Source organism: Saimiri boliviensis, chromosome 17 (assembly GCF_048565385.1).
Source record: "Saimiri boliviensis isolate mSaiBol1 chromosome 17, mSaiBol1.pri, whole genome shotgun sequence".
NCBI classification, from domain to species: Eukaryota; Metazoa; Chordata; class Mammalia; order Primates; family Cebidae; genus Saimiri; species Saimiri boliviensis.
This window is the reverse complement of record NC_133465.1, coordinates 62,256,179-63,404,089: the sequence shown is the minus strand read 5'-3', so window position 1 is coordinate 63,404,089 and position 1,147,911 is coordinate 62,256,179. Positions and strand designations below refer to the sequence as shown.

General features: G+C 48.7%; 7 protein-coding genes, 1 non-coding gene and 2 pseudogenes across 22 annotated transcripts; 6 read left to right on the top strand and 4 right to left on the bottom strand.

The window, feature by feature from the left end:
- The first annotated feature begins 96,387 nt into the window (after positions 1 to 96,387).
- On the top strand, positions 96,388 to 414,101 carry SDK2 (sidekick cell adhesion molecule 2). Of its 2 annotated transcripts, XM_010342476.3 has the most exons (45): positions 96,388 to 96,860; positions 233,970 to 234,129; positions 268,626 to 268,732; positions 285,628 to 285,775; positions 293,372 to 293,505; positions 301,818 to 301,929; positions 305,201 to 305,391; positions 305,531 to 305,614; positions 308,072 to 308,266; positions 309,818 to 309,934; positions 311,916 to 312,083; positions 313,034 to 313,136; positions 320,596 to 320,772; positions 321,117 to 321,253; positions 322,193 to 322,340; positions 325,405 to 325,545; positions 329,176 to 329,357; positions 330,342 to 330,457; positions 343,261 to 343,456; positions 343,646 to 343,744; positions 344,189 to 344,380; positions 346,616 to 346,737; positions 347,734 to 347,843; positions 347,977 to 348,127; positions 351,348 to 351,585; positions 352,430 to 352,545; positions 353,205 to 353,394; positions 355,746 to 355,844; positions 356,966 to 357,160; positions 359,331 to 359,532; positions 360,827 to 360,930; positions 361,507 to 361,577; positions 363,502 to 363,637; positions 366,727 to 366,783; positions 368,111 to 368,212; positions 368,376 to 368,491; positions 380,612 to 380,798; positions 384,117 to 384,254; positions 388,306 to 388,467; positions 392,612 to 392,737; positions 400,575 to 400,739; positions 402,112 to 402,252; positions 402,520 to 402,658; positions 404,125 to 404,251; positions 413,658 to 414,101. In XM_010342476.3, the coding sequence occupies exons 1-45, from the start codon at positions 96,797 to 96,799 to the stop codon at positions 414,009 to 414,011; spliced, it is 6,519 nt and encodes a 2,172-aa protein (XP_010340778.2). In that variant the 5' UTR covers positions 96,388 to 96,796; the 3' UTR covers positions 414,012 to 414,101. The 2 variants fall into 2 exon arrangements, with proteins under 2 accessions (XP_010340778.2, XP_074245018.1); XM_074388917.1 differs by lacking the exon at positions 366,727 to 366,783.
- LOC101051619 (developmentally-regulated GTP-binding protein 2 pseudogene) lies at positions 394,485 to 396,439 on the top strand (annotated as a pseudogene).
- Positions 414,102 to 445,846: 31,745 nt separating the features above from the next.
- On the top strand, positions 445,847 to 482,872 carry CDC42EP4 (CDC42 effector protein 4). Of its 4 annotated transcripts, none has more exons than XM_010342478.3 (2): positions 445,847 to 445,976; positions 471,366 to 482,872. In XM_010342478.3, the coding sequence occupies exon 2, from the start codon at positions 471,439 to 471,441 to the stop codon at positions 472,504 to 472,506; it is 1,068 nt and encodes a 355-aa protein (XP_010340780.2). In that variant the 5' UTR covers positions 445,847 to 445,976; positions 471,366 to 471,438; the 3' UTR covers positions 472,507 to 482,872. The 4 variants fall into 4 exon arrangements, with proteins under 4 accessions (XP_010340780.2, XP_003931823.2, XP_010340779.2 ...); XM_003931774.4 differs by having other exon boundaries at positions 471,330 to 482,872; XM_010342477.3 differs by lacking the exon at positions 445,847 to 445,976 and adding an exon at positions 446,837 to 447,001.
- A 25,993-nt stretch (positions 482,873 to 508,865) lies between these two features.
- MTNAP1 (mitochondrial nucleoid associated protein 1) lies at positions 508,866 to 524,376 on the bottom strand. Of its 5 annotated transcripts, none has more exons than XM_074388913.1 (6): positions 524,312 to 524,376; positions 523,505 to 523,609; positions 520,186 to 521,708; positions 515,146 to 515,253; positions 514,536 to 514,643; positions 508,872 to 509,645 (listed from the first exon to the last, which is right to left on the bottom strand). In XM_074388913.1, exons 3-6 carry the CDS (start codon positions 521,699 to 521,701, stop codon positions 509,545 to 509,547), a joined length of 1,833 nt encoding a protein of 610 aa, XP_074245014.1. In that variant the 5' UTR covers positions 521,702 to 521,708; positions 523,505 to 523,609; positions 524,312 to 524,376; the 3' UTR covers positions 508,872 to 509,544. The 5 variants fall into 5 exon arrangements, with proteins under 5 accessions (XP_039331811.2, XP_074245015.1, XP_074245014.1 ...); XM_039475876.2 differs by lacking the exon at positions 524,312 to 524,376 and adding an exon at positions 524,169 to 524,250; XM_074388915.1 differs by lacking the exon at positions 524,312 to 524,376 and adding an exon at positions 524,150 to 524,228.
- A 16-nt stretch (positions 524,377 to 524,392) lies between these two features.
- On the top strand, positions 524,393 to 550,991 carry VCF1 (VCP nuclear cofactor family member 1). Of its 2 annotated transcripts, XM_039475878.2 has the most exons (4): positions 524,393 to 524,805; positions 529,592 to 529,691; positions 542,623 to 542,685; positions 545,279 to 550,991. In XM_039475878.2, exons 1-4 carry the CDS (start codon positions 524,393 to 524,395, stop codon positions 545,507 to 545,509), a joined length of 807 nt encoding a protein of 268 aa, XP_039331812.1. In that variant the 3' UTR covers positions 545,510 to 550,991. The 2 variants fall into 2 exon arrangements, with proteins under 2 accessions (XP_039331812.1, XP_003931830.2); XM_003931781.4 differs by lacking the exon at positions 542,623 to 542,685.
- On the bottom strand, positions 546,519 to 560,448 carry COG1 (component of oligomeric golgi complex 1). 4 transcript variants are annotated; one of them, XM_039475873.2, is made up of 15 exons: positions 560,109 to 560,448; positions 558,514 to 558,758; positions 558,193 to 558,374; positions 557,882 to 558,052; positions 555,371 to 555,527; positions 554,291 to 554,501; positions 553,172 to 553,963; positions 552,228 to 552,374; positions 551,261 to 551,422; positions 549,062 to 549,189; positions 548,473 to 548,581; positions 547,931 to 548,040; positions 547,776 to 547,851; positions 547,295 to 547,329; positions 546,628 to 546,712 (listed from the first exon to the last, which is right to left on the bottom strand). In XM_039475873.2, the coding sequence occupies exons 1-14, from the start codon at positions 560,421 to 560,423 to the stop codon at positions 547,315 to 547,317; spliced, it is 2,820 nt and encodes a 939-aa protein (XP_039331807.1). In that variant the 5' UTR covers positions 560,424 to 560,448; the 3' UTR covers positions 546,628 to 546,712; positions 547,295 to 547,314. The 4 variants fall into 4 exon arrangements, with proteins under 4 accessions (XP_039331806.1, XP_039331805.1, XP_039331808.1 ...); XM_039475872.2 differs by having other exon boundaries at positions 546,519 to 547,329; XM_039475871.2 differs by lacking the exon at positions 547,295 to 547,329 and having other exon boundaries at positions 546,519 to 546,712.
- On the top strand, positions 559,621 to 1,101,541 carry SLC39A11 (solute carrier family 39 member 11). 3 transcript variants are annotated; one of them, XM_074388916.1, is made up of 10 exons: positions 559,621 to 559,988; positions 667,027 to 667,145; positions 668,067 to 668,105; positions 726,766 to 726,924; positions 794,958 to 795,102; positions 902,737 to 902,907; positions 1,011,580 to 1,011,649; positions 1,095,052 to 1,095,150; positions 1,098,572 to 1,098,730; positions 1,099,853 to 1,101,541. In XM_074388916.1, exons 2-10 carry the CDS (start codon positions 667,038 to 667,040, stop codon positions 1,099,929 to 1,099,931), a joined length of 1,029 nt encoding a protein of 342 aa, XP_074245017.1. In that variant the 5' UTR covers positions 559,621 to 559,988; positions 667,027 to 667,037; the 3' UTR covers positions 1,099,932 to 1,101,541. The 3 variants fall into 3 exon arrangements, with proteins under 3 accessions (XP_074245017.1, XP_003931831.1, XP_003931832.1); XM_003931782.2 differs by lacking the exon at positions 559,621 to 559,988 and adding an exon at positions 662,914 to 662,998 and having other exon boundaries at positions 794,958 to 795,081; XM_003931783.2 differs by lacking the exon at positions 559,621 to 559,988 and adding an exon at positions 662,914 to 662,998.
- Positions 585,211 to 592,522, bottom strand: SSTR2 (somatostatin receptor 2). Its single transcript, XM_010342547.3, has 2 exons — positions 592,212 to 592,522; positions 585,211 to 588,284 (listed from the first exon to the last, which is right to left on the bottom strand). Exon 2 carries the CDS (start codon positions 588,184 to 588,186, stop codon positions 587,083 to 587,085), a length of 1,104 nt encoding a protein of 367 aa, XP_010340849.2. The 5' UTR covers positions 588,187 to 588,284; positions 592,212 to 592,522; the 3' UTR covers positions 585,211 to 587,082.
- On the bottom strand, positions 608,237 to 608,558 carry LOC101043450 (cytochrome c oxidase subunit 6A1, mitochondrial pseudogene; annotated as a pseudogene).
- Positions 932,620 to 932,756, top strand: LOC120367038 (small Cajal body-specific RNA 24). The gene has a single exon (XR_005581538.1).
- Positions 1,101,542 to 1,147,911: the final 46,370 nt, after the last annotated feature.

The window sequence follows — 1,147,911 nt, the reverse complement described above, 5'->3', positions numbered from 1 at the left end:
GTAAGCCCAGGCGTCAGGCAGGGCCGCTGGAGTGGTCAGCAGGGCGCCTCCCTGCCCTCGGCATGGGAAAGATGCAGCGTCCTGGAAGCAGGAGTCCCACTCCCTGGGAATGTGAGCCTTCGAGGAAGTCTCTGTAACTCAAAGACTTGGAGGGCCAGGCGTGGAGGCTCGTGCCTGTAATCCCAGCACCTTGGGAGGCTGAGGAGCGCAAATCACAAGGTCAGAAGTTCGAGACCAGCCTGGCCAATATGGTGAAACCCCATCTCTACCAAAAATTAGCCAGGCGTGGTGGTGCATGACTGTAGTCCCAGCTACTCGGGAGGCTGAGGCAGGAGAATCTCTTGAACTTGGGAGGCGGAGGTTGCAGTGAGCTGAGTTTGCACCATTGCACTCCAGCCTGGGTGACAGAGTGAGACTCTGTCTCAAAAAAAAAAAAAAAAAAAAAAAAGAGAGACTTGGAAACCGAACAAAGGTGTTCTGGCCAGGGTCCTGGGTGGGGGTAGGAGACTCGGATGAAAGGGAAGAGGAAGGAAGATATCCTGGACTCCTGTTCTATGGCTGGACACGGGACCTGGCACTTTCTAGACACTCTCTCATTTAACCCTTGAAGACCGTCTAGCTAGGTATCCTTACTACTCCCATTTCACAGATGAGAAAACTAAGGGCCAGAGAGATGAAGTCATCTGCCCAAGGTCACACAGCCAGAAGGGGCCAGAGCTGAAATTCAAACCCAAGCCACACACTGTTGCCTGTCCTTGAATGTTCCACTCCGGGTAGGCTCAGGGAAGGTGGAGCAGCTGGAGACAGTCCCCAGACCTTTGCAAATTGGCCTGGACTTTGTGGCACAGCCTCTGGCCCTGGGTTGCAGGTGACACGCAGAGCTGGCAGGGTTTGAGGGAGGAGGGCTGCTTGCTCGGGCTCGTTCCCTTATCAGAACACCTGTGTCCAGCTTCAAAGCCATGGCTGTCCACTGCCAGGACCCTGCCCACACAGGCATCTGGGATTCACCTGAGAGCTTCTCTCAGCCCAGGTTGGGGTTCAGCTCAAGCAGGCAGGGAGTAAATGTCCCTGGAAGCAGTCTTGGCCAGTATCAGATGGAATCAGAGGATGAAACTTCCAGCTGCTCCTCCTTTGGGTAGAATAACTTCCAGAGGCTCTTCACCATCTTCCCAAGTTCCCCAGTGGAGTTGGGCACCGTTGCCCTTGGCAGTAACCTGCTCAATAGCACAGCATCCTGCGTTCGCTTCTTCCCATTCTGTCTCCTTTTCTACTCCCCTGCTAGTGCTTCCCAAGTTCGCCTCCCAAGGAAATAGACGTGGGCCGGGCACTGTGGCTCACGCCTGTAATCTCAGCAATTTGGGAGGCCAAGGCGGGTGGATCACAAGGTCAGGAGTTTGAGACCAGCCTGGCCAACTGGTGAAACCCGTCTCTACTAAAAATACAAAAATTAGCCAAGCGTGGTGGCGGGCACCTGCAATCCCAGCTACTCAGGAAACTGAGGCAGGAGAATTGCTTAAAACCAGAAGGCAGAGTTTGCAGTGAGCCGAGATGGTGCCACTGCACTCCAGCCTGGGCAAAAGAGCAAAACTCCGTCTCAAAAAAAACAAAAACGCCCTCCACCCCTTGTCTTGGGTGTGTCTTGGGTCTGCTTCTGGGGGAGCCAAGCTTAGCCTTCCCCTGCGCATCCTTCCCGCACCCCTCCCTGTGTTCCTGTCCACCTGACCCCAGTGCATCGGGAGAATGAAGGTAGGTTTTCTCCTCGAGGAGACATAACTACTAACAAGATCGCAAGCAACCCAAAGACACAGGCATCAAATGTTACACAGCCGGAGTGAGATCCGTATCTCCCTATCCGAGGCACCGAGCTTCAGAGTGACGGTGTGGCCGCCGACCCTCTCATTGATGAAGTGTGTTATAAGTGCTAAGTAATAATAATACCGTAAAACGCCTCGGTGCTCAAGCATGAGCTCTGGGCTCCAGATAAAATGCCAGACAGACAGATTAGCAGGCGGAGGAAACGCTCCAGAAGCCATCTCCCCGCAGCTGCCGGGCCTAATAGATAGGTCCAATCAACCCACTTCAATTACTGCTTGGGGACTAATAACCAAGAGGCTGATTAAATCCCCTGCTCAAGCGCCTCTGCTGTGCAGAGCTGGTGACAGGTGAGGACGAGGAGAATGAGACGGTGTGAGCTTTCCTTCCCTGGGATGGGGCAGTGTGCCGGTCGTCTGGGCAGACCTGGGCTAACCCGCCACAGTGCCCCACCTGTCCTCACTGCGCCATGTCCGAAGCCCAGGCTACCATCCCCCAGCACTGGCTGGGCCCGGAGCAGGGCTGGCATCCTCTGCTGTCCTCCTTGGCCCACTTCTCTCCATTTTCCATCAGGAGAAAATGAAAAGGCTGAATGAGGCCATGGAGAGCCAGAAGGACAGCTGATTCGCTTGTCCTCGGGGGATAATTTGGATGAAGGAGGTGGTTCGCCTCGTTGGAGAGCCATCAGGGCCGAGCCCAGGTGGAGAGGAGCACCAGGCAGTGACGGCCTGTCTCAGAGCTAAAGGCAGGAAGAGGGAATGACCGAAGCCTTCGACAAGGGCCCCTGAGGACTGTGGGCCTCAGAGGCTAGGACTTGAGTAGGACCATGGGAAACGCAGGGAGGGACTGGTTCTGAGTCTCAGAGATGCCACCTTCTTCTGGGGGCTGGGGACAGGTGACATCACCCCGAGAACCACAGCAGGGTGACTGTTAGCCTCGGTCCCCACTCGCCCCCAGACACCTGTTCCCTGTGCCCCGTCATTCCAAGGTAGGAAAGGTCAGAGTGACTGCCGTCACTGCTGCGGGAGGGGCGCGGCCTTCCCCAGTGGAAATGTGTCACGTGGATCCTGCGGAGCTCGAGGGTCTTTTTTCATACAGGGCCTTTGACTTTCAGAAAAATATTAGACTCAAGGAATGCGGGAGGAGGAAGAGGAAGAAGAGAGAAAGTGGGGAGGGAAGGAAGGTGGGGAGGGAAGGAAGGAGGGGAGGGGAAGGAGAAAGCAAAGAGGAGGGGGAGGAGGGAGAGGAGCGGGAGAAAGGGGGGGAGGAGGAGGGGGAGGAGGGAGAGCATGGGAGGAGGCAGAGGAAGCAGAAACAATTTACGCTACAATTTATATTTAAGAGAGGACACAAGGAAACATTTGATTTTTTTTCCTGGTCCATCTGAGAACAAAATAGTGTGAATGTTGCTGCACATGTGTTTTTTAAAAATGAAAAACAGAGAATGTAAAATTGTATCCAGGCTTCCCAACAAGCAATATCTGAATGCTCACAACCGGGTCTGCGAATCCTGGGGGACAGGGCTGTGTGGGGGGAGGTGGGGAAGGCAGCTCCCCTGACAACTGGCTAGGAAGCCTCCAGGTCCCAGAGATGGTGAACCGGAGGAATTCGCCCCTCCTTGTTGGAGAAGAACACAGAAATGCTCCACACGTGGAAATTCAACTTATAAACTCTCGTTACTCACGAGCCGGAGGTGAGCAGATGGGAAATGAAACGACACCAACAGTGAGCCGGGGAGTCCCCATGTGAGTGGGAACAGGGAGGCCGTGTACCTGGGAGGGGCAGCCAGGGGCGGGAGGAGACGGAGGTGTGGCCCGGGGAGCAGGATTGGCACCTGGAGTCTGTCCCAGGAGGAGGCTGGGATACGGGAAAGAGACCAGCAGGGAGGTGGGCACAGCGGGATATGTGAGCGAGAGGCTCTTGCTCCCTTTTCCTTCCAGAAGGTCTGACAGCGAGGGCCAGGGGTGTCTGTGGATGGCAGATGAGATGAGGGAGCAACCAGGTACATCCTATAACATTCCAAATTGCTCCCTAACCCTCTTTTGGGTTTTCATTCTAATAAAGGAGGCGTGAGACTGGTGTCCCGCTCCGCTCCGTGGAGACAGGTCTCTGGCTCTGCCTGAGGCCCCTCTCTGCTTCCTCCCGGGTCCCTGCACTTCCTCCCGAGTTGCAGACGGCTGCCTGGTCACCTCAGTGGGATATGGGGCTTGGTGCAGGGTCCACCATAACAAAGCGCACAGGCTGGGAGTCTTACACAACAGAAATTTGTTCTCCCACAGCGCTGGAGGCTGGGAGTCCGAGATCAAGGCGTCAGCAGGGATGCTTTCCCCTGAGGCCTCTCTTCTCCTTGGTCTGGAGGTGGCCATCTTCTCTGTACGTCTTCACATGGTCCTCCCTTTGTGTCTGTCTGTGTCCAAATCTCCTCTTCTTAGAAGGACACCAGTCACACGGGATGAGGGTCCATCATCACATTAGCTCGATCTGCTCTTTCAAGACGCCATCTCCAAATGCAGTCACATTCTGAGGTGCTGGGGTTGGGTGTCCACACTGGATTTGACGGGGGTGCAGTGCAGCCCATGACGACACCCAGCAGAGGAGAGGTGTGACAGGGGTGGGGCTTGGGAGGCCAAGGCAGGAGGATCACTCAAGGTAAGGAGTCAAGACCAGCCTATCCAATATGGTCAAACCCTGCCTCTACTGAAAATACCAAAAAAAAAATTAGCCAGGTGTGGTGGCGGGTGCCTACGATCACAGTTACTTCGAAGGAGGGAAGGAAGGAAGGAAGGAGGGAGGGAGGGAAGGAAGGAAGGAAGGAAAGATCAAAAGAAAAGAGGCGGGGGCCAACTGTGCACACAGACCCTCCTTTAAGTCCCCAAGTGGTGGTGTTAATGGGCACCAGGGCGAAAAGTGGGCAGCCCCTCATTTGGGCAGACTCCAATTTACAAATCATGTGGCTTCTGTTTCTTCTTCTCTTCCTGCTTGGGCAAGGCCTGCTGGCTCTGCACCCTAAGTCTCAGGCAGCAAGTGGAACAGAGGTCTGAGGAGGAGGGGCCCCGGCTATTGTCGTCAGCAACCCCCTTCCACCTTCCCCTGTCCTCAGGGCTCGGTGGGAAGCAGGGAGAGGGCAGGACCTTCATCAGCTTAAGTGACGATGGTTGTCGGGGAGACCTGAGACTGAGCCACCGCAGGTGAAGGGAAGAGAAGGGAAGAAAAAGCCAGGGAGACTTGGTAAAGGTCAGAAGAAGGGAAACTGAATCTTTTTCTGCCACATCCTGGCTGTGGAGCGCTGCACATGCCTTCCAACTTTTCAGACCCTCATCACCACCACGAATGGGGACGGTATCATCAGTGGTTCCATTATCAAAGGAGCAAACACAGGCCCAGAGGGGTCCAGTGACTTCCTAATGCCATGACTGGCAGGTGGAGGACGTGGAGTTTGAACCCAGGTTTGTCTGACTGGCTTCCTTTCTGCTGCCTTTCCTACCCTGCACTGCCAGGCTGTGTCATGCGTTAGGTCCCCAAGTTGGAGGGTGAGCCCCTGAGGTTGCCAGATGTCACTATGAAGCAGATCAGCAATCCAGGACCTCAGGGAAGGTTTACAGGATGGCACAAACCAGAAGTCAGAAGTGAGCCCAAAGCCAGGAAACCCGGGATGACAGAACAGGTGGTCTCCCAAATCTAAGAGGAAAGACTAATGCGGTCAAAGCCCCAGTCATGGCGGCACCGAGGTGTGCTCTCAAAACGCGCCTGAGTCGGTCTTGCCCTAACCCTGCGGAGTTGCAGGCTCCTTGGGCCTGGCAGCAAAGGTCAAAACTATGCCTGCAGTGTGATCTGGGGCCAAATGAGGGGGACAGAGAAGTAAGTCCTGAATATCTCAAATTCCCCGTATGGAGGAAGACGCTCTCCTTGAGGAATCAGCCAGGGTCACAGCAGAGAGCAAGAGGCAGTTGAAGATACAAACTCAGGTCACCCAGCGCTGACCTGGCCCAGCCATTGCCGTTGGGAGAAACACACTGGTGGGTAACCGGGAAGGAAGTTCTTAACAAGAGCTGAGGTGGAGCTGTAGTGGGAGAGGGTCCCACGCCGCCTCCAGAACAGCTTCTCGGGACTAATAACTGGGTGGGGGACCCGAGGCTAAGGAGTGAGCTCTCTCTCTGGAGCCTGTCTGTCGAGGACAACCGTGATGACAATAAGACCAGTGCCAGGCTTCCTGGGTTTACTATAGACCTTGGCCAAGTGACTTAACTTACCTATGGCTCAGTTTTCTCATCTGTAAAATGGGATAAACACAGTACCCACCTCATTGATGAGCCAACCCAGGCAAACACCTCCCAGCCTGCCTGGCCCACAGCGAGCACCTCTGAGCTTTAGCTGTCAGTACACGCAGCCAAAGGACGTGGTCTTGCCCTTGCAGCAGCTGGTAGATTTCTCTTAGAGCAAGAGAAGTACCTTGCTTTTGAAAACTCCTTGGTAAGGCCCCTGGAGGGAAAATCTAGGACTTCAGAACCCGATGGGGGATGAACCCTCCGTAAAAGAAAAGGGAGGGTGGGGCGTGGTGGCTCATGCCTGTAATCCCAGCATTTTGGGAGGCTGAGGAGGGTGGATCAGGAGGTCAAGAGATCGAGATCATCCTGGCCAACATGGTCAAACCCTGTCTCTACTAAAAACACAAAACTTAGCTAGGCATGGTGGCTTGTGCCTTTAGTCCCAACTTGTGCCTTTAGTCCCAACTACTCAGAAGGCTGAGGCAGGAGAATTTCTTGAACTTGGGTGGCGGAGGTTGCAGTAAGCTGAGATCCTTCCACTGCACTCCAGCCTGGGCAATAGAAGCAAGACTCCGTCTCAAGAAAAAAAAAAGAAAAAGAAAAAGAAAAGAAAGAAAAAAAGACAAGGAATGAGTTTGTAGGTCAGAGCCTGGGTCAGGAGGGTGGGGAAGCCAGGGACTGTGGAAGGCTGGGAGGTTGCCCCCACCCTGCACCCCTCAAGTCTCACTAAACTCTCAAAATTCTCGAGGCTGGTAGATGGTTCTGGGAAAAGGGTGAAGGGTTGTGTCCTGTATCTGTGTCTGCCCACGTAAGGTCCCCAGTGGCCCCAGGCATGACACTGAAGTTTAAAGTAAGCTTTCCTGAATCTCCAAGGGGTGGGAGATTCTATGTTCACCACTAGGCTTCAGCTGGGTCGGCTGGAGGCCAAAAAAAGTGAGCCATGCAGCAGAGCCGGCTTCCCGTGGACATGTCCAAGGGGGAAACCAGCTTCTCCATAAAACCAAGTCAGCGCCGACCCAAGACCTCTGCCCGATGGCTGCCACACAGCCCTCAGCTACCTCCGGTGTAAGTTCTGTCACATTTCAAACAGCAAAGACAGTTGGATGTCAGAGACGGTTTGCATCTCTTACTTTTGTGGAATTCCCTGTGCGAGAGCCTCCAGGACCAGGGAAAATTTCCCCGGGGGCAGTGTCCTGTTGCCAACACGCGCCTCCCCTCCGGCCTCCCCGCTGTTGAAGCCAGCGTGATTGTCTCTCAGGCCCATAATGGAATTTTATCAGGGGTTCCTGTAACTGGATTGCTTATTTGCAGCCTTCCGCCGGCGGCGGCTCCCGATAAAGAATGCAGAGTCTGTGCTCTGGTGTCACAAACGGTGCCTGGCCACCATCCATCATCCTGTCAAGACATCACTCCAGACAGCCCGGCTTCAAGCAGAACCAGGTTGGGGATTTTCCTCCCAAGAATAACAAACAGCAGCTAAGCCAGTTTCGGAAGCCTCTGCTTCCCCCCATCCCTTCATTATGGGTGAGTGAAATTTAGGTTTCCCCATGTTGTCCGGCCAGTCCCCCTCCATTCCCTCAAGGTCTGGAGCAGCAAAGTCACCAACCCTTGTCCGGTTCGAGAAACCACTAAATGCCACAGTGAGTTTATGCAACCCTTAGCAGGTAGGGTATGGAGACGGGAATAGCAAAAATTCTTTGCAAGTAGAGAGCATTTACAAAATTCATCCACATGCCTCATCCCGTTGATCTTTACGGCCACCCTATAAGGCAGGGATTGTATTCCCCAGTTGCAGTTGAGCTGACAGAGACTCAGAGAAGTTAGGTGAGTTCTCCAAGGTCACACAGCATCAGGGGAAGTCGGGGTCTGCACCCAGTTCTTTCAGCTCGAAATCACGCACTCCCAGTACCCCTTACCTTGCAGCTGTTCTTTCTTCTCCATACTTCCCCTCTCCTCAACCTGTGGTGTTCTCTTGCTGTCTGTCTTTCCGTACCTAGTCCTGAGCATGCAGTGATGGTCTAGCCATCTCAGTGGCTGCATGGAGAGGGGGCCTGGCCATCTCAGAAACTGCATGGCGTGAGAGTCTGACCATCTCTGAAGCTACATGGAGTTGGGGGCTGGCCATCTCAGGAGCTCTATGGAGGGAGGGGCTGGCCATCTCAGTGACTGCATGGGGGGAGGGGCTGGCCATCTTAGTAGCTCCATGGAGATGGGGGCTGGCCATCTCAGGAGCTGTATGCGGGGAAGGGCTGGCCATCTCAGTGGCTACATGGAGGGAAGGACTGGCCATCTCAGTGGCTGCCTGGAGCGAGGGATTGGACATCTCTATAACTGCATGGGAATGTCTAGCCATCTCAGTAGCTCTGTGGAGTGGGGGCCTGGCCATCTCAGAAGCTGCATGGACTGGGGGCCTGGCCATCTCAGTGGCTGCCCTTGGTTGTCTCTAGAGAGGCACTGATCATCAGCCAGTCTGCCCTTCCCTCCTCTGAATCATAAGCATCCAGGATCAGCAGGCTGGAGCTGTGAGGGCTTGCTTAGAATGATCCAGTCCTTCTCTTTGATCTGATAGCTCCAGGAGCCAGCTGGGGCCAGCCCAGTTTCCTCCCTTGTGACTGTGCACTGAGACAATAGGCCTAAATCCTCATTCCCCGCATCCTGCTGCCTAACGTGATGCCCCCATCATCTCCAACCAAGAGACAGGGATCAGAGACTCAACATGTCAGCAAACTACAATTCGCCCTCCTGCAAGCCAGCCGCCCGATGGAAATTCTTCTCATTGAGTGACAGGTGGACTGAGGTTTCACACTTGCTTCCTCCAGTGCTGCAGAGCATGATTTTCCAAACCCAAATAGTCCGCTGGTTCCCCAAGTGAGGGAGAAGAGAGGAGGGGGAGGAGGAGCTAAGCCACACGTTGTCAGTGAGCGCAGGTGCAGGAGATAGCGGGTGCCAGACACATCTCCACCTCCATCCCTGGATCTGTGATTGACAGGCACTCAGATCATTCATAAAGGCTAAAGGGGATGTGGTAGGCAGAATAACAGCCCCCTAAAGATACTCATGTTCTCATCTCTACAGCCTGTGACTGTTAACCTTATATGGCAAGAAAAGGATCTTATCGATGTGATTAAGTTCTAAAAATGGAGAGGTTATCTCAGATTATCTGAGTGGGCCCCATCTACAATCACGAGACTGAGGCAGAGGCAGATCTGACCCCAGACAGAACTGGAGAATGCAGCGGGGTCCACAGAGGCAGAGGCTGGAAAGGAGCAGCCCCAAGCCACAGCATGCCGGCCACCTCCAGAAGCCAGAGGACAGGAGGCACAGACGCTTCCCTGGAGCTTCCAGGGGAGCACAGGCCCGTTGACACCTTGATTTGGGCGCATTGAGACTGTTCTGGGCTTTCGGCTTCTAGAACCGTGACAGAATACACTTCTGTTTTTCACACACTTTGCATGTAAGACTGTGTTACCGCCGTTGCAGGAAACTGATACCAGGGTATAGAACAGCGCTGGTGGTGACCGCCAGTGCCGGCACATCTGTCCGAGCAGACGAGACCCTGGTTCCCCAAGGGAGGCCCTTGTGCCGTGCACAGGGCTGCACATCTGGAAGGGAGGTGGTGATCAGGTAATGGACAGTTCTTCCATTTCTGTCCCAGCTGAACATGGCGGTCCTCTCTCCTATTCATCCTTATCCATCCTCCCCACCAAGCCCATCTGCCTCCTGAAAGGGCGCTTGCCTTCACCTGGCCGCTGCTCTGAAGTCTTTGTTCCTGCACTGCTATAAATTCCTGAGCCTGGGCACCATGGAGGCAAGAGGTTTCGTTGGCTCACGGTTCAGCAGGTTGTACAGGAAGCATGGCGGCGTCTGCTCCTGGGGAGGCCTCAGGGAGCTTTTACTCATGGCGGAAGGCAGAACGGGGGCAGATGTTTTACGTGGCAGGTGCAGGACCCAGAGAGAGAACGAGGAGGTGCCACTCACTTTTAAAAAAACAGATCTCATGAGAACTCACTTTGCAAAAACAGCACCCAGGGGGATGGTGTTAGCCCATTCGTGAGAATCCACCCCCATGACCCAGTCACCTCCCACCACGCCCCACCTCCAGCATTGGGGATTACAACTCAACCTGAGATTTGGGTGGGGACACAGATGCAAACCACATCACCTGACATTTACCCGTGGGTCTCGGGGCTTCTGCCCTGTCCCCGGGGTGTCAGTATAGGTTGTGTCTATGGTCTGTCCCAAGAACCCAAGCCTCGACAGATGGCCTGACTGTACATTGGGAAGTCTGCCGTGGGTGGTGAGTGTCCACCTCACTCCCTGCCCCCTGCCTGCATGGGGAGGTGAGTGGGGCCAGTGTACCTGCTCCTTTCTCAAGGTCCTGCTAAGACCCAGGACCAGACCCAGGGTCTTGTTGTGAACTCTCCGTTCTTTCCTGTCTGCCTCACCTGCCCCCCACACACACATACACACACACACACACACACACACACACACACACACTCAAAGATTAAGAGGCACCTTTTTTTTTTTTTTTGAGACTGAGTCTTACTCTGTCATGCTAGGCTGGAGTGCAGTGGCATGATCTCGGCTCACTACAACCTCTGCCTCCTGGGTTCAAGTGATTATCCTGTCTCAGCCTCCCAGCTGGCTGGGATTACAGGTGCCTGTCACCACACCCAGGCCATTTTTGTATTTTTAGTAGAGACAAGGTTTCTCCATGTTGGTGAGGCTGGTCTCGAACTCCTGACCTCAGGTGATGTGCCTGCCTCAGCCTCTCAAAGTGCTGGAATTACAGGCATGAGCCACTCCGCCAGGCCAAGAGGCACGTTTTAAAGACCACATCCTTGCAGGTGGAGAGGGTGCCTGGAGGGGGTGCTATGGGGTGAGGAGGTGGTGGGCAGAGCCATTCACCTGAAGATGGCACACACATGGCCCCGGGGGGCAGAAGAGGTGAGTAAGGGTGTGGGGCAGGAAGGCATCATGGGACTCGGCTTGAAGGTGAAGAGAGAGAAGAGGAGGAGACGGCCGGCCAGGGCCACAGGAGCAGAGTTCAACATAGAGAGAAGGCAACCAGGAGTGCAGGATCAGGGGCCTGCACAGCGACCCCTCCCAAAAGAGGAAACAGTAGCCTGCAGAGGAGTTGGGCAGGTAGAAACCAGGCAGCCTTCGGAGGTGCCTGGCAATGGTGGAGTTCATGTGAGGTGGCTGGGCAGCTGAAACACAGTCCAGAGAAACCCATTAACCATCCGTTCATTCATTCATTCATCCAGCAAAACACTCACGGGGTTCCCACTGCATCAGGCTAGGCTCTGGAGAGACAGAGATGGGTGAGAAACAGTCCCCGATTTCCAGACATGTGAGCCAGGCAGAGAGATGGCAGTGCCACGAGTTCCACTGTTGTGAGGCTGGCCAAGTTGCGTGGGACCCAACTGCAGGTGAATAGCTCTGTCCTCCCCTTCCTCTCCCTGTTGCCCCCGCCTCCCAGCACTTGCTCTACCCGTGGAGACATGGTTTTGAAGAAGTGCTTCTTAACCTTTGAGTGCGTGGCGAGTGGGGATGGATGGGCATCCAGTCTCCCCGGAGTGGTAGGAGAGCACCTTCTCATCATAGTGACCCTCAACCTGCATCTTGAAATGTAATTCAAAGTGAATATGCAAGCGAGGGGGGGTGGTGGTGCAGGCAGGTGGTGTCCCAGGAGCAGGCACGGAGGCCTGAATGCAGCCGCTCCCTGTGTGTGGCTGGAGCAGCGGTGGAAGGGCCATGGGCTGCCCTGGATGCAGAAGGACACTGCCCCAAGAGGTCTGGACATTCTCTCAGGGCAAAGTGTTTCAGGTGGAGCAAGCTCCTTTTTCTGTCTGATGAAAGCAGAAAAGTTGCATGGGCGAGGGGAGGGGTGGGACCAGAGCAGAGGGAGGGAGATCACCTTGGAGGCTGTTGTCACAGACCGTGCATTCCGGAAGGGGGTGACATCACCCCCAAAATGGCAAAATTGGTTTTGGGGTGGGGGGATGCCAGAATCTTACCCTTTATGTTTAAAGGCACACAAATACACACAGCATAGAAACAGAGACGCAGTCTATCTGTGGCAGTGCAGTTTCATAGGGGCAGCAGGCAATCAGGAAAAGACTTCTTGATAGGGAATAATGAAAAGAAGATTGGCCTACACTGACCTAAGCCATGCAGGTAGGGGCCACCAGCGAAAGTCAGAGGGGAGGCCAGGAATAGGAGGGTGTGGCCAGAGAGTGTCCCGAACAAATGACTGGAGTAGAGAATGAGAAATGGAAAATCTGCATAAGCCCCAGGCTTCTTGGGTCTGGGTGACTGGAGGTGGTGGGAGGGGATGCAATTTACCAAAAGAAAACTTGTTAGGGGCAAGCTAAGGATGTACTGGGATGACTCGTGTCCCTCTAAAATGCATGTCCACCTGGAACCTCTTTATCTGGAAATAAGTCTTCCAGCTATAACTGATTAAGATGAGGTTATATTGGATTACAGTGGACCCTAAATCTGGAGACTCAAAGGCCGATGTCCTTAAAAGGCCATGTGAAGACACAGAACGACACACAGGGAAGAAGTCTTTGTGATGATGGAGGCAGAGGCGGACGCAATGCGGTCACTAGCTGAGGAACAGCAGGGATTGCCCAGAACCACAGAAGCAAGGAGGGATGCTCCCCCGGAGCCTTCAGAAGGAGCACTGCTCTGCAACACCTCGATTTTGGATTTGCAGCCTCCAGACCCGTGAAAGAATAAATCCCTTTGTTTTAAGTCTCCCGGTTTGCAGTTCTTTGCAGTGGCAACTGCAAACAGCAGGTTCTGTTTGGGCCCCTTGGGTTGGAGGTGCCTGTGGATTGCGCTGCTTGACGGATCCAATAGAGACCTGCAGTTTCGGGAAGCGGTGATGAGTGGAGACACTGATTGCCACCAGCGTGCAAGCAGCAGTGGGAAGAATGAACTTGGCTGAGGTGATTCAGGGTGAGAGTGGAGTGTAAGACAGACAGGAGGATCAGGACCAACCCCAAGGAAATACCGTTCAAGGACAAGCATGAAAGATGCCCCCTTAAAAGGAGACATCAATGAATGAATAAATGGGGAAACAGAATAGTGTCCCAGGACCTATGTAAAGAGAGGGTAAAACCCAGCAAAAACGCTCTGCAGTCCTAGAAGGCGCCTCACTCAGTGCTGGGCTCCCTGGGAAATGGCTGCAAGGAGTATAAAGCCATGGCATCTGTGCCCAAGGTTGTCACAGGGGGCATGAAGCCAAGACATAAGCAAATTTTAAATCACCCTCAGAGAGTTAACTATCAGCACAAGGCTACGGGAGAAAATAAAATGATGTCTCAAGGCAGCACCGTGCATGATTAATTAACAAATGAATTGCACAGGCTAAAACTGTATAAGAGTTCAGAGGACAGAGAAAGCGCTTAGGGCTTCAATTGCCAGGGATGGATTTGCTGAGAGGTAAGATTGGACCTCCGTTTTGAAGAAGGAGGATATAATTTTCACGGGAAGACATATGAGGGAGAGCGGGTTGGGATCTGCCAGGCTGAAGGAAGAGTAGAAAAAAAAAAAAAAAAAAGACAAGAACTCTGAGTGCATTTGGGCACAGGGCAGGCAGGAAAATGGGTGTGAGGAGTGGGTACTCAGGGGTGGGGCTTGGAGGTCGTGGTAGAGAGGGGTACCTTAGGGTTTGCAGGCCAGGCCAACAGTTCCAGACTTGGTTCTTCCATAATCTGAAACAAATAGATTTTAAATGGGGAAGTAATCTGTCCAGAGCCGTATCCCAAAGTGAATCTGCTGGTAGGATGAATTAGAGGGGCATAGAGGGAAAGAAGAAACACCATTGGTTTGGGAGATCATGAACAGTGAGAAGAGGAGAGTGCCGGGGCAGGAAGGGAAAAGAAGCCAGCAGATGGGAAAGAAGTTCCTGGAGAAGGATGGATGAACAGGCAGACTTGAGGTATGAGACAGAGGAGCAGGGACTTTGCCTGTCAGCTGTAGTGCTCAGACTCTGGGCTGGGGAGCCCCAAACCCACCCACACCTACCCACACAGGAGCACTTTTTCTGTTTGTTTCTTTTTATTTCATTTTGTTTTATTTTTTTTGTTTTTGCCCTGGTGTGGGACCAGCAGGGCTTGAACCCCAGAACTCTACTCAATAGCAGCACCTGGGGTGGTCTGGGGAGTTCTGACTCCTCAGACAGCCTCGTGAAGAATGCCCAGACCCAGAACCAGGTGGCACCCAGCTCTGCCCCTCCGTAACCCTCAATGGAACTGCCTCCTGCACAGCCTGCAGGGCACAAGCAGCCTGCTCCTTATCTCCCACAGCGCCTTCTGCAATAAACAGACTGCAGCGGGAATCAGAAGAGAGAAATTCATTCTTGTTTCCTCCCCCCAGTTCAGAGCTGTATCTTGCCCACAGCCCTATTTTGTAATCTCTATTCTGTCACTTTTTAATATTTATAGTTGCATGGACAGAATGTGGAGTGTGAGGACTTGTCAGCCTCAGGAGCAGAGATTTAGGAGAGCTGTCACCCACCTGAGGCCCTAGGGATCTTCAGGAGCTGCCCCCAGGGCCATCACTGTGCAGTCCCACCTGAGAAGGCCCTGGTGGTCATCCGGTCACTCCCTGTCCTCACCCAAGTTTCACCTTCATGTCATTGTTCTCTTCCATGTCCCGTATTGCCACCAACCCAATCCCAATTACCCTACTGCTTGAGTGAGGACCAATTTTCCTTCCTTCATTAAAATATTCTTCATTGGTTTATTCGTTGTCTATTGCCGCATGAAAATTACCCCATAACATATTAGCTTATAACAACCCACAGTTATTATCTCACAGTTTCTGGGGGTCAGGAACCCAGACATGGCTTAACCGGGTCCTCAGAGTTTCTCACAAGGCTGGAATCAAGGTGGAATCAAGGTGTGAACTAGGGCCGAGGTCTCATTTGAAGATTCAACAGGAGCTAATCCACTTCCAACCTCATTCTGTGGTTGTTGGCTGGATTCCATTCCTCGTGGGTTGTTGGACTCAGGGATTTATTTCCTTACTGGCCAGTGATCAGAAGCCACCCTCAGTTCCTCACCACATGGCCTCTCCAACTTGGCAACTTCCTTCATCAAAGAGTGTATCTTGATCAGGCAAGAGAGGGAAGGACAGAGTACCTGCAAGAGACACCACAAGCCAGTCTTTTAAAGCCTGATCTCCTGGCCCTGTGGCTGTATTCTGTTCATTAGCAGCAACACAGGAGGGGCCTTCTTTGGAGGCCATATCAGAAGCTGCCTCCCACAGTGGGTATCTGCATGTCTGGCTCTTGCTGCTTCACAGTAGGATTGATGGCGTTCTCTAGGATCCCACAGTAGAGTGACAAATGAGATAACTAAATCACAATTGAGTGCTGAGTGTATATGTTAAGATACAGCAGGCCACCATGAAGGTGGCCATCATTGACTGTATTCTATGCGAATGCACAGGATGGTTCCTAACCCAAACATGCTGGGAAGGCTTCCTGGAGGAAGTGGCGGGCAGGGACTTCCTCTGTCCTAGGACCTGCCATAACTCTGATAACCCCATGAATATGGCAATAACCTGGGGTCACCTTCATAGGAACTGCTTCTGTATTGGGGAACTTGAAGGGCCAATTGGAGGTGACTACAGATCTCCTAGACAGGAAGAAGTGAGAACAGAGAGGCAGAGGGAGGGAGGTGAAAAGAATAGCCTCTTCAGTGACCCACAAACATCTTGCGAAGGCTATGGGGGCAAGGTGAAGAGATGACAATTTTAGAGCACAGGCAGTGTATTAGCCAGGCTAGAACAGCTGCTATAACAAACGTCCCCCAAATTTTCTGATTTAACACTATACAGGTTTAATTTCTTGCAGTAATAGCCTAAAGTGGGCTAGCTGGGGTGTTCCACTCCTCCCGGTCTTCTGGGGACAAGACACCTCCCTTCCAGTATCTTTGTGGCCTTCTAGGACTGGGGAGTCCTCCGCGGCATCAGCTGCATCTGGATGGGCTACCAGAGAAGGCTCAGAGAGCCTTTTAGGACCCAGCCCTGGAAGTGGCAGGATCCCTCCTGCCCAGATTCCGTGGGTCAGAATTCAGTCTCCTGGCCCCATCTAGCTGGGGGAGGGTAGGGAGGCACAGAAACGCAGACCGAGGAGGAGGAGAACAGACATGTTGGGAACCATTCTCCAACCTCTGCCTCATGCTGGTGTCATCCAATAGACTAATGGTCAGAGACGGAGCTGGGTCCTTCCCCCTGCTGCCCATCCCTTCTGCTCCCCCCCAGAAATGTTCTTTCCCAGTGCGTCCTCCAGATTTCTCTCCCCAACTCCCACCAAGGCTACAGATGCAAGGTCTTGGGCTCCCGCCTGGCCCTCTCTCACATAATGTCTTTTCCAGCACCTCATACTCACCCCGTTGAAACCTTCTTTGCAGGCACGGAGCTCGTCTCACGGTCCCACCAGCAGAGAACATCCAACACTGGGCTTGGAGTGCAAAACCCAACTGCAAGTCTAGCCGCTGCACTTTCCCCTAGACTTCTAGGTCTTGGTTTATTAAATGGGTGACAGGAAGGCTAGGGGGAGATTTGAGCTCAATGATCTCTGACGTCCTGCCAGTGCGTCTCACGTGAACTAACGCAAGCTTTGATTTTGACCAGATGGTCTCACTCATGCAGCTGTTTCCTGAGGCTGCAGTGCCCCTCCCCACCCAAATCCCACACGTCTGAGTTTTCACACATCTGTCACTTCCTGTCCACCACCTACACCCCCATCCCCTGCCACCAAAGAGGGAAGCTGCCATTCAGGCCAAGCTGGGGTTGGGTCCTTCTCTGCACGTCACCACACTGTCAGACACTAGCCCAACACTGCTGGATAGAATTTTCTGTGATGAGGGAATTGTTCTGTAATCTGTGCTGCCCAATATATGAGCCACACACACCACGTGTGGCTACTGAGCACTTGAAATGTGACTTGTGTGACCGAAGCACTGAAATGTTTCACTGAGCTTCATCTCCATTGATACACATTTAACCTTAATAGCCACGCATGGCCCATGGCTGCAGCATTGGAGAGCACGGTGCTAGTAATGGAGCTTAGCCCTCTGATTTGTGTTACAGGAGGCTCTTTCTCTTAGTTGTTGGAACTCCAGTCGAAGCTCAGCATGACTGGGGGAACTGAAGCCTTCCCTGGGGTTGATAACGAACACTGCGCTTCTCAAACATTTTAATGCATATAGCTCATCTTATTTTTAAAAAATACAAAAAGAGGCTGGGTGCGGTGGCTCACATCTGTAATCCAGCAATTTGGGAGGTCAAGGCAGGTGGGTCACCTGAGGTTAGGAGTTCAAGACCTGCCTGGCCAACATGGCGAAACCCTGTCTCTACTAAAAATACAAAAAATTAGCTGGACGTGGTGGTGGGTGCCTGTAATCCCAGCTACTTGAGAGGCTGAGGCAGGGAGAATCACTTGAACCCAGGAGGCAGAGGTTGTAGTGAGTGGAGATCGCACCATTGCATTCCAGCCTGGGCAACAAAGCAAGACTCTGTCTCAAAAAAAAAAAAAAAAAAAAAAAATTACAAAAAGAATTAGCCAGGTGTCATGGTGCACACCTATAATCCCAGCTATTCGTGATGCTGAGGCAGGAGAATCGCTGGAACCCAGGAAGCAGAGGTTGCAGTGAGCTGAGATTGTACCACTGCACTCCAGCCTGGGTAACAGAGTGATACAACCGGGGAGGGTGGGGGGAAATGCAGATTCTGGCCAGTCCTGATGGCTCACGCCTATAATCCCAGCACTTTGGGAGGGTGAAGATGGAGAATCGTTTGAGGCTAGGAGTTTGACATCAGCCTGGGCAACATGGTGAGACCCTGTCTCTACTAAAAAATCCAAAAAATTAGCTGGACATGGTGGTGTGCACCTGTAGTCCCAGCTACTCAGAAGGCTGAGGCAGGAGAATCACTTTTGAGCCCAGGAGGCGGAGGTTGCAGTGAGCCGAGATCGCGCTGCTGCACTCCAGCCTGGGCAACAGATCCAGATCCTGTCTCAAAACATTTTTTTTTGAAAAAGCAGGTTCTGATGCCCTAAGTCTGGGGTTGGTCTGAGGTCCCACGTTTCCTACAGGGTTTCCAGGTGGCGACAGTGCTGTGGGCCCATGGACCCCACCTTCATCAGCAGGCACTGCAGCATCCCTTCCTTCCCCAGCAGGCAAACAGTCCAACCTCCACCCAGCTCCTTCATGCCATTGGCTCACGCCCCCATCTTCTGCCTTATTCCATATATCCCCTCGAAGGAAGAGATACCTGAACCCTCAGCTCCCACTCCCCCAGAGCCCTTAGACTAGGCTGAATCATGGGAGAAGCGCCTCATGGGACCCAGCGTCAGCCACGCTCAGACGTGCAGTGCTAGCCGGCCTGTTTAATGACCGTTAGAGCAGCCTCACCTGCTCAGCCCCAGCCCACTGGCCCCAGAGGAGGCTGCAGGAAGGAACAGCCACAGGAGAGCTCTAGAACGTTCCACTGGAAAGGTCTATTTAGCGCTGCACAGCACCCGGCCCTGGGCTCTGGAGAGCACTGGTGCAGCCAAGAGATCGAGCCCAAAAGGCTGAGATACCAGTCCCAGAGCGCTTTCCATGCAACACATAAAGCGGCCTTCTCGGCAGGCCACACACACCAACTCACCTCACCCTCGCCAAGTGGTGTGGGAAGTATTGCTATCAGTGCCTCTTACAAATGGGGAAACTGAGGCACAGGGAAGGTTTTGTTTGTTTTTGTTTGGTTGTTGTTGTTGTTTGTTTTGGTTTTTGTTTTTTTGAGCAAGTGATCTGAAGTTCACACAGCTAGTAAACGGCGGAGCCCAGAATCCAACCCAGGCAGCCCAGGCAGCCCACTTACCTGCCATGAGTGCTGACCGGACGGCCTCACCTGTTAAACAGAGACCCCAGTGGGATCAGCCTCACGAGCTGCCTGGGGAGACTGAGCTGTGGAAAGCCTTGTGTCCACCGCACTAGAGAAATATTGGCTCTTGTGGATGGGGTTCAGGAAGGTCTGTGGGTGATGTTTCTAGGGAGCAAGGGCACCCTTTTCCCTCCTTTCACACCCAGGTGTGCACACACCTCATGATTCACACCTGATGCCCTTCTGGGACCAGGGCCTGTCAGGCTCATGATGGCTACACCCTGGTGCTTGGTGCTGAGTTCTCCCTGCCTCTGAAGGGAGCCTGCAGTAGTCACTGATCCACACACACACCTTCCTCCCTCCCTCTCTTCTCCTGGACACACCGCCATCCAAGAACCTTCGGGCCGATCCAGGTTGATACTGTCCCTGTTAACGGGCAGTGATGGTTCCTTGGGCCACCCAGCCTCCATTCCTGTTCTGGGGCTTTAGGACACATCATCTTCCCACGTCCCCTCTGAGCCTGACCCCACTCCTGACTCCCAGGGCACAGGACTGGTTCATGGATGCCCATGTGACTCAGTCAGGCACAAACTGGGCTGGTATTGGTTGAGGAAGAGAAGCTCGCTCTTTCTCCCAGGGCGAGCGCTGCGGGCCGCCATCTTGCCCCAGTTGCCTGAGTAGAAGCCAGGGCAGAAGGAAGCAGAGCTGGGAAATCCGGAGACCAGATCTCAGTTGCACCATCAGGCCCGGTTTTCAGCCAGGCATGGCTATTTCAGTAAAGGGAACCGCTGAGAGACACGCCCTCCCTTTGGTTCTCATGAAGCCATTTTCAGGTGTATCTTCTGTCACTTTTGGCCAGGAGATCTGACACAGCCCTTTGTCTCCTTGACCCTCTACCAGCTCCCCTCCCAAACAACCCCACACACCGCCCTGTCCCACAGCTGCTGCCCTGGACTCCTACAGGGAGGCAGGCCTGCTCTGCTTCAGCCTGAGAGGTCCAGATTTGCCACCGGGCACCAAGACTGGAGTGCCCAGGGTGCTGCCCACTGCCCTCCTGATGCCCATCTGGCAGCAGCTAGGCTTGGCCACCCATGACCAGGAGCTGATTCTGCAGTTCTCAGAGAGAGGGAGGAAGGACGGTGGCCCTGGCATGGCTGCTTATGGGCCAGTCCACTCTCCACGCACCTTGCCTTGGCCTGGGGTGCCCTGGCAGAGAGCCATGACCCCAGAACCCAAGGTGCTTAGCAGGCTGGGTCTTGCCCCTGCCCCTGGACCTTAATGAAGACAGAGGTTCCGTATTGATCCAGTGCTGGGACATCTACCCCAGACCCTCAGACTGCAAGTCAATAGCCTGCTGCTTTCTCTGCTCGTATTGTCAGGAGCACAAATAAATGTGAAAGGCTGTTCTATGTTCCAACACCCATCCTGTAGCCCCAAGGCCTGGAGGATGATTCACGGCCCCGGATGGTGAAGGGCGGGTGGGGCACAGCTTTCTTAGCCTCATCAGGTCTAAAACCCACCTCTTCCGGGAGCTGGCCTCGCTTAGCCCAACTCTGCCCAGTGTGTCAGATTCAAGGGCAGTCCGGCACTGGGCCTCCAAAAGCCAACAGCAGGCTTCCGATCCTAGCTGGTCACTTCCCAGCATTAGGACCTCATTAATGGGCTTCCCTGGTCCTCAGCATCCTCATCTGTAAGACGGGACCTTAGTAGCACCTACCCTAGCACAAGACAAACCAAAGGGCTCCAGGAAATCATGGGGCCACCGGAAGTCTGAGGGAGATGATGGCTGTTATCAACATGAGTATATGACGAGCAGACATCATCACCCACAATTGCTATCCCTGGGCAGGGCCTCCAGAGTCCCTGCCTCCCGTAATCCACGCATGCCTTTCATCACACACACGCACACGCACACACACACACGCCAAGTTACATCAGCATGCATTCCCAGTTTGCCTACAGCAGATTTTTTCACCTGAAAATTCAGGACTGCTTGCTGGGTGCCTCTTTCTGGCCCGGCACGTAGGGTCCCTGCCCTCGTTCTGCTGTCAGAGTCACATGTCTGCAAAGCCAAGCGAGTTTGGGAAAGGAAATTTGTTGTAAATTGGAATCCTAATGCATTCCAAATAGAGGTGATTTTCGTGTTGTTGGCTGTGTGGACGGAACCGTGCCACCGCCTCCCTCCGTGGGGTGGGAAAGGGCAAGAGCGTGGCTGGTGTTCAGTGTTGGATGCTGGGTTTGAGTCCCTCACAGAATCACAGTCCGGAATCTCAGAGCTGAAAGGCAGCTTTAAGGTCATGGTGTCCCTGGCAGCTCTCACGGAGGCTGCTCCGGGCAGCCTGATTCCCCTGGGCCCCAGCTCCTGAAGGCCTGTCCCAGGGCTCTTCATGCAATTGATTTCCGGGTTCCTTGGGCTCCATCTGAGAGTCTCCTGCCTAGTTCTTCCAACAGGGATGCTCAGAGCAGGACTCCACAGCCTGTGCTGTGTGCAGCCTCTGTCTCATGCCCCACAGCACCTGCAGCACCTAGATCTGGGTCTCATCCCTCTGTGGTGACACTGGCCAAGACCAGAGCTGGAACATCCTTCCCCTCCCAGGAAGCCTGAGGCTCCAGAAAGCCCCTTTCCCTCAGGGAACTTCATCTGGGCTCTAAGATCTCAGAATTCTCTTCCATGTGTGACTATCTGAATTTTGTCAACACCCTCATAGCTGCAAAAGATCCTGAAGTGGGTACAGCAGGGAAGAAGCTATTGGAAGGAAGCATTTCCTGGGACCTGCCCCAAATGGGAGGCAGGGACTGCTGGACAGGCCAGCTCTATGCCCTCTCCAGCCTCCCTCTCCTAGCACTGCTGAGCAGGACGTTGATTTTTAAGAGAAGGAAGGCAGCTGCCCATCCTATTGGCAATTAAAAGGCCCTGGCAGCAGCACGGGGCTTGGGCTGAGAACTGGGAAGAGGCTTAATTAATTGCTCTAGTCCCTGGGAGGCTCATCAGCTCAGCCAGGAGCTCCACTGATCTGTACTCTCACACCTGAGAGATACTTGGCAGGAGAAGCCAGAGGGACACAGGGCTGAGGAGGAGAATGATTCCCCAGGCAGGAGAAGGGTCTGCTTTTACCCTCAGTGCCCCATAGCACACCCACCCCTACGCACACATCCGGCATGCACAGATGCACCTTTCCATACAAAAGTAGAGGGCCTGTGGGCATGGGGATCCTGCATTCCTGTTTGCCTGGGACACCTCCCCTTTTACCTGTTATTGTGATGTAATTATTAATAGCACCATTCCTAGTTTAGAGGATAATTTGCCTGATCACCTACTTGAGGGGAGCTTAGGAGCATGAGAGGGGTAGGCACAGATAGGAGAGATGCTCCCGAGGGATGGAGACATTCATCCTATTTGCTTTGTTCTCTGTCCAGATCCTGTATCCTGGGCAGGGGCACCCTGGGAGTGGTTAGTGAAGACTGCTATATCCTCCTCAACTCAGATGAGGAGTCCCTCATGTCAAATTCAGGAACACGAATCACGTGACACCCTGCTTCAAAAACTCAGTGTGGTGAAAACCCTTAGCTTTTAGGCAGGGTGAATGATTATATCTGCTGTTATAAATCACTAAAAGCTTTTGGATCGAGGTATCTGCATATCTACCGCAAGGTTATTGGTGTCCAGGAATCAGTTTTGAACTGTAAGTCCCCAGGAAAGATGTGGAAATCATGCTGCATCTTGGATGTCAGCTCTGGATCTCGGCTCTCATGGCTGCCTGCTGGATTGGAGTATGAAGAAGGATTCTAAGGCCGTGTCCCAGTTGAACATATGAATATCGTGATTACATCTGCTTGGGGCACAGGAGATGCATTGGTGAGATCCTTGACTGGCATCTGTCACGCTCGTCCCAGAGGGTGTCAGAAGTCTCAGAGTCTCTCTCTGCAGAAACTTGGCCTCATGCTGTGCTTGAATGAACGTCTGAGAATGACACTGGGAACACTCTGCATTGCCTACAGGCCTCTCTCTCTGCAACTGCCATACAGTCTCACTGCAAAGAGGGCACCGTGTTGGCTGCCTGGCATTGGGAAGAAAACTGGACAAGTCTGGGACCAAGAGATAGCTTGGGAGGGAAAAATACCTTCTCAGACTAGCTTCAGCCCTTGGAGAAACGGTCTGTCCCTGCCCAGTACCAAGCACAGCTGTGATATATACAAAAGGATGCTTGGATATCCGGCCTCTCTCTGGCCCGTCTTTCTTCCATCAGATCTCAGCCCCCAGCTTCTCCGGCAGGACAGCGGGGAGCCTGGCTCTCCCTCTTGCTCTCCGAACCTTACTCTAGCCTGCTTATTAAAAGAATTCCACCCTTAGACATAGAGACAGCAATGCAGAAGCTGTCTTGGCTCCACAGTCAGAGCTGCCACTTCTGTGGCAGGTGTTTCTTTGAGGTCTGTTTGGTCTTTTCAGTCACAACCACCCACCTCAGACAGGATGTTGTGTGTTCTAGGGTATCAGAGGAAGTATTTGCAAACAGGCCCATCTGTTCAAATGAGAACCAGGCTCCTCTCCCAAGCCTCACAAGGTCGCAAAGCCTGCAGTGTCAGAAGCTCTGCTGAATCCTTTATTATCTATCTTTCCAGCCAGCGGCTGATGAGAGATTGCGTGTGTGCTGACTCTCAGCTCTTTCAAATCATGTTGATTCGAAACTCAGCTGATCCGGAAGGGGCCGGTCCTCCATGTTGGCCATTTCAGGTCAGCTCCATAAAGGATGCAGAGGGTGGATTTTCATGGTGGAAACACACGGCTGATATTCACAAAGCTAGTTCATCCAGGAACACGAGAACAGGTGAGCTTTGGGGGGAGTGGGTGAGGTGCAGGTGGCATTTCAGTCGCTGAGGTGCGGTTCCCATGTTGTCAGTGAAAAGACTGACCTTCCTAATTATATGGCTGAACTGTGGCTGATGTCACAAGTACCCGGAAAACAATCACACTGGCTGGATTATGAAGCTGAAGAATACCGAACCCCAGAAGTTCCATTTCACCAGTGACAGCAGCCAGTGGATAACCGTGTCCACATACCACACTGAGGCTAGGCTTCTGGACCTCTCCGTTTTTCCCTTGGACTTTGTCTCAATAGTCCTATATGATGTCAAAATAGCTACCTAGGTTCAACCCAAATCCCTGACTCTGGAATAGGGAGGTTTAAATACTTAAAATGTTCCTGGGTGGAGGCAGATGAAACAGACGGAGGATCCCTCCCTTCAGCAACTGTGGGGCTGCTTCTTATAAAGGGCAGATTTTGTATGCTTTTCCTGAACTTGAGGCACATTCAAAGCTGATTCCAAGTAAACCTACTGAGCAGCTCCACTTTTAATATGTTGGTCCCACGGGTTCTTGTTACCTGTTTGAACTGCCCTAAACACAGTCCCTAAACCCACAGACCTTTGGTGCCACTGGTCTTAGTTTGGGCTCACCCAAGCAGGTCCTGAGAGGAGGATCCCATGTACCTTTAGAAGATACAGGACCACCGTCAGGGAGGTGGAAGGGGACAGGAAGAACGCACAGCCTGGGAGGAACAGGGGACCAATCGAGCAACTGGGGCTTAATACTCCAGGGTCCTCCCGAGACCCGTAGAATAGACGCCCCCAAGTCCTCCCTGCTGAGGGCAAGATAGCTGGGGTACGGACACACTCAGTCCCCTCAGGCACTAGCTGAGGGTGCTCTGGGGGGAGGGTGTTCATTCCCTCTCTTCTGACAAAGCAAACTTTTTTTTTTTTTTTTTTTGCCCAGACTGGAGTGCAGTGGCACAATCTCCACTCACGCAACCTCCACCTCCCGGGTCCCGGTTAAAGCAATTCTCCTACCTCAGCCTCCCAAGTAGCTGGGATTACAGACATGAGCTACCATGCTCAGCTAATTTTTGTAATTTTTAGTAGAGACGGGGTTTCACCATTTTAGCCAGTCTGATCTTGAACTCCTGACCTCATGATCCACCCGCCTCGGCCTCCCAAAGTGCTGGGATTATAGGCATAAGCCACTGACAGAGCCAACTTTTACTCTGGAAAAAAAAAAAAAAAAAAAAAAAAGCCATCAGGCAAAGAGATGTAGATACTGCCAGGTGGAGTCAACAGGAGACCGTGGAAGTCAGCAGACCCTGACTAGTGCCAGCCACAGCACACTCTAGCTCAGAACCCGAGGTGACCTTCTGTCCTGGGCACAGGAGACAGGAAATTCAGCACCAGCCCTGGGCTTAGGGCCTGTGGTGGCTGCCATCTTGGGGCCCAGGGCTGGTATCAGCCACACCGGTGGGTGGCTACTGCGGGTGACAGCCACATCGCCGCCTTCTCCCTCCTTGTGTGCCCTGTCCTATCCTAGAAGCCCCAGGACAGAAACTTACACCAGCCTCTTTGCTCGGTCCCAATGCCTGTACCCTTTCCTGCTGCCACCTGGACCACAGAAGGCAGGGCCAGGCCTGGGGCAATCATATGCTCCTGGAAACATCTTGGAAGTCCTTAAATCCATGACCCAAACGCAAGTGCCCTCTGGCTGGAGACAATCGGGAGTGATCACGAAAGGGCCGCTGTGTCCTCTTTCTGGCAGCAGCTGTTTCTGTCATGTGGTCTGGAGAAGTCCAGATGTGTTTGCTCAGGGTGCGGAGCCAGGCCCTCCCAGCAGAGATGAAAGAGCAGCAGCCCCAGCAGCTGGTACACAGAGGCTGGTGCAAATCAGACCCTGGGCGGGAGGTCTCACAAGCCACTGGGTGGGCTGGGACGTTTCTATGGAGAAGGAGCCAGTGCCACGTGCAGCACAGCAAAGAGGCGGCCGCAGCCACAGGCCTCCTGGCCCGGGGCGGGTGCTGCTTCGCCTGACTCCTGTGCCCAGGGCGGGAAGTCACCGCGGGCTCTGTGTGGCACTGTGCTGTGGCTTGTGTTAGGCAGGAAACCCTGTGAGAAGAGGCATTTTCTCCCAGAGGCAACTGGACCTGAGCAAGACGGTGTAGGCAGAAAGCTTGGCTGCTGTGTTTGCAGCACAGAGGGCAGTGCAAATGGTCCATCGGCCGAGGAAGAAAGGTCGATGCAGGGTCACAAGAAGACAGGACGCATGGCAGCGCTGGTTAGGAGCTGTGAGGGGTGGGGCATGGGAGAGTCCCCTGGGACGGCCGTCCAGCGTCACAGGTATGGGATAGAAGGGGCTTCCCCCAAACCTGTTCCTCTCCCACGTTTCTCTACCACTGTAAATGGCAACTCAGTCCCCAGGCCTCAAGCTGAAAGTGTTGGACTCATCCTCCACTCCTCCGTCTCCCACACCCCTCACTCTAAAAGCTCTAAAAAGGCATCTACCATCCCGTCACCTCCAGCCACTTCCTCTGCTGCCACCACAACCCAAGGTGCCATGTCTCTGGCTGTGTGTAAACATTGACTTGCCCTCCACCCTCTGTCAGCCATTCTCTGGCTGAAGTCTCTCCCTGGTACTTCTCTGCACATGACCTGTTCCCTATGCACGTGCTCCTTCGACCATGGTCTCTTTCTCTCTCTCCCCAGTGAAATACGGACATGGCCTCTTGGCCTCTCCTGCATGCCCAGTGCTTTGAAGAGTTCCCGGCACAGGGTAAGTAAGCATTTGTTGAATTCATTCCAGACCCCGCAGGCGTCCCTCTGCTATGGGTTTGTCTTGTCCCCTTGCTCAAGGGTCTCAAAGCAGCTCCTAATATTTTCCCCACGGTGGAGTGAGAAAGAAGCAGCCTTACCCTAGAATGCCAGAAGAAATACTCAGCAATGGTAAGTAATATGGGAGTAGGAACACTGCTATTACACCACCTCTGTCTAATCCTCAGGGGGTCTAGCCTAGTGCAGCCACTCTGGGCATTCGTTGAGTTGAATTGAGTGAACAACCTCCCTTCCTGGTAGCCCACGCTGGGCTCTGCCTCCTGCTTAGGGGCTCACCCTCTGTGTTTTCTTAGCTCCCTGAATATTTTTCTAAATTAATGCATGTGACACTGTCTTAAGGATGACTCCTCTGATGCTAGCAGTGAGACTTTATTCTCGGTATCCCTGGATCCATCTGGTATTTCTAAGTCCATGTTCTGACACACGACAGCTGCTCAATAAGGTCAAATGGTGAATGAATGAATGAATGAATGAGTGAATGAATGAATGAAAAAGAAAAAGCAGGATGGTGAACCCCAAACCAATGTTAGCTGAAACCTCCTGGAACCAGCAGGCACAACTACCACTCAAAGATGCTAGGACTAGATGAGCCGTTGGAAAGACATGTCCCTGCCCAGGCTAACGGGAGAGGCAGACGCCCACATAGGGGATGCAGGCAGATAGGTCCAGCGACCACATCAGCACACATGCTTAGCTGCAGGCAGCGGCTCAGAACCAGCAGGTGACAGGCATGCCGGAGCCATCCAGAAAGGCTCCCTGAGCCCTGGCAGGTCTAATCCAGGCAGAGCCCTAACTCTGCTCAATTGCAATCTGTGTTTATGGGCCCATAATCAAATGGAAACTGAAAGTTTCTCATGAGAATCATCTGTCAAAATTGTGTGGTGCCCAGGCCCAGCGCTGGGAGGCTGGGTTATAAATTCTGAGCTGCGCTCGAGCTCTGCTCCGTCTCTGGGGACTCGTCGGTCATTTTTCAACCCAGCATTAATCCGAGGAACACGATCTTTGATCAAACACTATGTCTTACAGGCTGGGTATTTGGGATACTGATTGTCCACTGTGGGATCGGGAGTCGGGGGCCGGGGGTGAGAGTAATCACGGGAGGAGAATCCATGAGCCAAGCTCACCTCTCCTACAAGCTGAGCCGCTTGCACAGCCACCTGCATCCCGACCCCACCTGGCAGCTGCCCTTCCCTGAGCAGACACCTGCAGGCTCCCACCACAGCCTGTGGTGACTACGGTACCCTGAGCCAAAAAGCCTGTCACAGAACCACATCTTTTAAAAACATGGTTTTCCTAATTACAAAGGAGCTCAATGCAGTGAAAGTGGAAAACCAAAAAGCACACAAAAAGAAACATTGCTCAGAATTCTGTATCCTGGAGGAAAACTCTTTAACATTTTTGCTGCATAGATTTCTAGCCTTCTTTCTCTCACCTCCCGGCCCTTTTTCTTTATAAACACACGTACTTGTGTACGTACGATTTTCTAGCCTGCTTTCCTTACCATTCACGTCCCCTCCCCTGAGACTAGTCCATTATGACCATTCTGCCACGTCACTATCTTTCCCATAGCACGGTTTTTAATAGCCACATTCATTTTCTTGGTCAGTCCCTTTTATTGAGGAATTGGTTGGCTTCCATTTCTTCAGTCGCATTGATTGGAGATGCTGCAAAGAACATATTGTACATAGATCTTTGTACAAATCGGAGTATTTTCTTAAGATAAATTCATAGGAGTAAAACTGTGCAGGAGGTCAAAGAATCTGTACATTTTTAAAAGTCATTTGATACTTTCTACACTGCGTCTCATTGTGCATTCATGTCTTTAGCAATAGCCAACTATGGGCCAGGTGTGGCGGCTCATGCCTATAATCCTAGCAGTTTGGGAGGCCAAGGCGGTCAGATCACTTGAGATCAGGAGTTTAAGACCAGCCTGGACAACATAGTGAACCCCATCTCTAGTGAAAAATACAAAAAGTAGGGCCAGGCGCAGTGGCTCATGCCTGTAATCCCAGCACTTTGGGAGGCCGAGGTGGGAGGATCACTTGAGGCCAGGAGTTCAAGACCAGCCTGGGCAACATGGTAAAACTTGTCTCAAAAAGAAAAGAAATAGCCAGCTATTGGGGGGATAATTTTAACTGGTAACCACCTTTGAGTAACAGCAGAGTAAGCAAACTTCTTATCTGCCACTGACAGCCAGATGGTTCCTCTTGCTGCTTACACTGGTTCATAGTTGCACTTACACAGAATCACAGTTCCTCTCCTCTGGCTACAGCTCTGGAGACACGGTGTGGTTTAGAATAGAGGCTCCTCTTAGAAAATCAGCTCTGAACTCCCAAACTCCTTCTGACTGTGTTGGGTCTTTAGAATTTGTTTAAAAGGTAACACGGTGTCTGCTCTTGGCTTGTGAAGACTTTCACCTGAACAGGGTTCCTTAATTGGGTGACCTGGTGCGGGGAGGTCTGATGGAGTATGAAGGCAGGGAAGATGAGTCAGCTGGCTTAGCGGGGGAAGAGCAGCAACCTAACAGTGGCAATTAAAAGGGTTAAGAACAGCAATAAGATGAGAAAGGGTTTTGAATTCCCTGGGACCAGAGGGAACGGAGAAGCCTCTTTTCTGTTGCTGAGCTCTATGAAAGCTTGGGTGCACACGTGGACAATGAAAGCTTAGCGTCACCCCGGGTGGCCCATTTAAATGCACCTAAAAAGTCATGAGGTACAGGAAGGCAGTGCAAGGCCACTGCTGTTTATCATCCATCCATTTCTTGTACAAACTCTCGGAGGTGACCTCTGAGCCTCCCACGCAGAACGTTCCCTTGAAGAACACACATCAGGGCACTCAGGAGCAGGGCCAACCTTTGGGAGAATTGTAAATAGAGACAAAATTGTCTTTGGGGGTGTTTCCACCTCCCTGGCAGTGACTTTATTCCCTGCTACTCTCCCCATCCTTCCAAAGTCCAACATCAACTACCTGTTGCTGTCCTCAACAGACAACTGGTGAGGCGAGAAGAACACAGGCTTTCGGCCAGAGTGGCCTGCATCTTACCTTGCTGTGCAATCTAGGGAAATTACCAAACCTTTCTGATCTTCTGTTTTTGCATCTGTACAATTGAAGGGGAAATGCTGGCTTGATTTCTTCTTGTTGTGAAGTGAGATGGCTAATATATTCAAAAGTACGCGGCCCGGTGTGATGACTCATTCCTGCAATCCCAGCACCCTGGGAGGCGGAGGCGGGCAGATCACTTGAGGTCAGGGCATTCGAGACCAGCTTGGCCAACACAGTGAAACCCTGTCTGTACTAAAATACAAAAATATTAGCCAGGCATGGTGGGGAATACCTGTAGTTCTAGCTACTCAGGAGGCTGAGGCATGAGAATCGTTTGAACCTGGGAGGCAGAGGTTTCAGTGAGCTGAGATTGAGCCACTGCACTCTGACCTGGATGACAAAGTGAGATCCTGTCTTAAATAAAATAACATTTTTAAAAAGTACCCAGCACACAATTTACACATAACGGACACTCACTGAATATTATTTACCAAGTTTTTCATCTCAACATCCAGGAATGCCGTTCCCGGGTAGGCTGCGAACCCTGTGCTGTGACCCTGGCTCGGGCCTGTGTGCTCTGATCCCTTTGCAAGAGACAAGATCAGTTATGTGATGCTAAATGCTGGTGATCCTTCAGGAATTTAAGGAGATAATGATGGATTTAACTATGAAATTGTTCTCGACAACATTGTTTCTAATACCCAAGAACCAGATGCGATCTAAATAGCAAATGCGAGACTAAATAAAACACAAAACGTCTCTATCATAAAACACTGTCAATATCAATTTTGGTCAATCTGTGAGGTTAAAAAATGACAATCCAATTTTTGGTATCCACTTGTATTTCTTTAATCTTTTTATTGGCTCTCTTTCTTTCAGTGTACACTGCTTACCCCCATTGTGGGTACATCTTTATATTTGGTTATTTTAATGTTTTCTTATGGGTTATCTGAATGCTTCATGAGTTAATGAATTGGCTTCTTGTCTGTGACTAGTGCTATAAATATGACTTCCCATTTGCCCCTTGTCTTTTGAACTCCATAGTCTTTCGTCTTTATTTTACTCACACGGGTGCTTTCATTTTTCTGAACTAGATTGATCGATCTTTTCCTGTGTGGCTTCCGGGTTTAGTTTCTCACTTTGGAAACTGGTTTCCAACTGCAACATTGTAAATATATTTACCCAAACATCTTCCGATACTTTAATTGTTTCATTTTTTTTTCTTTAATATTTTAATTCTTGACCCATCGGGGATATATTTGGGTGCAAGAAGTTAGGTGAGGATCCCGCTTTATTATATTTTTTCAAAGGGTTGGCCAGTGATTCTGACAGAATTTACTGAATAATCCCCCTTTCGGACAAACCATTTCAATCATTCCTTTTGTGAGGGGTTCACAGAACCCTTTGAGAATCTGATGAAAGCTTCAGATCTTCTCCCCAGGAAAAAAAAAATGTGTGCCTGTAACACACACTAAATTTCACAAACAATTCCAGCAGGACACATGGACCTTCAAGAGCACATCCATTGACTCCCAAGAGGTCCGTAATCTCCTTTATGTGGAAGAAACAGTTCTTAAATAGTAGGATTCAGCCTCCAAAACAGATCAGTGAGGACTCATCTTATAGTGGAAAATGTTCTTAAAAAATCCCACAACCTGCTCAAGGCAGAAGACTCCAGCTTACCATTAAGGCTCTCGGGTACCCCAGGCTTCCACCATCTCATGTCCTGGGAGCGTAAAACCCACCACTTACCATCTGTGTACCAACAGACAGCATGTTAATCTTTCTCTAGAGAGCAAGTAGCCCGTGTTGAACAACTCATTCCTGAACAAAGCGGGCAGGTACAGGTACATTGCTTCTTGTGACTCAGTTTCCCTCAACTTGCAGCCCCAATTTTTTTCTTGAGACAGGGTCTTGCTCTGTCCCCAGGCTGGAGGGGAGTGATGCCATCATAGTTCACTGCAGCCTTGAACTCCTGGACTCAAGCAATCCTCCCTCCTCAGCCTCCCAAAGCACTGGGATTACAGTCGTGACCCACCATGGCCAGCCAGCAGCCAATTTCAGACTCCATTTTCCACCCCAGATTTGCCTACTCCTCCTGAGATTTGATCTTTTGGGTCTTGCATGTCCATTCTCACGCCCTCATCCTCAATTTCTTCCCATGCATTGAAAGTCAGCACTGGTCTTGTGGCTTTCTGGCCCTTTGAGAAATAAAGGGTTGAGCTGAGCTGGCCCCCTCACGCCCTCTTGACTTCTGACTCAGAAGCAGCAGCAGCTCTGACGGGGCCACAGAGCTCGTCTGGATGGGCCTTCCTCTGCTGGGATCCCCCGGCGCTACCCTATTCCTCTGGCTCAAAGGAGTGTCAAAATTCTTACCTGGGGACTTGAGTCAGAAATTCTTGGGGAGGCACTCAGCAACATGGGTTTTCACAAGCACCCCAGGGAGGACCAGCTATGCCCTTTGTGGAGGGCCAGCTACGCAAAATGGAAATGTGGAGGCCCTTATTCAAAAAATATTATCTGGGGATGGCAACAGCAGGCCACCAAACCCTTCTGAGTGTGGGGTCTTTCTGAGTGTGGGGTCTTTCTGAGTGTGGGGTCTTTCTGAGTGTGGGGTCTTTCTGAGTGTGGGGTCTCTCTGAGTAGGGTGTTTCTGAGTGTGGGGTCTCTCTGAGTGTGGGGGTCTTTCTGAGTGCAGGGTCTTTCTTCTGAGCACAGGGTCTTTCTTCTGAGCACAGTCTTTCTGAGTGTGGGGGTCTTTCTGGATCTGGAACCCGTGAGACTGCCCAGGTCACCCTTCCTGACACCGACGAGCAGTTGAGTTTGAGACTTGCTGTTGCAGCCAGCGCTGACACTCACTGACCCGGGCGTTTCTCACTGGCTCCAGGAACGGTTTGGGGCCTTGGCAGGGTTCACCTTCTCACCACCCCAGATCCCCTATGCACGGGCTGCCACCCATCACAGGGACCCGAGTGACCTCTGGAAGTCTCTTCTCCTGGCGCTTCCCTCCTGGTTCTGGCCCATTCAGGCACATGTTAACACTCTAGTTAGCGTCTCTATTGCTATGAGTACTTTGTTCTGACCTCAACCAGATAAAAGAAAATCTCACATCCATATTATTGTGAGGATAAAAGTTTCTCATGCACACACTCACACATCCACACACACACATATACATTCACGTGCATACACACTCATACACTCACATACACACACTGACACTTACACACTCAAACACTGACACACAAACTCTCTCTCACACACACACACACATTTTCCCAAGTGCTCCTCAGCTCCTCCAACCCCCGCATGTGTACACACACACACACACACACACACATTCTCTGACCCCTGCATGTGCACACACACACACACACACATTCTCCGACCCCCACATGTGCGCGCACACACACACACACACACACACACACACACACACATTCAAAAAGGACCCTGCCTCGGCTTTGGCCTGGCCTGCCCAGGGTGACAGCGTGGTGTGCAGCAGCCCCTCTACTTGTCCTGGAAGCATCAGGCCCTGGCAGGCTGGTGGGAGCCAGGGACCTGAGGCTGGAGCCCGAACCTCTCCTGGTTTCCCACTCTCCACAAGCTTCACCTGTCAGACGCCCAGACGTGACATCTGTTCCCAGCCCAGAGGCCTCTGCTAGCCCTGACCACACTGCACCTGCACTCAGTGGAGAGGCGAGTGTGTCAGACAGCATCCACTCACAGGAGGGGAAAGGCAGCGTCTTGTTGGGGTGTTCTGTCCAGGCAGCCTCTGCCCGTGCCCTCTAGAAATCCATCTCATGTCACCAGCATTAATTCAGCAGCTACTAAGCTCCAGTCACTGTGCAGAGCACTGGGGGTCAGGAGGTATTAAAACCTAGTCTCTGCCCCTGAGCAGCCGTAGTCCTGGAAATGGACAGAGCTGTTGCAGAGACACGTTGCTACAAGCTCGTGCCAGTTTGTACCAGCTCATGAGAGCCTATGGCTAAATTTTCAAGAATATTACAGGCCCATCATCAAAGCATCGGTAGTTTGAAATGATCATCCTTGGAATAGTTACACCATGGAAATTGGCAAATACCCCAAATCAAGCCCTTTCGCGGAGGACCACTGCGGCCATCTGATGCTGGCTGAGTGATCGATCCTCTCTAAGACCTCCTTTTTGTATGTTTAAACAGGATAATGATTGCACCTCCTTCATTGACTACTGTGAGGGTGAAACGAGATCATCCACAGCACGCTCCCCATTCACTGCCTGGCATAGAGAGAGTGCCCAACAACTCGTAACTGCTGTCATTTTTAGAACGTCATGATGTTGTTATGCAAATAAGTAACTCCATGGTGTGCTTGGTATAGCTACAGGGCTAGAGAAGCATAGGTGAGGAAGTGGTTAACTCTGCGTAGGGAACAGGGCAGCAGCCTTGAACCGAGCCCTAAAAAATAAGTTGAATATGACCAAGTAGACCAGGTAGACAAGATGAGCCAGGAAAAGAGAGGTTGTCCAAGAAGAAGGAATGGTGTGTGCAAAGGTGGGGAGGTACGGCGGCTTACAGAACGGTCTGAAACGACAGGCCTACGGGGCTAGCGAGGGAGTCACACATGCTGTCAGACCCTTGGGAAACCATAACATCAACAGGTATTCTCCCTAAACCCTATACTGTGCCCACTTTGCAGGGGAGCCCATCCAAGCTGGGAGGGTCTACAGCGGGCGTCCCCAAACTTTTTACACAGGCGGCCAGTTCACTGTCCCTCAGACCGTTGGAGGGCCACCACATACTGTGCTCCTCTCACTGACCACCAATGAAAGAGGCGCCCCTTCCTGAAGTGCGGCGGGGGGGGGCAGATAAATGGCCTCAGGGGGCCGCATGTGGCCCGCGGGCCGTAGTTTGGGGACGCCTGCTCTACAGTCTTTGAATCACAGAGCAGGTCAGCAGCTGAGAAGAGCTGAGCCCAAGTCTGTTCTGCCCGACTCCAGGCCAGAACAGGGAGAGGACTCTGTTTCGCACCAGCCTCCAGGGTGGCCCACCCCTCCAAAGATGGTGGAAACTGCCTCCAGGAACCCCCAGCAGACAGAGCTCAAGGAGGGGTGGCTGTTGACCTCCAGCACCAAGCCTCACAGTACCAGGAGCATCGGCCACTCCCAAGATTCCGAGATTCTCAGATGTATGTCCCATGGTCCCTGAGGCTTCCACAGCTGGTCCTCACTATCCCATTCCCTTCTAGTCCTTTCCATGTGAGAGTGGCCAGGGCTCAGTGTCACGCTCACCTTCTCGCTGGACACCCACGTTTATTCTGCCTCCCTCTGATGGCTGGCATGGGATGACACAGCCACTCGGGGACAACTGAAGAGATGAGTCATAAGAGAGAGATTCTCATTAGTCTGTTCTTCACCCCCACCGCCTCCCGGGCTGTTCATCCCTCCAGCGGTCATCCCTTGCTAGCAAATTCATGTCATTCCTCTGTTGGCCAGAAGGGGTCACTGCTTCCATGTACCCCTAAACTTCGCGGGTAACGGGATCCCCCTCCGCCCCACCTCCAGCCGGGCAGCACACCCCACCAATGGCTGTGTCACCTTCAGAGAGGCTTGCTGGCTGCTGAGTTCCAGCAAGCGAGGATGACGGACAAGGCCGCATGCCAGCAATGTTCTCATCGGGTAAGCCAACCAACTGCCCTTTGCTGGGCAGTGGTCAAGGTCTGCAGATGGAGCTCGCCCATTGTTACAGCTATTTAAAATCATGTTTAAATAATATGATGCCAGCATCTCTAATGCCACGGTGATCACTGCTTAACACAGCCGGGGGAGAAGAAGCAGGCTTGGACTCTTTCGTACACCTTTCTATTCTAAGTACAGCCAAAACCAAGACAGGTTGAAATCAGCTGTTTTTCTTCTGCTGAAAAGAGAGGTGTGGGTCAGGGTGTGTAAATTACCAGCAAGCAGTCAACAGTCCCCACCCCTGTGCCTGTCGAAGGTGTCACCCATGGAGCCCAGTGCTCTCCCCCGGGGGCCCAGAGGCGGACCCACATCTGGAGTCTACAGGAACACAGAACTTCTGGAGTCACTGCTGTTTACTCATGCTCCAATGTCAAATGTCTAGATTAGCCTTTCTGTCCTGTGGTTCTTAAATCACGAATCTGGGCCTAACGCACGAGAAGCAGATCCTAATCTGTGCAGAACACACTGACAGCTACTGAGGTGCTGGAGTTGACGGTGTGATGCTGTGTAAATCACATCCCGATTTACGTGAGATTCGGGTATTGATGATAAGATGATATGTGCCAAAAGACTGCAAAAATTTGGAGAACAACAGAATCATCAAGGAAATTATATGTACGAATGTGTTCTACCTGCAGATTGAGGAACCACAGTCATCAGCCCGTGAACCTGCAGAACAGTCTCCTCCCTGAGTCTGTTCAGAGCAGAAAGTAGGAGCCACAGCATTGGGGGAAAGAGCCAGAATATGAAGTAAGGAGACAGGATTCTGGTCCAAGCCCCGACAGGAATAACACAAGACCTTGGGCAAGATGCTTAACATCTGTGCCTCAGTTTCCTCAACTGTAAAATGGAAACCACTCTCTACTCTGCTTGGCTACTGTGAAAATTAAGAGCCATAACAGAAGCAAACATGCTGAGTCCTGAATCCCTGCTTCTTGGACCTGGCTGAGATGGGGAACTGACCCTGAGCTAAAGCAGAGAAGACATGCCCTCTCCCAGTGGGCAGCAAGGCTGACCGGGACCCTGGCACTGTCCACTTCCTCTAGAGGGAGGTTGGGGTTATTCAGAGAGAGTCCCATCCATCTCCTCAACCCTTCCATGCTTTTACTTCTCTGTTTTTCTTCCTCCACTCTTTCAGTTCCCTCCCCCATCCTCTAAAGACAGAAGAGTCTCTGGTTCACATCAGATCAGTACATGCTCATCTGGGCAAGTGGGAGCCAGAACACATACACGGGCTGGGATCTGGGACAGTGGCGGCGCCCACAGCAGAGGGCCAGGGCTGGCCCGTGGCTACACAGCACAGAACTGAGGGGGACGAACAAAAGGACACTTTTCCAGGGACAAAACTGGAGTTGAGAACAAAATAGCGAGTCGGAGGATGTTTCAATCCGAGCCGACAGGCAGAGAACCCGGTGAAAGGCAATGGGCTATTGGGCTAGCAGCCAGTGCTGGTGAGAAGCAGAGGCCAGGCTCAAATAGGTGGGTGGAGAGAGCTGAATGCAGGGTAGACTTAAGGGAGCCCTGCAGCGATGGGGTAGCATCCCGGGGCTCCAGGCATGAACAGCAATGAACGGGAGCAGGTACCAGAATCTCAGCAAGAGCAGCTGCAGAAGAGGATAGCTTAGGCAGAGGGGCGTGGCCAGCCCCAGCACCTGCAAGGAGGGACCCAGGGAAACCAAGACCCCGGCTCCCTCTCCTCTTGCCTTCTGATCTCCAGTCATGCCGCCCACTGGTCTCTCCCAGCTGAAGCCAGAAGGCAAAGCAACCCCTTGAACACCTCTATAAAAGTCAGCCAGCCGGGCACGGTAGCTCACGTCTGGAATCCCAACACTTTGGGAGGTGGAGGCAGGGGACCACCTGAGGTCAGGAGTTTGAGACCAGCCTGATCAATATAGTGAAACCCCTTCTCTACTAAAGATACCAAAAAATCAGCCAGGTGTGGTAAGGGGTGCCTGTAACCCCAGCTACTCGGGAGGCTGGGGCAGGAGAATCACTTGAACCTGGGAGGTGGAGGTTGTGGTGAGCTGAGATTGCATCACTGTACCACTCCATCCTGGGTGACAGAGCAAAACTCCGTTTAAAAAATAAAAAGATACAAAATCAGCCCCTTGGAGAGAGGTGGAGGAGGGTGAGAGGAGACCTGGGGAAGTAGCCAGAAATCAGCACTGCCAGGAGCCAGAGGAATGCCAAGAGGCAGCAAGCAGGGTTAGGGCAGCTGGGAGGTGAGGATCCAAGAGAATTGCAAACGCCGAGAAAACAGGAAAAGGATGCTCTGTCGAGGGGTAGTGGGAGCGCATGAACAACGGATTCCCAGTGTCCCTTGTGATAAGGGAGACACAGAGCATAGGCACCACCTGGGGCCAATGGCACCTGAGGAGAAACCCTTTAGCGCTTCTGCAATAGATTTTACTTCCAGATACAATGAAATGTGGGGACAGAATGGCCATTGGATATGGCTGTGTGTAGTCAAGATGTTTGGAGCAATGGCAACCCTTTTGCAATGATGAGGAAATCAGTGTCACACTGAGAATGGCAGAGCTTTATAAAGATGGAAGAATCGGAGTCTGTGATAAAATCACTGATCATGACATCAGCTCTGGAACCACCTTGACTCCAGGCTTGTTAGGGGAGAGAATAAATCGCCCTGTCTTTTAGGCTTCAGACATGCAGTTCCAAGTATCTTGGCTTAAATGGATGAGCCCAGGACCCAGCAGAATGCCTGACTTGTAGTAGACATTCAATAAATATTGATCGATGAATTGATAAAGCAATGATTGGATCGATCCATAACAAGTGAGTGAATGCCAGGTGTCACAGAACCTTGTCTCTCCCCCTCTGCTGATAGAGAGCTCAGAGAAACCTCATCTTCCCGTGGGAAGAGAAGGTCGACGGCTCCTGAGCGCCTTTGAGGATGCGCACAGGAAGACCATGTGCTGCACACATACAGATGACTCATACAGACGTCTTTTTACCCCCTTCAAATGGTGATGTTCCTGTAATAAAGAATTTAATAACCCGCTGTGCCTGTGCGGAGAGAAACCCATTTGTTTAATAGGCAGCAGTTTGGCTTTGTCATGTTCATTTAGTTTTTAATGACACACAGTTGTGCCAATATTGATTTTAGCTTATAGGGACTCAAAAAATTTACTGTCTAGATGGATTCAAGATGCAACCGTTTTATTTTGCCTGCTTTGAAGACACACAGCACCCAGCCCTGGCCGGAGAGGAGCTCGGGAGGTCGGGTGGAGGACTGAGGACCCCTTGCTGACTCCGTCTCTCCTTCCTGCTCCCTCCCTGCCTCACCTCTGGCCCTCATCAGACGGGAGTGAGGCGGCTGCTGTGGAAGATGCTGTGTTTTTCATCTTGGAAAGCAGAACAGGACTGTATCAAGGAAACAAGAATTAATTTTCTGGGCGCACTTTCAGCAATGAGTTTTGTGTGTGCGTGTGTCTGTGTGTTTGTGGGTGTCTGCGTGTGTTTGTGTGCATTTGTGTGTTTGTGGCTGTGTATGTGTGTGTGAGTGTGTCTGTGCTCGTGGGTGTGGGTGTTTGTGCGTGTGTGTGCATTTGTGTGTGGGTGTGTGTATGTTTGTGTTCATTTGTGCATGTGTGTGTGTGTAGGTGTGTCTGGGTGTGGGTGTGCATGTGTGTGTGCATTTGTGGGTGTGTGTGCGTGTGTGTGCATTTTTGTGTTTGGGTGTGTGTGGGTGTGTTTGTAGGTGTGTCTGTGGGTGCGGGTGTGTGTGCATTTGTGTGTTGGTGTGTGCGTGTGGGTGTGTTGGTGTGTGTGTGCATGTGTGTCTGTGTGTTTATGGGTGTGGGTGTTTGTGTGTGTGTGCATGTGTGTCTGTGTTTGTGGGTGTGTGCAAGGGCTTCCCTGTGTGCCCACTCCAGAGCAAGCCCAAAGCATGCATCCCAGGACAGGAACAGGCCCTACCGGTTATTCCGAGTGACTTCAAATATCATTTGGACCCACTGGGCTGGAGCGCCTCTCCTTCACATTCCTTATGATTTTGTTTTGTTTTTTTATTTTTAACTAGGGAATGTATACACACAGCAAAAGGGATTACCGAGACGAGCCGAACCTACTCTGTTTTCTAAACAGTCAATCTGAGCATAAATTCATACAGCAGGCCCTTGGTATTTCTGGTGTTGACATTTGTCATCTTAACTGTGTGTAGTTTCAATTATTCAAGAACAGCACTAAAGAATTGACTGGAATAATAATAGTCAACATTTATTCAGCACATACTAGGTGCCAGGTGAATAGGATAAATAGGATAAGCCAACCTACAGGAATGATCTTGTTCCATCTCTGCGTCACCCCTTGAAGGGAGGTAGGTGGGTATTTCACCTTCAGTTTAGAGGACACTTCTGCTTAGAGAGGTAAGATCATTGGTCCCAGGGAGAGTAAATGACCTCAAACCTGTGAGCACCATTGGTCTCTGCATTTTTATTTTTTTTCAGATGGAATCTCACTCTGCACTCAGGCTGGAGTGCAGAGGCGTGATCTCAGCTCATTGCATCCTCCACCTCCCAAGTTCAAGCCTTAGCCTCCCGATTAGCTGGGACTACAGGTGCGTGCCACCACGCCCGAATAATGTTTTGTATTTTTAGTAGAGACGGGGTTTCACCGTGTTATCCAGGATGGTCTTGATCTCCTGACCTTGTGATCAGCCTTCCTCGGCCTCCCAAAGCGCTGGGATCACAGGCGTAAGCCACCACACCCAGCCTGGTCTCTGCATTTTCAATCATGCGGCATTCACGTCTTAAGTGAATGCTGGAAACCGGTGTCTGGAGTGCCCTGCTTTCCCGGAGAGTCAGCTTAGCTGACCAGGCACCATCTGCATCTGGGGAGGTGTGCGTGCCAGGAGGGGCTCAGCTCGGTGTCCAGCCGTGGTCACGTGCGTAACATTTGTTTCTGCACTGCAGTTTGGCACAGGCAGACTTACCCCAGGGAGCCAGGGGACATTTGCTCAGTGGCTGCCTTTCCTAACCCTGTGTTGCCGTTAAAATATGGCTAGCATTAGGGGAAAAGACACAGCTCTGTAGACAGTGCGTTATGATAATGATTCATATGAAACCTAATCTCATGTCATTGTCCTATTTAATCTGTTTATGTAAGTTTTAGTGAGTGCTTTGTTCACGATGGGAAAGTCATTGAGGTTAGATTCTTTGATTCATGAAATTTGAAAGAACCTGTAAATCATCCATACAAGTCCAGTCCCCAGAGAGGTGAAGGGACCCACCCAAGGTCACGCAATTCAATCTGAAGTTGTGGCCTTTCCTAGGAAAGAGAGGCACTGGGACCCTCGGCAGGAGAGCAGCCCCCGTCAGAACCTTGGTCCTATTGGGTATTGGTGTTCAGCTGTATCATTTCTCCTTCGAGTGCCATTTCCAGATGAGTGCTCCCACGCTCATTAACCAGATCCCCTGATACCCACGACGGCGGCTTCCATCACCCTTCTTATAAATGCCCAGATTCTCAGCACAGCGTGCAAGGGTGGTCCTGTATTCCTCTCTGGCCTCTCCTGCTCCCCACTCTGCAACTTCGCTGGCCTTCTTTTAGCATCTTCCTGCCCCAGGACCTTTGCTTGTACCTCTCACCTCCTGTGAAATTCCTGCTTTTGCCTGAGATCTCAGTCATCACCCCTTCCTCGGGGCACTCTCCCCAGCCTCTCTGGGCCAATGCACTCTTCTAGATCTACAGAGCTCTTTAATATTACTCTGACTTTGAGTACAATTTGATATGGGAGTGTTAAATAGCCATCTTCCACCTGGACCATAAATTCTTGGACAGTATGATTCAATCACCTATTGCTGTGTAGCAAATGACCCCCACGCTCAATGCTTTACAACAACCATTGTATTTTGCTCATGATTTTGTGGGGCAGGGATTTGCGAAAGGCTCAGTGGGCACTTGGAGCTCCCCCCACAGTTGCAGTCTGATGTCAGCCGGGCTGTGGTCATCTGAAGGCACAATTTCCAAGATGGGGAAGATGAGGCACTCACTGGCTTGGAAGTCAATGCTGCCGGGTAGGAGCCCAAGTGACCAGGGCACGTACGTGTGACCTCGCCAGCATGCCAGTCTCAGGTACTCAAACTTCTTACAGCCCCCCAAAGTGAGCTGTGTGGCTTCTTCTAAGCTGACTTTGGAAGTCATACAGTGTCACATGACTTCAGCTGCCTTCTACTAGTCATAAACAAGTCACTAAGGCAGACTCAGGTTCCAGGAGAAGGTCACAGACACCTCCCTTGATGTGAGAGTGGCAAGACCACATTGCAAAGTGTATGTGGGATGAGAAATATTTTTGCAGTCATCTTTGGTCAATGCAGTCTGCTGCACAGCAGGAAGAATGCCATCCTTCCTTCCTTGCATTGAATCCCTAGTACCCAGCACAAAAATTCAATAACGATTGGATAAGTAAGTAGGTAGATGGATAGAGGAATAAATATGTATAGGTGCATAGCATCAGGAAGAAAAAGTAGGAAGGAGGGAAGCAAGGAAGGAAAGAAGGAAGGAGGGAGGGAGGGAAGGAAGGAAAGATAGACTAGACTGGAATTATTTAAGTGTTCTGATTTCACACCAGTCACAGGAGAGAGGCGCCATGTTTTATGCTGTGCCATGCAGCCAGGGGCACTCGGGGCAGAGACGACGTTTATGTTCCTAACACCGATGATTCAATAACGTGGACTTCTGTGATTTATTCCCCTTGGTGGGTGGCAGGTTAATAAAACTTCAGTCAACTTGGTAATTGCCCTTCCTGGTTCTCATGACAGTGTGATGCACATGCAGGAATCTTGAATTTCAGCCCAGCACAGGCAGCACCTCACCTGGAAAGAGAGAGATCTGCCTCTCCCAAGCCTGCGCTGTCATTCCCAATGCTTCCAGAGGCCCGGGCACATTAGCCATGGTGTGGCCAGCAGAGGCAGCTCCTGCCAGTCTCACTGCTCAGCCTGGCAGAGCCCCTCCGGTGGCCAGGCCTCCAGTAGGCACAGCACTCAAGTGACCAGGAGCACCGGGGGCAGTGAGCCCACAGAGCCTGCCTGTCTGATGGGTCGGCAACACCGCAGGCATACAGTGGACAGATCCACACGCATCTGTGCCTCCCACTGTTAGCGACCCCCACCAGCCTGAGTCCCTGAGCCCTGGCATTATATGACCATTTACAGAAAACCACCCTGAATCCATTAACAGAGTGGAACTCAGCTGTAATTCCTTGAAACTCCCAACAGGCAGGAATATTCAGAAGTGTCCATAGCTGAGTGTTATTCTTTAAAAAGGCCCCCCATCTGGAGAAGGGGATACAGGTACACCTCATTTCATTGTGCTTTGCTTGATCGAGCTTTGCAGATAACTGCGTTTTTACAGATTGAAGGTTTGTGGCAACCCTGCGTTAGGCACATCTCTCGGCCCCACTTTTTAAGAGCATGTACTCATTTCGTGTCTCTTGCCATGTTTTGGTAGTTCTCACGGTGTTTCAAGCTTTTTCATTATTATTACATCAGGCCAGGTACAGTGGCTCACACCTATAATCCCAACACCTTGGGAGGCCAAGGCAGGCAGATCACTTGAGTTCAGGAGTTCAAGACTAGCCTGGCCAACATGGTGAAACCCCATGTCTACCAAAAATAAAAAAAAATCAGCCAGGTGTGGTGTCACATGTCCATAATCCCAGCTACTTGGGAGACTAAGGTAAGAGAATCGCCTGAACCTGGGAGGTGGAGGTTGCAGTGAGCCAAGATTGTGCCACTGCACTCCAGCCTGGGCAACGGAATGAAATTCTTTCTCAAAAAAAAAAAAAAAAAAAAAGGAAGAAAAGAAAAATCAAGATGATGATGATATATATTATTATATCAGCTATGGTGATCTGTAATCAGTGATCTTTGATGTTTCTGTTGTTTTGGGACATCACAAGCAGATGTGCTATCACCCAGATTAGACAAAGAACTTAATCTATAAGCACTGTGTGCATTCTGATTGCTCCACCAACCTGTCCCTCCTCTGTCTCTGTCTCTTTCTCTCTCTCCTCGGGCCTCCCATTTTCTGAGCATAACAACATTGAAATGAGACCAGATAATAACCCTACAGTGGCCTCTAACTGTTCGAGTGATAGGAAGAGTCATACACCCCCCACTTTAAATCAACAGCTAGAAATGATTAAGCTTCGTGAGGAAGGCATGGTGAGAGCTGAGATCCACCATAACCTAGGACTCCTGTGCAGACAGTTAGCCAACCTGCGAATTGCAAAGAAAACGTTCTCGAAGAAAATTGGAAGTGCTACTCCAGTGAACACAAGAATGATAAGAAAGCGAAACAGCCTTATTGCTGATATGAAGAAAGTTTTCAGTCTGGATGGAAGATCAAACCAGCCAGAACATTCCCTTAAGCCAAAGCCTAATCCAGAGCAAGGCCCTGACTCTCCTCAATTTTATGGAGGCTGGTAGAGGCAAAGAAGCTGCGGAAGAAAAGTTGGAAGCTAGCAGAGGTTGGTTCATGAGGTTCAAGGGAAAAAAAAAAAAAAAGCCGGCCGGCCGTGGTGGCTCACATCTGTAATCCCGCCACTTTGGTAGGCCAAGGCAGGTGGATCACCTGAGGTCAGGAGTTCGAGACCAGCCTGACCAAGTTGGTGAAACCCCGTCTCTGCTAAAAACACAAAAATTAGCCAGGCGTGGTGGTGTGTGCCTGTAGTCCCAGCTACTCAGGAGGCAGAGAGAGGAGAATTGCTTAAACCTGGGAGGTGGAAGTTGCAGTGAACCGAGATCACACGACTGCACTCCAGTCTGGCTGAGAGAGAGACTCCGTCTCGAAAAAAAAAGAACAATCGTGATTTCTGGGAGGTAAAACTGTCATTAACAGGAGTTTGGAAGAAGTGGATTCCAATCCTTGTGGATAACTTCGAGGAGTTCAAGACAGATGAGGAGTCACTGCAAATGGGTGGAAATAGCAGAACTGGGACTGGAAGGGGAGCCTGCCATCTCATGATCAAATTCGAACAGATGAGGAGCTGCTTCTTACAGATGAGCGAAGAAAGTGGCTTCTTGAGGTGGAATCTACTCCTGGTGAAGACGCTGCAAGCATTGAAATGACAACAAAGAACTTAGAGCGTTACATAAACTGAGTTGATAACGCAGCAGAATTTGAGACAATTTGGAGTTTGGCTCCAATTTGAAAAAAATTTCTACGATGGCATCAAACAATATCACATACTGCAGAGAAATCGCTCATGAAAGGAAAAGTCCAACCGCAAACTTCACTGCTGTCTGATTTTAAGGAATTGCCACAGCCATTCAGCAACCTTCAGCAACAACCACCCTGATCAGTCAGCCACCATAAACATCAAGGCAAGACCCTCCACAGGCAAAAAGATCATTTGCTGAGGTTCGAATGATCATTAGCATTTTTCATCCATCACATATTTTTTAATTAAGGTATATACGTTTTTTAGACATAATGTTATTGCACATTTAATAGACTACGTTATAGTGTAAATGTAACTTTTATAATATATACACTGGGAAACCAATATATTTGTGTGACTTGTTCTATTGCAATAGTCGCCTTATTGCAGTGATCAGGAACCAAATCTGTAACACCTTCAAAGTATCCCTGTATCTCAAAAAAAACACACTCTCCTTTCTGGTATACATCTTACCTTCTTTAATAAATAGCATTTAATAAGTAGCTCTTATAGCATTTACTGTTATTAGGTACTTAAAATAGTATTATATCTTTACTATAATGTTATGAGGTACATAATGTCATTATTCACTTATGGATGAAGATATTGCTGTTCAGAGACATTGAATGATAAGGCGAATTCAATGACTGGTAATTGTGGTAGGTACCATGACTGGTCATTGGTGGAAGGAGACTGAAGACCAGATCTGTGATTCCAAAGCTGGATCTCTTTCTTCCGTATGTGGCAGTCTCCTGCCAAGTGTGTTGGCCTTTCCTCTTGGGGACAGCGTGGCTCACCATTCAAAGTGGGAGGCAGACAGCGTGCCCATCTGGCAGCACAGAGGTCTGCCGAGGGCATCCCTGCCATGGGGGCTCCAGATGCAGGGGTCTGTGTGCAAACCCAGCTCAGAAGCCACAAGCACTGGGAAGCGCCCACTTCTCTGTTTCTCAGATGTGAGAGGAGGTAGGCATTGACCTTCACAGAAGCTCCACCTGAGAGGAGAGTGGTCTCGCGGGGGAACGGCACACCTGCACAGCCTTCCAGCCTGAGCTTTCAGAATCCGAGGGTATCCGCTCACCCATGGGAGAGGGGGCTGCCTTGGTGCTGGGGATTATTCTAGACACTTTCTGAGAATTTGCATCCTCGTAAGCACCCTGTGAGGTAGGTTTAGTTATCGTTATATTTTAGAGATGGGCAAACGGAGGCATGGAGAGGGCAAGGAATGTACCCAAGGCTGCACAGTGAGGAGCAGTACGGCTGGGATCTGACCCAGCCCCAACCAGCACCCTACCGTCCACTCATTCCTGCCGGCTAACACATGGTTTGCCAAAAATGGCTTTTCCATCCAGTTTTCAGGGCTGCCATAACAAAACACCGCAGCCTGGGGGGCTGGAGCAACAGAAAGCGATTTTTTCCTTCATTCTAGAGCCTGGAAGTGGAGGATCAGAATGTCAAAGGGTCAGTTCCTTCCGAGGCCTCTCTTGTTGGCTTCCACGTGGCTGCCTTCCCACACGATCTTTCACCTGTGCACACCAGGCCTTGGTGTCTCACCATGTCTCCAAATGTCCTCTTCTTAGATGCAGACAAGTCAGATTCAGTTAGGGCCCCCTAATGGCCTCATTTAACCTAATCACCGCTTTAAAGACCTTATCTCTAAAACAGAATCACATTCTCAGGTCCTCAGGGCAAGGACTTCGATCCCTATTTGCATGAATTTTGAGAGGACAGAATTCATTCCGTAACACCTGAGAACTGGAGAGCACCCACGACTGGGGACAGAAATGAAAGGAGAGAGAAAAAAAAAAAAAAAAAAAACTAAAAACGTGGGGTGGTGTCTTTTCTTTTCAGAAGCTGGGGTAGCTTTTCTTTTTCCTAGAAAAAAAAAGGAGGGTAAGAACAATGGTGGTTATCCGAGGGGAGAATGGCAGGATTGGAGGGGTGCCAAGGACAAGCTGGCCGGGACAGCGAGGCTCACAGCACCTGCTGGGACAACTAGGGACAAGGTTCACGAGGAAAGAGCCAGGCAGGCGCTGAGGCACGCCTGGGAGAGTGACCGTGGCCGAGGACAGAGCTACGGGCCTCAGGGGCCAAAGATGTGAGTCTCCTGGCTGTTCTAACTCCATCACCCCCCAATTCCCCATGCCAGTAAGAGACCACCCAACTCATGCCAGTAAAACAACACAGCTTACTCCTGCTCTCCTGTTGGTGGAAAACAGGGTCTGGGGTTTAGATCGCTGCGGGCAATCTACAGATGGAGTGTGGGGCTATGGTAACTTCTCATCATTGCGGTGATGCCGGTAAGTGGGAGAACCCAGGCCGTTTAGTGGGGTCTAGCTCTCAGGTTCCAGGCAGGGGCATAACGTTTAGTCAACGAGTGATTCACAAAAAGTGGCCCTAGACACTTCCCTGCAAAGGAAATTTCCACACAAAGACAGCAGTTGTAAGCCCTCCTCTGTCTGCGCTGTTTGCCACAAAAGGAGGAAAAACAAAGCAAGAAACGAAACAGATTCTACATCTTTAAAACTAACAAGGAGACGGGCTCCTCTGAAGCCAGATTTCTCTCTGGGCACAGCAGGACGCTGGGGAATCCCCTGCAACCCCTGCCCCTTTTTGATTCCAGCCACCACACTGTTTGACAAGGATCAATGAAAGAAGGATTGCATTTTTCCATGCCCTGAATTGGTAGCAAAATGCGCGTGGAAATCGAGAAATCAATTTCCAACCTTACAGGCTTCCTGGGAGACCATCCGTCTCCCCGGAAAGGGAAAATGAAGGGAGAGTGGAAATGCTGACCCTTCAGCATGACCCGGGCCTTGAGGGAAGGCCAGTGGTTGGTAATTAACTCCTCTCACCTTTCAAATTCCAGAGAGCCACAGGAGGCTCAGGGAGGGGAGACGTTGTGCCAGAGACCCCCCCAAACCACATATGTGTAGTTGTGTATACATGTGTGTGTACATGCATGTTCGGTTGTATGTACATCTGGTTCTATATACCTGCAAGTATGTGTGGTTGTGTATGCATGGGGTAGGGGTGGTTGTATGTGCATGACTAATGCGTGGTGTGTGTGCATGCACATATGTATGGTTGTGGGTACACGTGTGCCTGTGTGTGTGCACATGTGTGGCTGTGTATGCATGAGTGTATCATGGGTGTGTGTGCTTGCATGTAATTGTGGGGGGTGAGAAAATGGGGATCATGCTACTGAACCCTGAGACTTAAAGCTCCACCAGAAAGTTGACAGCAGGTTGCTGTAACCACTGGTGGCCCTATGGCGTGAGCTCCACGGCCTGTGGGACACCATTCCAGGACAGGTGTCCTGTAAGCAGAGTCTGACAGAGGGATTCCTGGGCACATGGTTTAGGAAGGGAATGACCTCAGGAGAAATTTGTAAGGGAAAGAGGGAAGTGGGTTAGGGCAGGAAGGAAGTTAGGCAAAGATGGTTTGGGGGAAGTCTAGCCTCAGCCTGGCCCCATAGGGAGCTCTGGGGTGTACATTCCACCACAGATATTATCTGCCCTACATGTCATCAAAACTCAGCCAACACATCACCTTTACTCCACACGGACCGACCCTTCAGACTCTGGCTGGCAGGTCTCATAGATGGAGAGAAACCAGGAAGGAAAGGTGTGGGCGGGGCTGTGGACACTGGCATAGGCAGAGCAGCTGCAGGAGGACTTCGTGTCTGCCAGCCTCTCTTACCCTCAGAGCCCTCCCCTCAGCGGGCACCAGGGACTTTCTGGTGGAATCAATGGGCTTTGGAATCAAACAGAGAAGACTGCAAATTTTACCTCCCACTCCTCGTCAGCTGCCTAACATAAGCAAAGACTGTGCCTAAATCTTTGTATCCACCATGGTGGGATGGGGGTAAAATGCAGTGATCACCAAGCCTATAAGCAGAGGTAAATCTATAAGAAAGAGATTATTGATATTGCAATCGTTGGTAAGATCATCATCTCAATTCTAAACACATGGTACACACCCTCCAGAGTCATCAGGAATATTAAATAATGAACTTGGATTGCATGCTCCCTAAGTGTCAGACACTGTTCTGAGTGCTTTATGCACACAACATAAGTTAGTTATTCAACTAATAAGTGTTGGGATTGAATGTGGTCACATCCATCAGGCACATAACCAATGTTACATGAATTGTAACTTGGTGATGGTGGTTGTCACGGAAGACTAGAACAGATGAATTCGGGGTTACACGATTAAGGGACATCCTGGAAGTAGAGGTTTTCGTCCTACCAAATGTCGTCAGCTACAAGAGATATGCCTTGTTCCTTTGGTCTAAGGGCACGTGTTTCTGATAGGATAGTCTGAGCAGACATTCGGTCCTTTTGGGAGGGGCGTGTGTGTGTGTGAGCTCCTGGATCTATTGTATTTCCGTCAATGAAGAGTCAGACAAAACTCGCACCAATTAGCAAGCACGATCTTCCCCCTGGCTTATGCTTTGCTGCTGTTCTCAAGATGTGATCCGGCCCCAGCCAAAAGCAAGGAGACAGACGCGTCGTCGCAGGCCTGGGAGCTGCGTGGTACTCACGGCCCTTTGTATCCCCCGGTTTCACAAAGTACAAAAATAGGAGGCAAGCTCGAGACGGCTCAGATGCCTGGCTCAGACAATCGCAGTCAGGAGAGAGGAGGGGAGGAGGGGAAGCCAAACACGAGGAAAAGGGAAAGGAAAGAAAAGCAGCCACTTAAGGTCAAAGCACTGAGAATAACATGAAAATGCTGCCAACCGAGTGGAATCAAGATGCTTTCGAGGTCAGAAGTGTGACAACGGAGCTGTTGTTGTCGTCTCTGGGCTGGTGTCACCACTGCAGTCTCACGGGAGGGTGGGATGCTGGGTAGAGACTTGTTAGGGGGAGGCAGGGAGGCTGGGCTCAGCTCTCACACAGGGGTGTGCCGGGGTCCTCCTAAGGAGGGCTGGGCAACTGGCCGTCATGGCCCCATAACCGAAAACAAGGCAAGCCCGACCTCTGCAATTCTTGAAGGCGGATGAAATAGAGCTCTGATGGCTGGCATTGATGGGACAGCATGCAAATGTATGCAAACAAAGGCTGGGAGAACCCGGTGGTGCTTTTATTTATTTGTTTATTTAGTTGAGACAGGAGAAATACATGTTCATTGTAAACAAATCAGAAACTTACAGACATGCACAAAGAAGTCGAAATCCTCTGTGAGCCCACTACTCAGGAAACAAACGTTTCAAAAAGCAGAAAAATGATCGCTAACATTTTGGTGTACAGTCATTCTTCCAGACAATTTTTGGCCCGTACATATATAGTTTGGGAAATTTTTTTTCTAACCAAAATAGGTTCTTACTTCACATACTGTTTTGCAACCTGCTTTTTTCTGCATTGAAAATATATCATAAATGCGCATATGGCACTGTAATTTATTGAACAAAGTCCCCATTGTTGGAAATCTAGATTGTATTCTTCTTTCTCAGGCAAGGTTAGAAGACCCCAAACTCAATTGCAAGAGGCAGACGGAGAAGAACAAGATGTAAGGGAACTCTGCCCTCCAGGAAAGTGTGTGTGTGGTAGGGATGGGGAGGGCAGAGGCAGCTCAGACTGTAGGGCTTTGGAAGCCAAATTATTATTATTACTATTATTTTTGAGGTACAGTCTAGATGTCACCTAGGCTGGAATGCAGTGGCATGATCTCGGCTCACTGCAACCTCCATTCCCCGGGTTCAAGCGATTCTTCTGCCTCAGCCTCCCAAGTAGCTGGAACCACAGGTACGTGCCCACACCTGGCTAATTTTTGTATTTTTAGTAGAGACGGGGTTTCACTATATTCGCCAGTCTGGTCTCGAACTTCTGACTTCATGATCTGCCTGCCTCAGCCTCCCAAAGTGCTGGGATTACAGGTGTGAGTCACCGCGCCCAGCCAGAAGCCAAATTATTTTTATTTTCTCCAGAGCTGGGGGAAAAAAGTTCTGTCCAAGTATCAGGCCTGAAGATCAGAAGCAAGTGACATAGAGCCCTCATAGCCACCCTTGCAAATAACTCTCCAGGAGTCCCAGCCAGCTGTGAGTGGCTAGGCAGCTTCGCAGGAAGGAGAAAGGAGGTGCATCCCTATAATTCACCACCTCATCTTTTTGCATCACGAATTAGACAGCCCCAGCACGTGGACCCTGTATCAGCTATTGTAAGGAAGGACAAATAGAAGCAGTGATCGCCTCAGACTAATGGGATGACACAGTTAAAGGACAAAGAATATACCCACTGCAATGTGAACCAGATGTTCCATGCAAACTGGGTTCCTAGGTATGAAAAGGCATGGAGTAAGAGAGCCATTCAGTTAAGTTTAGTTAAACACCTACTATGCCTCCTACATGTCACCTCTGTGTAGGCCCCTTGTTAGGAGTATCTTGTTTAATCCTCAAAATGCTCTTCGGGGAAAGCCACCCTTCTGCAGATGCGGTCACTGAGGACCGGAGAGAGGCCTTGACTTGCCCAGGGTCACATGAGTTATTCAAGGGCTGAGCTGAGGGTACATTTAGCTCCTCCAAGGTCCCAGAGAGGCCCCATGTGAAGAAACAGTCTGCAAAGGGTGGGCTGTATGAGGAAGGGCTGCTGGGAGGCAGTGACTTTGGAGACCAGCTTTGCAGAAAGGTAGGGGCATAGGAAGCAGGGGAGACAGGGAGGACAAGGGGGAAGACCGGGTGCGAGGGGAGGGGCAGATCAGGTTGCTGGTGGAGGACAGTGCTGAATGCACAATGAAAAACATGTAACCCGGGGCTAGGAAGGAGGAAAGGGCCAGGCTGTCCCAGGAACCCCAAAGGGCAGGTCAGGGTTGGGTCAGAGGTGGCAAATGAGAGGTGTGTGTGGTGACTGCCTGCATGGGGGGAACTCAGGACCCCATGCTCAGAGCAAAGGCAGAGAGGGAGCTGCTCCCGACATCACCCCTCCAATTACGGCCTCGAGCCCCAAGTGAAAGCCACTTCGGGTAAGGTTTATTAGGCTTCTCCCTCTGCAGTTGAGCTTCATTTGTTTTGCTCCATATTTGCTGGTGGCTCTGGCATGGCATTAACGGCCTATTTGGGGTCTGTGATCCTCCCGTGTCGTCTCTGAGGCTGGAGGGGCCATCTGGGCTTTTTATTTGCCCAGTTGGCTCACTTTTTAATTATGCCGAATGGGCCAACAGGGGCTGGGGGCAGCGTGGACGTCAGCAGCCAATATTTCTCATAATTGTTAGTATTTTCACTGCTAATCATCCCGGCAAGTGAGAAACGGTAATCCAGAGGGTTGGCGTTGTTCACTGGCAAGTCATGCCGAGGAATGATATCATGTGGGTGGAGCCAAGAAACGAGGAACTGCAAACTTGCCCCTCCCACCCACGTGGCCTGGGATGAGCCCCGGCACTTCCTGCCCAGAGGAGACGCTGATCTGTGTCCTGGGAACCCAAGAGAGAGTCATGGATTGTTTCGGTTTTTTAATTCTGGAAAATGGGTTTGGGAGTATTTATGGGCTGCCATGGATACCCTGGGGAGGGTCATCGGTGGAGAGGTCAGAAGGAGCCACCGAGGCTAGTTTGAAGTCAGCTCCTTGATCAACCACCCCTGCCCCTCAAGCTGGAGAAGGCAAGAGAAGCAAAGATCATTCCCTGGCCCTTGGATGCACTGACCTCCCCTGCTCTGTGGTCCCCAGGACTCCCCAGCCACCCTGAGAGTGATCACTGACCATTCCCAGGTCCATCTGTTTCCCTAAAGAACAAGTTTCCCAAGGACAGATCCCTGTCCTGTTCCTCTGTATATCCCAGTCCCAGTTAAGAGTATGGCATCTAGTAGGGCCTCCATAAATGCTCACCAAATGAAGGAAAGGAATAGGAAGCCTCATCTCTGCATTCTGAATTTGAATTAGATGATTCCTGAGAAAACCTTTGAGAAGCTTGCAGCTGGGATACTAAATCGAGTTAAGGTGTTCTTAATAATCTTAATGGGTATTGTTATTTCAAATTAACTAATTACCCTGATTTTAATGTACTCTGGCAATGTAGGCTTATCATTATCATTATTATTATTTCATAGCTCCTATAAATCCAACCTTAGAACAGCATCGTTCTGTTCAGCAGGTGTCTTATCATCTCCGTTTGTACACAAATTTCTAGGTTCCACTAAAGGCACCCAGAACTGAGACTAATGTGAATTAATAGCCATTGGAATGCCCTGTTATGTCAATGTTATTATTCCAATTCCAATGTCAGGAACATCATTTAAGAGTTACTCTCCAGGAGACAAAATGAACTGTATCTGAAATCATTAGAGCCATAGCTAGAACCAGAGCAACCAGGATGCAGGGAGAGTATCCCGGGGGCCTGTCCGGCAGTGGGGCCCCAGCCCTGACTCACAGAACCACTCTACCCTCCTAGGGTTCTGGGCCTGCGTTGGGAGAGGCTACCCCAAAGTTCCCTGAAATGCCTTCAAGGCCTTTTCCCCATTGTCTTGGATATTAGCACTTGGCTCCCTTTTAGTGATGCAAGTATCTCTAGCAAGTAGTTGCTCCACAGCCTTCTTGAATTCCTCTCCCCCAGAAAACTTCTTTCTTTGCCATATGACTTGGCGGCCAATTTTCCAAACTTTTACGCTCTGCTTTTCTTTTGAGATATAAAATACAACTTTAAGTCATTTCTTTGCTCCCCCATCTAATTATAGGTTGTTAGAAGCAGCCAAATCACTTCTTGAACACTTTGCTGCTTAGAAATTTCTTCTATCAGATATCCTAAGCCACCAATCTCAAGTTCAAACGTCTGCAGTTTTCTGGGGCATGGACACGATAGTTATGTTTTTCGCTTAAATGTAACATGCATGACCTTTGCTCCAGTTCCCAGTGAGTTCCTCATTTCCATCTGAGACTTTGTCAGCCTGGCCTTCACTGTCCGTATTTCTATCACAGTTATCATAGAAATATGGACAGTGAAGGCCAGGTCGGTGATGTTTGAGTAAGTCTCATCTTCCCAGCTCAATGGGAAGCCCTGTGCGAAATTTCCTCTATCTGCAATGGTCTTCCTTCAGATGTCCCCAGGGCTCACTTCTCACCTTCTTCAGAGCTGATCAAAGCTCACCCTGCACTGAAGCCTTCCCTGACCACCCTATTTAAATGACCCTCCCTCTCCCCAGCATATACATCCAGCTCTGGCATTCTCTGTTCCTCTTTCTTCATGAAACTATGAACGAATCTTTTCTATTTTTCTCCCTAGCTCCTATCATCATATAATGTAAGATGTGTTTTCATTTGTTTATTGTATGTCTCCCTCTGCTGCAGTGTACGCTCCAGGAGGGCAAGGATTCAAGTCTATTTCACTCAGTGTTGCAACTCTGATGCCCACCACAATGCGTAAGGCACATAGCAGGTGCCTAATGTGTGATTGTTAATCTAGTGACATGAATGAAGGTAACAAAGTTATTTTATGTCATTTCCCGTAAAATAGCTTTGCAGTGCAATGCCTCTGCATAGCATCGAATCCAGCATTAGTGGTGGTCTCCATGCCCCTTGAAGAATTGGATAAACCAGACCCTCGGTTTCGCTACCCCTGTCATCTGTGATTGCTGAGAATTCCTGGGGCTTCCTTCTGCATACCTGTTCCAGGTCCTGCCCCTCTTCCTCTCTCCAGATCCTGCCCCTCTTGGGCTGCCTCAGTTTAATTGATTCTTATCAGATAGACACGAAAATCCACAGGTGCTCAGGGATCTCCACAAAAAATACCCACTTCCACCAAGGAGTCTGTAAGCAGAGAAGGTTGCTGGAGGACTAGGGGAAGGCTGGGGGTGGCTGCCTTCCTCATCGGTCCCAGAGGTTTTAGTCTCCTGCAGATTTGCCATTGCTTATCCCTCTCTGCTTCCTTCTCTTTCCAGCTGCTCCCACTTTTCTTCCTGGGGCTCAGCAAATCAGTTCTGCCCACACCCAGAGCCTCTGGGGCCTCCTCTTTAACTCACAAGCAGTTCTAATCAGGGCATTCCTCCAAACAGAAGCTCTTCACTTTCTAAGAGGAATTCCAACACCATGAATATCCAGTGGGTTTGGTTTTTATTTTGTGTCTATTATTTGCCTTATACAGAGACAAAAGAAACTGGCCTCAGAGACAATAAGTGAAACACAAGGTTACATAGCTCATCAAAAGCAGCTTCCTTAGCTACAAAGAACAAACCAAAGAAAACCCACCCCTATGCCCATGCCAGCTATCTGCCTTCTCCCCACCTCCCGCCCAGGCAAACTGCTTCAAAGGGATGCCTTTGCCTACCCTTTCTTTTTCCTCACCTCCCACGCACACGCCTCCAACCATCCAACCTGGCTTCAGTCCAGTCACTCCCAAGAAAAAGCTCCCACAGACGTCAACAGTGACCCCTTGGTGATGTATCTCATGGGGATTGCTCAGGCTCTAGACACTAATCTTTTCAGGAATTTGACACTTTTAGTGATAAAACGCTTCTGCAACCCCCACTCCATCCTCTCTCAGTGAACTTCAGTGCATCCTTCACTCTCCACTCAAGTGTCACTTCCTCAGGGAAGCCCTCCCTGATTTCCCAGGGTAGGTCAAGTTCTATTGTATATGTTTTCATATCTCCTACGCCCAGCAGAATCCAGCATGGAGTAGGTACTCAATGAACACCTATTAAATGAATGGAGAGAATAAATGGACCTGTGTTTACTGCCTTCAGAGCCTTACAGTTTCACATTCATTAGCACATGTCTCCCCCACTAGGTGGTAGGTGCCCAGAGAACAGGATCCATGCCTGGTTTTCCCTGTATCGTTATTTCTGGCACCCACCTCAGGGCCTGACACATGGAGGAACCACCCCCATATGTGCCGCTTGGAAGAGCTGGGATTCACACCCAGGTTGCTGGTTCCAAAGCCTCTGCACTCAGCACCTACTAGTTGATTGACTGACTGTAGGTGACCCCAGCTGTCTCTACTAAGGCAGCCTTCTGAAATTTTAATGTGCACAAGAATCACCTGGAGAACTTGTTAAACTATAGATTCTGATCAGTAGGTCTGAAGTGGGTCCCAAGATTCTGCATTTCTAACAAGCTCCCAGGAGATGCTGACAGTAGGGTCTGTGGACCCCGCTTTGAGCAGCAGGGGCTAACACAAGGCACTGACCTGTAAACAGAGCATCTTGGGTGTCCCCGAATTACAGCAAAGAGTAGGGGGGCAGGGCAGCAGGCTCTGAATCCACAAAGGCTGCCAACTATTGCCTGAAATCGGAATCAATGATATGTCTCTCAGATATATGCTGCAGTATTCCTTATGCTGGCTAGGACGAACAAAACGCTTTCAATAAAAACACACTGAATTCATAGTAACTTTTCATTGTCGTGCATTTTCTCAGCTGATTGATAGGTGCTAAACACATGGGGATGATGGAAAGGAAATCTAAGGGACCTTTTAACAGTAGGAAAAGGTTGGGAGTGGGTAGGACTTTACCACCTGCCTGGAAGATGTGATGACCTTGTGTCCTGCTCTGTTCGGGGGCCGATTGGCAGGAAACGTGGAAGAGTACCCTGGGGGGACTGATGAGAAAGACAGAGAGACGCAGAGACAGACGGACAGACAGAGAAACAGAGAGAGAGAGGCACAGGCACAGGCACAGGGGACAGAGACCTGAGGTGGAGGCTGGAAGCGGGGTGCAGACCATACTGTCCTTCCAGGATGCTCTATGGGTTGGCATGGCAACAGTCAACATTTGTGTAAATAGCTGACCCATATTTAATTAACAAAAAGAAGACGAGGATGGGAGAGAAAGGGAGAGGGCAGAGCCTGGCTGGCTCCTCGCCTGGCATTGCAAGGACTAGTGGGCCTTTCTCATTGGGTAGTGGATGCTGGCAGACAGCAAGAGACACCAGACAAGTGAGGGTTCTTTTCAGGCAGCCCCCTACTCCCAGGACTAAGTAGGGGCAGGCTTTCCTTCGGGAGAGTAAGGCTAAGGCAGGGCCTGCCCAGTGCAAGACCTCCGTAAACACGCATCTCTGCAGTGACAGCAGCAGCAGCAACGCACTGATGATGACCATCATTACCCTAGGCCAGACTCCCTGCCACACTCTTTGCATGTGTTACTTTAATCTGGACAAGAAAACTATGAAGTAAGTGCTAGGATTATTCCCATTTTCAAGATAAGAAAACAGGCTTGGAGAGATTGAATAACTTGTCGAAGGTCACATGGCTCCTTAAGTGGCTGTAATAGTTTGTACATTGGCAACCTTGGTGCAGTCCCCTCCCCTTGAATCTAAGCTAACCTTGTGTGTGCTTCAATGAGTACAATACAAAAAATTAACCCAGTACCGATACAATGTGGCAGCACACCCCGGAGCCTTAACAAAGCCTACGGCTTCTGCTTTGTGCTCTTGGGAGTCATGGGCCGCCATGTAAAAGATCTGGCTGTCCTGCTAAAGACACTACATGGAAAAAGAGAGACCCTGGGGGAACAAGGAAAGAGGGAAAGGTCCAGCCAAGCCAGCACTCCCAGCTGAGCACAGTACACTGAGGACCACTGGCAAGATCAGCAGAATAATTACCCAGCTGAGCCCAATCCAGATGACAGAATCCATGAGCTACTAAAATGGTTGTTCTGGATCAAGTTTGTTATGGAGCAAGAGGCAGCTAGCACAAAAAGATTCCTCTGAGAGATTGGCAGCATTGGCCTGCCCTTCTGCCCAGCCTCACCACCAGCTACATCCCTACCTCTCACAACACTGTGTACAGATCCCCAGCTTGCAAAGATGCTCTCGTTTCTCTACCTGGTTGCAAAACACATTTCACCAAAATATGACTCTACTGCCAAAAGTGCCATGAATGAGAAACTCTGTCCATTTCTACTCCCCGCACCTAGCCCAATCCCCAACCAGGTCTTGCCTGGATGAGTGTAGCAGCCTCCTAACAGGTCTTGCTCCTCTTGCCTCTTGCTCTCTCCCATCCCTTCTTCCTTGCATCTGATCGTGTTTTCTTCTTCTTACCTGACCTATAAGGTCTAGCGAGATTGAGCCCCACCCATCCTACACACTAGCCCCTCTGCTGCCCTCTGTTCTCTTCATCATCCTCCAAACGCATCTGGTTCCTCTCTGTTCCTGGAGTACATTAAAACCTTACCCACCTCATGAGCTTCCCAAACATGGTTTTCTCTACCTAGTATGCTCTTCTGTCCTTCATCCAAGGCTAATTTCCACTCAGCTTTCAGGACTTCGGCTTCTTTACCACGGGAGAGTGGTGAGGTATATTTTTACATACAATAAAATGCATAGATCTTAAGTGTATCATTTGGTGAATTTTGACAGATATTTACACCCACACAACCATCACCCAAATGAAGAAATATAGAATGTTTTCATTAACTTTCACCCAAATCAAGATATGCAAAATACTTCTATCACATCCGAAAGTTTCCTGTGTTTCTTTCCCATCAATGTCCTACCGCCGGGCAATCACTGTTCTGCTATCTACCACTATAAAGTTATTTCTGCCTGTTCTTCAGCTTCATATAATTGATTCTACTAATTGAATCTATTAGGGACTGCTATTCTGGGATGGGAATGGGAATGGGGCAGGGAGAGTCAATGAACAAGTAAACCCAAGTGTAGTAAGTGCATGGACTTGAATAATCAAACCAAAGAAGTAGGCTAGAGAGTGGTGCTGAATGCTGTGACTGTGGAAGCCTCCTTAGTAAGGCAACAAATGAGCAGGTATTTCATCCACACAGTGCTTTTGAGCTTCGTTTATGTCATGGTATGTATCAGCAATTTGTTTATTTTTGTTGCTGACGAGTATTTCTTTGTTTGTTTTGTTTTTGAGATGGAGTTTCGCTCTTGTTGCCCAGGCTGGAGTGCAATGGCACAGTCTCGGCTCATTACAACCTCAACCGTTCAAGTGACTCTCCTGCCTCAGCCTCCCAAGTAGCTGGGATTGCAGGCACACACCACCACACCCAGCTAATTTTTCGTTGCTGTATTTTTAGTAAAGATGAGGTTTCACCTTGTTGACCAAGCTAATCTCAAACTCCTGAACTCAGGTGATCTGCCTGCCTCAGCCTTGCAAAGTGCTAGGATTACAGGCATGAGGCACCGTGCCCAGACAATATTTTACTAAATGAATGTACAAGACTTAATTTGTTCATCCAATCTCTTGTTGACGGACATTTGAAGTTGTTTCTGGTTTTGGGAATTTGATAATACAACTGCTACAAACATTTGCATACAAAGCTTTTATATGGACACATATTTTTGTTTCTTTTGTTAAATACCTAGGAATGGATAAGTCAAAGAGTAGATGTACACCCAACTCTATCAAAAATCAACAGTTTCCCAAAGTGGTTGTATTATTTTACATTCCACAGGCAGTGTATGAGTTCCTGTTCCTCCCAAATTGTTGTCAACACTTGGTATTATCAGTCTTTTTAATCTGTCCATTCTGATGAGTGTGCAGTGGTATAGCCTTGTGCTTTCAATTTGAATTTCACTATTGACTAATGATATCAAACACTTTTTCATCTGCTCATGGCCATTCAGATATGCCCTTGTGTGAAGTATTGGTTTGGATCTTTCGCTCATTTTTAATTTATTGCTTGTCTTTTTATTGATTTGTAGGTCTCAGTTTTCATGTTTTTCTCAGGAAAGTTCTCCCTGAAGGCATCATCCCTCCCACCTGTCATCAACACAGACACATACACACAACACACATGCCGTACATGCAACATAGACATAAAACACACATCTCACAGACACATCACAGACACACACCACTTACACATACACCCCACATACACACATCACACAGACATATATAAACACACCACATGTATACACATACCACATATATACACATACCAAATTCACACATATATACTACATACACATCATACCGATACAACACACATGCACACAGTTAAGTCCCTCTGTTATAGGCTGTCACAGGGCCTTGTGCTTCTCCCAGCTGTGCCTTGCACAGTTGAAACACATCACACAGTGTGTCTTGTATGAAACACTTGTCTCAGTCTCACCTCACATAGCTGAAACACGTTGTCCCACAACTGTCATTGCTGCTCCTGCAAACTCTGTTCTCCAAGGGTTTGCACCACATCTGCCCTGTTCACTGCTCATTTTCCAGCTCCGAGCACAGTCCTGGGCACCAAGGAGACTCTCAATAATTTTTTTTCACTCAGTAAATATTCGTTGAGTGCCTAGAATGCACCAAACAATGTTCTTGGTGCTGGAGGTACCACAGTGAAGAAGATAGTTGAACCCCTTGATCTCATGGGGCTGCTTTTCTGGGATGGGGATGGGAATGAGGTGTGGAGAGTCAATGAAGAAGTAAACCCAAGTGTAATAAGTGCATGGACCTGAATAATCAAACTGATGAAGGAGGCTAGAGAGTGGTGCTGAACGCTGTGGCTGGGGAAGCCTCCTTGGTATGGCAACAAGTGAACAGGTATTTGAAGATGAGAAAGGGAGCCGTGTGGATGCCTGGGCAGGGACTGGCATGATAGATGCCTGGCAAGGGGTTTACATGGCAGGAGTAAAGAAAGGGTGGGGAGTGATGTGGAGAGATAGGCAGGGGTCGAGGATGGGGGGAAGAGGAGTTGGGGCTGTTTCCCAAACCTTTTCACTACAACTCACTGAAAGAAACACATGTGCACATACACAAACATGCAGTCGATCATTTCCTGTAGAAATACCTGTCTTTATTACACATTCAGTCTTCTCTAGGATCTTTCCTTTTCACTCTTCTGTTCCATTTCGTATCATGAAAATGCTGATCATGATGCAGTAGATTGATTTCGTGACCTACTAATAGATGTCTGTGTACATCTATTTTGGGGTGTACTCTGAGATGAGATGTGCTGGAAGATTTTGAACAGAGGAGTAGCATGACCCAATCGATGATTAATTTTTCATTTACATTTTATTTTTTTAACTTTATAATGGAAAATTGTAAACAGATAGCACAGAGATAATGCAATAATATATCACCTGTATACCTTCATTCAGCTTCAACAATTATCGACATTTTGCCAACTTCCTTCACTATTTCTGTCCACTGTTTTTTTTGCTGAAGTATTTTAAAGAAAATCTCAGATGTCTTATCATTTTGCCCTTATATTCCTCCAAATGTATTTCTAACAAATGACAATAATACCCTTTTGATGCCCAGTAAAAATAACAGCAATTGCTTAATACCTGCTATTACTTAGTTGATGATCAATTTTTCTTGATTTGCTCAAAATGTGTTTTTACAGTTGGTTGCTTTGAATCAGGTGATAAAGAAGGTTCATATACTGCATTTGGTTGGGATTTCTCTTAGGTTTCTTTCCTCCCTCGCCTTGCTTCCTTCTTTTTTCTTCCCTTCTTTCTCTGATACTGAGGCTTATGCTATGTAAAATTAAAATGAACAATTCATGCAGGGCTCAGTGGCTCATGCCTGTAATCCCAATACTTTGGGAAGCTGAGGCTAGAGGATCCCATGAGTTCGAGACCAGTCTGGGCAATATAGTGAGACCTCTTCTCTACCAAAAATTTAAAAATGACCAGAATGTGGTGGTGCATGCCTAGTCCCAGCTACTCAGGAGGCTGAGGTGGGAGGGAGGATCGCTTGAGTCCAGGACTTCATGGTTGCCAAGCTGTGAGCTATGAGCCACAGCACTCCAGTCTGGGAAACAGAATGAGACTCTATCTTGAAAAAGAAAAAAAAAATTGATGGATATTGGCAATTGATACACCCCATGCAGCAACCACCCAAATCAATATATAGAACACTCATGATCTCAGAAGTTTTTCTCATGCCTTTTGCCAATCAATCCATACCCCTCTCACCCAAAGGGAACTGTTTTCTTCCCTTCTATTTACCATACATTTGCTTTGCCTGTTCTTGAAGGTGGCAAAAATGGAATCATACTATGTTTTATGTCTGGACTCATTTGTTCAAATAATGTCCATGAGATTTGCCCTGTTGTCGTGTGTCCGTAATTCATTTTTTAAATCACTGAGTTATATTTCACTCTATGAATGTACTGCAATTTGATCAACTACTCTCCTGTTGATGGACATCTGCTTCATTTTCAGTTTGAGGCTACTAAAAATAAGGCTGCTTGAAAAATGAGGCCACTGGGAACATTCCTGTACCAGTCTTTTGTGAGTTTATTTTCTCATATTTCTTGGGTTAAACTTTGTTGTTGTTTTTCAAAACTGTTTGGCTCTTCTGGGCCTTTACTGTTTTCATATAAGTCTTAGAAACAGCTTGCCAATTTCTATTAAGAATTCTGTTGCGATTTTGATTGGAATTGTATTGAATGTATTGATTGATTTGGGGAGAATGCCCATCTTAAAAATGTTGACTCTTCTAATCCGTAAGGGGGGTATTCTCTCTTCATTTCATTAAGTCTTCTTTAATTTTTCTCAGCAGTGGTTTGAGTTTTCAGTGTAGAAGTCTTATATGTGTTTGGAAAAATTTATTCCTAAGTATTTTATTTTTTTCCGTGTTATTTTAAATGATACTGCCTTTCAATTTTATTCTCCAATTGCATGTGTTAATATATAAGAATACAATTGAGTTTTGTACATTTGACCTCGTATCCTAAAATCTTGCTAAATTTTCATATTAATTCTAGGAATTATTATATAAACTCATTAGATTTTTCTACATTTACAATCACATCTGTGAATAAAACAGCTTTCTTCTTGCTTTCCAATTTTTTTTTTTCATGATGGAGTCTTGCTCTGTCCCCAGGCTAGAGGGCAATGGTGTGATCTCAGCTCACTGCAACCTCTGCCTCCCGAGTACATGCAATTCCCCTGCCTCAGTCTCTTGAGTAGCTGAGATTACAGGTGCCCACCACCATGCCTGACTAATTTTTGTATTTTTTAGTAGAGATGGGGGTTTCACCATGTTGGGCAAGCTGGACTCGAACTCCTGACCTCAGGTGATCCACCCTCCTTGGCCTCCCAAAATACTGGGATTATAGGCATGAGCCACTGTGCCCAGCCTTCTTTCCAATTTTTATGGAATTCATTTCTTTTTCTTGTCTTGTTGCAGTGGTCAGGCTTCAAGTGCAAGGCTGAATACAGAGGTGAGAATAGGAATCCTATCTTTTTTCTAATATCATAATAAAAGCATAATAATATGTTACAATTAAATATGATTTAGCTTCAGGTTTTTCATAGATGCCCTTTATTAAATTGAAGAAATTTGCTGTTTTTGATTAAAATACTGAGTTTTTTAAAAATTGAGAATGGGAGTTTTATTTTGTCAAATGCTTTCCCAAATGTTTTTTCCTTCATTTTTCTGTTATGTAACCAATTATATTAGTTGATTGTTAAATGCTAAATCAACCTTGCATTCAGGGAGCAAACCCACTTGGTAATAAAATGTTATCTTTTAAAAATACTGTTGAGTTTGGCTGGGCGTGGTGGCTCATGCCTGTAATCCCAGCACTCTGGGAGGCCAAGACAGGTGGATCATCTGAGGTCAGAAGTTCGAGACCTGCCTGGGCAACATGGTGAAACCCTGTCTCTACTAAAAATACAAAAAGTAGCCAGGAGTAGTGGTAATTGCCTGTAATCCCGGCTACTCAGGAGGCTGAGGCAGGAGAATCACTTGAACCCTGGAGGCAGAGGTTGCAGTGAGCTGAGATCGTACCACTGCACTTCAGCCTGGGCAACAGAGCAAGACTTCGTCTCATAAATAAGTAAATAAAATATTGCTGAATTAAATTTGCTGGGCTTTTTAAAGAGAGTTTTTGTGCCTAGGTTCATGAAGGAGGTTGGTTTATAATTTTCTTCTCATTTGAAATTGCTTTGTCAGGTTTTGGTATTGGGAATATGTTGCCCTAATGAATTGAGTTGGGGAGAATTCCCTCATGATCTATCCTTGTAAGACGGGTACTTTTTTCTTCCCTAAAAGTTTGAGAGAATTTGCTAGTAAAATAGCTGAAACTGTTATTTATATGGGTGAAGGGTTTATTTTTAAATTCAGTTCCTATCATTGATATAAGACACTTCAGATTTTCTGCTTTATTGTGACAAATTGTTTTTCAAGGTGTTCACCCATTTCGCCTAAGTTGTCAAATGCATTGGCATACAATTTTCATAATATTACCTTACCGCCCCTTTATTGTCCATGGGCTCTGTAGTGATGATGTCTCTTTAGTTCCTGACATTTACAATTTGTTTTTTCTGTCTTTTTTTTTTTTATCAGTCTTTCTGGGCTTCATCAGTTTTACTAACCTTTTTAAAGAAGCAACTTTTTGCTTCTTGGTAATCCTTATTGATTTTGTCTATTGCTTTTCCAGTGTCTGTTTCATGGATTTCTGCTTTTACCTTTATTATTTCCATCCTTGTAGTTTGGGTCTAACTCGCATTTTTCCTAGCTTCCTAAGGTAGATTTTAAACCTTTCTTCCATCCTATTATGAGCATTGAAAGCTGTAAATTTCCTTAAAGCACTCAAATATCTTCATTTCCCAACTTTTGATATATTGTGTGTTCATTTACATTCAATTTTAAATATGTTCTAGAGATTACATCAAGCTAAAAAGCTTCTGCACAGCAAAGGAAACAATCAGGAAAGTGAAGAGACAACACATGGAGTAAAAAAAAAATTCCAAACTATCCATGTGACAAGAGATTAATAACCATAGTATGTAAGGAGCCGAAATAACTTAATAGCAGAAAAGCAAAAAACACATCAAGGAATTCGATTTTAAAACTGGGCAAAAATCTGACATTTCTCAAAAAAAGACATACAAATGGCCAACAGGTATTTGAAAAAAATGTTCGACATCACTAATCATCAGAGAAATGCAAATCAAAACTACCATGAGATATCTTCTCAGCTCATTTAAAATGGCTTTTATAAAAAATACGGGTAGTGCCGGATGCGGTGGCTCAAGCCTGTAATCCCAGCACTTTGGGAGGCCGAGGCGGGTGGATCACGAGGTCGAGAGATCGAGACCATCCTGGTCAACATAGTGAAACCCCGTCTCTACTAAAAATACAAAAAATTAGCTGGGCATGGTGGCGCGTGCCTGTAATCCCAGCTACTCAGGAGGCTGAGGCAGGAGAATTGCCTGAGCCCAGGAGGCGGAGGTTGCGGTGAGCCGAGATTGCGCCATTGCACTCCAGCCTGGGTAACAAGGGCGAAACTCCGTCTCAAAAAAAAAAAAAAAAAAAAACGGGTAGTAATCTTTACCAGTGCTGGTAAAAATGAGGAGACAGGGGAATGCTCATATACTGTTGTAGGGAATGTAAATTAGCATATCAATGAAAAACTGTATAGTGGTGCCACAAAAAAGAAAAAGTAGAAATACCATATGATCCAGTAATTCCACTGCTGGAATTGAAAAGAAAGAGAATCAATATATCAAGGAGATTCTGTGCTCCCATGTTTATTGCTGTACTATTCACAATAGCCAAAATTTGGAATCAACCTATGTGCCCATCATTGGATGAGTGGATTTTTCTTAAATGTATATCTACACAGTGGGATATTATTCAGCCATTAAAAAGAATGAATCCCTGTCATTTGCAGCAACATGGATGGAAATGGAGATCATGACATTAAGTGAAATAAGCCAAACACAGAAAGACAAATATTGCTTGTTCTCATTCATATGTGGGAGCTAAAAATTAGATCTCATGAAGATTAGAGAGTAGGTTGAATCTAATCAATTTCTATAATTGATATCCCAGAGGCTAGGAAGGAAAGGATGGGATATGAAGAGAGATCAATTCATGGGTACAAATATGTAGTCCATTAAAAGAAGTAAGATCTAGTGTTTGTTAGATCAGCAGGGCAAACATAGTTTACAATAATCAATTATATATTTCAAAATAGCTAAGAGAAAATAATTTAAATATTTCTAGCATAAAGAAAAGACAAATATTTCAGGCGATAGATACCCCAATGACACTGATTTGATGTTTACAAGGTGTGTGAATGTATTAAAATATCACTTGTACCCTGATAAATGTACATCTATTGTGTATAAATACAAAATTAAATTTAAAAAGAAAAATAAATAAAACATGTTCTAATTACTTTTTTTCTCTCTGATCAATGGTTTATTTGAAAGCATATTGCTTAATTTCCAAGTATTTGCAGATATTTCTAGAATTTTATTGTTACGGATTTATGATTTAAATATGTAATGCTTAGTGAATATAATTTGTGATATTTCCTTTTTTAATCTTTGAGACTTTTTCTCTTGATCCAGTAGATAGTCAGTCAGTCTTGATGAATGAACACATACATTTGAAAAGCATGTGCATTCCATAATTGTTGAGTGTAGCTGTGTTCCATTAACATCAACTATATCAAGTTGTTTAATAGCAGAAAATTGAATTATTTTTCAGTATTTTATCTCTTCTTAGGTGACAAGTGCACTAAAATCTTAAAATTTATCCTAAGTGTCCTTTACTGATGTTTTGCCTATTTGTCATGGCAATGAATAATAAAGGGGCACTAAAATCTTCAACTGGGATTGTGTATTTGTCTATTTCTCTCTTTATTTCTGTCAATTTCTGCTTCACAGATTTTTAAGTTCTATAAGTAGGTACACACAGGTTTAAGGTTCTTACATCTTTTTGATAAAGTCACCCCTTATTAATATGAAACATAAAATTATGAAATGCTGCTAATACTCCTCATTTGTTGGAAGTCTACTTGGATGATCTCATTTTCTTTTTTTCTTTCTTTTCTTTCTTTTTTTTTTTTTTTTAGACAGAGTCTTGCTCTGTCTCCCAAACTGGAGTACAGTAGTGCAATCTTGGCTCATTGCAACCTCCTCCTCTAGGGTTCAAGTGATTCTCTTGCTGTGGCCTCCCAAGTAGCTGGGATTACAGGTGCGTGCCAGCAAGTCTGGCTAATTTTTGTATTTTTAGTAGAGATGGGGCTTCACCATGTTGGCCGGGCTAGTCTTAAATTCCTGACCTCAAATGGTCCACCCACCTCAGCCTCCCAAAGTCCTGGGATTACAAGACTGAGTCACTGTGCCTGGCCTTCTTTGATAATCAGAAAACACAACAGCTTTCTGATACTTGCTGTTTGCATTGGGTTAACTCTTAATATTTTCAACTTGTTCATGATTTTATATTAAAATATGTTTCTTAAGATATACAAATGGCCAACAAATGTATGGAAAAATGTTCAACATCACTAAACATCAGGGAAATACAAACTAAAACCACAAGGAGATACCACTTTACTCCTGCAAAAATGGCCATTATTAAAAAGTAAAAAAAAAAAAATGGATATTGGCATGAATATGGGGAAAGGGAACACTTACATACACTTCTGGTGGGAATGTAAATCAGTGCAACCTCTGTGGAAAACAGTATGTAAGTTCCTTAAAGAGCTAAAAGTAGATCTATCATCAGATCCAGCAATCCCACTACCAGGTATCTACCAAAAGGAAAAGAAGTCACTATATGAAAAAGACACTTGCACATGTATGTTTATAGCAGCACAATTCACAATTGAAAAGATGTGGAACCAACTTATGTGCCCATCAACTAATGAGTGGATAAAGAAAGTGTGGTATATACACACCATAGGTTACTACTCAGCCATTAAAAGAATAGAAATAACGTATTTTGCAGCAACTTGGGTGGAGCTGGAGGCCATTATCCTAAGTGAAGTAACACAGGAGCGAAAAACCAAAAACTGTATGTTCTCACTTGTAAGTGGGAGCTAAGCTACGAGTACATGAAGCCATACGAGTGGTATAATGGACTTTAGAGACTCGGAAAGGGAATGGTGGGAGGAGGACCAGGGATTTAAAAAAACTATGCATTAGGCACAATGTATACTACTTAGGTGACAAGTGTACTAAAATCTTAAAATTTACTGCTATATAATTTACCTATGTAACAAAAAAACACTTGTGCCCCAAAAGCTATTGAAATAAAGTAAGATAAAATAAACTGTGCTTCTTAGAAACAGCATATAGTCAGACCTTGCTTTTATCCATTCTGATAATTTCTGTCTTTTAATTTGAGAATTAGGTCCATTTATAGCTTTTAAAAATTATTGATATGGTTGAATGTAAGTCTACTTTCAATATTTGCTTTCTCTTTGTCCTATTTTTTGTTCCCCTGTTTTCCATTCCCTGACATCCTTTTGAATTAATTATTTTTCCATATTCTATTTTATCTCTTCTACTGATTTTTTCAGTAATACCTCTGTGTTAATATTTCATGGCTACTCTAGGGTACAATATGCATCTTCAACTTAACACAGTTTTTCTTCAAATAACGTTGCACTATTTTACAATGTAAAAACCTTACCACTGCATAATGTGGCCTCACTGCTATATATTTTACTCCTACATAAGGTAAAACCCCACAGTACATTGTTATAATTTGTACTTTTGACAATAGTCTTCTACAGACATTTAGAACTATATTTACATAATACATAAATATAATTTTTAATATCCTCAGGCTTATACTTTTTGGTATTCTTTATTTCTTCCCACAGGTATTATTCTCCATTTCTTTCCATCTGGTATTATTTCCCTTCTACCCTGAAAAACTTCTTTTAGCATTTTTTGTAATGCAGCTCTGCAGGAGAAAATTTTCTCAGCTCTTGTCATCTGAAAACATTTCTGTTTCACCTCTGTATTTGAAGAATATTTTCACTGGACATAAAATTCTAGATTGAAAATGCAGTGTTTGAAAATTCTGTTTTTATTTTTCACACTTTAAACATGTCATTGTCTTCTGTTCTCTGATGTTGTGTGCGTGTGTGTGAGGAGCCACTCATCATTCTCATCCTTATTCCCCTTAAAATATAATTTTAGTTGGTGGATTTAAAGTTTTTTTAATTTTTAGGTTTTCAACAGTTTAATTACAATATGGGTGGGTATGGTTTTGTATATGTTTACACTTACTAGAGATTACTAAACCTCTTGGATCTGTAGGTTAATGTCCTTAACCAAATATTCTTTTTTTTTTTAATTTTTTTTTTTTTTTTTAGACAAAGAGTCTCTCTGTCATCCAGGCTGGAGTACAGTGGTGCAATCTTGGCTCACTGCAACATCCACCTCCAGGATTCAAGTGATTCTCCCACCTCAGCCTCACAGTAGCTGGGACTACAGGTACACACCCCTGTACTTGGTTAATTTTTTGTATTTTTTGGAAGAGACAAGGTTTTGCCATGTTGACAAGCCTGGTCTCAAACTCCTTGGCCTCCCAAAGTGCTAGGAATACAGTCATGAGCCACTGCACCTGGCCCTCGAGTATTCTTGACTATTATCTGCTCTATTTCTTCATTGCATTTTCTCTCTTCTTCTTCTGGAACTCCAATTACATGTACATTAGGTCATATTGATATTTTGGGCCCAGATGATCTGTTAGTTTATTGTCATCCTCTTAGTTAGGTGGTTTCTTCTGGCTCAACTAAAAGTTCACCAATCTTTTCTGCTATGGTGTCCAATCTGCTATTAAGCTCATTGAGTGAATTCTTTCTTTATGATACAGTAGTTTTCTGTTTTAGAATAACCATTTGGGTTTTTCAATTCTTTGATGCTGAGATTCACCATCTGTTCACATATGTTGTTCACTTCTCAAACTGAATCCATTAGAATATCTAAAACTATTACTTTAATGTCTTTGTTGTCTCATTGCAACCTCTGGAATATCCATGGATCTGCTTTAATGACTTATTTCCCTTTCGATGATAAGTCACATCTTCTTGCTTCAACAAGTGCCTTGTAATTTTTAATTATATTTCAGACATTGTGTATAGATGCAGGAAAGTCTAAAGTATATAATAGTAGAATTTATATTATATGTAGTATATTATATACTATATAATATTTCTATCATAGAATATAATAGATTTCTATTATTATTTCTATTATAGGATATAATAGAAATAATACAATATACTAGAAAGCCACATACTCACATAGAAGGAAGTAGAAAGTAAGACATATATATACTATATAATATAAATAAATACTATATAATTTCAATATATACTATATAATATGCATATATACTATATATACACTATATAATGTGTATAGTATATATTATATATGGTATATAGTATATATATATATACACACATATATAGTATATATATAGTATATATAATATATGTACATATAGTATATATATACCTATATATGTATATATACTTAACAATGTCTATATTATATATGGTATAATATAGCTTATATATTTATATATTATATATAATTATATGTAATACATATATAATAATATAGTCTAATTACTCACTGAAGTGAGAGGCTGAGTCAACTTAATCTGTGGTTGAGTTGAGTTGAGTCTGAACTGTAGCGACAGCCAGTTCACCATGGACTTCAAATATGTTGAGGATTGAATCCCTGCAGTAGGACTTGGGATTTGAATTCCAACAAGTCTTCTGAACCACAGCCGGTCACTCTCTGCATTGGATTTTGGGTCCACTGAGTTATTCTGCTCTCTAGGTTCACCCCTGGCTTTCCCTCTGGGGTGATGCCTCTGCATTCCACTTCTCTGCCATGTCCTCTCTCTGGCTGCTGCCTTGCCCTTGCTGAAATCCTGGAACACACCAAGGACATATCTCACCTCTCCTGATTTGCCTCCACCACTGCCATACATTTGGAAGGAAAGGTGGGAGTTGTACTGGGCTCCATGGGCTACAGATCTGTCATGTCAGCCTCCACACGACTAGTAAACATTTATTACAGTTCGGCTTGTTTCTTTGTACCACTGTCCATGCTGGGTTTAGCCCTCTCGGAATCCTGTTGAGAAAGCACATTTTGGTTTAGTGATTAGTGTATTCTGCAGATAATGTGTGCATGTGTATATACTACATATATATCTCAGCACACTCCAGCCTCTTCTGTCCTAGGAAGGACTTGCAAATTTGTCTCCTCAGCTCCCTGATGGATTTTTTTTATTGCATTTTAGGTTTTGGGGTACATGTGAAGAACATGCAAGATTGTTGCATAGGTACACACATGGCAGTGTGGTTTTCTGCCTTCCGTCCCCTCGCCTGTATCTGTCCTTTCTCCCCATGCTATCTCTTCCCACCTCCCCACCCCCCCGTCCCTCCCCCATTTCCCCCCAACGGACCCCAGTGTGTAGTGCTCCCCTCCCTGTGTCCATGTGTTCTCATTGTTCAACACCCGCCTATGAGTGAGAACATTCGGTGTTTTATTTTCTGCTCTTGTGTCAGTTTGCTGAGAATGATGGTTTCCAGGTTCATCCAATTTTAAAAGATGTGATTGTGTAGCTGATATAGCTTGTTTTTGTTTAGGGGAAAGGAAGTTAGGGTGGTGTCCTCTTGTAACTTTCTACATCCTAACTGATAGCAAAAATTCATTCTAACCAGAAGCAGATGTTCTAATAAACAATTATTAGGGGAATGTATGTTCCTTCTGCCTGGGCAGCTTCTATGCCTCTTGTCTATCTGGAAGATGCTCCCTCAGCCTTCGCATCTTCCTCCTTGAAGTCTTTCCCAATTTCCTCATAGCCTTGGGCACTTCTTATACTAGTCTCCTCTGTCCTTTGATCCTGCCTACATTAAAGCTATTTTTCTCATGAACAAAAAAAAAAAAATCATAATTGTTTTCATGTCTGTCTTCTCTGTTGAGCTTTGAGTTCCTTGACAGCAAAAACCCTGTAGTTAATAAATTATGTACATATGTACACATGCACCCAAATGCACGCACACACATGTGTATATATGTAGTATACACATACACATACATTATCTACAGAATATACTAATCACTAAGCCAAAATGTGCTTTCTCAACAATTAACACATGCATTTCCATCTTTCGTGCTCAGGTCTTCATGCTCTGTCTGACATTTGGTAAGTGTGCAATATGTGTTTGTGGAGTTCATAAATAAATAAATACAAGAGCAAACAGGAGTTTGCTCTTGTCCTGAAACTTCATCACCATTAGACATAGTTACTGCCTGCTAATGTGATCTTTTACTTTCTGCTTTGTTGGGAGGGGAGTGAGTGTGTGAACAAGTGTTGATTTGCATATGCAAATTTATAATTCGGCCTGATTATTCTGATTTTCAGGTGTTTGCTTTGAAGTTAGATTTTTAGCACCAAGAGCCAGTGTCCAGGGGTGGCACTAGGCAGAGGATTTGGAAATCTACCAGAAGCTGGCCTGTGGTTTGTGAAATCTACTCTGAAGGGAAACAGGGCTTTGAAGGCTGAGCTGTTGTGCCAGGAAATGGTATTGGGCAAGTTTGGTGCTCCCTGTTTCTTTTAGAATTTCAGATCCAGGCAGGATAAGCACACCAAGGGCATCTATTACAACTCTTTAACCAAATCAGATGCCTGAAAGTCCTCCTGTCTCTCCTCTGTCCCCAGAATCCTTCCTTCCAACACAAATGTTCAGTTGTGCATGAGAATAAAGGAAGACAGATTGAGTTTAAATCTCAGCTCTTAAACTCTCTGAGCCTGTTTTCTTATCTGTTAAATGGGTACAGTAACGCCTACCACTCAGGATTATTTCAAGCACTCAGTGAAATCCTGTTTGCAACGTGTGAGCACTAGGATTCTTCTCTCTCCTGGCATCTTCTACCCACCTTTGTGTGAGCATCTCTCCATGATCACTGGGAAAAGTCACCATGCTGGCTGAAAGGCAGAGTCAGGGCACAGTAGGGTGTTCGCCTTTTTCTTCTTCTTCATCATCCCCAAGGCAGCACTCAGTCCAAGCCACCCTGAGCAGGACAGGGTCTAGGGAGAGAGGAGGTGTGAGAGATTCATCACCAGGGCTGCTGAGAGCTTTGAGGTGACCAGAGAGAAAGAAAGGAAGAGAGAGAATGCAGATGGGAAGAGGAAGCCACAGTAGTCACATAGAAGGAAGTCAAAACAATGCTGCCCAGCAGAGGCCACAGACAGCCCCTGCCCCTGCGCTGGGCCTGGAGAACTGTGCCCAACACCAGCTGTGCCTTCATGCAGCCAGGTCAAGCACACCAAGGTGGATGAATAAGTGAGCCACTGGCTAAAAGCATTGCCAGTAAATACAGATGAATACAGTTTGATAGTAAGGAAGAGTTATTAGTCTGTTCCTGCATTGCTATAAAGAACTACCTGAAACTGGGTAATTTATCAAGAAAAGAGGTTTAATGGATTCACATTTCTGCAGGCTGTACTGGAGACATGGCTGGGGAGGCCTCAGGAGACTTACAATCATGGCAGCAGGCAAAGTGGAAGCTGGCACATCTTACGAGGCCAGAACAGGAGAAAGAGAGTGAAGGGGAGGGTTCTGCACACTTAGAAACAACCAGATCACTCACTGTCATGAGAACAGCAAGAAGGAAACCTGTCTCCATGATCCAGTCACTTCCCACCAGGCCTCTCCTCCAACACTGGGGATTATAATTTGTCATGAAATTTAAGTGGGGACACAAATGCAAGCCATACCAAGAGGATTTCACCACAGCCACATGTCTATTTCTTTATCATCTTCTTATCAGTGGGAAGCAGGAATCAGCGAATAAGGCAGAGAATGTGAAGGAATGAGAGCAGAAATGCTCTCAGCAGAATGAGTGGAGAGTCCTGACCTCTCAACTTGGCAGGTACAATAATAACAAAGGCTGATCATGGTGGCACATACCTGTAATCCCAGCACTTTGGGAGATCAAGGCGGGAGGATCATGAGGTAAAGAGATCAAGATCATCCTGGCCAACATGGCAAAATCCCATCTCTACTAAAAATACAAAAATTAGCTGGCTATGGTGCTGCACACCTATAGTCCCAGCTACTCGGGAGGCTGAGGGAGGAGAATCACTTGAGCCTGGGAGACAGAGGTTGCAGTGAGCTGAGATTGTACCTCTTCACTCCAGCTGGGCAACAGTGAGACTCCGTCTCAAAAATAACAATAAAACATGAACTGGGATTTATAAATCACCTACTAGGTGCTGGTCACATACAGATAGCATCTCTAATCTTCACATCCAGGTAGGTAGTATGCCCACAGTACAGATGAAAGCACTTGTTGGTCATAACGCTCCAGGATTTGCTCCTAGGAGTGTCTGATGCCAAAACACAAGCTCTTTTTACCAGATCAACCTGCCTGATCTTCAATCAGGTAAGCCTGGGTGAGTTAATAGCTGTTCCAGTAACCAGATGTCCCTTTTCAAAGTCTTGTGGATGTTTCTATAGGATTGAATATGACACGTGATGGGGGGAAGACAGGGAGAAGGGAGACGTGGGAGGGAGAGAAAGGGAGGGAAGGCAGAAACAGAACACACATGGGTGTTTCTCTCCTTTCATCATAATGGATAGTAATTCGGAGAAAGTTCCCTTCACAGAATTCAGGCTATGTTTGGGAGTTTGTTTTTCCACTCCCTGCAGGAAAGTTAATCAATTTTAGAACCAGCCCCTTCTGTGCCAAGATGACAACTGGGAGAAAAGGGATTGGTTTTTTAGCTGCTGGGTTTGCTGGGCAGCCCCCCTCCCCCTTCCATGGGGCTACTTATTGACATTGAAATATCTCAACAATAAGCAGCTATCGATGGCTCCTGAGGTCAATACCAAGATTCATTGACCCAGGCTGCAAATATGGAAGGCGGCAAGTCCAAGGTCACTATTACCTGAAGGGATGAAAAATAAATCTTGATAAGAACCAAAAATAGAAATCAATATGGATACTGTGGTGTGCATTGCATTACCTCTCTCCAGCAGGAGGCTATTTTAGGAGGTTTCAGGGCTCTTCTGCCATCAGAAGCTGAGCTCAGGACCGGAGAGGAAGTAGGAATAGAAAATGATCCTTCTCTGGTTGCCCCAGTCAAGGAGAATGAGCCAAGGACACTGCTGCTAGGGATCTACCCGGACTCCACAGAGAACCTCAACACCTCCGGCCACTCTTCCACCTGGAGGAAGAGCAGAGTGAATTTCCAAATCATATGAGCCATGATGGGTGGGGCAAGGTGGCCATTCCTTCAAAGGATACTTCCGTGAACAGCGTCAGGAGAAGCCCCTGTGGGATAATGAACATGACCTTCACCTTTTGGGAAAACTTCTGCTTCCAAAGAGGAAGTAATCTGGTGAAGAAGGGGAGACTCAGGTCTCAACCTCCTACGAAACCCAGGGTCAAGCAGGATTCACCGATACAGCTGGCTACCCGGTGACATGTGCCTGCCTTTCACAAAGATTTCAAAGGGCTAAGTTGCCATGCTGTGACATTTCCTCTCCTTTCAAGGCTATTTTTTTAAAATAATTATTTGTTTAAGCTTAATTAACTTCTTTTCCAATTACAAAAGAAATTCATGTTCCTTGTAGAAAATGTCAAGCCTATTTATGATGATCCTTTTAATCTCACCCAGAGTTCTCAGGCTGTCTGAAGAAGTGAGAGTATGAGTTTTGAATTCAGACAGATCTGAGTTCTAGTTTCAGTTTTGCAATTTAGTGGGCATCTGGTCTCGGGCAAGTAAAGAAATAGTTTTCTGCTGCCGTTTTCTGATTATATAAACCTTCTTCGTGAAGTTGATGTAAAGCTTAGAAAAGGATTTAAGTAAAGTCCCCTGCAAAATACTAATAAAGTAAAAAAATGTCTGACAATTTTGATCATGAAATACACATCCACATACAAACAAGCAACTTTACCAACAAAAATAGGAACATAACTACTAAAGTAAAGATGATTCTTAAAATCATAAGATGATATATGCAACTTTATTCTGACAAATTTTAAATTTAGCATGAAAAGATGACTCCTTAAGAAAAAGTGAATGATCCAAATTGATTAAAGCGGAGGTATCAAATCAAGGTCTTGACGAATCAAGAACCAGTCAGAACACAGAATTCATGCTAGGTATTTCAAACCAGGGGGGTTTCATACAGGAATTGGTCACATAGGTGATCTTAGAGCTGAGAAACCCATTAAAGTTGCTCAGCAACAGCAGGAAGCTGTAAGAACAAAGGGAGGAGACACTTCTATCAGAGGCTAGTTCAGTGGGAACTGGGCCCATCGAGGTGGGGGCTGACAGCAGTGCCTAGAGCCACAAAGGGGATGCAGGTGCTGTCAGCTACCTAAAGTAGGGGCTAGAGGGCAGGAAGGGAATGTCTTTGCTTCTCCCCACTTTCTTTGCCCCATTTTTGAGCCAGTGCCTCCCATTGGCCAACCCACCTGGAAGCCTGAGGGTAAGCAAGCCTGAAAATGCAGTTCTCTTAGATACAGAGCACAGCGAGGCAAAGGCAGGGAATGAAGCTGATGACAAAGAGGACTATGGCTCAAGGTCATGATCATACGGAGTTCATGAACAAGTTCTACTGAACTTTCAAGGAAGAGTCTTTTCCTGTGATACAGAACAGTGAACAGTGTCAGGAGAAGCACCTGTGGGACAATGAACATGACCTTCACCTTTTGGGGAAACTTCTGCTTCCAAAGAGGAAGTAACGTGGTGAGGAAGGGGAGACCCAGGTCTCAACCGCCTGCTAAACCCAGGGTCAATTAGGATTCACTGATATAGCTGGCTACCTTTCAGCCATTCAGAAGCATGGGATATGAACAAGTTTCACATTAATTCTATGAAATACCATGACCCGATTCCAAACCCAGAATGGCATTAAAAAAAAAAAGGCAAGCAAACACTTAAAAGCCAACCTCATTAATAAAAATTAGAGATGAAAGGCCAAGCATGGTGGCTCACACCTGTAATCTCTGCACTTTGGGAGGCCAAAGAAGGAGGATCCCTTGGGCCCAGGGGTGAGAGGCTGCAGTGAGCTATGATTGTGCCACTGCATTCCAGCCTGGGTAACAGAGCAATATTATATATGTATATATATTATAATAATGTTATATATATATATATAATGAAATTATTTAGTGTATCAAAAGAATAATACATTATACTCTAATTTGTTTTAGGAATTAAAGGTTGGTTTGATATAGGGAAATGTAATGTATTAATGTAAATTTTTACAGTAACAAATTAAGGGAATAAGCATTCTGATCATTTCAATGGATATTGAAGAGAAATATGATAAAATCCAACACATTTTCTCATGGAAAACACAAAACCTTGGCAGTTATGAAGAGTTTTCCTTTTGCAGAAGGAAAGGCTGTAGTGGAGAGTAAGTTTTTCCGCTGTTCTCAGGAGGAAGAATAAATAAACTTTGTAACCAGCCTCATCTAATGGCTCAGATGGCCACTGGAAGGGAAGAGTTGTGGCCTTTGGGAGGCAATTGAGTCATAACGGCTCCATTTTCAGGAATAGGATTAGTCTTATAGAAAATGGCTCAAGGGTGAAGAGAGCGTTCTCTTGCTCTTCTGACGTCCACCACTGGTAAGGACACAGCAACGAGGTTCCATCTTGGAAGCAGATGCCAACGCCAACGACTTGGTCTTGGACTTTCCAACCTCCAGAACTTTAAAAAAAAATTATGTTCTTTATCAATTACCCAGTCTCAGATATTTTGTCATAGCAGCACAAAAAGACTAAGAGAGAGGTTTGAGCTTATCAGCTGGTCTCTTAGGCAAACCTCTTCTACTTCCATTGAGTCACTTCCTGACATTGAACCATCTAAATAATGAAAGATTGGCAGGATAGAAGAAAAGTTTTTCAACCTGGTGAACCTTCCTTCCTACTAGAGCAAGATTATCACTAATGTCATTCTGAATAGTCACATATTAATATCATTCCCGCTAAAAACACTTTTGATAAAAGTTTAAACACCATCACCTCTACCATTTAACATTGGAGGGGAGACATAGGCCAATGCATGAAAGAAATGAAACAGGCTGGGCACAGTGGCTCTCACCTGTAATCCCAGCACTTTGGGAGGCTGAGGCAGGTGGATCACCTGAGATCAGGAGTTTGAGACCAGCCTGGGCAACATAGTAAAACCCCATCTCTACTAAAATACAAAAATTAGCTGGGCATGGTGTCAGGCACCTGTAATCCCAGCTACTTGGGAGGCTGAGGCAGGAGAATCTTTTGAACCCGGGAGGTGGAGACTGCATTGAGCTGAGACTGCAACATTGCTCTCCAGCCTGGGTGACAGAGAGAGACTCCACCTTAAAAAAAAAAAAAGAAAAAGAAAAAAGAAAAAAAAATTAAACAAAACGAAGTCAAATATTAGTAAAGGAGAGACAAAAGTGTTGCTTCTTGCACACAATATGATTATCAGCCTCGACAATACGGGAGAATTAACCACTAAGCGATTAGAACAAATCAAGTTAGGTTACGTTTAAAGTCATCATACAAAATCCAACAGCTTTTCTATTCACCAGCAATAACCAATTAGAAAATCTAATAGAAAAATAGTTGCTATTCACAACTGCAACAGAAACTATAAAATACTCAGACAAACCTAATGAAGTATATATGAGAAATGTATAAAACTTCACAGAAGGGCACAAAAGAAAGCTTAGATGACCATATTCCATTGGGGAAGACTCAAGTTTGAAAGTACATCAATACTCTTTATATTAATATATAAATGTAATATGACAATTAAAACTCAGACAAGAAATTTATTAACTTGACGAGCTGATTCTAAAATCCACATGGAAAAAAGCAAAGCCCAAAAATGGCCGACAAGTTTTTGAAGAAGAAGTATAATGAATAAAGGTCTTTCCCTAGTCGGGAGCAAAACATACTATTCAGACATTTGTTAAGATAACATAGTTATGATGCAGGAATAGATAATCAGATCAAATGGCCAGAACGGAGGACAAAGACAGATGCATGTATTCATGGTGATTAAGTTTGGGCTGTAAGTGACATTTCAGCAATAAAAAGATAGCCTAGTCAGTGAATTATGTATGTTACCTTCAGTGTGAGGAAGTTAGGCCATGCATTACATTATACACAAAAATAAATTTAAAATAAACTAATGATCTCAGCATAAACCAAACCCAACCTTCAAAATGTATTAGTTTAAGACTATTTTCTTAAAAACTTTTTTATCATAGAGAAAGTTTTTCTAAGAAAAAAACATATAAAACCTAGTAGTCATAAAGAAAGAAGATGTAACCCCGCAAACTTAATATATATACATATATATGTGTGTGTATACATATAGATACACTATATATACACATATATATACACACATATAATCTACATACATATGTGTTATATATATATGTTCTATTATCTATATATGTATATTATTATATACATATGATCTACATCCAGAACCAAAGTAACTGTCTGGGAGAAAATACTTACAACAGAGTTAACCAATATAATCATAATTTATAGGATAAACAGAAAGCACCTGCAAATTAAAAATAAAAGTCAAAATATTCAACTTAAAAATGGGGAAAAAACTACTTTGCAGTCTTCAAGGACAAAAAATAGCAAGTGTTTGAATTATCTTTTTAAAAATTAACTCATTTTCCATCAATTAATTGCATGTGTGTATTGGGTACTGTGTGATGTTTTGACCTATGCATTCACTGCAGAAAGAGTAAATCAAGCTAATTAACATATCCGTTATCTTACCAACTTATCATTTTTTTATGATAAGAATGTTAAAAATCTATCCGTTTAGCAATTTTGAAATATGCAAAACATTGTAATTAACTGTGGTTACCATGCAGTGGAATTGATCACTAAAAGTTATGTCTCTAGTATAAATGAAGCATTGTACACTTTGATCAATCTCTCCCCGCTCCGCATTCTCCCCTGCCCAACCCTAGCCCCAGTCCCCAATAACCACATGTCTACTCTGTGTTTCTGTGAGATCAACTTTTTTAGATCTCACATATCCATGAGATCATACAGCGCTTGTCTTTCTGTGCCTGGCTTGTAGTCTGCCCTGGCGAGGAGGGCATGAGACCTCCACTTGCTGAAGCAGGAGACGCTCCCCGTGCCTCCTTCTCTGGCTTACTCTAACAATAAATCTAGATCTACCTAAAAAAAAAATTTTTTTTCAAACTACTAGCTATTGGCTAAACATTAGAAAAATGCAGATGAGGATGGGAAGATAACATTTCTTTATTCATTAATTGTATTAAATGAAAACTAGATTGTTGTGTGGCCCACTCTTCTGCAAATCCTAGGTTCTGGTAACTCCACTTCTGTTTGGTTTCCCCATTCCTAGGAGGGACCACTGTTTCCCCCAGCTACTACGGTACATAGCTACTATAATCCCTAGGGGTAGGTTTGCCTCTGGATTATCTCACATCCCTTCTGCTCTTTTAACTTCCTAATACTGATGTGACCGATTCTCTGTACTGAATACCTTCAAGTGTAAACAGTGTTGCTCTGTTTTCCCATAGGGAAGTAACCACACAAATTCTAGCAAATCTGTAGCATGCAATTCTTTGCAGCTGCTAAAAGAAAGGCAGACATATAGGTATTGTCATGGAAAGATTTCTGAGACATGTCGTTAAACGAAACGAGCACAGAAAAATATGTACAGAATTCTCCAAATTACTTTTAAGTGTACAGAGGCTCCTCACCTTATGACGGGGCTACATCTTGAGAAATCTGTAAGCTTCAATCTTAGGTGGAAAATATCACAGGCAGGAAATGCATTTATTGCACCTAATCCACCAAACACCATAGCTTAGCCTAGCCTACCTTAAATGTGCCCAGCACACTTACATTAGCCTGCAGTTAGGCAAAATCGCCTAACACAAAGCCTATGTTATAATAAAGTGTGTCATATCTCATGTCATGTATTAAATACTGCACTGAAAGTGGAAAACAGAATGACTGCATGAGCACTGAAAGCATGGTTTCTACTGAATATCACTTTGGCACCATCTCGCAGCTCCTGGAGATAAGGACCTCACTGCCAGAGAGATCCTCTGACTTTCTCACTTTGCTCTGAAATGGTGATTAATCAGCTTGGGCCCACCATTTCTTTCTTTACTGTACCAGTGTCTCTCAGAAACAGCCTCTCAGTTCTATAATCCTTATAATTACTGTCTCTGCTGTAATGCTCCTATGCCAGAAATACTGCAAAAGCCAGTATATCCCCTTCCAACTGTAAGCTGCCACAGAAATTGTATTGCTACCACATGCCAGGAACTATCATTTCTCCCTCTATCACCAACGCGGAGGCTCTCGTTGCCAGCGGGTTATCCAACTCTAGAATCCCATCCTTAGGGTTCGCTTCTCCTGGCACCAACTGTCTTATGTCAGGGTCTTTAGAACAGTGGTTCTCAAAGTGTGGTCCCTGGACCGGCAACATCAGCATCAACTTGCTAGAAATGCAAATTATGGGCCCTTTCCTAGACCCACTGAAACAGGCAGTGGGGAGGAAGCCCAGCCACGTGTGCTTAACAAACCTGTTAGTGATTATTTTCTTCCTTCCTTGAGACAGTGGCTTGCTCTGTTGTCCAGACTAGTGCTCAATTGCACGAGCATGGGTCACTGCAGGCTTAACATTCTCCCGCCTCAACCTCCCAAGTAGCGGGGACTACAGACACATGCCACCATGTCTGGATAATGTCTTTGTTTTATTTTTTTGTAGAAGGTCTCCCTATGTTGCCCAGGCTTGTCTCAAATTCCTGGGCTCAAGCAAGTCTCCCAGTTCGGCCTCCCAAAGTGCTGGGACTACAGCTGTCAGCCGCCGCACCTGGATGGTGATTCTCATACAGGTACATGCTGAAGATAAACCATCACCCTCAACGCGGAGCCTGAGATGAAAATTCTGGCACAAGAGAGTTCTTAAAGGAAGGCTCCCAGGAGGATGAGGGAAGGACATGAGGAACACAGGCTAATGAAGGAGAGGCGGTGAGGCAAAGATGCGGGCTCTGCTGAAGTCCTGTCGCAGGCCACGGTGAGCTCTGGAGCATGAATAGTACCCTAAAGCTATCCCACTTCAGAGGACAATAAGGCCAGCCTTGTACACCTGCCTCCATCAGCCATAGGCTAAGTAAGGCATCTCCTGCTTGTGGGGCTGAAGGAAGTTTCCAGGAATCTCCCGCTGAGGCCACTCCAGTGGCTGTGGGCAATTCTCTGAGAAAGGGCAGCTGTGACCCATCAGCCACCAACGCTTACAGCCCCTGGGGGACCCGCACAAGGTCCCACAAAGTGCCATATATCTGGTTGGGGTCCCATCAGCAGCTATGCCAAAGTGCCCAGAGCTTGTTAATGTACTTCACAGCCTGAAAACACAGCAAGGCAGCCCGCGGTAATGGAAAATATCGTTTCCATTACCAACCAAACGACTGGGATTGGAGCCCAGCACCAAACTACAGTTCTGTGGCCTTATCTTTGGCCTCGGTTCCCACGTTTATAACAAGGGACTGACACCACTTCCGATACATGTAAAACTGCATGATAAGCTTGAAGTCATAAAGGCACATTATATATTTTATGCTTTCTGTTGAGTAGAAAATAAATATGTAATTTACCTTTGGTGATAAGGATTTACGACACGGGTAAAATTACTGGATCACGGGGTTGAGCATTTTCACCTTAACTAGATATTGCCAAATTGCTCTCTGAAACAATTATGGCCATTGACAATCCCACCCGAAGCAGCATACGAAAGGTCCCAGTGCAGGGCCACCTGGCCAGTTCTGTCTCGTTTTCTTTGGCCAGTCTAATGGGTCAGGGAGACGTGCACAGAGGGGATGCGCGTTCAAGTACATTCTTTCCAACATTTTCATCGAAGATAAAACTGGAGATAAGCCAGATGTACCTCATTAAGGGGATGGCTAAATCAATGGCGATGTATTCCTACAGTGGGTTGCTATATCACAGTTACAATGGATGAACTAATTTATAATATATATGCATCCATACTTACGACAACCTTGAGTGGAAAACATTAGTTGTACAACATTATGAAGCACAGAATGCCATTTACATATTTTTAAAAGCACATAAAATCATACCATATATTGTTTATGGATAAGCACGTTTGTCATAAAAATATTAAAAATATGAACTGAATGCATACCAAACTCGTGATGGTAGTTGCTTAGGGGGAGGGAAGGGGAGAGGTCTGAGGAGAGAAGAACAGCAGACTAACCTTTCCTTTAAATGTATATTCCTTCACGAAAGAGAGAATGGTCATCAAAAAAACATGAAAAGATGCCTAACATTTGTACATTTGTTGATTTGGCAGAGCGGACTCATGGCTTCTTGCCTTTGTTGACCTTTTTTTTTTTTTTTTTTTTAATTTTAATTATTGCTTTCGCTGCCTAGGGCAGTGTCTTCAGAGGGGACTGAGGGTGTGGCGGCCATCTCACTTCCTTTGGTAACACTGTGCTGGGCTTGACGTATGCACCACTGAACAAAATAGCTGTGAACTTTGGCCTCGTGGAACTTCCCTCCTGGGAAGACAGACCAAAATTGTGGTAAGCACACAAAGGGAAAATTAAAGGGTGCAGCGAGAAAGTAAACCGGGTAAGTTAAATTTAAATCGGGTTGCTGGGAAGGGCATTTCTGAAAGACGGGTTTCAAGTGGAGACCTGAAGGTTAGCAGGAAGGAGTCGGATTGGAGAAAGAAGACTTTGTCCCAACCTTGGGGATGATAGAGAGGACGCCCCAGGCAGTTGGGAGCATGGCTTCCGTTGGAATGGAAAGGAGCCCGCATGGAGGGCAGCTTGCTAAAGCCTCAGAAGCCAGGTGGGAATAACGAGATAAGGCCTTAGGTGCAGGCAGGGCAGGCTCGGGCGGGAACTGCCAGGCCGTGGTACGGATGTTTGTTTTCCTTAGTCATATGAGATGTGCAGGATCTTTGCCATTTTTTAAACTTTTCCATTATAAAGTTTTTCAAACACATCCAAAAGTAGAATAGTCCAGTGAAGCCCTATGTACCCACTTCAACATTGCCAGTCTCTTGCCACCCTGACCCACGTGGTGTCATTTTGAAGAAAATCCAATACATCACATCTTTTCTGTTTTTTTTTTTTGTTTGTTTGTTTTTTTTTGAGATAGAGTCTCACTCTGTTGCCCAGGCTGGAATGCAGTGGCATGATCTCAGCTCACTGCAACCTCTGCCTCCGGGGTTCAAGAAATTCTCCCCGCCTCAACCTCCTGAGTAGCTGGGATTCCAGGTGCCTGCCACCATGCCCGGCTAATTTTTGTATTTTTTAGTAGAGATGGGGTTTCACCATGTTGGCCAGGCTAGTCTCCAACTCCTGACCCCGGGTGATCCGCCAGCCTTGGCCTCCCAAAGTGCTGGGATTACAGGTATGAGCCACCTCGCCCGGCCCCCATCATTTCTTGTGTAAATATTATAATATGTGCCTCTAAAAAGAAGGATTCTCTTTCGGGGGGACAGGAGGAATAACCAAAATACAAGATCACACCTTAAAGGATAATAATTTCATGATAACATCAAATATTAAAAAGTTTTAAGCAGGGGAATCCCATTATGTGATTTGCTTTTAAAAGACTATTGTGGGATGGGTGTGGTGGCTCATACCTGTAATCTCAGCACTTTGGGAGGCCAAGGCGGGCGGATCACTTAAGCTCAGGAGTTCAAGACCAGCCTGGCCAACATGGTAAAATCCGTCTCTACTAAAAACACAAAAATTAGCTGGCGTGGCGATGTGTGCTTGTAATCCCAGCTACTCAGGAGGCTGAGGCAAGAGAGTCTCTTGAACCAGGAGGTGGAGGTTGCAGTGAGCTGAGATCGTACCACTGCACTCCAGCCTGCCCAACAGAGCGAGACTTCGTCTCCAAAACGAAAAAAAAAAAAAAAAAAGACCATCATGGCGGCCCTGCCTGGAATGGACTCGTGGGCTGGAGAAATGGAAGCAGTGAGCTAGGAAGCCAAGGTAGAGGCCCAGGCAGGACTTGGTGAGACTGGACCAGGACAGTGGCAAAATAGGCAGAGAGAAGTAAGAATGTTGGGTCAGTTTCAGAAGAAAAAGCATAGACCAGGTGATGGACAGAATATGGAGGATGAGATAGGGAGGGTCCTTAGGGCCTGGCTAGAGCATCAGAGACAGTGGAACTGCTGTTACTGAGCTGGAGACCCCATCCCGAGGCAAGCAGTGATGGAGGTGGGTGGGAGAGGGGCAGACGGAGAGCTCAGCTTTGAGAATCTCCCTTTGGTCTATGAGCTTGCTCAGAGGGGCGATGGAAGAGGTACCCGCCTTCCTCCCTGGTGTCATCCGCCTCTCCTCCCCTGCAACATGGCCTGGACAAGGAGGCCCAAGCTGTAGGTGGCGGTGGGGAGGAGGGGGCATAAAGCAGCCATTTGGTTTTCCAGAAGGGCCACAAACTATCTGTGGGCAGCCAAGGGCTTCCATCTGGTTTGAGGAGTGAGTTTTGCCTTCTAGATATCCACAAGATGACTCTACACCCTAGCCCCAAGCAGTCACCTGTGAAATGTTCTCACATCATGAGTATGAAAGGAGAAGAATGACTTTTCCAGACACTGAGGCAATTGCACTGACAGGTTGCCCCCAAGCTGGGACAAATATCTGAAAAAGCACAGAATAGGTATGAGACTGTTCCAGGGGCACAGCAAGCCCACATAGCACCTTTGCGTGAATTCGAAGGAAATTTCCCCTCTGGGAAGATGTAGCCCCCAGGCACGTGGCTTTAAGGGTTGCCAGTAACTCTGTGAAGATGAGGAAATTTTCATTATGGTGCAGCCCCTGGTCCAGCTGTCCTTGGGCCGTGGGAACAGACAAAGCAATCATTCACAATAGCACAGACTGTGTCCCTGTCCCTGGTACCTTTAGTCTGGTTGGTGAATGGAAAGGGCATTGCAATAATTAGATTATTATTATGATTGTTTTAAACAGATTCTCACTTTGTCGCCCAGGCTAGGGTGTAGTGGCATGATCTCAGCTCACTGCAACCTCTGCCTTCTGAGTTCAGTCAATTCTCCTGCCTTAGCTTCTCGAGTAGCTGGGATTATAGGCATGCACCACCATGCCCAGCTAATTTTTTTTTTATTATTTTTAGTAGAGATGGGGTTTTAGCATGTTGGCCAGTCTGGTCTCAAACTCCTGGCCTCAGGTGATCTGCCCATCTCAGCCTCCCAAAGTGCTGGGATGACAGACGTGAGCCATTCCGCTTGGCCAATAATTACATTACTATATACCTTGTCTGGTCTTTGCGTGTGTGTGCCAAAAGGAGAAAACTGAATGGAGTCAGTAGATCAATGTAGAATGCAACCGTTAGGAAAAGTCTCTCTGAAGCGGCCAGATTTGGGCTGAGCACTTAGGGAAGGGCAGGAGAGGGAAATCACCCCAGAGGAGGGCATTCTCATGCGTTCTTCAGTGGGATAAGACAACACCAAGGTGTCATGAAAGTCAAGGTCAGAGCACATTTCAGAAGGTCACTGTGGACAGCAGTAGCCAATGCTGCCAAGAGGACCTGAGAATAAAGGCTGAGTGAAGCCTTTTGAAAAAGTTTTTTAGGGCAAGGAGTCAAAAGCCAGGTTTCTAGGGGTTAAGGAAGGGGCTGTGTAAAGAAACAGAGGTAGAGCCTGTTTTGCATGAATTCAAGAAATTTGGCAGGAAAAGCCAATTAGAAATCGGATGGGAACTAAAAGAGGCAAAGGGGTCAAGTGAAGCTTTTTCAGATTGGGAAATACCTACTTCTATTTAAAGATGGTATGAAAAGAGCTGTAGAAAGTAAAAGCCTGAACATGCCAGCAGGGAACAAATATACAGAGGAGAAGGATCCCTTAGGAGTTAGAAGGTTTCTCATTCCTGATTTCTATGCCTGGGAAGATGTGAGAGGTTGAGTATAGAGACAGGCATGGTAAGAAGTGAGGGCTCTTCTGACATGTCACCCTCACAGTCAACCAAATCTAAGGTGAGAGTAAATTAAAGCAGCACTTCTTAAAATGTCATGTGCACACACACACATCATCTTCTAGGGATCTTGTTAGAAAACAAATCCTGACTCCGCAGGTCTGGGTGAAGCCCAAGATGCAACACGTTCCCAGGCGATGCCCATGCTGTTGGTCTGCACGGACAATATCCAGCTGCTGAGAGTCCTAGAAAGTAGGAACAGAGAATATGGAGGTGGGGAAATTACCAAAAAAAAAACTCAGCAGAAGAAAGTTTCATTGAGGAGAATGAAGGCCCATGTTCCAACCAAGAGTGAAAGACCTCACTCACTAAGCAGGATGAATGAAAAATGGCCAAAACAGAAGTACAACCTGGTGAAATTTCAGACTAAGAAGCATGAATTCTCTCTAGAGAAAACAAACAGTTTGTCTGCAAAGCTATAATAATAAAACTGAAATCTCAGATTTCATCAGCAATGCAGGGGCCTCAAATATCTACAGTCTCCTGAGAGAAGATGATTTTGAACCTGGGATTGTATATACCCAGCCAAACTATCACCCCAAGAGCAGGATACTCTGGTGTAAAGCACAACTTACTGAACAAGAACCTTATGGCTTCTGCTTCTTGGGGCTATTTTTCCTATCATCTTTCAATGAATCTACTGGCATAATGGCAATCTGAAATTTAGGAAGAGCAAGGCAGTAAAAGTGAAGTAGTCTAGGTATACAGGTCTAATTTTCTGACTTTACCTAGAAGTCAATAGTTGAATAATATAGAGCTAAAAATGAGATACAGTCATTTAGAAATGGGAGAGTAGGTCATGCCATTTATGGTCATGCCATTTCACCTTTAAGATGGGGAGGTGAAAGCAAGAGGCAAGGAAAGTATTTTAGTGTAAAGAAATGCAGGCCTGTGATGGCATGGGCTTCACAGGAGGCAGTAAAAAGTAGGTTTAGGGAGATTGATTGGCATGAGGGTGAGGTGGGTGGCTATGAGGACTAGGACAGCAAGGAGAGAACCACCTTAGATAAAACGCTTCAGCACAACCAGGGAAAGGGAAACTCGGGTTTCCAGGGAGCCTTTCAACTCTTTGAGTTCATAGGATTTATGGAGATTTAGTCCCATTTAGGGTATTTAAGAGGAGTAAAAGGAAAGGGCTCCAACCTCAGTGTTCTCAACTAAATGCCCTCATTGTGTTTATGGGAGCATTGGCTGGCAGGCTTGACTGGCTATGGGCAGAGCCCGTCCTGGCAAATCTAAACCAGGAGCTAATACATAAAGTGGTGAGAAATTTGAAGAGGCCATGAGCCCAATCAGCAAAGGCAGAGGAAGAGGAGGGGGTAGGGCAGAGCAAAGCAGGAAAGACCAAGTCCAGAGAAGCCCGAGAAAGCAGAGAGAGGGGACCTGCAGTCTCCAGGGCCCTGGGGCTAAGAAAGTGATACCAGCAAGCCAGGGCAGTGTTTCTGCACCCAAGGCAGAGGATGTTTGTTCTCTGCCCCACTTCTTCACATTGCATAGATTCTTGCTAGGTTTGATTTTTAGCCAGATAACAGGTGCAGGGAAGCTAAGATAACCTCACATCACTGAGCTGCTGCCCTAGATGGCTTCAGGCAAGTGTGGAAGGACTGACAGATTCTTTTATCTACAAGACAATGAATGGTGAGAGCAGGCCTAGGCAGGTGTATAATCTAGAATCTAAAAAATGTGTGGACTGACTTGCCTTCATTTGCTTCTAGAGCAAGAGTCAGTAGACCTTTTCTCTAAAGGGCTGTATCACTAATACTTAAAATTTGCAGGCCATAAAGTCTCTGTCACAGCTACTCCACTCTGCTGTTACAGTGTGCAAGTAACTGTAAGAATAACCATGGACCATATGCAAATAAATGGACTTGAGCGTGTTCCAATAAAACTTTATTTACAAAAACAGCTGGTGGGTCAGATTTGGCCCATATGCAATATCTATCAATCCCTGCTCTAAAGTAAAGTCTACTTCCATTATCTCTAGAAATATTGTTCTATTATCTCTAGGAGTATAGTAAACAGAATTATTCTATAAGTCTAAGCAATTACTGAGGAATGATTTTTTAATCTTAATGGCTAACATCATTGAGTCCTTATTAGTTGCCAGACCCTCTATGTTATCCCATTTATTCTTCACATTATAAGGCAGGTACTTGTATCCATATTCTTAGAAATGAAGAGGGTTTTTTTGTTTGTTTGCTTCTCGAGATGGAGTCTCAATCTGTCACCCCAGCTGGAGTGCAGTGGCACAATGTCGGCTTGCTGCAACTTCCACCTCCTGGATTCAAGCAATTCTCCTGCCTCAGCCTCCTGAGTAGCTGGGACTACAGGCACATGCCAGCACACCCAGCTAATTTTTCTATTTTTAGTAGAGATGAGGTTTCACCATGTTGGTCAGGCTGGTCTTGAGCTCCTGATCTCAAGTGATCTGCCAGCCTCAGCCTCTCAAAGTACTGGGATTATAGGCAGGCATGTAAGGCAGTATCCTCTCCTAGTACCTGTGAAGCAGGAATTTGAACTCAGATCTCTCTGATGCTGCTTTCCAGCACTCATTCAGTCTTGCATTTTGCCTTCTAAAACATGCTTCCATCTTATCCCAGCATGGGTAGGCTTTGATCCCAAAATGTAAATGGAATCCTATTTTATATGCATTGGCTTTGAAGGATTCTGTAGTGTAAACTTTTATAAAAAGAAGCATCGTTTTCAGAAACTAAGTAAGCAGCCCTAACTCATTCATAGCCTAACTTAGAATGTGTATATTGTGCATAGCTGATGAGAAGTGGCCTCAGGCCTAAAATTCACACTGCCTTTCAACTTATTTAGCTCTGCAAAGCCTTCCTTCTTAGAAATTAATTTATTGTATGCGATTATCTATGTTGCAGACGTTTGTCAAATACTGGGTTAATTTTTAGGGATTAGCAAGTGTTTGCTGTAAATCCAAATACCAGAAAACACACATCTGAGGTGTAAATAGCTTAATTTGCAAGGTCAGTGGAAGTAAAGACACAGTAATGAAATTGAAAGGCTGTTCACACCATGTATGCTTTCGCTCATTGTTTTGATTACATTGAACAAACATCATTGCTTGGTCTGATTTTGATTAAATGCACAGAGACAAATAAGTGAAAGTCCTTGCCTTCGAGCTGCTTGTATTCTGGTGGGGGAAGACAGGCAATAAATGAACAAGCACAATCTATGATACATCAGATGGTGGTAAGCATGCTAAAGGGAAAAGAAACTAAGAAAGGGGAGATAGGAAGAACGTGTGTATGTGTGCACCGCCGTGAGTGCACGTGTGTGTTGGCGAGTTGACAGGGCTGACACACAACTGTCCCTGCTGGTGAAGAGGATCAGGCAGCAGCTTCTGTGTCAGTACCTCTGCTTCTCCAGTGTTGACTATTTTGAAACATCACGCAAGAGTGGGACTGTCCTTTCAAAGCAATTGACAGGGAGGTCTCACTGGTGAGGTGCCTTCTAAACACGGATGCAGGGAAGGCAGGGACATTTGGAGGGAGGGTATTTCAGGCACAGGTATCTCCAAGAGCAAAGCACAAAGGCAGGTGTGGCTACAAATGGGCAAGGAGGTCAGCGAGGCTGGCCAGGAACATGCCCAGTCAAAGGCACTCGCCCTCCAAGTTGTGATACTTGGCTGTAAAGACTCTGAGAGGCAAATCCACCAGCTTGCTCTTCTACTAAGCAGATTGAATAAACATTGTTCAAGATAGAGTTCATCGCTCTGTAATTTTGAATGGCCCTAAATGATCCTAAATCTTTGTCTAATTCAAAGATCAATGTCCCAGCCACCCAGAAGCAGACTTCTCCCTGGTGTTTACATATCTTACAGTAGACACATTAAGACATTCACGAGTAAAATGGGTACTGTTTTTGTTTTTGAAACTACCACAAAGTACACATGCCGACCCCACCAACCTCCTCCTTCCTGGGTCTTCCAGCAGCATGTTTGTAGCGCCCTCTCCTGTCTGACAATCGCATTGGGCTTCCACCAGACTTGCCTGGGCACACCCTCACTTCCCCATGGCTCAGAATGGCTGAAACTGGCCCAGAGAGAGAAGATTCCCGTTTCCCATGCACTCACGTCCTTCGCCAGCCTAGCCTACATTTAGCAGTTTTATTGTTTAAAGATACTGTCTCCTGCGGTCTCTTAACGTCTCTTGTCTCTGGCTTGCATCCGGCTCCCAGTCAACAAGCAGGTGAGCATTCCTGCGCCAGTATTGGTGGTTTGGGGATATTCTCTTCCATTTCTCCATGTCTCTTTTCCTCCTTTCCTGGAGAACTGGCAGGCACAAGCAGGGAGGAGGATGAAAGTTAGAACCTCAATCTGTTTAGGTCTGCCCAGTCAATCAAATCCCAGGGCTTGAAAGCCAGGAGTAGACCCCACAGTGGTTTTGACCTTGGCACAGAAGCTTTCAGGCTTCTCTTAGCCCAGCCAAGCCATGGACATGCATTGAGCACTTCGGCCCATTCTCCTAAGGGAATGAAAGCAAATTTTAATGGGTAATGGAGGGTGGGGATGGAGCCCAGATTAGGATTGTACCTACTCCCAAATTTAGATGTTGAAACCCTAACCCTCAATGTGATCATATTAGGGGGTGGGGCGTTTGGGAGGTGCCTAGCTTTAGATGAAGCCATGCGGATGGGGTCGCATGATGAGATTGGTGTCCTTGTAAGAAGACAAAGAGACACAGTCTCTCTCCCCCCATCTCTCATTATCTACCTCAATTCTCCCTCTCTTTCTCTCTCTCTCTCTCTCTCTCTCTCTCTCTGATCTGCGCTTTGTGCAGACACAGCAGCACACAGCAAGAAGGTGGCTGTCTACAAACCAGGAAGAGAGGAACCCTCACCAAGAGCTGAATCAACCAGCACCTTGATCTTGGACTTCCCATTCTCCAAAACTATGAGAAATAAATGCCTGTTGTCAACAAAATTTAGCTCTGCACACCGATAAAGGTGGCAACAAAGCAGTAAAAAAAAAAAAAAAAAAAAAAAAAATTAAGTCCATAGGGTGTAAATGAAACAGATGAGCCGTGAGCTGATGACTACTGAAGTGGGCATAGATAAGCAGGGAGGTCTGTGCCAACACTGTCCAAAAGTATATCACGTGGGCCATATATGTCATTTCAAATTTCCCAGTAGCCACATTTTAAAAGTTAAAAAGAAATAGGTGAATCCATTTTTTTTTTTTTTTTTTTTTTTTTTTGAGACGGAGTTTCGCTTCTTGTTACCCAGGCTGGAGTGCAATGGCACGATCTCGACTCACCGCAACCTCTGCCTCCTAGGTTCAGGCAATTCTCCTGCCTCAGCCTCCTGAGTAGCTGGGATTACAGGCACGAGCCACCATGCCCAGCTAATTTTTTGTATTTTTAGTGGAGACGGGGTTTCACCATGTTGACCAGGATGGTCTCGATCTCTTGACCTCGTGATCCGCCTGCCTCAGCCTCCCAAAGTGCTGGGATTACAGGCTTGAGCCACCGCGCCCGGCCCGTGAATCTATTTTTTAAATGATCTTTAACTCAATAGATTCAAACTAGAATCATTCCGACATGTGTCCATAGCCCAATCTGAAGTGCTCTGTTTCACGGCTTTTGGTTTCCATACTGAACGGCAGAACTCTGTGCTAGACACTCTACTTTTATGCACGTTGAAAACATTTTCCAGAATAAAAACAAAAAGTTGACAAACAACCCAACATGTCTGTTGCTGAAGCTGCCCAGTCTACGGTGTTTCGTTATGAGAGCTGGAGCTGAGACGGGGACTCGGGCCCCTCTCTCTCCGATTGAGATTAACAAACCACTTCTACCCCTTCCACTCTTTCCCTTTCTCCATCTTCAACACAGAACAAAAATGAAAAATGAATGCCACGAGTTATTTACTGGAAGCCCTTGTTTCAAGGCAGTGAGGTATCTCAGTTCCCTGCAGGTGGGGTAGGTGGCTTTGCGAGAAAGTCTCTACTCTGGGGGCCCCCGGCCCAGCCCCACCTGCAGCAACCCTGAGAGCAGCCTCACGATGAGGAACAAGACGCCGGGAACGGCACTGCTGGGAAGCACAAATGAGTGATTTTGCTCTGCAGCCCCATACTTTAAAAGCCATCTCCACTCTGCCTACCCTTCTGGTCTCATTCATTTTTCTTCTAAACCGAGCTTGTCCAACCCTTGCGCTCACTCCTGCCGCCTTCTTAGCCCCAGCAAAATCGCCACCACAGTGCACTCCTTGGTGGAGGGCAGCCCCCAGCAACTTGGGAAGCAGAGAACTTGGGATGAGAGAGTAGGCACAGGGCATGGGGAGGGAGTGAAAGCACGTGCCGCCACCTCCCTGGTGTCACTGTCACTGCCTCGTGGCTGGTCCCTGCCAGTCCCTGGCACAGATCTGGACTGCCAGAGGATACAATCTCACCCTGCAATTGCACGCTCTGTTCTAGCTGCTGTTACATTTGAGATTGAACATAGAAAAAAAAAAAAAAAAAAAAAAAAACACAATAACCATATTGAAAAGCTGACTCTGTCCCTGCCCAGCCTTTGGTTTTTGTGGGGGAAATGGAGTTCGATGGGGAGGGATGGCAGGCTAAGGAGGATCTAGGCCTTCTGTGGCTGAGCAGCTCCCTCTGACTGTCCTGGGTTTCGCCTTCTGGCTCCTTGGCTGGGACATGGGGTAACGCACCTCCCGCTCCGAAGGCTCCCTCTCAAGATTCTGCAGGGGCGCCCTTTCATTGACTACATGTGGGATGAAAGGCTAGGAAAATGGCCCTATTTGGGGTTCAGTGAGTGTTTTCCTAGAAGGGTGACATTTGAAAAATCACATCCACTTGGAAAGGGAGAAGGAGACAGAGCAGAATGACCCGGGCTTCTCCTTCTCTTTGAAAATGTGTTGTGATGCTCTCTGCGTCCTCCCCCTCCTCTGGAATTTACCGAGCCAAATGTTTGGAGAGGAGGGTCTTCCACAAGGTGCGGGACCTGGGGATGGAGGGAGATGGGATATAGATGAGGAAGACCCAGGTCCCGTCCGAGTGTGCCGGGAGAGCTGTCAGCGTGGGCTCCAACAGGAAGGGGCAGGCTTGCAACGAGGAAACGGATTAGAGCCTGGGAAATCCTCGCAGCCCTCCTGACGTGGCGTCCGCTGCAGCTGCACCGATGCAACCTCTAATTATACCGCTGGTGGCAAGAATGAGCTCATGCTGTCTGCAAGTGACTTTCCCAGTTACCAGCCTCTCTCAAAGTGGCAGACTCCCAGCTCAGCCTTCTCCCGGGCCAGCAACACTCTGGCAAGAAGCAAAATCAGAGAGTTCCTTCCTGTGTGTGTGTGTGTGTGTGTGTGTGTGTGTGTGTGTATGGGCTGTGGCCAAAAAGAGCTCAAATCTTCATCCTAGATGGATAGAGACAGAAATTTGTAATAGGAGCTGCAGGTGGAGTGACATCCTTTCCTCTCTAACTTGCAGGCACGCCTGGAGACTTCCAGCAAAGAAAAAAAAAACCTCCTTCCTCGCCCCAGCCCCTGGTGGGCGCCCCGTCCCACATGTTAGGGATTAAACTCCCACAAGAAGGTTTGCAGGCCTTCAAAAGGTTGTGCAAGAGGCCTCCTCTTAATAAGGGAGTGACGCTGTTTGAGGCCCGAGGCACATGAGGCTCAGATTCCTGGCTGCCGGACTTCTGGGAATTGAGCATGATTAGGGTGGAATCCACCCAGGTTTCAGCCCTTTGTGTCCACACGAACTCCCAACTCTGTGATGTAAACAGAGATGCAGCCCTTTCTGCTATCCGGCCTCAGAGAGAGGAGAGGTTCTCAGCAAATACGGCTCTCAGGCCCCCTCTGTGAGCGAACAGTGTAACAGCACCCTAAAGACCAGTGCTCTTCCTGATAGTCTGGGAAGGGCCTGAGCTCGAAGCTGGGGACATTCAGAGTACGTAGAGGGTGTGTACTGTCACATCTGGGCATCATTAAGCAGGTGGGCGTGGCATGGCCACCATCTAGGCTCCCTGCCCCCAAAGGCCTCCCATTTACCAATCAGCCAGCCAGAGGGGCTTCAGCTGGGGAGGTAGCACAGGTTGCCAGGGGGAAGCCTTGTTTGAATTACGTGATTGAAGGGCTGTAGGGAAGGCAGGCCAGCTTCTCAGACATTTTCAATAAATGCTCACGGTTCTTCTTCCAAAGCAGGTGAAATGAGACTGTGTAAGTAAGGATATATTTGCGGCGGCTGTGTCTATTCTACAGCAATCAGAAGGGGTGTCCTTGGGGTGGGAAAGAGCTGGCAATCAGTGAGTGACTGTCCTAGACTTCAAGGACCAGAAAGGCTAGACAGCAGTGGGGGCCCAGACTAAGCAGGACACAAGAGAGAGAAGAGGGAAGTGCTGTGGTAAACAGTGGAGGGTCTCACTAGCTCTTTGTTTCCCAGAAAACGTATCAGACACGCAGGGCCGACTTCTCCATTAAGCACCTCAAGCTCAGGGCCAGGGCCCATCGTCTTCTGGGGACCCGTGAACATGTTTTCATTTCTTTTAAAGCCAGAAAAAAATAAAGCTTTAGGTTGAACACATGTTTTACTATGCAATGTTAATTATACTTTTCTTTATGCCAACACAGTGGCAAAGTATTATTTTTAATATTTTTGTTTGCAGGGAAAGAGTCTACCAAGGTGAAGGCCCCTTAAATTTTCCTGGTGCCCAGGAAAGTTTCAGTGGAGCCTGTGAGCCCTAGCGGAGCTTCTCGGAGGACGTGCTAGCTCTGGGCCGCAGCAGAGGACGCCTCCGGCCTCACTTGTTTGAATTCCTCCACCAATGTCCCGTTCTTCTACCCTTTACAAGCCGAGCTCCGAAGAGGAAAGAAACATAGAACGCACGCGCCTTGGCACCAACTTCACTTTCCGGGGCTTCTGCAGGTCCCAAGCCTCCCGTGTCTCCTCTTCCGCCCTGAGCCATCTCCAGACATTGGAGAGCCTGACTTGGGCAGGAGAAACTGGAATCCACCGGTGGGCCGAAGCCCTTTTCCCAACCGCCGCCCCCACCCCCGCCCCCCCCCATCACTCCATGTCCGGAAGGAGGCCGGGGGTCCCGGCTAAAGGAGAATCTGGGGGTCCTGTCAGGTCTTTGAAAGAGGGGTGCGGGCGAGGCTGGAAGGACAGGCTGGGCTGAGAGCGGAGGGGCTCGCGCTCATCTCTCCCGGCGCGGCCGGAGGTTGGCACTGCTGCCCCCCGGCGGGTCCCGGAGCCAGTGGGCGCCCGCGGCCGCTCAGTCAGATTGTGTTTCTGCGGGGCTCGCTCCCGGGCCTGGCTCGGGGCCGCCGCCGCCGCCGCCGCCCCTCCCGGCGCGCAGGCTGCTCTCCAGTCGCGGCCACGGGGTAGCGCTCGGCCCCCCTCTCCGCGTCTCCGCCTCCGCCTCCGCCGCGCTCGTCCCCGGCTCACGCTGCCCCCGCAGCTCCGGCTCGGCGCAGGCAGGAGCGGCTCTCAGGACGCCGAGCCCGGGAAGCGGAGGGCGGCGGGCTCGGCGAAAGGCGGCGGCGGCGGCCGAGGCGCTGGGGCGGCCGCTGCTCCTCCGGCCCGGGAGGGAGGTCGGCGATCGCCGGGCGTCCGAGGGGGCGCCGAGTCCCCGGAGCCGGGGCTGCCCGCCGGGCTCTCAGTGCGCCTCCCTGAGAGCTCCGGCCGGGGCGCGGCGGAGGGCAGAGCCGCCGGTCTCCATCCTCCGGCCGGCAGGAGGCTCCGCGCCCGGGCGCCGGCCACAGCCCGCGTCGCGGAGCCCAGTACCCGCCCCTGCCGCCCTGCGGCCGGCGCGGACATGGGCGCTCCAGGCTGCTCGCCCGGCTCCGGGACCCGCAAAGTTTGCTAGCCGGCTGGGCGCGGAGCCCAGGGCGCGCCCGGCCTCGGCGCCCCGGGAGGGGACCCGGAGTGTCTGGATTCGGCGCGAGGGCGGTGGAGCCCAGAGGGGTGGCTCGGCCCCGCCAGATGCCGCCTGCAAAGTTAGAGAGAAGAAAACTTCAGCTCCAGGGAGATTCGGACCGCTATGCTCACCGCGCCCCCCGAAACCCGCGCCCCTAAAAGAACCCCCGCACACGCGTCTGCCGCCGCGCTTGGCTCGGGCCGGGTCCCGGGGGCCCGGCGCCTGGAACGGTGGTGACTGCGTTGGCCGAGAGAACCCCACCAGGGGGCGGGGAGGGGGCGGGGGGCGGGCAACGTGGCCACGGGAGGAAGTTTCCTGAAGTTGTCAGTTTATTCCGGAGCTCGGCCGGCGACCCGGCCGGATCGCAGAGGCAGCCCTGCCTGGGTGAAGTCGGAGTTGGGGTGCTCACGGAGAGAGGCGCCCTCGTCGGAGAGGGCGGCTTGGCCTCTTTCGGCCTTCTCGCCCCTCGCCTTCCGGGAGCGCTGCCGGGCTCGGACTAGGACAGAAGAGGAGGAGGAAAGGTTGAGGTGACCAGCGCTGCCCCTCCCGGACTTAATACGCCCGGGGCGCGGAGCCGCGTAGACTGACTGTCTCCCGGGACGGAGCCACGGGGTACTGGACCCCACCAGGATTATAAAACAGGGCGGAGGGACGGGAGACCTCGAGGACCCCCCTCCAGGCTGGTCACCATGTGGGGGCTTTGGATCTGGACGCTGCTGGCTCTGCATCAGATCCGCGCGGCCGGAGCCCAAGGTAAGGAGGGACCCCCACGTGGGGACGGGGAAGGAGCTGGCAGAGGGGGCGGGGGAGGGGCGGCGGGAGACCGCCGGCCTCACGGTGGCCTCCTGGACACCCGGCTTAGCCGCGGCAGAGCCCTCTCCAGGGAGTTTCAAGACGCCCCCATCTCCCGAGTTTTGGGGCTCTTTTGGGGGTGGAGCAGTCTCTCCGAGACTTGTGGCTTCCGAATGGGGGAATGTGGTGACGACCTGGGGAGGCAGAAAAGAGCCCAAGGTGAGGTGGGAGGGGCGCTCCCCTCCCCCCGTTTGCTGTGGATGCCCTGCGCTGGCTGGGGAGGGGTGCGACATTCCGTGCCGGGCGCCGCGCTCGGCTCCAATGAGCTCCCCTAGACTGAGCTCCTGGTTCCCTGCTCCGTGTCTGCGGGGAAGGGCAGGGCGTCTGCCGGGCAGGCGATGGCCTCCCTGGCGCGAGGGAAAGGGGTGGGCGGGCGCTGGGTGCCAGGTCGCTCGCCCAGGGAGAGTAATCGCCCGCCGTGGCCACGTACGGGAACCCGCGCCTGGCTGCCCGCCCCTGGCTGCCCCGCCGGCCGCTGGGGCTGGGGTGCTTCGCTGCGCGGGCCTGGAGCCGGGGTCGCGGGTGCAGCCGCGGACCCACCGGGGGGTGGTGCAAGGGGAGGGTCTGAGGCCTCCCCTCCCAGCCCTCCACCTGCACCCAGCATCCCCGCCCCTGCCTCCAGCCTCCGCGGTTCGCTCGATCGTCTGTGCAGCCGCTCGCTGCTGTGACCTGTGGCTGCCGGGAGCAGCCTTATGGTGAAGGGCTAGTGGTTTTGGGACCGTTGCGAAGGATCCGAGACGTGACCTGCGCTGCCGGCTTCCTGAGGGTGGATGCCCAGACGTCTCACTGGTCCCTGGGCAGGTCCCCGCGGGGAAGGGCGGCTGCACCGGCGGTTCCTCGCCTTTGGGGTTCGCCGAGCCAGACAGTGGTGTCAGCGGTGTCCGAGCGGCGCCTGCTGGGGGTGGAGGGAGACGGAGCCTGGACTGAGCTCCAGGACTCGCAGGGCTAGGCCTTCACTCTCCCAAGCTCGAGAGGGGGCCAGACCCCGCTGGGGGCCGGACTCAGGGGACTGCAACCCACTCCCCACGCTGCCTCTTGGCCCTCCAGACCTTCTGGGAAGAAGGAACCCCCGTGCGCCTAGCGTCAGGCCATCCAGAGAGCCAAGATCAAAGAGACGAAAATAATCAGCTCTCACTCACAGGGCTGAGGGGAGGATTTTACGAGGTAATTTACGTAAAAGCACTTAGAAATTTTGTAACGAGCCCTATAAATGTAAGGTAATAAAAGTTATTATTTTTATGATTATCATAAAATCTTGGAGCAAGCGAGGAGCTCAGAGGTCGTCTTATTCTAGCAGCCATTTAACAGATAGGGAAACTGAGGCCAAATGGTATCAAGTGACTTGCCCAAGGCCACTCCGTGATCTGGGGGCAGAGGCAGGTCTGGAACCAGGTGAGTTCTGAGCCCTCTCCCTCAAACCGGGACCAGCCGCCTGGAGTCTCTTTGTCTAGGGCGCCTCTTTGCGGGGTCCCAGGAGGACCCTGATGCTGGCGAATAGGAATGGGTTGTCCTTCATCCTCGAGCGGCCTCACGGTTGTGCTCTGAGATAACCAGTGTTAGTAGCCAAAAGCCTGGATGGCATGGAGGGAAAGGGATGCCTAGCATCTGTCTGGACCTTTCTAACTTCATGGTTTCCCTGGGCAGGTGGCTCACCAATTCCTGTCTCATCTAGGACCAGGCCCTTATGGAGTCCCCAGGGCACCTGATGGTCCTTCCTGCCCCACCCCCACACCTGTGCTATCCACTGGAGGCCAAGATCCCATCCCTCCTGCTGAAGTTAAGGCCAGGTGGTCCCTTGCCCCTGCGCTTCCTGCAGGAGGGGCTCCCCTGTCAGAAGCAGAGAAGGTCTCTCTGATTGATTCACTTCCTCTCTGCCTTTCTTCTTTGCTGCCTTTTTGCATGTCAGTCTGCCCAGGTCCCTGCTGCTCTGCTCATGTTCTCTGGCTCCGAGCGTGTTTTCCAGCATCAGGCCCTCCTGCCATGTGTGTCCCCGGCAGCAAACCTTGCAGAGGATTGTGGGAAGGCGATCCTAGGCTTGGGCAGTGCTGGGTTTAGAGGTTGGAGGGGGTGGGATTAGGGCATAGGGTCTTTTCTTATCTGCTTTGGAGTTAGAGAATGAGTTTCTCCTAGTCTCAGGCCATGACGTTAATCCTTTGGGGGTAGCTGAAGCCACCAGCTCTGTCATTTCTGAGCCCCCAGCCCGGTTCTCAAGGCATGGCACAGAATGAGGGACCAAACAATTGTTCTTCCCTTGAGACAAACTTCACATCGGCCAGTGTCACCAGATTTTATCTGGGCCTAGCCTGGTTGTTTTTCTTAGGTGCTGGATCTGAGAGACATCACCTGGATATACTGAAAGCTAACATTTACCATCATCTCTACACCTGATGGGTCACATGATTCAAACTCATTTCCCAAGCAAAGTGCGGTGAGGTTGTCAAAGAGCATTGCCTTTGGCAGCAGAAAGAACGGGTTCTCATGATCTGGCTTTGCAGCTTCGCTGCAGAGGCCTTCAGCAAGACTCTTGGCCACTAAGAGCCTCAGTTTCCTCATCAGGACCTTGGCAATAATAGCTCTTGCCTTATAGAATTGCTAGGAGAATTCAAGGTATTCTGGGGACAGGGGCCCAGCCAGTGCCTGGCACACAGAAGGTACTTAATACATGGCAATTATTACTACTGTTATGATGGTTTTAACGCTAAGCTAGGAGTCCATGAAGAATGGTACCCTGCCACCCACCAATAAGATCTTGAATTCTTTTTCCTTACCCAGGAGGTTTCTTTAACTTCCTTTCAGGGCCACATTACTATGTCTCCAAGAGTGATCCTCAAGTACTTAGCTCCCAGGGAGTTGTAGCAATGCAGATTCTTGGGCTCTACTCCCAGTCACTGTGATTGGAAAGGTCTGGGTGAGCCTGGAAGTCTTTTAACAAGAGCCTCAGAGAGATTTCTCATGTGCTTGGAAGCTTGATTACTGCTGGAGGTCATCCTGGCCAGCCTGAGAGGTTGGGAGGAGGGCAGGAGCAGTCGAGCCCGATGGTCCAGAAGTTTCTTTCAAGAGAATTATGCCTAGGGGAAGAACAGAAGGAAGGGAATCTGAGCCGAGTGAACAAGGCAGTGGGGAAAACCCTGAAAGAGGACTGGAACCCCCAGCTCTAGAGGCTCCTGAAAGGCTCCAAAGGGAGAGAGTTTAGTGCTGGGAGCTAATCACAATAAAAGCCAACAGTACACGAGGGAGCGGATGAAAGTTTAATTACATGGTGTGGCTAAGCTGTAATTATTAATTACTGACAGCAAAAAATAACTTATTGATCAAGGCCTTTTGCTAATTACCAGGAGGCCCAGTGTCGTGCTTGCCTGGGGCTCAGCTGTCAAAAGCCCCACTAGAGAATGGAATGGGGGTATCCCTGCTCTCCCATGCCCCTCTTTCCCTCATCCTTTGTACCCCTTGGCTTCAGCTGGGGAGTCTGGAACATTCTGGCAGTGGTTAGATAAGGGATACAGCTTGGTGCTTCCACTGGCTGCAGAGAATCACCCCCGCCAGGGAGGAACACAGGACCCCCACCCAGAGGCTGCCTTCTGCTGGCTGCCTGACACCTGCCTCAGAAATCCCACCCTCAACCCCCCAACACGCCCCCCACCCCCGCTTCATGCACTTGTTGGGCAAATATTTATCGACTGTCTCTCCCCCGTGTCCTCTACTGGAAGGCCGGCACAGGGGCCAGGAACCTTGTTCTACAAGGGAAAGGAGGCTGGGAAGGGGGCCAAATTCTTTACAGTGATCCTCTGTTTAAACAGCGCCTGAATGGCTGACTTTAAAATGAAGTGTTAACCTGCATGTTGGTTTGCATTTGACTTTGTACCACAGGACGCAGTCAGGCTGTAAGCTAACCAGAAAGGGAGAATGAGCTTGTCTTCTATCCTAAGGACCCGTGGGAATCATTGCATTTGACTTGAAAGACACACGAAATGTCATCTAGGACCATCCTCTGCCCACTGGGCCGTCTGATCTCTGCTTATAAACCCTTGATAACGGAGGACGCACTACCTCTCAACAAAAGCTTGTTATGTTTTATGTTGATGAAGAAATTGATCTCCTTAGCCAGGCGCTGTGGCTTATGCCTGTAATCCCAGCACTTTGGGAGGCCAAGGCGGGTGGATCACCCAAGGTCGGGAGTTTGAGACCAGCCTGACCAACATGGAGAAACCCCGTCTCTACTAAAAATACAAAATTAGCTGGGCATAGTGATGCATGCCTGTAATCCCAGCTACTCGGTAGGCTGAGGCAGGAGACTCGCTTGAACTCGGGAGGCGGAGGTTGTGGTGAGCCGAGATCGTGCCATTGCACTGCAGCCTGGGCAACAGGAGCGAAACTCTGTCTAAAAAAAAAAAAGAAAAAAAAGAAAATTGGCCTCCTTATAGCTGGTTTTCCATCTGGCTGTGGTTTCCTCTGATTGGCTGGAGCCCACTCCCTGTCCCTCCTGACTCCTAGCTCCTCTGGGAGGCAGGAGGCTGATGTGGAATTGATGTCGGGTGTTACCGTGCTCCCTGCGGGGGTTTCTACCCTGCTCCCCCTGGAGCATGTTGTCGAAGACAGCCCTGGAGCTACCTAAAGCGGTGGGAATTAGTCATCATAATTTGGGGCCTTGGGATGCCAATAGCAACAAATGGGCCAGCAGCAACTGGCGGCTGTGGCCCACTGCCTGTAATGGAAAGGAAAACAAGCTCGTTGCCGAGACACCCGGTGCCCCCTCCCCTAGGTGTCCCACCGCCAGCTGTCCATGTGCTGGGCAGGAGGCAGGGCCAGTGAGCAGTGCTGAACAGGGACTGTCGAGGGCTGTTTGGTGTCCCAGGGGGAGGGAGAGAGGGAGCTTCGGGGCTTGTCCCCTCAGACTCTCTGGGCCCTGTGCCTGAACCAGAAAGCCTCTTGCTGAGCCCGGGGAGCCCTGGGCAGGCCCTTCTCCTGCAGACGTGGTGAATTGCTCCCAGTGTGGCTTCTGCCCCTTTGAATCCTGCCTCCATCACTGGGCGATGCTCAGCTGAACCTGTTTTCTTGTCTTTAAAATGCGTAAAGTTAAAAATAGTTGTATCTACAAGCCAGGTTCAGTGGCTCACAATTGTAATCCCAGCACTTTGGGAGGCCGAGGTGGCAGATTACTTGAGGTCAGGAGTTCGAAACCAGCCTGGTTAACATGGGGAAACCCCCATCTCTATTAAAAATACAAAAATTAGCCAGGCGTGGTGGCAGGAGGCTGTAGTCCCAGCTACTTGAGAGGCTAAGGCAGGAGAATCTCTTGAACCTGGGAGGCGGAGGTTGCAGTAAGCTAGGATCACGCCACTGTACTCCAGCCTGCGCAACAGAGCGAGACCCTGTCTCATTAAAAAACAAAGTTGTATCTACCTTACAGAGTTGTCTTGGATGACCAAATGAGATTGCCCAGATCACTTTGAAAATGCCCTTTGTAAATGTTAACTGCTTATAATGTGTCTGTCACAAGCTAGGAGGATATCCCAATCACTGCCCCTCTGCTCCCCAGACATGAGCCTTCTCTCTTCCCTCATCTCCCCTAATATGATGTGAGTTCCCCTGCACTCACTCCTGTCCACACACTGACTGCCTGTTGTTCTTGAAACTCACCAGGGTTCCTGCCTTTCCATCAGTGGTGCCTCCACCTCCCAGATGTCTGCAAAGTCTACCCCTTGTTTCCTCCGAGACTTCCTTCTAATGTCTCTTATTCATCTGGGAGCATCCTATAATGTGGCATCTCCCAGCACCCACCCCCTCCCCCTGCATCACTTTCTCCATTGCACTCAGCTCCAGCTGACATATATTGACCTGTTTGTTTATTACTGTTCTCTCCAGAGGGCAGGGGTATATTCCAAGCCACTAGGGCAGTGCCTGGCACATAGAATGAATTAGCATAATATGAGGAATGAATGAATGAATGAACGAACGAACGAACACTTACTGGAGGCATATAGCCTGCAGTCATCTGGTTCCTACCAGCTCCTCCTCCCAGGCAGCTCGCCTCATCTCCAGAGCTGATTGACTTGTGAAATGCCTCTGGTCTCTACATCCAGCACACCCCATGCCATGTAGCCCTCAGTGCATGGAGCAGCCAGGCACCTCAAAAGTGGTAGCCCTGCCCTCCAGCAGATGTACCCATGGAATGGGATAGTGTTGCCATTGAGACAGGAGCTTCTGCTCAGATTTTCTGGCTGACTTCCCAGCTTTTCCTGACTCTGGCCCGACAGATGAATCTGCCTCTAGCAGGCCTGCTCTCTGGGTTGGGCAGCCCCTGGGTCTTTACTGAAGTCCCATCAGCTGAGCTCCAACTTTATGACATGAAGGAAATTGAGAGGAGTGGTAGGAGGTTTGGGGGTTAATGCCATCCATACATGGATGCACCATGTGAAAGACACAGGGTCGTTGATTAATGCTGCTCCAGAGGAGAAGGGAGAGGAAGATCTTGCATCAACACTTAAATTCCCAGCCGGGCATGATGGCTCATGCCTGTAATCCCAGCATCTTGGGAGGCTGAGGGAGGTGGATCGCCTGAGGTCAGGAGTCTGAGACCAGCCTGGCCAACATGATGAAATCCTGTCTCTACTGAAAATTTAAAAATTTAGCCAGGTGTGGTGTCGCATACCTGTAATTCCAGCTACTTAGGAGGCTGAGGCAGGAGAATTGCTTGAACCCGGGAGGCAGAGGCTGCAGTGAGCCGAGATCATACTGTAACTGCACTCCAGCCTGGGCGACAGAGGGAAACTCCATCATATACACAAAAATAATAATTCCTTAGATTGTGTTTCTTCTGATTGCAGCCCATTCATTAGAATGGATTACATGGTCCCACTCAATTGAGCTGGCAAGGGAGCTGGGAAGTACAGGCTTTGATGTGCTGGAAAAAGACAACCAGATCTCATGCACTGGCAATGCCTAGTGTTCCTTCACAACCACAGAGAAGACACTGTGGTCTCTGCATGTCATACAGAGGGTTACTTCACACAAGACATTTTTACTTTACACGCTCCTAAAGCAGAACCCCAGTCTGTACTATTACTTCCTTGTTCAGAGGCTTATTTCATTCCCCGTAAGCTGTTGAGAAGTGGTAGGTATAGGATTGGTGTCTCGGAATTGGGCTGACCTGGATTCGAACTCTGTCATTTGCTGTCTGTGGCACTCTGGGTTAAGTCATTTAACATTCTCAACCTCTATTTCTTTGTCTGTAAAACAAGGAGAAAAGCTCTCCGAGGCTTAAATGAGATGATACACATAGAGCACTGAGAATATTTAATAAATGACTTTAACTCTATTTGTACTTCTGTGCTTGCCCCTCAAGATCTCAGACTGCATTAAGACAGCGTCTCTTCTCTAGTATCTTTGCTGTATATTTCACCCACATTTTCCACATCTTCTCACCTTTTTAAAAATTTATTTGTGAGATAGAGTCTTGCTCTGTCACCTAGGGTGGAGTGCAGTGGTACAATCTCAGCTCACTGCAACCTCCGCCTCCCAGGTTCAAATGATTTTCCTGCCTCAGCCTCCTGAGTAGCTGAGATTACGGGCATGTGCCACCACGCTCGGCTAATTTTTGTAGTTTTAGTAGACACAGGGTTTCACCACATTGACGAGGCTGGTCTCAAACTCCTGACCTCAATTGACTCACCCACCTCGGCCTCCCAAAGTGCTAGGATTATAGGCATGAGCCACCACACCCGGCTCACCTCAATTTCTTTAGCTTCTTCCCCAGTTTAGAACCTTCTTGTCTTTCCTTCCATCCTGAGCTCACATTTGGTGCCCAGTTCTGCTTGTCAGACATGGCAAGATGCATTATAGCCATCGTCTGCCTCAGTCCTCCCCATGACTCTGACATGTCGATAAACTGAGGCTGAGAGATTAGCCACCCAAGGCCCTCTAGCAGAGAAGTTAAGGAGGCAGAATTCGAACCCAGGGCTCTCTGGTGGCAACGTCTGTCCTCTTTCCCCTGCTCCAGGCTGCCTTTGGCTTCCACAGCGTACGTCACTGTCTTTCCAAGGAGAGATGGTGATTCTCCAGGGAGATGCCCAGTTGTGCTGTTTGAAGACTGAGGCTGGTCCAGGGAGGGTGGTAGAGTTTGAAAAGAGGCCTTGGAACTCCTCCTCCTGTTCCTTTTCTTCCTCCTCCTTCTGGTCCTCCTGTCTCTTGCCTCCACCCTGGCTGTGTCCTCACTGGGCCTTAACTTGGCAGAAGATTGAAGGTCTTCTCCTCTTCTCCTTGTCTCCGTCCGTCTCTGGGGTGGGGATGCCCCAGAGCTGTTTGAGGAGTTCCCTTAAGGTATTTGGGGCATTCACCACCGGCTTGCCAGTAACTGAGCCACACAAGAGCCTTCTACATTGAACGGGGTATGAGGGTGGGGAGGACGAGGGAAGAAAGGCAATTAAAATTTGATGCCACATAGGAAGCTCTTAGTGACCCAGAGAGGTGATGAAATTTTGATGATGTGACAGTCTTAACGGAAGGAAATATTATTTGCCATAATGAGGCTCATTCATGGAATTTGGCGTCTGGGGCAGACACCAGTGACTCTCAAGGGCCTGCTAGAGCCAGGACTCTGGAAACTTCCCCCTCCCCCTGGCACCTCCCTGGAGGTACAGATCCGGGAGGCAGAGGTGTTACCCAGAATCTGAGTGAAAGTCAAAAATACCACAGGGCACCTGAATGGTTGGGCTGTCACCACATAATGTGAGGTACTTATGAATCTGGAGCTGATGCTTCATTTGCTGCTTCGAACTGTGAGAGCCAGTGCAGAAAGGGGCAGCAGAGGCCCAGGAGGGACAGCATAGAGTGCCGAGAAACCTGCAGTGGGTCAGGTGTGGTGGCTCACACCTGTAATCCCAGCACTTTGGGAGGCAGAGGCGGGTAGATCACTTGAGGACAGGAGTTGGAGGCCAGCCTGGCCAACATGGTGAAACTCCACCTAAAAATACAAAATGCAAAAATAAGCTGGGCATGGTGGCACATGCCTATAATCCCAGCTACTTGGGAGGCTGAGACAGGATACTCTCTTGAACCTGGGAGGCGAAGGTTGCCATGAACTGAGATGGCACCATTGTACTCCAGCCTGGGTGACAGAGTGAGACTCTGTCTCAAAAAAAAAAAAAAAATAGAAACCTGAAATGCAGGTGTCTCCCTGGGTTCAAATCCTACCTGTGGTTTACTGCCTGGGTAACATTGGATGAGTTACACAGCCTGTCTGTGCCTCAGTTTCTTCATCTGTAAAATGGGGATAACAGTTGGGTTGTGACAGGGTTTGACGAGCTGTGCTAAGCTCTTGGGATACAGTGCCGTGTGTATTGTAAACACTGAGTAGGAGTTTGTCACGTGATGGTCCTTAGTATCTTTATCCTGGAAGCAAGATCAGTTTGGGGCCTGCAATTTGACAGGTGTCTCTGCTCCCAAGGCTTTTGTTCCTTTTGTCTTTCCCAGACCTGCCAGTGGCATGTAAACTTCTGCCTTTAGGGATTTATTTATTTGGTTAAGACATTCTCTGTCTCCAGCTTAAAATGCAAATATGGCACAGAGAACCCACCTATGAAGCTATCACCAGCTGTTCGGCCTGAAGTTCAGGGGATGTATTAGATCCTTCATAAAATCTCAAATGTATGTGGGTAGCCTTCACAGACACCCCATTTGCTCTTCACCCCAGTCTATGAAGGCGGTTGGCCGGAAAGTATTAACGTTACTCGTATTGTGAGCATGGAAATCCAGAAACATTAAGTAACTTGCCGAGGACGCTTGATTTGTAAGAAAGAGATGATGAATGCGGGTCAGCTGCCTCCCAGCCCATTGCTTTCAATGTGGCCAAGATACCCACATTCAGGAACTGTTCTCAGTGCTGCTTTGGGCTGGTGGACCAGGGTAGGCTCATTTGATCACGGGCTTCTCCTTAGCTTGGGTGGGCCCAGGAGGCAGCCTGGGGTCGCCTCTCCTCTCTGTAAGGACACGTGGAGCCCCCTCTTGATGTCTACAGGGTCTTAGTGATAGGGTCTGGATGCTGAGACCTGTCACATCACCCCGTTGCTCTCAGAACTCTGGTAGCGTCCCCACAGTGCGATTCAATGGCAAATTCCACAATCTGGCCCTACGCACCACTGCGATCTCGCATCCGCCTGTCCCCACGCCAGCCTTCCACCAGGCTCCCACCACCCTCCCCACCCTGGCTGCCTTCCTTTCTCCCCTTTAAAACCCCTGTTCTCTTCTCCACTGACCCCAGGCAGACCAACTAGTGTGACGCCATCCCTGACCCCCAGCTGGGACCCCTCCTCCTCAGTGTTCCAGTCTAGATGTCTTGCTGGGCACTTTGGCCTGTTGATCCTGAATTATCTTTTAATATCTGCGTGTAACTGATTCCTTTAATTGTGAACTCCTTGAGTTCGGATAATAACCCTTCATCCACAAGGACCGAGGCATTAGACATAAATTATTTCTTGAATGAACACACTTAACTCTTTTAAGGGTGCTAAGGAGGTAATAGTGAAGTCAGAGAGAAAGATAACAAGTTCGTGATTCTGTATGGGCCTCAGAGGCCACGAAGGAAGAGACTTATCGGGTCCTTCGGGGCCAGGCCTGTTAGCCTGTGTTGCCAGAAGTGTCCTCATTGGAAGAAGGGGGGAAGGGAGATGCAGCATTTCCAAACTCTTCCATCATGTGCCACTCATGGTAAGGAGGGTGGACACGTGCCCTGGGTGTCCAGCCATGTGGCCTGAAGCTGCCTATTAGCCATATGACCTTTTCCTTATATATATAACAGAAGGAACTATTATTTGCCATAATGAGGCTCATTCAGTGAATTTGGCATCTGAGGCAGACACCAGTGACTCTCAAGGGCCTGCTAGAGCCAGGACTCTGGAAACGTCCCCCTTCCCCGGGCGCCTACCTAGAAGTACGGATCTGGGAGGCAGAGGTGTTACCCAGAATCTGAGTAAAGGTCAAAAATATCACTGGGCACCTGAACAATTGGGCTGTCACCACATAATGTGAGGTATTATGAATCTGGAGCTGATGCTTCATTTGCTGCTTCGAACTGTGAGAGCCAGTGCAGAAAGTGGCAGCAGAGGCCCAGGAGGGACAGCATAGAGTGCCGAGAAACCTGCAGTGGGCCGGGCGCGGTGGCTCACACCTGTAATCCCAGCACTTTGGGAGGCGGAGGTGGAGGCGGGCAGATCACTTCAGGACAGGAGTTCGAGACCAGCCTGGCCAACATGGTGAAATCCCATCTCAAAAGACAAAACACAAAAAATGGGCTGGGCACGGTGGCGCATGCCTGTAATCCCAGCTACTCCGGAGGCTGAGACAGGAGAATCTCTTGAACCTGGGAGGCGAAGGTTGCCGTGAGCTGTGGTGGCGTCACTGCACTCCAGCTTGGGTGACAGAGTGAGATTCTGTCTCAGAACAACAAAGAAAATAGAAACCTGAAATGTGGGTGACTCCCTGGATTTAAATCCTTTTTTATTTTTAATTTTGTATATATTTTTAAAAAAATTTTAAATATATTTTATATTTTTAAATTTTATATTCATATATGTGTGTGTGTATATATATATATTTATTTAAATTTTACTTTATATTTACTGTTATCTCTTTTGAGATGCCAGTCTCACTCTGTCACCCAGGCTGGAGGACAGTGGCACAGTAATAGCTCACTGCAGCCTCAACCTCCTAGGTTCAAGCGATCCTCCCATGTCAGCCTCCTAAGCAGCTGAGACCACAGGTGTGCACTACCTTGCCCAGCTAATCATTTTAGTTTTCATAGTATAGGGTCTCTCTCTGTTGCATAGTCTGATCTTGAATTCCTGACCTCATGTGATCCTCCTCCCACTGCCTCCCAGAGTGCTGTGGTTTCAGCTGTGAGCCACCACACCCAGGCCCTTTGAGTTTTAAAATCTATGAATATTTGCATTCTACTCTGTGGTCTATCTGAATTCTATTCCAACACAGAAAGGATACATGAAAGCCAATCAATGCTGCTGGAAGATGTGGCTTGTCATCTCCATGAGTTCCTGGACCTCCTAGAACATATGTAGAAATCTGATCTTGAGAGGCTTGAATGAGTCACATCATCTGTAAGATTCTAAGATGCTTTACATGTATATATTTCAGCTGTTCGTGTTTAAAATTGTCTATGCTGTTTTCTAAAGCAGTTGGACCTCAAACATAGTTGAGTAACTCTACCTGTATTAGTCAGTGTTCCCTAGAGGGACAGAAATAATAGGATTGACATATCTGTGAAGGGGAGTTTATTAAGAGTACTGGCTCACATAAACAGAAGGGGAAGTCTCACAATAGGCCACATGCAAGCTGAGGAGCAAGGAGGCCAGGTGGAGTCCCAGAACCTTAAAAGTAGGGAAACTGACAGAGTAGCCTTCAGTCTGCGGCTGAAGGTCTGAGAACCCCTGGCAAATCACTGGTGTAAGTCTGAGAGTCTAAAAGCTGAAGAACTTGGAGTCTGATGTTCAAGGGCTGGAAGCATCCAGCGTGGGTGAAAGATGGAGGCCGGAAGACTCAGGAGGCCAGGTCCTTCCACGCTCCTCTGCCTGCCTTATCCTAGCCACGCTGGCAGCTGATTAGATGGTGCCCACCCAGATTGAGGGGGAGTCTGCCTCTGCCAGTCCACAGACTCCAATGTTACTCTCCTTTGGCGACACCCTCGTAGACCCACCCAGGAGCCATACTTTGCATCCTTCGGTCCGATCAAGTTGACATTCAGTATTAACCATCACACTGCCCATCTGCTCTGCCTGGCCTGTGGCCCTGCCTTCAAGGGTGGTGGGAGTGAGAATACAGCTATTGCCCCTCCCTAGGGGACCCTGCTGCTTGGGTGATTAGGGGGTGTTCTGGGTTCAGGACCTGTCTCCTGGCTTCTCCCTGGACCTTCCCCCCTCCTCCTCTTAATTTAGATCAGGCAAGCCAATCAACACCAGCACTGGGGTCTTATTTGGAGACTGGGTGAGGGCCTAAAGACTCTCTCAGTGGGATGTTTGGGCTCTGGGATCGCTATGTTCATCGCCCAGGAGGCTTTTTCATTTAGATGTGTGGGTACCTTTCAGAAGAGCTGAGGCTCCCAGAAGACCATGCCCTTGCAAAGCACGGCCTTACCGTGTGTGGCTGGTGCCCCAGAGCAGCTGCAAGCACCTTTTCCTCCCCATACAACACTAAGGAAATGTTCTTGATTGGGTTCAAGCACCTCCTTCCAAAGCACCCACCCAGACCCCTGGGGTGCCTGGCCAGCAGCCCACTTGCCCACCCCTGATGTCTGTCTCCAGCTGCCCTGGCTGGAGGACTCAGAACCCAGAATGAAGGAGGGGCTTCTGCCCTGAGGTGGTGTACCATGCTCAGACCAGATTGCTCAGTCAACCCTGAAGTCTCTCCCCACCGGCGGTGTGCGCGTTTGGTTTGGGACGGCTCTGGCTGGCTCAGCCTGGCGACCCTTGACTTCCCCATTTGGAGTCCCTCTCTTGCCCTGGTGTAGTGTCTACAGGCAGAGAGTAGGTTGGCTGGCAGACCGTCTCAGGGCTTGGGCTGCCAAGGAGGGCCGAGGGGATTTCCTCATTAGCTCGGCTCCAAGCTCATTATTCGCCTGCGCATCAATGGGTGAAAAATGGTTGTGGTCGGGACGGTAATAAATACGTGGCTGTCAGTGTTGATGTGATTGCACTAATGAAGAGAAATCAGCCCCAGAGAGGAGGCGCTTCTGGCTATAGCTTCAGGTGGCTGGAGAGCTCTGTCCAGTGCCCCTGCTCCTCTGCCCCAGAGCCCCAGGAAGGCAGAAAAGGGAGGTATTGGCATTTAACCCCTTCCTCCTCAGGCCCTGGTGGATGAAGAACTTGAAAACCAAGGAGGAGGAGGGCCGTTCTGCTCCAGAGAGGGGGCGATGTGCCAAGGGGCTGCCAGCCTCAGCCTGGGCCTTGGGCAAAGGCAAGTGGGACAAGTGGGGTGGACAGTGGTGCTTTTGACGGCTCAGCCTCACTTGCAGAGCCCTGGTTCGAAGCAGGAAGGCGTGGGGAGGAACACAAGGCCCATTGTCCGCGCCCCCAGGCCTGCCACCTCCCCTGGAATGTTAGGACGGATTATGTCTCCAGGAACTTGGAATGTCTGGCCCCAGGGTGTGGGGATTCGGCCTCTGCTGGGAAAGAGCTCGAGGGGCCCTGGGCCTTAGAGCCGAGGCTGAGTCCAAGCTGAGGCACAGCCATGCCTCCTAGATGCTGGCAGAGAGGAGAGGGAGGACATTTTGGCTCCTCAGAGTGCCAGGCCTTGAGGGACTCTGGGGGTTCAGGAGGGTGGGATGGGAGGGCTGAGGGGTGCCCTTCCATCGGGGCTGTCGGGAGCCATGTGTCACCTGCCTCTTAATGGAGGTGAGGCGGGGGCCTAGAGCAGTGGCTGTCACACTTGAGCCCCATTAGAAGCCACTTGGGGACCTGTTCGAATGCGTACTCCTGGGCCCCGTTCCCAGAGCTTCTGAAGCAGTGGGTCTGGGAGGGGGGCCTGGGAATTTGCATTCCTGACAGCTGCCAGGTGGCACTGCCACTGCTGCTGGTCCAGGGAGTCCATTGTGAGAAGGCCTGGCATAGAGGTTTGGAGAGAAGGTCCTTTCCCATGGTCAGGCTGTCATGGTGGTGGCTGAGCTGAGCCACTTCCGCCCCATGGACTCCACGTCGGCTGCTGCCGCTGCAGCGGGCTATAGCAACACTCAGTTAACAGTGAACTTGAACTTGGCGATGGTCTTGCACCTGGCGAGGGCTTGGTATTGACCACCACTCATCTTTCTCTTCTTCCTGTAGGGAGCTTTTGCCCCTCCTGTCCTGCCTTAAAAGAAAAGAAAATCCATCCCAGAGCCCTCCTTCCTGGGAGAAGAAGCTTTTGCTAGAAAGCTCCAAAGTAACCCCCATGAGTCAATGGATAACCAAAACCATGAACCTCTTTTGCTCCTCAGGCCCTTACTAAGCACCACCTGTATACCAAGTGAGGTGCCCAGGATCCAGCCCCGTCTACGGCAGGTCCCTGCCCTCAAATTGTTCACAGTCAAGTGAAGGCAGCAAGCCTGCAGCTGGTTCTGTAGGACAGTGTGAAAAGTGTTCATGGCAGGGTGGAACCAGGTGATTTAGGAATCCAGAGGGATGACCTGAGATGCCACCCCAGAGGAGGAGCTGACGTAGAAGCTGAGTCTTGTAGGATGGCAGGGGACCCTGTCTTCCTTAGGAAACATGAGGTCTTCTTTTTCACCCTTACTGCTACCAAGCAGCAATTCTAGGCAGCAAATATGCACTTTGGTGTTATCTGACCACACGGAGGGGCTTCTGCCCTCAGGTGCTTATACCCAGGGTCATTTGCATTCCTGGGTGACAACTGTCTCATAGAAACTGTGCAGGCGTCAGAAGGAAAACAGCAACTTAAACCATGGTGAATCATCTAAGCACACGTGGGATGGACAGATGCGTCTGGGGCTTGTGGTCTTTCTTCCCAGCACCCTCCTTTGGCTCCGGATCCTGGAGCCTCCTTACGGGCCAGTAGCTGAGCTAAAAACAGTAGGGAGCAAGGAGAATGACTAAGGTCAGATTACCAAGGGCCACCTCACTTGATAAAGGAGGATGTGCAGCCACCAAGAAAAGCAAGTGAGGTGCAAGCTCAGGAGCCTGGCTGCCCCTCCGCAGGCTCCACCCACTGCAGCTGTTGGCCAATCCCTGGCAGGACTGAGTTCTCAGGACCCTCCCTGGCATCACCCACCGACATAGGAATCAGCAGAATCAGGAGGTGGGAGAGCTACAGAGCAGCTCATGGTCTGTCTTCTCCAGCTCACGTCCAGGGGGTTCTGGGCACAGATGACCCAGTTCCAGGGAAGCCACCAGCCTTTGCCAGGTGTGGGAGGGGGGTGGTTCAAGAGCCAGTCTCTGGGGTGTGGCTTTGGAAGGGGACCACACTTCCTTCCATGAGCCCCTCTCTGGGGTGTGATGGGTTTGAATGTCCTCTGCAGGACTGGGAATCAGGGAGGAGTGACCGGCCTTGGGCTGCCCCATGAGCAGCACAGATGGCCACTTCCCTGTGCCTGACTCTCCTGAACCCAGAGCTGGCTGCTGGTTTAGGGGTGTCGCTCTCTGGGCCCCTCCCAGGTGGTCATTTTAGCTCTTCTATGCCACACAGCCCCAGACACTCAGGGTCCATGGGCAGGGTTTGGGGAGCCTGCAGCTCACCTCCCAGATCAGGAGCTTTTGGGGTTCCCCAGAACTCAGGGCATCATAAGAGCTCACATTGACTGAGCTTTTGCAGATGTGACGTCATTCTAGATGCTGTATGTGGATCTGCCCCTCCAGTCCTCTCGGGCCTCTGGGAGGAAGCATATGTTCCCATTATAACCAGTAAACAGACACAGCCCAGCAGCTTGCCCAGAGTAGCACAGCTTGTGAGTGTTGGATTCAGGAACAGACTCAGGCACTGGGTGCAGAGATGGTGTTCTCAGCCACGGGCTGTGCCAGGCAGCATCCTGGACCCCTGCCTCCTCTCTGTGCTCCTGAGGAGGCCACATTCCCAGGCTGGCCCGTAACTTGGCCTGGTTCTGCCTCTGCTTGGCTAAATGACCTTGGCCGGATGACTTAGCTTTTCCCAGCCTCAGTTTCCTCATCTGCTAAATGTGGGTTTAAAACTAACAAAACATCCTCACGCTTGAGGGTTGGTGGGAAGATTGTCTGATGTAGGATTTGGGAACATGGCTGACCCATCACTGGCATGGGGAGGCCTTACCGTGTGAGCCCAAGGGGCTCTGTTAGGGACCCATCCCACCCACTGCCCACTGTGCTCCTGACCTGTCTGCCTAGGACTCAGCCAACCTGGACAGCCTCGGCCTGGGACTTTGTGCTCATCTGCAAGCCCTTGCCCAGCTCCCTGGGGTCTCTGTGACTCTTTCCACATGGGTGGGGGAGCTGAGGAGCATCCCAGGACTCAACTCACATGGAAGGAGGTGTTGCCAAAAGATGCAGTCTTAAGTATACAGTGTTCCTCTCCATCCCATATTTGACTGAACCTAAGACACATCAATTATAAGACATGTTATTTTACATACCACCAAGAAAAAAAAATGCTGCCATTTAATCCACAAAATGCATTCTGACTCCAGAAATGCAAAAATGAAAAAAAAAGTGCACTCAGAGGAAATATGGTAATAACCACCATTTATATAAAGCCTATCCCCTTCCCAGTCTGTGTTCTAAGCATCTCACATGTATTAACACGTTGAATCCTCTCAACAACCCCCATGAGTTTGGATGTGACCGTCCTAGCAACAGAAAATGGGCTGGTGGAGTTGGTTCAAAAACTATGAGAAGCTCATGCTGGCAGTGTTCACCCATTGTCTGATATTGCAAAGGTTCTCTCTGGATTTTACACCCCCAGCTACTGTCGCGCTCTGTGGATTGGGCCCCCTGGGCAAGCCAAAGTGGAGAAGGGACCGCAGGGTGAAGAGGCCACCCAGGAGACTGAACGCTCCCCCTCTGTCTTCGGCAGGGCAGGTCCAGCCCACACCAAAGACCAGCCCCTGGGGCGCAGACAAGCTCAGGCCTGTCCCCAGGTCTCCAGCGCACCCTCCCATCCTGTCGCTGTCTTCTGAGACAGTGCCGGGAGGATGAAGTCTCTCTTGTGTCCTGCCTCCATCCCAACATTCCTTCCTCAGCCCTGTCTCATGCCAGCACCTGTCTTCTGGGCACAGGGCAGCGGCCGGGAGGAATGCACGTCTGGCTTTGGTCTCCACCAGGCCTGAGTAACCAGTGGTGGGGGCGGGGGAGCTGGGGGAGGTCTCTCCTCTGAGCTGGAACTTGCAGGCCAGGCTGGAGCTTCTGAATCCAGTCCACCTGGCCTTTTCCCTCTCCTTTGGCCAACCCCAATCAAAGTGAAGGGCTTGCCTCAAATTCCCCAGAGCCCCTGGGACAGGCTGGCACAGCTGGGCGCTGTGCGTCTGCCCAGACTTTGGGGTTTGGGCGTGATGGAGGGTGGAGGTTTCCTTGGAAAGGCCAGAGCCCTGGAGACAGCTGGTCTCTATCCTCCTCCTCCCCAGCCCTGGCCAACTCATTCAACCGTCGCTACTGACAGGAGAGGACTTGGGAGCTGTTCTCCAGCTCACCCAGGCACAATCCTGGAACATCTCTTGCCCCCTCGGAAGGTCCTTCCTCACTCCTTGCCTCCCTGAAGTTTCCTTTTGTTTTCCAATCTTCTGGGCTCCGGCTGCCTGGAGCCTGTACCAGCCTGCCCAGAGACGGCTCTGTCTCCGCAGTGCTCAGTTTCTGGCCGACAGGAGCAGCTCTGAAAGGGGGTGCGGCCCCGACATGTTCCTAACCCACCTGGCAGACCCGTGAAATCTTTTGTAGGGTCCGGTGCAAAATGAAAATGCCACATGGTGCGGCGACTCATGCCTGTAATCCCAGCACGTCGGGAGGCCGAGGCGGGCAGATCACCTGAGGTCAGGAGTTCAAGACCAGCCTGACCAACATGGCGAGATCCTGTTGTACTAAACATATAAAAATTAGCCAGGTGGGCCGGGCGCGGTGGCTCAAGCCTGTAATCCCAGCACTTTGGGAGGCCAAGGCGGGTGGATCACGAGGTCAAGAGATCGAGACCATCCTGGTCAACATGGTGAAACCCAGTCTCTACTAAAAATACAAAAAATTAGCTGGGCATGGTGGCGCGTGCCTGTAATCCCAGCACTTTGGGAGGCTGAGGCGGGTGGATCACGAGGTCAAGAGATCGAGACCATCCTGGTCAACATGGTGAAACCCCGTCTCTACTAAAAATACAAAAAATCAGCGGGGCATGGTGGCATGTGCCTGTAATCCCAGCTACTCAGGAGGCTGAGGCAGGAGAATTGCCTGAACCCAGGAGGCGGAGGTTGCGGTGAGCCGAGATCGTGCCATTGCACTCCAGCCTGGGTAACAAGAGTGAAACTCCGCCTCAAAATAAATAAATAAATAAATAAATAATAAAAAAATTAGCCAGGCATAGTGGCACACCCCTGTAATCCTAGCTACTGGGGAGGCTGAGGCAGGAGAATCGCTTGAGCCTGGGAGGTGGAGGCTGCAGTGAGCTGAGATCGTGCTACTGCACTGTACCCTAGGCAACAGAGTGAGACTCTATCTCAAAAAAATGAGAAAATGTGGTGTTAAAAAATCAGAATTTCAAGATGACGACAGGAAAGTATTACACCCAGGGTGTATTACACCCTTCTAGACCTAGGGCCCAGGATGACCGCCCAGGTCGCAAGCCTGAGAATCCTGCCCTGCCCACTGGTGAGACCTTCAGGCATTCCCCTCTCCTCTCCAGGCCTCAGTTTTCTGCTCTGTAAAGCAGAGAGGCCACCACCTAGGACCCTGCTCTCCTGCTTCCCCCTCTCATGGGGCTGACAAGGCCAGGGCTCCAGGAGTACAACAGGGCGAGGTAGAAGAACGGTGAGCAGGCCTAGAAACTCGTCCATGAAGTTCCCCAGTTTTGCCTGGGAGGCCACAGGCAGGATGTGGAATTCCGCCTCGCGCCCCGGTGCCTGCTTGTCTGGTCCTGCCTGGCATGTGCGCTCTCTGCCTCTGGCTCCCTGTCTCATGACAGGCAGTGTTCAAAATAACACGGTCTTGAAAGCCAGAGCACACCGTGGCTGGAATCCTGGCCCTGCTGCTTGTGAGTTACCGGGACCTCAGCAAGCTACCGAAGCTCTTCCAGCCTCAGTTACTTCGCCTATAAAATGGGGCAGTGAGACGTATTGCAAAGAAAATGTTAATCCTCTTATATTCAGTTTCCTTCTTTCCTGTTGACTCTTGGAGAGAGATTAGAAAAATCCTGCAGGGCTGCATAGATTTTTCCTTCTGTTGCACCACAGTGGCATTGGAGCGCCAGGTACAGCACACTCCCAGTAATGACATCACTGTGGCCACCCTTATTCTGGTTGCATCTTCCCCTTGTGAAGCCACATCAGTCCGGGCCTTTTAGATGCATCAGTTCCTTGAGTGGCTGAGAGTGGCATGTATGCTGGCAGCATCAGCACCACTCCTAAAAATGCAGAAACGCAGGCCTCACCCCAGACCCGATGAATCCGAATCTGCATTTTAAGATTCCTCAGGTGTGGGCATGCACATTAAATTCTGGGAAGCACTAGAGTTCATTTGCTGCTGTTGCTATTTTAAGATAGATTTTAAGAGGGTCTCTACTCTCCTAAAAAAACCAGGAGGGATCAGTTTTTTCTTTTTCTTTCTTTCTTTCTTTTTTTTTCGAAACAGAGTCTCACTAGAGTGCAGTGGCACAATCTTGGCTCACTGAAACCTCTGCCATCTGCCACTCCCGAGTTCAAGAGATTCTCATGCCTCAGCCTTCCAAGTAGCTGGGACTATAAGCACGCACCATCACACCCAGCTAATTTATATATATATATATGTGTGTGTGTGTGTGTGTATATATATATTTTTTTAAGTAAAGACAGGGTTTTGCCACGTTTCCCAGGCTGGTCTCAAACTCCTGAGTTCAGGCAATCTGCTCGCCTTGACCTCCCAAAGTGCTAGGATTACAGGTGTAAGCTACCACGCCCTGCCCAAAAAGATGAGCTATCAGTTCTGTCAGCTTGCCTGGACTATGTATGGAGAAGCTATTGGCTCCTTAACACGGGCCTATTTTGAATCCCAGTTTTCTGTGCTCAGAGGGAAGTCCTCCTCCTCCCCACCCCTGCCCCAGCCAGCAGTGAGGGGCACCTGGGAGGGAGCCTGGAGGTTGAGGAGGCCCAGCAGCCCAAGCAGCCCTAAAAAAAACAACCCGGAGGCCCTGCTTCGTTCATGGTCTGTCTGCGGTGCCGTCTTTGATACAGAAAGGAGAACATGAAAAGGAATCACCCCTTAAGTAAACAAAACAGAAAATTCTCTTGGGGGCAAAGCACAGGCGAGCTCTTGTGGGAACATCACTTACTGAAGGGCAATTCCCTCTGCAGTGTAGACCTGTTTCACATCCAGGCAAGTGAAGAGCAGCCCAGCCTGGGCCCACAGGCGTAAAGAAGCAGAATCGGGGTCCAGGGCAGGGCGGGCTGCAGTGGAGCTGATGGAAAGGAGGTCAGAGCCCCAGCATCCGGTGAGATCGGGGGTCAGCTAGGAAACCAGAGAGAAGCCAATCTGAGCTCTCCCCGCCGATCCCACTTTTGCAGAGCAGAGAGGCACGGAACTGGGTTAGGGTACGGTCTTTTTCCTCGGGCTTGTCCTACTCAAGCTTGGGGGCCTTCAGGGGGAAGGCGTCATTCCCTTCCATGCTTACCCCGAGGAGTCTTGGCAGAGTGCCAGGTTTTCTATTCCTCTACTTAACCAATTGATGAGGCCTCAAGCAGTTTACAGAGCAGTAGAGAATGGAGAGGGGCAACCCTAGAGCCAGAGTGCCACTATGATGACCCTAGACAAGAGACTCAGCCTTTCTGAGCCTCAGTTTCCCTATCTGTAAATAGAGGATGATAGTCCTCACTTCACGAGGTTGTTGAGACGATGTAAAAGCTGTTAGAAGAGCTTCTGACAGGTCGTTCTCTATAGCATTACAAAAATATTGAATAAATCAAAATAGACAGCAATGACCTAGAGGGGAAGAAATGCCTTCCTCACGTGGGAATCAGAAAAGACTTTGAGGAAGATGGGACATTTGAATTGGAGACATAAAGATGCTTAGTCACCGGAACGTAGGGATGCAGGCTCCGGGGGAGGATTCCAGGCAGAGGGCACTGCAAGGGCTGCCCTAGGCCTATAGAAGGGAGCATTAGCCAAGAGCAGGATGGGTGAAGGGGAGGGTTGGGTCCCTGCTACCTCTCCAAGGAATGACAAGGAAAGGACCAGATCATCAAGGCCCTTGAACTCCAAGGTGAGGACCTGGGAGTTCAGGGCCCTAAAAGACAAAAACCAGAACCAGCCCCAAACATGCCTAAGCAGGCATGAGGCACGTGAGCATGGCTCTTGCAACAAAACTTCTAGGCCATGCTGATCTAGGAAATCCACTGAATAAGCTGCTTCCCCTGTGGTCTTTCTGAGGCCCTTGTCCCATGGGAGGAGGGGTGAGGCACAGGAAGAGAGAAGCAGCTCTCCTTACTTTCTCTAAGGGTCTATATGAGTCCTTTGCAAATCACTCCCGGTGAGGCAGTGCGTAGATTTCCACCTCTGCATCAGCCACGGCGCTTTGCCTCCTTCTCTCCTCAAACACTGAACTGTGGGGAAGAGGAGGAAAAAGACTGGAAACTATTATTTTCTTCCCTGAGCCAAGAAAACTTGTCCCAGCCATGAAAACATCCCTCATTTCTGGACTTCAGAGCATCACATTGCAGTTCAGGAGGGACTCACAGAGGGAGAAGAGATCTCTGCATCGGGCTTGGGGAATCAGCTGAAATCTGCACATGGAGATAATGGGGGCATAAGGGAGGGCCCCAGGCATCCTTTCCAATGTGTTGCTGACTTTCTGGCAACCCAGGGATAAAAGGTTGCTTTCCCCCTTTGGTTGACCTCTCTGTTCAACAGAGAGAAAAGGACTTACAGCCCATGGCTGGGTAGGAATGAGCCTGTGCAAAGCCTTCTGAAGTTTGGACAATTGGGGCTCAGCATTCCCCCGACACCATAGTAGGAAACAGACTCTAGTGGACACATGGATTGGTGTGTGGGTCTGTACCCATTGTCTCATTGTCAAAACACACAGAATGGGTAGCTGAGAAGGATGCAATATCCTCTGTCACCACTTTCTTTATTTTCAGTTTTCAGAAGTTTTACTATGATGAGTCTAGGATATGGTTTTCTTTGGATTTATCCCACTTAGAGTTCACTGACCATCTCAAATCTGTAAATACATGTCTTTCACCACATTTGGGGGCCATTATTTCTTCAAACTTTTCTTGTAGCCCCATTTTTTCTTTCCTTCTTGAGCTTTACTAACACCTACATTAGATGTTTTTATATTGTCCCTGTTCACTTTTTTCAGTCTTCTTGCTCTCCGTTCTTCAGATTGAGTAATTTCTACCGATATATTTTTAAGTTCATATTTCCTTTATTGTCTCCATTTTTTGGTTAAACCCATCCAGTGAATTTTTAAACCTGATATATTTTATATTTTATATATCCAAAGGATTATAAATCGTTCTACTATAAGGACACATGCACACGAATGTTCATTGTAGCACTGTTTACAATAGCGAAGACCTGAAACCAACCCAAATGCCCATCAATGATAGACTGGACAGGGAAAATGTGGCACATATACACCATGGAATATTACGCAGCCATCAAAAACGATGAGTTCGTGTCCTTTGTAGGGACATGGATGAACCTGGAAGACATCATTCTCAGCAAACTGACACAAGAGCAGAAAAACACCACATGTTCTTACTCATAGGTGGGTGTTGAACAATGAGAACACATGGACACGGGGAGGGGAGCACTACACACTGGGGTCCGTTGGGGGGAAATGGGGGAGGGATGGGGGGTGGGGAGGTGGGGAGAGATAGCATGGGGAGAAATGACAGATATAGGTGAGAGGAAGGAAGGCAGCAAATCACACTGCCATGTGTGTACTGATGCAACAATCTTGCATGTTCTTCACATGTACCCCAAAACCTAAAATGCAATAAAAAAATTTTTTTTTAATTCTGTACATTATATATGTGTATATATAATGTATTTTAAAAGTTATTTATATATATAAAATTGTAGCTTTCCAAAGATTTACTATCTGCTCATTCATTATGAGCACGTTGTCATTTATTGCATGAAATAGCTTTAAAATTCATGTCTGCTCACTTCAGCATCTTGTCATTTCAGGGTCAGTCTTGATTATCTTTCATCTTGAGAATGGGTTGCATGTTCTTTGTGTGTAGAGTAATTTTGAATATGTCTTGCTTGGGCATTGCAATAAATCAGAGAGAATCTAGATTCTGTTACATTTCTTCAAAAAGTATTGATTTTCCTTTTTGTTTTAGGGGGAACTAACTTAATTGATTCAAACTGCAAACTCTCTCTAGGGGCAGTAGCTCAAATCTCAGTTCAGTACCTTTATCCTCAGCTGGGTTACCTGCAGCCTGCCCTAAGAACACATAATTCAGGGGTCAGCCAGAGATTTAGGCAGCATCTATCCACACAATTGGAAGTTCCCCCTCACTGGCTCTCCGCTTTCCAGGATTCACCCTCACTTTCTGGTGTCTGTGGCTGCCCTGAATTCTAGACTGCGAGTTTTCTCTTGGAGGTTTTTCTTATGTTGTAATTGAGGTAAAATTCACATGACATAAAATTAACCATTATAAAATGAATAATTCAGTAGCATTGAGTACACTCACCATGTTGTATAACCACCACCTCGATCCAGTTTCAAGACATTTTATTACCCCAAAAGGAAACCCCTTACCCATTCAGCAGTTGCCTTACACTCCTTTCCAGCCTCTGCCAACAACCCGTCCACAATCTGTATCTATGGATTTACCTATTCTGGATGTTTCATATAAATGGAGTCATACAACACATAGCCTTTTGTATCTGGCTTCTTTGGCTGAGTGTAATATTTTCGAGGTCCTTTCATGTTGAAGCTTGTAGCAGTACTTCATTCCTTTTTCATGGCCGATTCCCATTCCATTACATGTATATGCCATGTTCACTTGTTAATGGACGTTTGTGCTGTTTCCACCTTTTGGCTGTTGTTCACAGTGCATGAATGGGTGTGTACATGTATTTGTTTGAGTCCCTGTTCTCAGTTATTTTGGGTCTATACCTAGGAGTGGAACTATTGAGTCATACAGTAATTCTATGTTTAACTTTTTGACCCAACAAACTGTTCTCCACAGTTAATGAACCATTTTACAGTCTCACCAGCAATGCACAAAGGTTTCGATTCCTTTGCACCAACACTTGTTATTTTCTGTTTAATTATAGCTGACCTGGTGGGTGCGAAGTGGTACCTTATGGGGGTTTTGATTTATATTTCCCTGATGACTAATAGAGCTAACCATCTTTTCATGTGCTTGTTGGCTGTTTGTATATCTTCTCTGGGGAAATTTCTATTCAAGTTGTCTTTCTTTCTTTTCTTGAGACAGGATTTCACTTTGTTGAGATCCTGTCTCAAGCCTAGGATGGACTGCAGTGGTGCAAACACAGCTCACTGGAGCTTCAACCTCCTGGGCTTAAGCAATCCTCCTGCCTCAGCCCCCCCAAGTAGCTGCACCTATGGGCACATGCCACCACACCCAGCTAATTTTTGTATTTTTTTGTAGAGACAAGGTGTCACCATGTGGGTCAGGTGGGTCTTGAACTCCTGGGTTCAAGCAAACTGCCTGCCTCAGTCTCTTAAAGTGCTGAGTTACTGGCATGAGCCACCACATCCAGCTTGTCTATTTCTTTTTTTTTTTTTTTTTTTTTTTTTTGAGATGGAGTTTCGCTCTTGTTACCCAGGCTGGAGTGCAATGGCGCGATCTCGGCTCACGGCAACCTCCGCCTCCTGGGTTCAGGCAATTCTCCTGCCTCAGCCTCCTGAGTAGCTGGGATTACAGGCACGCACCACCATGCCCAGCTAATTTTTTGTATTTTTAGTAGAGACGGGGTTTCACCGTGTTGACCAGGATGGTCTCGATCTCTTGACCTCGTGATCCACCCGCCTTGGCCTCCCAAAGTGCTGGGATTACAGGCTTGAGCCACCACGCCCGGCTGTCTATTTCTTAATTATGTTTTGTTGTTGTTGTTCAGTTGTGAGATTCCATTATGCATTCTGGATACTAGACCCTTGTCAGATGTATGATTTGCAAATATTTTCTTTCATTCTATAGATTGTCTTTTCACTTTCCTGATAATGATCTTTGATACGTAAAATATTTTAATTTTGATGAAGTCCACCTTTTTTTTTCTTTTGTCATATCTCAGAATCCATTGCAAAAATCCAAGGTTCTTTAGATTTAACCCTATGTTGTTTTCTTAGAATTTTATGGTTCAGCTCTTCTATTTTGGTTGTTGATCCATTTTGAGTTCATTTTTGTATACAGTGTGAGGTAGGGGTTCAAGTTCATTCTTTTGCATGTGGTTTTCTGGTTATCCAAGCTCCATTTGTTGAAGAGACTATTTTTTCCCCATTGAGTTTTTTAGCAACTTTGTCAAAAATCAGTTGGCCATAGATGTACATAGACTGTGTTTTCTGTTCCACTGGTCTTTATGTCTGTCCTCATGGTAGTACTACACTGTTTTGATTTCTGCTTCTTTGTTCTGCTGGAGGTTTAGCTGTCTGTGCTGTGCTGACTTCAGTCAGCCCTCAAGTTTTGCTATAAAAAGCAGGAAACTCACATTGTGCCATCCATTTCTTCCAAGCAGCCAGTCCCCTCCCATGTCTGCCCACTTCAGTTCACTCCCCAAGGCCTCCTAGGATTTGCTATTTTTTTTTGAGACATGGCCTTGCTTTGTTGCCCAGGCTGGAGTTCAGTGTCAAAATCTCGGCTCACTGCAACCTCCATCTCCCAGGTTCAAGTAATTCTCATGTCTCAGCCACCCAGGTAGCTGGAACTACAGGACTGTGCCACCATGCCCAGCTAATTTTTGTACTTTTAGTAGAGATGAGGTTTCGCCATGTTGGCCAGGCTGATCTTGAACTCCTGACATCAAGTGATCCACTTGCCTTGGCCTTCCAAAGTGCTGGGATTACAGGTATGAGCCACCATGCTGGGGCCTGGTTGTTGCTTTTTTGGTGTTCTGTCCAGGGTTGATAGTAGTTAGCTGTGGGTTTTGTGTTCTGGTAGGCATTTACTCTGCCATGCCAGACACAGACCCTCCACCTGTCCTTCCCTTTTATTCCTGGCATTGCTTTCCTTGGCCCTTAGTGAGGATGGCAGGAGTGATGGGGGAATGTGAAGTTGTTTGTCCAAGTACCTTCCCTACAGAAGACGTCTTGCTTGGCCTCTGCTCCCCTGACTCTCCCATGCCATTCTTGGGTACCACGTGGACTCTAGACTCCAAAAGGAAACACCCTTCCTGTTCATGGGGCAGAAATGGAGACTCCTTTTCTCCTCTCTCATTTCTCAGCACTATCCTGGGCATAAGTTTTTAATAGTTCCTCATTTATTAATTAAGAGGTCATGATTCTAAAAAGGCAAAGGAGTGATGCTTTCTGGAATCCTTCTGGCTCTATAGCCCTTGGGCTTGGCTGACCACTGCCTCCCTGGAGCATCTGGTTTTGACGACTATAAATGAATCCACAGACATACTGAGCTCTCCCTCTCCATGGGGAGAGGCCAGTTGGCATGAATGGCCATTTCTGCCCCAAAGCCAGAAGGAAAACTTAACATGTGGCTGGGCAAAGGTATGGGGTCTAATTAAGAGGGACACTCCTAGGAATCAGAGCTGTGTCATTTACAAACTAATGAATGGGTTTGGGTTAGCAAATTACCATTTCCCTACCTGCAGGTGAGGAAACCCGTGTTGGTTCAAGCTTTCTTGCATTTACCTTGGAGTAAATTAACCACTTCTCTGCCCTTTAATGGGCTTCCCTCCCTGGCACACCACACTCCATGGGACCTCCCTGGCTCCTTGGCCTGGTGGGTTCTGTCTAGTGGTTAACTCATCAGACAGCAGCTCACCCTCCTGACAACTTGTTTTCCTTTGTTCTGTTTTGTTTTAAGGCGTTTAGATCTTGATGTGTTCTCAAAACAGGGTTGTTTGGTGTTTTGCCTTGTTTTAGTTTTACCGTATCCCAGAGGCAGAAGGGTGGATGAGATGACCTCTGGAGGCCTTTTCAGGCTCCCTCTTGGGATATCCTGTTCTTCCGGAGGTGAATTGGGAATTCTTGAGTTAATGGGCATAAAGTGCTTTGAAAACACAAACCGTTAAGTGGCATCAGGGACAGACTCACTAATTATGTATGAGTTCAGGAGAGCCAGTTAATTCACCAGGAGATGAAGTCGTATTGGCAGGGGTTTGGTAAATCACTCAGGAGGATGCAAATAGCCGGGAAGCGCCGTTCGTAAGCTCCCCCAGAGCCTGTTGTCTAGGTGTGCTGGACAGGGAGAGATCTCTGCAGCCAGGAGGACCAGCTCTGAGTGCCCTGCCGCCTGCGACCTTCCTCCCCACCTTGCCTGGAGTTAAAAATCGGAGCCAGGAGCCAGAAGGGCCCCCGGGGGTCTCTGGGTTCATTTCCTTTTCTTAAAGCAAAACTGCATTCCAACCATCCTAGAAAGAGAAGCATTGACTCTTTGCCTCCCAAGAGGCCCCCTCCTTTCCCCTCTGTGGGAGCCTCTCCCCTCCCCTCTGTGGCCCTTCACCTTCTTTGCTCAGTATGAGGCCAGCTCGCTCACTCACCCCTACCCACAAATGTGTTCACAGCTATAGCCTTTCATCCCTCCCTTCAGTCAATAAATACGTATCTCGGGCCTCCCTCGTGCCACACATGAGCCTGTGAAAACCCCGCCTTCTCATCCCAGCACCTTTTCTTGACCTCTGCTCTCCCTAGGAGACCTGCCTCTCTGCCCATTTCATCTACCCTCTGCATTCTCAGCTGTCCCCCCTTCAGAAGGGGCTTCTCTGTCCCTGAGCCCTGGAATCTGACCCCCTTCCCCGGGCATCCCATGATGGGGATGGGCACGGTGGGGCTCCTGCAGCCCTGAGAGCACCTCCCCCCTCTCTCAGGCACCTCTCTAAGGGCTGGGCCCGGGAGGAAAGTGGCTTCCTACCCTGTAACTCTCACACATTCTGCAAAAACTAACTGAACTACTTCGTTTCTTATCTTCCTTCTTATACCATCATGGAATTCATTTGCTCAGCCCCAGACGCCCAGGACTAAGATTCCGTTACTCCAGAAAAAGAATCTGCTGCCACGTGGTAATTCAGCCAGGAGAACGCAACAAACCAAACAAAGACAAATGCATGCTCGGGCCTCGGCATTCAGCAGCGGTCCTCGAGGCCACGGTCCGCCTGCCCACATGAAGGGAAACCACCATCGCCTCTTTCCCTCTCCCTTCTTTCTCCTTCCTGAGTCTGTACGTGTGTGGGACACTGAGCTGGGGCTGGGGAGGCTGTGGGGGTGGGGAGCATGGGGTGACGCTTGTCCAGCTCAGGATGGGCCCGGGATGCCTGAGGCAGCGAGGCGCAGGGTTCACAGAGCCCTGAGGTCAGTTTGCAAGGCAGCATCCAAGTGGCTGGCCTTTCTGGTCACTTCCTGACGTTCTGGGGAAGAGGAGGTTCTGATTCCACAAACTGGATCATGTGTCTACTTTGTGCACACTGTCAAGTTCAGATGCAGAGGGAAGAAGCATTTATGTGTGTGTGTGCATGCATGTGTACAGATTTTGGAACCAGAGTCATGAGAAATAAGCAACACACACACACAAATAGACAGGCACACAAATGTAGACACATATATACACATATACACACAAACATGCATGTGTGTGAACGTGTGTTCACATGTGTCTACGCATGTGTGCACATGCATGCATGCGTGTATTTGCTATGTGTACATATGCCTGTGTAGGTATGTGTCTACTCATGTGCATGTGTGTATGTGTGTGACTGTGTGCATATATGTATGTGTCAATGCACATGTGGGTGTGTGTGTGTCTTATTGTGTGCACGTGTGTATGTGTATGTATTTGTGTATGTGTGTATATACATTTGTGCTCATGTATATTTGTGTGTGCATTGTAGGTGTGTGTGCGCGTATATATTGTATATATGTGTGTGCGCGTGTATCTGTGTGTGTAGTTGTGTGTTGCTTATTTCACATGACTCTGGTTCGAAAACCTGGCCTCCGAGGGGCTGTGGGACCAGCTTGTGCACCACTCTGCCTTCCCACCTTCTCACCCTGGGTATCACCTAGCTGAGAGTTTTATTCCAGAACACCTTCCCCAGAAACCACCCTCTGACCCTGGGGTCGTGTGTGGTGGACAGAGCTTGGAGGGAAGGACTGTATCTCCCTTCTGTTCGGTGAATTGCACAGACACGCTGGACCTGTCTTATCCCTGATGTTCTGCAAGTGTTATGCAAAGACCTGGATTCTGCAGAGAAAGCTATAAAGAGACTTGCTTTGCTGCTCAGGAACATATAGCTCCACTGAGACTAGGGCTTAGGAGGGCATCCGGGCAGAGGCTCATACATCGTTGGGACATCAGGGGTTTGATTCTAGACTCAGCTCTGCCAGTGACCAATTCGGGGGCCTCTGACAACTTACTTTACTTCTGAGGCCTCAGATTCATCATCAGTGACAGCGGAACGTTAAAAGTCAGTGATGTTTAAGGCTGTCTTCTAGCTGGATCTATCTGAGACTCTGAAATACAATCTTACACTCTTGAGTCAACAGTTGTAACATCAAATATGTACTCACTGTGTGTCAGGCACGGTTCAAAGAGCTGAAAAATAAAAACAAGGACAACAAGAAAAATAATAACCTAGAGGTGGCCGATACTTACTGAGCACTTTATTCTGTGTCAGGGATGATTCAAACATCAATTTAGGACCAGCCTTTACAAACTCTTTCTTTTTTTTTTTTTTTTTTTTTTTTAATCTTCAATTCAGGGGACACACATGCAGGTTTGTTACGTGGATATATTGCATGATGCTGAGGCTTGGGCTTCTAACGATCTCATCACCCAAAGAGGGAGCATAGTACCTGAGAGGTTGTTTTTCAGTCTTTGTCCCCCTCCCTCCTCCTTTTCAATCCTTGTCCCCAGTGTCTATTGTCCCCATCTTCGTGTTGCTGGCTGTGTATCCAAAGTGTACAAAGTGTCTTTCTTTCTTTTTTTTCCTTTTTTGAGATGGAGTCTTGCTCTGTCACCCAGGCTAGAGTGCAATGGCTTGGTCTCAGCTCACTGCAACCTCTGCCTCCTGGGTTCAAGCAATTTTTGTGCCTCAGCCTCCCGAGTAGCTGTGATTACAGTTGCACGCCACTGCTCCCAGCTAATTTTTGTATTTTTAGTAGAGATGGGGTTTCACCATCTTGGCCAGGCTGCTCTCAAACTCCTGACCTCGTGATCCACCCACCTCGGCCTCTCAAAGTGCTTGGATTCCAGGCGTGAGCCATCATGCCCAGCCAAAGAGTCTTTCAAACATGCCCAGGACGCGTTTCTGTGGTCCCCAACCTCCAGTCTAGCCTAGACTCACAGTCGTCTAGGGGGAGATAAAAGTATAAGCAGGTAAATCCAATAGGATGTTTAAATCAAGGGCTCAAAAAGAGGTGTCATGGAGTCCTTTAGGAAGCAGAGGCAGGGCAGGAAATGGGGTCCATCCTCCGGTTCTAGAAGCTTTCTGGAAGAGCGAAACCCCTTCCCGTGCTGAACTGTAAAGCCAGGCAAGAACCAGGCCTGCCGTGGAAGATGTGGGGGGTGCTTTCCAGGCTGAGTGAGCGAGCGGCCAGAGCAAAGGCCTAGAGGCTGCTAGGGCCCTGGCATGCCCGGGAAATGAAAAGCAGCTGAGTATGAAGTGCAGCAGTGGAAGGGGAGGGAGCCAGGGCCGGGGAAGGGCAGGGGCCGGCAGGGAGGCCCAGTGGGCCAGTCTGGGAAAACTGGGCTCTGTTGTCTGGATCGTGTGCGCCAAAGGGGTGAGGAGCAGTGGTGTTGCCTTTCGTTTTTGTTTTAGTAGCTGGATCTCTCTGGCCGCACTGTGGCAGGTAGATTGAATTAAGGAGCACTGGTCGTTTGACTGGTCAAACGTCCTCCTCTTCCTCCCTCCCCTCCTTTGCAGAAAGTAGTTGACACTTAGCTAATTCCTTCCCTGTGAATCTAAGAGGCCCCTCTCCATCGCCCCCACCCCCCACCTTGCCTGTCCCCCTCCTCTTCACGGCAGGGGGCTTGGCTTCGGCATCCCAGGCCTGTCCTGCTGTGGACCCAAAATAGAAAGCAAGGTGGGGCAGCTGGGAGGGGCGTGGGGCCCGAAAAGGCCTCTGGATGGGGGTTGGCGGGCCATCAAAGGGGTCCAGGCCAGCAAGACTGATGGATGAGCACATGTAGGGGGAAGGGGGCCGGGAGTGGGGGTGGGGCCGCACAGTGGCTCCAATTTCAGAAACCTGCCTCCCAAATGCCTGCAAACAGCTGACAGCCATGGAAAGCGGATGAAATGGGATTAGAACATCCTTTCCAAAGAGAGCACGGATGGCAGAGCGTGACAATACAGTGCCTGTCCTGCTGGCTTCGCGGCTAATTCCGCCAGCCTGGAACCATCTCTCTCCAGGGGCCTGGGGGCCAGGGGGACCTGGAGGGCGGGGGAGGGGAGAGCAGAGTGGGAGGGAGCGAGGTGAGCCGGCCGCTCATTGGTGTCTCCAGGGAGACGGGGCTTGGAGTCACGGAGGGCCCCTTGGCTCCTCCAAAGGTCAGCTTGTCCATCTTCCTGCCCCCTGCCCAGCCACAGGATTGTGGAGATCTTTTCAGGGAAAACTGGTCTTGCTGTCTCTAACCCAGGCCTCGCTTAAGGCTGCAGGGGAAAGTCTCCTGAAATGAAAATCTCCCCTGCTGACTTGTGCTCCCCATTCCTCCAGTGCAGACCTGAGCAGGGCTTGCTGCATTCGTCTATGAAATGGGACCGTGTTGCCCACCCCACAGGGTTCGTGGCAGATCAGCCAACATGTCGCACAGAGCCTGGCGTATAGTAAGCGTCTGATAGGCTGCTGTTATTATGATTACTATTTCTGTTGTTACTATTACTATTTCTATTATTATTATTTATTTGGCTCTCTGGGCTTCTCATTTTGCCACGCACCCCCCCCAAGTCCTGAAGGGGTCAGGCTGGGGAAGCGGGGACCCTCAGGCTGCCACCCTGGGCTTGTCATCTGCAGGACTCCCTTCCCTCAGCCTCCTCCTCCACCCTCACCCCGACAGAGCCACAGGGCACACAGGGACCAGGTGTGCATGGGGGGACTGTGCAGGGGCTGGCCTGAAGCCCAGGTGCCCCTGGGTCACCGCTGTGGTGTATTCATGTTTATCTTTCCTCGCTTGAAGAGGCTGCAGCAGGAGTGAAAGGAATTGCTGTTTATTTTGATAACGAGTTCTCAATGCGTTTGCAAACTAATAAAATCAACTCATTAGGCCGCATGTGTAATTCACAGCTGTACTTTGGGGAGGCATCCCTGGCGGCTGACGGGTAATGTGGGCTCCCTCCTGAGATAGGGGAAGTGTCTGTGGTACTCACACCCTCTGTGACCAGCAGCACGTGCCGGGGTCCTGCTTCTCCCCTTCCCCACACAGAGTTGGGCATCTGTTTCTGTCCAAGCCCAGAACTGGGAGACACCTTCCTCAGACACTGGGCTCTGCTGGCACCTCCCTCCAGGTTGGCTGCAGGGGCAGGGGCGGGACAGAAGCTGGGCAGGACTGCCCGTTCCAAAGCAGGCAAGGACGTGGGTCCCACCCAACAGGAGGGGTGTGGAGTGGGTTGGCTTTACAGAGCTGGGGGTGGGAAGGGACCCCACCACTGCACCCTAACGATGTGTAGACCATTTCTGGGAAGCAGCATGACCCCCCTTGAGGGAAGGGGTGGAAACTGAGGCTGGGAGAGCCTCTGCAGTTCACAGGCTCAATCTCAAGCCTCCATGAGGCCATGCTCATTCCACTGACCCTGTGAGCAGAGGCCACAAGGGGGACTAGGGGAGCATACACCCAGCCAAGCTGTTGGGAGTCCCCCCAAGGCACCTCTTCCAGGGGGTCTTGGGTGTCCAGCAAGGAGGGGCCACAGGGGTGGGCCCGAACCTTGCTTTGCCACAGCCTGGCCTCCTGGAAGCCTCTGGGCAGCCCTGGGGCATGCTCCCCGCTGCTCACAGCAGTCCCAGACCCTGCCAGAGAGAGGACACTGGCTTCATCATCATTCTCTGTGGAAAGTGCCAGGTGCCAGGATGGGTCGAACCTTGCAAGGGGGTGGTTCTCATCAGAGGGAGGTTCAGGGGAAGCCAGGGTCACAACCTGGCTTCTGCGCAGCCCCAGTGCCAGGAAAGGAGAGGACAGAGGCTGAACTTGGATGAGGGGTCTTTGTCCATTCATCAGTGGAGGAGAGGGAGAGTGGGATAAAAGGAGAGAAAGAGATTCTAAATCCCTCTCCTGGGAGAGAGCCAGAAGGCTATGTCCCTCGGAGCTGTGTGACCCTGAGCAGCTCCACAACCCCTCTGTGCCCCCAGCCTCTTGCAAAATCGCAGCATGACCTAGAGCACACATTACGTGGATTTCTAGAAAAATACAATTTCAGGCTGTGCATAGGATACAGTGTGGAGACCTGTAGCTGACTTCGCATCCTTCAGAACATTTTATAACATTTCTGACAGATCCTTGTGTTCATTCTGAGAATAGGGAAGTGGGAGGCACAGCCCCCCCGCTATGTTCAATTGATTTCCATACTCCTGACCCTTTATCGCGCTCTCTCTGTCTCTCATACACACGTACACGCACACACACACACACACACACTCTCCTCCACTTGTACACATACCAAATGCATAGATAAATACATGAACACACATATACAGCTACATATGCTCACACACCCTCTCCATCCTTCTTGGACACACCTAACATACACACACACACAATATTTATGCACATGCCTTACACACAAAAAACACATGCACACACAGAAACACACACCAGTTGCACACATTAACACACACACATACACACTCCCCGCCTCCCTCGTGGCTGCTGTGGGGGAAATTAGCAATGTCATTGGCTCTCCCGGCTGCCTCATGGCTATGCCGAAGCGACCCAGTGAGTGACCCAGATACCAAGTGCCATGCCTGCTGTCCCTGGGATTTGCAGCTTCTTGGAGTGCATGCTGGGCCAAAATTCAGGCTAAGAACAAAATGGCCAGTGGATTGATTTTTTTTCACCCTTTCTGCAGTGTCTGGGATGGGGCAAGCAGGTTTTGAGCTTGGAGCGGGGGGGTAAAGGTGCATTTCAGGGTGCCTAAGTGGCTGGCTGGGTCTCCTCATCTCTCCTGAGGACAGAGACCCCTTCGAAGAGCTGATGAAACCTATGGGTTTCTTCCTCAATCACATGCCTGTGCGTGGGCACGCAACATTTAGGGTACACTTTCAGGGAGTTTCAGCCCCTCTGACTGGGCATCCCTGGAGAGCGATGAGTCCAAAGCATCCTAGGCTTTTAGTGCCTCCCAAAGACCAGTGTCATCTCCCCAGGGACTTGGAGGAGAGAGATGGGGTGTCTTCCCCACGTCTCCGAAGGGCTGATGGGCTGCACACGGGTTTGTGGGGAACCCTGCTTCCATCTTGTTCAGCAGGACCCTTGTTTCTCGTGCAAATGCCTGCCTGAGCTCTGCACCTACCGGCAGCCCCAGCCCTTGCTCCGGGTCTGCTGAGCTGTCTTTGTCTCCTGACAGCTGCCTGTTGATTGCTGGAATGGGAGGGAGGCAGCCAGCAGGGACTCTGTCTTCCTGGGCCCTGGGGGCCCTTGAGGTTTCCAGGAGTGTCTCCTGCAAACTTCTTCCCACCTTGGCCCCTGCAGCTCCCTGCCTCCTTCTTGTGCTTTGACCCCTTTGGAATGTAAAGAGACCCGGGGAGCTGTTGTGAACCGCAGGTAGGTAAGAGGTCAACCGGTACCTGCCTTGAAGGTCATTCCCATTAGCAGAGAAACGCTTTGTGATTCCTCCCATCTGGAAAAACAAACGTTCTATTGAGCCCTTTTCCCTGTCAGCTTCCACTGCATGTCTTTGCTCCCTTTGCAGCAAAATGTCATGAAAAAGTTGTTACTGCCCCTGTCTCTAATTCCTCTCCTCCCTTCCTGTGTTAAACGCAGTCAGACTTCCACCACAGCTGCTCTGGTGGGGCTGATTCTCGGCCCGGACACCCAGTCCATCTTCTCTTGGCTGGTTCTGGGTTTGGTGCCCCCCTCACTGGCTCCACCTCCTGGTCCAGCCTCTGATGTCAGGGCATCCTGGACCCAGTCTTGGGCTCTCTCCTCCTTCCCGTGAGTACCCACCCCTCAATGATCTCATCCATCCTCTGCCTGCGCCACCCATGTGTATCCCTCCAGCCAAGACCCATCTCTCACCCTCCAGGCTTATCTCTCCAACGCCGCATTCACTTTGAATGCCAAGCCATCCCAACTGAACGCACCCAAGTTCTCGCAAACGCCTGCTCTTCCCCCAGAAAGCTTTCCTCCAGCAGCCTTCTGCGGCTTCACTGACATCCCTGCAGTTACCTGCAGCCCAAACTCAAGACTACCCTTGACTCTTTCTCTTCTACCCCACATCTAAGCCAATAGAAGAATCTGATTAACAGAAGATATTTGATTCATAGAGAGTTCAGTCACTTCCCATCATCCTTCTCTGCTGCGACACAGTGCCAGTCACTGTCATCTCTGTCCTGAGTTGCTGCAGTCACCTCCTCACAATAGACGGTAGCCACGGTGAGCCTTTAAAAATAGACATGATCTCCCTTCCCTTGAGTGTGGGCTGCTGCTGGGGCAGTTGCTTCCTGAGAGTGTAATATAGAAAGGGAAATTTTAGGCTGGGCTTGGTGGCTCACGCCTGTAATCCCAGCACTTTGGGAGGCCGAGGCGGGCGGATCACCTGAGGTCAGGAGTTCGAGACCAGTCTGGCCCACATCGGTAAAACCCTGTCTCTACTAAAAATACAAAAATTAGCTGGGTGTGGTAGCGGGTACCTGCAATCCCAGCTACTCAAGAGGCTGAGGCAGGAGAATCGCTTGAACTCGGGAGGCAGAGGTTGCAGTGAGCTGAGATCGTGCCACTGCACTCCAGCCTGGGCAGCAAGAGCTAAACTCTGTCTCAAAAAAAAAAAAGGAAAATTTAAAAGTAACTTTGCAGTGGAGAAAGTTGGGAAACCCCATCTCCCCCAGCTGATCAGGGTTAACACAGTGAGCAATGAGGCATGTTGCCGTCAGGTACCCTGACATGATGGGATGAGAAGGGCTCTTTACCTCTCTGGTCATCCCCCACCAAAACCCACAAGCTCAGTCTAACCATGAGAAACACATCAGAGAAAATCAAAGGGAGGGATAGTCTGCAAAGGACCCGACCGGCACCCCTCAAAACCGTTGAGGTCATCAAACACTAGGCATGCCTGAGAAACTGACACAGTCCAGAGGAGCCTAAGGAGACGTGACGATGGAATGGAATGTGGGATTCTGGACAGGATCCCGGGGAACAGAAAGGGACATTAGGGAAAGACGAGGGAAACCCCAGTGTGCTGTGGGCTGTAGTTACTGGTCGTCGACCCACGCTCTTTCCCTGGTTGTGACAAATGTACCGTAGCATGCAAGAAGTTAACAAAAGCGGGGACTGGGTGGCAGGGCGTGTGGACATTCTTTGTTCTATCTTTATAACTGGACTGTCATCAGAAGCTGTTCTAAAATAACATATTAACAAGAACCAAAAAAAAAAAAGAAAAAAAACCACACATACACACAGAAGACAGAAGTGAGAGCGTGTATCCTCTGCTCAAAAGCCTGCAGCTTAAAATCCTCAGAGTAAAAGCCTTCCCTGTAGAAGCTTAGGAGGCCCCTGAGATCCGACTCTCTGCTGCTTTTCAGCCCTGTGGCCTCTGTTCTGTCTCCCCAACCTGCCCCGCAGCCCCTTCCCAGAAAACCTTGGGGTGCGCTGATCTGGCTGCCCTCAACGCTGCACCCCAGGTGACTCCTTGGCTTAATGTCACCTCCTCAGTGGGGTCTATCCTGCCTCTGGTATTGAACACTGCAGCTGCTCCAGACACCTGCTCTCCCACCCGAGACCCCTTCCCTGGCTCAGTGTTCTGCTTTTTCGTGTGTTTGTGTGAGCTCCCCAGGAGCAGTAATCTTTGTCCGAAGGCTCCCCCGGTGGATCCCAAATGCCCAGGTCAGGGCCTGGCGCATGGTAGGCGCTGAACACACACTCAGTTAAATGAAGAAATGACTGGGTGTGGGCCTCTCCCTGCTCTCAGGCCAGGTCCTAGTTGAGATATGTACGAATCACGCCGGCTGATCGGAGTGGATGCCACAGCTGTGCTTGTCTATGGCCGCCTGCTCATCGGGGCGGTGCTGGTGAGGAGAACTCCCTTCTTCCTCCTGAGAGATCTGGAGGATTCTGTGAAGTCCTCTTGACTACTTGTCCACTCCACTTATGTGCCACTTTCATCAGTCGTTGCCTCTTCTCGGGGACACATTTCTCCCAGGGAGCGTGGGACAAAGAGGCCACTCGTGGAAGGGGTATAGAATGAATGAGGGAGGAAGGGACCATCCCCTTGCCTGTCCAGCCTCATGGTCTAGATTGAATATTGGAGACCGTCAAAAAGTGTTGGCTCTTGGGCTGTTCCGATGCTTTTCCATCTTGGAAGCCTGGAAAACCGCCCTCCTGTTCAGTCACTGACCGAACTGCTCTACTCTGCACGCCATGGGAATCTTTCCCTCCACCTGCCCTGGGCCCTTCCTCACCCTCTATGTCACCGCTTCCAGAATGGAGAATATTCCTTTCCATGACTAATAGGGCATGTTCCCTTCCCCTCTCCATTCTCGGAACTGAAAACCTGGATTCTGCATGGATGGAGTGGATAGTGACTTTTTCTCCATGGATAGAGTTGATCATGACTTTCTCAAAGAAAACAGGCTCTGCAGGGAACCAAACCAGGGTTCGAACCTAATTTCACCACTCACCAGCCACGGCACATGGGTCGATTTACAACTCACTGAGCCTCATCTTCGGAGTAGAAACAGTGAGCCCCGCCTTCGTGGGTGTCGTAAGGGTTACAGATGCTGCGGATGAAATAGCAGAGGACCAGACCCGTACCCGGTTCTGAGGAGGTGGCAGCTGGGATGCTGTTTTCTTACCCCCTAAAAGCCCCTCTCAGCATTTACTCACCAGACCCTGCACCCATAAGCAGCTGCCCCACCCCGCCTCAGAAGAGGGGCTCAGCGGACCACCCAGAGCCCCTGCACCATCCATCTTTCCTGGGGTGGGGGTGGGGGCCTGCTCTGTCCAGCTTCCGCAGGGAGCCGCCCTCACCAGCTTCTGGGTTTCTGCTGCTGCCTCTGAGAATCTCAGCCTCTTTTCATTATGAGTTCACTGTGCTAGTCAAGATGTGAAGCGAAAAGCAATAATCAGCAGCAAGCCTGACGTGCCCCTCCAAGCACCCCACAAAATAAACAGGATCTTTGCAAAGGAAAACCAGCACAGCCCCATCTCTGCTAATGATATCCCATCAGCACGTCACCAAGGCCATCTCATTTTGTTTGTTTGGTATGAGTGGGTTCTTTTATTTTTCTTTTTTTTTCCTTAAAACATAGGAAGAAAAAAAGCAAACTCCACAGTTTTCTGTGGTCATGCTGGGCTGTCAGGGAAGTGGAGCGTCAGCTTTCCTGGGCTTGGTGAAGAGCAGGAGGCTGAGTCCAGAAAAGGAACTAACGATCTGCCAGTCACTCGGCAAGCGTTTTGAGCACCAATTACCAGCTGAGTGTGCCACAAAGGGCTGGTGGGTTACATGTGCATCCAACCGGTTGGCACATGCTTGGAGTTAGTGAGGAACCCAGACAGGTCATCCCTGTGCCAAGGTCAGTGCAAAGAGGCATGCTGGGGTATTGCCCAAGTTTGGAGGAGTGACAGGGAGCTCGTCGGGATTAGGTAACAAGGAGGCCTTCCTGAAGGAGGTGACGCAGGGCTGATTCAGGAAAGGAGAGCAGGAAAATCTGACACAGGCGTTATGGGCCATTATTACCATCTCTGCCACCTCTTCCACTCCCTCCTCTCCTTAGCTGAAGGCCCCGACTGCCTTCTCCAAGATGTGGAGAACTCCTTAAGTGAGAGTCTCCAGGATTCCAACCTTCCCACAAGCCTTCTTCCCCCCGCCACCCCCCACCGTGCTTTCTTCTCCATATCCATTCCCTGTGGTCAAGGCCAGACCTCCACCCGAGCCTGGATCCCGCTCCTCACCTGGACCTTCATCCCCTCTCTCTGCCAAGTCCTTCCCTCCTTCTGGCCTACTGCGTCCCTTAGCGATTTCTCTTGATGGCTCTGGCCTCTTCCCTACCTTGTCCTTCACTCTAAACCTCTTGAAGGGTCGCCCCTCTTTCCCCCACCTCACTGCCCACCCGCATCACCCCAGACCTCATCCCTCTTTTGAAGCTTCAAGGTCAAAGTTGCCTGTGATCTCCATGTTGGTAAACCAGAGGGACCCTCTCATGGCCTTGCCCGCTTGCTCGTAGTTGGCCTTGCCTGGTGGTGGCCTCCCTTTTCTTCTCTGCTTTCAGGAGCACTGCAGCCTTCTGGGGATCCCCCTGCCTCTGTAACTCTCCTCCCGGGACCACCGACAGCTTCCCCTCCTGCAGCGGTCCGCTAGATGTGCGTGTGTGCCAGTGTTCTCTACCCGCCTCCCGCGTGGCTTTAGTTGCCATCACTGTGCTGTTGGCATCCTCGACCATGACGCCTGTGAAGTGGCTGTGATGAGCCCCGGGCCTCCTGGGCCTCAATGCAGTCTTCCAGTCCTTCCCTTAGCACCGCCCCCCAAGCTGAGCCTTCTCACTTCTATACCCATGTGCCTGTTGTGAGACCAACTGGCACAGTCGCTTCGGCCTGAAGCCCTAGTGGTATCCCTTCTCTTTCCACACCTCCTGGCCCCGCACCCCTCACACTGAGTCATCAGGGTCTCCTGGACTGTGGCAGCAGTCTCCTGGCTGTCCCCCTGCCTTCAGCCCCCCCAGGGCTCAGCAGGGCCAGGAACAGGAGGTGACAGTGGAGATCCCAGAGCAGCTGCTTGTTCCTCTGAGCCAGCTACCCACCGGTCTTCGGGGGTGTAAAGTGTCATGTGTGGTTGCAACGCTGTGTTTCGTGGGCTCGTGACTTCCCTGGAAAACTAGGGGTGTCCCAAGTGCCAGGTCTCTTCCCTGTGCCCCGAGTTCGTTTTCTCTTCCTGGGAGAGGATGCAAAGGATGAGGGGGTGGTGCAGCGGCTGGCTCCAACCGGGCGTTCCTCTCTGAATCGCCTTTTCCACCCTGCCCGGAATGTAGGCTGTTAGCCTTGTGGGTCCGCTCCGCTGGACAGGCTGAATGGGGCTCTGTTCCCTCAAGAGAGTGTGTGTGAGTGTGTTATTTCCACGGACCCCCACCTGGAAACCACTCCCAGCCTCGCCCTGGAAATAAACACTCTCCTGGCCAGGGAGGCTGACGCTGGCGCTGCCCAGCGCGGGCGTTCCCTCCGGGTGGCAATCTCCAGGGGACCTGCTGCCCATTTGGCCCTGGGTTCTGAGACAGGCATTGTCCTCCTGCCAGGGGACGTTGGTAGGTTCCGCGCCTCCCCCCGCCCACCCTCCTCTTTATTACACTGCTTCTCCAGGGCTCTGTTAAGAGGACACTTGTTGTGGCTGCTGGCCTCTGTTCCCAGGAAGTGGCTCAGGTTGGGGACAACCTTAGAGGGTCCTGGCAAGCCAGGACCCGTGTTGTAGAAGGAGCCAGACAGACCTAGTTCTAGGTTGGGGACCCAGCTTTGCCATGCACAAGCTGTGTGACCTCTGGCAACTTTCTTAACCTCTCTGACTTGATATCCTCTTTAAAGTGAGGCTAATACTTCTTCTCCAGCAGTGTAGTTTTAAAGAGAAGCAATAACTGGATAATGTTTGAAAAGTCCCTGGCACAGAACTAGGAAGTGTAAGTGGCTGCTCCTCTGTCTATAGATTCTGAGATGGGGGTGGGAGTTACAGGGTACAGGGGCCCAAGCTCCCTGCACGCTGGGAAGCCCGTCCTGCCTGGTGTGGCATTCTGCCCTCTCCCGAGTGTGCGTTGCCTTGTGACCCAGGATAGCTGCATTTCAGAGGAGAGAAGCCGTCTCGCCAACTTATCCTTGTGATAGGTGCCCGGAGCATTTCTTGAATCTTCTAGGGGAAGGGACATTGGCGGTCAGCGTGAATCCTCTCAATCCAGTGCAGAAACCTCCCTCTAGCACAGTGGGGCAGCCTCGGCCTGTGTGGCCAGGCACCACGGTCACTTCCAGGATAGATACAGTGTTCTGCTAACCCCTCACTCTCCACCAAGTAGGGAGGTCTCTGGGGGCAGGGCCCAGGGTTCTTCACCTCTGGACCCATATGGCTAGCACAATGTGGTCTCAGCATGATGTTGCCCTCCAGGGGATGTGTGACAATGTCTGCAGACACTTGGTTGTCACAACCTGGGAGGGTGGTGGGTATCTCAGGTCATCCTCCACCAAAGAATGATCCCACCCAAGCTGTCAATAGTGCCAACGCTGGCAGGGCATGGTGGCTCATACCCATAATCTCAGCACTTTGGGAGGCCGAGATGGGTAGATCACTTGAGGTCAGGAGTTCAAAACCAGCCTGACCAATATGGTGAAACCCAGTGTTTACTGAAAATACAAAAATTAACTGAGCGTGGTGGCAGACGTCTGTAATCCCAGCTACTTGGGAAGCTGAGGCACAAGAATCACTGAACCTGGGAGGCGGAGATTGCAGTGAGCTGAGATCACACCACTGCACTCCAGCCTGGGCAACAGACCGAGACTGTCTCAAAAAAAAAAAAAAAAAAAAAAAAAATAGGACCAAGGTTGAGAAATCCTGCTTTAAATCAACATCCTTCCTGAAGGATAGTGCCCAGACCTGAACACAGAATTCCTTGTGTGGGTTTCTCGGGATTTCAGAGACTGAGAATGGGAAAAATGTCATCCAACTTCATTTCCATCTGGCATCGAAAAAGGAGGATTCTGCAAAGGAACTTCATTTAAAAAAAAAAAAAAAAAAAAAAAAAAAAAAAAACTTTTTTCTTGCATGGTGTATTCATTTATTAGTGTCTGCTAGGCAGCCAGCACTCTGCTAAGAATGGGAGAATCCTAGATACTGAGTCAGAGACGCTGCACCATTGCCAAGGCCCTGTTCCAGGCTGTGCGTGCAGCTGGGGAGGCCGTGGAGGAAGCTCGCTGCCCTGGCTGTGCTCAGGCCTGGCAGCCCTCGCTTCCTCCCGCACAGCCCAGGCTGCGGCGTGCGGGCCTGGGCTCCTTCTCAGACTCCGGGCCTCACAAAGGATTCTCGGGGTGCGAGTGGGGATCTCAACTCCAGCCCCAGTTGTGTCGCTGCCTTGTTTTTGTGACCTTGGAGTGAAGCCACTCTGATGTCTGGTCCTCAGTTTCCCAAAAGTGCCCAACTCGCCTACCCACCTGTATTGGTTTTCTGCAGCTGCCGAAACAAAGTACTACAAACTGGGTGGCTTAAAACAAAGTTCTGGGCTGGGCGCGGTGGCTCACGCCTGTAATCCCAGCACTTTGGGAGGCCAAGGCGGACGGATCACCTGAGGTCAGGAGTTCGAGACCAGCCTGGACAACATGGCAAAATCCTGTCTCTACTAAAAATACAAAAATCAGCCAGGCGTGGTGGCAGTGCCTGTAATCTCAGCTACTTGGAAGCCTGAGGCAGGAGAATTGCTTAAAACCCTGGAGGCGGAGGTTGCAGCGAGCCGAGATTGCACCTCTGCACTCCAGCCTGGGCAAAACGGCGGGACTCTGTCTCAAAAACAAACCAACAAACATAAAAACGCCACCGTTCTGGAGTCCAGATATCCAAAATCAAGGTACTGGCAGGGTTTGCTCCTTCAGGAGGCCCTGGGGAGAGCTTGTCCCCGGACCGTCTCCTAGCTCCCGGGTGCTACTGGCAATTCTCCGCAATTGTTAGCCGAGAGACGCCTCACAGCAGCCTCTGCCTCTGTTGCCCCTCGGCCCTGTCCCTGAGTCTCTGGGTCTCATCCCGTCTTCTCTCTGTGCGTGTGTCTGTGTCTAACTTTCCCTCATCACAGAAGGACAGGTTCCGCTGTAGTTCAGAGCATAGCAACAACCTTATTTCCAAATTAGGTCACATCGTGAAGTTCTCGGTGGACATGAACTTGGGGAGACACTGTTCCACCCAGCATGCCACATCAAAGGGTCCATGTGCTGAAACTCAGATCATTCATAACACCGGGCGCAGTAGCTCACGCCTGCAGTCCCAGCACTTTGGAAAGCCGAGGCGTATGGATTGCCTGAGGTCAGGAGTTCGAGACCAGCCTCGCTAATACGGTGAAACCCTGTCTCTACTAAAAATACAAAAAATAGCCGGTCACGGTGGTGCATGCCTGTAATCCCAGCTACTCAGGAAGCTGAGACGGGAGAATTGCTTGAGGCTGGGAGGCGGAGGTTGCAGTGAGCCAAGATCGTGCCACTGTGCTCCAGCCTGGATGCGACTCCGTCTCAAAAATAAAAAATGCTTTTTAAAAATAATTTTAAAAATCATTCATAAAGGCACCAAAGGCCCTGAGGCCTCTCTTGGGTGGGTTCCTGTGCACACAGTCCTGCCCCTCCAGACCATGGCATCCTGCCTCCTGTTCCCTGGTGGACCCAGACCAGCCGGGGCAGAGATTGGAATGCAGAAGTGTGAACAGCTCCGGATTAGTCCGTCTGAGCTGCTCCAAGGACAGGGAAAGGGTACCCGGTGGGGAATGGAGATAGGAGTGGCCAGGCACTGCGAAGGAGGACTGTTTTCTCAACAAGAAATGCCTCTTGATGGGCTGTGGTTTGCATGGGGACTTGATGCCAGATCAAGTTGTCCGAATCGATTGGATGGCCACAAAGCCCTGTCGCAGAGCAGGACAGGAACAGATAGGGGCTCCTGTCGGGCTCTCCCCACTCTGTCCACAGGCACCATCGGAGTTGCTTGGGGGGGCTACGGGCCGAGTGACCAGAGCAAGGGAGGCTCTGCCCCAGAGAGGCCCTGGGTGTCTCCTCCGGGTGGGACAGCTCTGATCCTGGGACCAAGGACTGCTGTCGCCCCCTCCCCCAGGGGACACAGAAGCCAGGGAGGCCTGTTGGGAAGGCATCCCATTTGTAATGAACAAATTACTGTCCTTGTTAGCAGCACGAACAGGGCTTTGGGAGGATCAAGGGAGCCAGAGCTTGGGAAACAGCCACCAATTTAATGAAGAGAATGAATTCCAGATGTGGCCTCTGGCCCCACAGACAGCGGCCATCCTTGGGTTCCTGGAGAAAAAACCCAGTGCTGCTGGACGGGACCGAGGATGCAGCAGGAGCTGCAGTGGTCGGGGCAGGGTGAGGGTCTGCCCTGGGCTCGGGCCACCTGGGACCAGGTCCCCTCCCATCCAGCACAAGGACCCCTTCCCCAGGAAACTCAGGGATCTCCATGTGCTTGTGGTGGTTTATTTAGCAACTACTGTTTGAGAAAACATAATGACAAAGGGCTCTATGGGTTTGGTATCGTTTTTAAATGGATTTCTAGCTTATTAATCACAATAGCAGTCACATACTTTGACAGATAACCACAGCTGTGTGAGACGTATTGACTGTGTCAGCAGACATGGTTTGGCACCTCCCTTCACTGAAGGACCCCCCGGGAACAGCTCAGGAGCCTGGGCCCCTGTGTCGGAGACCACTGGCTGAGCTCCCTGCAGGTGGGGAACAGACTGGGTTCTGGCAGGGACTGGGACACAGGCTCTTTAGCTTGAGTCTCAGGACGCAGAGGAAGGGCTTAGGGTGGCGGAATGGATTTTGAGCTGTGCTTGAAGTGAGAGGAAAAAGAAAGTGGCTTCATGTGTGTCCCCTCCGTCCCCACGTCTTCATCCGTCCTTCCTCCGCTTTCCTCCCGCCTTCCTCTCTTTCCCCCTCCCCTTCCTTCTTTCCTTCCTTCCTTCCTTTCTTCCCTCCCTCCTGCCTACCTACCTTCCTCCTGTACAAATGTACTAAGCCTACAAGAGACACATCACGGGACCGGGCCCACTGCTCGGGACACGACAGTGAAGAGCAGCTAGTCCGAGCCTGCTGGAAGCTCGCAGACTTCAGCTGGAAAAATAAGAAAGGGACCACTCTTTCTAGGTGGACACTGCATTTTCCACTGGCTCCTTACCCAGAAAAGTCTGTTTTCTTCACCTCTCTCATGTATTGGGGATCTGTCTAAGATTTTACTTAAAGAAAGGGTTCTACTACTTGAGGAAAAACCAAAGCAAGCTGGCTCTTGGTGCCTGATTCATTCATTTTATTGTGTAAATGGAAACGGAAGGCCAGGGAGGTGCAGTGACTTAAACAAGGTCTTAGAGCTCACAGGTGCAAGGCCCCGGCCAGAACCACATCTTCTCATCCCTGTCCAGCGCCCCTCCCACCTTCCCCTGCCGGAGGGGACACAGGTATAGAGCTTGGGGGGCTTAGTCCCTGAAGGGGGATATGCTGCTCCCCGTGGGGTCATTTCAAGCCTCTGTAAAGAAAAAGGCCAGCGATCCACGTCATGCCCACTGCCTCACACTTACCTCCCAGCTTCCTCTCCTGAGGGTCATTTACTGACAGTGATGGGTTTCAAGTGGGTCCAGTTCAGCAGGTGGTTTCTATAAAGAGCAGGGCTGCATCCCCAGGGAACGTAAGCCGGGCAGAGGGGAAGCCAGGGGAGACAGGCACTCTCCGTGTTATGGATTTTATCGAGTCATAAACAAGGCTGGAGAATAAACAATTAAAACTGGCAGATGCATGGGGCTGCCTCTGCCAGCTAGCTGTCAGGGAGGCCTGTGCTACCTGAGCTGTCCTGCATGGGCCCGCACAGCTGCCATCGGCCAATGACCCAGCGACCTGAGCCGGGAGGGCCAGGGAGTAGGGTCTAGGACTCATTCCCCCACCACCGAGTCTCCCAACCGCAGCAAACTGCCTTTAAGTCCAGCCAACTCCTGTCACCTGTATATGCTTAGATGGCTCTAAAGTCATGGCGGTGGCGAATGGTGGGAGGATTGGTGTTAATTGGGGATGGAGCCTGGGATCCTAACACCCTCCCACTGGGAAGATGGGATGGAAAAACCTTAGGTTTGGGTCCCCTGAGAACAACTCAGACACCAACTGGCTGTGTGACCTCAGAGTAGTGACTTAAACCCTCTGAGCTTCACTTTTCTCCCATCTGCAGAACTAGAAAGAATATTTCACCTTTAGGGGTATCATAAAAAGGAAATAAAATAGTCAGGCAGTGGGGTCGAGTGAGGGCCGCCTGCCTAGGACATGAGACGGAGCGCCGAGGCCTCGTTGCATCCCCCTGAGGCTGCGACCTCTGACTTCTGCGCTCCTGTGTGTCAAGGGCTTCCCCGTCAGGCCGCCTGAGCCTGGTCCTAGGCTGCAGGGAGCCCCACAGCAAAGCGCCTTGTCCTCCAAGCTCCCCTGGCCCCTCTCAGCCCTCCTGGCTGCCTCCACGGCTTCTGGGGAAGATGGGCCCTTGCCAGGGCCTGCTGGTGGGGAGTGGATGCCAGCCTTGAACTGACGCTGTCCCCACCAGCCCCCCCTCCAAACTGCATGCTGGCTCCCCGCATGCTCTGAGGGGAGTGGTCAGCGACTACTCCCCGCACCCCAGCTTCCTGCCTGTCCTGGGGCTGTGGCCAACAGCTGGGCTCATCTGGGCCTGGCCTGGGCCCCAGGCTGCCTTCCTAGTGACTCCACACCTCCCTAGGAGGCGGCCTCTGCCGCTGGCCAGTCCACGCGAGGAAGAGACAGCGTTTCCTCTGATGACCCGAGGCTGGGTGCCCTCCAGCGCCCAAAGTCATGGCTGTGTGGGAGGCTAGTGCCACGTGGGATCTCTGGGAGGCATGAGGGGCTCCTTCCCAGGCCCTGCCACACACTAATACTGTGCCCAGGCATCTGTGGGACACCCCCTTAGTCTGGAGCTGTAGGACAAGAGAATCTCACAGCAAACAGCCTTTTCACCTGTGGCTACCCCGACTCTCTTTCTCTGCCTCCCCCACGCAGGGCCCTGCTCTCCCCCAGGCCTGCCCCTCCCCATCTCTCAGACCTCCCTTTCCTCCCTCCTCCTCCCCCGCTCCCGACCTCCAATTCTCACTCATACCCCTTTCGTGGCTCATGGCTTCACTTATTCAGCAAATGCCCACGCAGCGCTCGCTTATTTCAGGCACCGTGCTAGGAGCTGCGGGTACAGAGGTAGGAACAGCAGGAACAGGCCGAAGTCTTTTCTCGTGGTGATGGCATTCTGATAGAGGAGGCGATTCCCAGAGCAGAGGCCCACAGAGCTGGGGGAGTGAAGCAGGCAGGTAGAGGCTTGTTGTGCGTGAGTGCGTGTGCTGTGTGCAGGTGTATGCTATGTATATGTTGTATTTGTGTGTGTGCTGCGTGTGCATCTGTATGTGTGCCTATGTGCTGTGTGCATTTGTGTGTATGTGCACCGTGTGTGTTTGTATGTATTTGTGTACATGTGTGTATTTGTATGTGTGCATATGTGTGTGTGCTTCGTGTGTACTTGTATGTCTGCGTGTGTGCTATGGGTGTATTCGTGTGTGTGCTGTGGGTGCATTTGTATTTGTGTGTGTGCATATGTGTGTGTTCATTGACTTATCATGAGGTAGGCAGGGAGTCTTGCTGGAGCAAGCACCTTGCTGGAACTCCAGCTTGCTTCTGTGATATCTAATACATTCTCTCTCTCTCTCTCTCTCTCTCTCTCTCTCTCTCTCTCTCTCTCTCTCTCTCTCTGTCCCCCTCTCTTCCCATTCCCCCCCAACACTTTCCAGGGGAGCAGCCAAGTTCTTGGTGCTAGGGTCTCAGGGAGCAGCACTGGGGAAGGGAAGGGCATCTTCATATTCAGGAGAAGGACTTGAGACCTTCAATCTAGAGCAGTCTCAGGACATGAGACTCAGGCCCTCAGCTGCTGCCCGGAGGAAGGCCAGCACCCCAGCCTGAGCGGGTCAGGGGTCAGGGGAGCTGTCCAGTGGCTGATCTTCCCCTACAGACCATGCATCCCCATCGATGCGGCCTTCCTGCTGTCTGACACACAGCCTCAGAGGCTGGCCAGAGTGGACCACCTGCTGGGTCCCAGAGGTTGGGAGGTCTGACATGGCCAGGTTTGAGGAAACAGTTTTCGAGTTGGAAACAATATTAGATAAATCTGGATCGGAATCCAGATGTACTTATTGCTGTGAGTTATGGGGCCATTTTCTTAACCTCCAAGCCTCTGTTTTTCCTTCTTGTTACATGGGGATGTTGCAACCTACCTTGGAAGTTCCCCGTGGGGATTAAAGGAGATAATGCAACCAAATTTTCCTGTGCCCGCCCCCAGGAGGGAAGGAGGAGGAGTGGGGTGAGAAACTGCCCTGGTCGTGTGCCCAGACCCCTGTGTTATTTAATAGCCACTTTCAGCTGGTGTCTCCTGGAAGCCTTCTGCCTAATCCAGTTAACGCCTCCGTGATCTGATTACCGCATGTCAGAAACCCCAAATCTGATCAGTAAACATCATGTGAGTGGCACATGTTGGGGGGGTACTGTGCAGAGAAGGGGTTCAGCTTGAGGTGCCATCTGCTCCTTTCCCGGGGGGCTCTGGCCCTTCCAAGCTGGGTGTTCTGGCAAATGCTGTCCAGATTACTCCAGGGCCAGGAGCACATGTCTCAGGGACTCTGGGGGAAGCCCCCCACAGCCTATCTCCATTCCTTTGGGTGGGGGCTTCCTGCACAATGAGGAGAGGGGACGCTCTTGTGGCCAGGATGGCATGGGGAGTGGGTGCTGAGGCTCCTGCATTCTCTGCTCCCTACAAACATTTTGGGCTTCACAGCAGCCCGGCAACTTGAATGATAGGTGTTTGGCCCGTGCAGGAGTAACTCTGGATCCAGGGATAACAGAAGGACCATACACCCCAACATCCACACTGGAAACACCCCGCAGTGGTACAGACGTAGGCAGAGGGTGGGGTGGAGGGAAGGCCTGGAGCAGGAGCTGGGGTGGAAAGGAGGAGGAGGAGGAGGAGGAGGAGGAGGAGGAGGACGAGGGAGGGCAGTTGTGCTCTAAGCTTAGGAACCGCCCCTACCAAGCCCCTCCCTGGGCCTTCAGTGGGGGATGAGCAGGCTGGACTGGCTCAACTTTAAGTGTTCTTCCCACACCACTCTGGGGTGACCATGTGACCCCGCCAAGCTCCAGACACCCCCATGTGCTGCAAACACAGCATTACTGGGGTGAGCTGAGGTTAAACCCTGAAATATGCTTTGGAGACGGCGTGTGGCCAGGCCATGCATCTGTGGGTCTTTGATTCCGTAGATTCCCCAAAGCTCTTGGTGTTGTACATGGTGGGCAGAATACGCTCTCCCTGGACCTCCGTTCCTGTTCTCCTTCCAGAAACGGGGAGCCACCACGGTGTGCCTGACCGTTCCGTCCTCCGCCATCATTTGAACATCTCAGCCAGCCGCAAGGTCCCTGCCTTCATGCCTCCCCAGCCCACTCTTCCCGTCTTCCTGCCCCAGGCTTGACTCAGGGTGACCGCTCCAAGCATGCCCCGGTTAGACTCCAGACAATCACATTTCTGGAAGCCAGCTAACCAGGCCAGGAGCTGGCGGGGACAGATGGCTGGAGGCGCTGCTGGGGGCATGTGGAAGAGGTCATCTCCACCTCCATGTGGTTGGCCTGCTTTAAAAAAGCCACAGACTCTTCCTCCCACACTCCGTCTTTGGCTGGGTTCTGACTCTACTTTGATCATTTTAATTTTTATCCCAATAAAATCTGCTCTTACATATTTCTAATCATACAGTTGTAACCCTGCTGGCAGCCACATGGAGCTGGCCTCTCATTCTGGCACAATGGGCTCCGAGAGGCCTGGATCCTTCCAAGAGGTGGATGGTGCTGGGCCCACCGAGGCACAGCTGTGGACTGCACACACGACGTTTTCTTCCGTTGTAGATTTACCGTCCTTTTTCTGTGTCGCAAGGGCTGCTGGTAGACAATTGCAGTTCCCCACATTCATCCTTATTGACAGATCAAGGCAGGAGGCCTGGGATCAGCATGAGGTTTTTAAGCTGAGGAGGCCACGGAGATCAACTCACTGAGGCTCATGTGGGTGAGAAGCCGCGAGATACACTGGTAACACGTGCCCCATGTCCCCACAGAGGCCAGGTGTGCTCTCGGCAGCCTTTTATCTCTCATCGAGTCTCTGCTGCACTCCAGACCTGGCCACTCTTACCTTTTTAGCGCTCGATGCTCTTCAAAGATGAGGAGGCTTCCTGACAGCCGCGTGATGGCTGCCCTCTGGTACTGCCCCACTCCACAGCTAAGCGGTCTCTGCACAGCTCAGCTATGTGCCTGCATGAGTTGGGGGTGGGGGGCGCTGGATAGGGACCAGGTGTCCTGGTGTCCTCTTGTACCTTTTGCCATGCCATGTCCTCGTTCTTGTAAACCTGCACCTCCAAGTAGATGGAGTGCCGGATGAGAGGCAGGACACCCAAGGAAATGTGGATCTCAGATAAATACTGCTTCACCTTTTAGCACCAGCACCCCCCCACCATTTGCAAGAGTATCCGACGAATCCTACAGCCTTGGGTCTGAAGGGAAGTTCAAGTGTAACCAAGCGTCCTGTGTTTGGGTTTTTGCCAAATCGGGCAACCGCACTGTGGTGTCCCGGAGGAGTGTGTTGGTGGCTGGGGGTGCAGAGAGCTCGGGATGGGTGATGTGCTGAACCCCTATTAACCTCAATAGGGAAGGCGCCAGGTTCGAGAAGCCAAAGAAGAGACCCTTTGCCAGCAAAGGAGACATTGGGTTTCATTAGGGGCTTACATCCAGGGTAGAGAGTCCAGTGGCAGTGGGCTGAACAGGAGAACTGACTTACATGTAGAAACGGTTTAATTTGGGCGAGGTGGCTCACGCCTGTGATCCAAGCCCTATGGGAGGCTGAGGCGAGTGGATCTCCAGAGGTCAGGAGTTCGAGACCAGCCTGACCAACATGGTAAAACCCCGTCTCTACTAAGAGTACCAAAATTAGCCAGGCCTAGTGGTGGGCACTGTAGTCTCAGCTACGCAGGAGGCTGAGGCAGGAGAATCGCTTGAACCTGGGAGGCAGAGGTTGCAGTGAACCGAGATCACGCCACTGCACTCCAGCCTGGGCAATAAGAGGGAAACGATGTTCCCCACCCCTCCCCCAGAAAAAAGAAACAGTTCAATGACAGTTAGCTGGATAAGATGTCTGCCTTTCCACAGTCAGTGGTGGCAGGCTGGCCATGAAAAAGACAACCGCTTGCAAAAGGCACAGCACTTAGCATGGCCACTTAAGACCTCTACCTGGCCACCTTCAATTAACCCAAAACTCCGGCCCTCAGTTCCCTACACAGCCTGTGTTCCACAGGACGGGCCAGAGGCTTCCCATAGTCAAGAAATGACTCTCCAGGTTGGCCATGCCCAGATTCCCTACCTCAGAACACAGTCAGGTGTGTCTGCCACCCAGGGTCATCCTCAGGGCGTGCTGAAGTTATTGCAGTCAGGTGTGTTTACCCTACAGTGTGGGAGGGGGTGACCAGAAATACTGGCACAACCCCCTGGCCACTGCGAGGCACCTGTGGCATTGCCAACCCCAGCAGGTCCCTCTCTGCCCTCTGGACGCACACTCCAGCTGCCACCAGGCAAGGACATGCCCAGTGTAGGCAGCACAGTAAGAGGGGGTAAATTTGCAGGCCACGGCTGGACCCTCCAGGCCCTGACACTGAGAGTCGCTGACCCGTATTTTCCCCAGGCGTGCCCCGTTGAAGACCACTAGGCCGGGATCTGAAGGAGCAGCCCAGAGCCAGACGGGGCAGAGCGATGGCACCACACAGGGGCTGGTGAGGGTCTTGGCACTGAGCAAAGCCACTTCAAGTTGCTGCTGTGCTGCTTCTGGGAACTTTGAGCTTTCCAGCATCCAACAGGGGACGCGGATGCCGGGGAAGGTGGTGGTGGTTGTCAGCTCTCATGGGTTCCTGGTACTCCCCTGCATTAGCACACGCCTGGATTACGGTAACAGATCCCGACCCGACCTCTCTGGTCCAGCTGCTCCTTTCCGTCCATCCTGCAGACAGCTGTCCGATTCTCCTCTTGCTAAATGTCCTCCTTCATCAATTGCCTTCCGCTTCTCAAAGGCCCTCCTCAGCTCCCTGTTTCCTGTTGAGCCGAGACTTGCATTCCGTGTGAGTTTCGGAGGCAGCATATGAGTCTATAACCGGCTGTATCCTTTCTGGCCACCTGGACGGCTCCAGGTCCTCTGGCCATGGGAAGGAGGCCACATTCTGGAAAGGAGTGGACACATTTGAAGATACTCCTGGCTGGCAGCTGCTTGCTTTCTCTTTAAGGCTCTCCCCTTTTCAGTCCTTTTTCTGTTCTCCTGATTACAGCAAGGACAAAGGCGTAATTAGGTGCTAATGGCTCTTAGCACCTCTGTAACACCTGCTAGTCTGCAGTGGCTCTGTGGGGCGGCTCAAAACCAAATGTGCTGCTCACCTCCTGCTGCCTGGGGATGAGGCTTATTGCTCTTTTGTCTGTCTTGTCTGATTTCACACCCCACCTCGGGTTCCAAGCCTGCGGTGACCAGACCAGCATTATCCTTGCTTCATTGCCACCTGATGCTGGCACAGGACAGAGGGACGCTGAGTGCTTGTCTGTGAGTTTCCCTTTTTATCCTGCCCAACGCTGGGGGGGCCGGTGGCAATGTCTCCGTTTTGCAGATTGGGAAAACGAGGCTTGTGGAATCAGCAGCTTGGCTGAGCTTCGCGCTGCAGGAAGTGGATGAGCAGGACTCAGAGCCGCGCCTGTCTACCCCCATGGCCATGCCCCTTGCCTGTGTTTTTCTGGCCTCTTTTCCCAGCTCTGCAAATCTGCCCTACACCTCGAAGCCCAGGTCCCCAACAGGGTCACCCTCATTCCCATCCTCTTTCTCCAAACGCGCCTTTTTTTTTTTTTTTTTTTTTTGAGACGGAGTTTCGCTCTTGTTACCCAGGCTGGAGTGCAATGGCGCGATCTCGGCTCACCGCAACTTCTGCCTCCTGGGTTCAGGCAATTCTCCTGCCTCAGCCTCCTGAGTAGCTGGGATTACAGGCACGCGCCACCATGCCCAGCTAATTTTTTGTATTTTTAGTAGAGACGGGGTTTCACCATGTTAACTAGGATGGTCTCGATCTCTTGACCTCGTGATCCACCCGCCTCGGCCTCCCAAAGTGCTGGGATTACAGGCTTGAGCCACCACGCCCGGCTCTCCAAACGCTTTGAGCACCTACAAGTCTGCACCTTGGGAGACGTCTCCTTGCCCCTCAGGGTTGTGTGTGTGTGCGTGTGTGTGTGTGTGTGTGCGCGTGTGTGTGTGTGTGTGTGCACCTGCACTCATGTACATTCATCGCTGTGAGCTGGGAGTGTGAATTTCTCGCATCCCGGGACTACACCATCATACAGTAGAAGAATTGACTTAGAGAGGAGCATACAGTAGGCACTAACTAGATGAGAGAGTGAGGGGCTGCGATGCCGGCAGGTTGCCTTTCTTGCTCGAACAGATCACTGAGTAACAACCAAGCCTCTCTCCACGCAAGGTCAAGTGCGTGACATCACAGCGAGGACCCCAGCTCTGGCTTCAGTTGCTCTGGAGCCCTAACCCTGCCCCGCTGCTCACCAGCTGTGAGATCATGGCTAAGTGGCCTCTCTGTGCTTCAGGTGTCTGGTGCCTTGTGTAAAGTGAGCCATCAGGAATGAAGTGCATATGGCACCAGCGCCATACAGAGGAGCGGGCCCCACACCTGTCCTGTTGTCACCCGGAGTTTCTGTGCTTATTCACTGGCCCTAGAACCATGCTGCAGCAGCCCTAGACACAGCGAGACTTCCCAGTGTCCGTACGACTCACGCTTTGGGCCAGATCTTTCTTAGCAGAGGGGAGGCTGTCCTGAGCACTCTGGGATGTTTCATAGCATCCCTGGCCTCTTCCCACTAGACGTTTGTTGTGACGACCAAAAAAATCCCTCCAGACATTGTCAGATGGCCCCTGGGGGGCAAAGTTGCATTGGGCCTGATGAGAACAACCAGCCTGGAGCACTGGTTCTCAAACTTCACTGTGCATCAGAATTGCCTGGGAGACTCCCTCAATCACCAGCTGCTGAGCCCCACCCCCAGAATTTGATTCATCAGGACTGGGACAGGGCCCAGAATTTTCGTCTTTTTTTTTTTTTTTTTTTTTTTTTGAGACAGAGTTTCCCTCTTGCTGCCCAGGCTGGAGTGCAATGGCACGATCTCAGCTCTCTGCAACCTCTTCCTCCCGGATTCACACAATTTTCCTACCTCCACCTCGCAGGTAGCTGAGATTATACGCATGCGTCACCAGGCCCGGCTAAGTTTGTATTTTTAGTAGAGATGCATTTCATCATGTTGGTCAGGCTGGTCTCGAACTCCCGACCTCAGGTGATCCACCAAACTCAGCCTCCCAAAGGGCTGGGGTTACAGGTGTGAGCCACCTTGCCTGGCCAGAATTTGCATTTCTTACAGGTTTCCAGGTGCTGCTGCTTCAGCTGTTCCTGGGACTCCCTCCTCCCCTCACTTTGAGACCGCTGGGCTAGAGTCTTGTCAACGTGGTAGGCTTTAAAGAAAGTGAAGTGAGTGGCGAATGTGATGGGAAGAGCAGGTAACAGGACAGGAAGGGAGTTTCTTAGAGAGACACCTCCCCGAGGGTGTGAAGAATTATACATAGACTTGAAGATTTTACAGAAAAACAGAAACAGACTCAGCAATGAGAAGACTTGAAAAGCACCTGCATGCTTAGGAAAGGACAGGCCAGTTCAGGGAAATGCAGTGAGCCACAGCCAGAGGAGTGGGACCAACTGAGGGTTTGAGGGCTGTTTGCCAGAGCGCTGGGCCTTAGATAGCAAGGTGAATTTCCCCCAGGGCTGGAAGAGTCAGGAGGGGCTGGCGCACTTAGCTCTGAATGGGAAAAGCAGCTCTAGATGTGACCTCAGAGTCCCGTCTCATTTATGAATGAGGCTGTGCCAGTGTGACATGAGTCACCGCACCGGTAACACAGATAACGTGCAGAGACGGCTCGAGGCGCCCTGCGGCCAAAGGGAAATTGCTGGAGACTCTCAGCTGCTAAGTAGGGTGGTGGTGCTGGAGTGACCCGGGGGGAGAGGCGTGCCAGAGAGCGCCCCAGTTGGTAATGGCTCAAAGTTACTTGGCAGCGGAGCAAGGAGGGCCGTCGTGTTTCTGTCCAGGCTCTGCCCTGGCCTATCAGGCCAGTGGCTTATGGACATATACTGGGGTGGGCATTTGACAGGCCAGAAGGAGGGGGCAGGCTGAGCCTATTTTGCCTAAGGGGCCTAGCCTGGGGACCTCAGGGTCTAGAGCCTGGAGATGGAATTCCAAGGGTGTGGAATTTGAGTCAAAGGCTGTGGCCCAGACTCTGCCGATCTGCATCTGGGTGGATAGTCTTGAGCAGGCCACTGAGTGGAGTATCTCTACCCTTTGCAGCAGCCACAGGCCAGGTACCATACTGGGCCCTTTATATGTGACAGTTGATCCCATTCGCACTCCAAAGCTGCCAGAGGCATTCTCTTTCCCCTTGGACAGATGAGGAGACTGAGGGTCAGAGTGGCAGCTAGAAAGTGGCAGAACAGGAATTGCATTCAGCTCTCCCTCTAAAGAACATGTTAGACTTAGTTTTTCCATCTCTAAAATGTGGCTTATACTCCCAACCTATTCCTCATAGAGCTTGCATGAGAATCAGTTGAGATGAAATCTCTGAAGTCATTAGAACGCCAGGGATTATAATCACGCAGCAAAACTGCAGAACCTTCAGGTTTAAAGAGTCACACACATGCTTTGCCTGCAGACACCATGGGAGGTGGTTCAGTCAACCCAGCTGGTTGACTGGGGGTCTAGTTCTGGGACTCAAGTTGGGGTGGCCCCCAAAACAGGACCACCCACCCACCCCCCGAAGTCCACCGAAGCATCAGAAATTAAATTTCACAGCTGACTGCACAGAGATACCAACTTGAGCTCCACGTGTTTATGGCTCGAGGAGGAGATAAGATTTGATTAAGAAGACCGCTATTAATTTACGGCGGGTACACTGGCTCGAAGGGAGAGGCTGCTTTTAATTAATAGCCAGAAGGAATTTACGCTCTTGGTCTCATCGAGGTGGGAGAGGACGGAAGGAGGAGGGGAGTGGAGCCAAGTGAGTGACATGGATGAATTGATCCAGCCGCGCACACCCCTTCCTTTTGAAGAGAATATAAATAAATAAAGAGCGACAGGAGGGAGGGAGGCCGTGCCATCCAGGAGAACGGCAGGAGGGCAGGGAGAGCCAGCCAGCAGGAGAGGCCTGGTGGGGAGGAGGAGGAAGAGAAGGAGAGCTAACACTTTACCCAGTGCCCACTATGTGCCCGGCCTCACGCTCAACCCTTTATAGGGATCATCTCCCTGAGCCCCAATAGCCCATGAGGCCGGTAGCACATCATTTCTGGAAGAATAACACAAGCATGCGGTAAGAAATGCAGACACCCCCAAAAGAATCTTCAGAATCTTCCCACCGAAGCTCCAACTGTCCATTTCATGTCCCTTTCCCAGTACATCCTATGTGCTTGGTGTGTGCACTTAACAACATTGAATTCCATATGCCGTTCTGGTCTTTATGTTGGAGATGTGAAATTTGGAGTTCGGGGGGGCTGGTAACTTTCCCAGGGTCAAACAGGAAGAGGAACAGCTCAGTTTCAAATCGCAGTCCTGGCCCCTAAGTCCCTTCTGGTCACCACCACCCTCTGTCGGCTCATACAGAGCTGCAGGCACGGTGTGGGGGATGGGGGCTGCCCCTGGACTCAAAGGCGGGTGGCTTCTGAATGTAGCGGGTAGTCAGGCCTAGGGGAGGGGAGGGGTGGTGAGGACAGGAACACCACAGGGATTTGGCCAGTATTTCCCCACCTGGCCATGGAGTTGGGGATTTTTGCCAAAAGGAACCCGAGAGACTTGCTAGTAGGTGCTAATCAGAGTGTGGTTCACAGACCCGAAGCACTGACTCAGGACCAACCCAGCAGAGTATCTGGGGACAGGCTCAGGAGTCTTTTTTTTTTTTTTTTTTTTTTTTTTGAGACGGAAATTTGCTCTTGTCACCCAGGCTGGAGTGCAATGGCACTCTCTCGGCTCACCGCAACCTCCGCCTCCCGGGTTCAAGTGATTCTCCTGCCTCCGACTCCCCAGTAGCTGGGATTACAGGCATGTGCCACCACGCCTGGCTAATTTTGTATTTTTAGTAGAGACAGGGTTTTCCATGTTGGTCAGGCTGGTCTTGAACTCCCGGCCTCAGGTGATCTGCTCTCCTTGGCCTCCCTAAGTGCTGGGGTTACAGGCGTGAGCCACCACACCCAGCCTGGAGTCTATTTTTTGACACCCCCTCGGGGGATTCCTGCTCACAAGAGAGAGTAAAACTGAGGCCTAGAAAGAGCCCCTGTGTCGTACAGTGGCACACCGCTCCATGGCAGAGGAACGGCTGGCCTAGCACTGGCTCCAGACTCCCAGCCCAACGCCCTTGGCCTTGAATTGCCCTAGACTCTGCCACCCACTACCAGAAGCACATGGCATAGGGGAAAGCATGTGCATTCTGAATCAGACAGTTCTGGGTTCAAATCCCGGCTCTGCCTCCATCTGTGTGGCCCTGGGCAAGTTACTTAACCTCTCTGAGCTTCAATTCCTCACATCCCCAACAGGATTGGCACCTCCTCCCCTGCTGGGTGTCTGAACAGCCTCAGTGAGACTGGGCCCTGTTGCGCGTGCTGGGCACTGCTCCCTGACTTCCCCATGGCCGAGAGTGGGACCTAGCCCTGAGCAGCGTGAGGGCCCGACTCCGCCCCCAGCCTTTAATCTTCCACTGGAGACTGGTTTCTAATCAGCAGCACGCACAGATGAACGGCCGTCAGCATCCATCACCTGTAACAGATCAACAGGCTTCGACCTTTGAGTCTTCCTCTTCTAAATCACTCTCCTCCTGTAGATCCCCGAGGGCCGGGGATGTGGAGGCAGGGGAGCCCCGCAGGGACACAGGCAGAAGAGGGGGAGGCAGAGCTGGGCCCTCCCATTGAGATACAGAGCCTGGCCCTCCCATTTGACAATTAAGGAAACTGAGGCTCAGAAGTCACTAGCACCCTCTGCCCAAACTCGCCTGTAAGTCAGTGGTGGAGTCGGGACCCTTCATCTGGAGCTCAGGGCCTTTGATCCAGCACTGATCACAGAAGGGGCTCCCTGAGTATGTGCTAGGGGCTGACTCTCTCCAAAGCCTCGTGCAGTCGGAGAGCAGGGCAAGGCAGACGTGGCACAGTCCTGTCCTCAGAGCTCACTATTGCCCTACTTGGGGGGAAGGGAGACATCCTATATCCAGGCATCAGGGCGCTCAGGTCTGAAAAGCACCAGCAGGGTGACCATCACCCAGCCCTTTTCTACCAGGAGCAACAGCCTCCTTGGCAAAGCTGATGCCGAGTCAGCTGCCCACCCCCCATAGCCCAGGCTAGCCCTGTGAGACCCTCACTCCCACGCCTGTGTTAGGGCCTGCCAGCCACTCCGTCCTGGTGCCAGGAGGTGTGCAGAGCAGGGACCCGGCAGCCAGGCCGACTGCCTAGCTCTCCCTGTTGGCCAGTGTGCAGGACACAGCTGGGGGTGTTTGCCTGCCTGGGTGGCCACTGGGCAGAGAACTGGGGGCATGCTGTCCCCTCCCGGTCCGCACAGCTGGAGAAGGCCTGGTGAGCTTTGAGAGGCTGCAGCTCTTTCTTGCCCAGAGCCAACCTCCCACAACCCAGTTTCCTTTGCTAATCAAGATATTCCAGGTGGGCTTTGTAACCAGGGTCCTATCATCAGAAGTCAAGATCTGAGTGTCGATGGGCGCTGATCCTTGGTGGCAGGCAGCCTGGCACTCTCCCTCCCCGAGCCCACCACCCGTGTGCTCACCCTGAGCCTGACCTGGCACAGGACGGGGAGTGGGCGCTCTGCAGCTCCCTCCAGGCAGCGCCCATGCAAGCGCAGGGGCTCACTGGTTTGTGAGCATGGTGAGACCTGGGGACTGTCATCACAGCCACGGCACATAGCACAGGGTGGCCCCTTCTAACTTTTCTTCCTAGTTCTTTTGGGGGGCAGTGGCTTGGTGGGTGAGAGGCAGTTGTTGAGAGCCCTCCTTCCTCTTTATTTTGGGGTGAGCTGCCCATGCCTTAGAATAGAGATGGGATGAATCACACAGATGCAGGGACTGTTCCAGATGGGAGAATTCCACCCTCCCAGCGACCCCCAGCGCTCCCCGGCAGCACAGCGGGCTCACCCGAGTAGGAGAGAAGATGGCAGGTTAGAGTGTACAGGACTCAGGGCTTGTCCCTGGCGATCACGCCTTCAACCTGCAGATATTTATGAACTACTATATGCCGAGAAGATAGCAGTGGGCAAGAAACCATGGTCTGCTGTCAGGGAGTGTGCAGGCTAGAGAGAGAGATAGACATTCGATTAAAAACTTCCACTACTACCGTAAAGCAAGGATTCTGTGAAAATATTGAACAGGGGATCTGTGACCTAGTGGAGAGGTCCAGGAGGGCTTCCCAAAGGAGATGACATTTCAGCTGACCCCTAAAGGATATGCAGGAGTTGGTATGCCAAGAGGCAGGGGGCAAGCGTCCTGGGAGAGGAGGAAGCCTGTATAAAGGCTCCAGGGCAGACAGGAGGACACTTCCCACATTAAAGCGATAGAAAGGAAGCTATCGAAGAAGAATGTCTCAGCCCCAAAGAGCTTACAGAAGGGCCATTGTGGGGAAGCTGATGAGACATGAGTCCTGCCCACCGTGCTTCTGCACACAGAGGTGAGGGTGCAGTGCTGTGGAAGAGTGTGGAATCTTCTTAGGCTTCTTGGGTGGACAGATCTACAGCCTATGTCTGAAGGGCTGAAGGGGGACACCCAGGAGGGGAAGGGGCTCTGTTCCCTTCTAGGGGTGATGGCTGAGTAAGAGGAGCGGATGAAGGCACAGCTCAGGACACAGCTTCTCCCTACACCCAGGCTGCCCAGCAGGGTCAAGGGTGAACGGGCAGCGAGCAGGAGCCCTCCAGGAGCCCAGCCCCTTAGCTGTCACTCTCTCTCTTTCTGACTAGGAGGCTAGCGGGGCTTTTGCATTATTAATAGTGACACATAGTAAACATTTTGATAATTGTCACAGCCACAGGCTCTGAGATTCAGCACCAGCTGTTGCCAGCATGAAAAAAAAAGCAAAATGCTCCTGTCTGCATGCTGCGCACCCCGAAATGCTGATGCCTGCATGGCATGTCCCCCTAAATGCTGATGCCTGCGTGGTGTGTCCCCCCAAATGCTGATGCCTGTGTGGTGTGCACCCCCAAATGCTGATGCCTGGATGGTGTGCACCCCCAAATGCTGATGCCTGCGTGGTGTGCACCCCCAAATGCTGATGCCTATGTGCTGTGTGCCCCCAAATGCTGATGTCTGCATGGTATGCACCCCCAAATGCTGATGCCTGGATGGTGTGCACCCCCAAATGCTGATGCTTATGTGGTGTGTCCCCCCAAATGCTGATGTCTGTGTGGTGTGCACCCCCAAATGCTGATGTCTGCATGGTAAGCACCCCCAAATGCTGATGTCTGCATGGTAAGCAACCCCAAATGCTGATGCCTGGATGGTGTGCACCCCCAAATGCTGATGCCTGCGTGGTGTGCACCCCCAAATGCTGATGCCTATGTGCTGTGTGCCCCCAAATGCTGATGTCTGCGTGGTATGCACCCCCAAATGCTGATGCCTGGATGGTGTGCACCCCCAAATGCTGATGCTTATGTGGTGTGTCCCCCCAAATGCTGATGTCTGTGTGGTGTGCACTCCCAAATGCTGATGCCTGCATGATGTGCACCCCCAAATGCTGATGCCCATGTGGTGTGTCCCCCCAAATGCTGATGTCTGCATGGTGTGCACCCCCAAATGCTGATGCCTGCGTGATGTGCACCCCAAATGCTGATGTTTGTGTGATGTGCTCCCCCACATGCTGATGTCTGCATGGTGTGCACCCCAAATGCTGATGTCTGTGTGGTGTGCACCCCCAAATGCTGATGTCTGCGTGGTGTGCACCCCCAAATGCTGATGCCTATGTTGTGTGTGCCCCCAAATGCTGGTATCTGTGGTGTGCACCCCAAATGCTGATGCCTGTGTGGTATGTGCCCCCAAATGCTGATGCCTATGTGGTATGCACCCCCAAATGCTGATGCCTGCGTGGCGTGCACCCTCAAATGCTGGAGCCTATGCAGTGTGCACCCTACTCCCTCCCTTGTCTCTTTTCCTGTCATCGATCAGGCTCTGCTCCCTGCTCAGCCCAAAGTGGAGCACCAAGTAAGATACAGGAGGAGCTCCCCACACCCTATCCCATCCCAGTCCCAAGTCTCACCCTGGGTGGGGCCGGAAGAAGCAGGGGAGAGCCAGGCTCCGGACAGAGTTCCCATGAGGGCTGCTGCCCTGAGCCCTGAGAGGTAGCATGGGCTATGAGTCCCTCCTAAATAGGCCACAGCACCCTCAGGGGGCTCTGCTAGTGGCTATCTGCCCCTCCCCAAATAACACCATCCCCCACTCCTGGCCCGTTCGGGACTCATTGCACTGGGGTGACCTGGGCCGTCTGAGATAGCCCCTGGTCAGGGGCAGACAGGCTGCAGGAGAGGAGCCTCTTCCTCAAGGTGTCCTTTGAGGAAAGCCCTGGGCAAGGCTGGCATTATGGGAGTGCTGCCCCCTGCCATGGGCAAAGACACAGGGGTGGCAGCAGCTGGTCCAGGGAAAACCAACTGCTGAACGGTTGTGGGTCCTTTGAAGAGAGGTCGCAGCTCAGTGCCCACTGCTGTCATTGCCTAGAAGAGCTCCCGGAAGGCGCGCTTATCACAGCCAAGCAGGAACAGGCGGGGGCTGGCGTGTGCACACCAGACCCAGACTGCCTGCGGCCGGAACAAAGATGATCTGTGAGAGTGGGTGCAGAGTTCCCGGGGGAAGGTCCAAGAAACAAGTGCGGGAGAGACTAGCGTTAGGAGCAGTTTGCGCGGAGTTGACCTGGGGCCTCGAGCGTTTCCTACTTTGGGCATGGGACTGGCTACCTAGTTTTCAGGGCCACGTGTAAAGTGAACATGGGGAGTCCACATTTGAAAGGCCAGTGAAAGTGCTGTTAAAGGTACAAACTAAGCACCACAAATCTTAAAATCCCAAATTCAAAAAGTGCTGGGTGCAGTGGCTCCCACTGGTAATCCCGGCACTTTAGGGAGGCTAAGGTTGGTGGATCGTCCACCGGAGCAACATGGCGAGAACCCTATCTCTAAAAAACTAAATAAATAAGCTGGCTATGGTGACACGCATCTGTGGTCCCAGCCACTCGGGAGGCTGAGACGCTTGAGCCCTGGAGGTCACACCACTGCAAGCCAGCCTGGATGACAGAGCGAGACCCTGTCTCAAATGAAAATTCAAAATGCTCCAATGAGCATTTCCTTTGAATGTCATGTCAGTGTTCAAAACATTTCAGATTTTGGATTTTTCTAGTTGGGATGCTCAGTAGTAAGTATATAATGCAAATATTTCAAAATCTGAAGAAAAAAAAGTCCCAGATCTGAAGCACTTCTGGTCCCAAGCCTTTTAGATACAGGACACTCAGTTCGTACTAAAGCCGCAAGCTTTTGGCTCTTCTGTGTAACTCCTCCGCTCATACATAATGTGCCATTGTTCCATTTCACTTACAAAGCACAGATTCAAAGATGAAGGTATTAAGAATTTCAAGACAGCAACAGCAAAACATTAAACCAAGCGTGCGTCCCTCTGAGCTCAGGGCCCTGTGTGACCACATGGATCTCAGGCCGGTGAAACTGGCCTGGGGTCAGTGTGAGCCCCGGTGTTCCAGAGAAGCCAGTGCTGGTCAGGAAGGCCATCCCTCAAGGGGGCAACAACCCAGAGTGCCCTACTCAGGGTATAGTACCGAGCTGGGGGTCACACGGAAGAGGGGTGCTAACACCAGGGAGTGGGTACGACAGATTTTGCCCTGGAAAGCAAACCGTGTCCTCAGAGGATCTGCAGAAAAAGAGGGGGCTTTGCAACCTGGCAGAGGCTGTGTAATTGCACATCCAAGAGGGAGAGGAACGAGGCAGGTGGGAGTGTCTAACAGGAAGGAGAGCCCAGGGCAGGGGAGAGAGGAGGGAAGGCGTCTGCTTTTGTTTGCTAGGATAGTCATATCAGAAATGTATTGTTCCATAGTCCTGGAGGCTGGAAGTCCAAGACCAAGGTGTCTGCAGGTTGCTTTCTTCTGGGACCGCTCTCTTTGGTTGTACATGGTCCTCTTCACATCGTCTTCCCTCTGTGTGTCTGTGTCCCAATCTCTTCTTCTTTTTTTTTTTCTTTTGAGACTGAGTCTCGCGCTGGCCCCCAGGCTGGAGGGCAGTGGTGTGATCTTGGCTCACTGCAACCTCCACCTCCTGGGTTCAAGTGATTCTCCTGTCTCGGCCTCCCAAGTAGCTGGGACTACAGGCACCCTCCACCACACCTGGCTAATTTTTGTATTTTTAGTAGAGATGGGGTTTCACCATGTTGGCTAGGCTGCTCTTGAACTCCTGACCTGAGTCGATCCACCCACCTTGGCCTCCCAAAGTGCTGGGATTACAGGCATGAGCCACCGTGCCCAGCCCCTAATCTCTTCTTATAAAAACCTCAGTCATATTGGATTAGGGCTCATCCTACTGGCTTCATTTTACTTCAGTGACCTCTGCAAAGACCCTGTCTCCAAACACAGCTGTGTGCTGAGGCGCAGGGCTTAGGACTTCAACATCTGGATTCTGGGGTGGGCAGGGCAATCAGCCCATCTCAGCTTTCTGAGGAAGGGCTGCGTGAGCTCAGTTAGTGAGGGTTGGGGGAGACTCTTCGGGGAGGGGGAGCACCGTTTGAGAAGCCCAAGAGAGAGGACTTGGGGTGCTGCAGAAGGGCCGTGTGGCAGGCGAGGGCGCGCAGAGGATTCTGGAAAGCAGTCCCTGGTGGAGCTGCAGAGGCCAGCAGGGGCCTGACCCCTCCGGCCCTGATAAGAAACATGGTCTCTATTCCCAGAGCCTGGTAGGATTTAATCTTGAGGCGATCACTAGGATCTGTGACTGTGGTGATGAGAACAGTCCGGAGAGGCGGCAGAGGACGTGAGAGAGGCTCTTGAAGCGGGGGGAGGGAGGGGGGTGGCAGCTCAGGCCAGATGTGCAGCAGTAGGGCTGGAGAGACGTGGATGAACACCAGAGGAAAGAGCTAGAACTGGCGGGGCTCAGGAGGAACCGGCGAGAGTGTCTAGGGGAAGGGAGGGGTAGGGATGGCTCCTGGATCCCTGACATGACTGGCCGGGGGTGCCCCTTCTAGAAGAGACCATGCTGGAAAGGAAGCCTGAGATGGAGATGTGGCGGGGAGCTTGGTTTGGGACAGGGTGACCTTGGGGTGCCTTAGAGACACCAGGCAGAGAGAGACATGAGGGCGAGGGCAAGGGCAGGCTGTGACAACCCAGGGGCAAGGCTTCAAATGGGAAGTGGCGTGGGCTGAGACTGCGCCTTGGGTGGGGCCAGCGTGAATGGCTGGGTGCATAAGCCAAGACCATCTTCCCTGCCTGACGTGCCCCAGCTACCTCAGCCTCTCACACTGTTGGCCCAACCCCAGTCCCTGCCCCTGACCTTTTGACCTTGGTGTCCCTGTGCCCAGGGCTCCGGGACCTTCGTGCTGTCTCCAGTCGGAATCCCCCAGTCAGGCCTGGTCAGCAGAACTGTATCCTCCCAGTTCCCCAAGTGATCAGCTCCTCTCTCTGTTCGCCGTGTGTCACTGAGCCATTGATTGCCACAACCCTGGGAGGTGGGGACCACTGTGGTGTGTGAGCTTCCAGGATGCTGTAACAAAATGACCCCAAACGTGTGGCTCAGAACAACACAAATTTCTTATCTTACAGTTTGGGAGGTCAGAGGTCCACTGTGCGCCTCAGTGGGCTAAAATCAAGATGTTCGTAGGGCTCAAGGTCCTGGAGGAGAACCCATCTCCTTGCCTGTTGTCATTTCTAGAAGCTATCTGCACTCCTGCCACATTGCTGTGACACCCGCTCCCCTCCCGCCTTCCTCTTCTGCACTTCAAGACCCTCACGTTACACTGGTCCCACTCAGAATTCAGGATAGTCTCCCTATCTTAAATCGTCTGATTAGCAACCTTAATTCCATCTTTGCCACATAACAGAATGTATTCACAAGTTCTAGGGATCAGGGCACGGTCTTCTATGGAGGTGTCATTCTGCTGACCACCTACAATCATCACTGCTATTTTACACAAGCGGAAACTGGGGCATGAGAAAGTCAAGGGTTTGCCCAGCATCACTCAGCTCATGAGGGAGGAGCAGGATTCACAGCCAGGTAGAGATGGTCTCCTCCCTCCCCCGAAGCACCTGCTTCTCTCAGGGAGCGCGGACTCCAGCACTGGTTAAAATGATCCTTGATCTCCTGGAGAAAACGGACCTGTGATAAACAAACCTATGCCTGGAGCTCTGAAGAGTAGGATCACCCTCCACTCTCCACGCTAGCTGGGGACCCTGTCTTCCCCACTGAACTGACAGCTTCTTGAGTGCAGGGACTGTCGGCTTTCTGCCTGTGTTTCCCCAGGACCCAGCCCCATGCCTATGATGTGATGGATGCTTAGTATATGTTTGCTGAGTAAATAAGAAAATACATAACCAGATTGGTCCTGGAACTTTAGCGCCAATGGATTCTACTTGTGAGTTTTTTTGGATAAACTCAACTGAAGACTTTATAAGTCTCTTTATGGGTTCCAAAACCTTGGCTAACAGTGCCTGTGGATGATATTCCTTCACTCTTCTCTGTCCATCTCTAGACCTGGATTTCAGCTCCAAGGATCTGCTTCCGGGACAGTCATTCCGCAGCTCTATGGGTTCTATACCTCCACATCCAGTTCACGTCCTTTCCCTAGCCTGGACCCTCCCGTAGGGGACATGCTCCCTGGAAGGGGGTGCAGGTGAGGCTGCCATGGGACCGAGGAGATGGCAGCAGGGTCACTCTCATGCTCCGAAGCCTCTGCTGTTCAGAGGCCACAGGGTATCCTTGGCAATTCCCATGCCATCCTTGGGGCCTTGGTAATTGGGGCTTGTTCTCAGAATTGCACAGAAGGCTTGGGATGTTAATAGGGCAGCATTAGTCGTACCCCGGGTTTACCAGCCGTAGCTGGTAGTTAAGGCTGAATGGTTTATAGCAGCGGCTGGAAGAATTCATTGTCAGCAATAGCTTGGCAAAATCGTACCGGGGGAGGAAGACCTGTCGGCACTGGTGACCCCCTGGCCTCTCTGGGGGAGGGTGCCACACCTGTGTTCACAAGGAGCTTTTAAAATGCACTAATTTTTTATTTGCAATACATTGAGTTGCATTTTCGTAGGCCATGATTCTTGACAGTGCCGAGGATTCGTTGTAGCCAGCTGTCCCTTGGATGTCTCACCTTCTCTCATGGAACTCCGCCGATGTCCAGCAAGCCTGCCTGGCTCACTCTCCCTCAAAGCTCTTTTCTCTCTATACATGCCTCTTTGCTTCTGCCATTTTACCACTTGGAATGACATGCCCTTCCTTTCCTTGGGATACCCTTCCCTTCCTTCTGATGCCTGTCCCATTTGGGGATGCCCTTCCCTTCCTTGAGATGCTCTTTCTCTCCTTGGGGCATGCTTCCCATTTTGGGGGATGCCCTTCCCATCCTTGGGATGCCTCTTTCCATCTTCGGGAATACTCTTCCCATCTTGGGACACCCTTTTCTTCTGGAGGGACATCCTTCCCATCCTTGGGACACCCCTTTCATCTTTGGAGTGCCCTTTCCCACCCCTGTGATGCCTTTCTCATCCTTGGGACACCCCTTTTCATCTTTGGGGACATCCTTCCCATCCTTGGGACACCCCTTTTCATCTTTGGGGACATCCTTCCCATCCTTGGGACACCACTTTTCATCTTTGGGGACATCCTTCCCATCCTTGGGACACCCTTTTCATCTTGAGGGATACCCTTCCCATCCTTGGGACACCCCTTTTCATCTTTGGGGACATCCTTCCCATCCTTGGGACACCCCTTTCATCTTTGGAGTGCCCTTTCCCACCCCTGTGATGCCTTTCTCATCCTTGGGACACCCCTTTTCATCTTTGGGGACATCCTTCCCATCCTTGAGACACCCCTTTTCATCTTTGGGGACATCCTTCCCATCCTTGGGACATCCCTCCCCTTCTTCAGGATGCCTTTCCCTTCCTTTCCTTAGGACCTTGGGATACCCATCCTAATGATTTCATCTTCTTAACTTTTCCACACTCACCTCCTTCCCAGGCATTCCAGGCAAGCCCTTTTGCCTCTAGAGTTTGGCTGCCTTTTGGTCCTGTTCAATAGGAACCTGGTTCCCCTGCCTCTGTCCTGGGCGCAAACTTTCTCATCCCTCCACAGGCGTGTATTTTGCTGAAGTCATCCCCCACGGCCCCCAGCTCAGTGCTGCACACACTGTGGAATTCTGGTGGACTTTGCTCTTTCTTTTTATACCTCCTCTCTCCCTTGAAACTGTGAGCCCCTCAAGAGCAGGCCCTGCTCCTTCGTGAGAATCCTCATACCCAGCTTTTGTTCAGCTTCTTTCCTAGCCGGAGCGCTGCTGCCTTGCTGTTGTCTGTGTATGCTCTGTCTCCCACGCTAGGCTGAGCTCCTTGAGCACAGAGATTGTCTATTCAACTTTAATTCCGTAATTACAAAGACAACAATCATATCATACTTGCCAAGTGCCAGATGCAATCCTACATGCTTTACACATATTAACTCGTTTAATCCTGATCACCACCTGGTGAGATAACGGTGATGACTGCTCTCTTCTGCAGATACAGTACAGACTGGCACGGAGAGATTATGCGTTTTGCCCCCGGGTCATGGCTAGCAAGAGATAGTGCTTCAGCCCCAAATGAGTCTGCCTCCGAATCCAAGCTCTTGTCCTCATTGCTATGCCACTTTGCACAACCTCGCCTGGAACAGGCAAGCATTCTGGAAATAATTGGCAAATGAATGAGTGAATGATGGAGTGCTGGTTCAGAGTGGCTTCTCCTGAGAGCCCTGGAGTGACTGGGGCAGATTTGGAGTCCATGAGGGGGAACCCAGGGTTTCTTTGACTATATATAGAGTTGTCACAGGATGGCCCAGGTCAAGTTAGCACTCAGCAGTGGGTCTGATCTTTCCGATGAAGGTGTCATTCACCCCATTGAGGAGCCTGGAGCCCAGGAAGCTTTAGCAGCCTTCTTGGGATCACCCCAAAGGGAAGCAGCAGAGCCAGGACTGTTTGATTCCCAGAAAAGATGCCCGTCTTCCAGATTCCTAAGCCTAGGTAGAGCCCAGCCTCCCACTAACAGGGGCTCAAGGAAGGTTAATGGTCTGAGACTATCGGAGCAGTCCCTTAGCCAACTCATCATTGAAACCTTGGTCAGAGAGGACAGGCGGCTTCCCCAAGTCCTAGGGCTGGCCTCTGCTAAGGTGCAGGACTTGAACTCTTGGTCTGTTGGTACAGCCTCCAAACCCAGTGCCTTCTAGGGTGTTCCACTGGGTTTCCACCAGAGAGTTACACTTCTCGAGACTCAGGACTCACCCTCTTGGTTAAGTTGTACTTGGGTCATTATTACCGTGAGGATCTGATCTTCTAGCACAAGCCATGGTGGTAGAAAGCGCTGGCCGGGCGCGGTGGCTCACGCCTGTAATCCCAGCGCTTTGGGAGGCCAAGGCGGGTGGATCACAAGGTCAGGAGTTGGAGACCAGCCTGGCCAATATGGTGAAACCCCGTATCTACTAAAAATACAGAAATTAGCTGGACATGGTGGTGGGTGCCTGTAGTCCCAGCTACTTAGGAGGCTGAAATAGGAAAATTGCTTGAACCCGTGAGGTGGAGGCTGCAGTGAGCCGAGACCATGCCACTGCTTTCTAGTCACTTTTCACAACCTCACTGCTGCACCAGGGTGAGGGCACTGGTACCCAGCACTAGCAACCCCACAGCCAGTAGAGAGGTCACTCTGCACCCCCTTCCCAATCCAGTTCCCCAGAGGCTTCTCCATCTCAGGAATGGTCACCTCTACCTTACACCCAGTTGGAGAAGCCTCTGGGGAACAGAGCAAAACTCTGTCTCAAAAAAAAAAAAAAAAAAAAAAAAAAAAAAGAAGAAAGGAAGGAAGGAGGGAAGGAGGGAAGAAGCGAGGGAGGGAAGGAGGGAGGGAGGGAAGGAGGGAGGGAGGGAGGGAAAGAGGGAGGGACGGAGGGAGGGATGGAGGGAAGTGTCCAGAGAGGTGGGGAAGGCCAGCTTAGCATTAAATGTTTAGGAAGGAAGCAAGGGCAAAGCATTTAGAGCTTGCATTGGTTCCAGGGGGGAGGTAGAGCTGATGCTGTGTTCATGGGGGACTTTGTCTCCTGGCTGGCAACTGAGCCTGGTGGGAGGGGCTGGCCTTGAGGAAAAGATCTACCCCACCTCCTTCACTCACACACAAGGTGACCTCCTGAAGTTGCAGCTACTGGGAAAAGGTAGAGAAAAAGCTAACAAGGCTAATCAGCAGCTGGGCGTGTGCATACATGTGCTTGTGCGTTTATATTCATGTACATATGTGCAGGCGTGTGTGTGTGTATGTGCATGACATCAGCTGTGATCAGAGCTGGATCTGATGCTCATTTATAAGCAAATGTAACCAAGGGGGACTGACCCATTAAACGATAATGGATTTAAAAGTATCCATTCATGTATCAAATATTTGTTACACCTACATCTAAATTAATAGATGTTACATAAATATTCATGGAATACATATCTATTGATGTATTTGCTGCTGTTCTAGGTGCTGAAGGGACAGGAGCAAAACAACACAGATAAAAGTCCTTGCCTTTATGAAGCTTCCATTCCTGAGAGGTGGGCAGACGGTGAGGAAGTGCAGAGATGTCAGCGGTAGTGTTAAGAAGGGATAGGGTCCGTGGAGGCCAGGAAGAAGCCAGCAGGTCTGGAAAGTGGCACTGAGTTGGTCAGTGAGGTGACATTTGGAAGGGGGCAAGATAGAAGAGCCCAGAAACCCCTGAGAGCAAGGCCCCAGTGAAGGGCGGGGTTGGGCATTTGTGGAGAGGAGGCTGGAGCTCAGGAGAGCCAGCAGCCCATCCACGCAGGGCTCTGCAGGTTGCAGTGTGGACCCTGGATTTGACTGCATGTGAGTGGCAACCACTGGAGGCTTTGAGCCAGGTAGCGGCCTGATCCGATTTATGCATTAAATCAGTCCCTCTGGCTGCCATGTGAGACTGAGACTCGAGGAGCGGAGGGGAGCAGGCACACCTGCGAGGAGACTGTGGTCCGGGCCAGAGCCGGGGTGGTGCTGACAAGGGTGATGGCAACATGGGTGGTGAGCAGCAGTCAGATTCAAGGTGCATTTTGTGGGTAGAGCCAGCAGGACGTTCTCAGCTGATGGACCGAATGATGATTCCAAGGTTTGGGGTCACAGCAGCTGGGCAAAGGGTAGAGACGATCATTCTCAAGATGGAGAAGCCTCTGGGGAACTGGATTGGGAAGAGGGTACAGAGTGACCTCTCTACTGGCTGTGGGGTTGCTAGTGCTGGGTACCAGTGTCCTTACTCTGGTGCAGCAGTGAAGCAGGAAGCTGGTGGTTGGGCCCCCAGCCCACCACGTCTGGATCCCAGGGGCTCCTCTCTCACCCTCCATAGAGTCATCATTATCTCAACCCAAAGAAAGACCCGAGCCACCTCGTGTACCCACTTCTATGGCCAACAACCACCTGCTGGCCCAGAGTGTGTTCTCTGGAGAGTTCTGCTCAGACATTGGGAAGGTGTCTGGGGGTGCTGACTGGGAGAAAGTAGAGGATGGAGAGGCCCCATCCTGTGCGACCAGGTCCATCAGCCTCCAAGGTGGTGATGTTGCCCCATAGTAGCAGGGCCATGAGGCAGTCACCTGTTCATTCACACGGCCCACCTGCCCGGGACACCTTGCCATGTGTTGACACTAGACACCTGTCCTCTGTGTCCCGGTCCAGGGAGAAAGAGATAACAAGGCACCATTACAAGGGAGCGTGCTGGGAGGCTCCCTGGGGGGAAGTATCTCAGATGAAAGATAAAGGACAAGTAGGTACTGGCCAGATTGGGGGTGGAGGGGCAGATGGAAGGCACATCGTTCATGAGGGCTGAAGACACAGAGGGGATCAATGACAGGAAGATGTTGATGCCCCTTCTCCAGCAAGGTGAGCATCATATGCTTAGATCATCATTTATTCATTCATTCATTCATTCATTCATTCGATCTTTATGGACTGCCTGCTGTGTGCCTAGCACTAGGCTCATTATGGAGATGAGACCAAAACACACATGGTCTTCCTCTCTACGAAGCTCGGAGAACAGTTGGGAAGGCAATACACAAGTAACTACACAAATAGGAGTGTCACTGGAAAATGCAATGTATGCTAAGAAGGAAAAGGTCTGGGTGATCAGAGGGAGGCTGGCATGAGAGGAAGGGAGGGCGGGGCTGGAACGGGGTGCCATCAGGATGTGGGGGTGGGTGGAGTGGCTGGGAAGAGGGGTCGGAGCGCTCCAGGCAGAGAACACAGGGCGTGGTGCAGGTCACTGGTTACTAAACCCTGTCTGCGGACCCCAGGATTCTACAGAGGTAACTGAGCCCTCATGGCAGGTAGCGGATAGGACAAGGTGGGGAGTGAGAGATCCAGCAAAACAGGCAGATAGGCCGTGGGCCCCGCCCTCACCCCCACTTAGATGAGGACAACTGCCCTTACCCTGGTTTACCTGTTGGGGCCCTCCGCAGGATTTTGTGGAGACCGAGTCTAAAACCATTTGAACGGCTCTGATTTGGGAGAAGACCATGCCTGGGCAGAATGCCCGAGGTCTTACTCGCCTGCATTTTAGGCCCCAGAACTGTCCATCTGTCCCAGCCACAATCAGAGCATCTCTACCATCGGGAGTCTCTGTGGGCAGCCACCCAGCCCCACATGTCCAGGGTTACTGGCCCACCCAGGGGAGCTGGCCCCGTGGACACTCCTCCTTCCCCATGGGCTGTGGGGTGGGCCATGGAAAACCGGGCATGTGTTGTCACGGGGGCAGCTGGGGCTCTGCCTGCCCTGTTCCTGGGCCCTTGCAGGCTGGGAAATGCCCGGGGAGGAGACAGCCGCTGTGGAGGATCAGAGAGGGCAAGGAAGGGCAGGGCACTGGCCGGGCCCCAGCCAGGCTCACCTTTCCTGGAAGACAGGCTGGGCGGGAAGCGGTGTTTCCAGTAAAAAGGCGTAGCCCCCGCTGGGTACACCAGGAGAGCTCTCTGAGCCTCTCAGCCCTAATGAGTGCTGTGGAGAGCTGTTTACAGCTAAGTGGGCTGTAATGGCTTTCTGTGGTCATTAGGCACAGGCTGCTCAGAGTGCCTGGGGGGCCACCGGGCTGGACTCCCACACGCTCCCCCAGGACCCAGATCAATGGGCTCAGCTTGGGCCACCAAGTTCCCGGAGTGGCCAAGAGTGGCCTGTGGGCACCGGGAGGTCAGGGAACTTGACCTGTCTCCTGGCCGTGGGGTTGCCAGCGCCGGTTCCCAATGTGCCCACCTTGGTGCATCGGTAAGGCAAGAAGCTGGTGGTTGGGACCACAGCCCACTATGCCTGGAGCTCAGGGGCTCCTGTCACCCTCCTTAGCCTCTTCATTGCCTTGACACCAAGAGAGACCCAAACCGAGAGCAGTGGCTCACATCTGTAATCTCAGCACTTTGGGAGGTGGGCAGATCACCTGAGGTCAGGAGTTCGAGACCAGCCTGGCCAACACAGTGAAACCCCATCTCTAGTAAAAATACAGAAATTAGCCAGAGGTGGTATCACACGTCTGTAGTCCCAGCTACTCGGAGGCTGAGGCAGGAGAATTGCTTGAACCCAGGAGACGGAGATTGCAGTGAGCTGAGATCGTGCCACTGCACTCCAGCCTGGGTGACAGAGTGAGACTCCACCTTAGAGAGAGAGAGAGAGAGAGAGGACACCAGAGCCACCTCCTGCAGCCACTTCCATGACCCTGCGATCTCCTGCCCACCAGAGTACCTTCTCCAGAGAGTTTTGCCCAGCAGCTGCTCAGGACCACACCAGGGCTCACAATAGCCACCCTTGACCCCAGGCTGTGGGCTGGGGCAGAGTAGGAGAGCAGGGACCCTAAAGGGGACACAGAGTATGTGGGGTCAGCCATGTTCCTGCAGGCCTGGGAGGACTATTTCTGGCTAAATTTGTTTCAGTCGAGGGAGGGGCAGGAAGAACATAGGAATGGGTAGAAGACGGTCCCTCCGAAGGGCTCCGGTGTTCAAGACTGAGCTGGCTTTGAAATGAGTTCTGCCACGGGCAAGGACATGATGGTCTCTGAGCCTCAACCTTCCCGTCTGTAAAACAGAACTAAAGCAGGGTGTGTGTGGGTGGCTGTGAGATGATGGTGAGCTGATGTGTGTTCAGTGCCTCGAGGGTAATCAGTGCGTGCTGGAAGGTAGCAACATGACCATCATCAGCCCCACCATCACCAACACCATCTCAAGGGAGGTATTGGTGTCCCCCTCTTTTTATTGTTGGGCTGGTCTAGTGGCAAATGGCAAAGCGGCACCAGCTGCTCACGGGGCCAGCGGAGGGAGCCGCCCCACCCACCCTCACGTGCATCGGAGGCTCCTTCTTGAGCATCTGCTCTGTGCTGGGATTTGGGAAAATGCAGCCAGGAGCTCACAGAACCTGTGGGTCCTGTGGTTTCTGGATCTTGTGCAGGGGTAGAGGAGATGCACGTTGAGGCCAGGAAGCGCTTAGGAGGCAGGGGTGTAAACTGGGGGGGAGGGGAGGGGCGATGGCAAGGCTGGGTCCCTCTATCCGCTGAGCTCAGCAGTCCCAGTCCCTCTCCAAGACCGTGGGGCCGTCCCAAGGGCCCCCTGACTCTCTTCCTTCCCCGGCCAAAGCCTGGCAGAGTCCGGGCCCTGAGGTCCTGATCCTCATCCTTCACCCGGAGTAAGTGTCCCATGTCCACGGCTGCGGCCTCCTGTAACTCAGGACCTGCTGCCGAGAGGCTTTGTGGCCGCTTTTATCACCCCCATGTCCTCTGGAGCTGAGAGTGGTGACAGCAGTGTGGCTCCTAGAGCTAAGGAGAGGACAAGGGAGGAAGGGTACGGGCTTCCGGATCAAGGTGCCACGGACCCTCTCGGAGGTTCTCACCGCCCACCTACCAGAGTGAGTGGGATCGACCCTGTTTTCTTCTCTCGTCTGATCTTTCTCAGAGTGCAGCATTCTGTACGACACTGGCTTTCCATCCACATCACACCTTACAATCACCCGCAGGGGCTGGAAACAAAAAATTCCCATACCTGGACCCAGCCCTGACTAACTCTGATTTAATTCACCGGGAGTCAGGATTGGTTTTGAAAGCCCTCCCCACCCCCGTCCCTCGCCATGTGATTCCAATGTGCTGCCAGGATTAATAGGCACGAATACAAAATAACATGAGGCCGGCCACAGTGTCTCACACCTGTAATCCCATCACTTTGGGAGGCTGAGGCAGGCAGATCACCTGAGGTCAGGAGTTTGAGAACAGCCTGGCCAACATGCTGAAACCTCGTCTCTACTAAAAATACAAAAATTAGCTGGGTGTGGTGGCGTGCACCTGTAATCCCAGCTACTCAGGAGACTGAGGCAGGAGAATCACTTGAACCTGGAAGACGGAGGTTGCAGTGAGCTGAGATGACGCCATTGCACTCCATCCTGGGTGACAGAGTGAGACGCCATCTCACAAAAAGAAAGAAAAAGAAAGAAGATGGGCTTTGGAATTAGGCTTTCAACCCTGGCTCTACCTCTTACTAACTGCATGATCTTCGGTGAGTTACTCAATATCTCTGAACTTTAATGTTGATTTTGGTTTTTAAAAATTAATAATAAGTGAAACAACTTGGAGATTAGAGTTCCTGATTCTTGTGGTTACTGTGCGTGTAAATGAAGAAAATATACACAAAGGCTATTAGCACGTAGTAGGTGCTTTTTCAGCCTCTGCCCCCTGTGTGTGCTTTGTAAGGAGATGATGGGAATATGGTCATGTGATGTATCACAAAAGTACATGAAGCCCGCAGAGAGGTGGACGCTGCTGTCCAGCGATTTGGAGATAAAGTGTGATCCTTCCTTCACAGTGGCCTGTTAATGACTCTCTTCTCCTTGTATTTATCCTGCTTGGGGTTCATTGAGCCTCCTGAATCTTCAATTTGTCTTTCTCCAAATTTGGGGAATCTTCCCTCCTTGTTCCTTCCACTACTTTTTATACCTTCAATCACTCTCGACTCTTCCTAGGACTTCATTTATAACATACGTTAGACCTTCATCTCCAGTCTGAGGCTCTGGCTTTTGCTCTTTTTTAAGTCTTTTCTGTCTGTTCTTTAGATTGGATATTTTCTATTGATCTGTCCTCGCATTGACTCTTCTGTGCTCTTCAATCTGCTGTTGTATCTATCCAATAAGTTTTTAATTTCAGATCTTGTATTCAGATTGGCTTAGTCCATTTTGCATTGTTATAAAGGAATGCCTGAGGCTGGATAATGTATAAAGAAAAGAGGTTTATTTGGCTCACTGTTCCGTAGGCTGTACAGGAAGCATGGCAACCACATCTGCCTCTAGTGCAGGGCTCAAGAAGCTTCCACTCGTTGGCAGAAAGAAAAGAGGGAACAGGTGTTTCACATAGAGAAAAAGAGAGAAGGGAGAAGGTGCCAGCTCCTTTAAACAACCAGCTCTCTTGTGAACTAACAGAGCAGGAATTCACCTGTTACCATGGGAAGGGCATCAGGGGATCTGCCCCCAATCCAGACACCTCCCCCAGGCCCCACTTCTAACATGGAGGATTTGGAGGGGGAACACATCTAAGCCATATCACTCCACCCCTGGCCCCCTAAATTTCATGTCATTTTCACATTGTAAAATATAATCTTTTTTTTCCCAGTAGTCCTCTAAAATCTAAACTCATCTGAGTATCAACTCAAAAAGTCTAACATCTCATTTGAGACTCAAGGCCAGTTGTTTTAAATTTATGAATGTGTAAAAGCCAAACCGAGTGATTTACTTTCAAGATTCAACGGTGGTACAGGCATGAGGCAAACAGTTTCATTTCAAAAGGGAGAAATAGGCCAAAAGAAAGAAATGACACACCCCACACAAGTCCAAAAGCCAGCAGGGCAGATGTTAAACCTTAAAGCTCTAAAATCATCTCCCTTGATTCCATGTCCCATATCTTGAGCACACTGGCGTGAGGGGCGGGCTCCCAAGGCCTGGGTGGCTCTACCCCTCTGACTTGTAGGGTGCAGCCCCCTGGCTGTTTTTAATGGACTGGAGTCTAGTGTCTGTGGCTTTTTATGTTAAGGTCGCAAGCTGTTGGTGGCTGTACCGTGCTGAGATCTGGAGGGTGGTGGCCTCATTACTACAGCTCTACCAGACAGTCTCCCAGTGGGGACCCTGTGGGAGCTTCAACGCCACGTTTTCGCTTGACAGTGCCCTACCAGAGGCCCCTGTGGGGGTTCCACCCGTGTGGCAGGCTTTTGTCTGGGCACCCAGAATTTTTCATACATCTTCTGAAATCTAGGTGGAAGCTGTACAACCTCTTTCACTTTTGTATTCGACGTGCCTGTAGGCTTCACACCATGTGGAAGCTGCCAAGGCTTACGGCTTATGCCCCCTGAAGTGGAGGCCTGAGTGGTACCTAGGGTTCTCTGATCCCTGGCTAGGGATGCAGGGAGCAGTCTCCTGGGGCTGCAGAGGGCAGCAGGGGTCCAGGTGTGGCCCCCATAACCATTTTTTAGGCCTCTGTCATGGGAGGGGTTATCCCGGAGACTTTTGAAATGTCTTCCGGGTCTTTTTCCCATTGTCTTTGTTATTAGCGCTTGACTCCCTTTTAGTCATGTAAATTTCTCTAGCAGGTGGTTATTTTACAGGTGCCTCAGATTTCTCACCTAAAAAGCTCTTTTGTTCTCTGCCTCATGGCCAAGCTACCAATTTTCTAAGTTTTTACACTCTGCCTTTTTTTAAAATTATAAGTTTTAAATTTAAGTCATGTTTTGTTCTCATATCTAGTCGTAGGCAGTTAGAAGCACCCAGGCCACGTCTTGTTCTTTAGAAATTTCTTTTGCCAGATATCTTGGGCTATTACTTAGAAGTTTAGTCTCTCACAAAGCCCTAGGCCATAGACACAATGTAGCCCAGATTTTTATTAAGGCATAACCAGGGTGACCTTCATTTCAGTTTTCAATAAATGTTTTATTTTCCTCCGAAACCTCATCAACCTGGCCTTTGCTCTCTGTATTTCTTTCTTTTTTTTTTTTTTTCCGAGATGTAGTTTCCCTCTTGTTACCCAGTCTGGAGTGCAATGGCGTGATCTCGGCTCACTGCAACCTCCGCCTCCTGGGTTCAGGCAATTCTCCTGCCTCAGCCTCCTGAGTAGCTGGGATTACAGGCACGCACCACCATGCCCAGCGAATGTTTTGTATTTTTAGTAGAGATGGGGTTTCACTATGTTGACCAGGATGGTCTCGATCTCTTGACCTCGTGATCCACCCGCCTCAGCCTCCCAAAGTGCTGGGATTACAGGCGTGAGCCACCGCGCCCAGCCTGCTCTCTATATTTCTATTAGCATTTTGGTTACAACCATTTAACTAGTCACTAAGAAGTTCTAAACTTTTTGTCACGTTTTTGTCTCTTTGTGGGCCCAACAAACTCTTCCAACCATTGTTCATTACCTAATTTCAAAGCTGTTTCAATATTTTCAAGTATCTTTATAGCAACACCCCACTCTCAGTACCAATTTTCTGTACTAGTCTGTTTGCATTGCTGTAAAGGAATACCTGGGACTGGGTTTTATGTGTGTGTGTGTGTGTGTGTGTGTGTGTGTGTGTGTGTAGAGAGAGAGAGAGAGAGAGAGAGTTTTATTTGGCTTGTGGTTCTAGAGGCTATACAAGAAGCATGGTGTTATTGTTAGCCGGGCGCAGTGGCTCACGCCTGTAATCCCAGCACTTTGGGAGGCCAAGGCGGGCAGATCACGAGGTCAAGAGATCAAGACCATCCTGGCCAACATGGTGAAACCCCATCTCTACTAAAAAATACAAAAATTAGCTGGGCACTGCAGCGTGTGCCTGTAGTCTCAGCTACCGGGGAGGCTGAGGCAGGAGAATTGCTTGAATCCAGGAGGTAGAGATTTCAGTGAGCTGAGATTGCGCCACTGTATTCCAGCCTGGCACCTGGTGACAGAACAAGACTCTGTCTTAAAAAAAAAAAAAAAAAAAAAAAAAAAAAAAAAAAAAACAAGCTTGATGTTGGCATCTGTTTCTTGTGAGGTCTCAGGAAGCTTCCACTCATGGCAGAAGGTGAAGGGAGAGCAGATGCATCAGATGGAGAAAGAAGGAGCAAGTTAGAAGGCAGGGGGTGCTAGCTGTCTAACAGAACAAGAACTCACTCGCTACCATGGGAAGGGCACCAAGCCATTCATAGGGGAGCCCCCGTTACCTAAACACCACCCACTAGACTCCACCTCTACCGCTGGAGATCACATTCCCACGTGAAATTTGGAGGAGATAAATATCCAAACCATATTACAAATCTAGAATTTTTATTTCGTTCATTTTTATGCTTTTTATTTTCCTACTGAGATTTTCTATGTGTTCATTCATTATGACTATATTTTTCTTTATGTCCTTGAGGATAGTTCTAATAGCTGTTTTAAAACAATCTGTATTGATTGCCTTTCTATTGTATAGGGATCACATTTTCCTGTTTCTTCATATGCCTAGAAATTTTGGAGTGTATCCTGGATGTTATGAATGACATATTTTTTAGCAAACAGGTAACGTCACTGCACTCAAACTCCAAACTCACTCTCCCCTGTGGCTGGCAGTAGCAGAAATCTCTGTTCAGTCCCTCTAGCCTTTGCTGGGCTGCTTGGGATAGGCCCTATGCATGCATACTTCAGAGATCCGTCTAAGGTTTGGGTAGAATTTATATGCAGAATTTAGGTCTCCTCCCTCTGGCTCTCCTCTTTCTGGGATTCCCACCCTCAATTTCCAACTGTTGTGGTTGCCCCAAACTCTGTCCTCCAGTTGTTTAAGCCAGTAAGACTGCGGGTTTTCTATCTGGATTTAGCCTCCCCACTTGGCAGGGGCTACAGCCTGACCTCAAACAAATACCCATAAATATGGGAAGTTCAGCCAGTGCCATTTCTGTCTTCTAAGCATTGACTTCTCTCTAGTGTCCACCTGCCTTTGGTCATTCTCCAATGCCTCAGGCAGTTGTGTATTGCTATCTGGGGAAAGGGTTGATCTGACAGCAGCCACTGCACCCTTACCACCAGATGCCCAAACCCAGCTGTTGAGTCTTTTGTTTCACTGCTTTTTTTTTCTTCCAGACAGAGTCTCACTCTGTTCCCCAAGCTGGAGTGCAGTAGCCCAATCGGAGTTCACTGCAGCCTCAAACTCCTGGGTTCATGCAATCCTCCCACCTCAGCCTTCTGAGTAGCTGGTACTACAGGTATGTGCCGCCACACCCAGCTATTTTTTTATCTTATTTTTTGTAGAGATGGGGTCTCACTATGTTGCCCAGGCTGGCCTTGAACCCCTGCCATCAAGCAATTCTCCTGCCTTGGCCTCCCAGAATGTTGAGATTACAGGTGTGAGTCACTGCACCCAGCCAGAAATGTCTTTAATTTGTGAATTCCCCAAGATATTTGAGCTATAATGTGATTTATAAAAATTAGTTTTGTCTGATATTTCTGGGGGACCACATTTCTAGTTCGAAGAGAAGTTGATGGTGACTCACTTCATATCCCAAGCCTTGATGGACACCACGAGTCTCCTCCATGGTGCGTGCCTGTCCAAGCTTCCTCTCCAGCAATGGCCTGAGGATCAGGGTGGGGCAGCTGGCAGTGGAGCCGTATCTGAATGCCACTGTCCTTCCCCTCCCCTGCCTTCCTCCTCCCTTCCAGGAATGGTTTCAAGTGCCCAGATCGGAGTCAGACTGCCTGGGCTGGTATTCCAGCTTCAGCCCAGCCCTACAGCCTCGGGTGCTTCTGTGTGCCTCAATTTACCCATCATCAAATGGGGAAAGGGGTATACCTGCCTCATTGGACTGCTGCCAGATGAAATGAGTTAGCACGGCTTAGTAAAACCTGCAAAACGCTTGGACACAGCATTTCCAGCAGCCCGTGGCGCCTTCTGCACAGAACGCCTTGATGATGATTTTTCTTTCTTACTCCTTTCTCTGCGCTCAGCTCCTCTCTCCCTTTTCCCAGTCTTTCTGTCTATCCCAGCCCCGGGTCTCACTCTCATCTCCTCGTCCTCATCCTTGTCTGGCAGCCTGGACAGACACTCGGAACCGCCTCCCAGCCCCCTCCCACGCCTGCCTCCTTCTCCCCGCACCTCCTGTCTCTCTCTTCTTTGAGGAGTGTCTGGCCTCACGTTCCCCCAGATTCCACATAGCTGTTGTTCTCTTATGTTGTCACCTGGCCTAATTCCCGGAGGGAGGTGGAAGGAACAAGGAAGTGAATTAGATCTAAAAAGAGAACAGATGCAAGACCAAGCCCAAAATGTTAGGGGGTGGCCCCAAAATTTGGTAATCAAACAAATAATATTTGAACGTAATATGTTTGCAATGCAAATTAATGCAAAAATTCCACAAGGAACAAAATAGCAAAACATCTGATAAAGACGGGAACCATCCCGGTGCTTCGGAGGCTCGCCCTGCCGCAGCCCTGTCTTTTTGTAACGTTTTGATGGTGTTCATTCCAAATTTTTTGCTTTGATTTGGATCCTTTAAAATATTATATTAAGATGTTATTTATCTTTTTTTTTTTGAGACAGAGTCTTGCTCTGTGGCCCAGGCTGGAGTGCAGTAGCGTGATCTCGGCTCACTGCAAACTCTGCCTCTTGAGTTCAAGCAATTCTCCTGCCTCAGCCTCCCAAGCAGTTGGCATTACAGGTGCCCACCACCACGCACGGCTAGTTTTTGTATTTTTAATAGAGATGGAGTTTCACCATGTCGATCAGGCCGGTCTCGAACTCCTGACCTCAGGTGATCCACCTGCCTCAGCCTCCCAGAGTGTTGGGATTACAGGTGTGAGCCACTGTGCCCGGCCTAAAATGTTATTTATCTTGATGACTGAGATTTGTGATAGCCCCTCCTTTAAATGTTGCACACAGTCTCTCATTCGACTCCCTTCCCAGCCCTGGAACAGACTCCTTGAAAGCAGAGACTCAGTTCAGGGGAGGCCAGTGCAGGAGTCTACACAGTGCTTCCCATGCTCGGGCCACTCTGCTTGCTTCTGGTCTAGGCTTGTGGCCATTGGAGGCCAGACCTGAGCCACGTACAGGGTGAAGGTGGTCCATGACACAGTGATCTGCAGTGCCTCCCCCCACAGTGACCCTGTGTCATGCCTTCCAGGGCCCAGGACAACAACCACACATTATGACCTGAAGAAGAAGGCTGGCTGCTCCTTCTCCATGGCAGCACATAGAACCATGGCTTCTTGGCCACGGCTCTGCAGCCACATCACCATTTGTGGTCCTCCCAAGTGGTCCTGTGCTGACATCTTCTCTCCCTACCCCGGCCACTTTCAGAGACTCTCTGCTCTACCTCCCACTTCCCCTGGGTCTCGTCATCATCTGTGCTGAGGCCAGGCCGCAGGCTGACCGCAGATCGGGTGGTTGGTGTGGGTGGAAGGCACTCGGCCCTGCCAACCCCATCACTGCTTCCCTTTCACACCCATCACAGCCCTTTCCAGACTCCAAATAGCTCCCTCCGCCCCTCCCTTGGCCCCATCTCAGGCACAGCTAGAAATGCCAAGTTGTGGAGTCTGGGGTGGAGCACTGGCCAGGTCCCCAAAAGCTTGGGCGGAGTGACCAGGAGTGAGGCTGGGTCTCTCCTGTTTCCTGTACCTGTGGGTAGTAGGGGGAGGAGTGGGGCCTGATTTTGCTGTGCTGAGCCAGGGTGGCATGAGCAGGGACATGCCTGCCCCAGTGGCACACCCCACACACTCCACTTTCTGACCTCAGAGGGGATCCTGTCTCCTGCCACCAGTCCTTGCTGGCCCAGATGCCACCCACTGGTTGAGGAGCCTGTGTGTTCCTGAATCAGTATTAGGAGGGGTGGATGCCAGCGGCTCCACGGGGTGCATGTACACCCAAGATCTGACCAACCCTCACAGTGGCCCTGTAAGAAGGGCGTGTGGTCCCCAGGGCTCCTCACCGGTTTGTGGGTGCTTGGATTTTGAAGTTCTGTATTTACACCGCTGGTCAACGACTGCTGTCCTGACACCTCACCTGGCCGCATTAACCCTTTAGGTGTGGAACGTTCCATGTTCCACACCTAAAGGGCTAATGCGGCCAGGCCAGGTGGCTCATACCTATAATCCCAGCACTTTGGGAGGCCAAGGAGGGCAGATCACTTGACATCAGGAGTTCAAGACCAGCCTGGCCGACTTGATGAAACCCCGTCTCTACTAAAAATACAAAAATTAGCCTGGCATCGTAGTGCATGTCTGTAATTCCAACTACTCAGGAGGCTGAGATAGGAGAATTGCTTGAATGTGGGAGGTGGAGGTTGCAGTGAGCTGAGATTGCACCACTGCAGTCCAGCCTGGGTGATAGACCGAGGCTCCATCTCGAAACAATAAAATAAAATACAATAATAAAGGGTTAATGCGAGGCACAACCCGGTGCAGAGGAGCCCCCAGCCCTGCAGCCCAGCTGTCATTCCCATGAATGTTTCTGGTTATTCGGTCTTTCTAACAACACCTTGTCTGTCATTTATGCTTGTGGTTTTTGTGGTGGCACTAGGAGTGACTGCATCCTTTCGGTGAGGGACCTGAGGCTGTAAGAGCTCAGGCAATTTGTCCTCAGCTGGATTTGAACCTGGCTGTGTGTGGGTCCTCCAGAGTCCACTGCCTGTCTCGGCAGGGCCACGGCAGGACCCTTGGGGCATAGACCCACTTCCTGTGGCGCAAAGGCCCGGAGGAACCCCCAGCCCATCTTGCCGTCCCTCCTGGGGGTGACTGCCACTGAGCCCAGCAGGCCTAAAGATGCAGAAGAAACGCCATGACAACCAGCTGGTGGGCCAGCCCTGCGGGGGATCAGGCCAGGGACTAAAGGCTTTGAGTTGCCTCAGCCCCTCTCTTTCTCTCGCCCTGTCTTGCCAACATTTTTGTGGCATTATGATTCTGGAGCACAGGCGTTAGGGGCACTTGTCTCTGGCAGGACAGGGAGGTAGGGAATAAAAGAGAAAGAGGAGAAGCCGACCTTACCTGTCCCATCCTGTTCAGGCTGCAGACCTGGCCATGGGAGGCCCTTTGGAGGCTGGAGAGCCGCCATAATAGTATGGTGACGTGTGCAGTATGGGGACAGTGGGGGGCAGGGAGCAGAGGGGGGAGTGGCAGACGGATGGAGCCTGTCCCCACATCGTCCTCTTCGAGGCTTACTGCTCTTATCTTGGTGTTCTTATTTGCTCCTCTCATTCCCCATGTTGGCAGAAAGTTCTCATCCTCAAGAGCCCGCAGAAAGAATTATAATACACATTACAATGTCATTATTATATCACCTCTTCCGTTTATCAACTCCTCGCTTTGTGCCAACTGTCTGGCATACATTATCCTGTTTAATCCTCATTGCCACTCTGTGGAGCTTGTATCACCATCATCTCTACGTGACCAGCGAAGAAACCCAAGGCTCAGGGAGGCTAGTTTTCCCAGAGGCAGGCGGGAAGGGCGCGAGCTCAGCAGGCAGGCTGCCTGTCTCCTTGGGTCACTCTGCCCCACCAGCGGGAGCATTTGCTCTCAGGGCGCTGGTGTAGGCAGACGAATCCAGCTGAAGGCAGCATTTAGAGTTTTCTTTCTCCTCACAGAGAAGGGAGAGAGGGGGAGGAGAAGGTGCATTCTTTCCTTCCCATGGGCATTTTCCCATCTCACTTTGTTTGGCGGCTAAATTTTTAGTCTTTGAAACGAGACCGCGTCCTGGGAGCCAAGCCTCAGACAGGGCCAGGGAGAGCCACGCCTGCCACTGCAGTGGGTGTGAGTAGCTCTCATTCTGTAGGACTGGTGGCTTACAATTCTGGAAGCCAGGCAAAGAGCTCCTATCTGGTGGGGGGGTGGGGGGGAAGGATGAGACCCCAGTCGAGAGCCCATCCTCAGGGATCTTGTAGAAGGGGCCCATGGCTCAGCGCAGAGCCCCAAAGGTCCTGGTAACTTGGCCACTGACTTGACACGTGAGGTGGGAAAGGTACTCCGTCTCACTGGGCCTTGGTTTCTTCATCTGTCTAATGGGCTGGCAATTCCCAAGCTGTGAACTTCACAGGCCGCATGATAAAAGGAGAAACAGTCAATGCAAAAGTGCTTGGACATTTTAAAGGGCCATGAAAAAGTGCCCGAACGTTATTCTCTTCCTTCCTCCCTTCCTTTCTCCCTCCCTCTCTCCCTTCCGAACGGAAGTTAATTTCAGAAGAAGGCATCCAAGTCTCTTTCCATCTCTGCCTGGGCAGGTTCGTTGTCATTAATGGAGGAATTCTGGAAGGTTCCACGGGACATCTGGCAGAACCCTATGCAGAGCTAGTCGCGGCCACATCTTTTCAGGTTGGCCAGCTCCTCTGACATGTGCCGGGTGAAGCTGTGGGCTCAGGGTCTTTACCCCCTATCAGTCCCTCCGCAGGAGGCGCGTCACCCCCTAGGCGTGCAGCTCATGCTGCTAAGTGCCTCCCAGGCTCCCAGCCCATGGTGTTGGGGATGGGCAGGGCAAAGCGGGGGGATACAGCAACGCGGAGAGGAGGGTCCTGGAATGAGGGAGCTGGGCTTGGTTGTCCAGGGAGCCCTGGGGAGACGCTGAGAGAGGCTGAGTGGAGCCAGCTCAGTGCTACTGCTGCCATTTCCACTGCTGAGTCTAGAGGTACCCGTCGAATCACTGCCTGGTAGAGGCTGCAGGCAGACCTTACTGAGGGCAGGAAATGTGTACTTACAGGGTTCAAGGAACTCCCGTGAATGGGAAAGGAAATGACAATGGCAGGGCCTTGATCCTTTGGGATCTCTCTACCCTCTATTGAAAGAGGACCTCCAACCCAAAAACAAGGAAGGAAAGAAAGGAGGGATATGAGAAGGCAGAGAAAGAAAGAGAGAAAGAGAAAGGAGGAGGAGGAGGCAGCAGCAGAGGAGGAGGAGAATGAGGGAGGGAGGGAGGGAGGGAGGAAGGAAATATAATATTTTATCTGGCTGGGCTCAGTGGCTCATGCCTGCAATCCCCGCACTTTGGGAGGCTGAGGTAGATGAAGCACTTGAGGGCAGACGTTCGAGACCAGCCCAGCCATGGTAAAACTCTGTCTCTAATAAAAATGTAAAAATTAGTCTGGCGTGGTGGTGCATGCCTGTAATCCCAGCTACTTAGGAGGCTGAGGCAGGAGAATTACTTGAACCCAGGAGGCAGAGGTTGAGCTGAGGTACCACTGCACTTCAGCCTGGGCAACAGAGTAAGACCCTGTCTCAAAACAAAACCCAAATCCTCAAGGTGCAGCAGCTCCTGCAAAGCCTTTGAGCTAAGCCTTGGCAAGCTCAGGCTCGTTCACTGGGACCAGCCCCCATTTGTAGAGAGTGCGCCATGAACTGTGTCCTTCCATGAGCTTCAGTTGAAACTTACTTCTTAAGAGGGATGTGCTCTCATTATTCCCGTTGTATAGATAAGGAGGCCAACACCCTGAGAAATCAATGACTTGCTCGGTTTCATGCAGCCAGAATATTCTGGAGAATTCAACCCCATGTCAGGCCAACCCCAGCGTCTGTACCTTCTAGCTGCTGCGTGGCCTCTGCCTAGCTTAGAAGAATGAATGGTGCTCAGATTTGTTTCCAGTCTCGATAACTGTAGCCCCATACTGTCAGTCTGGTGCCAATTTCCTTGTGTGTTTTAACTTATACAATCCTCACAAAGGCCCTATGAGAGAGTTTCCGTGATCATCATCACCCCCATTTTACAGGTGAGAAAACTGAGGCTTAGAAAATCCCCTCAAAGGCAACAGAGGGTAGAGCTCAGATGTGAACCCAGTTTGGCTCCAGAATTGGTGCTGACAGCTTCTGGGCTAGACTTCCACCCAGGCAAGCTGAGTTATTAACCCCGACTGAAGTCCTTTCAAAACTGCAGACAGGTTCCCAAAGGGGAAAAAAAAACATCATACAATAACAGCAATAGCAACAGCCGCATTAGAATTCAGCAAATGGGTCCAGGCGCGGTGGCTCAAGCCTGTAATCCCAGCACTTTGGGAGGCTGAGGCGGGTGGATCACGAGGTCAAGAGACCGAGACCATCCTGGTCAACATGGTGAAACCCCGTCTCTACTAAAAATACAAAACATTAGCTGGGCATGGTGGCGCGTGCCTGTAATCCCAGCTACTCAGGAGGCTGAGGCAGGAGAATTGCCTGAACCCAGGAGGCGGAGGTTGCGGTGAGCCAAGATCGCGCCATTGCACTCCAGCCTGGGTAACAAGAGTGCAACTCCGTCTCAAAAAAAAAAAAAAAAAAAAAGAATTCAGCAAATGTTCTTCCTAAAATGTGTGCTTCAAAGGAGAATCATGTGTAGGTCAAATGTGAATGCCTCTACCAAACACGACGCTCGGAACATAAACATCTGACCATACACAGCCTCATGTCCAATGGGCGTCACCCATATGGGCTGCGCAGACACACCTGGCTTTTCAGAGGAAGCCAAGAGAGAGCCATTGTATTTCTTTCCCATCTGGATAATGTGAGCTCTGTCTAATCAAAGAAGGTCGTCTCCCTTTATTAAAACAACAACAGCAAAAAAAAAAAAAAAAAAAAAAAAAAAAAAAAAAAAAACACCAAACTCCTAAGGTAAAAGCTTGCCGCTGGCTTCTTGGAATTATCTGTGTTTAACTAAAGCTGTTTGCTGTTTTGCTCTGTTGATCTGTTTGTTTGGAAAGAACCTGCCGCTTCCCATGTTGGTTATCCGCCTCAGTGGCTGCGCCTCCGTCCCTGATATCTGGGGTCATTTGGAGGAAGAGGAATAGTCCCTGCAAGGGTCATTTTCTGGCGGTGACTTCCACTGAGTGTCATCACTTTGCCAACTGTCCACCCCAAGCCCCAGCCCTGTGGATGGTGCCCCTGTGTCTCCCAAAGCCCCCGCCTTTTCCTGGAAACCCCAGAAGCTCAGGCCCCTCTGTACATCCACCGCCTCTCTCCCTGCAGGGACCGTCCACTGCCTCTGGCCAGCAAGGAGGGCTGACTCCCGGTCCCTCCTGACCCTTTGTGTTTTTCCCACGACTCTTTTTCTAAGGTGCCAGGCTTCAAGCCTCCAAACCTCCCCAGGTGTTTGGACTCTGCAGCATTTCAATCCCATGTTTGCTTTTTATGAAAGAGAAGTGATCCCGTCTGCAGAATATTAAGTGGCTTCGGCGGCTATGGGACGCAGAGCTGCTAATCCGCCGACATCTGCTGCTTATGTGAGCTCGGTGCCTGGCAGCGCCGCACCTCCTCTGCCCCCACCTGGACCCTTCCTCATCCTCCCAGTTGAGCTCCGGGACATTGAGGCAGAGAGGGAGATGACGGGGCATTCTGGCCAATCCACCATTCTAGCCCAATGTCAAAGACTGGAATAGTAACCTCCAAGTCCCCTCTGAGGCCCAGGGGCCAGAGAGGCCTGACCACAATGAGCAACCTTGGGCCAGCCCCTTCCTCTCCTGGGCCTCAGAGTCCTCGGTACACAGAGAAGAGGATGAGCCACGTGGAGCCTGAGGTCTGGTGCACCGCTCCAAATGGCACCTCCTCCGGGCCAGGCAGACTCTGGTTCACACACCACACCTTTGCATGAGCTGTTCTCTCCGCTGGGGATGAGCTCCCCCTCCCCTCAACCAGTCCAAGCCCTGCCAGCCTTCGAGGCCAGTTCCAGACTCAAACCCTCCGTGAGGCCCTCGCCAGCTCATCTGTATAGACAGCGCTCCTGTCACATCTGCTCTCTCTGGTCACCACCATCTCCTCTGCGCAATTCATAGCCTCCCAGGGCAAGACAGAGTGCCTGTAGCCCAGCTCGGGGCTGCATGTGCAGCTAGACGATGCAAGCTCTTAAATTCACCAAAGCTGGAGATGAGGCTTGGCACTGTCAGAGGGGCAACCCAGAGCAAAGCTCCCCAGTCCTCCTTCCTCCCAGCCTGGTCCCCAGCCACTCTGCACACCAAGGCCCTGCCTGAGCTCACAGCACCTGGAGGGCTCCTGAAGATGAAAGAGACTCAGGTCTTGGCAGGAGGAAACTCGGTTTTGATCCTGTAATAAAACCCATACTCAACTGACTTTGTAACATGTACAGAACAACCGACGAATAAGTATAAATCAATATTCTGCAAACAGGATGCCCAAGAGCTCCTCAGAGTTAAATGGGAAAGTGTGTGTTTAATCACAGCTGGCTTCCTGGAGAAGGTGGACTTTGAGCCAGGACTAGGTGTGCAGAGCTCACACTTGCATTCCAGGAGGATGCATTCCAGGGAAGGAAAGAGATTTGCACAGAAGTATGTGTTAGTTTACCATAGTTGCTGTAACAAATACCAGACTGGCTGGCTGAAAGGATAGAAATTCATTTTCTCACAATTCTGGAGACCAAAAGTCTAAGATCAAGGTGTTATTGGGGTTGTTTTCTTCTGAGGGGATGAGAGAAGGCTCTGGCCTTGGCATGTGGATGGCCGTCTCCTCCCTGTGCCTTCCTCCATATGAGCCGTGCCCTTCCCTCCTCTGCTTACAAGGACGTCAGCCACGTTGGGTCAGAGCCCACCCCGATGATGCCTTTAACCTTAGTTACCTCTGTCAAGCTCCTGTCTCCAAATTCAGTGGCATTCTGAGACCCTGTGGCTTAGGACTTCAACAGATGAATTTTGGGGGATGAAGATGACTTGGGGGATGCAGATGACTTGGGGGGATGCAGATGAATTTTGGTGGATACAGATGACTTTTGGGGGATGCAGATGAATTTTGGGGGATGTGGATGAATTTTGGGGGGATGCAGGTGAATTTTGGGGGGTGCAGATGACTTGGGGGATGCAGATGAATTTTGGAGGAATGCAGATGAATTTTGGGGGGGTGGAGATGAATTTTTAGTGGATGCAGATGAATTTTGGGGGATGCAGATGACTTTTGGGGGATGCAGATGCCTTTTGGGGGATGCAGATGACTTTTGGGGGGAAGCGGTTTGGCCCGTAACAGTGTGGAAATGGTTCTGCTTCACCTGGGTGCCTTTCCATAGAGGACTGATAAGCTGCTCCTGGCATTGTACAAAGCACTGGGCTTCCAAAGGGGAGTGTGACGTGCCTCCACCCTCATCAGGGACCCCCTGGAAGAGGAAGACTTGAAAGGCGGCAGACTATGGGTTGATGAGGACAAGGAGTCTGCTCCAGGGTTAGGAATAGGTGGTCCCAGCTCCACCTGAAGGACATCAAACCCCTCTCGCTGTGAGCCTCAGCACCTCAGCTCCCCTGGGAGCCCTCCCTCCGTGCTCCTGCCGTCTCCCCAGGGGGAAGAAGCCAGAGCTTCTGGGGGATGCGTTGGGGCCACTAGATGTCTCCCCTTGAGGCGGTAGTCTGCCAGCCAGAACGATGCCTGGGGAGGGAGGAGGGGAACCACCAGTCTCAGCGGGCCATGCCCCTCTGCCTGCACCTCCTCAGGATGGGGGTGACTGGCATCCCCGGGTGAAGACTGTGCTGTAACAAGGGTGGGGGCTTGGGGGTAGTGCGGTTCACCTGCAGGAGGGGCCGCCCCGAGGAAGGAAGTTGCAGGTGGGATGGGGGCTGTGACCAGGTAGTGGCTCAGGGGCCTCAGACCTCCCTGTCTTCTCCTGTCTTTCCTTGTGCTATCCTGGCTTCTCAGAAGGCAGCTCCCTGCAGGAAACGCGAAACACCATCACGGGGATAGGTGCAGCCGGCAGGGCTTGGGGATGACTCGCCACTGGGCTGCTCACTGGCTCAGTGACTTTGGGTAGGAGTGGTTTGATCTCTTGAGGCCTCAGTTTCCTCATCTTTACCAAGGGAATAATAACATCCACCTTCCAGGGTCACTATGGGGACCCTGGTATTCAATAGGCAACATGTGTGAATAAAGCCCTTGACAGTGAGAATGGTCTGTCACTATCGATTTCCCTACTGGAGACAGCCTCGGGCTCCCACCACTGGCCCCTGTGACCTGACCTGCCTCATCTCTGCCTCTTGGCTCTAATGGTGTCCAGAACAAACGCACACACATCCCAGAAGATGTTTCCATGCTGAAGGCCACCTCCTTGCCCAGAGCGGAGCCAAGAGCTCCCTCTGGCCCTCCACTCCCAGCCCCCACATAAGCCTCTACCTTTGCACTCATCCATCCAGAGAGGCAGCACGATGCTGCAGCCCTCCCTGGGGTTGGATTGGCTTCAGCCAATCCCAGAGTGTTGGGATTAGGAAGCTCGAGGAACCCAGAACCCAAACGGCCCGAGCCTCTTCTCTACAGCTCCTCTGCAAACAGTCCGTCTATCTCTGAGTGCCAGCCAGAGGCTCAGGGCGAGGGCTCTCGAGTTGAGAGCTTGCCAAGGAGAGGACTTAGAGTGCAGTGTAAACGAAGCCAGAGTGAGAAGTGCGAATGAGTTGGTTCAAAGATGAAGTCGCTAAGGGAGCTGCATCTGGGAAGCAGCCTACAGCAGGGCCCATTGGCAGGGGAGTGGCACCGTCCTCAGGCTCTGCAGCCAGCCTGGCCTGGCTCAAATCCTGTTCCCCTGTGTCCTGCCAAGTTACTTAACCCGTTTATGCCTCAGTTTCTCCTATCTCAAGTGGGCGTGATGCTACTATGTACTTCTCCAGTGCCAAGAAGCTTCTCTGAGTGGCACATGAGGGGTGCTTGATACACGTTGGCCATTGTAATGATCTCATTCGGTGTGGGGAAGGCAGAGAGAAAAGCTCCGCAACCTAAATGCAGTCTGCTTCCAGTTCTCTAGCAACAGGCTGTCTCCTCTGCATATTGTCTCTGCCTGCTCTTCTTTAGTCCTCCAAGCTGCCCTGGGCTTCCGGTTCTAGTTTAGCAGTATTCTTTTTTTTTGGAAGAGCTGAGCTCCTGGTTCCCTCCATCAGTGCAGAGAGGAGGCACATCTAATCCCCTGTGGCATGGGGAGCTCAGCAAGTGTGAGTGGAGGATGCGCGCGAGGGAGCTTGGATGAGCCTGGGAAGTGAACTGCGGGGCACTTGGTGAGGCTCCCTGCGGGGCGGAGATTCCGGGCTCTGGCTGGGCACACTCAGGCCTGCGCTCCGACCACTGACCACTAGGCCATCAGCCAGCGATGTGGATGCCCACCCCCTTCTCGGGAGGGTCCCTTGCCCCACTCCAGATTCAACACATGACACAGATGTCATGAGTCCCCGCCAAGCTGCCTTGACATGAGGGAGTTCTATCTCAAATATGTTGCACAAATGAATAATAAAAACAAAGGAAAATTACCCTCTTTATTGAAACTCATTTTATGAATAAAACAATTATTCTGGTAATTGAAAAAATGTGTCGTTAAATTAAATGCAGTGGTTCCTATTAAAATTTTAGTGCGTTTCTGCTGCTGCCGGCTAGAGGCTGGTAATTATAGACGAGAGTTTCGTTTTCTCTTTATTGTTTTTTAATCTCTCTGTGCTGCAGCTCTCCGACAATATTTTATGTCAAAGAGATTTAGAGCTGGGCCCCAGACAGTGGGGACAGGCTGGCCGAGGGGTGGGGGGCAGGCAGTGCGGACTGCAGCAGCATCTGCCCGACTCCAACTCCGGGTTGCCTTGCTGCCCTGGCCGTCCAACAGCCTTGGTTGGTCTCTTCACCCATTTTTCAATCTGGTGGTAGCCAATCACAGCCCTCTGAATCTAGTGCCCTCCCCTCTCTGACCCCCCCTCTTTACTCAAAAGGGGTGGAGAGGAAGGGAAGCCTGGAATTTTGTCTCCAGGAGGCCCAGGTCTCAGCTTCCTCTTAGAAGATGACTTTGGGAAGCAGCAGGGTGGAGTGGTCTGAAAGACCCCCTGCCCTTAGGGGGACAACTAAGGAAGGTTGCAGAAGCTCTGAGTGTGGAAGCCCCCTGAGGGCAGGGGCCACGCCTGTCTTGCTCACCATGGCATCCAAAGCTTCCAGAGCAAACAGTGTGTTGGAGGCTTTTAATTCATGTCAAGGAAGGGAGGGAGGAAGGAGAGAAATGGCTGTGTTAGAGCCTACTTGGTCCAGGAGGGGTTAGGTAGAGAAAAGGTGAGAGAATGACGGACAGAAACTTGGGGTTTTCTTTCCAAGTCACTCTCGACACCAGAAATGGAGGAGGATCCAAAGGCCTCGGCCGCTCCGCCCCTTCCCCATTCCTGGCAGGAGCTGCGAGGCTCGTGGGCTGAAGTCCGTGGCTCCCCACGATGTGTTATCTGTCTCTGGCCCAGGCTGTGTTTCTGTTCGTCTGGGAGATTAAGCTTCTGGTGGGCAAGGTCTCTGGCCATGCAACCTGCCATGGGGAGCTTGAATCGGGCTGGGGTGGGAGCATTCGGGCATCTATCACCCTGGCACCAGGAACTGATGGTGAGCCGTCACCATCTCCCAGCAACGTGGGAGGGGAGGCAGGCTGCGCACCGAGTCCCCAGCTTGCGTGCTTTGTGGCTTCAGGCTGCCGCTTTCCCCTACTATGTCCTTCCTGGGCTGTGACCTCTCGGGTCCTTTCCTCGCCCTGCCCCTGCTCTGTCCTGTACTGCAGGTGGCTGGATTCCAGGCTTCCTTCCCAGGCTCCGGGGTCAGCTAGCTTCAGGTTAGGTTTGACCAGTGGGAGGCACTGGCCGGAGACAGGAGGTAGGAGAAAAGGAGAAGCTGAGGTCTCTGCTCTTCCCTTCCTGCCTCCACTGGCTTCCCTGAAGCAGCTCCCTGTGGACAGGTGACTCACCCTCGGCTCCAACAACCTCACTTCCTCCCTGGACCCCTCCAGCCCAGGGATGGTAGAGGCCGCTTGTGTCACCGATCTCAGGGTTACCTCCCTGTCCCCTGCTGGGCTTCTGAGCTGTCTGTCACCTGCAGCCAGTTCCCTGTAGCAAATTCCTTCTGTGTGAGTATAGCAAGGAGTTTCTGCTCTCTCATTTGGACTCTGACTCTGTACCAACCTGCTTAACTCTGTACCAACGTGTGGCAGGAAGCTGCCCAGGAGGCGTGGACGAATGGGAGAGGGTCATAAGCTCTGTGGCCTCCTTGGGTTCCTCCTACCCTTCCACCGCCACCCTGACTCCCCCGCCACCCAGGGTCTCTGCTCTGTGGCCCTCCACCTTTCCAAACAAGTGGCTGCTCATGTCCAGCCCATTCTAATCATCCTTTGGTGCTAATTCATCCACACCAGGACAGCTTCTCATTTGGCAGTAATTGAGCTCTTTTCCCAGCGGGGCAAAGGGCTGGCAGGTTAGGGGTCCCTTCCCGGGGAGGTAGAATCAAGCAGCATATATTTCAGAGCCATTCGCCCTGGAGCAGAGTGGCTGGGAGGCCAGGGAGAACCAGCAGTCTGCCACCTCCCTGACCCCTGGCCCGCTGCTGCAGCAGGCTCAGAACTCCATCAAGCACATTTCCAAGCCAGGCCGGCTCATCCTGACCCAGAAACAGGAGCACTAGACCAGGAAAGAGCGCAGGGCGAGCCACGCAGGAAAGGGGCAAGTAGGCAGCAGGCCTGGCTCGTGCAGCCAGAGGGGGAAACCAGGGCTCACCACCACCCCTCCCCCTGGTTATGACCGGGTCCTACTTGGCCGTCCCCACTACGTTGCAGCCAGATTGATCTTTCTGATTCAGAAATCCGATCTGTGGCTGCTGAAACTCTTCAGTGCTTCTCATCATATCACCTCGCTCACCTTTTGGGCCCCCCTCTGCCCTCTCTCCTTGTCTCTGCCCACAGTCCCTTCTCGCACACACTCTGGCTCATGGGACCCGCCACTTCCTCTCTGACCGGGTTGCTGCTTGCGTGTTCACTCCCTCTAGAACTTGCCCCCATCTCTGCTTGGCTGAATCCCATCCCTCCTTCAGGGCTTGACCTAGACACCCCCTCTTCCAGGCAGCCTTCCTGACCCATCCAGCCCCACCTCTTTCCCCCAATAGCATGACACCTTACCAAGCCTTCCTCTTCTCTTAGTCTACGAGCAACTTGAAGGCAAGGGCTGAATCCTTGTTTACAATGCCCAGCACATGCCAGGCACTCCAGGGATGGTTTTTGGGTGAATGGATGAGGGATCAAATCACTTAACTGAAAATTAATCAAGTTCAAGCTGAAGGGCAAAGAGTACCCGCAGAGCTCTGAGTCATGAGGAAGTGGTGGGAAGCTTTCTTCAATAGTGAGCAGCCCAGACGGCTGGCCAGCTGCTCCACAATCAAGGAGGGCTTCCAGGAGGAGACAGTTGCCTCCTTTCTTCCCACTCCTTTCTCCTCCTACCCCTCCCTGCTCCCCATTCCAGCTTCTCTCTGCCTAAGAGCTTTCTCATGAATGAAAATTGCTGCTTGCTGGGTTTTTCCTTCTGCAGGGAAATTGTTCCTTTATCAGCCAGCAACAGGGCCAGGGTGGGGGCTGCTGGTGCCCGCCTTGGCCAACAATGGGAAGGCTGATGGCGTCATTTGGACAGGAGTCCTTGACATGTCTCTTCAGGAGGCAGCCGGATAGTCACTGAGACTCTGAGTGGTGCTGACAAGGAGAGAGCTGACAGCTTCAGCGGCTGGCGTGGATGACGCCTCTTGGGGTGTCTGAGAGAGTAACTGTGGCCAGAAGGAGGCTGGGCTGGGCTCCAGGGAAGCCACCTTGCAGCTGCCCTCCTTGGGACAGCAGCAGGCTTAAGTGTACAGGCCCCTGGGCTCCCACCATGCAGAGCCTGGTTGGTGAGAGAGAAGCCTGACTTCCTCCCTATGCACTTCCCCCAGACGGTGCGCGAGGACTGGGCAGCACCCAAGGTCATGTCCTCCCCAGGGAGGAGACAGGCTATCCAGGGCCTCCTGGGAGCAGGGCACACTGCCTTCTGGGCATCAGAAGCTAGGCCACTGGGAACCCCAGCAAGCTTGGTCTGCAGAGGGAGCCCAGTGCCCCCAGCGTCTGTGCCAGTTGGACCCCGGCATCAGCTTCGGTGTCCCACAAATGGGATCAGGATTATCTGTCGCCCGCCCCAGGAGGAATAATCATCCTGTGGCCAGGAAGCTGCAGGGGGAGCTTAGAGAGCAGCAGGGAAGCAGGGTTTGATGCTATGTAAGCAGGATGACCCACTCACGGGCAGGGAGGATAGGGAAGAGGGGACCTGGAGGCATAGGTCGCACCACCATCTGGGTGGCAGAATCCTCTCTCCCAACAGACACAGGCTAGAATTCTCCTAGGGCAGCAGAAAGGGCACACATCCCAAGACTGAATGCCGCCACTGCCACTTCCTAGCCCCGCGACATTAGCGTGTGACTTAACCTCTCAACCTCAGTTTCCTCATTCGGTAAGCTGAGCCACTGATAGGCTCTGGCTCTGTGTCCTCTCTCAAATCTCATGAGGAACTGTAATCCCCACGCGTTGAAGGTGGGCCGGTGGGGGGAGGTGATCGGATCACACTGTTCTCGTGATAGTGAGTGAGTTCTCAGGAGATCTGAAGGTTTAAGAGTGTGTGGCACCTCCCCATCTCTCTCTCCTGCTCCACCGTGGTGAGACATGCTTGCTTCTTCCCCTTGGCCTTCTGCCATGATTGTAAGTTTCCTGAGGCCTCGCAGCTGTGCTTTTCACTAAGCCTGCAAAACTGTGAGTCAACCTCTTTTCTTTGCAAATTACCGGGTCTCTGGTTATTTATAGCATTGTGAGAATGGAGTAACACAACCCTTAAGAACACTTCAGCTGATCTGATCAAATGCTTTCAAAAATCTAAAAAACGTCCAGCACCAGCCCCTGAACCCCTGGACTGCTCAAAACACACTTTTGTTCCTTTGGCCTCCCTCCCTTCTGACCAAGAGCATGAAGCAGTCCACTGAGGACCTTCTGGATATCTTCACGGTGTCTCTGCCCTATCTGGAGTGGTACAGACAGGCCCTGTTGGGAGCGGGGGAATGGGACACAGGACTTGCTGAGGCTCCACTGTCCCCATCACCCCGTCTGCACCCTTGGGTGGTTCCCTTGCTGCAGACCTGCTCTGTTGGAGCTGGCATCATCCATGCAGCGCAGAGAGGTTCATCCTGTCCCTGGGCACCATGAAAAGCTTCAGAGCCTTTTACCCAATCCAAGACCAAAGCCTCCACGTCCTCAGTAAATCAAAGGCTGCAGGTTACTCATCCCTATTCATAAAATCACAGAAGCAATGAATGGATAACAGCATGGAAGGACCTTCAGGCTGCCCTCTCCCATCCTAGAGGCGACCTGCCTTCCCCTTAGAGGGGGTGTGGCTTTAGAACCTTGCAACCTACCTAGACCTGGAGGGAGTGGACTCTGTGAGACACTGACTATCACTTGCAGCTGTGTCCAAAAGAGGAAACTTGGCTAAAGCCAGGCCAGATGCCCTAGGCAGGGCAGGCTAGGACCAACCAGCCTCACTCAGGGGGGTGCAGGCAGGAGAGGGAGGGAGGCCCCTGGACCAGTGTCTGGCACCAGAGCCAAGTCTGACTTTCCCAGGGTCTCGGCAGGACAGCACAGGGAAGTGGCAAAGAGTGCAGACTGGGAGACCCAGGGGATCTGAGTTCGCATCCCAGCCAGGCACGTGTCTGCACCATCCCTGCACCTCTCTGAGCTGTCCTGTTCTCAAGACCCTGAGAACTGCAGTGGTTGGGCAGTTGAAAAACAGTCCACTTATTGGGGGATGTACCTTCCCCACCAACTCATCGATCCTGCCATGTCAGAACTGAAAGGGGCTTATGGGTCACCTGACCAGGTCACTCCACAGACCCACAAGGGCCCTGAGACCCAGAGACAGGAAGTGAGGTCTCCCCGCCACCATGCCAAGGCTCTCTCGGCCACACCTGCCACGCAGGCCAGGCCATGGCCCCAGGCAGCCCTGAGAAAGAAATTGCCTGGACACCTTGCTCCGTCTGGTCAGCCTGAGAGGAGACAGTGTGGCCTGTCTGGTGACTGAGACGGGGGTTCCCTTCTCTGGCCAAAGCTGTTCCACATTCTCCTGCTTTTTCTGCCCCACCTGAGGCTCTCTCCTCTTTAAGGGAGCCCCGTGCCGAGGCAGAAGCAGCTGGCCCAGGTGTCCTTTCAGAGCGAAAGTGCCCATTAAGCTACCACTGGCCGCCAGGGCTGTCGAGTCCCAGGAGCCATGTTCGCAGACGTGTCAGCAAATGAATTAATTGATTCTTTCCTCCTCTGCCTGCACAGGAGAGAGGGTAGTTCTGACCTCTGTGCTGGCACCTTCTGGGGAGGGGAGAAAGGCGGAGGGGGCAGCTGGGGCAGGTCCAGGCTTCCCATCTCTCTCCCCCGACCCCCGCACGGCACTCCTTCCCTCAACACTTCCCTGAAAAGCCCTTCTGAGGTCTTTCCCCAGCCCCTCCCCAGTGCCCATCTTCTGAGGCCCTGAGGTCTGAGTCTATGTGGAGATTGACCTCATCTGAGTCCAGGCTGCACAAACCTCCCTGCTCCATAGCTACCTGTTCCTGGCCACCTCCCAACTTGTCTGACCCAATGCAATCCTGAGAGGCAGAGGAGGAATCGACCCCAGCCGCCAGAGAGACCCTCTCCCCGCCGCAAGGCTGTTCCCTTGGCCTCTTCCTGCTCACCAGGCAGGCAGCCCTTCTCCAGCAGACGCTTTGAAGAATCCCCAGCTCTGTGGGAAGGATGGGGCCGCCTAGTCTAGGAGTGGCAGGGTCACGAGGGCCCCCCCAGAAGGAGGAAGGGTCCTGCCCCCAGGCATACTGTGAGGCTGGTGGAAGAATGAGACGAGAACCAGTCCTGGACAGACAGGCTGGGCATCCCAGGGCAGCCTTGCACCGCGGGGACACCCTCCTGAGAGTAGCTGGTGGCTGCATCATCCAGCCAAGGGGCGTCTTCCATTTATTGGCCTTAATCTGGTTGGGGGAGCAGCTGGAAATGGCGGTGCTGTCCCCTAACCTCCCAGTGTGACATTTGTGATTTGCCTTCTGCGGCCCTAGGCAGCGGTGGGTGGGGGTGGGGACTCCTCTGTTTCCGGTCCCTTTGCCCGCTTGCAGCAGGGCGTGTAGAGCTCCGAGGTGCCCCTTCTCTCCCTTCCCTGGCCCTCGTCTTGCACCTCTCCCGTCAGCCCCCTCCTCTCTAACCCCTTCCACCCGTGTCTCTCAAGTAGCTGGCATGTGCGCACATTCGTTAATTTTAGGAGGAAAGTCTAACCGAGATGGTGACACAATCAGTCTCCACAGGGTCGCCCTCCTGCGGTGGGACCCGACCCACATACAATGCGGGTGGTCAGGGAAGGGCAGCGGTCTGGGCAGCCGGAGAAGAAGCAGGGCGGGGTTGAGTGAGTCCAGCAGGGACAAGGTCCGTGCAGTCCACTCCCTAGAGGAGGGGATTTCCAGGGGAGGGGAACCCCAGCAAGATACAGAGGCCAGGCTCCAAGGTGGCCCTCATCCCTGGGCCTCCACTCTGTGTGTGGGTGTGTGTGTGTGTGTGTGTGTGTGTGTGTGTGTGTGTGTGTACAAGCTATGAGAATGCTTTATTAGGCAAAACCACACACGTGAAAGTGCTTTAAAATGCAGCAGGCGGAGATCCACGGAAGGAGGCCCAAGGAAGAAGAAGGCGTGACGGGGGGATGTGCACTTGGGAGGCCTGTCTCTGCAGACCGCTCCGGGGAATGGGTGAGGTCCCAGCGATCTGGGATCTATAATTCACTCCCGCCGGAGAAGGACCTGCTGCCCCAGCAGCCTGGCTAAACAGCAGCCCCTGGCATGGGTGCCGCGCACCTGAGCTCTGGCCCCAGCTGCTCCCCTGTTCTCAAGAGTGTCATGGAAGCCGTTTCCCTTCCATGATCTGTTTCTTCCTTGTGAAATGAAGAGGTTAAGTTAGATGCTTTCTGAGGTGATTCTTGGCATGATGTGACTTGGTTCTGGGACTGCTAGGCATCTCAGCCATCCGTCCATCCATCCATCATCCATCTGTCCACGTATTCATTCTGTCCATCCATACACACATTCGTTCATATGCATATTCATCCATCCATCCATTTATCCACCTGTTCATCCGTCCATCTCTCCTTCTTCCCCTCCATCTATCCACTCATCTATCCAATAAGTGAAGTACCTTCTTTCTGCCAGATCCCACCGCGGACTTTGACAGTGACACAGTGATCAATGAGCCAGGCAAGTCCCTCTCCTCATGGAGCTCAGAGCTGGTGGGGAGACAGGCAAGGAGAGGGCAGCGATATGGCTCTGAAGAGGAGGAACTATGAGAACAGCATGACAGACCCCAGCCCATCCACCGGGGAGTCCAGGAAGGCTTCCTGTAGGAAGTCACTGAACTGGCCTGAAGGATGATGGGGCCAGGCTGGCTTCACAGTTTGTGGTGAGAATTTAAATGGGTCCATCAAAGGCAAAGGACGTGGAATGACAGGAGACCATCATTATGGGATAAACCTTTAGCATCTCCTCAGCTCCAAGTGCCCTGACCTGTGGTCATGTGAAACTCTCCTGTGCCCCAAGGATGCTGTACTCACTTTAGAGCTCCTTTTCCCTCATCCTCAAGACCATGCTGAAGCATGACTTCCTCCATGCTGCTCTCCTAGTGTCCCCAGATGTCCCTCTGCCTGCAGTTTCAAAGCACTTGCATCTTTCTCTGAGTATCTGCCTTCTCCCCGTGATGAGTGGAACCCAGGGGTGGCCTCACCCAGGAGGTGCTCAGTTCACACTTGCAGAGTGGCATCACCCAGGGATGGAACTGCCTCTCCCCCTGCACCTTGGAGTTCCTGAAGGATAGGCCTGGCCCTTGTGCCTCTCCTAGTTGGAAGCTGGTCAGGCTGGACTCTGGAAGAGGGTGGGAGGCTGGCCGGCCCCTGTCCCCAGAGGGCAGTGCCCATGCGCCAACCTGAGCCAGTGGCTCTTCTTGGGCTCAGACTGGTGACCACACCCCCATCAAGGTACACTTGCCCAGCCCACATCCCTTGTATTAATAACTCCAGCGTCGACTGCCGGAAGAGTCTGGGGAATGTGCTATTTTTCTCTGAAGAGTGGTTCTCTGTCTAGTGGGAGGAGGGAGCGATCATTGAGCTGTCACTTACGTAGACTCTGCTTCTGCATGTGGAGAAATAGGTTGGGCTGTGCTGCAAACCTGTCCTTGGAGTGGGGAATCCTTTCCCAGGGGGTGTGAGCGGCATGGCACCTGCCCTGATGTGCCTTCTTTGAGGACATTGGAAAGACAGCCTCACACACACCACACCGCCCAGGGTGCAGGCACCATCGCTGCCTCAACCCCGGGGAAGGCAGGCCATCCCCCTCCAGCCTCTCCTCCTCCCCCCCTCCCCAGCCCCTCTGGAGTCCCCCACATCCTGGATGAGAGGGCAGGGAGCTGAGTGTCCTCAGTCAACAGAAGGCTGCTGGTCACTCATCCCTAGTTATAAAAATCACAGAAGCAATGAACAAATAAATGACAGCTGGGAAAGACCTTCAGACTCCCCTCTCCCGTCCCCTCATCCCCTGTCCCCTCGTTTGCAGATGAGGAAGCTGAGCCCTGGAGAGGGCCTGCCTGTGCTGCAGAGGGGGCGTGACCAGAACTTGTGACTGGCCCCCATCCCAGGGCTCTCGCCAATCTCACTGGGATCGAGTCATGCACTCCAGGGCCTGGAGGGAGGGTGTTTTATGAATTTCCTAACTTCTGAGTGCTTGTGGGACTGCAGTGATTTCTAAGCATCTCTTGCTTTTTCTGGACTTTTCACCTAATTTGATACTTGATATTTTGTGTTCTTAAAGAGGGCCACCAAATTGTATGGGTTTCAGGCTCATTGCAGGCCCAGGGAGGGAGACCAAGTGTCCTCGTGTCTCAGCCAGGCCCTGCCAGAGGCCCTGAGTCCCAAGACCCCTCCACTGCTGCCTCTCCATGGCTGACCCTTCTCCAGGGGACTCACTCTCCCCTTGATGCCTCATAATCCTGCCCCACCCCCACCCCTCCTCGAGGAGGGGACGGAGGCCTAGCTTGTCTGGCAGGGTGCTGCTCACCGAGGGCCCCACGCTGCCCACTGGACCCTGCTGGAGTTCACTGCCTGCCGGTTTCCCTCATTCCTGCTGAGCTGTTTCACCAGCCCCCTCCGCCAAGCAAGGTGCCCAGGAGGCCAAGCCAGGGCTGCTCCAGGCACATACAGATGGGAGGACCCCGGGCTTTGCTTGTAGCACCCCCTCCATCACAGGGGCAGCCCCCCACCAGGAGTTGCCCCTGCTGCTGTCAGGCAGGTGACAACCTCAGCCTTGTTCTCCTGGCCATGCCTGGTCCCTGGGAACCCCCCTCAGAGGCACCAGGGATAGGAAGCGTGTAGGACCAGACAGAGAGGCACGGCCCACATAGAGGGACTTGAGGCCAGTGCCCTTCCCGCACTGTGATGGCATGGGCCGGTCCCGGGTACTTTAGTCACTCCTGGAAGCAAAGAATCCAAAAATGCAACCTCACCATTGTATGACACTTGGCAGTTGGCACCATGCGCTTCACAGACGCTGCTTTATTTAATCCTTGTCACGACACTCCTGTAAAAGAGATGCCAGCATCACTGTTCATCAGCAGAAGAAGCTGAGGCTTAGAGAGGTTTGGGGCTGCACTTGGGCACACAGGCAAGGCCAGGCCTGGACTCGCCCTCCAGCCGAGGGGGCTTCCGCCAAACCACGAGCCCGATTGACTAGGATCTTCCACTGGCATCTACATACATTTCCAGTTTTCCATCGCTGGATTCTGTTTGTGCCAAGCTGCTCTTAATTCAATGTCTGCACGTCCCTGCCACTCAGCACGACTCCGCCCCACGCCTCCTTCCTTCTGCTGCTGTGCATTCTGGGCAAACTCATTTTCATATCAAACCAAACAAAAGCAGGCGAAATCAGGAGGGTAAACATGCTGAGAGAAATGGAGAGCCGGCAGGGAGAGACGGAGGGAGGATGGGCCAGCTCCAGCCTCGAGGTTGCCATGAAGTGGACAACAGGCACTCGCCTCTACGAATCTCAGGGTCCTTGTCTGTGAAATGGGGGTGGTGCGGTATTGCCCTGCTAAGATAGCCGTGAGGATGCCGAGATGGGATGGGATAGAGTGCCCAGCAAGGCTCTCCCAGGCGCTAAGTGTGCTGCCCGAGCTGGCCTGGGTCCTTCTGATGTCATCTAACGCTTGGGGATTAGCCATGTCCCGCATCCGCTCCACCAGCAGGGAAAGCCTGGCTCTGGCCCTGGTCCACCTTTGAGAAGGGTGGAGAGCTCCTGGCAGGCAGCTGTCTCCACACTGCAGCCCATCCGCTGCAGACCCCAGGGCACCTCCCTTCGCTGGGCCCAGCTGCCTCTCCCCAGCCAGAGCTGTCCTCACAGCTGCTGTCAGGGGGCTCATACTACTTTGGCCAGGAGTGCTGGGAGGAGGTGCCCCATGTTGGGGGCTGGGCAGACACTGGCAGACGTCCACTTTCAGGGGAACTGGCAGCTGCCCATTGGCAGCTTGATGGCCGAGACCACATTTACTGGGTGAGTGCCCTAGGAGAGGCTGGGGTGCGTGGTGTAGCCACAGCTCAGCACCTCTATCTCTGGCTGGCGCGGAGGCTCTGCAGGCTTAGCCCCAGTTCCTGCCCCAGGAAAGACTCCAGACCACCCACTTATCTCCTATCAAGCTCTCACCTGCCTCCCACATAGGGCCTGACCGAGGGGTGGAAAAACCACAGCCCGCGAGGGGAGAGGCAGAGGATGGGTCATGGCATGGGCGCCCACGTGTGAGACTCTCCTACCAGCGGGCGGTTGTCCTCTCGCTTACCCCTCCTAGCTAGCTTCGGTTTCCTCACTTATCACATAGGGAGAGGCCCAAGGACCCTTTGGTGAAAGCAGGTGACGTAGGGTCATGCACGAAGCGTTTTGCTTAAGTGGGAGCAATAAATAAACATTATTATCCTCATTTATAAAATGGGTATATTCTCTACATTCTATTATATTACGGGTGTCATACCCTGTCCCATGTTCTGTTAGGAGGATCACAGGGCTGATGAGAAGGCCTGCTGACGCTGCAGGAGTCTCACTGCTACAGCTGGAAGCATTGACGTTAGACACAAAGAAATACGTTTAGTATATTGGGGGCTGTGTGTATAAAGTTCCTGGGTTATTGGAGAATGAAGTCAGGGACGGAATTCACTCCTGGGTTGTGCAGTAAAAAAGTCGCAGGCTGAGTGGCTTAGAACCACTGAAATAGGGTCTATCGCCATGCCGAGGGCTGGACGTGTGACCTCGGGTGTCGGCAGGACCCCGCTCCCTCGGAGGCTCTGAGTAGAGTCGTTCCCTGCCTCTTCCAGCTTCCGGTGGGGGCACCCGTCCTGCCCATTCCCCAGTCACATTACGCCTTCTCCGCCTCTGTCATCACGAGGCATTGCCCCACCTCCCCATGTGTCTCTGCCCATGTTCGTTCTTCTCAGGATATCAGTTAAATTGTATTAGGGGCCACCTTCGTGACCTCATCTTAACTTGGTTACCTCTACAAAGACTCTGTTTTCAAGGAAGGTCACGTTCCCAGGCCCCAGGGCGGAGGGCCTCACTGTGTCTTCTGGAGGGACTCATTTCCACCCGTAACGAGGCTCTTGCTGCCACCCAAGCAAAATGCTTCATATGTGACTCCAGCGCTGAACTCGCTTTCACCGAAGGGTCTGGGCCCAAACTCTAGCCGAACTTTCGCCGCCCCCTGCCCACCATCCCCTCAGCTCCCCCTCTCCTCTCCCCGTCAGCATCCCCATCTGGCTCTCCCTCTCCTGCCGGCCTCTGCCCACTCCTGGCTGTGCCCAGCCGAGCTGGCTAGTGTATTTAATCTCTCCCTTCCCGCTGACCCTGCCCTGGCACTCCCGGCTGCCTCCCTTGCAGACTTCGCTTCTCTTTGATGACAGATGAATGATTCCTGGCTGTCCCCATTTAGGGTCTTTTTTTCTCTTTAAGGGGCCTGCTCAGCCTGTCCAGTGTGTGATAGCCAAACACATTTCAAGCAAAAGGAAATATCCCCCAAAGTTTCTCCTTAGTTCCTCGGGAGATTTGGGATATGGGCCATACCCTGGTTCCTCTTCTTTTTGGGGATGGGGGCTTCCAAGGATCTGAGGCAGGGCAGCATGGTAAGACTTCTCCAGCCTTCTCCTGAAGTCACCTGCCCCCTTCCACTTAGAGGGAGGGTCACTGTGTTCTAGAGAACGCTCCCAAGGTCTGCAGTAGGAGATCAGAAGGACAATTGGTGGTTCAGACACTAAGTGCCCTGAAGGTTAGAGCAGCAGTGGAGGGACCTCCTGGGCCTTGGGCAAGGGAGTCCGGAGGCCTGGCATCTAGACCCACTCTGCTCTAACTGGTGGTGGGTGCCCCATCTAGAACGTGGTAACACTAGCGGGGCACGGTGGTTCACGCCTACAATCCCAGCACTTTGGGAGGCCGAGGCAGGCAGATCACCTGAGGTTGGGAGTTCGAGACCAGCCTGACCAACATGGTGAAACCCCGTGTCTACTAAAAATACAAAATTAGCCAGGTGTGGTGATGCACGCCTGTAATCTCAGCTACTTGGGAGGCTGAGGCTGGAGAATCACTTGAACCAAGGAGGCGGAGGTTGTGGTGAGCTGAAATCGTGCCATTGCACTCCAGCTTGGGCAACAAGAGTGAAACTCCATCTCAAAAAAAAAAAAAAAAAAGAGAGAGAGAGAGAGAGAGAGAGAGAGAGAAAGTAGGGACACGGAGGCAAGGTGGGACTCCTAGCCTCTTAAGGCTGAGAAGAAATGGCTGTGGCATGCATTGGGTGCCCGCTGATGTGATTTTCTGTCCTCTAACCTGATGCGGTAGAGTTGGGTGCTTCCAGAGGAATCATGACGTTTCTCCAGAGCTGTCCTCCCTGAATCCCCGGTGTGGGCCAGACGTGGGTGAGAACTTGTTTGATTCCGTTTATTCGGAGGCCAGGAGGTGGTTTGCTCATCCATTCATCTTTTCAAATGTCATATGCACATTTATCGTACTTATTTTTGTATTTATTGAAAGAGCTCTCCTTGCACGTTTTAAAGCTGGAGTCCTGGGTTAGGGCTCCGAGGCGCCAGCATCACATGGCGAGTCTCTGGCAGAAGACCTTATGTGATCCATTTAACAGGAGACAGAGAGATGGGTGGGGCCTAGGGGAAGCTGGTAAGGGGAGTCCAAGGCAAAGAAGAAATCAGAGGCCTGGTGGAGCAGCTGTAAGACAGGCTCAGGAGCCAGTGGACTGGTCAGCTGACTTTTATCTGTGTGGCTTTAGGAAGCTGCTTGAGTTCTGTGCCTCAGTTTCCCTGTCTATAAAAAACACAATCATAGCACCTACTAGAGGTCAGTCCGTCTGGCTTCTAAGTCTGTGCAGTTACTACAAATATTCACTGAGCCTTTCCTTCCATTCCAAGTGCGGTGGAAAGCACCATCCCTGTGAGTCAGAAGTCTGTCTGCCGGGTACCAGCTGTAAGTTACTTATCCACTCTCTTACCAGCTGCAGAATGGAAATAACACCACCCATCCTGCAGGGATCAGTAGGTACTGCATGCCAGGTCAGATCAGTCCATAGGTGAAGTCTACCCCTCCCCCCTCCTTATCCCCTTTTCTTTCAGCCATTGAGGGGTTTGTGAGTGGAGAAATTGTTCTGTTATTCCGCCCCCCAATAGTGTCATTGTTTATTTTCACTCGTAAGAATGAGTTCAGGGTGCTTCCTGGCAAGAGAGTAGAAGAGCAAAGTGAATTTGAAGTGGGGAAACTGAGTCAGTGTGCCAGGGAGATGTACCATCGGATTAACACGAGAGCCTTCCCCCTGCTTAGGGGAAATTCTCCCTCCCTGAGTTGGGTTTCTGCCTCCTCCTCCATCCCAGCCTGGGCACATGCCCACCCACACCGGCTTCTGTCTGCTTCGGCAAGCTCCTCATCCCCCCAAACCTCCCCTCCCCAGCCCCCACCCTCCAGGCTGCGGGGCCCACTTCTCCATCCCTTCCGCCCCTCCGCCTGCCTTTCCATTAGCAGATCTGGAGCCCGATGAAAGGAGCCCTTATGAGTCGGGTCAATAGATCCAACTTTGGGAGATAAAAGCGTGGGGGCTGGGGCACAAAGTGGGAATCGAAGGCAGAGGAGGCTGGAGTCGGGGCAGAAGGGGGAGGCGAGCCATCGAGTTCTGAAGGCCCCAAAGCGAAATCGACAGATTGGAAATCTGCTTTGATGGCCTCTCCGTTTATCTCCCTCGTTAACAGACGTGGCCATTTGGCAGGGGCAAGGGGAGCAGGGCAGGAGGTTGGCTGAGTTTCAAGTTTGATTTCTCAGGGCTTACAATCCATCGTCTCTTTGCATAAAAAGGGATTAATATCTGCAGCTGAGTATTAACTGAGCGCTCAGTCACACGTGATGTGCGCGCACACACACATACACATGCACACACGTACAGGCACACACATACACGCACACACACACACGCACACACACGTACACGCACACACACGCATTGAGATCCTGAGCTGCCACCTCCAACCAGCACTGTGCTAAGATCCATCCTCACAGTTCCCAAAGCCTCAGGGTGGGCCAGTGCTCCTACACCCCAAATCTCCTGCCCCTCCATCCAGCGGCCCTCCAAGCTGTTTAGAGGATGGCCTCCCGGTCCCCATTATGTAAATAAAGTGCAGGGACAGAGATGTTGATCCCATTAGGGGGATTAGTTATTCAGGAGGCCGAGATTAGAATATCAGCAGAAAGCAGAGGAGGGAAGGAAGCTGGACTCCTTTGCCCTCTGGAACCACTTTGACAGACCCCCCCCAACTTAAAAGAGGCCCCCAGTGGACCCTTGTCACTCGTCCCCAGCATGGCCAGGGGATATGGGGCAGAAACTGGTTGTGCATTGCTTGCACATGGAGACTTGGAGAGCAAGGAAAGCAACCAGTGATTCTGCGACTCCCTCACTAACGTGGGGGCGGGGTGTTCTGCTGTCTCTAGGACAATAGCCAGTAGCCCCCGCTGTCTCTGTGGCCCCCTGGTCCATTCTCCCCCTGCCTGAAAAGGCATCAGCACACCTAGCTGTGGTACAGAGAGAAGCGGGAGGTCCCCAGGTGGCCCAGCCTGGGGGCTTGGAGTGGGTAGAGGGCAGAGAGGTGAGGGGGTCAGTGGAAGCCTCAGAAGGGCCAAGGCTTGAGATTCTCTCGGAAGGAAGCGGAAAAGGGTTTAGGGTGGATCGCCAACACGGAGGTAAGTTGTAGCCTTTTCTGGGGCTGGAAGAGAGCCTCTGAACTCCCAACACTGAATCCTCCACAACTCAGCCCAGCCTGCAGCAGTCCGGGTCCCAGCGACTTGCTTGCTGACCCAACCCTTCCGCTACGGCGGTGGTTCTCAAAGGATGGCTTCTGGGGCTGCAGCATCACCTGGGAACTTGCTATAGATGCAAATCTCAGGCCCCGCCCAGACCTGCTATATTAGAGGCTGTGGGTGGGGCCCGGAACCTCTGGGGTCTAACGAGCCCTCCGGGCGACGCTGATACAACCCAAGTGTGCCAGCAAGCATCTGAGCCCGAGCGTGCTCTGGTCCGTGAACTGCGGGATGGGGATTGGGCTTTGCTTGCTAATGTAGGCAAAGCACGAGGAACCAGGTAAGAGTTTCTAAGATGTGTGAAATCAGAAAAGGAAAAGTGTCAGGGTGGGTGAGGAGGGGAGGAATGAGGAAGAAAACGTGTGCTTGGTGAGTGGGCGTGGCCCTTCCGGAGGCGGAGCGTCACCCCCAGCCGCCCCTCCCCCCCGCACCCTCCCCACGTGAACAGTGATCACTCTGGTCCAAGCAGCTTTGTGTGCCAGGAACTCAATGGCCTCACCCACGTTCCTAATCAGCCCCCTGCCAGCTAGCTACATTCGTGGACAGAGAGATTTCCGCTCCACACTCTTGCTTCGGTGATGAGCAGGCAACGGTGTGCCGAGCCGGCGCTCACCGTGCGTCTTTCTTCCCAGTTCCCGGCCGGTGATATCCCACTGATAGCTTCAATTCAGCCATGGCTGGAGCATTTACACCGGGGAAATCGGCAAAGGTGGGCAATCAGGGCTTTTTTATTTTTCCTGGGGAACGGGATGTTAAATGTTCACCAGCACACATGTGAAGCAAGACAGAGGAGGAAGGAGAGTCTCCGTTCCCCAGGAGGCAGCTGTCCCAACCCGCCATTCACCCAGCAAGTGCACACAAGTACCAGGAACCGTGCTTTAGATGCAGCCATCATGTCATTTGTCCTGTCAGCAATGCCAGGAGGGAGGGTGGGCATCCCCATTTTACAGATAAGCTCAGAGAAGTTATACGAAACGGCACATTCTAAGCCACACAGTGGAAAGTGGCAGAGCGCGAATTGCCACCTAGGTGGCTGTGACTCCCATCATCCTACTCTCAGGGAAGGGGACATGTGAAATGTACGAATCCCATGCACATCCACCAAGGAGAGGGTGGGCCCATGCTGTCCCCATACACCGATGGCACTTGGCGGGGAGGCCACCTTCGTTTTCCTGCTCAGGGCTGCAGGGGATTGGTGGTGTCTTCTGGGTTGTCGCTAGAGATGGGCAGGGAAGAGGTTTCTCCTCCGGATTCCAGGATGTCCTGGGGGCTCCTCCTTAAACTGTGCACCAAGGCTTGGGTTGGAGATCCCACCTGCCGCTTGGAGTCTCAGCCTGCTTCCCTACTCCTGGGTTCCTTAGACCCAGCAGCGGGCTGATCACCTGATTGCAGAGTATCCCTGCAGGGACGCCTAGAAGATGCAAAGGAGTCCAGGGAGCCCGGCCCACTGCCTGCAGCCTACTGAGAGGAAGGGAACTTGAGGTCATAGCAGCCCCTTTCCCCTAGGTGAGAGCAACGGAGGTCAGGGACCTAAGCCTGCTCCACTCCCAGCTGTCATGGAAATGGGTGGTTTCAGTCCCAGGCTGCAGAGGCCCGTGGGATGCAGTCACATCTCCTCACCGGAGCCGGCCAGTGCCAGGGCTCCGAGACCTCCGCCTCCGCTCCGCCAGCCTTCCCTGATGCCCTGCCGGCCTCGTGCTCTGCCTCTGTGCAGCTTCCCGCCCCTTCCTTCTGTGACTTGACTCCTCCTGCCTGTCTTTTCTCTCACCTGCCATGAGGTCCCTGCATCCCCACCCCGTACCCCCCAGGCCTCGCAGGCGTCTGCCGGCATCATCCCTTTAGTGCTATCACTCTGTCCCAGGAATGCTTTTCTCCTGTTCCCTGCCTTGCCCAGTGCCATCTTCCTCAGAATCGTGGACAGCTGTGTCTCGCTGCCTGCCAGCTACTCCCTTCCACTCCCCTTCCCCCAGCAGCAGACCCGCTGTTGCACGGGCTCTTTGATCCTCAACCGTTCATTCACACATGCATTCATTCCTTCAGCAAGGAGGGACTGGGTCCCTGCTATGAGCCATTGCACTGCCCTGTCCTGCAGACATCCCCAGGCCTTCTAGGGGCTTATTGGAAGGAGCATGGGAAGGAGGAGGAGGAGGAGGAGGGGAGGAGGCGGGGAGGGAGGAGGAGGAGCAGAATGGCGCCTTGGCTGGAAGCAGAGGTGCAGATGTTGCCCGCATCACTGTGCTTTTCCTGCTCCCGCGTTGTGTTTGGAAAGTGATGAATTTCAGCACCAGCTAATTAGTCTCTAATTAGCAAGTGGAGTGTAAACAATCACAACAGATGGGGGAGAAAAGGCATTAGCAATAATGACCCTTCTTTGAGGGCAGAGTCTCCAAGAGAGGCACTTTCTTGAAGGAGCTGGAGGGCAGGCTGAAGGGGCCCGCTGGTGACAGGGAACCTGGTGGAGACAGAGCTGCAAGAAAGACGCTGGTGGCACCCAAGTGGGTTCCCCAGTTTGTCTGGGGGGGCGGGGGAGGGCCTTGCTGGCACATCTGTAGCTGGGTGTGGTCCAAGCGGCAGCGCAGAGCGCTTTGGAACCTGTCTTGAAGGTGGGAGAGGACGTCCCCGCCCCCGGTGGGAGCAGGAGTGACGGTCTGGAGGTAGGCGTTCCCCTAGAGGGCCGCCTGCGCCCTGAGTCCAGGGACGTGGGGCGTCCCAGACTGTTTGCACTCTTGCTGGGACACAAACCTGTGTGCCTGGCCATTCCCAATGACCAGAGAGACTGCCAGGGGATGTGCCCGCCCACTCTGGGGAAGTTGTTCCTCCAGGCTCGGCAACCTGCCTCTGAACCCAGGCCAATCCACCCTGCCAGTCGGCCCCAGGGCCCCAGAGTGTGCCCTGGCTGCTTGCCCACCTGTGTCCTTGGCTGTGGGACCAGGGATGCTGAGGAATGGGGTCGGGAGGTAGTGACTGGCACATCCCACCAGCACGTACCAGCCGAAGGGGATACCGATGGGGGACCCTTTCTGGGCCTTGCTTGATGGAGCACTGCTCTGCCTGCATCCTGTAGTGGCAGGAGGGTTACCCAGAGGGCTGGACAGTGAGGCTCTGAGAAAGGTAAGAGCAAGACAGCATCCGAGGAACGGCTGGTGAGAAACGGAGAGATGCAGCTGAAAGCGGAGAGGGCCCTTTGATGTTTATCCTCATCTTTATTAAATGCCTTTATTAAGTGCCTGTCTGGGCAAACTGCTGTGCTGAGGGTCACAATAGAGTTAGCTGCGCTGTGCCCTGCCCCTGGGAAGCCTGTGACTGAAGGCAGACACGCTAACCACCCTCTGGGGCCTGCACTTCGTGGGGCCATGGCCACGGTGAGATGAGCCTTCCTTCCTCTCCAGAATGCAACTTAGCCCTGCCGCATGCCCCATCTCCGGTGGGAAAAGAGAGAGCCTCCAGCCGAGTCCCCCTTCCCCGCCCCCCTTCCCCACCCGCCGCCGTTTCCTTGGAAGTACTATACCCTTTGCGGCTGCCATGACAGGCCTAATTAACAGGCTTGTCTGTCTCATCAGCCTGGCAGTCCATGTTGATAAGAAGGCCAATTTCATTGTCTGGCAACGTCATCACAGCCCTGACAACTTGTTAGCTAAATTGGTCGCATCCGCCCTGGCTCCTGGAGGAAGTGGGTGTCCTCTCTGAAGGACCGTGCTCTCCACGGCCTCCTCCCACCGACACCTGACTCAGAGGTCTGGGAGGCAGCCAGCACTCTTTCTTCGCAGGCCAGGCCTCCTATTCGGAGAAGAAGTGATCCGATTTCACTCTAGGCCTAGGGTGGGGTGTGGGGATGTTCACTCAGCACACGTGCGATGTGGGCCTTCTGCGTGGCAGGCTCCCGGCAAGGCGCTGGGGGTGGGAGTGGACAGGTACGAACCTGGCTCACGTCTAGCCCAGGGTTTCTTGGCCTCAGCATGGTTGACATTCTGTGCTGGGTCGTTCTCGGTTGTGGGGAACTGCCCTGTCCATTGTAGGACATTCAGGACATCTAGTGGCCTCTACCCACTAGATGCTAATAATATCCCCCTCCCTCCAGCTGTGACAACCAAAAACATCTCCAGACATCGCCAGGGGTCCCCTGGGAGCTGGGGGAGCAGGAGTACAGAATCACCTTCCCTTGAGAACATCTGGTCTCTAGCGAGAGACAAAGGCATAGAGCCCATTGTCATGCACCATGACGGAGATTAGAAGGCACCAATAGGGACAGGCACCTCAGCCACTCTGGGGCTGGACAGGCAGTGTCTAGGAGAAGCTGCTGGGTGGGCACAGGCCACAGGCATCAGACAGGGCACTGACAGCCGTGGGGCCCAGGAGTAAGGGTATGTGGTTTGTGAGGAAACTGTTAAGTTTTTGAGTCCTTCCATGGAATCAGGATTTGCAGAACTTCCGCCACGTGTCTGGGTCAGTGACAGAAAGAGCTGTGTGTTCCTCATTGAGGAGTATTTTATCCGTGTGCAATGGAGTGCCATTGAAGGAATTTGAACAGGAAACACATGGTTAGAAATATCTTTAATTAAGGAGATCAGGCTAATGACTGGTGGCTGGGAAGCCATAAGGGCCTGGCAGATGGAATCCAGATCAGAGATGGGGCAGAGGTGGCTTGCCAGTTTAAGGAATACTGACGAGGTAAACCCAGCAGGACTAATTTGTTCGTTCAGAAAATAGTTATTGAATGCCAGCCGTGGACCAGACGCTGCGTTACGCACAAGAGCTGGAACAGGCAGCTGGGCTCATGGGACCTGGGGGTGAGTGGGTGGTCAGAGGTAGAGGAAGGGCAGAGAAGAATGCAAGGATGGCACCGTTATTTCTGGCTTGGACGACTGTGCAAACAAGACTGCTAACTGTATTGGAGAATGAGGAGACCTCTACAAGCTTGCAGAGACCGGAGCTTAGCTCTGGGTATTTTAAACTTTTGAGCATGTTGGAGGTCATCAAAGTACGGTTGACTTATTCAGGCAAGAAATCAGGGTTAAAGATCTGGGAGGCATTGACATCCAGGCCATAGCCAAAAGCGGGAAAGAAAAGCAGCTGTACTGTCCAAGGGATGAGGGTAGAAATGAGGAGATCGGAGGAGGAAGCTAGAAACACCAACATTTCGGAACCGCAGGAGGAAGGCGGGGAAGGAAGGGCGGGAAGCGGAGGAGGATGAGAAGATGGCGGAAACCGGGGTTAGACAATCAGGGAGCGAGCGGTCGGCATGGTCAGACACCCAGAGAGACCTGGGGCTGGTGATTAGGAAGAGTCTTATGCTCCTTGTCAAAGAACACAGATAGGGTTCCCTTTTCTTATGGGTTGTAGCTAGATGCTCTGCTGGGGCCACAAGGGGCATGGTCGTTCCCACTAACAGATGCTCAAAATGGTTCCCTTCTGAAAATTAACATGGTGCCGTGACGTTTGTGAAGAGCATCATGGGGAGAAGTTGAAGAATGTTAGGGTGGAGTGAGACTGTAGGACCGGGTGAAAGGGACTCCTATGGAAGTGCCACTTAGACATCATCGCTCCCACCCAGCCAGCAGTACAATCTCCACCCCTGCCAGGGGCTTACAGTCCCTACAGCTATATGTAGGATCCTTGGTGTTCCACGGATCCTGGGGTGTCGAGGGAGGGACCTGGTGGGAGGTGATTGGATCATGGGTGTGGCTTCCCCCATGGTGTTCTCATGATAGTGAATGAGTTCTCATGAGAGCTGATGGATGATTGTATGTGTTTGGCAGCTTCCCCTGTGCATACTTGTACACATCCTCGCTCGCTCTCTCTCTCTCTCTCTCTCTCTCTCTCTCTCTCTCTGTCTGTCTCTCTCTCTCTGTCTGGGACTTGCTTCCCCTTCACTTTCTGCCATGATTCTAAGTTTCCTGCAGCCTCCCCAGCCATGCAGAACTGTGAGTCAATTAAACCTCTTTCCTTTATAAATTACCCAATCTCCAGCAGTACCTTCATAGCAGTGTGAAAATGGGGTAGTGCAGGAGGGGACTGTCACAAACATGCCGGAGAGGAGACAAGAAGCTGGAGCAAAGCATGAAGAAGCTAGCTGCCCCTTTCTTCAGGTATGGGCCCTACTGGAATGCAAGATGTGGAGGGGTGGTTTTGCCCCCTTCCCTCCACCTTGCCCACATCCATGGAGAACTTCACTCAACCCCACTGGGTGGCAGGAATGGGTCCAGCATTAAGGACGTCTCTCCCACTACCTTATTACCAACTCTGTGTGTTTCCTGTGGCTGCCATACCAAATGATCACAGACTGGGTGTCTCAAGTAACAGAAATATGTCATCTCAGAGTTCCAGACCACAGACGTCCTAAACAAAGGTGTCAGCCGAGCGGGTTCCTCTAGAGGTGCTGAGGGAGAGAACCTGTTCCATGCCCGTCTCCAGTTTCTGGGGTTTGCCAGCAGCCCCTGGTGCCCTTTGACTTGTGGATGCAGCATCGCAATCTCGGCCTGCATCTTCCCATGGCCATCTTCCCCGAGTGTCTCTGTGGCTTCACCTCATCTTCTTGTAAGGTCACTAGTCATTGGATGCAAGGCTCATTCTAATCCAGTATGACCTCATCTTAACAGCAAGAATGACACCTGCGAAGTCCCTATTTCCAGATTAAGCTCCCACTCTGAGGTTCCAAGTGGAAATGAAATTTGGGGAGCATGACTCCACCCAGTACCCTGCCCTGATCTGGCTGTGGTTTACTAACAAGGCAGCATCCTAGCCTGCGTTGTTTAATAATCATTTCACTCTTCCTGTTGATGGTATTATCTCCATTTTCAGGTGAGAAAACTGAGGCACAGAGGGGTAAGGTGACCTTTCCAAAGTCTCCCAGCCCCCAGTGGTGGAGGCAGACCCAAGTGAGATCCCTGTTTTCCAGCTTGGTCCTCCCTCAGCTGCCCCCAACCTCAATACTGACCATAGGACTCCCGGTTCCCACACATGCTTTTCACTCATTACAAACTAAACCATCTCCCCTCTCCCCAGAGTCAACTTTCTTGGACAGGGAAACATTTATCCCATATGACAGAAAAGAAAGCTAAGCCCCTAAAGGAGGTATTTACAGAAGGCTCAGGTAGCCAAAATGCTGTAAGAGGACTCAAGAAAGACAGAAAAGGGGCCAACAAGGAGAAGACCCTGGAGAGCCCCCAGAAGGAGCTGCAGAAGCTGGACAGAGCTCCGGGACCTCAAGGACGGTGGAGGGGCAGGGGCGAGGTGCTCCCCTGGCTCCTTGCACCTATGTCAGTGCTGTGGTCCAAAGTGTAATGGGTGTATTGATTGGGCCATAAGTTATCTGTGCCTGGGGATGGCCAGGGGATGCTCCTCTCACCCAGAAATAAAAGCTTCGACCTTCGGGGGATAAATGCAATGGGAGCGGATGAGCCATAGGGAGATTGATCTGCTGTACTGGATGGTGACCCTGCAGTGTCAAAGAGTCGACAGAGAGCAGGAGAGAGATGGCGGAGTGGAGGGCCTCGGCCCCTGGCTTGGGAGAAGACAGTGGAGAACGGGCAGCCGGCAGCGCTCCCTGCTCACCTGCGAGGCAGTCGGTCACCTTGGGATGAGAGCTGGAGCCGAGGACTTCATTAGCTCTGAGTGTGAATCCCTCCGTGGCTCACTCCCAGGTGACCTTAGGCAGATCCCCAGCCTCACTGCGTCACTGCTTCCCCATCTGTTAGAGCAGCGGAAGTGACCTTGCAGGAGTGTCACGTGGATTCAGTGCATCACCCGGGTCAACCTGGCACACTGCAAGCTCTTCATACGGGTTGATTCTTTCACTGCATCCGCCCAGACTGGGAACAGGACTGAGGAACCCAGGGAGGGAAAAGAAGCCGGGGAGGCTTCGGAGATGTACTCAGCCAAGACCACAGGGCTCCACATTAAAGTCCCATTCTGAGGTTCCAAGTGGAAGTGAACTTTGGGGAACACGACTCCACCCAGTACCCCGACCTGATTTGGCTCTGGTTTACGAATGAGGCAGCGTCCTAGCCTGACTTGTTTAATAATCATTCCACTCTTCGTATTGACAGTGTTCCCTCCGTTTTCAGATGGGAAACACTGTACCTATTCTCTCTCCCTGATTTCTCTGGGAATTTTGAAAAGTGTGCAGCTCCAGTTCCCCTGTATGTGCTGACTGATGGCTCCAGGCCTGGCTCTTACCTGAATCTTCCACCTGGGTAACCAGCTGGCCAGGGCATGCCTGAAACTAGACTCGGCACCTTCTCCTCAAACCAGCTGTGTTTCCATCTCAGTGACCTCGCCCTCGCTGCTGACGCTTCTCTTGCCCTCAGACAACCCCCGCCCTCCAGTCTGACCCAACCGTGTCGATTCCACGTCTAAAACAGCTCCTCAGTCCCCATTCTTCTCACCACCCCATCATCGGCACCAGAGTCCAAGAGAAAAAGCCACCTCCTCTCTCCTCAGCATCACTTTTCTTCCGGACAGAGAACAGTCTCTCCATAGGATGGAAGAGAAAACGATGTCCGCCAAAGGAGGTATTTCTCCCAGGGAGATCGTCTCTGCCCTGGAGTCTTCCATCAGCAGCCTCCAAACGAGACTGTCAGCCTGCATTCCTGCCTCCTTCCATCCACACCCCTCTGCACTGCCGGGAGGGGCACAGAAAACTGCCAAGCTGGCAATGTCACTTCAGGGCCCTCTTCTTGCTGTTAGGATAAAGCCCTGGAGCCCGGATGTGGCTCACTAATGAGGCCAGTGCAGGCCCCGTGCATTCTCCTCCCTCTCCCTCTTCCTTTCCTCTTCTTGCCATTGGGACTCCAACCACAAGGGCCCCACTCCACCAGAGCCAGGTGTGAAGGAGCCCGGCTATCTTTCCCTCCAAACTCCCTGACCTGCTGCTCCCTCTGCCTGGCTTCTGTCTGCCATGAGAGTGACCTTTTCGAGAGGTTTCTCCTTTGCATTATGATTCCCACCGCCACCTGAACCCTTTCCACACCCCTTCCCTCGCTCTTGCGATCCCTGCTTGCCATCTGTATTTCTTGGTAGATGCTAAGCTCTATGAGCTGAAAGACGGCATCATCCTGCCCGCCCCCTCCCCCAAAACATGGCAGAATGATAGGCCAGTGCCATTGCATTGATCAGTGAGCAGATGACTCACAGGGTCCCCTTCCTCCTTGCAGCTCCCCTGACTGCCCCGCCAGTCCTCAGCAGCCCCACTCTTCCCTGAGTGCCAGTCCGCCTGGCTCCTGTACCCACAGTGAGCCTGTGCCTGGCGATGGCTCACGCTGTTAGTCACCCCTGACACCATGAATCCTACCTCTCAGGCCAGCTTGTGAAGGCCCCTAGGCAGGGCCATGGCTGCACCTCTTTGTTCCCAGGGCCTGGGTTGTAACTGGTATTCGCTGAGCAGGAAAGGTCGGCAGGATGAGTCATGACTTTGAGATCCTCTGTGTTGAGGAGTTGAGGGTCCTTCATTGCGTGCTCATCAAAGGTCATTCAGGACCATCCTCGGATTCTTTTCCTCACACTGCACGTGACTCTCCTCTAAGAAAGTCTGGAGATGGAGACGTAAGTGAATTTGTGGGGTCTTGGGCTGATCTTGCCACCCAAACAAGCCCTCAGGATGTGCATACACACATACCCGCACACGCACACATGTGCGCACACCTGCACCTACACCTGCACACATGTGTGCACACACATGCACACACACAGCTGCACACATGTGCACACACACCTGTGCACACACACACACACTTTGAAAATCTCCAGTGCCTCCCCCACACCCACAGATGACATCCAAGTGCCTAGGCATAATTTATAAGCCCTTCATTCTCTGGGACTCTGATCCTCACCATTCATTCATTCATTGATTCATTCAAAACCCAGAAGCCAAGCTGAGAGCTGTATCTGCATTTTCCCCTATGAAGCAGATATTAATATATTATTCCCACCTCATTCTCTTCTCATCAAAGAGGAACCAGATCAAAGAGGTGACCTGATTGGCCCAAGGTAATACAGGTCCTAATTGGCAAAGCCAGGACTTGGGTGAGAGTTCATCTTACCCAGGCCTGCTCTTGCGGCCCCTTTGCTGGCTGGCCACATCTCTTCCCACCTTGCAGCCCCCACCCCTGTACCCTCCAGCCCCACCGTGCTAAAATATCTACTATTCCCAGAAGCCACTGTTCCTCACATGCATCTTGACTTTTCACAAAGGACACCGTCTGCCTGTGAGTGTTCCTGACTGCCCCTCCTGGCTCATCCCACTTAGGATGCTGCTTGGGAGCACCTTTCCTAGGGCCATTACAGCCCTGCAAACCACACCTCTGCAGCAGCCTGATGTACCGAGGGCTTCCCTCTGTGACACACTTGTCCCACTGCCAAGTGGCTCATCCATCTCCTCTGGGAGCTCCTTGAGGGCAGAGGTTTCTTTCTTGCCCACTCTGACATCTCCTGGCACATAGTAGGTGCTCAAAAAGCATTTGCTGAATGAATGAGTTGACCTTTGAGTGAATGAATGAATGGCTGAAATGCATATTCTGCATTATGGCTAAGGGCTGACAGCATTTGCATGGGGTGGGAGTCAAGGGTGCTGAAATCAAGGGGGCAAGGTGGGGGCATCCTTCCTGGGTAGGTGGGGGTGGGGAATCTAGTACAAAGGGGAGGGAATGAGTTCTAGGATAGGGATGGGATCCTGTGGGGCCGTTTGGAGAGAAGGCTCTGGTCCCAGCGTTGATCTGAGAAGTGGCAGAGGAGGTGCTGGTGCCGTGAGGTCGGCCGTCTCACCGCCTCCGCCCGCAGACTGCTCAGCGAGCCTCGGGTTCCCATCCTTTCCCCTGTTCGTCTTCCCTTCTCATTCATCCTATTGACAATCTCGCACGGGGCTCTTTTGGACGTTGTGTTTTATTCCCTGTCACCAGCCAAGCAGCCCTATGATATTAATTTACTGTCCTTTCCGGTAACTTGTCCCCTTCCTGTAAACTCTCCCTTTCCCATGCTGACTTTCGCCATTGCCAAACCCGAGCTCTCGGCCTGCCCTCCTGCCTGCTACGCTAGAGTGATCAAAGATCTCCTAGGACCCTCCTGGCCTCTGCCCCCTTAAGGGCTGCTTCGGGGCCCTCCTTCTCCCTGTGTCACCTCCCCATGGAGAGCCTGTCTTGGGTCTCACACAGCTAGGGACAAGACTCATGGTTCTCCAGGCTTCTTGCCCCAAAGGCCAGCTCTTGCCCACTCCCTGGTGCCCTGGGGAGGGGTAGACAGAGATGAGCTTTATCATGCCCTAAAGGGAATGAGGCCCAAGGAAGCAGCCTGGCTGCCCAGGGCCATGTAGGCCTAGGAAGGTGAGTCTTTAACAGCCGTCCGCGGCCTCACCCATGGGACGCGTGAGATGGTTTGGCCTTTCCCAGACCATCCCAGGCAGCCCAAGTCCATGGGAGCGAGGTGCTCAGAGGGGAGATGGAACCCTTGCTCCTGCCTGAGATGCCTGCGTGGCTGAGGAGGGAGCACCCAGCGATGGCTCTGTTGCCTTTCCAACCCACTCCACACGTTGCAGTGGAAGGAGTGTGGGCCTTGGAGATAGACAGCTTGGCATTCCAATCCCAGGGTCTACACTGGCCACGTGTGTAACCTGGGCGAAGTCACTGTGTGTCTTTGAGCATCTCTGTGTTCTCATCTGTGCAGTGGGACAGCGGGGCTACCTGGGCTCAGGGATCACACAGAGAGCACAGAGGCCCCTGGCCCTCGTGACCACAAACAAAGGTCCTGGAAAGGAGGGCCCCTGCTCCAGTCATGCCAGAGGGAAGACGGCACAGTAGGTGTGTGACTCTCGCATCACTCTGCCTGGATGGGGGTGTCCTGGCAGGAAAAGGGGGAACACAAGGAGCCCCTCATTCTCTGCCTGAGCCCAAGAACACTAAACATCCCATCCACATTCCTCTCCAGCCCACCAGGGGAAGGGCAGGAATTTTAGTTCCAGGAAAGAGGGGAGGCAGCAGAAAAAGAAGGGTGAGTGAGCGCATCGGTCTCCTTCCCAGAAAACGCCAGCCTCCGGGGAAGGGGTTGGAAAGCACCTATCAGTGTGTAGGGCTATCCATCACACTGTGCCTTCTGCCAACATGCCAGTCCTGCTGCCCGAGGGTCCCTGCTGTGCAGAATGTCTTCAGTCGCCATTCGCTGAGCTCAGGCCCGGCTGCGGAGCAGCTGTCATGACGTGGTTCTGGGGCCAGGGAGGGCAAAGGGAGGCCCAGGCCTAGAGAAGCGGCTGGTAGGAATGAGAAGTGATAGGTCAGCCAGATGCAGGGACAGGTAAGCCTGGAAACGAGAAAACCCCATTCATTCGTTTCCTCGCTCAGTGTCCACCGAGCTCCTATTCTGTGGAAGACACCAGATTAAGGACTGAAGGTACAGAAATGATCAAGATGTCCCAGGGCCCAGGAAGGCTCTCAGATGTTTAGGGCTGTCCTGACGGGCGTAGGAGCATCCAAAAGAGGGGCCCGCTTCTGCTGAGGCAGCATCCGGAAAACCCTCGGGCAGCAGGATTGGCATGTTGGCGGGAGGCATGGTGTGACGGATAGGCCTACGTGTTGATAGGTGTTTCCAACCGCTTCCCCGAGGCCGGTGCTTTCTGGGAAGGAGACCAGCATGGGCCCACCACCCCCACTCACCCTTCTTTTTCTGCTGCCTCCTCTCTTTCCCGGAAATAAAGGGGCTCCGCTCAGCGCTGCCCTCTTATTTGGGGGGTTGCCGGTGAGGGGGTGGTTTCATTTGCTGCTATAACACAGTACTGCAGCCCGGTGCTTCACACAACAGAAATTTCTTGCCGCACAGTTCTGGAGGCCAGCAGGGCCACGCTCCCTCTGCAGTCTGTGAGAGAAGTCCCTTCCTGGCCTCTTCTGGTTTGTGGCGCTGCCAGCGATGTTGGCGTTCCCGTGCTGGCGGCAGCATCACTCCCGTCTCCGCCTGCCTTCACGTGGCCATATTCTGTGTGTCTGTTTCACAGACATGTGGGATTAGAGACCCCTCTCGTGACCTCATCTTAACTTGATTATATCTGCAAAGACCACTTCTATAATAAATAAGATCACAATCACAGGTATCCAGGGTTAGGACTTCAATGCACTTCAACCCATGACATGGGGTAGGGCAGAAATCCAGGAAGAACATTCAGCAGCGGCAGCCCTCCCTCCATCAGGAAGGGAAGCTTGGTCTCTCTTGGGGAAAAGAGGCTCTCCCGGCATAACTGGACATCCTCAAAAAGGCCCGAGTGCAGAGCCTAGACTTGGAAGGGGACAGTGGATGACTCTGAGACCTTTATGCCCATTTAACTGATGGAAAAAATGAGGCCAAGAGCTATCAAGTGAGACAGGGTGACTTGGTATCAGAAAATCTAGCTCCAATCCTCCCTTGGACTCTTCTGCCTCAGTTTTCCCATCTGCCAGCAAGAGAGGTTGAGCTAGGTGAACTCCACAGATGCTTCCCATTAGAGAAGCTGCAAAGCTGTGGCAGCCACAGCCGGGACAAGGCCTGGCCTCCAGCCCAGGGCTTTCCCTGATGTCCAGCCTCAGCCACCACTTCCTCCCTCATCCCACCTGCAAGAGGGGCTGGGTTCCAGAGACAGAGACACAAACTCCATTTGAATGTGAACCATGGTGCTCTGGAGATGCTCAGGGTGAGTCTGACCTGCCTTCTCATTGGTATGAATTTCCTTGTGTTTCTGTCTCTCTCCTCTACTCTGTATCAGCTGCTGGCCCCAGGTTCCTCCAGAGAGGAGCAGGGGTTGGGGGTGGTGGTGCTGATTTGATCTGGGGACATGACTTTGAGCGAGAGAGGCATGGGGAGCTGCTGACCTCCCTGGGTGGACAGCCGTCAGGAGGTGGTAGCAGAGTCCAGATCCCATCACCTTCTGCAGACGTCGGTTCAGCCACCTTTCCTGTACCATGGATGGGCTCTGCATTTTCAAAGCAGAAGAGCAGAGATGGCAGGGAGTCCCAGCTGGTTCCTGGGCAAGGGTAATGAATGCAGCTCCCTGGAACGTGGGGGCCTGCCACCTGTCCCTCCCCACCACCAAGCCCTACCTTCAGCAGGTTCCTCTTCTTCCCCAAGCAGGTGGGCCAGGCTGTTGTCCGGGAATGCCACCTGCCTCCAGGCAGGCACATGAGCAAAGACAGCCAGGCCAGGATGAGGTGGGCAGCAGAGGTGGCTGTAGCCTGGGGCAGGCGTCAGCACAACCTCACTCCTCCCTGCCTTTGGGGCAGCCCATCCACCCACCCTGGAGCTCTGCCAGAGCAAAGCGCTGCCTTCCCTTTCCGGGGTACTCAGACTTGCACACCCTGGGTTGGTCTTTGATGGCACTGGGCTTGTGGAAGGAGCAAGAAAATGAACCTTTAATGTGGACCCAAGACACTGTCCAGGCCACTTCCATTATGTAACCTTGGAAGTCACTCAACTCTGCAAGGCTCAGTGCCCTCCTCTGTACAGTGAGATCATGAATAGTTCCGACTCCACAGCATTGCTGTGTGGTTCGAATAAGAAAACCTACTTGATGCGTCAACACAAGGCCTGGCACCTGCCTGGTTCCTGTGATCTCTGTGTGCCCCGCTCTCCACCAGGCATGGTGTCCCTGGGTTTTTCTCCCATTCTGTGGCATTGAATCCTAACAAAACCCCACAAGGGAGGTGTCACAGGACTCCCTGGTGCATGCCAAGGGACTGTGACTCGGAAAACAGGTGTTGACTGTCTCGAGCAGTCTATAAATACAGAGCTGGGGCTCACCCCGCACACCGACTCCCATCCAGTAGCAAGGTCAAGGCCTTCTGTCATCGAATGGCCTGCAAACTTGAAACTGATTGGAAACACATCCCCACCCTCCAGAACCCAGAGGAGACCCAGCACAGGAGCCCACACATGGGAGAAGCTCCTGAGTACAGGCAGGGCAAGGGCGAGAGGTGGGAAGGCAGGAGCCAGAAGATGGCTTAGCACAGGAAGGAGCACCTGGAGTTGCTGTATAGTCTCCTTCCCAAGGACTGCATGGGGCTGGCAGGGAGAGGAGGGGAAGTAGGAGGCACACACGACCTGGCACCTATTGTATCTTTTTATTTTTTATTTTTGATGGAGGTAAGATTTGCATGGCATAAAATTACCCATTTTAAGACCGGACTCAAGCCTGTAATCCCAGCGCTTTGGGAGGTTGAGGCAGGCAGATCGCTTGAGTCCAAGAGTTCAAGACCAGCCTGGGCAACATGTGAAAATTCCCATCTCTACTAAAAATACAAAAAATTAGCCAAGCATGGTAGCAGGCCCTGTGGTCACAGCTACTTGGGAGGCCAAAGTGGGAGGATCACTTGAGCCTGGGAGGTCAAGGCTGCAGTGAGCTATGATTGCACCACCACTCTCCAGCCTGGTGAGCAGAGCGAGACCCTGTCTGAAAGAGAAAGAGAGAGAGAGAGAGAGGAAGAGAGAGAGAAAGTAAGAAAGCATCATTTTCAAGTCAACAATTCAGTGGCAGTTAGTACATTCACAGTGATGGACAACCGCCACTGAATTCCAGAACATTTTCATCACCCCAAAAGGAAACCTGCACCCACTAACAGTCACTCCCCATTCCCCCTTCTCCACCCCGCTGCCAATCACCTATCAACCCTGTCTCTATGGATCTACCTGCTCTGGATAGCTCATATAAATGGTTTCATGCAATAGCTGACCTCTTACTTAGTTTGACGGTAAGAGGAGGAAGCTCTGCCTCTGGGGAAGTTTCTAGATGCTCAGAGGGAGCCGCTCAGCCTGCCGTAGGGCCTCTGTGGACCTCCCTTCATGGGGCCCCGCTGTGTGGTGCACTGGGCACTGGTCGCCCTGGGCTTTGGTCTCGGTGCAGCCACTGATACAGAGTCCGCAGTGGGGCTGCTGCACCTCTCCGGTCCTCGGGGGTCTCATCTGTAAATTGAGAGGTTCCACTTGTGGGTCTTCATTGCTGCTTTTGTGCCCCCCACCACCCCAATAAGTTCTGGGGGGAGATGGGGCTCCCTGTGGTAGAGACGAAGGACCACTGCCGATCAGAGGGGAGGAGATCCAGAAGCTTCTTCTAAAATGGGACGGAAGAGAGGGGCAGTGGCTTTGGCCTTGGTCCAGCAAGGGGCAGTGGGCCACCAGACCTCATGAGTTCTCTGCCAACCACGAGAGCCAGTAAAAGGGAAAAAGAAGGTGACCAGGGCAGGAGTGGAGCCCAGCATCCAGGGGTGGACAAAGGCCTGCTTCCCTCCAGATTGGGGGCAGCCCCCATTTGGGTGACACCAGGACACCAGGGCGTCCGTGGGCCTCTGGGAGTGACTGGGGAGGGAGCCGCATGTGTGCGGTGTGTGCCAGCCGCCAGGCATGTGCAGGCTTCTGTGTATAATGCGGCTTGTAAATTGCTCGGGGACTGTAACTGCGGAAAGGGCCATAGAGCCGCGTGGTGTTATTATTTATGATAAAGCACAGAGTGCCTGCCAGGGACTGGAATGGGCTGAGCACTGCGCGCAGGATGGACGGCAAATTGAACTCCAATTTTCTGCTCGGCAGTCTTTGTTACACGCCACGAAGTGCCGGTACAGCGGGGTCAGCAGCCTGATGAATGTGTGTTCTTCAGCGGCGGCTCCGAAGCTCAGCCTCTGTGCGGACAGCCGCTCGTGCTTTGTTTTCCCCTCCCTGCAGGGCCCAGCCTCAGAATCCGTTCCTGGGCTCCAAAGCCCGGACCGAGGGGAGGTCAGAGGCCTTGCATGGAGGCAGGTGGCTATGGGTTCAAAACCCAGCTCTGCCTCTGACACAGGCGACCGGGTATCTCTCGCCTCTGAGCTTCAGATGAGAGAAACACAAAGTCCTCATAGCACTCCGCTAAGCAGGCTGGGAGGATTCAATGGGTAAACATAAGGAGCTCAGCGTGGAGTAGGCCTTTAACAAATACCCCCCTTTCTTTCTTGTCCCTGGGCTGAGCAACCTTGCCCTGAAGCCAGGGAATTCAGGAGAAGCCCCTGAAATTGGGCAAAAAGGCTCCATTTGGGGGTGGTGAGGTCAAGCCCGAAAGACACCCTGCTGTCCTGCTTAGCCCTCTTCATTCAATATTGGGAGTCAGAGCTACCGCCCCTGACTCCCATCTCCCTCCACTTCCATTTCTCCCCGCTTATAGGTGATGGCCCTTCTCCAGGGGTAGCCAAGAGGAGGAACAGGGGCTGCCCCGGGAAGCATGCCAGCCAGAGCTCTGGGTGCTGGTCCCTTCTTCACAGCACAGCCTTCTGTGCCACACATCTTGTGGCACCATCGTTGAGCAAAGAGGTAGACACTGGAGACCCCCAGGCTGTGGGTTCTTTCTTGGAAGCATCCCTGGTCCTGTGAGTCCTTGCTCTGGGCTCCTGCAGGCCTGTGGGAAGCCATTGTCTCTCTGTCACCAGAGTCCCCAGGCTTAGGGGATGGGCAGGAGCATGATACCTGCATGGTGGAGAAAGTCACCTGTGAGAAGAGTGACGGAGGTGAGGCAAAGCCAAGTCTCATGAAGCGTCCTAGGCCGGCCAGGCCATTGATCAGTTTCTAGGAGGTCTCAAGTCGCAGCTGTAAAACTGCAGAATTGCTCCAAGCACAGTGTCCTGCCTTGGGGTCACTGGGGGGACAAGGACTGTGGACCATGTGGCACCATCGGGCTTCTTGGGAGGAATTCCAGGAGTGGGTGAACATTTTATTATTGCCGCTGGTATAGCTCAAATGAATCTGAATACACTAAAACGATAATAGCACCGTTAGGCCAAAACGTTCTAATCAATGGTGTAAGTTTAATCTCTGAACCCTCCAAGTGAAGTGTCAGAAGGTGCTCCCCTCCCCTTCGTTAATTGCAAAATAAACCTATTGGAAATGAGAAGCATTTTTTGTTTCCAGGCAGGGTTGGGCGTGCTTTGCCCTGTTTACCTGTGTGCTTCAAACAGGAGACCCCAGCTGTGGGATGGGCTTGCAGAATTTACACCAAGCCGAGATGAGGAATAGTAACAGCCTCCTTGTCAAGGGCTCTTTGTCTGCACCAGGCACTGGTCGAAGCCCTTACCCCCTCCATAGGCCTGTGAGGTAGGCATTATTATCCCTATTTTTCAGGAGAGGTGGAGCAGAATTACTCAGGGGACATGCAGCTTGTGGGTGGCAAAGTCCACTGGGTTGGGACCCAGGTGGTCCCATTTCAGGGCCCGGTAAGGTCATCGCCCAGAGGGAAATTTGGCTCTTACAATGTCAGGGGGGAAGGGAACTTTGCGATCCCCAGGCTGGTCTGCTCCCAAGAGTGAAGGGACCCACTGGTCCACAGCAAGGCTGCTTGCCCACTTTCTCGTGGATCTGGGCTCTTCTGCATGCCAGGCTGGTGCCAGGCTCTGGGGCTAGGCAGATGAGGGAGCCGCAGTGTGCCCAGCAGTGGAGGACATAGCATGGGAATCACCAGGCATGCTGGGAGGGAGACTATCTCAGGAGTCCGAGGAGGACATCCGGAGAAGCATGTCAGAGGACGTGGCATTTGAGCTTTGAAGGGGTGCTGGACAGGAACTAACATGGATTGAGCACCTACGTTTTCTCAGTAAAGAAGGAAAGAAAGGGCTCCCCAGGGAAGAGAGTGGCGCAAGCAAAGGCCCTGGGGCGTGGCGTAGGTGGTGTGTCTGGGAAGGGCCGGCTACGTCCAGCGAGGCAGGGCTCGGGCTCATTTCCAGTTCTCCGCCATGCTGCCTTCTGTGGAATGACGGACAAAACTTTCTGCAGGCATCGTGTGAGTTTCCTGGGGTTGCCATGACAAAGTGCTATGAGCTAGGAGGCTTTAAACCACAGAAATCTCTTCTCTCACAGTTCTGAAGGCCGGAAGTCTGAAATCAAGGTGACGGGCACACTCCCTCGGCCGTCTCAGTGGGAGGCTTCGTCCTGGCCGCTTCCTAGCCCTGGCAGCTCCGGGCAGTCCTTGGCATTCCCTGCCTGGTAGCTGCGTCATTCCAGGCCCTGCCTCTGTCTCTACTTGGCCATCTACTCCTTGTGTGTCTCTGTCCCTGTGTTTCTCCTCCTCCTACAAAAACACCAGTCACGGAAGGCCCCCCCCACTCCAGTGTGACCTCACCTTAGCAAACTGCTTCTGCAATGACTCTTTCCAAATCAGATCGCCTTCTGAGGTTCTGGGAAGAACGTGAATTTAGGGGAGACATAGTCCACCCTCTACAGGCATCACCTAGTCTTGTCCCAGAGATGACTTTATCAACATCCCTTGGCTCCCATGTTGGGCCTCCTTGTCATTCATTCGCCACCTATTTCCCTGGCATCTTCTTTGTCCCAGACTCTGTGCCCAGTGCCAGGGCTATAGAAAACCAGGAGGCATGGGCCCAGCTCTCCTGGCATCTGTGTGATGTGTTCTGCTTTTCTCTGTGACATTTTGGCTGGACGTGCCACAGGCTGAGCTTGAGGAAGGCTGGGTGGCAGGTTCGGGGCACACCCCCCTCCTTCCCCAGGCTGGCTCCGCCACCCCACTTACAATTCCCTGGGGCCATGTCAAGGCTCAGTTGCACTAGCTACCCTGGTGGCCAGAGCCCCCCTAATCAGATTAGATGTGTATTCAAACAAATTGACGATCCGTTCCATTAGATGCTTTTCAAACACGCTTCTCTGAGCAAGAAATCCATTCGGGAACAGCTGCGGAGGCCGCGGCGTAATTGATGATTGCACCGTCTCAGGCCCCCGACGTCAGAAGGTGCCTGGCTCCTGAAGGTCACCAGAGAGGATTAGACGAGGGAGGGTGAGAGTCTTCCTTCCTGGCTAATGAAGCCCTTGGCATGCAGGCAGCACTGGGGCCAGAGCTGGGCCAGGCATCTGCCAAGAGACGAGGAGGCCAGGGAGGGACATAAATTAGCATCTCATTTGTGGGAGAAGGGAGGAGGAGGGAATCCGAGGGGAGGGGGCTAGGGTGCTGTGCGGCCCTGGCTGGTGAGGCAGGAACAAGACGCCTTGTCAGGCATGGGGCTGGGAGAGGGAAGGGACTTGCCAGGAGCCCCAGGCCCTGCAGCTAAAGTCCCTGCCCCGCCTGCTTCTGTGTGCGACGTGCGGGCATTTCTTCTGGAGGGCTGGGACTGAGCAGGACCCCAGCAGCCTCCTCCTGGGCCCTCAGTGCTCTATCCAGTACCATCTTCCACCTGGGTTTGACCAACGTTTTGGGACCAATCCATGCAGGTGTTCGTAACCCCTTCCCTGGCCCCAGCTATCTCTACCAGTCTTGACCGTGCTCAAATCGTTATGAGCCATCCCCGGTAAAACCCAGTTTTTGAGCCAACTTGGAATGGCCGTGAGGGAGCTGAATTTGGAAGCCTCAGAGGTAAGACCTTCAGGAGACTGCGGGCTCCTTATCAGGGGTGGTTCTGAGAAGCGAGAAACAGGTGGGAGGATCATAACAGCCCCCGTTCCCCTTTCCCTATCTCCTTCCTATGTGGTCACCCGCCGTGGTTTGTGTGGCAGAAAGGGGCATCCCTGAGGCTTCAGGCACCACGGCGCCAACCTCACACACATGAGCTCATTTGCTCCTCCTGCAGCCTCTGGGGCAAAGGTTTCCATCCATTTCACTGATGAGACAGGTAAGGCCCAGGAGGTGAATTCGCATGAGGTCAAACTTTAGCATGAAAATGGAAGGTAAACCCAACTTATCTTCTCCCACTGGGATCTTCAAGGCAGATTCTTGGACAAGGTGGTTCCTCGGGAGCAGGGCTGTGGGATGGGGTCCCCCAGCTTAGCCCCTTCTCCCCAAGAAGCCCCGAAGGCTCTGGCCTCTGCCTCGTTTCATTTGGCCACCACACCCATGCATTCATCTTCTGTGCTACGTGACCTACATTTCCAGGCTTCTCTGAAATGTACTTTCTTAGCTCATACACCTGAAACCGTCACCCCTTGGGCAGACCCATCTCTCCTGGAATGTCCTGCCTCCTTATCCTTCTAAGGAATTCCCAGAACTCATTCCCAGCTGAGCTGCCTGTCTCGCCCCTACCCCAGGATCTGGCTCTGGAGCCATGACATTACAGGCTGGAGTAGGGATGCTGCGTGACCTCTGTTTGTGGCATTGAAATCCATTCCCTGAGAGAGGCCACCAACCTCCTTGAATGTCCCTTGTCTGTCTCTTTACTCCTGGTGCTACAGGTTGGGGTATGAAGGGTGAGACAGCTTTGGTAGGTCTTATGCCAATAATAGAAAGATCTAGAGCTCTGCAACCTTGCAGATCTGAATGTATGTCTGTGTGGCAGAGTCTGGTTACAGAACCTTTCTGAGCATCGGTTTTCTCCTATGTGAAGTGAGTACAATGAGAGCGGTTTCCTTGAGATGTTCTCAGGCCTCTTAACTGAGATGATGGATATGAAGTGCTTCATGGATAGAAAGTTCCATGGTTAGGCTGGGCGCAGTGGCTCCTACCTGTAATCCTAGCACTTTGGGAGGCTGAGGTGGGTGGATCATGAGGTCAGGAGTTCGAGACCATTCTGAGCAACGTGGTAAAACCCCATCTCTACTAAAAATACAAAAATGAGCCGGGCTTGGTGGTGCATGCCTGTAATCACAGCTACTCAGGAAGCTGAGGCAGGAGAATTGCTTAAACCTGGGAGGCGGAGGTTTCAGTGAGCAAAGATCGCACCACTGCACCCCAGCCTGGGCAACAGAGCAAGACTCCATCTCCAAAAAAAAAAAAAAAGTTGCATGGCTAGTATGGAGAAAAGGCAGCAGTAAGAATAGAAGTTTGGAGAGAAATGAGGTTTGGTGAGAGCAGGCAACCCTGAGCCCCTGCTCCCTCTGACCCAGGGTCCATCCTGCTCAGATGTGTGTCCTGCCAGGGATAAGGAGCACAAGTTTCCATGCTCAGCACCCCTTAGGAGGCCGTGGTAATCAATCCAGGACGTGGTGGTGGGGCCAAGACTAGGAGACGGTGGAAGAAAATTTGCGAGTCTAGAAACCCCAGTTCCCACCCTGTTCCCAAGCATTCCAGGGAAGCTCATGATGGCTGAGCCCTTATTCCATGCCTGAGAAGAAGCTACAAAAAGAGAGGCTTCTGCATGTTTCAGAGCTGAGAAGGGAGTTTGTTCGGGCTTGGTACTCCCTGCAGCTTGCTCCAGAGGGCAGATGGATATCATTTGGCCAATTAGGTGGCTGGCAGAAGCCATCACCCGCTTCCTCCACCCACTGACCCATTTCCAGCAGGAATGGCTCCATGGAAGGTGTGGTTCCCAGGGCTGGGCTGGCTGGGAAGTCAAGTCCCCCGAACAGCGAGATGGACACAGCCTGGGGACTCCAGAGAAAGATGACATTATTTTGCAGAGGAGGGGAAAAGTTGAAGTTGAGATTGGCTTCTGTATGGGGCCATTTAGCCTGGAGCCCAGGGGATGACAATGGGAGTATTTAGTGCAAATATCAAGGGAAGATGGCAGTCAGCGACCCCCTGACCTGTTATGGGAAATTACAAGGAAGCCCTGGGCTGAGGCCTCTTGCTGGCCTCTGAAGGCCGCTCTTCATTCAAGCAGTTCAGGCTCTGGTGGTCCGGGACCCCGGAGCCATGTGACATGCCTAAGTCACACATAGAGGGTCCGTCGTCTTCCCTGTCATCAATGGGATCACCCCGTGGACTGCTCACCCTGCACACTCACATGCACGTATGCACATATGTACATATATCTGATCATAGATAAGTAATTCATACCCACGGCCCACAATATCAATACTACACAAAGGGGTAGAGTGAAAAGCTCGTCAGCCCCTCAACCCAAGTGCCCGGGCTCCCAGATCTCCCTCAGGTGTCACTGGGGTCAGTTTTTCATGTAGCCACTAGAAAAAGCCTGTGCCAATACAAGCAAATTGATTTTTATACTTGAAGAAGAAAACCTTCTACATAATCAGTAGCAGATGAGCCACCCTATTCTGTGCCTTGTTTATGCTACTTACCAGTAGTTCTCAAAGATCGTTCTGGTGCTGTCTGCTGCACAGGATTCATTTGTTTGGAGGGACAATCATTGCTTTAACCAGTGCCCTCTTGATAGGCATTCAGGCCATTTCCAAGCTTTCGCTGTTACAAGCCGAGCGGCTCTGAAGTGCTGTCATTTCAAACATGCACAAGTGAGCCCGTGGAGGGTGAATTCCTTGAAGAGTTGGCGAATTGGAGGATGTGTGCATTTTTAGCTTTGATAGCATTGCCAAATTGCTCTCCGTAGAGGGCGTACCAAGCTACGGTCCCGCAAAGCTGTCTGCAAGGGTGCCTGTTGCTCTACAAATTCACGAGCCCAGAATATCACACTCTTACATCTTGGCCGATGTGATGGGGAAAAAATGGTATCTTATTGAATTGTAGTTTTCCTTTCTCTTATCATGAGGCTGAGCATCTTTGTGTGAGTTCCAGGGGCATTTGTAATTCTTGTCTGCGAACTTCATATCCTTTTGCCCATTTTTCTATTGGTTTGTTAATCTTTTTCTTATTGATTTGTGGGAACATTTCTGTATCAGGAAAATTAGCTCTTTGCCCGTGATAAGAGTTGCAAATATCTTTCCCAGTTTGTCATTTGTCACTTCTTTTTGTTTATAAGGGTTTTTTTTTTCCAGGCATAATTTCTATGTAGTTGAAGGTATCAATCTGTTTTATGACCTTTCGGGCTTGCATAGTACTTAGAAAGTACTTGGCAAGTACTTTGCTTTGCCAAGACTGTATATTTTTAAATCTCCGTGATTTTTTTTCTAGGTCTTTTAGAATATCATTTTTCATGTTTAAAACATTGATCCATCTAGCATTTATTTTGAGGTAAAAGTGCTAGAAAGAGATTGAACTTTATTTTTTTAAATCCCAAAATGGTTCCCTAGCTGTTTCAAAACCATTTGTTGAATAATTGGTCTATTACCCACTGATTTGAAATTTGACTTTAATCATACCTTAAATTTCCTCATATATATTGGGTTCTATTTCTAGACTCCCAGACTGTTTCTTCATCAGTCTATTTTACAAGAAGGTACTGTTTTAATTATTGCAGCTTTGTAATGTATTTCAGTGTCTATGCTAGTTTCCTCTGTTTGCTATTCATTTTCAGAATTTGTTTGGCTATTCTTTAATGGCTTTTTTTTTATGTGAACTTTAGAGTCACTTTGTCTACTTTAAAAAAAATCGTGTGTGTGTGTGTGTGTGTGTGTGTGTGTGTGTGTGTGTATGTGTTTGAAGTGAAGAAAAGTTTAAGAGAATGACATCTTTATAACATTGATTCTTTCTATACACAGTTCTCCTTCATTCTCAATTATCCCCTTTTCCACAGAGCGGGTGGCTAACAGGGCTGTTGTGTACAGTTAACATAGGTTGTACACTACACCATCCTAGTACTAAGGCTGAGAGGAGCCATTGACACCTGCAAACAGGATATGAGCTCTCCTCTCTAGGCTAATCTGTCCGTCTTCATTTATGAACAATACTATTAGTAGCCACCCCTCCTCGCATGTGCCAGGCTCTGTTCTAAGCAGTATATATTTATTAATGCATTTAATCTTCAAAACAAACATATCCCCAATTTATAGCTAGAGAAAATGAGGAACAAAGAAGTTAAGTAACTTTCCCAAGGTCTCTGATTTGTTACCCTCCTGAGCATTCACAGCACAGAAATCTGTTCCTGCACATAAATACATACACACACACACACACACACACATAGATATGTGCACACACTCAGACCACAGGCACACATACTTCAACACACAGGCATGCACACACAGATGTGCACACACATATTGACGTTCACAGGTACATACATGGACATACATACAGACACACCTGCACACACACAGACACACATGCACACATGCATGCACACACAAACACATGCACATGCTCTGTTATCCCAGCAGCATCCTGTTCCCCTCAGCCTGTCACTCTTCCTACAGCACACACCCTGCCAGCCCCTCTGCCATCTCTTGCTTTCGAACCAGGCAGGTCCTTGAGGAAAATCAGCTGTCACTGCTCTGAGTCCTGGGTAGGGCGTCCCTCCTAGGATCCCTGTATCCAGAGGGCAGGGGGTCTTTTAGGAGGGTGTGACTTTACCACAGGAGCCTGGGGAGAGGAGCCTTGTGAGGATAATGGTAGGCAAGGAATGAGGATCCCCCAGCCCAGGGCCTGGTACCCAGCAGATTCTCAGAGAAAGGCCTCCCCTTCCCTCTCCTCCTCCCCAGAGTTATTATCTCTGGCAGCCTCTGGAATCAACCCATCCAAGCAAAAGTCATTCTGCTGCAGGCTGGCACCCCCAGGGGGGCTTGAAGAATGAACAAGCAAACGCAGACCTGGGAGCAAATTGCCCAGTGAGCAGGTTTACAGAGGTGAGGGTGTCTGGGCACAGAGTGTGTGTGTATGTGTGTGTGTGTGTGTGTGTGTGTGCGCTCGCACATAGACACATGTGTGCATACAGACACACACCCCGGCCCCTCTGACTGTTCTGGCTCTGAGTCAGCCCCACATGGAAGGGATTTAATCATTCAGGGGCTGGGATCGTTATTGTTTTAAAACAAACGAGTGATGACAGCAATGAACAGAGGGTTTTTAAAAGCGCGATTCAAAGGGCTCTTGAAAGCTGCTGGAGAATATGAATGCGCCTTTGAAGTGAGAATGTGCCCATTTGTTAAGCTGAGAGCAAAGCTGGCTGCCTGGCAGGCAGTGGGCAGTGAGTCCTTTTCCCTAGCAAATGGGTGCCCAGCAGCCTCTCCACCCTCCCAACCACCTGGCCAGAGGTGGTCTAAGACCCTGGAGGCACAAACGCCCCTGGAAGGGACCAACAGTGGTGGTCACACCTCCAACTCCACCCTCAGAAAGAAGCATCTTCTTAGCTGTTTTTAAGACGCTGCATTCACCTGACGGTTGTTAAGAGCAATGGAAAGACGTGCATGCATGAGCAGGGAGAGACGTGTGATTGAAACATCAGCAGTCCAGGCGTGGTGGCTCACGCCTGTAGTCCCAGCACTTTGGGAGGCCAAGGCGGGTGGACCACTTGAGGTCAGGAGTTTGAAACCAGCTTGGCCAACAAGGCGACACTCTGTCTTTACTAAAAACACAAAAGTTAGCTGGTGGTGCACGCCTGTGGTCTCAGCTACTCTCGAGGCTGAGGTGGAAGGATCACCTGAGCCCCAGAAGTCAAGGCTGCGGTGAACCAAGATCATGCCACTGCACTGCAGCCTGGGCGACGGAGTGAGACCCTGTCTCCGGAAAAAAAAAAAAAAAAAAAAAAAAAAAAAAAACATCAGCAGTGAGACAGTGAGACCTAGAGGGAGCAATCGAAGTGGCTTCCTGCCGGCACCTGCCCTCTGAGCCACCCTGAGGCCACTCTCAGGTGCGCCCCTCAGGTGGTCCCCACAGTGACGGTTAGCAGCAGCCAGGGTGGGGGTTCAAGGAAAAGCCTCCCAACCCGCCGCAGCTCTGTATTCATAAGATTGAGCCCTTGGGCCCTGGGGGCGGCGGTGCAACGTTTCGGGGTGCTGTGCAGCAGGATCAGCTGACTTGGGCCCCACCTGTACATGATGGCTTCTGTTACATTGTAAATCTCTACCTGAACCCAGTGAGGCCTGAAAGCAAATGCTGAACCTGTCCAAAGACCATGGATGTCCAGTACTGGGCAGATTGGACGGTGAGAGGATGGACCTGGGGCCCAGGCTCCAGATCCTTCTTACATTCCAACCACAGCCACACTGCCCCCAGCCACAGCTGCCTACCACCTGGTCCACTCCCTTCCAGGTGTAAATGGCCCCCTCCCGATCTCTGTCCTCTTCTTCCTCTGGTTGGTTTGCTCCATTTCTTTAACTTTTTCTTTCTTTCCTTTTCTTTTCTTTATTATTATTATTATTATTATTATTTTGTGTGGCAGAGAGGGGGTCTCACTATGTTCCTCAAGCTGGTATTGATCTCCTAGCCTCAAGTGATCCTCCCACCTCAGCCGCCCAAAGCACTGAGCTTGCAGGCATGTTCCATTTCTTAAGCCAGAAGAAGGTTGTCTGGTGTTTTCCACCCTCTGGGCTCACGGGGGAAAGTTGGCTGTCTGACCAAGACGGGCCTGGAGCATCAGCCGGCACTTAGGGTGACGGAGCCTCTTCCCTGGAGGGGACACTACTTTAGGGTTCAGGAAGGCAATGAACATTGGCAGAACATCTACTGTGGGCCAGGCACGGAGGCAGCATTTTCACCATCACTGTTCCCTTCCAGCCTTAGATGTTAAGGTAGCTGTGTTTTTTGCTTTTTTTTTTTCATCTGTCTGCTGATAGAGCAATAGCGACTCAGAAAGGTGAACCCTTGTCCACCTGCCAATGCTGGGAAGTGGTGGAGTGGATAGACAGGTCTGTAGATGACACACCCCCCACCACTGGCCTCAAGGTCGGGATGCCCACGGCCTGCCCTGCCAACAGCTTCCTGCATGGCTTTAATTACTTCCCACTCATCTGGGCACAGTGTGGTCACTGGAAGCTGCATAACACTGGGCTGACAAGCCTGGACTGCCCCCTGCCGGCTGCTTCAAGCCCTTGGCACATAGTAGGTGCTCACTAGGTGAGCTGTTGCGTGGTGCTCTCTAGAATCCGCTCCTTCAAATCTATCAAACGCAAGGCTCTTTGGCACAAGCTCTGGGGGTTCGTCCCTGGTTCTGTCCTCCACCTCGTTCAGGCTTCACGGAGGAGGGAGGTGTCAGCTCAAGTGCTCTGCCTCCGAAGCTGCCTGCCGGGCTGAGCGTCTCCCGCCCGGCTGTGTGACCTTGGGCAGGTCTCTAACCCCTTGAGGCCTCGGTGTCCCCTGCTCCAAAATGTAGATTGTAATCCTGTCTAGTCGTGAGGTTGCTGTGAAGATTAGATGAGCATATGTGGGAGCCCCCGGAACAGCCTGGAACATAGCAGGTGCTGTCATCTTTGCGGATATTGTTACCAGATGCTGGCTTCTGCCTCCCGGCCCCACCCCTTCCACAAAAAGGCAGATGTCTCCGAGATGGCTTAGAGCCCCTCCCCTTTCCTCCATCTCCCCCATCCTTCCATCGGCTCCCTTGTGCATTCACATCTACCCTCTCCCCGACTGACCAGGAGGACAGAGATCCCATTTCCCTCTAGAGCAGCCAACTGAGCAGTCTCGTGGAGTCTGGGGTGAAGTTCACTGTCTCTGTCGAGAGAACTGTGGTGGGGCGGGGAGGTCTATGAGGCTGTCCGCTCAGAGGATGAGGGTGACTGCAGAGAGGGGGAAGCAACCCTTCCTCCCCTCACTCGCCACCTGGGCAACCAGGCAGCCAGCCTGGGGTGAATGGAGGAGTAGAGGCAGGCTGGCCCAGGGCGCAGGATGGAAGGAGCAGGCAGCAGTGGTCATGGGATCCCGCTGGATGGACTCCGTGCTCGACGTCTTTAAGGACTTTCCCCAGCCTTGGGGAGCAGGACTCAGGAGACCCTCTACCCGCTACGGCCCATGTGAACCCACCTCCCTGTTCTCCTTGTGACATTGATATTCCCTTTGGCTGAGCCACAAAAAGTATCCCTCTTGCTTCCTGCCCTGGAGGGAGAACCTGAGAGCCGAGTGGATGGGATGGAAGCACAGCTGAGAGGGAATGATAGATAGAAGGTGCTGGAGTGTGGGCTGGGAGGAGGGCAGTACCCCAGCGTGGTCTGGGGAGGCAGCAGGCAGGGCTCTGGTTGGCAGATGTGAGGGACGCACGCTGGAGACCAAGCCTTGGAGTCAGACTGACCCAAGTTCAAGTCCCTCCCAGCCACCAGACCTCTGGAAAGTTAGCTGGCTGCACCTGCTCCATCTGCCTCAGGGCGTTAGGGTCCTAAACGAGCCAGAGCACACAAGCGAGCAGGTAATCACCGGCAGCTTTGTCTCCCTGTTTCTGCAGATGACGTGTCCCCGTATTTCAAGACGGAGCCCGTGCGGACACAGGTGCACCTGGAAGGAAACCGCCTGGTGCTCACGTGCATGGCCGAGGGCAGCTGGCCGCTGGAGTTCAAGTGGCTCCACAACAACAGGGAGCTGACCAAATTCTCCCTGGAATACAGGTAAACCGTGCCGCCCGCCCCCCTCCTGGCTGCCGGGGCCACCGCCCTGCCTTGAAGAGGGCAAAGTGGGGAGGGGGTTTGCCTGACAGTGTGGGCCTCGGGGCTCCTGGGTGCCTGGAGTTCCAGAAGTGGGCGGCAAAGGCAGCCCTGCCCCGAGGTGAGACAGCCCCACCCTGCTGATCCCTGCAGAGGATGGCTGGATGGTGGACCAGGGGCACTGCCTGGACAGTGGTCTGTACTGCAGTGCACAGGAGCAGAGGTGGTGATTGGACACAGGGGCTCACTAATAGCAGCGGTGGCTGTGATGACTGTGACTCCCTCCTCACTCTCTCTAACCCTGCCATCTTCAGGGGGCTCTTGTTGAGGGGCCTGGGTCCAATGGAGGGGTGGGGTCTGCAGCAACCTAGGATCAGTGAAGGAGGGAACATCTATTTGGGGACAATTCAGCTGAGACATGGAGAAGGCCCACCCAGGGCCTCTGGGCTTTTCTTCACTTCCTATCTGTGCCTATGCAATGGAGCTTTTCAGCCTGACTGGCCTTTCCCTGCTGGGACACTGCCAGGTTGGGGGAGAGAAGAGCTGAGAGAGCGTGGGGTCTCAGCAAGGGCGGATCTGCTGCCAGCAGGGAAGCAGCCCCTTGCCCAGGCCACCCCAGCCTTCAGCCTTTCCTGCTGCCACAGACTGGGGTGGGCACTCCCTCCTTCCTGCTTTCACCCTCCCATCTCTGCCTTTTTTATTGGCTCCAACCCTGTGGCTGGTGATTAATCCCAGGGCCTGATGTGCATAATCAGTTTTGCTGGGGAAACAAGATTGTCTTGCCCTGGGGATGTTGATACAAATCTGGTGGCCTGGGATGGGAATGCAAATAAGAGGAGGGGGTTTAATTGCTTAAAGATCTGTCCTTCAGGAGAACCATCCTTTAGGGAGTATGGAGGCCAGAGTTTGGAGTGACCCCCCCACCCCAGTCCTTCTGCCTTAACCCTGGACTGGATGAGCTGGTGTAGGGTGGCCACATTGGTAAAAGGAAGCCCAAGACAGGGGACCCCCTCTCCTCCTACAGAGGGAGACCTGGACAAGCAAACAAGAGGTCCTGCAGAGCTGGCCACTCTGGGCCTCCGGTTCTCGAGGAAGCCCACAGGGAGACCAGAAGGCTCTCCCTGAGCAGTCCCTTCTGTGGTTTTCAGTTGGGGGCCAGAGCCTCTCCTGGCCACCACCTGGCCACCATCAGGAAGTTGTGACCATCTCTATGAAGAGCCCCTGCATCTCCTTAGACTTTGGACATGCTCTAGTGGGTCACCAAGAGCTTGGGATGGCATACCACGCTTGCAAGTGGTGCCAGGCCCAGCCTGCCCTTGACTCCTTCCAGCAGGGAGCTGGAAGCAGGATCCAGGAGGGGAGGAGGAGAGTTGCTTTCTTATCTGGTTCAGAGCCACTCTTCTGGGGCCCTGGCACTGCTAGGATGCAAGGGTGGGTGATAGATACACAGAAGCAGGTTCCAGCTCAGTGGAGGGACCAGATGCAATGGGCTATCTTTGGAAATAGTCAGCCTTGTCCCTGCAGGCATTCAGGGAGTGGATGGGGTCCAGCTATTGATGATGATGATGATGATGATGATGATGATGATGATGATGATAATGATGATGATGATGATGGTGATGGAATGAATGGGGTCCAGCTATTGATTATGATGATGATGATGATAATGATGATGATGATGGTGATGGAATGTATGGGGTCCAGCTATTGATGATGATGATGATGATGATGATGATGATGATGATGATAATGATGATGATGATGGTAATGGAATGGATGGGGTCCAGTTATTGATGATGATAGTGATGATGATGATTGATGATGATGATGATGATGGAATAGATGGGGTCCAGCTATTGATGATGAGGAGGAGGAGGGGGAGGAGGATGGAATGGATGGGGTCCAGCTATTAATGATGATGATGATGATGATGATGATGATAATGATGATGATGATAGTGATGGAATGGATGGGGTCCAGCTATTAATGATGATGATGATGATAATGATGATGATGGTGATGGAATGGATGGGGTCCAGCTATTAATGATGATGACGATGATGGAATGGATGGGGTCCAGCTATTGATGATGATGACGATGATGATGATGATGATGATGATGATGATGATGATGATGATGGAATGGATGGGGTCTAGCTATTGATGATGATGATAGCAATCATAAACAATGAAAAAGAATGTATTATATGGCAGACATTATGATGTCACTCTGTGATTATCTCATTTTATCCTGCCCACAATCCTATGAGTAGTTTCAGTTATTTCCCCCATTTTACAGATAAACACTGAGGCTCAGAGAAGTTAAACAAATCGCCTAAGGTCAGATGGTTGAGCTGGGCTTCAAATATAAGTTGTCTGACAGCAGAGTGGGAATTTTTTTACTGTCCAGCACACTGCCTCTCATTGAAGAAGGATTGCTGCAACTGCTTCCTTAATGTGTATCCTAAGCAATCTTTCTGCTAACTGTGGTCTGCAAATTCTAGAACACAAAGCAATAGGGAGAATGCAGATATTCCATTTTATAGCTATGCTGAGTAGAAGTTATTCAGGGGAAATAGATGAGTGTGCACTTGGGAAACTCATCCCTTTGCCTCCTTGCCCCCAAGCGTGTTGGCTCTGGTGGCCTAGGGGCAATGCTGTGCCTGAATACAAGTCTGATCAGGATTTTCTTTAATAAAAACCTTGTTGTGCCCCCAAGGTAAGGTCTGCACTCCTTAGAAGGGCCTTAGAATTCTTCCTGGTCTGCTCCTGATGGCATAGCCTCGCCTCCTGCCACTCTCACCACACCAGACCATCAGGGTCTCAGGACTGTTCCCTGCACATTCCCTCTTCTTGGACTTTGTCCATACTGTCCTATCCCTTCCACAGGAATATTTCCCCTTTTGGAAACTTCTCTCTCCTGCTGGGCCCAGCTCAAATTTCTTCTCTTTTAGAAAACATTCCCTGATAATGCATGTGTTATTAATCTCTCTTCTTCTCTCCCTCTCTCTCTTTCTTTTTCTCTTCCTCTCTCTCTCTCTCTCACACACACACATACATACATATATACATAGACACACACACTGCTCCATCTCCTCTGTCCTTTGTGACTGTCCACAAAGTATGGCCTTACACATCCCCTGACACCTTTTTTGCCTTCTCATTATTTACAGAGTAGACCGCAGGTGCACCACAGAACTGAAGACAGCACTTCCAGAACATTGGCAGTTCCTGGAACCTCGGCAGTTCTTGGAACCTCAGGACTTAGAACCAAGAGCTTGACACTTAGAACCAAGAGCCAGGCCCTCTTCCCTCCAGGTCACTCAGCTGTGCCCACCTCTGGGTTCATACTTCATGAAGTCATGAGTGACACTGAGAAGTTCAGTGTAGCTCACAGGCTACAGCTGCCTGATTTCTGGGTAGAAGGAATATCTCAGGAAGTTTCACTTAGAAAGTCCCAGGGAAGGATTCTGATTGGCCCAGCTCAGATCATCCCTGACCAGTCATGGTGGGCAGTAGCATGGAGCACCCTGATTGGCCAGGCCTGCATCATGCGTCTACTCCAGGGCTTGAGACACCAGGATTGGCAGCCCCCACACTGCAGCCACGTGGTAGGGAAGAAGGGTGAAAGGTGTTAACACAAGAAGGGAAAAAGGTGGCAGAAAGATAGAAGTCACCTGTGTCCCTGGCTCATAGTAGGTGCTTTTTTTTTCTTTCCTTTAATTTGAATTTTTTAAATCTCAGTAAAATCATTAGTACCATAAACATCTGTATATGTGTACCATTACAATTGCTAACATTTTTCTCATTTACACTCTTACAGTCTTCATGCACACATGTACACATGCACCTTTTTTGCTGAACTATTCGAGGATTCGCTGTAGACATAATGTCACTTCATTCCTAAGTAATATTTCCTGAAAGCAAGGCATTTGCCTGCAGAACCAGGCATGACACAATTTTCACAGCTGGGAAATTTAACACTGATACGATCCTGCTGTGTAAAACAGTCTATATTCAAGTTTCTTCATTTGATCTGATGGACATACCTTTATCCCAGTGTCCTTCATGGCCATTGGTGGTGGTCTTATTCAATGCCGGACCTAATCGGGGACTACACATGGCCGTTAGCTGTCATGAGTCTTGATATGCCTTAAATCTCGAACTATTCCTTATTGTTTCTCTCCTACCTTTCATGGCTTTGGTATTTTTAAGAGTCCAGCCAGTTTTGCAGAATTTCCCTCAGTGTGAGTTTGTCCAGTCATGTCCTCATGATTCAACTCATGTTAAGGCTTTTGGGAACAATATTTGTAGGTATGTATCCTTGATGCTTCATATTAGAAGGCACCTGATGACAATTTGCCCCGTTATTGGTGGTGTTAGGTTTGGTAAACCGGTCAAGGTGATATCCACCAGATTTCTCCATTGTCAGAAGTTTGGAGTATCTTCTTCCCTTTGTTATTGATGAGGGATAGCTTGGGACAGTGTGAATAATTTCCTTCCCGGGATTCTCCCAGCCAGTGGCTTCATATCCATTGATGAGTCTTACCTGAATCAGTTATTACCTTTGTGGTTGTGATAAGGAGATTTTCTTGTATTCCTTTTACTTATATTAGGTGGCATTCTTCTGTAAACAGCTTTCCTTTCTGACCCCCTTTAAAGCAATTTAGCATCAGTATAAACTCAGGCATTCTCTTTTTTTATTCAATGTGTTTTAATCCACCCATGTCAGTGCTAATTTGCATGCTCATCTTAACCAAAATTTGGCGGATGGAGTTCCTTCAAGCTGGAGCCTGGGTCCTTTGGACATGTCCCCCATTGCATTCTGAACACTTTCTTGTTTTGGGCTCAACAAAATGTTCCAGGTTCACCTTTTAAAGAAATGCATACTGAAAATTGCATTCCATAGGAGGCTGGCCAGCTTCATAGCCCATGGCTCTCCAACCACTGCTAGATACTGAGGACTTCCCAGTCTTTTACAAACCCCAGGCTCTCAGTAGGATGATAATATCCAATTTTCAAGCAGGAAAATGGCTAAATTTACCCAGCAAGTTGAGAGAAAATAAGATTAGAAGTGCTGCCATAAATTTAACTATGTTTCCAAAGGGAGGAAAGTTTACATTCATGTCCAATCTCTGAGAGTCTTTATTCCTGGTGGGTTCTGTAGCCAAATACGTCTGGCGTGTGTGTGTGTGTGTGTGTGTGTGTGTGTGTGTGTGAATGCATGTGCGCACGCATGAGCTACATAAAGGCAAGCCTGTGTACCCTTCTGAGTACATACGACTGTCGCACAAATGTGTGGGTCCACATCCATCATTGGGGTCAGAGTGAAAAGAATGTAGATGTTGAAGGCAGGCCTGCATGAATACCACCCTGACCCTGCTAGCTCTGTGACCTTTGGCAGAAGTGGTTAGCCACCGTGATTTTGTTGTCTCTCCTTGGAATCAGGCACAGTAATGCCTACATCAGAGAATTATTGTGAGGAATACCTGGGATTCTATAGATCAAGCCCACCCTGGTGCAATAGATGTGACATGAATGGCACTTGTTAGGACTATTCAAGGTGTCTGTCTCGACAAGATCATGGGACAGATCTGATAACAAACCCACCAGAAAATCATGTGTGCAGGTAGCTGGTCTCCTCTGAGTGGCCACCTCCAGACCTCCTCCCAGGCAAGCGTTGTGAGAGCCCCTTGGCCACAAATATTTATCTATTTTGAAACCAGCCTTGAATTCCCAGTTTGAGAAATGAGGCGGCTCTAAGAGCTAGGAGTACAGCAAGGAGACAAAGCAAACTCTGACTCTAAAGAAATGAGATCCTTTCATGTGAGCAGGAGAACACTGTCTGGGAGACCCTCCTCAAGGTGGGAGCACTGGCCCCACGGCCTGCCCCTCTCCTGAAATAGGCACACAGCTTCCCAGTGTGATTCCCAGGGCATATGTTGGGAACAGGTAGAGGGAGGCAGAACCCAACACTCAAGATATAGAGTCTAATGTATGGAGTCTAATGCGTCTGCTAAAATGTGTGCGTGCTCACGTGTGTGTGCTCACATGCATGCGTGTGTGTGCGTGTGTGTGTGTGTGTGTGTGTGTGTATGGTTCCTTCACAGCCTTGTGTTCAGGTTAAGTTAGTTACCAGCCTGTCTGAGTACAGCAGGAAGGTGTGTTTGTGCAACTCACATAAAAGCCATAGAGGTCAGGCCCTCTTTTGTTAGCGCCGGAGCCTCCCTCATCGGACCGCTCTCAGCTCCCTCCTCTCCAGGAGCCATCTCCTAGGTTGAATCCATTCAGCCTCAGCTTTTGCCAACAAGGGCAGCATGGCTGGAGAAATGACAGGACAGGGTGTGGCGATGGAGGAGAACAGAGGGAGGATGGACAGAGGATGGAGGAGGGGGAGGGAGGATGGACGGATGGAGGAGAGCAGAGGGAGGATGGATGGAAGATGGATAGAGGATGGATGGAGGATGGATAGAGGATGGAGAAGAGCAGAGGGAGGATGGATGGAGGATGGATAGAGGATGGAGGGAGGATGGATAGAGGATGGAGGAGAACGGACGGAGGATGGATGGAGGATGGATAGAGGATGGAGAAGAATGGAGGATGGATGGAGGATGGATAGAGGATGGAGGGAGGATGGATAGAGGATGGAGAAGAATGGAGGATGGATGGAGGATGGATAGAGGATGGAGGGAGGATGGATAGAGGATGGAGGAGAACGGACGGAGGATGGAGGGAGGATGGATAGAGGATGGAGGGAGGATGGATAGAGGATGGAGGAGGGGGGGTGGATGGAGGATGGAGAACAGAGGGAGGATGGATGAATGATAGACAAAGGATGGACATGTCCTTGGGTCTGTGACCTGGCAACCAGATGATTTTGTTCCACCTTGGTAAAACCTTCTGGTGTAATTGTTCTCACACTTAAACTTGAATAGGAGAAAAAAGAAAAGATGAGTGAGGCAGATCACACACACAGAGATATCCATGCATAACTGGGCACGCACACACTCATGTTTGTGGAGGCTCACTGGTGCCAAGTCCTTTACACCCGGCAGCGCACAGCAGCACCACCAGGTGAGTCTCATTACCCTCATTTTGCACAGGAAGAGCCGGAGCTTCAGAGAGGGTCAGGAACTTGCCTGGGACCATCCAGAGAGTGAGTGGCAGATCTGAGAGCGTGTTGGACCTGAGGGTGCTGTCTTCTCTGCAAAGGCACACGTGGTTTCCCATTGGGCTCCTTCTGTCCCTGCCCCGTCCCTCCCCCGCATCAGCGTTTGTCATTCTCCTGCCCCGAGGGTCACAAAGGCAGGACCCCCTTCCAAGAGGCAAGTGTGAGGGTGTGAGACCAGCTGAGGGCGAGTCCCATCCCTGGCTCATGTGGAGAAGAGCAGATGTGTGCAGGGGAGGCCCAGGAGAGCCAGGTGGGCATGGGGCTGGCCCCAGGCTGGGTCCCCAGCCCCCCTGCCATGCTGAGGTCTTCGTGGCAGAGCTGTGGTGTCTGGGAACTGCATGGGCTTGGTGGCTGGGAGAAGAAAGTACATCTGAGGCAGAGAAGCTCCGCACATGTGATGGCCCCGGCAAGGGACACAAAGGCAGGGGACGCAGGCGAAGCCACTGGCAGCCTTTGAAACTCCTCAAACAAGAAGATGAAGAGAAATTCCCCAGGCCAGCAGCTTTGTCTCTGGCTTCTCTGGCTCTCTCTCTGGCCTCCGCTTAGAAGAGAGAGCAGGCGGCAGAGGCGGGGAGGCAGAGGCCAGCAGGCCTTCCCAGAGGGCATGAGAGCACATGCCTGGCACAGGGTGAGTGCCAGCAACCGAGCCAAGCTCTTAGTGGCAGCAGATCTGGAAGATTGGTGCAATTATTATCTCTGCTTCATAACTAGAAGTCACAGCTTAGAGAGGTTCAGCAACCTACCCAAGGCAACACAGCCAGTTCATGCAGTCATGTTTCACCCAGGGTCTTCCAGACCCCAGGCCTGCATTCCTCCCCCTGCTCTGTGCTGCCTGGCTGAGCTTGTCCTTTCCCAGGGCAGCAGAGCTTTCTGAGCCACTGCAGAAGGAGAAATAGTACATGGTGGCTCACGCCTATGGTCCTAGCACTTTGGGAGGCCAAGGCGGGCAGATCACGAGATCAGTAGTTCAAGACCAGCCTCATCAATATGGTGAAACCCTGTCTCTACTAAAAATACAAAAATTAGCTGGGCATGGTGGTGAGCACCTGTAGTCCCAGCTGCTCAGGAGGCTGAGGCAGGATAATCGCTTGAACCCGGGAGGTGGAGGTGGCAGTGAGCCAAGATCGAGCCACTATACTCCAGCCTGGGTGACAGAGCGAGACTCTGTCTCAAAAAAAAAAACCTCATATTAACAAACACTCCAGACAATCACCTACCTCGTGCCAGGCTCCATGCCAGCCACTTTCATTTCAGTTCTCCTGAATCCCTTAGCGTCAGCAGCTCCTGCAGGGGAAGCATCTTGATACGTGAGGAATACAAAAGCTCAGGTTCCATTTCTGGTCCAAGATCTGAAATCACAGAGTTAAGACGAGCGCCAGGCCTTCTGCTTCCAAGCCTGGCGAGGGAACAGCAGGAGATGCCAGCGTTTGTTCATTCATCAGGCAAGGGCCTTCTGCCTGCCCAGCACAGAGCTGGGCAAGGAGGACGACTGGAAAGGCAGTACCAGCCCCGCCCGCCCGGCCACCTGTGGAAATGTTTGTTCTCACTGGAGCTAGAGGTGCCTACAGGACTCTAAGCACCAAGGCTGAGGAGCAGCAGCAGGGGACTGGGGCCATGTGAGTGTGGGAGTTTCAGGAAGACGCAGAAAGAGGTGAGCAGATGCTGGAGGAGTTTGGAGCAGCCCCAGAAGACACGGAACTTGAGCAGTGTGGACAAACTGCAAGAGAAGGAGGTGCTTCTGGCAGGAGACCCTGGCAGCCCTGGCTCAGTACAATGGGTGCTGTTTGTGACCAGATACCGGGTGCTCGTGATGTTGCCCTAAGGATGAACAGAGGATGGAGGAGACGAGGGAGGATGGATGGAGGATGGAGGAGAACAGAGGGAGGATGGATGGATGGAGGACAATGGATGGAGGAGAACGGAAGGAAGACGGATGGAAGATGGAGGAGGCAGAGGGAGGATGGACGGAGGATGGAGGAGACAGAGGAAAGATGGATGGAGGACGGAGGACAGTGGAGGGAGGATGGACGGAGGATGGAGGAGAACAGAGGGAGGATGGATGGAGGATGGAGGAGATGGAGGGAGGATGGATGGATGAGGACAATCGATGGAGGAGAACAGAAGGAAGATGGATGGAAGATGGAGGAGGTAGAGGGAGGATGGATGGAGGATGGAGGAGATGGAGGGAGGATGGACGGAGGATGGAGGAGACGGAGGATGGACGGAGGATGGAGGAGACACGTGGTAGCAGAACTAAATCATAGTGTGAGTGTGGGTGGATTCCAGCTTTGATGAGTGCTTTCAAGGGAAAGTAAGGTCAAGCAGATTCCACTGGGGAAGCTGGGACTCAGAATGAGTGGAGGTAGCGGGGGCCAGAGGTGGCAGGAGGGGAATGTCAAACGAAAGGTCCTTGCAGCTCCATGCGAGGACCTTGTGTCTGGAAGAGGTGGAAGAAGGTCCATGTGGCCACGGAGGACACCGGGGCCACATCAAGCGGGGGCTTGTAGCTCCCTTAGGGACTTGCATCTCCTGCCAGAAGCTATGTGGAGCCCTTGAATGGTTTTTCCCAGGGAAAGGACATGATCAGATGCTGTTGTTTCAAATCTGTGCTCAGGAAGCTGGGTGGGAAGTGGGTGGAAGAGAGCAGAGAGGAGGTGTGGGTCCATTCTGCTGGGAGGGGCGGCTGGGCCGTCTCGGCAGGAGGAGCGGATGGGTCTGAGTCTCATTGAGGAGGGAAACCTGGAAGGACTGAGGCTCTGCTGACCCTGCGGGAGAGGGAGGAGGGTGGGTGTGGAGGTGGTTGGTGACAGAAACCCAGGCGGAGAAGGAGCTTTCTGGAAAGCCACGGTACTCAGTTTTTGATGCTGGGTAGGGATGTCCAACAGGGAACTAGAAGAAAAGTCTGACGATACTAATTTAGAACTCACTGTTGCTGTCATAGCAGGATGAGAGGGTGAACACAGCATCGGAAGAAAGGGCTCTGTGGTCTCAGCAGGGGCCATATATAAGGGAGTTGGACACCAGCCTGGCAGAACAAAACCTGGAGGTTGGACGGCAGGGGGGAAGCCTGGAGATTGGGGTGTCATGGGAGGGAAGAGGGTGTGCTCTTGTTTTAGGAAGGACCAAATGGTCATCTGTGTCCACCACTGCTGGATTCTAAAATAATCAACTCAGGCTGGGCGCAGTGACTCATGTCTATAATCCGAGCACTTTGGGAGGCCAAGGCAGGCGAATAACCTGAGGTCAGGAGTTTCGAGACTAGCATGGCCAACATGGTGAAACTCCCGTCTCTACTGAAAATACAAAAATTAGCTGGTCCTGGTGGCTCGTGCCTGTCATCCCAGCTACTCGGGAGGCTGAGGCAGGAGAATCGCTTGAACTCAGAAGGCGGTGGTTGCAGTGAGCCGAGATTGCACCACTGCACTCCAGCCTAGGTGACAAAGTGAGACCCCGTCTCAAAAAATAAATAAACACATAAATAAAAATAAACCATCAGCTCGATTTAGGGACATGGAAGTCTGATGACCTTCAGGAGAGGGAGGATGGGGAAGCGGAGGAATCAGAGCCGGATGAGCAGGTGGGGGCAGGGGGTGGAAGGAATCGTCACAGGCAAGTAGGAATCAAGAACTGGAGACTGGAAGGGGCAGGCAGGTTGAGCCAGCTGCCCCAGGAAGTGGGAGACATGGCTGGCCCAAGAGGGCAGAGGTAGGACCTGGAATGCCAGAAGAATATTCTAGGATATACCCAGCTGGCAGTGGGCAGTCTCAAAAGGATTTTGGTCAAGGGAGTACAAGACCCTGTATCACCCAGTCCTGCCCATGTTTCCAGCCTCCACTTTCACTAACTCCCTTCACTAGTGGGCAGGACGCACAGCCCCTGCTCTTTCATACCCTTGTGCCCACGCCCACCTCTGTCCTCCACCTCTGCTGTCCTCACACACCTCTGCTACCTGGCAAACCATTGCTCATCTTCCCAGACCCAGCCCCAGCATCACCCATGGTGATTTCCAGTCCTGCCCCTGACTCGCTGTGTGCCTTTGAGCAAACTGCTTAATCCCTGCCTCAGATGCCTAGTCTGGAAAATGGGAATCATAAAACCAGTCACTACCTCCCAGGATGGTTGGGAATGTCATGGAAGATCAAGTGTGCGGGAGAGTGGTCACAGATGGCTCTAACAATGAAAAGGATGAGAGCCACCGAGGGAATGGCACTGACTCCCACCCACCCCCCTCCACCCAGCAGGGCGGGCTCTCCTAGCTTCATTTTTCCTGGCCATGGTTCATTCCCACCCTCCAGGGAAGTGCAGATTCCTTTTCCTCAACGAAGCTAGATCCTGTCTGCCTGTGACCAGCCCGTTGGAGATTTACTCCAATTTGGCCATGAGTTTAGACATCTTGTCTGAAAACTGAAGGCTGATGGTGAGAAAACTGAAGTACAGGAATTAGTTATGATGGGCATAAATTGAATTTTAATAGAGATGTAGGTGGCATGGAGCCAGTGTACTCAGGCAGAGGGAAGGTAGTAATTAAAAGTTAACGAGTTTGGAAATGGCGTAATCCTCAGGGAGAAATGGGAGAGGTGGGCTGGGAGGAGGAGCAGGCTGTCCTTCTCCTGACCTGAAGCCAGCTCCTCCCACTCCTGAGGATCGGGGAAGGTGGGGAGGCTGAAGGGACCCCATCTGCACACACACACACACACACACACACACACGCAACAGTGGGGTAGAGGGCAAGGGGGAGTAGCACAATTCAAGGACCCTCAGACCACAGCCTAATGCTGCCTGGGAGGAAGGCAGCAGCTAGAAACAGCTAGAGCAGGGCTTCTCAGCCTCTGCCCCGCTGATGTTGGAGGATGGAAACTTCTTTGTTAGAGGGCAGGGGTCTGTCCTGTGCGATGTAACGACGTGAAGAGGCAGTCCTGGCCTATAGCCCCTAGATGCCAATAGACGCCCCTGGATGTGACAACCAAAAATGTCTCCAGAGGCTGCCACCTGTGCCCTGGGGCAGCAGCACCCTCATTGAGAACTATGTCCTACAGTGAGGCCCTGGCATCCCCCGGACTCTCCCAGCTGGAGCCGAGCTGCCCTTCCGTGAGTAGGTGCACTGCCACACGGGGTCGGGGCCTGGCATGGAAGGAAGGGGTGAAGAGCTGGCTGGCCACCCTTTGCTCCCTCTTGGGGGTCCCTCCAGCCCCTTCTCATAACTATTCGTGTAGACGGCACTTTCTGCCACACAGGCTGCCTTGATGCTCCATTGGACCCTCGGCCCGGGGGAGGTATAACACCTCCACTGCACAGAGAAGTCAGAGGCTCAGAGAGAATGGCTCGCTCCAGCCTCCTCTGGGCAGTCCTGCTCAAACCACTAGCCGAAAGGTGCAAGAGGACACGGGCGGTGCTCCTTACCACCTGCTTCCCACAGAGGCACACGGTCCTGCCCGCAGCCCGTTCCCCACCCTGGCCTGGGAGGCCCCCTCCTGCTTTAGGGACAGGTTCCTCCTGACATGAGGGGCCCAGGTGTGGCCTCAGGATTTGCTAGTCAGTAGCAGAGACAGCCAGGGTAGTGGCAGATGGGAGGGAGAGAGGCAGCAGGGGGAGACCCCGAGGGTCAGGGCTGGTGCTGGGCAGCTGGCTCCCCGTGCCTCGGGTTGGCGGCCTTGCAATAATTATGTCAATCAAGACTAATAAGTTCAAAGTGTAAGGGGAAAGGCGGAAAAAACATACAAAGTCTCTAAGACCGTGGACCGTGACTGGCTTGGTTTCCATAGCGACCTGTTTGCTCACACTCGCCACCGTAGCTGGTCCTGGCTTGGGGAGAAAATGGGACCCCCACTCCCGAGGAAGCTGGCGATGGGTGGGGGATGTGGCCTGGCTGGATCTGGGCTGAGGGTACCTGTCGGGGGGCAGCCAGGGGAAAGTAGGAGCTATGAGGGAGCCACGCAGCCACAGAACACCTCAGCTGGCATCCCAGCCGAGCCCTGTCTTACAGGGAGACATGGTGGCCCTGAGTGGAAATGACTTCTTGGGGTACACGGCATGAGTTAACGTCACAGTTAGAATTCAGACCCAGGCCTCTGAGTCCTCACTGTGGCTTGGATCTCACTGGGCTCCCTAGCTCCTTGGCATCCTGGCGGGATCAGAGGCAAAGGCGCCAACATCGGTTTGGCTCAGTGGCATCTCCCTGGTCAGGCTGGGCACCTCGGAACAGGAGAGGGACTCGCTGTGTCAGGGATGGGAACATGGCCAGGCCCGGCACCCCCAGGGGTTATAGGCCAGGGCGGCCTCTTCACAGCTTACATCCCACAAGACAGACCCCCGCCCTCCAACAAAGAAGTATCCATCCTCCAGTGCCAGCCTCACTTCTCTTCTGACGGGATGTTTGCCAAGTTCCCTTGGTGTCCTTGTTTGATTGCAGGATCACATCAGGGTGTCACAGCCCACAGAGAGCTGTGGCTGGGACAGAGAGGACACTTCCATGAAGTTGTGGATCTGTCTGAAGTGGGGGCAGGCAGGGAGGTGCTGCTGCCTCTCACAGGCACACTGTGTAGGCACACAGCTCTACACATCTGCCCACGGCCCACAGAGCGTCACCCACGCACAGCCGTGCACAGCGTGCCTTCGTTACTGTCAACGCACGGCATTCTCACGAGGAGGGCTGTGAGGATACAGAACACCTATTGCTTTGCTTTTGCTTCATACAAAACACTTAATGCTTCCCATTTTATAGATATAGAAAATGAGGCCCAGAGAGGTAAAGTGACATGTCCAGGGACACACTGCAAATTAGGGTGGAGCTAGGGATGTGGACCTGCCGCCAGCTCCTCTGCACAGAACAGTCTGGGATGCACAGGTGTGCACACACAGCCACACCCTCCCTTCTTCCCATCATCTCCTCCCACTTCCCAGCAAGGGATGCATTTTCCAAGGCCCATCCGGGCAGCCCTGGGGACCCAGACTCCCCAGTGTGCAATGCAGGACGTGCAAATGAAGCCGCTCGCGGCTGCATTTAATAAAAGGCTCCCGAGGAAAGTGCTTCTCTGATGAGCCTTATTTCCACCACAAGGAAATTTAACATGCAAATTAGGAAGGGCTTGATCATTCATCACCTGAGATTGACATCTTTGAATTTGGCCTGAATCCCTTGTAACCAGTGCACAGACATGGGCACAGGGCTTGTGTGGCTCACTGTCCTTGGGGAGAGGGAGGGTGGCCTCCATCGCCATCAGAGGCACATACGTTTTTCATCTGGGATAGTTCAATGCATGGAAACAACAATTCATTCTTTTTCCCCACACAGCTAGGCTGGAGACCCTGCTTGCCCTGAGAATCTCCTGCCTTCCGCCCTCTCCCAGGTCCTTCCTCCTGAGCCCAGCCGTGGCTCTCAGCCAGGACACAGAAACTAATTAGATCTTGACTTAGTTATGCGCTCAGGCAGGCAAATGGTCTAGACAGACGCCTGGGGAGTTGGTAATGACCCCTGCCTCCCCCTGCCTGGTGCCTGACTCCTTCTCCCCACCAGGGCTCTCCCTTGGGCCAATCATAGGATTTCTCAGTCTGAGAGGGCGCAGGTACCTCTCCCATGTGTCCCCCTGCCTCCCCCCGACCAAGAGGAATCTCTGCAGTGGCCCACTTGGCAGGGGAGCTGGAGTTCCTGTGATTCTGAACTCACCACGCCAGTCTTCTCCCGGGTTGTCCAAGTCTCCCGGGGTGGCAGAGACCCCTGGGAGAGGTTGAAAATCGGGGTGTTGGCTCTAACTGGCAGCCCCTGGGGGCTGAGAGATGCTGGTGTGTTCTGTAGCTCAAGAGAAACAGGAAGCACAGGCAGGGACTCCAAGCACTGGTAAGCTCACAGAGAGCTGGAGAAGGAAGAAGCTGTTCTCTCTGCACAATGAGGACTAGTGACCAAGCGAGACAGTCTTCCCAGGGGAAATCAAGCACAGTCCCTGGAGGCCAACGCACAGCACATCTGCAGGCTGCAGCCACTGCAGCCACTCAAACACCAAGGACCCCGGGAGAGCAGAGTGAGGTCCTGCCCGCAGGAGCATGCCAGCCTGGCCACAGATAGCTGCCCTAGTCAGCTACCTACAGCTACACGGGAAACCAACTCAGCCCTCGGTGGCTTCAACAACCAGGATTATTATTCCCTCTGGTCTCTCCTGGGCTCGCCATGAAGTTGTGTCCAGCTGGCAGTCAGCTTGAGCTGGGCTTGGCGGGGACAGCTGGGTGCGGGGTCTCTCCCTCTGTGTGGTGTCTCCTCCTTGGTGGCATGGTGGGCCACCATGGTATTGGGGCTGTGATCTTAGAGGTGAATGTAGACGCTACAGGACCACGTTGTGTCAGTGAAAGCAAGTCACGAAGCGGGCCCAGATTTTGGGAGTGGGAAAATGGACTCTGCGTCCTGATTAGGGTCGCCGTCAAGTATCAGAGCCGTGTCCCTCAGTCCCCTCCTGGCCTCCTCTCAGATCTGACCGTTACCCCAAAGCCCACCTCAATCACCTTTTCCAGATGGCGGCTCACAGGCAGGTCCCCAGGGCTTCGCTAGCATGTTGAGAATTGGTTCAGGTCCAGTTCTACCACTTGGTACCTCTGAAGGCACTGGCAAGGGTGATTTTGGAAAACGCAGAGAGAATAGGCAAGGATGGGAACTGGCTCAGGCAGGACAAGGAGCAGAAAGCTCAGAGCTGGTGGGATTGAGTCTGGGACCCGCTGCCGGTGATCTGAGCAGATATTGAGAAAGGTAGAGGGGCTGGGCACAGTGGCTCATGCCTGCAAGCATAGAGACCTGCATAACATAGTGAGGTATCGTCTCTACTAAAAATAAAAAAGTTAGCCGGGCACAGTGGTGTGCGCCTGCAGTCCCAGCTCCTTCGGGGGTTGAGGTGGAAGGATCGCTTAAGCCCAGGCGGTCAAGGCGGCAGTGAGCCGTGATCATGCCACTGCACTCCAGCCTGGGTGACAGAGCAAGACCCTGTCTCAAAAAAAGAAAAAAAAAAAAAAAAGCCGAAAGACAGAGGAGTTGGCTCTGGGGCGTAAGGCTCCCACTAGCCATGGTCACAGCTTCTGAAACCTGGGACTGAAGGTCCCCAGGCTGGTTCGCTGGGCCACGGCTTGACCTAGATGAGTATGCACTGGGCCTGGGTCAGGGCACTGTTAGAGGGTGAAGAGCAAGGACAGATGAAGAAGTGGGTAATAATAACATTAGTAACAACAACAGCTAACTCTTAAAGATTGCTACTGTAAACCTTATGCCAGCCTGTGTCCTAAGCACACTGCATGTATTATCTCACTTAATCCTCACATTGGACCTTCAGGTAGGGGCTACAGTAGGGTGGTTAAGAGCACAAAATCTAGAAGCCTACCAACTACTGGCCTTGTGAACTTGGGCGAGTTTCTTAACATCTTCGTTCCTTGGTTTCCTGACCTTTTTTTCATCGACCAAATTTGGATCTTATTAATTCTGACCTCACAGGGTGGTTAATAAGGAGTAAATACATTATCCCATGTGAAATGCTTAGGACACTGCCTGGGGCCGGGCATGGTGGTTCATGCCTGTAATCTTTGCACTTTAGGAAGCAGGTGGATTGCTTGAGCTCAGGGGTTCGAGACCAGCTTGAGCAACATGGTGAAACCCTGTCTCTTAAAAATAATAATGATACAAAAATTAGCCAGGTGTGGTGGTACATGCCCATAGTCTCAGCTGCTGGGGTCATCACTTGAACCCAGGAGGTTGAGGCTACAGTGAGCTGAGATTACCCCACTACATTCCAACCTGGGGTTGGAAAAAAAAAAAACAAAAAAACACTGCCTGACCCATTAATACCTATTGTGACTCCCCCTATTTTATAGATAAGGAAATGGAGGCACAGAGAGATTAGGCAGCTTGCCCAAGGTCACACAGCAAGTGAAATATACGATCAAAAACCCTCCTTCTCCACCTGTGCCTACCATCCCTTAGAGCAGAGCTGCTTGGGCAGAGCAAAATGGAGTAATTTGACTTGGGACGCCTTCGTGCTCTGCTTTAACGGGGTGCCTTCCAGCCGTGCAAGCAGTGGGCCTGCCTGGGCTTCCTGATCACCTGCTATGAGTTAGACAGTGTCAGTACCAGGGACACTCCAAGAACATACGAAGCCTGCAGCCTCTCCAGGAAAGTCAGGACAGGCCACAAAAAAAGTCAGGACGCAGCCCCAGAGAGCAGGGCAGCTCTGAGAGAGGGTATAGGTTCGAGCTCTGGTGCCCCGTGGTGGAGGAAGGCCTGGGGTGGGGTGTAAGAAGTCTTGTGCGAACTAGTCAAAACCAGGGCGTCGTGGCAGGTTCTGATAACGCTATATCCATTCTTTGCATAAAATTCTCCGTCCTTTGTCCTCTTTGGATGTTAACGACCTCCTTTTTAAGGAAGAAAATGAAATCTGCACGACAGATTTTTTTTTTTTTTTTTGCTTTTGTTGTTTCACTTTTTTTGTTTTTTTTTGTTGTTGTTGTTTTTTGTTTTTTTTGGCCAGATTAAAGTTAGCTACTCTGCCTACGTTGAAATAGACATAAATGATACAGCGGTAAGCACAAGTGTAGACAGAGATCCGAGAGCGGAGAGCCTCAGCCACACCTGAAGCTGTGCCACAGACGTAGAGGGTCAGTGCTGACCTTCGGGTAGGGCTGCTAACAGCAGACACTGCAGGGTGACCAGCCCGGCCTCTTTCCATCATCCCTTGACCTGCCAAACACATGATGGGAAACAACCTGGAGACTGTGGCTCGTCCTCCGGCCTTATCAACATCCGCTAATCCCAGAACATCCGGTCTCAGGAAACCCAGAGCCTGGTGAAGCGCAGAGGCGGGACTCAGCGGGATGGGAAGCTCAGGCTGTCTGGGCAGTGCTTGGCAGGGTTCATGCCATCACAACTGGTACCGCCCTCTGAGTGAATGCATCTGATCCACTTACCCCACTCCAATCTTTGTATTAATTAGCTTGACAAAGTCATTCCTGCCCAAAGATGACCAAGTCTTTGTTCCCTTAAGGTCCTTGGGATACGGAGATGCTGATGTTTTGCTCCTCTCTCGCCTCCAGGGAAGTGGCCACTGTTGTGTTGCTGGGTAGCAAACAGGAAATGAATGGACTTGAAGTCAAGCTGGGGAACAGTGCGTTTCTAAGCAGTGTGTGGCGGCAGCAGCAACGTTTTCACCTAAATGCAAGCAACTGCTGGTCCCACAGTACGTGGAGAGAATGGTGTTGCGATTACTGCTGTGGTCATTATTACTGCCAATACCCAGAGCCTAACACGGTGTGTGGCACGCTGTAGGCACTCCAGTATGAGCTGACTGATTCCTAACAGTGGGAAACTGCTAAGGACACATTTGGTGACTGCTTACCGAACGCCAAGCACCATGCTAAGCACTTTGCCGTTGGTTCTGCTATTGTGTGATGGATACGTTTGTAGATACCGCCGTGCTATGCCAAACTGTGCAATAAAAACCCCAGGGCTTATGGCGGAAGTGGAGTGGAGGCAACAACACGCAAAACCTTCATTAGGGACACATTAAAGAAGAAAGGAACTTAATGAAGACGATTGCACAATTTTACACCTATTAAATGGTTAAGAAACACATCACTACTGTAATGCTTTTGGCACTTTGCCTTGGAAAAGGCTCCCAGTTTGCTTGCGAGAGTGAGTGTCAGAAGGGGTGCAGCTTGTAAGTTACTGTTAATTGTTGGAAGAAACGTGGTCAGAAATTGAAAAAAAAAAAAAAAAAGTTGTAGCACCAGGTGTGGGTGGGGAGCGTTTGCTGTGAGCTGAGGACCCCAGAGCCAAATGCAAAAAGTACACAACTGTGCTGCCCACTTCAGCTGGGTACGGTTTTGTGTATTGACTACTGCTTCTTGCAGACAAAACTGTGCATAGCAAATGAAACCCCACAGATGCTCATATCATTCTGTAATATATCAATCACAGCGGAACAAATGTGTGTTTGAAAACAAGCCTTACAGCGAGCTGCCTGAACTTGTATTTTCTATACAACAGCCCTCCTGACTCTGTCCATTATACAGATGGAGTGTCCCAGGTATAACGAGGTTCCGTCCCTTGTCTGGGGTCACGTGCTCAGTGAGTGATAGAGCTGGGACCAGAGCAAAGGGTTGTCTGAGGCCACAGCTGAAGTTCTTAAAGACTGTGACTCAGGCCAGGCACGGTGGCTCACACCTGTAATCCCAGCACTTAGGGAGGCCAAGGCAGGTGGATCACGTGGGGTCGGGAGTTCGAGATCAGCCTGACCAAGATGGAGAAACTCCATCTCTACTAAAAATACAAAATTAGCCAGGTATGGTGGCACATTCCTGTAATCCCCGCTACTTGGAAGGCTGAGGCAGGAGAATTGCTTGAACCCAGGAGGCAGAGGTTGCAGTGAGCTGAGATCTTGCTTTCACTCCAGCCTGGGCAATAGGAGTGAAACTCTGTCTCAAACAAAAAAAGAAAAAAAGACTGTGACTCTTTGGGGCTATGATCAAAGTCATCTCACAGATGGGGAAACTGAGGACTGATGAGGCACGCCCTGACCTCCATCATCACCTAGACCCATGTCCCATTTGAAGTCTTGATTCTGACCTCCCAGCCACACCTGTGGCTCCATCTCACCACTGAGCACCGTAAAGTTTGTGTGCAGGGACTCTCCCTGGGAACACCTTAAATTAGGATTCTGATCAGCAGGTCTGGGGAGGAACCCAAGATTCTGCATTTCTGGCCCACTCCCAGGCGACGCTCCTGTGGCCGGCCCCACACCTCACTGAGAGCGGCAGGGCTATGGAACACATTCTACCTCTTGCCCTGGCCCTCCCACCCAGTCAGTCAGCTCCCTGCTGGCTGAACCTGCTTCCCCAGCCGGTGGACCCGCCCATCACCATCTCAGCTGCCCTCTTGCCAGTGTCTTCAGCCCCCTGGTATTGAAGTCCATCTGTCACAGCTTCCTGGAAGAACCCCAGCCATGGGGCAGCCCAGCTTTCAACCTATCTTGCTCCTTCCATAAGGCTACTGAGCCCCGCTGAAGAAAGCCAGCCACCTGTGTAGACAGCACCTGTACAAACTCAAGGTACTGGCTGGGCATGGTGGCTCTTGCCTGTAATCCCAGCACTTGGGAGGCAGAGGCGGGTGGATCACCTGAAGTCAGGAGTTCGAGACCAGCCTGGCCAACATGGTGAAACCCCTTCTCTACTAAAAATACAAAAATTAGCCAGGCATGGTTGCGCGTGCCTGTAATTCCAGCTACCTGGGAGGCTGAGGCAGAAGAATGGCTTGAATCTGGGAGGCGGAGGTTGCAGTGAGCTGAGATCACGCCATTGCATTCCAGGCTGGGTGACAGAGTGAGACTCCATCTCAAAAAAAGAACAACAACAAAAAAAAACAAAGTCAAGATTCTGCCCTCCCCTGTGCCTTCTCGAATCTTCCCCAGTCAGCTTACTCATCCTCCTCAGCTGCTCTTTCTGACCTCCAGCTCACCGCCCCTCCCTCCACTGTCCCCTTCCCCCAGGAAGTAGGAGCATTGTAAGGAATTCCTTTCTCCCACTTCCTGCCACTCTGTCTCAGTTAACTCTGCCGCGCCAGGCCCCTCCTTCTGCCAGGGACTGCACTCCATTGGATACAGGACCCCGGGACCTTCAGGAACAGACTTCTGGCTCTATCACTTACCCTCTCTTTCTGCCTCCTCATTTTTGTTGTTATTGTTGTTTTGTTTCTTTTTTAAGAGGCAGAGTCTCACTCCATCACCCAGGCTGGAGTGCAGTGGTGCCATCATAGCTCACTGTAGCCTCCAACTCCTGGTCTCAGACAATCCTTCTTCCTCGGCCTCTCAAGGAGCTGGGACTATAGGCACATGCCACCACGCCTGGCTAATTGTTTTATTTTTTGGTAAAGATAGGTTCTCACTATGTTGCCCAGGCTGGTCTCAAACTCCTGGCCATCCCCTCACCTTGGCTTCCCAAAGTGATGGGATTACAGGCGTGAGTCACCAGACTCAGCCGCAATTCCTCTTTCTAATGCTCCCCACCACCAATGTTTAAACCTGCTCAAGTCTCACATCTTTAAAAACCAAAGTCCCTCCTACAGACTTCCTCTGCCCCACATTCCCTTTCTTGGCAGGAGCCACTCTCTTCTTTTTAGCCCACGACCTAGTGTTCTCCAACTATCCACACTCCTCCTCTCCTCGCCAGCTGTGACCACTGAAACTGCTGCCCACTCCAGGCTATCAGGTGTCCCCTCATTCTAGCACCAGTGACACCCTTCCACTGTCCCCTGGCCCCCCAGCACCATTGTACACCATCAGCCCCATCACTTCTTCCCAGTCTGTGGCAAAGACCGAATTGGCCTCCAACCCTTTGGCCTTGACCAACTCCAGCTTCCTCTAGTCTGCAGTCAGAGTGACTTTTGTACACATGTAAACCTGCCTATTTTACACCAGGGGTTGGCAAGCATTTTCTGATCTGGGACAGACAGTGAATGTTTGAGGGTTTGCAGGCCACACAGATTATGGCCATCTTCAACTCTGCCTGTGCAGCAGGAGAGTAGACGCAGATGCTGCATCCACAAATGCGCATGGCTGTGTCCCAGTAAAACTATTTATGGATGCAGAAATTTGAATTTCATATAATTTTCACCTGACATGAAACATTACTCTTCTTTCGATGTTACATTTCACTAAAAATGTGTGAATTTTTTTCTTCCTGGTACACCTATTGCAGAGGCTGTGGCTGTAGATTTGGCCCATAGGCTGTAGTTTGCTAACCTCTGTTTTATAGCCCTGGTTAATACCCTCAACATATTTTCACTCTCCCAAGGAAAATGCCCAAACTCCTTAGACTGGCCCATAAGACGCAGTGGAGACTGGCCCAACCATGAGTCCAGTTTCCCTGCTATCCCAACCAGGCTCCTTCTCGGGCCAATGCCACAGTCGATGTCTCAGGAATCTCTGTCTCTGACATCTACTCATCATGCCTGGCACTCTTCAACCATCCTTGCCTTCCCCTCAGGATCCGCACTGGACAGCACCTTCTCGTTCCCTGGCATTGGCCCCTAAGGCTCCATCAGCACCTGCACTTACCTGAGCCTTCCTGCCCTCAGGAAGGAGGTGGAGAGGCCCAGCCCTCACCTTTCCCCACATGCACATCCTCCCAAGTCCCACCCATCTCTCAGTCACCCCGCGGCTCAAGCCTCAGCTGTTATGGTTTGAATTGTGTCTCCTCCAAAAAAACATGTTGGTGTCCTAACTCCTAGTGCCTCAGGATGTGACCTTATTTGGAAATAAGGTCATTGCAGAGGTAATTAGTTCAGATGAGGTCATACCAGACTGGGGTGGTCCCTAAATCCAATATGATCCAATTTGTTTTAATTTGGTGTCTTTTAAGAAGACAAAGAGAGGCTAGGCACAGTGGCTCACATCTGTAATCCCGGCACTTGGGGAGGCCAAAGAGGGGATGATTTGAGCCCGGGAGTTCAAGACCAGCCTGGACAACATAGTGAGATCCCATCTCTATTAAGAAAGAAAAGCAGGGGAGGAGAGAAACCTAGAGAAGAGTGAAGGCAGAGGCAGAGATTGGGATGATGTGGCTATAAGCCAAGGAATACCTGGGGCCTCCAGAGCTGGAGGAGGCAGGAAGGATTCTCCCTGGGAGCCTTCATTTGGAGGAGGCATGGTGCTGCTGAGCTTGTCTCAGACTCCTGGCGGCCAGGGCTGTGGGAGAAGAAACTTCTGTTGTCTTAAGCCACCCAGGTCATGGTGCTTTGTGACAGCAGCCTTGAGAAACAAATATTCCCCTGGATGCCCCAGTGTCCTGATTCCACCAAACAAGTGGGGCCTTTTGCATCTGGGAACCCGCTCACTGTGAGGGAAGAGGGTCCTCAGCCAGCACCGCCAAGCATTCAGCAGGTCTGATTAGGAGGCTGCTTCTCCCAGTTTGAGAAGCCACTGAGTCTCCCCTGCACACCTGGGAGGCTGGAGAGGGCTTGGAGAGGCGGATCCGTGCGGCTGCTCTGGCTGGCGACCATGATCGGGCCATGGAGCCTCAGCGCCTTGGTTCCTTGAGGCCCGCTTTCCATGCAGCCTCTTTTTCAGCTTGTTTTAATTTGGTTTCTTTCTGATCCACCTTGGCATGAAAAGAATCATAAAGAATTTCAGCCGGGTGCCAGGAGCCCGGGACAAAGGAGTCCTCCGCAGCCCCAGGAGTGGAAGCCAGGTGGTGAGGTTTTCCTCCCTGAGCCGGAGGAGCAGGGAGCAGTGAGGAAATTCTAAAGTACAATTGTAATCGAGGTGAGAGGAGGTGCTCTCTCATCTTGTTTTTCTGTTTTCTTGTTTTTTTAAAAAAATAAAATAACCATACCGCCTCCTCCAAATCTCAGCATTTCTTTTTATCCAGCCATTTAAACAGAAATCTGAGTTTTAACTCCTTATACCCTGGACAGGGCTTGTCTTTTCTGGTTCTTCATTCCTTCCTGCTCCTAGTAATACAATGTTCTGTCCAGCTGGGTGCAGTGGCTCATGCCTGTAATCCCAGCACTTTGGGAAGTCTTGGCAGGTGGATCACTTAAGGTCAGGAGTTCGAGACCAGCCTGGCCAATATGGTGAAACCCCAACTCTACTAAAAACAAAAATACAAAAATTAGCCAGGTGTGGTGGCACACGTGTCTGTCGTCCCAGCTACTCGGAAGGGTGAGGCAGGAGAATTGCTTGAACCCGGCAGGCGGAGGCTGCAGTGAGATGAGATCATGCCACTGCACTCTAGCCTGGGCAACAGAATGAGACGCCACCTCAAAAAAAAAAAAAAAAGGTCTGTCCTGTGTTATTGTTCACGGTGCAAAGCTGCCTGTGGGTCTCCCTACCCTCCTCCCGTCTGTGCAGAGGCTCCCTCCCAGCTGAGCTCAGACACAGCTCCTGCATCAAGGCAAGGTCGGAGCAGCTCCCCAGAAGAACTTCTTTCTGGGGTTTGAAGCAAGAACAAGCAGAGAAACCTACCCCAGAGCAGTCCCAAGGGCCCCAGGACAGGGCAGGGCAGCAGGTATAGGGCAGGGACATGAATGGGGTCACAGGGGTCTGAAAGGGAGTCTCACTTTGCTGCCTCCTAGCTGGGTGACTTCAGGCCACATGCTCAACCTCTCTGAGCCCAAGTCCCCTGGCTGTAACATGGGAAGAGGAGTCTCTTCCCCGGTAGTTGACCTGGGAATGCACCAAATAGCCTGTATCACGTGTTTGGCTCACAACCTGATGCTGCTTTTGTGGCTGTTACTGAGAAAGGGGTCCCTGCTTATTTTCTCATGCAGTGGGAGTCCCACCGACCCAGGAGGAGTGGCCGTCTTGGGCCCCCAGCCCTGCCTAGCCCCATCTCACCTCGCTGGCTCCCCCAGCTCTCTCCTCTGCTTTCTCATCCAGCCAGACCTCTATGGGGACCTCTGGGCTGATGGATCACAGTTTAATGAAGTCCTTATCCTTGTTCATTGAGAGCATTTAATTGGCCCAGAAGGTCACAGGGCCGACAGACGCCCTCTCCAGCCATCACAAGCCAGGGCTGTCGCCGTGATAGCAGCCCCCAGCTCGATAACACTGCTATCCTCTCATTGACTCCAGGGCTAGGGGATCAATCGGAGCCTCACAGGCTCTTCCGGCAAAGCGGCAGAGGCTCAGGGGTGGCAGGAAGGCCTGGGCAGGCCCTGAGACACCTCCTCGCCTTATGAAGCAAACCGCCCAGCAGCAGGTGGTTGTGCAAGCCCCAGGCTGTGCCCCTGCTGAGCAGCCGCCTTCAGGCACATCTGTATCCAGCCCTGCTCAGCCTTATTCGGAACCAGAACCAATAGGAGATAGACCTTCTTTTTTTTTTTTTTTTGAGCCAGAGTCTCACTTTGCCGTGCAGGCTGGAGTGCAGTGGTATGATCTTGGCTCACCGAAACCTCCACCTCCCAGGTTCAAAAGATTCTCCTGCCTCATCCCCCAAGTAGCTGAGATTACAGGTATATGCCACCACACCCAGCTAATTTTTGTATTTGTAGTAGAGATGGGGTTTTACCGTGTTGGCCAGGCTGGTCTCCAGCTCTTGACCTCAGGTGATCCTCCAGCCTCGGCCTCCCAAAGTGCTGGGATTACAGAAATGAGCCACTGCGCCCCACCCATCTCCCGTATTCTACAGTCAGTGTATTAGTCGGGGTTCTGCAGAGAAGCAGAGCCAGCAGGAGACAGACAGATGCACGAGGTTCGTTATGGGTTTTTGGCTCGTGTGGTTATGGAGGCCGACCAACCATACGAACTGCCGCCGGCAAACTGGAGACGCAAGAAAGCCAGAGCTGTCATTCAGTCTGGACCCAAAGGCCCAGAAACTGAGAGCCCCTGAGTCAAAGTCCTAGCGTCTGAAGGCCAGAAACCAGGAGTCCCGGTGTCCAAGGGCAGAAGACGGGCGTCTCCTCCCAGGACAGCACATTCCTCCTTCGTCCGCCTTTTTGTGCCATCGGAGCCGTCGGCGGACCGGATGCTGCCCTCCCGCATCGGTGAGGGCTCCAGCTATGTCCTACGAGGGAGGAGACCTTTCACTGCTCTGTCTTTGTCTCCTGTCTCTTTGTCTCTCTCTTTCTGTGTCTCTGTTTCTCTGTGTCTGTCTCCCTGTCTCTCTCTTTCTCTTCTTTACTCCATCTGCTGATCCAAATACTGATTTCCTCTAGAAACACCCGCAGAAACACACCCAGACCACCCTTTACCAGCTGTCTGGGCAGGCATCCCTCAGCCCAGCAAGTTGACGCCTAAAATTAACCGTCTCATCAGAGTCAGGAGTTCCTCCCTATTCTGCCCACTTCGGGTACCCCCCTCCACCTTTCGGTCCCCTAGAAAGCAGGGGGAACACACTGTGCCCAAGCCCCCCCTCCTCCAAGGGACACAGAATCCTTCCCTATCCCAGTGTCTGTCCTCTGGGAAGGGACAAGTCTGGAGCCCTCCCCCGCCTTCTGGAAGCCCGTGCTCAGCTCACCTGGGCTTGCCTGTCCCCTACCCAGCGCCTGCTCCAGAACCAATTCTGCATCTTCCCCCAACCCTTCCCCTCCGGAGGCTACTGCCTCCCCTTCAAAAGGCAACCCCCCAGCCCCCCAGCCCCCCAGCCAGGAGCACAGCAGCCTTCCCCAAGCACCATCCACAGAACAGGCTGTGCCTGTCACCAACTCTCACCAAAGATGTGGGAGGGGAATTACAGCACAGGACGGAAACCGCTGAAAATAGCAAGACAGACATTGCCGTTCCTGAGGTGCCCTACCAGTCCTCACCGCGGGGTGCAGCTGACATCACCCTCCCTGGCCAGCCTGCTGCCACTACCTAGCCTCTGGCTGTGTCCTACGTGGGGAGAGGGCTTTACCTCTCTGTCTCTGTCCCTGTCTCTCTTTGTCTCTTTCTCTGTTTCTCTCTGTGTCTCTCTCCATCTCAATCTCCCTGTCTCTCTCTCTCTCTTTCTTTCTCCCTAGGTCTTTCTTTCTGTCTGTCTCTCTGACTCTCTGTCTCTCTGTGACACTTTGGGAAGCTGAGGTAAGGCAGATCACCTGAGGTCAGGAGTTCGAGACCAGCCTGGCCAGCATGGCAAAACCCCGTCTCTACTAAAAGTACAAAAATCCACCGGACATTGTGGCACGCGCCTGTAATCCCAGCTACTTGGGAGGCTGGGGTAGGAGAATTGCTTGAACCCAGGAGACTGAAGTTGCAGTGAGCCGAGATCATGCCGTTGCACTCTAGCCTGGGCAACAGAGCAAGACTCTATCTCAAAAATTAATTGATTTATTAAACTAAAAAAATAAAATTACAGCAAGGTGATAAAAAAAAATATAAAGTCCTTAGAACAGTGACACTTATAATAATAATAGTTCTTATGTTTATTGCATGATGGTGTATTATTATTATTTATTACCTGGGTCATGTTCTTTTCCCTTCTAATTGCCCTGACCAGAGTTTTGCCTGATTTCCTGAAGAACCTTTGCAAAAGTGAACCCACAAATATGGAGTCAGTCCTTTTCTAGCAGACCACCAGCCCCGTGGCCAGGTCCTCAAGCTCTACCGGTGTCTTCCTGCTGCAGGAACGGGCCCAGTGTGTGCTCACAAGTGTCAGAGGACACCCCCCCCCACACACACACACACACGGGCATGCACATGTTCAGCCCTTGCTGCCTCTCCTGCAGGCTGCTCAAAAGCCCATGGAGAGAGGGAAGGAACCCTAGGTTCCCCAACTCAGCTGCCCACTGCTGTCCTTAGAACCTATGTTGGCCTCAGCCATCTGGGGTGACACCTGCGGGCAGCAGGCACACAGGGTCCCCTGACCCCCAGTGGATACAGTGACCCAGCTGAGCACAGTTCACTTGAGGAGAGGAGTCCTTGTCCAAGCCTGTGTGTGTACCACAGTGTATTCATATCGGTGTGTGCGCAGATGAGTGTACACGGTTAGTATGGGTTTGCATGGGGTGGATCGCCTGAGCTTGCCAGTGTGTACACAGCGCAGCGTGCATGAATGTGCATGGGCACCATGGGTGGGTGTGCACAGGTGTGCTCCATGTATGTGCACAAGTGTGCACGTGTGCACTCACACACCCCCTCCCCGTGTGAGCATCACCGCGTGCGTCTCTGGGCGTCTGATTTATTAACGAGGACAATACAAGGAGAGTGTGCCTATTATTTCTGGTGTCCGCATCAGCTGCTGACAGCTTCGTGGAATTGAAATATCTTATTTAATGCGAGTAAGAATCATTTTAAATATCAACTGTGACACTCAAGGACTCGAACCAAAAAGGGCACTGTGTGTTTCCTCATGTGCTGGAGAAGATGCCACATTTGTTAGGCAGTTTTTTTTCTCCCCTGCTCCTCTCTTGTCTCTAAAATTCCAATTATCTGTCCCGGCTCTTCCTCCCACTGTCGTCTTGTGCCCTCCATCCTGAGCTCATCTCTTCATCTTGGAAGAGTGGACTGAGCCACAGAGGCCCTGCAGGACACTCTGTGACGGGCATGACGGGAATGACGGGAATGGCTGTGGGTTCTTGGTGCTCTTCCTTCACTGCCCTCTCTCCGCCCCCAGCCCCAAGCCCCGCCCCCAAGTTGGTCTCTCCACCACCTGCTCCTTTTGACCATTGAACTGGGACAAAGCAAATCTTCCTCCACCCAAAAGATTCCTCAATACTCTGCAGCTGTCAAATAGCCCGAGGAAGCTCCACACACAGCTATGGAAAGATTTTTGAGATATATTGTCATTTGCACAAAGCAGGGAGCAGAACTGTGCCTCTAGGAGGCTGTGTCTCCTGTTTATAATGGGGAAGGATTCTAAATGTGTATTGGCTTGTATTTGCATAAAGAGGTTCTGAAAAGATACTCCGGAAACTAATGACAGTCATTTCCTGCCTGTGAGTGTTGGGGTCAGGATGACAGGGCAGCAAGGTGGCAGGGGGACAAGGGTGGGAGAGGGTGGGAGAGACGTTTTGCTGTGGACTTTTTTTCTTTGAATTTTGAATTGTAAACATATTTCCTATCATAAATAAATCAAGAGCGGTCCTTTGAAGGGAACTAGTGGTGGGTGAATCCTAGTGTGCGCTAGCTCCAGAGGCCACACCCCTGCAGCTCTTCCTTGCTGAGTGGAAAGTGAGGTTGCAGATCACCCAGCCTCTGCCACTGTCCCTCATCCCTGGAGGAGCCAGGTTCCTGCTCTTCCAGCTCGAGGAGGCACGTGGAGATGACTGAGAGGTTGCGGGGTCAGAAGCCAAGGAATGTGCCAGGCAGGTGACTCCGTGCTCCCCTGGTCCTTGGCTGAAGCCCCTAGAGGATCCCCACTCCAGGGGGAAGACCCCTGCCATACCCTCTTATTCCTTCTCTCTGAGCCTCCCCACCAATGACTCTTACATTTGCCCTCTCACTGGACAAGCGTTTGCGGAGTCATTTGTACCCACTCTGGATGCTCACATCAAAGACGGCCACCATTATTCCCATTTTACATGTAGCGAAACTGAGGCTTGCAAGGCTCCATAACTTGACTGAGCCACACATCTAAGAAAGAATCGAAGTGGAAGTCAAGCCTACGTGCCCCTGACGTGGAAGTCCTGGTGCCTTCTCCAATACTGCACTTCCTCTTGGGTGGGCCAGGCGTGCACCCTTCAGCTCCGGCCCAGCTGCTCCTCCAGGAGCCATTTCACCCACCTCCCCACTCCCGGGGTGACCTGGATGGGATTGGATTCAGGCAGTTCCCTGCCGGGCTGGCAGCTGCAGCTGAGTGGGACAGGCAGACTGTGGGCTGAGTGTGTCCTGGTGGTCCAGGAGGGAGCACCATGGGGATAATGAGTGCCGTTACTGTCATCATCGGAGATGCTCACAGTGCGCTGGACGCGCAAGCCGAGAAGCTGGCCAGATGCCTCTTCCACCCGCCTGGGAGGCAGGGAGACAAGAGCTGCAATTTGGGTGGAGTGAAGTGGGTTTCCCTGGGAGGAAAGGCAGTGGGCGGAACTGTTACTTTAAATAATGTTGCCTACAAGCCAGAAATAGGTCTCCCAGGCAGGGAGCACCTAGAGACAGCCCAAAGAGACAGAGGCAGGAGGAGCGGGAGAGAGGCTGTGTCTGCGCTGCGGGGGCAGGGAATACCTGCCCTCAACCGCAGAGGGGGACAGAGGGATGCCTGGGGGTGGGGGATGGGCCAGCAGCCCTGGGCCTTCCTCCTGACCCTAATGAGGCCCTAACTGGGACCTGGGAGTTCCTGGCTGAAGCAAATAGACAAGTCCTCGCTACTTGGAAGGCTGAGGCAGGAGGATTGCTTGAGCCCAGGAGTTTGAAGTTACAGTGAGCTAGGATCTCGCCATTGCACTCCAGCCTGGGTGACAAAAGGAGCCCCTGTCTCTAAAAAATAAAAATAATAAAATAAAAAAGGAATGGACTTTTATTAAAGTTTAAATTTCACCACGCTTCACTGACATCAGCAAACAAATCCAGATCCAATGAGCCCCTGGTGCCTTTTTTTATAATGTATGCTTAAATTATGTACACAATGTGCATCATTTTATTTTATTTTTAAAATAAAAGCAAGCTATGCATACAATAAAGAAAATTCTGATGGCATAGAAAGACATAAAATCAAAAAATAGAAGTTTCCTCCCTCCCCATACTGGGTACCTCTCCCAAAAGGGAGATAACACATTCTGGAGTATCTGTCTTGAAAAAATTGTGTGCCTTTTCCAGTGTGTTTGTGTGGTTTTAAGTGTGTTTGTGCTTATGTATTTGTACACACACATACACAGAAATATATGTACTATTTCAATTTACCCAAATGACGTCATAGCAAATAGTATCATGTCTTCACACTATTCTTTGACTTCTTTTTCACATTTTTGCAACGAATTTAATTTTTTTTTTTTTTTTTTTTTTTGAGATGGAGTCTTTGTCGCCGAGGCTGGAGTGCAGTGGTGCAATCTCAGCTCACTGCAACCTCTGCCTCCTGGGTTCAAGCGATTCTCCTGCCTCAACCCCCTGAGTGTCTGGGATGACAGGTGTGCACCACCATGCCCAGCTAATTTTTGTGTTTATTTTTGTATTTTTCGTAGAAACGGGGTTTCACCATGCTGGCCATGCTGGTCTTGAACTCCTAACCTCAAGTGATCCGCCCACCTCGGCCTCCCAAAGTGCGGGGATTTTTATTGGAGCAGTTTGCATGATGGAAAATATTAAGGGTTTGGTAGCCTGTATCAAAGAACAACCACCAATAAGAATATATTATTCTCGCCCCAACAGTCCACGTATGAGATTGTTTAGCATCTTGCTACCTCGTGCTTTTATTCACAAAACTTCCCCTCCTCCCCAGCTCTGACTTTCTTTCCATGCCCTGTGTGTCTTGGAGACCTTCCTACTTCCTCCCATACATGTGTTCATTCTGTGGCTGCCGCATGATTTATTGATCCAATTCCATTTTGATGGACATTTAGTTTGCTCCTAGCTTTTGTGTATCTCTGCGATGACAAGCAAATGCTACAGTGAATATCCTTGCACATTTTTTTTTTTTTTGCCACATAGTTGCTAGCATATCTAAAAGGTCAGCTCACTGGGTGCAGTAGCTCACACCTGTAATCCCAGCACTTTGGGATGCCGAGGCCGGTGGATCATGAGGTCAAGAGATCGAGACCAGCCTGGCCAACATGATGAAACCCCATCTCTACTTTAAAAAAAATAAAATTAGCCGGGCGTGGTGGCAGATGCCTATAATCCCAGCTACTTGGGAAGTTGAGGCAGGAGAATCGCTTGAACCTGTTGGGTGGAGGTTTGCAGTGAGCCAAGATTGCGCCACTGCACTTCAGCCTGAGCGAAGGAGTGAGACTCCATCTCAAAAAAAATTATAAATAAATAAATAAAAGGCCAGCTCCCAGAGCACAACCTCTGAGTCAAAAAGCTGGCATATTCTAACTTCCATAGATTTTTTCCCCCAAAGGCTGGACCAATTTCCAGTATCACCCACAGCCCTATGGGTACAGCTTCCCCACCCCCTCATTTCTGACTCCACTGGGTTTGACCACACCTGAAACTCTTTGACTATCTGCCAGGCAAACATGGTCTTATCGTCTTGAATTGAATTTCTTTAACTATGACGGAAGTTGAGCATCTTTTCATGAGTTTATCAGCCATTTCTATTTCTTTTCCTCTCTCCAGTGCTTTTTAATAATATCTGATTTCATTTCCAAAGGCAGAGAGCTTTTCCAGCCCACCTCTTCTTCCATCTCCCCTCTATGGTCACCCCATCACTTTAAAGACCAAGTCAGTTTCTCCATAGCAGCCTCCCTGCGCCTTGGGAGAGATGGGCAGCAAGCAGGAGAGAGGGCTGAGGGTGGATTTGAAGATGAGGTAAAAGGAGGAAGAGAGATTTGCTAGAGCTCAGGCACTGCTGTCTCCCTGCCATCACGCTGCGCACAGTAGCAAGAGACAGATAAGAGCTGCAGCCGGTGGCGGAGATAAGGGGCTTGGGCAGCCAGAAAGTTCTGGAAAATGCTGCAGAGCCAGAGCAAACTTGGCACGTGGCCAGCTTGAGTCAGGCCAGCACAGACCCAGAATGGAGGGTGGGGCCCTAGGGATGTGACCTCAGCTTCACAGCCAGGCTTGGAGTCTGAAAGGCTCTGTTGGACTTCGCCTCTTACAGTGTGTGAAACTTACAGGTTACTGACAAGGTATTTCTGAGACTTAACTTCTCCATTTCTAGAAGGAAGGTGCCAGCAGGGTTGGTGTGGAGATTAAGTCACAGGTTCTCAAATGCTGACCCGTGACAGTTTACAACTGTCCTCATAAAAATCAGGCTAGGGTCAATGAGCTTTGTGTAAAATTTAAGTTTGAAAATGTGTTTAAAATTGGCTGGGTGCAGTGGCTTACGCCTGTAATCCTAGCACTTCAGGAGGCAGAGGTAGGAGGATCGCTTGAGCCCAGGAATTCAAGACCAGCCTGGGCAACATAGGAAGACCCCCATCTCTTTTTTCAAAAAGTTTTTTTTTTTTAATATAAGAAAGAAAAAAAAGTTTAAAAAATGCCTTTATGCTGCGATTAGGGTTTCGGGGTTTTTTGGGGTTTTTTTTTGCCATCTCAGAAATGTCCTTTTTAAATTAAATGCTGACCATTTCTATTTATTTTTCTCTCCTGGCACTTTTTAATATTATCCTTTTGAAGGTTTGTTGTTGTTGTTGCCTGATCGTCTGTTTGCATTCTGGTTGGTTGGTTTTAATAATCCTGGTGAAGGAAGAAGTTCACAGTCCCATGTTGATCCCACATTTTTCAGTGTTACTGGTTCACGATACTTAATAGTCTGGGAACTGCTGTGTGAAATGAGGAAATCTATGAAAAGTACTTAATACAGTGTCTGAGGCAGAGATGGTGCTCTGAAAGTGATGGTTATCGTTTCATCCCTGGGAAGATGAAGACAACAGGCCCTAGCCAGATCTCATGTGTTAATAAAACAAAACTGGCACCTCCCCAGAATAAGGCTGCTGCATCCCAGGGTTGGCACACCTAGGGATACCCTAGGGGCAGGCGTCAAGGAACCTGTCCATCAGGTCAGCTGAGCACACCCTAGGATACCCAAGAATTGGTGAGAGATATCTTAGGATATCCCTTCTTCCTCTGAGCTTCCTGTGGGACCATTACCTAGGGATGGGAAAGGTGGTCACCTTGGTTGAACCAAGGGAACTAGCCCCTGGTCCCTGGTCCCCTCCATCCACTCATGTCCCACTGTCAGGAGCTCCTCTGACTGACCTGCCTCCTCCTCACCTCTCAGCTAGGTGAGTACACATACACCTGCTCCCAGCCACCTGTCCCCCAATGCCAGTCTGCTGCTCTGCAGGTAACGAGTGTTCCTGGAGCAGGCTTTCAAGGGTCAGCCTGGAGTCCTGTATCCTGTCCCCAGAGCCCACGGAAGAGTGGCCTGTCTCATTCAGAAGGCTTTGCCCACCCCCACCAACCCCAAAAGCCGCAATGGAGCTGTGTTAGTCTGTTTTCATGTTGCTGACTAAGACATTCCTGAGACTGGGCAATTTACAAAAGAAAGAGGTTTAATAGACTCACAGTCTCGTGTGGCTGGGGAGCCCTCACAATCGTGGCAGAAGGCAAGGAGGAGCAAGTCACGCCTTACATGGACAGCAGCAGACAAAGAGAGAGAGCTTTGCAGGGAAATTCCCTTACAAAACCATCAGATCACGTGAGAACAGCTTGGGAAAGACCCACTCCCATCATTCAGTTATCTCGCACTGGGTCCCTCCCACAACACTTGGGAATTATGGGAGCTACAAGATGAGATTTGGGTGGGGACACAGAGCCATACCATATCAGGAGCTGTATGTAATTTTAAGGAAGGAATGACACTGAGCATTTGGGGGAATATGTAAATTTCTTTGTCACCTCCATCCATTTCAACTAATATTTATAGCACAGTTCTTTGCAAGGACAAAAAAAACAAATGTCCCCACCTTTCTCAGTCATTTGAATCACAGGTCAGGGAGAACAGCTGCTTCCAACAGAGCTGACACAGCCCCAAGGTCAGGGTAAAGGATTTGGGCACAGCACCTTCTGTGCTTGGAGAAGTACAGGCTAATTCCTGGGCAGCTGAGCGAAAGCCTCGTTGGCTTTGGGAGGATCCCTGCTATTCATTGATAAAGATCTTTCTGTGATCCTATGACATGGCCAGAGAGTCAAGAGTTCCCTGGAACTTTTATTCCAATACAAAGTGACCCAGTGACCTCTGACCTCTAAGCCCAGTGTGACCTCTGTACCCCTGCAGCTGCCTGACTTGCTCACTGGCTGTCTCATCTGTCCTGTAGGTACATGATCACAAGCCTGGACCGCACCCACGCTGGCTTCTACCGTTGCATTGTGCGGAACCGGATGGGGGCCCTGCTGCAGCGGCAGACTGAAGTCCAGGTGGCCTGTGAGTACAACAGGGACCCAGAGGCACATGGGGGGACTATGCTGCTCGGGTGGCACCCACCAGACACACCCTGGGCAGAGCCAAATCCTGTCGTGGCCATCAGCACCTACTGAGTGCTAGTGGTGTCGCTTCCAGCCAGCGAGCTCGTTTTACAGTTGGTAGAAGCAAGGCCCACAGAGGTAGCAGGCCCTCTCCAAGGTCACACAGCTGTTAAGTCCCATGCACATCTGCTGAATCTGTGACCCCATGACATGTCCCGAGAGTCAAGAGCTCCCTGGTGCTTTTCATTCATTCCAGATGGGGGTGGCCTCGTCTGTGTCCTTTAAATGGGACCAGCTGATTTGTGTTCCAAAAAGGGTCTTGCACCTGCTTCGAGTGCCTCCTCTGTGGTCCACCTCACACCTGGGAAGGGGCGTCTTTAGAATGGCCACCTGAGCTTCTCCAGCTACAACAGTCTTCTTGGCAGACTTTCCAGGCCTCCATGACTTTTCTTTTCCTTTCATTCTTTTTGCGGCGGAGTCTTGCTCTGTCATCCAGGCTGGAGCGCGGTGCTGCAGTCTTGGCTCACTGCGACCTCCTCGTTCAAGCGATTCTCCTGCTTTAGCCTTCCACGTAACTGGGATTATAGGCAGGTGCCACCACACCCAGCTAATTTTTTGTGTGTTTTTAGTAGAGATGGGGTTTCACCATGTTGGCCAGGCTGGCCTCAAGCTCCTGACTTTGAGTGATCTGCCCACCTCAGCCTCCCACAGTGCTGGGATTACAGGCGTGAGCCACTGCGCCAGCCATGACTTTTATTCTCTGTCCTCCAACTTCCTCAGCCCTGGAGTGATAACAGCCTGGGGGTCCCCATGATCTTCCAGCGGTTCTGGGAGGTGCCTCCTGGTGAGCACTGAAGCACTCAGAGGGAGAGGAGAATGGGGACTGGATCAGGGTTCCCAGGGAGGCTGGGCGGGCAGAGAGTGAAGTGGGAGGCCCTCACCAAGGCTTTTGGGGTAACAGCCTTCTCCCGAGTGCTGCCAATTCCAGAAGATCTCCCTCTGATGAGGAAAGGAAGACAGCTTCAGAAGAACCCCAGGGCATCTCAGGGCCAGGGTCCTAGAGTGCCAGGTGACACTCTTCCCCCAAGACCCAGTGTCCCCTTCCCAGCCCTGACCCTCTTCCTAAAATATCTGCTGTCTTCTAGAAATGAGGCACATGATGAGCTGTTTCATTCTGGGTTTCCTTAGGAGAAGCCCTAAGTTGTACCGTGGGACATGAGAGGGTGGCCATCCTTAGAGAGGCCTGAATTTTTTTTTTTTTTTTTTCCTGAGATGGAGTCTCACTCTGTTGCCCAAGCTGGAGTGCAGTGGCATGATCTCAGCTCACTACAACCTCCACCTCCCGGGTTCAAGCAATTCTCCTGCCTGCCTTAGCCTCCCAAGTAGCTGGGACTACAGGTGTGCCACCATGCCCGGCTAATTTTTGGGGGGTTATTTTTTTTGTTTGTTTGGTTTTTTTTTTAGTAGAGATAGGGTTTCACCGCATTAGCCAGGATAGTCTTGATCTCCTGACCTCGTGATCTGCCCGCCTCGGCCTCCCAAAGTGCCGGGATTTCAGGCATGAGCCAAAGGCACCCTCTCATCTGGAGCCCATGGGGGCATGCTCCTAAGTTAGCACAGGAGAGAGCTTGCTACTTGAAGAGAAGTGCAGGAGAGAAATCTAAAAGAAAATCTCGAGTGAAGCAAAGAGTGTTTATGATAATTATGGAAAACAACCGTAATCAAAAGTGGAGAATGGATTGTCCCCATAAATCAGCACTAACGGCAACTCGACTTACTCCAAGGAGCAGAAAAAGCCCTGAATTAAAATGATGGATCTCAGGCAGCTGTCAGCCGGCTGGAGGACTCCCTGGGAGCTTCATCTAGTCAGTGCTGAGAGTCCAGAGGGCAGGGGGAAGCTGTGTCTGGGCCCCTAGAGAGACTGCATGTGTGTGTGTGCACGAGTGTGTGCAAATGTGTGTGCATGGGTGTGTGCAAATGTATGTGTGGGGGTTGGTTGGCCTTTTTGTTCACGTGTGTCTGGGAGAGAACGAGTGTGTATATGTGCCGGTGTGTGTGTGTGTGCGTTTGCATGAATGCATTCGTGCTTGGGTGTATTTATCTGTTACCAGTCTGCCTTTCACCTGTGTATCGGAAAGAACGTGCGTGTTGTAAGCCTGAGTGTGAATGCACATGTATGCCCTTGCATTGCATGTTTATATGTGCAGACAATCAAGTATGTGCAAGTATGTGCACATACATGTATTGGTTATGTGTTCAGATGTGCGTGTCTGGAGTAATTTGCCTCTTTGCTCATGTGCGTGTATGTGTATGTGTGTATGTATGTGTGTATATGTGTGTATGTGTGTATGTGTACGTGTATGTGTGTATATGTGTGTGTATGTGTGTATGTGTATGCATGTGTGTATATATGTGTGTATGTGTGTGTGTATGCATGTGTGTATGTGTGTGTATGTGTGTATGTGTGTGTATGTATGTGTATGTGTGTATGTGTATGTGTGTATGTGTATGTGCATGTATGTGTATGTGTGTATATGTGTGTATGTGTATGTGTGTATGTGTGTATGTGTGTGCGTGTGTGTATGCATGTGTGTATGTGTGTATATGTATGTGTATGTGTGTGTATGTGTGTGTATGTGTATGTGTTTAGGTATGTGTGTGTTTGTGTGTATGTATGTATGTGTATGTGTGTATATGTGTGTGTATGCATGTGTGTATGTGTATGTGTGTATATGTATATGTGTGTATGTGTGTATGTGTGTGTGTTTGTGTGTATGTATGTATGTGTATGTGTGTGTATATGTGTGTGTATGCGTGTGTATGTGTATGTGTGTATGCATGTGTGTGTATGTGTATATGTGTGTATATGTGTGTATGTATATGTGTATGTGCGTATGTATGTGTGTGTATGTGTATGCATGTGTGTATGTGTGTATGTGTGTGTATGTGTGTGTATGCATGTGTGTGTATGTGTATATGTGTATGTGTGTATGCATGTGTGTGTGTGTATGTGTATATGTGTGTATGTGTATGTGTGTGTGTGTATGTGTGTGTGCGCATTTGCAAATGCCACCCAGGATGCCATATAGTCCAGGCTATGGGATGGGGTAGGTGGCAAGTTCCAAGCCCTTGGGTCACAGGAGACAGGAGAAACTTTCTGCAGTTAAGAGCCCCTGAGATGAAATGGCAGCCGCCTCCCCTGGGTTGGTTCTGCTGATCGAAAAGAGAGAGGAAGGGAGGTCGGTGTTTCTGTGGCTGAAATGCTTCTGTCCTTGACTGCGATAGAAATCTCTGAGCCCTGACTCAGCTCCTTGACCCCGCTCCTAATGCAAACTCCTTCCCACATACACACAAACCCAGAGTGGGGGGAAACTCCCTCCATACCAGGCCACACACATGTGTGGTCCCTTCCCCCGGACCCACAGGTGTCCTCCCCCTTCACACTGCAGGAGGGGAGTAACCAGGCCCATCTGCAGGGTGAGCAAGCAAGGTGCACAGGACAAAGGTTCTGGCATTTCCTGGGTGCTGCAGAGAAGGGCCCTGCGCCCCAGGGCCCTTCCAGGCCATGAGAAGCAGATGGAAAGGGGACTTGTGCTGCCTGACCCCTTAACCTCTGCCCAGGCACAGCCCCTGGGGATGGGGTACCCCATACTGTGGGTTCTGAGGGCCCTGGACCACGCTGGGTGATGCTGGAAGTGATGACTCTCAGTGGTGTGACATTGAGAGTCACTCTCAGGGGGCTTGGATCCAGAGGGAGCTTCTGAGATCCAGGGTGACAGTGAAAGGGCTTACAGTGTTGGCAGGCTAGGGGCTCGTCACGATGGCAGCCAGTATAATTTAATAAAAAGGGTGGACTGGCCAAGCACGGTGGCTCACACCTGTAATCCCAGCACTTTGGGAGCCTGAGGCAAGCGGCTCATAAGGTCAGGAGTTCGAGAGCGACCTGGCTAACATGGTGAAAGCCCATCTCTACTAAAAATCCAAAAATTAGCCGGGAGTGATGGCGTGTGCCTGTAATCCCAGCTACTTGGGAGGCTGAGGCAGGAGAATCGTATGAACCCAGAAGGCAGAGGTTGCAATGAGCCGAGATAGCGCCACTGCACTCCAGTCTGGGCAAAAGAGTGAGACTCTGTCTCAAAAAAATAAATAAATAAAAATAAAAAGGGTGGACTTTGGAGTCAGACAGACCACATCCTTGCTTTGTCCTGGATTGCTGTGTGACCCCAGGGAAGTGACTGGACCTCTCTGAGCCTCACCCCTGCTCAGGTTCTTCATCCATAAAATGTATTAATAATAACGACCTCCTAGGCTCATTGGAAGGATTCCTTGAACTCTTATGTGCCAAAGCGCCTAGCCAGCTCTCACACAGACACCCTGTATCAGTGGGAGTGACTGCTGCAATTAATATTCTACATTATCACTTTAAGGAAGCCAGAGACACCGGCCACAGAGCAGAATAGCCTTCAGCAAACGCTGTTCCAGTCAAATGCAGCAGGCCGGCACGTTCTCTGGTGCCATCCTGCCAGCCTGGCCCTGCCCCTCCACCACCTCTCACAGTGGGATTCTTGCCCTGCTCCGATAGCCCCCTCAAAGCCCCAGGGCTCTGGGTCCTCCGGACATGATTAAGACCACGAATGTCACTGTGTTCTGCCAGGGCCATACTGTGCTGCTGCTGCTGCCACGCTGGGCACATATGGGTAAGGCCCCTGGCAAAGGAACAGGACACCTTAGAGTGGCTGAAGAAGGATCAGAGAGAGAGAGAAAAACCCAGGTTAACCTCCCCCGGCCACCGCAGCAGCTCCCTGAGACCAGCGCTGGGAGTGGCTTTGCCGGTGTGAAGCTGTTTCCTCCACAGTGCCCTAAAGTGGAAACCACAGCTGCAGCCCTTTGGACCCTAAAGCCAGGAAGTCCCAGATGTCCCAGAAAGTCCTTCTGGCCCTCTAGAAGAATGCAGTTCCTGACAAGCTAAAGCAGGTTTCACCTAGCCAGGATGGGAAGCAGCGAAGCGTACCTCCCCCATTCCTGCCCCTGCTGGACACGCTGGTCTCACCCCAGGGTCCTCCCTCTCTAGCTGAAAAATCCCCTGTTCCAGCCCCACTTCCCTGGGATTCAGGGTAAACACAGCACTTGGCAAAACCGTTCTCACTCATAACTGTGCTTGTCCAGAGGGTCGCTGCTCTGGGAAGGGCACAGTGGTTCTCGTCCCAGCCTACAGAGTACAAGTCCCATCTCCATGCTACGGATGAGGAAACCGAGGCTGGGAGGGGTGACACTACCTGTCTAAGTCACACAGTGAGGAAAAACCGGGATTTGAACCTGTGACTGCCTGATTCCAGAACAGCCCTACTCCGCTGCTTGAGGACGAGAAGAGACCCATCCAAATTGGGTGTGTGGGAGGAGGGTGAGAGTGAGCTGCTGGGGTCAGAGTTCAGATAGAATCAGGGACAGCCCACGGCAGTAATAATCCAAGTCCAAACAGCTCTACAGACACACGCGGTCTCCCGCCTAGGGTGAATGTCCAGTGGGTGGGGTGGAGTGGGTTCTACCAGTCACATAGCTTTCCTTGCTGTCAGCAGGGTGAGCCAGTGAAAAACGCCTACGCAGAGCTCCAGGGTACTTCTGTGTGCCAGACCATGGGCGTCTTGGGGATGGAAGTCCAAAAGCGTGGATTCTAGCCCCAGCCGAGGCGCTGACTAGCTTGGGACTTTAGGCCCCTCTGTTCCCCTCTCTGGGCCTCAGTTTTCCCATCTGTAAAATGAGATCCATTTCAGTTCAGATGTTAATAAGGTTAAAGTGACCTTCAGGGTCATGACCCATGGGACCCAGCCTGGAAAGAACTGCCCCCCACAAAGAAGCCCAGAGCCACCCCATCCCTGATGCAGAGCCTGAGCGGGGGCGGGTCCTCAGAGCCTCCAGAACAGTCCATTCTCTGTGCCATTGTGTAAATCGCTTTCTTTTGTTGGCTTCCAGGACAGGGCTGAGAAGTTAGAAGGCAAATCATTTGAGGAACGTAAGACGGGCAAACTGGGGCTGAGAGAGGTTGCAGAATAACCCACAGTTTCAGTTCCACTGCTTGTGGTTCCACCTTCCACCTTCTTCTGCCTGTTAGGGTGTGGCCACAGCCTCCGCTGTAGCCCTGGGTTTAAATCCAGACTCACCTCCCACAGGCTTATGTGACCGTAGGCAAGTTCTTCCTCTGTGCTTTTGGTTTTCATTGTTTATGTAAAAAGAGATGCTGCTGGCTGGGTGCAGCTACTCACGCCTGTAATCCCAGCACTTTGGGAGGCCGAGGCAGGCAGATCACGAGGTCAGGAGTTCGAGACCAGCCTGACCAACATGGTGAAAACCCATCTCTAGTAAAAATACAAAAATTAGCCAGGCGTGCTGGTGTGTACCTGTAATCCCAGCTACTGAGGCAGCTGAGGCAGTAGAATTGCTTGAACCTGGGAGGCAGAGGTTGCAGTGAGCTGAGATCACACCATTGCACTCCAGCCTGGGCGAGAGAGTGAGACTCCATCTCAACAAAGAAAAGAAGGATGCTTCTTCATAGCATCCTTTTACCTATTTACCTGAGTGGTTGAAAGGATTCACAAATCAATGCACACAAACCATTGCACCTGTTTCCCAGCCTGGACGGCAGTCAGGGACAAATGGACTTTAGGTCAGCCAAGAAAGGAGTCCTGGAAGAAACAGCCTTCTTGATTCTCTCTACCCAAGTAGGCACATGCCTAGGCACCATCTCCACTCCTGCTCTCCAGGGCTGGGACGAGGCTGGGGCAAACCAGGCACCGGGGGTCCTCCATTTAAGGAGGTGCTCATTCTCAAGTGCTGACCTCGCACTTGCATGGCTCCAAGGGTGAGTGCCTCCTTAAATCTTCCATCCTCAGCACCTCAGTCCCCTCTCCCTACCCTCGTCCTGGGGCCCTATCAGGATTCTGCCCTTCAGGCCTGCTGCAGCTACCTGTCTGCCCATCGTCTGTCTCCTTATGCACACACGCAGATGGCACACACTTCTGCGAGGGGGCGGGGTATGGCCGCTTCTCCCAAATGTCTCCCCCCCGCCCTCCCACCCTGCTCCTTGGCTGTTCCTGCTTCCTGGGGTGAAAAGAGCTTATCCTGGGGCCCTAAGCAGCCCATGCTCCGATCATCGTGGAACGAGGCTGGCCCCCACCCAGGCACCCAGCCCCCTTCCCAAAGAGGACTATGAATTGGGTTCTAATGAGAAATTAATAAGGCAGCTGTGCTAACAACTAATGATAATGGCAAAGTCGTTAAAAAAGGATTCTTTACATGTTTTTAATTACAGTAATTAAGGGGAAGTCAATAAAACATCTCGCCCCGCTCCCCAGCCCCTTCCTGTCCCCACCCGGAGTCTCTTCTTTGTATTTTTTAAGTCACCATAAATTTCCGGCATTCGGCATGTGGGGTGAATGGCTGAAAGGGTTGGGAGAGCCTTCCAGAGGCAGCAGAGTCCCTAGAGCCAGTGTTTCACCACAGCCAGGTCCTTCTGACACCTCTGTGTTCTCACCTGGGCAAGACCTCCTGACCTCTTCCCCTGGCCCTCACCTGTGGGGCTCACACTTGGAATCATCCACTCCAACACCAAACCCCCCGCGCCCACCCGCCCACAGCAGGGCAGAGCGCCCGCCCCGTCCCGGGAAGCTGGCCAGCTTCCTTCCTACCAGGTGGCTTGGCAGCCACTCCTGCAAAAAACAATTGGAGGGAGACAAGCCCACTCTCACATGGGCTGGAGTTAATCCTAAAATGCCACCCCTAGGCCTGCTTCTCTTCATTTTCAGTTTGAGGTGTGTGTATTGAATGCAGCATGCTTAGGGACCAAGTGACAGTTCTGGATAACATCATTGTGTCCTTCTGGAGCATTCATGTCACCTGAGTATTCAGATCACTCAGGAGACAGTTATCATTGCTGCACACCCCCCTATGCCAAGCAGGGTTCCAGGCAGTGGAGACATAACGAGACACACATATCTCTGCCCTCGAAGAAAGCAGCAAGAGAAACAAAAGTTAAAAGGTGAATATAATATTTTGGTTATAAATAAGGCCCATGACAAAAACGAAAGTGTGCTAAGGAGAAATGAAACTGGGCGAGAGGCTTGGAGGATGGGGCAGGGGTCTTACTTGATATGATGGTAGAGGGTGGCCATTGGGGGTGTGACATTGAATAGAGTCTCAAAGGAAGGTGGGTGAGGGTGAACCATGCAGACAGAGCAGGAGGCCATTCCAGGTCGGAACAGCAGGTGTAAAAGCCCAGAGGTGGGTGTGGGTGTTTGAGGCCAGGGAGCTAAAGTGGAGTGGGAAAGCAGAAAGTGGAAGATGATAGGCTGGGAGCTGGGACCCTGGGGACGGATCCCAGCATTCTAAGCTGTAGTCAGCGCTTTGTATCTGTATTAGTCTGTTCTCAAACTGCTAATTAAGACATACCCTAGACTAAGTAATTTATAAGGAAAGAGGTTTAATTGACTCACAGCTCCACATGGCTAGGAAGGCCTCACCATCATGGTGAGTGAGGAACTGAGTCACGTCTTACATGGTGACACAAAAGGGCTCGTGCAGGGGAATTTCCATTTATAAAACCATCACATCTCATAAGAACTCACTCACTACCACGAGAACGGTATGGGGGAACCACCCCCATGATTCAATCACCTCCACCTGGTCCTGCCCTTAGCCCATGGAGATTACTACAATCCAAGGTGAGATTTGGGTGGGGACACAGCCCAATCATATCAGGATGCTTCTCAGAATGAGAGAGAAGTCGGGGTAGTGGTGGGGGGCAGAGGCAGGAGGTGATCTGGAGTGAGAAGCTTCTTTTCCATGATAAACAACACATAAAACCAACAAAGTACTATTCCTTGCCCACCAAGTTGGCAGAGAACATAGTCTTACAGCACCAAGTGTTAATGGAACCACACGTGGCTGCCAGGGTTAAATAGGTAAATGGATACCAGTTGGGGGTTATGCAAATGGTATTAGAAAAATGAATGTGTGTCTAACCCCACAACCTGCAACTCCATTTCTAGACGCATACCCTAGAGATTCTCTTAGCCATGTGTGAGGCTAATCTTGGCAGGACAGCAAAGCACCAAAAACAAACCAAGTGTGAGCCATGCAATTCCATGTAGCCATGTCAATGGCTCAATGAAGGGCCAGGACCGGGATGGAGCCAAAAAAAAAAAAAATGTTGAACAAAAATGCACATCACAGAAGACTATGTACAGAATAATCCCAGGTGCAAAACGTTTAAAAACAGAATACATTGACCACAAATTGTCTAGGGTTGCATCTCTAGGTAAGGAAACGTGAAAGGAAAGCAAAGACACAGGGCTTCAGTATTCAGGAGAAAAATCATGGGAGGGGACGGTGCGGAGAGAGCCGGGGAAGGGGAAAGGCATCGTTAGTGTTCTCGGCCTTCAGCTGGGAGGTAGGTGCAGGAGTGTTTATTTTTATTCCTCTTTAAACTCTCTATATAATTATATCTGCTCTTTTGTACGTATGACATCTTTCATGATTTTAAAATGTTTTTTAAACTCAACACATGAAAGCAAGAAATACATTGTGAAGTGGAATGCACGCTTTACAAGGCCTTTGAAGACATGACAAATTTTTCGGGCACCTTCAACTGTGCCCCAGGCCCGCACTTCTTTGCTCTTGGAGGAGTTTCTTAGGAATGTTGGATCCGCCCTGCAGGGCATAACACGGCCTATTAGCAAACATGTACCTCGGAAAGCCAGGGTGGCAAGCCCTTAACTGTTTCTGCCATAGTGTGGATGAGCTTTCCCAGGGGATCCTGGGCCCTCAGCCTCTGTCATCACCGTCATCGTCTCCACCCTCCCTTCTTGCCTCTGCCTGCACCCCTGCCCTGGCTGGCTGGACAGAGCCCCTCTTAGCAGCCTTTGGTGCTGTAGTTCAGTGTACGAATGGCTGTGTAGGTGGGGCAAACACACACACGTACGTACTTACATGTAGATACAGACACCCACGGCCCGCTCGGCAAGGATCTCCCTGGACAGACCCAAGAAGTCCATTTGACAAGTGCAGTGCAGAGGCTGAGGGCCTTGGGGCCTGGGAGCCACAGTGAGGGCGGAGGATCGTGGAGGGGAGGAGAGGAGGAGGGGAGCAACCGCAGAACCTGGCCCAGGCCCACTGCGCCCTCCCTGCTTCCATCCATCCCACCGTACAAACGAGGTACATACGTACAACCATCCTCCCACCACACAGACATACATGCATGAAACATGAGCATACGGCATTTGTCACCATACAGGCACATACGTGTAAACATGCATACATACAGCCACCCATCTCACACACATACATGCATACATATATACAACCATCATCCCGCCACACACGCATCCATGTGTGTAAGCATGCATTCATACATGTAAACATGCATCTGTCTACACATGCATATATAAACCATCCCACCAAATAAATGCATATATAGACATCCCACCATAAATAAATGCATATATGTAAACGTGCATGAATACGACTACCTATTCCACCACTCGAACATATGTACATGCATACATACATACAACCATCCATCCTACCACATGCACACATGCACATAAACATATATACAACCATGCATCCCACCATACATACATGTAAACATGCATGCATAAACTTGTGCATCCCACCAGGCAAACATACATGCCTACATGTAAACATACATGCATACAACCATCCATCCCACCATAGACGCTTGTACATACATCCATCCCATCCACTATACATGTGCACATAAACATGCAACTATACATCCCACCAAACATGCATGCATCTGCAAATGTGTATATACAACCATCCCATCTCACCATACATGCACACGTGGGTGTAAACATGTAACATAAGCAGCCATCTATCATACAAACATACTGCACACATGCAAACATACATGCAACCATTTATCCCACCACATCTGCATACATGCATGTAAATATGCATGCATATGTAACCGTCTCAATAATACATGCATACATGTAAGCCCATATACACACAACCATCCATCCCACCATACAACCATGTACATACATACAAACATAGCTACATACAACCATCCATCCCCCACATAACCATACATGCATGCATGCAAACACATACAATCATCCCTCCTGGCATCCAAACATATAGACATACATGTAAGCATCTATACATACAACAGCCATACCACCATACATACATACAACCATCATTCCTCTGCCCTTCCTCCATTCATCCACCCAGCCCTCTGTCTGTTCTTCCATTCCTTCCTCCGTCCACCCATTCACCCATACAACCCTCCATCCCTCCATCCATCTATCCCTCCATCTATTCATCCTTCCATCCATCCATCCATCCCTCCATCCATCCCTCCATCCCTCCATCCATCCATCCCTCCATCCATCCATCCATCCCTCCATCCATCCATCCATTCACAAATCCATGGCCCTGCCCCACTGGCCTTCTTTTATTTCCTCTGTGAACCCCTTCTCTCCGACCTCTGAGCCTTCACACACATCCCCTCCCATTCCTATATACACCCCTAGCAGATACCTACTCAGCTTAACAAAAGCTTCACCTATCTCCCAGTCTAAAGTAGGTCCTCCTGCTATTCGTCTCATAAAGAATCGCATTCAAGTTGTCACAGACATCGGGTTGATTTACTTGTGCCTATCTCCCTGACCAGACTGGAAGCTCCTAGAGGGCAGGCACTAGGTCTTCCCTCAGTGCCTACCCCAGAGCCCACCTGGCCCACAGTAGGGGCTCCATCAGGACCTGGTGAATGCTGGCATTGAGTGAATTTAGAACCTACTGTGTGCAGGGCGCAGGCCCAGAGGTCTTGTAGGGATTTGCTTCTGAATGTGACTGCCTCTCAAGGCTTAGCATCTATACAAGAGATAAAGAATGTGCATGCAGGATTGCAATGCAGGACATGACTCAGGAAGGAGGCAGGGAAGATGGCACGGGGAGGGCCAGGGTGAATGTGGGGTGGGCCTGGCCCTCAGTGCTCGGTTGCATAAGCCACTCCATCTCCATGAGCCTTCATTTCCTCACCGGCGAAATGGAGCTAATAAAACTAGAGAGGAGAAAGAAACACTATTACCATAAAATTGCTTTAAATTGTTCAGATATATCTTCTGAGTTCTGTGAAAAGTTTTTTTAAGTGGATAAAATTATTTTAAGAACTGAAATCAATGTGATTCATTGATGTAATTTTTTTATAGACAGAGCCAAGTAATGGAAATTAATAAACAACTAAAAATGTATATTTATTTAAATTGAGCTTGTCATATTATTGTAAGGATTAAATGAGATAATGCATGGAAAATCTACCTAGAAAGAAATTTGGGGTAGGGTAAGTGCTCAGTTGCTCTGTTTTTAAATTCTATTTGAATGGTTTGGGGTAATCTTCATTGAGGAGGTGATGTTTAAACTAAACTGTGAAAAATGTGTAGGCTTCCAATATTTTAACACTACAAATATTAGATACAATTTTTAACACTTTTATATACTCTTCTAGTTTCTATGGCTATGTAACAAATTACCCTGAAACATAATGGTATGCTGCAATCATTTATCATGTTCACGGGTCCTGTGACTCTAGAATCTGGACAGAGAATAGCAAAGGCAGCTTGACTCTATTCTACGATGACTGAGGCCTCAGCTGAGGCTCAGTCTGGGGCTAAATGATGGGGCTGAAGTCCTCTCAGGGCTCAAATGTTTGTTCACATGTCCAGCATTGATGCTGGCTATCATCTGAGGACCTCAGTTCCTCTCCATGAAGGCTTATCCCACATCTGCTTTGGCTAGATTGGGCTTCCTCACAACATGGTGGCTGGATTCCAAGGGCTAGTATGGAGAGTGAGAGCCAGGTAGCAGCTGTATCCTTTTGATGACCGAGTCTCAAAAGTCACATAGCATTACTTTCTACACATCCTATTGGTCAAATAGTCACAAACTCCTTAGATTTAAGGGGAAGGGACCTATGCCCCATCTGTCAATGAGAGGAATGTCCATCATACTGTAAAAAGAGCATGTGAACAGTTGCAAAATATTGATGCAGCCATACTTAGAGAGACACAGCCTGACATACACATATCATCTCATGAAATAGTACAACCTTGAGGAAGGAGCCCTTCTTAACTCTATTTTACAGAAGAGGAAATAAAGGCTTGATAAAGTTAAAAGTTTTGCCCTGGCTGGGCACAGTGGCTTATACCTGTAATCCCAGTGCTTTGGGAGACGTGGGTGAGAGGATTGCCCAGAGTTCATGACCAGCCTGGGCAGCATAATGAGACTATGTCTCTACAGAAAAAAAAAACAAAAACAAAAACAAAAAGAAAAAGAAAGTTTACCCAACGTTATGGCTAATGAGTGACAGAGCTAGGATTTGAAGTCAGGTCTAAAAAACTCCAAAGCTATTACCATTACACACACTGCCTACCAAGTGTCGGACAAGGATGGCACAGCGGATTCGATCTGTTGAAACACTTAATTGACTACATCTTTCCAGGATGTTGCATAATCATGGTGCCTTGGTGACTCTCGGCTTGCTCTAGTGGCATTCCAGGCAGTGGCCCAACCCAAATACCGGCCATAGGGTGGGAGGTGGCAGGACATAGTATGGGCATTAAGGCAAGAAAGGTTGGCTGGGGTCAGGTTAGGGAAGAACCTTAAGTCCAGGCTAGGGAATTTAGACTTTCCTAGGGTAGTGAGGAGTTCCCAAAGGCTCTGAGAAGGTCAGAAAAACTAATCAAGAACAGTGTGTAAGACCGGGCACAGTGGCTCACACCTGTAATCCCAGCACATTGGGAGGCCAAGGTGAGCGGATCACCTGAGTTTGGGAGTTCGAGACCAGCCTGACCAACATGGAGAAACCCCGTCTCTACCAAAAAATACAAACTTAGCCAGGCATGGTAGCACATGCCTGTAATTTCAGCTACTCAGGAAGCTGAGGCAGGAGAATCGCTTGAATATGGGAGGTGGAGGTTGCAGTGAGCTGAGATCACGCCATTGCACTCCAGCTTGGGCAACAAGAGTGAAAATCTGTCTCAAAAAAAAAAAAAAAAAAAAAAAAAAATCAGTGTCTGAGATGGACAGGAGGAGATCTGGTTGTGGGAGACATACTTGGGGTCTGTGCCGCTGGAGTAAGGGGCCGACCCATTGGCAAGGCCGGATGGACCAGAGGGTTCTTGGTATAAAATGGTAACGTCCCAGAGGAAGAGCTGAAAGACAGTGGGGGCAGGGAAGGGAAACGCCACCAAAGCCTCCAGGCGTTTGAGCTTAGGTAATTGGGTTTGCAGGGCATGAAGGCAGATTTTAACAGAACTAAGGATGTAAGGAGAGCTTGGCAAGGAGGTGACCGAAGGCCTTCCTCGGAGAAATGCCCAACAGACTGTTGGAAATTGAATCTCAGAGCTCAGGGCAGAGCCAGAGCAGAAGGCGCAAGCGTCATTTGCGGGGAGATTGTAGTCAAACCGTTAGGTCAGGTGAAGCCACCACGGGGTCAGCGTGGCTGGAAGGAGAATCAAGACTAGGGTTTGGAAAACGAACTGTAGGCCCGCATTCTCAAACAATTGTTCGGCAGAATCTGCCAACCAAGAGAGTGAATCAGGTGCTCAGAGAGCCAGAGGGATTGAAGCAGGGCCTTCCCATGCCCCGGGGGATGCCTGGGAGGGAGGGAGAGAGAGTGGGGACCACCTTTGTGAGTTTGCCAAGTCTCAGGAGATTCTAAGAGCCACCCAACTCAGCTTTGGCTCGTGTCGGAACTGCCTGAGCAGCTTTAGAAAGACTCAGGTCCGGTCTGGGCTCAGTGGCTCACACCTGTAATTCCAACACTTCGGGAGCCCCACCAGCCTAGGCAACACAGCAAGACCTTGTTTCTATTAAAAATAAAATTATCCAGGCGTGGTGGTACACACCTGTAGTCCCAGCTACTAAGGAGGCTACAGTGGGAGGATTGCTCGAGCCCGAGAGTTCAAGGCTGCAGTGAGCCATGATCACTCCACTGTACTCCAGCCTGAATGATACAGCAAGACCTTGTCTCTAAAATAATAATAATAAAGAAATACTGAGGTCAGGGTTCCACACACCCCAAAAGATTCTCATCTCTGGGAATATTAAAGGCTCCTCAAGTATTCTAAGGTACAGCCAGGTTGGAGAACTCCTGGTGGAGGGAAAGGAAGAAGAGTCAGTGGTCTTAGAGGAGCTGAGAAATAACAGCTGATGCCGTAGGAGGGGCCCGGGCAGCTTAGGATGCAGTCCCCTTGGTTAAGAAGGGGTCTGTTTGGCGATGGGGAAACAAAGGCTGTAAGTGGGCAGTGTGAAACCTTTATGTGCATAGGAATTCTCTGCACAGGGCAACGCACATTCTAGCGATGGCTTAGAAAATGGGGTGATGTAGGCCGGGCGCAGTGGCTCACACCTATAATCCCAGCACTTTGAGAAGCTGAGACAGGCAGATCACTTGAAATCAGAAGTTCGAGACCAGCCTGACCAACATGGTGAAACCCCATCTCTACTACAAATACAAGAATTTGCCAGGTGTGGTGGCAGGTCCTTGTAATCTCAGCTACTCAGGAGGCTGAGGCAGGAGAATCACTCAAACCTGGGAGGCGGAGGTTGCCGTGAGCCAAGATCACACCATTGCACTCCAGCCTGGTGACAGAATGAGACTTCATCTCAAAAAAGAAAAGAAAAGAGAACAGGGTGCTGTGGGAGGTCTCGCATTCCCAGACTCCTCACCAGTGAAATCAGAAGCTTTGGGGGTGAGGTTCCCATCAGCATTTTTTAACTCTACACGCCGTCAAGTTTGGGACATATCATAGGCTCCGCACAGTTGAACACACTTTGCCAGGCGTCTTGCTGAAATGCTGCTTCTGATCCAGCAGGTCTTGGGGGGGGGCTGAGACGCTGCATCTCTGACAGGTGCCCAGGTGTGGTGCCCAGGCAGCTGCCCATGGGCCACACTGGAAGTAGTGAGGATGTCCATTAATTTTCGAGGGCGTGGTAGATGCACAAATACCCCTTCCCAAACCTTATCTCCAAGCCTCTGTGTGGGAATTAGTCTCCCCACCGCCTCGTCCCGCCCCGGCAGGCAGGCTGGAGAGTCTCCTCTCCACATCTCCTCTGCTCTCCGCTTCCCTCCTGGCTGACAGAGCCAGGATAAATGTTCCCCTCCTTATCTGCCAAGGGGGTGGCATGTTATAAAAGAGCAATATGGTGTTTATGTTCACACATACACACAAACTCACACACTACACACCCAAGGCGCAGGAGGGAAACGCTGTCTGCGCCCGTTTGCAAGCATCTAAGACCCCATTCTCTCTGCATGCCCACCCTTCTCTCCCTGAAGGGGCACAGGAACCCGCCCTTCACCTCCGGCCGGAACCCCCGCTGTGCTGAAAGCCACGCTGTAGGGAGGGGAGGAGAAGCTGTGCAGCCTGACTCCAGGGTTTGAGGTCCAAGTTCAAATTCTGACTGTCTCTTCCTAGCTAGGTGACCTTGGACAAGTCAACTAACCTCTCTGAGCCCATTGGAGCAGATTTTTCCATTGTAAAACTTGTGAAACGATGACCAACCTCTCATGGCGGCTGAATGAGTTGGCTGATGGAAGGATATAGGGTTATGAATGGAGACAGTAACAGAAGGCAGGGTGCCAGTGATGAGGCGGAGAACGGGGCAGCAAGGTGATGTGGGTGGCCCAAGCAGGGTGTCCTCCTTCCCCATGGTCACCCTGTCTGCCCTGAATTTTCTGTCCATGGCCACCACTTCCAACCGGCAAGCTGGGCAGTCTCTGAGGCTGACCTCCGGTCCCTCATTCTACTCCCGTTGTCCCGGCTGCAGACATGGGGAGCTTTGAAGAGGGGGAGAAGCACCAGAGCGTCTCCCACGGAGAAGCAGCTGTCATCCGCGCCCCACGCATCGCCAGCTTTCCCCAGCCGCAGGTGACCTGGTTCCGGGATGGCCGCAAGATCCCACCCAGCAGCCGCATGTGAGTGCACCGCTCTGGGGGGACGGGAAGGGAGGGGGCCCTGGGGAAGGAGGTTTGAGGCCAGAAGATGTTTCCTGAATGGGAGGAGGGCCTTTGTGCAGAAGCTCCTTTCAGCTCTTCTGGGACACAGCCAAGGAGGGGACCTCCCAGGGGCTTTCTTGGGATGCACATGCAGGGACTTGGGACCATTGAAACCCACGCTCGGTCCCCTTCCTGGGGAATCCCAGGGTGTTGCCTCCACTGTCAGCTGGAGCATAAATCTGCCTTTCAGAGTACTTAAAAAACCCAAACAGGCACATACGAAGGCACTGTCACCGTGGTTACAGGCCCAGGACTCAGGCCAGCAGTGCCAGGGGACATTGGAGAGGCTGGCGTCTCCTGGGCAGCTGGGCAGCCCTGGACGTGTCTGTTGGCAGGGTTTAACTGGTGTGTGAGGGCTGTGTGTGTCTTGGCTGCAAGGCGGAGGTATGGCCAGGGCAGCCCCAGGGAGAGAAACACATAGACCTCTCAGTGTTCACAAGGGTGTCTCTGTGTCCCCGGGGGTTGGCTGGGGCATCCCAGCATGTGGGCAGGAGCCATGGAGCCAACACCCCCCACCTCCGCAAAAGGCAAGCAGCAAAGCATTTCCTCCCGAAATACACCCATCTCCCCACCCTCCTGAGCCTCCCGAGCGTCTGGAGCCAGCCAGGGATTTCCTCTTTCCAATCCAGCTCTCCCCTGCTTCCAGAAGACCACCTTCTGATCTACTCAGGCTGCGTGTACAGAGGACCGAGCCTGTCCTGGTCTCTATAGAGAGTGGAGGAATAGATGGACAGTTTCTGCCTTTGGAGAACATTAAGTCTAGTTAGGGGAAGCATAGTAACTATGACAATAATAATAATATCACCATCACTGGCCGGATGCGGTGGCTCACGCCTGTAACCCCAGCACTTAGGGAGGCTGAGGTGGGCTGATCACTTGAAGTTAGGAGTTGATACCAACTTCCGCAACATGGCAAAACCCTGTCTCTACTAAAAATACAAAATTTAGCTGGGCACTGTGGCAGACTCTATAATCCCAGCTTCTCGGGAGGCTGAGGCAGGACAATCGCTTGAACCTGGGAGTCGGAGGTTGTAGTGAACCAAGATCAGGCCACTGCATTCCAGCCTCCAGCCTCCAGACAGAACCAGACTCCATCTCAAGTAATAATAGTAATGACAAGATCACCATCATCATCACAGCAGCTGCCGTTTATTGAGTGGCTGCTATGTGCTGAGGACTGAGCTAAGCACACAACACATCCCCTCTCCTCCCAGACAGCCAGGCTCTGTGAGGAAGAACATGCTCTCAATCTCATTCTCCTTCCTGGCCCTGGAGCACCTGCTGAAAGGAGGCATTGCTGAATGAATGACCCTCACAACCACCCAGCGAGATGCTGGGTTTCTCCCCCATTTTACAGACAATCCAGTGAAGTTCCCAAAAGTTTAACTACTTTGCCAAATCTCACACCGCTGGTAAATGGTGAATTTGCATCCAGCCCTGCCAACTCCAGAGTCAGGTTCTTTCATTCTTGTCTTATGTGAAAAGTGCCTGAGAACAGACACACAGACACAATGAAAAGATTGCGTTTGTGGGAACAAGTCCTGCGGAGTATCTCACCCTAGCTACCTGTTGAAATCATTTGGGAATTTAAGGATACAGTCATGTGTCACGTGATGACAGAGATACATTCTGAGAAATGTGTCATTAGGCAATTTCTGTGTTGTGTGAACACAAACCTAGATGGTGCAGACTACTACACACCTACGACATATAGGCTGTATGGTGTAGTCAGCTGCCCCTGGGTTATAGACCCGTACAGCCTGTTACTGTACTGTAGGCAATTGTAACACAATGGTACGTATTCGTGTATCTAAACATATCTAAATATAGTAAAGGTACCATAAAAATATGGTATAAAAGATTTTTTTAATGGCCCACCTGTATAGAGCAGTTTCATTATAATCTTATGGGACCAGCATCATATATGTGGTCTGGTTTTGACTGAAATGTTATGCAGTACATGACTGTGTATTGATCCTTGGTTCCTATCCTAAGATTCTCTGACTTAATTGAAATGGGATGGAATTTGAGCATCAGAATTTATAAAAGCTCCCCAGGTGGTTCTAATGTGAAGCCAGGGTTAAGAACCACCATCCTAGTATGTATCAGCTATCCACAGCCACAGCCACGCTGCGTAACGAAACAACTCAGTGGGCCAGGCACCAAGGCTCATGCCTGTAATCCCAGCATTTTGAGAGCCCAAGGTGGCAAGATCACCTGAGGTCAGGAGTTCGAGACCAGCCTGGCCAACCTGGGGAAATCTTGTCTCTATTAAAAACACAAAATTAGCCAGGCATGGTGGCGCACACCTGGAGTCCCAGCTACTCAGGAGTCTGAGACAGGAGAATCGCTGAACACAGGAGGCAGAGGCTACAGTGAGTCAATATCACACCACTGCACTCCAGCCTGGGCAAGGCAACAAGAGCGAGACTTCATCTCAAAAATAAAGAAATAAATGAATGAACCACTCAGTGGCTTAGAACAATACACAATACACATTTCTGTTTCTTGTGAGTCTACAGTCCGGTGATTTAGGCTGGGCTTAGCCGGGCAGTTCTTCTGGCCTTGGCTAGGCTCTCTCACTTGTCTGGGACTGGCTGACTTGTTTGGGTGACTGGGGTGACTTGCCTGTGCTGCACATGCATCCTCCTGCCTCCCAGCCCTAGCACGTGTTCCTGGCAATTGCAGAGGAGCAGGGGAGGAAGCAGGAACATATACTTTTCCAGCTTCTGCTAATATCGCATGGGCCAAAGCAAGAGCATGGCAGAACTCAAAATCAAGATGCAGGAAAATTGACTCTGTTTCTTGAGCAATCAAACCTGCGAAGTCACAGGACAAAGAGTTTGGATACAGAGCAGGGTGAAGAATTGGAGTGGCACCCCAGGTTAACAGGGGGCTCATGCTGTGTGAGCCAGAGTGTGCCCTCTTAGGCCTAACTTATGTTCCATAAAACCAGCAGAGAATGGTTCTTAGCATGGATGTTGAGATTATGCTGTGGAAGGGGAACGCTCTCCACACAGGTGTTGGGACACATAGAGAAGCCCCAGCCTCATCCCAGCTCCCTTTCTGAGGTTATTTCCCATGGACTATTGGGAGCCAATCAATTGGTAGCAGCTGTGTGGAACGCTGTGTTAAGAAAGATTCTGAGGTCCCATCCGGACTCATGAGATTGAATATTACAATTGATTAGCAATGTCTGCCATGGCTGTGTGAGGGGTGTGCTGGCATTTTCCTACTAGATTTGTTGTGGGGGATGAAACCTACTCCCGTCACCCCTTTCCTAACACCTCTCCACCTCCTTTTCTCACTCCCAGCCTCTGCCCTCATCTTCTTTTCATTCCCACAGTGGCATCAGGACAGAACACCCTGGCCTGTGCACACACGTACACCTCCTTGGTCACACATGCCCCCAGCCCCTGCACACTACCACAGCATTCCTACCAACTACATGATAGAACACCGTGGTGATTTTATCCTGGCAATTACAGCAAATTAATATTCATAAGTGAACAAAAAGGGTCCCTGGCAGCAAATTCCCTCGTGTCTGTGTGTCAGAGATACATATCTGATGAGCGCTATCTGCCAGAGGGGTGTGCAGGGCACAGAAAGCGCCGCTATCTACAGAGAGCTGCTCTCACTGGTGGGGCAGGAACAAGGATTAGCACCACCTCACCCATGCCCCGGTGCTCAGTGTTGAAAAGGAGACAAGATTCCTCATAAAGATGCATGCTGGGGGCTTTAGACACATTCTAGGATAATTTATTTCATTCATAATTAAATTATCAGTGGGGGCCCCAGGGAGCTGAGAAAAAGGGCCTGGCTTGGTAGAAGCAATGGGTGGAAGGGAGCACAGGGCTGGGCCAGTCAGAGCCATAGCAAAAGCCTCCATTGAAACCAGGGGGTGTGGCTGAAAAATATAATCCAGCCCCTGCACTAGAGTTGAGTTCTGCTGTCTGTGTCCTCCAAGAATTCTTCCTCTAGCTTCTTTCTGCATGGGTTGCTTCTGAGGTGCAGTGCCACAGGTTAGAAACCCTGCTGGGTGCCAGGAAGAGCACCCAGGACGGTACAGCACAGTACAGCATCATCCCAGGAATGCCTGTCAAGCAGATGGCTACTCTGGAGAGAGCGCAAGCCCAGGGACCTTCCTTCACTGCCTGCTGGGGGCGGCAGAGAGGGCAAGTCAAAAGGCATCTCGGCCTCCTGCTCCACTCTGCGTTTAAGACTTGAACTCTGGCCCCGGGTCCCAGTCCAGGGTGCTTCCCTCCAGGCACCAGTTAAAGCAGTGCCAGCTGCAACCGCAGATAGAGCCCCACATCTCAGTGACGTCACAGCATAGAAGTAGATTTCTTGCCCATTGTTTTGTTTTGGTTTTGGTTTTGGCTTTTTTGTGGCAGAGTTTCACTCTTGTTGCCCAGGCTGGAGTGCAATGACGTGATCTCAGCTCACTGCAACCTCTGCCTCCTGGGTTCAAGCAATTCTCCTGCCACAGCCTCCAGTAGCTGGGATTACAGGCATGCAGCATCACCAGGCTAATTTTGTGTTTTTAGTAGACATGGGGTTTCACCATGTTGGTCAGGCTGGTCTTGAACTCCTGACCTCAGGTGATCTAGCACCTCAGCCTCCCAAAGTGCCAGGATTACAGGCATGAGCCACCGTGCCCATCCCCCTATAAAGTCCTACCATGATGAGAGGCATGCTCTCTTCCACATAGTCATTCAGGGGCCCTGCTGACATGGGCTTTGCCTTCATCAGCACACAGCCTTCCAAGTTATCCTGCTCTGCCAGAGAGAAAGGGGGCGGACATGAGGATTTTGTAGGAGGTGCTGCTGGTCCAAGCCTAGCAGCGGTGTTCCTCCCTTCCTCCATATCCCCCTAGTTCAGCCTCACTGCCCCACCTGGATGCAAGCAGAGATGCAAAGCCTGTCTCTGCCTTTCCAGCCACTGCAGTCCATGACACAAGGGGAGCCTGAGACTAGGTGGGCAGCGGCCATCTCTGCCATCTTGATATGCATGCTACCTAGGACAGACTGTGTCAGGCATGGCACTCTTGACATCTGGGCTCCGACCCCTCATCCCTGTGAGGGCTTTCCTGTGCATTGTAGGATGCGTCCTTAACGACATCCCATCCTTGACCGGGATGTTAGTAGCACTCCCAGAGCTGGCAACTAAAAGTTGCCCAGACATTGTCATCCGTGGAGGGCAAAGTCAGCCCTGGTTGAGAACCACTGACCCAGAAAGGCTGATCATGATAATAGACAAAATACAGTAAAAGGAGCCTTTCTGGTCAAGAAAGAGAAGAAACTGGAGGTGGGAGCCTTCTTGGAGACCGAAAGAGTCCTGAGAGAGTGGGTGACCTGGAAAGTGGGCCGAGCTGAGCCCGGTGTGCCCACTGGAGGCTTCCTTGAACCTGCCTCTGTGGCAGTCATGGATGTGCCATGGCTGGAGTAGCTGGGCCTGCATGGTCCCAGTGCGTGGTGCTCATGAGAGTCCTCAGCCCTGAAGCTGGCCGTGTGCCGGTCTGCGGTGTGGGAAGAGACAGGTGAGGGTTGCAGGCCTCTCGTGGACCTAATGAGGAAAGAACCGAAGCATCAACAGGAATCAGAATCCCTCAGCCTCTGGGCTAGAAGAAATCCTACAGAACACCTGTTCCACACTTGCACAGAAGAGGAAACTGAGGCCCAGCAAGGAGGAAGCTGCATGCCCTTCATTCTAGAGCTCAGCCCCTGCCCCAACCAGAGCCCTACACGGGGAGGACCCTTCCTCCAACCCTCAGCCACCCTCACATGCCACACCAAAGGACAAGCCCCTGCAGGAAGCTCCCAGGTGGGAAAATGACCCCTATCCCTGTCTTATTTTGTGCTTTTGAAATATTTTTGCCTGGCTTTGGTCCCGCCTCCTAGTGCCTCATTAGCTAGAGGTTAAAAGAGATCTCCAGGAAAAAAAAAAAAAGGGGGACATCATTAGGGTACCCAGGAATTGCGGGCAGGAGGGCTTGGCTTCCTGCTTCCCAGAGCTACGCCAAGGGTGTGATTCTCAGCATGTGAAGCACCAAAGCCAGGAGAGAGGGGTCAAAAACCAGCGCAGCCAGGCTGGGAGACAGCGGGGCTGGAGAAGCGTTCCTGGGGAGGTTGATTTGAGAGCCTGTTTAAAACTCTGTAACATCCACCTAATGGGAAAATTTGAAAAGATATCAACTGGGTTTGTCCTTGTTAAACTAACATTAAGGATGTTTAACAGCTGTCTCAGGCACATCACATTAAAATCCAGAGATATACTTGACAAACTAATGGCTTTGTTTGTCATGGGGAGAATGGGTAGAGGGAGGCCGAGCCGGTGTGGGTGGCAGTCCTGGCTCCATGGCACCCACATTCCATGGGGCCTCCAGCTTCCTGCCTGGACAAGCCCATTTTCCCTGCCTGAAGACCTGGCCTGCCAAGGGGCTACAAGACGCAATCCCAGCAAAGGAAACTGGAGGGCGGCAAACAGCCCGTCACCGTACCCCAAAGCACACCAGCCTCCTTTTCCCTCCTAACCAGTCCAACTCATCCTACTCTTGGTTATGAGCTTCAAAGAGGTAGAAACTCTAGCCGGGGGCAGTGGCTCACACCTGTAATCCCAACACTTTGTGAGGCCAAGGTGGGCGGATCACCTGATGTCAGGAGTTCGAGACCAGCCTGGCCAACATAGCAAAACCCTGTTTCTACTACAAATATAAGAATTAGCTGGGTGTGGTGGCATGCACCTGAAGTCCCAGCTACTCAGTAGGCTGAGGCAGGAGAATCACTTGAACCTGGGAGGCAGAAGTTGCAGTGAGCCAAGGTCACGACATTGCACTCCAGCCTGGAAGACAAGAGTGAAATTCTATCTAAAAAAAAAAAAAGAAAGAAAGAAAAGAAAAAAAGAAGTAGAAACTGATACCCAGAAAGGGGACTAGAGGGAGACAGGACCCCCAGAAGTTGATGTTGCAGGTGACCTGTGGCCTTTGAGTCAATCAGCCCTGAACACATTTAGGATTAGGGTCAAGCCATGGATTCTGGAATAGCCCCGCTCATTTCTAAACTCATTAGCATTCATTTGTCATTTGCTTATTCTTTCATCGTCATTCACTTATCCATGCTGAGAACATTTCTTCAGCGTCTGGATGCTGATGATGCAGGAATAACCACACACAGCCATGGAGGCTGTGACCCGGGAAAGGGCAGAATTCCCAGGGGGTACCTGGAAGCCCCTCACCCAGCCTTCGGGTAGGGGCCAGGGAAGCTTCCTTTGGGTATTCTTGACCATGAACATGCTGTCTCTGGGTCTGATTGACAGCGTCAGCACCATGTTTGGGATTATCTGCAAAGTAAATATGGCGAGATGTAGGCAGTAAGAGGTTGGAAAGATGGGTGACAGGAGGGGCTCTGGGAGGCTGAGGACAGGGAGGTACGGTCGGGCTGCCCTTTCCTACTGCCACTCCCCGGAGGTTCAGAGCCCCTCAGGCCCCTGTCAGAGGAATCCTTTCTCTCTTCCCAGAGCCATCACGCTGGAGAACACCCTTGTCATCCTGTCAACGGTGGCTCCCGACGCAGGTCGCTACTACGTGCAGGCTGTTAATGACAAGAACGGGGATAACAAGACCAGCCAGCCCATCACGCTCGCCGTGGAGAGTAAGTATGCGCAGGGCCAGGACCGATCGCAGCGGGTCATTAAATCTTGGCAATGGTGCTCCAGGGGATCATTGGGAAGATGGAGTGGCAGAGGAGGTGGGCAGGGAATCTGGAGGACAGCAGCGGGGCGGCTTCCCAAGGAGGAGGAGGCACGGCAGCGCTGGGAGCAGCTGAGTGCTAGAGCCCATCGCCATGACCTGCCTGAGATCCTTCGTCGCTAGAGAGGATGCTAGCATGACTGTTAGCAGGGCTACCGGGGACCCAGGGAGGGGTGGGGCAGAGGAAGAGGGCGTGCATACGTGAGTTGCAGCCACCTTCGGGGCCCAGATGCTGACCAGGAGGGCATGTGGGGTGATTGCAGGACTGAAGCTTGTTTTTAACAGAAATATACTAACTGCCTCTACTTGGCTGTCTCATAAAAAATGCTATCTATATTGGGCTCCAGGTGGCCCCTGCTGATGGGAACACAGGCTCTCTGCCCAGGATCCCACCTGAAAGTGCCTCTCTCCCCAGCCTCAGACACCTGCAGCTCCCTGGGCGAAAGGGACAAAGCTGTCCCTAGAACTCACCACACAGTGAGACACACATAAAAGTGTGACTCCCTCAGTGTGCTTTGGCAAAGAGACACTTGTCCTGCCGAGACTGAAGCCAGTTTTTTTGGGAGGGATGAGACGCCGGGATGTCCTTTCCAGCCTGGTTCTCCCTACGGTACAACCCCCTCCCTCCATACCCCACTCCCAAGACAGAGAAGGAGGGGTGGGACAGTCCAGGAGCAGCCCAGGCCCAAATCCCAGAGTACGTGGGGCCGGGCCGGAGCTTCCTGCAGCAGCAGCAGCTGGGCAGTCACACAAGCTGAGGAAGACAGATGTTCACCTCCCTCCACATCTGTACAACTTCTGCTCTCAAAGCAAGACTCATTTATCATCCACGGTCACGATGGTACTCACCCACCAGTGGCAAGATGAGGGTGTGGGCCAGCGTGGGGCCTTCCTATGCTCTCCTTCTGGTGCCAGCCTCTGCTGTCAGTGCCCGGGGGCTCGGGACATTGCCAGGCCTTATCATCCCCATTCCAGGGCCTTTCAAACTTCAGCAGGAACCGCTTCCCATTATCCCAAGGATCTCCTTCCCCTAATCAGTGTCCAGTCTGCCTAGAAGGGATTCTGAATGCAGGGAGGAGAGTTTCACTCTGGATACTGACCCATTAGGGTCACAAGTATATCTGGATACTGACCATCACAGCTGAAGGTGTAGCCTCTGAGGTCGAGCCAGGGTCTCAGTCAAGTCCCAGCAGCCTGGACCCCAGCCCATCCCCTGGGGCCGCTGTTTCTAGAGAAGGGAACTTAGTCATCAAAGACAGATGCTTCTCCCCAGATATCTTCTGGTGATCAGATTCCCTGGAGTCTCATGGAATCCTGTCATTTGGTAAGAGGCAATGTCAAAGATACACGAGTGTCTCATGGTCCAAGTCATCCTCCTGTGTGACTCAGTTTTCCCTGAGTCAGGACTTCCTCTCTGTTCCCCTTCTCCAGCACACAGCTCTTCTTCACAGGCATTAAACTGGGCTACTCTTCCTGGCTGACTTTGGGGGTCGTTCGCTCTCTGATCCATCCCAAACCATCCCGACCCTCCAGCTGCCCCCAGGGAGGTGGGCAGGGCCCCTCTGACCCCCTGCACCCACCCGCGCCCCACCCAGTCACCTGCCTCTCCCACCCCACCACCTCTCAGCCCCCTGCCGTCACGCACTGATTTATCCTGAATTCAGAGCAGAATCAGCTGGTTTTTAGCTAATTTCTCTTCCCACAAGTGGCTGCACTTGAAAACCCTGTTCCTCTCCCTAACACAAATCCCCAGTGCCTGCCTGCCAGCCAATTTGTGAGGAGCAATTGCTGCTGGGCCCACCACCAGCACCAGCTCCCCTCATTCCTCCCCTGGGCCTCACCCCTCCCTCTGCTCTCCCCTCCGCACCGCTTCCTCCTTCCCTCCTGGACTCCTACACCTCTTTATAGGGACCCCATGCTCTTCAGAACCAGAGAAGAAAAGATGAAGCCCAGTGACCCCAGAAGATGCCCCCTGCTCAGGGTAACCCCGGTGACCTCACCGGACTGTCACAGCTCCTGACAACCCCATGCTTGGGTGGTGACGCCGCACCCAGAGATCAGTGCGGCACTCTGTCAAAAGAAAACAAAATCTGAACCACACATGAAATTTTAAATTTTCCAGTAGCCCCATTTTTCACCAAGTAAAAGGAAATCTTTGACATTAATTTTATTGCTCTATTTTACTTAACCCAACATAACAAGGTGTTATCTTTTTAACATACAATCAACGTAAAGAATATTAATGGGATATCTTACATTGGTTTTTTTGCATACCAAGTCTTTGAAATCCTTATGTATTTTACGCTTATAGCACATCTCAATCTGGATGTTAAATTTTCATCCAAAATACGTGATCTGTATTTAGATATCACAAAATTTATAGCTGAAAAGTAGAGTCGTATGCACGAGTTGTTCCACACAAGCTTAAAAGTGTTCTAATAACTGAATTGGGGATCCATTCTTAATTAAATGTAAATTAGCTAAAATTAAATCGCATTAAATCAAAGGGGCACCAGCCACATTGCAGGCGCTCATAGGCACGTGTGGCTCATGTAGCTCATGGTCCACGTGTGGCTTGGATCACAGGGACTGGATACCCTGGCCCCTGGGCCGCTGGAGAACAGGCATCCCAGGAGAGAGGAGCGGCTCACACCACTTCTCCATCTGTAAATTGAGCCTCAGTTTCCCCATCTGTAAAGTGGTGCCTGTGGCAAAGTTGGGAGGATTAAATGAGGTGGCCCAGGCGAGTCACACGGTCTCTGAGCCTCAGTTTCCCCATCTGTAAATTGGTGCTTACGGCAAAGATGGGAGGATTAAATGAGCTGATTCAGGGAGAACGGACCATGTTAGATGTCCCTTGTCATGGCTGTTAAGCAAAGCGTCTGGGGCAGTGAGATCCAGTGTGCCCCCCCATGTGGGGGACCCGCTACACTTCCACCCAAGAGCCCACTCTGTGACAGGAGCTCACGGGGAAGACACCCCTCCTCTTTGCTCGGGCTCGCCTGTGATTTGCCCAAATAACCCACTCGGGCTGGGGTGACCTTCATTTACAGTGAATCTGCTCGAGGACCACCCCGCACTGACTTCCCAGCCCCAGCCGTGGCAGAGAGCTCAAGTGTTCTCCCACCAAGACCCCGTTCTCAGCCACCGGCTCATGGCAGGAGCTGGAAAGGACCATACTGGGAGTCCTAGAGGATCTTCCTAAGCACGAGCTGGGTATTGCAAGGGGCCTCCAAGCTGAAAACTCTTGTCTCCTAGGCCATCCTTCCCAGCTTTAAGGGCTGTCCCTGCTGGAGCTTCTGTCACGAGCATGAGTTTGCTACCTAAACCTGGTTAGGCTGTCCCCTCCCGACGCTGGCTGGTCATGGAGGAGACCTGCTGGGGGAGGGAGGCCATGTAGGAGTTAATGGCACAGGCTTGGCAGTCTGGGAAGCCTGGGCTGGTCTGGTCTCTGGACTGGTCTCCCGGGCTCAGTCCTCGTGGAGCAAGCTCGGAAGGAAAACAGATTCCCCTCTGGGCTGCTGGCCACTGAAAGGCAGCAGGTGCCACCTTCCCCATTCTGCCAGCTCCTCCTCCTTCACCACATTCTCAGTCTGAATCCCCGGCTCCAGGCTTCCAGGAACTGTCCTGCCCTCTGGACACTCCGCTCTGCTGGCCTCTCTCTCGGGGACCCCCCCATTCCCTGAGCTTCCGGCACCTGCTGCCCATGCTCCCTCCCCCCCAAATTCCTTGGCATCATCCCTTTTTCCTCCTCCCTATAAGTGAGCAAGCCCCTGCCTAGTTCTCAGCCCAGGTTGCTCCCATTCTCTCTGTTTCTCTGGCTCCCCCAAATCTCACCAGTCTCCTCTGTCTCCTGACGCGCCTGCACCCCCGCAAATGGCTGTGAGTCTCCGTCCCCAGTGGGTCCCCTGCCTTGTGCATCTCTGGACATCTCTATTCAGACATCCCACCACCACCTCCCACTCAGCAGGGTGCGGTGGCTCACTCCTGTAATCTCAGCACTTTGGGAGGCCAAGGCGGGCAGATCACTTCAGGTCAGGAGTTCAAGACCAGCCTGGCCAATATGGTGAAACCCCGTCTCTACTAAAAATACAAAAAAAAATTAGCCGGATGTGGTGGCGCATGCTTGTAATCCCAGCTACTCAGGAGGCTGAGGCAGGAGAATCACTGGAACCCAGAAGAGACAGAGGTTGCAGTGACCTGAGATTTCACCACTGCACTCCAGCCTGGGCGACAAGAGCGAAACTCTGTCTCAAAAAGGAAAGCCAAACTCTCCCCACTGAAAACCAGTTCCCCCTGGGCTTCCCTTTTCCTCCTAAAGGCTGCTTCTCTAGGCATTTGGTCCCCAAACCCTCATCCATCGTGTCTTCCCATCCCTACACCATGTTGGTTTTTCCTACCATCCCACTGCCTGCATTTCCACTGTATCCACCTAGAGCGGACCTCCAGCCCAGAGCCAGACATAAATCACCAGCGCTCTGGCCCTGGTCGAACCTCTCCCAGTGGAAGGTGGGTCTCCTCTCACAGCTCTGGCCTGTTGGTTGCACTGTGTTAAGAAGGATTCTGAGAACATATCTAGGCTTCACCAGGAAAAGCGCTGTGACCAGTCAGCACTTCCTCCTCGAGGCAAAGGGAAGTGGCCTGGGAAGGACAGCGTGGGGCCAGGCCCGGCCACCTCTGCTCTCTGGCTGTCCTCCTCATCCAGCCTAGCACTCTGAGGGCCACCCCATATTGCGTCCACACCATCACTCACACAGTTCCCATGCTCGAATCCCCTCCTCCACTCACTTCCCTGAGTCCCACTCAACTCCCGCTGTCTCCCAGGAAGCCGGCCCATGAAATGCCTGAGGCCTTGCCCGGTATCCTGCAGGGCTTAACATGCAACCCCGAGCCTGTGACTCTCACCTCTCTGTAGCCTGAGTCCATCACTTGGACCAGGGCTGGTGGGGAGAGCTCTTCCCTGCACAGGCAGGCACCTCTCCAGGAGGGGAGGCTGTCATTTACTGAGCACCTACTGTGTTCCAGCTGCTCTGCACTCAACCCCAGGCTAGCTAGCTTAGCTGCCCCTTTCCGGCAACCATCACGCGCTCTTTCATTCACTAATCCCTTGAGCATTGATCCAACTTCCTCTGGGACCTCGCCCTCAATGAGGACAGACCCCAGCCATCTCGCTTAGGGGGGAATCTCCAGTGCCTGGAACACAGCCAGGCACTGCTCTGTGGCTGTGTCAAGCATTCACCCAGGAAAGATTTGTTGAGCTGGGGCCTGAATTCACACAACCCTGAGAGGTAGGGACGTTCAGTCCCATTGTGCCCCTGAGAAGACTAAAATTCAGTAGAATAAAGTCACCAGGACACCTGGGGGCAGAGCTAGGTTTTGAACCCAGGCCTTCCTCACCCCGGGACCCTTTCTCGCTGTGCCAGCGTCCCTGGTCACCTCAGCCCCCATCGTGCCTAGCAGGCTTCCACCTGAGCCCGAGCACAGGTCAGTCTCCCCTCCATTCCTGCCAGAGCCAACGAGCCAGCCCGAGCCCTGGGGCAGCCCTCGGATTTTTAAACTCAGAACTCGCCTTCCTCGAGGGCTCCCTGTTTACCTGGCTGCACCGCGCGGCGCCCTGGCTGGGGCTGTAACTGTCTGTCTCCTCCTCGGGCCCCATTAATCTGAGCCGTGGTACCTGCGCGCCCCCGCATGTCATAAACAACTTAGAGCACACTTTTATGGATTCAGCTATATCAGCAGCTTTCAATCCGATCGCTCTTTATGGCACCTACATGAGGCTTTTATATTGTTGCAATTATTTTGCTTTATATGCTTCCTTTCTTTCCCCCTTTATTTTACTTTATTTTTTACATTGCATTCCCATTCTTCCTGGGCCTTTTCTAGCAAGGCCTGGAGTCAAGGAAGGAAAGCCTGCCCGGGCTGACAAGGTGGCCCAGAGTGGCAGGGGGGCCACTGTGCACCCTCCCCCGGCCCCATAAAGAACAGCCTGTCACTGTCACCCCGAGCCCCGGCATGTCATCGTGGCCTACCACCTCCAGAACCTTCTGGAAAGGGGCCAACTGGATGGATTTGTTGTGGGGAAAACAATCCTCAGAGGTTGTATTTTTCAGGAGCTGTGGATCAGGCGTATTGGAGTTTCTGTCAATATTGGGCCTACACTCACCCACCAAGATAAAAAACCTGGCCTCTACTAAAAAAAAAAAAAAAAAAAACTCAAAAAATAAAAAAAGGAAATGCTACCACCTCTATTCAAAGAGTTGGGAGGGTTTTTTTTTGTTTTGTTTTGTTTTGTTTTCCCAACAAACCCACTTATGGAAAGTTCTTGTTCATTTCTTTTTTTTAATTAATTAATTAATTAATTTATTTATTTATTTATTTATTTTGAGACGGAGTTTCGCTCTTGTTACCCAGGCTGGAGTGCAATGGCGTGATCTCGGCTCACTGCAACCTCCGCCTCCTGGGTTTAGGCAATTCTCCTGCCTCAGCCTCCTGAGTAGCTGGGATTACAGGCACGCGCCACCACGCCCAGCTAGTTTTTTGTATTTTTAGTAGAGATGGGGTTTCACCATGTTGACCGGGAGGGTCTCGATCTCTCGACCTCGTGATCCACCCGCCTCGGCCTCCCAAAGTGCTGGGATTACAGGCTTGAGCCACCGCACCCGGCCCGTTCTTGTTCATTTCAATCATTGACCCTGGAAGTTGCAGGATGATAACTCTAGTGCCATTCACGTGTTGACTTAACACACGTATTTGAGCACTCACTGTGTCCCAGGCATCCTTCTTCGTGCTGGAGGCGTGGTGGTCGTCGAGACGGCACGAGTCAGCTCGTGGTGCTGTAACAAGGCACCGCAGCTGGGGGCTTCTGAAGCAGACGTTCGGGCTCCCACCGTCCTGGAGCCTGGAAGTCCCTGATCAGGGAGCCGGCACGGTCAGCTTCTCTTCCCAGCTTGCAGATATGTCTACCTTCCTGCCGTGTCCTCACATGCTGGAGACAGAGAGAGCTCTGGGCTCTTCCTCTTCTTACAAGGACATGAATTCAAAATACAGAAATACCTACACCTAACAAGTACCTGGAAACTTGCTTTCTGAGAGTTTCATTAACTCTTTAATTTCATTCAATGGGAGAATTAAGGTATCAGATGCTTTTCTAAGCTAAAGTTTGCACTATGTTAAGAGAACATTTTTCTTTTTTCCTGGGACCCTCATTGGTCCTCATGAGGCCCGACCCTCATCTAATCCTAATCACCTCCCAAGGGACCCCTCCAAATGCCATCACATTGGAGGTTAAGGCTCAACATATGAATGGGTGGGGGACACAGTTCTGTCCACAGCAAAGACCTAAGGTTCCTGGTCAGGGAGAATTTTAGTCTCCTATGGCCTGCGCAACGAAGTACTACCAGCTGAGCGGCTCACAACAGAAACTGAGCCTCTCACAGTCCCGAAGCTGGAAGACTGAAAATCAAGATGTCGGCAGGGCCACACTTCTCTGAAGATTCTAGAGGAGTCTCCTTTCTTGCCTCTTCCTGGCTTCCAGTGGTGACCAGCAATGCTTAGCCTTCCTTGGCTCGTGGCCACATCCCTCCACTCTGCCTCTGTCTTCACAGAGGCTTCCAACCCGTGCATCTGTGTCTCAATTTCCCTCTTCTTACAAGGACGCCAGTCTTATTGGGTCTTGAGCCTACCCTGATCCAGTATGACCTCACCTTAACTAATGGCACTGTAATGATCCTATATCCAAATAAGGTCACATTTACGGGCGCTGGGTGGACGTGAATTTGGCAGGAGGTGTAGGGGGGTGGGGAGGTAACTCTGACCAAGTACAGAGAGTTTGCATTCTGGTGGAGAAAGTACACAATGCAGAACTAAACCAACAAGGTACCCCAGGCAGAGGGAAGGATTTCGAAGGGAATGGAACAGGACAGGGTGGTGGTGGGGAGAGGGGTGTGTGGCTGCTTTACAGGAGGGATGAAGAAGGCCGTCAAAGTCAAGGATGTCTCTCCTTGGACGCTGGTGTGGTGACTCATCAACAGAGGAGGAGGAGGGATCAGGGAGTCCCTGGGGTCAGTGTCTGGAGGTCTGCTCTGGGGCTGCCCCCATGGCCCCCTGCTCTACTTGGTGACACAAGTAAAGCATCAGGGCATCAGCCTCTAATGAGGCCAGGCAGGGATAGAATTTCCAACCTCTGCCCCCAGCTAACATCTGCTCTCTCCCCAGATGTAGGGGGACCTGCAGACCCCATCGCAGCCACCATCATCATCCCACCGAAAAATACCAGCGTGGTGGCCGGGACCTCGGAGGTTACCTTGGAATGTGTGGCCAATGCCAGGTGGGTAGTGCCTCTTCCCTCGCTCCCGCACCCCTAACTCCAGCTGCTGCCCCCAAACTGCGGGCTCCAGGGAAAGCAGCCAGAAGCCACGTCACCTGAGGATTCAGGATGGCAGAAGAGGGATGCAGGGAGACCCACTGGCTGTTGTCAGAGCGTTGCTGTGTGCAGGCCGGGCCAGCTCATTCTCTGTAGTCCAAGAAGAGAAAAACAGGCCCTGGGTGGAAGTGACAGGGAAGGGGACGTCAGCCTGGGACGTACGGGACTGGAGGGAGGGTGGACTCACTTCCAACTCTTGGAGGAGCCCAGAGGGAGCAGGTGGCCTTTCAAAGCAGAGCCCTCGTGCAGGAGGGAAGTGTGCATGGGAGACGATTCCATGGTGGTTCAGAGTACAGGCTTCGGGCGCGGTGGCTCATGCCTATAATCCCAGCACTTCGGGAGGCTGAGGCGGACAGATCACCTGAGGTCGGGAGTTCGAGACCAGCCTGACCAACATGGAGAAATCCTGTCTCTACTAAAGATAAAAATTAGCCAGGCGTGGTGGCACATGCCTGTAATCCCAGCTACCTGGGAGGCTGAGGCAGGAGAATCACTTGAACCCAGGAGGCAGAGGTTGCAGTGAGCTGAGATCACACCACTGCACTCCAGCCTGGGTGACAAGAGCAAAACTCCATCTCAAAAAAAATAAATAAATAAAAAGAGTACAGGCTTTGTAGGAGGGCAGATCAGGGGTCGAGAGCCACCAGGGCCCTTCCCAGCCATGTGTGGCCCTCACCTCTCCCGCAAAGGAAACAATTATGTGACCCCTGAGTCTCATTATGTGCAGCTAAGTGCCTTCCATGCTATGCACCATGCTAAGTGCCTGCCCACACCACCTCCTTTCTCCCAAAACAACTGCATGGCAGAGGTGTCACCACTCCAGAGCCCAGAGAGGGCAAGCAGCCTGCCCAATGTCACCCAGCTCGATGATAGCTGAGTTGAGATCCACTGCCCCCTCCCCCCAGGCCTGTACTCACTGCCGCACTCTGGGCCTTAGTCTCCACATCTGTAAAATGGGAATGATCCGAGCACCAACCTCGGTGGAAGGTGCATAGGCAGCATGCTGACCCAGCCTAACCCGACCCTTCCTAAATGCACTGTGAAGTTAAGCCAATGGGATGACTGGGGGGTTAAACTGATGATCCCCCCAAGGTCCCCTTGACCTGAGCCTCCCTGGAGAAAGACAGCGTGTCATGTAGCAGCATTTCTTTCTTTTTTTTCTAAGACGGGGTCTCACTGTGTTGCCCAGGCTGGTCTCAAACTCCTAGGCTCAAGTGATCCTCCTGCCTTAGCCTCCAAAAGTGCTGGGATCACAGATGGGAGCCACCATGTCCAGCCTTTTTCTGTTGTCACTGTTTTTAGCAGCATTTCTAAAAGTACGCTCTTCTAATCCCAAGTTTCTCACAAGCATGATGTATTAGCCCGTTTGCACTGCTGTAAAGGAATACCTGAGACACAGTAATTTGCAAAGAAAAGAGGTTTATTTGGCTCACGGCTCTACAGGCTGTACATGAACCATGGCACCAGCATCTGCTTCTGGGGAGGCCTCAGGGAACTTCCAATCACGGCGGAAGGAAAACGGGGAGCCCGTGTGTCTTATGGCAAGAGAAGTCACAAGAGAGAGGGGAGAAGGAGCTAAGGTGCTTTAAATAACCAGCTCTCACATGAGCTACAGAGTAAGAACTCACTCCGGGCCGGTCACGGTGGCTCACACCTGTAATCCCAGCACTTTGGGAGGCTGAGGCGGGCGGATCACGAGGTCAAGAGATCAAAACCATCCTGGCTAACATGATGAAACTCCATCTCTACTAAAATACAAAAATTAGCTGGGCATGGTGGTGCACGCCTGTAATCCCAGCACTTTGGGAGGCTGAGGCGGGCGGATCACGAGGATAAGAGATCAAGACCATCCTGGCCAACATGATGAAACTCCGTCTCTACTAAAATACAAAAATTAGCTGGGCATGGTGGTACATGCCTGTAATCCCAGCACTTTGGGAGGCTGAGGCGGGCGGATCACGAGGTCAAGAGATCAAGACCATCCTGGCCAACATGATGAAACCCCGTCTCTACTAAAATACAAAAATTAGCTGGGCGTGGTGACGCACGCCTGTAGTCTCAGCTACTCAGGAGGCTGAGGCAGAGGAGTCGCTTGTACCTGGGAGGCGGAGGTTGCAGTAAGCCAAGATCATGCCACTACACTCAAGCCTGGTGCCTGGCGACAATTTTTCAAGACTCTGTCTAAAAAAAAAAAAAAAAAGAACTCACTCCATCACCAAGAGGGTAGCACCAAGCCAGTCACGAGGGACGCACCCCCATGACCCAGCACCTCCCACCAGGCCCCACCTCCAACATCGGGGATCACACTTCCACGTGAAAGTTGGAGGAGACACACATGCAAACCCCAGCACATGAGCAAGGCCACCAGGATGCAACTGTGCAGCGACGGCCCTAAGAAGCCCAGCAACAAAGAACCTGCCCGACGTCATTCAAGCGACTGTCACTCAAGCCGCTGTTTCCCAAATGTAGGCGGCCACCGAGCTCCTTTTCCACGGGGCCCCTCTGAATACCCCATGGCACTAGCAGGGGCCCACTTTGGAAGATCCGCCCTCGGGGACCCAGCAGGTGCTAAACAGGAGAGCCTGGGCAGACCAAGTCTCGGAGGGTGGGGATCGCAGGGGTCGGTTTCAAGGAAAGCCAGGCCAGACTCACACCTTTGCCCTTCAATCACAGTTGCGGGGTGGGCTTTTCTGTCTGTCTGGCCTGTCCTTATTTCCCCTTTACAAACTCTGGGTATTTCATGTTCCTGTCGCTTGCCCTCACCCTCATGTCCTCCATGTTGTGGTTGGACGGGGCACAGGACACAGGGAAAAACCAGAAAAATGAGCTGCAAGCCAGGCCGCTTTCCTGCTTTGCCTGAGCTGCCGAGCCCAGGCAGGACCGAAGCCCAAGTCCGCCAGCACGCCCTGTTCCACGCACTCCACTGGCACCAGTGCATTCATCTCAGCTACAACCGCCTGGGCAGGCACAGATGCGCCCACTTTACAGAAGAGGAAACTGAGACCCAGATCCCTGTAGGAACTTGCCCGAGATCTCGCATCCACAAAGTGGCAGGAAGGTGGCAAACCCAGGCAGCCCGGCTCCTGAGCCCACACTCCTTGCCACCCCCAGCCCTGCCTCTCCGGCCTCCGGGTGTCCTCATGGCTGAACACTGGCCTTCCCCTACCCTCCACAGGCCCCTGATCAAGCTGCACATCATTTGGAAGAAGGACGGGGTGTTGCTGTCAGGTGGCATCAGCGACCACAACCGTCGGCTCACCATCCCCAACCCCACCGCCAGCGACGCCGGCTACTACGAGTGTGAGGCTGTCCTGCGCAGCAGCAGCGTCCCCTCTGTGGTCCGGGGCGCCTACCTCTCGGTGCTGGGTAAGACAGGGCGGGGCTGCTTGGGCTCCCCTGAGGGGTAGGGGTAGCACGGCAAGGGGTCTCCTTAAGGGTGACCCACACCGTGGCTGGATGAAGGGAGCATGGCTCTGATCCCCCCCCCCGGTCCTTCCTCCAACAGAACCGCCTCAGTTTGTCAAGGAGCCAGAAAGACACATCACTGCAGAGATGGAGAAAGTGGTGGACATCCCCTGTCGGGCCAAAGGTAATGAGGTAGCACAGTTGGAGGGGGACAGAGACCCCAGACCCTCGGCCTCTCTCGTCCGTGTCATGGATGTTTCCAAATCCCAGCTTCTTCTCATGACCGCGTCACTAGGCGGAGTCTGGCTGGCTGGCTGAGCAGGCGCTGGGAAACAAACAGGCCAAATTACCATAATCTCAGGCTGGAAATCAACCTTTACGGTACCATAACTCAAGGATTATAAATGAACCCAAATTACCGTAATTTCAGGACAGGTGACAGACCCAAATTGCCCATAATTTGAGAGCCGTAGACAATGCCAAATTACCATAATGCCAGAACCAGCAGCCCCGGGACGCGCCTCACCTGAGATGCGTTTTATAAGCTCCACCTGTTTCCTGGGCCATTTCGCTCCTTCTCCTCTGCCGGCTCCCTCCGCTATTCCTACTTAACCCCTACTTGGAAGAGTTCCTGATGAATTTCTGCTTTCCCCTTCCCCACCGTCCTTCCTTCTGATTCAGTTCCACCAAAAGACAGCCGCAGCCAGAGTGAAATCTGGGATGATAAAGAGAGAAGAGCGTGCACAGTGGGACACGCTGAGCAAAGGGGCAAAATGTGACTCCGCAGGAGTGAGAATTGCACTGGAGGGGTATGAGTAATGACTTCCCTTCTGAGACTCCACGAGGGGAAGGCAAAGATCCATCCATCCAGGCAGCAAATATTTTCTGAGGGCTTACCATGTGCCGATAGCGTCCTCAGGAGTCGGGAGATACGGAATAAACCAAACAGCCAGATCCCTGCTCGTGGAGAATGTAACATTCTCAGGAGGCAGACGGGAAGGCCGATAAACAAATAAAGATACCTTATTTCATTTCATCTAAAATGCCATGGGTTGTAAGATGCCCCATTATTTTATGTACCACTAAGAAAGAAAAAAGGCAGCCAATTAAATTATGACATCCTGTCGATTATGAGACACATCCTGATCTCGGAGACGTGACCGACGGAAAGAGCACGTGGTAGAATGAAGCATCGCAGGCTGTCAGGATGGGGGAGACCTGGGGAGGGAAGGCAAGCAGGCTTAGAGGGGACGGGGCCGTGGGGTACTCCTTGGGACGGGGCGTGGCCCACTCTTCCAGGGAGGTCACTTTTGAGCAGACATCTGGAGACACTAAGGGGAGGGCTGGGGGAATTTCTTTTTTTTTTTTTTTTTTTTTTTTTTTCCTTTTTTGTTGATATGGAGTCTTGCTCTGTCACCCAGGCTGGAGTGTAGTGGCACGATCTTGGCTCACTGCAGTCTCTGCCTCCTGGGTTCAAGCAATTCTCCTGCCTCAGCCTCCCTAGTAGCTGGGACTACAGGCATGCACCAGCACGCCTGGCTAATCTTTCTATTTTTAGTAGAGATAGGGTTTACCATGTTGGTCAGGTTGGTCTCGAACTCCTGAACTCAAGTGATACACCCATCTCAGCCTCCCAAAGTGCTGAGATTACAGGTGTGAGCCACCTCACCCGGCCTGGCTGGGGGAACTTCTGAAAACCACATGCTAGGCTGAGAGAGGAAGAGGAGCCTCCTTTCACCTCTGTGTGCAAAGCAGGAATGGGGGTTTTCAAGCACCCCCAGAGAATACTGGATCCTCTATGTACTCTTCAACACAGGCCACCATGGGTTTGGGGAAGCAAGCATCCCCCACTTGGGGGTTCCCAGATCACACACGTGTCTGCTAAGTACTTCAATAAAAAATAAGAAATTAGGCCAGGTGCAGTGACTCATGCCTATAATCGCAGCACTTTGGGAGGCTGAAGAGGGTGGATCACCTGAGGTTGAGAGTTCAAGACCAGCCTGACCAACATGGAGAAACCCCATCTCTATTATAAATACAAAATTAGCCAGGCATGGTGGTGCATACCTGCAATCCCAGCTACTGTGGAGGCTGAGGCAGGAGAATCGCTTGAACCCAGAAGGTAGAGGTTGCAGTGAGCTGAGATCAAACCACTGCACTCCAGCCTGGGCAACAAGAGCGAGACTCCATCTCAAAAATTAAAAAAATAAACAATATATAAGAAATTGGCCCAGGTGCAGTGGCTCATGCCTGTCATCCCAGCACTTTGGGAGACTGAAGTGGGAGGAACACTTGAAACCAAGAGTTCTAGACCAACCTGGACAACATAGTGAGACCCCATCTCTACACAAGTAGAAATAAAAATAAAACAAATAAGAAATTAGTTTGTCCAATCCAGCATTTCCATGCTGCGCTGATCCCAGGATATTTACTATATCCCAAAGACTTCGAGAATTGCCACTCTAAGAGTATCCTCCCCTCATCCCAAGACCCAAAGTGGCACCCCTGAGAAAGTTCTAGACATCCAGATTCACCAGGGAGCCCCTGGCAGATTTCCCGGCCCAGCCTCCACCCAAGCACCCCTGGGAGGCGGCAAAGAGGCAGGAGGTGGGTTGACGATGGGCGCACGTCTCCCCCACAGGTGTGCCACCGCCCTCCATCAGCTGGTACAAGGACGCGGCAGTGGTGGAAGTGGAGAAGCTGGCCCGCTTCCGGCAGCGCAGCGACGGGGGTCTGCAGATCAGCGGCCTGGTGCCCGATGACACTGGCATGTTCCAATGCTTCGCCCGCAATTCGGCCGGCGAGGTGCAAACTTCCACCTACCTGGCTGTCACCAGTAAGTCAGGCCTCCCCTGTCCTGCCCCTGAGTCCTTCTTCCCAGGATGTGGCTTTCTTCTGAGGTCTTCCAAGGGGCCTTTTGAGCACAGCACACTCCATTCTGCAGACAGGATCCCTAAAATCTGCCAACTGCCCAGCACCCTGGGGGCACACGCCAGTTACCCCTGCTGCTTCTGCAGCCTTGAGTCCAGCACCCTGGAAGAAATCTCCAGTTCCTAGTTCTCTCCAACGTCCTGGGGCCCAGGTTGGGTTCATGGTTTTTTGAGAAAAGGAGCTATGAAACCAACCAGGGGTACCAGCCCTGGCATGTCAGCTGTCCCTGGGTTCGAGGCAGGGCTGAATCGACCCCATTCCCTAGCCCAGAGGACCTGCTCATGTTTCCAAAGAAGAAAACCAGTGTTTTTCTCTTAGTTCTCCTGCTTGCAAGTCCCTTTCCCCTTGGAGTCTCTGTCAGGGATTGTCACAGTAGCCCTGGCTACTTCATGGAGCTGTTTTAGCCATCAAAGGTGATCCTGGGGGCTGAGCGTGGTGGCTCACACCTGTAATCCAAGCACTTTGGGAGGCCAAAGCGGGTGGATTGCTTGAGCCCAGGAGTTTGAGACCAGCCTGAGCAACACGGCAAAACCTCATCTACCAAAAATACAAAAAAGTAGCCGGGCGTGGTGGCACACACCTGTACTCCCAGCTACTTGGGAGGTGGGAGGACTGCTCGAGCCCTGGAGGCAGAGGTTGCAGTGAGCCAAGATGGCACCACTTCACTCATGCCTGGGTGACAGAGTGAGACCCTGTCTCAAAAAAAAAGGGGGGTCGGGGGGAGATGATACTGTGAGTGGCCCACAAGCGCGAAGTTCTGCGTAAGTGCAGAGCACGGTGCGCTCCTCGGGGCAGCACGGGATGTTCAGGGGTCAGCTGTGGGTCAGGGGGCTTTTGGGTGTGCCCCAAAGGTGGCTACCAAGGGGCTGCTGTCTTGCTTCTGGCTTCCCAGTGAGGGTGAACTTAGCTCTGTTCCCATGCTCGTCTGGCAAGCTCCTTCCTCGAGGGCTGGGATAAGGTGAGGGGAGCGCAGAGCCAGGAGACCGTCCCTACCCTACACGGTGGCCGAGGCTGAATGGAGCTCCTGGGGCAGGGCTGCTTAGAAAGTGACTGAAGTCCCCCTCTTGGCTGCGGCTGTTTTTCTTTTAAGAAACCAGAGCCTTGATTTCATTTTTGGCTCGTGAACCCCAATAACCTTGTCAGGGAGGATGTGACCTGCCCTCTGGGGTCTTCAGTTTCCCCCAAATGCAGGCCTGAGAATCCAAGCAGGGTGGCGCTGGTGGCACCTGGGTCCCTCCACAGGGCAGGTTGCATAGGGGGGTCCTCATGGCCCCTTGGGCTTCTTTTCAACACTGGGGCCCCATCAAGATGCCAACATCCTTCCTCGTGCAGGGCCCCTCACCCTGGCAGGGGAGGATGAGGGCCTGACCCTCGGTGGGCGTAGGGGTCCCTGACCCTCTGGCTTGGGGCACTGCTTCCAGGATGTGGCTAAAAGGCCCCACTTCTCTGTTTGCAGGCATCGCCCCCAACATCACCAGAGGCCCCCTGGACAGCACGGTGATCGACGGCATGTCAGTGGTGCTAGCGTGTGAGACCTCGGGGGCGCCCCGGCCAGCGATCACTTGGCAGAAAGGTAGATGGGACAGACCTTCAGAGAGGGTGGCCATGTGATGGGCGAGGACAGTCTTCAGAACTAGGCTCTGGAGCCAGCCAGGTTGGGTTCCCATGCACACTTGTGCACTGCGCAACCCGAGAGAGCATCTCAACGGGGCGCGGTGGCTCATGCCCGTAATCCTAGCACCTTGGGAGGCCGAGGCTGGCAAATTGCCCTGAGGTCAGGAGTTCAATACCAGCCTGGCCCAAAGTGCTGAAACCCCATCTCTACTAAAAATACAAAAATTAGCCAGGCGTTGTGGCAGGTACCTGTAATCCCAACTACTCAGTGGACTGAGATAGGAGAATCGCTTGAACCTAGGAGGGAGAGGTTACAGTGAGCCAAGATGGCGCTATTGCACTCCAGCCTGGGCAACAGAGCGAGACTCCATCTCACACAAACAAAAAAAAAAAAAAAGAGAGAGAGCATCCCTCACATCCCAGCCTTGCCAGGCTCAAGGCCCAGCTCTTCATCTTCCAAGACCTGCTACCTGGGTGAGTTATTAACTCGCTCTGAGCCTCGGGTTCCCCATCTGTAAACTGGTGACAAGAATATACGTACCCCAGGGTGACGTGAAGACTAGACTGTAGCGTGCACGTGAGGGGCCCGCGCTGTGCCTGGGAGGCTGGGAAGCCCAGGAAGGGGTAGGTGCTTGATGATGAATCTTATTCTGGCAGTGGCTGTCACCACTGCAGGAAGGAGGCCCTCCCTCCTACCCTGGGCAGCTCAGAGGGCTCCAGACGGCGGGGCCAGCAAAGCCCAAGCCACATCCCCAAGTCCATCTGCCCTGTGTGCTGCTGCTTCTCCTCTTCATGACTCTCCCCATGTGTGCGCGCACACACACACACACTCACACACACACGTGTGCATACACACGTGCCAACACAGTTGCTCCTTCACACCTGCAAGCCCTGGCTCAGAGGTGCCTCCTTCAAGAACTCATCCTGCCCCAGCACCCAGCCCTCCCCTTGAGCCCTGCCTCCCCCAGCCCTCCCTGGGAGCCCTGCCCCCCCCAGCCCTCCTTTACTCCCCACCGTCTCACACACTCGGTCACCGGCTCATTCACCTGGCTCATGGCCTGTCTCCCTGCAAAGTGAGGGGCATCGGTTTTGTCCACTACTGTCTCCCAGGACCTAGAACAGGGTCTGGAACACCGTAGCCACTCAATTAACACACCCACCAAAACACTCAGCAGTGCTCTGCGCCTGCGCACATGTACAAATGGACACTCTCGACCCCCGGGTGCACACATGGAGATTCTCCTCCACACAGAGAGGGGGGGTTTCTTTAAAATAGACATAGTCACAAAGACCGGCACTCCCAGGCTCCCTCCGCAGGTGCACCTGCACCCTCTCTTTCTCCCCCTCTTTCTCTGGCCAGGACCCTCCCAGGCTGGGCACCAGGCTCCCTGGGTCCCCCGCAGAAGGAGGTCCGTCCTGGTCAGGGCTGCTGCTGGGGGACACCGTGTCCCTCTCTACCCCACCCCCACTCCAGACGGCTCCCGTCACTTCCCTCCACTCCCTTGAAGGTGACTCTCTCCAGAAGCATCCTGCCGCAGGATGCCTGTCATCACCTTGTCAGAGCTGTTTCCCCCCCAGCCCCCCCACCCAGGTGCCAGCTGTCTCTGAGGGCTGTGCTGGTCTGCTGCTCACCGTCATCAGGAAACTGCGCCCCCTTCTCTGGTGAAGGGCACGCGGTGTGGCGGGCACAGGAGCATCGGGGGACATGGGCTCTGGGCTGCCTGCTCAGAGCCCCTATGACCTCATGCCCGTCCGTAAGCCAGAAAGCTCTCCGGGTCTCAGCGCCCACCCCAGCCCCACTGCCATCTGTCCTCATCTTCCAGCATTTCCAGAACCAGGGGCCTGCAGGGCCCACGCTGCCCTGGAGCAGCCATGGAGGGACAGGTGTGCCCTTGGTGGCGGGGAGGCTACAGGCTGACCCCACCGTGTTTTGCCCTCAGGGGAACGCATCCTGGCCAGCGGCTCCGTGCAGCTGCCTCGCTTCACACCCCTGGAATCGGGCAGCCTTCTCATCAGCCCCACACACATCTCCGACGCGGGGACCTACACCTGCCTGGCAACCAACTCTCGGGGGGTCGACGAGGCCTCGGCAGACCTAGTTGTTTGGGGTGAGTGTGCAGAGTCACGGGGCTTTATACACCCATGTGTGTGTGTGTGTGTGTGTGTGTGTGTGCAAGCCACGGGACTTTATACACCCGTGTGTGTATGTGTACATCCCTGCAGCCACTGCAGGCTTGGGACAGCTACGGGGCACAGGCTCACACCACCAGGGTCTCCACCCCAGCGTCTGTCCCAGCCAGGGCCCTTCTCATCAGAGGGACAGTGACAAAGTGATTCCGAGCCCAGGGACTAGGAAGGTTCTGCCAATGATGCCATGCTTGGCCAGCTTGAGAGAACACTGAGGTTATAGGAGAGTTGTCTTCATATACTTTAGGGCAGAAATTGGCTAATTTTTTCAAGAAAGGGCCAGATCGTAAATATTTTAAGCTTTGTGGGCCAGACGGTCTCTGTCACAACTACTCAACTAACTTCCGTTTTATCTAGAAAGCAGCCACAGACGGTACGTCATCCAGTGGGCAGAGCTGTGTTCCAGTAAGGGTGTATTTAGCCAGAAAGGCCACCTGCTGGATTTGGCCCCCAGCCTGTAGTTAGCTGACCCCTGCTGTAGTAGAACTTCTCAAGCCACTTCCAACTTGGGATCCACACCCAAGATACCTGGGGGCCACTTGTCTGGGCTGAGCCTAGGGGCCCTGGTGGGTGAAGCACTAGACTAGAAAAACCCTATTTTGACCCTGGCCAGACCCTGATATGCTAAAAATCTGGTCCTGATTATCCATAGAATTTGGTCTCTCCATCCCACCCATGGTTTGTGAGAGCAAGATTTCACGAGCCCCCGCTATGCTGCGGCTTTGAGAATTAAAGTACCAGGGAGCGCAGTGTTCTTGTTAACCGTTTGGGGACTTTTGCAATGGTACGTGGTCTGCCTTCATCCACCCAGAGTCCAGCCACATGGCCCCCACACCCCTTCTCACCATGCTGTCTCCGCTGTCCCTTTCAGCCCGGACCCGCATCACCAAGCCGCCCCAGGACCAGAGCGTCATCAAGGGCACCCAGGCCTCCATGGTGTGCGGAGTGACCCACGACCCCCGCGTGACCGTCAGGTACTGGCCCCCGCTGTTGACTCCAGGCCAGAGGGGAGGGGGAGCCTCTGGCAGTAGCGTGCTGCTGGGCAAGTGTCCACACCAGGGAGGTGAGAGCTGCGGAGCACACCTGCTCCTGGACGGAGGAGCTGAATGCAGGGCTGAGAGGTGGGGGATGTGACGTGAACACCCGGGAACTGAGCTACGCTGAACTGAGTTCAGCCAGTTTCCAAAGTGGGAGGGAAAGGTGGGAGAGATGCAGAAAGATGAAGGAAAGAGGAACGGAGGAGGGGGCGAGGTGGGGGGAAAGAGGAGGCTTGTGGGTTGGTAAGCATGGAAGGCAAGGAGTTGCCCTCTCTGGACCTGGACGCCACTGCTAACATCCCTCACCTCACCCCACCCCAAGTCTTAGGCCCTCTGGCCTCTGAATGGGCAGCCGAGGGGTCTGGGCAGGCGGACATGGGTCAGTTATAGGGGTGGGGCAGGAGGTGAGTCCTGGGGGAGCCTCCCAGAAAGGCGCATGAGGGAAATGGAGCATCCAACCCGAGGTCACCCCACCATCCGCCAGGGCCAAGCCAGGGGAGACATTGACAAGGGACTTGGCCTCCAGGGAACTCAGTCCCTCTGTGGAAGCCGCTAAGCGGGCTGGGAGGAAGCAGCCAAGAAAAGCATAAAAGCCTCCCAAGCCCCTGGACCAAACCCTGCCCCCACCCCCAAGGCTTTGGAAGCTTAAACCAAGAGGAAAGCGCCTGCCTTCTCCGCCTTGAGTTCCAGAATGCGGAGGGACATGCAGCTGCTTCCTTAGAACTCAATATTCCCTGCGTGTTGCTTCTCTATTTTATGAGCAATATCACTGTCAAAGCAACTGGCAAGGAGGCTGGCAGGGGCCGGCGCCCTGCGCAGGGAGAAATGGCCTCCTTCTCCTCCAGCCGGAGGCAGCTGCGTCCTGGGGCGCCATCTGGTGGCCACTGGGCCTGTGACAGTCTGTACAGCCACATTAAATGAGACTCCGGGAGTCTCCAGGTTGGCACTAGGGGCTCTGGGCTTTTGGCCAACACCGATTCTTAGAGAACACATTGGCGGCCCCAGTTTGAGGAACATCTCATCAAGTGTTGGCCACTTCAGGCAGTCATCATGTGACACTAGCACAAATGCAAAAATTTACGTAGATGTGTTAATAGTTAGAAGATTGTTGACGGAGATTCCAGAATATGCTTATTTCTGGGTTTTGGCAGATTTTTCTTTTTTTTTCTTTTCTTTTTTTTTTTTTTTTTTTTTTTTTTGAGACGGAATTTCGCTCTTGTTACCCAGGCCGGAATGCAATGGCGGGATCTCGGCTCACGGCAACCTCCGCCTCCTGGGTTCAGGCAATTCTCCTGCCTCAGCCTCCTGAGTAGCTGGGATCACAGGCACACGCCACCATGCCCAGCTAATTTTTTGTATCTTTAGTAAAGACGGGGTTTCACCATGTTGACCAGGATGGTCTCGATCTCTTGACCTCGTGATCCACCAGCCTCGGCCTCCCAAAGTGCTGGGATTACTGGCTTGAGCCACTGCACCCAGCGCGACAGATTTTTCTTTAAAAATTAATATACAAACTGTAGGAAAGGTCCTGGGAGAGAAACAATGTAGAGTACTGCTGTGCGTCCCGGGCGCATTCATTATGTAGTAGCTACACTTTTAGCATTCAGTAATTGGGAAATTCTGTAGTAACAAAAGGCTGTATGTATCAATTCAGTATACTTTAAATCAGATTTTATTTATAAAAATGTCATTTTTAGGCCGGGCACGGTGGCTCAAGCCTGTAATCCCAGCACTTTGGGAGGCCGAGGCGGGTAGATCACGAGGTCGAGAGATCGAGACCATCCTGGTCAACATGGTGAAACCCCGTCTCTACTAAAAACACAAAAAATTAGCTGGGCATGGTGGTGCGTGCCTGTAATCCTATCTACTCAGGAGGCTGAGGCAGGAGAATTGCCTGAACCCAGGAGGCGGAGGTTGCGGTGAGCCAAGATCGCGCCATTGCACTCCAGCCTGGGTAACAAGAGTGAAACTCCGTCTTAAAAAAATAAATAAATAAATAAATAAAAAGTCATTTTTCTAAAGATGACTTATTTATAAAAGTGCCAACTTATATTTGAGAAAACATACATTGTATTCGTTCTCTAGACAGTTACTGATGCATAATGAGATTCAGGGGTTTCTTACAATGTAACCCTTAGACCCACCCTCTAGCGCCCCTCCTCCCCCAGTGACCTACAGGTCAGAAATCCCTGTTCCAGGTTACTGAAGGGGGTCCTCACCTTAAATGGAATTAACCATCTAGGGCCATCTTTTCAAGATGGGGGTGGGGAGAAGACTCATCCCCTCATTCCCCCCTAAAATTGGCAAAGTCTATGCCCAAGGCCACTATGCCCAGTAGCTCCCACCCCAGCCTGTCTTCCTTAGACTGGGGGGACAGGGGCATGTCTTGGGGGTGGGGTGGGACCCAGCCCTCGGAATTTTTTTAATATATAAAATTCATGTATTTTTTATTATACTTTAAATTCTGGGGTACATGTGCCGAACGTGAAGGCTTGTTACTAGATATACTTGTGCCATGGTGGTTTGCTGCATCCTTCTTGAGGTAGTGCTGGGGAATGGGGTGGGACCCAGGGCTCGGCGTTTTTAAAAAGCTCCCCAGGTGATTCTAATGTGTCACCAGGATTGCAAGCCCTGCTCTAGCTGCGAAACGCAGCAGGAGGTGGGTGCTCACATAACTGCAGTTTTCCCCTTTGAAAGGAATGGCCAAAACTGCAATTTCTTTTGCACCAAATTAATACAAAAGATCTCAACAACCAAATCAGACTAAAGTGATGCCGCTGAAGCCTGAGTAATAATGTGTTCTCAGAGCAGAGCCGGGTGCAGGGCTGAGGGTCGGGCAGGTGCGGGCTTCCAGCATGAAAATCTCCAAAACAGTTCTAGAAAAAAGCGCTTCTATATGGGATCTGAACCCAGAGCTAGACCAAATCTGATCAATCTACTTTTAGCCATTATTAATATTACTAAATATTTTCATTTTTTTCTTATTATACAACTAAGTCATTCCATTTTGGGAGAAAGACACAGAAAATGCTCATGAGCAAAAAAGTTTAAAAATGAGAAAGAAAAGGTAGAAATATCTGTTTCCCTCAATTCGAGATCATCACTAATAATATCCAGATGTCATTTTAAACTAGAAACGTGCTGTTTGTTAATCTGATTTTCCCTTAAGAACCTATTATGAGTCTCTTTCCATATAAATAAATATTTTTGTGTAAACTTAATTGCATAATTATTCAGCAGTCCATTATGTGGATATGGTGTAATTTATGTTTACCAGTTCTCTATTGAAGGAATTTGGATTACTTCTAAAATTTTGCTAATATTAAGAAATATCACTATTGGTCAGGCATGGTGGCTCACGCTTGTAATCTTTGCACTTCGGGAGGCCAAGACAGGAGGATCACTTGAGTCCAGCCTGGGCAACATAGTGAGACCCCATCTCTTAAAAAAAAAAAAAAAAAAAAAAAAAAAAAAGAAGGAAAGAAAGAAAGAAAAGCAGAACTACAAATGTCCTTGTGACTAAACCTTTGACACATCTTTGAGTTCCTGAAGGCTGTTATCACCTAAATCCAAAAGGACCCTGAAAATCACTTACCAAAATTGCTTAATAGCCGGTTATATAACAGCAGATTGTTAGGAAAGTTTCTATCCTATTTGAATTGAATAAACTCATGGATTGTTTTTCTTTTTTTAACTTTTTTTATTATGAAAAATAATAGTAAGAGTATGCTTAGTTTCGTAGGAACTCACCAAACTGTCTTCCAAAGTGGCAATATCCTTCTTCGTTCCCACCAGCACTGAGGGAACACTCTCCCTGCCTGCATTTGGTGGTGTCATTGCTCTGATTTTGGGCCGTTCTTCTCTTCCCCCCACCCCCTTTTGAGACAGAGTGTCACTCTTGTCACCCAGGCTGGAGTGCAATGGTGTAATCTCGGCTCACTGCAACCTCCACCTCCCAGGTCCAAGTGATTCTCCTGCCTCAGCCTCCTGAGTAGCTGGGATTACAGGCGCCTGCCACCAAACCCGGCTAATTTTGTATTTTTAGACGGGGATTCACCACATTGACCAGACTGGTCTCGAACTCCTGACCTCAGGTGATCCACCTGCCTCAGCCTCCCAAAGTGCTAGGATTATAGACGTGAACCACCAAGCCCAGCCAGATTTGGGCTATTCTAATAGCTGTGTTGTGATGTCTCAGTGTTGTTTTAATTCGCATGTCCCCGATGCCGTATAACGTGCAGCATCTTTTCACTTCCCTGTTGGTCTTCTGTGTACCTTCTCTGGTGAGGCAGCCATCAAGGTCTATTTTTTAATCAGGTTGTTTTCTTATTGCTGAGTTCTAAGAGTTCTTCATATATTTTGGATAGCAGCGCTTTATCAGAGATATCGTTTACAAATATTTTCCTCTAGCATGTGGCTTCTCTTTTTATTCTCTCGAAAGTGTCTGTGGAAGAGCAGCAATGTTTAATTTAGTGAAATCCAGCTTATCTGTTCTTTCCTTCATGGATTGTGCCTTGGGTGTCGTATTTAAAAAGTCATTGCCAAACCCAAGGTCATCTAGATGTTCTCCTGTATTATCTTCTAGGAGTTTTATAGCTTTGCATTTTACATTTAGGTCTGATCCAATTTGAGCTAATTTTTGTGAAGGGTGTAAGATCTGTGTCTGTGTGTCTGGTTTCTTTCTTTTTCTTTTCTTTTTTTTTTTTTTTTTTTTTGCATGTGGTTGTCAAGCTCTTCCAGCACTGTTGAAAGTACTTGTTTTTTATTTTTGTCTTTTTTCTTGTTTTGTTTTCACATAATTGATTTGTTAGAGAAACCAGGTTTTAGAAGACAGAGGTCAGCACTCTTTGCTGTGAAGGACCAAAGAGTAAACATTTTAGGCTTTAAGAGAACCATATTGTCTTGTCATGACTCCTCAACTCTGCTTATACCGCTAAAGCAGCCATATGTAAACAGACACTGTGTAAACAGATGGGCATGTCTGTGTTCTAATAAAACTTTATTTGCACAAACAGGCAGCAGGTCATAGTTTGCTGATCCTGCTATGGAATATTCAACATTCCGCATTTGGCTGGCTGCTTTCTCACGGTGTTGTTTAGCTGTTCTTCTATCCCCTGTATTTCTAATTCAATTTCAGTATCTGCTAATTAGATTCACGTTCAATTGTTTTGACACAAATACTTCAAGGGCCGTGATCTCTGCTTCCTAAAGCACCACGTTCTGAAGCAGACTGTCTGCTCGCCATAGGTTATTTCTTACATGGGAGTTACTCTCTGCAACTAAATTTGTTTTTGAGTAATATTCTGCCCATCCTATGAGTGCTGGCAAGGGTAACTCCTTTCTAAATAAAGAGATGAATGGAAGGGAGTTGCTGTTGTTGATTTCTAAATAGGTATTAAAAGCCTTCAAAACGAACTCAGCAATTTCACTGCTGATGATTTGTCCTTGAGGAAGTGATTTGGAATGGTTGTAAACATTTTGCCATAAGGACCACAGCATTAACTATGATATCAGAAAAGAAGGGGCTAAACTGGATGTCCAATACTATAAGGATCGGTTAAATTGCAAAGCAACTGTACTGAAACATTGTGAGTCTAATAAAAACAATGATGGTGTGGAAATGTCACATCAAAAAGAATTTATGATATTTTTATTGAGTCAAAAAGCAGCTTTAAAAACAGGATGGCTAGCCAGGCATAGTGGCTCGAGCCTGTAATCCCAGCACTTTGGGAGGCCGAGGCGGGTGGGTCACTTGAGGTCAGGAGTTTGAGACCAGTCTGGTCAACACGGCGAAACTCCGTCCCTACTAAAAATGAAAAAAAAAAAAAAATTAGCCAAGTGTGGTGGCACAGGCCTGTGATCCCAGGAACTCGGGAGGCTCAGGCAGGAGAATCACTTGAACCTGGGAGGTGGAGGCTGCAGTGAGCCAAGACTGCATCACGGCCCTCCAGCCTGGGCAGCAGAGCGAGACTGTGTCTAAACTTAGTTAATTAATTAGCAAATTAATTCACCCAATATCACAAAGCTGGAAAGTGACAGAGCCAGCATTTGGCCTGAGAGTCTGACGCCCCAACATAGCGGTGCTGCAGTGCGCCAACTTTCCGTGCAGGGAAGGAGGGTCTAGAAGATATGTGAGCACTCAAATGTTAATCATGGTTCCCCATTATCGGAAAATGTTTGAGTTTTCTTTTTCTTTTCCTTTCTTTTTTTTTCTTACCTGTACTTTCACTTTTCTGTTGGTTCTGCTAATGGTTTTCGTGGGGCGATTTTGTGGTTTTTTGAGACAGAGTTTTGCTGTGTCGCCCAGGCTGGAGTTCAGTGGAGATCTCAGCTCGCTACAACCTCCACTTCCAGATTCAAACGATTCTCCTGCCTCAGCCTCAGAATAGCTGGGATTACAGGTGCCCGCCCCCATGCCTGGCAACTGTTTGTGTTTTTAGGAGAGATGACGTTTTGCCTGTCCCTAGGCTGGTCTTGAACTCCTGACCTCAAGTGATCTACCCACCTCGGCCTCCCGAAGTGCTGAGATTACCAGTGTGAACCACCGTGGTTCTGCTTTATAACTTAAGTTTAAAATATTACAGAGTCACTCTTCCTAATTATCTGACATTCTGTAAACCCAGATAGTCCTGGGAGCCAGCAGCCCAGGCCCCCACCCTGTACCCCACTTAACCAGGGCTACTTGCAAAGCATCTCAGCCACCACCCGGTTCCTCACACTTGCGCTGAGAACCAAGGGCAGCCTTCCCTGGGGTTGCTGCATGCCATCCTGCCCCCCATGGTGGGCACTTCCTGCTTGTTGATGACAATGATAATGGTTGTATCTCCTCAAGAACAATTCCAGAGAAGATATTTTTTCTTGTCAGGCACTGGTGTGTGTGTAATTTCTCAAGTCCCCTTTGTACCGACTGACCGAAGCTAAAGTGATTTTTTTTGGACACTCAAGTCAATTTGTCACAGTGATGCATTGATATAATGATTCCCCTCATAAAACTAATTCCGAAATGTAGTCTATGCGGAAATGTGAATTTTTTTTTTCCAGCTGTAATCTTTTAACCTCTTCAGAAGAATGCCTTTCACTGGCTGTTTTGCAATCGCTTCTGGCCAGAAGCAGCAACGCTTTGACCCGACCTGAACCAAAGGTGTGATAACTAATGATGACTTGACTTAATGCATTCGCTCTCCTGGACACGGCACCCTCCCTGCAGGAGTGACGGGCTTCCAACCTGCTCAGCCTTCGACAGTCTGCTCCCCGGTCCCACTGTCCTGGCCGGCTGTTGCCTGGAATTGTCCCCTGCCCAGCTTTGGAGCTAAATTCTCAGGACAAGCTCCAGGTGGAGTCTACCCCCGAGGCGCCTTCCTCTCCCTCTATACTTATGGGTTCTTCTTACTTTTAGGTACGTCTGGGAGAAGGACGGGGCCACCCTGGGCATGGAGAGCAATCCCCGTATCCGCCTGGACAGAAACGGCTCCCTGCACATCTCACAGACATGGTCGGGGGACATCGGCACGTACACGTGCCGGGTGATCTCAGCGGGAGGCAACGACTCTCGCAGTGCCCACCTGCGAGTCAGGTAAGGGCAGCCCTCCCAGGCCCAGGCAGGGGAGGTGCAGGCAACAGCAGCTGGCAGGCTCAGAGTCAGCCAAGTCCCTTTTGTCAGATTCCCAGGATCCTTCCAGGCCTTGCTCTCAGTCCGGTTAGGCCCCCCGTCAAGAGCAGGGGGTGTGAGGATGGCTTTAGCAGGGGTGTCCGATTCCAGAGAGAAACATCTCCAGGTAGAGGGCACAAAGGCCACGTTTTACGTCTGATCGAGAGGTGTTGTGGAAGTCCAAGACCCACACAACCTGCACCCGCAGCGTGCCTGTCACCTGCCTACAGACCACACGGGACGCCTGACCACACGTCTCTCTCCTCCAGGCAACTACCCCACGCGCCCGAGCACCCGGTGGCCACACTCAGCACTGTGGAGAGGCGAGCCATCAACCTGACGTGGGCCAAGCCGTTTGACGGCAACAGCCCCCTGATCCGCTACGTCCTGGAGATGTCGGAGAACAGTAAGGTTCCCGTGCTCACCGCCAGCACCCCCTGCCCAAGTGTGGACTCAGGAGGCAGCCCTGGGCTGGGGTCCCAGCTCCCCTGCTTCCTAGTTCTGGGCGTTTGAGCAGATCCCTCCCTCCGGCAGCTTCAGCTTCCTCATCTCTGAAAGAAACACCACCATCTGCCTGTCAGGCGTGTTACCATTGAAAGACATGACACATAACAGGTGCTGAACTCAGGGCCTGGCACAGCAGAAGCTGCAAAGAAAATGGCCACTACGTATTTATTGTTTATTTATGTATGTATTCCCCAAGTCAAATTAGCAGGCATAATTTGAATTGCATTTTATTTATTTATTTTTTTTTTTTGAGACAGAGTTTCACACTTGTCACCCAGGCTGGAGCGTGATGGTGCCATCTTAGCTCACCACAACCTCCACCTGCCGGGTTCAAGCAATTCTCCTGCCTCAGCCTCCAGAGTAGCTGGGATTACAGGCATGCGCCACCACACCCAGCTAATTTCTGTATTTTTAGTAGAGACGGGGTTTCACCATGTTAGTCAGGCTGGTCTCGAACTCCTGACCTCAGGTGATCTGCCCACATTGGCCTCCCAAAATGCTGGGATTACAGACATGAGCCACCGCGCCCAGGCTGGATGGCATTTTAAACATAGCTTGCCTGGAGCTCTTCGATTTGCAGGGCCAGGGGGAGAGACGAAGGCACCTCAGTTCCCATGAGCCCGCCCTTTGTTCCGGCACCCCCCGCCCTCTCCTCCCCCGGGTCGTGTGAGCTAATGGGACCTAGAAAAATGGCATGGTGGGCTGCTCCTGGACCAAGCTGGGGAGGCTCTGTCTTGCCAGCCCCAATGAGGCTGGACTCTGCTGGAAATGAGGAGTAAGAAGCATGCACTGTCCCCGCCAAGATGCCCACTCCTGCCCCGACTCACTGTCCCTGCAGATGCCCCCTGGACTGTACTCCTGCCCAGTGTGGACCCCAAAGCTACCTCAGTGACAGTCAAGGGCTTGGTTCCTGCACGCTCCTACCAGTTCCGTCTCTGTGCCGTCAACGATGTGGGGAAAGGACAATTCAGCAAAGACACTGAGAGGTGAGGGCAGCGGGCACTCTGCAGGGGTGTAGCCAAGACTCCCTCTGGGAGGGGCTGCAGCCGACACTAACGCCAGGTTCTGCTAAGGTTCCCACAAAGGTTTTTTTTTTTTTTTTTTTTTTTTTGAGATGGAGTCTTGCTCTGTCGCCAGGCTGGAGTGCAGTGGTGCGATCTCGGCTCACTGCAACCTCCACCTCCCGGGTTCAAGCGATTCTCCTGCCTCAGCTTCCTGAGTAACTAGGATTATAGGTGCCTGCCACCACGTCCAGCTAATTTTTGTATTTTTTAGTAGAGATAGGGTTTCACTACATTGGCCAGGATGGTCTTGATTTCTTGACCTCATGATACGCCCGCCTTGGCCTCCCAGTGCTGGGATTACAGGTGTAAGCCACCATGCCCAGCCTCCCACAAAGCTTTTTTAAAATGATAAAAATTGCTGGGCACGGTAAGTTACACCTGTAATCCCAGCATGACGGGAGGCCGAGGCAGGCGGATCACCTGAGGTCAGGAGTTCGAAACCAGTCTGGCCAACATAGCAAAACCCCGTCTCTACTAAAAATATATAAATTAGCTGGGTGTGGTGGTGGGCGCCTGTAATTCCAGCTACTCGAGAGGCTGAGGCACAAGAATCACTTGAACCCAGGAGGCGGAGGTTGCAGTGAGCTGGGATCCAGCCTGGGTGACGGAGCAAGACTCTGTCTTTTTTTTTAAAAAAAAAAAAAAAAAAAAAAAAAAAAAAGACACCTGGGAAGGGATGTGGAAAGATCATAAAAATAATTTTTTTAAAAAATGAAAAAAAAATGGAAATTAAATAAAAACAGCAGGTACTTCATGTAAAAACATCACACAGTGATACCCATCTATGTAAAAGGAAAATTCTATCCTCTCCAGCTCTGTAAAACAAGCAGCTACCTCTACCAAGAAGTATGTCATGGAAGAGGTCACAACAGTGTGATACAAAGCCCATGTGCAACGCTGTGCACTCGGCTCTTTAAAAGACACCCGGGGCTTAAATCAATCATGGTGGTTTTGCCACAGTTGCAATAAGCTTGGTCTCTCTGGCTTGTGCTAGGGTGGTACCACTGGGTTCAAGACGCTCCCACGGGAGGGAGCGGTGGCAGGTGGCAGCCGGCGTGGAGAGCAGTTACAGGAGGGTTTACATACTCACTGTTTACTGAGCAGCTACTGTGCGCCATGCCACGTTTGGAACACTGGAGTGGGGATGAGAAATGAATAGATACAGCCCCAGCCCATCTGAAGATACGAAATCACAACAGACAGGCTCAAAGTGTAAGGGGAGGTCCCCTGCAGCTCTCCCGCCCTGCGGCTGCATCGCATCACACTGACTCACCTTCCTAACATGCCTTCACGCCAACAGCCCTGAGTCACCAGGAAAAAGGCCGAGTCCTAACAACTGTAATCCTAGCACTTTGGGAGGCCGAGGGGAGGCGGATTCCTTGAGGTCAGGAGTTCGAGACCAGCCTGGCCGACATGGTGAAACCCCATCTCTACTAAAAATACAAAAATTAGCCGGGCATGGTGGCACAGGCCTGTAATCCCAGCTACTAGGAAGGCTGAGGCAGGAGAATCACTTGAACCTGGGAGATGGAGGTTGCAGTGAGCCGAGATCGTGCCACTGCACTCCAGCCTGGGGAACAAGAGCAAAACCTGTCCTCCCACCAAAAAAAATGCCAAATCACCCTTACCGCAGCCCCTACAAAAACATGGAAGCAGGCGCGGTGGCTCATGCCTGTAATCCTAGCACTTTGGGAGGCTGAGGCAGGTGAATCACCTGAGATCAGGAGTTCAAAACCAGCCTGGCCAACGTGGCGAAACCCCGTCTCTACTGAAAATACAAATATTAGCCATGCCTGTGGCAGGCGCCTACAATCCCAGCTACTTTTGAGGCTGAGGCAGGAGAATCGCTTGAACCAGGAGGCGGAAGTGGCAGTGAACTGAGGTCATGCCACTGCACTCCAGCCTGGGTGAAAGAGAGAAACGGTCTCAAATAAATAAATAAATAAAACCACAGGAGCAAGCAGCAGGCTTAGGAATGCTATCCCTCAAAAAGCAAAAACATAAAAACAAACAAAAAGGGACAGACATCCGTCAAGAATAATTAACTTTGGTTTGGAATGAACATGTGTCTGTGATGTAATAAATACACTTAGGCAGAACACAGCATCCCCCAGCTATGCCAGAGAAAGACATGCTGTCACGCTTGGCTCGCAGAGGCAGGGTGGGTGCCCTTGGCTCTCTCCACCACACGCCATGCCTGCCCTGCTCCAACCTGGAGCTCAGCTGGCCAGCAAAGGAGGCCTAGTGAAGGGACACTGGCAGTTGGCCACTGGGATGTGACCAACAGTTCTGCTTCTAAAACACGTGGACACTCATGACCTTCTCAGCCCCAACAGCAGCTTCCTTGACAAATAGGAAACTGAAACTTAATCCCTCAATTGCACCAAAAATATGTACGTTAGCATTTTTATTTATTTATTTATGTTTGAGAGAGGGTCTCGCTCTGTTGCCCTGGCTGGAGTGCAGTGATGCAAACACAGCTCACTGCAGCCTCAACCTCCTGGCTCAAGCCATCCTCCCACCTCAGCCTCCCAAGTATTTAGGATTGCAGGTGCAAGTCACGACGCCTGGATTTTTTTATTGTTGTTGTAGAGACAAGGTCTTGCCATGTTGTCCAGGCTGGTCTTGAACTCTGGCCCTCAAGCGATCCTCTTGCCTCAGCATCCCAAAGTGCTGGGATTACAAGCATGAGCCATGACATCTGGCCTTAACAGTTTTCTAAAGGACTCATATATATATATATACACAGAGACTATATATGTAGTACCATTTGAGCCTCAGCTAGTCTCGTAAGATAGGCAAGTAGAGCTTTGTTATAATTCCTTTATAGAACAAGCTCAGAGGGGTTAGGTGACTTGCCCAAATGCACACAGCAGTTGTACAGAATTATCCAGGGTCAGAGCAGGGCAGGGTTCAGCCTTCTCCTAGCCCACTGAACTCCTGTGTTTGACCCCAAGACTGACAGCACTGGTGTTTTGTGATCCAGGGTCTCCCTCCCCGAGGAGCCCCCCACGGCCCCTCCGCAGAACGTCATCGCCAGTGGTCGCACCAACCAGTCCATCATGATCCAGTGGCAGCCGCCTCCTGAGAGCCACCAGAATGGAATTCTCAAGGGCTACGTCATCAGGTGGGTGACCAACCTGGGGACAGGAGCCCAGACCCGAGGGGAGAGGCATGGGGGAGGATCAGGAGTGGACTGGAAAACTGTGCAGATTCATGGCAGGCCCTTCGCCGTCTCGCAAGGACCGGGCAGCAGGAAATGCCTTCACAGTGGTAGGATGGATTTAGGTTAAACACCTAGCAGAACTTCCAGCAGGAAGACCCCTGAACACCAGCAGGAATGGTTGAGAGAGGAGCCTATATGGGCTGATGTAGGAATAGGCCTACAGGGAGACAGGAGAAGAAAGAGGTAACTATCTTATCCAAGGGGCAGGCCCCGTGGGAAGCCACGAATATTCTCAGGAGTGGAAAAACCAGCTGGCCAAAGAATCAATGGAAAAGTGAAAGTTCTTTGTTTCGTTCTTACTGGAGATGAAGCTCAGTTATACAGAACCTTATCTTTGCATCTGACTGAGGGGTTATATAGTAGTAACCTAAATGAGAGTCATTAAAGGTCATTGGCCAGGTGCAGTGACTCACGCCTGTAATCCCAGCACTTTGAGAAGCTAAGGCTGGTGGATCACCTGAGGTCAGGAGTTCGAGACCAGCCTGGCCAACATGGTGAAACCCCATCTCTACTAAAAGTACAAAAATTAGTCGGGCATGTTGACATGCACCTGTAATCCCAGCTACTTGGGAGGCTGAGGCAGGAGATTCGCTTGAACCCGGGAGGCGGAGGTTGCAGCGAGCTGAGATCGTGCCACTGCACTCCAGCCTGGGCAACAGAGCAAGACTCCATCTCAAAAAAAAAAAAAAGTCACTAAAATGTGGTATTCATAAGTTCAGATTCATAAGTTATTTGAAGTTACTGAGAACTCTCATTGATAGTCTAGAGTCTGTCTCACTCCTGCACGTACACACCCTCATAGTGGAGTGGTTTGACTGCTCCACTTATGGTTGATTTTGTTGTGGGTTTTTCATGAATCCTAAAGAGCGGTGGTTCTCAAAGTGTGCTCCCAGCACCTACAGCATCAGCCTAACCTGAGAACAGGTCAGAAAGGCAAATTCTCAAGTCTCATCCAAGACCTACCAAATTGGGAACTTTGAGGATGGCCTCAGAAACCTCCACTTCCAAAAAAAAGTCTTCCGGCCGGGCATGGTGGCTCCCGCCTGTAATCCCAATACTTTGAGAGGCCTAGGAGGACAGATCACAAGGTCAGGAGTTCGAGACCAGCCTGGCCAACATAGTGAAACTCCATATCTACTAAAAATTAAAAAAAATTAGGTGTGATTGTGGGCACATGTAGTCCCAACTACCCAGGAGGCTGAGGCGGGAGAATCACTTGAACTGGGAGTCGGAGGTTGCAGTGAGCCAAGACCACACCACTGTACTCCAGCCTGGGTGATAGAGTGGGACTCACTCTCAAAAAAAAAAAAAAAAAAAAAAAAAAAAAAGTCTTCTAGGAGATTTTGATTCATCTTGAGGTTTAGAGAAGCAGTGTTTTAGGGCATTACAATGCGTTGGAATACTTTGAGGTCCTTAATTTTCCAATAATTAGATGACAAATTATATATGCATTGTGTTTCTCAAATGAGTGATTGATCCATCCTTCGTGTCTGACACCCCAAATTTTTTTTACTTCTTTAGTGTCATGCGTTCTTTTTGCCAGTGGAGGTAGAAATAGGTGTTTTATTCCACCTGGGTGAGTAACTGTCAGAAGAGGGAGGCTGTATCCTAGAGGGAGAAAGAAAGTGAGCCCAGCCTTCTAGGAGACAGCTCTCCTGCCCATGACCCCTCAGAGGCTGAGACTTGCGAGATCTGCCCTGGGACCTCTCAGTGCCCCTGGTTAGCAATCCTCTCCCCCAAAAAGAATAGTCCAGACTGCCGGGCGCCGTGGCTCACACCTGTAATCCCAACACTTCGGGAGGCCAAGGCGGGCAGATCACAAGGGCAGGAGATCGAAACCATCCTGACCCACATGGTGAAACCCTGTCTCTACTAAAAATACAAAAATTAGCCAGGCATGGTGGCACGTGCCTGTAGTCCCATCTACTCGGAAGGCTGAGGCGGAAGAATCTCTTGAACCCAGGAGGCGGAGGTTGCAGTGGGCCAAGATTACACTACTGTGCTCCAGCCTGGCAAGAGAGCAAGGCTGTGTCTCAAAAAAAAAAAAAAAAGAAAGAAAAAAAAAAAATAGTCCAGACACATCCCCTAGACCTCTGCTATCCAGTAAGGTAAACATCAGTCAACTCTGGCTACTTAAACTACAGTTGACCCTTGAACAATGTGGGGGCTGGGGTGCCGACCCCCACATGGTTGATAATCCATGTATAATTTTTTTTTTTTTTTGAGACAGGGTCTCACTCTGTTGCCCAGGCTGGAGTGCAGTGGCTCAATCTCAGCTCACTGCAGCCTCTGCCTTCCAGGTTCGAGCAATTTTTCTGCCTCAGCCTCCTGAGTAGCTGGGATTATAGGCACCCACTATCATGCCTAATTTTATTTTATTTTATTTTATTTTGAGATGGAGTCTTACTCTGTCACCCAGGCTGGAGTGTAGTGGCGCAATCTCGGCTCACTGCAACCTCCACCTCCTGGGCTCAAGTGATCCTCCTGCCTCAGCCTCCCAAGTAGCTGGGACTGCAGACATGTACCACCACATCCAGCTAATTCTTTTTTATTTTTGGTAGAGACAGAGTTTCATTTTTTTGGCCAGTCTAGTCTTGAACTCCTGACCTCGAGTAATCCACCTGTCTTAGCCTCCCAAAGTGCTGGGATTATAGATATGAGCCACTGCACCCAGCCTGCCAGCTAATTTTTGTATTTTTAGTAGAGATGGGACTTCACCATGCTGGCCAGGCTGGTCTCAGACTCCTGACCTCAAGTGATCACCCATCTGGTCTCTCAAAGTGCTGGGATTATAGGCATGGGCTACCACACCGGGCCCAATCCACGTATGATTTCTGACTCCGCAAAAACTTAACTACTAATAGCCTACTGCTGGCCAGAGCCACATCTATAGCAAAGCAGTCGATTAACATGTACATTTGTATGCATTTATGACATACCTTTTTCTTAATTTTTTGATATTTCTAGGCTGTTTTTAAAAATTGTCACAAATCTCCAAAATTTTTTCTGATATGTTCATTTTTAAAACTCTGTATAGCCAGACATGGTATCTCACGCCTATAATCCCAGCACTTTGGGAGGCCAAAGCAGGTGGATCACAAGGTCAGGAGTTCAAGACTAGCTTGGCCAGAATGGTGAAACCCCGTCTCTACTAAAAATACAAAAAATTAGCCAGGCATGGTGGCCCACACCTGTAGTCCCTGCTATTCAGGAGGCTAAGACAGAACTGCTTGAACCTGGCAGGTGGAGGTTGCAGTGATCCAAGATCACGCCACTGCACTCCAGCATGGGTGACAGAGCGACACTCTGTCTCAAAAGAAATTTTGAACTTATTTCCTTGGTTACGCTAAACCACATTTCAAGTGCTCAGCACCTGCCTCTGTGGGCGGGCACTGCGTCAGACAGCACAGATGCAGGACACTTGCGCCATCACGGGAAGTCCTGTTGGACAGCGCTGCCCCAGACAATTTCCTGGGCACGAAGCCCAGCAAGCTGCCTCTGACTCCGCTGTGCCTCGCCTCTTCCCCTCAGGTACTGCCTGGCCGGGCTGCCCGTGGGCTACCAATTTAAGAACATCACGGATGCTGATGTGAACAACCTGCTGCTGGAGGATCTCATCATTTGGACCAACTACGAGATCGAGGTGGCTGCTTATAACAGCGCTGGGCTGGGTGTCTACAGCAGTAAGGTCACGGAGTGGACGCTGCAGGGAGGTGAGTAGAGACAGTGGCCTCAGACTAGGCACGGTGGCTCAGGCATGTCATCCTAGCACTTTGGGAGGCCAAGACCGGAGGCCCACTCAAGCCCAGGAGTTTTAAACCAGGCTGGGCAACGTAGGGAGACTCCCATCTCTACATAAAATTGAAAAAAATTAGCTAGGCGTGCTACAGTGGCACAGCTACTCAGGAGGCTGTGGCAGGTTGGTGGCTGAGCCCGGGAGTTTGAGGCTAACCTAGGCAACATAGTGAGACCCTGTCTCTACAAAAAATGAACAAAACTGTCTCAGTGTGGTGGTCCATACCTGTGGTCCCAGCTGCTTGGGAGGCCGAGGCAGGAGGATTGCTTGAGCCTGGGGAAGTTAAGGCTACAATGAATTGAGATCATGCCGCTGTACTCCAGCCTGGGTGACAAAGTGAGACTCGCTCAAAAAAAAAAAAAAAAAAAAAAAAAAAAATGAAATGAAATGAAAAGGGACTATGGCCTCAAAGGGGCAGGTGCTTTGCCTGCTCCTGATCCTGCGCCTGCTGGGTGCTGTGCCTGCCCAGGCCTGAGAGCCTTGGCTGTGTGGCCGTTCTCACGAGCCCCCTGCTATTGCACTCTGGGGCTGGAATCACCACCCCATGCCAAGCTACCCCACAGCGTGGGAGGACGGAGGAAGAGGAGGCTGGCTTGGACATGGTGAAAGGCAGGGGCTCCAGGCATATGGGGACCTTCTGTGAATTTCACGTGAGGTAGATCATGAAACAGCTTCCCTCCTGAAAACCACGCCAGAGCATTTTTCATCCCCACCCTTTTTATTTACCAGCACCCTGTGAGGTGGGTCAGGCAAGTTTTATTTAACGCAAACTAATCCAGAGAGAATATGAAGGCCTCTAAGTCTACACAGCGAGGGAGGAGGTGGGGTGGGGTGGGGGGTGCAAGGCAGAGGCTATACCCCCGATCTCTGCATTTCTCTCCGGTTCTCTCCTCTCCTCTAGTTCCCACAGTCCCTCCAGGTAATGTGCACGCAGAAGCCACCAATTCCACGACCATCCGCTTCACCTGGAACGCCCCCAGCCCCCAGTTCATCAACGGCATCAACCAGGGCTACAAGGTACACATGGCCTCTCCTCACCCAAGAGGAGGCCCTGAGATCCTCTGGGGAAGGGGCGAAGGGGTGACAGAGGGGGCGGGAGGAAATCCCCCTCTGTTTCTGAAGTCATTGGCTTAAGTCAAGCTGGGAACACATTACAGGAAAGGAGCTGCAGGCTTTCCCCAAGGCCACATGCGGGCCACAGGAAGTGGAGACACTGCCACCCAGTGCCAAGGTCCTTCTCAGCAAGAACCCACAAAACCTGGGTTATTTCGGGCTCAGAGACACCTGGTGTATGGGCCAAGCACGGTGGCTCACATCTATGATCCCAGCACTCTGGGAGGCTGAGACAGGTGGATCACTTGAGGTCAGTAGTTCAAGACCTGCCTGGCCAACATAGTGGAACCCTGCCTCTACTAAAAATACAAAAATCACTCCAGGCATGGTGACTCATGCCTGTAATCCCAGCACTTTGGGAGGCTGAGGCGGGTGGATCACCTGAAGTTAGGAGTTCAAGACCAGCCTGCTTAATGTAGTGAAACCCTATCTGTACTAAAAATACAAAAATTAGCTGGGCATGGTGGTAGGTGCCTGTAGTCCCAGCTACTTGGGAGGCTCAGGCAGGAGACTCTCTTGAACCCGGAGGCAGAGGTTGCAGTGAGCCGAGATCGTACCACTGTACTCCAGCCTGGGTGACAGAGTGAGACTCCATTTCAAAAAATAATACAAAAGTTAGCCAGGCGTGGTGGTGGGTGTCTGTAATACCAGCTACTGGGGAGGCTGAGGCAGGAGAATCACTTGTACCTGGGAGGCAGAGGTTGCAGTGAATCGAGATTGTAGCCATTGCAGGCCAGCCTGGGCGAGAAGAGCAGAACTCCATCTCAAACAATAAAAATAAAAAAGAAAGAAATACCTGGTGTAGCCATGGCCCCATGAGAAAAATCCAGCATTCTCATGCCGAAAGTATCCCAGGCTGCATTTGACTCCATGTAGTGTGTGGTTAAGGGCACAGGATTGGGACTCAGAAAGACTTGGGTTACAGTCCCAGCTCTGCCTCTAGCTGGTGACCTGCACACATTCTATAACACATCTCAGCTTCTGTCCTTCAATCAATGTTTATTGAGCAGCTACTCTATGCACATATCGCACCTCTGAATAACTAAAATAAAGTCGGTTTTCTCGCTTGCAAATGAAGATAATAATAATACCTGCTCCTTGGAGTTGTGCGAGGATTAAGTGAGATAATATTTATAATTTGTTCAGCATAATGACAAACACATTATAAGCACTTGGAAAGTGATTTCAGTAGTCGTAGAAATGCACGTGTTTGCTAGGACTGCTATAACCAAGTATCAGACTGGATTGCTTAAAGCAACAACCTTTTTGGCACCAGGGACCAGTTTCATAGAAGACAGTTTTTCCACGAACTGGGTGGGGAAGATGGTTTGGGGGTGATTCAAGTACATGACATTTATTGTACACTTTGTTTCTATGACTATCACGTTGTAACATATAATGAAGTAATTACATTACTCCCCACGGTGTAGAATCAGTGGGATCCCTGAGCTTGTTTTCCTGCAACTAGATGGTCCCATCTGGGGGTGACAGGCGACAGTGACACATCTCAGGCGTTAGATTCTGATAAGGATCATCCAACCTAGATCCCTCGCGTGTGCAGTTCACAGTAGGGTTCATGCCCCTGTGAGAACTGAACGCTGCCACTGACCGGAGGCGAAGCTCAGGTGGTGATGCGAGCAATGGGGGCCGCACGGAGCTCAGGCGGTGATAGGAGCGATGGGGGCCGCGCGCTCAGGTGGTGATGCAAGGGATGGAGTCAGCTGAAGCACAGATGAAGCGTCACTTTCATGCCTGCTGTGCCGCCTGGTTCCTAACAGACCACAGACTGGTACCTGGTGGTCAATGGGGGTTGGGGAACCCTGGCTTTGTATCTGTGCACGGTTCAGCAGGGTACGAGATTCCAGTGTGGGCAGGATTATTTCTTCTGAGGCCTCTCGCCTCAGCTTGTAGGTGTCTGCCTTCCCTCTGTGTGTGTGTCCAAATGCAGATTTTTTTTTTTTTTTTTTTTTTGAGAAGGAGTCTCATCCTGTCACCCAGTCTGAAGTACAGTCTCGGCTCACTGCAACCTCCACCTCCCAGGTTCAAACTGTTCTCCTTCCTCAGCCTCCTGAGTAGCTGGGATTACAGACACGTACTACCATGTCTGGCTAATATTTTTGGTATTTTTAGTAGTGACAGGGTTTCACTGTGTTGGTCAGGCTGGTCTCAAACTCCCAACCTCAAGTAATCTGCCCTCCTTGGCCTTCTACAATGCTGGGATTACAGGCATGAGCCACTGTGCCCAGCCTAAATGTCCTCTTCTTACAGAGACCCCCGTCACATTGGATTAGGGCCCAATTCTGTCTCCAAATACAGTCACATTCTGGGGTGCTGCGGGTTAGAACTTACACAGATTTTGCAGGCACGATTCAGCCCGTAACAGATAACAATAGTAATACAGCAGTAGTCACTGTAGCCGCAGTCCGTTTGCTTTCCTTGTAACTGTGCTAAAACTAGGACTTTTCAGTCACCCCATCTCGAAATACAGACCTCAGACCGCAGGCCCAGCTCTCTGGTCCCATTTCACATGAGCCCGGTGCCTGTCCTCCCCAGGGACGACTGAAGACAGAGCACAGCATGGGGGATCTACACTTTTTTTTTTTTTTTTTTTGAGATGGAGTCTCACTCTGTCACCCAGGCTGAAGTGCAATGGCACAGTCTGGGCTCACTGCAACCTCTGTCTCCCGAGTTCAAGTGATTCTCCTGCCTCAGCCTCCCAAGAAGCTGGGACTATAGGCACCCACCACCATGCCTGGCTAACTTTTGTATTTCTAGTAGAGACAGTGTTTCACCATATTGTCCAGGCTAGTCTTGAACTCCTGACCTTGTGATCCACCCACCTTGGCTTCCCAAAGCGCTAAGATTACAGGCATGAGCCACCACTCCCAGCCTACGCTGTGTTTTAAAGGGGTAGGACCTGACCCCAGCAACGTCGGGCAGATGGAAGGATGGCGCCAACTTCCTCCAGATTCGGGAAGGGAGGCAGAGATTTGAGCGGAGGTCAGCAGTGAAGCGGCGAGCACTGCAGGCCCTGAGCTTCAGCCCGGGGAACTTGTGACCTCGAGGTGACCGCTGACACATCCCGAAGGCTCCTGCAACCCCTCTGCTCTGTGTTTCCCACAACGAGGATGAATTCTAGGATTTGCTGCCTTAGCGCTGCCTTCTCCAAGGCGGGGGAGACTGGCCAAGAAGGGACCGGGATGAAATCATGATGAGGAGTTTCTGCTAATGTTGCAAGCAAACAGAGGGATGGTCCAGAACTGCATCTGACCCAGCTTTGCTCTGGCCTTGGCCCGCTCGCTCCCAGGAAGGCAGTGAACCCAAGGCCGAGCAGAGCTTTGCAGGGTGGGGAGCGGTGGCTGAATGCTTGGTGCACTTGCTGGCTAGAAAACTCTCCTAATTGGGACCCTGGGGGGAGGCAGGGGAGGCCAGCATTGCTGAAGAGCAGAGGAGCTGAGCTGAGAACAATTAGCTTCTTGCTGCCAATTCTAAGCACAAGTTTTATTTTTCATATGGGAGGGCTGACCTACCAACTTTTAAGGCAAACAGCTCCCCCGAGGGTCAGGAAGCCCAGCCCGTAGCCAGGACAATTAGGGCAGTGACCCATGGTGATCCAGAGCAAGAGGAGGCAGCAGAGGCCACTGAATCCCCAGGTCCAGTCAGTGCCCAGCCCCAGCAGCTACTCGATAAAGGTCAGTGGGAGTGAATTGCCCAGAAGTTTTGCGCACAGGAATTGGTGGAAGAGTAAGAAGAGCTCACACTTTCGGGGCACTTTTCCTGGCCAGGCAGTACACTGAATGCTTCAGTCACGTTCATCTTTCACACAAGCAGCACAGAGACTCTAAGTAGTAGTAGTATCAGCCAGGCGCAGTGGCTAATGCTTGGAATCACAGTACTTTGGGAGGCCGAGGCAGGTGGGTCACTTGAGGTCGGGAGTTTGAAACCAGCCGGACCAATATGGTAAAACCTCATCTCTACTAAAGAGACAAATATTAGCCAGGTGTGACGGCACATGTCTCTAATCCCAGCTACAGACATAGGAAGCTGAGGCAGGAGAATCGCTTGAGCCCAGGAGGTGGAGGTTTCAGTGAGTTGAGATCATGCTACTGAGCTCCTGCCTGGAAGACAGAGCTAGACTCTGTCCCAAAAATAAAAGGAATATTACCATCATCACACCATTTTACAGAAAAAGAAACTGAGGCACCAGAAGGAAGTTACTTGTTCAAGGTCAAACACAGTGACAAGGTCAATGCAAAGCTTAGATTCAAACCGGAGCCTTCACTTTCCTTACATTAAAAATAAAATGTCAGGCTGGGCACCGTAACTCACAACTGTAATCCCAACACTTTGGGAGGCCAAGGCAGGAGGATCCCTTGAGCCCAGGAGTTTGAGACCAGCCTGGGAAACATGGCAAGACCTCATCCTTACACACACACGAAAAGTTAGTCGGCATGGTGGTATATGTCTGTGGTCACAGCTACTCAGGAGGCTAAGATGGGAGGATTGTTTGAGCCCAGGATTTGAGGCTGCCGTGAGCTGAGATCATACCACTGCACTCCAACCTGAGTCATAGAGCGAGACCCTGTGTCAAAAAAAACAGACAGACAGACAGAGAGAAAGAGAGAGAGAGATTGAGAGAATGTGTTATTTTTAATTGTAAATAACATTTTCAATACCAATGAATAAAAGCAGAGATTTTTCTCCCCCTGCTTCTTTAGTCTTCAGCATATCACAGGGGGGAAAAAAGCAATGTTTGTCTGTTGTATCCCTCCAGTGAGAATGAACATTTTTCCCTTTTTGTTTTTTTTGTTTATTTGTTTGTTTTGAGATGGAGTCTTGCTCTGTCACCCAGATTGAAATACAGTGGTACGATCTCGGCTCACTACAACCTCCGCCTCCTTAGCTCAAGAGATTCTCCTACCTCAGCCTCCTGAGTAGCTGGGACTACAGGCACGTACCACCACACCTGGCTAATTTTTGTATTTTTAGTATAGACCAGGTTTTACCATGTTGACCAGGCTGGTCTCGAACTCCTGACCTCAAATGATTCACCCAAAGTGCTGAGATTACAGACGTGAGCCACCACACCCAGCTGACCCCTTTAATTGTGAAAATTTTCAAATATCCACCCAAGTAGAGGAGAGACTGCAGTGGACACCTGTATACCCCTCCCCAACTTCAACAATGCCCAGCTCCCAGCCAGGTCTGTTCCATTTCTGCCCCAACCCTCTGCCTTTCCCCTGGAGCATTTCAAAGCAAATCCCAGGCATTGTATCAGTTCATCCATGAATGTTTCTGGAAAGAAATATTACAGATGAGGTCTCTATTTAAAACAAAACCACAGTAACCACGTTATCATTATGATGGCTAAAAATATCAGCAGGCCCCGTAATATCATCAGCTATCCAGTCAGCCTTCAAATTTCCTTGATTGCCGCATAATTTCTGTGACTCGTGGTTTTTTACTTGCTTCAGGATCTAAATGAAGTTCATACAATTGCAGTCAGTTGAGGGGTTTTTTTAGGTCTCAGTTATCTATTGATTCTCTCTCTCTTTCTCTCTCTCTCTTTTTCTTGTAATTTATGGTGAAGAAACTTAGTCATTTGTCCAGTAGAATATTCCCCAGTCCCACAGTCTGGATTTCGCTGATTGCACCCCTGTGGGGTCATTCAATGCATTCCTCCAAACACCAGTGTTACAGTAAATTGGAACTTAAAGCTAGAGGCTAATCTGATTTAGGTTTGATTTTTGTTGTTCGAAATATTTTACTTCAGGGTGCAGTGGCTCAGGCCTGTAATCCCAACGCTTTGGGAAATCAAGGTCAGGTGGACCATCTGAGGTCAGGAGTTTGAGACCGGCCTGGCCAACATGGCGAAACCCCGTTTCTACTAAAAACACAAAAATTAGCCAGGCGTGGTGGTACATGCCTGTAATCCCAGCCACTCGGGAGGCTAAGGCAGAAGAATGGCTTGAACCCAGGAGGCAGAGGTTACAGTGAGCAGAGATCACATCTTTGCACTCTAGCCTGAGCAACCGAATGAGACTCTGTCTCAAAAATTAAGAAAAAAAGAAAGATTTCACTTCCTAGGCGGTGTCATGTATCTCTATCAGAAGGCACAAAGTCTGGCTGTCTCTCTTACTGTGAGGTCAGCCACCAACAGTCATCTATGAGCTATCATTTCAATAAGGGTTCTAATATGGGGATAGGCAAATATTATAATTTATTCTTGACTTATTAGCTGAAATGCTTTCAAAAAACAAGAATTTTCCCTGTATCAACTTTTTGGCTACCCAACATTTCAGTTTATCTAGGAAAAGCAGGGTAAGTGTTCAATTATTTTCCCTTACCAATTTTTTGTATAATGAATTGGTTCTGGCCGGGTGTGGTGTATCACCCCTGTAATCTCAACACTTTGAGAGGCTGAGGAAGAGGCTTGCTTGAGGCCCAGAGTTCAAGACCAGCCTAGGCAGTATAGGGAAACTGCCCCCAATCTCTATTCTAAAAAAAAAAAAAAAAACAGAAAAAATAATGAATTGATTCCTTAAATTGTCTTCTAAGGTAACAGATGAGCTTGGGTTGGAGGAGGATATATTTCTGTTTTGTTTGGTAGTACTATTAGATAACTAAGGGGTTTTTTTGTTTTGTTTTGTTTTGTTTTGTTTTGTTTTGTTAACAAATCTGACGTGTTTCAATCCAGTACCATTATTATGCTTATTGAATGGTACCAGGTACCAATTCAATGGTACAAATGGACCATCATCGGCCCCTTCAACTTGACAGTGAGCCCTCTTGACAAGGCCCCGGCAGTCAATTTGGTGTGACAAAATGTTCTAAACTATTATATATGCACCCCCTCACTGCGCCAGGGATCAGCCATTTCTTCAAGGAGTTCTTGTTGCCTTGAGTGAGAAATGATAGTTAGATACCACGATTTCAGCCCTCGCACTGCATTTATTCCAGGAACGGTTGTTGTTTCTAGGCCCCGTTAATGGCTAGCTAAAAAATACTTTCTTTTTATGATACCATAGATACTCACACTTTCAATTCCATTTCGTGATGACAGGCTCTTTAATGACCTCATTGGTCTTTTGTCTATATCTCTTTTGTCGATATTGAAAATCCAGTTCCCACCATACCAGCATTTTGCCCACCTATATTATCCCCACAAACACACACAACAGTTTCAGAATAGTAACATCCACACTGTGATTACTGAACATAGGTTCCAATTATCGCTGTTCTTTCTGTTCCTAAGGTATATCCCTCTAGGGATGGCCTTCGCATTGCACCGCTGAGTCTTTTGAAGTCATTTCTCTCTGTAATTTTGCCACAGCTCAATACTCTATTAGGTTCATTTGCTTCCTTGTAGTTTTGATTTTTAGGGATTGATTTTTTTTTAATTTAATTTTGTTCTGTAATTACCTTGAATATTTACATAATAAAGTCAAATCTACAAAGCAAATACAGAGAAAATGAGCTTCAATCCTTGTCCCCTCGCTCCCCCATACGTCTGATTGCTTTCTGTTTGTTTGGTTTGGTTTTTTTCTTCCGTTTTTTAAATATAAACAAGTACAGACCAGTCGTGGTGGTTCATGCCTGTAATTCCAGCACTTTGGGAGGCCGAGGCAGGCAGATCATTCGAGATCAGGCATTTAAGACCAGCATGGCCAACATGGTGAAATCCCATCTCCACTAAAAATACAAAGAAAAAAAAAAAATCTGCTGGGCATGCTGGCAGGTGCCTGTAGTCCCAGCTACTCAGGAGGCTGAGGTAGGAGAATCATTTGAACCAGGAAAATGGAGGTTGCAGTGAGCCGAGATCCTGCCCCTGCACTCCAGCCTGGGCAACAGAGTGAAACTCCTTCTAAAAAACAAACAAAAAAGTGTAGTAGGCCCTTCCTAGCCATAGAATCCACGTTTGTGGATTCAGCCAATCTCATATTGGCTCTAAAAATATTAAGAAAAAAATTGCATCTGCAGTAAACACGTACAGACTTTTTTGTCATTATTCTCCCCAACAATACAATACAGCAATTGCATTGTGTCAGGTATTATAATAATCTAAAGGTGACTTAAAGTGTCTGGGAGGAGTTGTATAGGTTACATGCAAACACTACATCATTTTATATCAGGGACTTGAGCAGCTGTGGGTTTTGGTATCTGCAGGGGTCCTGGAGCCAATTCTACATGAATACCAAAGATTTGCTGTACATGCATATATTACATAAGCATGTGTGCTCTCCTTTTCAGACTAAGTGACATTGTACTTTCCAAATTCTCCATCTTGATACATACATATATATTTGTGGGGGGTTTTTGTTTTGTTTTGTTTTTTGAGACAGAGTTTCGCTCTTTTACCCAGGCTGGAGTGCAGTGGCACGATCTCAGCTCACTGCAACCTCTGCCTTCCCATTTCAAGTGATTCTCTTGCCTTAGCCTCCGGAGTAGCTGGGATTAAAGGCGCCTGCCACCATGCCCAGCTAATTTTTGTGTTTTTAGTAGAGACAGGGTCTCACCATGTTAACCAAGCTGGTCTTGAACTCCTGACCTCATTATCTGCCTGCCTTGGCTTCCCAAAGTGCTGGGATTGCAGGCGTGCGTCACCAAGCCCAGCCCCTATATTATTATTTAGAATAATTTTGGAGGTCACCCCATAGAAGTAGAGAGAGACATCCCTTGTTCCGTTCGACACCTGTCTCCTCTGCTATCATATGGATTGCCAATAATTTAATCCAGCAGCCCCCGAGTAATAACATTTTGGTTGTTTCTAGTCTTTTACTGTAACTACCCTTTCTGTGGTGAATGGCTTTGTGATTATATCTTTTTTTTTTTTTTTTTTTTTTGAGATGGAGTTTTGCTCTTGTCACCCAGGCTGGAGCACAATGGCATGATCTTGGCTCACTGCAACTTACACCTCCCAGGTTCAAGTGATTCTCCTGCCTCAGCCTCCCAATAGCTTAGATGACAGGCACCCACCACCACGCCTGGCTAACCTTTTATATTTTTGGTAGAGACGGTTTCACCATGTTGGCCAGGCTGGTCTCAAACTCCTGACCTCAGGTGATCCATCCGCCTCAGCCTCCCAACGTGCTGGGATTACAGGCATGAGCCACCACACACGGCCCCTTTTTTTATTTTCACAATATAACTTTGGACTAGATTCCCGGAAATTAGATTGTTGAGTCAAAGGGAAAATGTGTGAATAATTTTACTATTGCCAAATACCCCTCATTCAACTTATTTTTCAATCTTTTAATTTTTAAACAGAAAATATATGATTCAAAAAAAAAAAGTCAAAAATGGTAAACATGTAGCAGAAGGCCTCCATCCCACCGCAGTCTCCCGCCTATGTAGATCTACTCTGCCCAACCCAAAAACTCTCCTCACTGTAAGCGACCACTGTTGTTGATTTCCCACATCTCCTTTCAAGTTGTTTTCTGGGAATCTGTGTATGTGGAAACAGGTAGAGGGAGAGAGACAGAGAGGATTTCTCCGACTTTATTTTTTGAGACAGAGTCTCACCCTGTCGCCCAGGCTAGAATGCAGTGATGCCATCTTGCCTCACTGCAGCCTCCACCTCCTGGGTTCAAGCAATTCTCCTGCCTCAGCCTCCCAAGTAGCTGGGATTACAGGCGCGTGCCACCATACCTGGCTGATTTTTGTATTATTAGTAGAGATGGTGTTTCACCATGTTGACCAGGCTGGTCTCGAACTCCTGACCTCAGGTGATCCGCCTGTCTTGGCCTCCCAAAGTGCTGGGATTATAGGCATGAGCCACTGCGCCCAGCCTGACTTTTATTTTTTAACTTTAGTAGCTAGATGCCATATACATCGTCCTACACTCTCGACCCTATAGAGTACTGCCTCCACCAGGGACAGGAGACATTTTGCCTGCTCCTCCCTGCAACCCAGCAAGACAGGTGTTTCTATCCGCTAGAATAGCCTGAAGCTCAGACTGCTCAGTGACTTCCCCTGAGTCACACAGCAAGTGACAGAGCTGGGTTCAGGTTCAAGTGTGCCAGCTGTAAGACTGCCCTCCCCCAACACCCTCTGTTAGCAGCACTGCTGTTTAGTTACAGGGCTTGACTCCCTGGGCCTCTGCTCTCTAAGTGGGAACTGTATGTCCCAGGAACCCAGGTCCAATGCTCATTCCCCAGAACACACCAAAGCCTGCTCAAGGGAGCCCCGTCTGCTTAGAATCTGAGACTCAGGACCTAGTAGGGTCAATCAACACTGAAACTGACTCACAAGGAGAAGGCCCAGAGACATCATAGAGAAACACTCACCTCAGCAGCTGTGTATACCTTTGAGAAGCAGAGGTCATCATGAAAGGACTCAGGGGCCACAGATGGAGTCAGCTCCCAGTAGGTCCACATGCAAGCTCCTTCACCTTCCTGAACCTCGGTGTCCTTTTCGGTAAGAGCATAGGACAGTGATTTCCATCTATTCCTCATTGGGATGATTTAAATTAGGCCAGGCACATGGGAAGAGTGCAGCCGGTGGAAGCCCTGTTGTGTGTTGAGCTGAGCACTAAAGTTGCATCCCACAACCGTCCTTTAGGGTAATGAAGAATGCAAAAGCAATTTTACTCTCCCTCCCGGGACCTGAAGCAGGGAGGCCTCTTATCCCTAAGCCGCCTCCTCTTCACATGCAGCGGGAGAAATACAAGTGGCTCACGTCCCAGGGTAAATATTTTGAAACAGCCACAGGAAGCCGTGGCCCTGCTGCCATCTTGGATTCAGGCGTCAAGCTGTAGGATGCTGAAGTCAACAGCATGACTCCACAAACCACACTCCCATCATCCTGTGCCCTTGTGCACGTCCTCTGGGTCACTTTTGTGGGTAAGGCCCGGTGATACTGTTTTAAGGCACCTGTAAAGGCACCCTTTTTCCTTGATTTTTTTTTTAAATGGTAGGGATTATAATTGGCCTAAGCCCAATAAAATATTTACCCAGATCTTATACTTGCTGGGTAACACGCCACACAATTAATTCTAACAGCATAATTAATTTGAATTTACATTAATTAAATTAAATTAAAACATTAAACTTGTTTCTTAATCTACTCCAAAGAAGTTCGGCAACATAATTGCTATGAAACAAGATAATCGAAATACGGAGGATATTTAACATACTTATTAAATGCCACTTAGTATTTCTGTTTAGTATTTTGAGGGTCTAATTAGTGTCTAATTAACTTGCTATAGGCTATCTTTGCACAATACCAATTAAATTTCAAAACATCCTTTATAAATACACAGCCATGAAGAGGAGAAGATTAAGCATTGTTATAGGCGTGAGTTAATCGGGAGACATTGGCGTGGCATTGTTTTATATCTATAAATACCCGTGCTTATTAAAACTCATCAAGTGTTGCTTTTCCCCATTAACTGCTATTTAATCAACTTCAAATAAATGAGGAAATCTCTGAAACCAGCTGTCATTATTGGAGACAGATGAAGGGCCCAGAAACAGAAGCGTGAGGTGAGAGCAGGCGGCGAGATAAGCAGGAGGGGCGGGGGCCGGGTTCGATCTGCAGAGTGGGGATTAGCGAGAACTTGAGGGATTTTCAGCTAGGACTTTCTTGCCGATGCCCCCCATCTACTACTTGATATTTAAGATGGAAATCCCAACTTAGAAGGAGTGTAAGAGGACAATAATTACCCACAAACTGAACTTCCCAGCTCTGTAGGAAGCAACCCTTGGCGAACTCCAATGAGGAAGCTGCCCCAGCTCACATGGGGCAAGATGTAGGAGCTCAGGGCTTGGAATCCCAGAACCAGCTTCCCCCTACCTGTGTCAGCCTCTCTGAGCCTCAGTTTCATCATCTGTAAAATACAGGGTTGGGCTGGGCACAGTGGCTCACACCTGTACTCCCAGCCACTTTGGGAGGCCGAGGCGGGCAGATCACTAGAGACCAGCCTTGCCAGCATGGTGAAACCCCATCTCTACTAAAAATACAAAAAAAATAGCCGGGCGTGGTGATACACGTCTGTAATCCCATCTACTCCAGAGGCTGAGACGGAGAATCGCTTGAACAGAGGTTGCACTCAGCCTAGTCCCACTGTACTCCAGCCTGGGCAACAAAGTGAGACTCTGTCTCAAAAAATATAAATAATAAAATAAAATACAGGGCTGGGCTGGGCACAGTGGCTTACACCTATAATCCCAGCACTTTGGGAGGCTGAGGTGAAAGGACTGCTTGAGCCAAGAAGGTAGAGGCTGCAGTGAGCTGTGCTCATACCTCTGTACTCCAGCCTGGACAGCATATTGAGACCCCATCTCAAAGGAATACAGGGCCAGCTTCATGAGTATGCCACCTGTGCAGTCGCGCAAGGCCCACGTTTAGAAGGACCCCACAGTTAGTTAAATACTTTGCTTCCGTCATCTTAAAATTCTTAGTCATTTTTGAACAAGGGCAAAATTTTCATTTTGCACTGAGCCTGCAAATTATGCAGCTGTTCCTGGTGAAATGCCTCCCTCCTGGGTCTCTGTGGGAATCAAGTGACAGGCGGCTCCTGGGAAGCACCCAGCATGGTGCTTTGCATGAAGTCAGTGGCTCAAGAAGCGGAGAAGTGCCCCAAAGTGAACCCTAATGTCCCGCGGTTCCCTGCACTGCCTGTCCCTTCCCTCGGAGCAGCCGGTGGGACAGAGCTCGGCCTCTGGAGCCTTCCTGCTGCCCTGTCTGACTTGCTGGCCTCTCCGCAGCTGATCGCCTGGGAGCCGGAGCAGGAAGAGGAGGTTACCATGGTGACCGCCCGGCCTAACTTTCAAGACAGCATCCACGTGGGCTTCGTGTCTGGCTTGAAGAAGTTCACCGAGTACTTCACCTCGGTACTGTGTTTCACCACGCCCGGAGATGGGCCACGCAGCACCCCGCAGCTGGTGCGCACCCATGAGGATGGTAGGCACCCCCTAGCTCTGCTCTCTCTGCCCCACCCAAGGCCAGGCTAGGCACCCCAGAAAGAAGGGCAGCCTGGTCTTGTCTCCCAGGCTGGGGCACCCCCAGATCACCACAGGCTGTCTCACAGATGGTGGCCTCTCTCTGACTCTAACTGGCCTTGTGGGGTGGGGGGGTCCTTTTGGGGTGCAGTGCCTGGCCCTGTGGGACACCTGAGTTTCAGTGATATCCTGGACACGTCGCTGAAGGTCAGCTGGCAAGAGCCAGGAGAGAAAAACGGCATCCTCACAGGTAGGCACCACAGCGTTTCTGAATCAGAGGGCAGGACTGGGCTGGGGAAGGCCAGAGCTGGTCCATCCCCTGCCTTCCAGCTACTTTTCACCCAAACCCTTGAAGCCAACCCACTGTTTCTTAGAAACCACTCACAGGAAGCCCTCGGTACCTCCACTTCATTACACATCCCAGAGTCTCCAGCCCCACACCTTCAGCCACAGATCTCAGTGACTGCCGTGATGACTTCCTGTGTGTCCCCTGCAATTCCCTGAAGTGGTGGCATCCCACCAAGGCTACACCTGAGACCCAGGGCAGGACCCCAGCAGCTCCCACCTCCCGTGGCCCCATTTCTCCCAGTGTGGATCTAATTGCCAACCTAGTGGAGAAGTGAGAAGGGGAGTAGAGGGTCAGGCCAGCTCGTGGCCACAGCCGAGCTCATACCAGCACGGGGGCTCTCTCCAGGGTACCGGATCTCCTGGGAGGAGTATAACCGAACCAACACCCGTGTGACCCACTACCTGCCCAACGTGACCCTGGAGTACCGTGTCACCGGCCTCACTGCGCTCACCACCTACACCATCGAGGTAGCCGCCATGACCTCAAAGGGGCAGGGCCAGGTGTCGGCCTCCACCATCTCCTCCGGGGTGCCCCCAGGTAAGTGCCCACTCTCAGGGCAGGACTCGTGGAGTTCTCCTGAGCAGCATCCTATTCAAGAGGTCCCTTGTCAGCCAGGCACGGTGGCTCATGCCTGTAATCCCAGCACCTTGGTAGGCCAAGGCAGGCAGATCACTTGAGGTCAGGAGTTCCAGACCAGCCTGGCCAACATGGCGAAAGCCCGTCTCTACTAAAAATACAAAAATTAGCCAGGTGTGGTGGTGCATGCTTGTAATCCCAGCTACTTGGGAGGCTGAGGCTGGAGGATCACTTGAACCCAGGAGGTGGAGGTTGCAGTGAGCCAAGATCACACCACTGCAGTCCAGCCTGGGTGACAAAACCAGATCCTGTCTAAAAAAGAAGAAAAAGGAGGCCCCTTGTCTTTCAGGAATACCAGCGTTTTTTCCACGGGCTCTCCCCTTTCCTTGTGCTGTGTGGGTCTGGATCCTCTGAGAGCAAGCCAGATTCCTGGGATTCCAGGCCTCTGGACGGGGGCTCCCCTGGGCCCCTGCTGCTTCCTCCCACAGCTCTCAGAAAGGCAGAGGCCCCCTGCCTTGTTTCATTTCCCACCAGTCTCTCCTGTCACCCATTTCTCACCAGATTCCACACCAGGCAATGGTATCTGTGATTCAGGGGAAGAATTCCCACTGTCATCCACAGTCCACCTTGGATTCCAGCATGTGGAAGGGTTGGTTGGGAGGTGGCAGAGCACAGTGGGAATACTCCTAGGCCTGGTGCAGAGAGCAAGCTGAGGTCCACTCTCAGCTCTGCTTCTGCCAAGCTCTGCAACCTTGAGCAAGTTACGTGTCCCCTCTGTGCCTCAGTTTCCCCATCTGTATATATGGAAAGTTGGACCAGATAGCCATGTGGTCCCATCCAGATCAGTAAGGCAGTGCTTGTGTGAGCTGCTGGCATCCCTCCACCTGAGCCTTGGCCAACCCCCAGTGATGATTACAGACAGCTGTGCTGGCAAATACATATGTAATGCTCACGGGGGATGGAGCTAGGAGCCTTGTACACATCGACTCATTTTATCCACACAGCAATCCTGAGGGAGGTGTTGTTATTATCATCTTCATTACCAAGGAGAACATGGACGCACAGAGAGGTGGATAACTTGTGCAAAGACACACAGCTTATATATAAGTAGTGGAGTTAGATTTAAACTCATTCTGACTCCAGAATCTGTGCTCTTTCTGTTCTTCCTGAGCTCCAAGAGCCTCAGGATTCCTGGCCAGAAAATAAGCTTCCTCCTGCCCCTACCCAACCTTCCCGCCTTCCTGAGCTGTAATTAGGTATAGGATGTGTGCAGGGGTCTGTGCGGATGGAGGGGAGGATTGGTCCCGTTTGGTTTCTCTCTCAGCCCAGCTTGGTTTCAATGCAGCTTTCAGCTTCGTTATGAGCACCTCACTCCCATCCAGAACTGCCAGGAAGAAGGAGCCATCCCGACCCCTGTTTCCTGGTCCCGAGAGCCTCCTCTTAGCCCTGAGAGATCCCCCTGGGCCCCCAAATCTGTCTCAGCCTCCTTGTGACCTTGGTCACTGGATATTGGGATCACCACCTGAGATGTTGCTCACCACCACAGTGATACAAGCAGGCTAGGGATGGCCGCTGGCTGCTTTCAGAGGGCAAAATGCAGCCAACTGACCCAGACCCTCTGTCCGCTTTTATTCCTAAGAGGTTCTGAGGTAGCATACTGTGGATAATTAACATGGTTAAGAGACTAGTCATACAAATGATAAAAGCTTTAGGTTCCGGGCCCAGAATAAACACTATTAACAGGTAATTCCCCTTTGATCTCCCCCTGAGAGGACCATCCAGCACAAAGTTTACATGAGTAAACAGAGTAGAGACACAGGGATGTGGGGTAAACAGGCTTAAACTGGGGAAAGCCTCTTCCCTAACTTCGTAAATGGACTGGCCGACTGCATTCAGCCTGCCCCAGTAAAACCCTTCTGCCTCCCAAAAGGTTTGAGACTAATCTATGACTTTTCCCAATATATCTTTAATATTTTGCCAGCCACGCCGAGTAAATATCAACGCCTCCTGGCAGGAACGCGGTCCTCCGTAAGATGCAGGAACAGACTGCGGGTGGAGTGAGGCCGTGGCTGTGCTTCTCCTCGGACATTTCCAGGAAAAGCGTGACACGCAGCCTGCTCCGTGCCCAAAAGTCCTGTTCAACATGGAGGGCCATTCTCACCGGATCTTCTTCCCCACCCTGTTCTCCTTTTCCAGAACTGCCAGGGCCCCCCACCAACCTGGGCATCTCCAACATCGGTCCCCGATCTGTGACCTTGCAGTTCAGGCCGGGCTACAATGGGAAAACCTCCATCTCCCGCTGGCTGGTGGAAGCCCAGGTAGGGCAGCACTGGGGCCTGGGCAGCAGCCCCCAGCCAGGGCACCCCGTGCTCTTGAGTGCAGCATCTTATGTGTATTCCAGTCTGTATGAATTTTCATGTGCAACTATCAATGGCCCATTATACCCCAAATGCTCACACTTCCCAACATTGTCTCCAATCCCCTGCCCCTCACCTGTGTACAGGAAAAACACACACACACTATAGTCCCCTCCTGGGTCTGGGGGACCTAGAAAAATACCTAGTTTCTGGAATATAAAAACACCAAGGGCCAGGTGCCGTGGCTCATGCCTGTAATCCCAGCACTCTGGGAGGCCAAGGCGGGAGGATCACAAGGTCAGGAGTTTGAGACCAGCCTGACCAACATGGTGAAACCCGGTTTCTACCAATAATACAAAAATTAGCCGGGTGTGGTGGCGCTTGCCCGTAATCCCAGCTACTCAAGAGGGTGAGGCAGGAGAATCACCTGAATCTGGTAGGCAGAGGTTGCAGTGAGCCAGGATCATGCCACTACACTCCAGCCTGGGCAACAGAGCAAGATTTTATCTCATAAATAAATAAATTAAATGATGTATATATATAATCAGCCTTGGCTGCACCCTGGAATCATCAGGGGAGTGTTCAGAAGTGCAACACTTACATCCCACCCCAGAAACTCTGATTCTGACGTAGCTCGTTTGAGGGGCAGCCTGGGTCTCTGGAAGTACCCCAGGTATTTAAGAGAAACCTGGGCTGCTTGTTAAAAGCACAGATTCCTGGGCAGTGTCCCAGGGATTCCGACAGGCCTGGGAATATGTTGATCACAAGCATCCTGAGGGACGCTAGGGCAGGAAGGCTGAGTCACACTTGCAGCCGTGTGTAGGGGCCTGCAAAGATGGTAGCCCCATTTGGTGCCCTCCATGAGCCCTGGGATCTGAACCAAGTCCTTTCCCGCGTCCACTCCCTAGGAGCTGGGCTCAGAGCACCCTGTGGGCCTAAGGTCCTGCCCTTTTCCAGGTAGGTGTGGTCGGGGAGGGAGAAGAGTGGCTGCTGGTCCACCAGCTCTCCAATGAGCCTGATGCCCGATCCATGGAGGTGCCTGACCTCAACCCCTTCACCTACTACAGGTAACAAGACTGGGCCAGGGAGGGGACAGCGGCCCCACGGCTGGGGGTGGGTGGGGGCGGTGGCCCAGACTGGGACAGGGTTGGGAGCTGGGGTCCTGCCCTTACCGTCTTCCTCATCTCTCCCCCACCCCAGCTTCCGTATGCGCCAGGTGAACATCGTGGGCACCAGCCCCCCCAGTCAGCCTTCTAGAAAGATCCAGACTCTGCAGGCACCCCCTGACATGGCCCCAGCCAATGTGTCTCTGCGCACAGCCAGTGAGACCAGCCTGTGGCTACGCTGGATGGTGAGGCTCCCTCCAGGGCAGGGTGGGACCCCTCCATGAGCTCCAATCAGGGCCTCCCGGACGGTGGTCCTCAGAGTTCCTACAGCGCCTTTCTCTTTTCTTCACTTATCTGGTTAGTTGCCCGATCATCAGCATCTTAGCCAAATGAACAAACGCCCCCCACGAGAGGAAGGAGTTAAAAAATCCCGTATACTGAGCACTGCCCCGTGCCAAGCATTTTACATTTTTTATCCCATTTGATTCTCCCAGGAATCTTACAAAGGACACATGATTATCCCAGTTTACAGCTAAGAAAACTGAGGCTCAGGGAGGTTAAGAACTTGCCACTGGCCACACAGCTCCCAAGCGGCAGGTCTGAGGTTCAGGTGCCACTGTGGCATTCAGAGAGTGTGCCCCAGATCAGGGCCGTGGGTTGAGGGTCATGACCCTGGGCTTCTTCTCCTCCCAGTGCTGTTTGGACAAGCCTGTGACCGCACAGTGATCCTGGTCCCTTTTTTTTTTTTTTTTTTTTTTTCTTGTTGCCCAAGCTGGAGTACAATGGTGTGATCTCAGCTCACCACAACCTCCGCTGCCTGGGTTCAAGAAATTCTCCTTCCTCAGCCTCCTGAGTAGCTGGAGTTACAGGTGCTAGAGGCGCACAATCACACCCGGCTAATTTTTTACATTCTTAGTAGAAACGGAGTTTCACCATGTTGGCCGGGCTGGTCTCGAACTCCTGATGTCAGGTGATCCACCTGCCTCGGCCTTCCAAAGTGCTAGGATTATAGACGTGAGCCACCGCACCCAGCCCCTGGTCCACATTTTGCAGATGAGGAAACTGGGGCAGCAGGGAGGTCAGATAACTTGCCCAAGGCCTCACACATCCTCTCACGTGCTTTCATGATCAGCAGGGCTGAGGTGCCAACCCAGGGAGTCTGTACCAGCAAGTCCACAGCCCTAACCATTGGGCACACTGCTGTCTCATCCGCCAGAAAACAGCAGAGGCCATTTCTCCCCCAGGCGCTCTGCAACATCCTTTCCCAGCATGGGTCCCACAGAGCAGCCATCCCAGGCGGCGCTTGGAGCAAACAAGAAATTCTTAGACAAATAAATGACCGCATACCACAGCTCCGCAGAGAAGCCAGGAACACTAGCGTAGCAAGAGCCCTCTTGACTCTGTGTAACCCCTTTCTTTCCATGTAAGATCCTACTAATTGCACAAAACACAACGTGCAAACACACCACGCTGTGAAGTCATTACTGCTGTTTCCACGTGCAGACGGCTTAATTTTAACAGTGGTGAAAGCACTTGGCACCGTCCGTCCTCGATAAATATGAGTTACTAATTGCAGTTCCCTTCCCGGAGTGGCTGGCACCTAAGCAGAGCTGCAGGGCTGCCTCGGCCCAGCTCAGTGCCCCACGCACAGTGTGGCATGCCCGCCTCCTGCCCCTTCGCTCCTGGGCATCCCCACCCCGGGCTGGCTCCCTGCTTCCTTCCTGAATCTGGCTTTAAGGTTTGCCGCTACTAAAAGGTTAGAGTCTGATGCTGAGGGCAGGGGCTGCATGGGGGAATAGAAAGGCAGTTGCCAAGCAGTGGAGGGCCCCGGACACCTCTCAGCCCACACTTAATGGTGCGTGGTCCATTACCTTTCCTTAGCAGGTAAGGGAACATGCACTTGAGCCCCATCTCCAGCTCTCAGGCCCATCGATTGCTATCTTAATGGTCTCTGGTCGGCTTCACTAAATGTCTGCAGGAGGGAGGGCATATGGAGTGAGCAGGGGAGGTCAGGGCCGAAGGTGAGGAGTGGAATAAAGTGGGTCAGCCTGTGGTGAGCCTGTGGACTGCGGGTCCTCCAGAGCCCCTGGAGAAGCAGAATCAGGGCAGGTGAGGGATGGAGATGCCCCCACTCCAGCTCTGTGCCCTTCAGAAGAGTGGAGACCAGGCCCTGGGCTCCCCTCCCCGTGCTCACGCCCCCACTCTCACCAGCACTGTCCATTTCACCCACCCAACCTTGAGCCAGAGACCACAGCCCCACCAGCCTAGTCTGAAGATCCAGCAAAGAAATCTGACTTTTCTTTGAGATTCAAACAAAAGGAAGAGGCTGGTTAGGTTTGGTGGCTTGGAATCCTGGCAGTTTGGGAGGCCAAGGCGAGCAGATGGCTTGAATTCAGGAGTTTAAGAACAACCTAGGTAACATGGTGAAATCTCGTCTCTCCAAAACTTAGCAGGCATGGTGGCACATGCCTATAGTCTCAGCTACTCAGGAGGCTGAGGCAGGAGGATCGCTTGAGTCCAAGAGGTTGCGGTGAGCTCAGATGGCACCATGGCACTCCAGCCTGGGAGACAGAGTCAGTAAATAGACCGAGCGTGGTGGCTCACACCTGTAATCCCATCACTTTGGGAGGCTGAGGCAGTTGGATCACGAGGTCGAGAGATCAAGACCATCCTGGCCAACATGGTGAAACCCTCTCTCTACCAAAAATATAAAAATTAGCTGGGCGTGGTGATGTGCACCTGTAGTCCCAGCTACTCAGGAGGCTGAGGCAGGAGGATCACTTGAACCTCAGAGGCGGAGGTTGCAGTGAGCTGAGGTGACATCACTGCACACCAGCCTGGAGACAGAGCAGACTCTGTCTCAAAAATAAATAAATAAATAAATAAATAAATAAATAAATAAATAAAGGAAGGAAGGAAGGAAGGAAGGAAGGAAGGAAGGAAGGAAGCTGAAAATGCAGCAGGAGAGACTGAGGTTTGCTGGACAGAAGGATTTCCTGACTGGCAGGTGCCGCATGCATCTCGCTCTCTGCCCACGCTCGCTCCTCCAAAGGCAGGCAAGAGCTGAGACCAGGTGTGGCAGGCAGTTAAGTACGTGCTGGCAGCAGGAGTGACAGAGGTAAGCAGCAGAGACAGCAGAGCCAGAGGTTACGGTGCTTTCAGCGTGTCGGACAGACAGCCTTTGCGGGTCTCCTGACTCCCTTGGCAGGGTAGTAGATTTGTCACATACACAGTAGAGAAAGGATGCTGCTTCTCCATCCTCCCGGCAGGAAGATAAGAGCCCATCAGAAACACAGTCACACAACCTAAGCCACACTCGGGTGAGAGAGCCTCATGTGGACACTGACCGGGTGACTGTGAGATGGACAGCCTGAGGGCTCCCTGGAGGAGGGGGTACCAGGGCAGTTCTTCCCTGCACAGGGGGGCCTGGCTCACAGCAGCTTCGCTGCCCCTGCCCTGATGCAGCCTCTCCCGGAGATGGAATACAATGGGAACCCGGAGTCCGTGGGCTACAAGATCAAGTACAGCCGGTCAGATGGGCACGGCAAGACACTGAGCCACGTGGTGCAGGATCGTGTGGAGCGGGAGTACACCATCGAGGACCTGGAGGAATGGACAGAGTACCGCGTCCAGGTCCAGGCCTTCAACGCCATTGGGAGCGGGCCCTGGAGCCAGACGGTGGTGGGCAGGACCCGGGAGTCAGGTACCCAGTCGCCCTGTAGCCTATCCCCTCCATGGTCTCTGTGCCCTCAGGGCTATCGAAGGGCTTGCCAGTCTGAAGCCGTTGTTCAAAAACAGCCTGAGCTCATTTCCTCTGCTTGTGCTCGGTGTCACAGTGATGTTCCTGTGTCTCCCAGCACCTGCCACTTCCCTGCACCGAGCCTGCTCTTCCCATACTCCCAAGGGGGGGTCGGAGTGACCCCGTCTCTGCAGGAAGGGGGGCCCTGACTCACAGGGCCCTGCACAGGGGCAGGGACGGCTAGGTAGTCGCCACCATTCACAGTGCCCACTTCCCTGCCCGCAGCTTTAACCCTGTCACCCAGCGGTGCCTGAAAGACCCCAGTGGAGGGATCGGGGAAAGGGTTAGCTCTCAGAACATTCCAGAATCACTACCAGAAGCTCCTAGGGGCCTGCTCGGGGGACCACAGAATATGAGCCCAGCATCCAGGCAACCCTTATCCATCCACACGTAGTTCACTGCTCTGTGGCTTTTTCCTGGCACCCACAAGCAGCTTTCCTGGGTCGCCCTGGTCCCTCCCCCAGCCCTCTCTAGTGCTAGCAGGAAATGCAAGCTCATCTGATCCTAACCTGGGCAGAGAATCCTGCGGGCAGGCTCATCTGAAACCGGAAGCAGCATCTGCAGCATTCCAAACCCAAAGGCCGCCTTGGTGGGATGGTTTGCAGTTTGGGGACCATGTGTGCCATGTTTCTTCCATAGAGAGGCCACATCAGGCCGGCCCCTCCCTCAGCCCCCTGTCCTGGTCCATGTCCCTCGCACGGTCAACATTGGGTCCTGAGTGCTTTCTCTCTACTCCCTCCCCCCACAGTCCCCTCTTCCGGCCCCACCAACGTGTCTGCACTGGCCACCACCTCCAGCAGCATGCTGGTGCGCTGGAGCGACGTCCCTGAGGCCGATCGCAACGGACTTGTGCTGGGCTACAAGGTGAGTTCTGGAATCCCAGGAGGTAGGGTCCCTAAGCTGGCCCCTGCAGCCCCTCCATCCAAGGGTCCTTGTCCTTATCACCCTCTGGGTCTCTGCCTCCTAGAGTGGATACAGGGAACGCAGGTGGTGTCCTCGCCAGTGGTCACCATGGCAACCAGGAGTCATCCCTTGGGTGGGGAGGCACCCAGAGAGCACCCAGGTCCTAGAGCCACTCCACCTCTTCCAGGAGGCCACGCCAGATGCCCCCAGCCTCATTCAGCTCTCATGGGCCCAGTTTTGACTTTCATTATCTTCTAGAATTCCTTTTAAAGCTGTGCCCAGCTGCCTGGTCCAGCCCTGGGCTGGAAGTTGGGAGACATGAGTTGAAGTCTCAGCTCTGCCACTGCTAGCTGTGTGACCTTGCAGAAGGCACACCCCCTGCCTGGGACTGTCTTCCCACCTCCATGCCCTCTCAGGAACCTTCTCACTCTGTGATTGAGTCCGTCTTTGTGCCTCCCAGCCCTCCGGGTACACTAGCTTTGCAATTACCCCTGACCCTTGGGGCCAAGTCACTCTGAGGAGCCCGAGTCTACCCACCCCCTCCCTGGGAACGAGGCTCAGGAAAAGTGCTGATGGGTGAGACCCAGGCCCGAGGCCCTCACCTGTGCTGGCCATGACAGGTGATGTATAAGGAGAAGGACTCAGATGCCCAGCCCCGATTCTGGCTGGTGGAAGGTAACTCGTCTCGCAGTGCGCAGCTCACCGGCCTGGGCAAATACGTGCTCTACGAGGTCCGGGTTCTGGCCTTCACTCGCATCGGAGACGGCCGCCCCAGCCACCCTCCCATCCTGGAGCGGACGCTGGATGACGGTGAGTCCAAACCCCAGCAAGCCTGGGGAAGGCTGGGAGGGGCTGCCCTTCCTCCTGCCCACCGGGACTTGCCCTTCTGGGATCAGGCTCTGCCCCCAGGGGAGCCATGGCCTCAGATGCCTCCTTTAGGGACAGGTCACTCAGAGCTACCAGCCCCACTGCAGGGGATGCGAGCTGTAGCCCATGTGTTCCTGAGGACACCGTGGAGGCGGTTTGACATCGGATTCAGTCTCTTGGTCTCTCTGTGAGACAAGTGTGCAGAACAGGGACTTTCACCAGTTTTAATTTACTTTTCTGTTTTCTTTCTTTCTTTTTCTTTTTTTTCTTTTTTTCTTTTGAGACAGACTATTTCTCTGTCCCCCATGCTGGAGTGCAGGGGTATGATCTTGGTCCGCTACAACCTCCACCTCCAGGGTTCAAGCAACTCTCCTGCCTCAGCCTCCTAAGCAGCTGGGATTACAGGCGCTCGCCACCATGCCCAGCTAATTGTTTTTGTGTGTTTTTTGTTTGTTTGTTTGTTTGTTTTTTGAGACAGAGTCTCATTCTGTCACCCAGGCTACAGTACAAGATCTCAGCTCACTGTGACCTCCACCTCCCAGGTTCAAGCAATTGTCCTGCCTCAACTTCCTGAGTAGCTAGGACTATAGGTACACGCCACCATGCCCAGCTACTTTTTTTTTTGTATTTTTAGTAGAGATGGGGTTTCACCATGTTAGTCAAGATGATCTCGATCTCCTGACCTGTGATATGCCTGCCTCAGCCCCCCAAAGTGCTGGGATTACAGGCATGAGCCACTGCACCTGGCCTGTTGTATTTTTAGTAGAGATGGGACTTCACCGTATTGCCCAGGCTGGTCTCGAACGCCTAATCTCAGGTGATCCACCACCTCTAACCCCCAACATGCTGGAATTACAGGTGTGTGAGCCACCGCACCCGGCCAGTTTTATTTTATTTTTTTACTACTTTGAGTAAAGGTATGTGAAAGTGAAAGTATATTTCCTGGACACATGAACCTCCTGGTCCTGTTTGCAAAAGAATGTCATCAGCGGGCTGCAGGCATTCATCCCTGTAGCAAAACTCCCCGTCAGAAGCTGACCAATGCAGCCCTCGTCCGCCCCCCACCTCTCCACACACATCGAACCTACTGCCCACCACAGACATTTGCAGGAGCTGGACCAGAGTGCAGAGGGAAGCCCAAGTACCATATGTTTGTATATGCCAACGTTATTAATCAGGCTAATGAACTGTTAAATTAAATATGTTCTATCCTCCTGCCTTGACAGATATACCCTTATAATGACCTAGAAGGCCAGGTTCAAGTGTACAAATCTCAGGCTCAGCGCAGCGGCTGACATCTGTAATCCTAGCACTTTAGGGGGCTGAGGCAGGCAGACCACTTGAGGTCAAGAGTTTGAGACCAGCCTGGCCAACATGGTGAAACCCTGCCTCTACTGAATATACAAAAATTAGCCAGGTGTGGTGGTACATGCCTGTAGTCCCAGCTACTGGGAGGCTGAGGCAGGAGAATTTATTGAACTCAGGAGGCAGAGGCTGCAGTGAGCCAAGATTGCATACTGCACTCCAGCCTGGGCGAGGAAGTGAGAGTCTGTCTCAAAAAAAAAAAAAAAAAAAAAAAAAGGAAATCTCAGACATCTTGTCATTCTGTGCTGGAATGTGGCAACACAGAAGAGTACCCCCTCCCCAGCTGTCCTCCCCCACCCTCTGCCCTGTTCTCTCCTCACCCTCTCCTTCGGCCCACTCCATTCAATCTTCATCTCTACACCTGCAAAACAGCTTCCCCTTGGCTATCCCTGGAGCCAGGGGTACACAGCCTACCCCCAGGAGGGTGGATGTGGGGAACTGGCCCATGCAGCCCCTGGAACCTTAGGGCGCTCTAGGTGGGGAATTCCAGGATTCCAGAGCAAGGTCTAGAGAGCAGACTGGTGCAGGCTGGGGGTGGGCATTTCCATTGCCCACGGCCACTTCACGCCATGGTGGAAGGAAGTCAGAACAGGACCCTTTGATGCACAGACCCATCCATCCAGAGCCCCCACGCCCAGCTCTGAGGGCAGCCTAGTTCTGGGGCGTGTATACAGACAGTGAGCAGAGAAAGCTGCAGCCTCGGGTCTCTGCCAAATAACACCTATTTTGAGGTCAGAAATCCCCATTGGTTCCGTGTTCTTGATCCTGGTTCCTAACACAGTGCTGGGCACAGGGCAGCACTCCACAGAAATTCACTGACCTGAGCGGCCCCTTCCCCTCCACCCCGCCGGGCTGCTCTGCCCGAGCGGGGCTCATCCCCAGCTGAGCGGAGCCTCACGGGTCAGACTCTTCTCCTTTGCTCACTCCAGTCCCGGGACCACCCATGGGCATTCTGTTTCCGGAGGTGCGGACCACGTCTGTGCGGCTGATCTGGCAACCCCCTGCTGCCCCCAACGGCATCATTCTTGGTAAGCCTCTGCCCTTCCCATGCCCCAGCTGCAGGATGGAGGGGGTCTGAGCTGCAGAGGAGGCCACTTCGTTACTGGCTAGAGGGAGAGTAGCCCCAGGGAGCCTCCACATGCCCTCTAAATTGGGATCTGGGTGTTAGTCCTCCCGTTAGAAGTTCCAGTCTGTAAGATTCTCTTCTGGAGGGTGAGATCAAATTTCAAGTCCCTTAAGGGTCATGGGTTGGCTTTGCATCCCGGAATGTCCCCAGGCCCCAGCCCCCCAGCCATCTGGTAAACCTCGGACGCTGTTCCTTAGCGTGGCCAATTGAGGGCATGCTGGCAGGCTCAGCACAGCTGGAAGGCAGGCCCAAGGTGCGGGGGAGGGAGGCTGCAGAGGGGAAGCTTCATCTCAAGTTCAGGGGTCCCCCAACACACACACCCAGGGTTCCCCCAACACACGCACCCAGGGTTCCCCCAACACCCAGGGTTCCCCCAACACACACACCCAGGGGTCCCCCAACACGCACCCAGGGGTCCCCCAACGCACGCACCCAGGGTTCCGGGCGGCACTGCATAAACTGGTGCAAGCCTGTTCCTTCTGCGGCCTCAGTCCCCTCACTTTTAAAACGGTGGCTTGGACTACCAGTGCCCGTCCCAGGGTTCTCAGTCCTGACCTCATGTACCACCTGCCTTAGAGTGATGCCACATTCCTAAGACAGAGCGGAGGCATGGGGAGCAAGTGCTTTCACCTAGAAAGATGTCAGCTGGGATTCCAGCTCGGTCACTTACTAGCCAGTGGTCTGGCCTCTCCGGGCCTCAGTTTCTTCACTTGGGACTGTTACAGGGGTCACAGACACTGTGCATAGAGTGCCTCTCCATGTCTCCCACAGTCCACCCTCCCCAGGTGGCAGCTGAAGACTGGAGAGTGACCCAGAGGCCTCAGGCACACAGACCACAGCCAAGGTGGTCACAGCAAGGTGACCACAGCCAAAGTGGTCACAGCAAGGTGGCCACAGCCAAGGTGACCACAGCGAGGTGGCCAGGTGCCAACACAGCTGTGGCTTCAGACAGAACGGCCCTCCCCAGGGTGCTGGGGGCAGCCTGCCTTGCTTGCTGTGACAGCCATGTGCTTCCTCCCGCAGCTTACCAGATCACACACCGGCTCAACACCACCACAGCCAACACTGCCACAGTGGAGGTACTGGCACCCAGCGCCCGCCAGTACACAGCCACGGGCCTCAAGCCGGAGTCTGTCTACCTGTTCCGCATAACAGCCCAGACGCGAAAGGGCTGGGGAGAGGCTGCCGAGGCCTTGGTAGTGACCACCGAGAAGAGAGGTGACTGCCCACAGGGGCCAGGGGAAGCCTGGGATGCAGCCGAGGGGCACCCACAGCCAGCCAGTGCTCTGAGCCACTCCTAGTGGATGGTGGTATGAGGCACAGTGCCCTGGGTGAGAATGGAGGGCAGGCTCCTATCTCTGCAGTCAAAGTCAGCGAGGGGTCTAGTAGACTCCCAGAGAGGAGTTGTGAGTTCCACTCCCAAGGACCCTGCCCTGGTCTGGTTTTGTAAAGGGAAGGTTAGTGGCCAGGCGTGGTGGCTCACACCTGTAATCCCAGCACTTTGGGAGGCCGAGCCAGGTGAATCACTTGAGGTCAGGGGTTCAAGACCAGCCTGGCTGACATGGCAAAACCCCGTCTCTACTGAAAATACAAAAATTGGCCAGGTGTGATGGCACACACCTGTATCCCAGCTACTAGGGAGGCTGAGACACAAGAATCACTTGAACCCGGGAGACGGAGGTTGCAGTGGGCCAAGATTGCACCACTGCACTCCAGCCTGGGTGACACAACGAGACGATCTCCAAATTAACTAATTAATTAATTAAAGGAGGGTCAGTGACATCTTCCCCTCTCCCCCGGCAGCCCTCGCCTTGCCACGACAGATAGGTGCAGGATTAGGGTTGCAGCCTGGAGCTCCAGGTACCACTTCGCTGCTGCCCTGAGCGACCACATTGCCTGACCTTGGGCTCCCCAAAAGCAAGCGTGGGACCCCAATTGTTCTGAAAGGGATATGTTAGAAAATACTCTAAGCTTGGGACACATAGCAAGACCCTGTCTCTACACAATATAGAAATATTAGCCAAAGGCTGGGTACGGTGGCTCACGCCTGAAATCCCAGCACTTCGGGAGGCTGAGGAGGGCAGATCACCTGAGATCGGGAGTTCAAGACCAGCCTGGCCAACATGGTGAAACCCCATCTCTACTAAAAATACAAAAATTAGCCAGGCGTGGTGGCGAGTGCTGTAATCCCAGCTATTTGGGAGGCTGAGGCAAGAGAATCCCTTGAACCTGGGAGGCAGAGGTTGCAGTGAGCCGAGATCGCACCACTGCACTCCAGCCTAGGTAACAGAGCACGACTCTGTCTAAAAAGAAAGAAATAATAGCCAGGTGTGGTGGCATACATCTGTGGTCCCCGACATTCAGGAGGCCAAGGTAGAAGGACTGCTTGAATCAACAAGTTTGCAGCTGCAGTGAGCTATGATGGTGCCACTGCACTTCAGCCTGGGCAACAGATCTAGGCCCTGTCTGTGTTTAAAGAAAGAAAGAAAAAGAAAGGAAGGAAGGAGGGAAGGGAGGGGAGGGAGGGACGGGGATGGGGGAGAGGAGAGAGGGTGGGGGAAAGAGAGAGAGTGAAAGAATGAAGGGAGGGAGAAAAAAAGGAAGGAAGGGATGGAAGAAGGGAAGGGAAGGAAGGAAAGAGAGAAAGGAAGCAAAGAAAGAAAGAAGGGAGGGAGGGAGGGAAGGGAGAGAGAAAAAAGAGGGAGAGGGAAGGAGGGAAGGGGGAAAGGAAGGGGAAAATGTACTCAGGAAAAACCAGGACAGTGGAAAAACCAAGCAGCTGCTTGACCGCTTTGGCCCCAGGGCACATCGGCCCTCCCTGGAGACATTTTGGTTGTCACAGTGTGGGGTTCTACTGGCATGGGTGGAGGCCAGGGACGCTGCTAAGCCTCCTGCAGAGCACAGATGCCCCCGCCGCAGTCGTGTGTTCTGAGTTCCAGTTAGTGCTGAGGTTTGAGAAGCCCGGCAGGAGGGAAGGTGCAGGGAGGCTGGGGAGAGAGAGAAGGAAGCCAAGCTGGGTCCTGGACTGAAGCAGCGTCCCTCGTAGGGAAACGGTGCAGGGCTCCACTCGGCCTCGTTCATTTCGGGCAGGAGCGACAGAGCGGGGTGGGTGTTTGCCCTCCTCACCGTCAGTCCCTGCTTAGAGCTGCCCTGAGGAGCTGTAAGTTCCCAGGCCCTGGGGCTCTAGGAGCCAGAGGCTGCCCTCCGGAGAGAGGTGCTGTCTGTACCCAGGTGTGGAACCTGCAAGGATCCTGCGTGCGTGGAATTGGGAGGGGAAGGGGATGCCAGGCCTGAGCCCAAATCTCCTTTCCTTATCAAGAAAGTCCAACCCCCTCCACTGCCCTGGACCAGCCGGCTCACCTGCTCCTCCCCCTCTGCCATCCCCCAGACCGCCCGCAGCCCCCTAGCAGGCCGGTGGCACAGCAGGAGGACGTGAGAGCACGCAGCGTGCTGCTGTCCTGGGAGCCCGGGAGCGACGGGCTGTCCCCTGTGCGCTACTACACCATCCAGACCCGCGAGCTGCCCAGCGGCAGGTGGGCACTGCACTCGGCCTCCGTCAGCCACAACGCCTCCAGCTTCATTGTGGACAGGTGAGGCCGGGGTCCGAGCCAGCATCCCCACCGCCCCTCCCCCTGCCAGGACCAGCACATCAGCCAGCTGTTGTCAGAAGGTCCACTGGGTGGGGGGGCCTTCTGAGAACACCTCCAGCCTGCCCCCAGCTCTCCTCCTAGCACACACCATCCAGGGGTCTCCATGTCCACTCTCACCCTCTACCCCGCTCCCCCTCCCTCTGTTCCTCCTGAACGCTGTTAGATTGCCTCTTCAATATTATTTCTGGAGCCCAGAAGTCCCCTTTAGTGAAGTGCCTGTCATCCTTCATTAGTGATTCTTCCAGCCGGCCAGGCTCTTCCTCTCCAGCTTTAATAGGGGAGTGGAGTTTCACTCCAAAATTCTAGCTTCAATTTAATTCCGACTGGGTTGTATTTTTTTATATTTCAGTTGACGTGACCAGGAGTTTTGAGCAATACTTTCTTCCCCACCTCTCCCATCCCCCATCAGTCTAAAAGAGAGATATTTTCTCCCAGAGGAAATAAGGCTTATTGAGAGGAAGTACTGCTTAACTCTTGAGAACCTCAACTCTTCTCTAATTTACTAAATTTAAGAAAGACTGGGTGCAGTGGCTCACATCTATAATCGCAGCACAAGGCGGGAGGATCACCTGAGGTCAGGAGTTTGAGATCAGTCTGGCCAAGATAATGAAACCCTGTCTCTACTAAAATACAAAAATCAGCTGAGCATGGTGGCACGCGCCTGTTTTCCCAGTTACTCGGGAGGCTGAGGCACGAGAATCGCTTGAACCCAGGAGGCGGGGGTTGCAGTAAGCCAAGATCACTACACTGCACTGCAGCCTGGGTGACAGAGCGAGATTGTCTCAAAAAAAAAAAGAAAAAGAAAAAAAAGACTCCATCTTAAACAACAAAAAAAAAAAAAAAAAAAAGAAAGAAAGCTGGCGGTTTGTTGGGGCGCAGGGGAGGAGTTTGTTTGGAGAGGAAGATACTGGTGATTTCACTGGCTGCTGGTTCTAGGAGGTGAGGAATTTGCAGACGTTTCCTCTCAGGAAGCTATGGCTTGTAACTGGGGCTAAAGGCTCCCCGAGCTGGCATGGTCTGGAGGACCTGGTCAGGGTACGTGGGACCCCTGGGGCTGGGTTCCAGTTTGTCCGCTTTGCAGCAAAGCTCCTTTCTGAGCCTCAGTGTTCCCTTCTGTGTAGTGGGCTTGCAACCCACCCCTTTCCCTGAGCAGATCAGGGAGACTCCTTGGTGGTGGCACGGGGAGAGGATTTTAGGAGCACCTTGTCTCATTGGGCCTGATTTCCCCCCACAGGCTTAAGCCCTTCACGTCCTACAAGTTCCGAGTGAAGGCGACCAACGACATTGGCGACAGCGAGTTCAGTGAGGAGTCGGAGTCACTGACCACCCTGCAGGCCGGTCAGTGCCCGCCCCCAGCAGTCTCTCCCTGCCCACTGGCTGCTTCCTGGGCCAGTCAGTGCCCACCCCCAGCAGTCTCTCTCCCCCTCCACTGGCTGCTTCCTGGGTATGGGGCCATTTTCTTCTAGGGGGAGGGGCCTCCAAAGATGAGAGGGGCGTGGGGCCCACTGGGCCCTTCAGCTCCCGGGGTAGGGTCTCAGAGAGGCTTGGGCCAGACACACCTTTGCCAAGGGCTCAGGGTCCCAGACCCAGCCCGGCCTGTGACACATTCCTTCCTTATATCCCTGCCAGTAAGCGGGATGGGGAGGTCTCGGCAGCAGCAAAAGTGGCCTGTGACTCTGAACCGAATGGAGGGGGCTCTGGGACCCTTGGGTTTGGGCTGGGTCAGCTCACAAACCCTCCCTCCCTCCCCTTCACACCGCCCCTTAGTTCTGCAGAAGTTGGGCCAGCAGCATGAAGGCCGATACAGGCTGGACCTGTCCCGCAGTCCAGTGCTAGCAGAATCTGGTCCCCGTGGGCTCCTGGGTGACTTGAAGCCACGGCCCCCAGGACCCACCTATCTGCCTCTCTCCACAGCCCCCGACGAAGCGCCCACCATCCTCTCCGTGACACCCCACACCACCACCTCCGTGCTCATCCGATGGCAGGTACGGCCCAGCAGGCAGGAAGGTTCCATGAAGACTCAGATAAGCTCTGCCCTGGGACTAGAAAGCCAGCATCCCCCACCAGGGCTACAGGGAACCCCCGGGTTCTCTGCCGTCAGAGCACCTGGGAAGCCATGAGAAATCCAGGCGTGTGCATGTCACGGAACATTCTATGCACACGCATGCACGCACATGCACACACACGCACACTCGTATAACACACCTCATGACGCTCTCCAGACAGTCACATCAGCCAGCTGCTGTCATCCCCTTCTGCAGACGACCACTGAGACTCAGGGCGGAACCCGAATGGCCCCAGGTCACACAGCCTCTGAGTGGCAGGGCCAGGCGTATTAGCCTTAGGTCTGCTGAGTCCTTGGACTGGAAAGTGCTTAGGGCTCCCAGGGCCCCCAGAGTCTCTATGAAGCCATCACTGGTCAGTGAAGGGATTCCTTATAAAGACCCATGCCCGTCACCATCACTGTCCAAGTAGAGAAAATACCCCCCTTCCTCCATACCCGTTCCAGATGCCCACAATTTGGTGGGCACTGCCATGGCCTGGGGAAGGCCACCGGCAAACCTCAGCAACCAGGCTGCTCATGGGTCCTGCCCTGTGGGGCCCTCCTGTGCCCTCTGAAGTCCAGCCTTGACTCAGCAGGTCACCCACAGAGGCCCCAAAGCACTGAACTCCCGTTACCACTTCTCCAGATCAAAAGGGCAGGCACTCGCCTTCAGCCGTCTGCTGTCCCCCATAGAGAAAGCCCTTGAAGACAAAGCCAGGAGGGCCCCCCAGGCCCTCCCCAGCCTGAGACACACAGCCTCAAGGAGAGGACACTCCCTTAGATGAACACGACCTAGTGCTCCTGTGACCAGGATGAGGCTGGCTCAACTCGGCAGAGGGGGCAGGGAGGTGCCCGCAGCAGCTGGGGCAGCCATAGGCGCTAATAAAGGCTGAGCCATTTCAGCAGGGTTTTTGGGGTTTTTTTCTTTTTTTTGAGACAGTCTTGCTCTGTCACCCAGTCTGGAGTGCAGTGGCACAATCTCGGCTCACTGCAGCCTCTGCCTCCCAAATTCAAGCAATTCTCCTGCCTCAGCTTCCCAAGTAGCTGGGATTACAGGTGCCCGCCACCACACCCAGCTAATTTTTATATTTTTAGTAGACATGGTGTTTCACCGTGTTGGCCAGGCTGGTCTCAAACTCTTGACCTCAGGCGATCCACCTACCTCGGCCTCCTAAAATGCTGAGATTACAGACATGAGCCACCACACCCGGCCTAACCCAGCTGATTTGTATATTTTTAGTAGACACGGGGCTTCACCGTGTTGGCCCCACTGCTCAGCCCATTCTTTATATGCATTATCATTAAGAAGTAGTTCCCACCTTCTCCCAGAGCCTGTTCTGCAGCTGAGCTGTAGACAGGAGATCAACAAAGGAGAATTTGATGAAGGGGTGAGGGGCACACTCACCCTTGCCAGTACTAAAAGTAGGAGAGGGCTCAGCTTGCGGGAGACGCCAGGAAGATTTATCCAGGTGTGAAGGCAGGGACCAGCAGGCCTGGGGAGGCTGGTAATTAGGGGAGAGCAGCCTTGAAGACAAAGGAGCTGTGAAAACAGCTGTGTGCTCCAGCCCCCAATGATGCTGTGTGATCTTGGGCAAGTTCCTGAACATCTCTGAGCTCCAGTTCCCTGCTTGGGTAAAAGGCAATTGTGGATTCCTGCCCTTCCCTCCTTCCAGGGAACGCTGCAGGGATGAAATCACCTCGTCAGAAGTGCTTTGTAAATTTAAAATGCTTCATGTTAACTTGATTTCTTTTCCCGGTTGAAACACAGACGCTGCTCTGTGGCTGCGGGAGGCATGATAAGTGGGCATGGGGTGGAGTGGGCGGTGGTCCGGGCTCCCTCCCCATCCCTGCTCCCTTCCCTGCAGCCGCCAGCTGAGGACAAGATCAACGGCGTCCTCCTGGGCTTCCGGATCCGGTACCGGGAGCTGCTCTATGAGGGACTGAGGGGCTTCACGCTTCGAGGCATCAACAACCCGGGGGCTACATGGGCCGAGCTTACCTGTGAGTGGCACTCGGGAGCCAGGGAATGGGTGGGACGGGGTGGTCACCCTCGCCTTCCCGCTCTGGAGCTCTCAGCTTTCTGGAACCACCCTAACCTGAAACCCTGCCTCCTTCCCCTGTGTGCCTCTCCCTCCTCCCATCCCATTCATTCATGTACTGAATATTTGCTGAGCACCTTCTATGGGCCCCAAGACACTGTGGGGCACACGGATCATCAAGACAGACAGGGTCCTTACCCACCATGGAGTTGCAGGCTGGAGGAGGAGCCAGGAGGGCCAGGCAAGGCTTTCCCGGCGTGAGGCGCTCATGGCTCTGGCGCTAACATGGAAGGACGATGCCAAGTTAGCCAGGCCAAAGGGATGGGGACAGCCCAGTGCATGGGAGGGAGCACCCTGCCCTTGAGGGACCAGAAGCCTCGCCTGGTCACGCGCCAAGACCAGCAGTCCTGACTCCCTCTTTTTCCTGGGGGAAGTCACTGTCCTGCCTGTCCTGGGGATCCAGCCTGCCCCGTGGAGTGAAAGAAGGAAAGCAGGGAGGCCAGGTGGACATGTCAGGGAGAGCTGATGTCCAGGAGGTCACAGCAAGGGACAGATGTGCTCGGACTTTTGTGTTAGGAGTCACATTGGTAGCATGAGGAGAATGGCCTGGCCATGGTGGGAGGATAGGAGCCAGAGGCAGGGGCCCAGCTGGAGGCTGTCTCCATCACATAGCAAGAGAGCACGAGGTTGGAACCAAGGCCAGTCTGGGAGATAATACGTGATGGGCACAGATGCTCCAAGACTCGGGGTTTTCTTTTGGTTTTTTTTGTTTTTGTTTTTGAGGTGGAGTCTTGCTCTGTTGCCCAGGCTGGAGTGTAGTGGTGCAATCTCGGCTCACTGCAACCTTCACCCCCTGGGTTCAAGTGATTCTCGTGCCTCAGCCTCCCAAGTAGTTGGGACTACAGGCAGGTGCCACCATGCCCAGCTAATTTTTGTGGGTTTTTTGTTTGTTTGTTTGTTTGTTTTGTTTAGTAAAGACAGGATTTCGCCATGTTGGCCATCCTGGTCTTGAACCCCTGACCTTAAGTGATCTGCCTGCTTTGGCCTCCCAAAGTGCTGGGATTACAGGCGTGAGCCACCGTGCCTGGTCTGTTTTTGATTTTTCAAAGTAAATCAGTCACTCACATAATAATTGCTTAGTATTCCACATTGGCAGATAGTTGGGTGTGTTGATGACAGTTAAGAGCTTTAGACAGAATGCTGCAAGGTGCTGCTACCGATCAACTATCTTACAGCACAGCAGATGGCAACAATTAGAACACGTTGGTACATAATGAAAGGAAAAACTGGTTTTCCTGGTGGCTCAAAGCTAATGTTCATCTACACCTTTGGCTTGTTTGGGTCTGAAGTGCTTGTATTCACCTGAGATTTGGATTCAGATCACTAGAGGTTTTTATAAAGAGCCTCCTTCCCTAAATATCCTCCACCCACCTGTCTGAGACTCCATGACTGGTTCATAGTGAGAGAGAGCAGTAGGCAGGGGCACCCTAGAGGCCTGGGTACTCAGGTGGGTGTGGGACACTCACCCAAACAGACTAGCAGGGGAGTGGGTCAGTGTAAGAGCCTCTTCATTTTCCTTTTTTCTTTTTTTTTTTTTTTGGAGATGTTTCACTCTTGTTGCCCAGGCTGAAGTACAATGGCATGATCTCAGCTCACTGCGATCTCTGCCTTCCAGGTTCAAACAATTCTCCTGCCTCAGCCTCCCAAGTAGCTGGGATTACAGGTGCATGCCACCACATCCAGCTAATTTTTTGTATTTTTAGTAGAGACGAGGTTTCACCATGTTGGCCAGGCTGGTCTCGAACTCCTGACCTCATGATCCACCCACCTCAGCCTCCCAAAGTGCTGGGATTACAGGTACGAGCCACTGCATCCAGCCCTCTCTTCCTTTTTATAAGGACACGAGTCATTGGATTTAGGGCCAGTCCCAAGTAGATGGAATTACAGGCACCCGCTGTCACACCCAGTTAATTTTTGTATTTTCAGTAGAGATGGGGTTTCACCATATTAGCCAGGCTGATCTCAAACTCCTGACCTCAGGGGATCCACCTGCTTCCGCCCACAAAGTGCCGGGATACAGGCATGAGCCACTACACCTGGCCTTTTTTTCTTTTTGAGATGAAAGGAGTCTTGCTCTGTTGCCCAGGCTGAGTGAAGTGGCGTGATTTCAGGGCTCACCGCAACCTCTGCCTTCCACATTCAAGTGATTCTTCGGCCTCAGCCTCCCCAGTAGCTGGAACTACAGACACATACCACTATACCTAGCTAATGTTTGTGTTTTTAGTAAAGATAGGATTTCACTGTGTTGGCCGGGCTGGTCTCAAACTCCTGACCTCAGGTGATCCACCCACCTTGGCTTCCCAAAGTGCTGAGATTACAGGCATGAGCCACCACGCTCAGCCTAGCCTCTACGTTTTCATGTGTCCTTCCTTAGTTCTCCCAAGCCTTTTGTGCCTTGTCTTACAGTGAGTTAGCAGACAACAAAATGATTGCGCATGTAGCAAAGGAATATTGATAGAAAAACTCAGACGTAGCTGATCCAACAGCTCGCGTTTTTGGTGGAGATTTTTTCCTTTTTTTTTTTTTTCCCACATGTGCTTGTAGTTGCGATTTTATATTGCCTGTGTATAATACAGTCATATTTCCTAGTAGTAAAATTGTTTCTGGTTCATACGAGGAAATTAACAACTGCAGTATTTCATGATGGTTTCCAGGAGCTCTGCCTGAAACAAGGAAGACAGTTGAGGTGGGAGGGTCCCCCATAGCTGTCCCCAGAGATCCTGGGCTACAGGGGCCTCCAGGTACCATGTCACCTTGGGCCAGTGCACACCAAGGTGGGGGCAGACTGTTGAGGGAGCCTTCCCCCACCCCCACCACATGGTTATCCTGGCCCCTAACTCAGCATTGGAAATCTGGAAACACTCTTCCTGTCTGTTCGTGCTGTCAGCCCCGCCTGGCCGGGGTTTCTTTGTGAGGTGGGGATGTGTGTGCACTAACCTCCTCTATCTGCTGTCTCCCTCTGCGCCCCCGCCCCAACACCCCCACCCATAGCCATGTACTCCATGCGGAACCTGAGCCGGCCCAGCCTCACGCAGTACGAGCTGGACAGTAAGTCTCTTGCTTGCATGCCGGCTTCCTCGCGGGCCCAAGCCTCCCACGGGGAGTGGGAGTGGGGCCTCGAGAGATCTCACAGGCTGAGGGGTGTGCCCACCCCAGGGGGCTTGAGGCATGGGGCCGCCCTGAACACAAGCAATGGCCCTAAACACACGACAAAGTAGGCGGTTGCCAGGGAACGTCTCCTTCACGCTTGCCCTCTGTCAGGTGTGGGCTGGAAAATGAAGGTCTATCCCTGTGCTCTGCTGGGTCGGGGGACAGTGACAGCGGGGGCTGCAGCAGGAGCTAGTGGACACTGCTGAGTATGTGAGCAGGTGTTCCAGTGGCTGCTGCCCCGCCCAGTCCCATTGAAGGCACTTCTCGGTCCGACCCCACACCCGGAGGGAGGTGACGGCAGTTTTAGTCACCTGTGTCCGTTGTCCTCCCATGCATCAGGCATGTTCCTGCTGCTGGCACACCCTGGCCCTTGATCTTTCTCTAAAGCCCCAGCCATGGTTCTTCCTGAGACCCAGGGCCTTGCGCAAGAGGGTTTCACGCTCGGGGAAAATCGCACTGATTTAAGGCTAAGTCCTCTTCCTCCTTCCTCCGTCCACCAGGGGCCAACACAGTCTGCATAGACAGCTAGGCACGGGTGACACCCCTCTCACAGCCCTGTTGAAGCGTAGACTCCACCCAGGGGAAGGGAGCAGGGGCGGAGAACCCAGAGAGAGAAGAGTGGAGAGGTTGAGAGAACCTTTCAGCCACCGGGGACAGTGACTGAGCCCATTTCTTGCAGCTGCGTCCCTCTTCCAAGTTCTGCCAGGCGTTCCCAGCCAGGCACTTGGCAGAAACATCAGGTTTCTTAGTCCAGAATTCACATCCATCGCGCCCGTCTCCCCTGGAGCTGAGCCCCACTGTGTCAAGAGTTGGTGGAGGGGGACTGAAGGGACTCTGGGCATCTGACACGGTGGGGAAAGAGGACAGGCCGGGGGTAGGGGATGATGCTATGGCCAGGCGTGCCCAGGGCAGCTTTGGTTTACACTGGCTGTCCCAGTGTAAATAGTCATAGTGCGTTTCAGTCTTAAAAGTGTCCAGTTGGACGGTAAAATGTATGGCCACCCTAGGCCAGGAGGTCAACCAGCACTGCCCTATGTCCAGATTGGCACGGAGCATCCCCGGGGAGCCCCGCCTCTCACCTCCTTCTTCCTGCACCTTCACACAGCAAGCTAGAATGCAAGGTGCCTCATTCCCCCCGCCTACAGCCTCCACCCTCCCTGGGGGGCACCTTCCCAGCAGGGATGGTGACCTCAGTATGCCCCCCCTCCCCTGTTCTTCCCCACAGACCTTAACAAACACAGGCGGTACGAGATACGAATGAGCGTGTACAATGCCGTGGGCGAGGGGCCCTCCAGCCCCCCACACGAGGTCTTTGTGGGGGAGGCAGGTGAGCGGCGTCAGCCCTGTCCGGCCCCAGTATGCCTTTCCCAGCCCCACCCCATCCAGCCATCCAGCCGGGAGAGATGGGCTCTGGGATCCCCACCCCACCCCAGCCACCTCCCCTCCCGGGTTTATTTGCACGCTCACTCCCTATCCCACACGCCCTCCAGTGCCCACAGCAGCACCTCGTAATGTGGTCGTCCACGGTGCCACGGCCACGCAGCTGGATGTGACTTGGGAGCCACCTCCGCTGGACAGCCAGAATGGAGACATCCAGGGGTACAAGGTAGGGTGCCCTTGGGCAGAGCGAAGCGGGGCATGGACGAGGGACTAGGTTGGGGGCTGGGGAGTGAGTGATAGATGGTAGGCGGGAGAGGTGTCCCGAGGCCTCCATTCACCCAGCCAGGTCCTCAGCCCTTGAGACTCTGCCGCATACCTACCGCCTTGGCTGTTTGCACCCACTTCTCAGAAATACTGCACAGCAGAAGCTAAACCACGTCCACCCCCTCCAGCCTCCTAAGGGCAGGCTGAGCTTAGGCTCCAGAAACCCCCGCCATGCCTCGGCTCGTACCACCTCTGAGCAGCACACACCCCTCCCGCCACCCCCCAGCCCCATACAACTTCAGACCACTCCAAGGGGCTTCTGGCCCCGTAATTACAACATTGATACTAATCCGATGGCCAGTGAGCAAAGGATCGCTGCCTAGTATTTGGAAATCTCTGTTTAAAAATCATTTCTAGGATAGGCGCAGCGGGTCACACCTGTAATCCCAGCACTTTGGGAGTCCAAGGCGGGTGGATCACCTCGAGGTCAGGAGTTTGAGATTAGCCTGGCCAACATAGTGAAACTCCATGTTTACTAAAAATACAAAAAGTATCCGGGCATGGTGATGGGCGCCTGTAGTCCCAGCTATTTGGCAGGCTGAGGCAGGAGAATCGCTTGAACCCAGGAGGCAGAGGTTACAGTGAGCCAAAAATGCGCCACTGCACTCCGGGCTGGGTAACAGAGAGAGACACTGTCTCAAAAAAAAAAAAAAAAAAGAAAGAAATTAAAATTAAAAATCATTTCTGGTGCTACCTACCTGTGGTTGTTCACACCTGTAATCCCAGCACTTTGGGAGGCCAGGGATTGCTTGAGCCCAGGAGCTGGAGACCAGCCTGGGTAACAGAGCGATACCCTAACTCTACCAAAAAAAAAAATACAAAAATCAGTCAGGTGCAGTGGCATGTGCCTATAGTCCCAGCTACTCTGGAGGCTGAGGTGGGAGGGCTGCCTGAACCCGCGGGGCAGAGGTTGCAGTGAGACACGATGGAGCCATTGTACTCCAGCCTGGTAACAGAGTTAGATGCTGTCTCAAAAAATTAAAAACAATCAGGCCAGGCACTGTGGCTCATGCCTGTAATCCCAGCACTTTGGGAGGCTGAGGCGGGCAGATCACAAGGTTAGGAGTTCAAGACCAGCCTGACCAACATGGTGAAACCCCATCTCTAGAAAAAAAAAAAAAAAAGAAAAAAAAATTTTTTTAATCATTTCTAGGTTGTGGACAATGTCCTGTGCTATGATAGAATCCATTTTCTCCCCAGTATTCACAAAGCCCTTTGGAACTCTGAGATCTTTATGAAAGGCCCATGAGGCTGGGAGGATATGGGTTTTTATGTTCATTACACAAATGAGGAAACTGAGTTTCAATTTAGATGACCTGGTGAGGTCACAAAAATAGAAGGCAAGCCGGGCACAGTAATCCCAGCTCACACCTGTAATCCCAGCACTTCGGGAGGCCAAGGCAGGCAGATCACCTGAGGTTGGGAGTTCGAGACCAGCCTGACCAACATGGAGAAACCTGCTAAGAATATAAAATTAGCTGGGCATGTTGGTACATGCCTGTAATCCCAGCTACTCAGGAGGCTGAGGCAGGAGAATTACTTGAACCCAGCAGGCGGAGGTTTTGGTGAGCCAAGATTGTGCCATTGCACTCCAGCCTAGGCAACAAGAATAAAACTCCATCTCCAAAAAAATAAATAAATAAAACAAAAAAACAGGGCAGGCAGCAGAGTCAGATTCCGAGTCTGCCAGCTCTTACCCCACAAGGGATGGAGAGGAAGCACTGTCCACATGAGCGCTAGTGGAAGTGGATTTAAAAAGGAACATAAGCCACTGAGCCCAGCCCTTCACAATCCATTTAAAATTTCAAACCTCGGCTGGGTGCGGTGGCACATACGTGTAATCCCAGCACTTTGGGAGGCCAAGGCAGGCAGATTACCTGAGGTCAGGAGTTCAAGACCCGTCTGGCCAACATGGCAAAACCCTGTCTCTACTAAAAATATAAAAATTAGCCAGGCGTGATAGTGGGTGCATGTAGTCCCAGCTACTCGGGAAGCTGAGGCAGAAGAATCACTTGAACCCGGGAGGCGGAGGCTGCAGTGCATCAAGATCACGCCACTGTGCTCCAGCCTGGGCAACAGAGCAAGACACCATCTCCAAGTAAAAGGGGAACATGTCTGCCTGGCTGGAGCAGCTGGAACACATAGCTGCTTACTGTATCCGCCTCCCACACCAGTGTCCAGCTGACTCTCACTCCCAGTGGTTGGATGTTACTGCAGAGAAGAGCCCCAGTGCCAGGGGCTAAGTGGGCATTAGGAGAGACGCAAGGTGCCTCATCCCACAGGTTGAAGGAGTGTCAGCAAAGGGAAAGAACTTACCCAGGTCACACAGCTGGTTAACATAGGTAGCCTGATTTGGGACGGAATCCAGCATGGGAATCTCGTTCCATCTGGGGTGAAGGAGGAGGAAGGAAGGAGAACACCCCTCAAGGCTCAAGGCGTTGCCCAGGAGCACCAGCTGGGAAAACTATTGCCCTGCTCTATGCCTCCCATGGGAAAAGAAAGGGGCCAGGGCTGTGCCAGAAGCAGTTTGGCAGCCACCAGGCTGTCGAGTTAATATACAGACCCAGGAAAATGTGTGGGCGCACACCACCATACAGAATCCAGCAGATGTCTACGTGTTCCAGAAAACATGACCTATATCTGAGCGGCAACTGTGGACATGAACAGAGAAAGCGCTGCCTCCTGGACATGTGATGACCCATGTGTGGACATCAACATTCATGAGCATCAGTGATGTATTAACTTCATCAACCAATGAGCACCGCGGAGCGGATACTGCATTCCAGTCACTGCACACGGCTGGAGCGTGGAGTACATTCATGCACATCCTGAGAGCTCCAGTCTTTCCGTTGGTCAATGACACATGTTTACTGAGCGGTTACTGTATGCCCAGCATTGTTCTCAGAGCTGGGAATACGGCGGTGAGCAGGGACACTGCGAGCTTAGATGTTGGGGAGAGAAGACCATCAATGGACAAAAGAAATAATACTGCCAGTTGCGGGTAAACGAAGCAGGTTAGGGGAGAGCCAGATCCATGGGGAGGTTTGAATTTTTTGTTTGTTTTGTTTTGTTTTTTGAGACGGGAGTCTCGCTCTGTCACCAGGCTGGAGTGCAATGGCGTGATCTTGGCTCACTGCAAACTCTGCCTCCCAGGTTCAAGCAATTCTCCTGCCTCAGCCTCCTGAGTAGTACTACAGCTGCGCACCACCAAGCCCAGCTAATTTGTTTTTTGAGATGGGAGTCTCGCTCTGTCATCCAGGCTGGAGTGCAATGGCATGATCTTGGCTCACTGCAAACTCTGCCTCCCAGGTTCAAGCAATTCTCCTGCCTCAGCCTCCTGAGTACACTACAGCTGCGCACCACCAAGCCCAGCTAATTTTTGTATTTTTAGGAGAGACAGGGTTTCACTGTGTTAGCCAGGATGGTCTCAATCTCTTGATTTCATGATCTGCCCGCCTCAGTCTCCCAAAGTGCTGGGACTACAGGCATGAGCCACCATACCTGGCCTGAATTTTTTTTTTTTTCCCTGAGACGGAGTCTTGCTCTGTCGCCCAGGCTGAAGTGCAGTGGCGTGATCTTGGCTCACTGAAACCACCACTTCCCAGGTTCAAGCGATTCTCCCACCTTAGCCTCCCAAGTGGCTGGGATTACAGGCACCTGCCACCATGCATGTATATTTAGAGACAGCTAGTTTTTGTATTTTTAGTAGAGACAGGGTTTCACCATGTTGGCCAGGCTGGTCTCCAACTCCTGACCTCAGGTGATCTACCTTCGGCCTCCCAAATTGCTGGGATTATGAGCCACTGTGCCCAGTTGAGGCTTGAAATTATAAATGGGTTGTTAAGGGCTGGGCTCAGTGGCTCACAGCTATAATCCCGGCACTTTGGAAGGCCGAGGTGGATGAATTGCTTGACTCCAGGAGTCCAAGACCAGCCTGGGCAATGTGGTAAAACCCTGTCTCTACAAAACGAAAACAGACAGCAGCAAAATTAGCCAGGTGTGGTGGCACATGCCCGTAGTCCCAGCTACGGGGGAGGTGAGGCGGGAGGCGTGCTTGAGCCCAGCCTACTGAGGCTGCAGTGCGCAGTCACTGCACCATCGCACTCCAGCCTGGGCAACAGATCAAGACCCTGTCTCGAAAAAGAAAAAAAAAAAAATAGGTTATTAGGAAAGGACTTAATGAGAAGGTAATATTTGAGCAAAAACTGGAATGAGAACAGGGCACAAATCTTACGGATCCAGAAAGAGAGAAAAGACGAGCAAAGGGCTCAGGGTACACAGGTGCTTGGGGTGTAAAGAGAGCCTCCTGTGTCCCCAGAGAGTTGCGGGAAACATACCGGGAGGCTTTTCACTCTGAGTGGAGGACTGTGACCCATAGAGGGTCCCACTGGCTGCTGTACTGACCATAGTCTGAACTGGGGAAAGCCCAGAAGCCATTGGGAGGTGTCTGAACCACCCAGGTGGGCCGCAACGGGTGCTCAGACCAGGAGGGTGCAGGGTGAGAAGCAGCTGCACTCGGCTAGTCCTAACAGCAGAGCTGGTAGAATTTATTGACAAATCAGGCCAGGCGCAGTGGCTCACACCTGTAATCCCACCATCTTGGCTCACTGTAAACCTTTACCTCCCAGGTTCAAACGATTCTCCCACCTCAGCCTCCCGAGTCGCTGGGATTACAGGCACCTGCCACCACGCCCAGCTAATTTTTGTATTTTTAGTAGAGACAGGGTTTCACTATGTTGGCCAGGACGGTCTCAAACTCCTCACCTAAGGTGATCTGCCCTCGGCCTCCCAAATTGCTGGGATTACAGATATGAGTTTGCTGAGGCCAAGGCAGGCAGATCACTTGAGGTCAGGAGTTCGAGACCAGCTTGGCCAACATGATGAAACCCATCTCTACTAATAATACAAAAATTAGGCCAGGCACAGTGGCTCACACCAGTAATCCCTGCATTTTGGGAGGTTGAGGCGGGCAGATCACCTGAGGTCAGGAGTTTGAGACTGGCCTGGCCAACATTATGAAACCCCATCTCTATTAAAAATACAAAAAATTAGCTGGGCATAGTGGTGCACGCCTGTAATCCCAGTTACTCAGGAAGCTGAGGCGGGGGAATCACTTGAACCTGGGAGGCGGAGGTTGCAGTGAGCCGATATCGTACCACTGCACTCCCGCCTGGGCAACAAGAGCAAAACTCCATCTCAAAAAAAATACAAAAATACTGGGTGTGGTGACACGTGCCTGTAGTCCCAGCTACTCAGGAGGTTGAGGCAGGAGAATCTCTTGAACCCGGGAGGTGAAGGTTGCAGTAAGCTGAGATTGCGCCACTGCACTCCAGCCTGGGCAACAGCGAGACTCCGTCTTGGGGAAAAAAAAAAAAAAAAAAAATTACTGACAAATGGAACATGCAGTGGGAGAAATGGGAGGTAACAAAGACAGACCCCGTGGGATGATGGAGCTTCCACTTACAGAGCAGGAAAAGACAAAGCTGGTGAGGGAGGAGGCAGGGGAGACGTAGGGATTCTGGTTCCAGACGTGTTTGGTTCGAGACGTCTGTTGGACATTCGAGGGAGACACCAGAGTCGGAGATGTGTGTCTGGAGTTCAAGAGAGAAGGATCAAACCAGAGGTGTGAATTATAGCATCCTCAGCATGTGGATGCTGCTGAAAGCCAGGAGATTAGACAAGGAGAGAGAGAGAGAGCAAAAGAAGGCTACTGATTGAGCCCTGAAACCAAAAAGTGAGTGATGTCTCAGAGCTCATGGGAAGAACCTCTGGAATGGAAGAAAATATTTGCAAAGCGTATATCTGGTTAAGGGGTTAATAGCCACAATATATATATGGAACTTATACAACTAACGGGAAAGAAAATGGGGCAAAGGACCTGAAAGGACATTTCTCAAAAGAATATATATAGGCCGGGTGCAGTGGCTCACGCCTGTAATCCCAGCACTTTGGAAGGCCGAGGCGGGCAGGCCACCTGAGATCAGGAGTTCGAGACCAGCCTGGCCAACATGGTGAAACCCTGTCTCTACTAAAAACACAAAAATTAGCTGGGCGTAGCAGCAAGCACCTATAATTCCATCTACTTGGGAGGCTGAGGCAGGAAAATCACTTGAACCCAGGAGGCGGAGGTTGCAGTGAGCCAGTATCATGCCACTGCACTCCAGCCTGGGTGACAGAGCGAGATTCCATCTCAAAAAGAAAAAGAAGATATACTCATGGTCAGCAGGTATCTGAGAAGATGTTCAGCATCGCTAAACATCAGAGAAATGAAATCAAAACCGCAGTGAGATATCCCATGACTCCTGCACAAATGGCTGTCATCAAAAAGTCAAGAGATAAGTGTTGGGGAGGGTGTGGGGAAAAGGGAAGCTTTGCAAACTGTAGGTGAGAATGTAAATCAGTACCGCCTTTGTGGATAACGGTATGGAGGTTCCGAAGAAAACTAAAAATAGAACACCAGTGATCCAGCAATCCTACTACTGGGTGTTTATCCAAAGGAATTGAAACGAGGCTCTTGAAGAGCTATCTACAGTCCCATGTTAATTCCAGCATCGTTCACAGCAGCCAAGATGTGGAAATAGCCTAAATGTCTGTGAACGGATGAATGAATGAAGAAAATGTGGTTTATACACAACGGAATACCATCCAGCCTCGAAGGGAATCCTGCTGCTGGCAACACCCTGGGTGGACCTGCAGGAAATTACACTAAATGAAATGAACCGAGCACAGAGAGACAAATATTGCATGGCCTCACATATACGTGGAATCTCAAATAATCAAACTCATAGAAATAGGGTGGAATTGTGGTTGCTGGGGTGAGGGAGTGAGGGAAGTAGGGAGGCCGTCACAGAATACAATGCTTCAGGTAGGCAGGATGAATCCAGTCTGGATCTAATGTACAGCATGGTGATGAGAGTTAATGATGCTATGTTGTACATTTGAAATTTGCTTAGAAGGTTCTTACCGCCAAAAGATGATGAACATGTTAATTAGTTTGATTGTGGTAATCACTTCATAATGCATATGTATATCAGAGCACCGTGTCATATATCTTAAATCCATACAGATTTTTTTTTTTTTGAGATGGAGTCTCACTCTGCCACCCAAGCTGGTGTACAGTGGCATGATCTCCACTCACTGCAACCTCTGCCTCCTGAGTTCAAGCAATTCTCCTGCCTCAGCCTCCTGAATAGCTGGGATTACAGGTGCCCACCACCATGCCCCGCTATATACAGATTTTATTTGTCAATTATACCTCAATAAAGCTGAAAAAAGGCTGGGCGCAGTGGCTTAAGCCTGTAATCTCAGCACTTTGGGAGGCTGAGGCAGGTGGATCACAAGGTCAAGAGATCGAGACCATCCTGGTCAACATGGTGAAACCCCGTCTGTACTAAAAATACAAAAAATTAGCTGGGCATGGTGGTGTATGCCTGTAATCCCAGCTACACAGGAGGCTGAGGCAGGAGAATTGCCTGAACCCAGGAGGCGGAGGTTGCAGTGAGCCGAGATCGCGCCATTGCACTCCAGCCTGGGTAACAAGAGCGAAACTCCATCTCAAAAAAAAAAAAAAAAAAAAAAAAAAAAAAAAAAAAAGCTGAAAAAAGAAAAGAAAGAGCAGAGAATTGGACATAGTAAATGGCAGGTGGTGACTATAAGGGTGCACTCCCCTGCCTCGCTTTGTCTACATAAGGCATTTATTCATCCAGCAGATATTTATTGAGCACAGTGGGTGTGCCAGCCATGATTCTAGGTGTTCGGGTCCCAAGGGAGCCACATGGCCCGAAATGCCACCCCTGTAGGGTAAGCATTCTGGCAGACTCCTGGTTACCCATCAGAGTGCACTGCAGCTCAGCGGTGTGCCCCGGGGGACCAGGATCTGGGCTCAGTCCATTTATGTCCTTTGCACAAGTGTCATCCCTCTCACTGTTAATCATCAGTTCACAGGGTCTGCAGAATGCAGCCCACGCAAGCAACATGCACCTGCTGGGGTGCCTGGTTTATGAAGATAGCTGTCCCTGGGTCGGCCCCACCCACCCTCACCCAAGAGCAGGAGTGCAGTCACTGGCCCTTCCTCTCCTCCACCTCTCAAGTGGACAGCTCCCACAGGCAGGGCAGAAACGCATTCCGAGATATGTTTCTTCTTTTCATGCCTTCTCCTGTCCTCATTTTTTTTTTTAAGATGGAGTCTTGCTCTTTCACCCAGGCTGGAGTGCAATGGCACGTTCTTGGCTCACTGAAGCCTCCACCTCCAAGTTTCAAGTAATTCTCTTGCCTCAGTCTCCCAAGTAGCTGAGATTACAGGCACCTGCCACCACACCTGGCTAATTTTTGTATTTTTAGTACAGATGGAGTTTCACCATGTTGGCCAGGCTGGTCTTGAACTCCTGACCTCAGGTGATCCACCCACTTCGGCCTTCCAAAGTGCTAGGATTACAGGTGTGAGCCACCACACCCAGCCTGACCTCACATTTTCTTCCAGTTGTCACCTTTTTCTTTGGCCCCTTTATAGGAGAATCCCTCAAAAGAATCTTCCATACTCACCATCTCCAATTCCTCTGTTCTCATTCTCCCTTGAACCTGCTCCAAGTCGGTTCTTGTCCCCGCCACCCCACTGAAGCTCTTCCTGACAAAGTTGCCAATAATTCCCACGTTGCTGGTATCCAGTCAAACTGCAGACTCAACCTGCCTGACTCAGCAGCTGTGTTTGACACGTGGTCCCTCCTTCCTCTCAAAGTGCTTGCTTTTCTCAGCTTCCCTCCTTGGCTGTTCCTCCCCACCAACCACGGAATGCCGGAGGCCCCCAGGAATCAGTCCATGACCCTCTTCTCCATCTAAAAGAATCCATTCATTCTCCTGGTATGCACTCATGGAAGAGCACCCGTGTGCTGATAATGATTGACTTTTAGCGTCAGCCATGACCTTTCCAAATCCAACAGAAACGTCATTTACTGTTGTAACCCCATTACTCTGAATGCATGAGTGAATGAATGATTTCATAAATGACGGCCTCCGCTCTCACTTATCTACCCATATAGGAAGAATCTGCTTTTTATTTTATTTTATTTTTTTAGACAGAGTCTTGCTCTGTCACTCAGGCTGGAGTGCAGTGGTGCAATCGTGGCTCACTGCAACCTTTACCTCCCAGGTTCAAGCAATCCTCCTGCCTCAGCCTCCCAAGTAGCTGGGGCTGTAGGCATACACCATCACTCCTGGCTAATTTTTTCTATTTTCAGTAAAGATGGAGATCTTGTCATGTTGCCCAGGCTGGTGTCAAACTCATGGGCTCAGGAGATTCTCCTGCCTCGGCCCCCAAAGTGCTAGGATTACAGGCATAAGCCACTGCACCCAGCAGAATCTGTTTTAGAAAAGGGGAGAGGGCCAGGTGCAGTGGCTCACACCTGTAATCCCAGCACTTCAGGAAGCAGAGGCAGGAGAATCACCTGAGCCCATGACTTCAAGCTCAGACTGGGCAACATGCTAAGACCCTCATCTCTACAAAAAAAAAAAAAAAAAAAAAAAAAAAGTAGCTGGTGTGGTAGCAGTTGTGTGTAGTCAGAGCTACCTGGGGTTCTGAGGCAGGAGGATTGCTTGAACCTGAAAGTCATGGTTACAGTGAGCTGAGATCATGCCACTGCACTCCAGTCTGGGTGAAAAGTAAGACCCTGTCTCAAAATAAAATTAAAGTAAATAAAAAGGGGGAAAGGGCCAGACACAGTGGCTCATGCCTGTAATCTCAGCAGTTTGAGAAGCAAAGGTGGTTGGATCGCTTGAGACCAGGAGTTGGAGACCAGCCTCGGAAACATGGCAACACCCCATCTCTACAAAAAATGGAAAACTTAGCTGAGTGTGGTGGTGCACACCGGTAGTCCTAGCTACTCAGGAGGCTGAGGTGGGAGGCTGGCTTGCACCCAGGAGGTGGAGGCTGCAATGAGCTGTGATCGTGCCACTGCGCTCCAGCCTGGGCAACAGCGTGAGACCTGTCTCCAATAAATAAATAATGGGGAGAGGGATTGGAGAACAGCAAGGATTTCATGGTAACAAGATGTCCTAACTGCCACTCACACCTGCCAGTGGGGACTCTTTTATTAGCTCTTTCTCGTTTTATGGGCTTCCTCCAAGGAAACAAGAAATTGAAAAGCCGGTAACGTGCAGAAATCTCATCAGCCAGCAGAGGGCGCCAAGTGACCTTCAATTCTGCACGTGGGCCAGGCCCAACGGCCGCTGTGGCTAGTCCTGGAACTAGTATCAGAATCTTCCATAATTCGCTGGGAAGTGTTAACACCCACTGCATAGGAGGTGACTGAAAACACCCTAGAGCGCCGGTTGTGTTCCCGGCCTAAAACCTGCAGCCACGAAGAGCCTTAGGAAATTGGCTAAGTACCTGGGTGAAACCCTTAGGGCCTGCACCCGTCACGCTGACCCCAGGAAGTGTGTGTTCTTAACCTCACTGAATGTATAACAAAACTGCAGCTCCCAGAAGTCACCTGGCCAGTCCCACTGCTGTACACGGTGCAGCTGGGATTCAGCCCCTGCTCCTGCCATCCTCTGAGCCAGCCTCATTCCTGTTAACCAGTAGCTGCTAAGGCAGCAGGCCTGGGGTGGCCCTGAGACCCTGCATCCCTCACCAGCACCAGCCCCAGGTGACGTGAGGCCACCAGCATGTGCGTCACACTCTGTCTGGGTAGACTCCACGCTGCCTCATCTCCCCAGCTCAGCTTCCCATAGGATGGATTTGCTTTACTTCTCCAGGAACCATACTGAGCACTGATATGCCAGTGCTGTGCTAAATCCTCCAGGCATGATGGGAAACAAAGACACCTGGGGCCATGCCCTGGAATTTACTGTTCGGCAGAGACCAGGGTCTTGGCAGTGAAAAGGCAAGTTTCGGAAAGGTTTTTAAAACAGTTCTTGGCCAGGTGCGGTGGCTCATCCCTGTAATCCCAGCACTTTGGGAGGTGAGGCGGGTGGATCGCCTGAGCTTAGGAGTTTGAGACCAGCTTGACCAATATGGTGAAACCCCATCTCTAATTTTTTTTTTTTTTTTTTTTTTTGAGACGGAGTTTCACTCTTGTTACCCAGGCTGGAGTGCAATGGCATGATCTCGGCTCACTGCAACCTCCGCCTCCTGGGTTCAAGCAATTCTTCTGCCTCAGCCTCCCGAGTGGTGGGGACTACAGGCGCGCACCACCATGCCCAGCTGATTTTTATATTTTTAGTAGAGAGGGGGTTTCACCATGTTGACCAGGATGGTCTCGATCTGTTGACCAGGATGGTCTCGATCTTTTGACCTCGTGATCCACCCGCCTCGGCCTCCCAAAGTGCTGGGATTATAGGTGTGAGCCACTGCGCCCGGCCTTCTAATAAAAATTTTTTTAAAAATTTAGCTTGGCGTAGTGGCGGGCACCTGTAGTCCCAGCTACTCGGGAGGTTGAGACAGGTGAATCACTTCAACCCAGGAGGCAAAGGTTGCAGTGAGCTGAGATCGCACCATTGCACTCTTGCCTGGGCACTCTGGTCTGAACGAGAGGGCCATCTAAAAAAAAAAAGAAAGAAAAAAAAACAGTTCTTAAAGACTTTTTTTTTTTTTTTTTTTTTTTTTTTTTTGAGATGGAGTTTTGCTCGGTCACCCAGAATGGAACACAGTGGCACAATCTTGGCTCACTGCAACCTTCACCTCCCGATTTCAAGTGATTCTCCTGCCTCAGGCTCCCAAGTAGCTGGGATTACAGGCGCCTGCCACCATTCGTAGCTAATTTTTTTGTATTTTTAGTAGATACAGGGTTTCACCATATTGGCCAGGCTGGTCACGAACTCCTGACCTCAAGTAATCCACCTGCCTCAACCTCCCAAAGTGCTAGAATTACAGGTGTGAGCCACCGAGCCCAGCCTCTTAAAGACTTCTCTACTGTTTTCTAGGTGACTCACAGCAATGAAAGTGTCTCTTAGACTCCAGGTCAACAGGGGCAGGAGGGACACTCAGTGCCCCTGTCTTCCTCACTCCTATGGTCTTCTGTCCCCACAGATTTATTTCTGGGAAGCCCAGCGGCAGAACCTCACGGAGCGGGTGAAGACACTTTTCCTGGCTGAGAACAGTGTGAAGCTCAAGAACTTGACCGGCTACACTGCCTACATGGTCAGCGTGGCTGCCTTTAACGCCGCTGGGGATGGGCCTCGGAGCAGCCCCACTCAAGGCCAGACCCAGCAAGCAGGTGGGAGAGGGGGCTCCAAGGAGGGGTGGGTCAGCCATGGCTGGAGGCATGGGGAAGGGGTTTGCGAGAGGGCCCACCCATCATCTGGGCTCTTGGGAGGTGTGGACGCGTCTGCCTTATCCTATCCCCCTAAGGATCCCGGCGTGGTGCCCAAGTGCCTGGAGACACCCTCCGGAGTGGGAGAGCCCATGCTCAGGAAAAAGAAACTGTTCCCATAAGCCCTGAGAAAGCCCACATCTCATGCCTGTCCTCCCCACCCTTCACCCTGCCTTGCAGAGGGACACCAGTACCCCAGCCCCTCCCAGCCAGCCTACTTCCGTTCCCTGCCTTCTTCCCACCTGCCTTTCCTCTCTCTCTCTGGCTTTGTCCATTCCACAAATACTGAGTGTCTTTTATGAGCCCACTCCGTGCTAGAAGCTATGGACGCAATGGTGAGACCAACAAGCCAACAAGGTCCCTGCCCTAGTGCCGGGGACAGGTCACAAGCAAGTTGATGTAAATACAGACGGGGGTCAGGACAGGCGATCTAAGGGTGAAGGGGTGGGTGGATGACTCTGGATAGGTTCACCCACAAAGGCCTCCCTGAGAAGGTAAGATTTGAATGAGAGGATGCCAGCAGGGACCGGGCACGGTGGCTCACGCCTGTAATCCCAGCACTTTGGGAGGCCAAGGCGAGTGGATTGCCTGAGGTCAGGAGTTCGAGACTAGCCTGGCCAACATAGTGAAACCCCGTCTCTATTTAAAATACAAAAAATTAGCAAGGCGTGGTGGTGGGTGCCTATAATCTCAGCTACTCTGGAGGCTGAGGCAGGAGAATCACTTGAACCCAGAAGACAGAGGTTGCAGTGAGCCAAGATCCTGCCTGGTAACAAAGCAAGACTCTGTCTCAAAAAAAAAGAAAAGAGAGAAGAGGCCAGCCATGGGTTGTCAGGAGGTAGTAGAGCGTGTTTGGGGTTCCAGGCAGAGGGAACAGTGGGTGCTAAGGCCTGGAGGCTGGAGAGGAACCAGGGAACATAGAGAAAGCCAGGTGGCTTGCAAGAAAATGGGGTGAGAGCTTGGGCTGGGGGATTGGGATTGGGGATTAACTATAATAAGAACAATGGGCCAAGAGTGGTGGCTCACACCTGTAATCCCAGCACTTTGGGAGGCTGAGGTGGGCAAATCATTTGCGGTCAGGAGTTCGAGACCAGCCTGGCCAACGTGGCAAAACTCAGTTTCTACTAAAATACAAAAATTAGCTGGGCGTGGTGGTGCACACCTCTAATCCCAGCTACTCAGGAGGCTGAGGAAGGAGAATAGCTTGAACCCAGGAGGTATAGGTTGCAGTAAGCTGAGATTGCGCCACTGCACTCCAGCCTTGGTGACAGAATGAGAATCTGTCTAAACAAATACAAAATAAAACACAATGGGAAGCCATGGGAGAGCTTGAGCAGTTGAGCAACAGGGTCTGGTTTATATTTTGAGAAAAGTGCTCTGGCTGCTGGCGGAAGATAGCCCGGCAGAGTGGAGAGAGTAGAGGTGGGGAGGGGAGATCAGGAGGCTAAAGGGAAGTGCAGAGGAGAGGGCGCTGGTGAGAATCCATCTGCCCGAGTGCAGAGCGAGCCTGGCAGTGTGTGTCCAGCGCTCCACTCAGGCACTGTTGCACTTGAGCCTCCCAGAAGCCCTGGGGATGGTGGGGGCAGGTGGAACCCTCATTTCCCGATGAACCAGGGTTGCCCAGGAAGATATGCTAGGTATCCAGGGTCGCCCAGCTGGTCACTGGGGGAGCAGAGGCTGGAACCCAGGATTTCTGAGAGAACCAAGCGTTCCATCCTGGTGGTCCTTTGGTCCCAGCCTCCTCTGAGCGTCTTGTTCAACCTGCTGCTTCCTATGCTGTTGGTGACGTGTGGCCTTTAAAGAGCTGCAGAGGGACCAGGTGTGGTGGCTCATGCCTTTGGGAGCCACCAAATCCCAGCACTTTGGGAGGCCAAGGCAGGCAGATCACAAAATCAGGAGTTCAAGACCAGCCTGGCCAATATGGTGAAACTCCGTGTCTGCTAAAAATACAAAAATTAGCTGGACATGGTGGCACGTGCCTGTAATCACAGCTACTCATGAGGCTGAGGCAGGAGAATTGCTTGAACCCGGGAGGTGGAGGTTTCAGTGAGCTGTGATCGCGCCACTGCACTCCAGCCTGGGCGACAGCTCGAGACTCCGTCTATAAACAAAACAAAAAAAAGCTGCAGAGGGCACACCTGTGGAGTCAGTTCCTCATTACGACCCTCTTTGGGGACAAGCCCTGGCTCCCAGGGAAGCCTTTCCCTCCACTGCCCCTGGGTTCTGGCCGGGGCCAGGCTGACCACGCGCCGCTGAACCTGCACGTCTCTCCGTCCGCCCCTGCCTGTCCCGGCAACTCTCTCGTCAGTATCATCTGCCGGATGCGAGCCCCAGGGAACCCGAGGCTTCCGTCACTGCAGCAACAGGACAACTTGTTCTGTCCCACGTCCCCGAAGCAGAGGGGAGGCAGGAAGGGCCCCCTGAGCTCACCTCCCTCCTTCAAAGACACTAGCTGACTCTGCCTCCCGGGGCTGCGGCCGGAAGCGGGTCTGGATTAGCTCCGGCTTGGTGGGGAGGCAGCGCAAGGCAATAATAGCCTGGTCTTCCTCCCAGGCCAGCTGGGGACGCCGCGGATTGGGGTGCTTCCTGCCCTTCCTCTGTCCTCCCCCTTGGAGGAGCCCCTGCCCCTGGGTTTTCAGGGTCACTGCAGTGATTTCAGTCCAAGGAAACGTTTCTCCCAGAGGGTCTGACAGTCCTGGCATGGCTCCCCCTGACTGCGTGGGGGCTCTGTAACAATCCCGGGAGCCCCGGGGGGAGGGGAAGGCCACGGTCGTCTGCTGGGGTTCTGGCGTCTTCTTTGTTTCGTGCCCACTGAATGTTCTGAGGCCCAGACACCCCCTACCTTCTCCTCCAAGGAAGCCAAAAGATGAGCCCCACAAAGCCAGGAAATGGCCTTGCCTCACGATGACCCTGGGGGTGTCACAGCTTGTCCCGTGTTCATAGCCAGGGCTCAGAGCCACTTAGCAGGGAGAAGCCTGAATTCTGCAACTTGAGGGAAAAATAGAGTTCTCTTTCGTCCCAGTTCTTAGGACTCCGATACTGGAAAGTCGAGAGAGGAGGGGAAGGGGCCCGATGACCTCCAGTGACCCCTCCTGCTCACCCCTTCTGCCAAGTCCTGCTAGGGCTCAGACCCAACACTCCCACTAGCTCCTTGGAGCTGAACCCAGGGCTTTGAACTTCCACAGAAGAAAGAAACAAAAACCCTTTTGCTGTCTCCTGCAGCCCCCAGCGCTCCCAGCTCGGTCCAGTTCAGCGAGCTGACCACCACCTCGGTGAATGTGTCCTGGGAAGCGCCGCAGTTCCCCAATGGCATCCTGGAGGGCTATCGGCTGGTGTACGAGCCCTGCAGCCCCGTGGATGGTGAGTGGACCTCCCAGCACCTCCCCAGCTCCTTCACTTGGCAAGAGCTCGCTTACATCTCGGTGCGCGTCACAGCCACTACATGTGAGTGAGATTCCGTGAGAGCCTTTGTCTCATAAACACAGAAACTGAGTCCCAGACAAGGGAAAGGGCATTTCCAAGGTAAGACAACAGCAAGTGGGGGACAGGGTTGGAAGAGAGTTCCAGGTCTCCGACTTCCACGCGGAGAATTGTCAAGTATATTCTTCTTCCTTCCGCTGGAAACAGAGCGGAAAGGAAAGGAAACCTGAGCAGACAGAGCTCTGTTGAGACCATAAAGAAGGGGGCAGCCAGGGGTGGTGGCTCAGGCCTATAATCCCAGCACTTTGGGAGGACGAAGCGGGAGGATCACTTGAGGTCAGGAGTTCGAGACCAGCCTGGCCAACATGGCGAAACCCCGTCTCTACTAAAAATTCAAAAATTAGCCGGGCGCTGTGGCAGATGCCTGTAGTCCCAGCTACTCAGGAGACTGAGGTAGGAGAATTGCTTGAACCCAGGAGGCAGAGGTTGCAGTGAGCTGAGATTGTGCCACTGCACTCCAGCCTGGATGACAGAGCGAAAATCCATCTCAAAAAAACAGAAAAGAAAAGGGGAGCCCTTGAGGGTCCTACCTTTGCCCTTTCCCAAACCTTAGGGTTTTCAGTGCTACTGTGAATTAGTCCTTCTTTAGCTTTTGTGGGAGTCGGGAACCCCTTTGAGAATCTGATGAGAACGAAAGCTTCAGAGCCTCTCCCCAGAAAGATGCACAAGATCAGGATGTCCCTGCACCCCCACGGCCATCTGTGGACCCCAGATCAAGAGCCGTGCTCTGCAAATGACCTCACTCTTGTCCTACACTTGATCTTAGTCAAAGGGCCAAGAAGCAATGCTCTTGTCCTTAACCCCGTTCATCTGAGTGGTCTTCGACTCCTTCCTCCGGGCCCCAGCTGGGACCCTGCCCCTTTTCTGGGCTCCTGGGATGGGCTGCACAGCCCCTGACAATGGACATCTGGCACCTGCCAGCTCTCTACCCCCGGCAACATGCCAGGAAATCCCTGCCATTTTGTTACCAACAAGCATCCTACGAGGACGGGATTGAGGCAGGAAAGGGACTGTGCTCCTCCCTGCCTGGGGCTAGTTCCAGCCAGGTGCTGGGAGTGTGGCTGGCCTCGGGGGTTATCCCTCTGGCTCTCAACCCCCTCAACTACAGAGCCTGGCTAGAACAAGGGGTGGAGCCCTGGGAATGTTGCTGTGAGCAGCAGTTCTGGGTCAGCCGAGGGAACAATGGCCCTCAGTCTTCCCTGCCACCACCTGGATGCCAGCAGCTCCTCTGCAAAGTAGAGCTGTGTTAGAACACCAAGGGGAAGCCAGGCCCCAGCCGGAGATCTGGTCAGGTGCAGAACCAGGGCAGGGTAGAGGACAGTAGTCCCCGGGGCAAGCTACAGGGGGCGGGGGGCCAGGACAAGACCTTTTTTTTTTTTTTTTTTTTTTGAGACAAGTCTCCCTATGTCACCCAGGCTGGAGTACAGCAGTGTGATCTCAGCTTATTGCAACCTCCACCTCCTGGGTTGAAGCAATTCTCCTGCCTCAGCCTCCCAAGTAGCTGGGAGTACAGGTGCATGCCACCACGCCCGGCTAATTTTTTTTGTCATTTTAGTAGAGATGGGGTTTCACCGTGCTGGCCAGGAAGGTCTCAACCTCCTAACCTCATGATCTGCCCACCTCGGCCTCCCAAAGTGCTTGGATTATAGGTGTGCGGCACTGTACCCAGCCCACTAGCCCTTTTCACAGGGACCTCAACCCGACCTGTCCAGGACCCTCTCAAGTTGACAGATGTGAGCTGTTTCTCTTCCAGGTCCACAGTCCGGTGGGATCTGGACTATGTGGCTCAACTCCCTGCCCCTACATGTTCCCATCTTCCCATCATACCCCAGTTAATAAGTTCAGCAAGACCAGGCTCCGCCTAGCCAGCCCAGTGTCCACACCGCAGTTCATCCTGGGTTCGCGTCAGCAGCAAACCCAGCAAGAACCCAGCAGCCCCCATGGTCCTGTAGGGAAAACCAAGGCCCAGGCAGATGAGGGCTTTGTTCAGAATTCTCAAGGAGAAGGTAGCCAGAGTCCCTGTTCCTGGTCCTGGGGGGTCATTTCATTCTTTCAGGAAGCCCCTCTGAGCCAACACTGTTCCATCATTCAATAATCCACTTAATGGCAGGCACAGTGGCTCACACCTATAACCCCAGCACTTTGGGAGGCTGAGGCGGTAGATCACCTGAGGTCAGGAGTTTGAGACCAGCCCCGTCTCTACTAAAAATACAAAATTAGCTGGGCATGGTGGTGGGTGCCTGTAATCCCAGCTACTCGGGAGGTTGAGGCAAGAGAATCACTTGAACCCAGGAGGCGGAGGTTACAGGGAGCCAAGATCATGCCATTACACTCCAGCCTGGGTAATAAGAGAGAAACTCCGTCTCAAAATAATAATGATAATCCACTTAATGAATAAATATATCAGGCACCTCCATGCTCTGTTATTTTACTTAAACCTCATAATATCCCTGCCTAAGATGCTGCAGACACCGTCACCTGGTTAAGCCAGGTTAAGGGACATGCCAGGGCCAGCCGTCACTGAGTCTGAGCCCAGCCCACTGGCTGCAAGGCCTGTCTCTCAGTGGTGCCTGGCGTGCTTGATGGAGATTGGAAATGACACTAGTCTGGCTCTCGGGCAGTCAGGAGTGTTTGGATTTGTGAAGCAGAGTGCAAACTCCCACCTCCTAAAAGCTAGCCCAAGCCTCCCCTCTAGCTGCTGTGATTTGGGGTGCTGAGACATCCTTACTTTTACCCTAAAAAGCTTGGTGGACTGGGCGTAGTGATTCACACCTATAATCCCAGCACTTTGGGAGGCCAAGATGAGAGAATCACTTGAGGCCAGGAGTTGGGGAGCAGGCTGGGCAACATAATGAGACCCTGCCTCTGCAAAAGTTTAAAAATTAGCTGGGCATGCTGGTACACACCTATGGTCTCAGCTACTTGGAAGGCTGAAAGTGGGAGGATAGCTTGAACCCTGGAGGTTGAGGCTACAGTGAGCCATGATTGTGCCAGTGCACTACAGCCTGGGCAACAGAGCAAGACCTTGTTTTTAAAAATATATATAAATCGTGGCAGATACAGGTGATGGAGGGCAATGGGAGTTCCTGGCTGAACCACGGAGGTGGAGCCGGTGTGGGGCTCAGGCGTAGGACCTGGTCAAAAGTATGTCCCCCAACTGTGCACTGTTGGTACTTTCATGGAAGCACTGCCTGAAAAAGTATATAATTCTAGTCCCATGGGATGCTGCATAGGGGAATAAAAATGGAGGTGAAACAGCTGGACGTGGTGGCTCACGGCCGTAATCCCAGCACTTTGGGAGTACAAGGCGGGCGGATCACGAGGTCAGGAGTTTGAGACCATCCTGGCCAACATGGTGAAACCCCTGGCCTACTGAAAATAGAAAAATTAGCTAGGAGTGGTGGCACGTGCCTGTAATCCCAGCTACTCAGGAGGCTGAGGCAGGAGAATCGCTTGAGCCCGGGAGACGGAGGTTGCAGTGAGCTGAGATCGCACCACTACCCTCCACCCTGGTGACAGAGCGAGATTCCATCTAAAAAAAAACAAAAACAAATGGAGGTGAAATGTATTTGGGGTCCAGAGATTACTGTAAACAGGATGGTGAGTGTTCTCTTTTCTTCAGAGCTGACGGACCCCGTGGCTACTCAGTAGACACAGACAGTTGCAACTTTTCTCACACTTTGTGAACCATGGAGCCCTTCTCCCTGAGAAGAGCGGCAGGACAGTGCTCTGAGAAACACAGCATGGGCAATGTGGCTGTGTGGGCTGGGGGGTGTTTTAGCCTGACCTCCAGGGGTGAGGCCCCTGCCCAGGGTCCCGGGACCCAAACCACTGCCACTTCCCCTTCCCCTTCCCCGTGGCCTCCGGGGGAGCCTCAGTGGGCCCTGCACCTGGTGGTCCCTGCAGTCCCCATGTGCTGTGCCTCCCCTAGGAGTCAGCAAGATCGTGACAGTGGACGTGAAGGGGACCAGCCCCCTGTGGCTGAAGGTGAAGGACCTGGCAGAGGGGGTGACCTACCGGTTCCGCATCAGAGCCAAGACCTTCACCTACGGGCCGGAGATCGAAGCCAACGTCACCACGGGCCCCGGAGAAGGTAGGAAAGCAATGGGCCAGGCAGGGCCAGGCACGGCCTCCACACGGCGGTTCAACCCCCCTGTCAGAAGGGTCCCCAGTGCCAAGAGCTGTGCTGGACCCTGAAGACAGAGTGGAGGGCAGAGCTCACTCTTTCCCCTGGTGCCCAGTGCCCCCTCCCTCCGCCCTCTCCTCTCATGTTCCGCACTTTGGTTAATGGCATCAGTGTCCTCAGTTCCTCAAGCCACAAACCCTGCAGCAGCGGCCCCTTGTCCCCCACTTAGGCCCAGCGTAGAGGCCTGGCCCCTCCCCTCCCGCTTAGGCCCAACCCACAGGCCTGGCCCCTCCCCTCCCGCTTAGGCCCAACCCACAGGTCTGGCCCCTCCCCTCCCGCTTAGGCCCAACCCACAGGCCTGGCCCCTCCCCTCCCACTTAGGCCCAACCCACAGGCCTGGCCCCTCCCCTCCCGCTTAGGCCCAACCCACAGGCCTGGCCCCTCCCCTCCCGCTTAGGCCCAACCCACAAGCCTGGCCCCTCCCCTCCCGCTTAGGCCCAACCCACAGGCCTGGCCCCTCCCCTCCCGCTTAGGCCCAACCCACAGGCCGGGCCCCTCCCCTCCCGCTTAGGCCCAACCCACAGGCCTCGCCTGGGTGCTCCACCTGCTCTGCTCAGTTCTTTCCCTCCCCGCTAATTGCACGTCCTCCTTCACTTCCGTCCTGGGAGCATGAGCCTGGCAGGTGCCCCTGCCTTTCGCCCAGCCAGAGCCATCTTCCCACGCCCCCGAACCACCCCTAGCCCCAGAGCAGGGTGCACGGAGATGCATATTCCCAGGGTGGGTGCCTGGAGGGGTTGATTTCCTGGGGCCGAGGTGGGACCTGGCAACCTGCACTTTCACAAAGGCCCCTGGAGGCCATGACAAAGTGGCACCTTGAGAAACACCCTGATGGAGAGGCTCACCTATTCACTGCCAGGGCCCTGCCTCCCACCACCCTACCCACCCGCTCTGCAGAATGCCCTTTAGTGTTTAACTGACCCACCCAGGAAGTCTTCCTTCATCTCCTTTATTGTTTTTGTATTTGTTGTTGTTGTTTTGGGGTGGTTTTTTGTTTGTTTTTTTGTTTTTCTGAGACAAAGTCTCGCTGTGTCACCCAGGCTGGAGTGCAGTGGCGCAGTCTTGGCTCACTGCAACCTCCACCTCCCAGGTTCAAGCAATTCTCCTGCCTCCGTCTCCCAAGTAGCTGGGACTACAGGTGTGTGCCACCACACCCAGCTAATTTTTTTGTATTTTTAGTAGAGACAGGGTTTCACCACATTGGCCAGGCTGATCTCGATCTCCTGTGTCCTTGTGATCTGCCTGCCTTGGCCTCGAAAAGTGCTGGAATTACAGGTGTGAGCCACTGCACCCAAACTTTTTTTTTTTTTTTTTTTTTTTTGATACGCAGTCTTGCTCTGTTGCCCAGGCTGGAGTGCAGTGGTGCAATCTCAGCTCACTGCAACCTCCGCCTCCCGAGTTCAAGCAGTTCTCATGTTTCAGCCTCCCAAGAAGCTGGGATTACAGGTGATTTCCATCACGATTCGCTAATTTTTGTCTTTTTAGTAGAGACGGGGTTTGGCCAGGCTGGTCTCCAGCTCCTGATCTCAAGTAATCCACCCGCCTCAGCCTCCCAAAGTGCTGGGATTACAGGCATGGGCCACGGCGCCCAATCATCTCCTTTAAATGTTCTCTTCCCCTCCCTTTCCCTCCCACCCCCACTCCCCCAGGCATCTGCCATGGTCAAGGTTTAGCTCTCCAAAGTCCCTGTTACAGCCAGTCAGTGTAGGATGTCCTGTTTTGAAAACAAAAGCCACGTCCCAGGCCACTGTGATGCCTCCGTCCCTATGAAGAGGTATAGCCCATCCCAGACTTCCCCTAAAATGCCATCTCCTTCTCCACCCTGCCCCTTCAGCCAGGAGTGTCAAAGGCTTCCTCTCCCCAGCAGCCCTGATTAACCTACCCCAGGAGGGGAGCCAGGCCTGGGAGCCCAGCCCCTTCTCTCATCTGCCACCTGCCCCACGGGAGACCATCTTCCCCTAATGGCTCAGGCTGGCCACGAATCACTTTTTCTTTCTGGCTGGTCACTTTCTATTCCCCACAGTCTGGTTCTGCAAAGAAGCCCTGTGGCTCTAGGGCAAACTCAGGACAAAGCCTGCGGCAAGAAACCCGGGAGCCCCCCCCAACTACTGCCCCAGCCCCGCCCTGCGCTGCCTCTCACCTGAGAGGGAAGCAAGAGCAGGAAACCAAGCTGGCAGGCAGCTGAGGACCAAGCTTTGGCAGTGGCCTGGGAACAGGAGAGGGCTGTGCAGAGGACAGGATGTTCTATCCTGAGACTTAAAGTGCCCCAGCCAGGGAGGTGGGGGGTGGGAGGAGAGAGAGGGCAGGGGGTACAGAAAAGGTAGGGGAGGGCACTCTGAGAAAGAACCGGCAGCGTGCGGTGGTTCACGTCTATAATCCCAGCATTTTGGAAGTTCCAGGCAGGTGGATTGCCTGAGCCCAGGAGGTCAAGACCAGCCTGGGCAACATAGCAAAACGCCATCTCTACAAAAGTAAAATTAGCCCGGCACGCTGGCGAATACCTGAAGTCCCAGCTACTCAGGAGGCTTTGGTGGGAGGATCATTTGAGCCCAGGAGGTCAGGCTGCAGTGAGATCTGATTGTGCCCCTGCACTCCAGCCTGGGCAAAAGAGTGAGAACACGTCTCAAAAAAAAGAAAGAAAGAACCGATCCTCCCTACTTGATGTGGGTGCAGGGCGGGGTCTGTGGGGGGAGAACGTGCGGCCAGGCAGTGGCCCCGGAGGAGGTGGGGGCTCCATCCTCAGCCCTGAGTACTGCCCTGTGAAGGAGGAACATGCAGGATCCTAAGGGCTGCCCACCCCACCCCACTCCCTCGAGTGTGTCCACCCCACCTGACCCCTCAGCTGCTCTGCCCTTGTGCTGCAGACAGGCTGCTCCTTAGGGAAGGAAGGAAATGGGGCCCTCCAAGGCCATGGGGTGGGCATAGGAGCTGAGCAGGGCTGCCAGGTTGTGAGCTGGTCCCTGGCCTCCTGTGTGGCCTGCTGGCTCTCCAGAACCCTGGGGGGTATCAGTGTGAGGCTGGACTCTGTTGTCTTCCTGGCAGGCATCCACAGAGACCCCCCCACCCACCCACCCACCAGCCAGGTGGCCACCCTCTCATGCACGGGATCCCTCCCTCATCCCCTGAGCACCTACTGTGTACCCAGCTCTGGGGATGCAGAGCCTCTTCTCTGGTGGGGAATAGGCTTAGAGGTGACAGCATGTGGGGTCAGAATTCTGGACAGGCACCCCCGAGAGGAGAAGGGGCTCAGAGCCCCTTGTAGACAGACACCTGCTCACTCCTCTCACTGCGGAAGTCACCTCCTCTCTCCTGCTTCAACTCCCAGCACCGGCTCCCTGGCTGGCCCACATCCCAGGCTGCTCCTGACGTACCTTCATGCCAGGAGAGTGGCATGGGCCCCCGTCCTTCCTCCCTCCTCCCAGCATCAGAGGCTCCAAGGCTTCTGGGGGCCTGAACCCCTCTCCCCTTGCCTAACCTAATAGCAAATGCAACTGGGGTTGGGGGATTTCAGGCAGGAGGGAGGGAGGGCAGACATCCTATCACATGCCAGGAGGGCAACATTAACTCTTCAGCCACACTCCGACCAATCCCCTCCCCTCATGGGCCCACTCTGCCATCATCGCACCCACTTCTGTTGCCCCCTGCCCCCCATCTAAGAGACAGCCTTCAAGCCTTACCTTCCAAAAGGCCCTTACAGAGGGGGAAACTGAGGCACTGGAAGGCTATGTGGATTGATTAAAGTCACCCATCTATCAAGTTCTGGGCTGGAACCCAGGTCTCCTGACTCTACTCCAGGGAACTTTCTGGACTATTCCATTTGGCTTCGGCCCTGGGATTTGGAGTGTGGAGTGTAGGGGTGGCCCAGAGGGGACAAGAGTCCATCCTGGCAGGCCCAGGCTGAGATGCACTCTCAGGCCTCGACATCTGCAGGGCTTCCTGGCGGCTCTCCGTCCAGGGCTGATTTTGTCGGCCAGTGCTCCTCCTTGAGCCCCAGGTGACAGGCTGGGTGGCTGTTCTGGGTCCTGTACATCCCTTGCCTCTGTGCTGTTTGCAGGTGCTCCAGGACCACCTGGCGTGCCCATCATCGTGCGGTACAGCTCCGCCATCACCATCCATTGGTCCAGCGGAGACCCGGGCAAAGGGCCCATCACTCGCTACGTCATCGAGGCCAGGCCTTCAGGTGCGCCCTGCCCTGCTGGGCTGACACCCTAGACCCACTGTCTCCCCTCCTTCCTGGGTCCCTCCACTCGGGGCATTTGCGTCTGTCCTCCTGCCTGAGAAGGCGTTTGTGCTGCTGCAGGTGGTCACCTGGCCTTGTTGGGGGGTGAGAGAAGGGGTAGGGTGGCTCCTAGAGCTGGGTTCCTGGCTAAGGAACTCCCAGGAGGCCTCCGGAGAACGGCTCTTAGTGCTAGCTGAGGACCAGCTTGGGTCAAGGAACCCTCAGGAAGCCAGAGGCCCGAGCATGTGGCTCACGTGGGTCAAATACTGAATCCTCCACGTGACCCCACTGATGGGTGCCCCATAATTAAGGAGACTCCAGCTGCCTCTCGAAGCCCTGCCTCTGCCATCGTGGCTGTCTCTGCAGCAGCTGTCATTGTACCAGCCTCTCCTGTCAAGCCTGAAATTGAATCACAAGAACTTCCAAAGCCATCAGGAGATGCGTGACGGATAAGTCACTCGGGGGCCTGCTCTCCACTGCTCCGGTTTCACCCGTCCTGACACCCGCTTGCCGGGCTCTGCTTCCTCGCAGGAGCCCGCAGCCACTGCCAGCTCCCGCCGTTGCTAGGTTTCCAAGTTAATCAGAGGTGCCAGAATCAGCAAGAGCAGGAAGCCTGTCCTCTGTATCCCACAGATCTGCAGTTAGGTGACTGAACTTGAGAAGGAAAAGACGACTTTGTTGTTCTAGCCCAAACAGCAAATAGCAATCATGATGGGACATCATCAGGCATCGCGGTAGCTAATACTTCTAATGGGGAATATGGATGGAAACATCCCAGTGACAAGTTGTTAATACTTCGAGGGAGCCGGGCACTAATCATCCCAATAGCAAAGAGTTAATAATTCTAGTAGCTCCTGGAAGCTGTGACCACCCGCACCTGCTTTAATCACATGCTAATAATCATAGGTGCATATAGCCAATACATCTAGCTGCTCAGATCCACCATGTGGCCAGAGGCTGCACATGGGGCTGGCTCTCTCCTTACTCCAGATGGTCCGTCCCTGGCCCTCTGGTGCCAGCTGCTGAGCTGGCCTGGAGACCACCACGTGCTTCTCCCAACCAGGGCCTGCACCTGTTTATTCCACCCAAGTTGGCCAGCTGGGGTGCCAGGCTGTGGAATGTTGGCCCGGGACTCCGGTCCTACTGATTCTCCAGTGTTTCCTGGGAGGCCCAGTGGGGGACTCCAGTGTTCCAAGTTTGCAGGCTGTGACTTGGTCCACACTGGTGGAATCAAGGCCTGAGAGTAAAAGGAAGGACCACGCCAGGCCCCCATGAGAAACCAGGACTCAGAGCAGGACCAGGGCCAGAGAGCAGAGGATAGGATCAGTAGCTAGCAAGGGGAGGAGCAGGGGAGAGGGGTCAAGGGGCAAGGTGGCCTGTCCCCGAGGCTGTTTGAGAGCAGGCTGCTGCGATGAGGTGAGCCTCTCTCCGCTTCATGTCCCCTGCCACTTCTTCTGTGCCCCTTCTCATCTTCAGGCTGGCATAGCCCCTGTCTTAATACTTGCCCCTGAATTGCCTGTGCTCCGTGCAAGGGAGGATAAACTAAATACACTCACTTTTTACAAGCCAGGAGCTTGTAGAAAGCACTGCAGACCCAGGGAGGGGGTTTCCTCAGGGATTAATAGCTCCAGGGGCCCGTCCTGCACATCAGCTAACTCCCGGGGTTGGCATCCAGAGCCCCAGCGTGACATTCCAGCAGCTTCTGGCCTGGCCCGGTTGCCCCGGCCCCACCCTTTGTCCCTGTGTCGGGTGGAACAAGGGGGGTTAAACAGCAGGCAGGAGAGCCCAGCTTCTAGAAGGCAGCAGCAGGGTCCTCAGCCATCCCACCCTATCCAGCAACCGCAAGTCCAACTCCTGACTGCGTCGGACAGGGAAGGTCAATGCCAGAAGTGAGGTGGCCCCAGGCAGAAACACCGGCTCTGCTTCTGACAGCATGGGACCTTGGGAAGCTGAGTGAAGCCTCCTCCAGCCCTTGGTGTCCTCATCTGTAAAATGGGGACCGTAGTTCCTCCCTCTGGCCATTGCTGTGGATTTGCAAAGGAAAGCATGTAGACCCAGGATGCTTGACAGTGGCGTAGGTGCCAGCTGTTGTCACCACCATCATCATCGTTATGATGATGTCATTTGAAGGTGAGAGAATCCAGAGGCATGTGAGGAAAATGGATTTGCACCCCAGTACTAACATTTCAAGGCATAAAGCTCCGAAATTTGGCACCTAATGCTATGAAAAGGGCAAGAAAGAAAGGTTCCATTTATTTGTTCAAGAAACGCTGAGAAGGTGTCCGTGCTGGATTCTGGGCCAAGGAAAACTAAGAAGAATTAGTCATGATCCTTGCCCATGAGGGATTTCACAGCCAGCAAGGGGGAAAGAGAGAGAGAGATGTTAAACAAAAATATGCGCCAGGTACAGTGGCTCACACCTGTAATCCCAGCACTTTGGGAGGCCAAGGCGGGTAGATCACCTGAGGTCAGGAGTTCGAGACCAGCCTGGCCAACATGGCGAAACCGGACATGCTTTTCTGTTGCTGCCGACAGACCGGAATTCCCGGTACCGCTGCAGCCGCCGTCTGTACACCCAGCTCTGCTGCCACCATGGGGATCTTAGAGAAGATCTCGGAGATGGAGAAGGAGATCGCTTGGACGCAGAAGAACAAGGCCACTGAGTGTCATCTGGGCCTGTTGAAAGCTAAACTCGCCAAGTATCGGGCCCAGCTCCTGGAACCATCCAAATCTGCCTCATCCAAAGGGAGGGCTTTGATGTCCTGAAGTCGGGTGATGCCCACGTGGCACTGATTGGATTTCCCTCTGTGGGTAAGTCCACATTCTTGAGTCTGATGACCTCCACGGCCAGCGAGGCAGCATCCTGTGAGTTCACCGCTCTGACGTGTATTCCTGGGGTCATTGAATACAAAGGCACCAACATCCAGCTCCTGGAACCTTCCTGGAATCATTGAAGGTGCCACACAAGGAAAAGGCCATGGTCAGCCGATGATTGCTGTGACGCGCATGGCCGATGTCATCATCACGATGCTGGAGAGGTCTCTGCTGGAGAAGGAGCTGGAGTCCATGGGCAACCACCTCAACAAGCACAAGCCTAACATCTACTTCAAGCCCAAGAAAGGCGGTGGCATCTCCTTTAACTCCACAGTCACACTGGCCCAATGCTCGGAAAAGCTGGTGCAGCTCATCCCGCACAAATACGAGACCTTCAGTGCAGAAGTGCTCTTCCAAGAAGACTGCTCCCCAGAGTTCATCCATGTGATCGTGGACAACCGGATGTACATGCCCTGCCTGTATGTTTATAACAAAAGCGACCAGATCTCCATGGAAGAGGTGGACTGCCTGGCCCAAAAACCCAACAATGTGGTCATCAGCTGTGGCATCAAGCTGAACTTGGACTTCCTGCTGGAGAAGCTTTGGGAGTACTTGGCCCTGACCTGCATCTACACCAAGAAGAAAGGACAGGGGTCGGACTCCACAGACACCATCATTCTCCGGAAAGGGGGCTTAGTCGGGCCTGTGTACCACCGCATCCACCGGTCACTTGCCAGCCAGTTCAAGTATGCCCTGGTGTGGGACACCAGCACCAAGTACAGTCCACAGCGGGTGGGCCTGACCCACACCATGGAGCGTGAGGACGTCATCCAGATCGTGAAGAAGTAATGGCGCCTGCTGGGCCTCCTGCCTGCCTGCCTCATCTCCCTGGGGTGTTGGTCCTACTGGGACACACAAATGCCCAAACAGAAAAATGCAAATACACACACCCCAGGAAGGGGTCCCTCAAGTCTCCACTCTTTCCAGAAGTTTCTTCAGTAGGCAGATGAAGAGTGCGTTGGGGCAGAGGGGTTCGGCTGGAGGCATTTCCCATAAGACTGAGGCCTCTCGTGGGGGTTCTGAGTTTGGAATGCTGGGTCTGCATCTGTGCCCCCAGCCCCTGTGCTGAGGGAGAAAGCTGCCCACCTGCCTGCCAGCCGGGGCCTAAAGCAGATGGCATGCTCAGTGCCAGGCGGGAAGCTGGGCCTGCCTGGGTCCCTGGAGGCTGTGGCTGCTGTTACAGCACCTCCCTCCCTCAGCTCCTGCTGGCTTCCCTGACACTTGGGGTGGGGGCCCTTCCAAGAAGAAATCCCATTGGGTCCCCCACACAGGGCTCTCCAGGATTGGAAGCAGATATTAGTGGCTTCAGAGGCCCAGCTGACACCCTCCACAGCCTAAGGGGTATCCTAAAGTGGCTCTCCTTCTCTGCCCCCTCCCAGGGCAGCCCCTGCCCAGCACAAAACCCCCAGACCCTGGCTCTGCACACCTGGGCTGGGCACTTTTCAGTTTAGAATCTGTTTTTTTTTTTTTTTTTTTTTTTTTTTTGAGACGGAGTTTCGCTCCTGTTACCCAGGCTGGAGTGCAATGGCGCCATCTCGGCTCACCGCAACCTCCGCCTCCTGGGTTCAGGCAATTCTCCTGCCTCAGCCTCCTGAGTAGCTGGGATTACAGGCACGCGCCACCATGCCCAGCTACTTTTTTGTATTTTTAGTAGAGACGGGGTTTCACCATGTTGACCAGGATGGTCTCGATCTCTCGACCTCGTGATCCACCCGCCTCGGCCTCCCGAAGTGCTGGGATTACAGGCTTGAGCCACCGCGCCCGGCCTAGAATCTGTTTTCTAAGTCCCCAGTTCTCCTGGCTCTCCTTTCTAAACTAAAGGATTGAAAAATGGTTAAAAAAAAAAAAATGACGAAACCCCATCTCTACTAAAAATATAAAAGTTAGCTGAGTGTGGTGGCAGGTGCCTGTAATCCCAGCTACTCAAGAAGCTCAAGTAGGAGAATCTCTTGAATGGGAGGCAGAGGTTGCAGTGAGCTGAGATCGCTCCATTGCACTCCAGCCTGGGTGACAGAACGAGACTCCGTCTCAAAAAAAACATGGAGGTGTGGGTGGCAGAAGCTCAAAATCAAATAAGACCACCAATGAGGTGGAGGTTCGGGAGCTGAGGTCTTCTGCAAGGACAGCTCTGATGCAGACGGGCTCCCCATGGCCTTCCCCACACTGGAGGGACCCACACTGGAAGCCATAAGGCAGCCCCCTCAGCGGGTCCCACCACTGGGTCCAAAATTCAGACAGGACACCAGAGCAACCAGGCACCTCTGCTACATGCTGAACTTACATGGCTGGGTCTCTGAGAAAGTATGGCGAGGAAAACAAAACCGCCAGCCCTAGGGAAGGGCAGCCCTGAGCTGGGCTCCCCTCTGGTGGAAGAGAAGCTTCAACCAGGGCGCAGCAGCAGAATGGGCGTTGCATGGGGGAGAGGCTGGGGAGTTAGGGTCTTTTACCCCCTGGTGGCAGCAACCTGGAAGACCTGCTGCTGGCCACTGGGCAACCTCCCTGGAGCAGGCCAGACAGAGAGGACCTGCGAGCTGGGCTCACTGACGTCCTCTTGCCGTGAAGAGGGGTCTGACGAGGCCCAGGGTGGCTTGGACACTTGGGTTTCTGAATCAGCCCTGTACTGCCACCAGCAGGAAGATGACCCCATTTCAGGGCCAGGGTGGCCCCGTTGGCCCTACCCAGAGTGCGCAGCCCCTCCTAACCTCCCCACCAGCATGATGGCTACCCCAGGGCTATGGCGGGGGCTTGCCTCCTCCCTGACCCAGACAGGACCCCCACCGCTCTGATTGAACAGCGTGAAGGTGAATTATGTCCCACGAGGGGAAGGCCCAGAGAGCCACAGACAATGAGGGGAAGGGGATCTGAAGGAAGCTCAAAAGCAAGACAGAGGTGACTAAGGCCAACACGGGGTGAAGAACAGAGAGGGAACCCCTGGGGCCTCCGCTGCCCCTCTTTCTCTTCTGAGAAAGAAGGTAGCTGAAGAAGGTCTCGCCAGATGCAGGCAACTTGAGTAAACCCACTCAGGAAACCCAAATCTTTCCTGTTGGCAGAGCGTGGTGGCTCACACCTGTAATGCTAGCACTTTGAGAGGCTGAGGTGGGAGGATCATTTGAGCCCAGGAGGTCGATACTGCGGTGAGCCAAGAGCGTGCCACTGCACTCCAGCCTCAGCAACAGAGCGAGACCCTTTCTCAAAATAATTTTTTTTTAAACCATATCTTTCCTGTAGCTGTTATTAAAAAGAAAAGACAAAGACCAGGCATAGTGGCTCATGGCTGTAATCCCAGCACTTTAGGAGGCCAAGGGGGGGCAGATCACCTGAGATCAGGAGTTCAAGACCAGCCTGGCCAATATGGTGAAACTCATCTCTACTAAAAAATACAAAAATTAGCTGAGCATGGTGGAGTAAGCCTGTAATCCCAGCTACTCTGGAGGCTGAGGCAGGAGAATTGCTTGAACCCAGGAGGCGGGCAGAGGTTGTGGTGAGCTGAGATCACACCACTGCACTCCAGCCTGGGTGACAGAGCAAGACTTTGTCTTAAAAAAAAAAAAGAATGAGAAAAACAGCACTCTTATTTTTGTCTCCCGCCACCATTGTGTAGGTTTTGAATGAGGAAAGGGAGTTAGAAAAACGGGACCTAGTTAAGTAAAGAAGGGTATTCCCATATGATCATATCTCAGGCAGTCAATTAAAAGCATGTTTCCAGCCATTTTTAATGATGTGGTCGACAGAATCCATAGTGTTCTGCCCACACAAGGGCTAGCACATTGAGCCTGTTTCTTTGGACGATGAGACTGTCATTGGTTGTGACAGTACTTTCTGGACAGTACGTATCTTTTAATGTAGTACCAATATTTTAATAAAAAGAGTACAAGAGGGCTGGGCGCGGTGGCTTAAGCCTGTAATCCTAGCACTTTGGGAGGCCGAGGCGGGTGGATCACGAGGTCAAGAGATTAAGACCATCCTGGTCAACATGGTGAAACCCCGTCTCTACTAAAAATACAAAAATTAGCTGGGCGTGGTGGCACGTGCCTGTAATCCCAGCTACTCAGGAGGCTGAGGCAGGAGAATTGCCTGAACCCAGGAGGCGGAGGTTGCGGTGAGCCAAGATTGTGCCATTGCACTCCAGCCTGGGTAACAACAGCGAAACTCCGTCTCAAAAAAAAAAAAAAAAAAAAAAAAAAAAGTACAAGAGATGCTCCAAAAGTGTCTTTTTTTTTTTTTTTTTCCTTTTTTTTTTGAGATGGAGTCTCGCTCTGTTGCCCAGGCCAAAATGCAATGGCATGATGTTGGCTTACTGCAACCTCTGGCTCTTGGGTTCAAGCGATTCCCCTGCCTCAGCCTCCCAAGTAGCTGGGATTACAGGCACACGCCACCACGCCTGGCTAATTTCGTATTTTTAGTAGAGACGGGGTTTCACCATGCTGGCCAGGCTGGTCTCAAACTCCTGACCTCGGGTGATCTGCCTGCCTCGGCCTCCCAAAGTGCTGGGATTATACCAGGCTGGAGTGCAGTGGCGAGATCTTGGCTCACTGCAACCTCCTCCTCCTGGATTCAGGCAATTCTCCTGCCTCAGCATCCCGAGTAGCTAGGATTACAGGCATGTGCCACCACACCCAGCTAATTTTTGTATTTTTAGTAGAGATGGGGTTTCACCATGTTGGTCAGGCTAGTCTCGAACTCCTGACCTCATGATCCCTCCATCTCAGCCTCCCAAAGGGCTGGGATTACAGGCATGAGCCACCGTGCCCAGCCTTACAATGTGTGTTTATAAGAAACTTCAAGGGAGGACCAGCCGCTGTGATTCAGTGTGGAGTAGGGTGGATCCTACAGGCCCAGCCCTCAGGGACCACACTCAGGACAGGGATGGGAGCGGGGTTTGGGGCTCCCCCTCACTCCCAGGCCTTCCTCTGTGCTCCTGCAGATGAGGGACTATGGGACATCCTCATCAAAGACATCCCCAAGGAGGTGAGCTCCTACACATTCAGCATGGACATCCTGAAGCCGGGCGTGAGCTATGACTTCCGGGTCATCGCGGTCAACGACTATGGCTTCGGCACCCCCAGCAGCCCCTCCCAGTCTGTGCCAGGTACTGGCCCGGGGGCGGAGGGAGTTGGGGAGCCCCGCAGCAGAGCCTGACGACTGACGCTGGGCGGGGGGGTGGGAGGAGGAGAGGCACCAGGCATCAGGAGCATGGGGTGGCAACCAAAAGGCATTGTCCCTTGGGGCTGCGAAGGGACAAGTGGTGGTGCCCAGGGCTGGGTCAGCCCTGAAGGCCAGAGGAAGCTGGGGGCCTTGATCTTTTGGGCTCCCTCCCAAGGACTCCAGCAGCCCTGGGTAGGGGCAGAGCAGAGGGTCCCACGGGTCCAAATTTCCACTCGCTCATCACCTAGGATGTTCAGGGGCACCAGGCCATAAACTGTCCTTCCATGGAAACCTCCAGCCTCAGCATGGCAGGGTCAGCAGCCTGCAGAGCAGCAGTGGCACAGGTGGGCCCTAGGCACCACCTGTGTGGCAACAGGGTCACCACCCCTCCCCATTTTCCTCCTCTCACTCTTCCTATCTGGCAAGTCTTCGATAGCACAAAGGGCTCTGCTATCTAACCCCATGACCCAAAATGTTATCGCTAACCGCTCTGAACACAAAGGTCCCTTCCTCCTCCTTCCACTCCCACACATGGACCACATTGATAGAACCGAATCTTCTCCTTCACCCATGTGGATAGAACCAAACCTACTCCTTTATCCACGTGGAGAGAACCAAATCCCGGGGCAGAAGTGCTTCAAGACTGAAACAGAGAGCCCACCCCTTGTCCACAGCAGCGTGGGTAGTCCTGGCTGGGTGCAGAAAGCACAGCATAGGCCGGGCATGGCGGCTCACGCCTGTAATCCCAGCCCTTTGGGAGGCCAAGGTGGGTGGATCACCTGAGGTCAGGAGTTTGAGACCAGCCTGGCCAACATCTCAAAATCCCATCTCTACTAAAAAAAGTAGCTGGGTGTTGTGGCGGGCACCTGTAATCTCAGCTACCCGGGAGGCTCAAGGAAAATCACTTGAACCCAGGAGGTGGAGGTTGCAGTGAGCCAAGATCATTCCACTGCACTCCAGCCTGGGCAACAAGAGTGCAACTCAACTCAAAAACAAAAAGAAAAAGTAGCTGACACACGGCCACTCACCCCTCCTGTGTCCCCGGCAGACATCACTAATCAATCCTAGCACTCTCCTGTTGAGCCAGGCAGCCATCTCAGAACGCATCTGACATCAGCCCTCTTGGCAGTCCTTTACCCACTGATCAGAGTGGGTACTTGAGGTGAACCATCCTTACAGAGGTTCTGCCTCATTCAGAGGGCACGGACCCTGCCTTCGCGTAGATTGTGAGGGGTTGGTGGAGTCCCAGCTGGAGCGGGAGATTTAGTGGGAGGAAGGGGCTGAGCACCCTGGACCTGACCCCATCCATGCTCCAGCCCAGAAAGCCAACCCCTTCTATGAGGAGTGGTGGTTCCTGGTGGTCATCGCCCTGGTCGGCCTCATCTTCATCCTGCTGCTGGTCTTCGTGCTCATCATCCGGGGCCAGAGCAAGAAGTACGCCAAGAAGACAGACTCAGGTGAGTGAGCTGGCACCAGCCATGCTGGCACGACTTGACTTTTACGTATCTGCCCTTTGGCCAGGACGGGGGTGATGGCGCCCCTCTCCTGGTAGCACATTTGCTCTGGTGGGCGGGGCAGCCTAGGGTTTCTACACACAATCTCAATGTCTTATTTTGGTCTCAACTCTACCGAGAGAAACAGCGAGTAGCCCAGCCAGGTGGGGAGTGGTATGGGAGACCGGAGGCCACACAGTCTAAAGGGTGTCAGTCTCCCCCTGACTTAAGGGAGCAGCGCCAAGTCTGGAGCCCTGGGCCACAGCGAGATGATGAGCTTGGATGAAAGCAGCTTCCCTGCCCTGGAGCTCAACAACAGACGGCTCTCCGTCAAGAACTCTTTCTGTCGAAAGAACGGCCTGTACACCAGGTAGCGAGCCCTCTGTGGGGGGTGGGGGGCCAGGCCCAGGGTGGGAGAATGCTGGGGAGGGCCACAGAGCGGGTGGTGCCCACCTGGCCGTACCCTGTCCGGGGAAACAGCAATCAAGCCCCAGGGCTAGGAATGATCAGCAGAAAGACCCGGTGGGGCCCAAGCGGGACCACCAGGGGCCTGTCCCAGTCCCCACCATGCCCAGCCACAGCCTAGGGCTGAGGACGAACCCGGGAGAAATTTACTAGGAGGTGGCCACTAAGAGTTCCTGACAGTGAGAGCAGAGTGCAGATAACTGGCAACCTTTTGCAAACCAACCTATTGCTGTTCAGAGCCAGCTGCCAGGGAAAACAGGCCTGCAGATAGTCACTCGCCCCAAAGGCAGGACAGGCCCAGCCAAGGCAGACCGAGCAAACACACCTTAGCGAAGGATGCCTGAGCCTACCGTCTTCCTCCCCATCTGGGAAACCCTCTCCCCTGGGTCCCGATTTATGCCCGTTAAAGGACAACCTCCTATCCCCATCAGCCTCAAAGGGTGGCATCTGAGAGCAGCCCGTGAGGACAGGACAAGGCTGGTGGGCGAGCACAGCTTCCGTTTTCTCCTGACTTCTTTCTAACCCCGGCCCCCTCCTAGGCCCCACTCCCTGTGGCCAATGGGCTGCCCATTTCTAAGGGCCGGAGCCACTGCTGGGGCCCACCTGACCCTCCGCTGGTGTGTGGTGTGGTGGTTTTCCGCTCCCCTGAGCTCAACAGGGACCAGGCCGGAGGACTCCCGCGTCAGGCCTCAGCCCAATTGGCATTCCTAGCTCGTTGGAGGTGGGAAGCAGGAGGAGTCCAGCCTCTCTTGGGAGCTCACAAAGCTTCCCTGTGTCTCTGTCTCAGAGCGACGAAGCTATGTGTGTGTTCATCTGGAGGATGGAGGGAGGGGCTCCCAAAGCCGAGCTCTCATCCTCCGCCAAATCCAGCCTTCCAAAGAAAGAGCTGTTTGAGGCTCCCACAGCAGGCCCAGCCAGGCCCAGCATGGCCACAGCAGCCCCGCCAGGCTGGCTCCGGGTCCCTGCCACATGTAACAAGGGGGCATTTCACCCATGGCCTCACCTTCCCTGCTCCTGCCAGCCTCTCCTACTCGCAGCGCACACATTCAGGCCCCTGTGTGCCCCCAAAGCCACTCTGTGTACACAAAAATCCAGTTTGCACCAAACCAACCCCAGGAAGTGGGGCCCTGAGCCCAGCCACGGTGACACCCCCCCCCCACATTCACGCTGCGTGTTGCCTAGACAGCCTGGCACCCTATGTTTCCCTCTATGTCCTCCGCCAGGCCCGTCTCCCAAGTCCACGCCCAGGAAAGAAGAGGAACAGAGGGTGGTGGGGACCCATCCTCCCCAGGCCTCCCTGCGGTCTCCCCAGATGAGGAGAGGCTGCTCTGAGTGAGGGCACCTCTCAGCCCCGCTCCCCACTCTCTCCAGGTCTCCACCTCGGCCCAGCCCGGGCAGCCTGCATTACTCAGATGAGGATGTCACCAAGTACAATGACCTCATCCCTGCAGAGAGCAGCAGCCTGACCGAGAAGCCCTCAGAAATCTCCGACTCTCAGGTGAGGACAGGAGGGCCAGGTGTCCTGCAGAGGGGAGGGAGCAACCCCTCCCAGAGTGGGACAGTAGATGGACTTTCTTCCTTTCCTTCATGGGGCACCAAAGACTAAGGAGCCCAAGAAACCACCCTGAAGTCATATATGTCCCATCCCAAGTTCTGCCCAAAGTTGGGAGCCAGTGCTAACGAGGCCCCAGGAACCTTGATCACAGGGGTGTCCCCCGAAGAGCATGGCCCTCCACACTGACGGGAGTCACCCCACAGGCTCAGTTACTCACTGGGTCTGGCCTGCAAGGGGGCATGCTGAAGGTACAGAGAGGGAAAGTTGGGGCAAGGTTGACACATAAGCCCTGCATTGCCCTGGAAAAATGTTCCACTTAACTCCTCAAGGATCAGAACAAGCTTCAGAAACAGGGCTGGGTGCCCTGGGACCCGAGGATGAGAAGCAGTGTAGACCAGGGAGGCGTTAGGCTTTGGAGCTTTGGAACTGAGTTTGAATCCTGGCTTTGCTGCCCGTGAGCTGGGATGTCCTGGGTGTGCCAGGTAACCTCTCTAAGCCTCAGTTTCCCCATCTGTGGAAGAGGCAGGGTGATAACAGGTTCTGTCGCGAGGCCATGCCGAGGATCTGCTGAGATTAGACACATGAATGCAACGTAGAGCCAGGTACATGGCAACCATTCCATAAATGTCAGCTTTTATATGAAGTAGGGGTCGATGCTTCTGGAAGACACAGCTTCAGAGAGCAGCCATTAGGTGGGTCATGCGGGGACACCGTGTCTCAGGCTGTGGGGGGAGGAGCTGTGTGCATTCCAGCCACGCAGTCTTACAGCTTCCCACCCCAGCCCTCTCTGCCTCAGCCAAGCCCAGTGGTTACTGAGGAAAGGGCCACGAAAGGCCACGAAAGGGCACTGTATCCCACGCCCTGGACCTTTCTGCCCAGGCCTGGGAGAGGAAGTGAAGGAAGAGGTGCCAGCAGGGAGCGGGGCTGTTGGCTGTGCAGGAGGTGCCAAGAAGCCTGGGATCACGTTGTGGGCCCCGTGGGCTGAGGGCCTCTCACTTACTGCTGTTTTGTTCAGCTCCAGGGTTACTGATGGGCTTGGCAAAGCTGAGCAGGCTGGACCTAACTCCCTAGCCCAAAGCTGGCAGGGACAGAGACCCCAACTTAGCCTGGCTTACTCAGGGACTCAGTGGGGTGACAAAACCCATGTGATCCAAGTTGCGAGATTTTTGTTGTTGTAAAGACAGAATCTTGCTCTGTCACCCAGGCTGGAGTGGCGCAGTCTCCGCTCACTGAAACCTCCGCCTCCCGGGTTCAAGCAATACCCTGCCTCACCCTCCTGAGTAGCTGGGACTACAGGCACAAGCCACCATGCCCAGCTAATTTTTGTATTTTAATGGAGACATGGTTTCAACATGTTGGCCAGGCTGGTCTTGAACTCCTGACCTCATGTGATCCGCCTGCCTTGGCCTCCCGAAGTGCTGGGATTACAGACATGAACCACGGTGCCTGGCCCCGCTGTGGTACTTATGAGGCTCCTAAAGAAGTGCTGCTGCCACTCACTTACCCATGTGACAAGCAGCTCAGCTACCAATCAGCATCTGCAATGCGGAGCCCCCACCATTGCGACCTTGGAGTGGGGGCTGATAAGGATGCCACTGGTAGTCCTCGGGCTTGTGTCCCTGAGGATCAGCAGCTGCACAGGCCAGGGCCCTTCGGTTTCAGGCTCCAGGAAGAACGACTGCCTCTCTTTTCAAGGGCGTCCCTCCCCCCAGGTCTTTGGCGAGTGGGTTTTGCGTATGCTGCCTGGTTTATATTCTGAGTCAGACCACCCAAAACTCACTCTCCAAAATTGGCGGAAATCTGCCCAGCCGTTTTCCTGTGATATGGTAATAAACAAAACGTCAGTTTGACTTATAAACAAACACACATGATGCGATATGAGAAAGGCTATAATTCAGCTGGAGGTGATGGGTTAGAGGAGAGAGAGGCTGGCTCTCACGTAGAGGGCCCAGGGCGCAGGAGAAGGGGGCAGAGGGCAAAGGCTGGAGATTGAGAGGCCCCTGACCTGTCTGACAGAGCTTCTAACACTGCAGCATGGCTGCACAGCAACTTCGTTTTCAAAACAAGAGCCCAAGTTTGGTAGAAAAACAATGTGTATACTTAGCACACAAGTAAATCTCAATGGAAAAGAAATTCCAAGCTGATGGCACACACCTTCTGATCTTGATCTTCAGTTCTTGCAATATCATGACAGCCCCTTCATTGCATTGCGGTGAAATTAAGCACATTTTAAAAAGAAGATACACAGAGCGAATCATATTTTCTTTTTCTTTCTTTCTTTTCTTTTCTTTTTTTTTTTTTTTTTGAGACAGAGCTTCTCCCTCATTGCCCAGGCTGGAGTGCAGTGGCACAATCTCAGCTCATTGCCATCTCCGCCTCCCGGGTTCAAGCGATTCTCCTGCCTCAGCCTCCCGAGTAGCTGGGATTACAGGTGCACACCACCATGCCTGGCAAATTTTGTACTTTCAGTAGGAACAGGGTTTCCCCGTGTTGGTTAGGCTGGTCTTGAACTCCTGACCTCAGGTGATCCACCCACCTCGGCCTCACAAAATTCTGGGATCACAGGTGTGAGCCACCACGCCCAGCTGCGAATCATATTTGCTGCACTATTTATTACTAGAAGCCAGGAAGCATTCTAAGGATTGTTTGTGAATGACACCATCTAAGCTTCAGAGTCCTCTGGGAGGCACTGGTGGCATTAAGACTATTTTCAAGTAAAGATGATGAAAAAGAGAGAGCTGGGAAGGCCCCCACCCCCTGACAAAGAGCCCAGAATGCATCCCCTCATTGCCCCCACCCCCAAGACATCTGTTCTGCATAGTACCTGGGAGGAGTTAAGTGCTGGGTTTGCTCTCTATGAAACTTATTCATTCATTCCTTGATGCATTTACTGAACAGCTATTTGTTCTCTACCCACTAAACAGAACCAGATGCTGTAGAGGAGTCATGGCTACAGTAGTGGGCAAGACAAGACTCTAATAAATGTTGCGTTATAATGTGTTATGATTTATTAGGGAAGACCATATGTGTATAAATAACCACATTTTCATTTCTCATTAAAATATTATGAAACTGGTCAGGCGTAGTGGCTCACACCTATAATCCCAGCACTTTGGGAGACCGAGGCGAGTGAATCACAAGGTCAGGAGTTCGAGACCAGCCTGGCCAATATGGTGACACCCTGTCTCTACTAAAAATACAAAAATTCGTTGGGCGTGGTGGCACATGTCTGTAGTCCCAACTACTTGGGAGGCTGAGGCAAAAGAATCACTTGAACCTGGGAGGTGGAGGTTGCAGTGAGCCGAGATGGCGCCACTGTACTCCAGCCTGGGTGGCAGAGCGAGATTCCATCTCAAATAAATAAATAAATAAAATAAAATAAAATAAAATATTATAGAACCACAGTAACTTGAGGAAGAAAGTGGTGAGCAAAAGTCTTCCTGTTTCTTTCCTGCCGTGCAGAGGCAGATGAAGCAGCATGAGGAAGCCACTTCCCCTGGAGGCTCAGAGAGGGCTGCCTGAAGGAGGCGGCATTTATGTGAGCTGGGCCCTAAAGTGTGAACAGGACTAGGTCAGGCATAGAAGGGAACCGTGCAGGTTTGCAGCTGGCTGGAGCGGGGCTCATGTTCTGCCATCACTCTTCTGCTGAATGGCTCTGACCTTTTACCTGTGTTTACCTCTTTTCCACCAGATGGGCCATGAGTCCAATAGGCTCAGCTGAGACCTCGTCGTCGTCAGCTTCTCCTTAGCCTCACCGCCCTCCAGACCCTGGCAGCCCAAGCTTGTGCCAGACGAGAAACACACTGCAGGGCAGAGACAGGCCAGGGAGAGGCTAAGCTACAGGCACCTGCTGTGTGCCAAGCCCTGGGCTTTATGTGTTCTCATTTAACATCTAACTGCCCTGCCATGCAAGTAAAACCATCCCTATTTAACAGCTGGGGAAACCGAGGCTCAGAGAAGTCAGGCAGTATGCCCTTGGTCAGAGCTCAGAAGTACAAGCAATTGAGATTCAAATCTAAAACCAGCTTGCTGAGAGGGTCATGTCTACTGTAGCCTGGCCTCGTGCAGCTGCCCAGTCGGGAGAGGAGATTGAAGAGGGAGAGAGGCCTTCACTAACTCCAGCCCCACCCTAGTGACCTCCCTTGAGCTCCCTGAACACAGACATCTCTAACAGCCCGTTGGTAGCGGGGGAGCAGGTTGCACATAGGCTGTCACTTTACCTGTGAGGGCACAGGTGGCACATATGATGTTGATTCTTAGCTGACATTTTTCAAAGGACATTGCTGGGAGATTTCCAGCTGTCTTAGCACAGAGAGCCCAGAGCCTCAACAAAATTGTCCAAGGGCACAATTCTGAGGTTCTTAAGAGACACACAGGAGACACATCACCCCCACCCCACCTCTAATCCAGAGGCTGCAGCCCCTGCAGAGAGACCCCAGCTGGCTCCCAGAGTAGAGGCATCCAGGGGAAGGCGGAACACCCTGCGCAGATGCGCTGCTGGCTTCAGGCTAGAATCAGTGCGGAGCTCCTGGGACTGTGGATGCAGGAGGGGGCCCCTGCTTCCAGTCTCCCAAGTCGCTGCACAGGGTGCCTTCTCTTGTCATCTGGGGCAACACATTCCTCCCAGACTTCATGAAATTCAACAAGATAAGAGTCCCCTGCCTGGCCCCAAGGTCTTCGCACAGTCCCAAAGCCCAGGACCACTCCTGACCCCATCGCCAGCTGAGTCTGGTGCCAGATCCTTTGGGCTGGAGATGAACAAAAAGGCAAAAGGGCTTTGCTTTGCTTCCTTTTTTCTTCGGGGTCCTGCCTCCTTCTGCCGTCCCCCCCACCCCCACCCCACTCCCATCACCAGGCCCCAGTAATTGCTGATTGAGTGGCTTTGAGGTGCTGTTAAGAGACCAGGGAGACGGAGCAGTCACTTGATTGCCTGGCGGCCTGGCAGGACGGCCCCTGAAAGGCCCCCTTTGTGCTGGGCGAGTCCCTGGGAAGCTGCATTCAATTACCGAGGCCGTGAGAGTTGAAAGCTGCAATAGGAGCCCCTGGTTCCCCCTCGCTTTCTTCTCTTCTCGCCCCACCCCCCACCCCGAAAAGAAACAGATGTTCAGGGAGATGGAGGCGGGAGCAACAGTCGCTGATGCAAAGCCCTCCTGCTTGGGCTTTGGAGGGAGTGGGGGAGGGAGGACCGGTAGAGCAGACTCGCCTGCCTGGCCCCTCCCGTAGCTCGGGCTCTGTTTGGCTCCCTGCTCTTCCGTCTGGTGCCTTCCATCCCCGAAATGCTGCCCACAGAGTGCCTGGCACCAGTAGGCATTTGGCAGATACTAGCTGGTAGGACAACGATGGTCTAGATGAGTGGACTTTGGGATCTGAGCCCTTAAGAGAGCCAGAGAATCCCACTCCACACCTTGCTCCCAATTTGGACATGCCTGTCTTGGATTCCGGGCTGGGGAGGGTGGTAGCTAACCTTCTCCCATTCCAGCTGCCTAAGCATGGAGTCAGCCTCCCAGCTTCCTGGCCCCTTCTGATCTCTCCCTGGGGGGCTCTGAGGCTTCCTACTCCGTGTCTTCCCTTTCCCACCCAGGCTCACCCTCACTGTCCCCACTGATAATACCTTTTACAGCATTCTCTCCTGCATTAGCTCATTTTACCCTGTGAACTATGGAGATCTACCCATTTTACAGACAAGGACACTGATGCTGAGAGAGGCTGAGTGATGGCTCACGCTTCCTCTGCTGGAAAGGGCCAGAACTTCCCGGGCCACAAGCCCCTCCTCCCCACAGAGACTCGTTCACTGTGGGATGGTCCCACGGTGATCCTGGGTTCGTCTGCAAGGCTGGGGCCTGGGGCCAGCCAAAATTCTAGAACCCTGGAGATGATGCTAACAACTGCAAGCCAGTTAGAGGGTGGAGAGAGCAGCCTGTAGGGAAAACTGGGACATCCCTGTCTGGTCCCCCGCACTCACAGACCCTCACTGCTCCTGGGCGGGATGGACCCCCAGGCTCCTGCCTCAGAGATCCACTCTGCTCCGGCCCAGCCTGGCTCAGCCCAGTGTCAGGTGCCTCTGCTCAGCATATGGAGTCCCCCTGCCCCGCCTGTGCCCCCTCTTTGTTCTCCTGGGCCGGCAGCTGGGCAGCAGGCACAGAAAGGGGCTTGTATTGTGCAGCATTGCATCACGGGGCAGACCGAGCCCAGGGACTTTCCATTGTCTTGGGCAGCCGGCTATGCCTGCCAAGAGGATTGAGGTCCTGGCAGGGGAGTGTCTGCTGGGGGGGGTGCTAAGGAGAGTGACTGGGGTTGTAGAGGGGTGAGGCGAGGGAGGGGAGGGGCCAGAGAACATAAATTAGCAGATGGACTGGGGAGTATTTAATTCCCACTGGGAGTGGGGGTGGCGGTGGGGGAGGGAGCTCTCGTTCCCATCCTGTGGTCTCCAGGCAGAATTGTAGGAGTTAAAAGGTGTGTGGGCTTTAGAAAATCAGGCAGATCAGAGTTCAAGCCTGGCTGGATCACTTCCCCAGCAAAACCCTTTCTGTACTCTATGTGCCCTTCAGTACCACGCAGCATCAGTGCTCACGTAGCAACAGGAGCTACAGCACAGAGGTGTGAAAATTAAATACACTTACACACGTCAGCATTTCAGACTGTCTGGCAGAGCGCCCGCTCCGGTAGCGGGGATCATGGTGGTTCTATTCATTGCGGCTACATCTCTCGAGATGTATGCCAATGTTATGAAGGACTCCAAGTTCCTGAGAACAAAGCTGTGCGTCTCAATTCCCAAAGCCCAGACCCTTTGGACAAAGTCCCCTACTCCAGTTTCTTTATCTGTAAAGCAGGGCACAGCTCCCCACCCCAAAATTGTTTGGATTGGGCTAACTGGGTTTGATGTTTTACTCGGGTTGCTGTGACGCACTAACTGCCCACAGACAGGGACATTCGCTGGGCAGGACTGAGGAGGCCTGGGCAGGGCCCTCTGAGCTGCATTTCACTGAGCGTGTGCTGTACACTGAAATCAGAGCACTTCTCTTCCAGAGAGTTCTGAGGGTGGGCCCATCTGTTGTCGTATTAGCTCTCAAAACATTGCGGGGAGCTCAGGGTAGGGGAAGGGCGCACAGTATTTTTAGCTCCACAATTCAATTTCACTTTCCAATCGAGACTGACTTTTGTTTGGGGCTAATGTCCCCAACAGATGAAGCCTGTGCCTAGGACATCGGCGTGTCAAAAAAAAGTTAGGAATAATTTAATATCTTTATCTTTACAAAAAAAAACTTTAGGCTGATTCCGTGTCATTATGCCATAATCCCAACACTTTGAAAGACCAAGGCAGGAACATAGCTTGGGCACAGGAGTTCGAGACCAGCCTAGGCAACAAAGAGAGACCCCCGTCTCAAAAAAAAAAAAAAAAAAAAAAAAAAAAAAAAAAAAAAAAAACTTTAAAGTTGTCGTAACATAAAAATTCTGAACTTTTGTTTAGATTTTTCTCATGCTTCATTGGTAACCAAGCATTGTCTTTATGTTGGATCACACTCAGACAAGCGCTGGCATTTTTTCACTGCCCAGAACCTCTAAAGGTCTTTCTGGCTCTTGCTTTGTCCCCACTCACAAAGTAAATCAGAAGCTGGACCACGATGAGAACTCAGTAGGTTGAGGTTGAACCTTGAAAACATGACACTGTGTCAGAGAAGCCAGACACAAAAGGCTACGTATTGTATGATCCTGTTTATATGAATAAGTGAATCCCCAGAGACAGAAGACAGATTAGTGGTTGCCAGGGGCATGGATATAGGGAGTGCCCGGCAGGGGCAGAGATAGGGAGTGGCTGCTTCGTGGGTGCAGGTTTGACTTTGGGGTGGTGACAGTGATTTGGGGCTGGATGGAAGCAGTGGTCGCAGGACATCATGAAGCTCCTGATGCACTGAGTCCTTTGCCTTAGAATCGTTCACTCTCTGTTATGTGAACTTCCTTCAGTTGAAAACAAAGGTAGGCTGGATGAGGTGGCTTATGCCAGTAATCCCAGCACTTTGGGAGTCCAAGGCAGGAGGATCACTTAAGCCCAGAAGTTCTAGACCAGCCGGGGAAACATAAGGAGATCTCGTCACAACAGAAAAAATGTTTTAAGTTAGTGGAACATGGCAGCATGCAACTATAGTCCTTGCTACTCACAAGGCTGAGGTGGGAGGATAGCTTGAGCTCAGGAGGTTGAGGCTACAGTTAAGTGAAGATCGCACCACTGTGCTCCAGCCTGGGCAACAGATTGAGACCTTGTCTCAAAAAAAAAAAGAGAGTGAAAGCAAAGAAAAGAAAACTTGCCGGGCGTGGTGGCTCACACCTGTAATCCCAGCGCTTTGGGAGACTGAGTCAGGTGGATCACTTGAGGCCAGGAGTTTGAGACCAGCCTGGCCAACATGGTGAAACCCCTAAAAATACCAAAAAAATTAGGTCGGCGTGGTGGCATGCATCTGTCATCCCAGCTACTCAGGAGGCTGAGGCAGGAGAATCGCTTGAATCTGGGAGTCAGAGGTTGCAGTGAGCTGGGATCATACTGCTTTACTCCAGCCTGGGCAACAGAGCGAGATTCTGTCTCAAAAAAAAAAAAAGATGGCCGGGCGTGGTGGCTCAAGCCTGTAATCCCAGCACTTTGGGAGGCCGAGGCGGGTGGATCACGAGGTCGAGAGATCGAGACCATCCTGGTCAACATGGTGAAACCCCGTCTCTACTAAAAATACAATAAATTAGCTGGGCATGGTGGTGCGTGCCTGTAATCCCAGCTATTCAGGAAGCTGAGGCAGGAGAATTGCCTGAACCCAGGAGGTGGAGGTTGCGGTGAGCCGAGATCGCGCCATTGCACTCCAGCCTGGGTAACAAGAGCGAAACTGCGTCTCAAAAAAACAAACAAACAAACAAACAAACAAACAAACAAAAAGATAAGAAAAAGAAAAGAGGCCAGGTGTAGTGGCTCACGCCTGTAATCCAAGCACTTTGGAGGCCAAGGCGGGCGGATCACCTGAGGTCGGGAGTTCAAGACCAGCCTGACCAACATGGTGAAACCCCGCCTATATATATATATATATATATAAGAAAAAGAAAAGAAAACTCGGGTCTTCTGATTCTATCAGGTATCTCTGGGTCAACCCCACGGTAGACCCCTCCGGTCCAGAATCTCTGAAGGAAGCAGAAAAAAGACACAAACAGGCACTAGACCCCCTTGGCAGTGTGGGGGCCGGAAGGCCCACAGTCCAGGTCTTAAATGAGACAGGCAAAGTTTTGAACCAGAATGCCCTGTGCCTTCTGGCCCCAACCACAATGGCCTGTCCCCACAGGGCCACTGACACACCCTGATTCTCTGTCCTCCCAGGGAAGTGACAGCGAGTATGAGGTGGACTCAAACCACCAGAAGGCCCACTCCTTTGTCAACCACTACATCAGCGACCCCACGTACTACAACTCGTGGCGGAGGCAGCAGAAGGGCATCTCGAGGGCGCAGGCCTACAGCTACACGGAGAGCGACTCGGGTGAGCCGGACCACGCCGCCGTCACCAACAGCACCAGCACCCAGCAGGGCAGCCTCTTTCGGCCCAAGACCAGTCGGACTCCAACGCCCCAGAATCCCCCAAACCCCCCAAGTCAGCAGAGCACCCTCTACCGCCCCCCCAGCAGCCTGGCCCCCAGCTCCCGGGCCCCCATTGCAGGATTCTCATCATTTGTTTGACATCAGAAGAGGAAAAAGAAAGAGAAATGGCACCAAACTCCTTCTTCACCCCTCCTCTTACCGCCTGCCAGAAGACAAAAACACCAAGAAACCAAGTCAACTTTTCACCTCCTGAGTTTATTTTTCCAGAGATTCCAGCGCCAGCAAAGCCGGCGTTCAGAAGGAGGGGAAAACCAGGAGAGGATGTGTGTGGCCAGCAGCTCTTCGGCTGTAAGATGGTGGGGTTCACTGCTCCTTTGGGAATTTCACGGAGCTGGGGAAGTGGCAATAGTGTCACTGCTATGGACACAGATTGGGGTGGGCCTCTGGAGAGAGAGAGGAAGTGAAGGCGGAGGACTGGGGGCCGCCAGGCAGGCGTGGCTGAGGGAAGAAGCAGCTTCTGGATGTTCAGCCAGCTGCCCTCTTCCAGCCCCTTCAGGACTCCTGGACCCACTGCCGCTACCCTCTGCCAAAAGGATGGGTATCCCAGAGGCCACACCTGCCTTCTCTCCCTGCTCCTCCTTCCCCTCTCCCTCGTGCACCATCGCCACGGACAGCCTCGCCCAGACCCCCGTTCTGCCTGGGCAAGCTCTACTGCCCACCTCCCCTGCTCAACTTCTCCACCAAGCATTTGGTTTATTTAGAAAAAGGAAGACAAAAAAACGAAAGGGTAAGAATTTGCTTAGCGCCTTCCTTGTTCCTGCATATTTTTTAAAATTTTGAATCCAAGGAAGAGAGCCCAAGGGTAGGGGAGAAACCCCCACCACTGACCCCTGCCTCCCTGTGCTGGAATTGACTTTCCTGAGCATGGACAAGAAGAAATGAAGTCTGGGGAGCAGAAGCGTAAATAAGGCGACTGGCCTGGGCACTGTGGGAAAATTAGGTTTAATGCATTGTGGGTAAGATAAGAATGCAGCTTTGACTGTTCTCTTTCTTCTAATCCAGGTTCCGTCTGCCCCGTCTTTAAAGGGGTAGTCAGCTTCCCTAGGCTGGGAAGTGGGGCGCAGGTGAGGGATCTCCCTCTGGGCAGACACTTCACTCTCCACTGGATAGATCCTCACCACACACATACACACATGCACCTGCACACACACACATAGCTCCCATGTACTTCCAAGGAACAGGGTCTAAGGAGCCTTTCCAGAAGAAACTCCTTTAGGCTTTCCTAGCCAGACAGCACACTGACTTTCAGATCTGTGTCTCTCTCGCTGTCCACCATCAGCCTCCTAAGTACAGAGGCACAGGAGCCCAGAGGGATTGCCTAAGTCCCTAGTCTAGAAGCTGGGACACCCAGAGGTTACCCAGTCTGCCTAGCACCCATTTTATAGGCAAAGAAGCAAAGGTACCCTAACCCCCAGTATCATCTTCCAGGCCAAGCTCCGCCTGGCCAGGGTCAGGAGGGGAAGGAGCAGGTCAGGAAGCTCAGTCCAAAGTGGACACAGCATTCGAGATACATACCCAGCAGGGGCAGGTCAGATGGGACCAAGTGACAGAAATAGCTGATGGGAGGGAAAGCTTTTATACACACACACACACAATCTGCTCCAAGGGGTGTTCTACAAAACGCCACGTCTAGGCCGGGTGAGGTGGCTCACGCCTGTAATCCTAGCACTTTGGGAGGCTGAGGCTGGCGGATCACCTTAGGTAAGGAGTTCAAGACCAGCCTGAGCAACATGGAGAAATCCAGTCTCTACTAAAAAAAATACAAATAGTAGCTGGGCATGGTGGCTCCTGCCTGTAATCCCAGCTACTTGGGAGGCTGAGGCAGGATAATAGCTTAAATTCAGGAGGCAGAGGTTGTGGTGAGCCAAGGTCACACCATTGCATTCCAGCCTGGGTGACAAGAGCGAAACTCTATCTCAAAAAAAAAAAAAAAAAAAAAACACAGTCACTTCTAGGGGCCAGGATCTTCCCATCCACTTGGGACTTCCGGATGCCAGGGTTTAGGGAGAGGCCTTTTTATCTAACTCCCTGGGTCATCCAAGGCCCTCTGCGTCCCCAGCCAGCCCTGTAAGGCCAGCCCAAGACCCCCCACCACCACTAAGCTGGATGGCAGATGGCCCAGTAGGGACACGTCCAGTTCAGCGCGGACCCCTTCGTGGGGCAGGGCTCCCTGTGTGTACCGTGCACAGGCACTTCTGGCCTTGTCTAAGAAGAGGAGGTGATACCCCATTGGGGTGGGTGAGCACAGTTCCAGAAAACCCGAGTAGGGCATTTGGGAAACAAGGTTAGAGAGAATCTGTGCCCCTCCCCACCAGCCCCAAGTCTGTCACTGTGCTAATGGTGACCAGGAAGGGAAGTTAGGGTCTGGGGCCCAAAGAACGGGCACACCCAGCCATGAGTGTTTCCCGAAGCACTTGACCCCTGGGAAATGTGAAGGGGTCGATGCTGGTAGATGGCTTGGCAGACAGCTCAGCCCAGCTCCGGTGTCCAAACAGCCGTTTCTCCAACAAGGAGGCCTTGGAAGGGAAGCACAATCTTTTCCCCAAAGGAGAAGGGCTGAGAGTTTGCACCTCCGGGGAGTAAGGTGCTCTCGGGGCCTCCTTGGACTTGTCTGGGAGCTGCCGTGGAGTCAGCCCGACCCCTGCTCCGCCCCCACCTCCTCCGCCTCCACCCTCTGCAGCATCTGGCGTCTCCGTGGCAACACATCTGCAGCTGCCGGCCGGTGATCCTGCTGCGATGCTTTCTTTTCTTTCCGCTCTTTTTTTTTTCTAAATAACTTTATCCTTTTCCTCTCTGCTGAGTCTTTAACCATTTAAGGAAGTTCCCAGTTTGCATTAGGGAATTCTTTTAGCCCAGCCCAGTGAGGGACTGTTTGGGAGGAAGCAGGGCTGTGCAAAAACATAGTGTATGTGTATATATTGCACATGAGGCCAATTTTCCTTTGCCTTTAATGAATCACCGGGTGCACTAAGGTAGTTCCCCCACCCTACTCCCCACAAGCTCATTCACACCCATGCTGACACCTACATGCATGCGTGGAATGGTGCCCATGCACGCCTGTACTCACACACATGCACACAGATATGCACAGAATACACGACTGTATGTGTGTTAGCAGAGAGGCTCTTGCCACTCCCTCTGATGGCTGAAGCCACCTCCCCCTTGAGGCAAGAGTGGCCTGGGTTGCTTGCACTTGGGGCGTGGCCGGGATCTGTTGTCTGAGAGGGTGAGGACACCATGCAAATTTGGACAAGCCCATGAGATCAGGCTGTGCCCGCAGTGAAAGTCCCACACTCAGTACCCACCCATCTGGCATATTGTCTCCACAGCCCCAGTCACAGCTGGAAGCCCAGGTCTGCAGCTGTGGAACTTTAGAGTTTTTAAGGACACATCTCTTTGCCCTTGTTTACATATCTACTGGGGCAGCCGAGGCTCCCAACCTTCCTCCCAGACACCCGGCCACATTAGAAAGGGGTGGTGGGCACTGCGCATGTGTAACAGGGACCCTTCCTGGCCTGTGATTTTCTGAGCCAGTGATACCAGGGCCCTGCCTGTGGGACTCCACCCAACGTAGGTTCACACCAGGACACACCTGGCACCTTTGGCATTGCCTCCCTGTGCCCCAAGCAATCTCCCAGTGTTGCACTCAGGAGCCCACGCTGGGCACACCGGGGCTTTCCCCTTCCTGACTGCGCCTCCAGAGTTGACATCAGCTCCACACCCACACTGCCAAGACAAACCAAAAAGATGCTCCGGGCTCCAGAACCACCATCCTCCTCGGGCTCCAGGGAGTTTGCAAACCCAGGCTGCCTCCCCTTCTGTCCACTCCTCACCCCCCAGCCCCCGAAACTCCTACCGCCAAACCTGACACTGCCGTGAATGAGAGGAAACAAGGACACGGCGGGGACCGGCTCACCTGGTGCACGCTGCCTCGAGGCCTTCTGTTGCTGCCCACACCTCCCTGGGCAGCGCTTCTAAAGGTGCCAGAGCCTCACCACAGTGCCACTCTGGCTGGGCAGGGGCTTCCCTCAGCTTCCCAGAGTGTACATCTGAAGGTGCCTACCCTGGGTGAGGGGCTGGTGGGCAGGAGGGTAGAGGGGAGATCAGCTGACAGCCGCCACCCGCTCCCCAGTGCCTCTGTATGGTCCTAGCCAGGGACCCCCACAGGCATGCGCACATGGCAATCCTGACCACCACCTGAGCACAGGTGCCCCCTCGGGACCACCCCGCTTCTCTTTGTTTCCATCCGAATAACCAAAAGCATTTAAACGTGTTACCTTTCTTCATCCATCTAGATGCCAGAAACAAAAATCAACACAAATCTTTATTTTTTGATTTAAAAAAATAGAACAAAAAATTATGGGGAGAGTATTCATTATGGCAGGTGTCTGTAAGAAAAAAATATATATCTCTATATGTCATATAGCGTGTTAGCAGGTTTATTTTTTAAATGAAAGGTAAGAAAAAAATTGATTTGAAATATATACCACAAGAAGTCCCATGTCCTGTCAAACTGTCAGTATTTTATAAATAAACTCTTTTTTTTTTTTGGAGTTTTGAAGCAACATTCTTTTCCTCCCTGGAACATGAATGGGGACACCTGTCCTGGAATCATACCCAAGCAATTCATTCCCCCAAACAGCCATTTTTTAGTCATGCTGTGCTTTTGCTGAGAAGAGCCAAGGGTTTGACCTATCTGCTCTCTTAATTCATAGCTGAGTGGACATCTGTGCCTTCCAGCAAAATGCACTATTTTATTTATTTTAATATTTTAGAGGGCCAGGCGCAGTGGCTCACACCTGTAATCCCAATGCTTTGGGAGGCCAAGGCGGATGGATCACGAGGTCAAGAAGTCAAGACTATCCTGGCCAACATGGTGAAATCCCGTCTCTACTAAAAATACAAACAATAGCTGGGCATAGTGGCGCGTGCCTGTAATCTCAGCTACTCAGGAGGCTGAGGCAGGAGAATTGCTGGAACCCAGTAGGCGGAGGTTGCAGTGAGCCGAGATCAAGTCACTACACTCCAGCCTGGCAGTGAGACAGAGTGAGAATCCGTCTTTAAAAAAAAAAAAAAAAAAAAAAAAAAAAAAAATGCCGGGCGCGGTGGCTCACGCCTGTAATCCCAGCACTTTGGGAGGCCGAGGCGGGTGGGTCACGAGGTCAAGACATCGAGACCATCCTGGTCAACATGGTGAAACCCCATATCTACTAAAAATACAAAAAATTAGCTGGGCATGGTGGGGCGTGCCTGTAATCCCAGCTACTCAGGAGGCTGAGGCAGGAGAATTGCCTGAACCCAGGAGGCGGAGGTTGCGGTGAGCCGAGATCGCACCATTGCGCTCCAGCCTGGGTAACAAGAGCGAAACTCCGTCTCAAAATAAATAAATAAATAAATAAATAAATAAGTAAAAATAAAAAAAAAAAAATAGAAAGTAAAGGGGAAAAAAAAGCCTTTTAGAATAAAATCTTGTGATATGCAAATGATAGTGAATAATAATAATATATATGATGTTCGTTGTGGGCTAAAAAATGAAAATGTTAAAAATTTAAAAAATAATATTAGCAGTTGCTAACACGTCTACGGCGCTCACTCTGTGCCAGGCGTGGTTCTAATCACTTCATGTTTATTAACTCGTAGAATCCCTGTGACAGTCCCCAGGAGGAAACCTGGGACAGGGAGGCTTTAAGTGACTTGCCCTCAGGGAGTGGTAGAACCAGGATTTGTACCAAAGCCTTCCGGCTCTCAAGACATAACGCTGCCTCTCTGATGTGTAAGGCAAGCTCCTCGTATGTTTTTATGTTAATTTCTGCAAAGCTAGCACCCTATGTTCCAGTGATCCGTAATGCCGTGAGAAACGCTCTGTTGTTTGGTGGATCTAACCCAGTTAATCTACCAGGGTTAGAATTAGGGCTTAGACTGCTGAATTTTTTTTTCTTTCTTTCTTTCTTTCTTTCTTTTTTTTTTTTTTTTTTTTTTGAGACAGTTTCACTCTTGTTGCACAGGCTGGAGTGCAACAGCGAGACCTCGGCTCACGGCAACCTCCGCCTCCCAGGTTCAAGTGATTCTCCTGCCTCAGCCTTCTGAGTAGTTGGGATAATAGGCAGGCGCCACCAGGCCTGGCTAATTTTTTTTTGTATTTTTGGTAGAGACAAGGTTTTTCCATGTTGGTCACGCTGGTCTCAAACTCCCGACCTCAGGTGATCTGCCCACCTCGGCCTCCCAAAATGCTGAGATTACAGGCATGGGCCACCGTGCCTGGCCATAGATTTTGGAGTTTATGAGTACAGCAGTGTTACATTATACCACATTTATCTCACATTACTTAAGTCATGTGGACTCGATAGACTCAAGAAAAACAGAGGCAAAATGGGAAAATCTCTCTCTTTTTTTTTTTTTTTTTTTTTTTTTTTTTTTTTCTGAGACAGAGTCCTGCTGTCACCCAGGCTGGAGTGTAGTGACATGAGACATGAACACAGCTTACTGCAGCCTCAGCCTCCTGGGCTCAAGTGATCCTCCCATCTCAGCCTCCCAAGTAGCTGGGGCCACAGGTTCATGGTCCCAGCTAATTATTTATTTTTTGTAGAGATGAGGTCTCATCCTGTTGCCCAGGCTGGTCTCCAGTGCCTGGGCTCAAGCAGTCCTTCCACCTCAGCCTTCCAAAATGATGGGATTACAGGCATGATCCACCGTACCTAGTAGGAAAATCATTTCAAAAGGGCACGTAATGCCACTAAATGCGTACACTTAATTTTGCGCAGTGCACATTATTGCATAATGCACATCAGACGTGTATTCATTTATTTATTTATTGTTTTGAGACAGAGTCTTGCTCTGTTGCCAGGCTGGAGTGCAGAGGCATGATCCCAGCTCACTGCAACTTCCGTTTTCTGGTTTCAAGCAATTCTCCTGCCTCAGCCTCCCGAGTAGCTGGGACTACAGGCACAAACCACCATGCCCGGCTAATTTTTTGTACTTTTAGTAGAGATGGGGTTTCATCATGTTGGCCAGGATGGTCTCATTCTCTTGACCTTGTGATCCGGCCACCTCGGACTCCCAAAGTGCTGGGATTACAGGCGTGAGCCACTGGGCCCGGCCGGCCACATTAGACATGTATTCATACAGAGGCTGCTCAACTAATCAAAACACAATGAAGCAGGGAATTTCATATGTATTTCATATTGTTTTACTGTTTTTATTGTTGTTTTTCTTGAGACAGAATCTTGCTCTGTGGCCCACGCTGGAGTACAGTGGTACAAACTCTGCTCACTACAACATTTGGTCTCTCAGGTTCAAGTGATTCTCATGCCTCGGCCTCCTGAGTAGCTGGGATTACAGAAGCCTGCCACCATACCTGGTTAATTTTTGTATTTTTAATAGAGATGGGATTTCACCATGTCGGCCAGGCTGGTCTCGAACTCCTGACCTCAAGTGATCCACCCACCTCAGCCTCTCAAAATGCTGGGATTACAGTCATGAGCCGTCGCACCTGGACTGTATTTTTAATAAAGACGGGCTTTCGCCATGTTGGCCAGGCTGGACCTTCTGGCCTCAAGCGATCCACCCACATTGGCCTCCCAATGTGCTGGGATTACAGGCATGAGCCACCCACCTCGCTCGGCCTCTAAACCACTCTTTTATTTATTTATCTATTTATTTTTTTGCAACTTGCTATTTCCAAAACATTCAATATAACTTTCAGAGAACCAGCTATTCTCCTTTTCCACTCTTATTTTATCTACTTACATCATATGTGATTAAATTATGTAATTACCATAAAAGCTGCAACTGGCATAAACAAGTTCAGAAACAACGATAATTGACTCTTCCTAAACATACAACTCGATTCAGTAGGAGCAGACATATGCTGGCCTGCTAGAAAGCAGCATTCAGGGTACTGTGTATATCTCTATGTTTTGCAAAAGGAAGATAGGATATCTATTAATACAGCTAGCGGACTAAATGGAGGTCAAAGAAGACTGCCTCTGGACATATTGCAAACAAACTATGTACACTATACCTTCTAACCAATTTTCAAGTTGATGAAGGAATTTTCAAGGGTAATTCTGACTACAGATAATTCCGATCTTGGACATCATTTGGAATCCCACATTACACATACCCCCATACCCGCTGCTCTGAGGATGTTTGGTTAAAAGATAATGGCCGGGCGCGGTGGCTCAAGCCTGTAATCCCAGCACTTTGGGAGGCCGAGGCGGGTGGATCACGAGGTCAAGAGATCGAGACCATCCTGGTCAACATGGTGAAACCCCGTCTCTACTAAAAATACAAAAAATTAGCTGGGCATGGTGGTGCGTGCCTGTAATCCCAGCTACTCAGGAGGCTGAGACAGGAGAATTGCCTGAACCCAGGAGGCGGAGGTTACAGTGAGCCGAGATCGTGCCATTGCACTCCAGCCTGGGTAACAAGAGCGAAACTCCGTCTCAAAAAAAAAAAGATAATAAAAGATAATAACATGGCCGGGTGCAGTGGCTCATGCTTGTAATCCTAGCACTTTGGGAGGCCAAGGTGGGCGGATTGCCTGAGGCCAGGAGTTCGAGACCTGGGCAACATGGTGAAACTCCATCTCTACTAAAATACAAACAATTATACCTGGACGTGGTGGTGGGCACCTGTAATCCCAGCTTCTCAGGAGGCTGAGGCACAAGAATTACTTGAATACAGGAGGCGCAGGTTGCAATGAGCCGAGACTGAGCCATTGTACTCCAGCCTGGGTGACAAGAGCGAAACTCCATCTCCATTAATAAATAAATAAACATGGAAGACATTCTGGACCTGGAGTCAGAAGAGTAGGCTCTGATTCGAGAATAGTCCCTTGCAGGCTGGGTGGAGTGGCTCACGCCTGTAATCCAAGCACTTTGGAGGCCAAGGCAGGCGGATCACCTGAGGTCGGGAGTTCAAGACCAGCCTGACCAACATGGTGAAATCCCCATCTTAAAAAAAAAAAAAAAAAAATAGTCCCTTGCAAATGGAGAAGCTTAAAGCACCTTTTCTCAAGGGAAGTAAGTGACCCCTGATCTACCACCAATCAGGTTATTATAAAGATCAAATAAAATAATGAAGCTTGGAAGAAAATGCTTTGAACACCAAAATGTGGCAGGCACGGAAGGCATTTCTGTTCTAGACCTGCGGGAAGCCTCACAGTGTCCCGTAGTTCCCTTTTTCTTTTCTTTGGTGGTTTTTTGTTTTTTGGGTTTTTTTGAGACAAGCTCTCTCTGTTGCCCAGGCAGGAGGGCTGTGGTACAATTTCAGTTCACTGTACCCTCAACAACCTGGGCTCAAGTGATCCTCCCACCTCAGCCCCCTGCGTAGCTGGGACCACAGGCACATGCCACCACACCCAGCTAACTGCTTTTTTTTGGCTTTTTGTTTGTTTTTATCCTTTTCTCTCTTCCCGCCCCACCCCTTCATGAAGTATCTCCACAGATTTTTTTTTTTTTTTTTTTTTTTTTTTTTTTTTTTTTTTTTGCTATTTTTAGTAGAGATGGGCTTTTTCCATCTTGCCCAGGCTGGTCTTGAACTCCTGGGCTCAAGGGATCCACCCACCTCGGATTCCCAAAATGCTCGGATTATTACAGGCATGAGCCACTGCACCTGGCCTTAATTCCAATCTTCTTCCTCATTGATTTTGAATCCTAGGCTGGCCTCTCCCTGCTTTTGGCCAGTGAACTCTGGCCATCTACAGCTCTGTGACCAGTCAAATACAGTAGGGGGAAAGAAACAGTCACACACACACACACACACACACACACACACACACACACACACAGGTGGGGGGAAGATTGGTAGAGAAATGGCACTTATAAAAACCAAGGAGGGACTGGGTGTGGTGGCTCACACCTGTAATCCCAGCCCTTTGAAAGGCTGAGGCAGGTGGATCACCTGAGGTCAGGAGTTCACGATCAGCCTGGCCAACATGGTGAAAAACCAGTCTCTATTAAAAATACAAAAAAAAAAAAGAAGTAGCCGGCCGTGATGGCAGGTGCCTGTAATCCCAGCTACTCAGGAAGCCGAGGCAGGAGAACAGCTTGAACCTGGGAGGCGGAGCTTGCAGTGAGCCGAGGTCTCGCCATTGCACTCCAGCCTGGGCCGCACGAGCAAAACTCAGCCTCAGGAAAAAAGGAAAAAAAAAGAGAGAGAGAGAGAAAACGAAGGAGACGGTGAGACCACATGCTGGCTCGGAGCGTGCGCAGCACCACTCTCCACTGAGAGAAGGTAACCTCACCTGGAAAACACTCAGGCGGCCTGAGAACTTAGCCGAGGCCCTCTTCTTAAAGCTCCCAGAATTGCTAAATGGGATAAAGCACTTTTGGTTACCTGGGCTAACCATGGTTAGCATGGGCTTGGCAGACCTGGATTTTCACTAATTCCAGCTTCCGCTTGAACTTGAGTTCAACCTCTACCAGCCTCGCTACTCCATCTGCGAAATGGGTGCGATTTCTGCCTTCTCTGGCATCTGATTCATGAAGTGAAGTGCAGGGAAGAACCCTCTGAGACAGAGGTGACCTTCAGAAGGGCCCTCTCTCCAGCCCCATCCCTGCTTCTTTCCAACTCGTGGAAGGGCAAGCGCCAAACCACCAATGTGGCTCCAACAGGTGGGCACAGACCTGCCATGCTGAAGGCCTGGAGAGCTACAGGGACCATGTCCTGGATACACATTGTGAATTGGGGACTCAGGGCTGTCATGGAACAGCAAGTGAGTCCTTTTTTTTTTTTTTTTTTGACAGAATCTCACTCTGTTGCCCAGGCTAGAGTGCAGTGGTGTGCTCTCAGCTCACAGCAGCCACCTTCTCCTGGGTTCAAGTGATTCTCATGCCTCAGCCCCCAGGTAATTGGGATTACAGGTGTGCACCACCATACTTATACTTGGCTTTTTTTTCTTTCTTTCTTTCTTTCTTTCTTTCTTTCTTTTTTTTTTTTTTTTGAGACAGTCTTGTTCCGTCACCAGGCACCAGGCTGGAGTGCAGTGGTGCAATCTTGGCTCACCGCAACCTCCGCCTCCCAGGTTCAAGCAATTCTCTTGCCTCAGCCTCCCAAGTAGCTGGGACTACAGGCACACACCACCATGCCCAGCTAATTTTTGTATTTTTAGTAAAGACAGGGGTTTTACCATGTTGGCCAGGCTGGTCTAGATCTCCTGACCTCGTGATCCACCCTCCTCAGCCTCCCAAAGTGCTGGGATTACAGGCATAAGCCAACGTGCCCACCCATCAGTTTTCTTTCAACGTAACTCCTACTCAGCCTTGGCCCAGCCAGGATGGGATATTATGACCCTAAATTCAGAGCAAGGCATCTCCCCCTAAGTGCCTTCTCAAATCCTATGTTGTTCCACTTGCAGATCTGTGCTGTCCCAGGCCAGTTTTCCCTACAAAGGGCTCTGGGACTCAGTCACTAATTAATTGTCTGGAGGAAAAACTGCCCTGACTTTTCTGAACGAGGGTGTCTTGCTAACAGGGCTAAGAGTGCAGAAAATACCCTCCTCCCACAGGATCCCTCCACCCCATCTCCTCTCCCACTCCCCAAGACTGACCAATCATTTCTGGCATTTGGTAGAAATTAAGGAGACGTTGCACTGGTGAGAGGCTGCCTTTAGGAATCTAACTGGTCAGCATAGTTGATGTGACAGAAAACTGGTCAGCATAGTTGATGTGACAGAAAACAAGCCTTGAAGGTCTGAACCCGGGCTCCTGTTCACATTACCGGATGAAATACAAACCAGGTTTTGTATGGGACATCCTCATCCAAAAACATCATTTGTTGTTTATCTGAAACTCACATATAACCAGGTATTCTCTCTCTCTCTTTTTTTTTTTTTTTTTCTTTTTGAGTTGGAGTTTCGCTCTTTCGCCCAGGCTAGAGTGCAGTGGTACGTTACTGGCTCACTGCAACCTCCACCTTCTGGTTTCAAGCGATTCTCCTGCCTCAGCCTCCTGAGTAGCTGGGATTATGGGTGCCCACCACCACACCTGGCTAATTTTTGTATTTTTAGTAGAGATGGGGTTTCACAATGTTGGCCAGGCTGGTCTTGAACTGCTGACCTCGTGATCCACCCACCTCGGCCTCTCAAAGTGCTGGGATCCCAGCCGTGAGCTGCTGTGCCCAGCCCAGGTACCCTTTATCTTTGTTTGCTAATCGGTCACCTGGTTCAAGTCCCAACCCTGAACCCCATGTAGAGGTTCCTGCAAATGTCTCAGAGCCCTCAGTTTCTCCTTCCAGAAAATGGACTGCTGGAGGCTGGGCGCGGTGGCTTATGCTTATAATCCCAACACTTTGGGAGGCTGAGGCAGGTGGATCATGAGGTCAAGAGATCTAGACCATCCTGGCCAACATGGTGAAACCCTGTCTCTACTAAAAAATACAAAAATTATCTGGGCGTGGTGGCGTGTGCCTGTAGTCCCAGCTACTTGGGAGGCTGGGGCAGGAGAATTGCTTGAACCCAGGAGGCGAAGATTTCAGTGAGCCGAGATTACGCCACTGGACTCCAGCCTGGCACCTAGTGACAGAGCAAGACACTGTCTGAAAAAAAGGGAGGGGGCTGCTGCTCACTGCTCTGTGTCCCTCACAGAAAACAGTGTGGATATTAGAAGGGAGATTGTGTTTAAACGTGATTTGTAAGCCAGACAGTGCTCCACACGTGTAAGGGATTATCGCTATTGTGCATGGATAAAATGACGTTTATGTGGAATCATCCAGGAGCTCCTAGCTTGAGGTAGAATTCTACCTGTCATTCCTGACTTGTACTCCCTTACCAAGTCGTGTTCTACCCTGCCTGAACTCTTCCTAGCTAGCAAGCATGTCAGTGGATCACTTCTGCAAATTAATTTCTTTGAGACAGGTCTGGCTGTGTTGCCCTGGCTAACGTCCAGTGTGTGATCTTAGCTCCCTGCAACCTCTGCCTTCTGAGTTCCAGCAATTCTTCCACCTCAGCCTCCCTAGTAGCTGGAACTCCAGGCACACGCCACCACGCCTGGCTAGTTTTTGTATTTTCTGTAGAGACAGTGTTTCAGCATGCTGCCCAGGTTGGTCTCGAACTCCTGGGCTCAAGTAATCTGCCTGCCTCAGCCTCCCAAAGTGCTGAGATTACAGGCATAAGCCACTACATCTGGCAAATGTCAATGGATAACTTCTGAATCTTAGAAACGTGGGACCTCTGGAGGGAGAGCTGAATCAGCCTTTTGGAGTCTATCAGCCAAGCTGGAACACAATGGCCCACTCAACACAGGCCCATTTGAGGAGTTTCAGGAAGAGACCATTCATCAGGATGCAGGTAGGGACCCAGGGGTAGTGAGAGCTGGGATCATCACCACCCCAGGCCTGCCTGGCAAATGCAGGGAGAAGTCACTGGAACCTGCATACAGAGATGGCTGGCAGGAGACAAAGATACCCAACAGAGGCAGGGAGGGTGCTAGGGGGTCCACAGCTCCCAGCCTCGCTCTCCTACCACCTTCCATTCTCCTGGGCTTCTTTCTTTTTTTTTTTTTTTTTTTTTTTTTTTTGAGACAGAGTCTCACTCTGTCGCCCAGGCTGGAGTGCAGTTATGCAATGTCAGCTCACTGCAACCTCTGCCTCCTGGGTTCAAGCGATTTGCCTGCCTCAGCCTCCCAAGTAGCTAGGACTGCAGGCACCTGCCACCATGCCCGGCTGATTTTTGTATTTTTGGTAGAGAAGGGGTTTCACCATGTTGGTCAGGCTGGTCTCGATCTCCTGACCTCATGATCCACCTGCTTCAGCCTTTCAAAGTGCTGGGATTACAAGTGTGAGCCACCATGCCTGGCCCCTTCTTTCCTTCTTTATTATTTTATGTGTGTGTATGTATGTGTGTGTGTGTATATATATATATATATATATGAAGCCTGGGCTTCTTATGGTACAAACCAAACCAAATGGAAATTTGGAAAGCACTGAGATACCACCCATATGGGGCAGCCTCCCCCGTGTGTCCTTTAGCTGGGTGTGGTGGCATGCACCTATAGTCCCAGCTACTCGAGAGGCTGAGGCAGGAGGATCACTTGAGTCCAGCAGGTCAAGGCTGCAATAGGCTATGATTGCATCACGGCACTCCAGCCCCAGGAACACAGCAAGATCTTGTCTCTTAACAAATAAAGTGTCCCTGGGGTCAACTAACAGGTTTATTTTGTTTTGTTTTGTTTTGAGACAGAGATATAATTTTTACATGCAATGAAAGATCATTCTGGGTTTTATTTTTTTCTGAATCACTTAAACATGTAACAGTCATCCTTAGCTCATGGGCCATACAAAAATAGATGGGGTGAGAAGTTTGCAGAATCTTGCTCTGTCACTCAGGCCAGAGTGCAGAGGTATGATCTCAGTTCACTCCAACCTCCACCTCCTGAATTCAAGTGATTCTCCTGCCTCAGCCTCCCCAGTAGCTGATGGCATGTGCCACCACACCCAGCTAATTTTTGTATTTTAAGTAGAGGTGGGGTTTTACCATGTTAGCCAGACTGGTCTCTAACTCCTGACCTCAGGTGATCCACCCTCCTTAGCCCCCCAAAGTGCTGGGATCACAGGCGTGAGCCACCTCGCCCAGCCTTAGCAAATATTTTCTCTAAAGGACTCTGTGGACCACAGAGTCTCTGCCATAGTGCAGAAGCAGCCACAGAGGATATATAAATGTATGTGCATGGCTGTGTTCCAATGCAATTTTATTTAAAGACTCTGAAATTTGAATTGTATATAATTTTCACATGTAACGAAGTATCATTCTGGGTTTTATTTTCTTCTGAATCATTTAAACATGTAACAGTCATTTTTAGGTCCTGGGCCATACAGAAACAGATGGGGTGAGAAGTTTGCAGAACTCTGGTCTAAAGTGGCTTATGTCAAGTCCACGATTGCTAGAACCTTTGTGGGGTTCTGATGTGACTCCCAGATAAGACTGTCAAAGGCAGTGCAGTAGGCTGAATGTTGTCCCCCAAAAAATCACATCCACCAGAAGCCTCAGAATGTGACCTTATTTGGAAGTAGGTTCTCTGTAGATGTCATTAGTTAAGTTGAGATCATACTGGATGAGACTGACCCTAAATCCAAGGACTTGTGCCCATATGAAAAAGAAGAGAGGGCCAGGTGTGGTGGCTCACACCTGTAATCCCAGCACTTTGGGAGGCTGAGGTGGGTGGATCAAGAGGTCAGGAGTTCAAGACCAGCCTGGCCAACATGGTGAAACCCTATGTCTACTAAAAATACAAAAATTAGCCAGGTGTGGTGGTGTATGCCTGTAATCCCAGCTACTCAGAAGGCTGAGGCAAGAGAATTGCTTGAACCCAGGAGGCAGAGGTTGCAGTGAGCTGAGATCGTGCCACTGCACTCCAGCATGGGTGACAGAGCAAGACTCTGTCTCAGAAAAAAAGAAGAGAGGATGGCCAGGCGTGGGGACTCACCTCTGTAATTTGAGAGGCCGAGGCGGGAGGATTGCTTGAGCCCAGGAATTCTGGACAAGCCTGAGCAACGTAGTGAGACTTTATCACTACAAAAAAAAAAAGAAGAAAGAGGAGAAGGCCAGGCACAGTAGCTCACACCTGTAATCCCAGCACTTTGGGAGGCCCAGGCAGGTAGATCACCTGAGCCCAGGAGTTCCAGACCAGCTGGCCAACATGGCAAAACCCCATCTCTACCAAAAATACAAAAATTAGCCAGGTGTGGTGGCACATGCCTGCAGTCCCAGCTACTTGGGAGGCTGAGGCAGGAGGATCACTTGAATCTGTGAGGCAGAGGTTGCAGAGCCAAGATTGTGCCACTGCACTCCTGCACTCCAGCTCGGGCGAGAGGGATTCTGTCTCAATAAAAAAATAAAAAATAAAAAAAAAAATGCTGGGCCCAGTGACTCACATCTGTAATCCCAGCATTTTGGGAGGTCGAGGCAGGCAGATCACTTGAGGTCCAAGTTCAAGACCAGCTGGTCAACATGGTGAAATCCCATCTCTATTAAAATACAAAAATTAAACAGGCGTGGTGGCACACACCTATCATCCCAGCTACTTAGAAGCCTGAGGCAGGAGAATGACTTGATCCCAGGAGGCAGAGGTTGCAATGAGCCAAGATCGTGCCACTGCACTCCAGCCTGGGTGACAGAATGAGACTCCACCTCAAAAAAAAAAAAAAATGAGAGGGAGAAGACACGGGCTGAAAAGCTACCTATGGGGTCCTATGCTCACTAGCTGGGTGACAAGATCAGTTACCCAAACCTCAGCATCCTGCAGTATACCCATGTCCTAAACCTGCACATGTACCCCATGAATCCAAAATCAAAGCTGAAGAAAAAAAGAGAGAGAGAAACAACACAGACACACACACAGAGGACAAAAACATGTGAGGACACAGGCAGAGCTTGGAGTGACGAAGATGCACGCTAAGAAATGCCAGAGATTGCCTGGAACCCTCGAAACGGACAGAGCCAAGGAAGAATTCTCCCCTAGAGCCCTCAGGGGGAGCACAGCCCTCCTGATACCTTGATTTTGGACTTCTAGCCTCGGAACTGTGAGAGAGGACATTTCTGTTGGCTTCAGCCGCCCAGTTTGTGCTAATTGGTTTCAGCAGCCCTGGAGAATGAATTGGAGCTCACTCTCCTGAGCTCCAATGTTCATCTTTTCTCTCTGGGAGTTTAGGTTCAGTAAACTCCCAGACTCTAGCAGGACCCCAGGACGGCCCCTCGGGGACCCTGGGCTTCCCCTCCACTCCCTTCCTCTTCCTCCCTGCTCCCTCCCCCAGCTGTCTTAGATTTCTGTAGAAAAGCTCCAGCCAACCCTGGATTCAACTGGCAGCTATGCAATACTTGTTTTCCTGTTTCTTCCCAACCTTCTCTGCATTTTAAAATTGTTTCCACCCCTCACTAAGGGCCAAACAAGTCATTCCCCAAGGTCAGGAAAAATGCTCACCGGCCTTCAACCTGCAAAATATTAATCACAGATGCTGGGACCGGAACTCCAGGCCTCTCCCCTGTCATCTGTGTCCAGCTCTGGGTACAGGCAGGGGGTCTGGGGAGCACTGGGACACTGGAGGTGGGGCGCAGAGGGAGGAGGCAGGATATGCTGCTTTCTTGGCCTGGCACAGTACCTGGTACATGGGGAGGCATGGCAGGCTTCTATCCTGGTGCCTGGGCTCACTTCATCCTCGCTCTGCTCAGGACAAGGCGAGTCTACCTTGGCGAACCCCTACTAGAACCCAACAGTATGACTAGATGGAGGAAATGGAACTCCATCAAGGACGCTTGTAAGTGTTAAACGCTTCAAACCCAGCACTTTGCATAAGTTAAATCACTTAACCTTACTAAGGCAGGAGCAGGAGATACGGAGATGCTGAGTAACTGTGGAAGGTAACAGAGCTTGGGTCTCCAGGGACATCCCTAATGCCTGGGGATGCTCCCACTTCAGGCTTGAAGAGGGCTCTGCTTTTAAGGTGATGGGATCTGCCCACACTCTTGAAGAAGACCGAGCACAGGCAGGGTGCAGTGGCTCACGCTTGTGATCCCAGCACTTTGGGAGACTGAGGTGGGCAGATCACCTGAGGTTGACAGTTCAAGACCAACCTGACCAACATGGAGAAACCCTGTCTCTACTAAAAATACAAAAAAAAAAAAAAAAAAAAAAATTAGCCGGGCGTGGTGGCACATGCCCATAGTCCCAACTACTCAGGAAGCTGAGGCAGGAGAATCGCTTGAACCTGGGAGGCAGAGGTTGCGGTGAGCCAAGATTGCACCATTGCACGCCAGCCTGGGCAACAAGAGCAAGACTCCATGTCAAAAAAAAAAAAAAAAAAGACCAGCACAGCAAACACCATTCTCAGACCCAAGACCTAGGCCGCTGCTGTTCCACGCACTCTTCCACGGAGAACATTATTGCTCCAGTGGGAGGCTCCTAAGACAACATGGAAACAGCGTTGGCAAACTTGGTGGTGTTTATCTTTGTGGCATTTGTGGTAAAGGGCTTTGGCCAGCCACAGGAAAGATCTGGGAAGATTCTAGAAGATACACATGGATAGGAAGGACTGGAGGTCAGGGAAGTCACCTGAGAAGGAGCCCCAGTGTCATTTCTTGGAAGGGGCCTGTGGGAGGAGGACAGAGGGAGGCGGTGCTGGTGGGCCCCACGAGGACGGCTGTGATAACCGCATCTGTTTACAGTTTTTCAGGCAGCCTCCCCACCCCCACCCTGCCCTTCCCACTGCAATCAGCTAGCTGCCTGTGCTTGTCCAGCCTCACCTTCTTGCCCAGACCAGTCCTGCAGACACGGGGCCATGACTCAGAGGCCAGGCGCATGGCTGTTGCGTTCTGTTGGTTCGCCAGGTAGCAGGGTGGGAGCTGTTAAGGTCAGGACACTATGATTTCACCCTGGGGGATGTTCCTGGGGTTCCACCCTGGGAAGCTTCCTCTGCACAGCCTGGGGGTGGGGAGCAAGAGGGCACCCTCAGTTGGCCAGGAAGCAGGCAGCAAGGACTGACCTGAGAGAAGCAGGCTGCGTGCTAGCCAGGCTTGGTGGAGTGCACCTGTAATCTCAGCTACTCGGGAGGCTGCGGCAGGAGAGTCACTTGAACCCAGGAGGCGGAGGTTGCAGTGAGCCGAGATCGCGCCATTGCACTCCAACCTGGGTGACAGAGCGAGACTCCATCTTCACAAAAGAAAAAAAAAAAAAAAAAGAGAAGCAAGCTGAGTGCAAGGGAAGTCACAGCTCCACATGGTGAGTAACAGCAGCTGACACTGGGTGTCAGAAGGGGGGACCCAGGAAATGTGTCAGCTGGAGGGCCCCGCCTCCTAAAGGGGGCAGCTCTCACTGGCTGCTGCCATGGGGATATCAGAGCCCAGTGCTGTCAGGCTCTTCTGATTTTTTTAAGAACCAGAAATCAAGCTTTATGTAAATTCCCCTTATGCTTAAATACTAGCAACTAAAAATAAATGTTTTTTAAACACTGTCTTGGCAGATTGCATTTTCTAAAAATGACTGCCACACTATCTCCCACCTTATATGCCCCAGACACATTTCCTGTCAAGAGGGGGTCCACACTCCTTCCCTTGGACCCCGGGGGGAGGGGCTGGTGACACAGCAGAGGTGATACCGTGTGACTCTCGAGGATAGGTCATGGTTATGGGTTGAATAGTGTCCCCCTCAAAAGATGTGTAAGTCCTGGCCAGGTGTGGTGGCTCAGGCCTGTAATCCCAGCATTTTGGAAGGCCAAACTGGGTGGATCACTTGAGGTCAGAAGTACAAGACCAGCTTGGTCAAGATGGTGAAACCCCATCTCTACCAAAAATGTAAAAAAACACTAGCCAGGCGTGGTGGCAGGCGCCTGTAATCCCAGTTACTCAGGAGGCTGAGGCAGGAGAACTGCTTGAACCCAGGAGGCAGAGGTTGCAGTGAGCCAAAATCACACCATTGCACTCCAGCCTGGGCAACAAGAGCAAAACTCTGTCTCAAAAAAAAAAAAAAAAAAAAAAAAAAAGGGCCAGGCATGATGGCTCATGCTTGTAATCCCAGCACTTTGGGAGGCCGAGGTGGGTGGATCACAAGGTCAAGAGATTGAAACCATCCTGGCCAACATGGTGAAACCCCATCTCTTTTCTCTTCTTCTTTTTTTTGTGTGTGTGTGTGTGTGTGTTTTTTTTTTTTTTTTGGTGAAACCCCATCTCTACTAAAAATACAAAAATTAGCTTAGGTTGGTGGCGTGTGCTACTCAGGAGGCTGAGGCAGGAGAATTGCTTGAACCCAGGAGGTGAAGGTTGCAGTGAGCCAAGATTGCGCCACTGCACTCCAGCCTGGCAACAGAATGTGACTCCGTCTCAAAAAAAGAAAAAAAAAAAAGTCATCGTTTCCTGGCTGTCTTGGGACTCTGGAGCTTGGCACTTGGCTGCCATCTTGTGAGGAAGCCCAAACTATCCCAAGTGGAGAGACCTAGGCAGGTGTTCTGGCTGACAGCCCAGCTGAGATCGCAGCTGACAGCTAGTAACCACCCACCAGACATGTGAGTGAAGATGACCCAGTTGGTTCCAGCCCCTAGCCACTGAGTCACCTCTCATCTTTGAGTCTGCCCAGCTGAGACCTCTTGCGTCAGGAGCAGAAACAAGCCATTCTGTGTGCTTTCCAAATTCCTAAGACTCATTGACGCCAGAGGCATAATAAAGTGGTTGTTTGGGGAAGAGTTTATTTGGCAGTAATTGTGGATGCTAGACAGAATATATCTTTAGGCTGCCTTCGATCACGTTAAGAAGAGGCAACTGGTGTGCCTCTGGAGAAGACCAGCAAGTCTGCCTGTGGGTTCTGAGAGTCTAAAAGCTGCCTGACCTGGAGCCACAGTAGGGGTGGTGGTGGATTAAAAAGCAGGTAAGGAATGGGGAGGACATGAGGTAAGGTTCAAGGGCAGGATTATGAGACAGGGTATGTGAACAAAAAGTCACCCTCTGCTAGCAAAGATTCCATTTCAGGAGCCCAGATGTCAAGTGTTTTTTTGGGTTTTTTTTTTGGTTTGTTTTTTTGAGGCGGAGTCTCGCTCTGTCTCCCAGGCTGGAGCGCAGTGGTGCGATCTTGGCTCACTGCAACCTCTGTCTCCTGGGTTCAAGCGATTCTCCTGCCTCAGCCTCCTGAGTAGCTGGGATTACAGGTGCACACCACCACACCCAGGTAATTTTTATATTTTTAGTAGAGATGGGATTTCACCATGTTGATCAGGCTGGTCTCAAACTCCTGACCTGGTGATCTGCCTGCTTTGGGGCCTCCCAAAGTGCTGGGATTACAGGTGTGAGCCACTAAGCCTGGCCTTTTTTTTTTTTTTTTTTTTTTTTTTTTTTTTTTTTTAGACAGAGTCTCACTGTTACCCAGGTTGGAGTACAGTGGTGCGATCTAAGCTCACTGCAATTTTGCCACCAGGTTCAAGTGATTCTCCTACCTTGGCCTCCTGAGTAGCTGGGACTACAGGCACCTGCCACCATGCCTGGCTAATTTTTGTATTTTTAGTAGAGATGGGGGTTTCACCATGCTGGCAAGGCTGGTCTTGAACTCCTGACCTCAAGTAATCTGCCCACCTCGGCTTCCCAAAGTGCTGGGATTATAGGTGTGAGCCACCATGTTCAGCTTCCAAGAAATGTTGTTTGTCAGGACACACATGTGGAAGAGGGACCTCTGCAAAGCTTAGGACTCCTGCAGCCCCACTGGTGCGGGAGTCTAACAGGGTTTCTGAAAATCAAATGAACTACTACATATACAATTCAGAATAATACCTAGGTCTTATGGAAACTGTATTGAGGGCTTATTATTGTTAGGGTTAGCATTGTGGTTTTTCAGACAGTTTCCTGAAGCCTTAGGACCTCCCAGAGGTACCCCAAGAACTGCATCGAAAAAGGCAAAGCAGGCAGGGAGCGGTGGCTCTCACCTGTAATTCCAGCACTTTGGGAGGCTGAGGCGGGCAGATCACAAGGTCGGGAGACCCCGCTTCTACTAAAAATACAAAAATTAGCTGAGCGTGGTGGCAGGTGCCTATAATCCCAGCTACTCGGGAGGCTAAGGCAGGAGAATAGCTTGAACCAGGGAGGTGGAGGTTGCAGTGAGCCCAGATCGTGCCACTGTACTCCAGCCTGGCGACTGAGTGAGACTCTGTCTCAAAAAAAAAAAAAAAAAAAAAGCAAATGGGGTTCTGGATGGAATCCTCATCCCACTTCACCACATAGTAGGACCACCTTGATCTGTTTTATTTCATGTATGTTTCACTTGCAAGGTGGTCGAGGAAGGAACCTCCTGCTTACAAAAATAAAACGTTTGACAACCACTCATGTAGTAGAAGCATGACCCCTGGGTTAGGGGAGTTCATGTCTCTCATCCCAGATTCTGCTAGTAGCTGGATGTGTGCCCTTGGACAAGTCACTTGTCTTTTTTTTTGAGACAGCTCTGTTGCCTAGGCTGGAGTGCAGTTGCACAATCACGGCTCACCACAGCCTCGACTGCCTGAGCTCATGCAGCTCTCCCATCTCAGCCTCTGAAGTAGCTGGAAACACAGACATGCACCACCATGCTTGGTTAATGCGTATTATTATTATTGTTTGTAAAGACGAGGTCCTACTATGTTGCCCAGGCTGATCTCAAATTCCTGGACTCAAGCGATCCTCCTGCCTTGGACCCCTAAAGTGCTGGGATTACAGGCATGAGCCACCGTGCCTGGCCTTCACTTGACTTCTTTGAGTTTTATTTTTCTGTTTTGAAAACTGAATGGCTCAGGCGATCTCTAACACTAAATCATTCTTAAGGTAGCCAAATTCTTTGCTCATACAAAAGAGAGAAACATTCTCTTCCACACATTTTCATGTAATTAGTTGATTACAGATTCAATTACAAGGCTCCTAAGCCTCATCACCCTATCTCTCTGTCCTTGTTGCCTCTTGGTAACCTTGCATGAGCCGAGTTTTGCTTTGCTGGAGGACTCCCAGGCCACAGCTCAGCTGGGATTTCACTGGCTACTCAGAAACACCGCCAGTCAGGGGCTAGGGTCCAGGCCCAGAGCAATGCGTTCCCTGACTCCTCATTCCTAGCTGACCTAATGTGTCTTTTGCCTTCAAATACAACTGATATCTGGAGAGCAACTGCCTTGTAGAGGTAATGGGGGCGTTGAAGAGTGGAGAAAACTCATGCCCTGTAGTGTCAAGCCACCAAGCTGGGAAGTATAAATTAGCCTTGACATCAGACTAGGATGAGACATTGTTATGGCTCAAAGGCTTCCTAAGACCAAAGGAGACACACACACACACATACACGTGTGCATGCACACACGTGTGCACACATGCATATGCACACACACATGCCAACACTCAGGGAACTGAAAGCCCTTCTCCCTTCTCACTCATTCTTTTTTCTTTTTGTTTTTGTTTTGTTTGTTTGTTTGTTTGTTTTGAGACAGAGTCTCATTCTGTCGCCCAGGCTGGAGTGCAGTGGTGCCATCTCGGCTCACTGCAACCTCCACCTCCCAGGTTCAAGCAATTCACCTGCCTCGGCCTCCCAAGTAGCTGGGATTAGAGGCACACGCCACCATGCCTGGCTAAATTTTTTAAAATTATAGTAACAAAATTATCATTTTTAAAATTATAGTATAGCTGGCCCTATCTCACATGTATCTTAAAGCCCATTTTCTTGCAGCAGAGTCTCCCTTTCTGTGCTGAGGGTGGCTGGGAAAATACAAGGAGACCCTAGGGTCAAATAGAATTATAGAAGCATGAGAAGCTTACCCAAGGGTATGGGATTTTGGGGGCTCAGTAAAAGGAGAAGGAAGGAGGTGGGAGTGCCCCCAACAAAAGATACAGACATTAGATCCTCCTGATTTGAGGAGGCTGCTCCTTTAAGCCCTGGGAACATCTGGGAAGCGGTGTCACATCACATCGGGATGGAGAGAATGTTGAGTGATGCCGTCAGCTCTAGTAATCTTCACCCCTGGGCCATGTGCTGAGCTCTAGGAGGAGATTCAATCGGGGCCTTGGTCTAGATGTGGGCTTGTGGGGGAGCAAAGGGTGAGGGGGACAGGTGGTGATTTGAGCCATCACTATGGTTTGCTAAGAGGTGCCTTCAGGCAGGGTGAGTCTGTTCTCTCTGAAACAATGTAGACCCCTCCTGGGCACACAGGACCCTGTCTGTGCAGTGAAGATCATGCCAGTTTTCCCTAGCAACCTCCTCTTGCCCACCACAGCTCAGTATAGCAACAGGATCATTTATGTTTCAGCTGGAATCTTCCTTTCCCTACCATCTCGTGTTTCTGTGGCTGGAGCCTGACCATTTACGTGTTTCTAACCCAGGATCTGGCCTCACTAGCTGCATAATCTTGAGCAAATTACTCGGTCTTTTATGGTTGTGGTTTTGTGTGTTTTTTTTTTGTTTGTTTGTTCATTTTTGTGTGTTTTTTTTTTTTTAGATAGAGTCTCCCTCTGTCACCCAGGCTGGAGTGCAGTGGCACCATCTTGGCTCACTGCAGTCTCCGCCTCCTGGGTTCAAGTAATTCTCTTGCCTCAGCCTCCAAAGTAGCTGGGATTATAGGTGCGTGCCACCACACCTGGCTAATTTTTGTATTTTTAGTAGAGACAGGGTTTCACTATGTTGCCCAGGCTGTTCTCAAATTCCTGACCTCAGGTGATCTGCCTGCAGCTCAGGTCCTGGGATTACAGGTGTGAGCCACTATGCCTGGCCTTTTCTGTTTTTTATCTGAAATGGGAATCATAACAGCAACTACTTTGTAGATTTGAGACCCAGAAATCCTTACATAAAGTACTTGGAAAAAAAAGCGCTGTAGAAGTGGTTCTGTCTTTTCTAAGTGATCCTTATTTAAGTCCCATTTGCCATTGAGCTGGGCTCTTGGGAGAGGCCTTTTCTGGATACAAACAGAAGTGCCTGCCTGCCTTCCACCTAGTCTCTTTTCTTTCCATTCCTCTAGAGACCTTGAGGGCTTCTGGCTATCACTGGCTGTTCTTCAGCAGAGCTGGGTCTCCGCCCACCCTTCCCCAGAGACAATGACATAAGGGGGGCTCCTCTGGGTGAGCCCGTCAGAGCCTGAGTCCTTTATCAGAAGCCTGGGACTGCTTCTTGCAGATAGTGCTGTTAATTTTTGTTTTCTGTTGGCTCAATTCTCAGAAACACTAACAGGGATGGCCCCATTCTGTGGCAAGGATGAATGCTCAGGATGAAGCTTGTTCCAGAAAGTCTAACTGTCTAACTTGGGTTTTTGTTTTGTTTTGTTTTGTTGGAGACAGAGTCTCGCTCTGTTGCCCAGGCTGGAGTACAGTGGTGTGATCTCGTCTTACTGTAAACTCCACCTCCTGGGTTCAAGTGATTCTCCTGCCTCGGCCTACCGAGTAGCTGGGATTACAGGCGCCTGCCATCACACCAAACTAAATTTTGTATTTTTAGTAGAGACAGGGTTCACCATGTTGGTCAGGCTGGTCTTGAACTCCTGACCTCAACTCCACCCGACTCTGCCTCCCAAACTTGGGTCCTTTTAACTTCGAGACCAGCCAGCATAAGTAGTGACACCTTGGTGTGGTCCTAGCTTGGGGCTGAGTTCTGACCTGCATTAGCCACCAACCCCATGCCATGAGCATGAGTGGGTTCCCATGTGGTCTCCATTGTGCAAATGTGATCAAGCCCTGGGGGAGCTCAAGGGACTTCTCAGGTCACACAGTGACAATTTGGATTCGAATCCAGAATCATCTGGTCCCAGGGCCTGTATTTCTAACCTGGACCGTCAGGCCCTTACAGCACCAGGTGGAATTCTCTGCTCAGAGGCATGACTGGGCGCCCCCATTTTTGCCAGCGGTCACAGTGGGTGAAGGTCTGGGCTTCAGAAATTCAAGGGTCACTGGAAACATTCCTTCCAGGGACCCTGCTTGCAGGTTTCGCTGCTGTTAGTTGAGTTGCCTGCTAATTTTCTCAGCAGCCCAGAGCTTTGGCTACATCTTTCTTGCCCATTCTTTTCTCCCTTCTGGATGAACAAGACGTTTAATATCATCTCCTACTTTCTTGGAAATGTCCCAGCTCCGTGGTCAGGAGTGGCCTGTTGATAACCTGACAAGGCACAGTGACAGATTCCTGAGTAGGGTGTGGGGAGGTTTGGCTCAGTCTAACTTTTCCCTGCAGAGGGAAGGAGGGAGCCACAGTACCCAGAACCCTAAAGCTCGACTTAGTAACAACCTAATGTTAACTAGGGCCTTCCCTCAGACATTTCAGGAAGCAAGATCACAGGCTTTATCTCCTTCCTTTCTTCTGATAGCCTTCGATGGCCTGAAGTATTACCATGCCCCTTACAGGTATGACTCAAAGCGATAAGACAACTCCTCCAAGGTCACACAATTAGGAAGTACAACCCAGGTGTTCCGAGCCTCATGTCTGAACGCATTTCCTGTAAATTTCATGACCTCTCTGCTCTGCTACCACTCCTTCACACACCCTATCCCTTCTTTGAGCCCAGTTCAATACTATTTTCACCTCCTGCCTCCAGAGAGTCCCCAGCCTTGGGAACACCGTCTCCCTGGGCCAGGGGACCTCCAAGATACAGCAGCTTCCCTCACGCCCTGAACCCATTTGTGCTGTGAACCCTTAGGAGCTGCCATTCTGGGAGGAGGTATGACCCTGTGGGCCAGGAGAGCTCATTTCAGGGAGGAAGTGACCACACAGAGCTTAGACAGAGGCAGGGATTGCAAATGGAAGGTGGGAGGGATGTGGGCTGTGGACTCTGCTCATTCATTTGCCTAGCAAATGCACTGTGTGCCAACCCACACTGGAGGTTCACACATGAACTGGACACCACCCTGTCCCCAAGGGGCCCAAGGGGAAATCCTATTGCTCTCCTCCCTAGGCCTGCACTGGCTGCCTCAGCCCCCTGATGTGTGTTAACTCCCTCAGAAAATAAGCATCTGAAGGAGCCCCAGAGGCAGGTATTTTTCTTCCCCGTTGTGGCTAGGGAGTCTTGTCTGGAGGCCCAGGCACTCTGCCAATAGTTTGGTGTCTTCAGGATTTTCCCACCTGCTCAGCAGGTTGCCCCAGCCCCAAAGGGCTCCACGTGGTTCCCAAGAACAGGGAACCAAGACGTGATAGAGCCTCTCTGTAGCAGCCACGGGAGCGAACCGCCCAGTGCCAGGCCACCCCAGCTGATGAGGGGAACCTGGATCACCAAGGCTCCACCCAAACTGTGCTGACATCAAGCCCTGTGACACCTTGAGGTTCAGTCCAGGAACATCTTGTCTCACCTCAGGAGGGGGAGGCAGACTCAGAATAGATATGGAAGCTGGGTACCGTGGCTCACACCTGTAATCCCTGCCCTTTGGGAGGCTGAGGAGAGAAGATCACTTGAAGTCAGGAGTTTGAGACCAGCCTGGCCAACATCGTGAAACCCCATCTCTACAAAAAAAAAAAAATTAGCCAGGCTTGGTGGTGGGCAACTGTAATCCCAGCTACTCATGAGGCTGAGGCAGGAGAATCGCTTGAACCCAGGAGGCAGAGGTTGCCGTGAGCCGAGATTGAACCATTGCACTGCAGCCTGGGCAACAAGAGCAAAACTCCTCTCAAAAATAATAATAATAATAATAATAATAATAATAATAATAAGGAAATAGGACTAATCAACTTCTTAGAGCTGGGACAAAACAACGTGAACCAAAATGCCCGGAATTCAATGTTAACAAACAGTGGAATGTATTATGTTGGTGCAAAAAAGTAATTGCGGTTTTTGCCATTGAAAGTAATGGCAAAAACCGCAATTACGTTTGCATCTGCCTAATATGTGTTCGGGGGCAGGTGAATATTAGGGAGGGGCAGGTCCATGAAGCTTGCAGGCCCAAGTCCCACAGGCAAGCCCCAGCGGCTCCAGACAGGCAGAGACACACGCCTAAGCCTAAAGGCTTATAGGTCAAGTCACACCAAGGGTGCAGTTAAGACCTCAAATCCCTCTCCAAAGTCGGGGGCTTAGAGCCTGCCAGAAATGTCAAGTAGGTAGGTATTCAAGCCTCAGATATTTTATTTTGTTGGTTTCCTCTGGTTACTCATAGACAGCTCTAGCCTAAAGGTTTGGAGCAATGCTTAGCTTCAGCCAGAGAGAACACTACAGGTCTGTGATTCCCACCATCAAAGAAAATGAGCCTTTTCTTCTTCTTCAGGCAATTCTCCTGCCTCAGCCTCCTGAGTAGCTGGGACTACAGGCATGCACCACCATGCCCAGCTAATTTTTTGTATTTTTAGTAGAGACGGGGTTTCACCATGTTGACCAGGATGGTCTCGATCTCTTGACCTTGTGATCCACCCGCCTCGGCCTCCCAAAGTGCTGGGATTATAGGCGTGAGCCACCGCGCCCGGTGGAGCCCTTTCTTCTAATCTCCTCTCCCCCAGAAGGGACTGGGCTTCCTTGTCTTTGTCCCCAAAGGCAAACCTTGTCTGTTGTTAAATGTTTGTGGAAGGAGCCTGAATTAGGATAAGGAGCAGAATTACAAAAGGGCCTAATGACTTTGCCCTAAAGGCATGCTTTATTGATATGGACGATAACTGGGAAAGTCAAAGCTAAATGCTTGCAAAAAAGGAAAACAGATTACTTTTTCTTTTTTCTTTTAAAAATTTTTTAATAAAGACAGGGTTTCACCTTGTTGGCCAGGCTGGTCTTGAACTCCTGACCTCAGGTGATCCGCCCGCTTCGGCCTCCCAAAGTGCTGAGCCATCGTGCCTGGCCAGAAAATAGATTACTAACAGATAGCCTAAGAAAGCCAAAATAGTGTATTGAAAATGGAAGGAAAGAGATGGGGAGAGGGAGAGAGCTCAGAGAAAATCAGGAACACTTTTTGGTTTTGTTTTTAACTTAAGCTGTGGTATCAGGAGAAAAAAGGTTCGGAATGCCAGGAACAGGGGAAGGCTTCCACCTGGAAGCAGTGTTATAGAAGGGGACCCACTGGGGGCCTGCATGTGCCCAGAAAATGGCCAGATGCCGGCTGGAGTGCAGTGGCGCAATCTCAGCTCACTGCAGCCTCAGCCTCCAGACTCGAGTGGATTCTCCCACCTCAGCCTCAGGTGTGCACCACCACACTCAGCTGAGTTTTATATATTTTTTGTAGAGATGGGGTTTTGCCATGTTGCCCAGGTTTCTCTTGAACTCCTGGGCTCAAGTGATCTGCTGGCCTCAGCCTCTCAAAGTGGTGGGATAACAGGCATGAGCCACCATGCCCAGCCTACGTGATCTCTTTTAATATTCACCCCAATAGGGGAAGGTACAGACTGCTGATTTTACAGATGGGAAAGCTGGGGGATAAGTTGTCAGCTCATAAATGGCAGAGCTAGAATTCCAAGCCCAAGGTGTCTCCAAACACCTATCCAGCCAGCCTCTCCCACAGTCTCCTTGCAGCTCCTACTTGTTTTTTTGTTTTCTTGGTGTGTGTTTTTTGTTTTTTTTTTTTTTTTTTTTTTTTTTTTGAGACGGAGTTTCGCTCTTGTTACCCAGGCTGGAATGTAATGGCGCGATCTCGGCTCACTGCAACCTCCACCTCCTGGGTTCAGGCAATTCTCCTGCCTCAGCCTCCTGTGTAGCTGGGATTACAGGCATACACCACCATGCCCAGCTAATTTTTTGTATTTTTAGTAGAGACGGGGTTTCACCATGTTGACCAGGATGGTCTCGATCTCTTGACCTTGTGATCCACCCGCCTCGGCCTCCCAAAGTGCTGGGATTAAAGGCTTGAGCCACTGCCACCGGGCCGGGCCTCCTACTTGTTTTGAAGATGCCTTTGGCCCCAGGTCATGATGACAGCGATCAAATTCACTCTGGTTGCTTTCTAGTCATTTATCAGGCTTTCACACCTGATATCTCATTCCTCTTTACATCCTCCAGATGAGGCTAGCAGAGGGGTCCTGTGCTTTTTGGACATACAAGGAGAGCCAGGCCAGCAAAGGGTGGGGAGGTGGGAATCAGTGACTTCCCCATGTGAAAGAAAATAGAATCTAGGGACCCCACATTCACTATGTCAAAGAGAAAGTTTAATCCCAGCACTTTGGGAGGCTGAGGTGTGTGGAATATTTGAGTTTAGGAGCTGGAGACCAGCCTGGGCAACATGAGGAACCCCTGTCTCTATCCAAAAAAAAAAAAAAAAAAAAAAAGCACAAAAATGTAACTGGTGTAACTGGGCATGGTGGCGCATGCCTGTAGTCCCAGCTACTCAGGAGGATGAGGTGGGAGGATGGATTGAGCCTAGGATGTCAAGGCTGTAGTGAGCTATGACTGCAGCACTGCACTCCAGCCTGGTGCAACACAGCAAGACCCTGTCTCCAAAGAAAAGGGGAAAGTTAAGCTTGGAAACCACAAAAACTGCTTTCCTTTTGTTCCCAGATAGCTGCAATTTCACAACCCTGTGTCACAGCCTAATTTCCTTTGCTCCCCATAGATGTACTGAGCAGGAGACAATGCAGCACTGACTTTTTCTTCTGCTCCCTCTTTCACATGTAAAATGTAGATTTACAGAGGCTAAATCAGAGCCTCTTGTGTTTGTAACGTCACTGCCTTTCGTCCCTCCCTCTTCTTTTCCTCTCCTGCTTGCTCTTTCTCCTTTAAATACGGAAGTTTCCAAAACCTTTTTGGGAAAAAAAGGTGATTTTTCCCTGGTGGATCCTCAAGCTTGGCTAACTAAACCTCTATTTGATTAATACCTGCCTCAGTCACTTTTTGATTTACACTCATGATGACCCGGCCAGGGTTTGAATTCACGTTTGCCTCCCAAGTGGCTCTGAACCCCACCTTTTCCTCTACATGTGCAGTTTAGAATTTGATTTCTTTCTTTTTTTCTCTCTCTCTCTTTTTTTTCTGAGACGGAGTTTCGCTCTTGTTACCCAGGCTGGAGTGCAATGGCGCGATCTCGGCTCACCGCAACCTCCGCCTCCTGGGTTCAGGCAATTCTCCTGCCTCAGCCTCCTGAGTAGCTGGGATTACAGGCACGAGCCACCATGCCCAGCTAATTTTTTGTATTTTTAGTAGAGACAGGGTTTCACCATGTTGACCAGGATGGTCTCGATCTCTTGACCTCGTGATCCACCCGCCTCGGCCTCCCAAAGTGCTGGGATTACAGGCTTGAGCCACCGCGCCTGGCGATTTTTTTCTTTTTTTGAGAGAGAGAGTCTCCCTCTGTCACCCAGGCCGGAGTGCAGTGGCATCTAGGCTCACTGCAATCTCTGTTTCCCGGTTTAAGCGATTATCCTGCCTCAGTCTCCCAAGTGCTGGGATTACAGACGCATGCCACCATGCCCAGCTAATTTCTGTATTTTTAGTAAAGACGGGGTTTCTCCATGTTGGCCAGGATGGTCTCAAACTCCCGACCTCAAGTGATCCACTCTCGTCGGCCTCCCAAAGTGCTGGGATTAAGGCGTGAGCTACCATGCCCAGCCCAGAATTTGATTTTCACAGCAGGATGGAGTGGTCACACCGTCAGATCTCAAGAGCTAGTTGCGGCTGCGCTGCAGAGGGAAAAGGAAATGCACAGTCCCCAGAAAGCAAAATGTCCCTGACAGCTTAGAAACCTCGAAGTCATGGCGAGAATCTGGGGCCTCCACACTCACTTCCTTTAAAACCCGAGGGTGGGCGTCGGCTAGAGGCAAGGGAACTTCCACTTTGCACCTTGTCCACTTTTCTTTTGCTGACTACTTCGCAGCTGGCTTTGTACCTTGGTAATCATCATTTCAGCTGAAACGATTCCTCTAAAAAGAATGGAGCCCAAGGCCTGTCTCATAGGATTCAGGCTCTGGGACTCAGGAGCTGATCCTCCTTGACCTTCACTTGGAGCAAATTTAGCCTCAGCTGATACTTAGGCGGCAAAGGCACAACAGACTTGGGGATGCGGGAAGCTCCAGGGCTGTCACCCTGCAGAAACCCTTCTGACGCCCACTCCAGGCCTGGCCTCGCCTCGTGGCTGGCAGGCTCCTCCGCGCTCCCTCGTTTTCAGCGAGAGTCTGGGATGGCACCCACGAAGCCAGTGGCGCCGGCCCTCCCGCCCCCATCTCCCGACAGTACTAGAGCCAGGTCCGAGAAGGAGCAGGAACGAAGAAAACTACCCGGGCTGGGGTTCTTGGTTTCTTGTCATGGCTCGAATAGGGAAGAGCCTTAAGAGAGCCTCGCGCCAGGCCCCCGGAGGGAGACACACCCCTAGCCCTGGGCACCCCAGCGGGGGTTCGCGGCCGCAGCGCAGGCTGCGGCGGGGGTGTCTCCCGGAAGCCGGGCGGGCCCAGGCTGCCCCGCTGGAGTTGGGAAAGTCTCGGGCTTTCAGTTTGAACCTAGGAGGCCGAGCAGCCGGGCAGAGGTTCCCGACGGCCATTGGCTGCGGCGGCGCCGTGACATCAGCGCGGAGGGGCGCGCGGGGAGGGCGCGGGCGGGGCCTGGAAGGGGAGTGTCCTGGCTGCTCCCAGCCCCGAAAGCCCGAGAGCCAGAGGGAAACAAACGCCGGCGCTGACAGGGGCCGCCAGCCCCGCCGCCGCGCGGAGCCCAAAGAGGGGACAGCGCAGCCGCCCCGGTCCGGCGCTCTGGTCTCCGGGGACCGAGGTAGGCGACGTGCACCCGCCCCTGGCTGTGGCAGCCTCCTTCGCGCCGGGAGGCCTGGGTGGGCTCAGCTCCGGGGGCTTGAAACCCCCTGTGGGGCGGAGAGGATCGAAGAAGCTGGGGGTGCAGGGCCGCGGGGCGGGGAGAAGGGCACCGAGTCCCCAGTTCTTGGCGCTCGCGCTTCTCTCAACGCCCGCCGCGGTGCCTGGACCCGGAGCCGCGCACCCAGTGTCCTGGCAGAGCGGGATGTGCGGGCGGGGGGGCGGGTAGCAGGGAGCCGGGCGCGGCGTCGCCGGGACTCGATTTCCTCTCTCCACGCTGCAACTCGCTGGCCTGGCCGAGGGCGCCGCTGGGGGGGCTGGGGGCGGGTTTTAAAGGGCCCCTCCTTCCCAGGAACGGGGTGTGTGTAGGTGTGGGCCGGAGCGCAGCCGTCGGAGGCGCGAGGCCCGCGGTCTCCCCGAGGGGGGCGTGTGTGCGCCCCGAGTTCTCCATGAATAAGAACCGAATTATCCGCCTGTTCGGGCGGAGGCGTGTACACACCTCGCTCTCGTACACACACTGTAGCACACGCCACCCAGAGTCACCCTGCTGGGGAGAGAGATGGACGGAGCTGCCTGGAAGGGAATGGCCGAAGGAGCAAATGTTCCCCTGTTCCCCCGCACCCCCGCGCCCTGCGAACCCTTCCCTCCCACGCCGGGCTCCCGCCCCGCCCGCTCCCTCGGAGGCCCCCGAGGTGGAGGCGCCTCCCGGCAGGGTGAGACCCAGCCAAGCCGCCGGCCCCTTTGGAGCTGGGGTGACTGACGTCCTAGTACCGGGTCGATGCGCCCCGATCCCAGCGCGCTCCGCCGAGTCGCAGGCGGGAGCGGCTGGTTAATGATTTAATCGGCCGCTTGGGGCGGGTGCGCGGAGATCGGCCGTCCCCGGCCCCGCCCCCTCCCCGGAGCGCCCCTAGCCGGGATTACAAAACTGCCCCCTGCCCCGGGCGCGTCCCCCAGGAGCCGTCCTGCCCGCGGGGATCCCGGCCGCGGGTGAGTGCCGGGCTCGGGAGGGCTGGAAAGCTGGGCGGTAGCCGGGGCTGAGGCTGAGCCGGCTTCCTGGGAGCGGACTGAAGTACGTGTGTGTGTGAGTGTGTGTGTGTGTGCGTGTGAGAGAGAGAGAGAGAGAGAGAGACAGAGCGAGCGAGCGAGAGAGACTGGGGGAGGGGTGCTCTCAGCTAACTCAAACCAGGTTCCTTGTGTTTTCCCAGTGACTGCGGCCTGGGCTTTGGAAGTTTTCTTTTTCTCCCTGGGAGAATGGAGGGGAAATCCAACGCCCTTTTCTTTTCTTGTTGCCTCTGGAACTTCTCTCTCTCCACGACTCCCACCCCTTGCAACCTGACCAGATCCCACATCCCTTGCTGGGTGCCCGGTGCCCGCTGTCTGCCCGGGTAGCTGAGCAGCTGGATCCCAGTAGGGTCCTTTGGGAGCCCCTTCGCTGCGAGGGCCCCTGCCCTCCCCGGAGGGGCCCGGGTGCCGGAGGGAGAATCTCTCCCGTCCGAGCCCCAGCAGCCATCTGGACCAGAGGAAGGTCCCGTCCAGAGAGTGTAAACAATGAGGGGCGGGTGACAGGGGCCTCCTGCGAGGCAACTTCTTTGGCAGTCTGGGTTTCCAGTAACTCCCGAAGCCCCCGCCTCCTTGGGGCTGGGATGGAGGAGGGACCACCAGCAGGATGGACTGAATTTTAAGAGAACAAAGAACAGACCACAAAGGAAGGGACTGCTGAGCTGCGGATTTCTCCTAGAAATCGCGAGTTGGCTGGGACTGAGCCTGGCCCTGAGAGAGCCTCCAGTAGCCCCAGGGCTCCTGAGGCAATAACGGGGCATCCACCAAGATCTCCTGAGGCTCCATCTCTGCTGGGGAGCCGGTCCCTGGCGAGTGCGGGGGTGCCTTTCGGGTTCCTGCTGACAGCTGCCCTGTGTGAGCTGCCCATGTGGCTGACTGATTAGTGGGGTGGTTTATCTCCTCTGAACTTGGACTTTGCCTCTCCACTCCTAGAAGACAGCTGCTCCTTCCCACAAGGGGGGTTCAGTGAGTCTGGGGAGGTCCCAAGTGGATTCCCAGGCATCCTGGTGGTGCCCTGCAGGGACCAGGATGGAGCCGCTGTGATCATATGGGCGGTGGTTCTAGGGTGAGTCTCAGCGCCTCCCTCTGAAATCTCCCTGAGATCCTAGGGTCTCCGAGCATGGAGGACGCTTGTCCTGCTCTGCTGTACAGACTAGGCCCCGGCTTTGAGCGTTTCTTCCATTTTCTAGGGTTTCCACCTCCCTCTCTTAATTCCTCTTAATCTTGCCCACCCACCAGTGCTTGTCCCCACCCCTTGTACCCTGTCTCCACCGCTGCTGCCTCAGGAACCCGGCAGTGCCTCACGGGACTGAGGACGAGGGAGTCACCAGCAAAGGGGGGTGTGGTTCTCATGTTTAAAGCCGGGTCAGGGGAGCAAGTGTTGACCTGGGAGAGGGATCTTACACCATTCTTTTGATTTTTAAAATAATATTTATTTGAGACAGGGTCTTGCTCTATCATCCAGGTTGCAGTGCAGTGACATGGTCAATGCTCACTACGGGCTGGACCTCCTGGGCTCAAGCGATCCTCCCACTTCAGCCTCCCAAGGAGCTGGGGCTACTGGCACCCACCACCATGCCCAGCTATTTTTTGTATTTTTTGTAGAGGCGTGGTGTTGCCATGTTGCCTGGGCTGGTCTTGAACTCCTAAGCTCAAAGGATCTTCTCCCACTTAGGCCTCCCAAAGTGCTGGGCTTAGAATTATGAGCCACCACACCTGGCTGACCTTTCTTTACAAGTGCGGAGCTTTTCCAGAAGGGTCTTGGGTTAGCAGTGGCCCAGGGCTTTCAACCCCTTCCACCCCTTTGGAGTGATTGATTGATTTCTGTGGCCAGGACTGTCTGTGAGCAGGTGTGGCTGAAAGGTGTTTGATGTTGGCCCCTCCCTTTCCCCCTCCCTTACCCCTCCCCTCCCAACATTTGGATTGGGTTCCAATTGAAGAAGTCCGAAGCCAGAGCAGCCAGGGTTGCGCTTGGGTGGCAGTATAAGTCTAGTCTTCAGCGTTCTCATTCTGGTTCTGCAGACTCAGAGGAGCTTGTCCCTGTTGGGAGAGGGAGGAGTCCATCCCTTGGAGGAATGGGGAGCTGGGTTGATGCCAGAGATAAGGCTTGTGGGCGGAGGGAGAAGGGTTGAGCAATCTTGCCCTGGAAACAGAGCTGACCTGAGCTCTGCGTAGGTCTTCTGACCTATGTACTGGAGGCTGTTTCTCAACCATGAGGAAAAGAACCAAATTCTGGAGCTGGGGACACTTTGAGGGGTCATTGGCAGAGGAACTGGATGGTAGTGCTGGAAGGAGCTGGCAAGTGGCAGTGGACACAGCCCTTTATTGCTTGTACTACATTGGGAAGGAAATTCAGACATTAGGGCCGGGCACGGGGGCTTACGCCTGTAATCTCAGCACTTTGGAAGGCCAAGTCACTTGAGGTCAGGAGTTCGAGACCAGCCTGGCCAACATGGTGAAACCCTGTCTCTACTAAAAATACAAAAAATAGCCGGGCGTGACGCGTGCACCTATAATCCCAGCTACTGGGGAAGCTAAGACATGAACATTGCTTGAACCTGGGAAGCAGAGGTTGCAGTGAGCCAAGATCGCGTCAGTGCACTCTAGCCTGGGCGATAGAGTAAGACTCCATCTCAAAAATAATAAAAATAAAGAAAAAAACATTCAGACATTAGTTTCCCACATTCTTGTTCACTGTGCCCCTGAAGCTCCAGCTTAAAATACGCCTCCTCGAGGAACCTTGGGCTTCCTTCCAGCTAAGTTACGTTGGAGTCTTCCCCCAGGCACTGCCAGCTTGCAGCCCTGGGCTCCATGCCAGGATGGCAATGCTGGCATCCAAAGCCCTCCTTTGCCAGGAACAGGGCACCTGGCCATCTCCACTCAGCCTCCATTCAAGCTGAGGAAGAGTCTCTGTTTTGGGACTCAGGTGAGCACAGTTTGAGGTGTGGTCATGAATGAAGGCTTATAGTCTTAACCCACCTATAAGGAACTGCTCTGCACACCTGGTGTTTCCTCTTCACCTCAAAGATGGAGCTGAGGGCATCTGAAAAAAAAAATGTCAGGCAAGAAGGATCCCTGGATGTCGGTGCTCGGTCAGAGCTGCTTCAGCCAGCATCTTCTGCCTTGGCCGTCACGGTAGCGGAGGTTGTCTGGGGTAGCCTCCAGCCTCCCAGGATGAGACTCTGAGTTCTCCTTTTGCCTGGGCCCCTGCAGTTCCGACAGCCACTGAACTTGACCTGGAGACCCCAGCTTTGAATCTCCAAGTGTGCCAACAAAGCCAGGTTCGGTGTTCCAGCTTCTCTTCCCTGCCTGCCCTTCCTCTCCACCTGGGGTCCTCACTCAGTGCAACCCTTCTTCTTTCCTTAGACCAGGCGTCCCCAAACTACGGCCCTCGGGCCGCATGCAGCCCCCTGAGGCCATTTATCCGGCCCCCCGCCGCACTTCAGGAAGGGGCACCTCTTTCATTGGTGGTCAGTGAGAGGAGCACAGTATGTGGCGGCCCTCCAATGATCTGAGGGACAGTGAACCGGCACCCTGTGTAAAAAGTGGGACGCCTGCTTTAGACTGTTGCCTCTGACCCTGAAGCATCAGAAAAGGAGTTGTTCCTCCCACTGTCCTGGAACTGGGTTTAAGGCTTTGTCAAATGGTACAAGGAGTAGACAGCTCAAGAGAACCCAAAAAGCACCCAGGGGCTTACAGTATGCTTTGTGGATACCTCTAAGGAGAATCTGGTTAGGTCCAAAGGATCAGGTTATATTTTATTGGGGATTGATCATGCTGAAGTTTCGTGCATTATTTTTTGTTTCGAGACAGGGTTCTGCTCTGTTTCCCAGGCTCGGGTGTAGGGGCTTGATCACAGCTCACTGCAGCTTCAAACTCCTGTACTCAAGAGATCCTCTCACCTCAGCCTTGAGCAGCTGAGACTATAGACATTTGCCACCATGCCTGGCAATTTTTAAATTTTTTTTTTTAAGAGATGGGGTCTCGGCCGGGCGCGGTGGCTCAAGCTTGTAATCCCAGCACTTTGGGAGGCCGAGGCGGGTGGATCACAAGGTCGAGAGATCGAGACCATCCTGGTCAACATGGTGAAACCCCGTCTCTACTAAAAATACAAAAAAAAAATTAGCTGGGCATGGTGGCACGTGCCTGTAATCCCAGCTACTCGGGAGGCTGAGGCAGGAGAATTGCCTGAACCCAGGAGGCGGAGGTTGCGGTGAGCCGAGATCGTGCCATTGCACTCCAGCCTGGGTAACAAGAGCGAAACTCCGTCTCAAAAAAAAAAAAAAAAAAAAAAAAAAAAAAGAAAAAAAAAAAAAGAGATGGGGTCTCACTATGCTGCCCTGGCTGGTCTCAAGCTCCTGGGCTCAGGTGATCCTCCCGCCCTCTGCCTCTGCCTCCCAGTGTGCTGCGATTTCAGGCGTGAGCCGTGAGACATGGCACCTGGCCTGTTATTTGTTGCTAGTAGCACCCAGGGTCCTGCAAATTCCTGAGTTATCTTTTACCCTTATCCTAGGGAGGAGTAGAGAAGCTTCTCTTTTTCCCACTTCCATCTCACCATCTTATCTGAGAGAAGCCAGACTCCTCCGTCTGGCATCATTAAAGGTTAAAAGGTGACGCCATGAGGGAACTCAGATCAGGAAAGAAACCAGATCCAAGAGTTTCCTGCCCCCACTGCTGGCCAGGACTACAGAGGGAGGGCAGAATCTGTACCTGGGCTTCAGCAGCTTGGGGGACCCTTCCCCTGCATCAGATAACCCTGGGAACTCCAGGACTTTGGAAAGGGTCAACTCATTATCTCAGCCCATATCTTAAATTGCAGACTTTAGATTTAGGTGGCCTCAGGTGGGTGTTCTCTATGAAGTTTGGGAAGTGATAGTGGTTAGAGTGTCACTGGGTGTGACAGCATCATCTTTTTTTTTTTTTTTTTGAGACAGAGTTTTGCTCTTGTTACCCAGGCTGGAGTGCAATGGCGCGATCTTGGCTCACCGCAACCTCCGCCTCCTGGGTTCAGGCAATTCTCCTGCCTCAGCCTCCTGAGTAGCTGGGATTACAGGCACGCGCCACCATGCCCAGCTAATTTTTTGTATTTTTAGTAGAGACAGGGTTTCACCATGTTGACCAGGATGGTCTCGATCTCTTGACCTCGTGATCCACCCGCCTCGGCCTCCCAAAGTGCTGCGATTACAGGCTTGAGCCACCGCGCCCGGCCGACAGCATCATCTTTATAGCACATGTGGAATAGTACTCACTCCTAGCACAGCACTTGGGAGGTATGTAATGTTATCAATTTCTCTGAGATAATAAGGAAACTGAGGCACAAATAACTTGCCCCACATGGCAGGCCAGCTTGTGACCCAGGGAGTGGGGCTCTTTGTCCCCAAGCTGCAGCAGGGCCAAGATGCAAGGTTTGCCTGCCCGCTCTGGAGGGAGTTTAGATCTGCCAGTCTCCCTCTGGACACCCCCAGGTGTCCTTGAAATTCCCGCTTCTCAGCCAAGCACGCTTAGGAGAGGCAAAGTGAAACCACACAATGCCTGGCAGATCTGATTTCAAGCACAGCTCTTTCTTCTGGGACCCCGAGCAGGAGGGAGGCACCCTGCTGTCCAGTAGTAGCACCACTCCCAGGGGAGGAGGGCCTGACCTGTGTGGGGGCAGTGGGGTCCCCCACCGGGCACCCATCCTGCCTGGCCCAGATCTTCCCTCTGCTGGTGGCTGGCGTGGGAAGCACGCATTTCCAGGAAGCGCCCTGTAATCAAGTGAAGTTGCCGGATGTCCTTGAGTCACTGGCTCCTCATCGTCTTGACTCCTCCGTTGTCGCTTCCGGTCACTCCCAGGTCTTGGCTCCTTTTTATTCCCCTCTCTGTGCTGTTTCCAATTCCCAGGAGGTGAGAAAAGGTTTCTCCTTCACCTCCTGCCAACCTCCTTCCACCCGGCCTAAAGCCTGTGGTTCTGGGGTGAGGGTGAGGTTAAGGATGAGGTGGGTGCAGGAAGGAAGGTGAAGGAGATAAGCAGGGTGGCCAATTCCCAGCCCACAAGGAGCAGGGGGCTCCCCTGGGTGGACCTGGGGCGCTGGGCTGTGGTCTGTATTTCCCAGGATTAATCTACCCATTCCCTGGAGCGGTGGGGAATGAGGTGCTCAGACCACAGAGATGTGAACCTGAAGTTGTGTGCAAAACTGCATATCCTGTGCGCTCAGGCATCCATATCCTTTTTCAGCTTTCCCAGTCTTGAGCCCCAGGGACGCTTATGATCCACCCCCTACCCCCTCCCCCTGCTGATGTTCCTTATGGTGGAGTGGAAAAAACCCAGCGCCCAGCACATCTGGATTCTTGTCTCTCTCTGTCCTTACTGTGTGACTCGGGTGACTCATGTGCCTCTCTAAGCCTCAGTTCTCTTATCTGCAAGCTGGGGATGATAATGATAACTCCGTGGGATTATCGGGAAGAACACGTGAAATAAAGTCTTTCAAATGCCCAGGACTGTGTATTACTACAGAGTTTAAAGAAAGGTTCTGGTGGCTCATGCCTGTAATCCTGGCACTTTGCAAAGCAGAGGTGGAAGGGTGGCTTGAGCCCAGGAGTCTGAGGTTACAGTGAGCCATGACTGCACCACTGCACTGAACTCTAGTCTGAGGGACAGAGCGAGAGAGACCCTATCTCAGAAAAAAAGAAAAGAAAAAAGCAGTGGTTTAATCAAAAGCACGTAACACAATGCCTGGTGCAGAGGAAAAAGCTCAACAAGTCTTAGTTTTTTTCTCATATTTCCTCCATGACCTATGGCCCAGGAATAGTTACTGCAGAGAGTCTGGGGAGGGGTCTACCGCTGAGGCTAGGTAGGGTCTAGAATAGTATTTCCCAGAGTGGGTTCCTCAGCGCACAGTCTTGCTATCTGTTGGGATCTACATGGGGAGATGTTACTCCAGAGTGTTCTTGATAATGAGTCACCATTTAAACCAGACTAGACTCCTTATGCTAGATCTTCCAGCAATTAAAGGGTAAATTATTTTAAGCCATAGTGTGTTTTCCCATAACTCAGCCTGGCTGAGTGAGTTATTGGCATCATTTTCCCATAAACTGTAAGAATCGTGAATTCCTTAAGGTGGTGAATACTTGTGTGAGATTCAAATCACAGTGAGCAGGATGATCAGTAGGAGTAGCCCCAGGACGGTGCTGTCAGTAGGAATGTGGCACTAGTCACATATGGAACTTTATGCTTTCTAGGAGCCACGTTTGAAAAACTAAAGAAAGGGGAAATTTTTTTTTTCTTTTTTTTTTTTGAGAGAAAGTCTCACTGTTACCCAGGCTGGAGTGCAGTGGCATGATCTCAGCTCACTGCAACCTCTGCCTCCTGGGTTCAAGTGATTCTCCTGTCTCAGCCTCCCGAATAGCTGGGATTACAGATGCACACCACCACACCCATCTGATTTTTTTGCTGCTGTTGTTTGTTTGTTTAGAGTCTCCTTGGCTGGAGTACAATAGCTCAGTCTCGGCTTACTGCAACCTCCGCCTCCCGGGTTCAAGCAGTTCTCCTGCCTAAGCCTCCTGTTGCTGGGACAGGTGCCCACCACCACGCCCAGCTACTTTTTGTATTTTTAGCAGAGACAGGGTTTCACCATGTTGGCCAGGCTTGTCTCAAACTCCTGACCTCATGATATGCCCGCCTCAACCTCCCAAAGTGTTGGGATTACAGGCGTGAGCCACCAAGTCCAGCCTAATTTTTGTATTTTTAGTAGAGACAGGGTTTTACCATGTTGGCAAGGCTGGGCTCCAACTCTTGACTTCAGGTGATCCACCCCAAAGTGCTGGGATTACAGGTATGAGCCATTGCACCCAGCCTTTTTTTTTTTTTTTTTTTTTTTGAGATAGGGTCTCACTCTGTCACCCAGGCTCGAGTACAGTGGCACCATCTCAGCTCACTGTAACCTTTGCCTCCTGGGCCTAAGTGACCCTCCCAACTCAGCCTCCTAAGTAGCTGGGACCACAGGCTAGAGCCACCACACTGAGCTAATTTTTTGTAGAGACAGGGATTTGCCCAGGCTGGTCTTGAACTCCTGAGCTCAAGCGATCTGCCCACCTCGGCCTCCCAAAGTGCTGGGATTACAGGCATGACCCACCATGCCTGGCTGGGGAAATTAATTTAAATAATATGTTTTATTTATTTAACCTAGTACATCCAAAATATTTTCATGTCCATGTAATCGTAAAACCATGAATGAGATATTTTCCATTATTGTTTATAGGAAGACTTCCAAATCCAGTGTGTATTTTATACCTGTAGCACGTGTCAGCTTGGATGCTAAATTTCATAAATACTATATCAGTATTGGGATTTTATAAAATTTATCGTTGAAAATGTAGATTCACATACTCTGGTTGTTCCAAACATATATATATATATATATTTTTTTTTTTTTTTTTTTTTTTTTTTTTTTTGAGACGGAGTTTCGCTCTTGTTGCCCAGGCTGGAGTGCAATGGCGTGATCTCGGCTCACCGCAACCTCCGCCTCCTGGGTTCAGGCAATTCTCCTGCCTCAGCCTCCTGAGTAGCTGGGATTACAGGCACATGCCACCATGCCCAGCTAATTTTTTGTATTTTTAGTAGAGACGGGGTTTCACCATGTTGACCAGGATGGTCTCGATCTCTTGACCTCGTGATCCACCCGCCTCGGCCTCCCAAAGTGCTGGGATTACAGGTGTGAGCCACCACGCCCGGCCCATTCCAAACATATTTAAGTTTTCCAGTAACTGAGCCAATTATCAGTTGCTTGTTTGTTTTTTCAGACAGAGCTCACTCTGTCACGCAAGCCCAGGCTGGAGTGCAATGGTACGATCTCTGCTCACTGCAACCTCCGCCTCCCAGGCTTAAGTGATTTTCCAGCCTCAGCCTCGCCAGTAGCTGGGATTATAGGCTTGTGTCACTATGCCCAGCTAATTTTTGTATTTTTAGTAGAGATAGGGTTTCACCATGTTGACCAGGCTGGTCTCGAACCCCTGACCTCAAGTGATCCATCCTCCTCAGCCTCTCAAAGTGCTGGGATTACAGGCATGAGCCACCATGCCCAGCCAATTATCAGCTTCAAATGTAAAATAATTGAAATAAAAGATTCTGGCCAGGTTGTGGCTCATATCTGTAATTCCAGCTCTTTGGGATTACACTTGAGACCAGGAATTTTATTTTATTATTATTTTTTTTTTTTGAGACAGAGATTCACTGTGTCGCCAGGCTGGAGGGCAGTGGTGTGATCTTGGCTCACCACAACCTCGGCTTCTGGAGTTCAAGTGAATCTCCTGCATCAGCCTCCTGAGTAGCTGGGATTATAGGTGCCTGTCACCGCACCCGGCTAATTTTTTTTTTTTTTTTTTAAGTAGAGACAGGGTTTCACCATGTTGGCCAGGCTGGTCTTGAACTCCTGACCTCAGGTGATCCACTTGCCTCGGCCTCCCAAAGTGCTGGGATTACAGGTGTGAGCCACCATGCCCAGCGGAGGCCAGGAATTTTAAGACTCGCCTGGGCAACACAGTGAGACCCCCCATCTCTTAAAAAAAAAAAAAATAGCCAGACATAACGGTGCACACCTGTAGTCCCAGCTACTCTTGAGCTGAGGTGGGAGGATCACTTGAGCCTAGGAGGTTAAGGCTACAGTAAACTGTGATCACGCCACTGGACTCCAGCCTAGTTAACAGAGCGAGATCCTGTCTCAAAAAAAATTAAAAATTTAGTTTCTTAGTCACACTAGCCACATGTTAAGTACTCAGTAGCCTTATGTGGCTTATGGCTGCTGGATTAAATGCCAGAGGTTTAGGATATCACTGTAAATGCCAGAAACAGAGATGTTTCATGTCAGTGGTATTATTCAACATTGTATTGGCAGTGTAGCAAATAGAAAAAGATAATCAGGAATGGAGGAGGCAGAATTATTATTAGTTGCAGATGATGAGCTTATCCACTTGCAAAGCCCAAAGGATTCAATCATATAGTAGATTAGAGAATGTAAGGCAATATAAGCTTGGTGGAGTGGCCATTAAATATATTGGGGGGAAAAAAAGGTAGCTTCCCTGCCGGGTGCAGTGGCTCACACCTGTAATCCCAGCACTTTGGGAGACTGAGGCAGGTGGATCACCTGAGGTCAGGAGTTCAAGACCAGCCTGGCCAACATGGTGAAACCCCGTCTCCACTAAAAATACAAAAATTAGCTGATTGTGGTGGCTCATGCCTGGAGTCTGAGACACAAGACTTGCTTGAACCAGGGAGCCGGAGGTTGCAGTGAGCTGAGATCATGTCACTGCACTCCAGCCTGGGCAACACAGTGAGACTCGGTCTCAGAAAAAATTAGCTGGACGTGGTGGCGCGTGCCTATAGTCCCTGCTACTCGGGAGGGAGGCTGAGGCACAAGAATCACTTGAACCCGAGAGTGAAAGGTTGCAGTGAGCTAAGCTCACACTGCTGCATTCCAGCCTGCGCGGGGACAGACTCCCAAGAATGTATCATCTGGGAATAGTTAAGGATATGCATAATTATCTGAAAGGACCCTACAGAGTTTCAACCGAAGATGGAAACAACGTTGCAGTTCAGTGCCTGACTGGATGTAAAAATTAGATATTAAGAATTAATTTAAAACAATGTAGCCTAATTTGCTACCATGTAAATATTTTGACCCAGCTGTGAACAATAGTTGGCTTTATTTATCCATCTACAAGGGAACATGCTGTTTGTGTACTAAGGAAGAAAGTGTCTAAATTATTGCTCTCCAATAGAGGTCGTAGGCAAGTGCCATACATAATTTATATTTTAATAGTTACATTTTAACAAGTAAGAGGAAATAGATGGTACATTTTATTTGACTCACTACTCAAAATATTATCATTTTAACACATCAGAATGAAAATATGAGATTTTTTTTGTTTTGTTTTTGTTTGTTTGTTTGTTTGTTTGTTTGTTTTGAGTTTGTTTGTTAGTTTCGCTCTTGTTACCCAGGCTGGAGTGCAATGGCGCAATCTCCGCTCACCGCAACCTCCGCCTCCTGGGTTCAGGCAATTCTCCTGCCTCAGCCTCCTGAGTAGCTGGGATTACAGGCACGTGCCACCATGCCCAGCTAATTTTTTGTATTTTTAGTAGAGACGGGGTTTCACCATGTTGACCAGGATGGTCTCGATCTCTCGACCTCGTGATCCACCCGCCTCGGCCTCCCAAAGTGCTGGGATTACAAGCTTGAGCCACTGCGCCCGGCCTATTTATGAGATATTTTATGCATCCTCTTTTTTATACTAAATCTTAGAAGTCCGGTGTGTATTTTCCACTTGAGCACATATCCATTTGGACTTGCCACATTTATTTTTAATTTATTTTTTATTTTTTTGAGACAGAGTTTTGCTCCTTTTTTGCCCAGGCTGGAGTACAATGGTGCAATCTTGGCTCACTGCAACCGCCACCTCCCAGGTTTGAGCACTTCTCGTGTCTCAGCCTCCCGAGTAGCTGGGTCTACAGTTGCACACCACCACATCTGGCTAATTTTATATTTTATTAGAAATAGCGTTTCACCATGTTGGCCAGGCTGGTCTCGAACTCCTGACCTCAGGTGATCTGCCTGCCTTGGCCTCCCAAAGTGCTGGGATTACAAGCATTATTTGTATCAATATAAGGAGTAGAAGTATAGTTTTGTTACATGGATATATTGTCTAGTGTGAAGTCTGGGCTCTTAGTGTAACCTTCACCCAACCAGTTACATTCCACCCATTAAGTAACTTCCCATCCCTCACCAGGCTCCCACCCTCCCAATCTCCAGTGTTTATTATTCCACACTGGCCACATTTCAAGTGCTCAAAAAGCCACATGTGGCTGGTGGACAGTGGAGGGTCAATTATTATTAACCCATAGGGAGATGGCAGAGAGTGGAAATAGCTGGGAGGTTCTAGTGCTCATGATTGTTTTCCTCCTTGTCCTGGTCACTCTGTGAACCCTGCTCTCCCTGAATCACCCCCGCTTCCCATTAGACTCCTCCCTCCCTGCCCCACGCCCAGTAGTGATACCTGGAGAATGGGTACTGTCTTATAGCTTGGAGGTGGCAGGGGGTGGGGGGGAGAAACTTCATGAAATCTGGGACCTTGCCACTTTCTCTTCTTTCAGGAAGGGGCCACCAAAGTAGAGGATGTCCAGGAAATGGGATGTGCCCCAGGGTGGCTCTGCAGTGGCACCTTTCCATTGAGTAGCCTGGCATGGATTGGCATGCAGGCAGTGACGTTAGGGCAAACGGTGTTGGGTACAGGTTCTGGTCTTTCTTCCTGGGAGCTGGAATAACCAAGGAACACCAGATGGGGGTTGGACAGAGCAGACACGAACACGCTAGAAGCGGGTGAGGCCTTTTTGAGACACAGGCCTTGCGCTGATCTCCTGACCACGCCGGCAGAGTCCTGGCTTGTGCTTCAGGGTGATCCTCCCTACCCCTCACCTCCCAGAAAACCAGAGCGTGGGGAGTTCCCATGGGTAAGGGAAATCTCCTTTGAGGGGTCTTCAAATACAGCCATGCCCGAGGATACAGCTTTAATGGGGAGTCTTAGCTCCAAGAGTCTTAGATTAGCCGGCTCCCAGACCCACCCTACCCCACCTCTCCATGTGCACATCCTCAGCTACAGACATCTGCACAGGCCAGGCAGTATCACCTCATGGAAAATCACATGCTCCAAGCCCTGCCAGAAATGGGCTCAAATCACCACGTAAAAGTTGTGAGAGGCTGGATATGGGGCGCAATGGCTCATGCTTGTAATCCCACACTTTGGGAGGCTGAAGCAGAAAGATCACTTGAAGTTAGGAGTTCAAGAGCATCCTGGGCAACACAGCAAGATGCCATCTCTAAAATAAATAAATAAATATATATATATATATATATATATATATATATATATTTTTTTTTTTTTTTTTAATAAGCCAGGCATGGTAGTGCCCACTTGTGGCCCCAGCTGCTTGGGAGATTGAGGCTGGGGAGGATCCCTTGAGCCCAGAAAGTTGAAACTACAGTGAGCCATGATAGGACCACTATACTCCAGCCTGGGTGACAGAGCAATGCCATGTCTCAAAAAAAAAAAAAAAAAAAAAAGTCGGTGAGATAGGAGAGTGAGTAAAATAATTCCCTCAGTCTAAGCTTCTGTTTCCCTTTCTTTAAGATAGAGGCAATCATGGCAGCCTCCTTGCAAGGTTGCTTTGAGGTTCAAGGGCATAAATTTATGTTGTCCTCAGTACAATGCTTGGCCCACAGCGGATGCCGGTGAACGAGAGCAGTTGAGTGAGGAGGTACATTGGAGGGACGAGGAGGGGACTGGGGAGCCTGTTTCTCTGACTCTTGGAGCTAAGACTCACTTTAGTGCCTGCCCCATTAGAGATCTCCCCCCAGGGATGATCTAATTCTGCACACAGCTTGGGAGTCGGCCGTCGGCGGTCGCTGGAGCCCCTGGATGCTGGTTGCCCTCGTGTGACCTCTTCTTGTTTTCTCTGCTCCCTTGCAGTGACAGCCTAGCCAAGCTGGGGTGTAGAAGTAAAACCTTCACCTGTGCAGGATATCTCTGACAGGATCTCACTGTTACGTGGGAGGCTGGCCCCCAGCTTGGCGCTTCAGTGTGACTGGAAACAGGCCGGCCGATCTCCGGTGGGGTGGGAGTGTGGCTCATCGCCCATCTGCTGCTCAGCCGGGGAAGCTTAAGCATCAGGAAGCAGCTGTTGGAGAGTGAGTTGTGTTTTTTGAGAGGGTCCCGATCTCCCCATGTCCCCTGACTTCAGGTTGTTAAAGGTTGCCTGCTTCCTCCTCCCAGACAACTTAGAATACTACAACGACCTAATAAACGTGCCTGGCTTGTGGGTGATTTTGAGGGAGGCAGAGAGACAACAGATATTAGTGGGAGATTTTCAGATACAAGAGAGGCAGAGTGTGGATGGAAGCCCGTCCTCCCTCCGTGCCGTTGGCATCTTGTGCTGGGATGTAGCTGCCGAACCCGGAGAACTAGAAAGTCTTAAGTTGGTTTTGAAATGAATGCTTTTCTTTAAACCTTTGATGCTTTGGGGTTTAAAAAATTTTTTTTCATTGAAATTATGTTAACTCATTAAAGAAAACCTTTTTTTTTTTTTTTTTTTTTTTTTTTTAAGGATAAGGCCAGGTGCAGTGGCTCATAACTGTAATCCCAACACTTTGGGTGGCCCAGGTGAGCAGATTGCTTGGGGTTAGGAGTTCAAGACCAGCCTGGCCAACATGGGGAAACCCCAACTCTATTAAAAATACAAAAATTAGCCAGCTGTTGTGGTGTACACCTGTAATCCCAGCTTCTTCGGAGGCTAAGGCAGGAGAATCCCTTGAACCCGGGAGGTTGAAGTTCAGTGAGCCAAGATTTCACCATTGCATTCCAGCCTGGGCAACAAGAACAACAACAACAAAAAGCCACTTGGATTTAGAAAGACTACACCAACTTGTGTGTGTGTGTGTGTGTGTCTGTAAACTAAAACTTAATACATGGAATGACAATAGACATGAATAAAACCTATAAAAACGTGTGTGTAGAAGATACATACACGTCACACACATATGACATATTCAGTGTTTGTCCTGTGATGGATGCCCCATACTTTTGATAGTGCATGGCTATTTAAGTGGTTGGAGCCCAGGGGTGAGAATTAAACCCTGGCTTCAATCTGTGACCTGGGACAAGTCCCTTAATTTGGTCTTTCCATCTTTGAAGTGTGATCCCACCACACCTAGGTATTTTAAGGAGATATTTGACACAGATACATAAATGGCACAGGAGTCATAACGGTGACATTTCATGTTCCCATTCTGGGATTGGTTTTTTTGTTTTGTTTCGTTTTTTGAGACAGTCTCACTCTGTTGCCCAGGCTGGAGTGCAGTGGTGCAATCTCAGCTTACCGTAACCTCCGCTTCCTGGGTTCAAGCAATTCTCCTGCCTCAGCCTCCTGAGTAACTGGGATTACAGGCACCCACCACCATGCCTGGGTAATTTTTGTATTTTTAGTAGAGACGGGGTTTCACCAGGTTGGCCAGGCTGGTCTCGAACTCCTGACCTCAGGTGATCCACCCGCCTGGCTTCCCAAAGTGCTGGGATTACAGGTGTGAGCCGCTGCACCTGGCCACTTTTTGTTTTTTGATTGTGGCTACTCAGGCTCACAATGTTAGGGCAGTGAGCTTTAACCTCCTTGTGCATGCAGCACACTTCCAGATACAAGGGCTTTTGGCCAGGACATGTGAAGAGAAGCTAAAAGATCCCCAAGAGAACTAACGTCAGCTAAAGCCACAACACAGTGGGCATTGAAGTCCTGCCTAGAACATGTAACCACGTGTGTCAAAGCAGTCACAGCTCTCTCCCATTCACTCAGCTGCCCTCAGCCCTGCCACAGTTTGAATGAAACAGTCTTCTGCCTTCCCTGGGCTTTCCTGTCTTTGCGGGATAAGGCTGGTGAGTGTTCCAGAAAGTACTAGATTTTTCTCTGATGACAAAAACCAGAGCCCCTCACCTCTCAGAGTTGTGGCCCATGTCCCACTGAGCCTCTTGCACAACCCCCTCCAGGGTGTCATTCCATCTGACAGGGCTTGTGTAGCAGAATGCCTCCTGTGTTTCAGCAAAGTGAAGTTCTGCCTAGGGGTAGGCTGTCAGCCCCTCCTGTGAGAAGGGGCCATGCCCACCTGGGAGGAATGCCCACGGCGGAGGCTGCCCCTGGAAGGCCTGGAGTCCCATTCGATCCTGTCTTTTCTCCCCCCGCCTCCCCGGTCTGGGCTCTCAGCAATCCCTGGTGTCCCTACCTCCAAAACATGGCCTCGGTGTCTCCCACTGTGTCCTCCTCCTTCAAACCCACATCCTGGCCTCCATCCTCTTGACCTGCATTTCTGCAACAGCCTCCTGCCTGAATTCCATCTCCCCTCCTTCATTCCTCCAATGCCAGGACCTTCAGGAGCTTCCAAATACAGACTGAATCACCCGCCTGCTTTCAAACAGCCACTGGTTTCCTTGTGCCCCTAGAGTGACCACCATACTCCTCACCAGGGCTGCGTGCAGTGGCTCACGCCTGTAATGCCAGCACTTTGGGAGCAAAGGCAGGCAGATTGCTTGAGGCCAGGAGTTCGAGGACAGCCTGGCCAACATGATGAAACCCTGTCTTTAATAAAAGTAAAAAAGTTGGCCAGGAGCGGTAGCTCACGTCTGTAATCCCAGCAGCACTTTGGGAGGCTGAGGCAGGCAGATCACCTGAGTTCAGGAGTTCAAGAGCAGCCTGGCCAACATTTGAAACTCTGTCTCTAATAAAAATACAAAAATTAACCAGGCACGATGACGGGTGTCTGTAATCCCAGCTAATTGGGAGGCTGAGGTGGGACAATCCCTTGAACCTGGAGGCGGAGGTTGCAGTAAGCCGAGATGGCACCGTTACACTCCAGCCTGGGCAATGGAGCAAGACTCCATCTTTAAAAAAACAAACAAACAAAAATTGCCGGCATGGGGGTGCACACCTGTAATTCCAACTATTCAGGAGGCTGAGGCATGAGAATGGCTTGAACCCAGAAGACAGAGGTCATAGCGAGCTGAGACTGTGCCACTACACTCCAGCTTGGGCGACAGAGGAAGACTGCCTCAAAATTTTTTTTTTTTTTTTTTTTTTTTTTGAGACCCAGTTTCGCTCTTGTTATCCAGGTTGGAGTGCAATGGCGCGATCTCGGCTCACCGCAACCTCCGCCTCCTGGGTTCAGGCAATTCTCCTGCCTCAGCCTCCTGAGTAGCTGGGATTACAGACACGCGCCACCATGCCCAGCTAATTTTTTGCACCTTTAGTAGAGACGGGGTTTCACCATGTTGACCAGGATGATCTCGATCTCTTGACCTCGTGATCCACCCGCCTCGGGCTCCCAAAGTGCTGGGATTACAGGCTTGAGCCACCGCGCCCAGCCTGCCTCAAAATTTTTTAAAAAAAATTCTGACTGGGCGTGGTGGCTCACACTTGTAATCCCAGTTTTTTGGGAGGCTGAGGCAGGCAGATCACCTAAGGTCAGGAGTTTGAGACCAGCCTGTCCAACATGGTGAAATTCCATCTCTACTAAAAATAAAAAATTCACCAGGCGTGATAGCAGGTGGTTCCAGCTACTCGGGAAGCTGAGGCAGGAGAATCGCTTGAACCTAGGAGGCGGAGGTTGCAGTGAGCTGAGATGGTGCCACTGCACTCCAGCCTGGGCGACAGAGCAAGACTCCATCTCAAAACAAAAAAATTAAAACAAAAGCAAAACTCTTTATGTGGCCTCACAGGGAGGGCTCTGTGTAACCTGAGCCCTGGCTGCGTGGGTTTTTATTCTATTCTATTAATGCTGCAAGCTTGTTCCTACCCCCAGGCATTTGTGTGCTGTGTCCTCTACCTGGGTTGCTTTTGAGCTGGCTGGTTCTTTCTCATCATTCAGTTCTCAGCTCATGATGCTCCTTCCTCAGAGGGGCCTTCCCCAGGCCCCCTGACTCCCACATTCACTCACCTCACCCCATTTTCCTCGTTATACAGAGGAATACAAGATACCGTTTTATTTATAGTTGTACACCTCCATTCAACACCCCCAACACTCACGCTACACGTGTGCCTGGGAAAAGAGTGTGCGATTTTCACTGCTCTGTTTCCAGGGCCTAGAAGAGTTTGTGAATATTGGTGGGTCTGCAGGAAGCCTTGGAGTGAATGAATGAATGATGAGTAAAGGAATGAAGCCTCTTGTAGCTGATCCAAGTCACAACTAAAGTCGTCATGCGCTAAAAGCCCTCTGCTCTCTGCCCACGTTGCCTGGACCTGGCATCGGATGGTTTCTTAGAACAGCTAGGGGAAGGCCTTGCAGAGGGCATGCTGCCCAGCCACAGTGGCGGGGGCAGCGGTGGTGGATGTCGAGGCATGTTGTGTACCCTGTACGCTGGGGTGAACCACAGGGCAGCTTGAGAGAGTCACAGAGAGTGAGGCCGGCCTCAATGCCCAGTGAGAGCCCAGGTCTGACTCCTGCCTCAAGCTGAGCTGCCAGGGATGGTCACTGCCTGGGCACTTGGGGTAAGAAGTGTTGGTTCCTTCTATCCTTCTCTGCCCTGGAACTGCTGGGCTGGCCAAGCTGGGAGGGCCAGGGAGGATGGGCGAGGGGTCCAGGCAAGGGTCATTTTCTGTAGTCCCAGGAACAGGGCTGAACTAATGGTGTGGTTGGTGTAGACCCAAGCAGGGGCCTGGCCTTACGGAGAGGGCTCCTTGCTCCCGCCTTAAAGGAAAGTTCTGTGGTCAGTGGGCTGAAGGTGGAGGAATTCGTTCCTCCGGACGCTCAGGAGAGCTGGGAAGGGCTGTGAGCTGGGACCCATTTTCCCTCGCCCTGCCCAGAAAGTGGGATGTGGCTTCCGGGGTGGGGTGGGGTGTCCCGCCCAAGCAGCTATGGGAAGTGCCTGGCCCTCATTGGGCAGCCTGTTTTAGCCACTTCCCCAGAGCTGAGTCACGGGTGCTTCTGAACACCCCTCCCAAAGGCACAACGAACGCCCTCTGGCCTCCCAAACCACAGCTGCCCCCAGGACCGGCCCAGGCCTCTGGTGGGAGCAAGGACCCCCACGGCCTGCTTGTTCTAAAACTCCGTGTTCCAGCTCCTCACCTGGATGCGTGACTCCAGATCACTCATGGCTGGTGAAAGCAAGCTCTTGCTGGCCCTCGATCCTGCTGCGTGGCCTGTCTAGTCTGAGCGCCAGAGATCCTGGCCTTGTCCCCACTTCAGACTATGGGCACTGCAGCCCCTCCTTGCTGGGGCAGAGGGATGGACATGTGACTCCCTCTAGGCCCCAACTCTCTCAGGACCCTTCTTTGCTAGGCAGTTTTTTTTTTTGGTTTTGTTTTGTTTTTCTTTTTTTCTATCGAGACAGAGTCTCCTTCTGTCACCCAGGCGGGAGTGCAATGGCATGGTCTGGGCTCACTGCAACCTCCGCCTCCTGGGTTCAAGCGATTCTCCTGCCTCAGCCTCTCGAGTAGCTGGGATTACAGGCACCTGCCACCATGCCTGGCTAATTTTTGTATTTTTAGTAGAGACAGGGTTTCACCATCTTGACCAGGCTGGTCTTGAACTCCTGACCTTGTGATCCACCTGCCTTGGCCTCCCAAAGTGCTGGGATTACAGGTGTGAGCCACTGTGCCCGGCCCCTTGCTGGGTACTGAAGATGGCTTTCCACAAGCCACAAAGTCTTGTTCCCACCCCCTCAGCGAGCGAAACCATGGCAGCAGACAGCACTGGGTATGCCTGTCCCTGTCTTTCTGGGGTGTGGGGTTGAACAAGATCCTGGAGATCCCAGGGCTAGCCCGGGATGGCTGTGATTTCAGCTGAGTTTCCCTGCTGTCCCCTCTGACCTACCTCTATAGTTCCACCCGCAAGGATGTGGTGGGGGCTGTGGCTAATGGGATGCGAGGAGCCGCCCACCCCTGTAGCCATTGTGGCCAGGATATTTGTTCCTTCTGGGCAGCCACAGTGACCTGAAGCTTCTGTGGTGCGTCCTGGGGAGCCGAGTCTGTGGTGGGTTTTTTTTTTTTTTTTTTTTTTTTTTTTTATCTTTCCTCTCTAATGAACATATAAGATCGGGAAATCACAGGGCCTGACATCACTCACAGGGTCTGGGGATTCTGGCTGTCCCGTTGAAACCTTTACTCAGCTCTGGAGGCTTGTGCCACCGTGTTCCCACCTGGTTCTGACCATCTATGCCCCCCACCCCCCGTTTCTCTGTCTTTGTTGTTTACCTGGTGAGCACACCTGCCCTATCTTCACCTGTGCGTTCTCACTCCACTCAAGCCTGCTGTTTCTCAACTGGGGCAGTTTTGCCTCCTGGGGGACATTGGGCAATGTCTTGAGACAGTGTTGCTTGTTGGGAGTGGGGGAGGGATGCCACTGGCATCTACTGTGTAAGAGACCAGGGACACCGCTTAACACCCAACAGTGCATGGGGCAGTTCCACGTCTCGGTGAGAAATTACCTGGCCCAAATATCAACAGTGTGGAATCTGCTCTAGGATAACACAAGAACCTTCCTGAAGCAGCAGTTGGGTCCCCCCATTCTCTGCACCCTGCCAGCCAGCAGTGGGGAGGAGCACTCGGTGGCCGGGGGTCACTGACCAGCGACGCTGCCACCAGAGCTGGAGAAGGGCCTGGAGCGGGGTAGGGGGAGCCCTGGACTCAAAGACCCAGCTTCTAGCTCAGCTCTGTTCCTCTGGGCTAAAAACCTGGATAAGTCACTTTCCTTCGTAAAGGAAGGCAACAGTAAACCTGTTTCCTCATCCGTAAAGTCAAAGAGCTGCACTGAATATCCCCTCCAGTTCTTTGAGATTCCTGGATGCTGTGTGTAGAGCCAGGAGCTGGGGTGCAGGCAGGTGGAAGATGGGGTTCTCTTTCTTCCTGACTGGTGCAGTAGAAGCCTGAAGGATTTGCCAGGACTGAGAGTTCGTTTGAAGCCTGGCCTTATTTCTTTCTATGCCCACCATGACTAAGGTAGACCCTACCTTCTCTTTATTTTTCTTTTATTTTTCTCTTTTTCTTTTTTGTTTTTTTGAGACAGTCTCGCTCCATTGCCAGGCGCCAGGCTGGAGTGCAGTGGCGCGATCTCAGCTCACTGCAACCTCCACCTTCCCAGGTTCAAGCAATTCTCCTACCTGAGCCTCCCGAGTGGCTGGGACTACAGGCGCACGCCACCATGCCCAGCTGATGTTTGTATTTTTAGTACAGATGGGGTTTCACCATGTTGGCCAGGTTGGTCTTGATCTCTTGACTTCGTGATCCACCCGCCTCGGCCTCCCAAAGAGCTGGGATTACAGGCTTGAGCACAGCTCCCGGCCTTCTCTTTCTTTCTTTCACCTTCCTTTCCCTCTCTCTTACCGCCCCCCCCCACCGTCTTTCCTTTCCTCCTTTCCTCCCTTCCCTCCCTTCCCTCCCTCCCTCCCTGTTTTCCCCAGAGTTTTACCTCGGAGCCCATGGCTGACCAAGAGGCTCATATATGATATTCAGGGGTCAGCAAATTACAGTCCATGAGCCAAACCCAGCCTGCATTTGCTTTTGTAAATAAATATGTGGCTTTTTGGTGTTCTTTTTTTCTTCTTTTATTGGTTTATTACAAAGGATAAAACTCTGGAATAGCCAAACGGAAGAGCTGCATGAGGAGGCGTGGGGTCAGGTGTCGGGGCCAGGGAGCAGGGGGACGCCTCCTTCCCGGGGCCTGGATGTGCTCACCACCCAGCGGTTCTCTGTAAATAAAATGTTATTGGAACATAGCCATACCTACTCATTTACATGTTGCTATGGCTACTTTCTTTTTTAAATTTTGTGTAGAGGTAGGGTCTCACTGTGTTGCCCAGGCTGGTCTGGAACTCCTGGACTCAACTGATCCTTCTGCCTTAGCTGCCCAAAGTGTTGGGATTACAGTTGTGACCCCCCACCCCCACCCTGTGCCTGGCCAGTGGCTGCTTTTTTTTTTTTTTTTGAGACGGAGTTTTCGCTCTTGTTACCCAGGCTGGAGTGCAATGGCACGATCTCGGCTCACCGCAACCTCCGCCTCCTGGGTTCAGGCAATTCTCCTGCCTCAGCCTCCTGAGTAGCTAGGACTACAGGCGCGCGCCACCATGCCCAGCTAATTTTTGTATTTTTAGTAGAGACGGGGTTTCACCATGTTGGCCAGGATGGTCTCGATCTCTTGACCTTGTGATCCACCCGCCTCGGCCTCCCAAAGTGCTGGGATTATAGGCGTGCTTTTTTTTTTTTTTTTTTTTTTTTTTTTTTGAGATGGAGTTTCACTTTTGTTACCCACGCTGGAGTGCAATGGCAAGATCTCGGCTCACCGCAACCTCCACCTCCTGGATTCAGGCAATTCTCCTGTCTCAGCCTCCTGAGTAGCTGGGATTATAGGCACGCACAACCATGCCCAGCTCATTTTTGTATTTTTAGTAGAGACAGGGTTTCACCTTGTTGACCAGGATGGTCTCAATCTCTTGACCTTGTGATCCACCTGCCTCAGCCTCCCAAAGTGCTGGGATTACAGGCTTGAGCCACCACGCCCAGCTAGGCGTGCTTTTATACTAAGAAGGCAGAGTTGAGTAGCTGTGACCAAAACCCTATCAGCCACAAAGCTGAGGATATTTACTCTCTGGCCCTTTGCAAAAAGTGTTTGTGACCCTTGATCTAGCGGTTCAATGTCTAATTGTTTAGAGGCTGAGATAGGGCAGGAGGGTGGGTCCCAGGATTATCAGGTTAGAGTTAGGGGAAGGTCACTTTCCTAAGGGTGGGGAGGAAGGAGGTCTGACCTGTGACCAAGAGCAGAGTGTCATCTCCAGGCATTCTGCACGTCCTCACCCACATCACTGTGTGGCAAGTCGGCCAGCTGCCTGGCTCCCCCCGGCCCCGGCCTGAGCGAACTTTGTTGGAATGACAAGCGGTATGGTATGGACTTTGGGAGGGGACACACTGCTGGTGGGGGAAGCCATTAGACCCGGCAGCAGAGGCTTGAGAGAACAGGGAAGTGGATGGGGGTGAGGACACAGAGAGGTCAGACCGGGAGCCCTGGAGCCAGGCTGTGGGCAGGAGAGGAGAGGAGGGAGGTGCTGGATTTGCAGTGGGTGCTTGAAGGCCGACCGTGTGGCACACCCTGCGGGACCGGACTCGGTGGTGAACAGACCCGTTAAAACTCTGGAAGCTCGCTCTGCAGTGGGCAGATGACGGTTCAGCCAGCAGGGGTAGAAGAATGTAGCCGGTGCCTGCTGGGAGACGGGACATCTGAAGGGCTGTGGGGGGCAGGTGGTAGGGAGGACGCACCCTAGCTGAAGGTTTCCTGGGAGCAGTGATGTGTCCCAGCTGAGCCCTGAAGGATGCTAGGTGTCACAGAGGTTGCATCAGGGAACTGTTTGTGTCCAGTACCGCTCATGGGACAAAAGTAAGGGACACTGAGGAGTGAGGTGGGGACTAATCATTGGATCACAGGGTCTGCACTGGGTAGGGCATCATGTGGATAGGTTTTGTTTTAGCCGAGGACAGGAGGGAGACAGACAGGGACCCGTTAGGCTGAGGTCAGGGGCCACGTAGGGTGTGGTGGGCTCCCGTGGGGCAGCAGCAGGCATGCGGAGGAAGCACCCACCACCTGAGTTTTGCAGTTGGAAGAGTGGGTCTGGACTGGGGGCACCTCTCAGAACTGTGCTGCCTGCTGGATGGGAGGGAGGCAGGTATCTGGTGTCCAAGCATCACCTCTCACCCACCATACTTGGTTAAATCCCTACGCCCATCTCCCTCTACCCTGCCCAGCTCTGCTGGGCTTAGTATTTGGGACAAGTCTCTCTGGGAGAGAGAGGGGCTGGTTTGGTCCCAATGCTGAACTTCATCTTGGCCCTTGCCAGGAGCTGTGAGAGTGGTGTCTCCAGGCTCCTGGGCTCTACCTCTGCTGTTCTTCGGATTTCTGGTGAATCACCTAAGAGTCAGTCTGCAGATCATGGCGGCGGGGACCAAGTCATTTAGGGTCTAGTTCCTGCCTCCCACTCTCCAATGATGAAAGAAAGTAGAAGTTCCCCAATCTTCATCTCCCCCAGACACCAGAAGGTGGAGATGTCGCAGGTGGGATCCCCATTTATGTGACACCCAGCGAAGGCTGAAAGGCTGGGGAGCTGGTTCTGTGAGTCCCAGCAGCTCCACCCCAAATCTGATTCAGAAAGAGAACTGTGTCGCCCACGCACGTGGAGGAGCGGGTCAGCCTGTCTCCCTGGGCCTGTCCTTTCCTTCCCTTCTCTCTCTGGGGACCATGACTCAGGGTAGGGTGTCCACTAACTCCATAGGGGTCGAGGTTAGACAGCAGGAAGGACTTAGCACATCTCCAGGCTGGCTATTCCTAGGAGCCAACCCATAGATTTCGTCTCTTCCCAGGCTTGCTGCCTAGAATTGCTGGATTCACCTTCACATCCTTAAAGGTGGTCATGTTTGCTCTGGCAGCACCCTGGCTTGCAGGGACAGAGGAGCCATTGTCTTTTAAGAGAAAGGTTCTCTCTCTCAAGTTGCAGAGAAGTGTGTCTGAGGCTACTGGAACTCTAACCAGATTTGCAAAATCACTCTCCTCTGAATGCCTGTGGATGGAGAAACAGGCAGGGTTATACCATTGATTGCTGGCTTATTTCACGTTGTTAGGAGCATGGGGTTTAAATGACAGCCCCTTGGCAAATAGGCTTTTGTGCCGTGTGGCCAGCCCGAGTTAATCCTCTGCCTCCCGTTCTCTGCTTGCAGCCTTATGATCTCATTGCGTCCCCCTCTGCCCACCAGACTTGGACTTCAGATCTGACCCCAGACCTGCCAGCTACCTCAGGAGGGCCCACCTCCCCACCCGCCCAGCAAAATGCCGATCCTGAAGCAGCTGGTGTCTAGCTCGGTGCACTCTAAGCGCCGTTCCCGAGTGGACCTCACGGCCGAGATGATCAGCGCTCCGCTGGGCGACTTCCGCCACACCATGCACGTCGGCCGGGCCGGAGACGCCTTTGGGGACACCTCCTTCCTCAATAGCAAAGCTGGCGAGCCCGATGGTGAGTCCCTGGACGAACAGGCCTCCTCTTCATCTTCCAAACGCAGTCTCCTGTCGCGGAAGTTCCGGGGCAGCAAGCGGTCACAGTCGGTGACCAGGGGGGACCGGGAGCAGCGGGACATGCTGGGCTCCCTGCGGGACTCGGCCCTCTTCGTCAAGAATGCCATGTCTCTGCCCCAGCTCAATGAGAAAGAGGCCTCAGAGAAGGGCACCGGTAAGCTGCCCAAGAGCCTGTCGTCCAGCCCTGTGAAGAAGGCCAATGGTGGGGAGGATGGCGACGAGGCGGGTGTGGAGGAGGCAGTACCCCGTCGGAATGGGGCCATGGGTCCCCATTCCCCAGACCCCCTCCTCGACGAGCAGGCCTTTGGGGACCTGACAGATCTGCCGGTTGTGCCCAAGGCCAGCTATGGCCTGAAGCACGCGGAGTCCATCATGTCCTTCCACATCGACCTGGGGCCCTCCATGCTGGGTGATGTCCTCAGCATCATGGACAAGGACGAATGGGACCCCGAGGAGGAGGAGGGCGGTTACCATGGCGATGAGGGCGCTGCTGGCACTGTCACCCAGGCTCCCTCATACACTATGGCCGCCACTGCCCTGGCAAGGCAAGAAGGCAAAGCTGGCCCAGACTTGCCCTCCCTCCCCTCCCATGCTCTGGAGGACGAGGGGTGGGCAGCGGCCGCCCCCAGCCCCGGCTCAGCCCGAAGCGTGGGCAGCCACACCACACGGGACAGCAGCTCCCTGTCCAGCTGCCCCTCAGGCGTCCTGGAGGAGCGCAGCCCTGCCTTCCGGGGGCCAGACAGGGCCCGGGCTGCTGCCTCGAGGCAGCCGGACAAGGAGTTCTCCTTCATGGACGAGGAGGAGGAGGATGAAATCCGCGTGTGAGCAGACAGCGGGTGGCCACCCGGAGCTCTCGGCTGCATCTTCTCCCTGCCTCCACCCCACTATGACCTTTGACCCTACGGTGCAGGGGCAGCCAGGAGCCTTGCTTCGAACCGCGGACCCTGGACCTTGTAGATGAGGGACATTGGCCTGGCCCCCGGGCCTTCGGAGGACTTGAGGGGCTGGCATGGGGGCCGGCTGGCTGCCTGACTGCATCACGCTCCCTGCACTTGGGCTGCGTGGGACAAGGGCTGTTTTCGCAGCAGGAATCGGCTTTCCTCTCTTGGCCTCCCTTTCTTCCACCCTGGCCTCAAATGGATGCCAGATGCCGACCTGAGTTCCTGCCACGTGCGGCCAGCAGGTCAGCTGGGAGGCAGCCTCGGCTCCAGGGATGAGGACACTCGGCTCCCCTTTTCTCTGCTGGCATTTCTGCTGTGCTCAGCGGTGGCTGCTGGGGATGCAGCTGCAGCAGGAGGAAGGAGGGGGTCTTGCCTTTCAGCCCCTCCCTGCTCCACTCCAGCTGCTGTTCTGGAAGTCTGGAACCCCTCGGAGCTGAGCTGGACCAGGGGCAGCCGCGAACATGGGCACTAAACGCAGCCCTTTCCCTGGGAAGAGACCAGGAAAGCCCTCAGGCTTCTGAAATTGCAAGAAGGGACCCTTCCAGGATGACACTAGGAACAGGGCTAGGGCCCTCGCTCAGTCCCTAGGAGCTCATTTGTTCTTTATTATTATGTTTAAATCCTTATAGAGCAGTATCAGGACAGCGTTAATAGGTCTGCCGCAGGAGAATCAATCCTTTTAGAAAACCTTTATACTAAGCTTCCTCTTTGAAATTCACAGTGGCGACGAGTGGGCTGGAGTCTGGGACATCCATGGCAAAGACACTAGCTCCACTTTAGTGCTTCCCAACTTGATTTAGAATGACACGGGGTGGGTGCCCGGTGTGTGTTTTCCCTACCCACCCCCCATAGCTATTAACAACTGAGGAAGGCCAGTGTAGAACATTTTTGGAGAATGATTTTTTTTTTTTTTAAATAATCATTTCTATGGGAGGAAAAGTTTTTTTTGGGGGGGTAGTTATTCCCTCCCTCTCCCCCACTCATACCCTCGGTACTGACTACTTCCCCTTCCTTTCTCAGGCCTCCCCCTCATCCCATACTTCTGAGGCCAGGGGTGCCAGATTTAGCAAAACCAAAATGGGGTGCTGAGTTCAATGTGAATTTCAGGTAAACAAAAAATAATTTTCTCGAATTAATATGCCCCCACGCAATACTTAGAACACTTAGGCCAAAAGTTATTTGTTTTTCTGAAATTCAAGCTTCTCTCTGAGTCCTGTAACTCTCCCGAGGGGACTGAGCAGAAGCTCAGGGGGTCACCCCAAGGTTGACTGCTGGTTATTCTTCTGTTCTGGGAACGGCTCAACCCACCTCCCTGTCTCCCTGTAGCCAGTGCGGGGAGGAGAGAGGCAGAACCAACCACAACCAGGGGCGTCCCCATGGAGACTCTGGCCTGGCCTCCTCTCTCTTGCCTGACTGAGACACTAACTTAGTTCCTGGTTCGGTGCCCTGTTGGTGCTCCTGTTTCCAAGAGCTTAACGCCCACGGTGGGGGAGGAATCGCAGGGGCTGAGCGCCCCACCAGCTGCCCTCAAATCCCATCCAGGCGAGTTCCAGACTCTAAACTGAATTTTTTTCATGATACTGTCAAAGCAATGAGGAATCATTAAAGAAAAAAAAAAAAGCCCTACAGCTCGCCTGGTATCTGTCTCAGCTTTTTGGGAGGGCTGTTTCAGGATAGGGGTGGGATCTGGACCCGGGTCCTAGGGCTGTCCATGGGGGCCTGAGGTGGCTTCTGTCTCTCTGTCCCTGGGGACCCGCCTCTGCTTCGATGCTGTCTGCCTGGGCGGGCCACTTCAGAATTTGGGGACGCAGGTGTCCCAACTGCTATCTGTTGGAGGCCCTTGTCACTTGGTCAGCTAGCTATTCTGTGCCTCCCTCTTATCCTCTGTAAAATGGGTATCCTGCCACTCTTAAAGGGCTGGAGTGCAGACACAGTGAAGTGGGCTTTTCTGGGTTTTGTTTTTGTTTGGTTTGGTTTTGTTTTGTTTTGGTGGGGGTAGTTTTTTTAATTGAGGCACAGTCCCACACTGTTGCCCAGGCTATAGTGCAGTGGCGCAATCTTGGCTTACTGCAACCTCCACCTCCCGGGTTCAAGCGATTCTCCTGCCTCAGCCTCCCAGGTAGCTGGGATTACAGGCACGTGCCACTACACCCAGCTAATTTTAATTTTTGTTTTTTTAGTAGAGATGAGGTTTCACCATGCTGGCCAGGCTGGTCTCAAACTCCTAAGCTCAAGTGATCTACCCGCCTCAGCTTCCCAAAGTGCTGGGATTACAGGTATGAGCCACCTGCCGGCTGACGTGGCCTTTCTGTCCAGCTGTGCTTAGGACTAGAGTGACTGTGTCCTTCCCAGCCCCCAGGTGTCCTGGTGCACGGGACTGTCACCGCCAGAAAGTGGCTGGCACTGCAGGCAGGCTCTACGCATGGCTGGGAGCGGGGCTGCCACCTCCTCTTGCCCTTTTACTGTAAAGCCCAGAAAATCAGCTTACAGGTGGCAGGTCCTTGGTCTAACCTGGCTTCTCAGGGAGACAGAAGCTCCGCTTCCCCATTTCCAGATGGAGAAATGTGCTCAGAGAGGCCTTGGGGTCGCCTTCTCTAATGTCCAGAATTCATTCAAAACTCCTGCCCTTCTCAGTCCCACCACTCCTGGGCACATCAAAGCCCTGGGAAATGAAGTCACCGGGTGAGGGTTCAATGGCCCCTGCACCCCGCTGCTCCGCCCCTTCACCTGCTGCCCCGCCCCTGCACCCCCGCTGCTCCACCCCTTCACCTGCTGCCCCGCCCCTGCACCCCCGCTGCTCCACCCCTTCACCTGCCCCTCCCCTGCACCCTCACCTCCTTTCCTTGCCCCACCGTGTTCCCCTCTGCCTGGGCAGCCTCAGAAGGGAGCCCCAGTCTGCGCAGGGCTGGCTCACTGCTTGCTGAAGCCCCTGTTTGCTCTCAGGAAATCTTGGGTACTCCACTGTGGCTAAGTTTCTGGTGGAAACCCTGCCCCTCCCCTGAGCATCCAGAGAGAAATGTGGGTTCCCTGCTCATCTCCCTGGGACGAAATTAGAGGCATAATTAAAATGTCACTCATGTGTCTTTGTCCCTCGACAGGCTCATGACCGTGGGGAGTCATGAGCAGGGCTTTCTGGCTGCCCCAAGGGAAGAAGAGAGAGGGAGGAGGGCTGGGTCCCAGTGGGAGATGGGTTCCTAGGGGCTACGGTCTTGCTCAGGGATGACTGGGGAAGGGAGGTACTCTTCAGGCGAAGCCCAGGCAGATGAGCAGGGGCTGTGCCTGCCAGAGTGCAGCCTCCCAAGAGAGAAAGGAGTGTACCTACACCGACTAACTAGGGACTCTTGAGGGGCCAAGAAAAGCCAGCTACCCCAAACCCTAGAATCTGTTGCTTGGCCCTTGATGGAAAAAGCTCTGAGCATTCAAGAAGACCCAGGGACCTGGCTTGATTCGCAGTTTTAAGGAGCATACCTTCTGGCTGGGGGTTCAGTGGACCCAGGGGACAAGGATGAGAGGAACAGCCAGAACCAGCCGGGCCACAGAGCTCAGTCAAGATTTGCTGGGTGCCAGGCACCGTGGCTCATGCCCATAATCCTAGCACTCTGGGAGGCTGAGGCAGGAGGATCCCAGGAGGCCAAAAGTTTGAGATCAACTTGGGTAACAGACAACATCTCTAACAACAACAACAACAACAACAACAACAACAAAAAATATATATATATATACATATATATGTGTGTGTGTATATATATATATATTTGAGACGGAGTATCACACTGTCACCCAGGCTGGAGTGCAATGGCATGATCTCAGCTCACTGCAACCTCCGCCTCCCAGGTTCAAGCAATTCTCCTGCCTCAGCCTCCCAAGTAGCTGGGATTACAGGCATCTGCCACCACATCTGGCTAATTTTTGATAGAGACGGGGTTTCACCATGTTGGCGAGGCTGGTCTTGAACTCCTAACCTCAAGTGATCCACCCATCTCAGCTTCCCAAAGTGCTGGGATTACAGGCACTCAGGCTGGAGTGCAGTGGCACCATCTCGGCTAGCTGCAACCTCCGCCTCCCGGGTTCAAGCAATTCTCCTGCCTCAGCCTCCCAAGTAGCTGGGATTACAGGCTTGCACCACCATGCCTGGCTAATTTTTTGTATTTTTAGTAAAGACAGGGTTTCATTGTGTTGGTCAGGCTGGTCTCAAATGCCTGACCTCGTGATCCACCCATCTCGGCCTCCAAAAGTGCTGGGATTAGAAGCATGAGCCACCGTGCCCGGCCAATAAATTTTTTAAAAAATGATTTGCTGGGTAGCCTTGGGCCAGTTATTTTCTCGCTCCAATTGGCTTCAATTTCTCTATTAAAATTAGGCAGTAGCTCAGTTGTTTTCAACTTTTTACCGGAAGCTTTGTTTGCAGTGAGGTCATGTTATTTTTTTTTAATTGATTTTTTTGTTTTGTTTTGTTTTGTTTTGTTTTGTTTTTGAGTCAGAGTCTCGCTCTGTTGCCCAGGCTGGAGTGCAGTGGTACAATCTCGGCTCACTGCAACCTCCACGTCCCAAATTCAAGCAATTCTCCTGCCTCAGCCTCCTGGGTAGCTGGGATTACAGGTGCACACCACCACACTCTGCTAATATTTTTGTATTTTTAGTAGAGACAGAGTTTCACCATGCTGGCCAGGCTGGTCTCCAACTCCTGAACATGTGATCTGCCTGCCTTGGCCTCCCAAAGTGTTGGGATTATAGGCATGAGCCACTGCACCCGGCCTTTTATAATTGATGATTTATTTATTTCTATTTTATTTTGAGACAGAGTTCTGCTCTTTTTGCCCAGGATGGAGTACCATGGCTCCATCTCAACTCACTGTAACTTCCACCCCCTAGGTTCAAGCAATTTTCCTGCTTCAGCCTCCCAAGTAGCTGGGATTACGGGCACCCGCCACCATGTCTGGCTAATTTTTCTATTTTTTAGTAGAGACGAGGTTTCACCATGTTGGCCAGGCTAGTCTCAAACTCCTGACCTTAGGTGATCCACCCACTTCGGCCTCCTAAAGTGCTAGGACTACAGGCGTGAGCCACTGCGCCTGGCCCCTGCTCATTTTAGACTGAGGCTGGGAGAACAAGTGATTGGCCAAAGTCCCGAGAGTGGATCAAAGCTGAGCAGGTAGAATTCTCTGGGCTGGCCTGAGTGCTGCGGCCTGGCAGATGAGGGACAGGTTGAGGGGTAGCGTAAGCAGCAGACTGCGTGCAGAGCTGGGAGCAGTGGTGTAGCCGCAGGGGTGGCTGGAAGATCCTGGAACTCAGGGTGAGATGGAGGGATGGGACTTTCCAGGTGTGTGCGGCACTCCCCACCCCCTCCCTGGCTCCCCTCAACCCTCATACGACAGACTCCCCAAGGCCCCCACTCCCTCCACACTTGGGCAGGTGCCCTCCCTGGCACACCCCTCACCTGTGGTGCTTAACATATACACAATCTCCCTGAGCCCTGAAGGCCCTGCTGTAAGATGCCAGAAGTAAAAGTTAGGAACGAAAATGGGAGTTTCTCTTCCTTCTTCCTCCTTCCTTTCTCCTCTAGGCCCCACGGCGTCCTGCCAAGAGACAGATGGGAAGGCAGGAAGAGTATTTTCACGGGAGGGGGTGATGCTTACAGGCAGACGGATGCTGGCTCTGCCTCTAAAACCTGTTGCTCTAACCTACTGAGCTGCTGCCCTCCACAGTGAGACTCCCAGGAGAGAGAGGAGGAGCCAAGGCTAGCTGCCTTTGCTGGCCAGAATCCAACCCTAAATGATACTTGGCATGTTAAAAAATACTTGTCAAGGCCACAGGGCTCCGGTGAGTCTTGTTTTCTTTTTCTGCCCTGTTTTCTTTCAAAAAGGATTAGAGACAGCTTACAAAAATACGTAAAATACAATAGGATAAAAATAGATCACAGAGAAAACACTGGAACAAACAGTACAAGGAACCAAGAGGGTAGGACACAGCAATGTTCTTTGGCTGGGCCTCCACAGTTCTCAAAGGTGGGCTGCAACAGGATTCTGAGCTTCCTATCAGTCAGAGCAAAGAGGGAAATCCGCTGGTTTTGAGACTCACAAAATCCACAAGATTAAAACCAATCCTGGTTGGGAACACAGGCGTGTGCCACCATACCTGGCTAATTTTTTTTTGAGATGGAGTCTCGCTCTGTCACCCAGGCTGGAGTGTAGCAGCACAATCTTGGCTCACAGTAACCTCCACCTCCTGAGTTCGAGATTCTCCTACCTCAGCCTCCTGAATAGTTGGTATTACAGGCACCCGCCACCACGCCGGTATTTTAGTAGAGACCAGGCTTCACCATGTTGGCCAAGCTGGTCTTGAACTCCTGACCTCAGGTGATCCTCCCACCTTGGCCTCCCAAGTGCTGGGATTATAGGTCTGAGTCACTGCACCTGACCTCCACAACAGTCTTACAATAGAGTGCTATGGTCGGAATGTTCCCCTCAAATTCATATGTTGAAATCCTAACCTCCAAGGTGACGGTATTTGGAGGTGGTGCCCTTGGGATGTGATCCGGGCAGGAGACGGAGGCCTCATGAATAGGATTAGTGCCCTAATAAAAGATGCCTCAGAGAATTGACCTGTCCTTCCCCAACCTGAGGACAAAGCAGGAAGGTGCCATCCATGTGCCGAGAAGCAGGCACCACATGTGTTGGCTTTTTTTTTTTTTTTTGAGACAGAATCTCGCTCTGTCACCCAGGCTGGAGTGCAGTGCCGCAATCTCAGCTCACTGCAACCTCCACCTCCCGAATTCAAGCAATTCTCCTGCCTCAGCCTCCCGAGTTGGTGGGACTACAGGCGGATGTCACCACACCCGGTTACAATTTGTGTTTTTTGGTAGAGATGGGGTTTCGCTGTGTTGATCAGTCTGGTCTCAAACTCCTGAACTCAAGTGATCTGCCCACCTCAGCCTTCCAAAGTGCTGGGATTACAGGTGTGAGCCACCGTGCCCAGCAAATTTTTGTTGTTTATAAGCCACCCATGGTATATTGTTTATAGCATCCCAAAGACACAGATACAGTCATACAAACCCTATCAGCTACTTTCTACCGAGTTGCTCAGGATAAACGGAGGGCTTGATGCCAAGGCACAGATCAATAAAACCAAGTCTATGGAGGGCCAGACCCATGTGATCCAAGAGACACAATTTAGATTCTAAAAGACACAATTTAGATTCTCTCGAGAAGGGTTCATCAACCCCAATGCTACTGACATTTGGGGCTGCTCATTCATTGTTATTGGGAATTCACCCGTGCGATGTAGGGTGTTTGCGGCATCCCTGAGCTCTACCTGGTAGACGCTAAGCACTCTCTCAAATTGTGACAGTTAAAAATGTCCCCAGACCGGGCTTGGTGGCTGATGCCTATAATCCCAGCGCTTTGGGAGGCCATGGCAGTTGGATCACTTGATCCCAGGAGTTCAAGACCTGGCCATCATGGTGAAACCTGGTCTGTACAAAACATATAAAAAATCAGCCAGGTGTGGTGGTATGCACCTGTGGTCCCAGCTACTGGGGAGGCTGAGGTGGGAGGATCGCGTGAGCCTAGGAGCCTGAGGCTGCAGTGAGATGTGATCACGCCACTGCTCTTCAGCCTGGGCAACAGAGTGAGACCCTGTTTCAGAAAAAAAAAAAAAAAAAAGTCCTGGGACATTGCCAAATGTTCTATTTGGGGCTGAAAACCATCGCTCTTAGAGAAGTGAGGCACTTTCTTAAAAGGTTGGTGCAAAAGTAATTCTGGGCCAGGTACAGTGGCTCATGCCTGCAACCCCAGCACTTTGGGAGGCCAATGCAGGTGGATCACTTGAGGTCAGGAGTTCAAGACCAGGCTGGCCCTGTCTCTACTAAAAATACAAAAATTAGTTGGGCATGGTAGCACAAGCCTATAATCCGAGCTACTTGGGAGGCTGAAGCAGGAGAATCACTTGAACCCAGGAGGCGGAGGTTACAATGAGCCGAGATTGCACCACCGCACTCCAGGCTAGGTGACAGAGCAAGATTCTGTCTCAAAAAAAAAAAAGGAAAAGAAAAAAGAAGTAATTGCGGCTTTTGCCATTAAAAGTAATGGCAAAATATAAAGGCCAATCTAAGACAAATAAAAATGTTTTCAGGTCACATGCTTTTATTCAAAGCAAAAGAAAAAAAGATTTATGGCATTCCTTGGCAGAAAATGTATATACTTACATTTTGAAATTACCTACTTGATTGAAAAAATTGACACTTCCTATTAGCCAGTAAAATGTTTCTACATGGGTATACCTGAGAAGTGGCTGCACCCAGGTAGGTTTCTAATTTTTCATCCTGAAGTGAGATTGAGGATTGTGTTGAGAAGGTGGTACGGGCCAGAGGGCTTGTCCCTGTGGACCTAGGGCAGCAAGAGGATTGTGTCATCTCCTAGCTGACTTGGAAGATGATCCTGCATCAATATCATTTCTCACAAACACGGTTCTTCCCCAGCCCTCCACCAAATCTGGGTTGACTGCAAAGAGTCTGCGGTTGTATTCTCTGAAAAAAGAAATCTAAGGGCCAGGCATGGTGGCTCATGCCTGTAATCCCAGCACTTTGGGAAGCCGAGGCAGGTGGATCACGAGGTCAGGAGTTCAAGACCAGTCTAGCCAAGATGGTAAAACCTCGTTTCTACTAAAAATACCAAAAACAACAACAACAACAACAAAAAATTACCTAGACATGATGGCGTGTGCCTGTAATCCCAGCTTCTTGGGAGGCTGACCCAGAGAATTGCTTGAACCCAGGAGGTAGAAGTTGCAGAAAGCCGAGATCATGCCACTGCCCTCCAGCCTGGGCAACAGAGCAAGATTCTGTCTTGGGGTCGGGGAGGGAGAAGAAATCTATAATGCAGACTCCTTGATTCATCAAATACATACTGAGCCCCTGCTATGCACCAAGCACTCTGGGACGTGCTGGGAGGTATAACAGTAGGCAAAGCTGACACAGTCCCAGGGTGGCACTATAACTTATGTAGACCCCTTCCCCCATAAAAATCATTCAAATTGGCTGGGCAAAGTTGCTCATGCCTGTAATCCCAGCACTTTAGGAGGCCGAGGCGGGCAGATCACAAGGTCAGGAGATTGAGACCATCCTGGCCAATATGGTGAAAACCCGTCTCTACTAAAAATATAAAAATTAGCCAGGCATGGAGGCACAAGCCTATAATTCCAGATACTTGGGATGCTGAGGCAGGAGAATCACTTCAATCTGGGAGGTGGAGGTTGCAGTGAGTTGAGATCACACCACTGCACTCCAGCCTGGTGACAGAGGGACACTCCTTCTCAAAAAACAAATTGTTACAATTACATTTATGACTCTGTGTCGCTATAAACCTACAGGTTCACGTATTTTCTTCCAATTTTAAAAGAAATTAAAGCATGTTTGTGGGCCCCTAAAAGAACAGAGGGTTCTGGCGCCGTGTGCACTGAACCGCTGGAGAAGTCACCTGGATGGGCTCTGGCCTTAGAGTTTTGGGTTGGAGGGCTTGGAAAACAGACACTGAATAAGAAAGAAGATAAGTAAAAGCAGCAAACATGGTGCTGACTTGAAGGAAATACACAGCTGGATGCTGGGAGGGAGAATAACCCGGGTCTCACTGTGGATAAGGTCATTGGGGGCTGGCTGTGGTGACTCACGCCTGTAATCCCAGCATCTTGGGAAGCCAAGGTAGGTAGACTGCTTGAGCCCAGGAGTTTGGGCAACATAGTGTGGGTAGTGGAAAAGCTCATCTTCAAAGTTTCCTTTCTTTTTAAAGAATAATAATAATGTTAGAAATAATGGTCTCTTTTAAAGATGAACTTTCTTCGAAGCCTTCTTGCTTTGTGCTAGCGGTTCTTTGATAAGCCCTACCTATGTAGCTGCTGGACATGCTTACCGGCACATAGTACATTCTGTGTGCTTGTACTTTAACCAAGATATCTGTGCCAGACGTGCTCACAGGCATGTCCCAGCTTGCATCCTACGCGCCTTCCTTATTTGGAATTCCTTTTGTTTTCCATTGCTTTTACTGTTTAGAAAAGTTTTTACATTGTTAGCCAATCAAGTTTTAGTTTTAGATTGTGAAGTCTGGCTCCAGCCAACAGAGATCAGACACAGCAGTAAGGACGACCCCAAATGCGTAAAAGATAAATATGTCTGCTTTTCTTTGTTCGTTGTACTCTCATGGCGAGATGGCTAACAGAAGCACCCTTTCCACAGAAAGTAAAATGGCCTTGCTGAGAGATCCTTTGTCTCAGTGCTGATTTTTCTTTGCGGCACAGAGCATCTGTTTCCAACAATAATGAGACTCCATTTCTACAAAAAATAAGCTGGCTGGGCATGGTGGTGTGTTCTTGTAGCCCTAGCTACTTGGGAGGCTGAGGTGGGAGGATCACCTGGGCCCCGGAGTTGAGGCTGCATTGAGCCATGATCACATCACTGTACTCCAGTCTGGGTGACAGAGTGAGACTCTGTCTCAAAGGTCATGGGGGATAAGTGCTCCCTGAAGAAGTGGCAGTTAAATCAGACCCAGAGGATGAGGAGTTCAGGACATGAAGGGCAGGGACAAGCATGTTTAGGGAATCAAAGATTCAGTTAGCTTTTGGCCCGAGCGTCTGGGCAGCTGCACTCTTTCTGAGCAGGAAAGATTGAGGGAAGGCTGGATTCGGGGGCGTTCAAGTTTGGTCTCAGATACACGGAAGCCAGTTCTAATGGAAATGGCCAGCTGTTGTGAAGCGAGTGTTATGGACCAAATGCTTGTGTCCTCTCAAAACTCATGCATGGAAGCTTTAATCCTGGTGTGATGGTATTAGGAGTTGGGGGTCTTTGGGAAGTGATTAGGTTTAGATGAGGTCCTGAGGGTGGAGAACCCAGGATGGAGTCTGTGTATTTGTACGAAGAGGATGAGGCCAGTGCTCAGTCTCCCTGTCCTCAACTTGTGAGGACACAGCAAGAAAGTGGCCATCTGCCAGCCAGTAAGAGAGCCCTCCCTGGGAACAGTATCCGCCACCTTGATCTTGGACTCCCTGGAACTAAGAGAAATAAGGGTCTGTTTTTTGGTTTTTGGTTTTTGGTTTTTGTTTTTTTTTTTTAAGGGAGTCTCACTCTGTTGCCCAGGCTGGAGTGCAACAGCACGATCTCAGCTCACTGCAACCTCCACCTCCCAGGTTCAAGTGATTCTCCTGCCTCAGCCTCCTGAGTAGCTGGGATTATTTTTGTGTTTTCGGTAGAGTCCAGGTTTCACCAGGTTGGCCAGGCTGGTCTCGAACTCCTGACCTCAGGAGATTCACCCGCCCCAGCCTCCCAAAGTGCTGGGATTACAGGCTTGAACCACCGTGCTCAGCCAAATGTCTGTTGCTTCGATCACTGTCCACAGTATTTTGTTACAGCAGCCCGAGCTGACTAAGACAGGGAGAAACTGCCTCCTTGTCTGGAGAAAACGCATCCAGGAGGGGAGCCATCGGGTGAGGATGTGGAATTCAAAGCCTCACCAAGAGGACAGAGCAAAGACAGCGCCAGAGTCTGATGAGCCCCCGACAGAGGGAAGGTCAGGTGGGGGTCCTTGGTCCGCCATGCTCTACTGAGTCTCCCTCCAGCACCCCCTCCAGGGTCAGGGTGGTTTATCCAGGCGGGGAGTGAGCAGGGGCCACCCTCTGCCTCCCACTCCCACTGCCCACACAGAGCTTTGAACACAGAGCGGGCACAATTGACTCCTTGTCAATAGTCGGGGCCTGGAGGGTTTTTCCATCGTACTCTGTCCGTCCGCCTCGTGACCCAAGAATTATTTAGAGATAACAGACCGGAGGGCAGTCTGTGGTGATGAAAATAGAGTTTTTCTTCCAGACTCAATTGACCCAAAGACAGATCAAACTTGTGACCTTGGACCCGCCATCCATCAAAGTGAGCGCCCTGGGCCACAGCTAGGAGAATTAATCTACCATAGTGTCCACAGTCAGCGGGCAGGTCCCTGTTCTATAGAAACTTCCCTCTTCCCTCCTCCACGTGGGGGTAGGGGTTCATGCATCCCCAGGGGAACAGGACCATCCACTGGGGCACAGGAATAAATATGAAAACTTTGTTGACAACTGTGGTTTATCTTGACCTTCTACATTTTTCTGTTTTAGAAAGTACAGAATAGGCTGGGTGCGGTGGCTCAAGCCTGTAATCCCAGCACTTTGGGAGGCCGAGGCGGGTGGATCATGAGGTCGAGAGATCGAGACCATCCTGGTCAACATGGTGAAACCCCGTTTCTACTAAAAATACAAAAAAAACTAGCTGGGTGTGGTGGAGCATGCCTGTAATCCCAGCTACTTAGGAGGCTGAGGCAGAAGAATTGCCTGAACCCAGGAGGCAGAGGTTTCGGTGAGCCGAGATCACGCCATTGCACTCCAGCCTGGGTAACAAGAGCGAAACTCCATCTCAAAAAAAAAAAAAGTACAGAATAAAGCAGGGCTGGAGAAAGAACACCTCCTTTCCTGGAGCTGCTTTTCTTTTTTCTTTTCTTTTCTTTTCTTTCTTTTTTTTCTTTCTTTTTTTTTTTTTTTTTTTTTTTTTTTTTTTTTTTTTTGAGATGGAGTTTCACTATTGTTGCCCTGGCTGGAGTGAAAAGGCATGATCTTGGCTCACTGCAACCTCCATCTCCCGGGTTCAAGTGATTCTCCTGCCTCAGCCTCCTGAGTAGGCTGGGATTACAGATGCCTGCTACCACATCCAGCTAATTTTTGTATTTTTAGTAGAGACAGGGTTTCACCATGTAGGCCAGGCTGGTCACAAACTCCTGACCTCAAGTGATCCACCCGCCTCGGCCTCCCAAAGTCCTGAATGACAGGTGTGAGCCGCCACGTCTGGGCTAGAGCTGCTTTTCAGCCAATACTAGATTCTGGCGTTCAGGCTGCCTTCACTGGAGAGTGGCCCCATGACTTTGCAGTCGGAAGGCTCTTTCTAAAATGCAAACCTCAACCAGTGCAGTGGCTTACACCTGTAATTCCAGCCCTTTGCAATCTCAGCCCTTTGGGAGGCCGAGGCAGGAAGATCCCCTGAGGTCAAGAGTTCGAGACAAGCCTGGCCAACATGGTGAAACCTTGTCTCTACTAAAAATACAAAAATTAGCCAGGGATGGTATAGCACACCTGTAATCCCAGCTACTCAGGAGACTGAGGCAGGAGAATAGCTTAAACCCAGGAGGCGGGAGTTGTGAGCCGAGATGGCACGACCGCACTCCCACCTGGTGACAGAGTGAGACTCCACCTCAAAAAATAAATAAATAGCTGGGTGTGGTGGCTCACGCCTGTAATTCTAGCACTTTGGGAGGCCGAGGTGGGTGGATCACCTGAAGTCAGGAGTTCAAGACCAGCCTGGCCAACATGGTGAAACCCCATCTTTAAAATAAATAAATAATTAAAAATAAAAATAAAATAAAAATAAAAAGTTCACCAACATCGTGAAGGGGGCTCCTCCAGTGACTCCTCAAGACCTCAGGTTCAAGGCCCTTTCCAAGCCTGGACCTCCCAGTCCCTCAAGCCTCACCCAGCAGCCAATGTGCCGGATCTGGTCCTACAAAACCAGAAGTGGTTTCCTAAATGTATGGCGGTGGCTGGAACCATCGCCCCCCTTCTGCCTTGACAAGACTCTACCTGTCCAAGCCTTTGTTTCACCTCCTCCCAGAAGCCTTCCCGCAACAACTAAGTGAGCACTCGGCAGCCTTGTAACGGCTCTGCCAGTGCCTTCTGATGTCACTGCCTGCTTATTGGTGACGTTCCTCTCTATACTAGTTTCCTTATTGTCGTTGTAACAAATTACCACAAATTGGCCAGGCACGGTGGCTCATACCTGCAATCCTAGCACTTTGGGAGGCTGAGGCAGGCAGATCACTTGAGGTCAGGAATTCAAGACCAGCCTGGCCAACATGGCAAGATCCTGTCTCTAATTAAAAAAAAAAAAAAAAAAAAAAATTAGGCAGGTGTGATAGTACATGCCTGTCATCCCAGCTACTCAGGTGGCTGAGGCATGAAGATCACTTGAACCCATGAGGCAGAAGTTGCAGTGAGCCGGGATGTGCCACTGCACTCCAGCCCTGGCGACAGAGTGAAACTCTGTCTCAAAACTAAACAAAATATACAAATAGAAAATACAAATCGGCACAAATGTGGTAGCTTAAAACAACACAATTGTTTTTTTGTTTTTTGTGTCTTGTTTTTTTTGAGACAGGGTCTGGCCCTGTTACCCCGGCTGGGGGTGCAGTGGTGCAATCTCAGCTCACTGTGACTTCCGCCTCCTGGATCAAGCCAACCTCCCACCTCAGCCTCTTGAGGTAGGTTACCGAGTCCAGCTAATTTTTGTAGAGATGGCGTCTCATTATGTTGCCCAGGCTGGTCTCAAATTCCTGAGCTCAAGCAATTCACTCTCCTCAGCCTCCCAAAGTCCTACGATTATAGGCCTGAGCCACCATGGCTGCCCCACAAAGGTAGTATCTCACATTTTTTGAGATCAGAAGACCTAGACAGCTTTCACTGAGTTAAAATCAAAGTGTGAGTAGGGCTGTGTTCCTTCTGCAGGTTCGACGGGGAGAATCTGTCTTTTCCACTTCTAGAGACCTCCCACACTCCTTGGCTCATGGCCCCTTCCTCCAACTTCAAAGCCAGCAATGCAGCATCTTCACATCTCTCTCTGCGTTCCTCTCTTCATCTGTGTCTCTCCCTTCCTTCGACCCTCCTGCCTCCTTCTCATAAAGATTCTTGTGGTGCTATTGGGCCTACTCAGATAATCCAGATAAAATTCTTAATTCATTCAGCAAGGTCCCTTTTGCCTTGTAAGGTAACATATCCACAGGTTCTGGAAATCAGGACGTGGGCATCTTTGGATGGGAGCACATTATTCTACTGATCACTCTTCTAGGCTAGTGGCTATGTCTTGTTTGTTCTGTGTCGTCCAGAGACAACACCAGTTAAAAAATACTTTTTTGAGTGAGTGAATGAGTGAGTGAGCAGAGTGAATGAGTGAGTGAGTGAATGAATGAATAAATGAGTGAGTGAATGAATGAATGAGTGGATGAGTGAGTGAAGGAGTGAGTGAATGAGTGGATGAGTGAATGAGTGAGTGAATGAATGAATGAGTACGTGAATGAGTGAGTGAATGAATGAGTGAGTGAATAAGTGAGTAAGTGAATGAGTGAGTGAGTGAAGAGCTCCCCAGAGGTGGGAGGGTAAGAGCCAGATGTGGGAAGCCAGAGGACTGTGGTTAAGTAGGAGGAGACCAGAGTGTGACCCGACTGCCCCACCTGCCACCTCTGCCAACTCAGTTTTGCTGACAGGCCAGGCCTGTGGCTGAGGGTGATAAGCTCCTTTCCCACAGGGCACGGGGTAGGGGCGGGCAAGGGCTGAAGCCTGTGGAGTTTCCCTCTAAGCCCAGGAAGCCTTTGGGCAGCCTCTGTTCAGGCTGGAGAGGCTCTGGGCACAGAACCACAGGCAGGGCAGAGTATGACCTGAAGACCAAGTGAGGACACATGGTGGCAAAAGCGGACAGGGCCTGCTCTCTGCACACCCCACTGGACCAGAGCTGACTCCTGAAGCCCAAAATGTCCTGTTTCCTTGATGTTCAGACCAAAACTAGAATCTGCATCCTACCTACTCACAGGGACAAGCACAGGCCCAGTAGCTGTCTTGGGTCTCGGGGGTCTGGGTGGTCTTCCCAGCCCTGGGGAGGAGGAGCCGTCTCCCATACTGAGCTTGGTAGGCTGGAAAGAGCTGGCTTTGGGGCCATGCATACCCAAGCTTGTGGTCTTTAGGAAGCACAGCTAAGCCTTTAGTCTCAGCTTTTTTCAGTTGTAGAAGAGAAATAATAATAGCTCTCTTTGCAAGGTTTTGTTGGAATTAGAACACAATGTAAACAGTGAAGCTAAACCAATTAAGTCCAAGTAACTGGTGCAAAGGTTGGATTCTAGGCCCCCTTTCCCACATCTAGTGGCTACATAAGCTCCGGGAGTGGTTTCACTTCTGGGCCGTGGTTTCCTTACCATGGGCAGCTCAGAGGTTTGTCGTGAGAATGAGAGGAGCCTCGAATGAGGAGTGTGGGTGATTTATTAGTCCTGTGGCTACTTCCAAGCCCCAAGGGGAAGTAGATGCCTTTCCTTGGGTGCAGGTGCTAGAACTGGCGGACTCCTAGAGACTGAGTTCCCGCACAATGGCAGAGTAGGACCATCCTGGCTGCTGGGCTCTCCCTGCTCTGTACTTCAAGTGGCTACTGTGAGGCCAACAGCTGTCCCTCCAAGTGACATCCTTGGGGCACAAAGAGCAGTGGAGAGAGCAGGGCACACTGGCTCATTGTCTCTGGGACTGAGCAGTAGCAGCTGCGGGTGAGGGGCACCCCTCCTGACCTCCAGCCCCTTCCGACCCCGTGGCTACTTGGCTACCAGGCCATCACTGCCTGACCTTACAGTAGCCCCCAGCAGTACCTGACCATCATGGGACCCCTTCCCCCACAGCATCTTTTACCAGGGGCCCAGAAGAATAACCAATTTTAAGAAGGGATAGGTCCAAGTGCAGTGGCTCACGCCTTTAATCCCAGCACTTTGCTGGGCTGAGGTGGGCAGATCAACTGAGGTCAGGAGTTTGAGGCCAGCCTGGCCAACATGGTGAAACCTTGTTTCTACTAAAAATACAGAAAGTAGCCAGGCGTGGTGGCAGGCGCCTGTAATCCCAGCTTGAACCCAGGAGACGGAGGTTGCAGTGAGCCGAGGTTTCGCCACTGCACTCCAGCCAGGGCAACAGAGTGAGACTCCGTCTCAAAAATAAAACAACAACAACAACAACAAAAGACCCCTGTGTCAGGCACCCACGTGTACTTCTCACTGATCCTCAGTCCTCCAGGGACAGAGTATGCATTGGTCCCATTTTACCGATGCAGAATCTGGGGTTCAGAGAGGCGATCAAATGCCTGGCCCAGGATACAGACTGGTAATTGACAAAGCCTCGATTTGAACTCTGGCTTGCCTGATGCCCCTGTCTGCACCTTCACGGCCATAAAGGCAGTGTGTGCAGTGGGGAGGAAGGCAGGCACTCCAGATAAAAGAAAGGTGGGCATGGCCACGATCTGCCCAGCAAAGCACTGGCTGCCATGGATCCCAGGCCAGGGGCACGAGCGTGATGACCTTGCCAGGCCCTGCAGCCAGAGAATTCCAAAGCTCCCCCACCTCCACCCCCGCTTTTCAGAACAGTGTTAATAAAGGGGAAGGAGCTGGATGACGACGATTCAGGAAATTTGCAGCCGGAGCTAAATGAGGGCCTCATAATGATGGTGATTAAAAATTCTCGCTTCTGTTTGTGCAGCGATTTGAGTGTCCACTTAGCACCAGGGATCAATTAATAAACAAAAACACAAGTGCTAGGGATAAGCTCCAGGGCACAGAAGAGGGCACTGTGAGGTTTGAGAGGGTACAACCCAGGGCTGGGGCACTGCTTTTGATTGTTGTACAATGTGGACACCGGTTCACTTCAAGAGCCGTGAGGTCCGGCAGCTCCCCTGGCCTCAGCAAAGCTGAAGAGTCACTCAGCTTCTCTGGGTGTCTGTTTGCTCATCTGCAAAAGGGGTGAGGTCTTCCAAAACTGCATATCTTTCTTTCTGTTGGGATAGGGTCTTACTCTGTCACCCAGGCTGGCGTGCAGTGGGGCAATCATGGCTCACTGCAGCCTTGACGAGTAGCTGGAACTACAGACATGCGCCACCATGCCCACCTAATAATTTTTAAATTTTTTGTAGAGATGGGAGTCCTGCTTTGTTGCCCAGTCTGGTCCTGCACTTCTGGACTCAAGTGATCCTCCCACGTTGGCCTCTCAAAATGCTGGGACTACAGGTCTGAGCTACCGCACCTGGCCTGGACCTAGACTTTTTGGGTAACCAGTTCAATTCACTGAAGAAGGTATTTTGAATAAGCAAAAACTATGAATGCAAGCCCCGTTGTTTGTGCGCCCAACTAATGACCCACTGGGAGAAGGGATCTCATCCACGTGACACCTACCACACACCTCTGCTGGTCAGGCACCTGGGGCTTCCCATCCCAGTGGGAAGCTGATGGAGGAGGAGAGAAGCTGGGGTGATGGAGGAAGGAGTCTTAGCCTGGAGTCTCCTTCATGTTCAGCCCTCATCAATTAACTCTTGCAGGCCACCAGAGCAGCAGACAGCTCTCTGGGCTCTATCCCCAGAACTCTCATGATTTTAAAGAATCATCCCCAGGCCGGGCACAGTGGCTCATACGTGTAATCCCTGCACTTTGGGAGGCTGAGGTCAGGAGTTTGAGACTAGCCTGGCCAATATGGCAAAACCCTGTCTTTACTAAAAATACCAAAAATTAGCCAGGTGTGGTGGCGGGCACCTGTAATCTCAGCTACTCGGGAGGCTGAGGCAGGAGAATCGCTCGAACCCAGGAGACGGAGGTTGCAGTGAACCGAGACTGCGCCACTACACTCCAGCCTGGACGACAGAGCAAGACTCCATCTCAAAAAAAAAAAAAAAAGTCATCCTCTTGCTGCTCAGTCTTCCGCTGACCATCTCTCAGAGAGCCATGTCCTGTTCTCCGAGCCCTGCGGTGGCTTTGCTGCCTTCATGATCACTCCCCGACAAAGCTCATCCCAACAGGCCTCCCAGAGTTGGGTCCTGCCCCAGCTCTCCAGCCTCCCTGTCCCCATTCCCCCTCTCTACTCCCACTTCTGCCAAACCAACCCTTGAGTGCCTTCTCAGCCTGCACGTTGCTCCACACCCCAGCCTTCATACTGCTGGCCTTCTTCCAGAACATTCTCTCCCCATCATCATGAGTCTCCATTCAGAGCTCTCCCTGCCACCCCTTCCTGCCCTGCTGGGCCCCTCATCCCTCCATCTCATTATTGTGTGAATGGCTAATGTCCCCTCCTTGACGGGGGCCGTCTCTGAGGGTAGGGCCCTAGTACAGAGACGTTCAGGCATGTTTAGGGAAGGAAATCATCAAGAGACCCAGATTTGAACCCCATCTGTATTACCTCCCAAACCACGTGCCCTTGGCCTCTCTGGGGCTGGATTTCCTCATCAGTCCCGCCTGCCCTGCCAGGCTAGTGTGAGCCTCTAATGAGCCTGTGTTGACAGATGAGTGCATTCTTGGGACTACTAATCAACGCACACAACGAAGGCCAAGAGAAGCCAGGGTTTCTGCCCCAGGGACCCCCTCCGCCCCACTTTCTGGCAGCCCTGGAGCTGGGTCCCTCTGCCTCTCCCAAGATGCAGTCAGAGGCCCAAGCTTCTGGAAACTCTTGGCTCTCATCCCTGCCCCTCCCAGTCCCACCTGCGCTCCAGGTGTCTATCTCTCCAGCTATTTTCTTTTCTGATCTGGAGTTCAAAAGAACAGATCGAGGAGCGACAGCCACAGGCAGGGCAGGCTGGTTCATGTTGGCCCAGCTGTGAGCCTGCGGGGATGCCCACCTCTCCCTGCTGGGTCCCGGCACCCAGAAAGGACAGCATTTGCGTTCTGGTTCTACCGGCATCGACGGCCAAGGTGACTGAGAACAGCAGCTCCAGTCAGAGGCAAGGCCAGTTTGGGGCCAGAGCAGGGGGAAGGAGGAGCCCCGTCTAATTAGAGCCCTAACTTGCTGCTTTGAAAGCATTTTCAGATGTCCCAGCCCTGCAGGCTGGGGTGGCGTAATAATAATAAAACAACATTTGCATAGAGACTTCATTTATAAAGCACTTTCTCAGGGGTGGGGTGGCGCTGGGGTGGCCCTGTGGAATCCTGGCTGGGAGGCCGCCCTGCCTCGGGTCGGTTTCGCCTCCAGCCAAGCTGGCGATTGTGTTCGAGGTAAACAAAGCGTCATTCAAGTGACTGTTCCGATTCCTCTGCTCTTCATTCCTTTTTCCTTCTCTCCCATGAAGAGCTCACTGGGGCTTGTCGCTCAGGCCAGAAAAGGGGTGTCAGGGGTCCCAGAGGGAAACTCCTTCCCCGATGGGAAGAAACGAGGAGGTGGGACGGCTCCCTCCCTCTGCACACTCCCACCACCCCCAGCTCGGGCGGAATAGCAGCCTCGCTGCGGTTGGTTTGTGCAACTCTTTGCTAACCTGTGGCTGTGTCTTCATGGACAAAGTATGAACCCACGTTTGATAATGTCTGCGTGCATGCCGCGTTTGTGTTTGGTAATGTGCACAGATAAGCAGTTTGTGGAGCTCTGCAAATCCCTCCCCACCCGAGAGGGCCTTGTGTAACAGTGTGGGGCAAGGGGCCCTGGGGCGTCTGCCCCTGCACTGGGTGGGTGCGGTGAGGCAGCTGGGTCCCACTCCGGTACAGCCCTGGCTGGAGAGTCGCCTGCCGTCACCTGGCCACTGGCACCCCAGGTGAAGGGGGAGGCATTGGATGCTGGCCCCTTAAGGGCCTTTGATGAGCTAGCTATATAGGGCCCACCTGCCTGGGCTCTGGAAGCTTCCGCAGCCCTAGCAGGAAATGGAGGAGGCAGGAAGTCATTGCCGGGCTGGAGCAGTCGCCTTCAAGAAGGATGTCGAGACACAGAAGGGCACTGGGCTCCTGCCTTTCCAGGGCATGGACAGTGAGTGACGACGGGGCCACTGTCCCTCCCCACCCTCTCTACAGGCCTCTCTGCTCAGCTCTCTGATGCAACAGCCCCTTCTCTGTCTTTCTTTTCTGTGGCTTCAGGGGAACCCATTTTCCAGGCTGAGAAAGAGGCACAGAGAGACGGTGAATTGAGAGAAGCCACACTGGCCCCCTGAGCTCCTGGGCCCAGCCTCGGGCCCCTCTAGCTCCTCTGTTTCAGAGGTGGGGGGTTTAAGGGTTGAGGTCTCTTCCAGAGTCAGGCTCAGCTGTGTGCGACTTCCATAAAGGGCTCTGGAGAAAGGTGAGTTAGCAGGCAGGCCTGGGCCCCGTGCCAGGGGAGTGGAGGGTCTGTCTGAGCTACACCTAGCAGGGGCTCTGCCTGGCCTGGGATAAGGTGTCGAATTTGCACCTAGGGAGGGGAAACTGGGAAGGGAAATTTGGGATGGAGTGGAATTTTGTTTGTTTATTTTTAGACGGAGTCTCTAGTCTGTGTCGTCTAGGCTGGAGTGCAGTGGCGCGATCTCAACTCACTGCAACCTCTGTCTCCCAGGTTCAAGCGATTCTCCTGCCTCAGCCTCCCGAGTTGCTAGAACTACAGGCACCTGCCACCACACCCAAGTAATTATTGCATTTTTAGTAGAGATGGGGTTTCGCCATGTTGGCCAGGCTGGTCTCAGACTCCTCACCTCAGGTGATCCACCTGCCTGGGCCTCCCGAAGTGCTGGGATTACAGGTGTGAGCCACCACACCCAGCTGTGGAGCAGAATTTTAGACTTACAGGTATACAAAGGACAAGTGTGTGGGTCCACCGAGCAGCCTGCCCCTCCCCCAAGATTTCCAGCCTCTGTGGCGGTCTTCGAAGTCCGCATCAGGGTCACCAGGCTGCCTAGACAGGCGCGTTTCTTTCCTTCTTCCTTGCTGGGGTCGGGGTGCGTCTGAGCTCTGGCCTGAGAATTCCCAGGAGGCCCCAGCCTCTTGATGTTCTTTTGCTCCCAGCTAGAGGGGAGGCATCCTTCTCCCTGGGTCCTATGCTCTGACTCAGTTTGGAAACTGGTCAATTTCCCATCCATTCCGTATGCCCTGAGGTAGCGCTGGCCACCATCTTTGAAATGCTACCAAAAAGCATCCCCCACTTCTCTCCTGCCCTGGTTTTGGGTCAATACCCTCTTCCTAGACGCAGCTATTCTGGAAGGCCTGACTCATATACAAGGGTTTTCAACTTTTCTGTTTATTTATTTATTTATTTAGAGGCAGAGTGTTGCACTATTGCCCGGGCCGGAGTGCAGTGGTGCAATCTCGGTTCCCTGCAACCTCCGCCTCCTGGGTTCAAGCGATTCTCTTGCCTCAGCCTCCTTAGCTGTTGCCGGGATTACAGGTGCCCACCACCATGCCTGGCTGTATTTTTAGTAGAGATGGGGTTTCACCATGTTAGCCAGGCTGGTCTCGGACTTCTGACCTCGTGATTCACCCGCGTGGGCCTCCCAAAGCACTAGGATTACAGGCGTGAGTCACTGCATTCGGCCTTCGGGTTTCAGCTTTTCTTCTGGCTCATGGACCGCATAGAGGCTCTTCCCAAAGAAATACACAATTGCCAAAAAACCTACCTTCCAATTTTAGGGTTTCCCAGTCCTCCTGCCACTTGCCTATACATTTAGGTTAAGAAATCTCGCTGGTGTAAGAGTTTAGGACGTGCTTTGTGAGTCAAATAATTCTGTGCCTGGAAGCCTGGAAGCTCCTTGTGCACGCACCCAGGAGTTTGCAGGCTCAAATGTGGGCTGAGAGATGTCTCCTCAGCTCAGCCTATCCAGTCTCTAGAGCAGAGTTTCCTAGTGAAAGTCCATGGCCAGGGGGAGGGTAGGGCTATTTAAAAAAGAGCACCTTGGCCGGGCGAGTTGGCTCACACCTGCAATCCCAGCACTTTCGTGAGGCAGAGGCCGGAAAATGGCTCAAGAACAGCCTGGGCAACATAGGGAGATCCTGTCTCTACAAAATATAAAAATGTAATTAAAACGAAAGTATGTCCATTTTTTTCCTATCCCCAAAGTATGTCAGAGAACTGGCCAGGCATGAGGCTGGTCCTGCTTAGAAACTCAGCCTGGGCAATGTGGCAAAACCCGTCTCTTCAGCAAATAAAAAAAATTAGCTCAGTATGGTGGTGCATGCCTGCAGTCCCAGCTACTGCGGAGGCTGAGATGGGGTAACTACTTGAGTCCAGGAGGTCAAGGCTAAAGTGCGCCATGACTATGCCACTGTACCCCAGCCTGGCCAACAAAGTAAGATACTGTCTCAATAAAAGCAAGAAACTTAGGCACCAGGTGTCCTTCCTGCTAACAGCAATGCAGGCTTGAGTGAAGATGATAAATCAGTTACATGTAACATTTCCATGGAAGATTCCTTGTAAATCGTTACAAAGTTGGCTCTTCTGTCACCCTGTTAGGTCTCTGGAATCAGGAAGCGTAACATTTGGTGTTTTTAAAGATGGGAATTCAGCAGGCCCTTAATGAGCACTTACTATGTGCCAGGGGCTGGGCTGGGGGTGGCGATTCCAAGCTGGAAAGCCCAGCCCTGCTCCTTGGCAGGATGAGAGGGGGGTCTTAGGCTATGTGGGAATGAAAAGGAGGCCGCTGTTCTGAGCCCAGGTGCTTCCCCAGGAGAAGGACATGGCACACCAGGCAGAAGGGAAGGATGGGCAAAGGTGTGGTAGTGGAAACGGCTGTGCATTAAGAAGAGCTTGCTCGGCCGGGCGCGGTGGCTCAAGCCTGTAATCCCAGCACTTTGGGAGGCCGAGGCGGGTGGATCACGAGGTCGAGAGATCGAGACCATCCTGGTCAACATGGTGAAACCCCCGTCTCTACTAAAAATACAAAAATTAGCTGGGCATGGTGGCGCGTGCCTGTAATCCCAGCTACTCAGGAGGCTGAGGCAGGAGAATTGCCGGAGCCCAGGAGGCGGAGGTTGCGGTGAGCCGAGATCGTGCCATTGCACTCCAGCCTGGGTAACAAAAACGAAACTCCGTCTCAAAAAAAAAAAAAAAAAAAAAAAATGGTGGCCCATGCCTGTAATCCCAGCACTTTGGAAAACCGAGGCGGATGGATCACCTGAGATCAGGAGTTTGAGATCAGCCTGGCCAACATGGTGAAACCCCATCTCTACTAAAAATACAAAAATTAGCTAGGTGTGGTGGTGCATGCCTGTAATTCCAGCTACTTGGGAGGCTGAGGCAGGAGAATCACTTGAACCCAGGAGGTGGAGGTTTCGGTGAGCCCAGGCCGTGCCACTGCACTCCAGCCTGGGCAACAGAGCGAGACTCTGTCTCAAAAAGAAGAGCTTGCCCTTCATGCTGCCTTGGCCCCTGGTTCTAAACCCTACAGGGTCCAGGTGAAGGGATAAGGGGGGAGCCAGTGGGAGACTGGGTCCAGTACCCTCCTGCGGAATCCCCTGGAGGGCTGAGCCGGGTGGGCCAGGCTGTGGATAAGGGGCCTCCCAGCTGGGTGCTTTGGCGTCTCCAGGGAAATTCTGCCCCTTCCAGCATGACCGAGGGGAGAAGACAGGGGTATGTAAGCACTGGCTCCGGGGGCTGTGCAAGGGCGACCCCCGCAAGTTCCTGCAGCAGTGTGGCCTCCCCAGGACGCCCGAGTGCTGCTGCCGCTCCGCCTTCGGTAAGGCTCTTCCTGGCGCAGCCCCTCACCCTGCAGGGTGGCAGTGTGGGCTGTGAGATGGGAAGAAGGTTTCTGGAGGAGAGGGCACACAGAGGAGGCCAGACATGTCCCTGGAGGCCACATAGACCTGTCGGAGGCTCGGGTGCCTGGTCTCCAAACCCCTAAACAACCCGAAGTGCACCCTGCAGCCCCTGTCCTTCACCGCCCCACCAGGTTCAAGGTGCGTACCAGTTACCCCCCAAAGCGAAGAGGGGATGGTTTCTCTCCCCAGCCCTGGCTCATCACACACCCACCCCAACTATTTGGAAAGTCTCAGACGAACTCTCTCAGGCCTGGGCTACAACTTCCTGACCATCAGGCCTTCAGAGCCACATTCATGATGCCTGCTGTGCCCTCAAAGCCCCTGCGGCGCTGTCTGCTTTTCCAACTGTCTTACTGCTTTAACTCTTTCTTTAGAAGAAACTTTGCATTGTTTCCACAAATAAAGAACTAGCGTCACTTGTTGGAAATCAAAGGTAACTGTAAACATAAAACCATGAGGTTCAGAAGTCCAGCTCCTAAAATCATCTTGTGTGGTCAAGCCCAGATCGGCCTCTTGCCTCCCTCTGGCTTCAAGGTGTCCTTTGTCCTTTCAATTTATTTGAGACAGGGTCTTGCTCTGTCCCCCAGGCTGGAGTACAGTGGCATGATCTTGACTCACTGCAACCTCCACCTCCCCAGTTCAAGTGACTCTCCTGCTTCAGCCTCCCAGGTAGCTGAGATTACAGGTACCCACCACTATGCCCGGCTAATTTTTGTGTTTTTAGTAGAGATGGGGTTTCACCATGTTGGGCAGGCTGGCCTTGAACTCCTGACCTCAGGTGATCCACCCACCTCAGCCTCCCAAAGTGCTGGGATTAGAGGTGTGAGCCACTGCATCTGGCCTCCTTTGTCCTTTATTTATTTATTTATTTATTTATTTTTAAAGACGGGGGTTTCACCATGTTGATCAGGCTGGTCTTGAACTCCCGACCTCAGGTGATCCACCCACTTTGGCCTCCAAAGTGTTTGGATTACAGGCGTGAGCCACTGCATCTGGCCTCCTTTGTCCTTTTAATCAAGGGGCTATTGACGGGGCAGCTGCAACCACTTTCCCCCTTACTTAAGAAAGGAATCTGTGACTCTCATCTTTCACAATACAGTTCTACAGCTCAGAGCTTTCAGAGCTGGAAGGAGCCTTACAGATTATCCAGTCCAGTGGTTTTGAAACTGTATTCCGAAAAGAGTGACCTGCCAGAAGACATCCCCTGGCCACCCCTGACTCGGGAGGCTTGGCTTCCAAATGTGGCTGGAGCCAGCTTCAGGCCCCCTCCAGCGGCTGTTCCTCGTTCGTGCCAATGGGAGGGTCCTGGGTACCTGAGAAGGAGGCCAGTCACAGGCCCTCCCGGGCTCAGTCCATTTCCTACCTGCTCCTGGGAGCTGCCCCCATGTCTCCCCTGAAGGGACAATGTTGATCCAAGCTCCCCTTGGTCACTGCCTAAAATTCAGTGACTTTATTTATAAAATGCCACCTATTTAGTAATCCCCTCAGTAGCCCTGGGTTTTTGTTTGGGGATCAGATGCTCCTGGGCGTGGATACAGGAACAGAAACCAGGCACCCTTCGGCCCGCAAGGAACTCCAGTGAGTAGGGGACAGACTTGGAAGCCTGTGATTACAAGATGTAACCCACGGTCTTACAGTAAGTAAATGAACGCATATGTCTTTCGAATATCAAAGTGACGATCGCTCTAATTGGAATCGGCCTGTTGTCGCGGAGGTGTGGGAGTGGGAGTCACTGGAAGGGCCTGGTGTCCGGGGTCGCTGATAGGCTGACCGAAGGCTGAGGTGCTGCTGCCACCTGCTGGCCAGGCCAGGGATCCAGAGACGTGCACCCAGCCGAACGGCAACCAGTGTCGATGACGTCCTGTTCTCTCCATCAGTCAAATGCCGGTCAGCATCACCTGGGGGGTGATGTCACTTTGATTCATTAGAAAGCTCAAGCCCAGAGTCAGCACTCTGCCCAGTGCTTTACACTGATGATGAGCAAATGAATCTTTCATGAAGGTGAGGAGGCTGAATGAAATGGATGTGGCATTTCCCTCTCTCTGAGCCCTGGCGTTGTCCTCTGTGAACTGAAAGGCTGGGAAAGAATGGTGGCTTTAAACTCTTAGGAGTCAGGGGTACTCCTCTTCTTCCTCCTCCTTTCTTGTTCTTCTTTTTTGGGACAGCTCTGTCACTCAGGCTGGCGTGCAGTGGTGCAGTCTCTAGCTCACTGCAATGCAACCTCTGCCTCCTGGGTTCAAGCGATTCTCCCACCTCAGCCTCCCAAATAGATGGGATTACAGGCATGTGCCACCACACCTAATTTTTATATTTTTAGTAGAGATGGGGTTTCAACACGTTGGCCAAGCTCAAACTCCTGACTGAGGTAGTCCTGAGGATCGCCCACCTCAGTCTCCCAAAGCGGGAATTACAGGCATGAGCCACTGTGCCTGGCCTAGGGGTACACCTCTCCTTTAGGTGAAACCTTGCTCTGCAGAGGCCCAGCATATAAAATAGATCTGCTTGGAGCAATTTGAAAATCAGTGGAATAGACACTGTGATACTCCTTCAGCTCTGAAAAGCACTAAGTTGTAGACATTAAGGAGGATGAAGCTGGAAAGATTCATGAATTCTTCAACTCGAATGAAGTGAAAGTGGGTTGAACCTTCCCCGTGCTTCCTTCAGAGCTTTCTTCCTAAGAGAAACCTAAGAGGGCTCTTAAAATGACACCTGAGTAACCTGGGCCTGCAGGGCTCCTTGTAGGAGATACAGTAAGCCTGAGCCTTGGTCTAATCCACGCAGATGACAGTGCAGGCTGTGTAACTGCAGGTGCCCACTCTGCGGAGTGTTTCTTTTCATCCCTGTGCCCACTTTTCCTGGCATCCCCAGTGCTCTGCTTTTCCTGGCGTTTCCACCAAGGGGAACAGCTTCCCTAGGCTCTGAGGCAGCATGGGTTTTGCAGCAAAGATGAAGAGGGAGCTTCAGTTACAGTGACGTGGAAATATCTCCACTTAATGGCGCATATCTTCTCAGCCCTCCCTGCTCCTGCTAGCTTCTTTTTTTTTTTTTTTTGAGACGGAGTTTTGCTCTTGTTACCCAGGCTGGAGTGCAATGGCGCAATCTCAGCTCACCGCAACCTCCGCCTCCTGGGTTCAGGCAATTCTCCTGCCTCAGCCTCCCGAGTAGCTGGGATTACAGGCATGCGCCACCATGCCCAGCTAATTTTTTGTATTTTTAGTAGAGACGGGGTTTCACCATGTTGACCAGGATGGTCTCGATCTCTTGACCTTGTGATCCACCCTCCTCGGCCTCCCAAAGTGCTGGGATTACAGGCTTGAGCCACCGCGCCCGGCCTTTCCTGCTAGCTTCTAACTGCCTTCGGGTCCAGTGCTTGCTTCTCCATCTGGGGTCCTGCCCCCACTCTTCCTCTTCCAGAGGTGTATATTCAGACCATGCTCTGCCTAGCAAATAGGACTGCGATCCATCCCCGCTTCCCCCCTCCCTTTTTTTTTTTTTTGGATGGAGTCTCGCTCTGTCACCCAGGCTGGAATGCAGGGAGTGATTTTAGCTCACTGCAACCTCTGCCTCCTGGGTTTGAGCGATTCTCTGCCTCAGCCTCCTGAGTAGCTTGGATTACAGGCACCCACCATCACGCCTGGCTAATTTTTGTAGTTTTAGTAGAGATGGGTTTTCACCATCTTGGCCAGGCTGGTCTTGAACTCCTGACCTTGTGATCCACCCACCTCAGCCTCCCAAAGTGCTGGGATTACAGCCACTGTGCCCAGCCCCTTTTTTAGACTGCAGGAAGGATTAGACATACCTTACCACCTTCAAAAAGCTGGTGACTCTCAAAAGAAAAGGCAGTGTCTTCTGTTTCTATGAGGAGCAAGGTCAATCTGATTTGGAGACATTGAAATTGGCCACAAAGAGAAACTGCTTCTACAGAGAGTGCTGGGATTTTCGGGTGACTGCAGCAGCAACGAGTGTCCCTTCCTCCATGTGAAGCCAGCTCTCAAGTCCCGGGACTGTCCTTGGTATGACCAAGGTTTCTGCAAGGATGGTGAGGCCTCGAAAGCCAGGGAGCACTAGGGGCTGTGGTCATCAGGGTGGGGGCTTCCAGCAGGGAGGGACTGTTTTTCTGATGAGGCTGTGCCTCGTTGAAACCCCACCAGAAGGCCTTTCTGTAGTTCTCAAGTTCTGCTGTGACAGACAAAACACAGCCTGGTGTGGGGACACAAACAGCCTTCTTGGGGGCAGGTTGACTTGGGTTCAAATCCTACCTTCATCACGTATCGGCTGCATGCCCTTCTCCAAGTCACTCAACCACAGGAAGCCCTTGACACAGGACAAGGCCCACAGGAGACACTCAGTTCATATGCGTTCTTCATTCCACTGACCCACCTGGGGGATCCTGAGTGTTACTTAAGCACGTTCTTCCTACCTTTCCCATTGCTGCCAGACAAATTTCAGAGGCAGCTCCCCCCAGCAGGGTTCCCATGCCCTAAGCAACCAGGCTTCTCCCTCTCCTGTGTCTTCAGATAGGTGTTTCTTTTCCTTTTTTTTTTTTTTTTTTGAGATGGAGTCTTGCTCTGTTTACCAGGCTGGAGTGCAGTGTTGCGGTCTTGCCTCACTGCAACCTCCACTTCCTGGGTTCAAGCGATTCTCCTGTCTCAGCCTCCAGAGTAGCTGGGATTACAGGTACCCTCCATCACACCCAACTGATTTTTGTATTTTTAGTAGTGACAGAGTTTCACCATGTTGGCCAGGCTTGTCTCAAATTCCTGACTTTGTGATCTGCCCACCTCAACCTCCCAAAGTGTTGGGATTATAGGCGTGAGCCTCCACACCCAGCCTCAGATAGGCTTTTCTTACTGAGTTCTTAGTGCTGCTGGTTTTCGGGGTCTAGGCGGGGGCAAGAGCTGCAGAGAGGATCAGTAGGATTCTGGGTTTAGCTTTTTCTTTTCTTTCTGTCACCCAGGCTGGAATGCAGTGATGCGATCTTGGCTCATGGCAAGCTCCACCTCCCAGGTTCAAGCAATTCTCCTGCCTTGGCCTCCCAAGTAGCTGGGATTACAGGTGTGCCCGACCATGCCCAGCTGATTTTTGTATTTTTAGCAGAGACGGGGTCTTGTCACATTGCCCAGGCTAGTTTCAAACTCCTGGGCTAAAGTGATCCACCCACCTTGGCCTCCCAAAGTACTGGGATTACAGGTGTGAGCCACCGCACCCAACCAGGTTAACTTTTTCTCAGGTAAATAGAAGGCAACAAAGTACAGTTCACAGCACGCAAGTCCTCCAGGACACGGCATGTCTGTGACACTCCGACTCTGTTTCAGGACTTGCCAGCTGTCACCTGCTCCAGCACATTCCAAGATTCCCTTTCCCCATCCCAGTCTCATGGCTAGACGTGGGTGCTTAAGGACGGGAAGATTGATGCACCCTTATGAAGCGAAGCCACTGTGATCGTCCACACCCTTCCCATGTGTGCTTTCCCCTCCTGCTGAGGCAGATCCTTCTTGTCACTTTCTCTTTGCCCAGCAGGTCCTCTGTAAATACCACCATGTCTCCAGAATAATGTGTCTCAACTATTTAGTTGGCTTTTGCCCAAAGGGACCCAAGTGCCAATTTGCTTGGTAAGTATGATTCCCTCAGTTACCAACTCCCATGAGTGCCGGGCCTGGCCTTCCAGTTCTAGATCTTCCAGACCTTCGCTGGTCCATGGTGGAAAATGAAGCATCTGGCAAGCATCCACCCCCAGTATTTGCCTGGCACTGCTGCCTGACCCTGGTGATCTCAGAACTCTAATCCATCCTTTTTTTTTTTTACATTTTTTTTTTGAGATGGAGTTTCACTCTTGTTGTCCAAGCTGGAGTGCAATGGCACAATATTGACTCACCACAACCTCCGCCTCCTGGGTTCAAGCAATTCTCCTGCCTCAGCCTCCCGAGTAGCTGGGACTACAGGCGTGCACCACCATGCCCAGCTAATTTTTGTATTTTTAGCAGAGACGGGGTTTCACCATGTTGACCAGGATGGTCTCGATCTCTTGACCTCGTGATCCACCCGTCTCGGCCTCCCAAAGTACTGGGATTACAGGCGTGAGCCACCGCACCCAGCCTTTTAATTTTTTTTGAGATGGAGTTTCACTCTTGTTGCCCAGGCTGGAGTGCAATGGCACAATATTGGCTCACCACAACCTCCGCCTCCTGGGTTCAAGCAATTCTCCTGCCTCAGCCTCCCGAGTAGCTGGGACTACAGGTGTGCGCCATCATGCCCAGCTAAGTTTTATATTTTTAGTAGAGACAGGGTTTCACCATGTTGACCAGGATGGTCTCGATCTCTTGACCTCGTGATCCACCCGTCTCGGCCTCCCAAAGTACTGGGATTACAGGCGTGAACCACCGCACCCAGCCTTTTAATTTTTTTTGAGATGGAGTTTCACTCTTGTTGCCCAGGCTGGAGTGCAATGGCACCATATTGGCTCACTGCAACCTCCGCCTCCCGGGTTCAAGCGATTCTCAGGCTTCCTGAGAGCTGGGATTACGGACATGTGCCACCATGCCCGGCTAATTTTGTATTTTTGGTAGAGACAGGGTTTCTCCATATTGGTCAGGCTGGTATCAAACTCCCGACCTCAGGTGATCCTCCCACCTCGGCTTCCCAAAGTGTTGGGATTACAGGTCTGAGCCACCTCGGCCAGCCAAACCCCATCCTCTTAATGTGTGGTCATGCTGGGGATGCGTGCTGATCTTTTCACAAACTGTTCTAGCAGTAAGAGTAGAAACACTTAATGCCCATTTCTCCCCAGTCCTCCGTAATTCTCCCTCGCGCCCTGGCTAGGGGAGGGTGCCTTCCCTACAGGGTTCTGAAATATGAAATCTGCAGCAGGCTGGCGCAGAGCATGTTAATGAGCAGAAGATGGGAGGGCGAGAGCTGGGCTGTAATCATCCCTCTCTCTCCACTTCCCTTAGTCCCAAGATGAATCTTTTATTCAACCCGAGTTATACGAAGGTGAGTGCAGGCAGGCACATCGCCATGCCTCCTCCCTCTATTCCCACTCCTTTCTGCTCCCCAAGGAAGCTCACCAGCAGCACCGCATGGCTCCCTGTGAACCCTCACTCTCCTTTGAAAGGCATGTCATCATGCATGTCGGGCACATATATATGGCTGTTCCTCCCAGACTCCTCCGATATCTAGAATCTCTGCTGTGGGAAGGGTAGGACTTCTTTGTTGACCAGCTGGAGGCTTTCCTTCTGCTAGCTGGTTTCTGGAATCAGGGCTGGCCCAGTCCCTATGGAGAGAGACACACTCCCTATGGACACCAAGTGTTAATGAGTGCCTACGTCAGGGGTTGGGAAACTCCGATCTGTGGGCCAAGTCCAGCCCACTGCCTGTCTTTGTACAGGTGAGGGGCTAAGAATGATTTTTAAAAAGTGGAAGGAAAATCCAAATATTGTGTCATGTGAAATTAATTCCAGTGCTCATAAAGGGTTTTCTTGGAACAGGGCCATGGCTAGTCCAGCGTTGCAACAGAAACTCAGCGTCCTGCGGAGTATAAAATATGTTCTGTTTGGTGTTCTATAGAAAAAGCTTGCTGACTCCTGGTCTAGATGACTGAATGTCGGAGACCCATTTAACTGTGACAGAGGCCAGACAGTGCCAGCACTGGGGCAGCCACTGAGCTCTGGGGCCGCTGATGGGAGGGTAATGGCTGGAAGGAAGGCAGTCCCTGATGGTTCTGAGGGGGCCTTTGAAAGTAGGTCGGAGGCCATCTGCGGGACTGCGGGAAAGTGACAAACCCATTTCTAACTTTCATTGAAAGGTATGCTTTTGGCACTTAAAACTGTAACTAAAGGCATCGTGAACCCTGGTTTCTCCCTGAAGATGTGGCCAGCGCCCCGGCCCTCTGTGAAGTCAGTGTCTACACAGAGGGACTATCTGCGGTAGGTGTTTCCTCGAGACTTCACTTTATCTGCAGCTTGTCAACAGGCCCCAGCATTCGGCACCTCCTGTTTCTGCTGTGGAAGCTTGCAAGCCCCTGTCCCTGAGAGTACCTCTTCTTCTGCCGGGGGATCAGGGGTCAAGGGCAGGGCCAGTGTCACAGGGTGGGTGAAGGAGCCCCACAGGGCTGGGTTAGTGCTTGGCTGAGAGCTGGGAGGGCAAGGAGTGATCAGGGAGCTGGAGAATGACTCCTTTACTGCAGCAGATGAGAGTGAATTAGGAGAGAATGGGGGGATAGTGGAAGCCAAATGTCACAAGGCAGTGTCTCAGCCACCCCATCCTGTGGGCATCTCCTGCTGGACGAGACTGTTCCTTTAAAAGGAATAGTCATTTCCCGCTTTGTTGCCTACTATTTCTCCTCAGTTACTTGTAGATAAGGTCCTTAAGATTCTTTTTTGGCAGGAGGGCGGACTATGGTTAAGGGAGAGAATGAAGCACCTGGTTCTTTTTTCTGCTATCTTCTAGTTTATCAGGAAGAAAGAAAAATCATGTTTGGTGATACCTTCTCATAACTTCTAAACTGTCCTGAGGTTTGCAGTCTCCATTCTGCAAGAGAATAGTTTTATCGGGATGACGGGTAAGAAAGGCAGAACCCTTGACTTTCCTGTACAGTTGCTTTTATGTGCCTTTGAAAGGCGAGCCTTGCTCTCTGGGGTTGTGAGGCTGGGCTTGGATGCCTGAAAGAAGCTAAGCTTCACTAATGAGCAGAATGCACTCAAGTCCTCAGAAAGGTGGCTATCTCCTATGGTTCCCTAGACAGGTTTTCTCTCAAAATCTGAATTTATAAAGTCATGCCATTCACTTTTTCTGTTTTTGTGTCAAAGACCAGGCCATTATGCCAGTACGTGCAGGAAGACTCAACTGGTAGAGGACTTAATAAAAACTAACCTATGACCAGGTGAAGACGCTCAATGGTCTTACTATGGGATTCTGGTTCCCATGAGGTGAACAAGTAGCCTGTGGCATATAAGCTTTTCTTTTGTATCCTGTAAGTGAACGAGCTACTAAAAATACAACAGGATTGGAGGCAGACTGGCAGAAACGAGTTACCCATAAAACGAGAGCAAAATGTACATAAAAGCAAAAGCTCGAGTCTGTGGAAAATCCGCGATCATTATACTGTGCTCAGCTCCTACAGACAGTTCCAGGTTGCATGTGGCAGTTCCTCTGCATATGGCCTCAGCTGCTGCTATCAACTGGCAATTAAATTAAATGGTTTTCTTTAGCATGACAGCTGCTTCCCTGTATGGCTTACTTAAATCTAAGAATATATTCTGTGCCTTATGTGTGGAGTATTATGGGGCAGTAGATGGTACAAAAATAGGCTTATCCTGGGGAGGTAAGGTAGTGATGTGGAATGTTTAACATTATGTTTTAACGCCATCATGAAAGGCAAACACCGAGGCAACTTAATCCACTGGGAAACGGGGGTGGCGGCTGTGCTGAGCCTTTGGGAGAAATGGAGAGGAGCAATGTGATGTGTGAGGAGAACTGGTCCCCCAACTTGGTAATGAAACAGGTGCCTGGCCAGCCTGGAGCTGGAGTCCATAGTCAGGGCCATGTAAAAATAATACAGCCTAGGAGGAAGGTTCTGGGGGGTTGAATGCCGGTTCAAACCCACGGGGACTGCAGTGTGATGAACAGCAGAGCCACGCTGGCAAACCACTCAACCTCCTCAAGCCCATTTTCTTTTTGGAAAATGAGCAGGATGGCACCTATGTCATAGGCCTGTTTGAAACTAAAAGGAGAAAACGCATGGAAAGAACCCTGCACGGCACTGGGCACAAAGCAAGCAGCCAGATGCTGGCCGATGTGTGTGGACTGCAGTAGGGTTTCTTCTCCCCAAGTTTGGAATTTGCATGTTGTATGATGGCACGTACTACAGGCTTTAAAACAGCTGCTATCACTAAGTTCGGATGCTGGAATTAACGTATGTATGACTTCTAATCTTACCAAATGTATGCAAAGTAGGAATAATTATCCCCAAATTACAGTCCAAAGGAGGCTCCAGTAAAACTGGGTAACTTAACCAGGGACACTCCTATCCATTTTGCAGGTAAGGCTCTAGAATAGGCAAATGATCAGCTCAGGGGAGTATTTCTTATATTTTACAAATATTTTTATTATGAAGAGTGGTGGTAATAGTATGTAGGTTCCCCATAAAGTATAAATGGGTCTGCTGATAATAAAACAATGATTTTTAATAGCTAAATTTTAATGTGTAGTAGAAAAACTGCACATTTCCAAATAAACTCAAGTCTTTCCGATACAGTTATTCAGGATTAAACTAGGCAGTCTCAATGTTTTTTTTTGTTTTTTTTTTTTTTTGAGACGGAGTTTCGCTCGTTACCCAAGCTGGAGTGCAATGGCGCGATCTCGGCTCACCACAACCTCCGCCTCCTGGGTTCAAGCAATTCTCCTGCCTCAGCCTCCTGAGTAGCTGGGATTACAGGCACATCCCACCATGCCAAGCTAATTTTTTGTATTTTTTTTTTTTTTTTTTTTTTTTTTTGAGACGGAGTTTCGCTCTTGTTACCCAGGCTGGAGTGCAATGGCACGATCTCGGCTCACCGCAACCTCCGCCTCCTGGATTCAAGCAATTCTCCTGCCTCAGCCTCCTGAGTAGCTGGGATTACAGACACGCGCCACCATGCCCAGCTAATTTTTTGTATTTTTAGTAGAGACGGGGTTCCACCATGTTGCCCAGGATGGTCTCGATCTCTTGACCTTGTGATCCACCCGCCTCGGCCTCCCAAAGTGCTGGGATTACAGGCTTGAGCCACCGCGCCCGGCCAATTTTTTGTATTTTTAGTAGAGACAGAGTTTCACCATGTTGACCAGGATGGTCTCGATCTCTTGACCTCGTGATCCACCCGCCTCGGCCTCCCGAAGTGCTGGGATTACAGGCTTGAGCCACTGCGCCCGGCTGGCAGTCTCAATGTTAATCCACTTACACAGACCACGTGTGAGTTACAGCTGGGGTGTTCAGGCATGCCCGCAAATATTTCCAGCTTTTAATAACAGAACCTTCAAATATGTCTTAAGCATGGAGGAGACTGGGTATCACCACGCCTCTTCTGTGTGATGAATGGGAAGGGGAATATGGATTACACATACAGATTCTCACGCTGCATTTTTATACACCTTGCACGAAGACTCGGGAACTCAAGCTGCTGCCTGGAAGCAAGATCGAAGCACTGCTTCTTACCTGGGGGGCTCTCACCAATGCCATGGACAGGACAGAACATGAATTTTACCCCGTCCTCATGCAGCATGGTATTAACAGACGAACTTCTAAGGCTGTTTAAAATGGTAAGTCGTGTTATTCTTTTTTTCTTCCTTGGCTCTGTTAAGAGATGAGCAGTCATCCCACCTCACACCTGAGGTGTACTGGATTCTGCAGGTAGCAGCCTTGTCCACTATTCCTTTTGAAGAATCCTGTCTTTCTGGATGAAGCTTTTAATCTGGTGATCACCTATGTGACTGGCACTGGCTGTGCAAATGAACTTACAGGAATTTTGCATGTATGAATGAAACACGGATCCTCACAAGGCAAGTTTACATCAGTATTGCACACTAGAGCTGTGAGGTATACTCCCTGATCATGCTGGGTTTAGATCTAAATCTTAGAAAAGAATCAACTGGCTATCAGTTTACCTCAACAACGCTCTTAAACTATTCTGAACATTGAGAGATTCTTGAAGGATTTGATAAAACATCTTCGATTATTTTCCCAACCTAGATGGCAGCCATGAGCAGAGGGAAGCCTTTCCCTGCATTACTTTGTGCACATTTCCAGTAACTCCAGAATGTGGAGATGTTTCCAATGGCTTCTTGAAAGCTATCCACACTACTTTATTTATTTATTTATTTTTTGAGATGGAGTTTCGCTCTTGTTACCCAGGCTGGAGTGCAATGGCGCGATCTCGGCTCACCGCAACCTCCGCCTCCTGGGCTCAGGCAATTCTCCTGCCTCAGCCTCCTAAGTAGCTGGGATTACAGGCACACGCCACCACGCCCAGCTAATTTTTTGCACCTTTAGTAGAGACGGGGTTTCACCATGTTGACCAGGATGGTCTCGATCTCTCAACCTCGTGATCCACCCGCCTCAGCCTCCCAAAGTGCTGGGATTACAGGCTTGAGCCACCGTGCCCGGCTCCAATGGCTTCTTGAAAGCTATCCACACTACTTTATTTGTGGATTCTCAGTATGTAATTCAAAGAAGTCAGTTGAGAGTTTTTGTTTCCTACTGTATGTGAGTTAGAATTCTTGGTACTTACCAATGATTAACACAGGATCTCACCTTTGTCTTAAACTTGGCAATATGAGGCAGATATCTTTTTAGGACTGATGGATCATTAAATAGTTCTATTCTCATTAAGGAACTTATTTTCAGGGATATAAAACACTGTGACTGAGTTCATCTTTTTCATTATGTTTTAGCATTCTGATTATGACAAATGATACTAGTTTATAGCAGTGATATAAAAGTTCTTGATAAAAACCCTGATGGCTGACAAGCTATCCCTTTATGCTAACACTATACTTAGGTGTCACGTGGCAATTCGGTGGGCAACGCCGGGCACAAAGGCACTAGAGACAAGTCACGAAAGGCTTCTCCTACTTAAATGCGCTTCCTAATCCAAACACGTTTTTGAGCGGTGCTCCCCAGTCGTCTTCGCCACGCCAACACACGGAGGTGCCGTGCTCTTCCAGGGCAGGGGTCGGCACAGTTTTTCTGTAAAGGCCAGATAGTAAATATTTTCAGCTTTTCAGGGCATATGGTTTCTGTTGCAACTACTTGACTTTGCTGTTGTGGTGTGAAACAGCCATGGGCTCCACCTAACCAAATGAGCAGGGCTCGTTTTTTTGTACAAAGGCAAGGCAGGGCTGGCTCTGTTCTGTGGGCCACGGTGGTCGGCTGCCCCTGCTCCAGGGAACTGGGCGACTGGGAAGGAGGATACTGCTGAAGGTCATTCTCCTCTACCTTCTCACCTCCAGAGTTCCTGGTCTTGAGTAAGGACACATGGGGAGGTGTGGAGAAAATCGTTACGCATCACTCCTAAAGAGCATTCACAGAATGGGCACAAAGCTCTGTTGGCAGGGAAGACTGTTCTAGGTTCCAATGAAGTTCTTAGTAATATTAAAATAACTGAATATAGAACTCTCTCCCTCAATTATAAACTTTTTTTCCTTACGGGAAATTCTAGAATACAGGGAGATATTGCTGAATACCTTTTCCTTAACTATGGGAATTTGTTGCAGAATTACATTACTCCCACTAGGAATGGAAAGGAGGAGGGGTTTGGGAATAGAGAAGGTAGGTACTTAATTAAAAAAAAAAAAAAGTGTCACTGTGCACTTCTAAACAAAAAAAAAAAGAAAAAAGAAAAGGTGGGTAAATAGCAGATCCAGCATCCCAGCTTTGAGAAGAGAGAGACACAACATACAAGTCAACACATGCTGGCATGGAACAGCACCCTGGCTTTCCTTTAGTTTTGGGGATTTTTGAGACAAGGTTTCATTTCCATCACTCAGGCTGGAATGCAATGGCACAATCTCAGCTCACTGCAGCCTCCACCTCCTGGGCTCAAGTGATTCTCCTGCCTCAGCCTCCTGAGTAGCTGGGACTACAGGCATGTGCCACTAAACTCGGCTACATTTTACATTTTTTTTTGTAGAGACGGGTTTCACCATGTTGCACAGGCTGGTCTTGAACTCCTGGGCTCAAGTGATCTGCCCACCTTGGCCTCCCAAAGTGCTGGGATTACAGGTGTGAACCATGCACCTGGCATTCCCATAGTTTTAGGAGAGCTGGGACGTAAGAGGAACTGACTACATGTATTTTGGCATGAGCATACTACAAGCAAGGCTGAGACAGGGGTATGTGTGTGATATATAACTAACCCTCTACATTAGAAAGGAGGTTGGATGCCGGGCACGGTGGCTCAAGCCTGTAATCCCAGCACTTTGGGAGGCCGAGGCGGGTGGATCACAAGGTCGAGAGATCGAGACCATCCTGGTCAACAAGGTGAAACCCCGTCTCTACTAAAAATACAAAAAATTAGCTGGGCATGGTGGTGCGTGCCTGTAATCCCAGCTACTTAGGAGGCTGAGGCAGGAGAATTGCTTGAACCCAGGAGGTGGAGGTTGCGGTGAGCCGAGATCGCGCCATTGCACTCCAGCCTGGGTAACAAGAGCGAAACTACGTCTCCAAAAAAAAAAGAAAGGAGGTTGGGGGAACACTTATCCATTGATGCTGCCTAAATTTCCTCAAAGCTCTTTCTACCTCTAAGTATCCAAGTTACTCTCTATAGGCCAAAGCAAAATTCAAAAAATTAGACACTGAAGGCCGGGTGCAGTGGCTCACACCTGTAATCCCAGCACTTTGGGAGACTGACGCTGGTGGATCACCTGAGGTCAGGAGTTCGAGACCAGCCTGACCAACATGGAGAAACCCCGTCTCTACTAAAAATACAAAATTAGTCTGATGGTATGGTGCATGCCTGTAACCTCAGCTACTTAAGAGGCTGAGGTCAGAGAATCGCTTGAACCCAGGAGGCGGAGGTTGTGGTGGACCAAGATTGTGCCACTGCACTCCAGCCTGGGCAACAAGAGTGAAACTCCATCTAAAAAAAAAAAAAATAGCCGGGCGCAGTGGCTCAAGCCTGTAATCCCAGCACTTTGGGAAGCCGAGGCGGGTGGATCACGAGGTCAAGAGATCGAGACCATCCTGGTCAACATGGTGAAACCCCGTCTCTACTAAAAATACAAAAAATTAGCTGGGCATGGTGGCACGTGCCTGTAATCCCAGCTACTCAGGAGGCTGAGGCAGGAGAATTGCCTAAACCCAGGAGGCGGAGGTTGAGGTGAGCCGAGATCGCGCCATTGCACTCCAGCCTGGGTAACAAGAGTGAAACTCTGTCTAAAAAAAAAAAAAAAAAAAAAATATATATATATATATATGAGAGAGAGAGAGAGAAATATATATGTATATATATATTTTTTAAAAATTGGACACTGAATAGTTTGATGAGATGAAGAGACACAGAAAATCCACCAGCCAAAACAACCCTAACAAACTGAGAGGAATTTCTCAGTAATGCATAGAAACTTTTGAGAAGGGACGGGGTAGGATTCTTAAAAGCTTCCAGGAAGAGATAATAAATTAACCACCTGTTCACTACTATACTCAATTAAGATGTATAAAATGTGATTTAACATTATATTTAGTGTGTTATTTTAAAAGTCAGCTTAAAACATATTGTAAGGTTTTTCATAGGCTAAACTACAACTCAAATGCCCATCCTTAGCTCTTGTGTTTCTCACACCTACCAAGATCTGGTCAAAGGCCCCAAAGAACCTAAGGGGAAGGGCCCGATATGGCCTCATTTCCTGCCAATGCAGGTACTTTCTTATATCAACATGTAGGTAGAAGTCTGGTATCTCATATAGATGAATGGTAATGAGATACTAGCTTGTTATTGAGAAATAACTTCTCAGTTTTAATGATGAACTTGGTCATCTTCACATCTCCTTGAATAATAACTTTATGATTAAACAAAACGAGTTTTTCTCTAATTCTCAGTTGCTCTTGACAGCAAGCCAAGAATATCCAGATAGAACCAGATCTGTCTACGTTAATAATACATTTACTTCCTATATCATTGTTTTAGATTCCAATAATTTTATTTTTTTTTCACTCCCTCTCCCTGTCCCAAATATCATACGTTTTTCAATTGTTAAGTGTGTACTGCAGTCATCTTCACCGTGCGCCCTTTGCTGTTCCAGAGCTTTAAGTGATGTCCAGGTCAACACTACTTACGCCAGCGCGGCAGCTCTTTGGATAAACAGAGACAAATGTAAGGGTCCAAGAGGCCACTTCCAATGACTGCTGCTATCTCTTGCCTCTACAGCTCATTCTGTTCTATTTTTGTTTTATAAGTTGGGAAATAAGAGTATTACGCACAGTGAGAAGCTGGTTTCACTTTCTTCAGTCTCTATTCACTCATGCCGGGTATCAAACAATCCCTATCAGATTGGTAAAACCTCTTTTCTCTGTGGAGAAATGACTCTTGGTTTTGGGCCTCTCCATTTATGCAGGATGATCAGAAAGGAATTCTTTTCTTCACCCATAGCCAGGTGTCTGATACAGGGGATGGTGGCGAGGCCATCCCAGCCAGCACGCAGGAGTGTGCTGTGGCCCTCTTCCTGCTGTCGGACCTACCTGCTACTCACTAGGCACCAATTTCATTATATCCCAATTAGAATCAGATTTTGATTTTTTTTTTTTTTTTTTGGAGGTAGAGTTTCACTCTTGTCACCGAGGCTAGAGTGCAGTAGTGCGATCTCGGCTTACTGTAACCTCCACCTCCTGGGTTCAAGCAATTCTCCTGCCTCAGCCTCCCGAGGACCTGGGATCACAGACGCCCGCCACCATACCCAGCTAATTTTTATATTTTGAGTAGAGACAGGGTTTCACCATGTTGGCCAGGCTGGTCTTAAACTGTTGATCTCAGGTAATCTGCCCACCTTGGCCTTCCAAAGTGCTGGGATTGTAGGTGTGAGCCACTGAACTCAGCCCCAAAATACTGGTTTTTGACTGTATAACAACCAGCACAAAAATGAATTGTACAAAAATAATGATATTTTTGATACCCACTCATACTGTCTTTTTAACTATAAGGATATATTTTTATAATACAAGAAGAAACAAACAAGGATATCTTAAAAGATAAATGAAATTAAGGTGTTTTCCTTCTGGTTAAAGCTCAGTGCAAGCTGAATCTCGGAACCATAATGGCGCTTTGTTTTTTAAGTGTTCAAAGTAGGTTAACTGAGATAGCAATAAGACTTAGACACATGGGTTAAGTGACAGCTGTATTCTATTAATCCTCCTCTCTTTTCTGGTATCAAGGTGTTTGATTTCAATGCCAAAAAGGTAATCTTAGGCACCAAGGAAAAGCACCTTCCCTTGTAGCAGGGAAACAGTTCTTAGGTACCTGATCTTTTAGCCGGGAAGGAAAAAAGCTAGAAAGCCTGGGTGCAGTGGCTTACGCCTGTAATCCCAGCCCTTTGGGAGGCTGAGACAGGTGGATCACCTGAGGTCAGGATTTCAAGACCAGCCTGACCAACATGGAGAAACCTCATCTCTTACTAAAAATACAAAATTAGCCGGGCGTAGTGGTGTGTGTCTCTAATCCCAGCTACTTGGGAGGCTGAGGCAGGAGAAATCACTTGAATCCGGGAGGTGGAGGTTGCAGTGAGCTGAGATCGTGCCACTGCACTCCAGTCTGGGCGATAACAGTGATATTCCGTCTCAAAAAAAAAAAAAAAAAAAAAAACCAAAAAAAACCCCTAGCAGCTATAAAGAAGAAAAAAACAAGACAAATAAGTGACAAGATGAAACTGAGGACAAGGGCAATTATGTAAATTCCAGTCAAATCTTATACAGGCCATTACAACCAAACCTCTAATAAAACCCCAGAGCTCCCAGGTAATAGCTCATTCACCAGGGCATGTCAGATACTGCAAAACTGTAAAAGGAAAAGCAATTCAGGGAATCCCTCAGAAGTCCTCATAATGGAATGGGACCTGTTATTTAGGCTGGAATTATAGAAAGGCTTACTCAGACGCCTGAAACTCCAGCTACAACACAGGATGAAGTACCCAGTGAAGAGCATCGTGATGCTGCCCACTCCACTCGTCCTGATGGTGGTGTTGCACCTGATCCAGCCTGTTCAGAAGGAAACACGGCTTGTTATAGCGACCAGAACTAGGGTCAGTATCTGTGAGTCATTCAAGTTTTCCCAGTTAGCTTGGGTGATGGAACTGTAATTCAGAGAAATTACACATACATATTTTAAACACATAACAGCTAACTAACATCAAGGAACCGTAACTTGACTAGATTTAAATTAGTTACTCTTGTTTTGGGAGCTTGGCTAAAATCTTTAGTGGGAGGAGGCTAATGCCACTGGTTAACTTGAAGTTTAGAGTCCTTTCTGGCTTTGGGAGGAGGCACAATCGATGTGGGCAAGAGAAAGCTAGGGGTAGGTATTAAAAAATACAAGCTTTGGAACACATGGTAGTTGTTATTAGTTTCAGTGCTTTCAGTTATGTTAAACTCCAAAATGAAAACAGACATTTCAAATTTTTTTCTTCTCCTAGCCTAAAGGGAAACTTTTCCAACTGCCTGGAACCAGCAACAGAATGCAACAGTCAAACTCCAGCCTCACCTTTTTGTACAGCTCCCAAGAACCTCATTAGAGAGAAGCTGAAGGTTGTAAGTCCGGTAGGGGGTTCCAAATTCCTCATATGAGTCGAGCTTCTTTCCAACAAAGAAACTACGGTCCCAAACAGAAGTCACTGTCATTGTTTACCAAAGTGTACCCCCTTCCCCAACATCCAGTGCCAAAGGTTCCAGGGCTAAGCCTCAGGAAAAGCATATTCTAAACAGGGGTATTAAAGATTTCTGCTTTGAACTGCAGCTAAGTGTTCAAAGTCAAATCAATTCCAGGTTGAAAAGGGTTTTTCAAAAGGCCAAGGGAAATCCCCTGAAAATCAGGACCTCTACTTATTTTTAGTCTGATGAGTACCCTGGCCAGGTGATTCATGTGCATGGGCTTCATGAAGTGAGTCTTTTATATCATCTTTTTTTTTTTTTTTGGAGACAGAGTCTCACTGTTGCCCAGGCTGGAGTGCAGTGGCTTCATCTCAGCTCAGAGTGCAACCTTTGCCTCCCAGGTTCAATTTTCCTGCCTCAGCCTCCCGCGTAGCTGGGATTATACGCACGTGCTATCACACCAAGCTAATTGTATTTTTAGTAGAGACAGGGTTTCACCATGTTGGCCAGGTTGGTTTCAAACTCCTGACCTCATGTTATCTGCCCACCCCAGCCTCCCAAAGTGTTGGGATTACAGGCGTAAGCCACTGTGCCTGGCCTCTTTTACATCTTCTATGACCGGCTAAACGTTTTAGCCAAAAGCATGACTTTCTACTATGATAAATGACTGCAACCTGTCCACAGTCAACATGCCTGTTCTATTACCCTATCGCTATTACTGGCCAGCATCATTTCCTATTTATGTTCGGTACATGAATAACTTAAGCAGAACCAGAAAAGAGGGCTTATCCTCCTTACCACGTTTCTCCTGCACATGGCTTTCTCTGTGTTTAATGCTAGGTAATCTCTACGACTGGCAGTTCTCTAGTCTTAGTTTCGTTAGTCAGGATAAACTAAACACCGATTAACAGGTTTAGCAGGTATAGTAACCATTGCTGTGGATGTTAAAAATACCCAAATGATCATTAAAGAACAATGAAAAGAATTATGTTGGCTTCCAGGAAATTGCACAGAAGATAATTCTCTTGTAAGGTAAAGGTTAGTCCCTTTAAAAAAAAATGTCCATTCATCTTGGAAAAAAATTTGAGGAAAAAGATGCAAAGAGACAACTTCCTGAAAATTGCGACTATGTTGTCAGCAGTGGCAGGAACACACGGTTCCCTGACCTTGCCCTGCCTTCTCCAGTCGGGTGAGCCTACTGGCCTGTCCTGATTAAGCTAACAGTTAATTCAGTCACTGTTAGCTCACTGGCCCTGCCTTTCCGTATCAAAGAAGTTGGCTTCCTGAGAAGGGCAAATGACCTATCAAAGGTCTTGCCTGGCCGGGCGCGGTGGCTCAGCCTGTAATCCCAGCACTTTGGGAGGCCGAGGCGGGTGGATCAGGAGGTCGAGAGATCGAGACCATCCTGGTCAACATAGTGAAACCCCGTCTCTACTAAAAATACAAAAAACTAGCTGGGCGTGGTGGCGCGTGCCTGTCATCCCAGCTACTTAGGAGGCTGAGGCAGGAGAATTGCCTGAGCCCAGGAGGCGGAGGTTGCGGTGAGCCGAGATCGCGCCATTGCACTCCAGCCTGGGTAACAAGAGCGAAACTCCGTCTCAAAAAAAAAAAAAAAAAACAAAAACAAACAAACAAAAAAAAAAACAAAGGTCTTGCCTGAGAAAGGGTATATAGCCTATTCTCTTGTGCAGATTCCAGTAAAACTCAACTCTTAATTTGCAGCCTTTGGAGATAGCCATTGCCTGGTGAAATTACAAAGCTTTTCAGGAGCCAATGGCATTATCTTCTTTTTTTTTTAGACAGAGTCTTACTCTGTCACCCAGGCTGAAGTGCAATGGCATGGTCTCGGCTCACTGCAACCTCTGCCTCCTGGGTTCAAGTGATTCTCTTGCCTCAGCCTCCCCAGTAGCTGGGATTACAGGCTCGTGCCAACACACCTGGCTAATTTTTGTATTTTTAGTAGAGATGGGGTTTCACTACTTTGGTCTCGAACTCCTGACCTCATGATCCACCTGCCTTGGCCTCCCAAAGTGCTGGGATTACAGGCATGAGCCACTGTGCCCGGCCATCACTACCTCTTAATCCCTGTAGACCGATGTGGCCTTAAAGTCCTTGGACAACGGAGGGATCAGGGCTTGACATGATCCAAGGGTCTCTCTCCTCTGGTATCTTCTGTTCGTTTGGTGGTATCAGAGTCTGAATACTGATCCCAGATCCAACTTCAATAGTTTTTCAATTTATAATAGAAGTAGAGGCCCTATGATAATTATACCTTATTTACCGTCTGATATAGAAGTACTGAACTAAGCACAGCATTTATTAGTTACAGACTATAAGCAATAAAAGGAAATAAACTAGTTTCTCACCACTATTTGGAAGGAACTTAAGAAAAAACTTGTATTTCCCCACCTACATTCTATCTCATAAACTTGCTAATTTAATATTTTAAGTTACTGTTATCTTATTACTATATTCTTTGAACCTAACCGTGAAATGGATCAGTAACATAGCAAACAAGGTATTGACTTCTATCTGTGGTCTTTAAACTCTGAGGTTTACTGCTTAGGATAATTAGTAGAGTCAGATGAGCCTGGATTTGAATCCTGATTCCGTCACTTACTGCATGGACATGGGCAAGTCACTTAAGATGTCTGAAGCTCAGATGCCTCATGAGGAATAACAGGGCGGGACAGTGGTGTAACCTCAGAGCTGTTACGAGGATTAAATGAGATAATGTAATGCATGTAGCATAATGATAGTCCCTCCCTTTTTCCCTCTAAAATGACAAGTGCTTATCAAGGACAAGCCTAAGCACTAAAAAGATAGTACAGAAACTACAAAAGTCCTTCAGCTTGCTAGAGTGATTTATCATGGGGCGAGTGTGTGCATTTGCAATTGAAAAACACACAGAAAAGTGTGGTTTTAGTTATGGTGTATTTTCTACAACAGGGTTTAGTGGAAAGGATTAAACTAGGCCTCAGGAAACTAGGTTCTCCTTGCAGCTCTACTATTTATTGGCAACTTGGACAAATGACTTATTTGCTTTGTGCCTGTTTCATCATCTGCAAAATAGGGATAAATTCATTCTGCCCACCTCTCAAAGTTGTGTGGCCAAAACAAAAAAAATACATGCCGGGCAGAGTGGCTCAGACCGATAATCCCAGCACTTTGGGAGGGCGAGGCGAGTGAATCATCTGAGGTCAGGAGTTCGAGCCCAGTCTGACCAACATGATGAAACCTCGTCTCTACGAAAAAACACAAAAATTAGCCGGGTGTGGTGGTGCGTGCCTGTAATCCCAGCTACTCGGGAGGCTGAGGCAGGAGAACTGCTTGAACCCGGGAGGTGAAGGTTGCAGTGAGTCAAGATCACGCCACTGTACTCCAGTCTGGGTGACAAAGTGAGACTCCATCTCAAAAGATAAATAAAAATAAATAAAAAGGCACGCTGAAAACCACAAAGCAACACAAATGTTAATATCATCAGATGTGTTTATTAGAGAGAAGGGGCTTGACTTTGTGACTACAAGTTTGTACAAAAAGGTCTAGACATTAGGCCTGTTTATAGAAGGCAGTTAAAGAAAATGTAGCTTTGGGCTGGGTGTGGTGGCTCACACCTATAATCTCAACACTTTGGGAGGCCAAGGTGGGTAGGTCACAGGTCAAGAGATCGAGACCATCCTGGCCAATATGGTGAGACCCTGTCTCTACTAAAAATACAAAAATTAGCTGGGTGTGGTGGTGTGTGCCTATAGTCCCAGCTACTGGGGAAGCTGAGACAGGAGAATCACTTGAACCCAGGAGGCAGAGGTTGCAGTGAGCCGAGATCACACCACTGCACTCTATCCTGGCAACAGAGCGAGACTCCATTTCAAAAAAAAAAAAAAAAAAGTAGCTTTGGACTAGCAATGCTCTGCTCTTAGCACACATCCATTTTGAGACCAGGCAAATAGCGGTTTGGTAACTATGAGATCATTTGCAAAATCTTTTCCTGAGCCTCCACCTCCACTTACCTGCCTTGCCTGCCCTCTTACCTGGCTAGTTTGACCTGCATCCTTCTTTGCTACTCTAAATGCCTAGATGTTGAAATTGCCCACAAACCTAGAACCTATTTCTTGTACAACCTGGTCCTGACTGGATTCTGAACACAGTGCTTATTCTATTTTTTTTTTTTTTTTTTTTTTTTTTGAGACGGAGTTTCGCTCTTGTTACCCAGGCTGGAGTGCAATGGCGCGATCTCAGCTCACCGCAACCTCCACCTCCTGGGTTCAGGCAATTCTCCTGCCTTAGCCTCCTGAGTAGCTGGGATTACAGGCACGCGCCACCATGCCCAGCTAATTTTTTGTATTTTTAGTAGAGACGGGGTTTCACCATGTTGACCAGGATGGTCTCGATCTCTTGACCTCGTGATCCACCCGCCTCGGCCTCCCAAAGTGCTGGGATTACAGGCTTGAGCCACCGCGCCCGGCTATTCTATTCTTTCAACTGCTGTCAGTATCGCCAGCCTACTGCAAACTAGTGCAATGTTCAACCAGTGCAACTTTCAACACTTGGGGGAGAGAAACAGAGGGATAAACCAAGACTACTGACCCCTAAAGCAAGAAGTAATGTTTTTAAGACATTTTTTTTTAAGACAGGGTCTCACTCCCGTCACCCAGGCTGCAGTGAAGTGACATATACATGCTCACTGCAGCCCTGACTTCCCCGAGCTCAGGTGATTCCACCACTTTAGCCTCCTGACCAAAGTGCTTAGCTTACAGGCATCAGCCACCGCACCCAGCCTCTTTTAGGACAATTTTATGTGCAGCCCACTGGCATGCCTAGGTGAAAATAAGCTAAATGATTGAAGATGTTAGTATTTTGACCCTTATAAATTCAAATGGTAGAGACAGCATTTTGGATGCGACAGATGGCCCTTGAAAATAAGCTTGCTTACCTTGTGAGAGTGTTTCCCCATGGGGACTGATAAGTTGTGGCTTCTGGAACACTGCATTCCAATACTGAGGCTTCCCTGGCAACACCCCTAGTCCAATGTAACCAGGATAGAGCTCTGGAAACCACTCCAGCCCCATGCAGCTAGGAAGGGTCTTCCTGCCAGCAGCTGCATGATTGGTGAAGGCGCTCTGAGGAGTGTGATGCTGGGCTGAATGTAAAGGGCTCTGGCACCCAGTGTGTGATGCTTGGAACTGACTGACTGATCTGGGCTCCAGAGACACCTGTCCCTCAGGACTCTCCATTAATGTCTTGACACCAGGGACATGATTATGACTCCAGCCTTCTGCTTTCTCTTCCTGAAGAAATTTTGTAGCTAGAGAAGCAAGACTTTGACCACTTGGCTGCAATACAGAATGAAATTCGTAAGTTGTCTCCTTTGGAATGAACAAACTTAAATGTGGTCCTTCACCTTGAGACTTCTTTCCTGTGGCTGAATCCTTAGTGCTGAAGTTCTCAGAGCCATGGCTCAAGGCAGTCCATTCCTGCTTTTCTGTTGCGGACACACTTTTCTCTGCATTTTTTTTGCTTCCACACGTCTCTACTCCAAGCGTAAGTCCTTTCTCTTGCTTCTCCATGACTTGGATTTTACCTAATGAGCTCATTTTAAGGCTTAAAATGAGTGATTCCGTGTTCTTTTCTGGAGTCTCAGTGACTCGAACATCAACAGTGACTCCTGAGAGGTGATCCCTGCCTTTGGAATCTCTCTCATTGCTTGACAATGATGTTCTTACCCTTTTAACCCCATCACCGACATTCTTCGGAGAACTATGACAATCACCAGTGGGCCCGTCTAGTAATTGTACAGGAAGTTCTTGTCTTTGGGGATCAATTTTGTCCAATTGCAGATCACAAGAGGTAGTTTGTATATGATTAGGTATAGTTGAGGAATATTTTCTATCTTGATTTGACAAAGAAGGTTCTCTTGAGCCAAGCAGTAAAGATGCTCCAGCTTCTGAGGGATGACATCGACTTTCTCCTGATTTAGGCAGATCTTTGGCAAGTTCTCTTTTAGGAGAGGTGTTCTCTGCTGCATAAAACTGCATCTTGGTTTCTTCTTGGAAAGCAGTCTTCAGCTTCGTATTTTTTGGCATTTTGAAGGATGGTTGGGTTGGATTCTTGCCGTCTTTATCTGCCTCTGTAGTAGCTGCTCTTTCCAAACCAACAGCAGGTAGTGGAAAGGACTTCACTGTCTGTTCTGGTTTGTCCATTATCAACTCAGAATTTCTTTCTTCATTCTCTTTCTCTAATTCTTTCCCTTTAGCTTTAATTACAACAACTTTGATTGGCCCTTTCATTTTCTTAGCATGTGAGAGTGAAGCAGGCTTGGACCGATAAACTTTTTGTTCAGTAGGTATGGTTGGTCCTATCATCTTACAGTATGGCAAGTGGGATTTTAATCGTTTAAATGGCTTCTTACAATAAGGGCACACCTCCATTCTGGATGGATGATCACTCATCCTATTCCTAAAAAAGGTAAATGTCGGATTATGAGGAGAAAATAGTTTGTAAGTATTAATATTTTACTTATGTGTTGGATCTTTTAAATTCATTTGGAACAAGCTAGATGTTTGCTACTTAAGGTTACAGGAAGTCAACTAGACATTAGATGAGTATGAAAATTGTTTTAAAACCCCTAAATACATTATTCGAGGACAGAATGGTAAAGAATAAAAAACTCTGGCCAGGAACCAAAGGTTATTTATTTATTTTGAAGACAGAGTCGTGCTCTGTCACCCAAGCTGGAGTGCGGTGGCACAATCTCAGCTCACTACAACCTCCACCTCCCAGGTTTAAGCAATTCTCTTGCCTCAGCCTCCCAAGTAGCTGAAACTACAGGGGCACGCCACTACACGTAGCTAATGTTTTGTATTTTAGTAGAGACAGGGCCATGTTGCCCAGGCTGATCTCGAACTCCTGGGCTCAGGCAATCTGTCCACCTCAGCCTTCCAAAGCGCTGGGATTACAGGCGTGAGTCACTGCACCCGGCCAAAGATTATTGATTATAGCAAAGGTTTCCAAAGTGATATATGGAAGATTCACTGGGGTGTAAAAAGAAAATATGAGAACTCCCACAATCTAAGAATGACAAACGAAGCTCTATTAACAATTAATAATATGCATATATGTATATTACACAGAGACATATAAAATGTATGTATAACACACAAATATATACATGGGAAGGACACAGTCCTGTTTTTTATAGTTACAGTACAATAGATTGTTGGCAAATTTGTTTAGTTTGACATCTTTGTTAAATATATACCATGTAAAAATTTTTAAGAAACATTTATACCATTACATATGTACCTTTCTGTTAGAGTCCAGAAAGAAAATGTTTAATTCCAAAGTTTAGCTGAAAGTTATTTCCTTTCTATATTTCTTATACTCTCTGTAAAGTTCCAGAGGGCAAGAAACATCTATCCTGTGCACAGCTGTGTGTAAAACCTAGCACTGAGCTGGCATACAATATTTTTGTTGAATGAATTCTTTCTCTAGATATAAACGTTTAAATATTATTCAGTACTACAATTGATAATATCTTCTGACCATCAAAGAGATTAAAAAGGGTGACTGAAAACACTGAAACCACTTCCAAAATACACCCAATCCTGACCAATGCATTCATTAAAGCAACAAACCCATCTTATTCTGTACAAAATCATTCAAAACAAAACTGTTTTCTGTCAACAGATTACAGTAATCATTCTTTGTTGTTGTTTGTTTGAGATGGAGTCTTGCTCTGTCGCTCAGGCTGGAGTGCAGTGGCAGGATCTCGGCTCACTGAAACCTCTACCTCTCCGGTTCAAGTGGTTCTCCTGCCTCAGCCTCCCGAGTAGCTGGGATTACAGATGAATGCAACTATGCCCGGCTAATTTTAGTATTTTTAGTAGAGACGGGGTTTCACCATGTTGGTCAGGCTGGTCTCGAACTTCTGACCTAAAGTGATCCACCCGCCTCAGCCTCCCAAAGTGCTGGGATTACAGGCATGAGCCAGTGCGCCCGGCCTGCTGGGATTACAGGCGTGAGCCATCATCCTTTGGAGGTACACATCCACAACACGATGAAAGCCATAGACCGTTTGTTTACAAAACTCTACAGAAATGAAGCCAGTCCATGGACCTTGGGCTAACAAGGTTAGAAAGGGCTTGACACCTGTTAGACGTTTCTGCCTCTAATCCAATTCACACTCAACCCTACTTGAAAGATCTCTGTACATTCTCACGGTAACGTCTATAGGTGGGTGAATGTTTTCTTACCCGAGCTCTTCTAGGAGGATGCTAGTTTTGCGAGTACTTCTCCCAGATGCCCATGCTTCCCGATCACCGTTCCCGGGAGTGGCGGAATGAAACGTGAATGTCAGCCTGTGTAAGACACGATCAGACAGGTGACTCCGCAGCACGCGCAGTGAGTAAATGCGACAAGATACCGAACCAAATACAAACACAGGTTCCGGAAAACAGAGAGTTAAGAGTTAAGTCCCGCCCCCCACCCCCCACCCCCCACCGCCGGCGGCCAGCCTCCGGGCTCCAGGAGGACCTCATGGTTCCTTTAATCCTCACCCTCCTTTCCAGCGCTCTCCAGCCGCTTTTCCCTCCTCCCGCCGCGCTACCCGCCTGCCGACCTCCCCGCACGCTTCCCTTCCCAGAAAGGTGTTTCGATTCTGCCTAGCGGAGTGGATGGGGTCGGCCCGGCAGCTCCTGGGTCAGAGGCCGGCGTGCCTGCAGCCCCACCGAGGGGTCCACGGTCCCTCCAGCGGTTTCGGGAAGACCTTCCGCTGGCCCCAGCACCCAATACCCAATACCCTCCCCTGGCACCCTATGCCCTCCCTTCTCCGCTCAGGACAGTTTCCCCTAGACTTAGAACGTGGGCCGCAGAAGGCAACCCCACCCTTGGAAGCTCACCACAGAGAACAGTCCTCACCTCGGAAGACTTGAAAGCGCTGGCCTGGACGACAAGCCCCCCAGGGTATCCCCCCAGCGCCTGCCCAACCCCCGGCCAGAGCCCCGCGTCAGGCCGTCTGCACCACTGCCTAATGGGTCCGCCTATTTTAAAAAACATATTACCTCACATGGGTTCAACTCAAATACTTGTGTGATATTAGTATGACATAATTTAATTTATTTGAAACCTTGCTTGACTTTTTAATGTCCTACTCTCCGTTGGCCGTGAACAGGCGAACGCTTCGGCCACCCTCAGAGAGGTCCTTTCTCCCAGATGCTCCGAGTCGCTCCTCCCGCTCCGAGCCTGCCTCTTCCCGTGGGCGGGGTTACCGGTCGGCGCGGCTGGGATCGCGCCACTGCGCAGCCGCGAGAGGGCGGTACCACGGCGGCGGCGACATGGGGGGGCGCGGAGCAGACGCCGGAAGTAGCGGTGGTACAGGTCCGACTGAGGGGTACTTATCACCGGCTGCGTCCACCCGTGCAGCTGCGAGAGCCAAGGCCCGAGGGGGTGGGCGTGGCGGCCGCCGAAACACAGCCCCCTCTGTTCCCTCTTCTCGCGGAGCGGCGCCGCGTAGCTTCCCTCCGCCAGCTGCCATGAGCGAGCGCCTCCGTCCCAGGTGAGAGGGAAGGGACCCACTTTCCACTCGTTGCCTGAGGATCTGGGAGATGGAGCTGAGGGGGGGCGCGAAACGGGGGTCGGAGTAACGGTGGGCCCGGCAGGGCTCCCGGCGGGGCTCACTGCGGGCCGGGGGAGGAGGGGAGAGGGATGCTCCAGTGATCGGATGCTTGGTTCCTGTGGGGAGCTGGAAGGTGACTCTCCGGGGTCCAGGTCTCCCGCCCTTCCGTCTCCCCCCCCCAACCCATCTTTTCCTATTTGGAGCGAAAAGTGATCGGTCCCAGAAGAGAGATGGTGGCCCTAAAGCTTCCCTGTCCTATATTTAGGAGGGTGGGGGGATGGGAGAAACGTCTGATCTTGGAAAGGGAGCCCCCTAAGGCTTTTGGGAGGGCACCGGGCGGGGAGCTGCCGGCTCCCCAAGGTCAGAAAGAAAGGCTGGGCTTAACTCCTCAGCGGGGAAGGACTGGGTTAGACCGAGTCACTTGTGCTCTGGACGGTTGTGAACACCGAAGGGCAGATGCCCAAGGTGGGTTGTGGAGCCTCTCTGGACTGTAGCATTTAAAACAGGCGGGATTCTAAACTGTTTGGATGCGGGGCCGTTTGACTCCGAAGGCGGGAGGTAGGATTTCATCGCGATGCACTTCGCTACCTTCCCAAGGGAGCCTGGCTGGCCTCGGGAGCCGGGTCTTAATTTATAGGTTCTGTGCTTGACATGGTACTGCTGGAGTACGGACTAAGTTGGGATTTCTTGATTTTTTTTTTTTTTTTCTCGTTTTTAATTTCCTCTGCAAGAATGTGTGGAGGAGAAAGTTGGGAAGGGTTACCTCAGAATGAAGTCCAAACACGCTCATTCTTCTGAATGAAAAAATGGATTTAGAGAGATCATTTGATTTACCTGGGTCTTACGGGTTCGCTTCTTCCTGTATTCCTTAATGGTCTCGGGTTTAAGTGAGTAAAGATGGATCATAGGATTGCCTTGGTAGATTACTGCTGGGTCTTTTCATGTTTCATATTTTCATCGGCTCTTCATGTTAATGGTCTTTCCACAAGGATCCTTCTCTGAAATAGTTATTTCATGGGATTGAAGAAGTTCTGAAAAGTACCCTGAGGGGCTGGGTGCGGTGGCTCACGCCTGTAATTCCAGCACTTTGGGAGGCCAAGGCGGGTGGATCGCGAGGTTAGGAGTTCAAGACCAGCCTGGTCAACATGGTGAAACTCCGGCTCTACTAAAAACACAAAAATTCGCCTGGTATGGTGGCGGACCTGTAATCCCAGCTACTCGGGAGGCTGAGACCGGAGAATCGCTTGAATCCAGAAGGCAGAGGTTGCAGTGAGCTGAGATTGCACCACTGCAGTCCAGCCTGTGCAACAAGAACAAAACTCAGTCACACACAAAAAACTGTGGTTTTTCAGGCTGTCCTACAGTAGATTGGATAGCCACAGAGAGGTAGATGTGTGGTGAGGGAGTCCCTGCTTATTTATTGATTGGTTGATTGACTGATTGATTGACAGAGTCTTACCCTGTCAACCAGGCTGGAGTACAGTGGCCTGATTATCCCTCGCTGCAGCCTCAACCTCCCCAGGCTCAGGTGATCCTCACACTTTAGCCTCCTGAGTAGCTGGACCACAGGTGTGAGCTACCACACGCAGCTAATCTTTGTATTTTTTGTAGAGATGGGGTTCCCCATATTGCCCAGGCTATCTTGAACACCTGGGCTCAAGGGACCTACCCGCCTCAGCCTCCCAAAGTGCTGGGATTATGGGTGTGAGCCACCTCACCCAACTGGGAGTTTATCTCTTTATGTAGAGAGTACTTTTTACAGTAGGAAAAAAAACGAGTTCTATTGCTTTTTAAAATAAAGTTTGAAAACGACTAGTTTCCGTCTTAAGACTACTTCTATGCCCAACCTCTAGGAGACAACAGGAAGGTTGGAGAGAAATGAAATAATGCAATGTGATGGAATCAACCATCTTTAGAACTAACAGATGCTAACCGGTAATTTGCACCTAGATGGTTAGGGGAGAATATAACCATTAGGGGTACCTGCTAAAATTATAATCTGGTCTGTGGCATTAATGCCAAAAACTGAAATCTGATTGATTGAACTGATAGGGTTGAGCATGAAGCTGTGATCTTGCCAGTTAACACCATTATTGAAAGAAGAATATTTCAAGGATGAGATCTGCTAAGAGCCTAGAAAAAGGCAAACAAAGAATGGGTAGGAAGGGGTCATTCTTTTTTTTTTTTTTTTTTGAGACGCAGTTTCGCTCTTGTTACCCAGGCTGGAGTGCAATGGCACAATCTCGGCTCACCGCAACCTCCGCCTCCTGGGTTCAAGCAATTCTCCTGCCTCAGCCTCCCGAGTAGCTGGGACTACAGGCGTGCACCACCATGCCCGGCTAATTTTTGTATTTTTAATAGAGACGGGGTTTCACCTTGCTGACCAAGATGGTCTCGATCTCTTGACCTCGTGATCCACCCGCCTCAGCCTCCCAAAGTGCTGGGATTATAGGCGTGAGCCACCACGCCCGGCTTGGAAGGGGTCATTCTTAATCTGGTATCATCGAAAGGAGAAGGCCACTAACAAGCTGAAGAGATTATTCTGGGACCTTGAGAGATCAAATAACTTACAAGGCAGGGATACTTCATGTGACTCTCCCAGAAATTAGTTGAAATCCACAAAACCAGCTCCTGTTTTTTGTTCTTACCCTCCTTCTGCCATGCAACCTCCTTGTCACAGTCTCGTCCCTGGGAAGATCAATCCTCCTTTATAAACTAGGAGATGGCAAATTTTGATCAGGCTCCTAAGTTTGGTTAGAGTGACTCAGCAGCCCAAAGCCCAATCAGCTGTTGGCATGCTGAGAAAATGAGTGTTTGGGGGCCAGCAGCTGCTGCTTACTCAATGAGTTTCTCTTTGGGTGTCAACTGGCCTCTCAACAGACATTGCTTTGCCTCTGCAGAACACTCCCATGAAAATTCTCTGATCATATTAGGATGAAATTAGCAGTTTCTTGGTTCAAATATATGATAAAAGCACATCCATTTAATGATTATTAAAACCTGGTATTCATCTATTTTTTTTTTTACCTCCAACTACTTCAAAGTAATGTGCAGCTAAGATCTGATCTAAGAGAAAGGTTGGGAGCAGAAATGATGTCTTAGAATGTGGTAAATTATGTAGCCCACTGCAGGATGGCTGAAGCTTTATCAGAACCACACACTCACTCACTATTATTCCAAACTTAAGCAGGGATCCATACTCATTATTAAAGTTAGACCTATTCGGAATGTTGTAGAGTACAGATAATTGAGCTCAGAATGGTCATTTAGTTTCTCCAGTATTCAGACCTCAACTCCTAAAGGCCTGCCGCTGTAAGCCACCCTACTCACATAGAAAGTGTATAATTATATAGAAGACGCTATATCCTCCAAATTTAAATGCTTTCCAAAAACTGTGTGTCCATACTAGCCTTTTGTCTCTTAACTATTGAAAGTGAAAACTTTAAGGGTTTTATAATAGATGCTGCTCCTCTGTGCATACAGACCTCTAGCCCATGCTGCTCGGGAGAACATTCTGCAGTGATGGGCATGTCCTTTATCTGTGCTGGTCAGTACAGTAGTCACGAGATACACATGGCCACTGAGCACTACAAACAGGGCTGCTGCGACCTAGGAACTGGATGGTTAATTTTAGGTTAATTTCAATGTAAATAACCATATGTGGCTAGTGGCTACCATATTGGACAGTTCCAGGCAATTTAACTTAAAATATACCTCCTTTATTTCTGTTTTCTAATGGGTTCAGAACTCTTTTTGACGGCATGTAATTCTTGCATAGAGTACATGCAAATTTGGTCCCTCTTGCACATCCGAGAACACATGCCTAAGAAACGTGTGATTTTTCTTTAAACCTGGACATTTTAAGCAGCTTATGCTTAGTAACAATCTAGTGAAGTCATTGTTATATCATAATACTAGCTACTGTTGTTGGCAGAATAATCAGGTTAATGTGACCAGGAGGTGCCTTTATAAAGGTTTTCAGGGCAAATAGGCAAAGGCAGCCACAACACAGTATTTCAAATGTTGTCACATGGAAGGGAGTACAATTAGGTAACTTGGAATTGTAATTTCGGGGAGTGCAGAAAGAAGAAAACCTTGATTAGGTAGAGGGTGAAAGCTTAGTCATTAACCTCTTCCTGTTCTTTTTTTTTTTTTTTTTGAGACTGAGTTTCGCTCTCGTTACCCAGACTGGAGTGCAATGGCGCGATCTCGGCTCACCGCAACCTCCGCCTCCTGGGTTCAGGCAATTCTCCTGCCTCAGCCTCCTGAGTAGCTGGGATTACAGGCACGCGCCACCATCCCCAGCTAATTTTTTGTATTTTTAGTAGAGACGGGGTTTCACCATGTTGACCAGGATGGTCTCGATCTCTTGACCTTGTGATCCACCCGTCTCGGCCTCCCAAAGTGCTGGGATTACAGGCTTGAGCCACCGCGCCCGGCCGGCTCTTCCTGTTCTTATTTTAGTCCCAACAGACATTTAAAATTGTTAAGCTTCTTTTTAGAAGTTAGTTTTCCTGATTTAAGCTTGACCTTACTGCTGTTATATGTATTTTTGCACTTAGTATCCAGTGATGGTTTACTTCCAGCTTATAACCTATTGGGATATCATATGGTGAATTATATTTTCTCAGGCAAGAGGGCAGATTTATATGTTGTCGTGGTTTGCAATTCAAGTGTCCAAAACATCAGTTATTTGGATTTTTTTCTCCTTGTGATGTAATTTCAGGAAAAGGAGAAGGAATGGCAATGAAGAAGACAACCATCTTCCCCCCCAGACCAAAAGGAGTAGCAGAAACCCTGTCTTTCAGGATTCCTGGGACACAGAGGTAGGAGGTGTGCTCTCCTAGTCTGTTGTTTTCACTGCTTGAGATAAATAACCCAGTATCTGCTGTGTAATTAACTTTACTTAAAGAATAATTGAAAATGACCTTACTTGATTACAGTTGTTTAACCTTGCTTTTTCTAAATCAGGGCCCCTTTGAGGAAGCTGTATACCCCTTTGAGGAAGCTGTATATCTGCACATACTCATTCATGGACACACTAATTTGTATTTGTTAGAAATTTCGTGGCCCTTTGAAAGCCTTTGAACTCCCTGTTTTGTATTTCAGCAGCCAACTTATTTTCTGATAGTTTATAAACCATTAATTGTCCGTCCTAATTTTTTTTTTTTTTTTTTTTAATAAAGATGGGGTTTCACCGTGTTGGTCAGGCTGGTCTTGAACTCCCAACCTCAGGTGATCTGCCCGCCTTGGCCTCCAAAGTGCTTGGATTACAGGCATGAGCCCCCATGTCCGGCCTGTCCGGCCTTAGGATAAACATATTTTGTTGCTTCGATTCAAATGCCTTTTAAGAGACATTTTAAGCATGCAAAATATATAAGGTATGTGTGTGCAAAATCCCATTTTTCAGGGTTTTTGCTTTTCGTTACTTTGTTCTGAAAAGAGCTCCCGTGGTGAGGGGCAAGGAGAGTTGGGTTTTCCTGAACTTTTTTATGGTTTTTGATATCCTGAAAGAGTGCTTCAGTGTGCAGACTGAGGATAACTTTCCTGTGCGATTGGAAGGCTGCCGTATGCTGGGGAAGGGGAAGCAATGTAAAGGAATGCTGCTATTAAGTTATCCCCTTAAAGATTTTGACCCTTACCAGTTGTCACAGTAAGAGAAAAGCCTCCACAACAAAGAACCTAGCCCTCGTCTCATCACTCACCGCAGCATTCTCACACACCCAAATAATTTGTACTTTAATTAGTTCCTGCTAATAGGATTTGACCTATATCCAGTCTTTCCTTGCCAGCAATTGAAAGTAGCTCCCCCAAGGGGGAACATTCATTCAGAGACAATGAGCAAGTGCAGAGTAGAATCCTTCCGTGTGGAGACCTGAGTTTCTGTAGCTGTTTTTCCTCCTTAAATATTTTTCTGGCCAGGTGCAGTGGCTCATGCCTGTAATCCTAGCACTTTCGGTGACTGACGCGGGTAGATCATGAGGTCAGGAGTTTGAGACCAGCCTGGCCAACATGGTGAAACTCTGTCTCTACTAAAAACACAAAATATTCGCTGGGTGTGGTGGTATGTACCGGTAATCCCAGCTACTCAGAAGGCTGAGGCAGGAGAATCTCTTGAACCCAGGAGGCAGAGGTTGCGGGGAGCCTAGATAGTGCCACTGCACTCCAGTCTAGGTGACAGAGCAAGACTTTGTCTAGGAAAAAAAAATTTGTGTGTGTGTGTGTGTGTGTATACATATATATGTATATATATATATATATTTTTTTTCTATTTGCTTTTTTCTTTTCTTTTTAAAAAATGATTATCAGAAAGTTAATTGCTTTTGTTTAATAGTTGGGGAATCTCAGGGATGAAAGGAAATGAGATGAGAGGCTACTGTGAATATCTAATGATAAAACCCTATGATAGTAATTGAGTTTCCATTCTTTTGAATTATAAGACTATTCATTAAACGAGTGTACAAAGATAACTTTTGTGGTGTTGGCGTCAGTACTTCTTTACTTGTGTCTGTATGTAAGTGCTGCTATATGATGTTCATTTCAGGCCAGGGGTGGTAGGTCTAATTCTCTGTATTAACGTTTTTTTTTTTCGTATCTGCCAGTTTTGATGCCTGAGAACAGCAATAGAAATTATCATCTTTTTCTTGCTTTTATGTCTTGGTTTAAAAAAAGAAAGAAATTATCATCCTTTTAAAAAATTTTATGATCTCTTAAGAAAGGTGGATATTGTAGTGTTAGTTTTTTGTTTTTTTTTTTTAATTTTGGGGGTTTTTTTTTTGGTACAAAATGACCTTTGCTCTCTTTCTGAAATCTATGCATTGGTTTCACAGAAGAAAATGGCATCTTGTTACTCAGCCTTCTTGGGTTCTATAGCTTGTCCTTACTTGTCCAGAGAAACTCAGTTGCTGAGCCACTCTGTAATCATTATCAGAAGAAGGATGGACTCGTCTTCGTTATAATTTAAGTTCATTACTGGTCGTTTCTATCTGAACTCACAGGTAGATCACCTAACGGGGTGTTAACAACCATTAGTTTCAGCCTAGTGTGCTGAACATTGACCAGAATAGCCTGCTGTGCTGTGCTTCCTGGTGGTGATATTAACAAGTAACAAGGACAAGTGAATGATGAGAGAGCTGGAGAAGCAAAAGGCAGAGGAAAAATTTTTTGAAATGGAAAGCTAAGCCCCAGATAATTAAGTTTTCACTGCTGGAATTAATGATTATGTTTGTAGCAGCAAAAAAATCAAGTTTAGGGGCATTTGGCTGCTTTTTGATGATTGTATATAAAAGGGAAAATAAAACATTATAAATTTTTAAATAATTTAGACAGTAAAATATTGTATTAATAAGTTTACTAATGAAAATGTTTTCTTTTAATTCTGAGGTAGGGCCATGAGGTCAGTGTCCTTGAAACTAAGTTATGTAAGAGAAACCATTTCTTATGTTTTTCCTGAAACACCTGAATGAATAAGCTCTGTCACCCAGGCTGGAGTGCAGTGGCATGATCTCAGCTCACTGCAACCTCTACCTCCCAGGCTCAAGCAGTACTCCCACCTCAGCCTCCCAAGTAGCTGGAGCATGCCACCACACTGGGTTAATTTTTTAAGGATTGTTGTTGTTGTTGTTGTTGAGACAACAATGTCTCACTATATTGTCCAGGCTGGTCGTGAACTCTTGGGCTCAAGTGATCCTCTCACCTCAGCCTCCTCCAAATGTTGTGATTACAGACTTGAGCCACCATTCGTGGCTAGAATTTCCTTCCTTCCTTCCTCCTTCTCTCCCTCCCTCCTTTCCTACTTCCCTCTTTTCTCTCCCTTCTCTCTTTTCCCTCCCTTCCCTCTCTTCCCTCCCTCCCTTTCCTTCCCTTCCTTCCCTTTTCTCTTCCTTTTTCCCTCCCTCCCTTCCTTCTTCCTTCCTTCCTTTTCTTTCTTTTCTTTCTGACAGGGTCTCCCTGTTACCCAAGCTGAGTACAGTGGAATGATCACGGTTCACTCCAGCCTTAACTGCCTGGGCTCAAATGATCTCCCCGCCTCAGCCTCCTGAGGTGCTGGGACTACAGGCGTGTGCCACCAAACCTGGCTAGTTTTTATTTTTTTGTAGAGACAGAGTCTCATTATGTTGCCCAGGCTGGTCTTGAACTCCTGGCCTCTGACCCTCCTCCACTGGGCCTGGCCAGAATTCTTTTTCTTCACCTCTTTTTTTGTTAACCTGGCTGATTAAGAATTCTTTTTATTATAACTTGAACTTTGTGAGGATTTTTTTTTAATTCTAAGAGAGATTTAAGATAGTTATTTGTTTCCCTTTTTTCTTAAATACAATAGTAATGGCAAGTACTGGGAAATATGTGAAGTGTTTTATTTGTTAAACCATTAAACTGTGCCACAAGCAAATCACAATTATCTGTACAATGGAGACAGTGTATGCCTCGTTTTGCTAGATACTGTCAAGCTAAAGAACATGAACTGATGTGCCAGATTAGTTACATAGAAACTTTACGTGTGCATAAGTTAACGTGTGCATAAATGGCTTCTTCCTCCCATTTTAGTTGTTATTATTATCTCCACTTTTCAGATGAAAAATTGGCACATAGAAAAATAGTCACTTGTCTAAAGAACACAGCTGGTAAGAGGCAGAGGAGGAACCCCAGGGCGTGGTTATTAGGCTGCTCGCTCCTGACCGTGGTATGTTGTGCTGTCTCAGAAGATAGAGCAGAGGTTCTGTGAGACTTTGCTAAATATATCCAGGAGCATCTAGGACCTAGTCTCTCTCTTTGCTCTCTCTCTCTCTCTGTCTCTGTCTCTTTCTTTTTTTGAGACAGAGCATGCTGGAGTGCAGTGGTGAGATCTAGGCTCACTGCAACCTCTATCTCCGAGGTTCACACAATTCTTCTGCCTTGTCTCCTGAGTAGCTGGAATTATAGGTGCCCACCAACTTGCCCAGCTAATTTTTGTAGTTTTAGTAGAGATGGGGTTTCATCATGTTGGCCAGGCTGGTCTCAAACGCCTGACCTCAAGTGATCCACCCTCCTCAGCCTCCCAAAGTGCTGGAGAGCTTTGGGAGGCGTGAGCCACTGAGCCTGGCCCTGGTCTTCTCTTGAATCATAGGTACAGAGAAGAATAATTTTACTCTTCTTTTTATCTAGAAGATATTTTTTCCAAGTACATGCCATGATATGATCTTAGCTATAAAGCAGTTTTAGATTTCTAGCAAGAAAAATAGCAAAATAATAAAAATTAAGTTGAGGTCTTTTGTTTTTTTCCCCCAAATCTCTGATTGGTGCTTGAAGGCTTTGAATTTTAACTCCAGTAACTTGGACTTCATGACTTATGAGCCTTAGAATACTAGTTTTTAAGTTTAAGTATTTACTAATTTAATTTTTTTTTCTTCTGAGACAGGGTCTTGCTCAGTTGCTTAGGCTGGAATGCAGTGGTGCTATCACAGTTCACTGTAGCTGCAAACTCCTGGGCTCCAGCAGTCCCCCTGGCTCAGCCTCCCAAGCATCTGGGACTACAGGTGTGCACCACCATACCTAGCTAGTTTTTAATTTTTTTTTTTTTGTAGAGATGGGGGTCTCCTTATGTTATCTAGGCTGATCTTGAATTCCTGGGCTCAAACAGTCCTTCCACCTTGGCCTCCCAAAGTGCCAGGATTACATGTGTCACCCACCATACCCAGCCTAATTTTTCTTTTTTTTTTTTTTGTAAAGCCATTCTAGATGAATCGTTAGTTAACATCTATCTCAGGCTCAGTTTTCTCTTCAGTGAGCAAGAAGCAAAATGATTTATCAATTTGTGCCTTTCTATCCAGTCCTGATCTTGGGCAACTATTTGTATGGGTAAAAACTACTTAGCTTTAACTTGCAGTTAAATTTTTTTTTTTTTTTTAGGGTCTGTTTTTTTTTTTTTTTTTTTTTTTTTTGAGATGGAGTTGCCCAGGCTGGAGTGCAATGGCACAATCTGGGCTCACCACAACCTCTGCCTCTTGGGTTTCTTCGGTTTCAAGCAATTCTCCTGCCTCAGCCTCCTGAGTAGCTGAGATTACAGGCATGCAGCACCACCACACCTGGCTATTTTTGTATTTTTGGTAGAGACAGGGTTTCTCCATGTTGGTCACGCTGGTCTCGAACTCCTGACCTCATGTGATCTGCCTGCTTCGGCCTCGTCCCAAAGTGCTGAGATTATAGGTGTCAGCCACTGTGCCTAGCCAAGGATATTTATATGTAGTAGGAGTAATGCTCTTGACTTTCAGTTTTAATATCTTGATCTACAAATTACACTTAGAAGTTTCCATGTAAATCTGCCTTCTGTTATTTAGGTATATGCCTTGTAAAAACTGTTTCTACATGAGTAAACAAAAGCAATTACCTTCTCATCCTTGGGAGGGAAGAAATTTAAATCTAAATTTTTTTAAAAAGCAATACCTTTTAAAAGTACAAAGACCTCAATTTTTTTTTTTTTTTATACCTTTAACTTAGCTTAACAAGACCACTTTGATTTTTTTAGACCAGTGTGAAGTAACATCAGATAGTAAAAAAATGTGGAGATAAAACAGAAGTGGCCGCCAGGCATGGTGGCTCACACCTGTAATCCCAACACTTCGGGAGGCTAAGGTGGGTGGATCACCTGAGGTCAGGTGTTCGAGACCAGCATGACTAACATGGCAAATCCCTGTCTTTACCGAAAATACAAAAATTAGCCGGGCATACTGGTGTATGCCTGTAGTCCCAGTTACTCAGGAGGCCAAGGGGGAAGAATCCCATGAACCTGAGAGGTGGAGGTTGCAGTGAGCTGAGATTGTGTCACTGCACTCCAGCCTGGGCAACAGAGCCAGTCTCCATCTCAAAAAAAAAAAAAAGAAACAAAAGTGGCTTACCTAGGTCAGCTTCAGCCCCTTTCTTGTCTCTACTAGAAGGCAAAATTTCTGATGTTAAGAATACTAAAATCCTAAGGGAATTCTTAGTGGGAATGAAGTGTGAGAAATTTAAAAATAATATGATACAGGGGATCTGTGTATCATAAGATTAGGAATTTATAAATTCATTTGTTTTAGGCAATAAGAATTAGCTGAGTGTTAGGTGATTTAAAAAAAAAATGTGAACTCGTGACAATAGGAGTATTTAGAATTATTTTTTTAAATATTATTTTAAGCTCTTCATTCTTGCCCATTTTCATCTTTAATCCATCTTAGAGTAGTAGTATTAATACATTCTAAGAGACTGATTTGTCTGACTCTTTTCAGTGAAACTGTTAGGGTTGTAGTGTTTAGAACCCTGTAGCAGATTAACTCTGAAATTAATTTTTTTTTCTTGTTTTGGACACAGGGTCTCACTCTGTCTCCCAAGCTGGAGTGTGGTAGTGTGATCACGGCTCACTGCAGCCTGGACTTCCTCAGGCTCAAATGATCCTCCCACCTCAGCCTCCTGGTTACCGAGACTACAGGCATGTACTGCCATGCCCAGCTAATTTTTATATTGTTTTTGTAGAGATGGCCCAGGTGGGTCTTGAACTCCTGGATTCATGTGATCTGCCTGCCTCAGTCTCCCAGAGTGCCAGGATTATAGGGATGAGCCACCATGCCTGGACTGAGATTAATTTCTTAAAAGATTCATTCAAAATGGAGGATCAGTTCAGTTAGTCTAATTTATAGTATACATTTACTTTGCTTTCAGTTTAACTCCTTTGATGGCCAGGTGCAGTGGCTCAAGCCTGTAATCCCAGCACTTTGGGAGGTGGAGGTAGGTGGATCACAAGATCAGGAGATCAAGACCATACTGGCTAACATGGTGAAACCCCAATTCTACCAAAAAAAAGAAAAAATTAGCTGGTTGTGGTAGCATGCACCTGTAGTCCCAGCTACTCGAGAGGTTGAGGCAGGAGAATTGCTCGACCCTAGGAATCGGAGGTTGCAGTAAGCCAAGATCACACCACTGCACCCCAGCCTGGGCTACAGAGCAAAACTCTGTCTAAAAAAAAAAACAGTCCTTGAAATGTTTGTGAATACATCAACTCACAGCATACTAAGCTACCCCAAGCAGTTTCTTATTGAAACATGATGTTAAAATCTACCATTAAGTATGGAAGGTACAAATATACATATCTTTTTCTACTGCTGGGCATTATTTTTTGGCCTGTTGAAATTGAAACAAAGTGAAGTGATAGTTATTAATAATAAAACTTATTGGCCGGGCGTGGTGGCTCACGCCTGTAATCCCAGCACTTTGGGAGGCCGAGGCGGGTGGATCACGAAGTCAGGAGATCGAGACCATTCTGGTCAACATGGTGAAACCCCGTCTCTACTAAAAATACAAAAAATTAGCTGGGCATGGTGGTGCGTGCCTGTAATCCCAGCTACTCAGGAGGCTGAGGCAGGAGAATTGCCTGAACCCGGGAGGCGGAGGTTGCGGTGAGCCGAGATCACGCCATTGCACTCCAACCTGGGTAACAAGAGCGAAACTGCGTCTCAAAAAAAAAAAAAACAACTTATTTATAAGGAACTTTAAACACATTATGTGATCCAGTTTCACCTTGTAAGGGTAACAAAGGTATAGAAAGGGTGTTATTTATTCATGGAGAGAGAAAAGTTACCACCTGCATTTTCTTTCCTTGCTTATTTAAAAAGTAGTTTTAATCAACCCACTGAGTTCATTTGGAATCTTTTGGTCTCACCAGTATTAGTAGATCTAAAGTTTTCTGAAATCATTAGACACTTTGGAAGCACAGAATTTTACATCAGATTCTCTGATACACTTGGCTGGGATCATCTCTTGTATTTAATCCATATTCCGTGGCAGGCTTAGAATGAAAATGAACTTCATGACTCCAGAGATGGAGTATGTACTGTGGGGGAGGTTTCTCTTTTAAGGTTCACAGAAATTGAAAGCACCATATTGAAAGCACCATTGAAAGAGGAGGGATGGAGGTAAGGGGAAGTTGGGGCTTGACAGAAAATAAAATACCACATTGATCTGCTTTTCTTTTCTTTTTCTTTTTCTTTTCTTTTTTTTTTTTTTTTTTTTTTAGTTGAGACAGAGTCTCATTCTGTCGCCCAGGCTAGAGTACAGTGGTGCGATCTTGGCTCACTGCAACCTCTATCTCCTCGCTTCAAGCGATTCTCCTGCCTCAGTCTCCTGAGTAGCTGGGATTACAGGCACGTATATGCATGATGCTGGCTAATATATATATATATATATTTTGGTATTTTTAGTAGAGATGAGGTTTGCCATTTTGGCCAGGCTGATCTCAAACTCCTGACCTCAACTGATCCACTTGCCTTGACCTCCCAAAGTGTGGGGATTACAGGTGTGATCCACTGTGCCCAGCCCTGCTTTTCAAATTAAGAAGAGAAAGCATTTAGTTCTAGATAATATTCGGGGCGAGCTTTCTGAAGGTTATTAGGAGAAACAGAGTTGGGAGTTGTTTAGTTTCTGCCATGGGTGTAAATGAGTTGTCTCTTAAACTGACTTCGTACAGTGGAAAAATAAAATTAGAGGCAGGCCTGGCTGAGGGACCAGGGCTTCTGTGCCCTTTAATGTATTTGAGCCCTTTGGACTAAGAAAATGGACTTCAACTTCTCCGTCCTCTGCTTCACAATTTGTTTCTATCTAGCCCTTCTGCCAAAGAGAGTAGTGTGTCCTTCTGCCTTTTTGCTGTATGTTCTCTAAAGGCTCCTGAAAGCTTTTTCTAGTATTTCTCCTTTTCATCTCTTCAGATTCCTTTTACCCACTGGTTCCTTCACTGGCCTGCTGTGGGCTCTCTTCTCCACCCACCCCCTCTCTGCCTTGTGTTCCCCTCAGCTTCCTGTGTGCCGTCTCTCTCTCTCTCCCTTCACACCGGATGCCTTCAGTCGCCTGCAGCCACTGCTGGCACTTTCTCAGCAGCCTTCTCTCCTTTCCTCTCTGGATCCTGGCTTCCTCCTTGACTCTGTTGAGACTTTTTGCCAGGCTCACCAATGTTTCATTCAGCTAACAGTTCCTCAGCACCTGCTGTCTGCCAAGCAGCGTCCTGGGTGCTCCAAGTCACCTGGGTCCTCCTCTCCTTCTGGAGTTCTTTCTGTCCCCCTCAGGAGTGTGGTGCGTGTTCTCCTTCCTCAGCATTTCCACAGTCCTCCTGGGCCTGCCCTCCTGCTTGGCGTATTAGGAAAGCTCCCATTAGGGCTCTGCTCTCAGACCCCTGACCTCATTCATCTCCCACAGATCCTAGGATCCTCTCTCCTAAGTGTAGACCTGAGCCAGTCTTACATGCTCAGGACTTCCCTGTTCCTGCAGACCTCAGGGCTCTTGATAACCTAGCCGTCACCCCTCTTGCAGTATCCTTCTCACTCCTCCCACTGAGGGCCCACCCACAGCACGCCACACCTTGCTCATCTGAGTTTGCTCTTGTTCCCATTGGCCCCATCACCACAGTAGCTGTGAACTGTTGTTAACAATGGGTATGGTGCTGCCATTTTCTAGATTCAGCTCAGTAAATATTTACTGAATGCTTAAGTAGCCCTGGTGAAATGCCTTATACATGGTAGGCACACAGACATTTGTTTGCCCAGTGGTTGGATGTGAGAGCCTGCTGCGCCCTCCTGTTTGCCAGCATGGTGCTGAGGTGGGGCCCTGGCGTTTATACTGTGGCCAGATGCAGTGGCTTACACTTGTAATCCCAGCACTCTGGGGGGCCGAGGCAGGAGGATATCTTGAGCCTAGGAGTTCAAAACCAGCCTGAGCAAGACAGTGAGACCCCATCTCTACAAAAAATAGCTGGGCATGGTTGCCTGTGCCTGTAGTCCCAGCTACTCAAGAGGCTGAGACTGGAGGATTGAGCATGGGAGGTCAAGGCTTCAGTGAGTTGTAATCATGCCACTGCTCCAGACTGAGGGACACAGCGAGACCGTGTTTCAAAAAATGAAATAAAAAGCCCATAGGTGATTCCAAACTATTGTATCCTGATAGTTCTCTTCTGGGCCTTACCCCGATGTCTGCAGTTTCAAGGACATAATGGTAGATTTTATTATTGACCGAAACTAACCTAGAATCCTTTTTCACATAGATCTTCAAAACAGGACTCTTTTGTATATTGTTTAGAGAGATTCTTGGCCATAGCCTCCCTCAATATATCTCGCTTTGTTCATAGACTTGCAAGGGATTTTTATTTCACAGATTATGCACAGCTTTGTTCTCTTTTGATTGCTAATACAGATTTGTCATGAAAACAGCCTGGTCAGATGTCATGTCAGCACTAAGCCTAAATGGACAATTCAGAAAAAAGAAAATGAGCTTTGTAACCATTGATTTGGTTAAACTGTTTGAGGAGTCTGTAAGAAATCAGGATCGTAAGAGTGGGATTCCTGTTTGATGGTCCTTCTCAGTCCCAAAGTCTTTAGCCTTGTTTCTCTTTTCGTAAAAGAATTTGCTTTCTTATCAAGAACAGATGTGACAATGTACACACTTCTCTATTAAGATGGCAATTTCCATTTTCAAAACTGTGCACATCAAGTAGTGGCTTCTGCCCTCAAGCAATCTGATATTAAAAAGCTTCAACTGGGGCTGGGCGTGGTGGCTCATGCCCGTTATCCCAGCACTTTGGGAGGCCAAGGCCGGCAGATCACAAGGTCAAGAGATCGAGAGCATCCTGGCCAACATGGTGAAACCCTGCCTCTATTAAAAATAAAAAAAATTTCTGGGCGTGTTGGCGTGCGCCTATAGTCCCATGTACTGGGGAGGTTGAGGCAGGAGAATTGCTTGAACCCAGGAGGCAGAGGTTGCAGTGAGCCAAGATCACACCACTGCACTCGAGACTCGAGACTTTTTTTTTTTCTTCTTTTTTTTTTTTTTTGAGACAGAGTCTCGCTCCATCACCAGGTGCCAGGCTGGAGTGCAGTGGCACCACCTCGGCTCACTGCAACCTCCGCCTCCTGGGTTCAAGCAATTCTGCCTCAGCGTCCCAAGTAGCTGGGACTACAGGCACGTGCCACCACACCCAGCTAATTTTATTTTATTTTATTTTATTTTTGTATTTTTATTAGAGACGGGGTTTCACCATGTTGGCCAGGATCGTCTTGATCTCGACCTCGTCATCCGCCCGCCTCGGCCTCCCAAAGTGCTGGGATTACAGGCGTGAGCCACCATGACCAGAGACTCTGTTTTTGTTTTTTTTGTTAAAAAAAAAAAAGCTGCAACTAAGTGAGGGAAATAAAATTTTTTGCTGTTTCAAGTTTTTTATTTTAGGAGACAAAAATGTTTTACTTTTATATGTATATTAAGGCACTGATAGAGACTTAAATTTTACTTTTAGACCTTTTGGATTAAAAGTGAATAATGATCTTTCCTTTATCCTGTAAAGCAGATGACTTTGGTGGCTGACAGTGTTAAGATCAACTACAGTAACTTAAAAAATTTCTTTTGACCTTGTCTCATAGAAATGTTTTATTTTGTAACCTAGTACATACCAAATATATTCGTGAATAATTGAAAGAAAGCTTCACAGAACAATATCCTTATGTTGCACTCTGTTTTCCTTTTCTTTTTTTGCTGGTTGTAACCCACCAATTTTCTCTCAATTTGAAAAATCCTGGTCCATCTGTAGGTTGTGTGACACTCCCTAAGTCTCCCCAGTAGTGAGAAAACTGGTCTGAATTGGCAGAAAATAGAAACCAAAGCATCAATAGTTTAAAACTATCGTTGGCCTGCTCAGTACAAGTGAATACAACTGAAGCAAGCTTTACAAGTTCTGAAGTAGTTAAGGTGAGACAGTCTTCTCAGAATCATATTGGCAGTGTCAGTACTTTTCAGTCTCCGTCTTGAAGTTAAATGTAATTGAAGACCTTACTTGGTTTCGCAGTAGTTTTTTTTTTTTTTTTGAGACAGAATCTCACTTTGTCGCCCAGGCTGGAGTGCAGTGGCGCAGTCTCAGTGCGACGTCCGCCTCCCAGGTTCCAGCTGTTCTCCTGCCTGAGCCTCCTTGTAGCTGGGACTACAGGCATGTGCCACCATGCTGGTTAATTTTTGTATTTTAGTAGAGACAGGATTTTGCCATGTTGGCCAGGCTGGTCTCGAACTCCTGGCCTCAAGTGATCTGCCCACCTCAGCCTCCTAAAGTGCTATGATTACAGGCGTGAGCCATCGCAACTGGCCCATAGTAGCATTCTTTAGTTCACTTACTCATGATCAGTTTTTCTTCAAAAGAAATGTTTTTTTGGTAGACACTTTAGAAAATAAATTTAAAAATAAAAGATCCAAATCCTAAATATTTTGTCATATATATCTGTCCAGATTGTTTTTGGTTTATGTAAATATATGTATGTATACATTTAAGAGAAACACGTTAAGAATCAACTGAGGTACTGTATACACTGTTTAGTATGAACTGAAATGATGTAAAAAATGATGCTGAAGACTTCTGTGTTAGTAAATGTACATCCCTATGATCATCGCTAGAGGCTGAATAGAACTTCATCATATGAGTATATAATGGATATAATATAATTTAACCAATTCTCTATGGGGCCTTTAGGTTGTTTCCAATTTTTAGCTATTCTAAACAAGGCTACATGTCTCTAAGTTGACTTACGAGATTTTTAAAATGAACTGCAAATTGCAAATCTATCTAACCCTTAAAAAAAAGTTACGTACAGAAATCTTCCCTAATGTGTACTGAGCTTTTGCCTTTTCTCAGAGTAGCACCGCCCTGGTGCTGTTATAGTATGAAATAGATATAATTTGAGATGAAGACTTGACTTACTGGAAACTGATTGTAGTTCTTGCCTTGATTTTCAGACAGTACCTGTAATGAGAAACAGTAAAGAAAACAGACTAAGAGGAAACAAAGCGTTCTACGCGGTGGGTTTCTTACTTAGTGTAGTGACCTATTTGTTAAATATTCATGACTCACAAGGTGCAAGTGGCCATTCTAGTTGAACGAGGTTCGGAGAGGCCTTTGTAGAATACAATTTTTGTTTTTGACTTTGAATTCTTAAGCCTTTAAGTAAATACAGTTGCATCTGCTGCAAATCCTGCTGTCTGACTTCATTAGCCCAGCCCATTATCATCCTTTCATGAGGCTTTTATTTTTTTTAATTTTTATTCTAGAAAGAGGGGTTGTCTCCTGCTACGTGTAGCCAATGGGGTATGTGACCATAGCGCCATGACAAGCCTTGGGCTCAGTTTCGTTAATGATGGTTGCCTTGTGAAGATTGCTGTTTCTTTGTTTCGGTTAAGTTTTCTATAGGCATACTGTTGGATGTAACTTTAGGTGAAAAAGGGATAGAACTAGGACTTTAAAAATCACTTTAAAATATATATAAACATTGTATTTATTTTTTATTTAATTTATATATTTTTATAATAAAAATACATAATAATTATGTTGCAAAACAGTTAAAATGTAGAAAAAACAAGCAGCTGTAATCTTTCCATTCTAGTATAACTACTGTGATCTCATTTTTTTCCTTCCAGTGTTCTTTTTTTTTTTTGAGACAGTCTCATTCTGATTCCTTAGGCTGGAGGTGCAGCGGTGCAATCTTGGGTTACTGCCACCTCGACCTCCTGGGCTCAGGTGATTTTCCCCCTCAGCCTCCTGAGTAGCTGGGACTATAGACACACCCCACCATGCCTGGTTAATTTTTTTGTATTTTTAATAGGGACAGGGGATTTGCCATGTTGGCCAGGCTGTTCTCAAACTCCTGGACTCAAGCAATCCACCCGCCTCAGCCTCCCAAGGTGCTGGGAATCAGGTGTGCGCCACTGCACTGGGCCTCCAGTCTTTCTTTCTTATGTGTAGACTTTACCTAGTTGTAAACAGACATTTCAGAACTAATGTTTGCCTAAGGGAACATAAATTTAGATGTATTACATGGCTAAGTTAAAAAAAATTGTATACTAGATATTAATACTAGAATTCTTATATGCTGAATACAATATTGTATCGAGTTGTAAATACAGAAAGGTACCACCAATTGAGTTATCAGGGTTGTCTTTTTTTTTTTTTTTTTGAGACGGAGTTTCACTCTTGTTACCCAGGCTGGAGTGCAATGGCATGATCTCGGCTCACCGCAACCTCCGCCTCCTGGGTTCAAGCAATTCTCCTGCCTCAGCCTCCTGAGTAGCTGGGATTACAGGCACGTGCCACCATGCCCAGCTAATGTTTTTGTATTTTTAGTAGAGATGGGGTTTCACCATGTTGACCAGGATGGTCTCGATCTCTCGACCTCGTGATCCACCTGCCTCGGCCTCCCAAAGTGCTGGGATTACAGGCTTGAGCCACCGCGCCCGGCAGGGTTGTCATTTATTAGAAATGCAGTAGTGAAGTTGTAAAATAAGGCTGGGCACAGTGGCTCAAGCCTGTAATCCCAGCATTTTCGGAGGCCAAGGCAGGAGGATTGCTTGAGCTAAGGAGTTGGAGACCAGCCTGAGCACATAATGAGATCTTGTCTCTGCTAAAAAAAAAAAAAAAAAAAAAAAAAAAGAAAAAAAAAATTAACTGGGCATGGTGGCGTACGCATGTAGTACAAGCTACTTAGGAGGCTGAGGTGGAATGATTGTGTGAGCCCAGGATATTGAGTCTGCAGGACAGTGAGACCTTGTCTCAAAAAAAAAAAAAAATTTGTAAAATACCGAAATCCTGAAATGGGTCCTTCGTGTTACTCCCCCTCGAGAGTCTCAGTGGTGGAAGGTAGGAATTCCTAAAAGTGACTTATTTTTTTTTTAACATGAACAATTGTACTGCAGAATGAAAGTGACTCTTATCAGGGATCTCCAAGTAGGCTCTCTAAGATGACTAAAACACCAAGTCAGGTTACAGTAAAGAAGTTAGGCACGCTCACATGCACACATGTACGTATGAACTGCAATAATGCCAGCGTAAGATAACTTGACCGGAAGTCTATTAGTCCTTTCAGGGTCTGTGTCCTGCAGTTACAGAATACCATTTCGTGTCCGTGATGATCACCAAATTGGCATAGGCTTTTAAGGTTTATCTTCACTTGTGCCCAGAAGCCATCTTATTTGTTATGAGGACACCTTGTTTATACCCTGTCCCAATGACTGATAACATTCCCTTGGAGGCCGAGAACCTCCTTCTTTGGTTGGAAATTATTGAAATGAATGGGAAAAGCAGGTAGAGAAGAGGAGTAAAATAATTAGGATATAGTTGAAGGGATTTGGAGTTAGACGGCCTGTGCTTGAACCTGGACCCATCCTCCTAGGGCTGTGTATTAGGGACAGTAAATCCTGCTCAACCTGACAGGGCAGCTGTGAGGAGAGGATGAAACGTCTTAGGAGAGCATACTTGTAAATGCCAAAGCCCAGTATCCGTCTTCATCCTCAAGCTGAATTGGAAAGGTACACTTTATAATAGAGTGCTGTACATGAAACCACGGTAAACCTCTTAAACAAAACAGCCTGCCTGTGACCTTGTTTCTTTTTCTCCTTCCAGTCTTCAGGCAGTGACAGTGGTGGGAGCAGCAGCAGCAGCATCAACAGCCCGGACAGGGCCAGCGGGCCGGAAGGCAGCGTAGGCCAGACCATCGCTGGATCCAGCCCTGACACCCCTCAGCCTGTGTGTGAGCAGTCCGCGCTGTGCCAAGGCCCCTACTTCCACATCAACCAGACCCTGAGGGAGGCCCACTTCCACAGCCTACAGCACCGCGGGCGGCCTCTGACATGATGCGCCGGCAGTTTCTTGCCTTCTGTGAAGGGACAGCGCTGTGCAGATTTGATATTTCAAGTTACAACTTGTTTTAAAGGAAAAATTGCACACGAAAAATGCCTGTTGGCTTTTCAGTCTATATTTGAAATAACAGGTTAACAGGCAATTGTTTACTTGTGGTTTTGCTGCACTATTGCAATTTCAAAGGGGCTTTGAAGCAATTTTTTATAGGAATCTTTTGAGGGAGGGTATAAAATCCATGTCAAGGTAGTGGTATGAGGAAAACTCATTCTGTGTGTTGAATCCATAGTATGTCCCATTCAGACTGATTTCCAAATCTGTCAATTAGAAACTACTTTATGTAAAGGGCCTTTTAAAAATGCGGGACCTTCCATTTTTTTAATTCAATAAACTAGTAAAGAGTATCTAGTTTCCATGAAAAAACAAGTTTTTTTCCAAAATACAGGAAGCTTGATTCAGTCTTGCACTGAACTTAACTGCCATACTACCTCTCAGTATGTAGATGCTCTGTTGAAAGTGCTGTCTCCTGTGCAACAGGAGAAAAATCAGATCCAATTCAGACTGTGTCAGTGAAGCACCCTCCCTAATAGTCTCTACTCTTTATTATATATTTGTATTTCCAGGGAGAATGTCTTTTAGCTTCTTGTATACCCAGATAATTTCCGTCACTATTCCTCCAGAGTCTGTACCTCAGACTTTAGTAGGAAACACAGCAGTTCTCCAAGTGAAGAAATATGTAATGACTTTTTGTCCTACAAATTTGTTCAGTCAGCAGCTTACATGACCTTGCTGATAGTTCTACCTTGTAGTATCAATAATTAAGGTGTTGTTTAACGCTGGTAAAATGTAAGCTACCTGAACTGATGTCTAAAGCAAGAAGTGTGAAATGATTGGACAAGGATTAACTTGATGCTTAAAGTAACACCTAACAGTAATTAGGGGGCCACATTCCATCCATGCAACTGGAAAGACTGGTGTGGCTTAGAATCAAATGAGCAGAGGCACCTTTAGAAGAAATGAAGCAGTAGTATTTATTTAGGGAGAGACAGATGTGTTGCCGTGTTACTTAGTCATACTAGAGAGCCAGCCAAGTTTGAATAATGAAGGTGCAGACGAGCTGTCTTCTTCACTGATGAGCTGTCTGAACAAGGAGCCAGGAAGTGTCGGGTCACCAGCTGTGGAGCATGCCGGGGAGACGACCTGCCATTGGATGTAGAGAAAAGTGCCTTAGAGTTGACCTGAGCCCTCCTGCCCACTCGCCCTCTGCGCAGCGCCACTCGGAGTCCACACGGCACACACAAGCAGAGCTGAGAAGCACGATGGCTCCAGTCAGAGGACTTTGCTGTCTGTCAGGATTTGAAGAGGACACAGGGAACAGCATGAGCTTCTGTGACAGAACTAGAATTTGGAAATGAGGACTATCCTGGGAAAAGGGTGGACACAGACACCCCTTTCCACGGCCTGTTTCCCAAACGTTGGCAGAACTGAAAGCCTGTCACTGCGGTGGAAACAGTGTTCTGGAGGAGGCTGCAGCACAGACCATGCTTAGGGACTGGATGGTTTTTGCAGGAGCTTTTTTTTTTTTTTAAACTACCATCTCCCAACTTTTAAAGCCAGATACTTGACAAGGATTTCAGATCTTGATGGGTTCGGTAGTAGGGAATATGGAAAGGACACACTGCTGATACTGCGTCTGACAATAAAGCACACAACTCAATGCTGTAAGGAGACAAGCTGTTTGAGCTTTCAGACACACGTGCACACAGCACAATCCAGAAATACCCAGGAGGACTTCTGCGGGCTTAACAGATGGCATCCTACTGAAACGAAACATGTATTAACAAGAAAATGTAAAACTTTTGGGGAAACAAATTTTCTGTTATTTCCCACCCAACTAAAAGGGAAGATAAAACCATCACCACCAGAACAAAACAATTTTTTTCCAAACAAGTACAATCATAGTGCTGGGTTGGCAGTTAACTCTTTTTACCCTACTAAATTCAAGAGCTAATCTCCACCTTGTCCTGTGTATTTTCTACATTTTCTACTAAGAGGCTATTTGGTAGTGTCAGTGGGCATCTTTTACACCTATTAGCTCAAGCTAGTAAAACCTTGTACTTCTCTATTGCGCCGCCATTAAAAGCAGCATTAGTGTATTTTGTCATTCAGTTCTTTATGAGTTATTTAAAAGGGAGCTGATCCGGTGGCTCGTTGGGAGGTGGGGACCCTATCAGCGGATGAGCCTCTTGCTCTTAGCACCAACCTGGGCTTTTGTTTCGATGTTTCTGGTTGATTTAGGCTTTCGAGTGCTTGTCATGCTCAGTGGGAGAAGTCCAAACCTCCAAAACAAGAAGAAAGAATTGAATAGCACAAACAGGCAGCTCCGGGGCCCAGCAGCAGCCTCTTAGCAGCCTTTACCTGATCTGACTGGAGGCCAGTGGCAGTATGTTATGGGGTTCTTGGGAGTTGAATGTATTGCTCCGGGGTGTGAGCTGATTCTCTGTACCAGTCACCAATCCAAACAGAACCTGGCAGACGAGAAGTGGAGCTCAAGAAAATGCAGAGGTTTCATCGTACAGGTAAGAGAAAGGCACTTCTGTTAGTCACCCATCACTACTGTTATTTCTAACCATTTTGGGGTATGATGTTAATGCTTCACAATTACTTTTTATCACTGCCCACAGGTCAGAATCTGAGAGTCAGGGAGTTTTTATTCTTCTTTCTAACTGGATAACACTTTAATAATCCTTATTTACAACTAAAGGGGTCAAATCTTGGTTGCTTTGGTGTGTGTGATTTTAGCTAATCCTCTTTCAGCCCTTATAACTACACTCGGCTATTTGTGTCTTATTCCCCTCCTAACGCTGCATCCTGGAGTATTAAGTGCTGGAGGAGGTTAATTTTGTCATTTGAGCCCGTGGTACTTGGTTCACACTGAGCATGGTTTTGACTTGACTCACAGAAGTTCGCTGCACCAAGCGATGAAGGTTGCTGTTGAGGTGCGGCGTGAAAACATCCAAGTCAAATGGATCAATGAGGGCTTCCAGGTGGTCCGTCACTTTCTCAATTCTGAAAAAAGGATTAGGATCATTATTGTCCACATTTTTTAGGATCAAAAACAGTCTTATGATATCCTAATGCTATAGAAATCCTGAAATTTGATTTTATTCTGCTTGGTTGCTGGTTTAGTACACTTGTCACTGATGATTGTGTTTAAGTCACCCTCAAGAGTTTCAACCTGACAGATGTCTAAGTGAAGTCCACTCCTTCCCCATGTTCTGTCTATAAAAAGGGCACTAAGGGCTCAAATGATACTCAGCAGCTGCTAGGCTGACTCAGAAGAGGGAGAAATGAGAATCCACCTAATTCACTTGGCCATGGCATTTATCCAGCAAGCGACAAGTTAAATTTGTTGGTAATATGAGCACTTACTGTTCAAAACAAACAATGAATGTGCAGTAAGAGGCTGACTCTGGTGGCTTCCCAGCAAAGGGACTGTTTGCTTTTGGAAGAGATTGCCTTGACATAGCTCAGTAGAGGATACGACACCTGGAGTCTGGCTTGCTCCGGCCACTCTTCACCTCTTCAGTCTTGGCTGTCAGAACAGTGTTGAGGTAACGCAGATCATAAAGCAGCTGCAGCGCCCGGTTCTGGGTGACTGGAAATGTACCGTCTTTCTGCAGATGAATTCCCAGTCCACACCCATGAAGAGAGAGGACTTGTTACGTGAGTGTAATAAATAGTTTCATGTTTTGGTTGAGTTTCAGCTTGCTATTTCAGAAGCAGATGGTTTTAATACTCATATGGCCAGTTTAATCTCACAACAAAGCAAGTTATGTTAGAAACTTGGTCTTAAAATTAAAAACCTAACAGCAGGGAAGAGACCTAGCCCTTAAAAAGGTCTCAGATGCTGTAAATTGTTGTTCTAACAGAAAACAAAAAAAGGCTCCTTGCATGAAGTATTTTGAGGAAGCTCATTAGAGGAGACTTACTGAATTCTTTCCAAAATCAGAATTTGTTTGTGGTGGTGGTTTTTTTTTTTTTTTTTTTTTTTGAGATGGAGTCTCGCTCAGTCACCCAGGCTGAAGTGCAGTGGCACAATCTCGGCTCACTGCAACCTCCGACTCCCAGGTTCAAGCAGTTCTGCCTCAATGCTACCGCCTCAAGTAGCTGGGACTACAGATGTGCACTGCCACGCCCAGCTAATTTTTGTATTTTTAGTAGAGATAGGGTTTCACCATATTGGTCAGGCTGGTCTCAAACTCCTGACCTCATGCTCCACCCGCCTCGGCCTCCCAAAGTGCTGGGATTACAGGCGTGACCTACCGCCCTGACCGACCATGTTCCTTTTTCAAAATGTTACTGGCCAGGCGCAGTATCTCTTGCCTGTAGTTCCAGCACCTTGGGAGGCCAAAATGAGCAGACTGCTTGAACCCAGGAATTTGAGAGCAGCCTGGGCAAAATGGCAAAACCGGTCTCTACAAAAAAATACAAAATTAGGTATGCTGGCACATGCCTTGTAGTCCCAGCTACTTGAGAGGCTGAGGTGGGAGAATCTCCTGAGCCTGGGAGGCTGAGGTTGCAGTGAGCCAAGACGGCACCCTTGCACTCTAGTCTGGATGACAGAGTTGAGACTCTCAAAAAAAAAAAAAAAGTGACTAATGAAATGGGATTACACACCAAGGGCAGAACTGCTTCCTAGACGGTGAGAGTGGTGTGAAGGGTTGGAGACAAGAACTCCCCACAAGCGAGCACCTGTGTGTGTCACATGCTGTGTGGCAGGCAACCGTTCTAACTCCCCACAGTCAGCCCTGAGGTAGGTGTGCTGTGGCTGGCATAGGGCACTGTCTGCCTTTTACAAGTGAGGACACCCCTGAGCAGCTGATCTACAGGATCTCATTTGGCCCTGAGGAAACCGAGGTGAATGATTTGCCTGGAGCCCCCAGTGAGTGAGTGGCAGCACTAAGGCTGGAAGCCAGGTCTTTTATTTTGAAGCTCTGATCCTTTTGTTTTTTTAAGAGACAGGGTCTTGCTCTGTCGCCCAGGCTGGAGTGCGGTGGTGGGATCATAGTTCACTGCAGCCTTGAACTCCCAGGCTGAAGCCATCCTCCGGCCTCAGCCTCCCAAAGTGCTGGACCACTGGTGTGAGCCACTATGCTGGGTCTTGGTCTTTCCATCTGTGCTGAGCTGCGTTCTCAGGGAAGATCCGCTTGACCCTTGAGAACACGTGTAAGTAAACTCACAGCACTGGGTGCCACTCCTAAGATAGAGCTTTTTTACCACACCAGATGGCCAGGGCTAGTGATCCTTAACAGTTTGAGTTCTTGATGTGAATTGCTCAAAGCCAAGACAAAGCTAAGGTTGGTTTTTTTTTTTTGGCTTTTTTTTTTTTTTTTTTTTTCTAATTTGTGAGTTTTTTTTTTTTTGAGACAGAGTTTCATTCTTGTTACTCAGGCTGGAGTGCAATGGTGCGATCTCGGCTCACTACAACCTCCGCCTCCTGGGTTCAAGCAATTCTCCTGCCTCAGCCTCCCGAGTAGCTGGTACTACAGGCGCGTGCCACCATGCCCAGCTAATTTTTTGTATTTTTAGTAGAGACGGGGTTTCACCATGTTGACCAGGATGGTCTCCATCTCTTCACCTCATGATCCACCCACCTCAGCCTCCCAAAGTGCTGGGATTATAGGCATGAGCCATCATGCCCGGCCTAAATTTGTGTTTTTAATGGGCAAACATTCAGACACCTACCTTAACCTGTTTTTCTTCGGCAAGTTTCTCATAGGTAGCTACTACTTGGGCCATACAGCTTTTCAGCATCTCCTGTACTGTCACCTTTGGCAAGGCATGGCCTCCAACCCGATTCATTTCCTGGCATAAACTAAACAGGAAGGACTGTACATACCAGGACGGCTAAAAGAACAAAGAAATGTCATGTTGCCAACTTGCACCAATTAAATGACACACAGTGAAAGTAAATCCACTTAATCTTACAGGGCCTATGTGCCAGGACTTCAACCTCTCTCAGCAAGGCTTCTTACAGGCAGACCGTTCGGCAGGCACGAGGCCCCCAGTGAAGTGCAGTCTGCTGTTACACGGTTTGAGGCTGGCCTGGCAGAGGTGCCTGTGTTTTACGCTGCTTACTTCACTGTAAGTAAGTGGTTCTCCAATTAGCACAGAGCCTGTGCTACAAAAGGAAAGAATCGTTAACCGACTTCTTGAACAGTCTGCCATTTCCTCAGCCCTACATCTACTATGCCCCCATAGTAGAAAGTTACAGATGTGGCCGGGCGCGGTGGCTCAAGCCTGTAATCCCAGCACTTTGGGAGGCCGAGGCGGGTGGATCACGAGGTCGAGAGATCGAGACCATCCTGGTCAACATGGTGAAACCCCGTCTCTACTAAAAATACAAAAAATTAGCTGGGCATGGTGGCGCATGCCTGTAATCCCAGCTACTCAGGAGGCTGAGGCAGGAGAATTGCTTGAACCCAGGAGGCGGAGGTTGCGGTGAGCCGAGATCGCGCCATTGCACTCCAGCCTGGGTAACAAGAGCGAAACTCCGTCTCAAAAAAAAAAAAAAAGAAAGTTACAGATGTTACTTTCAGCTAGTCCTCGGAAGTTGTATGTTGAATGATTTTCCAAAATCTTTTTTCTTTTCCACGGAGCAGTTTATTCCCTTTTTCAGCCCATGGTCCCTGCTGGGTTGGGACCTACTCACCTGTGCAGGGAGTCGGATCTTGGATGTGACGCTGCTGCCAGACTCTGCCTCCTCCTGAATTTCCAGCTCATCCCAGCTGGTGGCTGTGGCCAGGACTGAGCCAGCATCATCTAGAAGTAATGACTGGGTGAATCCATGAATCAAAACCTGGTAATAAAAGGCAAATATCCATATAAGCCATTCAGATCCTCTGTAGTTTCTTGAAAATGATCTGTGTAATCCTGAGAACAGCTTAAGCTGCTGAAGCGCTATGTGCAGTGATGGTGTCACTCCTCTTCTGGCTAAATTATCGATGACATTAGCCATGGGAATTTTGTTACTAACTACCCTATAAATGTCAACTACCACTTCTTTTTTTGAGACAGGGTCTTGCTCTTCTCCCAGTATGATTGCAGTGGTGCAATCACGGCTCACTGCAGCCTCGACCTCCTGGGCTCAGGCAGTGCTCCTGCCTTAGCTTCCCAAGTAACTGGGACTACAGGTGTGCACCATCACACCCGAGTAATTTCTGTATTTTTTGTAGAGGGGGGGTTTCATCATGTTGTCCAAGCTGGTCTTGAATTCCTGGGTTCATGCAGCCCATCCATCTCAGCCTCCCAAAGTGCTAAGATTACAGGCATGAGCCACCATGCCTGGCCCAAATACCACCTCTTTAAGATACATATGGAAACTACTGGGAATATGGTGTTTAGTTTAAAGAGAGGAAATCCAGGCAGAAAGTCTTTCTTTCTCATCTGATGCAAGGAAAAAATGCAGCTTCTCTGTCTACAGAATCTAGGCTAAAAATGAATTTGCAAGTTTTACTGAACTTTCTGGCAGAGATTAAGTAGCTGTTTGAAATACGAATTGTTTTTCCTTTACTACTGAAGGAACTGACTGAGGCTGGCAAGACTGGAATATGACAGAGGTGAGACAAGACAGGGATAAGAAGTGATGTCACTTACTTTCACAACTGCAGTGCTCCAGACCCGGTAGCCCATCACGCTCTGCTGGAGGAGTACTTCTTTAACCTCTTGCCACTTGGCCTGTGTAGGAATGATCTCCTGAGTTTTCACCTTTCCCTGTTTTCTCAGAGCCCTAAACTCCCTTGCTGGTTTCTCTGAGCTCTCTGATTTTCCCAGGATGCACTGCTTCAGATGGGGGCACAGCTCTCCCAGGGACTGGCAGAGTCTGGCCATGAAAAGAACGGAGTGCAGCTGGACACTGCTGAGGACATCCTGTCGCCCTTGCACACCTTCTTCGATGCTCTGCAGCTCTGCCCGGATGCAGTCCACGATGTGCCTGATGCAGGCCACAGACTGGGTCCGCAGCATCTCCTGCACCGCCCCAGCATCCGCGTATCTGTCAAAGGCAGAGCTCTTCGCCTGTGCGGGAGAAACATCCTTGGGCAGTGATGAGTCGTCAGAGGGGAGGTAAGCCAGGATGTCATCTAGTTTAACCTTCAGCTTAGAATCCAGGGCAGAGCAGAAGTTCTGTACACACGGACTAATGGCCTGTGCTTTCATGGAGAGGCCGCTACTGGCAAGCTGAGCCCGGTTTGCCACAGTGACCCAGGCAGCATCAGAAGGCAGGTCATTAGGACTCTCAGACCAGAGGAAGAGCGACATGTTGTGCTCAAAGTGGATGTGCTTGTTTGAAGGGGAGCTGCTGGTGCTGCTTTCCAGTTCCTGCAGAGCTGAAACCAGGAGCTCCTTGGAGCTACTGGAGATGGAGTCAAAGCCTTCTTTTGTCAGAGTCTAAAAGAGAATGAGAGAAGAGTTTGAATCACAGTTCCCTGAAGTTTCAGAACTGAGTACCAAATGGTAATTTATCCTAGCATTCAGAATGTTCACCATCTTCAGAAAGATGGCATGGTGTTGGCAGAGAATAAAGCCATTACGATGAACATGGGCACATTCCCGACAAAGTGACAGAGGCCCCATGCCTCTTTCAGCTCTAGACTCTGGATCTATTACTAAGCAGGAGAAGAGTATACCTGGGAAGTGACAGAAGTCTCCCAAGACGGTCACAATACCACCAGAATTGGCCATGAAACAGACAGACCATGTGACTTTCCACCTCACCTGCAATCGGTCAAGGAACAGTTGCTGCATTATATCTTCCCAGAACAAGAGCGGCTTTTCCAGAAGCCGCCGGCATATCACATCCCAGCTGTGATTGGTGGACTCATTGGTAAGTAACTCCCACATGGCGTCCCGGATCCCTGCGAGACCCTTCATGCTCTTCACGTACATGAGCAGGTTGGTGATCCCATTTTTAATGTCTTCATGACACCTGCAACAGAATCATTTCCTTTGGGCTCCATTAGATGCATGATGTCAACATCTTTATTAAGAAAAACATCAGAATCCCATTTGAAAATCTCTTTTCTGAGTTCCATTAGATAAATATCTATGTGTCTCAGAGTGTTGGCACATCTGTGGCAACACAGAGCATTTTGGCTGGATTGGGGTCTGTTGCCCTCTCACCAGGACTACCCTTGCTTCCCTGTGGATATAAGGAAGTCTAGAGCCCTATGGAATGGCTTAAAAAAACCAATGCACTGATCGGGCACAGTGGCTCATGCCTGGAATCCCACACTTTGGCAGGCCAAGGCAGGTGAATCACTTGAGGTCGGAAGTTAGAGACCAGCCTGACCAACACGGAGAAACCCCACTTCTACTAAAAATAGAAAAATTAGCTGGGTATGGTGGTGCATGCCTGTAATCCCAGCTACTTGGGAGGCAGAGGCAGGAGAATCAATTGAACCCAGAAAGCGGAGGTTGCGGTGATCCAAGATCATGATATTATACACCAGCCTAGGCAACAAGAGCAAAACTCTGTCTCAAAAAACAAAAACCAAACAAAAACCCTAAAACAATGCTTTAAGTAAAAACAGGAGTTGCAGAACTCTCACATTCTCACATAAAGAGAGTTTAAAACTCCCACACCTTTTATAAGACAAATTCCTTCTTGGTTTCCCCACAACAGATGATGAATGACCTCAAAGGTGGCAATGGGTCACAGAGTGAGTGGCTGATGGGCAGCACGCCATCCAGGACAGCAGGCTTTCTGCACATGCCTCGCTGACCCTTGTCTGGCCCCACGCAAGGCTGCACGGGTGGTTTCTGCCAGCTGCAGGGAAGCATGTTCTGGCTACTTACATGTGGATCCATTTCTGCAGCGTGTCCTTCAGGTACTCCTGGCTGATGGGATATGCAAGGGTTCGCAGTGTTGGCTGGAACTCGACGACGGATGCTGGCAGGTGTTTAAACCAGCTGCAGAGTTTGATCCCTTCCTGAAGGACACCAGTGCCTTTTCCTAAAGAGAAGGCCAAGTGAGAAGCAATCTAGGCCACCCTGTGAATACTAAAACAGGGAGTCAGGTTGGACGCAGTGGCTCACGCCTGTAATCCTAGCACTTTGGGAGGCTGAGGCGGGTGGATTGCTTCAGCCCAAGTATTCAAGAGCGGCCTGGGCAACAAAGTGAAACCTCATCTCTACAAAAAAGAGACAAAATGAGCTGGGTCATGCTGCACACCTGTAGTTGCAGTTACTTGTGAGGCTGAAGCAGGAGGATCACTTGAGCCCAGGAGGTCAAGGCTGCAGTGACCCATGATCATGCCACTACACTCCAGCCTGGGCAACAAAGCAAGACCCTGTCTCCATCTGTCAGTTGTGAAGAACAGCAAAGATCAGGAGGAAAAAAAACGGGGATCAAAAGAATAGAAATGAGAAATGAGTGCTGTGCAGTCTGAGGATTCTAAAAGCAGAACTTAAGTTGTCACAACAGTAAAAGGTAATGGCTTCCCTTTCCTCCCAATCCTCCTACCTCCCTTGAAGATGGAAGGAAAGAACTGATAACCACTTATCCTGATACTGAGTCATTCATAGCTCTTCAGAGGTGGCCCGTCAAGAAGGGGACAGGCCTGCACTCTGCAACTCTGGGAGGTCCCATTCACCGTGTTCTGAGCATAACGTACCCTCTGGAGTTTGAAACCCAGGGCCCTCCCAAGTCCCCCTGTACTGCTTTGACAAGTTAGCCACTACCCACCTTTCCTGAGAGGGACGAGGTGCTAAATGTAAGCACCTAGAGGGAAAGCGAAGCATAAGGAGCTGGAGTTGAAAGATGAAGTAAGCCAAGATGAGGCGACATTAAGCGCTTCTCTCTGGCAATGGCTGCATTCTTCTGTTTCCTTTCTACCTTTGGCTGTATCTCCTTAGTCAATTTTGCTGACACCTCCATTTGACCTTGGATTTCTGGAGTTCCATAAGGCAAAGTCCTCTGTCATCTCTTCTTTCTGATGATGTTATCCATCCCCACAGCTTCCAATAACAGCCACATGCAGATGCACAACAGCGTGTCTCCAACCAGACCTCCCAGCCTTCTGTTCTGGGCCCTCAGGCACCTGCCCGCTTCACAGTCTCATTCCAAGGCCTCAGGCATTGCCAATGCAACATTTTCTTTTTCCTTTTTGTTTTTTTTACTTTTTGAGGCAGGGTCTTGCTGTCACCCAGGCAGGAATGCAGTGGCACAATCACTGCTCACTTCAGCCTCAACCTCCCTGGCTGAAACGATCCTGAGCTACTCAGCCTCCCAAATAGCTGGGACCACAGAGGCACGCCACCAGGACCCAGCAAATTTTTTATCTTCTGTAGAGATGGGGTCTCACTATGCTGCCCAGGCTGGTCTCAAACTCCTGGACTGCCTCAGCTTCCAAAATGCTGGGATTACAGATGTGGGGCACAGCACTGGACCATTTCAAAGTGAGCCCATCATCGGCCCCTTCAAAACAGCTCCTTTTCTACTTAACTTGGTCACCTGCCTTCTCACAATCTGCCACCAAATCCTCTCTTCCTATACAGACGTCCAAGCCGGGCAATTAGCTTCAACCCTACTCCTTCCTAACCCAAGCCCCCAGTGGCTGACACCTGGATCATGGCAACAGCCTCCTAAGTGAGCTCTTGGCATCCATTCTGGCCCCAAGGGGATCTACTGCCACCTAAAAGCCAAATGCATGTATTTCATTTCAGTTGGGTTAAAAGCTACCAAATAAAAGTATAGGATGCATGGGCACATAGAACAGAAGGTCCACACCAAGCCTGGAAGGTCCCAGGAGGCTTTCATTGTTCTCTGGATAAAGTCTCAACTCCCTAGCCTGGCTCACAAAGCTGGGCATGACCTGGCCCCTGGCCTCACCTCTAGTCTCTGTTCAAGTGACGCTCCCGCTCACCCAAAACCTCTCGGCCTCACTGGCTGTCTTACAGTCTCTCCTTGCCTCAGGATCTTTGCACAGCCTCTTCCCTTTGCCCGGAAGCCTCTTCCTTCCTTCTTCACCTGACTGACTCCCACTCAGCCTTCAGCTTTCAGGTTAAAGGCTTCTCCACGGAATACTTCTCCGACCTTAGTGAGTTCCCCCCATTCAATATTCCCAAGGCAACTTGTACTGAGCCTTTCTAGCAATGACCAATATTGACACTAAATAGACATTTCGCATATTTGTGAGTCTGATACCTGCTTCTACCACTCAACTGTGGCCTCATGAAGAAAGGGTCTCTGCCTGTCCAGTTCACTGCTCCATCCCCAAAGCTTAGCACAGTAGCTGGCACACGGTAGAGGCTGAGCAAGTTCTCAGTTGAATGAGCCGGAATAAAAAGGTTTGGCTAAGAGCTCACCAGTAGGATGCTGGCCTGTGATGGTTTCCAGGGTAGAGAAGAGCAAGCCACACGGCAGGGCTGGATCTGGCAGCAGTCCTTCTGGCAAAGTGTAGAAAAGGGCATGAGCTTGCTTCACGGTGGTGGCCAGCAGCTCCACTAATGAGCAGATCTGAGCCTTGATACCAGCACCTAGAAGAAGAAACCACCACCTTTGAAACAATTACCTTTCCCAGGCTGAAAGAGGACATTCTGGAGGCTTCAGTCTCCCGCGGCTCACCCTTCTCCATCCCATGTTTAAGGACCAAATGTTGGTCAGAAGCCACACCCACCATGGTGTGGCTGGTTGAGAAGTTTCTGAATAGTTGCCTTTCTGGCCAGCAGGAAGTCTGTGAGGGCTTGGCGAGGAGAACTCTCTTCTAAGAGCATTATAGAGCATAGGGCCTCGGCCACAGCTTGGTCAGACACAGCTTGGCATTTGAGCAACATCTTGCTTTCATGCAGAATGGTTGACCTAGAAAAATGATGACAAAGGTCACCAGGGCATTTTTCACACCTTGGGTAAAGAGGTTTGGTACATCACGAAAGAAGACAAACTCCATACACCTGCAGCGTGAAGCTTGGCCACCACCAGAGGTCTTAACGCCACTTACCGGAAGTGGCTGGCAGCTGCCACCTGCCGGATGAGTATCGGAAACCGGGAGAGGACAGGACTGTATCGGGAACTAGAAGAATCCAGCTGGAGCAGGCTGTGAAGGTGGCAGCAGAGCAGGTAGAGCTGTGTGGCATGGAGATACTCAGAGGCTTCCATCGAGCTCCAGATCTTCTCGGGAATTTCTAAGAGGAGCTTGATCTGGGCAGCCATGCTGTAGAACTTCTCCTGAGACGGCTGCTGTGGCTGCAGGGGGAGGCACAGAACTAAATCAGAAGAACAAACAAAAGCAGTCTCAGTGTTCTACAGGCTTGGGAAGAAATCTGGGGGTATTTAAGAATACAAAGCTTTCATGAAGCTGGATTCAGTGCAACTCAGCAAGGCATCAAAGTCCAGTGTAGAAGAGTTGCTGGAGTCAGGTGTGTTGTAAGACCCCATGGTTTTTCCTACACACACGTGCACTTTTGCTCAGACCCATGGAGAGGCAAACTTTCATCTCACTATCTGCTTATCAGTGATCCTCTTCATGCTTCGATGGGAAAAAAAAAAATCTTTAGGAATGCAAGCTGCAGCTCCAATATGAGGATGTGTTTGTTTACCTCCCATCCTTCCTGATCTTGTCTAATCAATAGCGTTCTGGAGAAAGAACACAGGATAAGGACAACCTGAATGATAAAAGCCTTAGTTCTTAAAATGAAAATGTGCAGCTATTAAAAGGTAAGGGTGGCCGGCGCGGTGGCTCACACCTTTGAAGGCCTAGGCCGGTGGATCACAAGGTCAGGAGACAGACCATCCTGGCCACCATGGCGAAACCCCGTCCATACTAGAAAGAACAAAACAGTTAGCTGGGCATGGTGGCACGTGCCTGTAGTCCCAGCTACTCCTGAGGCTGAGGCAGGAAGAATCGCTTGAATCGGGGAGGCGGAGGTTGCAGTGGGCCGAGATCGGGCCACTGTACTCCAGCCTGGCGTACAGTGCCAAAAAAAAAAAAAAAAAAAAAATTAAAAAAGGTAAGGGCTTGGCCGGGTTTGGTGTCTCACCCCTGAATCCCAGCAGTTTGGGAGACCCTGTCACATACATACATACAGGTAAGGGCCTGACGGCTGGGACTACCCTCAGCAACTCCTCAAGGGTGGAATTGCTCTTTGGGATTGGGGAAGGTTGGGATGAGGAATAAATGACTTGGAGAGCAGGTGTCAACACAGGGAAGAAATCTGCGAAAAGCAACGTCAGGAAATGTTTTATAAAGGGGAGCGTTAAACGGTGTAGACAGAGACCCCTGGCGTTTTCCGCTAAAATTGAAAGGAGCCCAGTGAGGTGAGGGAATCCAGGCCCGGAAGTCGGGGAAAGCTCCTGAAGAAACCGCTGAATGGCATTTCCACGGCCGATCAGCAGCCGCATCTGTGCAAGGGAGGTTGGCGTCGTCCCTCGGGGGAGCCCAGAGGGTTAGAGGCGGGAGGCTCCTGGCTAAGGAAGGTAAGGATTCGCGGGGTCCGGGGCTGACCGGCGCGGGGCGGGGGACGGGAGGTGACCTGCAAAGGCCAGGGGCTCCGGGACGCGCCTGCGGGGCCGCAGGGCGGGGGTGCGGAGACTGACCTGCGGGGCCCGCGGTGGGCGGGGCGCGGCCGAGCCGGCCTGGCGGAGGCGGGCGCAGTACTGGTCCGTGGCCTTCACGGCGTCCACCAGCCCCACGGCGCAGCGGCGCATCTGGCCGATGGTGTCAGCCGCCTCGATCAGGTCGCGGTACCGCTCGCCCACCATCTGCCGCAGCTCCTCCTTCTTGTGCTCGATCTCGGCCCGCACCTGGCGCTCCAACCCGCGGATCTCTTCCGCTCCATGCGTCTCGAAAAGAGCCGCGGGGTCGCGCAGATCCAGCCGCTTTAGCGCGGAAGAGGCTGCCGCGGCCGCCATGGTGCACTGGTCAGCCTCCCGCAAGCCACTTCCGCCCTTCTTAGTCCCGCCCAGCCGCCATTTTGGTTCGGGGCGAAAGCGCTTCCGCCCCGCTTGGGGCCATGTTTATTTCCCGAGGGGCGAGCGAGGGGCGAGCGAGGGGCGGGCGAGGGGCGGGCGAGGGGCGGGCGAGGGGCGGGCGAGGGGCGGGCGAGGGGCGGGTGATAGGGGCGGGCGAGGGGGCGGGTGATGGGGGCGGGTGATGGGGGCGGGTGATGGGGGCGGGACCGGGCTTGCGCGGGGTTTTCTTAACGGGAGCGGTCGGGGAGGTGAGGTTGCCAAGGTTGGCCGTGAGCCTGCGACCGAAGTCATCCCTCCCCTGTCCGAGCAGAGCTGCTCGGTGGAGTTAGGTGTCGGGGTCGGGCCCCGCGGCCTGACGGCGTTGGCCCAGCCGCAGCCGCCGCTCTCCACGCGACTGGCGCTCGCGAGCGGACTCGGGCGCGCTCGCCGCCGCTGAGCCTCGGGTCGTTCCCCCGGTGCGGTTTTCGGAAGAGGGACATCCGCGCCCGTCGCGGTTCCCCGGAAGAGCTGCCTCGCCGCCCCTGAAGGGCTTCTGAACGCTTGTTTGGCGTCTGCTTGTCTTCTGCTGTTGACTCGTGTTGGGGATTTTTTCCATTTCGTTTAAAACCGACGTTTAGCCCCTGAAGACGTTTTCCCTGCGAGAGCCTGACCTCCGCGACCCCAGGGGAGGAGGGTGGCGGTCCGGGCGAAAGAGGCCGGGACGCCCCGGGGAACGCAGCTTCCGACGGGTGGGCGCCCCTCCACGTGGCCCAGGAATAGCAGAATCTGGGGAGTGTAGCTTGTTTCTGCTAAGTCCCAGACCCTTCCTTTTTTGGGGGCGGGGAGATTTCACCTACACCAGTGTTGACAAATGACGATGTGCTCAGCGGCCAGTCTGAGCCCCCAGCAACTCAGGGCCTCCCCTGCATCCCTGCTCTTCCCTCTCCCACCCGCCACCTCCGAATGCACAGAATTTCAATCTGCAAATACATGGTGCATTTATAATATTCGAGTTTACCTCGCAAAAGCCTTGCAGGGTAGGGAGAGGCAAAGGGTTCTCATCGTTCTTATTTTACAGATAGAGAAACGGGCTCGGGAGAGGCAAAGGGTTTACTCAAAGTGCAGTTTTCAAAGCTTGTCGGTGAGATTGTCTCATTTTCTGGGCTCATCCACCCTGCAAGAGAGGTAGGAATAATATTCCTAGTCTGTTCATGAGAAGAAAACCAGAAGAGCTTGTTTACCTGCCCAAATTGCCTAGCTAATAGGTGACCCAGTCAGCATTTGGATCTCGGTCTTTAAAGATCGCGCTCTTTTCTACATTTTCATGTAATTTCCCACAGATCACCCTCTGGTGGCGGGCTTGCAATTTGCAGTCTCTGATCCCATTCTGCAAGGGACACTTAAAGGCATTCGGCTGATAAGCATCTGCACTATCTCCTTTCTGTGTTTGGAGAATTCATTGCTGTCTAGCAACATCTTTTTTTCTGGGACCCCTTATAGCTATGGTGCAGGTCTCCAGCCTGGGACTGGTCCAGCAGACACAACTGCCTAGAACCTGGGTGAAAAGTTAGAAAAGTTAGTGTTGTTGAGAAGCAGGTGACAGCCGGGTGCGGCGGTTCACTCCTGTAATCCCAGCGCTTTGGGAGGCCAAGTTGTGTGGATCCCTTAGCCCAGGAGTTCGAGACCAGCCTGAGCAACATGGCCAAACCCCCTCTGTACAAAAAATACAAAAAGGGCCGGGTGCAGTGGCTCGTGCCTGTAATCCCAGCACATTGGGAGACTGAGGCCGGCAGATCACTTGAGGTCAGGAGTTTGAGACCAGCCTGGTTGACATGGTGAAACCCTGTCTCTACTAAAAATACAAAAACTAGCCAGGCGTGGTGGTGTACACCTGTAATCCCAGTTATTCAGGAGGCTGGGGCAGGAGACGGGAGTGTGAGGAAGGAGAGTCACTTGAACCTGGGAGGCGGAGGTTGCGGTGAGCTGAGACCGCGCCACTGCACTCCAGCCTGGGCAACAGAGTGAGACTCCATCTCAAAAAATAATAATAATAATAATAATAATAATAAAGAAAATTAGCCAGGAGTAGTAGTGCTGTGGACCTGTAGACCGGTAGTCCCAGTCATTTAGCAAGAGGCAAGTGATGCAGGATCACTTGTGCCTCTGGAGGTCAAGGCTGCAGCAGTGAGCCACGACTGAGCCACGATTGGGCCACTGCACTCCAGCCTAGGCAACAGAACAAGGCCCTGTCTCAAAAAAATAAAATGCAGGTGATGGCACAGGTATCACTAGCAACATCCACTCCCTAAGGACAGCAGGGGCAGTGAGCCCAGCTGTTCCCAGCTGCTAATGCTGGTGGTGGGGCTGGTGGCAGCCATCGGCACCCACAATGATGTCCTCAGCAGGATCACCCTGTGGTGTGCTCGACTGGGTTCTAAATGTTCTGTTTCCATTCCTTCCTGCCTGCCTGAACCCTGAGCCCACCTCCCCGTCTTTCCCAGAGATTCTATGAGCTGTCCAATGTCTTACTGATCAGTTTTGTTTCTTTGAAAATCAAAATCGGTTTCCCTGACTTGCCCTAGCCGTAACTGACATACTCTGCAGTAAGGGCACTGAGGTTCCAGCTCCATGAGAGTTTGGTGAAGCCTTTCGTACCACGAGAGGAGAAATGTCAACCTATCAGGGATGGGGTGGGGGCCCGGGGCTTTGTATCAGATGGCTCTCGTGCACCATACCTGTGAGCCCAGGTAGAGAAAAGACAAACTGGCCAGCTAAGTGTGTGTCTTTTGAGACAGGGTCTCACTGTTACCCAGGCTGGAGTGCAGGGGGTATAATCGTGGCTCACTGAAGCCTCCACCTTTTGGGCTCAAACGATCTTCCCTCCTCTGCCTCCCTAGTAGCTGGGATTATAGGTGTGTACCACCATGACCGGCTAATTTTTTGATTTTTTTTTTTTGTAAAGACAGGGCCTCCCTGTGTTGTCCAGGCTGGTCTTGAACTCCTGGGCTCAAGGGATCCTCCCACCTCAGTCTCCCAAAGCGCTGGGGTTACAGGTGAGCCACTGCCCCTGACCCAGAGTGTGTTTTGAAATCAGGGTGTTCCCTGCCTTTCCTCTGTATTTCTCTGGCCAAGTTCATCTGACTGGCCTGAAGATGCCACTGTTGTTCCTCTGCCTGCAGAAGTGAGCACTGACAGAAGCTGTCACCTGGTCCCTGGAAAAGCTCCCAGCCCTGGAGGAAATGTGTCTTTAACTCTTTACTCTCCATGGCTCCTTTCCGTGTCTTCCCCGAGACAGCACCATCCCCTTCCTCTGCCTTCTGCATATCAGCTGAGACCCTCAAAACCATGGATGGGAAGCGAAGATCTCAGCTTCAGCAGCCAAACTGGACACTGTGCTAGGGACAGCCGGACGGGGATGAGAACACAGAGCCTTTTTTCTCGAGGTATTAGGACGTACTGAGTGAAAGAGGCACCTTTTCGCCTTATTGCCGTGTTTAGTTCCAGTTTAGGGATGCGTACATGTGCGTTGTATGATGACCTTTAGCGTCAAGCAGCCTGCCTGAGCTCACACAGGCGCCTGTCTTCAGATCCCTTGGCTCTGGAAGTCCTTGATCTTTCTACGTTGTCACATTAGCTGCAAAGAAAATTTCAGAGTATCGAGATAGATGGCCCAAACAATTCTGAGCACCATTTGGACGGTACCCACACTGCTTCCTGATCCCGGGTGGGTCTCTGCAATCGATTTGGGCACTCAAGCTATCCAGTGATATGGGGGCAGATGACACATGGGGTGGCCATGCCTGGTAACCAAGCATCCGCGTGCTGGAGGGCTGTCTTTCAACACAGTGGATATACTCCGATGTTTTAGTTTCTTTAGACCCATCAGCACACTCTTGTTTTTTCGCTCACTCTGTCACCCAGGCTAGAGAGCAGGGGCATGATCTCAGCTCACTGCAGCCTCCTCATCCCGGATTCAAGCAATTCTCGTGCCTCAGCCTCCCGAGTAGCTGGGACTACAGGCGCACACTGCCACACCTGGCTATTTTTTTGTATTTTTAGTAGAGACAGGGTTTCACCGTTTTGGCCAAGCCGGTCTTGAACTCACCTCAGGTGATTCACCCACCTTGGCCTTCCAAAGTGCTGGGGTTACAGGGATTACAGGTGTGAGCCACTGCGCTTGGCTCTCCTTACTACTTAATAGAAATATAGAAAGTAAGCCAGGATTATGCCCAACGTAGAGGGTTTTAACACTGCAGATTTTGTAGACACATGTTCTTGCCTTATGCAATCTGTGATCTAGCATCTGGGAGTGTGGGTCCCATAGACCTTTGCTGTCAAACCTAACATTTCAATAAATATTTGCAAAATATGCCATGCATATATGTGATATAATCACAGTGTCTACACAAAGGACGTATTGGAAAAGGCACGGGGCCTTTTACCATCAGTTGCCTAATAACTGAAATAACAAAAGCAGTAAGAAAGTTCTCACGCATCTCATCTCACACCCACTCCAGCCCTTGTTCCAGTACCTCCTCTTCGGTGTAAGGTGGCTGCGTTTTTGGCACCTCCATATAGAATCTGAAGAGTGAAGCTGCTGAATCTTGACCTGTGCCCTGATGACACTGGACGAATGGGGTATTCTCTGATAAACTTAGGATGGAATAGAAACTGGGGATACCTAGAGAAGAGGGAATATGTGGGAGAGACAAAATTGCCTAGGAAAATGAAAATAAGAAATTCAACTCTAGCTAAGCTGGGAGAAATGGAAAGGGAGAAAGCGAGAAAGAGGGAAAAAAAAGGAGAGGAAATTGGAAATTGATCACGAATTAATAGACGCGGGAGGAAAGAAAGGGAAATTTGATGTAGTCAGGGATAGACTGTCAATAAAAGTAACATCTGGGGCAGGACAGGAGGTTGGATTCCACACTATTGCTCAGTGAGATTTGGACTTTTGGTGTTTGCTCTTGGCGGGGATGCCTGTGGGATCAAGAGAGCCCTAATGCAGTTGTCTTGACATCTTATCTTTATGGCAGTGTTTATCAGCCTGTGTCTACTGGAGGTGACATTTGTGGTAGGAGGGGTGGTTATTTGACTTAACTGTTTGCAGATAGCTGAGACTCTGCCTTCAACAAACAGCCAGGCAGGCATGTTTGCAGACGGCTCCTCCGTTGGCTCCTCCAGCCCCTGCTCTGCTGCCTTGTGTATCTGGCTGCCTCCTCAGAAACTCCACCTGGGGTCGGGCGCAGTGGCTCACGCCTGTAATCCCAGCACTTTGGGAGGCCAAGGCCGGTGGATCGCTTGAGGCCAGGAGTTTGAGACCAGCCTGGCCAACATGGTGAAACCCTGTCTCTACTCAAAATACAAAACTTAGCCGGGCATGTTAGTGGACACCTACCTCGGGAGGCTGAGGCAGGCGAATTGCTTGAAAACAGGAAGGTGGAGGTTGCGGCAAGCCGAGATTGTGCCACTGCACTCCAGCCTGGGCAACAAGAGTAAAACTCCTTCTCAAAAACAAACAAACAAAAAATTAACCTGACATGGTGGCATGCACTTGGAGTTTCAGCTATACTCAGGAGGCTGAGACAGGAGAATTGCTTGAACCCTGGAGGCAGAGGCTGTAGTGAGCCAAGATCACGCCATGGCTCTCCAGCCTGGGTGATAGAGGGAAACTCTGTCTGGAAAAAAACAAACAAACAAACAAAACTCCACTTGGGTGTCTAAGAGACATCTCAAATTTAACACATCCAGAACGACAGCTCTCTTCTTAATGCCCCCAGTCGTTCCTATCTCGGGAGATGGCACCGCCCAGCTGCTCATGGCTAAAACTCAGGAACCATCTTCTGCCTCTCTCATTCCCCACGCCCAGTCCTTTCACAAGCCCTGTAGGCTTTCCCTCCAAAACAGAGGCAGATGAACTTTTGCTATAAAGAGCCAGAGAGTAAGTGGACTTGGCAGACCCTGCAGTCTCCGTCTTTTTTTTTTTTTTTTTGGGGGGGAGTCGGGGTTTCACCATGTTGGCCAGACTGGTCTCGAACTCCTGACCTCAAGTGATCCGCCCACCTCAGCCTCCCAAAGTGCTGGGATTACAGGCGTGAGCTGCTGCGCCCAGCCATCCCTGCGGTCTCTGTCAACATGATTCAGCAAGGCCATTGTAGCCCCAAAGCAGCCACAAGTAGCACGTCAGCAGATGGATACGGTTGCATCCAGTAAGACTTTAGAGGCATCCCCCGACATCCAAGGGGGAATGGATCCAGCACCCCTGTGTATCTCCAAATTCGTAACGTCAAGGCCTGCAGTCAGCCTTATGAACCCTGTGAATATGATAAGTGGACCTTCCATATACACTGGTTTTGAATCCCACAAATTCTCTATTTTCGATCAGTATTTGGTTGACAAAAATCAGAAAAAAAGTGGACCCGTTCAGTTTAAACTCATGTTGTTCAAGGTCAACCGTGTTTACTAACACAAGCCAAGGGCCCATTTTGGCTCTTGGACCATGGTTTGCTGACCTCCTGCTCTTTCTCTGTCTCCACCGTCCAGCCTGCCAGTTTCTCATCCTTTCTTTCTTTTCTTTACTTTTTTTTTTTTTTTTTTTTTGACAGAGTCTTGCTCTATCTCCAGGCTGGAATGTAGTGGCACAATCTAGGCTCACTGCAACCTCTGTTTCCTGGGTTCAAGCAGTTCTCCTGCCTCAGCCTCCTGAGTAGCTGGGACTACAGGCGTGTACCACCATGCCCAGCTAATTTTTGTATTTTTAGTAGAAACAGAGTTTCACCATGTTGGCCAGGATGGTCTCGATCTCTTGACCTCGTGATCCACCTGCCTCAGCCTCCCAAAGTGCTGGGATTACAGGCAAGAGCCACCGTGTCTGGCCTACTTTTTTTTTGAGATGGAGTCTTGCTTTGTTGCCCAGGCTGGAGTGCAGTGGCCTTATCTCGACTCGCTGCAACCTCCACCTCCCGGGTTCAAGCGATTCTCCTGCCTCAGCCTCCCAAGTAGCTTGGATTACAGGCACATATTACCACATATAAAAAATTTTGTATTTTTATTAGAGAAGATTTTTGCCATGTTGGACAGGCTGATCTCGAACTCCTGGCCTCAAGTGACCCGCCCACCTTGGTCTCCCAAACTGCTAGGATTATAGGCATGAGCCACCATACCCAGCTCTTTTCTTTCCTTTTTTTTTTTTTTTTTTTTTTTTCTTTCTTGTGACAGGATCTTGCTGTGTTGCCCAGGCTGGAGTACAGTGGTGCAATCACAGCTCCCTGAAGGCTTGATCTTCCAGACTCAAGCAATCCTCCCACCTAAGCCTCCTGAGTAGCTGGGACTACAGGTGTATGCCACCACAACTGGCTAATTTTTAATATTATTTGTTTGTTTTGAGAGGGAGTCTTGCCTTGTCACCCAGTCTGGAGTGCAGTGGCACGATCTCGGCTCACTGCAACCCCACCTCCAGGCTCAAGCAATCCTCCCACCTCAACCTCCTGAGTAGGTGGGGCTACAAGGGGATGCCGCCATGCATGGCTAATTTTTTGTGTTTTTGGTAGAGATGGGGTTTTGCCATATTGCCCAGGCTGGTCTTGAACTCCCGAGCTCAGGCGATCTGCCCACCTCAGCCTGCCAAAGCGCTGGAATTACAGGCATGAGCCGCTGCATCTGGCTTAATTTACAATTTTTTTGTAGGAATGGCGTTTCACTGTGTTGCCCGGGCTGGTATTGAATTTCGAGTCTCAAATGATCCTTCTGCCATAGCCTCCCAAAGTGCTGGGATTATCAGCATGAGCCAACATACCCAGCCTCAACTTTTGACCCCCTTCAGTTCATGCTTCTTGCCACAAAACCCACTGAATCTTTGAAAAGTGGAAACCAGGTTTTGTGTATCCTCTGCTTAAAACCTACCCTGGCTACCCGTCCCTCTTGGCCAGATGCAAACTCCCATCAAAGACCTTCAAGTTCCTGCATGGCCTGACCCTGCCTGACCCACTCTTCCTCCCCTCTACTCTGGGCTCCCTGGCCACCTTTCTGCTTCATAAACAAGCTTTGGCTCACTTCTTCCTAAAGCCATTGTTTTTGCTGTTTCTTCTGCAGATCTTCATGTGGCAGTCAGCTCCTCCAAGAAGCCTGCCTGGACCACCCCAGTCTAAAATAATAAAAGCTAATATTTATCAACAGCTCAATACATGTCAGTCACTTCAGTAATCACTCTCATAAACCTTGAATGTGAACTATCTTAATCCTGCCCTTTTTCTTTTCTTGAGACAGGGTCTTGCCCTGTTGCCCAGGCTGGGGTGCAGTGGTGCGATCACAGCTCACTGTAGCCTCGACCACTTGGGCTCAAGTGATTTTCCCACCTTAGCCTCCTGAGGAGCTGGGACCACAAGGGTGTGCCATCAAGCCTCGATTTTTTTTTTTTTTTTTTTTTTTTTTTTTTGGAGAGACAGGTCTGGCTATGTTGCCTAGGCTGTTCTCAAGCTCTTGGGCTCCAGCAGTCTTCCCGCCTCGGCTTCCTAAAGTGCTGGGATTACAGGGTCGAGCCACTGTGCCTGGGGCCAAGGGAGGCTATGTAATTTGCCCCAAATCATTGAGGAAGTAGCGGAGTTGTGATATAAACCAGCTGTGTGGCTCTCAAACCCAGGCCTTTAAACCCTTCTCTCTTTTTTTTTTTCGAGATGGAATATGGCTCTGTCACCCAGGCTGGAGTGCAGTGACGCCTTGGCTCACTGCAACCTCCGCCTCCCAGGTTCAAATGATTCTCCTGCCTCAGCCTCCCGAGTAGCTGGGACTACAAGCGTGCACCAGCACGCCCAGCTAATTTTTGTATTTTTAGTAGAGATGAGGTTTCACCATGTTGGCCAGGATGGTCTCGATCTCTTGACCTCGTGATCCATCCACCTTGGCCTCCCAAAGTGCTGGGATTACAGGCGTGTGCCACCGTGCCCAGCTTAAGTTTTGTATTTTTAGTAGAGATGGGTTTTACCATCTTGGCCAAGCTAGTCTCGAACTCCTGACTTCAGGTGATCCGGCTGCCTCGGCCTCCCATAGTGCTGGGATTACAGGTGTGAGCTACTGTGCCTAGCCTGCTTATGCATTTTTATCATAGCATTTGTCAGTGTTGAAATTACATGTTCATCTATTTATGTGTTTTTGTTAAGTGTCTCTCTCACAATAAGGAGCAGAGACTTTTTTTTTTTTTTTTTTTTTTTGAGACAGGGTCTTGCTATGTTTCCCAGGTTGGTCTCAAACTCTTGGGCTCAAGGGATCCTCCCAACAGCCTCACAAGTAGCTCGGACTACAGGCGTGTACCACCATACCTGTCTTCTGCTCTGTCTTTTGTCTTTCTTACTAAATTCTCAGCTTCTAAAGCAATCTCTGGCACACAGTAGACACTCACTATTCATTGAGTGCCTGAAAAAATATTTAGTTTTGTATTAAGGTGACTTCCTGATATGCCAAAAAAAAAAAAAAATCTGTAAATATTCCAACTATGCGTTACCCTACAATTCTTAAGTGAGACAAAGAAAATGACCAGATTGATTTGGGCTAGTTTCAGAAATGCTGAATTCATTCATATTTATATTCATGTCCAACATTAGCCCTTCCCTCCCCCTCAAACAATTCGAAGTCTGGACTTTTGAATGTTCCTTATGGAGTTAGCGAAGGCTCCTGTCCCTTTTAAGCCTTTTTATTCTCTGATTCTGGTGCCCAGTCTCCAGGCACCTCACCTGTCTGGGTGGTTCTTTCGCACCTGCCCCCACCTCTGCAAGCAGCTCCTTCATTCCATTCATTTCCGTTAGACCCTTGCAAGGGCGCCATCTGTCTCCAGCTGGACCCGGGAGCCAGGCAGATGGTGATAGACCCAGGATTAACTGCATGTTCCTCCCTCTCTGGTGAGCACCAGGCCCCAGGCCAACCGTGGTCCCACGCTGGAGGGAGGGGGAAAAGAGCTCAGCGATTTCTAACATACCACAAACTGCTAAGTTTCCAGAATGCTTTGGCAAGATGAAGCTCTGTTTAGGGAGGTGGAAATTTATTCCCGGTCTCCTGTGGTAGAGACCATTTAATTAGGCTTAACAGAGGAGTAAAGTCCTCTAGCCAGAAAGGAACGCTCTTTGTGCAGCGTGTACCACCTTATCAGGTCGTCAGCTAATTGCATTTACTTTTCTGCCCTCTGATTTGCTTTTGTTTTGCATCACATGGCTGGTTTTGTTAGTGTTGGCCAGGCTTTCTACCGATGGCAGGTTTAGAAGCCGTGGTTTAATATTAGTGATTTTGGGAAATGATCCACTGTTTAACAACCAAAACATTTCTGACCTTCTTTTGCTCTAATTAAAGGTGAGGGGACGCTCATATGTACTGGACACCTCTCTATGTCTGATAATGTGACAAATGTCTTCAATATTTTCTTTCATCCCATCTTTACAGAATTCTGCGAGGTACTTGGTATTAGCCCTGTTTTGTCTCTGCAAGGTCAGGCACTTTCTCAAGGTCACACTTTGTGTAGGTGGTCATGCAATGTGGAGAAATGGTTAAGAGTGCAGGTTCCAGGCCGGGCATGGTGGCTCATGCCTGCAATCCCAGCACTTTGGGAGGGTGAGGCGGGTGGATCACGAGGTCAGGAGTTCAAGACCAGCTTGGCCAAGATGGTGAAACCCCGTCTCTACTAAAAACTACAAAAATTAGCCTGGCATGGTGGCACATGCCTCTAATCCCAGCTATTCGGGAGGCTGAGGTACACCACCGGACCTGTCTTCTGCTCTGTCTTTTGTTTTTCTTACTAAATTCTCAGCTTCTAAAACTGCTTAACTGCTTGAACGTGGGAGGCGGAGGTTGCAGTGAGCCGAGATCATGCCACTGCACTCCAGCCTGGGTGATAGAGCAACATTCCTGACTTAAAAAAAAAAAAAAAAAAGAGTGCAGGTTCTGGGCAAGTGACACAAGTATTCCATGCCTCAGTTTGCTCGTCTGTATGATGGGAAGAAAAGTAGCACCGACTTCAGAGAGCTCTTATGGGAATTGAATGAGATGATGCATATTATTAAGTGCTTAAAATAGGGCTTGGTACATAGTGAACAATCAGCTAATTATTTTCTGATTTTAGTCTAATATACTCTAAGCAACTGAAAATTTGTTATGTTTTGGATTTGAGTGAAGAAAGATGAGAAGGTGATAAGTTGGTTTTGGGGGCCTAATTGCTAAGTTCTTGGCTTTTCTCTGCAGTCAGCTTTGCTGTCACTGAGACCTGGTGTGTCTTTATGGCATTTTTAGGGCACCTCTTTGTCATCTGCTTCACAATGACTTAAACAGCCATTCTGTTTAAACTAGGCTACAAAATCTGGAAGAAATCAGATGGGACCATTAAAAATCAGTCTGTGGGCTGGGCGTGGTGGCTCACACCTATAATCCTAGCATTTTGAGAAGCTGAGGCAGGTGGATCATCTGAAGTCAAGAGTTCCAGATCAGCCTGGCCAACATGGTGAAACCCCATCTCTACTAAAAATACCAAAAATTAGTTGGGCATGGTAGCAGGTACCTGTAATCCCAGCTAGTTGGGAGGCTGAGGCAGGAAAATCACTTGAACCCAGGAGATGGAGGTTGCAGTGAGCCGAGATCATGCCACTGCACTCCAGCCTGGGCAACAGAGCAAGACACAGTCTTCTAGGAAAAAAAAAAAAGAAAAATCCATCTGTGGACAAAATGGGACTTACCAGTATTTGCCTATTTTCAAGATTTTTCTTTTTTTTTTTCTTTCCCTTTTACTTTCAGACAAATGATTGCCAAGACCTTGATAACATCCAAAAAACACTTCATAGGCTTTTTGTTGGGCTTAGAGTTTTAAAACCAATTGTTAAGTTTACCTATTTCTAGTTCAGGGTTTTTGGGAACTTGGAAAGTGTAGGTTATGTCACTTAGGACTCTGGCCCATTTTCCTGAGCGTGTAGGGTGTTTTTTCAGAGGTAGGTGGGGACAGAGGTGAGTTAATGTAGCTGGCCCAATGAGCCAACTTCAATCTGAGTCTCTTTGATTGCAAATATGATTTTGTGTGAAAATAGCTATAAAAGGGTACACTTGTAATTTTTTTTAAAAAGTAAGTCACTAAAAAGAAATATTTGTGACTTGTTTTCTAGGAATAGGATTATGCAATCACTTTTAACAGCAAATAGGGAGGTAAATTAATCGAACAGAGAAACATACCCAGTCACAAAGTCTCATTAGGAAGCAAAAGCAGTTTTAACTGTTTTATCAAAATACTGGGCATGCAGAGATGACCTATTAGTAAGAGTAATCACATTCAAAATACAATAATAATAATAAGAAGTGCTGTGGCTCATGCCTGTAATCCCAGCACTTTGGGAGGCTGAGGTGGGCAGATCACTTGAGGTTAGGAATTAGAGACCAGCCTGGGCAACATGGTGAAACCCCATCTCCACTATAAATATAAAAATTAGCCGGGCATGGTGGCGTATGTCTGCAATCCCAGCTACTGGGGAGACTGAGACAGGCAAATTGCTTGAACCTGGGAGGCAGAGGTTGCAGGGAGCCAAGATGGCACCCACTGCACTCCAGCCTGGGTGACAGAGCGAGAAACTCCATCTCAAATCATCATCATAATAAAAATTCTAGCTGTAGACCAGGTGCACACTTATTCTCGGCATGTTAAAACCATCAATCACGTGACATAATTAAATTGTTTTTGAGTCAGGGCTGATGAAGCCTTTTCTTAGATGTTTCAGGCTTCCTTGTCTCCATGTATCCTTCAAAGACTGGGGTGAGCTTAAACGGTTGTCAGCACCATCCAAAAGGACAGAGCAAGGGGAGGTGTGTGTGCAAGCCATGTGGAAAGAGTGTTCAGTTTCCTTTGATCATGATTGATCTACTGTTTATAAGAATCTGCTGTTGTTTATGGATGAGTGACAGCCTGAGAGTGATGGATAGATGAGCTATGAAGTCAGGAATAGGAAGACTTCAGGAACAATGCACTGCGTGTACTATACTAGCTTTCAACGAGTTCTAAATGTCAGCTCCCTGTACTCCACGCCCTGCTCGTTACTGATGAGATGGCTCTCAGGGTGTTGGACCCTCGAGTGGAGACTTTCCTGGGCCTTTCCCCTCGAATTGTCTGCTGCTACTTTTTATTGGCAATCAGAGTGCAATTATGGGACTCTGTGAGCTGGCTGAGCTGGCTGGTTACCCCTCCGAGTTGGCTGCCTGTTCTAACTAGGAGCCCTTTTCTCCTGCTCAGCCACATATTAAATTGCTTCTGTCCAAGGGCAGCCTAGATCCAAAGGAGGGAGAGATGGAGAAAAAGAATGAGACCCAGCTCTGCTCCATCCACCCTGGATGAAATGCCTTTGTTGACTCCTTCAAAATCGCTTCCCAACTGCGTTTTATGAAAACGAAGTGTCTGTTTCTAGTTGTTTAAAGGAGGTATTGTGGAATTCTCAAATGCCTCGTTAAAAAGGGATTTTGAGGCTGAGGCTAGTGGATCACTCGAGGTCGGGAATTCAGCCTGGCCAACATGGTGAAACCCCGTCCCTACTAAAATGCAAAAATTAGCTGGGTGTGGTGACACACCCCTATAATCTCAGCTACTGGGGAGGCTGAGACATCAGAATCGCTTGAACCCAGGAGACAGAGGTTGCAGTGAGCTGAGATTGCATCACTGCACTGCAGCCTGAGTGACAGAGCTTTTATTTTTATGTTTTATTTTTAGGGACGGGGTCTCTCTCTTTCATCCTGGCTGAAGTGCAATGGCGCAATTGTAGATCGATGCAGCCTTAACCTCCCAGGCTCAAGTGATTCTCCTGCCTCAGCCTCCCAAGTAGCTGAGACTACAGGTGTTCACCACTATACCTGGCTAATATTTCGATTTTTTTTTTTTTGTAGAGATGATTGTTCTCTATGTTGCTGAGGCTGGTCTTGAACTCCTGGGCTCAAGTAGTCTTCCTCCCTTTGCCTTTCAAAGTGCTGAGGTTATAATTTTAAATAGAAACTATAAGAGGATGTTGTTTTGAAAGACAGATCAAGGGCATAATTAAAGGAAACAAACTCTAATTGCTGAATATTTTTTTTTTTTTTTTACAAAAAAGAAAAATCTTTTTATTTGGGATCTCTTTTCAATTCAAAGTTTAAGGGACTGTTTATACTTTTTTTTTTTTTTTTTTTTTTTTTTTTTTTTTAAAGAATAAAGAAGAGGAAGAAAGAGGAAGAAGGAGAGAGGATGGGGGTATTGCTTTATTGCCCGGGCTAGAATGCAGTCTAAATATGGGTATGCCTATAATTGTCCTTAATAATGGAGACATGAAAGAAAATGAGGGAAGAGAATAGCAAACAAGGAGCCAACCAAGATTTCCTTTAAACTTCTAAGTTGATATGATGTGGTACTGATAAGAGTGTATATTTTGTATATTTAAAGTGCAGAGTTCTATAAATGTTAATTACATTTACTTGTTCCAGATCTGAGTTCAAGTCCTGAATATCGTTGTTAATTTTCTGTCTCATTGATCTGTCTAATATTAATGTTGAAGTCTCCCACTATTATTATGTGGGAGTCTAAGTCTCTTTATAAGTCTTGTATGTCTGCGTATTCCTGTATTGGGTGCGTATATATTTAGGATCTTTAGCTCTTCTTGTTGTTGCATTGATCCTTTTATCATTATATAATGTCCTTCTTTGCTTCTTTTGATCTTTGTTGCTTAATTGTAACTTCTGCTTTTTATTTATTTATTTTAGCTCTCTGTTTGGTTGGTAAATCTTTCTCCATCCCTTGTTTGGAGTCTTTGTGTATCCTCAAATGTGAGATGGATCTGGATGCAGCATACTGATGGGTTTTAGTTTTTTATTCAAATTGCCTGTCTTTGGATTGGGGGATTTAGTCAATTTAAATTTAGAATTAATAATAATATATGTGAGTTTAATACTGCCATTAGCTGGCTATTTTGTCCATTAGTTGATGTAAATTCTTCATTATATTGATGCTCTTTTTGATAATTTTTTTAGAAAGGCTGATACTGTTTGTTCCTTTCATATGTGTAGTGGTTCTTTCAGAAGCTCTTGTAAAGCAGGCCTGGTGGTGATGAAATCTCTGAGTGCTTGCTTATTCACAAAAAACTTTATTTTTCCTTCACATGTGAAGCTTAGTTTGGCTGGATGTGAAATTCTGGGTTGAAAGTTCTTTTCTTTAAGGATGTTGAATATTGGCCCCCACTCTCTTCTGGCTTGTAGGGTTTCTGCTGAGAGATCTGCTGTAAGTCTGATAGGCTTCCCTTTGTGGGTAACCTGACCTTTCTCTCTGGCTGCCCTTAGTATTTTCTCCTTCATTTCAACCCTGGTGAATCTGACGATTATGTGCCTTGGAGTTGCTCTTCTTGAGGAATATCTCTGTGGTGTTCTCTGTATTACCTGGAGTTGAATATTATCCTGCCTTACTAGGCTGGGAAAATTTTCCTGAATAATGTCCTGAAGCGTATTTTCCAGCTTGGATTCATTCTCTTCATCACATTCAGGTACACCTATCAAGCGTAGATTAGGTCTTTTCACATAGTCCCATATTTCTTGGAGACTTTGCTCGTTCCTTTGTATCCTTTTTTCTCTAATCTTGTCTTCTTGTTTTATTTCATTGAGTTGGTCTTCGACCTCTGATATCCTTTCTTCTGCTTGATCAATTCGGCTGTTAAAACTTGTGCATACTTCACGAAGTTCTCCTATTGTGTTTTTCAGCTCCATCAATTCACTTATATTCCTCTCTAAATTGTGTATTCTTGTTAACATTTCGTCAAATCTTTTTTCAAAGTTCTTAGTTGCTTTAGATTGGGTTAAAACAAGTTCTTTTAATTCACAGAAGTTTCTCATTATCCACATTTTGAAGCCTGCTTCTGTAATTGGAACACACTCGTTCTCCATCAAGCCTTGTTCCGTTGCTGATGAGGAACTGTGATCCCCCGCTGAGGGAGAGGCGTTCTGATCTTGGGCATTCTCAGCCTTTTTTGGCCGCTTTCCTCCCTTCGTTATAAATTTATCCATCTGTGGTCTTTGAATTCACCGTCTTTGTAATTAGGTTTCTGAGTGGACGTCCAACTTACTGATTCTCAGCGCCGAAATCTGAGCAACCCACTGCACCGACCAAATCAGCAGCGTTAAGATTGATGGTGCTTTTCCGACTCTGCACCAAGAACCGTCGCTCCAAGGCGCCGGCAAAACCGCCTCGCCGGTCACAAGAGTCGCGCTGGCGACCCGTGGGGCTCCTCCGCTGGGAATCTCCTGGTGCGTGAGCAACAAGAATTCATGTGAAGGTGTGGCGTCCTCTCATTCTTTGCGCTTTCAGTGGGAGCTACAATCCCGAGCTGTTAGTGATCAGCCATCTTGGATCTCTCTCCCTAATTGCTGAATATTAAACATGTGAGACTCCCTGCTCAAAGGCAGCTGGTCTCCTGTCTTGACTTTGCAGAGATTACCTGGGCCTCCACTGACTTTGATACTTTTTTTTTTTTTGAGATGGAGTCTCACTCTGTCACCAGGCTGGAGTGCAGTGGTGCGATCTCGGCTCACTGCAATGTCTGCCTCCCAGGTTCAAGTGATTCTTTTGCCTCAGCCTCCAGAGTGGCTGGGACTATAGGCGTGCGTCACCACACCCAGCTAATTTTTGTATTTTTAGCAGAGACGGGATTTCACCATGTTGACCAGGATGGTCTCGAACTCCTGACCTCATTATCCGCCTGCCTCAGCCTCCCAGAATGCTGGGATAACAGGCGTGAATCACTGTGCCTGGCGACCTTGACACTCTTTTTTTTTTTTTTTTTGAGGCGGAGTTTTGCTCTTGTTACCCAGGCTGGAGTGCAATGGCGCAATCTCGGCTCACCGCAACCTCCGCCTCCTGGGTTCAGGCAATTCTCCTGCCTCAGCCTCCTGAGTAGCTGGGATTACAGGCACGCGCCACCATGCCCAGCTAATTTTTTGTATTTTTAGTAGAGACGGGGTTTCACCATGTTGACCAGGATGGTCTCGATCTCTTGACCTCGTGATCCACCCGCCTTGGCCTCCCAAAGTGCTGGGATTACAGGTGTGAGTCACTGCGCCCAGCCTGACACTCTTTAAGGTGAAGCTGATCTCTGAACAGACGTCGCTGCTGATGCAACCTGCCACATCGGTGTCTCACCTTGCTGCTTCTCCAGCAATTAACATGTACTTTATTGGTCCTGGAGACAGGAAGGAAGCCCTCAAAATCCCAAACCCTCTAAATACCCATTTTCATGTCTGCCCAACATCCCAGAACCATATTCCTGGTATCCAACCAAATTTTGTGTCAGCTCAACTGGATTAGAAATGTACTGTTTAAAACCAGGAAGCAAGAGGTTTCTTGGGCTGCAAAAACAAACCTCCATCGTGTGGCTGAAGTTGCACGTCCTGCTACCTTTGAGCTTGAAAACCCTTGGAGATAGGTGGTCACGTGAAGGTGGAGCGGGAAAGAAGAGTGGAACAGCTGTGATGTGTCATCTCCCGAGCCCATCCACCTGGGAGTTTGGAAGAGATATTTAGGACACGATTTTCATCTGCCGAAAAGTGCTTAAGCTGAAGCTAAACAAAGTAAGTCTTCCTTCTGCCCAAGCCTTTGCTCTGTGAGTGTTCAGCACGCTGGGCTGGCAGCACAGCTGAGACTGGGCTAGCTTTAATTAATCTTGAGAATGAACCCTGGAGATCAGACTTCTGTTCCTCAAGGAAAGAGATAACAATACTCTCTTCTCCGTCATATACCGGCTGGTACTTAAGCAAACAAGAGGAGCCAAGGTAAATATCCCAAGCCACGGAAATGAGCAAGCAGGACCATGGACAAGGGGAGGGTTTCCTTTCTGTTTAAGAGACTCTTGCAGAGCTGTGCTCACGGGAGAGGAAGAGAGCAGCCACTCATTTTCTGTATCACAGCTTCCCCATAGGGTCCAGCCCTGGCTTTGTATTAAGAAGCATGGTGGGACGGGGAGCACGGGGAAGAAATGTCTTTGACGAGAGCTGTCATTGATGAGACTCAATTGAATAATTATTTTCAGTGATTTTTCTGTGAAGAAATTATATCGTTTTCCTTATGCAAAAATGTTGCTGTTAGTACGAGCGTTTTGTGTTGATGGACTGGCGGGGGTGATTTGTAGGAAACTGTTCACACCCTTTTGCCAACTCTTTTTGTTGTTGTTGTTGAATTGAGGCAGCTTGTTACAGCAGGGACAGCTGGCTGGGGCTAGGCAGCTAGGCGTGCAGTCTGTGATCCAGCATGGAATTCTCTGGGTACAAAATTAGTTTATGCACAAGCTCCTCCTCCCTGTTGTGGCAGCAGTGTAGAAAAAAATGACTAAATATCCCTAGATTCGAGATGAGTTAGTCAAATTTTCGTTCTCACCCTCTGTTGAAAGCTACTGGAGAATCTCTGCCTTGAGGTCTTGCCGAGACAATGTAGGATGTATGCAACATGTACACGTACGTCACACACATCTCCCAGGTGTGCATGTGCACCCCATGAGTGCCTCACATGTATGTGCATGCATATCCTACATGTGTGAGCGTGTCTTTCACATGCATGGTACTTAAGCAAACAAGATGGGCAGATGTTGACTGACCCATGGAAATGGGCTGGAGCAGGGCAGTGGAGGGGAGGGCATCATACATGTGAAGCATCACACACGTGCTCTGTTGTGCCACCTATATGCATGTACATTACATGTGTGTTTGTGTGTGCACGTGCTTGGGAGCACAAACGGGAGTGAAGGTGCAGGTTGAGAACTTGAGAGGCTTAGAACACCACCCAGGTCTCCCGAGAAGTGGGATGCTAGTTATTGTTAAGAAAGCCACTAAGCCTTGGTTGTTACATTAGTCTGTTCTCATGCTGTTAATAAAGACATATCCGAGACTGGGTAGTTTATAAAGCAAAGAAGTTTAATTGACTCAGAGTTCTGCAAGGCTGGGGAGGCCTCAGGAAACTTACAGTCATGGCAGAAGAGGAAGCAAACACGTCCTTCTTCACATGACAGCAGCAAGGAGAAGTGCAGAGCGAAGCAGGGGAAAGCCCCTTATAAAACCATCAGATCCTGTGAGAACTCACTCATTATCACCAGAACAGTGTGGAGGTGACCACCTCCATGATTCAATTAATTACCTCCCATTGGGTCCCTCCCACAACACGTGGGGATTTTGGGAGCTGCAGTTCAGGATGAGATTTGGGTGAGGAGACAGCCAAACCATATCAGTTATGTTACATGAGAACCATTTAGGTTTCTTGTTTAAAAATCATACCCATGAGAAAGATGTCAGCATACTCAGCAATGAACGTATCCCCTTACGTGGGAACAGGGACCCTCCCAGGAACTGATAGCTCAGCCCCCTGGGAGGGCAGAGGAAGCATGGCTGCTCCCTAGCTGCACCTGCTGAGTTGACAGATAGCCCCAGAGAGCTGGTGGTGAGTCTTCCTCTCTTGAGACTAGCAGATATCCTTTGGGGTCCCTGTACTGGTGGCTTGGCAAGGTATTCTTTGTAAGGATCTGGGGTGATTGTGTCTCCCTCTGTGTCCAGGGCTAAAACAGTCTTATTGAGTAGCCCCCCAGCAGCCCTTAGGACTGGGTTCGTCCTGGGCTTCACATTCTCTCTTCAAGGACTCCCACTGCAAAGGGACATTCTCTATGGCTTAAGCAACTGGAGGCCCTGTCACTGAATAATTGGAGTGGACAGGCTGTGGGATGTCTTTTCAGATTTCATCGAAGGTGGTCTTGCATCATATTTCTTAACAGGCTTTTCTAAAAGGATAGGACAATTTTATCTCTAATCAGGACATTCCTTTCCTGCTTCCAGGCCTAGTAGGATCAGGAAATGAACTTAGTGTCCCCACTAGGCGCCAATAGCTAAGCAAAGAGGTGTTCTTTCCCTGCCCCCCGCCCCAAGCAGCCCGTCCCTTCAATAATTCCGGGAAAGAGAGAGATGATGAAAAATTGGCCGAGCGTGGTGGCTCATGTCTGTAATCCCAGCACTTTGGGACACTGAGGCAGGTTGATCATCTGAGGTCAGGAGTTCGAGACCTGCCTTGCCAACATGGCAAAACCTCATCTCTACTAAAAATAGAAAAAATTAGCTGGGTGTGGAGGCACATGCCTGTAATTCCAGCTACTTGGGAGGGTGAGGCAGGAGAATCACTTGAACACGGGGGTCAGAGGTTGCAGTGAGCAGAGATCATGCCACTGCACTCCAGCCTGGGCGACAGAGGAAGATTTCTTCTCAAAAGAAAAAGCAGAAAGAAAAAAAAAAGACAAGCCTTGCGCTTCTCTACTTAAACTCTTTCTTATCCACCTGAAGTTGAGTCTCCATGTCATCAACTCTCTCATGCCTAAAATCTTTGCCCAAAAGGAAGCAGATGTTCACTGAGCTGCGTGATGAAGCCACACCATTTCATTTTAATGATCTTATGCTCACTTTTAATCTTAGGGAGTCAATAATGACTTTATGGTCAGCCTGGTTAAGTCTTGGTTACTATTTAGCTCTGTTTTTAAGCAGAATCCAGGTAACATACTACCTGAGTCATCTAAAGGAGAAAATGATTACCCCCTGCCCCCTCCCCATGTTCAGTTGCTACTGAGTTAAGGGGAGGTGGTGGGTCATTCTTGAAAGTGGCAGTGGGGGGTGAGAGGTGTGAAATCTTGTCCCTGAGCCATCATTCTCAACCTTAATACTTCGCCGACTTGGATAACAGGAGCTGCAGAAGCTCTTCAGCTATAAGCAGAATACAGTCCCTGGTGCCTTCTTGCTAGATGAGCTGCTGGAAAACAAATTAGAGATTCTGGGCCAGGTGCGGTGGTGGCTCATGCCTATAATCCCAGCACTTTGGGAGGCCAAGGTGGGAGGATCACGAGGTCAGGAGTTCAAGACCAGCCTGGCCAACATGGTGAAACCCCATCCCTACTAAAAATACAAAAATTAGCCCGGCATGTTGGCATGCACCTGTTGTACAAATTTGGTGATCCCAGCTATGCAGGAGGCCGAGGCAGGAGAATCGCTTGAAACTGGAAGGCAGAGGTTACAGTGAGCTGAAATCCTGCCACTGCACTCCAGCTTGGGCGAAGGGCGAAACTCCATCTCAAAAAAAAGAAAAAAAAAAAAAAAGAGACTCTGCCCATGGGAATGTTCCCAGAAATTCACATATTAAAAGCAAAACAAGTATGTAGGTAAAGGTTTACTCTGATAGAACGTTTGATGGGAAATTCAATGTTTTTGAATCTGGCAAAAATGTGGATGAGACAAATGATTGTCGTTACTGTAAGTTCCACTGCTTGGCTTGCCAGATTTGGGAGTCTTAGAATGACACACGTATTGGAAACACTAATCAGACCTTCCCAACCATCTCTGGAAACTTTTGATGATTCTCTTGCCACTTTCTTTCTTTTCTTTTTTTTACTGTTTATGGAATTTTTATTAGAGCAAGATTTTTACAATCCAAATTATGTTTCCTTGCTCAGTTATTTCCGTTGCCTAAAACAGAACTGATATTTTGAGCTGTTCCACAGTAAAGAATTACAAATTAAAGGAATGCTTTAAATTTTTGTACTTTGCTGAAAATTCCTTTCCCCAGGGTCTATAAACATTAATTTGTTTTTATATTTTACTTATTTGTTATGGAGTTTTTTGTTTTTGTTTTTGTTTTTTTTTGGTTGGTTGTTTTAAAATCAACAGATAACCTAAGATGAGCATTATGTCTGCTACCCTTTTACCCACCTTTCTTTAGCAAGGTCAAAGGTCATGTGTGCCTTCCGCTGTAATTTTACTTTCTTCATTGAATAGTCACATTCGGAGCTGATCAGGAACATGGATCTTTTTTTTCTTTCTTTCTCTTTTTCTTTTTCTTTTAAAGACACAGGATCTCACTACATTGCCCAGGCTGGTCTCAAACTCCCGGATTCAAGTGATTCCCCTGCCTCAGCCTCCCAAAATGCTGGGATTACAGATGTGAGCCACCACCCCCAGCCCAGAACATGTATTTTGACAGCGCTTTGCTTCCCACCTGTCTCTGCAATCAGCCTGTGCACTTTTCTAGCGTGGTGCTTCTCATTTAGGGTAGCTGTGGCTACGAGTTTCAGCAAGAATCCCTTGTATTCCGTCATGGAGAGAAGGTTACATTTGTGTAAGCAAATAGATTCCAGTTCATTGCCAGATCTAGAAGCCCCATCACCTAGCCCGCGTGTTCCTCTCTGTGTGCCATTTTATTTTCCAGTGTCCTTCTGCCTTCTAGATCCTGCCAAGCTACGGTATGAACCCCACTGAAGTTTTTCTTCTTCTTTTTTTTTTTTTTGAGATGGAGTCTTGCTCTGTCACCCAGGCTAAAGTGCAGTAGTGCCATCTCAGCTCACTGCAACCTCCGCCTCTGGGGTTCAAGCGATTCTCCTGCCTCAGCCTCCCAAGTAGCTGGGATTACAGCCACCATGCCTGGCTGATTTTTGTATTCTGAGTAGAGATGGGGTTTCCTCATGTTGGCTACGCTGGTCTTGAACTCCTGACCTCAGGCGATCCGCCTGCCTCAGCCTCCCAAAGTGCTGGGATTACAGGCATAAGCCACCACGCCCAGCACTGCTAAAGTTTCATCTACCCGTCCAATATTACCCAACTCTGTTACTGAAACACAGCTAACATTATTCAGCATAGGCCACAATATCATATTATCTTTCCCAATATCTTTTTCACTGAGTCCACTTAGGTTTAATCAGTGCTTAACTACCTACGTTAATGGCAGTTAAGTGGCAGCATGTATAACCCAAGTGATGAGATAGTCTGAAATCAATGGGGTGCATTACTTTTTATTTCCCCCCAGCACCCAGAAGATTTGTCTTCAGCATTAAATATGGAATGGAGACTAAATTTTTTGAATTAAAATGATGTTAACCTTTAAATTAGCATGTTCATTCTCTCTTTTGAATAAAAGAAAACCAGAGAGCAAGTTATCTTTGAAACAGATATTTCAGAAAGGGGAGAATACCTTTCCCTAAGGCAGAAACCTAACTGCATATTTGGATGAAATTGTAGCATCAAACTCAAAAGGCCTGTCATTCAGTCTTAGAATGGTCATCCTGCTGAGGAAGGCTCACAGATGCCTGGGTCTGCATTTCATTTTCAGGTTATAGGTGGCTGCTTTGACTCTGACCTCCCTACAGGCAGTTTCTCTGGTCACAGGGTCATGAATACTCTAGAATTTGTCTTTTTTTTTTTTTTTTTTTTTTTAAGACAAAGTTTTTCGCTCTTGTTGCGCAGGCTGGAGTGCAATGGCACAATCTCAGCTCACTGCAACCTCCACCTCCCAGGTTCAAGCCATTCTCCTGCCTCAGCCTCCCGAGAAACTGGTATTGCAACGCCTGCCACCACCATGCCGGCCTAAGTTTTTGTATTTTTAGTAGAGATGGGGTTTCACCATGTTGGCCAGGCTGGTCTTGAACTCCTGACCTCAGGTGATCACACGAAACTGGACATTAAGAAAACCACCTGCCTTGGCCTCCCAAAGTACTGGGATTACAGGCATGAGCCACCACACCTGGCCTGTAGAATTGATCTTCTCTGCCTTGAAATTATTTCTACCAATTCTTGGTCCTTTGGAATCATTTCCCTAAGTCAAACTCAGCATTTATTCAAGGACCCTGGAACATCTCACATTATAATAATTGTAAAGTTAGGCCTAAAGCATTTTCTTCCAAATCTTTGCTTGTTTCTATTTAAACACACACACACATACACACACACACACACACACACACACACACACACAAAAGCAGGTCAGGAGTTCGAGACCAGCCAGACCAACGGTGAAACCCTGTCTCAAGCATGGTGGCGCGTGCCTGTAATCCCAGCTACTAGTGAGACAGAGAGGAGAATCACTTGAACCCAGGAGGCAGAGGTTGCAGTGATCCGAGATCACCCCACTGTATGCCAGCTTGGGTGACAAAGCGAGAGTCCATCTCAAAAAACAAAAAACAGTCACACTTCGCTAAACATGGCTGCTAGGAAGCCTTGGGCTGAACTTGTAGCTGACCTTACTTTTACTAATGGTGTGGGATTTTACTGCATGCAATTTTTGCAGCAACTTTCTCTATAGTCTTTTTATTTTTGTACAGATTTGTCTATCCTAAATCTTATTGAACATATTTTTTCTTAGCCACAGGAAGTACTTTTGGGAATGAGATGGTGTGAATTATACAGAACAAAAGTAGCACATTAGGAAGGACACCCACAGGTGGAGCACTTAGTCATTCCGACGGGCAAACAGCCCTTGCTCAGGGAGCCCGAAGAGGAAAGCTCGTTTAAAAATATGGTGAAATCTATATGTGAGATGCTGAGTGATGCTCTCAGACAAAACCCAGAGATGATGACATCCTTGCAGGCACCCAGTGCATATTCCTTCATACTCTGGAAACTGATCAATCAATGAAATGGACATTGTCTCTTTTCTTATCGCTTGTACATGTCAGTTTGAGGGACAAAAAATACTACTTTATGGTGTGAAGTGCCTATTTACAATAGTTCTTGAGGAGCAGCTCAGAGAGTCCATGACATTAAAGATAAGACACTTACTGTGTATACAGTCAGTGGGGAAGGTGGCACAGCAGTATTTCCGAGTGGTGGGGCCCCACCAACACTCATACCATGCCACCTCCCCGTCCCCATACACTACATATTCATTGGCAGGTGAGAGTGCTTTTTTTTTTTTATGAACAATCTCCTCTGGTCTTTAGTATGCATTATGGTTCTCTCTCTCTCAATTTTTTTTTTTTTTTTTTTTGAGACTGAGTTTTGCTCTTGTTGCCCAGGCTGGAGTGTTCAGTGGCATGGTCTCAGCTTACTGCAACCTCTACCTTCCGGGTTCAAGTGATTCTCCTGCCTCAGCCTCCCCAGTAGCTGGGATTACAGGCATGGACCACCACACCCAGCTAATTTTTATATTTTTTGTAGAGATGGGGTTTCACCATGGTGACCAGGCTGGTCTTGAACTCCTGACCTCAGGTGATCCACCTGCCTTGGCCTCTCAAAGTGCTAGAATTACAGGCATAAGCCACTGCACCTGGTCATGCATTTGTGCTTTTCTTAATGCCCAGTTTTGTATGAAGTCCTCAAAAATCCCCTTTGAGGAGTCATTGAATCACATTTCCATTTTCTTTCATTAGGAAGCTATGTCTGGCCTGAAAAATAAAAAACAATTTTATGGTTTCTCATAAAGGTGTAATTTTGTTTCACTCTTATTCACTTATTTTCACAGTGGAGAGAATAAAATTATTTCCCCACAGGAATCATAGTCCATTTTATGCCTTTCATGTTAGTGATTTCCCCCCACTCATGGCTCCCTAAGAAAAACTAAAGCAATTTGAAAAGATTTTGCAATCTTATAATAGCAAAGTTGGTTCTGTCCTGATAAATTAGGTGATGGATGACCACTACCTCTTAAGTCCTTTTGGGCAAATGACTAATTCTCTGATTACGTCCGAGAAGTGGAAACACATGAATTTATGTTCTGGGTCTTCAAATATCTTCCCCCTTTCCCTTCTTACATTGACCTAACCTGCCTGAAATTAATGAAGCAAACACCCAGGGGCAGAGGCTGGAAGTTTTGTGAGGCTAGAAGCTTATACAAGGATCCTTTTTAAGAAAAGCAATACAAAAATATCTTACTTCCATAATTATTTACAAAAACAGATGACCACATGAACATACTGCCCAGATCCCTCCTGGGCCCTGGAAAGGCCCGTGCAAGAGAGCTCCCTGAAGCTGAAACTTTACTGGCTTCATGGTAAGTCCATTTCTGCAGGCTCTGCATTGTACCAAAAGTCCATGTACACTATGCACATTTGAATTTCCTACTTGTATATGTGAACACGAGAACGTAGATAACGCCTATACAGAGAATAAATAGGAACATACGAGTATAAATATAAGAACACAAGATTACATACTGAGTTTTAAATACACAAACACACAGATGCTTTTTTTTCCCTTTTCTTTTTTTTTCTTTTTTTTTTTTTTTTTGTTGTTGTTTCGTTTTTGTTTCATTTTTTGAGATGGAGTCTCTCTCTGTCACCAGACTGGAGCGTATTGGTGCGATCCTGTCTCACTGCAACCTCCGCTTCCCGAATTCAAGTGATTCTCCTGCCTCAGCCTCCCGAGTAGCTGGGACTACAGGCACATACCACCATGCCCAGCTAATTTTTTTACATTTTTAGTAGAGACGGGGTTTCACCGTGTTGGCCAGGATGGTCTGGATCTCTTGACCTCGTGATCCACAAGTCTCGGCCTCCCAAAGTGTTGAGATTACAGGCGTGAACCACTGCGCTCAGCCTATTTTTGTTTCTAAAGCTCATACTCAGGCACAATCCCTTTTCTCCAGACTTTGAATTGTCTACCTGTATTTCAATGTTCACTTTAAGGGGGAGGTAATCAATTTAGCACATTATCATTCAATCAGACAAGCTGACTCAAACACTGTTCTCTGAATTGAACTCGTGCTGAGCAATTCTCTACTCTAGAAGCCAGGTATGAGGGGTGGGAGGCAGTAGGCGGGTGGGGGTAGGGAGACCATTGCCAGCAGGCCGAGCCTGGCTTGGTTTTTTCCCACCTCCCAAGCAGTTCAGATACTGGTTTGGAGGTCTCCATTAAGGAGGGTCCTCTGGGTCTCCGTGGTCTCATTCAGCCGGGATTTGTCCTGCTTACTGTCACTCCGCTCCCCATCATCTGTGCCGCTCACCTTGACCAAGCAGAGGACATTCTGGAAGCTCTTCTTGAAGTTGTCAGACAAGAAGGCATAGAGGATAGGGTTGGCACAGCTGTTAGCATAGGTGAGGACCACCACAAAGTCAAACATGCCTTTAAGGGCTGGGGTGGGACTGATGGCCATGGAGACAGAAGAAACGTTGAATATGTAGAAGGGAAGCCAGCAGAAGATGAAGACAGCCACCACGATGGACACCATTCGGGTGACCTTCTTCTCAGACTTCTTCCTCTTGGAAGAACCCACTCGGATGCCAGAGGACTTCACCTTGATGATAATGAACAGGTAACAAAGACAAATGATGGTGAGGGGTACGAGGAACCCTAGGATGAACGTGTAGATGATGAACCCCGTGTACCAAGCCCCAGATTCACCTGGCCAGTTGATGGTGCAGCTGCTTCTTCCCCACTGGTTGCTCCGGAGCCCAGCATATATCATGATGGGCAAGATGACCAGCAGAGAGACTCCCCACACAGCCATGGTGATCATCTTGGCCGTCCGGGGTCTCCTCCACTTGGCCGACTTGATGGGGTGGACCACAGCCAGGTATCGGTCGATGCTCATGACTGTCAAGCAGAAGATGCTGGTGAACTGATTGATGCCATCCACAGTCATGACCACCCGGCAGATGGCCTTGCCAAAGGGCCAGTGGACCAGAGCCACCTGCATAGCCAAGAAAGGCAGACCCAGCATGAAGAGCTCATCTGCAATGGCCAAGTTGAGAATGTAGATGTTGGTGATGGTCTTCATCTTGGCATAGCGGAGGATGACGTAAATGACAAGTGTGTTACCACACAACCCGACGATGCAGACCACAAAATAGATGAATGTGAGGACTGCATTGCTCGTCAGGTCATAATATGGCTCTGTCTGGTTTGAGATGTTGGCCGACTCCACAGAGCCATTGAGGTCAAATGGAATGGATAGCCATGTGTGGCTTCCATTGAGCGGCTCATCCGCCATGTCTGTGGCTGCTTTTCAGGGTTACACTAGTTCCAGCCAGCCCAGAGATCTTATTCTCACCTTAATGGACCCTGGAGGCCAGGGATCCAGTGTGACATCTGGAAGGAGAAAAGGAAGATTGGCCTGTCAGTCATGAGCTATTTAAACTCTCACCAAATTCACACATTTCTGGTTTACCCTCTCAGGCATACTCTTAAATTGAAAAACAGATTATCTTTCTACATCAATATTAGGCTCTAGCGTTCCTCCTCAGTGTGCAGACTTTTTCGAGTTGTTTTTCCAATAGTAGGGAAGGGTTTGGGTCGAGCCGTCCTCTGCTGACGCACATGTCGGGGAGGGCCGTGGCTTCAAAAGCACATACTTTGACCCTTAAGAAGTTGACTGATCTAAACTGCAGAAAGGCAGAGCCTGGAGAAAGAAGTTCAGCCCCTGACCTCAGAAGGGTCTGACACTGACATTCCTGGCCTCTTCCCTACCAGGAAATCCATGCTGACTTGCTAACGGCCTTGGAGTCTTTCCGTTCTGAAAACACCATAGCGGAAAAAACCCAGACTCTAGAGGTAGAACAAACCCGGGTTCCACTGCTGAGCCCACGTGACCGCATGTCTGGTCCTTAATGGTTCTGACTCTTGTTCACATGAGGGTATCATGAAGGTTAAATGACGGAACGTATGTGAAAATGCCTAGCACTGTGTGGGGCTCGTCATGGGAACCTCGTTGCTTCCCCCCATGTTTCCCTCTGTCATCTCATTATCTCTGATTTACTGAAATCTTCCTACGTGGTGAACCAATTTATAGTCTTCGGTATACAAGATAAAAGGCTGGTTTGCTTTTATTTTTGAAATGTAAGCTTCGGTTTATTTTTTGTTTTTCTTCTATTTTTGTTGTCCAATACCACCTAATGCTTGACTTCCTCAAGGACTCTTGCCCAAAGTCCCTAAGGGGACGCTGCTCCCAAGTGCTGTAACACCCCAGAGAATTTGTCTGCCATTTTCTAATTAAGGACAAAAACGGGAAGCAGGTGTGGGACGCAAGCTCATACACAGAAGTAGGCAGAAGGCTTCCAGCCCTGGTATAGTTCATTCACACCCACTATTCACTTGATCTTCCTGACTGTCCTAGGTGGTAGGGATAATTACGCCTATTTTAGAGATGTGTAAACTGAGGCTTAGAGAGTTTAAGGAGTTCACTCCCATTCTCTTGTGCATAATTGGTGGATCTGGGATGTGAACACAGGCCACCTGGCCCCATCTTTTGCACGTCTCAAGGCATCCCGTCTGCTCCCCAGTGGTCTAGAGACTGAACGGCTGATAACTGGGCTTTGGTTTAAAGCAACTGACTCCTGTGTTACTTCCTTACTGAGAGAAATAATTGGAACACTACTGGCTTGGCTTAAGATCTAAAACAATAGTTCATCCCATAATTAAGTGATTGATATACAGCCATTCCAAAACTATCATGGGGAACCGGGAGGAGGCTTCTCTGTGCTGACAGCAGGGATGTAGGGATGAACAAATGTGGCTAGTGCCCTCTAGAAGGTGATAATTTAAAAGGGGAGACAGGCAAGGAAGCCAACTCATAGCGGGTGGGAATTGCATGAGAGATAAACGAAGGACTTAAGGATGCCTTCGTTTCCTGGGGGATTTAGAGGAGGCTTCCAAAGAGAAATATTTGAGCTGGGTCTTGGGTGTATAGAAAGTGAAGCAGGAGGGCAGCAAAGAGGTCAATCTGGAAAGCGGTGAGCTGTCCAAGGGGTGGTGTGTTCAGCAGAGTGGGAATAACCCCTTGGCTGACACATTTCCCCTGAGCTAGGTACCTTCCCTGGTGCCTGGGTATGGATGGAAGATTGCTTCTTAATCCTTGGAAAGACTGCAGCTGAGTTAAAGGAGACTTAGCCGGCAACAAGCACTCGAGGATCCTGGCACACCTTTGCCTCTGATTCATTCTGAACTGTCAGGTGCATTGCTTGTGCCTTTCCTGCTCGCTTCCCTACCACACAACTGTCTGTGAAGTGAGATCTGGGCTTTGTGGCTGAACATTTTGTGAAGTATTTGGGGGACCTGGAATTTCATGTCTGTATCGGGTAAAAAAGCATAAATGGGCAGCAATTAAAGCAGAAGCTGTACAGAAACTGTGGTTAGTATCCCTGGACTAACTTGGGTAGTTTCACGATCATTTCTAACCATCTTGTCAGTTTAATTCTACAGAGCCAGAATCCTATTCAAGCTGCCTGCAATTAGAGTGTACATTAATCATGGGGATTTCCAGGAGCCCATTTATATAACACAAATGGTCACACTTCAATGTCTGGGTAACACGGAAGCCTCCGGGGCTGGGAGAGCCCTGTCTAAGAGCTCTTGGGCTAGGAAGGATGATGGTGCAGGGAGTATGAGGGAGGGTTGAGTGTTGCCTTCCAGTCCTAACTCGGTCATCTCAACTGGAGTTTCACTCAACAGGACAGAATCGCTTAATGGTAGCAACAGACGGTTCAGTCTTGGTGAAGGTGGTGGAGGTGGGAGGCTGGGGAGTGGGTTGAGAGTGGGAAGGCTGCTCTAAGCAAGAAATGAGCTTTAATCATGGGGAGTCTTATTGAACAAGGAAGTCAGCTGCCTAATGTCTTCCAGAGACTTCTGTTTCGTTTTTATTCCAGAGAACGAATATTCCAATGCCAGGCAGCCAATGCTTGTTGAATTGTGGTTAAATTAAACGGACAAGGAAGTTTGGTTTTCTGCATTCTTTGTTTTTCCAGCCCAAGAATTGTTAGATGCTGGAAATGGCTAGCAGTTGGTTTCCTCTGAACCAAGCCCAGGCTCTGTGGAGAAGAGGGTGAGAATAATCTCACATACCCCACCTTCCACCCCTCTTTCACATAGGGGGTGTGGGTACCAGCCCAAGAAATGAGTGTTGGGATGGGAACCAGGCATCAGGGGAGGTCCTAAATCCCACTCAGGGTCAGTTTCTCCTCTCCCCATCATCTTTCCCGCATTCAGTTCCCACCCCTGCCTCCCTCGGGGCCTGCACAACCCGGCTTGGTCTCTGCGGGGCTGGAGCAAGAGCTCCCACTGGCAGAGTGACAAAAGCCCCTGTGGGCCTTCGCGGCGAGTGAGCGCCAGGGGAAAAGCCAGGGCGGTGCTGGCCTACAGGGTTGGGAAATGGAGAAGCGAATGTCAGGACTGCGGAGCCGGTGCTCCCAGCTGGCACAGAAAGTCCTCCTCCTGGCCATCCAACTCGCTGATCCTCAGAGCAAGGGTTTCCGAAGACCTCCGTGCCATTTCCAAAAAGACAAGGGAAGAGTGGAGATTGTAGCGCCAGCACGCCCGGTCTCTAAACGCAGAGCAGGGAGTACCGGGTGTGTGGCGGGGAGCTGAGGACAGAGACTTCGGGGCGCAGACGACAGTCGCTTGGGGACTTGGCCAGCGGCTTTCGGCACGGGCTATGCAGAGGTTTGGTCTCTCCAAACCTTGACACAAACTGTTCTTTCTGTCCCGAGGTGGGGGACGGGGGCGGATCCTAGATCGTTCAGCGTCTGGGAGGAACTGGAGGGAAGCCCCTCTTTTCTCCGCTCAGCGCCCGCCGCCTGCCTCTGGCAGACTCGGATCTCCGGGTGCGCTCCCGCAGGAGCCCCAGGCTGGCGCCCGACACATGCCCTCACGGCCTCGCTCCCCTCGCGCAGGGTCTCTTTTGCAGGGGGCTGAGAGAAGTTGTCCCCCGTCGCAGCTTAACCTGAGGTCTCTGGCTAAAGGGCACGCGCCACGCACACGGGCATGAGGCTGCGAGGACACGTCCGTTCCAGCACACTCTACTCACAGCCCCCTACTCAGGCAGGGGCACCCGCTGTCGTTCGTTCCTGCTATAATCACCCCAAAAAGCACAAGGGCGGAGAATCACCCATCGGGACCTACGCTCAGGCGCTCGGATGGGCACTCCGCCATCAGCGCAGATGCACACAGGTGCCCAGGTGCGCTTCCCGCTCCCTCCATCTCTGATACACACACACACACACACACACACACACGCACACTCACCTCGCCTTGGCTGTTCCGCTGCAATCCGCTAGCTCCGGTCTCTGGCACCCAGCGGCTGTCCCCAAGCCAGCTGGGCGCCCGGGCGCGCAGCAGCTTGGCTAGCGCCTGGCGCCCGACTTTTGGGGTGCCTGGCTCCTCGACCCTCTTGAGCCGGCTCCTGCTAGCCCCTCGCCGGGAGAGAGCTTTCCTTACCCGCAGACACCCGGCGCCAAGCCTCGGACTGGGGTTCTGGGCGCGGGTGGCCTTGCGAGCACGAGCGCATGGGTGGCTGCGTCGCTTGGACTGGCCCAGGCAGCAGGGGCCCCTCAGCACATTTCCCCACGCCCCCCTCCCGCCACGTCACAGCGGCTTCGCTCCGCCCCGCCCTCCTCCCTGGTCCTGTAGAAGGACAGGGGTGATACTGGCTGAAAATCCTGCGTGTGGTCACGGGCAGAGCTTACAGGCAGCCTGGGAGCGGAGAGAGAGGGGACCCGCATGCGGGGGCGTGAAAGGTTACGCGTTTTCGGTCTCCCCAGGACTCATGGCAAGGACAAGCGCTATTTTCCCTCTGATTTCACAGAATCGATTTCCTTCCACCCAGCATATTTCAGGCAGCTGGAGTGGCGGCCGGGGTGATCCAGACTTACACCGGGGACCTCGGTGATTTTCTTAGCCAAACAGCAAAGCCGTGTTTACCGTGGGCCAGCCCCGGGCGCAGGGTGCAGGGCGAGGTGAAGGGGACAGCGCTTCTCCGTGCAGTTCCCAGTGAGCGCAGGGCGTGTACGCCCGCACCTGGAACCCAAGATTCAGTCCTAGGAGCCATCGGAGGCTCAGTGGAGGCCAACTGGTCCCAGCTGTCCCTGCGTCCCGCAGCTCGGAGGTGCAGTGGCCATACAAGTGGTTCCCTTGCTGACCCCACGTCTGTGAGCACCTGCGGGTCTGACCCAGCACCATGTAGTCCTTCCTACAGGCTGTGAGGGAGCAAAGGGGAACGAGCAAGAAGTGGGAGGTATGTACATGGAGTTGCAGCATTTATTTTTGACTGTGGTGATTCAGCCTCTTTTCCAATAGTTTAATAAGTCATAATGCTGCAGCCTCCCCTTCCTCAGCCTCCTCCAAATACGTGCGCGCGCGCACACACACACACACACACACACACACACACACACACACATCATCCTCAGTACAGTTTTAGAGGATGGGAAAACAGCAGGCAAAGCCCGACTAGCTTTCTCTGTGAGCTGAGCTGCCTTGATCTGCCCATCCAATTATTTGATTTCCAATTCACCAGGGAAAAGTAAAAGTCCAGCAGCTGTGTTGCAGGTGGGATGAGCTCTAGAGATAGATGAGTGTGACATGGGAAGGGAACCACTGGGTACAGCAGCCGCCAGCTGCTCTCTTCTATCTGGGTCAAACTGTATCTTGGGGTACCCACTGTAGGAGGGGGATCAGGGACTTCCATCTGTTTCTGAGACGTTGGTCATGATAGGTCTTAAATCTTGGCATCCTGGAGCTCAGGGCGAGATGGAAATTGAGCTACAATTGCCTTAAGTCCAGCAGTCAATCTGGGAACCAGCATCTCTTTTAGACATGTGCATGCAAGGTGGAAGGGCTGGGGTCATACCTCACTAGAAGAGGCTGTGTCTCTGCTCACTGCTAGTGGGAAGAAGAAGCAGAGAGGTAATAGTAGTATCAGGAGGGCATCGTGGAATTGTGCTCAGGGGATCTCACATCCTCTGGTCACACAGTTGCTACAATGCCTGTTGACACCTCCAGTTTAAAACCAGTAACCTGACTGGTTTCCAGGAAAAGAAGGAAGAGCTAGGAAGTGCCCACTCTGCCCTCAAATTCCTTTCCTTTGTACCATGTTATCTTTTAAAAGTTCTCAAACGGTTAATACCAAATTTATGTTTGTTCGTTCTTTCTCTTTCCTCCCTCCCTCCCTCCCTTCCTTTCTTTTCTTTTTCTTTTCTTTTCTTTTCTTTCTTTTTTTTTTTTGAGACAGTCTTACACTGTCACCCAGGCTGGAGTACAATGGCAAGATCTTGGCTCACTGCAACCTCCACCTCCCAGGTTCATGCAAGTTTCCTGCCTCAGCCTCCTGAGCAGCGGGGACTACAGGCACACACCACCACACCTGGCTGATTTTCTGTATTTTTCGTAGAGACATGCTTTCACTATGTTGGCCGGACTGGTCTGGAACTCCTGACCTTGTGATCCGCCCGCGTCTACCTCCCAAAGTGCTGGGATTACAGACGTGAACCACTGCACCCAGCAGGTTTATGTTTCATTAAAATAAACAAATAAATAACTAAATAACTGGAGCCAGCAGAGTCCGAGATGCTGCTGCTGTTCTACCCTGGCTGTGGGAATGGGCTAGTGATGGACGGCGGCCAGCACTGCTGCTGCTTCGCCTGCAACACGTGCCCCTGTGTACACAACGTCACCTGCAAGGTAACAAATTGGAACTACTCAGAGCTGAAAGAGGTGGCTGATAGGCTTGGGGGAGCAACTGCCCGGGAAGATGCCGACTCTACCGAAGAGTCATGTCCCAGAGGAGAACTGCCTTATGCTTACTGCATGTAGACTCAGACTTGCTCTGCAGACGAGCTGAAGACCACCTTCTGCCAGCACTGCAGGGCTCAGTGTGGGCACCATGGGAGGGGAGTAGGGCAAGGATGGCCCAGCGGCCCAAGCAGCTGCTTACCTCGGGGGAGATGCTCAGCTGGGAGTATGTCTCATGTGTCCTAAGGGTCTTTGCTCGTGTGGTGGAAAGCTAACCCTTTTGAAGTGAAGAGCCAGGGTGTCGGGAAATGCGGATTATCTACCAGTCAGAGCGGATGAAGTCATCGATGTCCAGGGAGTTTTTCTGTGTGGCGAGGACACCCATAACTAAGTATGCCATGTTTAAAGAAGTCCTGTTCTTTTTTTTTCTTTTCTTTTCTTCCTTCTTTCCTTTTTTTTTTTTTCTTTTTTTTTTTTTGAGATAGAGTTTTGCTCTTATTGCCCAGGCTGGAGTGCAATGGTGCAATCACAGCACACTGCAACCTCCGCCTCCCAGGTTCAAGCAATTCTCCTGCCACAGCCTCCAGAGTAGCTGGGATTACAGGTGCCTGCCACCACACCTGGCTAATGTTTATATTTTTAGTAGAGACAGGGTTTTGCCATGCTGGCCAGGCTGGTCTCGAACTCCTGACCTCAGGTGATGCACCTGCCTCAGCCTCCTAAAGTGCCGGGACTACAGGCCTGAGCCACTGTGCCCGGCCTCTCTATGTACATTTATTTATTTATTTATTTATCTGAGATGGAGTTTCACTCTTGTTGCCCAGGCTGGAGTGCAATGGTATGATCTTGGCTCACTGCAACCTCTGCCTTCAGGGTTCAAGAGATTCTCCTGCCTCAGCCTCCCGAGTAGCTGGGACTACAGGCAGGTGCCACCATGACTGGCTAATTTTTATAATTTTGGTAGAGATGGGGTTGCACCATCTTGGCCAGGCTGGTCTTGAACTCCTGACCTAAAGTGATCTGCCCACCTCGGACTCCTGAATAGGCTGAATAATCCCAATATCCTGGGATTACAGGAGTGAGCCACCACCACGCACCACCCGGTATGGTCTTTAATGTGGATGAGCAAATAAAACAACATCCCCCTCCATGCACTTTCTTTGTCAATTCTTCCCCTCCTTATCGCATAGGGCAGGCCCAGCCTGGAGAATGTACTGATCCACCTACGTTAGGCACACCTGTCTTAACGGCAGCTGGCTGAGTGGGCTCTGAACAACATTGACCTTGACAGCAGAAATGTGTCATCTAGGATGATTGTTGGTTTTGTCTAGATAATGTATGCCTCCTCCTCTCTCACCTCCCCACTTTTGGAGGCCTCCGAAGAGCCGCTTGGGGGGCCACCTGCACTCAGAGGCCAACCTCAAGTTCCTATTCCGCCCTGGATCCCCCCAGGCTATTTTGACTTTCCCCTCCATCTGCTGAATGAAGTCTGAGCTGTAATCCACATGGGGCTGCCTCTTCTTCCTAGGCAGCTTGATTAGTAACTAAGTAGCAAAATCTTGAGCCAGAAAAATAGAGGGGTTGGGGCGGAGATAACCTTCCAACTGGCTTGTTTGATATCTTTAAAGCAATTAAATGGCACCCTTCCTTCTGTCAGCAGTTATCAGAGAGACAAAAGGTGGCAGGAAATTAAGAAAAGGAACAGGACAAAGGGCCAGGCCAGTGTCCAGCCCTTTCCATGGGGAGCGGCGGTCCAGTTCACTCTTGCCAAGAGAAGTTCATAGTCTAGGAACTCCACAGGGAAGACACAACTCCCAAATAGGTCATTATGTCTCTGAATGGCTTAATAAATTAAATAGGAGAAATTTACTCTGCAATCAATTTAGTGAAAGTAAGTATCGCAATTAAGCCTGGAGGAAAGCAAGAGAGCCCTGGGGGGAGGATTGGATGTGTTTGGGAGTGTAAGATACCAATGCGAGCATCCAATGTGGTTTTTATCATCTTTTTGGGAATGCCAGCGTGAGGTTTGCCATCTCTATTGATGAGATATGGTCAGTGCTCCTGCCATGGAGAACGTGAGATTTCCGGGAGTGGAGGAGGCAGGGTGGAGGGAGAAGATGCTCAGCATGGTGATCATAGTACCTTGATTTCCAGGGACACTCCTGTTTTTAGCTGTTCTTTCCCTTGTACCCCACAAACCATCCACATTTTACTCAAATGGAAATGTCAGCATGGAAAAGCCTTTCTGATGCCGTGGGTCCTGATGTGTAGTTTGGAGAATATGGAATGCAGTCACCATATTGTCGTTTAAAAATTTGAGGGCTGGGCACAGTGGCTCACGCATGTAATCCCAGCATTTTGGGAGGCTGAGGAAGGAGGATCACTTGAGCCCAGGAGTTTGAGACCATCCTGGGCAATATAGTGAGAACTCATCTCTACAAAAAAATTAAAAAAATTAGCCAAGCATGGTGGTGCACACCTGTAGTTCCAGCTAGTTGAGGGGCTGAGATGGGAAAATCTCACGAGCTTGAGAGGTGGAGGTTGCAGTGAGCCCAGATCATGCCACTATACTCCCACCTAGGTGATAGAGCAAGACTCTGTTTCAAAAGAAAAACGGGGTGGGGGGGCGGTGGTGGCATTTGGTATAATCAATGTAATAGTCTTTTCAAAAACACAAGGAATTCAAATGAGGATCTTTCTTCCTCTCTCTCTCCCACCCCCAACAGCTATGAGTCTGGCACGGTATGTCACCATTTTTCTCTATTAGCAGCCTCAACCCTCAGGGAATACATTGGCCAAGTGGGTGAGTAGGCATTAGGAACTCTTTGGAAACCACCCCTAAACAAGTCTAGAAACAGGAATCATGGTTAGAAGACACTATGATCTAGATATGATTCCCTTTGTTTCTTCTCTCTCGCATTTTGGCAGAAATGCATATAGACATAAAATCCAGGAGCCAGAAGGGATCTTAGACATTCTCAGGTTCCTAGCCTACATCCCATTATTATCCAAGTAAAGACACCAGGCTCAGAGAAGACAGGTGACTTGCCCAAGGTCAACCAGCAAGGGAAGCCCAAGGCCACCCAGCAAGGGAGTGGCAAAGTCAAGAGTCAAATCAGCTCTTCTGAATCTCGTATTCATGCCCCTTCCTGCACAGGGTGTGAAAGCTGGAGGAGAGGAGTCCCCAGCTTCTCCACTGTCTGTCCCAGCTCTTCTCTGGCAGTACATTCTTCCTGATAACCGCCTCCCTGCTGCTCTTATCTGATCCAGCTTCTCTTTTTCGGTGCCATGGTGACAGAGTTGCAAAACTTGAGGCTCTCTCCTGCTGTGACTTTTTCCAGAGTGTGCTTCCTGGACCACTAATTCTCAGAGCAAGACGCTCTGTAGAAAAATCAGCTGGGCGTGGTGGCTCACACCTGTAATCCCAGTACTTTGCGGGGTCAAGGCAGGTGGATCCCTTGAGCCCAGGAGTTCGAGACCAGCTTGACCAGCATGGTGAGACCCCCATCTCTACTAAAAATACAACAATTAGCTAGGTATGGTGGTGTGACCTGCAATTCCAGCTACTCGGGTGGCTGAGGCACAAGAATCGCTTGAACCTGGGAGGCGGAGGTTGCAGTGTGCTGAGATCACACCACTCCACTCCAGCCTGGGGGACAGAGTGAGACTCTGTCTCCAGAAAAGAGAAGGAAAGAAAAAGCACAGGGAACAGGCAACTCTGGGGAACGCTGCACAGGTGGGCATTCACCCCATGTCTTGCAGATACACGCGCGCATACACACACACACACACACACACACGCATGCACACGCACGCACACGCATATTTTGAGACAGTCTCACTGTGTCTACCAGGCTGGAATGCAGTGGTGTGATTTTGGCTAGCTGCAACTCCGACCTCCCAGGCTCAAGCCATTCTCCCATTTCAGCCTCCCAAGTCAATGGGACTATGCCGGCTAATTTTTGTATTTTGTATAGAGATGGGGTTTTGTCACATTGTCCAGGCTGGTCTTGAATTCAAGTGATCTGCTGGCATCAGCCTCCCAAAGTGCTGGGATCACAGGTGTGAGCCACCATGCCCGGTCTCACATGCTTGTTATAAGATCCATTACGTGCAGGGCGCACTGAGTGTTTCACACGCTTTTTTTTTTTCTTTTTTTATCTCATTTAAATCTCTCAACCTTTGTGGCATATGCCTTTATCGTTAGTAACATTGGCATTTTGAGAAATCTTTCAGTAAAGACACCTGTTGATCTTTTTTTTTATTATTATTGTTATACTGGGATATATGCGCAGAATGCAAAGGTTTGTTACATCGGTATACACGTGCCATGGTGGTTTGCTGCATCCATCACCCCATGAGGCGTTTCTCCTTATGTTATCCCTCCCCTAGCCCCCGACCCCCGGCAGGCCATGGTGTGTGATGTCCCCTCCCTGTGTCTATGGGTTCTCATTTTCAACTCCCACTTATGAATGAGGACACGCGGACACCCAGTTGATCTTTAACCCAGTGTTTCCCAACTTACTTAGCCATGGATTCCCTATGAGTAATTTTCCCTATGAGTAATTCCCTGAGTAATTTCCAACACATGTTCTGTGCTTATTCTGTGCTTATTGTGTGCCAAGCACGGTGCTGGATGTTTTCTATTAACTCATTTAATGATTTCTATTAACTCACTTGTAATCCTATGAAGCACCATCAGCATTATGAATCCCCCCTTTTGTGAATGAAGCAAGTAAGGCACAGAGAAGTTAAGGACCCTGCCCAAGGCCACACAGCTAGCAATGACAGCTTAACTACCAAATCCTGAGGATAATTATGCAGAGCAACAATCATTGGCGAATGGGGCTCCCACCTTCCTTAATCATTCTTAGAGGTTGATTACAATAGAAGACAGACACTCCCCTCCCCTGATGAATAGCTGCAATTGTTTGTTGTTGTTGAGACAGTATCTCATTCCATTGCCTAGGCTGAAGTTCAGTGGCACGATCACCACTCACTGCAGCCTTGAGCTCCTGTACTCAAGCGATCCTCCCATCTCAGCCTCCGGAGTAGCTAGGACTACAGGCACGCACCAGCATGCCTGCCGAATTAAAAAATTTTTTTTTTTTTTTTGGTAGAGATAGGGTCTCACTATGTTGCCTGGGATCGACTTGAACTCATGGGCTGACGTGATCCACCACCGCCCCCCCCAGCTTCGAACCTCTGAAGTGCTGGGATTACAGGTGTGAGCCACCGTGCCCGGTCCACAATTGTTTCAAGCCCTTCTTCAGGCAGTTACTCTCCCATCCTCAGAACGTCTTTGTGGTTGAGTTCTGTATTGTTTCCAGTTTCTCTGAAGCTCTGACAATCATCCAGGCCTCCTAGAAGAACCCTTTTCCTCTCTGTTCCATAATGACAAGTGACAAGAAGTACTTGGTGCTCTCCTGGTGTGTGTGTGACTCCCCCCTACAACCCACCACCAAATGCCGAATTGCCTGATTAGCCTATTCAGAAGAGCAGCCTCTTCCCCAAAAGAGGAGCTGCTGCTGGGGGGGATTTATAGAGTCACAGCAGCAGAACGCCCCTCTGACATCACCTGTGTCAGGGCTTGGAGACCAGGCTGCTGCTCGGGAGAATCCCCTGGGAGTTTGAAAACAAAGGGTACCCTGGCTCCGTCCTTAGCGAGTCTCATTTCATTTTTGGCATGGGGCCCAGATAATTTTCAAGCTCCCCTAGTTGATTTTCATGTGAGCTAGAGCTGACAACCACTGAGAGTTAAACTGTCTCGTTTTGGATGTGAAGGAACTTCAGATCAGGATGGGGAAAGACGGTCCTGGGTCAGGCCACAAGCAACTCGGGAGCTCTCCTCCTCCAGGGAGGAGGCTGTGGACTCACACAGTACTCCATCAGCCTGGGAGCCCTGTTCCCTGGGCAGAAGGCACTCTGAGCAGGGTTTGTGCAGCCGTGGGGCCTGGGAGTCTCTGTTCCATGAGCAGATGGAACCAGAGTTTTCTCTCTGATAAAGAAAATCCCCTTCAATTCCCTCTCCTCTCCTAGTAAGATAGCGGGTTAGACACCTCACCTCGCTTCCCTTTGGCAGGATGTACTGTCTCCTGCAGAATGGGTGTTTCACAGCTTGTAAAGGCCAGCAACTACACAAATGGGCCAGAACCAGTAATTAGGTTCTTCGTTGTAATTAGAGCAACGAAGGTCAGAATCCAATTTAATCATGGCCAGAGTTGACCATACTGGCCTTCTCCTTCTTGGGGTCTCTGTTCCTGTGTGTCGCCAGCAGCCGGGTACCTGGGTGAGGCTCCCACCCTGTCCTAGCTGAACGGAGAGCCCCTCCTTGCTCTGGAAATTCTCCTCAGTGCTATTCTTCTCATGCTCGTGACCCAAGCAGTAGCACCTCCCTAACGGGCCACAGAATATTTAAAATTTAATAGGGCTTTGGGGAGGCGCAGACCCACAGGAGAGGATTTCCGAGGGGAGATGTTGGCCCAGCGTTGTCACGGGTTCGGGGTGGGTGGGTCTTCATGCTGAGCAGCCTCTCTCATCGCAGAGCCTGTTTGTCTCTCTGTCTCTCTCTGAGTCAGGAATTTCTGCTGCTGAAGGGCCTCTGCCCTGCCAGAAGAAGCAAACACCAGTAGTGAATCCAGCCACTGCTGCTGATATATTTCAATTACGTTTCCAAAGAGGCTGCAGTTCCTTAACTGGCCCCAGGGTGGGGTGAGTGCACAGAACTCACTTCCTGGGGCGGCTTCTGTGAGCTCCGCACCAGGCCCTGGAGGATGGGGCCCCAACAGCCACCCCAAGGCCTTTCTTTTTTCACTCTCCTCCCCATCCTCCTGCCAGTCTGGGGATGTGATGCTGCCCTGTTAGAATCAGGATGATGGCAGGGCCTTGGAACCCAGATTCTGTCTCCCCTTCTCACGGGGGCTTTCCTCTCTCTGGCAAAGATAATCTCCTCTGAGATCAGGGTGCCTTTCTTGGAAAGAGCAGGCATGAGATTGCTAGAGACCCAGGTGAGAGGCCATTGAGGGCAGATGTGAATTCTGTGAAGGGAGTGGATTCCGTAAAGAGAAATGGATTTGGAAAATAACCTTGAAAAGCTATGGGGCAGAGCGGGGGAGGGGGGGCGCGTTTAGTGTCTGATTGGAGGCTGCATGCCAAAGCTGCAAATGATGCTTTTGCTGAGTGCTACAAAAGTTTCTGCAAGGCTGAAAGGGTGGGTTTTTCCTCTTTGACATAGGATAATGACTCCTCGGAGCCCATGGGCATCGGAACGGGTTTCATTCACAGGGCCTGGAGGGACTTTGTTCAGCCAGGTGAGGCCGGCGTGATGAGACCTGGCCTCTTTCCAAAAGTAAGAGTTCCCTGGTGGCTTCTTCTTGCTCCTTTGTAGGGGAGCCAGCTTGTTGGCTTTTTTTGCTGGTTGGGCTGCCAGTCCCCAAGCTTCATGGTACCCACCTGCCTGAGGCCCCAGAGCAGATGGCCGGCCTGGTGAGGGGGAGTGGGAGGCCCCCTCCCACCCCAGAGTCATTCATGTGTCTCCTCTCCCCCTCACAGCCCACAAACGGCTGCTCCTCCTCCTCTTCCTCCTCCTCCTCCTCCTCCTCCTCCCTCCCTCCCCGCTCCCCCCTCTCTCCCACCTCACTCTCCAGCAGCCAGGTCTGACAGATTGTCCCTGTACCTGCTACTAAAACCTAATTTCTCTGTACCACTTCAGACACTCAATCTTCGGACACCCTGGCAAGACCTTTGACTTGGGGTTGCAAAGCCTGACAATTCTAGCCTTTGTTTCTAGCCTGCTGGAACACTGGACTCTGTGGAATAGATTCAAGGCTTGGGAGGTGTCCTACCCCCAGTAGAGACAGGTAAGGACGTTGTAGGACCCTAACATGACCTGACACAGCAGGGGACTGGGGAGATGTGGCATGGCCTCACAGAGTGATCCTGCAAAAGAACTCACTTTAGTGCTCCTTCAATCATAAGCCCATTTAAACAGAATTTAAACAGTTTTTTTTTTTTGAGATGAAGTCTCATTCTTGTCACCCAGGCTAGAGTGCAATGGCACCATCTCAGCTCACTGCAACCTCCACCTCCCAGGTTCAAGCAATTCTCCTGCCTCAGCCTCCCGAGTAGCTGGAATTATAGGCACCCACCACCACACCCAGCTAATTTTTTTTATTTTAGTAGAGACGGAGTTTCACCATGTTGCCCAGTTCTTCAACTCCTGGCCTCAGGCAATCCTCCCACCTCGGCCTCCCAAAATGCTGGGGTTACAGGTGTGAACAACTGTGCCTGGCCTATGCAATCCAACTTTAGACTGTGTCTTCTCAGGGCGAGGGAACTCAGAAGCCTACCCCAGGCCTGACACCCTTTGCCAGTGTTCAGAAATCATGCAGGGCAGTCATTGCTTTAGTGTCTTCCTGCCCTTTGCGGGTCTTTCAGAAATCCAGTGTTTGTTCATGGAATCTTATAGCCTATTGAGGAGAGAGGCTATCAAGGGTTGTCATGTCTGAAACTGGTTTTGTTCCTGTTTCAGTATCTTGTCACAAAACTGGCAGTTGATCACAAAGCAATTAATGGTCCATCACTTCATGAACATTTGATGCATTTCTTTCGTTTTTTTTTTTTTTTAAATGGAGTCTTGCTCTGTTGCCCAGGCTGGAGTGCAGTGGGGTGATCTCAGCTCACTGCACTCCATCTCCCGGGTTCAAGCGATTTTCCTGCCTCAGCCTCCCAAGTAGCTGGCATTACAGGCACATGACAATGTGTCTGGCTGATTTTTGTATTTTTAGTAGAGACAGGGTTTCACCACATTGGCCAGGCTGGTCTCAAACTCCTGACCTCAGGTGATCCACCCGCCTTGGCCTCCCAAAGTGCTGGGATTACAGACATCACACTTGGCCAGATGCATTTCTTTAGTGGGGTGGGAGGGAAAGTAGCTCTGTAGCCCTGAGTAGATAGACACTGCCTAGTGGGCTCAAATGACTCATCCTGGTTAATTTCTTCTAAAATTACATAATTCTCTATAATTTGAGGTCCAGATAGTAAAATAGATGCTAATCTTTAGTACAAACCAGTCGAATGATCTGTTTGACCAGTAAAGTCTTTTTATTTGAAATTTTATTTTTATCAAGCCAAATGGCAGGATTAGACTTCTGATGAAAAACAGCTGACCATGGCTGGGCGCGGTGGCTCACGCCTGTAATCCCAGCATTTTGGGAGGCCAAGGCGGGCGGATCACTATGTCAGGAGATCGAGACCATCCTGGCCAACATGGTGAAACCCTGTCTCTACTAAAAATACAAAAAATAAGCTGGGCGTGGTGGCATGCACCTGTAGTCCCAGCGACTCGGGAGGCTGAGGCAGGAGAATTGCTTGAACCTGAGAGGCAGAGGTTTCGGTGATCACGCTGCCGCACTCCAGCCTGGCAACAGAGCGAGAATCCGTCTAAACAACAACAACAACAACAAAACCCCCAGCAGACTCCTGCTTCATTTTTCTCCACCTCTGATATATTCCCTAAGGACAAGACCTTTCACTTCTTTGTTTTATTTCTGTTGCTGAATTTACCTCTATGTTTTCTAAATGGCACGCTTACATTTCTATTTCTTGATTTTCCTGTTTCGGACTCTTGGCTTCCTATGAAAGATCCCCAGCTCAGCACTTATACGATGAACTTCCTACTCCCTTTCCTTCCAATATAGTTACTGTGTTAGTTCATTCTCACACTGCTATGAAGAAATACCCGAGACTGGGTAATTAATAAAGGAAATAGGTTTAACTGACTCCATTCTGCATGGGTGGGGAGGCCTCAGGAAACTTACAATCATGGCAGCAGGCACTTCTTCACAGGGTGGTGAGAAAATAAGTGCCCGCAAGAGAAATGCCAGATGCTTATAAAACCATGAGATCTCACGAGAACTCCCTCACTGTCCCGAGAATAACACAGGGGAAACAGCCCCCGTGACTCAGTGACTTCCCACCAGGTTCCTCCAACCACATGTGGGGATGATGGGAATTCTAATTCAAGATAAGATTTTGGGTGTGGGGGGACGACCACACCGCATCAGTTAGCATCATTTTTTTCAGGTCAGTGGTCAGTGTTTGCATGACTCTAACAATGTCAACATTATTTACAGCTGACCCAGGCACTGTGCTTTGCTGGCCTCTTTTTTTCTTGTAGACTCTTTTCTTTTCCCTGAAGTTAATGATTACCTCTTTGTTAAAAAAAAAAAAAAAAAAAATTTCTTTTTTTGAGACAGAGTCTCACTCTGTCACCCAGGCTGGAGTGCAGTGGCATGATCTCGGGTCACTGCAACCTCTGCCTCCTGCGTTCAAGCAATTCTCCTGCCTCAGTCTCCCAAGCAGCTGTGATTACAGGCATGCATCACCACGCCCAGCTAATTTTGTATTTTCAGTACAGATAGGGTTTCACCATGTTGGCCAGGCTGGTCTCTAACTCCTGATCGCAAATGATCTCCCCACCTCAGCCTCCCCAAATGCTGGGATTACAGGCGTAAGCCCCCCCGCCGCCCCTCCAGTTTTTTAACTTGCTTTTTAATGTACCCATTAATGATTCATTCCTAAATTCTGCAGAGTCAAAAATCTTCTCTAACTTTATTCAACATTCATTTATGGCTTGGAGGCATTCTTCCTGGAGAGCGTTATCCTTCTGCTCAATCTAAACCATTGTTCTTGAAGTCTGCTGCACAGCTCTCATCTCGTAATTTCTCTTCACCATTACCCTGAGGATTTCTTTTTCTTTCTTTCTTTCTTTCTTTCTTTCTTTTTTTTTTTTTTTTTGAGATGGTTTGTTCTTGTTGCCCAGGCTGGAGTGCAATGACGTGATCTCGTTTTACTGCAACCTCCGCCTCCCAGGTTCAAGCGATTCTCCTGCCTCAGCCTCCCAAGTAGCTGGGATTATAGGCATGCACCACCATGCCCAGCTAATTTTTTGTATTTTTAGTAGAGATGGAGTTTCATCATATTGGCCAGGGTGGTCTCGAACTCCTGACCTCAGGTGATCCACCCACCTCAGCCTCCCAAACCGCTGGGATTACGGGCGTGAGACGCTGCACCTGACCTACCCTGAGGATTTATTTCTTGCTTCCCAGTGTTTGTTTTCTGTTTGCTTTCTTTCTCTGTCTGGCTTTCTTCTTTGTTTTGATGGAGCATCATCTCTGTGAGTTTCTTGAGAAAGGGTATGTGGTAGCCAGCATCCAAGATGAGCCCTAATAAACCCCATCTCCTGGTATTCACACCCTTCACGGCCCCTCCAACATTGTACCAGGATCTGTATGATCAATGAATATGGTGGATGATGGTGTGTCACTTCAGAGATTAGGATATAAAAAGCACTGTACCTTTTATCTTGGAGGATGTCTCCTCCCCCCCTTCCCTTCCTTTTACCTCCCCTCTCCTCTCTTTCCCCTCTCCTTTCGAGGAAAGGTCGTGAGCCCTGTCTTGAGCAGTCCTATAGGATGGGACGGTGGAGCCTCCAGCCAGCAACCACAGGAATGAGCTTGGAGGTGGATTCTTTAGCCTCTGTCAAGACTCAGATGGCTGTGTCCCCATCCAAACCTCGTCTTGAACTGTAGCTCCCATAATTCCCACGTGTTGTGGGAGGAACCCTATGGGAGATAACTGAATCATGGGGGAGGTTTTCCGCATGCTGTTCTTGTGGCAGTGAATAAGTCTCATCAGATCTGATTGTTTTATAAGGGGTTTCCCCTTTCGCTTGGCTTTCATTCTCTCTTGCCTTCCACCATGATTGTGAGGCCTCCCCAGCCACGTGGAACTGTGAAGCCATTAAACCTCTTTTTCTTTATAAATCACCCAGTTTCAGGTATGTCTTTATCAGCAATGTGAAAACAGACTAAGGCACTCCCTAATGGCAAATCCAAAACCAAACCACCCAGTGAAGCCACTGCCAGCTAAGCCACTCTCAAATTTCTTTCTCATGGAAAATAGATAATAAATGTCCTTTTTTTCAACCACCGAAATTTGGCGTGACTTGTTATGCAGAAATAGATAAGACAAAGGTCAATCTTTTAACACTGTGCTTAGGTAAAAATGCCTTTATTCTACCCTCACTTCTGACTGATGGTTTAGCTGTGCATAGAATTCTATTCACCCATTGGAAATCCTCTTCCCTCAGAATCTTCGACATCTATCTGCTGTATCCTGGCTTACAGTGTTGATGTGGGTGTGTCCAATGTCTTTTCCCAAAACCTTTTAAAATCTCGTCTTCCTTACAGTTGTTACAAAATTTCATCAGGCTCTGCTTTGGTGTGAATAGATATTTTTCCTTTATCATTTGTGTGTTTTGCATTCAGTGAGCTCTTTTAATCTGGAAACGTGTGTCTCTTATTTTTAAAAGATGTTGTTACATGAATTTTTTTTTAATTACTCCCCTTCTGTTGTCACTGGTCTCTCTTTCTGGCACTTCCATTACTCAGATCACTTCTCTGGTTCCCTTGGCTTTTCTCTTTTATTTTCTGTCTCTTTGTCATTTTGTTTGAATTTCTGGGTGATATTTCTAATCATTCTGTTGAATTTTTAATTTCAACAATTGTATTTTTTTTTTCTTTTTTTGAGATGCAGTCTCACTCTGCCACTCAGGCTGGCGTGTAGTGGCACCATCTGGGCTCACTGCAACCTCCACCTCCCAGGTTCATGTGATTCTCAGGCCTCAGTAGCTGGGATTACAGCTGTGTGCCACCACGCCTGGCTAACTTTTGTGTGTTTAGTAGAGATGGGGTTTCGCCATGTTGGCCAGGCTGGTCTTGAGCTTCTGACCTTAAGGAATCTGCCTGCCTTGGCCTGCCAAAATGCTCAGATTGCAGGTGTGGGCCACCATGCATGGCCTCTATTGAATATTTTTTATTTCAGCTATTGTGTGTTTAAGCACTTGTTCTGGTCTCTAAACATTCTCTTTTTGTAGCCTTCTGCTCTTGTTTCATGGATGTAATATTTTAATCTCAAGTTTCTACAAACCACTTCTTTTTCACTTTCTTCTACTTCTTGATGATCTGTTTCCTTTAGATTCCTTTATCCTATTTATTTTCAAGGATTTATTTTAGTTTTCTTTCACTTTTTGTTCATGTTGTCTTCATCTTACTGATTTTTTTTTCTGTCTTTCAAGATTTTTTGCAGATGTCCTTGACGAATTACATTTCAGAGCAAAGCACTGAAATGCTTTTTGGAGGCTCTTTGCACACAGGTATGGCTGTCATGTGGCGAATTTACTGAAGGATTGCCACATGGAGACCGGATTACTTGATCAGAGAGCTTCGCTTAAATTCCGCTTGTTTTTATTGGTCTGGCAGCTTCCCTAGAATCCCCCAACCTGGCTCCTGCAGTTTTTTTTTAAGTTATTTAAGGCATCTCCTGCCATAATCGAAGGGGCAGAAGATCATCAGTATGTCAACTATCATTTGATACAAGTAAGGAAGGTGAGCTTAAGGTCCCATATCCTTTTTCTGATCTGTGTGCAGACTAGTGGTCCAAAGCAGTACAGTGGTCCCCAGTGCCCTTGTAGTGGTCCAGATTCTCTTTATTCATCTTCGTAGCCAGTTGGAAGTGGATTCACATCAGGGTTTTATGGCATAGAGTGTGGTTGCCATCTTCCCAGAGAAAGGGCTGGGACCTGATGCGGAGATGGGGTAGGGATACACTGGGTGTCTTGTGTTCTTCGTAGTGCGACTTCAGAAACACATTCAGCACGCTGACTGCCACCCTGGGGAGTGTGACGAAGTGGGCGAAGGCCTTCCACATGCTAGCTGAGCCCTCCTCGCCATGGGCACCATTCTATATAGGCTGCCCCAGCTGAGGGTGGGACCGACCCTGTAGGCAGGAAACCCCAGACATGGCAGCTGCTGCCGTTTTCAACCTTGACCAGTTCCTGCAGCTTTATGAACTTGGCCATCAGCGCTGTGTGCCAAGCAGGAGAAGACGGTTCAGGGTTTCGCTATTTAGTATGAAGATGTTCATTTAATCTCCCCCCACCTTCCAGTGGACCTGTATCCCTCAGAGCTTGACTGTTTCAACCATTTCACAGAGTAAACCTTGTTTTTTGTTTTGTTTTATCTTGGGGTGGAGGAGGCTTCGCAGTGTGAGGGAGTGGATATAAGTAGCTAGTTGTTTGTTATAAAGTCATTCAACCACCCTCCACTTTCCGAGCCTACCCGGAGCCTCCAATTCCTGGATCTTTTTGGAGTTCCGCCACTTCCTTTTGGGTTGGCTTTACCCATCTAACCTCGTATTTAATTTTCCGTATTCTGCAAGTCAGTTAACTCCTTGTCACTTACCAACTTCCAGCATTTTGTTGACATTTTCTTGTCATTTCTTCTGTCGCTCTCTTTTTTCTTAAGTTTGCTTTTAAAAATATCTTTACTGTCATCTTACAGGAGTTTGGAAGGAAGAAGAGAAAACTACATGTGTTTACTCTGCCATATTTAACCAGGTGTCTTAAAAGGTAGTCTGCACTTGGATTTTGTTGCTCTGTGTGTGTGTGTGTGTGTGTGTGTGTGTGTGTGTGTGTGAATGTGTTTAGCGTTTGTTTGTTTTTGGTTTTTTTTTTTTTTTTTTTTGAGACGGAGTTTCGCTTTTGTTACCCAGGCTGGAGTGCATTGGTGCGATCTCGGCTCACCGCAACCTCCGCCTCCTGGGTTCAGGCAATTCTCTTGCCTCAGCCTCCTGAGTAGCTGGGATTACAGGCAAGCACCACCATGCCCAGCTGATTTTTTGTATTTTTAGTAGAGACGGGGTTTCACCATGTTGACCAGGATGGTCTCGATCTCTTGACCTTGTGATCCACCTGCCTCGGCCTCCCAAAGTGCTGGGATTATAGGCGTGAGCCACCACGCCTGGCCTTGTTTAATTGTTTTTAACCAGATAAGTATTATTGGCTTGGTTAGCTTTGGACTTAGTTATCGACTTGGGCGGCTAAGTGTTCCTGAGTTTGGATCTGTGCACTCCCGGGTTCCCATGTAAAGGATGACTTACTGCCTACCTGGTAGCTCACATTCATTACTTAATCTGGTAGTGGTGGGAATGGTGGCCACTGAATGGGTCACCCCAAGGTGGAATTGCCGTAGTGCGGATCTTTTCAGCCTGGACTGACTTATTCTCTGCTGAGCATAATCCTTTTCTGGAAACTGGGACTGTGACTGGCAACGTGGAATGGTTCCGCCAGACATGTGGGTTGTAATTTCTTTCCAGTCAGGATACCTACAAGTAGCAGATGATTGTCACTTGGTCTTGCAGGGCCAAATGATGCAACTTTTGGACCATTTCTGACTTCTTGAAACTCTCTTCCTCAAGCCTTCCTTCTAGATTGTACCTTCTTGTTTTCTTTCCCCTGCCTCATCTGTCCATATAATCACATAACCAAATCGGCTTGAATAAGAACCGAATCCATCCACAATATAGACAGAAGGGCTATCACGGGAGCACAAAGGAAGGGCTTCACTCAGCTTTGGGCTGGAGGTGGAGGCACTGGAGACAATCTTTAGGGCAGAGACTTGAAGGATGAGTAGGAAAATCGAGAGCAGGGAAGGAACTTACAAGCATTCCGAGCAGAGGGAACAGCATATACAAAACCCCCGAGGTGAAGGAGAGCCTGGAGATGGGCGAAAAGTCATGCTGATTGGGCCATAGGGTCAAGGGGGAGGGAGGGCAAGAGTTGAGGCTAGGACCCAGACTCCCAAGCTAGGAGTCTAGATTTTATGCTGAAGGATTGTAGGGGGGATTTTGAGGATTTTCACAGAAAATGATGTGATCCGTTTCTTTCATGGAGATAACTGCCTGAGTATGGAATAATGGATCACAGCGGGGTAGCCCTGGTTAGAGGAGGCGGGGCTGGTTCAAAGGCTGTTGGAGTAGTTCAGGAGAGAGCTGCTGAGGGTTGGACTTAAAGCAATGGGTGTGAGACAAAGGCCATACAACTGAGGGGTTCAAAAGGGAAGAATCTGGAAACCTAGTGGCTTATTAGATTTAGGAAACAACAGGGTGGGGTGCAGAGGGAGCTGGGGATTCTTGGATTTCTGGCTTCGGTGACTGGATGGAAGTGGTCTGTTCACCAAGAGAGGAATAAAGGGGAGGAGCCCACACCTCACGGGCAGAGAGGGTGGGTTCGGCTTGGGTTCTGCTGAGATTCGGGTGCCCACAGGATGGCTGGAAAATAGTTTGATCTATCAGTTGAGTTACCTTGGGAGAAAAAAAAAACTGGAGTTCGACATTTAATAGACATTTAAGTTTGGGACGTTCAGTTTTTTTGTTGTGGTGGTGGTGGCAGTTGTTTTGAGCCAAGTTCCCCCACCCCGTCCCCCAGGCTGGAATGCAGTGGTGTGATCACAGCTCCCTCAAGCCTCAACCTTCCCAGGCTCACGTGATCCTCCCACTTTAGCCTCCCAAGCAGCTGGGACTACAGGTGTGCACCACCATGCCTGGCTAGCTTATGTATTTTTTGTAGAGAGAAGCTTTTGTTATGTTGCCCAGGCTGGTTTCAAACTCCTGGGCTCAAGTGATCCTTCTGCCTCAGCCTCCCAAAGTGCTGAGATTACAAGCATGAGCCACTGCACCTGGCCAAGTCTGGGAGTTATTATCCATGGGTGATAGGTGGAAGGGACAGAGTAAATGAGGTCACCCAGAAAGAATGTAAGGGTGAGAAGGACAGAGGGTGGGGAACGCTGACATTTAAATGATGTCACACACACACACACACACACAGAGTGAGAGTGTGAGTGTGTAGCGGGAAGGGAAGCCTGACTGGCAAGAGGAGAGAGGGTCTCACAGGTAGGGGCATTAAGGAAGTAAGGTTATGGAAGAGGAGAACTGAAAAGTGAATGTCATATTGAACATCCAGGATGTCACTGGGGCCTGGCAAAGTGGCATGGGCAGAAGGCGGATAGCAGCGTGTTGAGGAGGAAGGCGGCTTGGATGAGAGGTGCTGGAGCTGACAAGTGGAGTCAGTTCTTTCCAGAAGCTTAGTTGGGAAAAGGAGGGAAACCGCAATGGTTAGTTAGAGGAAAGCATATGGCTGAAAGCAGTTTTTAAAAGGTGGTAAATGTTATCTATATATGTATATAATGACAGAGAGAGAGAGAGAGAGAGAGAGAGAGAGAGAGAGAGAGAGGCAGCAAGGGGGGCTTCCTTTGCATTGTGTTTGGAGAGGCTCATTCAAACAGGGAGTGACGGCAGGCATTGGCAGCGGGTGGGTGTGGCGGTGGACGTGGGTGGGTATGGGGTGCTTGTGGAAGGAGCAGGAAGAATTTGAGAGCTCTCTGTGTCTGGGGACCATCCAGACAACAAATTCTTTCTGGGCATTGACTCAGTTCCAGACCCTGTATTTCTTGCTGGGAATAGGGAGATGAAAAATACAACCCCAACCTTGGGAAAGCGCACTGCTCATAAGGAAGCTAGACGTAGGTTTACCAAAAAATATTGGGGGCCTCCTGCCCCAGCGGAGTGGGTGTCAGGAGGCGACTCTAAGGGCTCACCCCGGAGCCAGATCTGAAAGGATGAGAAATGATTTTTTTTGGTGGACAAAGTGAGGGGGGCGTACGTGGCTGGGCAGTTTAACCACAAATCTCTAAGAGGCAGCTCCGCATGCCTATCGGGCTCGGCACTAGTCACACTGGATTCAAGGCCAGTAAGACACGACTCCCGCCGAGCGGTCTACAATATCCAGTGGAGGAGACAAGCAGATGGTTTTGATGTCATATGCTAAGTCTGGGGACGTAGAAGGTAGTTTCTTGTAGAAGGAAACAGAATATGGGAGAAGGAAGGGCAGGCAGGGCGAGGGCCGTAGGTGCTGCTGCGGGTGGCATTGCATTCCGCAAAAAAATATTTTGAAGTTCTAACCCTAGTTCCTGTGAATGTGGTCTGATCTGAAAATAGGGGTTTAGGCCAGGTGTGATGGCTCATGCCTGTAATTCCAGCACTTTGGGAGGCTGAGGCGGGTGGATTGCTTGAGGTCAGGAGTTCACGACCAGCCTGACCAACATGGTGAAACCCTGTCTCTACTGAAAAAAAAAAAAAAAAAAAATCTGCTGGGTGTGGTGGTGGGTGCCTGTAATCCCAGCTTTTCAGGAGCCTGAGGCAGGAAAATCACTTGAACCTGGGAGGCGGAGGTTGCAGTGAGCACCAGTGCACTCCAGCCTGGGTGACAGAACGAGACTCTGTCTCAAAAAAAAAAAAAAAAAAAAAAAAAAAAAGAGAAAAACATACACCAGTCAAGCACTGGGTGATCCTCTTACACAGATGCAGCCTTTTTACAAATGTGGTGTCTGGCCCTCCAGTCTTTCTTATAGGTGGTTGTAGCTTCCTAGAAATACACCCCCTTCCTCCAAGTGTACCCAGTGGCTTGATTTCCATAGCCTCCTCCTCCCCATCCCTGGTGGCCGACTCGCTTTGTGAGACTCTGGACCCATCTGTGTGATCTTCCAGTCAGCCTGCTCCCTCTCTCCCTCCCTCATTCCTTTTACAGGAATCACCGTCTTTGAGGGACACATTGTAAGCAGATAATGCCACGTGCTTTGCTGACATCAGTTACTACTCCATCTTCGTCTTTCCTGTGCCCCTTCTCCCTCCCCTAGGACTAGAAAGTGGCATCGTCTGTATTAATATTTTAAAATTTAGGCACAGAAAATGAAACATTCAAAGACTTGGGATGCCACTGCAAATTGAAAATGAAACAGTCCTATGGGGGTTATTCCCCTTTCTACCCCTCCTCCCCTAGTAGAGATGGCCTGAAATCCACAAGCAATCTGTATCCAATCTCTCCTTAAACCCTCAGAGGCTGGCACTGCCCCCCTTCCTCTTCCCCATGTTGCCAATGTCACCTGTAATGACTAGGGAGAGTAATGGATGCATTTGGGAATAATAAACATCAGCTGCTTTGGAACCAAGACCAAATCCTGTTTCCATGCAAATGCAGTTTGTAATAAAAGCCTGCCTGGATGGAAGTACAGGGGCTGCTCTTCCCAGCAAATTGCTCCCTTTGACAGAGCATTCTTCAAAGTTATCCCAGGAGTGATCAAAGCAGGGCAGCGCGGCAGCTGTTGAAAGGGTTCGCCTCTAAAGGATTTGGATGTGTGGCCACTTCTGTTTAATTAACAAGTGACTGGGCGGCAGGGAGCTGTGCAGGGTAGCTTAAATATTGTAAAACACGAGGTAGGATAGCAGCACTCCTTTGCTTTCTCAACATAGAATAGGCAAAGCCATATTCTAAAGTAGCATTTGAAGTCGTATCTTTCACCATCCCACCTGGCAGAACAAGCTCTTTGCAGATTCTCAACTCTGAAGTGCGCAGAGATGGGTGAAGGAGGAGGAGATACAGATATTTGCTGTGTGCCTTCTCTGTGCCTGGCCTGACCACAGGACTCAGGGGGCAGAGTCCCGTTTAATCCTCAAAGAACACAGAAAGCTGTCTTCCTGGCAGGCGTAACTTTCCACCTCCACTCTGGAGAGGTCAGTAACCTCAAGTTCTCGCAGCTGAGTAACGCGTAATTGGAGTCACTTTCTGAAACCCCAGTTCTTTTTTTCTCTAAGCTTTATTGAAGTGTCATTAACAGATAAAACTTGCATATATTTCCGGTGTATAATGCAATGATTTGCTTTTTGCATACATTGTGAAATGATTACCGTAGTCAACTTAGTGAGCACGTTCATCACCTCACAGAGTGACCTTTTTTTGTTGTTGTTTTTGTTGTTTCGAGACAGTCTCACTCTGTAGCCCAGGCTGGAGTGCAGTGGCTCGATCTCGGCTACCTGCAACCTCCACCTCCCGGGTTTCAAGCCGTTCTCCTGCCTCAGCCTCCTGAGTAGCTGGGACTACAGATGCCCACCACCATGCCAGGCTACTTTTTGTATTTTTAGTACAGACTGGGTTTCACCACGTTGGCCAGGCTGGTCTTCAACTCCTGACCTTAAGTGATGTGCCTGCCTCGGCCTCCCAAAGTGTTGGGATTACAGGCATGAGCCACCGTGTCCCGCCTACCTTTTGTTTTTAATGGCGAGGACACTTAAGGTCTATGCTCTCTGAAGCCCAAGCTCTTTTCCTAGGCTATTGCCTAGTTTCCCTGGTCACTGAAGGAGCACAGTGCGAGAGAGTCAAGGTTATCCCAGAAGAGGGAATATAGTTACTTCCAGGCTAATGGATAGACCCCGGCACTACCTGAAAACAGAACTAGGGTTCCAAGAAGCAGAGGTGAAGCAGGACAAGACCCCTCAGGGCTCTGAGAGTCAGAGGTGCTTCTGGAGGAGGGTGTGGTCCAAGAAGAGGAGAAGAGTGCTTTGTGAGGAAGTGGCAAACAGATGGTCCCGGCGCCATGTCAACTTCATCCTCCTGACCAGCTGTCACTAGGAAAATGTGCCCTAGGCTGGAAAGGGAGCCAAAGGAAGGAGGGGAGAGAAATTCAGACATAAACATGAGCTTCCAGAGCTTCATTATTTTTCATTCTCCTCCTGCCTCCACTTCTAAATGACAGTGGTCTTCAGTGGGTACAGACAGCAAGCAAGAGCCTCCTGAGTAGCTGGGATTACAGGTGACTTCCAAGCGAGAGCCTTCTGAGTCAACCATGCATATCTCTGTTACCAGGCGGAGTCTCGCTCTGTTGCCCAAGTTGAAGTGCAATGACGTAATCTAGGCTCATTGCAACTTCTGCCTCCCAGGTTCAAGTGACTCTCCTGCCTCAGCCTTCCCAGTAGCTGGGACTACAGGCATGTGCTACCACGCCCAGCTGATTTTTGTATTTTTGGTAGAGACAGGGTTTCTCCGTGTTGGCCAGGCTGGTCTTGAACTCCTGACCTCAGGTGGTCCACCTGCTTTGGCCTCCCAAAGTGCTGGGATTACAGACGTGAGCCACCGTGCCCAGATGTGGCAGCTGCTGGGCTGAGGTTTGCATCTGTAGTCAATGATTTGTTTGTTACACCCACTGCTCGGTCATCCCCTGTGATCCATCTGTATGGGCTGCTGTTTGCATTTGCTAGCACTGGGCTGATATCTGGCCAGAGGTAATTGCAGGACCCAAAGGGACTGCCTGCCTCACAGCAGTATTGCCAGGCACCACAGCACGAGTTTCCCACAGATCTGACTTTAGCCGTTAAGCTGCTCATAAAGCCGTGTCTCTGTCCAGCAGGCTGCGAGCCAAATCAGAGACAATGTGACACCATTCCTGGGACCGATCACAGGGTATGTGGTCAAAAGCACTTTGATTGGGAAGACAGTTATTTTCTTCCAGCACTGTATATGTGTGCTATATGTGCTGCACCTTTGAATCAATGGGTGGGGGCAATTTCACAATATTTTACAAATGTTTTCAAAAAGGATTTTTGACTTTTATAAGTGTTTTTTTTTTAATACTGTCTCCCTGTCTTAAAATTTCTGATCAAAAAAATTGTTTGCAAATCATTCCTGCTCTCTGCTGTTACTAATTACTGCATTTGGAGACCACCTTGATGTCCAGTGATAGCGGTTTGATGAAATGTACCAATGCAAGGACAAGATCTGAAATAACAGCTAGTGTTTCTGGATGCTCACTGTGTACCAGGCATGTGCTAAGGGCTCAATCGGCCTTATTTCACTCAATCTGAATAACCTTATAGAGGAAGGGACGTTAATATCCCTTTTCTTTTTTAATTTTTATTTATTTATTTATTATTTATTTTTTAAAGGCGAGGTTTCACCATGTTGGTCAGGCTGGTCTTGAACTCCCGATCTCAGGTGATCTACCCGCCTTGGCCTCCAAAGTGCTTGGATTACAGGTGTAAGCTACCAGGCCCGGCCTAATAATCTCTTTTCATAAATGGAAACACTGAGGGTAGAGAGATGGAGGAATTTTCCTAAGGTCATGAGGGTTTAGATGTGGCTTTTTTAATTTTTATTTTTTGAGACAGTCTTGCACTCTTGCCCAGCCTGGAGTACAGTGGCACAATCTCAGCTCACTGCAACTTCCACCTCCCGGGTTCAAACGATTCTCCTGCTACAGCCTCCTGAGCGGCTGAGACTACAGGCGGTGTGCTACCACACTCAGCTAATTTTTGGTATTTTTGGCAGAGACAAGGTTTCACCATGTTACAAAAGTAATTTGTATACCAAGTGTGAGATATAAATATGTACCTGGTTATAATAACGACTTTGCAAATTTTAAAAATCAGTGAGGCATTGCCAAAGCAGTAAAACAGGAAGAATTGATTTAAAGTGAGTTGGAAATTTTTATAAGCCATCCCACCTCCTCATCTACTAAAAATTTAGAAGCTTGTATTTTATTGTTTTCTCCCTATTGTTATATATTTTGGGGTTGAACTCCTGACCTCAGGTGATCCACCTGCCTTGGCTTCCCAAAGTGCTGGGATTGCAGGCATGAGCCATCTTTCCCAACCCAGACACAGCGGTGTAACCACAAAGTATATGCTTAAAGCTACTGTCCTGGAGGTAAAGCTACTTGTCACTGGGTGGTGAGATTGTAGGCATTTTTATATTCATCTTGTTGTCTGTATTTTCTTTTAATATGCACACATTGCTTTTGCAATGGGGAAAAAAACCCAAAATATATAACAATAGGGAGAAAACGATAAAACACAAGAATCTAAATTTTGAGTAGATAAGGAGATAGGGATAGTTTAAAGATTTTCGAACTCACTTTAAGTCAGTTATTCCTGCTTTACTGTTTTGGCAATACCTCACTAATTATTTAAATTTGCAAAGTCATTATAATAACCAGGTATGTATTTATATCTTACACTTGGTTGACAAATTACTTTGTAATCGACCCTAATTTGTTTTAACAAATTGGTGGACATTAACATTGTTTCTGATTTGTCCCTATTCTGTAGACAGATCTGGACATAATTAATTGGAAATAAATTCAAAGGTGCTGGGAGCTGTGGCTCACACCTGTAATCCCAGCACTTTAGGAGGCCAAGGCGGGTGGATCACCTGAGGTCAGGAGTTCAAGACCAGACTGGTCAACATGGCAAAACCCCATCTCTACTAAAAATACAAAAAGTAGCTGGGCGTGTTGGTGGGCATCTGTAATCCCAGCTACTCGGGAGGCTGAAGCAGAATTGCTCGAATCTCGGAGGCGGAGGTTGCAGTGAGCCAAGATTGATTGTGCCACTGCACTCCAGCCTGGGTGGCAGAGTGAGACTCCATCTCAAGAAAAAAGGAAGGAACAAGAAGGGAAAACCACAAACTTGAGGGAAATTGAATCGTGGAAAAAATAGCGTTAATAAAGCCAGTTCAGCATGTTTGGGAATTATGAATCCTTAGGGAAACACAGAGGCGGTAGTTTGGATTGCATTGCCTTCCTGACGAAACGACAGTCAGCCAGATTGCAGTGTGGTGGATGTTCGTCTTTTCTGGTTGCCCACCATATGAATCATCTTACGGGGAGTTTCCCATCTTATGAGATATAGCTTACCGCTGGAATAACCAGGTTTCAGACTTCCCAGCCTCCTTTGCAACTGGGCAGGGATGCATGAGCTTAGAAATGCTGATCACGTGCACCTGCACATGGGTTTGGATGAGAAGCTGGAGACAGAAAGAAGCAGCGACCACATGGTATCCATTCTTGGGCCAGGTGTGGTGCACCGCTCATGCCTGTAATTCCAGCACTTTGGGAGGCCGAGGTAACTGTAGGACCCAAAGAGCAAGGCTTTGTCTCACAAAAGAAAGAAAGAAAGAAAGAAAGAAAGAGAGAGAGAGAGAGAGAGAGAGAGAGAGAGAGAAAGAAAGAAAGAAAGAAACCATTCTTGTGAGGATGGTGGCAGCAGCAGTTGTGTCTAAATCCAGAAGACACATGGCAATGATTCTGAAACAGTATGGAGGGGTCCTGGTGCTGGTGATGCAGCCTGCAGCACTGACACTCTCAGTTGCAACACCACTCTCCTCACTGGGTTAGTTTTATGGTGCAGTTATGGGATTGCACCTGACTATTTACCGCTACATGGTCGTTCTGTCCCTCCTGAGAAGTCTGCAAGTGATTCAATAACCATTTAATAAATTTCATTTCCATTTCAATAAGTCAGAGTTAGTTTTTATTACATGCAAGTGAAAATTCTGATGGATGTACACATTACCGTTGATTTCCATATATTTACCATGTATGCCTTTAATCCAATAGTGTCTCTTTTTTTTGACAGTCTTGCTTTGCTGCCCAGGCTAGAGTGCAGTGGCGTGATCTCGGCTCACTGCAACCTCTGCTGCTCCTGGGTTCAGGCTATTCTCCTGCCTCAGCCTCCTGAGTAGCTGGAATTACAGGTGCCTATCACCACGCCTGGCTAAGTTTTGTATTTTTGGTAGAGTTGGGATTTCACTATGTCGGCCAGGCTTGTTTCGAACTCCTGAGCTCAAGTGATCCGTCCACCTTGGCCTCCTAAAGTGTTGGGATTGTAGGTTTGAACCAGCACCCCCAGCCCCAATAGTGTCTTTATACTACAAAATGATTGTAGGATCAGGAAATGCATCTAGGATTAAAAGAGTTTTTCAGAAGCTTGGGGCTTTTAAAAATAATACAAGATATTTGCATAACTAATAATGTAAGATATTTGCATGGATGATCTAAGCCTAAAATTTTATAGAAGTCATTAAAAAGGATCGGAGAGGGATCTTGTTTTTGTTAATAAATTGGGTCATGCATTGAAGTTTCCAAAGGCCATGGAGGTTGGGATGAAAACATTACTTATAATGAATCTCATACTGAGTTCTTTTCCCAAATGGCGGTACATTTACATAATAGCAGGAAGTCTTCTGATTTTCCATGTTGCTGTAATTCTAGCTGATTGAGTCCAATAGCATATCATTAATAACTCTTAAGTCAGTCTTGCACCAGTATTGAAATCTGTGTCTGGGGAATACCTAAGAGAAAGAAAACACTCTTTTTCCAGCCATCTTCCCTTTCCACACAGAAGTATCAACTCACATACAGATGTATTTAGATCAAGGATTTTGTGCGTTTTCTGACCATGTATTTTAATTGAGGTTTTATATGAGGTTAGGGAGAGGTGGGAGTTCTTGAGCCAGGGTGTTGTTCATGTGTAAGATAGTATCCTTTCAGCAAACCTTCCCAGAGTTCCTTTCAGGCTACTCTAGGTGCTGAGGCCATGCATAACTTATATTCAACTCCAAGTAATAGAAAGCCCAAATAACAGTGGCTTAAATTAGAAAAAAGCCTACAAGTCATTCAGGGGCTGATATTCATTCATATATATGTGTGTCTATAGCTTCATTCTGTCAGTGACCCAGGATTCTCCTGTTTTATTGTTCTATTGGGGGTTGCTTTGTCCCCCAAAGTCCCTTGTGGTCCAAGAGGGGCTGCTGTAGCAGCGGTCATTACGCTGTATCCCAGCCAGCAGGAAAGCAGAAACAGACAAGGGCATGCTTCCTCCTTTTAGGATACACCCTGGTTAGCGCTTGATCACATGACCATGCGTAGCTACAAAGGATACTGGAAAATACAGTCTTTATCCCAGTAACCATGTGCCCAGCTAAGAACTGGAGTGTCTTTAATGGAGGACGAAGAAAAGAGTGAACTCCTATAGACAATTAGCTGCCTCCATCCCAAGCAGTTATAGAGAATTAGAGTTTATCTTCTAAGGGAGGAAATCAACATGTACACTGTCAACTACCTTTTTGCAAGGTATTATGTGTTTATAGTGATGTAGTCAAAGGGCTATGGGAGTGGCAAGAAGGGAGAAGCAGCCTGGTAGAATGTAGACGCCTAGAGCTTGCTCTAGAGCTTGACTACCAGGGCTTGAATTCATTTTTGGCATTTCCGAGCCATGACGGCCTTAGGCAGATTCAAAACCTCTTTGAGTTGCAACTCCTCACCCTATCATCAGCTTCCTAGGGTTCCCAAGTAAAATATGGATACCCAGTGTTCCAATGCTTATACTAAAAAAGTGTTATTTATCTTAAATTTAATGAAGTGTCCTGTTTGCTTTTTTATTTATTTGTTTGCTAAATCTAGCAACTCTACCCCTTTCCCATCTGTAAGATAAGGAGTTATTCAATGTAATAAAAGCATAATGAATATACAAATACTGATTCCCAGAGAGCTTGTTATCTGCTGGGTGTTGTTCTAGGAATAGGGATTAAACTTACACTATGGGGTTATTTGAGGATTAACCAAAAACCCACCTGTAAGTAGCTGGGCCTAGAGGAGGCTCAGAGCTCACTGACTGGTTCTATGGCTGCTGCCCCTACTCTTTTGCCTTTGGAAAGCTCTGATGGAGAAGAGGCTGGGGGACCCATGCAGAACAACTTCTGACATGCGTGCTTTGGAACCTGTGACAGGTTTCATGGATGCTGACCCTCTTGAGTGGCCACCGGAGGTGTCTTGCTCACCCTGAGACCCAGGCCATTGTGCTTGCTTCTCTAGAAAGCCTTCTGGGGCCACTTGGGCTGAAGCCATCTCCCCTACCTCTGAATTCATCATATGTGTCTATATTTCTTTCTTGGTCCTTATGAGAAAGAAATACTGATACCTTCTTGTTGGAAACAGATGCTCGGTGCCACAAAGAAAAAGCACCAAGACAAAGGATTTCTCAGCAAGGCAATTTTTACTTCCTGCAGGAAGGGTACCCTCGCCAGCCATCTTGCCATACAAGAGTACAATGAACAAATAAAAAGCAGACACGTTTATCCCTTATGCATTTGGGGTCATCCTTACCGCTGTGTCTGATCTCCATTGGTTGGAGCCAGACCTCACAATCTAAACTAAAACCCGACTGGCTAACAACTGGAAACTTTTCTGAACAGGTAAAAGAAATGGAGAACAAAAAGGAAGTCCAAATAAGGAAGGGACATAGGCTGCGAGCTGGGACATAGGCATGTCCAGCTGAGCACCTCCATGTGAGCACGTCCAGCACAGATATCTTGGTTAAAGTACAAGGACATAGAATGCACTACGTGCCTGTGAGCATGTCTAACAGCTACATAGGATAAGGCTTAACAAAGAGTTATTAGCAAAAAGCAAGAAGCCTTTGAATAAAGTTTTTAAAACAAACTATTATTACTAACACTTATAATTTATTCTTTAACAGAAAAGGAAACTTTGAAGGGAATTATTCTACTTTCCATACTTATTTTGTTCTATAAAAGGTTTGAAGTGACTTAGTTGGTAATTTCTTGTTGACTGCATTGGCACAGATCTTCTATTTACCTCTCTCTCTCTCTTCTTCTTCTTTTTTTTTTTTTTGAGATAGGGTCTTGCGAGGCCGGGTGTGGTGGCTCACGCCTGTAATCCAAGCACTTTGGAGGCCAAGGTGGGTGCATCACCTGAGGTCAGGAGTTCAAGACCAGCCTGACCAACATGGTGAAACCCGTCTTTAAAAAAAAATAATTTAAAAATTAAAAAATATATATTGGTTGATTGAGATAGGGTCTTGCTCTGTCACCCACGCTGGAGTACAGTAACATGATCACATCTCACTGCAACCTTGACCTCCTGGGGTCAAGTGATCTTCCCACCTCAACCTCCCAAGTAGCTGGGACTACAGATGTGTGCCACCATGCCCAGCTAATTTTTGCATTTTTAGTAGAAACAGCGTCTTGCCATATTGCCCAGGCTAGTCTCAAACTCCTAGGCTGAAGCTATTTGTCTACCTCAGCCTCTCAAAGTGCTAGAATTACAGGCGTGAGCTGTGGCACCCAGCCATTGTAGCACTTGATGTTCTATGGTTTCTCTGCCTTGTTTGTAAACTTCTTAAATTCTAAGGCCATGGCCCACAACTCACAAAAAGTAGTCTTTAGCATCTCCTGAGACGCAGATCAACCCTACCCATCTTTAGAGTCTTTGGATGGAGAGTTAGTTTCAAACCCTCCCATGCCTCTCCCTGGTACTAGCTGGAGAAGCTTAGAGTCCTCACCTGGTTTGCCCACTGATCATAGTGCTATCAGTAGGCTGCATAGCTCTGTGAGTAACCCCAGGAGCTGCCATGATGGACAGAGGGAGACTGTGAAAATGGTAGAGCAGTCCTCCTTTAAGATACTTTATTTATTTATTTATTTATTTATTTATTTATTTATTTAGAAGAAACTGTGGCTCATTTTATTTATTTATTTATTTTACTTTACTGTTTTTCAAATATTCTTGAGTAGACAAATATTTTTATTTTTTAAATTTTTATTGCATTTTAGCTTTTGGGGTACATGTGAAGAACATGCAAGATTGTTGCATAGGTACACACATGGCAGTGTGATTTGCTGTCTTCCTCCCCTTCACCTATATCTGGCACTTCTCCCCATGCTCTCTCTCCCCACCTCCCCATCCCCCCATCCCTCCCCCATTTCCCCCCAACAGACCCCAGTGTGTAGTGCTCCCCTCCCTGTGTCCATGTGTTCTCATTGTTCAACACCCGCCTATGAGTGAGAACATGCGGTGTTTGATTTTATGCTCTTGTGTCAGTTTGCTGAGAATGATGGTTTCCAGGTTCATCCATGTCCCTACAAAGGACACGAACTCATCGTTTTTGATGGCTGCATAATATTCCATGGTGTGTATGTACCACATTTTCCCTGTCCAGTCTATCATTGATGAGCATTTGGGTTGGTTCCAGGTATTTGCTATTGTAAACAGTGCTGCAGTGAACATTCATGTGCATGTGTCCTTATAGTAGAACGATTTATAATCCTTTGGATATATACTCAGTAATGGGATTGCTAGGTCAAATGGAATTTCTATTTTTAGGTCTTTAAGGAATCGCCACACTGTCTTCCACAATGGTTGAACTAATTTACACTCCCACCAACAGTGTAAAAGGGTTCCTATTTCTCCACATCCTCTCCAGCATCTGTTGTCTCCAGATATTTTAATGATCGCCATTCTAACTGGTGTGAGATGGTATCTCAATGTAGTTTTGATTTGCATTTCTCTAATGACCAGTGATGATGAGCATTTGTTCATGTGTTTGTTGGCCTCATGTATGTCTTCTTTTGTAAAGTGTCTGTTCATATCCTTCGCCCACTTTTGAATGGGCTTGTTTGTTTTTTTCGTGTAGATCTGTTTTAGTTCTTTGTAGATTCTGGATATCAACCCTTTGTCAGATGGTAGACTGCAAAAATTTTTTTCCCATTCTGTTAGTTGCCAATTCACTCTAATGACTGTTTCTCTTGCCGTGCAGACGCTGTGGAGTTTGATTAGGTCCCTTATGTCTATTTAGGCTTTTGTTGCCAATGCTTTTGTTGTTTTGGTCATGAAGTCCTTGCCTATGCCTAAGATAGTTTAATATGGCCAGGACCAGTGGCTCATGCCTATAATCTTAACACTTTGAGAGGCCGAGGCGGGCAGATCACCTGAGGTCAGGAGTTCAAGACCAGCCTGGCCAACATGGTGAAACCCTGTCTCTACTAAAAATACAAAAATTAGCCAGTCGTGGTGGTGGGTGCCTGTAATCCCAGCTATTGGGGAGACTGAGGCAGGGAGACTTGCTGGACCCTGGAGGTGGAGGTTGCAGTGAGCTGAGATTTCGCCACTGCACTCCAGCCTGGGCAACAGAGTAAGACTTTGTCTCAAAAAAAAAAAAAAAAAGATACTTTAATATTAGGCCTCTAAGATCTTGTTTGAATCAAGGGTTGTGAACTCTCCTGAATGTATATACAAAGCTGGGACACACACACACACACACACACACATTTGTGTTTTCAGGGAGAATATCTATAATTTATGTCAGTTTTTCAACAGGGTCTCCAACTAAAGAAGTTTAAAAGTAACTCTTCTAGAGACAGCCCTTGTTTCTTATTTCTATTGCAGCTTTGGCTGGGCCCCGTGCCTCCCTCCTGACAGGGAAATGCCGCCTGTTTTCTTGGTGTGCCGCCCTGTTTAGATCACTTCTGTATTCACCCCTGCCTTCCCGCCTGGCAGCTGGTGGGCCTAGGGGGTGCTCTGGGAGTGCAGATGCATCTTGACATTACTGCAACTCACATGATTAAGAAGGTAAATCTGCTGGGGGAAGTAGAGAGAGATGATTCCTATTAGCATCTGAAACCAATTATAAATGCTTTTGCATTAACCGCAGCTGGGGATTTTCCATGCCACTTCATACACAATTGGGAACTGATTGTGCTAGGATGCGGAACAGCAGGAGAAGACAAAAGGGAAGGGGCTTTACCGGCCCTTGAATAAGGAGTGAAGCATTATGCCCTTCCCGACACAGTAGGACACTGTTTTCTTTCCTTAGATCGGGGGATGACAAACTTCTGTAAATGGCCAGAGAATAAATATCTTCTGCTTTGTGGACCAAACAGCTTCTATCACAACTATTCAGCTCTCCTATTGCAGAAAAAACAGCCATAGACGATACATCAATGCATCAATGACTGACCATGGCTTTTTATTTTATTTTATTTTATTTTATTTTTTTGAGACTGAGTCTTGCTTTATTGCCCAGGCTGGAGTGCAGTGGTGCAATCTTGGCTCACTGCAACCTCTGCCTCCCAGGTTCAAGCGATTCTCCTGGCTTAGTCTCCCTAGTGGCTGGGTTTACAGGTACCTGCCACCACACCTGGCTAATTTTTATGTTTTTAGTACAGATGAGATTCCACCATGTTGGCCAGGCTGATCTCAAACTCCTGACCTTAAGTCAGGCGTCCCCAAACTTTTTACACAGGGGGCCAGTTCACTGTCCCTCAGACCATTGGAGGGCCGCACATACTGTGCTCCTCTCACTGACCACCAATGAAAGAGGTGCCCCTTCCTGAAGTGCGGCGGGGGCTGGATAAATGGCCTCAGGGGGCTGCATGCGGCCCGCGGGCCGTAGTTTGGGGACGCCTGCCTTAAGTGATTCATCCACCTTGGCATCCCAAAGTGCTGGGATTACAGAAGTGAGCCAGCGTGCCCAGCCCCAAGAAAACTTTATTTATAAAAACATCCAGACTTAGCCTGTGAGTTGTAGCATACCAAATCTGGCACTCAGTTTTAGGTGGGCGCAGTTCACTCCTTCTTTCTCCCTTCCTCTGAAGGTTTCAGGCTGCTCTGCCGATGGAGTAGCCATTCTTTATTCCTTTGCTTTCTTAATAAACTTGCTTTCACTTAAAAAAAAAAAAAAAAAGTAAGTTTCAAACAGTCCAGGTTAGCATCCACCCTTTCCCCCATGGCTCCAACTGGGTTGGAGCACCCCTGGGGTAGGAGGAGGAGCATTGCCTTCCAGGAGAGACCGACCCCCTTTGTAACTGATCTTGACATTTTCTGGAGTGAGTTTTGTACAGCCCAGTTCAAGAGCGCTTTAACTGACTTTTCTTGTTAACAATTCTTGTTTCATGAACCTATTCTAACGGTTCCCCTGCAACACCATCTAGCCGTATAAGCTTTTCCAATCTGTGCTGATGGGTTCCTGGAGACAGGATATGGAGCCCAGAGCTCCTCAAGGGCACCACCGTCCAGAGCTTTGCCCACAAGGATAGTCCCTACTCAAACCCAGGCAGCAGAGCTCTCACGGGTTCAGCTACCCTCTCACAGGCTTGTTTATGAAAAAAAAAAATTAAAGGTGTATAATTATACATTCATGCATATGCGTGTCTATAGCTTCATAAAATTGTGGTATAAACACATGATGTATAATTTACCATCTTAACTATTTTTAAGTATGTAGTACAGTAATGGTAAATATATGTACATCAGGTGCCAAAGACCTCTAGGATGGTTTATATTATGAAACTGAAACTCTATATCCATCAAATAACTCTCCCTTTCCCCCTCTTAAGCCCGGGCCCTGGCAACCACCATCCTCCTTTCTGTTTCTACACATTGAATTGCTTTAGATACCTCGATATAAGCGGCACATTGTGTAGTTATTTGTTCTTCTGTGACTGGCTTATTTACTTTGCATAATGTTCTCAAGGTTTTTCTACAGTGTAGCATAAGACGGATTGTCCTCCTTTTCAAGGCTGAGAAGTAAGATAGACCACATTTTCTTTACCGATTCATCCGTGGATGGACATTTAGGTTGCTTCTACCTCTTGGCTATTGTGAACGATGCTGCAACAAAGGTGTGCAACTATCTCTTCAAGATCCTGTTTTCAATTCTTTTGAGTATAAATCCAGAAGTGGGATTGATAGATCTTATGGCAATTCTATTTGTAATTTTTTGAGAAAACTCCATTTAGTTTTCTGTAGCAGCTACATCATTTTGCATCCCCACCAACACACTTACAGTTTTTATGTTTTTTTTTTTAAAAGGAAAGATACTGTAACCAGGATCATCTGCATAGTTTTATTCACTTATTCATTCACAAATATTTTTTGAGCGCCCACCCATGGCTAGACAGTCACCTCCGTCTTGGAGTTATAGTATTTTGGGGAGATAGTCAGTAAACAAATAAACATATAATTCTGCTACAGAAACAGAAAAGGGTTTAATTTAGCTATGTTTGAGAGGGAAACTGGTGTCAGGGATTCCAGAATAAAAATAGAGGGAGCGGCCCTTCTTACAATCCTTCGAAGGTCAGGCTTCTGCAGAAACTTAATTGGAGCCAGCTATTGTAAGCCTATTCACCAGTCTTTTTTTTTTTTTGAGACGGAGTTTCGCTCTTGTTACCCAGGCTGGAGTGCAATGGCAAGATCTCGGCTCACCGCAACCTCCGCCTCCTGGGTTCAGGCAATTCTCCTGCCTCAGCCTCCTGAGTAGCTGGGATTACAGGCACGCGCCACCATGCCCAGCTAATTTTTTGTATTTTTAGTAGAGATGGGGTTTCACCATGTTGACCAGGATGGTCTCGATCTCTCGACCTTGTGGTCCACCCGCCTCAGCCTCCCAAAGTGCTGGGATTACAAGCTTGAGCCACCGCGCCTGGCCACTCACCAGTCTTAAAAAAAAAAAAATCCAAGTGAGGGGCAAGGTCCATGACTGATGCCTCTAACCTTGAGCCCAGGAGTTCAAAGCCACAATGAGCTGTGATTGCACCATTGCATTCCAGCCTGGGTGACAGAGCTAGACCATGTCTAAAATAAAGTAATAATAATAATAATAAGGTGAAATTCACATAACATAAAATTAATCATTTTAATTGAACAATTCGATGGCATTTGGTATATTCACAATGTTGTACAATTAACACCTGGATCTCTTTTCAAAAAAATTTTAGGCACTCCAAAATAAAACCCTACACCCATAAAACAGCCACTACCTCATTACCTGTTCCCAGTCCGGCAGCCCTAGAGGCAACTACCTATCTGCTTTCTCTCTCTCCTTGGTTTTGGAGATGGAGACAGAGTCTTGCTCTGTCACCCAGGCTGGAGTGAATCTTGGTTCACTGCAACCTCCGCCTCCCGGGTTCAAGCAATTCTTGTGCCTCAGCCTCCTGAGTCGCTGGGACTACAGGCGCCCCCCCATCATGCCTAGCTAATTTTTGTATTTTTGTAGAGATGGGGTTTCATCACGTTGGCCGTGCTGCTCTTGAACTCAGGTGATCCGCCTGCCTTGGCCTCCCAAAGTGCTGGTATTACAGGATTGAGCCACCCCACCCATCCCAGTCTGCTTTTTCTTTCTACGGCGTTACCTATTCTGGCTGTTTCTTATAAATGGAATCATACAATTTGTGGCGTTTTGTATCTGGCTTCTTTCACTGAGCATATTGTTCTGGAGGTTCATCTGCGTTGCGGCAGGGATCAGCACTTCATGTCTTTTCATGGCTGAATAATAACATTGGATTGTATGGATATATCCCATTGTGTGTTTCCATTCATCAGTTGATGGACATTTGGGTTGCTCCTACCTTGTGCCTGCTGTGAATAGTACTGGCGTGAACATTTATGTACAAGGATTTGTTTGAGTCTCTGTTTTCAATTCTGGAGTATACTATGATCAGAGACTTTTTGCGGCTTAGGATTCTCTTGTGTTCCATCCATTATAAGAAGCAGAGGGCGACGTGACTTGGCTCAGTGAGTTAGTGAAGCTTCAAACCTGAACTGGAGCTGAGATTTCCAGGCAGCTCCCACCCATCACTGCACATGCTATAGTTTCATTTCCATCCCCTTCCCTGCCTTCCCACTGCTGTTCTAAGGGAGCTGGAGGTCGAATCAGGCTGTCCTTGGCATCAGGGGTTGGGCTCTGACCTCATATCTCTCCCATGTAAGGCTTTTTTTTTTTTTTTTTTCTTTTTTAGACAGAGTCTTACTCTGTCACCCAGGCTGGAGTATAGTGGCGCGATCTTAGCTCACTGCAACCTCCACCTCCCAGGTTCAGATGATTCTCCTGCCACAGCCTCCCCAGTAGCTGGGATTACAGGTACCCACCACCATGCCCACCTAATTTTTGTATTTTTAGTAGAGACAGGGTTTCGCCACGTTGGTCAGCCTGGTGTTGAACTCCTGACCTCAGGTGATCCAACTGCCTCAGCCTCCCAAAATGCTGGGATTACAGGCGTGTGCCACTGCGCCTGGCCCAATGTAAGGCCTTTCGTGCAGCGGCCTTTGCTTTGGAAGCAGTGATAGGTGTTATGGGGCAGTAGAGGTGACCAGGGGAGGTTGTGGAAACTGCTGTTGCAGGAGGAAAGCACACACTCTCTTTGGTGGATCTCCTCTCGTGAATCCTGCTAGTGGATCTCCTTAGGCAGGAAAGAGATCCTTGCCCCGGGATTGGGATCCAAGAGATTCTAAGATTCACTAAGCAGGTGGCAGAGGAGGCCACAGTCCTTGGTGCTGAAGGTCTCCTTTCAGATGCTTTCTACTGTAGGGAGAGTGATTTGTTAAGCTCTGAGCATCCCCCGTTGGTGCTACCTGGGAATGCCATCACTGGTAAAATTAAATATAAGCAAGAAAGAGGAAAATGGGGCTGGGCACGGTGGCTCACGCCCGTAATCCCAGCACTTTGGGAGGCCAAGGCAGGCGGATCACCTGAGGTCTGGAGTTTGAGACCAGCCCAGCCAACATGACAAAACCCCATCTCTACTAAAAGTATAAAAATTAGTCAGGCATGGTGGTGGCTGCCTGTAATCCCAGCTACTCAGGGGGCTGAAGCCGGAGAATCACTTGAACCTGGGAGGTAGAGGTTGTAATGAGCCGAGATTGTGCCACTGCACTCCAGCCTGGGCGACAAGAGCGAGATTCCGTCTCAAAAAAAAAAAAAAGAGAGAGAGAGGAAAATGAGAGATTGAGTGGGGAAAAAAGAATAGAGCCTGCAGAGTAGAAAACGCAAGCAGAAAGAGACGTTGCCACAGTGGAGAGGCGGTGCCTCATGCAGGCCCAGTAGCTCAGTTGCCTGACTCTGTCTTTGACCTTGAGGGGCGGAATTTTCTCCAGCACTTAGCAAAGAACCCAGCGTGTGGTAGATGCTCATAATGTGTCAGTTGGCACAAATGAGTGTTATCTTCCATTGGAACGAGGCTGGGGTGGGACACGTGGAGCTCAGCAAGCTGCACCAAACCCGAATCTTAGGGACTCTTTCTCCCTGAGATAGTAAATCACTTGTTGGGCATCCAAGTAACTCAGTTACCTGTGCTTCAAACAGAATCAGTGAAATATCCGCTAGTTTGGGTTCAATTTTGAAAATAATCATGTTTCCTGCCTAGGTCAGTCTGGCTTTAGATTCTCAATGCTCTGATTGACAGAAGTTGCAAGAACTCTGTATTCACTTATTAGTGTAATGGGCAGACTAGCCCGTGGCATCCTTGGGCAGAGCTGCTTTTATTTTCCACTATATTCCTCAGGCATAACTGACCACTGGGGAACATCTGCATTATCTAATTTATTCCTTTGGAGCATTTAATTTTGGCTGATTGCTGCTTAAAGGTCATTTCCAAGTAAACATGGAATGAAAGGTCACTGTACCCAGCTGAAAAGTTATCATAAAGTCATTTTGATACTGTTCAGCACCACTGCTGACCTCTTCTGCTGGCCAGCAGAGCCTGTTCCAGGGATAATTGTCTTACCTTTTGCTTCTGAGCTCTGGATTTGGTTGTAGGTTAGCAACTGGATGGCACTAGGTCCAAATGTCATTGCACATCTTTATTTATTGAAGTGCAGCCTAAGCTGTGGAAACCAGGAGATAGGATTAAGTCATTTCCAGAAACCACCAAGGAGTCCTACAAGCCCTAGTCGGCACTGCTGAACAACAGTGCTCCTGTCCCTGACGAATCAGATGCCTGAAGACCAGTAGAAGAAACAGGAGATTTACTGAGCGGTAGTTTGGAAGAACATAAGGAAGGGAAATGATAGCAAAAGACTAGGGGAGTTTGCCTTTGTATTTTCAAATAGTAAAGAGGGAAAACGCTTCAAACCAAGACTTGTTCATTTACTGCCAGTCCTGGGGCATGTTCCCAGAATCGTAGTTGGTGTGTACTTGAGGGGAAATACTAGAGGGAGAAGGAAGATGCTGTGTTGAAGTTCTATCAGTTTCTCCACTGGCTTAGTGGGCAGGTAGATGGGGTGAATGTCATGAACATTGCCTGTTGAGATGTCAGCAAGGCATTCACCAGAATGTTTGGGTAAGCTAGGTGGACTCCAGAGCTACCTGCGAGGGCAAGAGCCCAGTGAGGTGTCGGTCACAGCAGAGGGACGGGTATGTGCTGTGGGTCGTCATGATAAGGAAGAGTGTGGTCAGGAGGATCAAAAGGATTACGGAGGAAAGCAAAAGGCCCCGTGAATTGGAGACAGAAGGCAAAGAATAACAGAGGACACAGAAGTGAGATTGGTGGTCGGGAGAGTTGTGAGAGGTGGGTTCTGTAGAGAAGGGAGAATTCCAAGGGCTTGCTTACATTTAGAATGGGGCAAAGCTTCTGTGCTAAGAGCTTTACAGGTACCCTTCACGCATCACGTCAGCACTGTGAGTTTGCCCATTTGATAGATGAAATAGAGGCACAAGTTAAGAAGAGGCAGATGCATGCTAGAATCCTGGCCATCGGACACCAGGGCTCCTGTGATGAACCACTGTCCCACCTGTCTCTCTGAGGATCTGGCTGGTGTGTTAGCACCCAGGAAGTCCTCAAATACTGGGGGAAGTTACCAGTGAGGTGCCATTTATTACCTATCAGATTTGGGGGAAAAAAAAAAAAGAATTACAACTCACTAGTAATGGAAGTGAAATCTGGAGAATGCTTTCAGGAGTGTAATTTGGCAATATCTATCAAAGTGAAACATGCACGCACCCTGTGACCCAGTTTGCATTTCTTGGAATGGATCCTGTAGAAATGCCTTCCTTGGTGCTAAAAGATAGGTGCCTAAGAATCGTCATCAGAGGCTGGGTTGGTGGCTCACACCTATAATCCCAGCACTTTGGTGGGGGCCGAGGTGAGACGATCGCTTGAGCCCAAGAGTTTGAGATCAGCCTGGGCAACGAAGCAAGACCTCATCTCTATTTTAAAAAAAAATAAAAAAATAAAAAAATCTGGGCACGGTGGCTCATGCCTGTAATCCCAGCACTTTGGGAGGCTGAGGTGGATGGATCACTTGAGGTTAGGAGTTCAAGACCAGCCTCGCTAACATGGTGAAACCCTGTCTCTACTAAAAATCCAAAAATTAGCCAGGTGTGGTGGCATGTGCCTGTAATCCCATCTACTTGGGAGGCTGAGGCAGGAGGATTGCTTGAGCCTGAAAAGGCGGAGGTTGCAGTTAGCCAAGATCGCGCCACCACGCTCTAGCTTGGGGAACAGAGGACAGAGCAAGACTCCATCTCAAAAAAAAAAAAAAAAAAAGAAATTAAAAAGAAAAGAAAGAACAGACGTTAGAGCATCAGACGATGCAAAGTCCTTCAGGAGGGGACTGGCCAATTTTAACAGAGTCCAGCTCCACCATGGAGCACCACAGACACAACAAAGAAGGAGGAGGGAAAGTGACGTGAAGCCCTTTGGGAAGGCGTCTATGGCAGGTCGCTAAAGTGAAAGAGACACGTTCCAGAGTAAGATACATGGAATCAAATATGATCGTTCAGTTTTGTAATTATGTAATTAATGTAATTGTAGTTCACATAATTTTATCTATACTTATAAATTTACATTTATATAAGTAAACATACAGAAATATATGAAACATTAAATAATTAGAAATTATATGTATATATGTGTACATACATTTGGGTGTGTTTATAGAGATATAAATATATGTGTGTATATGTATGTGTATATATGCATGTGAATACATCCATATTGGTACATGTTTGCCAATGACAGTAAAACATTTTAGGAGGAAATATCCAAGCTGTCTGCAGTGGTTACCTCTGTTGGTGAAGATAAAAGGAGGATTTTATTTTTTACTTCAATTTTATTTTATTTTATATTTTATATTTTATTTTTTGAGACAGGATCTTGCTCTGTTGCCCAGCCTGGAGTGCAGTGGTGTGATCTCGGCTCACTGCAGCCTCTACCTCCTGGACTCAAGTGATCCTCCTGCTTCAGCCTCCCAAATAGCTGTGACTACAGGCACATGCCATCATGCTTGGCTAGTTTTTAAACATCTATTTTTTTGTAGAGACGGGGATCTCGCCATGTTGCCCAGGCTGGTCTTGAACTCCTGGACTCAAGCAATCCTTCTGCCTTGCCCTGGCAAAGTGCTGGGATTATAGGTGTGAGCCATCACACCCAGCCTACTTTTTACCTTTTTACCTTATATGCAGGCAGGGAATGAGGGAATCATGTGTTATATGGGTGATTTTTCTTTCTCCTTTGTTCTTTTTGGTATTTTCCAAACTGGAGAAGAAGCATGAGGCGCAGAGCGAGGGGAATGGGCCCTGTGTGCAGACAGAACCATTGTGCCCACAGGAAACAGGGAGAGCCAAGACTTCCCGCTCTTGTCAGGACACTCAACCCTCAGCACACTCTGCGGCAGCGTTGAGAGTGGAGAGCGGAGTGCAGAGAGCCAGTGGGTGGTGAGGACCTGAGCTCAGTCAGAGGAAGAACGGTTGGAAAAAGTGATTTTTAGGAGCAAGCCGGGAAGGTTGGGAAGACCTGAACGTTGCTTTTACGTAGGAGGGAAAAGATTGATGAGGCCTCAGAGGCAAAGCTAGAGCTCCTGGGTAGCAATTCTCTGGAAAGAGACACCACCCTTTTAATCGATTGGCAGTAGGGTCCCTGTCACAGGTCAGGTCTGGAGAGCTGTGGTGCTTCCACTGGTGGGGGATGTCATGGGGGATGTTGTGGTTCAGCCTGCGACTCCAAGAAGCCAAGGCTCTGCTGCGCCTCTTCCTTGACACCTAAGGGATTTCTGGCCTCCTGCCCCCAAGTATTCCCAGGCCTGTTATTCGGGCTTTATGCGCTTTAAACTTTTATACACCAACATTGCTTTGCGCATAGTAAAGCATTAGCTAGTATATGTAGTTTTTTGGGTTTTTTTTGCTTTTTTTTTTTTTTTGAGATGAAGTCTCACTTTCTTGCCCAAGCTGTAGTGCAGTGGTGCGATCTCAGCTCACTGCAACCTCTACCTCTCAGGTTCAAGTGATTTTCTTGCCTCAGCCTCCCGAGTAGCTGGGACTGCAGGTGCAAGCCACCATGCCCCGCTAATTTTTGTATTTTTAGTAGTGATGGGGTTTCACTGTGTTGGCCAGGCTGATCTTGAACTCCTGACCTCATGATCCACCCACCTCGGCCTCCCAAAGTGCTGGGATTACAGGCATGAGCCACCACGCCAGGTGGGATTTATTTCTTTAGGTGCTGGGGATTCCAGGCTGAACAATGTCACCATTGTCTTCCTACCCTGGAGCTGACATGCTCATAGGGAAGACAGCTGGACCAAACAAACACCACAACCCCTCTCCCTGGCCCCTACCATTGAAAACAATACATGAAAAATCTACAAGTTACTTGTTCTCACATGCTGATCCCCAAATCCACATCCTTATACCTGACCTTCACATTCAGTGAGTGTTTAATGATCACCTCTGTTTAAAAGCAACCCTATTGTGCAGGAGCCACCATCTCATTGATCCTCAAGTCCCCGAAGGTCATCCTGGCAGCAGGACTTTCTGATTATCTGATGCCCAAACAGGGAGAAGGGGCTGTCTCTCCTTCCAGGCTGGGGCTGGCTTGAGGAGGCCAGGCCGGCGGGCTCAGCCGCTGTCTCGCTCCCTGTGAAACACACAGCTCCCTGCATAAACTTCCATGACGTTAACCGCTAGGCTCACGTTCCGATTCCCTCTAGATTTGCTCTATCTGACTGCAAAGTAATTGTTTTAGTTTCTAGTCAATTCCTGTAAGATCACACAGGGGACTCAGAGCTCAGGCCCTAAGAAGGCAGACAAGAAGAGAAAGAAATCTTGTTGAAAGGCAGAATTGGGGCTGCTTATCACGTGGATGTCTTATCACTTTCTCTGTTTTCATGACTTAACTAAGAACCCTAGAGAGCCAGTGGCTCATGCCTATAATCCTAGTACTTTTGGAGGCTGAGGATGGTGGATTGTTTGAGGCCAGGAGTTCAAGACCAGCCTGGCCAACATGGTGAGACCCCGTCTCTCAAAAACAAAAACAAAAACAAAACAAAACACCTGATCACATGTACAAAAAATACATAAAGAAATTAATTGGGTGTGGTGGTGTGTGCCTGTAGTCCCAGCTACTCAGATGGCTGAGGCGTGAGAATTGCTTGAACCTGGGAGGCAGGGTTGCAGTGAGCTAAGATTGCACCATTGTTCTCCAGCCTGGGTGACAGAGCGAGACTCTATCTCAGGAAAAAATTAAAAAGGACCCTGGGATCCTAGGTACAATAGAGGGGCTGGTTTCTGATTCTCAGGCTCTCACAGATGCTCTGTATCAGTTCACTGTCATGGGTGGAAGCCACACAGCAGTGTGCAGCTGTGGTCCAGATGTCCAACTTACTCAGCCCAGCCGCTGATCCCATATTTTATTTTAGACATGCTATAATTGGAGAGGAGCATCAGTTAGTTTGAGAGAATGCAGAGAGAAGCCACGATGATGCTGAGAGCATTAGGAAATGGGGAGGTCAGAGGAAGAGCCTCGTGGAGGAAAATAAAGCTGAGAAAAGGCCAATTCATGATCTTTGAGCATGGAACACACTATCATGTGGTGGCTAGCTGCATTGTGACCTTGCTGAAAAGGTCTAAACTCTCACAAAAGAGTCAGGTTAGCTGGGTTAGACAGTAGAACTCCACGTTTCATGGAAACTAAGACTCTGCCAACCCAAGAAGGCAATATTATTTTGTGAACCATCAAGAAAGAAAAAAAAGCATATAGTCCAAAACTCTAATACTTGCTTGTACTTAGAATATTTAATGTTTACGTATTAAAAGAACTCTTTTATGGTTGGATGTGGTGGCTCACACCTGTAATCCCAGCACTTTGGGAGGCTGAGGCGGGAGGATCACTGGAGGTCAGGAGTTTGAGAGCAGCCTGGCCAACATGATGAAACCCCATCTCTACAAAAAAAACGAAATTTAGCCAGGCATGGTGGCGGGTGCCTATAATCCCAGCTACTGGGATTATACTTGGAGGCTGAGCCAGGAGAATTGCTTGAATCCAGGAGGCAGAGGTTGCAGTGAGCCATGATCACACCGCTGTACTCCAGCCTGGATAACAGAGAGAGACACTGTCTCAAACAAAAAAAAAAAAAGAAAAAAAGAGCTCTTTTAGACTTAGTCTTATCATGTACTGTGCATACTCATAAAGAAAACCATACATCTATGCATACATATATACATTTTGCATGCATATAAAGGAAACATAATGACATTAATTGGAAGAGCAATCACTTCCTAAAACTTTCTCATATTTGAATATGATGCTTCTCAATCGCTTTTCAAGTCAGAGTACTTTTTTTCATACATTATATTATCATCTTTGTCTAGAATATCAATGATGTAGCATTTCTTAAAAGTTTCCCTAAAAGAACTAAAGGCCAGGCTGGGTGCGGTGGCTCATGCCTGTAATCCCAGCACTTTGGGAGGCCGAGGCAGGCGGATCACAAGGTCAGGAGTTCAAGAACAGTCTCACCAACATGGTGAAACCCCATTTCTACTAAAAATACAAAAGTTAGCTGGGTGTGGTGGCATGCGCCTGTAGTCCCAGCTACACAGGAGGCTGAGGCAGGAGAACTGCTTGGACCCGGGAGGTGGAAGTTGCAGTGAGCCAAGATCACACCACTGCACTCCAGCCTGGACGACTAGAGTGAGACTCCGTCTCAAAAAAATAAAAAGAACTAAAGGCCATTTTTGCTAATAATTGTTGATAATATTGATTTAAGTCAAGTTTGTCAATTTAAGTCAGATATGTAGAGCAGCATTTCTCGGCTTGAGCCTACATCTTAGCATCCTGGAGGCTTCAGACACAGGTTGCTGGACCCCACTCCCAGAGATTCTTTATTTATTTATTTTTGAGACAGCGTCTTGCTCTGTCACCCAGGCTGGAGTGTGGTGGTGTGATCTCGGCTCACTGCAACCTCCATCTCCCAGGTTGAAGCAATTCTCCTGCCTCAGCCTCCTGAGTAGCTGGGATTATAGGTACCCGCCATCATATCTGGATAATTTTTGCGTTTTTGTAGAGACTGGGTTTCACCATGTTGGCCAGGATGGTCTCAATCTCTTGACCTCAAGTGATCCGCCTGCCTCTGCCTCCCAAAGTGCTAGGTGTGAGCCACCACACCCGACCCACTCCCAGAGGTTCTGACTCAGTAGGTCTGGCATGGAGCTCGAGAATGTGCATTTCTTGCCAGCTGCCAGGTGATGCTAATGGTGCTGGTCCAGGCACCACACTCTGAGTAGCACTGATGCAGGGTAGGGTTGGCCCACTCTGCACCTTCAGGGACGTTTCTGGAGACATCCGATTCCCTACCTCATCACCTGTTCTCCATGACCATCAGTCTTTTATGGGCCAAAAGGATACCCCTCTGTTTCTCCTGGATTTTCCTCCGAACCTTCTGGACCATCCTGCGAGTTTTTTGCAGGTGCTTTTGACATTGGTGCATCATCAGGGCCTGTCTGATGGCCACTGTGCAAGATGAATCCAGATATCCAAGATGCTGAACTGGGAGTGGAAGGAGGGAGGAGAAAGTGCATCTTAAAATGGACAAATGCAGTAGTTAACTTCCTTTACATGCCTTGAGGGAGGGTATGGCCTAGGGCAGCCTGCAGGCAGAGATGGGAGTGGCGCCCCTGTCCATAAGCCTCCTGGGGCTACCCAGACAGTAAATAGCACCTGCTCACAGCAGGCAACAGCACTGCCAATGCCCCGTCTGGTATGGCCTTCTGCCTCTTGTGACAATGGCAGGGGACAGGGCCAGATGGTTCACTCTGGTGATTTTAATGTTAACTATCCAGTCTTTTTTTGTTTTATTTTTAACAATGCTGCTAGAAAACCTCCAATATCGTTCAACATGGCACACTAATAAAAAGGCAAAAGGTCTTTCTTGCACACTGTGGCTGAAATAATAAAGAGCAGCTGTAAGTGGTGGGGCAGACGGCCTGAGCCCCAGCAGCTGAGGACTGCTTGTCTTCATTAGCGTCACTGGCAGACGGCTTCCCCTTCGACATGGGGTAGGCCCACAGGTCACCCAGCTGGTGCTTTCCAAGAACCTGTCGGGATCGGTGTGGCCTTGTTGTCAGGGCTTTTTTTTTTTTTTTTTTTTGAGTCAGGGTCTCCCTTTGTCACCCAAGCTGGAGTAGAGTGGTGTAATCTCAGCTCACTGCAGGCTTCACCTCCAGGGCTGGTACCACAGGGGGTGCCACCACACCCCACTAATTTTTTAATTTTATGTAGAGACAAGGTTTCCCAAGCTGAGCATCGTGGCTCATGCCTGTAATCCCAGCACTTTGGGAAGCTGAGGCGGGTGGATCACGAGGTCAATGGTTCGAGACCAGCCTGACCAACATGGTGAAACTCCATCTCTACTAAAAATACAAAAATTAGCTGGGTGTGGTGGCACGTGCCTGTAATTCCAGCTACTTGGGAGGCTGAGGCAGGAGAATTGCTTGAACCCAGGAGATGGACGTTGTAGTGAGCTGAGATCACACCTCTGCACTCCAGCCTGGGCGACAAAGCAAGTCTCCATCCCCCACCAAAAAAAGAGAGACAGGGTTTCCCAATGTTGCCCAGACTGGTTTTAAATTCCTGAGCTCAAGTGATCCTCCCTCCTTGGCCTCCCAAAGTGCTGGGTTTACAGATGTGAGCCACTCTGCCATGCTGACCATAGTTTTCAAGATTTGAACAAACTCCGTGGCAAGCACAAGCTCCCTCCTGTCTCCTTTTGGCTCTTATTTCCATGAGCATGTCTTCTTTGTCTCAGCCAGTGGTTCTTGACTGGGGGCTGTTTTTCCCCTTAGGAGACATCAGGCAGTGTCTGGAGACATTCTGGGCTGACACAATGGGAGGAGGTGCCATAATAGGTGTATCTAGTAGGTAGAGGCCAGGAATGCGGGTAGCTATCCTCCTGTGCACAGCACAGCCCGACAGCAAGGAATGTGCCAGCACAGAATGCCAGCGGTGCCGAGGTTGAGAAATCCTGGCCTCATAAGCAAAGCAACCACTGCATTCAAAATGTTTTGGACTGCTGCTTTCTGTTTCTTGAAATCTGGAGAAGGGAATGAAGAGAGGAAATCAAATGACCTTTTAGGCAGTGTTCCCTGCAGCCTTCCTGCAGTGTCATGTTGTAAATGGTCATAAAAAGCTGTAATTTACTTGGCACCAATTTTGGATGGTTTCTTCTGATATTGAAACAGTAAAAATAAAATAGCACATGCACAGACTCATGGACCGCTGAAGGAACACGTTTTATCTAATAACCCCATGTTCCTCACACTTGATGGGCCTATGAATTTTCCAGGAATCAGGTTGAAATGTGGGTTCTCATTCATGAGGTCAAGGTGGGGTCTGAGATTCTATGTCGGTTTTTTTGTTTTCTATTTTTTTTTTTTTTTTTTTGGAGACAGTCTCACTCTTGCCCAGGCTGGAGTGCAGTGGCACTATTTTGGCTCACTGCAACCTCTGCTTCCCAGGTTCAAACAATTCTCCTGCCTCAGCCTCCTGAGTAGCTGGGGTTATAGGCTGGTTACAGGCTCCCGCCGTGACGCCCAGCTAATTTTTGTATTTTTAGTAGAGACGAGGTTTCACTATGTTGGGACTACAGATGCCAGATTGGTCTCGAACTCCTGATCTCAGGTTATCCACCCTCCTCAGCCCTCAAAGTGCTGGGATTATAGGCACCAGCCACTATGCCCAGCCAAGACTCTGCATCTTTTTGGTTTTTTTTTTGAGACAGGGTCTTGCTCTATCGCCCAGGCTGGAGTACAGTGACGTGATCATGGCTTTCTGAACCTTCTTCTCCCAGGCTCAAGCAATCCTTCTTTCACCTCAGCCTCCCAAAGTGCAGGGATTATTGGCATGAGCCACTGTACCCTGCTAGATTTTTTTTTTTTTTGAGATGGAGTCTTACTCTGTCACCCAGGCTGGAGTACAGTGGTGTGATCTTGGATCACTGCAACCTCTGCCTCCTGGATTCAAGTGATTCTCCTGCCTCAGCCTCCCGAGTAGCTGGGATTACAGGCACGTGCCACCAAACACAGTTAATTTTCTTTCTTTCTTTTTTTTTTGAGACAGGGTCTTATTCTGTCTTCCAGGCTGGATTGCAGTGGTGCGATCTTGGCTCATTGCAACTTCCGCCTCCTGGATTTAAGTGATTATCCCGCCTCAGCCTCCCCAGTAGCTGGAATTACAGGCACATGCCACCACACCTGGCTAATTTTTTGTATTTTCAGTAGAGACAAGTTTCACCATGTCGACCAAGCTGGTCTCGAACTGCTGATCTCAAGTGATCCGCCTGCCTCGGCCTCCCAAAGTGCTGGGATTAAAGGCGTGAACAACCATGCCCTGCCTAATTTTTGTATTTTTAGTAGAGATGGGATTTCACGATGTTGGCCATGCTGGTCTTGAGCTCCTGACTTCAGGTGATCTGCCTGCCTTGGCCTGCCGAAGTGCTGGGATTACAGGTGTGAGCCACGGTGCCCAGCCCCTGTTAGATTTTGCATCTTGAACAGGCTCCTGGGTGGTGCCTACCTTGCAAGCCCAGGGACCACACATTGAGTAGCAAAGTAGTAACCCGCCCTTTGGCATGCCTAAACCCGTGGAGGGACTGCTCATGACTCCCACCGTTCATTTAAATGTAGATCATGAGAATACCCTTTGCAAAGCTCTGTGCATTCATGATCAGCTTACTTTCTGTGCAATGTGGTGTAGCGTGACCACCTCATCCTTGTTTGCCCAGAACTATTCCAGTTCACACCAAAAGCCCCACATCCCTGGAAACCCCTCAGTCCTGAGTAAACCAGAATGGTTGGTTACCCTATCAAGCCCCACAGTATCCCCAGGGGGTCAGGTAAGATTGGATGTTGTGAGCTTCCTTTTGTAAGAAAGGCTCTGAGACCCGGTGCAGTGGAAACTCAAGAAAGATGTTTGATTTACTCAGTTACTCTATGTTTCTCTCCTATTCTGGGAATGGAAACAGGTATGATGTTACGTGCTCCACTGCCTAACGTTGGGGCATGTTTTCTGTCACCAGGAGGGTAGTGTTTCTTGTCCCCCACCTGTTATTTGCATTTTCCAACAACACATTTCTCAGCTCCAGTCTTTTCTTTTCTTTTTTGAGATAGAGTCTCACCCTGTCATCCAGCCTGGAGGACAATGGCGTGACCTCAGCTCACTGCAACCTCCAACTCCTGGGTTCAAGCAATTCTTCTGTCTCACCCTCCTGAGTAGCTGGGACTACAGATGCACATCACCACGTCTAGCTAATGTTTGTGTTTTCAGTAGAGTTGGAGTTTTACCATATTGGTCAGGCTGGTCTCGAACTCCTGACCTCAAGTGATCTGCCTGCCTTAGCCTCCCAAAGTGCTGGGATTACAGGCACGAGCCACGGCACCCAGCCCCAGCTCCAATCTGTTTTTGCCCCACCCTTATCACCTACTGTGTCCAGATTCTTCCCGAACCCCTTTCAGCAGGAGTTTTAATGAAAGTTTTGGAGTAGAGACTCTAAAACTTTCGTTATTTTCAGACTAACATAGTTCCTGAGGTTTTTGTTCGTAAGGAAATTGGTTTTGTGGTGGGTAGAAAAAAAGTGAGAGATGTTTTCAATTCTTAGGTAACTGATATTCTCTCAAGGGTGAGAAATGTATATAAATCATTTTTTTTAAAGTTTCAAAATTTTATATCGTTAAGGGCTACAATGTTAGATACATAGGGTCTGTGTGGATGTGGATTTGCAGATGAATTAGTGTAGAATCAGTAGGCATGCCATCTAAAACTCCTTTCTACAATGGCTTGGCCAGTTTCCGTGGAGTTGGCCAAACACTCCTTGTTAATTTCTCCTTCTTTTTTGTAGACAGAGTCTTGCTCTGTTGCCTAGAGTGGAGTGAAGTGGCACGATCTCAGCTCACTGCAACCTCCACCTCCTGCTCATGAGAAGACCCTTTGCAAAGCTCTGTGCATTCATGGCCAGCTTACTTTCTGTACAATGTGGTGTAGAGTGACCACTTCCTTGTTTGTCCACCTCCTGGGTTGAAGCAGTTCTCATGTCTCAGCCTCACCAGTAGCTGACATTGCAGACACATGCTACCATGCCTGGCTAAATTTTTATATTTTTAGTAGACATGGGGTTTCACGATGTTGCCCAGACTGGTCTTGAACACCTGAGCTCAGGCAATCTGCCCGTCTTGTCCTCTCAAAGTGCTAGAATGTCAGTCCTGAGCCACCACACCTGCCCACTCCTGGTTAGTTTCTTTTGCTTGTTTTTTTTTGTTTTTTTTTTTTTTTTTTTTTTGAGACAGAGTTTTGCTCTTGTACCCCAGGCTAGAGTGCAATGGTGCAGTCTTGGCCCACAGCAACCTCTGCCTCCCAGTTCAAGCAATTCTCCTGCCTCAGCCTCCCAAGTAGCTGGGATTACAGGCATGTACCACCACACCTGGCTAATTTTGTGTTTTTAGTAGAGATGGGGTTTCTCCATGTTGGTCAGGCTGGTCTTGAACTCCTGACTTCAGATGATCTGCCTGCCTAGGCATCCCAAAGTGCTGGGATTACAGGCATGAGCCACCTCGCCCAGCCTCTTTTGCTTGTTTCTCTCTCTCTTTTTTTTTTTTCCACTCCTGGTTAATTTCTACCTCTGCGCCATTGTTTAAGCCAGTCTCTCCATCAAGGAAGTCCTCTAGCCTTTCCTTTCTGACTACCCATATTGTTCACGTCCTGTAAGGATTTTGCCCTCACTCCCTGAGTCCCTCTCACTATTTCAGCACAGTAACCACAATCCTGCCCTGCAAGGGCTCCAAAATGGGAAGCCTCTTTAAGAGAAGAGAATGAATAAGCATCAGGGGGAGGCGTTCATGTCAGGGTGAGCACCCACCCACTAGGTCTCCTGCCAGCCTAATCACCCAAGGTCTCCACTAGCCTCCTAGAACAGCAGCTGCACGTACTTTCTTGATTAATTCTGGACTTTGATGTTGTTTCAAGATCAGCTACCAGAAGTCTTGCCTAAGAGTGTGCCCTGCAAAAATCAGTTGTCTTAAAAAAAAAAAGTGGGTCGCTGTTCATTCACTTATTTGACAAATGCACATTGTTTTCTCTGTTCACCAGAGGGATAATATACATACATTGTATTCCTCTCTTGGGCTGAAAAACCTAATTGGTATATATATATTCTCTCGCTGCTGCAAAGCACTACCTGGAACTGGGTAATTTGTGAAGAAAAGAGGTTTAATTGACTCACAGTTCCACAGGCTTAACAGGGAGCATGACTGGGAGGCCTCAGGAAACTTACAATCGTGGTGAAAGGGAAGGGGAAGCAAGCACCTTCTTCACATGGCGGCAGGAGAGAGAGAGAGAGAGAGAAGTGGGAGGTGGTACACTCCCTCAAACAACCAGATCTCATGAGAACAGCAAGGGAGGAGGCCGCCCTCTTGATTCAATCATTTTCCACTTGGCCCCTTCATCAAAAGATAGGGATTACTTTTTTTTTTTTTTTTTTTGAGATGGAGTTTCACTCTTGTTACCCAGGCTGGAGTGCAATGGTGCGATGTCAGCTCACCGCAACCTCCACCTCCCGGGTTCAGGCAATTCTCCTGCCTCAGCCTCCTGAGTAGCTGGGATTACAGGCACGCGCCACCATGCCCAGCTAATTTTTTGTATTTTTAGTAGAGACAGTGTTTCACCATGTTGTCCAGAATGGTCTCGATCTCTTGACCTTGTGATCCACCCGCCTCAGCCTCCCAAAGTGCTGGGATTACAGGCTTGAGCCACCGCGCCGGGCCTAGGGATTACAATTTGACATGAGATTTGAGTGGGGGGACACAGAGCCAAGTTATGTCAGTATATATGTTAGAACAGCAATGGACAAGGAGCTGCTTCTGTAGTTAACTGTTTTGTGAGGATATATTTACATTATTGTTTTCCTTGTTTCTCAAAGCCAAGGACAGTGTGTCATTTATTCTTCACCCCCTGCAAGCAGTGACTTCCAACTTTGAGTTCCCAAGCTTGATGGGGCTGCTGGTATCACTTCAATCAATTATTATTTCCAAATGCTGGATGAAAAAAGGCAAATTAAAATTCTGTTTCTTTGCTTTTGGCTAAAGTGACAGACTCTTAGTTTTGGAGCTATGGTATTTCATACTGATCTGAAGCTCTGATTGGTAGTTATATCAATGTATTTTTAATAAAGATAAGATGGGGAAAAGAATGAGTTCTTTGCTAACACAGTTTGCTTGACTAAAGCCTTTCAAACCATTTTTTTTTTTTTGGTCGGGGGTGTATTAGTTTGTTTTCTGTTGCTTATAACAGAGTACCAGAAACGGAGTGATTTGTAAAGAAAAAATTTATTCCTTATAGTTATAAAGGCTGAGAAAACCAGGGTCAAGGGGCTGTATCTGATGAGGACCTTCTTGCTGGTGGGAACTCTGCAGAGTCCTGAAGTGACGCAGGGCATTACATGGCTGGGGGCTGGGTGTGCTAGCTCAAATCTCTCTTCTTCTCATAAGCCTCCGGTTCCCCTCCCATGATAATCCATTAATCTATGAATCTCTCGTGATCCAGTGCACTCTTTTTTTTTTTTTTTTTTTTTTTAAGATAGGGTCTCAGCCGGGCACGGTGGCTCATGCCTGTAATCCCAGCACTTTGGGAGGCCAAGGTGGTGGATCACGAGGTCAAGAGATCAAGATCATCCTGGCTAACATAGTGAAACCCCGTTTCTATTTAAAAAAAAAAAAAAAGAGAGAGGGTCTCATTCTCTGCCCAGGCTGGTGTGCAGTGGTGTGATCTCAGCTTGCTGCAGCCTCAACCTCCCGGGCTGAAGCCATCCTCCCATTCCAGTCCCAGTAGCTGGGACTACAGGCACATGCCATCACACCCGGCTACTTTTTGTATTTTTTGCAGGCACAGGGTTTTGCTGTGTTGCCCAGACTGATTTCAAATTTCTGAGCTCAAGCAATCCTTCTGCCTTGGGCTCCCAAAGTGCTGGGATTATAGGCATGAGCCACTGTGCGCAGCCCCAGTTAACTTTTAAAATACTGTTACATTAGGGATTAATTTACAACATGAGTTTTGGAGGGGATATTAAAACCCTAGCAGTGGAGTTAGAGCAATAATAATAGCTGGCTTATATGCTAGGTAATCAATGCTTGTTAAAATTAGTACAAAATGAATTTTCGTGTTAAAATGGACTAGAAGGTGCTTGCCCACTATGGCATAGAAAGTTCTGGAAGAACTCAGCATAGCCTTCTCAACCTCAGAGGCAGGCACCGTAGGAGACAACACTCGAATGTCCAAGTGCCAGGTGGCTCCCCAATGGTAGCTTTGGGTACCTGTCAGGGGCCCTGTGGAAAGTCCCACTTTCTGTCCTTCTCTGGGGCTGAAGGGAGGGAAAAAGGAGCCTTTGCCTTAGACACTTTGCCCTGAATGTGTGGTATCCTGGGAGCATCCAGGCAGCATTTAGGAAGGCAGAAGAGTGGAGCCTCTGGTGGGCGGTGAGAGTCCATGGGTCTGTAGGCCCCGTATGGCTCAGATGTTCCGTCAAAGCCCAGGCCTCGCCAACCATCTGTCTGTGAAACTGATAGGGAAGAGACATGAATCACAGAGTGAAAGGGTGGCCTGGTGGTGAGGGCAAGCCCCAGGAGGAGGACCCTGTGCTCGGAAGAAGACTGGAAGGGAGGGAGGGAAGGAGGGAAGAAGGGAGGTGCCGTAGGTCTTTGGCTCTCATGGCATGGAGACAACCTCATTCTGCAGCTGGCCTGTTGAAGAGCTAATGAGGTGAAGAAAATTCTTGGGAAATGATGGCTTAAAACAAATCATGGAGACTTTCAATTGAAACTGGCTTTCCAAAGAGTTGGGGGTTTTAAACATCTAGGTGGCTGTGGATAGAAACACAGAGTGTATATTACTGATTGAGAGTCTTGAGTTGAAAATTAGGAGCCCTGGGTTTCCTGACTGTGTTTTGATACCTACTTTAGGTCTTATTGTTTAAGTTAATGAGCCTTACTTTGCATATTCAACCTTTTTTTATACCTTATTAAAATATATTTAAATTATAAAAGGAAGATAGCATTATAGAAAGAGGGGGAAACCTACGCTCTTATCACCCAATGCCTCAACTACTTTAAATTATTATACATTGCCTGCCAGTCTTCTGTGATTTGCATAATATTTTTTTTTTTACCATTGCAAGGACAAGTGGCATATATTTTTATATACTGCTTTTTTCCACAAGGTTGATATCCTAAAATATTTTCTGTAGTCCTGTGATTATCATTTTCCAAACTGCATTAAAGTCCCTTGCATTTATGCTCTATAGTTTATTTAACTAACCTTTTGTTTAGCATTAAGATGATCAGCATCTTTTTTCCCCTTACATTTTGAATCGTTTTATTGAGCAAGTCCCTGGGAAATTGTATTGATGGGTCAACACCCATCCTACTCTACTGGGAGTAGAGAGCACAGGGCAATTTGTAGGGGCCATGATTTAATTTAATTAGACAAATGATTTTTTGAGTGCCTTTAACGTGTAAGGCTTTCTTTGTGCGTTTATCCATTACAGGGTCCTATTGAGGTTCCCTGAGTATGTAGTAAGACTGGAAAGCCTTCCCGATTCTGATGACTTTAGGTAAAAGGCCAATGTGAATCCGTGTAAAGTCTCGGTGACATATCATTTAAAAATAATTGTAGAAGTCTCACCATGAAAATAGCTGTCGTATTCACACCTCTCTCTCTCAGGATGTGTGAAGACCTGGGCAGGGAACATCAGTTGTTTGTCAAAAAATGCTCCTGGGAAGTCCTTGAAACATTTGTATTGGCTTTGGTATTCTGACTTGTTTCCCTGTAGTTTTGCTGACAATAATCAGTTTCGTGGTTGAGCTGCAAACCTGTGACTTGAATCTGACAGCCTAGGGTGATTAGGGACTCACCAACATGTGGAACGTGGGTGAATGGGGCCAGCGGGAGATATGAGTGTTTCTGTCTGTGAAGTGAGGGGCTCAGACCAGATGCTCTTGCACGTTCTTCCCAGCACTAAATCCCCAGTGAAAGTAACATTGATCTCCGGCATCAGATTAGTTTGCTAGAGTTGCCTTAGCAAAGTACTATGGGCAAGCTGATTTAAACAAGACATTTATTGCCTCTCATGTGATTCAGGAGTCCAGAAATTAGAAACCATGGTGTCATATGGGTTGGTTTTTACTGAGGACAGTGAGAAGAATCTGCCCAGGGCTCTCTCCTTTTTTTTTTGAAATAGGGTCTTGCTGTGTCACCGAGGCTGGAGTGCAGTGGCCCAGTGTGGCTCACTACAGCCTTCTTCTCCTGAGGCTCAAGTGATACTCCTACCTTGGCCTCCTGAGGGCATCACTATGCCCAGCTAATTTTTTTGATTTTTTTTTTTTTTAGTAGAAATGGGGTCTTGCTATATTGCCCAGGCTGGTCTTGAACTCCTGAGCTCAAAGATCCTCCCACCTCAACCTCCCAAAGTGCTGGTATTACAGGCATGAGCCACCACACCTGACTTTTCTCCCTGGCTAGTAGATGGCCATTTTCTTTCTGTGTCTCTTCATATTGTCTTCTGTTTATGCACATCTGAATCCAAATTTCATCTTTTTTTTGAGGACACCAGTCATATTGGACTAGGACCCACCCTAATGACCTCACTTTAATTTGATTACCTCTGTAGAGATCCTTTCTCCAAATAGTCACAGTCAGAGGGACTGGGGTCAGGACTTCAACATACAAATTTTGGGCTGGAGGTACATGACAACCCATAATAAGCGCATTGCAAACTGGTGCACCATCACAAGACTAGAAGCTGAGTTAGGAGCTCTGGCTGTTTTTCTATGAGGTTGAGATAGTCCACATTAGCAAGGGAGGTGGTTTTTGTTTGTTTATATTTAAGTTTTTGTTAATTAATTTATTTATTTTGAGACAGAGTCTCGCTTTATTGCCCTGGCTGGAGTGCAGTGGCACGATCTCAGTTCACTGCAACCTCTGCCTCCCAGCTTCAAGCAATTTTCCTTCCTCAGCCTCCCAAGTAGCTGGGATGACAGGTGCCTGCCACCATACCCGTCTAATTTCTGTATTTTTGGTAGAGACAGGTTTTTACCATGTTGGCCAGGCTGGTTTCGAACCCCTGACCTCAGGCGATCTGCTCACCTCAGCCTCCCAAAGCGCTGCAATTACAGATGTGAGCCACCGCACCTGGTGATAAGGTTTTCTTATCGTGATTTGTCGTGGAAGTATATGGTGGTGGGTATGAAGGAGACAGGCAGAAAGGCTGGCAGGAAAATAGAAAGTGAGCTCATTCAGGACAACAGAGCTCCCAGGCGGATGTCGGGAGATTCATGCACCTGTGTCCCCGTGCAGCCTTGCTCCTGATACAGAAGGGTGGGAGACAGGGTATCACAGACTCTTTTGCTCAGGGGAATTCCTTGTGCTTGGGGACTTCCTTGCCTGCCTTGTGGTAGAAATGGTAAAGTCAGGGTGTAGTCTTTTCCTAGGACTACCAGAACAAAATACTACAAAATTGTCCAGGTGTGACGCCTCACACCTGTAATCCTAGCACTTTGGGAGGCTAAGGAGGGTGGATCACTTGAGGTCGGGAGTTTGAGACCAGCCTGGCCAACATGGTAAAACCCCGTCTCTACGAAAAATAAAAAAGTCTGCCAGGTATGGTGGCATACGCCTGTAATCTGTAATCCCAGCTACTCTGGAGGCTGAGGCAAGAGAATCGCTTGAACCCAGGAGGTGGAGGTTGCAGTGAGCCGAGATTGCCCCAGCGCATTCCAGGCTGGGCAACAGAGGCTCAGTCTTAAACAAAACAAACAAAAAACCCACACAAACTGCTACAAAACACCACAAACTGGGTGACTCAAAGCTACAGAAATTTATTGTCTTAGAGCTTCAGAGGCCAGAAGTCTAACGTCAAGGTGTTGCCAGGGTGATGCCCTCTCTGAAGGCTCCAGGGGAGAATCCTTCCTTTTCTCCTTCCCTCTTCCGGCTTCTGGTGGCTCCGAGCATTCCTTGGCTTGTGGCTCCTTCACTTGAATCTCGGTTTCTGTGTTCCGATGGCCTTCTCTTCTCTTTGACCCTGATTTCTCCCCTTTGGTCTCTTGCAAGCACATATGTCATTGAATTTAGGAGTTACCTGGTTAATCCAGGATGATCCCAGACAGAGATTTTTTTTTGAGACTAAGTCTTGCTCTGTCACCCAGGCTGGAGTACAGTGGCGCAATCTCAGCTCACTGCAACTTCCGCCTCCCGGATTCGAGCGATTCTCCTGCCTCAGTCTTTCGAGTAGCTGGGACTACAGGTGCCCACCACCATGCCTGGCAGATTTTTGTATTTTTAGTAGAGACGGGGTTTTACTATGTTGGTCAGGCTGGTCTTGAACTCAAGTGATCTGCCCACCACGGCCTCTCAAAGTGCTGGGATGACAGGTGTGAGCCACCACACCTGGCCTCATCTCAAGATTTTTAATCACATCTGCAAAGCCTTTGATGAATACAACGTTACATTCGCAGGCACAGGGACTGGGATTTGAATGTCTCTTTTGGGGGCCGCTCTTCAGTCCCTATGCAGGACTTCTCGAGTGACCTTGCACAACTGTCATACATTTCCAGCCCCAGCCTTGTTCCCATCCGGATCTGTCTGATGAGGTCTGGAGAACGTTGGGGCCTCTGTCAACTGTGGACAGTTGAGGGCCCAGGTCCTACCTTGTTCTCCTCTGCATTTATGGGAGGTGCTCTTCATTCTTTTCCGAGAGTCTCCTCCTCCTCGTCCCATCCTCTGAAGGCTCCTGACTGGCCGTTCTCACCGCCTGGGGTGATGGTAACAGCAAGAGACCACCCTCCTCCTCGGGAAGGCTCACCCTCCCTTCCCTGACCCTATCATCAGCCCTCCCGCTGTGAGCCTCGGCTAATTCACGTGAGATGAATTTTGTTATTGCTCCCACTCTGAGAGTGGAATTAAGTTTCTTGGAATCGGCTCTTTCTCCATGCCCTGGGGCCTTTTAGCATCTGTGTAGACCTCTAAAGAACTCCTACTTTTTGAGGACTCATCCCATATTGCAACAAACATATTAAAGTGATCCCACATTCCACATTAAGTACTTTTATTCCTTGTAAAGGAATCAGAAAGATTTTTATAATTTTGCTTTTGAAAGTATTTAGCCCTAAGCATATTTGATTTACAATTGACTGCGATTTCTTGGCCATCATTGTGCATACATAGGAATTCTCTCGAAGTCAGAAAAGCTAAGCCTTAGATTGCTTTTCAAATGTAATTAAATGTTTTTCTTTCTCTTTTTAATGACCCAGCAACCAACAATGAGAATGTAATTAAATTTTTATGAATACCAAAGTCAACACTTAACAAGGTTTTATAGAAATTTATTTAAATATTATATTTAGATTTGTACAGTTTTTTTCTTTGGAGCCAATATCTATTTTTAAATTCTTTTTTCAAAAATCAAATTTATTTGGCCTGGTGCAGTGGCTCACGCCTGTAATCCCAGCACTATGTGGGGCCGAGGCTGGGAAGATCACCTGAGGTCGGGAGTTTGAGACCAGCCTGGCCAACATGGTGAAATCCTGTCTCTACTAAAAATACAAAAATTAGCCAGGCTTGGTGGCGTGCACCTGTAGTCCCAGCTACTCGGGAAGCTAAGGCACGAGAATCGCTTGAACCAGGGAGGTGCAGGTTGCAGTGAGCCAAGATCATACCACTGCACTCTAGCCTGGGTGACAGAGTAAGACTCCATTTCCAAAATAAATAAATAAATAAATAAATAAATAAATGTATTTATTTTTCAGAAAAGGTTTCACTCTATCGCCCAGGCTGGAGTGCAGAGGCGTGATCTTAGCTCGGTGCAGCCTCTGTCTTTTGCACTCAAGTTACCCTCTCTCTTCTGCCTCTCTTGCAGCTTGAACTGCAGGTGTGCGCCACCACACCAGGCTAATTTTTAAAAATTTGTGTAGAGATGGGATCTCAGTATTTTGCCCAGGCTGATCATGAGCTTGTGACCTCAAGCAATCCTCCCATCTCGGCCTCTCAAAGCTCTGGGAATACTGGTATGAACCACCATGTCTGGCCCATTTTAAAACCATTTTTAACCAATCCTCACGCCTGAGAGCTTTGAGACCCCAGATACGGGTCCACTAGTTTCTGATGCTGAGAAGATGGGTTTGCTTTCTGTTCTCACCTGGCTTCTCATTCCCTCTGGGAACTGAAATTTCTCCTTCCCAAATTCCAGGCTCCCCCTGGCAGGATGTCCAATCTCCATTTCCAGGCTTCTGGGGTTTGCTGCTCCCCTCCCTGGACTGGCTAAGATCAGGACTTCCGGCTCTGGCTGTGGGTATCGCACATTTTGCATTTTGCTTTCTCTCCATCTAGAAACTTCTACTTCTGAAGCTCTCTGTGGGCTTTATTATTATTATTTTTTTTGAGACAGAGTTTCGCTCTTGTTACCCAGGCTGGAGTGGCACGATCTCGGCTCACCGCAACCTCCGCCTCCTGGATTCAGGCAATTCTCTTGCCTCAGCCTCCTGAGTAGCTGGGATTACAGGCACGCGCCACCATGCCCAGCTAATGTTTTGTATTTTTAGTAGAGACGGGGTTTCACCATGTTGACCAGGATGGTCTCGATCTCTTGACCTCGTGATCCACCCACCTCGGCCTCCCAAAGTGCTGGGATTACAGGCTTGAGCCACCGCGCCTGGCTTTTTTTGTTTGTTTGTTTTGTTTTTAATGAATAATCAACCCTGGCTGATTTTCCCATTTTGACATTGTGGCCTTCGGTCTGGGCATCGTCCCAGGGGTGCGATGGACTTCATGAGCCTGTGGCCTGTGCAGTCCCACAGGGCCCCATGTGGAGAAGGAACTGGGCTTGTTTAATGCTCTGCTGTCTTGAGTTTGCTAATTACTTTATCTTTGAGGTTGTATTTTGTAAGCAAAATCTGATGAAACAATGGAGTCTCCACATTGTCAGGGGAGAGACATGGAAGAAAGGAAAAGGCTTTCCGTTCCAGTTCCTTTAATGGCCTATTTCCCCCCTGCTCTTTGAACCAGGAGCTTCCCATTCTCATTTTGCACCAGGTCCTACAAATTATGTAGTTGGTCCTACTTAGTCATGACAGTGAATGAGGACCCAGTATGGATTCTGGTGGTTCACAACATCCCCGGAGAAGGGTGTCTGTGACATTAGCTGCTTCCAGACAAAAGGAAGTGCGTTAGCTTTTCATGACTGCTGTAACAACTGACCCCAAACATAGTAGCTTCAAACAATACAAATTTATTGCGTTACGTAGTTCTGGAGGTCAGAGGTCCTAAACATCGGGGTGTCCCAAGGCTGCATTCCTTCTGGCGGCTTTCGGACAGTCTGTTTTTGTCTTGTCCAGCCCACACGCGTTGGCTCTTGGCCGCATGACTCCAACCTTTGCTTCCCCTGTTGTTGAATCACCTCCTCTTAGTCTGACTCTGCTGCCTCCCTCTTTTTCGGTGTTTTTTTTTTTTTTTTTTGAGATAGAGTCTTGCTGTGTTACACAGGCTGGAGTGCAGTGGCATGATCTCGGCTCACTACAACCTCTACCTCCCAGGTTCAAGCGATTCTTGTGCCTCAGCCTCCCAAGCAGCTGAGACTACAGGTGCATGCTACCCCGCCCAGCTCATTTTTTCTGTTTCTACTAGAGGCTGGTATTGCCATGTTGCCCAGGCTGGCCCCGAAGTCCTGGCCTCAAGTGCTCTCAGCCTCCCAAAGTGCGAGGATTATGGCACTTAAGCCACAGTGCCCGGCCGTCTTTTTTCTTATAAGGACCCTTGTGGCTGATTATGTGGGTCCACCCAGATAATCCAGGATGATCTCCTATCTCCAGATGCTCAATCACATTAGCAAAGACACTTTTGCCCTGTAAGGTGACATTTTCACAGGGATTAGGACATTTTTCAGGGCTTAGGACATGGACGTCTTTAGGAGAAGGGAGAGGTATGGTTCTTCCCAGCGGAGGAAGCTATTTGTTTTTCTGCTTAAATTTCTAAACATCCACCCAGGACACATCCAGGTTTTGTGGATTCTGAAACTTACACAATTCGAAGGTCTTCTTTAAGAAAAAAATAAAAAGTAAGAATTTCAGGTAGAAAAATGAATATTACCTTAGAGTGAGAAAGAAATCACAAGCCTGCAGACCTTAGATTTGGGTCCGTTTCTTCTGAGATCTCTGGACAATTTATCAGCAGTGTTTACACTGATATGTAACATGGTCTCCTCCCCATCGGGAACACTCTCTGCCCCCAGCAACCCCCTTGCAGGGGACAGCCCTGGGCTTGGCTATGCAGAAACTCGTGACCGATTGTTCTCTCCTGTTGATTTGTCCTCACTAGCTAGAGTGACTCACTGGCTTCCAGCAGTGGAAGGCATGGATGTTTTATGAGGAATAAGAAAAGGAAAGAGGCAGTTTAATAATACAGCAGCATTGATAATAAGCCTTAGTTTATAATGCACGATTGGTCCAGTGCCTAAAGCTTCTAGACTGGAAGCGTTGTGAGGCCATGGCTACATCTTCCTTGCCTCCTGGTGTGTACCCAGTGACCCAGACGTGCCTCTGACACAGTGAGCGTGCGGTAAACATTTGCTGAGCGACTGAATGAATGAACAGGTCATTTACATGATCGATGCAATTGTGAAAGAATAGGCTCAAAATGGAACTTAATTGTTCAGCAATTTCCCTTTATACGCCTATCAGAATGGCCTCCACAGAACTGCTTGTTATGAGATGCCAGAAGAATTGTTCGAAGTAAAAAATGTACAAAAATGAGAAAAACTGATTTATGCCTATTATCATCCCAGAGGCAGAGTTGAGATGTTCCTGTTCTGTCAGTGGTTTTTTTTTTTTTTTTTTTTTTTTTTGTCTAATAATTGGATATCATATTCAACTGGCAGTCAAGCAGGCTTGGTTTTGCATTTTAAATAACTGTCACAAGGCAGGGCATGGTGGCTCACACCTGTAATCCCAGCACTTTTGGAGGCCGAGGCAGGTGGATCACCTGAAGTCAGGAGTTCAAGACCAGCCTGGCCAGCATGGCAAAACCCCGTTTGTACTAAAAATATAAAAATTAACTGGGTGTGGTGGCACGCACCTGTAACCCCAGCTACTCGGGAGGCTGAGGCAGGAGGATCACTTGAACTCGGGAGGTGGAGGTTGCAGTGAGTGGAGATTGTACCACTGTGTTCCAGCCTGGGCAACCGAGTGAGACTGTCTCAAAAAAACAAAAACAAAAACAAAATAAAAAAATATTCAGCGCCGGGCGCGGTGGCTCAAGCCTGTAATCCCAACACTTTGGGAGGCCGAGGTGGGTGGATCACGAGGTCGAGAGATCGAGACCATCCTGGTCAACATGGTGAAACCCCGTCTCTACTAAAAGTGCAAAAAATTAGCTGGGCGTGGTGGCACGTGCCTGTAATCCCAGCTACTCAGGAGGCTGAGGCAGGAGAATTGCCTGAGCCCAGGAGGCGGAGGTTGCGGTGAGTCGAGATCGCGCCATTGCACTCCAGCCTGGGTAACAAGAGCGAAACTCCATCTCAAAAAAAAAAAAAAAAAAAAAAAAAAAAAAAAAATATATATATATATATATATATATATTCAGTCACAAAACTAGACACTTTGATCCCAACCATGGATCTGGATAAAGTCAGTGAAACCTTTACCATGGCGCCTTCCTCAGGCGTATGTGGCGCGGGTTTGGATTCAAACATTAGACCAAGGTAAGGAAGGACCAGATGGCTGACTTGGTTTCTCCTTCCAGCCCTCTAGGCAGCATTTCCTTTTACTAGGCTCAGAAAAGTGGCACCAGGTGGATCCTGGCTGCTCTGGGTGGTGCTTACGTAAGAGGCTGGTTAGAACCTCCTGTTCAGAGGCCGGGTGCAGTGGCTCCTACCTATAATCCCAGCACTTTGGGAGGCCAAGATGGGCAGATTACTTGAGGTCAGGAGTTCAAGACCAGCCTGGCCAACATGGTGAAACCCCATCTCTACTGGAAATACCAAAATTATCCAGGTATGCTGACGGGCGCCTGTCATTCTAGTTACTCAGGAGACTGAGGCAGAAGAATCACTTGAACCTGGTCTCCTCCCCATCGCGAACACTCTCTGCCCCCAGCAACCCCTTTGCAGGTGACAGCTCTGGGCTTGGCATGAGCCACCATGCCCCGCCTGTGACAGGGCGGGAGACGGAGGCTTCAGTGAGCTGAGATTGTGCCATTGTACTCCAGCCTGGGCGACAGAGAGAACCTCTGTTCAAAAAAACACTTATGTGACAGACTGACTTCTTTTTTTTTTTCTTTGAGGTGCAGTTTTGCTCTTGTTGCCCAGGCTAGAGTGCAATGGTGAGTTCTTGGCTCACCACAGCCTCTGCCTCCTGGGTTCAAGCAATTCTTCTGCCTCAGATGAGTAGCTGGGATTACAGGCACATGCCACCACACCCAGCTAATTTTTGTATTTTTAGTTGAGATGGGGGTTTGCCATGTTGGCCAGGATGGTCTTGATCTCCTGACCTCAAGATCCTCCTGCCTTGGCCTTCGAAAGTGCTGGGATTACCGGCATGAGCCACCGTGCCTGGCCTATTTTTGTCTTTAAAAGATCACTGTGGCTGCTTTGAAGAGCGGGGACTGTTTGGAGGGCAGAGGGGGTATGAGGGCCGGCTGTTGAAGCAGTTGTTAGAACACAGATAGCAACCATGAAGGGAAGGGGATGAATTCTGGATAGACGGGTGGAGGGTAATTTTAACAATCCCCTGAACAAACAACAATAGGAAATCCCTTACATTTCTATAGCATGTCTATAAACTGCCTATTACTGTCGCTGTTAGGAGCCCATCAGCAGATCTGAGAGCCAGTTCCTGCTGGGTTTATTATCACTCTGCAGAAGGAAGGAACAGGCTGCTCTGGGCTCAGAGTCAGTCCTCATGCTGTGTCCGTGGTCAGCCTCCAGCACGGGGGAAGAAACTGCAGGCAGGCGAGGGTGGGCGAGGCAGAGCCACGTCTGCTGAGTCAGCTTCCCTGTACCCACCCAGCTTTAGCAAAGTGCATGGCACAGGGTAGGGGCTGAAGAAAGGTCAACTATGTCCATGAAGAATGAATAAGTGAAGGAGGAAAAGGGCTGATGGGTAATCACCATTCAAGGGAGCCTGGATATGTGCTAGGCAGGGTGTTGGAGGCATCACTCCAGATCACAGTAACCTGGAGGGAGCCCCCATGTTATTTATTCCTGGACTCAGGATGAGCAGAATGAAGCTGAGAGTGTAACTGCCTAATGGGTTCACCTTGCCACTCCCTAGAAAGAACCAATTTGTCAAGACAGGGGAATGGCAATAGAGAAATAGTAATTCATGCAAAGGAGGCTGCGCCCTGCTCTGTCCCACTACAGTCTTCCAGGAGGAGATGCCAGCATGGCACATAGCCAGATCAAGCTACAGTGATTGCTCTGGAAAAGGACATCAACCATCTTGTTGTCCTGCGGTTCCTTTGCTTATGATTGGCATCAGTCAGAGTCCTTCAATGCGTGGGAAGCAGTTCTCGCTGCCTGCAAAGCACCCTGCCACCGGAGTTTATTATTACTCAAATCAGTCTCCCAGAGCATTTTGGGATCAGAGTTTCACTGCAACCTCCGCCTCCCAGATCCAAGCAATTCTCCTGCCTCAGGCTCCCAAGTAGCTGGGATTATAGGCACACGCCACCATGCCCAGCTAATTTTTGTATTTTTAGTAGAGATGGGGTTTTGCCATGTTGTCCAGGCTGGTCTCTGACTCCTGACCTCTGGTGATTTGCCCACCTCAGCCTCCCAAAATGCTGAGATTACAGGTGTGAGCCACCATGCCTGGCCGGGATCAGAGTTTTTAAGGATAATTTGTGAATGGGGAAGGCCAGTGAGTTAAGAATGTTGATTGGTTGGTTTGGAGATGAAATCACAGGGAGTTGAAGCTGTCTTCTTGCGTGGAGTCAGTTCCTGGGTAGAGGCCACAAGATCAGATGGGCCAGTTTATCGATCTGGGTGGTACCAGCTGATACATCAAGTCTAGGGTCTGCAAAATATCTCAAGCGCTGATCTTAGAAGCAGTTGAGGTTCAGAATCTTGTAGCCTCCAGCTGCATGACCCCTAAACTATCATTTCTTTTCTTTCTTTCCTTCTTTTTTTTTTTTTTTTTTTTTTTTTTGAGACAATGTCTTACTCTGTCACCCAGGCTGGAGTGCAGTGGTGCGATCTTGGCTCACCGCAGCCTCCACCTCCTGGGTTCAAGAGATTATCATTTTTCAGCCTCCTGAGTAGCTGAGATTACAGCTGAGCCAGCACGCCCAGCCAATTTTTGTGTTTTTAGTAGAGATGGGGTTTCACCATGTTGGCCAGGCTGGTCTTGAACGCCTGACCTCAGGTGATCTGCCTGCCTTGGCTTCCCAAAGTGCTGGGATGACAGGCATGAGCCACCGCGCCCGGCCATAATCTCTAATCTTGTGGCTAATTTCTTAGTCCTACACAAGCCGTTTAATCCACAGGCAAGAAGGAGGCTTGTTTTGGGAAAGGGCTGTTACCTTTGTTTTAAACTACAAACTAAATTCCTCCCAAAGTGAGTTCAGCCTATGTCTAGGAATGAACAAGAACAGCTGGGAGGTTAGAAGCAAGATGGAGTTGGTTAGGTCAAATCTCTTTCACTGTTAGAGTTACAGTTTTTTTCTTTTTTGAGACAGAGTCCTGTTCTGTCCCCAGGCTGGAGTATAAGTGGCGCAATCTTAGCTCACTGCACCCTCTGTTTCTCAGGTTCAAGTGATTCTCATGCCTCAGCCTCCCCAGTAGCTTGGCTTACAGGCACCCTCCTCCACTATACTGGCCAGGCTGGTCTTGAACTCCTGACCTCATGATCCGCCCACCTCAACCTCCCAAAGTGCTGGGATTACAGGCGTAAGCCACCGCACCTGGCCCAGTAAACATTCATCTTCTGGCCAACACTCTGGCACTTTTTACTGTAAGGGAGTGTGTGAAAGGGGCGGTTTGCATGTTTGTGGAGTGGGCATGTGTGTGAGGATTTATTGAGAAAGATGGAAAGGGGTAAGATTTGCCTCATGGGGGTTATCACCCCTCCATTTATGGGCTTGGTGTGGTTTAAAGAAAGTGAGATGCAGAAATGCTGATCAAGGTGGTTCTGGGTCTCATCCTGTGAGCCCTGAGTGCCCCATGCAGGAAGGGCACCATGGCAGGAGTCAGCTGGCCTTGCTGTCCTACACTGCCCCATGAACCTTGGGTCACTCCAGAGCTTTCCTGAACCTCAATTTCCTTATCTGTAGAATGGGGATAATGATACCTTCCCCTGAGAATGGTGAGTTTTATGTAAGAAGATGATGTCAAGGTAAAGTGGCCCAGGCCAGGCATTCAACAAATGTTAGTTGCGTTCCCACTTTCCCTTCTCCACATCAAGTTTACCTACAGATTGCATGCAAACATCTTATGAGGACATGCTGGAATATGAGGAGCTATGCTGGCTGGGGTAGGGGAGGGAGCTCAGTGAGGAACTTGATTCCAATTCTGATCTGTGTGCTGAAGTGAGATCCTACGGTATCAGATAAAAGGAGGCAAGTACCTTGAAATCCAGATGGAGTTCTGTGGAACCTTAGAGGATAGACACTCAATTTGTAACCAGAGCTGGGACAGGTAGGAGATGAGGTCAGATGGTGATGGAAATAGATGTTGGAAAAGGATGCTCAGTGCCGCAAAGAAAAATTAGCACTGAGACGAAGGATCTTTCAGCAATGCGATTTTAACTTCCTGGACTGCAGGAAGGGTACGCTCGGTAGCCATTTTGCCACGAGAGTACAATGAATACAGGAAAACAGACAAATGTATCCCTTACACATTTGGGGTTGTCCTTACTGCTGTGTCTGATCTCCATTGGCTGGAGCCAGACCTCACAGTCTAAACTGAAACCTGATTGGCTAACAACTTAAAACTTTTCTAAACGGTTAAAAGCAATGGAAAGCTGGGATATGCCTGTGAGCACGTCCAGCATAGATATCTTGGTTAAAGTACAAGGACACAGAATGTACTACATGCCTGTAAGGATGGCATGTTTAACAGCTATGTAGGCTAGGGCTTAACAAAGAGTTATTAGCACACTTATTCTGTAACAAGAAAGGAACTTTTCTACTTTCTGCAGATGTGTTGTCGGAGGAGATTGCATTAAACCTGGGTCTTGCAGGATGGTAGGGCTTAGACTGGGAGGCTAAGCGCAGTTCAGTAGAAATGGCGTAAGGGAAGGTATCCATGGCAGGGTGCGAAGGCTGTGTGGAGGAGAGAGAGCTGTGCAGCCTGGCTCGGCCGGAGAGTACAGGGAAGAGAACACTAGGAGACAGACTTGAGAACGTTTAGCTGGAATCATGCCACAGGAAACCTCAAATTCCAGGCCGAAGCATTTGAACTTTATGCTAAAGGCACTGGGGAGCTATTAGAACTTGTTGAGCAGGAAAGTGACGTCCTGTGCTTTAGGCAGGCTGATCTTGGCAGTGGTGCGTGGAACAGGCTAGACAGGGTGGAGTGGACGGAGGTGACTAGTATGACCTAGATAAGGGAGGGGGAGGCTGAATCCTCACAGCAGCAATGAGAAAGGAGAGAAAGCATTGGGCAAGAGAGGCACTCTGTGGATTGTTGTCAACGTTTCTGTTTATTTTTCATTATAAAGAATTCAGGTGGCCGGGCACGGTGTCTCACGCCTGTAATCCTAGCACTTTGGGAGGCCGAGACGGGTGGATTGCCTGAGCTCAGGAGTTTGGGACCAGCCTGGTCGACATGGCAAAATCCCGTCTCCACTAAAAATACAAAAAATTAGCTGGGCATGGTGGCATGCACCTATAATCCCAGCTACTTGGGAGGCTGAGGCAGAAGAATCGCTTGAACCTGGGATGTGGAGGTTGCAGTAGCCGAGATCACACCACTGCACTTCAGCCTGGGTGACAGAGCGAGACTCTGTCTCAGAAAGGTAGGAACAGAAACATTTAATGAACCTCTATGTGCCCAGTCCCCAGGTTCAGTAATGGTTAATTTTATTTATTTATTTGAGACGGAGTTTCACTCTTGTTGCCTAGGCTGGAGTGTAATGGTGTGATCTGGGCTCACTATAACCTCCACTTCCCAGGTTCAAGTGATTCTCTTGCCTCAGCCTCCCGAGTAGTTGAGATTACAGGCGTGTGTCACCATGCCCACCTAATTTTTTTGTATTATAAGTAGAGATAGGGTTTCACCATGTTGGCCAGGCTAGTCTTGAACTTCTTCTTTTTTTTTTTTTTTTTTTTTTGAGACGGAGTTTCGCTCTTGTTACCCAGGCTGGAGTGCAATGGCGCGATCTCGGCTCACCGCAACCTCCGCCTCCTGGGTTCAGGCAATTCTCCTGCCTTGCCCTCCTGAGTAGCTGGGATTACAGGCACGTGCCACCATGCCCAGCTAATTTTTTTGTATTTTAGTAGAGTCGGGTTTCATCATGTTGACCAGGATGGTCTCGATCTCTTGACCTCGTGATCCACCCACCTCGGCCTCCCAAAGTGCTGGGATTACAGGCTTGAGCCACAGCGCCCGGCAGTAGTCTCGAACTTCTAACCTCAAGCCATCACCCGCCTCGGCCTCTCTAAGTGCTGGGATTATAGGCGTGAGCCACAGCACCTGGCCTTTTGTTATTAAGAGACAGGGTCTCTCGCTGGAGTGCAGTGGCACCATTACAGCTCACTGCAGCCTCAAATTCCTGGGCTCAAGTGATCCTCCCTGCTCAGCCTCCCTAGCAGCTGGGACTACAGACCCAGCTACCACCTGCCACCTTGCCCCACTGCTTTTTTTTAGCTTTTTATAGCAACAAGATGTTGCTTTGTAGCCCAGGCTGGTCTTGGACTCCTGGACTCAAACAATCTGCCCTCCTTGTCCTCTCAAAGTGCTAGGATTACAGGTGTGAGCCACTGCTTCCAGCCTAACAATGGTTAATTCCTGGCCAATTTTGTTTAATGTCTACTCCATCCACTTCTCTTTTCCATCATATTTTGAAGTGGATCCAAGATATCATATCATTTCATGGCTATTGCAGCGTGCAGGAAGAGCTATGATGTTTTGGAGGATGAGTTGATGGGCAGTGCCATGTGGGTGTTGCGTCTCTGTGTGCCTGTCATATTCTGTTACGTGGAATTGCAATGGCTGTTTTGAGTCTTCCTAGTTGGGGGTCTTTTAAGGGCAAAGACCACCCTCCAGTGGCCAGGCTGTCTTCTCTTCCCTATGGAGTGCATGGTATATGGTGCAACCATAAGTGTGAACAGCCTAGTTCCGCTGGAAAAAAGAGGCCTGTTACTGGACCCTTTGGGCTATTGCCATGAGACCGCAGGCAGTTGTAAAATAAAGTATGTTGTAAAATAAAACACAGGACACTCAGCTGAGTTTGAATTTCAGATCAACAACAAATACCGCTGTAGCGTAAGTATGTCCCAAACATTGCCCAGGGCATATTTATAGTAATAAATGACTTGTTATTTATCTGAAATTCAAATTTAATCAGGCATCTTGTTTTTACTTATTTATTGTTTTGTTTTTGGCTAAATCCAGCCAATCCTATCCTCTGGTCTTTTCACAGAAGTCCTGTGGATCACAGCATTTGACCTAGGGCAGTGCTTCTCCAAGGGTGTCTCAGGACAGCAGCGTCAGCAACTCCTAGCTCAAAACAAAATCTCAGGCCAGGCAAGGTGGCTCATGCCTATAATCCAGCATTTTGTAAGGCCAAAGCGGGTGGATCACTTGAGGTTAGGAGTTCGAGACCAGCTTGGGCAACGTGGTGAAACCCCGTCTTTACTAAAAAAAAAATACAAAAATTAGCCAGGGAGTGTTTCCCACAGGCTTGGCAGCATGTCTGTGGTCTCAGCTACTGGAGATGCTGAAAAAGGAACATCACTTGAACATGGGAGGCAGAGGCTGCAGTGACCCAAGATCGGACCACTGTACTCCAGTCTGGGGGAAAGAGCGAGACTCCATCTCAAAAAACAACAACAATAACACACACACACACCAGCCCAAAATGCCAACCCCACACAGAATGACAGAACCAGAACCTCTAGGGGTGATGGCACTCTGTATTTGACCCACTCCAGTGATTCTTTCTTTTTCTTTTTTTTTTTTTTTGAGATGGAGTCTTGCTCTGGCACCAGGCTGGAATGCAGTGGCCCCATAACGGCTCACTGCAATCTTCGCCTCCTGGGTTCAAGCCATTCTCCTGCCTCAACCTCCTGGGTAGCTAAGACTACAGGCACGCACCATCACGCCCAGCTAATTTTTGTATTTTTAGTAGAGATGGGGTTTCACCGTGTTGGCCAGGCTGGTCTCGAACTCCTCACTTCGTGATCTGCCCACCTCAGCCTCCCAAAGTGTTGGGATTACAGGCGTGAGCCACCGTTCAATGATTCTTTTGAGGGCCATTGACTGGAGCGGGATGCTGATCATAACATCACCTTCCCTGCCCCCAACCACCCCTGCCAACACATACACAGCGCATCCTGCTCTGCTGCGCACCCAGGGGTATGCACCCGGCTGCCAAAGGTGTAGAAGCATAGGGAACTTCAGGGGTATTCCAAAGGGCTCTTTCCTTGGGTGTCTGCGGCTTCTAGGGCTGCAGTCACTGGCGGACTGCTCAGCTCTTGGCCTCAGGGCTCTGTTCTGCCCGCCCGGATCTGTTCCAGAGCCTGCAAACGGCGGCGAACCAGAGAATCTATTCTTCAGGCGGGAGTTGCCAGAAGCGGCTGAGGGGGCGGGGCCTGGAGGCGGGAGGGCCACGTGTGCGGGAGGGAAGCAGGAAGTGACTGCGGGAGTGGAGCCGGCGAGCGAGCGGCAGCGGGGGCTGATGGAAGTGCAGTGGGGGCTGGAGAGGGCACCCTAGTGAGTCGGCTTTTCTCTCCTTCAGTGCCTTTGGTTGGGCTCGAGGCCCGGGGTCGGGGGCCATCAGGACAAGAGTGTGGGACGTGGAAGGGCAGCCACTTGGAGCTTGGAAGGGGGTGCGCCTGTAGAGAGGAGGGGTTTGGAGGAGAAATTTGGCGGCTTTGGCAGGTGGCGGGCAGGGTGGGAGGGTGGGGAGCGGCGGTAAGGAAGTCCCCGGACCCCCGTTTCCCTCTCCAGGGTGTTCTGGAGGGCAGTGACCTGCCTGCTTTTTACAGTCCTCACCCAAGCTCCTCTTCGTTCAACATCTCCTAGGGGGTGTGTGGAGGACCCGGGATTCCTGGGAACAGATACCGCTACAATTCCAGGCCCCTCCCACTTGCGCTGGCTGTTAGCGGGACCACTTGAACTTGACTGGGAATCTGGTTAACTCGCAGCAGGTCTGGGTGGGGCATGACCGTGAGCATTTCCAACCAATCCCCAGGTTGGGTGGTCTGCGGACCAGGCTTTGAGTAGCGAGGCGTTAGAGAACTTTTTCACAGTCCTCGCCGCCCACACCTGAATCCTTCTGCCGGATCCCCCTCGTGGAGTTAGGGCATGTGTGTGCAGTTCCACTAAGGCCCAGCAGCCGTAGTCCTCTTTCCGCTTCTGCAACTTCAGCCTCTTGAAGCTGACTCTTGGAATCGGAACGACAGGTTTAAAAGGGGGCGGGGGGAAGAAAGAAAACCAACCTGTATCAGTCAGCCGGTAATGCCCACGTGCTGCTGTGGCTGTTGGCATTTTAAAAGTTGGAACGGGCAGAGAATTATTCTCCCTCCCGCTAACTAATCAAGGTTGATGGAATTAATATCCTCATCCTGAGGAAGTCTGAGTGAGCCCCGATGCATGGAGATGCTGTGCCCTAAATCGTTACTGGTCTGCCAGTTAGAGAAAATTTTTGTTCTCTTGGGACTCTGCCAGAAACTTTTTATTCTCTTGAGACTGCAGAAAACTTTTTGTTCTTTTGGGACTCTTCCTTGGTCTTGCCAGCCCTACGTGGGGCAGGAGAACTCATTTTCTAAGCTCTTGGTATTGTAGAAGTTTTACCAGTTTTATTTATTTATTTATTTAGAGACAGAGAGCCTCGCTCTGTCGCCCAGGCTGGAGTGCAGTGGTGTGATCTTGGCTCACTGTAACCTCTGCCTTCCGGATTCAAGTGATTCTCCTGCCTCAGCCTCCTGAGTAGCTGGGATTACAGGTGCGAGCCAGCACGCCTGGCTAATTTTTGTGTTTTTAGTAGAGATGGGTTTCACCATGTTGGTCAGGCTGGTCTTGAACTCCTGACCTGAGGTGATCTGCCAGCTTTGGCCTCCCAAGGTGCCAGGATTACAGGGATGAGACACTGTGCCTGGCTGAAGTTTTACCAGTTTTAGTCCATTGCTTTCCACAGTTCAGTGTGCGTAAGAATCTCCCATGGAATTCCACAAAATGCAGACCTTGATTCAGAAAGTCTGGGGTGGGACCTGAGTTTCTGCCTTCCTAACTAGCTCTCAAGCTGGACCAGTGCTGCTGGTTGTCTGACCACCCTTGGAGTAGCGAGGATTTAAAACAGCAAATGGAGAAGAACCTTCTCCAAAGGGCACTGGGCTTGCATTGCCCACAATAAATGCTGCTCCTAATGGGATGGAAAAGATGATGGCCTTGGTCTTCTCTTTTTCTTACTCAGCAGGGTGCTCAGGTGTACATGGGGGCAGGCTTAGATGAATGTTTCCCTAACCACCGGGAACACCCATGAGCTTCCTCCCTTCTGTTCGCCAGCCCACAAGATCCACGTTGACTTTGGCCTGTTGGCAAATGTAAATTGTTTACTCTCTTCCCTAGCTGTCAAAAGGCACATTCAAACACAGGAAAGAGGTGTTTTTGTTATGCCCTGTCTTGGATGATAAGTACTAAGAGGATGATCGCAGTGTGCTGTTCTTTCTAAATGCTGTTTGAAATTTTAACCACAGCGACTCGGAATAGATGATTGGTGTAATGGTCCAGATGGCTTGGTTTAAAAACAAACACCAACCCCTCTTTTTAGGGTGGCTTAACAAGACAACAGATAAAAAGAGTAGTTTTTTTAAAAATGATTTTTTTCTTTAATTAGTACGGTCATAGTTTTCACAATTGGTGCAGTTTGTTTAGAGTATGGGGACTAGAGTCTGGAACCATAGATGCTATTTATCTCACGGTTTCACCTGGACCCATAGCCCTTCCTAGGTTTGAGCCTGGGTGTGTTGCTGAGCCGCTTGGCATAAGGGCTCCGTCCACACTCTGCCATGGTTTCCTTCTAGGGTCAAGTGAGGCAGCATCTCCTGCTCTTGATCTGCAGGCCCGGGGCCGCTGGCTCCTCACAGAGACTGGGGCCTGGCAGAGCTGAGTCCAGTGTGGTTGTGTCCAGCCAGCCCTCTGGGTGCTGGCAGACCATCAGGGAGATGAATGAGCCTTTGAGATGAGGCCTTGAGCCCAACGTTTGTGTACCAGAATACAGGGCTTTTCAACAAATGAATTTCTTTGCCTTGTAACTTTCCGTAGGGAGAGATCCGATTGTCATTTCAGATCCAGAATTTTAAGCATGTTAAAGTCTGGAGGAGGCTCTCTGGGCTGAAATGAGATGGAATTGTACTTCCCTTCCTTTCCTTGGTGGGCGGGGGTGTAACCAGCTTCAGCGGCAGGGTGCAAGTTGACCAAGGGACATTCTCCTCATGGTTCCTTCATTGTCCTTGCTGACTGTCCTGTGCAGGTGAGCTGGCCCTTTTCCATGCAGCACGTATTTTTCAGGGCTCACAAAGCCCTATTTGACAGGGTGCCAAATGTGAAAACGCATCATCCCTATCCTTAAGCAACTAAAGCTGTAAAAGATGGAGGCAAAGGCACACTGAGAAAGCACGGGAGGTGCACACTGGGGCAGGGCTGGGAAAGGCCAGCAAAGCCTTGGTCGTGAAGTTGGCATTAGGGGGGCTGCAGAGGATGCTCTGGGTTCTGATGGCTGGACATGTGCAGGGAAGGTATCCCAGGAGGGAACTGTATGAACAGAGACTTGGAGGCAGGATTGTTTGGGGCTTGTGGAAGGTGCCAGAAATAATTGGGTTGAGCTGGAGTTGGGTGCTCATGCAGGCATGATGGAGAAATGGATTGGAGAGTTGGGGGTGGGGGTGGGGATCAAAGGTCGGTTGGTGGAGTTTACCCTTTGGCAGGATGGGTGCACTGTTGCAGTTGTGATGGGGATTTAGATTGGAAGTGTGTTGACATCACCTGATCTAGTCACCTGTCTTTGGAGAAGGCTGAACACAGATGGTGGGCAAGTGATGGTAGAAGGGGCAGATTGTGGCCGGGCGCGGTGGCTCACGCCTGTAATCCCAGCACTTTGGGAGGCCAAGGTGGGCGGATCATGGGGTCAGGAGATCAAGGCCATCCTGGCTAACGTGGTGAAGCCCGGTCTCTACTAAAAAATAAAAAATTAGCTAGGCGTGGTAGTGGGCACTGGTAGTCCCAGTTACTTGGGAGGCTGAAGCAGGAGAATCACTTGAACCCAGGAGGCAGAGGTTGCAGTGAGCCGAGATTGCACCACTGCACTCCAGCCTGGGTGACAGTAAATAAGACTCTGTCTCAAAAAAAAAAAAAGAAAGAAAGAAAAAAGGAGGCAGATTGTGTGGGGGAGGCTGCATCAGATCCTCCTAGGACCCCTTCCTCTGGGATAAACCACATTCTTTGTGCTTCTCTTTGAAACCAATTCTCAATGTTGCAGCTTCTTTTGTCAGTTCTGCTGGCATTTCCCCATGCCTTCTTTCAGAGTAAGACGATTTCTAGTTCCTGGGAGACCAGGACAGAGAAGCCTGACCTGTGTGCTGGGTGGCTGAGGGACACTGGGATGGTGTGGCAGAAGGGTACAGACTGCCAACCCAGAGGGAGGCCAGCTCCCGCCGCACAGGCTGTTAGGACACGTCAGAACGTGCGCCTGTCACTGAAAGGGACCGCCGGCAGCTGACCCTCTCGCTCTTCTTGCACAGCTGTATCCAGCATGCTCCAAGGCCACAGCTCTGTGTTCCAGGCCTTGCTGGGGACCTTCTTCACCTGGGGGATGACAGCTGCTGGGGCAGCTCTCGTGTTCGTATTCTCGAGTGGACAGGTGAGTTGCCTGGCTTTGGTTCTGGATGTTGGTGGGGAGCCCTTTGGTAAAGTGACACCGTCTCACTCCGTGGAGCAGGTTTGCAGACTTTCGTGACGCCCCTAGGCAGTGCGTCCTGGGTTTGTTCGCTGTCTTCTTATTTTCTCGCCTTCTCCCTGCCAGGCCGGGAGAATAGATGTCTGCTTGTGTAGACACCCTCATGCATTATCACCTCCCCTCCTGACCCTTGACAGCCTGACTTGAAGGGAACGGGAAGTGAGAAGCCCAGTTATTGAGGCTTTGGTCGCCCGCTGCCTGATTTCTACTTGCATGTAATTTCTTTTTTCCATTCTTTTTTTTTTTTTTTTTTATTGAGACAGTCTTGCTCTAGTTAGCCAGGCTGGTATTTTTAACAGATATGGGGTTTCACCATGTTGGCCAGGCTAGTCTTGAAATCGTGACCTGAGGTAATCTGCCCGCCTAGGCCTCCCAAAGTTTACAGGCATGAGTCACTGTGGGATTACAGGCGTGAGCCACTGTAATCCCACGGTGGCTCATTACAGGCGTGAACCAGCTTGTGTGAGGGTTCTATCATTCTGCCTGCTCCTCGCCATCACTTGGTAATTTCCGTCTTGTGGACTGTCTACTGACTAAAGGTTTATAGTTGTAATTCACAGGGAGAGCTGAGTAAGAGACAACACAAGGGCCACGGAAGCCAAACACCACCTGAAAGAACACTTCTGATTGGCTATGGGGCGGATGGAAAGTTAACTGGAAACTTTCCCCCTGGTTCTTGGCCCATTGCATAAATTCAGGAGCTCACAAGCTCAGGGGTGGGCCAGTCTTCATCTGGGTGGCTCTTTTGGGCCTTATGGTTTCTTGTCCCGGGAAACATCATCTTATTGTCTCTTGGAAACTGAAACATCTTGTTTTGATTTTCAGAGGCGGATCTTAGATGGAAGTCTTGGCTTTGCTGCTGGGGTAAGTAGCATGTCGTGGGAGAAATGCAAATTGAGACATACTGATTGTGACATTTGTCTGCCAAGGGCTGTCTCCAGTCCCTCCCTTTGTGACCTAGATGCATCTCTGTGTTCCCAGGTGCTAACAGCTCGCTCTTATCACCTGCTATATTTATTTCCCAGCTTATCAAATGCCTATTTCTCTTTAGACAGCAAAGGAGGTTGATGTGATAGCTGCCTCAGGATTAGGAAAATAAGATCATATTCAGTAAGGGCCCAGCACAGGCCTAGCCTAAAACGTAGTTGGCTCTAACTCAGTATACTTTCTTTTCTCCTCTTCTACCTTAAAAGACCTTTTACTGCCGGGCGCAGTGGGTCACGCTTGTAAGCCCAGCACTTTTGGAGACTGAGGCGGGCGGATCATGAGGTCAAGAGATTGACACCAGCCTGGCCAACGTGGTGAAACCCTGTCTCTACTAAAAATACAAAAATTAGCTGGGCGTGGTGGTGTGCACCTGTAATTCCAGCGTCTTGGGAGGCTGAGGCAGGAGAATTGCTTGAACTTGGGAGGCAGAGGTTGCAGTGAGCTGAGATCACACCGTTGCACTCCAGCCTGAGTGACAGATCGAGACTCCATTAAAAAAAAAAAAAAAAAAAAAGACCTTTTATTATAGACTTTTTTTTTTTTTTTTTTTGAGACAGGGTTTTACTCTGTCACCCAGGCTAGAGTACAGTGGCACAATCGTGGCTCACTGCAGCCTCAACTTCTCTGGACTCAGGTGATCCTGCCAACTCAGCCTCCCGAGTAGCTGGAATATGCCATCATGCCTGGCTGATTTTTTGAGTTTTTGCAGAGATGGGGTTTTGCCATGTTGTCCAGGCTGGTCTTGAACTCCTGGGCTCAAGCGATCTACCTGCTTAGGCCTCCAAAAGATGACAGGTGTGAGCTATGGAACCTGGTGTATTATAGACATTGTTAAACATGTAAAAATCGTGGGTAGAAGCCTAGGATGCATCCCAGATACCCATTTCCCAACTTCAGTCATTATTAACATTTTGCTAATCTCAATCCGTCTGTCCTCCGCCAACCTTCTTGGGAGATTAGAATATTTTGTAAAAGCAAATCCCAGACATCATGTATTTCCACCTGTAAATTCAGTACACATCTCTAACTGAATTATGTTTGTTTTTTAAAAAAACATGGCCATTATCATGCCTACCAACTTAACAAGAATTCCTTTCTATGATCTAACATCTACTCCATATTCAGATTTCCTCCATCTTTTAAAGGTGTCGTGTAATATTGTTTTGTTAAAATTGAGGTCCAAACAAGATTTCCACACTGCATTTGTTTGTTATATCTTTTAAGTCTCTTTAATTTTGTAACAGTTCATTTTTTTTTATGCTAGTACTTTGTTGGAGAAACTGGGTCATTTGTCTCTAGAATGTTCTGCATTCTAAATTAGGCCTATTACTTCCTTGTGGTGCTGTCTAACTTGTTCCTCAGTCCCCTGTATTTCCTGTAAGCTGGGAGTTAGCCCTGGAGTCTTGATTAGTTCAGATTCCATTTTTCAGGGGTGAAGATGTCATGGTGCTGTGTGCTACAGATGTATCACTCATATCAAAAGGTATCTAATATGTGGGTTTCTGTTTTAGTTGATCAGGGTTTGGCTTCTTTCCTCAGATTTTAGAGCCCTGCAATCTGGAAAAACTAGCCTGGGGGTGAAGGCTGCCAGAGGCCATCTGAGTCAGTAGCTTTTAGATTGGGACCACTGTCCCATCAAAAACACCCTCCTTTCTGAGCCATACACAGGTGCACAGAGTGTGTTGAGAAAATTAGTTTCTAGGTCCTCAGCTTCCATATGTTCTCTTCCCTATAACTGCTGTGCCTGAGAATGCCGGGGAAGCCAGTCTTCCTTTTCTGGCTTCCTTAGCACAGCTTCTTTTCCACGTTACATAAGAAAGGTGCTCTTGCCTTATGACCTTGTCTCTTGGGGACATGGTCTTCAGGCGGACACGGAGGGCCCCTTGGAATGTTAGTGCTGGTGTGGAGAAAGTAGAGGGCTCTATCTCTAATGACTGGGCACAATGCCTTTTTTTGTTTTTTGTATTTGAGATGGAGTCTCACCTTGTCTCCGAGACTAGAGTGCAGTGGCACAGTCTTGGCTCACTGCAACCTCCGCCTCCCGAGTTCAAGCAATTCTCCTGCTGCAGCCTCCTGAGTAACTGGGATTACAAGTGTGCGCCACCATGCCTGGCTAATTTTTTTTGTATTTTTAGTAGAGACGGGGTTTTGCCATGTTGACCGGGCTGATCTCAAACTCCTAACCTCAGATGATCCACCGGCCTCGGCCTCCCAAAGTGCCGGCATTACAGACGTGAGCCACCGGGCCCAGCCCACAATTCCTTTAGCAGTTCAGATGCTGTCCTGTCCTTTGAAGGTGGATCTGATCAAATTGTCAGCAGAGAGGTCCTTGAAAGTAGTTTTCCGTGATGGACTATCCTGTGATTTCGGGCCTGTAACTTGAAAAGCATACAGAGAACAGAATGGCAGTATTATAACACGACGTCTTTTTTCGCCCATCCTCTCATTTATACGAATACATTTTCTCTTTGCTTATGTTATGGAAAAAAATAAATAAATAAAATTGATGAACTCTGTCTTATTCTAATAATGACTAATAACTATCCTCATATAGATGAATGAATTGAAAAAAGAATAAAGCCCCATTCAGTAACATACACATTTGAAATAATATTTTGCTTTGTAATATTTAATAATTATAAAATTGTATATTATATATTCATTCTTATGAATCTCTTCCCATCACTAATAGTCATTATCATTATTCAATCCAGGAAATTGTTACTTAAGCATTTAGAGCCCTGGGCTCACAGGAAATTTTAAAAAATTAAATTAAAATGTATATAGATATTTATTTTTGGCTTTTAAAAATTTTATTTTAAATTTCAGTTGGCATGGGGGAACAGGTGGTGTTTGGTTACAAGGATAAGTTCCTTAGTTTAATTTCTGAGATTTTGGAGCACTCATCACCCGAGGAGTGTACACTGTACCCAACGTGTAGTCTTTTATTCCTCCCCCGAACCTTACCTCCGGTCCCCAAAGCCCACTGTGTCATTCTCATGCCTAGCTTAGCTCCCGTTTATGAGTGAAAACCCATGAGGTTTGATTTTCCATTCCTGAGTTACTTCACATAGAATAATGCTCTCCAGTTCCATCCAGATTGCTGCAAATACCATTATTTCATTCTTTTTCATGGCTGAGTAGTAGTCTATGGTGTGTGTGTGTATGTATGTGTGTATATCACATTTTCTTTATCCACTCCTTGATTGGTGGGCATTTGGGGTGGTTCCGTATTTTTGCAGTTGTGAATTGTGCTGCTATAAATGGGTATGCAAGTATCTTTTTCATATGACGTCTTTTCCTCTGGGTAGATGCCTAGTAGTGGGATTGCTGGACCCAATGGTAGATCTGCTTTTAGTTAAGGAACTTCTCCAGTGTTTTCCATAGTGGTTGGATTAGTTGACGTTCCCACCAGCAGTATAAAAATGTTCCCTTTCACCACGTCCATGCCAACATCTATCATTTTTTGATCTTTTTATTATGGCCATTCTTGCAGGAGTAAGGTGGTATTGCATTGTGGTTTTGATTTGCAGTTCCCTGATCATTAGTGATGTTGAGCATTTTTTCGTATGTTTTTTGGCCATTTGTATATCTATCTGAGAATTGTCCATTCATGTCCTTAGCCCACTTGTTGATGGGATTTTTTTTTTTTTTTTCTTGCTGATTTGTTTGAGTTCCTTGTAGATTCTGGATATTGGTCCTTTGTCAGATATATAAATTGCAAAGATTTTTCTCCCGCTCTGTGGGTTGTCTGTTTACTCTGCTGATTATTTCTTTTGCTGTGAAGAAGCTTATTGTTATTTATTATTATTATTTTCTGAGATGGAGCCTCAGTCTCTTGCCCAGGCTGGAGTGTGGTGGTGTGATCTTAGCTCATTGCAATCTCTGCCACCAGGGTTCAAGCGATTTTCCTGCCTTACCCTCCCAAGTAGCTGGGATTATAGGCACCCACCACCATGCCTGGGTAATTTTTGTATTTTCAGTAGAGACGGGATTTCACCATGTTGGCCAAGCTGGTCTCAAACTCCTGACCTCGAGTGATCTGCCTGCCTTGGCTTCCCAAAGCACTAGGACCACAGGCGTGAGCCACTGTGCCTGGCCTACAGAAGCTTTTTAGTTCACAAATCCTATCTATTTATCTTTGTTTTTGTTGCATTTGCTTTTGGGTTCTTAAAGTCATGAAATCTTTGCCTATGTCAATGTCTAGAAGGGTTTTTCTGATGTTATCGTCTAGATTTTTTTTTTCCCTTAACCTTGACCCTAGGACTTTAATCTTCTAGAATTTTTATGGTTTCAGGTCTTACCTTTAAGTCTTTGATTCATCTTGAGCTGATTTTTGTGTAAGGTGAGAGATGAGGATCTAGTTTCATTCTTCCATATGTGGCTTTCCAATTATCCCAGCACGATTTGTTGAAGAGGATGTCTTTTCTCCACTTTATGTTTTTGTTTGCTTTGCAGATGACCAGTTGGCTGTAAGTATTTGCCTTTATTTCTGGATTCTCTCTTCTGTTCCATTGGTCTGTGTGCCTATTTTTATACCAGTACCATGCTGTTTTGGTGACTGTGGCCTTATAGTATAGTTTCAAGTCGGGTAGTGTGATGCCTCCAGACTTGTTCTGTTTGCTTATTCTTGCTTTGGCTACGTGGGCCCTTTTTTTCGTTCCATATGAATTTTAGGGTTGTTTTTTCTAGTTCTGTGGAGAAATAAGACGGTATTTTGATGGGAACTGCATTGAATTCGTAGATTGCTTTTGGCAGTATGGTTATTTTTAAAATGTTGATTCTACCCGTCCTTGAGCATGGGAAGTGTTTCCATGCGTTTGTGTCATCTGTGACTTCTTTCAGCAGTCCTTGTAGATGTCTTTCACCTCCTTATTAAAAAATAAATTCCTAGCCGGGCGCGGTGGCTCAAGCCTGTAATCCCAGCACTTTGGGAGGCTGAGGCGGGTGGATCACGAGGTCAAGAGATTGAGACCATCCTGGTCAACGTGGTGAAACTCCGTCTCTACTAAAAATACAAAAAATTAGCTGGGCGTGGTGGTGCGTGCCTGTAATCCCAGCTACTCAGGAGGCTGAGGCAGGAGAATTGCCTGAACCCAGGAGGCGGAGGTTGCGGTGAGCCGAGATCGCGCCATTGCACTCCAGCCTGGGCAACAAGAGTGAAACTCTGTCTCAAAAAAATAAAAAATAAAAAATAAAATAAATTCCAAAGTATTTATTTTTTTTTGCAGCTCTTGTAAAAGGGGTTGAGTTTTTGATTTGATTCTCAGCCTTGTTGCTGTTGTGTATAGCAGAGATACTGATTTGTGTACATGAATTTCGTATTCTGAAACTTTGCTGAATTTATATATCAGTTCTAGGAGCTTTTTGGCTGAGTGTTCAGGGTTTTCTAGGTATACGATCTTATCATTGGCAAATAGTGACGTTTGATTTCCTCTTTACCAATTTGGATACCCGTTCTTTCTTTCTCTTGTCTGATTGCTGTGGCTGGGGCTTCTGGTACTGTGTTGAATAGAAGTGGTGAAAGTAGAGATCCTGGTCTTGTTCCAGTTCTCAGCGGAATGCTTTCAACTTGTCCCTGTTCCATATAATGTTGGTTGTGGGTTTGTCCTGGATGGCTCTTACTACCTTAAGGTATGTCCCTTCTAAAAATCCCTATGCTGATTTTTCTGAGGGTTTTAATCTAAAACGTATGCAGATATTTATATGGTGGGGAAGTGTGAGAAAGAAATCAATAACATGGCTGGGTGCAGTGGCTCATGCCTGTAATCCCAGCACTTTAAGAGGCCAAGGTGGGTGGATTACCTGAGGTCAGGAGTTTGAGACCAGCCTGACCAACATGGTGAAACCGTGATTTTACTAAAAATACAAAATGTACCTGGGCATGTTGGCAGCTAATCCCAGCTGCTTGGGCGGCTGAGGCAGGAGAGTTGTTTGAATCTGGGAGGTAGAGGTTGCAGTGAATAGAGATTGCACCCTTGCACTCCAGCCTGGGCAATAGAGTGAAACTCCATCTCAAAAAGAAAGAAAAAAAGAAATCCTTAATAGGTTTTCTAGTATAAAATGTAAGTTGCTTTAGGATATATTCTAAAGTGAAATAGAATTGAAACACAAGTCAAGCAGAAAAAAGCAATGATGTAAATGTTTTGGCTGTTGAAAAAGAGTTTGCTTTTGGTGCTTTTGTGTGAGCGTGTATGGAATGTGACATGTAAACAGAAAAGTACATCAAACAAAGAAACATAGGTTTGTGTATGTATTCTGTTTTTAAGTGGCTAATGATGGGAATAAAATCTCTATGCTGTTTAGGTCCCACTGGACTCACTCAAAAGACTGATGAGATAGGCTGGCTGTGGTGGCTCATGCCTGTAATCCCAGCACTTTGGGAGGCCGAGGTGGGTGGATCACCTCAGGCAGGAGTTCGAGATCAGCCTGGCCAACATGGCGAAACCCCATCTCTACTAAAAAAATATACAGAAATTAGCCAGGTGTGGTGGTGGGCGTCTATAATCCCAGCTACTTGGGAGGCTGAGGCAGAAGAATCCCTTGAATCTGGGAGGTGAAGGTTGCAGTGAGCTGAGATTGTGCCATTGTACTCCAGCCTGGGTGACAGAGTTAGATTCTGTTTTTTTTTTTTTTTTGAGACGGAGTTTCGCTCTTGTTGCCCAGGCTGGAGTGCAATGGTGTGATCTCGGCTCACCGCAACCTCCGCCTCCTGGGTTCAGGCAATTCTCCTGCCTCAGCCTCCTGAGTAGCTGGGATTACAGGCACGCGCCACCATGCCCAGCTAATTTTTTGTATTTTTAGTAGAGATGGGGTTTCACCATGTTGACCAGGATGGTCTCGATCTCTTGACCTCGTGATCCACCCGCCTCAGCCTCCCAAAGTGCTGGGATTACTGTCTACCTAGCTACCTTTGTGCCTCCCTGCTTGCCTGCCTACCTGTCTACCTACCTTGCCTGCCTGTCTGTCTGTCAGTCTATCTATCTATCTATCTATCTATCTATCTATCTATCTATCTATCTGTGTGTCTCTGTGTGGGGACATTCCCGTGTGAGACCCCCAAAAGGCGTGGGTCTCACTATACGGTGAGCTTGATCCCAAACACAGTTTTCTACTGGAGGCAGTCGAGCTAGCGGAAAGAAGGGACTGAAAGATGGATGGCCAGTTTCTAATATCAACCACGATATCATCTGGGCTAAACTGTGCAGTGCTGCTAGACCGAATGACTCCCTACCAGCAACCAGTTTCTGCTTTTAATCTTTATGACTCTTTCTTTAAGAATAGCTTTAACCTTTTCTTTACTTGCCTGACTGCCTTGTACCCTAGATAATGGTTTAACTGTGGGGATATTTGCAAAGCAAATGCCACCATACGGGATGGCTTTGATCCCTGACTCAGAGACTCCTGAATGGGGGAGTTGAGATAAGTTGAGTCAGGAGCAAACAAAGGAGAATCTGGTTAAAAGATATTCTGATGAGCAAAACCAGAAAACCTTTTCACATCTCAGTTCTAAAACAAGATCAAACCAGAATTACCTGCAGCCATGAGGAATAATGTCTGGATGTAAACAAGCTTTGTGATCACAGGAAATTCTGTTACTTTTTACAACCACTGACTGTGTATCTGACTTCTCTATTGTACAGGCCATGTAAGGTATAGATTTGCATTTCCTCTTGCAATGACGGAAACCAGAGCAAAGAAAGTGTATTTATTCCTGGCCTTTGAAAAATAAAATTTGCTGCTGTTTAGGCACGGCCTATCCAGCCCTCCAGACCCCCGCTCTCTGTCTCCCTTTCTTCTGCGCACTCTCTCTTCCAGGTTTTGGGACCCTCTTGCAGGTTGAGAGACCCCTGGCAGACGTGCCTACCCTGCACGGTCGCCGACATCTCTGTCTGTCTGTCTATATCTGATCTGTCTGTCTGCATATTTATATGCCTGTAATGATATCTTCTGCAACTATTTAAACTGCAGACAAAAGCATTTTAAATGTCAACTTACAAATGAGTGATGGGGCATTTAGTTATTAAAAAACATTTTTTTTTTTGAGATGGAGTCTTGCTCTGTCACCCAGGCTGGAGTGCAGTGGTGCGATCTCAGCTCACTGCAACCTTTGCCTCCGGGGTTGTAGCGATTCTCCTGCCTCAGCCTCCCAAGTAGCTGGAATTATAGGTGCCCGCCACCATGCCTGGCTAATTTTTGTATTTTTAGTAGAGACAGGGTTTCACCACGTTGGCCAGGCTGGTCTTGAACGCCTGACCTCGTGATCTGCCTGCCTTGGCCTCCCAAAGTGCTGGGATTATAGGCGTAAGCCACTGCATCTGGCCGTTTTTCAGAATTCTTATGGGGGTACACAGAAACAATGTTTGAAGAACTCTGCTTTGTGCTGTCTTACGGCTTTGGATCAGGCATTTTGGCATTTCATTCTAGGTTATTCTTTTAGATCAAAAGCTATTGTAAGATTCACATAGTAAAATGTGAATAAAAATTAAATTAAAAGAAAACAAGAAAGAAAACAAACCAACAAAACCAGCTAGAGTGTAAGAAGTTTTCAGGACATGAAGAATGCATTTGGGAGCATGAAGACGTGGACATTTAAGATGTAATCTCCTTAAAAAAAAAAATCACAAGAACAGTGTGTTACCACAAATGAGGATCTAAGATAGTTGTACTTCTGATTTTTAAAGTAGTGTTAGAAAGAAAGAGGCTCTAAAGAAATTATTTACTTTTCTAAGATTGTCCTTTAGCCAGGTATGGTGGCTCATGCCTGGAATTCCAGCACTTTGGGAGGTGAAGCAGGCAGATCACTTGAGCTCAGGAGTTTGAGATCAGCCTGGATAATCTGGAGAAACTGTGTCTCTACCAAAAAAACCTCCCCAAATTAGCCACTTACGGTGACATGTGCCGATCATCTCAGTTACTTGAGAGGCTAAGGCTGGAGAATCACTTGAGCCCGGGAGGTGGAGGTTACAGTGAGCCAAGATTGTGCCATTGCGCTCCAGCCTGGACAACAGGAGCGAACAGGAGTAAAACCCTGTCTCAAAACAGTGACAACAAAACTTGTTCTTGGATATGAGCTGGTTGCACAGAGGAACTCCTGGTGTGTTGCCAGATGCATAGGAAAATGTAAGAACATCACATGGGAGACAGTTGGAACTGAAACCCAGGGAATTTTAACAACTCAAAGTGGTTTCTCATACACGTTTCCCTGAACTAGAGATATGCAGTATAGCTCAGGTAGCCTGGGCAGTCACAGTGGCTTTTGCTTATCGTGGAATAAATTATATTGAATAAGGTCAACTCGTTGGCTGGGGCAATGGCTCTTAAGCAAGGGCAATGTTGCTCTCTAGGCAGCATTTAGCACATTTGCTTGTGATGTTGGTATCTAGTGGGTAGAGGCCAGGAATGTTACTTAACATCCTGTGATACACAGGACAGGATGCATCGTAACCACAAAGTGCTCTTCAGTCCTAATTGCCAGTTGTGCCAAGGCTGAGGTTCGAACCCAGGTCTAGAGAATTTGTTGTATCATCTCTAGCCAGAGAGTTGAATGTGGAAAAATTAAAGAAGAAAGTTCCCTTGGCTCTTCCCCTTACTTCTCATAGGTCGCTACTGTCAATCCTGAGTGTGTCGCCTTGGAGAAATTGTATTATGCACACGTAGTGTTGGGTCAGTGAAATGTGCAGTAGCGCATAGTACCCTAAAGGATTTGCCCCCTCAACCCAGTTCTGAGATGCTTTGAATAAATACCTTGAAAAAGACAAAAGTGGCTACAAGACAGTTGACCGGGGTCCCATTGTACCTTGCACAGGTGTCTGCACAACACTGTAACATGTTGTTACAGTTGGTCTGTATACATTTACATATGTGTTGTGTGTACATTGCCATATATCTGTAATATAATGCCACAGTGATGTAGTTACACAATATATAATAGGTGTTTCTGTAAGAGAGATTCCTGGGACAAAGGACATGTGTCTTTTAAATATGCTTAGCAATATACTTCACAGGTTGTTTTTTCTCATTAGCAGGGGCCTGGAAGTGTTAATCATTTCTTCTTAATGTCTCATCTTGGAATTTCTTTGCCTGTTTTTCTCCGGACTCTTTAAATTACTCTCCAAGTCTCTAGTAATCATTGTCTTTCTCTCATCAGTACCTGCGTCTTGCCTTGATTTGTTTGCCTGAGGCATGAACTTCATAGGGAGAATGGTTGCCATTAAAAGTCATTATTCCCTCTTAGAATCCTTGAGTAATACAACTTCAAGGCTGAAAAAGATTTTAGGTGATTAGAATACCTAATATTTATTGAGCCCTTACTGTGTGTGGTGTTCTGCCAAGCCCTCTACCTAGGGTGTCTAATTTAAATTTATAACTCGGGCTGGGCGCGGTGGCGCAAGCCTGTAATACCAGGACTTTGGGAGGCCCAGGCGGACAGATCACGAGGTTAAGAGAACGAGACCATCCTGGCCAACGTGGTGAAACCCTGTCTCTACTAAAAATACAAAAATTAGCTGGGCTTGGTGGTGGGCGCCTGTAGTCCCATCTACTCTGGAGGCTGAGGCAGGAGAATTGCTTGAACCCGGGAGGCAGAGGTTGCAGTGAGCCGAGATTGTGCCACTACACTCCAGCCTAGCGCCTGGTGACAGAGTGAGACTCTGTCTCAAAAAATAAAATAGGCCGGGCGCGGTGGCTCAAGCCTGTAATCCCAGCACTTTGGGAGGCTGAGGCGGGTGGATCACGAGGTCAAGAGATCGAGACCATTCTGGTCAACATGGTGAAACCCCGTCTCTACTAAAAATACAAAAAATTGCCAGGCGCGGTGGCTCGTGCCTGTAATCCCAGCACTTTGGGAGGCCGAGGCGGGTGGATCACGAGGTCGAGAGATCGAGACCATCCTGGTCAACATGGTGAAACCCCGTCTCTACTAAAAATACAAAAAAAATTAGCTGGGCATGGTGGCGCGTGCCTGTAATCCCAGCTACTCAGGAGGCTGAGGCAGGAGAATTGCCTGAACCCAGGAGGAGGAGGTTGCAGTGAGCCGAGATTGCGCCATTGCACTCCAGCCTGGGTAACAAGAGAGAAACTCGGTCTCAAAATAAATAAATAAATAAATAAAATAAAATAAATTTATAACTCTTTGAGGTATATACCAGGAACTATTTTTCCTCCCCACTACTGTACAAGAACAGTGAGTTTAAATTAGTTGTTCAGCATCACGTGGTGAGCAGATCCAGGCTTTTTATTTATTTATTTTTTTGAGACCGAGTCTCACTCTGTCACTCAGGCTGGAATGCAGTGGCGCAATCTCGGCTCACTGCAACCTCCGCCTCCCGGGTTCAAGCGATTCTCCTTCCTCAGTCTCCCTAGTAGCTGGGATTACAGGCACCTGCCACCACGCCCAGCTAATTTTTGTATTTTTAGTAGAGACGGGGGTTTCGCCGTGTTGCCCAGGCTGGTCTCGAACTCCTGACCTCAGGTGATCCACCCATCTCGGCCTCCCAAAGTGCTGGGATTACAGGCATGAGCCACTGCGCCTGGCCTCAAATCTAGGATTTGAACCTATAGTCTGACTGTAGAATTTTCACTCATATATCACAGTGCTTCCCAGCTGATGTGTGGTCCAGCTGCTTTTGTTTACAGACAAGAAACAAGTCCAGGGAGAGTGAATGACTTATTGAGAATGAAAAATGGCTGGTTAATGGTAGAGCTAGGATGAGACACAGATGAGAAGTCAGGGGCTGTGAGTATTTGGCAGAGTGACCCTGGGCAAAGCTCCTTGGTCTTCCAGGACCTCAGTTGACTCTGCTGAGAATTGAGGACTTTGGACTGGATGCTTCATGAGGAGCTTTTTTTCTGCATATTTAAAGGGATGAGTTACAGCCCAGGTTACAAACATCTTTGAAGTGTTTCAGTTAGATTTCAGTTCACCTACTTAGGGATATGATTCAGTGGTAAAATTAAGCTTGTAGTTAAATATCCTTTTTATGTGAGCGAGAAGGTGGTCATTGTCCCAAAAGACATCAGGATGAATTTGGAGTGGCTGAAACATCGGGAATCACCATTTGATTTTTTTTTTTTTTTTGAGACGGAGTTTTGCTCTTGTTACCCAGGCTGGAGTGCAATGGCGCAATCTTGGCTCACCGCTACCTCCGCCTCCTGGGTTCAGGCAATTCTCCTGCCTCAGCCTCCTGAGTAGCTGGGATTACAGGTACGCGCCACCATGCCCAGCTAATTTTTTGTATTTTTAGTAGAGACGGGGTTTCACCATGTTGACCAGGATGGTCTCGATCTCTTGACCTCGTGATCCACCCGCCTCAGCCTCCCAAAGTGCTGGGATTACAAGCTTGAGCCACCGCGCCCGGCCACCGTTTGATTTTTATTTATTTATTTATTTATTTATTTTTACCATTTTATTTTATTTGCCATGGATCTGCTGTGTCTCTTTGGCAAGGCTTGAGCCAACTAGGAATCTCTACATCAGCACACATTCTCTCAAGGAAGAAGCACTTATGTGGAATCAATAGGACCATGAAGCTGCAGAAGAGAAAGACAGTCTACCCATCAGCAACTTACTTCTAGGCATGAAAAGGCAATTTACTATCTATTATTTTATCCCGTAGGGAGCTGGTTTCTTATGAAAGGCATGATTTTATTAAGGAGGTTTTGGCTAAGTCTGCTTTTGTGCAGCAAGTGGTGAATAATGTTTCCTTCCAAATAACTGGCTCACTGTTGGAAGTTAATGATGTTCTCCCCTGATGGCCTTTGAGTCTAGAGGAATGATAGTGACCAGCTGTTCTCCATTTCCAAAGAGAGCTGGATGGAAAGAAACAGACTTAAATGGTAGCATAAAGTCAGGGAAACTTCAGCAGAGGCCCTGGAATGGTTTATTCTAGAGTAAATATGTTCGAGGGGCAGTCCGGGGGAGGGAGCGGCCATTGAATTGGGTCTTTGGAAATCCTAGCTTTTATACTATCAACACTATAGATCCTGGATTGAGAAGTTAATAATTGCTGCTACCTTTTTTATTTTTTTTCTTCCTCCATCTTACTGCCCGAGAGGTAGGGAAGCCTGATATGTTTTTCCTGGAGATTTTTCATGAAATTGGAATGTGAGGTATCTTGGACCACAGGGAAATGGGCTGGGCCACAGCCAAAGCAACATAAGACCAGGTGCAGGGAGTGGATTCGTGGGCTCTGGGGAGGCTCCTGCAACGATCATCGCTGTCTGTGACTCTGAGCTGTGGTTTTATTCTTCCGGAAGCTGGGAGAAATGAAAAACCCTGAGATGAGCTCCCTGGGACGGTGACCTCCCGGGGATGAGGGAGAGAGCTGGAGGATGCTTGGACCAAGAGCAGATCCGTCCTCAGCATCACGCAGGCCCGACTTCCTAGGCCTGACTTTGGACGTTTTGGGACAGTTGTCCTCTCTTAAATTTGCCCTTTAAGGATTTAGGCAGTTGAGCCCCAGGGTCTCGTAAATTCTCTTCTTTGCAGGTTTGCTTGCTCCACACTGGTATGCAGTAACCAGGGAGGTGACTTTTGTCTATTTTAGGGTGACGGCTGTGTTTTGGCTGGGCACTCAACAAAGAAGTGAGGCAGTGTGACAGGCCTGGTTTGGTAGGACCTTGAGCTACCTGCCCCAGACACCCCATTTGACAAGCCCGGTTTGGCCTGGTACCTGAAGAGGATGTGAGGGAGAGTCCCTCTCTAACCATTATTCACAGCGGGTCCATGGCACAGGTGCTGTGGGCACCTGCCCCCTTCTGACATGCTGCTGCCTGCATAGCAATGCTACAAGACACTGGCACTCCACACTCTCATAATCGGGGTATTGGGACCCTTAGTGTTTATGTGATGAGAAGTTGGCATTTTATTTTGTTTTATTTTTGAGATGGAGTTTCATGCTGGAAAGTTTCATGATGGAGTCACCCAGGCTGGAGTGCAGTGGCACAGTCTTGGCTCACTGCAACCTCTGCCTCCTGGGTTGAAGTGATTACTGTGTCTCAGCCTCCTGAGTAACTGGGATTATAGGCATGCGCCACCATGCCCAGCTAATTTTTGTATTTTTAGTAGAGATGGAGTTTCATTCACCATGTTGGCCAGGCTGGTCTTGAACTCCTGACCTCAGGTGATCAGCCCACCTCAGCCTCCTAAAGTGCTGGGATTACAGGCGTGAGCCACTGTGCCCAGCCAGCATTTTATTTTTGAAGATCTCACATGGTCAGTTTCCAGTGAGCAAACTGCTGTGCATTGGCAAAAGTGAATGTTTTCAAACCATGTGAGGCATGGGCAGGAGACCCTGAACCAATTTTGGGAGACAAGCCTGACTGTCTAGTCAGCCCCTAAACACTAGTGGTTTTTGTGGGTTGGAGGCTCCCTGACTCCCTACTCCACTGGGAGGAAGACGACCTCTTGCTTCAAGAGGAGGGGGTGGCACAAAGTGAGGAAGGAAGAAAGAAGAAATGGGAAGCAAAACTCTCAGGAAGGAGACAGATGATGATGGTGATGTTTGTATTTTTTCTTTTCAATTTCATGCTTGAGATTTCCAATGTCATTATCCACAGTGTGGGGGAGGAAGTGATATACATTACCTTCTCTGTGCAGTGATGGGAAGTAACAGCCTTTGTTTGATGCATGAACCCACATGTATGCTGTCACCCTGTTGAGCATCTAGGGTGATGTGGCCCTGAGGCCTGCCCAGAGCCCTGCAAGCAGTCCCTGTCTGTCCCCATCCCCTTCTCCCCTCATTCATACTCTGACTGCATAGGGAGTGGCTGGCACTGCCTCTCCTCCTACCCTTCTGCCTTTCCCAGCAGGCCTGGGCCTCTGTATTGATAGGGCCACAGCGTTCTCCATGGGAAGATCTTCCTCTCTGGGGACATCCTTCCCTGTTCCTATGAAGGAGATGGTGGGAGCATATGTGAGTGATGGGCAGAAGGTTGATAAGGGCCTAGAGATCCAGTTTAAATGATCAGGGTAAGCGTTCTGAAGTTGCAGTAACTCCTGTTAGTTTCTCTGTAGGAACAGGTGGATGTTTAATAGGTACTCCTTCAGGGCAGTTGGCTCAGTTTTTATGCTTTCATTCATTCGTTTATTCAGCTTATTGAGAACCTGCTCTATTCCAGTCATTGCCAAGTGCCAGGGGTTTGAAGAAGTGATGGGAAATGGCCTCTGTCTGTAAAGAAGTTGTGTTCTAGTGGAGAGGTGGGCAAAATACATGGGTGCCTTAATTTCGGCCTGCTGCCTGTTTTTGTAAATAAAGATTTATTGGAACACAACCCTGCCAATTTGCTGACATAGTGCCTGTGATTGCTTTTGCACTACAGTGGCAGAGGTGAATAGCTACAATGGGGCTATGTGGCCTCAAAGCTCAAAATATTTACTATCTGGCCCTTTAGAGAAGAAGTTTGCTGGCCCCTGATGCAGTGTTTATGACAGGGTTTTCTGAGGTCTGGTGGCAGTGAACTGCCTGAGCAAGAGCCATCGGTACCACTGTGCTGGAGGAATGCTCTTTGGAATGTCTGGTGTTCCAAGCTGGGTGATTTCCACTTTGTGGTGGAGCCTCCCAGACAGGACCTGTTCTTCATTTAGGAGCTCAATGCTGCAGCTCTTCCTTTGCTCAACCTTTGCCTTTGGAGAATCTTTAGGAGCTGGCTTTGCCAGTGAAGCATGATCAATTACCTGGGCCCTTTTGCTCCATTCTCCTTGTCACATAGAAACAGGGTTTCAAGACAGATGGCCAAGCCAAAAGTGTGCAATTTGAGATTGTGAAGGAAAGCTAGCTCCAGCAACACTCGAATTTGCAACGGTCACCGGCCCCTGTAATCTAGCAGAGTGAGCTAACTGGGCCTCATGCCCTTGATGGTTCATGTCCAAGGAGTTCTCTGGCTTTGGGGAAGTTCTCTTCATCCTTTTGCAATGGTTCTCCACCCCGGCTGCACATTAGAATCATCTAGAGAGCTTTAAAAAACCCCAGTGCCCTGAATATACCCTGGATTAGCTACCTCAGAATCTCTGAGGTTGGGGGTGGAGGGACCCTAGGATAAGGCACCAGTAGTTTTTAGAGCTCTCCAGGTGTATTAGTTCATTTTCATACCGCTGATAAAGATATACCTGAGACTGGGCAATTTACAAAAGAGGTTTAGTGGACTCACAGTTCCACCTGGCAGGGGAGGCCTCACAATCATGGCAGAAGGTGAAAGCCACATCTCACATGGCGGCAGACAAGAGAAGAGAGCTTGTGCAGGGAAACTCTTCCTTTATAAAACCCATCAGATCTCATGAGACTGATTCACTATCATGAGAATAGCATGGGAAAGGCCCGCCTCCATGATTTAATTACCTCCCACCAAGTCCCTCCCACAATATGTGGGAATTGTGGAAGCTAGAATTCAAAATGAGTTTTGGGTGGGGACACAGCCAAACCATATCACCAGGTGATTGTGATGTGCAGCCAGAGCTGGGAACCTCTGTTCTAGTTGAGATCATGGTTTAATGAAGGATGAGCTGGCATTTGGAAAAAGCAGCCTCCCTTCAAAAGCTCCATGTAGCTTTAAAGCTAAGAATTCAAGTGAGTCAGTGCTTAGGGTTGGGGTCATGGTCAGAAGGGCTCTGGACATAAAGGATGGGGGTCCTGGAGTTTGGGTGAGGGAAACCTAGGAGGAGGCTGACACCTCTGGGGTCTAGCTGCAGCCCTGTCTGTGGAAGGCTCGTAGTTAACATTAGTCTTGCTTCTCAAGACTGGTTGATGTTGATAGCAGCCTGGGTTGGGGGCAGTTGACATACTTCCGGTTCATTTTCCAGTTGGTCATGCGATACTGGTCAGCCTCCAACTGGGAACTCACGACTATCCTCTGGGTCTGGCTCCTTGGCTTTCTTAAAAAAAATGGTGAGGAATAGACTCTCTAGATAACTAGAGAGTCTATTTCTCTAGTCTCTTTACTGCTTAGAAAGTTTGAGCTTGGTCTACGGCCATACCACCTGAACACGCCGGATCTCGTCTGATCTTGGAAGAAAGTTTGAGCTTGAGTTTGAATTCTCTCTGATGCACAGTGCCTGTTGGATCACATACTGTGTCTGAAAATTCTCAGGACTGGCAGAGATTTGGGGGAGTCATCTCAGGCAGCCCTCTCCCATCAGATGGGACAGTACTTCACTGAATCCAGACAGATGGTAGGAGTATAGATTGTTCCCAAAGACATTTGTGAAACAAGACTATACTTTTTTTTTTTTTTGTAATCTAATTGAGTGTTTAGCTAGCTTATTAGAACCTTATCTGATCTAAATGTCTTCTGCTGCAATTTAAATAATAGGGAGTAGCTGACGTAATTTTTCTTATGCATCTTAGTACCAATCACATGAAAAAGCACTTATTGAGTGTCAGTTCTTTGGAAAGCTACCCTGAGTACAAAGGATCAAAGTTAATGTTGGTTAAGTTTTGTCCTTTAGCCCTTATGTATCAAGACCAAGTCCATACACAAGATGACTAACACAAGTGTGTTGTGGGAAGGCTGCTGTTGGATTGCATATTATTGCTTTTTAGCAGTGGCTAGCTCATAAAAGGGGATAAGAGCCAGTCTTTGTTGTCAAGGGCCTGTGTAATTTTAGAGTTGGCCCAAAAGTGTTTGCAGTATAACCATTTGTTTCTTTCTTTGGCGAACAGCTGCTTAGAATGTGGGAACAGGGAGAGGACTGTCTTCAGGCCAAGCCCTCAACCATTTAGTGAGCACTTACTATGTATAAGGCATTGTGGGAGAGCATGCAGAGAAGCGAGACATAATCCCTCCCTGCAAGGGGCTCAAGGTCGACTGGGAAGAGTAGTCACATTGACCGGTCCTTATGAGGCAGGCCAGCATGTGGTTGTTAAGAAGGTAATAAACAAAAGGTGCTGGAAACCCAGTGACAGGAAAGTTACTTCTAGTTGGGGAATTAGGACTTCTTTATAGATGAGCTTAGGTTGGGGGGATAGGTTGAGGCTTGACAAGGATGGGAGGGGAGAGTAGGGGAGGAGGGGGCAGGGGAAGGAAATGGGTTTTAGGCAGAGGGAACAGAAAACTGGAAGCATAAGAGTGGAGAATCCAGGGCTGGTGGTAGCATAGTTACTGGTTTGGTTGGAAGGTGATGCTAGAGAGGTAGGCTGGAGCCTATACATGATCTAAGGTGTATTTCCTTAGAAAGGATTTGTGCTCCGTATTCTAGATTGATGGGGAGTTCCGGGAGAGGTTTTTCAGAAGGAGACAGGATCAGAGCTGTGCTTTAAAGAAATACATTCTGCTGGCAGCAGATAGCCTGGCCATGGGCGTGCACAGGGGGAGGCCTGCAGTTGAGAAACAGGATGGAGGTTCTTGCATTTAGGTGAAAGGTAATAATGAGGCTTTGACTTTGGACAGAGGCGTAGGAGATAGGAAGTGAGAGAGACGGTCCTGCTGGAGAACCTAGAGGACTTGGCAGTCCTTCGATTGTGAAAGTCGTCAAACAAAGCGGTTCAAGCTTACAACAGGAACTGCGTGTCTGGGACCAACTCACCTGGGGGCTGCTAAAGAGTTTGGCATCGCCGTTCTGCCTTAGGGACTGAGGGGGACTCTACCAGAAACGAGGAGGCAGGGGTTCTCTTAGGCTTACGTCAGGTCTGTCTCATTTGAGTGAGTTTGTACTTTGGAATCTGCATGTGTTGAGGTGGTTCTCCGTGGCAACCAGACACCTACAGCTGGTTGTACTGGTGGTGATCTTTCCTGCGTCTCTGGTGTCGGTGATCCATATCTCTGAGGATTAGATTTGACTGAGAATAACTGAGACCTGAAAAACAGTGGCTAAAACAAGAAAGGCCCCTCTTCTGTAGAAGAAAATAGAGACCATGGCTGGGAAAATAGGTCCATGGAGTCAGCAGGGACCTAGGCTCCTTTTTTGCTCACCGCTTTGCTGAAGAGGGCAGCCTCTGTCTTTCTGGCCCAAAGTAGTAGCTAGAGCTGAAGTCATCACATCTACCTTCCATGCTGCAAAATGGCAGGAGGGAGGTAGATTCCCTGAAAGTCTTGCACAGCAGGGCCACTTACATTTCATTGGCCAGAACTTATTCATGTGACCTAATCTAGCTGCCAGGCATGCTGGGACACATGGTTTATTTTATTTTATTTTATTTTAGCTATGCAGCAATTCACCTAGCTCAGTGTTGAAATTCTGTCACTGAAAGAGAAGGCAGAAAGGAAATTGGAGCAGCACTCTTAGCCATACAACCTAGTGCAGAGAGAACTTTTAGCCCTGATACTGTTATTGATTTACCTTCTCAGTAGATGTTTTATGTGTTGCTTTTAAAATGAGTTATTTCTTTCCTTAGTTTCATTTGAAAGGAAGAAGTAGCCGGGCGCGGTGGCTCAAGCCTGTAATCCCAGCACTTTGGGAGGCCGAGACGGGTGGATCACGAGGTCAAGAGATCGAGACCATCCTGGTCAACATGGTGAAACCCCATCTCTACTAAAAATACAAAAACTTAGCTGAGCATGGTGGCGCGTGCCTGTAATCCCAGCTACTCAGGAGGCTGAGGCAGGAGAATTGCCTGAACCCAGGATGCGGAGGTTGCGGTGAGCCAAGATCGTGCCATTGCACTCCAGCCTGGGTGACAGGAGCGAAACTCCGTCTCAAAAAAAAAAAAAAAAAAAAAAGAGAGAAAGGAAGAAGTAATACATGAACTTGGTAAGAAATTCAAGTAGTACAAAGGGTATACAATAAAAATAAGTCCCTTAGGCTGGGTGCAGTGGCTGACGCCTTAATTCCAGCACTTGGAGGCCAATGTGGGAGGATCATGAGGTCAGGAGTTCAAGACCAGCCTGCCAACATGGTGAAACTCCCTCTCTACTAAAAATATAAAAATTAGCTGGGCACAGTGATGCATGCCTGTAATTCCAGCTACTTGGGAGGCTCAAGTAGGAGAATTGCTTGAACCGGGACCTGGGAGGTGGAGGTTGCAGTGAGCTGAGATTGTGCCACTGTTACTCCAGCCTGGGCTACAGAGCAAGACTCCGTCTCAAAAAGAAACAAACAAACAAAAAACAAAAAGCAAAAAAAAATCCCACAGAGTCCGTCTGTCTTTTTGTTTCAGCCAGGACTTTTGTGGTCATGAATGATAGAAAACCTAACTCAATCTGGCATAAAGAAGAAATAAAATGTATTGGTCTTTGCAATTAAAATATCCAGGAATGGAACTGGTGTCAGGGCACTGCTAGAATCTGTGAATCAAAGAATTGTCACCAGCACCTGGTTTTTCTCCATCTCCTGGTCCTGCTTTTCCCTGTGTGGCTGCACTTCAGGCTGCTGCCCATGACAGGTCAGTTACTCCTGGCCTATGAAACTTGAGCAGGATGTGTGCTTATCCCTGAATACTAATGTCTGTTGCCAGGGGATGTAGTGTATTAATGGCCAAGCCTGGGCTACGTGTCCTGTCCTCCTTCCTCCCCCCATTAGAGTAAATAACAAAGATAATAAAGACGAATAATAGGGGGAAAAGTGATTCCTTCAAAGCAAATTGAGGTGTTTTTGCCAAAGTAGTGTTACAGATGTTAGGTAGCTAACATACAGCAAATATGGAGTATGGTTAGAAACTTGCTCAAAACTTAGTAGCTTAAGACAATAATAATTTAGTTCCTGTGGTTCTAGGTTGGCTGGGCTCAGCTGGATGGTTCTTCTGCTGGTCTTGCCTGGGGTCTCTCATGAGGCTGTTGTCATCTGGCAGTTACCCTAGATTGGAGGATATACGGGCCTCACTCAGGTCTGGAGCCTTGGTGTTTGTTGCCTTTTGCCTGGGCCTCTCCATGTGGTTGCTCATGGTTAGTAGTGCAGCCCACGCTTCTTTATATGGCAGTGGAAGAACTCCAAGAAGGTAAAGGTGGAAACTGGAGAGTCTGTTTCTCTAGTCTCTAGTTCTCAGTAGGTGGAGCCTGCAAAATATCATGGCCATGCTTTGCTATCTACCACCTCTCCTTTGCAGAGATAATACCTGTTCACAGCCCATCCTTCCAGAATCAGTATTCCTTTTTTTGGTGCCAAGTGCCTTCATCGTGGCCATTCTCAGCTGTCACTTGATCCCTACACTGGGCCTCCCGTTTGTCTAGTTTTCTTCGTCCTGCCTCTCAGCTTCCCTTTGGGCACCAACTCCCATCCAATGAGAATAAACGCTGGCTTTCTAAGTGTCTATTCAGTTTACTGACTTAAACATTGATGGAAAAAATTCGAAGCCCCAGTTAAGCTTACTGTGTTCTCTGTTTGCAAGCAGCAGAGAAGTAAAACCTTTGTGGGCCCAGATCAGTTGTAGGTATTCTGGATCTGCTGAGAGGAAAGGGTTTGAGCTAAACTCTCAGTCAGTCCTGGAGCTGTGTTGTTCTGGAAGCAAGAATTAGCTACTGGGTGAGGTGACATTCTGTGGCTGACAGTAACTTAACATCCTCAGAATCTTTTTGCTTGGGGGAAGGATGCCTGACTTCCTGAGAACAGGTATGTCCAGGCTGTGGAATTGGAAGAGGCAGGGGAGAGAGAACGTTTTTATATTCTAAGCTTCAGCATGACTTGATTTTGCTAACCTGCACCTGTATTACCTTTATCTTTTTATTTTTATTTTATTTTTTGAGGTGGAGTCTCGTTCTGTTGCCTAGGCTGGAGTGCAGTGGTGTGATCTTGGTTCACTGCAACCTCTGTCTCCTGGGTTCAAGCGATTCTTCTGCCTCAGCCTCCCTGAGTAGCTACAGGCACCCACCACCATACACAGCTAAGTTTATATTTTCAGTAGAGACGGGGTTTCACCATGTTGGCCACGCTGGTCTCGAACTCCTGACCTCAGATGATCCACCCTCCTTGGCCTCCCAAAGTGCTGGGATTACAGGTGTGAGCCGCTGAGCCTGGCCTTTTTTTTTTTTTTTTCTTTTAAGGACCCATTAATTCCCTTCCACAATCACATATCAATATTTTCCCCTCTTTGCTGGGGAGACTGTCTCATTTTATAAATGTAATTTATGGATATAAAGACACTTTTGCTGAGGGTAGGAGGGAGAAAGAGGAAGCCTTGTCTTGGTCTTCCTCAATCAGGGGTATGGGGCAGAGTAGGCGGATACAGTGCTAAACTGTGGTTTTGCCCCTTCTCATTGAACCTCCCCACCGCCAAGTGTGGTGAGAAGAGAGGCATGGAGAGCAGTGGAGCTGACATGATGGGTTGAGAATCCTTGCTCTCTGCTTTTCCCAGGGCCTGGAGAGATTTGCTGGCTACAGGATTCGATGCTGGATGGATCAAGGGGTTTCTTGGCCTCATTCCACTTCCTTTCCCTGGTGGCTCCCACCCCAAGGAATGTGACCTTAGGAGTCCCTGTGAGCACCTTTGCAATGCTACTGCTTTCCTTAGAGTGGGGAGCTCCTGTCTGGGCAGCTGAGGCCAGGAAGCAGAACTCGGATCCTACACAGTAATAAAGGCAGTGTTTCAGCTCAGATGGGGAGTCTGGAGCCCCGGGTTATATTTCCAGTTCAGCTGCTTCCAGTCCCCATGATTGGCCACAAGTCCTTTAACCTCCAGGCATCTCAAGGCTCCGCTGAGACTGAAATCCTTTCCCGCCCATTTTGTGCAAATGTTGAGAGAATAAATTCAGTCCTGACTGTTTGATGCTTCTGTGCCCTCCGGAGGAAAGAAAGAACAAAATACCAGGGAGACAAACTTTTTTAATAGCTTGTTGGCGGAAGCTGATCTTTGCCGCCAGTCTGGCCTGGCTTTTAATCCCACATCTGACTTTGGCTCAGGGCCATGAGCCACAGTGCTTGGTTTTTGCGGACCCACCAAACAGCAAACCAAGTGGAACCATCAGGCCCGACATGAGAATGGTGTATCTGACATACAGTTGAAGGGGAGGCTTCGCACTGACCTCTGTGGAAGTTTTCTTTTAGTTTTTTCATTTTCTCTCTCTTTTTTTTTTTTGCTGTAGCATTTCTTTGGAAACCTCTCTCCATTTCTGAAGCTCTGGTCTTCTTGTAGAGAAATCAACCAAGACAGCCCTGAAGCTAAATGAGTTAGTTCTCTAGGAGGGTGGAAAAAAATATATATCTGTTAAACGCATAAACAAGGGGAAAACGGATTAGTATCGTATTTAAGATGGAGGAAGGGACGCAGTCATTGCCTGTGCATAAACTTTAAATAGATTACAGTTGTGAGTTTGCAGAACAGTTTGTGATTATGCATGAAGGCTTCTGTGTGGCAGGGAGTATCCACGCGCTGCTGGCAGAGAACGCTTGCATCTTAGGGGCTTGTGAGCCCCAAATATTATTATGTGACATTGGTTTATTGCCTTATACTTTTCAAAGCACTTTTTCATCCGTTACGTCACCTGACCCTTGCGGTAATCTTGTGGCCATAGGTTTTATTTTTTATTTTCTTTTTTGAGATGGGGCCTTATTCTATCGTCAGGCTGGAGTGCAGTGACGCGATCTTGGCTCACTGCAACCTCTGCCTCTCGGGTTCAAGCAATTCCCCTGCCTCAGCCTTGAGAGTAGCTGGGATTACAGGTGCGTGCCACCGCGCCTGGCCTTGAAAAGCTTCTTTTACCCTGTGAAAATACGTTTTGACATAATTTGTTAAAGTTTTGCAGCATTTAATCATGTTAGAGTTTATAAGAGTCAAAGATACATGAATGTCTGTTAGCAGCATAGGCCTTCCAGTAATTATTTCATAAGGGGTCAATCTGTGTATCCCAGTGAGAGTGGATCTGATTGCCAGTAAACCATTAAAGCTAACGGCTTTGGCCAAGTCGATTCAATTGATACAGTTACCTTTGCCAATTTCTTTTCTTTTCTTTCTTTCTTTTTTTTTTTTTTTTTTAAATAGAGACAGGGTTTCACTCTGTTGACCAGGCTGGTCTTGAATTCCTGACCTCATGGTCCGCCTGCCTTAGCCTCCCCAAGTGCTGGGATTACAAGCATGAGCCACCATACTGGCCGCCAATTTCATTTTTTTTTTTTTTTTTTTGAGACAGAGTCCCACTCTTGTTGCCCAGGCTGGAGTGCAATGGCAGGATCTCGGCTTACCGCAACTTCCGCCTCCGTGGTCAAAATGTATTTTCATAGGGTAAAAGAAGCTTTTCAAGGTTCAAGCAATTCTCCTGCCTCAGCCTTCCTGAGTAGCTGGGACTACAGACACATGCCACCATGCCTAGCTAATTGTATTTTTTAAAGTAGAGGCAGTGTCTCACTATATTGACCAGGATGGTCGTGATCTCTTGACCTCGTGATCTGCCCACCTCGGCCTCCCAGAGTGCTGGGATTACAGGCGTGAGCCACCACACTTGGCCCAGTTTCATTGTTTAAAATGTCTGATGTTGTTTTTGTCTTTCCGAAAGACTGAGGGTGATAGAGACAGTGCCACTACCTTGCGCTCATAACATTTTAACTCTTTTTTTATTTTTTGAGATGGAGTTTCGCTCTTGTTGCCCAGGCTGAAGTGCAGTGGCACGATCTCAGCTCACTGCAACCTCCGCCTTCCAGGTTCAAGTGATTCTCCTGCCTCAGCCTCCCGAGTAGCTGAGATTACAGGCGCCTGCCACCACCAAGCTAATTTTTTTTGTATTTTTAGTAGAGACAGGGTTGGCCAAGCTGGTCTCAAACTTCCGACTTCAGGTGATCCACCCACCTCAGCCTCCCAAAATGCTGAGATTACAGGGGTGGGCCACTTCGCCTGGCCTGTTTAACTCTTTTATAATTTGTCCAAATGGATCCTCTGTCACCAGGGATTTTGACAGGGATGTCCTCTCAAGCAGGGGTCCTCAGCCTTACTGGTCTGTGGCCTGTTAGGAACTGAGCCACATGGCAGGAGGTGAGCGGTGGGCAAGTGAGCAAAGACTCATCTGTATTTGCAGCTACTCCCCGGTGCCCTCATTACCTTCGGAATGCCCCCTGTCAGATCAGCCGCAGAATTAGATTCCCACAGGCGCGCAACTCCTAGTGCGAAGTGCACGTGCGAGGCATCTAGACTGCGGTTTCCTTACGAGACCGTAACACCTGATGATTTCAGGTAGAACAGTGTCATCCCAAAACCACCCCCTACCCGCAATCCGTGGAAAAATTGCCTTCCATAAAACTGGTCCCTGGTGCCAAAAACGTTGGAGACCACTGTTGTAAAGGAAATAGAGTTTCTAGTAACTTCTTAGCTACTGTCATAGCATTAGCTTTTCCACATCGGAGAGTTTCTGTCCAACCAGGAAACATGCAAACTATTTCAAGAACATACTGATACCCTACTGAAGGAGGCAGTTTAAGGAAATCCCTCTGTAGATGTTCAAATGGCCTATCAGATAGCAGAAATGTATCACGTGAAGTTTTTTTTTTTTTTAATTAATATATATTATGTATATGTATTTTTTGAGACAAAGTCTGGCACTATCACCCAGGCTGGAGTGCAGTAGTGGCAGTCTTGGTTCACTGTGACCTCTTCTGCCTCCCAGGTAGAAACCATCCTCCTATCTCAGCCTCCCAAGTAGCAGGGACTGCAAGCGTGCACCACCACATCCAGCTAATTTTTGTATTTTTTTTTTTTGTAGAGATGGGGTTTTGCTATGTTGCCCAGGCTGGTTTCGAACTTGTGAGCTCATGTAATCTGCGTGCCTAGGCTTTCCAAAGTGCTGGGATTACAGCTGTGAGCTACTGTGCCTGGCCTCATCTGAAGTTTTGATTGTCCTTCTAGGATTATGAGTTTGACAAACTAAGCACTGGTTAAAAATCATCTGGCAATTCTAGAACAGTCGCTACACCATTATTTTTCCATAATTTGTGTCATTTTATCTACAGTATAAAGAGTCACGGAGCACAAGATTTTTTTTTTTTTTTTTTTTTTTTGAGACAGGGTTTCAGTCTGTCACCCAGGCTGGAGTGCGGGAATGTGATCATGCAAAGTCACTGTAGCATTGACCTCCTAGGCTCAGGTGATCCTCCCACCTCAGCCCCCTGAGTAGCTGGGACCACAGGTGTGGACAACTACACCTGGCTAATTTTTGTTTTTTGTTTTTGTAGAGATGGGGGTTTTACCATGTTGCTCAGGCTGGTCTTGAACTCCTGAGCGCAAATAATCTGCTCACCTTGGTCTCCTCAGTGTTCCGCCTGCCTCAGCCTCCCAAAGTGGTGGGATTAGAGGTGTGAGCCACTGCACCCTGTGAGTTCTGAGAATTCTTACCCAGTCTAATGATATGATCTTAAAGTTACCAGAAACCTGTACTTGTCAGAATCTTTTCCATGAACCTCCTTGAAAACAGTACTATAGGCTTACAGTTGCTTAGGAAAGTACCAGAGCAAACAACCATGTGTGAATGACAAGACTTAAAATGTCTATGGTTAAAGATCTGATGAACGTTCATTTAATAATGACATGATTGACAAGGAAGTTTGGTTGTTTCTGTGGAATACAACCATTTAACATAAATACTGAAATTATTGCTGATCATGTATTAAATTTCTAAAAATTTTAAAGTTTTCTAGAACACATACGAGTAAAACTCAAAGAAGGCTCAGCATTACTTATAATTTGACAGTACTTCCCATATAGTTTAGTTACAAAATAAGCCTAATTAGTTTAATATCTCCCCTTTCCAAGGTCAGAGATACATCCTTTGAGGCTTTCTCAGGGGCCAGCTAGATAATCCCAAAGTTAATTCTAGGTCAGAAAGACTAAATTTAGAGTTTGATTTTGGTTTAAATATCAAAAGTTTAAAACAATTTTATCAAAATGGGATCCCAGGTCACTATGAAATAATCGTCATTCCTTTAACCAGAGTGATAAAGACTTCAAAGGTGAATATAGAAAGCAACATTTGTAGGAAAAGCACTTTGGGAGGCTGAGGTACAGCAACTATGTTGCAGCTGTAACCTATTTGTAGCTGTTTAATAGTTTTCTGCAGTTATCAGAAACCTGATAAGGACAAGCTGAAGGACCAAAAGTTATTCTGGTGGGAAGCAGTCTTCATTTCCTCTGTCAGTTTCCTAAAATGTAAAGAAACGCCTCCACCTTTTTTTTTTTTTTTTTTTTTTTAACAAAACAAAACAAATCTCATTTTCTTTTTCTTTCTTTTCTTTTCTTTTTTTTTTTGAAATGGAGTTTGCTCTTGTCCCCCAGGCTGGAAGGCAATGGCATGATCTCGGCTCACTGCAGCCTCCACCTCCTGGGTTCAGGTGATTCTCCTGCCTCAGCCTCCCAAGTAGCTGGGAATACAGGCACCCACCACCAGGCTTGGCTAATTTTTGTTTTTTTAGTAGAGATGGGGTTTCACCATGTTGGCCAGCTGGTTTCAAACTCCTGGCTTCAGGTAATCCACCTGCCTCAGCCTCCCAAAGTGTTGGGATTACAGGCGTGAGCCACTGCGCCTGGCCTCTCTTTACCTTTTCACAACTTTCATAATTTCTGATTAAGAGCAGATGAATACTAGAAAACCTTGTTGTTTTAACACAAGGGACCCAATTCTAGTTTTATGTTAGTGTACTTTTGATATTATGGCTCATTTTTAAATTAATTAATTAATTATTTTCTTTTTTTTGACATATCCTATTAGTTCTGTCTCTCTGGAGAAATGGCTCATTTTTTTTTTTTTTTGAGACGGAGTTTCGCTCTTGTTACCCAAGCTGGAGTCCAATGGCGCGATCTCGGCTCACCGCAACCTCCACCGCCTCCTGGCTTCAGGCAATTCTCCTGCCTCAGCCTCCTGAGTAGCTGGGATTACAGGCACGCGCCACCATGTCCAGCTAATTTTTTGTATTTCTAGTAGAGACGGGGTTTCACCATGTTGACCAGGATGGTCTCGATCTCTTGACCTCGTGATCCACCCGCCTCAGCCTCCCAAAGTGCTGGGATTACAGGCTTGAGCCACCACGCCCGGCTGGCTCATTTTTTTTTTAAAGGAAAGCTTGTAAATAATTTTCTCCTAATCTTAGCCAGATTGATTGCAATATATTCTTTTCTCTCTCTCTCTTTTTTTTTTTTTTGAGAAAGAGTGTTGCTTTGTCACCCAGGCTGGAATGCAGTGGCTCCATCTTGGCTCACTGCAACCTCCGCCTCCCGGGTTCAAGCAATTCTTATGCCTTAGCCTCTCAAGAAGCTAGAATTATAGGTGCATACCAGCACGCCTGGCTAATTTTATAGGTGCATACCACCCATCTTGGCCTCCCAAAGCACTGGGATACAGGTGTGAAGTCACCTCGCCCTACTGATGACAATAAAATTTCTTTTACGGGCCGGGCGCGGTGGCTCACGCCTGTAATCCCAGCACTTTGGGAGGCCGAGGCAGGTGGATCACGAGGTCAACAGATCGAGACCATCCTGGTCAACGTGGTGAAACCCCGTCTCTACTAAAAATACAAAGAATTAGCTGGGCATGGTGGCGCGTGCCTGTAATCCCAGCTACTCAGGAGGCTGAGGCAGGAGAATTGCCTGAACCCAGGAGGCGGAGGTTGCGGTGAGCCGAGATTGCGCTATTGCACTCCAGCCTGGGTAACAAGAGCGAAACTCGTCTCAAAAAAAAAAAAATTTTTTTCTTTTACATGATTCACCGTCCACAAACCCTCTACAACCTTCTTATATTCCAGCAGTTATTTATTCATCCTATCTGTAGCTTTCCTCTTTCTCATTTTGGGACAAACTGTCATTCTACTTTGGGGTGAAAATTACTCTTTTTGTCCTTCACAAAGACACAATTTCATACCTCATTGCTTCACTTACCAGAAACATCTTTTTTTTCTCCTTGCATGTGGAGTTGTTTCCCATATTATTTCCAGTGTTTTTTTTTTTTTTTTTCTTGAGACAGAGTCTCACTCCATCACCAGGTGCCACGCTGGAGTGCAGTGGTGCGACCTTGGCTCACTGGAACCTCCGCCTTCCGGGTTCAAGCAATTCTCCTGCCTCAGCCTCCCGAGTCACTGGGACTACAGGCTCGCACCACCATGCCAAGCTAATTTTTTTGTGTTTTTAGTAGAGACGGGGTTTCACCATGTTGGCCAGGATGGTCTCGGTCTCTTGACCCTGTGATCCGACCGACTCAGCCTCCCAAAGTGTTGGGATTACAGGCGTGAGCCACCTAACCCAGGACTTTTTTTTTTTTTCCTGAGACAAAGTTTCATTCTTGTTGCTCAGGCTGGAGTGCAATGGCATGATCTCGGCTCACTATAACCTCTTCTTCTCAGGTTAAAGTGATTCTCCTGTCTCAGCCCCCCGAGTAGGTGGGACTACAGGCGCCCGCCACCATGCCCAGCTAACTTTTGTATTTTTAGTAGAGATGGAGTTTCACCATGTTGGCCAGGCTAGGTCTTGAACTCCTGACCTCAGGTGATCTGCCTGCCTCTGCCTCCCGAAGTGCTGGGATTACAGGTGTGAGCCACTGCACCTGGCCCTATTCCCAGTTTTAATTAGCTTATATTGATTAGAATTTTAAACTCTTACTAACCTTAATTGCTAGTGAGAACTTAGGAAGCAAAACAATTTTAAACTGTTACATACTAACAGTTTATGAATATACATTTGTAATTTCTAGAAATATGTGCTTCCGCATAGAACAATGTTTTCATGTTTATGAACAAATCCAAATATATTCAGCTTCTCTATATTGTACAAAACCAAGATACCAAAGTATTTATACTTTAAACATATGTTTAGCAGTTAATGTTTCAGTATTTTAACTAAGAAATGACTCAGACATTTTATAAATATCTATTACTTTAAAATGCTGAATTCCTAGCCGGGCACGGTGGCTCACGCCTATAATCCCAGCACTTTGGTAGGCTGAGGCGGGTGGATCACAAGGTCAAGAAATTGAGACCATCCTGGCTAACATGGTGAAACCCCATCTCTACTAAAAATATAAAAAATTAGCTGGGCATGGTGGTGGGTGCCTGTAGTCCCAGCTCCTTGGAGGGTGAGGCAGGAGAATCGCTTGAACCCGGGAGGCGGAGGTTGCAGTGAGCTGAGATTGTGCTACTGCACTCCAGCCTGGCAACAGAGCAAGACTCCATCTCAAAAAAAAAAAGAAAAGAAAAAGAAAAAGAAAAAAAATTTCAAATTGCTGCAAAAGATTTTTGAACCAATGACAATTTATAAACGTTTATGCTGTCCATATTCACCTAGTTTATTCATTTTTTTTTTTTAACAATTATTGCTTAATTGCTCACTGAACAAAACTAGCCATTGAAAGCATTCAGGAAATGGCACCCCAAAATAGGTTGCTTTGGTATTCACATTTTTGGAATATTAATTACTTTGAGTTGAAGGCAAAACACAGGGCAAGTCCTCCTGAGTTCTCTCATCTGCCAAGAGACAGATCCTGCAAAAGGAACTCGATTGTGTCAGTCTTCTGAAGATTAACTTTTTTTTTTTTTTGAGATGGAGTTTTGCTCTGTTGCCCAGGCAACAATTCAAGCAATTCTTCTGCCTCAGCCTCCCTAGTAGCTGGGATTACAGGTGCCTGCCACCATGCCCGGCTAATTTTTGTATTTTTAGTAGAGATGGGGTTTCACCATGTTGGCCAGGCTGGTCTCAAACTCCTGACCTGGGCCTCCAAAAGTGCAGAGTTTACGGACGTGAGCCACTGCACCCCACCAAGGTTAACTCTTATCACAGGAGAGGAGCCCAGAAACCCACTCTTGCCAGACGATCATCCATTCTTCCAAGGACCCATCTATCTTTTCCCTGTTTACTCTAAGGATATTTTCCTTATCCCCTGACTGTTCTACTCATTCCAGCAAGGTGGTTGAATCAAAGGCCATTTTGATGGTTCATTATTGCCTCCAGGGATTGTTCGCTAGCTTGATAACCAGATTTCAGGCCTAAATACTGTTATTTGCCAAGACAAACAAAGTGTCTGGTGAGGACAAAATGGGGAAAGGCAGGGTCTGTTAAACAGAGTTAAGTCTTTATCTTCTCATTTTGAAAGTTTCTAGTGATTTAGCGTGCAAAGAGGGCGACACCCCAACAAATGGAGACTTTTCCCACAGAAGTAAATTTCTCTTACAAAAAAAAAAATAAATAAGAGGGTCTCAAACAAAATAACTAAAGACAGGCAACTTCCCAAGCCAGCCTGTGTTTTCTTCCTTTTTTTTTTTTTTTTTTTTTTTTAATGGAGACAGAGTCTTGCTCTGTCACCCAGGCTGGAATGCAGTGGCGTGATCTTGGCTCACTGCAACCTTCATCTCCGGGGTTCAGGTGATTCTTGTGCCTCAGCCTCCTGAGTAGCTAGGACTACAGGCACGTGCCAATGTGCCCGACTAAATTTTGTATTTTTGTGGAGACGAGGTTTCACCATGTTGGCCAGGCTGGTCTTGTACTCCTGACCTGAAGTGATCTGCCCGCCTCGGCCTCCCAAGATGCTGGGATTACAGGCTTGAGCCACCATGCCTGGCCACAGCCTGTGTTTTCTAACGAGATTACTGAGTTCAGGTGGAAGCCCGTTAATGAACAGGGCTGAATTTAAGATTTTCACCAAACCGTAAAAGTGGCTAAAGAAGCAGACCCCGTTGATCTGAGAGCTTAACTTTTATAAATTATCGTTGTTTGTTTTTAAGATTGGAAGGTAACTGAGAGAAAAAGTAAATTTGGACTAGGCAGAGGAGGATGGAAGGATAGCAAAGGTGCGGTCAGAGTTGTCAGCTAACATAAAATAGTTCTTCTCATCAATGAGTCATTAAGCTTTCTATTTGCCTATTATAAAGAGTCTACTAAAAGAGGCAATTTCTGATTTATTTACTCTTTTAGATACCTCTGTAAATCAGTTAAAAATGCATCCTGGCCAGGTGCAGTGGCTCATGCTGTAATCCCAGCACTTTGGGAGACCGAGGCAGGTGGATGGCTTGAATCCAGGAGTTTGAGACCAGCCTGGCAACGTGGCAAAACCCCATCTCTATATTAAAAAAAAAATCCCACAAAAAATTAACTGGGCATGGTGGCGTGTGCCTATAGTCCCAGCCACTCAGGAGGCTGAGGCAGGGAGGATTGCTTGAGCTCAGGGTGCAGAGGTTACAGTGAGTTGAAATCATACCACTGCACTCCAGCTTGGTGACGGAGCGAGACTCTGTCTCAGGAAAAAAATAAAATGCATCCCATTTTTTTGTGGGGGGGGGGGCTTTGATTCTTCCTTTTCTAATGTGCCTCACAAATAAAAATTATATATAAGTTAAAACCTCCTCACAGTGGCCACTGTAACTGTAAATCTTCTTTGGTAAGGTTTTCTTATTTCTCTGGAAAAGCACGGGTTCTGGGTTCACAGTTCTTGTGCATGAAATTGGCAGGAGTTCCAGATAGAGGAGTAGACAGGAGGATAGATCCATGGAGAGTCCTTGGATCCAGGTGAACCCATGACTCCCTGCGTTCTCGTCACCTTCCCCACCTGCTAGATTCAGGCCAGCTTGTCTGACCCAGGTGGGCACCCGAAGCCTCCCTACAGGATTCAGTCGCGTCTTTGACTTTTGCCAGTGACTAGCCACCACCAGAAACTCACGTGCTCTCATCCAGCACAAACTAATCCTGGATTCAAACGCCACAAAAAGATCAGGGGCTCAACGTAAAAAGAGCAGAGTCCGGCCGGGCACGGTGGCTCACGCCTGTAATCCCAGCACTTTGGGAAGCAGAGGTAGGCAGCTCACTTGAGGTCAGGAGTTCAAGACCAGCCTAGTCAGCATGGTGAAACCAGGTCTCCACTAAAAATTAAAAAATTCACTAGGCATGGTGGCTGGCGCCTGTAGTCCCAGCTACTTGGGAGGCTGAGGCAGGAGAATTGCTTGAACTAGGGAGGTGGAGGTTACATTGAGCCAAGATTATGCTACTGCACTCAAGCCTGGGTGATAGAGCAAGACTGTGTCTAAAAAAAAAAAAAAATGAGCAGAGTCCAATCTGAGAGGCATTCACAGACCTTGGGGCTCTGTGGGGAAGACAGGGGACCTCTCGGGGCCAGCACTGCCTTTCTTTTGTCTTCCAGGGGTTTTGGGAGTTGCCAGCAGTGTCCTCTGTGTCCCATAGTGAGCACCAAAAGTATCGGAAGGACAATTACAGCAAATTGAAAGATCTTAATTGACCTTTCTTTACGATTCAAAAATCAGGCAGCCCACAGAACCCGAATGGGCTCAAAGAAGCCCGGAGCTGCAATGTGGTCAGATGACGTTTATGGAGAGACAGCGGAAGGGCTGCAGAGACAGCTGAAATGGTTACAGCCCGATGTTTTGCCTTATTAGAACCAGCTGGCTGCCTGTGATAAACTGATGCTCTGCTGCTGTGATTGATTAAGATTTGGTGGCTCACTAATCCCAGCACTTAGAGAGGTTGAGGCAGGTGAATCATTTGAGCCCAGGAGTTCAAGACCAGCCTGGGCAACACAGGGAGGCTTCCACTTCTCTCCACCCCCGCCCCGCCCCTGCCCCCGCCTCTGCCTCCGCCTCCTGTTGCCTTCCATATTTCTACATGCACAAATTATCCAGGCATGGTGGCAATGTGCCTGTAGTTCCAGCTAATGGGAAGGGTGAGGTGAGAGGATTTGCTTGAGCCTGGGAGGTCGAGGCTGCAGTGAGCTGTGATTGTACCACTGCACTCCAGTCTGGGCAACAGAGCAAGACCCTGTTTGAAAAAATAAAAAGAAGACATGTACTCCTAAGCTAGGCTTTCAGTTAGCCTATGTCCCAGGCCGGGTTGCAGTTGCCAGGTAAGACTCAAGTATGCAGACATCCTCAGGCTCAAACAGGCCCTACCTCCTGTGGACCTGTGTGCTTCCTTTGAGAGCCTTAGTGTGTGCTTAAATATTTGCATGAGACTCTCCCTCTCCCTCATCCCAATGTCAAGCATGAATAAATGTGGCGCACCCCAGTGGGAACTCATTTTATATCCCTCCCACCCGTCAGAAGAGCCGTTCCCTTCCAGAGGCAGCCAGCATCCAACATCTAACTGGCTCGGAACAGGGACGCTCCTGGCATCATGCAGGTTGGATTGGGAGATAAATGTTGGCATCTGGTGAAAGGAGAGTTTGCCTGTCATTTACTCCAACGTGACCTCGTTATGGACCTGGCTCCCAAAGCCCTTGGGGTTCGCTTGCTCTGCCCCTCTATTCTGGATCCTGATTCCTTCCAGATCCTTGTCATCAAGTGTTTCCTCCTTAAGGAGATTTTTTTGCTTCCTAATTTCTGAATCCCCTCCAAGACAGGGTTGATAAACCCTTCGATAAGCATCTGCAGCTCTCCCCAGCACTTCTCTCTAGATTCCGTTTTTTAGTTTTGTTTTTGACACAGAGTCTCGTTCTGTCACCCAGGCTGGAGTGCAATGGCACCATCTTGGCTCACTGCAACCTCTGCTTCCTGGGTTCAATTGATTCTCTTGCCTCAGCCTCCTGAGTAGTTGGGACTACAGGCACATGCCACCGCACCCAGCTAATTTTTGTATTTTTAGTAGCGACGGGGTTTCACTGTGTTGGGCCGGCTGGTCTCGAACTCCTGACCTCAAGTGATCCAGCCACCTGGGCCTCCCATTGCCTCTGGATTCTAACTGTTTACTTGTCTTCTTCCTTCCCCAGACTAGAAGCAGCTCGGGGGCAGAGGCTGTCTCTTTCGCTGTTGAGCCCTGGTCCCTTTTACAGGGACTAGAACATAGTTGGCGTCCCCGAATATTTTTGAAGTGAGTGTTGAATGAATGGGGCATGTGTGTTAGAGGTTTTCTTTGGGGTTGGCTGCCTCTCAGCTCAGCTTGATTTTTCCAGACCCCGCCATGTGTGCTGATTTATATTACTGGAACATCAGAATGAAATCTCAAAAAAGGCAGCAAGAAACCCTCCCTGCCGAGTCTATAAGGAAATCAGTCTTTCTGATTCTCCCAATGAAGGAAGAAACTAATTGAATGTAAACTCATTACATCTCTGAAGGACTTTGAAAATTTCCCCACATTTTAATTATGATGAACATCTCAGGATGCAGTCATGCCAGGAAATGTCTCAAACCATCAGCTGCATGGGGTGAGCTCAGGGCAGGGGGCAGTCAGCACCGGGGGCTGGAGACCTTTTATTAGCAGACATATATTCTGGCATTATAAAGATCCCTGCAGTCACCTTGCTTGGGTTTGATCCTGGTTTCCTGGTTTCTCCAGTCACTGGTTGTGGGAGCTTGGGCTAGTTAGCTAGACTTTGTAAGCCTGAGTTTCCTCATTTGTAAAATGGAGATGATAGTACTGTCTCCTGTATAGGACTGTTGTGCAGATGAAGTGAGTATGTATATTTCAAGCATTTAGCATAGTAATTGACACATAGCAAATGCTCATCAATACATGTTGATTACTATTCATATAAAATGGGTGGGAGACGCATGAGGCATTTGGGTTTGATGTAAGTCAGTGACTGTGGGTTTAGTTTTCCTCCAGTATGTGGCTGTCAGCCTGACTACGTACCTCTTTTATTCATCCCCAGTTAATTAACTTCTCAATACAGACTCGTGTATGGAGCATCAATCTTCTATCATTTCTGTTCTTAAATAATTGAAAAAAAAAAACACAAAATCAAATGGGATCATACCATACATAATTTTTGGTTTTTTTTGAGATGGGGTCTTGCTGTGTCACCCAGGCCAGAATGCGGTGGTGTGATCCTGGCTCACTGCAGCTTCTGTCTCACTGGAGTGGGCTCATCTCAGCTCATGTGATGGAGTATCTTGTAACTACCAACATAACAAGAAAAAGTGAAAAAGTTTAGAATACATTAGGTGAAAGAATATGTTTTTAAACGTTATCTATGGCCAGGCACAGTGGCTCATATCTGTAATCCCAGCACTTTGGGAGGCGGAGGCGGGCAGATCACCTGAGGTCAGGAGTTGGAGATCAGCCTGGCCAACACGTTGAAACCCCGTCTCTACTAAAAATACAAAAATTAGCTGGGCATGGTGGCATGCTTCGGTAATTCCAGCCACTTGGGAGGCTGAGGCAGGAGAATTAGTTGAACCCGGGAGGCGGAGGTTCCAGTGAGCTGAGATCATGGTGCCGACTGCACTCTAGCCTGGGCGAGAATAAAATCAGAATTTCTCTACCTTGTCTTCCATGGTCCTGCCCTATTTTACAGAAGTAACCACTCTTGTCTGCTTTTTGAGACGTTTTCTCCCACATTTCTAAATGAGTTTGTTCTGCAATTTCTCAGTTTGGAAGCCAGTGTCCCTCAGTTCTGGTAAATGTTATTTTATATGCCTTTAATAGTTCCCCTGGCTGGTCCCCTGTTCTCCCTTCATTAGTCTTATTATTTGGCTACTAGACTTCCTGGACTTCATCTCTCACTCTGCTCTCTTTTTGCTCTTTATTTTATCATTCGTTTGCTGCTTTGTTCTGCGTGGTGGAAAATCTCATTGATTCCACATAAAGAACAACATTTTTTTTTGTGGTTTTCACAGTGTTAGGTTTTGTAAACTCTCTTACTCTTCCTGGGGTTTTTTCCCCCGCTAGCATCTGTCTTTTTTTAATGGATTTATTTCATACATTCTTATTTCTCTGAGATAGTCATGAAAGGTTTTTCTTGTTATAAATGTTGTCTCCCTGGATTCTCCAGATTCCCTCTGAGAGGCTTGCTTCTTTTTTTCCTGTGGTTGATTTGGTCTCCCTCATCAACACTTGGGGGGGCTTGCACTCAACACTCTCTGTGTTGATAAAAAAAAAGGGATGCCTGGGCCGGGCATGGTGGCTCACGCCTGTAATTCCAGCACTTTGGGAGGCCGAGGTGGGCGGATCACCTGAGACTGGGAGTTTGAGACCAGCCTGACCAACATGGAGAAACCCCGTCTCTGTTAAAAATACAAAAATTAGCTGGGCGTGGTGGCACATGCCTGTAATCCCAGCTACCCTGGAGGCTGAGGCAGGAGAATCGCTTGAATCTGGTTGGTGGAGGTTGTGGTTAGCCAAGATTGCACCACTGCCCTTTAGCCTGGGCAACAAGAGCAAAACTCGTCAAAAACAAATGAAAAAAACCCGGCGTTCCTTTTATTAGGAATAGCCAGCATTTTGAGTGCCTGGAACACAGATGAGCTCATTTAGTCTTTACAACCACTTGATGGAGCTGGGGATGGTTATTCCAATTTATCAGCTGACAAAACAGGCCCATAGAGGTGACACGGGCCTGAACTGATGCCCTAAGCCTGATGATACATCTTCTTTGATTTTTCTTCGGTTACAGGTGAGGTTCAACATTTCCTGCTTTTTGCTTTTGAGATGGAGTCTCACTTTGTTGCCCAGGCTGGGGTACAGTGGCGTGATCTCAGCTGAGGGCACCCTCCACCTCCTGGGTTTGAACAAGTGACTCTTGGGTCTCAGCCTCCTGAGGAGCTGGGTCCACAGATAGAGACTACCACTCCTGGCCGTGTTTCTGTATTTTTGGTAGAGGCGGGGTTTTGCTATATTGGCCAGGCTGGTCTCAAGCCCGTGTCCTCTAGTGATTCACCCACCTCAGCGTCTCAAAGTGCTGAGATGACAGATGTGACCCACCACACCTGACTGCCTCTGGCATTTTGCTTCGTGGTGAGTTGCCTTGTTTACGTCCTTTTGCCAGTTTATATTTTTACGTTTTTATTTTCACCAGAGACTTTCGAAGTTAGCCTTTTAAAATCTTGAGCTAGCTGGTCACAGTGGCTCACACCTGTAGTCCCAGCACCATGGGAGGCCAAGGCGGGCAGAACACTTGAGGTTCGGAGTTCGAGACCAGCCTGGCCAAGAGTTGTAGGGCTTGGAAATGGGGGTCTTTGTGGATATAAAGAAGTTACTGTCTTGGAAATTTAATCAAGTTAAGGCGAGGTCATATCACATGGGGACTAATGTCTTTGTAAGAAGAGGGCCACAGACAAGCACACAGGGTGGCCAGGTGACTGGAGTGACACAGCCACAAGCCAAGGACACTGAGGACTTCTGGCAGCCACTAGAAGCTACAGGTGGCAAGGTGGCTTCCTTTCCTGGATCCTTGAGAGGGAGCGTGGCCCAGTTGACACCTTGATTGTGCTTTTCTAACTTCCAGAACTGTAAGAGAATGAGTTTCCACCGTTCTAAGCCGCCCCGTTTACAGTCTTTTGTTACAGCAGCTCCAGAAAAGCAGTGCTTTCTCTTTTACTGGATCGCGCCTCATCCATTCCGTTGACAAGCCCTGTAATCTCTCCCTCCAAAATACACCCCGAATTGGATGATCTTTCCTCACCTGCACTGATGGCACCTGGTCCAGGCCCCTGAACTTGCCTCTCTGCTGGTCTCTCTGCTTCTGCTCTTGCCCACCCCATCCCCACTGCCCCCATCCCCACCGTCCCCAGAAGTGAGCTTCACAAATGCGGAGTGGCTCATGCCCGCAGTCCCAGCACTTTGGGAGGCCAAGGTGGGCAGATCACTTGAGGTCGGGACTTCAAGACCAGCCTGGCCAACATGGTGACATGCCGTCTCTACTTAAAAATACAAAAAAAAATTGGCTGGGTGTGGTGGCGTGTGCCTGCAGTCGCAGTTACTTGGGAGGCTGAGGCATGAGGATTGCTTGAACTTGGGAGAAAGAGGTTGCAGTGAGCCGAGATTGAGCTACTGCACTCCAGCCTGGGTGACAGTAAAACTGTGTCTCAAAAAAAAAGGAAAAAAATTCAAGTCAGTCCACATCACTCCCTGCTCCTATAGGATTCTAACTCCCCCACGGCCCATGAGGACCCACTGTCCCTTCTGCTGCTAACCTTTCCTACTTTGGTTGTTCTGTTTCCTCCAACGTCTTTCTTTGTCTTTCTTTCTTTCTTTTTTTTTTTTTTTGCCACAAACAGACCAAACTTGTTCTGACCTTAAAAATTTGGTATGCCTTCTATTTAGAATTGTACATAGCGCTTTCTCATCATTCAGGGCTCAGCTCAAATGTCACCTTCTCAGAGAAGCCTTCCCTGACTACTCAAGTCAAATGGCTCCACGCTGTCACTCTCCAACCCAGAACTTTTTTTTTCTTTTTCTTTTAATTGAGAGAGAGTCTCACTCTGTCGCCCAGACTGGAGGGTATTGGCGCCATCTCAGCTCACTGCAGCCTCCTCCCAGGTTCAAGTGATTCTTGTGCCTCAGTCTCCTGAGTATCTGAGATTACAGGCCTGCGCCACCACGCCCAGCTACTTTTTGTATTTTTAGTAGAGACAGGGTTTCACCACATTGGCCAAGCTGGTCTCAAAGTCCTGGCCTCCAGCGATCTGCCTGCCTCAGCCTGCTGAAGTGCTGGGTTACGGGCGTGAGCCGCCACGCCCGGGACTTCACCGTATTTCCTTCGTATCATTCCTTGCTGTGAGCCTCCTGCCTGTTTGCTTTCTTGTCAATGACCAGTCTGCTCTTACTGGAGTGTAAGTTCCTCTCAGGCGGGGAATTTGCCTGTCTTGTTTTTCACAGTCCCGAGTGCCTGGCAGAGAGTAGGCACTTGAAAAATATTTCGAATTGACTAATGCTGCCCTAAGCATCATTTTCCTAAATCATACTTGAGATTCTTTCACACTCCCTACCGCAGAGTTTTCCATGGTTCCTTACTTCTTACTGAATAAGGTCTAAGCATCTCCACACGGGGCTCCTGACTCTCTTTGGGATACTTCCATCAGCTCCTTTCCAGGCTTCCTCCCAGGACGTGTTCACACATACCTGTGCCCTGCCTTGACCTCTTGTGTTCCCTAAACGTGCCCTGCTGCTCCTGGAATGCGCGCCCGCTCAGTTGCTCCAGGTCCCAGCCCTAACCTGCTTTTCAACCCCTCCTGCGTCATTTCGTAAAGCGCTCTGTGCAGCCTTGCCGGGGTGCATCTAGTTGAAGGCCCTGCCCCCAGTCCCTCTCTGGACCCTCCTGGAGTGCTATAGTGCATTTGGCCTCGTGGTGTGTCCTCTGCCAGATCCTGCCCTGCTTGAAACTTTGAGCTCCTGGCTGTCCGGAATTCCAGCTCCTTGCTGACTGCCTCTCACGGTTGGATGGCACAGTTTTTTGTATACAGACGTGTGTATAAATAGGAGCCCACTTACACGTGATATTGAATTGGATTGAAACTTAGAGCGTCGCTGATCTGTTGGGGAGCTCAGGGGACCCCTGGGCTGCTGGGAATGACTCCCCTTTGTCATTTGTGGTGTGTGTGTGGGATCCATCTGGTCACGTAGCACATCTGTGTTATTATCTATTCAGACACCTGTATATACCCTGTTCAGGATGGGAAAATCGTGTTAAAATTCCTCGGTAACTCGAGCATTTAGATCAGAGGGGTCTCGTTCAACCCCTTTTCTCAAGTCACTGGCTGCAATAATAGTAAAAATAGGGACATAATAAACAGATGGAGTATATGCTTGTGGGCCAGTTTTTGTGCTGAGAATTTTGCACACATAATCCTGTTTAATCTTTACCACCATCCTAGGAGATGAGCCGTACCTCAGGAGGTGGGATGGTGTTATAGTCACGAGCAGGACTCAAATGAGTTCCGCCACTGTGGAAAGCAGTCTGGCAGTTTCTCATCGAGCTTAAAACAGAGCTACCATTTGACCCAGCAATCCCTTTAGTGGGTGTATATCCAAATGGAAATAGATGATTATACTAAAAAAGACATGCACTCACATGTTCATCACAGCATATGTCTTAACAATAGCAAAGACATGGAATCGACCTAAGTGCCCATCAGTGGTAGACTGGATAGAAAAATACATTTGCACCATGGAATACTATGCAGTCAAGAAAAAGAATGAGATCATGTTCATTTTAGCGACATGGATAGAGCTGGTGGCCATTATCCTAAGCAAATTAACACAGAAATAGAAAAACCAAATACCGCCTGTTCTCACTTATAGTGGGAGCTAAGCATTGAGCACACATGGATGTAAAGATGGGAAAAAGTAACACTGAGGATTCAGGAGGGGAGAGAAGAAGGGAGATGGGGTTTGGAAAACTACCTATTGGGTACTGTGGTCACTACCCCTGGGTGACCATGTAACCAATGGTCACCAGTATACCCATGAAACAAACCAATACCCATACCAATTCAATGGTAACCAGCGTACCCATGTAACAAACCTGACCTGTACCCTCATAAGCTGAAATTAAAAAAAAAAAATCCAGATGTAAAGTTTGGTACAGGCTTAAACTGTACATGGTATCTTTTTTTTTTTTTGGAGATGAAGTCTCACTCTGTTGCCCTGCCTGGAGTACAGTGGCACAATCTTGGCTCACTGCAACCTCCGCCCCCTGGGTTCAAGCTACTCTTGTGCCTCGGCCTCCTGAGTAGTTGGGATTACAGGCACCTGCTGTCACGCCCAACTCATTTTTGTGTTTTTAGTAGAGATGGGTTTCAGCATGTTAGCCAGGCTGGTCTCGAACTCCTGACCTCAAGTGGTCCACCCACTTTGGCCTCCCAAAGTAGTGGGACTGCAGACTTGGTACTTTGTATGGACTTTGTACAAAGCCTGTGTAGACTTTGTATTTACAAATAGGTTGTGAGCTACTGTGCCCAGCCTATTTTTTTTTTTTAAGTGCCACACTGGCTGGGCCTGAATCTCAGTTCTGCTGCTTCCCAGCTCTGTGACCTTGTTCAATTATTTAACCTCTTTGGCCTCTGTTTCCCCGTATGAGAAATAGGAATAACAATAATACCTAACTCTTAATGTTAGGAGGATTAAGGAAGTTTCTCTTTATGTAAATGTTATTTTATTTATGAGTGTTACTCTTTCTTTTATGTCCATTTTACATATGAATAAATAGTAGCTCCAGAGAGAGTAATCTCTTACTCAGCATCCCCCAGCTGGTAAATGGTGGAGCTTGGATCTAAATCCAGATGGTCTGGCTGATAGAAGGTACATCTTCGTTCCACTAGGCTACATTACCTTGCTTTTAAAATTTTATTTTTGTTTTTTTTAGACTGGGTCTCTTTGTTGCTCAGGCTGAAGTGCAGTGGTGAGATTACAGCTCACTGCAGCCTCAACCTCCTGGGCTCGAGCAATGCCCCCACTTCAGCCTCCTGAGTAGCTGGGACTATGGGCACGTGCCACCACACCCAGCTAACTTTTGTCTTTTTAGTAGAGATGGGGTTTCGCCATATTGCCCAGGCCAGTGCTGAACTCCCGGGCTCCAGTGATCTGTTCACCTTGGCCTCCCAAAGTGCTGGGATTACAGGTGTGAGCCACCATGCCAGGCCTGTATTACCCTTCTTAGAGAGAGAGAAAATGATGATAATTATTGGTAGGGGCAGTATTGCCAGGGAAAACATGCAAAAAAAAAAATTTAGTGACATGCATATACTAAAAAAGTCTTTGTTCTTTATCTGAAATTATCATGTAGCTGTACATCGTGTATTTTTCTTTGCTGTATCAGGCAGTCCTAGGAGGAGGCTTTTTCTAGGACATCCAGTTTTCCTTTGGGATTCTGCCCCATCGCTCCTCACCTCCTGCTTTCCATCTCCCAGGAATCATGGCCACCAGGCCCGTGGGAGTCTTCTGCATCTGTCTGGTGAGTTAGGACAGAATATACTTGGAATGAAGTGTAATATTATTTAGAACAAGGAGGAGCGTCTTGCCTTTTCCCTGACCTTGAACCTCTGCCCCCAAGTCGCATGGCTCCTTTGAGCCAGGTGAGAGGTGGGAAGCTGGCAGTTTGGTAGTTTGCCATCTCCATCTTGAGGGAGATGAGCGAGGTGGGCGAAGCTCCTCTCTGATAGATCTTTGAGTTTTCTGTTAATGGAGCTGGACAGCTGACTCTTCTCTCCTTCTACAAATGTGGCCAGGGGCTGCTTTCTTAGCAGCCAGATCTGGGACAGATTGGCTCAGCGTGAGCGAGTGTTGGTGTTGGGGTTGGGGAGGCTTCACCAGCTGGTGCGGAGTCCATCAGCAGGCCCGAGCTGAGAGAGTGCTGATGGCTTGGTGGCTGAGTGCCACGGGAGGCAGCTTGGGGCAATGTGTTCTCACTCTTGAAGACCAGCTGGTGAAAAGGTTTAATAAGGGTGCCCCGCATCTCCCTATTTTTTTGTTTTTGTGTTTTAAAGTCTGCATGGAGTTAACAATTTTGGCAAGCTGAAGGATTCTGGGAATCTCTCTCATCTGGCTGGTCTGGATCTGCCTTGAAAGGACCGAAGTAATTAGTATACTTGCATCTCTATTATCCTGAGTAGTAGATTTGTAGAAGAGGATCACTGAACTTTAACAAAAAGCCCAAGCGTTTAAATTAGACTGGAGCACAGCAGTCTTCATTAGGTGTAGCTGAGATCATTGCCACTGGGGGCCCCGGTCCAGCTGGCGTCTCACTCACGGTAGTCGCTTAGTAAGTGTTTGCTGAGCTGTGTTTGCGGAGCTGTGTTGCACCTAGAATAAAAAAGAAAACTAGGAGCTTAGATTTGGAGCACGACTGAGCACGGTGGCTCTTTTTCAGCTTTGTTTTTGTGGCACTGGAGGTAGAATTAGGTGACTGGTCAATAAATTTGAAGCCCAGGTATGTCTTGGATGGCTGTCCTTGCTTTATTGAACTTATCACCATCTAGGACTTCCCCTGGGGGACGTAGAGCCACCGAAAGTGGATGCTGGGAGGTCCCTTTGGGTGTGACTTTCATTCTTATTTACCACTGCTGGTACTTAGAGTTTGAGGATGGGCCTGGGTCTTGTCAGGTACTCAGTGACTGTACTGGATGACCCAAGGCTATCCCCAGAGAGACCATTTTAGGATGGACCCTGAATCCTGGATACCGAATATGCTATCCATGAAGCAAATGTGGCTTATCAGAATCTGGGGAGCAGGTAACCTTTTTGAGACTTAAAAGCCAGATCTAATAGATACACACGAATATGCCCAGATCTTAAAGTGTCAGCCCAATAAGTTTGGACAATGGTATATACCTGTATAACTACCACCCAAAATGAGATAGAGAACATTTTTTTTTTTTTTTTTTGAGTCAGAGTCTCTCTGTTGCCCAGGCTGGAGTGCAGTGGCATGATTTCAGCTCACTCCCAGGTGCAAGTGATTTTCCTGCCTCAGCCTCCTGAGTAGCTGGGATTACAGGCACCCACCACCATGGCCAACTAATTTTTGTATTTTTTGTAGTGATAGGGTTTCACCACATTGGCCGGACTGGTCTCGAACTCCCAGCCTCAGGTGATCCACCTGCCTTGGCTTCCCAAAGTGCTGGGATTACAGGCGTGAGCCACCACATCCAGCCAAGATAGAGAACATTTCTGACATCCCAGGAAGAGCTCCTAGTCCCCAAGTCAGCGTCTCTCCTAGCCACCACTTACTGACTTCTAATCATCGAGTGGTTTTGCATACCCTTGTGCTTAAATGGAATCATATAGTATCTATATATTTTTTGAGTTATTTTATTTCATTCAACATAATGGTTTTGAGATTCATCCAATGTTGGCGTGATGGTAGTTTGTTCCTTTTTGTTGCTAAGGAGTATTTCATTTCATAAATATACTACAATGTGTTTATTCATTTTCCTGTTGGTGGACATTTGGGTTATTTCCAATTTGGGACTCCTGTGAATAAAGCTGCTGTGAACATTCTTGTGTAAGTCTTTGTGTGGACGTATGTTTTCATTTCTCTTGGGGAACCAGGAATGACTGGGTCATATGGTACATTTTTTTTTTCTTATTGAAACGAAAGTACTTTTCCTAGTTTGGAGATTGTACACCAAGCTGCTGCTCATCATTATCACTGGGTAGGCGTAGCTAAGAAGAGTCAGGTCATGTGTGTTGATTAATAACTGTAATTGAAGCTGAATGTAATTGATTATAGTTTTGAGCTGTTGGGTTTAGCTCTAAAATTATGTGAAGCAGGTATATTATGAAGGCTTCTTGATAAAAGCAAATTAGGTACAGACATAGCCCCCTTATGAATTTGATTCATACTTAGTCATGATTAATAACTGGCACGCTAAATTTAAGGCTGACTCAATGCAAAATTCATGTGGCTGCTCATCATGGGTTTCTGATCGACTGACTTGATACTGAACAGCCATGGGCGGCCTCATTCTGGAGGGTTACATGCAGATGCCTTCCTTCTTGTGAGTTTCTTCATCTGTTCTCTGGTTTCCTTCCCTACGTCACATCTGGATGATGTCCAGATGCCAACAGTTGGATGTTGGTTTCCCATCTCCCACTTAAATCTATTCTGCTTGGTGATGCCAAGTTCACCTTCCAAAATACCTCTGTTACGCTGCTGAAGACGGTGGCTGCTGAATGCTGACCTGTTCCACAGTGGCTAAGCTGCTGCAGCATCACGTGTGAGGCTTTAAAACACAGCGTCCATGTCCCTGCCCCGGCGAATCTGTTTCTGTAGGTTGTGGAAGGGAGCTGGCATCTGTAGCTTGAAAACTCCAGGTTGATTGTACAGTATAACTAGAGTTGGAAACAAGCCACCCATTGTCTGAAGTCCGAACCATTCTGCCTGGTTTCATAATTACACCCAAATGTCCCGTTGTAAACTCCTCCCTGCCTTCTTTAGCCCTGCAGACCCTGCAACAGAAGCTTCTGTGTACTGACTCCACCCATTCTGCACTTCCCAGTTAGAAAGATCCCATGCTCATTTCCTTTCCAAATTGTGTTCAGCCTTCAAGATCCCTTCCCTGTTCTTTGATGTGCTGCCTTTTTTTTTTTTTTTTTTTTTGAAACGGTATTGGTATCCCCTTTCTTGGCATGACTGTAGACTCCCTTAATTTATCCTGTCGGATGTCTACTATAGCCTCTCTTACTATGTCCAGAGCCAGCTCCTGGAGGCAGGGCCCAGATCCACACTGGCTCTTTCTTCCTCTCCTGCAGTGCCCTGGGGTCTGGCACAGAGTTGACCATGTAACTTGCTAGGTCTGCCTAGGGACTTGCTGATTGACTTTTAACTATTAATTTTATATCTGATTTGGAGACAGAACTTAGAGACAGCATTTGGCTTCCGTACTTTCTGAGTAATTACTATTCCTATTAATTTTAAGATAGCGTTTCACTCTTGTTGCCCAGGCCAGAGTGCAGGGGTGTGGTCTCGGCTCACTGCAGCCTCTGCCTCCCAGGTTCAAACCATTCTCCTGCCTCAGCCTCCCAAGTAGCTGGGATTACCGGTGAAATTTTTGTATTTTTGGTAGAGATAGGATTTCACCATATTGGCCAGGCTGGTCTCGAACTCCTGACCTCAGGTGATCTGCCTGCCTTGGCCTTCCAAAGTGCTGGGATTACAGGTGTGAGCCACCATGCTTCTGTACTTTCTGAGTTATTATTATTATTATTATTATTATTATTAATTTTGAGATAGATTTTCACTCTTGTTGCCCAGTCCAGAGTGCAGTGGTGTGGTCTTGGCTCACTGCAACCTCTGCCTCCCAGGTTCAAACCATTCTCCTGTCTCAGCCTCCCAAGTAGCTGGAATTACAGGTGGAATTTTTGTATTTTTTGTAGAGACGGGATTTCACCATGTTCTCCAGGCTGGTCTCCAGGCTGGTCTCGAACTCTGGACCTCAGATGATTTGCCTGCCTCGGCCTTTTAAAGTGCTGGAATTACATGTGTGAGCCACTGCGCCTGCCCTCTTTCTGAGTAATGATTGCCTTGACTTACATGGACTGCAAGTTTGTGTGTCCTCCTTAAGTATCAAGTAACTTCCTTGAGATTAGAATCATGCTCCTTTCCTTCAACAAACATGAAGCAGGACCTACTCCATAGAAGGCAGTGAGTTGGGTGCTGTTCTTTTGAATCGTGTGTTCCTGTCCGACCTCTGTTTACCTTTTTAGAGGTGTGAGGAATTGATACATTCAGTGCATGTAAGTGAGCGATGTGCAATGATTTTCTTTTTCCTATTTATTAAGAGAAAAATGTTGCTTTGTGGCTCGGATTTTTTTTTTTTTTTTTTTTTTTTTTTTTTTTTTTTTTAGTGTTTAAACTGTCATTACTATAATAAAGCAAATGCCCAACTGCACCCATCTTGCCAGAATATTCTGATGTATTCCTTAAGGAACTCTTCACAAATTCATTTATATTGCCAGAGCGGCAATTGTTTCAAAATGAGCACTTACGCAGAAACGGAAAGGTTTGCCTGATACTGGCTAGGTATTTAGCTGATTTTTAAAAAAGTTATTCTATGCTGGTACCTCTGACACCAGAGAGAAATTAATAGCATTATAAAGTACAGATTCCTGGGGCATTTTACATGATATTTTGAGAAAACAGATTGGATTATGAGCCTTTCTAGGTTTTGAGAACTACAGAAGGGAAATAGGGATTTTGCTCTCAGGGACCATGAAGAAGAGCTTGTAAATATCTGCTGATTTTAAATGTTTTCTCCAGTCCCTTTCAGCCTTCTGCTGTTAAGGCTGCGATTTACAGGCCTTCCACAGACACACAGTCCAGGTGGGCATTAAGGTTACTCTGCAGAAGCATTTCTGAAAATTGGGTTTTTGTACATAGGATTCTTTACTCCCATTCAGTTTTCATTGTGAAATCAGGATGAAGATATAGGAAGATGCTGGGTGCCCCCATTCCAGCACAAGCACTGTCTTTTTTGCTCCTGTTTTCAGCCTGGTATCCTTACCCTTAGCTGGGCTGGAGGTCCTGCAATGTCTGGTGGGACAGTTGTCTGGCTGCATGGAGTCCAGGAGGAATCTGGGTTTACTTCTTACCCAGGCTTCCAGCCCTGTCTGCACTCTCATTGTCAAAGGCTCCAGGGCTGGTCTGGGGCTCTGTGGGGTGAAGCACCTTCCTTCTAGTCTCTTCCTCTAGACCCAGGTGGCAGCCTTCTTGGGCATCTGTCAGGGATGACCTACTCCTCTCTTCTAGCTTCCAGAATGTTGTGACTGCCACGTCCACGTCCTTTCCTTCTGTCTTTGGCTTTTGGATTCTTCTTATCCCTGTACCTTTACTCCAGTGGGAATTTGAGAGCAAGCTGCTTGTGTTCCATTGATGTTTAGCAAGCCCTGCAGTGTACATTTTGTGATATTCCAAAGTGGACTAGGAATTTCACATTAGTGTAGGAAACACTTGAAAATTAGATTTAGAGTGGAATTATTCTCTGATTGGATATACTGAGCAGGTGATGTTTTGAATACTGTTTTTTTTTTTTTTTTTTTTTTTTTTTTTTTAAAGACAGAGTCTCACTCTGTTGCCACTCCGCCAGGCTGGAGTGCAGTAGTGCAATTTTGTCTCTGCCTCCTGGGTTCAAGTGATGCTTCCACCCTAGTCTCCTGAGCAGCTGGGACTACAGGCATGCATCACCATACCTGGCTACTTTTTGTATTTTTAGGAGAGATGGGATTTCATCATATTGACCAGGCTGGTCTTGAACTCTTGATCTCCAGTGATCTGCCTACCTCAGCCTCTCAAAGTGCTGGGATTTCAGATGTGAGCCACAACGCCCGGCCATGTTGTAATGATTAACTTTTAACAAGTTCTTTATTTTGGAAGTATTTTAGATTTTGAGAAAAGTTGCAAAAATAGCACAGGGAATTTCTGAATAGTGCCCTTCATCCAGCTTCCCCCAGTGTGAACATCTCTTACATACATATCATGGCACATTTGTCAAAACTAAGAAATTAACATTGGTTTGTTACTGTTCCTTAAACTGCAAACTTTATTTGGAAATTACCAGTTTCCCACCAGCGTCCTTCTTCTGTTCTCAGTCCCCAATCAGGACACACACTGCTTTTACACTGTTCCCATTTTAAAGTGTAATTTACAGTAGTGGGAGGCATCCCTTTCATTCAGAGCCCTAGACCAAAAGTATAACATCTGCACAGTTTGTTTTGACATCCCCGACTGTAGCTCGATTGCTGGGAGGGGATTATAGCGTGACTTACAAAATGGCTTGCTTCTCTACCTGCGTCTAAGGCAGGCATGGGATATTAATGGTTTTAAGTTTGTGCAGTTTTATTTATCTTTGAGAAGCAAGTATTTAACGGGATCCTTAGCATGGTTCATTCATGGCCATAATTTTTCTAGTCTTGGAGTAATTTCTATCACAGTATTGGGGAATGCTATGGGATCAACCGCATTCAGTTATTGCTGACGCTGATTCATCCTGGACTTCGGCTTAGGGATTCTTTCCCTGATAATGGGGGAGGCAGTAAGTTAAACTTGGGCTTTACTCTGTAGCTCTTAGAATTTCTTAAAAGATTCTGAGTCCTCTTAGGGGTAAAGGGTGGTGCGGTCAACTTGGGTTGGACCAGCTTGCTCTGGGGCTTTGGGAAAGCCGCTGAATCTTTACTTCTGTTAAATGAGGTTTTAAGACTGAGTGGTCTCCTAAAAGTCCCCTTTGACTCTGCATGAGTCTGTGATTCTATCAGTAGACTCTTCAGTAGATTATCCATGAAGCTTCGAAAATTGTACGTCGACATCTTTCCACACCCATGAAAATCTCAATTATGTTAAACAATTACTCACCCCATGTTTGTGAAAGGACTTGAAGGCATTTGAGTATGAGTCTATATAATACTTAATTTGGAAACTAAAAATTACTGTGAAAATTAGGCGTTAGACTAAAAAATGGTTGTTGAATCACTTCCTGATCACGCATCCTGATTTCTCCACCCCCGTTGTTCCCCTTCGTCAGCAAGGATGACAGAGAATGCATTTAGGCACCAAGTGTTGAACAGTCGCCCTGTCCAGGGCTACTCTGATGGGGGTGCCAGGAACAGAGATGCTTAAAGCACAGCCCTCTCCCGGGCATGGGCACCGCCCTGGGCGACAGGGACATGAGTGACGAATCTAGTGTGACAGAAAAGAGCCACCTCAGAAGTGGGGTGCAGGGCAAGATGGGAGGAGGAAGAGAGGATGTCTGCAGAGGGCACACAGGCAGAGGGAAGAATCCAAAACAGCACTGACCCGTGGCGTGTTTCCCGCCGGGAACCGCGTTGGGGTGGTGTTTGCGTTGCTTCTCGGGATTTTTGGGACAACTTTCTGGAATGTGTCATTTTCAGGCATCAAAACTGAGCTGCAGAGAGCTTAGGTTATTTACCTGAGGCCACCGAACCCGTATGTGGCTGAGCCAAGATTCAAACTCAGACTTGATTCTAAATCCCGCATTTTCCCATGATAACTACGGACCTGCGCAGAGAGTTGACGCGTTCGGAAGAAAGGGCACGTGAGATGGGTCTTGGCGTTTTGGTGTTGCCACAGGTGGAGGTGCTCGGGCCAAGGGGAGCGGGCTGAAGAGTTCAGCCAAAACTGGGGGCAGTAGCACAAGTGGGATCCCTCACGATTGGGTAGGCCAGTCTCAACCTCCACTCCTATTTTTAAAATCAAGGCAAAATTCACGTAACGTAAAATGAACCACTTTATATAATTAAGTGTCATTTAGAGCACTCGCTCAGTGTCATTTAGAACATTCACAGTGTTGTGCAGCCATCACCTCTACTTCCAGATGCTTTCTTTTTTCTTTCTTTCTTTTTTTTTTTGAGGCTGGAGTGCAGTGGCTCAATCCTGGCTCACTGCAACCTCTGCCTCCTGGATTCAAGTGATTCTCCTGCCTCAGCCTCCCGAATAACTGGGATTGCAGGTGCCCGCCACCATGCTTGGCTAATTTTTTTGGTATTTTTAGTAGAGATAGGGTTTTACTATGTTGGTCAGGCTGATTTTGAAGTCTTCACCTCAGGTGATCTGCCCACCTTGGCCTCCCAAAGTACTGGGTTGACAGGCGTGAGCCACTGTGCCCAGCCTAAAGTGGAGTGTATGCATGTGTGTGTGTGTCTGTGTGTGTGCGTGTGTGTGTGTGCATGTGTGTGTGTTTAGACAGAGTATTGCTCTGTTACCCAGGCTGGAATGCAGTGGTGCAGTCTCTGCTCACTGCAGCGTCTGCCTCCTATGTTCAAGTGATTCTCATGCCTCAGCCTCCTGAGTAGCTGGAATTACAGGTACGTGCTACAACACCCAGCTAATTTTTGTATTTTTAGTAGAGACGGGGTTTCTCCATATTTGCCAGGCTGGTCTCGAACTCCTGACCTCAGGTGAGTTGCCTGCCTCGGCCTCCCAAAGTGCTGCGATCGCAGACGTGAGCCACTGCGCCGGCCACAGCACCATGTTTTTGAGGCTCATCCCCGTCGTCGTATGCGTCAGCGCTTCATGCCTTCTCATGGCTTTCTTACCATGTCTCCATCCATCGGTGGGTGGATATTTGGGCTGTTTCCATCTTTTGGTGATTGTAAACAAGATCAAGATCAGTTTTTACAAATTAACTGACGTCATTCCTTCATTCACTTGCCCATCTGTAGAGACGGAAACTGAAGTCATGGTAGTGGCAGAGACTCAAGCACGTGAACAGAGTGCTAGGGTGAGATTCAACCTAGGACCTGGCAAGAAGGGAAACAGTTAGACTCTCCTTCCTCAATATCACCTTGCCTGGGAGTCACCTGTGCAACACTGAGAATTCCGAGCCCTGTGGTAGACTTAGCAAACCAGCCAAAGACTGAAGGTAGACATTCAATCCATTGTCTCTCTCTCTCTCTCTTTTTAAAAAATTTCCTCCTTAGCTCTTTTGCAGGAATTGGTTTTTTGTTGTTGCTGTTGGTTTGTTTTTTCGAGACAGACTCTCCTTCTGTTGCCCAGGCTGGAGTGCAGTGGTGCGATCTCAGCCCACCACAACCTCTGCCTCCCGGGTTCAAGTGATTCTCATGCCTCAGCGTCCTGAGTAGGTGGAGTTACAGGCATGCACTACCATGCTGAGCTAATTTTTGTATTTTTTTAATAGAGACGGGGTTTCGGCGTGTTGGCTAGGCTGGTCTCCCAACTCCTGACCTCAGGTAATCCACCCACCTCGGCCTCCCAAAGTGCTGGGATTACAGGTGTGAGCCACACGCCCGGCTGGGAGTTTTCTTTTACTGTTGATAACACCCATCCTCGAGCTTCTTTTATTATTTAGCAAAAGAAATTGGGCCAGTTTGATCTTAGCAACATTTAACTTGGAGGATGGGCCCCAGACAGACCTTCCCCTGGGTTCATTCGATAGAGTGGGCTTTTCATTTTCATTTTGGGCATAAAAAGGCAAAAGAGACTTCAGGGGTCCAGCGAGGACCCTGCTGTTTGTGTTGAAGCTGATTATGCATTCCTTTTATAGACCAAGGCAAGGAAGTGGAAGGTATCAACCATCAGCTTCTTGTGGTTATACCTGGTGTCTTCAAGGTCGGTCCTGTTAACCCACTTGTTTGCCTTTACAGGCAGGGTCACAGCTGCGGAAGGACTTTTGCTGTTTACCATCCAGGTCTATGAAGGGACTGGCTGGCAAGAGTATTCCCTGAAGTCCTGGTCCCGGTGCTTAGCACCTTCTCCTGTGTGGCCTGCCCCTTCCACACCTTGCTTCTTGGGGTAATTGAGAGGTAATCAGGTACACCGCTTTCTGTTTCTGTACCAGCTAGTTAATATGTCACTACACCCAGATTTAAAAAGGCCTAACATATAAAGGGGCATTGCTGATGTTGAGAGTTTCACCTCACCACCTGTGTTGGGGGTGTTGTAGTGGAACGAGCCTAGAAAGTCAACACCAAGACAAAAGTAGGCCAAAATGCAGGGTCTTTATTGCCGGCGGCCACGGAGGACTCACATCTCTCCAAGCTGTGGCCCTGAAAGGAGGGTGTCAAGACCTTTTATACCCATAAACCCACCTCGAGGGGGAGGATGAGGGGCAGAGGTGAGGGTGAGGGGCTTCAGACATTCCGAGGGCTAGTGGATTCTGTAAAGCACCTCCTGGGTGGAGATGAGAGTGAGGGGCTCCGGATATTCTAGTGGATTCTGTAAATCACCTCCTGGGCAGGGGTGAGGGTGAGGGGCTCCGGATATTCCGAGGGCCAGAGGACTTTCGACGTTCCGATTGTTACTTAAGTGGTTCACAGAAGTCAAGAGAAGCATTAGTTTACACATTGTCTGGGTAGGGTGGAAATTACAGACCTTAATTACTTATTACAGGTCGCAAGGGCCAAGATGGAGTGGGTTTGGACTGTTTGCCTGTCACATTAGGGGTTATAGAGAGCAATTTCAACAGAAAGCCGAGGTGTGGATGAGGTATGCAGTTTTATGGGGCTTTTACCATGTCACAGGGGATTATTTAAAAAGTGATGCTTATCATAGGATCCAACAGTTGCACTCCTTGGTGCTTATTTACCGAAATGAATGGAAAACTTCCAGCCCACACCAGTGCCCGCTCACGGATGTTTATAGCAGTTTTATTCGTAATTGACAAAACCCAGAAGCAACCAAAAGGCCCTTCAGTAGGTGGACAGATAAACTGTGGTACATCCAGGCAATAGAATATTATCTAGTGCTAAAAAGAAATTTTTTATCAAGTCAGGAAAAGACATGGAGGAATCTTAAATGCATATTACCAAGTGAAAGAAGCCAATCTGAAAAGGTTCCATGCTGTGTGGCTTCAACTGTGTGACATTCTGGAAAAGGCAAAACTACAGAGACAGTGAAAAGGGATTTCCAGGGATTGGGGGTAAGGAGGGATGAAAAGGTAGAGCACAGGGGATTTTTAGGGCAGTTAAAATGTATGATACTATAATGATGGATACATGATTTTATATGCGTGTCAAAATCCATAGAATATATGGCACCAAGAGTGGACCCTAATGTAAACTATGGACCGCTGGGTGTTGTGGCTCACGCCTGTAATCCTAGCACTTTGGGAGGCTGAGGCGGGTTGATCTCCTGAGGTCAGGAGTTCAAGACCAGCCTGACCAACACGGTGAAACCCCGTCTCCACTAAAAGTACAAAAATTAGCTGGGTGTCATAGCAGGCCTCTGTAATCCCAACTATTCAGGAGGCTGAGGAAGGAGAATCACTTGAACCGGGGATGCGGAGGTTGCAGTGAGCCGAGATCGCGCCTGGGCGACAGAGCAAGACCCTGTCTCAAACAAACAAACAAACAACCAAAATCAATGGACCTTGGGTGTTAACGCTGTATCACTATGGGCCCTTCAGTTTTATCAAATGTGCCACTGTGGTGTGACATTGACAGTGGCCAGGCTGTGTGGATGTGGGGACAGGCATACAGCAGGATTCTCAGTACTTTCCACACAGTTTTTTCTATCAACCTGAAAGTGCTCTAAAAAATAAAATTAAGGAAAGTAACATATGCCTGTATTAATTTTCTGTTGCTGATGTCACAAACTACCATGAATGTAGTGACTTAACACAGTGCAGATTTATTACCTTACAGTACTCAGGTCTGAAGTCCACCGTGATTTTAACCGGGACAAAGTCAAGGTGGCAGCTGGGCTGCGTTCCTCCTGGAGGCTTTGGAGGAGAAGCTGCTTCCCTGCCTTCTCAGCGTCTCAGGGCCACCTCCCGTCTCTGGCAGATGGCCTTTTCTTCATCCTCAAGCCAGCAGCGTGGCACCTGCCAAACTCTTTCCGACCGCAGCCTCTGCCTCTGTTACCACGTCTCCCCAGTTCTGAGCCTTCTCACTACTTTGCAGGGACCCCGTGGTTACACTGGCCTCACTCAGATAAGCCAGGATCATCTCTCCATCTCCAGGTCCTGAATTTAATCCCATGTGCAGAGTTCCTTTTGCTTGTAAAGTGAACTCTTCACAGGTGTTAGGCATTAGGACACAGCCATCTTTCCTACCTCACTTGCCATTTAAATAACTTTCCGACAGGGTGCGGTGGCTCATACCCGTAATCCCAGCCCTTTGGAAGGCTGAGGTGGGCAATCACTTGAGGCCAGGAGTTTGAGACCAGCCTGGCCAACATGGTGAAACACCATCTCTACTAAAAATAAAAAAATTAGCCAAGCTTGGTGATAGGCACCTATAATCCCAGCTACTTGGGAGGCTGGGGCATGAGAATCACTTGAACCCGGGAGGCGGAGATGGAGGTTGTGGGTCACGCCACTGCACTTAAGCCTGGGCGACAGAGCGAGACTCCGTCTCAAAACAGAAACAAAACAAAACTTTGCTTTGAGTTCTGTTGTCGTTTTAGACAGGCAACCCAGTTCAGTTTCTCTGTTGTTACATGGTTTTCCAGTTTATGTGGGAGGCAGGGAGATTAGCAAGGAAAAGAAATGAAGGAACTCCAGCCGGATCCTGAATTTTACTGGAATGATAAAGGACAGGGATTCTCAAGGAGGGAGCCCACCTGAATTAGCTGGGATGTTTTTGTATTGCAAGCATCCCAAATTCTCACACCCCCGCCCTTCAGAGTCATTTCTCTTCTGCTCTTGCTCCTTGAGTAACTTGTGTGTGAGAACATTGTGTGTTTCTCAGGTGTAAGGGTAGAAAAAAAGTTGGTACTCAGTGATGCAGAGGGGTGAAAGGGAATTTGGACAGAAGAGACAAGAGAAAAGGTGGGGCTGGGCGCGGTGGCTCATGCCTCTAATCCCAGCACGCTGGGAGGCCAAGGTGGGCGGATCACGAGGTCAGGAGATCGAGCCCATCCTGACTAACGTGGTGAAACCCCATCTCTACTAAAAATACAAAAAAATTAGCCAGGTGTGGTGGCGGGCACCTGTAATCCCAGTTACTTGGGAGGCTGAGGCAGGAGAATCGCTTGAACCCGGGAGGTGGAGATTGCAGTGAGCCAAGATTGCGCCACTGCACTCCAACCTGGGCAACAGAGCAAGACTTTGTCTCTTTCTCTCTCTCTCTCTCTATGTATACACACACACAGACACACACATACACATAAATAAAGAAAGAGTGGAGATTGGGGAAGTCTCTCAAGTGATGCTGACAGCGATGCTGTGTTTCCTTATCACAGGATGGGGTGTGGGGAGGATTTAGAGGGTGAGATGAGTGGGCTTAGCTGGGTCATGTGGTTTTAAAGTTGTTGAAGGGGGACTGTATGGGAAAACCTGAAACATGCAAGCAGAGAAGTTGCTGCACAGGTCAGGTTTAAAAAGAAGAGTTGGACCGGGCGCGGTGGCTCATGCCTATAATCCCAACACTTGGGGAGGCCGAGGTGGGCAGTTCACTTCAGGTCAGAAGTTCAAGACCAGCCTGGCCAACATGGCAAAACACTGTCTCTACTAAAAATACAAATAGCCGGGTGTGATGGCACATGCCTGTATTCCCAGCCTCTTGGGAGGCTGAGGCAGGTGAACATTGCTTGAACGTGGGAGGCAGAGGTTGCAGTGAGCTGAGATTGCACTGCAGCACTTCAGCCTAGGTAATAGAGACTCCATCTCAAAAAGTAAAAACAAAAATTAAAAAGGAACTGGTACCATTCCATCCTGCTTAGTTTCATGTCCTCTTTCGGGAGAGTTTACCATGCAGGACAGCTACTGAGGGCTGTTGAATTCTAAAGCCGTTAAGAGAAAGTCTGGAAAAGAGATGGATTAGGCTGGAGCAGGTAGGAGGAGCCCTCAGATTTCCTTTGATGGTCTTGATTGACAGCCTGGCTCATCGAGTTGAACTGGTCAGCCTTGGCTCCCATGCTGTTGAGCGGAGGCTTTTTCATTCTTGGAGTTTTGGAGGCAGGTGGAGGTTTCCATGGGTGTCAATAAGACTTTTGCTGGGAGAATTTGGCCCAGAGCAAGTGACTGTGTGTGATTGACAGCTGGGAGAAGGGAATTTATGGATGTATGCATAGATTTGTTCTTTATTGTGCTGTTGTAATACCTGGTTCTGTCACTTTGAATGTTATTTTGCAGATAGGTGATGCAGATGATTTTTTAAGGCAAGGCATAATTAAGTAATTTTTAGAAACCCATTCAGCGTTTTCTATGACAGCAGTGACTACCATATAGTTATGATGGGTAGTGCGTGTACTCTAGCCCAAAGATGTCATAGCATCTATAAGAGTAAACAGCCATGGATGAGTGTTTAATTTGGTCAGTGCTGGAGAGCTTCTTATTTTTAAGAGACAGAGTCTCGTTATGTTGCCCGGGCTGGCCTTGAACCCCTGGGCTCAAGGCTCCCCAGTAGCTAGGACTGCAGTCATGCACCACAGCGCCAGCTCATCTGCTGGAGAGCCTTTGATCAAATTGGCTTTGCTGAGATTTGAGACCAGCCTAATTTTTTTCTTCTCCTTTGTGTTTCTCATTGAGTTGCTTTTGGTCCTGCTTGGTCAGTTTCCTGGATCTGCTAGTTACTGCCTATAGTAGGGGTCTCCAGCTCTTGGGCCATGGACCAGTGCTGATCCATGGTCTATTAGGAACCAGGCCATAGCCATTGAGTGAGAGAGGATCACCGCGTGAGCTTCACCTTCTGTCACATCATTGGTGACATTAGACTCTCACAGGAACATGAAACCCATTGTGAACTGTACATGCCACAGATCAAGGTTGTGAGCTCCTTATGAGAATCTAATGGCTGATGATCTGAGGTGGAACAGTTTCATTCCAAACCACTGCCTGGCCGGTGGAAAAATGGTCTTCCATGAAACTGGGCCCTGGTGCCCAAAGGATTGGTGGACCACTGACCTGTAGGACTTTGAATAAATTACCTTATTGTTTCAAGATCCAATTTCTTTATCTACAAATAGAGATAGAAAACGTTGCCTGCCTCTGGGGGTTGTTGTAATGACAAGGTAATATATCAAATGTAAATCTTGGCGCTTGGAAATACCAGGTGATCAATAAATATTAGTTCCCTTCTTCCTTTTTAGAGATAAGATAATTGATGGAACCAGTATGTTGTTGACTTACTAGTTGTCTTCAAGTATTCGAGAGGCTGTCACCTATAACATAGGGAAGACACATTTTTTGGTGTTCTAGGGAGCAAAACCACAGCTAAAAGGTAAAAGTGGAAAGGAGACAGATTTCAGCTCAACATAAGAAAGAACTTCATAATAATTACACCTGTGTTACAATACAGTGGTGCTTGTGAAGTAGTGAGCAATTTGTCTTGGAAGAATTGAATTAAAATAGGATTTTTGGGGCTGGGTGTGGTGGCTCACGCCTGTATTCTCAGCACTTTGGGAGGCCAAGGTGGGTGGATTACCTGAGATCAGGAGTTTGAGACCAGCCTGGCCAACATGGCAAAATACCATCTCTAAAAAATGCAAAAAAAAAAAAAAAATTAGCTGGGCGTACTGTCGCGTATCTACAATCCCAGCTCCTCGGGAGGCTGAGGCAGGAGAATCACTTGAACCTGGGAGGTGGAGGTTGCAGGGAGCGACATTATACCACCACCCTCCAGGCTGGGCAACAGGGGAAGATTCCATCTCAAAAAAAAAAAAGGAATTTTCAACAATATCACCACTGACCTTTGGGGCCAGAGAATTCTTTGTTGTCAGGGGTGTGCCGTGCATTGCACGATGTTTAGCAGCCTGTTTGGCCTCCCTCACGAGATGCCTGTAGCAACCTCCCTCTACCGTCCTCGCAGTGTGGCAGCTAAAAGTGTCTCTAGACATTGCCAAATGTCCTGTGGAGGGCAGAAGCATTGCTGGTTGAGAAGCACTCAGTGACAGGCTAGATGATGGCAAACTGGACTGCATCCTCCCAAGGTCAACCCTGTCCTACCCAAAATTGGGTTCTTGTCATAGTAAGCTCCAGGAATTCTGGGGATGGCTTTTTGGTTTATGATAGTACCTCCCAACCTGCGACGAAAGACCGAACTCATGTGAAATTGCAGGGGTCAGTCTGGGCCACAGAGAGCACTGAGGTCCCATCTGGAAGGCCTCCTGCAGTCGCTTTAATGTTTATTGCTCGCTGTGGTTTTTGTAGGTCATGCTGGCAGCTTCCTATTGGTCTCTTCTGGCCCCAGCAGTTGAAATGGCCACATCTTCTGGAGGCTTCGGTGCCTTTGCCTTCTTCCCCGTGGCTGTTGGCTTCACCCTTGGAGCAGCTTTTGTCTACTTGGCTGACCTCCTGATGCCTTACCTGGTGAGTACCGCTCTACTTTTAGCTGTCATATTAACACACGCCCGGCTCTGTGCAATGGATTTATTTCTGATCAAACCTGACACACCTGTTAATGTCTCTATTAAGTAGCCAGGTGGTGTTTAAACAGAGAAAGAGGCATTAGAGGCACTGAATGGTGATTTCTTTCTTAAGGAAAATAATGTCTTGCTAATTACCCCCTTATTTACATTTTAGTAAGTTCAGATTTTGAATGTCACATTTCATTAAAAATAGAGTATGGCTGATGTGCCCAGTGGCACAGTATATATGAGAGGGCCGGGAACGGGTTGCTGGGTGGGACCTTGCATCATCAGTATGATGCTGGCTGTTACTGAGAATAGGACATCTTCAGGGAGGTGACACATCCCACCCTCCCTCAACTTGTAGCATTAGACCTTTGACAACGTGTCACATCATGAGGGCTGATGAAGGATCAGGTGGGGCTCTGTGCAGCAGGAGTCTGGGCTGGAGCTCACACCTGTCATTTACTGATTGTGTATCCCTGACTTCTAGTTTTCCATCCTTTAGTTTGAGGATAACATCCCCAAGGGACTGTACAGTAAAATTTAGAAAATGTAAAAATGCGCTGGAATTGGGGATAAGCCAGAGATTTCAGGCTTTTTTTGCTGACATAGGGCTGGAGGGTTGGGTTTGGGAATGAGCGTGTGTTTGCTTACAGAAAAGCACCATGGGAACCATAGCCTGGAGTGTAGCTGTGATGGCCGAGCCGGGAGAGCGGGGCCCAGGTCCTGCCGTGGGAACCGCAGCGTGGAGTGTAGCTGTGGTGGCCGAGCCGGGAGAGCGGGGCCCAGGTCCTGCCGTGGGAACCGCAAGCCGTTGGCTAAAGCCGTCTTCTGTTGTCAGTAGAGGAAGGGGGTCCGTGATCATCACAGCATGAGACACCTTACCAGACACTGAGCCAGACAGGTTCTAGAGATGGCAGAAGCACCCTGAACTGGTGCTTGAATTCTCTGCCCTCCTAGAACAGGAAGGGGTGCAGGGAGAAATCTGTGGAGAGAAGTGGGTCAAAGTCCGTTTCTCCCGTTGGATCACGGCGAGACAGGATTCAGTCCGACTCACTGGAGTCAGTGGACGTGCGCCCCGGGAGGTGGGCAGGCTGCAGCTCTCTTCCCTGCCTTCCTGCTTTCTTTTTTCCCTTAAGTTCCCAACTGGAGAAAGAGAAGGGATGATGGGCAGCTGTGCAGCTAAAACGATTCCCAGGAACTACACCTCTGGGCCCTGCGCTAATGAAAAACAAATTCCTTGTGTTATCAGAACCTTCCTTCGGATCAGACAGCTGAATGTGATGTTGGACGGCTGTGATATTGTCTTAAAGCAGAGGTCCTGAACCCCCAGGCTGAGGATGGTACTGGTCTATAGCTTGTTAGGAACTGGGCCGCGCATAACAGGAGGTGAGCAAGCAGCTGGCGAGTGAGCTTTATCTTCGGAGCCCCGCCTCCTGTCAGATCAGCAGTGGCATTGGAGTCTCATAGGAGCGCAAACCCTGCTCCTGGGTGTTGCACGTGATGGATCCAGAATGTGTGCCCTTTAAGAGAATCTAACTAATGCCTGACGATCTGAGGTGGAACAGTTTCATCCCAAAATCCCCCTACTCCGATCCCCATCCGTGGAAAAGTTGCCTTCCACAAAACCAGTCCTTGGTGCCGAAAAGGTTGGGACCACTGTCTTAAGGACTGCGTGTCGTTTTTTGTTGTTTAAAGATTGAGTGGCATGGCTGGGTGCGATGGCTCACATCTGTGATCCCAGCACGTTGGGAGTCCAAGGGGGCAGATCACTTGAGGCCAGGAGTTCGAGACCAGCCCGGTTAATACAGTAAAACCCCATCTCTACTAAAAATACCAAAATTAGCTGGGTGTGGTGGCACAAGCCTGTAATCCCAGCTGCTCAGGAGGCTGAGGCACGAGAATCGCTTGAACCTGGGAGGTGGAGGTTGCAGTAAGTCGAGATGGTGCCACTGCACTCCAGCCTAGGCGACAGAGCAAGACCCTGTCTCAAAGAAAAAAAAAAAAAAATTGAGTGGCATTGTCTGTCTCTGGCCCCTGGACATTTGGCTTTTTCCTTGCTGCCGTCTATGTCTGTGTGGTAGAGGCTTCCAGTGGCCCTCAATGCAGGCTGCTGTATTCTGATCTCAAGGCCACCCTGGTTATGTGTGAACTTGCCGTTGCAATGATGTATTCTGCTTGCCCTGGCAGGTGCCCAGTGGCTTTAACCCCTGAGCAGCAGGCAGAGATCTGGCTCAGCGGCTCGGCACTGGCCCTGCTGGTCCCATTCTGACTCTGCAATCCTGGTGGGTCTTACTATGTTCTGCGGTAGTGGGGGTGGTGGGGTGGTGTCAGGCGTATTTGGTCAGCTGTCTGAATGTAGGGGTTTTCTCTGGGCAGTGTAAACAGTCATTGGCTAATTTTTACTATGCAGTAGTAATTGTTCTTTTTTTTTTTTTTTTTGAGACATAGTCTCACTTTGTCATCCAGGCTGGAGTGCAATGGCGTGATGTTGGCTCACTGGAACCTCTGCCTCCTGGGTTCAAGCGATTCTCCTGCCTCAGCCTCCTGAGTAGCCGGGATTACGGGCGCGCACCACCATGCCCAGCTAATTTTTGTATTTTCAGTAGAGACAGGGTTTCATCATGCTGGCCAGCCTGATCTTGAACTCCTGACCTCAAGTGATCTGCCCAACTCAGCCTCCCAAAGTGTTGGGATTACAGGCGTGAGCCATCATACCTGGCTGAAGCAATATTTTATTTTATTTTTTTTTGAAAAAAACCTTTTGGTTCATATTTGTTCTAATATATGCTTTGAATGTAGAGGAGATCCCAGAGGGAAGCCCTGGATAGAATCCGGAGTGGTTTGGGAGCAGCTGGTGAATATCTGGGGATTTCAAGAGCTCAGAAAGGGACGTAATCACCACGAATGCCCAGAACCTCACTACTTGGCAGAAAAATCAGCCTGACAGTAAACATCTGTTCTAGGACATTTAAAAAGAAATGAATCCTCGCTGTTGATGTGAGAGGGGGAATTTGTCTTAGAAGGCCTCATACATGGATGAGAATTACTTATAATTGCTACAGTCAGTAAATACAAATGTTGTTGAAAGAGTTGTGCTTGGAATCAGTCTGTTGACCTTCAGTCTGAGGCTGGCCAAAGGTTTCCTTTGGTTTCACTATTAATTTGCTCACCAAACCAGAAAAGGGCAGCAGCTTGGATCAATTGAAGATGCTCTGTGGATCAGAGTTAATGGGTTTTGATCTTGAGTCCGTGCGGTTGGCCAACATCAACTGAGCACCCACAGAGATTACAGTCTCATACGGGAGGAGCGGGGCTAGAATTTGTGTTTAGGATGTTTGCTCTTCTTGGGATCTATGAGCCAGTGGCTTTTGAGGCTGTGGGAAATTTTGTGGGTAAATTCAGCCCCAGATCATTTCATTTCCCGATTCGTTGCCCTGATGAAGGAGCCCTACCATTCGGTAGACGGCCCCGGGAGCAGAATGAAGGCAGAGTTAAAAGGCCTTGGCTGCAGCTCTGACCAAGGACCTCTCACTCTTTGGGACAGGTCCCAGGATTTAGGGGGCCTGTCTGCAGAAAACCCCAGGGTTTCCTTTTCTGTACCCTGGGGACGTGTCTGCATGGAGTTGGTGGGGGAGAAAGGAAGTGGGTCAGTGTGTGTCATTTCACCTTGAGAAATAAGACACAGAAGTCTGGAAACGGCAGCAGTGTGGCTTGAGGGATTCTGTAGCAGGTGCCCTGATTTGACCCTTGCCCGTGACCATTCAGACACAGGCCCCAGTGCCTGGGAGCGTCAGAGCCACCGACCCTGGTGGGACGTGAAGGGCATCCACGCCCTTGGGTTGGTGGGTAGGGAAGGGTTAACACCTGACTGTGTTCTTTAACCTTTCTGTTCCTTCGGCCTTTCAGAATTATTTGTCCCCCTATCGGAGGCAAAGCAAAGTATTTCTCATGGAAAGGGCATGACTCAGAACAGCCTGTCAGGTCGAAGCCATTGTGGCTTTGTTAACGTCAGATGCATCAGGTGTCTCTCCAAACTGGGTGTTTATTTTCATTTATTTATCTGGGAATAAAGTAGAGAAGGCTCTGTGGAAACTGAATGGAAAGTGAACTGACAGGGATTGGGTGGGCAGGGAAGGTTTGGCCTCCTGGGCCTGGAAGAGGCGGGTGAGGGGTTGGATGTTGGGAAATGGTCTCCGGGCCAGCTGGAGCCCGTATTCCCCTTAGGATGGTTCCAGGGAGAAACAGACTGGACATTGAACAGCTGTTTGGAGACCCTGACATGTTTCTAATTTTGCAGTTGTGCTTCTATAGGAAGTTAAGGGGTAGCAGCATGTGGGAAGCCGTCATCTTCACTTTATTATTGTTATTATTTGAGACAGGGTCTGGCTCTGTTGCCCAGGCTGGAATGCGGTGGCATGATTGCGGCTTACTGTATCCTCGACTTCCCAGGATCAAGTGATCCTCCCACCTCAGCCTCCTGAATAGCTGGAACCACAGGCATGTGCTACCATGCCCGGCTAATTTTTAAATTTTCTTTGTAGAGACAGGGGTCTCCCTTTGTTGCCCAGGCTGGTCTCGAACTCCTGCGCTCCAGCAATCCTCCTCCACTGTCCTCACTTTCAAAGTGTTGGGATTCTAGGTGTGAGCTGTCATGCCTGGCCCACCTTCAGTTTAAAACAATGATGTTTCTACTGGTGGCTTGATGGGTGGGGCGGGGAGGACAATAGTGTGTGTGTGTCCCTGAGGTCTAATCTTTTCTTTTTAGTCATGTTAGTATCACATCACTATAATACAGAAATCTCATTATAAAACAGTTTTGTAAAAATTTTATGTGAAAACCCTTCCCTTTTATCTTTCGCCCAGACCAACCAGTCAACCGTTGTTACCAGTTTAGCAGGTACCATTCTAGTGTTTCCCTTCCCTCTTTTTCTTTACTTCTCTTCTCTTCTTTTCTTTTCCTCTCCTTCCCTCCCTACCTTCCTTTCCTTTTTTTATTCCTGCTTTATTATTTATTTATTTATTTATTTTTGACAGAGTCTTGCTATTTTTGCCTAGGCTGGAGTGCAATGGTGCAATCTCAGCTCACTGCCACCTCCACCTCCCGGGTTCAAAGAGTTTTTCTGCCTCAGCCTCTCAGGTATCTGGGATTAGAGGCACACACTGCCACACCTGACTAATTTTGTGTTTTTAGTAGAGATGGGGTTTCTCCATGGTGGTGAAGCTGGTCTTGAACTCCTGACCTCAGGTAATCTATGTGCCTTGGCTTCCTAAAGTGCTGCTGTTACAAGCGTAAGCTACCATGTCTGGCTTTTCCCTTCCTTTTCTTTTCTTTCTTTCTTTTTTTCGGGGGTTGGGTAGGGAGGTGGAGCCTCCCTTTGTGGCCCAGGCTAGAGCGCAGTGGCGCGATCTTGGCTCATTGCAACCTCTCCCTCCCAGGTTCAAGTTATTCTCCTGTCTCAGCCTCTCGAGTAGCTGGGATTACAGGCACAAGCCACCACCCCCGGCTGATTTTTGTATTTTTAGTGGAGACAGGGTTTCAGCATGTTGGCCAGGCTGGTCTCAAACTCCTGACCTCGAGTGATCCGCCTGCCTCAGCCTCCCAAATTGCTGGGATGATGGGCGTGGGCCACTGCACTCAGCCCCTTTTCCTTTCGTAAAGAAAACCAATGATACCATGTCTTTTAATTATTGAAATATAAACACTTTTCCTATTCACTTGTGTTGTTGGAGAATACTTTAAATCGACTTCATAGCAGTAGGAAGCCTGACTCCATTTAGATCTTTTCTGGTATATGTGCAGGCATACATTTTTACACAGTTGGAATCAGTCTGTAGATTCTCTTTGCGTCATTTTAAAATTTGAAATGATTTTTATCGATGGTATTTTAATATCTCTGCGGCATTCTGTCATCTCGTTCATTTGCTCAGCTGTCTCTCCATGGTTGAGAAGTTAGACTGCTCTGGGCTTCTACCTGTGTTTACATGTACATCTGGAAATGGAATTTTGTTTCGTGTTTTCTGAAAAACAAATGGCAACACACTGTCTGTGTTGTTGCTGCCTGCTTTTCGCAGCTTGGTTTGCATCTTGGCAGACTTTTTCCTGGGAGATGTGTGCTCTCCTCCCCCTCCTCTCCCTCTCTTGGTATTCGACATCTTGAGGAGGCTGCCCAAGCCCTAACCCTAACCCTGACCCTGTCTCTGAGGCTGTCTCACATGGACTTGGCCAACAGTCCTGCCCAGAGAGGCTCCAGGAGGATGGGGGAGGCTAGCAAGCAGGGATCCCCTTCTTCTCAGTTCCTGCCTTAATTTATCTGAGTCTTTCACCATGTTCAGTTTCTTTTAATTCTCATTGTGATGGCAAAGAAGATGGCTCTACTGAAGCGTAAATGAACAGTGTGTGTGCGTACTTTTAATATGCACCCAACTTTGACCATGTGCAGTGGCTCATTCTTGTAATCTCAGAGGCCGAGGTGAGTGAATCAGTTGAGGTCAGGAGTTTGAGACTAGCCTGGCCAACATGGTGAAACCCTGTTTCTACCAAAAATACACACACACACACACACACACACACACACACACACACACTTAGCTGGGCATGGTGTTGCATGCCTGTAATCCCAGGTACTTGGGAGGCTAAGGCAGGAGAATGCCTTGAACCTAAGAGGCAGAGTCTTCAGTGAGCTGAGCCTGTGCCACTGCACTCCAGCCTGGGCACCATAGCAAGGCTTTATCTCAAAAAAAAAAATGTACCCAACTTTTACTGGTATCAATATTTGAGTGGCTGGAGCTGCTATTGAGAGACCAAACATGACCACTGTCTCGGAAGTGACAGATGTTCCAAGAGGCAGTTTTCCTCTCAGAGGTGTGTTCGCATACATTTATTTCTCCTTCACGGATTTCCTTCATCTTTAGTATTCTGATCCTAGTTCATGAAAGACTGACTATCTCAGTGAGAGAGGAATTGAGAAGGAGAAATGACAAGAATATCTTACAGAAAAAAAAAGGATGAGCTTCCGTGGCAGCCACCTGAGAGTCTCTGTGATAAGCCTGATACTGGCGAGTAAGCCCAACTCGTTTTCTAGGGACACTGAGGAGTAGTCCTTTGCCCCAGTTTTAGGATTGCGTTTTCTTATACTTTGTTGAGGCTCAGATGGGCAGTTCTACTTCCTACTGTATGCCGCATCCTGGGGTTAAGCTGTTGTCGAAATGTCTGCCTGGCTGCAGAGAGCCTCTGTGGCCATAGCAGGTCCTTCCAGTGTGGGGACACAGTTGCATCATCCAAAGACGCTGGCACATAGGGTGGATTGGGCAACCCCAGGCCAAAGAAGGTGACAGTTCTGCAGTCGGACCTTTTGCTTCACTGTCTGTACATTTGTATTATTTCTCTGGGGCTGCCATAGCAAAATACCACATACAGGGTTGGCTTCAACAATAGAAATTTATTTTCTCACAGCTCTGGAGGCTGGAAGTCCAAGGTCAAGCTGTCGGCAGGGCTGGTTTCTTCTGAGGCCTTTCCCCCTGGCTCGCAGATGGCTGCCTTTCCTGTGTGTCCTCACACGGTCTTGCCTCCGTGCCCACATCCCTGGTGTTTCTTCACGTGTCCAGCTTTCCCCTTTCCGTGAAGACACCAGTCACATTGGACCAAGGCCCACCCAAACAGCACCGTTTTGATTGGACAGATTTTCAGCTTCTGGGCTCAAGCAGTCCTCCCACCTCGGACTCCCAGAGTGTTGGGCATGGCATCTGGCCCGCCTTGAGTTGAAAGCAGTGATTTTCTGCTGGGCCTATCTCTAAATGCAGTCACATTGTAAAGCATAGCGGCCTAGAGCTTCGACACATGGATTCTGGGGGATGAAATTCAACCCATGGCAACGTGTTTTTTATTTTTTTTTCTCATGACACTGAGATTGAAAGATGGCGGAGTGGCGGGAGCTCGGCTGTTAGTTGGGCATGGGGTGTTCTGAACCAGAGGCCATTTCCCTGACACTGGAACTGTGGGCTGGCTGGCTGGTTGTGCCCCGAGGGCCATGGCACGCTAAGGAATACACAGTGCTAATTAATACTTCAGTTTCTAAGGGAGGAAACCTGTGAGCTTGCAGTCATGGAGCACTCCACAGCCTCCTGTGACTTTCAGGAAGATGCTCAGATGTTGTTTTGGGTCCCGCTGGCATGCAGAGGGGCTAAAAAAGGGATGGAGGCAATTTCCTATTATGGTGTGCTGGCTGGTTTTTTTTGAGACGGAGTTTCTCTCTTGTTGCCCAGGCTGAAGTGCGATGGCACAGTCTTGGCTCACTGCAACCTTTGCCACCCAGGTTCAAGGGATTCTCCTGTCTCAGCCTCCTGAGTAGCTGGTCTTATAGGTGTGCACCACCATGCCTAGCTAGTTTTTATATTTTCAGTAGAGATGGGGTTTCACCATGTTAGCCGGACTGGTCTCGAACTCCTGACCTCAGGTGATTCACCCGCCTTGGCCTCCCAAAGTGCTGGGATTACAGGTGGAGCCATTGCACCTGGACTGCCGGCTGATTCTTAGGGAAGACAGCAGTTTTGACCATTCTGTGGATGCCTGTAAGTGCGTATTTAGGCTATGGGAATGCATGCCATGAACTCTTTCTTTCTTATCATATGCTCTCTTGGTTTTCTAGGGCAGCCAGTGAATACTGCTGTATGCATTTGTATGCCTGCGTGCGCTAGCTGTGTATACAGTCCTTGCTCATTGAAGCTGCAGGGAAAATATCTGTGGCTTTGCAGTCGGTGGCACAGAGCATTTCAAGCATGCCTGCTCTCTGGCTTTTGACCAGAAACCCACGCCTGTTGTTGATATGTATTCCCGGGGGACCCCATGGGTCTGGCATGAACACACACACACACTCACACATGCTCTGCACAGGCAGGCTTGCTGAGAGGAACTCCTCAGGCTTGGAATGGTGCTTGTTCTTAGACTAAGATCGGTGGGGATTCTTGAGTACAAACAGCCTTGGTTGGAACTTTCTAGGACTTTGATTTCTTCTCCATGCATAGAACACTGTTTCATATGTTAGGCCATAAAGTTGTGACTGGATACCTGTCCTCTCTTGCTGTCTCTTGAGCCAAGCCATGTGTTTATAAAAAATACCCGGAAGCCACCGTGGACATATATTGAAGCAGTCGATAGCGGAGGGTGGCAAAGATGATTATGAGTGTGAAAGGGGAAAGGAGGCTGGGCGCCGTGGCTCACACTTGTAATCCCAGCACTTTGGGAGGCCGGGGGAGGTGGCGGGGCAGGAGTTCCAGACCAGCCTGGCCAACGTGGTGGAACCCCGTCTCAACTAAAAAATACAAAAATTTGCCAGGCGTGGTGGTTCCTGCTTATAATCCGAGCTACTTGGTTAGGACTGAGGCACAAGAATCGCTGGAACCAGGCCGGGCGCAGTGGCTCAAGCCTGTAATCCCAGCACTTTGGGAGGCCGAGGCGGGTGAATCACGAGGTCAAGAGATCGAGACCATCCCGGTCAACATAGTGAAACCCCGTCTCTACTAAAAATACAAAAAAATTAGCTGGGCATGGTGGCACGTGCCTGTAATCCCAGCTACTCAGGATGCTGAGGCAGGAGAATTGCCTGAACCCAGGAGGCGGAGGTTGCGGTGAGCCGAGATCGTGCCATTGCACTCCAGCCTGGGTAACAAGAGCGAAACTGTCTCAAAAAAAAAAAAAAAAGAATCGCTGGAACCCAGAAGGTGAAGGTTGTAGTGAGCCGAGATTGCACCACTGTGCTCCAGCCTGGGTGACAGAGCCAGACTATGTCTCAAAAAAAAAAAAAACAACAACAAAAAACAAAAAACAAAGAAAGGGTAAAGGAATTGAGTATTTTCTTATCGTCACTGGATCCCTCCTTCTTGGCAGAGGTGCCTGGGACCATGTCTGTCTTGCTTGTAGCTGTACCCCCAGCTGGGTGCTCCATGGAACAGCTCCTGGTCATGCCTGTGTGACCCATCTCCTCGGGGATCGATTGTGGTGCTGGTAGTGTTCCTCTGGCTCGGGATCCAACTCGGACAGTTAGGTAAATAGTTCTGGCTGGTGTCAGGGAAGACATACGTGAAGTTTGGGGATGGAGGTGTCGGTTGGCCAATTCACGGGAGGGAGGGAGTCCTGTTAAAAGCACTGGAGAAACAAAAGCGTTGTTCTCTACCACGTGCCCCCCTGGGGAGGTCATGAACAGCATGAGCTGAAGCAGAAGTTCTTTTCAGATCCGACTTGGTCTCCTTTAGAAATGCTATTCCATGTGAAAGTCGAGGCAGACGCCAGCTAGGTGGGTTCCTGCTCTTCTAACTAGCTTGGGCTGCCATAACAAAAGACCACAGTCTGGCTTAAAGAACAGAAAATATCCAGGTGCTGGCAGATTTGGTTCCTGGTGAGGGCTCTTTTTCCGGCTTGCAGATGGCCACCTTTTTGTTGTGTTCTCACATGGTAGGGAGAACGAGAGAGGGAGAGCTCTCTGGTGTCTCTTCTTACAAGGACGCTAATTCTATTATGAGGGTCCCATCCTCATGACCTCATCTAACCCTAATTACCTCCAAAAGCTTCCCATCACATTGGAGGCTAGTGCTCCAACAAATGAATTTTTTTTTGAGGGGACACAAATACTCAGTTTGTAACACCTGATATAAAGAATGTGAAGACATTCTGTCCCATCATCATCAGGCTATAAAGGGCTCCGAATGTGGTGAAATTTTTCCAAACATAACTCTAAATGGGTACCTTTTTAGGTAGAAGGAAAAGGAGTGTGATTCCTCACTTTTATTATCAGTGAAATTAAGTTATAATGCTTTTTGTCCTGAAGTCTACTTTGTTCTGATATTAATAATATAGCTACTCCAGTTTCATTTCGTTAGCGTTTGCTTGATATATCTTTTTCCACTTCTTTACCTTTACCTTCTTGCCCAGCCTGGAGTGCAGTGGTGTGATCTTGGCTCACCGCAGCCTCCACTTCCTGGTTCTCCTGCCTCAGCCGCCCAAGTAGCTGAGATTACTGGCATGTGCCACCACACCCAGGTAATTTAGTATTTTTGGTAGAGACAGGGTTTCACCATTTTGCCCACACTGATCTCAAACTCCTGACCTCAGGTGATCCATCCGCCTCAGCCTCCCAGAGTGCTGGGATTCCAGATGTGAGCCACCACGCCTGGCCTGCAGTCCTGAATTTCAATCATTTTCTGTATACTGCTGCATTTCTTTATGCTAGTTTGGAAAGTCCCTCCCTGCCCCCAGTGCTCAGGTGAATGTGGAGCACCCTTTGTGTGTTCCCCTTCTTGCATGGATCACAGCCCTTCACAGTCTATTATTGTCTAATCTCTGAAAATAGTTGCTTTATATTTTACCTAGCTTTATAGTAGGAAGTCTCAGTGGAATTAATTGGAAACATTTCCTTCAAATTCTTTGCAGTTGTTTTTGGCTCCTTTTTCCCCCTAATTTCTCTCTCCCGTACCATCCACGTTGCCTTCTAAATGAAAGTGTTTAACTTGTAAGGTCATTTTAAGAAGCTACGTGTGTTTCTGAGCAAAAGTTTCTATACTTCTCCTTTTAGAAGTTGACTGATAACAGCTTCTAGAATCTTTGCTGCATTCTGCCCATAGGCATTTCTTATAATTAGCAGGTGCAGAAGCGGGGAGCTAGAGTCTCTTGATCCTCTTATGTAATGGAGCGTTGCTTCAGATGGCAGGAATCAGGATAATTGGATGATAACCCTACACACAGAAAGCCAGGACACTAGCTGATTCAGGGAATCAACTGAAGGCTGACCCTCGTGGGAAGGTGACTCAATTTAGCTTTGGTTTATTGGTTCAGGAATATTGCCACAGCTGCCTTAACTCTTTCCCACTTCAGGAGGACTGCTTACATTTAGCAAATCACTTCTCGGCAACAATGCAGTTAAGTGCTCTTTGGGAGCGTTTGTATTCCCAAGCTTTTGTGTGCATCAGAGTGATTTGCTTTTTAAAGTTCAACTTTCTGGCCAGCTGTGGTGGCTTGTGCCTGGTATCCCAGCACTTTGGGAGGCTGAAACAGGCGGATCACCTGAGGTCAGGAGTTCGAGACCAGCCTGGACAACATGGCAAAACCTCGTCTCTATTGAAAATCCAAAAATTAGCTGAGTGTGGTGGTGTGCACCTGTAATCCCAGCTACTCAGGACGCCGAGGCAGGAGAATCACTTGAACTTGGGAGAGGGAGGGTGCAGTGAGCTGAGATCCTGCCACTGCACTCTAGCCTGGGTGACAGAGCAGGACTTTGTCTCAAAACAAAACAAAACAAAACAAAACAAAAGTAACTTTCTGAAGCTTCCTACCCTGAGAGTCTCACTTAGGAGAACCGGAGTGGAACCTAGGGTTCTTTGCTTTTCTCAGGTGTCTAGGAGATTCTGATGTAGGTAACCCGTGGACCTGACTTTGAGAAACATCATGTAGTGGCTTTTTACAGCGCTTTCATTCTAAAACAGGACATATTGTCATATTTAGTACTGTTTTTTTCCTTCAGAAAAGCATATAGGCAGAATAGTGACTATTAACCGATGATACAGATGGTAAAACTGAGACCTGGAGAAGTTACAACCTTCCCAGGGTCTGAAAGCATCTTGGTGTTAGAGCTGGACAGAGCCCAGCTGTCCAAAATAGCTGTATTCTTCTCTTTGGACTCTGTTGACCTTAGTTAGAGATGTCTTATTCAAAGATGGGAAAGCACTGCCATTCCTCATTCTTGTCATTTCACTCGACTCTCCTTCCTGGCTGGTCATGGTGGCTCATACCTGTAATCCCAGCACTTTGGCAGGTCGAAGTGGGCAGATCACCTGAGGTCAGGAGTTCAAGACCGGCCTGGGCAACATGGCAAAACCCCATCTTTACTAAAAATACGAAATTCACTGGGTGTAGGTGGGGCATGCCTGTAGCCCTAGCTACTTGAGAGGCTGAAGCATGAGAATTGCTTGAACCTGGGAGGCAAAGGTTGCAGTGAGCTGAGATCGTGCCAGTGCACTCCAGCCTGGGCAGCAGAGTGAGACCTTGTCTGAAAAAAAATAATAAAAATAAGAATAATCTCCTTCCAGATGTAGAAGTGCTGTTCCATGTGGCATTTTGTTAAGACAAGTTCTGGGGGAGAATCGGATGGCATACAGGGTCCATCGAAACACTCCAAATTATAAACTGCATATGCTAACGTGGAGTGTTACTCCTTGAGCTTGGGATCAGAGAGAAGTTTGGGATTTTTGCATAGGTTGTGACATTATCCAGTGGTGTTTTTGTAGATTAATCTGGCACCAGATAATGTAATTTGGAAAAGTGAGAAACAAAAGTCCCAGGGACTAATTAGGAGATTAATGCAGTATTCCTAAAGGCAGAGAGGGCCTGAGATGATGAAAATGGAAAGGAAGGCATGTTTAAGAGACATTTAGAAGAAGGAGCTATAGAGAAGATCAGATGAGTGGATATATGGAGGAGAAAAAAATCAGTACAGGACAATACCAAGGTTTCAAACTTCAGTGGCCTGGAGGCCATGCCAGAGTACCATGAAAACTCAGTATTTGGGAGGGATAGATGGGCTTGGAAGGGAATACAATTAACTGGAGAAACATGAATTCAGCAATCACTGACTGATAGACTGGGCGTGTGTTGAGTTTAGGTTGACAGCAGGGTACCTCAGTTGAGACGCCTATAGGAAGTTGAGAGTATGAACCCCGCTCAGGGGCGGGGTGGAGGCTGGAGTTCCAGAGACAGCATTGGGAGAGGCCTGAACAGGAAGAGAAGATGTCACATGTGCATACGAGAGATAGGAAACTGCTACAGGCTGGCCGAGGGCTTATGTCCAGTTGGTAGGCAAGAGAAACTTGCAGCTGGAGGGACGCTGGAAGCAGAAAGAACAAGGGCCTCAAAGCTGGCCCTCTGGGGCTTGGGGAAGCAACGTGGGCCCGAGTCTGCTTATATCTGCCCATCCTCATGGTTTTTTGAGACAAGAGTCTCGCTCTGTCACCCAAGTTGGAGTGCAGTGGCATGATCTCACAGTTCACTGCAGCCTTGAACTTCCAGGCTCACATGATCCTCTTGCCTCAACCTCCTGAATAGCTGGGAATACAGCTCATGTTACCACAACCGACTTACTCTTTTTCATTTTTTGTGGAGACAGGGTCTTGCTACATTGTTCAGGCTGGTCTTGAACTCCTGGGCTCAAGCTGTTCTTCTACCTTGGCCTCTCAGAGCGCTGGGATTACAGGCATGAGGCACTGCGCCCGCATCTCATTTTTGATAGTTACTCAGCTGATTGATTTCTAACAGGACAGGTCTGATGGGTTAATTGCACCGGGAAGGGGAGTGAGAACTGAATGTTCCCAGCAACATGTTTCTCCTCAGACGTGCTGAGTCGAGGTTAACTGATCATCTCATTAGAAGCCGAAGGGGCTTCAGGAGTGGGTAGCCTCAGACTCTCCCTCTGCAGGGAGCTGAGGCCCCAGGAGGCATGAGGTTGATTTTGATGCATTCTGTGTTTATACGAGAGGGAGTGGGCTCTGCAGAGAATGGATTAAGCGGAACAAGTTGAAGGCTGGTGTTGCCAAAGTAAGCAACTCAGATAGATATGTGAGGCTGTGTGGTGTGTGCACGTGTGATTTATTTACAATTGCAAAGGCACAGCAGGGGGCACCGCTAAGGCTTGGGTATGACTGCCCTCCCTCAAATCTCCTGCCCTCTCTGTGTGTCAGATTCCTGAGTTATGAGTCATTGGTGACAGTGCTGACCTCCTCCTCATCTCCTCTGATGCTCTGCCTTCTTTCATTGTCCCCTCATCGGCCACAAAACCGTGTGGATGTGATCCTTTAAAGCAAGGGTGTCCAATCTTTTGGCTTCCCTGGGCCACACATATAATACACGAACACATACTAACGATAGCTGAGGAGCTAAAAAAAAAAAAACAAAATCACACACACACAAAATCTCATCATGTTTCAAGAAAGTTCACAAATTTGTACTGGGCCGCATTCGAAGCCGCGTGCTGCCCGTGGGTTGAACAAGCTTGCTTTAGAGGGAGGGTTGGCGAAGGACAGCCTGAGGGCCGAGTCAGCTGTACGCGTTCATTTATGAACTTTGGAATCCTCTGCAGCTGCTTCTGCAACGCAGCAGCAGAACCCAGTAGCTGTGATGGTTGTGATTGAACACAGAAACAGAAAACCAAGTACTGCATGTTCTTACATGTAAATGGAAGCTAAATATTGAGGGCGAGTATGGAGGCTCATGCCTGTAATCCCAGCACTTTGGGAGGCTCAGGTGGGTGGCTCACCTGAGATCAGTAGTTCGAGATCAGCCTGTCCAACGTGGTGAAACCCCGTGTCTACTAAAGATACAAAAATTAGCTGGGTGTGATGGTGCACACCTGTAGTAACAGCTTCTCAGGAGGCTGAGGCAGGAGAATTGCTTGAACCCAGGAGGCAGAAGTTGCAATGAGCCGAGATCGCGCACTGCACTCCAGCCTGGGCAACAGCGAGACTGTCTCAAAAAAGTAAGGGCCAGACGTGGTGGCTCATGCGTGTAATCCCAGCACTTTGAGGGGGCCGAGGCGGGTGGATCACCTGAGGTCAGGAGTTCGAGACCAGCCTAGCCAACATGGTAAAACTCCCGTCTCTACTAAAAATACAAAAATGAGCTGGGCGTGGTGGCACCCCCCTGTAATTCAAGCTACTTGGGAGAGTGAGACAGGAGAATTGCTTGAACCTGGGAGGCGGAGATTGCAGTGCGCTGAGATTGCGCCACTGCACTCCTGCCTGGCCAACAGGGTGAGACTCTGTCTCAAAAATAAATAAATAAATAAAATAAAAAATATAAAAATAAACATTGGGTACACATGGTCATAAGAATGGGAGCAGTAGTCACTGGGGACAAGGGGAGGGAATGGCGGGAAGGGTGCAAAACTACCTGCTGGGTACTGGGCTCACACCTGGGTGACAGGTTCAGTCCTTCCCAACCTCAGCGTCGCACAATATACCTTTGTAACAGACCTGTACACGTACCTCCCTGATTCTAAGATAAAAGTTGAAATAGAAAAAAAAAAAAATGTGGGCAATACTATCTGGCCCTTTGCAGAAACAGTTTGCTGATCCCCTATTTAAATACTTCTTCAGTTGATCCTTTCTTTGTTTTAAAAAAATTTTAATTTTTGTGGAGGCATAGTAGGTGTCTATATGTATAGGGTATATTAAATGTTTGGATACAGGCTGGTGTATCCATCCATCCCCTCAAGCATTTATCCTTTATGTTACAAACAATCCAGTTATATTCTTTCAGTTATTTATTTTTATTTCTGAAACAGTCACTCTCTGTCACCCAGGCTGGAGTGCAGTGCAGTGGCATGATCTTGGCTCACCGCAACCTCTGCCTCCTGGGTTCAAGCGATTCTCCTGCATCAGTGTCCTGCGTAGCTGAGATTACAGGCACGTGCCACCACACCTGGCTAATTGTTTTTTTGTATTTTTATTAGAGACAGGGTTTCACCATGTTGGTTAGGCTGGTCTCAAACTCCTGACCTCGTGATCTGCCCGCCTTGACCTCCCAAAGTGCTGGGATTACAGGCGTGAACCACTGCGCCTGGCTGACTCCATGTCTGGTTGTAATGATTCCAGGCCCATGTAGCTGGGGTGATCTGTCTATTTCCACATATTTGGGGGTGAAGTTTCTCTTCCGCTGCAAGTTTGGAAAAATTGGCGTATCACACTAACATTTCAAATTTCAGCACCGTGTGCATATACACTTAGGTGTCTGGGCTTGGGAAGCTCCAGCAGTAGCTTCCACCTTTGGTCTGTGTGGTCAGCCGAATGAGGGCCCTTGGAGATAGTCAGGCCCTCATCTCTGGAGTCTGTGAAGGTTACCTTCTATGGAAGAAAGGCCTGGATAGATGCCAGTAAGTAAAAGATGTGGAGATGGGGAGATAATGCCGGATTTTCTCCAGGTGGGCCCTAAATGCAATCTCAAGGCTCCTTATCAGAGGGAGGCACAGGGGGATGTGAACAGAGGAGGTGGTGGCAATGTGACCACAGAGGCCGAGATTGGAGGGGTGAAGCCCTGAGCCAGGAGGCAAGGAACGGATTCTTCCCTAGAGGCTCTGGAGGGAGCGTGGCCCTGCCGACACATTCATTTCGGTCCAGTGATACCGAGTATGCATTTCTGGCCTTTAGAATTTTGAGAGAATGAATTTCTGTCGTTTGAAGCCACTGCATTTGTGATAACTTGTTACAGCGGCTGCAGGAAACTCACACAGTTTGTATCTTCAGTTCTCCCTGTGGCATACCTGTTCCTCTCGCCTTGCAGGGACCTGGCATTGCTCTCTGCTCTGTGCCACTGAAGGAAATTCGGTAGTGAGAGCCCTTCCTCTGACTCTGTCTGACCAACTCAGTGCTCACGGCTAATATCTTTTGGTCATCTAAAAGCTCAGAGTAGATCAGTAACATTTGTACACATTATGAGTTTGATCTCTGACTTTTGGCTGTTTTAAGAGGCACCAGAGTTACCAGGTGCACAGACCCTGAGATCAGATGCAGGCCCTGCCACTGGCTGACGGCAGGACTTTGAACTAGCTACTCAGCCTCTGCCCCTGTAAGCAATACCTACTTCGTAGGAATGGTTGTAAGGATTGAGTGAGCTGCCACGTTCCATTGATTTTAAGAAGCTTTTTTTTTTTTTTTAAGTTGTAATTTTTTAAATTGGAAAACAAATATACAACTTGGAATGGATTTGAGGCAAATTGTGCCATAAGCAGATTTCCTTTAAGTGACTAAAACAAAGTTTAAAAAGCAAGTAACAATAAAAGAAAATGTTTCTGGTACAGGACCAGCAGTACAAAAAAATAGTGTACAAGTACCTGGATAATACACCCATTTTGCAGTAGTGCAACTTTTAAGTACATATTGTTGACTGTCCATAGTCCACGCAGAGTTACAACTCCACACTTCAACAGTGGGCGGGTCATTGTTTAATTGACAGCGTCTTTTTCTTTCTTAGTGATACCTCAAGTAATGGTATGTCTTACAACAGAATGCATCTTGGAATTGATGACTGTGGCAGTCCATGCACATACGCTTAGCTCAATGCCTGGAACATTCTAAGAGCTTCGTAACTATCAGTAATGACGTTGTCGTTGTCATTTCAGTTGTGGCAAGCAGAGCGTTTTAGGCGTGTTTTTACCCTTCTCTTTGAAGCCTGCGAGTCGTCTCCCTGCTTCCCACCGCTCATGCTCAGGAAACGGATTATTGTTTCCCTGTACCTGTTCTGTCTCGGATACTTGCCATCGCCCGGTACGGCTTCTCTGCAGCACTTGGCACAGGGGACCTGTGGGCTGAGTACTATGTCTGGCTTTATCTTTCTGTGGCCTCCTCACGTTACAGAAACCAGCCAGGTATACACATAACCTTGCTTGATGGACTTGTATAGCTTGAACTCATTCCATGGCCTCTGAGTCTAAGACCTTAAATTGTGACTTGGCTGGAAGCTTTTCTTCCTTCCTGTTTTCTCTTTTTCTGTTACTTCTGGTTGCAGACGGGGTACTCACACAACTTTTTCTTAAGGCTCATATCTGTCAGTCAGATTCTAGTTCCAGAAAGAAAGCACACCAGTGATAGCACAACAAATTGCTAACTAACTGAAAAAAAATCATTAGCTAGGGTAAAAAGAGAGCTCTGAGGTATCACAAAGGTGGCAACCACAGAAAGCAGCGACCGCTCCTAGGGATGAGGAAACAGAAAGAAGTTGGAATTATTAATACTTAGGAACTTAGAGAAGGGTCTCTCAGAGCTGAAACTCAAATGTCCATGAGGAGGGGCCAGCAGGCTGGTGACGGTGTCTTAGGCTAAGGCACAATGAAGACAGTTCTGCGAATATTGGAAAAAGTTCAAACTGGGTGCAGCAGATGCTATAGGAATGAATTCCTGCTGCCACAGGGAAGAAGCTTTTCTGGGGTAATGCTCACAAAGTCAGCAGGCAGGAAGGAGCATGTCCCTTTTCCAGCCCCATAGTTTTCTTCTAATATCCTTGGTTTTCAGAGCCTAACAAAGAACAGCCGGTAAAGCGAAAATGTAATTTCAAAGCCTCAGCTCTAATATGATGGGGATATAATAAGGTATGTTTGGGCTGAGTCAATGTAGGGTTTTAAACAACTTCAGTTGACATCTGACCCTGTGATATGATGCAGGAAATGAGTGTGTTCCTTAGTCAGGGTTCTGGGTTGCAAGTAACAGAGACTGACCCTGGCCTCCCAAAGTGTTGGGCTTACAGGCGTGATCTACCACGCCCGGCAGGGACTCCTACGCTGTCTGGCTTTCCTTGCACCTTTACTGAGTTGTTTCAGCAGGGACCCCCAGAGTTCAGTTCTGTGGTTCAGTGATGGGATAAGTTTCATACCGTGAGGTGTTCCCCAAAGCAGCTGCGTGTGTCGAAACCACATTGTGATGTGAGTCTGGACTTCAGAGACGTCGGCAGACTTTTGAAGTCTTCCCTTCTAGGCTGCGGGTCTTCGTCCGTTTTGCTTGCTACCTCTTACTGCCCCATTCATATCACGCTTTGTTGTCTGTGATGCATTCAGTGCCAACTTTTGGTGCCAGACATTTTGCTCGTGTCAGGGATCAGCAGCCTCGTAATTATATAAACAAGCAATTACAGAGCAGTAATTGCTGTCTCCAGTGGAGGTGAGTATAGTATGGCAGCAGACGCTGAAGACCAGTGACTCAGTCTACTTGAGAGAGTCACGAAAGGCTTCCTGGAGTCGCTGTATGACTTTGGACTTAAAGATTAAGTTGGAATTTGTCAGGCAAATGAGCTTGACAGGAGACAGTGGGGCATACATTCCAGACAAAGGAACAGTATCCCCTCTTATCCCTGGGGGATAGTTTTCCACGACCCCTAGCGAATGCCTCAAATCCAGGATCATAGCGAACCTGAGGGCTGTCAATCAGAACGCATTTCTCTTCATGTCTTCCACTCATAAATGTCATGCCTTTTTCATCTTTGCAGTTTCGTTCCCCATGGTGCAACAGCAAAACTGGCATGAATTTCTTTTCCTTCTTCACAATTCCATGGATAAAAGGTTTGCTTTAGATCTTCGTAACCTCAGCATATGCTTTTTCTCTTTTCTTCTTAAGAACTTTTACCTTTTCATCTAAAGGGAGCACGATGGCTTCTCTTTGACATATCCGAATTCCCGGCATCACCACTCTCATGCTTTGGGGCCGTTACTGAGTAAATGAAGAGTGACTTCCACAAAAGCACCGTGATGCCATGGCAGATGATCTGATAACCAAGACCGTTACCGAGTGACTAATGGATGGCCAGCGTAGACAATGCAGGTGCTTGGGACAAAGGGATCATTCACATTCTGCCTGGGACCGAGTGAGATTTCATCCTGCTACTCAGAACAGTGCACAGTTTAAAAACCTATGAATTATCTTTGGAATTTTTCATTTAGTATTTTTGGATCACACTTGACTGGGTAGTTTGGGAACGTGGAAAGCAAAATCAGGGATAAGAGGAGGCTACTCTGGCCAAGCATGGTGGCTCATGCCTGTAATCCCAGCATTTTGGGAGGCCAAGGCGGGTGGATCACCTGAGATCAGGAGTTTGAGACCAGCCTGGCCAACATGATGAAACCCCATTTGTAATAAAAATCCAAATTTAGCCAGATGTGGTGGCACGTGCCTGTAATCCCAGCATTTCAGGAGGCCAAGGTGGGTAGATCATCTGAGATCAGGAGTTCGAGACCAGCCTGGCCAACATGGTAAAACCCCGTCTGTAATAGCCAGGTGTGGTGGCACGTGCCTGTAATCCCAGCTACTTGAGAGGCTGAGACAGGGAAATCGCTTGAAACCGGGAGGCAGGAGAATCGCTTGAACCTGGGAGGTGGAGGTTGTGATGAGCCAAGTCCATGCCACTGCACTCTAGTCTGCGTGACAAGAGCGAGGCTCTATCTAGAAAAAATAATAGTAATAATAATTAAATAAAAATAAAAATGAAAAAGTAAGTTGGAGAATGCTACATACAGTAAAACACTATTTAAAGTTTGAAATTGTGTGAAACAATGGTGTGTATTTTTATCAAAATATATTAGCATGGTATTAAAAGTATAAAAATATGGCTGTAAAGGATACGCATGGAATTTTTCAGATTATTGAGTACCTCTAATTGGTGGGGAGAGAGAAGAGCTGTAATTCTTCCTGTAATGGTTTACTTAAAACATCTGAATAAATTATGGTAACAGGTTAACCTTTATTAAATCTTGGTGCTAGGTACATGGTCTTACATCTTATTCTCTGTACTTGCCTACATTTCTGAAAGAATGCTGTAAGAAGGAGTCTTAAAAACTACTGACTAACTAAATGACATCAAAGTAAAGGAAAAAAAATGTATTTGACAGTACATCAGTAGACTTTGTCTCCTGTAATAGTTACCAACATTTTTCTTCTATACTTTATATAACAGTAATGGTCCCTGGCCTTGACAGTCATTAACTTAAGTATCCTAAATTTTAGTCTCTATGTTGTAAAAAAAAAAACTGTAAGATTTTAGTGTACATATGTGTGTGTATGTGTGTGTGTTGGTCAGGGAGAATTATTAGCAAATCCTGATACGGACTGGGCGCAGTGCCTCACACCTGTAATCCTAGCACTTTGGGAGGCCAAGGCGGGTGGATCAGTTGAGGTCAGGAGTTTGAGACCAGCCTGGCCAACGTGGTGAAGCACCATCTCTACTAAAAATACAAAAAAACATTAGTGGGGCGTGGTGGCCTGCACCTGTAGTCCCAGCTGCTCGGGAGGCTGAGGGCTGAGGCAGGAGAATCCCTTGAACCTGGGAAGCAGAGGTTTCAGTGAGTGGACATCACGCCACTGCACTCCAGCCTAGGTAACAGGCTAAGACTCTGTCTTAAGAAAAAGAGAGAGAGAGAAAATCCTGATAGGAAAAGCAAATGACTTTCTTAAATAGACCACACTATTATACTTGGACTCCTCCTGGGGTGTTTTTCTTTCTTGGTGATTTTGTATTTATTATTTATTGATTTTCTTCTTTCTTGGTCATTTTGTAGTGATGAGGATCAAGCTGTCTGAACCTGGCAGTCTTAGGGTTTGTAACTGGTTGGAATAATTTATTCGTAGCAGCCACCAAGGCTCTGCCTCATTTTGCATGCCAGCATTCTAAGACCAAGCAGGGCAGGAGGGTATAGCGCGTGTCACCAATTTTTGTTTAATTAATTTTGCAGCCTAATGCTGCCTTTTGAGATGGAATATTTTCAATGTTACGCCTTTCATGTAATGAGATGGGTAAGCCGCTTACAGCATCATCTGCAAATAGTCTGGTATTATGTGCAGCCTTATCCATTTTTAGCATGTGTAATTTAGGATGACGTCTCATCGAAAGAATAAATTACTGAAATGATGAAGACAAAAGAAATTTACTGAAGAGGCCTCTTTCAGGAGCAGTCATTTTATCCTAGGTGACAGTTATGGCTCTAAATAAGTTTTGTAATTTCTGTATGTGAAGCCCATCACTGGGAGAGGAGTATGGTATGTCAGGGCTCAGATACTGGCAGAGATTTCATGTAATGACCTGTTTCATTTTCAAGATGAGAGTTTATCACCTCTTCTTAACAAAGGCACAATTTCACATCTTGAAACAGTGGAATAAGAAAAGCAGTCTTCACTCAAAGCCAGCTTAATAAACTCTGGAAGGTGAGGTTATGTGACAGAATTGTCATTGTAAATTAACATACTTCCCAGATACAATGGTAATTTCTTAGAACAGTAGGTGCCCTTTAAAAATTCTATTAGAAGGTAAAAACAGATATAACCCTAGATCATTTAAAGGTAATCTGTGTCTTTAAGACATATCTTGGGATGGTATAAACAAAGTGATTTGACATAATGGAATATTTATGCCCTCGCTGTTATAAGGGATGATAGAGGCTCTAAGAAATGTAAGAGAAACTTGTACTGTTGTCTTGGTAAAATCATTTCATTGCAAATAAAAGGATTAAACAATTAAAGGAAGGACGACTCTAGAATCAGGAGAACTCTGTGAAATACAGCTAAGATCTGGCTGTGCTGTGGAACTCCAGCCTCTGGCATTGAGTAAGGGTGGACAGCTGTTTTCTTTGTTGTTTTATTTTTATTTTTATTGCGGTAAAAGACACATAACAGAAAACTTACCATCATAACCATTTTTACATGCACAGTTCAGTAGTGTTAAATATAGCCACACTGTTGTGAGGCAGATTTCTAGAACTTTCTCATCATTTTTAGTAGAGATGAAGATGAGGTCTTACGATGGTGACCAGGCTGGTCTCGAACTCCTGACCTCCAGTGATCCGCCCTCCTCGGCCTCCCAAAGTGCTGGGATTACAGATGTGAGCCACCACACCGGCCTGCATATTGTAATCTTAAAAAGAGCAAGCCTGTCTCTACTAAGAATACAAAAATTAGCTGGGCGTGGTGGCTCGCATCTGTAATCCCAGCTATGCAGGAGGCTGAGGTGGGAGGATCACTTGAACCCGGGAGGTGGAGGTTGCAGTGAGCTGAGCTCCCACCACTACACTCCAGCCAGGGCGACAGAGTGAGACTCCATCTCAAAAACAAAATAGTATCACAATTCACAGAAACAAAAAGTAGAACAGAGGCTGGTGGCTGGGAAAAGGGAAGTTGTTTTGTTGTTTAGAAGGTGTAGAGTTTCAGATTTGCAACATGAAAAAGTATAAAAAAATAGTTAAATGAGAATAAGACCTATTTGATAGCACAATAGGGTGATTATAGTCAATAACTAAATTGTACATTTTTTGTTTTGTTTTGTTTGAGACAAGGTCTCTGTCACCCAGGCTGGAGTGCAGTGGTGTGATCTCATCTCACTGCAACCTCCGTCTCTTGGGTTCAAGTGATTCTCGTGCCTCAGCCTCCCAAGTAGCTGAGATTAAAGGCGTGTACTGGCCAATTTTTTAGTATTTTTAGTAGAAACGGGATTTCACCATGTTGGGCAGACTAGTTTCAAATTCCTGGCCTCAGGTGATCCGCCTGCTATGGCCCCCCAACGTGCTGGGATTACAGGTGTGAGCCACCATGCCTAGCCTTATTGTACATTTTTAAATAAAGAGTGTAATTGCATTGTTTGTAACTCAAAGGGTAAATGTTCGGGGGAATGGATATTCCATTCTCCATGATGTGCTTATTTTACATTGCATGTCTGTGTCAAAACATCTCAGGTACCCCATAAATACATACACCTACTAGGTACTCACAAAAATTAAAAAAAAAAAGGAAGCTGGCTTTTATGTGGCTGTGTTTTCTGGTTTATAAATCTCTTTTAAAACCATTCATGCCAAAAGTCATAATGGAAAGTAGGCTTTGCGCCTTTACAATGCAGGACAAGAACATGGGAAGAAACAGCCCCCAGTTGCTGTTTGTCTTCAAGAGGCGTTGTTTTTGGATGGGTGAGTGGATCAGGGAGATTGTTTCCAAAACAAGCTTTGGGACTCCACCTTTTTCTGTAAGTGTCGTGAGTTTTTGGAGTGGACAAGGGCTTGGTGTGAAAGAGGAAGAAGGGGTTTTCTGATTCAGTACTTTGTCTTTAGGCAAAGAAAAACATACCTTATTTTCCAGAGATTGCTCAGGAATTCTAGTGCAATCACCATGCTCCACTGATAGTCCATTCAGTTCCCTTTTTGGGGAATCGGAAGCGTATATTAACATTTCTGAATTTGCCTTGGGAGTGCCAGGGTACCTCTTATTGATTTCTTTGGTGGATTGTGAGGTTAATTGTTCATTCCATCTTATTTCTGTCACAAATGCAGGAACCTTATGCAAAGTGCCCCATTCAATCAAACTGGATACACTTTACACAAGTATATTTGGCGATTACTACTGGGCCTGGTGGCTGATGCCTGTAATCCCAGCACTTTGGGAGGCCAAGGCAGGTGGATCACGAGGTCTGGAGTTCAAGACCAGCCTGGCCAACATGGTGAAACCCCGTCTCTAGTAATAATACAAAAATTAGCTGGGTGTGGTGGCATGCGCCTGTAGTCCCAGCTACTCAGGAGGCTGAGGCAGGGGAATCACTTTAATCCGGGAGACGGAGGTTGCAGTGAGCCGAGATGGTGCCACTGCACTCCAGCCTGGCGAAAGAGCAAGACTCTGTCTCAAAACAAACAAGTCCATTTGGTGATTACCTAACAAGAGACAAACTTTGGGTCCTTGCTGAGTATCTTAGTCCATTAATGTCACCATAAAGGAATACCTGAGATTGCGTAATTTACAAAGAAAAGAGGTTTATTTGGCTCATAGTTCTGAGCATAGTGGCAGCATCTCCTTCTTGGGAGGGCCTCAGGAAGCTTCCAATCATGGCAGAGAGTGAAGGGGAAACAGACATGTGACCTGGCAAGGGAAGGAGCCAAAGAGCTGATGGGCTCTTTCAAACAACCAATGTTCTCCTCAATCAATAGAGTGAGAACTCGCACATTACTTTGGGGACACCACCAAGCCACTCATGAGGGGTCCATCCCCATGACCCAAACCCCTCCCACCAGGCCCTCCTCTAGCACTGGGGATCACTTTTAACAGGAGATTTGGAGGGAACACACATCCGTGCTGTATCACAGAGCTTTGTGGTTTATTGGGTACTACCCTGTGCTTTTATTGTTTCCCTTCGGGTAGAAAAAAACTAGTCATTGTAGTTGAAGACAATAACCAATTCATCCCTTAGTTTTCTCTGGGCCAGATTTTTTTTTTTTTTTTCTTTTTTTTGAAATGGAGTCTGGCTTTGTCACACAGGCTGGAGTGCAGTGGTGCAATCTCAGCAATTCAAGCAATTCTCCTGCCTCAGCCTCTCAAGTAGCTGAGACTACAAGTGCATGCCACCATGCCCGGCTAGTGTTTTTATTTTATTTTTATATTTTTAGTAGAGACAGGGTTTTACCACGTTGGCCAGGCTGGTCTCAAACTCCTGACCTCAAGCGATCCTCGGCCTCCCAAAGTGCTGGGATTACAGGTGTGAGCCACGGCACCTGGCCCCAGATAGCAATTTTGAGTGCTCAGTATGCAGTAGGCGCTGTTCTGAGCCCTGCCTGTGTATTAACTCCCTCAGTTCATACAACCTGATGAGGCAGATTCTGCCTTCTCCCCATTGTACAGATCAAAGATTGAGGCCCAGAGCAGTGATGTGAAGGAGTCCAACTGCAATGCTATTGACAGCAATTCAGTGCTGCCTCTCTCAAATCATTCTAATTTATTTATTCTTTCTTCATATGATTATGATTATGTCTCTTTTTTTGACAGTTTTGCTCTGTCTCACAGGCCGGACTGCAGGGATATGAGCTTGGCTCATTGCAACCTTCACCTCCCAGGTTCACATGATTCTCCTGCCTCAGCCTCCCAAGTAACGGATTACAGGAACCTGCCACCATGCCCGGCTAATTTTTGTATTTTTAGTAGAGATGGGGTTTCGCCACGTTGGCCAGGTGGGTCTCAAACTCCTGACCTCACATGATCTACCTGCCTCAGCCTCCCAAAGCGCTGGCATTAAAGGTGTGAGCCACTGCACCTGGCCAGATTATGAGTATGTCCCCTCCTTTTTTTTTTTTTAATTTAAAAAATTTTTATATTATTTTTTAGTTTTGTTTGAGATGGAGTCTCGTTCTGTGGCCCAGGCTGGAGGGCAGTGGTGCAATCTCGGCTCACTGCACCCTCCACCTCCTGGGTTCAAGTGATTCTCCCGCCTCAGCTTCCCATGTAGCTGGGATTATAGAAAGGTGCCACCATGCCGAGCTAATTTTTATATTTTTACTAGAGGCGGGGTTTCACCATGTTGGTGATGCTGGTCTTGAACTCCTGACCTCAAGTGATCCACCTGCCTCAGTCTCCCGAAGTGCTGGGATTATGGTGTGAACCGCCACGCCTGGCCTATGATTATGTCTTATATCCAACCCGCAAGCGCTTCCTGCAGCTGAATGTGCACGGTTCACCTGGGGATCCTGATAAAATGCAGATGCTGATTTGGCAGGTCTGGGTTGGAACCTGAGACTTTGTGTCTCCCCCGCTCTCAAGGTGGCTGAACTCCTGATCCATGGAGCCCGTTCGGGGTAGCTGGGGGTGGAGGGTGCAGCAGTGTGGCAGTTAATGGGACCTCACAGTTGGAAGGGTCCTTGGAGGGTCTGTGCGCCAGCGCCTGGCAGGTGGCACGTCACACTGGACTTTCTGATACTCTTTTTTAGGGGACTTTGGGTTGGGGCTTAGACATCCCAATTTCTAAAAAGCTTCACCTGAGTTTTCCAGGCTTGGGAACCACGAGTTTGTCCAGCTCCCCAGCCCTGGTTTGCATCGCCTCAACATCTCCCCCTAGTGATTGTGTTGTGACTGGGAAGTCCTGGCTTTCAGAGATAGCTTCACACACACCATCCAGCCTTTGGGGGACCCTGGAGCCTCACTGGGGAGTGAGCTGGTTTCCTAGGGCTGTGGGAAAAATATACCACAATTTGAGTGGCTTAAATAACAGACATTTATTATCTCAATTCTAGCGGCTAGAACTTTCTAGAAAGTAGTTATAAAAGTCTGACCTCAAGGTGTCGGCAGGGCTATTTGCCTTCTGAAGCCTCCAGAGAAGGATGAGCTCTAAGCCCCTCTCTTAGCTTTTGGGGGGGTTCCTAGGCTTCTAGTAACATAACTCCAATCTTCCCATAGTATATTCCTTGTGTGCATGTCTCTGTGTCCGAATTTCTTCTTTTTATAAGGAAGCAATCATATTGAATTGGGACCTGCCCTAATGACCTTATCTTAACTCAGTCGTTTACAAAGACCCTGTCTGCAAAAACGGTCGTATTTATACATACTGGGGGTTAGGACTATAACATCTTTTGTGGGAATACAGTTCAATCCATCACGGGGAGATAGGGCATCAATTGCAGGAAGATTAATAAAAGACAATACTAAAAAGTCAGGCCCGGCCAGATATGGTGGCTCAAGCCTGTAATCCCAGCACTTTGGGAGTTTGAAGCAGGCTGATCACCTGAGTTCAGGAGTTCAAGACCAGCCTTGCCAACCTGGCAAAACCCCATCTCTACTAAAAATACAAAAATTAGCTGGGCGTTGTGGTGCGTGGCTATAGTCCTAGCTAGTTGGGAGGCTGAGTGAGGAGAATTGCTTAAACCTGGGAGGTGGAGGTTGCAGTGAGCTGAGATGGCACCACTGCCCTTCAGGCCTGGGCAACAGAGTGAGACTCTGTCTCAAAAGAAAGAAAGAATTTAAAAAGCCCCATGCAAAATAAAAAAGGTTTGCATGGAAGAAAATGTCACAAGTGAGTAATACCCGATAAGGTCAGATATAGCTGGCTAGCCCCATCAGCAAAGTTGTGGGCAAAAATTCAGAAAGCGACTCTGTGACGTGTTCCTCCTTCTGTGGGTACTGTCTGGGTGGCCCTCACTCAGCCAGCTCTTTCTGTTCCCGCCCCCCTGGGTCTCCCTCCCAGGCCACTTGAGTGTGAACGGAGCATTGCCTTGTACCTGGTGCCTGGTGGAGTGGCATCAGCCACGCGGAGTGTACATCCTCCTGGGGAGGTGCGGCCCCGCACAACTTAATGTGTTTGCCCTGCCTCTCGCCTGGGCCTCCCAGTGTGCTCTGATTGTCTAATCAATGCAGTTTGGATTTTTGGAGGGGAGAATTCTTTGTTCCTAACCAGAGAAAACGATTCCATAAGAGGGTTATTGCTGCTTTGTGCAATTCTCTAGAGTTATTGGCTAGCAGAATCATTAACTTTAGAAGTAAATGAAATAGATTTAGGATATTGTTATGTTTCGGATAAACAAATGGCCTCAAATGGCCTTCCTCCTTATTCATTTAACATTCTGCTTCCAGAGGGAAATGTCAGATGACTCAGAGCCTGATTAAATACTTTGTGGCACACAGGAATGGCAACCAGATGCAGTGGGTCTTCACCTTGCTCAGCTCCTATAAAAGGCATAGTTTGAGTTCTCACACTGGAGCGCGCATGAGAATCCCCTGAAGGGCTTGCAGAAACACAGATCGCTGGGCCCACCAGAGGTCGGGAGTGGGGCCCGATACCTTGTATCGCTAACAAGTTCCTGGGTGTTTCTAATGCTGCTGGCCTTGGGGACCCCACTTTGAGAACAGCTGCTGTTGGAAACAGATGCTCGGTGCCGCAAAGAAAAATTACCACTGAGACAATGAATCTTTTAGCAATGCAATTTTTTTACTTCCTGGACTGCAGGAAGGGTACTCTCCATAGCCTTCTTGCTACAAGAGTGCAGTGAGCAAAGGAAAGCAGACATATTTATTCCTTACGCATTTGGGGTTATTCTTACTGCTGTGTCTGATCTCCATTGGCTGGAGCCAGACCTCACAGTCTAAACTAAAACCCGATTGGCTAATAACTTAAAACTTTCCTAAATAGGTAAAAGGAATGGAGAGCTGGGACATGCCTGTGAGCACGTCCAGCACAGATATCTTGGTGAAAGTACGAGGACATAGAATGTACTGTGTGCCTGTAAGCATGGCATGTCTAACAGCTATATAGGATAGGGCTTAACAAAGAGTTACTAGCACACTTATGATTTATTCTTTAATAAGAAAGGAAACTTTAAAGAGGAACTTTTCTACTTCCCACAGCTACCTTCTTGAATAAAACTCGAACTCCGGGGAAGCCTGTGGATTCAGTGTGCCTGGGCCTTGCATGTACCCATGTACCCCACAACACGCAGGGAAAAGGAATCTTACTTCTTTTTTTTGAGACAGAGTCTCGCTCTGTCACCAGGCGCCAGGCTGGAGTGCAGTGGCGCGATCTCCGCTCACTGCAACCTCCACCTCCTGGGTTCAAGCAATTCTCCTGCCTCAGCCTCCCGAGGAATCTTATTTCTTGTCTTCTTTTCTTTTCTTTTTTGAGATGGAGTTTTGCTCTTTTTGCCCAGGCTGGAGTGCAATGGCATGATATCGGCTCACGGCAATCTCCACCTCCTGGGTTCAAGCAATTCTGCCTCAGCCTCCCGAGTAGCTGGGATTGCAGGCCTGCACCACCACCCCTGGATAATTTTGTATTTTTAGTAGAGATAGGGTTTCACCATGTTGGTCAAGCATGTCTTGAACTCCTGACCTCAGGCAATCCACCAGCCTCAGCCTCCCAAAGTGCTGGGATTGCAGGTATGAGCCATCGCGCCTGGCCTCTCGAGTTTTCAAGAAGGGCCATCCCAGATGACTCCATAATTAGCAAGTAATATTGCAAATAATACACACAGAACTCAGTTAGTGGTGATGTGCCTTGATGTTTTCTAGCCTTTATTCAGTTTTTACCCAGGTTCTTCATCAGCGCTCTATTTTGGGCTGATATCCCCCCCCAAAAAACCCCCACTTTTCTGGGATCTTGATTATATGTTAACTACAGCCCTGTAAGAGTCATGAGTGTATCTCAATCTGTGTAGCTCATCAGCCCACATATTTTCCACCTAATTTAGTTTTTGAGCTTCTATTCTCTTGGGATGGCACAAACTTGATCCTTGTAAGTTTACACCTCTCCCCAGTCCTCAGCCTGGCACAAAATTTCAGGAATGGGGCTGCAGGCATCTGATTGGAGTCCTCTTTCACCCTTCTCTGTCCACATACCCCCGTCCCTTAGCTCACTGCTGAGCTGTTCTTTTTTCCACAGATCAGGAGTCAGCAAAGATTTTCTGTAAAGGGCCAGAGAATAAATAATTTTTAGCCCTGTGGACTCTAGCAGCTCTAGACGATACGTAAAAGAATGGACATGGCTGGGTTTCAATAAAACTTTATTTACAGGAACAGGCTGTGGGCCGGGTTTGGCCAAGCCCCTTGAGGTCTCATGGCTACTTCTGTGCCCATCCTGCATTGGCTGAGTTTGTTCTTGTGAGTTTGTGCATGCTCTGTGCAATGCAATGCTACAAGCAGCTCTCCAAGGCCTTTCTCTTTCATGGCTGAGGAATAGGGGCCAGAGCTGGGTTTTTTGCTGCCGATGTTGGAAATTTGATGGGCTTTCCTCCTATTTCTCTATTTCAGTGTGGCTCTGAGTATCCCAGAATCACTCCATGATTCCAGTACCACTTCAAGCCACTAGAAACCTGAGGCTCTCTGGGTCCTCTCTCCCTGGAGCTTGCCACCACCCTGAACTGCACTCAGGAAAGGGGTCTAGAGAGCCCCGCGTCTTAGATTCCCAAATCCATCTGGGGGTTTTACGGATTCCCCACTCCCCTTGGGGCCTGGCCCAGATGGTGAGGGCAGATAGGGTTCCCTTTTCCTTAGTGACTCACCAGCTCCCAACGTCCTCTCTTTTCTTCTGACTTCATTCTCATCACTGGGCATCTTTATGGAGTCTGGGTGAAGAGCCTGACTCTGATTTGAAAGAGAAAATTCCCTGCCAACAGCCACCATTCAAAAGGTAAAAATGGGTCTGTAATGAAAAGTCTCTCTCTCACTTCTGACTTACGGTTATTTTATTTTCTCAGATGTGACCACTCGTGACGAGGTTATTTTCTCTGTGTTTCCAGACGTGCTTTCTGTCTCCCTAACATGCAAGTGTAAATGCATCAGTCTGTTCCATATCCTGATTTCATCACATCTTGGACCGAGGAGTTCCATGTTAGCACATCCATGGGTGTTGCTTTATTTAAAGAACAAAAAACAAACAAACAAACAAAAACCAGGCTGGTCGCAGTGGCTCATGCCTATAATCCCAGCACTTTGGGAGGTCGGGGCAGGTGAATCACCTGTCAGGAGTTTGGGACCAGCCTGGTCAACATGGTGAAACCCCATCTCTACTAAAAACACAAAATTAGCTGGGTGTGGTGGCACAGGGCTCTAGTCCCAGCTACTTGGGAGGTTAAGACAGGAGAATCGCTTGAACCTGGGAGGCGGAGGCTGCAGTGAGTTGAGATCACACCACTGTATTCTAGCCTAGGCGACAGAGTGAGAGTTGCTCTCAAACTAACCCCAAACAAAACGGAACAGAAAACAAGAGTCCTGCATACTATTCCATCAAATGGAGGTACTGTGACTTCTCTAATCAGTTCCCTGTGGAGGGACATTTTGATTGTTTCATGTCCTTCACTCTTAGGAACGAACGGTGACACAGCGAGTATCCTGGTGGATATTGAATAGACATTCCCTGAGTTGACCTTGCCTTGATGGAGGTGCATGCGTGGATAATAGACACTCATTGTTTCTGCTGCCCATTATACTCCAAACCCTTGCAGCCCCGTGGTCAGCGCGACCTGAGTCAGTTGTTCATTAATCCCAGTGTTTATTTTAGCTGCGCTTGCTGCCATCATTTGATTTAATCGAAAGTTATGCAATTTTGATGAAAGTTGAGGTTTGAAGAGATTTGCTAACGTTGAATCACCAAATTTTTGTCAATAAAGACAGTAGAGACAGCTGTATCTATTAAAAAAAAGACTTGGCAATGAATCAGAAAAAGGGAGACTCTTTCCAGATTTCTCCCCAGGTGTCTTTAACGACTTAAAGACACTTTAAGAAACTCTACCACTTTAAAGAAATAAAATCTGAAGATTGTTCATAAACGAAGTATTATGAACAAGGTCTTTGCAAAATAGAAGACACGGAACTTTTATCAGTTGACCTATATAGACTAAAAAGGCCTCTGATTTACATCATAAGATTTGCAAGTAAATGCACATTTATTTGCTTAAAATTAAAATTAATTTTGGGGGGAGATTCTTTCCATTATCCTCATTTAAAATTTACCTGCTAATGACTAGTTCGGACCACATTAGATGAGAAAGTAGCTGCCATCTACATTTATGTCCAGGTAAACATGTCTATAGTGCTGAATTTCTAAAAGTGGGATTATACAGTGGTTTGTGAATACAGTGGCTTGGGATTGATTATACAGTGGTTTGTGGGCCGGGCGCGGTGGCTCAAGCCTGTAATCCCAGCACTTTGGGAGGCCGAGGTGGGTGGATCATGAGGTCAAGAGATCGAGACCATCCTGGTCAACGTGGTGAAACCCCGTCTCTACTAAATATACAAAAAAAATTAGCTGGGCGTGGTGGCGCGTGCCTGTAATCCTAGCTACTCAGGAGGCTGAGGCAGAAGAATTGCCTGAACCCAGGAGGCGGAGGTTGCGGTGAGCCGAGATCGCACCATTGCACTCCAGCCTGGGTAACAAGAGCAAAACTCTGTCTCAAAAAACAAAAAAACAGTGGTTTGTGAATTTTACAGCTAATACTGATTTATACTTTTACTCAGCAATGTTTGAGAATGTCTTTATCCATACCCCATCCCAATAGGGTTACAGCAAAATTTTTGATTTTTTTGTTAATAGGAATAGGTAAAAAATAGTATTTCATGTAGACTTTTTTTTTTGAGATAGAGTTTTGCTCTTGTTGCCCAGGCGCGATCTCAGTTCACTGCAACCTCCCAGGTTCAAGCGATTTTGCTGCCTCAGCCCTCCGAGTAGCTGGGAATACAGGCATGCGCCACCACGCCCAGCTAAGTTTTTATATTTTTAGTAGAGACGGGGTTTCTCCATGTTGGTCAGACTGGTCTCAAACTCCCAACCTCAGGTGATCCGCCTGCTTTGGCCTCCCAAAGTGCTGGGATTACAGGCATGAGCCACTGTGTCTGGCCTGGAGACTTTTTTTTTTTTTTTTTTTAATTTTTTTTTTTTCTTTTTTAAATATGGAGTCTCACCATGTCGTGCAGGCTGGTCTCAAACTCGTGTCCTCATACAATCCTCTTGCCTTGGCCTCCCAAGTGGCTGGGATTACAGATACACTCCACTGCGCCCGGCTCATGGCTTTGTCCTTTTACCCCACTTAGCATCTTTCCATGTGTTTCAAAGCTGTTTATATTTCCCTTTCTGTGAGCTGTCTGTGTCTTTCTCTTACTTTTCTGTTGCATGGTTGGTCTGTCCGAACTCATTATTTTGGAGCTCCTTGTTTATTGAGGAAGTGATCTGTCATATTATTATAATTCTTAGCTTGTCACTTGTGAGTTTGTTTTTGGTGCTTCCAATCATGTAGATTTTTGTTTAATCTGTACCTCTTTGAACTTAGTCTTTTTTGATTTATACTTAGTGAAGTCTTTCTCATTCCAAGAGGATTAAAAATATCTTTTTTTCTGTGACTTGGTTTCCTTTTTTTTTTGGCATTTAAATATTTAATTCATCCAGAATTCATTTTGTTATACAGAGTGAGATAAGGATTAAAATAATCTATTTTGGTAAAAAAAAAAAAAAGAGTGATAGAGATTAAAATGTATGTATTTCCAGATGGCTCTCAGAAGTCCTCATATCATTTGTTGAATAATCCATCTTTTCTCCATTGATGTAAATGCCAGCCATAAAATTTACTAAATCAGAGGATGTATTTACTTATTTGTTTCTGGATTTTTTTCAGTCCTAAGGTGAATAATACACTAGCCATTAGCCATATGTGTGTATTGAGCACTTGAAATATGACCAGTCCAGGTTGAGATGCGCTATAAATAAAAAATACACAGTGGATTTTGAGGACATACCAAAAATATATGTATAAAATATCTCATTACCGATTTTTATATTGCTTACATTATTGAAGTAAAAGTATTTTGGCTATATTGGGGAAAATAAAATATATTATTACAGTTAATTTCACCTGTTTCTTTTTCCCTTGTTGATTGTGCCTACTAGAAAATTAAAAATTGTATTTGTGGCACACATTCTAATTTTTTTTTTTTTTTTTTTTTTTTTTGAGACAGAGTATCGCTCTGTTGCCCAGGCTGGAGTGCTGTGGTACTGTCTCAGCTCACTGCAACCTCCGCCTCTTGGGCTCAAGCAATTTCCTGCCTCAGCCTCCAGAGTAGCTGGGATTACAGGTGCCCACCACTATGCCCGGCTTATTTTTATACTTTTGGTAGAGACGGCGTTTCACTGTCTTGGTCAAGCTGGTCTTGGAACTCCTGACCTCTTGATCCACCCACCTTGACCTCCCAAAGCGTTGGGATTACAGGCATGAGCCACCATGCCCGGCCTCACGTTCTATTTTTATTTTACGGTGTTGCTTTAATCTTTTCAGGTCTGCCTCTTCGGGTACTCTTCTGTTTAAGTTACTGGAACTTTGTGTTTTACCATCTGTTCGTCTTCTGTATTACTTTTCCTTTTTGAAAGTTTCTTGGTTATTCTTACACCATATTTTCTCACGTGAACTTTAGCATCAGCTTGCTAGTTTCAAGAACATCTTCTAGGTATTTTTTACAAGCTTTGTTTCAAATTTCTACATGAATGTAGGCAGAAATGACAAGTTTATGATGATGAGCATTTCTACCTAAGAACAAAGCTCATCGCTCCATCTATCCAGGCTACTCATCATGTATCCCAGTAGCATTTTACGTTTCCTTCATAAGCACTTCTTATGTTTCGAGTTGAGTGCATTCCTGGGCATTTCGCTTCCTTTTATGACGACTACAAATGGGATCTTCTATTTCATGATATATTCTATCCGGCCATTGTTTTTCCATAGAAAAGCTATTGATTTTGTCTTGAGCCACCACTAATTTTGTCTCGAGCCACCAAACAAAATACTTTTTTCATTAACAGTTGCCCTTTAGATGACTCTTTGAGATTTGTATGTGTACAGTAATATCTTTATAAATAAGCAGCTGGGTTCAGCTATTGTTGGTGGGAGTTATAGATGTACGTAGGATGTCATGGTCTTAACAGAGCGGGCTGGCTGGGGACAGGAAGGGCGGCTGTCCCAGCTGGAGAGCTGGTGTAGGAATCAGTGGATTCAGCAGCAAGCCATGGGAGGAAGATGCGCCATTTTGGGGAGGAGGTCATGGGAAGTGGGTGTACCACTTTGGGGAGCAGGTCATGGGAGGAGGGTGTGCTGTTTTGGCTACACCTACCTTGGGGCAGTAACGTTGGTTTGAGACTCTGCCAGCTGCATTGTCTGAGGTCTTGGCTTTCCAGTACACTACTCTTAAAGGCAAGATTCATTTTGGGGTCCTGTGTTGGAGGGAGGTGGGATAGTGTGAGCCCTGCAGGGCAGCCTCCTTGCAGCTCAGCTGGCTAGGGACAAGGCAGAGGGCCCGAACTGGCTCCATTTTCTGTGGTGCTACACACACTGGGACCCAACTTTTCCCCTTTCTAGACATTCTCAAGTTGCCCTCTCCTGAGTTTGTACTGCTTTACACTTTCACCAGTGATGCTTGAGAATGTCTTTATCCATCCCTCATCCTGTTCCCTTTCCTAATACTTTCTTGTCTGAGCTCCGCTTCTCAAGACCAGGTGAAGACAGACAATATTTCTATGGATCAGATGTGCGATGTAACTGGAGTGAGAATTATCCACGTCACTTACATAGCCCCTGTATTAGTTTGTTTCCGTACTGCTATAAAGTGATGAATTACCCAGTCTTAGGAAGACTGGGTAATTAAAGTCTTGGGAAGACTGGGTAATTAAACCTCTTCATGGAAAGAGGTTTAATTGACTCACAGTTCTGCATGGCCCAGGAGGCCTCAGGAAACGTACAACCATGGTGGAAGGGGAAGGGGAAGCAAAACACCTTCTTCGCAAGGCGGCAGGAAGGAGAAGGGCCAAGCCAAGCGGGAAGAGCCATTTATAAAACCATCAGGTCTCGTGAGAACTCACAATCACGAGAACAGCATCGGGGAGACTGCACCCTCATGATTCAGTAACCTCCACCTGGTCTCTCCCATGACACGTGGGGATTATGGGGATTACAATTCAAGATGAGATTTGGATGGAGACACAAAACCTAACCCTGTCAGCCCCGGAGCAAATGCCTTCTATTTTATCTTTTTAAAATTATGTTTCTGGTTAGCCAGTCACCTCATCGAAAGCAAGACCCAGGTCTCATCCCTCTACATATCTCAGGGCTAAAGGCAGGGCCTTACAGAGTTGGTGTGTTTGATGATAACAGAGACGATCTGTTCTTTCCTTTTTTCTCATGAACAAGTGCTGCTGTTTCCCCAACAGTCTGTGGACCCGTCCACTCCGTCCCACCCCAGCCTAAGGCATTCCTGGCTGTGTCCCAGAACTTGGCCTCCTGACTGTCTCCCCTACTCCCTCATCTCCGCTTCCATGCTCCTCCCAGTCTCCCCACTCCAAGTCCTGCCCCACCTCCTGGCCTTTGCTTCTGCTGTTCCTTTTCTCCGAAACATAGTTCCTGAAGCTCTGCGCATGGCCGCCTCCGTGCAAATATCTCCTCCCAAGCTTCTCCCTGACCCCGCTGCCATGTGCATGAATTTCTCTGTTTATTTCCTTCCTAGGACTTGTCAACAGTCTTCCTTATCCAGTTTGTGTGTTTATATATATTTTTACTTCTTTATCATCAGTTTCTCTGCCATAATGTGGGCTCCTTGAGGACAAGCCTCATCCAGCTTGTTCTTGGTTGTGTCACCAGCACCTAGCTCAGTGACTCACATGGATAAATGCTTGGTAAATATCTAATGAAGGGAGGGAGGGAGCAAGGGAGAAAAGAAGGGAAAGAGGGAGGAAGGAAGGAAGGAGGGAGGGAGGGTGGGAGGGAGGGAAGGTAGGAAGGAAGGGAGGAGGAGAGGAAGTGAGGGAAGGAAGGGGGAGAAGGATGGAAGGAAGGAAAGGAAGGAAGGGAGGGAGGGAGGGAGGGAGGGGAGAAGGGCAGGGGACACTTAAGGGCAGGGAAGAGGCGATTGTCTGGGGTTTACAAATGGGGCCCAGACCACAGGAAGTTAAAGCATCCCAGATTCTTGCTAGAATCATCTCCTTGTAGTACTCCCTGCATCTGCAGGCTGGAGGACGGCCTGGAACATTCTCAGCGACCATCCTGGCTTAGGAATCCAATGGTACAGAGAAGCCTGGGGACTGACATTTTGTTAGTTTTTCTCTGGTGACCCGGTGACTCACTGCTGGTTGCTATTCCCTCGGCTCTGTGGGTGGGAGAGGCTCCCGGGCACAGGCGCGGATGCAGTCGGTCTCCCAGGCAGCTGGTGGCTGGCGGTGCTCTCCAGGCTGCCTTGGCATTTTACTGCTTTATTGGATAGGAAACATTTGTTCCCCTTTGGATAGTATCGCTAACGCACCCACCATTTCCCCAGAGTCATTGTTGCTGTGTGGGGGTGTTTCCGTTCCAGCCCTTTGTGTGTTTTATGTAAGGCGCTGGCACTTCATGGTTCTTTCCCACATGTCCCGAGTCCCTCTCCCTGCTCTTTGCCTTTTCACTTCATCTGATGCTTTTTGAGGTAGTCCGTCGAAACTCGTCCCTGGCATATCTCACCAGGGAATGGGGGCATTCTCTCCTTGCCTCGGTGATAGCCAAGACAGGTTTTGTCTGCATGAACTAGGGCCTGGGGACACACTACTTCCCCGCCCTAGTATTTTAGTTTTCTCTTGCTGTGTACAAATGATGATAAGTGTAGGAACAGCGTTAAACAGCACCCTTTCTTAGCACAAAGCTCCGTAGGTCAGAGGTCTGGGAGGACATGGGTGGGTCAGCCAGCCGTGTTCCCATCTGGAGGCCGGAGTCCCCTTCCAAGCTCCTGCCTGCTGGCAGGGTACAGCAGGGTTGCAGGAGTGACGTTCCATTTCCGTCAGCCTTCCATTTCCTCACTCCTTGAGGCCGTCCACGTACCTTCCCACGTGGCCCCTGCTTCTTTAACCAGCCACACCTCGTGCACTTTCTCACTTTCGAATCTCTCTGACTTCCCTGTCTGCCTTCACCGGGGACAGCTTTCTGCTTTTCAGGGCTCCTGGGGACGAGGTCAGGCCCAGCCAGGTAATTGCCTCATCCTACGGCAAGCTGTAACTCACAACACACCATAGCATGGGACGGAGGGCGTGTTATAGTCACAGGCTCTGAGGATGAGGGCAGAACACCTTCGGGGCCACCACGTCAGAAATTCTGCCCACCACGCCCAGCCTCGGGGTTGGTTGCACTGTTTAATCTTGAGACCTCACAGTGACATTTGTGTGCCTTTCTGCAAATGAAGACTTTCACCCTCAGTATCATTTTCCCAGCAGTGGTCACTGCCCATCGATGACTCACATTTTCTCTACTGTCAGTTATTCCTCTTTTTCTTTTTAAGTGGGAAATTGGGACGGAAGGTGAGTGCGGGGCCTGGGGACTAAGTTGCTATTTGTTCTGCCTGTTTCCTTTTGTTCACTTATTAGAGAGGTGTCTTCTTAAAGTGGTCATTCTCAAAGTGTGTTTGGGGGAATCCCCCCCGCCCCCCCGCCAAGAGGTTCCTCAAGATTCTTTCAAGGGAGCTGTGAGATGAAAATAATAATTAAAAAATTCAAATACTAATTACTTTTCATAAGAATACTAAGACGTTATTTACCCTTTTCATTCTCGTTTTCTCAAAGCCTCAGTCTTTCTTGATACCTGCCCCATACACCATACCTGCTTACAGACTTACTACCAGGACTTTTACCTAAGAAATGATACTGGCTAAGAAATCATTGTCTATCAGCCAGGTGCAGTGGTTCATGCCTGTAATCCCAGCACTTTGGGAGGGCGAGGCAGGCAGATCACTGGAGGTCAGGAGTTCAAGAGCAGCCAGGCCAGCATGGTGAGACCCTGTCTTTTTCTTTTTGTAAAAAATGAAGATACAAACACAAACATTAGGCCGGGCGTGGTAGCTCACACCTGTAATCCCAGCACTTTGGGAGGCCAAGGTGGGTGGATCATCTGAGGTCAAGAATTTGAGACCAGCCTGGCCAACATGGGGAAAACCTGTCTCTACTAAAAATATAAAAATTAACCAGGTGTGGTGGCGGGCACCTATAATCTCAGCTACTTAGGAGGCTGAGGCACAAGAATTGCTTGAACCTGGGAGGCGGAGGTTGCAGTGAACCAGATCGCACTATTGCACTCCAGCCTGGGCAACAGAGTGAAACTCTGTCTCAAGAAAATAAAAAGTAAAATAAGTGCAAACATTGGCTCAGGCCTGCAAAGGGTCAAGATAACCCAGACATCTCTCGACGACAGGAAGCTTTCACTCTATATTAATTTTGGGGGGACACAAAGATTCAGACCATGGTGCCTACTTAATCACTTACTGGCCAGGCGTGGTGGTTCATGGCTTAATCCCAGGACTTTGGGAGTCCAAGATATGTGGATTGCTTGAGGCCAGGAGTTCGAGACCAGCTTGGGCAACATGGTGAAATCCCGTCTTTACAAAAAAGTTTAAAAATTAGCTGGGCATGGTGGCACATGCCTGTGATCCCAGCTACTTGGGAAGCTGAAATGGGAGGATCACCTGAGCCCGGGAGGTCGAGGCTGCAGTGAGCTGTGATTGCTACACTGCACTCCCGCTGGGGTGACAGAGTGAGACCTTATCTTGAAAAAGAAAGTATCCACATATCCCTTTGCCTTTCTAATAGAACTCCAATTCTGTTTGATCTAGCAGTGTGCCCACCTGTAAGTCCTAGATCTCCAGCCTCCCTTGCAGCCCACAGAAACCACGTTGAGAAGGTCAGTGGAAGCCATCAGGAAGGGCGTCCCTTCTCATCTTCTGCTTGTCCCTCGTTCCTCCTGGGAATGGCAGGGTGGCCCCTTGGGGTGCAGCAGCCATCACTCAGGTGACGGCTGGTGGCCCATGATAGTGCTGGAGCCACTGTACCCGCTGGGTGGCTGACCACGGTCCTTTTGCTGACCAGACAAATAAACCCTTCCTGTATTTAAGTCACTGCAGTAGGGTTTTCTCTTTCTTCAAATCAAACCTAATCTTAACTAGTTATTTGAGCCAACTTTTGAGCAAGGAAAAGATGGTTTCTTTAATTTTTCTGTTACTGTTTGTTCACGTTTCCCAAGAAAAGGACAAGGAGAAGGCAGCTTAGGGTATTTATGGTGGGCTCCGTGGTGCCCACGTGGGCACAAAGGTCTCAGCTGAAGCCTGTGTGCTCGCTGTCCAGGAGCTCAGTTGAAGGAGCTGGTCGTGGCGTCCAGCAACCCACAGCATCCGTTTCCTTCCTGCCTGACCCACCGCAGAGTGTGGTATTTATTTTTGAGCCCTGGACAAAGGAAAAAGAATATCCAGACTTGACCAAAACTTGACCTTGACCGGGAAGGTCGGGGCAGGAGGCCGGACAACTCAGTGTGTGATCACTGAGTGATCACAGTGATTTCCGCCGGCAGAGCAGGATCCCGTTTCTACAGCCAGCTCCAAGGGGCGTAGTGAGCGCTGCCTGTGGTTGCTGCAGTCTGGGAAGGGATCCTCATGGACCCCAGGAAATAATCTGTGTTTGGCAAATAGAGAAGAACAAACTTAGAAACAGTGACCTTTTCTTTGTCAGCTTCTCAGAGGGTTGTAATGATGGAAAATAATTGTTAAGTCTCCTTTGGCTCAGGGCCCCTGAATGGAAATGGGAGAGGGTATTGATTAGCTCAATGGCTCTTTAAAGAGCTAGCTGTGTTTGCCCTCCAGCCTCATAAGCAGACAGCCTCTTTTCTGTCTCCATACTTATTGGATTTTAGATGGCAGCGCACACAAATACTGCTTTCCCTGGGTAAATATTAGGTTTACGATTGGATAGGGAGACCACAGAGTGCATCTATCAAATGGAAGGTTGGGGAGTGATCTGTGTGGCAGTGCCCTCGCCCGGCTGGCTGTGAACACCTCGTCCCAGCTCCTGCCTACTGATTTGCACCTTGGTTCTCCTGACATGATGGGCCACGATGGCTGACATCCGTGGGGAAGGGAGAAAGTGATAACCCCACTAACTATAAACTGTCCTCTTCTATTCTACGACGGGATATGCTTTTAGACACTTACTTAGATTTGAGTGGCTGTGATTTTGTTACAGTGACGTCAAGACCATTTCTTTCTCCTCCTCTGTTCCTCCCACCGCTAAGATCATTCCAGAATAGTATTTCGTTTAATAATAATGATCCTGATGATAATCACAGTTCCTAGTAATGGAGGGCTTATTACATGCCAGGTGTCCTGCTAAACTTCACACACACCATCTTTATTCTCCTTCTAGAGAGAAGCTCGGGTCCCAAGAGGTTGTCAGCAGAACTTGAGTCTGCAAACCACAGGTGCTTGGTAGATAAAATCTTGTCTCCTCAAATGGCTCATTTGGAATCCTGTAGCCCTGTAGCCCCTGAGTCTTCTTTTTTAGTTAAACAAATTTACAAACTAGTTTTGGTGTTGGAAGCTTACTTGTACAGGTAGAGTGGAGGGGGGGTTGCATCCGGGATACAGTAATAAGGGATACAGTTCAGTAGTCTTCCTTGGGGCGGGGGTGGGGGGGTGGCCCCGCCCCACCCCAGCTGGGACAGCCAGGAGCTGCTGAGACTCACCTTCACGTCGGTGCTCTGCTCGGGTGGGAGTCAAGCTTCCTGGAAATGCTGTTGATAGCAAGTGCTGATGGCAGTCTCTCTCATGTGGTTTTTATGTTTGCTTTCCATCTGGACGGGAAATGGGAGAAACACGCCTTCTCAGTCCAGAGGGTTTTGGAAATAAAGGGCTGGGATTTTCATGAAAATCGGGGGCGCTGCGCCATTTCCTGTGGGAGTGGGAGCTGAGCATTGGGCTCAGAGCTTCTTTCTTGCCACCTGAGACATAAACTGATTTTTCAGAGACAGAGAGAGAGAGAGAAAGGAAGAATGTTGTACGTGTGTGCATTTGTGTGTATGTGTTTGTGTGTAGGGGGTGAGCAATGGTGAATACAAACCGTGATTATTTCTGTAAGCAGATTCTAGAGGTTAACTGGTTACCAGAAATCTCATTTTAGCTCAAGTTCTCAGCCATTCCCAAATCTATCATCAGAGCTGGTCACAGTGAGTGGTTACTTTGCATACTGTCTTCCTTCTGGGTCACTCCTGTGGTCAGCAGAGACTGATCAAAAAGCAGGGAATTGAGAAACAAGAGGTCTGGGTGATTCCGAGACAGGACAGTCAGCCTCTCCAATATAACATCAGGAAGATACTGCTGCGATCAGCCTGTTTGTGGATACTGGAGGGGTGGTGGGGACACCTAGAGTCCCAGATACCCAGCCAAGGTGCCGTGCAAGGGGAAGATAAGACAGCGAGCTGACGAGCCAAGCTCTGAGGACACAGGGCCCATGCAGCCAGCTCGAAGGAGCTGTCAGAGGACGAATGGGTTTTCCACTGTTTCTCCACTTTGCTTTTGTGGGGAGGCTTCCTTTCACCCCCTTGGTGGGGTGCCGTTAGAAACACAAGGTTGACTCCGGGATCTGCTGGCCCCTTGACCCAGGCACTCCTGGATTGCCATTCTCTTAGGCGAGTCTTTTTTGATAAGCATACAATGAGACTCTTCCGGGCATATCTGGATGCGTTCCAGCTGACTTCTTCTCATCAGTGAGTTTGCCCCCAGCAAGATGTCAGAAGCTTGATTTTTTTGTGTAGCTTTAAGCTGATGGGGCTTATTGTATATTTTCTCCTATTAGCAGCTGTGCTGCCCTGCGTCTCTGGCAATCCTGCAACACGTTTGCTCACAATCCTCTTTGTTTCAGACATAAAAGGGAAACCAGGGGTGGTGTGATGTGGCTGCTTGCTCCTGCCGCGCAGGGCCTGTTACTGGTAATAAGCTCTTGCTTCCCCGCCCACATAAACACTGTTGCAAATGTGGAGGTGTGAAAGTTGTGGCCGCGGGAAGCAGAAAGTTCTAAGCTAGGAACCTGGTTCCCAGTTCAGAGCAAAAAGGGAATTCCTTTCTGGAGGGAGGTGGAGAGTGTGTAAGACTCCCACCAAATGACCACAGCTTGCTTCTTGATGATTTTTTCCTGACTTATTTTGGAAAGACTGGCCTTTTAATGGTTGAAAGATGAAAGTCTAAATGGTTTGGGGACTATTCACATTTTTTTTTTTTTTTTTTTTTTTGGAACAAAAGCTAAGTGCCCTGCGGATGCCGGGAAGCCTCCCGCTCAGGTCTACAGAGCTGGTGCCGCAGCTGCGTGGGCCTCTCTCTCCCCGGGCTCTGGTCCCCAGACCCGCATTGCTACAGGAATCTCTGTGCCATGGGCTGGCCTGCCAGGCTTGGGCAGAATATTTCAGAGGCCATAATATTCCGGGATGAACCTCCCGCAATGTAGCCTGTGTCATAATTTTTTTTTTTTTAATATTAAAGAGAAAACCAACATGCTCTCTGCCACCCATCTGTTGTAGTGTTTCCATCTGTTTCCCTAGTAACCAGGGAGAGGAGCTGGGTGTGTTTCCTTCTGGATTGTCTGCTGTATATTTATATACATACGTTTTACAAATGTGTATACATAATGCATTGTGTGAGAGAGAAAGATGGGGAAAAGGGAGAAGGGAGAGGGTTGGGGGAAGAGGTTGCCAGAGGAGAGAACAAGAGGGAACACGAATGGCCTATCGTTGACAGCGCAAGGTTCCTGGTTGGTGTCCATAAGGCGTGACACAGAAGTGGTTTTGAACTCCGGGAATGCCTTGATTTTTGTCCCCAGGGACTTGTTTTAGTGGAGAATTGAAATGGGTCCTGTCTATCTTCTGTTGGTCCCACCCCCTTTTCCCCTCTCTCCTCTCTCCCCTGAATCTGGCTGTTCTGGAAGAGCCCGCCCTCCCTCCGCATGTTACAGCCCTCCCTGGAAAGTCCTCTGGTGGGCGCTCAGTGGCTAGCTGCTGCCACTGAAGCTGGCTTTGTTCTCCCTGGAACCAGCTGGTTTTCCCATCCTTACCCCAGGCCTGGGCCATTGTGGTTAAGCTCCAGTGAAAATGTCTAACCCGGTAACGTCCCTGCAGTATGCTCCTTGAGGACAGCAAGGCTCCTTAAGTTGAGGGAATGTGTCCCAGACATGGGAAGAGCCACCGGGAGCCCTGTGCCCCCAGAACATGGGACATCGTGGCCTGTCCTTTAGTGGCGCTGCTTCCCATGGCAGACCCGAGCTGTGCATCTCACAGATGGGTGAGCCAGAGCTCTCTGGACTCGGATCTGCCACTCAGGCAGGGGACAGTATGGGGGGCAGAGCAGAATGGCATTGGCTTGGGAAATGAGCCAAAAGAAAAAGAAGAATAAAAAAATTTATTTCCTTTCAGTTACCTCTTTGGGAGGCCCAGGGATTGTGTCTTCAGCACGCGTGTGCCATCTTCCTTGGCCAGGAAGGATCGTGTCTTGCTCTTTGTGAATTCTGCAGTGCCTGCATTTTCCTTCCACAGGCGTCAGCATCATACTTTCTTCCCCTGTCGTGTGTGTAGAGTTCTGTAGCTTGTAGGTGCTTATTTGGGTTGGGGAGGATTGTGACCACACGCACAGGTATGTGTGGAGAGCGAGGCCGCCGTGGCCACTGTGTGCCTTGCCGCTCAGCCCACTACCTCCACATCAGGCTGGTTCCCACCTTGAGCAGAAGCAGAGGGGCAGTGGTCTGACTGGGTTGGGGAAACTGAAAGACCATTAGTCACTTCCTTCCATGTGACCTCATGCATGAGCTGTAGCCCTTCAGATTCCCAATGAGTTTCCTCTACACAGTTGTCCTGGTCTTAGGAATGAAGAAAACAGAGAGAGAGAGAAAGATCATCACGTAGCCATGTTGCAGTGAGCTGGTCCCGGCACTGGTGCAACCCGGGCAGACTCTTCTCTGTTCTCTGGACTGAACCTCGGGCTCTCCATATTTACCTTCACAAATGCCTTCCCTTTAAATTCTAGAACTGACATCTTCCCTTCCTGCTTTCGTACTTAGCTCATGGGATTTCTTGGGCAACAGTTAATTTTCTGGACATGCATCGGCTCTTTTTTTTTTTTTTTTTGAGACGGAGTTTCGCTCTTGTTGCCCAGGCTGGAGTGCAATGGCGTATTCTCGGCTCACCGCAACCTCCGCGTCCTGGGTTCAAGCGATTCTCCTGTCTCAGCCTCCCGAGTAGCTGGGATTACAGGCATGTGCCACCAATCGGCTCTTAAAACCAAAACCAAACGTAGCTTTCCAGGCGCGCAAGGGAACACAATCTTTTCTCCTTGTTGCTCCCAGGCGGGGAAGCAGAATGATGTTACAGGTTGGATGGAGGCTGATGCTGCCAGGACGAGGAGGCTGGGGTCTGGAGTGGAGGAGAGAGGGTGGTGAATGCTGTTAGTTCCCCACTTGTAGACAGTTGTAACGACAGGGTGGAAAAGAACTGAGCCTGCAGAGGGGAAAGTGCTCTCATTAGCTCTGCGGTGAAGGGGCTGGGGCACAGTTATTAACCTCCCTAGTTGATCCCACATGTCCCAGCAGCTCTCCCATTAATCCGGGGCTGATTTGCTGGCCTGGAGCATCCACTCTGAAGGTGCACAGCACGAATGCTTTCTGCATGGCTCCAACAGAGTATATGTGTCAGAGAAAAGCAATCAGTACCTTTTGCCTCTGATGGGTTTGTGATTTTTTTGCAAAGCGCTCTCTCCTCTGGCTGTTGGAGCTTTTCGTCCTGGATTATTTTTCTCGCTTGGGAAGAGATGCTTGTGATTTTTCTAGCTTAAGTTAGCCCAACCCTCCAGGGACCTGTGGATATACCACCCACTTTTGCCTGCTTCCTGGATGGGTACTCTGGCATGGAGGCCAGTTTTAGGATGCTTCCCAGGATATGTGTAGGAGCTGGTCTTCCAGGTAAACGCAACACACACACACACACACACGTGCATGCACACACATGCACACACGCACAGGCTCACACACATGCACACACATGCAGGCACACACGCACACATGCACACACGCACACGCACTCTCAGCATGCTTATATAGCTTTTCTTCTCATGAGAGTATTTTCTTATAATAAAAAAGTATAATATGTCACTCTAGCACTGTGGTCCCCAACCTTTCTGGCACCAGGGACCAGTTTCACGGAGACAGTTTTTCTGTGGACTGGGGGATGGATGCTTGTGGGATGATTGAAGCACATGACATTTATTGTGTACTTTCTATTATTGTTACATTGTAATATATAATAAAATGGTTATATAACTCACCATAATGTGGAATCAGTGAGAGCCCTGAGCTCATTTTCCTGCCGTTAGATGGTCCCATTTTGGGGTGATGGGAGACAGTGACAGATCATCAGGCATTAGATTCTCATAGGTAACGTGCAACCTAGATCCTTTGCATCTGCTGTTGACAGTAGGGTTAGCACTCCTAAGAGAATCTAATGCCCCTGCTGATCTCACAGGAGGCAGAGCTCAGGCAGTAATTCGAGCATTGGCGAATGGCTGTAAATGCAGTGAAGCTTGTTTTCCTCAACCACCTGTTGGTCACCTCCTGCTGTGTGGCCCTGTTAGTACCCATGGGTTGGGGACTCCTGCTTTAGCAGATCGTTAATTTCTGAAACTGTCACTTCCAAAACATTCCCATCTTTGACCTGAGCGTACGTGCTAAGCCTCCCTCTTAGCGGGAGGTAGTAATTCCCAACAGAAAATCTTTGTAGGAGAAATTCCCACACCTGAAAGAGCCTGGGTTGACTCGCATGGATGTCAAGGTTTTCTCAGTTTAAGTCTTTGCCTTTGCTGGGAGTTCTTCCTCTCTGGAACCCACTGGATGTGAAGTGCCCACAAGGAACCTCTAATTGAGACAGGCAGCACCACCCGGGCCAGCAGGGGTGCCAGCCCGCACCTCCCTTGGACGCCCTGTGGGTTTTGAGTGGCTGCGTTGCCCTCAGCTGGGCCTGTCACCCTGGTTCCGTGAATGAAGACCTCCCTTCCCACCAAGGGCTCCTTTCCTCAGGGTGTGCCACATCTTACCCAAGTGGCTTGGAAAGTTATGGGGAGTGGTCAGAGGCATTTTCTCTTCCACGGAATGGGAATTGATATCTTTTTTTCTAGAAGTTTATAGGTTTATGGATGGTTTGGTATCGAACAGGCCTCAGGGACTATTCAATCTGAATTCCCTAGTTTTATGAACAAGAAGTGAACTGACGAGGTCTGGTATCTTAGCAGCAGAACTTCCTCTCTGTGCAGGATTCTCTTCTCTTGGCATGGCATGGCACCTCGCGTCTCCCTGTGTGTGCTTCTGGTCTTTCGTCCTGGTGTCTTTCCCACACATTAAGCCTCACCCTTTTCCTTTTGGACATACTCCTTGACTTACAGTGGAATTACATCCCAAATCTCTCATAGTTAAAAATACTGTAAGTCAAAAAAGCATTTAATACACCAAACCCGCTCAACATCATCACTGAGCCCAGCTACCTTACACTTGCTGACAACACCCACCTTAGTCTACAGTTGGGCAACGTCATCTAACATTTTTATAATAAAGTGGTGAATACCTCATGAAACTTACGGAATATCATCCTGAAAGTGAGAAACAGAAGGTTGTATAGGTATTGGAAGTGCAGTTGCTGTTGAATGCATGTCACTTTCGCACCATTGTAAAGTCAAACAAGCTTGAAACACCAGAAACCAGGGATCGTAGTCTTTTACTTCAATTTCTTCTTTTTCCTTTTTTTTTTTTTTAGAAACAAGATGATAATCCTATTGATATTGCTGGTAATAGTTTTATGCCTGTTTTCTGGCCTTTGAGGAGGATTTTAATTGCTTCATTTATATCCTTACATCCTCCCTAGAGGCCATCAGCTCACAGCTGTTAGGTGGCTGATAGAGACTGGGGACCAGGGTAACCATGGATCTAAACAAAACTAAGCAGCTCATCCAGGGACTGCTTGTGGCCTCATTAGCCCTGTGTTTGTAACTTTAGGTTAATTTGTTCTCATTAAGCAAATTAGCGTGTGAATTCTGTCCTGCTGTGGCCAGGGACTATCTTCATTTGTTGTTTAGCCCAAAGGTCAGCACTGGAGGGTCAGAGTCTTGACTAACGTGTCTTTCTGAGACTGGCACAGCTGCCCTCGGGAATAGTCATGGCACTTGCATTGCATGATCAGGGCCACTTTTGTCCTTTTGGGGGGGTCCTAGCAGCTTTTGCCTATCTGGGCTCCTTTCTCCACAAAAAAGACTAAAAGTTCTAGCAACTTGTTGGTATAAGGATGAATATAATGTAGGCTGGCTTCATTATCACGTAGTCATTATTATTTTTTCTTCTGATTTGGGAAAACATGAAGCATTTTTGTGGGTCCCTAACAGTGGGCTAATGGGCGCTGTGTCTCCTGTGTCTAATGGTTCGCCTGGCCCTGAGGCCAGCACAAGTATCTTCCCCAGATGGCTGAGCTGAAGCCTCTGCCTGGCAGAACCTCAGTTATAACACCTTGTTGTCATTTACTGATGTATCAGAAGAAATGCAATTCCTTCTGTGAGTCCGGAGCTTTGATTGTAAGTTTGTGCCATAAAAAATTGGTGTAGTACTACATCTTCTTCATAACACATGGCTCCAGAATTCGTTTCTTAAGGGAACATTTAGACCCTGGAAATGTCACTGTGATAGAAATGTCAGGGAGAGAGTTTTCTATTACAGGCATTGTGTGTGGTAGGTGGAAATCGAGATGGCCCTTAAGAATCGGCTGGGTGCGGTGGCTCACGCCTGTAATCCCAGCACTTTGGGAGGCCAAGACGGGTGGATCACGAGGTCAAGAGATCGAGACCATCTTGGTCAACATGGTGAAACTCCATCTCTACTAAAAATACAAAAATTAGCTGGGCATGGTGGTGCACGCCTGTAGTCCCAGCTGCTCGGGAGGCTGAGGCAGGAGAATTGCTTGAACCCAGGAGATGGGGGTTGCGGTGAGCCGAGATTGCGCCATTGCACTCCAGCCTGGGTAACAAGAGTGAAACTCCATCTCAAAAAAAAAAAAAAGAATCATACCCCTGGTTGGTCTGGCGTGGTGGCTCATGCTTGTAATCCCAGGACTTTGGCAGGCCAAGGCAGGAAGATAACGAGGTCAAGAGGTCGAGACCATCCTGGCCAGCATGGTGAAACCCCGTCTCTACTAAAAATACTAAAATTAGCTGGGCATGGTGGCACTCACCTGTAGCCCCAGCTACTCGCAAGGCTGAGGCAGGAGAATTGCTTGAACCCGGGAGGTGGAGGTTGCACAGTGAGCCTAGATCACACCACTGCACTCCAGCCTAGGTGACACAGTGAGACTCCATCTCAAGAAAAAATAAATGATTATACCCCATGGTGTGCATGCCTTAGAAGCCCCTTCCTGTGACAGGATTTCAGTTCCTTTAAGTTACTGATCAGGTTATATCAGTTAGCTGACTTTGAGTCTGTCAAACTGGAGATTATCCTGGGTGGGCCTGGCACAGTGAGGTGAGCCCTTAAAAGAGACATCAGGCCCTCTTTGAAGTCAAAGACTTGGAAGTGAGAGAGTCTTGCAGAAGCTAACAGCTGTGTTAGTTTATAGTCATAGAGCCAGCTTTTTATGGAGCTGACTCCCTGTGGAGGCAGACACTTGTCAAGAACGTAAGGGCTGGTTGGGCATGGTGGCTCATTCCTGTAATCCCAGCGCTTTGGGAGGCCGAGGTAGGTGGATCACCTGAGGTCAGGAGTTTGAGACCAGCCTCACCAATATGGTGAAACCCCGTCTCTACTAAAAATACCAAAATTAGCTGGGTGTGGTGATGTGTGCTTGGAAGTCCAGCTACTCAGGAAGCTGAGACAGGAGAATTGCATGAACTCATGAACTCGGGAGGTGGAGGTTGCAGTGAGCGGAGATCGCGCCACTGCACTCCAGCCTGGCAACAGAGCAAGACTCTTATTTCAAAAAACAAAACAAACAAAAAACAACAAAACCTAACAGCAGCCTTTAGGAGCAGAGTGAGGTCACCAGCCTGAGGCCAGCAAGAAAATAGGGCCTTTGGTCTTTCTTAGCTGCAAGAAATGGAATTCTTACAGCAGCCAATATGCTTGGACGTGGACCCTGAGACTCGGAGGAGATCACAGCCCCGGCCAGCATCTTGTTTTCAGCCTGTGGGACACTGAGTGGAGGACCCCGCTGCACTCATCCCTGAACTCCGGCCACGTGGAAGCCCTGATGAGAAAGTGTTGTTCGAAGCCTCTGGATTTGTGGTGATTCACCATGTGGCAATGGCAGTCTTATCCAGGCATGTTGTATGTCTCAATTTGGTTACCTGCTTTGGCATTTAGGTTTAGAAAAGAGAGAAAGGAAGATGCCAGTCTTCACATACCCACAGCAGGAAGCAGAGAAACATTTTCCTTAGAAGCAAGCTGCTTCAGTACCTTCTCAGCTGTCAGTTCCTCATCAAGCCCAGATAAGTTTAATAATTAATTCTGCTCCACGCTGAGTGATGCCATGTATAAAGACCTGTTAAAGAAAAATCAATCACGTTCTTCAAAGCCACAGCTTTTCTTTTGAAGTGATTCCAGTGCCATTTGCACACTATTTCCTTAGCATAAAAATGCGCAGGGACTTCCAATCTCACCAAAACCTCATGCCCCTCCCCTGCTGTCCCCGCCCCCTTGGCATCACAGATGATTGCACCTGATTCCACTTTTTCCAGTGGGCTTGGATTGGACAGCATACCCTGGCCCGCAGTTCCTTTTAGGAAGCTGTTTCAGCTTTGGAGGTAGCAATTATCAGGAGACAGAAAAGCGATTTTCAGAAGCAGTTTGAGGTTTCAGACCCTGGCGCTCAAGGCCCCATGGAGGACTGGATGCTGCTGAGAAGGTTTTGGGGCTGTGAGTAGTGGCCCAAGGCTGAGGGGTTGAGGGTGAGGTGGGGGCTCTAGCACCCTGCCGGCCTCATATACTCACATACCCGCGCTCCACCAACGCCCTGCTCCCAGCTCCCCATCCTTTTTTCTTGGGACATAGTCTCACACTGTCACTGGGGCTGGAGTGCAATGGCGCGATCTTGGCTCATCGCAACCCCCTGCCTCTCAGGTTCAAGCAATTCTCTTGCCTCAGCCTTCCAAGTAGCTGGGATTACAGGCGCCTGCCACCATGCCCAGCTAATTTTTTTGTATTTTTAGTAGAGATGGGATTTCACTAGGTTGGCCCGGCTGGTCTTGAACTCCCAAACTTGTGACCCGCCCACCTCAGACTCCCAAAGTGCTGGGGTTACAGATATGAGCCACCGTGCCTGGCCTCCCCATCCTTTTAAAATATTTTTATGTATGTATTTACCTATTTAATTATTTTTAGAGACAGCGTCTCACTCTGTTGCCCACTGGCATGCAGTGACACAATCACAGCTCCTGGGCTCAAGTGGCCACCTGGGCTCAGCAGGGACTACAGGTACATGCCACTGTGCCTGGCTAATCGTATTTATTTATTTATTTATTTATTTTTATTTAGAGACAGAGTCTTGCTCTGTCACCAGTCTGGAGTGCAGTGGGGGCAATCTCAGCTCACCACAGCCTTCACCTCCTGGGCTCAAGTGATCCTCCCAACACAGTCTCCTGAGTAGCTGGGACCACAGGTGCACAGCATCATACCCAGCTAATGTTTGTATTTTTTGTTGAGACAGACTTTTGCCATGTTGCTCAGGCTGGTCACAACTCATGGGCTCAAGCAGTTCACCCTCCTTGGCCTCCCAAAATGCTGGGATTATAGGCGTGAGCCACCGCACCCGGCCCTTATTTATTTATTTATTTGGCACCTGCCGGGCCCTTATTTTCATTTTTGTAGGGACAGGGTCTTGCTCTGTTGCCCAGGGGATCTCAAACTCCTGGGCTCATGCAGTCCTCCTGCCTCAGCCTCCCAAAGTACTTGGATGGTAGGTGTGAACCACTGCACCTGGCCAGGCCTTCCCCTCCTTTAGGCCAGTGATGTCATGCTTTGCTTGAAATGGTTTAGGAGATGACCAGTGAAGCCCGCTTGACTTTGTTGAAGGCTGATCTTTCTCTCCTGGTCTCCTGTAGCTCATGCTTGTCTTTGAGTCCCCAATGCTGATTTCCTTGATGGGTGGCTGGTGGTTTAATGCCTCCAGAGGACATCCCTGTCCCTTCTGCGGACCAAACTCTCTCTGGCAGATTGTTCACTGGAGGCCATCTTTAACGACAGTACTAACATTCACCAGTTTTTCTCTTATAGCCTGGAGTTGGGTTTTCAGGTTGGGACACTGTCCCACAGAATCTCCCTTTAGTTTCCACCTCTCTGCACCAGTGTCATGAGGTGTTCACGGGCAGTCATGTATAGGACGAAAAGAGGTTGAGATTCGTGGTTCCATTCTCTGGGATTGTGCTGGGACCACAGCGACAGGCCACACCCAGAGGAGACGGATTGCCCTGAAATGTGAAAGCAGCCTCTCTCCCCTGAATGCAGCGGTTCACAGCTGAGCACCTGGTGTGTGTGCACCTGCCCACGCACACACCTTGTGTCCCTAATTAGGGTGTCACTTCTTGAAGCCTCCATTGTCGCCGTGCATTGCTGGTTGACCACTGGGAGCAGCATGGGGCCACAGAAGTGGTGGGATTTGAAATCACACGTTCTGGGTTCAAGTCCTGCATGTACCTCTGATTGATGGTGTGAAGTTAAGTCACTTATTAGCTTCTATGACTTAGTTTCTACCCATGTAAAATGGCAACTGTTTTTAGTTTGCTGGGGCTGCCCTAACAAAGTAGCAGAGACTGGGTGGCTTAAACAGCAGAGATTTGTTGTCTCACCGTTCTGGAGGCAGGAAGTCTGAAATCAAGGTGCCGGCAGGATGGGCTCCTTTAGAGGTTTCAGAGGGAAGGGTCTGGGCCAGGTCTCTCTGGCTTGTAGACAGCCGTCTTCTTGTGTCTTCACCGTCTTTCCTCTATCTGTGTCTCTGCGTTCAAATCCATCCCCATGTCCTGCACTTTTTTTTTTTTTTTTTTTTGAGACAGAGTCTCTTTTCTGTTGCCCAGGCTGGAGTGTAGGAGCTCAATCACAGCTCACTGCAGCCTCCACCTCCCAGGCTCAATCAAGTCTCCTGCCTCAGCCTCCTTATTTCTCCTCCTTATAAAGATGCTGGTCATACTGCATAAGGGCCGGCAATGACTTCATTTTAATTTAGTTACCTCTTTGAAGACACTGGCTCCAAATATGGCTACATTCTGAGGTTCTGGGAGTTAGGACATACAAACTTTGGGGGCCAGGGACGTGGCCCAGCCCCTGGATGTTACATGTCTCTTTCCATCACTAGAAGATATTGAGGAGCAAATGCAATCATATGAGAAGACATGTTAGGATCTTAGTGTATTCAGACCGGAAGGTTTGTGCAGGACAGGGCTGTTTCCTATCACTTCGGGGTCTATGCGAAGCATGTTTCTTTCCAGCCTTATCCATTGTCCTAATACTGGGATTCCTCACTGGAAGCTGATGAGACCAGGCCTCCTGAGCGATCAGTCCACTCTGTTTGGTGGCTTGTGACTGTCTCCGGCCCGTTCTTTCCTCCTGGCTCTTTTGTGCATGCTTTCTCTCTTCCTCTTGTTCCTGGAGTCGGGAAAAAAATCGTTCTGTGGTTGTCAAAGCTATGAAAAATGTTGATAAGCCATACTTTAACCTTTTTTCCTCAGTCTTGCTGTGATAAAGGTCTCTTTTCCAGCATCGGTAATAGAAGGGCTGGAGTACTTATTTTTATTTTTATAAATTGTGGTAAAGGAAAAGAAAGGGCTGTTCTTGTTTTGGTTTGGTTTTTGAGACAGGGTTTCACGGTGTTGCTTGGCAGGAGTATGGCGGTGCGATCGTGGCCCACTGCAGCCTTAAATTGTTGGGCTCAAGCGATCCTCCTACCTCCCTAGAAGCTGGGACCACAGAGGTATGCCACTGTACCTGCATTTTTTTTTATAGAGATGGGGTCTCACCATGTTGTTCAGATTTGTCTCAGACTTCTGGGGTCAAGGGATTCTCCTGCCTCAGCCTGCTGGAGTGGTGGGATTATAGGTGTGAATCAATACATCCAGTCCAAAGGCTGAGTTTTATAGAATAATCACCTTCTTGGTTTTTATAATGTCTAGCTGGTATGACTACAAGATGGTATCTATCTATCTATCTGTCTTTATCTATCTATCTATCTATCTATCTATCTATCTATCTATCTGTCTATCTATGAATCAATACATCCAGCCCAAGGGCTGAGTTTTATAGAATAGTCACCTTCTTGGTTTTTATAATCTCTAGCTGGTATGACTAAAAGAGGGTATCTGTCTATCTATCTATCTATCTATCTATCTATCTATACATACATACATACATACATAAATACATGAGACCATCCATCCATCCATCCATCCATCCATCCATCCATCCCTCCATGATAAATGCTACTGAATCATTTTTGTCTATTTCTCCATCTATCTATCTGTGATAAATGCTACTGAATCACTTTTTAAAGGATGATAAACACAGGCATTTACTTGTGAAAGTGATAGACATTTTGAGGCCAAGGGTTCCAGTGCCTTTTCCCCGGGATAGATATGATTATGTTCCTGTGTAAGGAGAAACATTTTGCTGAGTGGTTTGCTCATTGGATACAGAATAGAATCACAGTGAACAGTGTTCCATAAAAATTCGTCTGCTGAATATGAATAGGCTTTATATGTGGCCAAGTAAGTATGGGAGATACAGGATTCAACGAAATCCTGTTCTTTACTGCGGGGTTTCTCGGAATCTTCATCTGCTTATGAAACAGACTTCACCACACATAATTGTCTGCAGTATCTTTTCCCTTGGAGCAGCTCATGAAGCAGAGAACTCTGGGAAATTGTGGTTTAGGACAGAATGAGCCATTAAGGAGGTTTTGTCCACGGGCAGAGGTATGCATGGAGTCTTGGCTCCTGCTTTGACCATAGGCGCAGAGAGTGGTGACTCAAACAGGTTTTGTTATTTTTGAGCATAGAAGAAGCATTGTTAGATTCTCAATATTAGCACATATTTAAAAAGAAATTCCCATAGGTTATTGAGGGCACAGGTAGCATTTGGTTACATGAGTAATTACTTTAGTGGTGATTTGTGAGACTTTGGTGCACCTATTACCTGAGCAGTATACACTGTACCCTGTTTGTAGTCTTTTATCCCTCGTTCCCCTGCCACCCTTCCCCCCAAGTCCCTGAAGTCCACTGTGTCATTCTTATGCCTTTGTGTCCTCGTAGCTTAGCTCCCACATATCAGTGAGGACATACGATGTTTGGTTTTCCATTCCTGAGTTACTTCACTGAGAATAATAGTCTCCAGTCCAATCTAGGTCACTGCAAATGCTGTTAGTTCATGTCTTCTTATGGCCAAGTAGTATTCGGTCGTGTGTATGTATACAGCACAGTTTCTATGTCCACTCAATGACTGACGGGCATTTGGGTTGATTCCATGATTTTGCAGTTGCAGATTGTGTTGCTATAAACATGCGTGTGTAAGTATCTTTTCCATGTTATGACTTTGTTTCCTCTGAGTAGATACCCAGTAGTGGGATAGCTGGATCCAGTGGTAGTTTTAATTCTTTACGGAATCTCCACACTGTTTCCTATAGTGGTTACACTAGTTTACATTTTCAGCAGCAGTGTGGAAGTGTTCTCTGATCACTACATTTACGCCAACATCTACTGTTTCTTGATTTTTTTATTATGGTCATTCTTGCAGGATTAAGGTGGTAATCGCGTTGTGGTTTTGATTTGCATTTCCCTGATCACTGGTGATGTTGAACATGTTTTCATGTGTTTATTGGTCATTTGTATATCTTTTTTTTTTGAGACGGAGTCTTGCTCTGTCACCCAGGCTGGAGTACAATGGTGCATCTCATCTCACCTCACTGCAACCTCCACTTCTGGGTTCAACTGATTCTTGTGCCTTAGTCTTTCGAATAGCTGGGACTACAGGCACACATCACCATGCCTGGCTAATTTTTGTATTTTTATTAGAGATGGGGTTTCATCGTGTTGGCCAGGCTTGTCCTTAGCCCACTTTTTGATGGGATTGTTTGCTTTTTTCTTACTGATTTGTTTGAGTTCATTGTAGGTTCTGGATATGAGTCCTTTGTCAGATGGGTAGATTGTGAAGATTTTCCCCCACGCTGTGGGTTGTCTCCTTATTCTGCTGACTCTTCCTTTTGCTGTGCAAAAGCTCTTTAAGTCCCAGCTATTTATCTTTGTTTTTATTGCATTTGCTTTTGGGTTCTTGGTCTTGAAATCCTTGCCTAAGCCAATGATTAGGAATTTATCCATCTCTTTTGGGTTTTCTAGTTTATGTATGTAAGGTGTTCATAGTAGTCTTGAATGATCTTTCGTATTCAGTGGTGTCAGTTGTAATCCCTCTTCTCCTGCAGACTAGACCTTCAGTTTCCCCAGTGGCGGGGAGCAGGGGAGGGAGTGTGCTTGGGATCAGAGGATCTCCCTTTTCCTCTTCCGCAGTTTGGCCGTTCACAGTATTTGGGATATCTCCTCGGTCCTGCAGGAGCAGTCTGCTTCCTTCAGAGGGTCTGTGGGTCCTCTTGGGATTCCTGGTTTGTTCTCACAGTCATTCTGGAGCTAATGTTCATGCCGCGAGCCTTGGCATGCTGCTCTGTCCATCCGAGTCAGAGCTGCAGCCGGGTCCTGCCTCCCGCCCACCATGATGATCCCAATTTCCCGAATTTCCTTTAGTGAGTTTTCATCAGATACAGTTTGGATGTGTGTCCCCTCCAAATCCCACATTAAGATTTCATCCCCCGTGTTGAAGGTGGGGCTCAGTATTGGTACATAATTTGAAGGCAGAAATTTCTTTCTTTCCAGCAGGAGTTGATAAGGGAGAGAGGCAAGGAGAAAGAGAATCCCATTGTTTGAAGCTGTAGGCCCGTGGCTTTTCTATTTGATTAATATAGGTACTCATTTTTAATTTTAATTTTTTTTTCTTTTTTTTTTTTTGAGACAGGGTCTTGCTTTGTTTCCCAGGCTGGAGTGCACTGGCGCCATTGCGGCTCATGGTACCCTCCACCTCCCAACTTCAAGCGATTCTCCTGCCTCAGCCTCCCGAGTAGCTGGGACTACAGGTGTGCACAACCACGCCCGGCTAATATTTATATTTTTAGTAGAGATGGGGTTTCCTCATGTTGGCCAGACTGGTCTCGAACTTCTGACCTGAGGTGATTTGTCCACCTCGGCCTCCCAAAAGTGCTGGGATTACAGGTACGAGCCATTGTGCCTGGCTGAAATTTAAAAAAAAAAAAAAAAAATGGTCTAAAACTTTCAGACCTCTAAGAATGTATCCTTGGGTCCCCATTGGAGAAGCCCTATTTTAGGTGAATGAGATGGAGTTTATGGGTTGAATCTAAAGCAGCTGTTTATAGTCTGGATCCACAGTAGTGCAGGGAACTCATGGGGTTCCTCATATTACATACATCATTTTGTATGTCTGCGTGTATGTACTGAGATAAATGGCCACGTGGCTACAGATTCCCCCATCAGCATCCATGCCTTGACAGTGTGACATTGCAGGTCCTCCCAGCAAAAAGTACTATTGATTCACCCACCCCTTCAGTATGGACGCCCATGACTTGCTTTGGTCATGTGATGGTTCCAAATGTGCTGTGGAGACCTGAAAAGCACTTGACATTGGATGCTGAGCTTAGCATTCAAGTGAGCTTCAGCGAGTCTGCTGGAAGACGACAGACCCCACCAAGAAGAATCAGTGTTTTTCAGTCAACTCCTGGTCAACAACCGGCTGGCTGTCAGGTACATGTGCCATCCTAGACCATCCAGCCCCTGGATGAGCCCCCAGCTGACCTCAAATGCACCAGTGAGCGCAGGCGGGTGGGCAGCCATGCCCAGTTGACCACAGAACAGTAATAACTGGCTGTTTTTTTTTTTTTTTTAAATCACTACGTTTTGGGGGTGTTTTGCTACCTAGCATTAGTTGTGTGATACACATTTTTACGAAAAGAGACATAGTGGCTTTTGATGGATTTTTGAAGGCAGCTAATATCCTCCAAAAGGATGACATAGATCAGAAAAACTTTCTTGAGAAACACCAGCTGGAGGTTCTCCGTCTGTTGAGAAGCCAGAAAAAGCTCAGAGTGGATTATATGGATGCATTTTAATAAAGTCTAGGACGGAGTCTAGGATTGGATTAGGAGTGTTGGATCATCATGGAGGATTAGAAAAGGAATACTTCATTATGCTGCAGTTCCTTGTGTTCCTTTGGATTTCTGTTACTGTTTTAAGGAAACGGATATTTTTGAGCCAAAAGGAAAAAAGCAAAATGGTTTGGAAAATGCTGCCAAGCCCTGTGTCTCTGTCAGCCCCTGTGTCTCTGTCAGCCGTGCTAGCAGGAGACCTAGCTTTTTGGAATACAGGCTCAGAGCTGCTTACCTGGAATGGCTACTGGACGGCGATCTGCAGATTCTCATAGAGCTGTATCTTTGCAGATGCTTTAAAATCTGTTTTATATGCTTAAATAGGCTTGATTATGAATAGGACTTTGGCATCAGGACTAGGAGCAGGTTTTTGTCTCTCACAAGATAGTTTGAGTAATAGGGTACTTATGTAGCTTAAATATAGCTAGAAGTTTGTAATGAAGTTCCACCATTGAAAGCTTCCTGTAAGGTTGTGAAGGAGATGGGGAGGAAGCTGGAAGACGTGGTGGTGGAGGGATCGTGGACTTCAGGGTGGAAAGGTCTTACCTTAAAAGGGAGTGAGAAAGCCGGGCGCGGTGGCTCAAGCCTGTAATCCCAGCACTTTGGGAGGCTGAGGTGGGTGGATCACGAGGTCAAGAGATCAAGACCATCCTGGTCAACATGGTGAAACCCCGTCTCTACTAAAAATACAAAAAATTAGCTGGGCATGGTGGTGCGTGCCTATAATCCCAGCTACTCAGGAGGCTGAGGCAGGAGAATTGCCTGAACCCAGGAGGCGGAGGTTGCGGTGAGCCGAGATCGCGCCATGGCACTCCAGCCTGGGTAACAAGAGTGAAACTCCGTCTCAAAAAAAAAAAAAAAAAAAAAAAGGGGGGAGTGAGAAAGGCCATCCCACTCTGAGTATTTCTGCCAGGAAAGGGTATGGAGATGGAACCTTTCAGTGGAGAGTCACAGGATAGGTGTCTACCCGTCCTCATGTGGTCTCAGGGCTGATACTGATGATCTTAATCATCAAGAGGGTGGAAGGCAGGGCTTGATGGGAAGTGAAGCTTTTCGGCATTAGCTAGACATATCTTTTTAAAGCCGTTTCTTCCCCGCTCTGCACAATTTCCCTCTTTTCTCAGGGCCTCACCACTTGCGGTTTCCCTAGATCTGTCGATCTGTGTTATGCAACAATTTCCTCTTATTTTGGAGCATCTGTCATTTAGGTCATTCAGGTAAATTATTGAAGACAGACCATGCGCTGGGCCCTGGCAGTAGACCACGAGACACAGCTCCCATTTTGAGCCTCGTGGCTTTGAGATGCTTAAGAAAACTGAAAAGTCAGCTGGGCACAGTGGCTCATGCCCGTAATCCCAGCACTCTGGAAGGCTGAGGAGGACAGATCACTTGAGGTCAGGAGTGTGAGACCAGCCTGGACAATGTGGTAAAACTTTATCTCTACTAAAAAACAAAAATTAGCTAGGCATGGTGTTGCGTGCTTGTAGTCCCAGCTACCCGAGAGGCTGAGGCAGGAGAATTGCTTGAACCTGTGAGAGAGAGGTTGCAGTGAGCCTAGATTGCACCACTGCACTCCAGCCTGGGTGATAGAACAAGACTGTCTCAAAACACACACACACACACACACTCACACACACACACACACACAGTGAGAGAAAGAGAGAGAAAGAGAGAGAGAGAGAGAGAGAGAGAGAGAAAGAACTGAATAGTTAAAGCATATTCAGGATGCCAGGGGAACAGGGGAGGATGGAAGGGAATGCATTTGATCCATACTAGGTTGAGTACATCCAGGAAGGCTTCCTGGAGGAGGGAGTTCAGGCTTCCTCAGCCAAGATTTTAAAAACCTCAAGTATAGAATAACTCAAGCTTTAAAACCTGCCTTGCTGTCCACTGAGTGGATGTAGCATTATTGCTATAAGAGGAACGAACTGAAGCTGAGTTAGAGGTACAATTCTAATGCTTTGGACAAGGCAAGAATTGTGTTAAAGAACCAGGAAGGGGCCAGACGTGGTGGCTCAAGCTTGTAATCCCAGCACTTTGGGAGCCCGAGGTGTATGAATCACAAGGTCAGGAGTTCGAGACCAGCCTGACCAACATGGTGAAACCCCGTGTCTATTAAAAATACAAAAATTATCTGGATATGGTGATGTGTACCCTGCAAGCCCAGCTGTTTAGGAGGCTGAGGGAGAATTGCTCTAACCTGGGAGGCGGAGGTTGGAGTGAGCTGAGATCGTGCCACCGCACTCCAGCCTGGGCCACTGAACGAGACTCCGTCTCAAAAAAACCAAACCAAACCAAACAAAACAAAACCCAGAAGGGACCTAGTACTTAAGCTGTCATCCTGCTCGCCTTTAGGGATTCTGACTATGACCCATGATCCATGAATGTATAGGTTAACCATGGCAAAGAAGACAGCGGTGACCTGCCTGATACCTGAGTAGGACTGCCCCCCCTGCCTCAATCTCTGGGCTACTCTGTGTCCCTGTTTGCTTCGTAGCTGGCCGCTTGTCACCCAGAGCCAGCCTGGCCCTAAGCAGCAGCCAGCTGCCGGGATCCCTGGGAGAGAAGGTCATCTGTTATGTAAGCGTCATCCATATTCTGACTGTTGATCAGGGGCGACATTTAATTTTTTTTCCATTATGTGGAATAATTTAAAAGATTGTGTTACGAGTGTCATTATTATGGCAACTTCTCAGTAATAAAAACATCATCAATTATTGAACATCGCCTAGTGTGTCTGGGGTTAAGTGAGGATGGCAGGAGGTAGAAGCTGGAGCGGAGGGAGGAGGCAGTGCCTATGCTGGGCTCCAGGCAGGCCACCCGCCAGCTCCTTCCCTGGCAGCTGCACGTTGTGAGTCCCTGGGGTGGCGCCTCTTGAGCTCCCTGTGCCCTTCTCCACTGGCATGTAACACTTGGCTTCTATGTAGCTGTGGCTGGCAGGGGGCACCAATTAATAATCCCTTTACCTTGCCCTTGGCTCTTCCTCAGGGAGTTCTGATTTGTTGACAAGCTTCAATTAAAGAGACTGCCCCGGTCAGATCACTTGAGGTCGGGAGTTTGAGACCAGCCTGGCCAACTTGATGAAACCCTGTCTCTCCTAAAATTAGCTGGGCATGGTGGTGGGTGCCTGTAATCCCAGCTACTTGGGAGGCTCAGACAGGAGAATCACTTTAATTAGGGAGGCAGAGGTTGCGGTGAGCATAGACCACCACATCACTGCACTCCAGCCCAGGCAACAGAATGAAACTCTGTCTCTCAAAAATACAAATAGCAAATAAAGAACAAAAAATATAAAAAAGTGAAGAAACTGCCCTCCATGGGGCCAGCGAAGTGCAGGGTTATTAAAGCCCTGGTTGAATGAAATCTCAGACAAAAATTAGCAGAGCTCGCCCGTCCTGAATCCACGTGATAGAAGGTGTGTACGGGTTTGGCGGAGGTCAGGTCAGCCTCCCAGTCGCGGGCAAGCATCCCAGGTTGCTCTGCTTTGGCGTCCTTGGACACAGTTGTGAGTAGCAATGACTCACCCCAGTGAGGAAGAGCCAGAGAGGAGGTGACAGGCCTTAAGACGTATGGAAGATTGCTGCTGGGACGTGGAGCAGGTGCACCCAGCTGCTGCAGGGCCTTCACTGCTGTGACACCCAACGTGCTCTGCGGGGGGGGCCCTGAGTTCGCCCATGTAGACTTCATATGCAGATAGCTGTGTCCCTTCGGTGATGCTCTGGCCTGTTTCTCGGGTGATTTGTTTCTTTTGGGGGTCTCTGGAGACATCCGCCACCAGCAGTTGCCTCCCTCCTGCCTGGGACAGCAGGACACGCCGCACAGCCCCAGGATTTTCTTTCTCGAAGGAGATGCATGCCTTGTTTTGTGAAGCCTTTTTGGTTTAATGAAAGGCATATTGCCGGGCCTTCCTGCCTCCTGTCCCCTTCTCCTCCTTCACATTATTTTATCATCTTTCTTTCCTTTTCTCTCTACTTTCTTTTTTTTTTTTCCTGGAAAGTGCGGTCCTTCTTCTCCGGCTCCTGCCTCTCTGCATGCCCTTTCCAAATTGGATGGAAGTTACTCTGTTTATTCTGGGCCAGGGATTGGCCCCACACCAAGAAGCAGAATCATTATGATGATAATTCCATCATAAGAGGACAGGGGTCCCAAGTTCCATGGCTCTGGGTAGGTGGCACCTCCTGCCTCCGTTGGCTCACGCCCTGCTTTCTGTACCGAGCTGGATTTGGAGTGGGTGGGGATACAGGAAGAAGGACAGGGAGAGGGGATCAGGAGAGGAACAATGGAGAAGAGGGGGTGACCTGGCTGCTGGAGAAAGGCCCTTGGACCTGACACCTTGACATTTGGGAGCTGCAGGGTGACACAGCACACTTGAACTCTTCAAAGCCCCGGAGGCCTACCTGAAGCACTGTGTTGTGGAGACGGGGAGGAGTGACTCATTGACCCTCCGCTGGGCAGCAAAGCAGACTGTCAGGGCCACTGTGGCACATCAAGAACAGCTTGCATTTGTCACGTGTTTGCCCTAGAAGGGATCACACTCGCGGTTTGCCGACCTTCCGAGGCTGCAAGGATTGAGTGAGGTAATGTGCATCGAGAAGCATTGCAGAGATGAAAGCCACACCAAACAAAACCAACCAGAAATGTACAGAACAGTGTCAAGTAAAGAACGGGGTGATGAAGAGAAGGGATTCCTCCCTGAGGGCCTTGGTTCCAACGCCATGGGCCAAGGCCATATTTATTTCAGGCGTCCTGGTAAAGAACTCCAGTGCCCCGCCCCTGCAGTCCCCAGGTCCTGTGAGCTGATGTGGCTCCACGACGGGGGGACTGTGTCAGCCCAGCAGGTTCAGAGCCACTTTGGCACAGCAGGGGCTGCTGACTTTTCCCCACCGCCAGGGACACTGTGATAACGCTCCCAAAGCAGGACTGGCATCTCCCTCTGGCCTGTTTTCTTGAAATTCAGAGGGATGTATTATTCCTCTTCCCTAGCAATCACTGAGAGTAGGGGGAATGTTGAGAATGCCAGAAAGGTGTCTAAAAAGAGCCCTGGGGGGACCAGTGCCTGGGATCAGAGGCGGGTGGAGGTCTTGTCAGGTGTGGAGATAGCGAAGGTGCTGTCCTTGGTGCCACTCCAGAGAGACTTTCTGCAGCTCCCATGTTGCACAGCTGACCTTGGTTGTTCTGAAGGCTGAATGTTGGATGGAACACGTGCGGGAAGGAGGGGACACAGGTGGGAGGGGGTACAGGTGGAGATACCGGATCTCTGTCCAGCTTTTAAAAGGGCAGCTTCTACGTGAAGTTAGGGTGGGATGTTCTTAGTCCCCCTCTCCCTGCACCTAAAACACTGAAACAACTAAATTCAACCCACAGAATATAGATTGTTAGAAAGGTGAAAAGAGACGGAAGGGACGACGGAGTTGTTTGAGCAAAGACCTGAAAATAAGGGAAGCAGCAGCACCATCTTCCTAGAAAGACCTCTCTTGGCATCTTTTCTAAAGGAACACCCCGTCTTTACAGTTAATAATGGACTAGTGCATGTAAAATGCTGGGAACAAACTAGAACCCAGCCTGTATTATATGGGCTCGGTTCTGGGTTGGGCCAGGCCCAATGTTTTAGGATGGCTGTGAGTTACAGATAAGACTTACTTTTTTTTTTTTTTTTGGCATTATCACTACCTGGCACTCTTATTTTTTAGTTGATTATGGTGGGTTTATGATCATCTGTCTCTCGAAGGAGAATGTAGGATTCATGAGGACAGGAGACTTGGCTTTTCTGAATTGCCAGTACCCGGAGCCGCTCTCACCTAATAGAAATGTAGAGGGTACATGAGGTGGGCAGGAAGTCTTCCTAGAGAAAGTAGCAGCATTCTCTTTACACTAAAAGTAGGGTATGTGAGTTCCCAGCATTATCAATAATTCAGGAAGCTGTGGGGTCCTGATCATCCTGATTCTTTCCAAAGCAGGTATCTCAAGCTCAGCACTATTGACATTTGCCGGCTCGTTTTTTTTTTTTTGGTGACAGGATCACACTCCCTGTCACCCAGGCTGGAGTGCAGTGGTGTGATTTTGGCTCATTGCAGCTTCAACTTCCTGGGCTTAAGTGATCCTCCCGCCGCAGCCTCCCAAGTAGCTGGGACTACAGGCATGTGCCACCACACCTGACTGATTTGTTTTTCTTCAGTTTTTAGAGATGGGACTTCACTATGTTGCCCAGGCTGGTCTTGAACTCTTGGACTCAAGCAATCCTCCTGCCTTGGCCTCTGGAAGTGCTGGGATTACAGACATGATCCGCTGTGCTTGGTCCTGCCTCGTTCTCTGTTGCCGGGGGCTGTTGTAATCATTGTTGGGTGTTTCATAACATCTGTGGCCTCTGCCCACCAGGGATACCAGCAGCAACCTCAGCTCCCCACTTATGACATTCCAAAATGCCCAGTGCTAAATGTCCTGTGCAAGGGGAGGGGGGCAAAATCACATAATTGAAAACAAATATTCTAAATGAAAACCAGGGTTTCTGCAAGCTGCACCTTACCAGATGGGCTTCAGTCAAATTCACAGTTACAGCTGTATTAATGCCACGGCATTTCTGCTGTAATGAAATGGTTCTCCTTCTATTTCTTCCCCCAGTTACGCATCAATGACATTATAAAAAGAAAGAAGACAAAGGAAGGAAAATCAGCTGACATACTTTCATAGTGAAAACGTATCTTTTATTGCTGCAGTGATTCCTCGGATGTCAGCAGGAGGTTTAGAATTTGAAATAATTAAAGCATATAAACAAAGAGCTGTGACTCCATGGCCCAGTGGCGTATCACAGACACCAGGTGTCAGCTGGGTTACTGAGGGTAGTTTCTGCAGAGGCAGAGCCCGGCCTTCGCAGAGCCGCTCTGTTCCTGGGATTCTGTCCATCTGCAGGTCTACCTTGACGGTGATACTGCAAGGCAGCTGCCTCTATGTGACAGAAGAGGTGGATACCCGAAGGGACCTGCAAACTGGTACAAGGGTCGCTCAAACGGGCAGGAGGCTGCTTTTGGTTTTGTTTAAACAAAGTTAAATGGGGCATTGGCACCCTTATTAAAGGACATTAATAGAGGACATTGAAGATAAATGATGACTGTAGCGATGTCTGGACAAATGAGAACATACGAGAGGAAGAGCTTATGTGTTCGTTTTTAACATTTGGTTGGACGTAGATAATGAAATAAAAGATCTGAATCATTAGGTTCTCTCTCTTAACTCTGATCATCATGACAGTGAAGAAACAAGAAGGTGTGTGTGTGTGTGTGTGTGTGTCTGTGTGTGTGTGTCTGTGTTTGTGTGTCACAGCAGCCTGGTATCCCTTTTGTGAGATTCATTCGTGAAAGGAACTTATCCAAGAAAATTGTTTTAGTATTTTTTTAAATACATGGATGCATCACTATGATTAGATTACAAGCCTTCTCCTCTCCCGTATTAGAGACACATATTTTAAATGAAAACTTAGGTTTGTTTGGACCTATTTTTGCTTGCTGCTGTGGCCTGAAAACGTTTGCGTCCCCTCCTAATTCATGTGTTGAAATCCTAACCTCCATGGTGGTTCTATTAAGAGGTGAGACCTTTGGATTATGAGGTGATCATTGGATTATGAGGGTAGAACTCTCATGAGTGGGATTAATGCCGTAATAAAAGGCGTGTGAAAGGGACCCATTGCTCCTTCCATAGTTAGCCTGTGCCGTCGTGAACCAAGAAGCAGGCTTTCACCAGTCACTGACTCTGCTGGTGCCTTGATCTTGGAATTTCCTGCTTCCAGAAACTGAGATACATTTCTGTTGTTTAAAAGCTGGCCAGGTGTGGTGGCTCACACCAATAATCCCCACATTTTTGGGAGGCTGAGGCGGGTGGATCAGTTGAGGTCAGGAGTTCGAGACCCGCTTGGCCAACATGGTGAAACCCCATCTTCACTGAAAACACAAAAATTAGCTGGGCGATGTGGTGGGTGCCTGTAATCTCAGCTACTTGGGAGGCTGAGGCAGGAGAATTGCTTGGACCCCGGGGTGGGTGGAGGTTACTGTGAGCCGAGATCGCACCACTGCACTCCAGCCTGGGTGACAGAGTGGAACTCCATCTTAAAAAAACAAACAAACAAAAAAAAACCTGCCCAGTTTGTGATATTTTGTTTTATGGCAGCCTGAACAGAGAGAGACACCTAGTTTTCAAGAAATATCTTACAATTTTTTGCCTATCGAGATGATTCTGCCTCCCTTCCCTTAGCTTTGAGGTATTTGGATGAAGGTGGAGGTGCTTGTGTAGTTGGTTGAGTCTCTCTCAGCCTCGTCGTTCCTGTTGAGATCCTGTGCATTCGTAAGTGGTCAGCAGCGTTGATGCCTTTGGAAGAGACGCTTACCGCGCCATTATGGATTCATTTATTTACTCCTAAGCAGAACACAAGCTTCAGAAGAACTGGGACTTTGCCTTGTTCACTAAACATCCACAAAGTTGGCGGTTAATAAATACTTGTCAAATAAATGTGAGGATTAAATGCACGATGTTTGCCTGGTTAATGCGAAACAGTCAAACTGATCCATGCTTAGCTAGTTAGGAGAAGGTGGAAGAGCGACATTGTTTTAAGGTCATCTGGAGTTAACTCTAAATATGTGTGCATTCTCTGCAACTTTCACTGCTTCCTTCCTTGGAGATGCTTTTGTTTGGATCTCCTCTTTGGCTCTCATAAGACACATGAAGATGCTGAATTCCTACATAAGTTGACCTTGGCTCCTGTACCGAGACTGCCATTCATGTGAACCTGCCATATGGAGTTGTTTTGATAGATCAGGAACCAACTTCATTGCTCATTTGCCTGGCAGCAATGAGGCTTGCAGTGGGGTTTTGGTGTTTGGGCCCCAGTCTTTCCTGTATATATTTTCCCCATTTTTAGGATCAGCACTGACTTTTTAGATTGTGTGGTTGTTTTCTTTTTTGTGATGTAACCCATACCTAGAAAGTTTAGCATCTTCCTGGAGACCCAGCTTGGCCTGGCATCTGGGTTGGCCTGGGGACTGGCTCAGCTGTGGCGGTCTTGGTAGAGATTGGCAAGTCGCCTTGGCACCCGTGAGCCAGAAGCATCTGGGGAATTAACATAGTCGTGGTGCTACAGTGATGTCACCGCTTCTTGTTTCAGGGTGCGGCAGAAGACCCCCAGACGGCCCTGGCACTGAACCTCGGCTCTACGTTGGTGAAGAAGAAGTCTGATCCTGAGGGTCCCGCGCTGCTCTTCACTGAGAGTGAACTTTCCATCCGGATAGGTAGAGCTGGGCTTCTTTCAGGCAAGCTCTTTGCTGCAGACACTGAGCTGAGTTAGGCAAGATGGACGTGGGGGCTGCTGGTAGGATGAATAATGAGAGAAATGCCAGGCACTCTATCCTGTCCCTCCAATCACTCACCCTCCTTTTGCAAGGAGCTAAACTGGCATCTGGCCAGCACCTTCACTTCTCATTTGTTGGTCAAACCACATGCTTGGTCTACAGGAGGTAACGGTACTTTTTCGTCATCTTTTTAACTGCGGAATGCTAATGATAATTAGCGTTAGTTATCACTAATTAATGATGGTTAATAATTAACAGGGTGGACAGAGGGTCACTCTGATGGTGATAGGGCTGCTTTGGGTTAGAGAGTATCAGCATTTGTCCCTCAGTGTCTCCCTCTCTGATGAACCCTGAATACTCCTTTTCATTTGTATTGTTGTAATTTACATCTTTTTTATTTACCTGGGTAGACTGTGGATTTTTTTTTTCTTTGAGCTAGAGTCTTGCTCTGTCGCCCAGGCTGGAGTGCCGTGGTGCAATCTTGGCTCACTGCAACCTCACCTCTCGGGTTCAAGGGATTCTCCTGCCTCAGCCTGCCGAGTAGCTGGGACTACAGGTATGCACCACCACGCCTGGCTAATTTTTTGTATTTTTAGTAGAGACGGGGTTTCGCCATGTTGGCCATGGTGGTCTTGAACTCCTGACCTCAGGTGATCCATCCACCTCAGCCTCCCAAAGTGCTGGGATTATAGGCATGAGCCATCGTGCCTACCCAACTGTGAATGTTACTCCCACTAATTGAGTTTGGAGCCAGACAAGCTAAAGACACTGACAGCAAAGTCATGGCTTTTCTCTGAGTTAGAGGGAACACGTCCCTCAAGAGGAATCTGATAGCAATTACTGAAGGTTGGTGGGGAGAGACCAGAGTCGGCTGTTGCCCTGTGAGAAGCTGTTGAAGATGGAATGGAATACATTGTTTTCCAACCTCGGGTCGGACGCCTCTCCTTCATGGCCCTTATTGTTTACTAAGGGCTCTTGGCTAGTTTAGGGGCCGGTGAGCATGAGGAGGGTTGGATGCATTTTTTCCCCTTTGGATTTATATAAGAAGTTTCCCATCAATCCTGCAAGCCCCTGGGGACAAAACCCATGCCACCATGCTGTGAGGAATGGGCGCCTCCTCACTTATGCGGAGATCTCTCCTGAGAGATCTAAGGAAAAACAAATTGGTGACTGGTCGCTGTATTCTCAGGAGTGATTTCAGAACAGTCCTTTCCTATTTCTATGCTGGCGTTTTAATTGGATCTTTTTGCCGTCTCTAGGCCAAGATGATCTCTAGCCCTTAGGGAGAGCAAATGTACAAAAGTTACAGCTATGTTGCAGCCAGGGCTCTGGTCTCTGTGTTCAGATTATGTCCTGCATGAATTATTCATGGGGAACTCAAATGTCTTCTCCATTTGGGTTAATCCGCACCACTTCCCACACCTCCCGTTTAAGCATGGAAGCTTCACATTCATCCAATGTGAGCTTAAATCATAGAATTTTAGAACGACAAATCTTCCTCCTGCCCCAATCACACTTGTCACTTAACACTCATCAGAACAACTTAGGTATGATCTTCTCTTTTTACTGGAACAGAGGTCAAGGACTGTCTGCTGACACTCAGTTTTATTCAAGTAAAACTCGTCGTTTTTCATGCTGAGTCCTGTGACTCAGGCCTTTTCTATTTTCACTAGCATAACCATGCTGGGCTCCTGGGTGCCCCCTTTAAGACTTTACAGTCCTGATTCTGAGCCTTCTCTAGGATAAAAAAGTTGGTCAGACATTTTCTATCCTGTTTTTTTTTTTTTAATCTTCAGGGCCATGGGGCTGGTGGGGTCGGGGGGAGGTGGTATGGTAAATTCAGTGCTTATCAATCCAAAGAGGTACAAATTGGCAAACTCTTTATTGGACATGTTCCAATGGAGCTACAGCCAGGACAAGGTCAGGGGAGTTGGCTCTATGCAGGACAGCCTCTGGAGACTGCTGGGTCTCCTTGGCCAACCCAGAGTTAAGTGGAGGGGGAGTGGGGTGTGTGGGAGGGAGATGTAATCCTGTCCCCCAGCTCAAGAACACTGGGCACAGCCTGTTACCAGGTTACCAAGCAACCCTTACCGTTGCTAGCTGTTGAGCTACAAAGGCAAACGCAGCCCTTGGGGGAGGCACGGAGATGGTCTCCCAGCCGTCTCTTGAAAGGTCGCTGCTTTTCTCACCTGAGCACACCTGTGGGTGTCAGGCCGCCGAGGACCCCAAAACTGATAATGGCTATTTGATGACTGGCTCCATGCAGGTGGAGCCTGAATGTGCATTATTTGTACCATCTGGATTTGCCCTTCAGCTTGCTGTAAATGGAGCAAGGAGATTGGTTTAATGAGTATTTAGTGAATAACATTAGCCTTTAAAAAATAATATTGGTGCTGCTGTTGTAATGTCCCATAATTGCTTCGGCCAGAGGAAGAGCCAGAAAGGCCACGCGATGGGAGAGGAGTTCAGCTGCTCTGAGGAGCAGCCGAGCGACGGCAGCCTGAGCAGGGAAAAGCATTTATGAGATACCCTCCTGTCTCTGTCTTAGTGTGTAGTGTCTTATGACCTCAACTATTCTCAAGGCTGGGGATATTTTGGGACTTAGGCCAAAAGAAGTTCCTTTAAGTCTATCAGTCTCTCTTTCATTCTCTCATCTGTCCATCCATTATCTCCAGTTAGCTTTCTTTTAACTAAAAATATAATGACGTGGATTGGAAGTAAGTTTTCTTCTACTTTCAAATCCCTCGTGATCCAATCCCCATCTCAGATACATCATTTCTAGTTTCTTTTGCATCCTTTCAGAAATCTCATGTTTCTATAATCACATCTGACCCATTGTTCTGTCCCGGGTGTTTTTGCACTTAACAATACCCTTGGGTATTGTTTCCTGGGGCGCTCTTAGATTCATGCCATGCTTGTTATTGGCCATGATGCTACCTAATTAGCCCCCTCTGGATGCCCATGAGATTAATTCTGATGGTTTGCTATTACAAAGAATGTGGCTCAGAGCTTTTTAGTATCTACACCTCTGTGGACAGTTATATTGTTGGGTAAATTCTAGAAATCAGGCCAGGAGTTCTTTACATCTGGGCTCCATGCATGGGTGCCAGAGGGCTCAGGAGCCTCTTGACATTTTATGCAACATTTGTGTCTGTTTGAAAGGCGAGGGACTATAAGTTATATTTCATCATACCCCGGACGGCTCCATAGCCCCGGTGTTCTTCAAGATCTTCGGTTTTTCTCTCTCACTTGCCCCACTCAGCTGTCAAGTTGAGCTTTTTCCTTTTCTTCGTAGCATCCTCTATAGGCTAAAGAAGAGGTAGTTAAAAGTGAATCAGTGGATTCTTTTACAAATGGTTAATTGCCCCATTTAAGTATGCAGTATGTTCTCGGGGAGGAAGTTGAAATGTTACCAAGCATCAATGGGCTTGCAGCCCGACACACACAGAGGCCAATACCATGGCACCGGCTTTTGAGAGAAGAAATGCTTTACTGGGAGTAGAGTCAGCTGGCAGGGAGACAGGAGGGAATGCTAAAATCTGTCTGCCCGAGCTAGGGGTTGGGTTGGATTTTATAAGCATAAGGTAATGAGGTGTGATCCAACTGGATCTTGCAATGAGTTGGTGTTAGGAGGTATTTTCTGATTGGATCCTGCCATGGGGTGATGCCAGAGTTCAATCTGATTGGATCCTAGATCCGGCCATGTGGTGCCTGCTTCTTAATTCAGTCCCTCTCCTCTGTCCTAGCACTTAGCTTCCCCCAGTGGTTGCACACTTGGTTCTTCTGGGCATGCTCAGGTTACATGACCTGAGGGTCCATGGCAACTGAAAGACAACTCACAGCTTTGTTACATAAAAGTTGAACCAGATTGGTCTGTTGCAGTTATAGATACTCTTTACTCATGAACTTTGTCATCACTATTATTATTGGTGAATTTCACTGATCTATTAGCATAGTGGGTAGAAAATTGCCTATCATTTTGTGTATCTATGGAAAGAACAGGAGAGGGCATTATTTTCTGGTAGAGCAAGAGGTGGATTTACTTTAGGAGATTATTCAGTTGTGAGGCACCATCTGTGCGTTTTCTGTAAATCTTTCCAAAGTGTTGAGGAGTGGGGGAAGTGAATGGGTACCTAAGTCACGGAAGCAAAAGCCGCGTGACACTCAGGTTAGAAACAGATTTTTCTCTTAATGTCCTATTCTTACAGGGAAATTCACTTGGCAATAAGAGTGCTACCTGTACACAGCCTTGCAGATCTGATGCAATTATCGAAGCCGTGTTTTGCAAACTGAAACTGATGCCAAGCTGATGTCAAGTGGGTAACAGATTATAGAACTGCCGTCACTGGCCATTAGCTGAGTGTATTTGCTTTCTCCTCTAAAATCTTGAACTCCTCCTTGGTTCTGCTTCTGGTTTGCTGCGTGGTACGGTTCCTGTGGAAATGGTCTTGCAGGAGATTATTTTCTTTTCTAACTCAAGCTTCTCAAGCATCCAACCCCAGATTGGCACTCCCAGAGCTTGTCCCGTCGGGGACGGTGATGGAATCTGGGAGTTCTTTGCTCCCTTCTTCCACCTTAAGGTACTCTCGCTTCTCCAGGTAGCACAGTGCCATCTTTTGGTCTTGTATTTGGAATCATCCCTTTCTCCCATTTGCGCTATTAAATATCTTTCCTTAAGGGCTTCTGGGAAAAGATTTGATTGACTGAAGAACAGGGGAAGTATTGACCATTGACTTCATGTTTTACTGCTGCTTATGTGTTTGTCTGTTGACTGCAAACAGCTTCTCTCATTCAACAATGAACCCAATAGATGGGTTTTCGCACTGGCCTTTTCAGGATTGCATTTTTAGACATATGTGTGGGGCTTAGGGAGGGCAGCCTGGCTACGTGGGATGCAATCTCTTCTCTGAAGCAACTGGTTCTCACTATAAGCTCAGCCACGTACATTCCACTCCCAACTTTCCTTGGCCCTAAAACTACTTGGAATAGCATAAGCCTAGAGAAGCAAAGAGGACTTATTTAAACAGCTTCAAGGTTCCCATGCCAGTGAAAGGTTCCTGTGACCTTTCTTCTTCTGTATCTTCTAACTTGCCATGTCTTCTTGAAGGACATATTCCTTTTGTCACTGATATTTCCAGTCAAATTTAGTGATCTTAAATTTGATCAAGAGTCAGATATAGCTCCTAGGAGAAATTCTAGGTTTCTGAATTCTAACTAGGTTTCTAAAATAATGTGTTTAGGGCAGTCTCTGAGATGTTATTAACTTTGAGTTTTTTATTGGTAAGATCTCTAAAAATGAAAGAATATTTTCATAGTCGTTCATGTACATATAATTTCTTGGCATTAGGTTTTTTTTTTTTTTTTTTTTTTTTTTTTTTTTTTTTCTTTTTCTTTTTCTGTACCTGCTTGGTTAGGGGAGACTTTAAAATCTTGTCCTGGCCCAATTGAGAGGAGTTACCTAGGAATTGAAAAATGGGCAGGCCCTGGCTGCTTCCTCCTTTCTGGGCTGGGACCTATAACCTGGGTTTCTTCATTTAAAGTGTGAGAATGCGCCTATAATCCCAGCACTTTGGGAGGCTGAGGCGGGTGGATCACCTGAGGTCAGGAGTTCGAGACCAGCCTGGCCAACATGGTGAAACCTCATCTCTACTTAAAAAAAAAATTAGCTGGGCTTAGTGGTGCATGCCTGTAATTCCAGCTACATGGGAGGTTGAAGCAGGAGACTCACTTGAACCCAGGAGGCAGAGGCTCCAGTGAGCCGAGATTGTGCCACTGCACTCCAGCCTAGGCAACAGAGTGAGACTCTGTCTCAAAAAATAAAAATACAAAAGTGTGAGAATGAAGCAAACCCTCAGTTAAAATGTGTCACACAAAAATATTTTGCAGCAGGACAAAGGGCTCAATAATAATAATTGCCAGGAGCTTTTTCACATCTGGATGTTAAATAAAATAACCAATCCAGAAGTGCCTTCTTGGATGGGGCTCTGTGCAGGTAACATGACACTGTTCGTGTCCTAGCTCCGGAGCATTATCAGGGTCGTCACACTGTATAGACTCTTGCTTCTGAAGAGTGTTCTATTTGCCCTAATATGGAGCACTCGAACAGCACTTTCTCTGCTTCTGCCTTTAAAAAAAAACTCAACAGTCCTGATTTTCTAAGCCAGGCCATTATTTCAGAGCAAATTTTCACACGGCATGGGGCTAGAGGCAATTCGGCACTTATATGTGTTTGCTGGGGCTGCTGGAGTAAAATACCACAAACCGGGTGGCTTAAACTACAGAAAATTAATTTTTTTCACAGTTCTGGAGGCTGGAAATCCAAGACTTAATAGTTGGCAAGATTGTTCGGTTTCTTCAGAGGCCTTTCTCCTTGGCTAGTAGATGGCGGTCCTCTCCCTGTGGTTTCACGTGTTCTGTCTTTTTATCAAGATAGGGTCTTGCTGTGTCGCCCCAGCTGGAGTGCAGTGGTGCGATCATGGCTCACGACAGCCTCCACCTCGTGTGCTCAAGCTGTCCTCTCACCTCATTCCCCTGAGTAGCTGGAACTACAGGAGCGTGCCACTACGCCTGGCTACTTTTGGTATTTTTTGTAGAGATGGAGTGTTGCCATATTGCCCAGGCTGGTCTTGAACTCCTGGGCTCACGCTATCCAACCCACCTCAGCCTCCCAAAGCATGGTCTTTTCTCTGTGCTGGTCGGTGTCCCGATCTCCTTTCCTTATAAGGACACCAGTCATATTGGATTAGGGCCCACTCTAATGAGCTCATTTCAACCTCATTAACCCTTTAACGATCCTATCTCCCTTACAGTTACATTCTTAGGTGCTGAGCATTAGGACTTCAATATATAAATTTGAAGCAAGGGACGTGATTCACGCCATAGCTGCACTGAACGATTTTTTGAGAAGTTGTCTCAAAAAGATTGTAGTCAGTTTCGGGGAATTCCGGGTGGCAGGAGAAGAGAGTTCTCTTTGCTTCCATCTTTTAGATTCTCTCCCTGCAGGGCTTCCTCCTTCTGTTAGTCTCATCCCTGCATGGGCTGGGATTGCAGAGTGTGTAGGATAAAAAGAGAGTCGAATGAAGTTGAAAAGTTACTCAAAGAGAGCTACAAGAAAGAAAGTCAGGAATGGGCGCGGTGGCTCATGCCTGTAATCCCAACAGTTTGGGAGGCCGAGGTGGGTGGATCACCTTAGGTCAAGAGTTTGAGACTACTAGCCTGGGCAACATGGTGAAAGCCGATTTCTGCTAAAAATAGAAAAATTAGCTGGGCGTGTTGGCACATGCCTATAACCCCAGCTGCATGGGAGGCTGAGGCAAGAAAATCCTTGAACCCAAGAGGTGGAGGTTGCAGTGACCCAAGACTGTACCATTGCACTCCAGCCTAGGTAATAAGAGTGAAACTCCGTCTCCCCCCCAAAAAAAATGAATAAAAAAGAAAGTCAGATGGCTCTAAGTCTGATGTTTTAAGACTGCTGGCAGGTGTACATCTATGCTATCATGAAGTTAAAGGGATGACCACTTCCACTGTCACCTGAAACGATTGGCCACGTAACTTCTGGGGAAATCAATTGCAATACACATCTGAATGTGTAGAAGTTCTCTCCTGACCATGTAAGTTTCCTGTTGCTGTCACAACAAAGTACAGATTGAGCGTCCCAAATCCAAAAATCCAAGATCTGAAATGCTCCCAAATCCAAAACCTTTTGAGTGCCAACATGATACTCAAAGGAAATGCTTATTGGAATATTTCAGAATTCAGATTTTCAGATTTGGGAAGCTTATGTGGTCAATAATGCTGGTAAAATAATGCAAATATTCCAAAATCTGAAAAATCTGAAACACCGTGGTCCCTTCAGAGGAGGGATGCTGAGACGTGGGTCCCACCACCGCAGAAGTCTGACCTGCAGACCCTAACTCAACGATGAATGAATGAATGCACTCTCTCACACCAATACGGTGATAGAGCGGGCTAGGGAATGGCTGCTGGCTGCTTTCAGAGGGCGAAATGCAATCAATCGACCCAGACCCTCTGTCCACACTTTCATTCATAACAGAGGTTCTGAGATAACACACTTGTAGATCATTAACATGGTTAAGAGAATGGTTTTAAGACTGATAAAGACTTTAGGTTCTGGGACCCAGAGTAAATGCTATTAACAGGTGATTCCCCTTTGATCTTCCCTGGAGAGGCCACCCAGCACAGAGTCTAAATGAGTACATAGTCAGAGTGCAGACAAATGGGTGTGGGCTAAGGCCTTGGATCATCTCTCTCTCTCCCTAATAGGCTGGCTGGCTGCCTTCCGTCTGTCCCAGTAAAACCTTTTGGCCTTCCAAAAGGCTGGAGACTAGTCTATAACTTTCCCTAATGTATCTTTAATATTTTCTGTAATATTTTGCCAACAACCCTGTGTGAGAATTTAGTAGGATGGTTATCTTGTACTATACAAAGAGTGGCATGAAACAGCAGAAATGTATTCCCTTCCAGTTCTGCAGGCCAGAAGTGTGAAATCAGGGTATCACCAGGGCCACACTCTCTCTGAAAATTCTACGGAAATTCTCTAACTGCTTTTGGCTCCCAGCATTTCCTGGCTCGTAGCTGTATCACTTCAATCTCTGCCCCCATTGTCACATGGCCTTCTTCCGTGTGTGTGTGTGCGTGTGTGTGTGTGTACAAAACTCCCTATCCTTTGTCTCAGAAAGACACCAGTCATTGGATTTAGGGCTCACTTGATCCTGTTTGATTGCTTCTTAACTAACTACATCTGCAAAGACCCAATTTCTAGGTAAGGTCATCTTCTGAGATTCTAGCTGGACGTGGGTTTTGGCGGAGGACAATATTCAGTGCCGCATATTGACCAACCCCATACTCTGATCACTCCATGACCAGACTTCAGGAGTTTGGTTCGTCTGAAGGCCCGTGTTTGTCTTGTACAAAGGAGGAAGATGGATAAAATGAGAGAAAGCAAGAGGACATGAGTCCTGGCGGTAATAAAAGCCCACTTAATTCGTCTGGAGCCTTAGAGCGGCTGCCGGGGTGCTTTGTTTGAAATATTCATTAAGTGTCTACTGAGGAGTTGGGGATACAGTCTCCTTATGCAAAATTTAACATTTGCTTGGGTAGCAGGTTCTATCATATTTATAAGCGTTCTGACACATTCATTTCAGCTCGTAATTCTATTAAACTGGAAAATGTGTTTTTAATGTGCTTTAGGGAAACAGAACAGACGAGTAGCTTGGGTAGCACCAGCCTTCATTAGGATATTCCTGCAGGCTTTTATTAGTCAAAGATTTAGGAGTATGTGCCTGAAGCCACCCAGCCTGGGCGCTTTTCACGTTATTTTGCTTTTTTTGGCAGAAGCTTCTTCTGGGGACACAACAGGGTGGCACATTGGTTTTGAGCAGCTGGGATCTTCAGGAGTCCTTTCCATTTATTCATCCTATGTCAGCCTCTTGCCTGTTGCTAAAAGTGCCTAATAAGGAACAGAAGGCTGAATTTTAGCCTGTGAAGCTGGGAGGAAATTGACAGCAGTTACTGGAATAGGCAGCTTCTGAGAAGGAAAGGGTGAGGCAGGAAAACGTGGAACTGGGCTTTGGACCTGTGTGGAGCACACAGCAACCCTAACCTTTGGGATGTGTCCCACGCAACAGTTCCCTGAAGAAAGGAATTCGTGACATGCTTCACTCGACCTGCATTTGCTTTTTTTTTTTTTTTTTTTTTTTTTTGAGACGGAGTTTCACTCTTGTTACCCAGGCTGGAGTGCAATGGCATGATCTCGGCTCACCGCAACCTCCGCCTCCTGGGTTCAGGCAAGTCTCCTGCCTCAGCCTCCTGAGTAGCTGGGATTACAGGCACGTGCTACCATGCCCAGCTAATTTTTTGTATTTTTAGTAGAGACGGGGTTTCACCATGTTGACCAGGATGGTCTCGATCTCTCGACCTCGTGATCCACCCGCCTCGGCCTCCCAAAGTGCTGGGATTACAGGCTTGAGCCACCGCGCCCGGCCTGCGTTTGCTTTTTCCTGTTCAACCCTCCGTCTGCCTCCTCTTTGGAGGTAGCATTCTGTTCTGCTTTCTTCCCTCTGGTGTATTTTCCCTCCTGAGTCCAGAGAAAGAAAATGGCTCTGCATATCTGAAAACTAAATCAGTTGTCTCCAGGAAATATGATTTTGAGGGTCGTAACATTTTAGAGTTGGATGTTCAGGGATTTGTCAGCAACCCCCAAGTTAGGTCTGAAACAGAACTCTCTCTGACTCCCGACTTCTTGATTCCACAAATTCACTATGAGCTTGCTGGGAGGCGGAGGTATTCCTGGAGGATGGCAGGAGGGGGAAGAGCGTGAGGTGGTCTCTGACAGCTCTTAGGTACAGTGAGCCAGACGTCTCTGCTCCCTTCCCCAGGAGAGCAGGCTCACCTAGCAGATTCTCCTCACTGAGCCTCAGCAGGCCTCGGTGAGGTTTGCTTGAGTCAATCTTAGCGAATTGGTTGTGCCCTTTCCAGTAGGGAAACCCCTGTTGTACACATAAAACCAGGAGACTCATGCCTTCAAGGAGATTCAGATCTCCTGGGGAAACAAATATGTATGGTTCAGCGTGAAAGCTACGCTGAACAATTACATAGGTGGGTCCCACCGCTGCGCTGGACTTAACTCCACTTAAGTGGGCCAGCTCTCCTAACTCCTCTCTATCCCAAATCATGCCTTTACTGCCTTACAACCCTTCTGGGACACCAGCTGGCCAGTAAGATTTTTTTTTTTTTTTTTTTTTTGAGATGGAGTCTCGCTCTGTCACCCAGGCTAGAGTGCAGTGGCGCGATCTCGGCTCACTACAACCTCCACCCTCTGGGTTCAAGCGATTGTCCTGCCTCAGCCTCCCGAATAGCTGGAATTACAGGCATGTGTCACTATGCCTGCTTAATTTCTGTATTTTTTTAAGTAGAGATGGGGTTTCATCATGTTGGCCAAACTGATCTCAAACTCCTGACCTCAGGAGGTCCACCTGCCTCGGCCTCCCAAAGTGCTGGGATTGTAGCTGTGAGCCACTGTGCCTGGCTGCCAGTGAGATTTTATTCAAGGGTTGGGGTAAATAACAGCAAATAACAGAAGAATATCAGCTGGCCATGGCAAGGGCAGGCCTCAGAACACACCGGTGCTTACTAACCTCTTGGGACCCTCTACAGCAAGGGGGGTGGGTAGGAACCGGACTATGCAGCGGGAGGTGAGTGGTGAGCAAATGAATGTTAGTGTCTGAGCTCTGAGTCCTGTTGGATCAGCAGCAGCATTAAATTCCCATGGGAGCACGAACTGTATTGTGGACTGTGCATGTGGGGGATCCGGGTTGCACCCTCCTTATGAGAATCTAATGCCTGATGATCTGAGGTGGAACAGTTTCATCCCGAAATCACCCCCTACTACCTACCCCCCACCTCCTATCTGTTGAAAAACTGTCTTCTACCAAACCAGTCCGTGGTGCCAAAAAGGTTTGGGACTGCTGTTCTCCAGGGAGATTCCCTGTCTGTCTCCAGGGCTGGGTTTTTACTTAATTCCATGTCTTTACAGGTAGAATTTGAGGTTTCTTTTTTTTTTTTTTTTTTTTTTTTTTTCCCAGGTCTTCAGACCTGCCTCCCCAGGGAGAGGCCATCTCCACCACCATGGACAAAGAAAGTGAGGCCCAGGCCAAGACTTGCCTTCCCAATTTCCATTGCCTTTCCTAGGATCTCCTATTTATTCCCAGGGTAATTGCCAGGGGGATTTTTTTTTTTTTTTACTTTTTTTTTCAGGCGAGATACTGCCATAACCTGTAGCTGCACCCTGTGGTCTCACCAAAACAAGAATGCCAGTATTCACCAGTTTATGAGTAATATCCATACACCACATTTAGAGTATCTCGGAAAATGTGCAACTCGGTCTCAAAAGCCCTAAGAAATACAAATTGTGTGAGTCCAAGCTTCACGACCACTTCTTTTCTGTTTGTTTTGGAGACAGCATCGTACTCTGTCACCCAGACTGGAATGCAGTGGTGTAATCTCGGCTCACCACAACCTCCGCCTCCTGGGTTCAAATGGTTTTTGTGCCTCAGTCTCCCACGTAGCTGGGATTACAGGCAAGCGCCACCACACCTGGCTGATTTTTTTTTTTTTTTTTTTTTTTTGAGATAGTCGCTCTGTCGCCAGGTTGGAGTGCAGTGGCGCAATCTCAGCTCACTGCAACCTCCGCCTCCTGGGTTCAAGCGATTCTTCTGCTTCAGCCTCCCAAGTAGCTGGGACTACAGGCATGCGCCTTTGTAGGCCTGCAGCTAATCTTTGTATTTTTAGTAGAGACAGGGTTTTACCGTGTTGGCCAGGATGGTCTCAATCTCTTGACCTCATGAACCACCCACCTCAGCCTCCCAAAGTGCTGGGATTACAGGCGTGAGCCACTGCATCCGTCCTGATTTTTGTATTTTTTTAGTAGAAATGGGGTTTCGCCATGTGGGCCAGGCTGGTCTCAAACCCCTTAGCTCAAGTAATCCACCTGCCTTGGCCTCCCGAAGTGCTGGGATTACAGGTGTGAGCCACCGTGCCCAACCTTTGTGGCCATTTCAAGAATTGCTCAGATGATGAAGGGCATGAATATTTTAAAAATTTTCTTTTTAAATTAATATATCATAAAGTTCATTCTTTTGGAGTAGAGCTCCCTGAGTTTTAAGGAAATGCACAGATCGAGTCAGAAGAGTTCCGTCACCTCTCTGAATTCCCTTGAGCTGCCTTTTGGCCCTTTATAGTCAAACCCTACTGCCACCCCTTCCCTGTTTTCCTTTTGTTTAACCTCTGGCGACCTCTGAGCTGTCCTCTGCCCCTATATTTTTGCCTCTTTCAGAATGTCATCTAAATGGACTCATACAGTATGTAGCCTTTTGTATCTAACTTCCTTCAGCCTGGCTTTGTGCAGTTGACGGTTCTTCCTTAGGTTGCAAGTATCAACAGTGTGTTCTTTTTTGTGACTGAGTCGTGTTCTCTCGTGTGGATCCACCACAATTTGTTGACTTTCACCAGTTGAAGGACATGTGTGTTGTTTCCTGGTTTTTCAGCAGTTAGGAATGAAACATCTATCAATATTTGCATACAGGCTTTTGTGTAAGCGTGTGTTTACATTTCTCCTGGGTAAATACCTGGTAGAGATGGCTGGGTCATGTGATGGGATGGTAGGAAACCTCCAGCCCGTTTTCTAAAGCGGATGTGTCCCTCTTCAGTCCCAGCAGATTTGTCCTTGCTCTGCACCCTCGCCAGCCCCTGGCCTTGTCAGTTTTTTTGTTTTGTTTTGTTTTTAAAATTGGAGCCATTCTGATGAGTGCAGCAGTGGTATCCCTGACTTTCATTTGTTATTTCCCTAATGACCAATGATGCTGAGCATCTTTTCATCTGCTCATTTGCCATCTGTACATCTTTTTTGGTGTCAAAATCTTCTGCTTGTTTTTTAAAATCCATTTGTTTAATTATGGTAGAGTTTTGAGATTTTTTTTTTTTTTTTTTGAGACAGAGTATCACTCTGTCACCCAGGCTGGGGTGCAGTGGTACAATCTCAGCTCACTGCAACCTCTGCCTCCTGGGTTCAAGCAGTTCTCCTGCCTCAGCCTCCCGAGTAGCTGGGATTACAGGCATGTGCCACCACGCCCAGCTAATTTTTGTATTTTAGTAGAGACAGTATTTCACCATACTGGTCAGGCTGGTCTCGAACTCCTGACCTCAGGTGATCCACCCACCTTGGCCTCCCAAATTTCTAGGATTACAGGCGTGAGCCACTGTGGCCAGCCCTGAGAGTTCTTTATCTGTATTCTGCATATAGGTCGTTTGTCAGATATGTGATTTGCACTTGTTCCTCTCCCAGTCCCTGGCTTGCCTTTCCCTTTTCTTATCGGTACCTTTGCAGATAAAAAGTTTTTAATTGTGACAAACCGCCAGTTTATCAGTTTGCCCTTTTCTTTTATGGATTGTGCTTTTGGTGTTGTGTCTAAGAATTTTTTGCATAACAAGTTTGCAAAGGTTTTCTCCTATATTTTTTTCTAAAAGTTTCACATTTTACATTTAAGTCTATTATCCATTTGAAGTTTTTAAAAAAATATGGTTTCAGGTAGAGTTCAAGGTTGAGTTTATTTTCATATGGATGTTAAGTTATCCCAGTAGCATTTATTGAAAATTCTGTATTTTCTCCATTGAATTATCCTTTTGCTTTCACAAAAAGTTAATCAGCCATATTGGTTTGGTTTGTTTTTGGACCCTTTATTCTAATTCATTGGCTTTTTTGTTTATCCTTTCTCCTTTCACATTTTAGAATCAGCTTGCCAATATCTACAAAAAAATCTGAATGGTGCCAGGCGCGGTGGCTCATGCCTGTAATCCCAGCATTTTGGGAGGCCATAGTGGGTGGATTGCTTGAGGTCAGGATTTGAGACCAGCCTGGCTAACATGGTGAAACCCTGTCCTCACTAAAAATATGAAACTTAGCTGGGTGTGGTGGTGTGTGCCTGTAATTCCAGCTACTCAGGAGGCTGAAGCTGGAGAATTACTTGAACCCGGGAGGTGGAGGTTGCAGTAAGTGGAGATCATGCCACTGCACTCTGGCTCGGGCAACAAAGCAAGACTCCATCTGAAATAATAATAATAATAATAGTAATAATAAATTAATGGGATTTTGACTGGGATTATACTGAATCCATAAACCAATGTGGAGAAAATTGACATCTTAATAATACAGAGTTTTCCATTTTATTAACATAGTATATTCTCCAAAACATCTTTGATTTCCTTTGTCAGTGTTTTGTGGTCTTCAACATACATACGCTACACATTTGGTTAGATTTGTACCTCTAAGTATTTTGTAGTACTATTGTCAATGATACTGTATTTTAAATTTCTGTTTCTAATTGCCCATTGCTAGTATACAGAAATAGAATTGATTTTGTATGTGCTAGCCCTGTATCCTCCAACCTCACTAAACTCATTTATTGGTTCTAAGAGTTTTTTGGTGGATTCCTTGGAATTTTCTATGTCCTGTCTGTCAATAGTGACAGTTTTAAGTCCTCCTTCCAGTCTGTTTGCCATTAATTTCATTTTCTTACCTAATTGCACTGGCTAAGACATGAAACATAATGTTGAAGGGAGTAGTAAGAGCCGGCAGTCTTGCCTTATTTCTGATCTTAGGGGAAAATCATTCAGTGTTTCACATTCAGTATGATGTTATCTGTAGATTCAGTCTGTTATCTGTAGATGTTATCTGTAGATTTTGGTGGATGAAAGGTATGCCTGTTTGAAAAGCCACCACTGTCCTGAAATAGGTCGCAATATAGACATGGTTTAGACTTGGAGTTCAGAGAATAGGTTCTGGAGTCAGACTTACTGGATCTGAATTCTGACTCGACTCCTTAGCAGCTGCTAGACATTGGAGTTTCTGGGAAGGCAGGCTAAGCGAGCATGTAAAATGCTTAGAACAGTGCCCAGTGTATCATATGCTGTCAGTGAGTGTTAGTTGTTATTGTGACTGGACAGCAGTAAAGATGGCCAAAGAGCTCATGGAGCCTGGATGGAGGAATTTTTTGGTCCCGACTTTGGAGATTCTGATGCCCATATTGAAAAGTTTGGAGAACTTTTGAGTTCAGGTGTGGATTCTCATTGAGTCATTGAGCACATTTGGGTCCGAACACTCTCTGCATCGGGATGTGGGGGAATCCATACCCAAAGAACAGGTTGTTCCTCAGGTAGAAGAGGAAAAATAAATCCCTAAAGAAATTGAAGAGGCACGAATGTGTGGCTAAGGGAAAATACACTTTAAAATAGGTGTGATAAATTATAGAGAATTGCAGCGGGAGGTGTAGAAGATGTGCATGTCTGTGGTGACAGCAGGGCATGGTGGGGCGCGCTGAGCACAGCACGTGTTAGGAGCATGGCTCATGGTAGACTGAGTTCATCTTCCCCTCGCCTCTGTTGAGTTGACAGAGCAAGATCTTAGATCAGAGAATGAAAGTTGAAGTTGTAAGCATTTGAATCTTGCAATGGACTGAGCTCCCTGTCACTGAAAGGATTCAAGCAAGAGTTGCGGTGGCCAGTGGCCAGTGGTCTGGGAAGTTATAGAGGGGCTTGTGCAGTATGAATGCCTGGGTTGAGAAACTTGCTAAGACTCTCTTCATGATCCAAGATTCTTCAACCTTGAGCCAAGAACAGGGACACCTGGGGAGGGAGCCGTGCAGCTGGGCCCATGGCTCCCAAGCCTCCTCTCTCTATCTGGCCCATTTGGGAAGGGATCATGTGACATTAAAGTTTGGGGCAGCGGATGAAGGGAGAGCAGGTTCTGGGCTGAGATCTTGGAGCTGGGGAGTGGGAGCTTGGGCATTGCCTTCGAGCCACAGTCCCACAGGTGCGCAGATGTAGCAGCAGGTGTGGCCATGAGTGGCTGCGCTGTCTTCACTGGGCTCACGGAGCTCCATCGCCTGTGCTGTCTGCAAGGTGTTGCCATGGTAACCTTTTTCCTGACTTCTCTGCAGTCCACCAGTGCTTCCCGACTTGGTTAACAAGGCATCAACTCCTGTTCGGCTTCATCTCATCTTGTCCTTTTTCATGCTCTCTCCATTTCTCTCGGGCGCTCTCACTCTCTCTGTACCGCTCTTTTTGTGCCTGCCTTCCTCTTTTTTTCTTTTTTTTTTTGAGATGGAGTCTTGCACTGTTGCCCAGGCTGGAGTGCAGTGGCACAATCTCGGCTCACTGCAATCTCTGCCTCCTGGGTTCAAGTGATTCTCCTGCTTCAGCCTCCCAAGTAGCAGAGATTATAGGTGCCCACTACCATGCCCAGCTAATTTTTTGTATTATTTTTTTTTTAATAGAGATGGGGTTTCACCATGTTGGCCAGGATGGTCTCAAACTCCTGACCTTGTGATCCATCTGCCTCAGCCTCCCAAAATGCTGGGATTACAGGTGTGAGCCACTGCGCCCGGCCCCTTGTCTTCTCTTTCAAGTGATCTCCCTCTCTTCCATTCTATCCAAGGCTGGAGTGAAGTCCCTCAGTCTCTCCCTCACTTCCAAGCCTGAGCACCTCCTTGAAGAATTCTCTCCGTCTCTGTTGGGTCCAGGGCTGCCATTTGCTTCCCCAGTGCAGCCATTCCTGGGTGGTACCAGGAATGGGAAGAGCTCTTCTGGGGCCCTGTCTTCTTTCTCTGTGTGGAGATCCATGTGGGTAGATTCCACCCTGGGGCCCTTCCCCTCTTTTTGGAAAATGAGGTTCTCCTCTAGGCTTGGTTTGCATTAGCTTTGCACAGTGGAAGTCCATTAATCTACAGTGGTAAGTAAACTCAGACACTGGTCTGTTGTTAGGGCCCCACCACACATTCAGGGTGGAAGTGACCAGTCTAGACGCTTCCATGAGATTCGTTATGGAGCACAAGCTTCTCCTTGAAGTCACCCTTCCCAGTGCCTCTGTGACAGTCTTTCAGCCCCTCATCCAGCCTGCTTGATTACAGTTATTAACCACTTACTGTCAAACTTTAGTCTTCTTCTGTGTGTCTCAGCTGGAGAATGAAGATTCGCCGTCTTGATTTTCTTTTCCTCAGGACCTTGTGTTCCAATACTACTCAGCTCGAGGATTCTTAATGATGCTGCTCTTCCCTTTGCTGTCTCAGGCTGGACGAGAACCGTAGGATGAGGGTAGAGGCTCTGCGCTGGTATTTGCTAGGATCCTATTATCTCACCAAGGCTTCAGAGCCCGTCTTTGCTGGTTACGGGATTAAGCAGCTCTGTTAGCTCAGCCAATTTACAGTCCAGGGCCAGTGGAGTAAAGCATTTGCAGGTGGAACGTTTAACAACAAAGAAGGGAACAGGAAGGGTTACAACTGGAGTGTCATTGAAATGGCTCTGCCAGCACTAATAAGCTGGCCTGGCTTCTCTGCTGGCTTGCTGTTAGGGAGTGGTGAGTCTCCAGAAGCTTGTTGAAAATGCTGTATGCAGAGGACTCCACAAAGCAGGTTTTGATCATATATTTCAACCTGCAGAACAGGACATTTTAACTCGAAACCTGTGTTTTACAAGTCTAGTTAGGAGATTTCTAGGAAAGGGCTGCAGAAGCTGTTTTTTCCGCCTCCTCTTTGGATCCCCATTTAATGTGCTCACAAAGTCAGGGACATTTAAGTGTTGCTTTTCCTTGGGTACATTGAGGCAGACAAACACATTGCCTTTCCCTGGAGGGAACTCTTCAGTATCATACATGAAACGCAGCAATGTGTTCTATTTTCCAATCACGGTGTCTTCTGTGAACCAATTGGCAATTCTTTTCTTTATAGAGTGCTTAACAGAAGTTAAATCCACAGTTTCCAAGGGCAGCAAGACCCCCGGGGCACCACTGGAGGGGTCAGGAGAGGAAGGGAGTCATCTTCTGTGACTGTCAAAGGGCCTTGATTCCTAGTTTTCTCACTTTAAGAAAAAAAGATGCAGCCTTCATCTTAAAATGTGAAGTTTTAGTATTTGGGATTTTTAAAAATTAAATGGAAATGTCGGCTAACAGGTGCGTAGCACGTCTTCTAAGGTTGCAGGGTATCTGTCTGACTCCCTGAAGTGGCTACCCTCTCCTTCCTTATTTGGTCTCTCACCATGATGACCCCTAGCCTGTCATCCTTAGCACATTGACCTTGACTGTTTTGTGGGGAGGAGACTATCTGAGCACTTGATGAAAACCACACACTATTGGGTTATTGGCATTTGGGGCAGGCCAGTTCTTTATGGGGTAGCCATGTCTTGTATATTGTAGCATGCTTAGCACTGCAATATATAATAAGAACAGCGTCATAAAGAATCCTCAAGTTGAGTACTATTGGAACATAAGGTCCCCAGCCCCTAAGTGCCTATAGTACCCCTTGTCAATGTGTGCATGGGACAGAAATGCCCTGGTCACTTCTGAAGTTCTCTAGAGGACTGTCCACAGGGCGCAGATAGGATAAGGCAGGGTGGGTTCTGCACAAGGACAGCAGACCCAAAGAGTTTGAATTTTAGCTGAGATTCTGCTATGGGGTGGGCAGCCTGGGGCCAGACTGGGGCTAGAGGAAGGGATACCTTTACAATGTGTGCCAGGGGGGCTCTGTGGGTTTGCTCTGCACCCATCCGTCACCCCTGGCTACTGACTGCTACTGGAGACCCTCTCCCCAGCAAAACTCACCTATGTGGGTTCACAGGCGTTTAACATCTGACTTCCTAGTGCTTCTGACTGGCTCAGCGCAGTGCCAAGCATGCAGCAGGTGCTCAGGGCATGTTTGTTGACTGAGTGAAATGAATAAGCCTACCTGTGGTTCTGTCAGAGTCCAAAGATCCTTGGTGACGAACTCCTGCTCAGTTCCCAGAGGCACGCACTTCCCTTTGTCTGAATCCCCTCTGTCTAGAAGCCTTTTCAATCTTTTGCTAATGCTTTAGGTACGGCCAGGGAGGTTCAGACTGTGAGACTATTGTCACAGACTCAAAATGGGAGAGTGAGGGAGAAAATCAGGTACTGGGAACCTGGAAATTCACTTTTTTTTTTTTTCTTTTCTTTTTTTTTTTTTCCCCTTCAAAGAAGCCACAGCCCACACTTCCTGGTTATAAGCTCTTAGTCTCCACTTTTTCCCACCCTCTGCTCTGTTTTCTGTTTTCTTACATTCAAATTCTCACGTCTCCTTTACCCTCATAATATGACATTTTGGAATTAGTTTCTATTCTCAGAGCTCGGACTAAATGAAGAATTCCTGATGAGCTCTTTGTTTTCGGATAGAATCAAGTTTGGTGTTACTAGGATTCTTGGTTTTCTTTCCTCTTTCTTTTGTACAGAACTTTCATGTTCTGTTTTTCATTAGTTCAGTTGTTCATTCATAGTTTATGAAGCCAGCCACTCTCCTTGGCTGAATCCAATTAGTGAACTTGGTCTCCGCCTTCACTGAGTCCAGAAAGAGACAGACACGTAAAACCAGCAATTACACAGCAATTACAAATAGTCATCCTGCTATTTTGATACTTAGTTTCCTTTATAGTCTCCAGAGGATGGTTACAGTTGTCTGGAAAAGAACCCAATCGTTAGACCTGGGATCCTCCTTTTTGTAGTAATTTTATCATTTTTCCGGACCAATGGGTGTTACTTGAGCACATCAAATTCAGTCTTATTGAAAATGAGATAGTTTCTTCCTTTATTAACGCGTGTACTTTGAACTGTGGTGTATGACTCAGGATGATACTACAAATGTTCCCTTTTCATGGATATTTCCTGTGTGTGTGTGACCTTGACTTTTGAATGTAGGCTTTCCTCTGTGTGTGTGTGTGTGTGTGTGTGTGTGCGCGCGCGCGCGTGTGTGTGCTGATACATTTCCTTCTCAATAGAGCTGATAATTGTTACATGTAAGAGACGAAATCACCTATTGATTTCACAGACCATCTGAGCCCCGTGCTCTTTTTTCCTGAAAGCCTATAGGAAAATGAAGGATAAGTATGCACTAGACGCACACACTAATAACACACTTGTGGAAGGGGAAATGTGATTGCAACATGGAATTGGCATTCCTGCTGGTCCTTGTCTGTGAACGTTCACTGATGAAGCATTTGAGATACTCCAGGTAAGCCTTACAGTCACCAGGAGTTTCTTGTTTTAAAGCAGAATCAGTGTTTCTGAAACTCGTGGGATTGCCTTCCATTCTATTGAACCTCAACAAGGTCCTTTTTAGAATATGTGTTTAATTGCATATACCTAAAGGCACAGCCACAGGCTTGGAAATGCTTCAGTGAACACTGTTTCAAATTCGGGGCTGGGACTGGGAGCAGCGACTCATGCCTGTAATCCCAGCACTTTGGGAGGCCAAGGCGGGTGGATCACCTAAGATTAGGAGTTCGAGACCAGCCTGGCCAACATGGTGAAACCCCATCTCTACTAAAAATGTAAAAATCAGCTGGGCATGGTGGTGCCAGCTACTCGGGAGGCAGAGGCAGGAGAATTGCTTGCACCCAGGAGGTGGAGGTTGCAGTGAGCTGAGATTGCACCGCTGCACTCTAACCTAGGTGACAGAGCGAGACTCTGTCTCAATCAATCAATCAAACAATCAAATCCATCCATCTAATCAATCAATCCAGGACTGGACAACCAGACGTTGTCATCCATAAGAGGCATTTTCTTTCACAGCTCTGTGTCTGGTGCTATTAAAATTAGGGTAGTGGTCTCTTTTATTCAGTAATTCCAGTGCAAGGTCACATGGGTGTTTATTTGTGAACAGAAGACTGTCACCTCAGCTTGATCCCCAGGTGTCCCCTGGGGTCAGGAGCAAAAAGGGCCACTAAGGCCTACCAGTGCCTATGATCTCCATTCTGCGGTGCTCAGGAATCTCTTTTTGGGTTCAGAGATAACCGATTAAAAAGTGTGTGAACAAACATGGCACAGAACTCATCTGGACAGACGAGATTGAGCTCCCTGGAAATGCTCAACGTGGAATGTTGGCATTATTCAAAAGACTTATGGAAGTCTCTTAGAAGCCTTCCCAGGGCTAATTTACAATCCACATTTAAAAACAAAGGCAATCTTATATTTTTCTGGATGAACATCATTTTAGCAAAAACAGCAACATCCCCAGAACAAATTTCTTCCCCCAAAACATTCAAAACAACGATTCCAAAGTCAGAGGAGCCTCAAATCATTTTTCCCTGAGGGGCAACAAGGGCTTCACAAGGCAAACACGATCCCTGCTGCTGCATTTTCCGACATTTTCTCATGGCCATTTGGCCTTTGTGGCTTTAGCTGACTTTTCTTTGGTCTCTGGAGCCAGCAAGGTTAGGTAAGAGGCTACAGTAAGAATGCAGTGAGAAGAGAGATGAGAACACACTCCGTATGTATTTGTTGTACAAATTGTGGCTGGTTAAAAGGAAATTGTGATTTGATTTTTTAAAAAATTTCATTGTTAATAACTTTCCCTGTTAGATGACTCACAGAGGTGGTGGGATTTACTCAAAAGTTGAAGAAGCATTTCTTTAGAACCAGTCGAGCTCTACGTCTCCTTCCCTGGAAAGATGAGGATTTAAAGCCTGAAGGCTCACAGGGGACTCGATGCATATTCCTTGCATGAGATTGTGTACGGCTAAGACTTTAAGCGTCGACTTTGTCTGAGCGGAACAGGCTGTGTAAGTCAGCTTTGCCTCACGGCAAGGAAACCCCAAATCTCAGCGGTATCATCTCGAAGGTTTATTTTGCTTCCAAATCACATACAGGCCGCAGGTTGGCTGTGTCTCTGCTGTATTTGTCTTCTCCTTCTGGATTCCAGGCCTGAAGAAGCCCCTATGGACGTGTCCAGTGTCATGGTGGAGGGAGGGATAAGAGAACTGGTGAAAACTCGTGATGTCCTTGAAGACGCCTGCTTGGATGTGGAATGTTCACATCCGTTCACATTCTGTTGCTTAACAAATCATAACAAGTCTGACATTGTGCAGGGAAGTACGCTTGGCCGATAGGGAGGCCCTGCAATTCCAGGTGGGGACACAAGCATCCGCTAAGGGAAAGGAGACATCAATAACTGTGAATATAGTAGGCCTTCTGTATCCGTGGTGAGGAACCCAGAGATGGGAAGAGCTGACTCAAGGGACTTTATCATCGGCAGATCTTGGTATCTGTGGGAGGGAGGGCGTATCCCTGTGGATACCAAGGGACAGGTATACAATACAGTCTGCCACAGTCTTCCCTCTTGGTCACAAATTGTCATTTTACATATCACTTTGTGTATTTATATACAAAATACATTTATTTCTGACGCATGGAAGATACCTAAAAATTCTCGTGGAATCAGGTGTGAATTTCAGAAGCTGATGAGATTCCATCAGCAGGCCTGGATTTAGTCGCTGTTGATCTGGAGAGCTGTGAAGGAAAACAAGGGACCTGGCCCACCTGTTCAATGTGGAAGAACAGGAATAGGCCCACCCCAGTAAGCACCTGCATTTGGAAAGAGAAAAAAGGGCAGCCACATGGCCATCCTGAAATTCCGCTGGACTCCGTGAGAATGCCGCCTGCCGTGGGATCGGGAATGCTCCTTTGAATGGGTCCTGTTTCTGCACCCCGGAGGAAGCTCTCGAATCCATCGTTCTCTTTGGCTCTTGACTTCTCCCTCTGGGAGATATTTCCTTTTTGGTCACCCTCTGTGGACATACCTGAAAAAGCATTAGAGAATATACCTTCAGCGGGGACTTGGCTGGAGGGCTCAGGTTACGTCCTGCCTGTAGAAACTTGGGGCACCGAAAGTTGTAGGTCTTCTGCTGTCACAGTCTCTTTTAGACCAGGCTGGTGTCTCTTTCGGGCTCATCATTCACGATAAACAATGACCAATTTTTATTTCCGTTTGATTTCAGTTACTCCCTGGGCCAATAGCCACACCCACACTTCTTCTGAGATAATTCTTTTCTAGATAAAGCTCCCTCTCTGGATTTAATTACAGGCCACTTCGAGCTTATCAGGTTTCCGTGAGACCATGCCACTAATCAGTTTTCCTGTAGCAATTTTGCTGAACTAAAAGGATTTACTAGAGTAGGGTAGGGCAAGGTAGAGGTGCCTGAATTCGTTCAGAGACCTTAACATTTAGAGGCTTCGTTTTGTCTGTGTCCTAAGGCTAGGTCTTAATCACCTTTCCTTTAAAAAACTTTTTTTTTTTTTTTTTTTTTTCGACAGAGTCTCACTCTGTCACCCATGCTGGAGTGCAGTGGCACCATCTCAGCTCACTGAAGCCTGGACAGCCCCGGTTCAAGTGATCCTCCCCTCTCAGCTTCCCCAGTAGCTGGGATTGCAGGCACGTACCCCTGTGCCTGGCTAATTTTGAAAAAATTGTTGTAGAGACCAGGTTTCGCCATATTGCTCAGGCTGGTCTCAAACTCCTGCCTGCCTCAGCCTTTCAAAGTGCTGGGATTACAGGTGTGATCCGCTGCATCCAACCCATTTTTTTCTTATTGATAGGAGATGAGGAATCGTTGTATCTTGCAATTGTGAAGTCCCAAATTTCCTAGATTTTCTTTTCTTCCCACCTCCATCCTGTTGGAAAACCAACTAACTCTTCTGAGCTCATCTCTTTATTGTAGTGTCAAATGCACCTGACAGCAACCAAATCACACTAGTAATGTTCTGTTTTGTGACTGTGTCACCAAAAGCTACACATTGATTCCCTGCAACACCTGCCTTTGATTACAGGGGCCGTTTTCGCTAAATGTGTTACTGCTGTATAATAGGGGTGATTATTTCTCTATCCTGTTGTGACAGTTTCCATACCTTTCACTGCCCAGCTCCAAAGCTTATGCCCCACATTTTATGTGTTATGGCATAGCCCACTTCTGGTACTAATTTTTCGTATTACCAGCTTTGGTGGAGCATCTCAGTGGCTCTTTGTGTGTGCAGGCTGCAGGCTGTGGTTCTGTTTCGTATGAATTGTAATTCTGAGACTCAGGGCCAGTCCACATTGGCTGTACCTGTTTATGATACTCCTTAAAACTCCTACTTAGATGTAGTGAGCTTCACATCCACTGTGTCCCATTGGCCCACACAACTCGTATGTCCAACCCTGACCATGGGGCAGGGTGGTCCATAGTCCCACACAGTGCCTGACACGGTTCAGGATTGTATCATTCTTAATAGCAAAGGGGAGGATTGAGTAATTGTAGACAGCTATTACAAGCTACCACTGGGCTTGTTCAGTGATAGATAGAAAATGACAGGAAAGAGCTGGCTCATGAGATAAAAATCATATGCAAATCGTCATACAAAGCAAAACTGGGAACAGTGGGGTAGAGGGGGTTTAGTATTTTCTGTTCTTTTTTCTTTCTTTTTTGAGATGGAGTCCACTCCATCACCTAGTGGTGCAATCTCAGCTCACTGCAACCTCTGCCTCCTGGGTTCAAGCAATTCCCGTGCCTCTGCCTCCCCAGTAGGTGTGCGCCACCACGCCTGGCTAATTTTTGTATTTTTAGTAGAGTTGGGGTTTCATCATGTTGGCCAGGCTGGTCTCGAACTCCTGACCTCAAGTGATCCGGCCACCTTGACCTCCCAGAGTGCTAGAATTTTAGGTGTGAAACACCACGCCTGACCAGGGTTTAGTATTTTCTTGGAGTGGTTTCTTTCTGGTTCTCTCCTGGCAATAGCAGTTCTACTCACTGAGCTCCTTAAAAGGTCCTTAGGGAATTGACAGCATATCCTGTGTGTGACAACATCCAGTGAGATGGGTGAAATGGATGTTTCTCAAGGCGTCTTTCTTCTCACCCTCTAGCGTTGGCACACAAGTGGGTATGCACACATCTCACCCCAACCTTCCAGGACCTTCTTTCTTCAGTCCTTTGATAATAGGGATAGGCTTTAACATTGACAAGGCATCATGCACCTTTTGTTCCGAAATTCCCCTTTCAATACAGAGCACTATGTGTTCTGGATTGTTAAATTCATCTTCAGTCATAGTAGTTTATTGAAGTGAGAGAGAAAAATACAAAGTGGATGAAAGAGCAGAGGCTCCTTAGAATAATAAATGTGAAACTCACCTTGGGGCATTTGGAAGTTTGTTTGAAGGACTGCTCCAGATACAAGCTGGATGCGTCTGCGATCGTTTGATACCCAGCTCTCATTACTTGTCTGTAGCTTGATCGTTTAGAGGTTCTTGTCCCACACTTTGTGATAGGGTCTGCAGAGGTGGGAACTGTATCTTTGCTGGAAGCTGGTGTGCTCGTGTGGAGACTTTCAGACAGACCTAGGTTTGAACTTACCTTGGGATTCTGGCTTTGTCCTCATTTGTCATTATAATTGAATAATAACATTTCTCACACTAGGACTCAGATAACATGTAAAGGGACTAGGAACAGAGCTTGACATACACTGTTATTTATAGCTTCTAAGCCTCACCTTGTTTTGCATTTTTAGTGTCTCTGAAGTGAGTATTTGCCTTACAACCAATGGCATGTCACAGTGGAATTGACATGCTGCATAAAATAACGCTGTGTCTTAGAATTGTTGGTGTCTTATGATTTGGTGAGATATGGCAATAGGCACTTAATAAATGGGTATAAGTGGAAATAAAAGGAATTACAGAGGGCATTCTTGTATAACTTAGAATTCCTCTAACATTTTGATCAAGGGCTGTTTTGAGAAGCTGGTGAAAGTTATGGATCTTTATTCCAGCAATATGCATATTCCCGTAAAATTCTGCCTGTGATTTTAGCATTTTATAGAATGTCCTGGGACTCTTCCTTAGGCCCAGTCTCTCGGGAGAAGTCACAGAAGTCATGTATTCTTCGTACTGTAATTATTCTCTGCTCTTCCTTTTCTTTTTCTCCTCTCCACTCTGATCTGCTCACTGAGGTGTATTTAAGTTGTAGCTGTTTTCATTTTTTAGGAAATATAATAGTCTTCCTATGACAAGTGTTCACCCTACTAGTCCCATTCACTTTCCTTGCCCTCACTGTCTTCTGACTTAGTATTACCAATTCATGCCCTCAAGGAAGAAGTCTCGCCTTCAGTGTTATACTCTCCAAATCCTGACCCTAAGTCCAGCATCAGCAACAGGTTCTTGTGAAGTATAGTTCTGTGGTTTGTTAAGCCAGGTAGTGGGAAGAAGCAGTGTGTGCGTTCTTACTTTTTTATTCATTTCATGCAGTTAACAACTTCTTATGTGCTTCCTGGCACATTCTAGGCACCGCACATTACTGTAGTAGCCAGCCTGTCAACCAGCCCACCGACCAACCAGACAAACCAACCCAAGAACAGGAGCAAGAAATAGAAGTCCCTTCTCATATAGAGCTGACATTCCAGTGCAGGAGACAGAGAGTGGGTTGTAAATGAGCAAGATATATAATATGTTAGATGGTGTTGACTGCTAAGGAGAAAGAAAAGACACAGCAGGTGAGGGGGTAGGAAGTATGCATGTGTGTGTGGGGTGGAGGTGTCGGTTGTAAAGGGGGTAGGAAGTATACCTGTGTGTGTGTGGGATGTGGGTGTTGTAAAGGGGGTAGGAAGTATGCGTGTGTGTGTGTGGGGGGGGTGCAGGTGTTGTAAAGGGAGTAGGAAGTATACTTGTGTGTGTCAGGGGGTGTGAGTGTTGTAAAGGGGGTAGGAAGTATGTGTGTGTGTGTGGGGTATGGGTGTTGTAAAGGGGGTAGGAAGTATTAGTGTGTAGGGGGGTGTGGGTGTGGTAAAGGGGGTAGGAAGTATGCGTGTGTGTGTGGGGTGTGAGTGTTGTAAAGGGGGTAGGAAGGATGCGTGTGTGTAGGGGGTGTGGGTGTTGTAAAGGGGGTAGGAAGTATGCGTGTGTGTGGGGTGCAGGTGTTGTTAAGGGGGTAGGAAGTATGCATGTGTGTGTGGGGTGTGGGTGTTGTAAAGGGAGTAGGAAGTATGCATTTGTAGGGGGGGTGTAGGTGTCGTATGGGGGTAGGAAGTATGTGTGTGTGGGATATAGCTGTTGTAAGGGGGTAGGAATATGTGTGTGTGGGATATAGCTATTGTAAAGGGGTAGGAAGTATGTGTGTGTGGAGTGTGGGTATTGTAAAGGGGTAGGAAGTATGGGTGTGTTTGTGGGGTGTAGGTGTCATAAGGGGGCAGGAAGTATGTGGTGTGGATGTGGGGTGTCGCTGTTGTAAAGGGGTAGGAAGTATGTGTGTATATATGGGGTGTAAGTGCTGTAAACTTAGGGAGCATGGTTAGGGAACACCTGGGAAGGTGGCATTTCTATAAAGGCCTGAAGCAGGTAGAGGATTAAGCCGGGCAGGTGTTTGCAGAGAAGAACATTCCAGGCAGAAGGCCCAGCAGGTGCCAGCGCCTGGAGTTGGGGGCACACCTGGTATGTTCAAGAAGAGCCAGAAAGAGGAGTTGCCCAAGCAGAGGATAGTTGGAGAGGAAGGGGCAAAATCAAATGGTAGCCAGATTGCACAAGGCTTCAGAGTCCTAGTGAGATCCTGGCTTTTGCGCTGAGGCTTCCCGTTTGAACATGACCTGACGGAAGTTTTGGGAGGATCACCCTGCCTGTTGTGTGGGGTGGATTGTAGCAGGGAGAACATTTTTCCATATCCCCCTGTTGTATTTCCACTTATGTCTAAAGTGGTTCTGGCTGTGTTTGGTGGACAGGAAAATCATAAATTTATTAAATGTTTAGCAAAAGCACAAAAAGTGGAGCCCTTTTGAAAACAACAATACCAGCCAAATCTATTGCAACTGCAATTTCTCCCAAAATAGAAAGCAACCCGAGCCCTAGCTGGTGGTCCATTCCTCTCAAACATCATTCCGGACAATGAATTTCTGCAGCAATAGAGGTATTCGAAGAAGTCCTTGAAATACATTCTGACCACGTTTGTGCTTATCCGCCAGGCTCTCTGAAAGTGAATTCCAGCCGGAGCCTGTGGTCCCAGCAGGGCAGTGGAGTTAACCAGAGCATCAGAGATGCAGCTGTGGTGGCTTTGCTGCCTGCCCACCCTGGCAGCTCTGTCTCCACCGCTTTGAGCATGATTCATTTTTCTTTTCTTTTCTTTTTTGACACAGAGTCTCCCAGTCACCCAGGCTGGAGTACAATGGTGCAATCTCGACTCTGCAACCTCTGCCTCCTGGATTCAAGCAATTCTCCTGCCTCAGCCTCCTGAGTAGTTGGGATTGTAGGTACACACCACCAAGCCCAGCTAATTTTTGTATTTTTAGTAGAGACAGTGTTTTACCATGTTGGCTAGGCTGATCTTAAACTCCTGACTTCAAGTGATCTGCTGGCCTGGACCTCTAAAGTGCTGGGATTACAGGCTTGAGCCACTGTGCCCGGCCTTGAGCGTGATTCATAAGGCTGGCCAGGGGCCCTTTTTTCTTTGAGTCTGAGGTGCTTGACAGGCTGACTGTTGTTGGATTATAAATGTGTTCTTGATAACAGTTATTTACCATCTGTGCAGCCCCAACCGAAAGCAGAGTTTGGGAAAGCTGGGGCTAGTTGACCTTCTGATGTCTGTTGTAATAGACTCACTTTCTTCCCAGCTTGTCCTGAGAGCACTGTCTAGCACCAGGGCTCTGGCTGAGACTGGGTAGGTGCAAGGTGTGACTCAGGGACATTAGGAGTTTAAATGGACCTTGGAAATCAGCATCTGGTTCAATGCTCTTACGTTGCAGGTAAGGACACTGAGTCCTGTAGAGGAAAAATAGTAAGTGTCAGATGGCCACGAACCTTGTAAGTTCAGCGCGTAGGGTTGCACTCTGGTGGTGTTGTTCTGACCCTGGCAGGTGGCAGTGCTGGTGAAATAAGGTCTATGGATCCCATTAGTATCATTCTGTCCCTTGGCTGCCTATAGCACCTAACCCCTCATCCTCATCAGAGACCTTCCTTCTGTAGATAGGTGGTAGTCACAGAGGAGATGGGGTCTGTTGAGATGGATCAGCTCAGGAATGTCTTCTGGAGGAAACAACACAGCTGTCTCCCTCATTAATCCTGATCTACTGAGGATAACTCAGTGGGACGCTTAGTGTGTTAGATATTCACATCCCCTTGGTTCCTGCACGCTTTTATCTTGTATCCTGCCCAACAAAAAGCAGCCAGTGGGTTTCTGTGGTCCCTACATGCCACAGGGCCCTAGTTAAATTGTCAGGCAAATGAAATTTTATCTTGGAATGTCTCCTCCCTCCTCTTGTCCATCTCTTTCCGTTTCTAGACGTTTCAGTGCCCTGCATGCTGCTTGCTGGCTGTGCACCACTGTTAGCTGCTCGGTTGAGAAGTGGTCATGCTCTTTGTCCCTCATGTGCTCCAGGTGTTCCCAAATCCCCCCTCACTTCTTCCGTCTAGTCATCTTACCCGACTCCGTTTAGGTGGAAGCATTTTGCTGCGAGGTAAATCCCAGAGAGCAGGGATCCAGCCTTCCTTGCCTTTGAATCCACAGCCCAGACGCAGACACAGTGCTTGCCCCCTAGACAGATGCTTAGCAAATGCTGGGAAAGCAGAATGATTTGGAGGCCCAGCCCCAGAAGTGGGGAAGGGAGTATGTGAACCACGTGTGTGTATCTTGAGTTGGCAGGTGATGGGAAGCAGCCTCGTTGGCATCGATAGCCACTCTTTCCCCATTTGGGTGTCCTCTGACCAAGTGGTGGACCACTTTCTGTCTGGTCACTGAAGATAGAGTGGGCAGCCCTTAGTGACTCATGACATTTGTACTGGCCCCTTCATTTCTCTTACCCTTTCCAACGACCTTGTAATTTGCAAATGTTTTCAGAAGTGTATCAGTTGCATCACAGTCTTAATTAAAGTCTCCCGATGTGTGTGGAGCACGTGGATTACTAGCTTGAGTTTGAGTCTGCTAGTGGGTTTCAGCCCTGTTTGGGCTTGTTTGGTCAATCAGTCGGGTGGGCTTGCCATGAATTGAGGTGTGGAGTGAGCTGGGGGAGCCTTTTGGGAGAATCTTTGCTTGGTAAGGAGGAATCAGGTACATCTGGACCATGGACAGCAGTTTCAGTGGCCAGAGGGCTGGGCTGTATCCCTTGAACTTGGCCACTGGTGCCGTTTTGACTGTTTAGATTGCTGCCCAAGTACTAAGGGCAGGGTGGTGGAGGGGGAAGAGGAGGTTTGTGAAACGGAAGGAGGATGTAGACCTGGTGGCTCTACAGTGACATTCTGGAGAAGTGGCAGCAGTGCCCAGCTGTTGCCATGGTAACAGCTGGGTGTGGCTGCCTCCCATTCAGAAGAGGACCACAATAGACATGGAAGGCACCACGTTGCAGTGGACTCTGATGGACTCCTGGGACTGGCCCTGGGGACTCCCAGCTATATGCTCATCGGAGGGACTCTCAGAGCCTGCCTGAGCCAGTGTGGCAAGAGTTAGGGATGTGTGGTTACACTTATGCTTAAGGTGATCAGATAGTGGTTTAAGGTCTCTTTTTTTTTTCCCTCTTCACATAAGGTTTCAAGTTTGTGTGTTTGTGTGTGTGTGTGTGTAACGTGCCTGTTGTGTGCACATTTCACTGCTGTGAGGGCAGCTTATATCATGTCTGGGAGATGGATGCAGTATGGCGATTAACGGAGCACCCAAATGCAATGAACTCCATCCAGCATTTGCTCATTAACTGAGCAGAATTCCCTTTGTTCCAAAAGACGGAGCAGCTCCACACGCAGTCCCTTCTTGAAAAACCAAAGGCCAGATCTCCTTTGTGTACTGGAGTATTACTGGGCGCAGCCAGACGTGTGGATGTGTGTTTCAGTAGACGGCACCAAACTTTGGCATATGGTTGTGGGTTGTGTGGGTGTAGGTGGCTGGTTTCTATTTACACAAAGAGAAAGCGAAGGTTCCCTAAAATGTCTACTTAACAGACGTTTAAAAAATGGATTCGGGGACATTTCGCTTGATAGCAGTCACAAAGGTGTGAATACAGGAGCTACGGAGTGTGAGCTGCTCCAGGCTGATGAGGCGTGGGACCATCTGGGCCGCTGGTGTGTGGTTATTGTCAGACTGGCTCAGCTTTTGCCCACTGCCAGGATTCCCAAGGTGCTGGCATATGAGCTAAACACCGGATGACAGGTAGCAGGGAAAGACTGGAGAAAGGCCAGCGTGGTTGGGCTGGGAGTGACATGTCTCACTTGTATCCATGTGATTTTAATTTACAGAGGTGACTGAGGGACAGCATACAGAGGCCCGTGCCATTGAAAGAAGAATGTATTAGTTGCATTTCCAAAGAGCAGGGGCACACCGCCATGCCATGCCACACCCATGTCATGCCACGCAGGCCACAGGAAAGCACTAGGAAGCAGAAGAGTGAGAGGAAAGCTGGGACCAGAGCAGGCTTTCTTGGCATTTTTTTCAGGAGAAGTGAGGCAGGGCAGGGTGACCATTAGGTAAAGCATTCCAGCGGGCCAGTTTGAATAATTCTGGTGGGGTAGAAAGGTGTCCCTAGTTTACTGGTACCTGGCCCTGGGTTGATGGAGGGAAGGAAAATAGTGTCCCAGTGTGAGCATTTGATAAGGAGGTGGTTGGCTCACATAGGAGAGGCATCTTCAGAAGAAGCTGTTTCCTCTCCTGAGGAATTACCTAGTCCTGGGTGAGGCTGTCTCCCCCTGGGTCTGTAAGATGACTAACATGTGGGATGGGGATGACAACAGAGTCTCAAGGTTGGATGCCACTGACATGCCCGGGAAGCTCAGGGCAGGACAGCAAGCATCCATGAATGAAAAGAAAATCCATTTTTCTCCCCGATGAAAAGTAAGTGGCCCCAGCCTGTGCCACTGAACAGAGAGAGTGGAATGACTTGATTGGCAAAAACCAAAATCAAAACCAAAAACTACCACAAACAAAAGACACAGTCAATGTTTTGTTGGTTTGTTTACGTATTTTTAAGACAGGCTGGATACACTTGGTCCACTTGGCTCACTGCAACCTCCACCTCCCGAGTTCAGGTGATTCTCCTGCCTCAGCCTTCTGAGCGACTGAGATCACAGGAGTAGAGATGGGGTTTTGCCATGTCGGCCAGGCTGGTCTCGAACTCCTGACCTCAGGTGAGCTGCCCACCTCGGTCTCCCAAAGCGCTGGGATTACAGGTGTGAGCCACCGTGCCCGGCCCATTCAATGTTTTATACAATTGTCCTCCAGTACTCATGGGAGATTGATTCCAGAACCCTGTGGATACCAAAGTCTGTAGATGCGCCAGTCCTTGAGATGAAATGGCATTGTATTTACATATAACCCATATGCACGTCCTTCCATATCCTTTAAGTCACCTCTTGATTACTTATCATACCTAATACTATACAACTGCTGCATAAGTAATTATATTGTTTCTTATTTGTATTATTTGTATTGTTGTATTATTTTGTATTATTATTTCCATTATTTTAAATCCATGATCGGTCGAATCTGTGGGTTCCGACTCAGAGGGCCAACTGTATACGGATTTCTTTTTCTTCAGCAACCACATAGTTTAACTTTCCGATGCTGCTATTCAGACTTTCTGACATTTAAATATTACCGTGGTCAGTGGGAACTGGAGATGTTTGAGGAACATAGAACAGAAGATTATTCTGTTGTATGCAGACTGAGATACCAGAGTCTACCAGATACGCTGGTTCTCTGATAAAAGAAGTATCTTGATTTCTGGAGAACTAGCAGTTAACCCTAGCATGCCACAGGTGGTCTTCATGTCAAGTTTCTGGTCCCGGACCTCAGAGGAGCCTTGGGCGGGCCCTCAGGTCCCTAACATGCACCATCTGTGCTCTTACTGGTTTCCCACAGTGATTGATCCAAACCTCCACCTCTCTCCCCCCACCCCCTCCTCCATCCCTATCCTTTAGGCCTTTCTTTCTTAACAGATGGTGTCATCTCTTATTTCACTAAGCAAACTGAGCATCCCAGGAGGAGACTCTATCTACTTCCTGCCCCCTTGCCAAAAATGTATCTTGACTTTCCCTTCCTCTTTACTTCCTGGCTCCCAGCCTTCAAGGAAGTAAGGTGCCTCGCTTTCTCCAGGATTAATTTCTCCAGCTCATTCTTGATCTTGTCGCTGTCTCTCCAGGGAGCTTGCCTTCACTGTTAGCTTTATCCTTTGTTCCGCTTGTGGCAGTGTGTCAACTTTTTCATTTAGCTTACAAAGATGCCCGAAGTTTCTCTTTAAAAAAACGAGGGGGATTTGACCTTACACCTTCCAGTTTATTTTCTGCTGCCCTCTTAACCTCCTAGCTAACTTTCTCCAGTCTATACCAGTATATGATATGGGCCGAGGACATTTTGGCATTCAGAGTATAAATCAGAACTCTTTAGAAAGTGCTGAAAGTATCAGGATGGTTTTATTCCTACTTTAATAACCAAGAAGATTAAAAAAAAAAAAAAAGCAGAAATGGTAGATATTTTGCTACCATCCTGAGATCACATCTGGGGAAGCTCTTGGGGGTCAGCTTTCTCAGGAGTCAGAACTCTTGAGCCGACTGCCATTGGAGCAAGAGGGATGGGGAGAAGGTCAGAGGAGGTGGGTGAAGCTCGGGGTCTGGGCAAGGAGAGGGGCACGCAGGGCTGGGCTGTAAGATCATGCCGGTTCCTGACATCTTGATTCCATCTTTGGCCTTCTCCATGTCAGCTTGTCCCCGGCACAGGCAGGACCAAGTGAGATGCTCTGCTCTGGCCGATGCTTCTGGCCCCGTGTTTCCCCCTGACCCCAGAGCCCTCAGGTTCTCCTCCACCATTCTACTGAAGTTGCCCCGTTAAGGATCCTGTCTTACACCTTTAATGACCTTGCGCTAGGTGTGGTGGCAAGCTCCTGTAGTCCCAGTTATTTGGGAGACTGAGGTGGGAGAATCTCTTGAGCCCAGGAGTTCAAGGCTGTAGTGAGCTGTGATCATGCCCCTGCACTCCAGCCTGGGCAGCACAGCAAGGCCCCATCTCTTAGTGAAAAAAAATCTTAGGAATGCAAATGATGTTAATACCTACTTTCTCTCTCTCTCTCTCTCTCTCTCTCTCTTTTTTTTTTTTTTTTTTTTTTTTTTTTTTGATGGAGTCTCACTCTGTTGCCCAGGCTGGAGTGCAGTGGCACAATCTCTGCTCACTGCAACCTCCACCTCCCAGGTTCAAGCGATTCTCCTGCCTCAGCCTCCTGAGTAGCTGGGATTACAGGCGTGTGCCACCACGCCTTGCTAGTTTTTTTTGTGTGTGCGTATTTTATTATTTGTTTGTATTTTTAGTAGAGACGGGGTTTCAGACGTGTTAGCCAGGATGGTCTCAATCTCTTGACCTCATGATCCACCTGCCTCAGCCTGCCAAAGTGCTGGGATTACAGGTGTGAGCCACTGTGCCTGGCCTGCTTTTTCTTCTGACTTGAGGCACCACCTTCTCCAGATTCCCCTTTTGCTTTGAGGGCTTCTGCTGTAGTGCCTCCTGCTTGCTGGGGACTGCGCTAGGTCCTCTGTAGCCACTGTGAAGTTCCAACACTCCAGGTTCCTGGAAGGTTCATGTCATAGGATTGGACTGGCTAGAGGTGAGGAGCCTGGGGCTCCGAGAGCCTTACTTCACTCTCATTGATTAGCTAGAAAAACCAGAGGTTAAACCCAGGTCTGGCTCTTTCCAAACCTCCTCCTTTTCCTTGGTATTGGCACACTCCTTGGGTGACATCTTTCATGCCTGTAACACCAGTGCCCACCAGGAGTGTGCCTGTACATCCTAAATTCTATCATGTCACTCAGAACTCTTCGAGCACCAGCCCTGCATTTTCAACTGCTTGTTAGAAATTTCCAAACTGGGCCAGGCATGGTGGTTCATGCCTGTAATTCCAGCACTTTGGGAGGCCGAGGCGGGTGGATCATTGAGGTCAGAAGTTCAAGACCAGCCTGGCCAACATGGTGAAACTCCATCTCTACTAAAAGTACAAAATTTAACTGGGCATGGTGGTGTGTGCCTGTGATCCTAGCTAGTCAGGAGGCTGAGGTGGGAGAGTTGCTTGAACCTGGGAGGTGGAGATTGCAGTAAGCTGAGATCACACCATCGTATTCCAGTCGGGGCAACACAGCGAAACTCCATCTCAAAAAAAAAAAAAAAAGAAAGAAATTGTCAAACTGACATGTGCACCATACTCAACTTGGTTAAAACTCAATTTATTTCTCACTGTCCAGACCTGTCTTCCTGCATTCCCCGTGTGGCTAAATGAAGCCGCTCCGCTACCCATCTCAAAATCTGAAAGTCACCCTTGAGTATTTCCTACCCCAGTGAAGAAAGCCTCTGGGTCTTTCAGGCTTTCTTCATTTTCCTCCTTCAGAACTTCTCAAGTACCTCCCCTTTCTTCCTGCTCCTGCTCCATTTCCTTGGGTCAGACCCAGGCCATCTAGCGCAGGGACTGTTTACATAGATAGACTCCTTACTGACTGGCTTGCATATTTGGGAGTCTGGCCTCTACAGTTCATCATTCCCCTGCTTAAAATCGTTCACTGGCTTCCCAGGATCTCCAGGATGAAGTCTCAGCTCTCGGCTTAGAGTTAAGGCTTGTACATGCTGCGCACAACCCCAGCTTCCCCTGCCCTTGTCCGTGAACGTGGCTCTCTGGTCCCCTTGAACCCCTTGCCAGTCTATGGATGGGTAGAGGGTGTGGCACACACAAAGGCCCTGAGACGGGAGTGGGCTTCGTGTGTGTATTGAATGGAAAGAAGCCCAGTGAGGCTTAGTGAAATGACTGGAGGGGAAAGGTGTAGCTAAGGCTGAAAAGGCAGCTCAGGTTGTGAGTATACAGTACCTTGGCCTTGTGCCTACCAAGGAAGTTGGCTCTGGGAAAGGGAAGGGTGTGCACAGGGCACAGGGCCAAGCTCTTTTTCCTGGCTAATGAGGCCCTGTGTGCTCAGGCCCTGAGCCACCTTCCCACCCTGGGTCACACCTTTCTCTGCTACTCATGTTGCCCCAGCCACATGGCCCTACTTTCTATTCAGCAAAATGCACCAAGCTCATTTATGTCACGGGGCCTTTGCATGGGCTGGGCCCTCTGTCTGGAATGCCTGTCCCTCTGCTTCTGTCATGGCTTGCTCCCTTTTATCCTTCACATGCTAGCTCATGCAGCATGCTTCATCTCTCTGGACCATCGTCACCCATTTGTTTGTCAGTACTCAGTACCTCGGTACTTGACCTTGGTACTCAGTACCAAGATCATTCTGAAATGATCTTGCTTATTTATACAGAAGTTGTGTCTGCTTTCCCCATTAGTATGTCTGTTCCCTGAGTGCAAGGGCCTTTTTGCCTTTTATTTTATTTTGTTTTTTGAGACGGAGTTTCACTCTTGTTGCCCAGGCTGGAGTGCAATGGTGCAATCTCGGCTCACTGCAACCTCTGCCTCACAGGTTCAAGCAATTCTTCTGCCTCAGCCTCCCAAGTAGCTGGGATTACAGGCACCCACCACCACATGTGGCTAATTTTGTATTTTTAGTAGAGACGGGGTTTCGCCGTGTTGGTCAGGCTGGTCTCGAACTCTCGACCTTAGGTGATCTGCCCACCTTGGCCTTCCAAAGTGCTGGGATTACAGGCGTGAGCCACCATGCCAGGCCCTGCCTTTTATTTTTTATGCATATTCCTAGCGCCTCAAACAGCGCTTAATACCTAGAGGTGCTTGGGGAATATTTGTTCAACCACTGAACCTTGGACCAGTGGGTTACTCAGTGTGTGTTCTGTGTGACATTGAAGATGATGATAACATTTCTTCTGTAGAACCTCACGAATCAAATTCTGGGGGAGCTCAGAATGGTCCAGGTGGGGTTCGGTTTTATTTGATGTGTTCAGGGTGGTCTTTGCAGAAGAATCAGAATCAGAACGCCTCTCATAGGAAGGACAGCAAAGGTGCCTGGGCGATTGGAAGGAGAACAAGGAGGTTGACGGGAAAAGGAAGGTCGGGAGGGTAAGGGCACTCCAGACGGGACCCAGCGAACCACAGGGATGCGGATGTGAGGGAGAGCACAGGATAAAAAGAGAATGTTTAAAGAACGTAAAACGTGTAAAAAGAGAACGTTTTTGTGTAAAGTTTTAAAAAACTGGTTCATTTCTAAATCTGTATGGTGCAGGCAGCGATATTATTTTATTTTGTGTGTGCAGGGAAGGTCTATTTATAAAGGTGTGATTACTCTGTTACTCGTTTTATAAGTGGGTTTTAATGTGTATTAAGCCAGAAAAAAAGAGCCTAGACCGAGTTGTGAGTAGAAGTCCCACGGAGATTCTGGGCAGTGTGGTGCTATGGTTGGTGTTATTCTGATGCACAGACTGCTCTCGTTTTTTTGAGGCAAAGTCTTGCTCTGTCGCCCAGACTGGAGTGCAGTGGCACGATCTCTGCTCACTACAACCCCTGCCTCCAAGGTTCAAGCCACTCTTCTGCCTCAGCCTCCCAAGTATCTGGGATTACAGGTGTCCACCACCATGCCTGGCTAATTTTTTGTATTTTTAGTAGAGACGAGGTTTCACCATGCTGGCCAGGCTGGTCTTGAGCTCCTGGCCTCAAGTGATATGCTTGCCTTGACTTCCTGAAGTGTTGGGATTATAGGCATGAGCCACTGCATCTGGCCTTTTTTTTTTTTTTTTTTTTTGGAGACAGAGTCTTGCTCTGTTGCTCAGGATGGAGTGCAGTGGCACAGTCTCTGCTCACTGCAAGCTTCATCTCCTGAGTTCAAGCTATTCCTGCACCTCAGCCTCCTGAGGAGCTGGGATTACAGACATGCGCCACCTCGCCTGGCTACTTTTTGTATTTGTAGTAGAGATGGGGTTTCACGACGTTGGCCATGCTGGTCTCAAACTCCTGACCTCAAGACATCTGCTCGCCTCGGCCTCCCAGAGTGCTGGGATTACATGCATGAGGCAGGATACCCAGTTTTTCTTTTTCTTTTCTTTCTTTCTTTTTCTTTTTTTTTTTTTTTAAATAATTTCAACTTTTATTTTAGATTCAGAAGGTACATATGCATGTTTGTTACATGAGTATATCATGTGGTGCTCACTAGGGTGTATGAATGGGATATAAGTGACCCCACCACCCAGATAGGGAGCGTGGTACCCAACAGGGAGTTTTTCGGCCCTTCCCGCTTCCCCGCTTTCGCTCTAATATCAGCCTTAGCAGATAACTTGTGACTAAGAACGTTGTGATAGAAACGAGGAGGTCTGAGTTTCTGTCCCACCTCATGGTGTAACTGCTATATAAAGTTCCAGACCAGCCTGGCTAACATGTGAAACCCTGTCTCTACTAAAAATGCAAAAATTAGCTGGGTGTGGTGGCACGCGCCTGTAATCCCAGCTACCTGGGAGGCTGAGGCAGGAGAATCGCTTGAACCCAGAAGGTGGAGGTTACAGTGAGCTGAGATCGCACCACTGCGTATCAGCCTGGGTGACAAGAGCGAGACTCCGTCTCAAAAAAAAATAAATAAATAAAGAAGGCTTGGGTTTCAGTGAGGACAGCCACTGAAAGGATGGGCCCTGGATGCCAGAACATAGCATGATGTCTCACCTGTGGCACATGCAGAATAAAGGGACATTCAGGGAGAAAGAGAGACTAAAGACTACATCATAGGAGGCTTTGAGTGCTCCCATGAGAAGACAAGAGCCAAGCTGAAAATGAGCGATTTCTCTCCTCTCCTCCATGCTGCCTGTACCCTGCCCCTGCTGACCTCAACGCACACTAACCCTTCCCACGCCCAGGAATGACCACTCTCCTCCTTCCACCTCTCCCCCATGCCCCACTTTGGTGACTGCCCCATGCTGTACCCCGCAGTCTGTGGCATGGGACATAAATGCAGACGACGTCCCTGCAGAGTTCTGTGGGTTTCACATATCATGTGGTTTTGGCTTTTTCTGCGCCTAGACCCGTTGAAGGGGAAGAGAATTGGAGCACCTGAGTGAAGTGGGATGGAGGTATGCTGGGGGAAGGCGCGGTTGGCTCCATTTGTTGTTTTTGGGGAAGAGAGGGAGAAAGGATGGCTATTTCCGAACGTCCGTGAGGCAGGAGGATCTCTCAGGTTCCCACTGAAGTGCTGCTCGCTCCACATGGGCAGGAGGTCTCATGCCATCTTCCTGACTCAGTCATTTCTCTTTTTTTTTTTGGTTTGAGATGGCGTCTTGCTCTTTCGCCCAGGCTGGAGTGCAGTGGCGCAATCTTGGCTCACTGCAGCCTCTGCCTCCGGGTTCAAGCAGTTCTCTGCCTCAGCCTCCTGAGTAGCTGGGATTACAGGCATGTGCCACCACATCCAGCTAATTTGTTTGTGTTTTTAGTAGAGATGGGGTTTCACTGTCTTGGCCAGGCTGGTCTTGAACTCCTGACTTCATGATCCACCCACTTTGGCCTCCCAAAGTGCTGGGATTACAGGCATGAGCCAACACACCTGACCAATATTTGTATTTTTAGTAGAGACAGGGTTTCATCATTTTGGCCAGGCTGGTCTCGAACTCCTGAGCTCAAATGACCCACCCGCCTTGGCCTCCCAAAGTTCAGGAATGACAGTCATGAGCCACCTTGCCCGGCGCCTGACTCACTCATTTCTGACAGCGTTTTCCTTGTGCTCCCCTATCAGAACAGGAAGAGCTGTGAGCAGGAAGAACTCGCCATATGAAAACACGGGAAGCATCTTACTGCCCCCTAAGTGCCAGCTCTCCCTTCCTGCTTCTCTCCTCTGGCGATTGTGGGACTTTAATCAGCCCATTTTCCATCTTCTGGGACGGTCAGTGTCTTAGACTTTAGTGGAATTGGCTGTCAGAGCCTTCCAGGCAGAAGCACCAAGCAGGTGCTTTCATTAGGCAGCCCTGATTGCAGGTACAAGGGCTGACCCCGGAGCGTTGCTGGCCGGATTTGTGACTTAAAGAGTGGTCTTTGTGTACTCACTGTACACCTTAACAGTCAGGTTTCCAAGTGAATGTAAGCACATGGAAGACAAGATTAGCCAAAGTGAGCTACAGAGTTTGCTGTCCCGGGAAGCACGATCTGAAACCGAAGTCGATTTTGATTTTAGGCCTTTAATGGGATTTGTTTAAGGAAATTCTGCCTTAATGGATGTCATTCTGATTTGTCCATTAAAGCCCTGTTTCATTAAACAAGGTCTGTTTCAGAGGAGCTGCCTTCTGTCATCGGTTGGAGTCCGGAGGATTCAGCATGTATCTCTCGTAGTATGGCTGGCCCGCCGAAATACCCTCGGCCTAGGCGCATTGCAGGGGCTGGGGCAGGAATTGCCTGCCTCCACCTCCCCAGCTGTCTGTGCCAGCAGTTACCCACTTTTTCTACCTGTGTGCACAGACCCAGCCAAGCCCTGAGCCCCGTTCTGGTTTTGGGTGGGACGGAAGCCGAAGGAAACGCTGCCTGCAAAGGCACATGTGTCCTTCTCACCCTCAGTGCCCTTGTCTCTCATTCCTATTTAGCTCTCCTTGGCCATCATGGACCTCTGTGGGCTCCGTGTTGCTCCCTCCTATGCGGCTTGTAGGAACTTTTTAGGTGTCTTCTAGCCAGACTCCTCATGCCTGCTCTTTTGGTTTAGCTATTTGGGAAGCTAAAGGAGCAGCAAGATTTGGGGTCATCTTCATGCCAGGAGGGGCCGTTGCAGGGTCCAGGGTTGACACAAGATGTTGGGTAAAGCCCACGAGGTTAAGGCTGCAGTGAGCTGAGATTGTGCCACTGCACTGCAGCCCGGGTGACAGAGAAAGACTCTTTTTTTTGAGACGGAGTCTTGCTGTGTCGCCCACGCTGGACTGTAGTGGCATGATCTTGGCTCACTGCAACCTCCGCCTCCCAGGTTCAAGCAGATCTTCTGCCTCAGCCTCCCGAGTAGCTGGGACTGTAGGCATGTGCCACCACAGCTGACCAATTTTTTGTGTATTTAGTAGAGATGGGGTTTCACCGTGTTGGCCAGGCTGCTCTGGAACTCCCAACTTCAGGTGATCCGCCTGCCTGATTACAGGTGTAAGTCATCCTGCCTGGCCTAGATGCTATCTTAAAAAAAGTAAAAAGGAAACAAGAAGAGAATCCGTCCAGCCACAAAGCACTGGGGTTTTCACAATGGTGTTGTCTTGGTCACTCTCATTCTCCTGGGGAATCATGGCATGTGCTGTCTTGTCCTGTGTAAAGGAATCCCTGCTGATGGGACCGGTGAGCTTTTCCAGGAGGGGGTAGAGTCTATAGTGCGGCCATGCCCTCCAGCCCACCTTCAGGACCCACATTTGTGAGAGAATCACATCATAAGCCTTTCCATTCCTGTGAAATAGTTCTTGCTCTGAGATGCTGAATCCCTTGGCCTGTCAGTGCCATCTGAGAAGAAAAGAAAGTAAGCCAAGGCCCAGTTAGAGCCCAGAGGTTCCCCAGGCTGACTCAGGGCTCCTTCAAGGGCAAAGACCAGGGACGCCCTGGGACCTTCCTTGTTGCTGCGAGGCGAGCCCTCCCTTCCCCGCCAGATTCCTCAGAGCGGCCCTGCACCTGCTCAGAGTGGCTGTGTCTAGGTGACACCTAGACTCTTGCCAGGAGGACCAGAGTGAAGCTGATAGGATTTGCTTTGTCACCACCGAAGGATGTCTGTGGCTGCTCGTCCTTATTTTGGACACCGTATGGGGAGAGTTAATGGAGATTGCACACGTTGGCTTCCCTTACCTGAGATGCCCTTCCCCTTTATTCCTAGAAAATCATCCCCAGGCTTCCGACACTGGGTTCACCTCTTGTTTTTTAAGAGATGGAGTCTCACTGTGTTGTCCAGGCTGGTCTACAACTCTTGGGCTCACATGTTCCTTCTTCCTCAGCATCCCTAGTAGCTGGGACTATAGCTGTGTGCCACTGCTTCCAGCTTGGGCTCACCTCTTTTGAGGGAGTATCCTCTGTCACTGCTCCTACCGGGGAGGGAGGCCCAGCTGTGTCTCCATCTCAGGGTCCCACGTACACAGCACAGTGCGTGGCCTGTGTAGAGTGAGTCACTAGCCTCTGTTCCCATAATCAACACTGTTGAAGAGTTTTAGCAGAGGGTGTGGAGTGTTGTTCCTGCCCAGGAGCTCAGAGGCTCCTGTGATGCATATGGCAGGGGTGAGAGGGAGGCGGGGCATGGTTTTAGGGCAGGTTCTGGGAGGAGGCTGGTTATTGAGACCTCAGGATATTTTGTCTACTAATCCTCTAGGCAGACAGACCTTCCTAGACAAATGAAACGACCCATCAAGCCCAATTACTCTGAAAAATTCGCATTGGTTTCTCCCATTATCGTGCGTCTCCACCTCCCCCCTTCAAATTTAATGGAACACAACTAGGAAGATAAATGACCTGGGCTCACGGACTGTGAGACCTTGTGTCTGCTCATTATCCAGGGGCTTGGCTGCCCCTCTGTGCTGTAGGGCTGGCTGGGGCCTCTGGGGCCACAGTCCAGCTAATAAACCTTTGAAAGAGTCACAGTGGCTGGAGCTGCAAGGGTTGTTATAGAGCGAGAGCACTTAATTTTTCCGATGTCTGAATAGGGGTGTCTTAGAAAGCAGGAAATATTATAGATGGAGGCCCAGCTTCAGGGGCTGCAATGGGCTTTGCTGTTGAAGATTAATCCAAGAAGTGGAACTTGTTTTTCCTTTGGCCCTTTCTTATTTTGATGGAATTTTTTTTTTTTTTTTTTTTTTTGAGACAGAGTCTTGCTCTTTCACCCAGGCTGGAGTACAGTGGCCTGGTCTTGGATCACTGCAACCTCCACCTCCCGGGTTCAAGTGATTCTCCTGCCTCAGTTTCCCAAGTAGCTGGGATTATAGGCATGAGCCACTGCGCCCAGCCCATTTCGATGGGATTTCTTAATGACTTTTTTTTTCTAACTACAATTTGTCATCTTTGACTAAGAAGGAAGAAAAATACAAAATAATTCTGAGTTCCCCCTATTTGTAAGGCAAGCCCCACTCTGTGATGGCTCTGTAGTGGGTGAGGATCTCAGTGCTGGGAAGAGGTCGTGGAATTGAGTGTTCCTCTTGGGCAGAGGGGTGCCCACTGGAAGAAAGTGGTTGTTAAGTAATTGTGCATCTGGTTCACCTCCGCCAGCCGCATGTTAAGCCTATTGGTTCCTTTGTCGATTTTCACAGTACGTCCAGTGATTCCGTCTATGGATACCTGCTCTTGGCACGCTGGTATGAGCCAACCTTCTCTTCGTTCATTTATTGACTCATTGACTCTCTTCTCTTAGCAGCTGCATTCATTTCTGATGTCGTAGTTTGCTTTTAACAAATAACTGCAGACTTGGATGACTTAAAACCACAGAGATTTATTTTCTCAGTTAGGGAGACCATCAGTCTGAAATCAGGGTGTCAATAGGGCCGTCCATGACCCCTCTGAAGGCTCAAAGAGAGAATCCTTTCTTGCCTCTAACTAGTGTCTGGTAGATCCAGGCTGTTGGCATTCCTTGGCTTGTAGCCCCATCACTTCAGTCTCTGTTTCTGATGTCACCTGGCCTCTTTGTCTCCGGCCCTTCCCTCCCTTTCTCTCTTTCTTTCTTTTTTTCTTTTCTTTTTTCTTTCTTTCTCTTTCTTTCTTTCTTTCTTTCCTTCTTTTCTTTCTTTCTTTTTTCTTTCTCTCTCTTTCTCTTTCTCTTTTCCTTCCTTCCTTCCTTCCTTCCTTCCCTCCCTTGCCTTCCTTCCTTCCTTCCTTTTCTTCCTTTCTTTCTCTGTCTTGGATCACCACAACCTCTGCCTCCCAGGTTCAAGCGATTCTCCTGCCTCACCCTCTGGAGTAGCTGGATTATACCACACCTGGCTAATTTTGTACTTTTAGTAGAGACGGGGTTTCACCATGTTGGCCAGGCTGGCCTCGAACTCCTGGCCTCCGGTGATCTGCCCACCTCGGCCTCCCAAAGTGCTGGGTTTACAGGTGTGAGCCACTAGGCCCAGCCTCTCCTCTTCTTATAAGAACATCATCACTGGCTTTGAGGTGCTCCCCAATCCAAGATGGCCTTATCTTTTTGACCTCTGCAAAGACCCTGTTTCCTGCTCCCCAGAGAGACCCTAGCTGTGTCTTTATCTCAGGGTCCCATGCACGCAGCACAGTGCCTGGCCTGTGTTTGATGAGACACCAGCATCTCTTTCCATAATGAACTCTGTTAAGAGTCTTAACAGTGTTGGTGAGCAGAATTCGGAATCTTGGAGGGGATCCTATTCATCTTACTGCTGCTGGTGTTTATGCAAAAGCTTCATGGGTGCTAGGCGTTGTGCTGTCTACCGGGAATATATTTAATACTAGTGGGCACTGGCAGGCATGGCCTTGCCCATCCAGAACTTGCAGCCTGGTGGGGAAGGGAGTGGTGAAGTCCTCACACAAATATCCAGTTACTGTCCAAACCTGAGTCTCTCTCCTGTGGTCTGCTTTCCTGGCCCTCCCATCCAGGGGGGTGTTTTCATCTGTACCATATCCAAATCTCCACTTCTAAGGTACAGAGCCAGGACGCACCTGCTTTTGTATCTTTGCTCAGAGCTGAAGAGGGCAGGGCTCTGTCGCTGGTCCCTGCTTTCCACCCACCACCCCGCCGCCTCTAACTGTCTCAGGGTTTAACACTGAGCTACACACTCTCTCCAGGCTCCAGTGGGTCTTCGCCTCAGAGGGGGACTGCAGGTAGATGAGCAAAGCCCTTGTCCTGGAATAGAGATGTCCATCACTTCTAACGCACTCCAGCTCCCGCAGTTCAGGCCTGGGCATTGGAATTCCAGCCACCGCAGCCACCTCATTGGCTTTCAGCATCCACTTTCATAAATCTACCAGGAGAAATATTTCTGTCCGACTTCACTTAGACCCAATTTTTCAAAGCTGATCAGCATTGCTGATATCCTGATGGATTTCCTCGGCGTTACAACATCCTGCAACATCATCCTTCAGGAGGGCAGCATCACTTTTTTCACTCTAATAGACACAGGCATGCAGGTGACCTTTTGAAGCTTGGATTTTGCTTAAGAAAACAAAGATGTTAAAAACAAGGGCCCTCGCTGTGCTGTCGCTCATGAGATGCGGAACTCTGTAACTGCTGCTGTTCCGTGATTAGTGTCCGCTCTCCCAGCACAGTGACTCACCTGTAGCACAGATGCCCTTGCTTGTTGTTGCATTAATTACTGCAGAAGCTGATGAGCCGCTCACGAATTAATTGTTTCTAGTTCCTTACCGCTGTCTTCTCTGCCCTGGAGGGCTCTGCCTGCCCCCTCACTAAATCTTTGTGCCCATTCTTTCCCTCTTACAGTCAGGTCTCCACCCAGCACTCAGAGTGACTGTAAAAGTGCAAATCACGGCTGGCCCGGGCACAGTGGCTCACCCCTGTAATCAGTCCAGCACTTTGGATTGATCCAGGTCAGGAGTTCGAAACCAGCCCGGCCAACATAGTGAAACCCCATCTCTACAGAAAATGCAAAAATTAGTTGGGTGTGATGGCAGGTGCCTGTAATCCCAGCTACTCAGAAGGCTGAGGTAGGGAATCGCTTGAATGATTCCTGAGGTGGAGGTTGCGGTGACTCCAGCTTGGGTGGCAGAGCAAGACTCTGTCTACAAAACAAACAAACAAACAAACAAACAAAAATCAGATTGCGTCAGAGCCAAGTCCAAGGACCTCGCCATACACTTGCAGGATCAGGGTCCTGGCTGCCCCTCTGGCCTCATTTACTCTTACCCCGGCCCCGTTCCTTCATTCCTTGTTCTCTTCCTCACTGGCTTCATTGCAGATCCTCATACGTCCTCCTAATCCTGGCACCCTGCTTCTCAGGACTTGGAGTACTCCTTCTAGAACTTACAGCCTGCTGGGGAAGGCAGTGTTCTTCCTTCTTTGCTGACTTCCCTGCTCAAATGGTGTCTCTGCGGGAGGTGAGCTCTTTCTCCCAAAGGCTGCTCTCCATCTCCTTGCCCTGCTGTCCGTCCGTCCTTCCTTCCTTCCTTCCTTCCTTCCTTCCTTCCTTCCTTCCTTCCTTCCTTCCTTCCTTCCTTCCTTCCTTCCTTCCTCTCTCCCTCCCTCCCTCTCTCTTTCATTCCTTCCTTCCTCCCTCCCTCCCTCCCTCCCTCCCTCCCTCCCTCCCTCCTTCCTTCCTTCCTTCCTTCCTTCCTTCCTTCCTTCCCCTCCGCTCCCCTCCCCTCCCCTCCCCTCCCCTCCCCTCCTCTCCCCTCCCCTCCTTTTGAGACAGTCTTGCTCTGCTGCCCAGGCTGGAGTACTGTGGCATGATCTCGGCTCACTGCAATCTCCAACTCCCAGGCTCATGCTCAATTCTCCTGCCTCAGCCTTCCAGGTAGCTGGGAGTATAGGCGCCCACCACCATGCCCGGCTAACTTTTCTATTTTTAGTAGAGACGGGGTTTCGCCATGTTGGCCGGGCTGGTCTTGAATGCCTGATCTCAAATGATCCATCTACCTGGGCCTCCCAAAGTGCTGGGATTACAGGTGTGAGCCACTGTGCTCGGCCCCTGCTGTCTTTCCCTCAACATTCTGCTACGTGAGTTTTTCATTTGCTGTCCCCTCTCCCCAGTTTGTCGGTTTGCCCATTGCTGTAATCCTGATGGTGGGAATAGCGCTTGGTACGTGGTGAATGTGGCCGAAGAGGAATTGTGTTATTAAAGTCATGAGGGGAAAGGAGAGAGGCCATCAGGTCCATTGGACCCTTGCCTTTCCCTAAGATTCCTTCGTCCCCTCCTCAAATTATGATGAAACACAAAGGAAATGGAACTTAAGAGGGGAAAAATACAATTTAAACAGTTTGCGTTGTCAGTTTCAGGATGGGAAAGGTAAAGTGGGCTTCAGTGTGTAGCTCGGTTTTGGGAGGTGCACTCCATAGGTCCTTTCTTCTTACCTTCTGTTTCCACTCCGGCAGGAGTGGTGGCAGGGGAAGGGCAAGGTGGGGTAGAGCAGGGGCTTACGGTGGGGTCTGCACAGGGGGAATGGAGCTGCCCTTTTACGGAACCTGGAGACCTGGGCGGAATCTAGCCCAGGCACCCTTCAGCACGGCACAGCTAATGTCCAGCTCTAGAAGTCATCATGTTTTCTTTTGCTCCTATTTGGGTTTATTAAAAGCTATTTGAGTTCCTGCATATAGCTTAGGAGAGCACAGCTTAATTACTCGGGCTGATGGGGGCCGGTCAAGTGGCTTTTAGTTAAACAGTTCTGAACACTTGGCACCCACTTCAGGCCGAGTCTTGCATCATCCCTGATGATGGGAGGTGAAGGGTCACCTGCTCTATCAAGAACATCTGCTTCCTCACCTCGCTGAGCACTGAGCAGCTGCTGTAGGGGAGAGTGATGGGTCTGGAGTCAGGATGCCTGGGTTCTTGACCCGGCTCTGCCCCTGCAGGAAAGAAAGGAGAACCACGGTAGCATTATGTATGTGCGCAAGTGTGCATGTGTGTGTATGTTTTATGTAATGTATGAATATATGAGTTTCTATGTGGGCATATGTGCACAGTGTGCATGCATAAATACGTGTACGTGCCCATGTATGCGCTGTGTGTATATGCATGTGCTTGCATATGTATATGACTGTGTGTGTGTGTGTTTGATTGTGTGTGTATGACTGTGTATGTGTGTGTCTTTTGTTCTGTGACAAGCTCAAGAGGTTTCAGTGAAATCAGCAGCCCTGCTTCTGTGTCACAGCAGAAGATTTTCACGATTTGTTTCACTAAGATTCTTGGGTCTGGTCCTGTTCAGTGGAGAAGCCCAGAAATTCATGCCTTTCCTACTTTGGGGACCAGCTTGGGGCTAAAGTGCTGAAGTGCCCGACAATACGCTTCCTCCCCGTGCTTCCTGGTTCTTTCCAAATTTATGTTGTTGGAGTGCTCCCTCTCAACCTTGAGGACTTTCCTTTCCTTTACCCTTCTCCCCTCGCCCCTCCCCTCCTATCCTCCCTCACTCCCCTCCCCTCGAACGTCCCCTCCTCCCCTCCCCTCCTCCCCTCCCCTCCCCTCCTCTCCTCCTCTTCCCTCCCTCCCCTCCTCTCCCCTCCCCTTCCCGCTCCCTTCCCTTTCCCCATCCCGTCTTTCCTCCACTCTCCACCCCCCTTCCCCCTCCCCTCTCCCCTCCCGTCTCCTTCCCCCTCCCCTCTCTCCTCCCCTCCCTTTCCCCATCCCCTCTCCCCTTTCCTCCCCTTCCCCATCCCGTCTCCCCTTCCCTTCCCTTGCCCTTTCCCTCCTCTCCCCTTCCTCTCCCTTCCTTTCTTCTCCCCTTCCCTTCCCTTCCCTTCTTGACAGAGTCTCACTCTGTCACCCAACTGCAAACTCCACCTCCCAAATTCATGCCATTCTCCTGCCTCAGCCTCCCGAGAAGCTGGAACCACCATGCCTGGCTAATTTTTGTATTTTTAGTAGAGATGGGGTTCACCATGTTGGCCAGACTGGTCTTGAACTCCTGACCTCAGGTGATCCACCCACCTCGGCCTCCCAAAGTGCTGGGGTTACAGCCGTGAGCCATCATGCCCAGCAATGAGAACTTTTTTTAAGCGTCATCTCCCATGTCCCCTTCCCTCACTCCCTGGAACAGGCAAAATTGAGCATTTTCTTGTCTGTGTTTCTTTTCCTATTTCTGTTATTACAATGAACAAATGTGTTATAAATATTATTAAAAATAGGTCTGCATCCACCTCTGCAAACTTTGAGGAAGAACAGTCTTGGTTTTTCTTTGTCTTTCAGTACGCTGTTGGGGTAAAGTACTAACAGATGTTTACTGAGTGAATAAAGGATTAATGTAGGCCGGGAGCGGTGGCTCACGCCTGTAATCCCAGCACTTGGGTAGGCGGAGGTGGGCAGATCACCTGAGGTCAGAGTTCGAGACTCACCTGGCCAACATGGTGAAACTCTGTGTCTACTAAAAATACAAAATTAGCAGGCTATGGTGGCAGGCACCTGTAGTCCCACCTGCTTGGGAGTCTGAGGCAGGAGAATCACTTGAACCCGGGAGGTGGAGGTTGCAGTGAGCCAAGATCATGCCACTGCACTCCAGCCTGGGTGACAGAGGAGCATTCCGTCTCAAAAGAAAACAAAAAGAAATAGGATTAATGTGAACAATCCCCAAATGTTCTCTTTTTTGTTATAGATTACATTATACACTTCTGATAATTTGTTATAAAAATCCTGTCTATTAAAAATATCATATAACCAGAATGCTGTTTTCATAGTAACATAAAATAAGTTAAATTCTGTGAAGACTGTTGAGTTTTAAGATACTGAATCATCCATATGCACACCAAAAAAATAAATAAATAAAAATATCTTTAATAGGGCCTTGGGATTATGTGCACTTTATTAAGCACTAATTCTTTCAAAATTGGCCATTTGTGTATGATCTATATTAGCAATTTTCATTTAACTGTAATAGTATTTGGTTAAATAAAATACCCCTTTCCAACTATTCTTCATGAAGAAGGAGTTTGTTGAACATTCTCAACTAGGGTTTTGCTGAAAGTAATGGAATTTTCTTTCCTTGAACTCAAATATTAGCAAATAGAGAGGAAAAGAGAATTCACTATGGATAGTGGCGAATTCGCAGCTCAGATGTTTACTTCCCCTTAGGCAGAGGCTCTTGTTTACTCTTGTTTATATAAACAACGTGTTTAGAAAGGTTTTCATTTCATTTAGTAGACTTTTTTTTTTTTTTTTTTTTTTTGAGACGGAGTTTCTGCTCTTGTAGCCCAGGCAGGAGTGCAATGGCACCGTCTCTCAGCTCACTGCAACCTCCGCCTCCCAGGTTCAAGCAGTTCTCCTGCCTCAGCCTCCTGAGTAGCTGGGATTACAGGCATGCACAACTACACCCGGCTAATTTTTGTATTTTTAGTAGAGACGAGGTTTCACCATGTTGGCCAGGCTGGTCTCAAACTCTCGACCTCAGGTGATCTGCTTGTCTCAGCCTCCCAAAGTGCTGGGATTACAGGTGTGAGCCACTGCACCCGGCTATTTAGTGGGTTTTCAAAGCAGGACAGGGCCATTTTCTTCTTCCTGTGCACTAACATCTCAGGAATGACTTTCCAAGCTGGCTTCTCCCATCGCATCACCCCCACTGCCTCCCAGCCTTCCCCGCCTCCTGCCTGTTCTGCCACAGCCCACCTCATCCCTACCAATTCCACTGGCACCCACCAATGTGACTAGCACCCACCAGTGCAGCTAGCAGTATCTACCTTGACATAGCCAAATCGACATTCTTCTGTTTTAAGTTAATCAATGAAGCAAATCAATCTCTGTGTTAGATTCTGGGGAAACAGTGGCGAAGAGGATGCATGATACCCCACCTTCACGGTACCACCCTGCTGAATTCCTGCTGCTTACGGGATCATGTAGAGAGATGGCCTCCCAATCCACCTGCAGCCCACCACCCCCGGGTGTAGCTTCCACAGCACCATCTCTCCAAGTCCGTGCTGAAACTGGCCATTCCACTGGAGACCTTTCGCCCACTGCCTGGCAACCTCCCGGGTGTTATTCAAGACTTAGTTTATTTATTCCCCTCTCGGAAACATTTCTGAGTCATTCAGGTTGAGGTGCTGACTTCTTCTAGGTTTCCTCTGTAAATGTTTTTTGTTTTATTTTTGAGACAGTCTCGCTTTGTTGCCCAGGCTGGAGTGCAGTGGTACGACCTTGGCTCACTGCAACCTCTGCCTCCTGGGCTCAAGCGATTCTTGTGCCTCAGCCTCCCAAGTAGCTGGAAGTACAGGTGTGCATCACCACACCCAGCTAATTTTTGTATTTTTAGTAGAGACGGGGTTTCACCATGTTGGCCAGGCTGGTCTCGAACTCCTGACCTCGGGTGATCTGCCCCCTCGGCCTCCCAAAGTGCTGGAATTACAGGTGTGAGCCGCCATGCCCAGCCCCCTCTGTAATGTTTTCCCATGTATTTATCATGAGCCTTGGTTATTTTGCATCGTATTTCATCAGTTTGCATACTGATAACACTCACTGTTTGGTTCTTGAAGTTCAGATGCCATATAGCGCCTCTATGTATATCCCTAGCACCTGGTACAAACAGTGCCTGGTAAAAGGCAGACTTCGAGGAAATACCTAAAAGGAAAACAGTATTTTTATTGGGGCGTTAAGTGCCTTAGTAGCCGGAGAGAACTGATTAAGTTTCTCTCCAGCAATGAGACTTCTCCAGCTTCCTTGGTGTCTTTAGACCCCTTCCTCCTAGGACCCTATTAGAATAGTGACATTATCATGGTATAGAACCAGATCTTCTTTTAAACTTGCTTTAACCTTAATTTTTTTCATGTTGTGTATTTTAGGTTTTGGTAGCAAATTAAGGCCCTCGACAACCCCCCATCTTTCTTTTTTAACCCTAAGTTTGGCCTGCAGACTAGGGAAGAGGACTGGTTTTCCAACATAGGATTCTCAGGTGATTTAGCCAGAATGAGAGTTGAAGAACAAGTCGTACAGTATAGGTAGCTACGGAACTTTTTGCTGTATTGAGCTTCTGTGGCGCATATGTTTTCATTCAATGGTATGGGGCTTGATTTTCCTTTTTCTTTTCTTTTTGTGGGGAAGTGAATGGGGGATTGTTTACTTAGAACTTTGAGTAAATGATCCTTTTGACAGGGGAACAAAAGCCCTCATTCTGATTGGCACAGTATTTGAAATCACCGTCATAGCTATCATTATGAGACCTCATTTCCTGATGATTGATTTAATATAATTACTTCTTGGAGCACCTACCCTGGAAAATACATCGATGCTGGCAGTGAGCGACTAGCCCCATTCATTCCCTTCCCTCACACCCTCCAGTTTGTCTTTTGGATACAACAAAGAAGTCAGTTGGAAGAAGGAGTTATGCGGCCATGAAATCTGAACAGGGTCTCACTGCAGTCTTATTAAAAAACTTGAGAAATTGTCTGTTCTCCAGCTTAGTGGATGAACTGTGGACCAATTGTTTCTGCGTTGTGTTATCTAACCTAGAATCAACAGAAATTTATAGCATCTTTTAGCCCCGGAACCAAGAGATTCAATTCAGTCTCCTGCTCATTTAGAAAAGACAAGCAAAAAATAACCTTGAATCAGTGGGGAAATAGACTCCTCAATTCAGAAAGAAACATACAATGTTATTTAATCTATTTCACTTTATTCTTTTTAAAATCTATTTCTCTTTATTCTTTTTCTACCCCAAAAAGATAATTATCTTTTTTGTTTGTTTGTTTTCTATGACTTTCAAGAGGAGATTCTTTGTTTTTCTTTGACATATATTCTGGGCTCTAATAGTTTTTGTTTTTGTTTTTGTTTTTTTTTGAAACACTCTCACTCTGTTGCCCAGGCTGGAGGGCAGTGGTGCGATCTCGGCTTACTGCAACCCTCTTGAGTTCCAGCAATTCTCCTACCTCAGCCTCTTGAATAGCTGGGATTACAGGTATGTGCCACTACACCTCACTATTTTTTTTTTATTTTTAGTAAACACAAGGTTTCACCATGTTGGTCACACTGGTCTCAAACTCCTGACTTCAGGTGATCCACCCACCTCGGCCTCCCAATGTGCTGGGATTACAGGCGTGAACCACCACACCCAGCCTCGTATGTCTTTTATCTGGAAACGTCTTCCCTGAGACCTACCATCCCCCTCGACCTGATACCCATTTTCTTTTCTTACGTTTTCAACAAAACTTTGGAAAATAGAGATACACAGGAGCTGTTTGTTTGCATTCCTTCACTTTCCATCCCCTCCTGATCAGCAACCCACTGAACATCAAATCCAGTGGAAAATCAGGACTCACTTTGCTGAACTTCTCAGTGCCTTTGTAGTGGTTAACGGTTCTCATCCTTTCTTTCTGGCACCATCTTACCAGTCCCCCTTTGGGCTTCTCTTTCTTTGCCTATCCATTAAATTAGTTTTCTATCCCCTCCGTCTCATCAGCAGTCCACTTTTCACTCGCATTCTCTCCTGGAATCTCCCCGAGACTCACAGTTCAACTTAGAATTTCGAGGCTCAGGCTCCCAAATTGATTCTCCAGCCAAGATTTCTTTCCTAAGTGTCAGCATCAAATTCCGCTGCTCTTGCTGGCTGTCTTTACTTCAGCCTCTTGTATTCCATGGGTCTAAAATGGGATACATTCCCTGACAGCTTTTTTCTCCAAGTTCAGTGTTCTCTGTCTTCTTTATTCTTCATACCCAGAAGAAACTAATGGAACCAAATCTGCTCAGCCACTCAGGCCAGGAACCTCAGCACCATTTCTTTCTCTTCCTTTTCTGTAATCCCCCAAATCCGCTTAGTTACCAAGCCTTGCTGATTTTGCTTTATAAATATTTCTTGAATCCCTCCTACTATGACTGGTCTAGTTTAATCCCTCATTATAACTTGCTTCGACCCTGCCAATGACCTCCTTTTGCGTTCCTCTGCCTCTGGTGGTTTTTGTTGTTGTTGCTGTTCATTTTTATTTATTTATTTATTTTGAGACGGAGTCTTGCTCTGTGGCCCAGGCTGGAGTACAGTGGCCCGATTTCAGCTCAGTGTAATCTCCGTCTCCCGCCTTCAAGCAATTCTCCTGCCTCCAGGATTCAAGCGACTCTCCTGCCTCACCCTCCCAGGTAGCTGGGGTTACAGGCACCTGCCACCATGCCCAGCTAATTTTTTTTTTCTATATTTTTAGTGGAAATGGGGTTTCAGCTTATTGGACAGGCTGGTTTGGCACTCCTGACCTCAAGTGATCTTCCTGCCTTAGCCTCCCAAAGTGCTGGGATTACAGGTGTGAGCCACCGTACCCTGGTCCTGCCTCTGGTTTTATGCCATTCTCACCCACTTAACTCCGTGCGTTTTCTTGTTTCCAGCCCTTCACTGGGTCAGAGTCCATTGTTCCTTACATGATACCCAAGCCTCACTCATCAGTACAGCACGTGGTTTCCTAGTGCAAATCATTAATACTCCAATAGGATGAACCCTAACAAAATGAAAAACTATTGCCGTGAAAGCGAGTCTTTGTGGTTCAGGATAAAATTACTGGTGACAGTATCATACAGATTATGAAACAGCCAAATCTTAATGAATGTAGATGGAAATAAAAATTTTGTGCCGTTGAAAATTGTTTGATAAGTCAAGAAGCATCTCTTTTGAATGCAGCAACATTAGCATCAAAAAGGAGAGATTGAATCAAATTGTTTTGTAAAGTGTGAGAATATGTAAAAGCAGTATTTCTTATTTAACGTTTTTTGTTTGTTTGCTTTGAGATGGAGTCTTCCTCTGTCACCCAGGCTGGAGTGCAGAGGCACTATCTCAGCTCACTGCAGCCTCCACCTCCCAGGTTTGAACACTTCTGCCTCAGCCTCCAGAGTAGCTGGGATCACAGGTGTGTGCCACCATGCCCAGCTAATTTTTGTATTTTTAGTGGAGTTGGGATTTCACCATGTTGGCCAGGCTGATCTCAAACTCCTGACCTTAGGTGATCCACCCTCCTCAGCCTCCCAAAGTGCTGGGATTGTGGACACGAGCCACTGCATCTGGCCATGTAACGTATTTTATGTAATATTTTATTTTAAATATGCAAATGTAAATAATTGATGATTTAGGTATAGCTAATAGATATTCAATATTCATATCTGCATCTCTTAAAGTTTATATATTCACATTGATCAAGTCTCCCTTTTTAAATGGGCAAATAGAGATTTGCCTTGTATTCAGGGTCAGAGTTTTTTTGGGCAATATTAGAGTTTAGTAGAATTTTGCTTGACTTTGAGGTCTCTTGATGAATACGTTTGAGCTCTGTGTACCATGCCTCTGCAACTTTACCTAGTTACTCCTACTCCACAGTTCCGGTTTGTTTGTTTTGTCTTTTTTTTTTTTTTTTTTTTTGATAGATAGGGTCCTGCTCTGTCACCCAGGCCGGAGTGTAGTGCCACGATCATAGCTCACTGCAGCCTCAAACTTGTGGGCTCAAGCAGTCCTCTCTCCTCAGCCTCCCAAGTAGCTGAGACTACAGGTGCGTGTTCCCATGCCTGGCTTATTTTTTCTTTCTTTTTTTTTTTTTTTAGAGATGGGGTCTTGCTATGTTGCCCAGGCTGGTCTTGAATTCCCGGCCTCAAGTGATCTTCCTACCTCAGCCTCCCAAAGTGCTGCAGTTACAGGTGTGAGCCACCACACCTGGCCTCAATGCTTATCTTGGATGAAATAAGCTTAGAGCTGGTCGAATGTAGGCAAAATGATATTATTGCATAGGACTCTGAAAAGATCATGCCTTATAAAACGTTTAGAAGTGTCTCTATTTAGGTTAGGGAAGAGGCTCCAGAAGGCCTTTTGAGAGATAAATGCAGGCAACTGTTGACAGTCAACCACTAACTCATCTGCTGGGGACAGGTAGAGCCATGTGGCTGTGTGTTTGGACTCTTTGAAGTGACTTTGTTCAGATCCGTGAAGGTCCCTGGATTGAAAATTAATATGTTGAAAGTTGTGTATATTAGTTCTTTCCATAGCACTGTGGCAAGATACCAAAGAAGTAAAAGGCATATTTTAGATCTTCAAGGTTTTTATAATTTAGTCAAGCTTAAAATGTGGGGAAAAAATCAGTTTAGACTCAGGATTTTATTTCGAGTATAAAGGTTCTTCACCTAATGCACAATATCTCTGTCCTAATATCTGTGGAATAATTCTTCAGTCCTGACTCAGATGACTCTGGGAAGCATTTTCCAGCTCTTGCGACCTCTCACTTAACAAAAACAGAAACACGTGTTTTCTTTTCATTGTTTTGTTTTTAGAAAGGATGACCGAGTGTCGAAGAAATGGAGTTTCCGAGGCAGGATGGGAGCAGTGGGGGAAACGTCACTCCTAAATTCCCACTTAAAACAATTGAGAGATGGGGAGCAATACTTTGTTTCACAAGCACATTCACACTTAGGGTTTGCGTTTGTATTTAGTTAGGACGGGGAGAACAAATGGAAGAAGCGATCTGCTGAGGAGAGCTGACACTTTTAATAAGCAATGTTTTTCATTTCTAAATTTGCTGGAATCCAGGCAAGCATGTACACAAATAGCCACAATTTGTAAATTGTTCCTGACGTATTTTCTGCTCTTTGAATTCCCTGAGTGCCTGCAATATAATTAGAAATAAGCAATCTTTTACATCAGTCATAGGAAAAAGGACAGGGTTTCAGCATGCAAATACGATGTTACCTAAACAGAAAATTATAGCTGTAGCAGGACTGTTCTTGTCATGACGGAAGATAGGAAGCCGTTGAAGGCAGTAAGAACTGTGCAGCGTTGCGTACTGACATTTTTCTCTGCCTTTCAGAGCCACCTACTGCATACACAGGCACAAGAAACATGATGCGGATGAAAGGGAGAGAAGACAGGGCCCTCAGGAGAAGTGCTCCTCATCTTTGCGGCTGTTCCCTTAGTGTGATGAGCTCATTGGCTTAAGAACAGAGTTTGGATGCATTTCCTCTGCCCTGTTGTGTAGCCCCCTTCTGATACAGGCTGGGGGAGGTAGACTTTTCCAGGGGTCCAGCTTTCCATTGCGTTTGATGGCCGGTTGATTCATTCATTCATTCATTCATACATTCATTCACTCACCTAATGGGTATGTGTTTTGTGCTATGCTGAACTCGGGGATGACCTCGCTGTGCCCAAAAAGACAAAGCTCCTGCCCTCACAGGACTTTATAGTCCAGTGGAGGAGACAGGTAATAGAGACATAACATAACGTTATCTGGTTCTACAGGGAAAAATAAAGGCAGAGTGCTGGGATGAAAGTGTGACTAGGCTGTTACTTTAGATCAGGCAGTCAGGGAAGACCCCCTCTGAGAAGATGGGTTTGAAGAAAAGACTGAAAGATGTGAAAAAGAAGACGCCAAGAGTGTCTGTGAAGAGAGTATATCCTGGTCAGAGGGAGCACTGCAGTCAGAAAGAGCATCCGGGTCACGGGGAGCATCCGGGTCACGGGGAGCATCCGGGTCACAGGGAGCATCTGTGAGCAGGCCCTGGAGCTTGCAGGTGTTGGTGTATTTGAGGGACAGTCAAGAGGTTGGTGTCCAACAAGTGTCCCAGTGGACAGTGACCACTAGGGCTTTCAGATTTCAATTTGAGTATGACAGGAAGCCGTCAGGAGGTTTTATTCACGGGAGTTCCATGAACTGACCCGAGTTCTAAAGTATCGTTTGGATGGCTCTGTCGAGAAGAGATTCAGGGAGCTGGCGGACAAGGGTGGAATCCAGCTCGGCAGTTTGGAGGCTGCGTTTGTAGTGGGGGAGGATAGCTGAGCTGCAGAAAGAGCAGCGGAGTTGAACGTTGAGCTGATGGGATTTGCCGACAGGTAAGGACTGTGAGAAAAGGAGACAGGAGGAGGAGGATTCTTAGTCATTGGGATGGAGCAATTTATAGGGAGTGACTGGAGAAAAACAAGTTTGGGTTGAAAGAACATCAAAAGTTCTGTGTCTGAGATGCCTCTAAATACTCAAGTGGTAACATCAAGTAGGCAGGTGACTTTGGAGTTCGTGGAAGACACTGGGGTTGGAGATGGAGGTTTGGGAATGAAGGAAGTCCTGAGTTGGGCTGAGATCGCCTCGGGAAGTGTGTGTAGGCAGGAGAGGGAAGAGCACAGGGGACCTAGCACCAGGGTCCTCCATTTAGCAGTCGGGAAGTGGAGCAGAATCTAGCAGAGGGAACTGCGCAGATGTTTCACCTCCAGGCAGTCATACTTGCTGCAGTTTTGATGGGGCTAGATACCTTCCAAACCGAAGACTTTCTGAGCCACAGCCTTGCACTGCAGCAGACGAAGAACAGAACGGAAGGGATGAATGATCTGAGGATTCTTTGTCTGAAAGGGAATTTAGGATAGTGCACTGCTCCTGCAATGCAAAGACCAGCAAGGCATGAGGCCATCCACAGTGACACGCTGCCTTTGTGAGCCAAGCGTGGGCAGCCTAGCAGGCCCAGGAGCACTGTGGTCCTTTATGAGGATTCTTCTTCTTCTTCTTCTTTTTTTTTTTGAGACAGAGCCTTACTGTGTCACCCAGGCTGGAGTTTTGTGGTGCAATCACGACTCACTACAGCCTTGACCTTTCCCAGCTGAAGAAATCCTCCCACTTCAGCCACCCAAGTCGCTGGGACCACAGGTGCACACCACCATGCCTGGCTAACTTTCATATCTTTTGTAGAGACAGGGTTTCGCCATGTTGTTCGCCAGGCTGGTATTGAACTCCTGAGCTCAAGCAATCTACCTGTCTCAGCCTCTCAGTGCTGGGATTACAGACGTGAGCTACTGCACCCAGCCCAGATTCTCCTTTTTTTTTTTTTTTTTTTTTCCCAGATTCTCCTTTCTATGGGCAGAGTTGGATGAAAGACCAGTCCCTACTTGGGCACAGCTTCAGTTTTCAAACTATGATATTCTGATATTCAGATAGCATCCCCTTCCCTCCACACTGAGGAAGGATGGGGGTGTGTTTAATACCATCTTCGTGGCTTTGCACTGGACAAAGTCTTTCTGATGAGACAAGAACACCTTTTTATTGGCTGTTTCTCCCTTACAAAGGAATTCCTCGGTCATTTCTCAGTCAAGCCTCAGGAATTGTAGTCACCTCACCCTGAATCAGTCGCAGCCAACCGGGAGAACAGAGACTAGAACCTACCTTCCCAGATTCCCTGTGATTCACTGGCTAGCTTCTGTCTCCATGAAACCTTGAAAAGCTTCAGCATGGGCGATGCCTGAGCATGTTTTACACCATGTAAATATCACCCAGGAGGTACCTCTGCTGGTTCAGTCATAAAGATGGTGCTGCACTGGGTCGTCTCTGTGGTTTTCATACGGGCTTTTGGCAGCAGCCATATGTGATGACACAGGATTGGAAGAGGAGCATATTGAGAAAACAGAGCAGGTACAGTCAGCCACAGTAGTATCTAGGCCTGCAAAGGTAGGTAGGCTCCAGTGCACATGTCTTAACAGTAGGAGGTCTGCTCTGCATAGAGTATGGACGTTGGCTGTGTTTTATGCACTTCCCACTCACATGTGCCCATGCTTACATTAAGCCAGTACGCCTTAGGGATGTGGAAATGCATGATGAACCCTTATGATAATTCCATTTAAAAGCATTTTCTTACCAGGCACAGTGGCTCCGTCTGTAATCCCAGCACTTTGGGAGGCCGAGGTGGGAGGATCACTTGAGGCCAGAAATTCAAGACCAGCCTGGCTAACATGATGAAACCTCATCTCTACTAAAAATACAAAAATTAGCTGGGCCTTTTGGCACAAGCCTGTAATCCCAGCTATTGGGGAGGCTGAGGCAGGAGAATCGCTTGAACCTGGGAGGTGGAGGAAGGAGAATTGCTTGAACTTGGGAGACGGAGGTTGCAGTGAGCTGAGATTGTGCCACTGCACTCCAGCCTGGGTGCCAGAGTGAGACTTCATCTCAAAAAAAAAAAAAAAAAAATTCTGTCCCTCCAGCAGGTTGTGAGTTTGAGAAAAGCAGTTGACATAGTACTGCTGAAGTCAGGTGTTATTTTCCTTGCTGGTGATTATAGCTCCAGATGGAACTCAGACTGCTAGATGAAGCAGTTGCATAGGGGGACTTGAATGAATAAAACAGCAGAGCAGGCCAGCTGAATTCTGTGGTTTAAAGACAATCTCTGTGGGCCTGCAAATCTTGCAGTCAGTCCCGAAGTAGTCAAAGAAAATTTGCAGAGAGCAGGGAAGTTAACAATGTCCTGTGGCAGTGGCTGAGTTCAGAAAAAGCTTTCTAATCCTCTTACTTCGATTTTCTGAGCATGTTTCTCCTCCGTGTCTTGGATTGTGCATGTGTGTGGTGTTGTGGTGTGTCTCCTAAAGAAAGTTGAAAGAGCATCTTTTTTTAATATATAATCCAGGCTGGAGTGCAGTGGCAACGATCTTGGCTCACTGCAACCTCCACCTCTTGGGTCCACACGATTCTCCTGCCTCAGCATCCCGAGTAGCTGGGACTACAGGTGCACACCACCATGGCTGGCTAAATGTTTTTGTATTTTTAATAGAGATGAGGTTTCAACATGTTGGCCGGGTTGATCTTGAAATCCTGACCTCAGGTGATCTGCCTGCCTTGGCCTCCCAAAGTGCTGGGATTACAGGCATGAGTCACGGCACCCAGCCAAAAGAGCATCTGTTTTAATTGATTCCCCAGAATGTCCTATTCTAGAGTGCTCGAATAATTGAGTACTATTATTGTTAACAATAAGAATCACCTCTAGCAGATGTCATGGGATGGAGAAATGAAACAGACCAATAAATCCTAGCCAACACCTTCATTTTTAGTAGAAACTGAAGAAAATAAATAAGCCCGATCTGTGGCTGCTGAAGAAAGCTAAAGGAATTCTGCAGCCTGTGAGGCAAAACGCACAATTTATTCGGGCAACGGGGATGTTTTCACATATATTAAAGCAGATTTTATGAACATGGGGAACTCTCTTGTTTTGAAGACAATTTAAAGGTGTCTTCTTGTCATTTGCCACTTAGAAATTTCTAAATCAAGAGCAAATTTTGTCATATTTTCCAATGTGTTCCATGGGATGCCAGCTTTATGAAAGACTTAGTAAAAAAAAAATGTAAAAAGGCTCTGTGGAAGAATAAGTTTGGGAAATGACATATATCATACTCTCTTTTGGCAGAATAATAATACCCACTTAACATTTAGAGGCTCTGAAAATCCTACAGAAAAGAAACTTAATATTATTTAACCCAGAATTTTTCAAACATTTTAAATAACTTTACCGAGGTATGATTGACATACAAACAGTGCACACATATAAAGGGTACAATTTTGATAAATTTTGACATATGCGCATACCTGAGAAACCATCACCACAATCAGGTTAATTTTTTTTTTTTTATTGCTAAGCTGTATTGTTGTATGGATATACCACATTTGTTTATCCGTTCACTTGTTGAACAGACATTTTGGCTGTTTCCAGTTTGAGGCTATTACAAATAAAGCTGCAATAAATATTTGTGTACAAGTCTTTGTATGGACATATGCTGTCATTTTTTTTTGGGATAAATACCAAGGAGTGAAATGGACCATGTTGGTAGGTGTGTGTTTTAACTTTTTAAGTAACTACCAAACTGTCTTCTGAAGTGCCTTTGCCATTGTGTATTGCTACTAGCAGTGTCTGAGAGTTCCATCTCCTCCACATCCTCACCAACACTTAGTATGGTCAGTCTTTTTAATTTTATCTTAGGCTGAACACGGAGGCTCATGCCTGTAATTCCAGCACTTCAGGAGGGTGAGGCGGGTGGATCACCTGAGGTCAGGAATTTGAAACCAGCCTGACTAACATGGTGAAACTCCATCTCCACTAAAAATACAAAAAAAATTAGCTGGGCCTGGTGGCAGGTGCCTGTAATCCCAGCTACTCGGGATGCTGGGGCAGGAGAATCACTTGAACCTGGGAGGTGGAGATTACAGTGAGCCAAGATTGTGCCACTGCACACACCAGCCTGGTTGAGACAGAGTGACACTCTGTCTCAAAAAAAGAGAAAAAAAATATCTTAATGGGTGTAATGGTTTTCCTTGTGTGTATGTGTATGGATGTTATGTTATGTTGTATTAGAGACAGGATCTTCCTCTATCACCCAGGCTGGAGTGCAGTAGTGTGATCATAGCTTATTGCAGCCTGGAACTCCTGGGCTCAAGCCCTCCGTCCACCTTAGCCTCGCGACTAGCTGGGACTGTAGGCATGCACCACCATACCTGGCTATTTTTTTTATTTGTTGAGACAGGATCGTGCTCTGTTGCCCAGGCTGAGTGCAGCAGCACAATCACAGCTCACTGCAGCCTTACCTCCCCAGGCTCAGGCAATCTTCCCACCTCACCCTTCCAAGTAGCTGAGACTTCAGGTGGGTACCACCCCATCCAGCTAATTTTTTATTTATTTCGAGTTGGGAGCTATGTTGCCCAGGACAGTCTTGAACATCTGGCCTCAAACAGTCCTCCCACCTCAGCCTTCCAAAGCACTGAGATTACAGGCATGAACCACCGCCGTTGTAGTTTTAATTTGCATTTCTCCATTGACTAATGATATTGAACATCTTTTTGTATGCCGGCTTCCTTATTTCTCTTCTTCTGTATGTAAGAAATGTATATATGTATGGAATGTACCTATTTTATCTCTAGCTACTTTTAATATTTTCTCTTAATTATCGGCTTCAAACAATTTGATCATGGTACACCTTGGTATAGTTTGCTGTTTCTTGTGCTTGGGGTTTATTCGGCGTCATGGATCTGTGGGTTTAGTAGTTTCATCAGATTTGGAAGCATTTGGCCATTATTCTTTCAAATATGTTTTCTGTTGCTCTAATTCCAAATACCTATGCATTAAGCTGCTTGAAGTTGTCCCATAACTCACTGATACTTTGGTCATTTAAAAGAATTATTTTCTCTGTGTTTCATTTGGGGGATAGTGTCTTTTGCTGTGTTTTCAAGTCTACTGATCATTTTTTCTGCAATATATTGTTTTTCATTCATACTTTCTATTGTGTGTGCGTGTGTGTGTGTGTATATTATATAATTTTTTTTTTCTTTGAGATGAAGTCTCGCTCTGTCGCCAGGCTGGAATGCAGTAGCATGATCTCAGCTCACTGCAACCTTCGACTCTGTGGTTTTAGTGATTCTCCTGGCTCAGCCTCCTGAATAGCTGGGATTACAGACATGCACCACCACACCCGGTTAATTTTTTTTTTTTTTGTATTTTTAGTAGAGATGGGGTTTCTCCCTGTTGGCCAGGATGGTCTCAATCTCCTGACCATGTGGTCCGCCCGCCTCGGCCTCCCAAAGTGCTGGGATTACAGGCGTGACCTAGTATATTTTTAAAATATCAGACAGTATCCTTTTTTACATCCAGGGCATCAATGTGATTCATTTTGTAACTCCTATATCCAATATTTTGAACATGTGGAGTACCATTGTACTAATCGCTTTCATGATACTGTCTTTCAGTTCTAATGTCTGTCAGCTCTGAGTTGGTTTTGATTGCTTCTTCTCGTTGCAATTTCAGTTTTTGAATGCTTCTTTGAATGTCCATTAATTTTTGAATGGATGCCAGACATTGTGACTCCTACTTTGCTTGTTTTTGTTTTTTGATGAATGTTCTTGGGCTTCACTCTGCCATGCAGTTAAGTTACTTAGAAATAATTTGATCCCATTGGGCTGCTTTTGAGATTTATTAGGTGGAGCCTGAGCTGTGGTGAGTCTAGGGGTAATTAATGCCCTCTACTTAGGCAAGACCTTTCTGGGTACTCTAACCAACGTCAGACTGGTACAATAGGCACTGTTCTTGGAGCTGTTTCTGGAATCGTCTTAAACTGTTTTTCCCTAACCTCAGGGAGTTTTCTCCCATGCATGCAATAAGTACTCCGTTGGATCCTCGAGAGATGTCCTCTGCATAACTATTCTCTCTCTGTGCAGTGTTCTCCTTTCTGGCACTTTGTCCTGTTTACCCTGACTGTCTTGATCTCCCTGACCTTCAGCTCTGTCCCCTCCACTCAGCGAGTCTACTGAGCTCCACCTGATGCCCCGTCCTTGCTCTGAAACCTGGAAGCTGTCTCAAGGCAGCAAGCTGAAACAATCACAGGGCTTACCTCATTTCCTTTCTGTCTCTCAGAGAGCACTGTCTTTATTGCCTGTCACCCACTGCCTTATAGTGGTTATTTTTGTATGCATATTTTGTCTGTGTTGTTTTAGGTGGGAGGGTAAATCCAGTCTCTGTTGCTACATTTTTGCTGTAAACAGAAGCTTCTAAACATCCTTGTTTATGAAAATCAGTTTTTCTCATCTGTTTTTATCTCTCAGAACTTTTCTTCTATGGAACACAGATTGCCAAAGATGAGGTTATAATCATATAGTTGGTGAGAGGGCCCTGTGATTCTAATTAGCGTATATGAGCCTGATTTGAATGATAGCCACAATGGTGCTCCCTGCATTTTCATTATGTGGAATGTATGAGATATGTATGTTTTATCTTCAAATAGCGGGTTTGGAGTTGAGGCAGATATCATCTCTGACATTTTGAAAATGAAGAGAAAATGTCATACATGTTTTGAATGAATCTCTCAGTAATACTGATCCTTAGTGGTGAATATCATTCTAGAAATATCCAATTACCTTTATTCTGGTTGCATTGCAGGCTCTAGAGCACATGCCATTGGATTTCAGGATTAATGTCGTTTTTATCTCTAGTACAGCATACTGCTATGAATGTGAACGTTCTAAAAATACAGAATCAGTGTTGTAATTTTTCTCTTTAGAGGTTCAAAATCCCAGCAGTTGGGGGATACGGCCAAGGTCCTTAACGTGACCTAAAAAGGCTTGTATTATCTGTCCCATGCCTGTCTTTGTAACTCTGTCTTTGTTTTTTGTTTGTTTGTTCGTTTTTTGGTTTTTTGAGACATAGTTTTACTCTTATTGCCCAGGCTGGAGTGCAATGGCATGATTTCGGCTCACCACAACCGCCACCTCCTGGGTTCAAGCGATTCTCCTGCTTCAGCCTCCAGAGTAGCTGGGATTACAGGCATGCACCACCACACCCAGCTAATTTTGTATTTTTAGTAGAGATGGGGTTTCTCTGTGTTGGTTAGGCTGGTCTCAAACTCCTCACCTTGGGTGATCCGCTCGCCTTGGCATCCCAAAGTGCTGGGATCACAAGCATGAGCCATCGCACCTGGTGTAACTCCATCTTTTAAACATTTTCCCCAACACACCCTGCATTCCAGCCGCAGGGGGGCTACTTGTGGTTCTGTAAGGGATGCCTCATTTTAAAAACATTTTCTTGCCTATTAAACATGAATATTTCCTCTGTCTAGAGAATCTAGACCTTTTAAGTTGGTTCAAGCATCCTTTCTTAAGATTTCTTTGACCTCCACAGCAAAGGTCAAGCATTATCTGCTACTTCATTGCCTCAGCAAACCACATGAGCAGAGCCAAGGGTGTAAGCCCAGAAGCAGTGATGCCACTATTGGATGCTTTGATTATAGTTCATGTTTCTTTTTTTTTTTTTTTTTTTTTTGAGACGGAGTTTCACTCTTGTTAGCCAGGCTGGAGTGCAATGGCGCAATCTCGGCTCACCGCAACCTCCGCCTCCTGGGCTCAGGCAATTCTCCTGCCTCAGCCTCCTAAGTAGCTGGGATTACAGGCACGCACCACCATGCCCAGCTAGGTTTTTGTATTTTTAGTAGAGACGGGGTTTCACCATGTTGACCGGGATGGTCTTGATCTTTCGACCTTGTGATCCACCCGCCTCGGCCTCCCAAAGTGCTGGGATTACAGGCTTGAGCCACTGCGCCCGGCTACAGTTCATGTTTCTTAGGAGCTCTCCTCGAATCTCAGATCTCCTGTGGTGTCATGAAAAACCAGTCCCAGTCTTCACAAGATCCATCTTCGAGATAGGAACAGCTTCCGGGCTTCAAAGAGTCAGACTCACAGATCCAAAACCAAAGCAGAACCTCTTGATACAAACATGGAATTTCTTCTTTTTGAAATCCCAGGACCACCATGCTCTCTATGATAGATGAGAGAACCATTTAGACGCTGACATTTAGTATCTTCCATTTATCTTCCAAATAGAAATTTAAGGAGCAGCAGTACAGACTACTTAAGATGCTAAGAGGCCGGGCGCAGTGGCTCAAGCCTGTAATCCCAGCACTTTGGGAGGCCGAGGCGGGTGGATCACGAGGTCAAGAGAGCGAGACCACCCTGGTCAACATGGTGAAACCCCGTCTCTACTAAAAATACAAAAAATTAGCTGGGCATGGTGGCACGTGCCTGTAATCCCAGCTACCCAGGAGGCTGAGGCAGGAGAATTGCCTGAACCCAGGAGGCAGAGATTGCGGTGAGCCGAGATGGCGCCATTGCACTCCAGCCTGGGTAGCAAGAGCGAAACTCCGTCTCAAAAAAAAAAAAAAAAAAAAAAAGATGCTAAGAATGTTTAGAGCAAATTCACTGTTAAAGAAGGGTAGAAATGACTGTAACCCTGTTTGCAGAGAGGAATGCAAGATGAACAACTGCGGAAAGGTTTAGAAGTAAGCATTAAGAATCACTAAAATCAGGAAGAACAACAGAGACACCCCCCACCCCAACCCCGCAACCTTACATTACTTGGAAATTCCACAGATGCTGTATCTGGGTTTGTTTGTATCTCTCAAGTGGTTTTGATTTCCATTGGCTTTGGAGGATATTCTTGTGATCAAGCAATTGAACCATCATGATAGCCTCATGGACTGTTTAGGAACCAGTTTTTGGAAAGAATCAAGATCTGTGAGTCATTCTCTCATTTACCTACATAAAACTGTTGGAAGAAGCAGCTCATTAAACTAAAATGGACCCCATTTCTCTAAGCATATGGAGGCATTAGTTAGGTAACAGCACTGCTGCCCTCAGAGTCTCCTGGTGAAAGACTACAGATGAAGCCCTGTGGGGTTCTGTAAGTTCGTCTTTGAATTCAGAAAATATCCTGTCATTTTGGGTCTTGTCATTTTGGGTCTATCTCAAAAAAAGAGAGAAAGGGTCAATCTTGGTGACTTTTCTTTTTAACTCTAGAAAAAACTGGCTTTCTTTTTTTAATGTTTTTTTTTTTTTTCTTTTTTTCTGAGACAGAGTCTCGCTCTATCTCCCAGGCTGGAGTGCAGTGGCGCGATCTTGGCTCGCTGCAACCTCCACCTCCCAGGTTCAAGTGATTCTCCTGCCTCAGCCTCCCAAGTAGCTGGGACTACAGGTGCCCGACACCATGCCCGGCTAATTTTTGTATTTTTAATAGAGATGGAATTTCACCACGTTGGTCAGGCTGGGCTCAAACTTATTACCTCAGATGATCCACTTACCTCAGCCTCCCAAAGTGCTGGGATTACAGGATGAGCCACTGCACCCTGCCAGAACTTGCTTTCTTTTGTGCTGTTTCTTCAGAGAATATAAGTCGTATGTCCAGTATGTACTTCCTGACCTCACTGTCATGGCTGGCAGCCTTGTAGTTGAAACAGATATTAAATTAAACACATGGAAACATATTTATGCCTATAATTTGTGAGGATTATCATGAAAGAAATGAACAAGGTGCTAGAATGAGGACCTGAAAGAGACCTAGTTTATTCTCTTTTTTTGAGACGGAGTCTTGTTCTTGTTGCCCAGGCTGGAGTGCAATGGCTCAATCTTGGCTCACCTCAACCTCCACCTCCCAGGTTCAAGGGATTCCCCTGCCTCAGACTCCTGCGTAGATGGGACTAGAGGAGCCAACTATGCCCGGCTAATTTTGTATTTTTAGTAGAGATAAGGTTTCCTCCATGTCGGCCAGGCTGGTCTTAAACTCCCAACCTCAGGTGATCCACTTGCCTAGGCTCCCAAAGTGCTGGGATTATAAGCATGAACTACCATGCCCGGCCGAGACCTACTTTATTCTTTTAAACTACAACTTGATTAATTTTTACCAAAACAATGCCTGGTTTTTAAAATAAAATTTAAGCAATAAAGAGGGTTTAGAGAAGGAGGCAAGAAGTCTCCCCAAGTCCCACCCCTCCAGACCCAGAAATCACACGAGCATCCTTAAGATCCAGTTCTCAACATCTGCCTCTGCAGAGTTATGTGCAATTTAAAAAATATCAAATTTGATTTTAACTAAAGCCTAAGAATCTGAAATATAAATCAAGATGGCTAAGGTTTAAGTATCTCTTCACCAAAAGAAATATTCCTTCAAAAGATAACTATTAAAGGTAAGTAAAAATAGTATGAAAACCGTGAAGAAGCTGGAGTTGTTGTGCTTAAACTATATAGAGTAATTTTTTATATAGCTGACCCTTGTACAACACGGGGCTTAGGGACACCAACACCCTGCACAGACAAAAATCCACATACAACTTTTGACCCCCCAAATCTTAACTACTAATGGCCTACTGTTGACCAGAAGCCTTGCTGCTAACCTAAACAGTAGATTAATACACATTTTATATGTTATTTGTATTATATACTGTATTCCTACGATAAAGTACACTAGAGAAAAGATAATGTTATTAAGGGACTGGTGTGGTGGCTTATGCTTGTAATCCCAGCACTTTGGGAGGCTGAGGCGGGCAGATCACGAGGTCAGGAGTTTGAGACCAGCCCGGCCAACATAGTGAAATCCTGGGCATGAAATTAGGTGGGCATGGTGGTGGGCACCTTTAATCCCAGCTACTTGGAAGGCTGAGGCAGGAGAATTGCTCGAACCTGGAAAGTGGAGGTTGCAGTGAGCCAAGATTGCACCACTGCACTCCAACCTGGGCAACATTGTGAGACTCTGTCTCAAAAAAAAAAAAAAAAAAAAAATCACAAGGAAGAGAACACATATTTACTGTTTATTAAGTGGAAATGGATTATCATAAAAGTCTTCATCCTCATCATCTTTTTTTTTAAATGATATTCTAATTCTATTGCTGAGGCTGAAGTGCAGTGGCATGATCTTGGCCCACTGCAACCTTTGCCTCCCAGGTTCAATCAATTCTCCTTCCTCAGCCTCCTGAGTAGCTGGGATTACAGGTGTGTGTCACCATGCCCGGCTAGGTTTTATATTTTTAGTAGAGATGGGGTTTCACTGTATTGGCCAGGCTGATCTCAAGCTCCTGACCTCAGGTGATCTGCTTGCCTTGGCCTCCCAAAGTGTTGGGATTACAGACGTGAGCCACCACACCTGGCCATTTTCTCATTGAATAGACTGGGGAGGAGAAGGGGCTGCTTTTGCTGTCTCAGGGGTGGTAGAGGCAGAAGAAAATCCATGTATAAGTGGACCTCCCACCTGCAGTTAAGACCCACGTTGTTCAAGGGTCAGCTGTGTTATAAAATGAGTCCTCGCTGCAAAAATACACTTTCTCCTGCCCCCTTTCATCCAGCTCCAGGGTATGTATTTGTATCCATTCTGTTTGCTTGGGATTCATAATACTTTCATCCTCTTCTGCCTGTTTTACCCTATGGAAATGCACTAATTGCTGACCACATCTTCTGCTATGAAGGTTTCTCTGTTCCTTAGTCTCTGTTGACTCACTCCCTGGATGGGTGGATTAATCAGGAAGCCCTCCTGCGTTCTTGCATGGTTAGTGTGGGACCATTTAAGAATAGAGCTGCTGTGAACATTTGTTTGTAAGATTTTCTGGGGAACATATGTTTTCACTTGTTTTTAGAAAATATCTGGGAGTAGAATTACTGAATCCTCAGATGCAGGATCCTTACATTATAAGAAACCAACCAAACAGTCTTGCAAAGTGGTTTTGCCATTTGTCACTTCCCCTGGCAGCGTGTGAGTTCTGTTTGTTTCACAGCCTCACGGACATTCAGTGTTGCCAGTCTTGTTTGTTTTAGCCATTGTATATTCTAGCACATAAGAAATGGTATCTTGTAGTTTTCGTTTACATTTCCCTGAGGACTGAGATGGTCAGCACATTTTCTTGTTCTTATTGGACATTTGTATAGATCTGCTTTTATGAAGTGTCTTTCCAAGTCTTTTCCCCCTTTTTAGTAGGTCTTTTGTCTTTTTATTACTGATTTGTAGATGTTCTTGATATATTCTGGATACAAGTCCTGTGTCAGATACATGTATTGTAAATCTCTCTCTTTTTTTTTTTTTTTTTTTGAGATGGTGTCTTGCTCTGTTGCCCTGGCTGGAGTGCAGTGGCATGATCTTGGTTCACTGCAACCTCTAACTCCTGAGTTCAAGCCATTCTCCTGCCTTAGCCTCCCAGGTATCTGGGACTACAGGCATGTGCCACCATGCCTGACTGATTTTTGTGTTTTTAGTAGAGATGGGGTTTCACCATGTTGGCCAGGCTGGTCTCAAACTCCCGACCTCAAGTGATCCACCTGCCTCGGTCTCACAAAGTGCTGAGATTACAGGTGTGAGCCACTGCAGCTGGCTGTGGGATTTCAGGTGTGAGCCACTGCACCTGGCTATGAATTTTTTTAAACCAATCTATGGCTTGCCATTTTCATTTTTAATGGTGTCTTTTGATGAAAACACTTTTAATTTTGATAAAGGTTAATTTATCAAGTTGTTCCTTCATGGTTCACACGTTTTGTGTCTTCACTAAGAAATCTTTGCCTGCCCTCAAGTTCTGAAGAGATTGTTATATGCTTTCTTCTAGACACTGTATAGTTTTAGCCTTTCATTTAGCTCTGTAAGACATCTTGAATTAACTTGTGTGTGTGGTGTGAGGTTGAGAGATCAAGATTTTTTCCTTTCCCCATTGAATTGTTTTGGCACCCTTATCAAGAGTCTACTGATCATCTAAGTGTAGGGGCAACAGATTGGGTCCAGAGCTCTAGCAGGGTTGGGCTTAGTGGTCCAAGTCCTCTGTAACAAACTGCAGATGGAATTCTGCCTCTTTGTAGGCAGGGTGGCTGGAACTTTGCAGGGACTCTCCAGCTTTTCCCAGCGTCTTTTATCCCAAATGCTACCAATGCCTGGGGAGCAGGAATGTGGCAGATTCAGGCTGACAAAAATCCTAGGCAGCCCTGAGCGCTCATTGGGTTCCATACTTGCAAAGAATTGTTTTCAGGGTTCACAAATTCAGTTAAAAATAGCACCTATCTGAACTTGGGTTTCTCTGTTTTAAGAGCTGAGAGGGAGTCCCCTCTCCCATTTTTTCCCCTTGCATTTACTTGTCTCCTCCCTGTAATACCAAGTTATTTTATTTTATTTTCCTTTTTTTGAGACAGAGCTGGAGTGCAGTGGAGAAATCTTAGCTCATTTTGCAACCTCTGCCCCCTGGAGCTCAAGTGATTCTCACACATCAGTCTCCCACATAGCTGGGACCACACGCATGCATCATCATGCCCAACAGTTTTTTTTTGGCGGGGGTATGGGGATAGAGACAGGGTTTCATCATGTTGCCCAGGCTGGTCTGACTCCTGGGCTCAAATGATTCATCTGCCTCAACCTCCCAAAGTGTTGGGATTACAAGTATTAGCCACTGCCCAGCCCCAAGTTGTTTTCTTCTTGGTAAATTCATAGAGAGTAGGGCATACTTTGCTGTCCTCTCTCATTCCCCCCATCATGACAGATGATGGAGCCCCTGCTGTGTGCCAGGCAGTGTGTGAGGAGTAGGGTGCTCTTAGGATGCTCTTAGGATGACCTGTTGTGTAACAGACCAACACACTGAAACAGCAGGAGTTGCAGCAGAGAAAGCGTTTAAAGATCTCAGGGCAGCTGAATGAGAAGATGGGAGGAAACCTTAAATCAGCCTCCCCAAGAGGGTTGAGGATGGGGTTTTTAAGGAGTCTGGACAAATGACAAGGTATAGTGTGGGGGTCACTGATTGGTCAAAAAGTGAAGGGTGAAGTCATGGGACAGGGAGATGAAGAAACCACATTCTTGTGCTGAGTTGGTTCCTTGGTAGGGGTCTTCAGACCAGTTGGCATTTGCCAGTTTCACTGGAATTCATGAATTCCTGAAGTAACTCTTGGGTTAAAAGGTTGAGGTTGAGAGATTTATCTCTAGGAACAATAGAGGATCATGTGGTCTGCATGCTACCTGTCTCTCAGTTAGCAGCTACAGGGAAGTGCGTTGAAGTGCACCAGGGCACCCTGGTCATGCCTAGCTACGATTCTGCCTAAAGCTTGGCTTGTAATTCTTGTTCACCCTGTGAGGGTTGTTTTAGTAATACTAAGGCAAAATAGACAAAACCCCCTGTCCATGCAGAGCTTATGTTACCTTTGGGCAGCAAAAATGATAAGTAAAAAGACAGAACATGTAGAAACTAGATAGTAGTGAGTGATATTGTGATGTTGTGAAATATATATTTGGTCTTCCTCCAGCTATCCACCTAACACCCGTGTCATCTCTGGAGTAATAAGAGACTCTTTTGTATGAGTATTAAGAGTATCTTCTATGTGGAAGTGAGATGGCTGGTGGCTGGGAGCCCCTAGATAGCTTCAGGATGGAGGCTGGTGATGGGAAAGACCAGGGCATGATTAGAGGGTTTGAACTTTCAATCCCACCTCCTGACCTCTGGGCCAATGATTTAACCATTCAGGCTTAAATCATGAAGCCTCCATAAAAAAGCCAAAGGGCAGGGTTTGGATGAGTTCCTGAGAACTGAACACATAGAGGTTCCTGGAGGGAGGCGTGCCTGGAAAGGACATGGAAGCTGTATAACCTCCCTATGCATTGCTTCCATTTGGCTATTCATCTGTATCCTTTAAAATGTTCTTTGTAATAAATACTAAACATAAGTGAAGTGTTTCCTTGGGTTCTGTGAGCCATCCTAGTAAATTAATCAAACCCAAGGAAGGGGCAGTGGGAACCCCAATTTATAGTGGGTCAGTCAGAAGCATAGGTGACAACCTGCTACTTGAAATTGACCTGAATGCTGGGCAGTCTTTTGGGACTGAGCCTTCACCTGTAGAAGCTGATGCTACCCTCCAAGTAGATAGTATCAGGATTGAATTGAATTATCCCACTTCATGTTGGTGGGGAGAAATCCCCATACATTTTCATGACCAGGGGATCATAGAAATATTCTGTGTTGATTTTTGTATGAGAGTAGCTAAAAATGTTTTGGGATTTTATTCCTATCTATAGTACAGGTATGGAGAAAAATATAGCAGGAAAGGGGGTATAGGAGATGTTGATGTTGTAAATGGGATATTGAGATTGTTCACTGAGAAGATGGCATGTGAGTAAGGTCTGAAGGATGTTGGCCAAAAGCCATCATAATGGGAATGTCTAGAGAAAGAGAATATCAGGCCAAGAGAGAAAAACAGGAACAGAAGCCCAGAGGTTGGAACAAGCATGGTGTGTTCACAGCAAGAAGGCCCCCAGGGCTGGGAACCTTGTTTATTTTCCTAGAATAAGTGAAGAAAATATCCTAATAGGCTGTCTTTTTCCAGAAATCTCCAAGAGAAGTGAAACATGAAGATACCCTTTCCACAGTGGTAGCAGAAGGTGACAGTGTGCATTGACAGAGTCAGAGTGCCTCTAGGGACTGCCCTGTTCTGGAAAAGAGAGATCCCCTTGTATCATTTTAAAAATGAAGATGAAGTCCACTCCAGTCACTTGCTCTGGATGCGAAAGTGTGAGCCCACCAAAGGGCCAGAATAAAGCATGCTGTCCTGGGTCTCTTTCCAAATCTGTCGTGAGACCATGGACCATGTTCAGCCAGCTCCTAATAGGGACATCGGAATTAGGCAGCTAGAGAAAGCCCTTTCCCTGGGAAAATTATGTGCAATTTCTCTGTCTCGCCTAGCTTCAGATTTTTCTTCCACCTTGATTATCTCTCATGAATTATTGGGGGGAAAAAGTAATTGGTAGTTTTGAATCAAGCATCATGAACTGATTGCAAAGGAAATGTTCAGGCCATTCCCCCCCGCCTTTTGCCCATTTTAACGTGGCACTGGCCAGAGTGAAAAAATTATGTCTGAGATTCTAATTGCCCACCCTTCAAAGGAGTCAGGAAAATGGGCTATAATATAAAGCCGCCAGTAATTTTGCCTTGTGAATAACTATTGAAAGACCCAGTGTCATGAATGTTCCTGAAGCAAAGACAGGGTCAGAAAGGCAGTTAGATTAGAAAGACATGAACGATTGATCACAAAGCCTTTTCTGGCATTTTCCCTCCAAAGCACACCCCTAACACGTACCAGCATTTTTTTGTTGTAACTTGAGCCTTACAGTGATCTAAAGAAAAAGGAGTGTATGTGTGTGTGTTGCTGCCCTTCTTTATAAAGATGATGATTCTTTTGACCCTTCTGATAAGATGATGCTTAATTAGACTTTATCCAACCCAGGTAGGACACTAACCTGTGTTATGTTTTCTCTTAGCCTACCTTCTAGTCGAGGGCCTGCATTTGCTGGGTGCCTGGCTAGGGCCTGGGAGCTTATTTTGTGGATGTGGCATGGGGAAATTGAAATGGTTTCTATAGGCTCTAAGTGTTACTGAAACATCAGGGGTTTGGTCTAGGTCCTGCTGCTTGCTACACAAAAAGCCAATCACTGAAACAGTGGGTATTGCCAGGAAAGGCCTTAATCAGTGCTGCAGCTGAGCAGATAGGAGATTGGTCTCAAATCCTTCTCTTCAACTGACTAAAATTAGGGGGTTTATATAGCAGGGAAGAAATATAGCCATGTGTAGGAAAACCGGAATTAGGGAAGGGTAGAGGATTTGGTCAATAGGAAGCACATGATCAGTTAGGCCATCATGACAGGTGAGGGGCCTAGCATCTATCTCATTGTCCAGTTGCAGTTATTGGTAAGTTTCAGCTCCTTGATACTATCTCTGAGCCTGGTTGTTGGTTTCCTGAGAAAGGAACTCAGATAAGACAAATGTAACTTTCTCAAGTTTTAAGACTGGGAGGGACAATTTCTATGTTTATTCAAAAGAAACCGTAAATATCAGTTTCATGCAACAATTGGGCCAGTTTCATAAGTTCCTATGATTGTGGCCTGGCTAGCACTACCTTCTAACAAGCAGAGACAAACTTTTGGAACTTCACAACATGCCTCCTTGGCTTCTTTGTACTTGACTTTGGCTTTGGGGCCAGGAGATACGAAGCATTTGACCACTGCCCATTTCTCCCGTAAGTATTCTACAATAGCTTTTTAGTTTTTATTTGACCACCATGATCCGGTTTTTATTTCCACCCAGTGATCTGGAAGCTTCTGGCCATGGCAGAGCATGATGATGTCCCAAGACCACAAGAAGGGAAAATTCCAGCTTTAACTTTGATACTCCCATGACTGGTCCCACACAGCAGGGCTACCCTATAGGCAGTGTGTGGCAAGTAGCAGCTCAGAGCAATTTTGCTATTACATTTATAATCTGTTTCTAATTACATTTAGATTAAGGGGCATTATATAGAGAAATTTCTAAGAAAAGGGTAGCAGCTTTTGAGTGATTGGGTCATTGCCATGGAAAGGGATGGCAGCTCTGGAATGTTGCCATGGCCATGGTAAACTGACCCGGCACACTGGTGGATGTGTCTAATGGAAAGCTGCTTCCACCCTGCCCCTGTTTTAGCTAGTCCTCAATGTGGTCCAGCGACCAAGCCCTGCCTTTGGAGTCAAGTCCTGTCCCTTTTTTCAGAAGGAGGGTCTAATACAGTGCTTTGAAACTGCTGTAAGGTGCCGGGTGCATTAGCTCACACCTGTAATCTCAGCACTTTGGGAAGCCAAGGTTAATGGATCATGAAGTAAAGAGTACAAGTCCACCCTGGCCAATATGGTGAAACCCCATCTCTACATATGTATACACACAGACACACACAGATACACACACACACACACACACACACACACACACACACACACACACACGGTGGCACGCACCTGTAGTTTCAGCTACTCAGGAGGCTAAGGCAAAAGAAGCTCTTGAAACTGGGAGGTGGAGGTTGCAGTGAGCCGAGATTGCACCACTGCACTCCAGCCTGGATGACAGATCGAGACTCTATCTCAAAAAAAAAAAAAAGAAAAGAAAAAGAAAAAGAAAGTACTCTAAGGAGAAAGAAATAGGTTAGAAAAGAAACAAGGACTCCAGATTAGATCATTGTTAATAAGTAAATGCATGCAAATTGGGAAATCAACCAGAGCCACGTGAATGTCGGATGACAGACACACACATAAACATGCACCACCTTGTGTGCCTTTGTGGGAGATGAGGAAGGGAGGGGTGGACAGATTGTTGGAGCATTTGGCATCATTGGGTTTGAATAGTTTTCCGTAAAACTCTATTTCAGTTTACAAGTTAACTGGACAGCCTCAGGGGCTTCCAGAATTCCGCTGGCCTCCTAGGAACTCCTCAGGTAGGTGACAGCTGTGTTCAGAAAGGTGACTGTCGCCCTGGCCATTATGAAAGCTTTATCTTTCTCCATTGGCAGTTCGTGGGGATGTGAAAAATGCTCCACTCTGCCTGGGTATAATTAAACTTTGGGTTGATGTTTTCCCCAGTAGCCTTGCTGGCAAATTGAATAATGATGAATTAACTGGAATATTTATGGTGTTAATGTGAACAGGATTTAAAATAATGTACACAGTTCACTTCTTTACATTCCTTGTGGCTTCCTCCTTTTTGAAAATGTTATTTCTGCATCTAATTGCACCAGTTTTTTTCTTCCCCAAAATATCCTGTCTTCTCTTTTCCTCTCTTTGCTTTGATTTACTCGCTGTTTCTCTTTTGTGTGTGTTTGAGATATATTTTCCCATTTCAGTTTTCTTGGTTCTGGTGTCTCCCCTTTCTCCCCAGTTTATTCAATCGGCAGCCACTGTAATATTCTTTAGCTTCATTTGGGGAATAAAATGTATTCTACTTTGTTTTCAGGGGGAAAGAACTCGGAATGACTGGGTCCCAAACTCTGTGATCTTTGTTTTACTTCCTTTGTCCACAGTTGGGTTGGAGGCCCTGGCTGTACTTTCTTCTTGGAGTGGGACAAGAGTATGGGGCTCTTGCTGGCTATGGCTAGTACAGACAAAACCCCAAATGGCTACTACTTCCTCCTCTCCATCAAAGATGCTTCTGCTCATTTTCCAGGGCTCATTCTTTCCTCTCTGAGTTTTCCCTGATGATTTCTTTGGAAGCAAGCTTTTGAAGGTGATAGGAGACAGGAACCTACAGTTTCTTTCTGGACTGCTAACTTTCAGGCTCCTATACCAGGCTGTTGAGCTGAAAAATGGGAGAAGACTATGGGACCTTGAATTACCAGCAGCAGGATTTTCCCCTCCCTCCTGGTCCCTCAGCTTTGCTCAGCATCCCTATGACAGCCTTGCAGATGGATGCCTCAGCTTCTTGTCCATGGAGCATCCATCCTTGCTAAGGATGGAGCTTTCCCACAAAATCATGAGAGGGAACTGCTTGTCTGGGGTGGGAGAGAAGGAGCGGAGACAGTTCCACATTGGGCAGGAAACCCAGAGTGGACTCTGGATTTTCTCTTTACTTTGGAGCAAAAACCATTCATGCTCACCAGTCCCAGGTGATCACTTTCCCTGGGCAAACATTTAAGTGATTATTTCCTGCCTCCCCTCCTGGTATACTGTCAGCCTTGAAGACTTTATTGCAACTGTGGTTATGTCTTCATCAAGGAAGGGTGCCTGTGGTTGGAAGGGAGTGTATTGGTCCGTTCTCATGCCGATAATAAAGACATACCCAAGACTGGGTAGTTTATAAAGAGGTTTAATGGCGTCACAGTTCAGCGTGTCTGGGGAGGCCTCAGGAAACTTACAATCATGGTGGAAGGCACCTCTTTACAGGTAGCACAAGAGAGAATGAGAGCCAAGCAAGGGCAGGAAGCCCCTTACAAAATCATTGGATCTTGTGAAAAGTAATCAGGAGAATAGCATGGGGGAAACTGATCCCATGATTCAATTATCTCCACCTTGTCCCATCATTGTTGACACATAGGGATTATTCAAGGTGAGATTTGGATGGGGACACAGAGCCAAACCATATCGGGGAGGGAAACCCAGTTCAGACTAGCTGAAGGAAGAAGGCAGAATATATTCCAAGGAAACAATCCAAGGGCAATGTGCTAAGTCGGGTCTCATGGGGTGCTAGAGTCAGGCAGTGGGAAATTGAGGGCATGTGTTCACTTACTCTCCTTTGCCTCCTACCAGGGTCTCTGCCTTCTGTTTTCTACAGCTCTCTTCATTCTGCAAACGTGCTTTCTTAGTGCAGTTGACTGATGGGTTCTTCTCTCCTGCTGCCGGGAAAAGCCAAACACTGAATGGCAAGAGTTGCAGAAGAGAAAGAGTTTAATAATTACAGGGCCAGCCAAGTGGAAGAATGGGAGGTGTTTCTCAAATCCTCCTACTCACATATTTGGAGGCTGGAGTTTTTCAAGGATAGTGTAGCAGGCAGAGGGCTAGGGAATGGGTATGGTGATTGGTTGGCTCAGGGATGAAATCACAGAAGGTTGAAGCTGTCTTTTGCTGAGCCCATTTCTGGGTAGAGGTCACAGGACCAGGTGAGTCAATTTCTTGGCTTGGGTTACCCATCCAGGTGGTGCTGTCTGGTCCTCAAACACGGGTCTTAGGTTTTACAATGGCAGTGTTATCAATAGGAGCGACTTGGGGAGGTTCTAGATCTTGTGACCTCCAGCTACGTGAGTCCTAAACCATGATGCTAACCTGGTGGCCAGTTTGTCAGTTTTAAAAAGACAGTTTCAGTCCCCACAGTGGAGGGCTTGGATAGTTTTGGGAAGGGACTGGTACCATCCTTGTTTTAGTGACACTATAAACTAAATTCTTCCTGTGGCTAGCTTGGCCTGTGTCCAGAGATGACAGCTTATGTGGTTAGAAGCAAGATGGAGTCAGCTAGGTCAGATTTCCATCATTGTCATAATTTTTGCAAAGGTGGTTTCATCAGCTTGTCTGTGCCATAGTCAGTTAGGAGCTACTCCATTGCCCTCATGTTGCTACATCCTCATTTCAAGAGACCAGTCGAGTCTGAGAATCTGGCACGGTTGTGTGGGTTGTACCCATCTGTCGAATCTAAGAATCTGGCAGGGTTGGGTGGGTTGTACCTGTCTGGCCCTAATGACCTTCCAACCCCGCTGGGGATCAGAATGGAGCTCAGCTGTATCCTAGGTTTTCCCATGTGTGAGGTTGTGGATGAGGTGTGGGTGGGTCTATAAATCCAGGGATGTGGGTCTTGGCTTCCAGCTCACTCCACCCCTAGGACTTTGTTGGGTTGGAATCACCTGCCTTCCCCAGGCACTGGGACCGGAACAGACACTATCATAGACGTTACTTTCTTTCCCTCTTGTACCAGAAAAATCAATGCCTTTTCTCTGTACTGTCACTCAACACAGAACACTTCTGTGGCCAAATGTGTGCGATGTTCCTACACCAGGCAGTTCTCCAGTTCTGTAAGGACACCAGCTGAGTGTCCTGCAATTCAATTCAATTCTGACACTGTGTACCTGGAGATAGCATCAGGTCCCACAGGTGAAGGGCTCCGTCCCACAAGACCGCCCCCACTTCCGACAGCAGTTACAGATCCAGGCTGTCACCCGTCCAACCAGAGGGTAAAACCAGAGGTCCCTGCAACCCCCTCCTCAAGTCTGATCATTTGCTAGGATGGCTTCTAGGACTGAGGAAAACAGTTTACTTACAGTTCATCAGTTCATTATAAAGGACCCAACTCAGGACCAGCCAGGGTGAAGAGGCGCACAGGACGGACGAGGCATGGGGAATGGGGCACAGGCCACCCTTCCAGCACCCCACACGTCCAGCCACCAGGAAACTCTCTGAACCCCATCCTTCTGGGGTTTTATGGAGGGGTTATGCAGGCATGATGGATTAAATCAGACGTCCCAAACTTTTTACACAGGGGGCCAGTTCACTGTCCCTCAGACCGTTGGAGGGCCGCCACATACTGTGCTCCTCTCACTGACCACCAATGAAAGAGGTGCCCCTTCCTGAAGTGCGGGCTGAGGGCTGGATAAATGGCCTCAGGGGGCCGCATGCGGCCTGCAGGCTGTAGTTTGGGGACCCCTGGAATCGTTGGCTAGTGGTGATTACCTCAACCTGCAGGGCCTTGCCTCCTCCCCGGACGTTGGGTCTGGCCCAAATGCCTCTAATCTCGTGATTGCTTCCCCTGACAAAGAGCGTCTCCCATCCTTGAGGGCTGTGAAAGTCACTGCACACACCTTAACTCAGGTATGATTGAAAGGGTCTTGTTATGGGGCCGGGTCGGGTGGCTCACACCTGTAATCCTAGCACTTTGGGAGCCTGAGGCGGATGGATTGCCTGAGCTTGGGAGTTCAAGACCAGCCTGGGCAATATGGTAAAACCCTGTCTGGGGCCGGGTGCAGTGGCTCACGCCTGTAATCCCAGCACTTTGGGAGGCCGAGGCGGGTGGATCACGAGGTCAAGAGAGCGAGACCATCCTGGTCAACATGGTGAAACCCCGTCTCTACTAAAAATACAAAAAATTAGCTGGGCGTGGTGGCACGTGCCTGTAATCCCAGCTACTCAGGAGGCTGAGGCAGGAGAATTGCCTGAACCCAGGAGGCGGAGGTTGCAGTGAGCCGAGATCACGCCATTGCACTCCAGCCTGGGTAATAAGAGCGAAACTCCATCTCAAAAAAAAAAAAAAAACCAAAAAACAAAAAACCCTGTCTCTACTAAGATTAAAAAAAAAAAAAAAAATCTGGGCATGGTGGTGCACGCCTGTAGTCCCAGCTACTCCAGACGTGGAGGCAGGAGAATCGCTTGAACCTGGGTTGTGGAGGATGCATTGAGCCGGGATCACGCCACCGCACTCCAGCCTGGGCGACAGAGAGAAACTGTGTCTCAAAAAAAAGAAAACCCCAAAACAAACAAAAAACAGAAAAGGGCTTGTTATGAATAACAAAAGACTCTCCTTTACCTTTCCTATCACTTAGGAAATGTACAAGGATTTTAAGAGCTCTCTGTCAGGAATCAAGATGAAGACCAAAATTTGTAATTCTTATTCTATCACAGTATCGTATCTCTCCACCTGCAGATGTCTGACTGATGGGCATCAACATCGTAGCAGCCAGGGACTGGGGGGAATGCCAGAGATAATTAGATGAAGGATAGCATAGACTCATTAGCAGGCAAACCTTTTCCAATTAAAAGATAAGTGGGACTGCAAAAGGATGCTTCAGGCAAATCCCTAGCAACATTATCTTTGGAGCTACTTACCAGCCAACCACAAATCTGCAGGAGAGCGTGGATAGCAGAGGAATGGGGATGGGGGTTGCGCTGCATCTGGAGAGCTTCTGGGGCCGTGTGAGACCAACACCAGGTCTTGGCTGCTTCCTTTGCCCTGGCAGTGACTGAAGACTGAAAATGGATGAGTGGCGATTTGGGAGTCCAGCAAATGAATACATTGCCACAGGGAACCCATTTTCAGTGGGGAAATCAGGAGTAATTTCCTGTCTCATGCGACCTGACCCATGGCAGTTATAATGAGATCCTTGCAGGTGGATAAACACAGTTTGGAAAAGAGTATTTCTCCATTTGTATTGGGACAGCAATACCTAAATCTAGTATGTTCAGCGGTAATCTGGGCCTCTGCTTGTCAGGGAGAGAAAGAGGACATTCCCAAGACCTTACCGTGGATTGACGTAGAAACCAGAGAGTTCCACATGGATGCACCTGCCTCAGGTCAAGGTTTCTTAGCGTGTTCTGCTGACCTCTCACATTAGACTCATCTTAAGCACTGATTAAAAGTGGATTCTTCCTTGCCTTAAGCCTATTTAAACAAATGAGATAGTTTTAAAAAATGCAGATGTAGAAAAATCTACAGGTTATTCTAAACAACGACAGTAAAAAAGGAAAAAATAAAGCAAGCTGCCAAACCGGATACAATCTAATTCCTTTGGGGTAGACATGTTGAGAAGGACATAGTCCCTGGTATTGTGATATTTGTTTCTAGAAGAATACATTAGGATCTGTGACCAGTTACTTGAGATGAAATTCTTGGGGATGGGGGAGAGATACTTCTGGTTTTTATTTCAGCCTTTTCCGTTCTATTTGCATTTTAAACATGAACACACGTTACTTTCTTGCTTTCAGATATCAGCAGGGATTATCCAGGCATTGGGATTACATGCCATTTTCTTTTCTTTATGTTCTTTTTGTATTATGAAAATCAATTTTTAAAAATCCGCCGGGTGCGGTGGCTCAAGTCTTTAATCTCAGCATTTTGGGAGGCCGAGGTGGATGGATCACCTGAGGCCAGGAGCTCAAGACCAGCCTGGCCAACACGGTCTCTATTAAAATTACAAAAATTAGCCGAGCATGATGGTGGGCTTCTATAATCCCAGCTACCTGGGAGGCTGAGGCAGGAGAATCACTTGAACTTGGGAGGCAGAGGTTGCAGTGAGCCGAGACCACACCATGGCACTCCGGCCTGGGCAACAAGAGCGAAACTCCATCTCAAGAATAAAAATAAATAAATAAATAAATAAATAAGGATTTCCCGCTTATTCTTGGTACCAGATTCTCTGGGGAAGGAGGCCATGATTCCGTATTTAACATGCACAGTGATGTTTGGAAAGCCGACTCTGTTCCAGATGCTTCCAAATGGACACCTTGCCTAATGCTGGGGCCTCCTCAGTCAGCAGATGTTCTCTGGGCTTCTTGTTACTTTCTCTGATGCCACTCTGGAAGGACAACACAGGGCCTCATTTATTCGTGGATACCCATTTCAGAGGCAATGCCTGAGCCTTATACCCGGAAGAGCCTCTGACTTCCTTTTGGAGATCAGCTGGGGAAAGCTCTGTCTTTTTATTTTATTTTATTTTATTTTTATTTTTATTTTAAAGATGGGGTTTCACCAAATTGGTCAGGCTGGTCTCGAACTCCTGACCTCAGGTGATCCACCCATCTAAAGACCTCATGTGATTAAGTCAGACCTACCTGGCTAACCTCCATCAGCTGAGCAGTGAAATTCACAGTGGTGAAATTCATCGTATTCATGGGGATTATGCAAAGTGTGTACTCTAGGCAGGGAGAGGGACAAATGTTGGGGGCCATCTTTCGAATTCTGGCTACCCCAGGGAACTCTAAAGAAAACATTTCTACATTTTTACCGTTAATATGATACTGAAGATTATTTTGTTTTTGTTTTTGAGACAGGGTTTCATTCTGTCACCCAGGTTGGAGTGTGGTGGTGTGATCATGGCTCACTGCAGCCTCGACCTCCTGGGCTCGTATCCTCTCACCTCAGTCTTCCAAGTAGCTGGGTCTATGGCATGTACCACCCCACCACGCCATAGGTCTCTATTTTTGTAGAGACAGTGTCTTGCTATATTGCTGAGGTTGGTCTTGAACTACTGGCCTCAAGCCATTCTCCTGCCTTGGCCTCCCAAAGTGCTGGGATTATAGGTGTGAGCCACTGTGCCTATCTTACTGAAGCCAAAAATCTTACTGAAGATTTTTGATAGGTACATTTTGATAGATACTATTATCCCTTTTATTCCTAGTAGTTTGCATCTATGTGTGTAAGTGAGTACGACCTGAAACTTATTCCTTATGTTATGTTCCTGGGTTTGAATATTATTGCTTTTATTATTTTTTCCCTCTGGCTTGAATATGAAGGTTACACCAACCTCATCCAGATCATGCAGAGTTGGGGAGTTTTACTTATTTTTCTTTCTCACTTTCTTTCTTTTGTATTTATTCTCTGGAATAGTTAGCACGGAATGGGGACTATTTATTTCTCTATAACGTGATGGTCCTTACCAATGTTAAAAGTTAAATTTAGGCATATCCAGACTTTCAAGAGTTGATTTGAGCAGACAGTGATTCATGAATTGGGCAGTACCAAACTAAGTGTTCGGGGCTTTGCCCAGGATGCATGAGTGGGGAAACTATCTGTAAGGTGTTCCAGGCAGCAAGACTAAGAAAACATCTGATTGGTTAAAATGGAAAATCCCTAGTTAGGATTAGCTAACTATCCTTGCTAGGTTGGCTGGCAGTTTCTGATCGGCTAAGCTTCAATTTTGTTTTACTGTTTACACTGAATTGGGTTTTGGTTTGCTTATGTAGGAACCCAAGGGCTATCTCAACCTAATGGTGTCACAATCAATTTTTAAAACACTATTAATACCATCCGGGTCTACTATGTATGTGCACAGGGGTGTGTGCGTGTGTGTGTGCACGTGCACTTCATTCAACACACCAGGGGCTGTTCCTCAAGAACAGTTCTTTCCTGCATGTGGGTGTGGCCTGGCCCAAGATTTATTCTTCTTCCCCATATGTTATTTACTGTGCATTTTCTTTTCCCTTTTTTGGTACTTGAGTGGATTGACTGATTTTTATCTTCCTCTTTTTTCCCCTTACCCTTTGTTACTTTAGAAGTTTTGAATTCAAGTTCTTGTCTGTGTCTCCCTGTGCTTGCTTGCTTGCTTGATTAATTGATTGAGACAGAGGCTCACTCTGGTGCCCAGGCTGGAGTCCAGTGGTATCATCTTGGCTTACTGCAACCTCTGCCTCCTGGGTTCAAGCAGTTCTCCTGTCTCAGCCTCTCGAGTAGCTGGGATTACAGGCATGCACCACCACGCCTGGCTAATTTTTGTATTTTTAGGAGAGATGGGGTTTCACCATGTTGGCCTCAAACTCCTGACCTCAATAATCTGCCTGCCTTGGCTCCCAAAATGCTGGGATTATAGATGTGAGACATGCTCTCAGCCTCCCTTTACTTTCTTTAAACATGCCTAGTTGACCTAATAATGGTGTTCAAAATTAATTTACATGTCTCCTCTCCTCCCTACCAATCAGAAGACCTTAGAATGCTTTAACCTTACTACTTTTCCCGTATTTTAGTATCCACCTTTGTTTGATACCACCCAAAATAGTCACTAGTATTGTTATTGCTTTTGTTTGTTTGTATTTTACAGTCAATGGTTCCTTCCATTTTTCAAGAGTTTTTTCTAATGTCTTTGCTCACTGTCGCTTCTTGTATCACACTCCTTTGGGAAGAGAAATTGATTGCCTTTGATTTCTGTTAGAATATCTCTTCACTTAGAATCTATGGGGGCGTTTTAGAATCTGTGAGGGGTTTTAGTTAGTTAGCTAAATAAAGTCTTTATTTAGCTCTGACTTTTGAAAGAAAAATTGAATTGCATTTAAATGGCTGGGTTAATAGAAATGTGCATTTCCTTCAGCACTTATGATTCCGGTTAGACGGCATTCATCCATCTAAAGCGATTCCTGCTTTGCATTGCATTCTCTGTAAGCAATATAAAAACGCACAGCTTCATTTCAGGTCTTTATCTTTCTCTCTGGTTGTGTATACATTTTTTTTTTTGTCTTTGGTGGTTTTCAATTTCAGTATAATGTGATTGTGTGTGTGTTTGTGTGTGTGTCTGTGTATTGTTTTACTTAAGATTTGGTATCCTCCTTTAAAGCGAACACTTGTCTTGTGGAAACCAATTTTTTCACAGTCCTTGGGGTTGGGAAGGGGTAGTTTCAGGATGACTGACACACATTATTGTGTGTGTTCTTTATTGTGCATTTTATTCCTATTATTACTGCATTGTCATAGCTAATGAAATAATTATATACTGCACCCTAATGTAGAATCCGTGGGACCCCAAGCTTGTTTTCCTGCAACTAGATGTCCCATCTGCAGGCAATAGAGACGGTGATGGATCATCAGGCATTAGATTCCCCTAAGTAGCTCACGGCGTAGATCTCTCACTGTGCAGTTCGCAATAAGGTTCATGCTCCTGTGAGAATTGGATGGGGCCGCTGATCTGTCAGGAGGCGGAGCTCAGGTGGTAATGTGAAAGATGGGGAGCGGCTGTCAATGCAGATGAAGCTTCCCTCGCTTGCCCACCACTCACCTCCTGCTGTGCAGCCTGGTTCCTAACAGGCCATGGAGTGATACTGGTTCATGACCCTGGTATTGGGAGCCCCTGCTTTAAACTGTTCTTAACATTGTCCATCCCTTCCTTGCTCTGATTTAGATTTATTCTTCAGCTCATTGGTTAGTCATTGAACCAATATCTGACTAAGTTGTCTGTTGAGTTTTCAACAGAAATGACTGTAGTTTTTATTTTGGAGTGGTTCAAGTGGGTTTGTCTGGGGTTTTTGTTGTTGTTGTTGTTACATGTGGTTGCTTTGGTTTTCATTTCTTCTTTTGGGTTTTGAATAAGGTTTGGCTGTTTTATATTATTTTTAAATGGTAGGGCTACTGTATGAAGGTTCTGTTTCTCTCTGTGGTGCTGCTGACTCTCATGCATAGAGTGCTGCTTTCTCTTAGACCTTTCAGCTTTCTTTCATCCGTCCTTCTCTGGTAGCTGCATTTTTCCTTGAGGATCTTAAGGGTCCTGGATCATGGGACCATATTTTTTAGAGTAGTTTTTTTTTTTTTTTTTTATAAAAATGTATCTTACAATGAATGACACTTTAGGTTTAATGAAATATGATGTACCTATAAACTATACATAGCACACTACTCAGGCCAGGACTGCATCTTGGAAAGCCCTAGGTTGGAAAACTCTTTTTTTTTTTTTTTTTTTTTTGAGACGGAGTTTCGCTCTTGTTTTCCAGACTGGAGTGCAATGGCGCGATCTCGGCTCACCGCAACCTCCGCCTCCTGGGTTCAGGCAATTCTCCTGCCTCAGCCTCCTGAGTAGCTGGGATTACAGGCACACGCCACCATGCCCAGCTAATTTTTTGTATTTTTAGTAGAGACGGGGTTTCACCATGTTGACCAGGATGGTCTCGATCTCTCGACCTCGTGATCCACCCGCCTCGGCCTCCCAAAGTGCTGGGATTACAGGCTTGAGCCACCGCGCCGGGCCTAGAGTAGTTTTACATTTATTTCTGTAACATACTTTTAGAGTCACGTTACTGGAACCAGTTTTTATATAGAAACTCATACCCCAACCTTTGCAAGGTGTAGGCCCAAAGTTCATTCGTTCCTTCCTTCCTTCCTTCCTTCCGTCTGTCCTTCCTTCCTTCCCTCTTTTCTTTTCTTTCTCTCTTTTCTTTCTTTGCAGTTATTTTTTTCTGAGACCAGACAGAAACATATGAGCATCCTTTTTGTGTCTCTGTGTTGCTCCATAGATTTTTTTTTTTTTGGCCCTTATTTCACCTGTCTGCATAGGGGCAGACTTTTATGAATCTTGCATTTGTAAAATTTCACCCCCTGGTCCTTACCTTTACCTCTGTGTGGACACTGACACCCAGGCCCCTGTTCCTGGGACCCATGTTCACCCCAAGGCAACTTGCCTCTGAACTGGTTTCGGTGTTTAAGGCTCTGGTTTCTAGTTTCTCATTATTAATTATTTCCTTCCTTTATTGCAAGCTTGTATCTGCATTTAAAACATTTTTTGTTGTTGTTCATCTCATCCATCATTTCTACATGTTTGTAGAGGGAGACTTTGGCTTATCTTTATCCTTAATCTTAATGGAAGCAGATACATCACTAGTCAAAATCTAAATTTGCAAAACAACCCGGCTTTTATCTTTATTAGCTGGGTCCTTCGTGTTCTGGGCTTGGCCAGGGAACAGCCTTTCTTCTGCATCGTGTCCTGGAGTGTCTTGTATCTTTCTCGAGACTTATAACTTGACATTTCCATAAATTCGACAATAAAATGAAAATACAAACAAATGTTCACAATTACCCGGAATGACAGCAGCGGGTTAGGACTTCTGTCAGGCTCTGAGGCAGGGAGGGAATTTTCGAGTGGGAGGACTAATTTTATAAGTGGCGAGTTCATCAGTGAATATTTTTGGATTATGAGCGTGTTTATTTTCCTGTTCCATCTTGCAACACGGAGAAGTAATGGATGGATCCTAGGACATGCTTTCCGTATGTGTCCATTGTGTTCTGAATCATTAGTTAGGGGACTCACCACTGCTATAACAGGGGACTCTGATTAACCCTTTCACAGCCCATGGCTTATTTGGTGAGGCCGTTAGACATCCACCTTTAGCTGGACTCAGCCTGTCCTGTGAAGGACAGATGTACAGGTAAAGCCCAAATCTGTGAGTCCACATTTCCCACAGGGTGGATCTGGCTCTAGTCAAGATTGGAATTTCCCAGGGTGCTAGGAAGAAAAGATGCAGATGCTTATATTCTGTCTCTGATTTGCCTAAACTAAACCTACTCCCTGGTGTGTAGGGCCAGGGAATCTGCATTTTATCCATATATGCATAGGCAAGGACCATGCATTTTTAATCCGCATGTGATTCATAGTCATAATATAGTGTGGGAAAAGGTGGCCCTGGTGAGGTGGTGATGGCAAAGCTAGTGCAGTCTTAAGAATCCTTTGGGCAAAAAGTTTCTTTTGAGATGGATTGGCAACTAACAGGGAACCTAGGGATGTTAGGTTGCTTTGTGCTTGAGTATGGTATGAGGAGAGGGCTCGGTCTCAGTGGTTATACAGTGGCTCAGTGTTGGAGATGTTATATGGGTTTTTACCCTGGTTTCCTGTTTTGGTGGTGGAGAGGGATGGTTAAAGGCATTTGGTGATGTGAATGGAAAGCTGGGAAAAGAGGCAGGAGAAAATCTAATTGAGCATTAACTTCCTTGAGCTTTGTGTTAAGACGTTGCCTGGATTTCAATTAAGTAAAGCACCTTCTTCCCCATCCCTGGTTGCTCATGGGTTGCCATGGCAGCAGGCCCGGTGCAATCTCTAGCCCACCTCCGCCACCTGCCTCTGGCATGGGCAATTCTACAAGCCTGGCTGAGCCAAGACCTCACTGTCTGCAGGCTCCAGGCTGCAGTGGCAAAATAAGGTACAGATGTCGGTGAGGAGGTCAGAATGTACCACTTGAGATGGTTTATGGTGGGTAGACTCTGATAACTTCAAGGAAACATGACAGGAGGCTGTGCCTGGGTGGGATGTTGGGTTCCTTCTGCTCACATGGTTTGGATTGGATTTGGGAGCCTTACAAGCAGAACCCACACTCACTCTCCCAATGTCCAGGGTCTGAGTCTCTCTTTGGGCTTCCTTTGGGTTCTTCCAGATCAGAGTCTGTCAGTGAGTTGCATATACTGACACTCGCTCTTGTGTTGCTCTTGGCTTGGTAAATGGGGGAGATTATGGAATCTGTCATCCTAAAAGAGATTGTAAGAAGAGGAACATGGGGCCGGGCATGCTGGCTCATGTCAGTAATCCCAGCACTTTGGGAGGCCGAGGCAGGTGGATCACGAGGTCAAGAGATCAAGACCATCCTGGCCAACATGGTGAAACCCCATCTCTACTAAAAATACAGAAATTAGTCAGGCATGGTGGCGCGTGCCTGTAGTCCCAGCTACTCGGGAGGCTGAGGCAGGAGAATCACTTGAACCCGGGAAGCGAAGGTTGCAGTCAGCTAAGATTGCACCACTGCACTCCAGCCTGGCAACACAGCGAGACTCTGTCTCCAAAAAAAAAAAAAGAAGAAGAGGAACTTGTTCTTGGCAAAAGGTAATTTGCTCCATCTGGGCCAAGGTGCGTAAAATGAAATTATAATGTCCAAGTGAAAATTTCCACTAAACAGTTAGCAAGAGGTCTGGGCTCTTGGGAGTTTATTTCTAATGGGTTTCCTTTGTGTTTTCCTCTGGATCTGTCTTCCTCCTCTGAATTATGTTACCTGAAGTAGCAGTCAGACCTGCAGACGCTCAAGCCCTTCCTGGGTCTACCGTGGAGTCCTAAGAATCTATATGTTGTTCAAGCTCACCACGCACTTTAGTGAGGTTTTCTTGTCATTTGTTTGTTTGTTTGTTTGTTTTTGTTTTTTGCATGCTCAAGCTCGTGAACCACTGTCAAAGATCCTTAACTTGGGCTGGGCTGAGTCCCAGTCTCCTACCATACAGCTGCTCACAGGCTGCCCCCGCATGCACACGTGGCCGCAGCTTCCCACCTCTCTTTGTATAATAGGTGCCACAGGGTGAGTTGAGGATAACTCCCTCTCCATCTTCCAGGCCTGTGGTCCTTTAAAAACAAAACCAGACTAAAAACCTTAGTGGACAGTACTCATCTGAACACTAGAAAAATCTGTTATTTCTCAAACCTTCATTTTTCAGCAAGACATTTCTGCCAGTTGCTGAAATGGAAAGAATAAAAGCCCTCAGCAGCCACCATGCTCCTTATTGAAACCTTTGCTGAATGACATTTGTTTTCCCTTAGGAACTAAGCCATTCTTCGTGTGTCCCTATGGTCCCTGTCTAAATAGGAACAAGACGGGAAAGGATGCTGCCAGCCTGGCAGACGTTTCTGCTCTGCCCCATTAACTCTTTGGGTTCACCAAGCAGGGTCCGGCCTTGAACATCAGGGCAGCCTCCACTGTCCCCATTTTGATTTCACTCAGTCCCACTCTATTTGATTCCTAATTTATTTTATTCCTTCCTTGTCAGAAGCGGTTATTTTCTTGGCTCTCTTAGCTCCAAGCAACCTCAGGTCAGCCTTTGCCTGTCAGCCTCCCTTCTGACTCAACACTTTCATCTCAGAAAGCAGAGGCTTCAAGAATTTAGCTTCCCTGCACTGGGAGTCTGTGTGGAACCTTAAGTCTGTTGGGCATCTTGGCATGGCCCTGATTGGCTTCATTAAAAGAAGACAACCAGCTTTTGAAAATGCCATGGCCCCTGACTCAACGAAAAATGGCAGAGAAAGAAATGGGTTTCCCTTGCTGGTAGCTGCCTTTGAATGGGTTGATTCGTAGTTTGGGTTTCTGTTTTTTCAGGAACCAGTTTTCCTCCTGACCGTTGCCTTTCTTATCATTCGTTTCTTATGAACAAATCCACAGACCACAGAGTGATGCTTGTTCTTCCTGGCAATTAGCTGTCTCTTGCTATTTCATTAAGTTTCAGTTTCCAAGGTGAATTCCTAAAAGTCATGTATATATACAATTTTGAACAAAATTCATCCTGAAAATAGAAAATACTGGCTTAATGAAATGGCATTGAATATATATATATATATATATATATATATATATATATATGTAGATATATATACACAGACTATATCTATATATATATCCAATTATATATAATGTGTATATATAGATGCTGCATGTATTTATGCATGTATCTGTGTGTATACATATTATCCATCTGTCTGTCTGTCAATCTGTCTATCAAGCACAGTCTATTCTGGATAAGCAGCCAGCCCGCATACTTTAAGGATGCTAACAACCTACTTTATTCCCATCTTCCTGGCTGCAGCGTTTTTTAGGAAGTGCAAACTGGTATCAGTGTTGCCTAAGTAAACGACATGAGAGGAGTGCTTCCACTGTTTAAGAAAGAAAGGCGAAGTGGCTTCGTATTCCAGAGCAATGTAGACTGTCTTGAAGGGCCCCAGCCCCCTCCTTTTATTGATGGAAAGTCTTTATTATCTTGAGCAGCAGGTGATCCTTTCTGAAAGTTGAAAATGTCAACACGAACGTGGAATTTCAAAAAGTGTCGCCATTATAGCCAAGGCACGCTTTTACTCTGCTGACATGGAGAATTGCCATTGGATGGTATTTGTAAATTCTGCACCAAATCTTATCATGTTCTAATTTTTTCTTTCTCTTTCACCATGGGCCTCTTGCTCTTCTGGATTTAAGTGAAAATGGATTAGGTGTACGAGATGCTGTATGTACTCTCTCTTTTACATTTTTATAAGTGCGATACTAGTTCGTTGTAGAAACCACAGAACATGGTTTATGTTGTACGTGTTATGAGCTAGACAGGTCTTATACCTACCCTCATCCACTCTCCACAACAATCCTGTAGAGTGGGTACTACTATTACCTTCGTTTGGCAAGTGTGTAAACTGAGGCACAGAGGGTATCAGTGAGCATCCCCAAAGATGCATAACCAGGAAATGGTTGCCCTGGCGCATGAACATGCATGGGCAGAGAAACGGCTGCTTTACAGCGAGTGGATACGGTTGGCCCAGGTTCTCAGTCCTCCAGAATCATTCTTCCTGCTTTCTTTACAATGACGCCGATAGTCCTGCTTGTCATTACCTCAGAGAAAAAGGAAAAGACAGAAGCCGGAGGAAGTAAGACGAGAGGAACATGCAGCAAGCCTGCTATGGGCTTTTCACTTGTCTCCCTGATCTGTGCCTGCTGGGAGGACTGGGATGTTGCCCAGCAAGCCAGCAACTTAGGCTGTCCCCACCTGCGCCGCCGCCTGCCTGCAGCCACCATCCTTTGATTTGATTGACAGTTCCCCAGAAGATGAACTGGAGAAAACGACAGACTGATAAACTGTGCCCAACTTTAAATCTTTAAATCTACATGTGAGCACATACATGTGTATATTCTGTGTCTCACACACACACACACACACACACACACAGAGTGCATGTTCAGAAGAGATGAGTAAGGGGAAACTTTGGGACTCACAGCCATTGTGGCTTTCTTCCCTGGTACTCCTGGAAGCATCCATCAATGGTGGATCCCATGTCTCAATCACTTTTGCTGATCCTGTGATCGGGGAGGTGGTGGCAAGACTAGCAGACTAGCCAGAGACAAGCACTATCTGCCAGGAGTACCCAGCGTTCTGCAACATGACTCTGTGGTAGTGCTGCCCGTGGGTTTCTTTCCATGCTCCATCACCCACCCTCAGTGCAAACCTTGGCAAAAGTTTGCCACAATCCCATTTGAGGTGTTCTTTTTGGTAGAGAAAACCCAGCTTCGGAGAATTGTCATTCTTCTTTAGCTGGGACCCCATTCTTGTGGTTTCTTTTTTCCTTAACTGTGAGTGGCTGTGCTGAAGTTTTCCTTTGCACTGTCTGAGCTGTTTCTTGAGTGGATTTTTTTTTTTTTTTTTTGAGACAAAGTCTCACTCTGTCACCAGGCTGGAGTGCAGTGGTGCGATCTTGGCTCACTACAACCTCCACCTCCCGGGTTCAAGAGATTCTCCTGCCTCAGCCTCTCGAGTAGCTGGGACTACAGTCACGTGTCGCTATGCCCAGCTAATTTTTATATTTTTAGTAGAGTCGGGTTTTCACCATGTTGGCCAGGATGGTCTCGATCTCTTGAGCTTGTGATCAGCCCACCTCGGCCTCCCAAAATGCTGCGATTACAGGCGTGAGCCGCCATATCTGGCCCTCTTGAGTGGCTTAATAGCATGAAAATATTGTTGGGGAAATAGCTGATGCAGAAAACAAACTTTTGGAAAAAATCATTTAGGCGTATTTACATAATGTGTAAATTTTGTGCATCTCGACGGTTTGCTAATTACTCCTTACTTAAGAGCTCATGCTGATTAAAAATGAGCCCCACCCAACCTGTGAGTGGTCCTCAGAGCCTTGACATGGCTTCACTTTCCTAGCCTTGTAGGTAACACTAACACAGGGATTATTATCTGCCTTAAAGAATACAGGTGTTCAAACTAACAACCCATTGGTTGAGGTTAAAAAAAAAAAAAGAATACAGGTGCATCGGTCCACTGTGCGTTGTCTGTGACAGAGTATATTTCATGATGACCTTCACTCTATCCTCCAGAAAAGTGTTGTCTCTGGTCCTCCTTGTGGAAGGCTGATCCTTGAGTGGACCTAGGCAATTCAGTTCTTCGGGAAACAGAAAGGCTCTAGATTAATTCTCTATGGATCATTGATGACCAAAGGATTTGAGTCTTAAAGGGTCTTCAAAGTCCTGCTTTTATTAGTCTGTATCCGGGATCAGACTTTTGTTAGTCTATATCCGGGATCAGATAATTTGCAGGCCACATCTAGCTTGCTGCTTGATTTTGTATTAATAAATAAAGCTTTATTGGAATACAGACACACCAACTCATTGACATATTGTTTGCGGCTGCCATTGGGTGGCAGTGGCAGAGCTGAGTAGTTGTGAGTAAGCTGGACTAACCCACAAAATCTAACATACTTTCTATCTGGACCCTTACCAAGAGAATTTGCCAGCCCTTGATCTGTATGTTTGTAAACTAGGCCTTTGGATAAATAAAGGTTCGTCTATCAGCAAGATAGGATATTGCGGAATGAGGCTCTTAGCCTTAAAGAGGATCATGAACTCTTTAAAAGTTTGTGCAAAATGTTCTGTGTGGGTGTGCATGGACATTTTTTCAGGAAAGAGCATCCATCAAATCTCATAATTCATCTGACAAATATCCAAGTTCCCGCTCTGTACCTGGCACTGTGCTAGATACTGTAGCTGTGGTTGTGAGCAAGGCAGGCCCGGGGGCTTCCTCCTGCAGCTGATGGACATGAGAGGTGGTGGGCCTAGAGGCAGATGATAGATGAATGATTCACTTGAAAACTGTGAAATGTGATGGAAAATCGGGCTGCCAAAAGACAGCCTCCCACTTCATACCCACGTTCTTTCTGCTACGTTATTTAAGCTGAGCTTGAAGAAATAAGGGCTCAGAGACCACTCATGAAGATAACATTTATACCACAGATGTCTCAGAGTAGGATGCATTGGCCTTTTGAAGTTCGACTAACATTCAGCCAATTTTTTAAGTGGTGATTTAGAATTCCTGTCCAGCTCACTTTCACTAAGCCCCAAAGCTTACTAGAGTCCTGGAAGATAGCTGGTTGTGCCTGACTTTGAAGTAATTTGGACAAAAAACATATCTCTTTTTCCTTTTTCTTTTTTTGAGACAGAGTCTTGATCTGTCACCCAGGGTGGAGTACAGAGGTGCAATCTTGGTTCACTGCAACCTCCACCTCCTAGCTTCAGGCAATTCTCCTTCCTCAGCTTCAAGTAGCTGGGATTATAGACACCCGCCAAAGAGACAGAGTTTCACAGTGTTGGCCAGGCTGGTCTCGAAACCCTGACCTCGAGTGATCAGCCTGTCTTGGCCTCCCAAAGTGCTAGGATTACAGGTGTGAGCCACCGCACCCGGCCAAGATTAAGATTTTTTTTTTTTAAGTTGTCACCTCTGGGTGATGAAGGATTTTTAGTTTTTTATTCTGCTTATTTTCTAAATTTTCTGTAATGTATGGGAATTTCTGTATTAACAGAAAATGTTTTAATAAATCTTAAGAGAAAATATTTTAAAATAAATTTTAGCGCACCATGAGACACCAGTTCCTCTGGGCAAATGCATTTACTTCTCTTTAGTGGACATTCTTATTCTATGAGCAGTTGGAATGTGCTGTCCCTGAAGCTCATCTTGGGGAATTTCTTGGGCTAGAACAGAATTCTAGAAGCACTGGCACTGGAAATAGCTGTTCTCTCCAACTCACAGGGGATGAGCGATCATCTAGGCGGGCTGAGTCAGAGGCTGTCGCGGCCCTGGAATGGGAGAATGTTTATCTAGTGGAGGCCCCGAAGTCTATCTAATTTGGCTCATTTACAGATGGAAGCAGCTCAGACTTCTAGAGGTTGCAACCATTGCTAGAGTTTCACACAGAAAGCTGGAGATAGAATTGGCCCATGCATTCTGTGCAGTGGATTCATTTGTGTCTTTCTAAAGCGAGAGGAAGAGCTGGGGTAAATTTAAGGGAGTCTAGAATATTGAAGGCATCATAAATGTCCGAGGACGTGAACAAGGCTTCCTCAGGGTGGCTTTTCTCCCTCTCCTGCCTTCCTTCTCCCTCTCCTTCTCCTCCTCTGGCTGTTTAGCTCCCACGTCCCTTGGCTGTGTTGGGAAATCTCTTCTTCTCCCCACCTTGTGAGTCTTGGTGGAAGGCATACCTGCCTTTCAGACTAGAACTTGGATTTCAGGCTGTGGGTGGTGGCTTATGCCTGTAATTCCAGCACTTTGGGAGACCAAGGCGGGTGGATCACCTGAGAGGTCAGGAGTTCGAGACCAGCCTGGCCAACATGACACAATCCCGTCTCTACTAAAAATACAAAAATTAGCTGGGCATGGTGGCATGCACCTGTAATCCCAGCTACTCGGGAGGCTGAGGCAGGAGAATCACTTGAACCTGGGAGGCAGAGGTTGCTTTGAGCCAAGATCACTGCATTCTAGCTTGGGTAACAGAGTGAGACTCTGTCTCACAAAAAAAAAAAAAAAAAACAACTGAATTTCAGACATTCCCTTTCTTGGGTCCTCTCACAGCTACAGGTGACCTTGGCTTGGCCAGTGAGATGGATTTAATGAGAGATGGGGCTGCATTTCCAGCAGGAGGGGCCAGCATTGTATCAACAACTAAGCAGAGGCATTTCACGTCCAGCACCGTGGACAGAGGTGCTGCCCCAAGGCTGTTGTAGTGGCATTTTGTCTGTGGAGCAGGAAGTCCTGATCTCCTTTGTCCCTGCCTGGTTTCCCAAATAGGATCTGCAGCCCCAGGATGGGGAGCATCCCTTGAGCCCCTCAGGACCCTTCTGATGAATGAGTAGCTGGTAAACTCCCCCTGGTAAAACCTCAGTGTTCCTGGCCTTCTTGGAACAAAGACAAGAAGCAAAACCTCCATTTCAGGCCTGTGCTCATCTTTTTCTTTCTCTGTTTTCCTCTCCAGTGATGATCCTGTGTTGGCCTATCCATTTTTCACATCCTGAAAAGCCAGAAAACCCGGACATCCAGAAATTTCTGTGGAATTTTAGTGATATTTAAGGCATTTCAGTTCCACAGTTTCCCTTCACTTATGTGACCTTTGACAAAGGAAAGATTCTCGTTTTTAGTGTGGTTTAGAAAACAGAATATTTGCAAATATAGCAATATGTATACTGTCTTGATTGTAACAGCTGACAGTTTTCATGGATATTGTCATGTTTTGATTCCTGGCGACCAACTTCTAGGACAAGAGAAGAAGTGGGAAATTACATAAATAGAGAGATGAGTTTGAGATATAGCCTTAGGGAAGATATAAGAATTCCTTGGTTTGGGGAATTTATTTTTCTGTCACCTCCTCTGCTGTGGTTGCATTTGCTTGTCTATCCCACATGTGACAGCCGATATTCTCTTAAAAGACAAAAAGAGAGAAGATTTTTATTTGAGATAAGAAAATGGTTTCTGTCGGGACAATTCAATTACTTTCCACCGTCTAGTCTTAACTTCCTTTGCTGGCCCCTCTGTCTTTGAAACAGAAGCACATGTATCCTTTGGTGCCCAAATATAACTAAGGGTCATATATCCCTTTTCACTACCCTGAGACACCTCATGGGACAGTAATAGTTGGACTGAAGGATATTTAGTTTCAGACCAACTACTTAGGTTCATTCTAAAGTAGGTGGACTTTTAATATTATTGGACATTTCGGCTGTGTTGCCTGAGAGTAGAATTTATCTGACTTAGATACTTGGAACAAGGAAAATCATAGTTGGTGGTGGGGGGGAGGTCTGCTTAATGGATGAGAAATCTTTAGCAAATAGTGAACCCAGTTTTTTCTTCTGATATGCATTAATATTCATCAATTATGCAGATCTATTTGTATCTGTGTTGTCTCTAAGCAATTGCTCATTGATAAGCATCAGAGGTAAAGCGTAGATGACTTTCCGTGCCTGGGAAAACATGGCTGACTACAGTTGAATCAACCTCCTTACACAGGAAGGAGGTACCTGGACTAACTTGTAGTTGGGCAGTCTGAATCATGGAAGTTCACAGTTTAGTTTGTATCAGAATCATCATGGGGTGAATGTGGATTGGGAGGGATATGGCTTGAACAATACAGGGTCGTGAGCCTGTCTCCAAAAGACTATAGTAGCTCCCGGGTGGGCCCAGGAATCGGTGTTTTGGGAGCTCCCACCGTCACTCTGCAGCATGTGGTCTTCACTCAACACTTTGAGATACAGCAGTCACGGCTGTTCGTCCTTCATCTTAGAACTAGAGCAGATGACAGAGCAGCGGTACCCCAAGGGCAAAGTGAGCCCCATGACAATTAAGTTAATATTATCAGTTGCCCATGAGCTCTGAAGTAGGTAGTCTTTGTCCACTTCCTCCTTGACCTGGTCATTGACAACCATGAAAGTTGAGCAAGGGGTTACCACGGGGAGGTTGGGAGTCCACTACAAAGCTCTTACAAGTGTAGATGTTCTCCAAAATGCATTTTTTCCAGTAAGTGTGCGGGGACTTTTTTTTTTTTTTTTTTTTTTTTTTAAAGCAAATGTCCTTTGCTGGTGGACCCTATGGAAGCTATGATGGCTTCTGTCCCATGGGGCATTTGCACTGACTGTGCATGTTCAGGGTGGGCTGAGAAGAAGTGGAGAGGTGGCTCTGGAGCTCATGTGGGATTTGTTTTTAGACCAAAATTAATTCATTGGGAGTGAGCTCATGCTCACGAAATGGTTGTTTGTGCCTTTATAAAGTAGAAGAGCTCACCTGGTAGGTGGACTTTTAATAATATTGGATATTTCAGCTCCGTTGCCTGAGAATAGAAATGATCTTACTGAGATACTTGGAACGAGGAACACTGTAGTAGCTGGTCTGCTTAGTGGATGAGAAATCTTTAGCAAACAGTGAACTGAGTTTTTGTTCTAATATGCATTTAATTTTCACCAATTATGTGACTCTATTTGTAGCTGTGTTGTCACTAAGCAATTGCTTATTCATAAGCATCTGAGGTAAGGCATAAATGACTTTCCATGCCTGGGAAAACATGCACTGACTACCACCAAATCAGCCTCCTTACACAGGCGGTGTTTGACCTTCTGATAGTCACGTGCCTTGTGATTATCAGCAAGATAAGTGGAAGTACCTATTATAGGTAAAAAGCACATAAGTAAGTTCATGATCACACCTCTTAAACTTCAGATGCTTCTCTGCCTCAAGGTTAGGGACTAAACATAATAAATATTTTTGTTGTCTTTCTGTGAAGTTTTCTTGGTCTCCAGTGGAATCTTCTCCTGCCCTGAGCTACACATGGCCTCTGTGGTACATCCTGCATGGATTTTACACGGGGACAGGTGTGTGGCTGCTGTCAGCATAGAGTGCAGTCAGCTTGCCCAACTCCACAGAACTGGGGCCCTAAATTGGGCACAAGGAGAGTTGTCAATTCAAATGCACATTACCTGGTTAAATTTGAACTTCAAATAAATAATGCATATGTTGTAGCATAAGTAGATCCCATGCAGTATGTGGGGCATACTTTCACTAAAACAACTTTGGTTTTATCTGAAATTTAAATGTAACTGGACATCCTGTCTTTATTTGCTAAATCTCGCAACCCTAGCAAGGAGCCTGTCCACAAAAGATGCTTTGTATTTGTGTGCACTCATTACAAAACTATGTTGTTTGCAAGAATTCTCGTGCTATGGGGGAAAGAAGACTAGAGAAGCTCTTGTACATCCTCTTCTTTTGAAAAGAGTGATGTTTCTCATACCGAGTGGGGAAAAGCTGGAAGCAATTCCTTTGGAAACTGGCATCAGACAAGGATGCCCTCTCTTACCACTCCTGTTCAACATAGTATTGGAAGTCCTGGCCAGAGCAATCAGGCAAGAGAAAGAAAAACAGGGCAGACAAATAGAAAGACAGGAAGTCAAACTATCCCTGTTTGCAGATGGCATGATTCTATATCTAGAAAACCCCATAGTCCTGGCCTGAAAGCTCCTTTAGCTGATAAACAACTTCAGCAAAGTGTCAGGATACAAAATCACTGTGCAGAAATCACTAGCATTCCTATATGCCAATAACAGCCAAGCTGAGAACCAAATCAGGAATGCGATGCCATTCACAATTGACACCAAAAGAATAAAATACCTAGGAATACAGCTAACCAGGGAGGTGAAGGATCTTTACAGGGAGAATTACAAAACAGTGCTCAAAGAAATCAGAGATGACACAAATAAATGGAAAAACATTCTATGCTTATGGATAGGAAGAATCAATATTATTGAAATGCCATTACAATTTACAGATTGAAAAAGCAGTTTACAGATTGAATGCTATTCCTATCAACTGTTCTTCATAGACTAGAAAAAAACTATTTTAAAATTCATATGAAACCAAAAGGAGCCCAAGTAGCCAAGGCAATCCTAAGCAAAAATAACAAAGCTGAAGACATCACATTACCCAACTTCATACTATGCTATGGGGTTACAGTAACCAAAGCAGCATGGTACTGGTATGAAAAGAGACACACGGACTATTGGAACAGAATAGAGAGCCCAGATATAAGACTGTACATCTACAACCATATGATATTCGTCAAAGCTGACAAAAATAAGCAATTGGGAAAGGACTTCCTATTCAATAAATGGAGCTTAGATAACTGGCTAGCCATGTATCTAGAAATGAAAACTGGATCCCTTCCTTACACTATATACAAAAATCAACTCAAAGTGGATTCAACACTTAAGTGTAAAACTTGAAACTATAAAAACCCTGAAAGACAACCTAGGCAATACCATTCTGGACATAGCAACAGGGAAAGATTTCATGATAAAGATGCCAAAAGCAATGGCAACAAAAGCAAAAACTGACATGAAATCTAATTAAACGGAAGAGCTTTTACACAGCAAAAGAAACCAGCAACTATCAAGAGTAAACAGCCAACCTACAGAATGGGCGAAAATTTTTGCAAACTATGCATCTGACAGAGGTATAATAGTCAGTGTCTATAAGGAACTTAAACACATTTATGAGAAAGAAACAACCCCATTAAAAAGTGAGCAGAGTGCATGAACACTTTTCAAAAGAAGACACAGACATGGCCCACAAGCATATGAAGAAAATCTCAACATCACTGATCAGTAGAGAAATGCAAATCAAAACCACAGTGAGATACTATCTCACACCAGTCAGAATGGCTATTATTAACAAGTCAAAGAATAACAAGGGCTGGTGAGGTTGCAGAGAAAAGGGAATGTATACACTGCTGGTGGGAGTGTAACTTAGTTCAACCATCGTGGAAAGCAGTGTGACAGTTCCTCAAAGTGCTAAAAACAGAACTACCATTCAATCCAGCAATCCCATTACTTGGTATATACCCAGTGGAATAGAAGGCATTCTACCATAAAGACACATGCACACCAGTGTTCACTGCAGCACTGTTTACAATAGCAAAGACATAGAATTAATCTAAATGCCCATCAGTCACAAGTTGGATCCAGAAAATGTGGTACATATATACCATGGAATACTATGCAGCCATAAAAAAGAATGAGATCATGTTTTTTTGTGAGAACATAGATGGAGTTGCAGGCCATTATCCTTAGCAAACTAACGCAGGAACAGAAAACCACATGGCACATGTTCTCACTTATAAGTGGACGTTAAATGATGAGAACTCATGGGCACAAAGAGGGGGAAAACAGAGACTGGGGCCTGCTTGTTTGTTGAGGGTGGGAGGAGGGAGAGGATCAGAAAAAGTAACTGTTGGGTACTAGGCTTAGTGTCTAGGTGACAAAATAATCTGTGCAACAAACCCCCATGACACAAGCTTACCTATGTAACAAACCTGTACATGTTGCCCTGAACTGTAATAAAAGTTTCTTAAAAAAGAATGCAGTGTCTCACACCTGTAATCTCAGCACTTTGGGAGGCAGGGGAAGGTGGATCACTTGAGGTCAGGAGTTCAAGACCAGCCTGGCCAACATGGTTAAACCCCCATCTCTACTCAGATTCCAAAACTAGCCGGGCGTGGTGGTACAAGCCTGTAGTCCTAGCTACTCTGGAGGCTGAGACAGGAACTGGGGAGGCAGAGGTTGCAGTGAACCAAGATTGCGCCACTGCACTGCAGCCGAGGCGACAGAGCGAGACTCTGTCTCAAACAAACAAACAAACAAACAAAATGATGTTTTAATACTGAGAGAGACAATCAATCACCTGAGAAAATTAGCTTTCAGGCCTGTGCTATATAGTTCCATAAGGAAAGCAGATAATCCTTTTTTTTTTTTTTTAAGGCAGTATAATGTCTTGAAGAATCTCAAAAAGGAATTTTAAATTTTGAGGCTAAAATTCCAACTTGGCCAATGATACGTCTGTCTGATGTGTAATAATAATACCTGCTGCTCCCAGCTGGGCCTCATTGACAAAGCTAAGTGGATCACAGGAAAATTACCAGTGTCTCTAAGGAATTAGCTAATCATATTATCATTATTTAAAGAGGCCTCATTTGGGCAGTGGATATCTTACAAAAGAGGAAAGAAATATTTCTAAAACTCTGAAAAATGTTCCACCCCACTTGTAGTCAAGAAAATCCACATTAAGCGAAATGTCATGTCTCCCATAAATAAATACACTTATTTGAAAATTAGAAATGCCCAGGGCTAAGAAGCGGCATAATGAGAACTTGCAAACTCTGTTCATAGGTAAGTGACACAGTCTTCCTGGAAATTTATTAGATAATTGCATTATGGCCCTTTGATCAACAGTTCAACTTCTGGGAACTTCGTCCACATTTTTGACTGTTTGTATCCTTGAAAGTGATATTTATAAGAAAAAATGTCTAGAAATAGCTGAAAGGTCCAATGATGTGAGAGTGTAATTTGTATTGCCTGAAACTATACTGATTCTTTGGGAAACAAGAAAGGAGGGAAATATAAGTTGATCCCCTCCTGTTCTGCCTTTGATTGGCCTTTAGTTTTGTTTATGTGTATATATTACTTAGTGAATTTATGTTGCTGGCCACTCTTCATTTTGTTTTGTAACAGGGATTTGGAAAGAGTTCTTCCAGGGATTTGATGCTTTCTGCACTTAATAGATGATGATTTGCCTATTTGTGCTAATCCAGCCAAATCATCTCCAATAATATCGTGGGAACGTTGTTAAAGCTCTCTCTTGGCTAGTGATCTGTTAATTAGCACTGCTGTATTCATCAGAGGCCTGCGATTCCATCGTTGGACCCTTTAGATTTAGCCGGTTACACCGTCTCAGGGACCACGTACATTCTGTGTGGCTTGTCTGATTGGACCCATGGGCTATGAAATTGGAGGTTAACTTGGCATTTATCTAGCAAGATCTTCTCAGTCTGAGGTTCTTGAATCCATAAGGACCGAACAATTATTTCAAAATGATCTGTGTATTTTTTGCTGGATTGTAACTTTCGCTGTACTTTCAAAAGCCGTTGCTGATCCAAAATGGTTTGGGGCCATTGACTAGAGGACTTCACAGACTCCCACGCTGCAGGGGGGAAGCCAGACCTGGAAGGGCAGGAATTTACCTGGCAGCAGGGTTTGCTGACGGCCCCTGGGCTTGTGCCTGCAAGACCTGTGTCTGCTTTTCTCCATCCTGTGATGTCTTGTGACCACAATCATGTCCTCTGTTGTGGGGAAGAAGAAATCAGGGAAGCGGATGCATCCGGAAAGGTCACCTGGTGATTCTGCGGGAAAAGTGAGCCTGGGGCTTCTTTCTCTCTTTCACTGCGGTCCTTACTCTTACATGTAACACTCTGGTTCCTTTCCAGGAAAGATGGAGTAGGAAGGATGAGAGGCTGAGCCCTGGCAGTGGGTCCTTTCTTTGTGTGAATTCCTGGATGCTCAATTAGAAATTAAAAAGTAAAATTTTAATGATGGGCAACTTTTTTCCTAACAACAAAGGATGTTTCATTCACCCTCCCGAAAAAATTATAAGCCTGTGTTGTGGGCTTAGCATGGGTAAATATTTTCTGCTTGCAGCTACTTTATGCTTACTAGGTCTGATGAGTTAAGAAACACTACTATTATGAAATGGTTCACGTTTGTCTGCATGAGGAATGATTATAGAGACGAGATTTCCTCTGAGCCTTTCGCTGCTCTGATCACAGGCAATGAAAGCTCACCAGACTTCCTTTGCAACTCTCCCACCGCAGCAGCTGTGCCCACTACCTTTTCTGGCAAGCAGATGAGCAGTTCAGCTCTTTCTCCTCCCCTTCCTCCTCCAACTTAATCCCCAGTCAACCAGAGGCCCTAGTTAAAAGAGGGGCTTCTGGAAGCAAAGATCCTGAGTCAGTGCCTGAATGGTAGACTGGCTATGTGACCTGGGACCAGTTACTCTGCCTCTCTGTTCTTCAATTTACTCATTTGTTAAAGGGAATTAATCTCCACTTTCTGAGGCTTTTGTAAAGATTGAACTCATTGAAGATAAGTTCCCAGTATTACCTATTAACCAGTGTCTCTGATGTTGTTTTGCTTCTGAGTTTGACATTGACTGTTTCATCCCTAAATGAAACAGTCCCGCTTCTACTCCTTCCCAAACCCCACTTTAAAAGCGCCCGAACCTTTCCCATTTCAAGAAACCTCACGGGGTTCTTGTCACTCTGGCACACCCTCACATCCCACAGCGTGCTTGTCAATTGCCTCCACTAACCGGTCATCCCTTGCCCACACGCTAGCATTTAACTTGATGGATGTGATGGTTGAATTAGCCTTACTGAGAGAGGCAAGAAGATTCATTGCTCACGAGGCATCATACTCTATAATGATTTATTTGGACTAATCTTCCTCGTTGCAGACTCATTAGTGGCTATCACCAAATGGTGTCTTATTTAACTTTCACAAGTATGTGAGGCATTCACACCCTCCTGTTTCATGCTAGGGAAGGCACTGACGTCAGTTTTCACACACGGGAAGCCCAGGGCCAGGCGTGCATTTTTATTTTGGTGAAGCACTCTTCATGCTCGATGTTCCTATGAAACACAAGCACAGCATTAGAATTTGCTCCTGGTGCCTCCCAGGTCTGTAGCTCTCTGTGCAGTATCTGCAGGAGAGTCAGAACAGGATCCTCTTGTGACATTAGCAAAAGCAAGTGCAACCGTTAGTGATCGTTAAAGTGTGTGTTTTGCCCCTTAGATTTGAGGGACTTTATTTGTATCTTCCCTGTCTGCCCTCTCTGAAATTATAAAATCCTCTAGGGGCCAGGTGCGGGTGGCTCACGCCTGTCATTGTAGCACTTTGGGAGACCAAGGCAGGTGGATCACATGAGTTCAGGAATTCGAGACCAGACTGGGCAATGTGGCAAAACCGTGTCTCTACCAAAAACAAAACCAAAAAAAAAAAAAAAAAAACAGAAGTTAGCTGGGCATGATGGCATGCACTTGTAGTTCCAGCTACTCAGGAGGCTGAGCGGGGAGGATTGCTTGAGCCCGGGAGATAGAGGCTGCATACTTTTTGTAATAGGATATCTAAATCTCAGCCAATTGCAAGCAGCTAAGCTTCACCCAATCACAGGCAGCCAACTGATCAGACTATGTCCAAATAAGGCAAATGCCTAACTAACCAATTAAGCTATTTCTATACTTTATTTCCTCCTCAGACATTAAAAAAGGAGGAGCTCTCTGAATGTCTTCTAGTTTTGAGTGCTGCCTAGTTCATGAAGTCTTTAATGCTAAAATAAATTTTAAAACATTAAAAGAAAAAAATTCTTTTGAAAATCTGAGATCGCACCACGACACTCTAGCCTGGGCAACAGAGTGAGACCCTGTTCAATCAATCAATCAATAATCTCCAAGAGAAGAGATTTTTCTTTCGGGCTTTATCAACACTCAGTGGAGAGCATCTAGGCCAGGCCTGTGTGCTCAGAGCAGGCACAGGAAATCAGGAGTGTTTGCTGACTGATCTAGGAGAAAGCTGAGGACCCTCTACCATGACCCTGGTTAATTCGTGGACAGCTCTTGGGACTGGTTTGCTCATATCTTTAGCATTTGTGAGCTTGAAATCCCAGATGTTTAGTTCAATTTCCCAACCAGCATCTGCAGCCTGAGTCATCTAGGTATCGTCTACTTGAAATGTATAAAGCCCCTCCCCCCATGTGTGCACAGAAGTACACGTGTGTATACATACACGAAGGCTATCTACTATCTCAGGAAGGATGGTACTGAGTAGCAGTTGTATGCAGCCACACCTACACACACATACACGCATACACATGGTGTGGATACCACACAATGGGTGTGGATACCACATAATGAGTGTGGAGCTTTGCCTCTTGTAAATGTTGTCTGGGAGGAATTGCTCTCCAGTTGAGACAGCTGTGTTCTTGGCAGGCTGGTTTTGTGAGTCAGGGCTGCTGACCATTGGAAGACTGGCATCCTTGCATTGCAACGGATCAGGCAAAGACCCCTTTTTCCTAACGGAACTGAGATTCAGCTGTTAATGAGAGAGCTGATTGGGAGCTGGGGAGAAGGGAGTCTACCTGCTCTGTACTTTCTTATTTTTCAGTCTGTACTTGTATGATTTGAGTAAATAAATACAAAAAGATTTTCAAAAGAATTTTTTTCTTTTAATGTTTTTTAATTTATTTCAGCATTAAAGACTTATGAACTAGGCAGCACTCAAAACTAGAAGACATTCAGAGAGCTCCTCCTTTTTTAATGTCTGAGCAGGAAATAAAGTATAGAAATAGCTTAATTGGTTAGTTAGGCATTTGCCTTATTTGGACATAGTCTGATCAGGTGGCTGCCTGTGATTGGCTGAAGCTTGGCTACCTGTGATTGAGTGAAGCTTAGCTGCTTGCAATTGGCTGAGATTTAGATATCCTATTACAAAAAATATATACCCCTAATGAGATTTTCGTTTGTATGCATTCTAAGTTAGGTTGTAGCTCACTATGGAGCAGCTCAAACTCCAGCCTCAGACCAATGACCTCCTGCTTATTTAACTTAACAGACATCTGAGTTATACTTGCTGGGTTATTTTCTCTCCCAGTAGAGAGACCCTTCTTTCTATCTGTGCCATCTTGTGTTTAAGATTCACTCAAGACCTATCTCTTCTAGAAAGTCTTCCCCACAAACAATCCCATGCTGTGAACTGAAGGCTGGATGCTCTCTCCCACTCCTGTCCTCACGATTTCAGATCCACACAATTTGCCTCCATTATGAATAAACAAATAGCCCAGGGGACCATGGATATTTAGGACAAGCTGGTTCTAAGAATGACATTCTTTCAATATAAGCTAATTTGTAAAAAGCATTTTTAAAAGGCAGGTTCACTTAGTAAACCCAAGGTCGGGGTGCTGTGGATGGCCTATTAATATCTATGGCACCTGGGCTGCAGCTCTGCCCCTCTGTCTCTTTCTCTCTGGCTGCATGGTTTCCCATCCCTACTTGTTGATGAGAAGTGTATCTGATTGCTTCTAACTGTCTGTCCAGCCATTTCCCTCATTCCATTGTGGCAGACCTGCTCGCATATCATGTGATTTTTCAGATTTGGCATGCACGTTGGAGCTACCAAGTCTCCCTGGAGAGGGATCCTGATTGGCTTAGCCAGGCATCTGAATTGGTTCCCATAAATCAGTGTGACCAGGAGAGCAGGGTCACATATTATGTAATTCTGTAGGGCTGTGGGAGAAAGAACATAATACTAATAATAACAGTCAATACAGTCAGCACTTAGTACATTCTAAGTACTTTCAGGCATTCTTGCATTTAATCCTCACAAAACCCTCATGAAATAGGTACTGCTGTTTCTCCAGTTTTACAGATCGGGAAACCACAGCACAGAGAGGTGAAGCCACTTGATTGGGACTACACAGCTGATCAGCAGCTGAGTCAGGAAGTGAAGCAGGCGGCATGGTTCTAGAATCTGTTTCTAATCATAACTCAACATTGCTTGTCTTAAACAGGCATTGCTGGGATACCACATCTTCATCTTTTTTCTCCTTCTTGGTACCTGTGCATTGGGCATTGAATGCCTATTCAGTGATTTTTTTTTTTTTTTTTTGAGACAGGTTCTTGCTCTGTCACCCAGCCTGGAGTGCAGTGGTGCGATCACGACTCACTGCAGCCTCAACTTCCCAGGCTCAAGACATCTTCCCGTCTTAGCCTCCCAAGTAGCTGGGACTACAGGTGCATACCACCACACCCAGCTAATTCTTTATTTTTATTTTTTGTAGAGATGGGATTGTGCTGTGTTGCCCAGGCTGGTCTCAAACTCTTGGGCTCAAGCCGTCTGCCTGCCTCAGTCTCCCAAAGTGTTGGATTTCAGGCTTGAGCCACTGTGCTCGGCCTATTCAATGAATTGTTCGCTGAATGAATGGATGCCTGAGTGAGTGAGAGAGCACACAGAAGCATGCATAGTCTACGGGAAGTTCAGGGGTAGAAGCCTCTCCCTGCTGCAGCTTGCCGAAGTATTCATATACACGTGTTCGAAACGCTGTCTTTCCTCATTTCTCTCTCTCTTTTTTTTTTTTTTGCTCAGACAAGAGTGAGAATGGTGAGGCGTATCAGAGAAAGAAGGCGACAGCTGCTGGCCTTCCGGAGGGTCCTGCTGTCCCCGTGCCTTCTCGAGGGAACCTGGCACAGCCCAGTGGCAGCAGCTGGAGGAGGATCGCGCTGCTCATCTTGGCCATCACTATACACAACATTCCAGGTGAGGTCTTGCCCATGAGCGCTCCAGCCACTGCCTGAAAGTAAAGTCATTTGTCAGCACAATTGTCTGGCTGGAAAAGGGGAATGGTCAATTGTGACATGGGTCCTTTTTGGAGGACAGTGAAGGTGGCAGTTACAAATCTTTCTTGACTCTTTTTTGATCAACATAGATTGATCATCATATGTGAAAACTTCCCATTCTAGCTAGTTTAAACAACTTCTGTTTCCTTTCTTTACGTATTTGTTACCAAGTTATTTGGAGCATAAATTCATAACTGTTACGTGATTGCTGTGGAGGGTGTCTTTTTTAAATACTGGATATCTCTGCTTCTGCTTAATACTATCGGAATGTATAGTTGACCCGGCGCCAGGTGCGGTGGCTCATACCTGTAATCCCAGCACTTTGGGAGGCTGAGGTGGGTGGATCACCTGAGGTCAGGAGTTCAAGACCAGCTTAAACAACATGGTGAAACCCTGCCTCTACAAAAAATACAAAATTATCTGGGTGTGGTGGCTCACGCCTGTAATCCCAGCTACTTGGAAGGCTGAGGCACGAGAATCTATTGAACCCGGGCTACAGAGGTTGCAGTGAGCCCGGATCACACCATTGCACTCCAGTCTGAGCAACAAGAGCAAAACTCCTTCTCAAAAAAAAGAAAATATAGTTGACCCTTGAACAACACAGGTCTGAACTCTGCAAGTCCACTTACACTCAGATTTTCTTCTGCCTCTGCCACCCTGAGACGGCAAGACCAACCCCTCCTCTTTCTCCCCCTCCTCAGCTGACTCACTGTGAAGATGATGAGGATGAAGGCCTTTATGATGATCCACTTCCACTTAATCAATAGTAAATCTATGTTCTCTTTCTTACAATTTCCTTAATAACATTTTTTCTTGAGATTACTATATTGCAATACAGTGTATAATACATATGTAAAATATGTGTTGATTGACAACGTTGTTAGTAAGACTTCCGGTCAGCAGCAGGTTATTAGTAGTTGTATTTTGGGGAAGGCAAAAACTCTATCTATATTTTCTGCTGCACAGAGAATCAGCGTTCCTAATCTCTGCATTATTCAAGGGTTAACTATATAGAGTTCAGTATCCTTTGGCACTGATCACTCCCTTACCTGCCTTCTTTATGTGGGCATCTTTCTGAAATGTTTTTACCAATCGTTTCCTGTTTAGCATTTTAGAGTAATTTGTTTTATGTCTTTTTTTTTTTTTTTAAGACAGTGTCACTCTGTTGTCCAGGCTGGAGGGCAGTGGAGTGATCTTGGCTCACTGCAACCTCCGCCTCCCAGGTTCAAGCGATTCTCCTGCCTCAGCCTCCTGAGTAGCTGGGATTACAGGCATGCGCCATCACACCCGGCTGATTTTTTTTTTTTGTATTTTTAGTAGGGATTGGATTTCACCATGTTGGCCAGGATGATCTCAAACTCCTGACCTTAGGACAACCACCCAACTCAGGCTCCCAAAATGCTGGGACGACAGGTGTGAGTCCCCACGCCCTGCCTGTTTTATGTCTTTAGGTGTATTTTAATTGGAAAAATCAAGGACAAGTGAATGCCTTATTTCAAAAATAATATGTTTCTTTTAGAGCATCTAGAAAACATGATTAAACATAGAAAATAATAAAGATATTTTTTAAAAATCTTCCCAATTGAGGGAATCTGAGCAATTTGGGATGCATTTTGAAATTCCAAGTCTCTCACTTCCTAGCAAGGTTATCTTGAGGAATTGCTCAAACTCCCGGAACCTTGGTTTTCTCATCTGAGAAATGGAGATAATGCCATAAGTGGCTTATTCTGAGAATTAAATGAGATGCTAACTATACACACACACAGCTTTCAGGACAGTGCCTGGGGTTTATGAACACCTGGAAAATGGGAGCCGTTGTTGGCATCGATGATACTCCTGCTGCCTTTTCTCCGTGACTTCCTGGACCTCGAGGTCTTAAACATGCTGATCCATCTTTTGTTGTCTGGGAACTCAAGTTGGAGCAATAATCTTCCCCAGGGAGCATCCTTGGGTGATACATTTTCTGAGTCTATGTGGAGTTCATGGTGCAATATGTCATTCTATCACAGGAGCAAGAACTTGGCTGGGCAAAGCTTTCTAGTCATGACATTTTTCTCTTCAAAGCTTCTACAGATGTTGATACATTGACTTCTGGCTTTAGTGTTGTAGAAGCAAAAAGCATAGCAAACTGCGTCTCTTCCTCTGTATAACTAGATGTTGTTTTGCTGGCACAATGAAGATTTTTGTCATCTTTAAAGAGTGAAAATCTAATATATATTATAAATTCTAGTAGACAGTAAATCTGCTTAAAGCACTAGGTGTTTAATTACTTTTAAGCTCAGGTATTTATCCAGATAAGAAGCATATTCCTCTGCTATTTCTATCCCAACATTTTCATCAGTATGTGTGTCTCCCTCATTTCCTTCTTGACCCTTTCCTTTGAGTTATGAATAAAGTATTTTTTAGTTGGTCTTCCTTTTTTTTTTTTTTTTTTAATGAGACAGAGTCTCACTCCGTCTCCCAGGCTGGAGTGTAGTGGTATGATCTCAGCTCACTACAATCTCCACTTCGTGGGTTCAAGCGATTCTCCTGCCTCAGCCTCCCAAGTAGTTGAGATTACAGATGTGTGCCATCATGCCCAGCTAATTTTTGTATTTTTCACAGAGACAGGGTTTCACCATGTTGGCCAGGCTGGTCTTGAACTTCTGGCCTCAAGTGATCTGCCCACCTCAGCCTTTCAAAGTGCTGGGATTACAGGCGTGAGCCACTGTGTCTGACCCTGTTGGTTTTCTAGATCTTGGTATTCAGTATGTCTTGAGATGAAGATGGGGCCTTATGCAGACCTCAGTGCACGAAGATGACCAGAGTGGGTTCACCTTGGTGGAAGGCCTTGTTCATGCCCATCCGGTATCTGAAAGAGCTCATTGAAAGACCCCCTGGTCCTCTGTGGAGGACTGCTTCAGAGCCGTGGCAGTCACTTTTAGCCTGTTAAGTGCTAATAGTTAGAGAGGTTACTTGTTTTTCAGTCATAATAGTAGCTGTCTTTCTGCCATTTTTAACCAATTGAGCAAGAGTAAAGATCTATCCTGTGGGTTCAGTGTTAAATAAGGTAACTACACTGAGGTGTATTATGGTGACTCTGTGTCTCTGAAGAACAAAAATATGGTCTAAGGTCCAGACTCGATAGCAAAGGACTGAACACCCAACTTTCCGCTAATGGGCTCTTTTCTATACCACACCTACCGCTGTGCTTGGGTGATTGATTATGCTCAGATGGAATCATTTCCTAGCTTATTCTTATAGAAGACCAGGGAGCGTCAGACTTGACTTTCTTGATGTTTGTTGACGCCAGTGACAGCTTGAAATAAAGCCAGAAACAGTAGGTAGATGTGTGAATGACAGCAATATTTGATGGTCCTAAATGAGCATAGATTAAAATCTTACTTCTTCCCCGACAGGAGACCCTCTCTGTGTCTGTGGAGTTTCCAAGTATAAATTCAGCGTTTGTCACTTTTATGGTGATGCAAACGTGTCTTTTTGAAATAAGGATTGAGGCCAGGCAAGGTGGCTCATGCCTGTAATCCCAGCACTTTGGGAGACCAAGATGGGCAGATCACTTGAAGTCAGGAGTTCGAGACTAGCCTGGCCAACATGGCAAAACCCTGTCTCTACTAAAAATACAAAAATTAGCTGGGTGTGGTGGCGAACACTTATAATCCCAGCTACCTGGGAGGCTGAGGCAGGAGAATCACTTGAACCCAGGAGGCAGATGTTGCAGTGAGCCGAGATCGTGCCACTGCACTCCAGCCTTGGTGACAGAGCAAGACTCTATCTCAAAAAAAAAAAATATATATATATATATGTGTGTGTGTGTGTGTGTGTGTGTGTGTGTGTGTGTGTGTGTGTATATATTTTTTAATTTTTATGTATATATATATGTGCATGTGTATATGTGTGTGTATATATGTATATATATACACACACATATATATAAAGAAATAAAAATAAATATATATATGTAAACTGAAATGAAGATGGAAATGAGGATTGACTGCTTTCTAGGAATCTCAAATAAGTTAAGAGTTCACCCAGAGGATGATGGTAATAGTCACTGGTTTCAGTAAACTGGAGAACAGCTGACTTGCCTGGATGGAGAGGTTTGAAGGGATATATCTTTCCAAGCCTTGCCTTTTATTTACTATATTTGAGTATTGTAGTCTAGATACTTGGGTTATATCATACTAAAGCAAACCAAGATGTCTGGCCTTCTGTAACCAATATTACAGCAGGGTGAGACAGTCGATGAACATCATAATAATAAATGAATTTTATATTGTATTAGAAGGTGGTTAGTGATTTAAACAAGAAAAAGTTCATCAGGGCAGAGGAGATGGTAGAGTGTTTGAGGAAGGAACTGCAGCTTTAAATAGAGAAGGGAGGGAGGGTCTCCTTGAGATGTCCTTGCATTTGAGTCAGCCATGCAGCTCTCTGGGAAAGTGAGTGTTTCAGGCAGAGGGAACAGAGAGGGCAAAGGCCCTGAGCAGGAGCATGTCTGGCACCCACAAGAAGTAGCCAAAGGTCCCTTGTGGCCACAGCAGGGAGGGAAGTACAAGGTGAGGGCAGGGACGTCAGCCCTGCGTTTAAGTGGAACTTGGAGGCGTAAGAATGTTTGTTTTTGTTCTGTGTGTCATGAGCCCTTGCAGGGTTTTGAACAGGGTGTGTATGACTTGACTTGAGCTTTGAAAGTTTGTTTCTCTTTAGGTGCTGAATTGAGAGGGGATTTAGGGGGGTAAGGATGGAAGCAGGGAGGCCCGTGTGGAGGCCATTGCAGAATCCAGCCAGATCAAAGACAATAGTGGTACAGATCAAGGAGGTGGTGCCAGAGGGGGTGAGAAGGAATCCCATTCTGGGTCCTGATTGAAGGTGGAGCCGATGGGATTTGCTGGTGGATCACCTGTGGGGTATAAGAGAAAGCAAGGAGCCAGGAGGGACCCGGAGGTTCCACAGCTGCCCAGCTGCAATGACGGAGTTGCCGTCAACCAATACGAGGAAGGCTGCAGCTGGAGCAGCAGTAGGGGAACTACCAGGAATTTGCTTTTTGATTGTGAGGTTTGATTGCCATTAGACCTTCAAACGGAGATACCGACTAGACAGTTGGATACATGAGTTTGGAGCTGGGTTACAAAGTCTAGCTAGAGTTACAGATTTGTGAATCGTTGGCATATGATTTTTTTTTTTTTGAGACAGTCTGCTCTGACGCCCAGGCTAGAGTGCAGTAGTACAATCTTGGCTCACCGCAACCTCCGCCTCCTGGGTTCAAGAGATTCTCCTGCCTCAGCCTCTTAAGTGGCTGGGACTACAGCAGCATGCCACCACTCCTGGCTCCTCTTTGTATTTTTAGTTGAGGCAGGGTTTTGCCATGTTGGCCAGGCTGGTCTTGAACTCCTGGTCTCAAGTGATCCACCTGCCTTGGCCTCCCAAAGTACTGGGATTACAGGTGTGAGCCACTGCACCCGGCCCCTTGGCATATGAATGTTACTTAAACTCCTGACACTGGATGAAGCCACCAAGGGTCTGACTACAAATAGATGTGTCTCCAAAGACCTCCGTGTGGCTCAGTCCTTGAGCCTCCAGCTCCTACTCCTGTCTACAGAGAAGTTAACTCCTTGCCCATTACTATCAAGCCGCCTCATGTCCTTTGATGAGAACTGTTTCAAGAGCCTGTTTGGAGCCAGCTTACCTTTGAAAAGGTCTCTTCTTTAACACTATCCTTTATAGTGTATTAAAAATTTAACTAGAGCTTTGACATTCCCTGAGACTCTGGGTTTTTAAGACAGACTTTTCACAGTGACTAAATGGCGAATCGATTTTTTTTTTTTTTGAAGTTTTTTGTCTTGGCCATTTCAGTTTTGTTTGTCTTGAGGATGACATTTTGTTTGAAAAAATGTTTTTAATGTGGAAGGAACATGGAAGGCTTAATAGTAGCCTGTCTCCTGGAGGTGTCTGGCATGTAAGGACACACCTGCAGGCATATGCACACATCTGGGGCTCTTGGGTTAATATTTAATGCAGATGTGCAAAATCAAATAGTTCTTAAGCTTCTGTGGTTCCCAGTGGTCCTGTGAGTGTGCTAAGAGCTGTGCACCCTTTCACAGGAGAACGTTGTACACGAGTCTGTTCAGGCTACCATAACAAAATGCCATAGAATGGGTAGCTTAGAAACACAGAAATTTATTTCTCACAGTTCTGGAAGCTGGAAGTCTGAGGTCGGGCTGCCGGCATGGTCATGGTCAGGTTCTGGTGAGGGCCCTTCTCTGGGTTGCAGGTGACTGTCTTCTCATTGTGTCCTCACATCGTGGAAAAAGGGCACTCTCAGGAGTTGCTTTTCCTAAGGTTGTTAATCCCATCCATGAGGGCTCCGTCTCATGACCTAATTGCTTCCCTGAGTCCCCACCTCCTAATACCATCCCATGGGGGATTAGGTTTCAGAATATGAATTTTTGGGGAGACATAAACCTTCAGATCACAGCAGCACACAGCATTTTGCAGATAGTTCTAGGGGTTTAGACTTTATGGAGTCTATTGACAACCCTAGAACAGGAAAGAACCCCTCCCCTTTAGAGGAAAAAGAAAAGTGCACTTAACACGATTTAAACGTCTTAGGAAGAAATGGTAATGACCGACGGAGGCCAGCAGCCACGGGAAGGTGCAGTAAAAGTTGCATTAAAAGGCAGGCGCCTCGGCCGGGCGCGGTGGCTCAAGCCTGTAATCCCAGCACTTTGGGAGGCCGAGGCGGGTGGATCATGAGGTCAAGAGATCGAGACCATCCTGGTCAACATGGTGAAACCCCGTCTCTACTAAAAATACAAAAAATTAGCTGGGCATGGTGGCGCGTGCCTGTAATCCCAGCTACTCAGGAGGCTAAGGCAGGAGAATTGCCTGAACCCAGGAGGCGGAGGTTGCGGTGAGCCTAGATCGCGCCATTGCACTCCAGCCTGGGCAACAAGAGCAAAACTCCGTCTCAAAAAAAAAAAAAGGCAGGCGCCTCCAGAAACAGAGTGTAGACACCCCCACCTCCCTCTAAGCTACTTCCCTGGCCTCTGCCTGGGTGCGTCTGTGGGGGTGGTCTAGAGCATTTGTGTCCGCTGGAGAAGGACACCCCGAGGAAACATGTTTTCTAGAATAGCAATGCTAGACTGTAGCCTTTTGAGCATACTGTCTCTTGACATGCTTTTCATGCAGTATCATACAGGCTGAAAGGCTCTGAGCCTTCCCAAGATTCCTGGCCCTTCTGTTTTTGAATGGAATTAAAAATCAACTAGCAATTGAGTTCCTGCTAAGCTCTTATCGCTAGTAGCTTATGGTCTCAACAATGAATTATACCGTTGCTTTGTATGGGAGAAAGTTAAATTGGAAGCTTAAAGGGATTCTAGGGATCATCTCATTCAAACACGACCTCATTTGAGAATTTAGGGGGTTGTAGTAAATTATTGTTATGGCTCCTTCTAGCGTTAGCATTGAATGACTCTGTGAAGAATCATACAAATAGTACGTTATTAATTTCATTTATTTACCAAAGTTAATCTTTCCTTCCTATGTGATGCCTTGCTGTATCCATTGTCTTCTGTTACAATAGTTACCACTCTGACTTACAATTACCTGTATGTGTTTTATTTATTTATTTATTTATAATTTTTGTCAGTAACATAGCAGTTGTGTATATTTATGGGGTACATGAAATATATATGCACACACACACATACACACACACATAGGTTCATAATGCATAGTTTTTTGAGACAGGATCTCACTCTGTCACTCAGGCTGGAGTGTAGGGGCATGATTATGGCTCACTGCAACCTCAGCCTCCTGGGATCAGTTGATCCTCCCACCTCAGCCTCCTGTGTAGCTGGGACTACAGGTGCATGCCACCACACCCAGCTTTTTTTTTTTTTTGTATTTTTTGTAGAAACAGGGTTTTATCATGTTGCCTAGGCTAGTCTCGAACTCCTGGGCTCAATATTTTCCCGCCTTGGCGTCCCAAAGTGCTAGGATTACAAGCGTGAGCCACCTCACCTGGCCTGCATGAAATATTTTGATACAGGTATGTAACGCATAACCCATCACCTCAAACATTTATCCTTTGTATTGCCAACAATCCAGTTATACTCTTAGTTATTTTTAAATGTACAATTATTAAATTGTTCACTAGAGTTACCCTGTTGTGCTATCAACTCCTAGGTCTGATTCATCTATTTTTTTTGGTACCCATTAATCATCTCTGCTTTCCCCCTACTCCCTGACTGCCCTTCCCAGCCTCTGGTAACCATCCTTCTCTCTGTCTCCGTGAGTTTAATTGTTTTAATTTTTAGCTCCCACAGATAAGTGAGAATATGAGACGTTTGTCTTTCCATGCCTGGCTGAGTTCACTTAACATAATAACCTCGAGTTCCATCCGTGTTGTTGCAAATGACAGGATCTCAGTCATTTCCGTGGCTGAATAATACTTCAGTGTGTGTATGCACCATATTTTCTTTATTCATTCATCTCTTGATGGATTCAGTTACCTGTATTTAAACATGTTTATTTGCCCCTGATAGATGGAGCTTCCTGTGAGAACCTCTATACAGCATTCTTTTTGGGGGGCCCAATGTTATAACACATACTGAAGCTTTGATGTATTAAATATGTATTATATACTTGAGCATCTAGAATAAGGTGCATTGGGTACTTGGCCTCCATTCTAAGAGAGGAGGGGCTAATTTTCTTTCTGCCTTGGCCAGGTGGGCCAATGGAGGGCATTGACTTATGTAGGTCCTGATGATACATTGGCAGACAGACTCTTGCTCCCTTTTGTGTTTGAAATTATTACAGAAGAACAGAGTAGATGAATTTCATGTTTTTTATCTTCCTCTTAATAATGTCAAGAGCCAAGATTTTTTGCTGATTGTCGCTACAACTTAGAGTCCTGGGGACCACTGTTGGTGTCTCTAGAACAGTACGGTTTTGGTCATGTGGCCTGTCCCCATTGCCAGCTCCTAATAATGGCTTTCATAGACATGCTTGAGATTTTAATCCAAAGTGATTTTTTGTTTCAGGCAACAAGGACACAAATTTAGACATCAGAATGTTCACAGTGGTTGGTTATTCCTGGGTGAGGGGATTACAGATGATTTTTATTTTCTTCTTGTTTTTGTGAGATTTGTAACTAAACTCTCCTGTAGTAAATATTTATGACTTGCGATCATATAAAAATGCTTTTTTGGAAGGGTGAAATTCTTGCTTTTTTTAAAGCTTGTCACATTAAACATTAATGTCTGCAGCACCACGTTGGCATGGTTCTCACTCCAGATGCATTGGGCTCAGCACAACAAGGAGTTACCATCACCTAACCACCCCAGCACCCCAGCCTTCATCATGTGTACAGAAGTAGAGAGACGTTATTCCTTTATGCCTGAGATAATCTTAATGGGGTTGTTTTCATATTTAGGGAAGTTAGAAGCAGGATGAAGGACTGCCTTGGTTTTTTTGGCTGGTGTAACCAATTATCACAAACTTAATGGCTTAAAACAATCCAGATTTATTCTCCTGCAGTTCTGGAGGCCAGAAGTCTGACATCAGTTTCACTGGGATAAAGTCAAGGAGTTGGCAGGGCCGTGTTCTTGCTGGGGACCCTAGGGGATGATCCATTCCTAGCCTCTTCCAGCTTCTGCAGGATGCCGTCATTCCTTGGCTTGTGGCCGCATACTTCAATCAGTACCTCCGTGATCATTGCTTTCTCTTCTGTGCCAAATCTCCCTCTGCCTCCTTATAAACATTCTTGTGGTTCCATTCCAGCCACCCAGATCATCTAGGATAATCACATCTGAAAATTCTTCCTTGTCAATGAAAGGTAACATTCACAGGTTCCAGGAATGAGGTTCTGGATATATTTGGAGCCCTGACTTGGCCAACCACAGAGACCAATGGTATCTTCTGAATGCAGGCCAGAGATTCCTACCTTGTGTTCTGAAATGTCTTTAGCAGCCAGCATTCCTTTATAAGCCTAAGCCTGGCTCTTATGGAGTCTTAGTCTCACTCTGGGACTCCCATGGGCTGTCAGCTGTGTCTTCCTCATTTTCCATCCCTCGCTGTCTGTGTTTGAGCCTCTAAAGAATTCCTTAGGCTTAATGAGCCCAGTCAGCAACATACTCCCCTGCTCCTTTATCAAGTGAGAGTTTTGGGACGGTAGTAAAAGACAACATAATATTCACTTAGCTTGTACGTGTGTAGTGGGGATGGCAGGGAACTGGGGAGTGCTGCGTCTAAATCTCATGGGCCCCTTCCCCCTGCCTACCCCCGCTGCTATCTTAACTCCACGCTAACCCTCAGTTCTTCGTGATGAGCCAGTTCACAGTAACAGATATTTGTGGTGTGTGATTATAGTTGACATTCTTTTTTTCAAGGTCAGTGGTGTATTTAAATGATTACTGAGCTTACTCCTTCATCTCACACGTGATTTCTCTCTCTCTCTCTCTCTCTTTCTCTCTTAGGCAACTTTATTGTGTGGCATTTTCTCATCCCCAAGCTCCCTGGTAATTAGGAGGTTTGTCAATTACACTTCCACACTGAGGAAAGAGTCCCTGTTAACGTTTTTTTAAAAAATGAGGTATAATTCACATACCATAAAATTCACCCTTTTGAAGTTGACAATTCAAGGCCAGGCACAGTGGCTCGTGCCTGCAACCCCAGCACTTTGGGAGACTGAGGCAAGCAGATCGCTTGAGCCCAGAAGTTCGAGACCAACCTGGACAACATGGCAAGACCTCATCGCTACAAAAAAATTGAAAAAGTAGCCAGGTATGGTGATGTACTCTTGTGGTCCCAGCTACTTTGGAAGCCGGGGTGGGAGGATTGCTTGAACCCTGGAGGTTGAGGCTGCAGTAAGCCATGATTGTGCCATTGCACTCCAGCCAAGGTGACAGAGCAAGACCTTGTCTCAAAAAAAAAAAAAAAAAAGGAAAAAAGAAAAGAAAAATGAATTTCACAATTCAGTGGTTTTAGTATACCTGAAAGGTTGTGCAACCGCCATCACTATCTTTTTAATTTGAATTTTTTCTTCAAATAGAGACAAGGTCTTGCTATGTTGGCCAGGGTGGCCTCAAACTCCTGGCCTCAAGATAACCTCCTACTTCAACCTCCCAAAGTGCCTGGATTACAGCTGTAAACCACCCTCCCCAACCTACCACTATTCCTGGACACTCTCATCACCCTGTAGAGAAACCCCACACTCTTTCAGCAGTGCTCCTGAGAACAAAAGGAAAGAGACCGCACGGCCGTTAGCAGTCACCCCCATTCCTCCCTCGCTCCGGCTCCCGCGCTGATCTGCTTTGTCCCCATAGTTTCCCTAACCAGGACTGACTTTCATTTAAATGGGATCATGTAATACGTATGCTTTTGTGTCTGGTTTCTTTCACTTAGCATGATGTTTCCAGCTTTCACTGATGTAGCACATATCAGTAAGTCTTCCTTCTTATGGCCAGATAATATTCTGTTCCCTGGGTATACCCTGTTTTGTTTACCCTTTCATCACTCGATAGACATTTGCATCGTTTTCTCTTTTCTGCGTATTGTGAGTAATGCTGCTATTCGTGTTTACGTCTGTATGGACCTGTGTTCTCTTGGGTACATACGTTGGAGTATAATTGCTGGGCCGTAGGGAAACCTTTGAACTCTTTGAAGCCAATTCTTTCTGTTAAGTTCCTCCCCATTCATTCCATATGCCAGCAGACCCTTTGAGACAGAGGAATAATCTATCCCACCTACCATGCCACTCGGAGGTGTCTACGAACCCTGCTTTTTTTCTTTTGTTTTAGCAATATACATTTTTATAGTATAGTTTTTTCTTTTTTTTTCAATCTAGTGGATTTTCCTCCAAGTCAATGGACAGATAGGAAAAAAAAGAAAGTTGTTTTTTGAGCCCTGCTTTCCAACTAGGAGTCAGTTGCTCTTGGTTTTGATTTTGTGTGGAACGTGGAGGATCTGCTGGAATGCTGGAAAGTCAGGGGACAGCTGCAGGTGACCGGGGAGGCAGCTGCTGCTGGCATTGGTGATGTGAGCCAGGATGCTCAGCTTGCCCTCATGCCATCTCCCTGTGCTCCAAGGGCACTTTGGAGGGGCAGCACTGGGAGACCAGAGCCCCAATTTGCAAGAAGGGTCCAATAGCTGTGAAAAAGAGCCTACTGATTTTTCATTTTCCTGGGGTAAAGACTGAGCAGAAAATCCTATTAGATACAAACTTTTCCGGGAGAAACCCTGATGCAACAGCTTCTATTTCAGGTTGCTCTGCTTCTGGAAACTGGAGGGGCCTTCTCAGTAGGCAGCTGACCCAGTCTCAGTTAATGAGGAAGCAGAACACCACACAAAGACACGCATCAGGGACCATAATAAAATACACTTAGAATACCAAAGGTTGCCATTTATGGGGGCCTTTCAAAGTTCCAGAGGCTGTATAAAGGGCACCACATACATGATTTAGATATTTGCGTCCCTGTTTTACATTTTAGAAACTGAGACCTAGAAAGTTTAAAGATCCAGCCCAAGGCCAGGTGCAGTGGCTCACACCTGTCATTTCAGCACTTTGGGAGGCCCAAGCCGGTGGATCGCTTGAACCTGGGAGTTCAAGACCAACCTGGGCAACATGGAGAAACCTCGTCTCTACAAAAAATCCAAAAATTAGTGGGGTGTGGTGGCGCGTGATTGCAGTCACAGCTACTCGGGAGGCTGAGGCAGGAGAATCTCTTGAGCCTGAGATGTGGAAGCTGCAGTAAGCTGAGGTCATGCCGCTACACTCCAGCCTGGATAACAGAGTGAGACCCTGTCTCAAAAAACAGCAAACAAAAGAGCCGAAGGCCACGCAAGTGGTAGGTACAGCTGGACTCACGCTCCATGCCCTCGTGTTGCGTCTCGCTCTGGTGAGCCTCTGTTTCTTTCCTTCCCGTGGATGACACTGTTTTTCAGAGGGAGTTACAGAGAAGTTCAGGAAACGCGTCTTGCCTTTTTTAAGCTTGCCACATTAAATGTTAATTTCTGCAGCACCATGTTGGCGTGGTTCTCACTCCAGATGCATTGAAGACTTGGGCAGGGAAATCTGGGCAGGAAGCCTCATCCATACATAGGACCCACCACCGTGGGTGCGCTAGGAGACGTGAGAGGTGAATGCCTATGAGTCGCCCGCACGCCCATCACCACCACCAAGTGAGGATGCTTCAGGACCCAAGCAGATGGTCGCCCACCGGGACAGGACAACCACGAGCTTTAGAGCAGAAAGGCCAAGACTTGGCTCCTGGAATGCTTTACTAGCTAGGTAACCATAGGTAAGATCATGGGAGTCTTAGCTTTCCCAGCTGTGAAGTGCGAATAATAGCTATGCGGTGGTTCATTATTGAGATGACCACAGTAGCACCAAGCAGGACCACCACTGTGTTATCTGCCATTCAGACTGTATCATTAGGGGACCGAGGAGGGCGGATTACTTGAATCCAGCAGTTCGAGACCAGCCTGGGCAACATGGCAGAACCCCATCTCAACAAAAAATACAAAAGTCAGCTGGCGTGGTGGCGCACACCTGTGGTCCCAGCTACTCAGGAGGCTGAGGCAGGAGAATCACTTGAGCCCAGGAGGTAGAGGCTGCAGTGACCATGCTTATGCCACTGTACTCTAGCCTGGATAACAGAGCAAGACCTGTCTCATTAAAAAAATAAAGAGTGTCATGGTGCCTAGAACACAGCAGGACCTGCAAAACACTAATTCCCCTCCACCCGCTCCTCTTTCCCCAAGCTCTGCCACCCACTGACTTTGGCCTTCACCTTGCTGTGATCCTCAAAAAGTGTCTGGTTCTAGTTGTGGTGGCCCTGACTAGGGACATCTCAGGTGGCTTTAATTTTCACCTCCAACAGGTTACATCGGAAGATGCTTCTCATCTACTGCAGGAGTCTGAAAACACTGTAATGTTCTCCTTTAATTATCTGTACCTCAGTGGGAAGCCTGACGTTATAATTAGCACAGGCTCCCGCATGGGATGACATTTTGCTCAACATATCATGTTCCTGGTGTGCACTGAAGCAGAAGCCGAGAGCACACTTCTAAATGGCGCAGTTGGATTTGAGCACGAGAATTGGTACCAACGCCCAAAGGGCAAAATCGCAACTCTGGGAATCCTCCGTGATCCGAAACGAAAGTGTCAGGGAAACTTTCAGATGCTCTGTCATCTCCTGGAGAAGTGGCAGACGCACCGATGCCTGAGCCCTACTTTCTGGCCTTCAGATCGAGGAAGCTGCAGTCAGATTAAAGTCAAGACTCATGACCATGTCGAATGTATTATGTCATCCTCCTACCTAGTATGTAAATTAAAGAGAAAACTCAAGCAAGAGAATTTGAATACATTTTTGTATTAGGAATCAAAATTTCCAGTAACTTCCAGTTGTCTTTCTCCCTTGGCCAGGTATTGGCTAGAACCTGGTTTAGTAAGATCTTTTATTTTATTTTATTGTTCTGCTTTTGGAGATGGAGTCTCGCTCTGTGGCCCAGGCTGGAGTACAGTGACGCAATCTTGGCTCACTGCAACCTCCGCCTCCCGGGTTCAAGCAATTCTCTCCTGCCTCAGCCTCCCAAGTAGATGGGACTACAGGCGCACGCCACCACACCCAGCTAATTTTTTTTTTTTTTTTTTTTTTTTTTTTTAGTAGAAATGGCATTTCACCATGTTGGCCAGGATGGTCTCGATCTCTTGCCCTCATGATCCGCCCACCTCGGCCTCCCAAAGTGCTGGGATTACAGGAATGAGCCACCGTGCCCGGCCAAGATTTTGGTTTCTTAAAATACCTGGCCCCTTTGCAAGCAGGTTGGCTCACCAAGGAACCATCTCATCTGCTGAAGAGTCTCCCTCCTCTGTTGAGGTGGCCTCATGATTTCCGAAGCCCCAGCAGAAAACAGGTTTAATTAATTTATCATATTTGAGTTGCATGACTTGTCATAGTCCCAACTTATTCATATTCATATATGTGAATTTTAATGCACATTAATTCTTTAATAAGTCCGTGTTTATTTTGTCTGCATTCCCTTGGTAACTGGTATGGTATAGAGTTGAAAATAATTGAAATGTTACTAGTCTTCTGCAAATAACCATTAACCAAGGTTGGATTCCGAAATCAAAATCCCATTTTCTTTTTCTTTCTCTGATGAAATACAGTGGGTGAAATGACACCAAAGTGTTCTTCCGGGTCTATTCCTTGCTCTGTTGTTTGTCCCGCGCCTCAGGTTGGTAATTGCCAGCTGAGTTCCCCATTTGGCATAGATGTGTGTCATGACTCGACTTAAGCAAAGTTTATTGCTTTTGGCTGTCATCTTCGCCTTGACAAGGAGTTAAATTCAGAGGTGATGAGCTCAGCATGGGGGTTTGGGAGAGGATAGAAAAAACAGGTTGTTTTCCACAGAATATTCGAGGGGGTACAAGTCTGCAAAATCAATATGTGTGAAGCACTTGGGAGGCTTGTGATGAATCCAAGCTCCCAGCAACACCCAGGCTTCCAAGCCATTTGAGACCCCCATTTCTTCAGTGGTTCCGCTCTTTGGAGAATAGACAAGCCTATGGCTGCATGTTTCGGATGTTACCCACCCGAAGGCACAGCACCACATCCTCATTCAGATCTAATCCTAGTGGTCGTTTTGTAAGTTACTCATGCAGCAGCTAGTCGCCACAGGGATTATACACTTCATCCATTTCTTTTTGTCTTGAATCTTGTACAAATGTTTGTCATATGCTCACATCTTGCAGGTTACTAGATCATGGTAAATTCCCCTATTCTCTAACCTCCTCCTCCTCCTCCTCTTCCTTCTCCTACTATTACTACTTATTTTTCATAGTTCTGTCGGTGTCTTTAAGTATGACGATTAATCTTTGCAGCCCATCTGTGTGGTTTAAGCTCTGCTCTCAGCCATGGAGACTGTTGTTTCTACAGCTTTGGCAACCCAGAGATTGTAAATAGAAGTCAAATGAGGGCTAGAAAATGAATTCAGATGCTTCTTCTTAATAATTCTCTTTCAGAGAGAATGAACAAGGAGATGATTCTCAAACTGATCTGTTTTGTTCATGGGCTACTGAAAAATTTAATTAGAAATGAACTCAAAGCTCATGGCTCAAATAAAGTTGGGAAATTGCATTTTTATTATAGCAATTTAGATCATCCACCTTTCCCATAATCAGTGGTAAGTAAGCATTGGGAGCCTGAATCTGTAGTTTCTATCTTACTTTGAAATTCACCAACTAGGTGATTATAAGAATGACTTTTCCCAAGTTGTGATTGTCACTGGCTTCACCAGAAGATAAATGATTCCAGCTCCACCCTCTGCTTCACAGGTGATATGAGGATAAAATAGGTCATGGATGCGAGCCTGCTTGAGAAATAAAGGTACCAGATAAATAGCAGTTATCCTGATTATTGGATGCAGCTGTTATAAGCACTATTTGTCAGCCCCTTCCACTTCCAGATTCCATTTCCTTTCAGCTGCAGAGTCTTGCACTCATCAGCTCTCTTCTCTCGCTCTGATTAAAGTTCAGAGCTGTCATTCCCAGATAGTTTGTTCATTTATTTCTCTTCTCTGTATTCTCAGAAATTCTTTCTGTCTCAGAGATGTTAGGGAAGAGGTTGGGGCATGTTGGTGGGGAAAAAAATGTCTCTGAATCCTGTTTTCAGGTGCAAACAGTCTTCTTAAACGTCAACATAGCAATACGGGCATTTTTCCTCATTCTCTTTTAATCGAACACTTTTCTCCAGGCTCCTTTTTTTTTTTTTTTTTTTTTTTTACAAAAATCGGTAAGTCCCAGTGATGTTCTGGATTTCCTTTCTGTGCCCTGTTCTCAAGCGTCAGCCTCTTCTTCAGGCTAGAGCCGTGTAGGGCTTTTATGTTGGAAATGGGGATGTGGGAGAAGTCACCTGATGGACTCTGTGTCCCCCTGGAGGGGACAGGGGAATAAGTCAATGGGTTGAGTGTGGAGAGGTGGAATTTCAGGCACTAAGGGACTCAGGGGAGTGCCACGGTGTGTGCCACGCACCTTCCCATGGGCTCCTTGGGCTCTGCCTTGTGAGGGACCAGTTGCTCTGCCCTGATTCGCTTAGTCCTAAAAGACTCAGGATAGGCAGTGCGCTTTGCCTCCTGGTAGTTCCAGAGTGTGCTCTGTTGCCTAGAGACAGGGGTTGGTGCCTGGAGTGAAGATAAGGTTGTCAAGGAAACCAAGCCACAAATTCTCTTGTTTTTGTTCAGGTCGCTGGACAGAAGAGTAAAGGATTTTTACTCTGACAGTAGAAGAAAGTATTTTCTTTTCTGTGTGGTGATTTTACCGAATGGATGTGTTATCCAAGACACAGCTGAGATAGTACCCTCGTTGATAAACGGCGTTGAGTCTTGCATGGCTAACTACCTCTTAATTCTGGTGTTCCTGATTCAGAAGAAAGAAAAATCCTTTATATGGTCATCCTGAAGGGATTCTTTGTTGAAGCTTCAAATGGTCACATCTGCTGTATGCTAGCGTATCAGCGGACGGAAGAATTGGAGGGACGCTATCCGGGAATGGTACCTGAAGTGCTCCCTCTGGCAGAGAGTTTAAGTTTTTCATTTGTCAGTGCTGGCAGTTTTAGCTCCTGATGCTGGAAGCCTGCTGGGAGCTTTAGGAATCACATGTGCATCTGTGTGTGCACATGTGTGTGTGTGTGTGTGTGCACGCATGTGTGTGCATGTGTGTGTGCACACGTGTGCATGTGGTGTTTCCTCATGGCCTCTGCGGCCTCATACCTTCCCCAAATCAGTCTCCTCTCCTCTCCTTCCTGCCTGCGTCTTCATCATGAGCCCCATCACAGGTTTTCTGAAGCCCTCTGACCTGTTTCTCTTCCCCATCCCTTGACTCTGTACAGATCCCCTGCTCCCCTGGGTCACCTTCCTAAACACACTCAGTTCTGTTTCTTTACAGAGTCCAAAGGCATCTCAGCTGAATAGGGGGGCTCAAAACACACCTTTGAGGGGGACAAGGCTGCTACACTAGTGACAGAGAGAAAACTGTGCCAGGAGCAGAGAGGAGGGGACATGAACTGGGTAGGGCTGTGAGTGCCATGGGGGCCCACAAGCATGGGGACACTAGGGTGGATTCGACAGTAGAAGAGAAGTGATTTTAATGAAGGGAAAGGGAGAAGAGTGGGCGGACTCTGATCTCTCTGGAACCCCAGGCATGTACTTTGGTTGGCCCTCGGAGCGCGTCTGCCCTCATTTGGAATGTGTGTTTTCTTCTCGGCATCCTCCCTCTGCCTCTGCCTCCCTCTAGATTAAAGTCCGGACCACCTGCCCAGCTGCCCTTGAGCTGGAAGCCCCTTGGCTGTCTTAGCTCTTCCCTGTCCCTCATTCCCATAGCCATTTGGTCACCAAATCCCATTGATCACCGGCTCCCGTCTCACCCACATGTATTTTCTGTCTTCCTTTTCCAGCCCCGCAGCTTTATGAGGAGACCTTTTTCTGAGAGAGTGTCTCGCTTTGTCTCCCGGCTGGAGTGTATGAGACCGTCACGGCTCACTGCAGCCTCCATTTCCTGGGCTCACGTGGTCCCCTTGCTGCCTAGCTGGGACCACAGGTGTGCCCAGCAAACTGTTGCATTTATTTTTTGTGTGGAGTTGGGGTTTTGCCATGTTGCCTCTGCTGGTCTCAAACTCCTGGGCTCAAGCCATCCTCCCACCTTGGCCTCTGAAAAGTGCTGGGATTATGGGTGTAAGCCGCCGCGCCCGGCTGAGGCCCACTGTATGTTGCCTCCTTCTCTCTCTTATCCATCTGCTCCCCACTCTGTCACCAAACCTAACTTTTGAAAATAGAAATTTGCTTTCATGCCAGTCTTCACCTTAATGAGACAGAAAAATACAAGTGTCTTTCGTCTCCCTGTATACAACCCCCACCCACTACTCTCCAATACTTGACTCCTGTGAGTTTCATCACATCTGTGGGTGCAGAGCCCAGCAGGGTGGGAGCCTCTGGAGGAGACAGTGGAGCTGGTGTCAGAGAGCAGTGACAGCGCAGGTCCTGCTCCAGCAGCACCTGGACCACAGTGGGGCCACGTGGTTTCCTGGAAATGTGGCACACATTTTCCTCCTTGCAGCATGTCCACCCCACCCAGGGGGAACCCATGGCTCACAGGGGAGAAAAGCCCCAGACTCAGGCTGCAGAGACCCCTCTCAAATAGGACCTCAGCTCACTGGACTGGAGTAGTCTTTGTGGGGTATTAGTTAAGCACATGGGCTCTGGGATCTACTGATCTAGGTTCAAATCCCAGTGGCTCCTCCACTTAATAGCCATGTGCTTGAGACAAGTAGCCCTCTCTGTGTCTCCATTTCACTCCTACTGTGGCCATTCATTCTCCAGTATTAGGGCCAGCTGCCTGATACTCTAACAGAAGGGACAGGACCATGGAGCAGACCCAATCCTCACATTTATTATATGCTGTAAAATGGGAAACACTGTCTGTCGCAGCCAGAGAATCACAGGTGACATTTTAAAGCACGTTGGAGCTGAAACATCATAGAACCCAGAGATTCCTAATGGAAAATCCTCCCAAGCAACTCTGCAGCTCACCTTGCTGAGAACTGAACGACAAGAGAGTGAGTTCAGGGATGTGTGTGAGTCTCTTTTTGCTGCTGTAACAAGTGACCACAAACCTAGTGGCTTAAAACAACACAGATTTGTTATCTTGTAGTTTTAGAGGTCAGAAGTCCAAAGTGGGGCTTACTGGGTGAAGATCAAGGTATCAGCAGGGCTGCATTGCTTTCTGGAAGCTCTAGGAGAGAATCCATTTCTTTGCCTTTTCCAGCGTCCCATGGCTGCCTACATTTCCTGGCCCATGGTCCCTTTTCCTTTTCAAAGCCTACAATGCCCAGTTGAGTCTTTCTCACATTGCATTACCCTATTGCTACTTCTCCGACCTTCCTTCTCATTTTAAGGACCCTTATACTGACAGTAGGCTCCTCCCGATAATCCAAGATAATCCCTTTTCAGTGTCAGCTGTTAACCACCTTAGTGCCTTCTGCACCCTGAGTTTTCTCTGCCATGCCACATAGTGTATTCAGATTCTCGGGATTAGGATATAGACATTTTAGGAGGTCATTAATCTCCTACCACAATATGTATTATTTTATTTTTGCACAGTTGTGGCCAGAGGACTACTATCAGGGACCTGAGTGGATGGGCCACTTTGGCAGCTAGCAGAAATGCTTGTGTCACTGCTCAGCGTGTCTTCCTTCACCACGTGGAGCCTCAAAGCAGTGCTGCCTTGGGTCTGCCTGATTGGAAAAGAAACTCTGTTTCCCTCTTGCTTTGTTACCGTTCTCCCTTCTATGGGTTGGACACTTGTCCCATGGTAACCTGGCCAGGGGTTTGTCTGCGAGTGCCTGTACTACAGTGTATCCCATAATCTTTCCTCATCATCGTGGATGATAGTCTCATGCTAACTTCCCCAGTCACCATGGGAACCTCCTCTTCAGTGCATTTAAAGACAGTTATTTCTTCCCTGGTTGAGAGATCTGTATCCAGGGGTGAGAATGAGATGGCTGAAGGCAATAGCATTTTTACTTCAGATCAAACTCATGTTTTCCATGCACCCCTGTTGTCCCTTCCCAGAGCCTTCCCAGTGTCCCCCCACCTGAGATAGAGGAATGGGCCACTTAGATGGAGACCAAGCTCACATATTCTTTTCTTTTTTCTTTTAATGACAGCTTTATCAAAATATAACTCACGCAGCCTACAATTCACCCATTTGAAGTGTGCAATTTTATGGTTTTTAGTATATTCACAAAATTGTACAACCACCACCATAAATTTTAGAACATTTTTATTACCCTAAAAGAAACCTCTACCCATTAGCAATTATCCTCCATTTCCCCCCATCTCCTCCCCGACAAAGCCAAGGCAACCACTCATTGGCGATTCTGAACATTTCATATAAATAAAATCATACAATAGGTGGCCTGTTATATCTGACTGCTTTTACTTAGCATAGTGTTTTTAAGATTCATCCGTGTATCAGTACTTCATTTCTTTTTGTTGTCAAATAATATTCCATTATACCTCAGGGCCACATTTTGTTCATCCATTCATCAGTTAATGAGCATTTGGGTTGTAGCCACTGTTGAACTATTATGTCTAGTGCTGCTATGTACTTTCATGTACAAGTTTTTGTATAACTGTATTTTCTCTTGGGTCTAAACATAGGAGTTGAATTGCTGGGTCATTTGGTGACTCCATGTTTGCCCTTTTGAGGAAATGTAAGACTGTTTTCCAAAGCGATAGGCCATTTTTCATTCTATCAGCAATGTGGGAGGGTTCTGTTTCTCTCCATCTTCACCAACACTTTTTATTATCTGCACTTTTTATTATTGCCATCCTAGTGGTTGCGATAGTTCTTTGTGGTTTTGATTTGCGTCTTCCTGATGACTAATAACAGTGAGCATCTTATCATGTGTTTATCACACCTTGTTTTAAGTGTCCATGATAGCAGTTCTTACTTTGGGGGTTAGAGATCCCCATGTATATCCAATCAAGCTTAAGGAAACTTTCTCTAAATTCCTGTGGTGCCCACATAACCATGATATAGTATATAAAATGTCAGGACGTTTATAAACTGCCTGGATCTATGGACTCCTGATTTTAACTCTTTTCTAAAGGGTCTCCCTTGTGAAAGTAAGTATCGCTCCAATTAGCCTAGAAAGAATCAGGTTTTAATAAACTCTTCCCTGAAGGAAATCCGGCTATATAAGTCCATTCTCACATTACTACAAAGAACTACCTGAGACTGGGTGATCTGTAAGGAAAAGAGGTTGAATTGGCTCACAGTTCCACAGGCTGTACAGGAATCATGGCTGAGGAAGCCTTAGAAAACTTACGATCATAGTGGCAGGTGCAGAGGAAGGAGGCATATCTTACATGGCCAGAGGAGGAGGAAGAGAGTCAAGGGAGGGGTGCTACACACTTTTAAACAACCAGATTTCATGAGAACTTATTCACTATCATGACAACAGCAAGGGCAAAGTCCACCCTCATGATCCAGTCACTTTCCAACAGGACCCTCCTCCAACATTGGGGATTACAGTTTGACATGAGATTTGGGTTGGGACATACATCCAAACCATATTATTTCATCCCTGGGTCCACCCAAGTCTCATGTCCTTCTGACATTTCAAACTAAAATCATGCCTTCCCAACAGTCTCCCAAAGTCTTAACTCATTCCAGTTTTAACTCAGAAGTCCACAGTACAAACTCTCATCTGGGACAAGGCAAGTCACTTCCACCTATGAGCCTGTAAAATCAAACCCAGTCAATTACGTCTAAGATACAGTGGTGGTACAAGCATTGGCTAAATACTCCCATTCCAAAAGGGAGAAATCAGCCAAAACAAAGAGGCAAGTCCAAAACCCAGCAGGGCAGTCACTAAGTCTTAGAGCTCCAAAATAATCTCTAACTCCATGTCTGACATCCAGGCCACACTGATGCAGGGGGTGTACTCTCAAGGCCTTGGACATCTCCATGCCTTTGACTCTGCAGGGTACAGCCTCATGGCTGCTTTTCCAAGCTCATATTGAGTGCCTATAGTTTTTCCAGGCACATAGTGCAAGTTGTCAGTGGATCTACCATTCTGGGATCTCAAGGACAGTGTCCCTCTTCTCACAGCTCGACTAGGCAGTACCCTAGTGGGAGCTCTGTGTAGGAGCTCAAACGCCACACTGTCAACTGCACTGCCTAGTTGAGGTTCTCCATGAGGGGCTCCACCCCTGCAGCAGACTTCTACCAGGACATGCAGGCATTTCCATACATCCTCTGAAATCCAGGTTGAGGCTCCCAAGCCTCAACTCTTGCCTTCTGAGCACCCAGAAGCTTACCACCATGTGGAAGCCACCAAGGCTTATGGCTCATACCCTCTGGTAGTGGCAGCCTGAGATGTTTCTAGGGCTGTTTGCTCTTTTAGTCATGGCTGAAGCTGGATGGCTGGGATACAGGGAGCAGTGTCTCGACGTTGTGCAGGGCAGCAGGGCCGTGGGTCCTGCCTGCAAAACCATTCTTCCCTCCTAGGCCTCCAGGCCTGCAGTGCGGGGGCGCTTCCACAAAGGTCTCTGAAATGCCTTTGAGGCATTTTCCCTATTGTCTTGGCTATTATCATTCAGATCCTTTTTACTTAGCATATTTCTGCAGCTGGCTTGAATTTTCCCCCAGAAAATGGATTTTTGTTTACTACCATATGGTCAGGCTGTAAAATTTCTAAACTTTTATGCTCTGCCTCCCTTTTAAATATAAGTTCCAGTTCAGATCATCATTTTACTCACACATATGACCATATGCTGTTGCAGCAGTCAGGCCACATCTGTAATGCCTCGCTGCTTAGAAATTTTTTCTGCCAGATACCCTCATTTATCACTTTCAAGCTCACAGTTCCACAGGTTCCTAGAGCAGGGATGCAATGTCACCAGTCTCTTTGCTCAAGCATAGCAAATGACCTTTACTCCGGTTCCCAAAATGTTCTTCCATCTAAGACCACTTCAGCCTGAACTTCATTGTCCATGTCACTATCAGCATTTTGGTCACAGCAATTTAACAAGTCTCTATGAAGTAAGTCAGTTCCACATTTTCTGGCATCTTTAGCAATGTCCCCACTCCTGGTATCAATTTTCTATATTAGTCCATTCTCACATTGCTATAAAGACCTATCTGAGAATGAGTAATCATACAGAAAAGAGATTTAATTGGCTCACGGTTCTGCCGGCTGTACAGGTAGCGTGGCTGGGGAGGCCTCAGGAAGCCTTCAGTCATGGCAGAAGGCAAAAAGGGAAGCAGGCGTATCTCCACATGGTGGAACAGGAGAGAGAGTGTGAAGGGGAAGTGCTGCACACTTTTAAACAACCGTATTTCGTGAGAACATATTCACTGTCGTGACAACAGCAAGGAGGAACCCTCATGATGCAGTCACCTCCCACCAAGCTTCTTCTCCAACACCGGGGATTACAGTTTGACATGCGATTTGGTTGGGGACTCAAATCCAAACCATAGCACTGGCTTGTGTATAAAAGGGAATTTTATGTTCTCTGTGCATTTATTTTAAATTGAGTGCAATTTTAGCATTGAAAAAATCGTTCTGAATATGGAGACTTGGCATTTTTCTCTTCCCTTCCTTTTCTCACCTAGAATTCCGTCCATTCATTACTAAGTTCAAGGATCTGCACTTGGTTGCTTTCTACAGGTTTCCATTTTAGCAGCAAGAAACAGCTCTGTATTTTTTGAAGAGCTAGAAAATTCTCAGCGTTCAGTCCAGAAAGTCAAAACATAGTGCCACTGTGGCGAGAAGTGGAACTGATGCAGCATGAATGATCTGGCACGTTTCTGTGCTTTCTCATTAGAATTTATCACTCACCTCTGAGCTTCAGCTCTCCAGTATCCCCTGTTTGGGATTACTGAGCAACGTATAATGGAAAAGAAGTCTGTTCTCCACCCAGTGACTCTGAGCAATGATAAAAAGTGTTGGTGATCTCAGAACTGAAATGGAGCTCATGAAAGTACTTTGTGGCTCAGAGGTAGGTGGGAGGATGGATGGCTTGGATGGGGTTGCTTTCTGAACATATGCAGCGTGGGAACATTTCTCAGTCTGTGTATGTGTGTCACTTTAAAGACTGCAGGGTTTGTGCCTGGCTGCGGTTGCCAGATGAGTTTGGAGAGCTTGATGCACAGAACCAATGACTGGAAAGGCCACTGAAGGAGATGGAAGAGACAGGCTACCGAGATGGTTTACTCCAGAGCCTGCTACTTGGATACTTACCCTAAAATCTGGCTTCTGGCACTCTGGGTGACAGAGATGGGAGTGAGCAGATTCATGCCTCAAGGTCAAAGTTGGGTGGCCTAGGATTTCTCTTTAACCCTGATCGCAGTGAAAGTAGTTTTCTTCCACCAAGAGAGTTTTCATGGTATTTGTTGATTTTTCTTCCATTTCGACTTGGGGCAGGCGCTGAGTTGATGCTTTTGGGCTCACCTCTTCCTGCCCTCTCCCAGCTTTTCCTTTGTATGGGTTTCAGGCCTTTGAAAGTTTAGGACCAGGCACAGTGAGTCATGGCTGTAATCCCAGCACTTTGGGAGGCTGAGGGTAAGAAGACTGCTTGAGTTCAGGAGTTTGACACCAGACAGGGTAACAAGACCTTGCCTCTACAAAAACAGGGCAAGAACTTGCCTCTACAGAAAATAACAAAATTAGCTGGGCATGGTGGTGTGTGCCTGTGGTCCCAGCTACTTGGGAGGCTGAGGTGGGAGGATTGCTTGAGCCCAGGAGGTTGAGGCTGCAGTGAGCTGTGATTGCACCACTGCATTCCAGCCTGGGCAACAGAGCCAAAAAAAAAAAAAAAAAAAAAAAAAAAAAGTTTAGTGTTGGAAGTGTTTGCTCCTTATTTCCTCTGCTTCTTGTCCCCATTTCTGTTTTAACCTCAGTCACTTGTCACCCTGGTGAGAATGCCTGACCAGGGACATACCATGTGGTAAGCAGCAGTTCCCAGGAGAAAAGTTACTGTGAGAATTGACACCTATTTCTCTCTGTTGCTGTGCAACGGCCTACACGAAGCTAAGAGCGTGGGCCCATCAGACACCCCCCCTAATATTTGCAGAACTGGGCGCAGAAGGACAAATGGAGTCTTGCATGTCAGATGTCAAAAAAAACTTTAAGCCAAGAATCAAATTAACAGATTACATTTACATATCTATGTGTAGATAGAGGTATATCTCTGCATCGATCCATATAGATGTAAAAAGAGAATGTATGTATTGTATGTGTGTAGTGTGTGTACGTAGATAGTATGTGTATAGTATGTGTGTATAGTAGATGTATAGTGTGTGTGTGTGTGTGTAATATGCAGTACATATATGAGTCTTCTTTTTCATATGGTCTCCCACTCTGACAAAGACATCTTTATAGGGACCTGGGAAACCAGGTTCAAATTCTCAGCCGCCCTGGAGTTTTGCTGGATGTGTGGCCCAGGGAGAAACAGCCCCAGCCAGTCCCACTCTTTCCTTGTCTCCAGCTGCAGTTTGCACATGAGGGGATCTGCTTGCCAGCACGTGGACCTGCTGGGACCCTCCGTGTACACCCAAGGCTTGGTCCCCCTCAGGGGAATGGACCCAGGGAAGAGGCCTGTGCAGGCCCTGTTAGTGGAGTGGGAATTCCACTGCTTTGGATGGAGAATTCCAGAGTGCGGTCCCATCCCACGGCCCTGTGATCCTTGCCTCATGAGGAGGGGCTCATTTGTGAGGCCTGGGCCTGCAGTCCCTTTTGCCTCAGTCTGAGGGAGATACTGAGTTTCTCAGGTGCAGACATCACCAGGACTGTCCCTTTTGAATTGAACTTGATCTTTAAAATTCATTCCTTTGAGTTGTCCTTAAAACGAAGATATATCTATACGTTTTACTGTGTTGACCTCCAACACCATGCTGTGTGTAGTCTTTTCAGATTTTTTCCCACAAAAAAATCTGTTCACGTTCGCCCCAACTTTTTTTTTTTTTTGAGACAGAGTTTCACTCTGTCACCCAGGCTGGAGTGTAATGGTGCCATCTCAGTTCCCTGCAACCTCCGCCTCCTGTGTTCAATTGATGCTTGTGCCTCAGCCTCCCGAGTAGCTGGGACTATAGGCGTGTGCCACCATGCCCAGCTAAGTTTTTTTGTATTTTTAATAGAGACAGGGCTTTACCATGTTGGCCAGGCTGCTCTCGAACTCCTGACCTCAGGTTATCCACCTGCCTTAGCCTCCCAAAGTGCTGGGATAACTGGTGTGAGCCACCATGCCTGGCCCAGATTTCCCCTTTTTCTAAGGACATTGGTAATACTGGGTTAGGGGCCCATTCTACCCCATGATGATCTCACTCTAAGGTAACTAATTATACCTGCAAACCACCCAGTTTCTAAATCAGCTCATATTCTGAGTTACTGGGAGTTGGTCTATCCCCATACTAATTTGTGGGAGAGACAATTCCATCTAACACCCTCCATCCAGGGAAGAATAGGCAGAGGATATTTTACCTGCTTTAAAAAAACAAACAAACAAACAAAAACCTTATTATATAATACGGCAAACATTTATTTTTATTCAGTTTCTTCTCAGGATGAAGATAACTCTGTAAATGCCCTGAAGTCATGTCTTTCTCCTCTTCTCTGAGACCCTACTGTATTGCCATTCACCTGCTGTCACCCTAGTAACCCAGGAACTGCTCAGGGGGGACCCTGTGCTCTGACTTGCCCGGACGCAGCCACCTCCCGACCAGCATGGCCCCCCTTCCTTTCCTCCTCTGTCCCATTTTCACGTGTCCGGCTTCTGCCCACCCTTTAGCACCCAGCTCCACAGCCATCTTTTTCTGGGGGAACATCTCTCGTCCCACCCCATGCCTGCCTGGTGTCCATCATTCACCTCCCCTTGTGTCCCCCCTACTCTGGCTCCCCCGACACTGCACCCCCAACCCTGTTCCAGAATGACCTTTCCCTGACAAGAGCATGGGCTCTTTGGGGGCAAAGTCTTGCTGAACTCCACAGTCCCAGTGTAGGATCTGCGATGTAATAGGTCCACGGTGGCGGGAGAGAGAGGGTGCTCCTGTTGCAGTATGTTGTGAGGGTGCCCTGAGCCGCAAAGGTTCAGCAAAGGAGAGAGGAGGCACGAGGAAAATTAGGCAGGGACTGGGGAAGGCCTTAGAGATGCTCTTGTTTCGCTTTGCTGAAGACAGCTACAAATATATACATGAGGATGGGTCATCTCAAGAACTTAAACCAGGGTTCCACGTGACCCTGGGGACACAACAAAATTCAGTGATTTGGAAGACAATTTCAACATCCAGAGGGCCAAGAGTCAAAGACCACTTTACCACGGGCAGGTTCTCCCATACCTACTTTTTCCAGCCCACAGTGGTACTACTTTCATGACGATTGTCTGTAGATCACATCGTCCAAGACAATTGTTAGTGACCTTCCCTCTTAATGTAAACTGAGGGAGGTCACAGAAGTCACGTGTTTCCTGGCTTTGGAATGCTTGTTAGCAATGGGAAGGAAGCCTGTGTGCCTGTGCTCATGTCTCACCTGCCTTCCCCAGAGTCCCGCCCCCCTAAGAATGTGTAGAGGCCCAGAGGGAACAGAGGGCCTGGCATGAATTTACAGGATTGAGTTTGGGGACAGCACAGCACGGAGAAGCACAGGTGGTGTAAGCCTCTTAACACGGAGAGGGAGTCATTGCCTCTGGGCTTTCCTTTGGAGCTAACCACTGTCTAGCTTCATTTCCTTGAGCCGCTTTCTGATCTGAGTATAATTTTTTTTCTTTTTGAGACAGAGTCTCACTTTGTCGCCAGGCACCAGGCTGGAGTGCAGTGGCACAATCTCGGCTCACTACAACCTCCGCCTCCCAGGTTCAAGCGATTCTCCTGCCTCAGCCTCCCGAGTAGCCAGGACTACAGGCGCACGCCACCACGCCCAGCTAATTTTTGTATTTTTAGTAGAGATGGGGTTTCAACGTGTTGGCCAGGATGGTCTCGATCTCTTGACCTTGTGATCCGCCCGCCTTGGCCTCCCAAAGTGCTGGGATTACAGGCTTGAGCCACCGCACCCGGCCCTAAGTATAATTTCTCTTCTGCAAAATGGAAATAATAACTTCTGTACCACTTACTTCCCAAGATGGTTTGGGATCTACCCAGAGGCCGTTGGAAAAGCCTGAAATGCATTCAGTGTACTTTTGAGTTGTTCATAGGATTAATTGTCATAGGCTGTTCTTCGGGGTTCTAGATGCTCAAAATCCCAGAGGGGCTAGGCAGAGCATGACTCACCTTCACTCGCTCTTAGAACTTTTGTTCCTACCTGAGCTAGAGAAGGACTCTGCATGGTTCCCTGCTGAGCAGAGAGGGGGGATTGGCCATCTGACCCCTTTCCTTTCATATTAGTTTCTTGGGGCTTATGGAACAAATGGCCACAAACTGGGTGGCCTTAAGAACAGAAGTTGATCTCCACACAGTTCTGGAGGCCAGGAATCTGAAATCGAGGTGGCCACAGGGCTGGTTCTTTCTGAGGGCTCTGAGGGAAAGATCTGTTTCAGGGCTGTCACCTTGGTTTGTAGATGGCTTCTTCTCCCTCCGTCTCTTGACATCATCTCCTCTTTAGAGAGGGACTATGAAGGCCTTAAAGATGCTCTTGTTTCACTTTGCGTAAGACAGTTACAAATGTATGCATGAGGATGGGTTATGCCAAGAGCTTAAAGCAGAGTTCCAAGTGGCTCCGGAGGCACAACAGAATTCAGTTATTTGGAAAACAGTGTCAAGATCCAGAGGGGAACATAGTCAAAGATCATTTTAAGTCTGAGCCTGTGTTCAAATTTCCCCCTTTTTATAAGGATGCTGGTAATACTGGATTGGGGCCACCCTACCCCTTGATGATCTCACTCTAACTTAACTAATTATACCTGCAAACCACTCAGTTTCCAAATATGCTCACATTCTGAGTTATTGGGAGTTGGGACATCCACATGTTAATTTGGCAGAAACAATTCCAATTATGACACCCTCCATCCAGGAAAGACTAGCAGAGGATATTTTACCTGCTAAAAACAAACAAACAAACAAAAAAACCTTATAATACGGCAGACATTTATTTTTATCCAGTTTCTTCTCAAGGTGAAGATAACTCTTTGTAAATGTCCTAAAGTCATGTAGAATGTAGTAACTTTCTGTTCACACTTTACAAATAAAAAGGGTGGATCATTCTACTAATGACATTTAAAAAACTTGTAATATGATTACAAGCCAAATATAATCTAATTAATTGCTTAGATGAGTATACTTAAAGAGACATGAGAATCTATAGTTGACATGAGCCTGGGAGGGACAGGTAATTTCTGGGATGACTGAATCACTAAATCAAATGATCTCTAGAATTCCTGTTAGCTCAAACAAGGTGAAATGGGTAGAAACAGGGACCTAAGTAGAATCCAGAAATTAGATCCTCCAAAGAAATGATAAAAGTATATTCAGAAGTGGGAAAAAGGATGTGGCTTTTAAATCAATAGGCTTAATCTTTCATTCAGTCATATGTTGATTGAAGAAATAGTCGCTGCTCTCTCCTCTGTGCAAGGTGCAAGATAGCCTGGGCGTCTAAGCCGTCCTTGTGAAGTCATTCCTCTCGAAACAAGCTACTTCATCAGGAGGTGCCTGTCCACACCTGGAGGAGGGCACCCTCCAAATTCCTCCTCAGGTATCCAAGGAGCTGCAAGGTAGAAGAGAGTGCCACTTCCTGGGGCTTTTAGACCAGAACCCTAGCAGGCCAGACTGGAAACTAAGCCATGGGAGCAGTGGCTTGACCTTTCATGTCAAGATGATTCGCCCTTTCAAGCTGGACAAGAGAAGACACCGGTGATAATCAACTGCTTTATGTCTTGGAAGGACCACTAATATGGTTTGGCTGTGTCCCCACCCAAATCTCATCTTGAATTATAGTTCCCATAATCCTCACATGTCATGGGAGGGACTCAGAGGGAGATGATTGAATCGTGGGGGTGATTGCCCCCATGCTGCTGTTCTCATGATAGTGTGTGAGTTCTGATGAGAGCTGATGATTTTATAAGGGGCTTTTTCCTCTTTGCTCCGCATGTCTCTTTCCTGCTACATATGAAGAAGGCCGCATTTGTTCCACCTTCTCACATGATTGTAAGTTTCCTGAGGCCTCCCCAGCCATGTGAAACTTTGAGTCAATTAAACCTCTTTTTAAAATAAATTACCCAGTCTTGGATACGCCTTTATTAGTAGCATGACAATGGACTAATACAGACCACCATGGGAACAAGAGTTTAGGTTTATCCTATGTTCGCTCCCAGGCCGGAAACAGGACCCAAGAGTGAAAGGTACAGGGAAGTAGATGCTAACGCAGTCTAAGGAATATGTTTTTCACAACTACAGCTGTGTAAAGATGAAATGCTTGGTTCGTCTTGTGAGTTAGTGATGCTGTCATAGCCATCATCCATTGAGCGCTTCCCATGGGTGAACCTGCTATGGTTTGGATGTGGGTTGTTTGCTTCTGCCAAATCTCATACTGAAACGTGATCCCCAGATTTCACTGTTGGAGCCTGGGCCTGGTGAGAGGGTAGATCTCTCAGGCATGTCTTGGTGCTATTCTCCTGGAGCAAGTTCTCACTCTTAGTTCCAGCAAGAGTTGGTTGTTGAAAAGACCCTACACCTCCTCTTCCTCTCTCTCTCTCTCTCTCTCTCTCTCTCTCTTTCTCTCTCCCTCCCTCCCGCCCTTCCTTCCTTCCTTCCTCCCTCCCTCCCTCCCTCCCTTCGTCTCTCGCTGTTGACCTCTCCCTGCACACGCCAGCTCCCCTTTGCCTTCCCCCATGAGTGGAAGCTTCCTGAGGCTCTCATCAGAAGCACATGTTGGCGCCATGCTTCTTGTATAGGCTTCAGAACCATGGGCCAAATAAATCTCTTTTCTTTATAAGTTACCCAGCCTCAGGTATTCCTTTATATCAACACAAACGGGTGAAGACACAACGTGTTCTTATTTAACACTTTCTAAGGAAAGAAGCCCTAGGATTTGCCATAGCCAACTATTAGGACATCTAATAACAAGCACCCTGGAAGTCAGAGATTCATTATGATCAAGCTGGCTACTTTCTTTGTCAGATCACCGAGTCTGGAAGAAACTATTTGCATACATATTAGTGGATTAAAAGTAAATTTTACTTTTGGAAAAAGAACTCTGTTCTTTCTCTCCCGTTAAGCTTGCGCCTGGCTGTGATGTATGAAATCCAGTCTCCAATACCAGAAAATGATTGTTTATTTGAACACCTCCCTAAAACCCGTTAAGTGCTGTGGATTGTTAGTTTGGGATGATAGAGTTGGTAGCTGGGCTGTGGACATCTGGAGAGCTGGGGTTTGTTGTTTTACGTGAGCCTTTCTCTGTACGTGGCCAGCTCCGAGTGAGGGAATTAGGAGCCTCCAGCCGTGACTGACAGACCTATGTGCAAATCTGGATCACCCTCTCCATTAGCCTGGAACATGTTCTGTGACCCCCGTCGCTTTCCTTAACGTGTTGGCTCTGTGCTTGGAGATAATTTGCAAATGTCTGTCGAAAAATTGTGCCACAGCTTTCCAAATGTTTTGCTTCTAATTAAGAAAGGGAATTGGATATACTCTTGCCTGGCTAATTTTTTTTCTCCCCTTGGCAGGGGAATGAGGGTGGGAAGAAAGAGCAAAAGAAACAGCAGAGAGATTAGGAAAAAAAACAAAACAAAAACCAAAAACCTCTCTGATTCACCAGTGATCAGAGCCGTGTCTGGAAGTCCATTTCCGTTAGAGCGCCCTGTTCTCCCCCATCTGAGGAACATAGTCATGGAGCGGACAGGCATCCTGCAACCGGGCAACCACCTTCAGGAACTTCCCTCAGCCTACAGAAATAAGGACAGATGATTTAGAATGAAGCACAGAGGACTCTGAAGACCAAGTTCAATTCTCCATCATGGATTCTGGCTTCCAGGTTAAGAGTCTGGCTGCATGTCCAGTACATTTGAAACAATGGTTTCTTTTCTCATTTAAAGAAAAGCTGGAGATAGACATTCCAGCTCAGGTACAGCAACTCAAAACAAAACAAAAGACACTTTTAGGGACATCAGTCTTTTTTTTTTTTTTTTTTTTTTTTTTTTTTTTTTTACTCTGTTGCTCAGGCTGGAATGCAGTGGCCCAGTCTTGGCTCACTGCACCCTCCACCCCCCAGGTTCAAGAGATTCTCCTGCCTCAGCCTCCTGAGGAGCTGGGACTATAGGCATATACCACCACGCCTGGCTAATCTTTGTATTTTTAGTTGAGACAGGGTTTCACCACATTGGCCAGATTGGTTCCAAACTACTGACCTCAAGTGATCTCCCCACTTCAGTCTCCCAAAGTGCTGGGATTACAGGTGCAAGCTACCACATCTGGCCCTGAAGTGCAGTGGCGTGATCTCGGTTCATTGAAACCTCCATCTCCTGGGTTCAAGTGATCCTCCTGCCTCAGCCTCCCGAGTAGCTGGGATTACAGGCACGTGCTACCGTGCCTGGCTAATTTTTGTATTTTTAGTAGAGATGGAGTTTCGCCATGTTGGCCAGGCTGGTCTCAAACTCCAGATCTCAGGTGATCCCCACCTTGGCCTCCCAGAGTGCTGGGATTATAGGCGTGAGCCACCACACCTGGATAGACATAAGTCTTTTTTAGTTTTGCAGATCAGTTTGATCTTTAAAGTTACCTCATAGTTCACGATTGTCCTTGGGGCTGCAACCATCCATTTTTCCTCCAGATAGTAGTACCAAGGAGGATAACTTCAAACTGTGGCTTTGTCTTCTAGAAATTTCTAATGCCGTGTTTTTTTTTTTTTTTTTTTTTTTGCTAAGGAAAGGGACAGAATGGTTATGGGAAGTTGACAGCAGCGTCTGCTTCGCTCATTGGGTGGTGGATTACGGTGTCTCAGAACCAATGAAGCCCAAACAGCCTGTTGGAAGGGGAGCCCCATTCCAGACTGCTTCCTGCCCAAGTGGCTGTGTGATGGGTTTGAGCCCGGGCTGGGCCACTCACTCGTGTTTTAGGCAAGTTACGTCTTCTCCGAGGCTCCATTTCCTCTGTGTAAAATGTAGCTCTCTAGCCCTGCCCCTCGGCATTTCTTTGGCTAATCACCTGCATCTCAAAAGCCGCAGGCCCCCCACTTGAGTGTTCTCAGGGCACTGTTGCCATCGCCTCACCGTGTGTTTTTCTGCCCCGCTGCCCTCCTGGGTTGCCCTTTTCTCATGCATTGTTTCTGGAGCTTTCCAAGTCTGTAGGGTAAAATCGTAATGGCTTTATTTTCTCACATCTGTGTCTTCCTAACCGGTTCTGTTGGCTCTCCCTTCCCTGCCCCTGGGTGATTCTGTGGACAGATAGCTACTTTTTCCTGGAAGTTTTATGTATTGATGAGCGGATTCATTGTCATATGCAATCCCGATGGACCAGTCTTAACAGAACTTCAGCATCTCCTTGAGGAAACCATTCTTCCTTTCCCCCAGTAGCTCCTGGGCAGCTTTAGCCTTGGCAGCCTGCAGTGGGCAGGATGTGGGTGGTTTGTCCCTTCCTTGGTTTTCTGCCCTGCTTGCCTTGCAGTTCCTTGGGATTGAAAAAAGAAAGAAGTGAAGGAGTGTGTGCGGGTGGTGAGTGACAAAAGGCCTCCTCCAAAGGTTGCAGTTACACTTTAATGTTGGTGTCCTTGAAGGAGCAGATTCCTTTTTTTTTTTTTTTTTTTTTCTGAGACAGAGTTTCACTCTGTCACCAGGTGCCAGGTTGGAGTGCAGTGGCGCAATCTCAGCTCACTGCAATCTCTGCCTTCTGGGTCAAGCAATTCTCCTGCCTCAGACTTCCGAGTAGCTGGGACTACAGGCATGCGCCACCACACCCTTTTGTATTTTTCAGTAGAGACGGGGTTTCACCATGTTGGCCAGGATGGTCTCGATCTCTTGACCTTGTGATCTGCCCACCTCGGCAACCCAAAGTGCTGGGATTACAGGCGTGAGCCACCGCACCCGGCCGAAGTAGCAGATTCTCAAGGACCCTTGTTCTCATGAGGTCCTAATTGTGAGAGCTCTTTAGAGGTTCCTCATGGAAACATCCACGGGGATGGGTGGGATACACTGTGGATGACATCTTGGGATCCCCCCAGCCCAGGTGGTCCTCTGTGCACAGATTCTATTAGAATCAGTTTGTCCTTGTACGCTGATCTCTCAGGGGTGAACCTTCACAGCTTGTTTGTATCTCGTCATCTTCCAAATTGTCACCTTGGCCCTTTGCCTCTGGAAATGCAGGCTGCTTCCAGGGCAGCCCCCTCTCCTCTGATGGCCACTGGAGTTCTGCCGGCCACCTTCTTACCTCGGGACTGTTCCACAATGTGTTCAGAGACCGGTTCTCCAGAGGAGCCTGCCAGACTCTGCAAGCATGTCTCCCTCATTTGGCCTGAGTATCGAGAAAGTCTTCCATCCTCAGGGTGAGCGCTGACAGCTCTCCAAGGCCATTCTTGGTATAGTCGTCCTCCTTGTCTCTCTGCCTCCCATGGGACCACTGCGGGTGGAGGGCACCATTTGGGAGGAACTACTCCCTTCTAGTTCTGAAAGAGGGTCAAGTACTCCTCAGTAGAGCAACACTGCCCTATAGAACTTTCTGCAGGGGTAGAAATACTCAGTTTCTGCACTGCCCAGAATGGTAGCCATGAATCCCCTGGGGCTTTTGAGCACTTGAAAGGTGGTCGCCAGGACTGAGGAAGCAGTGTGTAATCTTGTTTAATTAATTTTAAGTGCAAAAGCCACATGTGGCTACTGTATCAGACATGCCGCCTTGTTCTAGAATGTAGAATGAGGGGGTAATGTCCGCAGTTTTTCTCGGCAACAGTTCTGAGACCAGGTAAGTCCCATTATGTATCTTGCTCAGCTCTCTCAAGAAAGCTGTTCTCATGGCCTCCTAACCCATCCGTAAGTCCCACGGTCGGTGTCACGTTTTCAATGTTGCTTCACAAAACCACTTGGAGGGAGGTAGACTTTAGCCTTGATGTAGTGGGATATGCAGGTCCTGCTTTGCAGCCTTCCACTGCCCAGTCCTGCCTTGACTAAAGGCGTTTTACTCTTGAGGGTAATACTTGAAGTCTTAGCTCCTGGCGTGCTTTTTGACCACCTGCTAAAAAGCTCATTGCTTTTCTGGCTGAAGTGCCCTGGCAGTGCTATGATGGGCTTTTGGCTGAGAGGCAGTGATTGACTTCTGCTTTTCTCCCCGGAGAACTCTTGGTGGATTAGATGCTGCCAGGAGTTCCAGAGCATTCTGATGACATCTGTGATTATAGAGGGGGTTAGAACTAGTTCCACGGTCTCATCCGTGAATGCCGTTGCCCCTCCTTGAGGCTCAGCTTGGTAAACAACCATGCTATTTTACCATTTTAATCAAGAACAGTCTAAGGTAGCAGAAAATTAAGATCATGCTTTAGAATGTGTATTAGCTTTGCTTACTCTAATTAGAGAAAATGGATGTCTTAATTAGATTTAAAAATCAACATTTTTAGAGTACTTTAGACAAATTCAGTTTTATTACTTTAAAATACAAACTAAAATATGACAGTGGAGACCAGAAAAGAATTCTCCATCCATTAGGATATGTTGGTTGTGAGCAGCAGATGTCATCTCTGGCCAGCTAAAGCGTATGAAGAAGTTTTTCAAAAGTATAAGGAGTAACTCAGAGAATCTAAGGAAAAGCTAGTCTTTGGAAGACCGATAGCAAGGCATCCCAAAACCTGCAATAACAAGATGGGAGCTATGGGCAGTCTCTTCAAAGAGCTGACATCACAATGACTCAGCAACAACCGTTTTCTGCCCCTGTGTCTTTCATTCAGAAGAGAAAATCGGATTGGGAGAATCCAGGTCAGGTTGTAGAGGCCAACACTAGGGGGCGGGGTCCCATTGGGCTGCATAGGATGGAGGTAGGGAGTTTCTCAAAGAAAAGCAGGATGCTATCACCAAAAGAAGCAGTAAGGATGCTGAGCAGATGAAAACTAAGCCCCCCAAGCATAATGCCTTCTTAAATAATATCGAGATACTTACACACAGGAGGGAGTGGCAAAAAAAACTCTGCTATTTATTTGTTATTATAGTTTTCATCCATGTATCAAAGAATATCCAAGTTCACTGTAAAAAGATGACTTTGGAAATTATTCGGTTTACCCTGATATATGCACTTTTCAAATCAAGAAACTGGATGTCTTTCTTGTCCAAGCCTGGGTAATAGCAGAGATGGGACCAGTAGCACTTGTTTTGACTGTGGTATGAGGCCCGTTGCTATTCCATTCTGCCTCACTCATCAAGAATTACCTGTAAGTTGCTTAAAAGCACATTATCTTCTTATGTGGCTAACCATTTCTTTTGCAGTCTGAATGATGCAATTAAGTTGCTTAGACATCTTAGTTATACATTGTATCCAAACCTAGAACCTGGATTCTAAATCATTCAGATGTACCTTATTTTATTGTTGCTCTGATTTCAAATAGCAGCCAAAATGTCTAGGATACAACAGTGATGATTCTTTAACTGGCCCTAGAAGAAAATCTACTAAGGGATAAAGTCTGCCACCCCATCAGGTTGACTGCCCAGATGCTTGCTTTCCCTCTAGAAGGATCTCTGGTTACACTAACATGACCTTGGGGAACAGCTTTCTCTCCAAGCATAATAGTATTTTATTTTTTTCTTAATTTTCTGGCCAAGAGAAATACAATATCATGTATACTAAGGCTAAGTGTTGGTGGGGAGGAAAAAAGACATTTTATTTAGTGATTCACTAAGTTGGTTGGCGGAAATAGCTCTCTCCAAAGCCTTTTATTGTTACACAGCTTTGCTGTTAGAATTTTTATTGTGGATGCAATTTCATCACTTTATAGATATAAGGCTTTGCTTTAGAGTCAATATTTTTATGGCAAAATTACATTCTCATCCAATAGCATCTGCTGTATTCATTGCACTGAGCTGGTTGAGTACAAAATATATAGGTGATGTGGTTTCCTTATCTCTGGTCAGTAGTGGCAGGATTAAGAGCAAAGAAATCATGTGTCTGTTTGAAAAGGAGAAAAGGGAATGTTTTTGTTAAACAAAAAAACAAAACCAAGCTCTTCCCCAGTGGACAAAGAATTTTAGAATTTGGATGAACCTCAAAGATAATACAGTTCACCTCGTTGTTTTATGAGGAAATTGAAGATCACAGAAAGTGGGACTCAAAGATCACACCACTGATAGCAGAACAGGGAAAGGAAGGAGAACTCAGATATGTCTTTTAGGTCCAGCATCTCAATTATTGCTTCCCTGATAGGCAAAGATGCCTGTCCAACCTCTCCTTTCTGACATCCAGGTGGATTTCTGATTAGGTGGTATTTTTACCCAAGAAAAATATTTTTTCCACAAAGCAGTGATTGCCATGGCCTGAATGTTTGTGCCCCCAAAATACCCAGTTTCCAGTGTGATGGTTAGGAGGTAGGGCTGTCGGGAGGTAATTAGGTCATGAGGGTGGAGCCCTAGAGATTGGATTAGTGTCCATTAAAAAGAGGCCCCGTACAGCTGCCTGACCCTTTCCACCGTGTGAGGTTACAGCAAGAAGTCAGCAGTCTGCCACCCAGAAAATGGACCCTCCCAGACAATGAATCTGCTGGTGCCATGATTTTGGATTTCCCAGCCTCCAGAACTGTGAGAAACAAACAATTGTTGTTTATAAGCTGCTCAGGTATTTGTTATAGCAGTCTAAACAATGATTTTTTTTCTTTTATTCAAATCAAGTTTTAACCCATATACAGTAAAACAAATCTTAAATATACAACTTAAATAATTTTTATGGGCCAGGCATGGTGGCTCACGCCTGTAGTCCCTACACTCTGGGAGGCTGGGGTGGGTGGCTCACTTGGAGTCAAGACCAGGCTGGTTGGAGACCAGCGTGACCAACATGGTGAAACTCTGTCTCTACTAAAAATACAAAAATTAGCTGAGCTAATCACGTGCGCCTATGAGCCCAGCTACTTGGGAGGCTGAGGCAGGAGAATTGCTGGAACCTGGGGGCAGAGACTGTAGTGAGCTGAGATCACACTGCTGCACTCCAGCCTGGGCAACAGAGTGAGACTCCGTCTTAAAAAAACAAAACAAAACAAAAAGCAAGTGTTTTGTATGTATATATCCATATAACCACTATTGAGATCATGATATAAAACATTCTGGCAACTCAGAAGGCTTCCTGATAGCTCTTCCTAAGCAGTAACTTCCTCTAAGAGATCATTAGTATTCCATTTCTTTTTACCATAAATAGGTTCTGCCTGCTCGGGAATTGCATTTAAATGGAATCATACTGCACAGTCTGTTCTGTAGCCAGCTTCTTTTGCTTAATGTGACATCCTGGAGGTTCATCTGTGTGCCTTGTGATAGTTGATTACATGTTTTTTACTATGCAGTATTCTGTTGTATTTTTATGCTACTATTTGTCCATTCTTCTGTGAATGGATGCTTGGGTGTTTCCTGTTTGGGCTTTTAGGAGAAAAACTACAATGAGTGTTTTGTATTTGTGTTTTGATGGACACACACTCATTTTTCCTGTATATATACCTAGGGGTAGAATTGCTGGGTCATCAGATAGGCGTGGGTTTAGCTTTAATAGGTAAACCAGTACTATTTGAGAATTGGGGGAAGATATTTTCTTAAGATAGTATTCAAGTATTACTATTAGTAGTGTTTTCTTCATTTTCTTTCTTTTTTTCATTGTTTTTGAGAGGGAGTCTCGCTGTTTGCCCAGACTAGAGTGCAGGGGCACAATCTCAGCTCACTGCAACCTCTGCCTCCTGAGTTCAAGTGATTCTCCTGCCTCAGCTTTCCAAGTAGCTGGGATTACAGGCACCTGCCACCTATGCCTGGCTAATTTTTGTATTTTTAGTAGAGGCAGGGTTTCACCATGTCGATCAGGCTGGTCTTGAAATCCTGACCTCAGGTGATCTGGCCACCTTGGTCTCCCAAAGAGCTGGGATTACAGGGGTGACCCACCATACCTGACCTCTTCATTTTCAATTAAACAAACAAATAAGCAAACAAACCCTGAGGCTTAGGCTAGTTCATCAGACCTTGTTTAAATGTGGCAGATTTTAACACATGCATTTCTGCTGCTTCCTCAAATACCACTATAATGATAGTAAGGAATAAAAGAGGTATTCCCAAAAGAGAGAGAGACCTGGAGTGATGAGAGGTCCTCAGATATTCGGACTGTGGATGCAGAAATGGACAAAGCATACAGAAAGATGGAATCAAAGTGATTGCAAAAGGAAAGCCACTAAGAAGCCAGCTGAAATGTACTGCAGAAACCCTAGGAAGTTTCTAGATTCTGAGGCTTCAAACTTGGAGCAGAGACGGAATCACAAACCAGGATGGTTGGTTGTGGTCTGTATCAGGAATCCTTAAATCTCATCCCACACCAAACAACAGAGTAACTGCCGTTCCTGTGCCATGGCAAGAGAAAAGTTTGTTATCCAGGTAAATGAACCAAGAGAGCTATCTGGAGAAAGTGAATCCCAGGAGAAGGTGGGCCTGAGAGGACAGAAAGAAATAAAGAAGATGATCTGAGTTGAAATTGGGAATAGTGAAACCAAGAGTATGTCCTCCAGGGAGGAGAGAAAAAACTGCTGGACTCTGCTGTAGGATCTTAGAGAAATAATCTCCCAAGCTGTAATCACCCAGCAGGTTCTTCTTGCCCACTACACAGATAAACCCAATCCACTTAGTGTTATTTTAGTAGAGAAAGTGTTTAATTTACTCAAGACCAGTCAAGTGACAAGACAGGACAGTTTATTACTCAAATCAGCCTCCGTGGGAACTCAAGAGGCTAGGGTTTTTATGGATAGGATGATTTGGTGGGCAGGGGACTTAGGACTGAGTGCTGCTGATTGGTTGGGGAATGAAACATAGAGGTGTGGAAAACAGTCCTCATGTGCTGAGTCTGACTCTGGTGGGAGCCACAGGACAGGATGACGTATGAACCACAGGTCTGCCAAAATGGAAAAGTCTGAAAGTCATCTCAAAAGATCAGTGTTAGGTGCTACAATTTTGATGTATAGTGTTATCTATAGGAGCAGTTGCAGAAACCACAAACCTTGTGACCTCAGGCTACAGGACTCCTGAACAGTAAGTGATTATAGAAGAACAAGCTAGTGGACCTTCCCTGGCTAGCTATATTACATTGTAGCAGAATTCAGGCCCCTCCCATAATTCTAATCTTGTGGCCTCCACTTAGTCTTACAAAATTAGTTTCAGTCCCTGAACAGAAGGGGGATCAGTTTTAGGGAGGGATTATTACCATCCTTGCTTTAAAGTTAAACTGTGAACTAAATTCCTTGCCTACATCCAAGAATGAGTGAGGGCAGCCCGCCTGCCGGGCTAGAAGCCAAAATGGAGCCTGCTATGTCAAGCTTCTCTTGCTGTCATAGTCTTTGCAAAGGCAGTTTCAAAACATTGGTATTCGGAAGTCCACCTACCAAAAAGATGACTTGAGCCCAGTTCCTCTAGATGGTAGTTCACCACCCAACAAGCCCCATCTATGCATACGAGCCTCTGCTCCGCTTCTTAATGCTTCAGAATTAAATGTGACCAGTGAATAGAAGACCAGTTTTCCCTCCATTCACACAGAACTTATGGACAGCAAACACGTGGGTATTTTTTTTTTTTGCTACAACAACCAATTATCCACTTTTCGGAGAGCACTGATTTGATGCCCTACAGTTTAACTCAATTCTGACAGTATCCACCTGGAGATTGTGTCAGATCCCACAGGCAGAGGGCTCAGACCCCCGACCTCAGAAGCTAAACACAAGTCTAGGTTGTCAGCTGGGCTTCTGACCAACCAGCTGTAGATCAGGGGTTCCCACGACGCCCTTGTCAGACTGAGTTATTTGCTAGAATGCCTCACAGAACTCACGAAAACCATCTACTTACAAAATCACCAGTTTATTATAAAAGAATACAATTCAGGAACAGCCAGATGGAAGAGAGGCATTGGGCAGTTACAGGGAGAGGCATGGAGCTTCCATTTCTTCTGCAGGCCCACTGGCCTTCCAAGCATGTCTGTGTGTTCACCAACTGGGAAACTCAGCAGATCGTGTTTAAGAGTTTTTAGATGGCTTAATCTCCAGCCTCCTTCCAGTGCCCTCCAGCAGGTCAGTGGGTGGGGTTGATAGATCTAGCCTTCTTGGTCTTTGTGGTGACCAGCCCAGCCCACCTTAAGTCACCTTATTAGCATAAACAGGTGTGAACAAAAGGGGCTCATTATGAATAAACAAAGACACTCCTATTCCTCAGTGAGTTTAGGGAGCTCTGGACCACCGGACACAAAGACAAAATCTGCTTTGTATTCTATCACAACTGGATAGCCCTAATTCCTTCCACGTTTGGAGCATGCCTTCAGTATGAAAGATGAAGACCAGAAAGCTAATTTGGACATAAGAGAAACAATGCAGAGATCACAAGGAAACATAAAAGCAACAATGAAAATGATTAATATCCTCAGAGGGAGAAGCAGAAGATGCTATCAATAATGAAGAGGAACAATCAGATTAAGAAGGAGCCCTTGGAAATCAAAAACAAGATGGCTAGAATAAGACAGTAGAAGGGTGAAAAGATGAAGTTGAGGAAATCTCTCTCTCAAAAAAAAAATAGAATAAAAGACATATAAATGCAAAATGTGAGAAAAGAACATACAGAAATGAGAATATGAATTCAGTAGGATCACTGCTGACTGGTTGGCATTCTAGAAAGAAAGAGAAAATGGAATTTTAAAAGTGCAAAAGTGAGGCCAGGCATAATGGCTCAAGCCTGTAATCACAGCACTTTGGGAGGCCCAGGTGGGTGGATCACCTGAGGTCAGGAGTTTGAGACTAGCCTGGAAAACATGGCACAACCCCATCTCTACTAAAAATACAAAAATTAGCCTAGTGTGGTGGTGGGCACCTGTAATCCCAGCTACTCAGGAGGCTGAGGCAGGAGAGTCACTTGAATCCAGGAGGTGGAGGCTGCAGTGAGCAGAGATCGCGCCAGTGCACTACAGTCTAGGTGACAGAGAGAGACTCAGTCTCAAAAAAAGTGCAAGAATGATATAATAAAAACATTCCCAAGGTCAGGTGCAGTGGCTCACGCCTGTAATCCCAGCACTTTGGGAGGCCGAGGCCCGTGAATCACCTGAGGTCAGAAGTTTGAGACCAGCCTGGCCAACATGGTGAAACCCCCTTCCTACTAAAAAGAAAAAATCAACTGGGCATGGTGGCATGCGCCTGTAGTCCCAGGTACTTGGGAGGCTGAGACAGAAGAATTGCTTGAACCTGGGAGGCGGAGGTTGCAGTGAGCCGAGATCGCACCACTGCACTCCAGCCTGGCTGACAGAGTGAGACTCCATACCCGCCCCTCCCCCCCACCCCCCAAAAAAACTTTCTCAAACTAAAATACCTGAATTTTCAAGACTGGAAAGGCCCCCTGAGTGCCAGCCTGCTATTGACAAAAGGAACTGTTGCCATGATAACGTCAGCATGAAATTTTGGAATGCCATTGTTAGAGCTAAGGGGGAAATAGTTTAGCGGAAGGGCTCCGGACACCTCCCTAGTGACACAGCAAGGCCTTTAAGTTCCCAAGTTTCAAGCTTTCACGGTTCTGAGGAAAATGATATGAAACCTAGAATTTTCTATACTCACATTCACTCAGCGATGACTCATAGAATAAAGATGTTAGGAAGCAGCTGAAGATTGGCTAGGAAAAGCGGGGGCTGAGGGGGCGGCCAGGATAAACCAAGAAAGAAGATAACGAGATCCTGTAAACACCCTTCTGCCTTTGCTAGTCCAAAAGGATCTTTAATTAGAACTGGAACAGGTCTCTGTTCGTTTCCCAGCTTTAATGACAGGTTGGTTGCAAATTAACTCTGAGAGGCCGGGTGCAGTGGCTCACGCTTGTAATCCCAGCACTTTGGGAGGCCTAGGAAGGTGGATCCCTTGAGGTCAGGAGTTAAGAGACCAGCCTGGCCAACATGGCAAAATCCTGTCTCTACCACAGTACAAAAATAATTAGCCAGGAATAGTGGCGGGTTCCTGTAGTCCCAGCTACTCAGGAGACTGAGGCAGGAGAATTGCTTGAACCCAGGAGGTGGAGGTTGCAGTGAGCCTGGATCACCCCACTACACTCCAGCCTGGGTGACAGAGCAAGACTCAGACTCAAAAATAAAAATAAAATAAGAATTAACTCTGAGCCACGTCTTCTGGCGGTCACTGTTGGCCCTCAGGAAGAGCAAGATTCTGTCTCAAAAAAAAAAAATAATAAAAAGTTAAGTGTGAGCCACTACTGGCCGTTACTGTTGGCGCTCAGGAGGACCTCAGAGCTGGTCTGACATTCCTGGAGAGAATTGATTAGGTAATATACAAATCCAAGCCCACGCACAGAAGGAAGCGGGAACTTGAGGCTGTGTCTCACTGATCCAGGGCGAGAAGGAGTGCCACCAGCCCTCGAGGACTCCTGAATATAACCCTGCCTTCACAGCACATCTGGCCACAGAAGATCGGGCATTGTAGGTGGCCAGTTCCTCATGCTAAGTGCAAAGTCTGCTGAATGAACAAGTGGCGGCTTCGCCCCTCAGTTTCCCCCACGCTTATCGTCCTGAGTGCCCTGGGAAGCCTTCCAGGGAGGGGCGGTTGTCAAGAGTAGGCAGGCTTGAGCTACTGTTCCCCGTGCCTGGAGGTGGGAGGCTGGAGGCCTGTTCAACAGTTCCATCGGGATGACATAGGATGGAGGTTGGGAGTTTCTCAAGGAAAAGCAGGATGCTGTCACTGAAAGAAGTTTGGGATGCAAAGCGCCCACCCCCACCAGCCCACATGCCTCTTTAAATAGTATCAAAATATTTACACACACAGGAGGGAGTTATGAGAACAGACCTGGTATTTATGTATCCTTACAGTTATTCATCCATGTGTCACACAACAGTAATGTTCAGTGATGAAGGGGACTTGGGACATTGTGTGGTTTACCCCAGTGTGCCCACTTTACAGATCAAGAAACTGGATGATGTGTCTGAGGCGCCACAGCAAGGTTCATGGCAGAGGCAAGATCAGAAACGAGTTTCTTTTTTGTTGTTGTTCTTCAGCTATTTTATTTTATTATTTTTTATTTTTTATTATACTTTAAGTTCTGGGGTACATGTGTAGAACGTGCAGGTTTGTTACCTAGGCAATGTTGGTTTGCTGCCTCCATCACCCTATCATCTATATTAGGTATTTCTCCTAATGCTATCCCTTCCCATCCCCCCACCCCCTGCTGTCCCTCCCCTAGCCCCCACCGCCCAACAGGCCCCGGTGTGTGAAGTTCCCCTCCCTGTGACCATGTGTGTGTTCTTGTTGCAGAAACGGGTTTCTTGACTGCAGTCTGAGTCCCCGCTCACTATTCCACTCTGCCTTACTCATCAGCTATCGCTTTTAAGTTGCTTGAAAGCACACGATCATCTTGCGTGGCTAACCTTTCCTTTTACAATCTTACAGATGCAATTAAATTGCTTAGGGACCTTTGTAGCGGATTGTATCCAGCCCTAGACTTTGCATTCGAAATGATCCATATCCTTTCTACTTGGGTGGTTGGTGGGAGTGAAGAGAGATGTGTGCTCCAGCAAGGGTTTCTGTCCTCCTCTGGCTATTTCCTGAGCATTCCCTGACATTGACCACTGGGCCGAGCTCCCTGTGAGGCCCCGGGGAGATAATGGTGGTTCCAGATTCCTAGGACTTTGCATTCAAATGGGGACTTGGAATAAAAACGCTTCAAGATAGTGTTGACAAAGAAACGTAGAAGCAGGTCTAACAGCTCTGGCTAAACGTGAGGCATTCATGTGTGAGAATTTGTCTTGTGTGGAAAGTGGGTAAGAATGGGATATGATGGTTGAGGGCTGATAGGAAAGCATCTGACCTGAAAGCGAGAACACCTGAATCCTGCCCTCGCCTGCATGTGCCTGCTTCCCTTCAAGGCCACTGAGGGAGAATTAGGCCTAGGGGGTGAAGTGAGGCTAGTCCATTATTCTACCTAATACTGATCAAAGGGTGTCTGTTCTTTGCCACATGTGAGATGCAAATCAGAGAAAGTAGATGTGATTTGCCCTCCAGGAGCTGAGAACCTGGCTGCTATGGAGCCCTCTCTCAGTGGGACTCTTTCCTTTTTCTCTTTTCTTTTGTTTTCTTTTCAGTGGAGTCTCTCTCTGTCACCAGGCTGGAGTGCAGTGGTGAGATCTCAGCTCACTGCAACCTCCGCCTCCCGGGTTCAAGTGATTCCCCTGCCTCAGCCTCCCGAGCAGCTGGGACTATAGGCGCCCACTATCATGCCCGGCTAAATTTTTTTTTTATTTTAGTGAGACAGGGTTTCCCCATGTTGGCCAGGATGGTCTAGATCTCCTGACCTCGTGGTCCGCCCACCTTGGCCTCACAAAGTGCTCGGATTATAGGCATGAGCCACCACGCCTGGTCCAGTGGGACCTTTCCTCTTCCCTCACGGAGTAAAGGATTTAAAGCCCCCAAAGAGAGGCTCCTTCTAGGGTTCTCCTTTCAACTGCTTGAAAACAGTCCCACTGGCCGGCTGCAGGCGGGGTGAAGTGTGTGGCCCTCCAGCCGCCCCGAGGACCCAGCAGCCTGTAAGCCTTTCCTGGCAGCGCCCAAGGGATGGCGCTGCACTGGAGATTCACAACAAGGGCAGGAGGCAAAGGGGGCCCAGATGCTTCAGAGGTACGTGCCCATGGGCTTTAAAGCAGCGCACTGAGGATTGAGATTTAATCTTCTATTTGGGAAACCAAATCCTGTCTTTGTATTCTACAAACAGGAAAGCAGGACATTCGGTTTTGTTTGGTGGAAAGGAGGGTGGGTTTAATGGGGCAAGAATTAGGAGGCTGCATGCTTGCCCTTGATGGCTCGATAGGACAGGCTAGCCGGCTTGTCCCCAGAAGGCGGAGGGACTCCATGGACATTTCCAGCCTGAGGGTGACTCCCAGTCGTGTGTGTGATGGGAACTGTCCATACTTTTGACACATTCCTTGGGGTCTGGAAATACAACCAGCTGACAGATAGGGACAGCCTCTTCTGTTCTCCTAGCTACCTCGAGGGCACCTCTTCCCTTCCCTTCCCCACTCAATAGCCGGTGTGATTTTCTTTCTTTTCTTTCTGTTTTTTTTTTTTTTTTTTTTTTTTTTTTTTTTTTTTTTTTTTGAGATGGAATTTTACTCTTGTGGCCCAGGCTGGAGTGCAGTAGTGTGGTCTCAGCTCACTGCAACCTCCGTCTCCCGGGTTCAAGGGAGTCTCCTGCCTCAAACTCCCAAGTATCTGGGATTACAGGTGCCCATCACCATGCCCAGCTAATTTTTGTAGTTTTAGTAGAGACGGCATTTCACCATGTTGGCCAGGCTGGTGTCTAACTCCTGACCTCAGGTGATCTGCCCACCACCTCGGCCTCCCAAAGTGTTGGGATTATAGGTGTCAGACCCTGTGCCTGGCCGCTCATATGGTTTTCAAGACAAGGTTCGTCCCTGGGGTCTGCAGGCACTCTGCCCTCACCTCCTTCCCTAGACTGTGGGGTTTTTCATTGCCAAGAAACGTGTCCGGGTGTACATCCCACCCAGGCTTTGCCATACCCCGGAGATATAACACAGGGAAGTGAGAAACAGAGATGGTGGGATTCGTTCCCTGAATCAGAGCTGTACTGCATCGAGCCTTCTGTAAGCCAGGAGATCTCTTACCTCATTCCATCCTAACAGTGATTCTACAGAACTCTTATTCTCCTTTGACAGATGACATGGTATATTTTTGAGTTGTTTTAAATCGAGTGTATTGCATTCCTATTATAGAATGTTTTATCTATGTCATAAAGTTTTAAAATTTTTTATTGTTTTAAATTACTTTATTGAGGCATAATTGATGTACCATAAAATCCACCAGTTTTATGTATGATTTTATGATTTTTAGTAAATTTATAGAGTTGTGCAGATATTTCCATAATCCAATTACAGAACTTTTATCACCCCAAAAGATCCCTTGTTACTCGTAGGTATACATAGTAAATTTTTCTTTTTTTAAATCCCATCCTGAAGACAATATACATAGTAGATTTTTAAACAGCTTTGTTGATTTAATTCACATACCATACAATCCAGCCATTTACAATGTACAATTCTATGGCTTTTAGTAAATTCAAAATTGTGCAACCATCACCACAGTCAATTTAAGAATATTTCATTGCCCGGCTGGGTGTAGTGGCTCATGCCTGTAATCCCAGCAATTTGGGAGGCCAAGGTGGGCATATCCCTTGAGATCAGAAGTTCAAAACCAGCCTGGCCAACATGGCAAAACCTTGTCTCTACTGAAACAAACAAACAAACAAAAAAAAATTAGCTAAATGTGACATGCCTGTAGTCCCAGGAAGGAGAACTTTGCTTAAATCCAGGGGGTGGAGATTGCAGTGAGCCAAGATCATGCCCCTGCACTTCAGCATGAGACTTTCGTCTCAAATAGAAAAGGAAAAAGAATATTTCATTGCCTCCAAAACAAATCCCATATCCCTTAGCCAGCACCTTCCAAGTCTGCTTCCCTTTCAAGCCCTAGGTGGCCACTAATCTACTTTCTGTCTCTACAGATCACCTCTTCTGGACATTTCATGTAGATGAAATCATGTCCTACGTGGACTTTCGTGTCTGGCTTCTTTCAGTGAGCCCAGTGTTACCAAGGTTTACCTGTGCTGTAGCATGATCAGAATTTCATCCCTTTTTGTTGCCAGTTAATATTCCATTGCATGGCACATTAGTTTTAAGTCTGTTTGAATGACACGATGTAAGTATACTAATAATTATGGTACCTCACTTTTCTACCTTTTTCATGACCTTGAAATTTTAAGCAGTCCGTTTCATTCATAGCACTGACTTGGAGCATTTTCTCTTTCTCTGAACTCTATTTTCTTCCTCTCAATTCTCTGTTTCGAACACTGCACCCTGCTGCCTTTTAAGGAGCCGTCATCTTCTGCCTGTCTCCTTCCTTATTTTACCCACAGCTTCTAGTCCCCTACCATTCAAAGAAAATGGTTTCATTGAAGGTGTCCAGTGACCTCACCCCAACCTGCCAAGTCTTTTGGCTGCTTTAAAATTCTAAGTCAGCCGGGCACAATAGCTCGTACCTGTAATACTAGCACTTTGGGAGTCCGATGGGGCAGATCACCTGAGGTCAGGAGTTCAAAACCAGCCTGGCTGATGTGATGAAACCCCCTTTCTACTAAAAATACAGAAATTAGCTGGGCATGGTGGCAGGCACCCGTAACCTCAGCTACTTGGGAGGCTGAGGTAGGAAAATTGCTTGAACCTGGGAGACGGAGGTTGCAATGAGCTGAGATCGCACTACTGCACTCCAGCATGGACATCACAGCGAGACTCCATTTCCAAAAAAAAAAAAAAAGAAAGGAAAATTATTCTACATCTCCTGGTCCCTGTGGAGCATTGTACGTAGTTTGGACCTTCTCTGCATTTCTGGAACTCTCTCCACCTATGGCTTCCACGTTGGGGTACCTTAGAATTCCTCCTGCATCAGGGATGGAGGCCGTCTCACTCCTGCCCCCTTGCATGTGTCTGCGCCGCCTCTCATATGGATATGCATGCACGCTCACAGACACACACACTCATGTCCCAGGGCACAAGTCAGAACCTCGCCAGCTCCTCTCCCCTCTTCCGCCAGCCCACGGTCCTCTTCTCCTCCCTGCCTTTGACCCTCTCATGCCCTCTCAGATTTCATTCTTTTCTCCATTCTCTACATCTGGGCCTTCCTTCCTTCACAAGATACCATCTACCACTTTCCTCCACCGGCTACCTGCTGACATTTGGTTCTGGACTGAATGTTTGTGTCCCTTACCCATTCATATTGTGAAGCCTTAACGCCTAGTGTGATGGTGTCTGGAGATGGGACCTTTGGGAGGTGATTAGGTTTAGATGAGGTCAGGAGGGTGGGGCCTCTTTGGTGAGATTAGTGTTCTTGTAAGAAGTGGAAGAGGCCAGGCGCAGTGGCTCACCCCTGTAATCCCAGCACTTTGGGAGGCCAAGTTGGGTGAATCACCTGAGGTCAGATGTTCGAGACCAGCCTGACCAACATGGTGAAACCCCTGTCTCTACTGAAAATATAAAAATTAGCCAGGCCTGGTGGCAGGTACCTGTAATCTCAGCAACTTGAGATGCTGAAGCAGGAGAATTGCTTGAACCTGGGAGACCAAGGTTGCAGTGAGCCGAGACTGGGCCACTGCACTCCAGCCTGGTGCCTGGTGACAGAGCAAGACGCTCTCTGAAAAAAAAAAAGAGACGAAGAAGTGGAAGAGATCACAGCTCAGCCTCTCTCTCTCTCTTCATCCTATGAGGACTCAGTGAGAAGGTGGCTGTCTGCAAGCCAGGAAGATTACTCACCAAGAACGTAATCATGCTGGCACCTCGAGCTCAGACTTCCAGCCTCCAGCACTGTGAGAAAACACATTTCTGTCCTATAAGCCCCTTCATCTGTGGTACTTTGTTATAACAGCTTGAGCAGACTAAGACACATTTCAGTATACTGAGGCATTTCACACTCAACACACGTAACCTGAGGTCACCTCCTCTCCTCCCCACCAGTAACCCTACTTCTCTTACTCAGACACACATTTCCCCACGCCCAAACTGGAAGCCTCAGCGCCAGCCCAGCCCTCTTCTTCCAGCGTCTGTACTCCCTAAGTCTGTGGTCAAGTCTGTCGTTTTTCCCTTTCTCGTCCCTCCCCTGAGTGCGTGAGAGAGAAACCAAGAGCTGAACGGTGGCCTCCCTGGGTAACAGGAAATGCACTCCCAGGCTGCCAGATGCTAGATGCAAACTCTTTGTTCTAGACTTCCAGGCCCATGGAGACTTCCCTTTCAGCCTCGTGGGTCAGTGCACCCCAGCATGAAGCGCCCCCCAGAGGCAGCATTAGGAAGTGGTTATGAGCACACTGGAATAAAGGACCCGGATCCAGCTTCTGGCTGTGCTACCTACAAGCTTGGATTGGACACTCGGTATCCCTCACTTCAGCTGTGTCCTCTGCAGAGCCGGACCACGATGGCGTGCATCCTGTGAGCTAGTGGGGAGTATTAGACAAGGCAGCTTGGCTTGGTAGGTGGAGTCGCTGGTGTCAGCACGGGTGCATCACACAGTCAGTTAACCTTCCTCAGCCCTTTACCTGGCCATATTTTCCATTGTTCCCAAGAGGGAATAGAGCCTTCCCTTGGCAGTTTCCCATCTTTTAAAGCCCTCATCTAATGCAACCTTCTTCTTCCCTGATCACCTTGATGGAAGATGGAAGGAGGAGGAAGGAGAGACCCTCAGTTGCCTTTACCTGCCAGTAGTTACTTTATTCCTGGTGTTATTCAGTGTTCCTACAAACCCATTTCACAGATGCGGACCCTGAACCCTGCAGAGGCTCAGTATTGCCTCCAGCAGTAGAGTAGACTGCTTGGCATTCCTCCGCAGGGACATGGCTACTATTATCTATTATTATTAACACTAGCATAGCCTCTTGAGCTGCTTTGGGTGGCAGGTATTTATGCACAAGTCTTACGTCCTCAGCAAGATGGTAAACCCCTTATAGGTAGATTCTTGTTCTGTATTAGGTACACTGAACATGGAGCAGTGTGTGGGATACAAGCTCCTCACACACAGGCACTTTCTAGCTATAACACTATTGCAGGAATCATGAAGTTCAAGCTCTGACTCCCTCAGGCAAGTTCAGGGACTTCCGCGTCCTGGGGGCAGCTCCCTTCTGACACATGCTGTACAAATCACTTCTTTGGCACCTGCCACCTTGTATTACATTCTGGTTCATCATTTTGTCTGTGTGTTGTGCCCATAGGTAACTTTGAAAATCAGGGCCGGCGTGTCACATCTTGTTGCATACTTAGCACTCTGCAGTATCGAGCCTGTAGTCAGCGCTAAGTCAGCTCCGAGTCTGAGGTGGTGATGCTGCTGAATTTGCGTGTGTGGTCTGCTCTGGGCACAGTGTGTCCCCTCTAGGGCCTGGGTCGCGTTTTCTCAGCTGTCTGTTGCAACGTGATTTCCACCCATGCTTCTGTCTTCCCCTTCCCCTCTGTTCTCCTTTGCCGCCTGCCCTTCCCCTCGCCCGGCATGCCCCAGGCTGTGCCTGCCGGGGCCGAGCTCAGACTGCTGTGTGGTTGATCCTGGAAACCCAGCTCCACGGGGAAGGTATGTTTCCAAGACTCTGTAGCAGTGGTCCTGGGAATAAGAGAGCAGCAAAAAGCCCTCCTTCTCATGCATATAGAGTGGCCCCGCCAGCAGAAGGCAGGGAAAACCTGCTGGCAGGCTTCCCTGGGTGCTGTTGATGGGAGTGTGTGGATTCGAAGCCCGTCGCTACCAGGAGGACAATGAGGGAAGCCTCACTTAATAAAGGAGATGTGACGTCCAGGCTCTTCTGTCTCGTGTATTAGAAAATAGGTTTTGTGTGTTACCAGTGGCCTGCTGGGCCTGTCTAAGGAGTTTCCTGCTGCCTGAGGTTGAGCCCAGGGCTTCATCCTCATAACTCAAACCGTGTGAGCTGCAGTCCTAAGACGTGGAGACTGGTTAGTGTGCTGCTCTGATATTTGCATTTCATGATCTTAGCATTGCACTGTATAAAAATTCCCGATTACTGCGATGTTGACCTCTTTGTTGCAGTCATTTTCTATATACTGTTTCTTTTCCCCCAAATATTCTTTCCTCTTTCATTTGTTATTTGCTCATTTGTTTATTCATCCAATAAATATCTCTTGAGCCCCTGTTATGTACCAAATGATGTGCTCTTCACCAGGGATATGGCTTATAATGGTCCTTGCCTTCCTGAAACCTTGGGTTTAGAAAGAGAGACTGATAGTACCCTGCAGATCACGCACATACTTGGTGATTGCCGCTGTGACAAGTAGCAGGAAGCTGAGGCGTGGTGTGCCAGGACCACTGAGCCGCCTCGCTGGGAATTCTGAACTCTTCTATTGGGAGGAGGAAGTGGTTTTAATAATATGTCCAGAAATCCCTTAATATGCCTCCCTTTAAGAATCAGAACCTAATCCTCCTCCTGGGTGTGCTAGACAGGAAAAAGCAGAAGTGGTGATGTGTGACCTTCGAGTTGAGGTCAAGTGAAGTCTCTGCGCATTCTGTCTTGGTCGCTCTGTTGTGCTGTCTCTCTCTTGTTCTCTCTTGCTCTCGCTCTCTCTCTCTCTCTTTCTCTGATGCCTTGCTCTGTGGGAAGCCAGCTGCCATGTTACCAGCCTTCGTGTCTTTAAGGCAAGCCTGTGAGGCCAAGGGACTGGAACTCCAAGCCAGCAGCCTCACAAGTGAGCTCAGAAGTGGATCAATCCTCCAGCCCCACTCAAGCCTTCCAATGACTGCAGCCCGGGCTACCATCATGACGGCAGCCTCATGAGAGACTCCGAGCCAGGACGACCCAGCTAAGCCCCTCCTGGAATCTGAGCCTCGGAGACTGAGACCATACAGGATTATTGATATGAGCCACCAGATTTGCAGGGAAGATGGTATACAGCAGTAGATGATTCATACAGGACATGAGGGAGATAAATTCTTCCATACTCTGCTTACCTGAAAATGTCTCTATCATAACTTCGCTTTGGGCTGATAACTTGACGGTGGATAGAATCCTCTTTCACAGTGGGAAGTCCTCTCCTCTCAAAATTCTGGTGGCATCCACCCCTCGTGTCCAGTGTGGATGCTAAGGCTGTGGTTGTTGAGAGGTCTTGTGTCTTTCTTTCCCCATCCCTGACCCACAGAAACAGTGTGAGATAGTCAATGTGTTGTTTTCAGCTGCTAAATGTTGGGTCCCTTGTTACACAGCGATAGGTAACTAATCCAGAGGGGCAGAGAGGAGGGGCTTGCTGGAGGAAATGAAAGTCGTCCTGGGACCTGAAGGAAGAGAAGAGATTGGCTAGGTGAAGAGCTGGGAAGAGGGAGGCCAGGATGCCAGGCTAGGGGCGCAGCACACACAGAGCGCTGCACCAGGAAGGTGCTGATGAGAAGGAAAAGAAGGGAGGCCTGGGCAGCTGGAGTGGAGAGAAGCAGGGAGCAGGGCACCGCTGGGGGTGTAGGTGGAGGATGGGACACCAGGGCCTTGGGACCATGATAAGCACTTTGTACTTCATCTTAACAGCGAGGAGGAGCAACAAAGCCTTCAGTCAGGGGAACAATATTATCAGCTTTTCTCACTCCATTAGAAAAATGATTGTCTGGGACCCAACAGAGGGATTGTGGAGTCAGTGCGAGTCCTCACTGCGCTCGCTGGCTCGGTGGGGGCTGGTTGCCTCTGCTCTGTTCTCCAAGGCTTTGCTGCCTTTTCTCTAGCAAGCTCCTTTCTATGGTGATTTGTACTCATGGACCGCGTGACGGTGATGAGCAGGAGCTTCTGGATTTCCTTTCTAGGTAAGAGCAGGTGCTGGGACCCATCGTGAGCTGTGTGCAGTGACTGTTCCCAGGTGTTCCCATCAGCTCCAAGGTGCAATCTCATTTTCTCACGGTGGGTAAAGCTTCTCTCAGGAGAATGCCACAAACCTCAGGCACAGCTTGATGCTAACAGTGACCTAGATTTTAAAGGCTGTTATTGCAGCTGGAGGCAGGAGTATGGGTCCCTCAAGCTTTCTTTCAGCCTGAAGACTCTTTGTCCTTCTCTGCATACTGGCCAGTGTGGTATCCTGCTGAGTCGTTTGTAACCCTGCCTCGCTGCGAAGGGAGAAAGGATACAGGAGTCAGATTCTGCTACTGCCGAGGCACACCCCCTCCACCCCGGGCTTCATCTCAGAGAAGCAGAATTTGTTGATCATCATTGTTCATTTCCTTTCTGGGCGCTGTATTCCATTAATTCAGATAGAACGGGTGCACATCAAGAGGCCTTTTCCAGACTGGGTGTGGCAGCTCACGCCTATAATCTCAACGTTTTGGGCGGCTGAGGCTGAAGTATTGCTTGACATCACGAATTTGAGATCAGCCTGGGTAACATAGCAAGACCCCATCTGTATTTAAAAAAAAAATAAATTAAAAAAGGCATTTTTCTCTTAAAAGCTAGAAACCTGGTACCCTTGATCTTTTTCCTCCCTGTCTCTCTCTGTTTCACACAATCCAGTCTGCCATAACGTTACGTGTTGTATGAAAGAAAGAAAACCTCTCCCTTTCAAACATAAACACCTTAGAGTATCGGATAATTCATTTAAATACAGCAAGTCAGCAAATAAAAGACAATAGGGAGGGGTGGGGTCTGCGGCTAACTGGAGAATGTTTTCCCAACTATAGCACTTAAGAGATGCCAGCCAAACAAAACCTGTCTGTCACCCCTGTTTAGTGCCACCCTGGGAATCTGTGACCCTGCATCTTGTCTTTGATCATCCTACTTTTCTGCCTTAAGCTGTAGAGTAGCCTTTGTCTGGGTGCTTTGCCATAGGCCTCATTCTAGCTTTTCCCACACTATCCCCCAGAATTATAAAATGACAAGTCTGCTCCTCGCTCCCTGACTTACAGGCCTCTGTTGACTCACCAGAACCGGCAGGATGCAGTGCAAACACGTTGGCGTTGAATATAAGGCCTTCTGTAATTTGCCCCAAATGCTCTGTTTGTATTCCAGTCCCTCGCTCCCACCCGCCCGCAGTAGGGAGCATCCTCGACCTTGTTTTGATGTTGTCTCTGTGGGTCTGGTCCTAGCACAGTCTCTACAAAAAGAGTCAGTGCCATTTGCTGGTGAATGAATGCGTTTGTGCATGCACTGCACACTGGGCAGTGTTTACATCCTTATTTCCAGCGGGGTGTGGAGGAGCTGGTGAAAGAGACGCAACTCCCATACAATGGAGCGTTTAGCTCGGTGGAGGAAGACCTCTGACCTTCACATCCCACAGCCCCAGTGACCTGGCCTGCTGCTTTTCCAGGTGGATATTGACCCAGGAGGGATCATGGCAGTTCTTACAGAGGTGTGCAGCGTGCCTTGATAAAAGACAGTGGCAGACACGATGGAATTGTGGTTTGAAACTAGAGCATGGACTCTGGAACACAGGAGCCTGGGCTCAGTCGCTGGCTCTATCACCTCCTCTCTCGTACTTTGTAAGATCCGAAATTTCATGTACTTCCTTGATGCCTTTGAGCCTCGTAGAACCTCAGGGAGGTAGCTGTGAGTTCGCTGACTCTGGCTAGATTTCTTCCCACCCAGTTGGAAATGCTCCCCACCTAGGTAGCTCTGTGCCACCCAGACCAACTGCACCCAGCCCAGTCCTCAACTTCCTGGGTTCCATCTCCCTGCCTGTCAGCAGAATTCTTCAAACAAGCCAGTCATATCCTCCCGTGGGAACCAAGGGTCACCTCACCCTTGTGTCACTACAGAGCCTGCCTTGCACAGCCCCTTCTGATTCGCTGTGTCGCTGAGCGCAGCCTTTGAGTGGCCCCGTGTGGCCTGCGATGTTCTCCTCTCCTGAGTTATGGCTCTAGTCTTTGCAGCATTGCTTGTCTTATGTTCAGCTGTCTCACACTGTTTTCATACTATTTAAGGTGGGGGATCCTTCCATCACCACTGCCATGACTAAAGGGGGTCAGAACAACTCGTGAAAATGACCTAACCTCTCTGTGCCTCAATTTTCTTCTGGGTAGTTTATAAGGAAGGAAGTTTCATTGACTCACAGATTCACAGGGCTGGGGAGGCCTCAGGAAACTTACAACCATGGCAGAAGGAGAGGCAAACATGTCCTTCTTCACATGACAGCAAGAGAGAGAAGTGCCGAGCAAAGGGGGAAAAGCCCTTATAAAAACTGTCAGATCTTGTGAGAACTCACTTGCTATCATGAGAACACCATGGGTGGACTGTCCCCATGATCTAATCACCTCCTTCGAGCTCTCCCCCAGCTCATGGGGATTACAATTTGGATTACAATTCAATATGAGATTTGGGTGGGGACACAGAGCCACACTCCGTCAGTACTTATATCGCAGGGTTGCCATGAGCCTGAATGAAATAATGTCTGTAAGTGCCTATACACAGGAAGCACTATGGAAGTATTTGTGATCATACTTTGCTTATTTTAGTCTTAGTGCAGTGGCTCTCAAACTTTTTTCTTTGTTTGTTTTGAGACAGACTTCCTCTTCACCCAGGCTGGAGTGCACTGACACCATCTCGGCTCACTGCAACCTCCGCCTCCCAGGTTCAAGCAAGTCTCCTCCCTCAGCCTCCCAAGTAGCTGGGACATGGTGCACACCACCATGTCTGGCTAATTTTTGGATTTTTGTAGAGGCAGGGTTTCGCCATGTTGGCCAGGCTGGTCTCAAACTCCCAACCTCAAGTGATCCACTCACTTCGGCCTCCCAAAGTGCTGGGAATCCAGGCATGAGCCACCACGCCCGGCCAGGTTCTCAAACTTAACATGCATGAGAGTCACCTGGAGGGCTTTGCTGTGTCCCACCCCCAGAACGTCTAATTAAGTAGGTCTGAGATGGGACTGAGAATTAGTATTTCCAAGGCAATGCTGATGCTGCTGAGGACGCCACTTTGAGAACTACTGGATTCATGTAAATATATGCAGATGAGGGAGTGGGGGATTGGTCCTCAACATGGCTAAGTTACCACATGGACTGGTCTTACCATTTGCCATGCAACTTTCCTTCTTCTGCTTAGTGTCCCACTAACTGTGCGTGTAATTGTGATTCAAATTCGAGAAATTCATTGTTTACAGCCGGGTGTGGTGGTGCCTGTAATCCCAGTACTTTGGGAGGCCAAGGCGGGTGGATCACTTGAGGTCAGGAGTTTGAGACCAGCTTGGCCAAGATGGTGAAACCCTGTCTCTACTAAAAATACAAAAAATTAGTTGGGCATGGTGATTCACTCCTGTAATCCAAGCTACTCGAGAGGCTGAGGCAGGGGAATCTCTTGAACCTGGGAGGCAGAGGTTGCGGTGAGCTGAGATCGCGCCATTGCACTCCAGCCTGGGCAACAAGAACCACACTCCGTCTCAAAAAAAAAAAAAAAAAAATGAGAGAGATTTATCACTTTCTCTGAAAGAAGGATTCTCTTATCTTCTCATTTCTTGGAGAAGCAGCTTCAGGTCTGTCCATGGTGTGAAGAATATCCTGGTCAGAGAAAATAGAACCACCATCTGGTGTCTTTGTATTCCAGGAGGGTGCGGTTCTGTTTCTCCTGATCAGCACTGCCTGTTTCCTCACCATGTTCTGTTTCTCCAGGTCTCATGGTTTGTATTTCAGGTGTTTGTTTGTGGGCAACCACATGGATTCTTTCTCACAGTCAGAAACCCCCTGGGATGACTCCCGAGCCTGGCTGAGGGGATGTACCAGTGTGCTCTCCTGAGGACTCAGGAAATTTGACACTAAATGATGCCCCCTATGCCAGCCTTCCGGAAGGTAAAAATAAATGGATCACCTGCCCAGCTGGCTTGTTAACCTCGGCCCCTCCTTATGATGTAGCAACAGCCTCTCTTGCACATAGTGCTGCTCCTTTATGTTTTTGAATCCTGGGGGGTTGAATGGGATTGGCGCTTTCATAGCATTCTGGCATCCCTGATTTCCCTCAGCTCAATCTTTTGCCCTCCAGGAGAAGTCAGAAAAGCAACTTACATTTCCTATCCAAGCATCTCCATGTTTGCCAGACCAGACATGGAAGGTGAAATTTAGTCATGTTCTGAATTATTGATTCAGATAGCAGGAGGCCCATATGCAGCCACAGCCCTTTCTCCTATCTTCAGTAAGGCCTGACCTCTCAGCCTGGATATCGATGCCTGGATTTTATCTGCCCTAGGGAATGAGATTCTATATAATAAAGAACCCTTCTAATGAAAAGGTTCTTCTTATAAGTAATTCAGAGGATTCAGAGGAAGTGTGGCCTTTAATCAGGTTGTCGTTTGATGTTTCCAAAAGCATTTGCTGAAGTGAACTGAAGGGTGGAATCAGAGCTGTGGCTATTGTCTTCCGAGCTGTGGCTATTGTCTTCCGAGTTACAGGCCTGTTCCCAGGGATGGTTCTTACCTGGCGGCCGTTTACCTGCTTTCACAGCCAATTACAAAACCATTCTTCATTTCACGAGCACTTTGCCCTAATACGCTCTTCTTTGACTTCAGTTTTGAGGCCCAGTTTTGAGGTGGCCTCCATTGTTCTCTGTGGTACCACATCACAGTGCATGTGCTAAGTTAACAAATAGAGAGAGAGTGTTTGGCACAGTGTACAGTGAATATTGCACTGCAGTCAAAGCCTTTCGGAGGCTGAGGCGGGCGGATCGCAAGGTCAAGAGATGGAGACCATCCTGACCAACATGGTGAAACCCCATCTCTACTAAAAATACAAAAATTAGCTGGGTGTGGTGGCACGCACCTGTAGTCCCAGCTACTCAGGAGGCTGAGGCAGGAGAATCACTTGAACCTGGGAGGCGGAGGTTGCCGTGAATGTGAGTCGCGATCGCGCCCCTGCACTCCAGCCTGGCGACAAAGCGAGACTCCTTCTCAAAAAAACAAAAACAAAAAAACCTTTGTCTCTTCTGGTGACCGGAAGACAAATGAAGGCCAGCCTCTAAGAATTTGATGCTCAGTCAAATGAGGGTTGTAACATTTGTGCAATGTTACAAGTAAGTATACTATCATGAAGTCACTGGCTTTGCCACAGTACATGTCACCTGTGGTCACACTTCAGTTGCATGGTTTCTGACAGTCACCTCCTTTCACTCCAGCCATGCCTCACACTCCCCATTGACCAATCTTAATACACAGCATCTGATCCCAGCCTTTGGGGTTGGGGCCCCTGCCTCTGGTGTTATCTGGGACTGACGTTTATTAGGGAAAGGATCACCACTTCAGTGTATACCCTTGACTCGTGTCTTCTCCATCAGTTTTTTGATGGGGCCCCAGTGTTTGGCCCTTGTTGGCCATTGTAATGAGGGGCCCTCCTGCCTCCCAAAATTATGTGTGTATTGTTTTTACACTTTCTTTTCTGGAGACAAGCTATTGATCATGCCTAACCAAAAGGTGGGTTTTGAGAAAGCAATACAGCAAAGACATTTGGAAAATGGAAAGAAAGTACAACCTGGGATTGCTGCCTGGTTCTATGACATTAGTCAGCTCCCTTGACCTTCATTTCCCTCCTCTCTATCTAAGAAGTGGGTAAACACAGCTTAATCTTCAGGGCCCCTCTGGATGCTAATGTCACGTCATTATTAGGTGAGGGAGATCATTAGAGAAAACTAATAATGCTTGGAAACAAGGGAAAAGGTTGAACCCCACCGGGAAAGACAATGGCAGAGGGCTGTTGGGAGAGCTGGGTCCTGCATAGGTGCATAGCAGAGGGGCCAGATGAAGAGATTTCTGGTGGAGGGATCCAGGACGTATGGAATAAATGCCCAGGCCTAACCAGTGGGGAAAGGACTGGCTGAGAACCCAGGGGATGAAGTTAGAGGCTACCTGACTTACTAAATGCTGGAAGCAACGATTCATAAATGAAAGCCTCCTTGAACTGCGCCTGCTTGAGGTGTTGCAGATTCAGTGGTTAATGAAACATGTTGGCCCTGCCTTCTTGGGGATTTATAGTCCAGTGGGGAGAAGGACATTCGTGAAAGGATTATACAAATAAATGCAAATCTTCAACGCTGATCAATCTGCTTACAACAGAGCGGGCCACAGTGCGATGACAGCTCGAAATAACTGGATGAGCCCAATAAGGGAACCCAGGGAAGGAGGGGGAGAGTCAGCGAGGGTGCATGTGCATCTCAGGAGGTAACAGAATGTATCGGGATGAGGCTTTAGGATCAGCAGATATGTGGCTGCAACGGTGAGTTTAGCTAGAGAAAGTCAGATTCTCCGTGTACTTGGTTTTTGCTACCTTAAAAATGATATTTAACTCCAAGATTATATAGACATTTGTTGACTGAGTATATGATAGTCTGAATAGTTAGGAAGAAAAAGTCGAAGAGAAGGAGAAACAATGGTAGAACCCCGAGAATTTAAGAGAGGAAAATTCCCTTGAAAGCTATGGGGTTATGGCAGTCAGAGTGACAAATGGTAAATGCTGGTGGCATACTATTTCAGAGCCTCTTAAGATGCATTCATCTGAATGAACTGATACCACGTCTGCTGTACTGCATCATAAAGATAAAGGATTGTGGCTGGGTGTGGTGTCTCACACCTGTAATCCTAGCGCTTTGGGAAGCCAAGGTGGGAGAATCACCTGAGGTCAGGAGTTCAAGACCAGCCTGACCAACGTGGTGAAACCCCATCTCTACTAAAAATACCAAAATTACCTGGCGGTGGGTGCCTGTAATCCCAGCTACCTGGGAGGCTGGGGCAGGAGAATCACTTGAACCCAGGAGGGGGAGGTTGAAATGAGTCAAGGTTGTACCCTTGCACTCTAGCCAGGGCGACAAGAGCGAAACTCCACCTAAAAAACAAAAACAAAAACAAAAACATTAAGATGTGGTATTGCTTCTCTGCGTAGAATCTGCCTCTAGGACCCCAGTCCTTAGTGCCTCTACATCACTGCCCCCAGGATGCTCCAGAAATCCCTCAGTCTCATTACCCATCTAGTTGTTCATCCCACTTCCTGCCCATACAGGAGCAAAAAGTCTAAGACAGATCTATAAGCTGCTGCGTGAACTCCCCGTCATTGAGGAATAGCCTGAGTGTCCTTCAGTCATGAAAAACACCCCCGAATCTATCATCCATCCGGAGATCTTCTGCTTTTGTAACAAGTGGAACATTTCGGGCCATGGCAAGGGGGCTTATTTAAGTATCTAGAACTACTCTCCTATCTTGATGGAAAGGCAGGATGGGGTGTATAAAATAAGACATGCACGTGGGAGGGTATATAGCACATTTGCCTTTGAAATTGGGTTGTTTACAGTAAGACAGGAAGATAAGTGTAAAATTCTGTTGGCACAGGCCGTGGGTTAATTGTCTGGAAGTGCCAGCATCAAAGACATCTGTAGTTACAGTATTAACTAAGAATAGAACTTTCCATCAACGGTTCTGGCACACCCAGATTTTTCACGGAAGTTTTCCGTATGTTTGTGGATGGGGAGGGTGAGGCTTCCATCAGATTCCAGCTGGGTGCCCAGGCCCGGACTCCTGGTTTCCCATGCAGTCAGTCACTAAAACCCGAGGTTATACCACAAGGCCTAAGCAAGTGCTCGCTGCCCTGTAAAGGTGTTTCTAGCCTCCCTGTCGGTTTCTGATAATTTGGCCCATTGCAATCCATAGATGTCAGGGAGGGAATCTCATCTGTCAAGGTGAAGAAAATGAATATTCAGCAGCCTGAAGAATGGGCTTTGGCCAATCAAATTAAATATATATTTTTTTGGCATAAATGATCATTTCTAGCTAACATATTTTCTTGGTCTGAGGTATTTTTGCATACCTATATGTGAAACGCATTTAGCATCTCTGAGTGACAAGAAAGACCAGGAGGATTGACATGCGTACTTAACTTACTCTTAAAGCTCTGCAGATCCAATGGGCAGGATGAGAAGAACATGTGGGATAAAGAAAACAATTGATCCAGCATGTCTGTAATTGCTTATCCTTAACTCTTTTCCACCCTCCCGGTGATTTAAAACCATTAAAGCCACCACTAAAGCCTTTCCACCTTCCCTTCCTACGTCCTGTCTGACGATTCTGCCCTGGCTTCTCTGAAAGCTTTGAGGCCATCTGGTGGAAGCATCTCCACTCCCTACCCTCTGCCTTTGAGCTCAAGTGAAGTCACGAGCCGTCTTCCAGCTTTCTGTCCGCTTCAGAGATGGAGGAGCCAAATTCCGCGGGGCTACTGTCTCCACGTGCTCCCCGGCTCCCTCGCCGTCTTTCCTCAATATCTTCTTCCCTCTCTCTTTCTGTTTGAAATGTTGTCAGTTACCGTCTGGCCTCTTTCACCGGGTTCTTCCCTTCAGCCTTCAAGCATCTAGCCATGGAGGAGAGAGAGATTGAGAGAGAAGAAAGGAATGAAGGAGAGAGGAGAGAAAACCTCCTTGATGCGAATTTCCCTTCAAGCTCGCATCCTATTTCCTTGCTTCTTTTCCTCTCCGGATGTATTGGGCTGTTCTTGCATCACTATAAAGAAATACCCGAGACTGGGTAATTTAAAAAGAAGAGAGGTTTAATTAGCTCACAGTTCTGCAGGCTTCACAGGAAGCATGGTGCTGATACATGCTTGGCTTCTACGGGTGGGCGGGGGGTCTCAGGAAGCTTGTAATCATGGCAGAAGGTGAAGGGGAGCTGGCATATCACATGGCGAAAGCAGGAGCGAGAAATGGTGGGGGATTCCACATACTTCTTTTTTTCCACTCTGTGAGGGCCTGAGTCAGTCTGTCCCCTTTATTGAACGCCATTGTAGAAAAGTGTGTGAGGATAAAGGGCTGATATAGGACTCAGCTCGGGGGCTGGTCGAGGAATGGAAGTTGGAGTACGTGGGAAACAGGGCACGAGCAGAGCCCCTGGCCTGGGTGAGTCCTCTTGATCTATCGATAGACTTGCAAGATCAGTACTGGGATGATGATCAGCAGAATGGTCATGACAGTGCCCCAAATCAGGGCCCAGATGTTCAGGCACTTGGCGGTGGAGGCCTAGGCCTGGGCCCCGGTCAGGTCACCAACCATCTTCCTTTACCTAGACTTCACGGAGTAGGTGAACGCTATGAAGCCCAGGCAGCAGGAGTTCATGAAGAGGGTGTTGAACAGGGACCAGACGACGTGGTCAGGTACAGAGGTCTCACTGCGGATCACGGTAGATGTCGGGGGAGCAAGGTTGTGGGGCGCCCCCAGCACAGCCACCTGGTGCTCCTTCTTCAGCATTTCATAGCTGGGGGGACAGTCGGTGTTGGCGGGAGCGAAGCAGGTTTGCATGGTGTGGTTCACGGTGTCCAGGGAAGACCACCTGTGGTCGGGTTGCTGGGATGGTTCTCCAGTTCCACGTACTTTTAAACAACCAGATCTCATGAGAACTCACTGTTACAGGAGCACCAAGCCATTAGGGATCCACCCCCATGATCCAAACACCTCCCACCAGACCCCACCTCCAGCACTGGGCATTGCCTTTCAACATGAGATTTGAGCGGGGACAAATATTCAGACTATATCACCAGTTTTCCAAAGCAGTTTGAGGCCCTAGAAAGTGCTCCCTCCAGTGACGCCGCACTGTATTGACATTCTGGTGACAACCCCCCTGTGCCCCCACGGCTTCACCCCATCCACACCCTGATAACTTCCAGATCAGTAGCTGTGATTCAGACTTCTCTGTTCCGGGTCATTTCTCCTGCCTCAGCCTCCTGAGTAGCTGGGATTGCATACGTGCAGCACCACACCTGGCTAATTTTTGTGTATTTAATAGAGATGGGGTTTTCCCATGTTGTTCAGGCTGGTCTTGAACTCCTGACCTCTGGTGATCCACCCACCTCCAGCCCTGTGGCTGAGCTAGATTCATCTGAATGTTCTACAGCCTCCAAACTCAGCTCGTTCAGACCTTGAACCTGCGTTATTTACTATAATCTCGATTTCCATTAGTATGAAGGCAACTCACTTCCCTCAGAAAGAAAGGTGCTGTCCTTGATCTATTGTCTGTCATGTATAATAGCTCATTGATATTCAGACCTCCTTGATTACACCTCGTAAATGCCTGTCCTGCCAGGTATAAGGCGGTCTGGGCTCATACTCAGCGTCAGGCAGTTTGAGCTTGCCGAGGGGGCAGTGTGTGTTAGGAGGGAGGACCAGAGGATCAGGTCACATTCAGTTCCAGAGGGTCTCTGTGTGGTAACTGGGGCTTCATCCTGTAAGCAGTGGAAACTGCCAGCCACATGTACAGTTTCAACTGATCAGTTGGGCAGCATCATGAGCAATACGTTCCAAAGAGACAAACTAGAGGCACGAAGGCTAGCTGGGAGGCTTTTGCAACCATCCGAGCAAGCATTCATCAGGGCCCGTGGTATGCAGGGTACTGGTGAAGTGGCCATATGGACCCCTATGTAAGATAGAGGCGTTTTTGCATCTTGTAAGTTGATATGCCTTTTTCCAGCTGCAGGGGAGGATGAAAATAAAGCCTTTGCCTTTGCCAGGCCTGTGTCCACTAAAACTCTCTTACTGACTCGGAGCTTCCTGTTGCTTCCTCTAGGGGAAGATGTCCAGCTCTTAAACCTGATATGTCAGCCTTGAGCTCAGGAGGGAGGTCCTGGCCGGTGATAGGGAGGGGTGGGTGTGACCACAGGGATGGGAGACCTTTCTCAGCATAGCCCTGACTCTGCTCCCTGCCTGGCTGTCTCAGTCTGTTTCAGCTGCTGTGACAAAGTGCCATGTACTGGATGGCTTCTAGACAATGGATATTTACTTCTCACAGCTCTAGAGGCTGGAAACTCCAAGATCAAGGTGCCGGCAGATTCAGAGTCAATGACTGGTGAGAATCTGCTTTTTTTTTTTTTTTGGAGACAGTCTCCCTCTGTCACCCAGGCTACAGTGCAGTGGCATGATCTCGGCTCACTGCAACCTCTGCCCTCCATGTTCAAGTGATTCTCCTGCCTCAGCCTCCTGAGTAGCTGGGATTGCATGCGTGCAGCACCATGCCTGGCTAATTTTTGTGTTTTTAATAGAGATAGGATTTTCCGGTGTTGTTCAGGCTGGTCTTGAACTCTTGACCTCTGGTGATCCACCTGCCTCAGCCTCCCAAAGTGCTGGGATTGTAGGCACGAGCCACTGTGCCCAGACTGCTTTTTGTTTTTTTGTTTTTTTTTTTTTCGTTTTTTTTGTTTTTTTTTTGTTTTTGAGTCAGAGTCTTGCTCTGTCGCCCAGGCTGGAGTACAGTGATGTGATCTCAGCCCACTACAACCTATATCTCTCAGGTTCAAACAGTTTTCCAGCCTTAGCCACCCAAGTAGCTGGGATTATGAGCAGGCACCACCACACCTGGCTAATTTTTGTATTTTCAGTAGAGCAAGGATTTCGCCACGTTAACCAGGCTGGTCTTGAACTTCAGAGTCTGTCCTTAGAAAGTGTGTTTGCAGGGACTTGGGGAGTGAATCAGTTTCCTGCAGTACCACAAAGTGAGTAGCTTAAAACAGCAGAAGTGCCTTGTCTCACAGCTCTGGAGGTGAAAGACCCCACTGCAAGATGTCTGCAGGGTTGGTCCTTCTGGAGGCTGTCAGTGGAGGGAGGATCCTTTCCCTGCCCCTCCCAGCTGCTGGGGGCTGCAGCAAGCCTTGCGTTCCTTGGCTCATTGATACATAACTCCAGTCTCTGCCTCTGTCCTTAGATTGTCTTCTCTGGGTGTCTCTATATCTGCTTCCCCTTCTTTTCTTCTTAGAGGGACTTATCATGGGATTTAAGGTCCATCCTGATCCAGGATGGTCTCGCCTCAAGAGCCTTACCTTAATTCTGTCTTCCAGGGGCCCTTTTCCAAGCAACCGTGTATTCACAGGTACGGAAGATTGGGACTTGAACATATATGTTTATTTATTTATTTTGGCAGAAAGCAGAGAGATATAGTTGAACTCACTACAGTACAGAGGAGTCTTTTTATAAATAGAATTTTTTTGGGGGGGGAATGGTGATGGATGGAAAGTGAAGTATTTTCTCAGGATGAAATATACTGAGAGTCAGTTATTTTAAAACTATAGTGTCTTACACCCGCTCTTGCTTGAAATTGTTGATAACAGCCATTCCTCTGCCCTTCCTCACCCTAATGCAAGCTTGTATTAGAAATGAAGTAAGACAAAATAGTGGAAATGTCAAAGCATTTCCAAAGAGGTGGAAGTAAAGGACAGGTTTTAGTAAAAGCAGTTCTCACTCTCCCAAAAGTTCCTGGCAGAAGGAGTTCTCTGAAGCTGGTTTTCTTGACACGGATGGAACGGAACAGAGGAGGAGAGTTGGAAAGGCTATGGGTTCACGGGGCACTGTGATCGTGACAAACACCTGTTGAGTTTTCCAGGTTTTCGTGTGACTGTGACAAACACCTGTTGAGTTTTCCAGGTTTTCTCATGGAACTTATAAATATGACTTATTTTAAAATGTTCACTTTGGTGATGGTAAAATAAGTGAAGCCCAGGAAAGGGGAGAGAGACCGATGGTGCCAGGCAGTTTGGGAATTAGAGCTTGGGCTGAGATGATGAGTGTGGACTATAGTGAAAGAAGCTGATTTGGAGTTTTTTGTTTTTTGTTTTTTAATTTGAGACAGAGTCTCGCACTGTTGCCTGGGCTGGAGTGCAATGGCGCGATCTCGGCTCACTGCAACCTCCACTTCCTAGGTTCAAGCGATTCTCCTGCCTCAGCCTCCTGAGTAGGTGGGATTACAGGTACGGGCCACAACACCCAGCTAATTTTTTGTATTTTTAGTAGAAGCAGAGTTTCACTATGTTGGCCAGGCTGGTCTTGAACTCCTGACCTCGTGATCTGCCCACCTCAGCCTCCCAAAGTGCTGAGATTACAGGCATGAGCCACCGTGCCCAGTCGGGAAATATTTTAAAAGAAAAGAAAATGAATACTGACCTAGTAGAGAGCAGAGAGCAAAGTGAAAGAGCAGCTGTAGTCTACATGGAATGATGAACTTGTCAAGTCTCAGAATTGCTGTGACACAGAGCAAGTTCAAGATAGCAAAGCACACATATAGCTGGGCCCCCTCCCCCCATCTTCCTGGCTCTTCGCACTGTGCCACACATGTAGTAGACATGAAATTGATTCCCTCAAATTGACTACTCCCTCTTTCATCCCGACTATCCGCTCTGAAATCAACATCAACATTGGGAATGCTTCTGGGCTCCTCAGGAAAGATGTATTTCCCCAGGATGTGGTTATGATCAGCTCAGAGACATGAAATCGGCCCCCAAATCAAGACGAGAGGCCAGGGTGTTTAAACCCGCTCTCCTCTGGGAGGTGTGTTCAGAGAACGCCTTGTTCATCCAGCTGTTGCTCTTCAGCTAGCTTCGTTTCTCCTCATTGCTTTCTGAACAGTGCTGGCCCACTTGGGACTCTTCATCCCCTTCTCTTCCAAGAATGCTTAGTCCACAAACTGCCTGAGTTGAAACAGAAAAAGAAGCATTTAGCTCATCTTTGCGCTAGCCACTTGGTGACCCTTGAGTACACTGACCAAGCGATGGTCAGTGCTTCACCATTACAATTACCAACTCCATGCAGGCCTTGCAAGTGGGTCTCCAGTCACTGGGAAGAGAATCCCCAGATGTCAAGACCTTGGGAGTAGAAGTGGGTGTGGATTACAGGTAGGGGTTCCTCATGGACCCCGCAGACTCCTTGCCCTGTTGGAATGGAAGTTGCCAGAGAGACCAAGAAAGGAGCCCTTGTAAAGGCAGGGCTAAGAGCAAGGCTGGTGGCCCCAGTCCAAAGGCATTTCTGGGTTCAGATGTTCCTCTCCACAGATGTAGGCGCAGCTGAGAAGTCTGGGGATCACAGATCACAAGTTGCAGCAGAAGTGAGCTAAGTGAGAATAGAGACCAGAAGGTATGAATTTCTTCTTCAGCTTGAGATGCTGCCGTGAAAATGTTGAGTGGGTGAAGGTGGAGGTTGTTGGTAGCGTTCCCTCGCCCCAGCAGCTGTACCAAGAGGAGGGATGGATTAGCACAGTCAGATGAACAGTGCTTGTGCCCGGGCAACAGAAGCCAGGAAGGAATTTATCCTATACCTCTCCTGTCCCAGGATGTCTGGGAGGTCCCCTAAAGCCAGCTTCCCAGCTGCTTTTTATTTTTTATTTTATTTTATTTTAATTTTTTTTGAGACAGGGTCTTGCTCTGTCACCCAAGCCGGAGTGCAGTGGCCCAGTCTCACCTCATTGCAACCTCTGCCTCCCAGGTTCAAGTGATTCTCCCGTCTCAGCCTCCCAAGCAGCTGGGATGACAAGCGTGTGCCATCACGCCCAGTTCATTTTTGGATTTTTAGTAGAGATGGGGTTTCACCATGTTGGCCAGGCTGGTCTTGAACTCCTGTCCTCAAGTGATCTGCCCGCCTCAGCCTCCCAAAGTGCTGGGATTACAGGTGTGAGCCACCATGCCCGGCCCCGAATGTTCTTGAAAGGCCACCCTGCCAACTGGAGAAACATAGATAGACACTAAGTGAAAATCTGTTTCTTGTGCTGGAAACTCATCCAACCTATTCCTTGACCCAGCAAGTGGCTGTTCATTCGGTTAAGCAGGATCAGGCAGGATGGTAAAAGCTCCCATGTTGTGAACGCAGCTGGGTCCACAGGAAAGTCAGTTAAAAGAGAAACCAGAAAATTCCATGGCCTTTAGCAAATGGGCTGGATCCATAAAAGGACTCCTTACAGTCCAGAATACTATTTATTCTGAGTCTCTGCCCAATTTGAAGAAATTCGGTTATCTACTTCCCCAAGCTTTATTAGATTAGGGAAGCAAAGCCAAATGTAATGTGGAAGGCAAAAGGTCTTGCTCAACATGGGCCTCCTGACGGCCGGGAGATAGCAAAGCAGACGCCGTGATGACAGTGAATCCGACGTAAAATCGATGACCATATGTCATCCACAGAGACGCCACTACTGTGGACAGAGCAGCTGGCGGTGGCTCTAATGAGAGCCCTGACATCCCCTCCTAGCTCAAGATGTCTCAGGCCATCGCTGTTTTGTGTGTTGTCACACCGTAATTAATGTTTCTGAAATGATTCTGAGTCATCAATATAGAAATTAAATTAAGGAGGCAGGAAGATGAGTGTTGCCTTTAAAAACAACTTCTTTGAAAATGAGGAAAATACCAGTGCTTAAGGTGAAGACTCCACTTAGGAAAAAGCCACGTGAATTAGACCAGCTGGCTCACCTGGGGTGCACTGATTGTGCCGGCCAAACAGGAGAGGGCAGGGGTGGTCCTGCGTCAGTGGTCCAGGGGCTGAGAACGGGGCCTCCTGCTCAGAGTGTGAATCCTGCTGCCTCTGCAGAACTGAGCCTCTGTGGTCTTCTCTGTGAAATGATGGTTCTAATACTGTGTCCTCTATGGGATAAATGAGACAATGGGCCAGGTGCAGTGGTTCACGCTTGTAATCCCAGCTCTCTGGGAGGCTGAGATGGGTGGATCACCTGAGGTCAGGAGTTTGAGACCAGCCTGGCCAACATGGTGAAAGCCTGTCTCCACTACAAATACAAAAATTAGCCAGGTGTGCTGGTGGGCACTTGTAATCCCAGCTACTCAGGAGACTGAAGCAGAATAATCACTTTAGCCGGGGAAGTGGAGAATGCAGTGAGGCAAGATTGCACCACTGCACTACAGCCTGGGCAACAGAGCAAGACTCTGTCTCACATACGTACTTGCATACATACGTACATATATACATACGTACATACATGCAATATATGTTAAGCATAGTGCCTGTCTCAGAATCTTCCACTATTATTTTTATTCATTTCCTGTACCTTCCATAATGAAGCACCACAAACTGAGTGACTTAAATACAGTAGAAATTTATTCTCTCCCAGTTCTGGAATCTAGACTTCATCTTGACTTCAGTCATGGTATGCTCAGGGCCATGCTTCTCCTGAAGGCTGTATGGAGGACTTTTCTTTGCCTCTTATAGTTTCTTAGAGTTGCCGAAAGTTCTTGGTCTAACTTGGCTTGTAGATGTGTCATTCCCATGCTGCCTCCATCTTCACATGTCCTCCTCCCCTCTGTATCTGTATGTCCCTATGTTTCTGTATTCTCTTGTTATAGGGACACTCATCCTTAGATTGAGAACCTACCCTCATCTAATATGACCTCATTTTGACTACATCTTTAAAGACCTTATTTCCAAATAAGGTCACATTCTGAAGTTCTAGTAGACACGGATTTTGGGGAGACAGTATTCAACCCCATACACTATTCCCTGGCATGATTTACAATTTTCTGAGAAGGGTTCCTGTTACATAGGTAACTCCCTTCCTGCCGCAGTCCCCTTCGAGCTGGCAAGCTGCATGAGACCTGAAGCTATGACCGTAACACCCCCTTTTTGGTTTAGAGCCTTGTCGCCTATTAAAATGCACTTTGTTCAATAGGGATTTGTTATTGTTGTTTTAAGTCCTATTAAACACTGGAGCCGCAGTGTGAATATGTTTCTTCAGGCTTCATCCCAGATCCCAGTGATAACAGTGCAGTTTGCAAAGCGGGTCCACCCTTGACCTCAGCCAGTCCTCGAGGTCCCCCTGGAATGTAAGCAGATCGGATGGCCCCCTCTTATGAGATGAAAGAAGTGAAGTGGTGGGAGGTCATGTAGCCACAAACTGCAAAAGTCAGCTTCAAAGCTAAGGCCCCCAGTGACTTCTCCCTTTAAGGCAGGTGGGGACTTGGTAAGGGGTGGGTCATTGATTTACCGTGGACCAGCTGCTACTTTTGGCAGGTGACTTCAGCTCTCCAAGCCACCATTTTTCTACCCATAAAGCGGAGTGGATAAGATCCTTGGAATGCTGTTGTGAGGATGAAATCAGACCAGACCGCAGGTATATAATACCGCTGGAAATGTCCCAGTAAGCGCTGGTCTCTTCCTCTGTCCAGCAGCTGAATTGCCAGAGCCTGTCTTCCGGTTTTGCTCAGTACTTGCCCTGCATGATCCTGGATGGTTTATATTTGGGAAGCATCGAGTGCCGTGATGGGAGGGGGAAAGAATGGAGGCAACGGCCTGTGAGTCCCTGCAGAATCTAAGCGTCGGTCTCGGGAGGGCACAGAGCGGACTTCTGGGGTGGCACCTCCGCTCTGCCATCTGGCATGTACAAGCAGAGTCCCAGGCCTGCTGTTTGTAATTGCATCTCCCCCAGGTGGGGGGTCTGCCCGTCTGTATTCCTCAATTCTTCCTGGACCAGCCTGATCCAGGGAGAGGGAACATGTGGCAGTCTTCATGGGATCTGCCTGGAAAAGAGATTTTCATAAATAACTCAGAGCTGCAGAGGGACCTGAAGAGCCGTTAGGGGAGTTCTGTGTAAATATCCACAGTGGTTCAGAAATATGTGCAGATACGAAGCAGGGCAGGGCCAAGTTCTCAGCTGCAGTAGAAAAGGGAGAGCTGAAGTCTTTTCCCTAATTCCAGCCCAGCTCTGCGGTAGGTTCTTTGATCGCTGGACCCCGGAGAAGGGAATTTGCTCGGTCCTTCCAGGTAGACCGGGAAACATGCTTTATGGCAGAGGCTGGCCTTGAGTTTAGCCCTGGGTGATTCTTGAATGTTGAAGCTTGAGAGTCACCAATGGAAATTAGCTGGTGCCTTGTAGCCTGGCTTTCTGCAGCTGCCCCTGAGTAATCTGATTCCTACAGTGCCCTCAAGATTGTCTTGTAGGAGGTAATCCTTTAGGAGAATGTGTAGATCTTCTCACTGAGTTGCGCCATTTGTTAGCTCAGAGCTCTCTACTTTCTACCTTGCAGCTCAGTGACCTAGCTGTGTCCCCGCACGTAACTCCCCAACCTCCAGGAGGCAGCACTAGAATCACCCTGCCCTGCTTGTTATAAATAATACAGCATCCCTGTCCCTCTTGTGTTTCTCTGAATCCAGGTGTGTTTTAAGGAGGGTCACAGATGATGCAGATGTAGCTGCCAGCCTGAAGGGTGGACCTCAGGATGGTGGCCGGTGGGGTACCTCAGCAGCCTGGAAACTGGGCTGCAAGGGAGTAGGGGTCCTCAGTGGTGCTCTAGGCTTGGGACCGCAGATGCTGTTATAGAGAAGGTGCTACGTTAGCTGAGCGTCACAGTGGGAGGCCTTGGGGCTAGAAATGGTAAGCAAGACGAAGAAAAGGGCCAGGTGTTGGGGGAATGGGTGCTCACATTAGCCAGCCCTCCAAATCAGAGAGTTCCTGCTGGTGAAGCGAGTATCAGGAGTTTTTTGTTTTTTTTCTTTTTCCTTGTATAGCCAGACACCATTACTCCCTTGACGAGTGCCTGAAAGTTAGACGGATATGAATCAGACGATGAAGCCAGGGAGAAGAGAATAAGGAGCTGGTGTTCTCTGAGCTCCAAGTCATCCTAGACTGAAGGGAATGTATCCCTGACCTTGACTTAGATAGAATAGTAAAGCCCTCTAGCCTAAATGGCAAATGTATACAGCCAGATCCCGACAGATGAGAGGTGCTCAAACTAGAAGCCACTGTTGCCCTTTCGAAGAAGTGTTTTAATTTTTCGAATAGCAAGTGGGGCACACAAAACGACCCGTTTGTCAGCCGTAGATTGGGTCACTGCCTGGCTGATTGAATTCTTAAGGCCAACTGACAGGCCCAATTAATGCAAGATCAGAGTCCCCATCCAGACATGACTTCAGACGCGTCCGTTTACCTTTATTTGGTGTAAAGGGGTCTTAGCAGGGTCCTGTTGGGCTCAGGTTATTCCAGGGAGGTGAAGCCTTGGCCAATTTAATTAGGTGTTGCTCTGGAGCTAATGTTTTGTCAAATGAAGCACTGGTTTGTAACTGAAGACCTGTTATTTGGTTGCTTGGAAACTAATGCTTTTATTCCCCAAAGTTGTCACCGAGCCCTCTGGGAGGCAAGGTGGTGAGCTGCCACAAACCCTCCCAAGCTATGAATTTCTCAGGAGCTAGCCATGAATCAATGCACTCAGAAGATGGAGAGTTTGGTGGTCACAACTTGAGTTCCTGCACGGGGCATGAGCCTATCTACTCTCTGCCTTCCTCCCTGCTTCTGGCTCCAGCTGTCTATTACACCAACACATCATTACTCATGTACATTTCCATGGACCCCATCACTGGTGTAAGCACAGCTACTTATCTAGAGAAATCAGGAGTGATTCAGTGCCATTTTGCAAACAGAGAGACAACGGAGGCCCAGAGCAGTGAGTCGGAAGCCCAAGCAGGTTTAGCATCAACGTTGCTCCCATTAGCACGTCCGGCTTTGTTAATTCCATGCCCTGCTCTTTGGTGTAAGAGAAAACTTAGATGTCTCCCAGTCCAGGCTCATCTGTGGGACAGGCTGCTCCCATCAGTTCAGGAACTCGGCAGTGGGTTGGTGTTTCGCTCTTCAGCCCCTGTTCCTCCTTGTCCGTGGCTAAGCCTGAACATTTTTTCCCAGGTCTATAGGTCAGTGAAGGTCAAGTTTATTTATGTTGTATTTTAATGGTCATGGAAGTGGTCAAGAGCTATAGTCAGCCTGATGCCAGGTCCCCACCTATGCTTTTAGAAGCACTGCAGTGTGCAGTGATACTGATATCTTATATATATATATATATATCAGATATATATATACAGTGTGCGTATATGTGTGTGTGTATTAGTCTGTTTGCATGCTGCTAATAAAGACATACCTTAGACTGGGTAATTTATAAAGAAAAAAAAGGTTTAATGGACTCAGAGTTCTATGTGGCTGGGGAGGCCCCACTATTATGTTGGAAAGTGAAAGGCACATCTTACATGTGGCGTAAGGAGAAGAATGAGAACCAAGAAAAAGGGATTTCCCCTTATAAAACCATCAGATCTCGTGAGAGTTACTCACTACCACGAGAACAGGATGGGGGAAACCACCCCCATGACTCAATTATCTTTCACCAGGTACCTCCCATGCATGTGGGAATTATGGGAGCTACAATTCAAGATGAGATTTGGGTGGGGACACAGCCAAACCATATCACCTCTGTTTATCGAAGATACATTTCAGAGTGGTGAACCAGTCTGTGGCTAAAGCATGCCTCCCTGGAAGTGAATTGAATTGTGTCAAGGCATAGCATGTCTAACCAATGCTTCCAGATCAAAGAATATCTGTGCATTTTTTTCTCTTTTTTCTTTCTTTCTTTCTTTTTTTTTTTTTTTTGGAGACAGAGTTTTGCTCTTGTCACCCAGGCTAGAGTGCAATGGCGCAATTTCAGCTCACTGCAACCTCCATCTCCTGAGTTCAAGTGATTCTCCTACCTCAGCTTCCTAATTAGCTGGGATTACAGGTACCCACCACCATGCCCAGCTAATTTTTATATATTTTTTTAGTGGAGACGGGGTTTCACCATGTTGGCCAGGCTGGTCTCGAACTCCTGATAGCAGGTGATCCACCCGCTTTGGCCCCTCAAAGTTCTGGGATTAACAGGCATGAGCCACCATGCCCAGCCTTTGCATTTCTCTCTTTCATCTGTCCCTTCTCTAATCTTTGGCTCCTTCCTTCTAGTCATTTCATTCATTCATTTCTTTCTTTATTCAGCACTTATCACATACCTACAGTGTGTGAGCCAGACCCTAAGCTGGGTAGCAGGTGTATAACGATGCAACGGGAACCCGCCCCCAGGAAGTCTGTACCTCCTCCACACTTACCCTCTCTTTCTGTCACTCCCCTTGGCTGAATCCTTCCTGCCAAGTGGGAGGCAGACAGCATTTTCTTGAGCAGGGTCAGTTATTCTGTGCATGGGCCTGAGCACTCACTATGTATGTGGCTTCCAGAGTAATGGTTAGAAGGACTCTGCAGTGGGCTGGTGTTTCGCTCTTCAGCCCCTGTTCCTCCTTGTCCATGGCTAAGCTTGAACATTTTTTTCTAGGTCTACAGGTCAATGAAGGTCAAGTTATTTATGTTATAGTCCCATGGGCCCCAACGCCAAGTAGTTTAGACTTGGTAGAGGAAGTGGAGCAATGCATATAAAACATCGAGATAAATGAAGGGTGCAGATGTGCGCCACTGTGCTAAACCTGGAGTTACTGGCAGGCTGGGCAGTCCCAGAGGCCTTGGGAACAGGTTGGACGTGCCAGTGGTGGCACAGAGTGCTCAGATATGAAGAGGAAGGCACAAGTGTAGTGTGACGATGGAAACCTCAAAAACTGCCCTTCTTGGGGTAGAGGGCATTGCTCAACCTTCCTGAAGATCAGTCCTGTAACAGAGGATTGTCGGGCCAGCCCCTCCTGTTGTCCAGGGCTAGAAAGGACTCTGGAGAGGAAAGAGAACCCCAGGGATATCATACCAGGTCAGAAGAATGAGGAGTGTCGGGATTTCTTATGTCGATGATGGAAGGGAGGCAGCAGAAGTGACAGGTTAAGATGGAAGAAAGCCCTACCCCCCACAGGAAAAGAAGGGTGGGGTGGTGGAAGAGGCTTCCCTTTTGGGGAGAAGAGAGAAAGCATGCTCTGTGCTTTGCCTCTCCTTTCCCACCCCAAGTCTTCAACTCTGTCTCCATTTCTTCTGCCGATTACTGGTTTGTTGCATTCTTTTTGAAATTAGCATGATGTAAGACATCACATTTTCCTTGATCGTTTGACATCTAAAAGATAAAAATCATTTCTCTGTAAATCACACATTGATTTTCTTAGAAATTCTCCATTGCAGTTGGCCTCAGTGTGGCCGGTGAGCACATGACCACACAGTCTGGTTTTATTAGGAATCAGAGCCTGTGCATTTTATCACCCATTGTCCTGTTTTCTCCATGCTGTGTAAGCAGAGATGGCCGCAGGAAACTTTAAAGATAAACCATGCAACCATAGGGCTTCTCAGCTGCAGGCTCTCCTCCCACAAGGTGAGCCTGGAGGGGCAGGTATGTTGTAACCCCCCATTTCCTCCTCTGGGTCAGCTTCTAGAGAACATGACACATCAAGTGACTCTCAGTGCATACCTCTGCTCATGGTTCCTCATCATTCCCTAAAATAAAGGGCTATTTAAGGAATTTTTTTTTTTTTTTTTTTTTTGAGACGGGTCTCACTCTGTCACCCAGCCCAGGCTGGAGTGCAGTGGTGCCATCTCGGCTCACTGGACCCTCAGTCTCCCAAGTAGCTGCGGTTACAGGTGTCTGCTACCACTCCTGGCTAACTTTGTATTTTTAGTAGAAATGGGGTTTTGCTATGTTGGTCAGGCTGGTCTGGAACTCCAGACCTTAAGTGATCTGCCTGATTCAGCCTCCCAAAGTTCTAGAATTACAGGCATGAGCCGTTGCAGCCGGCCAGGATTTTTTTTTTTTTTTAATGAGCAACACATACATATAGAACAGTACCTGACATGTCGTAAATGCTAAATGATGTTGCCTATTATTTTTTAACATCATTAAGATTCATTATAACCAAACTGTATACCAGAATAACCTCTTACTCGTGCAAAATCTGGACGAGCATGCCTGCCTGCCTGCCTCAGAAGTGCAGGGTGTGTTTACCATCAGCAGGAGCTTATTACACACGTATTGAATGACTAATATGGGCTGTCAGCTGTCAGCCCTGACAAATTTGAAGGTATATATTGCTGTGCTTCCAAATGCATAGTGCTGGCTCTAAATGTGCTTGCTGCCTTGCAGCGCATTTATTGGGCATGTTGCTCTTTTGGCCAATGTGGTGATGTTATCAGCCCAGGTCCTCTGAGAAGCAGATTCAAAGAAGGATTTAGACCTGCATGAGATGATATTGATTGGGACAATGACCTGAAAAAGCCCAAGGGGAGGGAGCAGGAGCTGGCAGACTGCCATGCAGGCCTGACACCCGTGACAGGAGAGGGGGAAGGAAGGAGACCTGGGAAGAAGAGCCGCCAATCACAGCACAGTTCTAAGAACATTAGGTCAGGCTGAAGGAAGGCCCATGAGCCAGTGTCATCTAAAAGGAGTGCCACATCCCATTAGAATGGGCCTGCAACTATTACCACTATCTGACTCCAGAACTTTTTTACCTTCCCAAACTGAAACTCTATCTCCATGAGACACTAACTTCATTTCCACCCTCCAGCCTCCTGGTAGCCACCGTTCTACTTGCTGTCTCTTTGAATTGACTACACTGGGAGCCTCACATAAATTGATCATGCAAGTATTTGTCCTTTTGTGTCTGGTTCATTTCACTTAGCATAATGTACTCAAGGTTGTGAACCCAGAAAATCTGAGACAGGTCTCAGTTAATTTAGAAAGTTTACATTGCCAGTGTTGAGGACAAGCCCATGATACAGCCTCAGAAGTCCTGATGAGATGTGCTGAAGGTGGTCGGGGCACAGTTTGGTTGTATACATTTTAGGGAGACGTGAAACACCAGTCAATACATGTCAGAAGTGCGCTGGTTTCGTCTGGAAAGGCGGGGCAATTTGAAGCAAAGGCACTGGGAGCTTCCAAGTCACAGACAGGTGAGATACAAACAGTTGCGTTCTTTTGAGTTTCTGATTAGTCTTTCCAAAAGAGGCAATCAAATATGCATCTACCTCAGTGAGCAGTGGGGTAACTTTGAACAGAATGGGCTTAAGCAGTTTCCAGCTTGAATTTTCCTTCATAATTTTGGGGGCTCAAGGTAGTTTCCTTTCACAAGGTTCATCCATGTTGTAGCATGTTTCAGAATTTCCTTTGTTTTTCAAGATTGAACATGTTCCATTGTAGGTAATGCATGGGTTTTTAAAGGTCATAAACTTCAGCTTGGTAGATAAGTGACAACAGGAACATGGAAGGGCAAAGGGCTGTTGACTGTCATTGACTCTGGGATCACCCCAGCTAGGATGATGGCATTTTCTTGAGTCAGAGCCACTGGCTAAGAGAGCGAACTCCAGGTGGTGAGCAAAGAAGGGTGGCCTGGGGAAGTCGATTGTTGAATGTGATCTAAAAGCCAAGAAGGAGCCTTTCTCATTCACACCTGATTATCTCTTGGACACTTGGCTAGATTCAGCCACACCAAGGACTGTGCAGTAAGCCAGCCTTAATGAAACACTGTGTGGGTCAGAGGATGGAGTTGTCAAGTCCAGTGATAGGAGAGGTGGAGAAGCAGGCCTCGGTTCCTGCCTCAGCTGTACAGAAGTCCCTCATGGAATGGTTGCTTGGGTCGGCTTCTGAGAGGCTACCCTCTGCCTCTGGGGCACTTCCAGGCTGCCTGGTGGTCTCTGCCATTAAGACTGCCTCTGCAAGAATTAGAGCAGTGAGAGATTATGGCAGCGAACCATACCTGAGCTAATCCACCCCACTATCTTGCCTTTCCCTTAATTATTCCTGGGCTTTTGGGCTGTACTAACTTCAGAAGACATTTAGGTTATAGTTTAGATGATAATAGCCCTTCTCCAAAACTCAGCTGCCTCTGTAAGGCTGTTGAAAGGCTATCAGACTGGGGAAAAAAATATCTGAATTCTGCTGAAGTATATACATAGATTGCCAGCCATTCCTCCAGATAACACCACTATGATATATTGGCCCTTTGGGATATCTTTTCAGGTTTTTTGCATGTTGAAACCTGTGGCTCCACCTGGAACTGATGGCTCCTGTGGTCCCCACCAGGGAGCAATTCAGCTTAAGAGGTGGGCCTTGACTCGCTATGATTTCTTCTCTGCCCTAACCAATCAGCAGCAAGCCTAGCTACCCCTACCTCTTCACCCAAACTGATTTTGTACAAACCCCTAACCTAGGAGCTTTGGGTGAGATTGATTTGAGTACTAACTCTGTCTCCCATGTGGTGTGGCCGGCCTCCTGTCTCTTAAACTCTCTGTTACCGCAGTGCTTTGGTCTTTCTTTGCACAGCAAGTCTTTCTTTGTAAACCCTGAGCAGTTACAGCGTGGTCACCGGGATCCTTGAGGGCAGTGTCCTTTCATCTGCCCATTTATCCTGTTGTGTGCTAAGCATTCGCCTTGGTGCTGGAGATTCATAAGGTGATGAAGGGAGCATACACAGGCATTCCTTACCCAGCCCACAGTCTAGTGGGCATGACAAATGCTCCGAGTCACCTCCTGCGTGAAGCTCTGCTGACCGACTCACGGAAAATAGCTGTCCGTGGAGCCGTCTTTCAGCTCTGCAGTATTTTTCTTCATGGCGGTTAGCACCACCTGACATTAAATTCTGTCTCCGTTGATTTTGTCTGCTCTGTCTCCCCTATAAGGAAACAGGCTCCCAAAGGGCGGGCATTGCTTCACTCACTGCAGTTTGCCCCAGCCTTCACCCTGTGCAGCCCTCACCTTTCCTTTGAAAGGAAGGTGCCCAGCACTGTCCAGCCCTGTTCCCTGGACTTTCTGGGACCAGTTCTCTGAGGGCTGTCTCTCTAGCACCTTGACTGAGCTCTGGCCCTCTGTAGGTGCTGAGTAACTACTGAGAAAATCAGTAAAACAAAGTATTACAATAAATACTTTTTATTATAATAAATGTGCAGGTGCAGCAGTAAGGAAGGACTAGTGTAAGAGTTAAAGAGGAAAGAGGCACAAAAGTGTCTCAACAGCCAAGAGTTTATTTTGGATAATAAACCTGAGAGGGGCTTCTGGCTGATTTTGGTCAGGAGCTTTCTCTCTTACAGACAAATAACATTTATTGGTGAGAGAGCTTATTTCAGGCTTGGAATGTCTCTTTCTGGGGGAGAAGTCTATGGTGGGGTTAGAATGTCTCTGGTCGGGGAGGAGGTTATCTTGAGGCTGACATCTCTTCAGCTGGAGGGGAGGTTGTCTCCGGGCTGACATGTCTCTGGTCATGGAGGGGTTTGGAATGTTTCTGCTTAGACGTGTTATTTGTGGTTTATGGTCATGCTGACCTTAGCCATCAGGCTGATGCCCTTTGGATTTTAGCAGCTTTTGGTCAGGGTGAACTTTAAAATGACAGTGCGTGTCCAAGATGGTGATGTTCCTGCTCTGTCACTAGTAAAAGAGGGTAGGAGAGCAAATAAGAAGCAGAATATCGACCCCAGTTTGGAGGCCAGGAAAGATTTCTCTGAGTAAGTTACATTGGAAACTGTGATCTGAGAGACAAGTAAATGTTAGCTACACAGGCAGCAAAGAGAGAGAGAGAGCCACTAGCAGAAGCAGCCATGCTAAGAAGGGCCCATGCTAAGAAAGGCTGGAGGAAGATGTACTTGGAAAGTCCTGGTGGCTACAAGCCAGGAAAAATCTGGGCAGGGCCAGATGATACAAGGCCTTGAGGTTGTGTGAACACTTTAACTTCCTTCTGAGTATAGGAAAACCACTGGAAGGTGTTAAGCAGAGAAGAGAGGTGCTGAGGTCTATGTTTTCAAAAGGTCCTGTTGATCCAGCAATTCCACTTCTAAGTGTATGCCCCTTTGGGCAATGGTTTCTTCCAGACTAATTGTCTTTCCACGCATAATGCAACTTCACAGGTGATGATGGTGACCCAGCATCATACAGTGCTGTGTGATTAGGGAAACCTCTCCCTTGCACCATCTCACTCCATCTTCACCTCCACCTTGTGGGTTAGATGTCATTCTCACCCTCCCTGGTCTAGAGCTGAGGCCCTGTGACAATAAGTGATTCACAAAGGGACATTCAGCTAATGAATGATCCTTGGCATCATTCTCACTCTGAAATTCACATCCCGTGTTCCACCATAAGCTCTTGTGGCCACTTTTTACCAACGGGAGCTCCCAGCAGCTCAGTGATTCCCGCTGCAGCTCTTTCTGCCAATTGTAGATCATCACTCAGCTGGCCCCTGGAGGAGCCTGGCCATGCCGAGAGCTGTCTGGGCTCTTGAGGTTGGTGAAAAATATTCCATTATCTTGTAACCAACATTGAGCCAAATTATGAGTCAGACAGTCCTTTCTGAATGGTGGGGAAAAAAAATCTCTCTTTGGGGGCACCTTAGAACACAAAGATAAACTGACAAAACATGTTGTTACCAGATTGAAGAGTAACCACCTCGCCATTGACCTGATTTCAAAAGTTGGTGGCTGCAGGGGATTATTACTGGTGAATTCCTTTGATAGGGAAGTGCCAGCCCAGCTCCCTCGTCCTTCCTGGACCAGTTCGCTGCATGCTGGTGGGGGGACCCCCTAGGCAGATTTGTAGCCACAGATGAACCAGTGGGTTCATTTTGCCTGCTGCCCAGATAAAGCCAGTTTATCAAGATGAGGGAATTACAATAGAGAAAGAGTTTAATTCACTCAGAGCCAGTGCAGTGGGGGACTGAAGTTTTATTATTCCTTAAATCAGCCTTTCCAAAAATTCTGAGGCTGGGGTTTTTCAAGGATAGTTGGACAGGCATGGTATGGGTGCTGCTGATTGGTTGTGAATGCAGTCATTGTGGTGTGGAAAACGGCCCTTGCATGCTGAGTCTGCTGCGGGGTGGGGGCTTCAGAACCAATTAAGAGTCAAGGGTCCAGGGAAGAAATATCAAAACCAGAAAAGACACCTCAAAAGGCCAATTTTAGGTTGTCTACAGGAGAAATTGGGGAAGTCGCATCTCTTTTGACCTCTGGAAAAATGGCTGGTAGCCATTTTTGCCTCTACTTAGCAGAATTCAGACTTCCGTCACCCTCCTAATTTGATGATCCTTCATTAGCTTTACAAATACAAAGGCAGTTTAGTTTGGGGGAAGAGCTGTTATCATTTAAACGATAAATTAACTCCTAGAGTTAGCTTGGCCCAAGCCCAAGAATGAGTAAGGGCAGTTTGGAGGTCGTAGGAAAGATCGGGGTTGGTTAGATCACTGCCATAATTTTCTCACTGTTAGAATTTTTGCAAAGGTGGTATCAGATTGTTCTGACTCCACCGTCACTGGACAGATGGCTCTTTGTGGTTGGTTTTTGAAGACGTGGTGCCTAAACTCCCCACCAGCACTGATAGTCATTTTTCTCTCCGATTGCTGGGCTGCAAATCGCAGTGTCGTATAGCTTCCGCAAGGTATAGAATCGGACCCAACCTCCTGAGCTCGGAGCACAAGACTTCGATAACATGGCCTGCGGTGCGTCTGAGTTTCAGTCTGCCCCAGCCCTCACCCAGTCAGCCATAACCATCAATGGGCTGTCTCGTTGACCATGCCATGTAGGGTTTTCCTGTTGCATGAGTCAGAAAGAAGGTCACTGAAGGGGCACACAAGGCCTGGAATTGTAGGAGGAAAACTCTCATCCCCCTAAGGACCCAGTGCCCCTAAACAGTCCTACAATTACCCACTATGGGAAGACACTTCAGTTATTATTCGGGCTGAACCAAGGAAAATTCGGGGTGGGGAAACATCAAGCTATATGAATACCTCTGTGCCCTTGCCAAGCACAGAAGAGCTTTGCCTTATCCACACCACAGCTGAACCACCAGGAGGGCCCAGGATTTGAAATCCAAGGAACAGAGCTGCACACAGCTCCCTGAGCCCCTGGGCTGTCTCCCACCTCCCCAAAGGTCAGCCGTTAAGACAGCTCCTCCCTCAGCCACAGGGAACTTCCTGAACCAGATACTGAATGAGGCCCGGGGAGAGACAAGGCTGGGGAGAGCTGCATGGTAGAGGCCTGTGGTTAGTGATCCTGGGCCTTCCCCCTGGACCCTAACTTCAGAGTGCATGGCAAAATAGCACCAGCCCACGAGAAATCAGGCACGAGATCTAAAAGCAATTGAATAAACCCAGCTTTATTCGGGTACCCAGGAAAAGACAAGTCAAGCAGAGACAGTGGAAGCCACAGGTGCAGCGATCCTGGGAAGCAGGTGCTGAAAATGGAACCGGATATGAGCAGGTGAGCTGGGTTTGTCTGGATGGAGTAGGCACTGATCATTAGCTTACCGTGCTCGAAAATTCCTTTAAGCCCCAGGTCAAAACTCAGTTTTTCCATGAAGCCCTTTCTGACTCCTTCAAGTGAAGCTGGTCACTCTGTCTTAAAGGGCTCTGATTCCTTTGTCAGAACGCTGTGTTTCATTATGTCCCCAATTCTAAGCAAATGCCTGGTACAGAGGAGGTACTCAGTAAGTACTTGTGGATGGAATAAATGGGTAACCTATACGGATGGGTGAATTTTATTTTATTCGGATATAGTCAAGAGGTGGGGGAGGATGAGTTTGTAAACAGCTCGTAATTATTTTGAATTCTTTCAGGCAGTATTTCCCAAAATGCAAAATACAGGTTCTGTAAGATGTTCACAGGTGTTATCTAATAAAAGGGTTCCGTTGTCAAATACATTAGGAAAACAAAATTATACAGGTTTCTTTGCTGCAGGGAATTCTTCAAGCCTATAAAACATGATGTCGATTCTGAGTCTTGAACAGTATTTAAGATTTCTAAAACTCATTAGATTGGACCATAGGAAATTACATTTTTGCAGTTCAAAAAAAAAATGGTTAAATAGCAGCTATTTTGTATGGTTTAACCAATACTTAACCGTGGAACTCTGAAATGTTACTGGTGTTCCATAGAGCTCAATTTTGATCTTTAGAACGTTGGTTTTATTTTGGAGGCAATGAGGGAGAACGGGCGGCAGGTGGAGGGCGGATGAGGATCTAAGTCCCATTGAGAGCTGCTCCTGTCCCAGGAGAATCTGATGTGCTTTAAGGTTGTGGGCAGGTGATCTTTAGAAAATCATCTCCTTGAAGATTCAAGTATAGTTCTGTCTGCTTCCACTCCGTGGCAGCCATTTGAAAACCACAGTTTAGAGAGAGAACTCCGAAAAGGACCCACGCTCCCGTGCTGGACATCAAGGCCTATTTCCTCATCCCAGACGGTCCAGACAGGTCTCAGAACAAGAGTCACAGCAAGTAGTCATAAACAGGAATGAGCACAGACCAGACAAGGGTGAGGACGGCCCTGCCTGGCCATTCTGCTTGTCTGCCTGGAGCTGACAAAGAGTTCTGTTGGAGTGGGAATATAATGGGAAGGTCTGTTGTGGGTCCGAGGAAACACGGTTAAGGAAGTACACAGTAATCCCAGGGGGGAGCCCTGATGTTACCGGAAATGGGGTCTTGATCCAGAACCCAAGAGAGGGTTCTTGGATCTTGTGCAAGAAAGAATTCAGGGTGAGTCTGTAAAGTGAAAGCAAATGTGATAAGAAAGTAAAGGAATAAAAGAAAAGCTGCTCCATAGGCAGAGCAGCCCTGAAGGCTGCTGGGGGCCCATTTTTATGGTCGCTTCTTGATTATATGCTCAACAAGGGACGTATTATTCATGAATTTTCCAGAAGCAGGGTGGGCAATTTCCAGAACTGAGGGTTCCTCTGCTTTTTAGACCATATAGGGTAACTTCCTGATGTTGCCATGGCATTTGTAAACTGTCTTGGTGCTGCTGGGAGTGTCCCTTAGCGTGCAAATGCATTATAATTCAAGTATAAAAGGCAGTGAGGACGGCCAGAGGTCACTTTCATCACCGTCTTGGTTTTGGTGGGTTTTGGCTGCTTCTTTCCTGCACCCTGTTTTATCAGCAAGGTCTCTATGACCTGTATCTTGTGCCGACCTCCTGTCTCATCCTGTGACTTAGAATGCCTTAACCATCTGGGAACGCAGCCCAGTAGGTCTCAGCCTCAGTTTACCCAGCCCCTGTTCAAGATGGAGTTGCTCTGGTTCGAACACCTCTGACACTGTCAGTAGCACATCCACAGACCGCTGGGTCCTTATCAGAAGGTCAGGCTTCACCAACTCATCATCTCTCATGCCCTCTACACTCTCCTAAAGCTCCGTCTATACCTGCTATCCCTCTCTGCCCATAATAGACCCCAGAATGGAGCTCTGGTCCCTGATCAGCAGTAGATTCCCTGTACTCTTTCCTCTTTATGGGAATAGCATGACCCTGCGTACCTTTTCCTTGCTTTCTCTTTGCTCTTTTATGCCTGTTGATCTGAGCATTGCATATTGTTCATAAGGACATTGCAATTGGCCCAGAAATAGAAATCCCTTCCCCTGGGGATGAACAGCGATGGGACTCCTGGGCCAAACCCACATTTGATCTTAGACAAGTGAAAAACCCAAAAGTTAGGGCTTGACAGACACGGTTCAAAATGTTGTATGACCCAGGTTGCTTAGCCTCTCAGGGACCAAGCTTTCCTATCTTGATGCAGACACTGATGGTATCTCCACCCCGTGATGGTTAGAAGGGATTATGTTTGAAAACGTGAAATAGAATGGCTAAAAATCAGCAAGTGCTCAAAAGACATCACCCTACCCCTTCATTACCGCTGACGTTTGGCATTTCATTTGAGCTCTTGGACTGAAATGCTTTAGCGGATCTTAAACATTGGGAGGCCTGGGGTGGAGTTTGATGGACATGTTTTCTTTTGCTAAATTTAGCCGGGGCATGCACTCTACTGTTTATGTTACTCCATAGATGTGATCAGGACAGAGTCCTGGGGAACAGGTGATGAAATGGCTATTGATTGGATGACTATGTGGTTCAAGGGGCAGTAGGGCCCACGGAGGGGATTCTAGCAGAAGGAACAGGCAAATAGAAAGTTGAGCAGCTGCCTTGGCCAGAGGATTTCACTCCAGGAGTTTCCCACTGGGGAGGCTGGAAGGCGGATCAGGCAGTAACCCGGTGACATTGGAGGTGGCGTGAGTACACAGCCTCCCACGGACAGCAGTGATTTGAGTTGCCTGCGGAGCTGGTTCTGAGATGGCTGTGGGGGTGGCTGACTTCCTTGGTCATGAATACCTGTTCTGAGTAAAAATGAAAAGGATGTCTCCTCTGTTGACCATGTCAACCCCACTGATATACCAAGGTGTCCTTTAAATGGTTTTCCAGTGTTAGGAGAGGTCTGTGCTGAGTCACTCACATGTTCTCAGCACTCTGGAGGGTAGGACATGGGGCGTGCGGGCAGTGTGGGTTAGAGATCAGCTTGGCTCTGTGGCTCTGGGCTTGTTCAGTGTCCTACCTGGAAACCAATGCCGACTCTCTGTTTCAGAGCCCAGGGTCCTGCCTCATCAACAGAGGCAGCAGCAGGCTCAGACGGATCATACAGGCTCTCTACAGGAAGTAGATAGTTTTCCTGGATTTTCTAAACAGCCTATGCTACAATATGCTCCACAATGGCAGAGCATGGTGGCTCATGCCTCTAGTCCCAGAATTTCGGGAGGCCAAGGTGGATGGATCACCATGAGTTCGAGACTAGACTGACCAACGTGGTGAAACCCCTTCTCTACTAAAAATAGAAAAATTAGCTGGACGTGATGACATGCACCTGTAATCGCAGCTACTCAGGAGGCTGAGGCATGAGAATCACTTGAACCTGCAAGCTGGAGGTTGCAGTGAGCTGAGATTGCACCACTGCACTTCAGCTTTGGTGACAGAGTAAGACCCTGTGTCAAATAAAATAAAATAAAATATGCTTCACAAAATGTATATATCATGAGACCTTTGAGAAACAAACAAAATGGGATTCCATGACCAAAGACACTTGGATATTTGCATATCCAGTACTTCTCTAGATGTCATAAGGCAGGTAGCTCTGAACAGGTAACTAATTACAAGAGTCAGGGAGTGCTTCCTTGTATGGAGCCCAGAGCTGCTCATCTGTCTTCTCTTGGTTAGTTCTTTATACCTAAATTCAGAATCTTATTCTAGAATACTAGATCTGAGCTAAATGTTTTGCCTCATTTTCCACCCTTTGAGAATTCTGTTTTGTTTATATCAAGTATATTACCTTTGTTTTTAGCTTTGTGCCTCCTCTTGATTTTTTTCTTTTATGTCTGCTCTGGAGTTGTTAAGATGGAATTGACAATAGCAATGGCCAAGCAGGTGGCTTACCTCCTCCTTAGATTCCATAAATGCAGTAATTTATACCCACGGAGTAGTCACATAACCAGTGACGAATTCCGTTAACTGGACCATGACATTGCTGCTTTTAAAAATCTTTTTCGCATGCTGTCATGGAATCAAAAGCCTTAAGGAAATCCAGACACATGATTTTTAGGAATCCTGTATTCTCCTGCTCTACTAGTTAAAATTCAATCAAAAGAATTTTGTAGTTGGTTTGAAGTAAGTTATGATTCATGAATCCACCCTGGTTTCTCTTGATCACCACTTCTGTTCCTTTGCTCATTTGTCTGTTTTAGGAATTCATAAGCCAGACTTTTAATGACATCTCTGACTTTTGTTTGTCTCCACAAAAAAACAGTTTCTTTGGTTTATATAGCCAGTAATCTTTTCTGTGTATTGAAAATCCAGCTATTTTCTGCTTTCTGGTGTCTATCTTATTTTCTGTAATTTTCTCCAAGATTACTATGATTACTTATTTTTTTTTTCGAGATGGAGTCTTGCTCTGTCACTCTGGCTGGAGTACAGTGGCACAATCTCAGCTCACTGCAACCTCTACCTCCCAGGTTCAAGCGATTCTCCTGGCTCAGCCTCCTCTGTAGCTGGGATTGCAGGTGCCTACCATGCCCGGCTAATTTTTGTGTTTTTAGTAGAGACAGGGTTTTGCCATGTTGGCCAGGCTGTCTCAGAGATTCTTTATAATGGCTGTCATCCGTAGGTCATTTCAGTCCTGTATAAAATGTTCTCTTTAGTGTATACAGCTTAAGAATATTCTGGCTGCAAGTATCAACCCATCTGGGTACCTGTGGCTTACACAGGTGGGAATTCCTGTGTCTCACACAGTGTGGAGTCCAGGTGGTTGTCAGTTCTGGGCTGTTCAAGGGACCAAGTGGAGAACCCTTTGCCACTGTTTATCTCCACTGTCCTTCCCAGTAGTTCACGGTTCCAAGCATCCCACCCCCGGTCCAGGCAAGGACAAGGAAAGGATCTCCATTTTTTTTTTTTTCTGCCTTTCTTCAGGATGGGTTGGCGTCTATATGAGGGAAGCAAACACTTTCCCAGAAACCCTCAATCAGTTTCTGTATCGCTGGCCTGAACTATGACATGGGTTCCCTCCTGTCACAAGAAATATGGGGGAACTGAATATTTTTAGCCAGGCATATTTCAGTGCTCAACCAAATGAGAATTCTGTTACAAAGGGTAAGGAGGCAATGTTGATTGAATAAGGGAACTGCCGGTGCACGCCACATGTAGCTAGATACTTCAATCAAAGTAACCAAGTATTGTCCTGTTGTCACCCTTTTATTTAACTCCTCTTGATCTTGTCTTCCAGAACCTTCTTATTATCTTTGATTGACTGATTGATCCAATCCATGATTAACTTCACTTACTCAATAAATACTAACTGAAGGCCAGGTGTAGTGGCTCACACCTATAATCCCAGCACTTTGGGAGGCTGGGGCAGGTGGATCCCTGAGGTCAGGAGTTCGAGACCAGCCTGGCCAACATGGTGAGACCCCATCTCTATTAAAAATACAAAAATTAACCAGGTATGGTGATGCACACCTGTAGTCCTAGCCACTGGGGAGGCTGAAGCAGGAGAATCTCTTGAACCCAAAAGGTGGCAGTTGCAGGGAGCCGAGATTGCGTAATTGCACTCCAGCCTGGGCCACGGAGTGAGACTCTATCTCAGAAACAACAACAACAATAAAAACAAAATGCAAAAATAACAACTGAGCACCTCCTAGGTTCCTGGACCTGGTCTAGATCCAGGGGACACCATGGTAGACACACGCAGTAAACAGACAGTAGGTGAGAATATCTAACAGAAAACCTAACCCAGACTAGGGAGCCAACGATGGCTGCCCGGAGGAGAGGACTTCCAGACTGATGAAACAGGAGGAGCCAGTGACCAGGGGAAGAAGAGGAAACAGGAAGGGATGGGAAAAAAAAAAAATGTGCCAGGCAGAGAATAGAGTGATGGCATGGGCAAAGGCCCTGTGGTGGGAGTGCCTGCCACTGATGGTGGCCTGAGGCCGGTTTGATTGCTCTGGGGGACAAAAAGCCATCCCACAACCCTGACTGTCCTCTAGACTATATGCGGCCCCAGCCCCTGGACCATTTACTCAACAGCGATGCTGTAGGGGTGCATGGGGGAGATTCAGCACCCGCCTTGCCCATTGCCAGGAAGTAACTGGGAGCAGCTCTGAAGGAGAAACTCAACCAGGTCATCACAGCATACTAGGGGGCCGCCATCTTCAGAGTCATGGAGTCAAATTTGTGTCCCGGATCATGTGATTTCTGTCTTCGCTTGAATCGGATCTTACCTGTTTTTATCCTTGAGAGTTTAGTGTGATCTCCCACTTTGGGCCTTGAACCGCTTTTAAATCTTAACCTTCGTTTTAGTTTTTTTTTTCTCCCCGAATATTTAAATTGTGGTAAAATACTGATAACTAAATTATCATCTTAACCATTTGTAAGGCTGTGGGTTTGTAGTATTAAATACATTTGTAATGTTGTGCAACCATGACCACCATCCACCTCCAGAATTCTTTCCATCTTGTAAAATGCAAACTCTGTCCCCATTAAACAGTGTCCACAGGCCCCTCTTCCTCCAGCTTCTGGCCGCTGCCATTCTACTCTGTTTTTATGAATTTGACTTAAGTACTTCAGGTAAGTGGAATCATATGGTATCCGTCTTTTTCTGATTGGCTTATTTCACTTAGCATAATATTTTCAAGGTCCAGCCATGTTATAGCATGTGTCAGAATTTCCCTCCTTTTTAAGGCAGTATAATATTCCGTTGGATGGATATACCACATTTTCCTTATCCCTTTGTCCATCCATAGACACTTGGGTTACTTCCAGGTTTGAGCTACTGTGAGTAGTGCTGCTGCAAACATAGGTAGACATGTATCTCTTTGAGACCCGGCTTTCAGTGCTTTGAGGCATGTATCCAAAAGTAGCATGTCACCTCCTTGTGAATCAGGACTTCCCGTAACAGAAATATTTGGCAGAGACGGAAAATGGAACCTCAGGGACATCACAACTGCTATCACCATATAGTAATTCTATGTTTAATTTTTTGAGGAACCACTAGTGTTTGCCACACCATTTTTCATTCCTAGCAACAGTGCTCAAGGGTTCCAAATTCTCCCCATCCTTGCCAACACTGTTCTGTTTTTGTTTTCTCGAGAGTGGTGGCCATCCTAATGGGTGTGAGGTGCTAACCTCCCTTTTCAGACGTTGACCCACGTTGGGATTGGAACAGCGTCAGCCTTTGTCAGGCTCATTCCTGTCCTTTATCAGCCGACTCTTAGCTCCCGGCTCTCCACAGCTACCCCAGTTCAGCCTGGCATTTCCCTTCCCGGAATCACAGGGTTGCACCTTCCAAGGGGAGAGCAGATTCCACGTGGTGACAGCAGAGGAGAGAAGCATCCTGTGTCCTGAATTTGGGGGCCTGGCGGTGAAGCTTGTCAGAGAGGAGGCCAGGCTTGCCGGGCAGGATTCTCTGAGCGCCTGCCTGCCCATCTATCCTGGGAATGTCTTGGATCAGATCTGACATTAATTAAAAGAAGGCTTCTAGGCTTGGAGCACCTTGCTGGCTGAGTTGTGTATTTCGTTCGTATTTGGCATTTACGCCCAGCTTTAAATTTACCAAGTGTTTTGCAGTGATTTATGAGATCATCTTGCCGGCATCCTTGCTGGGTGGTACCTTGATTGTCGGCTGTCATTCACCTGTTGTGTCTGTGGAGACCCGTGGTCCTCTGCCAAACTCCCCTGGCATTGGCGTGGCCTGCTTTTGTTTGTGGGTTTTAAAGACACTGTTGCTCGCTCCTGACAGGCTTAGTCCTAACTTGTTTCACCTCCTCTGCCCAGTCCCTCCGTTGCTACGTGGCCTTTGTCTTCTGATTGCCCCCTTTACTCCTTTGCAATCTGACTTTCATCCATGTCTGCACTAACTTGACTTGCAAAGGTTTCCTTCATTTCCAGACAAATTCGCAGACCTTTCCTCAGTTCGCATTTGTGACCCCAGCAGCTGTTTGAAAGAACTCTCTGTGGTCCTCTCTCCTCCCTCAGCACCCCTGTTCGTGGGCCACCCTGAGCTTGACATTCCTAATCAGAGACCAGTCCTGGGAGTGTCCCCGAGGCACACTGGCCCTCCCTAATTTTTAGGGCTGTCCTGTGGATACAAAAAGGCAGGTTTCCTGGAAGGATGGTCTAGTGTTTCGGCATTGAAGAGACTTATTTTAACTGTTTTGTGTGTTTAGAAGGACATCTTCAAGTCTCTTTCTTTTTTTCCCCTGAGACAGAGTCTCACTCTGTCATCCAGACTGGAGTGCAGTGGCACAATTCCAGCTCACTGCAACCTCCGCCTCCTGAAATCAAGCAATTCTTCTGCCTCAGCCTCCCGAGTAGCTAGGATTACAGGTGTGTGCCACCATGCCTGGCCAATTTTTTTTGTATTTTTAGTAGAGATGAGGTTCCCCCCATGTTGGCCAGGCTGATCTCGAACTCCTGTCCTTGTGATCCACCTGCCTTGGCCTCCCGAAGTACTAGGGTAACAGGCGTGAGCCCCCACACCCGGCCTCAAAGTGTCTTTCTTTGCATGCTTGTGTGAGAGTTGGGGCTCTCACACTCACACGGGCACACTCACATGTGCGCACTCCCTTTTGCTCACACCATCACTGCATTCCTGCGTGTGTCTGAAAACACACCTGCACACCCCGCTTTTCTCTGCATGGTCACTGCAGCCTGCATGTGTGAGCACTGGTCTGCTCCCAAGGTTGGCTCTGTCCTTACTGCTACTTCTCCCGGCATGCATCACTTTGGCTGCTGCCCTGCACCCCTGGCGTTTCTGCTTAGGAGGGAGCCACGTAAGGAACCCACTGGCCCATCATTCCAGTGCTGTCGTGGTGGAATCCAAACACCCATAACACCTGCCTCTGTGATTCCCACACTCTTTTCCTCTCTTCTTTCATCCTTCCTCATCCTCTGCAACCAGCTGTCAAGTTGAAGCTATACTCTTTTTTTTTTTTTTTTAGCTTTCAATTAGGCAATTTTTTTTTTTTTAATTTCCATAGGTGTTGGGGAAGAGATGGTGTTTGCTTACTTAAGTTCTTTAGCGGTGATTTGTAAGATTTTGGTGCACCCGTTAACCGAGCAGTATACACAGAACCCGGTTTGAAGTCTTTTATCCCTTACCCGCTTCCCAGCCTTTCTGCCAAGTCCCCAAAGGCCATCGTGTCATTCTTACGCCTTTGCGTCCTCATAGCTTAGCTCCCGCTTATGAGTGAGAACATACGATGTTTGGTTTTCCGTTCCTGAGTTATTTCACTTAGAATAATGGTCTCTAGTCTTATCAGGTTGCTGGGAATATCATTCATCCATTCCCTTTTATGGCTGAGTAGTATTCCATTGCGTGTGTGTATATATATGCATCACAGTTTCTTTATCTCCTCGTTGATTGATGGGCATTTGGGCGGGTTCTACCTTTCTGCAATTGTGAATTGTGCTGCTATAAACGTGTATGCAGGGTTTTGTTTTGTTTTGTTTTGTTTGTATAATGACTTCTTTTCCTCTGGGTAGATACCCGGTAGTGGGACTGCTGGATCCAATGGTAGTTCTACTTTTAGTTCTTTAAGGAAATATTTTGAAATGAAATTTCAGAGCTGTCAGGGAGGCCTGTTAGGGAGGAGGACTTGCACAACCCTGGAGGCTGCCCTTTCCAACTATCGTCAGTATCACCCCCTCCCTGGATGTGCTCTGAAGGTGGCAGATCCCCAGACACCTGATTAAAAACCCAGAGAATGAAAAAGAGGGATGAAAGTAAGCAGGACACCATACCCTGCAGAAAACAGGGAGCCTGGGAGACAGGAACATAAAAATTCAAAGTGTATGTTCAGCTGGAGAGTCAAGAGAACATTTATTATGCTCATAAAGCAAGAACTGAGTGTGATTAAAAACTGAATAATCAGAGAATAAGAAAGAGTTCTTGAAAATTAATCATATCATATAATTGCCAGAATTCTTTTAGAAAGTTCAGTGGATAGATTCATTAGACTATTCTGAGTGAAAGACCAAGCTGGTTATCTGGAAGGTTAAGCAGAAAACAATTCTCCAATTCACAGACACAAAGTCAAAGATGTAAGATATGAGTGCAGGCATGCAGGGAAATTTTTCCTGAGCTGTAGAAAAGTACAGCCTTGTAGATGGGAAGGACCCACCTAATGCTGAATGGTGGGAACAGAGAAATGACCCCACTTAGACGTGTCTTGATAAATCTCAGAACTCTGAAAACAAGCAGCGGCTCATGCCCGTAATCACAGCACTTTTGGAGACCAAGGTTGGGCGGTCATTTGATTCCAGAAGTTCAAGACCAGCTTGGGCAACTTAGGGAGATGCGGTCTCTACAAAAAAAATAAAAATAAATTAGCTGGGCAAAGTGGCATGAATTTGTGGTCCCAGGCTAAGGTAGGAGGATTGCTTGGGCTTGGGAGGTCAAGGCCACCGTGGGCCATAATCACACCATTGCACTCCAGCCTGGGCCACAGAGCAAGACTTATCTCAAAAAACAATACATCACCACCAAAAAAAACCCTCCAGAAACAAAGGTGAAAATTTTAAGAGCTTCCAGAGAGAAAAATTTTCTTAAATACAAGGAAATGAGAATGGAATTAGCATCGGACTTTTCAGCAGCAGCACTGGATACTGGAAGATAATGGAATAGTACCCTCAGACCTTGAGCAGACCAGGCATGGCGGCTCATGCCGGTAATCTCAGCACTTTGGAGGCCAAGGTGGGAGGATCATTTGAGTCCAGGAGTTAGAGACCAACTGAGGCAATAGAGTGAGACCCTGTCTTAAAAAGAAATACAAATAAAAGAGGTATTAAGGCTCTGGCATGGTGCTTGTAGGAAAAAATGCCCGTCCCTCCCTTGGATACATGCGTTGTGGTGTGCCGCCTCCATGTAGCAAAATATACTAGTGATCTGAGACTTCGCAGTTCTTCTTTCCTGGTTTTTAGAAACACTTTGGTGGGAATCGCATAGGAAGTGATAAATGAACCTGGATTTTAGGTTATTCATCATCCTGAAGGAACAGGCGGAGTCTAATTTTGTGCAAAAGTCCTCCAAGGGAATTAAAAAAAAAAATCCTTTCCTCTCAGTTTTTTTAGGCCTTCAAGAACACACAAATTACAAAAATATAAATAAGTCCTCCCCACCTCCCCACCCCACCTCCAAAGGTATTTCCTAGTCAGGCGTGTGCAAGAGTTCGTTTTGCCCACGTGCAGCCTGTCGGGTGGGGTGAGGGTCCCATCACAGGTGATGTGGTTGTGGTTCTGAGGCATCTGGCCCTAAGCTGTCTTTCTCTTTGACAAGGCAGTCAGGTCCAACCTGGGACTCAGACTGTATGACCTCTTCATGTGAAATCAGGGAGCGGGGGTGAATAGCAGGGATCAGTGGCCATCCACCTCCTGGGGCTGAGACCCTCCTGTGGGATAATTCCAAGAGTGACTTTCTTGGCGCCCAAGGAGCAGAATGGATCTGACACACCTGCTAACAGAGGTACCCCTGATTCCCCAACCCATCTATCTGGCTTGTGCCTTGCCCCAGGAATCCCCAGGCTCTTTGTGGAGAAATCCCGGCATTGATCTTTTCATGAGGCAGGTGAGAAGCTGGGCCAGTGGAGCCTGTATCTGTGTGTGCGTGTGCTCTCAGCTGCAGGCATTCCCAGCCGGGAGGGATGTGTGGCTGAATTCCTGACACAACTTCCGTCTAGTGTTTTATGAATCTGGACCTGGAGTTAGAGAGGTGGTTTCAGCCATGCTTTCTCCTGGAATTGTCCTCCCACCTCAGAGATAGTATTTTCCTAGGATCAGGCAGAGATCCCTGTGACCAGCGATTAGGCACCTCCTGCCTTCGGTGTGCAGGTGTGGGGCTGGGGACTTCGCCCACTGACTGGGGTGGGGTGGCACTTAGCAAGGCCTCCATCTGCAGCCCTGGTTTCCCAGAGGAACCAGAGAGCCTGCCCACCTCTGCTGCCCAGGGCCCGCTTACCACAGGTTAGACTTGTCTTGGGAGAGATAATTCCCTTCTGCCCACACTGCTCACGGCCTCATGTTTCCATCGTCCTGTGTCCTCATATTTACAGAGCTCTTAGGCGGTGGCTGCTTTCTGAGCCTCCCAGAGGACTTTGCTGCGAACATACAAGGTTCCCGAGAACATGACCCTGTCCACGTTCATACGGTGAATTTTTCAGATCCAGACTCTTCTGTGCCTGTCATGGCCATTGAAGTAGAGGAAGCCCAGGGGCCGGGTGATTGGTGAGGCTCTGACTTCGGAGTCAAGGAACTTTGCCGTGGGGTTGCAAGCCTCTCTACACCAGGGCTTTATTGGTGGAACAGAGTCTTTGCCAGCAACAGGTGGGAGCGCCACCCCCCACACACACTCAAAGGGCACAGATATTTCGTGATAATTCCCTCCTGGGCAAAGCAGGGGGGATCTTGAGTTTTTGTGACTTCCAAGATGGCAGCTCTTCTGATGGCAGGTCCCCCGACCGAGTCAGAACTTACCTGACCTGCCTCTTCGCTTCTGCTCAGTCCCTTGATCTCAAAACTGGCTACTGCCTTGGTTGCGAGCAATTATTCATTAGGTAAATAAATAAAAACTAAAACTACCTGCACGCAGCTCGGCAGAAAGAGGCTCAGAGAGGAGACCACGGTGCCCTTTCTGGTCCCTCTCCCACACCTGCTCTGTCCTTGGGTCTGCAGATAATTCTTTAAATTCAAGGCTAAACCCAGGTGTGGAGACAGTGGTGCCAGGTCAAGGGGAGTTGGCTAGATGCCAGCATCTGGGCATGAGACGGAGCTTGTTGGTTGGAACGGCTTGGAATTTCCATGCCAGCATAGACATCCTCTCCCTTTTTCTCTGAGGGAACAGAGAGATCTGATCTTTGTCTGGTTATTGAGAACTAAAGCAGATTGAAATTGACTATGAGATGTGGGTGTTTAGCAAGATGAGTTCACCTGTTGTTTGAAGCTGTGGCTGTCTTGGTTCATACAAATGAGGCGCTGCCTGTATCGCTGCAGTCTGCTGGAGTCTGGCTCAATTCTAAGGAGGCAGCAGCCATCACTGGAGAATAGCATTTTCTGGGTCTGTCACTGTTTAGGGGGATCCCAATGTGGAACAATCGAATATGCCAAAAAAGCACACTTGTAAACATGAATTAGGAAGTAGTTATGTTAGTTACAAGGGGGGTTCATGTTAGAGTATCTTCAATTGTCAAGATCTCTTAATAAACAGTAGGATATGACTTTATTGATAAGAATTTATTTTATTTTATTTTATTTTGAGATCGTGTTTCTCTCTGTTGCCCAGACTGGAGTGCAATGGCATGATCTTGGCTCACTGCAATCTCCGCTTCCTGGGTTCAAGCAATTCTCCTGCCTAAGCCTCCTGAATAGCTGGGATTACAGGCTCCTGCCACCACACCCAGCTAATTTTTATATTTTTAGTAGAGACGGGGTTTCCCCATGTTGGCCAGGCTGGTCTTGAACTCCTGATCCACCCACCTTGGCCACCCAAAGTGCTGAGATTACAGGTGTGAGCCACCACACCCAGCCTTACTGATAAGAATTTGATTTAAAGTCAGCTCTTCTAGAACACCTCTATTTTTTATCTTTCCCCACATGTATCTTTGTCCAATGTGAATAGCGGGGTTAGTAATCCACGCTAGAAAAGTGCATCAAACTGCTTCTTCAAGAAAATAAGTTGATAAATTTCAATCCTTTATTCAGCCTCTATCAGACTCCACAGGGGTTCCTTGGCAATAATACCTGCCTAGTTCTACCAAGATTTGGTTTAATAATTGTGTAATATGATCAGAGTTCCTGCCTTCTTGGTTTTGCTTCCTGCTAGACCTTTGCAACCAAAGACAGGCCGGGCAGGGTTCTCTGCACATCACCAGCCAGCCAGTCTCCCCAGAAGGCTCAGCTAAGTGTTGGGGCTCAGAGTGAGAATGAACACTGTAGCCCTGCCCATGGCATGTCTAAGCCTGTGCGTCGGCTCTCCTGACAGACTGGCCAGGAAATCCCTGCTGCAGTGTTATGTGACATTGCTCCCTTCCCTAGTGCCTTGTCCTCTCCCAGCTTAGTGACAGGTCCCAGATGGGCTGGGACAGAGAAGGAATCAAAGCTGAGCTTGTCCTTAGCCAGGTGTGATGGCTCACACCTGTAATTCCAGCACTTTGGGAAGCCAAGGTGGGCAGATCACCTGAGGTCAGGAGTTTAAGACCAGCCTGGCCAACATAACGAAACCCCGTCTCTACTAAAAATAACAAAAATTAGCTGGGTGCAGTGATGTGCACCTGTAGTCCCAGCTACTTGGGAGGTGGAAGTTACAGTGAGATGAGATCGTGCCACTGCACTTTAGCCTGGGTGACACAGCAAGACTCTGTCTCAAAAAGAAAAATTAAATAAATAAAACTGAGCTTGTCCAGCACCTCAGAGGCTCCTGATGCAGCTGGAGGTGGTCACACCCAGTCCCCAAGGCCTCCATTGTCCCCTCCAGCAATAGATGTTTCAACATGTTCTGTTTTTAGTTTTGTTTGTTTAATTAGAGACAGAGTCTCGCTCTGTCGCCCAGGCCGAAGTTCAGTGATGCAATCATAGCTCATTGCAGCTTTGACCTCCTGGGCTCAAACGATCCTCCCTCCTCGGCCTCCTGAGTAGCTGGAACCACAGGTCACAGGTTCATGCCACCACACCCAGCTAATTTTTCTGTGTGTGGTAGAGACAGGGTCTCACTATGTTGCCCTGCCTGTTTTCAAACTCTTGGCCTCAAGTGATCCTCCTGCCTCACCCTCCCTAGTAGCTGGAACTACAGGTATACACCACCCCACCCAGCTAATTTTTAAATTTTCTGTAGAGATGGAGTCTTGCTGTGTTGCCCAGGCTGGTCTTGGACTGGGCTCAAGAGATCCTCCTGCCTCAGCCTCCCAAACTGCTGGGATTACAGGCATGAGCCACCTTGCCTGGCCCCTCAATGAGGTTATTTTTCTGTCTTTTAATGAATGCCTGTTGGGACCTGAGAATGTACGTGTGGAGGTTTTAGCCTTGCTCCTAGAACTGAGCCTGTATTTACTGGTGAAGTGTCATCTAGCCTGAAGCGACGTTATGAGGCTCCTGCCCTGTTCTTAACCCACCTTCTCTCTCCATCCCAGTCATTCCTGACTGAGGAGTAGCTCCCCAGCTTCAGAGAACAATCCTCATGCAGAGAAGGATGCCCTTGACCTTTCTTCTGTTTCTTTATCATACGTTTCAAAGCCCTCCTCTCTCAAGCAAATTTTTTCCTCTTGCCTAAATCCATCTAGCTGCAATTTAAGTCATTTTTCTCTTACTCTGTCTTTAGGGAGATGGAAATGAATAAGCCATCCCATAACTCATCATTTCTCCACCCTTGGGGTTTGTTAGTGGTGGTGGCTGTATTTAATATGTATTAAGCTTCCACAGGGTCTTATCTGCTTATCTTCATTTTAATAGTTTTTTAAATCAAGGGGGGAAAGTCATAGCATCACACCTTATTTTCGGTGTGGCCTTGGCATTGACATTTTCTAGACTTCTTCTGGCTATAACTTCTAGAACTGATACTATGAGTGCTTAAACCAGAGGCCCAGCTGGAGAACAAATGGCGTGGAACAAAGAGATTTAGTGACATGCATATCATGCCCTAAGAGACAAAGAATTAATGGTACAGGCACAGGATGGAGAATGGTGGCTTCACAACAGCAAGCAGGGAAAGGGTGAGCTTTCAGTTAGCTGCGAGCCCAGGAGGAATCCCCCATGAGAAAGCCACCCAAGAGGAATGCATTCATGAGCTGCTGTGAGGTCTGGGTCAAGTCCAGAACAAGGGAAATGATGGCCCTGTGGTTCCTGCCCTGGGTCTGACCACCCTGAAATGACTGTATCCTGTTTAGAAGCCCCTCTCATGCTGAGATGCCGTGATAGCTGGGTGCACATCCCGAGAAGCATAGTCTGGCAGAAAGAGAAAGCTGTCCCCACAACAGCTCTGTGTGGCCATTTCTGCCCTAAGAGCGGGCTCTGCTGATTAGGGTGATTGCACCCTGTACAGGTGCCCCTTCCTATCTGCTCACTACCAACGTCCACAAATGTCAGATGCTGTGGTCTAAACGTATGTGTGTCTCAAAAATGTATATGCTGAGGCCAGGTGCGGTGGCTCATGCCCGTAATCCCAGCATCCTGGGAGACCAAGGCAGGCAGATCACTTGAGGTCAGGAGTTCAAAACCAGCTTGGCCAACATGGCAAAACCCCATCTTAGTAGAAAATTATCTGGGCCTGGTGGTGTACGCCTATAATTCCAGCTACTCATGAAGTTGAGGCAGGAGAATTGCTTGAGCCCGGGAGGCGGAGGTTGCAGTGAGCCGAGATTGTGCCATTTCACTCCAGCATGGGCAACAGAGCAACACTCCATCTTAAAAAAAAAGAAAAAAAATGTGTATGCTGAGATCCTAACCCCCAGTGTGATGGTATCAGGAAATGAGGCTTTGGGGAGGTGGTTGGTTTTGAGGTTGGAGCCCTTGTGAGTGGGATTAATGTCCGTATAAAAGAGGCCTGAGAGAGAGACCCCCTCACCCCTTCCACAGTATGAGGACACAGCAAGGAGCCCCCATCTGAAAACCAGGAAGCTGACGCTCACAAGACACCAAATCTGCAGGCAGCTTGATCTTGGACTTCCCAGCCTCCAGAACTGCTCAAGAAGACTGCAAACTCTACCCCCTGCCCTTAGAACTATGAGCTGGTATGGCTCCATTGAAAGAGGAAACACTTGTTTTTCACTGTTTGATTTCCTACCACTGATTTAGACTCTCAGAGTATTCTATTAATATAATAGTTTAATTTTTTTCTGTAAGTGTCCCTCATTGGGAGAGAAGAAAAGTAACCTTTGGCCATCTCTGAAGACATCTTTGTCAAAACTGGGAGAGGTGCTACTGCGTCTAGTGGGTAGAGGCCAGGGATGCTGCTAAATACCCTCCAGTGGCCAGGATAGTCCCCCACAACCAAATGTCAACAGTGAGGGACGCTGCAGGCATGTCAGGCACGCTTCACTTAACACAACCATCCTATACGCAAAGCAATATTATTCCCCTTTCATTCTTGCAAGAACCTTAAGGAATATACTAAGATTTCAGCCCGGGTCTGTCTCAACCAAAGTCCATGCTCCTCTCACAGAGGAGGCCGTGAAGGGATAGAGTTCCAAGGGGAATGGGGAGGTGGAGAGAGGCAGGCACAGCTGCCTCCCAGCCCCAGGAGGAGGTTGGAGTGAGCTGCTTCCGCTTTAGTGCTTATGTTCAGGTTTGTCCTCCAGAATCTGCCTCACCATGCATTCAGTCGGACTCATGGACCCAGGCCGGGCAGTTCATTTTCCCTCTGTTTGCAGCTGCGCCAACGGTAGTAGCTGTGTAAAGGGGCAAGAACTCACAGGATATGACTTTATTGATAAGAATTTATTTTGTTTTATTTTATTTTATTTTGAGATCGTGTTTCCCTCTGTTGCCCAGGCTGGAGTGCAATGGCATGATCTTGGCTCACTGCAACCTCCGCTTCCTGTCATCCCACCTATTCGGGAGGTTCAAGCAGTTCTCCTGCCTAAGCTTCCCGAATACCTGGGATTACAGGCTCCTGCCACCACGCCCAGCTAATTTTTATATTTTTAGTAGAGACGGGGTTTCCCCATGTTGGCCAGGCTGGTCTTGAACTCCTGATCCACCCACCTCAGCCTCCCAAAGTGCTGAGATTACAGGCGTGAGCCACCGTACCCGGTCTTACTGATAAGAATTTGATTTAAAGTCAGCTCGTCCAGAACACCTCTGTTTTTCATCTTTCCCCACATGTATCTTTGTCCAGTGTGAATAGCGGGGTGAGTAATCCACAGTAGAAAAGTGCATCAAACTGCTGCTTCAAGAAAAGAAGTTGATAAATTTCAATCCCTTATGCAGCCTCTATCAGACTGCACAGGGGTTCCTTGGCGATAATACATGCCTAGTTCTACCAAAATTTGGTTTAATAATTGTGTTATATGATCAGAGTTCCTGCCTTCTTGGTTTTGCTTCCTGCTACACCTTTGCAACCAAAGACAGGCCGGGCAGTTCATTTTCCTTCTGTTTGCGCCTGCGCCAACGACAGTAGGTTTGTAAAGGGGCAAGGACTCACAGTGTGGGTTGGGCTTCTTGTGTTTGCACTCCTAGTAGGACACCGGGGGCATGAGTACCAGTCGGCATTTGTCCCCCTTCCCTTTTCCACCCAGTGAGTTCTTTCTACCATTTGTTGATGGTCAGTATCAGCCTGAATTCTCGTTCTTGTGTTCTTTTTTCTTTTCTTTTTTTTTTCTTTTTTAAGTACACAAGGTGCATATACTTGATAAGTCAGCATACTTAAAGAGTTTCTGAAGCCACCTCTTACGCAGAATAAGTTCAGGGGCAAGCTCTTGTATAACATTGAAGCGATGATTGTTGGGAGTGCTTTTTCATAGCCAGTTGAGTTATAAATTAGATGTGATTTATTGAAAATTGTTGAGTATTAATACTAATAGATCTTCTACTTTTTAAGACAATCCAATATTTAAAACACTATGAGGCCAGGCGTGGTGCTCAACATCTGTAATCCTAGCACTTTGGTAGGCCAAGGCAGGTCAGGAGTTTGAGACCAGCCTGAACAACATGGTGAAACCCTGTGTCTACTAAAAATACAAAAATTAGCCAGGTGTGGTGGCGCATGCCTGTAATCCCAGCTACTCAGGAGGCTCAGACAGGAGAATTGCTTGAACCTAAGAGGCGGAGGTTGCAGTGAGCCGAGATTGTGCCACTTCACCGCAGCCTGGGCGAAAGATCGAGACTCCGTTCCAAAAAGAAAAAGCTATGAAAGCAGAAAATGAAAAGAGAAGTAACTAATGAAATCTGCTGTCTTTGTCCAGCTAACAAAACTCTTTCCTTTTCACATAGCTGCCCAGATTTTTCCAGCTTTGTTCTGATAATGTTTGATAATCTTGTGTTCTTTCTACAGGCGGAACTAATGTGTCCTGCCTTCTCCTGAGCCTAGCTCTTAGGGATCACCTCTGTTTTTAGATATGGTAACAAACACATCGTCTTTCCCCAGGACCTCTTCTTGTTTCGCTTTCTAAATCCAGGGGGAAAGTGGGCTGATGCCTCCTGAGGCAGCATGGAGTTGTGGTTCCCTCCCCAAGGGCTGGTGGAGAACTGAGAGGAAGGACTTGCCCACTTGCAAACCCTCACCAAATGCTCATTTGTGAACTTTTGTCTTCTGCTGCTGACCTGGCCCGAGGTACAGGATGGGCCAGAGTGAAAATGCATTCCCTTTGCTCCAAACCTCTTCCGGGTATAGAGACTCAGACACCAGTGTTCACTGCCACTGGGGCCATGTCATAGCTGGGGGAAAGCCACAAGCAAACTGGGCAGCAGAGGACACTTGGGGCAGGAAACAGAATGAGGGACTGTGGTTCACGGCCCAGCTCTACCCTCCTGGTCTGGGTCACCTGGGGCAGACCCTTCCCCAACCCAAAGCTATGGTGAGCATTTGTGTCAGTCAGCAGCCTCAGGCTGTGAGCTAAACAGCTCCAAGGGATTCTGCTAATTAGCGTAGGTCCTTGTGCTCTGGACTGCACCATTATTTGCATTAAAATGACTAATTAGAAGAAAATTTTTAACAAAAGAGTCAACCAGCTATTGTTTATGGTTTGAGAAAGTAAATTTTCTCAAAGGGAGGGATATGCCTGTCTGGTGTTAGGAAATCGTTTCCTTGGTTTCTTTCCAAGGGTCCCTGGTGAAGATCCGTGCCTTGCATACCTCCCCACCGTTACTGATGGTCTTGGATGTGTTAGTGCAAAACAAGATTGAGAACAGCAGGCTTGTAAATACCGGACTCCTCCAAGGCAGGACACTGGCCAGGTGGCAGCAGGTCACGTGTTCTCAAAGTTCCCATTCTCATGACCGCGAACACGAGAGCCCTTGTAACTCACAGGCTGCAACAAATGAGGCTGCCTCCTCCCTGATGGAAAGGATATCAGAAACCCTTAGGCATACTCATTGCAGCCTGTCCTGAAATTCAGCTCTCACCAATGTCAGGCACCTCACAAAGGATACACGTTCTTTTTTATTTGAGACAGAGTCTTACTCTGTTGTCCAGGCTGGAGTGCAGTGGTGCTATCTTGGCTCACTACAACCTCTGCTTCCTGGGTTCAGGTGATTCTCCAGGTATACCCATTGCAGCCTGTCCTAAAATTCAGCTCTCACCAGTGTCAGGCACCTCATGAAGGATACTCATTCTTTCTTTTTTTTTTTGAGGCAGAGTCTCACTCTGTCGCCCAGGCTGGAGTGCAGTGGCGCAATCTCGGCTCACTGCAACCTCTGCCTCCTGGGTTCAAGCGATTCTCCTGCCTCAGCCTCCCTAGTGGCTGGGATTACAGGCATGTGCCACCACACCCAGCTAACTTTTTGTATTTTTAGTAGAGATGAGCTTTCACCATGTTGGCCAGGCTGGTCTTGAACTCCCAACCTCAAGTGATCCGCCCGCCTCAGCCTTCCAAAGTGCAGGGATTACAGGTGTCAACCACTGCGCCGGGTTGGATACTCATTCTTCTTGCCTGCCTCTTTTTGATGGTGTCAGATCCATCAGGCAAACCTTAAAATACGAAACATGTATCCAGACCCCTCCCTGCTACTTGAGTTGTGGCTTTCACTGTATCTACTCCTGAAGCAAACTCCTGAAACAAAAGAACAAGAGTGTTGAAGGACCAACAGCCTGGACCTCAGGCTCAGAACCCACCTGTGTGTCTCACGCCAGCTCCCCATCACCTTCCCTCTCTGATCTGTGGACTGGGCTAACAATTCCCATCTGTATTTCTGATATAAGGCTTATCGCCTAGCGTCTGGCATAGAAGGGCCAGCAGTCCCCCATTCCCCAAGGCAAAGAATCACAGAGAGACTACGATCTTGAAATCAAGGCCTAATTTGGAGCCTAGAATTATCTTAGAGGGAAGACTTGATAAGCAAGACTCAGCTGACAGACAGCCTTGATTAAGCACTGACATCAGGTGCTGTGAAAACATAGTTGTCCTTGAACATCCTTTGAACTGGTTTGAATTAGTCATTTTCATGCAAATAACCAATGTGCATTTTAGTGCTCCACATTAGGCCTCTTGGCTCCAAATTCGGCCTCTCCTTCAAGATCCTAGTCTTTCTGTGATTCTTTGCTTCCGAAATGGGGGACTGGTGGCTTTTCTATGCCAGACACTGGGCTATATAAGCCTTACACCTGAAATGTAGGTGGGGACTGTCACCTCCAGTCCATAGATCAATGATGGGAGCTGGTGTGAGAGACGCAGGTGGGTTCTGGGTCTGAGGCCCAGGGCTTTGACCCTCCATCACTCCCTGTTCTTCTGCTTCAGGAGTTTCCTCCAAGAGAAGGCACTGTGGAGGTCACAACTCCAGAGTATCTGGGAGGGGTTAAATGTGAATTTTTTTCAGCAAATGTATTGGAAAATTTTTTGGAGATTTGTGATAATTTGAAAAAGCTCATAAACCATGGAGCCTAAAAATATAAAAAACGAAAATAAAAAGTTATGTCACAATTGCATAAAATACATGTCGATACTAGTCTTGTCTATCATTGATTACTGCAAAAACACACAAAACTATTTTAAAAAGTTAAAATGTATCAAAAATGATACCCACAAACACAGATTGCACATGGCGCCACTCACAATGAAGAGAAATGTAAGCAGACATAAAGATGCAGTGTTAAGCCTGTAACCTCAGCACTTTGAGAGGCTGAGGCAGGAGGATCGCTTGAGGCCAGGAGTTCAAGATCAGCCTGGACAACGTAGTGGGACCATCTCTGTGAAAAAAATTTTTTTTTATTAAAACATTTCTTAAATGATGTAATACTAAGTCATAACTACATAGAATAAACTACAGTCCGCTGTACAACTGTAATAATTTTGTAGCTGCCTCGTGTTGCTGTTGCAGTGAGCTCTAGTGTTGCAAGTGTCTGCTTAAAAGGTCTTGTGACGCTGAGCATCGCCTCATGAGCGGTTCACCTCTCCAGTGAATTGCCTATCGCAGTGAAAAGAGAGTGAAAAGTGATCTCTCAGTTCTTATATATTTTTCATCATGTTTAGTGCAATGTCGTAAACCTTGAACAACACCATGGGACCCGTACAAAATGCCATTATATGGAAGTGCTCCCAAGAAGCAGAGAAAAGTCAGGACGTTAGAAGAAAAATTGAACTTGCTACATATGTACTGTAGATTGAGGTCTGCGTCTGTGGGTGCTGCCATTTCAGACAGACAATTCCTCTTTATAAACAGAAAACGTAAACATAATGGTTTTGGTAAATACAGTACAGGACTGTAAATGTGTTTTCTCTTCTTTAAGATTTTATTAACGTTAAGCAATTCTATCTAGCTTGCTTTACTGTAAGAGTATAAGAAATGTTATCTAGCTTACTTTATTGTAAAAATACAGTATGTAATATATACCATACACAAAATGTGTTTCAATGGACTTCATGTTCTTGGTAAGGCTTTCGGTCAATATTAGACTATTAGTACTGTCTCTGGGGGAGTCAAAAGTTATATGTGGGTTTTCAACTGTGCAGGGGATTGGCATCCTTAATCCCTGCATTATTCAAGGGTCAACTGTAATTATAAAATAATTATTATAAATGCATCTCGATTTTAAAGCCTGGTTGCTCTGGTAGTGCTGACGCCAGCCAACCACCTCAGCCTCAGAGCGGTTAAAGACAAAGATTTGGAGCCTTCTCTGTGGCCTGCTGGGTATGTATGTGCATACTGAGAGGCCAGGCCTGGAAGCCTTGATGCTGCTGGCTGGTTTTGGAAAGACCTCCTCCCTCTAACTACCTGGCTTCTGAATCTGACAGTGGCCCAAGAGTCACAGCGGCTGATCCCTGGGGTTGCTTCCACCTCTAATATCCTAGGATGCTGTGTCCAGATGTTGGCTCTAATAAGAAAAGTGGAAAGATACCTGGTAGGGAATCAGAATCCGAGATCCCCATCAGGTGCAGTGGCTCATGCCTATAATCCCAGCAATTTGGGAGGCTGAGGTGGGCAGATCACTTGAGGTCAGGGGTTTCAGACCAGCATGGCCAACATGGTGAAACCCCATCTCTACTAAAAATACAAAAAATTAGCTGGGTGAGGTGGCGCACGCCGATAGTCCAGCTACTTGGGAGGCTGAGGCAGGAGAATCACTTGAACCCGGGAGGCGGAGGTTGCAGTGGGCCGATAGTGCACCACTGCATTCCAGCCTGGATGCCAGAGTGAGACTTTGTCTCAAAAAAAAAAAAAAAAAGAATCCCAAATTCCCAACCTGCAGCTTACAGTGATCACAGCTATCCCATCAGGCCCCTGCAGAGATCAAACACAAAGGGTAAAATGAGGCAAAAAAGAACACCCCATTCCTTAGCAGGATCTTTGGGCCTCACACCCCATTGTAGTCTCTTGTTGAGCCAGACTGCATCACAGGTGAGCGCTCTCACCTGAACATGGGATAAGTCGCCACTGCCCTATTGTTCCCAGGTGTCTCCTGGAGTCAGTTTCACAATTCCAGCATCCTGGACCCACTTCAACCAGACAGGACACAAGGAAGAAAATGGGCCGTACTCAGAGGCACAGTGAATCCAAAGAAAACAAATACCTTTTACTTAGCAGATTTTATATCTTCCCTCTTCATAAAAACAGTTCTGGCCGGGTGTGGTGGCACACGCCTGTAATCCCAGCACTTTGGGAGGTCAAGGCGGGTGGATCATTTGAGGTTAGGAGTTTGAGACCAGCCTGAGCAACATGGTGAAACCCTGTCTCTACTAAAAATACAAAAATTAGCCAGGCGTGGTGGCGCACACCTGTAGTCCCAGCTACTCGGAGGATGAGGCAGGGAATCACTTGAACCCAGGAGGCAGAGGTTGTGTGAGCTGAGATCATGCTATTGCGCTCCAGCCTGGGCAACAGAGTGAGACTCCGCCCCGCCCCCCCAAAAAAGTTCTAATTTGGCCCCCAAAGCCCTTGGCCTTGCTCCTGAACATGGTGGTAATTCAGTAGTTCTTTGAGTTTGGATCGAGGGAAATCATTGCCCTCTTCACAGGTGTCAGAAGCATCCTGATTGTGCTTCCACCCTTCGGTCCATGGCCACTGGGTCAAGTCCATTTCCTTCTATGACCCTTATGGCTCCATCAGATACATGCAGACCAGCATGATCCTCCCACATCTGATCCCTAGGCAAGTGGGTGGTGAACTTGGCAAGCCTGTGAACCACAGGAAAGGACCGGAGAACCCATCTTGTCTATCTCCATGCTGCAAGCTCAACTCCAGCCACCCTGTCAGTGTAGACCACATCTGTCTTCACCATTTAAGGGTAGTTCCTTTGAGAGTTTGGATGTTCTTCAAAGAGCAGTCATTCAAAAATGCATGCTGGTGGCGGTGATCGTGCTGCACACCTTGCTTTCCTCCTGACAAGACCCCAGTTGATTCGAATGGCAGCTCCCTTGATTTCAGGGAGCGTGAGCAGGGGAAGACTCTTTCCCAGCCCCAGAGAGGGATCGAGACTGGCTGCGGTTGGTCCTGGAGTATCAGTATTCTGGGCCTGAGGCTGTGATTAGTCCAGGGCGAGCGTTTGCTCCTGTTCTGGCCAAAGAGGTATGAGGGATGCCAGGAAAGGTGTTCTTCCAGAGTAACGAGTCAGACTTGATAAAGGTTTCTACCTTTCTACTTTCTTCTTGCCTAGGGTGTAGTTGAGATGCTTGAGGTAGCCCAGTCACTTTGCCACTATGAGGACCTAATGGTGAGGATGATGAAGAAAAACAAAAAGAAGCCTGTGTCTGCAGTGACACTTTGGGCTGCTGTATCACCCTTGGACTTTCTGTTGCATGCACTAAGAAAGCAAGCCCTGGTTGTTTCGGCCAGGGATTATGGGTAGTCCACAGAGTAAATATTTTAGGTTTCAGGCCATTCGGTTTCTGTCCCAGCTACTCGACTGTGCTAATATACGATGAAATCAACCTTAAACAGTTCGTCAGCCAATGAGCATGGCTGTGCGCCAATACCACCTCATTTACAGACACTCAAATTTCAATTTTATGTAATTTTCTTTTCTTTTCTTTTCTTTTTGGACAGAGTCTCACTTTGTCACCCGGGCTGGAGTGCAGTGGTGCGCTCTTGGCTCACTGCAACCCCCGCCTCCTGTGTTCAAGTAATTCTCCTGCCTCAGCCTCTCAAATAGCTGGGATTACAGATGCGTGCCACCACACCCTGCTAACATTTGTATTTTCAGTAGAGATGGGGTTTCACCATCAGGCTGGTCTCGAACTCCTGACCTCAGGTGATCCACCTTCCTCAGCCTCCCAAAGTGCTGGCATTACAGGCGTGAGCCACCATGCCTGGCCAAATTTTATATAATTTTCATGTGTCATGAAATAGTTTTTTTTAATTACTTAAAAAATATAAAAATCATTCCTAGGTTGCAGGCCATAGAGAAGCAGGGAGCAGCTATTTAGCTCCCAGGCCTTCGTTTCCCTGGGTTTAAGCTGCTGTTAGGATGATTTTCTGTGACTGGCTGCCTCATGCAGTCCCACTTGACACGTTGACAGTGATGGTGATGTTCTTTATTGGGAAACATGCCTAACCCTTCTTGCTTTTCTTATGTCTCTTTCAGAGGGTCTTGCTGTTGGAGTTGGATTCGGAGCTGTAGAAAAGACAGCATCTGCTACCTTTGAGAGTGCCAGGTAAGCCAGCATCCCGTGCCCTAGAGCATGGTTCTGCACCCAGGGGTGCTCTGGGTGTGCGTGTCCCTGGGTGGGCTCCCTTGGCATTCCTGTTCTGCACCCAGCCCCTCAGGGCCAAGATGGTTGGAGGTGGCATGGAGTCAGGTGAAGGCCATACCTGAGAGAGGAGTCTTTCAAATAAACTATCAAGTGGGTGATAATCATTTTAAAAACAAAACATGGATGTAATCGTGCTGTATTCTAAGCACTTCAAAGGTGTGAAGACTAATGACTAAAAAGGAGAATAGAGGCAGCCACTGACACTTCAGGCCTTTCCATTTTTTTTTTTTTTTAATACTTCAAGTTCTGGGGTACATGTGCAGAACGTGCAGGTTGGTTATATAGGTATACACGTGCCATGGTGGTTTGCTGCATCCTTCCCCCTATCATCTACATTAGATATTTCTCCTAATGTTATCCCTCTCCAATCCTCCCATCCCCTGCTATCCCTCCCCTAGCCACTCCCTCACCCCCCAAGAGGCCCAGGTGTGCAATGCTTCCCTCCCTGTGTTCATGTGTTCTCATTGTTCAACACCCATTTAAGAGTGACGACATGCCATGTTTGATTTTCTGTTCTTGTGTTAGTTTGCTGAGAATGATGGTTTCCAGCTTCATCCATGTCCCTGCAAAGTATTTTTATGCCTGCATAGTATTCCACGGTGTATAGATGCCACATTTTCTTTATTACAGTCTGTCACTGGTGGGCATTTGGGTTGGTTCCAAGTCTTTGCTAGAAACAGTGCTGCAACAAATGTATGTGTTCATGTGTCTTTATAATAGAATGATTTATAATCCTCTGGGTATATACCTAGTAATGGGATTGCTGGGTCAAATGGTATTTCTGGTTCTAGATCCCTGAGGAATGGCCACACTGTCTTTCACAATGCTTTTACACTGTTGGTGGGAATGTAAATTAGTAGAGGAATGTGTAAAAGCGTTCCTATTTCTCCACATCCTCTCCAGCATCTGTTGTCTCCTGATTTTTTAATAATCACCATTCTAACTGGCGTGAGATAGTATCTCAATGTGCTTTTGATTTGCATTTCTCTGATGACTGTTGATGATGAGCTTTTTTTCATATGTTAGTTGGCTGCATAAATGTCTTCTTTTGAAAAGTATCTGTTCATATCCTTCACTTACTTTTTTATGGGTTTGTTTGTTTTTTTCTTGTAAATCTGTTTTAGTTCTTTGTAGATTCTGGATGTTAGCCCTTTGTCAAATGGGTAGATTGCACAAAATTTTTCCCATTCTCTTGGTTGCTGGTTCACTCTAATGATAATTTCTTCTGCTGTGCAGAAGCTCTTAAGTTTAATTAGGTCCCATTTGTCTGTTTTGGCTTTTGCTGCCATTGCTTTTGGTGTTTCATCATGAAGTCCTTGCCTATGCCCATGTCCTGAATGGTATTGGCTAGGTTTTCTTCTAGGGTGTTTATGGTATTAGGTCTTATGTTTAAATCTTTAATCCATCTGAAGTTAATTTTTGTATAAGGTGTAAGGAAGCGATCCAGTTTCAGCTTTCTGCATATGGCTAGCCAGTTTTCCCAACACCATTTGTTAAATAGGGAATCCTTTCCCCATTGCTTGTTTTTGTCAGGTTTGTCAAAGAGCAGATGGCTGTAGATGTGTGGCATTACTTCTGAGGCCTCTGTTCTGTTCCATTGGTCTGTATCTCTGTTTTGGTACCAGTACCATGCTGTTTTGATTACTGTAGACTTGCAGTATAGTTTGAAGTCAGGAAGCATGATGCCTCCAGCTTTGTTTTTGTTTTGCTTAGGATTATTTTGGCTATGGGGGCTCTTTTTTGGTTCTATATGAAGTTTAAGGTGTTTGTTTCCAATTCTTTGAAGAAAGTCAGTGGTAGCTTAATGGGGATAGCACTGAATCTATAAATTACTTTGGGCCGTATAGCCATTTTTATGATATTGATTCTTCCTAACCATGAGCATGTAATATTTTTCCATCTGTTTGTGTCCTCTCTTATTTCCTTGAGCGAGGTCCTTCGCATCTGTTGTTGTATTCCTAGGTATTTTATTCTCTTTGTAGCAATTGTAAATGGGAGTTCACTCATGATTTGGCTTTCTGTTTGTCTGTTATTGGTGTATAGAAATGCCTGTGGTTTCTGCACATTGATTTTGTATCCTGAGACTTTGCTGAAGTTGCTTATCAGTTTCAGGAGATTTTGGCTGAGATGGGGGTCTTCTAAATATACAGTCGCATCGTCTGCAAATAGATACACTTTGACTTCCTCCTTTCCTAATTGAATACCCGTTATTTCTTTTTCCTGCCTGACTGTCCTGGCCAGAACTTCCAATACTATGTTGAATAGAAGTGGTGACAGGGTGCACCCTTGTCTTGTGCCAGTTTTCAAAGGGAATGCTTCCAGTTTTTGCCCATTCAGTGTGATACTGGCTGTGGGTTTGTCATAAATAGCTCTTATTATTTTGAGATAAATTCCATCAATACCTAATTTATTGAGAGTTTTTAGCATGAAGGGCTGTTGAATTTTGTCGAAGGTTTCAGGCCTTTCCTTTTTGAAGCCCTCCCTCTGTCTGTCTTGATGCTGGGCTCTCCTGGCTTCCCTCTCTTTCCACCTGCTCCTGGAAAGGCCCTTTGGTGTTGGCCTCTCACCCTGCGGCCTGTTCTTGAGTGGTGATGTTCCCGGGACCTGAATCTGAGGCATCCTTCCTTCTCACTGAACGCACCATCCCTGGGCAAACTTCTTCATTCTCGTGACTTTATTTTCCATCTGTTTGCTGGTGATACCCAAGCTGATCTCCAGCCAAGACCTTTGTCCTGAACGTGTTTCTGTTTGTCTCCATCTGCTGTCGCGTGGAACCTGCCCCTTCTCCAGGGTTCCCTGTCCCTGCCGTCACTCTCCAGGCCTCATTTTCCCTCACCTTCCATACACAAGTACTGAGCCTCGTAAATTCTTTGCTCTTCTGCCTGCCTGGAAGTAAACAGGGCATAAGTAAGGCCACAGCCCTGGGATCCCACGATGTCCTCTAGACGTTGTGCAGGTGGGGTCTCTGTGGTCCACCCTGGCCCACAAGCCATAAATGCCACCGCCTGCAGGGTGGAGCCTCCTATCCAAAGGCAGCAAACTCAGGTGCCTTCAGGGGACTAAAAGATCATTAAAACGGGTGGAGACAAGTCAGGTGAAGACAGTTGGGAACCGTGAGGTGAACTTAAAGCAGCTTGTGCACTGTCTAAAGGTACTTGAATTCACATTTATTTTAAATCGTAATTCAGTGCAGTGGCTCAGGGGCGACTGATTTATCACTCCTGTAGCTCATCCACTGTCTTCGGACTGACGCAATCCCAGAATATGCTCCCCAGCTCCCCCAAGGAAATAGCATTCCCTCCTGCAGCCGTTGATCGTGACTGTCAGAAACTACTTCCTCGTCTAACCCTGTTTCCATCCTTCCCTGGTTACCAAGCCTCCATGGGGCCTGTTTAAGCGCCCTGAGGACTGTGTTCAGGCCACCTCCTTGCCTCTGTTTCCCCAGCTGAAGTGGAGCCCCTGCGTGTTCAGTGCAGTCACTGCTGGTCACTGAATTCTAAGGCTGCGTGTGAAGAGGCGTGCCTGCCCCATGAAGCCCCGAATATGTGCATGGGCCGAAACGTTCTAGGGCAAAACTTTTCCTGTTCTCAACTTGATATTCCTGCCTCTCAGACTCCCAAGTCATTCATTAAAATGATGCCGATGGTGAAAACATGAGACAGTAGAGAAGGAAGGCAGAGGCTTTGGAATGTAAGAAATGTCACCCAAAACAAGGGCTAATTATGAGTCATCACACCCTGCAGACTGCTCTCCTCAGCGCAGGGCCTGGGGTGGGGGCATGTGGCTCTTCTGCCCCTGGCACAGCAGTTTTGATCCTGACTTCACTAGACCACAAGAGACTTCAGAGTCAAGCAGGATCCATGGGGCTGAAGAGCCCAGAGGGTCTGACCTTAGAAACATCCAAAGGCCAGGAAACCACACACGCTGCAGAAGGTCTGTGCCCGGCAAGTGACAGCTGTGCCCCAGGCGTGGGACTCACAGGCCAGGCTTTCTGTCTGGTGGCAGCACGTCCCCCGCGACATCACGATGTCAACTCCAATGTTCCTCTGCTCTGTCACCTGCCCTTTCTGCCAATCTTCATAAGTATTTTGGAAGAAACTGGAGCAAAAATATTTCCAACTCAGCTCCTCCCTTCCCTTGACCAAACAGATTCTCTCTGAGTTCTAAAAGCCCTCAGCAGGATCCTCTAATTGGGGTTGAGTCGGGGCAGCAGGTCTTGCTGTCTTCAGCCTCATGAGACCCTCCTCTGTACAAGCACCGCCGGAGGGTCCGTATGCTCCCACACCTGACCCACTGCTGTCACAGCCTGAGGGACAGGAATGGTGGAGCTCCGCTGTCATTGCCACTATGTCCACAGAGTATTAGGGGTAGCCCCCCCACACCCCGGAATGCAGGCTGCAGAGAAGGAAAGGGGGAAGAACACTCCCTTAAGCAGACCCTTCAGCCCATTCTCCCCCATTTGAAAAACACATAGAGTTTGTGATTTGGGTTCCTCCTTTCTAAACATCTCTGCTTTTCTTCTTGGGTGGCAAGGTGGAGAACAGCCCCCAGGGCAGGGCCTGTTAGCTTTCTCTGCCTTTAGTTCATACTACACATAGGATTTCTTGGAAGGATAGGGACTAGAGGATAGTGGAAAGTGAGGACTGCCCCGCTTGGGTAGCCAAGAGGGAAAGGCATGTGCTGAACTGTGGCCTGGACAGGCAGAGCCTGCCACCCTGCAGGGCTGTAGAATGTTCGCCCAATAAATAACAGATCAGGGCCAGCGTTGTGCCTGCTGACACAAAGAGGTCGAGGGATGCAGCTTCCAGTTGTCTCATAATGCTGGGGCTTTTGAACCAGCATCTGTGCCTGCGTGTAGGGTGGAAGCCAGCTCTGCAGAAACAGGAAGAGGGCTGCTATGGTGTTCATACGCCAAGGCGGCATCTTGCCTTAGATTAGCGCCTGCAATCCTGGATGTAACTTCTGCTTGATAGATTGCACTAAATCCACCCACACTCATTTCTCAGTTTGTTTCAAGAGGGAAAGGAAAAGGCACTGACATTGTAAGATGATTAAAGCAGAAAGTGAATGGGCAACGCTCTTGGAGGAGGCATTGGAGTCATGTGGTCCTCAGCATTGACTAAGACAGCATGAGGCCAGGACCACCGTGACGTAGAGTGCCAGGCAGAGGGCCTGGGCACCTGCCCCTGCCTGCCCAGAATCTCCCAACTCAGCCAGTCCTCTGTGAAGGTGTCTCCACTGAGGCTACAGATGCTTAGCTCTCTTCTGAGCAGTCCTGGTCTCCACTCACTCATTCATTCACTCACTCATTCATTCATTCATTCTTTAGTGAGTACTGCTGTGTGTCCTGCAACGTGCTAGTCACTGCAGAAAACACAATTGGTATGAAACACCTCTTCCAAGAAGCTGAACATTTGTCACAAGTACTTCCAGTAACATGGTGAGCTCAGCTGACATGGATGTCCCATGGTAAACAAACAAACTAGTTAACATGGTTTTTACTACGCGGCCAAGGACTAAGGAGAAAGAAATGTCAGATGCTAGAAATCAAGGGAAAAAAATCAAAGACATGGTGGTAGGTGGTTTCAGATCTCCATAGAGGTTCAAAGGACTGAGGGTTGGACGTCATGCCCAGCTTGATCCAGCTACTTGGGAGGCTGATGCAGGAGCGCTTGAACTCAGAAGGCGGAGGTTACAGTGAGCTGAGATCTTGCCACTGCACTGTAGCCTGGACAGCAGAGCGAGACTCTGTCTCAAAAAAAAAAAAAAAAAACGCCAGGCACGGTGGCTCACACCTGTAATCTCAGCAGTTTGGGAGGCTGAGGCGGGTGAGGAGTTCAAGACCAGTGGTGAAACCCCATCTCTACAAAAAAAAAAACAAAAAATTAGCTAGGCGTGGTGGTGGGTGCCTGTAATCCCAGCTACTCAGGCGGCTGAGGCAGGAGAATTGTCCATGGGGTGAATGGAGCCTTGCCCTTGGATGTCAGAGCTGAAACGGCCCAGCCGAAATACTAGGGCTGTAGGCATTGCCCTTCTGTAAAAGGGGCTATAAAACTCCACCCACTGGTCCAGGAACTTACACGTGAAGCTTGTCCTCTCTCCAGGATCTTGGACAGAGAGACGGGGTGAAGGGAGGATTAGGCTATGTGCAGGATAGGAGAACCCCAGACCTCCATCACACAAGGGTGTACAGTACCAACTTTTTTACTCCATCTTGTACCAGAAACCCCAAATAAAGAAATTAACATAAAAACAGGCCTAGGGTAATAGACATCTTTTAGGCTCTCGCAGGAATAAGCATAAAGCCCTTACCTACGCAAAGCTCTAACTTTTCCACTAACCAGGCACAGCAGATGCCTGGGATCAAGGAGGGGGACTCTTAAGTCCGATTACACTTGTACTCACATAGAAAATAAAACAGAGACAAACGGCATAGGGAAACATGCCACCGTGCAGCAAAGATACCACTTACAAAACTAGAAATAATAAAACTACATGAGAAATGCGTCAGGCAGACGCCAACTGAGGTGCCAAATCCCTGATCACACTCCTCAAAACTGCCAAGATGTTCCCAAAACAAGGGAAGTCTAAGAAATAGTCTGGAGGGGATGAAGGAGATGAAATGTAAGGTCCTGTTCTGGATGAGATCTTTGTATAGAAAGCAGACGTTAGGGAAGAACTAGTGAAATCCAAATACACTGTACAGTGTAGTTAAAAGTAATGTACCTGGCCAGGTGCAGCAGCTCACGTCTGTAATCCCAGCACTTTTGAGAGACTGAGGCAGGCAGATCCCTTGAGGTCAGGAATTCGTGAGTAGCCTGGCCTATATGCTGAAACCCCATCTCTACTAAAAATACAAAAATTAGCCAGGCATGGTGGCAGGTGCCTTTGATCCCAGCTACTTGGGAGGCTGAGGCAGGAGCGCTTGAACTCCGGAGGCGGAGATTACAGTGAGCTGAGATCTCGCCACTGCACTCCAGCCTCGGCAGCAAAGCAAGCCTCTGTCTCAGAAAGAAAAAAGAAAAAGAAAAAGCGAGGCATGGTGGCTCACGCCTCTAATCCCAGCAGTTTGGGAGACTGAGGCGGGTGGATCGCCTGGGGTCAGGGGTTCAAGACCAGGCTGACCAATGCAGTTAGACCCTGTCTCTACTAAAAAAAGGAGAAAATTAGCCAGATGTGGTAGTGGGCACCTGTAATCCCAGCTACCTGGGAGGCTGAGGCAGAAGAACCACTTAAACCTGGGAGGCAGAGGTTGCAGTGAGCTGAGATCACACCATTGCACTCCAGCCTGGGCAACAAGGCAAGACTCTGTCTCAAAAAGAAAAAAAAGTAATGCACCAGTCTGGGTTCTTCAGTTGTAACTAGTGTTCCATCCAGTGTGAGATGTTAACGATAGGGAAACTGGGTGCAGGGTCTACAGGAACTCTCTGTACTATCTTTGAGCTCTTCTGTAGACCTAAAGCTAATCTAAAATGAAAGGTTTGTTTAAAAAAAAAAAAAACCGCATAAGCTCGCAAAAAATGAAAGCACTTTTTAACAACTTAATAAGGGATAGATTTATAATAATAAAATATAATTGTTTTACAAAAGACACCAAGGAGGAAAGCCGCCCCCGTGATCCAGTCACCCCCCACCATGTCCTCCGCCAACATTGGGGATTGAATTCCACATGAGATTTGGGCAGAGACATAGATCCCTACCACATCCTCCAGGGACTGAGACCGAATCTGGAGATACCAGAGGCAGAGACGGGTTCTCTACGCAGAAAGTTCGACTCACAGATTTCTGAGCTCTAATTGAAGACAACGAATGCCGTCTTCAGAGTGCCAAGAAAAAGTAACTCCCATTCTAAAGTAGAAGCTGGCAACCTTTCTCTTAAAGTTCCAGATGGCCTGTGGACCACATGATCTCTGTCACAGCTACTTGACTGACTGTCGTGGAAGTGCCAAGGTAGCCCTAGACAATACATAAAGAATTAGATGTGGCTGGCCGGGCGCAGTGGCTCATGCCTGTAATCCCAGCACTTTGGGAGGCTGAGGCGGGCAGATCCCCTCAGGTCAGGAGTGAGACCATCCTTGCCAACATGGTGAAACCCCATCTCTACTAAAAATACAAAAAAAATTAGCTGGGCACGGTGACACACGCCTGTAGTTCCAGTTACTTGGGAGGCTGAGGCAGGAGAATTGCTTGAACCTGGGAGGTGGAGGTTGCAGTGAGCCGAGACTGCGCCATTGCACTCCAGTCTGGGGGACAAGAGTGAAACTTCATCTCAATAAAAATAATAATGAGAAGAAATGGGCATGGCCATACCCAGTTCAAGTTTATTTACAGAAATAGATTGTGGGCTCCTGGGGTGAAGTTTGCCCATCCCTAGTCTATTGCCAAGTTGAAGTTTTCCCTGAGAGCAAATATAGACCACCAGGTTTACTACTTATTAACCAATGAGACAGGATCTGCGTAGAAAGTATATCAAAGTGGCCGGGCGCGGTGGCTCAAGCCTGTAATCCCAGCACTTTGGGAGGCCAAGGCAGGTGGATCACAAGGTCGAGAGATCGAGACCATCTTTGTCAACATGGTGAAACTCCGTCTCTACTAAAAATACAAAAAACTAGCTGGGCGTGGTGGTGCGTGCCTGTAATCCCAGATACTCAGGAGGCTGAGGCAGGAGAATTGCCTGAACCCAGGAGGCGGAGGTTGCGGTGAGCTGAGATCGCGCCATTGCACTCCAGCCTGGGTAACAAGAGCGAAACTCCGTCTCAAAAAAAAAAAAAAAAAAAGAAAGTATATCAAAGCAAAAGGGGAAGGAAGACATAAGTAAATTATGCTAGGTCCAGCGTGGTGGCTCCTGCCTGTAATTCCAACACTTTGGGAGGCTGAAGCAGGAGGATCACTTGTGCCCCAGAAATCTAGGCTAGCCAGGGCCACGTAGGGAGAACCCTTCTCTATAAAAAATTAAAAAGTCAGCTAGGCGTCATGGTGTGCACCTGTGATCTCAGCTACTCGGGGGGCTGAGGCAAGAGGATGACTTGAGCCTGGGAGATTGAGGCTGCATGAGCTGTGATTGGGTCACTGCACTCTCGCCTGGGTGACAGAGCAAGACATTGTCTCAAAAAAATAACAATAAATACGCTAGCGAATTTAAAAGGACAATTATACTAACAGAGAGAGGAGGCCGGGCGCGGTGGCTCAAGCCTGTAATCCCAGCACTTTGGGAGGCCGAAGCGAGTGGAGCACGAGGTCGAGAGATCGAGACCATCCTGGTCAACGTGGTGAAACCCCGTCTCTACTAAAAATACAAAAAATTAGCTGGGCATGGTGGCGCGTGCCTGTAGTCCCAGCTACTCAGGAGGCTGAGGCAGGAGAATTGCTTGAACCCAGGAGGCGGAGGTTGCGGTGAGCTGAGATCGTGCCATTGCACTCAAGCCTGGGTAACAAGAGCGACACTCCGTTTCCAAAAAAAAAAAAAAAACAGAGAGAGGAATCGGTTGGAGGAGGGAAGAGAGAATGCACGAACGCATAAAAAATACTGGGAGGAGAGACGGAAAATCAAACTGAAATAATCCAGCCATCTGATGGTAGAATGTATCTCTTCAAAGAGGCTTAGCTTTTTAAAATTACAGTTCTAAGTAATTAACAAGTGGCACACTTAAAATAGGACGTGGCAAAGTTAAAAAGAAAGGAATGAAGAAAGATAGAAGGCAAATGTGTATCTGAAGAAAGCAGGTATTACAGATTTTGTCTCGGACAAACCAGACTTGAAGGCAGCAAGCCAGATAAGAGATAAAGGTCCGTACTTAAGGAAAGGGGAAGTCATGTACCAGATGACATCATGATTTGTGTTTATAGGCACCTAGCAACATAAGCCTCGAACCATTTAAAGGAAAAATTATCAGAATTGCAAGGAGAAACACAACCATGGCGGGGGATTTTCATGTCCCCGTCTGATACTTGTGGATTATGCAGATATGAAGTTAACAAAATGCATACAGTGGACGTACATAAACTCCAACCCAGCCATTAGAAAGCTTACATTCATTTCAAGCCACTTGAGGGTTCCTAAAATGGATTAGGGTGCTCTGCCACAGAGAGAGTCAGAATACATGCCCAAGATCAATACCATTCAGGCCACATTGTCTGACTTCAATGTGATATAATTGAAAATCAATAGCAGAAAAGGTAGCCATAGTAATTAATTAATGGGCAGTTAAGCCCACGGGCAGCAGAAGATTAACACAGTCCAGGCTCCCGAGGGCTTGATCCAAGTCAGACTAAGAAACCAGCAGAACAGGCAAGCTGTTTGCTCATCTCAGAGGCTCTTCATAGAATCGGCTACATTTCATCAGGAGCATAAGAGTGGTCAGCTTGGGTAAGGAAATATAAGGGCGGGTAATACTGTGAGCAAATGCCAAGGTAGGTGCCAGGGTTCTTTCAGAGCTGGTGGACAAACAGATATGACAGATGATAGAATTTGCTGGTGCTTTAGAGAAGGTAAAGGATTGGATTGGCTGGTTGCAGTGGCTCCTGCCTATAATCCCAGCACTTTGGAAGGCTGAGATGGGTGGGTCACTTGAGCCCAGGAGTTCAAGACCAGCCTGGGCAACGTGGTGAAACCCTGTCTCTATAAAACATACAAAAATATTAGCCAGGTGGGGTGGCATGCGCCCATAGTCCCAGCTACTCTGGAGCCTGAGGTGGGAGCCTAGGGAGGTTAAAGCTGCAGTAAGCTGTGATTGTACCACTGCACTCCAGCCTGGGAGATAGATTGTGCCTCAAAAAATAAAATAATAAATAAAGGGTTGGATTGAGGCAAAAACAAAAAAAACAAGTGTATTACTCAGCAAAAAGTTGGCAACTATGGTGGGTTCTGATGCAGGCAAGAGACATCACCCAGGACATAACTCAAACATTCATCTGGCTAAGATGAAATAATTCAGGAGAGCAGGTGGGGGAGATTGACCAGCGTGAAGAATGCAGCAATCGACAAAGAATATCTACAGACCAGTCACGGCTGTGTGTTTTAGCAGCAGTGAAGAAGATACAGGATGCTGTGATGACAGTGAGAATAAGGACCGATCCCAGGAAGAGCTGTTGCAGACGGAACCCACAGACAGCGTCTGCCGGCTGATTTTGTTGTTGCATGAAAGGGAGAAGGGAGAATTTGAGCCCAGCACAGGCCCAGGGTACACGCGCACCAAGCTACCTGAGCCAGGTAGTTTCCGACTCCTTTGGCAGACCAGGGTGTGCTGGCCACCGTTGGCCCAACACCTGTTTCCGGAAATGAGGCTTGATTGGCGCACAGGCAGAGCCATGGGTTTGCATACGGTCTGTGGTCCCATAGGTGCTGCAATGGCTGATCTGCATAATGGCCAGAGAAATCTCAAGGCTGAAAAGCTGAAGATATTTACTATCTGACCTCCCCTTTCCTTTTTTTCTTCCTTTCTTCCTTTCCCCTCCCCTCCCCTCTCTCTTTTTTTTTTTGAGACAGGGTCTCTCACTCTGTTGCCCAGACTGTAGTGCAGTGGTACAATCATGGCTCACTGAACCCTTGACCCCCTGGGCTCCAGCGATCCTCCCATCTCAGCCTCCCTCCCAAGTAGCTGGGACTACAGGTACACACCACCACGCCCGGCAAATTTTTGTATTCTTTGCAGAGATGGAGTTTTGCCATGTTGCCCAGGCTGGCCTAGAACTCCTAAGCTCAAATGACTTGCCTACCTCAGTCTCCCAAAGTGCTGGGATTAGGGGTGTGAGCCACCGCGCCTGGCTTTCTGACCCCTTTCAGAAAGTGTGTAGACCCCTAATTTAGTAGACACAATCCCTGTTTTTAGCCCAGATTCATCATTAAATACTCTGAGGCCGACTGTCTTTTTTATGACCTCTTGCTATGTACCCTGTTTATTGAAGCAAGAGGCTTCATATAAGCATTGTGCCTACGGCATCATAACCACCCACGAGAATGATTCCAAGAAGGCACTGTCTTCTCTTCCCACTTAAGGGGTTTCTGACCTGGGAAGAAGACAGGCCGGCACCTCTCCTGTCGTGTGTGTGGCTGCTGCCATCTGGTGTACAAATGCCATTACTGCCTCACCTTCCTGGAGCCTTCCCCAGCTCCTTCCCCTCTGACCACCTCCCTACCTGGCCAGGGCAGTTTGCACCAAGGTGTTCATTCGGAGGTCACTGTCTCCTGAATTAGAAAGACTCAGCCACCAGAGGGAGGCCTGTAGTTCAAGGGAAGCACAGCTTGCTTCTTTCTGTTCTGATCCCATAGCAATTCCTTTCTGTTTCAACCCCTAAAAAATTCTTCAGAATGAATGTAGTTGGGGAATTGCATGCTTAAGTGGTTTTCCTTTCTGAAGGACTGTCACTTCGAAGAATGTGTTCTCCGGAGAGGGGACATGCCCTCAGCTCTCACTTCACTCAGTGGCAGGCGTAATTCAAACCAGCAGGGAGAACAAGGTTGCTTATGGTTAAACATGCGGCGTCAGATGCCACCTCCTGTTTTAAGGTTTGACTAAGCGTGTGTCAGGAGACGTTTGTAGCCCGTGGACCCACCTTGACCTACAGGTATAGCGGGTATCAGAGAGCAGGTTGTGCACAGCAGAGGAGGCTGGCTGCAAACTTCAGTGCGCCATGGATAGTCTACAAAACACATCCCCAGGGTATCACCAGACCAGCTAATGCTAACCAACACCCAGACACTTTGTAAAGGATACGTGGTTGATTAGTCTACGTTTAGACGTAATATAGCTCATTAAATTACACACGGAGGCATCAAAACCAATTTTAAGATACATGTTTGCTCCCCTATCAAAGAGTAATGATCATAAGACAGATAAATCCTTTCCCCTGGCTTATAAATATGTATGTTGAAGTATTAGCAATTATTTCAGACAGCAGCCATTAGTTAACTAAGCAACCCTTTATTTAGAAAAATGGCGACTGACATATTTTTCTGGTCATTAATCAACATTAGCCAGTCGATTAGCATGTCTATATATGTAAGATACATTACATGTGTGTGTCTATCTGTCCAAGTAGTCCCCCTACTTTTGCTCCAGCAGAGTGTGTGTGTGTGTGTGTGTGTGTGTGTGTGTGTGTGTGTGTACAGGCTCTTGCTCTGTTGCTCAGGCTGCAGTGCAGTGGCACAATCATACGCTGCAGCCTTGACCTCTTGGGCTTAAATAATCCTCCCTTTTCAGCCTCCCAAGTCGCTAAGACTCCAGGTGTACATCCTGTAGATTACCGAAAGCATGCTTGCAGGTTACATGTAGAGAAGTTACAAAGGAGACTTCATTGTTGTGGCAGGGAGGAGTCTCAGAGAACTCACATGGAAACATTTTAATTATAGTTCACTCTAACATCCTTGAACAAGCAGGCTGCCCTCACTGTCTCCTGCCAAGCCTCCGTGCAGCTGCTCTTGCAATGCCTCGACCTGCCCCGGGCAGCACCCAGTCTCCCAGACTTGGGGAATGTCCCGGGGAGACCCTTCCTTCCTCAGAGTTGCTGATCTTGACCTCTTCTCTGCCTAGCACCCTTCCCAGCCTGGTCTCCCTGGAGAGTGGCCTTTAGCCTGAGAATGGATACCCAGCCTGAGGGCAGTAAGGTGCCTGGGGAGAAAATACCTTGATACCTTGATCCCACGGTTCCCACCCTTTCACAGCAGAAAAATGCCCCTCCCGCCCTTCCACCACTTTGCCCCAATTTCCTTCTATTCTTTATCTGCAATCGCACACTGTGCTCTCAATTTTATTGTATGCAGGCAAGCTCTTTTCTTGAACCTATTACACCATCCTGTCTGGAATTCTAGAGTGATCTATTGGCAGCTCCTTCTCTTCAATTTTCCTCTAACATCCTCCCACACTGCACAGCCTTACCTTGAATTACAAAGAGACGGTGGAATTTGCAAGTGCCGGCAGGCAGCGGTGGGCAGACAGCGCCATCATGCGGTAGCTTGGCATCAGAGGTCGCTAGACAGAGTACCAAAAAGGAAAAAGTTGGCCAGGAGAGGCAGTTGAGATGTGTGTGTTGCTATCTGAATCCACGTTCGGCTTGTCCAGAAGGTATACCTGCAAATGCTATGGACCATATGTGTAAGTCACATGTAACTTTGGACATGTCCAACTTTGCTTTGGACATTTTTCAAAAGAGTAACACCCTTATATTTTGGCTACCGTACCCTGATTTTTCACCCCTGATTGAATTCAGCACTTATAAAGCTCATTATTGTCTTATTTTTCCATGGAATAAAAGTATAGCTTTTATGTGACCCTACACAGAGCGGCAGAAATGTGAAACGGGCCCATGAAAGCATAAGAAGCTACTCCAAGCCTTGGATGGTCTACCCCGGTGGGAACAGAGAGGTGCAAAAAGTCTCACTTCTGAACACCCAAAGATCAGTTCCGTTTTTCTTTTTGCCATTTTGAGGGGAGAGGGTGACATTTGCTTTTTTAGTGACTTAAAAATAAACAATGTTTTTTATTGTATGCGTTCTGGGAAGTAAAGAAAGTGGGTGAGGAAAGTCCACTGGAGGCATGGGCAAAGCCAGACGAGAATCAAGCAGGTTCTCACCGTTTTGTGTAACTTGCCATCAAGTCGTTTATCCGTCTCTCTGCCGGTCCATCCATCCTTTCAATCCACAGAGATTCACTGAGCACAGGATTCATCTTTTTGGAGAAAGATAACTTAGGATGTTAGGATGTTTCTTTCTTTTTTCTTTTTTTCTTTCTTTTTTTTTTTTTTTTTGAGACAGAGTTTCATTCTTGTTGCCCAGGCTGGAATACAATGGCATGATCTTGGCTCACCGCAACCTCCACCTCCCTGGTTCAAGCGATTCTCCTGCCTCAGCCTCCCAAGTAGCTGGGATTACAAGCATGCACCATCACGCCTGGCTAATTTTTTGTATTTTTAGTAGAGACAGGGTTTCTCCATGTTGTTCAAGCTAGTCTCAAACTCTGGACCTCAAGTGATTCAATTCACCTGCCTCAGCCCCCTAAAGTGCTGGGATTGCAGGCGTGAGCCACTGTGCCCAGCCTAGGATAATTATTTCATCCATTGCAACTGGGAAAACAGGCTTGAAATTATAGGACTGGTGGGCTGGACATGGTTTTGAAAGATCGTCTTGTCTCTTAAGTTTTTTTTTTTTTCTTTTTTTAGTGCCGTGACTTGGATCTGAGTGTGTGTGTGTGTGTGTGTGTGTGTGTGTGTGTTAATAGCTGAAGCTTTTGGAACAAGTTCCTAAGCTCACACTCTGAATGGAATAGATACCACGCTTTCCCCAAAAGTCCCCCCTCTACACTGGCAGAAAACCCTGATCTAGCCCAAGTCGCTAATGTTACAAGCGAAGAAACTGAAGTCCCAGAGTGGAAAAGGAAGTTAATCAGGATTGATCCGAGTCAGAGCTCTGGGTTCCTGAATCCTGGGGCTCTCTCCTCCCCTCCGAGAGCTGCTCTGTCAATAGCTGGTCATGTTTCCATGTCAGAGGGTGGAGGGAACTTCCAGGATGTCTCAGAAGGTCTGCTTTTCTCCTTGTCTCAGCTTCCCCTCTGAAGCTCACTCCCCCCACCGCTTTCTTGACATTTTTTCCCTTATTCCATTTGAACTTCAGGAAGTGCCCCTCCCATTCTTGGACAACCTCAAAGCTTTTGAGCAAGCTTCTGGAAAATTATCTGTTCTGTGCATTGCAGTAGGAAGCTCAAATGAACGGAGACAGATGGGATGGAGGGCTGGGAAGCGAACAGGGAGAAATGAATCGTCTTGGGCCCCATCTCCAGAGTCCCTGTCCGAACCTGGGCGGTTCTTCTCTCCCTCTGCCCCTCTCTTTCCTCTCCACTTTGTCCTTCTCGTGGTTTTTTATGATAATGCTTTTCAAGCTCCCAATAAGAGCACCATTTTACAGAAGAAAGAGGGGCGATGTTTTGCCAGTAAGATGTGTGTTCCTGTGTTAGCACCACTGATGTCCCCATAGTTGCACACCCAAGGTTTTTCTTTGACTGAGTAATCCTGCCAGGGGAGACCTACCCCTTGGAGGCTTTGTCCTCCACATCCCCAGGTCTGGGGCGACAAATACAATCCCATCGTTATCTGGAAACCCGGTGACTTTCCAGACCATGCGGAGGGGAATCTGGAACTTAATCACCATTTGCCTACGAAAGAGCCCATGATGGGGCCTGACGCTTGTGAATCTCTGGGTTGAATGAATACACAGATGGACAGATGGGTGAATGATCTAGTTACCTGTCAACCTGAGACTGTCCACGAGGTTTCATATTAGTCTGGCTTCGTCCATGTCTAGCAGACTTTTACGACCCACTTTCTCCTCTCCCCAGGACTGATGAAACAAATAACATTATTCAACCAAAGTCACTCGAAAAGTAATGTGTCACCCCAAAAGTGGCAAAAAGAAAAATCTAGTTGATTTTGGGATGTTCCGAAGTTAGCACTCTTCACACCTGTACTTTTTTGTCCCAGCACAGATAGTCCAAGCACAGGGTGACTGCTGTGTGTGTTTGGGGTTGGCCTCACTGTTGTTACACATCGGTTACTGTCATCTGCCTCTTCCTGCTTACTCTGAAAGATGGTTTTCCTTTGAAGGATGGAGGAATTTTCCAATCCAGACCTCCTGACAGCTAGGCTGCAATCACACACACACACACACACACACACACACACACACACCACACACACACTCACTGACTCACTCTTATACTGCACAAAGCCAAAGAAAATCCTGTAAGGGATACTAAGACGTGAGCATCAGCACTCTGTCCTCCTGGTGACATCTCTCTATGAAGTCTCAGGTGGGACTTCACCTGATAAGCACCTGACAACCTGACTGAGCATTTGGCCCTTACTCTGTGTGCCTCAGTTTCCATGCTCATCACGTGAGAGAGGCAGATTGTACCCACGGTTATGAGATTATTGGCCTTTGCTGGACAATGAAGACATCCCCCAAATACATAAAGACTGACAAAGGACTGCCACCTTTTATGTTTTTCACAGTAAAAGTGTTGAAGGAAAGATTTGATCGTAGACCACCATGATCAGTGAATTCTTTCATGAGATATCACTCTTCTAGAAAGTGCGGCAGGGCATGGTGGCTTATGCCTATAATCCCAGCACTTTGGGAGGTTAAGGCCGGCGGATCACTTGAGATCAGGAAATCGAGACAAGCCTGGTCAACATGATGAAACCCCGTCTTTACTAAAAAAAAATACTAAAATTAGCCAGGCGTGGTAGTGGGCACCTGTAATCCCAGCTATTTGGGAGGCTGAGGCAGGAGAATCGCTTGAACCTGGGAGGTGGAGGTTGCAGTGAGCTGAGATGGTGCCACTGTACTCCAGCCTGGGCAACCAGAGCATGACCTTGTCTCAAAAATTAAAAAAAAAAAATGATTGGGGTTGGGGGCAGGAGTCAAGTCTGTGCCTAGTCTCTGGCCCCAGAACCTACCTCTTTACTAGGTTATTCTAGGGTATGAGGTGACCTGGCCAGGCAGGAGGAGAAGCTAAGTGGGAGAGCCTGGTGGAGTGGGTGGGCCTTGCTTCCTGTTGAGTTTAACTTAACTGTAGACCCTTCATACATCACTGTTTGTGTTGCGGGGATGAATAAGGGGAAATGATGCTATTTTTAAGACTATGGATTCTGAGGCTTGACTCCCTGGGTTCAAATCCTGGCTCCTTCATCAACCGGCTTTATAACTTTGATGTGTAGCCTTTCGTATGTGCCTCAGTTTCCTGATCTACAAAATGAGAATAATAGTATCTGCCTCAGTGGATTGTTCTGATAATGAGCTGAGTTTCTCGAGGAAAAGTACCCTGCGTAGAGGCTGGTGGATGGTAGGACTATGATGAAGCTACTGCCTTTGCTTCCTGGCCCACCCATGTCAGATCCTACAGCTAGATGGCCAGCCCAGGACAAGCACTTCAACTCCCTGCCCATCTAGGAGAAGAATGGGCTCAGAATTGGCTTCCGCTGTCTGCAGGGGACTGACACGCAAGTGTCGGAGCCCAGGTCCAGGAGCGGGGTCTCTGGGTGTGCCAGGCTGCTCTGCCCTCCCCCTGCTTCTGCTCCTGTTTCTAGAGCTTCGTGCCTGATAAGGGGCCTTCAGACCCTTTGCTCTCTTTCCCCTGAGGCCCTCCCAGGCTGACTTCACCCTCTATCACACCGTGAACTCTGCACGTTCATTAGCCCTGGCCGTGGTACTGCCTGGCCCATGTCCTCAGCCTTCATCGTGTGGTGTTTGATTTTCTCTCTCCTGTGCCCTCCCTGGGAGCCGAGCCTGGGTCACCTGTTCTGCGCTCTGCATGGGACCCAGAACCAGGCAGTGTGTGGTCAGCTCTGCGCTAGGGGTGCTGATGGCCTCCCTGGAATCCTACCGATGGTTTCGTAAGTGGCAGCCCCTCCAGACCACACAAGCACACAAGCTGCTTGCTTCTGCTCCCCTGTTCCCTGGACTCACGTGGGGGCCCCTTCCATCTAACCACACAAGTCACCTTCTCAGAATAAAAAGGGAGATGAAACTGCTGTCCCCTCCCCCATCCACTGGGCAGCAGCATCTCCTCCATGAGCAGCACAAGGGGCCCTTATGCTGCGGCCCCTTCCTCCTCCGCCACTGCCCCCAGCCACCCCCACCCAGGTCCCTGGCGACAGGGATTGGACATCTTGGCACAGCGAGCTGTCTCTGCACAACGTACACTCTGTTAGCCTGGAGCAGGCCTGGGGGGAGGGAGGGCCCCACCAGGCTCCCTGAGAATGGTAGTGTGGTCTCCTTTCGGCTTTCCCGGGCACTGGAGAGGGCGCACACTTCTTTTCTTTTCTCCGTTCCCGCTGCTGATCTGTCCATCCTCCCCAGTAGCTTGTTACAAGGAAAGCAAATTCTGTCTTCCCTGCTGTGGAATCTCGGCCACTACAGAGGGAGCTGTGGGCGTGGTTTAGTTCTGGGGGGCGGGGTCTTCATTTTAAAATATTCTGCTTGGTGCGCTAAGAAACGCAACTCAGGACATGCGGCACTCGGTGCTACATGTGTGCAGCACTCGCAGGGACATGTGGCACTTGGTGCTACTTACACGCATTGCTCAGTCCTCATGGCCATCCCAGTCTGGACATGTGACTATGGGACATCAGGAGGCTGGGGAAATGCTCAGAGGTCATTCTACTGATAAGAGGCAGATTCAGGGTTTTTTTTTTTTTTTTTTTTTTGAGACAGAGTCTCACTCTGTTGCCTAGGCTGGCGTGCAGTGGTGTGATCTTGGCCCACTGCAACCTCTGCCTCCTGGGTTCAAGCGATTCTCATGCCTTGGGCCTCCCACGTAGTTGGGACTACAGGCTTGCACCATCACACCTGGCTAATTTTTTTGTATTTTTAGTAGATTCGGGGTTTTGCCATGCTACCAAGGCCAATCTTGAACTCCTGAGCTCAGGTGATCTGCCCGCCTCGGCCTCCCAAAGTGCTAGGATTACAGGCATGAGCCATTGCACCAGGCAGATTCAGGATCGGACTTACTTCTGTCTAGCCAGGTGTGGTGGCTCATGTCTGTTATCTCGGCTACTCAGGAGACCGAGGCACGATCACCTGAGGCCAGGAGTTCCATCTAATTCAGAAGCTTACGAATCAACCTCCTCTGCCAGCCTCTGACGATCACAGAGCAATCAAGAAAGCTGGAAATTCTCAACCCCAATTTACAGAAGCAGGCTGTGCCCAAGAGCACACAGCAAGGGAGGGGAAGCTGCCATTCTATTTTCTGTCCCTATGAATTTGACTCCTTTAGGATTTGAACCCAGGTTCCCAGCTCCAGAGCCTGTGCCCTTAACCATTACTCTGCTGCCAAATGATGTGCCTGGCTGTGACCTCAGAGGCTTAAAAACTCTCCCCCAAAGTCGTGTAGGAAATTGGGTCAACTCAGTTGTGAAAATGTCTGATCTCCCATTATGAATCCTTTGAACATTGCAATTATTGTCAGACGCTGGAGTGCAGTGGTGTGATCTCAGCTTATTACAACCTCTGCCTCCCAGGTTCAAGCGATTCTCCTGCCTGAGCCTCGAGTAGCTGGGATTATACCACCACGCCTGACTACTTTTTTTTTTCTGTTGTAGTAGAGACGGAGTTTCACCATGTTGGCCAGGCTGGTCTCAAACTCCCGATCTCAAAAGATTCGTCTGCCTCAGCCTCCCAAAATGCTGATATTATAGGTATGAGCCACTGCCCCCAGCCCAGATGCTTCTTTAAAATCACATCTCGGGCTGGGCGCGGTGGCTCAAGCCTGTAATCCCAGCACTTTGGGAGGCCGAGGCAGGTGGATCACGAGGTCAAGAGATCGAGACCATCCTGGTCAACATGGTGAAACCCCGTCTCTACTAAAAATACAAAAAAAAAATTAGCTGGGCCTGGTGGCGCGTGCCTGTAATCCCAGCTACTCAGGAGGCTGAGGCAGGAGAATTGCCTGAACCCAGGAGGCGGAGGTTGCGGTGAGCCGAGATCGCGCCATTGCACTCCAGCCTGGGTAACAAGAGTGAAACTCCGCCTCCAAAAAAAAAAAAAAAAATCACATCTCATTTGGCTCCTTAGGAAATGCAAGCCTATGTAAAGAATCTTCAGTGAGGGACAGACAGAGATCTTGTAGCCACTCTTAACTGGAAGCAAATATTTCTGTTAAAGATGGTTTTGAGCATTGCTCCAGATGAGTGTTACTTTGGTAAGAACTATAATGCTCCTGGCAGTGAGATACCAAGGGCAGGAAGGAGGAAAGAAGGAAAAACTCCGGACAGGTGATCCTGAGGTGATCCGGTGGCCTTGCAGTCACAACTCACTTCTCCAGCCTCACCTCCTAGACAGCCAGTGTGCAGGGTCACTGCGGGGGGAGAGCTACAGAGCAAGAGTGACCTATCCTGTAAGGTCCAGAATAAGGAGTGATGCCAGAGTCATGCACCCCAGAAAGGTGTGGAAGTCCTCACCCATGGGACCTGTGACTGTCACCTTATTTGGCAGTAGGGTCCTTGCAGATGTAATTAGGTTAAGATCAGCTCATCCTGGATCAGGGTGGGCCTAAGTCCAATATGACTGGATACCCTTATAAAATAAGGAGGGAAGACACGTAGAGAGGACGGTACCCCGTGGCCACACGCAGACACATGGAGGGAAGATGGCCTTGTGACAGTGGAGGCAGAGACTAGAGTCATGTGTCTATAAGCTGGGGAACGCCATAGATGGCCAGGGTCACCTGAAGCTGGAAGAACCGAGGGAGGATCTTCCCCCAGTTCCTGGGGAGCATAGCCCCGTGGACACCTGACTTTGGACTTCTGCCCCCCCAGGCTGTGAGAATAAATCCCTGTGGTACTTTATGATGGCAGCTGTTAAGAAACCAGGGCATCGGGTCTCCCCACCACCGTCGGTGTCTTCTCTTTCCCAGAGGTCTTCTCTTAGCTTTCTCCACTTCCTTTCACGGTGGGCGCAAAGCCCTGAGGCCACTTTTCTTTCCTCTTTTTAAATTGCTTAAAATTTCTATTTATTTATTTTGAGACAGGGTCTCTCTCTGTCACCCAGGCTGGAGTGCAGTGGCACCATCTCTGCTCACTGCAACCTCTACCCGCTGGGTTCAAGCTATTGTCATGCCTCAGCCTCTGGAGTAGCTGGGATTACAGGTGCCCGCCACCACACCCAGCTAATTTTTGTATTTTTAGTAGAGACGGGGTTTTGCCGTCTTGGCCAGGCCGGTCTCAGTCGCCTTTCCTCAAGTGATCCGCCTAGCTCGGTCTCCCAAAGTACTGGGATTACAAGCGTGAGCCACCGCGTCCCGCCCTGAGGCCACTTTTTCATCCATATTCTTCTCTATGCCTCTGCATCTGTGTTCCCCATCCCTTCGGTAACTTCTGTTTTTTATTTCGGGAGTGGGTTAAAGTTTCCGATTTTGTTTTGTTTTTTTCCTTAAGCCTCTCTCAGTTCAGTCTGGACCAACTTGGAGAAGAGCGGCTCTTTTCTCTCCCTTGTTCTGTGGCCGCCTTCAGACGCTGGCCCATGGGAGAGTCGGGGCTGTCCCCCGTATTGGAGCTATTAAACTGTCGTAAGAAAGAGGCCTTTGTCACGGGAAACACGGCACTCAGCTCAGTCACAGAGACAGATTGTGCCAGAAAACAAACACCAAAAAAAAAAAGGTTCAACCACAGCATTCTTTGGGGCTTCAGTCATCCGCCTCCCGCCTGTTCTTAAGAGACGAATTTCCTTTCTTCCGTGTAATTCCATCAGATAGGTCGCCAGGTTTTCATTCTGTCCAGAACTGAGTGCTGGGGGCCCTACCCCGCCATCTGCAAGGGGCCTCCACCCCACACCTCGCTTGCATGACCTCATGCCTGCAGGTTGGGAATGCAGGGGCTCCCTTGGGCCTTTACGGGGCAGGTCAGGGACGGTGCCAGGAGAATGAGGGCAGGGGTTAGATCTTTTTTCACACTTACCATGACCTACCTGTGCACTTAAAAAATGATCAGGATGGTATATTTTGGCCAACCGCTGTGGCCCATGTCTGTAATCCCAACACTTTGGGAGGCCGAGGTGGGCAGATCATTTGAAGTCAAGAGTTTGAGACCAGCCTGGCCAACACGGTGAAACCCCGTCTTTACTAAAAATACAAAAGTTAGCCAGGGTAGGGGTGCATGCCTGTAAGCCCAGCTACTCAGGAGGCTGAGGCACGAGAATTGCTTGAACCTGGGAGGCGGAGGCTGCAGGGAGCCAAAATCATAGCACTGTACTCCAGCCTGGATGACAGAGCAAGACTGCCAAAAATAAAAAGTAGATGGTACCTTGTATGTTATGTACACATTAAGCATTAAACAGCAGCTCCCCATTCCCTATCTCCCCGCAGCCCCAGCAACCACCATTCTACTTTCTGTCTTACGAATGTGACTCCTCTAGGGACCTCATCTAAGTGGCGTCACATAGTAGTTGTCCTTTTGTGTCCAGCCTGTTTCACTTAGCGTAATGTCTTTGGGGTTGTCATGCTGTGACGTGTGTCTGACTTTCCTTCCTTCTAAGGCCGAACAATCTTCTGTTGCACGGATGCACCATTTTGTTTATTTATTCATCTGTCCACGAACACTTGGGCTGTTTCGCCTTTTAGCTATTGTGAATAATGCTGCTTGTGAATATGAGTGTGCAAATGTCTCTTCAAGACCCCCCTTGAAGTTCTTTGGGGGCTGTGCCCAGAGAGGCATTGCTAAATCATACAGTAATTTAATTTTTATTTATTTATTTAGAGGCAGATTCTTGCTTTGTTGCCCAAGCTGGAGTGCAGTGGCACAATCTCAGCTCACTGCCACCTCCGCTTCCTGGGGTCAAGCAATTCTCCTGCCTCAGCCTTCTGAGTAGCTGGGACAACTACAGGTGCCCGCCACCATGCCCGGCTAATTTTTGTATTTTTAGTGGAGACGGGTTGTCACCATATTGGCCAGGCTGGTCTCGAGCTCCTGACCTTGTGATCCGCCCACCTCAGCCTCCCAAAGTGCTGGGCTTACAGGCGTGAGCCACTGCGCCCGGCCTGATCTTTTAATTTTTTGAAGAACTTGGTCATGGCGCATTTTATCTGCCATTTCACACTGTGCCCTTGGGCAAAGGGTACTTCCTGGAGGAGTGAGCCTCTCACGGGCTCCCAGGGCCTCTTTCGTGGCTGGGTGCATGGGATGCCTGCAGACAAGCCTGACCTCCTCGTCGGTGCAGACCCTGCGATGCTGCACTGGTCACACACCCGTGGAGTTGGCCCTGCGTGACGGAGAGTAGAAACAAATCACGGGAGGGAAACTTGTGAACATGAAGGGGCTACGTGGATACAGGGTGCAGTGGTTTTGAATATGTTCGTGTAAAGATCCGGGATTCCGTGCTTTCCCATCGACTGTAGTTTAACCAAATGGAGCTCTCGCTGTTAGCCTCACAAGTGCAGCCACGTTCCTTCTTCAGCCAGGCAGGTGAAACGCTCCGCAAACCCAGATCTGAAACCGGGCAGTCGCAGGAGGTAAACAGCTGCAGCCTCTGTCGTCTGCTCTCCTGACAGGTTCAGGGACAACCTGCCTCATCGTCACGAAAAGGTGCTGTTCTCTGCTCTTTACCAAGGAAGCTCAACACAGGCCCGGTGTGCAGACTCAAGCTCTTCCTCCTCCTTAGGGTCAGTTTCCACATCTGTAAATGGGGTTGCCTGAAGGGGGAAAGGAAAGGGAAGGGAAAGCTCTCACGTGGTGCTGGGTGCATAGCAGGCGCTCGGCAGGAGGCGGAGGCTAACGCGCAGCAGCAGGGTTGCAGACTTTACTGTCTTACCTGCTTCATTCCTTTTCTGGCAGCCCATTATTGAATATGATTAGGCTGGTGCAAAGGTAATTGCAGCTTCCGCCATTACTTTCAGTGGCAGAAACCACAGTTGTGCCCCAGCCTGGTATCTATGCACAGCCATTGTGGTGCACTCTAGATCAAAATTTGAGGTCCCTGACTTTATTATTTGCCAGCTGGGTGAGCTTTGAAATGTCATTTAACTTCTCCAGGCCTCACTTTGCTTTCTAAAAATCTGTATAATGGGCCTCTGAGTGGCCCCAGGTTCACAGTATCAGGGGATTCCATGAGAGAGCACTTGCAAAGCGTCTAGCACAGCCTGGAATGAGAGAAGTTACAGCTGTTATCATCACCCTTGGACGGTGCCAGGGAGCTGATGCAGGAACTTTGCAGGGGAAGGATTTGGTTTTACTATTTCATAAGTATAACCAACAGGACTTGGGGTCCAATTAGGTACAGGGGTTGAGAATAACTAGAAACCCCTCCCAGTTTTTTTGTGTATACAGCTAGGTGGCTATTAATACCTTTCACAGAGACTGGGATCCAGAGGAAGAGGAGGAAGAAGAGGAAGGAGTTTGGTGACTGAGTTAAGGGCAATGTATGAGAACCCTTATATGTATGAGAAACAACGTTTCACTCTGTTGACCTGGCAATTGCTAATCTGTGTGAAGGGTGGTGTGGTTCATGACCCCCACTTTCTCTAGTGGCGTGGGGATGCTGCCTCCCCCCTGCAACTCTCCTGTCCTCACTCTGACGGGGAGTACAGCAGGGGCTCCTGCTTTGTGAGATGCGTGCCCACTATCAAGGTGACCAAGTGTCTCTGTGGATGGAGAAGCAGGGAGGTGCTGCCGCTCACCTGTGCTCAGCTCCCACCTTTTCGTCCAGTTTCTGACCCAGGCTTTAGGGCTGTAGCTCCTAATCTTCCAGCCTAGATTCTCACCCCTTTACAAACCTGGTCTGTGGATCCAGAAGTCTCCACCATGACCTCCAGGGGCTAAGTCTCACCACCCCAGGCTTCAGTGCCAGGTCCTGCCTGCTCGAACCTGCTGCTTCTTGTTTACCTTCCCCTTTACCTGGACTCTTATGACTATCTTGCCTGCTTGAACTTTGGGCTGCTAATCCATCCTTCCTTAAGGGCACTGAGTTTTCCCTCACCCCCTCATCTCCAGGGTCTTGACCTTGGTTTCCTGCCCTGGACTGACCTGCCTGCCTGACACCGACTGACTTCACTTCTCCCCATGCCCCTGTGTCGTGTCTTATCTGTCCCTGTTGTGGAGCTGGGATTCCCTGGCCTGTCCGCCCGGCCCCCGCTGTTCATCATGTCTCCACTCTCACCCACAGTATAGATTTTCAAGGTAAATTTTTTTTTTTTAAGTTTCAGTCTGTGATTTAGTAAAATACAGCAATGTGTATCCTTTGACTAAGGGTCTTTGTGGATGAAGAAATAAGGAAGTGCTGCAGCTTTCCAGGGGAGGGTTACCTTCAAGCCTTGTGGAAAGTTCCTCATGTCACTTGGCAAAACGCAGGGCACCTTTCAAAGCACACTGAAAATTCAGCCCTCAGAACTCACAAACGCTGCTTTCTGGTAATTCCCTCCAAAATTTTATCTGGATCCTAGACAGCCCACACATGTTCTCTCCATATTACCTTTTAGGTTACCTTCTATCAAAAAACCAAAAATGTGTGAACTGAAACTCAGTAGACGCTTTCAGAAAAATAAGGGGAGGGTTGACCTTTGTTGCTATTTTGTCTTTGGTCTTTCTTTCTTTTTTTTTTTTTTTTTGAGACAGAGTCCAGGCTGGAGTGCAGTGGCATGATCTCGGCGCTCACTGCAACCTCCACCTCCTGGGTTCACCTGATTCTCCTGCTTCAGCCACCCAAGTAGCTACGATTGCAGGCACACACCACCATGCCTAGCTAATTTTTTGTATTTCTAGTAGAGACAGGGTTTCACTATGTTGGCCAGACTAGTCTCGAACTCCTGACCTCTTTACCCACCTGCCTCGGCCTCCCAAAGTGCTGGGATTACAGGCCTGAGCCACTGCGCCTCGCTGTCTTTGGTCTTTCAAGATTGAGTGAGAACTGGGCTCTAGCATTTGGTAAAGACTTTATACTGCTCAGCAAGGTTGGCTGAGTTATCCCACGCAGGCCGGCTCAGATAGGCAGGCAGGCAGATGACAACAGGGAGAAAACATCCACGTGGGTCACGTGTCTTTGGAGCTTGTCCCTGTGGGTCTGCCTTCTTAATGACTACAACTTACAGGCCTCTGAAGCAAACGTGCTTGCATGGGGAGGCAGCACCCTTTGTCCCACCTGCCGGCAGACCTCATCGCACAGGACATCAGTCTAATCCAGGCGTCACCGAACTACGGCCTGTGGGCCACATGCGGCCCCCTGAGGCCATTTATCCAGCCCCCACTGCACTTCAGGAAGGGGCACCTCTTTCACTCGTGGTCAGTGAAAGGAGCACAGTATGTGGCGGCCCTCCAATGGTCTGAGGGACAGTGAACTGGCCCCCTGTGTAAAAAGTTTGGGGACGCCTGGTCTAATCCCTTGCTAAGCCCTGTGACTTTGCAGCCTTCATTTTAACCACTTCTGTTCAAGGTACAGAAGCATTTTCTCCAATTAAAGACTTGCCCATCAATTCAGGAGCCAGAGAAAGGTGCCTTTCTTGCACAAGTCTGTTCCTTTCCATTTCTGGCTGTTCATGTCTTTCACTGGAATTTTCTAAAAGTGAGTACATGCCACGCATCTGAATTTTTCCTGCCATTTCCCCCCAGAGCTGTGCCCGTCCGAGGGGCAGCCAGGGGAGAATGTCACTCACGGGGTTGCACAACCTGATGGGAATCTCTAGCTTTGCAGCCTGAATGTTCCTGTGTCCCCACCGCCTGCAGTCAAGGGCTTCCAGGAAGCTGTTGCCCCGTGGTTAAGTCTTGTTACTTTGCAGTACTCAACTTATAGTACTAGTTCCGTAGTATTTAGAAAATGGGTTTGCTCTTTGTAACAGAATCCAAATTCATAATGCTATAAATAAGTTGATTTCACTCTCACCTAGAGTTCAGTAGTACCGTGACACCATGGTTGTCTGTGACTTAGATTGTATCTAGATTTCTACTTTACCATCTCTAGTTCCTTGGTCCAAAATGTTACTTGGCCATCATTTCCGTATCCCAAATAGTGGCATGGAGGCAGAGGGAGTAAAGAAGTATGCTTCCTCCCTTTAAGAACCTGTCCAGAAGTTGTACCAACCTTTTTTTTTTTTTTTTTGAGATGGAGTTTTGCTCTGTCACCCAGGGTGGAGTGCAATGGCGCCATCTTGGCTCACTGCAACCTCTGCCTCCCAGGTTCAAGCGATTCTCCTGCCTCAGCCTCCTGAGTAGCTGAGGTTATAGGAGTCCACCACCACCCCTGGCTAATTTTTATATTTTTAGTCGAGACAAGAGTTTCACCATGTTGGCCAGGCTGGTCTCGAACTCCTGACCTCAGGTGATCCACCCACCTTGGCTTTCCAAAGTGCAGGGATTACAGGCATGAGCCACCGTGCACAGCCTCCGCTCCACAATTCTTTGGCCAGAAACTTAGTTACATGGTCTCACCTAGCTGCAAGGGAGGCTGTCTTTACTCCATGCAACCATGTGTCTAGCCAAGGATCAGAGATTCTCTTCCTACTGAGGAATGGATAAGGAAATAATAAGCAGAGCCTGCTTTAGGCAACCATGCTGAGTCCTGAGGATTGTGGAAGAATTAGGCAGGCAGGTGGGGAAGGAGGAAAGGGTGAGGCTGCAAAGGTAGGCAGGACCTACATCATCAGAGGTCTTGCTGCAAAGGTAGGCAGGACCCACATCATCAGAGGCCTCGCATGCTGTGTGAAGGTTGTGCAATTCTGTCTCAAGAGCAAAGCAGAGCCACTGAAGGGCTTTAAAAGGGGGAGGGAGGATGTGCTTGGAAATGTATTGCAGGATCATCACTTTGGGCCATTTGGTTTAAAATAGCATCTTGCTAGAAGCCCTGCATGAAGACATTAAGATGATGAAAGCTTGCTCAACAATGCTAAAAATAAAGACAGCAACATCTGGGCAGAATTTCCCCTAATTTTAAAGCCGGTGGTAATGGAGTTGGTGAAGAAAAACCAAATTCTCACTCAACTAAAATAATCTAGGAAGACACTATGTGGTTTCTTGGAAATAAAAGCAACAATTTATAAGATTTATTAGGTGGAGATTGTGTTAGTTCATTCATGCTGCCACAACAAAATAGACAGGGTAATTTATGAATAGTTGAAATTAACATCTCACAGTTCTAGAGGCTGGAAAGTCCAAGATCAAGGCACAAGAAGATTCTGTGTCTGGTGAAAGGCTTGCTCTCTGCTCCACAAATGGTACCTTGTTGTGTCCTTGAATGGCAAGAGGGACCCCAGGGCAAAAGAGAACAGGGTGTTCCCTTCAACCTCTTTATAAGAGCACTATTTCCATGCATGAGGGTGGAGCCCTCATGATTTAATCACTTCCCGAAAGGCTCCACCTCTTAATACTACTGCACTGGGTCTTTGATTTCAACATATGAATTTTGGAGGGACATATACATTCAAGCCAAAGCAGAGATGAAAGAATAACAGGATGTGATTCAAAGACAACAAATCAAGGTGAAAACAAAGGTGGGTGGATTTAAAAAATGAGAACCACAGGGGAACTGAAATCTTGGTGCCAGGGTAGAAAGTCACTGGCAGGAGATAAGAACAGCATTGGCATTGTAGAAAAGCATGCTAGCTGTATGAAAGAAAAATGATGCATTCTCCTGGTAAGCAAAGGACAAAGAGGGAAATTAAGAGAGACTGGGAAAGGATTAGGAGTGGTTGGCAGAACAGATAACCCAGAGACTTCCGCCTGTTCCCTAAAGAGCAACCAGGTCAGTTTGAATAGGAGCAACAATCCAAGTTATAATTGAAAATAAAACTTCTGGAACCTGAAGGGAAAATAATCTGAGAATGCAACTCAAAAGAACTCACCACATTTTAGTTGAATTTAATGAAAAGAAAATTGCAGTGTGACATATCCTGGGAAAATTTTGGAGTTGCAGATACATAAAATATCACAAAACCATCCCGATAGGAAAAGCGGGTTACTTATAAAGGAGTTAAGTTCAAGTTAATCAGAAATTAGTTCAAGTGAAAAGGGACATTCATTGAAAGGATACAGGAAATAGGGGCAAGAAGATCTTCAACTTCATGAACTGAAATTGAACTTGGAAAGTTTCTCTCTCTCTCTCTATCTCTCTCTCTCTCTCTCTCTCTCTCTCCCTCTCTCCCTCTCTCCCTCTCCCTCTCCCTCTCGTACACTTACATGCACACACACACATACTTCCTTCATCATTTCTTTGCCCAACAGCCATTGTCCATTGAACACATTTTTCTTTATCAAGTTTTAATTGAGAAGGAAGATATTTGGTTCAGCCCATCTCTGTTCAGGGAGAGACCCTCAAACAATAGGTGAAATACCAGCCTCTACATGAGATCATCCTAGAGCAGGTATCCACACCTGGGCCAATTGGTGAGCACACCTATCAAAAAAGAGCTCAAACCAGGAATGGAGACATGCACTTGTATTTCCAGCACTTTGGGTGGCTGAGGTGGGAGGATCATTCAAGCCTGAGACACATAATGAGACCCTGTCTCCACAATTTAAAAAAAAAAAAGTGCTCAGCTATTTCCTCAGCAGGCAAATGAATTTAAAAAGCAAAAGGCTTTGTCTGGGTTTCTCAGGAAAAAAAAAAAAAAAAAAGAGAGAGAGAGAGAGCCAAAGGCAAAGTTCTGCACTGGGATTTGTGAGCAGGTGTGCTGCCACAGAAGCAAAAGTGAAAAGCAAGTGAACAACACAGGGAGACAAGAAAGTGAATCCAGGGTGTATCATTGAGCTGGCTACAGCTTCTCAAAACAAGTCAGTCTTGATGTTCAGTCATGGGTTGGGAGGAATATCTTCAAGGAGACTGAATGGAGTGCTGAGTGAGCTCTTACTGGAAAGGGCAGAGAGATCAGAGGAAAAAGGACAAGCAATGCAGTGGCCCTGATGTTCCTGGGCTTGGGGGTCACTGAGACCATCCCTGATGTTAGAAGATGAGGTAACAGGCTGTAGGCAAGAATGGCTTGATGTGCCAGTCAGGGTTCTCCAGAGAGACAGAACCAATAAGATGATATATATAGAAAGAGATTTGTTATGAAGAATTGGCTCATGTGATTATGGGGGCGGGCAAGTCCAAATTCACATAGTAGGCTGGCAGACTTGAGACCCAGGAGAGTTGGTGGTGCAATTCTAGTTCAAAGACAGTCTGCTGGAGAATTTTTTCCCTCCCTGCTAGTGGATCAGTCTTTTTGCTCCATTCAAGCCTTCAACTTACTTGGATGAGGCCCACTTAGATTCAGGAGGGCAGTCTGGCTTACTCTACCAATTAAAATGTTCATCTCATCCAAAAGCCCTCACAAAAACACCCAGAACGTGTGATCAACTATCTGGGCACCTCCTGGCCCAGTCAAGTTTACACATAAAATTAACCATCACACGTGAGAATTGCTGGTGCTGCTCAAGCAGAATACAGGGCAGGTGGCCAAGGTCTCGAGTCCAGCAGAACCTCAGGGAACTGGAACGGAGCAGACTGGCTCTATACACTGGACTTGACCAGATTGCCTTGACCAGATTTTGTATCTGGTACAAAAATTATTGTAGTGTAGGTATCGTTCTGCAGAAATTATAATCGAATATGTGTCTATCTTTACATTCTATTGACCTGCGTCTTACTGATAAAACTGCCTCTTACTGATTTAAACTGGTTTTCCTTTGAGGAATATTTTGCCATGCTTGAGAAGAATGGATAAAAAGAGGTTTCAGAGTTGACCTTTGGCTTTTGCTTGGCCGTTACGATTCCATGCCATATCCTCTGCCTTCCTAACCATTTTCTCTTTGGCGGAAACAAGATGAACCCTGACTTTGTGATCATATAACAGAACAAGCGTGTGGATGTGGGGGTGCCAAGGGGAACGATCAGGGCTTTGCACCACTCGTAAATGTGGAGGTGATGATGTGTTAATAGTTGCTTGGCGACACAGGAGTTCTTCAGTCTTTCTCCTCCCTAAGTGATCCTTGTTTGCCTTCCTGTCCACCCCGCAGTAGCACCAGTGTGTCCCTGCCTCTGCACGTGTGCATATTCTCACTTGGGACAGGTTCATGTTGTTTCCATCGTAATCAGTATAGCAAAATGTGTTTTCGTTGTTGTTTTTGAGACATCTGTCATTCAAGGTCTCTTTCTGTCCTGCTCTGTCATCCAGGGTAGAGTACAGTGGCACAATCATAGTTCACTGCAACCTCTAACTCCTGGGCTCATAGGATCCTCCCACCTCAGCCTCCAATGTAGCTGGGATTACAAGTGTGCGCCCCTATACCCAGCTACTTAAAGAAAAAAAAATTTTCTGTAGCGATAGGGTCTTCCTGTGTTGCCCAGGCTGGTCTCTAACACCTGGGCTCAAGCAGCCCTCCCGCTTTAGCCTCCCCAAAATGCTGGGATTACACACATGAGCCATGATGCCTGGCCTAACAAAATTGCAAATGAGATAGTTTACATTCTCTTTTTCATACTAACTCTCATCAATCCAATGTATATTTTCCATTTACAGCACATCTCAATTTGGATTCACCATATTTCAGGTGTTCAATGGCCACACATAACCCATGGCTACCATACTGGACAGAGCCCGGCCCTAGAGCCGTGGTTCTTAACCTTGACGACATATTGGAATCAAGTGGAGAACTTTCAAAAAGTGATGTCTAGTCCGTAGTCCGTATCACTCAGTGATTCTGATTGAACTGGGTTGGGCTGGAGCCCGGCCTCTTCGGGTAGCTGTTGCGTAGACAGGATGAGAACCACTTTTCCATAGGGAGCGCTCCCCAGGAAGGTGGATCCATTTCCCCACTCTGGCCAGACCTCTCCCTTTTCCTCCCCATGAGACTCACATTGTAAACAGAAATTAAGCAAGCTGTAACTTGGGTCATGAAGAGAAGAAAAACAGAAACAGGATGGAATTAAATTCTGTCTGACAGGCAAGAGCGAACAAGCTGAATTCACTTGTTTCCTTGGGTCTGTTTACCAACAGGCTCGGTAATTGTTTTGCCACTACCCTTTAAGCTTGCAATGTGTTTCCCATTCTTTCTTTGCCAGAGTGTTTTTTGAGAATCGAGAATTCTTTAGGAACACTACATATCTGGCAAGATTTGCCCCCGTGCTCTAAAGGGAACGAAGGCATTCCAAGAGGAATCCTGATTCCTGGAGAAAACTAAAGAAGTATATGAGACAGAAAATCAAAGATACTGTGGACTTGCTTACAACCCATTTTTCTTTGCCTTAGACAAGGAAACTCCCCTTCTCCTCAAATAGAAACCAGTCCAGACAAACCACAGAGATTCAAGTTTCTAAATGCATCCAGAAGAGATTGTTTTAGGCAAGTGCACAAATGAGGCATGAATAATTCAATCAGCAGAAAACAAACACGATGACACCCCGTATCTGAAACGCAAGGTGTCGGCAGGCAGCCGTCTGCCAGTTCCAGCAGCTCACAAACACCTGAGGCTCCATCTTGCCAGTTGGTCCCTCACACTTAAATTAAACTTCCCGGGGATGGCAGAGAGGTGGCAGCCATGTGTCTTGGGGACCAGAAAATAGCTGAAAGTTTTCTGGGGGGCTCGGAATCAAAGAAAAATATACAGAGAATAGAATCATTGGGAGGAAGAGATGCTTCCTTGATCTTTACTGTCTGGATGGTCTTAATCCAGGATTTATAAAGTAAATGGTCTAGCCAAAATATTTTTGCTGTAGTGAATGTAGGACATTCACTACAAAGAGATGGAGTTGTGCCCATTGTCCACGGTAGGCTCACAGTCTGATCCCCGGAGCTCAGAATGGAGCCCCAGCTGAGCCACATGGACTTAGAGGTAAAGAGAGTTCCCCTAGGAAACCGCTGGGTCACACTCAGGGGAGAGAGGGGAACTTCATAATCTTGGTCCTTTATGGTCGATTCCAAAATCCAACCTCTGCCATTCAGTTAGGTAGCCCTCTGTCTGCTAGGTGCCCCACCTTTGATATTGATATTCAGGTGGAAGCGATGGGCCAGCCCATTCATCCTTAATCCAGCCTATCACCCGGATCCCATCGTTACAAATGGCCAGTTGATGTCAGGGGTACGTTGTGGCTGTGGGTGAGAGGATTGATGCAGTTGGGTGAATAACTCACACAGGAACCAGTTCTCTGAATTTACTGGTAATGATCACAGGCAGCTGCACTTACTAACATGGAACATTTAAAGTCAACTACATTTCCCATATTCTACAGAAGTTTACATTCTCCTTTAAGATAAAGGTTGGTGGGGAGGGAGCAGGACCCTGATACTCAGCCTTTTCCCACTCTCTTCCCAATCATTACAGTTTATGTTCGCATCTCTTTTAATGACATGTTTCTGGTTTCCATTTATATCATTTGCAAGACACGGAAACACAATTCATATTGTCCTAAACTGAAAAGAGAATTTACTGCTTCACAGACCTGAAGAATCTGGGAGGCTGGTTTCAGGCACAGTTTGGTCCAGAGGCTCAAATTATATCATCAGGTCTCTGCTTATTTCTCCCTCTCTCAGCTCTGCTCTCTTCAGAAGCATAGGCATTATTCCCCATTTCTAATGGTGTTAAGATGGCTTCCTGCTAATAACTCCAGCCCTATATCCTTCCAGGTTTAAGTCCCACCAAAATAGACCTCTCAATAGGACACCCTTAGATCTCCTCTCAATAGGACACCCTTAGAGTCCTAATGGAGATGGAACTGCACCCATTGTTCAGGGTAGGGTCACAGCCTGGTCCCTAGAGCCTACACTGGAGCCACAGCTGAACCACGTGGACTGAGAGGAGAGGAGGACCCCCTAGGAAACTGCCAGGTCATGCTAAGGTATGAGAGGGACCTTCATACTCCTGGTCCTTCATGGTTGATTCCACTGGTTTTTGGGTAGAATGCACACAGATCATGCTTTGGCTTTTTTGAAGGACAACATCACTTTATGCACAGAGTCTCCCATAAAATTCAGGACCTTGCAGGACCCACTGAAAATCGTATCAAAGAAAAGGGCTTTGTCAACATAAGTCCTCAAATTTACTGTTATTCCTTAGGGCCAGTGAATCTAGCTGGTGCTTTGACTTCTTCAATCTAAATGACGGGAGAGCTGGGGAGCTGTTCTCCAGAAAGGGAGCCTAGCACTGTGTTAGAGCAAGGACCCTGAAGCCAGACTTCCTGGGTTCAAATCACAGCACCACGATTTACTAGCTGTAGAGTCTTGGACAAGTAACTCGAGATCGCTGTACCTTGGTTTCCTCATCTGTCAGTTAAGAATGGTAATAGTATATCTCCCATAGAAGATTAAATGAATTGGCAAGTTAATATGTCTAAAATGCTCTATACAGTGTTTGGGAAAATAGCAGGTACCCTCTGGTAAACGTAATAGTTTTTCTTTTCTTTTCTTTTCTTTTCTTTTTTTTTTTGAAAATAGTCTCACTCCTTCATGCGGGCTGGAATGTAGTGACATGATCACGGCTCACTGCAACCTCCTCCTCCCGGGTTCAAGCAGTTCTCATGCCTTAGCCCCGCAAGTAGCTGAAACTACAGGCGCACGCCACCATGCCCAGCTAATTTTTGTGTTTTTAGTAGAGACAGCGTTTCACCATGTTGGCCAGTCTGGTCTCAAATTGCTGGCTTCAAGGGATTAACCTGCCCCAGCCTCCCAAAGTGCTGGAATTACAGACACGAGCCCACGCCTGGCCAATAATTTTTCTTATTGTGAGCTGAGTTTCTCTGTTTAGGGATCATCAAACAGAGTAATTACTTTCTAAGCCTTTCCCAAAGAAACACTGAGATAGAAGGTAGCTAAACCTCTCCTGTATTCCCTTAGGGTCTTGGTTTCTGAAAACCCCAAGTTGATCTTGGTTGGCCGTGGAGGTTAAGAGTTTTTCAAAAAGAATTTAAGGACTGAGTCTGTCTGGACTTCAGTTTGGCCATGGAGAAACAGGTCATCAGAAAAGTAGGGACAGGAAACCTTATCTGTGTGTTTCACAGGCACGTTGTCAAGACAAAGAATGTGGGTGACATGCTTGGAACCCTGTGGGGTATCACCCCCATGGCCCCGCATGTTACCTTCACCCCAGCAAGAAAATGCCCATTCAAAGGTGCTCTTTTGCTCACTGTCTCCTTTTTATAATAGTTCTCCTATTTCTCTCCACACAGAACTGCTATAATTAAAAGGCCATCAGTTCTGCATATCATTACTTGGCTGTAAATGTTTCTACAAGTTGGAACTTGAGTGTAGAGGGATTTGGCTTTGAGGCACAGGGTTGATGTTACTGTCTTTCTTCCTCCTAAAGCACATACACACCAGCACATCGGTCCCACATGCAGGACTTCTCATTGCCTTGTGGTTTGGAAGGGATCCACTCCTGATGGAAACCCCCTAATATCTCAGGGAAAAGCCTATGAAATGAACCCAAGTGGGAGGAAGCAGACAGATGAAGACCCGCCGACTGACAGCTCTGCCGTCTGGTGATGGGGTGGTAAGGAAGCTCAGGAGATCAGGTGGCCCATTTATGTCTTCTTTCTTCATCCAGACTCCCAAACCCACACAGACAGATGGAATCTTTTTTTTTTTTTTTTAATGTTGAGACAGAGTCTCATTCTGTCACCCAGGCTCAAGTGCAGTGGTGCAGTCTTGGCTCACTGCAACCTCCACCTCCCAGGCTCAAGCAATTCTCCTGATTCAGCCTCCCAAGTAGCTGGGATTACAGGCATGCGCCATCACACCCAGCTGATTTTTATATTTTTAGTACAGATGGGGTTTTACTGTGTTGGCCAGGCTGGTCTCAAACTCCTGACCTCAAGTGATCCACCCACCTCAGTCAGCCTCCCAAAGCGTTGGGATGACAGTTGAGAGCCACCGTGCCTGCTGGAATCCATCCTGAAAATTCCTGGAAAAGGGGAATTTCCATACTCTCCCCTGGACCCTTCCTGCCTTTGTCCAAAAGTGACTGCTAGCACTTGGCACTGTCGTGTCCTTTAGTAGCTCACTTAGTAGAGCAGAAGACAGTAGCTCTGTAGAACTCGGCACTGCTGATCATTTGGTGGGTAATTCTTTTTCATAGGGGGGGTGCTCTGTGCATTGTAGGAGGCTTAGCAGCACCCTCAGTGTCTTCTTACTAGATGCCTTCCCCATAGTTGTGACAACCAGAAGTGTGTGCAGACATTGCCCAGTGTTCCCTAGGGATCCAAATTGCCCTGGTGGAGACCACGGCCCTAGATAGTACATTCTTCAAACACTCGAAGGCCTACTATGTGCCAGCCACTGTGCTAGATGCTACCTAAAGCAAAAACAGTAGCTTCCTGCCTTTGGACTCAGTAGAACACAAGGAGACAGAGTTAGCTTGCGAATTTATGAAAGCACATGGATTGGTATATGCAGCGTTAATGATCTGTCCACCCTGAGAAATGTCTAAGTTCTATTTTATTTTATTTTATGGAGACAGAGTCTCACTCTGTTACCCAGGCTGGAGGGTAGTGGTGCGATCACAGCTCACTGCAGCCTCCAGCTCCCAGGCTCAGGCGATCCTCCCACCTCAGCCTCCTGAGTAGCCGGGACTACAGACACGCACCACCATGGCTGGCTAACATTTAAATTTTCTGTAGAGATGGGGTCTCTTTATGTCACCCAGGCTGGTCTCAAACTTCTGGGCTCAAATAATACTTCCGCCTCAGCTTCCCAAAGTGCTGATATTACAGGCGTGAGCCACCACACTCTGCATGTCTATGCTCTTTTTTCTTTATTCTTTTTCTTTTCTTTTTTTTCTTTTTTTTTTTTTTTTTTGAGAGTTTCCCTCTGTCTCCCAGGCTGAAGTGCAGTGGCACAACCTCAGCTTGCTGCAACCTCCACCTCCCAGCTTCAAGCAATTCTTGTGCCTCAGCCTCCCCAGTAGCTGGGACTACAGGCATGCACCACTATACCCAGCTAATTTTTGTATTTTTAGTAGAGACAGGGTTTCATCATGTTGGCCAGCTGGTCTTAAACTCCTGACCTCAGGAGTCTGCATGTCTCAGCCTCCCAAAGTGCTGGGATTACATGTGTGAGCCACCATGCCGAGTCACGTCTATGTTCTTTAAACCGTCACTCACTGCCTTCCCCATAGTTGTGACAAGAGCTCTTTCTGGCCCCACGGCCATCTTGCCTAGCATCACCACCCAAAGAGATGGTCCCTCCACACCATGTCCTGTGTGCCCTCCTCAGTGGAGAGAGCAGTTAGTTTTTGTCCCCCATAGCTCCCCACTTCCAAGGCTTGGCCAGCTTCCTCCATGCCTCCCCTTCTGCAGGTGAAATTCCAGGTCTTTAACCTCCGGGAAGGCATTGCGGGCAGTGCCAAAACCATGCCAGACATCTGGGTGAGAACTGCAAAATGAGGCCAGTTCTTCTACAGTCTCCCAGCTCTGCCACTGGGATAGAAGGTGGGTATGTCCCCCAGCATGTCATCCCGTCTGAGCTCGGTGGAACTTCAGGTTCTGCAGGGCCCACTGTACCACGTGTGTCAGCCTGATACAGCTTGAATGTGTCCCCCACTCAATCGCATTTTGAACTGTAGCACCCCTAATTCCCTCGTGTTGTGGGAGGGACCCAGTGGGAGATAACTGAACCACGGGGGTGGTTCCTCTATGCTGTCCTCATGGTAATCAATAGGTCTCAGGAGATCTGATGGTTTTGTAAGAGGAAACTCCTCTTCTCCTTTTGCCTGGCTCCCATTCTCTTCTCTTGCCTGCCGCCGTGTGAGATGTGCCTTTCACCTTCCACCATGACTGTCAGGCCTCCCCAACCACGTGGAGCTGTGAGTCCATTAAACCTCTTTCTTTTGTAAATTGCCCAGTCCTGGGTATGTCTTTATGAGCAGTGTGAAAACGGATGAATACACAGCCCCACCTCTCTCTTGCCTTTCTTCCCTCCCCTCAGTCATTCGCTTCCTTTGGATTGCTTGTTCTGTCTCCTCCTTTAAGGCCTAGGGACCCTGGGGGCAGGGCTGTACCATTCTGCCTCCTGTGTCCCTTTCCTGGCAGTCCCCACCCCTGCCTTTCTTGGCAGTGTATCTTGGAGATGTTCAGAAACCACTAAATACATCTAGATGTTGGTTGCTCTATACGTAAATAGTCAAATGTCCCCCTGGCCTTTTAGGTTTACTTCAAACTGTATGTGATTCAGAGGCAGCTCTACTTACGGCCCAAAGTTTAGAAAGAAAGGACTTTATGATTCTGAGACTTAAAATGACCGCTCCACCACAGCTGTTGATGGAAAACTGTTAAAAAAAAATAAAATTGCAGTCAAGTTCTTTGTCCTGATAGAATGCAGTAGGACGAGCACCGGAAGTGAAATACAGATTTCAAAAAAGATGCTGACCCAGACCTTGCCCATCTCCTGCCAAAGAAGCCAGCAGTGTCATGTCCCTTCACTCCAGGGTGGGCACGAGGGCAGGCTGATGGGCGACCGAGATCACATGTTCAGCCTTCCGAACAGAAACCCCTGATCTATCTTGCCATAAGTCAGATGTTGGAAGTACCACTCTGGAGCAGGCCAGCTCCTGTGTGGGGATTTTTGTGGACTGATTTTTTTTGGTGGGGGTCTCCATCAAACACCAGATTCTGAAAAGGGCCTCCAGAGGGGTGAATATGGGTAGCAAACCCAAAAGCTAGTGATTTCAGGATATCAGCTACCCATCCCCTGCCAAGTAAGGTGAATCACATGAGGTGGAGTTAACAGCACAGAGCAACACAGAAGGCTTTGTCCCCTGGTCCCTGGCTGACAACACCCACAGCCCTGGCCGCTCTTGCCACCTCTGTCTCAGGGTTGCTCTGTCGCCAGAGATCTTCAAATATGGGATAAGCAGGCATCCATTCCGAATGTTTACAGCATGGCTCCGAGGCAAGGAGTGGATTAGACTCTTTCTAGAAATACCTTTCAGCCTTAGAGGAGGGACAAGGAGGCAGCTGTTATTAATGAATGAAGGGACAGGCCAGCACACATTGCAAGCTTCCCAAAGCCCCTTTCCCTCCATCTGAGCTGCTCTAGGGTACTGAAGAGTGACGGACTGGATAGCTTTCTAGGCCAGGGCCACTCCTCTTTGCCCTTAGCTCCCAGGAAAGTCCAGAGCAAGCTTGTCCTACCCACACCCCGCAGGTCACGTGCAGCCCAGGGTAGCTTTGAATGCAGCTTAACACAAATTCGTAAACCTTGCTAAAGCATTATGAGATTTCTTTGCAAAGTTTTTTTTTTTTTTTTTTTTTTTTAAATTTTAGCTCATCAGCTCTCTTAATGTTAGTGTATTTTATGTGTGGCCCAAGACAATTCTTCTTCTTCCAATGTGTCCCAGTGAAGCCAAAAGATTATACACCTATGGTCAAAGTGATTTCAGTCCCCTCCCGAAGAACCAACCTCCACACCCTAGAGCTACCCTTTCACTGCGGTGAAAGCCCCCCGCCCCCACCCAGGTATTCACACTGGAGAAATATTTGTACTGTGGGGACAATGTCAGTTCCATTGGGGCAGGGACTTCTGTTTTCCCAGTAGCTAAAAGAATACATGGCACAAATAAATGTTTGTTGAATGAATAAACAAAAAGAAAGTGGCTTTAAGTCACTGCTGTTCAACCAAATTACTTGTTTTTCTTTCTTTTATTATTTTTTTTAAACCATGTAACATTTTAAGCAAACTCCCGAAAAGGAGCATACTAGAATAATGAAACCCCATATGCTCATCACACAGCTACAGCAATTATTCAGCCCAACTTCCTTTTTTTGTTGTTGTTTTTATTATGGAGACTTATAAACATACATAAAATTGGAGAATACCATGATAAACCCCATATGTGCATTATCCAACTTCAACAATGATCAGCAATAGCAAACCAACTTCACCACGCTGAAAACGCAATACATGGTTTTTGGGAGTGACCAAATCAGTTTAGTTCTGAGCTATTTAGAGACAAATCGAGTATCTTATAATTACATTCAACTTCCTTTCTGGAAAGAGATCCCAAAAATGGATTCTTTTTCTTCTCCCTTGACCTTAAAAAGCAGCACCCCAATTTCAGCCTGTGCCTAAAAGCAGACGTGGAGACATATATAGGAAAGTAACCAACCTTCAGCAAGCTGTGATCTGTGTTTATCTTATCAGGATAATACTAAACCAAGCCCACGTAGAACAAGGCGTTTAGTCTTTGCAGATGGGCTTCTGTTCTTAGCCACCAGTTCAGTTTATAAATCCACTGTCCAAGGCAGAAAACAATTTGAAAGGCAACATTGTTCCTGGACAAGGCTGTTACTGTGATAACGGAGCTTGTGTGGCTCCTGTCTACTTCATAAATTGCCCGGCCCTGGGGTTACAGCCAGGGGGCCTTGGCAGAGAACTGTGCTTATCCCTTCCCCCCTCAGCCCATCCGAATGGCCAGTGTATGAATCAAATCAGACATAGGAGCATTGATGGAGCTCCTAAGATCATGGGGGTGGTGGGGATTTTGCTCTGAGGGGGACAGAAAGGAGCAGAGGTCATGGTATCTGCCAGGGGGTGTGACTCAGCGATTCTCAGAGGGAGGACTCAGCCGCCACTGGGGATCTGATCTTCGGGGCAACCCAGGGATTTGCACCGTGGTATATCGAGCTCATTGTTTGGGGCGCTTGGATTTTTGGCTTTGTTGAGGTGGTGTGGTGGTGATGGACACTGATGGGGATTGTGGGAGATTGGGTGGGCTGGAACCTCTCCCCAAAGCCTCCACCCAGCCATCCTCTGTCCCTGATCCTACTGGGAGCAAATTGAAGATAGACACCTTCATCTGGGGATAATCAGGAAAGTTTCTGCAATAAAAAGAAATGTGTGCCGGGGGCTTGGGGGCTCACACCTGTAATCTCAGCACTTTGGGTGGCCAAGGTGGGCAGATCACTTGAGTTCAGGAGTTCGAGACCAGCCTGGGCAACATGGCAAAACCCCATCTCTACAAAACATAAAAAAGCCAGAAGTGGTGGTGTGCACTTACAGTCTCAGCTATTCAGGAGGCTGACATGGGAGGATCACCGGAGCCCTCAAATTCAAGTGTGCAGTGAGCTGTGATCAGCCACTGCACTCCAGCTGGGGTGACAAAGTGAGACCCTGTGTCATAAAAAGAAAAAGAATAAGAAATATGTAAAAGTATTTTGCAAAGTCATGAAAGTATTTTGTAAAGCTGTGAAAGTATTTTGCAAAGCCATAAAAGTGAAATGTCAGGTGTTATGGCTATTAGCCCAAAGAAACAAGAATCCTGTGAGCAGAGTGTAGTAGCATACATTGGGCTCAGACAGTTAATCACCAGTCTCGGGCCAGGGTCCTAAGTTCTGTCTATGAAACACGGCTACTGTATCTCATGAGGCTCTTGTAGCCACAAGCTGATCATAGAGGCCAAGCCTCTAGCAGGGCTCAAAAATGGTATAGGTGATAAGACCACAATAATATTATTTGTGATATGCTTTATAACATAATTGTTAAACGCAGGTTCATAAAGGTGTCAAAAGAGGTGAGTAGGTGTGTGTGGATACATTGGAAGTTTTCTGATGGGGTGTGGCAGTAGATTGGAAGAATATTTATATGGAAATCAGAGAGAGGGGTCCCTGAATGCTTCTCTAAAGAGTACAGGTCTTATATGTCAGACAGCAGACAACATCTGGGTGCTTTTTAGCAAGATGGGAGTGGTGAGGAAAGTCCATTAAGCCCAGTGGAACAGGAACAGACTCCGGGATCAGATCTCAGTTTAAATGTGGAAGAGTCACCTACCCTCCTTGAGCCTGGCTTCTTTGATCTTAGAATGGGGATTAATATTATTCATCTCCCCTCTTGCAGCTGTCCTGAAAGGCACCTTGTCAATGGCAACTGCTATTATTTGTGCTTAGAAAGATTGTCCCGCCCGCAGGGTGGAGGACAGGGGAAGGAGCAAGTAGACTCCGAGGCCAGAGTGAGGAGCCAGCCACAGACTCAGGCTCTGCCACATTTTCCGATCCCCAACGTGAACCGCAGCTGAAATGCCAGCTCCTGCCTACCCGCCCCCCGCCCCACAACTCCCCATCCCCCGTTTCCTTCCCAGGTCTTTGCAAGCTGTAATTACTCAGACTGTTTTCCTGGCTTAATTATTGTCTGTCTCTCCTCGCAGACTCTTTGCCCCATAGCGGGGTCTGTTTCCCCACGCCCAGATCCAGGTGTGGTGGGTGCCTGTCCCAGCTTTAGTCTCCTGTGGCTGCCTAACAAATTACCACAAACTGGGTGGCTTAGAACACCAGGAGTTGATTCTCTCACACTTCCCAAGGCCGGAAGCTGGAAATCAATGGTCCTCTGGGAGGAGGACCTTTCCTTCCTCCTTCCAGCTCCTGGTGGCTGCAGGTGTCCTTTGGCCGATGGCCGTGTTATTCCGATCTCTGCCTCTGCCTTCACTTCACACTGACTTCCTCTCCCTCTTCTCTGTGGGCCTCTCCTCCCGTTGCCTCTTCTACAGACACTCCTCACTGGACTTAGGGCCCACCTAGATAATCTAGAATGATCTTATCTCTACCTGCTGAACTGAACTACACCCGCAAAGACCCTTTTTTTTTTTTTTTTTTTTTGCAAATAAGGTCACGTTCCTAGGTTCCGGGACATGGGCTATCTTTTGGGGACCACCATGCAACCCCCTGCATGCTCCTCCGTGTGAGGTTTCTCCCAGAGTAAAGAAGTTTCCAGGCTATGGCCATAGCACCCTGAACAGGCCTGATCCTTTCTGGTCTTAGACGCTAAGCAGGGTCGGGAGAATTATTCAGCAATAACAGCTTGCTAGGAAGCACCCAGGGGGTGCAGGGCTCTGTTTTCAGCACAGAATGCAGCAGGCTGCAGCCCAGGTAGCTCCTACCCTCACGGAGCTTATCCCTGGAGGAGAGGGACTGGCGATGAACAGATCCAAGTGGACACATCAGGCTGTAGGCAGTAGGTGCGGGGAAGAAAAACTCCAGGCAGGAATGGCTCAGAACTCCTCCTGAGAACATGACAGGAAGGAGTGGGGGCTGGAGGGTTCTTTCCGTGTGAGGAGGAGACACTGAGGCAGAGACCCAGTCGAGGCAGGGACAGAAGTCTCTGGGAGATGAGGTCAGAGTAACTCAAAGTAACTTCCTGTTTCCACCCTCCTTGGCATTTCTGACCTCTGTGTACCCCATTCCCTTGATTTCCAAAGAAAACCAAGGAACCTCGTACCAGAGGAAAGAAAGGGGCAGCTTCTTCTTTTTTAATTTTTTTTTAACGGGGTCTCGCTCTGTTGCCAGGCTGGAGTGCAGTGACGCGCTCTCCTCTCACTGCAACCTCTACCTCCCCGGTTCAAGTGGTTCCTCTGCCTCAGCCTCCCAAGTAGCTGGGACTTCAAGCACTCACCACCACGGTTGGCTAAATTTTGTATTTTTAGTAGAGACGGATTTTCACCATGTTGGCCAAGATGGTCTCGATCTCTTGCCCTAGCGATCCGGCCGCCTTGGCCTCCCAAAGGGATGGGGTTACAGGTGTGAGCCACCGTGCCCAGCCTGGGGCAGCTTCTTTGTAAAGGGAGGAGATCACACAAGAAGGGTCAAGGGAAGCTCTACGCTCAGTTAGGGGGAGGGCAGCTGTGCCCACAGCACATGCCTGGCCTTGGTCCAGGAAGATGGAGTGAGAGGCAGACAGTCTCCCGGGGGGAAGCTGTCATAACGGACATCCATGGAGGCCACCAGCACCTCCAGGCCACAGAGCCAGGACAGGAGCATCTGCAAGGCAAGGTCGCCAGCAGTCAGCAGCCTCCAGCCCCCAGCCCCAGGTCTTCTCTCAGATGGCCCAGGGTCTGTCAAAGGGAAAACGCTATTTTGGATTGTGGTAGACGGACCCTGAAGGAACCACCCCAACCCCCGCCCACAAGGTTCCTCCACCTTGGTTTCCATGTTTTGTTTATCATCTTCCGGCCACTGTTCCTTAGCCCACTACAGTGGTTCCTCCGTGGAACCACTAGAGGGGTCCAAAAAGGAATTTCAAAGCCAGTCCCACTACAAAACTAGAAGTCCTGCAGTGGTCAGGGCCATGGAGGGGATCCCCACAGAGCCACCCTGCAGATGGCCGTACTGCGGCGAGCAGCTGAGATCTGGGTATCGTGATGTCAGAGATCAAGGAGACAGTTCTTCCAAAGTCCCTTAAACAGGAGCCAGAGCAGGAAGCCACGAGGGGTACCGGGGCTCATGGTGGTATTTCAAGGTGCCAATTCCAGCTTTCCTTCCTGAAGTTTAAATAAATATGGAAACCATACAAGCAGAGAACAAAGCACCATCTTCGGTTTTCATTTACCTGTGGCACAGCCCAGTGGCAACCTCACAGTGGATTTTGTGAGACACCCTCCCTCCTCAGGAGTCCCCATGTTCAGCAGAGCCAGCATGAAAGAGGGCTCAGGCCACCCTGCCCCAACCCCTCCCTGGCTCCGCTTCCCCAGGACTGTGGCTGCCAGGCATGCCGCAAGCTGGGAAGCACAGCACAACGTCCTCTTCCCTCCTCCCCTTCTTCTGGGACTCCCTCCATCCAGCCCACAGACTGATCAGGGAGAGGACTCTCTCCCCTCAGGAGAGTCAGGGCAGAGAGGTGGGTGTCGCAGGTCTACCATCTTTTTTTATAGAGTCAGACAGCAAGCATTGCGAGCTTGGCCAGCCACGTGGTCTGTGTGGCAACTACTCAGTTCTGACCTTGTAGCCCGGAGCCGTAAACAGTAGGCTGTGAATGGGTGTGGCTGGGCTCCAGGAAAACTCTATTCACAAAACATGACAGGTGAGAGTTGGCCCTCAGGCTGGAGTTTGCCAACCCCTGGTAGAAACGACGGGGAGCTATGAAACATTTTTGAGCAGAGGAATGGCACGACCATTTGTCCTCCAGGAAGTTGATTGTGGCAGTTGCGGGCTGCTGTTTCCTTGGCTGTGGGTCTCAGGTGCTGTGGAGCCTGCAGCAGCTTTGCCGAGATCATGCGGGGTCTGCCACGCTTGGAAGGCAAGATGCGACCACCCAAGGAACGGACAGTTTATTGATCTGATTTTTAAATAAAACATTTTAATAATGTTTAAAGGCTTGTAAGCTCCCTCCTGCCCCAGACCTACCAGGCATCAAGGCAGCCGCCTGTTTAAAGCATTCTGAAGAGCGGGCGGCCCTGCCAATCTGAACATCTGTTTCAATTAAGGTGAGGAGGAGGGAGGGAAGGAAGTTCCCCAGGCCATGAGCTTGCTGGCGGGTCAGTGTTCCCTGCAGCTTTGGAGACGTGGGGGCAACTGAGGAGCATGTTCTCACACAACTTCTGGGGGTGAGAGGACAGTGGGAGAGTGAGTGGGCCCGAGGGGGCGGGGAGGCCAAAGGGCATGTCTTCGTGGAGGCTCAGCCTTTTGACCTAGATTGGAGGCTGCCTTTGAATTTGAGATTCTTTACTTCCCTTTTGCCTTCGATTTTTGCCTTGGGACTCTAATTTCAGATTGATGCAGATATATGGTTTATATGAAGATATTTGGCATCCAATGAAACCCCCAGAATGCTGACAGTATTTAATATCCTTTTAGTGCTGGGTGTATCCAAATTGTGTGTAATATTAGCACTTCATGGCAAACAGGTCTTGTCTAAGAAAGCAGACCCTGGTTAGGTCTGAGCCCTGCCCAGATGAGAGAGAGTGCTTTGACGAGGTGCTGCTGAGATCCAGCTGTGAGGTTTCGGCTCCATGCTCTCTGCCCCTCCTTCTCCTTTCTAGCCCCTAGCTGTCCTGTGTGTACAAGTACCTCATAGACATTGATGTGAATACATGAACATCTTTCTTGACCTCTCTGCTCTCATCCCCACCCCATCTGATACGGTTTGACTGTGTCCCCATTCAAATCTCAGTTTGAATTGTATCTCCCAGAATTCCCATGTGTTGTGGGAGGGATCCAGGGGGAGGTCATTAAATCATGGCGCTGGTCTTTCCCAAGCTGTTCTTGTGATAGTGAATTAGTCTCGCGAGATCTGATGGGTTTATTAGGGGTTTCCACTTCTGCTTCTTCCTCATTTTCTCTGGCTGCCGCTGTGTAAGAAGTGCCTGTTGCCTTCTGCCATGATTCGGAGGCCTCCTCAGCCATGCGGCACTGTAAGTCCATTTAAGCCTCTTTTTCTTCCCAGTCTCAGGTATGTGTTTATCAGCAGCGTGAAAACAGACTAATACACCATTCTCATTACTTTAGAATTTGAGCAGTTTGATTAAAATGCACTACTTTGGCTGGGCACAATGGCTCACGCCTGTAATCCCAACACTTCGGGAGGCCAAGGCAGGTGGATCACGAGGTCAGGAGATTGAGACCATCCTGGCCAACATGGTGAAACCCTGTCTCTACTAAAAATACAAAAATCAGCTGCACGTGGTGCCATGTGCCTGTGCCTGTAGTCCCAGCTACTCGGGAGGCTGAGGCAGGAGAATCACTTCAACCCGGGAGGCAGAGTTTGCAGTGAGCCAAGATTGTACCACTTCCCTCCAGCCTGGGTGACAGAGCAAGACTTCATCTCATAAAAAGAAAAAAGCGCCACTCTGAGGTAGGTTGGGGAGGGCTTATAATCCCCCCGTTCAGCACAGGCTCCCAGGTTCAGCTTCTGACGAGTCCCACTTCCTGTCTACTGATTGCTCAAGGACAGAGGTCACATAGCCTCTTTAGTGCTAAACCTCCTATTTGTCACTGTTTGGCCAAGCTTGGACAGTGTCATAGCTAGCAGAAAAAGATCTGGTGCAGAAATCTTTATGTATGCAAAGTTCCATAAATGTTTTAAAGGCAACATTCCCGAATTCAAGTCATCTACGCATGGGAGTGACTCAAGTACACACACAAGCTATACTCTTACGTAGTTTCCACTTACGAATAATTCTCCACAATGCCACAGGTTCACGATTTCCATGTTAGTGGAAATCCTCTCAAACAGCTGACATTATTAATGTACTGTTTTTCATTGAAAATACCTTTCGAGTAAGCCACTGGAATGTTAGTGGAAACAGCAAATGAGGATAGAACCTTCAGCTCTTACATTTCTGGCACAAAGTAGGTGTTACAGTAAGTAACTGTCAAGTGAATAGATGAATCTCTCTGCTGGAGGGACCATTAGTTTTTGGGTGATGACACTAGCTAACTTTTTTTTTTAAATAATAGATCTCAGAGGGGCTGGACCCAGGAACAGGCCGGGTCTCGATGTATGGAGGATGGCTGACAGCCAGTGCAGTGCCGTCACTTGACAAAGAAAGAAACAGGTGCAGAGAATTTGGGGGAAAGAATAACTTGCCCGAGATCACCACTAGGAAATGCCTGAGCCAAGGCTGAGCTCAAGGTTACTCTAAGTCCCTTCTCTCTGCACGTGGCCATCTGTGAGGATTGCTCTTCTGAATCACCCTCAATGTTGTTCAGTAAGCCTCATCCCCAGAGTCAGCATCTCTGTTTGGAGAAAGCTCCCAGGGACTCCCCCACCCCCAGTCTGCCTTCACCTGTACAAACGCCATGTATAGAATCATCCCTTTGAGCTGAGGCTTCAAGAGCCCTCCTATAAAATGGTGAGGTCCTCCTGAGACTTTCACCTTTCCGGTACGGCCACTTCCTCCCTTGTACAGATTTGGGAAATCTGTTCTGGCTTATCTGCTCTAGAAGTTTCCAGGTGACAGCCATTCCTTGGAGGTGTATTCTCCTCCCCTCCCAACCCTGCACTGGGCCTGGTCTTGGTGGCCTTGGGCACACCAGGACCCTTGCTATGACCTTCACAAATGTTTGATGGTCTTAAGAGAGAGAGTCAGGTAGGGTCTACAGGGTGGGCCTCCCTTGCCTCAGACTCCACCTCTCTCTCCTTCCATCCAACCACCACAGGGTGCTTCTGCTGTCTCCAGTGTCACTGAAGGATTTGGGGGAATGGAAAGGACATTATAACACAAGAGAGAAGAAGGTTATAGAACTGTTGACAAAATCTCTCTTACGCGTCCGCCATATTGTGTTGATTCATTCATAAGCTGATGGACATTTGGGTTGTTTCCATCTTTTGGCAATTGTGAAGAATGCTGCCATGCACATGTATGTACAAGTATGTGTTTAAGTATCTCTTTCAGTTTCCCTTTGCCACATTCCAAGGGAAAAGTACCCGAGGACCTAATCCTCCAAAGGGGTCCCACGTGAGCACCCTCAACTTTTCAATATTCTCCTTTCTTCTGAGAGCCAGGAGCCTCTTGGGGAATTCGCCTGCTTGTATCCTCTGACTGCCCGCTTGTTTTTAGGAAACCCCACTTGTTTTTAGGCCTTCTCCCGGGAGAAGGTTTGGTTTCATCCCCTCTTCCTATCTATCGGATCCCAACACCAACATAGGCAGATGCCCTCAAAGTTTCAGGAATCCTGCTGCGGCGTCTTTGGTGCCACCATCCAATGGGACAGTCTCACCTGGGCTCTTGAGCCCCACCACCAGCCTGGGTACGGAAGGGCCTCGCTCGTCCCAACAGGTGACTACCGGATCACACACACACACCCTGCAGGAAGGAAGGCAGGTGTTTCCTGGCTTCCCTGCAGCTTGCAAGACCCCTCACAGCGGGGTGTATGCTTCCCTCACACAGAGCTCGGTGGAACGGGGGTGGAGGGGTGTGAGGGGTGTGGGGAGGGCTGTCTTTGAACATCCTCCACTGTTGAAATTTACATACTATTAAGATTAGCCATTTGGAAGTGAACCATTTATTGGCATTTAGTGCTTTCACAGTGTTGCACACCTGTCACCTCTGTCTCCTTCCAAAACATTTTTATCACCCCAAGAGGAAATTCCCTACCCAATAAGCAGTCACTCTGCCTTCTCCCTCCCGACGGCCCCTGGCAATTGCGAATCCACCCAGCGTTGCTATGGATTGCCCTATTTGAGGCGTGTCGTGTCAGTGGGATCATACAATATGGGACTTTTCGTGTCTGGCTTCTTTCACTTTGCGTGGTTGTTTTTGAGGGGCATCTGCATTGTGGGATAGATTGGCACTTCACTCACTTCCCTGACCGAATAATACTCCACCACGTGCCCACCGCGTTGTGTGGGGCCTCCATAGGCTCATGGACGTTTGGGCTGTTCTGCCTTTTCGCAGTTGTGAATAATGCTGACGTCAACCATGTGTGTGCAAGTTTGTGTTTAAGTCTGTTTCCAGTTCTTTAGGGTAGATACCCAGGAGTGGAATTGCTGACTTACGTGGTAATTCTGTGTTTCTTCTTCTCACTTTTCAAAACTGTGCTCCATCAGGCCTTCCACGACCTCTATAGCTGCATATAGACCCAGCTGAAAGCTGTCAGACAATGACTTGCAAGGGGCTAGTTAATTTCTTCGAAAAGGCAAATCCTCCTCTATATCTTGGGAGAGTCAGAGGAGGGGAGATTTTATCTTCTCAACCGCATTTAGAACCACGTATTAAAGCTGTAGCATGAAACTGAGTACAGTCGAGTATCTGGCCCGCCACCTACAAGGCTGTCACTATGCAGAGAACACCAAATACGTACGGGATTTTTGATTGGCAGGGGGCTCGGGTGCGGTCCATGGCACAAGGGTCTGGACAGGGATGACTGACTGGCTGGCCCACCTGAGGTACCTGCTCCGAGAGGGGCCCCAGGACAGAACACCAGTTGTCTTGTGGGGGCAGAGGTACCCAGAGCCTGCGGGGTGTGAATGGACAGATGTCACAAGTCACCTTGGCATTTGCACCTGTTGAACAAAGTCAGCGATGGAGTAGCTGCAGCCCTCTTTCTGGAATCTCCAGAGTCTCCCCACCAGGGGAAACCCGACCCCTCTCACCTCTTCTTGGACGCCTCTGCATCAGAGACAGCATCTTGGGTTCTAGAGATTTGCACAGACAAGTCGATGCCCACTAAAGCCAACCCTTTCCTCTGAGGTCCTGCTGCTGCATGAAGTTGGCTTGGATCTATCCCTTACCCTGTGTGAAGTAATCTGACTACCACAAGCCCCTGTAAAAAGTATCTGTGAACTGCTCATGTCCAAAGGATCTCCCATTGCCACCTGAAGTCCTATTAAACTTGGGAAGCCACGGGGGACACATGGGGACAGCCACTGAATCCTCCACGGCCTGGAAAGGATATCTCAGAGGAGGCATTTGTCTCCAGGGGAGGGCAGCTGTGGGCATACGTGTTATGGCCTGGCAGCCGCCAGTTGGCCTGGCCTGGACTGAGGGTGTTGTCCAGCATGGCATGGCTGCAGGGTTTCTAAGTAGAGTAGCTGCATCATTTGCCTGGAAAATATTCACATTTCTCTCCTGCCGTAATGCTTGGCCCCTGGGCCCCCTCCTAGCCTGGCACTGGCTGCTATCTCCAACAATGACTGTATTTTGTACTTCCTCTGTGCCCTTCATTCAGGCATCTTAGGGCCTATTCTTGTTCTGCCGGGTGCCTGCAAAGCACAGCTTCCTCATTCAGAGTGCAGAAACGGGCCTGAACAGGCCCTGGAGAGCTCTGCGGCGTCAAAGCGCATTTGTGTTCCCTGCAGTTCATAGTTAATCAGCCCAGAGCATTTGACAGTCAGCTCGAGTGACCTCTAGAACTTCTGGGTTCTCCCCTGTTTGTCCCTGGCTGGGGTCATTCAACTGGAGTCACGCGATCCTTACGTGCAAAGGGAACACTCCAGTGTCATTGGTGGTCAGTGGGGCACTCGGAGGTTCAAATTATGGCTCTCCAGGAGGTGTGTGGCCTTGGAGATGTCATTGAGTGTCACAGAGCCTCAGCTTCTGCGTGTGAAAAATCAAGATAATTACACCCACTTGGCAAGCTGGAGTGCAGTGGTGGGATTTCAGCTCACTGCAACCTCCACTTCCTGGGTTCAAGCAATTCTCCTGCCTCAGCCTCCCGGTAGCTGGGATTACAGCCAAATACCACCACGCCTGGCTAATTTTTGTATTTTTGGTAGAGGCAGGATTTTGCCATGCTGCCCAGGCTGGTCTTGAACTCCTAACCTCAAATGATCCTCCCACTTCAGCCTCCCAAAGTGCTGGGATTACAGGCCTGAGCGATCACGCCCAGCCCACCTGTGGATAGATAGGATGCAGAGGTTGGAAATTGGGCTGTTTTTAAATCAGAAAGTGTTCCTGTATTCCAAAATCATTCCCTTATCCTAGACAACCACCTTACAGCCGTGTGTAGCATGGGAAGCCAAATAAAAGGTATGAGGGGGCCCTGGCACAAACACATGATGAAAACTGACCTTTGCCACGTTCCTGAGATGAATCCTCTGGGGGCTCATTGTGTTTGAAGTAAAGTTCAAGTTCACTGTCCTCCTCACTAGACTCCAGGCACACGGGACTTCAGGGTTCTTGAATACACAAAGATCCTGCCCATCTATGGGCCTCGTTTTGTTCTTTCCTCTGCACAGAAAGTTCTTTTGCCCTAACCCACCCCTCCCCCTTTAATTCTTCAGATCGCAGTTTCAGTTTCACCTCTTCAAAGAATCCACCTCTAACCACCTTCCTAAACGAGGTCCTCCCCTGAAATTCTCCCTCAGCTTCCAAAGGTGGCCTCCTTCCTAGCATCAGAGCACAATGTCCAGCATGAGGGTATCTGTTTGCATATTACCTGTCTGCTCCCAAACTTCCTAAGAGCCTGAGTCTTTCCTGTCTCATTCACCTCTGTGTCCCCGGCACCCAACTTGGGCGTTGGTATGTACGAAGTGCTTAGTAAATTGTTACCGACTAAATGAAGGAAAATCTACTCAGTGGAGTTTTATCGATGATCATTTCCCTGCCCAGCACCATTTGTATCTTGTGTCTGGCCCATTTGAATTGGTTCGGCTGGGATCAGAGGAAACCAAAAGTTCTGTTGGATGATTGCCACGTGGCCATGAGCTTAGTGTGTCATCAGAACCCCTGGGGCACCTGAGACAGGCTTGCGTACCCAGACATGCTGACAACTTTAAGCCACTGGGCGCTCACATGTTGCACAAATAAAGGCGGAAGCAAAATGTTTTCTGTCTTAGCTACACTCCGAGGAAGCTCACCCCTCCACTCCCCACCTCTCCGATGACACCCTAGTCCCCTTCTGCAAACAGAATGAGCCTCCGTCAGGGACCAAGTCTGTGGTTTGAAGCAGGAGGGAGACTCACCAAAGTGGTAATCATGGAGGTGGATGATAGTTGTGGCCGTGAATAAAACAGCCGCCAGATAGAGTTTGGGAGCAGTGTGAGGGTCCCTTGATCTGCAGAGTCTCCTGAAAGTCTCCCAAGGTTTATGGTTGCTTCCTGGGGCCTAGAGGAAAGCACTGTGAGTTGTCTTTGGTCAGTGTTGTCAGTGCTAGCAGGGCAGGCCTGCCTGGACCTGGGACAGTGGCTCTGTCAGCTTCCCTGGTCGGAGAGAAAGGTCTTCTGTCCTGGCGTGTAGGCTTATTAGTGTTTACTGCTCACTTTTATGATGTGTTACTTGCCTTGTAAATTGTCTGCCTGTCCCACTAGCCTGGGCAAAGTCTCCAGGCCACAAGCTGGACACTTGTCCCATTGACTTTACTAGGCTACAGAGCCATGAATGTACTGCTGACCCCTGGGTATGGTGAGCTCGGGTGCCTCCGGGCAGAGGAGTGGGTTACAGGAACCCAGTCTCTGACTCATGAGCTGTCCAGGGAGCCTGTGGATAATCATCGTCAACTGCTAACCTGAGGAAATAGCCCTGTGGCTCCCCAGGGGCCAGAACGAGAGCAGAAAACCCTCTCTGGTGAGTCACTGCAAATATTTACCCTTGAAAGTTTGATTGCAAAATCTTCTGAGCCCTTGCGTGGCACTTCCCCTGGGACTTAAAGAGCCCCTCCACCGGCAGCAGTCAGATGGGTAGTGTTCAAACGGGTCAGGCAGGGTGATTCCCCCCTTTCACAAACAGCCTGGGAAGACCCCCAAGCTGCCAGACCTCCAAAGGAACCCTGGGGCTTAGCCTTCTCTAGGGCAATGTAAGTGATGGAGTCCCAGGATTCCCAGCTCTCTTGGGGACCTGCCATCTAAGAGCACATCCAACTTTGAGCTGCACTTTGGTTTCCTGGCTCTGTCTTTAGCTAAATGGTTTTCTACCAGATCAACCCTTTGACTGTTGGTTGGAGCTTTTATGGCACAAGTACTGGGTATGTGATCCCCTGCTGACCTCAGCACTACCAAATCAGCCTCAGGCCAGGCGCAGTGGCTCACACCAGCACTTTGGGAAGCGGAGGCAGGAGGATCACTTGAGCCTAGGAGTTCGAGACCAGCCTGGACAACATAGTGAGACCCCTGTCACTACAAAAAATTTAAAATTTAGCCAGACATGGTGGTGTGCATGTGTAGTACCCTACGGGCTGAGGTGGGAGGATCGCTTGAGCCTGGGAGGTTGAGGCTGCACTGAGCCATGATCATGCCACTGTCCTCTGTCCTCTAGGAGAGGGTAAGACTGTGTCTCAAAAAAAAAAAAAAAATTAATATCAAGGAAATGGAGCAGCAAAACCAATGCAAATCATCACATTGGAGCTGTTTCTTCCTTCCTCCATGGGGGTGTATACTTCATCCATTTTCTGTTCGTCCTTCCTTCTTTCTCCTTCCATGGAGGGTCTACTGACAACCAGCTACATGGGAACGTCTGAGTGGGCCTTTTACCAACAGTTACCTGTGGTACATTAGAACGTAGGGGGCATCCAGAAGATTCTGCATGAAGCAGCACCTTGAGAAGCCACTGATACCCTGCCACATGACAGGAAAGGTTCTGCGAGTGGAAGTTCTTCTTACAGGTGCCGGTTTGCTAGAGGACTCAAAAGAGGTACGGGTGGACAGTTCCCATTTGTCTTTGTTTTGCTGGCATTTTTGGGTTTTGTTTGTTTTTTTACAAAATGAGTGCCTCAAGATAATGCTTTAGGTCTTAGATGATTCTGATGGGAGAAGATGTGAACTTTTACCCTCTCCTAGAGATTGACTCGTGTAAGTCAGACAGTTATATAAATAAAAGGACTCATAAGAAGATAGTGAAGTCTTCACGTCAATCGGCAGCTTCCTTTAGGGTGGAAACCACTTTATGATTGGAGGTGAGGAGCTGAGTGAGCCATGGTCATGGTTACAATACAGCGTCCCACAGAAATCATGGGGGCTTAGCACTAAAAGACACCATGAAACGTTTTGGAAGGGGTCAACGAGTTTCTCATAGTCTAGCTGGGACAAAGTTCAAAACCACCTGTCTTACCCATAGTCAGCCGTGCCTAGCAACTCACTACATTAACCCTTGCATAATGTGGGGTGTAGGGTCACCGGCCCCCTCCCCACACAGTTTCATTTAGTCAGTTCCACATATAACTTTGGACTTTCCGAAAACTTAACTGCTGATAGCCTGCTATTGACCAGAAGCCTTACCAATAACATAAACAGTCGATGAACACATATGTTATATACATATTGTGTATCAGCAGTCTCCAGATGTTTTGGCACCAGAGACCCGTTTCGTGGAAGACAGTTTTTCTATGGACTCGGGTGCGGGGAGGGATGGTTTCAGGATGATTCAAGTGCATGACATTCATTGTGCCCCTTATTTCTGTCATTATTACATTGCAATATATAATGAAATAACTATACAGTTCCCCATAACATAGAATCAGCGGGGACCTGGAGCTTGTTTTCTTGCAACTAGATGGTCCCATTTGGGTGTGATGGGAGACAGTGACAGATCACCAGGCATTATAATCTCATAAGAAGCACGCAACCTAGATCCCCCGTGTGTGCGGTTTACAGTAGGGTTTGCGCGCCCGTGAGAATCTGATGCTGACATGGACACTGATTTGATGGGAGGCAGAGCTCAGGCAGTCATATGAGCGTTGGGGAGCGGCTGTCAGTACAGACGAAGCTTCCTTCACTTGCCCGCCGCCCATGTCTTGCTGTGCAGCCCCGGTTTCTTTTTTTTTTTTTTTTTCGAGACGGAGTTTTTGCTCTTGTTACCCAGGCTGGAGTGCAATGGCGCGATCTCGGCTCACCGCAACCTCCGCCTCCTGGGTTCAGGCAATTCTCCTGCCTCAGCCTCCTGAGTAGCTGGGATTACAGGCACGTGCCACCATGCCCAGCTAATTTTTTTGTATTTTTAGTAGAGACAGGGTTTCACCATGTTGACCAGGATGGTCTCGATCTCTTGACCTCGTGATCCACCCGCCTCGGCCTCCCAAAGTGCTGGGATTACAGGCTTGAGCCACCGTGCCCGGCCCGCAGCCCCGGTTTCTAACAAACCACGGACCTGTACAGGTCTGTGGCCCAGGGGCTGGGGACCCCTGTTGTGTACTGTATTCTTCCAATAAAGTAAGTGAGAAAGAAGAAAATATTATTAAGAAAATTCTAGGCCGGGCACGGTGGCTCACGCCTGTAATCCCAGCACTTTGGGAGGCCTAGGCGGGTGGATCACGAGGTCAAGAGATTGAGACCATCCTGGTCAACATAGTGAAACCCTGTCTCTACTAAAAATACAAAAAATTAGCTGGGCATGGTGGCACGTGCCTGTAATCCCAGCTACTCAGGAGGCTGAAGCAGGAGAATTGCCTGAACCCAGGAGGCGGAGGTTGTGGTGAGCCGAGATCGCGCCATTGCACTCCAGCCTGGGTAACGAGCGAAACTCTGTCTCAAAAAAAAAAGAAAATTCTAAGGAAGAGAAAATACATTTACTATTCATTAAGTGGAAGTGGATTGTCTTCACACTGAGTCGGCTGTGGAGGAGGAGGAAGAGGAAGTGTCGGTCTTGCTGTCTCAGGGATGGCACAGACAGAAGAAAATCCGCATGCCAGTGAACCTGCACCTTTCAAAGCTGTGTTGCCCAAGGGTCTACTGTCGTCATTTCAGAAAGAAAATGTCTGCAGGGAAAATGGTTCTTTCTCACTTGCGGCTAGATGTCTGTGATAGGGAGAATAGGAGCAGAAGGGATGAGGAGAATGGAATTCATGACTTCTCTCCTTCCCCCTGCCACCACTTGCTGCTTGTCTCTCACCTGGACTAATGTCACCTCTGGCTACTCCTGCCTCCCTCCAGCCCTCCACCCATAGCAGCTATAGCCAAGGCTTAGAAACGAAGTTCTAATCATGCAGTTCCTCACGGACATGGCCTCTAGCTGCTCCTATGATGCCCCTAAGCATGGACTCTTTAGCCTGTGACTCAGCAGTTCCAATCCTCAGAGTAGACCCAGCATCACTGAAAACAGGCATTCAAACATAAACATGTGGGCCACGCGCAGTGGCTCATGCCTGTAATCCCAGCACTTTGGGAGGTTGAGGCGGGTGGGTCATCTGAGGTCAGGAGTTCAAGATCAGCCTGGTCAACATGGTGAAACGCTGTCTCTACTAAAGATACAAAACGTTACCTGGGTATGGTGTTGTGTGCTTATAATCCCAGCTACTCCAGAGGCTGAGGCAAGAGAATCGCTTGAACCCTGGAGGCGAAGGTTGCAGTGAGCCAAGAGCGCACCACTGCACTCCAGCCTGGGTGACAGAGTGGGACTCTGTCTCAAACAAACAAACAAACAAAAACAAAAATATGTATACCACTGTTCACAGTATTCGTATGTACAATAGCCAGAAGGTAGAAACAACCCAAATGTCCATCAGTGGTTAAATGGATAAGCAAAATAAGGCTTAGCCATGCAATGGAATATCATTCAGCCGTGACAAGGAACCAAGTACTCATACATGATTCAGTATGGATGAACCTTGAAGCATTGTGCTAAGCAGAAGAAGCTAACACGAAAGGCCACGTGCTGTGTCGTTTTATTTATTGTATTAGTCTGTTCTCATGCTACTAATACAGACGTATCCGAGACTGGTTAATTTACAGAGGAAAGAGGCTTAATGGACTCACAGTTCCACACGGCTAGGGAGACCTCACAGTTCCACATGGCTAGGGAGACCTCACAATCATGGCGGAAGGCAAATGAGGAGCAAAGTCACGTCTGACATGGCGGCAGGCAAGAGAGCATGTGCAGCGGAGCCCCCCTTTATAAAACCATCAGATCACATGAGACTTATTCACTATCATGAGAACAGCATGGGAAAGATCCACCGCGTGACTCAATTATCTCCCATCAGGTCCCTCCCATGACATGGGAATTATGGGAGCTACGATTCAAGATGAGATTTGGGTGGGGACACAGCCAAACCACATCATTCGTGTGCTGTCCTGAGTGGGCAGATCCGTAGAGACAGAAGCAGAGTCATGGTTGCCAGGAGCTGAGGGCAGTAGGGGTTGGGAGTGATCGCTAATGGGTATAGCATTTGCTTTTGGGTGATAAAAATGTTCTGGAACTGGACTGTGGTGATGGTTGCACAACAATGTGAATGTACACTAAACACCACTGAAATGTACACCTCAAAAATGGTTGCAATGCTGAGTTCTGTTATATTAATTTTACCACAGTTCTTTAACAAATCCTTAATGTGTCCTCTAAGCCCACCTCCCACCAGGCTATCCTCCCCCTGCTCCCCCATCCAATCAATACCTCCTGCAGCACGTTTCTACACAGGCTGGCCCTTTGCCTCCAGTGACTTCAACTCCTTGCCTAGCCGGCTTCCTCCAGGAGCCCCTGAAGAAGGCTGAGGTGGGCACAGCTCTCTCTCTTCAAGTTCCAATAGCTGCTGCCCTCCTTCTGTGGAACAGGTTCCCTGGGGGTATTGCCTTTCTCTGTGCCTGCACATCTCAGACCCTGAACAACCAGGGGGCAGGGATTCAAGCATGTTGGAAATAGATGTTGGAAACAGATGCTTGGTGCCCCAAAGAAAAGTGAGCACTGAGACAAAGGATCTTTGAGCAATGCAATTTTTACTTCCTGAACTGCAGGAAGGGTACTGTTTCCGGCACTGAGCATCTATTTCCAACATCTATTCCCAACAAAGCACTATTCTTTCTTTTGTAATTGATTGGTAATTGCTGAACATATTTTTAGCATACCTATAGGCAATACATAATGATCAAATCAGAATAACTGGGATATTCATCACAGCAAGCATTTATCTTTTCTTTGTAATGGGAACATTACAATTCTTCTAGCTATTTTGAAGCCTATAATAAATTACTGTTAACTGTAATTTCCCTACTATACGATCAAATACTAGAATATGTTCCTTCCATCTAACTGTATTTCTGTACTTCTGAACCAACCTCTTGACCCTCTCTTCTTCTCTTCCTCCCAGCCTCTGGTAGCCATCATTCTACTCTACCTGCATGAGATCAACTTTTTTAGTTCCCATCTGTGAGTGAGAATGTGCAAATACTGCCTTTCTGTGCCTGGCTTATTTCACTTAACACAATAGCCTTCAGTTCCATCCACGTTGCTACAGATGAAAGGATCTCGTCCTTTTTATGGCTGAATAATATTCCATTGTGTAAACGTACCAAATTTTCTTTATCCATTTTTCTCTTGATGGACACAGATTGACTTCCTATCTTGGCTCTTGGGAACAGCCTCAAGCACCATCCTTGGCTGCATCCTGGATGTCCTCTCCGAGAGATTAGGAGCTCAGAAATTATTTTTGAATGTATGAATCCCTAAACCACCTCATGATCATTACACCAAGCGTGTGAGACGTGCTCTTGGAGTTTCTTTTTCTTTCTCTTTTCCTTTTTTTTCAAGACAGAGTCTTGTGCTGTTGCCCAGCCTGGAGTGCAACAGCGCGATCTCGGCTCTCTGCAACCTCCGCCTCCTGGGTTCAAGCAATTCTCTTGCCTCAGCCTCTCAAGTAGCTGGGATTACAGGCACACACCACCATGCCCGGCTAATTTTTGTATTTTCAATAAAGATGGGTTTTACCATGTTGGCCACGCTGGTCTTGAACTCCTGACCTCATGATCTGCCCGCCTTGGCCTCCCAAAGTATTGGGATTACAGGTGTGAGCCACTGTGCCTGGCTATGTTCTTGGAGTTTCAAACCAAGGGGAACATCCCTTCAGCCTCCATATTTCCATCTCCTATATATTTCATTAGTACCTCCTATTCCCTTCTCACTGTTCATGGAAAGGCATTTTCCCACAGTGGGAAAAAAAAAAAAAAAAAAAAAAAAAAAAAAAAAAAAACACACACACATTTTAAATGGTGATTCAGTTCCTGAACTCCCCCCGCAAGCTTTACGTAACCCACAAGGTACTTTTACTTAGAAACTATGCATGCTTGCGTTAAATGAGCTTTTGTGAGCTGAACGGGCATCCAAACTGCCATTTATGGCAGTCCTTTATGGGAAACTTTAAAAGTCATAAATTTTTCGCATGCCAAAAATGCCATCGAAACGCAAATGCATGTGACCATCTTGTGAGATCCTCAAGGGAGAGGACGCTTCTGCCAGGTTAAGCTTGGTATTCAGACTAAGAGGAGAACACAGGAGCACCGGGTGGGCTTATAGGTGGCAGTGTTGTTTCCAGGATGACCCTGAGTATCAGGGGAAAGGCGTTCGGTAGCCTTCTTCCCCTCCCTCCTGCACTGTGTAAATGTACCACACTTTCTTTATCCTGCCCTCTACTTGGAATTCCTGGCCCTCTTCTCTGCTGTGATCTGGTAATTCTCTAGGAAGGAAGACTAAAGACTGTTCTGAAATCGAGGGAGGCTTTCTAGCTTCATTTTCCCAATACCCCAAGTCTTCCTGGATGCTACGCCTGCCGGGGAGGGGCCCAGGGTCTGCGCTTCAACCAACCTCCAGGCGATTCGGATACACACTCCGGTTTGAGAACCGCTGCTTTTGGTGAACTTCACTCACAAAACTTCATTTGCCCCGATGTTAAAAACATGCCATTTAAAGATGACCATGTCACTTCTGGCGTTCAATTTGCCCAGTTCAGGTTACAGAAGCATTCAGTTTGAGATTCTCCCTCCCTCTCCTCTTTTTCCCTAAAGGAGATCTGGGATCTCAGAATGTCCCATCTCCTGACCTGAGAGGAGTGGGGTCTGACCGGATGTCGTCCTTTCTCCTTGTGGCATCTGCTGTGATGTAGCAGGGCCCAGCTGGCATTGGGCATGGTCTCCCATGTGCCTATGTTGCCGGTCCCTCTGTTGCCATTGTCATCTCTGGCCCTGGATTTTATGTACTTAGCCTCTTCCAACCCCTAACCCTGAAACTCCCACCCCACTAGAGTCAGGACTGCTGGCTGCTGTCCATCCCATGCTAGGATGTGATGGTGCCAGCCACCTGACACCAACCTCAGCCACTGCCGCTACTTCTTGTGCTGAGGGTACCCAAGACACCAGGTTTGGTGATTCCACAAGAACTCACAGACTGAACACATAGTCTTACTCACTGCTGAGATTTATTCCAGCGAGAGGCTACAAAGCAAATCCAGCAAAGGTAAAAGGTGCCCAGGGCAAAGTCCAGAAGACACCAGCACCATTTCTAAGAATCTTCTCCCGCAGAGTCACACCGGGTGGCGTCACTCCTCCAATAGCGAGTTGTGACAGCACGCGCACAGTACTTAGAGAATCAGTGCCCAAGGGCGCTGGTCCCATGGATACCCTCTGCCTAACATCTACCAAAAGTCCAGACTCCCGGAAGTAAAGTGAGCATTCAGCATAAGCAATATTGAATTTGCACAAACCGTTCAGGTGCAGTGAGCCTCTCTTATTGTTTAGGGAATGTTTTATATCTGTGTAGAGAACTGTTTACCTTTCAAGTTCCCAGGCACCAGCTAAGGGCCAACTTTGCAGGCGGGTGCTTCTAAGGACAGCAGTCTCATACCTGCTCTGTCTGCTTTTCCGCATGCTAATGCTCATCATGATGACAATGATAAGACTAGAAGTAGAATTTATTGAGCATCTACTGTATTCCAGCACTTTCGATGTGCTAATTTCATCTACTTCCCAGGTACCGTACTGACACGTTGTGATCGTCGAGGTTACAAATCCCATCTGCTCTGGGAACCACCCTCTCTCCATCCGCCTTCAAAAACAAATTATCTGACATTTCTATTAAAGGCACCCTTCCAGGATTTTTACTTCAGAAGGTGTCAAGGGGCTGGAGTCCCTCCCTGGACATCCCCCAGTGTGTAGGTTTCCATCAGGTCCATGGCAGCCCTCTAGTTCTATTTTGCTTTCAACATGTTTACTTTCATAACCATTTCCTGTTTTAAGCAAATAAGGCAAGTGTTTCTTTATAGTAATATTACCAATTTATTTAAAAACAAATTTGAAAAAAAGTTGCTTTAAAATAATAGAGCATTGTGTGTGTGTGTGTGTGTGTGTAACATTGTGAGTTGATGGAGGTGACAAGGGCTGGTAATCCACCTTTAGGACTTTGGCTGGACAGGATTCTCAAGTAAATTGGGAATCCTAGAACCAGGCTGGTCTTGAACACCTGACCTCAGATGATCCACCTGCCTTGGCTTCTCAAACTGCTGGGATTACTGTCGTGAGCCACCATACCCAGCCTAAATATAGCTACTTTTGTATGTGTGGTTTAGTATTATCAACCAAAAAAAGAAGGCAGAGAAAAATATCTTCTAATATAATGAATTTATTGGGAAATGAGCAAAAAAGATAATCATCTGGGATGTACATGCTTTCATAACCACTATGGGAAGCCACTGATGCACCTGCAGAGGAAGGGAAGCTTTTATTGGCAGAAAGGAGAAATTTGCATAAGCTACTCGGAAACAGTTCATTGGTTCTGGGAGCTTTCAGAGCCAGAGTTTGTGTCAGTTCGTTGATGGAGATGCTGTTACTGGGCGAGTTCTTTTGAGAACATCTTATCTGAATTACTAAAGTCCTAAAGAGGGGATTTCTTATAGGGGTATTTTAGAAAGCCCTTGAGGCAGTCCTTTTCTCAGACACACATCCAGGAGCTCTCTCTTTTTGTGCCTTCCTGGCTTCAGTTTGTTTGGGTCTGATACAAGTGATTTCATTCTGGTATCCATAACTTTCACAGTATGTGTGCATAAATTTCATGGAAATGTGATACCCCATTTCCATGGGGTGAGCACCTCTGGAGCCCAGACCTTTGTTCCTAAACACCGTTCTTCAGTAAAAGGGATCAGAAGCTCTTGAGGAAGTAGTTGGTTCAAGGACTAGGGAGTGAAAATACAAGATGAGCCAGAAACACTTGGGATGCCAGAAAGTCAGTACATCTTTGCAAAATGTCATGTCAAAGGAATATATCAAAACATATCTTTTGACCAATCAAAAGAACAGGGAGCCATCCTGAAGGCACTCCACATGGTCACAGCTGGAACAATTGGAGCAATAAAATAATGATAGTAGTGGACTGTGGTCCATAGAATAAAGTAACTCTCTGTACAGTCATACTGCTACAAATAAGTAATCGAATGATTTTTTAAAATGGTATAAGCAAGAAAATGTCATGCTTATAGATAAATTTCAATTAATAAATGTAGAAGGAATGGGGGAAATGGAAAGTCCCCACTAGAATACCACAGTAATAATTGCTGTAGGCAACATCTACCAATGAGAACCAAGATTACTGCAAGAAACTTTAAGGAGAAATAGTGTATTTGCATAATCTTTTTTTTTTTTTTTTTCTGAGATAGAGTCTGGCTCAGTCACCCAGGGTAGAGTGCCGTGGCACAATCAACTCACTGTAGCCCTGATCTCCCAGGCTCAGGCAATCATCCTGTCTCAGCCTCATGAGTAACTGTGACCACAGATGTGTGCCACCATGCCTGGATAACATATGTATATATTTTGTAGAGATGGGGGTCTCTCTGTGTTGCCCAGGAGGGTCTCAAACTCCTGAGCTCAAGCAATCTGCCCGCCTCAGTCTCTCAAAGTGTTAGGATTACAGGCATGAGCCACCGCACCTGGCTGATATTAGCATATTGGCATATCGGCACCTCCCTTCAGAGTGTTACTATCTGTAAAAGGGACATGGTGACTTCATAGTGGAGCAGCCCAGCACATCCTACCTTATACAAGTGATCAAGGTTGGCATCACCAGGAATAAGACATGTAGAGTTTTCCTGTGCCCCCTGATCTGATGTGGGCATATCACTTCTGGATATTCTTGCCAGAAAAGGATAACCTCAATGTAATCATGAGACAACATCAGAAAAACACAAATTGAGAGACAAAATAACTGGCTAGAACTCTTCAAAGTCATTACAAATAAGGAAAGCCTGCAACATTGTTGCAAGGTAGAGGAAACAAACAAGACAGGACAACTAAATGAATGCAACATGAGATCCTCCACTGGATCCAGAAGTAGCAAAAGGATGTCAGGGGAGAATTGACGAGACTCAAATAAGGGCTGTGGTTCAGTCAGTAGTGTTGTGCCAATGTGGTTTTCCAGTTTTGATCATTGTCTTAGAGTTATGTACATTTTTGAGAGGTCTTGAGGTAGAATGACCTATATCACTTTGAGAAAAACAAAAACAAAATGTTCTTCCACATAACCACAATATGATTATCCCATCCAGAAAATTTAACACTGATACAATAACATTACTGAATGTCCCAACCCTGTTCAGTTTTTCTTATCATTCCCAAATGTCCTTTATGGATTTGTTAGTTTGGTTAGTTGTTGCTATTGTGTTATGTGTTTGCCTTGCATTGTTTTATTTATTTGCTTTGGTTCTCCCATCTCCGTAATCTCCATTAATGGAAGACAGGTACCCTGCCTTTTCTGTCTCACATGACTGACATTTTTGAAGGGCCCTGATAACTAGCTGTCTTCATAGGACGCAGTTTTCAGAGGGATAGGAGACCATTGCTATAAACTCCTATTTCCACAGATGAGTTGTTCTTAAGTCTCAGCTCTGAGCTGATGGGCTCTGAACACGGTGTGTCTGTGAGTGGCTCTCCAGGTGGGGACCAAGCAGTTGTTGCATGATTACACTTTCTTGGCTGTGTTGGTCCCAACCTTTCTCCTTCCTTCATGCCCATTCGTAGCTATGGTTGTGCTCTCTCTTCTCACTTGGAACTTCCCTTTCCTTTTTCTCACCCCTCTGCACATTGCTGAGTTAGCCCTCAGAGATCTGTGCTGTTTGCAAAGTGAAAAGCAGCTTCATAGTCCCTCTTGCACAAGCCAGCACACAGAGTTTACAAACCTGAGTGGGGGGCTGACCACCAAGAGCTATAGAGGTAAAAGAATTTAACTGGCTTCCTCCAACCCAGAAGACTGGGGCTTGGTACCTGGGGACTATTTCCCAGGGCATCCATCAGAGCCAGTTAAACTTGGCATCTAATAATAGCTAGGGACTTTTTTTTTTTTTTTTTTTTTTTTTGCTTTATAGTTATTGGCTTGGTCAAGAGAGAAAAAGCCACCAGATATGTACTAGAAGCTAGTGAGTCATTGAAAATATTGGAAACCTCTTTTTTTCTTAAGTTTCTTAAACAGCATTAATATTTATAGCAAACAGCATTAGTATTTATAGAAATCTTTCAGATTGTCTGTGATGGATTCCACCCCACAGTGGAAAATTGGCAATACATAATTTCATGGTATGAACTATTGCTAACAATCACAGGCTACCGTGAACCAAGATTACAGCAAGATCCATCCTTATTCTACACAGTTTCTGCAGGAGTGTGGTAGGCAGGGTGGCCACGTAGGGGAAGCCCTTGAGCTCTGGAGTCAGCAGACCTGAACTGAAATTTCAGCTGGGCTACTTATAGGCTGGTGAACTTGGGAGAGGTACTTAACTTCTCTAAGCCTCAGTTTCTTCTTCTATAAAATGGGTTGGTGATATTTTCAGCATAGAGCAATTGCCAGAGAAAAATGAGAAGATACGTGAACAGTGCTTAGCATTGGACCTGGTGTAGGGCAGAGGCTTAGTAAGTGGTACTGGGGTTCCTGCCATGGTTGCTGTCGGCCAGGTGTCTTTGCAGTCTGCCCCGTGCATTCCTGGAAGAAGCGGCTCTGGCCGGGTGCGGTGGCTTACGCCTAGAATCCCAGCACTTTGGGAGGCCAAGGTGGGTGGATCACGAGGTCAGGAGATTAAGACCATCCTGGATAAGATGGTGAAATTCCGTCTCTACTAAAAATATACAAAAAATTAGCTGGGCATGGTGTCAGACACCTGTAGTCCCAGCTCCTCAGGAGGCTGAGGCAAGGCAATCACTTGAATCCGGGAGGCAAAGGTTGCAGTGAGCTGAGATTGCACCACCACACTCCAGCCTGGGTGACAGAGCGAGACTCAGTCTCAAAAAAAAAAAAGAGATGTGACCCTGGTGAGGGTGTTTGCTTTGCCCACCATCTTCATCACATTGGTGGCATATGCAAAGTGGCACACGCTGAGCCTCCCAGATGATGATGCCCCCACCCACCCTACTGGCACTGGCATCCTGGCCGTGCACCCTTCACTCACCCTCAGCCATCCATCCTGGGAAGCCAAGAAAACACAGTTATTTCACAATGGTAACGCGCTGAGTCCCTGGCTAGCTAGAAGGCGAGTCCAAAAATACACAGCACGAGGAAGGAAAAGATTTCTCTTGCGTTTGTTTTCTTGCCAGCTTCTCGCCTGGCTTTCTAAAGGCCTCGCCTGCACCCAGAGTCACAGGCCACGTGCTTCCCATATTGGTATACTTCAGGGTAACAGCAGGTGTCTCACCTCATAGAGTGTCCTGAGTCATACGGAGATGCCGCTGTTTGATGGTGAGGGTCCAGGGCTAGACTTCAGGGCTGTTCACGTCCTGCATCTTGCTTCTGCCTCTTCACCTGCATCCTTCAGGGAGGTCTAGAGAATGACCCTGACCCCAAGGTCTCCATTCACCTTTATTCTCCCCTTGCAAGCATCCCTGCTATTCACAAGACATTGACTTAAAGGCTCCCAATTCCCGCTTAAACTGTCCTATGCTCCAAAATGTCCTCCCCAACCAGCCTTGGACATTATCAGCTGAGAAGATACAAATGGGAAGCACCCCCCCCCCCCACAACCATTTCAGGGCACTCCTCTCCCTCTCCCTGCACTGCGTAAATTCAATGCCCCTGAAACTCATATCATTTGCAAAGACATAGGAATAATCATTCCTGTTTGTTTTGGAAGCCCAAGCTGGTTGTCAAACAATGAGACTACAAACCGCCGGGCAGCTTTCTCTTCTGAGCCACGGAGGGAAGGGCGCACGTTCTAACTGCATGCAAATAGCCAAGGATTTCTCACGAGCCCTGAAAGCTCCCCCTTTAGTTTGCATTAGGCGTGCAGTTCAGTCAGTCTCCCTGAAGGAAGAGGAGGAGGAGCAGGTGGTGTTCGGCTTTGAACTCGGGCCACATGCCCCAAGGATAAGTGAAGGTATAGATCAGTCTAACAAGGGGGTGGTGGGGGGAAAAGTCCCTTCTGCATGTTTTGCATTGGCCAGGAGCCAGGCGGAGAGCAAAGTGACAGAGACTGCCGTCGAAGGCTATTGAGAGCATATGGTATTCAGCGGCAAAGCATTCAGCTCCTAAGATTGTGCCCAGAAGATTGTTCTGTGGGTGGAAAAGAAAGGAGCCTTTCAACCTTTCTCATTCAGCCTGCACTGCCGTTTTGCTGAGCGGCCGTTTTGGAGTTTCCTCTTGGTGTGACCGGTTTATGCTGTCCAGATGTGCACCATGCGATGGTTTTGTTTTTGGCTTTCCACATGTGCACGGAAAATGGACAGGAAAATGAGCTTTGGCAAGGGCGGAGGCCTGTCTCGGCAACCCCTGGAATCTAGAGAACCCACAATGCCGTTGTTGTCCAGGAATCACAAAGCGTAGGATCTGGAAAAGGACTTACGGGTCGCCCAATTTAACCTCATTACTTTGCGGCTGAGGATACTGAGGTCCACAGAATGGTGGCATGCTCCCTGCTGAGGGACTCCCCACAGCCTGGAGCAGACATCAGACCTGCTGGGACTCTCAGACCTGTATCTGCACACATGTCTGTTTCACTGCTGTATGCACCTGGCACTTGTCTATACGCTCGGGATAAATCGGTGAACAGACTCCTAGCTTGTTTGGGTGTGAGGTCAGGTATGGGAGAAAGAACCGACAATAAACATGAAAAAATGAATACCTTATATATAGCAGGTTAGGAGATAATAAATGCTACCAGAAAGAAAAGTAGGAAGGAAGGAGGGAAGGAGAGAAAGGAGGAGGGAAGGGAGGGAGGGAGGGAGGGAGGGAAGGAGGGAGGGAGGGAGGACGGGCAGACTAAGTTTTAGAAAAAAAGGTGGATTTCATTGAGAAAGTGACTATAGTAGTAACTTACTGCTGCGTAACAGAATACCTCAAAACCTGGCTGAATATGGTGGCTCACAGTTGTAATCCCAATGCTTTGGGAAGCTGAGGTGGGAGAATCACTTGCGCCCAGGAATTCAAGACAAACCTGGGAAATACAGTGAGACCCGGTCTCTACAAAGTAATTTTTAAAAATTAGCTGGGCCTGGTACTGCATGCCTGTGGTCTTGGGAGGCTGAGATGGGAGGATTGTTTTAACCTGGGAGGTCAAGGCCGCAGTGAGCCATGATCACGCCACTGCACTCTAGCCTAAGCAAGAACCTGTCTCAAAAAAAAAAAAAAATACAACAATAGAAAAAAAAAAAAAAAAAAACAAAAAAAACTTGGTGGCTTACAACAGACATTATCTCAGCTTTTTTGTCGGTTAGGAATTTGAGAGTGGCCTTGCTGAGTGGTCGTGGCTCAGGATCTCTCATGAGGTTGCAGTCAGGAGAGGTCAGCTGGGGCTGCAGTCACCTGAAGTCTTGACTGGGGCTGAAGGATTCACCTCCCAGATGGCGCACTCACATGGCCGTTGGCAGGAGGACTCAGTTCCTCATCAAGTAGGCACCTCCACATAGCTGCTTGAATTCCCACAATATGGTACTGGCTTCCCCCGGAGCTAGCAGTCCAGAGAGAGAGAAGAGAGAGCAAGAAGCTGCAGAGCCTTTTCTGATCTGGCCTTGGGTAGGTCCTATGGGTTTACCTTCAAAGACTTGAAGTGAGCCACTGATAACCGAGATGGAATGTTCCAGTGAAAATGCCGCAAGGTGGAAGTAACCAGGCATTTTGGAGGAACAGCAGAGAAACCAGGTGGCTAGAGTAGCAGGAGCTAGGAGAAGAGCAATAGAAGAAGAAATCAGAAGGAGAGCGGAGGGCGAGAACGTGTAAGTTACTGCAGCCCAACAGGGGATACGGACCCTCGCCCTGAGTGAAGTGGGGAGCCACAGTGGTGTCTTGAGCACAGGAGCAGCATAATCAGACTTAGCAAATATGCAGAGAATAGACTTTATGGGACAAAGGTGGGAACCAGGAGACTGGTTAGGAGGCTGTTACTGTAGCCCAGGAAGGATATGATGGAGGCTCGCACTGGGTATAGCCATGGAAGAGGGGGGACGTGGCTACATTCTCATCAGATCTAAAGGTAGGTCCCCACCTCTGGTTTCCCTGGCAAATTTCATGTAAGGTGGTCAGAGAGTAGCCAAGAATGGCACCGCGGTGAATGGTCACCTCTTCCCCAAAGCTGCCCCTGACCACATTCCCTCCCTGCCTCCTGCGGTTTTTTTTTTTTTTTTTTTTTTTAGACGGAGTTTCGCTCTTGTTACCCAGGCTTGGAGTGCAATGGCGCGATCTCGGCTCACCGCAACCTCCGCCTCCTGGGCTCAGACAATTCTCCTGCCTCAGCCTCCTGAGTAGCTGGGATTACAGGCATGCGCCACCACGCCCAGCTAGTTTTTTCGTATTTTTAGTAGAGACGGGGTTTCACCATGTTGACCAGGATGGTCTCGATCTCTCGACCTCGTGATCCACCCGCCTCGGCCTCCCAAAGTGCTGGGATTACAGGCTTGAGCCACCGCGCCCGGCCCGCCTCCTGCAGTTTTATGGGAAGCCCTGAGGTATGGAAGAGGGCTTGGCACCCAGCATTCTTTCCCTCGCTGCCGGGACGCACGCTGTGTCCTTCCATTCACGGCTTACCCTTTGTAGACCCTGGAAAGTATAACATGGAAAATGGACCTCCTCAGTCAAAGAAATAATACACGTTTAGAAAGGCACTTAACGCTCCTTAGAAGAAAGCACTGAAATTCTGGACACATTTGTTAGTGGTTTGCAGTGGTGTTTTGAGTGCTGGGAACTAAATGTTTTGGTTGTACGTTTGGGGAGCTGCAGATGGAGACGCTTAAGCTCTCAGTGAGTAAGAAACTGAGTGAGAGGAGATGCTTAGCAGGACAGACTTTCATATCCCGAGGAAATACCCCATGCAGAAGACCAAACCCATGAGCTAAGGGAACTGTCCACATGCCGGGTCCGCAGGAAGTGAGACTGCAAGGCCTCATCATTCAGACCCCAGACAATCCTCTTCTGGCGTCTTACTCTGCCGCCTCAACTACCTATATAAAGTTCAAACACACACAAGTGGGCTCTGCTGTTGGGAGCGAGGATAGTGATTCTCTTTCAGGAGAGGCCCACGACGAGCCGGAGCCCGGGGTTGAGGGGTTGAGGGGTGCTGGCGATGTTCTGTGTCTTGACGGGGATGCGGGTTTCATGGGTTTGTTTAGTTTCTGAAGCTTCATCATGCAGAACGCGTATGTGCTCTTTTCTGCATGTACCTTCAACTGCAATAAAATACGATTTTAAAAAGGTAATGGGAAGATACTATTTTCCCAAAAGTATGACTCCTACCTAGGAACTGAAATCCTACTGTAAGAGAGTCGTCAGCTTTTTAAATTTTCAAATATGTTCAGGAGAGTTAACACATAAAACTGCGAATGGGCTAACAGCCATTAACATGCCAAGACAGCGTGGCTTGGTCATGCGGACTTGGGGACTTTGTGTAAATAGGACTCTACCACACTTACTCTTTTGTGTCTAATGTTTTCCACTCAAAATTTCGTCTGTGACGTGGCTCCACACTTGCACATAGCTGTAAGCCTTTCATTCTCATTGCCACACGGTATTCCGTAGTGTGAATAGAACACAGTGAATAAAATGGATTTTATTTCACTCATTCAGTTGCAGAGGGGCATTTGCATGGTTTCCAGTTTATGACTATTTTTGAGTAACAGCATGAAGAAAACGGCACTCCTAGGATGTGTCCCTCTCTCCCCTCTTTCTCTTTCTTTGTTTCTTTCTTTTCTTTCCTTCCTTCCTTCCCTTCCTTCCCCCCTTTCTCTGCCCTCCCCTTCCCTCCCTTTCCCTCTCCTCCTCCCTCCCTCCCCTCCCCTCCCCTCCCCTCCCCTCCCCACCTTTCCTTCTCTTCTCTCTCTTCCTTTCTTTTCTTTTCTTTCTAAAGAAAAGGCCTCCCTGTGTTGTCCAGGCCAGGCTGGAATGCCATGGCTCCATCACAGCACAACAGCCTCAACCTCCTGGGCTCAGGCAATCCTCCCACCTGTCCCCTGAGTTGTTGGGATTACAGGTGTGAACCACCGTGCCTGGTTTAGGGTGTGTCTTTTGATAGCTACAGAGGCACATGGCTCTCTGATGTGTACCCCCACCACGCTGTGTGAGGCAGCCTCACACTGGCCCAGTGCATAAGATTGGTTTGCTTTGCTGGGACCCTTAGCAGGTACAGGTCTTCAGAGCAATCCTCTGGGATTCAGAGATTCCATAGAAATCTGGGTGGTTTCTCTACCCTTCTGCAAGGAGAGGTGCACAGTGGTGGCCTGAATCACCCTCAGCCACCACCCTGCCTTCTGGCTGACTTCCTTGGGCTCTCCCTCACCCCCTTGAAGGAAGGCAGGAGACTGTCAGGGAATGGATGGGTCATCTCATCTTCCCAGCCTGCACCAAGAAGGTTCCAAGAACTACACGAGGAGGGTGGGGGAAGATCCCTTGCGTGCTAAGCCAACTCCTCTGAGCAGGTAGGGCCGGGCAGCCCTGCGGGGAGCACCCAGCCCCTTCCCACCTGCAGGCTCATCAAACACCTCGACAGGCTTCCCGAGTGGGAAGCGGTGATGTCATCTCCAGGCCTGAACAATCAGGCCTTTCACGGCAAGACGATAACAATCAAAACAGTCTGTAAGGGCCTGCCACGCAAGAACACACATGCTCATTGCACAGGGGAGGATCCGAAGGCCGGGGTGAAGCAGGGCTTGTCAGGAATATGCCATTCTCCTTTCATAATCAGCCGACTGGGGAATATAGCCCGGAGGGCAAGGCTGCAGGTCGCCGTCCCCTCGCTTGCCAATTCTCAGAGAAATCCATGACTGTCTTCACCACCTCTCCTGAGGGCGTGCACCTCAAACCCCAGAACTACAGCCCAGGCTAAGCAGCAATCGCGCTCAAGCAGGAGTGTCCCACCGCACAACTCCAGGGGGCGCCATGCTCAGAGAACACAAGGTGAAAAGTACCCCTGGAATTGTGCACCATTGAGGTTTGAGAGGGACCACTGGTTTTGGACTAAGGGAGCTGAAGCCTGGTGGTTCTCAAAGGTGCGTGTTCAGCTCCAGGAATCTGTCGTGCCACAGCTAAGCTCCCTGGAACCCTGCACTCCACTGAACCTGGAAATTCTCAAACGGGATGCATGAGATCAGGTGTTCTGCACACACTGTCTGAGCAGTTTTTTGCTGTCCAGCTATTTGCTGAGGAAGCAGCTCATTTACCCTGTCTTTTACTCCAGGTCTGTGGGCGTCAACCAGGAGCAACTCCCCCGCACCCCCGGGGACATTTGGCCGTGTCTGGAGACATTTTGGTTTTCACAGCTGAGAGGTTGCCGCTGGCATCTAGTGGATGGAAGCTGGGGATGTGGCCAGGCGTGGTGGCTCACACCTGTATTCCCAGCACTTTGGGAGGCCGAGGAGGGCAGATTACGAGGTCAGGAGTTCAAGACCAGCCTGACCAACCCTGTCTCTACTAAAAATACAAAAATCACCTGGGCATGGTGGCACGTGCCTGTAGTCCCAGCTACTTGGGAGGCTGAGGCAGGAGAATTACTTGAACCCGGGAGGCTGAGGTTGCAGTGAGCCAAGATCACGCCACTGCCCTCCAGCCTGGGTGATGACAGAGTGAAACTCCATCAGAAAGGAGGAGGAGGAGGAGGAGGAGGAGGAGGAGGAGGAGGAGGAGGAGGAGGAGGAGGAGGTGGGGGGGAGGAGGAGGGGGAAGGGGAGGGGGAGGAGGAGGAGAGAGGAAGAGGAGGAAGAGAGGAGGAGGAGGAAGAGGAAGAAAAAAGAAGAAAAGAGGAGGAGGAAGAGGAAGAAGAAGAAAAGAAGAAAAAAGAAGAAGCCGGATATGCTGCTAAACACCCTACATGCCCAGAACCACGCCCCACAACAAAGAATTCACGGTGCAAAGTGCCAGTAGCGGTGAGGCTGAGAAATCCTGCTGTGGATCACGCGTTCCACTCCATTAAACCCTGGAGGTCTCTGCCCACATCTCCCGGAGTCTGGCCTGCTTTCGGGGTCGACCAGAACAGGCCAGCAGCTCACTAGCCAAGTGGGTGTCAGGCAGCATCTGCCCCTGTCTCCCTATGCTTTGATGGGTCTGTATGAGGCTCAGAAAACCCAGTGTGTGTGTACACAGTAGCAGTTAGGAGGTCCTGCTGTGTCGCTTCCCAGCTCCATAACCTTCAGGGCCGGTTATTAAGTTACTGAGCATCCATTTCTCCATCTGTAAAATGGGAACAATGGTGAAAGCTGCTCTTGAGGCGGTTGAGGGGACAAGGCGTATTGCTCCATGTGATGTGCTTACAAGCACGCCCAGCACGTAGTAACCCTCAATCAGTAACAGCAGTGGTTACCATCATTTTTATTGTAGCCGGAGGACCTCGGGCTGCCTCTGATGGGTGCGGGATTGAAAGACGTGGGCTGGTTTCAACCGCAAGCGGTCGCGGCGGGGTCTGCAGTGCTGTGCACAGCCCCTGGCACATGCTCTATGTTGCTGCTGACACGAGCTGAAAGCATTTCCCAAGCTCAAGACCTGAGACATTCTGAAGTCAGAGATTTGAGTGGAAATGGCTAATAGATGAATTTCAAGGGAACCCCCCTGAGTAAATCACTCAGCACAGGCATTTGCCTCCCAAAGATGGTGTAGGGACCCCTGGGATGGTACCTCGCACTCCAGCCTTGGGAAACACCTGAGTTACGGCTGGGGTGTTTAACACTCAGGTTTTTCCTAAAAATCCGGCAGATTCAGCTGAGAAAGAGTCACAAAAGGCTGGGTGTGGTGGCTCACACCTGTAATCCCAGCACTTTGGGAGGCTGAGGTGGGCAGATCACCTAAGGTCAGGAGTTCGAGACCAGCCTGGCCAATATGGTGAAACCCCGTCTCTACTAAATATTAAAAAAAAAAAAAAAATAGTCAAAAATAGCATGGCGGGGGGTGCCTGTAATCACAGCTGTTTGGGAGGCTGAGGCAGGAAAATTGCTCGAACCTGGGAGGCAGAGGTTGCAGTGATCCAAGATCATACCACTACACGCCAGCTTGGGCAAGAGACTAAGACTGTCTCCAAAAAGAATTTAAAAAGAGTCACAGAGAACACCAGACACCATGTGTAAGAGAGATTGGCCCTGGCTGGAATGCATGTTTTATTTTTGTTTGTGTGTTGGCTTGCACTTGGAGAGGGGGAGAGAAAGGAAGACCTGGCTCAGCCCTGCCAGACCCTCTCGCATCTTGGCTTACTCTGTTCCTTCTGTCTGGAGGAAATGCATTTCCCCATCTTTATCTATTAAAATGGTCTCCATCCTTCAAAGTCCCTCTTGGATGTCGCTTTCTCCACAAAGGTTTCCTGGATCATCTGTCTCTGTCAAATTCATCTTCCCCCTAATGCTGTGTGCTTCTCTGATGGCCGTTAGCAAGCTCCACGCTGTGTCGTCATTTGCAGGCAGGTCTTTTGCCCCATATCAGATTGTAAGTTCCTTGAAGACAGGGTCCTCCCCAATGTCTTTCTTCATCTGTGGCATGAACTCTTGAACATGGCCGGGGCGTAGTGGCTGATCCCAGAGTGACTCCTGAGAAGCGGCTCCCAGGTGGCCAGGTTACCACTGCAGAACATGGTTCTGCCCAAGAGGTCATAGAATTAAGGCCGAGGCACACCCATCATAGAAGAAATTGGTCTCAGGCTTGGGGAATGGAGGCTTAAGTGCCCCTCTCATCGCTGCCTCATTCAGGAGACTTGGGCACTTTTACCAACGACTGCTATTTAAAGAGCACCCAACCCACTCCGGCCTCTGAGCTGGGCCTGGCACGTCACAGTGGTCATTTGCCATCCACACGAGAGCGCTGCCAATGCCCATTTTCCAGTTAACGGAAAGGCTGACTTATGGGTAGCTCGTGCTGGGGTCCCACCTATGCACCTGGGGCCCCACCCGATATGTCTGACTGGTATGTTTTACGGTCCTACCCATCACATGGCCTCCAAGGCATTGAACTTCTCTGCATCTCCTCTTCTACCTTAAGAATCTTAATCATCAAGGCGCTGAGCCCAGCGACCTCCAAGGACCCTCACTTTTAATGTGGGTGGTGATAGGGGGTGCACTGAGGAGGAGGAGGAGGATGCTGGAGATGAGAAGTCAGCTCCTGGGGTGAAATGGGGTCAGAAAAAGCAGGAACAACTTCCTGCCAGGAATGCCTTTCTTCCTGTTGCCCAGTGCTTGGGATTTGTGGTCTCTGACGATACAAGGAGGGAGGTCCTTCTTACCTAGCAGCCTGCTAGGACCCTGGCCGTCGGTCATCAGCCTCTACCAGGTTGGAAGAGCAAGGCATGAGAGAGACCTCTGGAAAAGTACCTCAGGCTGTCCACCTCTGCCCCTGCATCCAGCCTGAAGAGGCGCCAGCCCCTTACCCCCGCCTGCACCTCCTTGGCCTCCCCTGTGGGCCCAGCCCCCTCCATCTGCTAGGAGTCATTATTTGTGTGCGGGCCCAGTGCCTTCCCCACCTCCTCACAGGTCAGCCCTGGGGGTTTCCTAAGCAGCCTGAATTGCTTCTTTGTGTCCCTACCCAAGACGGCAAAGTGTCTGCCGCTGTCCCTGCAGGGAGGCCACCTCTTCTGCCTTTGCCATGCCCTGTCAGCTCCTGGTGTCACTCAGGGCTGGGCTGCAAACAGCAGTCCACAAGGACCAACCCAGCATCTCTGGGGCCGGCGAGGGTTTCAGGGAAGCTGGCTCTCTAGAGGGAAGTCCATCCGTGGGGCTAAAAGTGGCCCAAATTTGCATTAGACCATTGCAAGTGTCAGGCAGGGCTTTTTACTTTTTCAGACATCTGCTTAGCTTCCAAGATTCTGTATATATCACCTGTGGAGAATTAAAATTCTTCCCCTAGCTTGCCTCTGCCACCTACCCTGTTTCTGAGTGCGTCTGAGGGTGACCGGCTCACATCAGTTACCTGGGGACTGTCCCAGGTTTAGCACCCAAAGTCCTGCATCCTGGGAAATCCCTTCATCCCGGGTGAACTGGAGGGGTTGGGCACCCTGGTTCCTGTCCCAAAAGGGACACTGTATTCAGGGAATTCTGACCTCTTCACATACTGGTCTGCATACTGCTAATGAGATAAACCATTGCTACTCACTCCTGCCCAAGGCCAGAGAAGTCAAGTGACCTATATCATCTTCCTTCTCGCCGTTTTCTCTTCCATCTCTGCTCCTCCTTGATGTTTATTTTTTTTTTATTTTGTTTGTTTTGAGACAGAGTCTCACGCTGTTGCCCAGGCTGGAGTGCAGTGGCTCGCCTCTCCCAGCGCACTGCAACCTCCGCCTCCCAGGTTCAAGTGATTCTCATGCCTCAGCCTCCCTAGTAGCTGGGATTACAGGCATGCGCCACCATACCTGGCTAATATTTGTATTTTTAGTAGAGACCGAGTTTCACTGTGTTGACCAGGCTGGTCTCGAACTCCTGACCTTGTGATCTGCCCACCTCTGCCTCCCAAAGTGCTGGGATTACAGGCGTGAGCCACCATACCTGGCCTATTTTTTAATTTTCTTAACAAATGATTTTGAAATATGCCTAATAATTCTGTTCTTTTTTGTTCTTCTTTTTTATCTTATTTATTTATATTTATTATATACAGAGAGGGTCTTGCTATGTTGCCCAGGCTGGTCAGACTCCTGGCCTCAAGCCGTTCTCCTGCCTCAGCCTCCCAAAGTGCTGGGATTACAGGTGTGAGCCACTACATCTGGCCTTTGATGTTTAAAAATAAAACTGTGGCTGGGCACAGTGGCTCATGCCTGTAATCCTAGCACTTTAGGAAGCCAAGACAGGCGGATTGCCTGAGCTCAGGAGTTTGAGACCAGCCTGGGCAACACAATGAAACCCTGTCTCCACTAAAATACAAAAAAAAATTAGCTGGGCGTGGCAGTATGTGCCTGTATTCCCAGCTACTTGGGAGGCTGAGACAGGAGAACTGCTTGAACCCGGGAGGCGGAAGTTTCAGTGAGCCAAGATCCTGCCACTGCACTCCAGCCCGGTGACAGAGTAAGACTCTGTCTCATAAATAAATAAATAAATATTAAAAATAAAAATATAACAGAAAATGAACTTTTAAAATAAACCCTGATTCCTCCAGTGCTGGATGGGACCTCCCTTCCTGGTGGTTCTCTGGGTCTGTCTCCTCCTAGCAAATTCTGATTCCTAAGGAAAAGGAAGAGAAGTCTGGACACCTCAAGGCAAGCCCTGCCTGCCTGAGGCTGTCTTTGCAGACAGACCCTGGGTTCCTCCCTAGGAGAAGCCTCATCAGGACTGCTCTTGTCCTTGCTGGTGCAGCTTAACCCCAGGAATCACCTGCCCCGCTCTTCCCCAATGCCACCCTGCTGTTTCCTCCCCGCCCGCCTCCTCCCTCTCCGTTTCGTTCCACACTCCCTCTCTCCTCTCCTGTGCCTCTCCACAGGGATAGCCCTCTCCTGGCCCTTCTTGAGAGATCTCTGCCTTTTTTGTTCTGATTCAGGGTCTGGTGACAGGTTCCCATGGGACTTGGCTTGTCAATGGAAGGGACGAGGGACCTTGCCAGGGGACAGCCTGCTGTTTCTTTTCTAACAGAGCCCTTCATCTCCACTTCCCTCTCCTTCCTATTAATGTATCATGGTCCAGACTAGTAATGGTGTCTCTGTGCTACTGCTGGAGAGGGACAGAACCCAGAAGACAGCAGCTTCCCTGTCTTCAGAAGGGCATGGGTTTATAATTTCCCCCTTGCTTTTGAACGCTGTTTTGAATTTTTCGTAGCCCATCCTGGAAAGGAAACCTCTCATCTGGGCTTTCCCTTCCAGGAGCTTAAAGGATGGAGAGAATGGCCTGCCAAACCCCACCTGCCCAAGATCGTCAGCACAGAGTGTTTAGTTAGACTGGAGGCCTTGCAGAAATGCACAGCAGGGTCGCAGGAGGGAAGCTGGTGAGCCTGGGGCATCCTCTGTGCCACCAGCCCCCCTGGAGGCTGCCCTTGTTCCTCTTGGCACTTTCGCACCCTGCAGCCAGTCTAGGTCTCACGGCTCCTAAGTCAGCTCAGGGCTCACCCCCCACCACCAAGAGGCCATCCCCGCCACGGGGTGCTCATTATTCTCCGTCACTTCTGTTAAGCATCCATACCCCCGAATACCACCCGCTTTGCTACTCCTGGCCTCTGTGGCTCCAGATCTCCTCCAGGACTCCCCAGATCAGATCTTATATACAGTAAGCACCCTGACTGCAGACTCCTGATGCATTCATTAGTGGCCACAGGTGTTCTCGGCTCCCAGACAGTGTTGGGAATCGGGATAGCAGGGGAAGGGGCTCCTGGGAGGGAGACAGCCTTGGCCTTCATCCTCATCCTCACCTCCTCTGACACCTGCTTAGGCCAGTAGCTCTCAACGCCATGGCAGACTCTTAAAATCTGCATACACAGGTCCCAAGGCCACGGGAATAAACCAAGATCTCCAGATCGGGGCCCAGGCATCGGCATTTGCTGGCGCTCCCCGTGACTGGCATGTGTCGTCAGGTCTGAGAGCCGTGGATTCAAATCCCATCCTGCAGCTGATGCAGGTGATGGAAGAAGAGGAGAGGGCTGGAAGGGATGGGGCCCATCACTGGTCACCCCCACCCGTGGGCCTCTGACAGTTACCCAACATGCAGCGGGGCGAGGGAACACGGATGGGCCTGTGCCTGCACACGTGTGTGTGTGTGTGTGTGTGTGTGTATGTGTGTAGAGCCCAGTGAAGCCGTGTTGTGCATGACAGGTAGGAAAGGCAGGGAAGCCATGGTGCCCGCCCTTGCTGAGGGCAAAGGAGCCCAGGAGTGTTCAGGAGGGACTCTGACCGCCCAGCAAGGCAATGCCCTTGGCAGGATCCAGAGGGCGTGGCAGCTGTTTGGGCTAGAAGCCCCGTGCCAGGGCTGGGGCAAGGCAGAGGTAATGAGGCTTGCCAGGGATGGAAGAATGGTGTTTCTGTGCTGCTTATCAGGACGATGGCTCCCACACAGGATGTGGAGGAGGCTCCCATACCCTGCCTGGCCATGGCTGTAGTCAGCACTGTGTCACAGCGAGGACTTTGGACGGGAAGCCCCACCTCTGACTTGCCAGTGACATTGGGCTGGCCACTCTGTGGCTACAGTCGTGGTGAGTCATGCGCCTGCCTGTGAATAGGAGGTGCAGGCAATGGCAGCGGACTGAGAGCCAGCCACCAGGTGCCTGGCAAGGGCCAAGAGGTCAGAACCTTGGCCTTCCTCATTGGAAAGAAACCTTGCACTCAGGGCTTTACAGAAGGCCAAGGAGGCTGGTTGTATTTTCGCCGTCATCTTGAGGGCTGCAAGGAGATACTGAACCAAGTTGCAAGGGCTGAAGAGATATTGGCAAGATTTTGTCCTCAACAGAAATGTATTCGCATGCCTCTGACTCCTGGGATAGGAGCTCACGGTCGGCTTGCACATGAAACTGGTAGCAGAAGCCACGAGTACAGGCTGTATTTCTGCCCAGGGCTGGTTAGAACATGCTTCGCAGCATCCTATAACTGAAGCAGGGCTCAGCAGTGTCTTCCAAAGCTAGCTTTTGAGTCCTAGGCCCAGGGCCCCGGAGGGAAGAAGTGAGGCTATGAACTCCAATCGTATATGTCTTGCAGAAGCAAGAGTTCATATGTACTAGGAGTTTCTGTACACCCAAGCAGACCCACCAGTATACGGGAACACAGTATCTGAAACGCCTTCAGGCTGCACAGTGGTTCTCGCCAAAATCTTACAAGTGATGTAAACATCTCACGGAAGTGTCAACAAGAACAAATGAATGAATGCCGATGGGAGTTCGAGCACAGACGAACCATAAGCAAAACAGCCAAGCCAGGTGTCTTTGAAGCACAGCTTTGTAGAGGAATGAGCTTTAGTTTCAGGGTGGAAAATCGTAGTCTCTCTTGGAAAGAGGACTCATGAGTTCTTGGAAAAGCCTTAAGTCCCCATCTCTGTCACCTCACACTGCAACCTCAGTGATAACACACACCCCCACCCCAGGACAGGCATTTATTAGGTGCTTACTGCATACCAGCTCCCACACTAAGGGCTTTAGAGGGACCATCCCAGGTAATCATGTCAGCAACCTGTGAAGGGAGGGTGGGTATTATTGTTCTTCAAATTCTATAGTTGGAGAAATGGAAAGTAGCACAACTAAAAAAGCAAAGATCCTGGATTTGGACAGAAGAAGTCAGACTGCAAAAGCCAAACTTCAGCTACCCCATGCACAGCCATGAGAACGAAAGAAGAGACAGTGTCTCCAATGCCCAGGGCCTGTGGTTTTATCTTGTCAGATCTTTCTGCAGCCACTGAGCTATCAGGGCAGGGGTCAGCAAACTACAGCCCATGGGCCAAATCTGGCCCACCAGTTGTTTGTGTAAATAAAGTTTTATTGGAACACAGCCACACTCAATGGTTTATGTATTGTCCGTAGCTGCTTTCATACCTGCAAGGGCAGAGTTCAGTGGTTGCAACAGAGATTCAGTGGACTGCAAAGCCTAAAATATTTACTATCTGGTGCATGACAGACAAAGTGTACTGCCCTCTAGATCAAGGGATGAATTTGAAGCATGCTGAGGCCCTCTCTAAGGAGTCAAAGGAGAGCACATCTTTGGTTGATATCGACGGGGATTTGGGTAGACACGTGGCAAACGCTGAGTGATGCAGCTTTTGTGGACATGCCCTGGGCTGGTGTGGTCTGACATCCATTTTGACCAGTCTGATCAGTTTCACGTGCAAGCTGACCATCTTCTTGTCTGTCCACTCCATTTCATGAACAGTCCTGCCTGCAGGTTGGAGAGACAGGCTCAATGGCCCTGTCAGCCCCAAGACGCCGTATTTCCTTTATTAAGGAACTGATTATTTTTCAGATGCCATCACTTTTCAGATGGCCCCTGGGGAGGCTGCACTTGTCCCTTGTCACAGTTTCCCATCCCCCAACCAGTCTAGGCCCCACGGCTCCTAAGTCAGCTCAGGGCTCTTTCCCCCCACCCCACCCAAGGGGGACCAACCCTGCCACAGGGCGCTCACTGTTCTCCATCTCTTCTGTTACACGTCCATATCCCCGAATACCACTGTTTTGCTACTCCTGTCCTCTGTCATCCCTGATCTCCTCCAGAGCTCTCCAGATCAGATCCTGTATACAGTAAGCACCCTGGCTGCAGGCTCCTGATGCATTTAGTAGTGGCCACAGGTGTCCTTGGCTCCAGCCTGTGTTGGGAATTGGGATAGCCGCGAAGGGTTTCTGGGGTGGGGAGGAGGTGGGCTTGACTGCTTTCCTCATCCTCACCTCCTCTGACGCCTGCTTAGACCAGTGGCTCCCAACGCTGTCGCACGCACTTAAAATCAGCACACAGGGCAGATTTTAAGCTGAGGTAGATGCTTAGGGGCTCACTGTAAACTTGTCAAAAAGGGATAGGATGGGCATTAATTACATGAACCCCATGGGAGCTCAGTGGTGACAGGTGTGAGATTCTGTCAGGGCTGGTCTTTTCCTAAAAGTCTACTTGACTGGCAGACTTGAAGTGGGGGCTGTTCTTCCTGATGTATCTGCAACTATGAGCCTCGATGAAACATGTGCAAGAGTTGGGGGGGATAAAGGTTAAAAACGGGGTGAAGGCCAAACCCTGAAACAAAACGGAGGTCAGATACCAAAATAGAGATTCTCCTTAGTGTTCTTTGCTGGAGGCTGGAACTCGGGCCACAGCCAGAGCAAGGCCTCACAGGACCTTCAGGACCATAAGTGTGTCCCAGTCCTGCGAGCCTGGGGCAGGTTGTGGGCAGCGGTGCCCAGCTGCCAGTCTACAACCCTCCCTTGCCTCTGAGCAATGGGTGGATTCCTCTGGGCAGCAAGATGGATGGACATGAGCCGGTTGACCTGAAAGTCCAGTGATGGTAGTGTTTCCCTTTTCTATCTAGCCTACCCGCAACTCCCTCGGACCACACACCAGCATTGCTTGGCGAGTGACACCCTATTCTCATCCCCTTTAGATCTTTGTTGTTCAGATGGCCCTTCATGGAGGGGCTGCTCCTTGGACCTGTCGGGCCAAGGTAGAGTCTCATGTGCAAAAGGATCTTCCTAAGGCACCGGGATGGACCCCATTTCCCTCCAATCATGCCTCTGCTTCCTGTGCAAGTGGACTTTTGGCTGATTTGCTGTAGTTTGCAGCCTGCACAATGAGGGTTCTTCATAGTTATGCCTGTGTTGTCTCCATGGCTAAATACTAAGCCCCCTGAGGCCAGGCATGCGTCACAGATCGCATTTGTACGCATCCCATTTTCCTTCTCTTTCCTTTCACACTCTAATGCCTGGTTTGTGCAGAAAGCAGGTTCTGGAAGACAGGCATCTAGCAGCACAGCCCCTCACTGTCCTGCAGAGGCAGGAGGTGAGAGGATCACAGCGAGCATCACTGAGGCCCAAAGAAACGCGGTGATGGTGCCAGACCTGCAGAGCCCATGGTGAGGCTGAGCCCAGAGCCAGATCTGTGGCACCATCAGCGTCTGCAGCTGCACTTCCTTGTCCCATTTCTGACGTTGCTTCTGGATAAATATGATATACCTGTTTCCATGCTGTCACGGAATAAAAACCAAAATGCATTGAGCACCTCTCTATGCTAGAATGTAATAGGCATTATGAGGTCATGGGGTCACTCGGCAATCCTTCATGGTAGATATTATTGTTCCCAAGTTCATATAAGAAACAGATGTAGGCCAGGCATCGTGGCTCATGCCTGTAATCCCAGCACTTTGGGAGGTCAAGGTGGGCAGATGACTTGAGGTCAGGAGCTCGAGACCAGCGTGGCCAACATGGTAAAACCCCATCTCTACTAAAAATACAAAAATTAGCTGGAAATCACTTGAACCCAGGATGCAGAGGTTGCAGTAAGCCAAGATCATGCCATTGCACTCCAGCCTGGGCAACAGAGTGAGACTCCATCTCAAAAAAAAAAGAAAAACGAAAAAGAAATGGAAGTGTAGAAAGTCAAATGAAAAGTGCAAAGTTATACAGCCAAGTGGCAGAACTCAGGGCATCCTGAGAACCAGCCAGCGTGTTCTCTGTTGCAGCAAAGCACTGTAAGGACAGAGCTTGCCCAGGACGCAGGACAGCATGATAGGCAGAGGGCTCGTGTCACTCCCTCCTGCTGCCCATGCTCTTTTTTTTTTTTTTTTTTTTTTTTTTTTTTGAGATGGAGTTTTGCTCTTGTTGCCCAGGCTGGAGTGCAATGGTGCAGGCTTGGCTCACTGCAACCTCTGCCTCCAGGATTCAAATGATTCTCCTGCCTCAGCCTTCTCAGTAGCTGGGATTACAGGCATGTGCTACTATGTCTGGCTAATTTTGAATTTTTAGTAGAGACAGAGTTTCTCCATGTTGGTCAGGCTGGTCTCGAACTCCTGACCTCAGGTGATTTGCCCACCTCGGCCTCCCAAAGCGCTGGGATTACAGGGAGGAGCCACCACACCCAGCTTCCATGCTCTTTACTTACACACATGTCCTGATCTTTCTCCTTCCTCTCCTATTGAAGGTCACAGGTCTCCTCCTGGCTACCCAGCACCCAAGAAGTCGGGGCCTTGGCCAGGCACTCCCACTGTGTGGGCACATGTTCCAGACAGCAGCCTTCATGTGCTTTCTTGGTTTTTCAGGAACTTGGCCATTGGAATCGGGATCCAGAATTTTCCTGAGGGCCTGGCTGTCAGCCTTCCATTGCGAGGGGCTGGCTTCTCCACCTGGAGAGCTTTCTGGTGAGTGCTGCCGGAGGGTAAGGTCACGTTTGATGTCAAGTGCTCACAGTCCTCCATGTGGGCTTCTTTCTGCAAGAACAGCCTCTTCTACTTGGCAGCCAATCTAAGGCTCCTGGTGAAACGCCAATAACCCCATTGATTCTTGTACCCTGCAAGGCTCAGGGGGACCCTCAGTCTCATCTTCTGATTTTCATCCTCAACATAAACTAACCTGATTGGCTGTGTTTCCTATTTTAAAGCCCTCTGTGGAGAGGCACACCATGCCCATTCAGAGTTTTGCTCTGGGAGAGCCGAGGTAGACCTGATGTCCACTCTAGATGTCAGACGTCTCAGCTTACACTCACATTACCACTGCCCGTCCCCAGGAGGCGTCACAGTATCTCTTCTCATAACCCCCTGTCGATGTGAACACTAGAACCACGTCAGATGCTAACTGTTGTACTCATACCTAGTATTCTCATCTTCCCCAAAGAGCTTTCTAGTCTATTCCTTAATTGTACCTTCCAGTGTCAATGGTGAGTCCCCATGTTTCAGAGGAGGGAGCCACAGCCCAAAGAGTCAAATGACCAGCTCAAGTCACCTGGCTCATCAGCGGTGGCCCTGAGACTGGAAGCCTCACTTCTGCCCCTCCACGCAGGACTCCGAGCCTCAGAACACTTCTTTTGTTAAAACAATCGCTACTCTAGAATGTATGGTAAGAGCATTTGAAAAGACCAGCCAATGACAGTTTCAGAATGCCTTCCGTGTTACAGGGCCTTATGACTTACAAATTCTTGCATATCCTGAAATTATTTTATTTCCACCCTCTGGTATCTCTTCTTCCATTGTTGGAGTCTGTGGAACAGAGCATTTGGGCAAGGACAGAGCAAGGTGGCCTTAGAGGGTTATTATTATTACTATTTGTGTGTGTGAGAGAGAGAGATGGAATTTTGCTCTGTCACTCAGGCTGGAGTGCACGATCTCGATCTCAGCTTACCGCAACCTCTGCCTCCTGGGTTCAAGCAATTCTTGTCTCTCAGCCTCCTGAGTAGCTGGAATTACAGGTGTGCATCACAATGCCTGGCTAATTTTTTTGTATGTTTAATAGAGACAGGATTTTGCCATGTTGGCCAGGCTGGTCTTGAACGCCTGACCTCAAGGGATTCCCCCCACCTCGGCCTCTCTAAGTGCTGGGATTACAGGAGTGAGCCATCGCACCCAGCCAGGGACTATTTTTCACTATAAAAACTGTACTGTTATTTCCTACAGTCAGGGAACCAGGGGAGACTAGAGAAAGGAGTGGTACCTTTGTGGTCTGCATCCAGACCTTGAGAGGAAACTTGTTTCTCTCACTCTAGTCTGGACTTGACACCAAACCCACTTTTTCCTGAGGTGACAAAACCAAGGCCAAGAATTCTATAAAGCAGAGAGCTGCCAGTTCCTCTGGACTGTGCACAAAAGCCAGGAGAACCAGGAAGGAGCCCCCTCCAGAGAGAAGTCTGCAGCAAAAAGCGCATCCCACGCCCGCTATCTACTACTGGCCAGAAAGAGGCAGGCAGAAGGTGGGAGCTGACAGTCCTCACCGCGCCCTCATTGCCTTCCTGACATCTGGGGAGGCGGGGCAAGGAAGACATCTCTCACCCCCATCTTACAGATGGAGGGATTGAGGCCCAGAGGCCGTGTAGCCTGCTGAACCCCTACAGTGAGACAGGGGCCTCAACGCTTTGTCTGTTGGGGTTCTGCAGTGGCAGGTGTCTTTCGCCCGTGGGGGCTCAGGCTGTGGGGTTCCAGCTCATCTCCTGCTCTTGAAATTCTCACTCCTCACATGTGCTGCTGTTTGCATCACAGCTCATTTGATTTCAAGTGGTAGAGACCTCCCCATGCCCCTTACTAGCTCAAATAAAGGGATTTCTTTTCTTTTTTTGGAGACAGAGTTTCACTCTTGTTGCCCAGGCTGGAGTGCAATGGTGCAATCTTGGCTCACCGCAACCTCTGCCTCCCGGGTTCAAGGGATTCTCCTGCCTCAGCCTCTTGAGTAGCTGGGATTCCAGGCATGCACCACCACGCCTGGCTGATTTTTTAGTATTTTTAGTAGAGACAGGGTTTCTCCCTGTTGGTCAGGCTGGTCTTGAACTCCTGACCTCAGGTGATGTGCCCGCCTCGGCCTCCCAAAGTGCTGGGATTACAGGCGTCAGCCCCTGCACCTGGCCAGGGATTTCTTAACAGCAGAAATCTCACCTTAATCCAAGATGGAGGTGAGGGAGACAGGCTCTCCGTGCACACATGGCCAGGTGTAGCAGAGGGGGTTGGGTGCAGCCCCTTCAATAGGGGGAACTCCCAAAGATGCCAGGTACTGTCCTTGGGACATGACTGTCCTGGGGAAATGCCCATATCATTCCTCATCAGTGTCTTGTCAGTCAGAAGACAGTGTAGGCCTCCACTGCTGGTGGGTCCCTAACATGTATGTGGCCATGCAATGTGATGTTACTCATCCATGAAAAGGAAGTACTGATCCATGCTGCAACATGGATACACCCCGAAAACAGTGTGCTAGGTCAACAAGCCAGTCAAAACGGACCATATATTATGTATTATTCCATGTATATGAAATACCCAGAAGAGGAAGAAAAGTAGATTCGTGATTGCCAGGGGCTGGAAGGAGGGAGAGAGTGGGAGAGAGGTGGCCAGTGTTTGTGGGGTTTTTTTCGGTGTGATGAAAATGTTCTGAAATTAGATAGAGACGGTGGCTGCACAGCTTTGCAATTTCACTGAAACCACAGGACTGGATACATGAAATGGACATGTCATATGGTATGTGAATTCTATCTCAATAACGCTATTGTTTTTAAAAGACCATGCAGAAAACTTAAAACCCTAAAGATAATTGGGGGTTGAGGGTCTACTGTAACTGTTTCCTAGGGAGTTTGGGAAGGAGAAAGAGGTGGTTAAAAAACAATTATGTGGATAGGCACCCTGGCTCACGCCTGTAATCCCAGCACTTTGAGAGGCAGAGGCAGGCAAATCACCTGAGGTCAGGAGTTCGAGACCAGCCTGGCCAACATGGTGAAACCCCATGTCTACTAACAGTACAAAAATTTGCCAGATGTGGTGGTGGGTACCCAAAGTCCCAGCTACTCGGGAGGCTGAGGCAGGAGAATCGCTTGAACCAGGAGGCAGAGGTTGCAGTGAGCGGAGATAGCACCACTACGCTCCAGCCTGGGCGACAGCACAAGACCCTGTCTCAAAAAAAAAAAAAAAAAAAACGAAACAAATGAACTCACTAACAACAGCAACAAAGCAATGATGGGCCGTTGCACTGCCGTGCTCAGCTATGATGTCGAATGACGTGCATCCATGTGCTGGGGTTGAGTCCACCGTCTGGGCTTGTGGAGCGTCTGCTCGCCTCCCCCTGCAGGGGTAAATGTCTCTGTTCTCTCCTTAGGTACGGGCAGCTGAGCGGCATGGTGGAGCCCCTGGCCGGGGTCTTCGGTGCCTTTGCAGTAGTGCTGGCTGAGCCCATCCTGCCATATGCTCTGGCCTTTGCTGCCGGTGCCATGGTCTACGTGGTCATGGATGACATCATCCCCGAAGCCCAGATCAGGTTGGAGAACTTTCCCTCCCTGTCTATCCCTGTCACGGTCCCAGCTGGGCCCCCAGCCTTGGGACGTGCTCTCTCTTCATTTGCCTCTCTCATTATTCCACCCCCGTCTGCCCCTTCCCAAGATCATCCCCACTCCCTCCCTAACTATGCTCTCTGAAACTAAAAGAAAAGCAGCAAAGGACAGGTGGGTCAAGAAATAAGGTGACACCAGGTACTGGCATACACACCTGCCCCTTGACCCTGGATGCAGTAGACTATCATTTTTGTATATTCTCTCTCTTCCTCTCTCTCAGTTCTCTGGGGCTGGAACTAGGGGAGAGGTGAACTCTAAAATGTCTTTCAAGGTGATACCGGCATGTCCTCATTGCTAGAAGCCAGGTGTCAGTGGGTGGGAATGAGGGTTTTCTTGGTTTCATTTGGGTTTTGTTTTTGTTTTTGTTTTTTTTTTTGTCTTTTTTTTCTTTTGAGGCAATCGCGCTCTGTCACCCAGGTTGGGATGCATTTCAGCTCACTGCAATCTCTGCCTCCCGGGTTGAAGTGATTCTTGTGCCTCAGCCTCCCAAGTAGCTGGGACTACAGGCACCCACCACCACACCCAGCTAATTTTTGCATTTTTAGTAGAGACAGGGTTTCTCCATGTTGGCCAGGCTGGTCTCAAACTCCTGACCTCAGGTGATCTGCCCACCTTGGCCTTCCAAAGTGCTGGGATTACAGGTGTGAGCCACCACTCCCGGCCTGTTTTGGTTTTTACAGAAGAAGAATTTTGAAGCTAGTTTTCCATGCCAGATTAAATAATATCTTTAAGAAATAATCACCGCTCTCTATTACTCAAGCATACACCACAGAACCATCCTAGGTGACCTTGGGCAAGTGACTTCTCTTTGCCTCCGTTTCTCTACCTGTAAAATGAGGATAATTATGACACTGACCTCATGGGCCTGCTTTTTGGGGTTCTATGAGTTCATCAGTTGGCCTGGCACATAGTGAGCCCCAGTAAACGTTAGCACTGTTGATGGTAGCGTGCTTTCTCTTGGAACTGGACATTGCAGTGGATACTTTCAGCCTAGCCGTGGCCTCAGGGGACATTAAGGTCTTACTTTTCTCTCTGTCCTTCCCTTCCAGTGGTAATGGGAAACTGGCGTCCTGGGCCTCCATCCTGGGCTTCGTAGTGATGATGTCACTGGACGTCGGCCTGGGCTAGGACTGAGACGCTTCGGACCCCAGGAAAGGCCACGCGAGGGAACGGCAGTGGTTGGCTTCTACAGGACCACAAGCCTCTTTCTTCCCATTAAAACTTTTTTTTTTCCTTTCTGTCTTCTTCATCTCATTGTCCTGATCGACTCTGATTATAATAGGACCAATTTTTACTTTGCTTTGAGGGAGGTTTTGATTTTATGGGGAATTTAAAGGTGTCATGGAAATACAGATTTTTGTTTTGGCCACTGAATGGACTCTCTCTTCAGTGAGATTATCAAGGAACTTCAGACCAGGGAAATCTCTGCTTTGGGACCCTCTGTCTCCCTCCCAACTCCTCAAGGTCACCTATAGAAGCGAGCTACCAAGAGACGTCTCCTAAGCATTTTGGTGGCCTAGTGACTCAGGGCAAAGTGGCCAGCACACCTCTCCTCTGTCCCTCCTGCTCCCTCCCTGCTGAGCCTCTACCCATCTAGAATGCTGTAACTGGAGCATCATAAAGATAGCAAGCTACTTTTCACGGCTGAGCCAGCCCAGAGAGGAGCACACCTTCCTCTACCTCCTCCCAAGGAGATGCTACCTGGGAGGGGGACACAGACAAAGAGAAGGAAATTGTCTAGTCTGACTTTTTTTATTTTTAAGGCAAAGATTGACATTATTGAAGGAAAGGGGATGAGGACAACTGCGAACTCACAGTGAGCTCTGTGGAAAGAAGACAGAGTGTGGGTTGGATCAGAGCCCTCTGCTCTCAATGGATTCCAGGAGCAAAGCAGTCTGTCATGCTTTCCAAATTTCCTAGGCATTTATTTTCGTAAGTTTCTAGCCAACATTTTTCTAAGAGACTTGGAGACACCAGCAAACTGCTAGAACTCAAACTCTTCATTTACCAAAAGAAGGAGCCACTTCAGTTAACCCAAGTGAATGAAAGACTTTTGGAGTCTGCAATGGGTCCTTCCCTGTTGACCATTTGGTAACTTGTAACCTGACCAAAAACTCGAGCTCCAACAGGCCTTGGCAGAGGGCTTAGGATGGGAAAGGAGGAAGGGGATAGGAAAAGAAGAAAAAATTTTACGTTTCCCCTTTTAAGTAAATCTTAGCCAACTCATCATTCTGAAATCTTCCTATAAAGAATGAGTCGAACTAGACCAGAAGCCAGCCTACTCCTTCAAACATAGCTTCTTCAACAGGGATAACAATGGCCTGTCCATTTCAAACTAGGCCTGCCGTCCTCATTAATGAAAGGAACGCATGGGACTTTGGGCTCTGCCAAGAAGGCAGGCAGCCCCGGAGCCAGGTGTGCAGGCATTGCGGTTGTCAGTGTCTGCTCTCAGAGTTTACACATCCAGTTGCTTCCAAGGGTGAATCTCCTGCTCTGTGAATGCTGTCAGACCCCAAAGGCCAAGCTTGGGCTGGGTCTGGCTATGTTCTTCCAAAGCACTGATGATCAAAATTGAAGACACATTCAGAGGTTTGATTGGTTGAGATTAACTGGTGTGGTGTATGTGTGTTTTATTTTTATGTCTTTGTATGTAGTTCTACATAACGCGGGTTGTGCTTTCTGATGGACGAGACCTCATAACTGTGATTAATTATCAATAAAGGAGATGTTGTGGATGATCTGTTACGTTCAGTCCTTCTCAAAGCTGCTTCTTTGCAGGGATGATCATTATAAGAGCTACTAAAGTTGGAACTGACACTTCCCTGACCCAACACCAGGAGAGAGAAGGAAGGAGCTCAGATGGGAAGGGCTAGTCAGATTCTTGGTTGCAACAACAGCATCCAACAGCAGCTTACTTAAACAGAAAAGGAAATGAATGGAAGGCTAGTAGAGAACTCACAGGCTATTCAGGAGAGTCAGGCTTGAAAATGGGTTGTATCCAAGAAAGCCAGAGGTCTGGGGCCATGACTCACCCAAACCTGGAGAAGAGCTTGGTTTAGATGCCACAGCCCCCAGAGCCGGTCCCTGGAGCCTGGACACCACTAATGAAACAAAGTGCTGTACCTTGATGCCATCACCACTACTACCACAAGAACAAACTCTACACTGACCTTGTCCTGGCTCCACATTCAAAGTTCTGGGTCAGGACATCCAGCTGCCGGAACTTAGATCCCATGCCCACGAACTAGATGATCTTGCCCCTTCCCAAGACTCACATAATAGTGGATTTTCCAAATTTTGGAATGAGTTCATATGGTATGGAACCAAAATAGAAAAAAAAAAAAAAAAAAAAAAAAAAAAGGTTTGTTAAGTTCATTACAGCCTTACTCTTTGGTTGTTCAATATCAACATCTACTCTAATTCCTCTAGTTTCACTTAAAGAAAAAACTCTTGCTTAAAACATGTAGCTGTTCCTCATATAATCAAAACTTCATCCCCTGCCCAATGGGAGTTACCCCAATGTCTTTCAACTGCTATACTCAGGGTCTCCGAGTAATGGATACCCCTCCTCCAGTGGGATGGCAAAGCCTATCTCCTTATTCTGTATCTTTGAGCTGAAGTGTAAAGTTAACCGTAACTGTGCACCCCATATACAATAAAACCAATAAAGGGAGAGCAAAGAGAGACAGTTAACATATTTCAAGATACAACACAGGAGGTACAAGTAGAGGCAACGGCTCTCATTTCCTGCCCTGGAGAAGGGACCCTGGATGATGTTTACATTTCTCTCTTCCAGTTTCCATTCCAAGCATGCTGTCCTCAGCCAGTACCTCAGATGAATGAGGTGTAATCTACTAGCCGTGACCCTTTTCCTCCTTCCTAAGGGCACAGAGACCAACGTGGCCCTGCCTATATGCATGATGGCAACCATCTTCCTTTAACTCCTACCCCTGGAAGAGGAGGAGGAGGAGACTGCTGAGAGGATCACTTGAATTTCATTCATAGCCACCACCCTGGCCTGTACCCTGTGGTATAGCAGCACTTTCCCAGGACTAGTCACTGCTGCCAGCCTTGTTAACCCACTTTTTTTTACCTAATGGCATGTGAAATTCCAGGTGGCTAGCCGACATGTCCAGACTATTGCTGTATCACCCTTTTTCAGCTCAACATCTATATATACTCTAATTCCCCAAATTTCACCTCAAAAAAAAAAAAAAAGTGTCTACTTTACTGGAACCATCACTCATACAAACGCTTTATATCCCCTTTCCAAAGGGAGCCACCCCCATGGCCAGCTGCCCCAATGGTGCAACCTTCCTTTCCTGGGTACTAAAATTGCTAATTGGCAGAAGAAAAAGTTGAAGAGAGAGTCATTCGGTAAGATGGAAGTCGCACCATCCCTACTTCCTCTTCCTCCAGACCTGTTTAGTTTGGCTATGGGAGAAATGGTACCACGTGATATTCCCTAGTCCAGAACAAACAGCATCTTAAAGGACGGTATTTCAGTCTCCTTAGGTATGATCGTCTCTCAGTCCTGGAATGAAATCTTCAGTAAATCATGTCACAGCTGAATACAGATGAATGCTTCTGGATGGCAGGATCCGTTGGCAAGGGTTTCACCCATTGCTTTCCCTCGTTCACTGTAAAGTGAATTCTGTGGTCAGAAGCAATTTTGTAGAGCATGCCACTGATGATGTACAGGCAGGGAGGTCAATTCCAGATTCAGACATAACAAGCTCATTTCAGTGAGAAGAAATCACTGCCCTTCCCATAATGGAAGAGGTCCAAAGTTATCAGTCTGCAACTAAGTAGTCCATGGTGTCCCTGGAGTCTGGTCCATTGCAGTGGTCAGGGGTAGTCTCTGATGACCCTCTGCACTCAGGGGCCAGGTCTGCATTGATCATGGAACGCCGAAGTGGCTGAATCTATCACAGTTCCTGCATTCTCAGCATGGTCATTTCTGCTCATGAATCAGTTGAGGAAGCAATGATGTGCCTGGAGAAGGAAATCACCACGCATAAGCAGATGGCCTGGTTCAGTTCATTATTACTAGCTCTTGCCATAGTGGATATTTTGGATGATGTTTTACTCAAGCAACAAACATGTTCAAATTTCGCCCATTCTGAGAAGTGAAAGTATGTGTTCCCACACCTTTCCTCTTCGTCAAACCTCCAATCATGCTTCTTTCAAGTCTGTGACCAGTTGAGCAGAATCCCCCATCTACACTGCTTGGAAATTGGTGTGGCTCCTTGCGTCAAACTTTCTTTCCTTCCGAGGAAAGTGAACACAGAGTTATGTCCATCAAATTCCCCTCCCCAGGAGATTCTCCCCTCACCTGCTGTCTTCACTGGACTATAACATTACAGTCATCCATTTAGAAGGTAAGCCAGCGTATGGTGTGAAGCTACCTGTAAATGAGGCTCGGTGGTTTTTCCTCTCTTAGTCACTGGTTCTTGGGAAATCCCCTTTAAGGCTAGTGTTAGATTGATAGGGTCAGGCGTAGGCACACAGGGAATGAGCTACATGTGCATCTGGTGCACTCGTGAAGTACTTTAGTACCTGGTGTAGAGACTAGTCCCATGTAAGTCATTTCCAGTTGTAATGGGATTTCATAAGTGTGTTAGATGACCCAGCACATGATGGACAGCTCGGGTTGCAAATGACAAGTAATACATTAGGGACAATAATCACTTGGTGTCCAGTGGTCAGTCCAACTCAGAGTCACTCCCATCTTCTCATGCCAACACAGTTAATCCATAATCTCTGCAATGTATGTCAACAACATCAGACCAATGTAAAATGATGACCTTCCACCAATTTATTAAGTACCCTCAATTAGGAAAATCCTGAAATCATGAGAGGAACTGGCTTGTTCTTGCAGGTGACTGCAAAGGAAGCAAAGAAATGGAGTGTCTTTACGAAGTGCTTCAGAAGACTGGAGAAGAGGGTTTCCACTGAAACAAAGGAGGCTTTTGGAGGATTCCTGATTGAGAGAACTTCAGGTTTTCCAAATCCTCTCATTTATCTCCATTTTGATTGTCTGGGTCTCGCCCCCTTCCTGATTAATGCCTCGAATTTCTTTAGCAAGGCCATGATTTTTTACCAGTGTAGAAATTTGGCCAGCCCTCGGATTGAATTTTACCTTTGTGGTTTTCCTTTTTTTGTTGTTGTTTTTGTTTTTGAGACAGTCTCACTCTGTGACCCCAGCTGGAGTGCAGTGGCACAATCTCAGTTCGCTGCAACCTCCACCTCGCAGGTTCTAGTGATTCTCGTGCCTCAGCCTCCAGAGTAACTGGGACTACAGGTGTGCAGCACTGTGCCCGGCTAATTTTGTATTATTAGTAGAGACAGGCTTTCACCATGTTGGCTAGGCTGGTCTCAAACTCCTGACGTCAAGTGATCTGCCTGCCTTGGCCTCCCAAAATGCTAGGATTACAGGCGTGAGCTACGGTACCCAGCCCTTCTATTTTCCCAGTTGTGTGGACTCGAGAGGGAAGAGGGCATTTCAGAACTGCCATAGGAAGCCCTTGGCTTGGTTTAAGTCTCTTCAGCCAGTAACTTTGGGACTTGAGCTTGCCAGTGTCTTTCTTTACGCTGTGTAGCATAGCTTAACAGGACTGCCTGGCCAGGTGTAGTGGCTCACGCCTGTAATCCCAGCACTTTGGGAGGCAGAGGCAGGCGGATGATTAGGCCAAGAGCTCGAGACAATCCTGACCAGCATGGTGAATCCCCACTCTACTAAAAATACAAAAATTAGTTGGGCGTGGTGGCCCTGGTGGCCCGCGCCTATAATCCCAGCTGCTGGGGAGGCTGAGGCAGATGAATCGTTTGATCCCGGGAGGTAGAGGCTGCAGAGAGCTGAGATCGAGCCACTGCACTCCAGCCTTGCGGCAGAGCGAGACTTCGTCTCAAAAAAAAAACAAAAACAAAAACAAAAACAAAAACAAAACAAACAAACAAACAAACAACAACAACAAAAAAAAACAAAACAGGACTGCCTGTTGGGCCTCATATGTTCACTGTTTGATACAGGAACAGCTCATCCGCTCCAGGCTTTGCTTTGAATAGACCCTTCCAGGTGACTGGTATGATGAGAAGCAGAGAGCTGGGGGCAGGTGGCAGCGTCTGGATCTTCTCTGCGGGGTCCTAACAGAAGACATCATCCTGCTGTGCTGAAGACGGACGGAAAGGCCATTGCTCAGGTATTCACTCTACCAGGCTGGGGACTTTCCGCCCTCACCACGTCCTTGAATCTCCCCTGAGTTAGATATTATTGTCCTGACTCTACCAGTGAGGACCGGGACGCAGTGGCAGGGTGGGCTCTGGCTGTGCGTGGAGGGGGCAGGACGCAGAAATCGGGCTCCCCGGAGCCTCGCGCCTGCAGCTGCAGCTTCGCGCAGGGCCCTGCACGCTTCTCGCGGATAATTGGTGGTTGAATCTGTGCAAGTTGGAAGCGAATGAGAGCCCAGCGGCTGTTCTCCCATTCCTTTTACACTGAGGCAAAGGCAAAAATCTGCGGTGTGAATTATACAGCTCCGGGAATTTCATCAGCGCACCCCACGCCAGGCACTGCCTGAGGGTCTTTCTAAGCCTCAGACGTCCCTTCCCAGGTCCTGTCCCTTCCCCTCCGCGAATATCCTGGGCTCACCCAGCAGGCAGGTGTGATCCGGCTCCGCGCTGGGGCCAGGTGAGGCCGGGCTGCCTGCCCCGACGCACGTTCCCCGGGGCGCGGCGCCAAGTTGGCGGGGCTGCGGGCTGGGCCTCCCCGGGGCGCCGGGCGTGGCGCCGGGGGCAGGTCCCCGGGCGGTCCTGCAGGGCGGGCGGTGGGCGGCTGTTTACCTGCGCGGGGCGGGGGCGTGGGCGGGACTCGCAGCGGTGCCCCGGCTTTGCACGCAGGAGGCGATGCGCCCCCGACGGGGAGGGACGCAAGGGGCGACCACTGTTACCTGGCTTGGCGGTACCGAGGCCGGTCGGACACCCCCGCCCCCACTCCGGCTGTCTGTGGGCGACTGCCCCTACTTTGTCCCTTCCCAGGGTGGATCCAGATTTAGGGACCAGAAGTGTTGACAACGTGGGGAGCGCCCTTTGGAAAAAAATAATACGGAAGTCTTAACATGTAACTTAGGTGCAGGGCTTTTTTGGAAGGGGGCCTGCGAGTGAGGGTCCCCGAAGCCCAGACTTCCTTGGCTTCAAGTAACCTCACCTCTGAATCAGGGCAGCGAGGCCTGAGGTGCTCTGGGGTTTAGAGACTTCCCAGACACTGCAGGAACGCCATTTAGTGAATTCACTTTTCCTTCATCTTCCCACTCAGCCCAGCCCAGCAACTGGGAGAGGGGGTGGCGGTGTGTTCAGAGGCAGGAGGAACCCAGCCCACAATGTGTTTTTCTCTCCTGCCCTGGAAAGAACTAGACTTGTCTCCCTCCTCCTCCCAGCAGGATGCGGGAGGCTGGGCCTGGCCATGCAGGGCTGAGTAAAACAGTGACCCTAAACCTACCTCTGGATTCTCTCCTGCTCTCTGACCTTCTGGCTCTCAACCTCGTGAAAGTGCCTGAACTCCTAAAAGGAAAAGGGTCCTGGGGAGCTACCGTCTGTCCTCAGGAGCTGTCACTGAGACCTCAGAGGTCCCCAGTGGGGGCTTCTCAGACCTCGGACCTTCAAGAATCCTCAGGGTAGGAGGCTACTGCCCTCTGCCCCAGGACGTGGAAGATGTGCATTGGCTGGAGAGCAGGAAGTGTCAGAGGCGTGTGAACCAGAGCAACTCCATCTTAAATAGGGTAAAATAGGCTGAAACCTACTGGGCTGCCTTCCCAGACAGTTAAGGCATTCTAAGTCACAGGATGAGATAGGAAGTCGGCGTAAGATACAAATCGTAAAGACCTTGCTGATAAAACAGGGTGCCGTAAAGGAGCTGACCAAAACTAACATGGTCCTCACTGCTACACTCCCACCAGCGCCATGACAGTTTACAAATGCCATGGCAAGGTCAGGAAGTTACCCTCCAGGGTCTAAAAAGGGAAGCATGAGTACTCCACCCCTTGTTTAGCATATCATCAAGAAATAACCATAAGAATGGTTATCTGTCTATAGAGTAGCCATTCTTTTATGCTTTTACTTTCTTTTCTTTTTTTTTTTTTTTTCTTTTTTTGAGACGGAGTTTCGCTGTTGTTACCCAGGCTGGAGTGCAGTGGCGCAATCTCGGCTCACCGCAACCTCCCCCTCCTGGGTTCAGGCAATTCTCCTGCCTCAGCCTCCTGAGTAGCTGGGACTACAGGCACGCGCCACCATGCCCAGCTAATTTTTTGTATTTTTAGTAGAGACGGGATTTCACCATGCTGACCAGGATGGTCTCGATCTCTTGACCTCGTGATCTACCCGCCTCGGCCTCCCAAAGTGCTGGGATTACAGGCTTGAGCCACCGCGCCCGGCTTTATGCTTTTACTTTCTTAATAAACTTGCTTTCATTTTGCACTGACGACTTGCCCTGAATTCTTTCTTGCGCAAGATCCAAGAACCCTCTCTTGGGGTCTGATTCAGACCCCTTTTCCTGTAACAAAAGAGCAACTGGTTTGTGTGGGCCCAAGGAAAGGTGTGTGATTCTTTGCAGAGGGTGAACCTCTGGACCTGTATCCCAGCATCCCCACAGCCCGCGGTCCTCCTCCCCCAAATTAAAAGATCAGTTTGGAAATCATGCAGGGCCTTTTCTGATATAGCCTCCACTCTCTGGTGCACTATGAGCCACAATGATAATATATTTCTCACAGGCCTTCTTCCTTGTGGGAAGTAGAAAAGTTCCTTTTTAAAGTTTTCTTTCTTGTTAAAGAATAAGTGTGCTAATAACTTCGTTAAGCCCTATCCTATGTAACTGTTAGACATGCCATGCTTACAGTCACGTAGTACATTCTATGTCCTTGTACTTTAACCAAGGTATCTGTGCTGGATGTGCTCACAGGCATGTCCCAGCTCTCCATTGCTTTTACCTGTTTAGAAAAATTTTAAGTTGTTAGCCAATCGGGTTTTAGTTTAGACTGTGAGGTCTGGCTCCAGCCAACAGACATCAGACACAGCAGTAAGGACGACCCCAAATGCATAAGGAATAAATTAGTTTGTAATCCCAGCACTTTGAAAGGCCATGGTGGGAGGATCATGAGGTCAGGAGTTCAAGACCAGCCATGGTGAAACCCCGTCTCTACTAAAGAAAAAAAAAAAAAAAATACAAGCATTAGCTGGGCGTGGTGGCAGGCACCGGTAATCACAGCTACTCGGGAGGCTGAGGCAGGAGAATTGCTCGAATTCAGGAGGCAGAGGTTGCTGTCAGCCAAGATTGTGCCACTGCACTCCACCCTGGCTGACAGAATGAGACTCTATCTCAAAAAGAAAAAAGAAAAGAGAAGGAAAGGGAATAGGAGACATGGGGGAAATAACAACCAAAAGCCAGGATCCCACTACGATATCTACAAGAGGCTATGGACCTACATATCTTGCAAGACTTTCAAATCTAAATATATACATAAATATTTATATATACATTTGCATATACATGTGTATTCTTTGCCTATATGTTAAAATATACATTTTATATATTAAAATACATATGTATAATTATATAACATAAGTAAATATATTTTAATATATAATTATATATGTGTTATCTTAAAATATATGATATACATTATATTAAATATATAAATATGTATGTAGTGAATAATATATATACACACATGCTACATATTCAAAACATAAGAAGACAACAATCTTCTAAGTCAAAATTCAGCCTTAGTTTTCTTGCTTTGGGATCTAAACTTTACCAGTAAGGGAGATATTGACAGAGTAGACTCTTAAGTCCTCTGGTGGAGATTAAAATGGATCATGCCCTGGAAACCAGGAAGGTTCACGAACCCCTATCATCCGCCTTCCTGGGAGCTGTTTTCTTCCCCAGTGGGTGATGCCTGCTTGGGAGGAGGGGTGATATAAGCATGTATGTTTGTCTAGTGTAGAATTCTTGGCAAACTTAGCAGGCTGGCAGGTGCTGAAAAGTAAAATCCTCTCTTTCCAAACCAGAAAACCTCCGATGCCAGTATGCCTGTTTCCCATCATCGTCCTCACGTCTCCAGCAGGCAAAGAGCCATGTCTATTAGTCCTCAGGAAATAGTGGCAGCGTCTGGCTGGCGGATAGCGCTCTCAACGTTAAAGGGAGGGTCAGGTGTGGGTGTTTTCTTCCCCTTTCTGTCACTCTGAAGAGTCATTTCCCAGCTGCAAAAGACAAGAATGAAAACAGGCGGATCGTTCAGCCTCCTTCTGAGGCTCAGGGTTGGCATAGAAGAGGCAGGCTGAGGAAACAGGAGGGAGGGGAGGCGGCAGGCATGCAGCTTGGCACCTGGGGCATCGCCGTGGCTGTGGCGGGGTGCTGCCGCATGCCTGGATGGGCAAGCAGCATGGCTCTGAGAAAAGGCAAGATTCCTCAGGGGAGCGTCCTCAGAATTCGGCGCACTCAGTGCGCATCTGTAAAAGAGATGACAATGCCGATAGCCTGGTGGATTTCGATCAGCCTTGTCAGGGAACTGCAGGCAGGGCTTTGTGGTTTGGAAAGGTGCAGCGAACAGGTAGGGTACAAGGCGCCCTCAGAAACACACCCTTCCCTGCCCAGGGCTGCCACTGCCACCCACACCCAGCTTCCTCCCACTGTGAGCTCAGCTTCCATTTCCTGGCTCCTTTGATTGGTCAGGGAGGCTGGTGCCACCCATGCTGGGCCCTGAGAATATTACCCGTAACGCCTGGTGCCCAGCTTTTTGCAGGCCACTGACTTCCTGTGTTGCCCGTGGCCTATAGATTGGCCAGCCTCATCATCCACTTAGATTTTCTTGGCAGGTGTAGAAAGGAATTGAGCCAGGCCTGGGTGTTTGATACTGAAATCAGTTAAGAAGTAGGTTAAGATCTTGCCAATCAGAAGGAAAGAGCATCTATGCAGGTGGATGTGTCTGTTACAATTCAGGTGCTGAACTGGTGGTTTTGATATTACCTCTAATCTTAATCTCAACCAATACAGTCTGCTAAGAACCAAAATAGCCAGAGGAAAAGATTAAGTGGATACCATTGGCTTGAACATGTACCAGCTAAAAATGGAATTACGGCTCTCTCAAATAGCACACAAAAGTAATAAAAATATCCTTGAGTTTATTTGGGATGCTTCACCTTAGGGTACCCAGTAATTAAAAGAGATTGTTGCCAGCCATTATACCTGATCAGTTTGTCCTTTTATTTTTATTTTTCATCTTTTTGAGACACAGTCTTGCATCGCCACCCAGGCTGGAGTGCAGTGGTGTGATTTTGGCTCACTGCAACCTCAGCCTCCCAGGTTTAAGTGACTCTCCTACCTCAGTAGGTGGGACTACAGGTATGTGCCACCACGCTTGGCTAATTTTTGTATTTTTTGTAGAGCTGGGTTTTTGCCATGTTGACCAGGCTGGTCTCGAACTCCAGACCTCAAACTCCTGACCTCAGGTTATCCACTCAAACTGGGCCTCCCAAAGTGCTGGGATTACAGGTGAGAGACACTGTGCCCACCTGGCCCAGTCTGTCCTTTTAAACCATACCTACTGCCTTGATCAAACTGTATCCTGTGTTTAGGGAAAATCAGCCTTCCGTCTGATCACTAATTTGGTTAGACGTAAGTCTGATACTACAGCAGAAATATTTTGAGAGTAAATTTCAATAGGTTTGGCTCTGGAATCCTACCAAAAGCAGAGGGCCAGCCTGGCCAACAGAGACCTCCTCTCAAAAACAAAACCCCAAAGCCAGTGAGTGGTTTATTGTCTGACACCCACAGGCGCTTCCTCAACCTTCTTACTATCTGGTTATAAAAAAGCAAAACCAAATCTGTTTTAGCCACTACAATATCAAGGCAAGGCCAGATCTGATCATTTGTTCTGCAAGGCATGCATAAGTTTGTATGCCTGCTGATGTATTCTTTACTCTGTCTTGATCTTTAAAATGTGTTTTTGTTCAACCTTATGTTATGGAGAATTTCAAACCTAAGTTCAAGCAAACAGCATGGTGTCATGGACCCTCATATCCCATCACATAGTCCAACAACCATCAGCCCTTGGCCCGTTCTGCCTTATTCACCTCCCTCCTCCTCCTTGTTATTAAAAACAAACAAACATGCCAGGTACAGTGGCTCACACCTGTAATCCCAGCACTTTGGGAGGCTAAAGCAGGCAGATCACTTGAGGTCAGGAGATCGAGACCAGCCTGCCCAACGTGGCGAAACCCCATCTCTACTAAAAATACAAAAATTAGCGGGCTGTGGTGGTGCAGGCCTGCAATCCCAGCTACTCAGGAGGCTGAGGCAGGAGAATGGCTTGAACCCGGGAGGCTGAGGTTGCAGTGAGCTGAGATCATGCCATTGCATTCCAACCTGGGCAACAGAACAAGACTCCATCCTCCCAAAATATTTAAAAAACAGACAAACAGACATTGTGCCATTTTATTCATAAACAGGTCAGTATGTATCTGGAGAAGGAACAGCATTCTTTTTTACATGACTCCGATACCATTATAACACCAAAAAAAAAAGTTACACTATATAATTTACTATATAACTATAATTTACTGTATAAATTTACTGTAATTTACTCTATAACTATAATTTATAGAATTTATATATTGCATATATTTTATTGCTTTCCTTTAAACAGTGGCCTTTGGCCAAAACAACAAAATCTTGCTTGATATTATTTGACTCAAATATCTTGTATTTCTAAGGGAACATGTGCTTTTCCGAAAACTCATTCACTAGCTCATTTCATGCCCTTAACTAGGCTTGCGGGGAACCCAGGGAATGAGACCGAGGGAGCGTGGCTGAATTGGCACTAACTGTACCTGTGAACTTGCCTTGCCCGGGTAGCCAAGGCAGATCGTGCCAGTGACCCCTCCCCAGGGGACTGCGGGCTTTGAACACACACTGGTCTTTCATCCCCTCCCTCTGTGTGGAGTGCCAGGGTCAGTCTAGATGTCTGCAGAGGAACAGTTGTGTGCCTGAAGAAGACGCTTGTGGTATTCCTGGCCTGGTGACTGGCAGTCACATGGTAGGAGGGTGGAGGCAGGGAGGGGGTGACCAGACAGAATAGCACAGCCCAGAGTGGTTTGCAGGAGGCGTCAAGAAATGCACGCAATGGCATGGGCAGCATGCAGACCACTTCCAGTTTCTTTTCAGTCACAAAATCCCCTTGCTTCTTCTGGAAAGCCTGCCACCTTGCTGGCTACGAAGGAGGGGCAACCCTTTCCGGGTGGTGTTCCATTTGTAGGGAATCTGATTTGGGAATTTGTACTTCCAATCTCCCCCATCCCTGGTCTGTCCTGTAAGCTGTCGGGCACGTCAGCCAAGGGCGTGCACTGCACAAGTTCAGTGTGCATGATGTTTGCCAAAGCCATCATCAGAAGAGCCCGCTGCCAGCACGGGGAAATGATTTTTTTCTAATGCAGTGCTCTCCTGGGGCTGCTTTTATGAAAATGATGTGTTGGAGTCTCGGAGGCCCCTTCACTGGCTCTGGTTAGCTTCTGGGAATGAGAGCTCAATCCCCCCACCGCCCTTGTACGGGTCCCCACCCCTGGCTTTTAGAAGGCTGAGTGACACATTGCGTGTCAGTGAATGCTGCCTGCTGGAAGCCTGCGGCTTTGCCAGGGAGTGTGGCTCATAACTTGCATTGTACGAATCGAGGGCCCTGACAAGTGCTGATGGATCTGGCTTCCTTGCGGCTCCTGAGCCCTGGGCAGGGACAAAGGGGTGCATTGTTTGGCAGGACAGGCCTCTGCCTGCGAACCCACTCATTTGCCTGACGGTGGAGACAGGTGTATCACACGCGCAGCGTGCCAGAGCTATGCTGGATGATCAAGATCTAAGTTCCCCATGGCCAGGCTTAGAGAAACAGACATGGCCCAAGGAAGGGCCCATGGTCACTCCTCTCCCTGAAACCAGCCCCTGACTTTTCTTTTCTCAGTTTGCTCTTCTGAGTTCTGCTCCTAAAATGAGATCTTGTTAAGGAAGGAAAACAATTCTGCCTCAATTTCCTGCCCTTCATGGCTCAGGAGGGCTAGCAGGATGCTGGGCACCCTTGCTGGGGGAGGGAAATGGGCGGTCACCTCCTGGCTCTGCACGGTGGCCCCTGCAGAAAACATTTCATGACTTTTCCATCTCGATGCAGCCTGGTAGGCGGAATTGCATGGGTAGATTTTGTTCTTGCACCTCCTAGTTTATTGCTATAGGTGCTCCAAACTATTATCATCACCTATAAATTAAAAATTGATTTTTATTAAGCGTAACAACAGATACGTGAAACTTAGTCAAATGGCATGTTAACCATTTCTGAAGTAAGTCAGCCATGCTCTGCCCTCCACTTCCCCAACTCTGGATCTGCTCCCCAGGGCACCTCTTTAAATTCTGATTTTGATGTTTCTTTTGATATTTACCTCCTACTTCCCAATACCGTGCTTGTCCTGGCATTTTCCCCTGTTATTGATTCCTTACCTTAAAGCATGAAAGTTTCCTTAGGCTTGTATGCGTCTTCATGGAGCACAAGTCTTGCTGAAGTGACTTAACCAGATAAGGGTAGGTTTCTCTCATGTAACTTGAAGTAGAGCAGAGGTTCAGCCTGGGTTTGGTGAAATGACTCTGTGGTACCATTGGGGACCTCTGCTTCCTCCCATTTTTCCACACCATAATCCTTAGCAGGTGTGCATGCTTAAATTCACACTTCCCTTTATACTAAATAAAATGACCCAGGCCAGGGGCTGTGGCTCATGCCTGTAATCCCAGCATTTTGGGAGGCTAAGACAGGTGGATCGCTTGAGCTCACAAGTTCAAGACTAGCCTGGGCAACATGGTGAAACCCAGTCTCTACAAAAAATACAAAAATTAGCTGGGTATGGTGGTGTGTGCCTGTAGTCCCAGCTACTTGGAAGACTGAGGTGGGAGTTTGGCTGAAGCCCAGGAGGCAGAGCTTACAGTGAGCCAAGATGGCACCACTGCACTCCAGCCTGGGTGACAGAGCTAGACCGTATCTCAAATAAAAAAAGAAAATGATCCAGATTTTATATAAAGCTGCAACTGTATCTACTATGCCCAGTATAGTAGAGAGGAGGCAGAATAAGGGTCTCTGAAAAATGTCTATGTACAGGCTAGATGTGGTGGTTTATGCCTATAATCCCAGAACTTTGGGAGGCCAGAGTGGGAGGATTGCTTGAGACCAGGAGTTCAAGGCTGTGGTGAGCTATAACTGTGCCACTGTGCTCCAGCCTGGGTGACAGAACAAGACCCCATCTCTATTAAAAATAAAAATAAAAAGGATGTCCACGTCCTAATCCCCAGAACCTGTGATGATCTTCCATTACATGGTAAAGGGGATTCAATATTGCAAATGGAATTAAGGTTGCTTACCAGCCGACCTTGAGATGGGGAGGTGACCCCAGATTTTCCCAATGGACAGACATAATCACAAGTAAAAAGATGGCAGAAGAGTACGCGTCAGAGTCGTACAAGGTGTGAAAGACCCAGCTGGCCATTGCAGGCTTTGAAGACAGAGGACAGATCCATGAATCAAGGAATATAGGTGGCCTCTAGAAGTTGGAAGAGATGAAAAAACAAATTCTCCCCTGGAAACTCCAGAAAATCACTCAGCCCTACCAAAGACACCTTCATTTTAGCCCAGTGAGACCCATTTCCGACTTCGGACCTCCAGAACTGTAAGATAATACATTTGGTTTTCTTTCTTTCTTTTTTTTTTTTTTTTTGAGACGGAGTTTCGCTCTTGTTAACCCAGGCTGGAGTGCAATGGCACGATCTCAGCTCACCACAACCTCCGCCTCCTGGGTTCAGGCAATTCTCCTGCCTCAGCCTCCTGAGTAGCTGGGATTACAGGCACACGCCACCATGCCCAGCTAATTTTTTGTATTTTTAGTAGAGACGGGGTTTCACCATGTTGACCAGGATGGTCTCGATCTCTCGACCTCGTGATCCACCCGCCTCGGCCTCCCAAAGTGCTGGGATTACAGGCTTGAGCCACCGCGCCCGGCCACATTTGGTTTTCTTTAAACCAGTCTTCATGGTTATTTATTACAACAGCAATAGGAAACGAATACACCAATCTAAAAACTGTATTTCCCAGCCCATTGCAGCTAGAGGGTGATGCAATTCTGGCCAAGGAGACAAAAGCCATAGGCTGCTGATAATTTTTCTAAGAAAGTTTTGTTTTTTCTGAGGTAGATACCCTTTTTTCATTTGTTGCATTCTTCTTCCCACCTGGAATACAGATGAAAAGCTACAGATGGGATAGCCACCACAGCACCATGAGGCAAGCATGAGGATGGAATCTGTACACCAGTGCCGATAAGACAGACAGACAGTACTAGGCACATTGGGTCATCACGGCACTGTTGCATCCTGACTGCTCTCACCGGACTTCTTGTATTTGAGCAAAATAAATGTCTCTTTGCTTAGGGATCTGTTTTATGCCATCCTTGGCGATCTCTGAATGAAATACTCTGCTGCCAGGCTCTCCCAAATCTTCCTTTTTCTTGATTTACTCCCTCATTCTGATGGAGCACATCCTTCCACAGCTTTCTGGGGAGGAAAATTTTTTGAGAACTTGCATATCCTAAAATGGTTTTGTCACAATTGATCGATTGATTGTTTGTTTGCTATAGAAGTCTAGGTGGAAAAATCACTTTATCTTGGAAATTTGATATTAATGCTCATTTTGTGTGTTGCTGTTAAATTGTTCAGTACTCTTCAGATTCCTTCTCTTTTGTACATGAAATTTCTCTCTTTCCCTCTCTCTCCTTTCCTCACCTCCTTCTTCCCTCCTTTGAAGGTTATTTTATGTCTAATGGAGCTGAAATTTCATGACACAGGGTCATGAAATTGGTCTGGGTCTATTTCAATTCATTGGACTGTGCCCCGATCACCCATTTCAATATGGAAACTCATGTTCACTTTCTTATTTATTTCACAATTTTCTCTCCTCGATTTTTTTCTCTTCCTCTTTTGGAATTCTTACTCGTTGGATCTCAGAACTCCTGGTCTGATTTTTTTCATCATTCTGTCTTACTATTTGTCTTAGTAAGGAATAAGAGAAAATTAGTAATTTTTAAAAGCTCTGGTTGCCATAAAATTCCTTCTTGTAGTCTTCTGTTCTTATTTCTTGAGTGTAATACTTTCTTCTATCTATCCAGGATAATTATAAAAGGAGGTCATTTTTTATTTATTTTACTCCCTATTTTCTCCAGGTTTCTTTCTCCTTCTCTGCTCCCACCCCGCTGTCCCACACATTTTCTTATTTTAGTCTCTGTCTTTTCTACTGAGAATTTTCTCTGACTACCTGCTTGCCCCAGGAGATGGATGGGACCAGACAGCTGGTAAATCTCGCAGCAGGGCACTTAGAGAGAGACTCCACTTTTCCTTGAAGACTGTCAACTATCACTATCTTTAGGGCTTTCTCTTGGGATGATCTATCTTATCACAGAGGAATCCAGATGGTTCTCGTGAAGAACCAACCAAATGTAAGTTGGTCTCTAACATTTGGAGAGCACACTAGGTCAAGGGGCATGTAGACGTTTCTTCAGTTCCCCTGTCTTCTGGTCCTTGTGCTGCCTCTGCCCTATGCAGTCCCCACATCTGGATTCTCCCTGATTCAGTTTTGTCTCCTTTTGTGGCAGAGAAGGAGTTGCTTGGTGCATAGGGTGGGGGTGTGCTGGGGATCAGGAGCTCCAGCAGCTTGGTACAGACTCTCAAGGAAGCCTGCTGTTCCCTGCCCCATTGCACACACTGCCTTCGTAGACAACAGGTGACTCCATCCAATCCTTGCCTCCTGGCGTGTCAAGGTGTGGGTCAGCCACCTTCCATGGCCTCTTCCTTTGTAGTCAGTCGTATTTCAACTTTTTTTTTTGAGACAGAGTCTCGCTTTGTCACCAGGTGCCAGGCTGGAGTGCAGTGGCACGATCTTGGCTCACTGCAACCTCTGCCTCCCAGGTTCAAGCAATTCTCCTGCTTCAGCCTCCCAAGCAGCTGTGACTACAGGCGCGCGCCACCACATCCAGCTAATTTTTGTATTTTTTAGTAAAGATGGGGTTTCACCATGTTGGCCAGGATGATCTCGATCTCTTGACCTCATGATTCGCCCGCCTCGACCTCCCAAAGTGCTGGGATTACAGGCATGAACCACTGCACCCGGCCCAACTTTTTTTAACTCAGCTAAATCAGTCACTGACTTTTCTTCTTCTTTTTTTTTTCAGGCAGTTGTTATGGGTTCATTTAAACACAAATAAGACATGCACATGAGCTGTCTTTTCATGTGCTTCACTGTGCAGCTCGGCATTGGGACTGGTGACCCTGACAGCAGCTGAGCTGCTCTTTCCAGGATAGCTCTGTGGTTCTTGGAGGAAACATTGTGAGCCATCTCAGTAAGATTTGTTACACATCAGCAGCACTTCCAGCTCCTTGACATTGCGGACCAGGAACTTCTGGAAGCCACTGGGCAGCATGTGGTTTGTTTTTTTTGTTACTCCTGTAACCAATGTTGAGCAGCTCTTAAATTTCTGTGAACACTGTTGTCAGTACCGCTGGGTTCCTGCCGTTTACAGTTATTTTTGACATATGGATCTGACTGGTGCCAGATGAACTTCTTGGTTCTCTTTTTGATGATCCTGGGCTTTACCAGGTCTGAGGGCGGCCGTGACACTGAGTAGGAGATGGCTGCCACCTCCGTCGGCAGTGCTGAGGAAGAGAGAGCTGCTGACTTTCAAAACACTCTCATGTCCTCTCCTCTCTCATTCTCCTTGTCTTTCTGACTTTTTTTTTTTAAATCTTTAATTTCATTTACTGTCATTTCAAGGGCTTAGAGAAGGAGTGGAAAGGATCATGCTCTATTAAGCCATTCAAGCATTGCTATAAAGAAATATCTGAGACTGTAATTTATAAAGAAAAGAGGTTGAATTGGCTCATGGTTCTACAGGCTGTGCAGGAAGTGTGGTGCTGGCATCTGCTCAGCTTCTGGGGAGGCCTCAGGAAGCTTACAATCATGGCAGAAGGTGAGGGAGAGCAGTCCCGTGACATGGCCAGAGCAGCAAGAGAGCACAGTGGGTAGATACTGCATACACTTAAATGACCAGATCTCATGAGAACTCACTATCATGAGGACAGTACCAAGGGGGATGGTGCTAGACCATTCATCAGAAATCCACCCTCATGATCCAATCACCTCCTGCCAGGACCCACCCTCAACACTGGGGATTACAATTTAATATGAGATTGGGGTGGGGGCACACATGCATACTTCATCTACCATGTTGAACTGGAAGCCTTCCTAGGTTGTTTTTTTTTTAATATATATATGGAGTTTCACTCTTATTGTCCAGGCTGCAGTGCAATGGTGAGATCTCAGCTCACTGCAACCTCTGCCTCCTGGGTTCAAGCGATTTTTGTGCCTCAGCCTCCAAAGTAGCTGGGCTTACAGGCATGTGCCACCATACCTGACTAATTTTTGTATTACTAATAGAGAAGAGATTTCTCCATGTTGGTTAGGCTGGTCTTGAACTCCCAACCTCAGGTAATCCACACATCTTGGCCTCCCAAAGTGCTGGGATTACAGGCATGAGCCACTGTGCCAGGCTGCCTTTCTAATTTTTAATTGCTTATCATCCCAGTAACACTCCAGTAACCCAGGCCCAACAAATCCCTGTATTTCACTGGTAGAAACTGAAGCCTAGTAATATTTAAAGTAGCTACTGGCACATAACAGATGTTTGGTTGGTTACTCTGGGCCTACAAATATGAATTACTGTATATTGTGTGTCATACACAGGAGACATAAAAATAAGTAAGGCAAAGTTACTGCTCTTAGGTAAGAACCAAGGAGTGTGAGTGAATTATTGAGTGCATCATCTTGTGTATTCCTCAAATAAAGTTTTCAAAGAGGTTAGATAAAGTTTAAAGCCATGAGATAACTCTTCTGGGTTTCCCTCCTAAAACTGATAGTGACCCTGGGATTTAAACACAGGTCTGGGTGACTCCACAGCCAGGGTGAACCCCGCTGCTTTTATTGCGCTCTTTCCAGACCTGATAGCTTGTGGCTCAGCTCAGAGTCTTGACATTTAGCCTTTGGTGTCTCTGCCTTTCTTAGCTTATTTTTGTCCTCATGCTACCACTCAGGCTTCTGTGGCTCTGTAAATCATGTCTGATATGGTTTGGCTGTGTCCCCATCCAAATCTCGTCTTGAATTGTCATTCCCATCATACCCATGTGTCAGAGGAGAGATGCGGTAGGAAGTAATTGAATCATGGAGGCGGTTTCCCTCATGATGTTCTCATAATAGTAAGTTCTCATGGGATTTGATGGTTTTATAAGGGGCATCCCCTTTTGCTCGGCACTCATTCTTCTCTCTCCTGCCGCCTGGTGAGGAAGGACATGCTTGCTTCCATTTCAGCCATGATTACAAGTTTCCTGAGGTCTCCCCAGCACTGCAGAACGGTGAATCCATTAACCCTCTTTTCTTCATAAATTACCCAGTCTCAGGTATACCCTTATAGCAGCGTGAGAATGGACCAGTACAATGTCCCTGTCTGTGGTGGGTTGGATAGTGTCCCCCACTAAAATCCACGTCCACCTGGAACCTCAGAACGTGACCTTATAGGATCTTTTCAGATGTACTTAAGGTAAGGATTGAGATGAGCTCATATGGGATTAGAGCGGGCCTCCGGGATTGTGTCCTTCTAAGAGACAGAGAAGGACACACAAAGACACAGAGGAGGAGGCCATGTGAAGACAGGCAGAGATGGGAATGATGTCATCACAAGCCAGAAAATGCCAATGTATTATTCTGTTCCTACTCTGCTAATAAGGACATACCTGAGACTGGGTAATTTATAAAGGAAAGAGGTTTAATGGACTCACAGTTCCATATGTCTGGGGAGGCCTCACAATCATGGCAGAAGGTGAATGAGGAGCAAAGTCATGTCTTACATGGCAGCAGGCAAGAGAGCATGTGCAGGGGAACTCGCCTTTATAAAACCGTCAGATCTCAGGAGACATATTCACTATCACGAGATCAGCACAGGAAAAACCTGTTCCCATGATTCAGTGACCTCCCACTGGGTCCCTCCCACAACACATGGGAATTATAGGAGCTATAAAATGAGATTTGAGTGGGGACACAGCCAAACCGTGTCAGCCAGGAACCACCAGGAACTGGAAGAGGCAAGGAAAATTATCCTCTAGAGGCTTTGGAGGGAGCATAGTCCTTGGTTTTAAACTTCTAGCCTCCAGACCTCTGAGATAATGAGATCCTGTGGCTTTAAGCCACCAGAGGGTGGTAATTTGTTATGGCAGCCCTAGAAAACTAATGCACTGCCCAAGGCTGGAAGAAGAGGGGAGGGCAGTACCAGCTGCATGCCTTCTGTTTTTCTTGTAAGCCTAAGGTTTCCAAGAAGCATCTGAGCTGACTTCCTGTAACATCCAATTGGTCAGAAAGATGTAATATGGCCTGGGGAGTCTGGAAAAACAAAAAAGTAGAATTCAGTTTTTCCAAATGTGGCAGTTCTGAGTTTCAGTGACACTCCATCTGCTCTGGTTGTAAAAATGACCAGGACACACCAATAAGTCGGCTTATTGTTCCCAAAGGCAGGAGATAAGGGAATGTCTTCTCTCGTCTCTGCCTTTCCCTTCTTTTCCTACGACCTTCTGTCTTCCTATTTTCCCCCCCTTTCCAGCTGCCTCCACCTGTATGTGACTCAAAGGATGTCATGAATAGTAAAAAAGGCAATGTGCAAGGAAATAATGCAGGAGATAGTTCGGGCTCATTAAATTATGCAAGGAGCATGCTCAGAAAGCTAAGGTTAGATATAAAAAGAGAAAGTTAGGCCGGGCGCGGTGGCTAAAGCCTGTAATCCCAGCACTTTGGGAGGCCGAGGTGGGTGGATCACAAGGTCAAGAGATCAAGACCATCCTGGTCAACAGGGTGAAACCCCGTCTCTACTAAAAATACAAAAAATCAGCTGGGCATAGTGGCGCATGCCTGTAATCCCAGCTACGCAGGAGGTTGAGGCAGGAGAATTGCCTGAACCCAGGAGGCAGAGGTTGCGGTGAGCCGAGATCGTGCCATTGCACTCCAGCCTGGGTAACAAGAGCGAAAACTCCGTCTCAAAAAAAAAAAAAAAAAAAGAATGGACAGAACAGCCATGTGCCTCACCTTAGCAAGTGCTGCTGTCCTGGAAGCTGGGTCAGGATTTGGATCAATACTTCTCACACTTGAATGTGCATTGAAAAATCACCCATAGGGTTTACCAGATGCAGATTTCTGGACTCCCACTCCTCATCCCCACTCACTGGGTGGTTCTGTGACCCGGTCTGAGACTCTGCATGTTTAACAAGCCCCCTCGTGGAGTCTAAAGCAGGTGGCCCATCCACTGTCCATTTGCAGTCGGATTCCTGAGATGCGTTCCAGCCCCAAGATTCTGAGATTCTGCAAGAGCTGCCTGAATGGATTTCCGGAAACTTTTTGAAGGAAACAGCATAGGGCTTTCTGGCTTTGGGGAAAGGACTTTGCATAGCAGGCCTGCAGCCTCCCCAGAAGTTTCCATCAAGAGAGCTCCCTTGTGTTTTCAGACTGCCTTGGGGCGGCCGGGGGGCGGGGGGTGTACAGGGAAGGGCAGAGCATTGCTTGATTGTGGCAGAACAGATGGGGAGAACCATGACACTGTATCTTCTGTTCTTATAGGTCCCATAAGCCCCCAAGGGCATGCACACAGCCACACAGACACCTGTTGGAACAAAGGGACCTGCTTTCAGAGCACATGGCTCTCAAGATGATGTAGATTAGAAACAGGGTTGGGGCGTTGTCACCTTTTAACACTCCTGCAGGGACGGTTTTCCTGCCTTCTCTGTCAAGACCTGAAAAATGTTCTACTGTTGAGTGAATTCTTCCATCTTTCCCACCACTTTAGATACATATTCCTCCCTCACTGTGACCACGGCGAAAACTTTCTTTTACATAAATACGGCACTATAGATGAAGCACGTAGAAAGCGCTGGATAGGCAGTGGCCACTCTCCATTGCTGCCCGGACACCCCTCTTGGCGGCCTTGCTCTCACATATCCTCCTCCCAGGCCACTCTGCACTGCTCCTCTCTCACTCACCCTCTCCCCATTGCCGTTCCCAGCTCGGTGGGGTCTGGCGCTGTTTTATTGCCAGCCCATTTCCCGGCTACACAAAGGGGGCCTTTGTAACAGCTCTTTCCAGATGTTGAGTATTTGGAAAACATTCCCATCAGGTGCTTGTCCTCTAGATGCCCTCGGAAAAGGAAAGAATCCAGGACAGGGATTTGGGAGTGGCGGTCCCAGATCTCAGAGTGGGGCTTTCCTGAGGGAACCGGGAGAAATCTCGGGTGCTTTAGAGCTTGGTTACCACCATCCTCATGAGTTTCATCCCAGTGAATTCAGTCGCCACTTAACTGATGTTCGGGCAGAGACCCTGCACCTCACCCCTTCCTCTGCGGAGGCATATGTGCCTTCCAGGTGACTGATGTAGTTGCATTCCTGACTGATTTGGTCCTCCTGTGCAAGGCAAGAATTATGATTCATTCTTAAGCAAGACCGTAGCTTCAAGACGACGGGTGACTTTTAAATAGCAAATCGGGACTGGAACCTGGTGTTCTGATTCCAAATCCAATACTCTTCTGTTATAACATGCCTCCTCTTTGTGGAATTTATTTGAGAAAAAACTACCAAGCCACTCTTCTGGGGTTCACCTGCAAGGTGGTGGCCAGATAACGTATAATGACACCTCCTTTCTCTGGGGAACTCCAAGGCTCTCTTTCATGGTGATTCTTGGGAAGTCAGGCAGGTGATCCATAAACAGAGAAATGGAGGCCTGGGGAGGTTGAACACCTTGCTCCAGGCCACACACTGAGTGAGTTAGAGCCCGGGGCAGGATTGGAATCCAACTCTAGAGGGTCAGACCCCATGGGTCATTTCCCAAAGCCCAAAGTCACAGGAGATGGAAGAGGCTTCAGCCATTCTCAGCCAAGCCCAGTCGCGTCCTTCCCCCTGCCTCTCAGGGCCTCCTCCGGGTTATGTGTTGGCCCCTCTGTTTTCTGTGTCTACCCTCTGCTCCAGGCTAGTCCCAGCACTCCATGCTCCTCATTGGCAGATGTCTCCTTTAACTTCTCTGGGACTTTTTTTCTCCCTTTCCAGAGAGAAACTCATTTTACTTTAAAGAGGTTTGTTGAAATCCATACAAAATGACAGCTAGATAGGAGGAATATGTTCTGTCTTCTATAGCACTGTAAGATGACTATAGTTAACAATGACATATAGTTTCAAATAGCTAGAAGGAGGATAGTGAATGTTCCTGACACAAAGAAATGATCAATATTTGAGATGGTGTATATACTAATTACCCTGATCTGATCACTGTACATTATATGTGTGGAAACATCACCATGGACCCCAGGACTATGTACAATTATTATTTGCCAATTAAATCATTTTGTTTTGGGCTGGGCATGGTGGCTCATGCCTGTAATCCCAGCACTTTGGGAGGCCAAGATGGATGGATTGCTTGAGTCCAGGAGTTTGAGACCAGCCTGCGTAACATACCAAAACCCATCTCTACTAAAAATACAAAAGATTACCCAGGCATGGTAGCACATGCTGGAGTCCCAGCTACTTGGGAGGCTGAAGTGAGAGGATCACTAGAGCCCACCAGGTGGAGATTGCAAGTGAGCAGAGATCATGCCACTGCACTCCAGCCTGGGTAACACAGTGAGACCCTGGCTCAAAAAAAAAAGTTTTTTTTTTTTTTTTTTTGAGATGGAGTTTCACTCTTGTTACCCAGGCTGGAGTGCAATGGCACGATCTCGGCTCACTGCAACCTCCGCCTCCTGGGTTCAGGCAATTCTCCTGCCTCAGCCTCCTGAGTAGCTGGGATTACAGGCATGTGCCACCATGCCCAGCTAATTTTTTTTTTTTGTATCTTTAGTAGAGACGGGGTTTCACCATGTTGACCAGGATGGTCTCGATCTCTCGACCTTGTGATCCACCCGCCTCGGCCTCCCAAAGTGCTGGGATTACAGGCTTGAGCCACCGTGCCCAGCAAAAAGTTTGTTTTTATATAAAAAAATGAAGACCAGGGAGACCTCAAGTGAAAAGGGCTTTGGAGGCAACGGGTATGGGAAATGGATGATGGATGATAGGAGAGAGATGCTTCAATAGAGCCAGGTTTGAATATTGGCTACTCCATCTACTCTCTCTACAGACACTGAAAAGTTGCTTTTCTCTTCTGCAGAGCAGGGCTAGTCATCACGATGATATTTGGCTGGCAGGCGTTGGGAGGATCTCCTGTAGTCCTCAAAATAGGAAGGTCAAAACATCCCTATTTGCCCAGGTTTGAGGAGTTTCTTGGGATATGAGACTTTCTGTACTAAATCCAACCAAGTCCCAAGCAAATAGGGATGAATTGGTCACTTTGCTTTAAACAAACCCATGTTTTTTCATTTAATTTAATTTTATTTTACTTTAGGTTCTGGGATACATGTGCAGGTCATGCAGGGAAAACAACCCATGTTTTTGATGGATCAACTAAGTATGAGAATTTACAGTGGGGCTGTGACAGCTTGTATTACTGCTTAGTTTTATACACACACACTCTTTCCTGCTATCCCCACACCGTGCTGTTGGCTAGGCCGTGTGATGGGCTGTGGCTGATAGAATATTAGCAACCACACCAGGAGCAGGAGCTGCCGGGTACTTGTACAGTTTGGCTTGGTTGGGGCTCCTGTGGTCACCTGAAGAAGCATGTGTCCCAGGTTACAACGGGCCCTTCAGTCTTGGCTTCAGAAAAAACGTGAGTTAACTAGGGCGGGAATGGGGTAGACTGCGTTGATCACCTCCCTGCGCTGCCCCCCACCAGCCAAGGAATCACACCACCCTCCGTTCATGGCCCCTTGCAGTGTGAAGTTGCCACTTCTGTCATCAAGAATGGGAGTCTATTTCTCCACCATCCCACATCTGGGAGCTGCCTAGTGACTTGCTTTGGCCAAGAGAATGTGGCAGAAGTGAAGGGCATGGGTTCTGGAGCCTAGACCTTGAGAGACCTTGCATGTTGGACTCCCACCCTTTTGGAACCCTGGGCCAACCATATTGTGAGGAAGTCTGTCTAGCTTGCTTGAAAAGAGGCCACATGGAAGAGAATGGAAGAGCCCCAGTGGGTAACCAACTGCTGCACAAGTGAGTCTGTCTTGGACCCTACCCACGTAAGTGAACCCAGGCAAGATCAGCAGACCAGCCCAGGCAACACAAAGAATTGTGAGAAATAAATCATAGTTGTTGTCTGAAGGTACTAAGTTTTGGGGTAGTTATACAGCAATAGATAACGGATACCAACCCACAGCTTGGGATCCGAGCTCAACCAACAGGTATACTCCAGCTAAGCTGCACACTGAGTCCATTCTAAATCACAGAACCACAGTCAGCCCTGCAGGCCTGCAAATGTAGGATGAAATGTCCCTTGTTTTAAGCCACTGAGTGTTCCAGGCATTTGTTTGCAACACGCTTGTGTCAACAGCTGATGGACATGAGGGATTCAGCCCCAGGAGCGCCTGACTCCAAAGCCTGTTCTTAGCCCCATTGCAATACTGTGCTGTTGTCCCCAGGCTGTGAAACATCTAAGACATATTGATCCTGATGCCTAACTATTAATACATTCCCAGGCTGTCCAGCAATGCCAAGAAACCCTTTGTCAAACGTGGGTACCATCATTGTAGAGCCTTCCAGATTGTTAGAAAAAGAAGAGAGTGGGGATTGTGTGCCAAAAGAGATGGACAAGGAGCTGCTTAGTAAACTCTGTAACATTTGGCAAAAAAATGTATCCTTAAATACAAATCAAAGCAGCATAGGTTATACCTGGGAGTGACAAGGCAGAGAGAAGACATTAGAACAGTAGAGAGGAAAATATAGAAAAACATGTTCATAGCTTCAGGATAGGGAAATTGCAGATGACATATAATATAATGGTGTTTTTATGAAGTTCAAAAATAAAGCCAAGCATGTTATTTGGGGATACATAAGTATGTATGAAAACCACAGTGAAACTAAAGGGAGTAATAAAATTCAGCATGTTTGTTTTTCTGGGGAAAAGAGAAAAGGGAAACTGAGGCTGGGTGTGGTGGCTCACACCTGTAATCCCAGCACTGAGGTCAGGAGTTCAAGACCAGCCTCGCCAACATAGTGAAACCCTATCTTTACTAAAAAATAAAAAAAATTAGCCAGGCATGGTGGCACATACCTATAGTCCCAGGTACTCGGGAGGCTGAAGGAGGAGAATTGCTTGAACCTGGGAGGTGGAGTTTGCAGTGAGCCAAGATGGCGTGACTGCACTCCTGTGTCACCCTACCTGGGTGACACAGTAAGACTCTGTCTCAAAAAAGAAAAAAAAAGAGAAAGAAGGGGGTGCAACTGAAAGGACTGCATAAAGAAAGTCAGAGAGAGGCAGGAATTGGATTCCAGATCTTTGGTTGAGTGGTGGATTCCAGGTTTTCATTTTACCATTTTATATAAGGGTAGCATCCTCATGGGAGGAGCATACTGTGACATTTAGGTGTGTGGATGCTGAGTTTTAATCCTAGTTTGCCACTCATTGGAGTCTTACACATGCAACTTAACCTCTCAGTGCCTCAGTTTCCTCATCCGTAAAATAGGTGTTGATGGCAACCTCATAGAATTATTAGGAGGAAGGCCGGGCGCAGTGGCTCACGCCTGTAATCCCAGCACTTTGGGAGGCCGAGACGGGTGGATCATGAGGTCAAGAGATTGAGACCATCCTGGTCAACAAGGTGAAACCCCGTCTCTACTAAAAATACAAAAAATTAGCTGGGCATGATGGCGCGTGCCTGTAATCCCAGCTACTCAGGAGGCTGAGGCAGGAGAATTGCCTGAACCCAGGAGGCGGAGGTTGCGGTGAGCCAAGATCGCGCCATTGCACTCCAGCCTGGGTAACAAGAGCGAAGCTCCGTCTCAAAAAAAAAAAAAGAAAAAAAAAAGAATTATTAGGAGGAAATGCTTGAAACCATGCCTGAGACGTAAGTGCAATTAGTGATGTTTAAATAAATGAGTTACATATGTTATTCAATACATAGCCACCATTATACAATAAAATCGATTGAGTTGGGAGAGGAGACTCATCAGTGCTCCTTTATCAACTCAACACTGATTATGCATCTGCTCTCATCGGGTGCAGGTGCTTGCATGCCCAGGAGAAATAAGCTGGTGAGTTACGTGGTTCAGCACCATGAATTGATTTACAAAGGAAGCTTCAGTGCAGCCGTGTTGCTATAGGACCTCTCTCACCGAGGCGTCTTGAACGGAAGGGCTGGGAGAGGCCTCATGGAGGAGGAAGAGTTTCACTCAGCTGCTTGGGTGTGGGACTGAATGCGGTTCCAGAACTGGTCGCTGCCTTTCCCCGCTGACTCCGGTCTCTGACAGTGAGTTCCTTCTGGCGCCTTGAATGGGAGGGATTGTCGTGCACATGGGGAGGAGCCGGCTGTGGAGTTCAATCATTAATTTGCCACAATTAAAGCAGAGACTTCTGTCTCCAGCAGCAGATAAGCAAGCAGAGAGCTAACAATGACGAAGGGAGGGGCAGTCTGACAAACCGGTTGTGAAGGGCAGGCTAGGCTGATTGAGAGTTGATAGGGGCCTGTCATTGCTTTATTGTGGCAATAACGCCGTCAGGCATCTGGGGGATTAGGAGGGAAAGCCTCAGCTGGCATTGGCTGCAGGCTTAAGGGGGGAAACCCCAGCCAGACTTTTTTTTTTCCAGTCTGCTGGGCCACCAGAGAAGACTTTGGGGTCTCCAAGGCACGTGTGAGGCTGAGGGTTGGTGATCAGCTCACCAGGTTCCTTCCTGGCTGGGCTACATGAGCCGGGTATAGCTGGAGTGTTGAGATCTGACATTCCCAAAGAGATGCAGCTAAAGTCAAGAGGACAAGGATGTGTCACAAGGAGACGGTGATCAGGGGACTGGAGTCCCCTGGGTGGCAGGGAAGGAGGCAAGCAGCCTTAGGTTAGACTCCAGGAAGAAGTGTTTCCCTGAAGCAGTGATCATCGGAACAGCCAACATCTAAGTGCTTGCTCTGTGCCCAGTGCTAGGTGTGGTCCATGAATTCAGTAATTCCTGAAGCTCACAGGTAGGTCCTTTTATTGCCCCTCTACAGAGGTGAAAAAACTGGGTCTTCCAGAAGTTAAACATCTTGCCCAAGATCATGTAGCTCCGAAGTAGCAGAAACAGGAATTGAACTCGCATAACTTCCTCTCAAAGCCCCTAGATGCTAGCCTGTCTCTTCAAAGATGCTCATCAGTCAGAGGTGTAGGACAGGCTTATCTCTGGAATCTTCCTTGGTCTTCTTGTTCTGGCTCTGATCAGTTGGTGTGGCCATACACATACACATACACACACACGTTATATATATGCACACACGCCATGAATACACATCACGTACAGATATAAGCACCCACATACGCACAAGCATTGCACATCACACATGTACACACACATTACGTATGTGCACATGTACAGCACATACATGCACATGCTACAGATAGAATCCCTCCCCAACTCCTCCAGAGCCCCCTACCACATACCTTTAAGGTACTGGCGTGACCATAACAGAATCATTGACACTCAGTGGATTCTCTGCCCCTGGACAGCTGTGGAAAGACCAATGGCATTCCTGGGAATACTTTGAGGGTCGTGCGGGGCCCAGAAACTCTTGGCTGCTGCATCCCCCTGAAAAACAATCCCATGCTGGCCTTGACGTTGTCCACCCTAACTGCACTGGGCTACACTCATTGGGTCATGCTTCACTTTTGCAGAAGGCCCTTCTGTGAGTACTTTAAATTCCTGAAAAAGGTCATTAAATTTTGCTGTGGTCCTGAGGTGGTGCCTGGGGACTGTCCCTGCTCTCATTGACTTTATTACATTAAGGTCCAGAGTAAGCCATAAAACAAAACCCAAAATGCAACCTCCCAAGCCCCCAGCATGCCAAGGCTGGCAGAAATTCTAAGACCAGGTGAAAGATGCCGCACCCCCTCAAGTCTATTCAATGATCAGGCGGGCCCTAGGGAATGCTGGTTTGACTGACGTGCCCCTCCTCTGCCTTCTCTGTCAGGGGTCGTGTTTGCTTTGCGTTCTTGGCCACAGGGTTAGCAGGAAGGAGATCATCAATGCACCATTGCATGTGCCATTTTATGATTTTCCTCCATTCTTCATCCTGGGAGAAGGAGTGAATTTATGGACCTGTTATGGACTGACAGATGCCTCTGCAGAATTAGAGGTGGCTTGGGTTGGAGGCTGGATTCTGAGATGTAGCTCTTGAGCAGGATTTCTCAGTCTCAGCACCGTGACTTTTGAGGCTGGATCATTCTTTATTATTTGTATTATTATTATTTTTTGAGACAGAATCTCGCTCTGTTGCCCAGGCTGGAGTGCAATGGTGCAATCTCGGCTCACTGCAATCTCTGCCTCCTGGGTTCAAGCGATTCTCCTGCCTCAGCCTCACCAGTAGCTGTGATTACAGGCACCTGCCCCCACACCTGGCTAATTTTGTAATTTTAGTAGAGATGGGGTTTCACCATGTTGGTCAGGCTGGTCTTGAACTCCTGACCTCAGGTGATCCACCCAGCTCAGCCTCCCAATGTGCTGGGATTACAGGCATGAGCCACCACACCCGGCCTGGATCATTCTTTACTACAGGGCTTTGTCCTGTGCCTTATAGGGTAGTGAGGTAGCATCCTGGCCTCTGCCAGCTAGATGCCAGTACCACTCTGACCTCCCAGTTGTGATGATGACAGATCTCTCTGGACATTGCCCAGTGTCTCCAGAGTAGGGGGTGGTACAAATGTGTGTGGGTTGAGGAGCACTCACAGAAATGACTTTAAAGTTTTGGGGCACAGCTGGGTTCCCGCCAACAGTCCCTCTGCCCCGTGGTCCCTTTGCTTCTCTCTGCATCGCTGCCCTTCCCATCTGTTCAATGGGCGCTTCAGTGGCTGTGAGCTAAACCATGTACTCTGTGAGTCAGGAGGAAAGCAAAACCCCAGCCACATCTCACACTAGAGAAACAGAATTTTCTTTCCTTTTCCCTCAAAGTTCTAGTTTTCTGCAAGGTCCCCAGATGGCCAACTGAGAGCCTCTCGTTCACTCTGCAGGCGGGGACAAGCAAGCAGGACAAACACCCTCTGTCCTTCCTCCAAAGGGGGAAAGGACTTTTCCTCCCTCCCTCCGTCCGTCCTTCCCCTCCCCTTTCCGAAACTTGGGTTTTTTTTTTTGTTTTTTGTTTTTTCCCTAGTTCACTTGCACTGCCGACCCCTCCCCAGCCATCCCCCCTTCACTTCCCTCCCCTTCCCCTGGTACACCTGACTTATTTATTTATTTACGGCTGGAGTATCTGAGCTCAGGGTTAGTTCGGGTCTATTAAGTTTGCTCCTTTTCCTGCCTGGGAACCCGGGTAATGAGTAACCATAGCGTGCTACAGGCAGCTGTCTCCGACAAACCGGGAGTCGCCGTGGGAGCTGCATAAGAGAACGTTTGTTCTGTGCCTTCTCAATAGTTCCTTGTGCGGGAGGCAGGGTGATGGGAGGGAGGGAGGGAAAAGGGAAGAAAGACACAGACACTAAATCACTGCGCTTTTGACAATTCCTCTCTTCTCTCCCACCCCCCATCCTCCCCCACCCTCGCTGATCAGATCTTTGTGGTGGACTTAGACTTTAAGATTTTTGTTGCTGTTTCTATGAGCCTGAGGAGAGGCTCATGCGTACCTCGTGGGGTACTTTTGGGTGCGTTGCAGATTACATGAGGCCCGAGGGCTGATTTTTACCGTGGGGATGGTTTAGGTGTCTTGGATCGCTCTCACTGTGTGTGCAAATTAACACAATGCCTATTGTTCCCTAGTTCATTTAATGATCCAATAAATCTCTAGGTATCTATTCTCAACCTTGTGGCCTAGATATGCTATAAAGCTGTTGGAAAAGTGCATAAAGCAGTCCAAGTATATTATGGGATTAGTTATATGCCCCACAATCAACATGGGGCTTGCTAGGGCCTTCTTTGATTGGTATGATTACGTAGACAAGAGAGACAAGCCAAGAAATACATTGTACACACGGCCTTTGGAAGATCTCCCGTGAAATTTACATCCATTCATTCACTGCATGGGGATTTAGAACCTACTATGTGCCAGCTGTTTGGCTAGGTCTCAGGGGCAACTACAGAAATGAACAGGGCAAGACTCTGGCTCTCAAGTTTACAAAGGAAAATACGAAAGAACCCATGTCCCTGTATTATGGTAATATAAGATAAGGTGGGATATGTGTCGTAAGAAAGGTACAAGCAGAATATCTAGAGCAGGCGTCCCCAAACTTTTTACACAGGGGGCCAGTTCACTGTCCCCTCGGACCGTTGGAGGGCCGCCACATACTGTGGTCCTCTCACTGACCACCAATGAAAGAGGTGCCCCTTCCTGAAGTGCGGCAGGGGGGCTGGATAAATGGCCTCAAGGGGCTGCATGCGGCCCGCGGGCCATAGTTTGGGGATGCCTGGTCTAGAGAGAGGGGAGGGGGGAAGATTAAAATATTTTGGGAGCACGAAAGAAAACTTGGCTTTAGGAGCAAAAGAGATGAAGGCCAGCCCCTCCTCTGGGCAAAGGAAAGGTTTTAGCCAAGAAATGAAGGTAGGCAAGCATGGGGCATATTTGGGGAACAAGGAAGGGCTGGGTTGGTTGGGACATGGGCAGAGGAATCACGATCTGTGGTGAGTTTTAGAGAGATTAATCAGGCTGTGCTGTGTAGGGTACATTTAAAGGGGAAGAGATTAGTGATGACAGTTAGAAATAGATGCCACCAGTTTAGATGGAAGAAAATGAGAAGAGACAGGACAGGTGGATGGTGGAGCCTAGGATTGTGGAAGGAGGGTGTAGCAACTGCCCGCATGTCCAAGAGGGCACAGTGGAGGCAGCTCTGAGGCTTTAAGCCTGGATGACCAGGAAGAGAAATCTAGAAGAATAGCATGACACACCAGGAGGGCCAAGGAGGGCTCAGAACTGAGCAGCAAGATCAGTGGTCTGGTTTGGATATGCTAAATCTGAGAGGTCTCAAGGGACAGATGTTCCAAAGCCAAGTGGCAACAGAGGTCTCGAGCTGGGGGAGGATGTCAGGGGTGCTGTCTCTCCCTAGCATCCCCGTCTAATGCTGGCATGAGGGTGGAAACATCCTTGAAATGTGAGCTGGATCTCCTTCCACTGCCTGTCTGGGTCTTGTCTCCATTTCACCCCTGATCTGTCCCCCAAGAGCTGTTCTTTAGGGATGGCATCAGCAGGCTCCCTTGGCCACTGGATTTCAGCTAAGTTCAACAAATGGGGCAGGAGATTAAAGGGCGGAAGGAAAGTGGCCTCCGTTTCTGGCAGGCTGTTCTTTCTCCTTAGCTGCTGTCTCTGGATTCTGGAAACCTTCTGCTACCCCTGCACCTTTGGACTTCAGGGGTGGGGGTCGTGCCTTCCCACTATTGCTGGCCCCATGAACCTACACTCTCCCCTGTTGGCTGCCCCGAACCCTGCCCATCCCATAACACATCATCTCTGTCTGAAATTCTTCTCAGTCCCCCATATTGGATGTGCCATTTTTATCCTTTTAGGATCCTGATGTATCCACAAACTGGAGTCTAAAATCACACACGGTCGGGCGTGGTGGCTCACACCCATAATCCCAGCGCTTTGGAAGGCCAAGGTGGTCAAATCACTTGAGGTCAGGAGTTTGAGACAAGCCTGGCCAATATGGTGAGACCTTGGCTCTGCTAAAAATACAAATATTAGCTGAATGTGGTGGTGTATGCCTGTGGTCTCAGCTACTCAGGAGGCTGAGGCAGGAGAATCGCTTCAACCTGGGAGGTGGAAGTTGCAGTGAGCCGAGATTGCACCACTGCACTCCAACCTGGGCAACAGAGTGAGACTCTGTCTCAAGAAAAAAAAAAAAAAAAAAGACATACAGAACAAATCCTTTTCTCTTCTTTCATGCATGGTATTTCTGATCAAACAGAGGCCTTATAAAAATGGAATGGACAAATAATTATTACAATTGCGAAAAGTTTCATAAACTGAAGCAGTTTGCAGATTTTCTAGGTTTCTTCCATCATTCTGACGATTCATGTGCCAGTTGTTGATCTCTTTCTTTTTAACATTTCTGGCTTTTTCTCTGTCATCCTTTGTTGGTTTCTGACTTCCCCAGGGGACTTCACATCTTTCTTTTAGTGCCAAGGTGCGTTGCTCCAACTGAAGCTCCTCTTTTTGAGCAGGTTTCACCTTCTTTCCTCTGGCAGTGGCAGAAGTGGGCTCTTTGCCCTGGTGAGCTACCTCCAGACGAGCCATCGTTATCTGAGCAGCAGAGAATTCTGAGCAGGAGAATTGAGCCTGTTGTTCCAGTGTATTGAGCCTTCTTCCAAAACCTAAGAAAGTGTTTAGCTGGAAGATAGTCTGTATCAGTCTATTTTAAACCACATGCATGCACACCATGCATGATGGCTTTCCCATCTCAGTAGTTGCTGTGACTTTGTTTTTTGCTTTTTGAGACTGAGTTTCACTCTTCTCACCCAGGCTGGAGGGCAATGGAGTGCGATCTCAGCTCACTGCAACCTCTGCCTCCTGTGTTTGAGCAGTTCTCCTGCCTCAGCCTCCCAAGTAGCTGGAATTACAAGCACCCACCACCATGCCCAGTTAATTTTTTTATTTTTAGTATTGACAGGATTTCACTATGTTGGCGAGGCTGACCTCAGGTGATCCAGATCCACCTGCCTCAGCCTCCCAAAGTGCTGGGATTACAGGTGTGGGCCACTGTGCCCAGCCAGCTATGACAGTCTTTATCATGACCTCCTAAGGCATGGATCGGGAGCTGCACGCAGTAGGTCCTCAAGTGGGACTAGCATGGATTCCAAGGTATTTATTGGAAGGATTCTGTGAAAACAACAACAACAACAAAAGAAAGAATGAAATACCAAGAGGAAGGACAGAAAGAATATAATCCATCTTCAGGGCACCCGTGAAATGTGTTTTCTCTGCACACAGCTTTCTTCTCTCTCTCTCTCTCTTTTTTTTTTTTAAAGACGGGTTTTCATCATGTTGGTCAGCCTGGTCTTGAACTCCCGGCCTCAGGTGATCCACTCACCATGGCCTCCAAAGTGCTTGGATTACAGGCGTGAGCCACCACACCCGGCTCTCTTCTCTCTCCTCGCAGGTCTGCTTGCTTCAGTTGGGAGGAAACATGAGCACTGACTGGCCCTTGACTTTTACATCTTGCAGCTTCCACTGAGGGAATGTTTCTCTCACTCAGTTCGAGTTAGCCAGATCTCAAGGCAGGACTCTGATTGGATCAGCTCAAGTCAGATGCCCATCTTGGGACCTGTCAGTGATAGCCAAGGGGAGGAGGAAGGCCATATACGAATAGCGCGGCTCCTGCCAGAACCGTGGGATGAGGTGGGAGGTGTTCTCAAAGGAGGAGGGGTCCCAGGGGGAACAATGTGGACTCCAGGCATTCTAAAAGAGCAATTATTTTTTAGAAACAAACTTACCGGCCTAAAGAGACTCTCAGCTCAACAAACGCTCTTTGACATAGTCACAATTTAATAGACAGAAGCTCTCAGTTTAATAAATATATGAATTGAGGAACTGCAGTGTTGATGTAGGAACAAATCATTATTTTCTGGTTGTTGATGGATATGATAAGCAGAGTTGTGGCAACTACTGCGATGGGAAAGCCATCATGCACGGTGTGCATGTAAGGTGTATTTTAAAACAGACTGATACTTAGAGATTGTCTTTCAGCTAAACATTTTCTTAAGTTTTGGAAGAAGTCTCAATATGCCGGAAAAGGCCCAGTTCTGCTCAGAATTTTCTTCTGCGCAGTGCTGGGTGCATAGGCTACATCAGAGAAATCTGCTCCTAAAGGTGATACAAGATAGGTGTGTTAAATTAGTAAATTCTGTTATCTACTGGAAGGTGATAAGTGCTACGGAAAAAGAAAAGGAGAAAATCACCAGTGCTAGAGGGAGGCATGGCCACTGGGTTGCAATTTTAAACAGAGGCTGAGAGCTCTTTAAAAAGGAGACATTTGGCCAGGCACAGGGGCTCACCCAGCATTTTGGGAAGTCGAAGCAAGAGGATTGTTCGAGGCCAGGAGTTCAAGACAAGCCTAGGCAACATAGCAAGACCCCCATCTCTACAAAAAATTTTAAAATTAGCCAGGCATGGTGATGCACACCTGTAGAACCAACTACTTAGGAGACTGGGGCGGGAGGATCTCTTGAGATCAGGAGGTCAAGGCTGTGGTAAGCCTCTCTGGTCTTCACAGGTTGGGCAACAGAGCAAGACCCTGTCTCAAAAAATGCAAAAGAGCTGGGCACGGTGGCTCAAGCCTGTAATCCCAGCACTTTGGGAGGCTGAGGCGGGTGGATCACGAGGTCGAGAGATCGAGACCATCCTGGTCAACATGGTGAAACCCCATCTCTACTAAAAGTGCAAAAAATTAGCTGGGCATGGTGGCACGTGCCTGTAATCCCAGCTACTCAGGAGGCTGAGGCAGGAGAATTGCCTGAGCCCAGGAGGCGGAGGTTGCAGTGAGCCGAGATCGCGCCATTGCACTCCAGCCTGGGTAACAAGGGCGAAACTCAGTCTCAAAAAAAAAAAAAAAAAAAAAAAAAATGCAAAAGAGAGGGGGGACATTTGAGCAAAGATGGAAGGACATGCCATTTCCTCTTATTGTATATTTCTGCTGCTTATTTTAGTATCCAATGCAAAGTAATGTTTGGGTTTGAAATAAATACTATTTAATAATAACAACGACCCATTATTTCTTGCTTCTAATTTGTGGCCATTAAAAGAAATGTAAACCCTTCAAGGACACAGAGAGATTTCCATGCTTCAGATGTTCCGGTTGAACCAAGTCAAGTCATAGATTTTAGAACAGCAAAGAATGCTGCCCCACCCTTTCGTTTTGTAGGTGAATTGTGAATGCCTGGCCAAAAGCCACATGGTGAGCTAGAAATGCAGTGGTGATTAACATGAAATCAAATGTATACACAGAAATGCACTTCAACCGAGTGACTCAGGTGGCTGAGAATGGAGAGCAGACGGTAGCTTCTTATTTCCCTGGCTTGTATGAAACATTTCTAGATCTCACCATCTGCCATTACATATTACATTCCAACTGTTTTCGGTGATATTGGTAGTATTGCATTGCCATATTGGGAAACATTAAAATGACAGTTTTTCAAATGTGCCTTTATTTGTCAGGTTCAGCTAGAACGCGAGCGTGAGGCCAGGCCGTCACGTGGAGAGTGTTTCTCCTCATTGCTCACGAGTGGCTTGCTCTTCTCTTCTCCCTTTAATTTTTTGTCACTACTCGTATCATTTGTTACTCATCTTGATTATAATTTACAGAGATGTGTTTTTGCTGAGGGCACCTCATAACATTTTCTTTTTTTTTTTTTTCTGAGATGGAGTCTTGCTCTGTCTCCCAAGCTGGAGCGAGCTGGATCTCAGCTCACTGCAATCTCCGCCTCCCAGGTTCAAGTGATTCTCCTATCTTAGCCTCCCAAAGCGCTGGAATTACAGGCGTGACCCACTGCGTCTGGTCTCATTTTCTTAACAGCTTTATTGGGATATTATTCACATTCCATGAAGTTCACCCTTTAAAATGTACAACTCAGAAGAGTCATGCATCGGTCACCACTATCTAATTCCAGAATATTTCCATCACCCCCAAAAGACACCCTATAGCCATCAGCAATCATTTCTCATTCCTCCCGTTCCCCAGGCCCTGGCAGCCATTTATCTATTTCTGTCTTTAAGGACGTGCCAATTCTGGACATTTCCTATCAATGGAATCATACAATTAGTGGGTTTTGTGTCTGGCTTCTTAGCATATCTTCAAGGTGCATCTATGTTGCAACATGTATCCATATTTCATTTTTTTCATGGCTGAATAATATTCCATTTTATGGATAGATCAAAATTACTCATTCATCTGTTGATGCGCATTGGAGTCATTTCTACTTTTTGGCTATTATGATTAATGCTGCTATGAATATTTGTCTTCAAGTTTAGTACGGACATGTGTTTTCAGTTCTCTTGACTATACACCCAGGAATAAAATTATTGGGTCATATGGTAACTCTATATTTAATCATCTGAGGATCAGCGGCTGTTTTCCAAAGTGGCTGCAGCATTTTACATTTCCACCAGCAAAGGATGAGGGTTCCAATTTCTCCGCATGCTCACTAACATTTGTTATCATGTCATCTTAAAGTAGAGATTGCTTTGCTTTTTCCCGCCGCCCCCAATCTAGATGCCTTTATTTAACCTTTTTGCCTAATTGCTCTGGCTAGGACCTTCACTACACTGTTGAATAAAAGTGGTAAGAGTGGACACACTTGTCATATTTCTTACAAGAAACCATTCAGTCTTTCACCACAAAGCATGATGTTAGTTGTAGGTTTTTCATAGATGCCCTAGGTCAGGTTGAGGAAATCCCCTTCTGTTTCTAGTTGGTTGAGTGTTTTATAATGAAAAGGTATTGAATTTTGCCAGATGTGTTTTCAGTGTCAGTGGAGATGATCATGTGATTTTTATCCTTTATTCGACTGATATGGTGTGCTATACTAATTGATTTTTTCCATGTTAAACCATCTTTGCATTCCTGAGATAAATTTCACTTGGTCATGGTATCTGCTCTTTTTATATGTTGCTGGATTTAGTTTGACAGTATTTTATTGGAGATTTTTGCATCTATTCCTAAGAATGTTGGTCTATATTTTTCTTTCTTTCTTTCTTTCTTTTTTGAGACAGAGTTTCGCTCTTGTTACCCAGGCTGGAGTGCAATGGCGCGATCTCGGCTCACCGCAACCTCCGCCTCCTGGGTTCAGGCAATTCTCCTACCTCAGCCTCCTGAGTAGCTGGGATTACAGGCACGCGCCCCCATGCCCAGCTAATTTTTTGCATTTTTAGTAGAGACGGGGTTTCACCATGTTGACCAGGATGGTTTCCATCTCTTGACTGTGTGATCCACCCGCCTCGGCCTCCCAAAGTACTGGGATTACAGGCTTGGGCCACCGCTCCCGGCCTTATATTTTTCTTTTCTTGTGGTATCTTTGTCTTGTTTTGTATCAAAGTAATAATACTGGCCTCATAGAATGATTTGGGAAGACTTCCTCCTCCTCCCCCTCCTTCTCCTCCTCCTCCTCCCCGCCTCCTCCTTCCCCTCCTCCTCCTTCTTTTTGGAATAGCTTGTAAGGAATTATAGTTAATTCCTCTTTAAATGTTTGGTAGCATTCATCCATGAAGCCATCTGGTCCTAGGCTCCCCTTCATGTGGTTTTGTTTTGTTTTAACTAATTCAGTCTCTTTTTACTTGTTATGAGTCTGTTTAGATATTCTATTTCTTCTTGACTCAAGAAGAAAATACTTTTTGAAAATAGGTGGGTTAAAAGTCAACTTGTCAAAGTAATTAAAGAGTTGTTCTTTTCATTTGATATGATAGCTGTTGGTAATGTTGAATTTCCAGTGTTGTTTTGAGTGGTAAAACCATGGAATGAAAGGCCCCCTGCACTTCAGACATGACGCTCCTCATTAATGTCATGCTGGAAGGTTCAATCTCTGTCTCTGACTCCGTTTCCTCATCTGCAAAATGGGCTTAATTACAATCGTCCTTAAATGGCGTTGAGGGGATCAGGTGAGACATCCATCACATGCCTAGCATATAGTAGACACTCAATAATGATTATCTGTTTTCTCTATTATCTCTATTATTGTCAGAGTATATATATATCTGATAATTACCCACTAGGTGCTGGGGATCCTTCTAAGACTAAGGATACAGAGGTGAGCAAAAGCAGAGACTCTGGTGGTCACATTCTAATGGGGGATAGATCAAAATAAACACACAGAAAGGGTTTAAGGAGGTCTCTGCCTGATTTTAAGCCAACAGACACGGGCACAGCAGTCAGGCAGGTGCAGCTCCTATGTGTGATTTTTAATGATCAGAGCTAGGCTGGAGAACTTGATTGGCTGGACTCAACCTGAGCTCTCTGTTCCCACGTTCAGTCCAGCTCTAGGAAGTCTTCTGAGGCCAGGTTAGGAGCTGTAGTGCAGAACTTCTGAGACTCAGTGTCCGATCTTAAAGACTTCAGATGAATTAGCGACTCTGACTCCAGAAACCTGGGCCCGTGGCTCTTGCCCACTAGTCAGTGGCTTGTTCTGAGGACAAGGTGGGGAAAGTGGTCAGGAGTATGACTGTGTTGGGGGCTCTTCCCATGCTCAGTGGGGGTGCTCTTTCTAGACTCAGTGGGGGCTTCTTCCCCTATTCAGTGGGGGCTCTTATAACCAGTGAGGGGCCCTTCTTTACTCAGTGAGGTTCTTCCCCTTTTCAGTGGGGGTCTCTTCCTCTCTTCAGTGGAGATCACTTCCCATACTTGGTCGGGGTTGGGGGGCTCTTCCCATAGTCAGTGGGGGCTCTTCCCATGGTCAGTGGGGGCTCTTCCCGTGGTCAGTGGGGGGCTCTTCCGTGGTCAGTGGGGGCTCTTCCGATAGTCAGTGGGGGGCTCTTCCCGTGGTCAGTGGGGGCTCTTCCCCTAGTCAGTGGGGGGCTGTTCCCGTGGTCAGTGGGGGCTCTTCCCATGGTCAGTGGGGGGCTCTTCCCATACTCAGTGGGGGCCTCTTCCCCTAGTCAGTGGGGGCTCTTCCCATGGTCAGTGGGGAGCTCTTCCCATGGTCAGTGGGGGGCTCTTCCCATGGTCCTTCGGGGCTCTTCCCATAGTCACTGGGGGGGCTCTTCCCATGGTCAGTGGGGGGCTCTTCCCATAGCCAGTGGGGGGCTCTTCCCATGGTCAGTGGGGGGCTCTTCCTATAGTCAGTAGGGGGCTCTTCCCATAGTCAGTGGGGGGCTCTTCCATAGTTAGTGGGGACTCTTTCTATGGTCCCTGGGGAGCTCTTCCCATGATCAGTGGGGGTTTCTTTCTCTCTTCAGTGGACATCTCTTCCCATGCCTAGTGGGGGGCTCTTCTCTTGTTTCTCCTCTACAGGAGGAGAAGGTGACAGGGAAGTGGGAAGCACCTTTTACAGCACGGTGGGCGAAGGCTCTTCTAGGGAGGTGACATTGGCCAGAGAACTGAGTGGTGGGGGTGAGCCAGGCATGCAAAGTTCCCGGGCAGCAGGGTGGAAGTTTCTGCCTCATTGGTACATTTGAGAAGCAGAAATGGCTTTTCTGCCTCCTTTTCCCCCTTCCTGCATCTTTTTTTTTTTTTTTTTTTTTTTTTTTTTGAGACAGTCTCACTCTGTCACCCAGGCTGGAGTGCAGTGGCACGATCTCAGCTCACTGCAACCTCCACTTCTCAGGCGCAAGCAATTCTCCTGTCTCAGCCTCCTGAGTAGCTGGGATTACAGGTGCCTGCCACCAGACCTGGCTAATTTTTGTATTTTTAGTAGAGATGGGGTTTCACCATGTTGGCCAGGATGGTCTTGATCTCATGACCTCAGGTGATCCACCTGCTTCAGCCTCCCAAAGTGCTAGGATTACAGGGGTGAGCCACCACGTCCGGCCTCTCCTTGTGTCTTTTTACCCAACCTTTCTAGATCTCATGCAGTCTCCATCTTCCTCAGAGCCTGCTGGTGCTGGGAGAAGAAAACAGCCTGTACTTTCCAGCCGTGACTGCTTAGAGACAAAACTTCTTAGGTGTGGAGCCCCGGGTCCTTGAGCTCCACTGCCAGTTGTTCAAGACAAAAGGCTTTAGAGACATCGAAGACCACTTCTTTGCTGAGATGCATCAGGATTTGCCCAAAAAAATTATTTGCCTTTCCAGAGAGTTTGCTTCCTGGTTTATTTAGTGGCTAGCAGCAGTCTCTCCGAGGGAAACCACTGGCTTTCTTAATGAGAAAATGAAGGCTTGTGTTTAAGCCTTGTCTCTGGTAAGTTGCATGATGCCAAGGGGCAGATGTTTACAGTGGCTCCCCGAGGGTGCCGGCCTCACCCTGGCAGGTGGCCGGGTTTCTGCCATGCGACAGTCCTGTGCTCACCTGGCACGTCCTCTGAGGTCATCGGATGTGGCTTAACCTCAGCTTTCAAGGACGACAGAAGGCGACTCTTCTAGTACCTGCCGTGGCCCTGACATTTCCTGCTTCCCCTAACCTTCTGTGCTTCTCTACCAGAGGAGCTCTCTACCCAGGGACATCTCAGCCAGGTGGAGGGGTCAGGCAGTGATCTGCAGGGCGAGAGAGTTAGTCCCTGGGATAGCCATCAGGTCCTATTCCTGGGTAGTCCAACTAAAGTCTTATTTTCTTTGGTTGCAAAATTTCACCTGGGCAAGGACAGATTAGCTTGAAGATCTGTGGGGGTACAGCTTCTGGTACCAGAACTTTAGACGCTGGATGAGTATTGGCAGGGACTCAGTGTGGAGGGAGGCGTGTTGTCTTTAATGCTGTGCTTAGGACGTGGGCTCACTGGTCAAGGCTGAGGCAGCTCACTGGGGTTGTCACCTCTATAGAAATCTCCTGCAGGGTGGCTGACTTCTGCCAAAAGATCGGTAGCTGATTCCTCTTCTCAGGGAGACTCGAAGTGGGACCCCATAGGCGGGTTTTGGCTTCCTGACTTAGCTGATTTAGAGCAGGTCTATTAGGTTGAACTGAATGGGGTGTCCTACCTTCTGGGATAGCCTGGGCTGCTGATAGGCCCACTGACAGGCAGGCTACCCTAGGTCTTGGTGGTTGCCCCTGCCTCGCTGTGTGACTTTGGATGAGTTGCTTTCCCTCTCTGGGATTTACTTTCTTCCTCTGTGAAATGAAGTGTTGAATAGATTTCCTAAGAATGTGCCTTTCACTTCTAGGCTGAAGGATCAGATCGTTGTTATTTCTCCCTGCCCTGGGCCTGACACCTAGAAGCCTCTCCATAAATATTTAATTGAATGAGTGAATGAATAAATGAATAACAATGTAGTGGTTTGTTATTTTTTTTCATCAGCTGTGTTTTTTCTACAGAGCCCATGGAAAAGACTTATGGCGTATGACCTCATTGGAGACTTGTACATGGGGCCAACCCCTCATTTTCCCACAGGAAACCCACACTCTAATTACGGGCTGACCCTGAACTTGAATCTGAGTCTCCTCTTTCTTTCCACCTGGGATTTCTTCAACAGAGAGCCATCTCTCCAGCCCTGTGGCAAGGAGACAGGGGATGTTACAGGAAAAATACACAGCCTGTGCCCTTGGAATTACCGGAGTTCGAAGCCTGTTCTGCATCTACCCACCACGTGACCTGGGTTAAGTTCTCCAGTCTCTCTAAGCTGATTTTCTCACCTGTGAGATGGGTAAGTGTGATCGGTTCTGAACTCACATCTACCTCACTGGGTTTGAACAGGCCTAAATATGCATCTGGAGCTTCACTAGCTACCCATCCTTTCTGCCACGTTCCCCCATTCACCTTCTAGCCCCATAAAGTCCTTGGTGGAGGAGGAGGTGGAGACAGAATCCTTGGTGTTGGGTGAGGTACGTGAAGAGGCTGATTTCAGAATCTCCGGCAAACAAAGCTTCAGTGTTTCGAGGGCAGTGCCCGCCTGTGCCTCCTCCTTACAGGGGGTAGTAGGAGTGGGGTGGGGCTGAGGTATTTCCCAGAACAGCTCAATCACATCTCCTGAGCCTGCCCTGCCCTGTGACCTGCTCCCTGGAAAGGAAGGAGAGACCCAGGGGAAAGGGAGGGCATTGGAGGTGAGTGCCTGAACGGACATCTTTGAGAATATTTGCATGACAAACTTTCTTGTAAAATCTGGGTAGCGCTGCCAGTTAACCCCCTGGAGGAGCCTTGGGGAAGTCGTGCTCTGAACCCCCACACGCCAGGTCCCCTTTCTGTGTTGCTCTATTTGCTTTTGCTGGTTCTGACACAGGGTGAAGGTATGTTCTGGATGGATCCCATCTCTCTGTCACCTGGTGCTGGCACTTCCGGGTGTCTGGGTCTTTCTGAGGCCACTTTGTTCACGTTTCCCCTGGATGTGAGACTGGATTGCATTTGTTCTGACTGTCCTCTTGCAGAAGAGAGCGTAGCTTTGCTTTGCTCTCCATCATGCCCCTGGAATGCACTTCTTTTCCACACTCCAGCCTTTGACTCAGTCACCTCCCCATCACCCTTCCACTGAACTTCCCTGTCTGCTTTTAAAGCCAAAGTCAACTTGACTAGACCACTTGTCCACCCTGCCATTTGCTAAACAAGCTTTGAATTCCAGTGATTCCAAGGCACAACCTGTGGATTTTCCTATTCTTTTGTTCTGTTTTTGATAGAGTGTCTCTCCGTGTTGCCCAGGCTGGAGTGTGGTGACACAATCCCGGCTCACTGCAGCCTCGACCTCCTGGGCCCAGGCAATCCTCCCACCTCAGCCTCCCAAGTAGCTGGGACTACAAGCACATGCCACCATGCCCAGCTAATTTTTGTATTTTTTTTTTTGTAGACACGGGGTTTTGCCATGTTACCCAGGCTGGTCTCCAATGCTCAGGCTTGAGTGATCTGCCCACCTCGGCCTCCCAAAGTGCTGGGATTACAGGCGTGAGCCACCACGTGTGGCCAGATTTTCCTTTGATGTCACCTGCCTCTCCACCACTTGTATGGGTTATGGGTATGTATGTTCCAGTGACGGATGATCTAGTTTTGATCAGTTTCATAACTTATCCCTTCTCCAAGAAGCCTCTTTTCCCTCGGTTACAGCGTAGGTTTATGTCTTTCCTTCTTCTTATCACACTCTGCAGTCATTTAATTTAGTTGTTCATGTCTTAATTCCCTTAATTCCATCTCCCCACCAAAAAAAAAAAAAAAAAAAAAAAAAGAGACTTTGGCTGTCACCTTTGTTATGATATCCGCATTGCTTAGCACAGTACCTGGAGCTTACCAGGTGCTCAATAGATGTTTGTTGAACAAATGAATGAATGGTCACCATTGTTCAATCTGGAGACAGAAAGCTATCAATTCACATTCTTCATAGCACCTCGAGGACAGGTACTATCCTTTTTATATCACAAACCATCAAGAATATTGACTGGTAGAATGATGTTGACACGTAGGTGCAGGCTAATGAATTCTATGGGCTTGGGCAGCTTTTGGTCGGGGCTTTGCGGATGACATCTGGAAACTGCTTCAGCGCAGTTTGGGGAAGGAGTCCATTTGTCCACCTTCAGGAGCACTGTTTACCTGCGTTTCCTTTGCTGGCAGTTTAACATTATCAGCCGAATTAAACCAGCTAATAATGTTGACTGAGCCCCTGTTGAGAGGATTAAAAACAACAAAAGCAAGCAAGAAAGCATGTGATACACTCGTTGATCCCGGAACACTTAACATTTGTGGGCGGAGCCAGAAATGTACACATCTTAATAACCACTGATGAGAGGCAGGATATGTCAATGTCAGATGAATGGAGTGCATGATAACGTACGGGTAGTTTTGAGAAGACAGACATCACGGGGGGGTGGGGTGGGAGGGAAGGTCATCCCCAGAGCCTGAAGTACGTGCCTGACACAAGCCAGGGCACAGAAGAGGCACTCTGCAGGGACAAGCCCAGCAAAGTCTGAAGAGCATTTCTGGCAGATGAGATGGTGTGAGCAATGATTATGGTGGCGGGGTCATCACAGTGGGAGATTATAAGGACCTGAACTAGGCTGGGAAGAATGGAATAATGGAAATATTAGACATTTGAAAGCCATGAGTCACAAACACTCAGAGGGGTGAAGGGGATGGAGCAAAAGAATAGAAAATGTGTCTAAGTTTTGAACCCTGATGTCTGGGAGACTCAGAAAAATCACAGGCCTCAGCAAAGAATCCAGAAAGAAAAAATGATTTGTGCTTGGTACCTTATCTTGGATTCTTCTCGAGGCAGAGACACATCTGTGTATAACTGGATTTGTGAGTTTACCTTTGGAAGCACAAAGAGAGTGAACTGGGAGGGAGAAGAGTCAATACGTGGTGGCTGATGGGAGGTTATACTGTGGGCATACAGGGCTGAATCTCACCGGGGATCCTCCAGGCAACTCGATAAAATAAACTTCAGAATTGCCAAATCAGGCCAGGTACAGTGACTCACACCTGTAATCGCAGCACTTTGGGAGGCTGAGGCAGGAGGATCTCCTGAAGCCAGGAGTTGGAGACCAACCTGGGCAACCTGGCAAGACTTTATCTCTACAAAAAAACTTTGAAGTTAGCCAAGTGTGGTGGCATGTGCCTGTAGTCCCTAGTCCCACTACTTGAGAGGCTGAGTTGGGATCATTGAGCCCAGAAATTCAGGGCTTCAGTGAGCTAAGATTGCACCACTGCACTCCAGCTTGGGTGACGGGTGACGGTGACCCTGTCTCAAAAAAAAAAAAAAAAATTGCCCAATCAAAGGATGAAAAAGATGGACTATTTATCCAATGACTCCATTCCTTGAGGGTTGTTCTTACAGAGGGTAAACCCCTGGCATTTCTGAGATGCTTCTGCAAGGAGCTAAACATGCCCAAAGAACAGGAAAAAAAAAAAAAAGAAAAAAGAAAAAAGAAAAGGAAGAAAGAAACCAAGAGTCACAGGTGGCTGAGGCGGGAGGTGGCCACTTGCTGGAATTGTCCACTGTGGCTGCAGGACAATTGGGCAGCAAGGGACCATTGGGTGGGATGTCATCAGTGGGTGGTTATAGATGCTTGTTCTTAGACAGCCTGGGGTTGAGCTGATACAGACACGTCTAATGGGCAGGCAGGAAGGCAGACTCGGGATCGAGCCAACGACCTCATTGGCAGGATTGGGTATGAGAGGGAGCAAGGTACTGAAGAAAGGAGACCAGGGACAGCTCAGAACTGGAGCCTGGGATGCGTCCTACAGGTAGGGGCAGGAAGGGAGCATAGTCGGTGAGCAGAGACCTTATGCCTGGCACATGATGGCAAAAGCCAAGGGTAAAGAGGGTTTGAGGAAAACAAACTGCAGAGAGGGCAAAACGAAGAAGGCTAGAACCAGCCCCCTGGATTGGGTGGTAAGCAGGTCCCTGGGGCCTTGGAGAAGACACCTTTTTTTTTTTTTTTTTTTTTTTTTTTTTTTTTTTTGAGATGGGGGCTTGCACTGCTGCCCAGGCTGGAGTGCAATGGTGCGATCTCGGCTCACTGCAACCTCCGCCTCCTGGGTTCAAGCCATTCTCCTGCCTCAGCCTCCCAAATAGCTGTTACTACAGACGTACACCACCATGCCCGGCTAATTTTTTGTATTTTTCGTAGAGATGGGGGTTTCATGATGTTGGCCAGGCTTCTCTCGAACTCCTGACCTCAAGTGATCCACATGCCTCGGCCTCCTAAATTGTTGGAATTACAGGCGTGAGCCATCGCGCCCAGACAAGAGGACACTTTTAATGGCATGGTAGAGGTAAGTAAGAGTCAGAATGTAGGAACTGAAGAGATGAGATGTCCTCTGGAGGCAAAGAAGGATGAGTTCATTTGATGAAGCTAGGATGAGGGGAGGCGGCGGATGGCAGAAAGGGCTGTGTGGCCCTGTGCGAGTTACTCTGGGCCTCAGCTGTCTCATCCGTAACGCAGCAATAATCCTATTTCCTATCACTTAGGGTTTCGGTGAGCATTAAATGTTTATAGGTGCTTGCCATAGAGCTGAACATTTAGTAAGTGCTCAATGAACACTTTTTATCATTTATTACTGAAGGGAAAAGAAGATGGAGAAAAAAACTGGATCATTTCATGACACGGAAAGAAAGGTCTGAACTCTGACAATCCCCTCAGGTGATTATATGCATGAGGACTCACTCTTCCAATTGTTTGAATATTGAATGGATTGGCTTACACCTTCTGAAATTTCTTGGTAGCTCTGGAGCAACCATTCCAAGAAAGAATAGAGTGTTTTTGGCTGAAATCTGTGACTGCTTGTTTTTGAGTTATTTTAATCTCTGTGTCAAGCAGGAAAACCTCAACAGCCTGGGATTTATAATTAGATCCCCGTGGCATGCCCTCGCGGCTCTCAAACATGCCACAGTGCTTTTGGC

What these genes read in the sequence shown, in the direction of transcription:
- MTNAP1 (XM_074388913.1), bottom strand. Translation starts at nt 521,701, where the DNA reads ATGAGTGATCATCCATCCAGAATGGAGGTGTGCCCTTATTGTAAGAAG. An exon ending in CTTGGGAGCTGTACAAAAAG is followed by an intron (nt 514,644 to 515,145) that starts GTGAGGCTGGAG and finishes CCTTCTGAACAG; the next exon opens with GCTGGATCAGGTGCAACACC. An exon ending in CTGGAGTTTCAGGCGTCTGA is followed by an intron (nt 509,646 to 514,535) that starts GTAAGCCTTTCT and finishes TGGCCTTTACAG; the next exon opens with AAAAACTGTGCCGACCCCTG.
- COG1 (XM_039475871.2), bottom strand. Translation starts at nt 560,423, where the DNA reads ATGGCGGCCGCGGCAGCCTCTTCCGCGCTAAAGCGGCTGGATCTGCGC. An exon ending in CACAGGCCAGCATCCTACTG is followed by an intron (nt 555,528 to 557,881) that starts GTGAGCTCTTAG and finishes CCTTCTCTTTAG; the next exon opens with GAAAAGGCACTGGTGTCCTT. An exon ending in CGGAGCAAGCCAGACTCCAG is followed by an intron (nt 548,582 to 549,061) that starts GTGTCGTATCCT and finishes TCCTTTTTTCAG; the next exon opens with AATTGAGAAAGTGACGGACC.
- SLC39A11 (XM_074388916.1), top strand. Translation starts at nt 667,038, where the DNA reads ATGCTCCAAGGCCACAGCTCTGTGTTCCAGGCCTTGCTGGGGACCTTC. An exon ending in CACTATACACAACATTCCAG is followed by an intron (nt 902,908 to 1,011,579) that starts GTGAGGTCTTGC and finishes TGTCTCTTTCAG; the next exon opens with AGGGTCTTGCTGTTGGAGTT. An exon ending in GCTACCTTTGAGAGTGCCAG is followed by an intron (nt 1,011,650 to 1,095,051) that starts GTAAGCCAGCAT and finishes TTGGTTTTTCAG; the next exon opens with GAACTTGGCCATTGGAATCG.
- SSTR2 (XM_010342547.3), bottom strand. Translation starts at nt 588,186, where the DNA reads ATGGCGGATGAGCCGCTCAATGGAAGCCACACATGGCTATCCATTCCA.
- CDC42EP4 (XM_010342478.3), top strand. Translation starts at nt 471,439, where the DNA reads ATGCCGATCCTGAAGCAGCTGGTGTCTAGCTCGGTGCACTCTAAGCGC.
- VCF1 (XM_039475878.2), top strand. Translation starts at nt 524,393, where the DNA reads ATGTCCTACTCTCCGTTGGCCGTGAACAGGCGAACGCTTCGGCCACCC. An exon ending in AGCGAGCGCCTCCGTCCCAG is followed by an intron (nt 524,806 to 529,591) that starts GTGAGAGGGAAG and finishes ATGTAATTTCAG; the next exon opens with GAAAAGGAGAAGGAATGGCA. An exon ending in GAAACAAAGCGTTCTACGCG is followed by an intron (nt 542,686 to 545,278) that starts GTGGGTTTCTTA and finishes TTCTCCTTCCAG; the next exon opens with TCTTCAGGCAGTGACAGTGG.
- SDK2 (XM_010342476.3), top strand. Translation starts at nt 96,797, where the DNA reads ATGTGGGGGCTTTGGATCTGGACGCTGCTGGCTCTGCATCAGATCCGC. An exon ending in CGCCTACCTCTCGGTGCTGG is followed by an intron (nt 305,392 to 305,530) that starts GTAAGACAGGGC and finishes TTCCTCCAACAG; the next exon opens with AACCGCCTCAGTTTGTCAAG. An exon ending in GACCCCCGCGTGACCGTCAG is followed by an intron (nt 313,137 to 320,595) that starts GTACTGGCCCCC and finishes TCTTACTTTTAG; the next exon opens with GTACGTCTGGGAGAAGGACG.